General features: G+C 37.6%; 11 protein-coding genes and 1 long non-coding RNA gene across 32 annotated transcripts; 4 read left to right on the forward strand and 8 right to left on the reverse strand.

The window, feature by feature from the left end:
* Positions 1-40,652: 40,652 nt before the first annotated feature.
* On the reverse strand, positions 40,653-45,515 carry LOC103236200 (small integral membrane protein 43). 2 transcript variants are annotated; one of them, XM_007999692.3, is made up of 5 exons: positions 45,410-45,515; positions 44,360-44,468; positions 42,426-42,488; positions 42,134-42,291; positions 40,653-41,066 (listed from the first exon to the last, which is right to left on the reverse strand). In XM_007999692.3, exons 2-5 carry the CDS (start codon positions 44,420-44,422, stop codon positions 40,886-40,888), a joined length of 465 nt encoding a protein of 154 aa, XP_007997883.1. In that variant the 5' UTR covers positions 44,423-44,468; positions 45,410-45,515; the 3' UTR covers positions 40,653-40,885. The 2 variants fall into 2 exon arrangements, with proteins under 2 accessions (XP_007997883.1, XP_037847419.1); XM_037991491.2 differs by lacking the exon at positions 42,426-42,488.
* On the reverse strand, positions 45,322-46,007 carry SMIM43 (small integral membrane protein 43). The gene has a single exon (XM_073017604.1). The coding sequence runs from the start codon at positions 45,696-45,698 to the stop codon at positions 45,507-45,509; it is 192 nt and encodes a 63-aa protein (XP_072873705.1). The 5' UTR covers positions 45,699-46,007; the 3' UTR covers positions 45,322-45,506.
* Positions 46,008-83,936: 37,929 nt separating this feature from the next.
* Positions 83,937-99,577, forward strand: EXOSC9 (exosome component 9). The gene is made up of 12 exons (XM_007999697.3): positions 83,937-84,103; positions 84,436-84,530; positions 85,277-85,396; positions 85,518-85,620; positions 87,183-87,320; positions 90,119-90,201; positions 92,566-92,698; positions 94,176-94,264; positions 95,809-95,955; positions 96,450-96,631; positions 99,045-99,123; positions 99,436-99,577. The coding sequence occupies exons 1-12, from the start codon at positions 84,038-84,040 to the stop codon at positions 99,518-99,520; spliced, it is 1,320 nt and encodes a 439-aa protein (XP_007997888.1). The 5' UTR covers positions 83,937-84,037; the 3' UTR covers positions 99,521-99,577.
* Positions 99,120-106,895, reverse strand: CCNA2 (cyclin A2). Its single transcript, XM_007999696.3, has 8 exons — positions 105,995-106,895; positions 104,981-105,224; positions 103,561-103,673; positions 103,144-103,367; positions 101,985-102,192; positions 101,421-101,534; positions 100,662-100,795; positions 99,120-100,301 (listed from the first exon to the last, which is right to left on the reverse strand). Exons 1-8 carry the CDS (start codon positions 106,205-106,207, stop codon positions 100,253-100,255), a joined length of 1,299 nt encoding a protein of 432 aa, XP_007997887.1. The 5' UTR covers positions 106,208-106,895; the 3' UTR covers positions 99,120-100,252.
* A 103-nt stretch (positions 106,896-106,998) lies between these two features.
* On the reverse strand, positions 106,999-161,677 carry BBS7 (Bardet-Biedl syndrome 7). 2 transcript variants are annotated; one of them, XM_007999699.3, is made up of 20 exons: positions 161,419-161,677; positions 159,108-159,173; positions 153,890-153,952; positions 152,180-152,355; positions 149,667-149,853; positions 146,230-146,302; positions 145,443-145,559; positions 143,713-143,843; positions 139,507-139,591; positions 138,063-138,165; positions 136,152-136,344; positions 134,590-134,664; positions 128,289-128,354; positions 123,764-123,903; positions 115,695-115,859; positions 111,142-111,251; positions 110,921-111,024; positions 110,664-110,787; positions 108,357-108,502; positions 106,999-107,787 (listed from the first exon to the last, which is right to left on the reverse strand). In XM_007999699.3, the coding sequence occupies exons 1-19, from the start codon at positions 161,452-161,454 to the stop codon at positions 108,369-108,371; spliced, it is 2,148 nt and encodes a 715-aa protein (XP_007997890.2). In that variant the 5' UTR covers positions 161,455-161,677; the 3' UTR covers positions 106,999-107,787; positions 108,357-108,368. The 2 variants fall into 2 exon arrangements, with proteins under 2 accessions (XP_007997890.2, XP_007997889.2); XM_007999698.3 differs by having other exon boundaries at positions 106,999-108,502.
* Positions 161,678-167,821: 6,144 nt separating this feature from the next.
* Positions 167,822-242,282, reverse strand: TRPC3 (transient receptor potential cation channel subfamily C member 3). Of its 7 annotated transcripts, none has more exons than XM_037991522.2 (13): positions 241,694-242,282; positions 222,245-223,016; positions 215,025-215,213; positions 205,377-205,541; positions 202,475-202,691; positions 200,911-201,144; positions 198,379-198,643; positions 195,386-195,581; positions 193,916-194,125; positions 192,613-192,660; positions 190,673-190,756; positions 173,527-173,599; positions 167,822-171,044 (listed from the first exon to the last, which is right to left on the reverse strand). In XM_037991522.2, exons 1-13 carry the CDS (start codon positions 241,906-241,908, stop codon positions 170,902-170,904), a joined length of 2,811 nt encoding a protein of 936 aa, XP_037847450.1. In that variant the 5' UTR covers positions 241,909-242,282; the 3' UTR covers positions 167,822-170,901. The 7 variants fall into 7 exon arrangements, with proteins under 7 accessions (XP_037847450.1, XP_037847441.1, XP_072873713.1 ...); XM_037991513.2 differs by having other exon boundaries at positions 173,527-173,602; XM_073017612.1 differs by lacking the exon at positions 241,694-242,282 and adding an exon at positions 241,580-241,680 and having other exon boundaries at positions 173,527-173,602.
* BLTP1 (bridge-like lipid transfer protein family member 1) lies at positions 241,182-642,692 on the forward strand. 10 transcript variants are annotated; one of them, XM_073017605.1, is made up of 88 exons: positions 241,182-241,297; positions 434,513-434,599; positions 449,018-449,147; positions 451,738-451,854; positions 453,245-453,323; positions 454,498-454,562; positions 464,606-464,792; positions 465,996-466,077; positions 466,475-466,668; positions 468,550-468,629; positions 470,755-470,905; positions 474,812-474,968; positions 475,374-475,452; positions 477,542-477,633; positions 479,193-479,310; positions 487,588-487,743; positions 488,013-488,110; positions 489,672-489,850; positions 490,334-490,440; positions 491,397-491,605; positions 500,101-500,328; positions 501,093-501,230; positions 505,276-505,455; positions 507,474-507,602; positions 510,196-510,315; positions 511,010-511,290; positions 516,004-516,254; positions 518,836-519,094; positions 520,247-521,084; positions 524,050-524,120; positions 524,891-525,064; positions 526,036-526,156; positions 527,166-527,312; positions 527,697-527,824; positions 528,170-528,369; positions 530,808-531,005; positions 531,683-531,894; positions 535,498-535,649; positions 536,105-536,255; positions 536,426-536,578; positions 538,569-538,809; positions 540,020-540,162; positions 544,429-544,648; positions 545,058-545,216; positions 545,868-546,043; positions 548,078-548,253; positions 551,981-552,687; positions 553,123-553,368; positions 555,342-555,435; positions 556,973-557,023; positions 560,775-560,981; positions 562,518-562,756; positions 567,454-567,698; positions 569,941-570,046; positions 582,748-582,845; positions 586,220-586,405; positions 587,284-587,452; positions 589,349-589,560; positions 590,660-590,858; positions 594,995-595,054; positions 596,972-597,198; positions 597,854-598,054; positions 598,238-598,368; positions 599,654-599,777; positions 605,878-605,987; positions 606,682-606,772; positions 607,308-607,370; positions 609,519-609,772; positions 612,747-612,962; positions 614,109-614,289; positions 614,817-615,018; positions 616,557-616,718; positions 617,227-617,366; positions 619,604-619,805; positions 623,767-623,967; positions 624,728-624,907; positions 626,978-627,115; positions 627,868-628,125; positions 628,903-629,053; positions 629,483-629,640; positions 629,797-629,989; positions 630,204-630,421; positions 633,262-633,513; positions 634,151-634,354; positions 636,060-636,254; positions 636,885-637,019; positions 639,648-639,813; positions 641,969-642,692. In XM_073017605.1, exons 3-88 carry the CDS (start codon positions 449,051-449,053, stop codon positions 642,183-642,185), a joined length of 15,282 nt encoding a protein of 5,093 aa, XP_072873706.1. In that variant the 5' UTR covers positions 241,182-241,297; positions 434,513-434,599; positions 449,018-449,050; the 3' UTR covers positions 642,186-642,692. The 10 variants fall into 10 exon arrangements, with proteins under 10 accessions (XP_072873706.1, XP_037847461.1, XP_007997906.1 ...); XM_037991533.2 differs by lacking the exon at positions 241,182-241,297 and adding an exon at positions 432,810-433,073; XM_007999715.3 differs by lacking the exon at positions 241,182-241,297 and adding an exon at positions 432,810-433,073 and having other exon boundaries at positions 614,817-614,913.
* Positions 642,693-664,979: 22,287 nt separating this feature from the next.
* On the forward strand, positions 664,980-715,900 carry ADAD1 (adenosine deaminase domain containing 1). Of its 3 annotated transcripts, none has more exons than XM_007999726.3 (12): positions 664,980-665,146; positions 665,560-665,704; positions 666,445-666,633; positions 669,247-669,414; positions 679,695-679,763; positions 682,419-682,544; positions 694,060-694,183; positions 697,357-697,527; positions 698,709-698,938; positions 701,494-701,731; positions 707,035-707,164; positions 715,724-715,900. In XM_007999726.3, exons 2-12 carry the CDS (start codon positions 665,587-665,589, stop codon positions 715,835-715,837), a joined length of 1,677 nt encoding a protein of 558 aa, XP_007997917.1. In that variant the 5' UTR covers positions 664,980-665,146; positions 665,560-665,586; the 3' UTR covers positions 715,838-715,900. The 3 variants fall into 3 exon arrangements, with proteins under 3 accessions (XP_007997917.1, XP_037847508.1, XP_007997914.1); XM_037991580.2 differs by having other exon boundaries at positions 664,980-665,047; positions 665,525-665,704; positions 697,390-697,527; XM_007999723.3 differs by lacking the exon at positions 664,980-665,146 and having other exon boundaries at positions 665,473-665,704.
* A 21,381-nt stretch (positions 715,901-737,281) lies between these two features.
* IL2 (interleukin 2) lies at positions 737,282-742,538 on the reverse strand. The gene is made up of 4 exons (XM_007999727.2): positions 742,107-742,538; positions 741,957-742,016; positions 739,530-739,676; positions 737,282-737,676 (listed from the first exon to the last, which is right to left on the reverse strand). Exons 1-4 carry the CDS (start codon positions 742,251-742,253, stop codon positions 737,566-737,568), a joined length of 465 nt encoding a protein of 154 aa, XP_007997918.1. The 5' UTR covers positions 742,254-742,538; the 3' UTR covers positions 737,282-737,565.
* Positions 742,539-868,305: 125,767 nt separating this feature from the next.
* Positions 868,306-879,837, reverse strand: IL21 (interleukin 21). The gene is made up of 5 exons (XM_007999728.3): positions 879,233-879,837; positions 879,090-879,125; positions 873,898-874,053; positions 871,041-871,118; positions 868,306-870,950 (listed from the first exon to the last, which is right to left on the reverse strand). The coding sequence occupies exons 1-5, from the start codon at positions 879,398-879,400 to the stop codon at positions 870,900-870,902; spliced, it is 489 nt and encodes a 162-aa protein (XP_007997919.1). The 5' UTR covers positions 879,401-879,837; the 3' UTR covers positions 868,306-870,899.
* A 101,995-nt stretch (positions 879,838-981,832) lies between these two features.
* LOC140712020 (uncharacterized) lies at positions 981,833-987,782 on the reverse strand. Its single transcript, XR_012093418.1, has 2 exons — positions 987,403-987,782; positions 981,833-982,435 (listed from the first exon to the last, which is right to left on the reverse strand). It is a non-coding gene; the product is annotated as an uncharacterized lncRNA (long non-coding RNA).
* A 15,709-nt stretch (positions 987,783-1,003,491) lies between these two features.
* Positions 1,003,492-1,024,063, forward strand: BBS12 (Bardet-Biedl syndrome 12). Of its 2 annotated transcripts, XR_012093419.1 has the most exons (4): positions 1,003,492-1,003,772; positions 1,012,792-1,012,854; positions 1,016,561-1,020,918; positions 1,021,440-1,024,063. XR_012093419.1 is itself a non-coding variant. In XM_007999729.3 (3 exons), the coding sequence occupies exon 3, from the start codon at positions 1,016,571-1,016,573 to the stop codon at positions 1,018,701-1,018,703; it is 2,133 nt and encodes a 710-aa protein (XP_007997920.1). In that variant the 5' UTR covers positions 1,003,492-1,003,772; positions 1,012,792-1,012,854; positions 1,016,561-1,016,570; the 3' UTR covers positions 1,018,704-1,024,063. The 2 variants fall into 2 exon arrangements, 1 of the variants encoding a protein (XP_007997920.1); XM_007999729.3 differs by having other exon boundaries at positions 1,016,561-1,024,063.
* The last annotated feature ends 62,147 nt before the right edge of the window (positions 1,024,064-1,086,210 follow it).

Raw genomic sequence — 1,086,210 nt, forward strand, 5'->3', positions numbered from 1 at the left:
AAGGGGCAGTAAAGACAGCAGAATTTTTGGTTCCAGTTTTTGGGACTGGAAAAATCCAAATCTCATGAGGCTGGAAACCCAATGAGAAACGTTAATGGACAACTGAGTCTGACACTTGACCTGTTTTCCTATCAAAACATTTGCCAAATTCTGAGGCTGCATGGAGCAGGATATTAAGAAACTAAGCAAAAAGTGTCTAAATACAGCAGAGGTTTTGCAGTCTTGAAAGTCTCACCAGAAGGAAAAGGCCTCAGTGAACACCCCAGGTTCTCAGGCAGAACTCTAGGAGAGCTACTCTCTAGGAACAGGATGAATCTGGGATGGAAAAGAAACTCACAAAAACGATAATATACAATATGACATTCTGGAAAAGGCAAAACTATGGAGACAGTAAAAAAGATTAGTAGTTGCCAGGGGCTTGGGGTAGGGAGGGATGAGTAGGTGGAGCACAGATAATTTTTAGGGCAGCGAAAATACTCTTTATGATACTATGATGGTGGATACATATCTCTTTTCATTTGTCAAAACCCATAAAATGTACAGTACCAAGAGTGAACCCTACTGTGAACTATGAACTTTGGATGATAATGGTGTGTTGATGTAGATTGATCAATTGTAAAAAATACACTTCTCTGGGGTGGGATATTGATAGTAAGGGAGGTTGCAGGGAGTTGACAAGGAATATATGGGAACTCTATAAGTTCTGCCCAATTTTGAAGTGAACCTAAAACTTCTCTAAAAATAAAGTCTAATTTTAAAAAATCTATAATGCAGTCTGGAATTGATTCCATCTCTCATTGGATTCAGGTGATCAGCTCCCCAGCAGAGGAAGGGGTATGGCATCTCTGGAGGAATCTATTACCCCAAAGCTTTTATAATTTAAAGAATACAATGTCTGGCATTGGATCAAAATTTAGCAGGCATTCCAGGAGTTAGAAACAATTTCTAAAAACCAAGAGGAAATATCTAAAAACCAAGGGGACAATCTGATTCAGATATTTCAGTTATCAAAAAACCTTTCAAATAAGTATGATTAATATATTCAGAAAAAATTAGATAAAATGAATGTATATCATTACTTAAAAGTAAATATAGGCATGAATTGTGGAGCATAACATATATCAAAAGGTAATAACAATATTTCACATTTATTGAAGGCTAATTTTGTGCCAGACATTGCTCTAAGTGACTCTGATTTCTCACAACAGTCCTATAAAATAAACACTATTGTGGTGCCCACTTTACAAATGAGGAAACTGAGGTACAAGATGGTTAAATAAACATTTATAGTTAAATTACTAGTAGATGGCAGAGCTAGAATTTGAACTCGGACAGTCCAATCCCAGAGTTCTCACTTTTAATCATGATACTATATAGTGCATGTATCTTACACAACTATAAAAGCCATAGATCGGTAATGTTTTGATTAAAGAGATGTAAAAATTTTGACAGTTAAAATTGTTATTATTATTATTTTTGAGGCAGGGTTTCACTCTGTCACTCAGGCTGGAGTGCAGTGGCATGATCATGGCTCACAGCAGCCTCAACCTCCCCAGCTCAAGCAATCCTCCCGCCTGAGACCTCCCAAGTAGCTGGGAATACAGGTGCACACCACCATGCCTGGCTCATTTTTCTATTTTTTTATACAGACAGGGTCTCATTATATTGTCTCAGCTAGTAGAACTCCTGGGCTCAAGCGATCCTCCCACCTTGGCCTCCAAAATGTGGGATTACAGGTATGAACTGTGCCCAGCCTTAAAATTATTTTGGTCACTAAAATTTTTTCTGTTTTTCTCATGGCCCCAAACTACATGATTGTGAAATAGTTCCAATTTAGCCTAAATTGTGTAGAAATATATTTTTATGCAATGTAGGCCTTTAATTGCCCAATAATGTTTGCCCGTGTGTATGAAAGATTGAGAAGAAATGTATCTAATTTTAAGTAGACTAAAAATAGAAAATAAAAACATGTACGTAAAATTTTACCAAAAACAGTGTTCAATATTAACCACCACCTAAGTTACTTTTATAAACTTCTGCCTGGGCACTCTCTAATTATTATAATTGCCACATGTGGATTTTTAGCTGCAGAACTACACAGTTAATTCATTTATCCAACCTGTGGGCAGGGAACTTTGACAGAGAATTCCACCCCACTGTAGATCTCTACTCTTCTCAGCAGGACCCCCTCAATAAAGAAAGTCTTCCTTCTCTGATACACATGGTTCTTGTTGACAGACACACATACCTGGTTCACCATTTACCAGATAAACATTTAAGGAATGTATTTGAAATGACAGTGGACTCAAAGGCAGGAATCGCCTTCCTGCCCCAACTCCCTTCCCCAACATCTTTTTTGCTGCCAGAAGAATCTACCATTGGATTTGATTTCCCCAAGTCTGTTCTATACAGATAAATCAAACATTTGTCATCATACTTACCTTAGTATGAATTAATGAATTGACTCAATCTCATAGGCAGCTAGCTGTGGTCAGGGACATGAGGAAATTTGAGTTTGGGATGCAATAAGCACAGCCATGAATTTTTGAACATAAACTTAGTTGCAATGTTATGAAGATAAGAATGTAACCTCCCTCTTAGGACTGTTGTGAGGATTGCGTGAAAATAATGAGCATAAAAATGCTTAAGATAGTTTTAGGCACCCAGTAGGTGCTCAATAAAGTATAACTTCTTTTTGAGATAGGATTTGTCTCTGTCATCCAGACTGGAGTACAGTGGCGCAATCCTGGCTCACTGCATTCTCGACCTCCTGGGCTCAAGCAATCTTCCCATCTCAGTCTCCCGAGTAGCTGGGAGTGCAAGTGCACTCCACCACACCCAGCTAGTTTTTGTATGTTTTAGTAGAGACAGAGTTTTGTCACATTTTTCAGGCTGGTCTTAAACTCCTGGCCACAAGCGAACCACCCACCTTGGCCTCCCAAAGTGCTGGGATTACAGGGGTGAGCCACCTTGCAATGAGTTTGAAAATGATTTTAAAAATTTTAAGGAACCAAACATACTTTAAAAGAACTGGTGATTGTGGTAGTAGTTCTGAATAAAATTGAGTGAAAGAAAAAATTAATGCAACTCACAGAGTTAGTTTTTGTTTTTGAACATCACTTTCTGCTGCTTTGAATGATGTGCAAAAGACTTAGAAACATCTTGTGATCAAATTGTTTAGCATACATATCTTGTGGAATCAGAATGTCAAGTTTATAGTTAAGATTGTCTCGCTATCCATTTATTAAATGATCTGTAATCTCATATCTCTGTTTATTAATAAGCAAAGTAAGCTTATTGCTATGGTTTGAATGTTTGCGTTCACTCCAGAATTCATGTTGAAATGTAAGCCTCAGTGCAACAGTATTAAGAGGTGAGGCCTTTAGGAAGTGACTAAATCATGAGGGTGGAGCCTCATAAATGGGATTAGCAACCTTATAAAAGGGCTGTAGGGAGATAGCAAGGTCTTTTTTGCTCTTCTGCCATGTGAGGACATAGCATTCCTCCCCTCTGGAAGACAGAGCAATGAGGCCCCATCTTGGAAGCAGAGAGAAGGCCTCTACCAGACACTGAACCTGCCAGCACCCTGATCTTGGTCTTTCCAGCCTCCAGAACTGTGAGAAATAAATGTCTGTTGTCTATAAATTATCCAGTCTAAGGCATTTTGTTAGAGCAGCAGGAATTATCACCTAACATAATGCCCACTCACACAGGGTTAGGTACACTATTGCTTTTCTGATATGAAAATTATCTTGTTGACTCAGTATCAGCAGGATATGTCCATTGAGCTATTTTTCCAATAACAACGTGGTATGTGTATATAACTAGCATTTTCTCATTGAGTTCCCTTTGTGACCAGAAGCAAACCTTTGCCAGCTTGTTAAAAAGTTTTATAGCTGCAGTTTGGCTACCAATAAAAAGTAAGCTAATTGTCTCACGGGATGCAAGAACTTGGGAGTTTGCCTCATTAGCACTGTGTTTCAGCCAACCTAGCTCTCAAAATGATTCCCCTGGGCTAGTTTTCCAGTTAGCCTTATGTATGATATCAACTTGTACTGTTACCTGAGAAGTATGCTATCTATGGATTAGTGTGATTGGAGAGAGAGCTGAAAAGGCAGAAGCCTATTTGAAGCAGGATGCCACGTGGGGTGGAGGACTGGCTGGAGTCCTCCATAAGCTGCTGATTGCTGGTTAGTGGCCCTGTCACTTACCAGCTATGTGACCTTGAGCAAGTCATTCATTAGCATCTCAGCTTTTCGCACAGGATAAACAATATTTTGTGATATCAAGTGAGGGGTCTCAGGGCCGGGCGCGGTGGCTCAAGCCTGTAATCCCAGCACTTTGGGAGGCCGAGACGGGCGGATCACGAGGTCAGGAGATCGAGACCATCCTGGCTAACTCGGTGAAACCCCGTCTCTACCAAAAAATACAAAAAAAAACTAGCCGGGCGAGGTGGCGGGCGCCTGTAGTCCCAGCTACTCGGGAGGCTGAGGCAGGAGAATGGCGTAAACCCGGGAGGCGGAGCTTACAGTGAGCTGAGATCCGGCCACTGCACTCCAGCCTGGGCAACAAAGCAAGACTCCGTCTCAAAAAAAAAAAAAAAAAGTGAGGGGTCTCTAAATTCCCTTCTCACCCTAATATTGTTTTACTCTTACCTCTGAGAGAGGAAAATGAATTCGAAGATCTTTTGTTATTAAGAGGCACCATTTTCAAGGGTAAGATGATAACTACATATTTAGAGGAAAAAATTTTAATAAATTTAGATTACATAGACTTGTGGAAACAAAATTAAAATCAATCAACTAATTTCTCAAGAATCACACTGAAGTGTACCTTTAAGATGAAATGAACAGGCCAGGCATGGTGCCTCACGCCTGTAATCCCAGAACTGTGGGAGGCTGAGGTGGGTGGATCACTTGAGGTCAGGAGTTTGGGACCAGCCTGGCCAAAATGGTGAAACCCTGTCTCTGCTAAAAACACAAAAATTAGCCGGGTGTGGTGGCACACACCTGTAATCCCAGCTACTGGGGAGGCTGAGGCAGGAGAATCACTTGAATCCAGGAGGCAGAGGTTGTAGTCAGCCAAGATCACACCATTGCACTGCAGCCTGGGTACACAGCAAGTTTCTGTCTCAAAAAAACAAAACAAAACAAAAAAAGAAGTAAAATGAAATAATCCTACAAATGAATATAGCCAACTGATTTTTGACAAAAGCAAAAGTACAAGAGCAATTCAATGGAGAAAGGATACTCTTTTCAACAAATAGTGCTACAATAATTGTAATGTGCAGAAAGAAATGAAACTAGACATAAACTGTATTCATGTCACAAAAATTAATTGAAAATTGATCATAGGAAGTGAAACAGAACTTCCCACTCCTTAAGTGTGGGCTACACATAGTGACTTCTTTCCAAATAGTACAGTATGGAAAGGCAGGAAAAACGGGTCACCTTATGGTAGAAAAACCTGACAAGTAGAAAAACCTGACAAGTACTACCTCAGCCAGGTAATCAACATCATCACCAACAGTGATGTCATGTTGATATGATCTACACCTGATACAATATGATGCAGATTGTGCTTTACCTCTGTGGTCTTCCTCTATAGAACCCCAAAATCCAGTCTAATCAGGAGAAAAAAATCAAACAAGTCCCAACCGAGACACATTCTACAAAATACCTGACCAATATTTCTCAAAATTTTCAAGGTTATCAAAAACAAAGGAAGTCCAAGAAACTGTCGTAGCCAAAAGGAACCTAAGGAGACATGATGACAACATAAAATGTTATATCCTGAATAAAGTCCTGGAAAGAAAAAGGACCTTTGATAAAAACTAAGGAAATGTGAACAAAAAAGGACTTTGGTTAATAGTGTGCAATATTAGTTCATTAATTTTGTCATATATACCATAATAGTGTAAAATGTCAAGGATGGGGGAACTGGGTGTGGGGTACACAGAACTCTCTGTACTACCATTGCAATGTTTCTGTAATGCTAAAAATCTTCTAAAAATTAAAGTTTATTTTGTAAATATCAGAATTTTTATGTATTTCCAGGCAAAATGTTCACACCAACACCTTTGTTTTGAATTTTTTTCTGTCCTTTTTCATCGTCAATGACACAGCTGCTGCTACGTGATATAATCCCACCCTTTATGTGGTTCTCCAAGGATCCTTTGATTTTGGAAATAAGTCACCCATAAAATTACATATTTAAAGGTAAAATACCACCAACCAACACTAAGGAATAAAGCAGCTCACTTTTTGTGTGCGAGCATTTCATAAAAAAAACAGTAAGAGGTCATGCCCGGTGGCTCACGCCTGTAATCCCAGCACTTTGGGAGGCCGAGGCAGGCAGATCACTTGAGGTCAGGAGTTTGGGACCAGCCTGGCCAACGTGGTGAAACCCTGTCTCTACTGAAAATACACACACACACACAAATAGCCAGGTATAGGTGGCAGGCACCTGTAATCCCAGCTACTGGGGAGGCTGAGGCAGGAGAATCGCTTGAACCTGAGACGTAGAGGTTGCAGTGAGCTGAGATTGTGCAACTGCACTCCAGCCTGGGTGACAGAGTGAGACTCTGTCTCAAAAAACAAAAACAAACAAACAAAAAACCAAAAAACAACAAACCACCATCTTAATAATAAGAAACAGACATACTTAGAAGTCTCCCTGGTTTGGAGATTATCTTACTCTATAAAATTAAATTACATAGAGTGTATTGAAATAGACAAAAGTCCCTAGCAGGCTGGACTCTTTATTGTACTGCTCGTTTCTACTTACACTTGAACTTACCACCTATTGAAATTCTCTCCAGGAATGTGACGTGGTACATGTTCTGTTACACGCGGTTTTGGAAACTTGCATTCTGGTCCTAACTGACCCACCAACAAATAACAAATACGTAACATTGAGTCTCCACTTTTTATTTGTGAACAAATATGGAATTGGATTGAGCTGACCTCTAAGGCTTCTTCCTGTTTTGTGATTGCAGACATGAGGGTAACATTACTACTGGCTGATAGAGTATGAATTTGTTTTTCAGATTAGCTGGTCTCACCTGGCACAGAGTGGAATCCTGAGGTGAGAGGGTGTAGGATGGGTAGGAAGAGAAGGGCTGAAGTTTACTCAACGAAAGAGAAGTCTTAGAAGAGGCCTGACTCCAAATATTTGGAAGATGGTCATATGGGAAGAGTTAACAGACATGTTCTGGGACATTCCAGAAAACAAGCTTAGGGCCAACCCATAAGTAGGAATGACCCACATCTGAACCAGCATAACTCATTTTTCAGGGACAGAGAGGCCTCAGTCAAAGACACTCTACAGGAGAGTGGTTCACTGGATTGTGGTGACTCTTTGTAGCAGGGGAAGCAGATACCCACTCACCTGTTTTTAAAATGCATATGTTCTTCCTTCTTTCTTCTCTTTCCTTCGCTCTTCCCTTCTTCCAGTAACCCCCATTCACTCCAAGTTTCTGATACCCAGCCCTGCAGGTGTTTTTAGTACAAATATTTTGTCTCTCAGGTGTTTAGGGCAGAGGAAAAAAAGATAAGAAGCACTGATCTAGTTCACTTAAAAGCCCTGTGCAATGCTAAGAGTGATTACAACAGAAAGCGTCAGCTCTGTGTAACCCCATCCTTCACAGTCCTCATGTCCCCGACAGCCCCTCTCTTTGTGGTCTCGTCTTCACACTCCTGTGTGATACCTCCTTTCAGAGCACAAATTATGGAGCTGGGTGTGGTGGATCATGCCTGTAATCCCAGCTATGCAGGAGGATTGCTTGAGCCCAGGAGTTTGAAATGGGTCTGGGCAATATAGCAAGACCACATCTCAAAAACAACAACAACAGCAACAGCAAAAACCAAAAAAGACATTGCTTCATAACAAAGGTAGTTTCACTAGGCTTGGAATAAGCCCTTCTTGGTTTCTGAGACAACTCTTTTAAATGCTTAGGACTCTTCCTACACATTTTAACCTAGGTACCTAGGAGATCTATGTAAGAAGTCTCCCTTAAATCCACAACTTTTTTTTTGGTGGGGGAAGACGTGCTTTGCTACAGTGCAATATTGAAATCTAGAGGAGCTCGTTTCTTCCTTCAGTGGGAAAGTCACAGGCACTAAGTAGATACACCAATGTTCCGTCCCTTAAGTGATGTCTTGTTTGAAAGCCACAATACATTACAGATGGACATTCCGGGAACAATGGCTTTTTCTCTGAGACCATAGTTCTCTTCCAGACCATCAGAGGAAATGGAAAGAGCACAGACACATGCCTGGTGAGCAGGCTGCCTGAGAAGCCCTGCCATTTCCCATTTTCCCTAACAACTCAGAAAATAAGCAGTCAGCTGGGCCTGGTGGCTCACGCCTGTAATCCTAGCACTTTGGGAGGCCGAGGTGGGAGGATCACTTGAAGTCCAGAGTTTGTGACCAGCCTGGCCAACATGGTGAAACCCCATCTCTACTAAAAATACAGAAAAATTAGCTGGGTGTGGTGGTGGCACCTATAATCCCAGCTACTCAGGAGGCTGAGGGAGGAGAATCGCTCAAACCCGGGAGGTGGAGGTTGCAGTGAGCCGAGATCGTGCCACTGCACTCCAGCCTGAGCAACAGAACGAGACTCTATCTCAAAAAAAAAAAAAAAAAAAGCCAGCAGTCAACATAGAAAGTGGCTTCAAGAAGGAAGGATATATCTAAAACTTTTTTTTTCTTATTTCCCCCTGCTCAGAATAAATCTTGAGATCACCATCTTGAACTCTAACGCTGATGAAAACACAGTCTTACTGCAGAACATGAACGTCAAAACCACAGCACTTTTTTGTTTTTATAGGACAAGTTGAGTATCTGTTTCTTAGGTTATCAGTTTTATTGATAATGAAAACACATATAGCAACTGCCTGGCTTCTAAGTCACATCGAATTTTATTATCTTTCTTTTCTCAGACAAAGAAGATAACTCAAGTAGGAAAATATTGGGCTGAATGACTACCTAAATGATCTCTAAGTAGGTTTCTCACTAGATTGATCAGCAGTTACCTGCATCTGACCAGCCACAGCAGCTGCGGGGTGCTTGTTTCTGTAGCAGGGCCGTTCACCTGTTCACTGTTTAGTTCATTCAAGGGCTCCTTTATCTCTCCGGAGGAAATTAGCCATAGAATCAAGTCCTGCCACATTAGTGCTTCCACTGTACCTAATACTGACCTCTGCTGTTGTTCTAACCGCATTACATGGAAGCCATTTATTTACCTGTCTATCTTGACTACTAAGTTGTGAACTCTTTGAGAATTGAAAGTGTGTCTTATTCATCCACTGAGTTTCAATGACTGGTGTAAAATAACTGCTCAATATGCATTTAATGGATGAGTGAACACACCAGTAAGCAACCACCAGATGGTGAGGCCTAGTGGTTAAGAAGATGTGCTCTGGTGGCAAACATCTGTTTTCAAATTCTGGTTCCCCACTTTCAGACTGTGTGAGTGACACTGAACAATTACTTAATCCATTTGCACCTCAGTTAACCTGTTAAGAGGGGTTAGTATTAGACCTGTTTTCACAGTGTTGTTGAATTCGTATATATGAAGCATGTAGAAATATGCAAGCACACTAATGTTTAGTATATGTTCACTGTGGTTGCTATTGCTATGAATATGATCATTATTACTAGGCAAAAATAATACCCCTATTAAGAATACTGGAAGACTTTATACATGAGTTCACAGTTCTTTGCACCACAGCCTCTGATAGTGAAAAGGCAAGCCAGACAGATACCACATGGCGGAGAAACAGCAGAAAGATGTTTAAAATGTGCTTTGTCCTGGCTATGTAGTGGCTTACGACCGTAATCCCGACACTTTGGGAGGTTGAGGTGGGTGGATCATTTGAGGCCAGGCATTCAAGACCAGCCTGGCCAACATGACGAAACCCCATCTCTACTAAAAATACAGAAAAAGTAGCCGGTGGTGGGTGCCTGTAAACCCAGTTACTTGGGAGGCTGAACCACAAGAATTGCTTGAACCAGCTGAGATCGCACCACTGCACTCCAGCATGGGTGACAAAGTGAGACTCTGTCTCAAAAAGACAAACAAACAAACAAAAGTGCTTTGTCCTCCATGAATACAATTCAGCTAATACCAGGCAAGTACTCACTATGTGCCCCGAGTCTGTTAGATCTTTTATACATGTGACCTAATTTGAGTTTCAAAGCAAGTATGAGAGGGAGAGAACTTTTGTTCTTTTTTGAGGTTTGCTCTGCTGCCAAAGCTGGAGTGCAATGGCGCAATCCTGGCTCACTGACGCCTCTACCCCTCGGGTTCAAGCGATTCTCCTGCTTCAGCCTCCTGAGTAGCTGGGACTACAAGTGTGGGAATGGCCCAGGTAATTTTTGTATTTTTAGTAGAGAAGGAGTTTTGCCATGTTGGCCAGGCTGGTCTTGAACTCCTGACCTCAGGTTATTCAACTGCCTCTACCTCCCAAAGTGCTGGGATTACAGGCATGAGCCACCACGCCCAACCATTTTTCTCACTTTTTAAAAGATGAGGAAAATGAGGCTCAGAAATGTAAAACAATTTGCTGAACATGATACACAGGTAGGTGAATCATCTGGCCCCAGAGCCCATCATCTTTCTGTTCCAAGTTACCTCTAATGCAACAGAGAGCAGAAGAATCATGGGAATGTTGTTAAATGTTCCCTGTGGCATTGCCCAATGAATGGGGATGAAGCCAGGCATCCTCAGCCTTCGGACCCAAGAACAGTAATCCCCAAATAATGGTGGTTCTGAGGTCTCCCTCCACCCCTAAATAAAGTCCCCTGGATACATTTCTGGGAATTGAAGGATACAATTTCTTTAAAAAATATTTTAAGGCAAGTAGTTATTAAATATTACAGTCATAATTAAATAATTCATAATACCTCAAGTTTCCCCCTGGGAGACCTCTGTCAAAACTATGCTAATGATAAATTTCATATATTCTAACCCAGCTCATTTCCCAAAGAGGCACTAATATCTCTGGGAGGGTTAAATCATGGCACTGCTGTCCAGTTGTAAGTATTATCATCCTAATTTTATGGGTGAGGAAGCTGAATTGTTAAGGATTTAAAAGACTTGGCTAAGGTCGTGGAGCTAATGAGGAGCAGAGAAGGATTGGAATCCAGATTTTCAGCTTCTACACTGCCACTCTGGCAATCAAGCCCTGAGCCATTTACTGTGGAAAAGCTTTGTGACAAGCACTGCACTAAGGACCAGAAATGGAAAAGTGAGTAAGACATAGTTCCCAAACTTGTAGGGAGATACACTCATAACTAACACAATAAAATGTAAACATGGTGACAGACCATGTCTATACAATGCCACTGGGGCACATGGAATTCTTTAAAAAGCATGTGACAATTGAACTGGGTATTGGAGACTGAGTAAGAGTTTGCCCAGGAGGGAAAGTGCAGTGTAAGTAGAAGGTGATTCTTGTGCATGGAGTGTGCAGGAAACATGGGGGAGTGGCCCCTTGATTTTTGCTGCATTTTGAAAGGCGAGACCTTTTAAATTGTCTTATTTATGATACAACTGTAATAAACCAGTCAAAAATACCTTTTTGGTTTTAACTTTGAGTTCCTGGATACATGTACAGAACATACAGGTTTGTTACATAGGTATACATGTGCTGTGGTGGTTACTCGCACCTATCAACCTGTCATCTAGGTTTTAAGTCACACATGCATTAGGTATTTGTCCTACCGCTCTCCATCTCCTTGGCCTCCACTCCCTGACAGACTCTGGCATGTGTTGTTCCTCTCCCTGTGTCCATGTATTCTCATTGTTCAACTCCCACTTATGAGTGAGAACATGTGGTGTTTGGTTTTCAGTTCCTGTGTTAGTTTGCTGAGGATGATGGCTTCCAGCTCCATCCATGTTCCTGCAAAGGACATGATCTCATTCCTTTTTAAAGGCTGCATAGTATTCCATGGTGTATATGTGCCACATTTTCATTATCCAGTCTATCACTGATGGGCATTTGGGTTGGTTTCATGTCTTTGCTATTGTAAACAGTGCTGCAATAAACATACGTGTGCATATGTCTTTACAGTAGAATGATTTATATTCCTTTGGGTATATACCCAGTAACGGGATTGCTGAGTCAAAGGTATTTCTGGTTCTAGATCCTTGAGGAATTGTCACCCTGTCTTCCACAATGGTTGAACTAATTTACATTCCCACCAACAGTGTAAAAATGTTCCTATTTCTCCACAGCCTTGCCAGCATCTATTGTTTCTTGACTTTTTAATAATCCCCATTTTGACTGACATGAGACGGTATTTCATTGTGGTTTTGATTTGCATTTCTCTAGTGATTAGTGATATAGAGCTTTTTTTCATGTTTGTTGGCCGCATAAATGTCTTCTTTTGAGAAGTGCCTGTTCATATACTTTGCCCACATTTTGATGGCGTTGTTTGTTTTTTTCTTGTAAATTTGTTTAAGTTCCTTGCAGATTCTGGATATTAGACCTTTGTTAGATGGGTAGATTGCAAAAACTTTCTCCCATTCTGTAGGTTGCCTGTTCACTCTGATGATAGTTTCTTTTGCTGTGCAGAAGCCGTTTAGTTTAATTAGATCCCATTTGTCAATTTTAGCTTTTGTTGCAATTGCTTTTGGCGTTTTTGTCATGAAGTCGTTGCCCATGCCTACGTCTGGAATGGTATTGACTAGGTTTTCTTCTAGGGTTTTTATCATTTTGGGTTTTACACATAAGTCTTTAATCCATCTTAAGTTAATTTTTGTATAAGGTGTAAGGAAGGGGTCCAGTTCTAGTTTTCTACATATGGCTAGCCAGTTTTCTCAGAACCATTTATTAGATAGGGAATCCTTTCCCCATTGCTTGTTTTTGTCAGGTTTGTTGAAGATCAGATGGTTGTAGATGTGTGGTGTTATTTCTGAGGTCTCTGTTCTGTTCCATTGGTCTATATGGCAAAAGGACCTTTTAAACTTCATAAGTTTACATATATAATGTGTGTGTATGTCGACATACATGTGCATGGAGTGTGTAGGAAACACGGGGGAGTGGTCCCTTTATTCTTGTTATATGTGGATATATGTATACTCACAGCATATATCTGTATATATTAGTATATACACAGTATACATATGAATATATGTATACACACACACATAGTATATATATGGCATTTCATTGAAATGTCTTAAGACTGACACATTTTAGGACTATTATCTTGGTTTTTCTCTTTAATCTATCTCAGTGTTTCTTGATTAGGGCCCATTTTTAAATGTCTCTGAACATTTTTGGTTGTCGCAACTGGAGATGGGTGTTACTGGCCTCCTACAATGCACAGGACAGCTCCGGCAAGAAAAAATTATCCAGTCCAAATAGTCAATTACGCTGAGGCCGAGAAACCCTGCTTCTCTGCTTAGAAAGCCAGGTTCCTCCATCAAACTATCACCAAAGCCCAGAGAAAGGGTGCCAGAACCAAACCAAAGGCACAGGCATTTCAATTTCAGAGGAATTAGCACTGAGGCTGATGACCTCGTTCTTGCTTCACAACCTGACAAAAGCCTGCTCTGTGTTATCTGGGTAAAGAGACACCATAGAGACTACCTAAAAAGCGGGTGGCCCAGGGGCCTAAGAACGAATGGTATCCATTAAAAATCAATTCACTAATAGTTTACCTAATAAACAGAACCACCAGGCTAAGTGTTAAAGGCCCTGCCTGCTTCTGCAGAGTGAAACGAGGGCAAACAGTTAATATATTTTTCTGTGTGCTTCTGTCTTTATTCTGTTTACTTAATAGCAATAACAGCAACCATTGCCATTGCTGAGCACTCACTAGATATCAAGCAGCATGCTAACTGCTTTCAGTGAATTATATCATGGAACCTTCCCCATTATGATATTATTTCCAGGGCGTATATTTTCTCCTGCTGGATACTCATCCTTATTATGAGAGAAAACACTGAAGCGGTTCTACAAAAGAGGCAGTTACACCACTTATGAAACAACACGTGGTTATCAAAACCAGAGAAAATTTAGCCATCAAGCAAGCAGATTTCAATAAGCACTAAAGTACTCCATCTGTCAGGTTTGGTGCTATTTTCTAAGAAGGTCTTACCCTCAAGGATGATAATAATAATAATATTTTGTAATAATAAAACAAAAAATAAAACTTAGCTTCTATTTTTTACAAACATTTACATTTAGATACCCATATGTGGATAGCTTTAGATCCCCTATCTCCCTTACTGATTGTATATTCTATTCCAGACAAGAAAAGTATTATCCTTTAAACAAAGCTACTATGTTTCAGAACTTGGCTTAACCTGGGCTTAGTGCCAGGGCTCAGGCCAATTAACTAGAGGGACAGGTGGGAGTTTACTTGTGGGAGTTGCCTTGTTTAAGAACTTAGATTTGGATGGAAGGAGACCAGAGTGGGAAGAACCACTGAGGACTGCATGGTGCCTGTTCTCAAGCTCCACTTTGCAGTGATTTTCGGGTGCTTTCGTCCTTGACTCCAATAAGATTTGTTTTTCTTGCCCTCAGGAAAAGTTTCACAAAACACTATTTACACTTTCTCTGTGTGACGCACTGGTATTTTCTGGCATCCTACAATGCACAGGACAGCTCCGGCAAGAAAAAATTATCCAGTCCAAATAGTCAATTACGCTGAGGCCGAGAAACCCTGCTTCTCTGCTTAGAAAGCCAGGCTCCTCCATCAAACTATCACCAAAGCCCAGAGAAAGGGTGCCTTTATTCCATTACATTTTCTCTAATGCTAGTGTTAAATTAGTGGGTGACCGTACGTCCTGGTTTGCCCCGCAGGGTCCTAGTTGATGCTGTTATCTCCTATAATTATTAATGACTCTCCCTTTCAGCCATTAAATCGATTTCATAATGCATTGCTCAGGTTTGGAAAAATCCTGCCGTGGAAAAAGAAGCTTCAAGCAGCAGATGAAGGAACTGTTTTCACAAGGAGGGAAGAGGCCCAGGCCCCTGCAGAGCTGCCTCAGGGCCAAAGAAACAGCGCTGTGAGGGCTTCACATTTTCTAAATCACGGTCTGTGCCTTTGTCAGGGTACTCAGGCAGCTGTGAGATGTCACCCCCAAATGGTTTCTCAGTGGGTCATGGAGCAGGGTCCCTTGTCTCCCAGAGATCACAGACCTGAAAGAGAAGGATCTGTGTTTCAATCCATAGACTCACCGAGATGCATGAAGCTTGTTCAGGAATTTGGGATTCCTATACTGCAGTATGCAGGTTAGAGCAGTAATCTAGGAACATCAAATTATTTCTGACCATGTTTAAACTCACGGTTTAAAGAAATTAATTACAATTAATTTTCATAAACATCTGTGTGACCAGGCGGGATGAGATGGCTCACACCTGTAATCCCAGCACTTTGGTGAGCTGAAGTGGCCTGATCACTTGCGGTCAGGAGTTCGAGACCACCTGACCAACATGGTGAAACCTCGTCTCTACTAAAAATACAAAAATTAGCCGAGTGTGGTGGCACATGCCTATGGTTGCAGCTACTCAGGAGGCTGAGGCAGGAGGATCACTTGAACCCAGGAGCTGGAGGTTGCAGTGTGGATCACTTGAACCCAGGAGCTGGAGGTTGCAGTGTGCCAAGATTGTGCCACTATACTCCAGTCTGGGCCACAGAACGAGACTCTGTCTCAAGAAAATAAAATAAATCTGTGTAACCAAAATATGCTAGAAATAAATGATAGTTACTTAACAATGTTGTTTGTTCATAGTAAGATTTTCAAAAGTAAAAAAATGAAAATGTTTGTTTTCTTTAAAAAGAAATTTGTTCAGAGGTACAAAATTTTCAGTAGCTTTTCTGTGAATAACACTTAAATTTGAAATGAACAGATTAAACATTTTAAAAACATTTTTTCGTATGGAAAAGGAAAATTTTAATTACTTTAAACTGCTTTGGATATTCATTTACTTAAATCTTTCTCCATATTTTTCCTATCTTAAAATATGTTTGAGATGAGTAAAATCACATAGAATTTGTTAAAGATACTGCAATTCAGGAGGAAGTATTTGAAAAGAGGACTGACCCATATTCTCTTCAAATATTTTACTCTTACTTTTTTTTTTAAAGAAAGGTAGTTTTTTGCTACATTTAAAAAAATGATTGCTATGATTTGAGTGTTCCCTCCAAAACTCATGTTGAAACTTAATCCCCAAAGTGGCAGTATTGAAAGTTGAGGCCATTAAGAGGTGATTGAATCATAAGGGCTCTGCCCTCATGAATGAATTATTAATCCATTGATAGGTTAATGGATTATCAGGGATGGGGAACTAGTGGCTTTATAAGAAGAGGAAAGACCTGAGTTAGCATGTTAGCATACTCAGCCCCCTCACCATGTGATGCCCTGTGCTGCCTCAGGACTCTCTGCAGAGAGTCCCCACCAGCAAGAAGGCCCTCACCAGATGCAGCCCCTCAACCTTGGATTTCTCAGCCTCCAGAACTTCAAGAAATAAATGTCCTTCTTTATAAATTACCCAGCTTCAAGTATTCTAAGCAACAGAAAACAGACTAATGCAATGATTTTCACATTTCTACTTGAAGTGACTAATAGCAAAATATTTCAATCTTTTCGTCTTTCAGAAATAATTATGTTTTATAATTCCTAGTGACACTTCCCTCTCTTCAAGTCTCATTTAAGAAAACTGAAAAGTATTCAGGTTCTCAAAGTCAATTGATAATAAATGGAATTTGCAGGGTTTTTTTCTTTGCTGCTCCCTCTGAGCATGGCTTCAGCAGTGCCACATCATGAATCCAGCAATGTATAGCAATGTATATTCACACATTCTTCTCATGTACTGTGCTAGGCTGTGGAGCTTAAGGCAACAGACAGCTTCTCGCTTTTTTTAGCTTTCCAGGCAAGAGCCCAAAACAACTTGTTAAAATAGGTGTTTTAAGAAAGATAGAAATGAAAGAACTATAACCATATTAGAATGCTTTGAAATGTCTTCTATCCCAGTAGTCCCTCCTCTAGAATACCAGACTGTCCTTGCAAATGATAAGCTGGACCTTTATTGTCCGAATTCAGGGGGCTGCAAGGGTGGGTGTTCTCTAATACTCCACTGGCATCAGTTTAAATGTTGATGAATGTGGATAAGATTCAAACAGCCCAGGGAAGCAACTCTTGTAAAAATTTCTAAGACCATATGCCTGGCTACCTCATTCCTTCTGTATCTCTTCTTTAAGCACTTCTTTCACTTGGCTTCCAGGACAGCTCTCTGGCCTGCTTTTTTCCTACCTCTCTGACCTCCTGCCTCATCTCTTTTGCTGGATCCTCTCCATTTGCTCACACTGTGAACATTGCAGTGCATTAAGGTTAGTCCTTGACATCTTTTTTCCCCTTCTCATACTCACTTTTTAGGTTATCTCATTTATTCTCACCACCCTCACTTGCTAAGCAGTCTCATTCATTCTCATGGCTTCAAATGCCATCTATATGTTAATGACTCCCAAATGTAGAAGTCTGAACTCAGGCTTAATGCATCTACAACTGAGTTTCTATTATTGCTTCCACCCCTAAACTGCTCCTTTTATTGTCTTTTCCATCTCAATTGATGGCAACCTCAACTTCCCAGTTGCTCAGGCCAGAAACCTTGGAGTCATCTTTGATACCTCTCTTCCTTTCTCATTCCGTGTCAGCAAATGTGATTGTCTCTGCCTCAAAATGTAGCTGAGGGTAGGGTATGGTGGCTCACGCCTGTAATCCCAGCACTTTCGGAGGCCGAGGCGGGCAGATCACTTGAAGTTAGGAGTTTGAGACAAGGCTGGCCAACATGGTGAAACTCTATCTCTACTACAAACACAAAAATTAGTCAGGCATGGAGGTAGGCACTTGTGGTTTCAGCTACTTGTGAGGCTGAGGCAGGAGAGTCGCTTGAACCCAGAAGACAGAGGCTGTAGTGAGCTGAGATCATGCACTGCACTCCAGCCTGGGTGACAGAGCAAGACTCCATATTAAAAGGAAAAAAATGTAACCAGAATTTGACTTACCCAGTACTGCCACATTACACAATTCCAAGAGGCCCCTCTGACATTAAACATATAGTAAGTGATGCCTCTGGAAGCTCTGGATCTGTAAGTCTCACCACCTCCACTATCACCATCTTGGTTCAACCATCATCATCTCTTGCCTCATTGTGCAACAGCCTCATAACTTGTATGTCAACTTCCCCCTTCCCTATTCAGTGTATCCTCAACATAATGCCACCGAGATTCTGTTAAAGCACAAGTCCTATCATATCACTTCTCTCCTCAAAACTTTCCAATGGATTCTCAATTCAGAGTAAAAGCAAACATTTAACAGTGACCTCTAAGACCCTACTTGATATGGTTGCCTGTCACCAACCTGATCTCATCTTCTATGAGTACTCTGCCCTTCCCTCACTCCATCTTTGGCATACTGAACACTTAGCTATTCATCAAACATGCCAGGAACCACAGGGTGTTTGCTCTTTCTGTTCACCTTGCCTGGAATGATCTTACCCCAGATTTCTCTCTCTTTGTTGGCTCTCTATTCAATGTCACCTTCTGAATGAGGCCAGCCCTGGCCACCCTATCTAAAATTTTAATCATTCTTCCCTGTACTCCCTATGCCCTTTCCTGCTTTATATGTTCTCAGTAGTACATTTCACTACCTAAAGCAGTGGGGAGATACAGCATCATCCTCCAGAATGCAGTAAACACTCTCCACCTAATGACTTTGATATAGTGCTGTGTCCCCAGTAGGCAGAATACACAGGTCCTGGAATCAAGGGCTGGAAGCAGAAATGACCCTGTTTATGGTCACTCCTAGTGATCCACTTGTAGAATTTGTGGATATGCCCATGATACTGTGATGTCATTAAATAGCTAAGATGTGCTTTTACAAAAGAAGTTTAGATTTTATTTTGCGAAGCATTTTCACCCATTAAAACCACAAGTGACCTGTATGGAGGTGGATTTGTTCATAATCACATTGGATATTTTCTCTGGACAGTTCTTTTCAATCTCAATACTCCCACCTGGTGGCCATAAAAGCTGAGATGCTGAATAGAGTTCAGATAGAGCTGATAGTGTGTTCCCCAAATTCAGGCTGCAGAGTCCTCTGGTCACAAGCCCTTAGCCTTGGACTCAAGGGCCCAAGGCTAGGGCATAATTGGGAATACCATTGACTGTGGGTGCAAAGTGTGAAAAGAAAGGGAGTCGTAGGGAAAATGATGCCAGCATAATAGCACCTTCCACAAAGCTGTGGTCAGGATTCAATGAGCTAACCTCACATCAGCATAGGGCCTGCTATGTGGTAGACATCTAATATAATTACATCTAATATAATAACACTTTTATTATCATTAATCCAAGATGAAGATACGTGGTGGGCGTGCCAGTGGACATAATCAAGACTACCCAAGAACCTGTTTTTAAGGAGAATTGTGGTGTTTGAGCACAGATCTGAGACGTGAGATGAATTTCCAAAGGCAGATTCCCTTTTCTAGTACAGATGTTTCATGTAAGAAAATAAACAGGCCGGGTGCAATGGCGCACGCCTGTAATCCCAACACTTTGGGAGGCCAAGGCAGGCAGATCATGAGGTCAGGAAATCAAGACTCTGCTGGCTACCACGGTGAAACCCCATCTCTACTAAAAATACAAAAAATTAGCTGGATGTGGTGGCAGGCACCTGTAGTAGTCCCAGCTACTTGGGAGGCTGAGGCAGGAGAATCACTTGAACCCAGGAGGCGTAGGTTGCAGTGAGCTGAGATCACACCACTGCACTCCAACCTGGGCAATAGAGTGAGTCTCCATCTCAAAAAAAAAAAAGAGAGAAAGAAAGAAAAGAAAAGAAGCAGTGAGGCTATGAAGTTAATGCAATTTAATGAATGTGAAGAGAAGCTCAGATCTTGTTATATATCATAAAATTCCTACAAGAGAAAGAATCCAGTTTAGATTATAGCTACGAAAAAAATTTATCATAATTCAGAGAGTCTCTACACAGAAGAAAATGTGTAAGTATAATGAATGTGAAAAACACTTCAATTCTGTCTCACCCTTTACTGTCCATCACAGAACACAAGCTGGAGAAGGCAGATGTGCAGTGACCCCGGAAGCATCCTTGCCAGCGCTCTGCTTTGCCTCATGTCAGCAGCCTTGCTGGGCAGAAACCTCACATACATAATGAATGTGGAACCCTCCAGGCCCCATAAACATCAGAGGGCTGGCGCTGAAAATATTTAGATCCCAGCATTGCTTCTCTCTCCTCTTGACTACTCAGATGCTCATTATCTCTGTGTTCATAGATTTTTGGCTCTTGATTATGTTTTAACTAGGTCAAAAAGTTTGCTGACATTCATCAAATCCTATTACTACTACTAACTTTTAATGGTTCATCTGAGCTATTGAATATAGTCAGAACTCTCCAGAATGTCTCTGTGTGCATTCTGAAGTTCTGAGCAGGAGGCTGAAGGACCTCGGGGCACGGAGTGTGTTTTCATCTTTCATTCCAGGAGAAGTCTGTGACTTTGCAAGATTAAAGAGGATGTGAGAAGTAACCAGCCGGCTTTCTGTATGGATAGGGGTGAATTTGGATTTCTGGAACAGTGGACTCTTGTGGAGGCTGGACTATTTTTGCATAAGCTAGAAAGAATACATTCGGCAGAAAAGTGCTAACCTGACATTTGCAGGAAGGAAAAAATGCCCAGATACAACTGTACACATATGAAGAATACCAGGAATCACATGGAAAGAACAATAGCATAGGAGCAGACTAATAAGTCTTGGCAGAAAACAAGGAAGTGGATTGGGGACAATACCATGACTTCAGATATCTATATAAATTATCAAAGTATAGGGTAATTCATAATACATCTAGTGAATTTAAAATTTTAGTAAAAAGGAGAGGAACACTGTGTCAAACAAAAGATATTGTGAAATGGGACAAAAAAGTAAGAATGCAGTGATGGAAGACTATACTTTGCCTAGCAGAAACACTAGGTAACATTTATTGATCAGTAACTATGTATCACATATGGTCACATATGTTCAAGGTGTTTCTCAAGTATTATTATCTGTCTTTTCAGATGGGGCAACTGAGGCACAGAGAGGCAGTCAGGTGATCAATCTAGGATTTAAATGCAACAGCCTGGCTCCAGTGTCTAAGCACTGTCTCTCTAATAGAGTAGAGCTAGCCAACAGAGAGTGAGATAAATTCATATACTAGAGAATGGAATCAATCTTTGCGAGATCATTTCAATTGCAAATAAAATGAGAGAAAAAAAGTGAAATTCATGTAAGACAAGCATCCTGGGCAGGCATTAGATATAAGATATAATAATGCAGTTTAATTCAGAGAAATAGCTGGCACAGAGACAAAATGTAGTACTGATTGATTATTTCAGCTGTTAGAAAATCTGTTGTCCAAATGTCCTCCCTTCCTCTGTGTGGGTTCTGAGAAACCACAGCTCGTGAAGGCAGTTTTGCATCAAAGCTGCAAGGAATGTGGAGGAATCATGGAGAACAGGGTGAGAACCACAAGTTTAGGGGCTGGCAAATGGTCCTCTTTTCAAAAAGCAGACAGAGTGGGCTGGGGTGAGGAGAGGAGTCTGGAAATTATGAAAGAACAAGTTTAATGTCAATCCATATCAAAACTCTGTGTTTAAAAATACAGTCTGTGAGCATGTAGAAGTGCAGCCATCTGAAAACCACTAAAGTCGTACTTCGTATTTTGTAGGAGTGGAGATCAAATTCCAAATGTAGGCCAATAATTTCCAGTTCCTTCACAGTAGATAAGACTGTCTAAAATCTACTGTGCCTACTAGGTTAGAACACACACCAGTTATCTCAGCATGCCTGGTTGTGTTGGCAATAGGGAATCTGGAATCAGTGACTTGCTGTCACTGACCAGACATCCAGTGAGTCCAGAGTAAAATTATGATTTACAGCCTATTCCTATTCATCACCATGTTGGCCCAGACTATTTGACAAGGCTTCTAACTCACTTTTTTTGCCTAGAGTTTGTCCCAGAGGCTTATCCCTTGCTCTAGTCCACTAGGTTCAGCTTCCTTTAGTTTCAGCCTCTGACCCAACGTAAATGGACTGATTATCCAGATGTACAATGCTACCCACTGCCTGGATACCTACTCTCAGGCTTCACCACATAAGTCTGCCTAAAATGTACACTAATTCCACACCTGTCTTTGAACACTGCATATGGTGGAGGCAGTCCAACTCAGACTTCCAGGGCCCCATCTTCTTAAGAATCCAGCTTTCTCTCTCTCCCTGCAAGGCATCACTCATTGCCTTCCTGCAATATAAACTGATCCTCTTGGGCCATAATAAGAAATGCCATAAGCATAGTAAAATGTAGTTTTCCCCTGGTATCTGACAAAACCTCATGATTTTCTCTTAACAAGATGGGGATACGTAGTGTGGATGATAGAACAGTCAGGTGGATTGATATCTAGCTGAATGAAAACTAAACTCAAAGTGTCTTGAGAAATGAATCCATGTCAAATAGCCTAGAGGGAGGTATGGGCATATTCTAAGACTATATCTGACCCAAACTTAAACAATGATTTTGCCAAAAACCACATAAAGACATAAAAGGCAAAAATGTTAGCTAAGTTTTCTATGACATCAGCCTAAGAGAGTTAATATGTTGGATAACTGTATGAAGAAATTTTTATTGTTTCCTTATTTGTCAATTATATGTCAATAAAGCAAAAAAATAATAAGTAAGTTTAGAAATCTAAGATTTTAACATCTCTTTACAAGTTGGAAAGCTGAGGTTTAATTAAAATCAACCAACCAACAACAAAAATAAAAACACCCTAACTATAAAAAAAAAAAAAAAAAAAAGAAAGAAAGAAAAAAGGAAAATACAAGCTGGGCCCAGAGCGCCTTGTAAGAAAGTAAAGAGTGCTCAAGAAAAGAAAGGATGGAATACATAATAGAAATACAGGAGCCAATCCCAAAGAGCTCACTGCCCGCATACAACCATCATCTTTCACCTGGATTGTGGCTGGGGCCTCCAGACGACCATCGTCTTTCACCCGGACTGTGGCCGGGGCCTCCAGACGACCATCGTCTTTCACCCGGACTGTGGCCGGGGCCTCCAGACGACCATCGTCTTTCACCCGGACTGTGGCCGGGGCCTCCAGACGACCATCGTCTTTCACCCGGACTGTGGCCGGGGCCTCCAGACGACCATCGTCTTTCACCCGGACTGTGGCCGGGGCCTCCAGACGACCAACGTCTTTCACCTGGACTGTGGCCGGGGCCTCCAGACGACCATCGTCTTTCACCTGGACTGTGGCCGGGGCCTCCAGACGACCATCGTCTTTCACCTGGACTGTGGCCGGGGCCTCCAGACGACCATCGTCTTTCACCTGGACTGTGGCCGGGGCCTCCAGACGACCATCGTCTTTCACCTGGACTGTGGCCGGGGCCTCCAGACGACCATCGTCTTTCACTTGGACTGTGGCTGGGGCCTCCAAACAACCGTCGTCTTTCTCCTGGACTGTGGCCTCCTAAACCGGTTTCCCTGTCTCCATTCCTGCCCTTTCAAGTCACTTCTCAACATAGCAGAGTGACCTAACCCATTATTCCTCCACTTGAAAGCACTAACCCATCATTCCTCCACTTGAAACTGTCCAATGGCTCCCCATCACACCCAGAATAAAATCTAGCGTTTGTACCATGGTCCACAAGGCCCTCCACTTGCGGCTGCTTTCTCCCTCAGCACCCCTTCAAGTGCCAGCCCCTGGTGGCTCCCTCCACACTGGCCGGCCTGCTGCAGCTCCGTTACATTGGGCAAGCTCCTGCCTTAGTTCCTTCGCGTTCCCTATTCCCTCTGCCTGGAAGGGCTTCCGCCAGATGCCCACAGTGCCGGCTCCTGGGGCTCCTTCAATCCCTCACTCAACTTTCATCTCACGGCGGCCTACCTGGACCACCTATTTGACTACAGCTTTTCAAGGGCCCCTTACGCTGCTCGAATTTCTCCTTTTTCATAGCAGTGTCTCCTTCTAATGGCACAAGATAATTTGCTAATCAAGTTTTATGTTTCTTTTCTGTTTTCCTGCTCTAGACGATAAGTTCCTAAAGGTAGGAATCATCTATTTTTTTCAGCCATGTACCCGATAACCCCGAACAGTACCTGACACATTGTAGGTACTCATGTCTCTAGTGTGTATGTATGTTTCTCTATAAAGATAGGAAAAGGTGGAATTACTGCTTATGTGCAGTTTAAATGTCAATAGATACTGCCAAATTACCCTTCAATGTATCCATTCAGATTCACATTCCTACCATAGTGTATGAGGACTTGTTTACCCACACCCGAGCCAACAGCATCACTTTTTAAGTGGAATGTAATCTAACTGGAGGGCTTCCAGAGGGAGCAAACAGAACGGTAGAGTCTGGCACTCTCTAAAAGAAACTTCGTCTGTTTAACCTAGAGAAGAGAAAATTCTGAAGAGCTCTCATGAAAGAAGAATTCTAATTATTCTTTGACATCCTAGTGCTGTAAAATCCTGCCTTCCCAGACCTACCCACAGGGCAGCTTGACCCATACTTGCTTCTGAATTCCCTGTTCCTAACGATGCTAATGAATTCAATTATTTGTGTAATGACCAAGGGGCAAAATACCAAATAAATTCTCTATCTTTTTTGATATCATGTTTACTAAGGAGCTGACTTCATATCATAAAGTAGTTGTAACAGTGTAACAATGTTGTCTCATTTTTTTTGTTCGGACCCCAATATTAAGATGACATGTACTAGATAAAAATGTTCTAATTGCCAATTAGCTTGTTCAATCTCATCAATAACTTTAAACTACAAGAATAAAATGTTTTAATCTATCAGATTGGAAAATATAAAAAAAGATCACGTACTGTTATGTAGAGTATAAATGATTATAACAATTCTGGAAATCAATCTAGCAATGACAGAAATACAAAATGTGCACATGCTTTAAGTCAAAAATTCTATTTTTAGGAGTTATCCTAAGGAAAGAATTATGGACGTGCACAAGCACTTAGCTAATAAGGGCTTCCAAATTCATTCATTTATACTAATGAAGAAATGGAAGCTATTTAAATATCCATCTATGTAAGGTTTGTTATGCAAATTATGTTACTAAGTTTAATGGAATACATGCAGCCATTAAAATTTTGAAGTAGGTCTGTGTGCCGGGTGTTTCCCCACTGACCCTCTAGATCTATCTTTCACCCTTCTCCACCCTACCTTGTGTCCCAGGAGGGGCATCAATGGGCTCCCTCATCCTCTGGCTTTGTCTGGGTTTGGCCACTGGGAAGCCATGGTAGAAAATGAATGGTTGGAAGGAATGAGGGTTCTGAGTATTCCTTCCCTTTCTTCCCTCCCTGCTGAGTCACCAAGCACTGGCTGTGTTTTCCAAAGACCTTGGCTCCTGTCAAGAGGATATCTCCCACCACTACTCTCCTGAGTCCCAGCAACTGCTCTTCCTTTCACCTCTCTAGACCCAGGGCCGGTAACAGCTCCATCTCCCCACTGTGGCTGTCCCTGAGGTGCTCAGTCTCTGCTGGTTCCCTAAACCCTGTCCACAGTCCTGTAATGCAGCTTTAATTTCTGCCATCCAGTATTGAAAGTTCAACAAATGGAGAGGAGAGACATACAACATTTTTGGTTCTGCATTTTCATCCTATTTTGATGTACAAAATCATACATCAAAACATAGATTGTGTAAGGGACACAAAAAAATTAGTTTAAAACATTTAAAATGTGAAAAAAGTTGAAGTTTTCTGTATTAGCTATTATATCTTGCTTCGAGAATGTTATTTAAAAAGAAAGAAGATCAAGCTAAGAAGTAAAGAATAAAGAGTAATCCATTACAAAACACTATTATAACCAAATAGGAAAGTGTCCTGAAGTGTTAGGGTGATAGTAAAGACCCACAGACCACCATGGACTTTAAGCAGTAAAAATCCCATTGAGAGGAGAAATACCAGCTACCTAATCAATAACATGATTACTTTCTCTAATAGACTTAAAAAATAAAATATATAAGGTAATCAGCCCTAATTTTAAAACCTTGGGAAGACTTTTAAATAATAGGAATAGCATTTTTCTCAATATTAACACATTTATTTTATATATATATATATATATATATTTTTTTTTTTTTTTTTTTTTTTTTTTGAGACGGAGTCTTGCTCTGTCGTCCAGGCTGGAGTGCAGTGGCCGGATCTCAGCTCACTGCAAGCTCCGCCTCCCGGGTTCACGCCACTCTCCTGCCTCAGCCTCCTGAGTAGCTGGGACTACAGGTGCCTGCCACCTCGCCTGGCTAGTTTTTTGTATTTTTTAGTAGAGACGAGGTTTCACCGTGTTAGCCAGGATAGTCTCGATCTCCTGACCTCATGATCCACCCGACTCGGCCTCCCAAAGTGCTGGGATTACAGGCTTGAGCCACCGCGCCCAGCCTATTATATATTATCTTATGTTTCAATACAAATTTTCTAAATATGATAATGTATGGTATTATCAAGGTTAACTTTTAAACATTAATTATTTAGATTATAGATGGGATAGGAACAATCTCTAAGCAGCATTGGGTTTTATTTTCACAGGTAATAGGAGTTTCCTCCAGCTGCAAGGCAGAAGTTATCTTCCAAATCTGTTTTATAAAATGCAGATCAAGGCCCATGAGTGGGTCCTGAAATCAATTTACTGGATAGAATAAGAGGGGGCAAGTAGTATTTTTTAATGACATAAAATGACTAGAATAGAATTAGAACAAAACAGAAAGTATCAGAGTGCCTTTCACTTAAGTATACCATATAATGAAACTTGTATTTCATTTATTTTCATGTATATGTACATGCACTGGGTCACAAGGCAAAATGCATTTCTTACTGGGTCTTGGTCAAAACCTTTTGAAAGCCTCTGTTCTAGTCTGTGCTAACCTCTAACAATTTCACTGCTTTCAGCCAAGGTTACAGTACAACTAATAAAAGCAGCAGACAGAAGTAAAGGTGAAGATCAAAACAGAACAAATTTATAGCAAATGTATTAGGCTAGAGAACACTTTAATGTTATTATCCTAAAAGGAATCTTTAGACTGATAAAAGCTATGGTATTTAACTGTCATGGCTATAATGGCATTAGCTGTAACTTTTGAATCTCAGTGGGAATGGTAGGGGAATAACTGTATTGCACAACTAGTAACTTACCTTTTCTGATATTTCTCCAAGAGAGGCTATTCATTAAATTACTTTAAATAGATATCTGGTGTGATTACAAACAACATGGTTCAAATTAAAAAGTAATGTTGATAAAACTGTCACACATTATTGAGAAAAGCAATGAAAAAAAACAGCACTAGAATAGGTTCCAAATTATGACTCAAAAAATAATAAAAATATGTTATATACATGAAAAAATAGGAAAATCTATTAAGGGCATAGGATTATGGAATATCTTTAATAAGTGTCTGAATATTTATACTGACTACACATTACTTTTACATTCAGAAAAAGAAATAAGGATATATTTGCAATATTCTTCAAAAAAGAAAGCAAAAAGTGAAGGCTCTCCATCTCAAGAATTCCTGGGACCCAGGTTTTCCAGAGTCAAGCAAATCCTACCTTTGAGCGTTACAACTGGACCAGGGTGGCGAGGCCTCTTCCCCTGAAGGCATGTCAGATATCCAAATATTAGGTTCAAAAACAATTTCACAGGCCAGGCCCAGTGGCTCATGCCTGTAATTCTGGCACTTTGCAGGGCCAAGGCAGGAGGATCACTTGAGGTCAGGAGTTTGAGACCAGTCAGGCCAACATGGTGAAACCCTATCTCCACAAAAAGCATAGAAATTAGCCGGGTGTGGTGGCACGCGCATGTAGTCCCAGCTTCTTGGGAGGCTGAGGCAGGAGAATCGCTTAAACCCAGGAGGTGGAGGTTGCAGTGAGCTGAGATCCCACCACTGCACTCCATCCTGGATTACAGAGTGAGACTCCAGCATTAAAAAAAAAAAAGAAAAAAAATTCACAAGTAGTTTTCCTAAATTTTAATAAATTTACTTTTTCATTATAAAAGCAGTAAAGCAACATTTTTTTTTTTTTTTTTTTTTGGAGACGGAGTTTCTCTCTGTCACCCAGGCTGGAGTGCAGTGGCGTCATCTTGGCTCACTGCAAGCTCCGCCCCCAGGTTCACGCCATTCTCCTGCCTCCCAAGTAGCTGGGACTACAGGCGCCCGCCACCACGCCCAGCTAATTTTTGTGTTTTTAGTAGAGACGGGGTTTCACCGTGTTAGCCAGGATGGTCTCGATCTCCTGACCTTGTGATCCACCCACCTCGGCCTCCCAAAGTGCTGGGATTACAGGCGTGAGCCACTGTGCCTGGCTCTAAAGCAACATTTTTAAAGTCTGGAAAATAGATGCAGGAATTCCAAATCCCACTGTTTAACACAACTATTCTCATTTTATATATTCCCTTACAGCATTTTTTGTGTGTGTGACGGAGTCTTGCTCTGTCCCCCTGGCTGAAGTGCAGTGGCGCGATCTCGGCTCACTGCAAGCTGCGCCTCCCAGGATCATGCCATTCTCCTGCCTCAGCCTCCTGAATAGCTGGGACTACAGGCGACCGCCACCACGCCCGGCTAATTTTTTTGTATTTTTAGTAGAGACGGGGTTTCACTGTGTTAGCCAGGATGGTCTCGATCTCCTGACCTTGTGATCCGCCCACTCGGCCTCCCAAAGTGCTGGGATTACAGGCGTGAGCCACCGCGCCCGGCCCTTACAGCATTTTTTTATGTGTATTTTGCATGGTTACCACCATGGTAAATATAAAATTTTATGGTCAGGTTTATTTTTCATATAATATTACTACATTGTTCTTTTTGCTACATAGACTTCATATATTTTATTTTTAAATGGCTGTGTATTATTGCATTAAGTAAAATCATGATTTAATTCATCATTCGTCAATTACTGGAATGAATTTCTTAAATATTTATTGAATATTTCTACAATGCCCACAACCTAGATATAGATGATATCTCTATCAACACTTACATAGATAAGTACAGAGAGTACACAAAGACTTTATAAAGACCATCTCCTTTAATTTTTTTAAATGAAAATGTCTTTAAAACATATTTCCAGCACTGGACTAGATATTTTCGCATATTTTCTTTCATCTTATCCTTAAACTAACCCTGCAGCATCAGGCTAACAATCCCTATCATAAGAATAAAATAAAATACAATAAGGAAGACAGAGGAAGTGTATACTTCATATTTAAGTAGCTAAATCTCAACCCAAATCTGACACCAAAATCTTAGGACAAGATGTCTTTCTAAAATATACTTTTCAAATCTCTTTTTATTAGAAATAAAGGATAACTTAACCCTGTACTACTAAGACATTTTAGAATCTAAGCATAAAGACTTTGATGCTCTGTTTGGCCAGTATGGTATTTTATAAATTTGTGAACAAAAGCATTTAACAGTAAAGCACATACCATGCAGCTAGCCACAGTCCTTACCCCTCACCTCATGCACATGTGGGCATGTACACATGCACACACATACGAACACACACAAATACACACAAACACAACCACACACAACATACAACCACACATGCACATCGTACAAACACACATGTATAGACACTCAACCACATACATACAAATACACACAGTGTTATAGTACCTTTATGCTATGAACCTGGCCTTTGAAGGCATCTGAGTTCGTGTCCCCTTTGTTAGAATTTTAACCAAAGAGAGGGGACACCTGTTAAGAAACTGGGAAACTGGCCAGGCGCAGTGGCTCACGCCTGTAATCCCAGCACTTTAGGAGGCCGAGGTGGGCGGATCACGAGGTCAGGAGATCGAGACCATCCTGGCTAACAAGGTGAAACCCTATCTCTACTAAAAACACAAGAATTAGCTGGGCGTGGTGGCGGGTGCCTGTAGTCCCAGCTACTCGGGAGGCTGAGGCAGGAGAATCGCTTGAACCCAGGAGGCGCAGCTTGCAGTGAGCCGAGATCCCACCACTGCACTCCAGCTTGGGCGACAGAGAGAGACTGTGTCTCAAAAAACAAAAACAAAAACAACTGGGAAGCAGCTGAAGTAAATCTATAATCCTCAGAAAATTAATAAATTTGGGAGATAATGCCGTTCATAGCAGTAGACAGGTGATTACTGGGATTATTAAATTAAACCAATACATTTACACTGAGATACGCAAAATTCATATTTTTATTTGTTCTGCTTTGAAGATTATGCCTGTTATGATATTGCCCCAGACAAAAAACTGGCAGGATAACAACATGGTCATGAAATCAATAATTCATATTTGTGAAGACAATTTTAACTTTTTAAGTACTTTTACATCTGTAGTACAAGGCTCAGGAACAAAAATAAGAGCAATTAAAATGATGTATAAGAACAACTAAAACTGAAATGGCCACATAACCAAACCATATAGTTTTTAAGAGCTCATACTGAAACATCAAAGGAAAAACATTTTTTAAAGAAGATTTTATTATATTGCATTTCCGGAAACCTCGTCCAGTTATTGTCTAATCCTAAATAATTTCACTGATTGTTTAATTCTTTGTTTACCTAGATGATGTCAAAAGGGTTTCCTCCCTTGAGGGACTGATAACTTTCCCAAACACTTAAGGACCTGGAGACACCCCCAAGTTGCCTCATGTTCTAATTATGTTTACCTTGCAATATTTGGAACTCAGTAAATATTCTAAGAAAACCATTTTAGGACATTATAATCTGATTTTAGACAATTCTTATCCATTTTTTATGGTTTTGTAATTATTACAGATAATTATGGGTGAACCATTTTTTAAAACCTTATATTTCCTTTATGCCCTGTGTAAAAATTAGCACTGTGATCATCTAATATTAGCACAGATTCATATCTAATTGGCATCCATGTTGATTGGATTATAAATTCATCTGTTTCAAATCTTGATTTAGAAGCACTCAGAAACATCAATTCATAATAGCATGCAGGAGAAATAACTATATTGAGTAATGTGGGCATTTGTCACCTGAGAAATTAGAAGTAAACAAATTGCATCCACATTAAATTATACATACATAGGTGGACATGAGAAGTACTCGTCTTATATTAATCTTATATGTGCTCTGTATGCACATGCCTTCAGATGCCAGATAACAAAAATCCTGCTTTCTGCTTGTTCTAAAGCAATCTTCTGCATGCCAGAATAGCTCACCAAATTGAGTCTAGGAAGTGATTGGATTCTGTATTAGTTTGTTTGGGCTGACATAACAAAGTACTAAAGACCGGGTGGCTTAAAGAACAGAAATTTATTTCCTCACAGTTCTGGAAGCCAGAAGTCTGAGATCAAAGTGTCAGCAGGGTTAATTTCTTCTGAGGTCTCTCTCCTTGGCTTGCAGATGGCCATTGTGATGGTTATTATTATGTGTCAACTTGACTGGGTCACAGGATGCCCAGATAAACATTATTTCTGGGTGTGTCTGAGAGTGCTTTCAGAAAAGATTAGCACTTGAATTGGTGTACTGAGTAATGCAGATGGCCCTCCTGATGCAGTTGGGTACCATCTCATCCACTGAGGGTCTGAATAGAACAAAAGGTAAAGGAGGGAGGAATTCAACCCATTTGTTTCTGAACTGGGATATTTTATCTCATCTCCTGTTCTCAGACTAGGATTTGCACTATCTGTCACCTGGTTTTCAATCCTTGGGGCTTGAACTAAATTATACCCCTGGCTTCCGTGTGTCTCCAGCTTGTAGACAGGAGATCATGGGACTCAGCCTCCATAATCATGTAAACCAATTCCTCATAATAAACCTCCTTCATACATATTTATATATATAAAAAGGATGCGTGGATGTGTGAATATATGTTATGTATTGTAATGTACATATGTATATATTTATATATATATGCATACATACATACGGTATACACATACATCTATGTATATGTATATATACACACATCTATGTATATGTATATATACACATGCATAGTTTTCTTTGGAGAATGCTAGAACAGCCATCATCTTCCTCTATCTTTACACGGCATGTCTATGTTTTAATCGCCTCTTTTTTTGGATAAAAGTCATATTGAATTAGGATCCAGCCTCATGACTTTATTTAACCTTAATTACCTCTTTAAAGGACCTATCTCCAAATACATTTTTGAGATACTAGAAGACAGGACTTCAGGACTTCAGACTGGGCACAATGGTTCACACTTGTAAACCCAGCGCTTTGTGAGGCTGAGGTAGGAGGATCACTTGAGCTCAGGAGTTTGAGACCAGCCTGGGCAAATAAGGACCTTATCTGTCTTGTTCCTACTGCCTCCTCAGCATCTAAAACTGTCTGGAGCAAAGTATATGCTTAATAAATATGATTAGATGTTAAATATCTGAAACCCCATCTCTACAAAAAAATACAAAAATTAGCGAGGCGTGGTGGCACATGCCTGTAGTCCCAGCTACTCGGGAGGCTGAGGTGGGAGGATGGCTTGAGCCTGGGAGGCAGAGCTTGCTGTGAGCCAAGATAACGCCACTGCACTCCAGCCTGGGCAATAGAGCCAGACTTTGTCTTAAACAATGAGAAAAAGAATAAGTTAGGACTTCAACATATGAATTTTGGAGAAATACAGCTTAGCCCATACAATATTCTTATTTCTATATTTCATAACAGTGAAGCAAGTAACTATCACCTTCGCAGAGTTGGGTTGCCTCGTTTAAAGAAAAGAAAGAAAAAGAAAAATGAAATTAGAAGATATCCAGTTTTTTAAACCATATTCTTCACCAACTCAGCCAGACAAAGGCAGTTTGGTCCATAAAGAGATGATTTCCATCCTAAGTAGCAGTGAAAGGACTCCTTTGCCAGCCAGTTTGGTCCCCTCCTGCAAAGCTGTAAGCACATCCTGGTGCATAATGAGAACAAAGAAAAACAGAAACAAAAGCAGGGTGACTGAATGACTCTCATCTTCCATTCATGATCATGTCTGTTGTCACCACTAATCCTCAAAAGCCAAAATTAGACATTAGGATGGTGGTCCTCAAACAACTAGGACAAGTTCACGTCAAACTATCTAGGAAGCATTTTTTATATGTTCTCAACCTCAAACATATCAGAATATGCGAGTGAAGAAGTGAAGCAGGTAAGATTAAATTCAACTGTATACAACATAAAAGTGAAAATATGGGTGACTTTACACAGAAGAAGTTTGGAGAAAAGTGGTCTAGAGTAGGTATGGTTGCTCCATGGTCATCAGAGATCCAGCTCTTTCCTACTCTCTGGCTGCCATTCTCAGCACAGGCTTCCACTGTCACAACAGACTAATGTCCAAGGGGGCTTCTGGAGCTGGGGCCATCGAGACCCTGCAGGCAGCAGGGAAAAGGCAGGCAGAAATGGCAATAGGGGATGCCCTAGTACATCTGCCTCTTCAGGAGTCTTCTTGGAGATCCTGTCTGGTAGCTTCAGCTTTTAAGTCATCAGCAAGGGAGTCTAGGAAAAGTAATGTCTCAGACACACCATTCTGAATAAAATTAGTTTGGTTCCGTAAAGGCCTAGGGATATGTGTGTTGTAAGAGCTTACTGAGGGATCCTAATATTAATACATTCTTGAGAACCACTGTAAAAGAAACAATTTCTTGGATAAGTTTCTTGAGTAGGCCATATCAAAGAAATTAATTGAAGGACACATTTGTCATTTGACTCCCAGCATCCATTCTGCCTGTTCTCAACAACAACCCAGATTTTCATTTGAGCATCAAGCCCTTGCCTACTCTCAGTCTATATGGTCCAGGTGCAGGCCCATCTTTAGCCCTAGGGATCAGGCAAATGATCCCAGCCTAAACCTCATTTGCATGTATCCTGTTGGCCAAGTAATTGGTTCAAAGGTAGGCATATGACCTAAGCCTATTCAATCAGAATGTGTCTCAAGACTTTTACTAGAATGTAAGCTCAACAAAAATAAGGACCTTACCTGTCTCATTTCCACTGCTTCCTCAGCATCTAAAACTGTCTGGAATAAAGTACATGCTTAATAAATATGATTGGATATTAAATATCTGAAAATGGAGCTCAGAGATTAGAGAAAAACTAGATTTTGATAACATTGTTTGAATCTCTGTCTCTATGTACCTCAACTAAATCTACCCTTGGTTCTTTCAGTTACTAAATCCATCAATTTTCTTTATTTGCTTACAGCATCTGGAGTTTGAGTTTCTCTTACTTGCACCCAAAAGGTAACAGGGAAGTAGGCAGGACCAGTAGACTAAGTAATTTATAGATTCAATACTATTCTCATTAAACTACCATTGACATTCTTCACAGAATTAGAAAAAACTACTTTAAATTTCATACGGAACCAAAAAAGAGCCCATATAGCCAAGACAATCCTAAGCAAAAACAACAACCAAGCTGGAGGCATCACGCTACCTGACTTCAAACTATATTACAAGGCTACAGTGACCAAAACAGCATGGTACTAGTACCAAAACAGATATATAGACCAATGGAAGGGAACAGGCCTCAGAAATAATACCACATATCTACAACCATCTGATCTTCAACAAACCTGACAGAAACAAGCAATGGGGAAAGGATTCCCTATCTAATAAATGGTGCTGGCAAAACTAGCTAGCCATATGCAGAAAACTGAAACTGAATCCCTTCCTTACACCTTATACAAAACCCTAGAAGAAAACCTAGGCAATACCATTCAGGACGTAGGCATGGGCAATGACTTCATGACAAAAACGCCAAAAGCAATTGCAACAAAAGCCAAAATGGACAAATGGGATCTGATCTAAAGGGCTTCTGCACAGCAAAAGAAACTATCATCAGAGTGAACAGGCAACCTACAGAATGGGAGAAAGTTTTTGCAATATACCCATCTGACAAAGGTCTAATATCCATAATCTGTAAGGAACTTAAACAAATTCACTAGAAAAAAACAAACAACTCCATCAAAAAGCAGGCAAAGGATATGAAAAGACACTTCTCAAAAGAAGACATTTATGCAGCCAACAAACATGAAAAAAAGCTCAATATCACTGATCATTGGAGAAATGCAAATCAAAACCACAATGATATACCATCTGACCAGTCAGAATGGCAATTATTAAAAAGTCAAGAAACAACAGATCCTGGTGAGGTTGTGGAGAAATAGGAACGTTTTTACACTGTTGGTGGGAATGTAAATTAGTTCAACCATTGTGGAAGACAGTGTGGCAATTCCTCAAGGATCTAGAACCAGAATTACCATTTGACTGAGTAACCCCATTACTGGGTATATACACAAAGGAATATAAATCATTCTACTATAAGGACACATGCATACATATGTTTGTTGCAGTACTATTTACAATAGCAAAGACATGGAACCAACCCAAACGCCCATCAGTGATAGACTGGATAAACAAAATGTGGCACTTATACACCAAGGAATACCATGCAACCATAAAAAGTAATGATCTCATGTCCTTTGCAGGAATATGGGATGAAGCTGGAATCCATCATAATCAGCAAACTAACACAGCAACAAAAAACCAAACACCACACGTTCTCACTCATAAGTGGGAGTTGAACAACGAGAACACATGGACACGGGGAGGGCAACAACACACACTGGGTCCAGTCGGAGGTGGGGGATGAGGGGAGGGAGAGCATAAGGACAAATAGCTAATGCACACAGGGCTTCAAACCTCGGTGATGGGTTGATAGGTGCAGCAAACCACCATGGCACATGTATACCTATGTAACAAACCTACATGTTCTGAACTTGTATCTCCGAACTTAAAGTAAAATTTTAAAAAAGAAAAAAAAATCAGTGAGTCTTTTCAACAAATGGTACTGGAATAACTGGACATCTACATGCAAAAACACACAAAAATTAATTTAAAATGGGCCACAGCAAATGCAAATGTACAGTGCAAAACTATACAATTATACAACCCCTGGAAGATAACTTAGGGAAAAAATCTAGGTGACCTTGGGTTTGGTGATGACTTTTATATACAACATCAAAATCATGATTTATGAGAGAATAAATTGTTAAGTTGAACTTCCTTGAAATTAAAAACTTTTTCTCCACAAAAGCCACCGTTAAGAGAATAAAAAGACAAACCACAGACAGAAATAATATTTGCAAAATACCTATCTGATAAAGAACTGATACCCAAGATATACAAAGAACTCTTAAAACTCACAATAAGAAAAAAACAACCACCCAACTATACAATGGGCAAAAGGTCTAAAGAGACATCTCAACAAAAGAGATATATGGATGACAAATAAGCATATGAAAAGATGTTCAACATCATACATCATTAGAGAAATGCAAATTAAAACAAGAAGAAACCACTAGACACATATTAGAATGACTAAAATCCAAAACACTGATAACATCAGATGCTGATGAGGATGTAGAGCAACCAGAGCTCATCATTGCTAGTGGAAATGCAAAATGGTAAGCCACTTTAGAAGACAGTTTGGCAGTTTCTTACAAACTAAGCATAGTCCTACCATACAATCCAGCAATCATATTCCTTGGTATTTACTCAAATGAGTTGAAAACTTAACATCTACACAAAAACCTGCATGAGAAAGTTTATAGCAACTTTATTTGTAATTGCCAAAACTTGAAAGCAACCAAGATATCCTTTAATAGGTGAATGGATAAACAAATTTTGATACATCTGTGCAATGGACTATTACTTAGAGATAAAAAGAAATGAGCTATCAAGCCACAAAAACACATGGAGGAAACTTAAATGCGTATCGCTAATTGAGAGAAGCCAACCTGAATGGCTGCCTTACTGTATGATTCCAATTATATGACATTCTGAAAATGGCAAAACTGTGGACACAGGGAAAAAAAAAAATCAATGGTTGCCAGGAGTTTGGAGGCAGGGAGAGACAAACAGGTAGAGCACAGGTGATTTTTAGGGCAGTGAAACGATTTTGTGTGATACAGTAACGGTGGCTGCATGTCATGGTACATTTGCTAAAACCCATAGAACATACACCAAGAGTGAATGTTAATGTAAACTGTAAACTTTAGTTAATAGACAGTACTGAATATTAATGCAAACTCTGTAAACTTTAGTTAATAATGTATTAATATTGGTAATCAATTGTAACAAATGTAACATGCTAATAAAAGATTTCAATAAGAATAGGAGAAACAGAGTGTGGGGTTGGGGAGTGTGGGGTTGGTATGTGGGAACTCTCTACTTTCAACTCAATTATTCTATAACCTGAAAACTGTCCCTCAATTATGAAATCTATTAAAGAACAAATCAATAAAAATAAATAAAAATTTAAGATAATCAATGAGAATAAATTTTGAAGCAATATTCCCTCTATTTCTATATATGTTTCAAGTTTCTATAACAAATTTTTACAAACTGTACATACCTAGATAGTCCACAGCTAGGAGTTTATCCTATAGATATATGCACATATCAATCAAAGATTTACGTGAAAGGATTATGTACTATTGTCAGTAATAGCAAAAGTCAAGAGACAACTAAATGCCTATTAACAAATAATTAAATAAATTATGCTTTTTTTACACATGAAATACTGCAGAGCAGTTAAAAAGGGACAGCTGGCCAGGCGCAGTGGCTCATGCCTGTAATCCCAGCACTTTGGGGGGCCGAGGCGGGTGGATCACCTGGGGTTGGGAGTTCAAGACCAGCCTGACCAACATGGTGAAACCCCATCTCTACTAAAAATACAAAATTAGCGGGGCGTGGTGGTGCATGAATGTAATCTCAGCTACCTAGGAGGCTGAGGCAGGAGAATCACTTGAACTCAGGAAGTGGAGGTTGCGGTGAGCCAAGAGCACACCAATGCACTCCAGCCTGGGCAACACGAGTGAAACTCGGACTCAAAAACAAACAAACAAAAAAAACAGGACAACTATATGTGTAGAATGCAAGTAAGCTCCACGATAGGGAAGGTATTGTTGCTTTGTTATTGTTCACTAATACAGCCTAAATAGCCAGTGTGTCTGGCACCTGGTAGATCCTCAATAAGTATCTGTTGAATAAATGAATAGAGAATAATGGTTAAATTTGTTTAAAAGCAAAGTAAAAACAATGTGCATATAGTTTGCTTATCTTGATAGGCTGAAACATGAGGGCATCCCTCTTGACCAAGAGCTACCCCAGATGTAGACTGTGATTTTCCATGGAGCTGGGAGCAGAAATAAAGGAAGAACAGTGTTGGGTGGGGATTTTAAAAATGAATCTGAACCCTTTTCAACAAAATTACTCAATCCTCTTAGTGTGTAGACTCAGCCTTAGAGTGGGATGATTACAAAAGTTCAAACGCATAATATTTTATGGTGAATACCAAGACTTACAATAAAGCTTACAGTAATCAAGACACTGTGGGAATGACATAAGGATGGCCCTATAGAACAGAACAGAGAAACCAGAAAGAGATCCACACTTACATGGTTATTTTTAACAAAGATATCAAAGTAATCCAATGGGGAAAATATCTTCAACAAATAAAAAAGCAAAAACAGAAACATTGTTTATATATGGGGAGAAAAATAACCTCAATCTTCACCTCATACCATACACAAAAATTATTTATTTATTTTTGAGATGGAGTCTCACTTTGTTGCCCAGACTGGAGCACAGTGGCATGATCTCAACTCACTGCAACCTCGACTTCTTGGGTTCAAGTGATTCTCCCACCTCAGCCTCCCAAGTAGCTGGGATTACAGGCACCCACCACCATACCCGGCTAATTTTTGTATTTTTAGTAGAAACAGGGTTTCGCCATGTTGGCCAGGCTGGTCTTGAACTCCTGACCTCAGGTGATCCACCAGCTTCAGCCTCCCAGAATGCTGGGATTACAGGCGTGAGCCACAGCGCCTGGCCAAAAATTAATTTAATATGGAAAATAGACCTAGTAAAAGTTAAAACTATAGTTTCTAGCTTAGAAGAAAACACAGAATATTTTTGGTGACAGGGTATAGGTAAGTCTCTTAGGACAGAGAAAGCAATCAACATAAAAAAGTAGATAAATTAAACTTTAAAATTTAAAATACATCTTTTGAAGACACTGTTAAGAAAATGAATAGGCTAGCCACAAAGTGGGAGAACATATTTGCAAAGCATATATATTTGATAAAGGAGTAGTGTCCAGAAGATATTAAGAATTCCTATAACTCAATAACAAAAGACAAACAACCCAAAACAGGGCACTCGTAGAGAAATAAGGTCCAAGTGATGCTTAGTGTGATGAAACAACCAGATACATAAGAACTAATCCAGTAATATTATATAACCTTCATACTTTATCCAAACTCTGAATATAATGGAAGAATCATTTAATATTTCAAGAAGATAACACTAATTGGCATATAAATTTGCCCATTAAAAAGTAAATTTAACATAAAAATAAATATTTCTATCTATGAATCTCATTCTAATTGACCATTAACAAAGTTCGGTAATAATAACTCACCAATAAAAAGCCACATGAAAAACTGTGTTACATATAGTTTATTTTTATTTCATAGCCTTTTAAAAAATATAAGCCACCTAATATTTTGAAAAACATACACAGAATAATCATTTAGCTGCCACAATATTACAAAAATAAAATGACACAGAATAAACCGCACAAGAGAACAAAATAATCTCTGCTGAGTCACTCTGACTAGGAACACATGATAGTCACTAGGAAGGTGAAGTGGAGCCGTACTGCCATTTCTTCAAGATCAGTTATCACTCAAATCAATCACAGGTACTCCCAGGAGACCATTCCATTCACTCTACAGGAATATGTGCAATATATAGATGTCAAGTTAACGTCTTGAATTTAATTCCAAATACCATTCTTTCTTTTCCTCTGGGAGACAAGTTCAATGGCAAGCTAGAATAGTGAAGACCATGGGACATCAAGCCCATGACTGACCCACACCTCTCCCAGCTGGTTCTACAACACAAGAGAGAGAATAAAGTATACTGTGCTATCTAACACAAAAGCTAGTAGCCCCATTTGGCTATTTAAATTTAAATTAATTACAATTAAACAAAATTTAAATTTTCCTTCCTCAGTCACACTAGCCACATTTCAAGTGTTCACTAGCCCCATGTGTCTAAATAGTTAGCATATTGGACACTGCAGATATAGAACATTTCTGTCATCACAGAAAGTTCTTTTAGACAGCCCTGGATGTGGGAAGTGTTTCTTCTTTGCTTAGCTAGGATGTAGGCTGCTTATAGAAGCAGCTTTGAGAGGCAATTCTTCTCCCAGGATATTCCTAGACTGGTGGTGGAGTCACAGAAAGGAGTAAGGTAGCCTTTCTTTGCATAGATTACCCTCCTCCATGCATGAAAGCAATGGTCTTTTTATAGGAATCAAATACACAAACCCAGACTCCACCAAAATATAACTGACAGGAAAATTAGAGAGGAGAGAAATGATGCAGATGAGGGAGCAGCGTGGTAGAACATTCTTCATCCTACACCAACCCTCCACAAAGAGGTTATGGCCACCAAGGAAGTGTGCAGGTACCCAGGGCCCCCTAGAAAATCCTGATGTGGGACAAGGATATTGGCTAAGAGAGGTCAGTCCTGTCAAGAGTTTTGTGAGAACACCTGACATGCCTTCACTCTGCTCACTCTGTCAGAAGGGAGCAGTGCTGCTTGGAGCTTTGACAGTTGTGAAGGAACTAGAGTTTTGATCTTTTTGAACTTTATGCTCCTCTGCAACTGTATTTTGTAGCCAGGGCATAAAATGTTAGTTGTCCTCCCAAGATCCACCACCATCTTCTTCCTCATCAAGAGAAAATGGATTTTTGTCAAAGGCAGTTATATATCCAGCTACGAAAACTACATTTCTCAGACAATCTTGCCGATAGCAGTAGCCAATGACACAGTTCTGGCCAATGAGATGAAGGCAAAAGTTACTGGCCTGCTGAGGAAGCTCTTAAAAAGGAAGTGGATTCGCACTGGCATGCCCCGTTTTCTCTGTGGGCTTCCTCCTCCTTCTTGTGGGCAGCTGCAGGGACCATCTTGGAACCTGGAGGAAAAAGCCAAAGGAACCTCAGCAGCCACCTTAATTAAGCCTGACACCCGTGAGCTGCTGAACCAACACCAGCAGCTGCCTGCCTCTAACCTCCTTGTTCTGTGAGAAAAGAACAAACCCTCTAATTTGTTTAAGCTGCTCTTCAGTCCAAAACTTCCTATTCCATTATCAAGATAAAAATTCATCTTGATTCCCAATAGGAAAGTGTGATTTTCATCTGAAAGGAAAAGACATCTTGCTTGAAGAATCTGTACCTATTCAATAAATTCAAGTAACTTCAGAGTCATACTAACAAAACAAAAGTCACAGATAAAGGTTTTAGCTCAAACCCACCCATGTCTTCAGGATCTGTCTATACAGACCAAGAATGGCAGAAATGTTTCGGTTCATTATACAAAGTGGCTACTATTAAGGAAAATAAGGGTTTTTTTTAACCTTAATCCATCAGAAAGCTTTTCCTGCATGCTTATTAGGTTCTGATTACTGGGTCTAAATGCCCTTCTGATAATCCAACTTCCTGTATGGGAAGATGCTCATGACTCAGATACTTAATCAGATCATTATTAACCCATAACATTATTTATTTTGTGTAGACAAAATAAAAAGTGGAGGACTGAGAAACGTATTTCACTGATTCAAACAAACAAACAAACAAAAAACTACATCAAAGATTTACAACTCAATTCTTAACCTTCCCTTGTATGTGCCACAGACACCTGACAGTGACATTCTAATGATCCTACAGTTTTAATTGTGGATTTAGCTTAAATATGCACAAATATCTCAGAGTAGCTGTTAAAATTAAAAACAAAGTACAGCACTGTGTAGATACCTTATGTATTACATTAGTCTCTTTAGTATTCTACCAGTCTCTAGATTAGTAAGTGTGACTTAGAAAAAAACAAACATTTCCCACTATTCTAAATGGTTTAACCATTTACAAACTTTAAAATTTTGGTCATTTAAAATTTAACTCCATTGCACTGATTTTGAAACTATAGACAAAATTGGAAATATAGAATGTCAAACTAAAAATAGAGTATTTCATATTTTTTACTCACCTAGTTCCAAGTTTCCACCCCTGCAAGCGAACCAAAAACAAATCCTGGCACCTTGCCATTCCCAGAAAAGCCAGTGCATGGCACACTCTGGGTAAATTTTCTCTCTTATTCTGTAGAATCACACCAGATGGCATCAGTTCTGCATCTACAGCTGTGCCCTAAAATTGAAGTTCAGACATAGGAATCTACTTTATTAGACATTTTAGATTTTGCAGGTGTGAGTGTGATGTCATTCTCATTCAACTTAAAATGGTTATCTTGCCAAGTAGAACTGCAGATCCATTGCACTTACAAGTTTGGAAATTAGTGCAACAACCAAGATTGTCTTGATAAGATCTGAAGCCATTTTGAACACCTGAAATTTAGAAACAATGATGAAATAATAATATTTGAAATAAAATACAAATATTACATAATAGAATTATGGCTCATTTCCTTATAATGTAAGAAATTCAAGTCACCTTCTAACATTGCTGAAGAATCACTAAAAACCTTTTTATTGAAAATAAAACATAGGAATCTTTTATAATGAAGTTACATTTATATAATAAGCAATTATTTTAAATATTCTTGACTTTTCAAGTGCTTTAATGTCTATCTCATACTTACACAGTCTTTAAAAATAGACTTGGCCCATAGCGACTGTCAGAACAGTGGGTGGTCAGGGGATGGAGTAGCCAACATGTAGAAGCCTGAAACCTAGATCATTGTGGGTGTCAGAGTATTTGATCTAAGTCAAAAATGCATTAAGGTAGCCAAAAATGTGAGTTTGAAAGTAGTCCTAATTTGGGAGCTCGGTCTATGTCAGGCCTTGGAAAAATGATGATTGAATAATTAAATAAATAGCAAAAGACAGCTCATCTACAGGTGTCAAAGTTTCAAAAGCAGAGCCTCTAACAAAGCAAGGGCAGGGCAGGAGATCAACAGCAGCAAGATCTAAGAGCAAATGTGAGTTACCTTAATTCCCAGAGCTTAGAGTCAAGTTCCAAGCAGAGGTTGAGTAATAGGAGTAAATATTCATTGTGGCCTGGATAAATGGGAACTTGGTCATTAATGAATTTGATTACAAAGAGGTAATAAAATGACCCTGGACACAAGATAAAAAGGCACCCCTGCTTTCTTAGGAACATGAGTCAGTAGAACCAGCTGAGAGATTGGATTAATACTCAGATGGTAATAAACTAGTCACCCTGACTTTTCAATAGTCTCCTGTCTAGGAAGAATGATGGGCAGGTTAAACTCATGGATACCAGTGGTGCTGCTAGGAAGATTAAAGGATTGCAAACTCAAGAAGCCAAGCATGTGGTTAAAATAATTTCCATTCTGGTTATTCTAAAGTGTGAAATGATTGTTTTCAATCCTTACAAAAACTATCATTGCTAATTAATTACTCCCACACTCATCTTCAACGTCTGTATTAACCATACAACCCTTTAACTAAATGCCACTGTGGAGATATCAACCAATTAGAGAACTATTATTCAAAGCACAATACAGAATCATTGCAGTTGATTCAGGGAATTCAAACTGGGAATTTAAATCAAGTCTTACCATAACTCTGATAAAGAGGTAAGAATTTGCTCATACCATAATAATTAAAGTAAACCACTTATTTATTAAGAACAGGCCTATTTGGGGAGAGTGAAATAGAAAGTGGGAAATTATCTGATGTCTTGGGCCAAAATTATTCACCTGAGACTATTTTTCCTTTAAAGCATTAAAATAATTATCTTACACTTCACTTTTATATTATCAACTTAGGCAAACTTTAGTATTTCTTTTTTTTAGCCTCTCTATATGGTCTTTCTTTGTGTCTAAAATTAGTATTTTCGATACTATCGTTATGACTTAGCTTATCCCACACTGACATGACTAACCCAAATCCTCCCTTACTGAAGACACAGTATATCTGCATCACATATTTCACCCCATGAACCCCCGCACTGTTTTTCAAAAGAGCAGAATGATTATTAAAAGTGCAAACACTCCTGACATCTCAGTCAAATTTCCACAATCCTCTACTGAGACACTGATTCTCACAATGAGTTAGGAGTCAGTTTGGCTTTGTGGTTCTGGTAGAAGCTCATCAGATTTGAGTGGGAGAGAGCCCTTTCCTTCCTTGTACCCATTTCCCCCATCCTGAACCTACATGTTTTTAGGCCCTGGATCTTTAGAAGTTTAGTCATAACTAAGGCCAACGTGAAACCATGTGCCATCCCAACCTACCATTTGCAGAAAGCTTCCATCTCCCGTTGTTCCAGCCTTCTTTTTGCAGGCCCAAACTGTCATTGCAGCTGTGGTCCTCTATGCACCAGTCAAGGGCAGCAGCTCGGCTCTAGAAAGAGAGACGACATAAATCTAGGGAAAAGCTTCCGAAGGATGAAGATATTTCCCAAACTAACATTACCGAGAGGGTACTTAGGGCATACTGGTACTCGAGTTTGCTCCTGCCCGCCCATCTTCTGCAAAAGTTCTAGTAATTTAAACTGCAACCACAGACCCGCCTCTCCGTCCTTTTTCCTGTTTCCCTACACTATGCAAACAGTACCTCTTTTAGCTGGCCTTCCAGGCCATCACCCAAAAGGTCACGTACCGGCCAACCCTAAGGCATCTTTCAAATGACTCTCACTGTAACGTTCACCATCCGCTGTCCCAGATTCGAAACCTACCCTGCACTGCAATCCGCAGGCACTAACTGTGGTTGGTGGCTAGCATATGAGTAAGGATCACCGGGAGGAAGGGATTCCTCGCTCCAAATGGGCGACTGAATCTTCCCTCCCCCACGCCCCACCCCAGCACCACCAGACGAACTCCGTTTACCATCTCTCAAAGCGCAAAAATGTTTAAAGCAATATTTAAAATACTTCAAGTGCGCTGTTTCCTCCTCCCACCCGTCCCAAAGCCCACACACTCTTCTCAAAAATGTGGATATTCAGGTTAACCTTCGATTTTGTTCGAAAATAGCTAAACTGAACTACCCGAATAATTTACTTTTCCACTCCTTGGGTATAACTAAAATGCAGGTGAACCGAAGAGAGCTTGCTGTTGTCCAAAGTCACTCCGGCTCCAAGGGGCGAATTCTCTTTTCGCCATCTCTCCCAGCCCTGGAACAACTTGGGGTCCCTCCCGAAGAGCAAAGCGCCAGCCCAGACCCCATACACCCACCGTCCCTGGCACCCGAACGCGCTGCGAGCCCCGGGCCTCCCACAGGAGCGGAGACGCAGGTACCTGCGCCTCACGCCGGAACCGACCCGTCAGAGCCGCCGAGCCCCGCACCTGGAAACTGGGAGGCCACGAAGACGGAGAATTGAGGCGGAGACCCAGCCCAGGGCCCGCGCAGTTCGGTGCCCTCCCGCCAGTGTCCACACTCGGGTCACACCGCTTGCTCTCGGGAGAAGCCCCAAGGCTCGCGGTGCACCGAGAGGCGCCCGGGCTGGAGCGCCCCGGCTGTGTTGGCCACGGAGTTCTTCAGCTGCTTGATGACCACGAAGAGCAGGAGGAAAAGTAAGAAGAGCAGGAAGAAGAAGAGCGCCAGGTAGAGCAGCAAGTTGAGTTCCCACTCCATGCTGGAGGCGCCGGCGCTCGCTTGCCGTGAGCGCTCGGCACGGGCTGCAACTGGAGGGCGAGCGCGCCGCCCGCACACCCACCTCCCCGCACTCCCGCCCCTCGCGAGGCCGTGCTGCTTTGGGCGCCGACTCCGGGGTCCGTGCTCTGCCTCCCCCGGCTCCGAGGAAACGCGCCAAGGAGCTGAGGAAATCCGGCGCCGACTCTCCCAGCTGGCACCAGAGCCTTCCGCTTCGCCAAGATCCTTTCAGGTGCTCTCGAGGACGCTAGCGACTTCCCTAGGAGCGAACTTCCGCGGGCAGGGACGCCAGAAGAGGTAACAGCTCAGTCTCCCAGGGGAGGTCGGGACGGGTGTTTTGCAAATGATTTAAAAGTTCCACCCCCAACATCCAGTAGGGTCCCTAGCCCCCTGCCTTCCGAATTCATTTCTTTCGTTATATCCCTCCGTTCCTGCTTTCCGAAAAGACAGGGGTTGCCATGGCCCAGAGACCCAAAAGAATGAAAGGTGACAGTGAAGACGGGGTCTGAAAGGCTGTGAGATGATTTCGTGCTATGAGATGTCTGAGTGAATTCCTGTTCGAGCTGTCTTGCTCTTCAGAGTAGCAGATGCATTCAGTGTTGAATGTACTTTTCTATGGACAACAGGTCATTTGGAAACGCATTAAGAATACAATGTATTTCAGAAGTTATATAGCACAAAGTTTTCAAATATTGGCCTCAAATTCAGTTTCTTTGGTGAAAGGAGGAAAACAAGTTTACTCAAAGTGTTTCTTGAGTCCCTAAAGCCTTTCTGTATCTAGTTGACGTGACCTGAAGCCCATATTGCGCAGCTTTGAAAGCTGTTCAGTGTATCTATTACTGCGCAACAAATTAACCCCAAATGTAGTGGCTTCAAACAACATAAACATTGATCATCGCTCACAGTTTCTGTGGGTCCGAAATGTGGGAGCGCTGGCCGGGTGATTCTGGTGTGGGGTTACTCATAAGGCTCTGTTCAGATGTCAGCCAGGTCTGCCTTCAGCTGAATGCTTGTGTGGAGGTGGAGGATCCACTTCCAGGATGGTTCACTCGCTGGCTGCCAGGTAGGGCTGGTTGTTGGTGGGAGGCCTCAGTTCCCTGCCGTGGGTGCTTCCAACACAGCTGCGGGCTTCCCCCAGAACAAGTGATGAAAGAAAACAAAGCAGAAGCTGCAGTGCTCTTTACCACTAGCTTCAGAAGTCATGTGCGGTCACTATCCTACTGGTCACACAGCTCAGCCCTATTCAGTATAGGAGTCCAAGAACATGAATGCCAAGGAGTGAGGATCAGTGGGGCTGGTCTTGGAGTCAGCTATGACAGCTGCTAATGCAGCCAGTTATCATTGCCCATTTGTAAGCCTAACTTTATTTTATTCTTTGTTTATGAAGATGCGGAATTGCCTCCTGGACTGAATTCTGAGGATGAGGCCTGACAACATCCCTGACTGTAATAAGTGACTGCTCCAGAGATGACAGGGGTTCAAAGAGACAGGGTGGTATGAAAACAGTGTGTGAACTGCAAGTCTCATGGACCTGATTCTAGTGTCCGCTCTACCTGTCAGGGGTCACTTTTGCTTAATGACTCTCAGTCCCCTCGTCTGTAACATACCTTGCTTATCTTTCCCTTGGATTTGTTGTGAGGCTCAAAAATGAGCAAATGTTAAATAAAAATGTGTTTTGCTATATAAACTTCAGATACTGTTATTATTCTTTTACCAAGGGCCCCCGATGCTACAAGCTTCTGAACAAAATTTCCAGGCCCTAGGCCTCTCCGCCAAGCTTCTTAGTACATAAACGAAAAGAATCTTTTTTTTCATTTTCTCTTTGTCTCTCTCTCAATAACATTATATTGATCCACTTCAAGGCAGTGGTATGCTGGAGCTGGCTCGTAATGACTCACAGGAGCTGATTGTTAAATTTTGTAAACCAATTATTAAATTCCAGCTATTATTAAAAGTTAAATTATATAAAGCTACAATTATGTTAACAACAAAGGTAATTGATACTCAAAACTTATCACTTTCTAATTATTTTATTAGGTTGGTACAAAGGCATTCATGGTTTTTGCCATGAAAAGCAAAAACCACGTACTACATTTCACTGCTGTCTGTGCACTTGAGGTTAATTCCATGTGTTGTAGCTGTGTGGTGAAGATGCTGCATAGTGGTATGTTACTGCGCATCTCTTCCCAGCTGTGTTCAGTGCTGTCGTGTTGGTAGCTTGAAATTAGCTATGATGAGTGGGTTTGCCTTGAGAAAATGGACAAATGCTACAAATCAGGACCAGGCAGGCAGTTGTTACATTAACCAGCACAACACTGCTTGTGGGGCTATTGAGAGAAATTTGAAGTCTTATACAAGTTTAGCAAAGATTTGTGGTTTTTTTTTTTTTGACCGCCCAGAATCCACACACCTCCACTCTAAGCACCACATGTTCCTACGGATGGAATTCTCCATTTTATGTAATCTTGGCAAGAAGACAGATCCCAGTGCCTACTTTCCTTTGCCACCTCCTGTTACAGAAACCAAAGGGATCAGATATATCTTTTACCCACTCCTGATACAGTGTGGGGAGGAGGGCAAGAAGAGCTATGCCAGAAACTTAGTCAAATATCCTTGTCTCCAGGACTCTGAATCTTGGGAGTTGACAGAACAGGAGGAATGTTCAGAAGTCAGATGCATCCCCGTTGCTCGGGCAATCTGAGGGCCAGAACAGTCCCAAGAGTGACCTAGGCATGGCTACTGCTGCCTGCCTCGATGGCATCCTCAACTCCTGGCCCAGACCGGGCCCTCCTGCTTTCTTTCCATCCCATAACCTTTCACTGACTTTCCAGGAAATCTTGTTGCTGTGAGTCCAAGTGGTGAGTGCCAGTTTTCAAAGGAGAACGCTGACCAATTAAGAAGGCATTGCTTAAGTACTTGGCACATGTTAAGCACTCTTAATTAACAAGGTGTTTGGTAGGAAAGGCGTGTGATTTGGCACATTGCCATCCAGATATCCAAGCTATCGAAGGATGAAAATTGAAGCATGGAGAGGTTAAGTGACCTGCTGAAGATCACACAGCTGGCAAGTGGCAGGAGAGGGATGTAAACCCAGGAAGTCTGGCTCCAGAGCCTGCACTCCCAACCCTCGTGATTGTACTGCCTCGCAGGGAAAAGTGTACTTTTGTGTGCATGACCATCAAATTAATCAACATATTTTTTCTTTTGAGCGTCAGACTAAAAAGAAACACATTTCAAGAGACATATGTCTTCTGCATCTCAGCTCCTACTTTTCAAATCTTGAAGGTCAGAACTTCAAATGAGCCAGTGTTTGCCTGCAGAATGCTGTGGGAAAAGGCCAAGGGATGAAGGTTTTATGTTGCCAAGCTCAAACCCGTGTCAGCCTTTCTAACCGTAACTATTTAGATTATCCATTTATCTGAGCAGCTTAAATGGATTTATAGGTATTAACTAACAAATTCTTATATTCACTTTCCATAGAATTTGTATTTAAAATAATATTGCTGCCACGAAAAATAACATATTACATTTAGTAGATGCTCCCAATGCTTTTCAGTCTCTGGTTATATTTATGTACCTCATAAAAGGCTCTGAACTTCAGTTTATATTGTATAAATGACTCCATATGAATAAAGCAGAATCTTTCTCTTCCTAAAGATGCACATTAATGGAAATTCATAGAAAGAAAACCCAAGCATTTTAAAAAGCAGAAAGGATACTCACTATAGATAAGAGCAAAACTGCTTCCAGCAACTAAAAGATCCACAAATGGGTAGGTGGAGGGAGCTGTGTCACTACAATCACATACGACTGCCCACAGTGTGGACCCCACATACACTCCCACTAACAGCGTGCCTCGTCCCCCACTCAGAGTTAGACTTCATGCATCTTTCATCTTCTCAGTTTCCTCCCCATGGGTCTCAAAACAACTAGATGTTGTCCCGGAGCTGCCCAAGGTCTTAGCCTATGGACCTCTATGGCGTGTGGCAAGATGAGGGTTCCTCTTCCCTTTTCCCACCTTGTTCCTCCCAACTCTCATCTCTTATAGGAAGCAGGTATTTGATCATAACAAGCATCATAGATATTTATGAAAAATGATTAATACCAGGAACAGAAAGGTTTATGTGTCTCGTAAATGTGCTTCTCCAAAGAGTCTAAACACCTAAGAAGACACCCAGAAAGGGCTGTAAAAATCTACTGTCACAATCCTACCTGGACTTACCTGTTGTTGGCACCTGGAGGATGGAAGCAGCTTCCCTAGGAGAAGGGCAGAATAAGAGCAGAAGACAGCAGAAAAAGAGATTTCCAGGCACCTTTCTAAGGCTGACTCAACTTGGCCTGACATGAACCCCTCCAAAAAACAAAGAAATGTTTTGTAACATGCTCTAGTCTTGAAATGTGTTGTTAACCTGGGTAGTAAGACAAGTTCTTAAGTAACAGCACACCTTCCCAGGTGCTGCAGGCCATAAGAATTGAGTGACCCATAGATGATGTTTGCTTAGATGGGGTCACTTAAAGCACCCATGCATGTGCTGGGGATGAGGTCCATACTCCTTGGAAGCTTCCAGGCCCTAGGACCCTGTCCTGGCTAGTTAGGACCTGAATCAGCCCCAGTGATCTTGGTGACTCCAATGGCCCAGAAATATCCCAGCCATACTATTCATGCCTCTGTAGCACCTCACCTCCCTTGCTTCTGCTCCATACACACAAACACCACCATGTTCATTTCTGCAGAAGAGATACAAACTGGACCTCCTTGAAATTGCTGCTTGTTGATACTCTTTATCACCCCTACAACCCTCTAGATCAGAATTAGAAAGGCTAAGAGAATGCTCGCTGCTGTAGGAGAACAGAAAAGTCAATTGTTCTGCCTGAGGGAGTTGTATAAAGTTGATCAGCTATTACTGTAACACCCCATGATAGGATTTGCTCTTTACACCATCACCTCTTCCCAGATCCCATCCTCAAATCAACTGTATAAATATGCATTTTATACAGTGCATATAAAATGAGATGCTCTTCAGGAAATAAGTAAAATTTATGTGATAAGCTATTTAAATTTCATGTAACCGTTCAGGAATTCCAGTGAGAAGGAAGTAAGGAAGGGTGGGAGGAAGGGAGGGAGGGAGAAAAGGAGAAGGGGAGGGAGGGAGGGAGGCAGGGAGGGAGGCAGGGAGGGAAGGAAGACAAAGAAAAGAAGTCTAATGAAGAAATTTATTGGAGGGGTATGTGGGAGATAGTCCTATGTGGGTAGCCCTTGAAATCCAGAATTTGCCACTAAGAATAGTTCTGTGAAAAATACTCTGGATTCTGTCCTTGATTTAGAATGTCTTTAAACACAGCAGAAGATACACTAAGTCTGTTCAATATTGGAAAAGAAAAATATTAAGTGACAGATTGTAATTGCAGCCAAATGCTATATCTTCAGTTTGGATTCTGCAGTAAATTAGCAGGAACATTGAAAAAAGTCGATGTGAGTGTGGCCGACCCTGGACTTGATCAATACTATGTCATGTGGCAAAATAAAGAATCTGAGCATTATTAAGCAATGTATCTTTTGTTCAGCATAACTTTAATGGCAGTGGAGAAACTGTTGCTGCTGATGACAGGTCTGCAAGCTCCTGCATGAGTTGACGATGAAGAGCAATGAGCTTGCACACACACACAAGACAAAAATTGGGCAGTCCAGAGGGCGGAAAAGAATGGATAAAAGTAGATTTTGTCTGTAACTCCTACATCCTTAGTGAAACACTAGCTTGTGGGATCTAACCACCTCAACACCTAGGGCTTGCACTCCCAGACCCGGTGACCCAATCTGCCTTCCAGACATGTGCAGGTAGACACTGTGGCACAGACTGGCAGCAAACACACTTGGTTCCAGGCCCAACCCTAGATACTCAACCTTGTACTACACCATATACTGTAGTGCTGCAAATGGCAACAAGACTTTATTTAGGTATCTACCTCTTCTCCATGCATCCCATGTGACTTAGAGGAAACTGTTCCAGGGAATTGGGTCCATAATGGTCTAAAATTCATTCGGGGAATATGAAGATTTTTTTTTATCCAGGAGGGCACATCTGATGTAAATTGATCTAATCTAATTCAAGTATTACAGTGTCCAACAAAGAAAACAAAACCACTCTAAGTATCTAAAGTAGGGGAATTTAATATTGTTTAAACTCGTAAAATTAGTTACAAGGCTGTTGAATGGTAGAAGTAAAAAGGAGACAGTAAGATTACCACAAGATTGTAGTTCTCCTAGACTAGAGAAGCAAAGAGGAAAATGGGATTACACAGAGCCCATGATCACTGTATCAGGAAAGACCCCCAGGTGTCCATGGCTGCTGCCGCCGGTGGAGAAGTCGAATCTCCCAACTGGATCCAAGGACTGGGCTCACCAGCCACCTCCCAAGACACCACCAGAAGCCAGGAAACAAAGAGGTATTCTCCCTTCCTCTCATCTTCCATCCTCATGGTAATGCCTCCCATTATGACATTATCTAATGGGAAGCTGGGTGGCAGGGGAGTCTAGGCTCTCAGCAAGATGGTTGAGAGGAGAGAAGGGCAAGAATGAAGCTGAAATACAACAGGCACTACCCAGCACAGGAAGTACACATGATCCACGCACTGGGGAGAGGGTTCTCTCTCATGCATGTCAAATATAAGTAAATAAGAATGGCAGCCCAGTTTCTGGTGGCAGCCACCTTACGTCCATGGGGAGAACCAGCCACAGGATGCGGGTGATTTGATAAATGGCACGGTAGAGAGAACCTGCTTCCCTGATGGCACTACTGGGCCAGTAAATCCATCAATCTTGAAGGCTTGCCTACCTCTGGGCATTCTATTTTGCACAAAAATGCATTTCATTATTGTTTAAGCTGGTTTGAGTTTGATTATTATGAACTGCTGGAGGCACCCTAAGATACATTCAAAAGTCTCAGTTTTCTTATCTGTCAAATGGGGCTAATAGCATGATAATGACATTTACTTGAATAAGGGTGTTGTAACTGTTAAATGGAATAATACATGTGAAGCACCTGGCATTTAACAGGCACCTAACAAGTGTTGATTTGTGTTATTATTATTACTATCATTTTTAATGGAGGTAACAATATTTCTAACTGTGTTGCCAAGCAAATATAGCTTAATAATAAATGTGGTCAGCCACTCCAGGCCAGCCTTCCACCCCTGCCACATACAACTTTCCATGCTGAGGCCTACACACCACCATCCACCACACAGCCTCCACCTCCCTTTTTTCCTCCTCGTAAGAATACTGGAGCCACCACCAGGACCTGGAGAGTGGATCAATCTGGAGCTCTTCATCTGCCACGGCTGTACTTTCCATACCTCACTATGGAAGCACTAGAATGATGTGGAAAGGAACCATGCTGAGAAACTGGTAAAACAGCAGAACCAATAAGGTGACCTAATCTTCAAATCCTCAGGAAACCAGACCATGAGAACTAGGAGAGTAAACCGAGTACAAAGGAGTATGTTTACATTGTTTAAAGTATTGTGTCTTTACTGATATTATCTAAATAGGCCGCTGAAATTATCCAAATTACGAAACAACCCTGGGTTGTGTGACGTTCTGGAGACTCATTATGTGAATGAGCAGGAGTAAGCAGTTTGCACGAAGTGGTGGTCGTAGAATCTGGCATGTGGAGCATCTCTTTGACAAGCCCATCCTAGGCTTGAGCCTGGGAACTCATGGCCATGGGGTTGACTTTCCATGGTCACCAATATACTACACACATCTTTGGGTTATCTTCACTCTTCCCATAGACTGTACCAAACCATCTGCTTTTTTCCCTTCAGTATTTGTATCATTCATTTCAATAAAGTAAGTTGCTACCAGAAAAAAAAGGAAGGAATGAAACCCTAGCCCCAGACTCCTTGGGGGGATGGATTTGAGGTTTCTTCCTGGCTCCTCCTTGGACCAGCACAAGGATTAAACCTCTTTCAACCAAGAGTGTTAGCTCATGCCTATAATGCCAGCATATTGGGAGGCTGAAGCAGGTGGATCACTTGAGGTCAGGAGTTTGAGCTCAGCCTGACCAAAATGGTGAAACTCCATCTCAATTAAAAATACAAAACAGTAGCTGGGTGTGGTGGTGCATGTCTGTAATCCTAGCTACTCAGGAGGCTGAGGCACGAGAATCGATTAAGCCCAGGAGGCAGAGGCTGCAGTGAACTGAGATGGCACCACTGCACTCCAGCTTGGGTGACAGAGTGAGACTCTGTCTAAACAAACAAACAAACAAAACATGAAGGAAGGAAGGTAGTTAATTCCTAAATGATTCTGATGATTAGCCAGATGTGGGAATCACTATTCTACTTCAACGTCTTTATACTGCAGATGAAGACGTTGAAACCCAATGAGAATAAGTGACTTAACCCAAAGTCAGACACAAAAGAAGTACAAAAGTGAAAACTGCAATTCAGGTTTACTGTCTGGTAGTTATGTTCTTTCCACCAATTGAGAATTCCTTTCTTTTCTTTTTAAACTATGTAGCAGTTTTCCTATAGTTAGAATTGTTTTTGAAATGCTAATTTTGCCTCTGGATTAGAATTAATTAAAACCCACATTAAACTTTTAAAAAATTATTAATTCACAATATAATAGACTGCAATGTTTTATCTAAGAGAACTCAAAGAAATGAATTCTTCAAAAAATAAGACAATTATATTTTTCAATCAAAAATAATATTAATAATTTTTTTAAATTTAATGAAAATAATGTGTCTTTCTTACCACAGTACCTGGAAGTTCTGCAAATGAATCACTCACTTGAAAGGTTTTGAATAAAGCTAACCTTCTCCTGTCTGTGTTAGATCTTCTCCATGTGCCTTTCAGGTCTACCCTCCACCCTGCTGTGTGTCCCATTACCTCATATTGATTAGTCACTCCTTGCCCTACACTTTCTGCTAGGCTTTCTCCAAGGGAGGCATCATTGAAAGATGGAAGCAGGGAGGGGTTGTGGTATTTATTCCCTGGCCCCTCCCTGCCAGGCTGGAAGTTAATCATAGCCAACTCCCTCCTCTAGAGTCCTCAGTGTCCAGTAGCTGCTGATCTCACCAGGTTCCAGTACCCACCTTCTCCCTTTGCCTCTTTGAGATTATGGATGGTAACAGTTTCCTGCTGTTGCTGTCATCCCTTCATTACCATCTGCTATGAACTAATTGTTTGCTATAGTCTGAATATGTCCCCCCCAAAAATTCAGGTGTTGCCAATGTGAAAGCATAAGAGGTGAGGGTTTAAGAAGTGATTAGGTCATGAGGGCTCCTCCCCCATGAGTGGAATTGAAACTCTTATAAAAGAGGTTTCTTGCAGCATTCATTTGGCAAGCTTGCCCTTGAACCTTGTGCCCTGCTGGGGCACAGCGTTCCTCCCCTCAGGAGGGTGCAGCCCTCCCCAGACAACCAAACTGCAGCACCTTAATCTTGGAGTTTCCAGCATCCAGAACGGTGAGAAATACATTTATCTTCTTTATAAATTACCGAGTCTCAGATATGTTGTTCCAGCAGCACAAAACAAACTAAGATAATATTTGTGTCCCCTGGCCTCAATTCATATGTTAAATCCTAACCCTGGACGCATAGGAGGTGGACCTTTGATAGACAATTAGGTCATAAGGGCAGCACTCTCATGAATGTGATGAGTGCCCTTAAAAGAGACCACAGAGAGCTCCCTCACCCCTTCTAACGTGTGAGTACACAGTGAGATGACAGCCATCTATGAACCAGGAAGTGGGCCCTCACCAGACACATAATCTGAGGACACCTTAACCTTGTACTTCCCAGCCTCCAGGACTGTGAGAAGTAAGTTGTTTAAGTCACCTAGTCTATGGTATTTTGGGTACAGCAGCCCAAACAGAGTAAGATGCCATCTCTTTGATCATCCCTTTAGAGGATGCCTGGCTCTTGGCAGACCCCTGAGTGATACTCCACTCAGGCATTTCTCTTCTGCCTCTGCATCCCTTGAGGGATGGCATTCTAGATGGCTCCAATGTGGATTAGCTGTGTGTCTTTAGGAAAATTGTTTAACCTTTCTGACACTAAAGTTCATCAACAGTAAAAATAAAATGTTGCAGGATTGTTTTAAGAATCAAATGAGAAATTTATGTGAAAGCATTTTGTAATGATTACTGCATTAGAGGTAAAACCAATGATCGATGTTTGTTTTGAATTTTATTAATTTTTGTATATAGAAGCACATTGTTGAAACTTTCCCTATTTCAAAAAAATTCAGTATATCAGGGGACTGAAAGAGAAGCTATTTTATGTACAAATGATGATATGCCTGTGCAGTAAACTGAGGAACTAATAATGACCCCATCCCTAGTGTCTGGTAAAACAATTTCACAGCTTTTTCTGTGGAAATTATGAATCTGCTTGTGTGATGACCTTGATAGAGGGGGTGTTTACGTCATCCAGGTGGTCTCCTAAAATATTTGGAAACATTCTAATCCATTTGATTGGCATCTAGGTAAATGTGTCTCATAGACAGCATTTTTTCTTTTCTTTTTCTTTCTGAACATGGAAAAATACACAACATAAAATTTACCATCCTATTTACTTTTGTGTATATAGTCCAGGGGTATTACATATATTCTCATTCTCGTGCAACATTACCACCATCCATGTCCAGAATTTTTCCATCTTGCAAAACTGAAACTCTATGCCCAGTAAACAACTGCCATTTCCTCCTTCCTCCAGCCCCTGGCAACAGCCATTCTAATTTCTGTCTTTATGAATTTTACTGCTCTAGGTACCTCATATAAGTGGATTCAGTAACTTTCTTTTCTGTGACTGGCTTATTTCACTTAGCATAATGTACTCAAGGTTCATTCGTGTTGTAGCATATGTCTGAATCTCCTTCCTTTTTAAGGCTGAATAATATTCTGTGATGGTTAATTTTATGTGTCCATTGGACTGGGCCCTGCGGTGCCCAGACATTTAGTCAAACATTATTCCAGGTGTGCCTGTGAGGGTGTTTCTGGAGGACATTAACATTCTCCTATTGGTTCTGTTTCTCTGGAGAACCCTGACTAATACATATTCCGTTATATGCATATACCATCCTGTAGATATATTTTATTTTCATTAAAACTGCAGTTTCACCATATGATCTAAAACATTAAAGTAATCTATTTTAGTCGTAAGTTATAGGAAAGCATACACATATCCCTCCTGGACTATTTCCTGTAGAGTTTAAGTATGCTTAACATAGAAAGCCACAATGCTGTTTTGCACATATGAATAATATTTCTACTTAGTTTTCTATGTTTAGAGAGGCCAGTTCCACAGTGGCTAAGGTATAGGCTTGGTATGATTGCCTCCGCAATATGTCATATTAGAAGGCACATTGTCATGAATACCAATTTTAATTTACAACAGAAACCCTGGGTGAGAGATTCTAAGGCCTCTAGTTGGAAATATATCTGGAAATTCATTTTGCTATCCTCATCATAAACCAGCTATCAAATGACTGCCTACCCAAGCCTCCCTCTGGCTTTTGTATCAGCCATCTGGAAGCCACCATGAATCTATCGAAGGAATCTTCCAACCCTCCGCTCTGAAACCATTATTCCCGATGAGAAGCTGCTGGCTTGGAGAGACAGGCAAGGACTCTTTTTGTCACTTTATACTTAGTGCTTTGTTGTAGTTTAATGGCTCTGAACACCTAAACACCAAGATGATCAGCATCATAGAGATGGCCAACTTGAAAGCATTGTTTTTCAAGAATTCAAAAGCTATGGTTATAAATTCACCACAGGAAATTGTCTTACAGTTTTTTTTTTTTTTAATCACCTATGAATCATTGCAAGAAAGAAAATGTTCTGGGTGTTTGTGAAACTCGTGTTATTTGAACACTAATACTGTCTTGAGGTTTTCTTTTGCCCCATCGCAGATACTGTTGGTTGAACTAAGTGGTTCTGTTAAAGTCATTACTCAATAATGAAAAAGAGGACTTGTGACATCTGAAGAAAATGCGTATTCCTTGTCACTGGTATACATCTGGCTCTTGTGTGTGGCCCTTCATAATCATGACCTCTTCAAGTGCTGTATGGCTGAGCTGGTGGGCTATGATTTTCACTATACATCACCAAGAATTATGTTTCTCCACCCACCCCAGCTGTGGTTGAACTGTTTCTCACCTTCAAGAAGAAATGAACACACAACTCATTATACAAAGCTCAGCACCTGCTACTTACATATTTTTCACATTTAATGTTTTCATCTATCGTGTGCATCTTGTCAGATGAAAAAGTCTTTTGCAAGAGGAAAACAGCTATATATCAGTTTCATCGTTTTGCTGATGCCTTGGTTATATTTACTGGTAAGACTTTTCCTCCTTCTCCAAATTGCTTCATATTTTCTGGTGCTGTGGAAAGAGTATTGGTTGAAAACTTCAGAGCCTGGATTCTCACCGTCCCCTGCCAGCATAAGCCATACAACATCGCACATGTCTTTAACTTCACTGCGGTTCTATTCCTCAAATTGGGGGATTAAATATAATTATCTCCAAATCCCTTCTAGTTCCAAAATTCAAATAGCTTATCAGTTTTTACTGCCAAAACCAGGGATGGTGGAAGAGAGAGATTACCGGAATGAGTTGCTGCCAGCTGCCAAGATGACAGAGTAAGTGGGGAACCCAGAGTGCTTTCTTTCAGGGGAGTCATTGGCTCCAGGAAGGGCCTCTGACACATTTGCAGAAGAGGTTCCTTCACAGCTCACTGCTCATTCCAGCCACGACTTTATTCCTTTTATGAATACACTAAGTAAGTGGGGTTATTCATGTGTCACCTACATATCAGCCACCTTTTCACTGTGTGCAAACCACGAACAGGACTCAGCACAACATGTTGTTTCCCTCAAGGAGAGAAATCACTCCACAAAGCACGACTGAACAATTCAGAGAGCACCTGGAGGTGTCTCCTTTTCATAACCTTTCTTCCCCAGCAAAGTAGTCACTTCTCCCTCCTTTCCTTTCTTTGTTATGCAGGAAACCTAGGTGCCAACTTGAGCTAATTTCTACCTGTAGGTTTATCAAATTGCCTTTTAAATAAAATTGTCTCTGCTCCCAAGAAATTCTCCTACTGGCTGAGAAGAAGGTATTTTTTTCCCTGAGTATTAAACGTACCTCTTGAACTTCTCTGATCCAGCTCAAACCATTTCCAAGTAGAAAAGGATGTGAAAGAAAGAAAGCCATGTTGATAAGACCTTCCACCTATACTTCTGAGGACAGGGCTTCATGCACTGTGTGATGGCATGCAGTTTTCAGTCTCTTTCAGATTACTTATTCAAATAAATAAAAATTCATTTGTACAGGCTTAAGAATGAAACTTTCCCCATCTCTACCACCCTGAGAAAAAGGCTTCTCTTAGTCTTAATTTAATTTTGAACAAAAATTGGTCTTATCTTACAAATTCCTTTTTAAATACTGAAGAGCATTAAAAGCATTTTTTGTTATCAAGCAGTTGACAATACATTATTTTATATCTTCTTTAACATCACAATAATTATTTCACAACAATCTTATAAAGCTATTACATTTGGTATGCTATTTGGTATTTATACATTTCTAATGAGATTTACAGATTTACTCTGCCAAAGAAATAATGTGATATTTGCTCCCAGCTTCAACACAAGCAGAAAACTAATGTAAAGAATGACTATTTTGTCTACCATCCTGTGATAAACTATTGATAATCTTAATTGTAAAATAATTCATACATAATGGCAATGTGTTTCTACTCTATGAGTTGTGGTTTTTTTAATACTATGAAATTAAATTGTGACATAACCTTGCAGAGATGTCAAAATTATACTCTCCTAGTGAAATATATAAGGGATAAAATAGTACTGTGTCCTTTCACTGAACTGTTAAATAAAGACAGTCTTTTTCTAAAGGAAATATACAAATTGTTTAAACTTATCACTGCAGATTCAACTTTGTCAAAATTTAACAGTTATTAATCTGGTATGTCTAGTATTTTTAAAGGCATATTGTGAAAAACATTGTTTCATAGTAAAGTGTGGTGACCTAGTCCCTGGGGTCTGGAGCCAGCGGCCTAAATTAATAAATCTTGGCTTTACTCCTAACTAGCAGGTGACTTCAACTTTTGGTGACTCAATTGCCTCATCTATAAAATGGAGATAATAATATTATTCTCATCATTGGGTTGTTGTGAAGATTAAATGGTTTAATACATGTAAAATGCTTAGAACAGTGTCAAGAACATAATAAGCGCTCAATAATGGTTAACTGTTATTCTTATTGTTAACATCTCACAAGTCAGAATATTAACATACTGATGTCGGCGCCAATCTATGAGCACTCTTGTGATGACAGAAACCAGCTGTGTGCCTCATTGCCCACCTCACTAATCACACTTCCCATTCTCCCGCTATTGTTTCTGCTGGTATTCGGTATGCTTATGGGTTTTTTAACCTTTTTTTTTTCTTTTGGAGATGGAGTTTCACTCTTGTCGCCCAGGCTGGAGTGCAATGGCACAGTCTTGGTTCATTGCAACTCTGCCTCCTGGGTTAAGGCGATGCACCTGCTTCAACCTCCCGAGTAGCTGGGATGACAGGTGCCTGCCACCACGCCTGGCTAATTTTTGTATTTTTGGTAGAGGGTAGTATCAAAATCCTGACCTCAGGTGATCCGCCCACCTTGGCCTCTCAAAGTGCTAGAATTATAGGCATAAGCCACCACGCCCGGCCTAAACTTTTATATATACATCTATATATAGGGAAATATAGACATATATTTTTAGAAACAGGGTCTCATGACATTGCCCAGGCTGGCCTCTAACTCCTGAGTTCAAGCGATTTTCCTGTCTTGGCCTCCTGAATAACTGGGACTATAGGCATGCACCAGGGTCCCTGGTTATTTTTTATGTTTAAATTTTTGATACATCCAGAATTTAATTTTTGATAAGGTGTAAAGATCCATCCTTTTTTTTTTTCATTTGACTACCCAGTTCTCCAAGAATCATTCAGTCAGTGAATAATCCATCTTTTCTATTACATTTTCCTTGTTCATTCACTCTCCACAACCTTAGACCAAAAGTCTTCAAACTAGGTTTCAGATATACCTAAGGGTATATGAAGACTTTCTAAAGGGCACATGAAGGTCGGACACAATGGCTCATGCCTGTAATCCCAGCACTTTGGGAGGCTGAGGTGGAAGGATCTCTTGAGCCCAGGAATTCAAGAGTAGCCTGAGCAACACAGTGAGACCCCCTTCTCTACAAACAAATAAACATAAATGAATAAATAAAGGCACACAAACATGGTTAATTTTGTGACTATGTCCAAATACTCAATGTCTACGTACTTTTTCCTAAAATTATTTGTCTAAGAAGATGTCTATCATCAAGGGTACCCTTGCCTCTCTTTTTTTCCTCTCTCACCTTTATTTCTTAGAGCAGTTTTCACAACAAAACTGAGCAGAAAGTACAGAGTTTTCTCATATACCTCCCGTTCTCACACAGCCATCCTATCAACAGATCACTATCACTGCCCCCCACCAGAGCTGTACATTTGTCACCAACAATGAACCTGCATGGGTATGTTATTACCCAGAGTTCACAGTTCACATCAGGGTTCTCTCTTGGTGTTATATGCTCTATGAATTTGGACAAGTGTGTAATAACAGGTATCCACTATTACAGGATCACACAGAATAGTTTCACTGCTCTAAAAGTCCTCTGTGTTCCACCTATTCATTCCTGCCTCTCTCCTAATGTCCGACAATCAGTGATCGTTTCACTGTTTGAATAGTTTTGCCTTTTCCAGGGTCTCATATAATTGGAGTCATACAGTATGCAGTCTTTTTAGATTGGCTTCTTTCACTTAGCAATAGGTCAAGGGTCTGTTTTCTTTCTTTCTTTCTTTCTTTCTTTCTTTCTTTCTTTCTTTCTTTCTTTCTTTCTTTCTTTCTTTCTTTCTTTCTTTTCGTTTCTTTCTCTCTCTCTCTTTCTCTCTTTCTTTCTTTCTTTTCTTTCTTTGTCTTTTGAGACAGAGTCTCACTCTGTCCCCAGGCTGGGGTGCAGTGGCGTGATCTCGGCTCACAGCAACCTTTGCCTCCCCAGTTCAAGCTATTCTCCTGCCTCAGCCTCCCAAGTAGCTGGGACTACAGGTGTGTGCCACCACACCCAGTTAACTTTTGTATTTTTAGTAGAGATGGGGTTTCACCATGTTGACCAGGATGGTCTCAATCTTTTGACCTCATGATCTGCCCACCTCAGCCTCCCAAACTGCTGGGATTAAAGGCATGAGCCACCATGCCCAGCCAGGTCTATTGTCATAGTCTGCTTTCTAGATTTTTTTCCCCCACTTTAACAATATCTTACTGACTCCTAACTTATCCTAACTCCTATCACACATTGCCAAATCAATAAGAAATCCAGCAATTCCTTTGATCAAGGCACCATAATACATCCTCTCCTATCCCCTCATTAAGAGATAGGTTTCCAATAAATTGTACTTTTTAGGTGACAAGAAACAAGTTTTTTCTTGCTACACAGCTTCAGTGGTTCTTCCCTACTCCACCAGCTTCTAGCCAATGTCAGCCTCACTAAGCTCCAACTATTTCCTTTTCTAAGACAGTCAGCCCACCTCTAGGAAGCCCCACTGTCACATAGTCAAATAAGTGCTCCCTGTCTCCTCTTAGTGCCCCAGGTTTCCACAAGTAAGGTCCTGAACCTACACACTCCTCTCTGCGGGATGATGGTTTGAGAGATTCTGTGTGCTTTGTTGGTGTCTCTTTGATATAAGACTTCCAATAAACCTTACTGCCCCCTCTGTGTATCATCCAGGGGGATTGTGCCACCTAATAGTCATCTAAGAATGGTTTATCAAAATTTATAATGTGTGCTGTTTTAATCAAATGTATATCACCAGTATTTAGAATAACAAGTAAATCCAAAAGAAATTGTTTTACACATAGAGTCACAGGACATATATTTTATATGAAGAATGATTACCAATTGAATTACCAATTGAAGACATTAAATATAAATATATTACATTAGGATAAACATGTATTGGAGATGTAGAATAGAAATGGAAGTTGAAAGAGAAAAAGGATGATGTGAAGTTTCTGACTGTTGGAGAGGAGCTCGTTTATTAATGTTTTAAAGGGACGATGGTGATGGATTCCAAATTACTGTGGTATCTGTACTTCCACTGGAGAGTGATAGAAAAGCTTCATTTTAAAATATAAATATTTACAATGTGCCACAAACAATATCTTTTGCTACTGTGTAAATTTATGATGAAATATTTAAGATGTCAATTTTAAAATATTTGAGAGGGTACGTCGCTTTTCAGGATGCTTTTAGAGGGATTGATTTTTAAAGAATCCTAAAATATCTTCTAGGCTGCATTGTTTCTTTCTGTTTTTTGAGACGGAGTCTCGCTCTGTCGCCCAGGCTGGAGAGCAGTGGTGCAATCTCAGCTCACTGCAAGCTCCGCCTCCTGGGTTCACGCCATTCTCCTGCCTCAGCCTCCCCAGTAGCTGGGACTACAGGCACTCGCCACCGTGCCCGGCTAATTTTTTATATTTTCAGTAGAGACGGGGTTTCACCGTGTTAGCTAGGATGGTCTCAATCTCCTGACCTTGTGATCCACCTGCCTCGGCCTCCCAAAGTGCTGGAATTACAGGTGTGAGCCACCGCGCCTGGCCCATTGTTTCCTATATTCCCAGCTAATGCCTGTAATCCAAGCACTTTGGGAGGCCAAGGGAAAAGGATTGCTTGAGGTCAGGAGTTAGAGACCAACCTAGGCAACATAATGAGATCCCGTGTCTATTGGGAAAAAAAAAAAAAAAAAAAAAAAAAAAAAAAAAAAAAAAACTTAGCCGAGTGCGTAGGGTGCCTATAGTCTCAGCTACTCAGGAGGCTAAAGTGAGAGGATCACTTAAGCCCAGGGGTTTGAGACTGCATTGAGCTATGATTACACCACTGCACTCCAAGCTGGGCAACAAAATGAGATCCTGTTTCTAAAAATAAATAAATAATAATAATAACATATATTTGTAGACCAATTAACAGGGCACTTTTACATACATTATCTAATTTGATCCCAAGTGCAATCTTCAATTTAGAATGAAGAGCTTTCTGCAAAGTGCACAAATTCAATTCCAACTATGTGAAGAAACATGGGTAGAACTTCCTGAATTGTTTCCAAAGATGAGCATAGTCTAAACCCGAAGAGTTATTTGGCATTATTTTCCAATTTAATAATGTCAGTATTCTTCATTCAAATATAATTTGTTCTTATGTTACAGAAGGTTTTTTAAAATATAAGAGTGGTAGGGGGTGGTTTTATTGTTATATCATTAAAAATTTAGATCTGGAAAGCTTGTTAATAAAACTATGTCAAGAAAAATCAAATCACTTGTCCAAGGTAGTGGCAGAACACAAGTTGGAAACTGGAAACTCTGATCCTCTGTTCAAAAATCAATCATTTAAGAAGGAGTTTATCTTAGCTTGTACACATGGATGGACATTTTGTCTTGTTAAAAACACATTTATTGAAATATAATTTACATACACTCCTTGAATTATATAATTATATGTATCATATATTAATATATAATGTAAGTACACTCCTTTAAAGTATACAATTCAATGGTTTTTGATATATTACAGACTTTTGCAACCATAATCATAACCTAATTTTAGAACATTTCATTATCCCCCAAAGAAACCTTGGCCCCACTGTTAGTCACTCTCCATTCCCCTTTCTCCTTACCACCTCCTTCCTTCCTCAGTCCCACGATACCACTAATCTACTTTCTGTCTCTAAATTCTTCTTTTTTGGGTATTTTATATCAACGAGAACATACACTATGTGGTCTTTCTTGACTGGCTTCTTTCACTTAGCATACTGTTTCTGAGGTTCATCCCTATTGTGGCATGTAACATGTATCAATAAAAAATTCCTCTTTATTGCTAAATAACATTCAATTTAATGGCTATGGTACATTTTGTCTGTTAATTCTCTAGCTGATGGACATTTACATCATTTCTACTTTTTGGCTATTATGAATAATGCTTCTTTGAACATTTGTATACCAGTGTTTATGTGAGCATGTTTTCATTCCTCTTGGGTAGATATGAAGGAGTGGACTTGCTGGGTCATATATTTAACTCTCTGTTCACTTGTGTAACTCTATGTTTAACATTATGAGGAACCGCCAAACTGTTTTCCAAAGTGGTTGTACAGTTTTACCTTCCCGCCAGCAATATGCAGGGGTCCCAATTTCTCCACATCCTCACCAACGCTTGTTATGTCTGTCTTTTATATTATAGCCAACCTAGTGGGTGTGAAGAGTGGATTGAATTAATCAAGATTCACCAAATAGTTGTGCAACTCCCCACTTCATTTCACCAAATAGATTCAAAATCAAAAACACAAACTTTATCATGAACATACAGGGTTATCTAATAAATCAACAAAAGGTTTCTAATGTCTGATTGCAACTGTACTGTGTCAGGTACTAAAGAAATAAAAAGAAAAAAACACTTAACATTAACTCTATATTGTCCACAGTTCACCCTTTATGCATTAGATAGAATACCAATTAATAAAATACGAATCCTGTTATAAACTGAATATATGTTCCCCTAAAGCTCGTATGTTAAAACCCTAAACTCTAATGTGATGGTATTTGCAGGTGGGACCTTTGGGAAAGTAATTAGGTTTAGATAAGGTCATGAGAGTGGGGCCCCCATCATGAGATTCGTGTCCTTATAAGAAGAGTAAGAGTCCAGAGCTCTTTCTCTCTCTGTCATGTGAGGACACATCAAGAAGGCAGCCATCTGCAAGCCAGGAGGCGAGTCCTCACCAGAACTCAACCATGCTGGCACCCTGATCTCAGACTCCCAGCCTCCAGAACTGTGAGAAATAAACATCTGTCATTGAAGCCACCCAGTTGATGGTATTTTGTTATAGCTGCCCCAGCTAACTAATGCATAATGCACATCCTCATCTTTAAGGAATCCTCAAGGAATTTTTATTTTCTGATTAGGAAGAGACTAAATTTAATAAAACAGATAATGATTACAGAGCAGAATATGGAAAAGAGCTACAGAATTTGATATCATATGTATCAAAGTGATATAAACAAGCAGAAGGAGGTGGGATTCGTAGGAAGGACTGAGGTAACATTTATTGGGTACTTTTCTAGCTAGGAAACTGTTTGTTTCTTGGGGGGCCCATTGCTTCTTTTTAGGCTGCTAGAAAAGGACGATGAGTGGGTGGATGGGTAGAACAAAAAGGCTAAAGGAACAAACAATGCCCACATATATGGAGGCAATAGACTAAATATTAATATTTCCTGTCTCCAGGAAGTCCCTATTCATCTTTAGATTCTTATTTTCACAGGATCATGTCTGGTAAATTGGACTATTAATCTGCTTTGGCAAGCCTGGTACATTCCTGGGATGTCACAAACATACCTTCCTGATATTCAGGAAGCTCTTTTCTGGTCCAGAAGTCACAGGAGAGCCTTGTGGTTGTAGGAAGTTATTTCCCTGTTCCAAGACCGCTGTTGCAGAGATGCCAGCAGCCCTGCATCCCTCTCTGGCCCTGTGTGGAACCACAGCAAGCCCACAAGGCCCATCTTGGTGTTTTAAGAACTGTGTCTCATACACAGCTCCTCAAGCAAGCTGTCAACTTACCTTATCTGTAGGTAGCTCACTTAATACAGATGGTGTCACCCCCAGAACAGCCACTGATACATCACGTATCTGAGGGCATCTTCTTTGTTGCTTATTTCTCGCCCCTCCTTGGAAATGGGCTTGCGTTGTTCCCTTTGCCTTTTTGTTCTACCACCTACCCACAAGCATTCTCTCTTGGCAGCTTGAAAAGCCCTGGCACTCTGAATGTAACTACCAATGGGTGCTCTTCGCCAAGTGGGTTCTGACATCACGTTCTGTTGCCAACAGCCCTGCCTCACTCCAGCTGTTCTGCCTACTTCTTTCTGAGCAGTGTGACACCCACAGAGAAGAGTGGGGTAGAGCTCAGCCCAAGGGAGTGTCTCTATTTCTGCCCTGGGCTCTGCTGGAGGCTCTTAAATATTGGACATGCACAACCAAATATGTACACATGACTGTGCACTGAGCACAGGGTTTTTGCAGAGTGTGGGCTAATCAAATGATCAGTTTGTTTTGTGGCTTGGGACGGAATGAAATCTTCTTGACTGGTATCACAACAAGACAAAATAGACATCAAAGCCTAAGGGATATGGCCACAGGGTGAAGCTACCTACTCCAGTCCACAGGGCTGCTTTTGCAGAGTTCACCTGGACATGAGCCAGATGCTTGAGCCTCCCCACTTGTACATGGTGCTAGGCAAACCTTGTATTTCTTCCCAACTTCTATCTATGAAAAAACATACAGCATCTCCATAAAATTAAGGGGGAAAAATCCTACCACTCTAATATCTTCACTGGTTTAAATGTCATGCAATTACTTTGAGTTCTAACTGCTATGAATTTATTTTTACACAATGTTAATCAACCAGCATGTATTTCCTTCAGGGTAAAGCTCAAAGTGTTGCCATCTAAAGCCACTCCATCAACAAATATGCACTGATCACCTTCTCTGTGAAAAGCAGAGTTTTAAATTGGCTTCCCAAAGCCTGATTACCAAAACATTGACTAATCTCCTAAAGAAAAATTGAGTGCACTGAGAAGCTTGTGAAATATATTTTGGATGGCTAGATATGTTGTGAGGTTTTTTTGGATTCTGTAAAATTTTCCAATTCTGAACAAATGTCTTTATGCATCTTAAATCACTAGCCTGGCTCTATCGTACTTGGTTCTTTGCCTCACCTCAGCTGACTTTGGTGTCCTTCACATTATTGTAGATGACTGAAACACCATCTATCCTTCTCAAGGAGATTTTGAAACTATTTTAAAGAAAAGAAGGTAGTTTCATTGAAATGTTTCACATTTCATTTGTATAATGTCAACTAAAGGTTCTATAGAGTAATTAATCCTGTTTAACAGTTTTCTCTGGCCAGGTGCCATGGCTCACACCTGAGTAATCCCAGCACTTTGGGAGGCCAAGGCAGGAGAATTGCTTGAGCTCAGGAGACCAACCTGGACAATATAGGAACACTTTGTCTCTACACAAAATTTTAAAACTTAGTGGGGCATGGTGATGCAACCCTGTAGTCCAAGCTACTCAGGAGGCTGAAGTGGGAGGAAGGATCGCTGGAGCCCAGGAGGTCAAGGCTGCATGCAGTGAGTCACGATTGTGCCACTGCATTCCAGCCTGGGTAGAGTGAGGCCCTATCTGGAAAAAAAAATTGAAAACAATTTTCTCATAACAAAGATGTATGTTTATTTTAAATAAAATATTTTCTAAGTTAATGATTTAATGGATTTATTTGTTAGTTTCAGAGAACCTGAAGGCTCACCCTGGAAGTCTGTTATAATCATATTGGTCTTACCTATATGCAATATATGATTAGTTAGTCTATCTTGTTAGATGTCCTAAACATGCATAGCTTCCCCACTAAAGAAGAGAAGGCATCAAACTTATAAATGCCTGACTTTATCAAGTTACCTTATTTATCTAAGCATCAGAATCCTCATCTAGTCCAGGTTGTTGGGAAAATTAAATGTATGGGAGTTGCTTTGAACAGTGCCTGGAACATGGAAGGAATGCAAAGGTGGCCATGAAGATCACTCTTGCTAGGCAGTACCACTTAGGCTTGTGGCTCCAGGTAAACGTGTTCCCATCTTCATCCTTTTCCTGCTCTTCTCCCATTCATTCATTCATTCATTCATTCATTCATTCATTCACTCGTTCAATATTTACTAAGCTCCTTCCATATTCCAGGCTCAGGCAGTGTGGATTAAAAAGTGACTACAACAGAGCTTAACAGGAGACACAGTCAGGCAAGCAGACCACTTTAATCCATGCCATAAATGCAAAGATAGAGGAAGTATCAAATCCTCAGGAGCACAGAGTGGGGGTTTAAGCGGGTCTGTGGTTTTAGGAAAGGCTTTTTGCTTTCTCTGAGATGCAACCTGAAGAATGCTTAGGAGTTGGCCAAGTATAAAATGTGGAGGAAAGTCTTTCAGGCAGGTAACCCCAACGCAAATGGCTGAAGTTAAGAGAGAACTTGGTACTTCTGAGTAATTTTAAAAAATTCAAGAAAGTTTAAGATTAAATAAGAAAGTTTTAAAAGATGGGTCTGAGGAAATAGACAGGAACTAAATCAGAAAAGGCATTGTAAACCATGGCACAGGGTTTGGAATGTATCTTAAAAGCAATGGGAAGCCATAGGAGGGCTATATGTAAAGTAGCATCGTTAGATTTGTGTTTTGTTTTCTTTTTGGGGTGTGGAGTCTCACTCTGTTGCACAGGCTGGAGTGCAGTGGTGCAATCATAGCTCACTGCAGCCTCGGACTCCGGGCTTAAGTGGTTCTCCCACCTGTCTTCCCAGTGGGTGGACTGCAGACACAAGCCACCATGCCTTGTGTTTTAGAAGCATCATACAAAATGTGGAAAATGAACTGTTCGAGGGCAACGCTGGAGGCTAGAGTTAAGTTGGAGGCTGATAACAATAATTTAGGCAAAAGATGACAGTGGCCTGAATTATGGTAGTGACAATGAAATTGGAGAAAACATATGGGTTAAGTGTTTAGTAGGTGGCCTCAACTGGACTTGGTGATTTATGAGAAGGAGTGGGTATGGTGAGGGAGGAATCAAGAATGATACTCTGGTTTACTGGTTACTGGGGTATTGCCATTCACTCAAGGGAACACAAGGAAGAACAAGTTTAGAAGTAAGATAGAGTTCAGTTGTGGACACAGTGAATTTGAAATGTCCCTGGAACATCTGGAGACACTGAGAGCCCAGAGAAGAGGTCTGGGCTGATACAATAGATTTAGATGTCATCAGCATATTGCTGGTAATTGAAACCACAGAAGTGGAAAACTAAAGTGAGTGTATAAAAGGAGACATTTTCTTGGACAGAATCCCGTGAAACACTGGCACTTAAGAGGTGAACTGAAGAAGAGGACTCCCCAAAATGAACTGAAAAGGAGTATCCAAAGAGGTAGAAACAAACAGAAGTGTACCAAGTCACTAAAGTCAAGAGAAAAAGGTGCTTTGAGAAGCTCACTACAGTCAAGAAAAAACAACATTTCAAGAAGACAGATGATATTAAATGATACAGAAAATTAAGAGACTCAATATTTATTAGTTTTAACAAGGAGATGTAAGTCTATCTAGATTCCACAAACACACACAGAGACACTTACATGTACATACACATACTCACAGATTTTAAACCCTCAGATAAGAGGCTAATGTTCCCCTAAGAGACAACAAGGTCTGCTCTCTCTTGTTTTTTTATCCTACCGCCTCCATCTTTTGCAGTTTCTTTGTGACTCATCTGTAGCCCTCAGCATACCAAAAGCAAAAAGAGAAAAGAAACAAGGGGTAGGGTACAACTCGAAAGTTCTGTGACCAAAACTGAATCCATTTCAGTAGTACCCTGATTCTGGCTGGGTTTTTTTTGGTTTTGGTTTTGGGGGAGGGGGGGTTGTTTGTTTGTTTTTCTTGTTGTTGTTATTGTTTTTGGTGTAATCATGGCTTACTGGAGCCTCAAACTCCTTGGCTCAAGGGATCCCCCCAACTCAGCCTCCAAAATAGGTAGGACCACAGGTGCATGTCACCACACCTGGCCTTTCTTTCTTTCTTTCCTTCCTTCCTTCCTTTCTTCCTTACTTCCTTCCTTTCCTTCCTTTCCTTCCTTCCCTCTTTCCCTCTTTCTCTCTCTCTCCTCCTTCCCTCCCTCCCTCCCTCCCTCCCTTCCTTTCTTCCTTCCTTCCCCCCCCCCTCTCTCTCTCTCTCTCTCCCTCTCTCTCTTTTTTTGGTAGAGACAAGGTCTTGCTATGTTGTCCAGGGTGGTCTCCAATTCCTGGGCTCAGGCCATCCTCCCCTGTCAGCCTTCCACAGTGCTGAGATTACAGGCGTGAGCCACTGCATCTGGCCAATTCTAGCTGTTGAACTGAAACTTCCCAGTAGAAGCAAGTTATCATTATTTTAAAAGTAAACTGCAGAGATAAAATGCTAACTTGACTACTGAAGTCATGAAGTTTAATTCTCATCTTCTAAGAATTCAACTGACTCCTAGAAATTTTAAGAAGGGAGATAATGGACTATACACTTTAACATTTCAGAACTTTTACTACCAACTTTTGATTCAGGCGATACTATCCAGACAAAACAACAACAACAACAAAAGTACACATAACTCAATTTCTTTGCTATGTTTAAATGATCACAAATTATTTATTAAAGAAAAAGTGCAGTGGGAAAAGCTTGCCACAAAGAAAATGACTGACTTATTCTCAAAGTCCAAGTATAACTCTGAGAAATTCAAATATATGAAAGATATAATTGGTCAAGGGGTTAGATATATGAACATTTTTACATTTTAATTTTTTAAACTCCTTTAAAAACATATGGTTTAGTTAAATAGGATTTATTTACAGGGCAGAAGAATGTCACATTATATGACTCACATCCTACCTAAATTTTCCTGTTGGAGCTTTTCCTCTGACAGATGAGTAATCTCATTTTATGTTGGATCAGACCCACAATTTGATACAGAGTTATGGCCTGAAATAGGAGCCAGTTGCTAGCTGCATAATTCAAATGCTCTTCAAGCACAATATAGTCATCTCATTGCTTTAAGAAAAAATTAACATTATATGGGAAATTTTTGATGGTCTTCATCACTAATGAAGTATACCCAATTTTGATCCTGAGGAGAACCAGAAGTTCCCCTAAATTCCAAAACAGGCAAAGAAGGCAAATACTGTAGTACACTAAATAGAATGAAGAGAGAGCCTGAATTCAGCAAAATCTGATGCCAATCAGATTAAGACCCGCACAGAGGAACAGAATCAGCATGAGATTACAGCTTCTTCATCTACCTGCCCCATGTCTCCACCCTGAACTCTTCAACCAATCAATGATCTCTTCACTTCCGCCCACTCTCAAACCTTTAAAAATCCAAGCTCAAAGTCATTGAGGGGATGGATTTGAGGTTTCCTCCTGTCTCCTAGTTGGGCCAGCCCAATGATTAAACCGCTTTCTTTGCAAACAGAAACAAAAACAAAAAACAGTCAAATGAAGCTGAAGAAGGAAAGAAAAGGAAGAAAGAAAGAAAGAAAAGAAAGAAAGAAAGAAAGAAAGAAAGAAAGAAAGAAAGAAAGAAAGAAAGAAAGAAAGAAAGAAAGAAAGAAAGAAAGAAAGGAAGGAAGGAAGGAAGGAAGGAAGGAAGGAAGAAAGAGAGAAAGAAAGAAAGAAAGAAAGAAAGAAAGAAAGAAAGAAAGAGAAAATGAAGAGCTTTATACTGATTGCAGACAAAAATCTAAAACAGGTGATCAGATAGTCTGTAATCATTTAGAAATGTAAGAGGTGACGATTAGGCATCAGCATGGGCTCATCACAATCGAATTTTACAGATAATATAATGGTCCTATCAAAATAGGGTTATTTTTGGAAAATAGATTTGCCAAGCTGCTATTGTACACACCAGAGAACCTAAAAAGATGAAAATTTGAGTTATTTAGCCATAACAGAGTATACAAATATTCTATTGGCTATGTTATAGTTTACTATGACTTTGAAAAGTCACTCATTCAACAAATATTTATTGAGGGCTTGCTTCGTGTCTCACATTGTGCTGAGTGCTTATCTATGAGGTAGAAATTGTTACCAAGAGGTAGCAGTGTGTGACTTAAGCACACAGACTTGGAATGAGATAGCCTCCATTCAGATCTTGACCTTATCACTTAAATGGACATGTGACCTTGAGAAAGTAACTTAATCTCTGCCTCATTTTGCTCATCTGTAAAGTGGAGTGTAAGGGAATTGTGAAGATTAAATAAATTAATAAATGCAAACATCTTAGGACAGTGTCTGGCATGTAGTAATTGCTCTGTGAGCATCAGCTGTAATAATTCCATTTTAGAGAGGTGCTATTGACAATGTTTGTGTTTCTCTCAAAATAATCCCCTGATAATCTTCAGTGTGATGGTATTAGGAGGTGGTGCATTTAGGAAGTAATTAGGTCATAGGGGTACCCTTCTAAAAAGAGACACAAGAGCGAGGCTGTCTCTCCACCGTCTGAGAATATAGCAAGAAGGTGGCCCTCCGCCATCCAGTGTCTTGATCTTGGACTTTCCAGCTTCCACAACTATGAGAAATAAATTTATGTTGCGTAAGACACCCACTTTGTGGTATTTTATTATATAGCAGCATGAGCTGCTTAAGACAAGAGGTAAGATCATGTGTCAAGGACGTCACAGTTTCCCCAGTCAAGATCTAAACCCGAGACTGTCTGAGGCCAAAGCCCATGCCCTGAACCACATCAGAAATGACATTTAAAATGTGTGACGTTTTGGGCTTTCAAAAAAACCTTTGACATCCACTTCTTTATACTTTTACTTTAATCATGTATCCAGATATGCAAAAGACCTAATGTGTCTGGGAAGTTATTTCTGGGTCTATATGCCGAAACTTTCCTAGAGGCCAGGAAAGTTACTTAGAACATTGCACTTGCAACTTTGAAGGCTATACCTCTCCTATTTTAAAAGGTATGTCATGGCAAGGTGCGGTGGCTCTCGCCTGTAATCCCAGTACTTTGGGAGGCCAAGGCAGGCAAATCAACTGAGGTCGGGAGTTAGACACCAACCTGACCAACATGGAGAAGCCCTGTCTCTACTAAAAATACAAAGTTAGCCGGCCATGGTGGCACATACCTATAATCCCAGCTACTCGGGAGGCTGAGGCAGGAGAATCGCTTGAACCTCCCAAAGTTCTGCAATTACAGGCATGAGCCACTGTGCCTGGGCCATTTACTTAATTATTTTCTCCTCACATTTTCAGGTTTCCTCAAATGCCCCCTCATCAAAAAGGCCTCTCTCCTGATTACATTACTTGGTCACCCTCTCTCACCTGGCTTTTCTTTTCTTTGTATCACCTCTCATTATCAGGCACTATTGATTGTTTGATTATTACTTTATTGTCTACCTGTCTCTATAATACAGGCTCCAAGTGACCTGTTCTATTTTGTTTACATTATCCCAGTGCTTAAAACAGAACCTGGCACATAGTAGGTTCACAAAGAATACTTATACAAATGACTGAATTCTTATAAATTTTTACTTCTTACAAATCTAATTTTTATTAGTAATACTAGAAACAAAAATTAAAGGAAACTCCCATTATCAAACTTTTTTTTTTTTTGAGACAGGGTCTCACTCTGTCACCCAGGCTGGAGTGCAGTGGCCTGATCACAGCTCACTGCAGCTTCAACCTCCCCAGGCTCAGGTGATCCTCCCAAGTAGCTGGGACTATAGGTATGTGCCACCACACATGGCCAATTTTTGTATTTTTTTGTGGGGACAGGGTTTTGCCATGTTGTTCAAACTGGTCTTGAACTCCTGGGCTCAAGGAATCCTCTTGTCTCAGCCTCATGGGTAGCTGGGATTACAAGCGCACACCACCATACTTGGTGTTAGCAACACCTTGATAACCTCAAATGTTGGGGGAAAAAAGGCAAATAGGGATTTTATTTACACTATCATTGAGATGAGAATAGTCTAGCGAATTATGAGATTTATAAGTAATGCTCACCTGAGAAGAGTTTGTGCTCAAAGTTGCAGTAGTCATCTTTTGCTTCTTAGCAGCTTAAAGCAGCACACACTAATAAATCTCATGGTTTCTGTGAGTCAGGAATCCAGGCACAGATTAACAGGGCTTACTTAAGGGTCTCTCTTAAAGCTACAATCAAGATGTTAGTGAGGGCTAAAGTCTCATCTAAAAGCTCAACAAAGGAAGCTCAACAAGCTCACTTCTGTGACTGTTGTCAGGCTTCAATTCCCTTTGAGATGTAGATTTAGGTCCTAAGTATTGACCTGACAACTGGCTGCAGAACACCCTCAGTTCCTTGTCATGTGGGCCCCCCGACATGGAAACTTGCTTTATCAAATGCAGCAAGAGAGGGAGTCCGCTAGCGTGATCGAAGTTATATTTTCTTATAATCCAATAGCAGAAGTGCCATCCCCTTAATGTTGAGGTATTCTGTTGATTACAAGTAAGTCTTTCGAGGGGAGGGGATCACATAAGGCCCTAAATATCAGGAGGTATGAATCACTGGGGACCATCTTAGGGGCCTCTTACCACTGAAATACTATTTCAAAATAATATTATATTGCTTGTTAGAGAAATGTACGCTTGAGCCAGGCACAGTAGCTCACACCTGTACTCCCAGTAACTCAGGAGGCCGAACTGAGATGATCACTTGACTACAGGAGTTAGACTAACCTGGGCAACACAGTGAGACCCATGTCTAAAAAAAATAAAGAAAAGAAATGTGCCTACATGATACCACCTTCCAGCCTAGGCTATCCATGGTCACCTCATGGGACAGTCAGCATCATCTGTTGTTCTCCCACTTCTGCTGAAGCTGCTGCCTCTGAAACAGCCTAAGCCTTCCTTGTTAGACAAGAAGCAAGGGTGAGAGTGAATAGATACAAAACAGAAACTTTTCCTCTTAAGTCATTTATTTGATTTAGGAGTGGATCAACGGTATAGGTGCAGCATCCCTGGGAGCTGGGCTAATGGAGAATGGCCAATGTAGTACAAATAACATATTCTGTAAAAGCCTCTCCATCAAGAACCAGGGCCACTTTTGCACATCCAACTCCTATTGCTTGTGATAAAAGCTCAATATCAACCTCACTTTTGCCTATATGCTAGCTTTGGAATTGTAGTCAGACTTCTTATGTCTCTTTGCATTAATGAGCCCTACTTCATCATTATACTTCTAATGGTGTGTCAGATTAAAGCATGAGAAATTGAGTTTGGATAATCTAATAAGAGCAGCTTTACTCTCTACATGGATATCAGATGGCAAAGTAATCAAAAGAGGAAAGTTAAGATCCTCACAGACAGATAGGCAATAACCTGGTTTGGTGTTAAGAGTGAAGAGAATACACTCGCCATAGAAATGAATTCCCATTTACAAAAAGCAGCACAGAGTACAGTCTCTGGAGTCAGGCTGTCTGGGTATGAATCCCGGTCCTCTGGCTTACTAGCTGTGCAAACTTGCACAACTTACTCAATCTGTCTGTACCTTGTAACATAGGCATCTGTAAAAGACAGATAACGAATACTGTTTCACCGTAACAAATGTACCACACTGATGAGGGCTGTTGATGGTGGAGGAGGTTGTGTATGTGGGGGAAAGGTATATGGAGACGTTGTGTACTTTCCATTCAATTTTTTCTTTACTTGAAATTGTTCTTAAAATTGTCTATGAGTTTATAAAATCATGATGTTAAAATACGCCTCAAGATTAGATTGTCACTGAAAGCGCTCCTTCCACAAAATGAGTGAACACCAAGTTAGCAAACACTATAGGGAAGTATCTCGTGTTGAACTTTGCTGGCACCAATCACAATGTCTAGCACATAGCAGGAATTCCACCTAACTCAGGAAATCTGTAAGCATGCAGTTAGCACTGCCCTGTGGGAACAGGGGAGTGAGGACACTTCCTAGCACATTTTGCACAAAACAGGGAATCCTAGAGCTAGATAAGACTGGGTATATCTCTCTCTCGGAGAAATTTAGATCAAGGCTTCTCCAACTTTAATGTGTATAAGAATTACCTGGAGGGGGCTGGGAGTAGTGGCTCATGCCTGTAATCCCAACACTTTGGGAGGCCAAGGCAGGCGGATCATTTCAAGTCAGGAGTTGGAGAACAGTCTGGCCAACATGGCAAAACTCCATTTCTACCAAAAATACAATAAATTAGCTGGGCTTGGTGGCACACGCCTGTAGTCCCAGCTACTCGGGAGGCTGAGGCAGGAGAATCGCTTGAACCAAGAGGTGGAGGTTGCAGCGAGCCGAGATCCCGCCACTGCACTCCAGCCTGGGTGACAGAGTGAGACTCCATCTCAAAAAAAAAAAAAAAAAAGAAAAAGAAAAAGAATCACCTGGAGGTATTGCTGGAGTGGGTTGTAAAATAGTTTCTGATTCAAATCGTTTGGGACAGGACCTGGGAATTTGCATTTTTAAGTGGCTCTCTGGTGATGCTGATGCTGCAGGGCAGTGGATCACATTTAAAAGTTGCAAGAGTTTGGATAAAGCTGAATTCTGTTCAGTAGACCCTCTGGGAAGAGTTTGGAATCAGTAATCTGTCCGAAAGAGACTGAAGAACTCAGAAGGCTGCATTTGCTTGGTAATCACACTGTGTTTACTTAGAATGAGAGTTTATTTGGATGGATCGAGGGTGATAGAGGTTATGAGAGAGGAACTAAACAGGCTAGCAAGCTATGTTTTATTTTTCTCTCAAAGAGTTTTAACAATATTTGAATCATTTTGGCAGGGCGTGTGTTGAAGGCCAAAAAAATGAGGGCCGTGATGAACTCAGTATACCACTGGAGGCTATATGAGTAAACAGCAAACTGTTTCTCATGAAAGCAGAATGTTGGCAAACTGACAAACTGCGTCTGCCTCCCAAAAGGAACGCTGAGGGGAGGCATGGCCCAGGCACAGGTGTTTCTTGTGATTAGGCACATTTGAAGCCTGTCAGCAATAACGTGAACCTGTGATCAATCAAGCAGCTGAGCCACTTTTACCTCCTTCTCCCTGCTCTTTCTACCCAATAAATACAAAGGGCTGTAGAAGCTTTCTACCCAATAAATACAAAGGGCTGTTGCCTTTGCTCACTAGAAGCAGGGAACCCTCTTTTTCCCCTGGTTCCTTCCTTTAAAACAGTTTCTTTGAAGTTTTCATTGCTGCGTTGGTCATCCTTTGTTCAGTCTCGTAATTACTGTCTCAAACAGTCACAGTAGTAAGTCTTATAATTACAGTCTCAAGTAGTAACAGTAGTAACTGTCGTAGTGATGGTCTCAAGTAGTAACCATGACAGTCAGCCACAGGCATGTGTTACATGGGTCACCACAGTCTTCCCTACTTCCTATGGTCCTATATCTGACCAGCTTCACTCATTTATAATTGGCCTGGACCCTGAAATTATTTGGCTTTGCAAGCCCTCACTCTTCTCTTTCTCTCCTTCCTCCTGTACTAGAAAATATTTCAGAGCCCATACAGCTTTAAAATTAAGAGATGTTATCTAGAGACTTTCCCTTTTGCGTCAGAGAACAAGTTCCTACTAGCACAGAAAAGGGCCATAGTTACACAGTATTTTCAACGACATACCCTTATGCTGCAATGAGGATTTCTCAGGTGAAAATGTCTTTATAAATAATCCCCCAAACAACATAATTTATGTTGAACACAAGCACTCTTTTAAAAGAAAAATTCACAAATAAAACTGGAGATCAAAATTAATACATAAAGGAATAAACAGGGTGCATTATAATAGTTTATGGTTGCCAGATTTATTTTTTAAAAAATATGTCGTTACATTTGAATTTCAGATAAACAACAACTAACTTTTTACTATAAGTATGTCCTGGGCAATATTCGGAACAAATTAAGCACACTTATATTAAAAAAAGTATTCATTGTTTATCTGAAATTCAATTTTAGCTAGGCATCTTGTATTCTATCTGGCAATTTATATTAGTTTTCTATTTATCGACTGGATATTTGTGTCTCTGCAAAATTCGTATGTTGAAATCCTAACTCCCGATGTAATAGTATTGGGTGGGGCTTTTGGGAGGTGATGAGGTTGTGGGAGCAGAGCCCTCATGAATGGGAATCTGAGACTCCTTATTAACAAGACCTCAGAGAACTCTCTTTCCCTCCCACCATGTAAGGACACAGCAAGAAGATGGTCGTCTGTGAACCAGGAAGCTGGTTCTCACCAGATACTATATCTGCTTGTGCATTGGTCTTGCACTTTCCAGCTTCTAGGACTGTGAGAATAAATTTCTGTTGTCTATGAACCACTCAGTCTATGGTATTTTGTTACAGCAGACCAGACCAAGGCAAACTTACTGCAAACTTACTGGCTCTGAACAACATAAATTTATTATCTTATAGTTCTAGAGGTCAGAAGTCTAAAATGTGTCTATAAGGTGACTTTTTTTGGAGGCTATAGGAGAAAATGCATTTCCTTGCCTTTTCCAGCTTCTAGGGACCCCCTACATCCCTTGACTTGTAGCCTCCACCTTCAAAGCTAGCAGCATAGCATCTTCTCTTTTCTTTCTTTTTTCTTTTTCTTTTTTTTTAATTGAGATGGAGTCTTGATCTGTGGCCCAGGCTGGAGTACAGTGGCACGATCTTGACTCACTGCAATCTCTGTCTCCCAGTTCAAGTAATTCTCCTGCCTCAGCCTCCCAAGTAGCTGGTATTACAGGTGTTCACCACTATACCCAGCTAATTTTTGTATTTTTAGTAGAGATGGGTTTTCACCATGTTGGCCAGGCTGTTCTCGAACTCCTGATCTCAGGTGATCTACACATTTCAGCCTCCCACAGTGCTGGGATTACAGGTGTGAGCCACCACAACTGGCCATCATCTCTCTTCTGACCTCTCCTGTCATCCTCACTTCTCTCTCTTTCCTGCCTCCTTCTTGGGCTCACCCAGCTAATCCAGGATAACCCCCCTATATCAAAATCCATAATTTAATCATTGCTGCAAAAAAACTTCTGCCACATAAGGCAACATATTCACAGTTTCCAGAGATTGGAACATGGACATCTTTAAAAGAGGCCATTGTTTTGCCTACTATACAACCCTATAATAGTTATTTACATGACAATTAGTTTAATTCACTAAAGCAAAGTCTACTTATTTTATTTGTAGAAGACAAATTGACAAAGAACTTTTCTAGATTGTATTTATTGCTTAGACATTAAACAGTACAATTTCCTACAGATTTCTATCAATGAGCATGAATCTTCTTTTCATAGATGAGAACAGATCCAGGGGCATCAGTGATGTGTCCAAGATAGAGCCATATGCATAGTCTGAGTAAAGTGAAATGAAAATGTCCCTTCCTTGACTTATCCTCTAATTTGTTGTATTTTTGATAAGCCAAAAACGGATAATTTTTTATTCCTCTAAATACATTGGAAAAGCTTAATAATAATGAGAGATTACATATAGCTTCCTGGACATAACGAATGATACGATCAGAGTCAAATGAAGAGCTCTTTTCAATATCCAAGGAAGCCAGAGATGGACTGGATAGTCTAATGGACTTAAAAATCTATAATTCCAATAAACCATATGCGAGGGAAATTTGCACTACATTTGACATATTAGTGTTCAGCTGTCAATACATAAAATCTTTTCAACATATTAACTAAGTGGTTTCCAGTTTGAATCTTGAAAAACAACAAAACAAATGTCTTTGTTAAATGTAGTTGAAAGTCAAAATTCCCTTAAATTAAAAAAATAGCTAAATGTGGCAGAACAATAAAAAGAAAACATAACACTTTTTTACTTTTTTCTGACAATAAAAGCTATTCACATGCCTTAGAGAAGATTTGGAAAGTTCATAAAGAAAAAATATCAAAATGAAAAAAAAAAACTTTTCCCAGACTCCTACCACTCAGAGATAACCATTCTTAATATTTCATCTTACTCCCTTCCAGGATAATTTTTGGGTACACCAAATTCTACACAGACAAATTGTACAGCAGACATATGGTACATCAAATGAGAAACTTTCATTTGTTCACTCATCCACCCAGTTTTTTCCTTTTTTTTTTTTTGAGATGGAGTCTCACTCTGTCACCCAGGCTGCAGTGCAGTGGCACAATCTCGACTCACTGCAACCTCTGGCTCCCAGGTTCAAGTGATTCTCTAGCCTCAGCCTCCCGAGTAGCTGGGATTACAGGTGTGTGCCACCGTGCCTGGCTAATTTTTGTATTTTTAGTAGAGACAGGGTTTCGCCATGTTGGTCAGGCTGGTCTCAAACTCCTGAACTCAAATGATCTGCCCGCCTTGGCCTCCCAAAGTACTGAGATTATAGGCATGAGCCATGGTGCCCAGGCCTTTTTTTTTTTTTTTTTTGAGATGGATTCTTGCTCTATTGTTCAGGTTGGAGTGCAGTAGTGTAATCTCAGTTCACTGCAACCTCCACCTTTTGGGTTCAAGTGATTCTCCAGCCTCAGCCTCCTGAGTAGCTGGGATAGGTGTGTGCCACCATGCCCAGCTAATTTTTGTAATTTTAGTGGAGATGGGGGTTTCACCATGTTGGCCAGGCTGGTCTCAAATTCCTGACCTCAAGTGATCTGGCCGCTTTGGCCTCCCAACGTGCTGAGATTACAGGTGTGAGGCACTGCACCTGGCCTCCACCCATTAATTCTTTCACCAGATATGCTATAATAGGCCATTCATCCTTTTATTCACAAGGTACACTACCAGTCTCAGTGGGTGCTACAAAGGTTGAGAAGACATGGACTTTATATTCTAGTAGAAATGTATTAGAATTCCTTTGGACACACTTTTACAAAGACCAACTCAAATGTATTGGCTCACTAGAATCGCATGGGGTCAGGAAAGTGCATTTCTCCAAGAAATAAAAGGATGCTGGTCAGACAAAGCAACTGATGTTCGATAAAGAGAATGCACACTCAAATAGTTTGTTGAGAACTAGGTTATTTTTAGACAGATCATCCAGATTAACATGCTGATTCAAATTGATTCTTCTTTTAAGAACAGAAAGTAAGGCCAGGTGCGGTGGCTCACACCTGTAATCCCTGCACTTTGGGAGGCCAAGGTGGGCAAATCACCTGAAGTCAGGAGTTTGAAACCAGCCTGACCAACACGGTGAAACCTCGTCTCTACTAAAAATACAAAAATTAGCCAGGTGTGGTGGCGCATGCCTACAGTCCCAGCTACCCGGGAGGCTGAGGCAGAAGAATTTCTTTAACCTGGGAGGTGGAGGTTGCAGTGAGCCAAGATCATGCCGCTGCACTCCAGCCTGGGTGACAGAGTGGGACTCTGTCTAAAAAAAAAAAAATAGAATGTATCACATTATCTGAACTTCTTCTTAATCTTCCAAACCTATTTTTCCCTGAAACCATGAAACAAATTTTCCTTTGGCATTCAAAAATTTCTTATAAACACAAGGTTGTAAAGTAGATATATTTTATGATGGTATGTAGTAGTAAGTGGAGATGGGTCATACACGTTTGGATTAACTCAAAAATAAAAAGACAAAAGCAGGAGTGTTAAAATTAGAATATAAAAGTGAAAGTAGAAAAGAACAGTGGAAATTCAACAAAAGCAGAAGGAAAGCAAAGTAATCAAGCAGCAATCTCAGAAAAGCAATCTGTCATACTGAGTTTGGGCAGTTGCATGGGAAGCCTTTGCCAAGCCAACAAGGAAGGAGGAAACTAACATTTGAATAGCTATCATGTCCAAAATGTTTCATTAGATACTTTCATTCAGACCACTTAACACAGAGTAATTGTTACTTCCAATCTGAAGATACAGAACTCCCAAATAAGAAAGATTATTTAGCTCACTCCAAGTCCATTTGAGCTGAAGTTTATCTGAAGCCAAAGTCCATTCTCTTTCCATTACCAAGCTGCCTTGCAGGAAGTAACAGGCTATTTCAACAAAGGCCTATTTCATTGCTGAAGGGAAAAATTACCAAATGGCCACTGAAAGAACCCAAGGATTTAAAGAACTTATCTACCAGCAGTTCTGGTGTGAAACTGTACAATAAAAATGAACTTATGTTGTTAAAGAACTTAAGTGGTTAGTACCCTGTAAACCCCTTGCCGATTTTGAAAATTAATCATTTCTGTCCACTTTCCTCCTTCTTCACAATTTCTGTCTCCAGACCATGTGGAGCTCATCCCATTTCAGTTTTTGCATATGTTACTCTTTCTGCTTGAAACACTTTTCCTCTCCAGATGGCATCAAGGGTGTTCCTGCTCAACACCAAAGATTTACTTTACTTAAATGTCACCTCTACAAAGTCACCTGTTCCTGCAACTACCCCTATTAAGAAAGCATTCCTATTCTCAGAGAGCACTTACCATTGTGTGAAATTGTTCTATTTGTTTAGGGTTTTTTTGTCTTTCCAAAAAGAATGTAAATTTCTTGAGAGAAAGGATCTTGTCTACCCTGTTTCTCCAGCGCTTAAATTATTCTTGGACAGAGTAGGCCCTCTTCAAGTATTTATTGAGTACATGGATTGCAAGTGGTACAAAGTGAGACTAAAATGTATCACTGGTAGAAATAACGTGTGAGAAGCTACCAAGGAAGCCAAAGAGAGACTGCGTAGGAGTTACAGTGCCTACCACCTCTAAAGCAAAAGGAAACAAAATAATAATATGCAAACACTTAAATAGTGCTTACTCCATGCCAGGCACGGTTCTAAACATTTTATCTATTTACTCATTTTATTCCTCATAATAGGTTTCTTACTCCCCACCGCCCTTTTTTTTTTTTTTTTGTTGGCAGGTGAGTAATGTGAAGCACACAGGTTAATTTGCCCAGGGTTATAGCAGTTAACGACAGACTTAAAATTTGAACCCTGGCAGTGAACACTTTTTAAAAGTACTATTTGATACTGCCTCTCCAAAAAAGCTGATTGGTTGGCAGCATGGCCCAGTTAAGGTTTCTCTGTGACCATAAAAATAAGTCTATCGACTTAAAATAACTGGAGAGGGGATAAGAAATAAACGGTACATTTAGTTTCAGTCCACAGTAGTAGTAACATCATTGGTTATTACGTGCGAAAGTTCTCCATTCTCATCAACTTCTCAGATCCCACAAAATTTCACCTTTGGCCACAAAAACATCCCATTTCACCATCTTAACTTTCTTCCCCAACCCTTATGCCGCCTCATTCCAGTGTTTGTTCATTTAATGTGCTCCAAATCCTGCATCTGCGGCTTTCTAGGGGCCAATGTCAATTCATCTGTGAAATTGCAGTAGTATCTGTCTAGTCTCCACTCCGCAAGAGGACTGACCGAACGGTGAAGTGTGAGAGCGGTCTACTGATATTAATTTCTACCACTCTGATGGTTATTTTGAGTATCCTTTTCTCCTCCGCATTTTATGAGAAAAGAAACGCAACTTCACGTTCAGAAACGCCCTCCCTAAGCCACACTGGCTTCTTGCTGACCGCTGGCCCGCCCCAATCACGCTTTGAGTCTGCGCAGTAGCGACTGCCCAAGCCCTTGCCTATTTCCTGCCGCCGCGTTTTGATGACGAAATTTTCCTGCGCCTCGGGACGGGCAGCGGCGCGTAAGGAAAAGTCAGTTTCCGTTTTTCCCGCGGATTCCGGTGCCTGTGGGGCCGGTGACCCAACACCATGAAGGAAACGCCACTCTCAAACTGCGAACGCCGCTTCCTACTCCGTGCCATCGAAGAAAAGAAGGTATGGTTTGGTCCCCGCAGAATTGCGCGCTGCGTGGGCGCCCGGGTCTCAAGGTGTGGACTCATACCTGGCCCGCCTGGGCCCGGGGAGCCATTAGGGGAACGACCGGCACGTTCACTTCATCCCCAGGCTTTATTTTTTTTCGACAGGTTCTTTTCAAGTCTCTAGTCACCCCAGCAGTTGTCCATGCTGTAGTTTCCACTTTCCTGTATGGGCGGGGTGGTTAGGATTCCACTTTCCCCCAAGTGCTTAGCCCAGGGCCAGACAAAAAGTAGTTGCTTAAGACATACTTGTTGAAGGAATAAATGAATGAATGAATTTGTGCTTAACAGCGGCTGGATGGCAGACAAACCTATGATTATAGGAACATCAGGATCTCATTTGGAACAGATTACGGATGCTGCATTGTGGAACTTGGCAAAACAAGGTAACAGGATTTAAATGAGATACGCATTGAAAAGGGAGAAGTTTGAAAAAAGACCTTATTGACTTGGTTGTTTATAAAGCAGCTAAGAAGTCTGCACAGTATTCTTTGTTTAGCTGACAAAAACAAGTATTTTTTTATGCAAGATTTTTTGATTTTGTGGTCACACTTGAACTTTTTAATCATAAAGGTATTTTCTGTCACCTATCACATAGTTCTGACTTCTGTAAATCGTGTAGACAACCAGTAGTGCTCATATCGAATTTGTTTCTCATACTAATATAGAGATCTTGAGCATCTTGTCATTAAGTGTACATCCTAATTTCCTGTTTTTCGAGTGACATGAAAGTTAGGTTTTCAAATATTCATTTGAAAGTTGTAAGGCTATTTGGTCAGTTAATGGTGGTGAACTATGGCATGTGAAAACACTTAAATCTCAAGTTTTCATGCCATCTTGTATCAATAAATACTTGCTTTAGAGGTAAAGGTCATTGATTTTTTAGAACAATCTGTGGAATAGTAAACATTGTAATAAGAAGAGAGGTGTTTTTTCTGTCGTGTTTTTAGTTGCACCAATTTATGTTTTATTTCTGTGTATATTATACTTTACATATATTTTTTACTTCCTGTGATTTATCTGGCTGACTATGATATTACTCACATTAAGATTGAAACTTGTGATCTGTTTCAGATTTTTTTTTTTGGAAGGAGAGTCTATTTAGTTAATACTTTGTACTTTATCTTTGCAGAGTTCTTGGACAGGTTTCCTGTGAACTTGTGTCTCCAAAACTCAATAGGGCAACAGAAGGTATTCTTTTTTTTAACCTTGAACTCTCTCAGATGGCCGCTCCAGCTTTCGAACCTGGCAGGTATTTAAATCTTTTTCTTAAGCTGCTTTAGTCGTAAGAGAACCTAACAGCAATGAGCTTTTGTTTTAATACCTGGTGTTATATTTCATGACAGTAGCCCATTCCTATTTTCTTATTATAGGCAGTCAGATCTCTTGGTGAAGCTGAATCGACTCTTGGAAAGATGTCTAAGAAATTCGAAGTGTATAGACACTGAATCTCTCTGTGTTGTTGCTGGTGAAAAGGTGGGGAATATGCCCATAGTTCTTAATCTTAGGATGAATACTGTTGATTCATGGATCCCGGTGTCTGTGCTTTTATTCTCAGAACTTTAGTCAACTCAAGTTTTGTACTGATTCACTTCACTTCAGATGTTCTTGAGTGATACCCTTAGAACTTTGTGCCACCTCTCTCTCTCTGAAGGGATAAAAAGCATTATCCTAAAAGGGTGAAAATAGTAACTTAGATTTTTGTGTAAAAATATTTTATTCAAAGAATTTGTGGCTTTTTCATATAATCTCATTTTCTTATCTGCATGTGTTCATAGAAGCAGGTAGTTTTCCTTTTTCATGCAGAACTCAAGAACAGAAGAAATCCTTCATTTGGATAGGTTTATCGATTTACACAGGGCCACACCATGTCAGTGGCAGGGATAATTTTGAAAATCTTAGTCCCAATAAATTGTGCTGCATTAGGATATTAGAATTTTATTCTTTTTTTTTTTTTTTTTTTTTTTTTTTTTTTTTTTTTTTTTGAGACAGAATCTCGCTCTGTTGCCCAAGCTGGAGTGCAGTGGTATAATCTCAGCTCACTGCATCCTCTGCCTCCCCTGTTCAAGCAGTTCTCCCACTCAGCTTTCTGAGCAGCTGGAACTACAGGCGCCTGCCACCACGCCCGGCTAATTTTTGTATTTTTAGTAGAGACGGGGTTTCACCATCAGACTGGTCTTGAACTCCAGACCTCAAGTGATCCACCCACCTTGGCCTCCCAAAGTGCTGGGATTATAGGCGTGAGCTACTGTGCCTGGCCAGAATTTGATTCTTGATTAGGGTATTTTGACAAGCATTTTTATTCCAGAGAAGTCATTTAGCTTTCCATATTCCATACCTAAGTATAATACTTCCTATTTGCATTACTTGTAAGGTTATTAAAAATGTCACAAAACCTAAAAGGTTAACGTTTTTTAATTTTTGAAAATATTCATTATTTTCTGTTAGGGACGGTGACACTTTCGTCCAGGCAGGAGTGCAGTGGTGTTATTATAGCTCACTGTAACCTTAAACTCCTGGGCTCAAGGGATCCTCTCTCCTTAGCCTCCCGAATAGCTAGGACTACAGGCGCATTCCACTCCACTCAGCTAACTAAAAAACTTTTTTTTTTCGTAGAGATAGGGTCTTGCTGTGTTGCCCAGGCTGGTCTCGAACTCCTAGGCTCAAGCAATTCTCCCATCTTCGCCTCCCAAAGTGCTAGGACTACAGGTGAATGCCACTGTGCCTGACCTAGAGTTTGTGGTTTTTAACAGACATGATAAAAATGTAATTAGATTTGAGGTTAGGAAAATCTTAGTATTAAACATTAGAGTAGTTCTGTCTATTTAAAGTATGTGTTCTATGATTAAACGACTCACATAGTATTTCAGATGTTTGGCTTAAATTTTCTAAAATACATTTTTTGTTAACAAACTAGAAGGAGTAACTGCATGTTTTAACAGCAAGAAAAATTACTTTCTGCACAATGTTACTTTTCTTGATAAATAGCCACTGGTTATAATCAGTTAGGATTTATTGTATTTTAAATTCACTATCAGGTTTGGCAAATACGTGTAGACCTACATTTATTAAATCATGATGGAAATATTATTGATGCTGCCAGCATTGCTGCAATCGTGGCTTTATGTCACTTCCGAAGACCTGATGTCTCTGTCCAAGGAGATGAAGTAACACTGGTAAGCTCTTATGTGAACCAGGATCCTTGATACGAATGAATGAGGAGGGTCCTAAATGTGCAGGAAACTTGTTTTTAGTGAAGTTATGTTGTAGATGGCAATTGGGTAGGTTCTAAAATTTGTTCATAAGACTAAAACTGTATATGGTCAAAATTGCCCTTGAAATCTCTTAACAGTTCCTCTGTTGAAACATTTGTCAGTAAGAACACACCGTAGCGTGGTTTTCCAGAATAGAATTAGATGACTATTTTGGATTGAGCATTAGATGAAGTGGTTGACTTATGTTTAAGGGCCATATGTGTGAAAAATAAATGAATCTCAGCACAGTGAGGTACTTACCCTGCAAGAGGTATGCAATAGCTGAAAAGCACTGAGGAATCAGCAGATTCATATTTGTCTCCAGGACTTTTGTTCATTAGGCAAAGAGCTGATGAAAGTCCATCAGAAATACCTGGAGGGCTTGTTAAAACATATTACTAGACTCTACTCCCAAAGTGAGACAGGGCTACGGCTTAAGAATTTGTACTTCTAACTTTGAGTTCTTAGGTAATACTGATGTTGCTGGTCCAGGGAGCACATTTTGAAAACCATTGACCTACATTTTCTTTATCTTTTGTTCTGAGTATGGCAGTTTTAATTTATATAAATTACATGCTAGAATAATGAAAGTGCACCGTAGTTGTAGTTTGAATCCTGAAGTTGCAAAAGGACACATCAGATGCCCAGATTTTCTAAACAATGATTCATAATTTTGCTTTTGGGCAATAGACTGGAGCAGAACCATTAAAAAGTGAGAAGTAGGGACAAAGGTTTATTAACAGTAGAGGTAGTATTCTTTTAGAGGAGAGAGTTTATATAAGGAAGTGAAAAAAAAGTAGAAAGCGATTACTACACTTGAAAGATCAATTAAAGAATACTGTGGTGTTATTGCTAGTGGGAATGTAAAATGGTAAAGCCATGTTGGAAAAGTTTGGCAGCTTTCTTAAGTTTTAAGTGTAGACAACATTCTATATTCAGAAAAATAACATTAGAAGGAAATACTCTTTTTTTTTTTTTTTTGAGACAGGATCTTACTCTGTTGTCCAGGCTGGGGTGCAGTGGCGTGATCTCGGCTCACTGTACCCTCTGCCTCTTGAACTTAAGCAATCCTCCCACCTCAGTCTCTTGAGTAGCGGGGACTACAGGTGTGTGCCACCCGCTTGACTAATTTTTGTGTTTTTTGTAGAGATATGGTTTCACCAAATTGCCCAGGCTGGTCTTGAACTCCTGGGCTCAAGTGATTCTCCCACCTCGGCCTCCCAAAGTGTTGGGATTACAGGTGTGAGCCACCATGGCCAGCTGAAAATACTCCTCTCTTACATGTACATCTTTCAGCAGATTTGACCTTGTAATTTTTTTTTTTTTTTTTTTTTGAGACAAGAGTTTCACTCTTGTTGCCCAGGCTGGAGTACAATGATGTGATCTCAGCCCACTGCAACATCTGCCTCCCGGGTTCAAGCGATTTTCCTGCCTCAGCCTCCCAAGTAGCTGGAACTACAGGCATGCACAACCACACCTGGCTAATTTTGTATTTTTAGTAGAGACAGGGTTTCTCCGTGTTGGTCAGGCTGGTCTCGAACTCCCAACCTCGCCTGCATCGGCCTTCTGAAGTGCTGGGATTACAGATGTGAGCCACTGCCCCCGGCCGACTTTATAATATTAAGACAAATTGCAATGGCTTAAAATTGGGGGAAAAAAAAATTCTAGCAATTCCATGCCTGAGAATCTACAGGAGGAATAAGAGCTTATTGTGTTCAGAGACTTGAATGCAAATATTCATAGCATCATGTATTAGCCAGAAACTGGAAACAATTCGAATGTCCAGCTGGTGAGTAGATAAATAAAATGTCGTATATACAAATAATGAAATACTGTTCAGTAATGAAAAGAACTGAGCTACTGACAAATGCTGCAAGGTGCATGAAGCATGCTGAGTTGAAAGAAGCCAGGCGCAAAACATTACAATTTTTTTTTCCATTTATATAGAATGCTCAGAAAGTCAGATTTACAGAGACAGAAATAAGATAGATCAGTGGTTCCTTGGGGCTAGGGTGGGAGTACACTAGACTCTTATGGACTACAGACAGATTCAAAGGAATTTTGGGGAGTAATGGAAATGTTAAAAAACTAGATTGTGGTGATGAGTCCATAAATATATCCATAACTATACATTTACTAAAAATTGAATCATATACTTAAAATGAGTGGGTTTTGGCTGGGCGCGGTGGCTCACACCTGTAATGCCAGTACTTTGAGTGGCCGAGGCAGGTGGATCACCTGAGGTCGGGAGTTTAAGACCAGCCTGACCAATGTGGAGAAACCCCGTCTCTACTAAAAATACAAAATTAGCCTGGCATGGTGGCACATGCCTGTAATCCCAGCTACTCGGGAGGCTGAGACACGAGAATCGCTTGAACCCGGGAGGGGCAGGTTGCGGTGAGCTGAGATTGTATCACTGCACTCCAGCCTGGGCAACAAACTTCGTCTCAAAAAAAAAGTGGATTTTATGGGATGTAAATTATATGTATGTCAGTAAATTTTTGAAAAAGGTTTTTGAAAAAGGTTTTTGAAAAAGTTGTACAGTTTGAGGAACATGAGTGGCAAAATCAAACAGGTAATTATTAATATAAAAGAAGTTATTTGGGTAGTCAAAGGAATAAAGGAACTTCATTTTTATTTTAGTATTTGATGTGCAAGATGATTTTTTGTATGTTCATAACTTAGTGACTATAATTATTAAACATTTTCTTTTGAAACAGTATACACCTGAAGAGCGTGATCCTGTACCATTAAGTATCCACCACATGCCCATTTGTGTCAGTTTTGCCTTTTTCCAGCAAGGGTAAGCCTCGCCTTGTTATGGGCCAAAATTACAAATGCAGCTAGGAATTTTATTGTTCTACTCAAGTATGTCATGTTAATATTAAATACTTCCCTTAATATTAAAACACCTTATAGTTCCTTTCTTTCTTTGTAAGGGCATTAGTTGGCAAAGAGCTTTCTCAATAGAAGTAACAAAACTCTTATACTATGATGAAGATACTTCTCAACATTTTTCTTTTCATGGCATACTTATAAACTTAGGAGTTTACTATGGCATGGTAGTGTTTTATGTTTCCTAAGGATGTACAGGGGTTAAGAGAATTATATGCTAGGCTCTAATTTGGGAAAGTGGGATGACAATTACTGTGGGTTATTGGAAGACAGGGGACTTTGGAGCATATTAGATGGAGTAGTTCTAGGAGTCAGTTACAAGAGGGGATGGTTCACAAACTGGAGGAAAAAAATCTGATGTTCTTCAGTTTTCTAGTGTTTACTTAACTGCTAAATCCTTCTGTGGCTGAAAACTTGGAGTTTTTCAGGTCCATTTAATGGTACTTTCAAATGAAAACTTGAGCCTTAAATTTCTTTAGAAACAGGGGAAGATAAAAATATTTCACACAGTGTTGTGTACAAGGACTAGAGAAAAACTTTCAAGTTTTAGTGATTGTAAGTGTAGAGTTTCATCAGAGGAAAATGGGCCAGCATTGTCCAGTAGAAATAAAATGTGAACCATATATATAATTTTCTTATTTTCCTTTTTTTTTTTTTTTTTTTGAGATGAGGTCTGGCTTTGTTGCCCAAGCTGGAGTATAGCAGTGCGATTTTTGCTCGCTACAACCTCTGCTTTCTGGGCTCAAGCAATTCTTCAGCCTTAGCCTTCTGAGTAGTTGAGACTACAGGCGTGCACCACCATGCCTAGCTAATTTTTGTGTTTTTTGTGAAAAAGAGGTTTTGCCATATTGCCCAGACTGGTCTGGAACTCCTGAGCTCAAAAGTGATCTGACTACCTCAGCCTCCCAAAATGCTGGATTACAGGGATGAGCTACCACGCCTGGCTGTTTCTTTTTCTTTTTTTTTTCTTTTTTTTAAGACAAGGTCTCCCTCTGTCACCCAGGCTTGAGTGCAGTGGCGAGATCGTGGCTTATTGCAGCCTCAATCTCTCAGGCTCAAGTGATTCTCCTGCCTCAGACTCCTGAGTAGCTGGGACCACAGGTGCACACCATGCCCAGCTTATTTATTTTTTGTAGAGATGGGATTTCACTGTGTTGCCCAGGATGGTCTGAAGCTCCTGGGCTCAAGTGATCCGCCCATGTCCATCTCCCGAAGTGCTGGGATTATAGGCTTGAGCCACATGTGCAGTCTTTGTTACTTTTTAATTTTTTTTTTTTTTTTTGCGACAGGGTCTCACTGTCACCCAGGCTGGAGTGCAGTGGTGTGATCATAGCTCACTGCAGCCTCCCAACTTCTGAACTCAAGTGATCCTCCCACCTCAGCCTTCCAAGTAGCTGGGACTATAGGTGTGTGGCATAGCCAGCTAATTAAAAAATAATTTTTTTTTTTGTAGAGACAGGGTCTCACCTTGTTGCCCAGGCTGGTCCCAAACTCATGAGCTCAAGTGATCCTGCAGTCTTGACCTCCCAAAGTGCTGGGCTTACAAGCATGAGCCATCATGCCTGGCCTCATATGTGTAATTCAAAATTTTTAATGTGACTACTTATATTTTAAGTACTTATATTTTTAGTAGTCACATTTAAAAGGTAAAATTAATTTTTATATATTTTAATGAATATATTTTCATTTTAATGAAATAAAATGAAATAATCAGTATTTTAGTAATTAGTCATGAGATAGTCTACATTCTTTTATTTCCACTAAGTCTCTGAAATCCAATATTTTACGTACTCTGATTACATTTCAAGGACTCAGGAACCACAGGTGACTATTGATGAGTATACCGGACAGTGCAGAAATAGACAGTATTTTTTTTCATGAGCCATTAGCAGAACACAGTAGAACTTTGGAGTATAGGACATTAGGGCAACTTTAGGGTTAGCCAAATTAACATTATCTAAGTTTTTATTAATGAGCCAGAAGTCATTTAATCAAAGAGATAGCATTATGTTTAGATGATCATTTAAGTAAATCCAATCTGAATTTAATGTGATTTCATTGTAATAACTAGAGATATCCACTTAGCATTCATTTGTGTTCATAAACACAATAATTTTCTTGTCTCTTTCCCCATTTCAGTGACCCAAATCCATAGGCTCAGACCTTTATTCTCTGTTGACTTTATTGATGTCATCTTTTAAAAATTCATTACCCAAGAAATGGTAAGCATTCGGTCTCAGATTTGTTCAGGTCCATTTAACACTCGTTTCAGAACATATTTATTGGTGGATCCCAATGAACGAGAAGAACGTGTGATGGATGGCTTGCTGGTGATTGCCATGAACAAACATCGAGAGATTTGTACTATCCAGTCCAGTGGTGGGATAATGCTACTAAAAGATCAAGTTAGTGCTTTGATTAATGTCCCATTAAGAATAGATTGCTTCTCTTTAGATGCTCTTTTTATCTTTTAACAAAAATCCAATGGGGATACTTCCAGTGATTGATTCTAGGATGTGTTAGAATGTGGTTTCAGTATTGTCACTATTAAATACATTCTGTTGACTGGTGGCTATGAGGTATCCTCCTCCTTCCTACCTTGGTGCTCCCATGTCTGACCTGCTAGAGTCTGACCCTTCCATCTAGAAGCAGGGTCTAGTGAAGAAAAAGATTTATATCCCTATTAAAAAAAAAAGTGGCCGGGCATGGTGGCTCACGCCTGTAATCCCAGCACTTTGGGAGGCCGTGGCTGGTGGATCACTTGAGGTCAGGAGTTCAAGAACAGCCTGGCCAACATGGTGAAACCCATCTCTACTAAAAATACAAAATTAGCTGGGCGTGGTGGCTGGCACACGCCTGTAATCCCAGCTATTTGGGTGGCTGAGGCAGGAGAATCTCTTGAATATGGGAGGCAGAGGTTGCAGTGAGCTGAGATCGTGCCATTGCACTCCAGTCTGAGCAACAAGAGCCAAATTCCATCTGAAAATATAAATGAATAAATAAATAAATATTAGCCGAGCTTGGTGATGTATGCCTGTGGTCCCGGCCACTTGGGAGGCTGAGGTGGGAAGATTGCTTGAGCCCAAGAGGTGGAGGTTGAGTGAGCTGAGATCGTGCCACTGCATTCCAGCCTGGGCTACAGAATAAGACCCTGTCTCAAGAGCAAATAAAAGTTTTTAAACATCCAATAGTAGAGATTATATAAAAAGATAGTTTTATTTTTAGGATTTGGGTACAATTGGCAGTAGTTCTGAAACCCAGGTACATATCAGATTCACATGGGAGCTTTTAGAAAATAGATCTCCATATAGCATACAGTGTAGGTGATTAAAAGCTGCTTTAGTTTGAATTCTAGTTCTGCCCCCGTACTAGCTGATCTTGGGCAAATGATTTTATATCTTTGGGTCTCACTTTCTTTATCTGTAAAATAGGGAATGATGTTATTGCCAACACCTTGTTGTTATAAGGATATAAAGATAGATATATTGCACAGTGTCTAGCATATACTAAGTGTGCAATAAATGTTAGTTTCTGGTATCATCATCATCTTTACCAGCATCACAAGTACTACCCAGATTACTCACAAAGAAAGGAAGTTAGTGCATCCTGGAGCATATGTGTCTGTGGTTTCTTCTATGGTATTAGTATTTATACTGTTGTGTAAGAAAGTTTTTGTGTCTGTTCCCATAATGTGATAGTCCTTCACATATCTTAAAACAACTTTCACATCTTGCCTTAATCTGTGTTTACATTGTATTCATGTTTGGAAAAGCCAGGCTTAAATTTATAAAGGTAGAAAAATTAATTTCATGGTTTTAGTTTCGTTAGAGAAAACCATTTGGTTTACTGTCTTTAAACAACATAATTCACTTTTATAAATAGGTTTTGAGATGCAGTAAAATCGCTGGTGTGAAAGTAGCAGAAATTACAGAGCTAATATTGAAAGCTTTGGAGAATGACCAAAAAGTAAGGTAAGTAACTTTTCCAGAACTAAATGGTCTTTTATTTTCATTTTTAAAATATTTACTTTTTTTTTTTTAGTATAGGCAAACTTTATTATGCATGAACTTGATTTCACAAAGTTAGAATGGCAATTTCACTTAAAATTAACTCATTAAAAAGTGTAAATACCATGGTATAGATATGTTATCCAAAACTCCGAAAGGTAGTGAAACTGGTAACAGATATTGCTACTCATCTTTGGACAGACACAATAAAAGTATTAATGAAACTGGTTTCCAGACAAGTATGTGTCACTTGCTGCTGTGCCTTAGGGAGGAGAGGATGTTATAACACAGGCATTATTGATGCAGTGACTCGTGGATAGTTGCTCCTTATTAACACTGCTAAAATTAGGTTCACAGTTTTTACTTTGTGTGGGAGCTGGTGATTCTTGTTTTATGAGGATATCTTTCAGGGTGTTGGCATCAAACCTACTTATTGCAAAATGCATCACAGATGGGAATTTAACGCTGGGTCAAGTCCAGAATTCCAAAACAATGAAGAGGAAAGACCCATCTAAGAGCAAGAGGTCTTCATTGCTCCAGGCCCCGAGACACAACACAGGGAACAGGAAATGGCCCTAAATGGTCTTTTAATGTATTTTTTCTCTTAAGGATTTTCCTTGAACAAGGGCAACCATATAAACTTCACACTTGATCTTTCCTTATTTGTTAATCGCAATTGAGTGTACTACTTAGTGTGTTTTTAGAAAGTTGATTGGACTTACTATATTTTCTGCAATTTAAATATAACCTATATTGAAAAATCATGTAAGATTTTTGTTTGTTTTTTGAGATGGAGTCTCACTCTGTCACCTAGGCTATAGTGCATTTGTGCAATCTTGGCTCACTGCAGCATCTGCCTTATGGCTTCAAGTGATTCTCCTGCCTCAGCCTCCCGAATAGCTGAGATTACAGGTGCATACCACCATGCCCGGCTAATTTTTGTATTTTTAGTAGGGATGGGGTTTCGCCATGTTGGTCAGGCCAGTCTCAAACTCCTGACCTCAGGTGATCCACCCACCTGGGCCTCCCAAAATATTAGGATTACAGGTATGAATCACCACACCTGGAGACATAAGATTTTTCTTTAACAGTTAACATTTTCTTAGGATAAAAATAATCTAGTAACTCAAATTAATGTAAGGAAACAGGTTGATTCCCATCTCTACTTCTTACTGTGCTATCTTAAGCAAGATATATAACCCAGCATTTCAGTGTCCTCTTCTATAATATGGGATATTAACACCACCTGGTAGGGCTGATTTGAGGGTTAGAGAATAGTGTATTTTAAGCACCTAGCACATGGTCTGGCACATGGTTTAATAAATGATTATGCTATTGGCTCTTGTTAGGCATAATAAATTGGTGAGGTTAAGTTAGATAAACTAACTCTCTTTCAATATTTTTCATCCACCAAAGGATAAAATAATAGTTTTTTTCCCTTCCTGTCTTCTGTCTAATCTGTTACCTTCCTCCCGCTTCCTTCCCACCAAAAAAACCCCCACATACAGGAAAGAAGGTGGAAAGTTTGGTTTTGCAGAGTCTATAGCAAATCAAAGGATTACAGCATTTAAAATGGAAAAGGCCCCTATTGATACCTCGGATGTAGAAGAAAAAGCAGAAGAAATCATTGCTGAAGCAGAACCTCCTTCAGAAGTGTATCTTTATTTGGTGGTTTTTGCAGTAACAAGATTCATAACACTTGGCATTATAATATTAGGCTATATGAAGGATGTGTATACTGAAATTAGTTTTTGTAAACACTGTACTTTGTTAGAGAAAACACTTAAAATACAAGATAGTGATGTGAGTCATATTCTGTTGATGGTATAACATTCAGCTTCTCTTCAGTTATCCTGGAAAAACCAGATTGTGTTTTAAGGACCAATTTAATTTAGTACTGTAACTAAAATGTTGAAGCTGTCTCTTCACATTTCTTATTATTAATTGCATCCATAAAATCTTGCCTGAGTTATTTTTTCTTCCTCATTGTTCAGCCATCCATAGTGTAGCTATATTAAGTTGTTTTTTTCCCTAGGAACTTGAGGCACACTTGAATCAATCTTACAAGAAGAAAACTTTCATTTTCATCTTTTTCAACAGTCCATCAAATAGCAATATTTTTGTTACTCAGTTTTCTTAACTTGTTAAGTGTTTCTACACCTGTGCTGTGGAGTCCTGGAACTGCCCAAATTGGAGAGGGAGTAGAAAACTCCTGGGGTGATCTTGAAGACTCTGAGAAGGAAGATGATGAAGGCGGTGGTGATGAAGCTATCATTCTTGATAGTATAAAAATGGACACTGGAGTAGTAGTCTCTGATATTGGAAGCCAAGGTAGGTGACACTTTGTGGCACACTTATCACTATATATTACATATATATAGTATTACCATATAGTTATATATATAATAATGCATAAAATGTGTATATTAATTTATATTATCACTATATATAGTAATATATAGCATATCAGCTATATAGAGATGTATACTAGATAAATAACATATAGGATACTATATAGAGAGAATATAGATATATAGTTAAATATAGGGATATAAGTATTGCATTTTTAGAGGGGCTAAATATTGTGATTTAAATTTCAACTAAATTATTGTGGCTAACTGCAGTACTAACACTACTTTCTAAAAGAATATGCATATCTTTGTAGAGTAGTGGTACATACACTTTGGCATAAAATGATAGTGACATTTTTAATTAAAAAAAATTTTTTTTTGTAATGTATTTGGGTGGGTTTTAAGGGAATGAGTTTCTGGAAGATCTTATTCCTCCGTGCTGTCTTTTTTTGTGGTTTCTAGACTGAAACAAAAAGCCCATCCTTTATCAGAACATGTAATACTGTCTAAATAAAACTTTCTGGGATAGAAACATTACACTGGTATAGCAGCCACTAGCCCCACGTGGCTATTGAACACTTGAAATGTGGTTTGTTATTACTGAGAACTGAATTTTAAATTTTATTTAATACAAAATTAAGCAGCCACATGTGGCTAGTGGCTACCATACTAGACATTGCAGTATTAGAACATAAAAAAATTCTAGCAGTGACTAGAATACTGATAGTTCTAGACGTTACTTGCATTTTGAAAGCCATAGAACTGAAGAAGTTGTTTTTGTGTATGGTTATTTTCACTTAAAAAAAAAAGCAAATTCTTGCTGGTCTATATAATAGAATAATGACTTATTTTCTTATGTGGTAAGAACAGAAATCCTACAAGGAACTGGGAACTAGGCTGGCAGGGAAAACTGAAGGTGATATGTTTAGTAGGAATGTAAGACCAATACTTCTGTTTTCAAAGAGAGAAATTATGAACACTACTAGAGCCTGAGCTTTTTGTTTTTTTACTTAATAGGTAAGGAAAAAATTTCCCATTGATTGGGACCCTTACTCAAATTTCCCAGTGGTTACTTCTATTTGGTATAATTCTTCCAAATACTTGTCCCAGGTATTTACTCTCTGTGCAGTGATGTAAGCTAATGCTGCATAGACTTATGTAGCATTGAATATAACTAGTTGGTTTAACAATTCTCTTATTGTTGAAGATGTAAGTTGTTTCCATTTTTTCACTGTTAACAATATCCTTGCACTTGCATATACCTTATATGTTTGTTTAGTGCGTTCTTCTAACAGTGAATAAATAGTATTTTCAATTGAATATAATGAAGGTGGACCTAAGAATTGGAAAAATGGAGCAGGTACAGCCTTTCTAAAGCATGTGAAGAAAGGGAGAAACTAACTGAAAACTAAAAATACAAAGAATTGATATGGGTTAATTCACATTTTATGTATATCATTAACTAATGATCAGGAGAAAAATGGGCAAAAGACAGGGAGCAGTACTCAAAATGTACAAATGGCCAGTAATACTTTTCATGGTCAGCCCTGATAGTAATACAAATAAAATCCAAAGAAAAATGACATGGCATTTTTTGTTACTGTATTTAGGGCAGTATTAAAAATACCAGCAATGCCAAAGGTATATGGGAAATGGGTTCTTTTATTTATTGGAATGTAAACCGGAACTATTTCTGGAGGAATAGAGTAGCACAAACAATTCAATTGTCTCTACAAAAGATGCTATATAGATTTCCCCCTAACTTTTCTATTATGACATGTACCAAATTGTCACGCCATTCGAGCACCTGTAGGAAATAAGAGTTTAAAGAAACAAATGTTACAGACGAGTTCTAGAGTGCTCTAAGAAGCTGATTTAAGGAGAAGAGTAAGCCTCCACCTAAAGAGTGGCGTGGGCTATTATATGCAAATAGTCTTATTTTTATTTATTTTTTGGGATGGAGTCTTCCTCTGTCACCCAGACTGGAGGACAGTGGTACTGCAACCTCCACCTCCCTGGTTCAAGTGATTCTCATGCCTCAGCCTCATGAGTAGCTGGGCCTATAAGCACATGCCACCACAACTGGCTAATTTTTCTGTTTTTAATAGAGATGGTGTTTCACATGCCACCACAACTGGCTAATTTTTCTGTTTTTAATAGAGATGGTGTTTCACCACGTTGGCCAGGCTGGACTCGAGCTCCTGACCTCAGGTGACCAAAATGACCTCAGCCTACTAAAATACGGGGATTAAAAGTGTGAGCTACCACGCCCAGCCCAGCCCCAGCCCCAGCAATAAAAGTTTTAGAACGTCTGATAGAAATAAACTCGTGCAGAAATAAATATTGGAAGAGATTGCTTACCCTTTTTTTTTTTTTTTTTTTTAAAAAAAAAGATGCTCCCATAATACTCTCAGATAGTGAAGAAGAAGAAATGATCATTTTGGAACCAGACAAGAATCCAAAGAAAATAAGGTAACACATTTCTGGTTTATTTCAAATGTATATATATATATATTCAACACTTCTAGAGGTTTGCTCTCTGGTTTTACTCTCATCTTGCCACATGACTATAAACAAAAAGACGTCCCTTTTTCATTAGCGATCCATCTGTTCTGTGATTTCTTTACCTTGTGATTTATAAAAATTAGGACCAAAATCTATAGAACTCTTTCGATGCCAGTCTTACACATTTTATATCCTATTGGAAAACTAAGAAATGCCTCTTATTTCAATAATCCAAAACTTAACAAGCATACGCTTAGTAAATTCTTACTTTATTCACAGAACACAGACCACCAGTGCAAAACAAGAAAAAGCACCAAGTAAAAAGCCAGTGAAAAGAAGAAAAAAGAAGAGAGCTGCCAATTAAAGCTAACAGTTGTATATTTGTATATATAACTATTAAAAGGATATTTATTCATTCTAAGAACCCTGGGTATTTTTTATTCACAAATCCATTATAAAATCTAGCAGGGTTTTAAAAATAGTTTTTTGTTTTTAATGTTATGCTTTAAAATAATAAACCTTCTGGAGCATTTCTCGTCTGTTAATTTGCACGTAAGCTTCCCACCCTCTTCCGCTTCCAGCCTCTGTTTAGTTTGCAGAACCTAAACAGGTTTTACAAAGAGTGAAAAAGTCTGTATTCAGATATGCTTAGATTATGCCCATCAGCAAATTGATCCAGTTGCTTAGGAAAATGAATGTTAGAATTTGAGGGTCTGTTTTCCTAAACCTACTTTAATGTTAGAGGAAGGTTTTCACTTCCCATTATATAGTAAACCAAGTAAACTTAGATTCTAAGTGAAATCCTGAAGAAGTTAAATTTGACTTGCGAAGTTTTCCAAATCAATTTATTATCCTGACAGCTGGCATCATTAATACTTTAACAAAACCACTTAAAATTAGCCAAATATCTAAGACAGATACATATACAAAAGATATACAAGTTAAAACCATTTAAAAAGTAATAGATACCATAATTTGTACTTGGCCATAACTTCTGTATTCAGAAATGATTGTAAAATTAAAACCTAAGTTAAAAACTGTACACCATATACTTTGAGTGATTTACATCTTAGAAAACAAAGGCAGTCTTTCATTGTTACAGATTTAGTGTCTCTGGTGGGTTGAGGAGAGAAACACCATGATACCTGTAAGTAGGAAAAAAAAAACCAAAAACATGTTTAGTAAACAGTCACTGGGTAAAGGAGATCATGGAATAATGTTTGTACTCATGTATTGGGAACTAAAAAATGCTATTTCTCTCTGACCGAGTTGATGGTTTTAGAAACATTGGTCCCTGAAACACACATGCATGCCCCTCTTCCTTCTCTCTCCTCCCCCAGACCCAGGGCAGAAAGCATGAACTGCAACCTTCTTCAAACACATAACCAATTAAGAGAACAGCTTCTTAAGGAGGCTATGGCAGATTCATGAATGAAGTTAAAATGTCAAAGATCTCTGAACAATAATCTAGAAAAGTAAGCTTCAATATTCAAGTTAATTCTTACTTTGAATTTTTGTACTTTTCTCTTATTGACTGTTGTGCATGCTGTGGAGCTTTGAGGTAGGTCTGGTGAAGGTCCATGAGACAAGGCTTAAGACTTTCCAGGGTATATCCAGTCTTTCGTATTAATGATTCAGGCTACAGAGAAGGGAATAGGAAGCCCTGAGTTGTGCTTTTAGTAACAGACACCAGTTAATAGTTAGCATTAAGCTTATGTTAAATTTCAGTACTAATCTTTAACTTTTCCATCTACTAGCCTTCTCAGGCCATTATTCCATCTCTCGATCCATGTTTTACTACTTTCTCTGCCAGCAACAGGTCAGATGCTTTTTAAAAAGCTCACCTTTCAATCCAAGTTACAACTAAGCTTACTACCTAACAAAAAGCTACTGTTCAACAGGTAACATGCCTTAAACAGTATATAATCATCCCTCAGTATCCATGAGGGATTGGTTCCAGGACCCTCCCCAAGTATACCCAAATCTGTACATATTCAAGTCCTGCAGTCACCCTTCCATATATATGGGTTTTGAATTCCCTGAATACTGTAGTTTCAATCCACATGTAATTGGAAAAAAATCCATGTGTAAGTAAGTGGACTCACACAGTTCAAACCTGTATTTTTCAAAGGTCAACTGTATATATTTGAAGTTTTTCTAAGTAACAACATCTAGGCAACCCTCAGTTTTGTAGGACAATTATTATTTAATCTGGCATAGGCATTTCAGTCACAAGATAGGTGTGTGAAGACCATAATACATACCCAGCTTTGTCCTGTGACTGTGTAGAGTGCTAAATGAAAGGCGGCTCCAGCAATAACTGATGGCAAATACTTTAGGTATGGGTCAGCATCTATCAAACTTAATTCTCCCAAAAACTGGAATAAAAAATACTTTATGATCACAAGAGCGTTTAGAATTCAAATGCCAAACCTCTGCCTTCTAACCTAATTTTTTCCTGCCTTTGATAATGGCTCTGTAGCAACCCTAGAAAAAAATATTTCACAGCCTCATCTTTAAACATATCAATCATTTTAGTGTTTTGTTCCATCCTCATCCTGTATTTTCCCTCCTTTATTAACTTTTAAAAAACAATTCTTCTGACTACGCATCCCCAAGATGTCATCCTTAGACCTCTGCTTCTAGTGCTTTCCTGATATAGATTATCTTTTGCCAGCAGCAGGCTTTCTTCCATACTGCAGCATTAATCTCCCTCTGAATACTAAATCTCTTCACCATGCTGTACAAAGGAACTACGTTCCTGTACAAAGGAATTAGGGCTTACATTACCTAAGAATCGCCGTTCAACAAAATGAAAGTTAACTCACCATTGCTAAACTTTCAACTTTGCTGTTTGCAGGCTGCTGATGCAGAAAGTATTGGGTAAGAAACTGATTTACTGTTGGAGCAGCTAAGTCAAAAGTAAGGACTTTCAAAACTAGATGCTCCATTCTCAGAACTTGTTTCTTGGTGTAGGTATCATCTGTAATGTACACAAACTCTGCTACTTCTGGGGGGTATATTTCTTCAAACTTTCTACAATGAAAAAAGTTTTAAGTAATCAGTCCTAAAAGAGAAGCAAGCTTCCTTATCCCAATTCTGAAATCCCATTAGCAGAATATATGGAATGAATCCAAAATCCATACCAACTGCATTTCCAGACACTTGATCATCATTTCTAGTAAAGACTGGATAGCTAATTGCTAATTAAAAGGCCCAAATCAATAAAGGACTTTTGAGAGATTTTTCCCAGTTCAGTCAAAGGAAGTAAATGAAAGGCATTGTTCTCAAGATGGGAACAATGCCAGAGTTCACCAAGTAGCTGAAAATTTAGGAAATACAAATCTTAGGAAAACATGTTTCATGTTTTCATTTTTAAATTTAGTGTTTTTTTTTTTTTTTTTTTTGAGACAGTCTTCCTCTCTTGCCCAGGCCAGAGTGCAGTGGTCCAATCTTAACTTCCTGCAACCTCCCCGCTCCAGGTTCAAGCGATTCTCCTGCCTCAGCCTCCCCAGTAGCTGAGATTACAGGCATGTGTCACCATGCCCAGCTAATTTTTGTATTTTTAGTAAAGACAGGGTTTCACCATGATGACCAGGCTGGTCTCGAACTCCTGACCTCAAGTGATCCGCCCACCTTGGCCTCCCAAATTGCTGGGATTATAGGCACGAGCCACTGCACCCAGCCTTTACTTCTTAATAAAAGAGACACTGCTTATATGCCAGAAAGTAATATTGGAAGGAAAATGTTTTAAAATTTCTAACCTAGTGTACTATATCGTCTTCAAGGAATCCAGTTTGGGGAAAAACAGTGTTATAGATTAGAACAGTTTCATCCTCCTCCACTTCCCCAACCCCACCACATTGCCATCCCTAAAGTAGTCACTGACTCTCTGCCTGGTGTATGTTAAAAGGTCACCATTAAAAATCAATTTCTTCCCTAGACAAAAGATCGTGATCACTTTTAAACAAACCAAGGTAGACTTACGAGGCTAACAGCATAGCAGCAGTGCCCACAAGCTGAAGCTTTCCTCTCAGCACTGACATGGAAGAAAGGAACCTATCAATGTAGTTCACAGCCAAATGCAGGGTCTCATTCTGTAGTTTATATTCTTCTCCTACTTCAACTAACCAGTCCACGAGGATAGCTCTCATACTGTTAGTGATGTCTGGCTGTTTCTTCATGTAACCCACTTTAGGTTTACATTTAACCTATTGAAAAAAGTATTTAGTAGTGTTAAAATTGCAATTAGATTATTTTACAATTAAGAGAGGCTACATGCTATAAACTTAACTGTAGCATTAGAATAATTCATTAGTTTAAAAATTTAAACATTATCCTCTCAATTTCATTTAGCCACATTTAACAAATACATTACACAAACTGGATTCAGAGAACCTTTACCTCCATTTCCCTTAGGTATGTGTGAATATCCTCATGGTAGTCTGGTACTTCATTAACACTCACTGGCTTTTCATCTTCTAATACAATTGACATGTCCATAGTATGTGGTGACTCTGGGACAATTAAAAAGATATGATTAAATTAATTGTTTGTCTACTTAGTTTAATAGCTAAAAATGACTGCCCTTGTAAGGAATTTCATATTAACAAAGCACTTATTTCATCAAACTAAAAAGAGCTTCTCATGACCAAAAAGGTAGAATATTTTACCTTAGTCTCAGTATCTCTGTACATATAGCTTTGGAATGATTTTAGTTAATGAAGGGGGAAAGAAAACCATATTGGTAGGCCCCTAACAGGAAAATGAGAATCAGGTATTATCTTAAAGTATCCATCTTCCACAACAGAAAGGAGCAGATGGCATGGTGGTTCTGTTAGGACAGAACACTTAAAATCCAAGTTTTGAGATAATATCTAAGATTTGCCCTAAGAGAGACGTCAGATCCCAGAGTCTGACATACAAAGCCCAAGTAGGCGATAGCTAGAATCAGTTAAATGGCCTCCATTAACAAGTGTTATTAAGAAATTAGGTTTGTTATGGGCAAATGGATTAACACTATAAATAATTTATTTTTTGTAGTACAAATTATCTTTTGAAGCAAAGAGTATCATCCATTATTCTTTTCGCTTCAAAGATCACGTTGAGATTAAACATTTTCTGCAAAATTTTGATAAAAACACACAAATTATTATTTCCAAAGGACTTTTCCTGCTCACCCCTCCTTCCCCACGATCAATACAACTAAAACTAAAATGAGACTGGATTTAGTGAGTTGTCCAGTGACTCGATATCCCTAGGGCAAAGAAACAGTACAAACTGCAAAGAGCTGTTTGCAGCAGCTATTTTAATACATGGGTAAGAGTAAACAGCCATGGTACAATTGTTTACTTGTAGGAGGAAGAGTGTCACTTTCTGGTATCAGATGATAATCCAGACTGGTTTTATAGAAACAAAATTATAAAACTGGAAGAAATGTTATGTAATCACAATATTTAAGACTGCATCTTCAAATAGCACTCTCTAAGTGATATGTAAGTGAGTTAAATAAAACTGAAATCTATTCTCCCAACCAAGAACACATTTATGGGAGCAGATTAAAATAAGCATTTAAGATCTAATTATAATTAGACTGATGTGACTGGCAGTGAACCTGAAAGAGCACTAGATTAGGATCCTTTTGTACATCATCAGGTCGAGTGTTAGCTGTGAGATCTGAGATAAGTCACATCCTTTCTAAGCCTTGTTACATTAAACCTAACTCACTGTAATCAAAATGACTACATAAGACATCTTAAAATGCAAATCAATATCTAATAATTATAATTACCGTAAATTCATACAGATTTTCCTTAAAACTTACCAAAACTACCATCCATTGGATAATCAAGAGGGACCAATGGTTTTCTGGGTCCAGGTAAACTAACGGCTGAATTAAAAGCCAGGGCATCTTCACGCTCCGTTTTTTGAGATTCAGCTGGCTTCTTCTGAGTCTCTTTTTCTGCTTCATCCACATGAATGGTGAACGCAGGCTGTTTACTGTTTGCTTTCCAAGGAGGAACGGTGACATGCTCATCATTTACAGGAAGATCCTTAAGGGGTGCAACCTAAACAAAAATAAATAACTGGCTTTGAGCCTACTAAATAGTTTTGCATTCTTTCTCTTATGGGTGTTGGCCTTTGCTTTTTCTCCCAAATACTCTATCAGGAATTAAACTTTCTGGGACAATGGTTTGAGTATTCAAAAGAGAAGGGATGTTCCCATTTGTCACAGGCATTCCCACAAAGGCTATCAATAGATAACACTAGGTGGAATTATGCAAAACTAATCAGGGCCACAAGAAGGGTCGGGTGGCAAGTCAATACATGACAAGTTTAGGAAAGACATGGCAAAAAAGTGTTGGTTCACCACTGTCGCCCGAGGGTGGAGCAACAGAGCAAATCCGGCTAAAATGGCGGAATTTGCCAAAAGCAAAGTTATTTCGTACACCCTTTTCTAAAGTAGAGGTTACCTCTTAACCGTGAGGAGGAAGGGGGTCAGAGTCCTACAGTAGTGCCTGGGGTTTAAAAGTGGAGAGAAACGCGCGGAGCTGAGCGAAGACTACACGTTTTAGAGCTTGGTTTGACCCCATTATGTACAGGCAGATGCCACCTATAGAGAGCAGACAGGCAGCATACACAGTGTTGGCGGGGTCCTGATGCTAATGATGGGAGAATTCCTATTGTGGCATCCCACACACCCGCACCAGGTGGACTCCAGACCCTGGCCCCCTTCCAAAAGCCCAGGACATGCCTTCTCGCCACTTTTCTCTGCCTGCTAAGCCAGTGCCAAACCCTGCTCGACCCACCCTCCTGCAGATATCCCGCATCCCTTTACCCGTCGCGTCTTCGGCCTCTGCTGCTGCGCTAGACCCCGCGGGTTCCCGGCCTTCAGTACCGCCAGCGCGGCCCGGGTCCGCGGTTGCTGGACGGGCGCTGCCTTTTCCGGGTTGATATTCTCCTGGTCCTCTTGGAGCGCAGTCTGCTGCAATGCTAGCAGCGCTGAGCCCGCCTCGCGGGTCGCAGGCCCCGGCGCGGAGTTACCCAACATCACTACTCCCGGGAGTGGACGGCGGGATCAGCCTGCGGCGCCAAGCAGCGTGCACTCTGCCCAGCCCACCCGGCCAAAGAACAGTCGTAGCCGCCGGTCGCAGCCCAGGCCAGCCTACCCGCCCGCCCGCTCACCCAGCTCGAGACCACGCAGGGTCGAGGAGGTTGCGAAAGGCGCAGGAAGGCACGGCCGGGCGTGGCGGGCCAAAGACACCCCGAGATGTAGCGAGCAGCCCGCCGGAGCGGCGGCTGTTCTTGCAGTTCAAGTATCCCGCGACTATTGAAATGGACCAATGAAAGCGCTCGCGGCCTTGACGTCATTCGAGGCGACAGGGTCGCAAGCTAGTGAAGGAAGCACCAAAGGAAACTGAGCAGGGGCGGGGCAGGAGAGAGAAACGAACTGGGGCTGGGGCGGGAGAAAACGCCTGCGCGGGTCGGGGAGAGGTAGGGGTACTCAGGGCCCGAGCTTCCGATTACTTTGAGCCACCTAGAGAGCGAGGCGGTCCAAAGGCTGACTCTAAGCCTTTTAGGGAATTAAACGGAATTAAACTTTGGCGACTAACATTTGGGCTGCCCAGCCTTTAGCTCTGGGACCTCTAGTTAGCTCAAGTGACTTTTTCTCAAGGTCTAAAATCTGGACCACGTTTTTCAGTATCTCCGATTCTCCGTTTTCTTATTTGTTAATAGGGACTAATAACTACAGTCATACGGTTGTTAGGATTAAATAATGTGCATAAATTAACACGGAGCTCACACAGTAATACAGTACTCAAGTATCAGACTGTAGTAATATCATCTTAACATTTAGGCATTTATTCATAGTAACCAGAAATTGTGTTTTATGCTTTTTATTTTTCCTAATGAAGATGCAATTAAGTGCCACCTTAAACTACTGTTGATATATATATAATAAATAGCAATGCATTACAAAATATTCAAATAGAGTCATTAATTTTTATCTATTTTTCCCCAAGCTGTGGCAGCCAACAAAAAATACAATGACATTCTAGTGACCTAGATATAATTATGTCCCTTTCAGAAGTAGTTTCTTTAAATATAGTAAAAACAATATGATCTTATTAAAATAAAATTATCTTAACTATATGTGCCTGTAACAAATTTTTATATTTATATACAAAGCTTGCACGTACCTAGTAAGTATAATAGCATATCATTAAGAAGCATTGTTTTCTAAAAAATTAGTGAGTCTGCCCTTCTTGAAACAAAGCTTATTTTCCATTATCTTTATGCCATTTTAAGACGTTTCAATATTTCTTTGAAATTAATAAATATGAATTAATGTACAAAACTTCTGTAGCCTTAATGTCATAAGAGATCATACTGGTGTAGGAAAATCTAAGATGGCATCACTATTTCTGCACTCTTCACTTGTAGCATGCTTGAATAGCTCCACTGGTTACAGCATGTCTAGTTAAGATCCCCCGACTCTGTGTAAGCTCTTCTTATTTCCCTGACTACAATTTATAGCACTGAGCCAAGTCCAGCATTTCCACAAACTGCAGCAGAGTCATAAAACATCACCAAGCAAAAGGAAAATCAGTTGCAAATCAATCCTGTCTCCTAGAAAAAATAATTGGTAGGTTACTTCCACTAGCTGGCAACATACATAGTAACCAGGACACAAAGCAAGTACCAGTACTTGGGTTCTGGTCCCAGCTTTATAAAATACTAGCATGTCCTCTTAATCACAAAATTTCACTGAGAATCAGTTTTCTTATATGATTTGACAAACTTATACAACAGTTGTTAAGATCAAATAAGGTAATATATAAAAATACATTTTGAAACCTATAAAGCAGTTTATATATTTATGTGTTTATGTACCTTGTAATACATTTGAATATATTTTCATTTTCCACATATTACTTCTCAATTTAAAAATTAAAACAGCCACGTATCAAAAATTCATTAAAATCCTATTTAAATCATTCTATTTGTGTTTTAAAAATAAAAACTCTTTAAGAAAGTTCAACTTATCAAAAGAAACAGAAGCATTACTTTAAAAAGCCATTATATCTCAAATATTTTTAGATATAAAAAAGCAGTTGAAATTAAAGTATGTACACAGTTAACTTCTAATTCTGTTTTAACATTTTTCATTTAAACAGACCACTTCTTTGGGACTTTACCTTATTTGTATTTCATGCTGCATCAAAGAATGAAATCAATGCATTTTGGTCATAACTGTCCAGAATTTCCAATAGAAGGGGTACTTTAGTTTTTACATTGGTGCCTTTGAACTTAAATTTATCTATGAAAAGATCAGTGATCATGCCTATAAAGAAAAAACATAAATTTCCTGTCAGTGATTAGTTATATTTAATTATACAGTATTTCACTAAAGTAATTGCTTGATAATCTATTTTTAAGCACCTGTAATTCCATTATTTAACATACACAAACCTAAAAGCCATGATGTTTTTAAAAATATTCATTTTGGGGGGACTTTAAAACAAGTTTCAAGATATAAATAGTTTGCCTAATAACCCTCTTAACAATTGATTACAAGCTATTAATTCAGACAATCAACTACTGGTCATTTTTGAACTGGTATCAGTATATATAATATCACAACAAGTGGTATCTTTTTTCCACCAAGCAGACCATTTTGACATAGTGTAGGCAGATTCTATTTTTAACAGCTTATCTGAATTAAAATATTCCATCTACATGTTGACCATTCTTGGGATTTGACTTGAAGGCAAATAGTCCTAAGTTCAAAGATCTGGGCAAATCATTTCGCCTTGAGTTTTCTCATATGTAAAACAGGAATTATTCAAGCTGTAAATCCTTTATCCAAAAAGCTTGATGCAAGATGTATTTCAGAATTTTTCCTATTTTAGGAAGATAATGAAAGGAATATACTATAGTATTAACCCCAAGGGGACTGAGTGGCAGCATTCAATAGCAAAACATAGTACTATTTGTCACAAAATATATGGATGAATATTTGCACTAAGTGGAATAAAAAAGATATAACTTTGGGCTGGGCACCGTGGCTCACTCCTGTAATCCCAGCACTTTGGGAGGCTAAGGTGGGCAGATCACGAAGTCAGGAGTTTAAAAGCAGCCTGGCCAATCTGGTGAAACCCCGTCTCTACTAAAAGTACAAAAAAATTAGCTGGGCATGGTGGCACGCACCTGTAATTCCAGCTACTCAGGAGGCTGAGGCAGGAAAATTGCTTGAACCCAGAGGGCAGAGGTGGCAGTGAGCCGAGATTGCACCACTGACTCCAGCCTGGGGACCAAGCAAGACTCTGTCTCAAAAAAAAAAAAAAAAAAAAAGGAAAAAAAAAAAAAAAAAAAAAAACCTCCTGTCAGGTTAAGTCAAGTTTTGTTATTAAATTAATTCAGATTAAGTCAAGATTTTGCTGTCAAATTATTTATGAAAAAAACCGATTTACAAAGCTGTCTGGATTTTGCAATCAGTGATGTTATGTACAGCCAATCTCATAAGTTATTACAAGGATAAAAGAGATCATGTGCTTGCCATGTAATAAAGGTTAAGACATTAAATACAGCCACAGTTTGCAAGAAAGTCTCTGGATATATAATAAGAAATTCAGTAGGCAGACTTAAGGATCAGTGTGGACTAGTGATACCAATTGGCTCTATAGTGACTATGGAAGACTTGGCATAGTGTAAAAGGCATGCATTTTGGAGTGAGAAGATTCTAATGCAGGCATTATCACTAGCTTGCTGGGTGACAACAAATTCCTTAGACTCAGATTTCAGTTAAAGTGTATGAAAAATGAAGATAATACCACTTAACCTTGCAGAGCTATTGTAAGGATTAAATATCTCACCTGATTATGAAGACAGTGTAAATAGTGTGCTATATACAACAGGTCTTATGTAAAGATTGCTAATAAAATTGTTTGTCTTAAGCTGTTTCTTCCTTCCTCACTCCTTCTTTCCCTCCCCTCACTTCCTTTACTCTGTTTCAATACAATTTGTGAAACATTCAACTTCTCACCACCAAAGTAAGTTTGGAATTGTAAATTGACACAACACGAATACTGTATATCCTTTATTAAATTTTGCCTTAAAATTTTTAAATGCTGCATTTTTATATTTCACAATAGCAACAAAACATGACAAATATTTGTGTGAAATACAGTCTAAGCTCTAAAGGTTCATAGATTACATTCATTTTATACCAGGTTTGTTCATATATATAGATTAATTCATCACGGTATACTTATTTCTTAATATACTTGTATTTTATCAAGTAAAAGAATTAAATATTAAAAGTGGCTTGACAAAAGACAGAAATATCCTGTGCAATAAATTGGTTGTCAACTGATTCATGACTGGTTCATGAATCATGACTGATGTAATCTTTTTATCTTTCTGCCCAGCTTCTCTTACATGATCCTTGGGAAATAGCCAGTTGAAAAGAAATATGGCAAGGTATTCTAGAATGGTCCACTAACCATAGAGTCTTTCAAGATGTGCAGGTTGCTTTTTGTATTCTTCCTGTAGGTGGTCTGCCTCTTCTAGAATACAGCGATATTCTGGTATCAAAAAGTTCATATTTCCCTCATGAATCTGCAATTCCTTATTTAAAATTAAAAACAGAAGCACCTTAATATTCAAAATTCAATCCAATGTAATGTTAAAGTAATGATAATTTTAGAAATCCTGTGACTTAAAATAATAATCACCAGTCCACGACAACACATGTACTTACTTTTAAAGCATCAATTAACTGCACTTTCTTAGCCAAAAGCAACTGGTACTCCAGCTTTGGGTGGATTAGCTTTAAAGTGTGTTGGACTGATACTTCATTTATCTCTAGAAGGAGGTGACCAGATGCAGTTAGATAAATCACTTTGATTAGAAACATTAATAATGTAACAACAACACAAAATAAACATCAGAAAGAATTATTAATTGTGTTTGTTTCTTTACCGTATGATATGTTGAGGTTAATTTTCCTTTTTGTAGCTTCTTTAGAAAGCACATCTTTTAGGATGGAGATAGTAGAAATGTTGTCAGATTTAAAAACTCCCTCTCCTTTTCTATAAAATTAATATATTTTTTAAAAGAATAGCTGTAGAAGGAAATTGTCCAGTACACATATATTTTATGATTAGTACTTAGTGTACAGATTTCATTTGACTAGATTTCTTTTGTATACATATATCATTAAAGCAAATTTAAACATGTAATCCTTTACTATTATATTAATTCAGCTTCTGAATATCTCGTAAAACTAAAGATATATGCCTCCTAAAGATGTGACAATTTATATAAAAACTTCATTTAAAACAACTTTTACCTTCACTTTTCACTAATATTTCCAACAGCTAACCTCATATATATACATATATAAAATGCACTTAGAATTGCTTACTTACATAAGTGTGTTTTTCTTTCATGTAATCACACAAACTACAATGTGACTATATGCTTTATCCTTAAAAGAAATCTGATATCAAATATGTAAGAATGAAATCTGCTGTTTTTCATGCTCAGCATCCAATGCCACTGCTTATGGTCAGAGGACCGTTATTTTTCTTTTTTTTTTTTTGAGACAGAGTCTCATTCTGTTGCCAGGCTGGAATGCAGGGGCGCGATCTCGACTGACTGCAATCTCCACCTCCTGGGTTCAAGCGATTCTCCTGCCTCAGCCTCCCAAGTAGCTGGGATTACAGGCAGGCGCCACTACACCCAGCTAATTTTTTTGTATTTTTAGTAGCGATGGCATCTCACCATGTTGGCCAGGATGGTCTCGATCTCCAGAACTTGTGATCCGCCCGCCTTGGCCTCCCAAAGTGCTGGGATTACAGGCATGAGCCACCACGCCCGGCCAGGATCGTTATTTTTCTTAAGGGTACCACGACTCTTTCTCTTGCCCTCTTCAGTCCATATAGTTTCAGTGGCATTGGTCTCAATCTATTTATGGGACTTCAGGAGGAAGCATTGAGCAGTACATTCCATACCCCTGACCACAGTGGTTCATGGCTTGACAATGATACTCAATCCTGGGATTTTTACTGGAGCTAGTGGGCAAGAGAAGTTCTATAGCAGCTGAAAATATATACAACTGGATTCTAGGAACTGCTGGTGGCCATAACACTGCATGGTAAAGCCAAGAAAAGATAAAAGCAGAACTGAACATGGGATAAAATCTTGATGACATCAATTAAGCCACTGATCCAGTTGTGCATGAGGCAGATTACTGCTAGACTTTTGAGTTATGTGAGATGATAAATTTATTTTATTTGGTTAAGCTGCTTGCGTTTGGTTCCTTTTTACGATGACTAAGTTTCCTAATTAATATATATCATCTTTCATATAGTTAATGCCTTTTCATTTGGTTTTCACACACACACAAATGATGTATGCCAACTAGCTATATGCAAATGATAATTGCTTTGGCCTGGTGTAGTGGCTCACGCCTGTAATCCCAGCACTTTGGGAGGCCAAGGCAGGCAGATCACTTGAGGTCAGGAGTTCAAGACCTCATGTTGGCCATGGTGAGACCTGTCTCTACTGAAAATACAAAAATTAGCCAGGCGTGGTAGCACACTCCTAAAATTCCAGCTGCTCAGGAGGCTAAGTCATGAGAATCACTTGAGCCTGGGAGGAGGAGGTTGCAGTGAGCCGAGATTGCGACACTGCACTCCAGCCTGGGCTGATGAGTAAGACCCTGTCTCAAAACAAACAAACAAAAAGATAATTGTTTTTTTTCTAGAAATGAATAATACACTTACTACTTTGATCTCAATTGTGTTTTAGAAATCATGACATTTCTATTAGTCTTTAATCTTAACAGATGATCTTTAGTAAACACATAGTGCCAGGTACTATAGAATGACTCAAATGGTTATCTTCTTTTAATCATCATAACAATTCAATAAAGTAAGTGCTATTATTTTCATTCTTCAGAAAAGAAAACTGAAGCTCAGAGAGTTAAGCAACCAGCTAGGGTCACATAGCTGGTAAGTCACAGAGCCAGGATTCAAATCTAAGTACATCTGCCTGCAAAGCACATACGTCTACACTACCTCCATACACATATATTTTATTCAGGCATCTGAAAAACATCTGTTGAGCATCTATTATGTGCAAAACTATGTTTTAGGTCCTTGGAGGCTACATACAAAAATATTTAAAATTAGACTGTCCACAAAAATAAAGTTTAACGTAGAGAAATAAGTTTATATAAAAATTATTAGGGGCCAGGCGTGGTGGCTCATGCCTGTAATCCCAGACTTTGGGAGGCCAAGGCAGGCAGATCATGAGGTCAAGAGATCAAGACCATCCTGGTCAATATGGTGAAACCCTACCTCTACTAAAAATACAAAAATTAGCTAGGCATGGTGGCGCATGCCTGTAGTCCCAACTACTCGGCAGGCTGAGGCAGGAGAATCACTTGAACCCAGGAAGTGGAGGTTGCAGTGAGCCAAGATCGTGCCACGGCACTCCAGCCTGGTGACAGAGCGAGGCTCTGTCTCAAAAAAATATAATAATAAAAAAAATAATAATTATATACTTTAAGCAGATAACAATAAACATCACAGACAAGTAAGAAAAAAATGCTATGGAAACAGAGAAGAGAATCAAGGAAGGCTTCAAAAATGTAGCTACTGCTGGGTGCAGTAGCTTGCACCTATAATCCCAGCTACTGAGGAGGCTGAGGCAGGAGGATTACTTGAAGCCAGGAGTTTGAGACCAGCTTGGGCAACACAGTGTGACCCTGTTTCTTAAAAAAAAAAAAAAAAAAAAAAAAAAAAAAAAAAAAAAAAAAGGAGCTATTAAGCTGGACCTTAAAGGATAAACAGTTTTGAATCTTAAGAAAAAATATTCAAAGCCACAGAATGATAAAGAGCAAAGGTGTGCTATTATAAAAGTATATAATATGCTAGGGGCATGTTGAATTGTCTGCTATGATTAATGTGTGAGGTTCATTGTGGTACTTCAAAATGGGAGTAATTATTACAGGTTTAGACACAGATAAGCTTCCTTGGATGGTATAGTGAAAAACCTCCATAGAATGGATGTTAAAACCAATTAGATTTCTGAAGAGTTCTTGGTTCTAAAAGGCTGAATTCTGAGGTAAAATTATGTTTTTAGAACAATACTGTTATTATTTTAAAATAACAAGAGAAGCAAAAGGTATTCTACTTCTTGCTCCTGAGTTGAGAGAACTTAGGAGAATACCACAATTATCTGCTTAGGAAAAGAACCTTAAGAGGCCAGAGAAAGAATAATGAGCTCTCTCCCAGACAACACAAAGCAAAACAAAAACAAAAACAAAAACACACACACAGAAAACAAAAACAACCTACAGGCCAGGTGTGGTGGCTCACACCTATAATCCCAGCACTTTGGGAGGCCAAGGCAGGAGGATTGCTTGAGCTCAGGAGTTTGAGACCAGCTTGACCAACATGGTGAAACCCTGTCTCTACAGAAAATAAAAAAATTAGCTGGGCATGTTGGTGAATGACTGTGGTCCCAGCTACTCAGGAGGCTGAAGTGGGTGGATCACTTGAGCCTGGGAGGTCGAGGCTGCAGTAAGCCAAGATCATGCCACTGCACTCTAACCTGGGTGACAGAGTGAGAGCCTGTCTCAAAACAAACAAAAGGAACAAACAAAAAACAACCTACAGATCTGAGAAAGAATGAAAAAGGAAAGACTCTGAAGAAGCAGGAGGATCCAAGCTCAATGGGTAGATGTAGAGAAATTAGCCTTGCCCAAGAAGTAGGCCATTTCACATTCAGAGACAGGTTAAAAAAAAAAGGAAAAGTTTAGCTTCTACTATATGGAGAAGTTGAGAGGAATTATTGGAGCTTATAGAAGATGAGTTAGAGGTAATTGTGGAGGAGCGACGGGTGTAACTAGAAGCTTGAGAAGAGTGTAAAACAATATAATGACCTCCAAACCGTATTAGAATAGCTGCCAAAAGCCTGCATTTCCTAAGCCCTAAACTTCTAAGCCATGTTATATTTGTGCATAAAGAAATTCAACTGGAGTTTTTATTGGAATTAGGATAAATATTCAAATCAATTTGGGTAGGACTGTCATCTTTTACAATGTCTTCATATTGATGACTATAGAATATATTACTCCATTTAATCAAGTCATTTATGTCAATAAAATCTTACAGTTTTGGTCATGTAACTTCTACATATTTCTGATTAAGAATATTCCTACAGATTTTATCTGGCTATTTTGTTATTGTTATTGCTACTCTGAAAGGGTCTTTTAAAATAATTTATTTTCTCACTAGTTATTGTTATTGTTGGGAACTTAAGAAATGTATTGATCTTTGCATATACATCTTTACTCAATCGCTTTTCCAAACTTACTAATTTGATTTGTTTTTCAATAGATTATCTTGAACAGTATAGATTTTCAATCAGATTACTCACAAATAACTCCTAACTTAAAGGAAAACTTAGAAGCTACATTTATATAAAATGACACTTGTGAACCAGTAATAAGTTTGATTTACCTGTAGATACTTTCAAGTTGTGTATCTAGAAAGGTGTTCTGAAAGTAAAATGTCACACATTCTCCTGCTGGAGGTTTTTCTGGAACTTCAGGCAGACAAAAAACCACCCAGGAGTGAACTTCAGCAAAACTGAACTGGCCTGTTAGAGTCAGTGTATTCATGGGTCTGTAATACAATAGTAGAGGCACATATTTATGTGTGGGAATACATGAAGGTATTATCTGTACACATTAATAAGCAGAATTTTGTAATATTTGTTAAACAAATATAAATGAAAACATTCAATTTTCTCAGATTAATCTTATACGTAAAATAAATGAACATTTCAATTTCATGAAAAAAAACTGAACACTTACCTATACCTGCACCTGTGCTAAGTATCAGTTAACTGATATATGTAAACAGGTTTTATTCACTATAACATGTTTTCAAATAAAATTCCATTTATTTGGGAATATTTCATTTTTAAAAAGTTTATTTATTTTTTTTATTTTTATAGAGATGAGGTCTTACTATGTTGCCCAGGCTGGTCTCGAACTCTAGGGCTCAAGCAATCCACCTCCCTCGGCTTCCCAAAGTGCTCGGATTATAGGTGTGAGCCACCATGCCCAGCCCTCATTTTAAAAAAGCTTATCTAGTATTTCTACTACATAAACTACAAAACATACAAGAATTTCCTTAGGGAAATAATCAGTATAGTGTGAAGGCAAAGAATTGGGCTTTTGAGTAAGACAGGCATGGGTTGTTCCATTATTTACTAGCTCTGTGCCATTGGACAACTTACAGAATAATACCTTCTATCTTCCCGAAATATGGGATCATACTTTCTATCTTGCAAAAGCACACACTAAAGTAACATAAAAAAACTGTAAAATAAATCAAATTTAAAATAAATCAGATGGATAATTATAAAGAGTTAAGAAAATGCAATTTATGAAATGAAAAGTTCAGACCAATCCTCTCATTTGCAGATGAAAAAACTAAAACCTAGAGACTAAATTAAATTATACCCCCAAAGTCAGACAGGAACAGATTGTAATCCAAGTCTCTTGATTACCAATTTGCTGTTCTTTCTAGCATACCATGCCGCCTCCATTAATACAACCTTGACTTTTAATGTTTTCCAAAAATCTTCTTTAGGAATAGTCTGGCTTACATCTTATTTAAATTATATATTTTAAATTATAGGCAGCAATACAAAGAACATGAGTTTTGGCTTAAATTCATAGCTTTAGTCCCTTTATGAGCAAGTTACTTACTTTTCTAAGCCTCCATTTCTCATTTATAAAATGGAGACATTATTACCTGTCTTGCTATAAGATTTAAATACTACATAAGCTCCCAGCATAATACATGGCACAAAGAAAGTAATCAGTAACTGTTCCTCTCTTTCCCTTCTCTTTAAGCCCATGTTCTGAAAAACTACAAAAAGGTGGATGCCTAAGTTGGCATGGAAATAAAAGGCACTATCACAACCAATTGCTTTATCAGTATTCCCTAAGAAGAAATATAAAGGAAATATAATATTTGAGGCTAATACAATGAGGTCCTATTCACAGAGAACTATTATACTATCTAAAGGTTAAATGGGCGGGCGCGTGCCCAAGATGGCCAAATAGGAGCAGCTCCAGCCTCCAACTCCCAGCGTGAGCGACACAGAAGATGGGTGATTTCTGCATTTTCAACGGAGGTACCGGGTTCATCTCACTGGGGTGTGTCGGACAGTTGGTGCTGGTCCGCAGGTGCAGCCTGACCAGTGAGAGCCGAAGCAGGGAGAGGCATTGCCTCACCTGGGAAGTGCAAGGGGGAAGGGAATTCCTCTTCCTAGCCAAAGGAAATTGAGACACACAACACCTGGAAAATCGGGTAACTCCCACCCTAATACTGCGATTTACCAAGGGTCTTAGCAAACGACACACCAGGATATTATATCCCACACCTGGCCCAGAGGGTCCCACGCCCATGGAGCCTCCCTCATTGCTAGCACAGCAGTCTGAGATCTAACTGCAAGGCGGTAGCGAGGCTGGGGGAGGGGTGCCCGCCATTGCTGAGGCTTAAGTAGGTAAGCAAAGCTGCCGGGAAGCTCGAATTGGGTGGAGCCCACCACAGTTCAAGGATGCCAGCCTGTCTCTGTAGAATCCTCTTCTGGGGACAGGACATAGCTAAACAAAAAGCAGCAGAAACCTCAGCAGAGGTAAATGGCCCTCACTGACAACTTTGAAGAGAGCAGTGGATCTCTCAGCACGGAGGTTGAGATCTGAGAATGGACAGACTGCCTGCTCAAGTGGGTCCCTGACCCCTGAGTAGCCTAACTGGGAGACATCCCCCACTAGGGGCAGACCGACACCTCACACCTCACACGGCAGGGTACACCCCGAGATGAAGCTTCCAGAGCAAGAATCAGACAGCAACACTCGCTGCTCAGCAAGATTCTATCTTCTGCAGCCTCCACTGCTGATACCCAGGCAAACAGGGTCTGGAGTGACCCTCAAGCAAACTCCAACAGACCTACAGCTGAGGGTCCTGACTGTTAGAAGGAAAACTAACAAACAGAAAGGACACCCACACCAAAATCCCATCAGTACATCACCATCATCAAAGACCAAAGGCAGATAAAACCACAAAGATGGGGGAAAAAGCAGGGCAGAAAAGCTGGAAATTCAAAAAATCAGAGTGCATCTCCCCCTCCAAAGGAATGCAGCTCGTCGCCAGCAACGAAACAAAGCTGGACGAAGAATGACTTTGATGAGTCGAGAGAAGAAGGCTTCAGTCAATCAAACTTCTCAGAGCTAAAGGAGGAATTACCTAACCAGCGCAAAGAAACTAAAAACCTTGAAAAAAGAATGGATGAATGGATAACTAAAATAATCAATGCAAAGAAGACCTTAAAAGAACTGATAGAGATGAAAATCATAGCACAAGAACTACGTGACAAATGCACAAGCTTCAGTAACTGACTCGATCAACTGGAAGAAAGAGTATCAGCGATTGAAGATCAAATGAATGAAATGAAGCAAGAAGAGAAGTGTAGAGAAAAAAGAGTACAAAGAAATGAACAAAGCCTCCAAGACATATGGGATTATGTGAAAAGACCAAATCTACGTCTGACTGGTGTGCCTGAAAGTGATGGGGAAAATGGAACCAAGTTGGAAAACACTCTGCAGGATATCATCCAGGAGAATTTCCCCAATCTAGTAAGGCAGGCCAACATTCAAATTGAGGAAATACAGAGAACGCCACAAAGATACTCCTCAAGAAGAGCAACTCCAAAACACATAATTGTCAGATTCACTGAAGTTGAAATTAAGGAAAAAATGTTAAGAGCAGCCACAGAAAAAGGTCGGGTTACACACAAAGGGAAGCCCATTGGACTAACAGCAGATCTCTTGGCAGAAACTCTACAAGCCAGAAGACAGTGGGGGCCAATATTCAACATTCTTAAAGAAAAGAATTTTCAAACCAGAATTTCATATCCAGACAAACTAAGTTTCATAAGTGAAGGAGAAATAAAATTCTTTACAGATAAGCAAATGCTTAGAGATTTTGTCACCACCAGGCCTGCCCTACAAGAGATCCTGAAGGAAGCACTAAACATAGAAAGGAACAACCGGTACCAGCCATTGCAAAATCATGTCAAAATGTAAAGTCCATTGATGCTAGGAAGAAACTGCATCAACTAGCGAGCAAAATAACCAGCTAAAATCATAATGACAGGATCAAATTCACACATAACAATATTAATCTTCAATGTAAATGGACTAAATGGTCCAATTAAGAGACACAGACTGGCAAATTGGATGAAGAGTCAAGAACCATCAGTTTGCTGTATTCAGGAAACACATCTCACATGCAGAGACACAAATAGGCTCAAAATAAAGGAATGGAGGAAGATCTACCAAGCAAATGGAAAACAAAAAAAAGCAGGGTTGCAATCCTAGTCTCTGATAAAACAGACTTTAAACCATCAAAGATCAAAAGAGACAAAGAAGGCCATTACATAATGGTAAAGGGATCAATTCAACAGGAAGAGCTAACTATCCTAAATATATATGCACCCAATACAGGAGCACCCAGATTCATAAAGCAAGTCCTTAGAGACTTACAAAGAGACTTAGACTCCTATACAATAATAATGAGAGACTTCAACACCCCCACTGTCAACATTAGACAGATCAATGGGACAGTAAGTGAACAAGGATATCCAGGAATTGAACTCAACTCTGCACCAAGCGGACCTAATACACATCTACAGAACTCTCTACCCCAAATCAACAAAATATACATTTGTCTCAGCACCACATCACACTTATTCCAAAATTGACCCCATAATTGGAAGTAAACCACTCCTCAGCAAATGTAAAAGAACAGAAATTAAAACAAAATGTCTCTCAGACCACAGTGCAATCAAATTAGAACTCAGGACTAAGAAAATCAAACAAAACCGCTCAACTACATGGAAACTGAACAACCTGCTCCTGAATGACTACTGGGTACAGAACGAAATGAAGGCAGAAATAAAGATGTTCCTTGTAACCAATGAGAACAAAGATACAACACACCAGAATCTCTGGGACACACGTTAAGCAGTGTGTAGAGGGAAATTTATAGCACTAAATGCCCACAAGAGAAAGCAGAAAAGATCTAAAATTGACACTCTAACATCACAATTAAAAGAACTAGAGAAGCAAGAGCAAACATATTCAAAAGCTAGCAGAAGGCAAGAAATAACTAAGATCAGAGCAGAACGGAAGGAGATAGAGACACAAAAAAACCCTCCAAAAAAATCAATGAATCCAGGAGCTGGTTTTTTGAAAAGATCAACAAAATTGATAGACCGCTATCAAGACTAATAAAGAAAAGAGAGAAGAATCAAATAGACACAATAAAAAATGATAAAGGGGATATCACCGCCGACCCCACAGAAATACAAACTACCATCAGAGAATACTATAAACACCACTATGTGAATAAACTAGAAAACCTAGAAGAAATGGATAAATTCCTGGACACTTACACTCTCCCAAGACTAAACCAGGAAGAAGTTGAATCCCTGAATAGACCAATAGCAGGCTCTGAAATTGAGGCAATAATTAATAGCCTACCAACCAAAAAAAGTCCAGGACCAGATGGATTCACAGCCGAATTCTACCAGAGGTACAAGAAGGAGTTGGTACCATTCCTTCTGAACCTATTCCAATCAATAGAAAAAGAGGGAATCCTCCCTAACTCATTTTACAAGGCTAACATCATCCTGATACCAAAGCCTGACAGAGATACAACAAAAAAAGAGAATTTTAGACCAATATCCCTGATGAACATCGATGCAAAAATCCTCAATAAAATACTGGCAAAACGAAGCACATCAAAAAGCTTATCCACCATGATCAAGTGGGCTTCATCCCTGGGATGCAAGGCTGGTTCAACATACGCAAATCAATAAACGTAATCCAGCATATAAACAGAACCAAAGACAAAAACCACATGATTATCTCAACAGATGCAGAAAAAGCCTTTGACAAAATTCAACAGCCCTTTATGCTAAAAATTCTCAATAAATTCGGTATTGATGGAACGTATCTCAAAATAATAAGAGCTATTTATGACAAACCCACAGCCAACATCATACTGAATGGGCAAAAACTGGAAGCATTCCCTTTGAAAACTGGCACAAGACAGGGATGCCCTCTCTCACCACTCCTATTCAACATAGTGTTGGAAGTTCTGGCTGGGGCAATCAGGCAAGAGAAAGAAACCAAGGGGATTCAGTTAGGAAAAGAAGAAGTCAAATTGTCCCTGTTTGCAGATGACATGATTGTATATTTAGAAAACCCCATTGTCTCAGCCCAAAATCTCCTTAAGCTGACAAGCAACTTCAGCAAAGTCTCAGGATACAAAATCAATGTGCAAAAATCACAAGCATTCTTATACACCAGTAACAGACAAACAGAGAGCCAAATCATGAATGAACTCCCATTCACAATAGCTTCAAAGAGAATAAAATACCTAGGAATCCAACTTACAAGGGATGTAAAGGACCTCTTCAAGGAGAACTACAAACCACTGCTCAGTGAAATCAAAGAGGACACAAACAAATGGAAGAACATACCATGCTCATGGATAGGAAGAATCAATATTGTGAAAATGGCCATACTGCCCAAGGTAATTTATAGATTCAATGCCATCCCCATTAAGCTACCAATGACTTTCTTCACAGAATTGGAAAAAACTGCTTTACAGTTCATATGGAACCAAAAAAGAGCCCGCATTGCCAAGACAATCCTAAGCCAAAAGAACAAAGCTGGAGGCATCACGCTACCTGACTTCAAACTATACTACAAGGCTACAGTAACCAAAACAGCATGGTACTGGTACCAAAACAGAGATATAGACCAATGAAACAGAACAGAGCCCTCAGAAATAATACCACACATCTACAGCCATCTGATCTTTGATAAACCTGACAAAAACAAGAAATGGGGAAAGGATTCCCTATTTAATAAATGGTGCTGGGAAAATTGGCTAGCCATAAGTAGAAAGCTGAAACTGGATCCTTTCCTTACTCCTTATATGAAAATTAATTCAAGATGGATTAGAGACTTAAATGTTAGACCTAAAACCATAAAAACCCTAGAAGAAAACCTAGGGAATACCATTCAGGACATAGGCATGGTCAAGGACTTCATGTCTAAAACACCAAAAGCAATGGCAACAAAAGCCAAAACTGACAAATGGGATCTAATTAAACTAAAGAGCTTCTGCACAGCAAAAGAAACTACCATCAGAGTGAACAGGCAACCTACAGAATGGGAGAACATTTTTGCAATCTACTTGTCTGACAAAGGACTAATATCCAGAATCTATAAAGAACTCAATCAAATTTACAAGAAAAAAACAAACAACCCCATCAAAAAGTGGGCAAACGATATGAACAGACAGTTCTCAAAAGAAGACATTCATACAGCCAACAGACACATGAAAAAATGCTCATCATCACTCGCCATCAGAGAAATGCAAATCAAAACCACAATGAGATACCATCTCACACCAGTTAGAATGGCAATCATTAAAAAATCAGGAAACAACAGGTGCTGGAGAGGATGTGGAGAAATAGGAACACTTTTACACTGTTGGTGGGACTGTAAACTAGTTCAACCATTGTGGAAAACAGTGTGGCGATTCCTCAAGGATCTAGAACTAGAAATACCATTTGACCCAGCCATCCCATTACTGGGTATATACCCAAAGGATTATAGGTCATGCTGCTATAAAGACACATGCACACGTATGTTTTGCGGCACTATTCACAATAGCAAAGACTTGGAATCAACCCAAAGGTCCATCAGTGACAGACTGGATTAAGAAAATGTGGCACATATACACCATGGAATACTATGCAGCCATAAAAAAGGATGAGTTCATGTCCTTTGTAGGGACATGGATGCAGCTGGAAACCATCATTCTCAGCAAACTATCGCAAGAACAGAAAACCAAATACTGCATGTTCTCACTCATAGGTGGGAATTGAACAATGAGATCACTTGGACACAGGAAGGGGGTCATCACACACAGGATCCTATTGTGGGGAGGGGGGAGGGGGTAGAGGGGAGGGGGGAGGGGGGAGGGAGGAGGGGGGAGGGAGAGCATTAGGAGATATACCTAATGTAAATGACGAGTTAATGGGTGCAACACACCAACATGGCACATGTATACATATGTAACAAACCTGCACATTGTGCACATGTACCCTAGAACTTAAAGTATAATAATAATAAAAAAAAGGTTAAACAGTATTTGCTCTCACATTAAGTATCTGAGAAAGAGAACTGCTATTCCAATAATCCCAGAATAGTAATATATGAGAAAGATGGAAAAGTACAACTCAAACTAGCCTGTAAAATAAGACAAGTAATCTTATATTTATTAGAAATATTAAATCTATAATATTTAAACTGTTTATTTAATTTTTAAAAGTAGAAATTGCTAACAGAATTTACACTATAAAAATAAAAAACAGGTCTATTTGAATTGTGTAATATCCTAAAAAGAAACTGCTCTTTCCTTTGTCCTACCTGTCATGATCAATAAAGTGAGTTCTTTCATGGAGTGAAAGAGGTTTGATGTGGTATTGGCGGACCTGACAGGTTTTGGGTTGAATTCTTGGAGTCACATATGCTTGTAGTGTGCCATACTGGCCTTCAATTGAGCGAATCTGATTCAACAGAAAAAAGGAAACAAAATAAGAATATTTAGCAACAAAACATATCTTTAAAACGTTCAACACAAGTTATCAAGTACTTAAAATTTACTAAGATGTGAAGACTTAATTTAAGATGAGTTGGAAAGCTGTCCAGCTTCTTTCTCCTGTCCCACTCTGTTCCAATTCACGGGACAGATTGTAGTACCTCTTGTACTACACAAAGGTAACTTCTCTAATCTAATTAATACTTTAACTCATACTTTTCATGGGGAAAACATCAAAATTTGACCTAAGTGGGAAACATTAAAAAGTTTAAGTAAGATTTTTTGCAAATGTTGCACTGTGAATATTGCTGACAAGGAAGAGGATAAGAAAACATAATAAGTAAAACTACAGAAAGAAAACAAAAAATAGATCTGATAAACCTATATTTTGGTGTTAATTTTTAAAGAGTAATAAGCTCATATTGGCAGAGATTTTTTCCCACAAGAAAAAGAGCTTTAATATAGAATATAATAATTTTATATGAAAAATTATTTTGTAATAATCAGCATAACAATTAATATTCCTTATTTACAAATTCAAACAATAAAGAAAAATCTGGACAAACATGTAAGTCACCTGAAATCCTCCCACCCCAGATGATCATTATTACTAGTTTGGTAGTTATGCTTTCATATGTTTCTCCATGTACAGGTACAAAAAAAGAGTATTTAGCACACAGCTGTTATTATAAAAATATATTGACAGAAAAAATGTTTCAAATAACTTAATTATTGACATTCTGTGAAAATAGAGATGTATACATATAATCTAATTATGGCATATTTGAACTGGAAATTCTTTTGGGCTATTCTGAATATAACTGGCTGGATATCCTGAGAATTCAACATACTTAACAGGAAATAGTAATTCACTGAGCTGGGAAGATCTAATTTAAGAGAAGGACCTAATTTAATATATCATTTCACATGACTAAGTCTATTGGATATCCTACACATCTTTGCTTTCATTTCTAATGTTCACATTTTCCCCCTTATCTCTGCCTCTCCTATCACCACCACCTTGCTGCTCCTCCCATCCCACTTATGCCTTCCCATATTATATAACTGGCTATATCAGACAGGTGTGTTTCTTTTCATACATTTATTCATATTTATATTAATATAAATAAAAATATATTCAAATTATATAGAGAGATTTTATCCGCATTTTGTGTGTTTTATGAAATTCCCTCCGTGTTAATCTGTATAAATCAACTCATTCTTTATAGTAGCTGTGTAATATTCCAAGATATGGATAAATAGTTATTTATTCAACCATTCAATCATTAATGAGTATTCACTTTGGTTCTACTTTTCTGTTTCTACAAGCAATGCTGCAGTTAATTATATTCATGTCTGTATGTGTATTACTGTTATTTTATTGCTATTAATAGATTCCCCCAAAGGAGCTAATATGTATTTTCCAAAGTGGTTGTAACAACTTTTATTTCCACGAGCTATGACTGACAGTGTCATTTTCTTCATCCCCGTCCCCTAGTGATGTTGTTCTTTAACTATTAATTTTTTGCCATTCTGCTAGATAAAAGAAACTGCTTTTTGTTATTTTAATTTGAATTTCTCTGGCTAAAGATGAGGTAGAACGTTTTTGTTTGTTAGCTATTTTGATTCCCTCTTCTGTGTTTTGGGTTTTTTGCTTGTTTGTTTGTTTTTGAGACAGAGTCTCACACCATTGCCCAGGCTGGAGTACAGTGGCACAATCTCAGCTCACTGCAACCTCCATCTCCTGGGTTCAAGCGATTCTCATGCCTCGGCCTCCCAAGTAGCTGGGATTACAGGTGCGTAATCCCAGCTAACTTTTTTGTTTTTGTTTTTTTTGTAGTAGAGACAGGGTTTCACCATGTTGGCCAGGCTGTTCTTGAACGCCTGACCTCAAGTGATCTGCCCGCCTTGGCCTCCCAAAGTGCTGAGATTACAGGTGTGAGCCACTGTGCCTAATTTTCTCTTCTGTGACTTGCCTGTCCATATCCTTTGCCTATTTTCCTTGCTTGGTGGTTTTTATTGTAACAACAGGCTGTTTATACGTTATTGACAATTACTGTTAGACAATTAAGTCTTCTTTCTTTAAATAAGTAGGTACTTAATTCATCTGAATTTATTTTTTATATATGGCATAAGATAACAATTCATTTGATTTTCTTCTAGATGGATGTTAGTTGTGTCAACAGTAATTTTTAAACAGAAATAGTGATTTAATACAAGTGTTCCCTTCTATTAAAATAGAAATGTCACGCACTAAATTCCCATAAATGTGAAATATATTCTGGGTTCTATTTCTAGATTATTCTGTTGTATGGCCTATATATTTAGGCTTGGAAATATCCTCCATTATTTTTATTATGGTAGTTTTATGGTATGTTTTATCATATGGCAAAGCAAGTTACACCTTACTTTTCTTCTTTTTCATAATTTTCTTGGCTCTTTTCAGGCATTTTGTCTTTCTTCTACACTTTAAAATTATTACATCCAACTAAAAAAAGGGGAACATGGCCAGGTGTGGTGGCTCACACCTGTAATCCCAGCACTTTGGGAGGCCAAGGTGGGTGGATCAACTGAGGTCAGGAGTTCGAGACCAACCTGTCCAACATGGTGAAACCCTGTCTCTACTAAAATACAAAAATTAGCCAGGCATGGTGGTGCACGCCTATAATCCCTGCTACTAGGGATGCTGAGGCATGAAAATCGCTTGTACCAGGGAGGTAGAGGTTGCATCGAGCCAAGATTGCGCCACTGCACTCCAGCCTGGGTGACAGAGCAAGACTCCATCTCAAAAAAACAAAACAAAACAAAACAACAACAAAAAAAGTGAAACATTGCTTTTAATTTTTACTCAACTTTCAAATTTGTTAGCAGAAACTTGCTCAATGTAAAATGTTTAATTAGGTCACTTACTGATACTTTTTTTTTTTTTAAGAAATAAATTTATCCTAGTTTTCCATTTTTCTTTCAAAGTACATAAAAAGGAATGTATGCAGACCAAAATGAATTGTTCAGGGGAAACATCATATTTAACTGGAACTTCCTTAACCAGATGTGAAAAAAATATTGTGTAACAGCATCTCTCTTGAAAAATAAAAAAACCTTTGAGTTTCAAAACATCAGCAACACCAGGAAAAAAGTTACAGTCCTTAATTTTTAGATCATACGTCTATCAAAACTAATCCCACTATAAATAACTAAAACAGATTTGTGTGCTATGGTAAGTATTTAATTATAAAAATGATTATGTCATTAAATTGCTAGAGAAAACTTTAAAAGGTTTTCTCTAGACTGTATGATAATAAATGATATCACTGGAATGCAATCAGCAAAATTCAGGTGGCAGGAAAATATATGGCAAATGCTCAGATACTTTAATAACTAAGTTAATTTAGAAGATGACTGTCAGGACCAGCCTGGCCAACATGGTAAAACCCCGTCCCTACGAAACAAAAAAAAAAGTACAAAAATTAGCCAGGTGTGATGGAAGGCACCTGTAATCCCAGCTACTCAGGAGGCTGAGGCAAGAGAATTGTTTGAACCTGGGAATTGGAGGATGCAGTGAACCCATATTGTGGCACTGCATTCCAGCCTGGGCGACGAGAGCACAAGAGCGAGACTCCATCTCAAAAAAAAAAAAAAAAAAAGGATGACTGGATTAAACAAGCTGTAAAACAAAAATCAGTAAAATCTGAACATTAAATATTTTATAATATTAAAAAATTATTATTGATTTTTCTTAGGTGTGATAATAGTGTAGTTATGTTTAAAAAAAGAGAGAGTACCTATCTTTTAGACACACTAATGAAATTATGAGTATCTTGTATTTGTTTGAAAATATTTTAGGGTAGTAATGATAGCATAAACAAGGTGGCCATGAGTTGATCACTGCTGAAGCTGTGTGATTAATACATGGGGATTCATTACTTTTATAAATGTTTGAAACTTTCTATAATAAAAAATTTGAAAGAAAATTTTCAGTTAGAGGAAACTTTAAGACCAATAATTTTAGGCTGGGCATGGTGGCTCATCCCTGTAATCCCACACTTTGGGAGGCTGAGGCATGTGAACTGCTTGAGCTCAAGAGTTTGAGACCAACCTGGGCAACATGGCAAAACCCAATTTCTATTTAAAATATAAAAATCAATAATTTTAGAGAAGGTGATTAAGAAATAATAGCAGAGATTGTGGTCTAGGCTAAATTATATCTTAACTGGTCATTCAAAATTCATTACTCCAAAACAATTCATTTCAGGGAGAAATTAAATGCAAACAAATAATCATATGTTATAAGACATACCAGCAGGAAAAAGGAAATTTAAACATTCAAGTAAAGGTAATTTATAATATTTTTACCTTGAGTTCCAGCCTTGTAGTATTTGCCTGGCACCGATAAGTGGCGAGAAGGAAGTTGTCATTTGACTGGGAAGAATACAAAGTGGAGGAAAAGAATGAATCTATGTTTTTAGCAACAAAAAAAAGGCATCAATAATAATAATGGTTACCATTTACTTAAGTACCTGTCACTGGTGCTAAGTGCTTTTGAAACATGTTCTAACTTATACTTACAAAAACCCTATGCACTAAGTTTTACTAATTAAGCTTTAACAGATGAAGAAACTGAGGTTATGAGGAGTTAAATAACTTCCCCACAGCCATTAAGTGATGAAACTGGAATTCAAATTCCGATCTAAAGCTCATGCTCTTTCCATCTTGAGTTTTTACGATAACATTTTTAAACATTAAGAATTCTTCTAAAAATCTGTCAATGCAAACACCAAATGTGATATGGTTTGGCTGTGTCCCCACCCAAATCTCATTTTGAACTGTACTCCCGTAATTCCCATGTGTTATGGGAGGGACCCAGTGGGAGATAATTGAATCATGGGGCCAGTTTCTCCCATACTGCTCTCATGGTAATGAATAAGATCTGATGGTTTTATAAGGGGAAATCCCTTTCTCTTGGCTCTCATTCTCTTTTCTCTTGTCTGCCACCATGTGAGATATGCTTTTCACATTCCTCCATGATTGTGAGGCCTCCTCAGCCAGGTGGAACTGAGAGTCCAATAAACCTCTTTCTTTTGTAAATTGTCCAGTTCCTGGTATGTCTTTATCAGCAGTGTAAAAATTGACTAGCACAGTAAATTGGTACTGGTAGAGTGTGGTGCTGCTATAGAGATACCCAAAAATGTGGAAGTGACATTGGAACTGGGTAACAGGCAGGGGCTGGAACAGTTTGGAGCACTCAGAAAAAGACAGGAAAATGTGGGAAAGTGTGAAACTTCCTAGAGACTTATTGAATGGCTATGTCCAAAATGCTGATAGTGATGTGGACAATGAAATCCAGGCTGAGGTGATCTCAGATGGAGATGAGGAACTTGTTGGGAAATGGAGCAAAAGTGACTCTTACTATGTTTTAGCAAAGAGGCTGGCAGCATTATGCCCCTGCCCTATAGATGTGTGGAACTTTGAAGGGAGATAATTTAGGGTATCTGGCAGAAGAAATTTCTAAGCAGCAAAGCATTCAAGAAGTGACTTGGGTGCTGTTGAAAGCATTCAGTTTTATAAGGGAAGGAGATCATAAAAGTTCAGAAAATTTGTAGCTTAACAATGCAATAGAAAAGAAAATCCCATTTTCTGAGAAATTCAAGTTGGCTGTAGAAATTTGCATAAGTAATGACGAGCCAAACATTAATCATCAAAACAATGGGGAAAATGTATCCACAGCATGTCAGAGGTCTTCATGGCAGCCCCTCCCACCACAGGCCTGGAGGCCTAGGAGGAAAAAGTGGTTTTGTGGGCTAGGCCCAGGATCTCCATGCTGTGTGCAGCCTAGCAACTTGGTGCCCTGTGTCCCAGTCACTATAGCCGTGGCTGAAAGGGACCAACGCAGAGCCTGGCCTGTGGCTTCAGAAGCCTCGAGCCTTGGCAGCTTCCCTGTGTTGTTGAGCCTGTCAGTGCACAAAAGTCAAGCATTGGGGTTTGGGAACCTCCGCCTAGATATCAGCAGATGTATGGAAACACCTGAATGTTCAAGCGGAAATTTGCTGCAGGGGCGGGGCTCTCACGGAGGACCTGTCCAGGGCAGTGTGGAAGGAAAATGTGGGGTTGGAGCCCCAACATAGAGTTTCTACTGGGGCACTACCTAATGGAGCTGTGAGAAGAGGGCCATTGTCTTCTAGACCCCAGAATGGTAGATCCACCGATAGCTTGCACTGTGAGCCTGGAAAAGTCACAGACACTCAATGCCAGACTATGAAAGAACCCAGGAGTGGGGAGTACACCGTGCAAAGTCACAGGGGTGGAGCTGCCCAAGGCCATAGGAGCCCACCTCTTGCATCAATGTGACCCAGATGTGAGACATGAAATCAAAGGATCATTTTGGAGGTTTAAGATTTGACTGCCTTGCTAGATTTTGGACTTGCATGGGGCCTGTAGCCTTTATTTTGGCCAATTTCTCCCATTAGGAATGGCTGTATTTACCCAATGCCTGTACCCCCACTGTATCTAGGAAGTAACTAACTTGCTTTTGATTTTACAGGCTCATAGGCAGAAGGGACTTGCCTTGTCCCAGATGAGACTTTGGACTGTGGACTTCTGAGTTAATGCAAAAATGAGTTAAGACTTGGGGGACTTTTCGGAAGGCATGATTGGTTTTGAAATGTGACGACATGAAATTTGGGAGGTGCAGGGGTGCAATGATATGGTTTGGCTGTGACCCCACCCAAATCTCATCTTGAATTGTACTTCTGTAATTCCCATGTGCTGTGGGAGGGACCCAGTGGGGGAAAACTGAATCATGAGGGTGGTTTCTGCCATACTGTTTTTCATGGTAGTGAATAAGTCTCATGAGGTCTGATGTTTTTATAAATCCCATTCTCTTGGCTCTCATTCTCTCTTGTCTGCCACCATGTGAGATGTGCCTTTCACCTTCTGCCATGATTGTGAGGCTTCCCCAGCCAGGTGGAACTGTGAGTCCAATAAACCTCTTTCTTTTGTAAATTGTCCCATCTTGGATATGTCTTTATCAGCAGTGTGAAAATGGACTAATACAAAATGTGTATACTATAAAGGCACATACATCAGAGTTTGATATTGAATCTCTTGGATTTTTCACAAATACTTACAGAGGAAAGAAAATATCTCTTCTCTCTATTCCCAGCAAATGGCACAGTGCCTAGCACACTGTAAGCACTTAATACATGTTTGTTGAACTAACCTAGAGGAGTTCTTTCAAATATTATAACTTCTTGAAATTGAATATTAAACTACTAGAAATAGAGAAATGTAGCTAGGTTCATGGATTACAAAAACAGACATAGCAACATAAGATAATTTATATGTTATTTTCGAGACTATGTCTCTATTTTAATTAAATAATCAAAGAAATAAAAAGGATGGTAATATAAAATATAAAACTCAAACATTACAATTTCAAATCATTTAAACTCAACAGAGAGGACCGATCAATTTAAAAGTAAATATATTCTTTTTTTTTTTTTTCTTTTTGAGACAGAGTCTTGCTGTGTTGCCCAGGCTAGAGTGCAGTGGTGTGATCTCAGCTCAATGCAACCTCTGCCTCCTGAGTTCAATTGACTCTCATACCTCAGCCTCCCGAATAGCTGGGAGTACAGGCGCGTGCCCCCACATCCAGCTACTTGTTTTGTATTTTTAGTAAAGAGGGTGTTTTACCATGTTGGCCAGGCTGGTCTTGAACTCCTGGCCTCAGGTGATCCACCTGCCTTGGGCTCCCAAAGTGCTGGGATTACACATATGAACCACGGTGCCAAGCTGTAAATATATTCTTGTATGATTAAAAACAAACATTATATACTACAGTGTTTATTGATCAATGATACAGATAATATGTTTGGGATGAGGTTTGGGAGTGGGGAAGAGGGTGAAGAGCATGAGAAAATAAGACTGGGCTGGGCATGGTGGCTCACACCTGTAATCCCAGCACTTTGGGAGGCTGGGAGGTGGAAGGACAGCTTGAAGCTAGGAATTCATGACCAGCCTGGGCAACAAAGTGAGGCCCCATCTCTACAAAATGTAAAAAAATAAAAAAAAATTAGCCGGGGATCATGGCATATGCCTATGGTCCTATGTACTCAGGAGAATGAGACAAGAAGGTAAGTTTGAGCCTAGAAGTTTGAGGCTGCAATGAGCTATGATCACACCACTGCACTTCAGCCTAGGTGACACAGTAAGACCCCCATCTCTGAAAAAAAAAAAAAAAAAGACTAACCATATGTTGAAAATTAGTGATGGGTACATACAAGTTATTATACTAGTCTTTCTACTTTTGTGTATACTTGAAATCTCCATAAGTTTTTTTAAAGCCACTGCCCTAGAAAACATATTTTAAATTAGTATGAAATAGTCATTTCAAAAAATCCTTCAGTGATGTAATTAAAACAGATTAATCTTTCATAGTAACTTAAGAATCAAAGATCTTAAGTTTATGTTAACTTGATTTTCTAAATAATCATAAAAATGTAGGCCATATCTTTTGTGTTTTGTTCTCAAACAGGGATGACAAACCATATATTGATAATGTAATACAACTGTTATAAAATCTCTTATTAAAAATAAAATTTTTACTATGAAGTTATATTGAAAAATAGGCTGGGCATGGTGACTCACACCTGTAATCCCAGCACTTTGGGAGGCCAAGGTGGGTGGATCACCTGAGGTCAGGAGTTCAAGACCAGCCTGACCAACATGGCAAAACCCCATCTCTACTAAAAATACAAAAATTAGCCGGGTGTGGTGGTGTGTGTGTGTAGTCCTGGCTACTTGGGAGTCTTGAGACAGGAGAATTGCTTGAACCTGGGAGGTGGAGGTTGTAGTGAGCTGAGATTGTGCCGCTGCACTCCAGCCTGGGTGATGGAGTAAGACTCCGTCAAAAAAAAAAAAAAAAAAAAAAAAGAAAGAAACAAAAAGAAAGAAAGAAAGAACGAAAAAGAAAGAACGAAAAAGAATGAAAAAGAAAGAAAGAAAGAAAGAAAAGTATTCTTATATCTATCAATATTTTACTTTACTCTTTTATTCCTCCTTTTTAAAAAATATATAAGGCCAGACATGGTGGCTCATGCCTATAATCCCAGCACTTTGGCAGGCTGTGGTGGGAGCATCACTTAGGCCCAGGAGTTTGAGACCAGCCTGGGCAACATAGGAAGACGCTGTCTCTACAAAAAATTTCAAAATCAGCCAGGCATGGTGGCTTGTGCCTGTAGTCCCAGCTACTTGGAAGGCTGAGGTGGAAGGATCTGCTTGAGCCCAGGAGGTTGAGGCTGCAGTGAGCCATGATCACGCCACTGCACTCCAGCCTGCACAACAGAGTGAGACCACGTCTTAAAAAAAGTAAATAAGTAACAAAAACCAAATAAGTAAAATATATTCTGCAGCAGTGCCAATGCATAAAAATAAAAATAAAATACATATTAATACAACTACCCACCAACTCCAGTTACCATCTCCTCCTGCTCTGGCTTGCCTTCTCCAATGCAATTAATCCAAATCTTATCTACACCTTGAACTTCTCTTCAGGAGTCACACGTAGCTCTGAGACTGCTTATCGGCTAGTACTAAGCAGAAAGAAGAGATATAGAAAGCATGTCCAAAAGCACTGACATGATCTCATCTCAGGTACTGTGCACATGTTAAGTGCTCAATAAAAGTCTGTTGAATGAAGTTTATTATGCATTCAACAAGCCTAGAAAAAGTGGGGCAGGGCAGGAAGAGCAGGGGAAGCAACAGATCATGTTCCAATGCAGGGATGTGTGAAACTATATAGCATTTTCAGGAATTTTAAGAACTTCAGTTTGGCAGAAATAATGTGCATGGGAGGGGCGGTAGCAGCCAGTGAGAGAGAAGTTAGAGATGTAATCAAGAGCTGAATCATGGAAAGTTTTCTATGCCACAATAAGGAATCTATATTTATATCTAGCAGGAAATCAGGAATATTTAAAAGGTTTTGAGAAAAGAAAGATACAGTCATGTTTGTGTTTTAGGAAGGAAGACTTTCTGGTGGTAGTGTACATACAGCATATCCCAGAAGTCAGAGGCAAGACTAGAGGCAGAGAAATGTATAAAGTAGTTCAAGGAAGACATGATAAGGGCCTGGACTAAGTTAACAGGGGTAGGAATGAAGCCAAGTAGAAGTATGAAAGCCATGGAGGTAGAACTGACAGAAACTGACTAATTGGGTCTATAGGCTGAACATTCCCAAACTGAGTATCTAAAATGCTCCAAAACCCTAAACTTTTTGAGTGCCAAGATAATACTTTAAGGAAACGCTCACTGGAGCATTTCAGAATTTCAGATTTTCAAATTTGGGGTGCTGAACCAGTAAGTATAAAATAAATATTCCAAAACCTAAAAAAATCCAAAATCCAAAATACTTCTTGGTCCCAAGCATTTCACATAAGGGATATCAACCTGTAACAGATCACAGAAAGGAAGGAATCTAGGACAACACTAGGTTTCTCGACTGAGGACAGGGAAAGAGAACCGACACAGATTTTGAAGGAGAGGTTACATAAGAAATGACTGAAAAAGAAACATCAAAACCTAACAGCATTTATAGACTTTAATCAAAATGGCATAATAGAAATGAAAGTATGTGAAGAATTCTTTTATATTTTTTACTCACCTCAGAATCACAGCTGCTAAAGCTAACAACAGCAGAATTTTTATCCACATCAAGTAAATCTATTGGAACATCACTCTACAGTCAATATTAAAAAAAAAATAGAAGGTTTAGATGGAAAACCTAAAAATGTTCATAAATTATGTTTTCTCTAAGAGTTCTCCTTAGTTCTAGTTTATATTCATCTTTAAATTTGGGAGTATGAATTCTCTTAATTTATACTTGATAGTATATACTTCTAGAAAATAAATATAATAAAGAATAAATGTTATTTTACAATCACCTGTTTTGTTCTAACTTGGAATATAAAAATCACAGAATATAATCTCTTACCACCCCCTTAGAAGTCCAATTCTCCCACTTATTTTTGTAAAGTACTAAAAATGTTACTATGAGCTATAAATAATCACATGGCCATTCTGATTCATTTTTAGCAGTTTCAATTTCACCTGTAACACAGAAAGAAGATAATTTTTGGTCTCCTCTGGAGAGGCAGTTTCTAGGACAAAGCTGTTGCACTGTGTTCTACGTGAATGGCATTCCCAGAGTTGCTCAATGCAACAACCCATGAGCTAGCATTACTTAAGAGAGTTTTCTGCCTTTAGGTTTTTAAAAATAATCTGATATCTTCATTACGTCTTTTTAAACCTTCTCTTCCTCCAATTTATTATGTTCTCATTTTGTGATTGGTTTACTATCTTTTGCTTGTTTTCTATTCATCCTATTATTCTTTTCTACTTCCTGAATACCTTCTAATTTAAATAAGTCAGCAAATGTATACATTGATGAATGGAGTCATACATTATTACCCCTAAATTTCACCCTTTAGGATTTTCTACTTTGCCTGTTGACCTACCAGAAACTATTGGGTTAATGAGCAAGCTGTACTTTAACGTTTGGGGCTTAAAAAGAAAAAGTTCTAGCAAGGGCGTTAAATATGGTAGTTTTCTAAGTCACATCTTTGTTAAGATTCTCCCAGAGGGTAGCCAAAGAAGAAAAACCTTACTGTCTTTTCTATTTCTTCTTAAAATTTAAGCCCATCTTTGGTTTATTAAGTACACAAACAAAAAGTAAAAATACAATTCAAATAATCTATGAGCAAACAATCTAAAGGAAGATTAAAAGGCCATAAACATTTAAAATTACTGTCTATGGCTGGGTGGCGTGGTTCACGCTTGCAATCCCAGCACTTTGTGAGGCCGAGGCAGGTGGATCACCTGAGGTCAGGAGTCCAAGACCAGCCTGGCCAACATGGTGAAACCCTGTCTCTACTAAAAATACAAAATTAGCCAGGCGTGGTGGCACATACCTGCAGTCCCAGCTACTCGGGAGGCTGAGAGGCAGGAGAATCACTTGAACCTGGGAGGTGGAGGATACAGTGAGCTGAGATTGCACCACTGCACTACAGTCTAGGTGACAGAGTAAGACTCTGTCTCAAAAAAATAAAAATAAAAAAATAAAAAATTACTGTCTAAAACTAAAAATGTTCAATAATAATTAGTACATATGACTGGTTTGTAAAATAGATCCAGTCATAAAACTAAGAAATTAGACATTTTGCTCACCTGTATTAAGACATTATCTATTGCAGTCTGTACCTCTAAGATAAGGCTGTAACTGGCATCATCTTTATTTAGTGTAAATTTATCATTTATACCAAAGGAAGGTACTGCTGATTTTGCTTTGCTTGATTGAGAAGACTGCTGATAATTCTCTCTTTCCTGCAATACCTTATACTGCAGATGTTCCAACTCATTCCTGGAGAAAAACATACACAAATTTGTCAAATGTAAGTATAAACATTTGAGGTCCTTAGAATGTTTACAAAAATTTGAGACATTTGCTTTTACAAAATGTGTTTTTATTAGTTGAGCTAATAAAATAAAAATAAAGGGAACAAAATTTTTGCTTCTATGACTGACTAAATGATTCCACATTATTTATCCTTAACCCAAAAATTAAAACACCTACTCAGTCCCATACTAGCAATATTAATAGAGAGTTTTAAAAAATAGGCTACAAAATAATCTTAACACAGGAATCTTAGTACAGTTACATAAAATACTAATCAGAAGAGAAACTTACTATACTAAAGAGAAGAGAAATTAATATTGCAGAACATACTAGACTTAATGAAAAGAGACAAAATGTGTGAAGCTAGTAAACATGTAACTTTCAGTAAGACACTAGGGAAGACATAAAAAATAAAAAGGAAGCTGCAGAATATTAGCATTTTGGGGACCACAAGGATGATCATGAGCCAGTGGTACAGCTTAACTATCAAGTGTTGGAGAGGATTCTGCTGAGACTGAACTACACAGGCATTGCTTAGAGCTCCAGTTAAGGGGAAGGTCCACATGCAAATGGAGTGAACAGTCATTGGGATAGAACAACATGAGGCTTAACTAGCCACAATTTAGGAGGAAAAGTCTAGGGAGGAGCTTGGAAGGGATCTGTGTGATGAACAAAGGAAAAGATTCATTCATTAAAGAAATATTTACTGCTAAATATTACATATTTACTCCTATGTACCTAGCAGTGTTTGGGTATCAAATGAACAAATCAGACATGAGCTTCTCGTAAAGCTTACATTCCAGTGTGGAATCAAGAAATGGTAGACTTGGTTATAAATAAAAGGTACTATATTGAGGATGTGAGAGAGTAGTCACTAACTATACTTGTATCCTTGTTGCATGAAGTAGGATATCCTGAATGAATCTGGCATACTTGTTTGCATGAACATTACAGCTTGCACTCTGGTGGCTTTGGTGAAATGGCTTGTGCTACTAGTACTTGTGGCATTTGCTGCCTTAAAAGTTTCTGTAGCCTTCAACTACCACCAAAAAAAGATCATCCTTCACTCCACAAAAGGTCAGCATGGGTTGAAATGGGGAGAGCAGTCATTAAAAGTTTCAGCAACTCCCACTTCTTTATTGTATGAAGCATCTTTATTTGAGTTTGAGGTCCCCCTTTTCATAGTACACGTCAAATTGAGCATACCATAAAAGCAATTCTTGTGTCTAGGGGAGTCAACATTACTCAGTTCCAGTTAAGAAAATTTATAAGCCAACATTACAGATTCAGAAGGGTCCACAGGAAGAGTAAATGTTAGAGTTAATGAGAAATAATACAGCCATCTGTGTTGATTTATTTCTAATGTCTGTGAAAATCAAAAAATAAAACACTACAAGTGTCTATGATGCAAAAAAAAAAAAAAAAAGAAAAAAAGAAAAATACAACTCTTGACCTAAGAAAAAGTCAATTCAGAATAAGGCATACAAAAAAGTATATTTCTGTCTCCAAAATATTAATCAGCACTTACTGCTAATTTTCTCAAAACTGTAAACTTTCATTTTAAAAGGTGATTAATTATATAATTCTTTCCAATAAAATATACTCCATCTATAAGTAATAAAAAGCAACAACCACACACTTCATGAGATTTTTAAAAAAGCAAATAAAAAACTCAAAGTTACCGTAAGGAAGAAATTTTATTCTGCATCTCCTGATTAAATTTTAGTTCTTCTCCCGGTCCACTTTCCTTATGAATGGGCTCTGTTGTCAGACCTGTAACCCAGCCTGTAGAGATGAATTACAGTCACGCACCACTTAGTACTGCTAGTGTTCAAAAAGATAAATTATGCATTGTGTAGCAGAAACTCCAATGTACATGCCCCTTTGTCCACCAATATCAGCCTATCTTAACCCTAGGACTTCATTCAAAAACAAAACATAAAATCAAGCTGGAAAATATTCAGACTATAGAGAAATTACTTAAGCATTTCATGATATCATTTTTTTTTTTTTTTTGCCTGAAATACCATAATACTATAATGAAGGGAATCTCTTACTTCTTAACAGATTTAAAATATGGAGTAAGTCAACATAGTCTAGCAATTTCAAAAATAGCTGAAAAATAAGAATTGCCTTTAAAAAATTACTTTCATGGAAATTTAAACTCTCACATGACTACTATGAGGATGCAAAAATTACCAATTCAAAAGAAGTTTTGGCAAGTTTTTGAGACCCTGTCTCAAAATAAAAGTTTTTTATCAGACACACACATAGTCCAAAACATAAAATAAATCTCAATAAGTACTTCTCTTTAAATCAAATAAGATAATTTAATAAAGGTAAGAGTGACATGCTAAACACTCTTAAAAAGTATTATTCAAATATCAACTATTTTATAAATCAAGAAGCCTATACTTTCTCCTTATTTTTTAACCAAGAAAGTTTTTAATGCTATAAGTAAGAGTGATTGATTAACACAGCAGCCTCCCCTTATCCACGATTCCACTTTCTGCATTTAAGTAACCCATAGTCAATGGTAGGCTGAACATATTAAATGGAAAATTCCAGAAATAAGTCCTAAGTTTTAAATTGTACAACATTCTGAATAGGGTGATAAAATCTCATGCTATCCTGCTCCATTTTGCCCAGGATGTAAATCATCCTTTTGTCCAACATATCACCTGCTGTATATGATACCTGCTACCAGCCTATCTATTGTTCGCTTAGAAGCCAAACCAGTTATCAGATCAACTGTTGCAGTATCATAGTGCTTGGGTTCAAGTAACCTTACTTTATTTAATAAGGGCCCCAAAGCGCAAGAGTAGTGATGTTAAGCATATTGTTATAATTGCTCTATTTTATTATTCGTTATTGTTAATCTTGTACTATGCCTAATTTGTAAGTTAAACTTTATCACAGGCATGTAGGTATAGGAAAAAAATATACACATGGTTCAGCACTATCTGAGGTTTGAGGCTTCCACTAGGGGTCTTGGAATAGATTCCCTATGAATAAGGGGGGACTACTATAACTCTTTTTTAAAAAGAGACATCAAAAGCAGTTTATTAAGTTTAGATTTTTTTGTCGCTGACTCTTTCTTCAATTACCTATTATCATTTACTTTACCTGAATATGTGGACACCACGATTTCATCATAGCTGTCTTTTCCTACACAACCACCCTGGATAGATGTGACACTTTCAGACAATATCTATGGAAGTTTAAGACCAAGCACTTCATTAGTAACTAAAAAATTCAGACATATTAAAAAATAAGCTACACAACGTTTTCCCTGCCTCCAGACATTCAACATATATTTACTGAATGCTTATGTGCAGACACTCAGATTAGAAAGACAAAATATCTTGAACAAATGGCAGGAAACTTCAGTGTTTTTAAATTTGGGAAAGAAGATTCAAAACGATCCTAGTATATTTGTGGGTACCACTCAACTAACGATCTACTCATCTAATGAGCTAAAATAGTTTATTTATTTATTTAGAGACAACGTCTCCCTCTGTCACCCAGGCTGGAGTGCAGTGGTGCAATCACAGCTCACTGCAGCCTTGACTTCCTGGGCTCAAACGATCCTTCCGCCTTAGGCCCCAGAGTAGCTGGGACTAGAGGTGCGTGCCACAACCCTGGGCTAATTTTTCTATTTTTTGTAGAGATGGGGCTTCGCCGTGTTTCCCAGGCTGGTCTTCAAATCGTGGGCTCAAGCAATCTGCCACCTTGGCCTCCCAAACTGCTAGGATTATAGGCGTGAACCATAGCTCCCGGCCAGTTTATTTTCATAAAGAAAGGTTTTTTAAAAACTTACATAAGCAAGGCTGGGCGCGATGGCTGGACGCCTGTAATCCCAGCACTTTGGGAGTCCAAAGTGGGCGGATCACGAGGTCAAGAGATTGAGACCATCCTGTCCAACATGGTGAAACCCCATCTCTACTAAAAATACAAAAAAATTAGGTGGGCGTGGTGGTGCGTGCCTATAGTCCCAGCTACTTGGGACGTTGAGGCAGGAGAATCGCTTCAACCCCGAAGGCGGAGGTTGCAGCGAGCTGAGATCATGCCACTGCACTCCAGTCTTGCTACAGAGCGAGACTCTGTCTGGGGGGGGGGGGGGGGGGGGTGGAAATTACATAAGCAAAAAGCAAAATACCCTGTAAGTTTAGTCTATTATCTGAATTCCATGCACCATCTCTTATGTGTATTCTCAAAATAGTTTTTTAGATAAATAAAGAAGATGGTAACCTATATGGAATCTTTAGGAAAACTGCTATTGTGGAGAGAAATCAAGTTTTTTCAGATGACTCAGGGTTTATAATAACCATCTTTTAAGCAATACTTCCCAAACTTATTTGACAACCACTTAGGTAACTCAACTAGGAATCTGTATTTTTCTTTTATTTCTTTCTTTCTTTTAAAATAATGCAGGGAGCTGGTTTTTTGTTTTTGGTTTTGTTTGTTTTTTTAGACAGGACATTGATCTGTTGCCCAGGCTGGAATGCAGTGCATGATCATGGCTCACTGCAGCCTCAACCTCCCAGGTTCAAGTGACCCTCCCAATTTGGCCTTCCAAGTAGCTGGGACTACAGGTGTACACCACCATACCTAGCTGATTTTTAATTTTTTTTTTTGCAGAAATGGGATCTCCCTATGTTGCCCAGGCTAGTGTTGAACTTCTGGGCTCAAGCAAACCTCCCACCTTGGCCTCCTAAAGTGCTGGGATTACAGGTGTAAGCCACTGTGCCTGACCAGACACTCTGTTTTTAACAAACACTCTAGGTCGATGGCTTTCAAGCTATTTGGAAAGCAAGCAATAAATTTTATATTACAATCTGGTGTACATTCACACATAAACATATAAAGCAATGTATCTAACTTAAAAGATTTGTGTAATACTCTGATATGTTCTAATCTATTCTATTTTGTTTTTTAAAAACTGCACTGGCAACACACTAATTGGTTTTGACTAGCAGTTTGAAAAACTCTGGTATATAATTCTTAGCAGGCAAGACTGAGAACCTTTGTTTTAAAGGAGGGAGTGGAAGGAACGGACACTAGCATTAAACCGGACAATCAACAAAACACTAGTTCTCTTCACCTACCCTATAGGGGGCAAACCTCTGAGCTATCCTGCAAATTAGGCTGTGATAGTTGTTCCTGAGGCTAATTACCTGAGAAATTCAAGTAACAAAGGTTTGATTATAAATCACATAAAGTTAGATTTACAGGTGGGGTTAAATATCTGCATTTTTAACAAGTGTCCAGTTGATGTGTATAGTAAAAGTTTTCAAAAAATTGTTTTTTATTGATCTGACAACTTGATTAGATCTTCCTTTAATTCACCGAACACAAAACACTGGAAATCACCTGACTTGCAGAATAATGTTTTACTCAACCAATAGAAACACGCACATTCTCACTTTCTGAGTGGTTTATCAGGGAACTATTAATTACAACTTTAAAGAGTATATTTAATGCAATATACTTGGAAAATATTTTTAAAACTATTCATTTCCTTTTTTAACTGTTCATTTCTATATACTTTTTTTGCTAATAGAACATTTTAATGAAATTCATTTATCTTATGTACTTATATAAAAAAATTGGGGCTACTCTGCACACTGCCTATGGGGTAGCCTTGTTCTGCAAGGAGCAGGAAAAGAAAAACAAAGGAAAAAGGAAGGAAGGAGGGAAGGAAGGGAGGGAGGGAGGGAAGGAGGAAAGAAAGGGAAGAATGGGAGGAAGGCAGGGAGGGAGGGAGGGAGAGAGGGAGGGAGGGAGGGAGGAAGGAGGAAGGAAGGAAGAAGGAAGGAAGGAAGGAAGGAAGGAAGGAAGGAAGGAAGGAAGGAAGGAAGGAAGGATCCTATAACCATAAAATCAGAGATCCTGGGCAGTATACTATGGATAAGTTTTATGTAAGAAAACATGGAACTAAACTTACCAAAAAAAGACCTTGGTCCTTCCTCAAAATATTGGCAAATGAATATATAAGTTTAAGTTAAAATGCAATGTTCAAGGTATACATATTTTCTCTTTTTATGATTTACCCCTTAACTATCTTTTTTGATTAATCAACCATCTACCAGTCCAGACTGTGTCAGACAGTAGGACTCCTCCTGATTATAAAAGCAACATAGTAAGTGATGATGTGAATCCAAGATGACGCAGAGTACTCCCAACCTAAGCATAACCTGAAAGCAGGACCTCTGTCATAGGATAGACAGAAGAAATAAGAGGAAGATAGGATTTCTTAGTGCCAGACCTGGCAGAACAGGTAAATGCTATGACATTTCTGGGGTTTAGAATAAAAGTCAAAGAGGAGACTTGGGGTCCGAATAGGAAAGTTTCTCAAAGGGCTGATGAGAAAAAGCAGGAGATCATCAACAATGGATTATTATTTCTAAACCTAGACTATTACTTGCCTCATTAGCAGGATGACTTTTTACACCAAAACAAGATGAACAAATTTGAAACCAATCTAAAAAATAACCTCAACTGTGTAACATTTTTATCCCTATATTTTCTAAATGATATACTTTACCTGTGCTTCAAACCACTTGTATTTTCTGAACTGCAGTTAAAGTTAGGATTGGGAGGTACCACTAGTAGAGAAATTAGACCAAAAAAAAAAAAAAAAGAGTTGACACTTGAGTTGTGAACTCTTTTATTTTCTTTAAGTTTAATAGCCTCAGTATGTCCTATATGAGGCAGGATAGGGAATCCCTGGATTGGAGAACACTAGTTCATGAAAAGGAAAGATTCAATTTATGCCAGAATGCTTCTCTATGTAACTTTATAGCTTGGCATAAATCAGCTTAATTACATTTAAAATTTGTGAACTAAAATTACTTTTATCTAGTATTTCTTCTTCTACAGGCAGCCCTTGAATGGGTAGAGTGAAACTGCTACTTTTTTCCTTTTGCTTAAGGTTATTTCTGATACTGTCCTAACAATATGAAGTTTATTCCTAAAATTTTATTATTTTAAAACAACAGACTCACTTATATTAACCAAACATATAAATATTACTCCTATAAAGTGTCATTATACGTTATAAACTAAGGCAAAATATTTAATACTTTAGATACTTATAATAATATTTTAAAGTATAATGAAAAAGTAATTTATTATCCTGCTTAAAGGCAAGAGTCTATTATTCAAACATAAGAGAAGTCTGGAGAAGATTCTGATAACATCAAAATAGCAATATTTTAAACCAAACACAAGATTTTAATATATTTTCACTTAATAAAATTCAAATCATCTGTCATCTCTATAATAATTTGACAAATAATAAGCATATATAGTCTTTTTAAATGAACTTACCTGATCAAATCGTAGAACAGGTTCATTTGTGTTATCAAAACTATACACTTCCACCATTCCGTCATCTCTCCCAACAAGTAAATCTTTAACCCCATCACCCACAATGTCAAAGCTGTCAATACACAAAATACCTTTAAAAAGAGATATGTGATAAGTTATTAAGAAGACTAATAGTTATGGTCAAGTATATGCCAAGTAAGAATGAAAATAACACATATTCCGACTCAGAATGCTGAGTAAAAATCTTTGAGCAAAACGAAGTGCTCTTCTCTTGTCTATCCACATTCATCTATTTCCAGGTCTTTAAATATAATCTGTGTGAGAATGGCCCCTATATTTATATCTCCCTCCAGCTCTGGCCAAAGCTCCAGACTGATATATTCAATTTGGTATCTTCTCACAGACATCTGCATCTTAAACTTTTCATACCCCAAACAAAACTCTTTATTCCCCTTTTTACCATACCCCCTCAATACTACTCCTCCCTCTGTCTTCCCCCATCTCCACAAATTATTCTACCTAGCTGTTTAGACAAAAATTCTGGGCTACATCTCTGATTTCTTTTTTTCTCACCACCCCTCATATCAAAACCACTAGCAAATTCCATCTTCTCTACCTCCACAATATATACTGAAATTGTCTCCTTTAGGTTTCCAGCTACTGATAGCCTAGACTAAGCTAGCCTAGACTAGAATAAATTATAATAACTCTTCCAACTGGTCTCCATGCTTCCAATTTTGACCTGCTTCCTCCCGCCCCCTCCAATCCATTCTCCAAACAGTGTCCTTTGTTTTGTTTAGGCTTAGTAAATTAAATGTCACACTCCCACTGACAATTTTCTAATGACTTCCTACAGCACCTAGATTAAAATTCAAACTGTTTTCCAAGGCTTACACAGTTTGGCTCTACTCTACCTCTCTGACTCCATCTCCTGCCATGTTAACGCATTTAGCCAAACTGACCTTCCCACTGTTCCTCAAATGAATCAAATCTACCTCCACCTCAAATCTTTCGCACTTACTTTTTCCTCTTCCTGAAACATTTTTTCCCCTGCAAATCTGCATATTGCTAACTCTTTTTCTTATCAATTGGATCTCAGTTCATATTTCACCTCTTCTAAGAGGCTATCTTTGACTACCTGGTCTAAAAGTGACCCTCCTCCTTCTATCATCACTCTCCAATACACTGCCCTGTTTTATTTTCTTCAGGTGACTAGGTAAAGCTGTCTTATGTATTTATTTCTTTTTACTCTGTCTCTCCTAATAAGTATTTGTTGAAGGAATAAATGAATATATGAACATCCTGAACATCTACCAAATCAGTTATAAATTCTCCTTAGAAAGTTAGAAATTCCTTAGAAAACAGGACTATTCTCTGACCCACTGCACTTTTTCTTTGCTTCATAACAAAGACTCCTAGATTCCAATTAATTCTGTACATCAGACAACTAAATTACCTCAGACAACTAAAATCCAATTAAAACTAGATTTTAGCATAAAATGATATTAGCCTGTAAAAACGCATCAATACCAAATTACTATAAGCATTTCTTACTTTAAAAAAATTATGCCAATAGTATAACAGACCTGACAAATAAACAAATAGTAGATAAATCAAGGTGTGAATTGTTAAGTCTGCTATGTAGTATAAATAAAATAGAATAAATTATATAATTTAAGATACTTAATAATCATTGACACCTCAGAATCTGAACTACATGAAAAGCATACCTCCCCTCTTTTTCTCATTTCGAATTTCCCACTTGTGTATTGGTTTGGATGTAGTAATCTGAATAAGCCCAAGTTTTCCATCTGATGTCCCAAACAAAAGGTCTTCTCCAGAGTCACCTAGTTATAATTAAAGTCAACATATTATATTTCTCCTACAATTAGTAATCTCTTTAAAATTAAAATATTGTTATGTAAAAATCTCATTTAAAAAATATTATAAAAAGACATAAAACTTAATTTTTGAGAATGGTTATTATATATTCACTCAATTTTATAGTTATAAGAGATAAGACATTTCCCCATTATCTAATTTTAAGATGAAGAAACTAGGTTGGGTGCCATGGCTCATGCCTGTAATCCCAGAACTTTGGGAGGCTAAGGTGAGAGGATCATTTGAGCCCAGGAGTTCCAGACTAACCTGAGCAACATGGCAAAACCCTGTCTCTAAAAAATACCAAAAAGCTAGCCGGGCATGGTGATGTGTGCCTGTAGTACTAGGGAGGCTGAGGCGGGAGGATCCCTTGAGCCTGGGAGGTCGAGGTTGTGGTAAGCTGAGATTGTACCACTGTACTCCAGCCTGGGAGACAGAGTGAGAGCCTGCCCCCCAGGCCCCCCAAAACAAAAAAAAACCGGAGAATTAAAAGTTCAATAACTTGTGCTGTTAGTTACTGGCAAGATCCCAGAAAGACAACTGTCTCATTTCTAGTTTATGTCCTTTCCACAATTTCCCATTTTCACTTAATATTAAAACACATAGTTGATTTGTGAAAAATAAAATCCTGATTACCGCCATTTCCATTGTGTAGTGCTAAGACAGTAGGGGGGCCAGGAACTTCAATTTCATACATCACATCAGATCCCTGAAGGAAAAGAAGTATTTAAAAACTGAAACAGAATACAGACTGAAAATAATAGAGGCATTCATGAATAACATCAATATTCAAATATAGTACTCTTAGTAACACTTAGAATAAAATTGCTTTAAAAATTAGGTTATGAATACAACTTGCATTTGTTAGCAATTTTGCATATATCAACTGATTTGAACACATATATATACACACACGTATATATATACACACGTATATATATACACACATGTATATATATACACACGTATATACACACACACACACACACACATATATAGTGTAAAAGACCATGGAGAAAACATTTAAAATATTGTCTACCCTTAATATATTTTAAATACATTGTTTGCCTGAAAACTTGACACTGGTAGATTTTCCTATCAAGTCTCTAGGAACGAATTATTCCCTCTGTCCTCTCTAGGTTAACTGGAGGGCTTTAACTTGGAATACATCCAAATATTTTAATAGACACAAAGTTACTTCCTAAGAAAATGTTGGCCTTGCCTTTGGGTATTCCCAAAATCTGCTCCAGTTAGAGGCAGAATGACCTGCTACTTAGATTAAAAAAAACAAGTTAGGTCCTTTTATATTTCTCAGTTTTTCAATTTTGCTGCTTGTAATGCTTGTCATTTGGGGCACAGTATTTGTGATGCTGTTAAAGAATGATTTAGAAGAACTTATACTCACATGGAAAAAATATCCATGATCTGGAATTGAAAGAAAACACAATTTGCAAAATGGGCCGGGCGTGGTGGCTCACGCCTGTAATCCCAGCACTTTAGGAGGCTGAGGCAGGTGGATCATCAGGTCAGGAGTTCGAGACCAGCCTGACCAACATGGTGAAACCCTCTCTACTAAAAATACAAAAAAATTAGCCAGGCATGGCGGTGCGCGCCTGTAATCCCAGCTACTCAGGAGGCTGAGGGAGGAGAATCGCTTGAACCCAGGAGGCAGAGGTTGCAGTGAGCTGAGATTGCGCCACTACTCTAGCCTGGGTGACAGAGCAAGACTCTGTCTCAAAAAAAAAAAAAAAAAAAAAGAAAAGAAAACACAATTTGCAAAATTATAGTAAATATGGTATGACATTTTTGTTTTAACTTTTTTTTTTTTTTTTTGAGATGGAGTCTCACTCTGTTGCCCAGGCTGAAATGCAATGGTGTGATCTCAGCTCGCTGCAACCTCCACCTTCCGGGTTCAAGTGATTCTCCTGTCTCAGTTGCCCGAGTAGCTGGATTACAGGTGCAGGCCACCATGCCTGGCTAAGTTTTGTATTTTTAGTAGAGACAAAGTTTTGCCATGTTGGCCATGTTGGTCTTGAACTCCTGACCTCAGGTGATCCATCTGCCTCAGCCTCCCACAGTGCTGGGATTACAGGCGTGAGCCACCACACCGGGCCTAAAAAAGTTTAATGTTTATTTAGAAAACATAAGAAAGCCATATGCTTTATCTTTTTTTTTTTTTTTTTTGAGCCAGGATCTGGTTCTGTCATCCAGGCTGGAGTGCAGTGCAGTGGTGTGATCATAGCTCACGGCAGCCTTGACCTCCCAGGCTCAAGTGATGTTCCCACCTCCGCCTCCTGAGTAGCTAGGACTACTGGCATGCACCACCATGCCCAGTTAAACTTTTTTTTTTAAGAGATGGGGGTCTCACTATGTTGCCCAGGCTGGTCTTGAATTCCTGGACTCAAGTGATCTTCCAACCTCGGCCTCCCAAAGTGCTGGGGTAATAGGCCTGCGCCACTGTGCCCAGCCCGCTTTATCTTTTATTTAAAATATCATTTTAAAATTTACAGTTTTCTACACGTAACTATATAAACACAAAAGAATATACACAAAACTGTTAAAAAAAGGCAACCTCTGGAGTAATGGATTATTCATAGAGATAGATGGGGAGTGAGAAAAAAGTATGCAGTGCAGAGGGAAAGATTTCAACTTTATTTTCTACAGATCTTTAGTAATTTTTTGTAAAAAGTAATAAGCATATGGCTCTCTTGTCAAACAAAGCAGAATCCTAGAATTCAGTCAATTTCTAATTGAATGCTAAACAGCTCCTGTTAAAAGCCTTGTTCAAAATAATTCATATTTAAAAGCACAGGCTATGGGGGAAATTAATCATTCATAACTCTAAAATGAACCTTTCTTCTTTTCCTTTTTTTTATTTTTATTTTTTTGAGATGGAGTCTCCCTCTGTTGCCCAGGCTGGAATGCAGTGGCGCAATTTCAGCTCACTGCACGACCTCTGCCTCCTGGGTTCAAGTGCTCTCGTGCTTCAGCCTCCTTCCTTCTGAGTAACTGGAGTTACAGGGGTGTGCTACTGCAACCGGCTAATTTTGTATCTTTAGTAGAGACGGGGTTTCACCATGTTGGCCAGGCTGGTCTCAAACTCCTGGCCTCAAATGATCTTCCTGTCTCAGCCTCCCAAAGTGCTGGGATTACAGGTTTGAGCCACGATGCAAAGACTAAAATGAACCTTTAACATGACTTTGTCCCTGGGGGGTAAAAACCTCATAGACTCACTGGATCTTTCCTTCTACAAAAGCGCTGATGCCAAGAAATGGCCATCTGTCTATGGAATTCCAAAGAGTGAGATAGCCTGTGCTGGCATGGACTTAACAGCTAAACTTTTTCATCAACTGCACCAACTATTACCAGCCTGTTTGTGATCCAGTTGATCTACCTGTTATATGCTATTTACATTTAAATATTATTTTAAGCATCCTATAGTGTGTGTGTGTGTGTATGTGTGTGCATGCATTTTATTGAAAGCCACTCTCAAGAAGATATAGTGGTAACTATTATTACTCATAACAATGACCTGAAGCCGTTGTTTTAGTCAATCGTGGTTTTTATCAGAAATATAAGGACATCAAAACGATTTTTCCCTCTATCACTCATTTACTTATCCAACAAATATTTACTGAGTGCTTATTTCATATACTGCCATAAATGCTGGATAAATTCAAGTTATATAAAACCCTCCCCCCAGCCCAATTTCTTCCTTTAATTTGATTTTTTGGGGAAGAGAAAGATGATGGAAGAAGAAAACAAAACAAAGAGGCAGGCAAAGGTTATCTGTAGTCAAAGTACTCCATTCTGATAATAGCTCAGAAATTGTGGATGGTGAGGCAAAAAATATCCCTTTTCTCCCAAATATGCTTCTCTAAAAACTTACAAAAGAACACATTTGACTCAAGTCAAAAAAATTAATGTGTCAAATTATTTAAAAATTGTTTCCATATATTTATATAAGCACTTAAAACAGTAACCACTACAGTTATTTATCTCAAATACATAATGTTCATCAATATTCTCTCACATAAATTATAAAAAATTAGAAAAATACAAATAACAGCAACCTGTAAAACTCTGAGCACTCTGTCCTGGCAGGCCAATACAGGTGTGATACGAGATAATCTTTCCACTGGAAGGCAGATAACATCATTGATTTTATCCCCAGAAAGGTAATAATGTTGGTCTTTGCAGTCACAATAATGGTTATAGATGTAACTTGCACTGAGAAAGAGGTCTGAGCCAGATATGTGCCTGAGAACATTAAAATAGTAATTTTTAAAAATAAGCACAGGTACTGAATTTTTTTCAGAGATAAAAACAGAACAATTTATAGTTTACTAACATTTTATTATAGACTTAGAGAACACAGTTTTTAAAACTTTCTCCTACTTAATTTCTAGTCTTTTTGGTATAACACTGTTTTTGATTTTGAAAGCTGAAAATGAGGATGTTAAGGCCTCAGCCTTCCCAATAAAACTGAGCTCAGAAAAATAGAAAACAAAGACAAGATAATGATAATTTAACTGTCTATATCCAAAGGCAATTAATACATCAAAAAATGACTTCTTTGTGTACTATGTGCCAAGTACTATCTTAAGTGATTTTTATGTATTAGATCAATTAATCATCATAACTCTATAAAATAGGGACCATTATTATTCCTTTTTACAGGTGAATAATAAAATGTTAAATACTTGCCTAATGGCACCTAATTATTAAGTAGTAGATTAGACTGAACTCAGTTTTTTGCTCTAGAGTTAGCTTTCTTACCAGCACACTAATTTGCCTGAAAAAATCTATTTTAAGTGACTCTACCTCAAACTAAATGATAAACAGCAAAAAAAAAAAAAAAAAAAAGATTTCATTAGAACTTTATCTTGAAAAGAGAAATGAAAACAAGTTCATTTCAAATTACACTTAACAAAATTTAGTCAATAGTCATAACTATGTTCTAATTCTTAGACTGAATCAAGTTTTCACTTGGGTGAGCTAAAATGGCTTGACAAAAATTTATATGTAAGTGTGATATATTTTTCACTTCTAGATTGTTATTACCATATTTATCATAAAGAGGATAATTTTATTTGAATGTTTCATGTATTCCTCTACCTCCAAGTTCTATTTAAAATTTTTTACATTAAAATTATAATAAAGAGCTTATCCTATAATAATCCTCCCTGATTTTCTCTTCTTCAGTTATTAAGTGGCCTCACTTTGTGGCTCTGCATATCATTGAATAGTCCTCTTACTATTTTTATCAACTTCATGAAATTCTGTTTTTCAAAATTTTTAATTCCATTTTGAAACCAATCTGTATTATATTTGCATTATATTGGCCAAAGTACTATTTAGCAATTACTATTGCTGACGTGAGTGGGGATACATGGCAGCATTAAGCAGGAAACGATGTGTAGTGACTAATGTTAAGTGGTCAGTTTCCTTACTGAGTATCTTCAAGTTATAACTTTTGTTTTCCTATAAAACCTTACAAATGTGGGGATTCAGAAAATCAATTTTCAAAAATTGAGTAAAGAACTTTTCTATCCCATCTTTGCCACTCTAGTAAAAACATTTAAGAAACCATTTAAAGAGACTATTACTGAGAAACTCCGTATCTTTCTCACACTACCATCCATATACCTGTCCGAATGTAGTTATGCTATTAACACATTACTTTTAGTATTTCACAATTATCATTGGCCATGTCTATATACAAGTGTATTTCAAAAGTGTTACTATTCTTATTAAACCATTTGAAATTACATATTTCCACTTATCATTGTTTGTTATCTAATTTCACCAAGCCAACATTTTACATCTCAAACATCAGGAGATATGCTGTGCATTATACAAAACTCTGGGCTGAATCAGTTGTTTCTAGCCTAAGAGTCTGACTGATTATATAACTTGGCTGCACTAGATTCAAAGGAAGAACTTAAAAAATAAAAACAAAACCTACTCTGGGTTATTCTGATTCAGTAGGTATGAGGTGGGACAAGGAATTAAGTGTCCCAAGGGATTCTTCTAAGTAGCAAATTTAAGAAACAGTGAATTAGATGAATTTTAAAGCCCTTTTCAGCTCCCTGTGATTCAAAAACTAAAATCTGAATTGCAAAATTTCACATCAGGAAGCCATTTAGGGAGCTATTTTTCACTTAGAGTCTTACCTGACATACCTGAAATTATACCCTATTGGTAATCACTAACTTTGACGGTCAGCCTTTTAACACAGCGATGCTACCTGAAAACCAGAACTAGCAAAAAGAGCCAAGGAACATAAAGCTAAATATCTAGATATTTATTTTCAATTTTTTCCCATACCTTGATAATGAATCAAAACTGAACCAAGTAGTCAAAAATGACTGTATAAATACTATGAAGTTCTTTAAAACAAAATTTCAACAACCAATTTCATATTGATTGTAGGTCAAATTTAGTTTCTGACTAATAAAATACCTTTAGTTAATTTTATTTTCCAGAACGCCTATTAAGATATGATACTTAATCAGTTGCCTAACATCTATCCAAAATATTATAAATAAGTATGTAAAAATACAAAAAGGAACAATAGACATACATAGCTTTAATGCTTTCAGTGAGGTTTGTTTCAAAAGAGAGGAACTGTTTTCCTCTTTTTGTGAAGGCTCTAATCTCAGATGCTGCAGCAATAAAAATTTTCTCCTGAGGTGTGTTAAGAACCCCTCCTAGTTCCAGTCTTGCAATCTTTGGCCCCGGTAAAGTCTTGAACACTGCCTGAAAAAAATCATTCATGAAAAAAGTACATAAATTACTTTATTGTGAGCATTTTTTCCTTTACAATACAAAATGTTAAGATGTTAAATTTGCAAAATATTACAGTTCTACTATATAGAAATAATTTTAGATAATAATCTGTATACTTTAGTAGCTCTTCAGGTTTTTTGCTGTACTCAACTTTTAAATATATATTCCCACACATATTTGCATGTCATTGAAATCTAAATCCTTGCTATTCAAAGTACAGTTCACTAAGCAGCAATGTTAGCATCACTAAATCGATTTAAAATGCAGATCAAATGAATGAGAATCTGTATTTTAACAAGATTCCCCGGCAAGTTCCTATGCATATTGAAGTTTTAGAGGCACTGGCTTAAACAATACTCCTATGAACAGGGAAGTCCATTTGGCAAATTATTTAATGAGGTCCAATGAACATGTTTTTACACTTCAATCATCTTTTAAAACTAATCTTTCCTGGTTTCTTTACAATTTTTATAAATTTTAATAGTAAAGGACTATAGAATTTACTGAAAATGTGAATGTATGACTTAATACCTATAATCATATATCTATTTAACTGAAAACAATATTCATTTCATCAATTTTTTCATGGTTATTTTCCATTTTATTATTTGCACCAGCTTTTTCTCCTCCACTTCCTCCCCATGACTTTATATACAGAGAATAAGATATCTGGGAGAATATGAATAATGGACACACTGAGTTTCTGGTAGTTTTTATTCTCTTCATCTCTTGGAAATTCCATATAGTATATAATGAATACCAGAATTCACATCTCAGACTCATCATTCTAAATTTCTAATTATGACCTGTAAATACGATAATGTAATAGTAATAACTTCCTTGATTAGGTTAAATTAAGTGGCAAAGGTTGTAGGTTAGTTGCTTCCATGATTACATTATGCTACATAAGATTCTTTCTTAGCAGACTAGAGAAATTTCCTGCTGGCTGTGAAGAATTAGATTACCATGTTGTGAGAAGGACTGTGAGAGGACCACACAGCAAGAAATTGTAGAGACCTCAAAGAACTGAGAGCAAAAAAAAAGAAATTTATAGATATTAATAAAGTGGGGACCTCAGTCCTGTAATAGCAAGGAACTGAATTCTGCAAACAACCACATGAGCCTGGAATAAGACCCTACACTCTAGAAAGGAACACAGCTCAGCTGACACCTAAATTGCAGCTGTGTGAAACCTTGAGCACAAACTCCTGCGCTACAGAAACTGTTAGATAATAAATGTGTGTTGTGTTAAGGCCCTAAATTTGAGGTAATATATTACACAGCATAGAAAAGTAACCCACAACCACAGGATGCCAAAGGTGCCTTACAACTAGCTAGCAAATGACTTTTGTGCTGCCTGCAGACTCATACCTCACATTAACTACTTCCCTCAGAACCCATTTTCCATTATCTGTACTTTAGAAAATTTTTAACCTAGTATATTCAATAAATAGTGCATTCTGTTTTAGAGAACTATTTTTCCCCTTCACAAAGCTATACTTACTCCTGCTTCTCCTTTCTTCATGCCAAAGCACATAACTACCCCATCATGATCTCCAATAACCACCTGTAATAGATGGAAGAGAACCTAAAATTACTATTGTTAATATTATGACCTAATAATTACATACAGGGAAAGCAAGATTCTTAATTTATAAATATTGACTTAATAGAGAACAGAAAATCTAGGAAAGACACCCCCACAAAAAATAATCCTCAAAAGAACAAGAGCCAAAAGAGAAGGATATGGAGAGTCATTAGAAAAGTAATTGGCCATAGATTTTGTTCCTATAATGTTAATAGGACAACACAAATATGGTGGTTGTTTTTTTTTTTCAACTTTTTTTGTAGGTTCTAGGAGTCCACATGCAGGCTGTTATTTTATATCCTTTAATAAATGCCTCCCTATCCCTCCCTTCCCTCTACACTTTGCAGCCTCTAGTATTCTCTGTCCTACTTTTTACTTTAACGTGACCAAATTTTTTTAGCTTCCACATATTAAGGAGAACATGTGGTGTTCAACTTTCTGTTCCGGACAATGGATTATGGTCAGAAATGCCTACAAAGTAATTTTTTTTCATAACTGGAGCATAAGAACATTTTAAGATTAACTTTTAAAACAGATTATCAAATAAAGTTGTGAGTGACATATTTAATAATTTTAAACACCTTTTTTAAAAGTAAAATTTTAATGTATGAAAATGTACACAAAATATTATAATGAATTATCATGTGCCCATCACCTAGTTTCAACAATTACTAACATGTAGACAATGAATTATTTTGAAATAAATATAGAGGGACATTTTAACACTTCTTCCTCAAAAGGAGATATCAAACAACCTTGGACCAGTTCCAGTCCATGGCCTGTTGGGTACCAGGCCACACAGCAAGAGGTAAGCAGCGGGAAAGCAATCATTTACAGACTGAGCTCTACCTCCTGTCAAATTGGCAGCGTTATTAGAGTCTCATAGAAGCACAAACCCTATTGTGAACTGCACATGGTTGTATGCTCCTTAGGAGAATCTAACTAATTCCTGATGATCTGAGGTAGAACACAGTATCATCACAAAACAATCCCAGCCCCATTGGTGGAAAAACTGTCTTCCACGAAACTGGTTCCTGGTGCTAAAAAAGTTTGGGAGCTCTGGTTTAAGAAACTACTAATCAAGTTTACGCATAGTATCAAATAGAAAGAGTCACAATAATTTGAAAAAGTTATTTAAATACTCCTCCTTATTTCCAACTATGTATCTGTGTAAGCTGATTTTCTTCAAATATTTCAACCAAAACAACATAGCACGAGATTGAATGCAGTAAACAAATATGAAAATCTATGTGTGTATGCTTATGCCAGACATTAACCAAGTTGCAAAAAGTATAACATAATGATACTGTACTCACTAAATTCTTTTTTGTTTTGAAAAATAATTATTTTTCATAAAGACGTGTTATATAAACATGTAATGAGTTAATTTTTTAATAAAAGAGTTTAAGCATTTCTTAGTCTTCATTTTAATACAGTAAGTATTGATACATACAACTTACATTAAAAAATGTTCTTTGGGATCCTCAATCATTTAATTGTGTAAAGGGGTGCTGAGACCAAAAAGTTTGAGAAGTGCTAATCTAGTAAATGACAATCAGAAATCTGTTGGTTTATCTTTTTCATTTTATTCATTTAATTTTATTTTTAAATTGACAACAATTATACATATTTGTGGGGTACATAGCAATGTTTCAATACGTATAACATATACTGATCACATTGGGATAATTAGCATATCCATCATCTAAAATACTGATCACTTCTCTGTGTTGGGATCAGTCAATATCTTCTTTTTAGCTATTTGAAACTATATATTGTTAACTATAGTCATCCTATAGTGGTATAGACTACTTGAGCTTATTCTTCCTATCTAGCTATTTTATATCCTTTAATAAATGTCTCCCTATCCCTCCCTTCCCTCTACCCTTTGCAGCCTCTAGTATTCTCTGTCCTACTTTTTACTTTAACGTGACCAAATTTTTTTAGCTTCCACATATTAAGGAGAACATGTGGTGTTCAACTTTCTGTTCCTGGTTTATTTCACTTAACATAATGTCCTCCAGTTCCATCTATGTTATTGCAAATGACAGGATTTCATTCTTCTCGCTCTTTTCTTTTTTTTTTTTTTTTGAGACAGAGTTTTGCCCTTGTCGCCCAGGGTGGAGTGCAATGGCGCCATCTAGGCTCACTGCAACCTCTACCTCCAGGGTTCAAGCGATTCTCCCATGTCAGTCCCCCAAGTAGCTGGAATTACAGATGTCTGCCACCATGCCTGGCTAATTTTTGTATTTTTAATACAGATGGGGTTTCACCATGTTGGCCAGGCTGGTCTCCAACTGCTGACCTCAGGTGATCCGCCCGTCTCGGCCTCCCAAAGTGCTGGGATTACAGGCGTGAGTCATCATGCCCGGTCAGGATTCCATTATTTTTTATTGCTGAATAGTATTCCATTGTGTATGTATACCACATTTTTTTATACATTCATCTGTTGTTAAACACCCAGGCTGATTCCGTATCTTGGCTATTGTGAACAATGCTGCAATAAAACATGGGGGTGCAGTTGTCTCTTTGATATAATGATTTCCTTTGGGTAAATTCACAGTAGTGGGGTTGCGAGATCATATGGTAGCCCTATTTGTAGTTTTTGAAAAATCCTACGTACTATTTTCTACAGTGGATGTACTATCCCACCAACGGCACAGAAGAGTTTCCTTTCTCCACATTCTTGCTAGTATTTGTTTTTTTTTGTTTTTTTTTTTCTTGTCTTTTTGATATCAGACATTCTAACTGGGGTAAGATGATACTTCATTGTGGTTTGATTTGCATTTTCCTGATGATTAATGATAAGTATTTTTTCCTATTTTTTGGTCATTTGTATGTATTCTTTTGAGAAATGTCTGTTTAGATCATTTTGCCCACTTTTTAATCAGATTGCTTGTTTGTTTGCTATTGGTATGTTTGAGTTCCTTGTATATTCTGGGTATTAATTCCTTGTTGGATGAGTAGTTTGCAAATATTTTAAATCTCATTCTATAGGTTGTCTTTTCACTCTTGTTGTTTCCTTTCCTGTGTAGAAGCTTTTTGGTTTGATATGATCCCATTTGTTTATTTTTGCTTTTGTTGTTTGTGCTTTTTTGAGGTCTTATTCATTAAATATTTCCCCAGACCAATGTCCTAAAGCATTAACATTTAGGTCTTTTTTTGTTTTTTGTTTTGTTTTGTTTTGTTTTGAGATGGAGTCTTGCTCTCCCAAGTAGCTGGGATTACAGGTGCCTGCCACAACGACCAGCTAATTTTCTGTATTTCTAGTAGAGATGGGGCTTCATCATGTTGGCCAGGTTGGTCTCGAACTCCTGACCTCAAGTAATCCACAAGCCTCGGCCTCCCAAATTGCAGGAATTACAGGTGTGAGCCACCATACCTGGCCACATTTAGGTCTTTGATCCATTTTGTGTTCATTTTTATATGGGGTGAGAGGGTGAGAGGTGGAAGTCTTGGTTTCATCCTTCTGCATATGAATATACAGTTTTCCCAGCACTATTTATTGAAGAGGCTGTCCTTTCCCGAGGGTATTCTTGGCTGTTTTGTCAAAAATCAGTTGGTTGTAGATATGTGGATTAATTTATGAGTTCTCTATTCTGTTTTATGTTCTCTGTGTCTCTGTGTTTTTATGCCAGTATTATGCTGTTTTGGTTACTACAGCTTTGTAGTATATTTTGAGATCTGGTAGTATAATGCCCCAGCTTTGTTCTTTTTACTCAGGATTGCTTTGACCATTTGGGGTCTTTGTGGTTCCATACAAATTTTAAGATTTTTTTTCTCTTTCTGTGAAGAATGAAATTGGTATTTTGATAGAGATTGCATTGAATTGTAGATTGCTTTGGGTGGTATTGTCATTTTAACAATATTAATTCTTCCAATCCATGAACATGGGATGTTTTTCCATTTGTTTGTATCCTCTTTAATTTCTTTCATCAGTGTTTTATAGTTTTCCTTGTAGAGGTCTTTCATTTCCTTGGTTAATTTATTACTACCTATTTTATCTTTTATCTATTATAATTGGGACTGAGTTCTTGATTTCTTTTTCAGCTAGTTTGTGGTGTATAAAAACACTACTAATTTCTGTATATTAATTTTGTATCCTGCAACTTTACTGAATTCATTTGTCAGTTCTAAAAATTTTTTGGTACAGTCTTTAGGTTTTTCTTTCTTTTTTTTTGAGACAGAGTCTTGCTCTGTTGCCCAGGCTGGAGTGCAGTGGTGTGATCTCGGCTCCCTAAAAGCTCCACCTCCTGGGTTCACGCCATTCTCCTGCCTCAGCCTGCTGAGTAGCTGGGACTACAGGCGCCTGCCACCATGCCCGGCTTTTTTTTTTTTAATTTATTTTTATTTTTATTTTTTTTAGTAGAGACGGGGTTTCACCGTGTTGGCCAGGATGGTCTCGATCTCCTGACCTCACGATCTGCTCGCCTCGGCCTCCCAAAGTGCTGGGATTACAGGCGTGAGCCACCGTGCCCGACTGAGTCTTTAGGTTTTTCTATATATAGGATCATGTCATCTGCAAATAGAGATAATTTGATTCTCCTTTCCAATCTGGACACACTTTATTTCTTTTTCTTGTATAATTGCTCTGGCTAGGATTTCTAGTACTATGTGTAATTGTTGATTCATTTTGCTAAAATGTTTATATATCAGGATAAAGTATTTTTTGCAGTTTTAAAATACTTGGCTAGTCTACTAAGAAACTGTAATTGTTTTGTGGAAATCATAGGATCAATATTTCTTTAAACATAATCAGTGTTGTTAAGTACAAAGTTTAACATCAAAATATTTAATGACTTTAAAATATGAGAAAGTTTAAAGAGAACATTTTCTTAATATCTTATTCTGCTTTATATTTCTTTTTTCATACATCTGATACACAGAAAAATGGAGTATGGTTTTTAAGTTTGCCTACGCTATTTACTAATGGTATGTAATAATTTTAATGTCCAAGAAAATTATTGTCTATAAATGTCCATTGGTATTCCAATTTCTGTTCAAATTAAAAAAAAATCATTTCCATTTTAACATTAGCATTTTTAAGAGAATAACTTAATAATAAAGAAGGAAATAGGAGCCTCTCCTCTGTCTGTACTAGCGAATAGTGGAGAAATCAGAATCTATACAGCACCTTTTGTGTAGCTCTGTGTCTTGAGGCAGGAAGTAGCTTCATAGTCTTCTGAGATGTTACTCCCACCTAAAGAAAAACACCAGGTGCTTAGTGAATTTAATTTGAAGTTATTACAGAGATTAAAAGGATCAGCAGATTTAGGTTATAGTGAACCTTTTTGTTAAACTGAAATTAGTGATATAACTATTATCAGTAATTAACTTATTTTCTAATGAGATATGTCATATTAGTCAGAATACATATACAAAACAACCAAAATAGTAAAATTTATCCTAATGCCAAGCCAAAAATAGTTATGTAAGATGACTGTCAAGATGCTTTATTTAAAAATATCTCTAGAAGCCTTCTTTTCCAACTGCATACAGTTGTTGAGCAAAGTGATTCAAGAACTTTGAAAATAGATTATAGTTATTAGAAATGCAACGTAAGACCACATGCAGTGGCTCATGCCTGTAATCTCAGCACTTTGGGAGGCTGAGGTTGGAGGATCACTTGAGTCCAGGTGTTCAACACCATCCAGGCAACACAGGAGACTCTGTCTCTACAAAAAATAAAAAATTAGCTAGGCATGGTGGTGCATGCCTGTAGGCCCAACTACTTGGAAGGCTGAGGCAGGAGGATAACTTGAGTCCAGGAATTTGAGGCTTTGGTGAGTCATGATCATGCCACTGTACTCCAGACTGGCTGGGTGACAGAACAAGACCCTGTCTCAAAAACAACAACAACAACAACAACAACAACAACATAGATTTCTGCTAAAATAACAAACATGATGATGGCCATAATATCCAATCTAACGAGTGAAGATTATTTTACAAAAAAATACAGAGGATGAAAGCAGCAGGGAACTGTCACTGCTGGTGTATAGTTAGGAGAAGAGGATGGGACCAATGGGAGAGAAATTGGTGAAAACAACACATCATGATAAAACTTTCATATAGTATAAATGACTTTATTCTGAATTCCAGAAAATTGTATTAAAGTCATCTGTTTAGATTTGTATTTCTGAAACATCAATCTAGCAAGTGATGTGAAGGATGGCTTGGAGGGAGATGAAGCTGGTGTTCAGGAGCCCAATTTGGAGGTTATTTCAATTATTCAAGCAAGAGAAGATGAGAACTCAAATGAGGGTAATAGAGATGAAACACACGGGACAGATTCAAGAGATATTTGGGAGTTAAAAGCAGCAAGATGTAGTGACCAGTTGGATATGGAAGATATTAAGGTGGGAAGTACATAGCATAAACCCCTAGAAAATTGACTGGGCAAACATTTGTACCATTAGCTGAAATGAGATGGCCTAAAAATATGGTGAGGAATTAGGGTAGAGAGAATTTTAGGTCTGAAAGAAATTCTGAAAGGCAGTGTGGTGTAACAAAAAAAAAAACACCAGTTCTGGAGTCCGAGACTTTGATTCAAATAGCAAATCCCTAATTTTTAGCTACTAAGCAAATTACTTACCTTCTTTAACCCCTTAGATCCTCATTTATAATATTGTCTACTTTGCAAATTCTTATGAGGATTAAATATGTTGGTAGGTACGCTAAATTCCTAGAATAAGCTAGATGCACATTAAACTGTTTTCATGGCTTTTTTTCCCCCTTCTGTCTGTCGCCCCGGGTAGAGTGCAGTTCCATGATGTCGGCACACTGCAGCCTGCCTCCCGAGTTCAAGCGATTCTCCTGCCTTAACCTCCCGAGTACCTGGCATTACAGGCGCCCGCCACCACGCCGGGCTAATTTTTGTATTTTTTGTAGAGACGAGGTTTAACCGTGTTGGCCAGGCTGGTCTCGAACTGCTGACCTTAGGTGATCCGCCCGCCTCGGCCTCCCAAAGTGCTGGGATAACAGGCGTGAGTCACCGCCCCCGGCCCAGTTTTCATTGCTTTTACTATGATCTGCCTGGTGCGGTCCAGCTCACAGTAAGAAACAAGTGCCTGGTGCTTCGGAGAACCGTCCGGGTAGAGATGGAGATTGAGGATTAGAGGCCCTCAGGCAGCCACGGCTAGGGAGGAGGAGAAGGGCCCTGGGGGGAATCCGGGGTCAGACCGTGTCAGCATTTTCAGAGCATCCTCAGGACCCGGCAGGAGCCAGCACCGTGGGGGCTTGCGCCGCTTTTCCCCGGTCCCCTTGGACCGTCACAGACAGAGGGAGCTGCCCAAAGGCGGGGTGCTGAGAGGTCGGCACCCAGCCCGGCTCCTTCGCCTCCGCACCAGCTCCTGGAGACCCAGACTTTCGGCAGTGGAAGGAAGGAATCCTCTCTGGGAGCTGGGCTTGTCCAGCGCCGTGCCCGCCCCATCCCTTAGGTTTACCTGTAGATAATCCATTCGGTTTAAAATCGGATCCATGATGACAAAGCGGAGGGGCTAAGCAGCGCCGGACAAGAACAGGAGGGACAGAGACTGCCGGCCCGCAGGCCTCCGACCCAGTCTGAAAGCCGCCCGCGACCCCTCAGAATCCACCTCCAGCTACCGCGCCCACTTCCTGGGCTGCAAAGGCCGGGCGACAGGGCAGTGGCGTCCTGCGTGACGTCAGTACGCTGCTGCGAGGGGCTCCTGGACGAATATGAAGGCCCGTCCCTTTTCCAAAGCACCGCCCACTGATAGTGTGTTCCAATCAGAGGCGGAGAGGAACTACGGGCGCGAGGTCTGGGAGACCCAGACAGGGCGGTTTCCACGGAGACCCCAGACGCAGCCTTGGCTCCACCCTCACCGCGGCCCAGGTCTAATACTGGACATCTTTCCTCATCGCTGTGGAGAAAACTAGTTAAGCCTGCTAGATTCTGACCGATTTCACTCTGACATTGGAAAGGGTCCCGCGAAGAATTAGGTTCCACCGTTATAGGTGTTAGCTTACAGCAGCGGTTCTCAGACTTTTGGCCTTAGGACTTCTTTACAAAATTCTTAAAAAACCGTTGAGGACCACAAAGCCATTTGCTTTTTGTGGGTTTTCTCTCATTTTTATTTATTTATTTTTTATTTCAATAGTTTTGGGTGTACCGGTGGGTTTTGGTTACATAGATGAACTCTTGAGTGGCGAATTCCGAGATTTTAGTGTACCCGTCACCCACCAGTGTACACTGTACCCAATATGTAGTCTTTTATCCCTCACCCCGCTCCCAATCTCCTCCCCACCTGGAGTCCCCAGAATCCATTACATCACTCTGTATGTCTTTGCCTCCTCGTAACTTAATCCCACTTATACGTGAGAACATGCAGTATTTGGTTTTCTATTCCTAAGTTACTTCACTTAGAATAATGGCCTCCAGCTCCATCCAAGTTGCTGCCAAAAGATATTATTTCGTTCCTTTTTATGGCTGAGTAGTATTCAATGGTGTATATATATACTACATTTTTTTTTATCCACTTATTAGTCAATGGACACTTAGGTTGGTTCCATATCTTTGCAATTGCGAATTATGCTGCTACAAACATGCATGTATATGTGTCTTTTTCCTTTGGGTAGATACCCAGTAGTGGGATTGCTGGATTGAATGGTGGCTCCACCTTTATTTATTTATGGAAGCTTTATACTGTTTTCCATAGTGATGGTATTAATTTACATCCCCCAAGCAGTGCAAAAGTGTTCCCTTTTCACCATATCCACGCCAACATCTACTGTTTTCTAATTTTTTTTTTTTTTTTTTTTTTTAGACAGAGTCTTGCTCTTGTCCCCCAGGCTGGAGTGCAACAGCACTATCTAGGATCACTGCAACTTCCGGCTCCCGGGTTTCAGTGATTCTCCTGCCTCAGCCTCCGGAGTAGCTGGGATTACAGGCACCCGCCACCACGCCTGGCTAATTTTTGTATTTTTAGTAGAGACAGGGTTTTGCCATGTTGGCCTGGTTGGTCTCAAACTCCTGACCTCGTGATCTGCCCACCTCATGGCCATTCTTGCAAGAGTAAGGTGTTATCTCACTGTGGTTTTAATTTGCATTTCCCTGGTGATTTAGTGATGTTGAGCATTTTTTCATGTTTGTTGGCTATTTGTATATATTCTTTCGAAAAATGTCCTTTGCCCACTTTTTGATGGGATTGGTTTTTTCTAACTGATTTGAGTTCCTTATAGATTCTAGATACAAGTCCTTTATCAGATGCACAGTTTGAAAATATTTTATTTTACTCTATGGACTGTTTAGTGATTATTTCTTTTGCTGTGCAGAAGCTTTTTAGTTTAATTAGGTCCCATTTATTTATTTTTGTTTTTGTTGCATTTGGCTAATGTCCAAAAGAGTTTTTCCAATGTTATCTTCTAAAATTTTTGTGGTTTCAGGTCTTAGATTTAAGTCTTTGATTCATCTTGAGTTGATTTTTGTATAAGGTGAGAGATGGGAAGCCAGTTTCATTCTTCTACATGTGGCTAAACCAGTTTTCCCAGCACCATTTATTGAATAAGGTGCCCTTTTCCCAATTTACGTTTTTGTATGCTTTGTCGAAGATCAGTTGACTGTAAGTACTTGGCTTTATTTCTGGGTTCTGTATCTGTTCCATTGGCCTATGTGTCTACATTTTTTTTTTTTTTTTTTTTTTTTTTTTTTTTTTTTTTTACCAGTACCATGCTGTTTTGGTAACTAGCCTTGCAGTATAATTTGAAGTCTGATAACATGATGCCTCCAGATTTGTTCTTTTTGCTTATTATTACTTTGGCTATTCAGGCGCTTTTTTGGTTCCATATGAATTTTAGAACTTTTTTTTTTAGTTCTGTGAAAAATAGTAATGATATTTTGATGACAATTACACTGAATCTGTAGATTGCTTTGGAAAGTATGAAGACCATTTGTTTATATGAGTTTACCTATTGATTTTAACCATATTAGACATTAGAACTGAAAGCAATTAGTGTTTTTTAAAAACTTATGACAAATATCTTAATTAAAAATATTTTCCAAAATCAAAAAATAAAATGAAATAACTGGTACTGTGTGCAAATCTATTTTCTGTCCATTTTAATAGTAGACAGGAGGAGCTTCAAATCTGCTACTGCATTCAATCTATTGTTATATGTTGTTTTTGTTCATGTGTATGAAGAAAATTTTGTCCAAACTCAACAAGTGGTAGTTTTTTGAAAGGTTAGTTGCAATGTGAAATGTGACTTCGTTACATAACATCAAAAAATCCCATCTGTTAGTACCACCATGGATCTCATCAGTGAAGTCCCGAGTATGGGAGATCTGTCAAACTTAGAATGGCGAATACATATTTTCCAAAATTCAAATTTGTGCTTGAAAGTTTGAAATTTACACCTTGGCAACAAATGTGGATTGTTTTCCTTGAACTGATAGGTTCCCTTCTTGAATTCACAAGAAAGTAAATGCCAAATATCTAAGTCTGAATAATCATAATTTGTCAGTAATTCCTTCAAATAAAAATAGTGTCCCATGAAAAAAGCAGCAAGTTCAGCTAGCAGCTCAATCCCACAAGTGCTTTTCCTTGAGCCAGCTAATGTACTTCAGTATTCAGTAGAAGGATTTTATACATACTTCTTATGTCATCACATAGAACATTTAAAAAGACATACTCAAGAGTTTAGATGTAATAAATGAGGGCTGAATCAGAAGAAAGAAAAAAGGAAAAAAGATAATATTAACAATATTGCTGCTTCGTAAAGGACATTTTCATATGAAATGGTTTTTGTTTCCTATCAGTGCATGGCATGTAGAATATGGTGTCTACTAGTACGGTTTGGAGCCACTATTTTGATTTATGCTTAAGCACTAGCAGTATTAACCACCATTGTTTTGGTACCATCATCGCAAATGTCAGCAGAGTGAAATGGCAAATCACATCTTAGTATTATGAAAATAGTTTCAAAATTGCAGACAGCTGTGAAAAGGCCTCAGGAACCAACCCTGCCCCTCGGGGCCCCACACACTACTACTGACCCATAGTGACCCACGATTTAAGAGCTGACATTCTTTGACTCACTTTCATCAGTCCTTCCTTAATGCACATAGAGCTCTGCCTAGGGAAGTACAGATGAGTTCAGATACAGCTACTTTCCTGATTTTTGTGTTTTTTTTCTTTTTTTTTTGCAGAGATGGAGTTTTGCCATGTTGCCCAGGCTAGTATTGAACTCCTGGGCTCGAGTGATTGCCCACCTCAGCCTCCCAAAGTTCTGGGATTACAGACATGAGCCACTGTGGCTTTCCAGGAAAGAGTTCACAAATAATTGTGAAACAAAAAGAATTAAATCCCTGAGAAGAGGTGCTTCTTAAGAAGAGAAGTTATTTACTGCAGCAATATCTGAAAAAGTTTTCCCTACGTTCCAGACAATTATTTCTCTGAGGCTAAAATAATTCCACATTAAAATAGACAATATATGAAGATGGGTTAGCTCTTCAGCAATTTGGGGGAAATATACATCAATTTAGATTCAAGAAAAAAAATACAGATAAATCTTAGAAGTCAACTGAAAGATAAAGCCCACAGAAGAGATAGAAGAAAATAGAATTGTATAGCATTTTACAGAATTTTGGAGGTTGGAGGATATATTATTAGTTTGCTAGGGCTGACATAGCAAAGTACTACACACTGGGAGGCTTTTCAACAACAGAAATTTATTTTCTCACAGTCCTGGAGTCTAGAAGTCATAGATCAAGGTGCCAGCAGGGAACCAAACCGATCTTCAGAGGCCTCTCTTCTTGGCTTGTAGATCGCCGTCTTCTCCCTGTGTCTTCACATGGTCCTTCCTCTATGTCTATCTGTGTCTTATCTTGTCTTTTTAGAAGGACACCACTCATATTGAATTAGGGCCCACTGAGATTATCTCATTTTAAATTAATCACCTCTTTAAAGACCCTATCTCCAACTATAGTTATAGTCTGAGATACTGAAGGCGAGGACTTTAACATGTGTTTTGAGGGGACACAATTCAGCCCATAACAGAAGGAACCTGATCTCAAAAGGAATAGAAGAAACCACAAAGGAAAAAAGCCGATATGGTGGTACATGCCTGTAGTCTCAGCTATTTGAAGGCTGAGGCTCAAGAAGATTACTTGAGCGCAGCAATCTAGCCTGGGCAAAATAGCAAGGCCCCATCTCTAAAAAACAAACAAACAAACAAAAAACTAACTTTAAAAAAAATGAAAAGTAAAGATAAACATTTCAATATGTCACAACAATGTTTAAATGAAAATAAAAATATAGGACAAAAGTGTTAATATCTTAAAAAATAGTTCATACAAATAATTAAGAAATACTATGATTCTAATAAATAGGCAAAACAAAAACAAAAACAGACAATGCTAGCAGTGCTTATTTTCCATTTAACAAGTGATGTCCACTGTTTAATTAATTGTGTAGAAGGAAAGCAAGAGTTTGTTTTGAAGCTCAAATTTATTTTAAAACAGTGAAATGAGGCTATGATATAGCATCAAAACAATACAAAAAGTTTGCATAATACGATATTTGGAGTTCTTTGATTTTGCATTTAAAAATGCAATTTATTATTTTTAAAGTACATACTATGTTTTGTTTCTAAATGATTAGTAAGGATTTCAAACTACTAATTTTAAGCATTCCTCAACTAATTAATTAGCAGGGTGAGGAATTTTTATTCACAATAAAGAAAATGTCAAGTTAAATTACCACTGTGTGTCCTCTTTTTAAAGATGTTTTAAGGTATCAGAGACATCTTGGTGGTCTTCATAAAACTCAACAGAAGATGATTGCCTCTCAGATGTGACAAAGACCACTTTGGAGACAAATTTGCAGAATTACCATGCACCTCAGTAATTTATAATCTTATGTTATGGTGCTAAAGCAATCATTATAAGTTAAACAACTTATGGCTAAAAATAAAAGCAATTTAAACTGCATTAAAGTTAAAACCATCAACACGCTAGTGGTGGTCAGCAGAATGACTGAGTCATGAGTAAAAACATTAGTTTCCCCTAACACATGGTATAAATTTAGAAATTTTCAAACTCTTTTTTAAACTGAACAAAGTTACAGATACCCATTTTAGGGTTTTTTTTTGGGGGGGGGGCGGGGGGATTCACTTTGTCACCCAGGCTGGAGTGCAGTAGCGTGAACACAGCTCACTGCAGCCTCAACTTCCCGGGCTCAAGTTATCCTCTTACCCCAGCCTCCTGAGTAGCTGGAACCACAGACACACATCACCATGCCTGGCTAATTTTTTTGTATTTTTTGTAGAGACAGTTTCACCATGTTGCCCTTCTGGTCTCAAACTCCTGAACTGAAGTCATCAACCTGCTTCAACCTCCCAAAGTGCTGGGATTATAGGTGTGCACCACAGTGCCCAGCCTGATTTTGGGAGGCTGAGGCAGGAGGATCGCTTGAAGCCAAAAGTTCAAGACTAGCCTGGACAACATAGGGAGACCCATTTCTAAAAATATATTTTAAAAACTTTATTTAAAAAATTTAACAAGACACAGAAAGATAGATTACCACCTTGGATGATATTAACCTGCTGAAATACCTCTATGAGCTCCAGGGACTAGAAACCCCTGATGAAGCATAACCCTGTTTGCCTGAACTATTTATGAAGACCAGAGAAGTTAAATGGGTTGTCCTACACCACAGTCATTAGTGTGGCTTCAGTTCTCTTTAGATATTGTCCATAAGACAATTTATCATCCCATTTACAAAAGCTGCTTTCACTTGGCTTGCACATTTGAAATATAAATATATTGACATATTGGGTAAGATAGTTATCCTAAATTGTATCAAATTTGCTTTTAATAATCACAACATATCATTTTAAAGTTTTTATTGTGCATAAACTCTTTGAAGATATTGTGTACCATTTTTCAAAGTTTTCTCATTATTTCAAGTCTAAGAACCCAAACTTTTGAACAGATTGTGACTTCCATAAAGTCATGGGTACTCTGTAAATTCAATATAGCAGGAACTTACAAAGTACCAAACTTTTCAAACAGTACATCTAAGAAGCAGTTTGACTGTTGCTTTCTTTTCTTTATTTTATCTGTAACTGAGAAAAAAATAAAAATAGCAAAGAGGTAAAAACAGGAGAGATGTCCCAAGGAAAGAAGACTCCTGGGGTTTTGACAATCCTTTAATTAATGTTTTTTTTCTAGAAAGTTGGTTTTGGTTCTGTTTAAACGCTCCCTTCTCTGAATTGCCCCAACAACTTTCAGCTTTGTTTTCCCAAAGGTATCTGTTAAAAGTGAGCAGGGAAAGGACTTGCTGACCCAGAGCTATCTTTATCCTCAAGTGAAGGACTAATTCTGACAGCAATCCCCTCGACTAATCCTCATTTCAACCGTAGGCTACCACATTAATACCTTCTGTCTTAGTGTGAGTTCCCTAAAAGCAAAACCTAACAAGATTTGGATGTGATGACTCATTAAGGGGATGCTCTCTGGAGAAAGGGAGGGAAGGACACTTGAAAAAGCAGAGGAAGAAGCTAAACCAAGATTTCATCTCAACTTGAGTCTGGCATCAGCCTAATCCCTTCAGGAGCTCTGGAGCATGAACTGCACCAAATAGTTGGCCCCACCTCAAGACAAGGGGCCGGCCCTTTCTGCCCCCACCCATCAGTCACTGGCCATGGGAAGGTGGAGGCATCACGTCCAGGGTAAAACTGCTTCTTTTTAGCTGAGGGCAATTCTCCAGGGGAAGTGATTAGCTAGGAACTGGACAGGAGAATATGGGAGACAGGTGCACTGGCCCGGTAGAGGGCATCTGGGCAGGGCATCAAAAACATCAATCACACACACTACACTTTGTCATCACACCTTCTTCTGAAACACCACCTTGAAATGATAAGGAAAAAGATGAAATATTAAAACTATACCAGTTTATACATAGTACATAAAGAAAAAATGCCTGTTAAGAGCTCCACAGTTGTGAGGGGCATGGACCCCCCCCAAAAAAAAAAGTTTTTTTTTTTTATTCACATCATGTGGATACCATGAGGCTTATCTTCATACTTCTCTGATCTTCAGATTCCAAGGATCGTAGGCTGAATGTCCCCAGCTGAATCTGCCACTTTTTCATTCAGCATTTTTTCCAACCCCAAGGAAGAAAATTAAAAATATTCAGTTCCATAGCTATAAGCAAAAACTTTTCACACTTGGAATCTGGACCATACTATAAAACTATCAGAAATATCTATTATAGAAACTTTGTATCTTTACTATCTTAATATAACATATGGTAACATATAACAATGGAAAAATTCAATATTTTATTCAGTTCTGAGACACAACATAAAGTCTTAAAAATGTTTAAGACAAATACTCTTAGCATCGCACAAAAGTTAATGAAATGTTCTACAATGGTAGCAAAAAAAGTATACAGTTCCTTTCTTAATTTGTTTTAACTCTCAAAAAGTAGAAATTAAGAAGTAACTTTAAAGAGCTTTATGCAGTTCCATTTAACACTTATTTCTGTCTTCATGTCTAGAAAGCTTTTCTGTGTGACAGCAATGATTTTAAAGTAGCATGTATTTAGTTGGTTTTAAGGACCTCTGAAACTCTTTGAGCTATGATCACAATTCGTATTCCTATAAGACTTGACAGCAACTGACTGAAGGGACTCAGGATGCTAAACATAACTCTATGAGAGATTTAAACCTAGCTGGTTAAAAAATGCTTTGAATGTTTTATGGTCTCTGAAGCGACCTGGGAACTTACTGGTCTGTATGCCTTTTCCCAAGAGGCACTGCGGATATTACCAGCATTCAGCTCAATTATGTAATAAGGCATACATAGATACATCACAATCTATTTTATATAGAAAGTGGAATTGGAATCCTTTGATAAGAAAAAAAGATGTCAATCATTGTAAGCAATGATGGCAGGACATGCCTCAAAAGGAACTGAAACACACCTGGGGATGCTTGGCCATGTCTTTCCAGGTACGCCCATAGTCATTGCTCTTTCCTATTTCTTCCCATGAGCAGACCCTCCAAAACCCAGAAGGGAGCTCACGGATGAGATACAAAGTCAGCTGTTGATATCTCATTTAGCACGAAAGCAGCAGAGGCAGAAAATAGACCGTTATAACAAAATGACAACCCTGCATAACCTCCAACTTAAAAGAAAATCACATTATTGAAAAATGACAAATGTAAGTCTAGGATAGAAAGCAAGCAGTCTGTATTTTAGAAAAATCTTTAATGTGTTGTTTTAAATAATTATGTGAAACTTAAATATTTAATGTAATTATATTTTCCATTAACCAATTTTGTTGTTAAACTCTTCCCTCGGGGTTCAATGGTTCTAGGATTATCAGTGACACCTAAAATTCTAAGAATGTCTTACCAAGTCATAGCTGGTTGTAAAATTTCTTCAGTTTCTATTAAAAAAAAAAAAAGATCTCTTCAGAACTCAGAACTTGGACAAGGGAAGGTATGCTACATAGTGAGGATTTTTAATTTTTATTTTGTTGGCAGTTCAGTTCAGTTGGTTTCAACATTTATTGAGCACCTACTATGTACCAGGCACTGTACTAGATGCTGGAGACACCAAGATGAATAAGACATGGTCCCTGTCCCCAAGAAACTGATAGTCTCTTGGAGGCAAACAGGTAGTGCAAAGATGTGGAGTTTAAAATGAATAAAAATTTCAATAATATAGTAATATTGGGCTTTTCAACACAATGGTATGTCATTGTAATGTCAAGGCAGACAAATAAAATGCATTTTCATGTGATAAAACAATAAAACCATTACGAGCTAACTTTTAAAGATTCACATGATAAAGGTAGTTAATACTAAAAATGTACATCATAGTTTTTCAAGTATTTCATACTTAGAAATATTATTGCCCACATTTGTGCTATAGTCAAAGCCAAATCCAGGTTGCCGCATCATTCACATCTCAGCATGCTGGGATTCAGTTTCTCACTAAGTTTATGAATTAGGATGGCTAATTCCTCAGTTGCTTGGCTCTTGTCTTCCAAAAGTTCATAACGAAGGCTGGAGATATCTTGCTTGATTTCTTTTAATTCACCTATAGTATTGATATTAAAAAATAAGTTGCTCTTTGCATGTAGAAAAGAACAAAGAGTGAAATTCTTACAATATCAATGTATTTGCTTCATAAGGTCTCCAAAGTAGCTACTTCAAAGTTTTTTCTTTAAAATATTTAAGAAATATCTGTCTTTAAAGGCATACTGACCTGTGAAAAAAGCTATAAAAATAATCCAGCTATATTTTTTAAGAGTAACACTCAGCTTAAAGTATTGTCCTTTTGTTCACCCACCTTTTAACATAAGGTGATTCTCTGTTAACTAATCTATAGCCAGGATATCTCCTTTCTGACTACAAGGGAGTCCCTTTGTTTCTTTCAAGTGTAAAGATTGACACCTGCATCAAACATTTCCCATTGCTAGGATCAAAGGGAATCCTAGAAAAACTAAATTTTACTAAAAATGAATCAATCTGTCTGACAGGCAAATAATTTTAAGGCAAATATGAAGTAAGGGAAAGAAAGAAAAAAGAGTAGAGAGTGTTTATTAGGGAAGGTAATGGCAATGGACATGAAGACATTAGTTTGTCCAGCATAAAGGATTAATGCATAAGGAAGTAACAAGCAATAGCACAATTGAGGAGTTTAGATATGATACCACTGGCAATATATTCTTGAAGAGAATAGGAAAGTTTGGGCTATAAAAATAAATTGTTCTCATAGTTCAGTTTGGCAATATTTAGAGCATACATGTATTGCAATTAGAAACTGGATTCTCTTCAAGGAGAGGCAGTATTTGGTTAAAAAAGAAAAGAAACACTGGATTCTCTTGCAAGTGACTGTAATGTAGATAAATCACTGACTTTCAAAAGTAAATGTTGGAGCAAGAATTTACTTTGAATCTAAGAAATGATTCTTCAAACCATTGACTTAGCTTTTTATAGTAGAATGGCATTTGAAACACACCTTTGATGATATTTCCTGGTATCTTTAATATGCTTTAAAGTATAATTTCAATATTCTTCTATTATATAATAGAGCCTTTTTATTTGAAAAAAATTCTAACTCTCAGAAATACACACAAAACATTTGAAGAGCCCTTTTGTGGCAAAATAAATAAATAAATAAATAAATAAATAAATAAAGTGCTTCCTTTGGCATATGGTAATATAAAAGGAATAAACTGATCTTATTTGAAATCATGAGGCAGACTTCGGTGGAAGGAGTGGATTCTCACACCATTCAGTATCATAGAGGACCCCCTGCCCCATTTCACCTTCTACTATCCTTTCTTCCTTGTTCCTGACTCATGGGGAGACTACAACCTATGTGTTGTATTAAATATTTAGTCTGCCAATTCAGGAAACACAAGTTACTCAAACTCTTCAGATTTTAATTTCCTCATTAATTAAATGAGGAGGTTATATGACATACTTTCTTAGTAAGAACTTTGTTCAAAACTCCAAATTCCCATTGATTTTCCTCTTTTGTGCAAGGGCTTGGGAAATGCTTCTTGTTTTTTATGCTGTTTTGGCCATACAATTCTTCCCACTTTGTTCCTCCCTCCCCACCCCCCATGGAGGTTATGGTACAACCGATCAGACTTCTGCTTTGTAAACTACAACCTCATTCCAATCCTTTCTCCTGAGACAGTTTGATTAGGTCACCATGATTAGATTTTTGCTAGTTATCAATTATAAATTCACAGGTTTCTTTTCTACATACATATACTGTTAGATTGATTTCAATTTAAAAGGGATTCCTTGTATTAATCAAGTAACGGCTTCAAAGTCTATGAACAATATTATTAAGTTTAGCCCTTTCTTCTTTTATCAGTGTAGATAGATTTAGTGGCATCTCATTGATGTTGGAAGGTACAGTTTCCATTTTTAGGGCAACTTATTTCTCCCTGGTTGATTTCTTTCCAACTCTGGGCCTGTGTTTAGCTCTATCTCCTAGACTTTTGTAAAAAATTTTTATAGTCCACACTGATGCCCTGCCTCAAATATGCCTTTAAAAAATAAGCTTGCTTAAAGTAAGGAGGCAGGGGGAAAGTGAAATTCAAAAGAGAAGCACCAGACAAGAAAAACAGGTTAAAAATGTGTTTCTGAACAACAAAATAGAGGTCTTCCTGAGCACATGAATTCTGTTTGAGTCACTGTTCTTTTATCTGCTTAACTGGAAAAATGTTAACACTAATGTGAACTCACTGAAAATGAAACCAATACTACTAACTACTTTATGTCAGAGGGATTAAAAAATTGCTAGAAAGATGTCGGTCTTTACATTCTAAGAATCAGTTAGGGCACTATGAGTAGAGATAAATTGCCTCTGATTAATATTTTAAATAACTGTTTATTTTAAAAGATGAAGTTTTAAAAATGTAACATAAGATCCTTCTCCCATCTGTGAGGCATCCAAACTATAACCTGGGATTGGATTTTTAAAGTATGCCTCAATATGAAGTTTTCCAGGTTCATTAAGTTAGTTATAAAAGGATGTTTCTCAAGTTGGAGATGCTTACCTTCATTAACTTCATCATTTTCTTTGTCTACTTGTGCTTTCAAAACATACCGCTTTATAAGTCTTTTCATTATCTGCTGTTGGGCAAAAGTAAATGATTAGACCTCCACTGATATACATAAGTGTCCCGAATCCTATTTTCCAAAGAGGCTTACATACCTGTAAAGCAAACAACTTGGGAGAAAAATTTTTGTAACTATGTATAGAAAAATTATGCAGGTTTCAGAACTTAACTCTCTTAATGCCTTCTACTGAGACTTATTGTATAATCCACCAATACATTTTTTGCCTTAGAAATGGAAGAAGCTTTCAAAAAGAAGTTAAGCTTGAAGATTTGAATTCACGGCTTCTCTTTCAACTAATAGTTTCTTTTTGAGTTACATTGACGCTACATTATCACCCATAGACACTACCTTATTTCCCAGTATTTAGAAAAATATATTAATGTATGCTCTCGATACAGAATTTGTAAAATACAGAGAAGAGCAAAATAAATAATGAAATCATTAGCTCACCATCCAATGATAATCACTGTTGTCATTTTGGTGTATGTCCTTCCAATATCTTTTCTTTAAATTTTGTACATATACTAATTACTGTATTATATTTTACATTTTCTAAATGCCATATATTTTGTTACATTGCATGCTTTTCTCTAATATCTATATATAGTGACTATTTTCAGTCTAAATAAATGCTCTTATAGGATAACTGTTTATCCATATGGAAAAAATTAAATTGGAGCCCTATTTCATACCATGAATACAAAAATTAATTCCATGTGCATCTTAAATGTGAAAAATAAAGCTTCTGAATCCTTAAAAGAAAATATTATATAAGACAGTATATTTATAAATTTAGGGTAGACCTGGATTTTTAAAAAAACAAGATTAAAACTTCTGATTACAATAGAAAAGACTGATAAATTCAACTTCATTACAATTTAAAATTTCTGTTTATAGAGATACCATAAAGAAAGTGAAAAGGTAAGTCATAGACTGGGAGAAAATATTGGTAATACTTGTAAGTAAAAATAATTTGGATCCAAATATATAAAGAACTTTAATTCAATAAGAAAAACTCAAATAACCCAATTTTAAAATGGGCAAAAGACAAACGAATGTTTCACAGAAATGGAAATGTGAAGGGTCAACAACTTAAGAAACAATTTCAAACTCTGTTGCAGGGAAATACAAATTATGACTAAAAGGAGACACAATTTTACATCTAATAAAGAGAATGATTAATGAATCTGGTCATGCCAAGTGTTGGAAAGGATATGGATCAATGGGGACTTTTATATTTTACTGGCAAGACTGTAGACAACTTTGAAGACAATTTAGTATTATCTTTTTAGTTTTTAAATTGATTTATATTAAAAAAATTTTAGAGGTGGAGTCTCACTATACTGTACAGGCTTGCCTCAAACTCCTGGGCTCAACGCTGTCCTCCTGCCTCAGCCTCTCAAGCAGCTGGAGCTATAGGCATGAGCCACTGCAGACAGGTGGTATTATCTTTTAAAGTTGAACATTTGCATGCCCTTTCACCTAGAAAGTCCACTTCTCAGTATAAGGTCTAGAGAAGTGTTACAGGTATGAACCAAGAGACATACAACAATGTTTGTAGCAACTCTGTCTGAAATTGCAAAACACTGAAAACAATCTAAACAAATATTAACAAGAATAGACAAACTGTAGTATGTTACAATGTAATGTTATTGTGTTCATTAATGAAATTAATGCACCACAGCCACACACAATAGTGTGGATAAATCTTAGAAGCATAATGTTGAATGAAAAATTCCAGTTGCAGAAGACCACAAAGTATGAAGCTATTCTTATGAAGCTCAATAACAAGTAAACCTATAAAATATATTTTTAGGAATATTGACACATATAATAAATTATATTTGAAAAGAAAATCAAAGCAAGAAGAGGAGAAACCCAACTTCAAGATAGGGATTAACTGTTAGGTGAAGGCAGAGGAGTAGGTAGGGAGGTGCATATAAGTAGAGGCAATGGATGGATAATGTTATCATTGTCAGGTCGGTGGTGGTTTCATAGGTTTGAATGTAATTATGCTTCATAATTTATTTTGCATTATACATATTCTTATGCATGCAACAAATATTGTATATAAAATATAACAAAGGAAAGGGAAAAAGACCTTAACTAAGATGCAGGCATAGCGAGAGTATAAAATATATACTTCAATTTTAAGAAAGTAGAAATTACACCAAGGTCAAGTAAAAGAGAAGAATCCAGGAAGATTCAAAATGTTATGCAGAGAATAACAAGAAACTGAGAAGGCCCGTGCTACTGAAAAGGAAAAGCTCATTTTACCAGTCACTGTAAGATATAAAACCTGTTGAATTTTGTAGAATCTAGATCCCAAGACAGACTCACAGCTGGATGGATCTTAAACTGGATTGATTCATTCATTCGGCAAATATTTATTGAAAGCCAGTTCTGTGGCAGGTACTGAACTAGGTGCTAGGAATACAACAGTGAACACAGTCCCCAGTCCAGTGAAACTTCATATTGATATGGAACAATTCACTATAATGGGTGAACAAATCAGGGATCTGGTTAAATTTAGGGGACAGTGAAGACAGATTCCTATAAAATGAAAATACAAAGTTATGTGTATCAGTTAAAAGCAGCTTGAAAGGCAGTAATACAAATTGATGGAAAAGAAATGACTATTTAACAATTAGTGCTGAGACAAGTTGAGCCTCTGCACAAGGCAAGAAGTTACCTGAGGTTAGACAGAAATCAGTTTCCCCATATATGACACTATCTAGTAATAGTCCATCCCTTTGTTCATGTTGGAAAGATAATTTGTGAGAATTCTAAAATGATCTGCAGCTCAGAGAAGGAGACAAAGATTGGCCATCCCCATTCTATTAGGAAGCTTGTCTAGTAAACCCAAGACAGTATTGTGTAATAGGCAACAAAGACTCTTGAGGCCTCTCTCCCCCTATTGCAATAGCTCCTGAATAAAATCTGTTTTTACCACTTTAGCTACTGTCTAACTCTGGTTTTCTTTAACACAGTTGAGATTGTGAGCTGCAAGAACAAATCATGTAGATCTGGAACCTTGGTATCTTAATCTGCATAATGGAAATGCTAGACTGTGTCTTGGAAAAGAGACAGTACATGTAAATTACACAGTAGGTCCTTGAATAATATAACTATTATTCTCTCATTATAATCTAAGCTTCTGTAAAGCAAATCTCGATAAATCCATCTTAATGATGGTATCATAAGCAAGGACCATGAAACTCATATGTAACAAGTAAAAGTACCATTTTAAATACTACCTTTAACTAAATTTCCAACTGATTCTTTAATTAAAGCTAGTACTAAAAATTAAACTACCAATAACAGATTCATCTTTTTTCCCTCTTGCTCAAATTGCTAACTAACTAACACAATAGAAGTCGACAGATTAACTTCCACATTCCACAAACCTCCAGAAATTATACAGCTTTCTTGGTACATGCCTGTGAGTCACTCTTTAAGGAAGACATTCTAACTCTATAAAGACTATTGATGTTCTCTGTACAGGGTATGGAAATCCTAAACAGAGGTTCCAAAACAGAAATTCAGTGGTAACCAGGTAAAGATCCCAGGCGGTACTTACTTCAAACAGTCTTTCCTGCAAACAAACCCAATTTCATTTTTCAACCCTCCATTAAGACTGGGAGAAGAAATAAGATGTGGGTGGTTGGGTAGCTGTGAGGTGGTTAGATATCTTCCTTCCCAAAAGGAGTGAAAGCTTTTCTTCTCACTTGGTATTTTTCACTGATTCAAATTCAACTAATAATTGTTAAGCACTCTATCAGGTACTTTTACATTCATTCTCTCATTTAATTCTACAGAGAAGCCAAATTTGACTGTCATTAGTAGGTTTTGTACTATGAATTTTAACAATCTAAAAAGTGTGAATGAAGGGTAATAAGACTGATGTAGACAAAGAGAAAAAAACTCAGAAGTATAGAGTAAAATTTTAGACAGGAAAAGGACCTTAGGAATCATTGTTTTTCATGTTTTTATACCACTCATGAAACTTTGTGAAAGATTACCATTACACAGCTTCTGTATAAACTTCTGTGATTGAGGGCCTGCTATTTTTTCAGACAGCTGGTTTAATTTATTTTTGGACAATTATAGCTGTTAGAAAACAACTCCTTTGTATTGAAGCCAAAATAACTATCAGTCCAAGTTCTGTTCTTTGGGGCAACAGAGAATAAATTTGTTTTTCCTTCTACTTGATTGACTTTTACCTGCTACTTTTTTCTGCGTTTTTTTTTTTTTTTTTTTTGAAGAGGGACCTGCAAACCTATTGATTGACTTTAAAATATCCTCTCTTCTAGGTTTCCCAGTTCTGTTGACCTAAAGAAAAAATCTGAGGCAAACTAAATATATAAGTAGAGAGTTTATTTGGGCCAAGTTTAAGGACTGCAACCTGGGGAGCACAGATTCAAGTTGCCCTGGATATGTGCTCCAATTAGCAGCAAGTACTAGTGGGTTTTTAAATGTAAAGAAGAGGCAGTTCCTAAGTTGTTTATCAAGGATTTGAAATAACATAAGCTTTTGAATGGCTATACATTGTTCTTTGCATCACAAATTCCAGGAACATGAAGATAACAGGTGAGGCTGCAAGTCAGGAACAAATGAATTTAGACAACTGCCCTCAGGCATGGGTAGAGGTAGGGGACTGTGACTGAAAGTCCCATACTCATGTTCTCTGGGCCTGCATACCTCACATAGTTCAGACCGCTCTGAGCTATTTTTGTTTTCTCTATTCCCAAACCATTTTATTTATATTACATTTCATCTATATTTATTTCTATTTCATATATAGGCATAACTATACCACATAGCATGTAGTGTTATGTGAGTATTTGTCTACTTATTCTTTCCTTTCCTTCCTCCTAACCTCAACACTGCCATTCTACTTCAATGGAGAGATTCTTGAAGCCATGACCTATATCTTTGTATCTGTATAACCTAACATCGTATAACAGGGGGTTTCCTGAATGTGCCTGGAAGCTCACTGTGAGTGGAGTTCAGGAACATCTCATTTTGCCCCATTTAGAGAAAAACTGTCATGTGCTTCCAGTAAAAGCAAGTCATCAATGATATCCTTCATGGACTGGACCAGAGTCCACCACCTGGGCCAAAGACTGTCCAACACTGTATTTGTTTGGACCAAGGGTGTTACCAAAGCGAAGTCAGCTGTGAAAGCAGATCTGCCCACAAGAGACAATAGAGAGAATAAAACTCAAGAACCCACAGTCCAACTTCTGTGGAGTCTCACAATAAATTCCTATTTCTTAACATATCATAGCATATCTGCATGCTTTTAACTTGAAATAACCAAACACAAATATTGTTATAATAAATAACAAAATATCATTAAAATCAGCAGAATTTAATCATAGCCATCCTCCTAAGTATGTTCTTGAGAAAAAAAATCACACCCAGTTAAAAAAAGTTCTTTACACACATAAAAGAATTACTTCAACATGCTATTAATAATTAATTTTAATATAAATACCACTATTGATCAAAACATTTTTGGTATTTTTGTCTTTTTTTGAGAGAAAGGGTCTCGCTGTGTCACCAGGGCTGGAGTTCAGTGACATGATCATAGCTCATTGCAGCCTCAAACTTCTGGGCTTAAACTGCCATCCTATATCAGCCTCCTAAAGCACTGGGATTGTAGAAGTGAGCCACCATGTCTGGCCCTGATCAAAACATTTTTGAAACTCTTCCGCTGTGGCCCCTTGGGGCATATTTGAATCTCTGTCTTTAAATAAATTGTTTTGGAGAAAAAACCCCTCATTTGGATATAAAACACATAAGGTGATGACCCTATTGGTGATGGCTACATGTTTGTTGAAGTTGGATGTGATCATTTTTTTAAAAAATGCAAAGTCATGGCACTAAGTCTTATTAATAGGAATAACTAGCTAAGTTCAGTAACTAGAAAAAAATGAAACATTTTTTGTCTTATGGACTAATTATAAAAGTAATTATTTAAAGATGTTCTAAAAATATTCTGAGTTGTGATAGCCCCATTAGAATTAGTATATTCTAAGAGTTATCACTTTGAAAGAAAATCCCTATTTAGCGGACCAAGTTCTGATTTTTTTTTTTTTTTTCCTAGTAGAAACAGGGTTTCACCATGTTAACCAGGCTGGTCTCAAACTCTTGACTTCAGGTGATCCACCCACCTCGGCTTCCCAGCGTGCTGGGATTATAGGCATGAGCCACCACACCCACCCCCAAGTTCTGTAATAGTTTTAAAGGTAAGTCTTACCTATTATAATCATGCTGCATGAAAAAAAAATCTCTAACAACTAAACAATTGTTATTATCACTCACTTGTTCACTTGTTATGAACTGAATGTTTTGTCTACCCCAGACTCATGTGTTCAAATCCTAATCCCTGATGTGATGGTGGTGATTAGGTACCACCCTTATGAATGGGATTAGTGCTCTTATAAAAGAGATCCCACAGAACTTCCTTGTCCCTTTTCTGCCATATGAGACAGAGTGAGAAGACAGTTGTCTATGAACCAGGAAGCACTTACAGCTACCTGATTTTCAACAAATGCATCAAGAACATACATTGGGGAAAGGACAGTCTCTTCAACGAATGGTGCTGGGAAAACTGGACATCCACACGCACAAGGATAAAACTAGACCTCTATCTCTCACCACATACAAAAATCATTTCAAAATAAAGTCTCAGGTGTAAGACTCAAAATGATAAAATTACTAGAAGAAAACATAGGGGAAATACTTTAGGACCCTGGTCTGGGCATGGAGTTTTCGGATAAGACCTCAAAAACACAGGCAACGAAAGCAAAAATAGGCAAATGGGATTACATCAAGCATATTTTCAAACTATGCAACTGACAAAGGGTTAATATCCAGAATATATAAGAAACTTAAACAACTCAACAGCAAAAAACAAGTAATCCAATTTAAAAATGGGCAAAAGACCTAAGGAGACATTTGTCAAAAGAAGACATACAAATGGACAACAGGCATATGAAAAAATGTTCAACATCACTAATCATCAGGGAAATGCAAATCAAAACCACAATAAGATTTCACCTCACTCTAGTTAGGATGCCTATTATCAAACAAACAAAAAATAACAAATGCTGGTATGGATGTGGAGAAAGAGAACTCATACACCATTGATAGGAATGTAAATTAGTACAGCTGTTACAGAAAAAAGTATGGAAGTTCCTTAAAAATTAAAAATAGAACTACCATATGATTCAAAAAGCCCACCACTGGGTATATATCCAAAGGAAATGAAATCAGTATATTGAAGAGATACTTAAAAAATTAAAAAGAGAACTACCATATGATCTAGCAATCCCACTACTGGGTATATACCCAAAGGAAATGAAATCAGTATGGTGAAGAGATATCTGCACTCCCATGTTTACTGCAGCACTATTCACAATAGACAAAATATGGAATCAACCTAACTGTCCATCAACAGATGAACAGATAAAGAAAGTATGGTTGTATATATACACACAGTAGAATTCTATTCAGCCACAATGACATTCTGTCTTTGTGGCAACACAGATGGACCTGGAGGACATCATGTTAAATGAAATAAGCCAGGTACAGAAAGGCAAATATCATATGATCTCACTCATACGTGACATCTTAAACAGTTTATCTCATAGAAGTAGAGAGTAGAATAGTGGCTACCAGAAGTTGGAGAGGGCAGGGGGAATGGGAGGTGGGGAGAAGTTGGTCACCAGGTACAAAGTTATAGTTGGATAGAAGAAGTAAGTTAAGGTGTTACAGGGCACAGAAGGGGGACTATAGTTAACATTGTATTGTATGTTTTAAAATAGCTAGAAGAGAGGATTTTGAATGGTCTTATCTTACCACAAAGAAATGATAAATGAACAAGGCGATGAACATGCCAAATACACTGCTTTGATCTTTACACAATGTATACATGTATTGAAATATCACACTGTATGCCATAAGTATGCATATTATAATGTGTCAGTTAAAAATAAAATTAAAAAATAAAGTTTGAGAAAAAAGGAGCCAAAAATAGAAATGGATGAAAAATTCAAACTGAATAGGGAAAAAATGGTAGATATGGAAGACAGTCAAGAAGAATTCAGTAGGCTTTAAATTGATGTCTTTGAAGAAGAAATCCAAAATAATGGAGCAGAAAAAATATTTCAAGATATTTCAATAAAATTATTCAAAAATTAAAAGAAGACCAAACGTAAATATTGAAAGGCCATAGTGTGGCCGGGTGCGGTGGCTCATTCCTGTAATCCCAGCACTTTAGGAGGCTGAGGCAGACGGATCACAAGGTCAGGAGATCGAGACTATCCTGGCTAACACAATGAAACCCCATCTGTACTAAAAAAATACAAAAATTGACGGGGCATGGTGGTGGCACCTGTAGTCCCAGCTACTTGGGAGGCTGAGGCAGGACAATCACTTGAACCTGGGAAGTGGAGGTTGCAGTGAGCTGAGATCATGCCACTGCGCTCCAGCCTGGATGATAGAGCAAGACTCCATCTAAAAAAAAAAAAAAAATACAATGGCCATAGTGTGTGCCAGGAAAAATCGATACAGATCCACCTATAGAAAAATCAATACCAAGTTGTTGGATTTAAAAGATAAAGACATTTGGGGCATTCAAACTAAAACCTCAGATCAACTATATGAGGAAAACAATCACTCTGGCCTCAAACTCTTCCACATCAACATTCCATTCCAGGAGGCTCCGCAGCAACGTCTACACATACATTAAAAATAAATTATCACCTAAGTATATTACAGGTAGTCAATATAAATACATAGAAATGGAAACTAATTTAGAACATAAACTCATTCAGAGAACATAGTTCCCATAAACTCTTCTTGAAGGAATTACAAAAAGACAAACTTAAGCTAACAAAGAGATAAATAGAAAATTATGGAAAAAAAGACTGCTGGTAAATACCGACTACATTTAACTGTGGGACGAAAACTAAACCAAATGTAGGCTATAGTCCTGAAAAGGTAGTGAAGTGGATCAGAGTATGCCACCCCAAAATATGCCATTTTGGCATAAGGATTTTGAGCCGAAGGCAACTGAAAAGTAGGAAACACAGAAAGAGCTCTCTGCCCTAACCCATCTGCCTAAAAACAAGACATACATTTCCCTTTGTGAAGGTCTTTCTCCTCTCCCCCTCTCAGATTAGGAGAAAAACAATCATTACTACTGGGGACAGAAAGTCAGCACCACGGTGGTTCTGCACAAGCAAACCTTACTAAAATAACCTGTATTTTCTATCAGTTTCTCCCACCTTCCAACAATGTACTACCTTTAGCAACCCAAACACTTTTTCCTTTGTCATATCACTTATCCACAAACTTCTTGTCCTTTGTTAAGTTGGTATATAAGCCCCAAATACTAACTACCCCTTTGAGCCACTCATCACTGAGTTTTTTTACATGTATGTGCACTGCATGCACAAATAATCCTTTTTCCCCCTCCTGTTTATCAGTCATTTATCAGTTTAATTCATAGCCCCCAGGTACTGAACCTAAAGGGATTAAGAAAATTACTATTCTTCCCCCAACAAGCACAGTTCTAATAATTTAACAAGGAGGAGCTGGGAGAGGAAGAGGGAAAATGGTGTAAACACGCATATTGATTTTCTTCATAGTTTAGAGCTGAAGGATCAAAAGATAAAATTAGAAACATATCAATCAATTAACAGAGACCTAAGTATGTTTAAAAGTATTAAGATAAACACCAAGACATATAGTATAGTCCACTTCGGCAGACACTACCATTTCTCTTCCGCAGCTTTTTGACTTGGCGCGTGGCCACTTGAAATTAGGACTTTATTTCCCAGGCTCCATTGCAGATAGGTGGTTTGTGCAACTTTACAGAAGTTTCTTATAGGAAGGAATTTTCTTCTCTATCACTTTCTAACTATATTTTGGAATGTAGAAATAACAGGCAGAGCTCCAGGAGCTTTCTTGGAACATGAGATAATGTTAGACTGAAAGCCATTCATGATGCAGTAATATGATGGAAAAAGCCTGGGTCCCTGACATTGTTAGGTACCACATTAGGAACATGAGAGAGAAATAAATTTCTATTTTCTTTTAGCCATTTAAAGGTTGGTATGTGGTGGTTTTGTGAGAACTGCACCAAATTAATTATAATTAATATAAACAATAAGGGGACTACTTTAAAATGTCACCAAATACACAAAAGAAGACCTAATAAATCAAAAAGCATCATATCCTTAGAAAAGAAAAGACAACATTATGAAACTTCAATTTGCCTTAACGCGATCAAAATAAAGACACCAGCAGACAAGCCCACCTTAAAATTCAAATAGAAAAATAAGGAAGAGGTTGGGTGCTGGTGGCTCATACCTGTAATCCCAGCATTTTGGGAGGCCAAGGAAAGTGGATCACTTGAGGTCAGGAGTTCAAGACCAGCCTGGTCAACAGGGTGAAACCCCATCTCTACTAAAAATACAAAATTAGCTGGGCGTCGTGGCAGGCACCAGTAGTCCCAGCTACTCGGGAGGCTGAGGCAGCAGAATTGCTTGAATCCAGGAGTTGGAGGCTGCAGTGAGCCGAGATTGCACTACTGCACTCCAACCTGGGCAAGAGAGGGAGACTCTGTCTCAAGAAAAGAAAAGAAAAAAAAAAGAAAGGAAAAATAATAGGAAATTCTGTAAAAAAAAAAAAAAAAAAACCCTGAAGGATGTGTATGTGTGTGTGCACATGCATATGTACACATGTGCAAGCATGCACATGTAAGTGTGTTTTGTTTGTTTGATTTTTGTCTTAAACTATAACAACTATGTTAATGTGGATTCTACAGCATGAATAGACAGATCAGTGGAACAGAATGAAAAGCCTAGAAATAGATTTATACAGGAATTTAGTAAATTATTAAGGTGGTATTTCAAATCAATAGAAAAGATAGATTATTCAACACACCCAGCTGTATAATAATCTGGAAAGACAACATATTTGGATTCCCATCCTACAGGTTAAATGAAAATATATTCTATATGAACCAAGTATTTTCAGAGTCCAAAGAAGTGAAAGAACTAAAGAAATATGAGTTAAAAATATTAAATAATCTCCTATGGGGGAAAATCTTTCCAAGTAGGACACAAAACCTGACTCCATCAACAATTTGTAAAGTTGACTATACAAAAATAAAAAAAGTTGTGGATGGGAAAAAATACTTTAAATATTAAAAAGACAAACTGGTAAAAACATTCTTAAGTCATAACACAAAGGCTGATATTGTTAAAATATGAAGAATTCCTCTTCATTGATAACAAAAAGCCCATCAAGAAAAGCAAATATATATGGAGTAATAAGTATATATGACATTAAACATTTTAGGAAGGTAAAACTCATTCATGATAAAGAAATGCAAAGCAGCACATTTTAACCTATCTGGTGAAGATAAAAACCTTTGGTAACACAGTGTTTGTCAATTAAGGAGGAAATAGGTGCTCTCAACATATTTATTGTAAGAATGTAAGTTAGTACAAGCTCCATCAGTATGATAATAGCTAAAAAATTAAAATTCAAATATATTTTAACCAGACAATTCCATGTATTTGTTCATGATTGAGATGTTATATATACAAAATGATTTACTATAGTATTGCTTGTAATAGCTAAATATTAGCAATATCCTCTATTTCCATCAATAAAATAATGATTAAATAAGTATAACCATATGATGGAATACACTGTAACTATTAAAAGTAAAACTTTAAAAAGAGACAAAGAAAGGCATTATATAATAATAAGGGGATCGACTCAGCAAGAGAATATACCAGTTGTAAATATATATGCACCCAATACCAGAGCACTCAGATAAATAAAGCAAATATTATTAAGTCTAAAGGGAGAAATACATCCTAATATAATAATAGTTGGGGACTTCAACCTCACTCTCAGCATCAGACAGATCATTTAGACAGAAAATCAACAAAAAACCATCAGATTTAAACTACACCAAGACCAATGGACCAAAAATACATTTATGGAACATTTTACCCAACAGCTGGGAGTACACTTTTTTTTGTTTGTTTCTTTTTTGAGACAGTGTCTCACACTGTCCCCTAGGCTGGAGTGCAGTTGTGCAATCATGGCCCACTGCAGCCTCAACTTCATGGACTCAAGAGATCCTCCTACCTCAGCTTCCCAAGTGTCTAGGATTACAGGCATGTGCCACTATGCCTGGCTAATTTTTTTCACTTTTGTAGAGGTGGGGTCTCACCATGTTGCTCGGGCTGGTCTCAAACTCCTGAGCTTAAGCAATCCCTCTGCCTTGGCCTCCCAAAGTGTTAGGATTACAGGTGTGAGCTACAAGACCCAACCCCAAAACATATATTCTTTTAATCAGCACGTGGTACATTCTCTAGGATTGACCGTATGTTAGGACATAAAACAAGTCTCAGGAACTTAATAAAATCAAAATTATATCAAGCATTTTATCTGACTACAATGGAATAAAATTAGACACCATAACAAAAGGCACACTTGAAACTATGCAAATACATGAAAATTAAGCAACATATTCCTGAATGACCAATGGGTCAAGGAAAAAATTAAGAATGAAATTTTAATATTCCTTGAAATTAGTGAAAATAGAAATACAACCAACAACCATGCAACACAGCAAAAACAGGAGTAAGCGCCAAGTTTATAGCAATAAATGCCAACATCCATCAAAAAACTAGAAAGATTTCAAATAAGCAATCTAATGAAGCACATAAAGGGGAAAAAAAGCATAAAAAATGCTTGAAAAAAGCATGAAAGAAAAGCATGAACAAATCAAACCCCAAATTGGTAGAAGAAATAATAAAGATTAGAGCAGAAATAAACAAAATTGAGACTAAATACAAAAAATCAACAAAACAAAGGTTTTTTTTAAAAGACAAATAAAATTGACAAACCATTAGCTAGAGTAACTTAAAAACAGAGAGGTAAGGCTCAAATAAATAAAATCAGAAAATGAAAAAGGAGACATCACAATGGATAGCACAGAAATATGAAAGATCACTAGAGACTACTATGAATAACCATATGCCAATAAATTAGAAAACCTGGGAAAATAGATAAAATCATGGACACATTCAATCTACCAAGATTGAACGAAGAAGAAATAGAAAATCTAAACAGACCAAAAACAGGTAACAAGATTAAATAAGTGCATAAAACATCTTCTAAAAAAATAATAATAAAATAAAGTCCAGGACCAAATGGTTTCACTGCTGAATTCCACTGAACCTTTAAAGAAGAATTAATACCAATTATTCTCAAACGATTCGGAAAAATTAAAGCAGAAGGAATTCTTAACTCACTTTATGAGACCAGTATAACCCCAATACCAAAATAAGCACTCAATAAAACTACAGGCCAATATCCTTGATGAACATAGATGTAAAAATCCTCAATAAAATATGAATAAATCAAATCCAAAATCATATCAAAATCCCACTTGATAAGTCAAGTGGGATTTATCCCAGAAATGCAAGGATGTTTCGGCATACAAAAACCAATAAACATCACACATCACATTAACAGAATGAAGGATAAAAACCGTATGATTATCTCAACAGATGATAAAAGCTTTTCATAAAATTCAGTATTCCTTAATGATAAAAAAACTTAATAAATTAGGTATAGAAAGAAATAATCTCAATGTAATAAAGGCATATAACAAACCCACAGCTAACATCTTACTGAACTGGGAAAAGCTGGAAGCTTTTTTAGAACTGTAACAAGAAAAGGATGCGCACTATCACCACTCTTATTCAACATAGTACCGGACGTTCTGGCCAGAACAATTAGGCAAGAGAAAGAAAGAAAGGGTATCCAAATTAGAAAGAAGGAAATCAAATTGTCCCTGTCTGCAGCCAACATGATCTCATACATTGAAAAACCTACAGACTCTACCAAATAACTTTTAGAACTAATAAACAAATTCAGTAAAGTTGCAGAATACAAAATTAACATACAAAAATCAGTCGCATTTCTATACACGAACAACAAACTATTTGAAAAAGAAAATAAAAAAGGCAATGCCATTTACAACACCCAGGAATACATTAACCAAGGAGATGAAAGACCTCTTGAAGGAAAACTACAATACACTGATGAAAGAAACTGAAGAGGATACAAACAAAGGGAAATGTACCCCATGCTCATGGATCAGAAGAATTACTACTGTTAAAATGACAATAGTGCTCAAAGCAATCTACAGATTCAATGCAACTCCTATCAAAATACCAATGACATTATTCACAGAAATAGGAGAAATATCCTAAAATTTGTAGGGAATCACAAAAGACCCCAAACAGCCAAAGCAATCCTGAGCAAAAAGAAAAAAACTGGAAGTATCACACAATCAGACCTTAAAATATATTACTAGGCTGTAGAAACCAAAACCACATGGTACTGGCAAAAAAAACAGACACATAAACCTATGGAACAGAATTAAGAACTCAGAAATTAATCCATGTATCTAGAACCAACTGAGTTTTTACAAAGATGCCAAAAACACTCATTGGGAAAAGGACAGTCTCTTCAGTAATGGATGCTGGGAAAACTGGATATCCATATGCAGAAGAATGAGACTAGACTCCCACTTCTCACCTTGTATAAAAATCAGTGCAAAATGGATCAAAGACCTAAATGTAAGACCTGAAATGATAAAACTAGTAGAAAAAAACATAGAAGAAATGCTTCAGGACATTGGTCTGGGAAAATACTTTATGAACAAGACCTCAAAAGCACAAGTAACAAAAGCAAAAATAAACATATGGAATCATACCAAACCAAAGACTTCTGCACAACAAAGGAAACAACAACAGTGAAAAGACAACCTACGAAACGGGAGAAAATATTTGCAAATTGCTCATCCAATAGGGGATTAATATCCAGAATATACAAGGAACTCAACAATCTCAACAGCAAAAAAAAAAAAAAAAAAAAAAAAATCTAATTAAAAATGGGCAACTAATCTGAACAGACATTTCTCAAAAGAATACATACAAATGGTCAACAATAGATGAAAAATGCTCAACATCACTAACCAAACCACAATGAGGTATCATCTCACTCCAGTTAGAATGGCTACAATCAAAAAGACAAAAAAAAAAAAAAAAAAAAAAAAAATGCTGGCAAGAACGCAGAGAAAGAGAACTCTAATGTTATTGGTGGGAATGTAAACTAGTACAACCACTATGTAGAACAGTATGGAGGATTTTCCAAAAACTACAAATAGAGCTACCGTATGATCCAGCAACCCCACTCCTGGGAATTTATCTAAAGGAAAAGAAATCATCCTATCAAAGAGACAACTGCACCCACGTTTTATTGCAGCACTATTCACAATATTCAAAATATGAAATCAACCTAGGTATCTAACAGATGAATGTATAAAAAATGTGGTATATATACACAATGGACTCTATAAAAAAGATTGAAATCCTGTCATTTGCAGCAACATGGATAGAACTGGAGGACATTATGTTAAGTGAAATAGCCAGGAACATAAAGTTAAGCACTGCATGTTCTACCTCATATGCGGAAGCTAAAAAAAGTTGATCTCATAGAGGTAAAATGTAGGACAGAGGATACTAGAGACTGGGAAAGGTAGGGGTAGGGGGGGATATGGAGAGATTTGTTAAAGGAAACAAAATTACCACTAGATAGGAGGAATAAGTTCCAGTGTTCTACACCAGGAATCCCCAACCCCTAGGCGAAGGACTGGCACCTGTCCGTGGCCTGTCGGGAACCAGGTTGCACAGCAGGAGGTGAGAGGCTGGCAAGCGAGCATTACCGCCTGAGCTCCACCTCCTGTCAGATCAGCAGCGGCATTAGATTCTCCTATTATTGTGAACCCTATTATGAACTACACATGTGAGGGATCTAGGTTGCGCACTCCTTATGAGAATCTAATGCCTGATGATCTGAGGTGGAACACTTTCACCCTGAAACCATCACCCCACCCCATCCGTGAAAAAACTGTCTTCCACAAAACCGGTCCCTGGTGCCAAAAAGGTTGGGAACCACTGTTCTACACTATTATAGCATGACCATAGTTAACAATGATATTTTAAGATCATACAGTTTCATATAGCTAGAAGGAGTATATTGAATGTTACCAACACAAAGAAATGATAGATGTCTGAGATGACAGATATGCTAATTACCCTGATCTGATCCCTATATATGTATCAAAACATCACTATGTAGACAATGAATATGTACAATTATTTATCAATTAAAAATAAAGTTAGACAAAATCAATAACACAAAAATAAACAAATACGTAAAATTTACAAAAATTTTCCTAAACAAAAAACTCTGAAAATTAGTGTGCTGAGTCATTTTGTGGTTTCCTGCTTCTAAAAAAATTGGATAAGGAATAGAACAATATGCAGTAATTGATGTCACCAATATATTATAAATTCCTTGATCTTCACTTTTGTGAACTTATACACATCAGAAAGTCAAAGACTTGATGATCAAAATGATCAACTAGATGAAAAACAAAGGGCTATAACTTCCCCTGAGTTGGAGAATAGTGTTCAAATGTCACATCCAGTATCAAAATGCAGAAGATATTTTAAAGTAGTACTCATGAAACAGTATAGTCAAACAAACCATTTAAAAAATGGATCACCTGAAAGAAAAACATAGAGAAAAACCAAGTTTTCCTGCTGTGGGAGAATTATTCATTCTAACATACTCTGTCTTCTACTGCTTTCTCCAGTTTAAGTTATACATTATTTGGTAATTGTAGCAACACTTTGCTTTCAATATTGTGAGAGGAACTCTTAGTTAAAAACAATGAAGGACTTGGACTCTGATTTCTAAAGTCTCCTCCAACTAACATACTATTTTCTTTTATTTTTAATTTTTTAAAAAAATTTCACAGGTGTTGAATCATTTTCTTTGTTCTAAGCTATCCTCATGGCATATCTCAAGAATATAATTCAACTCATGACACACACACAAACACACACGCAGACATATATGGAATCACATACAGATCAAGAGATACGTCTAATGAATGCTTACCTGATAACGTGTTGGCTGATTGAGAATGCTGTTAAAACTGTGTGATTCAAAAACTCTTGAGTTAGACTGAGTGAAGAGGTTTAACTAGGAAAAAATACAATTAACCTAGTAAATTAGAATACATTCATTTGGAATAAAAAATATAATCCATTTATTCTCCTTGATAACATTTCTGGAGCCAACATTCCCAAGAAACATTTTGTGGAAGTTGAGCTTTGTAAGTGATGTAATATATTCCCAAAGGTTAAAATTACTGTGAGCAATATGCTCACATTTATCAAAATGTTGGCACAATGTACTACTGTAATAGAACTATTTAATTGAAATTATATGTTAAAAATTGGCTCGTAAGAAACATAATTTTTCCTCGGGACCTTGCATACTTTATCAAAATGTACTCAAGGCATCTAGAAGACCAAGTTCCATAGAAGTTCGATCTGTTCCTGAGTCTAAGTTCCTCTCCTAGACTTGAATAGAAACACATTGCAGGTTCAGATGGCACCATTTGGTATTTTGCAGCCCTAAAATATTAGCCAAAATAACCCATCTTCCAAAGTATCTTGGCCTTATACTGAGTCAGGTTCACAATTTTGGAGAGAATTGGGCTAAAGAATTTTGGTTTCCTTTTCTTTTCTCTCTTTTTAAGGTTTAGCTTTTGAGTGGGTAGGAACAGGAAACAAGAGGAACCCACAGGTACTACCTACTCTGCACATATATCAGCAGGTCTTCTTATCTGTGGACAAGCTCTGCCACTGTAAGGTGTGATTCCAAGATGTGGCCCTCTAGACGAAGAGATGATTCACCTCACCACCTAACTTCCCACCATTGTAACTCAGGAAGGTGTGGGATGCTAAGGGAGAAGGAAGTAGCGCTGATAGGAAAGGACCTTTCTTTGCTCTCTTACAATTGTGCCTGGCGAAAACCTTAGCTAACAAAGTTAATTCTCCAATCAGCCACTGGAGGCCAGTATCTGATTGCTGACTGAGGTAAGCTGTCTAGGTTAGCTGGAAAGATTTCTCGAGGCTCCTTCCTCTCTTCTAAAAAAGAGAAATAGAAAAATATAATTTCTCCAAATTTCTGCTACATTCAATACATGAAGATTATCTATGAATATGAGTAATATTAAAGAGATGTAAACGTCTGTATGCAAAATTTAAAAAATAAAATCAAAAATTTATTTGTTTATTTATTGTGGCAGTTTTTAACCAGATATGGGAAGAGTGGAAAGTCAAGGAGCAAGCCTCCTGAGAGATCAGTGTCCAACTTTCTATTTCCAGCATCTTCTCTGAGAAAGGCTATTCTTTCCTGTCAATGGTACCATACAGGCAGGAGAGGACAGCCTAAATGCAACGCTTCCTTCCCGTTCCTGTGAACAGGCTGTGTTTTCTTTACAGGGGTCTAGGTAGCCACAAGCCTACTGTGTGTGCTCCTCTCAACCTAACGTTTAGTATTTCCCCTTCTACATTATGATAATATCAGGAATGAAGTCAGTGAGACCTGTTGCCTAGAAAAAGAAAATTCAAGGTATGTTCTGTGAAGTGCAAGGGTTGTGACCTCCCACATTTGAGAGACTTCTTTTTTGCAATAAAGTCTCAGTTAATAAATCCCCAGAAAAACAAAGACCCCTCAAAGCAAAGTCAATTTCAGTAGCAGCAGGAGCTGCCCAGGGTGACAACTAGAGCCCGACTCCTTTAAGAGACCAGTTACCTCACAGCTGAAGGTACAGCTTGCTGAGAGGAAGTGGGCCGGTAACCAAGGGTGGACTCAGGTGCTGAGCATGAGGCATCCAGGTGCCGCAGAGAGAGCTAGGCATCTGATGCTAAAATACTTGAATTCTTCACCTACCCCACACTGGTCAGTTTATGTGACCTCGCATAAGCAAGTTATCTGAATAGCTTCAATTGTCTTATCTATAAAATGGGAATAATGATAATACCTACCTCACAGCGTTGCATGAGGTTCAAATGTACAGCAAAGCACTTTGTAAACTGTGAATGAGGAAGGGCACTGATATTTGTTGAGGCTGGAACTTTGTAGATCTCATATAATCCTCACAACAACTCTACAGAGTTAGACAATTGTCTACAATTGGTGGACAATTAAGGCTCAGAGTTGTGAAGTGATTTATCCATGTTCCTTGCTAATAAGCCACAAGTGCCACAATTCAAATCCAGGTCTAATGCCGAAGCTCTCTTCTTTGTGTTATACTGCTTCTCACTGCATACATGAGGTATTATTTTAAATTATGGGCTGTCACAACCAATTGCTGACTTGTAACCCAATAGCCTTAAAAGCCCATATCCAGGTCAAACAAAAAAAGATTTAAAAGGTCACTTTCTTAAAGAATGCAATTCTTGAAGATTCAAAACAATTTTAAAAAGCAATAAATCAAATTGCACTAATCTTAACTTTTTCTCCCAGTTTCAACTGAGAAAAAATATCTACCTTCACTCAGGAAGGCATATGCTTTATGGAGATAACATTGATATCTTGTGGGCTTTTAGGATGTTATAGCTACAGACCATTTTCACAATTTTAGAAAAAGTTATACTTCATAACTTTGTTCCTGTCTGCCTCATTCCCTATTATTTAGGTTCACTCACATCCTTCTATCTATACCAATTCTATCTCTGAAAGTTAGTTCATGATAACAAAGTACCATCATGAAAATTATCTTCTTTGTTAAAATTAAACTATGACTCAACTGGGATAACTCAAGGGTTTCTTGCTTATTTATAAAATGAGTACTTATGATTATTTGAGGATGCTCTTGGGCCTGTATCTATTTTATGGCACTAATGGAAAAAAGATTATTTAGCCAAATAAAAAGTTTCTACAAAAAAGGAGAATATGGTGGTGGTGAACTATACATACACCAAGAGGAAGGCTGGAAGTTTAAACTATGTAACTTCAGAATAACAGTTGAGAAGCACAGAACACACAAAAACAAAGTGTTTTCTAACAGTAACTTTTCTGGTTACTTTTAACAAGTTAAAGGCTTTTTTGTTTGTTTACAATCTGGTAGTTTATATGATGTTCTGATCAAAACAGGGCCTTGACTCAGTGACTTCTTGAAACATCATGAAAATATTTAGTATTAGTCTGTGAAAGACTGTGGACTAGACAGTTACTTTTGACATCTTCTAAGTTCACACATAAAAATTATTGAACAAACATCAAAAGACAAGAAGAAAAAGAGACAGAACATTTATTTTAAGGTCTTGGTAAGTTTTCGATACCTACCCTGGACTTTGAGTTACCCATTCCCATTTCTATATCCTTCTGAAGCCTTCTCCTTCTGCATTTGGGGAAGTTAACGATTCGCATGATGAAATAAACAAACGATTTTGGACTAGGAACTAGACTGAAGGGTGGAGGTAATGTTTTTCCATCATCAAAATAGGATAACCAAAGTTTTGAACGAGCAAACTTCCATTCTACATCACTGTCATCCTGTGTCACAAAATAGAAAAAAACCTAATTTTAAAAGCTAAATATTCTAGTAACTGATGCTAATAGGTTTTTTACAATGAATCTAAGTTATGTTTTTGACATGGGTAACTTATACACATTTATCTACATATATTCTATAGACCTACATAATAATCTCATTTTTCAAATAAAAGATTCTCATTCTCTTTCATATGCCTCTACCTGTACCCACTGAAATTTAACCAGAACTTCCTGTCTACCATCCAAAAACAAGGCAAAAAAGACAAGAAAAATAGAGTGCCAAGGAAGGATAAAAAGATTAATTCCTCCCTCTGTCCCCCACCCAGTCAATTCTGCATGTTTGACAATAGTTGCCTATTTCCCATCCTCCTTCCTCACCTATACCTATCCAAGCCAGGTTGTAGACACAGCATATTATATTTCAAGGGCAAGGGGAAAAAATGATTCTCAGATGAATTGCTTTTTGGCATTTCTGTGTTTACCATATGTCCCCAAATGTCACATAAGCCCCTGAGTAGCCTGATCTTGTCTTACATTTCCTTTCATTCTCTGTGCTGCCCGCGGTGATGGAGATAACCACCCTAACTGATAGGAGAAATGAAGGGAAGGGGGTTCGTACTAGGAGGAAGCTGCCTCTCTCAGTTCACACAGCCTAGAAGGCCATTAGAACCAAAACTTCTACTTTGAGGACACTATATATTATGAGTTTCTAAAACATACATAGAGATTTGGTGGAGTTAACAAACCACAAAGCACTAAAAAGACACTGAACACTAAAGTGAAGGACATAAGAAAACATATATACAACAGTGAAGAGAGGTACCAAACCCAGCCCAATCCAAAACCAAGAATCAAGAGATTTCTAGAATACTCAAAATTTTGACTCGATAAAGAACACCATTAGTGTTTGCCAAACATCTGGTCATTCTACCAGGTAGAATGGTGGGCTGGCTAATTGAAAAGAGAGTAATTTCCTTAGGGCCAATACTTCTTCTAGCCACTTATTTCAAAACTTCTGAAGTATACCCTGAGAGAAGGCAGAGCAGCAATAAATTCATGGGGAACCCTGCTGTGCACCTAGAAGACACCAGAATGTGGATAGCTATCTATCCAGGTAGAAAACACAGGGAAAGGCCCAGGCTCTGTGTGGATATAAGCCTCTTTGTTACATGAGCTGGAGCTCAGCCATAGGGTACAGAAGCAGATGTATACTATCAGAATAGGATGACAAGGATAGACACAGATAGAAAACAGATTTACCTCAATTTCTTGATATGAGCTATTAATCATAGCAATTAGCATGTTGAGTAAAACGACCACCATAGTTACGTTGTATATTCCATAAAGAACGTATCCAATATTTTCTATGAATTTGTGATCATATTTGAGCACAACAGAAGTCACTTCAGACAACCCAAATATTGACCAGAATAAAGTCTTGAAACTTTCTTCTACACTGTTGAAAAAATAAGGTAAAAAGTAAGTAAGTTAACAGTTTTCAATATCTAAGAGTGAAAAGTAAAAAACAAGTTAGGGTCTAATTACTGTACAGATGTAAAATGCCACCATAATATACTCCAAGAGTATAACCACTTTGTTATGACATTTCATAGAAAAATTATTCTCTCATGTTTTCAGGAACTGGTGATTAAATGGTGCCAGTGCCTAGCTTTTCTGAAGTTATCATCAAGTGAAAATTCTCTGAACTCCACAGGAGAAAGCTGAAGTCAAGTCACAATAACCATTCCTTTCTCCTACAAAAAGGGGAATTTGCTGTTTGATTTTGTACGTGATTTAGAAATTTAAATCAGGTTTTCTGTAGTAGAACAGGGTTGGGATTAAAATTATATAACCAATTTTTAAAAAGTATGTAAAAACATATTCCTTGCAGCATTATTTGCAGTAGGGAAGAACGAAAGTAATCTAAATATCCATCAATAGGGGACAGGCTAAATAATTCTGGTATAACCATATGATGGAATGCTATGCAGCCACGGTGGGAAAATGAGACAGATCAAGCTTTGCGTGTTTATATAAAATTATATCAAAGATATACTAAATGAAAAAATAAGATATAGCAAGTGTGAAATATTCTATCATTTAAATAAAAAAGAAGGGCACACAAATACTTATATTCTTTTTTATATAAAAAAAATCTCTGAAAATATTCAAAAGAAACCATTGCCTCTGGGAACTAAGGAGAAGTAAGAGACTGTGCCAAGGGTAGGGAGAAGGACAGGCATTTCCCTGTAGATGCCTCTCTATTTAAATTTTTTATCACAGGAATATATTACCTACCTAGAAATACTTAACTGGAAATGAAGAGGAGGCAACAGAATGAAAGACTCCTGTTCTTTTCCCTTAATTTATATAATGTACTTCCTGATTCTTCCACCACAACAATTAGCACTTAGACCCTCACCAGACTAATTACCTACTTTTGTCCCTTAATTAAATGATATTTGGCAACATGTATTTGGGTGGTTTTGTCACAGAACCAAATTGTAATCACTGGTGAACTAAATTAACAATAATTAAAGATTTATACACATAAAATTCCATTACACCTTCAAAAGTAAGTCTTTTTCTTTCTCAGAGAAAGATTTGTGAAAAAGTACGTTTTAAGTTTGTTATAACATATCCTAAATAACAATGAATTTTATAGATTTGTAGGTTTTAGTACTAGTTTATTCATTCACTCATAAAACAAATATTAACACAGCATGTATTATGTTCTAGAAATTCTGCTACACCTTGAGGATGGAGGGTTGAATAGAACTCTATTCCTGTACAGTTACTCTCTATTACGAAACATTTGGCTGTGTGATGTTATGGTATAGATGCTGACAGGAGAGTAAGAAAAACTATAACCTTTTTGTTCCTGCCATTTATTTGACTGTATCACAAAATTCTCCTGCACCTTCCTATTGCTCCTTTGCAAACCTTGCTGCCCCTAGCTTCTCTTCAAATCTATATGGAGTGCATGTGTGGGAAGAGGGGGATAGTAAAAAAAGAAAGGACACTGGCAGTTCTGAGCTCCTACTGTGGGCAAGAGGCTTTATATAACTCACCTTACATAATTGTCACAACGACCTTATTTAAACTTTATTGTGCTTATTTTAAAAATAAGGAAACTGACACTGAGAAATGTTCAGGAACTTAACCAAAAGCCACAGCTAGAAAACAGCAGAGATCGCATTCAAATCCAGGTCTGTATGATTTTCAGCCTATGTCCTTTCTATTACATTGTATGGTCACATCCCTAGACAAAACAGTGAAGAAAATAGAATGTATAAAATGAGTTACCATAGAGTTAAAAGGAAAATAGGGGCAGGGGTCACACTGTGTGCAAGATCTCTTTGTCATTTCCCTGCTGGGTTCAAAACAGGTTTTTTCTTCATTACAATAAAGCAAGTTTCAAATCTCTTTCACCTCCAAGACCTGTTCTATATTAACTATTAAAAAATTCATTTTAGAACAATTGAGATGTCTTCAAGGGCTTGATATTCTACTGTGATCTACAGAGTACTTACTGAGTGTATAGTTTGTTTCCAGTAGTGGCATTATTGGGAACAAAGGGAGAGCAGGGAGGGTTTATGACCTCCCCACCTGGAAGAACTGCAGTACACAGCAGGGACCCTATGTCCATGACAACCAAACACCACCGGGTGAGAACAGATCTCACAATCTGGGTGTCTCCATGCTGAAAGAACTTAAAGGGAAAATGACTAAGGAAACTTGATCAAAGAAGACTTCATGGAAGAGGTGAGTCTCCAGTGCAGAAACCAGTATGGCCAAAGGAAGAAACTGGTATTACCATGATAGTGGGCTATAAAATGTTTAGCTATAATTTCCTCTTACTCGACTCCCTGTACTGATCAATGAATACATTAAAATAAAAGCTGATGCTTCCTTTTTGAAAGAAGAGTACTGGCTATAAAATGATAAAACTAATTTTAATGTTATATATAATGCAAGAGACACCCGGTATTATAAATCTGTTATCCTGTTTTCTTAATATAGCCAGTTTTGTCTAGGGTTTTTCCAAATTCTGACCCATTCTGTGGTCAAACTTTCACTAAGCTCACAGATGAGCCTTCAGAGCAATGTAATCACGCACAAGCACTAACTGTTTTTGATGGATTATTTTCTGTGCTTAAAAACATCTTTATTACAATCAGAGAAATTTTTCCTTTGTTTTCTGTAGATTGGTTAGAATTTCTCTTTCCTTTATAAAAAGATGTTTTACTTACGTGGTAAAAGCAGCATTTACTTTAGCCCCAAGGTAGTAAGAATAAAGTATGAACATGCCAATCATAAAGGCAAAAAACACCATAATAAAGAGGACCATGAACTTGAATATGTCCTTTACAGTCCTTCCAAGAGAGATCTGCAGGGGGCCAAAGCTCTCATTTGCAGGGAGGATGTACGCAATCCGAGAGAAGCTGAGTACAACAGCTATGGCATAAAGGCCTTCAGATATAATCTGAGGGTCAGAAGGGAGCCATTTATCTCTAGCTAGAAAAAAAGAGAGAAAGAGATTAAAAATGGAGCTTTCTATTCATTGTCAACTATGCAAAGCAAATACCTTAAATAGGATCTATCTTGTAGGTAGGTGGTTACCATCTCAGTTGAAACTACTCTAGATTTAACTAACTGTCCAGGGATTATTTTCATCTTCAACCAGAAACATAAACTCTATATTACTTTCGATGGAGGGTACACTATTATAAAGATACTAAGCTGACTTCACATTGAGCAGAAATAGAATAAAACACAAAACATGAAGAGGTTAAAACACTTCGTTAGACACAGACTGTTTCCAGGATGACAAAACAACTGACTTGACTGATTTGTCCCTTCAGTCATTACATTTACTGACCAGTTATTTTGTCATCCTATAGGCACAGCTGGAGTGTAACTTCTTTTCCATATTTTGTGGGAAAATTAGTTCATCCAACAGTTTATGCAAATAAAATATTTCGAGGAGTGAGAATGTCACTGAATCACAATGGTGCTGACAATATGATATCTCAGCAATATAACTTGTCCCTGAAAAATGTAAAATGCCACTGAAGTGAAAGAATTTTGGATACAGATTCAGAATGAGGACCCCTAAAAACCCTTTCAAGGTCACTTATTAAGTCTGCAGCAGACCTGTCAGGTCAATGAAATATTATGTGCTTAATTTTGTGCAAACTGAGTCACCCCCAAAAGAATGGATGTATTGCAGACATCTGCAATAACAACAAAACTTAACATTTATTGATCAGTTCAGCCACTGTGGAAAGCACTTTGAAGATTTCTCAAAGAACTTAAAACAGAACTACCATTCAACCCAGCTGACATAAACAGAGCAGCAATGAAACTGGAAACTACTAGAGGGAGGAGGAAAGGGTTGAAAAACATCTATTACGTATATGCTCAGTACCAGGGTAATGAGGCCATTCCTAGCCCCAAACCTCAGAATCATGCAATATACTCAGGTAACAAACCTGCACAGGTACCCTTTGAATATAAAATAAAGGTTTAAAAAATTAACATTTCTTGACTATTTAATATGTGTCAAACACTGCTTTCAATGATCCTATGGATTTGATATTATTATCTTCTTTTAGAGATGCAGAAACCAGACTTAGAAAGGTTAAAAACTTGATCAAAACAATACATATAGAAGATAGGGAGGCCTGAATCCATCCCTTCCAGACAACAGCCACTAAATATACACGAATAAATTTAAAGAAATAGGTTATGAAATAAAATGCAATCTAAAATTAATTATTTAATTACAAATGGTGATCATTTGCTCATTTGAACAAGTCTCCTTAGTATATAAAAATCTTTGCTTTCTGAGAATAACAGAGGTGCTTATTTACATCTTACATTTTGGAGCAGAAGTCCAGCCTTCAATAACGTTTACATGCTACTTGTACTCATCACAATGTGCCCTAATTACACCCAAAAAAATTATTCTTCACAACCAGATCACAGTTAAACTCTGCGCCTGAGTTCCCCTACCTGTAAGATGAAGATTAGACAGCACTTTCTAAAGTCTTTTCCAGATTTCAGATTTTACAACTATATACAAATTCGCTAACTGTGGCTCCTCAATTTGGCCTCAAGAGAAGGGAAGCTAACATTACTTACCATTGGTTTGTACGGGGCAAGGAAGGCATCAATGTTCTTTCACACTGGGTGTCAGCTGAGGTCTCATTGCTCTTCATAATATAGAGATATTTGACATGAACCCCATTCCATGACATGTAAGCAGGACAACATCTTCCCCCAACATTTCTGCTGGTTCTCCAGAGCTTACATTCTCATGGTCACTTTAGGACCTACTTCCTGCCTCTGTTGAATTACTGTTCACTTTGCCTGCAGAGCAGTTTGGCAACTTTTATTATCTATCTCCTGCTCTCAGGGACTTATCTTTCACATCAAGCAGTTTATCAAACTATTCTTTCCCTAATTAAGACAGTCTCCCAATAGTAATTATCTTATAGGCTTAAAGGTAATTTTCTTCCACCTTGTAACGTTGTCTTTTTATAGCTATGAAAACTGAGGCACAGTGAAGCAAGTTAACTTGAACAAGTTTACACAGTAAAGGGGATCAGAGCCTTGAAATGAATCCAGTTTTGTAGGTTCCAAAGTTCATGCTTTCTCCACTGTCCATAAATACTCAATATACCTCTTATACTAAACATACTCTAATTGGCATTTCCTTCCAAAATGTGGTTCCAATACCTTTCCTGAAACATAAGGAGACACTGAAGCTAATAACTTACCGTAAGTGAAATACTGTATCTCTGGTGGGAGTGTCACTTCACTGAGGTCGCTCTCTTGGACATAACTGTCCACATACTGTTGTGCCTTTGTTGCCTGAAGGAAAGCTAGGAATCTGGCTGTGAAAGCAGCAATGAAGATGGAGAGCATCCCAAAGTCCAGCACATTCCACAACTGCAAAATGTATTCCCTAGGTCCTTCCAGCCAGAGCTCTTTACACTCAGACCACATCATTCCTGTCACAACAAATACAGAAGGTGCAGGTCAGATTTTACAGGCTAGACCAAGAAGCCATTACTGTGTCCACCATCAGGCCACAGGTATCTCTAAAATACCCTACACATCAAGCACAGTACTAGGCATCACAAAGCATTGACTGACTGACTGTATGGTCACTGAGGCCTGGTGCAGAGTTAAATGGAAGAAGCTCCTGCTAAGAAACTAATTCACCCCACAACACTAGAATTTGGAGAAGCAGTCTACCTGTGGCACCAGAAACGTCTCTATTCATGTAGAGGAGGTAGTGGAGGGGGGTGAGGAGAAGAAAGAAGGAAAGAAAATAAGCAAGGAATGTTCTTCAAGTTGTCCTATAAGATTTTGGGGAAGAAAATATGTTCTATATAATCACAATGGTTAGTTATCAAACTGTAGTGATTATTGGAGAAATAAGTCCCCAAGATTTTTAACAAGAAGAACGGTTTACCAATAATACTCATATCACATTCTTATCCCCTCTTCTCATTTCCATGTCATGCTAAAAAGTGAGCAACATTATTTGAAAAAGACGAAACCCTTAAGTGAGAAGCCCTAGGACATTCTGAAGAAACTGAAAGCAGAAAATGCCATTCTGGGACAAGAGGACAAAATAGTACAACTTAACAACTTAACAAATTGTCCTGACTACAATGAGAAGACATCAAGACTCACACTGGATAAAATAGATACAAAAATGACTTCGGATTAATCAGAAATAAACAACCTGGTTCCAATCTCCATTTCTTAGCAGAGAGCACAACAAATTCTTTTCCTCACATTACTTCAAATTCTTATTTTAACACAGCTATTCAAAATGGGTTATTGTAAGATGAAATAGGTTGGCACAAAAGTAATTGAAGTTTTTGTCATTTTAAAAATAGTAAAAACCACAGTTACTTTTGCACCCAACCTAATAACAAACATTCTGAAAATGAAAACTCTCCTAAAATCTCTGGAACTAAACAACAAAGAAAGTATTTGTCATCAGTTGATAGTCATTGGGTTATTTCACAAGTATTTCAATTAAATAATTGATCACAGTGAGTCACATTTTAAAACTTACATCTTGTTCAATAATTGAAATTAGATTTCTGAAACATGGTATATTTGTAATTAGGGTCGTGTTACACATAAAAAATTTTATTTAGTGTTAAGGGACACCTTTTAGCATTACCTAGCTAGAAAATTATTTGATTATTTTGCTATTTAGCTTATCTTGCAACAGTGATGTTGTCACCATATAACTTTTTTTCAATAGAAAATGGCAATTATTTCTATAATACTTTTTGGTAGAATAAATAAAAGGCTTACCAAGAACCCAGACCATAATTAGCATTTCAGTCCATGTAAACTGGGTGGTTTTCACCCTGAAGATCTGTTTGGGATAGTCAATAACCGTGATATTGGGCAGCGTGGTGATGCCTTCGAACCTGTCTGAGGCATTGAACACAAGCAGGCCCAGGAAGATGATGAAAGAAGCTGCATGTGCTACAAACTTCATAAAAGGGCTTCGCAGAATTTTCCCCAGCTATAACAAAACAAAGAGGAAAAGTTTGCTTCAGAAAATCTGGCTTTCACTTGTGGAGATTACAATATAGGGTTAAAAAAAAAATAGATGAAACGAGAACACTCAAAATTCTGCTTCTGTTTCCAAAAAGCTCTACATTTTGAAAAATATTCTTTTTAAGGGGGATGCTTCCTCCAAAAATAATTTAATAAGTCTTGAAAATTCACTGTTTCTAAATGTCCAATTTGTCTTACGGTAGACTGCATTCACAGATGCGCTTCTGGAAATCACAGGGCCTATACCAGTTCTTGCTTTTATTTTTACACAAAAGAATATGCAAAGTCCAGATTTTTAGGGTCTAGAAAAAGAAACTTCAACTTTGTACTGTGTAATTCTTTATTGCTTTGTAACTGAGATGTTATGAGGTTCTTACAGACTCATATAAGACATTAAAAACCCTTTGAAGACTAAAAAAATTACTACTACAGAAGTAAATTTTAGTTCTCATTTCTAAATATTCCAAAATCAAGTTATACCTGGTATACTATTTTTAAAAAAGCAGAAAATATTAAAACTAAGATGAATATTGCATCTGTTACTGCCTTAATAAGAAGAGGGAGATACACAATAATTAAAACCTCTAAGTAGGTTAACTTAATTGAAAGTAATCTCTGAGTTGGATAATCATGTAAATGGTACAAAAGGACTTCCAAAGTTCAGTTCATAATTATTTTAAGGTGACTCCTTTAAAATCCCCTATGATATAATGTCCTTAAAAGTCCCATGTTCCTGTGAAAATGAAAAACAATTCCTCCTGTCCCAAGGGCCTCCACAGTCTAAGAATTAGGTACATTTGGTAGACTTATCAAGTATGTTCTCTCTTCTACACTCTCAGACCCTGCTTTTTAACTCCGTCTGTGACCTTATAAAGTACTGAGGTTCACATTTAAAGGACTGTAACTCCGAACAAATGTTTTTGTAGGTCTAGAACCTTAATGTGATGTCAATAAATGATGAAAGAGATGTCAGGTATTTTTGGGATTGAACATGAATGCACACAAAAGTCATATTTTCCATGTTAGACACAGAAAAATAAACAACACATTTACACATCACCTTGTTACACAGCTGCAAAAAGGGCACGTTTGGGGGTAGCTTATCCATAGCACATAGGAATTTATTGGGAATTACCAAGCCTGTTTCTCCTAAAGGTCAATCTCTTAGAACTTTAAATAACATGAAAAGAAAGCAGAATGCAAATCTCAAAAATGGGATATACATGGAAAATTCTTGCTATGTTGCCTTTTTGTCATAAGATAGATGGTATACGGCAGCTCTAAACATGGGCTCTGGGAATGGCTCAACTTCCATGTTTCCCTTCTCTGCAGAGCACGCCACACTGTTAGTTGTACTTGTAAAAGTGCAGGGAGAAAAGAAGTGGACTCCAAGATGGTTACTTCAGACCTGATGGAATGTTTTAACTGATTAAGTTCCCCTAAGAGACAAACACTTCTAAACCCGAACTTTCCAACTCATTTCCTTCAGAAAGGAAAATTATTTGGGTAAGATACGATTTTTGTTTTATTGCATGCCCTCTCATATTATTTATAGTTTTTCATCTTTAGTGTTTATGTATTTGAAGAATCTTAAAGTAATTTTCCATGATATGTAACAAAAGAACTTGGCTGAGTCATCAAACACAATCAAAATGACAAACGTTCTGCCTTCACGTGCATGGGCAACTCAATGATGAAGTGAGATGGATGAATGTTCTCACACGTATATGGTGTTTGCAGAGCAGAACTCTGCTGGGGGAGATTGCTGAGCCAGAGAGATGACAGATTTCCAGGATCACTTGTAAGTGCCCTTGACTCATTTTGCCTTGAAACTACCTCTGATTTAAACAAAACCAAATTTCAGAATGTAAAAACAGGATTAAAGGATCTCAGCACAGCTCCTTCTCTCTGGCAGTGCCCATAACTGGCATGAATAGTATTCCTTTCCACATCTTGCTAGGGGATCTCTTGGGCACAACTAAATTGATTTTACATTGGAAAGTTGAGAGGAGAATAAAGGTACTAACCAAAATGATCCAAGCAAAAACAAATAAACAATCTAAAAAAACCTAAAATCCCTGAACCTAAATCCTACATTTTTAAGAACTGTCTGAATTAAGACAGGGCTAGGGGAACCTGACATGCATTTTCTTGAAGACTTTGGACACCACCACTGTTCTCAACTGTGCTTCACACACTCAACCTTGGATTTCTTCTGACAGGTCCAAATGGGTTGCCCTTCTAGTTCCCAGTGTAACTGCTTCTTGGTACTACTGCTATAGTGCTCTCCATTCCCCGATCTGTTCACAGGCCAACCCAGCTGACACTCTACTTATTAAGCAGTCAATAAAATCAGTACAAGTGCTACTTCATTCAAGCACCTTTTCCTTCTCTGTCTACCATGAGGATTTTATCTTAAAAGAGCCAAAGTACTTTATGCCTGCAAATGTGATCTATCCCACTGGTACCGAATCCTTTTTCATCCCTTATTTGAATTGATCCAGTAATTAAAAAGGAGAATTTGTGTTCTTGAGTCAATTAACATTCAGGGTAAAACTGATAAGAGTCTTAAGCATGAAGCTTTTTCTTTTTTTATCCCAAAGAGACATAGTACACCACCACAGAGGAAATAGATGTAGAAAGCGAGTACCCTGCTGCAAGGTGCAACCCAGTAGCCAATAGCCAGGAATGGAAGGCCCAGGGCCACGACCAGCACAACGAGACACTTGATCGCTATGGTCTGCTCCCTTAGGCCTGAGAGGTTCTCATACCAGATTGTCAAGAGCTGCTGCTGGCAGTTGGGATGAGCCACAAACTGTTGAGAGAGAGAGAGTTTGAGAAGGGGAAAGAAAGGTAAGTTACCATACCATTGTCAGTAGTTCAACTATTAAATACATGTGCATCCTAAAGACATTAAAGCATATTTTTCTAGCATATTGATACTGGAAGGTTCTGGTAATATTCTTCTTTGCTTTCCCTCCATTTTTCAAAATTATTTCAGAACTAATAGAAGAACTAGAATGGAAATGAGAGGATAAAATTGGTGTTGTCCTTAATCATAGTTCTTTTTGATAGAAACCCTCCATGATTCACAGATTTCTCTGTGGAATCTGGGTGACATCTGGCTTCTTTTGTAAAAATGTGTCCCATCTTGCGGTTGGCCAGCTTACTTGCATTCAGTTCAAAATGGAAAAGAAAAAAAGTTACTTGGTTTATTGTAGACTATAGCTAAAAGAGAAATGTGTGAAGTTTTGTGAGCAACCCCTAAAATGCTACATATAAAAAAAATATGCATGATGCGCCCTTTGTGTAATGATGTACTATTACTGCAAATCTGTAAAAGGTCTGAAAAATAATCAATGAACCTGCAAATATTATGCTGGGTCTACACATGCACTTCTTCCAGGAACTGACATCAAATTTCACTTCCCTCCTGTCCTCTTTTTTATTGCTTCCTTTATCAAAAGGTCAAAATATCACGACTATTTATCTTCAGGAGTTATTTAATAAATAAAATTCTAATCAGGAAAAATGAGCAAATTATACTTATTTCAGCCCAGTCATTTGATTTTTTCCCATTTGATTCTGTTAAGTTATCTGCCTGCATCATTTAGAGGGACTGGGATTTCTTTAAAGCCCTGTCATTATTCAAGAAGCAGAATGTATTTGTAGTCAGGCCCATGTAAAGGTCCTTATGCCAAAATCTGCTCATTTGTAGCCAGATATGCCTTTTTATGAATGGTCATATGTTCTTTGTCCAAGCTCAGGAATTCAAAAATCAACTATGAGTGACAACATATTTTTTAAAGGAGTTCTTAGTAACACAAAAATCAAGGTGTCACTGTCTTCTAAAAAATAGAATAAACAGTAATGATGAACCTGTTAAGAAACACCCATGAAATGTTTTTGGGAGCTGAGAAACAAAGAAAGTAGCTGCAGTTCCTACTTGTCAAAAGGTTCCTCTTTAATCAAGTTGTAGTTAATGATCCTGATGATTCTTAGTAACTCCGGGCAATTCCTAGAGTTATTAATATTTGGCTCTTTATCAAAGCCCACCTACAAGGAAACGCACAGGTTTCCACTGACTGGTGCATAGTTTCCCATGAATAATTTTAATTAAAAAAGAAAGTCTCATCTCTTAGGACAGGTGATGGAGGTGCAATTTCCCCCAAATCCCTGCTTTTGCCCCCAGAGTGCACCCAGTGGAGAAGTCCACTGATGGCTGCACTGGCAGCTGCCTCTGCACCACCATACACGGGAACTCAATGACCCACGGACAGAGGTGGTGAGAATAAATTTACAAACATTAGATTTGAGATAAATAACTGAGTTATAATGTTGAAATTCTAAGCCTCAGTGTGATGGGTATTAGAAAGCTAGGCTTTCAGGAGGTAATTAGATCATGAGGGAGGAGCTTTCATGAATGCGATTGGTGCCCTGATAGGAAGAGGTGGGAGAGCTTGCTCTCTTTCCACCATATGAGGATACTATGAGAAGTCAGCAGTCTGCAACCCAGAGGAGAGCCCTCACCAGATCTTCACCATGCTGGCATCCTGATTTTGGATTTCCAGCCTCCAGAACTGTAAGAAATTTTTTTTTTTTTTTTTTTTTTTTTTTTTTGAGATGGAGTTTCGCTCTTGTTGCCCAGGGCTGGAGTGCAATGGCACAATCTTGTCTCACTGCAACCTCCGCCTCCCAGGTTCAAGTGATTCTCCTACCTCAGCCTCCCGAGTAGCTGAGATGACAGGTAGGTGCAACCATGCCTGGCTAATTTTTTGTATTTTTAGTAGAGACGGGGTTTTTCCATGGCAGTCAGGCTGATCTCGAACTCTCAACCTCATGTGATCTGCCTGCCTTAGCCTCTCAAAGTGCTGGGATTACAGGTGTGAGCCACCGCGCCTGGCCGAGAAATAAATTTCTGTTGTTTATAAACCACCTAGCCTATGGTACTTAGTTACAGCAGCCTGAACTAAGAAGCATATTTTATCATGCGAGTTCCTTTCCATTCAGTTTTCAAAATCCCAGGTCCTGATTTTCAGTAGCTGCTAGTTGCTAAGGATATATTAGATCTTCTCTCCAAACCCAAGATTTTGTCACTTTTCCAAGGTTGTAATTTTGAAAACAGCATTTCACAGACCAATGCAATCATTATTTGAACTCATGAATATAATCAAAGTTGAAGGCTTCCTGAGTATATGTGACAACTTCCTAGGATTCTTATTGAGAACTTCTCCAAACTTCCACTTCTGCCCCTGTACTGTATTTAGATCATTTCCTTCCTGCTTCACCTCTCCCTCTATGGTCCCTAATGTCCTTTATTCATTCATTCATTTATTCACTCATCAAAATGTCTTAAGCCCCTCCTATGATCCAGGCAGGGGCAGTATGATCCAGATCCAGGCAGTATATTGGGCAAGTATATTGGTACAAGAAGATAAAAATGGAAGCATCAGAGTTGAATTAAGTGATAAGAGGTCATTGTTCTAGGGTACACAGTAAGCTTTGAATAGACACAAAATAAGCTATTATAACTGAGACTTCAACTCATATGCTTGTCAAGATGCCTAATCAGAATTTAAAATAGTCTTAATTTGAATGTTGGTATAATCATCTTGATATTTGAAGGATCTGCATTTGAGGGAAGTTAGACAGATATAAATAAAAGGCATCCCTGGTGACTACAGCCAGGCTAAGCTTGGGACAGGTAATGGTTCATTCAGGGTAAACTACAGGTGGAATATATAATGTCATCAAATCAGATTACCACTTAGGATATCAACAATGCAGTTTTTAGACCAAGGGTTTCTGTAGGAAACAAAATTCCCATGAAGTTAGGAGACAGGTAGACATGTGTCTATATGGAATTGATGGACAAATTTCCCTTTTGTGAGTATCTGGTTAGCTATCATTTGAATGTGTCTCCTCCAAAATTCAGGTGCTGTCAATATGGTAGAGTTAACAGGTGGAGCCTTCAAGAGGTGATTAGGCCATGAGGGCTGCTCCCTTGTCAATGGTATTAAGACACTTATAAAAAAGGTTTTATGCAGCATTCAACTAGCTTGCTCTTCTACTCTTCTGCCATGTGAGGACATAGTGTTCCTCCCCTCTAGAGGATGCAGCCCTCACCAGACTACCAAACCCACTGTTGCCTTGATCTTGGACTTCCCAGCCTCCAGAACTATGAGACAAGAAAGTTTTGTTCGTATAAGTCTCTCCATCTCAGGCATTCTATTAAAACAACACAAGTGGACTAAGGCACTGGTCGTTCTTAGGTTTTAAACTCTTGAGGACAGAAATATTAATGTTATAGTATATCTCCCTTTCCTACTCCTTGTCCTTGGACTAATTTTTAAATTTGAAGATGTGCTTTATGGCATTCATTACATATTTATAAAGATTGCACAGCTTCAAAGACTTGATGGACTCAATCCTTTCCATATGGCATATATGTGATGGTCAGTCTTTGACTTGATGTAACCTGTACAACAGTGCAAACCCTTACTCTACATTAAGTAGTAGCCAAAATTGTGGTCTTTGCATTTTGCCTGTTACACTTTAAAATTCAGCTTAACAGGTCTATCTACTATGCTACTAATTCTACTCTTTTTTTTTTTTTGAGATAATTATACACCACTTCATGGATTCTGTTGATTTCATTTAATCCACACAAACAGATTTTCCTCCAATGATTTAAAATCCTAATGCGAGTACACAGGAAGCATTTCAAAAAAGAAAGTAAAGTCAGTACAATAATAGCAAGCGAAGGCAAAAAAGCTAATCCCTTTAGGAGATGAGTTTTGGTCTTTTCAATGACTTCGAAATAGGGCAGTGACCTTTATACCTGAAAAGTGTTTTACCTCCTGAAAAATCTCCTTATGTCACTACACCAGTTACACCCAACTGGATAACATTTGTATGCTGTTTTCTAACTTCAGTGGACCAGCAAATTGAAGTTATCACAAAAATAATACCCTTATTTTGAGTTTTCTGATTTAAAGAGAGAATCCTTGACACAAGAAAATCTCAATCTTTCAATTGGACAATCAGCATTGAGAACAAATGAAATGTTTTTTTCTTGCCAAATGACTAATAGATTATAAACTGAACCACTGATCAGGGCAGGTTAGGGAAAACAATCAAAATTTAAATTTAAAAATTAATTAATGTTACACTGTTTTGCATCAAATCAGTCTTCACAAAAACTGTCTTCATGGGAATACTGTTGTGTAAAAACATGGTAGGAACTCTGGATTTGTTTTTAATGATACTGTTAGAGCCACAATTCATACAATTTAAAGGAAAATATTCTTGTAAATAAAAACTAGGCAATTCAACTTCTTTTTAAAACTCAATGAATTATAAAATATAAACCCAAAACTTATATTGCACAGGTTTTCTGGATTTTCAAACTTGCTGAGTGAAAAATGCTCTGTTATCTCTTGGTGCCTGGGGAAGACCAGGACAAGAGGCCACAGAGTACAGGACACAGGACTGTGCCAGCCAGCACACCCATTCCAAAGTCTCAGTGGCATATTTACAACTCTCTCTTAGCATTTCTTTAATTCTGGGCTTCCCCTGTATACTTTTTGCACAGAAAGTGGATACACAATGGATGCTTTTATCCTGTTTATACTGCTGCATGTTTCTTTTTAGGATGGCTTTTCTACATTTAAATCTAATCCTACTATGGAGGAAATATTAATAGGAGAACAGAAAGGAAGAACTCAGGAAATGTTCTCCTTCTCTTTCTGAGAGCCCAGTTTTCCAGATTCAGTGGTCTACCAAGCTCTAGTATCTTTTGTCAAAAACTTTCTCACAACAGACATAGCTCATGGTGAAGCAGGTGGAACTTTGGTTATTTCTATGGTGGGGAGTGGATTAATGTTCAGCTGCACATCACAGAGCAGGATAGAGGTAGAGTCAGAATTAGAACTCAAGACTTTTTGGAAGGGGCAAACAGTCCATTATTCTAATTAAACAAAATTAGTGTTTTTGCCTAAAAATTAATTTTCCTGTACCCATTTTCAGAAAATCAAATTTCATCTTCCAGTCTATTCCATTCTCTTTTCAAAGAATAATATAGGTATTTCTATAAATAGCAATAGTGTTTACTATCCTTCCAGCTTTATAATTTACCTTAGAGATCCCTTAAAAATGATTTTAGGCTGGACGCAGTGGCTCACACCTATAATCCTAGCACTCTGAGAGGCTGAGGTGAGCGGATCACTTGAGGTCAGGATTTTAAGACCAGCCTGGCCAACATGGTAAAACCCCATCTCTACTAAAATTTTACAAATTTTACAAAAATTAGCCAGGCATGGTGATGGGCACCTGTAATCCCAGCTACTCGGGAGGCTGAGGCAGGAAAATTACTCGAACCTGGGAGGCGGAGGTTGCAGTGAGCCGAGATCTCACCACAGCACTCAAGTGTGGGTGACAGTGAGACTCCATCTCAAAAAAAAAAAAAGATTTTCAGATGAATAATCTCCAAAATCAATTCCCTATTAGTAAAGATGCAGGCAGATGGTTGCTGTTTTACTATCAGCACTGAGAATTATAAATTTTTATTCTTTGTTAGTTTGAGACAAGGAAAATGGTATTTGTACATTAGTATACGTTTATCACTAGAAGGTCTGAAAATTTTAAATATGGATGTTAGTCATTTGAATTTTCTCTTCTGTGACATGCCTATTCAAATCTTGTGCTAATTTTTCTACAGGGCTCTGGATGTTTTCCTTACAAATTTGTTTGAGTTCTTGGGATATTAAGAAGATCAATCTTTTGTGAGTTATAATAAAAAAAAAATTTTCCCAGTTTGCCCTTCACTCTTTTGTTTATAATCTTTCTGATGTCATACAGAGGTTTTAAATTATATGTGACCAGATTATTTGTATTTTTGCTTTGAGATTTCTTTGCTTTTAAATTAGAAAGTCCTTTCTGACATAAACATTAAATTCATGATCAGATACTTCCTATTCTGGTGTTTTATATATTCATTTACTGGATTAAGTATCATTGAGTTCTGTAAGGCCTGGGTTGAACTCATGCTTTGATTTCTGGGAAAGACCAGAACTCTGGAAATCTTGAGCCTAGTTAGAAGACAACAGACTCAGAACCAAAGCTGGGAGTAGGTCTTGGGCAGTCGGTAGAAGAAAGACTTCCTGAGTCTCATATGTGGTCAATATGGCTTACCATTAGATAGGAATGGTTTCCTTGGTGGAATTATGGGTTGATTTGAATAAATATGAGTTTATTATGTTATCAGGGGGTAGGGGAGTCCATATAAAGTTACTTTGAAATCCCAATGACTTGCATATGGCCATAGACTACCTCTATGCCAGAGTGGGCAGGGTTTATGCATCATTATAACCCAAGATGTGGTTTTGCTTGGAGACTAGAAATGAGATGGTGGGAAAAGGAAGCAGCAGGAGTGGGTAGAGTGATATTTTTCCTCCTTGTGAGAGTGAAGACAGGTGAGTGTTGACTGAAAATGAAGGAAGCCTTTGAAAGGAAGAAAGAAAGGAGGAATTGGGGCTTTGCAAGTACTCTGGAATAGAATTCTTATACACATTTATTATTCTAGAACAGAATTCTTACGTACATTTATTATTCTAGAATATAATTTTTACATACATTTATTGAGTGAGGATTCCAAATCAAAGACTTTACTCTAATTAATACTCCTTTTATAGCATAAAACAAACAAAACCAGGAAGGTTTGCAAAGTCCTGAATCTCCTTACAGTTCTAAATATTTTTTTTGGTTGCCTGATGGTTGACTGGTATCAATTTATTATTAATGACACCTCATACACTGTAACCTACATGCCAATTTATTTAAAGTTAACATGCAGGAAGAAAGAAACTCTGCAAGGCAGTTTAGTTGACAGAAGCACAAGTGTAGATGAACTGTCTCTGCTCATATAACACTTTCAAAGCAATGATAAAAAACCAGTGACAACTGAAATCAATTCTCTCAGGTGCCAAAGAAAAGAGATACATATTGCAGGATGTGTAAATGTATGTCCACAGAGTTTTCTGAAAAACAGTTTACTATCAATCTTGCTCAAAATTATCCTTTTCCCTCAATATATTAACAACTAAACCTCAACTAGCAAGAACACTCTGAGAGGAGGGCAATTTAGCCAATTTAATTATCTTGTAACATACTTTCTTTGAAAAGTGGTTTTATTTCCATCTTTACTGAGAATCTTCACATTTGACTGTTCTATGAAATAGAAGAGAGATCTGCCATTAATGGTTGACCAAAATCTTGCAAATACTATGTGTATAAGTTTTCTACATTGTGGTAGCAGAAGTATGTGTGTCAGAAGAGAGAAAGACAGACAGGAGGGGAGAGAGAAAGAGGAGAAAGAGACAGAGACAGAGTGAGAGAGATTTCCCCATCCTCACTTGCTGCTAGGGTGCAAACATTGACTTGGGTCCACTGATCAGAGGCATTTTGACCAGTGGAAAGAGCCATATGAAAACAGGCAGGATTCAGAGCATCCTCTCTGTGCTGATATGGGAGCAGCAGAGACAGAATTGTTCCATTTGGGCCACAGAAACTCCCTTAGCAGGTCAGGGCTGTGCCTGGTTCTGGGTGAGGTTTTTGGAAGCACAGCTTAGATAAGCTTGTTCCTGTACCTCTTCTTAGGATTCTGTAAGCTTCCTCAATATCACTCACTAAATTCCTTCCTGCTTAAATAAATTCCTCTTACTAAGGACTTGATTCAGTATAAGGGGCATGAAATCTGTCTTTGATGACTAAGGATTAACTAGCTTAAGAGTCATCACTCTGGGTGTGAATTTTCATAATGTAGAAATGTTATTATTAATAGCTAATACTTATTGAGCAATCACCATGTACTACTGTGTGCTAATTACTTTACATGCATTATCTCATGCAATCCTTAAACAAATGAGTAAGTAGGTACAACTATTGTCTTCACTTTACTAGTGAGCAGATGGAGGCCTGGATGGTTAGATGACTTGCCCATGGTCACACAGGAGCACATGGTGGTGTCGGGACCTGAATCCTTACAGATTGGCTCTAGTGCCTGTCCTCTTAAGCACCATGTCACACTGCAGAAAAGACAGAACACTTGTCTCTTTGTAAATTGATCAACTTCATAAAACCAGAGCTGATAACAGATTATTTCTTTGTGATTTATCAGTTTCTCTTAAAGTACAAAAAAATCTGTTATATAACATGTATAAAGTATTGGATTCTGGATAACTGAGATGTTTATTATTGTGAAACATTATAACTACAATTTGTATGAATTATTTAAAAGCCCCACACAAGTTGGCAAATGGAAACACATAACCGTTTTTCTGCAGTAACCAGAGTAAAAAATCATAATTTTTATTTCTGGCACCTGCATGACCAACTCCATAGCTGTGTGACCTTAGACATGTCATTGAAGCTTGGCAATCCTCAGTTTCCTTGTAGAATAGAAACCCCATCATCTACTGACATATTTTGTAGATAAAATGAATAATAACAGACTTGCTGCAAGGATTCACATAAGAATGTAAAAGTGCCTTACAAAAACATATACGAGTAACAGCATTATTAATTGTATTGTAATTAACAGTTTACAGAGTGCTTTTGCATATCATAACCCATTTAAATTCCACCAAAACTCTGAGATAGATAAGAGATATTATCCTCCTGGTATATGAGGGAACTGAAATTTACAAATTTATGACTTATTCAAGGTCCCACCATGGGTAAAAAGTAGAAAGGATCAGAAGCTACATATTTAACTTGCAACTTTACCCCCTACAAAAAAATCTTTTATCAATAGCATCTATTTTTTATTTTATTTTTTGAGACAAGGACTTGCTTGCTCTGTTGCCCAGGCTGGAGTGCAGTGGTGCTATCGTTGCTCACTGCAGCTTCAAATCTCCTGGGCTCAAGTGATCCTCCCGCCTCAGCCTCCCAAGTAGCTGGAACTACAGGCACGTGCCACCATGCCTGGCTAATTTTTAAATTTTTAGTAGAGACAGGGTTTCGCTATGTTGCCCAGCTGGTCTTGAACACTTGGCTTCAAGTGATCCTCTTGCTTTGGCCTCCCAAAGTGCTGGGATTACAGGCCCCAAAGTGCTGGGATTACAGGCACATGCCATCATGCCCAGCTAATTTTGTTTATTTTTTGTAGACACGGTCTAACTATGTTGCCCAGCCTACTAGCATCTAGTCTTATTATTTTAATAATTTTCCTAGGATTATGGCATAGTTTGTATTACATGTTTATTCTAACATGGCACTAGATGAAAGTAGGCCCACTCACCTTTTTGACTTCATACTTAATGGCAAGTTTGACACGACTTAATGAAGCTTTGTGCCTGTGTACCTCCAGAGGTTCTGCTGATTCCAGATCTCCATTCAGAATGGCTTCTACCTCTTCTGAGTCTCGGCAGAGATCCAGCACACCCACTACAAAGTCTTTGCACTGCATGGAGAGCTTCCGATAGTCATTCTAAGAACAAGAGGGTTAGTGTTTTAACACAAATAATTTGCTTTTATTCAATGGAAAGTGTTTGGGTGAATTAGAAAAAGGTATCCCTTCTTTTGGGGGTAGAAAGCTGCAGCCTACCTGGATGCAAGGCTTGTTGAACTGAATACAGGCTGGATTGGTACCCACCCAACCCCTTAGCCAGGTTTCCTTCTCCTGCAAACAGCCCAACCATCCGAGATGGTTCTGAAAATGGCATGATAATAATCTCACTTATATGTGGAATCTAAAAAAGTCAAACTCAGAGAATAGAAAAGTGGCTACCAGAGGCAGGGGGTGGGAGTAAGAGGTAGGGTAAAGTAGAGATGAAATGAGGAGATATTGGTCAAAGTGAACAAAGTTTCATTTAGACAGGAGAAGTAAGTTTTTGAGATCTATCTGCACAGCACAGTGACTATAGCTTTAATACTATATTATATACTTCAAAATTGATGAGTAAAATTCAAATATCTCACTACCACAAAAAGTAATGTGAGGTGATAGATATGTTAATTAGCTTGATCTAATCATTTCACATTGTATACATCTATCGAAGCATCCCATGGTACCCCATAAATATATACAATAATTATTTATCAATTAAAAATTTTAAAAAGCATTTACTCAAAAAATTGTATGCTGAAAGACCAAAGGATCAAAGAGTTTTCTCTCTTTTGTACAAACAATAGTTCTTGTAAAGTCAAAACAAGACCATTTCTACATTGGAAATTTTTCTATAATGGCCATTTTTCTAAAGTGGCAATTTGATGTAGAAGATCAACTATATGTGATATGAAAGTTGTCAAAACTAAGTCAACTGTGTTAAAAACAACACAAAACAAAAAAACCCTGACTAATAGAGTCAGAGAAAGCCATGAAGGGAGGGTTCTCACACACAAAACTATCACAAGAGAGTGCAAAAACCATAACCTTGCATAAAGGCCATCGCAACCTTACACAAAAAATACCTCTGTGAGGACGTCTGCCCAGCAACTGCCTGTACAACTTTGGACTAGCTCTACCTTTGTTATTGTTCCTGGAGTGTAGCCCTCCTCACTTTTCTTTTAAAAAACTTGTCTTTCTTTACCTCCCTGAATACACAGAGTTTACCATGTCACTTGTATTTCCACTGCAATATTACATTCCCAGATAAATATGATTTTCTATTTTTTTTTTTTTTTTTTTTGAGATGGAGTCTTGCTCTGTCACCAGGCTGGAGCGCAGTGGCACAATCTTGGCTCACTGCAACCTCTGCCTCCCAGGTTCAAGCAATTCTCCTGCCTCAACCTCTCAAGTAGCTGGGATTACATTCAGGTGACACCACACTCGGCTATTTTTTTGTATTTTCAATAGAGATGGGGGTTTCACCATATTGGCCAGCTGGTCTTGAACTCCTGACCTCAAATGATCTGCCCAGCTGGGCCTCCCAAAGTGCTGGGATTACAGGCGTGAGTCACTGCACCCGGCCTCATTTTCTTTTAGAGAACCTCTCTCTCTGTTATTTAGGTTGACAGTGAAAAATAACTTGTCCGGTTCATTATCCCTTGCCTTACTGGAGACACTGCTTCTCGAAGTGTAGTCCTCAGAACCGTAGCATCGGCAGCACCTGGGTATGTGTTAGAAATGCAAATTCTCAGACCCCAGCCCACATGTCCTGATTTAGAAACTGAAGTAGGGCCCAGCAATCTGTGTGTGTTTTCACACACCCTCCAGATGATTCTGATACATGTTATGTTTGAGAATAATTGGTTTATAACGACTGTAGAGAGGTAGATGGATACCCACCTGTATACAGAGAGTTTTCTGTTTGTTTGTCTGAAGGGCATATTATTGTGCCCTGCAGAACTAGAAGAAGAGAAATATATCATTGTATGTAATTGAATTCTCAAGGGTTACAGAATTCAGTACCTGAGAGAAAAATTTCCAGGCCACTGGAACTAACACCTTGCTAAAAATAATCCATGAATCTTTAATTTCATTCGCATACTTATATACTGCCGTGGACTACTATAAGTAAGTCAGTTGGTAGCATTCCGTGTTGCCTTCTGAATGGAGCTTTGTTTCTAGTCCGTTTGTTCTAATGAAGGTGTCAACGACCATCTCCTGAGAAAGTGTCTCATTTTTGGAAACCCTAGTTCTACTTTTATGACTTTCACTAAAATTCTAGCCTATTAGGAAGGCTAACCAGATAATAATCTAATGTGGAACACTTGAGGAAAACAGAATTCCCCACTGTAACATGTCCTGAGACACTGTAAGTGTCTATATAACTAAGTAATATTTGGCACAGTAGAATTACTGGGCTTCCAAAAATCATACTTAAATACAAGACGTGAAGAATTCCAATTTTTTTCCTTTAAATAATTAATGTGATTTGATGGGCAAAACCACGTCATCAGCTAAAATAAACAAGAAGAAGAGAGACTGTTTAAAGGCTACACAGATTAGAATAGTTTCCATTTCAGATATCAGAAATTCAGATAAAGAACAGTTACAGTTAATCCTTTTCCCCTCATAAGGGAACAGATAAAATGAATAAAACTTCAATCTTTAGTTTCCATTCAAGTTGGTACCATGCAACTGATAAAATTAATAAAATGTTCAGTCTCTGGTTTCTGTGCAGAGTGTCAGTTAAATATCCATCTGCTTTCCATTCCTGAAAGACTAATGAAATATTTTATTATAGCATCCAGAAGAAGTATTAAATCCATGCCTGTTTCCATATAAAGCTTCCCTTTTAATACAATTTTTTTAGATGAAATTTCCTCAGGTTATTCTTCAGTTCAGACTGTTCTGTAAGATTTGGTACAACATAGGGTGGTCATTTCTCCATTGATCAGAAATAGAAAGAGGCTACTTTCCATGCTTTGAAGAAAACTTAGTACCCACATCTGCAGTAATACCTAAATAATAACTCATTACCTATAAAATTATAGTCTATAAACTGTTTAGTATCAAGGAAAGCTTTTTTCCACATCCACTGAAAGATCAGTAAATAATCCAAAAAACTGATAATCAAACATGTTGCAAGGACAGCGCTGTTTGTTTTTATAACAATTTAAACATTTGCCACTTAAAGAAGTCTGTTGCCAGAGTGCAGAAAATAATCAGAACTGGAGATAATGGTGATTTCTTTTGTTACAGTAATTGGATACCTTTTTTTAAACCTATGTAGAGCTCGCTGGGAAAGATGGAGAACTCCAGGTAAGAACAGCCTCTCTTCAGCTGCAAAAGCAATCATCTATGTAAAGTCCGCATTGACTCTTAATTCCACCATGAGGCCACATTGAATGGTAATTCCACCATGTTACTTCACAGATCAGACCATTTTCTGGTCTACATTTTCTAATAATTTTCTCTTAAGTTACTTTTGCATAATGGTCTTTAATATACCACTCATCCATTACTACAGCCCTCCACAGTTAGCAGGTGGACCTACTGCACACCCTATAGAGCAGAACTTAAAACCCTAAGGATCCGCTCAAGCCAGAGGAAGAACAATGAAGTTCAGTCTTCATTACAATATATCTACAGGTTCTGCACACTCCTTTTAATGTATATGGTTTAATTATCATTCTAATCCTTTTTTATCCTGAAGAGGAAAACTGAAATTCAACTCTTAACAGGCTTGGTTCTGTCAGGCCCTTTCCCTAATAACAAAAGAGGCAAGTTATCACAGTGATTAAAAGCATAGAGTCTGAAGCCAGACTTCCTGGGCTCAAATACTGCTTTACCACCTACTGGCTGTGTGATATTGTGGAATTCACTTTACGTCTCTGACATGAATAATCCTACCCAATATTGGTACTATAAGGATTAAATGCTTAGAATATGTTTGGTACAAATTAGGTGCTAAGAAGTGCTTTGATATTACCAGGTACATTATATTAGATATAATACCTACGACTGGGACTCAAGACACTCAAATCTAGGCTTAGCATATGAAATGTTGCCTATAGCCTTTGCTTTCTCTTTTGCAAAAAGAAAGATTATTCCTAGAGTATTTTCCTGCTATAAAATGTCATCTTGCTTTTTATATTCATTTTTTTTTCTTCCTTACAGCTGTAGTGTGATATAAGGTGAAATTGTTTTTTTACTTTAAGGAGAGGAAAACTGAGGCACAGGGAAGCAAACGCCTCTCCCCACTTCTTTATTTTTACAAAAAAGGTGCGTCATGACTCAGTCAGAACTAGAAAATTTCAATTTGCGTTCTCACAGCTTAATAAATGACTGGCTTCCTCGCCACTGACATTTTGGAGGATTAGACCAAGAGTCTATCCTTCCAATATTCTGTTTCTCAGAATAGCTTCAAACGGCATTTGCACATCCAAAATATTTCTTTAATAACCTGTCACCGAGCTATCCTCCACTAATTTATCTAAATCTGTATCCTAGAATGTTTGACCTCTTAGGGTATTGACCTTCACATGTTTTCAGCACCATGCCTACTGCATTTCTCAAAGAAATGTGAAAACTGCAGAGTGGCTGAGAATCTTCTCTGAAACACCTAAATGATGGCAATTTCAGGGGTGAGATACTAGATATTATGGGCCATTGATAAGATAAAATAAATATAGATGTCTTAAAAGGAAAAAAATCACCTCTTTTTCACTAGGGAACTATTTTTTTTATTTCAAGGCTAACACTTTGAGCTCAAAGTCCCCATGGGAAGAATATAGCGAACACCATGGAATAGGGCAAATTAGGTTACCTGCTTGCCTCAGAAATGAGCTTCATTTTCACTGCCTTTTCAGAGCTCAGAGTCTCTGGGTCAGTGCTATGGAAGCACTATTTTCTCTGTCTGTCTAAAGCCCTGACAGATGGACATGAACATGGGACAAGAGGGGAGAAAGGTGAAATAAAGACATATAAGAAAGGAATAACAAGGACAGGTAAAAATGAGAGAGAAAAGGCACATTGAGTTAGGGGAGAGAGACATGAAGTCCTTGGAGACTATAATTTCTAAAGAGCTGTCTTAATTTTGGCTCAGAGAGGGCTATCTTGCTACACAAGCACTTTCCATATAATCTAGAAAAAAGAACTGGGAGATTTAGATGATTTTTGCTTATCCTTATAGATATTTGGCAGCTTTATAGATGTTCTCTAGAACTCAACTGTGTTTTCTCTCTTTTTGCCTCTTCATTTGTGATATTTCCCCACCCGTGAAAGGTTATCAGAGGTGACTCTTTAAGTTACAATGAAAGAGATTCTAAGCATTACCAGTACGGATCTAGCCAGCTTCAGGGTAAAACTATGAATAACAAATTCTCTTACTATGGTTGCACTGAGCTGACGTCTCTCGGTGGAATTGCAAACATCACCATCTTTAGTAAATTATTAAAACATGATCTTAGAAAATATTCCCTTTTATAGAATCTCTTGCAGACTTTCAGTACATATCAAGAAAAATGTGTAAAAACAAGGTTTGTGTGGCATTTGACACAGTGGCAAATAAATACATTTAGAATTATGTTTTAATTACTGTTTCAAAATAACAAAGTGATATTTAAAAGTGCTCTACCTACGTGCTCTTCTACTGTCTCTAAACAGAATTTGGAGTTTCCAACTTGCTCTGAGTTCTATCTAAAAAAAAAATCATTTGGGGGCCAAGTAAATAAATCTTTTCAAATACCACATAATGAATCTCCTCAAAGGGATTAGATATAAGGTAACATTTACTTTCTTCTTTGTATTTTAGCTTTTTTGGAAATTTTTTACAATAAATGTGTGTAGCTTTTACATCAGAAAAAAATTTTAATAGATTAACAAAATTATAGTAAGTCCAGATCTCCACTGGGACAAAATGAGCATTGATGGATATCCAGGGAATTTTGTGTGTATGGAAAAGGGATGGGACCACTTTCCCACCATTTTCTTGCAACACCGGGGCAAAGTATATTTTCTGTAACCTGAACTATATTGCTAGTTGCATTTGTGTAAATCTCACTAACTATAAAAACTATATTCAGATGTGAAAGAATAATCACTTTTTCTGTGATCTGACACCATAACACTCAACTAAAAAGATTAACTTAGCATCTAGAAAATAATTTAAGGAATTGATGTCTACGATCATCTTTTTAGATGGGAAATGGGAGACAAGAACCTGCCAAAAACAGTCTAAATGATATTGATCAGAACTATGAAATACCCAGATTTAGTAGCCAGAACCAATCAAAATGCATAGGAGGAGGTAGCAACTGATCAAAAAATAAAAATGACCTGTTGTTAATGTATAATTTTTATAAAAATAAATAATACTGCTTGACTGAAAATAATGTCCAGGAAAAAAGTTCACTCATTAAAAAAATCCCTTAAAGCAAATCACTTTGCTGTCCTCATATTTCTAGATTGAACTGACATCTGCGGCTCACCATTCTGAATATACATATGCGGAATTCAGGGAGAGGCATTTTGTCATATCAGTGAAGTGACTTTAATAGTATTGTTTATTGGTCTTTTGACTTTTGATTCTAAAGGGATACACAAATGCTTGGGCCAATGAACAGTGCATTCAAAACTAACACTATCGTGGAGATGGAATGGGAGCTTGCTCTGTCCAGTCCAACACAGACCTAGCATTGCAGGAACTCCAGAAACGGTACACTCCCTCAGGGGAAATAAAACAAACTATTACTACTTATGTGTTACCATACAACTAACTACAAAACAGGAGGAAGGATTTGGAAGACAAAAAGTCACACCAAAACCCTCCTTTTAGCAAAAAGGGGAGAAATCTCGAGTTTTATTTAATGCTTACCCAGAACACAGAGCGGTACCATAATTATAGCTCTCTGATCCAGAATAATGGATCCCCAAAGCGAATTTGTCACAGCACCATCATTGAGAGGGAGAAAGAAAACATCAGACGAGGTCTGAAAGACGCTCTCAGTCCCTCGTGATTTCACATTCACTGGGCAAAACCGAATGTGGAGCGAACGGTGGCACAGCGGGCCAGGCAGCAGTGGGGAAGTGGGTGAGCACGCAGAGTAACCGGGGTAGAGCGCAAAGCTTACCTTGAACTCCTTCTCTATGTTGGCCAGCTTGGCCAGCTCGTTGCTGAGCTCTAGGGCCGTGAGCACCGGGTCTTCGCTGGACAATGAGAGGTACGCCGGGCTGGCCAGTCCCTTATAGGCGTTGATCCTCGAGCGCGAGTGGCTGAAGGAGTCGTGCCTCTGCTTCTCCATGCAGTCCCCGCACTTGCAGAAATAGTCGTGCGGCCGCTCGATCCTGGCGCCCTTCATCAGCAGCATGTGTACCACTTCGTATTTCTGGCAGTGCGCCGCCAGGATGATGGGGGTGATGTCCGGCGAGAAGCGCGTGCCGTCCTCGTCGTAAGCGTAGAAGTCGTCGTCCTGCAGCTCCTGCTCGCAGGGGCTGAGGGTGAGGCGCTTGCTGGCGGCGAAGCCAGGGTGGTTGAGGATGGCCTCTACGATGCGAACGTAGCCCTTGCTGATGGCGAGCAGCAGGGCGTCGCCAATGCGCGCCAGGTTCTCCTTCTTGAGCAGCAGCTCGGTCACCTCCAGGTGCTCGTTGCCCACAGCCAGCTGCAGCGCGTTCTGGCCCATGTAGTCCACGCAGTTGACGTTCAGCGTCTTGGACTCCTCCAGCATTTTGCGCACCACTGGGATGTTGCCATACTCAGCGGCGTCGAGGAAGCGCTCCTCCTCGGCGGTGAGGCTGGTGCCCCGGTCATTGAACATGAAGGCCGGGCCCCTGACAGCCTGGCGGCGGCCCTTCTCCCTCATCACCGTCATGCGTCTCAGGGATGGGCTTCCTTCCATGGACCTAATCAGTAGCAACGATAAAACAACTGTAGAATATTAGGGCATATTCCTTCCTTTCACATGTCAGGGCCCTTTCTGTAATACACAATACCCACTGCAAACCTCTGTCTGCAGGGGGCTGGCTCGGTTGCTAGCGATATCGTTGCTAACTACTTGCCTGAAAGTGACACCTGTGATCTAACCCTGGCTGCTAGATCCCAGAAGGGAGCCGGTAGCCCTTCAGAACAAATGCTCCTGTTCTCTAGAACATGATATTCAGATGGAATAATAAAAATTTCCATATACCCATGCCTTCCTTGTGACCCTAGTAAAGACGTAACTCATCGTACCTTCTGCTCTTAAAAGTCTTGGACATTGAGGCTTGCAGGTACTTGGCATTAAAGTACTAAGCTTGAAGGCTAAGGGAAGTTAATTTTTTCAAGAATGAGACCAAAACACTCCTGCCAAGTCATTGCATCCTTTTAACTAAATAAAATCATTGACCCTTAGCCCCCTAAAAAAGCACAGGGTTTAGGCCAAGTATCATCTTGCAGGATCTTAGTTTCATCTTTTTCTCTTTAAAATTTTTGTTTATTTAAATATTTTTTTAGGGACAGGGTCTCTGTGGCCCAAGCTAGAGTACAGTGGCAAGATCACAGCTGTAGCCCTGAACTCTTAGGCTCAAGCAATCCTCCGCCTCCGCCTCCCAAGTAGCTCGGACTACAGATACGTGCCACTCGCCCCCATACCCTCCACCTTATGCATTTCTCTTAAGGGGATTCACCCATCCCCAAGTTACAGGATTTATCTTTTCAAAGATACAGACAAGATTTAGCAATTTAAAAATCTGAGCATCAACCTAGATTGATTTTATTGAAAACAACTGTGCCTTTGTAATGAGAATTATTTAATTACTAGTATTACATATTTGCCTCTTGGAACTGAAAGGATAAGGTTTGACTATGGTTTAAAAATCACTAGAATTACTTTGTGAGTAAAGCAGCTGGGCACTAATTGTACATCCAGATCAATGTGCACTGAAATCCTAACACAACCCCATTAGTTGAGATTTATTCAGCTGCATTATAAAAGTTATGTCAATTGATGTGTACAGTGATTTGAGTTCACATCTTAATTTCCATGATGCTAGGTAAATAATTTCATTTCTTTGTGCATCATCCTATGCCAGGTATAAAATCGAATTTTATAAAGTTCTCCAGATTTTCCTCATGAATAAAAAACTTTTTCAGAAATTCAGAGTCTCTGAAAAACAATGCTAAATAAACACTTTTAACATTGTGACTATCTATAATCTTTCAATAGTCTGTGAAATATTTTGGTGGCTATTAAAATATTGCACAAATATTGTATAAATCTATATCTTACCTTACCCAGTTCCAACATTCAAGATAACTTCCTTTTAAAAATCTGTGATTTTTGGTGGGATGAACTGTACCAAAAAGTACCAGATAAAGCTTTTTCCACAATACTGACTTTTGAAGCAAATAAGTCAAAGTTAAAAGTGAATGGCTAGAAAAGAAAATGCTTTATTTCTAGAATATATATTCCAGAAATACCTCCTACCGTTGAAAAAACTGTATTCGTGGAGTCAGAAGTTGAAAATTAACTAGAGAGGATACCAGCCTCCCTGGGTGCCTGGGGTGGATGACTAAATTGGGAAGCTTCCCTGGCAAGAGGAATCAGAGGCAGCCCAGTGCCAACTCCGTTTTCAGCTCTGAGGGCCCCAAACAGAGAGAGGAGCACAGAAGCCACTGGCAGAAGGTCTCCTGGATAGGGACTAAGGCAAATGTGGCTGGGCAAGCCCGACTCTATAGAGGTATGGCAACTAAAGGGGTCCCCAGAGAGGCTTGTTGACTTATGCAAAGACACAGTGCTGTGACTGGCACCCAATTCTAATGGCTCGACTAGTGTCAACTGATCAACTTTTAAAAATTAAATAAACATATTTGTTTTATATACACATATGTATTTGTAGCAATTTCTAGAAATCAACACATGAAGCTTTTGAAGTCATATCTGGGCTGGGACTAAGAAGTCATAGAAGAAGGGGGACTTTCACTTTTCACTTATACCCTCTTGCATATTTTGAATAGTTTTAACCACAGTGTGAATCTCTTTATTAAACATAAAATTAATGTTTTACATTTTTATTTATTAAAATTTTTATTTTTTAATCCCTTAGTTGACAAAAATGTTAAAATATAAGTATTTATTAGAAATCATTACATTATAATCTTTCTGAAGTGAAATAAATGTCCTGTATTTGGCTGTTATGAGTAGGGTATGATGTGTAGGGGAGGGTGTGGAGTAGAGTGTATGATGTGTGGTATGTGTGGGAGACAAGGGCAGGGTGCAAGTCTGAGTTGGGGGACATGTGTGGGGTGTGTGTGTGTGTGTGTTGGTATAATAATGACTTTTAGGTGGACAAGAACTGCATAGAAGAGAACTTTGTCTCAAGACCAAACTCTATGACAAGGATTTTAAACAAATCTTGTAAATATGATAGCAATAAGTATGTTTTATGACTATTAGTGGTACTGACTTCACTGGGTCAATATTTTTATTATTAATCTATGAATTGATATTCTTCAAATGACCAGAAATTCCATGTTGTATAAAATATTATATATTGATGAGAGGAAATATATGCAGAGTATATATGTCAGAATTTCAATACTCAGAGGGGTTATCTTTGGGAAAATAAACCCTTATTAAAGTGTGACATCTTGGTGGAAAGGCTTTTAATTTAATGATTGCTACCTACAGGGAAAATCACTTATAAAAATCCTATTATTTCTCCCAAAAGACACTGGGTTGAGAATATTAGGACATCATTCTTTCATGAATTTTTCCTTTGTATTTCTTAGTATTTTAAGTTTTTTCTTAATACTATCTTATTCCTTCAGAAGCTATACCTCCATACTATATATTTGAACTGAAATGTCTGATTTTAGAACAAATCACATGTCATTTTTATTTTGTCTTTAAAAACTTCTGACACTGAGAAGTCAGATATCTCAATTAGAACAAATTATACTGTTTTATCAAAATAAAACGGCTGACAATGTCACTCATGGTAAATTCACAAATGGAAGTGTCTTTTTGTTAACTTTCTTTATAGTACTAAGATAAATTTCAGTAGTCTGAACTGATGGAACGAGTCAATATTCACATCATCCACAATACATAAACATAATCTCAGCTGGACTTGATAATATATCTCTTCTAGCATGAAAAATAGGGAAGGAATGTGGGTGAATGGGACAGAATGTTTAACTCTAGCAATGTTAACACTAAAATTATTTTGCCAGGAATTTCCTACCCTCTGATCTTCATCCAATGGGTCATTCAACACTGTGACAGTACATTCTGCAGGGACGTCTTTCTAGTAAAAGCATTGGAGTACCACTGACCCGCAGATCTATGAGGGCCATGTTTAAGCTCCTTTTGACTAATACAGATAGCTAGTAATATCCAACTGCCAAATTGTGTCCCCACAAAATTCATATGTTGAAGCCCTAACCCTTAATGTGATAGTATTTGGAGATAGAGCCTTTGGGAGATTATTATGAAATCATAGGATCATAAAGATGGGGCTCTGATGATGGGATTAGTACCTTTATAGGACAAAAGGGCTTGCTCCCCTCACCCTGCTACCTCCTATGTAAGGAAACATCGAGAAGGTGGCCACCTACAAGGTACCTCTCCAAAAACCGAACATGCTGGCACCCTGATCTCAGACTTCCAGTCTCCAGAACTAGAAGAAAATAAATTTCTGGGTTTTTTTGTTTGTTTGTTTTTTTAGTCACTCATTCTATGATGTTTTGTCATGGCAGCCTGAATGAGGACACTGACAATACATTTTAAGGGAAAACATTTTTTTTCATGCTTTTTGCGATCCTAGAATTTGTCCAAACAAAACACTTAAGCAGATGAAAAGCTCTTCTGAGAAATATTGTGGTGGAACCATAGGGAACCCTCTGCTCTACTCTATTCAGAAGCTAAAATACAAGCAACACTCCTCAGTTTTCATAACTTTGCTATCAACTCATCTGACCTCCAACAGGGTTTCTCTAAGTGTAACCTGAGTACCACCTGCCTCAAGGTCACTTGGAAGGCTTGTTGAAATCAGATTTCTGGGCCCCATTCCAGATGAACTAAGTCAGAATTTCTCATGGTTGGACCCTGAAATACGTACTTTAAATGAAAGTCCTTTACAATTCCTGGGAACCTCCAATATAAAAATAATGGAGCATCCTGGATCAATGACCCCTGACTATGAGGCCTTCAAGCAGTTGTCACTCTGGTCCTGCCAAAAATGAAATTGAAATAATATGTTTGAGCAGCACGGGCTGAGGGACAAGTAGCCTCACATTCATTTAGTTTCCCTAAACTTTATTAACTATTTAAAATTTGGTCTCCAGGAAGCTATTTACCTAAACCACAGTACAGCAAGTAGGCAGCCTACAGAAATGCCTTCAGCAGTGACCATTTAATGTCAAGACCTTGCTTTTATGAAGGAGTGATATTTTTAAAACGTTATTGTATGTTTTCAAAAACAATTAAAGAGTTAAAGAGATTGTTCACTATAGTATTCTTTGTACCTTTTATGAGGATTACAGTGCCAAAGTCAACTTAGAATTGCAAATCAACAAGCCTCTCTCTTCAGATGAGTTTTTGTCCTTTAATAATAAAAACTGTATAACTCTCACTCCCCTGACCCCTCTTACGGTATCCAGGAATATAGCTAGGAACTACAACTGCTCAATTATTATTACCATCCTATTCCAAATTTCTGGCACAGTCTTCCTCCTTTTTTAAATGATTTCTCACATAGATTTAAAACCAAATATCCTATATTCCATGTGTTTTAAACCTGTTTTAAGTTATTTGGGACAGAGTCTTACTCTGTCACCCAGGCTGGAGTGTAGTGGCAGGATCTTGGCTCGCTGCAACCTCTGCCTCCCTGCAACCTCAGGCTCCCGGACTCAAGTGTCTGAATTTATTTACAAAAAAAAAAAAAAAAAGGCCGGGCGCGGTGGCTCAAGCCTGTAATTCCAGCACTTTGGGAGGCCGAGACAGGCGGATCACGAGGTCAGGAGATCAAGACCATCCTGGCTAACACGGTGAAACCCCGTCTCTACTAAAAAATACAAAAAACTAGCCGGGCGAGGTGGCGGGCACCTGTAGTCCCAGCTACTAGAGAGGCTGAGGCAGGAGAATGGCGTAAATCCGGGAGGCAGAGCTTGCAGTGAGCTGAGATCGGGCCACTGCACTCCAGCCTGGGCAATACAGCGACACTCCATCTCAAAAAAAAAAACAAAAAACAAACCCAGAGTATTAATAAATACCCTCTCATATATGCCACCACTGTACACATTCATATACAGTACAGTCATGTTTTATTTATCATTATCCACAGAGTTCTACCCAGTGGCCCATAGGAAAGTAAATATTGACAAATATCTGTTTAGTTGAGTTTCCAAATCTCTTCCTAGATCCCATCCTCTCACCTGACCTCAGGTCCCACATGTACTGTGGTCTGTCCCATGGCCACTCTAAAATGTCCCAACTCACCTTCTTCCTTAAAGGAGCTCCCACTCCTAACATTTGTATCTCAGGCTGATTATTCAGGTTTAGAAATTTCAAGGTCATCTATGACTCACTGTTATGATCGTGTCAGTCACAAAGTTCTAAAGCTTCTGCTTTGGGATGTTTCTTGTACTGAATGCTTCCTTCCAATTCTCATTGCCAGCACCAGCCTCCAGATCTTTATCAAGCCATAGCTAGGTTGTTGTAACAGCTTCCCAGCAGAGATGGCATGAGGGAAGGCAACTAAACTTTTTTGAGTACCTCATATGTATGTAGTGTTTTCAATGCACTATCATATTTAATTCTCATAACAATACTACGAAGCAGTTATAATTTTCTCTGTTTCATAGATAACAAAACTGAGCTCAAATGAAATTGCCCAAGGGAACACAAATGCTAAAATAACGAAGAACTGGGATTCAACCTGGAATCTGTCTGACTCTTATTTTTCACTGTCTCCAGCTGTACCTGATTCTCCTCTTTATACATGACAACCATGCCCAGCATCTTCCTGTTTGTAAACTCTGCTTTCACCATTTCACACTTTTCTTTAAAAAAAAAAAAAACAAACCAGAAAACCATTAGTAACCCCCCTACTGCTCTTTTCATCAGTCGCAACTCCTCTGTATGACTTTCAGGGATTGTCACAGCCCAATGCACCCTGCCTAGCCAAACTTCCTTCCCTTGTTCCTCAGATTCATTCTTCACTGTCCTGTAAACATATTATTCTGCTATTCCTGTACTGTCAAGGGTACTCCCATACTATTAAGGATATGTGTTGAAAATATATTAAGGTGCTCTTCTTTTTTGCCTTTTCAAATACAAGATCTTTGCCCTGGTTGACTCAGGACGTCTCTGCCTGGAGGGTGGGTGGTACAGCATAGAGTTGGGTGAGTGTGTTCAAGAGGAGTTCAAGAAGATACATTTTAGAGGAGTGAAAAGAAAAGGATCATGGAGAAGTTCAGAGTCTTGCAAGCAAAAAATTATAGGATTTTTCTATTTTTCGACTGAATGATTTTGAGGATTTTGCAAGCAGAATTTGAGAAAAAAGAAATTGTCTAATGAAAAGATTTGCTCAATTCCTTTATTCCTCTAATTCATCCTGAAGGACCCTGATCATAAAGTGCTCTCACTGTGCAGACAAGATAGCTCTCCCACTTTTGACAGCAAAGCTGTGATGCTTACTGTTCTGGGAGGATAAATAAACAACAGCAAGGAAGTAAAAGCCAAGATGTGAATTCAATAAGTAAGGAAGTACCTTAAATACTGGTTAAGTAATGGAATGATGTGGGTAAAGCAAAGAGCTTTCTCAAGCCACCCTCATCTCCCCTGCGATGTGGACCCTGCTATGAGAGCCAGGTAGCCTGCACTAAGGCTTGGGACAGACTGCTGGTACTGTAAGGCGGATGGAGGATGTTACAGGTGCTGGGCTTTGTAGCGGTGGGAGCTCTGATGAAATCAAGTACTTGAGGGAGCACATCTGGATTTCTAACAAAAGAAAGTCAGCCTAGATCCAGTTACTTCTGCTGACAAGCAGCACCCAAGTAGACATAGAACAGTGCCCAGAGACCAGAAGAGTTAGAGGACACTAACTGTTTCCCCCTCCAGGGGGAAAGCTCCCCTCCCCCAAGGGCCAGATGTGACAGAGAGGAGCAGGGGAAAGGGTAGTTCCCGAGAGCCTGAGCAAGTTTATCCAAATAAACGTTTACTTTTAGTATCAAACTAAGATAAAAGAGGTCAGCCTCCCAGTATCTTTCTGCGGTGTGCTGAATGCTGGTAGACAGGCCACTGAGACTCTGAGCCCTTTTGGAGATTGCGGGACAAGAATCAGGAAGCAAAAACCCCTTCCACACCAGCTCAAGACATGGGGAGACACTGTCCTAACTGACCAAATCCCTGCAAAATGCAGAGCAAGCCTTCCCTCCTTGTCAATTCACATAACTGCTTAATTGCTTAATTGACTTAATTGCTTAATTTATTGATTGCACTATTCACTTGTTGAGTGTCTGTGTAGTAAGCAAAAACACACTAATGTGAACCACAGATTGGGCATTTAATTTTTTCTCTCCTACTCAGTAGGTGGGAGGCTGAGGAGACAGACTTTTGTTACAGGCAGATTACAGGAGCTAGACGTTGCTGCCCATCCAAGTTGTGAATGATTTCTTGACCCTTTTACACCTACCTCTGGGATGTTCCTTTTATGTTTCCCTCCCTGAATATACTGTTATTTCTGCTCTTCGCCAATTCAAATCCTTCCTACCATCAGTGGTCTAGTTTACATCACACTTCTGTATACAGAGGGTCATGTTTCACAGGGCAATGCCGATATGACCCACAAGATTCTGTTCAGTATGAAATGTTGAGGCTTTTGATCCTTTCTGAAGCCATTCCCAACCACGTCAGCCTGAGCTTTTGTAATATAGGTAGTCTACTCATAAATAATAGACACTTAATTTTATTTCATCTCCTTGATTATTGTCTCCTGTGACACTCATGTCCTCAAGTTCAATTGAGGATAAACGTTTTATGCTTCTTACCTTATGTTTTATTCTTGATACATTATCTCCACTGTACCTTATACAATGTACTATATGTTCGAAAATACTTGGCAATTGATACTAATTCTGCAGATTAAAAGACTTCATCAGAATGGTACCTCCCTTAAAGTCACTGAGGGGTACAGAATTAGAAGATTAGAGCTCAGAGGTCTTCTTCCTGGCTACTTTATCATGATGCTGCTAGGGAATAAGAAAATGAACAATGGGTTATAAATCCAAGTATCATTATTAAAATGTATGCTGAGCTTATGTGTTGGAACATTTTGGTTCTACAAAGAACAGCTTCTAACATGGCTCTTTGGGTTGAATCACAAGCTCCTTAGCATGCTGCAATACATGAACATTATTAAGGAAGTCACCTCAAATCCTTTATTGAATGACGTAAAGATTAACCAACTGTTCAACCCATGTAGCAAGCAAGCAAAGTAAGAACACCATCACTGTGAGTTGAGTTAATGAGAATGACATCCAAAATGTTTGGATGGAGAGTTCACCACATTGAAGAAAGTGACAGCGCTAACCAGCCAGGATCCTGTCCATCAGTTTGTGAAGGGCAAGAAGAGCAGACGGAGCCACAGAAGATAAGTAGTGAGAAAAGCACAGAGGTGGGGGAAAGTGTTAGAGAACAGCCACCATGTTAGTTACACTATGGAGATGGTGATAATTGGAAATGGTAATGAGGGTGGGAAGCAGCAGGTACTGACAAAGGACAAGAAAATCAGAGAAGTCAAAAAATAGAAAAATCCCATAATCTCTCTGGCAAGCAGGCACCTGTCAGTCAATGCGCCTACCTCTGGAGACATCTGACATCTACACAGTAGGCTTATGTGTATGTGGTTGGAAGGAGGAGAGAGAATCTGACAAACAGTCTTAATATCATCAAAAACGCACATTTTGAACATCTCTTAATATATATTTTTTGGAGGGAAAGAAGTGGAATGGGGATACTGAACCCCAGTAGCCGCTAAATGCACCAGCACGCAAGGGTAGAGAAAGCTAGCCCATCAGTTCAACTGTTTAGTTAGAGGGTACATGGCCACAGGTAGTCCACAAGTATCTCATACCTACTTCTCAGCCTACATCTACCTACACATCATAGAGCTCAATAATACATTGTCACAGTACCAACCAAACCAGCAAGATAAAGTGTTTCACTGAAGAAAGAGGAAAGCACAGATTTCATTTCTAAAGATTCTCATCCTTCCCACCGCCCCATGACACACACACATAAATATTTAAAATGTAAACATTCCAGCACTTATAAGCGCAGAGAGATATTTAGGTCTCCACAGTAATGAATTCCCTGATAGTTTCTGTTGGCCTGCATTATATTCAGAATTCTTCATGTATAATTTTAATAAATCTTGGCCAGGCATGGTGGCTCATGCCTGTAATCCCAGCACTTTAGGGGGTAGAGGCAGATGAATCACTTGAAGCCAGAAGTTCTAGACCAACTGGGGCAACACAGTGAAACCCCATCTCTACTAAAAATACAAAAATTAGCTGGGCGTGGTGGTGCATGCCTGTAGTCCCAGCTACTTGGGAGGCTGAGGCACGAGAATCGAGAATGGCTTGAATCCGGGAGTCGGAAGTTGCAGTGAGTCAAGATTGTGCCGCTGCACTCCAGCCTGGGTGACAGAATGAGACCTTGTCTCAAAAAAAAAAAAAAAAAAAACCTAAAAAACATCTATTAGACATATGATAATTTTGGCATTTGCCCTAATGACTGTCAGAAGCAAGAAGCTGTTGTGTATTTAAGGAGAGGAACCCTGGTCTATCTCCATTGCTTTATCTCTCTGTCTTTTCATGAAAGCATGAGTAGCTCTTTGCCAGATTCCTCAGCAGCTAAAACCAGAAAAGCAAACAGATACCTAACAGTCCATTGCTCCCTCTAAAAGTACACTGGAGCAGAAGTGAGGACCCTTAGCCATTGCCTGCATGACTTCTTGGTAATACTTCTTAAATGTATGTGCCCAAGAAAGTATTCAAGCAAATGCCTTCTAGAACTTAGATGTTTATGCTTCTAGGACTGTGTTTTGTGTATAACTCCCCATTAAACTAACTACTGTATTGCTTTGCAATTGTCTGTCTTCATGCCTATCTCCCCAGTGATGCTAAAATGTTCTTAAAGGCAAAGGCTGCCTCTTTTCATCTCCATATGCTTGGCTTTTAGTATACGGTGAGATCTATTGGAGGGATGGGTGCACAGATGCACACATACTTAAACCACATCACTGAAGACCTAAGGAACAGACAATTTTCCCCCTCTAGATTACAGAATACCCTTGGTCACATATGATTATATGTGGAAGAAGCAGTGGTGGAGGGGCATTGAAGTGATTTATCTATAAAAAAAGAATGTCACGAATAATATAAATTAATAATAATAAAGGTAATGTCAACAATCGTTCTTTCAAAGCAAATTTCTGCTTAATAACATTTAATTCTTGGTTACACCACAAAAGTATTTGATGTATTCTATATCTCTTGATTTTGATTTTACATAGTTATATTTTATCAGGATAATCTAGAGGCAAACAGAAGATAAATCTTAAAATTAATAACTTTTAATAATCAGTAATTAAAACTCAAACTCATCTTCACAATGCTTTTTAAAACTAATTATTATTATTTCAGGAAGATCAGTGACAATGAAATTAAAAGTTATATAAATTCAATCTATACTTGAACAAGAATTCAGACAAATGACCTCAGATAATAAAATTAAGGAACTTCTACTGACCCGAGAGAAGTTCATATTTAAATACATTAGTCACTATCAATTATATATATATAGTTATTAGAATAAAGGGATCTGGTTTTCTATCATTATCATCCATATCTAAAGTCAAAACAAGTCACACATTTTCCTTAACAAGTTCACGCATTTGTGGACATTTAATTCTCATTTTTTAAAAGGACCTAGGACCAAATCCATATTATCACCTATTATTTGAACAGTGCAAAGAAAATAGTATTTTTAATAGGGTTTTTTTTAAACTAGATAATTGAAGACAAATATACCTGACCTAAATGCTAAATTAAACACAAAATGCTATAACAATCCTAATTATTCTCACAAAGTCACTGCTGAGCCCCTCGTGCATAAGTGTGAAGTCAGCCATCCCAGTCCACATCTGCAGACCCTCTGTATCAGGCCAGACTCCTATGTGTTCACTCAGCACAGCCCATTAATATGGCGCCCCTTCTGGGTGGATGTTATGCAACTCCAAGGGCAGTACAGGGGAGAGGGTTGAGAAGCAAGACTTCTGGACAAGCAAAGAGCCTCCCTTCCTTAGAAGAATGCCTAGCAGCCATTCTTCATTCCTTAAGCATCGTCCCTGAAACAGGATATCTCAATCCTGAGCTAGGAAGGTCACAGCAACTCCGTAAAGTTTTCTTCCTCCCATTACATTTCCCATGGTGTTTGATTGCCTATTATAAATGGGGGGGGGGGCGCTGGGGGAGGGTGGGAGAGTAAAGGCTTATGGGATATTGTAGGCAAAGGAAAAGCTCAATGTTTAATAACAACTTTAAGAGAAAGAGAGAGAGACAGCAGAACAGACACATTTTATATCCCAGCACAATAATGAAAAATCCTTAAAATTCTAACTCAGTCCTCAGAAGACGGTCTAGTGCTGGACTGGGATCCTCTCACCTCTCTAATATTAATAAAAGGGATAATCATAAATAATATTTGGCAGGGGGTCAATTGTGCTTCGCAATAACCTTTTCTCCTCTTTCCCCTTATTCCTAGACCTCCTACTTAGCTTACCAACTTTCTCAAGTTGATCTGCCATCAGCAGCCAAATTTAAATGATGAATTAATTGGATTTCATAAATAAATTAATACTAATTAATAGTTTCCTGTATTGCTTCTCCCAGGAGTACATGCATTTTAAAATTTCTTTGAGGCAGACAGAAATGCTTAACCAAAGGAGGCCACAGTGCGAACAGCACAGTCCCGGAAAGCTGGGGATTTCAGATGGCCTGGGGCTGCTGTGAATCAGATGTCAACCAGCAGCTTCAGTTTCTTAATTTGTAAAATAAGAGACTGGACTAGATGAAATCCTTTCAAATTCAAACATTCTATTATTCTTCAAAATATTCTATATTGTTAAATTTCAGAAGTGTAGTACTAAGATGATTTTAGGTGGGGAATTCAGACGACCTTCTTACCACACAGTGTAAGTTACTATCTACTCCATGTGCCTAATAAGATCAGTTACGAGTAAGAATGTTCTTCCTTCTGCCATTCTTGGTTACGTTAAATAATATTGCCAATGATAGGGCTTAAATAAACACAACATACAATCATAGAGATGTTCAGTCTCCAGACGGTGGAATAAAGGCCTTTCTCACCACTTCTCGTTTTCAAAATTACCTCCCTAAACAAGGAGAGCAAGGAACTGCAACACAAATTTCATCTTCCATGAAACCTAGAGACATCTGTAACTCCAAACCACAATATGTAACGGTGGAAAAGAGATGAGTTGTTAGAATAGTAAATCATTTAGTGGACAGAAAGCAGTTTCAACTGGAGTGGCTGTTACAGAAAACAAGCTGATCCACCCAGCTCAATGCCAGAGAATGCCCAGAAATTGAAGGCAAAAAGAATTCCAGAAAGCAGAGATAAGGCTGGAACCTAAAATGAGGGGATTGGCTGTATAACAAGTACATAGAAACCCTCCCCCTACATTCCCACCTGCTAATTGATATGGTTAAGTGACAACCCTCCTGCACCCCTATAAGAGATAGGATATGGAATCTCTGGAGATACGGAAACAGAAATGCTCTAGACGTGGGGATACCAGGCCTACGGGAGGGCAGGAACTAGGAACAGGGGGACTCTTGCCCAGTTCGTCAATACCAACAGCCAGGTTTATTATTTCCCAATCTCTTCTCCCCTGAGAAACATTAGGGAAAAAACCCTGGATCTCTGAAATAAAGAATGCTACAAAAAAGAATACTCAGAAGACAAGAAAGAACTCTTAGAAATTAAAAATATAATCACTAAGATGGAAATACATTCAGTGAAAGAGTTGGGGGATAGAGACAAGGAAATAGAAAAAACACAAAAAGCAAGCACTGGAAAACAGAAGAGAAGAGATACAAAAACTAGGGGATCAGTCAGGAGGTCCAACATCAAGACAATAGAAATTCTAGAAAAAGCAAAGAATAAAAATGGTGGTTAGGAAAACTTCTCAGAACTAAAACTTCCCAGAACTAAAGGACATAATGTCCAGATGGAAAATGTTACCCCAGTGTCCAGCTCAGGTGGTGAAGAAAGCATCCATACCAAGGTACATCTTCAGAAGACAGCTAATGAAGAGACAATTCTAAGAGCTTCCTGAAGCGGGGCGGGGTCGGGGGGGGGTGGGGAAAGACCTCATACAAAGAACGTTAGAGGGCTCTAGAAGGCATAACTTCAGGAAAACATACACAGTTAGACACTGTAGAAGATTTAGCTAAGAAACAAGGACACGATGTGACAAATATTTACTCCAAGAAAAACAACCAATTATCAAATAAAATAAATGTAGTCATACTATACTACTTGACTTAGCAGTGAACAATGATCATACATGGCCATATTAATGAAGAACTTAAATAAGATATTAACCAGAAGTTGTGATAAACCATCTTGTGGAAGATAGGGGGAGAATAAGAGATACATGTGAACATAAATTCTCACCTGAGACTATTGATAACATCTAAAATATGAATAAAAAGATATCAGTATATGAAAAAGTTGAAAGTGGAGTACACAGAAAAGGAGAGGGGACCAGGAAATTGCTGGGGGCTTGCTGTTGTTTGTAGAAGTCTTTTAGCACTATCTAACTTTTAAAGCTATATTCGTGTATTACTTTGATACCACATAAAATAATTTAAAACAAACCAACAAAAATGACGACTCATTGTACATAGTGCAATTGCTACTCTAGGTTATACAACTGATAATATAAAGGAAAGTTTCAGAGTATCAAAGGTCTCAAGGCTGGGTGGCGTGGTGGTTCATGCCTATAATCACAGCAACTTGCGAGGTAAAGGCAGGAGGATTACTTGGGCTCAGGAGTTAGAGACCAGCCTGGGCAACATAGTGAGACCTCATCTGTACGAAAAATTTTACAAAATTTATGGTAGTGTGTGCCTGTAGTCCCAGCTACTTGGGAGGCTAAGATGTGAGGATCACTTGAGTCTAGGATTGGAGGCTGCAATGAGCTATGATCGCACAACTGCACTCCAGCCTAGGTGACAGAGTGAGACTCTGTCTCAAAATAAATAAATAAATAAAAATTAAAAAAATAAATTCCTTAAGTCTAATGCCAAAGTGTGCTGTTCTTAAAAATTAAACTGTAACTGTAAAGAAAGCTGCTTCTTTCTTAATAACACTAGTCAGTCTGGACTCAACGTTCAGACTCCTGTCCCTAAGATTCAGCAATCACTTGGAGAATCTGATTCCCTCCAAGGTTGGGAGGGAAGGAAGTGCTGCTTCCAGTCTAATGCCTGAGCCAATGCACACACTAAGCCAAGACTGGAACATTTATACAAGACCAGTGAGTGCCACAGAAACTAACATACAAAGTGTTTTAGGTAATCTGAGTTACAAGGCACTGTAGATTCATTTTTGGTTCCTTGATCATATAAAGGTGAGTATTAGAAGATCTATTATTGATTTGCCAGGGAAGCGTTAGAACATCACATCTCTGTGTACTAATTTCCTCATATGCTAAGTAACAATGTTTTTAAAAACTGCTTTAAAGAGGAGCGATTTAAGTGAATGAGTATAAACGACAGCATGAAGTAGTATATAAACACAAACTAACTGCTTTTATTGTGACTACTTTTTGGCAGCACTTCCTCTGAAGAAAAACTAAACAGAATTTTTTTCTAGAAATCTTTCTCTGTTGAAGATAACATTGCTGAAAAATCTAATGATTTTGTGCATGTATGCCAATACGTACAAGGACTGATTCTTCTAACAGTAGAGTCATAAGTTTTTCTCTTGATCTTTTCAGTTTTTGCCAAGTGTGCATCGATGTTTCTCTTTTCTTGCTGCTTTTTCTCCCTGCCTTTAAACAAAAATTTTTTTCCCTCAAAATCTAGCTCGGACTCCCTTTCTCTCTTCACACTCCTTTGAGTAATCTCATGTAGTCACAAAACTGTGTAACAATTCCCATCAGACAGCTTTAAACTTGTATTTCCTTTTCCCTGCTTAACACCTCTATCAGAAATATCTGATCATTCACTATTCCTTTAAAAAGAAAACAACAACAACAACAACAACAACAACAACAAAAGAATTATCTGAAAAATCAGATCCTCACCTTTGCTTTTTTCTTATCAACAATGGCATCAACCATCTTGGTTATCTGGGTCAAAAATCACTAAATTGTCTCTGATCCTGCTTTCTCTTTAAAGCCCTCATGGATAGTGAGTTGCAAAATTTCATAGATTCTAGCTGGGTTTTTTTTTCCCCCAATTTCTCCCCTTTCCATTCCACCAACACTACACTATTACAGAGCCTAATCTCAGCCTGGAGAGTTACAGTCATCTCCTAATTTGTCTCTTCACTTTCTATTAATTGCCACTTCAATTCAGAGTGGATTTGCTTAAATTACTGCTACTTTAAAGCAATCAGTGGCTCCCTAGTGCCTCGTTCTGGCATACAGGATCCTCCACACTAATGGCTCAAACCAACATGTCCAGCTAAATATCACTGCTCCCCTATACATATCTATGTTCCATCCAAATCCAACTTACATTCCTTAGACATGCCTGGCATTTTGGGGGAAGAGAGGACTTAAGTATTTACCTTGTCTCTGCTTCTTGTCCTATCTATCCTTCAAGGCCCATAAAAGTTTCTTTCCTTGATTTCCCCACAACCTAACGTTGTCCTTCTCTTCTTTGCACTTGACCCTTTGTAACTCTTTGTATGTTTTTTTTTTTTTCCAAACGTAACTGATTTTACTATAACTTACAGCATAATTGCTCATGCCCAGTCTCATTCCCACCTCTCCCTCATGAGATTTTAAAATTCTTGAGCACAGGAAAGTTGTCATGCTCATCTTTGTGGCTTGCTGTACCTAGCCCACACTTTGCAAATATGCATGCTTGAGAAACACTTGAATTGAGACTCATGAAAACTGCCTTCCAATACCTTTTTTGGAATTCATCAGATATACTGAATAACTGAAACATTATTAAAAAATGAGGCCATCACTACAATGACATATTACTTGGTCCTAGGTTTGCAACCAATTGGGATAAAGGAAGTCTTGGTTTGAATCAGTGGTTGAATCAAGAGTTCTATCAACAGGTAAAAATAATCTTGTTAGTGATACAGCAGGTGACAATTTTCCTACCAAGTCAGTCTATTTAAAATTTCCACATGGAATAGGGGAGCATGGAGCAGTGAAAGCAGCAACAGAATTACCCTGAGAAATTATCTTGGTAAAGGTGGGATTGTATCCTTAGCATCCTGCTGAATTTTAAATTCAGCTATGCTGTTCTGTCTACTGAAATGACCCTGGGTATCCTTCTCGGAATCCATCCTAAGGCTGTCGTGTTCACTTTTAAACAACAATAAACACTGTTTATTAAACAGTGGCCGTATTCTCCTCAAAGGTGGAATAAACAGCTAATCTCTGTTACAGAGACCAAGCTAGTCTCTGATGTTACCAAGTGACAAGCCTGAAAGAAACATGAAGAGCTTGCTGCCCCGCCTCTAGAGAAAAGTTTTTAATGTATATCTCCTTAAAAATGACTGGGTCTTCTTCTTGACCTCTACAAAATAAGTACACCACAACATTTACTTGTTGAATTATGTAAAGTTAGCAAACATATACAAAAGATGTTCTATTAGCAGTGAGACAGCAAGTCTACAATAGAATTTGCCCCAGGGCTTTGTGTAATTGACCTCAAATTTCAGAAGCAAAGTGAATAATCTCTGCTCCGCCCTACTTCCTCAGATAAGAGTTCAGGTGTCTAATGGAAGGATTTAAGGTTTTTATAAAAGAAGAATTTTATAAAGGAACCAAGAAACAGCTAGGTTATAAAAACTAATTTGGCAAAAGGAAAAATGGACAATGTTTTAAAACCTTAGGGAGACGGGGAAGTGAGCTGGTGGCGCTTTAATCCCAAAGGATGTACCTTCCCTCCATTTCCTGGGCCGTTTCCATTCCACGCTTATCTTCAGCAATAACTGAACCATATCCGGATGAGTCGCTCATTTAAAATCAGAACTCTTCCCTGCGGGATCTACTCCCAGCCATTGATTGTGTTCTGTGTTCTACGGGTAGGTGCAGCCAGACCAGGCGCAGACTCCGCGCTGGCGAAGCAGCGCGCGATCATGGGGTGCAGGGGTCAACCCGGAGGTCTCGGCCTCGGGCGGTGGGCCGCTCGCCGGCAGCAGGGGGCGCTGCAGAACCTCTGTCCTCACCCTGGAGAACCACTTCCCCGGCTCAGCAGGTCTGCGCCGCCCGCCACCATCCGACCCCAGGTTCTCTACCTAGTTCTGAGCGTTCTTCCTAAAAAAGACAGTAAGCCCTGCGGCACTCCCAGTGTACGTGACAGGAAAAATACAGAGCATCTCACCCTGTGAAACCGATCACCCTCTTTTTATCTTCTCTGCGTCTCGCACTGATTAAAAGCTGTCTCCAAGATTGGAAATTAAGAAAAGTTGCTCTTTCTCATGCATTAGCGCGCCGACCGCTCCTTCGTTTAGAAAGAGAGAGAGGGGGAGAAAGAAAGAGAAAAAGAGAGCCCCCATGCCGGGGCGCGAGCCACTCCGCCCGGGAACCGCGGCCAAAGTTACCACTAAAACGGTTCCCCGGCTGCCCGATGCCCACTCCCTCTCTCAGGGAACCCTATAGGGCTTCAGTTCCAGTTTCACCCCAACTGTGCCTGACACAGTCAGACGAGGCGCCTGGACAAACCTTCAACCCACACCCTGTATCGCACTGTCCCCTCCCTACTCCCCACTTCTCTGCCCCCGCCCCCGACGTCCCAGAGCGTCGGAGGGGACCCAAGTTCCCAGCGTGGCTACATGCTGGGACGCCCGGGAGAAGTTCGGGGTTCAAGTGCGCGCCTGGGTCTGTGCACATCTTTTAACCTTCCTCGGCCTCCCTAGGTAAGCTCGGTACCCCGGGGTCCGTCTTCCAAGGGGTGCCCAGCCCTGGCGGCAGTCTTGCGAGCTCCTCGGCTCTAGGGCAGGGCGTGGCTGTTCTCCAGGATGCCTGTCTGAAGTCAGAGTGCCCGCCTGCGGGCTGTTCCGTGCGCTTGAGCCGGGACAGAGCCCCCGCCACGCACTCGGCGGCCCCTGAGTCCCTCCACCGCGCGGGACCGAGGGGGCGAGCCTCCGGCCGAGGTCTGTCCCCTCCAAATCACCCCGAATCGAACTGCCCGGCCGTACCATGTGGGTCTTGGAGGTCCCGGGCACGTCGTGGAGCCGCCCGGCGCGCGCTTTCCCGCCCCCCGCCCGGCACCGCCCTCCGAGGCGCGGGCCGCGGCCGGGCCCGGTACTCACAGGTCCGGCCCGTGGGAGAAGGGCGGCGGGCAGTAGCCGTGCGACTCCCGCTGCGAGGGCGCCGAGCGCGGCTCGAGCCCCCCGTTGACGCCCCTCCAGCCCCGGCGGCGGCGCTGCGGCTCCGCGCCCTCGTCCTCGCCCTCGTCTTCCTCCTCCTCCGGCGCGGGGAAGGTCACCCTTGCTTGCTCCTTGCACTTCCTGACCTTGGTGGACATCGCGCCGGCTGCGGTCCGGGTCTGGGGGTACCGGCTGCCGGCCTCCTCCACCTTCGCGGCCGTGCGGTCTTCCCGGGGCGCCCCTTCCCCACTTCCCGCGGCTTCCGCGGCCCCAGGGCGGGAAGGCAGGAGCGGAGAGCGGTGCGGCCAGCGATCGAGCAGTTAGAGGCTGGCGCCGAAGCCGAGCTGCCGCCGCCCACCATCAAAACGTGGGAGCAACCGCCGCGGCCGTGGCTGCGACGAGGAAGCCCGGGGCCGAGCGGGGCGCTGGTGCTGGGAGAGGCTCTCCAGCCCCGCGGCGGCGGCGATGCCTCCTCGGCGCCTGTCTCCTGTCTCCGACAGCATCACTTGCTAGGACAGCATCGTTACTCAGGGAGAAGGAGAGGGAGGGCGGGAGGGGGAAGAGGAGGGGGAGAATCAATTCCTTATCAGACAGAGCTGGAGAGGAAATCAGACAGACCGCAGGTGGGGAGTAAAGAAAGCAGAGAAACTTCCCCTCCCCACTCGCCTCTTTCTCTTCCAGAGGATCTAGGACCCTTTTTGCATCTACAGAAACAAGTTTCTAAGGAAGGGGAAAGGAAATCCACTGGCTTGTTAATTTTCCTGCAGCCAACTCCCCAAATTTGTTTCAAAAAGCATCACTTGGTCGTTGTGCTACGCCCAGTGAGACTTGGTTGAACCTACGGAGGTTTAAGTACATTCCCCTCAGTGCCTTCGTACTCCATCCAGCCTGGTAATGTTTTAAACGTGCCTGATGCTTCGGTTCTTTTAATGAATCTCAAAAGCATCTAATAAGATTTATATACTTTCCAAGGAAGATTTTTCAGCGAAATGCAGTCTTCTTTTTAAAACACACGCAGAAAAATTGCATTTTGGAATTCAAGACCAGTCATTCTTTTGGGAGGAAAGAGTTACAGAATCTTAGCAGGAATCTTAGGAATCAAGGAGTCTATTGGTCCTTTTATGAATAAGAAACCCTTGGCCTAGAGAGACTGAAAAAAGTACTTATGATAGGTGGGTAGTGAGAAAACTTAGATTAGATCCGGAAGAGTGTGTTCTCCCAGACTTTCTCTTGCTTCAAATAGACGGCTTTCCAGCAAGTCCAACTTGGAAAAATCACAAAAATACTAGACACGCTCTGATGAGATAAAATTTATTTAACTATATCCAATTATACTGTACTTTTTAGAGGAACGGTTCTTCCCAAATTTAAGCAAAACACAAGAAAATGTGGCTTCTTTGAATTTAATTCTTAAAAAGTAAGTAAAATATTGTGTATTAAATTGGCAAGTCTATATGTTGAAAGAAGCAATCATATTTATACATCTAATACAGGAAAAACAAGTAAATATTGCATAGTGTGTTATGCTTGGAAGTGCTTTTCAGTTGGTAGTACATAAGCAATTGTTAACATTTTCACAATGTAGGTTAGCAGACCTATTCAATTTCACCTCTGGAATATCTCTAAAGCAGGACTGCCCTTCTCCACCTGGTACCTCCGCCTCAATTCAGGCTCCCCTGCTTCTCCTTGCTATCCAGCCTTTCTGCAGCCCACCTCTCCCCATACTGTTTCATTCTTTGTATTACTGGAAAGACCATGCTGAAAGCAAAATCTGATCACGACTTTTCTCTGTAAAAATCTCTGGTGGCTTCCCACTACTTTCAGGTTAAAATCCAAATTTTCAATCTCTCCTCCCACGTTCTTTCATACACATTCTAACTGCAGTTACCCCAAACTCTCAGTCATCAACTGACATGCTAGATACTTTCCCATTTCTCTGCGTTTGTCTATGGCATTCTTGTCATTGAAATGTCTCTCCTCACTCATTTGCCACACTTTGACTTTTCCTTAGAGAACTAGGTTAGCTGTGGCCTCCAGTGTGACAGCCCTCTTGGGTCCCAGTGGATTTCCCACAGGCTGTGGTCCTTACCCACACTATGTATACCACAGTCTTACCAGTGATCACACAATACTGAAATTCACTCTGTATGTGCCAGTTTCCTCTAAACTATGAATCCCTTGAGGGTGATGTGGGATCTTATGTATTTTGAGCTACTTAGGGGCTCATCTTTTTGTCCTTGCTATTTAGCTCAGTATCTGATATGCAGGACAAGCTAAATAAATGTTTGTTGGATGAATTATTAAGATTGTAGTTTCTTTATAATTACATTAATATGTTTATAAACTGCTGCCTTAGAGGACTATGGATAGAAGCTCTATACCAATGCTGGAGTCACCAAGGTTTACTCTTACACAATGCCTTAGTGTCCTGGGGCTGCCAAAACAAAGTACCAAAGACTGGGTGGCTTAAACAACAGATACTTAATTTCTCACAATTTCTGGAGACTAGAAGTCTGAGTTCAAAGTGTTCACAGGGTTGGTTTCTTTTGAGGCCTCCCTTTGTGGTTTGTAGATGGCCATCTCCCTCTCTTCACATGGTCTTCCTTCTGTGCCTGTGTCTTGATCGCCTCTTCTTATAAGGACAGCACTCATATAGAATTAGGGCCCAACCTGATCACCTCATTTTACTTAATTACCTCTTTAAAGACTCCCATCTCCAAATACTGGCACATTCTGAGGTACTGGGGATTAGGACTTCAACATGTGAATTCTGGCAGGACACAATTCAGCCCATAACAGAGGAGAACTTTCTGATCTCAAAAGGAATAGGAGAAACCATGAAGAAAAAAAACAGGCATGAAAAGCAAACACTTCAATGTATGAAAAAGATTTTAAAATATAAATATGGTTATCTGTAAGAATTCCTGCTCAACAGTGTCTTCTTATTAGACACAGTGTAGAAGTTAGACTTAGCAATTTTCTGAAGGTAACAAGAGCACAGAAACAGGTAAAGTGTTCCTAACAGTGTACATTTCTTCCCCCTCCTTGAGAGCAGAAGTTCTTGGCCAGGCGCAGTGGCTTACACCTGTAATCCCAGCACTTTGGGAGGCCGAGGTGGGTGGATCACCTGAGGTGAGGAGTTAAAACCAGCCTGGTCAACATGGCGAAACTCCATCTCTACTAAAAAAAAAAAGTGCAAAAATTAGCTGGGCGTGGTGGCAGGCGCCTGTAATCCCAGTGCAGAGGCTGAGGCAGAAGAATTGCTTGAAACCGGGAGGCGGAGGTTGTGGTGAGCCAAGATCGTGCCACTGCACTCCAGCCTGGGCGACAAGAGCACAAGAGCGAGACTCCAGTCTCAAAAAAAAAAAAAAAAAAAAAAAGTAGAAGTTCTCCTATAAATGCATTTGCTTGCTTTTTAAAGCAGCCTTAACTGATTAATTTTGTTACCCGTATAAATTAAGAAGATAAAAGCTGCATATCAGAACAATCAACCTTCCCCAAATTAGGATCCCCAAACTTATAATGTGGTAATTAACATTCTAGTGCCTTTTACACAGAACTTAAAATGTCCCATACACTGCTTTTCGCTAATGCTTGCTGTTCTCTTATAGTCCAAGGGGATCGCAGGCAGTTTCCTCACTTATAACATATGTTTTGAAAATTTCCTCTAGTCAGAAGTTTGGAACTTGTATTGGTCTGTTCTCATGCTGCTGATAAAGACATACCCAAGACTGGGTAATTTATAAAGGAAAGAGGTTTCATGGACTCACAGTTCCCTGTGGCTAGGGAGGCCTAACAATCAAGGCAGAAGGCAAAGGAGAAGCGAAGGCATGGCTTACATGGCGGCAGGCAAGAGAGCTTGTGCACTTCCATTTATAAATGGAACTTCCATTTATAAAACCATCAGATCACATGAGACTTATTCACGACCATGAGAACAGTATGGGGCATCTGCCCTCATGATTCAATTATCTCCACCTGGCCCCACCCTTGACACCTGAGGATCATTACAATTCAAGGTGAGATTTGGGTGGGGACACAGCCAAACCATATTAGGACTCAAAATTTACTTTAACATAGAAATAAATTATAAATTATGATTATATTTTCTGGAAAGTTAGCTTAAACTTGTATTATAGGGAGGTATTTAAGTACATAAGGCCAGAGGCCTGGAATCAGATCCCACCTTGGCTGCCTGCAGGTTCTGTGTGACCTTGAGAAAGCTACTTAACCTCTCCAAGCCTCAGTTTTTTCCTCAGTAAAATGAAGCTATAGTCGTTGTACCTACGTCATAGGGCTGTTATAAGGATGCTGTGTTAATGGCACTTAAAACTGTACCTGGCATATAGTAGGCACTAGTATTAGCTACTATTAGTTCACTATGTGAATTATAGAACTAACAGTAGAAATCAGAAGTCTGTTTCCTAAAGCAAGGATCTACCCTATCTGATTTAGACGCCATTCTATAATAATAGTATTTGCTAAGTTGTACAACTGGGCTGTCAGTTCTTCTAGCGGCAGGGACAGTGTCCTATTTGACATTGTCACACCAGTGTAATCATAAAGCTGGCAACATAGCAAGTGTTCAATAAATGGTAAGTAGTAACAACAGCAGTGGCAGTTGGAACAGCAGTGGCAGTTGAAACAGAAGCCATTCCAAAACTATTTGTGAAATGAAGAGATCCCATAGTGAGGAGGGGGAGGGAGAGACTTTTCTTCTGCTGCTTTGGGTATAGTGCCAACCCCAAGTAAAATTTGAGAATGGGCAAAACCTTTCTTTGGCATCTCTCCACTCTTTCTCTACATCTTTGTCTACCTTATAATGCCATGTTTCCTGGCACCTATGAGCTCAGTGACATCGTATTGTTTTAATTCTTCCAGGATCTTATCTCTGGTCTGCCATTACCCCAAAAGGGCTCCATGCTTCTCAATGACCTTTCTATTCCCTGCCAGTCAAAACTGCTATTCCTTCAGGGCAGTCAGTCTCAGTTAGCTGTTAAAGGGAAAGTATTTTACACAAGTTTGTACTAATGTGTGTGAGCCCCTAAAAGTCCTTAATGCTCCAAGGGATTTACATTTTTCAAAAACAACAATAACTGTCCATTTAGTGGAATTACCAGCTGTGTATTAAAGTGAAGTGAAAAGAAGATGCTTTTAGGGGAAGGGAAGATGCGAGGAGCTGCCTACAACTCCCCTGTAGGGTTTCTGACTTTTTTTTTTTTTTTTCTTTTGAGATGGAGTCTCGTTCTGTCACCCAGGCTGGACCACGGTGGCGCAATCTCGGCTCACTGCAACCTTCGCCTCCTGGGTTCAAGCAATTCTCCTGCCTCAGTTTCCTGAGTAGCTGAGACTACAGGTGCCCGCCACCACACCCGGCTAATATTTTTGTATTTTTAGTAAAGACGGGGTTTCACCATGTCAGCCAGGATCATCTCGATCTCCTGACTTCATGATCCACTCGGCCTCCCAAAGTGCTGGGATTACAGGCATGAGCCACCGCGCCTGGCCCACTTTCATCTTACCCATTACTAAAAGTTATAATTTTCTTCCATTTTGAATTTGCCCCGCCCCTACCCCATTAACATCTACCAATAGCATTGTCAAGATGGGCTCCCAATTTGAGGAGGGAGTGGAAAATGGGCTAAGGGGCAAAGCTAAGGGATTTATGTATAGTTTCAATCTTGAGCAAATAGAGACAGAAATTTATTATTTTGGGGAGACAATTCTCATGAGTGCCTCATGTTTCGAAAGCAGAGGCAATGGTTACCTTTGTTCTGGAATATCTTTTCAAGCATGTTTATATGGCAAACAGCAAAGAGCTAGTATGTGTACCGTTCTGTGTAATGAAGATAACGCTTTCCTTGGGGCAAAGGTCAAGCATGCTTACTGACTGTTATAAAAGATTCAGGTTACCTAAGCTCCAGGTTCTTCTCTTTTAATGCAACCCACTGCATGTGCGGGTATCATCTGCCCCTCTCCATGTCACTCTGTGGGAATTGAGACTCAGGGAACTGGCACAAATACTGGCACTCTGGATACTGCTATTGCTATGAGTAATAAACCGTCCTTTGCATCTGGCCGGGGAGTTTTGTGCCTTCTGCCAGCATTCATGAAACTGTGGCTAACTACCTTGTTAGCTTGCCAGTAGGGTAAAATTTCAGATCCTTCATAGTTCTTAATAATTATTACAGTTTATAAGCCAGGCACGGTGGCTCACGTTTGCAATCCCAGCACTTTGGGAGGCCAAAGTGGGTGGATCTCTTAAGTTCAAGAGTTCAAGACCAGACTGAGCAACATAGTGAGACCCTGTCTCTACAAAAAATAAAATAAAAAAAATTAGCCAGGCACAGTGACACGGCATGGCTCGTGCCTGTAATCTCAGCCCCTCAGGAAGCTGAGGTGGGAGGATCACCTGAGCCTGGGCTGTCAAGGCTGCAGTGAGCCAAGATTGTGCCACTGCACTCCAGCCTGGGTAACAGAGTGAGACCCTGTCTCAAAAAAAATAAAAATAAATAAATAAAAAATTACATTTTATAGATGGGAAATTCACAGCTCTCTCCAGCTCGATCTCCAAGAGTAAATTAGTATGTTAAAGGGGTTGTAATAACTTTCCTATGTGACTAAGTGTATTATTAATCAATTTTTCTATGATCAAGTACTCCTTTGCTAATACAATTTTTATTACCTGCTAATACAATTTTTGATATGAAATCAGTCCCAGAGGGAATCAATGTAAGATACAGACTTGATGAGTGCTTGTAGTTTTTTATTGACAATCTGAAGAATGACTTGACTCTAAATTGTAGCTCAAGGCTTAGAATGCTATTGTGTTTGGAGATTTGAGGAAAGTGGGCATGAAGACTTAGTGTTCATTTCCTCAATCTCTCTCTGTGTGAACATACAGAAGTCAAATCTGTCTAGCCTCTATTTTTGGCAAGGTTAAGAACAATTCCACTTCATCCTAATCCCAATGATTCCTGCCGACCCTCTTCCAAAAACTATTTAAAGACATGTTCTTCAAAGTTATATTTGTCTTTCCTTCAGGGAGAAAAAGAATACCAATCACTTATAATATGGAAACTGGCGGAAATGGGTCATATAAGTCACCTGTCAGAAAGAGAAATTGGGAAAATAGAGTAGGTCAGTCTTTCCAGATATGGTACTTTTACCTTCAGTTGAATGAGAGACAATAGTTTCTTATTTATATTAATCCTACCCAGGCTGAATTCTTAAGACATATTTAAAATGTTAATTAAAAATGTAAATTTAATTATCTTTACTTTCCCCTTTCTTTTATGTTAAATTTATTCTGTGCTACATGCACACCTCTTACAGATTCCAAATGCAACCCCATACTAAGTTCTGAATTACTAATAATGGACTTAGGATAAGGTTGTTAGTGTCCATATTACCAGATTAGTGGTTAACCACTTTAACTTTGTTTCGTTTAAAAGCAGAAATATCTACTCACCACCACTGATTGCAGAAAGACCTGACTTACTGATGCCCTTAGTCTAACCAGATACGAATTTCGAGAAGTGAGGGTGAAACTCACTTAAACACTCTGTATATATATGAAGGACACTGTTTTCCCATTGACATAAACCATGCCCTTTCTACCTCCCATTGGCCAGCTCTAATCTTCCAATGTAACTCCTTTATCCTGTAACTCTTAACTTTAGGCAATAGTGTTAAGATAAAGCAAAAGCAATGAGAAATAAAGAAGACCAAAAAATTAATAAGTTATCTTTTCTCCCGATATTCACTTAGCATGCCACTGGTGTACTGGTATCATGCAAGATTCCCCATATTCACCTGGAGTAAATTATCTTGAAAATGTATGAAATACCCACACAAGATGCTCAATGGCCTCATTTTAATGCAAATTTTGGTTAAATAATTAAAATTATAAGATATTCACATGGCGACATAGAAACATGTAATTCAACTGTTAATCCTTTTGATATGACATTATGATTATTATAATGTCTTTAAAGATTTTAGGGATAAAGGAAAGGGAGGAGATTGTACTGTCCAGAAAATCATGAACTGTGTGGGGTTGAAACATTTTAAAGGACGTCTAGTCTGATCACTTTATGTTTGAATCCCTTTGCACAATCCTGACTAAATGTTCATACATATACATTAATGTTTTCATAACTAAACAGTTTTTAAGAACATGATTCATTTACCTCTATAGATTATTTTTTACTGTAATAAATTCTATTTTTCTTTTTTATTTACTTTTCTTTTTCTTTTCTATAAGTCATTTTTTAAAAGAGATTTGGATGCCAGGAAAAAAATTTCATAGTGTGGCTTACATCTTAATCAATGAGTCAAGTCTGTGAGTAAATACCCTTAGGAAGAAGGTTGTTGTATATCTTAGTGATGAGATAAGCACTCAAAGGGGGACTTTAAGTGATGTCCTTGAGGGTTCCTGGAAGGCATTGATGTCCAACATCGTGTATGTCTGCGAGAAGTGGAAAAGTCCAACTGGACATGTGTATTAGGCTGTTCTTGCATTGTTATAAAGAAATACCTGAGACTGGGTAGTGTATAAAAAAAAAGAGAGGTTTAATTGGCTCACAGTTCTGCAGGTTTTACAGGAAGCATGGTGCTGGTTTCTGCTCAACTTTTAGGGAGGCCTCAGGAAGCTCACAATCATGGTGGAAATTGAAAGGGGAGCAGGCAGGTCACATGATGAAAGCAGGGGAAACAAAGAGGGAGAGAAGGAGAAGGGAGGGTTGGTGGGAGGTGCCACACACCTTTAAACCACCAGATCTTGTGTGAACTCAGAGCACGAGCTCACTTAACACCAAGGGGATGGCCCAAGCCATTCATGAGGGACCCATGATCCAAACACCTCCCACTGGGCCCTACTTCCAAGATTGGGATTACATTTCAACATGAGATTTGAGCAGGGGCATACATTCAAACTACATCAATGTGTAAAATATAAAAATTCAGTAAACAATACAGTCCCTATTGAAAATGTATGCCTTTTAAGTTCAAGTCTTGGATACAACCAGTCAGAACCTCTGTTATAATTATGAGTTGGGGATGGGGATAGTAGGCATAATAAAGATCTATATTGTTGTGAACCAAAAAGGAGACAGGTTATACCTCTTTGCGTTCAATAGATTTAGGCTTGACTACCAAACAGGAGAATGTTCTAAAATATAATGGAAAGCGAAAGCTTTGAATCTTGGCTTAAAGGTGATTTATTCTACAAAAGGAGCTCTGTCCAATGGAATTTTCTGGCACCCTCTGAAGGCTTACACTTTCTGTAGAGCCCGGGAAAAATAATAAAAGACTTAGTATCTACATCAAACAATTCCTGCACACTAAAGTATTTCTTCTAAAAGTTATACATTAATCTTGGCTACTGAGCAACTAAAAGAAATCATTGCTTTAGGATGTTTTGTTTGCTTTATGAGGACTTTTCCCTCACTCAGCTGTTTACCTAGCAGCTTAAAATTCTGAAATCCCAAAGGAAAGAGAGGCTTCTCACACATCAGAAAGAAGATGGCAGGCTACCAAACCATAAATGGCTCCAATTTTCATGTAAAGTCAGCTGAGTGAATCACAGGTGGATTTCTACCAAAAATGCGTTGAAGGGCCTATGCCACCAATAATACCTTATTTAAAAACAATCAGCTCATCCTTGGCTAGAAATATTATACATGCTGTAGCCAAATATATTAAAATATAAATAAAACAAAGACACCTCTGGAGATAGTTCAGCAAAAACCCAATATCCAGAAATTCAATTGATTTAGGAGGAATAGTAAAAGCTCAAAACAGGCAGCAAGGGTGCAGTAAGGATTTATGGGTTGGAAATGTTATGGGGAAAAAATAGAATTGCTTAGCTAGGATGACTTTCTGGGAACACATATAAGAAGATTTTATTCATGACTTTAGATCTTTCAGAATATACTTTTATATAAATGCAAAATATACAATTCAGTCAAAAGCAGGAAAAAAATTACCAGTACCTAAGAATATAAAAAAATCTCAAGATAGGGCTGGGCATGGTGGCTCACACCTGTAATCTCAGTACATTGAGAGGCAGAAGAGAGGATTGCTTGAGGTCAGAGCAAAACATTCCTCTCCAAAAAAAAAAAAAAAAAAAAAAAAATAGTAATGTGGCCATGAATGAAATAATCTTAAATACAGAAAATATAATATAGTAGATGATTTGTGACAGTCATAATTACAGTATACATGCTTTATTTCCCAAAATCTCAAATCATCATCATCTTCATTAGCAGCAGCACTGATTATACTCTTCTACTATCCCTTACCACTTAATGTGCAGTAAGCACCTGTAAGATAATGCCCTGGAAACCTAAAATAAACCCAAATATATATGATCTTCCCCCACTTATACCCTTCGAAGTCTCCTTATTGCTTCCAGATAATGTCCTTTACTTAACACGTAAGGCCTTTGGTGATCTGGCCCTTGCCTATCTCTCTAGCTTTGACTCCTGCTACCTTTCCTTTGAGACTTTGTATATGTGTTCCTTCTATCCAGAATCCATTCATTCAAAAAACTTGTTGAATACCAACTGTAGGTCAGGCACCATGGCTCAAGCCTGTGATCCCAGCCATTGGGAGGCTGAGACCGCCAGATCACCTTAGGTCAGGAGTTCAAGACCAGCCTGGCCAACATGGCAAAACCCCATATCTACTGAAAATACAAAAATGAGCTGGGTGTGGTGGCACACACTTCTAATCCCAGCTGCTGGGGAGGCCGAGGCAGGAGAATCTCTTGAACCTGGAAGCGGAGGTTGTAGTCAGCCAAGATCGCACCACTGCACTCCAGCCTGGGCAACAGAGCAAGACTCTGTCATCATCATCATAATAATAATAGTAATAATAATAATAACAATAATAATAATAAAGAACACCAACCATGTGCCCTTCCACGAATGTCTACCTGGAAAACTCTTCATCCTTCAAGACTCAAAATCTCCTCCTTGAAGTTTCCTTCCTCGAGGCAAGTTCGTCCCTACTCTTTTCACTTTTTAAATAATGCCGCCATTGTGCCTTGAACACAAACCTGGTACAGACTGGAACTACACTGAATTTTTTTTTAAGGGAGTAAAACCAAAACTATCCAAGTGAATATATTCTAATTATCAAAAGTTTAAATAAGCATGAAGTAGTGAAAGTAAAAACTAACAATATTCTTTACCTTTTATTTCCTTCAATCCTACTCTCCCCCTCAGAAATAATTGTAGTTAAGAGTTTGGGGCATATTTTTTTCAGGCTTTTTTCAATATGTGTCTGCAATAGCCAATTTTACATGTTTAAAAGCAGAGCTCCTGGAGCCAGGCTACCTAGAACAGAATTTGAGTCTGCCTTTTAACAGTTTTGGGGTTTGAGGTGAATTATTTATCCTTGCTGGGTCTGTTTCCTCATTTATACAACAGCAAGAATAATAGTACCTAGCTGATTAAGTGAATTCATACGTAAAGCAACTACAGCGCCTAACATGTAGTAAGTTTCTAAGAAGTGTTTGTTAGATATGCTATGCAAATATAGGATTTTATGTTGCTTTTAAAAATACATAAATGAAACTATACTATACTTACTGCTCTGCAACTTATTTTTATTTTCACTTAGCAATGTATCTACCTCATTTTATAATATGGATATACTATGGTGTATTTAGCCATTCATTATTTAATTTGTTTGTAAATTGATTGCCACATGGAAATATGTTCCAGAAAATCCCTAAAATTTTTGAGTCATAGTATATGCACACTTTGTTTATTTGTGCACTAACATTACTATATGAGGAGGATGTTTTTAAATTCCCATCAGCAGCCCTAACCAGCAGGAATCAAGAGTGAATCAAGTACACACCAGACAAGCACATCCCCCTGGTCACATAACCTCATGAACAAGTGTCAAGAAACCTTGGAGGGCCAGGCTCGGTGGTTCATGCCAGTAATCCTAGCACTTTGAGAGGTCGAGGCGGGTGGATTGCCTGTGCTCAAGAGTTCGAGACCAGCCTGGGTAACCTCGTCTCTACTGAAAATACAAAAAATTAGCTGGGCATGGCAGCGTGTGCCTGTAATCCCAGCTGCTCGGGAGGCTGAGGCAGGAGAATTGCTAGCACATGGGAGGCGGAGGTTGTAGTGAGCCGAGATTGCGTCACTGCACTGCAGCCTGGGTGACAGAGTGAGACTCCATCTCTTAAAAAAAAAAAAAAAAGGCAACCTTGGAGATACCTTTTGTCACAGCCTTCTTCTTGTTTCTAGCTGCTGAGGTCATGAAGGAACGTGAATATCCTTAATATCTCCTTTCCCTACACTCCACAGTTCCAGCCTTCCCATGACCCTATTGTCTGCTTTGAGTCCACCAGGACTGTCTTTGTTAGACCCTGTATTAGTCCATTTTCATGCTGCTGATAAAGACATACCTGAGACTGGGCAATTTATAAAGAAAAAGAGGTTTAATGGACTCACAGTTCCACGTGGCTAGGGAGGCCTCACAATCATGGAAGAAGGCAAAAGGCGTGTCTTTCATGGTGGCAGACGAGAGAGAATGAGAGCCAAGTGAAAGGGGTTTCTCCTTATAAAACCATCAGATCTCATGAGATTTATTCACTACGTTGAGAACAGTATGGAGGAACTGCCCTCACAATTTAATTATCTCCCACCTGCTCCCTCACACAACACCTGGGAATTATGGGAGCTACAATTCAAGATGAGATTGAGTGGGGGCACAGCCAAACCATATGAGGCCCTTTACCTACATGTTTACAAGACTCACTGTAAAAGCTCCCTACTCCAGGCCACCTCTCCTCTCCCATCAGATCTGCCCATTTCTACTTCTAATCCCATCTCCCACATATTCTTTTTTTTATTTTTTAGATGGAGTCTCACTTTGTCACCCAGGCTGGAGTGCAGTGGCACAATCTCGGCTCAATGCAACCTCCAACCTCTGCCTCCTGGGTTGAAGTGATTCTTCTGCCTCAGTCTCCTGAGTAGCTGGGACTACAGGCGCATGCCACCATGCCTAGCTAATTTTTGCATTTATGGTAGAGATGGAGTTTCACCATATTGGCCAGGCTGGTCTCAGACTCCTGACTCATGATCCACACACCTCGGCCTCCCAAAGTGCTAGGATTACAGGTGTGAGCCACCACACCTGGCCCACATATTCTTTATCAAACTCTTGAACCTCTTTCCTTTGTTTCTTCTAGAATTCAAGATCCTTCCTCAGCAAAATCTGCTACACGTTCAACCTCTTTTCTGAAGGAAAGTTTCCTTTACCTTCTTGCTCTGCAGAAAACCTGGTTGAGGATGCTTCTCCCCTTACAGTCTTCTCAAGTCACGGCTGCTTTTTCTGATACATCCTTCTATATTTATGGGCCTGGAATGACTATAGGTCTCTTTGATCTTTTTTCTTTTTTCTTTTTTTCTGCCTCAGACCATTCTGCCTCCTTTTTCCCCAACTTTGAATGTAATTTCATCAAATGATATTACCAGCTAACCTTGTTGTTGCAATTATCTCTCTGTCCCTGAGCCCCACCTAATTTCTCTGTGACTTTAGCTCCTGACTCATTATCACTCTCTTCTGCACATTTTCTATATTAATTTTTGAAGTTTCAGCATATACATAGATGATCTTTCTAACACCCTGGCGTCTCAGTTTCTTGAATCCTTTGTATCTTGTCCTACACCCTACCTCAACCATTACTCATGATCACACCGTAGAAGTTGTCACAACAACCAACTAAAACCTTCCATAATCTTAATTTCATCCACCTTACTCTCTGACCTTACCACCTCCTGTAGTTGCAGGTCACTCCCTGTATTAGCACAATTCTAGCAATCCTTCCATCTTTTCAGAACCTCTAATTCATTGATCTACTCTTTTTTGTTTATTCCGATGCCCACTTACCCAGCTTGAAAGCCATGACCATCATCGTAATGATTCCCTGCATAATGCACTCAACCGCCTTGCTCCCTCTCCCTTTCTTGTGTTCACTTTGCAAAACCAACTCTACTCAGCCATGCTTCTACTTGTGCAGCTGGATGAGCCTGAAGGAAAACATACAATGGCACTGTCTTGCCCCACATTAAATCAGGACCAAGAATGTCAAGTGGGTTCTTATGCTGGCTGGCCATCATAACACAGAAGGTATCAGGGGATGGGGGTGAATAGAAATATGTGAAGTTATACCTTGTTTCAAGAAAGGATAACAATATGGATTAACTCTATGAGGTGACAGAAAAATATACACTGAAATATATATTATTTACGAGCAACCACTATTGTTTTTATAAATTATTTTCCCTTCAGGATGTTACTCTTGGGGATAGGGACTACCACTCAATAGATTCTTGGAGAATTTAATTTTGACTAGAGTTTTTTTTTGTTATAGGTAACGATGTAAACTGATAAAGGTTGTAGTAGGGGTGGGAGTGATGCTGATGGCATGGACCTGGGTACTTCCTAAATGTATTTTATCTATATGCCATTCTCCTTAACCTTGATAGTCTTTTATGTTCTTGGTAAACAATAACTGAATGTGCTTACAGGGCTAGACTGAAGATTTTAGTTCTGAGAACATTATGACTTCTTCAGAGCAGAAGTCATATATTCTTTGTGAATCTCCATCGTATGGCCCAAATCCATTTTGTTTCTTTTCCCATTGCTATTTTTTTTTAATTACTGACATTTTTTTAGCCCATGTTTAAGGTATAAACCTCCTTTGGGAGCAAGGGATTAAATTGGATAAGAGGTAGATAATCTTAGTAATAATCCTTTCTTTAAAACCTTTTTAAAATGAATAATCTGGCCTGTAATCCTAGTACTTTGTGAGGCTGAGGTGGGCAGATCACCTGAGGTCAGGAGTTTGAGACCAGCCTGGTGAAGCCCCAGCTCTACTAAAAATATGAAAAAAAATCAGTTGGGCATGGTGGCAGGCGCCTGTATTCCCAGCTACTCAGGAGGCCAAGACAGGAGAATCACTTGAACCCTGGGGGTGGAGGTTGCAGTGAGCCAAGATGGTGCATTGCACTCCAGCCTGGGTGACGAGAGTGAAACTCTGTTTCAAAAAAAAAAAAAAAAAAATTAGTAATCTGATGTATTACCTCCTATAAAAGTTTTTGGATTTAAAAAAAAAAGGTCACTAGGATGCCTAACCAATGAAAAGAAATACAAATAAGTAGTCCTTGAACTGATTCCTTTAAATGGCATATTCTGAGATTTTTGTTTTTAGTTTTTGTTATCATTTGTCTTGGTAATAGAATTATTTTAAAAAAAAACTGATTCAGGTAAGGGACAGATTTTGGCAGTGTCATGTTTTATAATTAAGTAAATATGTTATAATTTAGAATTTTAGAGTTTTTTTAAAAAGCCACATAGCTTTTTGCATCTGACACAAGACTGAGACTGAGACTGATCAATGATCATTATCAGTGTATTAAGCATGTATTTATGTCATTTATCTAGCATGCACGGCCTTCAAACTTTACTGAATTAGCAAAACTTCTTCCCCGTATTTCTTTTTAGTAACTCACTAATATATGATAAATGATGAAGAAAATAAATGTTAAGCCTTTTATTTTTGCCATTGTTAAATGGTTTAAGGCCTTGATTTTCTATAATTATTTTATACTCTAAGAAAAAAGACAATAATTTTTTTCCTATAAAATCTCAGTATCTGATTTCTTAGCCACACTTTAAAACTGAAGAGATTAGTGATTTTTTCTATGTCAATATGTAAAATATGCAATACAAAATTGTACAAACCCATTTAATTCCATTCTCTGTCTTTGTCAAACATCGTCCCTAATAAGAGCTCAATCAATTATTTGATTAATTATAAATCGCTATTTTTTGATATGATATTCACAGTAGAATAATTTATAATAGACAAAATTACAAACAATAAGATCTTGGTGTTCACTAGGATTTATGGCGTTTTCATGCCATGGAATACCAAACTGACACAAAAGTCATGTAAGAAAAGAATATTTATTGATGTGGGGAAAAGTTCATGATACCCATTACACAAAAATTGTGAGCTATGGAACTTTTATGTATAGCTATATGCTGTATTTTTTCATCAAACCAGCATAGCAAAAATGCTACAAAAACTTACACTTATTCCTGGGGGCAGGAAGTGGGAGAAGGCATTTAGGATTTTTTTATGACTCTTAAATTTTTCTTTAGTTTTTTCTATGTTTTTCAGAGTTTCTGCACTGACCATCTGTTACCTCAGTAAGTAGAAAAAAACCTTTTTAACCTAATTGCTCAAATTTAAATGGTTTTATTTAATTTAATTATCCAAATCAGCCAATATTTATTGAATGTCAGACTAGTGTAAGACACTATAGGAAGACATTTTTAAAACAATTTTCCCTGCATTCAAAGAGCTTCCAGATTCCAGTTTTAGAAGAATTGGATGTAAAAAATATATAAAATGTTAAAAAAAATCAATAAAGTTCAAAGAAGTAAATCCAGGAATTGAAAGGTGATACGTGACATATGATTGATTATAGGGGCACTTACTGCTAGAGGGTCGCTTACTCTCTGTTTAACATTCTTGTGTTAAATCTGATAAAATACGAATCTAACCAATCCATGCTTTTTTCTTTCCTATTTGTGCAAAACCCTGGTGTTTTTCACTGGTGACCTCATCATTAGTGAATAATATTTTTCTTGAGTTTAATTTCAGTGGCATTTAGTAAAGGAAACCTCCTAGTTCCCTGAGTACAGGAGTATACACTTATCATTTCAAGTCCTACCCTTTGTCTGAGATTTTTATTTAGATATAGGCTCTAAAACTTTCTTCCTTCCCTAATTCCTGATGTGGATTAAAAGATGGGGGAGGGGAAAAAAAGACACGTCTTTTTACTGTGGAGCTCTTAATATGTTTTCTAAGCGATAGAAAGGAGAGTATAGTAAGCTAATCAGTCATTTAGTCAATGGCTATTTTTTTGAGAGATACATAGAAATAAATGTACTAGCACCAAAGCACGGTGCTGCATGCCAGTCAGTGAGGTGGCAAAGTAAAGAGGATAGAACCAAAGGTATTTAAATATATTTCAAATAAGGATCCTAGCTTTATTTTTCCCCCTCAGTACTTAACCATGTTTGTTAATTCCTCCCATGGGAAACACTCGGAATGAATTATTGTCATTCAGTGAGGCTAATTCTACTGGAAAGCAATATGCTACTTAGCACCAGTAAAACAAATAGTATTTTTAAGCCTATAATAACAGAAACTGATGGTTTAAGTTTCCCTGAATGTTATCTATGAGTAGATAACACAAATAATTGTTGAATCATATTCTTCTGTCACACCATATAGATTTTCCCACATTTCCTTCCACAGTGATTTTCAAAACCGTGTGTGAGAATATGTATTTTCCCACAGAGGGGACGTAAGCACAGGATAAATTTTAAAAGTGGTGCAATAAAAGTGATAACAGGGTCTTAATGACATTTCTTCATGCCTGATAAGTGAGAATGATGCGGGAATAATTATTTCTCCATAGCACTTGTGAATTATATTTATCTAATGAAAATTTTAATTTTTTTCTCCTTATTATTGATCCCTCCCTCCTTTCCTCTCTCCCTTCCTTCCCTCCTTCCTTTTCTTCCACTGTAAAAATTGTCTTTTTTCTCTCCCCTATCTTTTTCCCTCCCTCCCTCCCTTCCTTCCTTCCTTCCTTCCTTCCTTCCTTCCTTCCTTCCTTCCTTCCTTCCTTCCTTCCTTCCTTTTAATAATTTGCATAGATATGTTTGAAATTAGATTTCTACAGCTGCTGCTGGAGAGTGAGGGGCTCTTTTCTTATCAATTAACAAATAAAGAGGTTGATAAGCCATGTTCTCTGGGACAAAACAAATATGGCTGCTCAAAGAAAAACAACAATAGCCTCCTAATTGAAAGAGACCTCTTCAACAGCTCCTTTAAAAACTAAAAAATAATTTGTTTAAAATAAAATAAGTATATTCTAACAAATGAATACTTTATTCAAGTAATACATTTAGTGTAAAAAATTTACATCACTATTTTTCCATAATAATCAGAAAATTATTTCTCTGAAAAAAAACCTTTATTAAAGGATAACTTCATAACATCATACTCATTCTTGCATAGTTATAAGCCTGTTAAAACATACAAGTTTCTCATTTAAGTGAATTTACCACTTACATTAAATAATATTTATTGAGCACCTGTACGTTTTTCTACCTGAAGCTAGAAATTCTGCTAATCAAATTACTGACAGAATAAATGTAAGTATTCCCCTAAGTAATGCCCCCTACCTTTCCAGGAGTCACTGGTCACTGTTTATATTATTAATTAGTCAGTAAATTCTGAAGTAAATTTAGGATTTTTAAAAAAGATATGGCAATTGTTTTTTCTTGACTACATTTGGACAACTGAATATTTTCTCTTTTTCTTTTTCTTTTTCACATGCCCACTGTGTCAAATGAATATTCTTGATGTTACATTTTTACCTGAAAATTTTAAAGTTCTGAATAATTTCTCACGCTCTAAATTCCCAGAAGATAACAAGAAGAGGTAAAGGAAACTGTGATCTTTCTAAGGCTTCTCTCTTCCTCACAGTGATATGAGGAATAAACACAATAGTGTTCATTGAATGACTTGGGAGGAAAAGCATTCTGCTGTCTAGAGTCAGAATATTAGAGTTGGAATCCTAAGAGAGTACCTTGCCCAGCACCCTCATATTACATATGAGAAGAATAATGAGCTATGAAGAAGCTGACTTCCCCCATGTCACATGGTTGACTAATTCCCTCACAAACTTGCCCATCTATCTGCTTTTCTTCTTCAGTATCCTCCCAGTTGCTGAATGAGAAACCGCTCTCTTCCCCTTCAGTCTCTCCCCAGCTCCCATCAGTTGCACCTCTGAACCACCCCTTCTTTCTATTCCCACTGCCTCCTTCCCAGTTCAGGTATTCATGATCCCCAGCCCATGTTCTTGCAGCTGTTTTCCACTGTTCTCCTGGTGTTCAGTGTCCAGGTTTCTTCTTCTCCCCAACTTTCACTTCATTACATTTTCTGCTACCAGAGTCATCTTTTACATCCAGACCAGATGCTATCCTTCTTCTATAATCCCTGAATGACTTCCTGACCCCTGAATATAAAAAAGTTATTTTTCTTTTCTCTTTTATTTTTAATATTTCAATTCAAATAAAGATGTGATTCAGTATGTATCATAGATACATAATAATATAAACAGTCTCTTTTCTCAAGAGCTTAGAGCTTTATTAGGAAAAATATTCATATACTAAAAAAGAATAATAATCTTTATGATGCTTGAAATGATTTCACGTGTATCATCTAACTTGAGCTTTATATATGATTCTGTATATCCAATATTTGCAAAATTTAAGGGACTTTTTCTTTTATGTAATATTTGACATAAAAACTAGACATATATAAAGTATATGTAAATTATGAAGCATCATAAACAAAAAACCTTATATACCCACTTGTATTGGGGTTCTCCAGAGAAAGAGAGCCAGTAAAAGATATATGACTTCATAACATTATGCTCACTTTTACCTAATTATAAGCCTGTTTAAACATACAAAGTTATCATTTAAGTGAATTTACTCTTTACATTAAATAATATTTATTGAGCACCTGCACCTTTCTCTACCTAAGCTAGAAATTCTTCTTTATGTAAATGTATATACACACACGTACACATGCGCACGCGTGCACACACAACACACATACCCACATGTATAAAGGAGATTTATTATGAAGAGATAGATTTTTTACTTATTTATTTATTTTTGAGATGGAGTCTTGTTCTGTCACCCAGGCTGCAGTGCAGTAGCGCAATCTCAGCTCACTGCAACCTCCGTCTTCCAGGTTCAAGCAATTCTCCTGCCTCAGCCTCCTGAGTAGCTGGGATTACAGGTACCTGCCACCACGCCCGGCTAATTTTTTTGTATATTTAGTAGACACAGGGTTTCACCATATTGGCCAGGCTGGTCTTGAACTCCTGACCTCAGATGATCCACCCGCCTCAGCCTCCCCAAGTGCTAGGATTACAGGTGTGAGCCACCGCGCCCGGCCATGAAGAGATTTATTATGAGAAACTGGCTAACACGATTATGGGGGCTGAGAATCCTACCATTTGCTTTCTACAAACTGGAGACCTGGAAAACCCAGTGATATAATTCAATCTGACCTTTAATCAAGACAGGGTAAATCATCAGTGGGCTTCATGTCTTTTCCCGTCTTAAACTATTTCTTTTAAGATCAAAGCATTTAGCCCAACTTGAATGTCCAAAATTCATCAAAGTAAGGTGACAGGGAATGAGGACAAGTTCCTTTTAATAACCCTGGCTTCCTTATTCTCTGACAATCTTCAAAGAGTACTTTGCTCCTGAGGACAATCTTGTGAGAGCAAATCAAGTAAATATCCTTATGTTTATGTCTTCATGTTTTTCATCAGTGATGAAAAGTTATTAGCCATTTCTCTTGGAGAATAGTCTGTCCATTCTTTCGTTTCTCTTTATCTGGAATTTCAATTAGATATTTGTTTAATCTTCTCATTTTATTCTCTGTGCTCCTTAATACCTCTTTAATATTTTTCATCTCCTAATACTTCCTTGCTACATTCTGGACAGTTCCATTCATTTATTCAGCAAATATTTATTTAGCACTTACTAATGGTAAACACTGTTTTGGGCAGTTGAGTACCTCAGGGAACAAAATAAATGCATCCCTGCCCAGGAGGCGCTTACATTTGAAGAGATGAAATTAAGAAACAGACAATAAATGATAAATATAGTAAGCAAATTACGTGGAATGTAGAAGGTGATAAATGCCACAAAAAAAGCAAGTAAATGCCATGAAAAAGGAGAATAAGGTAATTCCCTCTCTGTTTTTATTGGTTATTTAACATTCAATTAAGTTTTTATTTTAAATAATTTTTTTTTTAAATATCTAAATGTTCTACTTGATTATTTTTCAAACCTGTCTGGTCACTTTTGAAAGTCTATGGGTTTTGCTCATTTAAAAAATTTTACCTTTTACTGCTAAGATTATCTGAGGAATAGTAATTTTATATAATTACTAATTACAATATTAAAAGTTTTGAAGATCTCTGTATTTATTGCTTATTTCTGTTTACTCACAAAGGTAGATTTTCCTTTGTGTATTTGATAGTTTATTTTAAAATTATTTTTATTGTGAGTTTGTTTCAGATTGAATGTAGTCTGTGAAAATTCTAAGGGCCTAAAGTGAAATTACTTCAGAGAAGATTTGGATTTTCTTCTGCTGGGAACAAGGAGGCTGTGCTGATCTGGAAAGACAGTAGCCCTTCTGAGAATCCAGTTGTAAATGTTGAAATCTCAGGGTAAATTCTTACCTAGGGATTGGGATTGGCATGAGATTTAGGTGTAGTGTTCTTGTCCCAGTGCTGGTACAGGTGTTGCTCCTCAGATTAGTGAAGGCTTCTTACCATTTCCATTTCAACTCAATGTTTTTGTTTTGGTTTGGAGGCAAGAGCTAGCCCTAAGCTATTTCTCTTCTTTTTGTGCTCAGCAATTCTTTAAAAAGCATGATTTTAAAAATAATTATTAAGGAACAGGGGTTTGTTTATTTATTTTTGAGATGGAGTCTTGTTCTGTCACCCAGGCTGCAGTGCAGTAGTGCAATCTCAGCTCACGGCAACCTGCATCTCCCAGGTTCAAGCAATTCTCCTGCCTCAGCCTCCTGAGTAGCTGGGATTATAGGCACCCGCCGCCACGCCCCCTATAGTGGATAACCATTTAGGGTATCTAGTCTACCATGCTGCTAGAATTGAACTCAACCCTAAGTTACCTTTCCTATTCCTATCTGGCAGCTTCTCACTAATTCAGCATCCTTTCCTCACTGCACTCCCAGTTCAATCTGGTACCTCATATTACCACACCTACTGTCTACATGCCTTTGTTTGTGCAATGGCCTTCACATCTATCTTCCCCTACTCCCAATAAATAAACTTCCACACTTTTTTTTTCTGCCCAGAGAAATTCTATCTGCCTTTTAAGCCTACTAGAAGATCAGCTGTTCTGAAAACTTCCCCTAACCATCATGCCTCACCTCTCCAAGGCAGAATTAATTACTTCCTCTTTTTACACTAATATCATTGCCCTTGATACCAGAGTAGAGCATTGAGATTACTTGGGTAGAGATCAGCCTGCCAATTTGGTATTAAAGAACCATATCTTAGTCATCTGTGTTTCCCTAATGCATAATGTGGCTGGCCATTCAATAAATCTTGTAAAAATTTAATCTAATTGTGGGATTCATGATTGCAGTTTTGGTTGCACAACTCCCAGTTTACTCCCCTTAGGCATTCACTGCTCTTGGACATTGCTATTATTACCCAGGAAGATTGTCTTGGCTTTAGATGTGGGATTTTTGTGGCTATCATTTGTCCTTCACACTCAGAGAATATTCTGATAGATTTTTTAGAATCATACTCCCTTCTCTCAACAGAGTTGAAATTCTTTCTTAAAAATAGGATTCTCAACATAAAACATTATTATTATTGCTAAAAATGGTGGTAAAACATATAGCTATGTTTACTTAATTACAATATTTCATTAGATATAGTCATTATTGGGCTGTACAAATTTTCAGAATGATTTACTTCTTAAGAATTTTGAAAGCTGGGAAAGTGGTATTCTTTACTTTTAAAAATTACGCTTGTAGTATATGAAGACATTTTAACTGTTAAAAAATTATTCTAATAAATCAAAGTATTTTGAGTAAAAGTGAAAGTCCCTTTTCCCACAGTACCACTTCTACCTCATGGGTATTACTACTAAAAATTTAGTGTATATCTTTCAAACATTGATATAGGTGTTGATATAGAATATAGCCATTAGTTTACAGTGCTATTTCCTTTACTAGAGAGCAAAAGGTCAAATTACATTGATTATTCTGCACTGAATATTCATTTGATGTCAGCAATAGAAAAGTAAACAAATATATATCAAGCTCAATACCAATCACATTGGATGCTAGGACACTAGCAATGACATTTTTATCTTGCATTGGACAGCTCATGATGGAATGAGTTTGTGAGGTTCATAGGAATTAGGGGAAAAAAGGGGTAATTAAAAGCAACTCTAATGACAAAATTGCAATACATCATGCTTAAGTAGTTATATAAAGCCATTATTCTGTCAAGTGGGGGTAATACTTTTCCATTTTTTCCTAACTTATGGAAATCAGTTATATATTGCTTTTTAACATATAGAGACCTGGCTTTAAAAAGTGTCTAGATCCCTAATTACTCTTAAAGTAACATTTTATTTCCTGTAAAATTTAGAAAGAAGCCTCTGAAAGCCTATGCTCCTTCTATTTACAAAAAATAATAAAAGGGGAACATAATTTATGACCAAGAATTTGCAAATGAAGTGTGTTAAGAACACACTTATTTAATCTCTGGATGAAGGGTTTGCATCCTAATTATAGCATAGAATCTTGGAAGGAACTGAAAAGACCTTGTAAGTAACCAAGGGCAAATTCTTCCCTTTGCAGACAAAGATGTAGGAATTTTGATCCTCCCCAGAATACTGCACGAAGAGCACCAAGATCCCAGAAGTCCTGGGTTTGAATCTCAGCTCTGTCATTCTAAGGCTGCGTTCTCTTCTTAAACTGTGGTGAGAATAGCTATGGCATGGGGATGTAGTCAATGCAATTAGTAAATTACCTGAAGTAGATGTGCCTGCCCTGTCCTTATGCCAAATTAGAGAAGAGTCCACAGCATTTTTTTCCCTTCCCCATTCCACCTTGTCTAAGAGTACAGATCAAAGTTGTAGGAAAAGGTGGGCAAAAGTCTAAATCATCTGACTTACAGGCCAGTTAGCTTCCCATGAATTTCTTTTAGCCAAGCCCTGATGCCTGTCACCCTCTTCATGGAGATTATTTTCAGTCCTTAGACACACAGATGCCCCTTCACTATGAATGCCAGCTGTGTTCTCGGCTGATGACGAATCATGGCAGTCCCCTTCTTCCCCTTCTATGACTTTCCCTTGCCTTCAGGATAGAGCCCACCTCCTTAACATAACCTAAAAGGCCCCTGTTGACCTCTCTACCCTCTATGTTTCCTCTTCTTCTTAGACACTCAGACCCAGCTATGCTGAACTATTCTCAGGTACTCTGTTACCTCCGTGCATTTGCACAATCCCCTCACTCCTCACTAAGCAAATTCATACCCACACATTTTGCTTGTTCCAACTTACATGTGATCCTTTCTGGGAAGTCTTACTTGGCCTTGGATCTCATGCTTCTCATCATAGAACATATCCTAACACTGTGTAGTAATGGATGATTGACTTATGTGACTCCTCTGCTCAGCTACAACATCCTTGAATCTTGAAGAGACTGTGTGTTATTAATCTTAATATCTGTCATAGCTTGCACAATACTTTGCACTATAATTCTATTACTTATTTTTAGCTTTTTAGTTGAAGTAGACCACATATTCCAAAAGTAAATAAATCATGTATGTACAGCTTAATGAATTTTAACAAATAAAACTTCTGCCATAACTAGCATCAATCAAGGAGCAGAACATTAGCCCAGAATCCCTCTCCATGCCGTTTTTCAGTCATTTCTCCTCTTATTTCTAGTACAATACAGTGTTTTTGAACTTTATATAATTGAAATCATACAGTACATATCTTCTTTTGTGTCTGTCTTCTTTTGCTCAATATTATGACTGTAGAATTCTAAAAGCTTATTTAAAAAATGGGTAATATTGCTGTATCTAAGATTTTAATCAATGTATATGAGAGGTTTTCTATTTCACCAGTTCAGAAAGAAGGCAGCTATTCTGAGGCACAGATGAAATCCCTCTCTAGTGGATGTGGTGATAGCCTGCTCAGCATTCTTTTTTGTCATTTCTATCAACCCAATTTTGTTCAGGTGTACACCCCTCCGTGGAAAGCCCAAGTGACTCCCAGTGGGCGGGCCTGGTTGGTAAGCTTTCTCCACCTTGCCAGGGATTGGCTCAGGAATGGGAGTCTCCATTTCAGCCACTGAGGAAATGTTGCTGGGGTTCGGGGTATCTTTTTGCCTCCTACTCCAGGAATGCATGCAGAAGCAACCTTCTCATTCTTCTGGATGTATCACGTGCGGGCAGTAGGCTCAGACACTAAGGCTACCCTGGTCCCCTTTGTCCTTGAGAATGAAGTCGATACAAAGAGGAAGACAGAGCCAAGAATCACAAAGAAATAGGGCTTGCTACTGCATTAAGTCATCTTCAAGCCTATGCTACTTCTAAGTTTCTAGTTATGTCATGTCATCCAGCAAATTTCATTATTGCTTAATCTAGTTTGAGTAGTTGTTTTTTTTGTTTTGTTTTGTTTTTTTAATACAACTAAAGGCACTTGAACTGGTATGTGTCCTAAGGACTCGGATGATTACTTGGAAGGCACATTTAATGGAATTGATGGTGATGTGAAGCTTTGATCTTGGGAAGGGGATTCGAGTCAGACAGTGAGGGATGGAGTGACATGGGATGGAGGGCTCCACCTACAACACAGGCTGAGAGGAAATTCCTCAAGAGTGAGCTATTTGCGCACTGCTCACAATGCCTTGGGTTGCCAAGACTCCGTGGGTATGCTGCAGACTTAAGGAACCTTTTAAGTGAAGAACGGCAGCATTGGAGTGGTGGGGATGAGGGCAGCTGCCTGTGCCAGCAAGCAGAGAGGGTTCTCCTTTCCGCCTCCCATGGAGGAAAGGACGGCCAGTGCAACAGCAGCGGTAACCCTACGTGGCCCAAGGGCGTTTCTTCAGAGCACAGGGAGTGCCCTGGATGGCAAGTTGCCAGATTTTGGTAGTACACGTGCAGGAAGACAAGGTTCTCAAGTGCTGGACAGGAGGCGAAGCGCAGGGATGTCAGGGATGTCGGATCCCCAGTGTTTTCCCAATACTCTAGCGTGAAAATGAGAGTGATAAAGGTGATAGGAAAGGGCCCCTGGGTGAATGGAGCTAGCTTCTCTCTCTCTCTTTCTCTCTCTCTCTCTCTCTCTCTCTCTCCCCCCCCACCTCAATATCTCTCTCTCTCCTCCTGGAGATAAGAGTAATTATATTGTCCACTAGGACTGAGAAATCATGCCTGAGGGCACTGGAGTTACCATGGAGAGAGGACTCTCCAGTGGGAAGGCCATTTTGCATTTATGTGAGGTACAGCTCAGAGTGATTCAAGCTGAATTTACAGAGAAAATAGTTCTTTCTGCCACCCAAGCTGAGGAAGTGGGATAGACTGGTTCTGTTCACACAGGATATCAGAGAGACTGTGGATGAAGGTGGCATCTGATTTGACTTGTGAGAGAAAGATAGAATTTATACTTGCAGTGGGGAGGATATTTTCATTAAAGGGAACTGAAAGTGCAAAGGCAGAGGGGCAGGAAGTGCAGAGTGGCTATTCAAGGTATGTGAGAATGGGAGGGGTGAGGACATTCGGAAAGAGATGTGTCTAGGTAGAAAAGAGTTGTGAATGCCTTGGAAGAGGTTCGAATCTTACACTGTAGGTAAAGGTGAACAATTAAAGGATTTTTACCATGTCAATAATACAATTTAAGTTGGTCTCAAGATGATTAAAATCAGGATGGACTAGAATAGGGAAAGATAGGGAGTGGGAAAACCAAGTTAGAGCCCAAAACAATAGAACCCAGGAAAGGAAGTGGGGGCCTGAATTAGGGTTGTGGCGATAGACTGTAGAGAAACTAGAGAATTTCTGGAGGTGAACTTGACAAGAACTGATAACTGATCGGATGTGAATACGGCATGATTAACAGAAACTGCATCATTGTCACAAAATCTAGTCCCAGAGGTTGATAATTTTTTCACATCATGTTACATTTTCCACTTAACCATCTTTCTGGTAAAATGATTCCCAACTTGCAGACTATTTTGGGAGTATATTGTAGCAAAATGAAACACACAAAAAACAAAGTGATGAGTGTTACACGTAAAAAGAATTTGCCTGGAACAGACTCCTTTTTCTCATGGGGTTAACAGTAGTACTGCTTTTGATGAAGTGCATTGTGCATCCCAGTGATGGTAATAGAAAGAGAGGCATTTTGGGGGCTACTTGCACATTCATGGCCCTCCCAACTCACTATCAGAACCTGCCAGAAGTGAGTGAGAGTCAAGAACTGAAGAAATATTTTTTACAGTTTTTCAGAATTTGTTTTTGTTGACCAGAGTGCATTCATTTTCTAAGCAAGAAAATTGTGCCTGGAACTTGATTCCAAAACATAATTCTCTTTATTAGTAAAGAGGTGGAATTGTGAATGTGCTCCTTAAGGAATGGATGCCAAAAGCTTTCTTGATGATAAAAAGGTAATAATACCCTTTAAAGTAGTGTCTTTAAATGAATAATTTCATTATCTTGTCTTCCAGAGGGAAGACCATAGAAGCTTTATCATAGGGCCTAGTGTCATGATCATATATTTACTCCATAAATATCTGTGAGGTAAATATCAGGAACAGATTCTAAGTAAAAGACGTTAGTTGGGAAAACTCGCAAGCAGTGATATAATACTAAAGCTGTTGTGGTAGGAAAACTGTCTTATTCTTGGTTAGTTGGAAAATAAACAGATCTTCAGAGAAAAAAGTAGAGGGCTACTCCTGAGGGCTATTTGGTTCACTCATTTAAGATCTGACTCAAGAGTTGGGCATAAAATTAGAGGTAAATCTCAGTTCCAGAGATTCTAAACAGATTTTACATTACTCATCCGCTTCCGGTTGTTGGCTTTGGGAACATCATTGAAGACTATGGAAGGATCCTCAAGGTCCACAACTTCTTTCTCAGGGAAAGGCTAGGAATGACTTCTTAATTTTGACCTTGGCTGTTTAACAGATCTTTTGTTGTTGTTTGTTTGTTTGTTTGTTTGAGACAGGGTTTCTCTCTGTCACCCAGGCTGGAGTGCAATGGTGCAATCTCAGTTCACTGTAACCTCCAACTCCCAGGTTCAAGCAATGCTCCCACCTCAGTCTCCCGAGTAGCTGGAACTACAAGCGGGTGCCACCATGCTTGGCTATTTTTTTGTACTTTTGGTGGAAACAGGGTTTTGCCATGTTGCCCAGGCTGGTCTCAAACTCCTGGGCTCAAATGATCCTCCCACCCCATCCTCCCAAAGTGCTGGGATCACAGGCATGAGCCACTGGGCCCAGTCAACAGATCATTTATTTTCCCAGATTTACATTGCTTTGTGTAATCCAACCTAGAGGTCCAGTTTTTATGGCACATAGTAATTAGAATGACTAGTTAATCCTCGAAGGATAATCTGGAATATCTGCATTATATTTTACTGTATAGCAAATCCTGCACAGCACCACAAAAGGAAAGGGGCATTTAATACAGAGCAAGTAGTAACACACAATAAAAATGAAAAGCATTTAGTAGCAATGAGATATTGTGCCCCCAAATCATCCTTCCAATACCATGATTTGATAGTATAGGGAATGCTGGAAAATTTCCAAAAGAAAATGGAAATACAAGGATTCTATTTTTATTGCATAACAAGGAAAGGAAGTGCTCAACTACTGCGAGAATATGTTGGAAGCATATGGATTTTGAACCAAAAGATGAAAGTGATATTATACCTCTGGAAATTCAGTGTCTTCATTGTGATTTAAAGTGTCCTAGCCCACAGTAAGCATCTTGGCACAAGCAAAATAAAAGAATGAATAAGAAGCTAAGTAATTATGAATCTATATTTCAAGATATGTGTAAGGAAAAAAGGCATAAACTAGCTAAAATTCTTATTCAGGCCAATTGTCTTTAAAATAAGGCATTCTTAAAACTAACTTCATTGTCAGAAAAGCAGCAAAGTATCCCTATCCTAAGTATGATCTAAAAATTAATAATAAAAGCTCTTATCTATATAGAATAATCATTTCATTACTTGCTTCCTTTTGTTACCATTCAGAAATTTAATAGCGAATTGGAAGTAACCTGAACCAGAAATTAGAACCAAGGAAATTGATTGAAGATATTCATGGACTTGCTGGCTGTATCAATTAAGTATTGTTGCATAACAAACAACCTCAAAACTTGATGGTTTAAAACAACGATTTATTTAGCTCGTGATACTGCAAGTCAGGTTGGCAATTTAGGCTGGGCTAAGCTGTGCTCATGTGTCTGCATGCAGCTATGTGATGTCTAGTTCACTGTGCTTCCAGGGTTCATCTGGTTGCCAGCTGGGATCCCTTGGCTCCCTTCATGTGATTTCTCATCCTTCAGCAGCTTGCCAGGGCTTGTGCTTATGGTGGAACAGGGGTCCGGGAGAGAAAGTAGAAGCATGCAAGGATTCTTGAGGCCTAGGCTTATAAACTGGCACAAGTTCACTTCTGCTGCATTCTATTAGCCAAAGCACCTAACAAGGCCAGCTCAGATTCAAGACATGGGAAATAGACTCTATATCTTGATGGGAGGAGTGGCATGGTCACATTTTAAAAGCATGGATACAGGGAGGTTGTTAATTAGAACCATCAAATGATCAATCTACCATACTAAAAACTCTTCTAACATTTTAAAACATTTATTAAAGAAATTTTTTTTTTTGCTTGATTTTTTAAGTTATTGTTGCTGTTTGTTTTTTTTGAGACAGGATCGTGCTGTCACCCAGGCTGGAGTACAGTGACATGAACATTGCTCAGTACAGCCTCAAACTTCTGTGCTCAAGGGATCTTCCTGCCTTAGCCTCCAGAGAAGCTAGGATGCTTACCTAGGTGTCATATCCATTTGTTATTCCACATAATAAATCTGAAATTAGCCAGGTGAGGTGACTCATGGCTGTTATGTTATCTCAGCACTTTGGGAGGCCAAGGTGGGAAGATCACTTAAGCTCAGAAGTTAGATACCAGCCTGGGCAACATAGGGAGACGCCATCCCCATCTCAACAAATAATGAAATAAAATTAGCTAAGCATAGTGGTGGGCACCTGTAGTCCCAGCTACTTGGGAGGCTGAGGTGGGAGGATTGCTTGAGCCTGGGAGGTCGAGACCACAGTGAGCCGTGATCACACTGCACTCCAGCCTGGGTGACAGAGCAAGACTCTATCTCAAGATAAATAAATAAATCTGAAATTATTTGAAGACAGTTGTTTATCCTCAATTTTCCACTTTTGTTTTCAGTGTAATGAAACCATAAATACTGTGAGAAAAGGAACCAGTCCTATATATTTTGAATCTCCTGTGCTTATGACAGTCTGGCATAAAGGAGATGTTCAGTACATGTTAATGAAATAATATTAAGTTACCAATGTTAAATATCCTCAGTTCTTCCAAAAATCCCTTCTGTAATATGGTTCTCTGCCCTTCATCATCATCCTTGTCCCGTTTGGGGACAAGATTTGGTCTAAGTAGTATAAAGCAATGTGTACTATTATGTAGAATGATTAATGAGTCCAAGATTGAAATCGCTGTTCACTTATCTTGTTAAAGAAAACCTTTCTTGTTTTCTTCTATGAGCTGTACTAAGTTCTGTCACTCCTATATCACATTTACTCTGTTTAATTTCAGCTTGTTTCATTTATTCCACCACACCAAGAAGCTGAAGTCTTCTTGGGTACTGACTTTGTCACGTAAAGTGGTCTCCCTTGTTCAAAACTGTACATGATCTACAGATTTGATAGGCTTATTTTTATAATTTTATCTACACCTTGAATAACAGTGTTAAGATATGGCCAAGATGAATCCATTTTTCTGGTTGATATCTATTTATATATTAATATTCTTTAAGTGTTTCTCTTGTACAGACTATGGCAACAGCCCTTATGTTGAATCTATCATTTCCTCCCTTAAATTCCTCCTTTACAAAATAGCCATAGTGACTTTTGTAAAACTTAAATCAGATTATGTCTTGCTCAAACCTTTTAATGGCTTTGGCTTTATTAGAATGCAAATTTCTTACCATGGTCTGTAGGCCCCAACACCATCAGACCTCTGCACACCTCTCAGCCCACTGAAGACAGTCATTTCACTGACTGCCATGAAGTCACCTAACAGGTTATTGTTCTTTCAAAGGCAATCTGTCTTTTCTTCTTGGGAAGCTTTCTAAGATTTCTCTTTGTTTTTGGTTTTCTGATGTTTCACTCTGATTTGTCTAAGGGTAGATCTCTTGATAGAGAAGTCCCCTGTATGGATAGTGGATAGTACAGAACCCTATATATACTATGGTTTTTCCTATACGTACATACATACTGACGATAAAGTTTAATTTATGAATGAGGCACAGTAAGAGATTAACAACAATAACTGAACTGATCTTAGTAACTTCAGCATATGATTTTCTTTCCTTATTAAGTAGAGAATGTTTACCTTTTCACTTAAAGGAAGCACTTTATGGTTTCTCTTTGGCACATACAAATCACCAGCATCACCACTCTTGCACGTTGGGACCATTATTAAGTAAAACTAGTGTTACTTGAACACAAGTACTGCAATACCATGATGGTCTATTTGATAACTGAAACGGCTGCTAAGTGACTAACAGGTGGGTAGTATATAGTATGGATACGTGGATGAAGGGATAATTCACATCCCAGGTGGGCGAGATGGAATGGAATGATGTAAGATTTCATCATGCTACTCAGAATAGCATGCAATTTAAAACTTATGAATTGCTTATTTCTGAAATTTCCCATTAATATTTTCGGACCACAGTTGATTGTGGTTAATTGAAACCATGCAAACTGAAACTGTGGATAACCAGGGAGTTCTGTATTAATATTTCTTGAGATTCATTGAGTTTCTTGACTCTGTAGGTTGGGGTCTGTCATTAGTTCTAGAAAATTCTTAGCTTTTATGTCTTCAAATATTGCCTCTGTGCCTCCTTTTAGAATAGCAGTTAAACCAGGGGTGTCCAATCTTTTGGCTTCCCTGGGCCACACTGGAAGAAGAAGAATGGTCTTGGGTCACCCAGAATACTAACACTAACAACAGTTGATGAGCAAAAAAAAAAAAAAAAAATCACAAAAAAATCTCATAATGTTTTAAGAAAGTTTACAAATTTGTGTTGGGCTGCATTCAAAGTCATCCTGGGCTGCATGTGGCCCATGGGCCACACATTGGACAAGCTTAAGTTAAATTTATGTTAGCCTAGAACTTTTCCTAATATCCTCTAATTCTCTTTCATTTTCCTCTGTATTTTCCAGCCCTATGTCTCACCATACAGTTCTCTGGATAATTCCTCCCAACCTGTATTTCAGTTCATTAATTCTCTCTTCAGCTTTTTAGGTTAATCTGGCATCAAACTAATTCATTGACATTTTTACAGTTTTAGTTGTCATATATTGTATTTCTAGAAGATCAGGTTTTTAAAAACTCCACTTTGCAACATTTTATAGTTTTCTGTTTCTTACAGATGTCTTCAAGCTTATCTTCATTTATATTACATGGTGAGCATAGTTCTTTCACTGTTTGCCTCTGAAGTCTTTGTTGGGGTGGGGGGGTCTGTGTTTTTATTATTTTTGATTCTTACTCAAGTCTAGTTTCTTTATGTTGCCGGTTTCCTTTGTGTGTAGAACATTGTATTTGAAAAATTATTTGTAAACCATTTGAGTCCCACGGGTGAAGGCCCACTAATCTTTTAGTTTGAAAGAATTTTTGTTTGCTTCTTCTAGGCTTCTGGGGGGCACTTTCACCTTAAACTAAGTGGAAGTCTTGAGACAGCAATTAAATCAGGGGTTTAAATTTTCTTCCTGGGCTGGCTCACTTCTGGTTCATGCCTGTCCTGAGTGTGCAGCTCTGTGGAGGGGAGCTTCCAGTTTATTTAGGAGAAGATCTTCTACGAATTCTCCACATCATGCCATTTCCCTTGCCCAGCAAGGCCTTCAAAACAAAGCTTCTAATTTATCCAGATTGACAAATGACTTCAGAGCAAAAGCAGTTTCTGTACCCATTTGTCCTCAACCCATTTACCTTCCAGAGTTCTCATTTTCCCTTGACCTTAGGCCTTCAAAAAAAAAAAAAAAACAACAACAACAAAAAAACAAAACTATCTTGTTATCATTTTGATAATTTTAAAATGTTTCTTTTAAGTATTTCAGTTGTTTTCATCAAGATTATTGATTTAATACACAGGAAACTTCACTTCAAATTCTCACTCTGTTATTTTGTAGCTGCGTGACTTTGGACAAGTTATTTAACCTCCATGTAACTCAGTTTTTTCATGCATAAAATGGGGCTAATAATACTACCTACATTACAAGATTACATGTAAAGAATAGTGCCAGCATATAAAAAGTATTTGATCAATGTTAACTGTTATTAGTATTGTCATACCACTTATTTATTTCCTTTAGGCCACTTATCACTTTCAAAAATTGTCATATTTATTTTGATTGTTGTTTTCTTTTCTAGTAGAACATAAGCTTCATATTTTCATATTTACCACTATAAAATTGAATACTATTATTTTAAATGAATTAATAAGTGTATTCAAGTTTTCACTATAAAAACATCAGCTTTGGGCCTGGCACGGTGGCTCACGCCTGTAATTCCAACACTTTGGGAGGCCAAGGTGGGCAGATCACAAGGTCAGGAGTTTGAGACCGACCTGGCCAATGTGGTGAAACCCTGTCTGTACTAAAAATAAAAAAATTAGCCAGGCGTGGTAGCGTGTAGTACTAGCTACTCGGAAGGCTGAGGCAGGAGAATCGCTTGAACCCAGGAGGCGGAACTTGCAGTGAGCCGAGATTGTGCCACTGCACTCCAGCCTGGGTGACAGAGCAAGACTCTGTCTCAAAAAAAAAAAAAAAAAAAAAAAAAAAATCAGCTTTGGCTCAATCCCAATAACTCACAAATTGAAAATAGGCTAGGCTGATTTATTGTGAAAAAGTGAACAATCTAAATTCTATTCTATAGCATATTCTTTTTTAAAAGAGTAATCTAAAAACCCACCTTAATCCAAGAAAAGTGAAATAACAATTAGACCATATTTTACAATTTAATTTTCCAAAATCACTTGGATATACAGCACATTATTTCTGTGTTCGAACAAACATGCCCCTTTTCAAATTTTAAACAAGATACCTTAGTTCGAGTATCTTTTAAAATTTGCATATGTACTTCTTTGCCAAATATCTTAGTCTTTCATCGTTTATCATAATTCTAGAGACTCTTTCTTCCATGGAGTCATTACTCCATTTACAGGGGTTCAGGGATGTTCAGCACGTAATTTCTCACATTATGACCTTTTGATGAAATTGCTGCATTATGCATTCTATTCAGTGCCAGTGAAAGGAATGAACTGTAAACATGTTTGATTGTTAATGCCTCATTGTGGATAGAGATACCATTTGGTTTATCATTTGGTAGCTAAAAACTTCCCTATTACTTCTGTCTTCTCTCAACTCAGAATCTCAGAAGAATATGGATCATATTAGACATGCTATTGAGTTTGTCTTAAGAAATGCTCTCGGCCGGGTGCGGTGGCTCACGTCTGTAATCCCAGCACTTTTGGAGGCCAAGGCGGGCAGATCATGAGGTCAGGAGATCGAGACCAGCCTGGCTAACACGGTGAAACCCCATCTCTACTAAAAATACAGAAAATTAGCCGGGCTTGGTGGCAGGCACCAGCTACTTGGGAGGCTGAGGCAGGAGAATGGCATGAACCCAGGAGGCAGAGCTTGCAGTGAGCCAAGATTGCGCCACTGCACTCCAGCCTGGGCGACAGAGTGAGACCTGTCTCAAAAAACAAAAAAAAAGCAAACAAACAAAAAAAAAGAAATGCTCTCACTCTCTGACTCAGACTTGACATCTCTCTTTGGTTCTCCATGAGGAGATTTGTGATTTCCTCTGCAAGGAGAGCCCAGGAAACTCCTTCTTCCAGTAAGGTTACCTGAAGCTCTCTTTAGGTGCTTTCCAATAGGCAAACATTTTATTGCCTTCAAAGGTTTTTTTAGTTAGTAGAGTGAGTCAATCTTAGTACAATTTTTTATATTCTTTCTGGTCACAGAACATATAGGCCGTTGCAAAGAGAAATCTAAATGTTAATACATATTTGTATAGTATGCCCAGCTTTATGTAATATATTTCACCCCAAAAGTTTTATGGCTATTAGATCTTTATAAATTAAATTATAATCAAGTATACTAAGGGGTCTTTGTATTTAAAAATAAACCTGAGATTATTTTTAGAAATCAGAGTGAAGAGGAGGAGCTGGAGGAGATAAAGTTCCATAGGTAGAGAGGACCAAATTGTGAAGATAGTTGTATGAAATAATAAGTTACATACTGAGTATTGTCTGACCAGCACTGTTTTAATTCAGGGCCCTGCTGGGGGTACTTTGTGAGTTATCTTTTCATCCCTCATGCCATCAATGTATGATAATGTATGCATTCATCCATAAAAGGTAAATGAAATTGTGTCATTGAGAAATGAAACACAAATCTCAATTTCCTTTAGGGCAATGTAGTCTTAAAGTCTTGAGTGAAAGAATGGAACTAGAAAAAAATGTTCTTTAAGACTAGCTGTGTCTAAGTAAGAAGGTTATGAAGAAGATATGGGGCCAGGCATGGTGGCTCACACCAGTAATCCCAGCAGTTTGGGAAGCCAATGAGGGAGGATTGCTTGAGGCCAGGAGTTTGAGACCAGCCTGGGCAATATAGCGAGATGCCTCATCTCTCTCTATATATATATATTTTTTTTTCTTTTTTTTTTTCTTTTTTTTGCTGAGCATAGTGGCACACACCTTTAGTCCTAGCTACTTGAGAGGCTAAGGTGGGAGGATTGCTTGAGTCCAACAGTTTGAGCCTGCAGTTAGTTATGATTGCACCACTTCACTCAACCTCTGGACAACAGAGTGAGACTCTGTCTCAAAATAAAAAAAGCATTAAAAAAAGAAGATAAAGGAGAGCAAAGTACAGATGATGCTGGACTTTACTATTGTCATGCTTTAAATGTCCCCTCCAAAACTCATGTTGAAACTTAATCCCCAGTGTGAAAGTATTGAGAAGTGGGGCCTTGAAGAGGTGGATCATGGGAGTCTGCCCTCATGAATGGATGAATGGATTCATGGGTTATCATAAGAGGGGAACTGGTAATTTCATAAAAGGAAAAAAGAAAGACCCAAGCTAGCACATAACGATGCTTGGTCCCCTCATTATGCAATGCCCTGTGCCACCTGGGGACTCTTCTTCAGCAAGAAGTCCCTCACCAGATGTGGCTCCTTGACCTTGGACTTCTTAGCCTCTAAAACTGTAACAAATAGATTCCTTTTCTTTATAATATAGTTACTTAGTTTCAGGCATTCATTATAAGCAACAGAATATGAACTAAGAGATGTATTAAAGCATGTTTTTCTCATTGGTTATAGAGTGTCATCAACTGGCTTGCAGTAAACGAGTGATGTGATAAGATTTTGTTTTATTACAATAACTCCAAGAGCCACTTGGGGGGTAAGTTAGAAGGAAAAGTGACTAGAGACACAAAGTCTTGATGTGGAGTCATTGCAGTAGTTCAGGCAAGGAAAACAAGAGCCTAATATAGTGGAGGAGATGCAGAGTCATTTGGGAGGCTGAGTTGACAGGACTTGCATTTTAGTGGCACTCACAGGTTTCTGAATTGCACTATTGAGGGACTGTTATGCCAGTTACTAAAATAGGGAATGTAGGATGAAGGGTAACTTGGTGGCAGATGAAGAGGAATGGATTTAATGAGTAAGGTATTGAGTTCATCTAGAGCATCTTGGAGGAGGAATCTGTGAGTATCCATGTGGAGTTGTTCAGTATACATATCAGATACACAAGTCTGGGACTCAGAAGAAAGAACAGGACAGAATTAAAGGTCTGACCTGCACCTACACTGGGCACGGAGGTATAGGTCAAAGCCATGCATGAGATGGATGAAATGACTTGGGAAGATCAGTGAAGTGAAAAGAGAAGAGGAGTAAATGTAGAACCAGGGGAACCTGAAAAGGAAGGAATGGTTAGAGGAAAAGAAAGATAAGCAGGAGAAGGTGTGTGTTTAGAGGCCTAAGGAGGAAAAATGCCAAAGGAGAAGACTATTTCAGGAAAGAGAAATGTCAATAATATCAGAAGGTCCAGGGAAGTCTAGCATAATTGGTTTCTGGAAGCTTTTCACAGGATTGAACAGATACAAGGTCATTGTTGACTCTGCCAGAGTACTAGAGAAGTGAATTGAAAGTGCGATTCAAATTTTCTCCCCCTTGCCAGCCCTTATCCTCACCTGCCTGGGCCTCCAGACACTCTGACTCACCCCACCCTGCCTTTTGCGTTGTCTGGGGTGGGTTCCTTAGCACTAAAGTTCAGGGCAGAATTTCCTCCTCAAAGCAGAAAAAGAGATGCATGTGTGGGAAACAGAGAAGGGAATCAGATTATAGTCACTTAAGTAAAGCAAGATTTCAAGCCGTAGGGAAGTCAAGTCTCAAGGGGTCTAAGCTGGAGCTGAAGATTAAGGGTACAAGGTGGGAACAGAAGGTTTCAAGGAAAGCAAGTTGCAACACAGAAAGAGAAGTTGGGGAATTTCAGAGAGCTCCAGTGGGGTTTTCCCAGTTTGCCTTCAAGGTGTTATAGGTGGGTCCAGCTGTCCAGAAGCAGGGCAGTAAAGTGAAGAAGAGGTGACTGTAAATGTAGAACAACTTTTGAGAAGTTTATCCATGAAAGAAAGAAAAAAGTGAGGGTTTGTATACATTGGACTTTTGTAAAATAAAGCATATACAACGATAATTTGCTTCCTAAATTTAGGAATTTGAAATGCTGGAATCTGGGATAGTGGTGACGTTAAGATAATGAATATAATTTAGAAATATATTTATTCTTCAAAAATATCTGTAGTTAATGGGGCTGATTGCCAGAAAATAGACTTTAGCCTAAATGATGATTAACAACAATAATTTTTTTTTGTCTGTCTTATTTTCATTTTTATTTCTACAGGGAAGAAAGCTAATGGAACTCGAGAGCAGGTGAAATGGAAGGCTATGTGCAAGTTCTAAGAGAATAAAATTTGTTTTCTAATGTTGCCTCTTTATCTAGATTGTTTTTTCATAACCTGATTAAAAATCTCTGTCCTTTTCACCTTCTCCCCTGCCTGAAGTCATTTCTGCCATGTATATGAGTTAACGATTTTTGGTGTAGTCACCTTTTCAATTGATCTGTGTTGTTTACCAAGTGTCACATCAGTTTCAACTGTGCTGCCTCCCGGAGTTCTGCTAACTTGTGAGGACAAACAATCCTCTCCACCTGGCAGGCAGCAGATGAGCAGACCCCGCTCAGTTCTGATTGATTGAATCCTCTGGGTCTGATTAGTCCAGATGAGTCAGAAGGCATGTCCCAAGCATGGGCTATGTTTATTGTTTGTTATTGTTCTAAGTCTTAAACAACTGGAAAGATAACAAAGTTTCCTTGAAAACACATCTTTTCCTAGAAAGTGGCTGAAAATACTTGCACAGGTTTGTTGTCTAGTGGTGGCAGTGATGTGTATCAGTAAGATCTCTTTAAATTAAAAGTTACCCGATTAAATAGATTTAAATAAAAAAGGGAATTAGTCGGTTCTCATAACTGAAAGTCTGGGTGAGAGTTCAGGCTCACATGAACTTGAGTGCTCAAATGCTGTCATTACAAATCTGTCTCTCCCCTGGGGACTACTAGATAGGGGAGCGAAGAAACAGGGGCAAGAGTTGAAAACCTACCTATTGAGTACTCTGCTCACTACCTGGGTGACAATCATTTGTATCCCAAACCTCAGCATCATACAATATACTCATGTAACAAATCTACACATGTACCCCCTGAATCTAAAACAAAAGCTGAATATATATTTTAAATCTTTCTCTGCCTCTCAGCTCTGCTGTCTTCTGTGCTGCCTTCATTCTTAGGCTCTAACCAAGTCATGAGAAAAGTGTCAGCCAGCAGCTCCAGGTTTATAACGTATCAGTTTCTGAACTCCAGAATGTAGTGAGCACCTCTTTACCAGTGGTTCTGGAAGATACATCGGAGCTAAATTTTACTTACAAGATGGTTGAGGAAGGTGTCCACACCTCAAATAATCACCAAGTCCAAGGACTGGACTGGACTGGTTGACCAGGTTTATCTCACATACCTGCTCCTGGAAATGGGGGTGACTCCGGGGGTCAACCATGGAAACAGCAATGAGAAGTATGCTGCATTCCTGTAGTAGGTCAGAGGATTTCATTAGGGTTCAGCTCAAGTTCCATGTTCTCACCAAGCCTTTCACATTCAGGGAAGGTAGGTCCCTTTTACCTAACAGTAGAACCTATTCTTAAAAAGAGGAGAGAAGCTATAACTGATGTGAGGAAAGCAGCCCTGGAACAGAAAAACTAAAGAGAGTAGGAAAAAAACAAGGAATACAATGAGAAAGGAAACAAAGAGTTAAAAAGAGACACAGAGAGAAAGACAGAAAGATTAAAAATAAACAGAAACTGTAAGCAAACATAAGGATCATTAAACAGCTATAAAGCTAATCACAGCATTTGCCTAGACAAAGATTACAATTCCAAGAGAAAGCAATCTTCTTTGGCGTAAGCCCCCTAGGAAGAAAATGTTGGCCTGTTCTGGCTCATCCCCAAGGTATGTGTCTCTCTTGTCTTTTCCACTCTCTGTCTTCCATCCCTTCTGTTCTCTTTTTAACTGCTCACATCTGCACTGACTGCTTCTTCTTTACATAAGTAGCTACTACCTTCCACCTTCTCTTGGCTTCTTTTGCTTCACTTCTGCACAGCAAAATTTTATTTCACAATTCTCCAAGGGAAGATGGAAACGAAAAAGATGAAGATGACACTCTACCAATCTCCTGGCATAGTTATTTGATGTGCCAGAACTAAGACAGACCACATAATTTTTAGGGTCCCTTATTGAGAACTTATTAAGAATATTATGATAGGCCGGGTGCAGTGGCTCACACCTGTAATCCCAGCACCTTGGGGGGCTGAGGCGGGCGAATCACTCGAACTCAGGAGTTTGAGACCAGCCTGGCCAACATGGTGAAACCCCATCTCTACTAAAAATGCAAAAAATTAGCCAGGCGTGGTGGTGCATGCCTGTAGTCCCAGCTACTCGGGAGCCTGAGACAGGAGACTCACTTGAACCAGGGAGGTGGAGGCTGCAATGAGCTGAGATTGTGGCGCCTCACTCCAGCCTGGGTGACAGAGCGAGACTCCATATAAAAGAAGGAGAAGGAGGAGGAGGAGGAGAAGGAGGAGGAGGAGGAGAAATGTCATGATAGCAGAGCATTAAACTAACAACAGAGATTTTCTGGGAGTTGGATCTGTGCAACTGCACAAGATGCACAGCCATGAAGCTAACACTGGACAGAGTTCTTGGTTACCTTCCCAACTGCTGTCCTCAGATATTCCCTCTCCTTCATATGGCCTCTTTTTAGAGGAGGCTAGTCCCATCCACAGTGCCAATAATATATTCCCATTCCCTTTGTCTGCAACTGGCTTATTCACAAACACATGATACAGCTCTGGTCAATGGTATTTCATTTCTTCTTTGATGAAAACAGACACATGGGAAAAAGCAGTTCCTTTTTCGCTAGACATTGTGCAATAAGGCCTAACACCGCTTCGGGCATCTTGCTAAATGACAGACACTTTCCCAAAGACAGCAAAGTAGAAAGAGAAGACATCCATCAATTAGTTGTTGAATTAACTAGCCATGAAGTCATTCCCACTTAGACGTCTTGGTATGTGAAATAGATTTTTTCTTATTGCTTCAGTCAATTGAGTTGGGGTTTTCTGCTTACAGCCAAGAGCAGTTTAATTAATGTATCTTAGTAATCAAAGAAATTATTATATAAAAGTAAATTCTTACATAAAAACAGGAACAGGAAGGAGAAGGACAGTAATGTAAATTGTGGGGCAATATAGGAGGACCAGGCTTAGTGAAATTATTTTTTCCTACTGAAGAGGTTCATCTCAGACAGTCCACTTTCCCTCTCCCTCTTGTGAGATGTTAAAGCAGATGCATGGAAAGTTTAGAAAAAGGAGACAAAGTAACAAAACATAAAATGAAATGCAAACCCAGATTTCAGAAACACGTCTGATAATAGAAACTTTGGCTTACAAATAAGATTTCCTGATGGTAATGTGTGAGTAAGCGTTACCAACCCCGAAGTAGAAACAACAAGCCCTTGAATGTGCTTTTTTGGGTCATCTTTGAAATTTCTGTAGTAAGTGACTTATATCTACTTTCAAGAACTTAGCAAAATAGAGATAAACTAAAGGGAAATCTTTCTTGAGATACTGCCAAACAAATATATTCTAAGGCTATTTGTTACAGTGAGAACTCTGTCTATTGTAAGTAATTGGAAAACTAACTGAAACTGACGTAAGCTTACATAATTAGGGACTCCAAGGTAGACTGGATTCTGGGCCAGCTGGATCCAGGCTCTAAGTAATTAAGGCTCTTTCTTTTTCTCGTCTCTTAACTCTGCCCATCCTTGAAAGATACAATACACTGATACAATACTCCTCACATGCCCTGTCCTGGCATCAGGAGTAGAGGCTCACCTACCCCAGCCACCTAGACTAAGATGGAAGAGAATGTGAGTTTTGTCTCAGGAAGGGGAAAAGGATCCTGGGCAGGTACAAACAACAATAATTATACATTACCTTACAAAAAAGGTACATTATCTTACAATTATTGTGCAATGAACTAGTGTTGAAATTGTAGCTTATTAATAGCAAGTGCTTCAGGGAAAGGCTAATGCTAGTCAAAAGTCGAAGAATACTAAATCCAACATGAATTTATTTCAAATTCACACGTGCCTAAACCTCAAATGTAAATTGAAAAGGGAATGGAATTGAAGCTAGAGACATCATGTATATTACCAAATCAAAATGACAGATTAGAGATAACAAAGCAAGATCCCTGAGTGAAACTATCTATTACATTCCATCAAAGTGGCAATTAAAAAGCCCAGATGTAAAGTCACATAACTTTGATTAGGTTCATACCAACATGTCTGATTGCTCTTCAGAAAAGACAATTTAATTAGGGAGTTGACGTCATATATTAGAAAGCAACGCCATGTTTCATTCTTTCTTCTAAATGGTTTGTATTAAAATCCTCTAGTCACCAGATACTGAACATTCTGACTTACTGGCAAAATTCCAAATAGGAGTTCTGGCAAAATGGAAAGCATACTTCCAATTTCTAACTGCACCTTGTTTTTTGAGATAGAGTCTCACTCTGTCACCCAGGCTGGAGTGCAGTGGCACGATCTCGGCTCACTGCAACCTCCGCCTCCTGGGTTCAAGCGATTCTCCTGCTTCAGCCTCCTGAGTAGCTGTGATTACAGGCGCGCGCAACGAGGCCCGGCTAATTTTTTAATGTATTTTTAGTAGAGATGGGGTTTCACCATGTTGGCCAGGCTGATCTCGAACTCCTGACTTAAGGTGATCCACCTGCCTTGGCCTTCCAAAATGTTGAGATTACAGGCATAAGCCACCATGCCTCGCCTGCTTTTTATTTAATATCGTTTTAGGGAGTCACCTTTTTAAGAACCAGATCTTCAATCTGTCTGAATTTGAGATCTCCTCATTTTCATTGGCACAAGGACAAAGACATTTGTTTCTTTTCCCAAAATAACAAGACATCCTTTATTTGAAATAGAGGTAACTAGAAAACATTGCAGTAATTTATAGATACCATGTAATTGTAAGACACCATGTTATTCCAAAGGCTGAAGAAAAATTAGCTATTTAAGAAGTAGTTTATCTGAATCAAAATTACGGCATTGGTTTGCAAGGAGTTTTCTTGCATCTTACACAAACCAAACTCCTTTTTAAGTTATCACCTGATGAATTGTGTGACGTTAGTCAGTGCTGATGGGAAGCCATGGGATGGGAGTGAAGGCCTTGACCAAATGAAGAGATATCTAAAAAAAAAAAAAAAAAACCCAGTTCACTCAATATCATCTTTTTATATCTTATTAAGCAAGCAGCACCCATCATCACAATATACAATAATAATATGTTACTAAGAGAAAAAAAGGTATCTGAAACTAAAATGGACTGTGGACAGTTTTTCCTTAGAAGGAAGAGGTGTCATAATTCATTTCAGTGGGGAAATAAATCTTTATACTGCTCCTTTCTTCTCACAGAGATTATAAAGGAAAGGAGAGAAGAGTGAGACCTGGAGCAGGGACCTGCCATTCACAGTCTTCCATCATTCAAGAGGGAGGTTGATACTGAGCTGGGAGACAGAAGTTAGAGCAGCAGTGTTCTCTCTAACCCCATCAACGGTAGGAAGAATCGTAGTTATTGTTGTTTTAGATGTTGTGGCAATAAACGAGGGAGGCAAAGCAAGAGCTAAGCAACTTGGTGGGAAGTGAGAGCTGGTGAAATAGCCAAGGGTCTCCAGAAGAAGAAAGTTAAGCATTATGTTTCAAGTTGTCTGCCCTAGAAATCTGTGATGCAACCTTTTTGCCATTACTCTGAATTATTAGTAAAAATTTGCTATACATTGTAATGCATTGTGTAATTTTTTTGAGGAGCAAGATATGGTTGGAATTCAAGGCAAGCAGCTTGAGTTCCACATAGAAGGTAGTCTGAATCAGAGAAATAGAGATAAGACATTGGTGAGCAAGAGTTCTGTAGAGCAGGAACAGAGTCACAAACATAGCCAAAATTGACACAGAAATTCTGGGAAGGAAATAGGATGGGGGCTTCAGTTGATATCTGGGTTACCAGCATATATTGAAAGGTTTACTGTGTAGCAGGCTCTGGACTAGGAGTTTACGTGTACTCTCTTGTTCCTTCCTCTCAACAATTCCATGTGGTTGTATTACTTTTCCTCCTTGACATGAAGAAATTGAGGCATAGAGATATTAAATAACTTGCCAATGATCATAAATGGTGGCGCTATTATAAATGGAGCACAGAGATCTGCATGACACAAAAGCCCATGTCTGTAAGTGTTAGTTTATACATACTCCCTTTCCAGGACCCTTATGGACTTTGCAGTACCGGTTGACACTCTTTGATCCATACTCCTTTTCCTTGGTATAAATAATTAAGTGCTGACTTTAAATGCTGCCCCAAATTTGCAGTTATGTTCAGTTTTAAAATAAATCTCTACTATTAATAATAGTTATTGATTATCTAGTTAGTATATATGAAAGAAAAAAGAGGTATAATACCCAATTCCTAACCTTATGAGATTTATAATTAAGTTGGGTAGATATGGTAAGTATTAACATAGAAATAAAAAGCCTTGTGGACATTCCAAGCCAAAAACCAAAAGGCTCAGCTAATGTTGGGTAATGTAAAGTTTGGAGTGAGAAAGATACAATGGGATTCCTAGGTCAGTTTCTCAGAAGCTGTGTGGGTTTCAGTAAGTGACTTGACCTCTCAGTCACAGCCGCCTCACTGGCAGTATGAGATGGGGAGACCCCCTGCCTTACCCATCAGAGCATTGCTGTGAGTCTTAAGTGAGGTGACAAATGGAAAAACGGCTTTGTAAACTGGAAAGACTTATATGAACTCCAGTTATTTATTCTAGAATTCTCCTATAAACATGACTGTCTTCCAGATATTTGTTAATGGCCCATCCTACATCAATGGGAAATGCCAGAAGGTAAGACTATAATGAGTACATCTGAACAAAGCATCTGTTGTTCTGAAGCACTACTTTCACCTATCGCTTATCTGCTCATGTTAAGAGAATGATTAGCAGGACAGCAGGCAGCGATTGTAGTGAGGTGTATTGGTGCTGACAAGGCAAAAAAAAAAAACCCAAAAAAAACCAAACAAACAAACAAAAAAACCACAGTCAACCAAAAACCCTATCCTCTTCCACGTACTATCCCCTCCTCTGTTGGTTATGGAAACAGTTTTATACCCTGTTTCTCAAGTACACCTTTTTCTTCTCCGTATCAGGACTGCCTGACTTCAGGCCCTGGTTTCCTCTTGACTGGGCATTGCAACAGCCTATCAACCCATTTCCCATGCCACCACCAAGGGTTTCTTTCTAAAATGCAAATGTAATCATGTTGCTCTCCAACTTAAAAATCCCCAGACTATCTTTACAATGCCTGAATAAAGTTTAAACTCACCAAAACCTTTCATAATCAACTTTTTATCTCTAAGGTGATTGTCCAGTGATACCTTACAGGCCAGCTTGACTCTGTCTTGCAGCAGTTAATAAGCTATGATCAACTACACTGCCACGCTTTTGGACTTGCCCTTCCCTTCCTTGTTCTACTGATGATTTTTCTTCCATCCCTCAAGACTTAGCCCTGAATCAACCTCCTCTTCACAGCCTTCTTCCCCATCTGCTCCCATCCCACACCTAGAAGTAGAGTTAGGGGTTCTCTTTGATTCATTAACACATGAGGAATGCTCCTCTTACAGTATCTTCCACAGGTAGTATCATTATTTATTTTTCTGTCTAGTCCACTAGACTATAAAATCTTGAGGATAGTGACTTCCTCGAATTTGAATCTCTGGCACCTAGTATATAATAGCTCCTTAATAAATGTTGAAAGAGTAGATGTATTAACACTGACTTAAAAGTTCCCCATATTAGTTTTCAAAATGACTACATTAGCAATATATTATAGAAGCACAGCTTGCTTGTAATTTTCTGTCTTATGTACTCAGCATGGAAATTTTTTCAATCAGAATAACTGAAGTTGTAATCATTTAAAAGAGGTATCACTAGCTAAATGGATTCTCGTGCTTAGAAAAATGTAAGAGAGTGCAGTGAAGAACAGAAAAATTCCGCCAAGATATTTCTTTATCCTCATTTCAGGTCAAATTCCCTTCTCTTGGAAGTGGCAGTCAAGTTGTGACTTTATTAATTATGGCATTACTGGCTGTGGCTATCAGCATATCGACACTGTCAAAAATAAATAACTGTGAAAACCAGTAGGAATAAATGGAGCATGAAAAATGGAATGTTTCAGTATGAGAAACTCTCTAAAGGAAGAATTCCAGTGTCCAGAGACCATTGTCTGGTCAAAATAGTTGCCTGACTATGGGTATAAGCCAAAAACATTTCATTTATAGTGGGTAGGGTAGAGAGGTCAGTGTGGGACATAGCTATTTTAGCTGCTTTTTTTTTCTGTGTAATGGCAAATATCACAGGGTTCTATAGAAAAAATAATTGAAGTGCATTAATCAGAGACTCACTCTCTGGGAAACCACAATTTACACTAGACTAAGTGATAACACAGAGGGGTCATTACATCAAAATTAGTCTGACTTTCTGTATCAGTGGGATTTTTTAAAAAAAGAAATTGGTAGCCTTTCCCCTTTTCTCCTTTTTTTTTTTTTTTTTTTTTTTTTTAGAGGCTTCCTTAAGTAGTATATCTCCTTAAAATCCATGAGTAAAATTTTGCTTTCTTGTAAAGGCTGGGATTATTGCTCCTTCTAAAAGGACAGAGGAGACCTGCAGATGAAAGGTCAGGACAGCATGATGTCTTTTCCTTTTCATTGACTCTTTGAGTTCCCTAGCTTGTGCCCTCACCATCCTATGACTGGATCATTGCAACTGTCTCAGGCACCTCCCATCAGCTCAGCCTGCCTTTTGCTCCAGTCTTTGCTGGGTCACCCAGCTCTGCACAGGTTAACCTTGCAGCACCTGGCACATGGTGCTCCAACTGTGAGCCTCACACTTGCAGCCTCAGAGTGTGTATGCAAGGGGGCAGGGTAACAAAATGCTCCCCTTTTTCATCCCTGAGGTGGATCTGAGGCTCTTTCTACATGACCTACAGATGGTGCCATCAGCATCAAGCCCCAGTTACCAACTGGATAGTACACCATTGTATTTCCTGTCCTCCCCTCTTGTTTCATGCTCTACCAAGTTCTCCACTCTTTTCATTGAGACAACTTCTTCAAATGAACCACCTGCATGCAAACCTTGTCCCAGAGCTCTGCCTTTGGGGACACCCAAGCTAAGCCAGCCTCCAAACTGGTCTGTAACAGATACACATTTTTCATTACTAAATGCAATGGGTAGAAGTATTTTTTTTATTTGTAATAATAAAGCTCAAAGTATCACTCCTATTTTGTAATGGGGGGTGGAAGGAAATAATTATTTAGTTCATTCAAGTAACTCAGATTATTTTGGCTAAGAGTCTCTTTAGATTATGATAGTCCATTCCTTCAGTATTTAAGCTTCACTATTCTGGATTCTCTCTCTCCCCTTCTCCTACACTTCTCTCCCAAGGCCATGTAAATTCTCAGATACGTAATATCATTCTGGCATCTTTCTCTCCCTTCAGTGTTATTTGCTTTCTTGTTCCCCAGGGCAATAATCCAGACTCTCCTCGTCTAGTAATAATAAGAGGTTGTAGGGGAAAAATATTAAAAAAGACAAATATGGTTAAAAATAATACAAAAACATTATTATTATTCCTCTTCAAGTCTCTCCCTTTTTTCCAATCAGTCTTCTACTGTTATTGACTAGTACCAGTGTTACCATGTCAGTTATCTACTAAGGAATTGACAATGGCTTCTAATAACCTATGACAGCTAGCCTACTCCAAACTCCTCCGCTTCCAGTTGTACTTAAAGGCAGTGTCAATATCCTTTGAAGTGAAGGAGGTACTTGGGGTACAAAATTTACAGTAATGTTAGGAGGGAAAAATGGGAACTGGGGAGGTGACCAGCAATTGCCATTAAAGTTTGCCTCTTCTTAGTGTCCCTCATATGATCCCCTACAACAAAAACAACACTTGGTTCAGCAATGTAAGTTTGCTGTCAGGCACACAGATAAAATATATTTCTCAGGTTCCTTGCTGTTAGGTTGGGGCTGGCTGACTACGTTCTGGACAGTGGACAGAAGAAGCAATTTACACCACTGTTGGGGCTGTCCCATAAGAACCTCCCATGCACAATTCTCCGTTCACTCATTTTCTTCTGTGGCAAACTTGGAAGTCATATGCAGAAGATGACCATGTTAAAGGATGAAATGAGCCTCCGGCCCTGAATAATTGGGTAGACCTGGGTAGAGATGAACCCCTTATTCTCTCCTGATGCTCACCCCCACCATATCGAACTGGGATGTGAAGAGCTCTATTAATTATGACATTATTGTCTGTTGCTATTAGCATATCAATAATGTCAAATATGTATAACTGAAAACCAGCAGGAGTAAAAAGAGCATGGGAAATGGAATGTTTCCATATGAGAAACTCTCTAAAGAAAGAATTCCAGTGCCTTTAAATTATTATTTAAAGTTGTAAAGATTTATTTTGTTAAGCTATTGAGATTTGGAGATTATTTGTTTTAGCAGCTAGTATTATTTACTCTTATATACCCCTCAGGATTGTGCATGGAAGTCCCTCTTGCCCCAAATGGATATTCTCGTCCCTTACTTTTTTTTTCTAATCAAAATCCTACCAACTTTCAAAGACCCAGCTAAAGTCCTATCTGACCCACAAACTTTTCAATGATCTCTACAGCTCACGGTGACCCCTCTCTTCTCCCAACTCCTATAGTACTTGCTGTATATCCTAATCAGACCTTAAGTGTGTACTGCTTTGGTTTGCTATTTCACATTTTAAAATGTATATGTGTCTACTTGTCCACTAGATTATAAATTCCCAACTGGAAAAGACTATTATTGATATTATTATTAAACCCCCAAAGCAATTATCACCCATCTGTGTAGATGGCACACCAGGAATGAGAAGTCAGAAGTCACAGAAGGCTTCTAAATGTCCTATAAATATCATAGTATGATTTTAGCATCAGCTAAATATAAGAATTCAAACAGTAATGCCAGCTCACAGGTACAACAATAAATTCTCTGAGGATAAAATTAGTGCCTATATATAAATAAGCAGTTCAGAAATACATTCAGTTTGCTTTTTTCCTCAAGGGCTAATTAATGTTAGCATTTACTCTTCCTCTCTTCTAAATGAATATTAAACAATATCCCAAATTGTGAAAGGCAGGATTAGAATGTGAGATCTTTTTGAAATTCCCCACACCACTGATTTTCTCTCACCTATATTTAACTCCTCATTTGGAATGGAAGTCAGCAGGTTTAGCACAATGTTTGCAGGACTTTATGAATCTACTTTTTGATAATAACAACAATAAAAATAATAATAATACATAATTCTTTACATTCCTGAATCTCCTCTTTCTGACCCTAAGTGTTACAAACTAATATCCACCTATTTATTTTCTTTCTCTAATCGTGATAAAAGGACAAGTTGCCAATGTTTATCATTTAGGGAATCTCTAGGTAACTATGATTTATTTGGCAATTAAGCAAAAGAGTTTGGGAAGAACTGTTTTAAATTAAAGATGAGAAAAGGTCTTGAAAAAAGTTTACATTCTAATATTTTTATATAAATTGGTGTTTGAAGATGCTGGAAATCATTTTAAATTGAAAAAAAAGTTGACTGTAAATTTTGATGCAGTTGCAATGTGCTGGCTTGAATAGTGCAGATATCATTGAACTCTTCTATTCATTCAGGAAGGCTTAGTGCTAGCAATTTGCTTTTCTGTCCAGTCAATGCACTTTCGTTTTGAGCTGGAGAAAATACCTCTGTAATTGTAGAGTTCATGTCCTCTAGTCTTTAGTTTCTTCTCCATTGAAGCTACTTGTATAGAGATCAGTCTCTGCTGGTTTTAACAGTGGTTCTAACAATCACAGAGCATTCAGTCTCATCCTTTTCAAGTTCCAAGAACAACATATTAATAATAAAGAGTAAATTTTCTAGTCTTTCAGGACTAACTTGAAATGATAAAGCAACATGGAACAAATATCTGAAAAGCAAAGAAACATTTTATGGACAGTCTATTATTCTTGCATTTTTATTTTACACAGCCATAATTTAACCTCTGGTTGATGGCAAGGAAGACCAAGAACTACGATTTAAATACACTGGTGCATATATTTTCTCCTACAAACTCTAATGTGAGAATTGCCTTTCGATATGTGCTTGAAGTGTATAAAAAATAGCCACCATTAAGGACTTTCAGCTGAGGTTTTCAAATTGTGTTTCTCAAAGTCTGAAATTCTACATGGTGGGACCTCAGGGCTGCCAAAAGTAGCCTGAATGTGGGGTCTTTTCTCCCCTTCCAACCCAGCAGTTTTGCTTTTTATCTGTTTACATTTGGATTTCTATATAAAATTTAGAATTACAAAATGGATTCTGTTAAAAAAATAATAAAAAATCCTTGTATGATGTAATCCATCTATGGAGATGTTTATTTTCCTCTAATCGATGCAACTCATTTTTCTGTATTAAAATAACAAAAATGTCATGCCGTGGGAACTGTGCAGAGGACATTTGCTGCTTTGTTGGCTGCCTGGGGTTTATTCCATTTCCTAGCAGTACCCTAATTTCCTTTTGGGGAACTACCTCTCTCTCACTGTGTGTGATGCTGGTGGATGGTAGATCTGGGGACCGCCCTTCAAAGGAGCTGAAGTGACTTGCTCTGTCCTCTCAAAGCCCCAGGCCAACAAAGGTGTGAGTTACTAACCTGTACTCTGTCAGTCAGATGCCCTCTCTTGGGTCTCGGAATCTGGAGTGAGTGACACAACAAAAGGAACACTGGGGTTTAGAGATTTTATCAGTGGTACCCTGCCCTGTCAGGAGACCATGCTAAAGTTCCTCCTTTCCTATCTTCCAGAGCTGCATTGGTGCCTGCCCATTTTCAAGTCTGAATCTCAAGCCTTTCAGCAATTAAGTGAATCCCTACTACTAATCCTTCCACCTGCACATGCTTTTTTGCACTGTGTATCTTCATTTTTCTTGCCTTGCTCTTCCTTTCTCCCTCGTGGACCAGACTGCAGACCACCTTATGGCAGCCTCCCACAAGAGTTTAGCTACTCGCTGCCCACTGTCCCTTGGGATGCATGCTTTTCTTCTTCTAAGAGTGTTGGTGACTCACTTACTCTCTATCCCTTTCTACTTCAGTATCTGCACTCACTTCTCCCTGTTTTGGTTCTGCTCTCCTGTGTCAGTGCTGATATCCAATGCATTCCTGCCTTCCTGCACAGCAAGTTACCCCAGTGACAGTATGAAACATGCAGGCTTCACTTGTCTGGAGTCAGGAACTCCTGCCAGAAAGATGCAGGCAGAGAAGGTTAGGAACAATAAGAATATCGGGAATGTAGTGTGTCAAGACACAGACTGAGAGACAAGCAAGTATTAGAGAATGGGCAGGAAGGGGCACAAAATTAGAAACACAGAAATTTAGGACAGGGTGCCACTATAATGAGAAAATTATTTGAGGCAAAGTCTGGTTTGTACAGGGGCTTTTTCACAGCAGCAGCTGCTCTGGTGAGGGTGCATCCAAATAAAACAATGTGGACTTTTACCCAAATTCTACGTGGTCTTCACGAGACATGCCACTATCTTATTAACACAACAGTGACAATAAGACTTACTTGATATATTTTGTAATAATAATAGTAGCTGTCATTTATGGAGTGCTTACTGCATGTCAGGCTCTTTGGCAAAGTGCTTTGAATATAAGGGGAACTGAGTTTGAGGGAGGTTAAACAACTCATTCAAGATCACTCACCAAGTAAATGGTAAAGTTGAGATTTGAACTTAGGTCTTCCAAGTCAGAGCACAAGTTCTTAATCATTCAGCATTTTGCCCCTAAATGATATTCAACTGGACTGTGCTCTGGAATATACAGACAACCATGTCTTCCCATCCCAACCTTCTTACCTAGTTCAATAAACTGGTGCTGAATAAACAAGTACAAAGGAGGCTGTTAACTCTCACCTGGTGTAAGAATGGGCATAGTGGTCATTGTCCACAACTGTACGGCCTTCTTTCGGGAAATGCTCCTTCCCCTAGTCTACCCATAAGCAAATAGAAGTTGCCCTTCACTTACAGAGCCCACTCACCGGCCTGCTCTGATTGGCCCAGGTGGTGATAGTAAACCATGTCCCACTTAGAGCTGATTGGAACAGGTTCCGGTCCAGCTGGGATAAACACAAGGGAGGCCAATCAGAGGGAGCCTCCCCTGTGATGGTTAAACAGTGATCAGAGGCTAGTCTCAGTCTCCCTCTGGTGGTGAAAATTGGAGGTATTCGGCATAATAGCGGCTGGTGGTCATATTTCCATGAGGAGATGCGTCTGAAAATATACAGCTGACCTATAGACAGAAACTGAGAGGTCGAGAGATGGAAACCAGAAGGAGAGATTAGGAGAAAGTGAGAGCAATACGTTTTGAGACCTGGTATGAATTTCTTCTCAAGTCCCAGCTCCACAGTTGCCTTCGCATCATCTTAACCAATCCAAGTTGGGTTTAGTCACTTCCAACCAAAATAGTTCTGACCAAGACCGTGAATTTTTAAAAACTCGCATTAACACATTAGGTCTATGCTTACCCTGAGAGAAAGGAGAAAATACTTTGTCTTCTATCTGTACACGGCATGTGTTTCACCTCTAAACTTAGACTGTGCAGCCCTAGAAGGGAGGGTAGTGGTGAGAATTGACAGAGCAGGGAAACCAATTTTAGGAATAATTTCTTGATAGCAGTCCTGTTTTCTTGTCTCCTTTGCCAACTTTCAATACTTATTTTGGAGGAGTCTTCCCGAACCATTAGGTAGCAAGAAATAAATTTGTTATGGTACCACATATTCCTTCAGAATAGTTGATAATAAAGTTTTTATCCTGAAGAACTCAGGAGCACATAGACAGAGGTTTTTTCGCCACCCTGGACATGAACTCAACTGAGTTTAACTTAATTCATTAAACTATTCTAGAATAATTCAATAATTACTATGATGTTAGATATTAATTTATAGAACAGATCAACTAGGAGATAATTCTTCACCTTACACCCCCACCCACCCCCTCAAAAAAGAAAACCATCATGGAATTGCTGCAAGTATTTGGTTTCAGAGTGTAAGATACTGTCCTGACAATTTATAAAACCTCCCCTTATGGAGAAGCCAAAGATCATAGTGAGTCCACATATATTTAATTAACACACAACTTCTTCAGACACAATGTTTATTATATGAAGCCAGGCTACTAAGGACAGGTGGGCAGTCTGCTCACTGTTCAATGACACCTTGATTGGGGCACAAATGGGAGCTGAAATCCAGCCCTCACTTCACATCCTAAGCCACACGCCCACGAGCCTGCCTCCACCCACACATGGACACCATCTAGGTCAGTGGTGGCCCTACCACAAGTAAAGCAGACCTGCCTGCTATCTAAAACTCTTTAGAAGGAAAAAGGCTTTCTTCTGAAACACAAAATAGAAAAACAACAGAAGTACCATTTTCCCTAGAAAAATGAAACACATAAGTGCCTAATAAGTACTTACTGAACTAAATGAATACACTATAGAATAAGTAGGGTAATGATTTTCTTGATAATCTGCCTGAAGGGAAGTGTTAGCAAATGCTCCTATTTCCATGCATGGCTTATTTCTTCCTGATCATTGCTTTTTGTCCAGTCCACCCAACAGCATTAGAATCGATGACATCTTTATTACATCTTTTCTCTTTTTAAATGAGGACACCAGAAGATCAAGAAACTTCTTTTAATTTTTAAAAAGTTTCTTATTTACTACCAGCTTCCCTCCCCCATCTCTATCCTCACAGTGCCCTGAACTGCCTCATAGCACCCAAGACTGGTGGGGAAACAGCTCCAGTGAGTCAAACAGAATTACATCCCCATCACTGGGGTTTCAGTTTACCAACATTGACAATGAATTCCTTTCCATGGTTCACCACAGTTTGCTTTTTTATACCACAGAAAGGTTCTGGACACGCATATGGTGCTTTCTATAAATATCAGCTACACATTCCAGCTTTCGAAGGAGCACATTCTGCTAAACATAGACTGTGGAGACAAGTAATCCCTGTTTTTCTTGCTGTATATCATGGCTGCTAATTCAGGCTAAGTTTTCCTTATTCCATCTCAGTTTGGCCTTGGTTATTTTGGGCCTTTGCATAAAGGTCACTGTATTGCTTCTAGTGTCTCGTAGTTAATACACCAACTAGCAGTATCTGCAGTCACAGGCTTCTAGAGCCACAGCTGCAATTCCCATTAACTAGAAGAACCACAGTGTTGCTAAATAGCCTCACAGAAATTCTAGTCCCAAAACAAGAGGTTTGGGAGTCTCTTGGTAATCGCAAGAGCCATAAGCCATTCGAAAGTTCAGATCTAGATATTACTGACCTACAACTTCCCCAGATGGTGCAGGAAGGCTGACAATTTGGCATGAATAGCTACAGCTAGGGCAAGAGCTCTGTGGAATATGTGATTAATACAAAAGGCTTAAAGTGTGATTGTTCAGTCCTCCCAGGCAATGCCAACCTATGGGATAATCTGGGTATTATGGGTTCATAATACCTATGGTCCAGATGTGACTTCATCACATCTTCTCTTGCTTTCTGCTTGTTCATTTTTGTTTTAACTTCTTTTTTTTTTTTTTTTTTTTTTACTTCAATACAAATTTGGTCTTATATGCAATTTTAATGTCAGAGTATGCCATTCACCACAAGAAATAGAAGTCTGTTAGAGCTACTTGTTACTGGCTCTTTCATTTTGAATAAATTATTTCTTTAAGACCTTTGTCTCTTCCTGTTTATAACCTGCCATTAAGCTCTAAAATGCCCACAGGCCCATCAGTGACACCAGATCTCCACTGGAGTATTTGTCATCTGTGCAGTGCTTTTCAGTTTACAAAATATAACATCACATCTTTTCCGTCATAGATTCCCAGAAAAACCTTGTGAGGTAGAACTTGTTATTTTCATTTTAGAACTGAGGAAAGTGAAGCCAAACCGATTCCGTGACAGGTCCACAGAGGAGATCCAGAACTCAAATTATAGGCTAGTGTTCTTTCCATTTTACCCAGAGTATCTTTTGCCTTTAGAACTGTTGCAACTAGATGTGGTGGAGGGGGCACTGGATCTGAGCTCCAGGATTTCCTGTAAGTCATTCCTCACCAGCCAAGGGAAGTAGCAATGGTTGCTTATTGGCTCTGAGCCTCAGTTTACTTTTCTGTAAAATAAAATCCTTTTAGCTCTCATGCTGTATGATCCAACAATAAGCAAACAGGGCCATCAGGAGTTTTTTCCTCCAAGTGTGATGTACACATTTAGCAGCAGAGGAAAACAGAAAAGCTGAATATTTTTTTCTTTTTCTCTCTCCTCCTTTATCTTCATTTTTTTCTTTCACCATTCCCTTAGTCTGCTGCCTTTCAATAATTATTTATACCATTCAAGTCCTTATTTTGTCAGCTGCTAAATGAAGAAAATAGTGCTGTTCTCACACAATTTTATGGAGGTTTACAACTTCTGTCTCCATCAAGTAAGTCTTAAAACAGCAGGTCCAGGTAGCACACCAAAATCTATGGAAACTTATATTGAATTGGTTTTTGGATTTGTTTTTGTTTTTAGCTTTGGTGTTATGTTCTTCTTACAGCATTTTGTTGACATCTTTGTATCAAGAATGGAGAGGCCAAGATTTTTTTTTTTTTTTAATTTTTAAACCTCAATTCTAACCTTGTCATGCATGTGAAACTGGTACTTGCTGAAAACACAAATAGAGAAAAAGACTTTCCTGGGGGATTCTACAACAGATGGGCAACAGATCTACTCATGCAGTTAGACCAGAGGCACCCGAAATGTTTTCTGTGGACCAATAGCATCAGCATCAACTGAAAATATGTTAGAGATGAAAATTCTCCAGCCCCTCTGAAGACCTGGTGAGTCAGAAACTCTCAAACTGGAGACCCTAAATCTGTGTTTGAATAAGCCCTCCAGATGCTTTCGCTACGCTCTAACGTTTAATAACTACTTAGTTAGATTATTGTCTTATTATGGTATTTTTTCAGTTTTAGCTACTCAGCATGGCTCTGGAAGGGAAACCACTGAGAATATCTGTTATTGGAATGGAAGAAACTTTACATAGGGCCAGTAAGGCACAGCTGTAACTACAGAATAATAATTAGCTCTGTTGTAACACTCCATTACCTTTTCAATTTTCTTATTGCTACCTTGGACATATATTATTAATGTCCTTCATATATTTTAAAGATACATTAAACCTGAATTATAAATTAGCATCAATATATAATATGAAATGAATAAACATAAATCATGACATACTTGTGATAAAAAACTTTTTTTTTTGTTTTTTGAGACAGAATCTTGCGCTCGCTCAGGCTGGAGTGCAGTGGAGTGGCATGATCTCGGCTCACTACAACCTCTGCCTTCCAGGTTCAAGCGATCCTCGCACCTCAGCCTCCCAAGTGGCTAGTATTACAGGCGTGTGCCAACATGTCTGGCTAATTTTTGTGTTTTTAGTAGAGACGGGGTTTCACCATGTTGGCCAGGCTGGTCTTGAATTTCTGAGCTCAAGTGATCTGCACACCTCGGCCTCCCTAAGTACTGGGATTACAGGTATGAGCCACCGCACTGGCCTATAGGCAATGTTTGAACCCTAGTTCAGTTCCACTGGGACTGGTCATTTTTCTGTAATGACCCCATTTGACTGTTCCTACACGGTAAATTCAATTTTGTCTCTTAGTTTTTGAGTAATCCTGGCCTTACAGGATCTATCCTGCTAAATATTTCTTTCACATTGCCAATTCCTTATTCGATAAAATTTTGTAAGAGGTTAAGCTCGTTCACCCTGAGGAAAAAGTACCCTCCCTGAGGCATTGGATCTGGTTTGTGAAATCAGTTAGTAGTACATTTCTGGAAAAGACACTTTCTGTTTTGATTAGCACTTTAATTTTCAAGGTTAATACTCATAAGCTTTCCAAATGTAGAGGACCAGCTTTTACTCATTACAAACATATATTCATCTTTGGATAGCAAGACTTTGGGTTATGCTACCTAATAGCTGTGTGATTTGGAGCAAATTACTTAACCTCCAAGAGCCTTGGTTTCCTCATATGCCACATAGGGGCATTGCTTGTGCCATGGACTCAGGGTCAGAATTCAGAATCTGGGGGGAAATTCCATCTGTTTTAAACGCAACTCAGCTTTTCCTTACACCCAGGTTTTTCAGCCTGTGAGAGGAGATGCAAAGGTTTTCCCCTCCCATTTGTAATGGGAAGACAATGGCACTTTGATGTCTATATTGTAGACTTTGGTGTGACTCCTAAACTTTAACATTTACTAGCCATATGACTTTGGGTAATTTACTTGACCTCTTCAAGGTTTGCCTCTTTTATCTACAAAATGGTGTAATAATATTACTTATGTTGTAGAGTTGAAGAGATAAATGTGCAAAATGCTTAGTCCGGCACACAATACTATTATTGCAATTATTTTACTTCTTCTCTCACTGGACCAGAATAATCATTTATTTATTTTTTTACCATGATGAGACAAATTATAAGTCACAATTTCCTTCACTCTTTTTTCTTTATTAAATTCAGTGCAAAGCTATATCTAGCTATTGCCTGTATTGTTTGAAGCACACTTTTTGGCCATGAAGATAGGTCTTCTCAATTGATTATTGGTTCTGAGCTCTGAATGTGGATGTTTCATTTATGGGCAAATGACCAAAGGCTTTTTCTTATGACTTGTAGCTTGTAGCCAAGCCTATGGAGACAATTTGGTAACTTTTCCCAGAACAGAAATTATGGGCCATGGTCCAGCCACCACAAAATTCTTTCACCTTACATTGCTGTACGTCGAAACATAAATTCCCCTCTCCTCTATTTTTTGTGGAAATAAAAGCAAACAAGAATGGTTTCTAAACAAAGCAGTTTTAAAGAGGGGCTCTGCTGAATGCAGAAATTCTCTCTCGTTGCAGTCTGTCTCTGGAAACAGCACACATATCTCACTTAAGAACAACAGGCAATACCTGTGATGTTTGAATCCCATCAATTACCACTAAAAGAAAAAAACCTTTACATGTCAGTGTCAGAGGGTCTTAGTTCCTTTGTAGGAGATTTTCCTGAGGGCCTCTCATTATAATTCTCACAAGCTTGTTCTGACATAATGTACATATACATACGAATGTAAAATTTAGGAAGTGCTAGTTTCTTTCTTTATATAATTAAGAGTACTCAAATAAGACAATTGAAGAGGGCTTGTGAAAGGACTATTTACAAAAGCATAAGCTGGATAAAGGGGGAGTTACAGGGAATGAAGAATTACCCTGGTGCTAGCAATAGCAGGACCCATCACCATCCCTGGGACTAACAGGCAGGAGGAGGGGGCAGTTAAAAGGCCTGGAGAGAGAGCTGGCCTTTGGTAGAAAAATGCAGCAGCTGCCTGCATAGTCGGGCTCTTTCATCCTCTCTGATCTATGGTACCTCCTACAGCTACTTCCTGGCCCACTGATTCCATCTATAAAGGTCAATGGATTCATTTCTTAGGCTGCTGTACCACAAACTGGGTAACTCAAAACAACAGAAATGTGTTGTCTCACAATTCTGGAGGATGGAAGTTCAAAATCAAGGTGTCATTAAGGCCACTGCCCCTCTTAAAACTGTAGCATAATCCTTCCCCACCTCTTCCTAGATTCTAATGGTTTGCTGGAAATCTTCGGCATTCTTTGCCTTGTAGAAGCATCACTTCAAGCTTTCATCTTGCCATGCTGTTTACTCTCCCCTGTCTCTGTCTTCACATGGCTGTCTTCTTATGAGGACACCAGTCATGCTGGATTCGGGGCCCACCCTACTCCAGTACACCCTCATCTTAACTAGTTACATCTGCAATGACTCTATTTCCAAATAAGGTCACATTCTGAGGTCCTGGAGATCAGGGACTTGAACATATCTTTTTTGAAGAGACACAATTGAGCCCATAGCAGTCATCCTTCCAGAGCACAGGCAGATGGAGAAGGGTGAAAAATAGTGGATGGAGAGGAACAGGCAGAGGAGAATTAGTGTACTCTCTTTTCATCATGTCCTCCTTGGTTCACACTCCACAGTGTCCCAAACTTTGACCTTTCTTCTTAAGCTTCATTTCATTTTTTATTGAAGTATAAGGTAGATACAGAAGTATACAAACAGTAAGTGCATAGCTTGAGGAATTTCTCGAAACTCAACATACCCATGTAAGCAGCATCTGGATCAAGACACAGTATTAACACTACAGAAGCCCCCTCCTACTCCCTTCCAGTCTTTATCCCTCCATCCCCAAAAGAACAACCATCACTGCGGCTTCTAACACCATAGATACATGCTGCCTGCTTTTCAACTTCACATAAGAGGAATTTTACATCTGCACTCCTTTGTGTCTGTCTTTTCACGCAACATTATGTTTCTATGAGTCATCTATGCTGTTGTGTGTAGCTGTAGGTCATTCATTCTCATTCCATTATGTGCATATACCACAATTTATTTACCTTTCTACTGTTACAGGTTCTTGGATAGATTCCAGTTGGGGGATCTGATGAATTATGTTGCTGTAAACATGCTTGTACATATCTTTTGGTGAAAAGTGTTTATGTTTATGGCTTTATGACAAACGTTCTCTAGGAAGTCCTGCTCATTCCCTAGTCAGAATTATGTGTCCTCCTTGTTGTTCTCAAAATGAGCGCTTACTGGAGCGTCAAGCATGAGTTATGGACATCTGTCTCCTCCCTACCCGCTAACACCTCTGTGAGTCTGTGAGCTTTCTGGGGGGAAAGATTCTGCTTTATATCTCTTCACATCTTAGCATGTGCCTGCTACATAGTAGGTCCCTAATCAGTTTGTTAAGTGAATGAATGGATGAATGAATGAATAAATGGGTAGCGTACAGACACCATGAATCAGGATTGGAGGATGGAATAGGGTCTGATGACAGTCGACTCACCTTCAAGAGTCTGGCGCACTGGCATCTTGTGATGTTGTTATCTCCTGGCTTCCACCTGCCTTCCTTCAGAATCCTCTCACTTTAGGATTAGGTGTCTCTGCAGATCACATTTTCTTTTCAGTGCATTATCACTAACATGAATTCTTCTCACCAGGGCCTTTGTGCATATTGAGAATTCTTCCCTATTCTCTAATATTTTACATATTTTTTCCTTTATTTCTCCCTTTGATATTTAGACATGACTCAAGTTTTCTTTACCATGAAATACTGTTTTATTTTCTGAATCTATGATTTACATCCTTTGCTCCCATTCTGTCTGCTTTCCAAATCTGCAGCTCTTTCAAAATTCTCTATTAATGCCAAGGCCTCCACATTCTCCTGGGACTCTAGGTTTCTAACCTTGGAGTTCATCTTAGTCACTGCTTCTGTGACCTGTTCTTATCTTTCCTTCTTACTTAATCTGCTGCCTCACCTCATTCATACTTCCCCTTCCCCTTTAACGTCTTTCTTACTAATTCCAGAGTTACTACATCAGTCAATGTCCTACTCACCTCACACTTATGTTCATAATAGCCTCTTAGCTGGTCTTCCTATCTCCTTTATTTCAATTTGTCCTTCACATACAGAATAATTTTCATCACTCACTCATGAAATGAGAGACTTTCAATTGCTAACCAGATCCACCTCAATTCTCTCCAATCTTATGACTCCTTACTTAGTGTCATAACTATACCTGCCTTTGTAGAACCAGTTCCCCACATTTTTCCAGCTGTCATTATCATGTCTTTGGTCATTGCTCATTTAACAAGAGCTCTGAACTCCTGGTATGAAACAGAAATTAATTCTAAACTGGCTTTCCAATGACAAGGTAGAGAAAATATCAAAACACAAGGCAGAAAGGGTGTTTCGTTAACATTTTCCCTTTTGAAAGCATTTGTTATTTTCATAGCATTATTATCCTTAATTTACAAAAATTCTAAAATTTGGAATTCAGCTGGTCAAGCTGATATTTTGCAGCCTTAACAAGTATGCCCTAACACTGCAGCCTGTGCTTCACACAAGCATATTCCTACAGTTAGATAACAAGCTAAGTTTTAATAACATCAATCATTTATAAATTATATGGGCTAAAGTGTGACTAATAGCTTCATTACTAAGTGAAGAAGTATATTGGAAATTAAGTCATTTAATAGTGCCCAAAGTAGGTAATCATTTGGTAGTAAACTCATGGCTAGTTTAACTGCTACGTATAATAAGACATTTATATTTTTGTAAAATGACTTCAATATTAAGAATCAAAGGTTAGAACTCAGTGGTCTTCTCTTTTGTCATGAACACATTTTAATTTTTACAGCAGAAACAAGAGACTATTTTTATTATACTATTTATGGTAGCCAATTATCTCTTTGTAAAAAGAGATTTCATATAACCTATTTTAGGGAAAAGAGTTAAGAATCTATTTTGGTTTTCAGTGTCCAGATATTTTGCTCCTTCATTTTATATCATAGTTATATATTATAATCAGAGTGGGGTTTTTGTGCATGGTTTGATTTGGAGGAAGTTAGTGTAATTCAGAGAGGATATTAATCTCTGCCAGTCACCAGTGTGAATATAGCTCAAGATTGCTCAATTCTTATACTGTTTCCAGGAATAGATGAGAATAGAGCCTAGTGGGGGCAGGGCTGGCTGAGCCATCCTGGGGGAAGTAGCTTTACTTCATGAATACTAGAAGAAAAATTTGGTATATGCACATTTGCGATTACTTGGTTTTGTAGCCAAACATTACTCTCTTTTTATGGTTTCTTCTCAATGAAGCCAAACATGCTCCAGTGTTTATTGGTAGTGTCAGTTTGATCCCTGACTTTATCAAAATGTCATTCCAATACTCTTCATTGTGGTTTTAGTCTCAGCTAGGTAAATTCTTCCTGAATTTGCTGTTGTCTGTCTTAAGAGAGGCCACATTTGAGTTGGAGCATAGTGATGATAGAGGCATAGGTACCTGCTGACCCAGCTTTGGGGAAAGGGAACTTGGCTTTCTGAGTATTACATTTATTTTTCACAGAATTTTGACTCAACTGAAATTTCTACGTGTGAATGTGTAACAAGTTGAAATTATAGGTGAAGAATTGAAGTATTCTTCTATACTACTGTATAAAATTATACCTCATTATAAAGAAAATCCACTGTAGTGTAACTAGTTCATTGCCTTTTTAAGAGAAGTAATGGTTCACAGTATTTTTATAAGTAATATATTACCATATAAACAATGATAATTATTATAACCCTTAACAAGTAGGAACCCTATGGCTGAAGCAGTAAGATGAAAGTTCTTTTTTTTTTTTTTTTTTTTTTTTTTTTTTGAGACAGGGTTTCACTCTGTCACCCAGGCTGGAGTGTAGTGGTATGATCTCAGCTCACTGTAGCCTCAACTTCCTGGGTTCAAGTGATCCTTCCACCTCAAGCCCCCAAGCAGCTGGGACTACAGGTATGTGCCACCATGCCTGGCTAATTTTTGTATTTTTTGTAGAGACAGGGTTTTGCCATGTTTCCCAGGCTGGTGTTGAACTCCTGAACTCAAGCAATCTGCCCACCTTGGCCTCTCGAAGTGCTGGGATTACAGGTGTGAGCCGCTGCCCCTGACCCCCCAAAGTTCTTATAGGGCATCATAGATAAGTAAGCACATGAAAGACCCAGCAGTGTACAACAATGTTCCTAGATGAAAGACACAACATAATATCTATAAACAGAATCCTGGGCCTTCTTGGTTATTTATAAACTCTGTATGGAATTCTTGTTGAAGACACTTCTCCTTTGCTTGAGTCTAAATTCCTCAAGGGCTTGTCCCTTTATTAGTGATTGACATCATAGATAATGTGTTCTAATGTGTGTTCTTTCTATTGAGGGCACTATTATAGCCAAAATGTTTCAAAAATGTCAATGTATATTTCTATTTTATAGAAGTTGTTCAGTGTAAGCATGGAAATATTCACAGCCTGCAGCCATCATAGATCAATGCACCAAAGATCATTTTGTCTTTTGAAAGTTAAAATTCAATTTACTGAATTGCCAATTTACCAAAGTTTAGTGATTTAGCAAAAATGGTTTTAATATTTGAACAGGAATTTTAGTTACTGATGATAAAACATACAAAATTAATGCTGATATGCCATTTGAAGAATTTGCCCAAAAAAAAACCCTGAAAATGTTTCAAGTTTGAATAAATAAAAAACATCACCCAAGAAGTAGTCAAAACAATCCTAGCACATATGGAATGCTAAAGGTTTGGTTTCAAACAAGGGGCAATGGTAATGTGTAGACTTGGTGGCAATTTGTTAAAAGACTTGCTATGAAAATCTTACTAAAGCATTAGGAGAGCCAAAAGGGAACTCAGAGAAGGCTCTGTAAATGGGCCATGTGATTAGTGTGAACAGAGAAATAAATCAGCTAGAACAGGATAGGAGAAACCACACCAACTCCAACATTGGCTACCAGTGGTTAAAAATGAGTTGAAGTTTGATGTGCTACCTGAGAAACTGGAAACATATCTTTAAAATGCTGTGTAATTGGGAAAATGCAAATGGCATTAAATAAAATTTCTAGTTACCTTGTTAATTTTCCCAATTTGAAGAGTTTTGCTCTGTGTCGTAAACTATACAGTTGTTTTTGTTTTGTTTTCCTGAATATTCCTGCAGAGTTAGTGTAACCCAATCACAAAGACATTTCATCCTTTGGCATCTATGTTGTGAGCTGCCATACTCAGTGAATAATGGAACTGGTGTTTGCATTCCAGTGTGGGTACTCCTCGCAGTGGTGGCTGTCCCAGAACCTCATTGTCCAATTCTGGCTTCTTGGTGCTGTCAATAAATTACCAAAGGCCCAGATGATTTGATGATATCAGCTACCAGAATTGCCAATGCCACTTTTCTTAGTTTTTATTAGTAACATTTATTATTGCTATATAATATTGTTAGTAGAAGTTTCTTATGTGTTAGGCCAACAATGGTGGAAACTCACTGGTAGCAATCTGGAAGCCCAATACACTTACCCTAGAAATAGTTCAGGGCAGATTGGGCTTCCCCTAGTATAATATGATTGTCCTAGAAAGCAGTGAAAGTTGACTCCAATCTAAGCAACTGGGACAAACTCCAAGACTAGAAGCATGGATGGCAGCCTGAGGACATAGGGCTACAAACATTTTCAGATGGAGGGTAGTAAGAAGTGGTGAGTGGTTTTAAGTTTTTATTTTCACACTGGTGTCCCAGAATCTAAGTTTCTTTGATACACTGAATTATGACTACGGAGTTATTTTCATTTTTTATACCCAGAATCTTATAAAGAAAAATTCCTCTCTTCTGCCAGTTTGTTTGTTTCATCAAGGATTATGACATTACAGCAATGAATGAGATTCACTATATGCGAGGTATTTATGTTGAATTCCTTATGTGGTTGCATATTTGTCATGCCAGAAAATTTTCAGTATCAAATATATGTGCTCCCAATGCCACATAGTGGAATGTCAAGCTATTTAGGAAAGGTTATCTAGATTTTTGATAAATTCCATTATATTTTTTCACTTATTATGAGTAGTATAGCGTGAGTGGTTTTTGCTTACGACTGCTCTTACAACTTTGCCTTCTGGAACCACATGTGTCTGTTGATGTCAAGTGGAGTGTATCTAAACTCTCCTGTACCTCTTTTCCATCCTATACTTGTTTCTAAGGATGGTCAAATTTTGAGTCAGGTAAAAGCTGAAGACTTGTGTGTCTCCCCTTTCCTTCACACCCACCAGTGTTTTCATTACAAGTTCTGGGTAGTCAGTATGGTCAGAGACTCTTTGGGGAATAGAAAGATAAGATCAAAGTGCCAGCATGATTATACACACCACATGAATGTGGAATTATATAGAACATTATCATTTCGTTAATGCATTCTGGAATTCAGTCACATCTATGCAAATATCTCACCAGAAGAAAAGCAGAGTAAAGGCAATCAACTTGCTTTCCCATTTTGTTTGTCAAATGCTTTCAAAATCCTCACTTTGAAAAGAAAAGGCTTTGCAGAGGTGAATTCTTTCTCACTGTTTCAATGACAGGTAAGGAAAATGTGCCCCACCAACCACCTCACCTAGTGTAGCCCCCAGGTGCTTCAGCAGCCTGTAGGCCACCCATTACTTTCTAACCCAGTCTTTGTGAAGCAGCGAGCAGCTCACTTCAGGCTTTCCTAAGATTATATTTCTGTACTGGTCTCCTGACTCTTCAAAAATCACAATCCTTAGCGCTGTCAGGAACCATGCCAAATGGATTGCCAAAAAGTTTTTTAAATAATAGCATCTCATATGAAAATTATTATGTTACACTGAAAATTTCTCTTTTGAAAATTTTTAAATGTTTTTAGGATTCTTATTCCAATATCCCAGGTAGTATTAGTTAATATGCAAAGAGTAACCCAAATTGAACATCAATAATTGCCAAAATTAATCATTTCTCTAAAGGTGCTAAGGCTATTAAAACCATGACTGTAAAACTGTCCTGTTTCCAAATGTGTCAGTATTCTTATTTTTCGTATCCACAGATGACAAAATATGTAGAATTAAGGTTGATACTTAGCGCAGGGTCTGACATACAGTAGGGCATCCAGTGAACATTTATTGAAATAAACGTTGCTTGGGTGCTGTTGACGGGTCAGGCTTATTTCACAAATCTCCTTTCTCCTTCACTGGGAGTTTTCTCTAGGGAGCCCTCGTCATTCTCAGAGCTATTATTTTGGTTTCCCTTGCCTTTCATCTGCCATATAAGTCTGAACACAAACTATAGAGAGCATTTGGTGTTTTCTTCCTGTTCAATGTTTTTTCTTCCGTCCCTGTGTGAATCAATGGTTCAAAAAGATGGATATTGCCTGCTTCTTCTGTGTCAGCCCAAGCAAGAAAACTCGCTACAGATGTACCAGTGGGATGGTGACAACATTCAGTTACTATTAATAATAACTGGTAAGGCAAGTTTAAGGCCTGCTAAGGATTTGATTGATGGAGAGTCAGGAGACCAGTAAAGAAACATGATCCTAGTAATGCCTGATGTGAGCTATTGGTTGTCTTCACAAAGGCTGGGACAGATAATGATGGGTGGCCTACAGGCTGGTGAAGCACCCCAGGGGCCACATAGGTGAGGTGATTGGAGGGACACATTTTCCTTATCTGTCATTAACACAATGAGAAAGAAGTCACTTCTGCAAAGCCTTTTCTTTTCAAAGTGAGGACTTTGAAACCCCTTGAAAATGGAAAAGTGAGTTAATTGCCTTTACTTCCTCCCCTAGGATTTAGAATTTATTAAAGTCCACTGGAAAGGAACAGAGAGCAGGAGATTGTACTTGATAGAATGTCTTCAGAGTTCTGAAAGTGGCCCAAATGGTCTGAATGTTGGGAATTCTGGCAAGACAGAGGAAGGAAGTTGAAGCTGTTTCACTTACTAACGTAGTGTAAACCAAAGTAAATAGTTATATCACAAAGCAGAAGGCACCCTCTACTCCCTACCTCCTCCAATATGGTTAATGGAAATTGAAGCCCATGAATAATTTTCTTTAAAAAAATCTCTGGATACAAGATATGATCATGATCTATTCTCTATTTTTATTTTGCTAGTATAAATGAGATAAAACCTTTTTTAAAATTTAAAAATGGACAAATTGATTGAACACTAGAATGGTTTACTGAAGAAAGAAGGCAAACAGGAGAAAAATTCACTTATGTTTGGTCTCCTAAAGGACTCCTAAGGCACAACAGCCTCTCTGCAGATATATTCCAGATCTGCGAGAATCTCTGTCCTTGCATAAGAATTGTAAGGAGTACTGATCGAGAGCATCAGTCTCTGCAATGAGCTTTACTGTCCAATTAGAGGAATGAGAAAATGATGACATAAAAAGACCGGAACTCTGGAGAAACTTGTACATGATAGTTATTGATAGCATCACGCTCCATTCCACTCTGATAGACCTTGTAGTCCCTGCTATGGAACCTTTGCTGACCCAGAAGTTCATGCCTCCCTCCTTTCTCAAGTAACTGAATAGCATCAAGCTAGGCCTCCAAATGGGACCTGCTGGATGATGCAGAGTGTGCAAAGACAGTGCAACTGAGAAATACACTGAGCAGGCGGCTTGTGTCATAGAGCTTGGCATTGCCAGGATATGCATAAGACCAGAGAGACTATCATTTACCAGGATGTATCTTTCTGGGCTGCAAGTACTTCATATTTTGATGCTTATGAAATTACTGAAAGCAATTATCTATCAGAGTAATTTCAAAAAACAGCATTTTAAAATTCAGGATAACAAAAACACAGGGTAAAATGGATTCCATTAATGAATCACTATGATAGGAAGAGAAATCAACACTCTTCTTTTAAAGTGCTTAGAAAGTATTAAAGAAATGCCTACTATATGCCCAACACTTTGGAAACTGAGGAAATCACATAAGACCTGGTTCTATCACTAATGGAGATTGTAGGATATTTACATTTAAGACTTATCTATAAAAGCATTTTAAGTATACATAACAGCTGTTTATGAATGAGTATGTTTATATGCAGTGGTATGCTGGTAAATCAGTTCTCCTACAAAAACAAAAACCAAACCAACCTTGATTTGTAGTGTTTGCCAATTTCTGTGGTGTAACTACTTCCACCATGACTGAATGCAGAGTTGAGAAAAGATATGCAGGGTTGATGCTCACAAGCCAGTACAAGGAAGCTTCAGTACAGAGGTTATAGCTGTCCTAGACGTCTGGGGAAGGGAGGCCAGCCAGTCACACTACTATTAGGAAAGCTTTAATGGGGGAAGGCAGGATTTAAGAAGGGGAACATCATTGTGTGGTGAACTCTGAAAAAATAAGGCTGCTTGGTTTATTCTCCACTCCCACCCCTCTACATCCTAATACAGCCTGTGAATATAGTAGATACTCAGTAAAGAAGTTTGTTGGAAACTAGGCATTGAAGAAACACACCTCAAAATAATAAGAGCCATGTATGACAAACCCACAGCCAATATCATACTGAATGGGGAAACATTGAAAGCATTTTCCCTAAGAACAGGAACAAGAGGAGGATGTCTACTCTCATCACTCCTATTCAACATGCTACTGGAAATACTGGCCAGAGCAATCAGGCAAGAGAAAGAAATAACGGGTATACAAATTGGAAAAGAGGAAGTTATATTATCTCTGTATGCAGATGACATGATTGTATACCTAGAAAACCCAACGACTCCTCCAGAAGACTCCTAGACTTGACAGGTGACTTAAGTAAAATTTCAGTATACAAAATCAATGTACAAAAATCAGTTGCATTTGTATATACCAATAACATTCAAGCTAAGAACAAAATCAAGAACTTCATTTCATTTACAATTGCCAAAAAAATTAAAATACCTAGGAATATATTTAATCAAGGAGGTGAAAGATCTCTACAAAGAGAACTGCAAAACATGGCTGAAAGAAATTGTAGACAATACAAACAAATGGAAAAACATCCCATACTCACGGACTGGAAGAATCAATGTCATTAAAATGACCATACTGCCCAAAATGATCTACAGATTCAATGCAATTTCTAATTCCTAGTTCAAATTACTAGTGTCATTCTTCATAGAATTAGAAAGAACTTTCCAAAAGTTCATATGTAACCAAAAAATGGACTGAATAGCCAAAACACTCCTAAGTAAAAGCAAATACTGAGGTGTCACAGTCACATTGTCTGACTTCAAATTATACTACAACACTATAGTAACTAAAACAACGTGTTACTAATACATAAATATACACATAGATCAATCGAACAGAATAGAGAATCAAGAAATAAAGCCACATAACTACAACCAACTGATTTTTTAAAAGGTCAACAGAAATAAACAATGAAGAAATGACACTCTATTCAATAAATGATGCTGGGAAAACTGACTAGACACATGCAACAGAATAAAACTAGAACCTATCTCTCACCATATACAAAAATTAATTCAAGATATAAGACCTGAAACTATAAAAATCCTAGAAGAAAACCTAGGAAAACCTCTTCTGGACATCAGCCTATGCAAAGAGTTTATAATGAAGATCCAAAAGCAATTGCAACAAAAGCAAAAATAGAAAAATGAGCCTTAATTAAACTAAAAAGCTTCCATACAGCAAAATAAATAATCAACAGAATAAACAACCTATAGAATGTGATAAAATAGTTGCAAATTATGCCTCTGACAAAGGACTAACATCCAGAATCTACAAGAAACTCAAATAACTCAAGAAGAAAAAAACAAACAACCTTATTAAAAACTGGGCAAAGGATATGAACAGAAATTTCTCAAAAGAAGGTATACAAGTGGCTAAAAAACACATGAAAAAATCCTCAACATCACTAATCATTACAGAAATGCAAATTAAAACCACACTGATATATCATTTTACACCAATTAGAATGGCTATTACTAAAAAGTCAGAAAACAACAGATGTCGGTATGCATGTGGAGAAAAGGGAATGCTTATACACTGTTGATAGGAGTGAAAATTAGTTCAACCTCCATGGAAAACAGTATGGCGATATAGCAAATAACTAAAAATAGAACTATCATTCAGTTCAGCAATCCTACTCCTGGGTATTTACCCAAAGGGAAAGAAATCATTGCATAAAAAAGATACCAGCACTTGGGGCAGGGCGCGGTGGCCCATGCCTGTAATCCTAGCACTTTGGGAGGCTGAGGCGGGCGGATCACAAAGTCAGGAGATTGAGACTCATCCTGGCTAACACGGTGAAACCCCGTCCCCACTAAAAATACAAAATAATTTGCCGGGCGTGGTGGCGGGCCCATGTAGTTCCAGCTACTCTGGAGGCTGAAGCAGGAGAATGGCGCGAACTCGGGAGGCGGAGCTTGCAGTGAGCCGAGATTGCGCCACTGCACTCCGGTCTGGGCGACAGAGGGAGACTCCATCTCAAAAAAAAAAAAAAAAAAAAAAAAGATACCAGTACTCATGTTTATCGCAGCACTATTCACAATAGCAAAGTAATGGAACCAACCTAAGTGTCCACCAATGGTTGATTGGATAAAGAAAATATCATATATATACACACACCATAGAATATTATGCAGCCATAAAAAAAGAATGAAATCATGTTGTTTGCAACAACATTCTTGGAGCTTTCAGAAAATCACATATTGCATGTTCTACTTATACATGGGAGCTAAACAATGGGTACACATGGACATAAACATGGAAACAACAGACACTAGGGACTCTAAAAGTGGGAAGGATGAAAGGAGGGTCAGGGTTGAAAAATTACCTATTGGGTACAGTGTTCAATATTTGGGTGATGGGTACCCTAGAATTCTAATCCCCACCATTATGCAATATACCCATGTAACAAACAAGCACATGCATCCTCTGAATCTAAAATTTTTAAAAAAGCCAACCAAACAAAAAAAAATCAAAAATCCAGCTTACAAAAAGAGATAAATCAAAGCATGGTTGTGACCACTGTGTCTATTAAAAGAAAGAACTGACCAGAACATTAGGATAAATTCAATTAACAAGTTCTCCTGATGCTTTTTATATCACTTGACTTATTAAAAGTGGATCTATCCACATACACAAAAGAATAACAAAAATAACGGTTAGGCTGAAAAGAATGGGAAAGTTTTTCTAAACAACACGTTTTTCTTTGAGTTAAGTCCCTTTTGTGCCTAGTTTGTTGAGTGTTTTTTTTTTAAATCATAAAGGGATGCTAGATTTTATAGAAGGCTTTTTCTGCATCTATGGAAATGATCATATGGTTTCTGTTTTTAATTCTGTTTATGTGATATATCACATTTATTGACTTGCATATGTTAAATCATCCCTGCATTTTTTGGATAAAACTTTAAAATAGGCCGGGCGCGGTCACTCATGCCTGTAATCCCAGCACTTTGGGAGGCCGAGGTGGGTGGATCGTGAGGTCGAGATCGAGACCGTCCTGGCTAACACGGTGAAACCCCGTCTCTACCAAACATACAAACAATTAGCCTGGTGTGGTGGCGGGCGCCTGTAGTCCCAGCTACCTGGGAGGCTGAGGCAGGAGAATGGCGTGAACCTGGGAGGCAGAGCTTGCAGTGAGCCGAGATAGCACCACTGCACTCCAGCCTGGGTGACAGAGCAAGACCCTGTCTCAAAAAACAAACAAACAAACAAACAAACGAACAAAAAACCTTCAAAATAATAAAAGGCATAAATGACAAACCCAGTCAACATCATACTGAATGGGGAACAGTTGAAAGCATTTCCCCTGAAAACTGGAACAAGACAAGGATGTCAACTTTCACCACTTCTATTCAACATAGTACTGGAAGTCCTGGCCAGAGCAGTCAGTCAAGAGAAAGAAATAAAGGGCATCCAAATTGGAAAAAAAGAAGTTAAACTATCGATGTTCACTGATGATATGATTGTATACTTGGAAAACCCTAAAGCCTCCTGCAGAAGACCCCTAGATTTGATAAGCAAATTCAGAAAAGTCTCAGGTTACAAAATCACTGTACACAAATCAGTAGCACTGCTATACACCAACACGAACCAAGCTGAGAATCAAATTAAATACTCAATCCCTTTCACAACAGCTACAAAAATAACAAAACACTTATGAATATACTTAACCAAGGAGGTGAAAGATCTCTACAAAGAGAACTACAAAACACTGCTGAAAGAAATCATAGATGACACAAACATGGAAACATATCCCATGCTCATGGATTGAAATAATCAATATAATCAAAATGACCATATTGCCTGAAGTAATCTACAGATTCAATGCAATTCCTATCAAACTACCAGCATAATTTTTCACAGAATTAGAAAAAAAAATCCTAAGATTAATAGGGAACTAAAAAAGAGCCCTAATAGTCAAAGCAATCCTAAGCAAAAAGAACAAATCTGGAGGCATTCCTTTACCAGACTTCAAATTATACTATAAGGCTATAGTTACTAAAACAGCATGGTACAGGTATAAAAGTAGATACATAGGCCAATGGAACAGAATAGAGCACCCAGAAATAAAGCCAAATACAACAAACTGATCTTTCACAAAGCATACTAAAACATAAATTGGGGAAAGGACAACCTATTTAATAAATGGAGCTAGGAAAACTGGCTAGCCACATGTAGAAGAATGAAACTAGATCCTTATCTCTCACCTTATACAAAAGTCAACTTGAGATACATCAAAGACTTAAATCTAAGACCTGAAACCATAAAGATTCTAGGAAAACCTATAATTAGATAGAATTTCCTAGATTTTAGATAATCTAGGAAAAACTTTTCTAGACATTGGTCTAGGCAAAGAATTCATGACTAGGAACCCAAAAGCAAATGCAACTAAAACAAATAAATGGGACTTAATTAAACCAAAAGGCTTTTGCACAGCAAAAGAAATAATCAAAGTAAAAGGAGAAAATATCTATACGAGAAAATATCTGTAAACTATGTATCTGACAAAGGATTTATGTCCAGCATCTACAAGGAACTCAAACAAATCAGCAAGAAAAAAACAAAGAATCCCATCAAAAAATAGGCAATGACATGAATAGATATTTCTCAAAAGAAGATAGATGTAGGCCGGGTGCAGTAGCATTTTGGGAGGCTGAGGTGGGTGGATCGCTGAGCCCAGGAGTTTGAAGCTAGCCTGAGCAAAAAAAACATGGCAAAACCACATTTCTACAAAAACTGTAAAAATTAGTCAGGTGTGGTGGTGCACACCTGTAGTCCCAGGTACTCAGGAGGCTAAGGTGAGAAAATTGCTTGAGCGCGGGAGATGGAGGTTGCAGTAAGTCATGATAGTGCCACTGCACTCCAGCCTGGGTGACAGAGTGAGACTCTCTCTCAATAAATAAATAAATAAATAAGATGCATACATACTAATAATCTCATCAAAAATGGGCAAATGACATGAACAAACATTTCTCAAAAGAAGATCGATGCATACATATGGTTATGGTTATGTATTTAAGTTTCTACTTTCTTCTGTACATTGGAAATGTCATAAAAATTATTTAAAATTTTGAAAAGCTGTGAGGGAAAGGGAATTATGCAAACAAAGGTGCAGAAGTAGAAATAAATGCAATCTGATGGGTTTGATCTGACTTGATCTCACCAAAGTGTGTCAGGGAACAGCAAATGGCCAAGAAACATATGAAAAAATGTGCAACATCACTAATCCTCAGGGAAATGCAAATTGAAACCACAATTAGATGCCACCTTAGTACTGCAAGAATGGCCATAATTAAAAAGTCAGAAAACAATAGATGTTGGCATGGATGTGGTAAAAATGGAATGCTTATACATTACTGGTAGGAATGTAAATTAGTACATCCTCTATGGAAGCAGTATGGAGATTCCTTAAAAAACTAAAAGCAGATCCATAGTTCAATCCAGCAATCTCACTACTGGGTATCCACCCAAAGGAAAAGAAGTCATTATTAGAGCACAATTCACAATTGCAAAGATATGGAACCAACCTAAGTGCCCATTGATCAATTAGTGAGTAAAGAAAATGTGGCACATATACATGATGGAAAACTACTTGGCTATAAAAAAGAATGAAATAATGTCTTTTGCAGCAACTTGGATGAAGCTGGAGGTCATTATGCTAAGTGAAGTAACTCAGGAATGGAAAATCAAATACTGCATGTTCTCACTTATAAGTGGGAGTTCAGTTATGGGAAAACAAATGCATACAAAGTGATATAATAGACTGTGGAGACTCAGAAGGTGGAGGTTAGGCAGGGAGGTGAGGGTTAAAAAAATACATGTCGTGTACAACATACACTACTTGGGTGATGGGTGCACTAAAATCTCAGACTTCACCACTATGCAAGTCATCCTTGTAACCAAAAGCTACTGAAATAAAAATATATATTTTAAGAAAAAAATATGCAAAATAAAATAAATGATTCTTATGAAAAAATTAAATAAAGACATTAATATTCTTCTGTTAAAAAATAACAAAACTTAAAAAAAAAAAAAAACAGGCCAGGTGCAGTGGGTCATGCCTGTAATCCCAGCCCTTTGGGAGGCCAAGGCAGGTGGATCACCTGAGGTCAGGAGTTTGACACCAGCCTGGTCAACATGGCGAAACCCTATCTCTACTAAAACTACAAAAATTAGCCGTGCATGGTGGCTCATGCCTGTAGTCCCAGCTACTTGGGAGGCTGAGCATTGCACCATTGCACTCCAGCCTGGGTGACAGAGTGAGACTCTGTCTCAGAAAAAACCAAAAAACAAATAACAAAGCAAAAACAAAGGTGGAGAGATCAAAGTATAGTCATTGGTCACTTAATAGGGACACATTCCGATAAATACGTTGTTAGGCAATTGCATCATTGTGCAAACATCTTAGAGTGGACTAATACAAACCGAGATGATACAGCCTACTACACACCCAGGCTATATGGGTAGCTTATTGCTCCTAGGGTACAAACCTATACAGCAACTGTAAGGAATTGCCCACTAAATACTGTAGGCAATTATAACACAATGGTATGTGCGTGTCTAAACATATCTAAACATTGAAAAAGTAACGGAAAGATATGATGTTATAGTCTTACAGGACTACCATCATATATGTGGTCTGTCATTGATCAAATCTTCATTATGTGACACATCACTGTGTGACCAAATGTTAATGTCTATTAAAGTTGGTGGTAGATGCATACATACAGTTATTATGTATTTTATTTTCTGCTTTCTTCTGTACATTGGAAATATGTCATGATAAAAATTATTTGAGTTTTTTAAGAGCTGAGAAGAAAAGGGAATTATGCGAACAAAGGTGCAGAAGTAGAAATGAATGCAATCTGGTAGCTTTGATCTGATTTGATTTCATCAAAGTGAGTGTGGCAGTGAACAGCAAAAAATGAGGTTGAGTGCAAGGATGTAGATGAATGGGAATCACATGTCAGTTAACTGCTGCCTTTCAAACTTCTTAAGTGGTGCCAAAGAACTTAATCAATTCTTCCTCCTTAGAATTTTGAATTTCTGTATTTGTGGAGAAAAATTGTTCACATCCATTAAGTTAGAATTAGGTGGGGGAGAGAAACATTTAATCTTATTTCATAGAGAAATAGACAGCCTAAATAAAAACATTTGCTATTGTGAAAAAAAACAATGGTATTAAGTAGTGTTTATTAATGCAGAATGCTTCTATATTCAATATACTCCAGTTATCCAGTCCCCATTCCCTCCCCTAAAGGTATGCATATTGTGAAGCAGCCTAAAATAGTGTCTAGTTGGACAAATGTATAGAATGGCAGAGGGTCCCCTGGATTTTATAGTTCAGTGTTCTATTCATTGAATTAAACAAAGAATAAATGAAATGTAAATTTACACTGTGTTGAAAGTCTATTGTTGATCAAAGGAAACAGGACAAAATGTTATTATCACAGCAAGCTGGCATTCAAGACACTGGAAAGGATATAGAGAAAGGCATTCTCCACTTTGCTATGTACATTTCTCATTACTGTATTAGCATCTTATAATCACAAATAACACCTTAGAAAATAACCCAGAGCACAAAAGCTCTCAAAAACATTCACTGTATCATCAATGCACTCTACATAATGCATTCAGCACCCCACAGGCATGCCATTAAATCACAGCAATAGGAAAACAACAACAAATTCTTGCCTGAAACACAGGATTTTTGCAACTGAGGACTGGGATTACTTTATTCTTTCAAGCCTTTTTTGTATAAAGCTTGGATAGATTAGCTGTATTAGAACCTATGTTAAAATAGAAGCTACAGTGATGGCTGTCTATTAAGCAAATGGGGTCACAAACTTACCCTCAAAAAGTTTTCAAAAGGGGGGATTTATTTAAAAAGTGTACCCAATGTCACACAATTGTTTTGCATCTGGTACACATTTTACTATGTTTAATAGTGATTTGGGAAACACTTTATCATTCCCCTGAATTTTTCTCATAGACACCTAAGTCAGAGGTGAACCTTGTAAACACTCTCTCTCACTATATCTTCATATACAGTCATTTCCCCAACCATTAAGTGTTCTGAGTTTACCTTTATGAAATTTTCAGAATATCTCAAGGAATAAAACTTCTGCCAGTTATCATGGAATTTCTCCATTCAGATAATCTTCCTCCTACCCAAAATTAAATAATAAAAATTTTAAAAGGAGAATCTTTTCTTATTCTATGCTACTTTGCTTACCAAGTTCTGATGTTTTCCAGCCACCATTTATTTTCCTTCTTCCTTGTATTTGTAACTGTCAGAGTTGCATGTGAATGAGTCCCTAATAAGTTTCTGCCAGCTAATGTGTTTAGTTCCTTTCTTTTCATTACACGATTTAAACCTGACATCCATTAAACTATTCCTGTGTTTTTTGCTAAACTTTTCCCTTTGTCTTCAACTTTCTGGCACTTGTTTTTAGCACTATGATAGAAAAATAATAGAATATGTTTTTAGAAACAACTTTGGGCTGCATGTTTAAATGTAGCTTTCAGATATATAGATTTAAGTGCAGTATTCCAGACGTGGTCTACTAAGTCATATTACATTACATGAGTGTTTTCCTGCTAAAATGGATGTTGTCCATTCAGGGGAGCAGGTTACTCAGATCTTCCTTAGTATATCTCCTTCAATCTCAGGCTCTCTTCAATCTGTTCTATGACTGTGTATCCTTATTTTAAATAAGTCCTTGACCATATAATCTACATATTCAATGCTTGACTTTTGCTTATGCTTTTTTAGTATTTATCCTTATTATCTTAATATTTATTAGGTTTCTTTTTTATTTTTTAATTTATTAGGTTTGTAAACCCTCCTGTGTAGAAAGAAAAAGTAAACTTTTTTTTTTCATGAACTTTTTTTTTTTTATTATACTTTAAGTTCCGGGATACATGTGCAGAACGTGCAGATTTGTTACACAGGTATAAACGGGCCATGGTGGTTTGCTGCACCCATCAACTCATTATCTACATTAGGTATTTCTCCTAATGCTATCCCTCCCCCAACCCCCAACCCCTGACAGGCCCTGGTGTGTGATGTTCCCCTCCCTATGTCCACGTGTTCTCATTGTTCAACTCCCACTTATGAGTGAGAACATGCAATGTTTGGTTTTCTGTTCCTGTGTTAGTTTGCTAAGTGATGGTTTCCAGCTTCATCCATGTCCCTGCAAAGGACATGAACTCATCCTTCTTTATGGCTGTAGAGTATTCCATGTTGTATATGTGCCACATTTTCTTTATCCAGTCTATCATTGATGGGCATTTGGGTTGGTTCCAAGTCTTTGCTATTGTGAATAGTGCTGCAATAAACATATATGTGCATGTGTCTTTATAATAGAATCATTTATAATCCTTTGGGTATATACCCAGTAATGGGATTGCTGGGTCAAATGGTGTTTCTAGTTCTAGGTCCTTGAGGAATCACCACACTGTCTTCCACAATGGTTGAACTAATTCACACTCCCACCAACAGTGTAAAAGTGTTCCTGTTTCTCCATATCCTCTCCAGCATCTGTTGTTTACTGACTTTTTAATGATCACCATTCTAACTGGTGTGAGATGGTATCTCATTGTGGATTTGATTTGCTTTACACTAATGACCAGTGATGATGAGCTTTTTTTCATGTTTGTTGGCCACATAAATATCTTCTTTCAAGAAGTGTCTGTTCATATCCTTTGCCCACTTTTTGATGGGGTTGTTTGCTTTTTTCCTGTAAATTTGTTTAAGTTCCTATAGATTCTGGATATTAGCCCTTTGTCAGATGGATAGATTGCAAAAATGTTCTCCCATTCTGTAGGTTGCCTGTTCACTCTGCTGATAGTTTCTTTTGCTGTACAGAAGCTCTTTAATTAGATCCTGTTTGTCAATTTTGGCATTTGTTGCCATCGTTTTTGGTGTCTGAAGCCTTTGCCCATGCCTATGTCCTGAATGGTATTGCCTAAGTTTTCTTCTAGGGTTTTTATGGTTTTAGGTCTTACATTTAAGTCTTTAATCCATCTTGAGTTAATTTTTATATAAGGTCTAAGGAAAAGGTCCAGTTTCAGTTTTCTGCATATGGCTAGTCTGTTTTCCCAATACCATTTATTAAATAGGGAATCCTTTCCCCATTGCTTGTTTTTGTCAGGTTTGTCAAAGATCAGATGGTTGTAGATGTGTAGTGTTATTTCTGAGGCATCTGTTCTGTTCCATTGGTCTATATATCTGTTTTAGTACCAGTACCATGTTCTTTTGGTTACTGCAGCCTTGTAGTATAATTTGAGGTCAGGTAGTGTGATGCCTCCAGCTTTGTTCTTTTTGCTTAGGATTGTCTTGGCTATGCAGGCCCTTTTTTGATTCCGTATGAAATTTAAACTAGTTTTTTCTAATTCTGTGAAGAAAGTCAGTGGTAGCTTGATCAGGATAGTATTGAATCTATAAATTACTTTGGGCAGTATGGCCATTTTCATGATATTGATTCTTGCTATCCATGAGCATGGAATGTTTTTCCATTTGTTTGTGTCCTCTCTTATTTCCTTGAGCAGTGTGGTTTGTAGTTCTCCTTGAAGAGGTCCTTCATATCCCTTTTAAGTTGTATTCCTAGGTATTTTATTATCTTGGTAGTAGTTGTGAATGGGAGTTCACTCCTGATTTGGTGCTCTGTTTATCTATTATTGGTGTAAAGGAATGCTTGTGATTTTTGCACATTGCTTTTGTATTCTGAGACTTTTCTGAAGTTGCTTATCAGCTTAAGGAGGTTTTGGGCTGAGATGATTGGGTTTTCTAAATATACAGTCATGTCATCTGCAAACAGAGACAATTTGACTTCCTCTCTTCCTATTTGAATACCCTTTATTTCTTTCTCTTGCCTGATTGCCTTGGCAAAAACTTCCAATACTATGTTGAATAGGAGTGGTGAGAGAGGGCATCTTTTTTTTGTGCTGATTTTCAAAGGCAATGCTTCCAGCTTTTGCCCATTCAGTATGATATTGGCTGTGGGTTTGTCATAAGTAGCTCTTATTATTTTGAGATACGTTCCATCAATACCTAGTTTATTGAGTGTTTAGCATGAAGGGCCGTTGAATTTTGTCTAAGGCCTTTTCTGCATCTATTGAGATAATCATGTGGTTTCTGTCATTGGTTCTATTTATGTGATGGATTACATTTATTGATTTGCATATTTTGAACCAGCCTTGCATTCCAGGGATGAAGGCAACTTGATCATGGTGGATAAGCTTTTTGATGTGCTGCTGGATTCAGCTTGCCAGTATTTTATTGAGGATTTTGCATCAATGTTCATCAGGGATATTGGCCTGAAATTTTCTTTTGTTGTGTCTTTGCCAAGTTTTGGTATCAGGATGATGCCGGCCTCATAAAATGAATTAGGGAGGACTCCCTCTTTTTCTGTTGTTTGGAATATTTTCAGAAGGAATGGTACCAGCTCCTCTTTGTACCTCTGGTAGAATTCGGCTGTGAATCTGTCTGGTCCTGGGGATTTTTTTTGGTTGGTAGGCTATTAATTACTGCCTCAATTTCAGAACTTGTTATTAGTCTATTCAGGGATTTGACTTCTTTCTGGTTTAGTCTTGGAAGGGTGCATATGTCCAGGAATTTATCCATTTCTTCTAGATTTTCTAGTTTATTTGCATAGAGGTGTTTACAGTATTCTGTGATGGTAGTTTGTATTTCTGTGGAGTTGGTGGTGAGCTCCCCTTTATCATTTTTTACTGTGTTTATTTGATTCTTCTCTTTTTTCTTCATTAGCCTGACTCGCAGTCTATCTATTTTGTTAATCTTTTCAAAAAAACAGCTCTTGGATTCACTGATTCTTTTAAAGGATTTTTTTGTGTCTCTATCTCCTTCAGTTCTGTTCTCATCTTGGTTATTCCTTGTCTTCTGCTAGCTTTTGAATTTGTTTGCTCTTGCTCCTCTAGTTCTTTTAATTGCGATGGTAGGGTGTCGATTTTAGATCTTTCACGTTTTCTTCTGTGGGGATTTAGTGCTACAAATTTCCGTCTAAACACTGCTTTAGCTGTGTCCCAGAGATTCTGGTACATTGTGTCTTTGTTCTCATTGGTTTCAAAGAACTTATTTATTTCTGCCTTCATTTTGTTATTTACCCAGTAGTCATTCAGGAGCAGGTTGTTCAGTTTCTATGTAGTTGTGTGGTTTTCAGTGAGTTTCTTAATCCTGAGTTCTAATTTGATTGCACTGTGGTCTGAGAAAATGTTTGTTATGATTTCTGTTCTTTTCCATTTGTGAGGAGTGTTTTACTTCCAGTTATGTGGCTAATTTTAGAATAAGTGCAATGTGGTGCTAAGAAGAATGTATATTCTGTTGATTTGGGGTGGAGAGTTCCATAGATGATGCCTATTAGGTCCGCTTGGTCCAGAACTGAGTTCAAGTCCTTAATATCCTTATTGATTTTCCATCTTGTTGATCTGTCTAATATTGACTGTGGGGTGTTAAAGTCTCCCACTATTATTGCATGGGAGTCTGTCTCTTTGTAGGTTTCTAAGAAGTTGCTTTATAAATCTGGGTGCTCCTATATTGGGTGCACATATATTTAGGATAGTTAGCTTTTCTAGTTGCACCCATTATACCATTATTTAATGCCCTTCTTTGTCTTTTTTGATCTTTGCTGGTTTAAAGTCTGTTTTATCAGAGACTAGGATTGCAACCCCTGCTTCTGTTTTGCTTTCCATTTGCTTAGTAAATATTCCTCCATCCCTTTGTTTTGAGCCTATGTGTGTCTTTGCACATGAGATGGGTCTTCTGAATACAGCACAGCAATGGGTCTTGACTCTTTATCCAATTTGCAGTGTATCTTTTAATTGGGGCATTTAGCTCATTTACATTTAAGGTTAATATTGTTATGTGTGAATTTGATTCTGTCATTATGATGCTAGTTGGTTATTTTGCCCATTAGTTGATACAGTTTCTTCATAGTGTCATTGGTCGTTATATTTTAGTGTGTTTTAGCAGTGGCTGATACCAGTTTTTCCTTTCCATATTTAGTGCTTCCTTCAGGAGCTCTTGTAAGGCAGGCCTAGTGCTGACAAAATCTGTCAGCATTTGCTTGTCTGTAAAGGATTTTATTTATCCTTCGCTTATGAAGCTTAGTTTGGCTGGATATGAAATTCGGGGTTGAAAATTCTTTTCTTTAAGAATGTTGAATATTGGCCTCCACTCTCTTCTGGCTGGTAGAGTTTCTGCAGAGAGACTGCTGTTAGTCTGGGCTTTCTTTGTGGGTAACTCGATCTTTCTCTCTGGCTGTCCTTATCATCTTTTCCTTCATTTCAACCTTGGTGAATCTGACGATTATGTGTCTTGGGGTTGCTCTTCTTGAGGAGTATCTTTGTGGTGTTCTCTGTATTTCCCGAATTTGAATGTTGACCTGTCTTGCTAGGTTGGGGAAGTTCTCCTGGATAATATCTTGAAGGGTGTTTTCCAGCTTGGTTCCATTCTCCCTATCACTTTTAGGTACACCAATCAAATGTAGGTTTGGTCTTTTCACACAGTCCCACATTTCTTGGCAGCTTTGTTTGTTCTTTTTCATTCTTTTTTTCTCTAATCTTGTCTGCCTGCTTTATTTCATGAAGTTGATCTTCAATCTCTGATATACTTTATTCTGCTTGATCAATATAGCTATTGATGCTTGTGTATGCTTCATTAAGTTCTTGTGCTGTGTTTTTCAGCTCTGTCGGGTCATTTATATTTTTCTCTAAACTGGTTATTCTAGTTAGCAATTTGTCTAACCTTTTTTCAAGGTTCTTAGCTTCCTTGCATCTAGATAGAACATGCTCCTTTAGGTCGGAGGAGTTTGTTATTACCCACCTTCTGAAGCTTACTTCTGTCAATTTGTCAAACTCATTTTCCGTCCAGTTTTTTCCCCTTGCTGGTGAGGAGTTGTGATCCTTTGGAGGGCAAGAAGCATTCTGATTTTTGGAATTTTCAGCCTTTTTGGGCTGGTTTTTCCTCATCTTTGTGGATTTATCTCCCTTTAGTCTTTGATGCTGGTGACCTTCAGATGGGGTTTTTGTGTGAATGTCCTTTTTGTTGATGTTGATGTTATTCATTTCTGTTTGCTAGTTTTCCTTCTAAAAGCCCCAACCTTTTCTTTACAGCTCTATATTTGTTAAGATTTAGTGAGATGTTTAATTAATCTTGACCTTTCCTTAGATTCAGATTTTGGTGCATTCTCTGAGATTTGTATAGGAGATAATCCAGAAATTACATGCATTTAAGTGAAAATAACATACCTAAATTAAGATGTAGATGTTGGGATTTCATCCTAGGACAATGTTTTCCATGTCTTTGTATCTTTGTTTCTCGATATATCCATCTTTCAGTAAAAGGCAAAAGATTTATGTGATTTGAAGAGAAACTAGAGTATGATATATCCATCTTTCAAACAAAGGTGTGCTACCTGAGTTTTGAGATTTCTAGATGCTTTCGATTTCAGGCTCCTTAGACATCTGACATATTTATCACTCAGTTTTTAAAGATATGTTTTCTCTAAATGGTGCTGAAATAAATATATTTTTGCATAAGGTAGGTGGTAATCATTCATTAATCCACCTAATTATTGAATTAATGAGCCACATTGGAAATTCTAGAAGAAGTTTGAGATGGTACATATTTGGAATCAAAAGTCATTTTAGGATATTAAGGAATCAAAAGTCACTTTAAAATTGCCATAGAAAGTGGTATTTTAATGATAAAATTCAATTTTTGTTCTTATATTAAAGTAGTATGACATACATTATGAAAATTACAGAGGAAATCACTTGGAAAAGCCAATTAAGAAACTTGCATTACAGTTAGTGTCATTACAAGAATCTTATTCAGATCCACTTTCTTAATAACCTTCGCAAGTATTTGCCTGTGTTCCTTGATTTGTATTTCTAACCCAGAACTGTCCTTTAGGCCCCAGGCTATATGTATATTTGATAGCATCATTTAGATGTCTCAAAGAAACCTCACATTCTACACGTTCAAAGCTGAACTCAAGGGAATCCTCCCAGAACTGGTCCTCTTCCAGTGTTCTCCATCTCAGTGGACAGCACCACCATGTAATCAGTTGTGCAGGCCAGAGCTAGGAGTTGTTTTGGCATTTTCTCACTTCTCCCCATAGCCATCTCACACATTACTCAATTCTGTTGATTTGTATTTCCTAAATAACTTCTGAATCTGTCTGCTTCTCTCCATCTCATTGTCATCCACTAAAGCCAAAACCACCATTATGTCTTCTCATTCATAGGGTGACTAACTCTCCAGGTTTCCCCAGAACTACAGGATTCCCAGAATGTGGGACTTTTCAGTATTAAATTGGGACAGTCCCTGCCAAACCAAGATGAGTTAGTCACCTTAAGTTGTGATCCCCCTGCTTCCAATTTTGCCTCCCTCCAATTCCTTTCCACACTGAAGCCAAAGTGATTTATTCAAAATGAAAATATGAAACATGAGATATCACTTCAAGCCTGTTAGAATGTCTAAAATTAAAAAGACTGGCCAGACCAAGTTGGAGTGAGGACTGGAGGAACTGAGACTGTCACACACTGATTACAGAAACACAGAATGCACTTTGGAATAAGAAAACCACTTTGAAGGCTTGTTTGGCAGTTTCTTTCAAAGGTAAACATACACTTACCATTCAGTTTATGTTTATGCAAGAAAACATATATCCACAAAAACAAATGTTCATAGTAGCTTTATTCAAACATAAAGCTTTATTCATGATACCCAAAAAGTGGGAACAATACAAATGTCCATCAATAGGTTATTGGATAAGCAAATTGAGATATATCCAAAAAATGGAATACTACCCAGCAAAATAAGCATGACTGATGCATGTGACAACATGTATGAATCTCGAAAACATGCTGAATGAAAGGAGCCAGATATGAGTACATACTGCAATACTCCATTTACGTGAAATTGTAGAATAAAGAAAAATAACATATGCAGTGATAGGAAGCAGTGGCTTCCTGAGGCTGGGGAGGTATCACTGGGACTGAAAAAAGGCATGAGAACACTTTCTGGGATAATAGAGATTAATAGAGATATTTATATCTTGATTTTCATGGTGGTTATGAGCACAAAGTTCATTAAACTGTATACTTAAAATAAATACATTTTATTGCATGTAAATACTTTTAGACTTTTAAAATGTAAAATAAATAATATTTTAAAACCCAAAGAACAAAACCCCACAAATTTGACCATATCACCCTCCTGTTTAAAATACTTAAAAGGCTTCCTATTACTTTTAGAGTAAACTCATGTTTATTCCATGTTAACATGTGGCTCTGCCTCTTTCTCTAAACCTCTTGCATACCACTTTCCCCACACTTTCTGTGATCCAAATCCAAACCCACAGGCTTTTTTTTTTTTTTTTCTCCTTCATTGCCTCTCCTGCCTTAGGGCCTGTATACTCTTCTCCTTCTGCCTGGAATGTTCCTCTCACCTGGTTCTTCACAGTAAGTTAATACCTCCTGATCCCTCAGATAGAATCAAAACTGCCACTTCCTCAGGAAAGCTTTCATTGACCTTCCAGTTAGCATCGGGTCTGCCTATGACATCTCCTATGCAGCAGAAGTGCCTTTATAGAACTTTATGCAATTTGTAACTATATATATTTGTGGGATATTTTGACTATCTACTTTCCCACTAGATGTTAAGCACCATGAGGTTAAGACTATGTCTGTTTTACTCACTGTTGTGACCTCAGCACTTCACACAATGCTGGGCTTAGAATAAGATTCAAATATTTGCCACTTGAATGAATACTCAGTAACAAGTAATAATCTTGCTCCTACATTACTATGGTATGGTATCCCAATCAATATATCTGTACCATCTTCTTATTTAAATTTAAATTGATTAGTGAGGAATTCCAATTTTCAAACACCTTACATCTATGCAAACCTGTCATTAACATTTTTTTCCACCAAAACCAAGCAAGTCATTTAGCTATATAATTTTTCTATAGGTCTCAAGAACATTAAAAATTTATAAAAGTCAGCTATAGAATTCACAAAATCGCATTATTGTTATATTATTAATCATTATAGAACTGGATTTGTTAAATAAAACCTCTATTTCTACTATAATAGACTAAGGTTTGTCTTTGCCAATATAATCTCATATGGGGCTTATTTGATAAGAATTTAAATACATTCTTAAAAATACATAGCACACTCTTTCAGTAAAAAGAAATATCAGAGTCATTATATGACTACCCCAACAGAATCATTATGCCCTGTTAGGAAATCATCTGATAAAAGATTTTAATATCACCAAACCTAGGTAACCTTTTGAACAGATTACAGTTAATAGTTTTAAAACATTTCCTAGTGGTTCTTTCTTTATGTTTCACTGTTAGTTATTCTCAGAAAAGCGAAACACTTTAAAGATTTTTAAACTACTAGAATAATGAAAAGTAAGATATTGCGAACTAATAATAAAAAGATGTCTTTTCAAATCTTTAGGATCTGTAAATGACCTAGCTACTTAGTCTATAAAACAGAATGAAAATCACTGCCTCTGTTATGTATAATGATGGCTGACAATAATATCTTGTCAAAATACTTGATACTGCACAAACCAATTCATCCTGTGTTGGTAAAGGTGAAACCAGTCTTTGTTGAATTAATGTTGGCCATTAAGTTACTCATGATTAGGAGCATTTCCTTTCAGGAAAAATGTTGCTACTGCAGATGAACAAAAATGTCTCCTTTTTCTCAGGAAAAGCAACAATAGTAAAAATAACAAGAAATAACCTATTTTCATTTTTCATCTTAGCTGCCAGAAAACTAGAGCAAAATTCAAGTCCCCAGTTTTCAGTTCTTTTCAGGTACCAAGGTGCATTTGTTCTTATGGGTCACTTTTATTTTCTTATACCCAGTGTTGAAAATCTATTTTTAATTCTTAGAGACAATGAATTTCTGTAAAAGATTTAATTCTCTATTGACTTAGCAAAAAAATAATAATAAACAGCAAAGTTAGTATACTTTTGATTATTTGCAAATCATCAGTGAACTGATCTCTTAAGATCATCTGGAGGGTAGGGGCTGCCTTCCTTGCTTTTGCACTTGTACGCAAGGTCAACCAAGTACATTGCTTGACTTCTGGAGGGGCTCGATCATTATTAACCAAAATGAGTGAACTTGCACAAAAAAAATTCTGAGGTGATTTTATAATCTCTCTCTCTTCCAGTTGGAGCCAAAAATAATCCACCATCTGTACTATGTTCATGCTTTCTGATTTACCTAGCAGGTTCTGATGGGAGATAAATTTTAAAAATGAGAAGGCAAATTACTTCAACAGGAGAAAAACAAAAATAATTTTTAGAACTTCAAATTGAATTTAAGATTAGCTACTATACCATAATTGAGTTTGAAATCAGGGCCCGAAAAAGACCTGTTGTAGTGAATGGAAATACGTTATGCACTTTGAAAACTAGACTACATTATCCCTTACTTGCTGAACTTCAAAATCAAGCAGCCACATTAGAGTGACAATATTTCTCTGATTTTTATTCAGTGAACTATTTGAAGTGCTTTTAATAAAACTTGTAGAAATCACACAAGTATCAGAATACAGCATGTTCATATGGTTGGTCTTGAAATTCGGCAACTTGGGCCCATATTAATGTAGATTCTATTTCCACTGATAGGACTTACAACTGTTTTTCCTTGCAATTGTCAATAATTGCCTACTTTTACTAATTTTTTGTCTTATAATTAATTGTTTAGTTTTAACGTGACTTTAAGGAATCATTGAAAAATATTCTTAACTCATCAACTAGCCATAGATTCCCACTAACTTCCAACCCCATTTTTCATTCTGACCTGAGAACCAAGCCTTTTGTCCGAATACACACAAAGTATAAAATCATTTCCATCAGATCTGGAAAATCTTTTAACCTTGATACTTACATACAATTCACTCCTAGGAATTAGCCATCACAGTCAGGGATGAGTTAACAGAGAGCAAGAACCTGTTCTCCCATTTTTCAAACATTTCTGGGGAGAGATGAATTTTCATATTCCAAATTTATATGACAGTGAATCAGGATGATCTCTCTCTCTCTCTCCCACCCCACCTTTCTCTGGGTGTTAATTATTCATTGAAAAGCTTTTAAAAGACACAGTTCGATATTTTTTTTACTGACTCACTGTTAATAAAATTGCAGGTAGTAATTACAGTCCTTGATTTCATATGATAGCACTACTTTATTTCTAAATCATTTCAAAGTGATATAATCAATTTTCTGAAAGTGTGAAAAATGCACTATTTCTTGTACATTAAGGTACTATCACTGTCAACCATCAGCAGGACTTGCTTAGTCATTAGTCCTGTACTTCTGCCAAATTGATGTTGAGCCATCTACTTTCTCACCTCAACATCTGCCTAAGTTTAATCAGGGATAGTACACAGAATTATAAAGAAAGCAGGAATATTTGGTCCAGAATCCGAAGCTATAATATGTCCTTTACTGTCCTGGCTTTCCCATGTGTTGAATTGTATATCTGAGAGAAACTGTATAGAAACAGCCGAGTTTGATCACAGGGGAGTCCTCACATATAGCAAGTCTAAAATTTCATTAAGTGTTGTTTGGGATGCTATTAATGTTATTACTGTAATACAAACATCAAAGGAAATCAGATCATACACTCGGGGAAATCATTCCCTGCTGGAAATCCTGTTAGCTGACTTCAATTACGCTGTGCTTTTCCTCATTCAGAAGGCTGTGTCAGCCTCATTATCTGATCTCTACATTGCCTGCTTAATGAAAGCACACACATTTGAAACTCATCAAATTAACTAAAACAAAATTTGAATCTTGTGCTTGTTTGGGTTCAGATCACAGTAATACCAAAATTATTCTGATTGCTACAGGGGTGTCTATGGACAGTAGTTAAGGAGATAAGTAGGATTGAATCAGAATTAGAATGAGAGCCTTTCTGAAGGGAAGGAAGACTTATGGGAAACCAAAGCAGATGTTTCTTTCAGGATTAGCATCAATTTTGCAAAGTACAATTAAAGATTTGTTAACTTCCCTCTATCCTATTCCCTGAAAGGAAAACACAAGCATACAATGTATGTATCCTTCTTTTGTCTTCACTTTTATTATGAAAAATGTTAAATGTATAGAAAAGAAGAGAGACTAGCATAATAAATACATACATATCACCTTTAAAAAATAATTGTTGGTCAAGTGTAGTGACTCACACCTATAATCCCAGCACTTTGGGAGGCCAAGGTGGGAGGATTGCTTGAGCCCAGGAGTTCAAGACCAGCCTGAGCACCATGGCAAGACTGTGTCTCTATGAAAGTTAAAAATTAGCTAGATGTGGTGGCATATACCTGAGCTACTTGTGAGGCTGAAGTGGGAGGATCACTTGAACCTGGGAAGTCGAGGCTGCAGCGAACCATATTCGCCCCACTGTACTGCAGTCTGGGCAACACAGTGAGACCCTGTCTCATAAAAAATTATTATTGTGGCATATTCATTTCATAAATCTAAAGTATTTTAAAACATTATGGAAACCATGATATTTCACCCCTAAATGTTTCAAAATGCATCCCTGAAAAACCAGGATATTTTACTAAAACCCACAATTTTATTATCATACCTTATGCAAGTAACGAGTATTCCTTATTAGCATTTAATTTTTAGACAATATTTAACATTCCTCTACTGTCCTAAAGAAGCCCTTTATAGTTGGTTTATTTGAACCAGGAAATGCATTTACTCTTAAATATCACAAGTCTGACTTTAAGTTAAATGTATTTTTGGGTGTATTAATCCGTTTTCACACTGCTGTAAAGAGCTACTTGAGACTGGGTAATTTATGAAGAAAAGATGTCTAACTCACAGTTCTGCAGGCTGTACAGGAAGCATGGCTGGGGGGCCTCAGGAAACTTACAATCATGGCAAATCATGAAGGGGAAGCAAGCATGTCTCACCATGGCAGAGCAGGAGAAAGGGAGAGAGTGAAGGGGGAAGTGCCACACACTTTTAAACTATCAGATCTCATGAGAACTCACTATCACGAGAATTACAAGGGGAAAATCTGCCCCCATGATCCAATCACCGCCCACCAGGTCCCTCCCCCAACATTAGGGATTACAATTCAATGTGAGATTTAGGTGGAGACACAGAGTCAAACCATATCAGTGGATATCTTGATAAATTTTAACGATGCATGTATGACTTTCAATCGTACATAAAATGTGGCCGAAGAAAGTAATTCACCTCCTATTTTTCAGGCATTGAGTGGACTGTATCCAACATTTCCTGGCATTTAGTTCAAACTGTTTTTGCTCTCTTTGTTTTAATTTCTACAAAACTATTATAAGAAGCCAAAGAGGGGTGGAAATGTTTTCCGCTGCTAAACAAGTAGAGAAACTTTCTCACTATCTCAAAAGTGATGACACATGTGTAGAAACAAATGTCAAGGGTAAAACACTTTGAATACTCTGTATCACTCTGATATATTTTAGTCCAAAACATCGATTATGAAAATAACTTGATTCACTCAATATATCTTGCGTAGGTCCTAGTACTTTCATTGGTAGCTATAGAAAGGAACTGTTGAGAACATTCAGCCTCTGTGAGAACTTGTTGAAGAGGCCCAGATGCTAGCTGGTGCCTCAGATCTGTGGGACACATGTGTCTCCACCTTGCCAGCCAGGATTGGTTGGGGAGAAACTGAATGTGTCACCCAACAGGCTCTTCCTAGTGGCCTCACAACATGAGAATGTGGATAGCTTATTTGGGAGAGGAATCTAGAACACATTTTGCCCTCCACTTCACTGCAGCATGCCAGTCACTGGTATGGAACACTGGATCAAGGCAAGGCTGGGAACATGCTGTGCAAGTGAAAGTTTGTCATCCCCAGTAACTAATTCTTCATCATTGACCCACCAATTGTGTCAATAGTTTTGGATCCTCCAACGACATATGTAACCAAAGTTTGCAAATCACACTAACATGACTATCCAAATTGTGGATTTAGCTAGTGAGATCTGTTATCTACTTGTGATAATGCACTAACAGTACTGGCTATAATTCAGAAAACAAATAATTTCCCGTTAATTTGTGCAAAATAAGTATTTCCTCAAGAAAAGTCATTTAAGTTTTAAAGTGCTCTTAAATAAGAAAAGCCTGCTGTGTTATTGTCCTGTGAGATGGCAGAGCAATGATTTCCAAGCATGAGTTCCTGATATTTTCTTAAGATGCCCCCCTCCAGCACCACCAAAATGAGAAAAATAAGAGCAATATTGTGAGTTGCTTTTCTGTTTTGTTTTGTATCGTTATGTTTTGTTTTGTTTTGTTTTGAGACAGCTCACTCTGTCGCCCAGGCTGGAGTGCAGTGGTATGATCTTGGCTCACTACAACCTCTGCCTCCCAGGTTTAAGCAATTCTCATGCCCCAGCCTCCCCAGTAGCTGGGACTATAGGTGCATGCCACCATGCCTGGCTAATATTTTGTATTTTAATAGAGATGAGGTTTCACCATGTTGCCCAGCCTGGTCTTGAACTCCTGAGCTCAGGCAATCTGCCCACCTTGGCCTCTCAAAGTGCTAGGATTACAGGAATGAGCTACCGTGCCCAGCTTGTGAGTTTAACTTAAATTTATTAAATTTAAATAACTAATCTCTGGTCTGAGATTATCTTTTGTGTGTGTGTGTGTCTTTTTTAATGTTAACATTTTTCTTCTTTGATGAGATGATAATAGTTGATAATAGCATGTTAGTGGCCTTGATGAAATTTAAAGTTCATAACCCTATATAATTTTCATATTTAAAAAGTATAAGTTTGTGTTTTTGTTATTTATTGTTGTATGACAAACAACCCCAAATATTAGAGTCCTTGAACAATAATCATTTATTTGTTCATGATTTTGCAATTTGGGGTAGGACCTGATGGTGTCTCTGTTCCATATGGCAGCTGAGTGGCTCACCTGGGGCTGAAACACCCACTCCTAAGACTCCAGTGATTAGTGCTGGCTGTCAACTGGGATCACAGTGGGCTGTGAGACTGCCATTCTTATAGACAGATTGGTTAATGTGAATGTGTGACAGATTTCAAGCCAAGGAGATAGAAGGGAAAACAGTGAAGTGAGGAAACATCTTTTAGGAAGTTTATTCACTCTAAAAGTGATACACAGGAAAACTATCTTTTTGTTGATATTATTCTGCTGGATGTTGCCACATCTGCAGAGGATGCCTGCAACTAGGACAGCCATCATAAAACCATGATGGAAATAGACCAAAACTAAAGCCAGCACACTGAGACTGGCAGCACATAAAGACAGAAGAAACCTGAGTCTCTTATGTTATGAGTTGAATTAACCATCCTCGGAGCCACCCTACTTATGAAGCAACTATGTGAAATAAATGTTCTTTACTCTTTCAATCTGTAGAGTCACGGTTATGTTTTCTTTCCTTTTACTTACAGCCAAAAACATCCCCTTAACTAGTTCATGTCTTGTTGCTTAACTAAACATTTGCATAAAGAACCAATTAAGAAACTAAAGGAAACAAACAAGTGTCTAGAATGAGGATAACTTTGCAATACTGAGTAACAGGAGCAAACTAACACATGAGAGGTTCATTCCAAAGAAGGTATTATTTTTTTAAAAAGATAGTCCCTGTCAACCACACCAAATAGTGTTGGATCATATTCCTTTTCAAGTTCTTTCAATCTTTCCGTATGGTCTAGAAAAAATTCTCGGTCTAATGCTAGACTGTCTTTAACCTCTAATATTTTCTGGCCTAAATTTTTAGCAAAAAGAGAACAACGCTCAAGCTCAAATCCCCAAGTAGAAATCGTATTTAACTAGAAATTAGTGATACCATTTTGCTTTAGTTGAACTTAATTACTTTTATAGTTAATCTATTAATGGCAAATTACATTGTTTTTCTGTTTATGGTAATAATATAAAGTAACTATTTTTAAAGTAAGAAGTATTTAATTTAAATATAAGTGTTGGCTGGGGGCATTGACTTATGCCTGTAATCCCAGAACTTTGGCAGGCTGAGGTGGGTATATCACCTGAGGTCAGGAGTTCAAGACCACTCTGACTAGGAGAGTGAAATCCCATCTCTAATAAAAATACAAAATTAATTAGCCAGGTGTGGTGTTCCATGCCTGTAATCCCAGCTACTTGGGAAGCTGAGGCAGGAGAATCGCTTGAATCCAGGAGGTGGAGGTTGCATTGAGCCAAGATCGCACCATTGCACTCCAACCTGGGCAATAAGAGCGAAATGCCATCTCAAAAAAATAAAAACAAAAATGAAAATAAATGTTCAGTAAATATTAGTGCAGCTTGGGCATAGATATGACAAAAATTATGAAGTGTCCCAGGGATGTCTGAAGTTTGGAGACTACCAGCCTAGGGTGTTTGATAAACTACTGGAGTAGAGAGGGTGCAAAAGTACTACATACAGCATGGCCATCTGGCTGGAACATTACTTTCCAATGAGACTATTTGCAAGGATCTCTTTTATATTTCATCTCAGATGGATTTTCCAAGATGAATTAGCTCTGAATATGGCATTCCCACCATCTACACTGCACTTTCACTGCTGCATCCTTATCTTGGCCTTAATGGATCAATATCTCAGGTTTTGATGCCTCCATGAAAGAATTAAAGTGTCTTGCTCTTATTGAATCTTCTTTTTGTTATTATTGCCACCTTCCCTTGCCTGTACTTCCATTCTCCACTCAGTTCAAACATGTATTAATTTCAGATCTTTATTAATTCTGATTTATTTGAAGGAAATGTTTCTCTCTACTCCAACTCTGCTTGTCAAAATCCTGTCCGTCTTTCAAGGACCAGCTCAGAAGCCACTCTGTGGAGCTTTCTCACATCTCACTGCAGTAGGAATGAGTCTCTTCTCCCATAGATGCCTTCCAAAGCTCTGATGAAAACATGTTTCACAACTTGCCTGTGAATTGAGTAGATAAGGAACTCCTAGAGAATGAGGAATTTATTTCAATTATCTTTATCTTATTACCAGAAGCCTAAAAGTTGTTAAATTGCATTGATCTAGAATTAAATCATAGTTTTAAGTTAGTTTGGAATGATTTGGTGATAATTTTTATTTTAAAATGTCCTTATGTCATTTTTGCAATAGTTTATATCCATTTTTCTTTATGCTTTGTTTTCTCAAAAAATGGCTCTCCAGTAATGAAAGCGATTTTGAGTCAGTATATCACAACAAAAGGATATTATTTTAACTATCCAAGAGCAATTTTATTTCATTTTGGAAGACATCCAGAAAATGTTGAGTTGTCTTCTTTAGATACCCATTTCAAATTTTTACATCTTGTATTTACAGGAAGTTTTTCCTCATATTGAACCTAGATCATTCAAAGCTTCAGTTTAACTTGTTTCTTATTATTCTAGTCTCATAGTCACCATAAGAAACATCTGGTCACTATCCACTTAATCTGTTCCTATCACAATAAAAATCCAGCATATCTAAATGTCCTATGAAAAGCACACACGATTTTACTTTTTAGACAAAAGTCAGTAGATACTTAGTATCAACAGGGTAAGTTATTGATTACGTTTTTGTTTTTAGTATGAGCATGTATCTCTTCTTTGAACAGAGAGATCCTAAGATTATCACCGAGAAGGCAGTTTTTATCAGAGAAGTTCAGAGAGACAATCTTGTATAATGTATTTGAGGATGTAAATGGATTAAAGTTAGTTTGTAGAAAAATAATGTCAAATTAATGAATTCAAAAGAAAGTTCACAGGTCACCAATATGATATGTGAAAAAAACAGATGATTAGAGAGAAACTGCACAAAGTTTACATTCTTGCAATCCTTGAAGTACCCAAGTGCCCAGTTGGAATTTGGCCAAAAGAAAAAAGGTTTCCACTAAAGCTTAACAGGGCATGCATCATTTCTGGGCACCCTGCCAGTAAGACTGACTCCCCACAGTGATGACATTATAATGAGACAAAGTACATGCAAATAAAGTAAATTCTATTTAGAAGTGGAGCCATACATAGTCTGCTATGGAGAAAGATTTGGGAAGATTGGGAAGGAGATAAAGAATGAAGTCAGTAGAGAAGGAATAGTGAGTTGTATACAAGACAGTTAAATTACGATGCACTCTCCAGAGAACTTGGGGAAAGTGTTTACCTGTGATTGCTCCCAATGACTGGTTGAAACCACTGTGGATAGATAATAAAGGATACAATTGCCTATTTGTATTCTCCTTTTTAGCCATTGACATGGCTGACTAGAATAAACTTCTAACAGAAAAGTGGGGAAGCTCAGCCTCCTGGTGACCACTATAATTTTATTTGGGTTTAATGTAATTGAAACAGCTTAAAGCTTAGATGACTTTACCTGTCCAAGAAAGTTGTAGCCTTCCAGAGAAAGGGCAGAAGGAGCAGAAATGAGAATCAAAATATATCAGAAATTTAAAAATGTACTGATAAAAAGAAATAAGAAAGTGATATATCATTTGTTGCTTATTAAAGTTATAGAGTTGAACAGACTTCGAAAAATCCTCTGAATTGATTTTTCTAACTTGCTTCAGATTTACCTAAACATTTTAGGTAAACAATTACATGCTTAGATTTGATATCCTAAAATATTTATTGACAGCCTCTTCTTAAAACAGTTACCAGATATAAAGCTCTTAGAGCAATGCCTGGCACATAAAAGGACCCAGATAAGATTAGACATTAGTCTTACTAGCTCTCACTAAATGTAAAGTGTTGAGCTAAATACTGTGTGATATAGCCAGAGGACAAAGACATAGGCCTAAGCTCTCAGAGATTTAAATCTAAGGGCTCCATGGAAGGCAATTCTGTAACTTCTCTGATCATACAGTCTCCTATAGGAGTCCCCAAAACGTCGAGCTTGACATCTATTCATTTTCTCCCTGTCATCCTCCACTCAGTTCAGAGGTTTCCCCAAGAGAGAGGAGATCATGGGGCACAACCATTCCCATCCTCCTCTTCAACAACATGTTCAACCCATCCTTCTTGCAACACACACACACACGCACACGCACACACACACACACGCACAAACACAGTCCTCCGCAAAATTGTTAATCATGAGACTTTGGAACGATAAAAATATTTTTGTCTTGTATAGTGTTTAGTTTTTTGTACAATATTGAATGATGTAAATATAACCGTTAGGGAGAAATATTTAAATTTGTTAGGCCATGCCTCAAAGACAGACTGATTTTCACATATATTTTTAATTCTCAAGGGATAGCATGGAATCGCATTCCTCATTAGATCATAATTTTTCCAGAATGGCTGAGTTAATAATCTGAGAAGCAATTTCCAGTCATCTGCCTTGATATAAAATGTTAAAAATCTTAAGTTCTCTTGGCTAAAGGATTTAAGAATACAGTTTGGAAGACTATTTAACACAAATACATCTTTTTTAATGTATAGCACACCCAGACAGAAATATATTTTGTTAACCACAATCTTGACTAATACAGGAGGCAGCCGTTCAGAGTACTGATTGATGGCAGTATCAGAAGGGGTTCTTTAACTCAGGCCTATGTGGGGATAACAAAATGGCTAATGAGAATGAATGAATTCAGACTCTGGGATGTGAACCAGATGCATTTTACCATATAGTTAATTTGGATTCAAATGTTTACGACTATGAATGCCGTACAGTGGGGTTCTGTAGGTTGGTTTCCTCTGAAAGCAGAGCCTGAGACAAGAACTCTGGCCAGGTGGTTTATTTGGGATATGATCAGGAGTAAGGAGCAAGAGAATGAGATGGGAAAAGGAAAAAAGCCCTATCTGTGGCATGTTATAGAGATCACTGCTATGAGCAGTAAGATACTTGATTCCACTGGGAAATCTGCATAATGTCTTCCAGAATGGAAAACAGGGGACTGGAACATTTATTCATGAGCTGTGTCATCTATTGTTTGAGGGTTACCTCCTTGGTCATTAATGCCCCCACTCTCTGCGGCTTATGCTTGCATGAACATAAAGGAAGCCACCTCCTACAGATAAGATCTGGTGTAAAGATCTTGTCTTTACAACATCTGCCCACTTGACAGTGAGTTGTCCACTGCTGCAGCTCAACATCAGAGGCAGGCCGAGGGCACCAAGAAGGTCAGCTGCAGGGGTTCTGCCAGCCATTGGTGCACCTCCTTACTAAGCAATGCATGATGGTGAGGGTGGAGCCTCGCTCCGCTGCATCTGGTGTGTGCTCCTTTTTTTTTTTTTTTGGACAGCCCACAGTACTTCAGGCCTCTGATCTCAACCTCTGCTTATGCCCTTGCACAAAATGAAGCCTTTGGGCCTCTTCTGAGTTCCTGTTAACTGATGTCCACAAAAGTCTTTAGTTTCTTTCAAAATGCTCTGTGAAATTTTAATTTTGTACATCAGTAATGGCTAAATAATGCACAGGACTCCATATCTAGCTCTCTCATCTGAGAATATCCTTTGACAGTGTGTCAGCTGCATTTCTTTTAATGCTACAAACAGCACAGTCCATGCCTTGGACTATGCAGGTGTATAGGGGTGTGCAGGTGTATAGAGGTGGAGTTTTTAATCCCTTTTGGTGAGAAAGTTCACTTTCTTGTGGGATCCAAGCTGAGATGGCTTTTCCTCTCTTGAAAGCACCAGAACAATGGTTATGTCCTAATAAGATGCAGTGCAAGGGTGTTGTTATTTAACTATTTCATGCCTATCATGGTGTGAGCTACAGTTGCATAAAAGCTAATGTGAACAATTTCCAGTAGCAAAGACTTCTGTGAATCTCATGTGATTTATATTAATACCATCATTAGCCTCTCAAGTTATCTTGGAATAAGGCCCAGAACTTTGCTTTTTAGATAATGTCAAGTCCAGTGGCTCTCAGCAGATAGCAGTTTTGTTCTCCTCTCTGAGGGGCATTTGACAATGTCTGCAGACATTTTTATTGTCATGACTTTGCAGGGAGGCTACTGGCATCTAGTGAACAGAGACCAGGGATGCTGCTAAACATTCTACCATGCACAGGACCATCTCTCTCACCCCTCAAAAAAGAATTATCAGATCTAAAATGTCAGTATTGCCCATGTTGAGAAACTCTGGTCTAGAAACATTGACGTTTTACTTCTATTGACTTTTTTGGAAGATTGACACAGACTTTCTTTGTGACTTTTTGAAATCATTGCACCTTTCCTGGCTTTTTTGTGTGTTTGTTTTTTCATTTTTTGGTGTTTGTTTGTTTTGAGACAGGGTCTTGCCCTGTCATCCAGTCTGGAGTGCAGTGGTGCAATCATGGCTCACTGCAGCCTCTACTTCCTGAGCTTAAGCAGTCCTCCCACCTCAGCCTCCCAAGTAAGTAGGACCACAGGTGTGTGCCACCATGCTTGGCAAATTTTTTATATTTTTTGTAGAGATGGGGTCTCACTATGTTGCCCAGGCTAGTCTCAAACTCCTGGGCTCAAGCAATCCTTTTTTCTCAGCCTCCCAAAGTGTTGGAATTATAGACATGAGCCACCACACCTGGCCTGTTTTTTTCTTTGTTGGGGAGAACATTGTACCAGAAAATCTCTAAGGTCTCTTCCAACTCCAACCTTTTGTGATTCTACGATTCTGCTCCTTCCATTACTACATTATTCTCCTTAAGTTTTTGGCATCATAAGGCTAATCTGTTATTGGAAAAGTTAAATGTAAATAAGAATTGATTCTTTAACATGTACCCTCAGAAGTAGAAAATTAATTATTGAGTTGCTGTTGAGAGAGCAGGATTACTGATTTAACTCTGCTGCATGATGAATTTTAATATATATAAAAGATTAAAGTCACGGCACATTTAATACGAGTAAGAGACAATTTTTTCTTTCCTGAATCTCATTACCCTTTGGCTATGAGTATCAGTGAGCTCTGTGGGTAGTACCAAGACCGATTCAGAAGGTGCCAGCATGGAGCAGAAACAGGGTTGGGAGAGCGTTGCTTTTGGAGTCTTGGGACCAGTGTCCTGATTGTCTATGTGCATGTATAGTGGTATAATTAGTGAAGGATCCTGGAAACATTGAACAGATTCTTTTCCTTCTACTTCAAGAAATGCATGTTTCTCAAGAAAAAGAAACCTGTCTCAGGAAGCGCCATTACATTGTTGTAACTATCTAGCAATATAAATACAGAGATTATTTCCTTATGTTAGGCAATCCTGAAGTTGAAAAGATTACCTAAGAAGGTGTCCTTGTAGTTCCTATTGCTAAGATCTAGAATATAGAAGACATAGAAACAAGCATCTTTAAGACTGTGAGTCCAAAATAAGGAATAATTAAGAAATACGGCAAATGGCAAGTTGCAATTGTATATTCTGGGATTGCTTCTTTTAACAGCCAAATGCTTCATCATTGCACTTACCAGGATGTTTGGAAACAAACAAACAAACAAAAACACTATGCTCTGAAGTGCCTTTCCATTCTCCAAGTCACCATTTTGCCAGCTCCTATTAAGGCTCTTGGAAATGATGAATGCTCTCACGTTATTCCTGGTTTCAATGTTGACTCTTCTCAAGAGTCCTAGCAATGCACCAGTACATAAGAAAATACCCCTCTGGGATTGACTCTGTCTCTGGAGGCGCTTTTTCACCAGTGCTGCACCCCTCCCCAATTCATTTTGGTTTCAAAAGGCCCATGGATAAATGTTAAATGCCCAACACTGCAGTGTCACAAAATTCTGTGAAATTCTAAGATTCAAAAAACTTTCGACAGAGCCTAATGCCAGCCAAAACTATGAAAATAGACTTTAACAAGGTTAAAGGTAACATCCTGCATTTGGGAGTAAAATGAAAAACCTGACTACACACAGAATAGAGATCAATTTTCATCGCAATTCACATGAAAAAGCCCTGAAGATGTTAGTGGACCTAAATCTTAGTGTGACCAAGAAATATAATATTGATTAAAATCTATGCATTAGGCCACATAAATAGAAAAACAGCACCCAGCTGAACGGATATCATTGTCCTCCTGGTCAAATTCACATCCTGTTCAAGAATTCTCATTTTAAGAGGGAGACTGAACAATGGCAAAAGGTCTTAATATAATGTAAAAAGAAGAACTATCAAGAAACTGAGGATGTTTATCCTATAAAGTAGGTGACCACAGAGAGATGTGACAACTATCCCCAAGAGTAGGCCCTTCCATGTTGACTTGTGGGAGGGGAGGAATCAATCCAGTTTTGCTCCGGGAACAGAACAAAAGTCATTTGAGGCTATACGGAGGTAGAAGACTTTTGTCTTAAATGTAGTTTTCTAACAATTAAAAATTTCCAGATATGTAATTAACTACTTCCTGTAGTGGAAATTCCCTGTCATTATAACAGAATAAGCAGGGAATGTTTAGGCACAAGTTAGGATAATAAACACAGGGCATCTATGGACTAGGTACTTCTAAAGTCCATTCCAACCCTAAGAAATGCAATTATTATTAATACTTACTTGTATTTATGACTGCCTGACTTAGAGAGTTAGTAAGAGGAGAGGTTAGCACAGACTCTGAGGACAGATTATGTAGACTTAACTTCCACAAGCCTTCCGCCATCTTGATAATTGGGTGACCTTGAGCAAAGTTACTTTACTTCTCTGCACTTCAGTTGCAGAAACTGAAGTGCAGAGAGGTAAAGTAACTTTGCTCAAGGTGGATACTCAATGTACGCATCTCAGGTGGTCTGAAGATTGATTTAGTTAATCAATATGGAGCCCAAAGAGCAATGCTGGGCACATAGTAATGCTAATGCTACATAAGACTAATTATTAGAACGTGTGACTGTAGTCTCAAAGACAAGGAGGTAATTTGTTCAACCACTTTTTTTTTTCTTTTTTTGTGAAGACAGAGTCTCACTCTATCCCCAGACTGTACTGCAATGGCATGATCTTGGCTCACTGCAACCTCTGCCTCCCAGGTTCAAGCAATTCTCCTGCCTCAGTCTCCAGAGTAGCTGGGATTACAGCCGCCCACCACCACGCCTGGGTAATTTTTGTACTTTTAGTAGAGACATGGTTTTGCCATGTTGGCCAGGCTGGTCTTGAACTCCTAACCTCAGATGATCTGCCCGCATTGGCCTCTCAAAGTGTTGGGATTACAGGCATGAGCCACCGTGCCTGGCTTGTTCAACTACTTCTTCTTTTTTTTTTTTTTTAATATGTTAAGTTCTAGGGTACGTGTGCACAATGTGCAGGTTTGTTACATATGTATACGTGTGCCATGTTGGTGTGCTGCACCCGTTAACTCGTCATTTACATCAGGTATATCTCCTGATGCTATCCCTCCCCTCTTCCCCCATCCCATGACAGGCCCTGGTGTGTGATGTTCCCCTTCCTGTGTCCAAGTGTTCTTATTGTTCAATTCCCACCTATGAGTGAGAACATGTGGTGTTTGGTTTTTTTGTCCCTGCAATAGTTTGCCGAAAATGATGGTTTCCAGCTTCATCCATGTCCCTACAAAGGATATGAACTCATCCTTTTTTATCGCTGCATAGTACTCCATGGTATATATGTGCCACATTTTCTTAATCCAGTTTATCATTGGTGGACATTTGGGTTGGTTCCAAGTCTTTGCTATTGTGAGTAGTGCTGCAATAAACATACGTATGCATGTGTCTTTACAGCAGCATGATTTAAAATCCTTTGGGTACATGCCCAGTAATGGGATGGCTGAGTCAAATGGTATTTCTAGCTCTAGATCCTTGAGGAATTGCCACACTGTCTTCCACAATGGTTTGTTCAACCACTTCTATGAGGAGTACTGCTCACCCATTTTCAGACTGACTTTAGAACCTCAACCTGCATCGTCATCTGTTTTTCAGGGGATGACAGATGGCATTCAGATGAAATTCAATTTTCTCTGAGTCAAATTATGAAACGTGCAGCAAACGTTTTCTTGTCCAACTAAGTTAAACACAAACTTACTGCCTTCTTGACAGTGAAATTCTTGAGGGATAAGAGAGTTACTTGAAGTCATGCATGCTTTTCTTTTTTAAAATTTTTATTTAAAAATCTTTTTAAGAGATGAGGGTCTCACTGTGCTGCCCAGGCTGGAGTGCAGTGGCTATTCACAGCTGTGATAATAACTCACTACAGTCTCAAACTCCTGGCCTCAAGATATCCTCCTGACTCAGCCTCCCAAGTAGCTGAGATTACAGGCCTGTGCCACCACACTTGGCTCATGCATTGAGACCTGGTCCTGATGACCATGTCTCAGGACCATTGAGCAGTGGCCACCAGTTCTGTCTGTTGTGAAGGCTAGCCCTGTTTAGAATACATGATCCTCGAATTTGTATGTTCTTTCAAAAATGGCTAAAATTTATAAAACCACACAGGCTAAGGATAAAGCCCTCGTTTTGCTGTCAGTTGATTAAAAGTGATTGATATTATAAAATAGTAATGGACTTAAAATGGCTAATGATAATGATCTGTTCAGCAAACTGTGAACCAATTCTTGTAAGAGCCAGTTAAGGCATATGTTCAACTTTTAGGGACCCTACCAACATTTCCTATTCACTTAAGTCTTCTTTCTCTTTCTTGGATCAGCTGTTCTCCTGGTACAGATTTTCTTATGAATTATTCTACTCCATTATTTAAACTAAATCAGTAATATTTAAAAACTGTGTATGTCCCACAATATCAGCTTCCTCTGTCCTGAGATATCAAAGCACAGAAACTTTTAGGCAACTCTCTGTCATCTTGCCAGATGAGGTGGCACTACTGACACTTTCTTTGAACCTTGTTAGGAAATGCCCCCGTGTACATGATGAATGAATAGGAGATGCTGAATCAAGAGGCTGCTAAAGACCAAGCTGCCAAAAGTGTCAGCACTTGCCAGCAGCTAGCACTAAATATAGTAAGGGTGGAGGAGGTGGAGGTGAATGGGATCCTGCAAAAGCTTTCTAAGTCATTTGTGAACAAACAAGTCAGTGTTATCTCCTTAATTTCTTTGAAATCTTTGTGAGTTAAAAGTATTCCTGAAACAAAAACAAACAAACAAACAAAAAGCCGGTATCTATAACCTGGCACCAATATTTTGTCACTGTTCATCCCTTGTAATTTCAGGATAATTTTGGTAAAAGAAGAATACATATTAAATCAGGACAAAAGTAAAGATAAGTCCAGTGGTGTGCTGGTAAATGTTTAACAATCAGCTCTCTGAAAAAAAAAAAAAAAAAGTTTCTTGAGAAGCCCCGATTTTTAGCACTTGCTGATTTCTGTGATAGGTACTCCCACCATGGCTGACTTCAGGCCACCGCTGTGACCTTACTGAACATGCCGTTGGAAAGAGAAGCGCACAGTCTGCTCGGGTGAGCAAGTCAAGTCACTCACCCTCTCATTGGTTAGCACCATTGGTTAACAGTACTTACTCTAATGACCATAACAGGCTTAGCACAATACATAAGGAAGTGATTGGTAGTAGTAGGAGAACCAATATGTGACTATATCATCTTATACTGCGAATCATTCTCAATGTGAGATTAGTTTACAAAATTCACCTTGAAAATGTTGACAATTCTAGGCTCTGCTGTCCCCTCATTCTTTTCTTCCTCTGTCCTAGAGTCCTTTCTTGGAAATATTCCCCCAAACAATCTACCCTACTCTAACTCTGAGCCTTTCTCTGACATAATGAAGTCAAAAACTTTCCAAAGTATAAATTTTAAAATTCCAAAAATGCATGTATCGGAAGTTTTTGTGCTACTTGTACTGTTGTAACGTTATATTTACACTGCAGTCATAATAGCAATAATGTATCTCTGTGACTGTTTTTCATGTATCTTCTCCCAGTTTATGGTATTGCCCTAAATTACTCATTGTTATATTTAAAAATGAAGCACTTTTACTTAGGCATGCACCTCTTCAGGAAAACTCAATGCAGAAAATCAAAATTAAACAAAGTTGGCAGTGATTATTTTCTTCACACAATGTATTCAACAAATAAAACTGGTTCTTAAATATCTAGCTTATTCATTAATTTAAAACTATTGAGTACTGTTATGTGTCAGACACTATTCTTGTGCAAGAAAAAGTGTAGAATGAGGAAAAAAGGTTTTTGCCTTTTTTTGTACATGGAACAAACTGTCTAACCTTTATGTATATTTAAAATAGAACTCATTTAAAGGAAATTTTTTTTCAAGAACATATTTATTGGGAAAACAAATCAAGGCATAAATAGTGGGTATAAACCACAGGCCACAAATTCAGTTGTGTGAGAATTTATATTTTGCTTCGATTTTTCAGCTTTACCTCTAATTCCACTTGGATAGCAGCACTTTATCCTTGTCAATTCATTGCTCCCCACCCCTCCCCAAACATCTCAGCATTGTGCCTCGGAGTGGGAGCTTTCAGAATGCCCGGGCATGGGAGAAATGCAATCTAGTCCATGTAGTCACTACTGAGATGCTTTCTTTGTATCTGAATGGCCCTTTCGGAACCACCAGAAGCCAGACCATGATAGATCAGGTTGAGGATGTAGAAATACTTCTACCACTGTCTTGTCACATGAGGCACAGGTATTTCTGTAAAGCTGCCTGTGGCCCTTCTACCTAAAAGCCCATGCACTCTTGGCCTTTCTACTTCTACCCTGGGACTCTGCCCAAAAGGAGAAGGAAAAATATTGTATATATATTTTTTCTTTTTGGCCAGGTTTCTCTTCTGTGGTACTTTTCTTCCTCCTCTTCATCTGCCAAACACACACACATTTATACACTTGGCAATGAAAATAGGATCTACCTGAAATGAAGAGAATATCTTGAAAGGGAAAAATTCAACTAATATTACAAAACTGTTTCATATATATTGTCTATACATGTATAAGGCCTATGATTAAATTTTTGTGAAGCAAAATGTTTCTATGACCTCAAAAAGTGAGTATATAGCCTGAAACATAAAAAGAAATGTGTAATAAATAAACATCTCTGTGACTCTTCTTCACTTCTCCTCTACTTTAAAATAATATTCAGAAAATTTTATCATGAAGAACTACAAACATTCCTGAATAACTAGGATAAAGAACATCTCAAAAAAAGCAAGAGATCAAAATGAAAAATACCCTCTTCCCAAATATGAATCTGAAAAAAAAAAATCAGAAAGCAAAGTTAAAAAATGTAAATAGTAAAAACAAAACACAAAAACAAAACAAACCAAAACAACAACCCAGAAGACAAAACTCTTTCAAAATGCCCCTCTCTGTGAGTGGGAGTTATTGGTGCCACCTCTTCCCATGGGCTGCCACCAGTGATTTTTTTTTTTCATGCAACTGCAGGGTCTATGTAAGGCCTTTATGTGATTCTAAATATATTCAAAACCCAGAAGTAAAGCCTTTCTAAAAATGGTTTCAATCCCAGAAAAAAAGGTACAGCAGATTCTTTTTAAGCTATCCAGTCGTATTGCTATAATAGACTGTGATCCTGACCAATGCTAGGCTGAGGACCGCAAGACTTCTCCCGGGTCACTGGTAGCTCTCAGAGGCCTCTCAAGTGCTGTGTGTAAAATCAGAATCTGATCTACTTTATCTTGCACTCTGAGGTCTCAGTCACTGCCTTTTATATTCCTCCAAGTTCACCCTGTCAGCATCAATCCACTCCAATCCAGCAAAATGCAACTAACTGCACATTCTGTCCAGAGCCACATTTAATAAGTGGAGAATGAACAAAGCAGTATTACTATAGCTGCACTAGGAGAATGTTATGAAATAGGAAGGCCAAAGGGGGAACAATCCCCCCATGAAATGGTAAGTGTTGTGGTGCACAGACCCAGGGGTTTCCTGAGACTAAGCGAACCCTGACCACCACAGATGCCAGGCATCCGACTGGACATTTTAGCTTTTTGTTCAGTGAAATGAAAAATTTGGGATGAGAGATAAATATACATTTGTAATCACTAAGAAATTCCTAATGATTTTAAAGCTCTGTTCCTTGCAATTTTGACCTCTTGGTAAATGGAAACTGGGACAAAATGGCTCCTTTAAAATGGACTGAAGCTTCCTCCTCCAGTTCCCCAGGATTAGAGCAGAATCTGTGTTTGATGTGTCTCCAGGACAGACCCCTTCGTTTTAGGAGGTAGCCCTTGGGTCTGGGATTGATCCTGCTGATGTGAGTCCAGTGATCCTCCAGCTTGACCTGGGGTCATCCTGACAGGACACTCCATGCACAATACCTCACAGCGGGCTCCAGGTATCTGTTTAATCACATGAAATGCTGTAGGGGGAGGTGAGGCATGTGTCCACAGAAAGGTTTTCGGTTGCTTTCCCTCTGTTGGCACCTATGTGACTAATCCCCTCACTGGTAGGTAAGTACTTCTGGAGGGACTTTGGCATCTCTAACCAAAACCTGAGGCACACACAGAATTAACATCAACATTTATATCATGTCTCACTAAAAATAATTTAACATACTTTTACTTCATTTTGCTCCCTCTCCCTTCCATCCATTATATTGATCTCATTTGAAGAGTCTGCCCTCCATATCTGCAGGTTCCACACTTGAAGATTCAATCAATCATCGATCCAAAATATTTGAAAAAATAAGAATAAAATAACACAACAATAGAAATAATACAAATAAAAATACAGTATAACAATGATTTACATACAATTTACATTGAATTAGGTATTATAAGTAAAATAGGGATGATTTAAAGTATACAGGAGGATGGTGTAGGTTATATGCTAATACAGTACTACACTATTTTATATCAGAGATTTGAGCATCTGTGGATTTTGGTATTTGTGGGGGTTTCTGGAACCAGTCCCACTGGGGGCACTGAGGGATGACTACATGTCATTCCAGATAATTAATTTTCCAAATCCCCACTTATTTGCACTTCACAATAGACATCTACTAATGTGTTTGCTCACATTGCTTCTTACATTCCAACATTCTGCCTTCTCTTCTTGTTTTTCTTTTTCCTGGAGAACATATACCAGTAATTCTCTCAGGAAGGTTCTGTGGATGATACATTTTCTGAGTCATTACATGTCTGAAAATGTCATTATTCCCACTTTGTTTGGGTATGGCATTCTGTGGTCAATGTCGTTTTCCTTCAGAACTACTTAAAAATATTTTTATTTACGTGCTATTTTGTATATATTTTTCTTTTGTACATATATGTGCATATATATACCTACAAAAGGCAGAATGTGTGATATTGAATTTGGAGTAAAATGAAAATAATGAAAACTATAAATAATAAATACTAAATTACTAATAAAGCAATACTCGTAAAGCAAGATCCAACTTAAAAAACTGAAATATAACCAATAATACTGAAACGGTTCATATGTTCCTGCCCAGGCCTCACCCCTGATCTGTTTCTCTTCCCACTGTCACTACTCCCAAAAAGAGTCTGGGAATTTGTGTTTACTGTTCCCTTGCATTTTCCCTACAGTGTTACCATAGATGTATACATCTCTAAACATCATATTTAATTTTATTTGTTTTTGGACTTTATAAAAATGGGGCCATGCCATAAATAGTTTTCTGTACTTACTGCTTTATTTTACCTTATGCCAATTTAAAATCCTATAGCAATGTATAAAATTTCCACTATTCCACATTTCCTCCAACCTTGGTATTATCAGACTACTTAATTTCTCTCAGTCTATGAGATTGAAAATACATCTTAGGGTATAAATTCTCATTTTGGTTTGATGGCATTTACTTACTATTTTTTTGGCATCTATGTTAATAAATGTAACTGGCCTATATTTTTTCCTTTTTCATGCTGTCCTTGTCTGGTTTTTGTATCAAGATCATACTAGTTTTATAAAATGTTTCCTTGTCATCTTCCATCTAATGTTCTGATGAGGAATCTATCCGTCTTCTAGTCTGTCTTTCAAATTTCCTCCCTGGAGGTTGTTGGGATTTTCTCTTATTTCTTGATGCTCTAAAGTTTTGTTATAGTGTATCTAGATATAAAGATTTTGTTCTTGGTTGTGATGTTTTGTGTCATTTTGGGCACTCAGTGGGTTCCTTTAACCAGGGAACAAAAGTCTTCTTTCATTCTAAAATTTTTCTTCTACTGTTTCTGTGACTATTGCCTCCCTCCTTCTGGAATTCCAACTATACCAAAGTTGGTACGTTTGGAGATTGACCAGAATATAGGAGGCACCCTTTCCCTGTACAAAAAATTATATTGGAAATTGTTCTTAACTTTTTTATTTTTCTTCAGATTTAACATCTTTTTATCCCTTTGCTGCACTCTGGGATGTTTTTTGGTCTTGATCTTAAGCTCATTCATTTGTCCTCCAGCTTTGTTTATTCTGCTATTCAAGCCACCTATTGTTATTTTGTATTTTAATAATCAGGCTTTTAAAAATATGTGATGTCTAATTAATTATTTTTATAAATGTGATCTAGTCTCAGGTCTTTCTGGCAATTTCAAACCCATGGAACAAAAAGTTGGATTAAAGAAGACTAAAATAATGCAATAAGAGGCAAGAAATTGGATGGGGGAGAAGGAGTAAAAGAACCAGCTAGAAACTGCGATAAGTAGAAAGCAAACAGGATAAAATTGGAGGAATGATCATCAATGTAATTGGTAAATGTACAATCTAAATGTAACCAGCTTATGAAAAGAAAGAGACTCTAAGACTGTATAAAATAAGTCCAGCCACAAGCTATTTACAGGAGATATATTTGTTAAAAATAGTTCAGAAAGTTTTAAAATCAAAGTACAAAATAGATACCACAAGCTGTGGAAATATAAAATTATAATTACCATTTATTGCTATTTTATCCTTGATTAAAATTAAGCTGACACCAGAGGCCACAAGTCTCAAATGGCAATTTAGTGAAGAACCTTGAAAATAAGGGAGACTATTAATATAGATGCTACGAAAATGAATGCAAAGTGATGAACTAGCCATTACCTCCTATAATATGAATAAATGCAAAACCCAAAAATATTTACAAAACATCTAACTTAAGGACACTAAGAAAATAAACATTAGTCAAGGTAAGTTGAAGATTCTTTCTTGTCAGGTTTATGCTCAATTGTATATCTTGCCAACATAAATTGAGCTTCTGAGTCTATTTAAAACAAAGGGAAATGAGCTTTCTGACAATGTTGAAGAGTATAATTATCCCAAAGATGGTTGACCTGTGACCTTGACCTTGAGACCACGAGGCCTAATATAGTTTGCTATAGGAACAGATTTTTTAGAATGTTGTCATAAAAAACCATGCTAACTCATCATGATACTGTAAATTTTGGTTTAGAAATAAATTTTAGTCACCAATCCTGTGATAAATAATCTACTAGTATCTCATTATTAGGACTAACCCAACCATTATGCCCATTATGATAAAGATTGTACTGATTTACTTAGGACTGAGAATATAGATTAAGGCAGTCCTTTTTTTTCTTGCTAGTAAATAAGTAACTGTGCTTTAAACAAGTAAAAGCATATGTTTATAAGTAAATAAGTGAAGCAAGTTAACTTTAAAAATATTTTAGTATTTAAAAAATTATTAATAAATAATACATACATAAGGTTCCACTTTTATTAGTTTTATATAATGATGCACCAAGGTTTGTCTTGGGCCTCAGAATTTAGCTAACATATGTGTTTTAGTTTTCACATGGCCTTTGGTATTCTGGAGACTGAGAAACCAAATACCTACTTCAATGTCATGTATTATTTTCCCCTAGAGAAGTTTCTGAAATTGTGCACAAAGCAAAAGCTGAAATAAAATAGAAATTCACAGGCAATTTATTGTCTTAAAAGCCAATTTTGTTGTTCTAATGCTACATTTTAAGTCCAATGTTTAACAATAAATGTTTTCTCAAGTGAGTGTTTTAAGAATATAAAATACAACTAAAGATAATAACCTGAAGTCTGTATATAGATTCCGTGGGATCATGTTATTTAAAGTGCACCAAATCTTCAAATCCAGGAGTTAAGTCTCTCTCTCTCTTTTTTTTTTTTTTTACTCTTAGAGAAGACAACAAAATTAATAGTACACTGGCAACAGCACTAACAGCAGGAACTTACACTGCCAGACCTGGTTAAAAAAAGCCTCTTGTTCCTATACTAACTTTGGTCGGAAGAATAAAACTATTTGGTATTTAACATGTCCAGTATATGTTCCCAGAACAGCTGACAGTGTTTAAAAAAAACAAAAGAGAGAGAGAGACTTATTATTGAATTATTGTCTCTGGATTATAATGTCATACATTTTAATAATAAAATTGTAATTATAACTAAACATTGATATGTATGTTTACATATGTTTTCTTGAATCCCAGAGGATTGCTTTATGATGTCGATTTTTTGCTTCAGCCTTCAGCTTAGCTATCTATTAATTTTTAACATTCAGCCGTCAGCATCGGGACAAAATATGTAGTTAAGTACAAACTTTGTTTTTGTGTACCTTCTAGTATTTTTTAATGTAAATACAAGCAAATTCTAGTGTATAGTCTTATTTTTTCTCTTTCTAACATAAAAGATAACATACGCACTCTTCTGTACTTTAATATACCAAGTTTAAAATACAATCTGGAATCTCAATTTTCCATGACAAACACAAATACTGACTAAAGTAGCTGCAGAATATTCCTATCACATATAGTAGAATTCAATGTAAACAAGCCTTAGAAGGCACAAAAATTTTCATACTGGTAAAATAAATAGTTAACCACAAAAATAAAATGGCCACAAACTTTTATGCCTCTCTAACAACATGGCTTCAAAATATGTTAAGTAAAAATTGACAAAGCTACAAGGAATAATAGACAAGTCCGCAATTCTACTAAGAGGCTTTAACATAAGTCTCTCAGAAAAGAACATATGATGTAAACAAAATATAAATAAGAATATAGAGAATTTGGATGACCTGCTTTCAAGCATGCTCTAGCAGTAAGCATGGAGAAAACACTGTACCCAACAAAGGACACACATTCTTTCCAAACATACTTGAAGCATTTTTCAAAATTGCCCATGTATTAACAAAGGAAATCTCAAGAAATCCCAAAGATTTATACTATATAGGCCACATTTACTGAGCACAATGCGATACATTTAGAAATTGGTGACAAAACTTAATCCAGAAAGTTAGAAAATCTACATCTGTAAATTCAAAAAATAAAAACACTTCTAAACAAGTATTAGCTGAAAAAAGTAATCTAAATAAAAAGTTCAAATGATTCAGGAGATAAGTAACCCCAAAGTTCTAAATACCAAAAAAAAAAATTTTAAATAAATGAAGTAGGTGCAGCAAACCACCATGGCACGCATATAGCTATGTAACAAACTTAGGCGCTATGCACTTGTATCCTGGAACTTAAAGTAAAATAAAAAATAAAAATAAAATAAAATAAATGAACTAACCTTTTGATTCCAGAAGATAATACAGTTGACCCTTGGACAATACAAATTTGAACTGCGTGAGTCCACTTACATAGATTTTTTTCTGCCTCTGCCAGTCCTGAGACAACAAAACCAACCCCTCTTCTTTCTCCTTCTCAGCCTAATCAATGTGAAGATGATGAGGATGAAGACCTTTATGATGATCCACTTCGACTTAATGAATAGTAAATATATTTAACTTCCTTATGTTTTTTTTGTTTGTTTGTTTTGTTTGTTTGCTTGTTTGTTTGTTTTGAGACGGAGTCTGGCTCTGTTGCCCAGGCTAGAGTGCAGTGGCGCGATCTCGGCTCACTGCAAGCTCCGGGTTCACGCCATTCTCCTGTCTCAGCCTCCCTAGCAGCTGGGACTACATGCACCCGCGACCACACCCAGCTAATTTTTTGTCATTTTAGTAGAGACGGGGTTTCACCGTGTTAGTCAGGATGGTCTCGATCTCCTGACCTCATGATCCACCCGCCTAGGCCTCCCAATGTGCTGGGATTACAGGCGTGAGCCACCGTGCCCGGCCTATGATTTTCTTAATAATATTTTATTTTCTCTATTTCTTTATCTTAAGAATAGAGTATATAATACATGTAGCATAAAAAATATGTGTTATTCAACTATTCATATTATAAATAAAGCTTCCTGTCAACAGTAGGCCATTAGTAACTAAGTTTTTGGGAAGTCAAAAGTTACACAAAGATTTTCGACTGAGCAGAGGATGGGTGCCCCAATCCTCCCATTGTTCAGGAGTCAACTGTATATGCCAAAAATAGAAGAAATTAATGAAAGAAAACTGAAAGTTAATCAGTAAACTAAAAGGGAAAAGTAACATTAAGAACAAAAAATGCAAAGTGACTAGAGAGACAGGGAAAATTTACATTGTAAGAGAAAAATAGATTCATCTTTATACCAATACATTTGAAAGCCTAAACAGAAAGTGACAATTTTGTAGGAAAATACGAATTTTTAAAATTAGCTCAAGAAGATATGGATAACCTGAGTAATAGAAATTGAAATTATAGCCTCCCCCCCCCCCCACCCTCCCAATGGCACCGTGCCCGGGCAATTTTGTAGGTCATTTCTACCAAACCTCCATGGAACAGATAGTTCTTTCTTTTACAAATGTTTTAGAGCATAGATAAATTTGGGAAGCCATATAACTTATTTTATGGGATATAATCCTGATAAAAACAACTATCAAAGAAATAATAAGCAATATCATATACGGATATACATGTAAAAATATTAATTGAATTCTGTAAAATATTAAAAATGGGATTAGTGCCTCTTAAAACAGGGCAAGTAAAATTTGTCCCAAGAATGCAAATCAGGCTTGGTGGTTGAGAAGATATGAACAATGGGACTCTGTTAGAAAAGATTAAAGGAGAATTCATGTAAACTTCTCAAGAGAAGCCCAAAAAAGTTTTTATTAAATTTGACACCCATTTATGAAATAAACTCTTACAAAACTAGGAAACACCTTTAACTTGATAAAGGCTAGCTGCCAAAACCAAAAATAAACACCATATTTAATTCTGAAACTAGGCTAAGATTAGAGTCAAGCAAGCAAGGCACTCGCCTCAGATGCAGAATTTAAGTGGGGGCACCACAAACCTAGGTAATCGAGATAAATAATATTGTAATACAATATTTTAAAAAATCAATGTTAATCACAAGATCCATGAAGACTTTAAAGTATCAAAATTTTAAACGAAAACTCATGCCATGTGGAGCCCTATGGGAGCCATATACATTATCTTGACTAGTTTTATTATTAATGGTTACCTTTTTCCAGAACATTAAAGTAGTTGAAAAAATATTGAAAATGAAACATAGGTATATTTAAAATCACATTAAATTTAAACTTTTATTTATATCCCAATCAGAATTTATTATGCTTTTACTTTCCTGGCTTTAAATGAACTCCGACTCATCAGTAATATTTTCAAACTCTTTCTTGGCTTCTCAATTGAGAACATAGCCATGTTTGACAATTTCTCCTGACCAAGTGACTGTATTAAATAACACTAATAGGGCAAAAAAAAAAAAAAATATGATACAGAATTTCTAAATTAATAGAAGGAAAAAAATGTCCAAGGAAAAATGGAATCATTATAATAAAGTCAGAAAAGGTAGAAAAAAAGGAAAATACCAAAAAAAAAAAAATCAAGTAAGATAACAAGAATCAGATCAAACATATTGATTACATAGTAAATGTAAAATGATAGATTTCTCAATTAACAAAGATTATCATATAGAGTGAAAAAGACATTCTGTATATACTGTTTGCAAGAGATATGCTTATAACTAAAAGACCCTGAAACATTGTCAATTAAATAATAAGGAATATTAGATAAATGTATACAAAAAAGGGAGCAGGATGGTAATATTAATATAAAAAAGTAGAATTCAAAGAAAAATGCATTAAATGGGACAAAAGTATAAAGTCTAAATGGAAACTATAGAGGCAGCGAAACAAAGTAATAGCAGTGAAACATAAGCAAAAACATTTTCGAAAGAACAAGATAAAATTTTACATAAATCATAAGTAAAATGGGAGACTTTCACACATTCTTCTACAGTTTGATCAAGTAAACCAAAAAATTTTTAAATGTATAATTATTAAATAATGCCATTAAGAAGCTTGATTTGATTAATGTATTTAAACTCTGCAGAGAATATTCTACTCAAATGTCCATCAGACATGTACAATAAACAGCCACAAAGAAAAGTTAAATAAATTCTCAGACCAACAGGCCACATTCTCCTATAGAGATATAACAAAATGAGAAATTTACAATAAAAAATGCACACAGGACTGGAAATTTACCAATATTGTACTCTCCGAAATGACTCCTAGATTAGAGAAAAGAAATCAAAATTAAAATCCTAAACTAGTATCCATACATGTGCATACTATGTGCCAAGCACTCTTTTGGCTGCTAGAAATACAATAGTGAATAAATTGAGTTGACGGGTTGGGGCGGGGTTCATATACTCACAAACAATAAACAAATAAACCAATAAGTGTTTGCACGTGAAGTCTCACAACAATCTTATGAGGTATTTTATTAGCTCAATATGACAGATAAGGAAATTGAAACAGGAAGAGGTTGAGTAATTAGCCCAAGATCACCTATCTAGTAAGTGAGAAGGCTGGGATTCAAATCCAGCAGCCTGGCTTGAGTCCACACTACAGTGTACAGCCTCTTACAAGAAGCCTATGCTAACAAATATAAAATGTAGATTTTTTTTCAAAAAACACGACTACTGAAACCAGTTAAAGAAAAGGTAGAAAATCCAAACAGACCAATAAACATGGAAGAAATTGAAAAGTTATTCAAAGACATAATGTCTGTAAAAGCTCCAGGGTTAAATGGCTAATTAGTAATTAGCCAAGTAATTCTTATGTTATTTTAAATATTTCCGATCCTCGATATTAATAGCTTCATATTAAAGCTCTTATTTTATGAAGCTAGCATGACCTTAACACCAAACTTGACAGAGGTAACACACACATACACATACACACACACGCGCGCGCGCGCGCGCGCACACACACACACACAAAATTTTGGCTCATTCTCATCTAAAAATAGAAATAACAGCTAAGCTGTACATAGTGCTTACTAAGTGCCAGGCTATTCTTACATAGTACCAGGCTGTTCTTACATAGTTCCAGGCTATTCTAACCAGCTTACATGCGTTAACTCATTTATTCTTCGTAATAATGCTGTTTTCACCTTATAAAAGAGAAACACATAGAAGGTTATGAGACTTGCCCAATATTACACTGCAAGTTAGTGGTAGGCAGTTAATGGCAAAGCTGGAATATCAACCCAGGCATAGAGACTTGGTTCAGAATTAGGAAATGTACAAATTCTATTCATTATGTAAACAAAATAAAGGAGAATAACTGTATTATCATATCCATAAAAGCTGAAAAGGTCCTTGATAAAGTTCAGTTTCCAATTAACAAACAAACTCATGGAGAATTAGAAACTTTCTTAATATATTAGAGCAGTGGTCCCCAATCTTTTTGGCACCAGGAACCCGTTTTGTGGAAGACAATTTTTCCATGGACCAGTTGAGTGGTTTCAGAATGATTGAAACGCATTATGTTTATTGTGCACTTTATTTCTATTATTATTACATTGTAATATAGAACAAACTAATTATACAACTCACAATAATGTAGAATTAGTGGGAACCCTGAGCTTGTTTTCCTGCAACTAGACGGTCCCATCTAGGGGTGATAGGGAACAGTGCCAGATCATCAGGCATTAGATTCTCATCAGGAGCACATAACCTAGGTCTTGCATGTGCAGTTCACCATAGGGTTCGTGCTCCTATGAGAATCTAATGCCCCCATTGACCTGACAGAAGGCGGGACTCAGGAGGTAATGTGTGCAGTGCGGAGCTGCTATAAATACAGATGAAGCTTTGCTTGCTTGCCTCCTACTGTGTGGCCTGGTTCCTAACAGGCCACACAGACCGTTGGGGACCCCTGTGCTAGAGAATACAACATAAAACAAAAGTAACAGTAAAACACCAGATGCCTTTTCACTAAAATAGTTACATTAATAATCAATATTTTAAAATATATGAAATGGCAAGCTATACATTTATTGAGGGATAAAAAGGACTTGACATATTTATAGACAAAGGAATACCTGTATTTGTAATCAATTACACATAGTCCCAATCTATGTTTTAAAAATAAATAGAATCCTGGGTTATTAATCTCTTTATTTAGTGGGACCATAGTTTGGATGGTAATATGTATAACTCCTACTTCTTTGTGGATGTTTCTGATATTTCTGAGGACTTTTGTCTATTCAGGTAAAGGAAGCAGCAATAGAAAAGCAATCTTCCAAATTAAAGTTTTTAGGATTTTGTGATTCATTCCTCATACTAATCAACCCACAACTTCCCCTACCCTCTCCCTCCATCTGAGCTCCTAATTCAGTCATCAGTGGTTGATGAGCTGATTAGGGTTTCCAGACTTAGCAAGTAAAAATAAAGAATGAATACTCAATTAAAAAATTTAAAACAATAATAGCTTTTATTAAGCATTTATTAAGACTTTATAATAACCAGGTACTTTGATGAGTACTCTGCAGACATTATTTCACATTGAATTCTAGCAACAGCTATGAGGTAGATATTACTGTTACTATCTCCATTTTACACAGGAGAGAAAAATGGAATCTCAGAGGTTGAATCATTTGCCAAAGACCACAGCTAATAATGGTGGGGCCCAACTTCAATCCCACAATCCTGTCTTAAATCTTCTGCTCCGGAGCCTACCAGCTGTGCAGATTCCGAGGGATGGGAAAGGTGTAGCACCTAGAGCAGCACCTGACACACTGCAGATGCTCAGTGGTGGGATATCCTCTTCTGTTGTGCAATCCAAAGGTGTGATCGGCTGCACCTGCCACCTTCACTGTCCCTCGATGAGCAGCACATCTGCCCTCAGGCACCCTGCTTGCCCCATCCCCACTTCAAACGCCAGGAACATCACATTTGCTAAAGAGACTGCTCCCTTAGAGCAGAAAGGCAGTATGCTAGAGGGTGGGCTGACAAACTGGGTCCCTGCCACACTGCCACACTAGCTTTTACATTTTTTTTTTTTTTAAATAGAGTCTCACTCTGTTGCCCAGGCTGGAGTGCAGTGGTGCAATCTAGGCTCCCAGGCTCCCAGGTTCAAGCTATTCTTGCAACATCCGCCTCCCAGGCTCCCAGGCTCAAGTGATTCTTGTGTCTCATTATCCCGAGTAGCTGGGATTACAAGCGCTCGCCACTATGCCCAGCTAATTTACTTTTATATTTAAAAAATTAAAATTGAAATTGTATATATTTAAGATGTATGGTGTGGTGTTTTGATACACATATACATAGCGAACTGCTCAGTGCAGTTAAACTAATACACTCAACTTTTTACTTAGTTACCTTGTTTTTTGTTTGGTAAGAACACTTAAGATCCACGTGTTAGCAAATTTTAAGTATACATGCAGTATTTTTAACTAGAGCCCTCATGCTGTACGTTAGATCTCTGGTACTAATCCATCCTGCATAACTGAAACTCTGTTCCCTGTGATCAACATCTCTCTCTGCTTCCCTAAATTTGTATTTCAGATATGCAGTGAATAATTTTTTTAGAACATGCAATATTTAGGACATACTTATACTAAAAATGTATTAATTAACAGGAATTCCAATTAAACTGGGCAACCTAAATTATTTTACCTGGTAGCCCTAAGGCTGATCCCAGGTTTTAAATTTTGCACTGTGTCTCTCTCAAGGCGTGGCTAGCCACTAGACTGAAGACTTTTCAGTACAAAGTTGTCCTGTCTTGTGTAAGTTTCAGCTGTAAGTTCCGTTTACACAGTGAATCTGAGATATCTGCTTTTTAGCAGTCTTATATATGGATATAAGTTCTTACATATGAATAGTGTATAATTAAACTTTATTTGATTCCTATCTACCAGCCAAAAAAAAATACAAATCTGTAAATGTTTAGCTAGAACAAGTAGACAAATGGGTGTTTTCTAGAGGCATTCCTTACTAAAAAAGAACTGCAGCGGAAGCATTTATGTATACCAAAAACAGGGCCCCAAAGAGCAAGACATGCTGTTTTTCATGATACCCATTGAAAATAAAATTAGAAAATGTACCCTCAGGTAGTACAAAGTGTTTATGTCCTAATCATCAAATTTTAAAGGTTTGAGTTTCCTAGGGCTCATATTTAGAAATTTTAATAACACTGATTTGAAAATAAGTGCTTTTTTAGTACATGAACTAGTTTTGCAAATATATACTGTGAGATTTGAGTAAAACATGAGTTTTCACTATACTGAAACCTAAATAACACTATTTACTAGCAGTATGATTTTTAAATATGTATCATACACATTTTTTTTTGAAATGTTTTAAACTCATAGAAAAGTTGAAAGAAAAAACTCATATACTCGTCCTCCAGGTTCACAAAGTATCATCATCTTGACACATGCACACATACATACACACACTGCCCTTTTGCCTAATCACTTTATTGTAGACCACAGACGTCAGATATTTCATCTCTAGGTACCACAGTATGCATCTCCCAAGAACAAGAACATTCTTATAACCAATCACAATACTATTATTGCACCTAAGAAAATTAACATGAATTCAATGATGTCATTCAACATATGAATCATACTTGAATTTCTCTAATTATCTAAAAAAATGTCCGTTATAGCCCCCTAATCCCAGCCCCACCCAATATCAACCAAGAATCATGCATTAAATTTGGCCCTTTTTTGAGGAGTGTCTCATTATGCTCCCTCAATCCAGAACCGTTCTCCACCTTCCTTTTTTCACAACATAGGATTGATTGAAGAGTCCAGGCCAATTGTCTTGGGAGATGGTACCACATTCTGGATTTTTCTGATTCTTTCTTTATGAAAATTTTCCATCATGAGCAGCACCACGGCAATGTCTTACATCTCCCACAATATCACATCAGGAGGCACAGAATGCTATGACGTCATGCTGTTCCACTACTGGCACTTCTCATTATAGAGACATACTTTCCCTTTGGTAATTACTAAGTAATTTGTGGAGTGATCATTTGAGGTCAGGTAAACATTCTGTGCCTCAATACATCCTCACCTCATGGCTTAACCATTCATTAATAATTTATGCCTGTATCTGTTACTACATTGCATGTTACAAAATGGGGATTTTCCAATCTTGTCATTTCTTTGTACATTTATTAGCTGTCCTTATACTATAAAGAAGAGTCTTCTTTCTCTGTCTTCCCTCTCTCTTCTGATATCACCGTAAGTTTGTGATTCATTTTTAAAAATTCAGTGTGTTATAATTCATTACCATCATTTTTCTTTTTGATGCTGAAATTGTCCCAAATTTGGTCAGCGGGGAGCACTTCATGCTGGCTCCTGGGACCTTTTGACACGCCTCATTAATCTTTCAGTACATCGTTGTTCATGGCACAAGATGTTCCAAGCTCACTTTGTACTTGTACTTTCCTTGCCTCAGACCTAGAATCTTCAATTTCTCCAAGGATTCCTGGTTCCTTTTAATGGGAAATAATTTTTGGATATTAAGATTTGGATTCCAGATACAATTCCTACACAGTGTAATGTCTTCTCTCTCTCTTTCTGTCTCTCTCTCTCTCCCTCATATATATGTATCTTAAAATCATGAGTTAATATGAATAGGCACAATTGAAATCCAACACTATAGGATTCTTTCTCATCATCTCCTTCTCTTCAGTGAAGTGAAATCAACTGAGAATTCCAATAACTTTAAAATATTTACTCACCAATTTTATCTTAATAAACAAAAAATAGTCCCAGAATTACAACGGCAATACTACCAGCAATGGCAAATCTAGTAAGTAAAACTGTAAAATTACCTGCAACATCCTTATATTTTATACCAAAGTATACAGTCTACAGAGTGTGCTTAAAAGCCACTTGAATTAATTCTTTTCTGTGTGGATAGGTTATTAATTTCACATACTGCTAAAATCATTTATTTCTATTTAAATTCCATTTTAGTGCTTGATTTGTCATACTTTTTATTTACTTTTATTTTTTGTATATTATATTTATATATAACGTTGAAATATTTCACAAGTCGAAACTATATAAAAGGGTATACTCGCCGGGCGCGGTGGCTCAAGCCTGTAATCCCAGCACTTTGGGAGGCCGAGACGGGTGGATCACGAGGTCAGGAGATCGAGACCATCCTGGCTAACACGGTGAAACCCCGTCTCTACTAAAAAAAACACAAAAAACTAGCCGGGCGAGGTGGCGGGCGCCTGTAGTCCCAGCTACTCGGGAGGCTGAGGCAGGAGAATGGCGTGAACCCGGGAGGCGGAGTTTGCAGTGAGCCGAGATCCGGTCACTGCACTCCAGCCCGGGCGACAGAGCAAGACTCCCTCTCAAAAAAAAAAAAAAAAAGGGTATACTCAGTGAAGTCTCATTCAAACCCCTCTACTTTTTTCCCACCATAGATAAGATTATGTGTCTATCTTATGTGTCATCTATCTTTGTCTATCAAAATATATCCTAGTTTACCTTCCTTCTTGCACAAAAGGTAGCATAATATATATATATTCTTTTGTTTCTTGTGTTTTTTCACTTAACAATATATTCTAGATATGACACCATATCAATTCACAGGGATCTGTAGATCTGTTGTTTATTCAACCAGTCAATCCTTTAGGTAAGGGCACTTAGGTTGTTACAATATTTTGCCATTACAAATAGTGCCATAATAAATAAACTTATGCATATATTGTTTTGAATTTGTGGAGCTGTATATTAAGGGTAAATTCTTAGGGTTGGAACGTCTGAATAATAAAGCAAACACCTATACAGTGTTGTTAGATATTGCCAAATTCTCCTTCACAGGGGCTATAACATTTTGCATTCCCACCAGCAGTGGATGAAAATTTATTTTTCCTTAGCACCTGACCAATGAAGCACGTGGTCAAGTTGCCAAGCTTATAGATAAGAAATGATAAATTTTAAAATATTTTAAATTTAGAAGTGTAATCATGGGCAAATTACTGAATCTGTCTGAGCCTTAGCTTTCCAATTAAGATAAAAATGCCCATCTTAATTGTTCAGATGACCAAATCTGAAACATATAGATTTATGGATATATAAAGATCTATGACTTGGCACATAATAAATATTCAATATGTGGTATTTTAGAATTAATATTATTATATATTTAATAGGTAATAAATTTCTATTGTATTTTAATAAATAAGCCTTGCTAACATGGAAAGCTATCATACCTATAATTGTAGAGAGTAACAATCAGAGACCTTAAAGACCATTAAAGGCAAAATGTTTTTATCTCATATTCCATTTCTAATTATTTGGTAATAACTTCCAGGGTGCTATGTTAATAATGATTTGAATGACAAATTTTTGATTAGCAGTTAGAGATTGACAAGTTATACCTACTACAGGCATGAATATGAATTTTATATACATGTTTCCTATCAGTGATTTGGTTCAATCCATTGTTTTTATAGTTAAGGAACTGAGGGCAAATAGATTGTAATATTCTCTAGATGATACAGCAAATTAATATCAAAGTCAAGGTTATAAATTAAAATTTCTAACAGTGTCATGCTTTTTCTATTATACCATAGCACATACACTCTTTCTTTAACACACTCTCTCATAGCACACTTTCTAACCTGGTCACTCGTTTACTTGCATACACACACACACACACACACACACACAGATGTACTCTCGCTTTTTCTCTTGGTTAATTGTAACACAATTTAGCCCTCTCTTTCTGGAGGAAAACACTACCCTAATAATGCATATGGATTTTACATCTGTAAAATTTATCCACAATATGAATTAAGGTAGGGATTTATTTATGGTATTTAAGTTGCAAAAAATGGCATTTGCACAGGGGAGATTCTTTTATGCAGAGCATGATCACTTGCCAATTAAGTTCCTTTTCATGGAAGAATGGTAAGCATCAAAGAAATGGAAAGGATCCTCAAATGATTTAATGTGAATGAAAAGCTGAAGGGTAAACAGCTTTTCAAGTGGATAAAAAAATTGATAATTACAGGCATCATATCATTGATTCGGCTGTTCATTTCTACTTTTCCAAAGTGTGAGATAGGCAGAAACAATAAGCCATCATTGATGGTGTGAGAGCCATATGGTGGGGAATTAAAGGGTTACTTGAAGAACAGTCTGGTTGCAGAGGCAGAAAGTGAAAAACAAAATGACAAGCATTCCTACAAAGCAATACATCAAGTACAAATTAATACACAGTTACACCTTATCAAGCCACCACTTATCTAACCATCTCAACTCTGGAACACAGCCTTAAATCCTGAATATGCAAAACAGCTTCTGAACAATAAAAATACAAGTTAAAAAATATATGCAATTTACCAGAAACATGCAATTTAATACCAATATTGAATATTCTAAGGACTTTGGCTTTTATTCTTTAGAAAGGAAAGAAGGCATTGCAGGGTTTTGAGCAGAGGAGTAGCATGAACTAACTCCTTTTGGCCGGGATCATTTTCTCCACCATGTTGTGAACAGACTGGTCAGGGAGCTGGGGGGCAACGGTAGAAGCAGGGAGACCAGTTGGGAAGTTATTGCAACAATCCAGGCAGGAGATGACAGAGGACTGTCCTGAATGCAAAGAGTATAGTCTGTAAAAACTGGTCAGATTCTAGGTATATGTTAGCGGTAGATCCAACAGGATTTACTCTTGGAATAGATTTGGGGATTGAGAGATACAGAGGAGAGAAGTATGACTCCACATATTTTGCTGGGCAATGATAAATATGGTATTGCTGATAAACGAAATGGGAAAGACTGTGGGAGGAGCAGTTCGGACAGTTTGAGCATCAAGAAAAAAATATATTCAATAGACTTGGCAAGTAGGTGACATATCATTACAGAAAATTTACCTTTAAAAATAGGTGACTAATGATTAACAATTAAGAAATAAACTTAAGCCTTTAAAATTTTCTCTCCTGTAGAATAGATTATTCCTTCAAAAAACCCTGAAAAATGAGGCATTATACTTCCATTACTAAGGATTTAGGGGACACAAAGTACAGGAAAAATGAGATTTAATTGGGCTAATTTGGAGAAAGTCTTCAGAAGTAAGGTTTAATTAGGTTAAGTTTAAGGTTTAATCCAGAAGAAAGATTTCCCAGAAGACAGACAGAAAGATTAGGCACCTGCAGGATCTTGTCAGGAATGTTAGAGATAGAGTGGCTCTCCTACTTGGAGAATTCAATAAGCCACCAGCTAGAATCCAAGTCTATTGATTTAGAGACATAGGAGAGAAAATTGATCTGTTTGAGAAGCTCTGAGAGAAAGAGGAGGTTGAGCCAAGGAGTCACAAAGCAAGAAAAAGAATAAATGGTTAGGCGCTGGAAGTTTTGAGGCCCTACTAACTTGATGGGCAAGTGTTCATTTCGTCTCCAGAGGGGTTGGCCAAATTGTGCCAACGGCACCTTTACACCCCAATTAAAATTCTCTGATTTTAAATGAGACTTCCTCTTTAAGCCTGGGAAGGGGTTATTATTCAGAAGGTATTAACCAACTGTTCATCACCTCCAATAAGTACCGGATGTGAGGAAAAAAGATAGGTTAATTCTAACAGAATTTATTACTTGTTATTAAATCCCAGAATGAGGTCCTGAGAACAATCTGCCACCAGATTAATCTTAAGTACCACTTTGATTGTGTCATTGGCCTTTGCCAAACCCCCATGGCTTTTTGTTGCTACCAACTCACATCTCACTTGCTCAGATTTCTGTGGTCTGGCCCCACTGTGTCTGGGCAGACTCATCGCCCACCCTCCCTGTCCCCATGCCTAAAGTCACGTGATAACCCATAAATCCATTAACCCCTTAATCCATGAATGGATTAACCCATTTATGCATGTAGAGCTCCCATGAACTAATCATCTCTTAAAGGTCGCACCTTTCGATACTGCCACATTGGGTATTAAGTTTCAGTATGAGTTTCAGAGGAGACAAACATTTAAACCATAGCACCTAGTAATGCCTAGATAACCCCAGGCAAAGTGGGGCCAGACCACAGAAATCTGAGTAAGCGAGACTTGAGTTGGTAGCAACAAAAAGCCATGGGGGTTTGGCAAAGGTCAATGTCACAATCAAAGGGGTACATAAGATTAATCTGGTGACAGATTGCCAAAGTGTCAATTTATTTTACTATTTATCTAGCACTTACATCCTGCCTTGTGGCTTCATTATGTGTGCACATTCATTGATCATCTCTGGTATGCTTAACATATCCCTCACAGTATCTTAGTACAGCTTAGTGAGCTATAAACAAGGGAATGGGTATTCCATTGATCCTTTTAGAAAACAAGACAAAATGGTTTCCTATCAGTCTTGGATAACATAAAGTTCTGATTAAGAAGCAGGCAAAAGATTAAGAATGCACAAATTTCCAGTTTGATATGCATATTCACTCTTCTTGTTGGGTATCCAACAAGACCGGTATTATGCTGTGATATGTGCTGGTTAATTCCAGATACTGACTGATGAAGTGTATTTTTGTTTATAGTACAGAAAATCAGCAACAATTTAAGAAAACTGGAAGCACAAAAGCATGTTATTTTAGGCTATACATTTTTAATATATCCAACAAGTGAGACTCATATGTATTTGTACATTAGCTAAAATTAGGAATTGAGAGTGAGGAGGACAAAAGGAGACAATTGGGAAGGGATGAAGAGAGAGGCAAAAGCAATATGAAGCTTCCTGAAAGATCGAAGAATAAATGATTTAGTGCCGATGATGAACTGAATTGGAAGTTTACTCCTTTAAAAACCATGATGTAAAGTATGAATATGTTCCTCAAAATTTTGATTAAATTTTGAGAAAGTACTCTTATTTCACTCCGGGAAGTAAAAACAAACAAAAACAAAAACAAACAAACAAAAAACATAAAAGAAAGATGGAGACCTTTGTAGTGAGGGCAAGGAAGCCGTATTTCATTAGTGAATAGTGGCAAAACATGGAGACAGAATTTCAATTCTGTCCTGTAGGTAAAGTGATTGGATTTATTGATTGTGCCAATATATGCCTAATTCTGCGTGGCAGTACGTATATTAAATTAAATTCCATTGGCCTGCAGCTGAGGATCCCTGCACCAAAACACGTCCAATCCCTGGAACATTTTGCATTTCCCCAGTGTTGGATGTTTTATAGATCTCTGTGTTCCTGTGGTCATTTACGTTTATGTTTCATTTACGATAATTCCCTCAGGATGGACGGTCACTCGGTAAAATCATCATGTTGGAAAAAACACTGATATTAATAACCTGATCTGATGTAGGGGAAAATAATGCCATCATAACATAAATCAGCATTCCTTTCATCTCAAGTTTTGAATTCCTAACTCTATGTACGGCTCAGACCTTAGATTTTAAAAGGAAAAAAAAAAAGAGGAGAAAGCACTCACATATGACAGTTGTTCTAAAAACTGTGAATTTCTAGCATTTCTCTCTTGAAACTAGTCCAAAATATTCTCATGACTTTTAGGAAGCTCTAAATCCCTAATTAAGTAAAAAGTTCCTTTTACCTTCTTTTTCTTTCCAGAAAGAAAAGTCTCAATTGCTCAGACTTCTGTGATCTGGCCCCACTGTGTCTGGGCAGACTCACCGCCCACTCTTCCTGTTCCCATCCCTAAAGGTCCAGTCAATCTGGCTGCCCACCAGTCTTCAGGTATTTCTTCCAGAAAAAGAAGAAGGCAAAGAATGTTTTTAGTTTAATAAACTTTATTCTTGTTGGTGGAAGAGGGAGGGGAAATAAAAGCCACCTACTCAACTCCTCTCAATAAATTAAAAAACACATAGCCAATCCCAGGCCCTAAGCAAACTTTGGGCACTTGAGCCAGTCCCACTGTTTCTTTATGGCCCAGTCTGCTTCCCCTTCACAGAAGGGAGTTTTTCCTACTGCTGCCAGGTTATGTCATGACCATGGGCCACATCCCCTCTGTGGAGAGGGTCGCAGGCCCTGAGAGCATGTTAGGGGCAGCCACAGTGGCCAGGGAAAGGAAGAAGGGGATGCTCTTTCTCAAAGATTGGGGCAGAGAGGACAGTCCTGGAGGAGCGCTGTGACTGATTGTTCGTCCCTCCTCAGCTTCCCCCAGCTGTGGGTGCAGGAAGAGCAGGAGAGAAATAGATCCTTCCTTCAGGGAGTATCAAGAGCCCAAAGGGACCCCTAGAGCTAACGAGGCCACTGAGAAAATTTCTTAAATTAACTAATTGACAAAATGCCATGTTTTGTGGAAAAACAGTAACATCAGTTATGGAATGAGGAAAGAACCTAAAATATTCTATTGCAAATAACCAAATCTACCTTCTTTAGGTTGTTTTCTGTTTTGTTTTGTTTTGCTTTTGTAGAGACGGGGTTTTGCCATGTTGCCCAGGCTGGTCTAGAACTCCTGACTCCAGTTATCCACTCCACCTGCCTCAGCCTCCCAAAGTGCTAGAATTTCTAGTGCGAGCTACCACACCCAGCCTAGGTTGTTATGAGGATTTCTTTTTTTGTCCTTGTGAGATATCATGTGTCTGTACGTGTGTGTGTTTAAATTGATTTTTTGAGTTTTTGTTGGTGGTGGTGTTTAATCTGCAGCCTGGATGCTTTTCCTTGTTATCTGATGGGATAATGATAGAAATGTTAGATGACTATGATATAGATACTGGACCATAAATGTTATGCTAATCTCATAAGAGTAGTTACATGTGAGTACCATGCACAACTAAGTACACACAGTGCTTGTATTAGATTTTACATGAATTAAAATGGGTTAGTGTCAGATCTCCCCATCAGAATTAACTTGTCCCTCAAGTAAATTCCTGTGACACTTGAGTGTCTGATATGGTTTGGCTCTATGTCCCCACCCAAATCTCATGTGCAACTGTAATCCCCACGTGTTGAAAGTGGGGCCTGGTGGGAGGTGACTGGATCATCGGGTGGTTTCTAATGGTTTGGCACCATTCCCCTAGTGCTGTCTTGTTGACAGAGTTCTCACAAGATCTGGTTGTTTAAAAGTGTGTGGCACTTCCTCCTTCACTGTGTCTCTCTCCTGCTCCACCATTGTGAAGATGTGCATGCTTCCCCTCCACCTTCCGCCATGATTGTAAGTTCCCTGAGGCCTCCCAGTCATGCTTCCTGTTAAACCTGAGAAAACGTGAGTAAATTAAACCTCTTTTCTTTATAAGTTACCCAGTCTCAGGTAGTTCTTTATAGCAGTGTGAGAATGGACTAATATAGTGCCCATCCAGTTTATATTACAGATTGCCTCGTTTTCCAGTAATTTGTAAAGGCAGGGGAAATGTGGGAAGCCCCACTGGTAAGTAAACCAACTCAACAGCTACTCAACCCAGAAACGCTAAGCTGGGTTGGGAGTTTGATGCAACCTAGGTTAATGTTTTCCTCATGAAAAAAGGAAGAAGAAGAAATGATAAATACAAATTTTCACTCAGCCACAGCAGCTGACAGGGGTCATGCCTACTAAGAGGTGCCAGTAAAATTACCTTTGTAAAGGGGAAAGAAGAAAGAGGAGGGAGGGCAATGCTTAGAGGAAAGTTCGGCAAAGATTTTAAGAGAAAAGGGATGGGGATCAACGAGAAGAGGGCCTAGAGAAAGGTGTTATTTTCATGCATGTTTAAGGGGCATGCATTAACTGGGTCAATGCAAGTCAAATTAGATATGTATTCATTAACATTAATTCTATAAATAAGATAAAAGTGATCAAAGAATGCAAGAAAAATTCTGGCCAATGATGACTACTTTGTAATTTAGATAATTTTACTTTTATATGATTCAAGACTACCCCTTAGACAAATAGTTATAGTTTCAGAAGAACCAAATTGGAATGTTCCGTGTTCCACCCATTTAAAAGCCTGATATTTGTGGTTCTGGCTCAGCTCAGCCCTTAATTCGTAAGCTTGAATATTTGGTTCCCTCAGTGGAGTGTGTCACTTTTACCTATTGATCCTGACTTTGCAGCTGGAATACCAGAGCCTGGGGATCTGCCTGGGATGGATCAGGGCTTTCAATCTTCTAAATTATTACGACTGGGCCCTATTGACTTAGTCTACTTAGGGAGATTCCTATAGGTGCCTTGTTACTGATATTTGCTCTCTCCACCTACATTTTAATGAATAGAATGAACACTTCCTGCTGAGTAAGAACAGTCCTTCTCACAGTAAAACCTAATTCTACTTCTCTTAATGAAAGTTTAATGTATATTCCATTACATCATGTGACCTAGCAGGGACAGAAAAATTAAGAGTAGCAGGACGAGATAGCATGTGAAACACTGCAAGATGGAAATCAAGGAGTCAAGCTGCAGCTAGGGACTCAGATCCAACTCCAAATGGCAGGAAATTCAGCCAAGTGATGGTGCACTGTATCCAGAGAGAACAGTTCTGGCAGGCAGTGGTTGTCATCAGAAAAAAAGAAGAAATAGGAAAAGGAGAGTAGGGCAATCATTTGTGTCATATCATTTCATTTCTTGCAAAAGAAAAAAAGATCTAGTGCAAATACAGCAAAATATGAAGATCTGTTAAAACTGGGTAGTGGGTGCATATATATATGTGATAAACTGGTGGTCCTCAAGATGTGGTCCCCAGATCAGCAGCATCAGCATCACCTGGAAACTTGTTAGAAATGCAAATCTCAGGCCTCACTCCAGACCTACTGAATCAGAAGTTCTGGGGATAAAACCCAACAACTTGTGTTTTAACAAGCCCTCCAGGTGATTATGATACACACTAAAATTCAAAAACCACTGTAATAGAGTATTCTTTGTACTTTTCTATATGTTTCCTTAGAAAAAAAATCACAGTAGTGATGGGAGAGTCCTGACAAGGGGAGTTGGTGGAGGCCAGCTATGGAGAGGGGTTCAATTGGTCTGGCCATCAGCCGAGTTTCAGAAATAGGACCTTGGTGCCCTGTAGAGTGAGAGATGGGGTGGGCAAGGGCTGGGTGGAAGGCATGACTTCCACAAATCAGTGGAAGGCATGACTGTTGTCTAAAAGGAATGGTGCTGGAAAGGATAACCACGACAAAGTCTCAAGTACAGGATATTAAGGCAAGGACCTTGTTAGCAAAGGACGTGCAGGTGTTACCAAGCAGGGTCTCGCTTCAGCACCGGACTAACAGCATAGCAAGGCTGACTTGGTGCTGAAATGCTTGGGCCGCAGAGCTCCCTTTCTTTTCTCACTCTTTCACTTCCTACTCATGGAACTCCCTTCCTTCTCTTTCTCCCTCCTTCCCTTCCCACCCAGGGTAAACCAAAGGCAAAACTGTAGGTGGGGGTAAAGGGGCTTTGCAGCAATTGGAGGCTCAGACTAGCCGAGAGTAAGACAAGCTAATGCCTTTAGACAACACTTCTTCCTATAACAAAGGTGTCCCTATACTTGTCTATTTCAGACCTGAGCAACAAGAAGACAGCTAATATTTAACATAATTTCAACTGTATAAAACATAGTATATAGTTTTAAATGCACAGAATCAGTTTTCCAACAATCATAACCATGAATTATGTTTCACAAAACCTCCAAGTCTTCAGATTTGGCCTGAATTAACCCAGATGTTTTTCTCATATTTGAGTTTCTCTTATGTTGCTATTCTCTTATGTACACTCTCTTTCATCCCCGAAAGTTCTTAAAGCTCCTGGAGGTTTAATGTGCTGACCTAGAGCTCCCTGCCAAGACATTAGTACTAATGGCCCAGGCTGAAGAGGTTGCTGTATTAAGACATCAGTGCCTGATGCTTGAGTCACATTTACCTTGCTCAAGGATCCCTTATTATTTTGCCTCAACAGTGGATGCTGAGAAGGAAAAAAACATGCAGAAATGCAGAAAGTCAGAACTCTAACTTTTTAACATTGCTTTTGAATTCGGTAAATGGCACATCATAAACAACACACTATTTCAACACACTGAAGTTTATAGAAACTAGTTGAATTAAGTGTTTTATGTCCTCAAAGAGTTACTTAGCACACCCTGGAAATGTTTACATTGCAATTCTGTCATTTACAAAAATGTAGGAAAAACACCAAATCACCTCACAGGGATGTCTAAATTCTCTAAGTTCTACTAAAAGGCAAACTACTATCATTATACTGTGCTTAAATGATAATCGAGGTAGTCATTTCAGTTTCTTTCCTCCAATGCAGCAGTAAAATTTCCCAGGAAGCATGCCATGTGGAATTAGAGGATCTAGGGAAAGTGAAAACATTCCAAAATGAAAATTCCAATTTTGTAATAATAAAAATTATTCTGGACACATACATAATGATGGTAGGTGTAGTAAGCAGAATTAATGCTCCTGGGAAGATGGCCACATCCAGATCCTCAGAACCTATGAATATGTTAGGTCACCGGAAGAGAGGCATGAAGGTTGTTAATAGGGAGACTTTAAAATGAAGAGAGTATCATAGATTATCCAGGTAGGCCCAATGTAATCACAAGGGTTCTTAAAGGGGAAGTTGTGGGAGGGCAGAAGAGTGAGGGCCAGTAAGATGGCAGCAGGAGACTTCAGCCTGAGGCTGCTGGCTTTGAAGGTGGGAAAGGGCCATGAGCCAAGGACATTGGGTAGCCTTTAAAAGCTTGAAAAGGTAAGGAAATGGATTTACCCCTAGAACCTGAGGAAGGAATGCAGTCTTGCCAACACCTTGGTTTTCAACCAAATGCGACCCATTTTAGACTTCCGACCTTCAGAACTGTAAGATAATAAATTTGTGTTGTCTTAAGTCACTAAGTTTGTGGTAATTCATTATAGGCAATAGAAAACTAATAGAGTTGGTTTCTGTGAGACAGAGTAGAAAAGTCAGAATCTCTGCTTTCTAAGACCTACTTTGGAAACTCATGTATTTTGAACACTGCTAAGAGGGAGGGGGCACAGGCAGGTTTCCTGAAGTCATGCAGGGCAGGTTCTTCTCTCAATTTCTCTGGTCGTGAATCTTCTCCTATAAGAGAGAAGTCTGGAGGAGAGTAGAGATGGGTTATGGGGGTGAAATCTGAACACTGACTTCTTAATTTATAAATAAGACATTTAGGTCACATCATTTCAAGAGAAAAACCAGTTCTATCTCTGAAGTGCCAGGTGGTATAATAAGAACTATATTAGGTCTTTGTCCCTGGTTCCTGGCGCAAAGCCCCTACAACCTTTAGAAGTTCCTGAGTGATAGGAGTGTCTTTTGTTATTCATAATGAGTTCCTTTGGATCTCATGTGAATTTATGCTAATGAGATGACTTAGGGTGAGGCCTCTAGTTAGCTTCAACATGAAAATGGTCACCAGAAAGACCAAACAATTAGTTGGAATTTTCAGCCCTATCCACCAACCTCCAAGAAGAGCACTGGAGATCAAGCTCTATAAAAACTCTTGAACAAGGGGGTTTGATGAGTTTCCACATTGGTGAACACATCAAGGTGCTGGGAGGATGGCCTGCCTGGGGAGGGCAGGGAAGCTCCATGTCCCTTCCCCATACCTTATACCATGTACCTGTTCATCTGGCTGTGTTCATTTGTATCCATTGTAATATCATTTATGACTGGTAAATATAAAGAAAGTGTCTCCCTGAGTTCTGTGAGCTGTTATATCAAGTTATTGAACAGGCAGGGTTGTGGGAACCCAAAATTCATAGCCAAGTCAGTCAGGAGTGTAGGTAACCTAGGGATGCACTACTTGTAATTGTCATCTGAAGTGGCAAGAAGTCTGTGGGAGGGAGCCCTGAATAACCTGTGGGGTCTGTACAAACTTGGGGTAGTCAGTGTCCAAATTAAGTTAAATTCTAGGACAGCCAGTTGGTGTCCAAAGAGAAATGGAGAATTTCTCAGTATGGAAAACCTACACATTTGGTGGGTGTCAGAAGTGTGAGTAGAAAAACAAAGTTTTCCTTTTATACCTTAATTCTATCAATGAGATATGGTTATCCACAACATGTGTAGACTCAATTACATTAATCACTTTAGGTTTTTAGAAGTCTCAAAAATGTAAATCTGTGTGTTGGTTAAAGAGTGAGGATTTTGGATATTCTACACCATTTCATTGTTTGAAAGGCCTATATTTTCCACATGAGAAAACACCTGAACTTGATTCATAATTCCTCAAACATGGGGCTAAATTACAACCAAGAGGAATTTAGGTGGTCAGTATATGGGTGTTTACTATAAAATCAGGAAATTTGTATAATAAAACATTGAAAAAAGTATAACCAAGGAAGTTACTGTAGTCTGCCTGGTTTTCTGAATATGAAGTGACTGGAAGAACAATAACTGCTAAGGTAGAAAAGGAGAAGCTACGATTGCATGTCAAGGTGAAGCTCAACAGGATGGGACAGTGTGATGTGTGCAAGAGTGGGATATCTTCCTACGGTGGAGCACTAGTCTCTAGCTGCCCTTCATGTGATTCTGCTTCTGAAGAATCTACTATGTTCCAGCTACTGTACTTATTGAAGAATGAATGAATAAATGAGTGAGTGGATTTATATGCCAGCTTTTGACTGCTTGTATTTATTTATTCCACTCTCTACACAACCCAGCAGGGAAGTGGGAAAATACAGTGGCTGCCAATGCCAGACACATACCTGATTTGCATTACTCCATCCATGTTTGTCCTATCATATAGAGAAGAGAAAGTTGTCTTTATGGAAAAACTGAAAATGTTGCTCTGACAAACATTCTCATACTAATGAGACGAAGTAGAAAGAATTCCTTCAGCATCTAACAACTAAAATCCATGAACATTCCTAAGGAATAATAAAGATTTTAAAAAGTCAACCTGATAAAAGTGAGTTTCTGACTTAGACTCAGTTGTAACAATGTGAAATATTGACTCAAATGACCTGCATGTGTCATCCTTGCATTTTTCTCTCTCTTCTCTCATTAACTCATTTTCCACTTAATTTTCTATTTGAGCAATTACCCAAGTTCTGATATCAACTCATGAGTCATGAGTTTCTCCCAGTGGTCTTATGTTTGAATGAATTGGGATTGGCTATCTAAAATACATCGACTAATTCTCTAAACCATGAATGACTTAGTTAATCTTGCAATGTATATTCCCCCACCATCTAAAACTAATATTACAGCAGAGATCGGCCTGATGGAGTATTAGAAATAACAATGAGAGAAGAATACAGAGAACTGGTTTCCAGATAATAACTACTAACATGTTTTTTCCCAAAGTACTAAGAAATTTTAAGTAATAGGTGAAATATTTCTTAAGTAGAATAAGTTATTCATGGAATGTGCCTAACAACATATAGTATTTAAAAGTACCTATTAGATTAGTGTAAGATCACTTAATTGTCTTGCCAAAATAAAAGCCTTGGTAAGAATTCATCCTTTCTTTTATTTTCCTGTCCTGAAAGTTTTGGCCAAGTTGAGTGAAATAATATATTTCCTACTTTCCATTTCCCATGATGCTGGAATATTACCCAGGAAATAAACATGATTGAGTCTGTTTGTTTCCTAAAGCCATGAGAAAAATGTGGACTGCTTGGAAAGTTTCACCCAAGGGAAAAGGCTCATGCTGAGATCATTGATGTTGCAAACGTGTTTGGTTACTTTTCTCAGGAGTCCACTTCTGATCATTGGATTAGGAAGCCTGCAGCCCATAGAGAAACAGCCTCTTGTCCAAGGTCAACAGAGTTGGGAAAAAGGACTAAGCTTAATGGATTTTCTCAGTGTCCAAGGATGTTGACAGTAGCAGAAATATTACACCCAGCCTTCTACCTGTGTCAGCTCCTTTGCGAGGCATAAATTTGATTTTGAAGTATAATTTACTCGATGCCTTCAACCTAATAAAAAATTCACATTAAATATCTTTCTCCTACTCCCCAAGCTGCCTTTGTTTACAGTTGTGGCCTCAGCTCTCATAGAGTTAATTCTTTGTTTAGCTTGCTTGCAGTCAGTCAAATTTATAAATAAAGTGGCAGGCCATAAAGGATTGTTTTGGACAACCGCCATCATGAGAATAGGGAGTAGTAGGCAGAGCCAGAAAATAATGGTGGAGAGAAACAGGAGGAGGAGAAAGGAAAGGGGAGACTCAGTGACAAAGGTGTCACAAGGAGCACAAGTGCATGAAAAACCCAAGATGGGTTAGGGGAATCAACAAGCGAAACAGTCAGGATATGGATCTTTTGCAAGGCGCAGCAGAAGAGACAGGGTATTGAGTTTGATTATTTTCTAAAAATAGCTCCCATGGCCAAAAGGTCAGGAAACTGGCTGAGAAGTTAACTGGCTGAGAAGGCAGAACCTATAGAGGATAGTGAAAAATTCAAATGAGATGTTTGCATTGTATCTTAGTATAGATGCTATAAACTTTGAATTAAAAAACTAGTGATGATAGAGTTAAAACGAATACTTACAATGCTTTCTTGAAAAAGAAAGCTCTAGAATCTTCTTCCTTCTTTTGAGAAAGCTGTGCTATCTCCTTCATTAGTTTCCTTGCTCCTCATGACACTGCTTTCTGAGTTTGGCTTTGCTTATTTGGAGCTTTTCACCTAGCTAGGACTGCATTTGCTCTCTGGGGTCTAGGATCTTTCTTTTTAAAAATTTTTGGGGAGCATGAGATCTTGCTGTGTTACCCAGGCCAAAGTGCAGTGGCTATTCACTGACAAGATCACACTGCTGATCAGCATGGGAGTTTTGACCCACTATTTCTGACCTGGGCCAGTTCACTCCTCCTTAGGCAAACTGGTAGTCCTGGGAGGTCACCATATTGATGCTGAACTTAGTATGGACATCCCATCAGCACAGTGTACTACAGCCCGGAATGCCTGGGTTCAGATGGTCCTCTCTCTCAGCCCCCTGAATAGCTGGAACTACAGGTGTGTGCCACCATACCCAGCAAGGCTCTTTATATTGGACATTTCACACTTCATGTCATATCTCCCTGTCTTCTTGATCAGGTACTCTGCCTGCTACACGCTTTTTCAGCATAAAACATTTCAAAGAACAAAGGCAAAATCATGGCAAGTCGTGTTCTCTTAGCAGCTCATAATGTTGCAATAGCCCTAGAACTCAATTTAAAGGTCATTATTATTCCTAAGAGCCATTTGTTTTCCCATAGGTGCCCTTTCTGCCCCTCCCCTTCAGCTATTAAAAAGCCCCTAAGTCTATAGGCCTCCTTGAGTTACACTTTTCTGTGAATTCCTGTATGTATTGAAATCAAATTTTGTCTCTTCTCTTGCTAACCTGTCAGTTTAACTCACATGCCCCCAGACACAAAACCCATGAGGGTAAAGTTTCTCCTCTTTAACACAAGGCATTCAGTATGAGCTTTTTGGATGTCCTACCACCACACAACCTCAGTATAGCTGTATGTCTGTTCATCCACTGCTCATCCTACACTGGTCCTGGCCCTCCTCCTTACCACTTCTCATGGGCCTCCCTGTCTGCTTGTTACCCTCTTTTTAGGAAATATTTAAGATTTAGTCCTGGATTCTCTTTATTTTTCCTTCATGGATTAGCAAATTCTAACAGTGGCAATAGTTAACATCTCACTGAACACTTAAACTTACCATGCCAGACAGTGTTCCTAGTACCTTCCATAGAGCTTAAATAACTTGCCAGAGTATGAAACCTCCAGAGGGTGAAGGGCAAGTTTTCCCTTTGTCCTATAGTAGAAATTAGTAAAGTCTGAAAATAAATGTGTGCAAAAAATCCAGAAAATACTACACAAGCAAAGCCCATTAGAAACTGAGGTCAAAGCGGCTCTGAGATCCAGCTGGTCTCTTCCATGCTTCTTTCTCCCCTGGCTTCTCTGCTTCTCTTCATGCATCAGTCGCCTCATCCCCCTGCCCTCCAACAGCTTGTTCTGTTTGCTTATTCATAGTTTGAGCCTATATCATGCCAGGACCACCTCTACATGACCTCCCAGGTTCAGGGGTCACCACCACCTGGAACAGTGTTTCAGTCCCACAATTTGAAAGTCCCTGAAAAGCAAGCTGACTCACCTGTTCATCATTTCTCAACCAGCTTTTAGGAGAAAACCTATATTTTTTCTTATGTTGCTTTGAAATAGTTTGCTATGTGTCCCTCTGAGGTGGAAAAGTACAGGAGTGAACATTTCCAGCTTTTTACTGTCCTTTAAATGTCCATTGTCGTGGGAGGTCTAATGTCTTATCTCATTGGTGAAATTATAAAGGACCTGGCTTCCTTGGGCTATCTGATTAATAAGAGGGTGCTATGCCCCACAAACTACCAGCACTCTGACTTTCATTCCCTTTCTTTCTCCTTCCCCCTCATACAACTGCCTTTTCTTCTCTTTTCTTTTCCCTCCCCCATCATTCTCTTTTTCCCTCCCCATGTTCCTCTCACTCTCTCCCCCTCTTTCTTCCTCCCTCTCTTCTCCTTCTTCCCCTAAGGAGCACTTAGGGAGGTAGACTCTCCTTGTATATCCAGTCTCATGGACTAGGCACACCAACACACCTAGCTAGAGCTCCACTTTCTGGTTCCACTTTTCTGCCTACACCTGAATCTATTAGGTCTACCCTTTCTTAGGAGCTGATAATCTGGAAGGCTTCATTTTGGTTTCAGACCCAAGTTCTCTAATCCAGCTTTCCCAGGGAGCCTGTACTTTGAGAATTGCTGAATCTATACAATAAAACTTGATCTCCATGGTATCTATTCTTAATTTGTTAGAATACAGAGCAGAGAAAGAGTATGATATTTCTCCCTTTGGAATCCAACACAGACCACAGACCAGCTTATGGTTGGGATGGCCAGGAGTCAGGTATAGCCAGGAGTCTGGGTCATGTTGTCTTATTGCTGGGGTAACTCCACTTCCTGGTTTGCCAGGGACAACCCCAGTTTATAGCTCAACACCCTACATCCTTATTATTATAGCCTTCTTTCTCTTAAAATAGTGTACTAGTAAGGTCAATAAGTCATGCAGTCACCCTATCTTTTGCTCCCCTTACAAGAGCTGTTCATCAGTCAAGTTCTTTCAGAAGGGAGCATATATGCAGCTATCACTGTAAAATATGTCATGTACAAGCTATAGATTTCTCAATTTGGCATTTAAGACCCTTCATAATCCTTTTCCTGATTGCAGTTTTCCATGCTTCTTACCCTTCAGCTAGACTAATGTGCCTGGTATTTTTTATGATTACAAAATATAAAAATTGTGGCATAGTCATACAATACTATATTATTCAGCAATATAAAAAACTACTAGTATATACAACATCACAGATTTATTTATATATTTAGATTGCACTTATATGAAGTTCCCGAACTGGTAAGTCTATTCTTTGGTGATCAAAATCAGAACAGCATTTGCGTGTGTGGGATATAGATTGACTGGATGGGGGCACAATAACACCTTTGGGGAAGAGGGCAATAGTTAGTATCCTGATTTGGTTGATTTTATTTGGGTATATATATTTCTCTACACCCACTGAATTGCACATTCAAGATATGTGCATTTCACTCTATGTAAATTTTATCTAAATTTTAAAATAGGGGAAAAGTTGGATAAAATATTTTCTTTTAAAACTTAAATCACCTGATTACTTTCAGTCAAAAATACATCAAGTCTTAAATGAATGTTTTCTCTTTCTGCCACACTGTCAAACTGAGAAAGTATGATTTTTAAAAAAAAAAAAAATTTGTTTCCATAGGTTATTGGGGAACAGGTGGTGTCTGGTTACATTAGTAAGTCCTTTAGCGGTGATTTGTGAGATTTTGGTGCACCCATCACCCAAGCAGTGTATACTGCACCCAATTTGTAGTCTTTTATCCCTCGCCCCCTTCCCGTCCTTCACCCTGAGTTCCCAAAGTCCATTGTGTCATTCTTATGCCTTTGCATTCTCATAACTTAGCTCCCACTTTTGAGTGAGAACATACAATGTTTGTTTTCCATTCCTGGGTTACTTGCTGCTTTCACACTATATCAGCATAGTTGAGTAGTTGCAACAGAGACTCTATGTCCTATAAAGCTGAAAGTATTTATCAACTGGCCCTTTACAGAAAAAGTTTACTGACCCCTGCTCTAAGAGACTAAATGACTTGTCCAAAATTATACAGCTTGTAGGACAAGGTTCTGCAACTTGAATCCAGATCCACTGATTATCTCAATGAACAGGCTTACTATATACACACACATACATGTGTGTATATATATATATACACACACACACACACACACATATATCAGCAATGTTTTAATGCTTTTGAATCATTTTGGGGACAGCCAAGATTCTTAACTTCAACTTCAGTCGTAAAAAGCTTTAATTATGGAGGCACGGTAAATGCAAAATCCACAGATGCAGCCTCTTGAGTGCAGCTGACATGAGCACCTCCTTCTCACAACGAATCAAACAGATCCACTCTTTTGTCTCAAGCTACACTCAAGCTAAAGTGTATCACCTGCAGGATACTTATCTTTCCCAACAGTGCCATGATGAGACGTATTCTCAGCCTGACCCCAGCCATAAAACTTGTGAAGAGTATTATACCCCTTGGTGCTCTTATGACTAAGGAAAATCAATATAATATATGATCAGATGAAGAAAAGAAGTATCACCTTCACATTACACCTTATTAGTGGCTTCTCAAAAAATTTTGTTAACATCTACTGACAATATCTGCTCTGCATACTGTATACACAAGGAATGCATTTGAAGCTCAAATATTTACCTCTTTTACTTCAAAACAGCTTTGTCAGATGGCAAGCTTACAATAACTTGGTAGATAGCCATCTGTTCTCAATAGGAAGTAAGTTGCTCAAAGGATTTGAATAGGAGCAAGATGGCCAATTTGGGCAGTTTCCCAATTATTATTGCGTTGGTTCATGGTACCTATAATTTTCTTTTTCTATATAAATTCTCAGAAAATTAACCACATCCATATCTAAAATTAAATATACACACATATTTCAAAATCCAGCTAATTTTTGAAACACTCTAAGTTTTGGAATAAGGCCATTCTCCCTTTCCTGGGTGAGGGCTGATAGCCTAGAATTGAACAAACGGTTTCTTAAATGTCAGAAAATATATGCATTTCACTCTATGTAATTTCTTTCCCAAATATTACATGGAATTCTAATACCAATGATCTATTAGGCCTTCGTGTGCTAATAGCGCATGTTGATTACAGTTATTAATGAACTTGCCGAGAAAGAAGGCAAAACACGTATATACTACAATAAGAAAATCTCTATGAGATACAGTTGTAAGGCAGTTTACTTCATCATTATCATCGTTGTTGTTGATAAAAGCCTATTGGTCTTCCACTGGTTGAGGATTGAAAAATAAAAAAATAAAAAATAAAAGCCAATAGGAATTATACTGGGCTTGACTCTCTACTGAGCTGTCAGGGAAACCTCTAGCAATATGGTAATCTAGAATAGAGAGAATGGGTATGGCATAAAATGCTTTACCTGCCTTAGTTAAAATGTGCATCAGGTCATGGAACCCTCCTAATGCTATACAAAACAGTTTGCAATGTATCCTTCCACTGCAGGTTTTGTTTCTTAAGTTTTATTTTGACATACAGAAAAGTTGCAAAAATTTTCATATACCCTTCACCCAGATTCCCAAAGTTAATATTTTATATTTGCTTTATCATTGTTGTATAATATAGAGATAGATGGATGGATAGACGTAATGACGATTTTGCATCACTTAAGAGTAAGTTAGACACACAATGCTCCTTTACCACTAAATACTTCAGTGTGCATTTCCTGAAACTGAGGACATTCTCTTATATAATCACAATACAGTTATCAAAATCAGGAAATTAGCTTTGATACAATTAAATCAGGAGACTAACTTTGATCTACAGATCTCTTTCAAATTTTGCTAATTGTCTCACGAATATCCTTTATAGAAAAAGCAAAACATTCTGTTCCAAGATTTCATCTAGGAGCACAAATTGCATTTAGTTTTCTTCTTTCTTTAGTCTCCTTTAATCTAGACTCTCCAGTCTGATGACCTTGATGCTTTTGAAGAATCCAGACCATTTATTTTAAAGAATATCCCTCAATGTGTGGGTTCTGATATTTCTTCATGGTTAGATTCACACTACATGTTTTGGGCAGGAATACAGAGAGATGTTTGGCTCTTTCTCAGTGCATCATATCAGAGGTACATGATACCTATCTGTCCAATTACAGGTGATATTAACCTTGTACCTTCGTTAAGGTAGTCTCTGCTGGGTTTCTTCATTGTAAGTTATCTATATTTCTCCTTTGTCATTAATAAATATCTTGTGTGAGGTTACATTGAGACTAGGTAATATCCTCTTTCTCATCAAACTTGCAGCCACTAATTGTATCATCCACTGGTGGTTCTTGCATGAAATAATTATTACTATGAAGTATTACTATGGAGGTTACCAAATGTGATTTTTAAAATGTAAATGTTTTTTCTACACTGATTACTATATGGAGGGGCTTTGTCCTTCTTGCCCATTTATTTGTGTTCATTTATGTCAGAATAGAGTCACTAATTCTTATTTGATTCAATACATTTTAAACTAGTACTATCCTGTTTATTTTGATGCACAAATGGTTCCAGTTTTGACTAGTGGAAGCCCTGCTGCAAATCTCTGAGGTGGGCAGTAAGGTAACCTGAACTGTGTCTTATGGTGATATTGCTGGCAGCACTGTAAAGGGTGCTTTAGAAACACAAGAGATAAGAGGTGGAGAAAACCACTGGCAACGAGGAGAGCACTAGGTACAGAAAGGACAAAATGGATTTTAGTGATCTGGGGAAGCAGAATCAATAGGATTTGGAATCTGCATGTAGACATAAAGGAGAAAGGGTTTTTGGCCTGAGTACGTGGGAGTTAGTGATGCCACAGGTAAAAGCAGAGGAAAAAGAAGCAGAGGCAAGGGTGCAAAGGAAGACAAAGAGTTTTGTTTTAGGCTTGTGAGTTAAAGTCTCCAAGTATACATCCATATGGAAATGCCCAGCACAAGTAGAGGCCTGGAACTCAGAAAAGAAATACAGTAGTTCCCCCTTTATCCACAGGGGAGATGTTCAACGATCCACTAGTGGATGCCTGAAATTCTGTATATACTATGTTCTTTTTATCTGATAACCAAGCTGACGATGAAGTGACTAGCAGGTAGGTAGTGTACTGAGTGTAGATATGCTGGACAAATGGATGATTCACATCTGGAAAAGAATGGAGCTAGATGGCGTGAGGTTTCATCATGCTACTCAAAAGAGTGCACAATTTATAACTTACGAATTGTTTATTTCTGGAATTTTTCATTCAATATTTTTGGACCATGGTTGACCATGGATGAGTGAAACTGTGCAAATTGAAACCCCGGATAAGGGGAGACTACTTTAATGGTAAAGAAGTAGGTTGATTTAGGAATTGTCAAAAACTGAGGCTTTGGAAGTAGATGAGCTCACTTAGCAGAAGTGTGAGGCCAAAATAGAAAAAAAGAGGACCTTCATTCTATTCCAATTTGACTCCAGTTACTACTCCTTCCTTTTCAAAATTGTCTTTTATCTGGATTTTGATAATATATCAAAAAGGTGTTTTTGATATTCTTACTTTCTCTAGTGTCTTCCCCTTACACCACCACTGGCATTTTAATTGTAGGCATTCCCTAAGACTAACCCTCTTTTCTCGTATTTTTCCTTCACGATCCTGATAAATGAGCTCATTTACTTCCAAAACCTTAGTCTTGGGCAATTCCCAAATTTGCTTCTCTACTATTACAGTAGTCCTCCCTTATCTGTGGTTTCACTTTGCAGTTTCAGTCACCCATGGTCAACAACAGTACAAAAATATTAAATAGAAAATTCCAGAAATCAAAGATCAGATGAGGCCATGAACTTGACAATTAGGAAGCCGGTGTTATCTTTGAGAGAACTATCTTCGTAGAACAGTGTGAACAGAAACCAATATATAGGTTAGTACAGTGAGGTGAGGAAGTGAAAACAGTGAATATGATCCACACTTTGGGAAAGTTTGGCAGTGTGAGGAAGATAGAGCGTGCCTTTGGATGAGGCAGGAGCAAGAGGATTTTTCTTTGGCGGATCTAACCATTGCTTTTTGCTAAGGGATGGCCAAACTGTATCAGCCTGTGAAAGATACAAGATAAAAAGGCAGGAGTAACAGGCAGGATGGTGATGTGGGTCTGACCCCTGTGAAGGAGAAAGGGAATTCTGGAAGCAGGATTAGGTAGGAAGAGTCTCAGTCTACAGTGCCACTCTAGAAAGTTTGACCAAGCCATAGGGGAATCTTTGAGCCAAAGTCATCTTTTAATGGAGGCTTCTGCCTTGCAAGAAAGGACCAGCTTTACTATTTCTGCCATGGGCCGTCACTGGCTGGAAGCAGCCTCTGGGAAGCACGGAGTGAGCCTGGGGCTTGATCCAAGGGGAAGCAGCACAATTTTGCTCTGCAGCAGAGGATTTGAGTGCCACATTTCCATGACTGTACAGTGGGCATGTAATAAATATATATTTTACAAGAAATAAATATGTCTTTCTGGAAGAAAGAAAATTATCTGAAAGAGTGTCCAATGGAAGCTCCAAAGATGGGTCAAGCTGAAAACCTCAGCCTGGGAGGACGTGTTAATGTCTAATCAGTTGTGACATAGGGCTAAAAATCGGACCATCCAAGTGCATAGATGAACTCAGGGGGTTGTGGAAGGTTTGAAACGCTGGATCAAAGTGGAGAAGTATAATCTAGACAACATCTGGTACATTGACTTGTAGAGGCTCTGAGGACCTTACTTAGCCGAATTTAAATAGGCAGGCAGGGAGTTGGAAAGGAAGCAAGCAAAAGTGCCTGAACAGTTGTACTCATTAAACAGGGGTAAGAGTGCTGTTACACTGCGATGAAGAAATTGGGTTTCTGTAAAGGTCTTTGCTGTTTCCCTGGAAAGTTTAACATTTAAAAAATCTGTCATTTGCAAAGGCATTTCTAGGGTTTCCAACTGCTGAAATTAGGGTTAGGTGAGTAAGGCAGGGTTGTCAGAATGAAGGGTTGGATCCTGTCTTTAAGGTTTTGATACTTTGTGCATCATAGATTCTGCAACACTTTTTTTTTTTAGTATTGCATAAAAATGTTTATCAAGATTACTGAGGTTTTGGCACCCCCTTAAATATTACACCTAAGGTGAATACCTCACCCATGTGCCAACCGTGTTTCAATTTTGTAATAATTTTTTTCTGTTTTTAATGCTGGACCATCTATCTCATGTGATGGCAAAGAGCATTAAAAAGAGATAACACCACGGGAGGTGCAAGCATCTGGGGGAAGAAACAAGGGTCTCTCTCTCTCTCTCTGTCTCTCTCTCTCTCTCTCTCTCTCTCAATAGACTTTGCTTTTTAGAGCAGTTTTAGGTTCGCAGCAAAATTGGGAGGAAGGTACAGAGATTTCCTGTATACCCACTGCTTTTATACATGCATGGACTCCCCCATTGTCAACATCCTCCTCCAGAGTAGTACCTTTGTTACAGGTGATGAACCTATTGTCAAAACATTATCCCCCAAACACCACGGTTTACATTAGGGTTCACTGTTGGTGTTGTACATTCTATGGGTTTGAACAGATATATAATGACATGTATTTGCCATTATGGCTTCGTGCAGAGTAGTTTCACTGCCCTAAAAATCCTCTGTGCTGTACATCATTTAAAAAATTCTTCCTCATTTTGTAATGTTTCCTGATCAAATTTTGGATCATTTTGTGCTCTACTTTAATAAGAGAAGTCATTTCCTGAGAGATGAATGAAAAGATTGACTAGAACATTCAGGGCCTAGCTGGGGTTGGATAAATTGTATTTTTAATAGTACCAGATAACATAATTATAGAAACATTGTCAGAAAGCTAAGGACTAGCAAAGGCTATGTAGAAGAAGCGGGGAGGAGGCAACCTAGGATGTTGGTCATAGCCTCCATCCATCACTCCTCCTTTCATTCTTCCAGAAAGCCCTTGCTAATCCTTAACTTACGGTTAACCTAAACTAAATTATTTTATTATTTACACGCTTCTGAACAATTATGGCCAAGATGCAAACTACTGTGTAGAACATTGTCTGGAATGTACTAGATACTCCGTAAGTATTTGTTGCATAAATGAAAATATGTTCACTGAGATTTCATGAGACATCAAGGTCATTTTGGAGGACAAACAAGAAAACAAAGGAATGAAAATCTTTTTTTTGTGTGTGTGAATATTCCAACTAAAGAAAGCATCAGGTCATTTTCATTAATGTATCACCTCTATTACATATCTTTGTTACCTCCACATGTCCTGTTACTGTTATTGCTGTTAGTATCTATTACATATAAAAGATGTCTCTACTTTGAAAGTTGCTAATTGAAAATATAAGAAAATAAAGTTCGATGAATAAAATAATTAAATAAGTGACACTTCCTTAAGCTATTCCTATGAAGATGATTTCCTCCTGGGTGGCTTCAGTGTAGACAGAAATAAAAATCAAACCTTGTTAATTTCCAGGTTTTCAGAATTACAAGGTTGCCTAAATGAGAACATTAATAAAGGTAAGACTGTTAAAAAGACACTACTCCCATTTTAATACAGTGTCCATAATGCATCTAAAAGACACAAAGAGTTCAGCGGCAGACTGCAGCCTCCTAGGTCAGAACAATCTCAGCTCTGGTGATGTATCATCATCTTCCAAGATATGAAGAAGGAGCAGAGCCAGAAGACTTCCAATTTTAACTAATGGGTTATGTCATTTTGGAATAGGGTCAGTTGTTTTTCTAACTCAGTGTTGGACTTCATGAAGCATTGCTCTGAACTCGGTTGTTCTGTTGTGCAATTTGTATGTACCCAACTTTTGAGCAGCAAACAAGCAGAAGCCATGGAACTGCTATCGGTATGGCCTTGACCACACTCTGTACAGGGTCATGTTCAAAGAAACGCTCTCCTACCAGTGCCTCCTCTGATCACTCCCCAGATGTTAAATTTTTGTTTTCAACAAGTGGGTACAAAACTCATTCAAAACTCATTTGTCAGCTTGAGTAAATATGATTTAAAACAAAAACCAGAAACTCTTCATTTGGAAAATATCTAATCTTCATTTAGAAAATTCTGTTTCCAAGTGTTTTAAGCAGACAGTTACAATATTTTTTAATGGGGGTAACAGTTACATCATTTTTGGTTGTAAAAATAGTATAACAGTGGCACATTTCTTTATGTCTGTTATCAAAATCCTTTGTCTTTCAAAAAGGAGATTTTTTTTCCTCATTCATTTTTTCAAACATCATCCTTGCTTTAATGGCATAGATGAATCTTTTAAAAGATTTTGAAAAATCAATGCTTGTCAGGTACAATCAGACATAATAGCTTTAATCTCTTCAAGTGACCCAAAAGCCTTGTAGTGCAAGTAAAAGATTTGTCTCTGCCATATCCGTTCATTTACCTGTGCTTGTTGTATGATTTCTGTCTCTGATCTGAGATATCTCAGCAGGAATATTTTTGAGGTCACTTGTTTATTTTCTGAAAACTAGTTTTCTTAAAGCTGGATGATACAATCTACAAAGTCATTCATTGGGACACATGTAAACTGAATTTTGCATGTGCTAAAATCAAGCAAGTATGTGAGACTGTCATGTTAACCACTCCCAATGAATCCTACCCTCTCTTCAGAATATATCCTGTACCAGAACTAATGTGACCATCTGACAGGCAGATAACATTAGAGTACCAGAGTCAATTTTCCTATTAAATAGTGGTATATCTTATTTTTTTTCACCCTCCCCCTGGGGATCTAGTTTCATCTTGGAGTCATTTGTGGATCCGTTCCCTGTGAGGCCAAGGAAATTCCAAATATGAGTCACTGCAGAAACATTTAGGTCCTTCTAATTCTTCAGCATGAAGAATTATCAGGACAAATAAGCCTTCCTCTTCCTAATACCAATATGCTCTCATAGTATAACTTTGTTTATGACTTTGCTAATGGAACTTCTGCGTCTTCATTCTGCCTTGCTCTAAGTACTCTGCCTGTGTAGGAATGGGTGGTAGGAAAAAATAAGGACTTATTTTTTTCTGTGATTCCGTTGGATGTCAGGTCCCACTTAGTCTGTGGCATGCATGGAACCAAACTCAGCCTGGAAGGTCCCCTGCAACACTGTCATTCCATGAATCTGGTCCTTGGTGAAAGCCTCGTATATTGACTGGCAGTGCCATTCCTGGGTGATGTGCACATTTTCCAAGTCCTCGCTTGCCCCCATGTGAACATGTCCCACTCTATCTTGGTGAAACACAACGATAGCTTCAAAAGATGCGACTGAAAAAGGATATTCATGAGAATTAGAAACAAATCACTGCAGGGAGCTAACAACATAGAAATGCTTCAAACTGTGAGGAATTGCAGCAACAGTTCCTGTTGTGATGTACACAATGGACACAGCATGTGGGAAGCTATAAAAAAACACTGGAAGAAAAAGTGTGTCTATGAAAAACAACTTAAAAGAAAAAAAAGCCTACAGAGAGCTCAAATTTCTCATGTGCAGAGTTTAACTACCACAGAAAAGTCTCTGGGGCCAAGAGGGTAAATCTCTAGGCTAAGTTTAGAGTTTGAATCCCAAAGTCTTTACCAGGCCTCATCTATCTCGTGGTGCCTACAACTGCCCTCTCAGTGCAACCAAAGGTCCTCCTGCTTCTATCAGCCCCCAGGAGCTACGTTTACAAGCAAGATGAACAAAGTTACCATGCCCATTCCAAAAATCACTTAATTACATAAAACTATATGAGGAAGAAGATTACTCCAGATTCAGTCCTCAATCTACAACAAAGTGTTATTTCTAAATGAGTGTTTTAACACAGCTCAAAGTAGCTTGTGACTTGTTATGCATATTTGTGATTAATAAATCAAATTAAATCATCACCATATTATTTTTAAATATAAACCTATCCTAGCATCTCATGGCAAAATTACTCTGAATTGAACAAAGAGTAAAACTAAAAGTGTAAGCCCCTAAAATCATCATGCAATATTATGTATGACAAAATAAACTATTTTAACATAAGAATGGTATTCTCTTGAAAAATAAAAATAAAAGAATTTTTAGAAAATCTTACTTAACAGATAGAGAGCTATATCTGATGGTGACCCAGAAATCCTCTTCGATATTGAAAGAATAGCTTTTCCTTATTGGGTAACTAATGGGAACTTTATTATACTCAACCTCTTTTTATAATCATTATCTCTAGATTATAAAGTCCAAAGGGCAATGACTGCACATTTTGTTCAGTGATTTAAAGACCTTTCCCAGCTGGTATAGTATTAAATAAGCAAGGAAATTTTGTATCACTTAGGATACTGTCAGCTGGAATTAACAGAAATACACATCTCAAGCATTTGAGATATGTATTATTTTACATGACAAGTAGTCTAGAGTTAGGGGAAGTTATCAAGTGGCTCAGTCACATTGTCAAAGACCCAAGTTCTTTCCATCTTTCCATTATCCTACCCTGAGAATGTCAACTTTCGCTTAGAGGCCAGCTCCCCTCATGATTGTGACATGGCCTTCAGTTCCCGGCATCACAGGTAGAAATGTCAAAGTTTGATGGATAAAGTGGCCATCTCTTCTCATGTATCTCTTTCAAAAAAAAAAAAAAAAGAAACATTTTCCAGGAGCTCCCTACATTCTTTTCTTTAGGAACTGGGTCACATGACTACTATTAAACCATCAATGGTAAGACAAATATAACTCAATGATTAACATAGAATAATAAAAATTTAATTCTGAGACTCATGAGGGAAAGATGGACAACGATATCAGGTAAGAATAAGTTTGGTTGTATGTAACCGAGATCCAAAATAATTAAGGCTTAAATAAGAAAGCATATTACCTACATGAAAATATAAGAGCCGGGCGTGGTGGCTCACGCCTGTAATCCCAGCACTTTGGGAGGCCGAGGCGGGCAAATCACGAGGTCAGAAGATCGAGACCATCCTGACTAACACGGTGAAACCCCGTCTCTACTAAAAATATAAAAAACTAGCCGGGTGTGGTGGCAGGCGCCTGTAGTCCCAGCTGCTCAGGGGGCTGAAGCAGGAGAATGGTGTGAACCCGGGAGGCAGAGCTTGCAGTGAGCCAAGATCGCGACACTGCACTACAGCCTGGGCGACAGAGCGAGACTCTGCCTCAAAAAAAAAAAAAAAGAAAGAAAAGAAAATATAAGTTATAGGCCGGGCATGGTGGCTCACACCTGTAATCCCAGCACTTCAGGAGGCTGAGGCAGGTGGATCACTTGAGGTCAGTAGTTCAAGACCAGTCTGGCCAATATGGTGAAACCCTGTCTCTACTACAAATACAAGAATCAGCTGGGTGTGGTGGCACGTGCCTGTAATCCCAGCTACTCAGGAGGCTGAGGCAGGAGAATCCCTTAAACCTGGGAGGCAGAGGTTGCAGTGAGCTCAGATCATGCCACTGCTCCAGCCTGGGTGACAGAGCAAGACTCTGTCTCTCTGTCTCAAAAAAAAAAAAAAAAAAAAAAGAAAAGAAAAGAAAGAAAATGTAAGTTATCTATCACCACCCAATGCCTTAACATAATAAAACTAAATTTAACTTATGAAACTGAGGGTCAACCAAGTGGTTCTTCTGACCTTGGCTGGATTTCCTCTGTGCATCGCGATCAGTGACTGAGACAGTCACAGGTTACACCTATCGGTGGTGGATGGGTTTCCTCATATGTCAACTGAGAGAAGTAGGCTGACTCCACTCTATTCCACTTTGTCTCTAAACCTGAAGTAGACTAGTTTATTCCTACGGCAGAGGCAAGTGTCCAGGAGAACAGCCAGAAATATCCAAAGCTTTCTATTATGACATAACAAATCTCCCCAAAACGTACGGTCTAAAACGACAACCGCTTACTTAGCATGTAAGTTTGCAAGTTGATAACTTATGTTGGTCTCTTCTGGGCTCCTCTATCTGTTTTTGTGTAGCTATGTTATGACAAGGTAGCTGTGCAATCAGGCCTGGCTGGCTGTCAGCTAGGACTCCTCTGCTCTCATTCACATGGTCTCCCGTTCACCAGCAAGCTAGCGAGAGCTTGTGCTAATGGTGGGAGCAGGGGTCCAAGAGAGAAAGTGGAAGCATGCAGGGGTGCTTGAGATCAAGGCGTGAAACTGGCACATGGCCACTTCTGCTGCATCCTCTTGGCCAGATGCAAGGTGTGAGGAAATAGACTTCACATCTCGATGAGCATAGCAGCAAAGTCAAGTTGCAGGGATCATGGATTCAGGGAGGGAAATAGCTGGGGTCATTTTTGCAAACCCATCTACCACAGCAGTAGCTCTGCTCCTCTCAGCTCACCACTCTGCTGTGTTGAGGTCCAGCATATCTTGAACCTTTTGATCCAAGATAGCAGCCACTGCATCCACAATCCAGGCTGCAGATTGAGAAAAGGAATAAAGAAAAGGGATGAATGGCATACCAGCTGCCTTTTAAAGAACATTCTTAGAGGCTACAAAGTCGCTCTTTAGTTTACATCCCATTGGCCAGAACTTAGCCACATGGCCACACATGGGAGTGTGAGAAAAACAGTCTTCATTCTGAGTGTCCAAGGTCGTTGAAAAGAAAATCTTATTCATACGAAGGAAGAGGATAAGCATTATTGTAGGAAATCTATCAATCTGCCACAACACCCAAAGTATGTCAAGCAAGGAAGGGGAAGGGGGTTAGATATAGGTAGTCCAATCAACAGTCTCTGATACACTTTCCCATAAATGTTTTCAATTTATAAAAACAAAACCCCTTGAATAAAATGTTTTTCTTATTAACAAACTACCACCATGATTAGAAAAGAAAATCCACATTAATTTTATGACTGCCATTTTTCTTCCTCTATAGAGGTGAAAACTGCTCTGAGCTAAACTAGGAACGATAAAGAATCCCTTTCCACTCTGCTACCAGCTCAGCTTGCATCTGGATGAATTATGAATCTCCCAAACACCACCTGTAGCCACCCTGGAGAAGCATGTTGTTACATTACTTCTAAGCCAGGATGATACAATTTGTCAAGAATCACTTTGAGAATTTGTTCCTGCACTCTCTTATTCACCTAGATTATTGACCCACATACGTCTTTGTGGGATAGAGAGAAGCTCTGAAATTAGAGGATGTACTTGTCACAATTTTCCATTGCATCAGCAATCAACTTCGGTTACACAGTAAAGGAATTTCCTGAAAGGGATAAGACATGTTCAGAGAATTGGTGAGAAGGCTGGAGAACAAGGACCCGGCAGGACTCAAAGGTGATAAGGCAAAGCTGAAATCAGCCTCAGTTATGTCTGCTTAGGAGTTGGCCTCTGGGCTAGTGCCTCTGGACACTCCACCAGAGCACTGGCTTCTAGACTTCACAGCAACCACCTGAAAACTCTGTGACTCACCCTGCTCCTCCAACTCAGTTGTTTAAGATCAAGAGTGCCAGGCAGAAGCATCTGATTGGCCACTTTGAGGTCAGATGCCATGCTTTGGTTGCCAGGGCAATGAAGAGAGAAATTTCTCTCCCTCCTTCAGTTTTCATAAAAAGAATTTAAGCTGGTTCTTCCCACCTGCTTTAAGATTTTCCACAAATGAGAATGATGTTTGGAAGCCAGTCAGCCCAAACAATACCCACTACAGAGGCCACAGGTTGGTGCTAGAGAGGGAAGGATAGCTTCACTCAGCTGTGCAGGACATTGGGATGATGGAGTGGAGACACAATGAGCTAACATGAGGAAAATGAAATTAATTTTATGTGTATTTGAATATATGCTGATTATCAGAATTCCATGGCGAGGGGGATATGTGAATCAGCTCAAATGATTTAAATACTTTGTCTTTCAATATTGGAAACAAACATTCAGTTAAATGAATAGTACAAATACAATAACATATTCTCATGGAATCTTTACATCTTTACATTTGGACATCATAGGAATGTTAAAGTGGGGTGGGAAAGAATTGAAATTGAGGGCCACTCACCAATAGAAAAGGTTAAGTAGTAGATTAAAATGAAAATTTTCAGACATGCAAGATCTCAAAATATGTTCATTTTTATACCATTTATAGGGAACTGCTAGGGCATGTATGACACTCAAACAAGGAAATAAACCAATAAATAGAAAGGCATGGGAACCAAGAATTAAAGTGCCCAGTGTAGAGAGCACTGAAGAACTCCTAGGATGAGGGAAAGAAGACCCCGGGTCACAGCTCTGCAACAGGCCTAGCCAGCTACCAGTTCCTAGTGAGGAGAAGGATAGAAGACTGCAGGACTGAGGGCTCCTAAGAGTGGCGGAAATAGATACACATGGATAAATGTATGCAGATATTTGAGGGATAGACTGGTAATAGATACATAAAATACAAAGCAAGTAGAAAGTGAGTTAATTATTAACTCCAGGGGAGATATAAAATTATATGAGAAAGGAAATATAATCATAATCTACTAGATAGCTCAGCTGTAAACAATTCACAGGGATGATAATACCAACATTGAGTATTTTTCTAATAAGAAAATATGATAAAAACCAGATGTCTTGGACTTGCTTTGAATTAGCATGAGATGGTGGGGAAAGTAGGTGAGGTGTGGATAGGGCAGGATTAGCCATAGGTTAATGGTTATCGGGGCTGGGTGATAAGTACATGAGGGTTCATTATATAATATCCTTCTGTGAGTATACTCAAAATTCCCCATAATAAAATGGGAAATTTAAAAATTTTCAATTTTATTTTACTTGATTTCTGCATCATGGCTGGGGTCCCTGCATTTTAAAATTTTAAATATAACCATATTGGAAGACATGGGAAGAAAAGGAGCAGGAGTATGAGTGAGATAGAGTTAATCTTCATTTTTCACAGTAGGAAATCCACAGATAGTGTCTGAAACTAAAAATTCAGGTAGTAGCTCAGTACACATGTGACTTAGATATATGAATATAAAACCAGATGGTTTTTATAAAATAAAACCAGAACGATGAAAGAGATAAAATCAGGCACTCTGGGGAGAAGGAACAAAAATGAGGAGAGTGAGCCTGCTGTTTTCCATTGTTGACCCCATAGAACAACTTGGCTTTTAAAGCAATGTGTCTGCACGTCCTTAAAAATAAAAATTAAATCATTAACATTCAAATAAAATAACTTCTTAAATGAAAGAAAAAGAAAAGTGTAGTGGCTGGGAGCAATGATTCACATCTGTAACCCCAGCACTTTGGGAAGCCGAGGTGGGTGGATCACTTGAGCCCAGGAGTTCAAGACCAGCTCAGGCAACATGGCAAAACCCATATTTTTTTCTATAAAAATTACAAAAATTAGCAGGGCATGGCGGCGCACACCTATAGTCCCAGATACTCGGGAGGCTGAGATGGGAGGATCATTTGAGCCTGGGAGGTCGAGGCTGCAGTGAGCTATACTTGCCCCATTGCATTCAGGCCTGGGAAAGAGACTGAGACCCTGTCTCAGGAAAAAAGAAGAAGAAGAAGAAGGAGAAGGAGAAGGAGGAGAAGGAGGAGAAGGAGGAGGAGAAGGAGGAGAAGGAGGAGGAGGAGGAGGAGGAGGAGGAGGAGGAGAAGAAGAAGAAGAAGAAGAAGAAGAAGAAGAAGAAGAAGAAGAAGAAGAAGAAGAAGAAGAAGAAGAAGAAGAAGGAGAAGAAGAAGAAATAAAGCAAACAAACTAGTCTAAAAAAAGATTCACCTTGCTGTGTACCAGCTCTCTAGGCTGAATAGCCAGAGCACCTGGAGGGAGCAGAGGGCAAGATTGAAATCAGGCCTGAGCTAGAACCAACCCACAGGGGAGTTTCCCAACTGCTACCCAAAGCATACATTAAAGTTAACAACAAGATGATTAGGTAGTCACAAATATGCTCCTGGAATGCCAATTACACAAAATCACAAACTGTCTAGCTACTCATAAGCTGAATTTCTAGCCATGAGATGAGCACCGCTAAACACTCCCGAGGGCCCTCTCAGTAATTTTCTCCTGCCTAAAAGAAGGAAGTTGACACTGAAGCTGCCATTCTTGTAACACATCTTTGGGCTCTAGTCTATCCTTTTCCTTGTGGCCCCTGCAGATATTTTAGCTTGAGGTGTTATCAAATATACTTAATAGCTGATATAGCATATGCCTTGATCAATTAGAAGGGACCCCAACCACGATGCAGAAATAGAGTCTCTAGGCTGCCTGCCAGACCAGGCATTAATCCTTTAGTTGCCAGACTGTAGGGAGATTCTGAGGGTCCCATGGGCCATGGCAATGTTAGGGGGTATACATAAGGCTTGGGACATTAGCTCCTTACCAACTCTTACCAACATATTTCAATATTTTTAGCAAACCTTATCTATAGTAGTACAAATCAGCTGAATACTAACCCTATTTCAGGATTCCCATCATTTGGCAGCTGGGCTGGGATGGGAATGATTATATGTTGTGCAGGTCTGAAGTTTGCATCTGCTTGAGAACAGCATCAAGGACTTTAGCACTGTTACTGGATGTAGCCTTGGGAGAAAGGGATAATGAACTCTGTTTATCAGCCTATCGTTGATGTTTACTAGGTAGCTGAGTGGCACAATATCTCTTTAGTTTTTACTAGTTTGACATTTTCCTCCATCCTACTATCTGCTTAATGCTTACTTTTCATCTAATGCCCATTATCCAGCTGTCTTAGTTTGTTCACTGCTATATCCCCATTGCTTAGAATGGTGCCAGGCACATAGAGGCACTCAATAGTGCCAGGCATTTAGACGCCATCAATGAATGAATTGATGGCTTCTAGAAAAGAGGAAAGGCACCATGCACATAGAAAAGATGTGAAAGAAGATCTGAAAGACATCACTGGAACTCTGATAATATCCTGAGAGAGGGCAATTCACGTATGGAAACTGTGCTAGAGGATAGCACCAGAGGGTCCCATTCTCTTCTCAAATGGCAAGACTGTGCAAGTCAAAGAGAATCTTAGACAGCCAAGTATGTTAAGAAAAGGGCAGTGGGTGTTTAATGCTCTTACATTCTTCTCAGTTCTATCTGCCAACAGGTCAGTTCACTTTAACAGGAAAAGGAAATTGCTTTGCTCTTAGGTAAGCATGACCGCCTTATCCTTACCCCTAACAGCTTCCTCAAAACCTGTCCAATTTGAATGAGAGTCTCTCCCTTACAACCTAAACATGCATTTATCTTACTCTGCCCTCTTCAAATGCGCTTGTCCTTGGATTTAAAACTTGTTGAGTCATGTATTGGTTTAATGCTTTTAGTCTGCTCTACATCCACATCCAAATATCTTGGATTCTAAATTCCAGGAAAGCAGGGAATGAGTCTATGTAACTGTCACATTAAATACACATGCAGTGAGACCAGTCCTTTGGTTTGCATGGGAGCTGGGTGAGGCCTGCGACTGCCGGCTTTCCCCCACTTCCCTGACCACCTGTGTGACTCAGCAGAGGCATTCATAATCCTCCTAGGTACAGAACTCCAATGAACTGGGAATCTCACCCCCCTCCCCAACAGCAGCCACATAAAGATCCTCCCAAGGAGGGTCTGAGCTCAGACATGCCTAATCCTACCCCCACTTGATGGTCTTCCCTTATCCACCCTGGTAGCAGAGGACAAAGGGCATTTAATCTTGGGAGTTCTAGGGCCGCACCCCACCCCACCACTGGTCCCTCTCCACACTACTACAGCTGATGCTTTCTGGAAAGCATAAAAATAGACCATTACCAAAGCTAAGAACCCTCATGGAGTCCATTGCCTTCTCTGCCACCTCCACTGGAACAGGTGCTGGGGTCCAGCTGAGAGACCCATAGACAGTTCATATCACAAGACTCTGCAGACAACCCCCAGTACCAGCCTGGAGCCAGGAAGACTCACTGGTTGGCTAGGCCTGGAAGAGAGACAACAATCACTGAAGTTCGGCTCACAGGAAGCCACAGCCACAGCAAAAGGGGGAGAGTACTACATCAAGGGAACACCCTGTGGGACAAAAAAATCTGAACAACAGCCTTCAGCCCTAGACTTCCCTCTGACAGAGACTACCCAAATGAAAAGGAACCAGAAAACCAACCCTGGTAATATGACAAAACAAGGCTCTTCAACACCCCCCAAAAAATCACACTAGTTTACAGCAATGGATCCAAACCCAAAGTGTCGGTCCCTGATTTACCTGAAAAAGAATTCAGGAGGTTAGTTATTAAGCTAATTAGGGAGGGACCAGAGAAAGGTGAAGCCCAATGCAAGGAAACCCAAAAAATGATACAAGAAGTGAATGGAGAGATATTCAAGGAAATAGATAACATAAGGAAAAAACAACAAAAAATTCAGGAAACTTTGGCCACACTTTTAGAAATGTGAAGTGCTCTGGAAAGTCTCAGAAATAACTGAACAAGTACGAGAAAGAAATTCAGAGCTCAAAGACAAGGTCTTCGAGTTAACCCAATCCAACAAAGACAAAGAAAGAAGAATAAGAAAATATGAACAAAGCCTCCAAGAAGTCTGGGATTATGTTAAATAACCAAACCTAAAAATAATTGCTGTTCCTGAGGAAGAAGACAATTCTAAAAGCTTGGAAAACATATTTGGGGGAAAAAATCAAAGAAAACTTCCTTCGCCTTGCTAGAGACCTAGGCATGCAAATACAAGAAACACAAAGAACACCTGGGAAATTCATTGCAAAAAGATCTTCACCTAGGCACATCGTCATCAGGTTATCCAAAATTAAGACGAGGGAAAGAATCTTAAGAGCCGTGAGATAGAAGCACCAGGTAACCTATAAAGGAAAACCTATCAGATTAACAGCAGATTTCTCAGCAGAAATCCTACAAGCTCTAAGGGATTGGGGCCCTATCTTCAGCCTCCTCAAACAAAACAGTTATCAGTCACCATAGGACCTCCGCAGAGGCCAGAACTGGCATGGGGTGTTGCCATTTTCCAGGGCACAAAAAAATGCCCAAGTAGGAGATTCACTGCTTCATTATTTGACCAATATTTTTAAAATACGGACCCGAATGATAAGAAGCCATTTATTCCAGGATTGGAGAGCAGAGGTTTTAGGCTGAAAAAACAGAAACGACTTTGGAGGGCGTGATGGTCAGTTTGACATGTCAACTTGGCTAGGCTGTATGACTCAGTTATTTAATCAAACACTAATATAGGTGTTGCTGTATTTTGATTTTTTTAATAAATGTATGTGATTAACATCTATAATCAGTTGACTTTCATTAAAGAGATTACTTTCTATAATGTGAATGAGCCTCATTCAGTTAGTTTAAAGTCCTTAAGAGCAAAACGGGTTTCCCAGAGAAGATATGCTGCCTCATGGCCGCAGCATATCTTGTTTCCAGCTTGCCAGCCTGCCCTATTGCTTTTGAATTTGTCAGCTCCACAATTGCATAAACTAATTCCTTAAAATAAATCTCTCTCTCTCTCTCCCATCTTTCTCTCTCTCTGTTGATCAATCAACAGAGAGAGATATACAGAAAGATACCTATATAGAAATATACCTGGATATCTAGATACATATCTAGAAATAGATATACAGAAATATAAAGATTCCTATATTTGTTTATTTATTTATTTATGATGTGCTAATATAAATACATAACTTTTATATTCATTTAAATATATAAATATAAAGGCCTTTATATAAATATAAAATTTATACAAATTTATGTTTATATAGAGACCTCTCTAGACAGAGAGCGAGAAAGAGCTCTTTCAGCACTATTTTGATATCTCATTTCCTTTTCTTTCTTTCTTTTAAAGACAAGGTCTTGCTCTATCACCCAGGCTGGGGTGTAGTGGTACAATCATAGCCCACTATAACTTCAAACTGCTGGGCTCAAGCAATCCTTCCATCTCAGTCCCTCTAGGAGCTGAAACTACAGGCGTGAACCACCGCACCCAGATCAGCATCTCATTTCAAATCTCATTGAGGCATCTGCCTGCAATAGTTGCTACAAAATACATATCATATGAATTCTGTTTCTCTGGAGAACTGTAACTGATGCCGAGTGCTTGAGGAAGAGAAAGAAGTCCAGAATTACTGGAGCACAATGGAAGTAGAGTGAGGAAGGGTAGACTGGTGGAAGAGTGATGTGCAATGAGGACAAAGAGGTAGGGAATGGCCAGGTTATCTTAGGCCTTGTAATTCCACAAAACAAGAATCTACAGATCAGATGATAAGTAACAGGTTAAGTGAATAAAAATATCAAATTTTTACAGATCTGAAAATTAGATTAGGTTTCTTACCTATCAGATTAACAAATATTCCAAAGATTGACACCCACTTTGTTGGTGAGGCTATATGAAAACAAGCACTCTTAAAAAAATCTCTGGTGGGAGGATAAAAGGGCATAATCCTTATGGAGGGGAATTTGGCAATATCTAACAAAACTACATATGCATTTACCAGTTGATCAAGCATTTCCAATTCAAGGAATTTACGTTGAAGATGTGGAAATATGAAAAACACAAAAGGTTATTCTTTGCAGCATTGTTTGTACTAGCACAATATTGGAAGTGACCTAAATGTCCATCCATAGGCAATTGGTTAATGAACTATGCATACTGCAGAGTTCCATGCAGCTGTTGGGGAAAAAAAAAAAAAATCCTTATATGGAATGTCATCTAGGATATTTGTTAAGTAAAAAGCAAGAGGCAAATGAATATAAAGAGGATGCTAACTTCAACATAAGAAGGAAAGATAGAGAGAGAGAGAGTGTGTGTGTGTTTATGTTTGCAAAAACAAAAATTCAGACAAAGAAAAAAAAAGGCAGGAACTAAGAAAATAGTTTCCTATGGAGTGGAAGGGAAGGGGATAGAAATGAGACTTCCTTGAGGATAACTTTTTACATGATTTTGACTTTAGACTACATAAATATTTCAAGTAATCTAAAAAATAAAACAATGTGGTAGGTACAGAAATGTATCCCCTGGATTCTCTTCAAGGAAGCACCAGCTGCCCAGATATGGGGAGTGCAGACAGCAGACAATCTCCAGCTGTCAGCAATTTCAGGGTGGCCTGGGCTGCAGAACTGTCTTGTGCAAAGTCACACCCTTCCTGGAGACAACCACATCCTATGACTAAGAGAAGCAGAGGCATAAGTCCCAATGCAGGACAACTCTGCTGGACAATATTCCAGAGTTCTCCACCAGGTCAGCCAAAGCTTTGTATTGCTTACATTGCAGTTGTCATCTCTCTTTTCCTAAATCCTGTATTCTCTGTCTTCTCTTCACAGGTGTTGATCTTTAATCTTGCACCCCAAGCTCTGTTTCAGCATCTGCTTCTGAATAATCTAGTCTGCAACATTTGCAGCCAAGAGCAGGATTTCCAACCACCTGGCTAGCAATGAGGACCTCTTCACTGATGGTTAGGGAGAAGATATGCAGTCCCTGACACAGATGGTGGTCCAATTGTTCAATGGTTATGAGTTTGTTGGAAAGGTTCACCAGTGAAAGGATATGTGCTAGAGAGTGCTTTATATCTCCTGTCTGAGAAGTATGGAGGAAATAGTAGCTCTAAGGATAACAATATTGGGTGGCTATTGTCAAGTGCCATTGATGTCTTAAAGAAAGATAGTGAATAGCTGAGGGCCTGTAACAGACAATTTAAAAGGTCTCTGGTAGTCTGAAGTGCTCTTTGTTTACATACAAATTAGCTTATCTCCTATAGCCAGAAGGACAGAGAAAGTCGAGGATAAAGTTCAAGGCTTAATAGTCTGAGCAATGAATTTTAAAGAAAGTTAATGTTCACTAATCACAGGTCTGTTATACCAAGGTTAGAGTACTGATGGGGAAAATCCAGGCAACTGACTCTGGGATGGAAACATCTGGACCTATATATTATGAGTGCAAAAGTAATTGTGGTTTACTTTTGCATCAACCTAATACATATATAGTGAGAGAGATACATAGAGAGGAAAGTCTCTGCAACACCATGGCAAGTAAACATGGTGATTTCTCCAGTCTTTCCCTAAAGAGACGTATGGCCATTTATTTGGGTAACTATGCACTAGGGAAAGGAAATATCCAGACATTTAAAGGACTAGTGAACCTAGTGTCTAGGCTGACATTGATATCTAGAGTGCTGAAGCATCATTATGGTTCCCTGTTAGAGTGGAAATATGTTAAGGCCAAGTAATAGAGTCCTGGTGAGCACCATGCTTACACTGGGATCTTTGAGTCCATATTCATGCCCATTTGCCATTTCCACAGTCTTGGAATTAGAATTGATATACTTGGTAGTTAGCATAAGCCTCACATTGGCTTCTTAGCCTGTGGAGTAAGACTGGAGAAGGCCAAAGAGAAGCCTCGACAACTACCACACCTTGCCAAGATAATAGATACAAATCACAGTGTTGCTTCCCAAGAGCAGCAGAAATTAGTGTTGCCCTTAAGAATCTGAAGGATACAGCAGTGGTGGTTCCATCTATTTAATTCACTAGTCTGACCCCCGCAGGAACTGGATAAATCCTTGAGAACAACTAAACTACCATAAGCTTAACCAGCTAGTACCCCTGATCACAGCCACCATGCCAGACATGGTATCTTTCCTAGAGAAGATAAATATGATGCCATATTGTATGGCATGTAACCACTGATTTAGTGAATATATATATTTTTTTTCTGTCCCAATCAAGATTACCTGGAACAGTTTTGCCCCAAGATCTCTGTTGGCTTTCCCATTCTCTGTCATTAAATACCCCCTGGTATTTAATGGACCATCTGGACATTCTATAGAACACCACTTAATCCACTACATTAATGGCATTATGTTGACATGCTACATAAGCAAGAATTGGCCGGCATGCTAGAGGTCTTAGTAAGACACGTGTGTTTGGGAGGGTGGAAGATAAACCCTGCAGAGTTTCAGGGACCTATCACATCTATAAAACATTTAAAGTTTCAGTAATCAGAGTTATGTTGGGATATTTCCTTAAAAGTAAAAGACAAGTTATTGTCTCTGGTACCTTCTTCCACAAAACAGGAAGTATATGATCTGGTAGGCTTTGGGTCCTAGAGGCAACACATTCCATATCTAGTGGTGCTTGTCTGGCTCATATACTGAGTGATGAATAGTTGCCAGCTTTGAACACACCCCAGAGTAAGAAAGGACTCTGCAACAGGTCCAAGTTGCTAGGTAAGCAGCTCTGCCACTGGGGTCACATGAACTGCAGACCCAGTGGGGTGGGGTTATCAGTGGTGAGAAAGGATGCTGTGTCGAGCTTGTAGAAACTCTCCAGAAGAAAATCACAAAGCATGACTCCCGAGGTTCTGGAGCAAGGCCATGCAATCTATGGCAGAAAATTATGTACCTGGCATGTCACTTGGGCCCTATAAAAATGGAAAGCTTGACCATGGGAAACCAAGTGATCACACATCTGAAATTGCCTCTCGTGAGTAGCAAACAGGCAAATGCACAAATTCATAAGATTGGGCATGCCAGCAGCAATCCCTCACAAGATGGAAGTGGAACATCAGGATTGGTCATGACCAGAACCAGAGGACACAAAGTGAGCTGCATGATAACCCAGACTCCCATGGCCCCCACCCTGGTCGCACCAGTGCCCCTCTCTCAGATGAAGGAGGTGGAAAAAGGCTGATCATGGTTTCCAGATGGGTCAGCTCCATGTGTGGAAGCTGAGATAAAGGGCAGCTGCACTACAGTCTCATTTAGAGATGGCTTCAGCAGGGAAGAGGGAAAATTAGCTTAATGGGCAGAGGCCTTAATGACAAGGAGGTCTGGGATAGAGGCATGTGGGTGGACATATGGAAGTACACAAAAGGTGTGAAGATTTTTGTATCACAACTTCGTGTCCACCAGAGAGCATCCACTATGGAAGACAACCAAGTAGACAAAATTACTTGGGCAGTAGATGTCCGCCAGCTTTTTTCATTGTCTATTTAAGTACTGGTACAATAGGCACAAGTATCAGTATGAAGTCATGATTCAAAAATATGCTTATTTCCTATCTCTAGTCCCTGAAGTGACCTAGAGCAATTATACTCTAGTAGCAAAGAGCACATCTAGTTACCAAATCTTGATTTTTAAAATACTAATCTCCATGAAAAGGAAGAAGGCTCTTTGGACAAATGGTTGATTCTAGGTCTGGAACAGAGAAAGTACAAGGCGAACCTGTGACATATTTTTATACCAAAAAAGCAAGAAAGTGCTCAAAAGGTCACAAGAGCCAGCTTGAAGGAGTTCCTGCCAACCAAACTTGGGACGATTTAAGCAACACAATAAGTAATGTTAATAAATAGTATCACATTCATTAAAAAGGTTATAAGTCCATAGCATTCTTTTGTTAAAAATAGGGGGAAGGAGAGAAAGGGAAAATGTTTATCTACAAAAGAATACCAGCTAATGGATGCAGTAGACATGATATATAGGAAAATTACCATTTTGTAACCACCAGTTGATATAGGTGAGAATCATTAATAGATGCTAAAACCAATGAGTAAAAAGTTATTGGGGAACATGCAACAGGATATTTGCACAGTTTCGAAATGTCATTCCACAAATTAATTATTCATTACAAACAAGAAAAAAGATGTGCTTTTACAATGGAGAGATCTGGTGGACAACATCATAGCTATGTGATCAAATTTTGCCTCATCAGCAATGGAGTAGACAACATTAGTTGTCTTTCGTTGTGATGCACTGAGAAGCACACAACCTTGCCTGGCCTATGCTCTTGCCAGAATGTTTAATTTGAATCTACCAGGTGAAAACAATAAGATAAATCCAGATTATGAGACAGCTTACAATAAAATAAACTTTCCAAAATTTCAAATGAAGGCAAAATAAAAAGTGAGGGAATTATAGATTAAAGAAGACTAAAGAGTTATGATAGCCAAATGTAATACATGATCCTTGATTGCATACTGGATCAAAAACAAAAGCAAAAAGCAAAGCAAAATAAATTATAGAAAGTACATTCGTGGACAATTGAAGAAAATTGAGTATTGGACAGTATATTTGATAAAACTATTGTTAGCATTAAATTTGGGTGATATAATAATGATATTGTGGTCATGGAGCAGAATCGACTTATCTTTAGGAGATCCTGAAGTATGAAGGAGATACTTACTGAAGGGATGAAGTGTCCTGAGAGATAAAAGGAATGTGGCAAAATAACAAAGGGTAAATGACACTGAAGGATAAATGAGTTTCAGTGTTTACTATTTGTTCAACTTTTCTGTGAACTTTATTTGAAGTTTTTCAAAATGAAGGGTTGAGGACACAAGGATTTTCAAAATAATGTGCTGTATTCAAACACATTGCAATATTAGGTTGGTGCAAAAGTAATTGCTGTTCTTGCCCCACTACTTTTAATGGCAAGAACTACAATTACTTTCACACTGACCTAATAAGATTTTGGGCTGTTAACATACAAAATAAAACATTTTAAATGGGGAACAGCCATATACAGTATAGACAAGGCTGGAAAAAAATGACTGACATGGAGGAAAAGCTTACAACAATCCCAGTAAATGCAGGGGAGAAAAACAAAGAAACAGCAAGAAGCTACATTTGTGGTTCAATATTTCTGCAGCTGGAAGGAAAGTGGTGTGCAGAAATTTTTATTTTATTTTATTTATTTTTTTTTTTGAGACAGGGTCTTCCTCTTTCACCCAAGCTGGAGTGCAGTGGTGCAATCACAGCTAACTGCAGCTTTGACCTCCCAGGCTCAAGCAATCCTGCCACTTCAGCCTCTCCCTTAGCTGGGACTACAAGTTTGCACCACCACACTGACTAAATTTTTGTATTCTTTATGGAGATGGGGTTTTGACATGTTGCCGAGACTGGACTTGAATTCCTGGCCTCAAGTCGTCCTCTAGCCTAAGACTCCCAAGTAGCTGGGACCACAGGCATGCACCACGGTGCCAGCAATTTTTAAAAATGTTTTGTAGATACGGGGTCTCACTATGTTGTTCAGACTTGTCTCAAACTCCTGAGCTCAAGCAATCCTCCCATCTGGGCCTTTCAAAGTGCTGGAATTATAGGCATGAGCCACCGTGCCTGGTCTGGAATGATTTTAACAGGATTTCCCCTAAAACCATTTTCCCAGGGAGAGTGGGAAGTTTATGGCAAGAGAGTGAGGATGATGGAAGGTAAAGGGGAGAAAAAGATAGAATAAGAAGGTTTTAGGTCATTATCTGTCAACATCCTCTGTTCTTCCTACTGGCTTGTGTGACTTCAGGATACACACACTCAAACATATTATAAACCCTTTGTACATGCCTCAAAAAAGGGGCAGATTCTGAGGTCATCTTGGGAACTCAGTTGTCTCTTGGCTTTTCTTTTTCTTTTTCTTTTCTTTCCTTTTCTTTTCTCTCTTTCTTTCTTTCTGTCTTTCAGTCTTTCTTTTTATTTATTTATTTATTTAAATTTATTTTATTTTTTTATTATACTTTAAGTTCTAGGGTACATGTGCACAACGTGCAGGTTTGTTACATATGTATACTTGTGCCATGTTGGTGTGCTTTCAAGTCTTTGCTATTGTGAATAGTGCTGCAATAAATGTACGTGTGCAATGTGTCTTTATAGCAGCATGATTTATACTCCTTTGGGTATATACCCAGTAATGGGATGCCTGGGTCATATGGTACGTCTAGTTCTAGATCCTTGAGGAATCGCCACACTGTTTTCCACAATGGTTGAAGTAGTTTACAGTCCCACCAACAGTGTAAAAGTGTTCCTATTTCTCTACATCCTCTCCAGCACCTGTTGTTTCCTGACTTTTTAATGATTGCCATTCTAACTGGTGTGAGATGGTATCTCATTGTGGTTTTGATTTGCATTTCTCTGATGGCCAGTGATGATGAACGGTTTTTCATGTATCTTTGGGCTGTATGCATGTCTTCTTTTGAGAAATGTCTGTTCATATCCTTTGCCCACTTTTTGATGGGGTTATCTGTTTTTTTCTCATAAATTTGTTTGAGTTCTTTGTAGGTTCTGGATATTAGCCTTTGTCAGATGAGTAGATTGCAAAAATTTTCTCCCATTCTGTAGGTTGCCTGTTCACTCTGATGGTAGTTTCTTTTGCTGTGCAGAAGCTCTTTAGTTTAATAAGATCCCATTTGTCAATTTTGGCTTTTGTTGCTGTTGCTTTTGGTGTTTTAGACATGAAGTCCTTGCCCATGCTTATGTCCTGAATGGTATTACCTAGGTTTTCTTCTAGGGTTTTTATGGTTTTAGGTCTAACATTTAAGTCTCTAATCCATCTTGAATTAATTTTCGTATATGGAGTAAGGAAAGGATCCAGTTTCAGCTTTCTGCTTATGGCTAGCCAATTTTCCCAGCACCATTTATTAAATAGGGAATCCTTTCCCCATTTCTTGTTTTTCTCAGGTTTGTCAAAGATCAGATGGCTGTAGATGTGTGATATTATTTCTGAGGGCTCTGTTCTGTTCCATTGGTCTATATCTCTGTTTTGGTACCAGTACCATGCTGCTTTGGTTACTGTAGCCTTGTAATATAGTTTGAAGTCAGGTAGTGTGATGCCTCCAGCTTTTTTCTTTTGGCTTAGGACGGTCTTGGCAATGTGGGCTCTTTTTTGGTTCCATATGAACTTTAAAGCAGTTTTTTTCCAATTCTGTGAAGAAAGTCATTGGTAGCTTGATGGGAATGACATTGAATCTATAATTTACCTTGGGCAGTATGGCCATTTTCACGATATTGATTCTTCCTATCCATGAGCATGGTATGTTCTTCCATTTGTTTGTGTCCTCTTTGATTTCACTGAGCAGTGGTTTGTAGTTCTCCTTGAAGAGGTCCTTTACATCCCTTGTAAGTTGGAGTCCTAGGTATTTTATTCTCTTTGAAGCAATTGTGAATGGAAGTTCATTCCTGATTTGGCTCTCTGTTTGTCTGTTACTGGTGTATAAGAATGCTTGTGATTTTTGCACATTAATTTTGTATCCTGAGACTTTGCTGAAGTTGCTTGTCAGCTTAAGGAGATTTTGGGCTGAGATGATGGGGTTTTCTAAATATACAAATATGTCATCTGCAAACAGGGACCGTTTGACTTCTTCTTTTCCTATCTGAATACCCTTGATTTCTTTCTCTTGCCTGATTGCCCTAGCCAGAACGTCCAACACTATGTTGAATAGCAGTGGTGAGAGAGGGCATCCCTGTCTTGTGCCAGTTTTCAAAGGGAATGCTTCCAGTTTTTGCCCATTCAGTATGATATTGGCTGTGGGTTTGTCATAAATAGCTCTTATTATCTTGAGATACGTTCCATCAATACTGAATTTATTGAGAGTTTTTAGCATGAAGGGCTGTTGAATTTTGTCAAAGACCTTTTCTGCATCTATTGAGGTAATCATGTGGTTTTTGTCTTTGGTTCTGTTTATATGCTGGATTACGTTTATTGATTTGCATATGTTGAACCAGCCTTGCATCCCAGGGATGAAGCCCACTTGATCATGGTGGATAAGCTTTCTGATGTGCTGCTGGATCCAGTTTGCCAGTATTTTATTGAGGATTTTTGCATCGATGTTCATCAGGGATATTAGTCTAAAATTCTCTTTTTTTGTTGTGTCTCTGCCAGGCTTTGGTATCAGGAAACCTGATATGTTGGCCTCATAAAATGAGTTAGGGAGGATTCCCTCTTTTTCTATTGATTGGAATAGTTTCAGAAGCAATGGTACCACTCCTCCTTGTACCTCCAGTAGAATTCAACTGTAAATCCATCTGGTCCTGGACTTTTTTTGGTTGGTAGGCTATTAATTATTGCCCCAATTTCAGAGCCTGCTATTGGTCTATTCAGAGATTCAACTTCTTCCTGATTTAGTCTTGGGAGAGTGTAAGTGTCCAGGAAATTATCCATTTCTTCTAGATTTTCTAGTTTATTTGCATAGAGGTGTTTATAGTATTCTCTGATGGTAGTTTGCATTTCTGTGGGGTCGGTGGTGATATCCCCTTTTTCATTTTTTATTGCATTTATTTGATTCTTCTCTCTTTTCTTCTTTATTAGTCTTGCTAGCGGTCTATCAATTTTGTTAATTTTTTCAAAAAACCAACTCCTGGATTCATTGATTTTTTGGAGGTTTTTTTGTGTTTCTATCTCTTTCAGTTCTGCTCTGATCTTAGTTATTTCTTCCTTCTGCTAGCTTTTGAATGTGTTTGCTCTTGCTCCTCTAGTTCTTTTAATTGTGATGTTAGAGTGTCAATTTTAGATCTTTCCTGCTTTCTCTTGTGGGCATTTAGTGCTATGAATTTTCCTCTACACACTGCTTTAAATGTGTCCCAGAGATTCTGGTATGTTGTATCTTTGTTCTCATTGGTTTCAAAGAACTTCTTTATTTCTGCCTTCATTTCGTTCTGTACCCAGTAGTCATTCAGGAGCAGGATGTTCAGTTCCATGTAGTTGAGTGGTTTTGATTGAGTTTCTTAGTCCTGAGTTCTAGTTTGATTGCACTATGGTCTGAGAGACAGTTTGTTATAATTTCTGTTCTTGTACATTTGCTGAGGAGTGCTTTACTTCCAATTATGTGGTCAATTTTGGAATAAGTGTGATGTGGTGCTGAGAAGAATGTGTATTTTGTTGATTTGGGGTGGAGAGTTCTGTAGATGTCTCTTAGGTCCACTTGGTGCATAGTTCAGTTCAATTCCTGGTTATCCTTGTTAACTTTCTGTCTCGTTGATCTGTCTAATGTTGACAGAGGGGTGTTGAAGTCTCCCATTATTATTGTATGGGAGTCTAAGTCTCTTTGTAAGTCTCTAAGGACTTGCTTTATGAATCTGGGTGCTCCTGTATTGGATGCATATATATTTAGGATAGTTAGCTCTTCCTGTTGAATTGATCCCTTCACCATTATGTAATGGCCTTCTTTGTCTCTTTTGATCTTTGATGGTTTAAAATCTGTTTTATCAGAGACTAGGATTGCAACCACTGCTTTTTTTTGTTCTCCATTTGCTTGATAGATCTTCCTCCATCCCTTTATTTTGAGCCTATTTGTGTCTCTGCATGTGAGATGGGTCTCCTGAATACAGCAAACTGATGGGTCTTGACTCTTCATCCAATTTGCCAGTCTGTCTCTTTTAATTGGACCATTTAGTACATTTACATTGAAGATTAATATTGTTATGTGTGAACTTGATCCTGTCATTGTGATATTAGCTGGTTATTTTGCTCATTAGTTGATGCAGTTTCTTCCTAGCATTGATGGTCTTTACATTTTGGCATGTTTTTGCAATGGCTGGTACCTGTTGTTCCTTTCCATGTTTAGTGCTTCTTTCAGGATCTCTTGTAGGGCAGGCCTGGTGGTGACAAAATCTCTAAGCATTTGCTTGTCTGTAAAGGATTTTATTTCTCCTTCACTTATGAAACTTAGTTTGGCTGGATATGAAATTCTGGGTCGAATATTCTTTTCTTTAAGAATGTTGAATATTGGCCCTCACTATCTTCTGCCTTGGAGAGTTTCTGCCGAGAGATCTGCTGTTAGTCTGATGGGCTTCCCTTTGTGTGTAACCCAACCTTTCTCTGTGGATGCCCTTAACATTTTTTCCTTCATTTCAACTTTGGTGAATCTGACAATTATGTGTCTTGGAGTTGCTCTTCTTGAGGAGTATCTTTGTGGCATTCTTTGTATTTCCTGAATGTGAATGTTGGCCTGCCTTACTAGGTTGGGGAAGTTCTCCTGGATGATATCCTGCAGAGTGTTTTCCAACTCGGTTCCATTTTCCCCATCACTTTCAGGGACACCAGTCAGACGTAGATTTGATCTTTTCACATAATCCCATATTTCTTGGAGGCTTTTTTCATTTCTTTTTCCTTTTTTTCTCTAGACTCTCTTCTCACTTCATTTCATTCATTTGATCTTCAATCATTGATATTCTTTCTTCCAGTTGATCGAGTCGGTTACTGAAGCTTGTGCATTTGTCATGTATTTCTTGCGTCATGGTTTTTATCTCTGTCAATTCGTTTATGGCCGTCTCTGCATTGATTATTCTAGTTATCCATTCTTCCGTTCTTTTTTCAAGATTTTTAGTTTCTTTGCGCTGGGTACGTAGTTCCTCCTTTAGCTCTGAGAAGTTTGATCAACTGAAGCCTTTTCCTCTCAACTGGTCATTCTCCATCCAGCTTTGATCTGTTGCTGGTGATGAGCTGCGTTCCTTTGGAGGGGGAGATGCCCTCTGATTTTTTGAATTTCCAGATTTTCTGCCCTGCTTTTTCCCCATCTTTTTGGTTTTATCTGCCTTTGGTCTTTGATGCTGGTGATGTACTGATGAGGTTTTGGTGTGGGTGTCCTTTCTGTTTGTTAGTTTTCCTTCTAACAGTCAGGACCCTCAGCTGTAGGTCTGTTGGAGATTGCTTGAGGTCCACTCCAGACCCTGTTTGCCTGGGTATCAGCAGCAGAGGCTGCAGAAGATAGAATATTGCTGAACAGCGAGTGTTGTTGTCTGATTCTTGCTCTGGAAGCTTCGTCTCAGGGGTGTACCCCGCCATGTGGGGTGTGAGGTGTTGGTCTGCCCCTAGTGGGGGATGTCTCCCAGTTAGGCTACCCAGGGGTCAGGGACCCACTTGAGCAGGCAGTCTGTTCATTCTCAGATCTCAACCTCCATGCTGGGAGATCCACTGCTCTCTTCAAAGCTGTCAGACAGCTGTCAGACTCCACCCAGAGGTGGAGTCTACAGAGACAGGCAGGCCTTCTTGAGCTGCGGTGGGCTCCACGCAGTTTGAACTTCCTGGAGGCTTTGTTTACCTACTTAAGCCTCAGCAATGGCGGGCACCCCTCCCCCATCCTTGCTGCTGCCTTGCAGTTAGATCTCAGACTGCTGTGCTAGCAATGAGAGAGGCTCCGTGGGCGTGGGACCCTCCAGGCCAGGTGTGGGATATAATCTCCTGGTGTGCTGTTTGCTAAGACCCTTGGTAAAGCACAATATTAGGGTGGGAGTTACCCGATTTTCCAGGTGTTGTGTGTCTCAGTTTCCCTTGGCTAGGAAAAGGGATTCCCTTCCCCCTTGTGTTTCCCAGGTGAGGTGATGCCTCGCCCTGCTTCAGCTCTTGCTGGTCAGGCTGCCCCTGCTGACCAGCACCAATTGTCCAGCACTCCCCAGTGAGACGAACCCGGTACCTCAGTTGAAGATGCAGAAATCACCCGTCTTCTGTGTCGCTCACGCTGGGTGCTGGAGGCTGGAGCTGTTCCTATTCGGCCATCTTGCTCCCCCCCCAAAAAAATACTTTCTTTCTTTCTTTTTTTGTACATAACTCATAGTTCCATCTGTAGAGCCACCAGAAGATCTAGGATCAACTTTTCTTAAAGTTGTATAGCAAGGTCCTTCTTTTATGAGCCCTGAAAAGAAACTGAAACGTGACGTGAATTGGACATTGGAAATAAATTATTGAAAACCTAGCATTTCCTAAGCAGTTATAGCTATGGGATTAAGTGCTGAAAACACCTAGAGCTTTCCCAGATGGGAAAGACAATATGATACGTTCACCATCTAATTCACTTTCCCCCTGTTTCTACATTTCTTCATTATCAATATTTCTCTCTGAACAAGTCAAGGTGGCATCAACAACACAAATGTCTGTCTTTGGCTGCTTTGGGAGCAGTCATGTACATCACTATTGGGGCATTCCATCTGAGGAGATTCACTCTTTTTTAGGAAAATGAAAAACTCTTTACAGTCCAGCAACTATCTCATTCGTTTTCTATTCTTTTCCTTGGGTGAAATATTGTTACATATTTTCACATTGACTCTGGTAATTCCAATTATATTCCTTTAATGTTGTTATCCATAATAGTTTTCTCCACCACTGCAGAGAAAAAAAGATTTATCATCAAGTCTTCAAGATATACAGGGCAAATACCAATAGCTCAGCGTTCCTTGTCCTTGATGAATTTCATCCCAAGTTTTAGCTGGACCTTGAGATGGTTTCCCTAACATTTCCATTTGTACCTGGGATGAGAATTGATGCTGTACTTCCCTTCACTGAAATGAGAGAATATATTGATAGGTCATTTATATTTTCATAGTTACTTTATTATTTTCATTTTTATTTTTAATTGATAATAATTGTACATATATACGGGGTACATGTGACATCTTGATACATAGATATAATATGTAAAGATCAAATAAGGGTATTTAGGATATCCATCACCTCAAACATTAATCATTTTTTTGTGTTGGGAACATTTCAAATATTTTCTTCTAGTTATTTTGAAATATACAATAAATTATTGTTCACTACACTTACTCTACTGTATGTATGTTTGTACCCATTAACCAACTTCTCTTCCTCCCCACCCCCCACCCTCTCCACCTCCCTCCACCCTCCCCAGTTTCTAGTAACCATCATTCGACTCTCTGTCTCCATGAGATCAATTTTTTCAAGACAGGTTTTTTTATGTGCCGTTTGCAGGTTTGTAACATCACATCCTCTTCCTGTTTTTCTCTTTCCATTTTAACATTCTTTGCACTTCCTCACCTTTAACTTCTCCATCACTTCGTTTTCAGTGAGAGACAAGAGAGCTTTGTGAGACATGTTTTTCCAAAGCGTTTACTATGGTAGGCTTTGCAATCATTCTAGATGTTTGAAATGCTAGTGAAGGTATCAGTATAAGAGTAATAAAACCCTATGTTGTCTTCAAGGATAAGCCACAATTGGGCAGTAATAGATTTTGAAAACAAGGTTTCCTCCAGTTGTTCTCAGGATCCAAAAAAATATCATGATTGTTGTCTCACATTTATGTATATTAATTAATGTTTTAGCAAAACACTTTGTTGCTGTCTAGAGATGTCTGACTTTTTAAAAATGTATTTTTATTCCATTCAGAAAAAACATACAAAATGCTACTCAGAATGGCACAAAATATAAAAGTTATGAATTGTTTATTTCTGGAATTTTCCATTTAATATTTTCAGACTGGTTGACCACAAGTAACTGAAATTGCAGAAGCTAAAACCGTGCATAAGAAAGGACTACTACTTTCTCTTACCATATCAATTATTATTTAAAAATGTTTTAGTGGTTACCCTAACGTTTCCATTAGAGGTCTTAAAAACATCATGAAAAATAAGTATTTTGAAAAAACCTTGCATGGATTTAAAAAATTGTTTGCATTGAGATAAGCTGGTTAAAACATTTCTAAACAGGATCTATCTTGAGGCACAAAGGTGGGTAAAACATCAGTTTGAAAAGAGCCCCTATCAAAACAATACAAATTTGTTAAAATTGAAGCAAAAAAACCCATCAAATTTAAGCTTGGGTGGAAAAATGGTGAAATCTTGATGCTTTACAAAAAGTTTATGGGGTTAATGCTCCAAAGCAATCAACAGTTTACAGATGGATAACTCATTTTAAGAAGAGATGAGACAATGTTGAAGAGAAGCCCATAGCAGCAGGGCAACCACATCAATTTGCAAGGGAAAAATTCATCTTGTTTGTGGCCTAATTGAAGAGGACTAATGATTAACACTACCCAATAACAGTGGTTCAGTTTACACAATTCTGACTAAAAAGTTAAAGTTGAGCAAACCATATACTCACCTGGTGCCAAAACCATTGATCCCAGATGAACTGCAGACAAAAGCAGAGCTTTGGATGGAAATTTTAAACAAGTGCTGTTGAAGCCCTGAAGCGTTTCTTCAAAGAATCATAACAGAAAATGAGACGTGGCTTACCAGTACAATTTTGAAGACAAAGCAGTGGCTATATGGAGGAGGAGTGGTCAAAGCAAAGCAAAAGTAGGCCAGTCAAGAGCAAAGATTATGGTAACAGTTTTTTGAGGATGCTCAAGGCATTTTGCCTGTTGACTTTCTGGAAGGCCAAAAAGTAATAATATATGCTTATTATAAGAAAGTTTTGAGAACATTAGTCAAAGCTTTAGCAGAAAAATGCCCAGGAAAACTTCACCAGAGAATTCTCTACCACAACAATGCTCCTTATTATTCCCATAGTCAAACAAGGGCAATTTTGTGAGTGTTTTGATGGGAAATCGTTAGGCATTCACTTTGCCATCTTAATTTGGCTCCTTCTGACTTCTTTTTGTTTCCTGATCTCAAGAAAACCTTTAAAGAGCACCCATTTTTCTTCATTATTAAAGTTTTTACATTATTAAATGTAAAAAGACTGCATTGACTTGGTTAAATTCCCAGGACCCTCAGTTCTTTAGGGATGGACTAAATGGCTGGTATATTGCTTACAAAAGTGTCAAACTTGATGGAGCTTACATTAAGAAATAAAGTTTTTATTTTTATTTTTATCTATTAATTTCATTTTTCCATGAACTTTGTCTCCTCATATAATTTAAACTATTCTAAATCTACCTTTAAATAATGCTATACCACTTCACACATAGTACAGATACCTTATTACAGTATTTTTAATTATTCTGTCTCATCCTTTATGACAATGTTAACCTAAAAGGAAAAAACTGAGGTAAAATTAATATAAGTAGGGAGTTTATTTGGACCAAATTTTAGGACTGCAACCTGGGAGCACAGATTCAAGTTGCCCTGAATATACGCTCCAGTTAGTGGTAATTACAAGTGGTTTCTAAAGAAAAAGAAGAGGCAATTCTGAGCTACTTACCAAGAATTTTACATTAAAATAACATAAGCGATTGATCGATTGATCGGCTATATGTTGCTCTTTTGTATTACAAATTCCAGAAATTTCCAGAAGCTAATGGGAAAAGCAGCTCATCAAGAACAAAATGACTATAAACAATTGCCTTCAGGCATAGATGTGTGAGGTTAGGTAACTGAAGTCCCATTAGTCTCTCTGGGCCTGATAAAGTTTGCACACCTAGCTTAACTAAGACTGCTCTGAGCTATTTTTCTTTTCTCAACATTACTGACATTCTTTTCGTTTATCTTATGCTGTAATCACCCAGTACTACTATTACCATTGTTGCTTTAAACAAAGTTATTCTTTAGATCAATTAAGAATAAGAAAAATACCATGACAAACACAAGCTTAATTCCCAAAAAAGAAAAATATAATTTATTTTACCTTATTTTTTCTCTAATGCTCTTTGTTTCTTTAGGTAAATCCAAGTTTCTGACTGATATAGTTTTGCTTTTTAAATAATTTCTTTTACTATTTTTTTAGGGTATGTCTGCTGGTAATGAATTATCACGTTTTGTTTGAGAAAATATATATATATTTACTTTTGAACTTTAATTTCTTTTGGATATAGAATTCTACATTTATGAGATTTTTCTTTTAAAGATTTAAGTATTTCATTCCACTCTTTTCTTGTTTGCATGATTTCTGATGGGAAGCCTATTGTTATTCTTATCCTGTTACCTCTAAAAGCAACGTGGGTTTTTTCCTCCGGCATTTTTCAAGATTTTCTCCTTGTCTTTGATTTTCTGTAACTTGAGTATCACAAACCTAAATGTAGTTTTTTCGGTATTTTTCCTGCTTGGTGTTCTCTGAACTTACTGGACCTGTGGTTTGGTGTCTGTTATTGATTTTGAAAGATTCTCAGCCATTCTAAATTCTGAGAGCTACCAGCCTCCTTTTAACTGTTCTTCACCAAGATAACATCCTTAAGCATGGATGTTAGTCCCTTCAGGCAGACCTGCAAAGTTCTTTGTCTTTATGGTCCGTGTTACCCGCTGGGCAGAACTCCTGCAGCGCTGCATTAAAGCTCTAGGCTTCCTCCCCTCTCTACTTCTAGTGACCACCCACTGCAGGGGAGACGGAACAGGTCTGGTGTTCTCAGCTTGTTCTTACTAGTGCAGAATCTTCTGCCTACTAGCCAGTCAGGGTGGAGGTAAATTGGAGCCCTAGTATCTTCAGCCTGCCATACCGGGGGTAGGGTTTTCGTCCTTGAGAGGAGGCTGTTTGGGAAGAGAGACCTTGTCTGCTATTCCTGCCTGAAATAGAGCTTCCATAACACAGGGCTTGGTGGGGGTAGGAGAAACATCAGCTACCTGCCCATCACTGGTCACCACAGCCCTAAACTAGGAGCAGGGGAAGTGTGAGGTAGATGGGGTAGTAGGAAAGGGGAGAGGAATCCCATTCTTTTTGGTACAGATACCTGAAGTAGAGGAGCTGATGTGGAGCTGATGGGGTCCATAATGGAGTAGTCTGTGCTTAAATGTCCCAGCCTTTCACTTTTCTTATCCAATATTTAGTAAATTCTCTTGAATAAAAGTTTTTTCTTTTGCTGTATGTCCTTACTACAATTCCAGAGATGGGAATTATTATTATTATCTTTTATCACTTTCATTAGTTAAATTGTTGTTTTGCTGGGGAGAGGTCCTACTGAGCTCCTTAATTCATCACTCTAAAAGTCCTTCCCCCAAACATTTTTAACAGGTGCAGGACTTTGGTATGGTGAATTGAAAAGTGGAAGAAACACAGTAAATAATTAGTCTTCACCATCTGCCAGGAGCCAGAGAAAAATGTTTTCCCATTTCTTCCCCAGATAGATGGTCTGGAGACACATTTCTTAAAATGTGCAGTCAAGGAACCAGTCATACATAGAGGCAGCCAACTTCTGCAAGTGCTCTGCTTCTTTCCTGGCTTTTCTTCTCCTTTATTTCCTGGTCAAGCACTTGCCCTTAAGCCTATGCCTTAGGTTCTGTTTTCTGGGGAACTCAGAATAAACCATATGCTGTGCCTTTAATTATACTCCTTGCTTTATAAATAACTTATAATTTTGACTATCATATTGGATTATAAGTAGTGAAAACGAGCATGAAATTTATTATTGGGTTTATAGCTTATTGTGAAAATGAAAAATATTATATTCGATTTTAATATTGATTGTCTTACTGTTAGTATGCTTTCTTACAGTTTATTTTTCAGTGATCTTATTCATCAGAATGCATATTAGCCCTTTCATTTGAATCGAAAATTAGCATTAAGCCTTTCTTTTAATAGAAAGTAAATCTGTTTTGGCTAACTGATAACTACAAAGCCTGACTTTGCTAATTAGTTTTAATGTGGACATTTTCCATAAATAAGCTTATTCTGCAGCTCTACAGTTTGTCAAAAACATTTAAAACTTTTCTTGTTGGGGGTGGGGACAGGGTCTCATTAATTAATGTCACCTAGACTGGAGTGCAGTCTGCTGCAACCTCTGTCTCCTGGGCTCAAGCAATCCTCCTGCCTTAGTCTCCCAAGTAGCTGGGACTACAGGTGCACAGCCACCATCCCCGGATAATATTTTGTAGTTTTTTGTAGAGACGGGGTTTCACCATGTTGACCAGGCTAACATTTTAATCAAACATATAATATGAAAAAAAAATGCTGAAATTAGCAATACAGTTGTTTTTTGAACAATACAGGTTTGTGGGCGTTTTCTGTTTGGGCTTTTTTTGTGCTATTAATTTTATTTATTTCTGCAATCATTGTACCCAGTCAACAATGCCAAGCAATTGCATTTTTTTAAAAACCTCAGAACGGTTTCAACATTCTTGTCTTTCTCATCAGTCTCAATATGCTTCCTATTTTGATACGTATGCAATGAGTGCACATTTCTTTTTAAACAAAATTCCAATGAGTCCAGCAAACAAATACATTACTATTTTAAAAATACATTGGTTGGTCTGGGCACAGTGGCTCACGCCAGTAATCCCAGCAGTTTGGGAGGCCAAGGCGGGTGGATCACGAGGTCAGGAGATGGAGACCATCCTGGCTAACATGGTGAAACCCCGTCTCTACTAAAAATACAAAAACAAACAAACAAACAAACAAAAAAACCCAAAAACCTAGCCAGGCGTGGTGGCGGGCGCCTGTAGTCCCAGCTACTCAGGAGGCTGAGGCAGGAGAATGGCGTGAACCCGGGAGGCGGAGCTTGCAGTGAGCCGAGATCGCACCACTGCACTCCAGCCTGGGCAACAAAGCGATACTCTGTCTCAAAAAAAAAAAAACTTCGGTTGGGAAAGTAATAATACAATGATCATGAGTTGCTGGCTTATGAAATGTTTACTTTCTCAGAAATATGGACCACTCACCTGTACTTCCCCCCCACACTTTAACTAGTTCTCAAAGACTGCTTATTATGAAATTTGATATGAAATAAGCTGAGAGCTTTTAATCCAGTTTTGCAAGTTTAGAAAATCTAGTATAAAGAAGATCTGGTAGCTTGAATGACACAAGTTTGAATGGTGTGGGTTCACTTATGTGAGAATTTTCTTCTGCCTCTTCCATTCCCTTGTCTTCAAGTTCAGTAGGCTGGGGAGGAGGAGAAAGAAGAGCAAGACAAACTCCTCTTCTTCCACCCCTTCCTCACCCTACTGGACTTGAAGACAATGAGGATAAAGACCTTTATAATGATCCACTTCCACTTAATGAATAGTAAATGTATTTTTTCTCCCTTATGATTTTCTTAATAACATTTTCTTTCCCCTAGATTACTTTATTGTAAAAGTATAGTATATAATACATATAACATAAAAATATATGTTAATTGACTGTTTATGTTATCAGTAAGGCTTCTAGTCAACAGTTAGGCTATTAGTAGGTAAGTTTTGGGGGAGTCAAAAGTTATACATGGATTTTCAACTGTATGCAGTCGGCACCCCAACCCCTGTGTTGTTAAAGGGCCAGCTGTATTTCAAGTTTCCCAACTCTTTTTAAGTATGATGGGTTAAACAAGGTACTTCTAAGTGAAAAGAATAATAAATATAATTACTAGGCTGGCGCGGTGGCTCATACCTGCAATCCTAACACTTTGGGAGGCTGAGGTGGGCAATTGCTTGATTTTAGGAGTTTGAGACCAGGCTGGGCAACATAGCAAAACCCCATTCTCTACAAAAAATACAAAAAATGACTGGTCATGGTCTCATGCACCTGTAGGTAGTCCTAGCTACTGAGGAAGCTGAGGCAGGAGAATCATCTGAGCCTGGGGTTTGAAGCTACAGTGAGCTGTGATCATGTCACTGCACTCCAGTCTGGGTGACAGAGTGAGACCCTGTCTCAAAAAAAGAAAAAACAAAAGACAAACAAAAACAAAAATACCCCACAAACAAACAAAACCCCCAAAAATCAAAAGCTTAATTATTATCATTTGTGAAGTTTTAGTAAATTCATTTTCAATTAAACGACTAATAACTAGGCAATAATCATTTGCAACCAAAAATTCTGATTGATTTCTTTTCTTTCTTTCTTTTTTTTTTTGAGACAGTCTCACTTTGTTGCCCAGGCTGGAATGCAGTGGCACAATCTTGGCTCACTTCAGCCTCTGTCTCCTGGGTTCAAGCGACTGTCCTGCCTCAGCCTCCTGAATAGCTGGGATTACAGGCATGTGCCACCAAACCTAACTTTTACATATATATATATATATTTTTTTTTAGTAGAGACAGAGTTTGACCATGTTGGCCGGACTGGTCTTGAACTCCTGACCTCAAGCGATCCATGCACCTTGGCCTCCCAAAGTGCTGGGATTACAGGCATGAGCCACTGCGCCTGGCCTGGTTGTGACTGGTTTCTAATTCTTAGTGTTATAGGGGCCTAATCAAAAAATGTTTGATAATGAGACATAATATTTTTGACATGTAACTCTGAAAGGGTTTAGAGAATTAAGTAATATAATATTAGGTCCTATGTCAGACCTTGAATCAGAATCTGTATTTTAAAAGGATCTCTATGTGATCTGTATGCACATCAAAGTGTAAGGAGCACTGGTGTACATGATCTCAAATAAATAATTTAGACAATGCAGTGATAGTCAAGGTTTTTCGTTTTGCTTAGAAAAAGTTGCCATTTGCTAGATTTGAGGCTTAAAATTAAAAAGTGATATGTAGCTAGTACAAAGCCTCAAAAACACCCAAGTTCTTTGCCTACCTTCTCCTCAACCTTATCCACCTGTCCCAATTCCTTCTGTGCTCTGGCCAAATAGATCTGTCAATTCCTTGTGCATGACAAGCTTTGTTTCCTCAGGGCTTCTACATATGCTGTTCCTGGAATGCTACTCCCCTCCCTCTTCACACAACCAAATTATTCTAATATTTCTCTCTCTTTTAAAAAAGATATATTTCAGCTTTTATTTTAGGTTTGGGGGTGCATATGCAGGTTTTTTACATGAGTATATTGCGTGATGCTGAGGTTTGGGGTATGAATGACCCTGTCACCCAGGTCGTAAGCATAATACCTAATAGTAGTTTTTCAGCCTTTGCCCCTTCTCTTTCCCTCTCCAGCCTCTAGTAATGCCCAGTGTCTATTGTAACCATCTTCGTTTCCATTGGTATTCAACGTTTAGCTCCTACCTACAAGTGAGAACATACAGTATTTAGTTTTCTGTTGCTGCATTAATTTGCTTAGGATAATGGCCTCCAGCTGTATCCATGTTGCTTTACAGGATATAATTTCATTCTTTATTGTGGCTGCATAGTATTCCATGGTGTATATGTACCACATTTTCTTTATGTAATCCACCATTGAAGAGCTCCTGGGTAGATTCCATGTCATTGCTATTGTGAATAGTGCTGTGCTGAATATATGTGTGTGTATCTTCTTGGTGGAATGCTTTCTTTTCCTCTGGGTATACATCCAGTAATGAGATTGTTGGGAAAATGATAATTCTGTTTTAAATTCTTAGAAATCTCCAACTGCTTTCCATAGTGGATGAACTAATTTACATTCCCACCAACAGTGTAGTAGGGTCTCCTTTTCTCCACATCCTTGCCAGTATTCATTATTGCCTGGATTTTTAATAAGAGGCATTTTAACTGGAGTGACAGGATATCTCATTGTAGTTTTGATTTGCATTTCTTTGATGATCAATGATGTTGAGCACCTTTTCATATACCTGCTTGCCATTTGATATGGTTTGGCTTTGTCCCCCCCCCAAATCTCATCTTCAGTTGTAGCTCCCCAAATTCCCACAGTTGTGGGAGGAAACTGGTGGGAAGTGATTGAATTATGGGGGCAGGTCTCTCCTGCATGGTTCTTGTGATAGTGAGTCTCACAAGATCTGATGGTTTTAAAAACGGAAGTTTCCCTGCACAGCTCTCTTTTGCCCACTGACATTCATGTAAGATGTGACTTGCTCCTCCTTGTCTTCAATCATGATTGTGAGGTCTTCTCAGCCAGGAGGAACTGTAAATTCATTAAGTCCTTTTTTCTGTATAAATTACCCAGTCTTGGGTATATCTTTATTAGCAGCATGAAAATGAACTAATACACCATTTGTACGTCTTCTTTTGAGAAATGTCTACTCAGATCTTTTCCCCAATTTTTAATTGGATTATTAGATTTTTTTTTTCCTATAGATTTGTTTGAGCTCCTTATATATTCTGGTTATTAATCCCTTGTCAGATGGGTAGTTTGCAAATATTTTCTTCCATTCTGTGGGTTGTTGCTTCACTTTGTTGATAGTTTCCTTTGCTGTGCAGGAGTTTTTTAATTTGATGTGGTTCCATTTGTCGATTTTTGCTTTGGTTGCCTAGGCTTGTGGGGTATTACTTAAGAAATCTTTGCCCAGACCAGTGTCCTGTAGCGTTTCCCCAATGTTTTCTTTTACTAGTTTCATAGTTTAAAGTTGTAGATTTAAGTCTTTAATCCATTTTGACTTGATTGTATATGGCGAGAGATAAGGGTCCAGTTTCATTGTTCTATATATGAATATGAATATGAATATTTCCCAGCACCATTTATTGAAAAGACTGTTCTTTCTCCAATGTATGTTCTTGGCACCTTTGTCAAAAATGAGCTCACTGTAGACTTATGGATTTGTTTCTAGGTTCTCAATCATGTTCCATTGGTCTATGTGTCTGTTTTTATGCCAGCACCATGCTGTTTTTGTTACTATAGCTCTGTAGTATGCTTAAAATCAGGTAGTGTGATTCTATCAGTTTTTTTTTTTTTTTTTTTTTCTTTCCAGAATGGCTTGGCTATTCTGGGTCTTTTCTGTTTCCATATAAATTTTAGGATTTTTTTTTTTTTATTTCTGTGAAGACTGTCATTGGTATTTTGATAGGGATTGCATTGAATCTGTAGATTGCATTGGGCAGTATAGACATTTTAACCATATTGATTCTTCTCATCCATGAACATGGAGTATCTTTTCATTTTTAAATGTCTTCAATTACATGCAACAATGTTTTACAGTTTTCATTGCAGAGATCCTTCACTTCTTTGATTAAAGTTTATTCCTAGGTATCTTATTTTATTTGTAGCTATTGTAAATGGGACCATTTTCTTGATTTCTTTTTTCAGATTGTTCACTTTTGGCATATAGAAATGCTACTGATTTTTGTATGTTAATTTTGTATCGTATGTCTTTACAGAATTTATGAGTTCTAAAAGTTGTTTTTGTGGAGTCTTCAGTTTTTTCCAAATAAAATATTATATCATTTGCAAATAAGGATAATTTTACTTCTTCCTTTCCAATTCGGATGTACGTTATTTCTTTCTTTTGTCTGACTGCTCTAGTTAGAACATCAAGTAATGTATGTTGTATAACAGTGGTGTAAGTGGGCATCCTTGTCTTGTTCCAGGTCTTAGATGAAAGGTTTTCAGTTTTTCACCATTCAGTATAATACTGGCTGTGGGTTTGTTGTATATGGCTTTTATTATGTTGAGGTATGTTCCTTCTATACCCAGTTTTTGAGGGTTTTTATCATGGAGGGATATTGAACTTTATCAAATGCTTTTTTAGCGTCACTTGAAATGATCACATCGTTTTTGTCTTTCACTGTGTTGGTATGATGTATCACATTGATTAGTTTGTGTATGTTGCAACATCCTTGCATTCCTGGGATAAAAGCCACACAGTCAATGTGTTGCTAAATTTGATTTGCTAGCATTTTCTTGAGGATCTTCTTATGAATATTCATCATGGCTATGGACCTTTAGTTTTCTTTATTTGACATATCTTTGTTTGGTTTTGTTATCGTGGTAGTAGTAGCCCAGTAGAATGAGTTTGGAAGTACTTTCTCCTCCTCCATTTTTCAGAATAGTTTGAGTAGGATTGGTATTAGTTTTGTTTTTGTTGTTGTTGTTGTTGTTGTTGTTGTTGAGATGGAATCTTGCTTTGTCCTCCAGGCTAAAGTGCAGTGTTTCGATCTTGGCTCACTGCAACCTCCGCCTCCTGGGTTCAAGGAATTCTCTGCCTCAGCCTCCCAAGTAGCTGGGATTATAGGTGCCTGCCACTACACCCTGCTAATTTATTTTGCATTTTTAGTAAAGATGGGGTTTTACTATCTTGGCCAGGCTGGTCTTGAACTCCTGACCTTGTGATTCACCTGTCTCGGCCTCCCAAAGTTTTGGGATTACAGGCTTGAGCCACCACATCCGGCTGGTATTAGTTCTTTTTTTTAGTGTTTGGTAAAACTCAGTAGGGAAGCCATTGGCTCTTGGGCCTTTCTTTACTGAGAGACTATTATGGTTTAAATCTCATTACTTGTTATTGATCTGTTCAGGTTTTGGATTTTGTCATGGTCCAATTTTGGTAGGTTGTATTTGTCTAGGAATTTATCCATTTCTCCTAGTTTTCCAATTTCCTGGCATGTAGTTGTTCATAGTAGTCTCTAATGATCATTTAAATTTCTGTGGTATCATTGTAATATCTCCTTTTTCATCTCTGATTTTATTTATTTAAGTTTTAGCTCTTTTTTTCTTAGTCTGGCTAAAAGTTTGTGAATTTTGTTTATCTTTTCAAAAAAACAGCTTTTAATTTCACTGATTTTTATTTTTATTTTTTTATTTTTCAGACGGTGTCTTACTCTGTCGCCCAGGCTGGAGTGCAGTGGCGGGATCTCAGCTCACTGCAACCTCCGTCTCCCAGGTTCAAGCTGTTCTTTGCCTCAACCTCCTGAGTAGCTGAGATTACAGGCACCTGCCACCATGCCCAGCTAAATTATTTTTTTGTATTTTTAGAAGAGATGGGGTTTCACCATCTTGGCCTGGCTGGTCTTGAACCTCGTGATCCACCCACCTCGGCCCCCCAAAATGCTGGGATTACAGGCGTGAGCCACTGCACCCGGCCTTCACTGATCTTTTTATTTTTTCTCATTTCAATTTTCTTTATCTCTGTTTGGATCTTTGTTATTTTTTTCCTTCTACTAATTTTGGGTTAGTTTGCTCTTGTTTGTCTAGTTCTTTAAGATGCACTCTCAGGTTGTTTATTTCAAGTTTTTCTGTTTTTTTTTTTTTTTTTAGGTAGGCATTTATTACTATAAACTTTCTTCTTAGTATTGCTTTCTTCATATCCCAAAGGTTGTGTTATGTTGTGTTTTCCCTTTCATTTGTTTCAAAACGTTTTGAATTTCCTTCTTTATTTCTTTATTGACCCCACTGGTCATTCAGGAGCATAGTGCTTAACTCCTATGTTTTTGTATAGTTTCCAATGTTTCTCCTGTTATTGATTTCTAGTTTTATTCCATTGTGGTCAAAGAAGATACTTGATATGATTTCAATTTTTAAAATGTTTTAAGACTTGTTTAGTGGCCTAACATGTGAGCTATCCTTGAGAAGGATCCATGTGCTGAGAAGAATATGTATTCTGTAGCCATCGGCTGAAATGTTCTATAAATACTTGTTAGAGTCATTTAGTTGATAGCGCACATTATGTCTGATGTTTCTTTGTTGATTTTCTGTCTGGAAGACCTGTCCAGTGCTGAAAATGGGCTGTTGAAGTCTCCAGCTATTATTGCACTGGGGTCTTTCTCTTTAGCTTTGAAAGTATTTGCTTTATATATCTAGGTGCTCCAGTGTTGGGTGCATATGTATTTAGTTGTTATGTTCTCTTGCTGAACTGACTCCTTTGTCATTTATAATGACCTTATCTCTGACACGAAATCTATTTTATCTGACATAAGTATAGATCATTTCAGTTGTTTTTTTGGTTTCCATTTGCATGAAATATCTCTTTGCATCCCTTTATTTTCAGTCTATGTGTGCCTTTATTAATGAAGTGTGTTTCTCACAGGAAATAGATCATTGGATGTTGTTTTTTAAAAATCCATCCAGCCACCCTATGTCTTTTGGCTGGAGAGTTTAGTTAATTTACATTCAGTATTATTATTGATAAGTCAGGACTCACTCCTGCCATTTTAAACAATTGGTTTCCTGGTGGTTTTGTCGTCTTCCTTCCTGTCTTATTTTTTGTGAAGGTGATTTTTTTTTGTATGTTTTAATTTCTTCCTTTTTATTTTTTACCTATCTGTTGTAGGTTTTTTGATTCGAGGTTACAATGAGGCTTGAAAATGACATCTTATAACCCATTATTTGAAACTGATGGCAAGTTAGCCCTGATTGCAAAAACAGACTAACAAAGAAGCAAAGAAAAAACTAATACTAATTCTAAAATTTTAGTTCATCCCTCCTGCTTTTTAACTTTTTGTTGTTACTATTTATATCTTATTATACTATCTATGTCTCCAAAAGTGTTTAAAGTTACTATTTTTACTAAGTTCTTTTAGTCTTTCTTTTAGTATACAAGTAGTTTACACATCACTATTACAGTGTAATAATATGTTTATCTGTGTACTTACTATTACCAGTGAGTTTTGTACCTTAAGATGATTTCTTATTGCTTGTTAATGTCCATTTCTTTCAGACTGAAGAACTCTGTTTAGCATTTCTTGTAGGACAGGTCTGGTGTTCATTAATCCCCTCAGTTTTCGCTTGTCTGGGAAAGTCTTTATTTCTCCTTCATGTTTGAAAAATTGAATTTTTGCTGGATATGCTATTCCAGGATAAAAGATTTTTTTTCCTTTAGTACTTTAAATACATCATGCCACTCTCTCCTTGCCTGTATGGTTCCACTGAGATGTCTGCTGCCAGACGTATTGGAGCTTCTTTTATGTAATTGTTTCCTTTTCTCCTTCTGCTTTTAGGGTTCTTTCTTCATCCTTGACCTTTAGAAGTTTGATTATTAAATGCCTCGAGATAGTCTTAGTTGGGTTAAGTCTGCTTAGTGTTTTATAACCTTCTTTAATTTGAATATTGGTATCTTTCTCTAGGTTTGGTAAGTTTTCTGTTATAATGCCTTTGAATAAACTTTCTACCTCCTCCTTGAGGCCAATAACTCTTGGATTTGCCCTTTTGAGGCAATTTTCTAATATCTTAAAGTCATGCTTCATTCTTTTTTTATTTTTATTTTTTGTCTTCTCTGACTGTGTTTTTACAAATAGCCTGTTTCATGCCCACTAATTCTTTCTTCTGCTTGATTAATTTGGCTATTAAGAGATGCTGAGGCATTCTTCACTATGTCAGTTGAATTTTTCAGTTCCAGAATTTCTGCTTGATTCTTTTTCATTATTTCAATCTTTTTGTTAAATTTATTTGATAGGAGTCTGAATTTCTTCTCTGTGTTATCTTGAATTTCTTTGAGTTTCCTCAAAATAGCCATTTTGAATTCTCTGTCTGAAAGGTCACATATCTCTTTTTCTCCTGGATTGGTGCCTTATTTAAATTGGTGAAGTCATGTTTTCCAGGATGGTCTTGAGGCTTGTGCATGTTAATTGCTGTCTGGGCATTGAAGACTTACTTATTTACTGTAGTTTTTGCAGTCTGGGCTTGTTTGTTTACATCCTTCTTGGGAAGCATTCCAGGTATTTTAAAGGACTTGGGTGTTGTCATCTAAGTTTTTGGTCACTACAGCTGTATGTGTATCAGGGGCCACACCAAGCCCACTATTGCTATGACTCTTGCAGACTCATAGAGGTACCACCTTAGATAAGATCTCAGAAAATTCTCTGGATTACCAGACAGAAACTCTTGTTCTCCTCTGTCACTTCTCCCACTTACCGCCCTGTGTGTGTTGAGATACTTGGGATTAGGAGAGAGGTGATACAGGTACTCCTGTGGCCACCATACTAGAACAGTGTAGGGTCAGACCTGAAGCCCGCATAGCACTGGGTGTTACTCAAGGCCAACGGCAAACACTGCCTGGCTACTGCCAATGTTCACTCAAGCTTCAAAAGCTCTTCAGACAGCAGTTAGCCAACGTAGCTATGCTTGTGTTCTTCCCTTCAGGGCAGCAAGCTCCCCTCTGGTCCAGGGAAAGTTCCGAAATGTCATCTTGAGCCAGTCTCTAGAGTCAGGAACCTTAGGAAGCTACTTGGTGCTCTATTCTACTGCAGGTGAGCTGGCACTCAAGACACAAGACAAAGCCCTTCCCACGTTTTTCTCCCTTTCCTTATCCAGAAGAAGACTCTTCTCATGGCTACCACTACCCCAGGCCCATGACAAGTACTACGTGGCTATCTCTGATATTGACTAAAGGCCCAAGAACTCTTCAGTCAGTTTATGGTGAATGCTGCCATGGGTCTCTCCCTTCAGGGCAGCAGGCTCCCTTCTGGTCCAGGGCAGGTCCAGAAATGCTGCTCAGGAGCCAAAGCCTAGGACTGCGGACCACAGGAGGCTGCCTGGTGCTCTACTCCACTGTGGCCAACGTGGTACCTGAACTACAAGACAAAGTCCCCTTTATTCTTCCCCCTCCTTTCCTCAAGGATGTATCTCTCCCGATGTCCACCACAGCTGGGAATGCACTGAGTCACACTAAAGCCAGCATGTCTCTGAGTCTCACCCAAGACCCTCAGTGAGTACTATCTTATTATTACTGATGTTTATTCAAGACCGAAGAACTCTTTAGCCAGCAGGTGATGAATCCTGCCAGGACTGGGTACTTCCTTCAAGACAGCAGGTTTCCTTCTGGCTCAGGGTGTATCTATTATGCCACCAGGGGGCTACAGCCTAGAATGGGGACTTCATGACTGCCTGTGCCATATTCTACTGTGGCTGAACTGGTATCCAAGTTGCAAGACAAAGTCTTCTTTACTTTCTCCTGTCCTCTCCTCAAGTGGAAGGAAAGAAAATCTCCTGGAGCTGCAAGCTGCACTGCTTGGGATTGGGGAAGGTTGACACAAGCACTCTCTTGGCCTCCTCAGCTGTTGTCTCAGTAGGATGCATGCACCCCAAGTCCACTGGCTCAGAGTACAGCACAGCACCAGGACTTGCCCAGTAATTGCTGTCCCTCTGACCTAGACTGCCTATTAAGTTTATTTAGGACTCCAGAGCACTTTAGCTAATGGTGGAGAGGCTTGCTGGAACTCAGATTCTGACCACTGGGATGGACAATTCAACTCTGGCTAGGGCTGGTCTAAATGCTCAGCTGGACATCAGCTGACTTCTCCCCTGTGTTGCTTTCCACTGTGATAGGGTAGCACTGAATTCCAAAGTGAAGTCCCACAGTCACTGTGCTCTCCTTCCCCAAGTATACAGATCCTCTTTCCAGGAGATGGGGGAGGGGTAGTTTCATCAATTCAAGACTGTCTTTTCTACCGTCTTCAGTGTTCTTTCCTTAATACGATGTTAAAATCAGATACTGTGATCACTCACCTGATTTTTGTTTTTTATGAAGGTGCTTTCTTGTGTGGACAGTTCTGGTGTTCCTGAGTGGGGAATGACCACTGGAGGATTTTATTCAGCCTTCTTACCACACTCCTCTTCCACTCAATGTGTACTAACAGTAGCAGTTGTTATAATGATTATTTCACTCAGCAAATATGAATATGCAGTATTAGTCAAAAATATAATGCCCTTTAAATATAACAGATGTTGAATTATTGCACCATATTTTAAGTTGAGAGGTATAGGCAGTAACTGTAAGCACTAGATGACGGTAACTTTACTTTTTTTTTTTTTTGAGACAGAGTCTCACTCTGTTTCCCAGGCTGGAGTGCAGTGGTGTGATCTCAGCTTACTACAAGCTCTGCCTCCCAGGTTCACGGCATTCTCCTGCCTCAGCCTCCCGAGTAGCTGGGACTACAGGTGCCCGCCACCATGCCCGGTTAGTTTTTTTTTTGTATTTTTTTTTGGTAGAGATGGGGTTTCACCATGTTGGCCAGGATGGTCTTGATCTCCTGACTTCGTGATCTGCCTGCCTTTTCCTCCCAAAGTGCTGGGATTACAGGTGTGAGCCACCATGCCCGACTGGTAACTTTACTTTTAAAGTATGGTTCATTTAATGGAAATTCAAATAAAGTGTGTAGTAGTTCACATTCAAATGCAAGGTGGGAACTTTGTTGGTTTTTAAACATTCTTTAATGAGTTTATTTTAATATAATGTTAAATTATCTGAAGCTAATTGTTTCTTCCTTCCTTTATTTAATAACCATTTATTGAATGTTTACCTTATGCAAGACTCACTGCTAGGCCTAAATACAAAGATCTGTAAGACATAATTCCTTCCTCAGATAATTTACAGTCTAGTATGAAAAAAAGGTATTTCAAAACAGAAAAACTGGAAATCATTGTGATACATACTTTATTGATAACATAATGGTAGTGCATAGTTGGCACTAGCTGTGATTCTGGAGGTAGAGTGCATGACTAAAGTCTACAGTGAGCAACCTTATCTCAGTTCTCACTACCACTGCAATTGGATTGAGAATAAGCATGAGACTCAAAAGCAGTCAATGAATCAGAAGTCAGTGTGACGAGATCAAAAAAAACCCAGGAAGAGTATAAGACTGGAGTTCTGCCAGCATCTTGCTGCCACCAAAGCATGAGATTGAAGCCAGCATAGCAACTGGGTTTGCTGACAGTCCTTCTTTCAAGAGGAGATTACGACACATAGTGAGATAGGAGGGATGTGACTGAACAGAGAAAGGACGATGTAAAGACACAGGAAGAAGATGGATATCTGAAAACCAAGGAGAGAGGCCTCAGGAGAAACTGAACCTCCTGACACCTTGTTCTTGGACTTTCAGCTCCCAGAACTATGAGAAAATAAATTTCTGTTGTTTAAGCCATCTGATCTGTGGTGTTTTGTTATGACAACCCTAGTAAACTAAAAGAAGTGTCAATTCATATTAGGTGTAGAGAGAGAAAGTATACATTGAAGGGAGAGCCAAAGAAAAAGATAGTTAATGTCATCAAACTATGTTATTGTACTTTAGAATCAGTAATATATGCACACATTACAAAATGTCATATATGTTTAATAAATGGTTACTGTTTTTATTTACTGCATGTTTGAAACACATTTGCTTTTACTCTAGTATAGAACATTTTCACAGTGAAAATATCAATGTAAATAGAAAGCAGCTAAATCTTGGCTAATTTGGTGGCTACTTTTGTATTTTGAAAGCAATCTATTTTATCTCTAAATAATCCTTTTATTGTATCTGAAATTATACAGTTAGAAGTTTATTACATTCGATCTCCTTAAACTTGAAGATTTTTGTCTTCATTGATTCATTTTTAGGGCTTTATATAAAAGTGAAATTTAGGCTGGGCATGGTGGCTCACGCCTGTAATCTCAGCACTTTGGGAGGCTGAGACAGGTGGATCACCTCAGGTCAGGAGTTCGAGACCAGCCTGGCCAACATGGTGAAATCCCATCTCTACTAAAAATACAAAAAACATTTAGCTGGGTGTGGTGGCAGGCACCTGCAATCCAAGCTACTAGGGGGGCTGAGGCAGGAGAATTGTTTGAACCCGGGAGGTGGAAGTTGCAGTGAGCCGAGATCGCGCCATTGCACTCCAGCCTGGGGGACAAGAGCGAGACTTCGTCTCACAAAAAAAAAAAAAAAAAAAAAAAAAAAAAGTGAAATTTATAGAGGCAGAAAGAGGTATGTATGGAGGATAACTTTAGGGAGGCCATGAGAGCCTTAATTAATTTGACTCAGAAGCTGACCTTTGTGTGTAAACCTCTGAATGGAAAATAAGAGGACCAAGGGAGAAAAGAGAGAGCTCAAATACATAAACTTCACCTTTTCACCTTGGGCCCATCTTAAAAATATAGTGTTCTATGGGGAAAGGATTCCCCATTCAATAAATGGTGCTGGGAGAACTGGCTAGCTATATGCAGAAGATTGAAACTGGTCCCTTTCCTTATACCATATACAAAAATTAACTCAAGATGGACTAAAGACTGAAAGGTAAAACCCAAAACTATACAAATCCTGGAAGACAACCAAAGCAATACCATTCAGGAAACAGGTACAGGCAAAGATTTCATGAAGAAGATGCCAAAAGCAATTGCAACGAAAGCAAAATTTGACAATTGGGAGCTAATTAAACTAATGAGCTTGTGCAGAGCAAATAAACTATCAACAGAGTAAATAGACAACCTACAGAATGGGAGAAAATTTTTGTAAACTATGCATCTGACAAATGTCTAATATCCAGCCTTTATAAAGAACTTAAATTTACAAGAAAAAAACAACCCCATTAGAAAGTGGGCAAAGGACATGTACAGACACTTCTCAAAAGAAGAAATACATGCAACCAACAATGATATGAGAAAGCTCAACATCATTGATCACTAGAGAAATGCAAATCAAAACGACAAATGCAAATCAAAATCATATCACTCAAAATGGCTATTACTAAAAAGTAAAAAAAAATAACAGGTGCTGGTGAGGTTGCAGAGAAAAAGGAACATTTATACACTGTTGGTGGGAGTGTAAATTAGCCCAACTATTGTGGAAGACAGTGTGGCAATTCCTCAAAGACCTAGAGACAGAAATACCATTTGACTGAGCAATCCCATTACTGGGTATATAACCAAAGGAATATAAATCATTCTATTATAAAGACACATGCATATCTATCTTCATTTACAGCATTATTCACAATAGCAAAGACAGTGTGGCAATTCCTTAAAGACCTAGAGACAGAAATACCATTTGACTGAGCAATCTCATTACTGGGTATATAACCAAAGGAATATAAATCATTCTATTATAAAGACACATGCATATCTATCTTCATTTACAGCATTATTCACAATAGCAAAGACATGGAATCTACCTAAACGCCTATTAATGATAAACTGGATAAAGAAAACGTGGTACATATATACCATGTAATACTATACAGCCATAAAAAGAATGAGATCATGTCCTTTGCAGGGACATGGATAGAGCTGAAGGCCATTATCCTTAGCAAACTAATGCAGGAACAGAAAATCAAACACCGCATGTTCTCACTTATAAGTGGGAACTAAATGAAGAGAACACATGGACAAACAGAAGGGAAAAACACACACTGGCGGCTATGGGAGGGTGAAGGTGGATGAGGGAGAGGATCAAGAAAACTAACTAATAGGTACTAGGCTTAATACCTGGGTGATAAAATGATCTATACAACAAACCCCCATGACACCACAAGTTTACCTACGTAACAAGCCTGCACATGCACCCTTGAACTTAAAATAGAAGTTTAAAAAATAGAGATTTTCAGTGGCCAAAATTTTCTATGTTGTTTTCCTTTTTAAAAAATCACTAGACCACAGAAACAAACCTGTACAAAATTGTTTATAGTAGATTTATTTGTAATAGCCTCAAACTGAAAACAACAAAATGTTCCCCAATGGGTGAATGATTAGACTGTGGAACATCCATATATTGGAATACTACTCAGCAATCAAAAGATCACACTTATTGATATAGATGACAATTTGGATAGAGTTCAAGGGCATTATGTAGAGTGAAAAAACCCTGTCCCTAAAGGTTACACACTGTACTCTTTCATTTATATAACATCCTCAAAATGATAAAATTACAAAGATGGAAGACAGATTAGTAGTTGCCAAGAGTTAGAGTTGTTATATGGGGAGGGAGGTGGGTGCATCTATAAAGGGGTAGTAAGAGGGAGATCTTTGTGGTGAGGTCTGTATTGTTTATAGTGATAGTTAACATGGAATTACACACAATAATATGAAATAAAGCTATATACAGACAATGTACCAATGTCAGATTCCTGGTTTTCTTACTGTACTGTAATTACACAAGATGTTACTATGGGGGAAATTGGGTGAAGGGTACATGAGACCACTCTGTATTATCTTTGCAACTTCCTGTGAATCTATAATTATTTCAAATAAAAAGTAAGATATAAAAAATCATTTGAGGGCTTTCATCATTAGAGAAATTCTTACTGGATTCAATGGACGCAGTTTCTTTGGGATCCTACTTTAATGACATGCTAGAGAAAAATGAAAAGTAGGTGGGAGACTGGAGAAGGCAGTAAGCCTTCCCATGCAAATTTAGTGAGCCATATGAAATGTCAGAGAACATATTGATTTTCACAAGACTAAAGGCCTTTAGAATAGAGGCTTCTAAAATAAATAATTCATTTATACAATGTCACCTAATGCATAGCTGTAGTTACAGGGTGACTCTTGATCATAGGGATGGAAAGGAAGTAGAGGCAGAAACTTCCAGATTCCCACAGTCCCCTCACATGGTTACAGAAAGGCCATAGTGAACTTCCTTCTCTCCTCTCCCCTCAGCTACAGTGCAACTTAGTTTCAGTTTAGTTTTTGATTTGGGGCACTTGAATCATCTCTAGGTAATTTCTAGTTCAGAGAACTTGTACTTGCACAATGTCCTTCTTGGGCAAAGTCCGAAGTTTGGCTGTAGCAAATTTGAATCCTTGTGGGGGTTCCCTTATTAGAGAACAAAGATTAAGAATGACTAGAAATCTTCCAGATGTTGAAAAAGACAATTGAAATTAATTTCTTTGTAGAGGGGCAGAAATAAACTCTAAAGAGTTAATTTATATAAGGCCAGTGTCCAGGTAGCAGGAGGAAGTAACTAACACAGTGCATGCTTTTCTTCTTTTGGTTTTCATCCAGTCCTTCCATAAACCACTTCTGTCTGGGCCTCTATTTCCTTATATGCAATAACAGCTAATTGTGGTATCTCCTGTGTTTTCTGGCATTATCTTAAATTTGGTTTCATATCTGTTCCTTTTGAGGTGAGAGTGGAACTGCCACGTGGAAATACTAAGGTTGTAGTAAGTACCTCAGCAACAGAAGGAAGTCAGAACTAGAGATTTAGACATTTAGAACTTGAGTGGCAGTATACAGTAATACTTTGGAGCCACATTTCTTGGGTCCAAACCCTGGTTCTCCAGCAAGTTATTTAACCTGTGTCTTAGTTTTTCAATTTGTGAAATGGAGATAAATGGGGATGAGAATAGTCTTACAGGATTTTGGGAGGATTAGTCAATAAGCCCTGCTAAACACTGTTTATTATTGCTAGTATACTAGTGTTTTCCACTTTTCTCTCCCTGATAGTTTGTACATAACAGGTGCGCAGATAAATATCTGCGACATGCCTAATTCCAAGAAATCGTTTGCCTTGGTTGACCCGCTAAATAATACTAAGAGCCTTTCTCTTTAAGAGAGCAGCAAATTACTTTTCATTAATATCATCAACATAATAATAGTCTTAGTTGAGAGATTCAGCGTGGCAGCATTTCACACACTCGAGCTTCCTTATTGATCATGTCATAAAAGCATTTCTATTTCGTAAGGACTCAGTTCACGTCATACACCCATCCGATGCTCCTTTTTCGTTAGCCTCCTTCTCCTAAGTGGGCTTATCTGTCTCCTGGTATCAGGAAGGCACTAACTTTTCCTTTGGATTGTTAGGGTAGCAAAGTGACTTTCAAATTCAGGGTTCTGGCTCCGTCTGCAGCCCGGGGAGTAGGAAATGGGGCGGGACGCCTTCGGCTTCCTGGGCAGGGCTTGAGTGGCGTACCTCGAGGCGCCGGCGACGCTGGCGTGTGACGTTACTGCCTGACGCAGGCGCAGTGCCGCCCGTCCTCAGTTGGGACCCCTCCCCTCCTCCTCCGCCCCCTTGGGTGTCGGTGGCAGCGGCCAGGGTCTGGACCGGGGCGGCGGGCCCGGGCGGCGGGGCTAGAGGGTGTGGGCACCGGCAGAGCTTCGTAGGCTGCATCCGGCTCGGTGCTGCTGCCGCCGCCGCCCCTGCCGCCGCCCAAGGCCCTCGGCGTTCCCCGCAGAGAGGCCAGAGGGATTTCGGGCTGCAGTGGCACACGCCCAGGTGAGGGGATGGGCCAGGCCAGGCGGGGTTGAGGTCGTCAGCCCGTTTTTCCAGTGTCTCTGGAACTCAGTCAACCTGGTTGGAGTCCGAGAGCTTTGGCTTCGTCGTGACTGCCTGCTGCGGCGGCCACTCTGTCATATTCCTTTGCCATCCTTACCTTCAGCGCTGGCACCTATAGACCGGGGGTTGGAGGTCAGTGGGAAAGTCTGGAAGGGCCATGACAGTCGGATGGCTGGGGACTTTGATGCAGGAGCGGTTCCTGCGGGTGATGGTAAGGTGCTCCACTTGCTGGTGTGTGGACTCGGCGGGAAGGACCAGGACCGTGCACCCGCAGGCTCAGACTTCAGCCTTGCCAGCTGCACTGGGTTGTGGTAGACCCCATGCTGCTTAATATAGGGTCGGTTGACCGAGGGTGGGGAAACCTTGGAACAACCTCCGCTTTCTTCTCCAGGATTGATGTGTTTTGTATTCTGAATTGGTGCTTGCTGCACTGCACTCTGGAAGAGTACGTTTCAGCAGAATTTCCTATTGGTCAAAGGAAGGTGAAGAGAAGTTGATTTTCCTTCCGGAGAGTATTTGTTGTTGTCGTTTTTTTACCTTCCTCTTGGCCTTAGTGTTGACGTTTGTTAAAGGTAAAAGTTCACGTAAATTTCCTCTTTAAGGAAATCATGGACTTTATAACAGTCTAAGCGCCTGTAGGTTTCAACCAGTTTAGTGGTTGCTGCTTTCACCCTGTGCATAGCAATGAAGTTGTTTTATTCCAAGTTAAATATACAAAGTATAAAAATAGATGAATACCCAGAATACTTTGTTTTGTAACTCTTGAGTGGTACATATAATTATGTGCATATATTATCACATTTAATCATAACAATCCTATAATGTAAAGTCTACTATTCCCATTTTCTAGATGAAAGAACAGAATAGACCTACAAAGTAGCATGTTCAAAGTCAGAGCTGTGACTGAAACCAGGTAATCTGACTGGTTTGCAGTCCCTTAGTCAGTATGCCATACCAACTCCCAACCCTGTGATTTTGCAGGATTTTCATTTGATAAAAAGTATGCCAGGAAGGACATTATGGCACTGTTTCTACCAGCAAGGACCCAACAGTTTGAGAGAAACTTTTTCAGTGTCACATTTTGAGTATGTTTTAAACATAGGATTTGATCTCTAGGACCTTGGATTACCAAACTCATGCTCTTAAGTACAGTGGTTTTGGGACCTTTGGAAGGCTTTAATTTGGAAGTTGTAGTCTTATTTTATACTTAGGCGTATTTCTTGTTTGGAAACTTTAAACAAGGAAACGTAATATTGGACTAAAAGAGTTTCCTCCTGTTTGTGCATGATTAAGTAACCAAATCATATAATCAGAAATGGTTATGCTGCCCGTAAAGCCAGAGTACCTTGTATAATTGGTTAAAATGCCATTCTTTTCAGGTTTAAGATGAAACACTGCAGAAAGGCCTTCTGAAGAAAAGGAGAAGGAAAAACAGAACGTTGCAAACTCTGGAAATAAAAACGTGGGTAAGTATTTTTGGCTAAGTTTTAAAAAGGTCAAATTTTCAGTTAAAGCCCAGAGAAAAATCTTCTGACTTTCTTTTTTTTTTTGAGACGGAGTCTCGCTCTCTCTGTCGCCCAGGCTGCAGTGCAGTGGCGCCATCTCGGCTCACTGCAAGCTCCGCCTCCCGGGTTCACGCCATTCTTCTGCCTCAGCCTCCCGAGTAGCTAAGTCTTCTGACTTTCTGCTTCAGTTGTGGTTTAATCTGCCTATATTGCTAGGGAATGGGGGTGGGGTGGTGGTGATATGTAATGTAACCTGTTAATCATTTTACTTGACTTTTGAGCTATTGATACCTGATTGACAATTAAGTCATGTGCTTAACCTGTGCATTGGCAGGAGAAAGCAAGGAAATCCTTTGCTTAACAGGTGTCAAAATTCTGTTCTCTCTTCTGCCTGCTCTTTAATCTGCCTATGTTTGTAAAGTGTTTTTAATAAATTGAGAAAATGAAGAAAAGTAGTTGACTTTTGGTTTGTTTTTCATAGAATATTGTGTATGGCTGAACTCAAGTATATTTTTTTTATGAGTTCTACAGAGAATAATAGAAGACATGATCAAAGATGATTAAGAAGCATTGTAATTCATTTTATAACTAGCTATTGAGTATCATATGTCAGACATCCAGGCTTCTGGTAATAGAGTAATGGTCTTCATGGCCCTGCAGAGCATTACAGTAGTGCATTTTCTCTTAGAAGGTAACATTTTTGTGAACTGATATATTTTCTTTATTTGATAAGCGAGTATGTTTTTGGTTTATGTAGAAGACTAGGAAGTGAGCATTACTCATATAGTAAGTGTATTTATAATAAAAAATTTACTATTATTTTAGTTGGTAAAGCAGGATTCTTTATGAGTGCTGCTTTAATGTACAGTGGGAAACTAGGGTTTTTTTTTTTTTTTTTTTTTTCTTTTTGAGACACAATTTCACTCTGCCTCCCAGGCTGGAGTGCAGTGGTGCAATCTCTTCTCACTGCAACCTGTGCCTCCTGGGTTCAAGTAATTCTCATGCCTCAAGCTCCTGAGTAGGTGGGATTACAGGCATATGCCACAACGCCTGGCCAATTTTTGTATTTTTAGTAGAGACAGGGTTTCACCATGTTGGCCAGGCTTGTCTCAAACTCCTGACCTCAAGTGATGCACCTGCCTTGGCTTTCCTAAGTGGTGGGATTACAGGTGTGAGCCACTGTGCCTGGTGAAACTAGGATTTTTGTAGACTTTATTTTAGCATACTGTATTTCATATTAAAGATAGTGACAGAATTTTAAATTTTTATGGGAGCTTAGCAAAATTAATATTTTAATTTGAGAAAAATTTGAGGAACTTATATAGAAGATATGTGGTCAGATAGGGAACTGTTTAAGTGATGAATTGGAGGGAGGTGAGCTTTGAAAACTGGTGACCAGTTAGAGGCTATTATAATTATCCAGGTGGGAAATGAGAACCAGAGTGCAAATTGGAATTAAGAAATGGAGATGGATTTAATAGATGTAAAGGAGGTAGATGGATAGGATTTAGTGGGCTTGAGGTAAAATGAAGTCAGGGTAATTTCTAGCCACCATCATCTTTATGCATATATTAATGTTTAATAAATACTTTTGGGATGCTTAGAATGAATTCTCTGGTTTGGGAAGCTGAGTAGATTCTGGGGCCCTTTACTGAGGTAGGACTTATAGGAAGAGCAGTAGATTGGGGAACATGATTGGAGACGAGTTCAGTTTGATCCATTAAATCTGAGGCATCTGTGACTTCTAAGAAATGTCATTAGGCAGTCGTATATATGGATCTGAGTTAAGCAGAATACCCAGCTTGAGATGTAAATTTTGGAGTCAAAATTTAAAGATAGTTAAAAGCAGTGGCAATGGATGAAATCACTCATGGGAAAATGTAGAGTGAAAATAGAAGAGAAATGAGGATGGAGAACAACAGCATTTAAGGGTGAGGCTGAAGAAAAATACACCTCAAAGGAGTGGGCAGGGAAGTAAGATTGGGCAAGAGAGTCACAAAAGTCAGTAGAAGAACCAAGTTTAGAGAAAAGGAATGAATATTAGATGTCTATAGACATCAAATAAAGTGAGGACAACTAAAGTATCCATTGGACATATCACTTAAGAAATTGTTGATGACCCGAGCAAGAGCAGTTGTACAAGTAAAGCTAATTCACACTGGGTAAGGGATATGGATGTTGAAATAGCTAATGTCATTTACTATTTCAGAAAGTTTAGTTGTAAGTGGAGTAGAGAAGGAGATGGCTAAAGCTATGAGTTTGAGAGAAGGTTTGTTTTTTAAGATATAAGGGATATAAGCACACGTTTATTTGCTGAAGATAAAGAGTCATCAGAAAGAAAATTGGAAGATAGAGGAATGAGGCAAAATAATTGGTGAAGCAAAGTCCCTGAACGAACTGGAAAGGATGTAATACAAGGGTTCAGGTCAAGGGTACTTTAGATAGACTTCTACTGAGACAGGAAGGAAGGGAAGGAAGGAGGTGATGATGATTATGTATACAGATAAATTTGTAGGAGGCAGGGTAAAGGGTTACTCTACAAAGTTTATGCAGGAGACTCTGACTTATGGTAGAAAGAGGAAAGAGTTCACTCTTGTTATTGGTAGCCTTCTTGGTGTGGCATTGCTGACTCCTGATCTTTTAGTAGGGAGGGGGAGAAGAGTGAGGTGGTTTAGCTTAAGATGACATATATGAATCATCAGATTAGAGATACCTTGAAGATCTCTTGCAAAATTACCCTTCTCATACTTTGTATTAGTATCTATGGCTAAATAACAAATTGTCCCAGAACTTAGGGGTTTAAACTGATAAACATTTATGATCTCAATTTCTGTGGATCAAAAATTTGGGAATTACTAAACTGGGTACTTCTGGCTCAGGGTCTTTGAGGAGGATGCAGCAAAGATGTAGGCTGGGACTTTAGTTATCTAGGGTAGTGGTCCTTAACCTTTTTGGCACTAGGGACCAGTTTCGTAGAAGACAACTTTTCCATGCACCCAATGGGTGGGGTTGATGGGGGGATGGTTTCAGGATGAAGCCGTTCCACCTCAGATCATCAGGCATTAGATTCTCTTAAGGCGTGCACAACCTAAATCCCTCGCAGGCACAGTTCACAGCTGGGTTTGCACCCCTATGAGAATAATGCCACCCGCTGATCTGACAGGAGGTAGAGCTCAGGTGGTAATCCTCGCTCACCTCCGGCTGTGTGGTCTAGTTGCTACCAGGCCATAGACCAGTAGCAGTCTGTGGCTTGAGGGTTGGGGACCCTGATCTAGGGGCTCAACTGGGGCTGGAGGGTTTAATTCCATGATGGCTCACTAGTTTAGCTTCTGGATGGAGACCAACAGCTTTTTTTGTCATAGTCACATAAAAGTTCAATTTCAATTATAGTAATTTTCTTGGTTCACAGGAATTGGCTATTATGTGGATCCATTTGGCTCTCTCCCTAGCAACACTCTAATTAAAAAAATATTTTCTTTGAACTTGATATGATGAGAGTGTTGGTAAACACATGTGACCATTTTCCCCGTCCCTGTCTCCCAAGTCCCTGTTTTTTTGGGTGGGTAGTTTGAGTATATATCAGGTGAGGGTTCCTGACCCAAGTGGCTTAAGACTGGAAGATATAAGAAAAGCCTAAATGCTACATAGGAAAAAAGAAATAGTTTTATTTCAAAAAATCCTTTAGAGTTTTTCTTTGTTGATGCTAGCATTTTAGTGTTATTTTGTGTTTTAGAATATTTTAAATAAACATGGAAGTGAGAAATTGAATTGTTGATTAAAAGAAACTTACAGAATATGTTTGTCAGCCAATATGGAAAAAGCATAAATGAAGCCCTATAACTAATTAATTTATGGTATGGGGACTAACCCTTTCATTCATGGTAATTTCTATTGATCTCTTTGTATCGCTCACCATATTAAGGAGTATGCTGGAGGTAGTAATTACCACTAAAGTATTACTATTAAAAGTAGATAATATTTAAAAGTCATGATTTCTTCTAGATTTGGAGAGATTATAGTTAGCTGTCTCTACCCTCTTAGTTGATACGTCTTCTACAGCTTTTTAAGTTTTTGAGGCCAGGCACAGTGGCTCACGCCTGTAATCCCAGCACTTTGGGAGGCTGAGGCGGGTGGATTACAGGGTCAAGAGATCGAGATCATCCTGGCTAACACGGTGAAACCCAGTCTCTACTAAAAATATGAAAACAAAATTAGCCGGGTGTGGTGGTGGGCACCTGTAGTCCCAGCTACTCGGGAGGCTGAGGCAGGAGAATGGCATGAACCCGGGAGGAGGGGCTTGCAGTGAGCCGAGATTGTGCCACTGTACTCCAGACTGGGTGACACAGCGAGACTGTTCCAAAAAAAAAAAAAAGTTTTTGAAAAAATTATTTTGATAAGTATTTAGGTGAACTGGCATAAATTTCTGACTATGGAGGTGAGGTTTGGTAAAATACAGCATTTTTAGTTGGATGTTATGACTTCTTAGATGTTCAGAGTTCTTCCATACATAAACATGAAGAATCATTTTTGTAGCATAGATTATGATATTAAAAATTATGTTTGTTTCGTTTGCTGATTTATAGTGTTTGGATCATCAGTCGCCATACCTGAATATTTCTTTTGCCTGATATTTGATTTTCTTCTAAGAATCATGCTAACTAGTACTTGTGGAACTATGTTTTTAATATTGGTACTTTCTTGTTATTTGTGGCAACTAATTTCTTTTGGTTATAAATATAAATTCTGTTGTTAAATGTTTTTCGGCTGGGCGCAGTGGCTCATGCCTGTAATCCCAGCACTTTGGGAGGCTGAGGCAGGTGGATTACCAGGTCAGGAGATCAAGACCATCCTGGCTAACACAGTGAAACCCTGTCTCTACTAAAAATACAAAAAATTAGCTGGACATGGTGGTGGGTGCCTGTGGTCCCAGCTACTCCGGAGGCTGAGGCAGGAGAATTGCTTGGGCCCGGGAGGCGGAGGTTGCAGTGAGCCAGATTGTGCCACTACACTCCAGCCTAGGCGACAGAGAGAGACTCTGTCTCAAAAAATAAAATAAAATAAAAAATTATTTTTTACTTACTGTAAGGAATAAAATGCATTTTAATCATTTACTGCCATGCACTTTATTGTTTTTTAGCTTTCACTTTTTTTGTTGAATTGATTTTTTTCTTTAAGAATATTAATAAAAGTAGCTTAGCTACTACTGCTATAATGTTTTTTGTCAAGTGCTGTGCAATGAATTTTATGTTTGCTTTATGTTTTTAATACCTTCAGCATCTCTTCAAGGAAGAGATGACCATCCTACTATTTGGAAACAGGCTCAAAGAGATTCAGTAGCTTGCTCACAGCTAACAAAAGTATAAAAGGGATGAAGCCAGCTTTCCATTTCAAACCTGGTTTTAAAGCCTACTCTATTTCTAAGATACCAGACAATTTCTATCATTTCTGATTGAATGTTATTTTACCACATAATTCTATTGGGCTTCAGAACTAGTTAACAGGTGAAATTGTGTTGTGTATAGAATCCTGGGACTGAAAAGGACCTGGAGTGACCCTTCCTAGGTAGTAAGGATTATACCTAATCTATTTTACCTAAGAGGATAATTGTTTATTTTGTCTGCATTTGAATAAACAGAATAGGACATTATATAATTTTGATTTATGTGCACAAAGATGCTGACCCTGGCCAGAATTGTTAAGGAGGCTAAGTTTGCATTTGTTGCCCATCTCGTTTTGAAGATTTTTCCCCATCTTTAGGAATCTTAGGCTTTTTGGGATATTCATACGTTCTGCTTCTGAATGAGAAAAGCACTCTAATGAATCAATTTACACTAATGCCACATGGTAATCATGAATGGTGGGTATTATTGAAATCCCATTAAGATATCTTTGCATTCGTAAAAGTATTGGTTAGCATTCTATTTAACTAAATGGATGGTGTAATTTTAGGCCTTGTTGTATCATGATGGGAGCAATTTTTAAGCAGAGAGGGCCCTACAAATCACTGTACATGTAATGGGTAATGCCAACCTTTTTATACATTCCAATACTATCTTAAATGTATAAAGTTTACATAATTTAAGTGAGATATTCAATTGCCGTAGACACATATTTTGTATACTTTATCTGTGTAGCATCATAGAGTTGGAAGGAACTTGACAAAGTCATTAGTTCCAGGCCATCTACCTGAGGCTTGGTTAGTGCTTTGATCATTCTTGTCACTTTAGAAATAGTTTACATGAATTAAACACTCCTTGAAACTTTATTTTGAATAAAAATGTTGTATGATCTGACTTGTATTTTACGTTTGTTTTGGGATCTCCTTACGCCATGGGAAAGATAAACAATCTATTCAGGCAGATCTTTTGTTTTGGTATTTACTGAGCTATTTGGATCAATGACTTGGTGTTTTAATTGTTAAGGAGGAGATAAATGTCTTTAAACTTGGTAACCCTACACAAATTATCTGAAGATGATTTGTTACATATGTGCAGAAACCAAACAGTTAAAAGTTTTCAAGTTAAGCGTTTGCTCTGCAACGTTTAATATTGATCAGTAAATGTAGAAAGCAGTATAGAAATGTGATTGTACAGAGTACAAAATTCACAGAATTTCTTGTATACAATAATGGTGCTATGTGCTAACAGGTACTTAATCTTGGTGATGAAGAGAGTGTATGTTGGTGGAGTTCAAAGGAGAGCTCTAAAGTTTGTTTATTTTCCAACCCTTAAAAAACTATGATTAAATCCAGAAGAGTTTAATATAATGGTCTGAAGATTTGTGAATAGCTTAGGTCCAAAGATTGTGATTTCATTGTTGCATGAGGGATTTGGGTATGATTAAATTTTTTTTTTCATTTTTGTTCTATTTGGAATTGGGTTGTTAAAATATTGAATATTCTGTTTCTTTACTTTTTTTTGGCAGGCCGGTTGTAGGGGGTGGGCAAGAAATACTGTATTGAGATCTCTTCTTAGCTCTAGCAAATGAGAACCAGTTTTTCTTTTTTCTTTTCTTTTTTTTTTGAGACAGGGTCTTGCTCTGTCACCCAGGCTGTCATGCAGTGGCGCAATCATAGCTCACTGTAGCCTTGACCTTCCAGGCTTAAGTGTCCTTCCCATCTCAGCCTCTCCAGTAGGTGGAACTACAGGTGCTTGCCACCACACCCAGCTAATTTTTATATTTTTTTGTAGAGGCGGGGTTTCGCCATGTTACCCAGGCTGGTCTCCTGGGCTCAAGTGATCCACCCACTTCAGCCTCCCAAAGTGCTGGGATTACACGCGTAAGCCACAACACCCAACCAGAGAACCAAATTTTCTTGAGGGTATAAAAGATCATTTAGGAGTGTCTTTGGCCCTGAATACATTGGAAATATTTGCCTGTCTTTGACAATAGCTCCGAATGATGTATTTTTTATAACGATGCATTTATTTCATTCATTTATGAAGCAAATATTTATTGAAAGACTGCTCAATGCCAGGAACTTTGTTGGGTATTGGATACCCAAATGAGTAGGGCAAGCTCATCCTTAAGGAGCAGCCATTAGTGGGGGAGATAAATTTCTAAACCGATAATTACAATACAGTGTGATAAGTACTAAGAGACAGGTAGTCATTCAGGCAGCATTTACTTAGAATTTTCTATATCGTTAGACATTCTACTAAAGATTATGAATTTCTAAATCTTATACTTAATACTCAGAATTTCTGAGTTGTGTGGTAGACTTTTTAAGCCCAATAAATATTTATTGAATGGATAAGCAAAAACATATAAAAAAAGGTTATATTACACTTCCTGTGTTGCTCCAAATAATTAAAATCAAATATACTTTGCCATGACAGTGCCAGGGTAAGCTGTGGCTCTTCACAGCTAGGTCTTCTCAAGTGGTAAGTAATGTTGTATGGACATATTCAAGCTTAAGCCTGATAAAGGAAACCTTATTTCACACAGTTCTGTTCAACTTATGGGATATTTGTTTTAGAGGAGCCATGAAGCCCTGGAAGGGGATTAACCAGTGCACTGAACTTTCTTGAGGATCTGTGGGCAGGTTCACAGATGGGAATTGGGAAAATTGTAATCAACCAGTTCTTTCCAACTCTCCTTCTTTGAGTTAATCAAATCTTGCTGAGATGGGGTGGAGTTGGGGGATTTGGGTCAAGCTGTGGTGATGAAAGTTCTCGCATCCTTAATTCCTTTCAGCTGTCACCCTAAGGTCATCCTTCTGCTAGCTGTTATTCCACAAATTAAATGTTAAGAAAAATAGAAGGGGAAAAGGGACAGTAGAAGGTAATGGGGTTATAACAACAACAACAACAACAACAAAAAACTGGGAGTAATAAGAAGAAAAAGGATGAAATAAAAATGTTTTTAAATAAATATGAACTCGACTCATACTTTAAAAATATGTGGAAGCAATCAGAGTCTGTCATTTTTTTCTCTACAGAATCTCCTTGCATTTGGGTTCATTCTTTCATCTGTTCTTCCTGTTCTGATAAAAGAAATGTTCCTCTTTCTGTCAAAAGCTAGTTCCTGCACATATGTATGCTCTGGATTGAGATTTTAAAAATCTTATATATTAACTATTGTGTGCTTTCAATCATTTGATTTCATGGTTTCTTCTAAAGCACACAGTCATGCTTCTTGTAAAGAAAATTGTCCTTAGATTTGATAGGCCTAGTTATAAATAATAAAACACAGTGCCTTGTTTTGGGTTTCCCCAGAAACAAACCTGGGATAGAGATTCAAGGGAATATAGTTTATTGGGAAATGATCATAGGAAATACTAGTGGGAGTGGGGAAGGAAGAAAAGAAAGGGATAGAAGTGAATAAAGGGCATTATTCTGGCAGTTACCACTGTGGGCACCTGGAGCTCACCCACACTGGGGACTCTCAGAAATCAAATAAACTACCCTTGGAGTTGTCCCAAACCAAGAGCAAGGAAAATTTGAGTGTTAAATCCACCAACTTCCTAGCCATAATTGACATTAACCCTCTGGCATTTCTAGTTTGTCCCTGGACTGCAAGCTGAGTGTGTCCTTGCAGTCAGAAAGCAGCCCTCAGCAGGGTGTCACAGGTGTTCATAATGAGCAGGTTTCCTGTGTAGAGGTTAGTGCCAACAGTATATGGGCAAGACACCAATGGCATTGGCCACCAATAGCAAACATTTGTACAATTCAGTATCTATGATGTACCAGAAGTTCTAAATGCTTTACATATATCAACTTACCAATTTTCACATTATAACTGTGAGATAGGTACTGTTGGTGTCCTCACTTTACACACGAGGAAACAGTACAAAGAGGTTAGGTATTTTGCCCACAATCACACAGCTATAATTTCAGAACTGACATTTGAACCCAGGTGAAGCATGGCATAGAGTCTATGCTTTTAATCCATATAGTGATCTGCTTCTGGAACAATATAGTCTGAAGTACCATCTTTTGATTCTACTGTTGTTCCATAATAACTGCCTTCTCTTTCTCACTTTCCCTCATCTCTTTTGTTTTAGTATTCTGTATCCACTTCCTTATTTGTAGCTGTCTCCTCCCCTCCCTGCAATTCTAGAACATTGTAGGCATTCCTCTTTCCATTTTACACTGAAGGCTATCATATCAAATAATTCTTGCTAAGGTATTAACTGATATTTCTGAGTTTATGTGAAGGCCTCTGAGTTTGATATTGCTTAGTGAGTATCTGCATTTTAATTACAGAATACAAATATTTAAGAACCATAAAAGATGTGATTATAGAGTTACAGATGACTAGGTTAGAATTTTGGGATTGGGAGATACCTATACCTTGGCCATGGTTATAAGGAGAGGCCAAGAAATGTGTGCTTAGGCAAAGAAAAGCTGTCTTCCCAACTACAGCATCCTGTCCTCCAACCATCACTTTGTCTTTGTCTTTTTAAATTATGGAAATATTACATGCCAGTTGTAAAACAAACAATATGTGAGTGCCCAAAATAAAGTGAAAGTCTGGTTTTGCTGCTGCTTCTCCTTCCCCCAGAATCTCTTTCCACTGATTAGATTAGATTCAAGCTATGTGCATCTTTGGCAGGAATATCACAGAAGTGAGACTGTGTTCTTCGATTAAGAGGCTCACAGTTTTGACTTATCCTATTGCTGCTGGTGTTTACATTGATCACTTAACTTGCCTTTCTCCAAGTTCCTCTTTTCCCCTTTGTCATTAATAAGTATTTTTTTGGGGGTGGGGGAAGAGTTATTTTGATGTGACTATATTGTTAGCCATCAACATTTGATTATATTGCTATGGAGTCAGATACCTGTTTTTTGTTTGTTTTTGAGACGAAGTCTCGCTTTGTCACCCAGGCTAGAGTGCAGTGGCACGATCTCGGCTCACTGCAAGCTCTGCTTCCCGGGTTCACGCCATTCTCCTGCCTCAGCCTCCAGAGTAGCTGGGACTACAGGCTCCTGCCACCACGCCCGGCTAATTTTTTGTATTTTTAGTAGAGACAGGGTTTCACCATGTTAGCCAGGATGGTCTGGATCTCCTGACCTCGTGGTCCGCCCACGTTGGCCTCCCAAAGTGCTGGGATTACAGGTGTGAGCCACCACGCCCGGCCTCAGATACTTGTTTTATTAAATGGGTAGTAATCCATTACTATCATTTATTTTTATGTTAGTCTGTCCCAGGTTTTTCCAGTGGGAGCCTCTTTAAACTGGCTTCTGTGTCCTTTTGACATGTTTGTATCATTCTTTGGGTACTTCTTTCCTTTCTGGAAAACAAGGCTTATCTTTACTTTCTGTCCCTTAATTGTGGAGTCAGCCACTTTTGCAAGGGACCCTGTTTCCTCTTAGTAGAAAATGGCTTTTAGAAACAAAGTTTTCTGCTCCTTTTTATTGAGGTGGTGTTGCTCTCAGGACCTGTTAGTGAACACATGCATGCACATATACAGTACATAAATACATTTACAGCTATATTTATTTCTGTATCCATTTATGTTGAAAACCATAGCTCCAGTTCTTATCTACCATTTTAGGTTTCATTCTAATTTTCTTCCTTTATATATCTCCAACAGTGAGACATTGTAATAATGGCTCCCATTATCCTTAATATATTTATTTACTTCATCTCCCAGGTGTGTCCTCCTTGTCCTACTTCTGGTCCAACATACTTTTCAGCTTGTTCTCCTGCATGGAAACCCTACTTAGCTCCTTTGGATCTGTGACCTTTCTCTTGGGCTCTGACACCCTATGCCCGGCAGCCTTCCTGAGTAGATGCTTTTTTCTCTCTGCTCAGGCTCTCACTCCTCTCAGCCTCTGAAACCTTAAGCTGGGTGCTTCTCCTGTGCCGCCTCCTGCCCCTACTGGCCATGGATGTTCTTCTCCTTCCACTCAGGCTCCAGCATCCTGTGCCTGACTTCTTCCCTACAAGTGTATGCTCCTCATATCACTCTGTTTTTGACACATTTAGGTGCTGCCACTACTCCACAAGCCTGTCCATCATGCCACTGGATACTTAATTTATTCATATCAGGCTCTGACATCCTGCTCTAGGCCGCTGAGACTCCTGTCTCTCTCTTCCCCATGTGCAGATGCATGCTTTACTCTGCTTCACCTTGCAACTTTTAGATTGAACTGTCACGAAGGGTAGAGGAAGAGGAAACAACCAATTTGTATTTTGTTCCACCATTTGCTCCATGAAGATTTTGCAATAGATTACCATATCCGTCTCCAGTCTCTCACTATTAAGGAATTGGCGATATACTACTTCATGTGGCTGAACACGTAACAACATTTTCGTTTGGATTCTGTGTCTAGTGTTGCCTTATTTTCTTTATACCAGAATATCTACTTCTTACTTTAGGGACTTTATTCAATCTTAGCCTTTATTTCTGTACTTGCTCAAAATATGTTCTTTTAAATATTTAGCCTTTATGTGTTGATTTATCTTAAAGGCTTTGCATTAATCTAATATTCGGGAAATATTGATTGAAACTTGTTTGATACTGTAGGGTTTCTGTCTTTACAGCCTAAACAACCTCTTTCCACATTCTTTTTGATTGTGGTTTGTTACAGTGGTGGGTTATGATTATTTTAGATGAAGTCTTTTTGGTGGATAGATCATTTCCCCTTGGATTTGATTAGAAACATTTCCTTTTTATATGGAGACCTGAATGCTGGGACATATCTCTCATGGAACTTTCCTTTAGAGTCTTTTCCTCCTTAGTGATGTGCTGGCTAGCAATCTGTAGAATGGTAAAAATAAGTATGAAATAGATACATATGTTGTTTTATGATATGTAAACCATTATCTAATATGTGAATATTTGGTTTTAGATTTTTTAAGATAGTTTTTTTTTTCAAAGTATTTGCTTCCTTTTAAAAGTTAAAAAAAACAAAAACAAAAAACAAAAATCTTAAGAGGGAAGAAAGAGAAAGCTCATGTTGTAAAGTTAGCCTCCAAATTTTAAGGTTCTGATTGACAGGGATTTTTCAAAGCTTTGAAAAATACAAGAACATTTTTTATGCAGTTTCTACATTATAGGAAAAAAAGGATTATTGTAAACTGAAAACATTTTCTTAATCTTCTCTAGCTCTTTTGCCTTTAGGTTTTCATATCGCTATTAATAATAAACCTTCTGTTATTGAGTTCTTTATTTCTTAAGAGATGTTTAATTTGCCTTTGTAAATTATATGATTTAATCAATGTAGAAATATGATTCATAATGTGTTGTAGATTGTGTCTGGCAATGTCGTCTCATCCAATTTTTATTTATTTATTTATTTCAGAAGGGTTCTCCCTCTGTCAGCTGGGCTGGAATGCAGTAGCATGATCATAATTCACTGTAACCTTGAACTCCTAGGCTCAAGCAACCTCCTGCCCCAGTGCCCTGAGTAGCTGGGACTACAGGTGCACACCACCATGCATGGCTAGTTTTTTTTTTTTTTAATTTTTTTGGCAGAGATGGGGTCTCACTCTGTTACCCAGGCTGGATTCCAACTTCTGGCCTCAAGAATTCTTCCCGCCTTTGCCTCCCAAAGCACTGGGATTATAGGTTCCTGGCCTCATCCAGTTTTTAAACTTGTGATGTCCAAAGATAAGAGTTGTGGTGAATAAACAGAAAACGGTTTAGAAAGTTAAGTCAGATGTATAAAATTTCAATTAGAAAGTTATCCTTCCATATTCTTTACTGCAGAAAAAATTTGCTATTTTTGTAGTTATCTGTAAAAATCTCCTCTGCTGTTTAGTCTTAAAGTAGTATTAACTGTGTAGGTCTCTTTGTGATTAAGTCTAGCTTTTTTGCTCTTTCTGATTTATTATGAGATAATTTTGTTATCAGTAGGTTGGGTTAGTCATATGTTACTACGGTATTATGAAGGAATATTTTCTTGTTTCTTGGATCATAAAATATGAACTTTTTCCTTTTTATTGTTGGTACATCTCAATATTCATATTCATTCTACTACTGTGTGTGCATATATCCATATACATCCATATTTATATACATATGTATATGCACACGCATGTTTATGCATACAAATATTTGTCAGAATTTGAGTCACAGTTCTACAGTGAATTTTTCTTTATCTTAAGCATCTGATAGCAGGAGGTCTTTTTACTGTTCTGACTACCTAGAGTGAATCTGAACTAGGAAGCTTGTTTCCCCATGGGATAATGGAGAATACATAGAGGTGATGGAGGGTAAGAGGGATTTATCTAACTTAATATACAAATATGACAATATTAAGTGGTGGCTTTGGGACAAGTCTGGATGAATTTGTTCAATGTAGATGGCTAGTACTTCTGATTGTTGAGATGCTTTTGATTAAAGAATAATCACGCCGGGTGCAGTGGCTCACACCTGTAATCCCAGCACTTTGGGAGGCTGAGGCGGGTGGATCACCTAAGGTCAGGAGTTCAAGACCAGCCTGACCAACATGGAGAAACCCCGTCTCTACTAAAAATACAAAATTAGCCGGGCATGGTGGCGCATGCCTGTAATCCCCCCAGCTACTCAGGAGGCTGAGGCAGGAGAATTGCTTGAACCTGGGAGGCAGAGGTTGCAGTGAGCCGAGATGGTGCCATTGCACTCCAGCCTGGGCAACAAGAGCAAAACTCCGTCTCAAAAAAAAAGAATAATCACATTCCTCTTATTTTGAGCCAGAGTATAGTAATTGAACCTTAGGCAGTGCTTACATTTAGAATGATGAAATCAGGACATTACAGATATGATACATTCTCTTACATTTTAGTAGAAATGTGGGCATTTTTGTTGTATTTTTGCATGCTCATCATTGAAAGAAACAGAAAGGTGATTTAATCAACTTTATTAAATTCACCCTTTTTTCCCCTTCATGATTTCTGTTGCAATTTTATAAACCTCTGATTGTAAATTTAACCTTTGACCTCTTTTAGGCCTTTAGATGTTGTTCTGGAAAAACTTTAGTAATGGATCAAAGGAAGAATGAGAGTATTGTCCCTAGTATCACTCAGTTAGAAGATTTTCTTACAGAACACAATTCCAATGTTGTTTGGCTCCTTGTTGGTAAGTGGAATATTTTTCTTCTACTTTATTGTGTTTTAAGTATGGATTAACAGCTGCCAGATTTTAAACAGTGGTTGACTGAAGTTGGAACACTAACACTACCATTTATTTATTTTTAGGAAGGAAGATTGTTATTTATATTTCTTGAACATTTGTTCTGGAAACTGGTCTGAAATGCTCTACTTTTTCTTAGGCTGCCTTCTCATCTGACTTAGGGGAAGTGGAAAGAGAAGAAAAACATTGCACTTAGCTTATCTTTCCGGTTTCAGGTCACCTTCCCTACTTCTTGACTCAACACGCACACAAACACTTTTGTTTTGTTACAGAAATAATAAATCCTCCAATATAATTTTACTGTAAAATAATTCTATTTTTATAGTAAAAGAGAATTATATGCTAATCTTTTAATCTCTTTCCTCACTCCTTATGCACTTTTCAGTGAAATCTGCTATTAATTTTTTTTGTATAATCTAGAAGTTTTCTAGGTATATACAAATAACTCAAACTAAATAGCAGAGAGAGAAAGGAAATATGAGTGAATGAATGAATGAATATGAATGAATGAGAGGGAGAAATACAAAAATAATACCAGGGAAGGGAGAAATTATTGTAGACTATTTCTGCTCTGGAAGTTTTCATGGGAGAATAGTATTTGACTTTAATTTTGGCATAAGAATTGGAAACAGAGGAAATTAGGAAGGGTAAGAGAGGAAAGGAAGGGTAATGATAATTTGTTGAATATCTTCTCTGTGCTGGAAACCAGGTTGTACATATGTTGTCTCACTTAATGCTCAGAGTAGCTTTATAAAGGTAGGTTTTTATTCTTTTCCTTTTACTTCCCTGTTGGGGAATTGAGGCCCTTAAAGATTACGTAATTTATAAGGGTTACACAGGTGGTTTTTTTTTTTTTTTCTGAAGGGCTGCTTATGCTTCTTTCATGACACCCAAGGGTGTGAGTAGGAATATGTATGAGTAGAGGTGAAGTGTCTGTTCCCTTTCCTGTCACCTAGAATTTTTCAGACTTTTTTCTGTTCTAAACACTTCCTTTCTTTAAGAAAAGAACAGCAACAGTAACAAGCAGAAAAACATTGAGCAATTGTTTAATCCCTCTGTTTTACTATGAGGGTAGGGGGGCATGATATAATGAAAAGACTGCAATTCATTGGAAACAACTGGTTGAAAAGAACCTCAGTGAATAGATCTGACTGGAAGAAAAAAGAAGTTTATATAATATCACTTTTTGCTTCTTACTGCCAGCGAGCAGGGAATAATCGACTTTGCATCAGGAGTTTGCAACAAAAAAAAAGTGTTGATCCAAGTGATGCTTGAAGTGGTAGAAAGATTAGGAAGACTATTTTTTAAATGCAGGCCATCTACTTTACCTCAATTCTGACTATTATTCTTATCGATTTTTTTCATTTAATAAACATTTATTGAAAAAAAAAAAGAAAAGACTACAATTCCTGGCTTGTTTAATACTAAAAGCATATTTTCTCAGCAAATGCCTGTTGCCATTCTGAAGGACTCATATAACAACCTACTGTTGACACAATGATTTATAGTAAAAGTTTATACAAAATGACTTTAAACTTCAGATATAATGGCATATCATCAAAATAACTTTTCAAAATATTTTTTCTAGAATTTTTTTTTAAAATGGCAAATCATAGTACTTGGTACGTCAAAGCTATTACCATCAGTTTAAGCTGCCCTGGGAATTGTATTTTATGTTGATTCTCAGTGATTGCTTTATCTATAATACATAATTGTTTAAAAGTTAGGGACTTAATATGATGTTACTAAAGGGTTATACAGGTTAAGTTGCTTTATATAACTTTCTCATAATTTAGAAGTAATACTTTTGAAAAGGATAAGTAAGAACAAATTTATTATCAAAACAGTGTTTTCCTGTGTTTTGCCTTCTGTGTATTCATGAACTAGATTTTTTGAGAATATGAATTTTATAAGTAACTATATACTTTCATTGAAAAAATAAATTTAGAATATCATTTACTGTAGCATACTCAATGACATTCATCATAACTTACTGTCTTACTCATTACAGCAAAATATCTAGTTACAGGTGGCCTATTTAATATGCCTTTATACTAAATTCCAACGTCTTTTACTTAAAGCACAGCTTTAAAAAGCAGAAGGTTTTTTTAAAGCAGAGATTTTAAAAATCATTACTTTTCTTCCTTTACAAGTGGCTATAGCTTGTTTCAGGAAATAACTTGGGAATGAACTTGTGTATGAGATGAGTTTTTGGCCCAATAAAGGTGAATTTGTTTCAGAATATTCAGAAATATGAATTTTCTTCTCCCAGAACATCTTTACATAATGTTTAATAACTAAAACAGTACAAAGCAGTGATAAAGTAAACAAAAAGGAAAGCAGGCATACTTGAAACATTGCTTTAATGGATCTGATTGGAATTTATGCTTTTCTGGATAATGAATGATGAAGAGGAAGAAAGCTGGATAAAGTATAATCAGCCTCTGGTTTTAAAATTCCAAGTATTAAATTGTAAGAGGACACATTACCATGTAGAAGTAAATCCTATTATTTCTGATTTTTTTCCTCCCAACAGCTACCATTTTGTCCTGTGGATGGATTATTTACCTCACGTATTATAATTCCCGGAATGTTGGTCTTATTTTAACACTAGTTCTTAACAGATTATACAAGCATGGCTATATCCATATTGGTAAGTTTGAGTTAACACTGACTTTTTTTCGTCCTTATAATCTTGAGGTGTTGTCTTACCATTTTCTGTTGCTATAACTGAATACCTGAGACTAGGTCATTTATAAAGAGAAGCAATTTATTTATTATAGTTCTGGAGGCTGGGAAGTCCAAAGTTGAGGGGCTGCCTCTGATGAGGACCTTCTTGCCAGTGGGGACTCTGAAGAGTCTTGAGGTGGCACAGAGTGTTACATGGTGAGGGGACTGAGCTTGCTTGCTCAGGTCTCTTTTTCCTCTTGTAAAGCCACTGATGCCCCAACATCATGGCCTCATTTAATCCTGAGTACTTCCCAAAGGTCTCATCTCAAATACTGTAGTCAGATTTCCCACCCGTCTAACACGTCAATGAGAATTAAGTTTCAGCATGAGTTTTAGAGTAAACAAACATTCAAACCATAGCAGATGTATATTATAAATTTATATTTCATGAACAGATAGTAGCATTACAAGTTTACCTTTGTTTCATGATTGTTAAAATAATCTAACTGGAATTTCTCTCACACAGCACTCCATGACTTCATGATAATATCCACTTGGTTATGTCCTTTACTCCATTATTTAAGTAACTTTTTGACTTTTTTTTTCAACTTATAAAAGATGCTCATTAAAAGAATTTGAAAAACTTGAATATGTATAAAATATGGAAATAGAAATTTCTTGAGAGTCCATCATTAAAAGAAAGCTTTTAATGTTCAATGTAGTTTTGGTTGTTTTTAAAGTAACCCATACTTTAAAAATATGTAAGTTAGAATCATCTTGTGTGTTTCATTTTATGGCCTGCTTTATTAATTCAATTTTTGACTACTTAAAAGTAGGAAATTTACAGGTAGATAGGAGGAGGGTGTATTAGGAAGCTATGTGCTTTGAAAGCCCGAAACCAATGGGAGAAAGGGGTGGGGGGAGATGACTGGAGAGAACCATGCTAACCTGCCTTACTCACCTCTTAGCCGACATAAAACTTTCAAACATAAATTGTCTTCCATTAATTTGAGGCAATGGCTGGTTCCTGCAGTCACTCAAGTTACTAAAGAAAAATGGTGAGTTAGTCACTACTTTGGGTTTATTTAATGGCTGTGCATAATTAAGGGAATTGTCCATATGAGGCAGTGACTTAAACTAATATCCTCTTCTGATTATTTAGTAGCTTATTTCATAGTGATGATATGTATAGCACTTTTTGTTTTATTGGGGAAAGAATGATGGAAAATCAGTAAGGCTGTAAGGGTATCAGGAAGGAAATGAGAAGAGATGCTTATTGAATAAATTGAGTGCTAATGTTATTTTAAACGTTAAGGCCCCAAATGTCTGTTAAAACAGTTGCATTAACTGCTGTTTTTTCTTTCCTGTAATAGGTTCCTTCTCTTTCTCTGTTCTTTCTGGAAAAGTCATGGTTCGTGAAATCTATTACATTACAGAAGACATGTCTATTAGGTAACAAAATTAAAACATTGAAAAGGACCCATGTTAAACATACTTAAAAAATATTGTTAAAATGTTTTATGATATTTTATTTAATGTGACTTGCTTCTTCAAATAAAACTAAATCAAATTTTTTTTCCAGTAAATCATACTTGGTAAATTGATGTTTTAAAATATTTTGTCAGTGGATTAATTTAGCAGAATATAAAAATAGCAGTTTATAGAAATGAATACTCTTTCATTTCTAGATGAAAAAGTGAACCTTCAAATCGCCTGATCATTTTATATCGTAGAGTTCATAGTAGTCATTTGTTATATACAGCAAGGTTTAGAGATATTGGTAGCTGTCATCCATTAGCTCCTTATTAGAGATAATAAGTTTGTAGAATTGTTTAGCATTTGTTAGAAACTAGTTTTATTTGAAGAAGGAAACACAAATATGAATATAAGGATATGATTGAAATGTTCCTTTTTAAGTCTTGAAATAAAAGCCTACTCTGTTTTTGTGATTTTCTTAAAATTTGTGACTTAGGTAGAGTTCAAAAGTTTTGAATTAATTGAGAGGTGCTAGAGTTTGGTGATGCTCACACCTCACTTAGAACTATAGGAGACTTCTTTGCTAGTCTACAATTATTTCCAAATCAAAAGTAAAAAATGAAAAGCTAAGAGACTGTAAGTCCATCCCTTTGGGGCATGATAGGTTATTTTTGAAAAATGAAGGAACATCCTTAAAAGTTTCCATTTTGTGTGCTAACATCCCTCTTTCAAGATTTGGCTTATTGTTATATAATTCTTTTCCCTCTCTCTTGAAGACCTAGGTATCTAATTTTTTATTTTAAAAAATATCAATTTAAAAGGAAAACATTTCTGTTAGCACTTCATTTTCCTGTGACCATTAGAAGAATATTATATTTTAAAACATGTTGTATATGATAAATATATACAATTTTTATTTGTCAAGAATCTTTAGCTATGCAAAGTCTTTTCCTTTTTTAACTAGAAGATCATGAAACATACTTTATAAGTCTTTGTTCACGAAAAGATGTGGGTTTACATATGCCAATGTTCTTTAGAGGATTTCCTGTATTTCCTTGTTCATTATCAATTGCCTTCCTTTTAGAATAACTAAGAAATGAATTAAGTAAATTGTTACTTAAATTCTAATTTTGTAATTTCCCTTTCTTAGAATTCAAGATGGATTTATCATTTTTCGGTGGTGGAAAATGTATAACCCAAAACAGAAGCAACATGGTGAGTTTTCCTTTTTTTGTGTGTTTAAAATGTTCAATTATATAATCAGGATTTTATGAAAACTAATTAAAATTAGATATGACCAGTTAGAAAAGTTTCATTTTTAGGCTGGGTGTGGTGGCTCATATCTGTAATCCCAGCACTTTGGGAGGCTGAGGCGGGTGGATCACCTGAGGTCAGGAGTTTGAGACTAGCCTGGCCAACATGATGAAACCCCATCTCTACTAAAAATATAAAAAATTAGCTGGGTGTGGTGGCGTGCACCTGTAATCCCAGCTATTCAGGAGGCTGAGACAGGAGAATTGCTTGAACTCAGGAGGCGGATGTTGCAGTGAGCCAAGATCATGCCACTGCACTCCAACCTGGGCAACAAGAGCGAAACTTGTCTCCAAAAAAAAAAGAAAAAAGTTTAATTTTTAAAAATGAGTAAATGAGTGAAGAGAATTATTATTAACTTTTAGTAGCATTAGCTGTGATTTAAATGAGAGGTATATACTCTTCAGTAAGGCGTCACATTTTACCAAAATTAATAATTTGAATTATTTGCAAAAATATATATAAAATACAAAATACTCCAAACAAAGGTAAAACAACAAATTAAAAGTACACTACCACTCATATTTTAAAAATAAACCAAGGAGAATGAATCAGCAACATTGACTTTCACTTCATAGTATCTTTCACATAGTAATACTTTTATGAGTAATTTACTTGTTAAACAATTTTTCAGGTAAATTCTTTTACTTCTACTCCAGTGTAGGATTTTTCTCTTATTACTTCTTAGGATAATTGAGAAAAAAATGATAAAGGCCCAATCTTTCAAAAAACAAATATTTAGAAGATGTAATTTTCCTAATATTTTACCATAGTTCTTTGGCCTGTGTTCCCTCCTATTTCCTCAGATTTATCACATGACTAACAGCTGAAATAATCCCTAAACTGTTATATCAAGCACTTCATCACCTTTACTTGCTGTAGTTTAAATCCTGAAATAAATGGACTAGGAAATACACTGGTATTTTAATGTGTATGAAGTATTCCGGCACTTGATAGTAACAAACCCAGTTTTAAACACATTAAACTCTGTCATTTGCTAGTGTGAAACCTTTCCTCAGTAATCATCCTTGATCTCTCCTCAGACCGCTAGGGTCAAATATCTAGCAGCTTACTCAGCATCTCTAATTTTATGTGTGACAGGTTTCTTACTCTTGAAATATCCAACCAAACACCTGATCTTCCCACCCAAACCTACCCCACAGTATTTTCCATCTTATCAACAGCAACTCTATCTTTTCTACTGCTCAGGCCAAAAATCTTGACTGCTGTCTTTTGTGTCCCAGAGGTCATCATCAAATCCTGTCAACTTTCCTTTCATCCTACATCCAGAATCCAACTACTTCTCCCCACACTGGCCCAAGTCACCATCATCTTCTACCTGTTTTATCATGTAATCTCCTAACTAGTCTTCCTGCTTCGGTGGACTTGTTCCTCAACCTGCTGTTAATACACTGGCCAGATCTTTTAAAAATGTAAGATCATTTTATTTCTCTCTCTTACCAAATTTTCCCGTGGCTTCCCATCTCACTCAGAACAACACCGAGGTCTTGTAAGTGACCTGTAGAATCCTACATACTTCCTCTACATAGCCTGTAAAATCCTGTGTTCCTATAAATATTCTATAAAATTCCTTCTACCTCCTGACCATCTTATCTTCCACCCCACTCCAACTAAACTGGCCTGTTGGTGTTGGTGATGAAACTGCAGCAGAGCTACCATGAAATGTTGGCCTCTGGATATTCACAGTATTCATTCCCTCATTTGCTTGGTGGTTCTGTTTATCTATCAATGAAGCTTTTCCTGAGTACTTTTGTAAAGCAGCGCCCTCCCCCACAAACTAGCACTCTCTGTTCCACTAACCTTGCTTTTATTTTCTTCAATGCTGTATTTTCCTCATGTACTCCTTGATGCTATATATATATATATATATATTTACTTGCTTATTAATGGAGTCTGCCTAACTTGAATGAAGCAAGCTCTGTAAGGGGTGGGACTTGTTTTATTCTCTGTTGTATACTTGGTGTCTAGAAAAATGCTTAGTACGTAGAAGAACTCATTTGTATAAAAGAGTAACCGAGAATTCTTTCTACCAGTCATACTTCTAAGTAAAACAAAACATTGAGAAGCGTATCTTATAGAATGCTTGAAAACCTAACATGTGGAGGCATAATAAATCTAAAATAGCATATGTTTCTAATCCCAGATAGACCCATACAAGTAGAAAGTAATTCTTATGAGATTCTTCAAGGTTATAAACAACCCAATCAGAATTTACCAGGAAACTCTTTTAAATTATTTGTTTTCAAATTTACATAAGCAATAGTTTACTAATATGCCTGAATACAAATGTCCTGATTAATAGGCATATGCTTTAAAGGCTAGTTGATGAGCTGCAGAAGCAGCAGTGGGGAAGATTAAGAGCCTGGACCTGCCCCTAATTGGATCAGCAGTGATGAATAAACAAATGGTGACTGTATGAAAATAAAAACAGGATTACTCTCAAATCCATCTCTAACTTGCTGGGCATGTACAACAGATTCTGTCCTTTCAATATAACAGCTATGATATGATATGGCTTCATTAATTGGAGACACCAAGGCATAAAGAGGAAGGTATTAATTTCTGAATGTATGTTGATAACACTGATAAACACTAAATACTGAATACTAAAATATTGTAAGATCCCCCTCAACATTCCTTATCCTATTTTTCAGCTTTTATTCCCCCATTATTATCTCATTTATTATTTTATTATTTATTTTCACCTCTGCAACCAGAATGCATCCTTCTGCATTAGTGAAGAATTTTTCCTATGTTCACTGCCCTATCTCTGGTGCCTAAAACAGTGACTAGTACATAGAAGATGTTGAATAAACAATTGTTAAATTATTAAATAAAAATAAATAGGTTTAAAAATTTTAAGTAAGATTGAACAAAATGCCTAAATCACTCTTTTTCCTTCCAAAAGTCACCTTAGAAAAGTATTGAACAAATAGCAAGTCTGTAATCATTTAAAAAGCACCTTCTGAGGCAAGGCATGTTGGCTCATGCCTGTAATCCCAGTGCTTTGGGAGGCTGAGGTGGGAGGATCGCTTGAGCCAGGAGTTTGGTACCAGCTTATACAATATAGCAAGACCATGTCTCTACAAAAATTTTAAAAAATGAGCTGGGTGTGGTGGTATATTCCAGTAGGCTTAGCTACCTGGCCTGAGATGGGAACATGCCTCAGGCTAAGTTACAGTAAGCTATGATCACACCACTGCACTCCAACCTGGGTGGCAGAGGAAGACCTTTTCTCTAAAAAATAAATAAATAAATAAATAAATAAATAAAGTGCCACTTAGTCTTATATTTTAAAAGAGAAACATTTAGCTCAGTTCACATCCCACCTTTTTTTGTTATCTTGTTTCTATTTAGTTCACCTGCATTAATAATATTCCAGCCAAAGACCTGTATGATTAAACAGCAAATCAGATCTCCAAGCTTGGGTTGATCTCCATGCTTACATGGTCTGTATTTTCTTCATGGCTTCTGTCCAGGATCTTTTTTGTTAATATTCCTAGCCTGCTATCATCCTTAGGAGTATTTTATGTGGCAACACTCCTTTCATCCTCTGTACCTGCACCGCAGTATTACACACTTAGATACAAAGAGACAGATTGCCTAAAAGCACACCCATAGAACAGAAACACAGGGAAAAAGACACATATAGAGGCATATATGTGTACACAGAAATGGGCATGCACATATAGGTACACTTATGTACAGATAAACATTTTCAAAGATGAGTACATACATGCATATACACTCACACAGCCATACATGCATGGACACAAGTGCTAGTACACTCACTGTATTCCCTTCACAGAGATAAATGCACACACAGAGGCTACATGCAAGGTATCCTCCCTGCCCCCCACATACAGACTGGGTACCATTCCAGATCGATGGAGGCATATCCCCAACAGGGAGCATGTCGCCTCACAAACAAGTATCCCTCCAAAAGACAGGCACTTCTTCCAGAAGCATCCATCTCTCATATACACGTGCACGTAGACACACACACACGCATACACACACACAGCCTCTTTAAAAAATAGTAATACATTGAGAATGGCTGCGTTGGATTCTTCAGGAACTGGACAAAGGAGGTAAATAAATAGTAGAAAGGATATAGGATGTGATCCCTGTAACATCATTTACTAATATTGTGACTTAAGGCAAGAATTTTAACTACTCTGAGCCTCATTTTTTTTCAACTATAAAATGAAGACACCTCTATTTACCTCTAGGATTGCTGTACAAAATACATAACTAGTTTTTTTCTCTTTGAAGGTCAAATTCTTCCTAGTCATGTAAATTATATATGTTTTCAAGTTATTCTTTTAAGATAATCTTTCATTTCAGAATGTGATATAATGTTCAGAATAATAATAAAGGCCCAGCTCAGCTCTATTGCACTCTTGCTGTGTTCCAGGTACTGTTCTAGGCACTCTATGCACATAATTTTATTTAATCCTCACAACAACCCTAGCGATTGGAGCCCAGGATTATACAACCAGCAAGAAGTAGATTGGAACCCAGATACTAAACTCTTCACAAAATAAAAGTAAAAGTAAATGCATGTTGTAGAACTGCTTAAGTCTTCTGAACAAACAGCTGATTGAGACCCCTTGTTTTCCAAAGAGAAATTAGAAAGAAGATACGTATTTAATTATGTAATTGGGACACATGCTATTTGTAGTAAAAAAGGCAAGGTGCAGAAGTGCTGCCAAGGCCTTATAATTCTTAGAATCAATACAAAGACAAAACAGTCTACTGACCTTTTAAAAACTGCTCAGGGTTTTCTATTTGTGTAATTTATTTAACAAACAAGGTTTGGATGTAACCAGTTTTAAATTACACTAATAGATTATAGTAGGCTAAAACCTCTAAGTAATAAAATAACAGAAAGGGACATGCTTTACCATCATTTTTTCACTTCTTGACATAAGAATTTCTTGTGGTTAAGAAGAAAGCATGACTATTTATTCAGATCCATACTCATTTAAACATTATATCATTGCCTGTTAAGAGGCAACTGATCTTACAGTTTATTTTCCAAAAGACAGTCTTTATCCTAAAAAAAAAAAAAGAGTTTTGATGGATATAATTGGTCTTTAGCTGACAATCATATATATAGCAGATCACTAATTTTATAACCTAGGGAATATTTGCAAACGTCCTGTGGTAAACAAATTAGATGTGTTCTTTTTGTTTTAAAGAGCTGTACTGGACAACTGATAGATCTAAATGTGCTCCTAGCATAGAATTTGGGCACTTGAACACTCCTCCTTTTTCCTAATAGAGAAATTCAAAAACAGTAATAATAATCTTGGTCCTACCTACAGACAGACTTTGGTCCATATCCTTGGAAGGCTGAATGCACATCTGTCTATTCAGGCATATGCCCCAGTTAGGCTTCTAATTTTTCCACCAAGAAACATCAACTTCCATCTTGGTTAACTGTCAAAGCATATGGATCTGCCCTTAATTGGCAAGAAATACTGACTATAATGTCTTGTTAGTGAACATAATCTGTTTTAATCTTATATATAATGATTGTGTAATCTACTAATATTGTTAGACTTTATCAAAAACTTAGTTTGCAGCCTATTCATTCCTGTATCTACTATAGTCTAAATTCTGTCGCTGAGTAATGTTAGACCAATAATGTACTTAAACCAAATTATTTATTCCTGCATTACTATTTGACATTATGTCTTTACTTTTGAAGGGTATGACAGTGAGCATGTTGTTAAGAATGTCATCCTTCATACTAGAGAATTTCCTTTAAAAAAGCACAGGGAAGAAAACTTAATTGACTCTTCACCAATGTTGTGCTCTGCTTGATGAGAATTAAATGCCATACTATAGGTAAACGTATGAGCAAATTATTAGTAATTGCAAAAATAATAATTGATAACATCTACCAACCTCTAACTTCACTGTAAAATAGAGGTGTGGAATCTTTTTTTCTATTGAAAATCATTGGCACACAAAAAATTTTAAAAAGAACACTCAAGCCAAAAACAATTTAAATATTCTTAAATGTTAAGAAGAATACAGAATATCAAAAATTTATAATATTTCTGTTCTAGATTATGGGCAGTTACAGAGAACATACAGAGAGATAGCAATATGCTAATATATAAAGAGTGACAAAAAGAATTCAAGACTTTGACAGAAATTATGGGGGAAAGTCAGTCAAGGGAAGGCCAGTATTTAAGCTATTTCTATTAACCTGAGGTGTATGAATCTGAAGTAGTGACTACATTTTGCTATGTCCTTTCAAAGAAGCTGAGTTTATGGCACTCCCCTGCCCTGTCCTGAATTTATTGACTGTGCCTGCCAGGTGTTCAGCGTCCTCCATACGCAGTTTCCAAATCATCCCCTATTACCCCGTTACCTTAAATTTACCACCAAATTGAATTTCTAAACACACCCATTTTCTAACCTCAGTGCCATTAGTCTAATCAGTTATTCCATCTGAGTTCGCGTCCCCTCCACATCTGTCTGACATAATCCTACTCACTCATCATCATGCATGCTCCTTGAGGAATAAGGCATTCACAAGAGCCCTCCATCTACCATTCTGCTTCCTGACAAACGGGCAGAACTCTGTTGTCTTACCATGACCCTGTTGGGCCCATACCAAATGGTCTATATCAAAGTTAGAAGTTCTCAGTATTTTTCCTCCATTCATATTCACTGCTCCCTTTCTCCTTTAATTGTAATTTTTCATATGCATCTGCTCCACCAAATCGATTCAAGTAGCACTCATTTCCCTCTTTCTTTTTTTAAATCCCCCTCCCATCTTAACACAATAATTAATAAAGTGAATGCCATATAAATACCTGTTAAAGATTTTCATCAAAAACACCTCTTTCATGAAAGACACTTGGGTCAGTTATTCTTGACGTCATACTTGTATTCTGGTGAGGAGCAAGTCATTTTAAGGAGATGTAATATTTCATGATCAAATGAAATAACTACTTTTCTCAAAAAGAAAAAAAGCTGGGTTGGGTACAGTAGCTCACACTGGTAATCCCAGCACTTTGGAAGGCCTAGGTGGGAGGATTGCTTGAGCCCAGAAGTTTGAGACTAACCTGGGTAGCATAGTGAAACCCTGTTTCTACAAAAAATACAAAAATTAGCCAGACATGGTGACACGTGCCTGTGGTCCCAGGTACTTGGGAGGCTGAGGTGGGAGGATCTCTTCAGCCATGGAGGTTGAGGCTGCAGTGAGCCATGATTGCATCACTGCACACCATGCTGGGGGACAGAGCGAGACCCTGTCTAGAATCGGAGAACTTCTAAAATCAGAAAATTCTAAAGTGGTCAGTGTCATTAGGCTTAGCTGTAAACTGTCAGTTGCCTCTGGATACTGCAGGTGTCTTCATCCTTTCCACAAGCTGCATTCAATATTTATGGTAAGAATTTCCAAGGACTTCTTTGGGCCCCAGTTGACAAGGCTGTTTTATAATACAAGGAGCACACTGGACTGGAAGTTAGCAGACCTAGGTTTTTGCTCTGACTCTACAAGTTACAATCACAGGAATTTCTCTTTCTTAATCAGCAAAATGAGAGGTTTTGAAAGTATTAGTTACTTCCAAGTCGATGAGGGGTTTTGAGATCAATTGTTTCCAAGTTTTGTTCTTTGGAACAAAATTCTAGGGTTAATAGCATGGGATATTAGTTCAAATAGACCGCTTTCTCTACTTTCCAACCTCACTGTCCCCCTGTAGCTTTATTTATTCACACAAATATTATAAACACTGAAAATAATTGAGAATAAAATATATAGTGCAAATATACAAAGAGATACATTTTTCTTTCAAAATCATAAACCAGCTATATAAACAAAAAAAATTTTGTTTCAGCTCCACTGTAATCTTGTTAGAAATATGGCTTATGTTAACTAAATATGTTTTTAAAAAAGAAAAGTTTAGATGAAAGAGCAAATCATCTAACAAATAGACTGCAAGATTAATAGAAGTGTGACATGCAGGGGAAAATATGTACCTAAAGTAAATCTCTCTAAGGAATAAACTAGACAGACTTTACAAATGAAATCAAAGGCAGAAATATTGGGCCTGCTCAAAGTTAAGTGAATGTGTCAAAGCCAAGACTGAAAAGAATGTGGCTCTTAGGAATAATTTTAGTCATCTCTGTAGTATAAGTAAGATATCTTCACTTAAATGCCGCCTAAAATTATTCTTTAGATAGTTGATAGCAGTTGCTAAGAAAAAAAGTTTGTAGGGCCAGGCGCGGTGGCTCACGCCTGTAATCCCAGCACTTTGGGAGGGTGAGGTGGGCAGATCACCTGATGTCAGGAGCTGGAGACCAGCCTGGACAACATGGTGAAACCCTGTCTCTACTGAAAATACAAAAATTAGCCAGGCATGATGGCAGGTGTCTGTAATCCCAGCTCCTTGGGAGGCTGAGGTGGGAGAATTGCTGGAACTTGGGAGGCGGAGGTTGCAGTGAGTGGAGATTGTGCTATTGTACTCCAGCCTGGGCAACAGAGGGAGACTGTGTCTCAAAAAAAAAAAAAAAAAAAAAAAAAAATTTCGTCGCAGTTGCTAAGATAAAAGGAAAAATGCTGGTTTAACAACTGGTACTATACAATCACAGTCTAGAGACTCATTAACATACTGCCTTTCTAAACCACACACGGGAAACTGCAAAATGCCCATTTCAAACTCTCTCAGAATACCTTATTGTATGACAAAACTTAGCCTTTGTTCAAACTTATCTAATGAACAACTGCTCTAGCTGTTGGAATACTTTTTCCAGACGCGAAATCTTCCCCTAATATTCTGATTTCGTTGTTTCTGCAGATGCCAAATACTAGCCCATTTATGCCAGTCTCATCAGGGAGGAGTACATCATATAGTATAGAAGCAGGGAAAGGCTATGTGGGGCAAGGGAATGATAGCAAAATGATAGAAGACTAAATACTAGTGAAGTAATAGTGAAATCTAAAGTAATTTTGGCTGGCTCAAACTTGTAAGTTTAAACCTATTTTCCTGTAGGAATAAAGTTATAAATGACAGTAGATTACTAGGTGAAAAGAAAGGATTTTTCAACTAAGTGATGATAAAATCAGAGTTTTGTAAACTTCATAGTTTTCAAAAACATCTGTTATAAAGTGGAAAACAATTAAATATCCATAAATGTTTGAATTTGTTTAATAGAGATAAAAATGGATAAAGGTTATAAAAAAGAGGTACCAGAAAAAAAAGGTAGTTCTTTCATTTGGTAACAAAAGAAAGCATTGATTGTGGTACCTTTCTTCTGTGGCACTCTTTGGTTGACATGTGATGCATTGTTTTAGATTATTTCCTGAGTAGAAACAAGTGCCTCATTCATCACTTTAAATGGATTCCTTAATTACTATTGCTATTTCTACTTAATGTAATTATGTCTTTTATTTAAGAGAAGATTGAAGTTCACAGTTCATAAAACCTATGTTTTAGTGTTATGTGTGTTTAAAGAAATAAGCATTTATGAAAAATTGTAGTTTCTGTGATGCAAAAGTTCAAATACCAGTATGATAGTTAAATAAAGCATCATACTTTAAATATTTTACTGCATGTATTTTGGTATAAAATTATGGCTATATTAGGATAAAAGTGTACTTTTACTCTTTAAATGATACTTTACTATTCTTAGCATAAAAATCTTTAATTTTTTTCAGTATGTAACTGGAATCTAGAAATTAAAGTTGTTTTTAGAATGCTAAATTAAAATATAACAGAAACATCAACTTTTTCTTTTTTTGTCCAGTATTTTGTATTTATTTTATTAGTATGCCTCTCTGTATCGTATAATTCTATTTTAAAATAAATTAAATTACTTTAGCTGTGTAAAAATGTTTACATAAAAACTTTGAAGTTCTTGAAAAGTTGACTAAAAATTTTTTTTGTAATTGGTGTCTTTAGATCCAAAGGCAGAAACCAGGTTATACATCACAGTCAATGACTTTGAATTTCATGTCTATAATCGTTCGGATCTTTATGGACACCTTCAAGAGTTGTTTGGTTTGGAGCCAACAATAATTCCACCCAAGAAAGAAGATGATAAAACACGGGAAAATGGAAGGACAAGAACCCAATCGAAAATTGAAAGGTTCAGTGTCATACTTGAATTTTATTAATCTCTAGCATTAAACATTTGTCTTTATTGGAATATCATTGAGGCTGTGCACCTAGACAGAGCCCAATGTTGTTTTGCAAATTAACTAAAACTTTTAGTAACATAAATAATTATATAATTATTTGAGAAATTGCGATAATATAGAATATGTAATCTAAAAAAGTCCTGTTCTATTCCCCTGTGCATGAATCCTACTTTTCTCTATATTAATAATTACCGTTATGAATTTAGTTTTTATCCTTTTGAATGTATGTACATAAATGTATACATACATATTTAAGGTGCATGTACAAATACATGATTTTGTTCTGTGTGTTTCTAAACATATATGTTTAGAATATGTGCCTCATATAGTGTGTATTGTTCTGTAATTTGCTTTTTATGCAGCAGTTTGTCTGTAAGCTTGTTCCATATCTGTATATGTAGGTCTGCTTTTAAAAATACATATCTGTGTATGTAGGTCTACCTACAAAATTATTCTAGAACAGGATCAGCAAACTTAGACCTATAGCACAAGTCTAGCCTACTGCCTGTTTTGTATATAGAGTTTTATTGGGACATAGCCACGCATATTTATTTATATATTATCTATCTATTTAGTGAATTGCTGTGAAATTTTCATTTCTTAAAATTTGTGTACTTCATATAGGGCCAGTTTTCTTACTCTTGGCTTATCATTTTCATTTCATTAAGGGAGAATTAATTTGGCACAAGGCATTTGGGCAAGGGAAGGAAGAGGAGTAACTGGATCGTTTTCAGAAGTGCTTAAAACAGTAGACAAACATCAAAGTAACTTGTACCTTAATCATTTATGTTTTAATGACAACTTTGGCTGTCTTAAAAAATGTCGTTTGGTAACATAATGGGCAAAATGGTAGATGTAATGATAGCATATCATCCCTTATTGTTTTGTCATTAAAGCTTGTTATTCTAAAAACATAGTTTTATTATTATAGCTTATCCATCTAAAAGCTGATATGATCGAGTGCTCCAGTAGACAGCTTTAGGAATATTAGTATTCCTTCAGATGATCATTGTTCTGTTTACTGAAGTAGTCATTAGATATATTTGGAAAAGTAAACTGATATTGTGAGGTATGGTATTGTGAGGAAGTGAACTATGTCTTCGGGTATTTAAGTTTTTCTTATTCATGTCAGTTGTATTTTTTCTTGTTAGAGTTAAAGTAAAAACAGAATCCCAAGACCCCACATCTTCATGGAGATCACTTATTCCAGTCATAAAGGTCAATGTGAGCACAGTAAGTAAATTCTGCTACAATTACTGTTTCATGGGGTAATAACGTACAACTTTTAATTTTTGCAAATATGATTTTAATGTAAGAAAATTAAATAATTTTGTGGAGTTTCTTTTAGTTCTCATTTCTGTAAAGTATAAGTGAAATAATTATTTTAACCTCGATACTGTTTTCTGACAAGTTTGTGTTTAAATTTCTTTAAGTACTTAAATATTCTTTTAAGTACTGGTTTAAATTGACCAGTGGAATAATTTAAATAGCACATAGTCCTAAAGTGGAATCATTAAGCTGTTGTTTGAAAATGTTTGTTATTAGTTTAGCTAAAGAAAGAAATATGGCCAGAATAGCATGATGTAATATCTCTTACCGTTTTTTTTTTTTTTTTTTTTTTTTTTTTAAGGGACGTTTGGCCTTTGGAAATCACTACCAGCCACAAACTCTGTGCATCAACTTTGATGATGCTTTCTTAACTTATACTACAAAACCACCTTCAAGTCATCTTGACCAATTCATGCATATTGTGAAAGGAAAGCTTGAAAATGTTCGAGTCATGCTTGTTCCTAGTCCAAGATATGTTGGTCTTCAAAATGATGAGTAAGAAAATCTTATAAAAACAATAAAAAACTTCTTATAGCTAATACAGATACAGCTAGAAACTTGAACTTCCTTTTAATTTTTTTGCTACAAGTTGTACAAAAATTAGATACATTTCTCTATTAAAGCAGTTAACAGCGTAGTCCTTCTTTATGGGATAAATGGATATACTATCCAGTGGTAAACTCTAACTTTTTCTGCATGATTATAGTTATACTTTTTTTATCCGTTTTTCCTTCTAATTGTATTTTGGAAACTTGTTTTGTGCAATTAGCTCCTGTTTGTATGTTAGGAGAGACACATTACAGGTAGGTTTTTGTTTCTAGAAGATATGACTAAAGAGTAAATTGAACAGATTCATTACAGTGGAATACCATTTTGAGTTAGTCAAAGTTGAAAATTGAATCGAAATTACTCTTGGAAAATTTGGTGAAGTTAAGATGGTATAGTTTTGCGACCCACTTGACATTTCTTTAAGTTCCAAACTGTCAGTTTTCCATCTAGCTTTCCAGATTTTTTTTTCCTTCAGTGAAGCAGTTGCTTGTATTTATAAGACTCATTGTAGGAATGATGTACACTGGACTCACTCAGTGTGGTGGAATGCTGAGTGGGAGAATGATGGGCTCTTGTGGTTTTTGTGTGTAAAGGATACTCTGTGGTTGAATTTATGTAATTTAAGTGTTCATATGGAGAGTTTTTAGTACAGTGTCTCAGCTTTTATCTTTGTGTATAGGCACTTTATGAGGTTATATGTGAAACATGATTATTCCTTTTTAGTTCTAACTCTTGACTGGCCTGGTATTCGATTTTCCAGGATTTGGCTAGAATGATAGAAAGAAGGTTTTTCCTTTTTGAGTGTCGTAGTGACTGGGTCTACCTGGCCTCCCTCTTCAAGATCATGGACTTGGTTAAGAATCTTCTGGAATGTGGACTGTGCACACAAATGTGTATGAGTGCACAGGATTTTTTTGAAAAATTGTAGAGAGTAAGATGAAAAAGTGTCTTGTTATTAATAATTTATATAAAAAATTTTTAAATTATATTTTTCACTTGTTTAAGTGTGGAGATTACATGATGATATTAAACATTAACCTTTGTGATTTAATACATATTTAGAAAAAAATTGCTGAGTTTTTGCATTTAATGTTATCTAATGATTGAGAAGTTAATTTTGATATGCAAGAAGATATGTGATGTATGTATGACAAAGAGAAAAGTTGTTTAATCAAAGCAAACAGAGATTAATGGTTTCTGGGAAATTATTGATGGTAGAAAAACATTCATTCCAGAGTTAGAGTTCACAGTGTTCGCTCTAGATTTATTTCAAGTTGATTAAATATTCATGGAAATAGGTAATATGAAGATAAAAATGACAACTTTTGTCTTATTTAATGTTCTTGAATGATTATAGTTTAATGTACAGCTAGATAAAATTGTACTTATTATTTAGCTATTAATATAAAATGGTCAAATTTTAATTTTGTTGTAAATGCAGAATATGATCATTTTATTCCAGTGATCATCATTCTATTGTATTTAAACTTTGTTTTAAATCGATTTCTCTCATTCAAAACTGAAAATGAAAAATATAAAACCAAAGTTTTTCTTTTTAAAACTAAATTTTTTTTTCTTCTTGAACTAATTTACGGATAAATTTTTAGTATCATTTTATTATTGAGTCTAATAAAGACTAGAACTATGGAACAGTTTCTTAGGATGATTGTTCATGGGAAAGATGTTTTTCTTTTCAGGATGCTACTTGTTATGTACTTTTTAGTTTTTTTCTTTTTCTTTTCACCTATTGCCAGCATTAACTAGGATACTGAACATTTTATATTCTGGAGATTTGTTTAGTTTACTTTCCCCTCCACCTTCTTGTAGACCACCGAGATTAATGGGAGAAGGTTTTGTGGTGATGCAGTCAAATGATGTTGACATCTACTACTACATGGATGAGCCAGGTATTGTTGTTGTTGTTGCTGTTTTTTTAAAGTGACCGAGTCTCACTCTGTCACACAGGCTGTAATGCAGTGGCGTAATCATAGTCCATTTTACCCTTGACCTTCCAGGCTCAAGCAATCCTCCTACCTCAGCCTCCTGAGTTGCTAAGATGACAGGAATAATGCCACTGTGCTTGACTAATTTTAAAAGTTTTTATAGAGATGGTATTTTGCTCTATTGCCCAGGCTGATCTCAAATTCCTGACCTCAAGTGATCCTCCTGCCTCATTCTCCGAAAGTGCTGGGATTGTAGGCACGAGCCCATGGTGCCTGGCCTGTTTTTTTTTTAAGTCTGTTTCATAGCTACAATTATGTTTGTTCTATGAAATGCTGATATCTAGTAATATTTTAAATCTTCTTGCTTAGGCAACAGGAAATGGTAAATGTAGATATGAGTGAAAATATCTGAAAAATATCTGTGTCATTTCTCAAAACTTGAACATTAGTTTAGTATTGTAGATTAAAAGAGAACATTATTTTTTTCAAATTCAGATTTCATAGATAAACCTCAAAAATTGAGAATGCAGATGATCATGAGTGAAAACCTTTAAAGAATGTAGTAATAGTTAAGGTAGTTCATCTTAGCTTAGAAGCTTAGTATATTAGATTCGAGACTTAAAGTTTGAGGATTGAAATCCATCTAGTTAAAATTCTTGAGAGGTGGCTTCCATTTTATAAAAGTATCTAAACATTGGGTTTTAAGCTCTTTTTTCATACTTCTGCTCTTTTTATACCTTTCAGAGTATAAAAGTATTTAAGGTCAAAGTATTTTGAAAGTAAAACTAAGATGTTATTTGCCCTTTCACCATGTTGACATTTGTGCTAATGGTGCAGAGCAATGGTGGGTAAAACTGTTGTTGCTTTAACACTAATCAAGGAAGTGGTTCCTAATTATACTAGTAGTCATTGTGTTTTTCAACTGCCACATATTTGTGGTAAAACAAAATTTCCTTGATAAAGCAGTAGAAATTATTTATTTTGTCAAATGTTGACCTTTGAGTAAAGTGTTTTTAATATTTGGTGTGAGAAAATGGGAAGTACACATAAAGTGCTTGTGCTGCATACCAAAATATTCTGGTGTCTTGTGGAAAAGCACTTGTATGATTAAGTTGCAAGCTGCACTAATTGCGTTTTTTTCATGGAGTGCCAGTTTTATTTGAAAGAGTAGTTAGAGACAAACTGTAATTTGAGCTTTCTTGTGAAAAACTTTGGAAAATTTGAGTCTGCTGTTATGAGCTTGACAGCATCCCAATAGTTAACAGCTTTTATGATGAGACCACCAATGATATAGCAAGGGTGATGTTTTTAAATGTTTAATAATGGAATTGGTCAACATTTGGAAAAAATCTACATTGCTCAGTGAACCTGTATTTCCCAGATGACCAGTGCATGATGTTATAAAAGTCATGCATAGATAAATGTATTCGAAGTGCAAGATAGACCAGTTGATTTTAACATAACAGGGTATGAAAAGTTTAGTGATATGGCTTCAGATTCCACATTGCAATTAACCTTTAAGAAATTTCCATTTGTTGAATTTTGGGGTATATCAAAGAAGAGTATTAAAAATTGCCTGAAAAAGCTATTAAAATACTCCTCCCTTTTGTATCTACATATCTTTATGAGGCCAGATCTTTTCCAAATCCTTCAGTAACAGATTGAATGCCGAAACAGCTATGAGAATCCACCTGTTTCTATTAAGCTAGACATTAGAGATTTGACAAAAAAGACCCCTCTAATACTTCTTACTAAATTATTTTGTTTTAGAAAATATAGTTATTCATTAAAAATGAGATTAAAATTTCATTTAATTTTTATATTTATATTACGTTATATTTAATTACATTAAATATGTCAACATGAGTTTATTTTTAAAATATTTTAAAAAATTGCTGACTTTTAATTTTGAACATAGTAATTCTTGATAGACATAATACAATATGAGAACAACCTCTTTTAGGTTCTCAATAAGTTTTAAGAGTGTAAAGGTTTCCTGAGACCAAAAATGTTGGAACTGCTGATGTAAGGAAACTTTTTAATGGCCATTTTAAATAACTGCTTTTATATTGTATGTTCTGGAATATAGGACTTGTTCCAGAAGAAACAGAAGAAAATCTTGAAGGAGAAATGAGCAGTGAAGATTGCAAACTACAAGACTTGCCTCCATGTTGGGGACTGGATATAGTTTGTGGTAAAGGAACAGATTTTAATTATGGACCGTGGGCCGATAGGCAGAGGTACTTGAATATATTATATTTCTAATAAGTCTTTTAGATATATTGAGATGCATATAATTTGAAATAAAATCTAGCTTAAAATTTTTATAAACTGTTTTATTACAGCAGCAGAAGATATCACTAAACATTTTGATCCAAATAATAACTTGCTTGTGGCTTTTCCACAAGCAAGTTCATTCCAAAAGTGGAGCTGATTGATTGGAAAGATGGTGAATGAAGAGTGTATTTGTTGGTTCATTTGTTTTTTCTTTTGGATTTAATCCACAATGATTTCTTTATTGATCCCCTACTATATGCCAGATATTGTTGGAGCTATGGGAATTCAGAAATAAAAGACATATGTCTTCCAGTTTTAGTGGGGAAGAAAGAAACAAAAGACTAATATTAGGTGCTATAATAAAGGTAAGTAAAGGGTCTTGATGAAGAACTTAGGAAAGTACTCTACTAGTTCGCTAGGGCTGCCTTAATAAAGCATCACAGATAACGTGGCTTAAGCAACAGAAATGTATTTTCTCACAATTCTAGAGTCTAAGAAGTCCTCCAACAAGATGGTGGCATGGTTGGTTCCTTCTGAGGGCTGTGAGGGAAGGATGTGTTCTAGGCCTGTCTCCTTGGCTTGTAGATTGCTCTTGTTTTCCAGTGTCTTCATGTGGTCTTTCCCTTGTGTACCTCTGTGTCCAGATCATACTGTCCAGTCATATTGGATTAGGACAGCATACCCTAATGACCTCATTTTAACTTAATTACCGTTATGAAGACCCCATCTCCAAATATAGTCACATTCTGAGGTACTGGGGGTTAGGACTTCAGCATATGAATTTTAGGGGTTAGGACTTCAACAAATGAATTGTTAGGTTACTTGGTATTCCTAGTATATAGTATATAATTTATATTAAAGATTAGGGGAGAGAAGAATTGGGGAAGGCTTTTGGTTGAGGTAACATGTAAATTAAGTTTTGAAAGATAATTGAGAATTAGCCAGGGAAAGAAGAGGAGGGTGAATCATTGAGGCAAGGGAAGCGTTTTATAAATGCATGAGGATAGTGGAGAATTGTCCTGTAGTTAAGGTCTATGGTGGTTAAGAAGTATGGATTTTATAATGTCATTTTATTTTAAAGTAGTTTTAATTTTTAATATATTGTGAACATTTTTGTACTTCTTGAAGAATTTTAAACAAAGAAGGGAATGTTTACCATTAAGTATGAGGGAGCATCTAAGTTTTTATTTACAAAATTAGACATTGCTTAAAATTAGTTTAGTTTTTCTATTCATGAACTAGCGTTTTTGAATAGAGAAATACAAGCCAAGTCATTCACTTGAGCAGATATTAGAGGACCATTGATAGATTAGTGAACGAGTACTGATACTAACTTGATGTATTGACTTTTTAAATGCTTTTTAAAAAAGTGCTATCTAGCTAGCATTATTAGAATTATTATATGTTTTGTCAAGTAGTATATTCTATTAATCTTGGTATCTGTAGTATGTAGGAATATCTGCCTCATTAAGTAGCTAACAATTATATGGTAAATAAGCTCGTTATTTGAAAATTCTTGCATTATGCTAAAACAATACTTCATTAAGTTCTGCATTAGGTCATTTGTTAAACTTGAAAGTAAACAGAGCATAAAATTTCAGGTTAGAAAGAAAATACTTTTCACATTATTGAATTTAAATTTTCCTCTAATGGTAAAATTTTTCCTGTAAGTTATATATTTGTTATATTTGACATGCAGGAGTTGAAAATGAGAGATTTTACGTTTCATTAAGTAATAGAGCTACATCTGTTTATATTCAGAAATCTCAAGAAAAGTTTATTTTGTTTGGTTGGCAGAACAGTTATATATTGTTTGAGAAGAAAAAATGAAAATAATGCTTTAACATAGGGCCATGAAGTATTTTTGCATTTTTTAGCACTTAAATAAAGTGTGATTCTTCTTAAACTGTGTTTAATTTCATTATGTATTTTTCATAAGTTTTAGGGTATATTTACACCAAAACCCAAACTAAAGTGCAATCGAGAAATGACACTGAAGATAGAAATTTGCTTTAACCACTCCTTTCAGTAGGTTTTTCCACTACCAGGAGAGAAGAGCAATGCATTTCTAATCTGGACTTTAAAAAACCACTCAGGTTTATTTAAAAAGAAAAAAAAATGTATTTTTCACATGTATTTAATTCACTAATATGAGCAATATTTGTCTCCTCAATTACATGTTCAAAAGGTATTATGCAACCGTTTCCTCTTCTCCTTCTCTGTATTGAGTTTTTGCACAAATATGAACTGTAATCAGCAATGAATAGTAAGGTCAGTTTTCTTAGTAGCCATCTATTAACATAAGACATACAGGAAGAAATCTCAGCTGTTTTGCTATTGGATAATTCTCTCAGCATTGTAAGGAGTTATTGACTTTTAAAATAGCATGGTTTTAGCCTAGAGATTTTATAATCATAAGATGATTTTAGTTTCTAGATTTCGATGTCAGTTCTACTATCTTTACATGATTGTCTGAATATTTAAGATATTACTCAGTTTTTACTTCATGTTTTCTTTTTATGAATTTTCATGACAGTTGAAATACAAACTCTTTTAAAATGAAACTTAATCTTCAGATGATGATTATAATAATACAAACCTTCCTAACATTGTCTGGCATTTTTTTTTTTTTTATTGCTTTCACTTAAAGTGCTTTCATTAAGCACTTTATTTTTTTTGCTTTCAATTTTTATTGCTTTCACTTAAAGTATTTTCTGACTTGATCCTTATAACCCAGTGAGATTCATAGGACAGATGTAATGAACTCATTTTACTTGTGCGAAAATGGAGATGCAGAGAAGTTCAGTGATTTGGGTAAGATAGTGAAGCTAAAGCATGAAGTGCTGAGGTTCAAACCAGCCCTTCAGGTCTACTGCCTTTCTCATTATGTCCTGCTATCTACCCACTTGGTAGTCAATGATCGTCTGATGGATTCTCTATCCTTAATATTCTTAATTTTCTATATTTATGTATCTTACTCAAAACATTTGCAAAACTTTATTTTCCTTTCATATATTTTAACGATAGCAAGTTATAGTCTGTGAGACTTATTGTACAGATTTTGTCTGGTTCATCTAATATTTCCCAGTCTTATTTATTCTAGGTAGCATTTTCTGTCACTGCTGACTCATCCCTTCCTGTTTTAAAGCCATAGACTGGCACCTTCTTTGAATATATGAGTAACATTACACAATACTAATGTTAGCTCATGTAGAAGACTCTGAATTGAAAATTTCTTGAGCTCTTTCGTCTTTGTCAAATGATAAGGGGAGGCAAAAACATTAGCACTTTAGCCTCCAAATACCTATTTACCTTTTAGAAATCTATTGCTCTTTAGCCTTTTAATTATATAATATTGATTTAAAGTGATTATGAAATTAATAGAAATAGCCACGTCTTCCATGTGCCATGCACTGCTAAGTCTTTTCCATGTATCTTACCATTTAAACCTCCGAACCTTTCTATGAGACAAGATATATTACCTCCTATGTTACAGAAGAGGAAGCAGCTCAAATTTTCTGGGGAAGATTGAGTAACTTTTCCAGGTTGGAATAATGATTTTAATTAAGCTATCCTCTGTCAGTTCTTTGTTTGCCATTTGGGCAATTTATATACTTGTAGAGAGTCTTTAATTTGTTACAGTACACTTGAATAGTGCAAATTTTCTCTTATGTCTCATTTGATAATCGTGTATCTATTGAGTAATCAAAGCTCATTGATCTCTGGAAGTGTTAAATATTGCAGAAGACAGTCTAATTGTTAAATGTGATAGCAATGATAATAAAAAATTAGAATATTGATTTTGGTCCTTTATCAGAGGTAATTTTGTTTGAATAACATGTCATTATTCTTTCTACCTCCTTATGTAGAGATTGTTTATGGAAGTTTTTCTTTCCACCTGATTATCAAGTCCTGAAAGTTTCTGAAATTGCACAGCCTGGGAGACCAAGACAGATCCTTGCTTTTGAATTACGAATGAATATTATTGCAGATGCTACAATTGATTTGCTGTTTACCAAAAATAGGGTAATTATTATAATACTATAGTAGAAAATAGTATTTAAAATTTTAACATTATTTTTCAGAGTTTTTTCGTGGTGACTAGTCCCATACTTGGATTAGCTTATATGAGCTGTTTTCCTTTCAAATAATTGTATGTATTTTACTTTCATCATAATTTTATTAAATGTCAAATAATGGGAAGAAATTAATAGTAATAGACTTTCATGCTATATTCTGGCTCATTTACTCCTTTATATCTGGCAAAATTGTTTTAGTGTATTTTTGGTAAAAATTTGAACTTTTGTTCTTAGGAACTTTTAATACTTATTTAACATATCAATAATTTCTTCTGTGGTAATAACTGAAAAGTAAAGATGGGAGAATAATTCTAATTAATGTTTTATATGAATTAATTTTTTCTTTTGGTAGGAAACAAATGCTGTACATGTAAATGTAGGAGCTGGCTCATATTTAGAAATTAATATTCCAATGACAGTTGAAGAAAATGGTAAGCTGCAACTGTTACTTTTCTTTTTTAAATAATTAGAGAAATAATTATAAATAAGAAAGTTTGTTAATCATTTTAGACTAACATTAATAAGGTTTTCTCGGTTTTTTATTACATTTTGATGTGCCTATAGTCATTCAAGGGAAATATTATGTAATTGAGCATTTAGAGAGAAGGGAAACATTTTCTAATCAAGTTCAGTCTTATAACTATATGCTTTTATTATAACCTATACATTTCTTTTGTAGGACTGAGCATAATTTACTTAATGCATAGTTTTCCAGTTAGACTGTTGCACTATGAGAGCAGGTGCTGTTTTTTTCCTTTAGAGTATTCTCAGTGCTAAACCCTGTACCTGACATTTGGGCAATAATTGATTGGATGACTATAAGGCTTGGTTTTAGGTTATATTATTAGTAGATTTGTCAGGGAGTAAGCTGGGTACTTCGAGTGGCATAACTTTAATAAATCAGAACATTTCACGTTAAAAATATTAAAAGAGTGCCCTCACAGCTTTAGTTTCATCTGAGTTTAGATGATCTAAGTTCATCATGCACTTGAAATATGGGCACTGACACAGTTAATAACATGAATAAGTACTTTTTGTTAAATTTGTCAAATTGTTATAACTTCATTTTGCCTTCTTATTTCCATTTTCTTATTACATTTGTAATTGAGAGCAGTTAAGATGAAATTCTGCTTTATTTTCTTTCTTGAGAGTAAAGAGTAGCAACTTACCCACATTTAAAATCAATCATCATTAGTGTTTCTAAGTATAATTCATTTTTGTGTAATTCTTGGCTCTTGTTTCTTGGTTCTGTCACTTATTTTTGTGCTGTAAGAGGAAAGCAGGCAGAGGGTTGACTACGTTCATTAGTTTATGTAAAGTGGTAGCCTTCAGGCCTGCCTGCTTAGATAATCAATTGAAAAAGTGACTGTGAATGGCATAGTGTATATTTTTCCCATAACTTTGAGATTATTTTAGTGAATAACTAACCCTTATCTAGTATTAAAAAAACAATCTTACTAAGGTTTGAAGGAGATGCTTGAGATTCTCTAGGAGTGCTAATTCAGAGTGTGCAGTTGGAAAGAAGCATCTTTTAGAAAAGCCTTACTTACAGGTGTATGATGGGGTGTAAAGGCAGTTGAGAGTTGTACACAATTGATAATGTGCTTCTACCTTTTCACAACTGATGACACACATAGGAAATTGTAGTTTTACTGTTTTACGCAGTATTATACAAAATACTTGTACACTGGAGTAAAGGAATCACCTGAGGAATGAGGAGTCAATATCTTGAGCATATCTATTATAAATCTGTGGCAAGTACCACAGCATACTTGTTGTGGAACTCTTGAGTTAAGGGTCTAAGGAAAGCCCAGTCAGGTTTTGGATATAGAGGTTAGGTGGCTTTTAAGACGACTGGCAAAGGGAAAATGGACTTAGGTGTCAGGCCAGAACTATATATAACAAATAAATTTAAAACTTTTTAGAGATTCAGGTATTAAAAAAAGAAAGAAAAAAAAGCCCAGAGCAGAATGAAGGATGCATGTGGAACTAGGTGTATAATAGTGACCACATAAGTTGTGTTCATAGGAAGAAATTTCTTTAAGAAAGGAAATACAATACTCTAAACTATTCAGCTTTTGTTGAGAATGGGCTATATTGCTGAGAAACTGTCATTATATGAGGGGAATAGCTGTTATTTAGTAACTGTCATTATATAAGGAGTAGTTGAAAATGATGAAAATATGTACCCTCGAGTCAGTGGAAGAAGAAAAGGAGTTGTGTTCTATAACTGAAAACTACTGATTAAAGAATAGACTTGTAGTTTTGCAAACTACCAAGGAAAGCAAAATCAGAATAGTTATATGAAGTTGGAACTTTGTTCCTTGAGAGCAGCCCATATGAGAAGGATCACCTACTAAGTTAGCAAGCTCTCTGTCACTGAGGTGTGTTTAAATAGTGACTAACTGCCATTTTTCAAGGATTCCTTCTTTGGGTGGTGGTAGGAGTTGGTTCCAGTCCAAAGATGTTTCATTTTGTAATTGTTTTCCTGGTTCTTAATTTTTATGTTTTTATTGTTAGGTTACACTCCTGCTATTAAAGGACAACTCTTACATGTGGATGCCACTACCAGCATGCAATATCGGACCCTTTTAGAAGCAGAAATGTTAGCAGTGAGTCTGTAGTACATGATGATATGCATACTTATATGAAAAACAATTGATTTTAATTTTCTCGTATAAAGTTTAATTAACCAGGAAATCATCAAATGGTCCATCTTCTAGTTCAAGAATAGCTAGATGCTCTTGACTCTGTCCTAGGGAAGAGGAGTGGATTCCCAGTGCTATGGACTCCTATTGACATCTCTCTGTTGCTCTGCTTCGAGTATGAGGGAGTTGAATAAAAGGCAATGATACATACATTTTTGGCCTAAAAAATATGCGAAGTTGTTAGAATATTGTTTTTAAAGTACATTATGTGGCTAGACTAAATCTATTCTAAGTTCTAAGTAAGATAATTCTTTAATATATGTTTTCTAGCCCCACTGGATTTCTTTCCTAGGGCTTAAATAATGTAATTTATTGTGCCTTTTACTTGATAAAAGGTAAAAGGAAGAAAATCTTGTTGATACCCTGGATTGTTTCATATTAGAAAGAGAAACAGTATGTAAATGCCTGTGATTAAAATTGCTGATTGGGGACTCATTAATCAAGCAGATTTTTATTATTATTACTATCAGGGACAACAACACTAACAAAAGCCACTATGTAAAATGGTTAATATTCAGAGATTCTTTCATATAAGATGGTGCATAAGGTTCTTAATTACTTGTCTTAAACATTTTACATATGACATATGTAAATTAAGAGAAAAATTCTGCAATTAACAGGAATATGTAAAATACCATAAATGTATCTTAAACTGGCATATTCAGTATTTTAATGAATTCTTCATCTATTGCTGATAAATAGTGCTGTGCGATAATGCTTTCCTAGGTAGGTAGCTTTTGCCTTTGCAGAAATGCCAAATTGGGCAGGGTGCAGTGACTTATACCTGTAATCCCAGCACTTTGAGAGGCTGAGGCAGGTGGATCACTTGAGTTCAGGAGTTGGAGACCAGCCTGGCCAATATGCGAAACCCTGCCTCTACTAAAAATACAAAAATTAGCCAGGTGTAATGGCATGCATGCCTGTAATTCCAGCTACTTGGGAGGCTGAGGCACAAGAATTGCTTGAACCCAGGAGGTGGAGGTTGTAGTGAGGCGAGATTGTGCCACTGCACTCCAGCTTGGGCAATAGAGTGAGACTCTGTCTCCAAAAAAAAAAAAAAGAAATGCCAAGCTGCAGAAATACTGATATTACTTTCTGTGACAGTAAGCATCGCACTCTATCTTCCTTCACACTGAACCTTCACTTAACAGATGAGGCTTAAGAAGACATTAGGAATGTCGGTTGTTACCCTATTGGTTTATCTGGAGTGCAGTATCAACACAGTGGCCTGATTTGCTGTTTTGAAAGTTTTTTGACCACATCTTGGCTTAATATTTCAAGGAGCTAGATGTAGCCATGGATATTGGCCACAGCAATATTAGAGTCTCAAAGGGACCTTCTGTTCAGCTCAGTAGGAAAATAAGTTTTAATTACTCACTAGTGTGTGTGACTTCATTTCTAATGCTGTTTACACAGTGTCACATTTTAAGCTCTAATACTTTTACCTAACATTTGTTTTGCAGTTCCACATCAATGCCAGCTACCCCCGAATATGGAACATGCCTCAGACATGGCAGTGTGAATTAGAGGTTTATAAAGCCACCTACCACTTCATCTTTGCACAGAAAAACTTCTTTACTGGTAATTTTCTAATAGATATAAATACAGTGAGATTTATCACAGTGAACTTGTTTACATTTGATAAGTTTTACTTTTAAATTACATAGGGAATGATGACATGATTCATATTTTCTTACTTTAACATTTCCTTTTGGGCTGAAAATATCAAAGAGAGAATTTAAATACAGACATTTTGCATTCTTTTCTAACCTAAACAAGGAAAATATAAACCCCAAACTGAGCTTGGTAGGAAATGAAAGAACTCAATTTAGGCTGGGGCTTTGTATCAGTCTAGTTAGGGGGTAGCATGGGGATGATGAATCAATTTCTCTGTCTTCCCAAATTAGGCATCAGCATGGCTTCATTATTTTGTTTTAATAATTATAATACACAACAGTATATGCAAATAGCTAAATGTTATTTTTATACTTGGAGCCCTTATTTAATCTTTTCTGTTGGCATGGATAATTGAGTTGGTGCTATCACTAGTTGGAAGAAACATTCCTTCATTTCTTGCAGAATATTTTGATAGCTGTGCATATTTTGTGACTATAAGAACACATATTGTTGGTCTATGAATAGCATAAATATTACTACATTAAAATAAGGGGCATTTATTGAGTCTTCTTCTAAAAAGTTTAGCCCCATAGAGTTGGTCTGAAATGCCAGGGTCAGTGGCTATTCCACAGAAACCTAATCTTTGCTTGACTGCTTGCTACATTTATCCATCCATCCATCCATCCATCCATCCATCCATCCATCCATTTGTGCAACAGTCGTTTTATGCAAGCATCTAGTCGATGCTGAGTACTATTAGATATTTGGAGGTGTAGTGGTGTTTAAGGTATACATAGATAGTCCTCTCCTGACAATACTACTGTATAATGTTGTGTAAATGACTTCACTGTTTAAGCTTCAGATTCCTTGTTTGTGAAATAGGGATAATAATTTCTACCCTAATTTTGCTATTACTAAAGTTTTGACCTTTTAAAATGCCTCTTACTGCAATATGTTCAATCATAAGTCTTTTATATTTCTTTTCTGGTTTGACTGGGAGCCTTTGGGACTAGATAGACTGCTTCTGCTTTCCTGGAGTTACATACTTCTCCAAGGCTTGAACCAGTGTCCCATTAGTAGAAATTTTGACAGAGTCCCTGGCAATTTAAGCTTTTGCTAGTGAAGCAGAGCATTGGATGAGCACTTCTCAGTTCAAATTTATGAAAAAAATTGCAGCTAAAACCTATGGTGTGTATTATGTGTCTGACTTTGTCCTAAGCAGTTTGCACATATTAAATTATTGAATCCTCACAATAACTCTCAGGGATCAATATTGTTGTTATTTTCCTTACCTTATAGATGAGGAAAATGAGTTATAGAGAGGTAAAACATTATGTCCAGGGTCACACTTGGTTGAGCTCAAATTCTAACTCAAGTAGTCTGGCTCAAGAATCTGTTATATTACTTATCTCTTTGACTAGCTTTTTCCTTCTCACTTAAGATTTGTATTTTTTAACTTTTCTAATCTTTTAAAATAGATACCTATCATCAAGTATTTACTCCTTCACATTACTTTTCTTCCAGACATTTCCCATCTTTAGACTCTTGCAGTGCCAAGAATAGCTGCAGTAGAAGTATAAATTCTTCATGATTAAAAAATATTATTTTGTAGTAGCACTTTCATTTACACTATTGTATTAGTTACACTGAAACAGCTAAGTACACATTTCCTAAATTGCAACTGATTTTCCTTAAATTGTTTTCTTTCTCTAACTCTAATTTTTATGCTTTCTCTATTGAAATTCACTCTTTTCGTTATTTATTTTTTTATAAAATTTGTTTGGAGAAATTTTTAAAAACATAGATACAAAAGTAAACATAATCACCATTTTACAGATTTAACAACTGTAACAGTTGGTCATATTACTTCTATTGTTTTTAAAAGATATAGCATAACAAATAACTGTAGAGTCCTTTTTAGACTTATTCTCTAAAAAGGATGACTACCAGAGAATAATATTAGTTTAGTATTGTAGTGAACCTACTTGGTCATAGTGTTTGGATTGTTTTCCCTATTGTTGGAATTCTATAGAAAAGAAATTATCTCTCTGATGTGAGGGAATGCCTAATATTCCTCAACAGTCACTTATTAGCACCACTTATTCTCATACCACTTATTAGTAAGATAAAATTCTTCTTAAGAGATTTCAATGTGGGACAAAGATAGCTTTATGATAAATGTAATATAGAGCCTCAGAAATGAAAGCTATAAAACAAAAGCAGAAACTGAAGCTTCTTCTGGGAATAATGAAAATAACTTAGATTTACTCTGATAAGGAGGGGAAGAAGATAATATACTGGCATTGCAAAGCTCTAATACCAGTTGATTGATGTTTTATAGGGTGTTTGCCTAACAACTTAATGATAAAGTGAGTTGTTGGTGGGTTTTTTCAGAGTAACATTTAGCTTGCCATAACTTGTTAATTCATTGCACAAATGAGTAAGGCAGTCATCAAGAAAGTGCTTCCTTTTTCTAATCAGATTATTTGATAAGACCATCTGGTAATGAGAAACAGATTTTGATTTAATAACAATGCATATTATAGTTTTTGAGGCTCCTAATAAAAATACTTTGTCGCCATAATTTTTAATATTTATCAGTAAAGATGTTATAGAAACTGGTAGGTAAACTATATTAAAAAATGATATGCTGAAATTTTAAATTAGTTATTAAAGAAAAAAACTAACAAGATTTGTTAGAAATAGACTAATAGCCGTAACGTTTCACATGAGTTATTAAAGAAGAAAATAATAAGATTTGTTAAAATAGAATTTGGCTAATAACTTTATAAAATTACACTAGTTTGTTGAAATAAGTAGTAATCTGAATTTCTGTTTAGTTCAATTTTTGTTTATTTCACTAGCAATCGTATCTCAATCTTTTGACTAATAGAAGTATAAAGTAGATAAAATGCAACCAATATACATTGTAAGTCTCATACATGAATAATGATTCAAAACAAACATTAAATATCGTTTCTGCCCTCACTTATGGGCATTTCTTGTTTTGTATTATTTGTCTCAAGTACATTGGTATGTGTACTAGACATAGACAAATGAAACAATACCAGACATTATGTATATTGAGTGCAAGTGTGAAATGCAAGTGTGAAATGTGAAGCTGACAAATGCATGTAAGACCTGAATACAGAGGAAACCACTGTCATCTGAAGGTAATCAGAGAAAGTAAGGAAAGACATTAAGGTCTGAAATGGTGTTTTTAAATGAATTCAGTAGTATTAACTAAGATCTGATAGTATTTTGCCATTTACAAAGCATGTTCACTTGTATTATCTTCACATAACTCTAAAATAGGATAGCTGTTATCCCTGAGTTAACAGTGAGAAACTTGAGGCATAGAAACATTGAATGACTTGGGCAAACTTACGAAGCTAGGAAGTGGAAGACATTTAAAAACAATTTTCAGACTGCAGACCCTTTGCCTTCTCTGTAGTATTATGCTGGCAATAAAGATGGTTAGTTTTTCCTTAGCAGAGAAGATATGAAAGATGGTATTTAGTTTGACCAAAAATGCTGAACTGTGAATGTTATGAGTGAGAAAGGTGAGAAAATCAGCTTGATGAATGATGAATATGTATTGTAGAGTTGGTTATATCCAGAGATGATTTTTGGGCAGTTCCCAAGTGTTAGATGCTGTGCTAAAGACTAAAGTTAGAAAGTAGGGATAGAGTCAGCCTAGTTTGGTAGGGTGGCACTTAGAAGTAAAATATTTGAGGTAAGCATAAAGTATGTAAACTGTGATGAATCACTGTGATTGTTGAATAAAAATATATTTAAAGTAAATTTGATAAGTTGAATTTTCTGTTCTCTATTAATAGAACAGGTTAATAGCCATATGCCTTTTATTGTTGATATAGTAAAACTCTGTATCTCATTAATATTAATTTGTAATTGTCATTTGACATTAAGTGTATTATTCTACCATTTTAGTAAGACAAGAGTTTCTAATACATTTGTGCTACCTTCTGTATGTGGCAGCTAAAATTTAAATGGGTTCATATGATATTATATAAGATAAATTTACTCTGAATTCATTATTGAATCTTTTTTCTGTTTAAATATCACCTTTAAAATACAAAGAAAACTACTTTAAATGTTTCACAGTTTTACCTATAATTTTCCTTAGGATATCTTTAATAATAAATGCTACCATTTGTGGAGTGCTTACCCTATGCCAGTTACTTTGTTAAAACTTCACATAAATCATCTGAATTCTCATCATAAGTCTGTGAGGTTGTTCTGATTTTATACAGGAGAAAACTGATAATATTTAAGTCACTTTTTTCAAGATTATGTAGCTGGTAAAATGATAAAGCCAGAATTTAAACCCAGGACTATCTAGTGTCAAAGTCTGTGCTATAATAATACTGTTTCCAATTGTTTCCCTCTCTCTCTCTCTATCTCTCTCTCTCTCTGTGTCTCACACACACACACACACACACATGTTCTAATTTTATATACATGGCACTGTGTTGTGTATTGTGAGTATACAAAGATGAGTTTGACACCTCTAGGAGGAGCCTTTTATTGAAAGACATTGCTGGGAGTGTACAATGCATGTAAAACATTCTGGAGGCCAGAAGATAAAGTTGTGCAAACTGCTATGGTAGATGGTAGATAAGTGCTAATGTCTTTAAAGAGCCTTTATTTATTGGGATTAAAAAAAATTAAAGTACCAAAGGGTAAACAGACTAAATATATGAACACAATTTTAAAGAGGCCAGCATCATCCTGATACCAAAGCCTGGCAAAGACACAACAAAAAAAGAGAATTTTAGACCAATATCCCTGATGAACATCAATGCAAAAATCCTCAATAAAATACTGGCAAACCGAATCCATAGCACATCAAAAAGCATATCCACCACGATCAAGTTGGCTTCATCCCTGGGATGCAAGACTGGTTCAACATATGCAAATCAATAAATGTAATCCAGCATATAAACAAAACCAAAGACAAAAACCACATGATTATCTCAATAGATGCAGAAAAGGCCTTTGACAAAATTCAACAGCGCTTCATGCTAAAAACTGTCAATAAATTAGGTATTGATGGGACGCATCTCAAAATAGTAAGAGCTATTTATGACAAACCCACAGCCAATATCATAATGAATGGGCAAAAACTGGAAGCATTCCCTTTGAAAACTGGCACAAGACAGGGATGCCCTCTCTCACCACTCCTGTTCAACATAGTGTTGGAAGTTCTGGCCAGGGCAATCAGGCAGGAGAAAGAAATAAAGGGTATTTAGTTAGGAAAAGAGGAAGTCAAACTGTCCCTGTTGGCAGATGACATGATTGTATATTTAGAAAACCGCATCATCTCAACCCAAAGTCTCCTTAAGCTGATAAGCAACTTCCGCAGTCTCAGGACACAAAAATCAATGTGCAAAAATCGCAAGCATTCCTATACACCAGTAACAGGCAAACAGAGAGCCAAATCATGAGTGAACTCCCATTCACAATTGCTTCAAAGAGAATAAAATACCTAGGAACCCAATTTACAAGGGATGTGAAGGACCTCTTCAACTACAAACCACTACTTAACGAAATAAAAGAGGACATAAACAAATGGAAGAACATTCCATGCTCGTGGATAGGAAGAATCAATATCGTGAAAATGGCCATACTGCCCAAGGTAATTTATAGATTCAATGCCATCCCCATCAAGCTACCAATGACTTTCTTCACAGAATTGGAAGAAGACTACTTGAAAGTTCATATGGAACCAAAAAAGAGCCTGCATTGCCTAGGCAGGCCTAAGCCAAAAGAACAAAGCTGGAGGCATCACACTACCTGACTTCAAACTGTACTACAAGGCTACAGTAACCAAAACAGCATGGTACTGGTACCAAAACAGAGATATAGACCAGTGGAACAGAACAGAGCCCTCAAAAATAATACCACACATCTACAACCATCTGATCTTTGACAAACCTGAGAAAAACAAGAAATGGGGAAAGGCTTCCCTATTTAATAAATGGTGCTGGGAAAACTGGCTAGCCATATGTAAAAAGCTGAAACTGGATCCCTTCCTTACACCTTTTACAAAAACTAATTCAAGATGGATTAAAGACTTAAATATTAGACCTAAAACTATAAAAACCCTAGAAGAAAACCTAGGCAATACCGTTCAGGACATAGGCATTGGCAAGGACTTCATGTCTAAAACACCAAAAGCAATGGCAACAAAAGCCAAAATTGACAAATGGGATCTAATTAAACTAAAGAGCTGCTGCACATCAAAAGAAACTACCATCAGAGTGAACAGGCAACCTGCAGAATGGGAGAAAAATTTTGTAATCTACCCATCTGACAAAGGGCTGATATCCAGAATCTACAAAGAACTTAAACACATTTACAAGAAAAAACCAACCCCATCAAAAAGTGGGCTAAGGATATGAACAGACACTTCTCTAAAGAAGACATTTATGCACCCAACAGACACAAGAAAAAATGCTCATCATCCCTGACCATCAGAGAAATGCAAATCAAAACCACAATGAGATACCATCTCACACCAGTTAGAACGGCAATCATTAAAAAGTCAGGAAACAACAGGTGCTGGAGAGGATGTGGAGAAATAGGAACACTTTTACACTGTTGGTGGGATTGTAAACTAGTTCAGCCATTGTGGAAGACAGTGTGGTGATTCCTCAAGGATCTAGAACTAGACGTACCATATGACCCAGGCATCCCATTACTGGGTATATACCCAAAGGATTATAAGTCATGCTGCGATAAAGACACATGCACACGTGTGTTTACTGCGGCAGTTTTCATGATAGCAAAGACTTGGAACCAACCCAAATGCCCATCAATGATAGACTGGATAAAGAAAATGTGACACATATACACCATAGAACACTACGCAGCCATAAAAAAGGATGAGTTCATGTCCTTTGTAGGGACATGGATGAAGCTGGAAACCATCATTCTCAGCAAACTATCACAAGGACAGAAAACCAAACCCTGCATTTTTTCGCTCATAGGTGGGAATCGAACAATGAGAACACTTGGACACAGGAAGGGGAATATCACACACTGGGGCTTGTGGTGGGGTGGGGGGAAGGGGGAGGGATAGCATTAGGAGATGTACCTAATGTAAATGACGAGTTAATGGGTGCAGCACACCAACGTGGCACATGTATATATATGTAACAAACCTCCATGTTGTGCACATGTACCCTAGAACTTAAAGTATAATAATAATAATAAAAGCAGTTTAAACATACAGTGAAATGGCAATGAACAAATATGATTATAATTCTAAGAAAGTCAAGTCTATGTTTCCTTCACCCATTGTAGTCCTAGAGTCTAGAACAGAGTCTGACACACAGTAGACACTCAGTAGATATTTGTTTAATGAATAAAACAACATGAAAAAATGTTTAGCCATGCTTGTAGTTAAGAAGCTCAGTGAAAGCAAGATACCATTTTTCAGTTATTAAATGTCAAGTGAAACAAAATAAAAAACAGATAGATGATAGAAAGAGAGAGAATGCAGGAGAAAGTTCAGTGAAATAGGTAGTCAAGCATACATTTCCGGTAGGAGTGTAAATGGACTCACTTCTCTTCTAATGAAATTTATAGTAGTCTCGAAAAATATTCCTAAATTTTGACCCAGCAATTCCACTTCTAGAATCTTTACTGACAAGCAATCCTGAATATGTAAAATAATTTTTACAAAAATGTATAGTACATGGTAATATATATAACACAAAAATTTGGAAAGAGTATAAATATCCAACTATAAAAAACGGTTAAGTAGGTCCTGATAAATCTTATTAATGAGCTATTATGCAAAATTTATGTAAACGTGAAATAACACAGAATAATATTTGAGTTCAGTGAAAGAAGCAACACATAAAAAATGTTCATATAGGATAGTATCAGTCTGTGTAGAAAAATAACTGGAAGAAAATGTATCCGCAATGTTGGCTATTTGGGTAGTGGAATATCAGGTAATTTTTTTTTTGTTAATTTTCTAAAATTCCTTAAAAATAGATATATTAATATATAAAATTTCTCTTATTTGGAACTATGACTGGTAAGTAAACATCTGTTCACTGTCAAATTATTTAAATACATCCTAATCACCTTTTAAATATTTCAATCAAAAGAAAAATTCATTTTTGACTGGTGTTAGAAAATCTGTGTTTTTCTTTTCTGAGTTTCAACTAACTTTACAATTTCTATTCACTACCCCAATAATTTTAGATTTAATTCAAGACTGGTCTAGTGATAGTCCTCCAGACATTTTTTCATTTGTTCCATATACGTGGAATTTTAAAATCATGTTTCATCAGTTTGAAATGATTTGGGCTGCTAATCAACATAACTGGATCGACTGTTCCACTAAACAACAGGAAAATGGTAAGACATTTAAAAATTAGGTTAAGTATTTCTCTCATTAAGGCAAATACCAACTAAGAAAATTAGTATTGATTTGATAGTTTTAACAGATACTAGAAGTTGTTTCTCCCCATTATCTTTGTGAGACTCTAAGAGGATTGTTTCAGAGTTTGTATTGGACTAAAACTTAATTTTGTTTAGTTGCACATTTTAGACAGTTTTATAATTGAAATTTTATGGACATTAAAAGTAAACTTACTTTTTCTTCTTCTTTTTTTTTTTTTTAATAGTGTATCTGGCAGCCTGTGGAGAAACACTAAACATTGATTTTTCTTTGCCTTTTACGGACTTTGTTCCAGCTACGTGTAATACCAAGTTCTCTTTAAGAGTATGTATAGTTGAATGCATTATTATTCCACAAGGTGTATTAGTTAGTTTGATTTCCCAAAGCTTATCTTTATTCCCCCTACCCAGTCCATTGCCACTTCAAGGTATTTTAGCTTTCCTCCGATGTCTACTACCTTTAGTGTCAGAGTTCCTGCTGTTTACTTTTTGTAGTTAACTGCACCTAAGAAATTGGGCAATTAAAAATATCTCAAGTTGACTAGTTTCTTAGAGTTCATTTCTGATATCTGTGGCTAATCTTTGTGTTAGCCCTTCTAGCTCTAAGGTTTACTAATTCATATGAACTAATTTTATACTTCCCTTTATTTGATTCTTAATTGTAAACATGAATTCAAGGAGTAACCACAGTACCTTTCTTCCTTTTATCTGAATGCCTGTACTTCTAAGCTCAAAATTTTATGGAACATATAATTTTTTGGTATGGGCAACCAGTAGTACTTGTAGTATTAATAGTGGTTATACTGGTAAAATTAGCAACATAATAGAAACAGCTAACATCTGTTAAACATTTTCTGTGTACTACATAGACATTATTCCATGTGCTTTATGTAGTAACTCATTTAATTCTCAGAACAACCCTCTTGAGATTATTATTACCTGCATTTATACATTAGGAAAGTGAAGAACAGAGCTTTTGTAACTCGTCATATAGCTAGTGAGGTATTGGGCAATATAGCTTAGGGCTCCATTCTTTTAACCACTCTACCTAGTGAGGTATTGGGCAATATAGCTTAGGGCTCCATTCTTTTAACCAAGGTAGAGTGGTTAAAAGTGGTTTCTGCCTGTTAAGAAACTAGTCATCAAGATGAACAAAGAATAGAAGACCTATAAGGAAAAAAGTAAAGCCAAGTGAAGATCCATTGATTTGCCAGTTCTGAATTATTGAAAGCCAGCTGAGGAAACAAGACTTACTAGAATCAAATGAGATAATACTATTTTAAAAATTAATAAAAATATAGAACATAGTATACCTGAGCTTATAAAAGTTTTTTTTAAAAGCTGAACTTCATAATAAAAAAATCTGTGATTACCCATGGAAGACATTCTTTTCACTGTTTGGAAACTATACTGTTTCTTTCCCTGATTATTTTGTTGTTTTTCAATACAAACTTAGTTTTAGTCAGTGTAAAATCTTATTCCTTATTTACCTGACTGTTGAATGTAAAATCTGCCATTTCAAATTTGTTTATCTCACTTGTGTAATCCCAGCACTTTGGGAGCCTGAGGCAGGAGTTTGAGACTACCCTTGGCAAGACCCTGTCTCTACAAAAAAAAAAATAATAATAAAAAAATAGCACATTCCTCTCGTCCCAGCTACTTGGGAGGATCACTTGAGTGCAGGAGTTCAAGGCTTCACTCCAGCCTCAGTGACAGAGTGAGACCATTAAAACAAAAAATAATAATACAACAAAATAAAAATAAATAAAATTTGTTTATTTGCTTTCAAACTTATTTCGAAAATTGTTGTAGACAGTTTTGCCTGTATTAACCAACATATTTATGCACTAATGTTATTACTTTGGCTTATTACAATTATTTTTTAGGGAGAAGATGTTGATCTTCATTTGTTTCTACCAGATTGCCACCCTAGTAAATATTCTTTATTTATGCTGGTAAGAAATTGCCACCCAAATAAGATGATTCATGATACTGGTATTCCTGCTGAGTGTCAAAGTGGTCAGAAAACAGTTAAACCAAAATGGCGCAACGTTACTCAGGAAAAGTGAGTACATAAAATTAGTGACACAGGCCAGGTACAGTGGCTCACGCCTGTAATCCCAGCACTTTGGGAGGCCAAGGTGGGTGGATCACCTGAGATCAGGAGTTCGAGACCAACCTGGCCAACATGGTGAAACCTTGTCTCTACTAAATATACAAAAATTAGCTGGGCATCATGGTGTGTGCCTGTAGTTCTAGCTACCTGGGAGGCTGAGGTAGGGGAATCGCTTGAACCCGGGAGGCGGAGGTTGCAGTGAGCTAAGATTGTACCACTGCCCTCCAGCTTGGGCAACAGAAAGAGACCTCATCTCAAAAAATAAATTAATTAGTAAAACAAAATAAAATTAGTGACAAGTATTTTGTGCTTATATGTGGAGAAATTCTTCTTCTTTCAAAAAATAATAATAAAATTTGATAATCTGCAACTGATATCTGTACAATTAAAGGAATAAGTATCTGACTAGAAACTGTGTTTTACTCTTCAAAGGGCTGGTTGGGTTGAATGCTGGACTGTCCCAAGTGTCATGCTTACAATTGATTATACATGGCACCCAATTTATCCACAAAAAGCAGATGAACAGCTAAAACAATCATGTAAGTGTTTTTATATAATTTGTGCTTTTATACAGCTGCTATTATGATTGATAGTCATGAAAAATAAAAAGCAAATAAATTGAAACATCTATTCTTGTGACATAGTATAAATATAATCTTTTAAATATTTTAGATTAATTATATCTACCTTTTGAGCATTTACTATGTATCAAATAGTGGGCCAAGCAATTTTCTGGCTTCTATTATCTCATTTAATCCTTGTAACAACTCTGTGGGACAGATATTACCATTATTTTTATCTTAAAGTTGAGGAAATATGCTCAGAGAAGGTAAGTAATATTCTCAAAGTCTGCCAAGCTAGAAGCAGTAGAGCCTGAATGTGAAACAAGGTTTGTGTGAATCTGCATATTTAAGTGCATGATTTTGTGAAACGTTAGTTTCTTTAATGCATTTTGACAGTTCTTATATAGTTTATAGTTTCCTGAAGGTAATTTGCCTTATTACCTGGGTCCAAAAAAGAATTAGAGCCAAATGATGATGTTTCTTTGTATTTTTCCAGTGAGTTAAGTTTCAAAGGATAGTTTTCATAGTTGTTTCATAGTGGCTTGAAAATATCACACTGTATTTAAATAGCTATTTATATGAAAGAATTTTGTAGTTTAGTGCCCAAGAATAGTTAAGGTCTCCATGTGACCCAAATTTATATTGCAGGGACTCAATAAGAATGTTGTTTATGTTAACAGAAAGTTTTCATTGATTTTCTGCAGGCTGATTTATGTATTTCTCTCATATTTCAATATTTATTCTTTATTTGCCTTCTTAATTATTGCTCTTTTAGGTCTGTTTTCCTTATAGATACACATAATATAAGGATTAGTTGATGTCATGTTTGCAAAGTAAAATTTTTTAGTGAATATTTCCTTGAAGATCTTCCAAGAGGTCTTTTGTCCCCCACCCCCTAAACATTAATCTTTTTTTTCCTTAATTTACTACAGTATCAGAAATGGAAGAGACAATGCTATCCGTATTAAGGCCATCCCAGAAGGCATCAGACAGAGTTGTTTCTTCTCCCTCTACTTCTTCACGTCCACCTATTGATCCCTCAGAACTTCCACCTGATAAACTTCATGTAGAAATGGAACTTTCTCCAGATTCTCAGATAACTCTCTATGGACCTCTACTAAATGCCTTTTTGTGTATAAAGGTACGATTCTTAAAAACAACTTACATACTTTTAAATATAGAAAAAGCAGTTAAAATTTAATTGAAAATTGAGGCCATTTGAAATAGCCAATTGGATTATTTAAAGTGTTGAGGATATACCAGATATATTGACTGGACTTAGGGTGCTAGATTCAATTACAAAATTATTTATTAAAAATAGTACTCCTCAGTTCAGCATTCTTTTGTGCATTTTGTATGTTCTAGGAATGGTGCTAGTTGCTATAGATAAAGATGATATAGCATCTGTTCTCAGGGGTGTAAGCTAGAGGGATAGCTAGGATAGACAGATATATGGACAAATTTTCACACATTGTAAGTAATGTAGCAATAGAAGTACTACATATATCTGAGAATAATTGGTAATGGAAAACACTACTTCAAGTGAGTCCATTGAAAATAAGTGACAATGTTTTATGATAAATAATGAATAAATATTTGTTTGGTGCTTTATTTGAAAAACTGAAGCAAATATATGAAAATGCTTGTTTCAGAGTATATCAAACTTAGGTTCTAAATAAATGTGCACTAATTTTTAGAACAAAGAACAAATTGTGTTGACTCATTTTGGTATATTTTTTTCCACTGAAATTGTGTGATCGCACAGTATGACAGCACTTTAAAGTTGATCTCTGTAGAATGATTATGAAGAGAGACTATTTTTGGATAAATATTTGAGGAGTTCATCAGTTTTCTGGAGAGCACTCTTATTTTGATGTTCAAATCATATGTTTTAAATGCCCCCAACAAATTATCAACAATTCTTGTTGATTTAATCTTTATGGTAACTACTATAATCCTTCCTGATCCTCACTTATCACCTTTGCCTGTGATTAGAGGAGTTATCCACATCACTTTCAACAACTTAAATTTTGCATTTTTAAAGGATCTGGCAGATTCACTTTGGATACTGAATACCTAGCTGACAAGGAATCCTGTAATGTACAGCGATAAGAGTAATTAATTCTGGAGAGAGGGACTAGGATGTTCAGGGTTGGTCAGGGAAGCACGATCAAGGTTTGTTAGTAAAGGCTCTCTGCAGGAAGTGCTGGCTGACCTGGGTTTTGAAGGCATATAGCATCTCAATATTTGAGTTATTATATTGTATTTACTAAAAACTACCATAAATCATCAGATGATGTAACTTAATATAAAAGATGCAAGGGAAAATGTGGTTAATATTTGTAGATACCTAGAGTTTCTGTTGATTACATACACACCTTTCTTCCTTCTTGTGACCATCATTTGACCTAAAATGTATGTCAAATATTTCTCCCAATATCTTACTTTCTTAGGATTGCATGTGAATAACTATAAAGGATTTAAAAGATAATTTTCAAGCTATAGTCTTCCTGAAGAGGCTGCATTATATTTTACTTAAATATAAGTAATGATTTAATTAGTAGGTGAAGGTAGTCATAGTGATACAATATCAGTTTTTGAATACTACTGGAGTGGTATTAACTTTCGTTTTTACATTACTATGTACACATGGAACCTCAGTTTGTTTTTATTAAAAAAACTGATAGTAATAAAAAAATAAGAGGACTCTAACAAAACAGAATACAGTGAAATAAATATATGCTTTCATTTTAGACTTGTTTATAGGTTCTACTCCACAGATGTAGCCATTGCTGACAGATTATTGTTTTCATACAGACTTTTGTGCATTAAAGGCTTTATAACAACTTTTTAGTAGTTTCAAAAGTTTGTCTTGCCCTAAATATTGTATTAGTATTTACATTTATCTAATTAGCTTAGAACTTGTATAAAATGTCTATTAAAGCAAATTGTAAAATTTGAAATTTTGACGTGTTTACTAAATATGTATCAAAGATATGACAGGCAAAAAATTTGTTTAGCCCAATTAACTCTGTGCTTCCTTTTATAAGGAATTTGTGCAATTATTTAAGTTTCTGGTTTTGTTTTTGTTTTTTAAGAGACAGGGTCTTGCTTTGTCACTCAGGCTGGAGTGCAGTGGCACAATCATAGCTCTTTGTAATCTGGAACCCCAGGGCTCAAGTGATCCTCCCGCCTCAGCCTCTTGTAGCTAGGTCTACAGGCAAGCACCACCACACCCATCTAACTTTTAAAAAACTATTTTTTGGAGAGACTGGGTCCTGCCATGTTGCCCAGGCTTGTTTCAAACTCCTTCCTGGCCTCAAGCGATCCTCCAGCCTTGGCCTCCCAAAGTGCTGGGATTATAGGTGTGAACCACCATGCCTGGTCTGTTTGTTTAACTATATAACGTGTATTTTACTTGGTATCGGTATTAGTACTTTAAAACTTTTTGGAAGTTGAAAAATATATATATTATTTTTATAACATATTCAAATTGATATATGAAATTTTCTTGTTCATGTATTTTCATGTATACATGAAAAAGAAAATGGCAGTTTAAGGGAATGTAAAAATTCATGTAACCGAGATTGTCCTTTTTTAGTTATCAAAATTAAACATCAAGAAATTATAAAGAATAAACTAGGGAAAAAAAATCACTATACTTGTTTGACTGTATATGAAAGACTGCTTTCCAAAATCCACAGAAGAAACTAGGCCTGGCATTATCATCATAAATAATTCTAAGAAGAATATGTCTACTGAATATTCATTAAAATTTATGAGGACATGTATGGAAATGGGAGGTCTTCTGCAGATGTGGACAATATAGTAACTGTGAGTGTCAGCCCAAAATCATTTCAGTCATATTAAAACTTTGTCATTTCTTCTGTTGTGGATATAAAGTTGGATAACCATACTACTTACATTACTTTCCTGATTTGACTTCTCTTAGTCTTATTTCATTTTTTTGTTAATGAAGGAAAATAAATATTTTTATAATGATAACATGTCAGTGGTAGCAAATAACTGCATGAAAGGGTATATATGGCATATATGTTTTTCTTATTAAAAATAATTTTAGGCTGGGCGTGGTGGCTCACGCCTGTAATCCCAGCACTTTGGGAGGCTGAGGCGGGCAGATCACGAGGTCAGGAGATCGAGACCATCCTGGCTAACGAGGTGAAACCCTGTCTCTACTAAAAATACAAAAAATTAGCTGGGCGTGGTGGCGGACGCCTGTAGTCCCAGCTACTCGGGAGGCTGAGGCAGGAGAATGGTGTGAACCCGGGAGGTGGAGCTTACAGTGAGCCGAGATTGTGCCACTGCACTCCAGCCTGGGGACAGAGCAAGACTCTGTCTCAAAAAAAAAAAAAAAAAAATTTTTTTAATAATCTTGAACAGAAACCTGGCTATTAATTTTTCTTTTTTAAAAAAAGGGTAAGTTTGGAAACAGTACTTGTGGACTTTTCCTACTGTTTCTCTGATTTTATTAGCTGCCATCTTTTCACCTATTGTTGTTATTTTTTTCTGTTTTGAGAAATGAGCATCACTGGATTAGTACACATTTTTAACTAGGAAAAACATTGCAGTCTCTTACTTGAAGTAGGTGATAAGATACTCCTATATCAAAATACCATTATGAAAAGAAAATTTTGGAGAATTCTTAAGTAAATTGAAATGTAGTTTATCATTCTTAATTTCAAACATGATGCAAATTTGACAAAAGAACACATTTTCTTGGTTCTATAAGCCAGTGGATTTTTTCTAGGGTTGTTTGGAATTTATTTTAAAGATAGTTTAATTTTGCATGCCATCTATTATAAAATGAAATTGAAAGTTTTATTTGTGTTTGTAAATATTTGTGTACATTTATTAATTTTAAAGTACCATAAAAGTTTGCCATAATGTATTACCACCTACCTTACACTTTGATCAATCTTTTTGGTAACTTTTTTTTCAGTAAATTCTTTTTTTTTTTGAGACAGGGTCTGACTTTGTCACCCAGGTAGTGGCATGGTCACAGTTCACTGCAGCCTCGACTTCCTGGGCTCAAGTGATTCTCTCAGCCTTCCAAGTAGCTGGGACCACATGCATGCGCCACCATACCTGGATAATTTTTGTATTTTTTGTGGAGACAGGGTTTCACCATGTTGCCCAGGCTGGTCTCGAACTCCTGGGCTCAAGTGATCTGCCCACCTGCGCCTCCTAAAGTGCTAGGATTACAGGTGTGAGCCACTGCGCCTGGCCTTTCAGTTAATTCTTAAGAAATTAACTAATAGATTTGGAATTCATAAATTAAGAGAAACCCTTAAGTCACACACCCAGCATTAGACATTTAACATTAGACAAAGTTCTTAAAGGAGTTATAATTTTAAAAGTACATTTTGTTGATGATATTCAGTAACTACAAATGTATTAACTCATGAAAGAATCCTAGTGTTTTATAACTCCTTTAGAGCAAAGTCACTGACACATTTAACAAAAGTTAGCAAATGTTCTCTGCTATGTTGGGCATTCAGTGTTCCCTAAAGAATTTGATATGAATTATTTCCATTTCAAAAGCAATAGAGGTTGCTTTAGTAGCAAATTGAACATTAGACCCAAGGGAATCCTTTTTCTTTTTACTGTAATAATCTACAGGAATCTAAATTTTTTTCAAGATTTACAATTATAAGAGACTACAAGGGAATTTTTTAAAAATAAGAGATCTGTTGGCTAGGATCATTAAAAATGAGTTAAAATGAGTGGTGGTAACTGTTTTGTTTTGTTGGTACATGTTAGTATGCTGAAACCTAATAGTAGTTGAGTCCTTAGATCAGCTGTTTAGGGAGAAGGTGGGGCAGAGGTGTTTTTCTGGGGGCCATTTACACGTGGAAATATCAAAGGAGTTTTTCCACTTTACACTTGACTCTGGACTCTGCCTACTGCAAACTTTCTGAACAGTCATCAGGACTGAGGTGGAATGTGTGTTTTATAAAGGCTTCTGGAGGGGAGAACTACTGCTCTGAACATCTTTAAGTTTTGTTTGTTTGTTTACTTTATTTCAATTGTTTTGGGGAACAGGTAGTTTTTGGTTACATGGATAAATTCTTCAGTGGTGATTTCTGAGATTTTGGTGCACCCATCACCTGAGCAGTGTACACTATACTCAATGTGTAGTCTTTTATCCCTCACCCCACCACCCGCCACATCCTTCCTCTCGAGTCTCCAAAATCTGTTATATCATTCTTATGCCTTTGCGTCCTCACAGCTTAGCCCCCACTTATGAGTGCAAACATATGATATTTGGTTTTCTATTCATGAGTTACTTCATTTAGAATAATGGTCTCCAATTCCATCCAGGTTGCTGTGAATGCCATTATTTCATTCCTTTTTATGACTGAGGAGTATTCCATGGTATATATGTGTGTATGTATGTGTGTGTATATATATACACATACCACATTTTCTTTATCCACTCGTTGGTTGCTGGGCATTAAGGTTGGTTCCATGTTTTTGAATTGTGAATTGTGCTTCTATGAACATGAGTGTGCAAGTGTCTTTTTCATATAATGACTTCTTTTCTTTTTGGTAAATAGCCAGTAGTGGGATTGCTGGATCGAATGGTAGTTCTACATTTAGTGCGAATCTCCATACTGTTTTCCATAGTGGTTGTACTATGTCACATTCCCACCAGCAGTGTAAAAGTGTTCCCTTTTCACCACATCCACACCAACATCTATTATTTTTGATTTTTAAATTATGGCCAGTCCTGCAGGATACGGTGGTATCACGTTGTGGTTTTGATTGCATTTCCCTGATCATTAGTGATGTTGAACATTTTTCATGTGTTTGTTGGCCATCTGTGTATCTTCTTTTGAGAAATGTCTGTTCATGTCCTTTGCCCACTTTTAGATGGGATTATTTTTTTCCTTGCTGATTTGTTTGAGTTCCCTGTAGATTCTGTATATTAGTCCTTGGTCAGATGCATAGTTTGTGAAGATTTTCTCCCACTCTGTGGGTTGTCTGTTTATTCTGCTGATTATTTCTTTTGCTGTGCAGAACCTTTTTAGTTTAATTAGGTCCCATTTGTTTATTTTTGTTTTCATTGCATTTGCTTTTGGGCTCTTGGTGAAGAATTCTTTGCCTAAGCCAATGTCTAGAAGAGTCTTTCTGATGTTATCGTAGAATTTTTATGGTTTAAGGTCTTAGATTTAAGTCTTTGATCTATCTTGAGTTGATATTTCTATAAGGTGAGAGATGAGGATACAGTTTCATTCTTCTATGTGTGGCTTGCCAATTATCCCAGCACAATTTGTTGAATAGGTTTTTGTTTCTTATTTCGTTTATGTGATGTATCACATTTACTGACTTATGTATAAACCATCCCTGCATCCTTGCTATGAAACCCACTTTTCTCACTTTATGTTTTTGTATGCTTTGTTGATGATCAGTTGGCTGCAAGTATTTGGCTCTATTTTGGCTTTATTTTGGCTTCTCTATTCTGTTCCATTGGTCTGCGTGCCTGTTTTTATAACAGTACCTTGCTGTTTTGGTAACTATAGCCTTCTAGTATATAGTTTAAAGTCAGGTAATGTGATGCCTCCAGATTTGTTCTTTTTGCTTAGTCTTGCTTTGGCTATGCAGGCTCTTTTTTGATTCCATATGAATTTTAGGATTGTTTTTTCTAGTGGTGTGAAGAATTACAGTAGTATTTTAATGGAAATTGCCATGAATTCATAGATTGCTTTTGGCGGTGTGGTCATTTTCACAATATTGATTCTACACAATTTGTTGAATAGGTTTTTGTTGCTAATTTTGTTTATGTGATATATCACATTTGTTGACTCATGCCTACATCCGTGGTGTGAAACCCACTTGATCATGGTGAATTATCTTTTTGATATGCTCTTAGATTCAGTTAGCTAGTATTTTGTTGAGGATTTTTGCATCTTTGTTCATCAGGGATATTGATCTTTAGTTTCCTTTTTTTAATGTCTTTTTCTGGTTTTGGTATCAGGGTGATACTGTCTTCATAGAACGATTTAGGGAGGATTCCCTCTTTATCTTTTGGAATAGTTTTGGTAGGATTGGTACCAATTCTTTTTTAAATGTCTGATAGAATACAGCTGTGAGTCCATCTGGTGGTTCTGGCCTTTTTTTTTGTTATTGGCAATTTTAAAAAATCCCTTTTTCTCTCTCACTGTTTGTTATTGGTCTGTTCAGAGTTTCTGTTTCTTCCTGGTTTAATCTAGGAGGGTTTTATATTTCCAGGAATTCATCCATCTCCTCTAGATTTTCCAGTTTGTTCACGTAAAGGTATTCTTAGTAGCCTTGAATGATCTTTCGTGCTTCTGTGGTATCAGTTGTAATATCTCCATTTTTGTTTCTAATTGAGCTTATTTGGATCTTCTCTCTTCTTTTCTTGGTTAATCTCACGAATAGTCTATCAATTTTTTTAATCTTGTCAAAGAATCAGCTTTTTGTTTTATCTCTTCAAGTTTTTAATGTTGATCGAACTTAATTAGACTATGTTATTTTTAAAAATTTAATGTTGGAATTTAAAGTATAACCCAGTGTTTTCTGTTATATTTGTGCATAAATTTGTCCGTGCTTCAGAATTGTATTAGAAAGACAATTATTAAGATTTCAGGCAGATTTCAAGTGGCATCTGTATTTAGGAGGTGGACGGCAATAGGGAATAGAGGAAAAAGCACTGGTTTTGTGAGCTGGTAGATTTGGGATTTCGATATTAATCCCCCTACCAATTAACTGTATGACTTTAAGCCGGTCGACATTATTTCCTATGAAATGATATTATGTGCTGATGTCCATAACTGTAGTCAGAAAATAACTTTGTCAATAATCAAAGTGCAGAATTTACCAAATTCCTTTCTTGGTTCTAATATTTAACAGATATGCTAACAATGTTGACAGGAATATTTAACAACTTTTGTTTACTGCTGACAGATCAAAAGGCCAAAATTTAAATTTAGAATCAATGGGAAAAAATAATTTAAATTCCAGCTAAATTTATATTTTCATGCAAAAGAAAACAATAGTTGAAACACTTCTGCATAAAAAACCAGGATGAACTATGTGAAAGGAATTTTTGATAATTGTTGGTAACACATGCCTTTATCTCATCAATAACCAAGATTGGATATTTTTATTAAAGCTGTTGAAACATGCCCGATAAATAATTCCAACAGGAATATGTGAATTGTACTAGTTACCTAATTGAATTTAGCCAGACTGATTTTTAGTGAATTGCTTCCCCCCAAGGATGTCCTCGGGTATTGCCTGAGAACTCTGAGGAGCAGTGATTGAAAACTCTTTAACCATGCAAACCTTCAAAGGTCTCTGAGGACCTAAATTACAAGGTTTTGCTGTAATTGGGGCAATGTCATGAAGCTTTACTATAAAATAGGCTTCTGTAACTTTTTGTATTTTTTACTACTGAATATTTATTTGCCAAGTGGCTATGGGTAAGCCTTAACATATGTTTTCTTTTGTATTTTAAGACGATAGGGCTGATGCCTTTTTATTAAATATAATAGGTTAAGGAAATACATAATTTACAAATTTAGGCTCATAGGTGAAAATATATTTACATACCTCTTCTGACAGCAATTTGCGTTTTCTTAATATTTATAGGAAAACTACTTTGGGGAAGATGACATGTATATGGATTTTGAAGAGGTTATCTCAAGTCCTGTTTTGTCACTGTCAACATCATCCAGCTCTGGGTGGACTGCTGTTGGGATGGAAAATGACAAAAAGGAAAATGAAGGTTCAGCCAAGTCAATTCATCCACTTGCCTTGCGTCCTTGGGATATTACTGTACTTGTTAATTTGTACAAAGTTCATGGGCGTCTTCCTGTTGTAAGTGTTTACACATCAAAGTACTCTGGAATATATTATGACATCCACCTGTGTATAGATGTAAAGCATGCAACACACACTTAGAAAAAGAAAACCAGATTCAGAAACTTCTAAATTTATTATTTTACTGTTATAAAACTCATTTATTTTCTTCATAATATGATTACTTGATCATTGGTAATTTTATTTTCTATTTTTCTTCTAATTTAACTTCAGCTGCTGCTTTGCTGTTCTGTGTAACGTCAGGACATTGTGTCATACGTTGAGTTGTTGGGTTTATAATTAACCTGATGGGTATTCAAGGACTTTACATTTTCTTAGCTTTTATCTCTAGACCCCAGACCAGTTTGGGGCCTTATGGTGGATCTGTTACAAAATGAAGTTTCTGGCTTGACCCTGGGGTTGAATTATGTTAGTTTGGATCTAGCACAGTATCCTGGGTCACTCTAAGGACAACCCGTGGACCTGTTCTTACTGACATGGAATGATATTAAATTGCCCCAAGAACCCAGGGACTTTGGAGCAGGGCCAGCTGAGGTGTGTGTCTGTGTCACAGTAGGATTGGGGGGCGGGTGGCCCTCTGTTGCTTAGTGCAGCTAATGATTCTACTGAGGTACAGAATACTTATTTTTGTCAGTAATCATAGTTTCTCTGTTTTGAAAAACAAATTCTCTTAATCATGAGAGATGTAATTTTTATTTTTCTGTACTTCCTTACTTTTTGCCTTTTCTGCATTTCGACTATGCCATTTCATTTGACTGTAGCATGGAACTACTGATGGTCCTGAATGCCCTACAGCTTTCTTGGAAAGACTATGTTTTGAAATGAAAAAAGGATTTAGGGAGACCATGCTGCAACTTATTCTGTCACCCCTGAATGTGTTTGTCAGTGATAACTATCAGGTAAGGTGAAAATGAAATATGGTGGAAACACAGAGATTTACTATTAATATTTATTGGGTTAAAACAATGTATTAGCTTCTGTGCATGGACTTTGTAGCTCTTTAAGTTAGAGACTTTTAAGTTAACTGTATTAAGAAGTTTTGTAAGTATGTTTTTGTGTATGAGAGTTGTTTCAAGAACCTCAATTTTCTTTTGCTTGTCCCTATTTCTGTGATCCCAATTTTATTTTATACCTTTTGCTATTATAATAGAAATGGAAATAAATACTTTCTCAAATATTTATGGAAGGGAAAAATTAACTATATAAAATGTTGGTAGGTTCTGTTGAGTATCACAGCATAAATGTTAATATTTATTTTATATTTTAAATAATATTTTAAGTATTTAAATAATTTAAAACGTGTGTATCTACACGGTCAATGACTTATTCTTATTCATCTAACATAAGATACTTTGTTAATTCCTTCAAGATACCTCTGGGCTCTTTTAAAAGAGAACCAATGATATTCATCAAGTGAGAATTTGAGAATTTATTACATTTCTGGGTAGATTATAATTTTATTATTATTTTTTAAAAAGCCAAATGGCTTTCCGTGGCACCTATCACTGCATTATATGCCCCGTCTTACTTTTAATCAAGTTGTGTGATTTAGAAATATAAATGGAACGTAATACAAGAGAAAGTAAAATTATAAATGTGAAGATGAATCTGATACCCAGAAATCATCAGTGAATGATCATTTATTATGATTATATGTAGTAACTGATCATTTTATTTAAAATAGCATATCCCCTTTTCATTCTTTTGCCATCACTGACTATATTTTTCTTCATGGAATTTTAATTTAATTTTTCATACATATATTTGACATATATGAGATCATATTAGCTAAAACTTAATATGTGCTAGGCATTGTTTTTGTTTTGCCACAGAATGAGTGTTTCCGGTTTTAAACTTTTATTTTGAAATAATTATAGATTCACAGGAAGTTGCAAAGATCAGAGAGATCCTGTGTGTACTCTTTACCCAGTTGTTTTCCATGGTAAAATTATTTTACATAATCATAGTATCAAAACAAGGAAACTGACGTTGATACAATGTGTGTGCATAGTTCTAGGTCATCTTATCATGTGTAGATTCATGTAACCACCACCAAAATGAAGATACAGAACTATTCCATCATCACAAAGATCTCACATAACACTATTTTAACTTGCCATATTAACCTTAAAAAAAAACTCTTGTCCTCCTCTCTGTAATTAGTGGGTCACTAGAATCGGTTGTTTTTTATTGTGGGAGGCAGGTGTGTGGAGAGGAAGCCCATCTCCCTTTTTCAGTCTATTAAGGAAATTAATAAAGGGAAAAGGGAAAGTCTTCTATGGATAAGTTCTGGGAATCGTAGATGACTATCCCTGGTTTTTTATGACTACCTGGTAACACTTCAACTTTTAATCACTGTACTTTTAAAAGACTTTTCCAGACATAGAAAACATTTTATTGAGCTGATTATGAATGTTCACATTCATTCTTATTATAGAGGTATGGCAAACTTGTAGAGAGACTGAATTATAAAGTATGACTTATTTGGGGATTAGAGAAGGAGTTCATGGAGTAGAGATATCAAGGTGGAAGTAGAAGCACTAGTGATAATTCATTTCCTAGATGGTTGACAACTTACCCCAAAGACAAAGATACCATATATATCCTCTTGGAATTTGCTTGTCTACTTACCTTATGTTCTATAGTGTTGACACAACTATTCCTAAGAATTTTTTTCTTCATCTGTCATTATACTATCTAATGTTCTTTCACAGTGAGAGGGTTCACACTTTGTCTACTTCCAAGGCTCAAATCTGGGTTGCCCACTTGTAGTTTATCCTGGGTAGCAACAGTCTTAAGGCTTCAAGACGAAGGATCTAAGGTGACTGATGGACTACTGTGTCCCATTATGAAACTATGCATAATGTGGTCATCTTATGTATTAGTTTCATAGGGCTGCCATAACAAAGTATCCTACACTAGGTGACATAAAAGAACAGAAATGTATTCTCTCACAGTTCTGGAGGTTCAAAGTCCTATTGGCAGGGTCACATTCTGTCTGAGCTGTAGGGGAAGATCCTTCCTTGCCTCCTCTTAGGCTCTGGTGGTTGCCAGTAATCCCTAGTATTCCTCGGCTTGTAGATGAATCACTCAAATTTCTGCCTTCATCTCGACTGCCTGCCACTCTCTCTCTGTGCCTGTGTGTCCCACTTTTTCTCCTCTTACAGGGATACCAGTCATATTGGATTAGGGTCCACCCTCAGTGTAAACTTACCATAACCTAATTATATCTGCAAAAATCCTGTTTTCAAGAAAGATCATATTCATAGGTTCCAGGACTTCAGACTTGTACATATATTTTTGAGGGACGCCATTCAACCCACACATGATGCAAACTGCAATAAAATTTAGAATATAATGTTTATTGGTGTATCATGTAGGCTCTACCTTAGGAAATCCCAAGATCCACATGTAATTTTGAGATTAAAAAATTTCGTAAAAGTTTTATACTGAGAATTATTGAGTCTCAGTGTCAGAAGATAACTTTCTTGACCACCTTCCCCAGTTCTCTCAGTAAAAAAGGTAAGGAAATTAATGCCTGGAGAAGTCAGGTGATTTTATATAAAGTCACATAGCTTGGATGAAAATTAAATGAAAAATTGGATCAGAAGAGCTTCTAGAGTGATTATTGTAGTCACAATTTGAATTTTTTTTAAAAAAGTTTCTTACAAATTAGAGTTAGCCCTTTTCCTTCAAAAAATTTTTTTAAGACTGTTTCCCAACATATGTTGAAAGCAAGTAACACTAACCCTGTGAGGTAGCCTAGACATACATGAAGAGGAATACCGTAATAAAACTAGGTTGGGAAATAATCTGTGAACTGCCTCAGTGTATCTTGGTATATTGAAGACTCTGTGAACACTTGCTGTGAAGAAATCTGTCTAGTCAGCAGCATCTACTTTTTGTGGTCACTGTTAGGTGCAGTGATACTTGGTGCATAAGACAGAAATGGTCATTAATGAACCTGGGGGAGAATGTAACTATTGTGAACATTAAAATTAAGATAAATAATTTCAAGTGTAAAACGTGCCACAAGTTGAGGTAGGCAGTGCTCTGGTAGCATTTAATGGTCTGGAGGCAAGAACAGGATCAGATTCATATGTTTAGAAGATCTCTGTGACTGCTGATAGAGTATGGAGCAGAGAGATGTAAAAAGTTAATACCTTGGAAACATCCTGGCAAGAGGTGATACTGTTTGGACCAGGATGAGAGCACTGAAGATGAAAAAAAGTCAATGCATTTGTGAGAGACTGGGAGGTAGATTTAACAGAAATTGGTGGCTGATCAGTAGGGCATTTCCAGACTTATTTGATTCTTTATTCTTAATGTGTGGAACTAGTGTTCCATGAAATAATCTGTTTTATGACATATCCTTTATTTCTCTGAATATGTTAGAAATTTTCCCTTTGAAATACATGCGGCTTTTTAGTAGTGAGTATGAAATTATTCTCTGTAAGATAAAACTATCCTTGTATTTACATAGTCCTCAAAATCTGTATGGAAGTTTACTTTTCACCACCATTCTTCATTTTTTGGTCTTAACAGTCCATGTTCTTCAATGTTATCTTCCTTTTAAAAAATATTTTAATCTCACGATTCTTGGATTTCCTACAAAAGATTGGTCTCTTGTATTCCCTGTCAGAGTACTACTGTAGTTTCTTGTTATTCATAAAGGCAGTTGCCAATCAGAGATCTGTCTACTTTTTAGGACTCAGCTATCTTGCTTTTTATAATAGTTGGGCTGTCATAGATATTGTTCATTAAAGATGCTTAACTCAGACTACCTCTATGGGTACAAGGTTGTGTTAGGAGCTTGTGGATTCTGAAGCCTTATAGATGGCATGATTTTATTGTTCATCTCTGCAGGGGGTGTCGGGGGAAACAACTAGAATTTATAATATGATTTTCTTACACGTTTTATGGTCTCATCATTATTGTTTTCAGCAGCGACCCCCTGTGGATGAAGTACTCAGGGAAGGTCACATCAATTTGTCAGGTCTCCAGCTGAGAGCACATGCTATGTTCTCAGCAGAAGGTCTTCCTTTGGGAAGTGATTCCTTAGAATACGCATGGTTAATTGATGTGCAGGCTGGAAGTCTTACAGCTAAGGTCACAGCACCACAGGTATGGTTTTCAGAGTACTATCTCCTGACTTATTTTCTTTTTCCTTTCTTTATCCACCTTCTCAAGAATAACTTGTATGCCTGTTTGAATGTTCATTGCATTTCCACTGATGGCATTCTGATGGGAGTCATTCTTGCCATTCAGAATTTTAGTTATAGGTGAGTCAGAGACAAGTTTCACTTTTCTGAGCCACATATAATTTGTTGGGTGTAATGTATGTAGTTCTATGTAATATTTCCAAGAATTTGAGACTTTGGGAAAAACTCAGGATGAGTACTGTTCTAGAAGTCAATTTAATATATTATTAAAATTATGTTACTTGGCCCTCCATTGTTGGAAAAAATCTTATTTTTCTACTATATGGAGTAATTTTTTAAGAACTTTGTTTTCTTACATATTTCTTAAGTAGGATTTGAAAGTAGCTCTTATGATGCTAAGGATTAGGTAATAAGGTTCTTTGCTTGTCATGTCCCAAAGCAAGGTTACATCATTTGTACCTGCTGTTAGTGATGTTTATAATAGTTTCAAAAAATAAGAGTGAATTTACTGGTAAGTAAATCTGGTCTAGAATTCTAGGTGTGATCCTTTTGGATAAATTCTCTCCCACCACCCCTTTCATTTAATCCTTAGAAGGCACAAAAGCCTTAATATATTATTTGTTTCTAATTGGCCACTGAAGTTTAGTTGAATTGCCATATTATTTTAACATTTCACCTGAGTCATATATTTATTATAATATGAATGTTCATCTTGATATTTCAAAAGACGAACTTGATAGGAATGCTACATACTCAATTTTGATAAAAAGTTATAGAATGGGTATAAAACATATAATTTAGAGGTATGTAGTAGCAACAAGAAAGTGATGAAGAACCTAGATGCCTTGTTTACCTGGAAGAAATCGTCAGAGGGTAGCAAAAATTAATATTCTAGAAATGGTGGGAAAATGAATGGAATTGAAAAGGGATATTTTGGAGTTGAACGTCATCTCAATATAATATTAGAATGTATAATGATATTTATAAAAATATGTGAAAAGAAATGCATAATGGAATGTATAAAAGCGGATGAAAAGCAATAGTCATTGCTCACTGGCCTTGTAACTGTCCTCTCCTTATTATCTCCCATTTCCCATCCCTAAGTATACAAGTGAAAACTGAAGCATATTCCAAAGCAGCTTGTTCCCTAAGAAGGGAATAAAGCTGTGCTGGTACAATTCCTTTGTTCTAAGGAGTGCTAGAATCTTACATGTTTATAAATTGCGTTTATAAGGTGAAACATTTCTCTTTCTTTTGCATAAAATCTCGGCATCACTGTTTGCTGTACAGTTCATGAATCTGTAGGCACTTTTATGTTTATTCCATTCTCTGTATGTTTTAAAAGTAAAATTTATATTTTCCAAGTGTTTAAATTATGTACTTATTTGGGGGGATAATGCCATGTATATCTATCTCTCAATGTTTTTAACAGCTCTAATCAATTATAAAATTAAGGTTTTTTTTTTTTTTAAAACTGAAGATTTGAAGAATTATAATATATGCTTACTTAAGGTTCTATTTACATAAACAAAAGTGCTTTAATCTTCAAAATACCTGGTTTTTAAAAATTGTAGCTCAATGTGATATTTAGATACTTTCTCACATAAAAGTTTGGTTTATGATTAGAGAATTTTAGGTGCTTTTCTATGTGGGCATTTCAGTTAGCTATGTAACAGGAAAGATATATAACCTTGAATAAAAGGATTTGCTTTAAAAGTTGCTGAAGTGAAATTTTTCAGTTGAAATGAGTTTTCATTTTGGCAATGCATTTTGTCATTCATAAAGGAAAAGTAACATAAGCATATAAATGATATTAAAGGTAGCAAAAATCATTGGCTAACAATTTGCTTATTTAGCAGAAGTTTTAAGATAGTGTTTGGGTTCTTCCAAGCCATGTTAACATTCTTCAGAAGCTTTTAAACTCTGAACACTTATTTAGAATGCTAACAGTGTTGTCAACTTGTCACTGATTATCTGTAGCTGGCATGCCTCTTGGAGTGGGGACAGACATTTGTTTTTCATGTGGTATGTCGGGAGTATGAACTGGAAAGACCAAAATCAGTAATAATATGTCAGCATGGAATTGATCGTCGGTTCTGTGAGTCCAAGGTATGTTAACAAATATGTTAGCAATATTATAAACATTTATGAATTTTTAAAAATGGAATATTGAGATATCAGCTTCAAGTCAAATACATGTAACCTTGAAGCAAACTGCAGTTTTTTCAGTTAATAAAATTATTTTTAAAATTCTTGGCCATTTTAAAATATCTAAATATGAGATGATTATTAAAACATACAAATTAAAAAATAAACAGAATTATAAAAATTATATTTTGCTTACATTTTTGCTGTTAACATTCATGTCATATTGCATTGTTGGGATGTGGCTATATATTTATGTAGAAGATTTAGAAATTGAAACAAGGAGAAGGTTGAATTCTTCACATGACATGGTTTGCAGACCACTCTGGACATGCCACTTCTCCCATAATGTAATAGCAAGGTTGGTCATTTGCTAGGTTTCCTGACACCACATGTTATGCTCTTTTCACAACATTGTGCCGCCTTCATTAAGGGTCATTACAATATCTTCACAAGGATTGCAGAAAGTAGATGGTAATCCCCAAAACCGCGTGCAGTGGCAGTGAAATGCATAGTATTATTGTGCAATAAATACTCTCTCTTATGAATTTGGGGAGGGAGGCATTTTCTCCCCCTGATTTTGGAAGTGTGGTTATTTCAGAAAATCTGGAAAGCATGGCTGTTTCAAAAAAGAAAAATAACTTACCCTGGTTCTACAACACAGTGGTTAACAGCTTAGTTTTTCTTTCTAGTTCTTTCCCATATGTGTCTTTCTTTTTTTGTTCTTCTGCTATACAAATTATATTTGTTTGGTGTTATATTACTGTGAATTGAAAGTAGTTCATCCTACTTTTCCATCCAAAAAAATCTGTAATGCATGCCTATATATTGACATTGAAGGAAACAGCTATATTTGGTGATTAAAATTATTTTTTTTCTTATTATAAACACATTGCCAGGCTTCACAGAATTGGTTCCTTAGTCATAGGTCAGGCAGGCAGTTTTTTATGGATAATATAAATATACCTTTAGGAGCCTCCCCCTCCTTTTTCTTTCTTTCTTTTTTTTTTTTTTTTAACTTAAAGTGTTTACGTTCCATTAAAAATTTTTTTTTTTTTGAGACGGAGTCTTGCTCTGTGGCCCAGGCTGGAGTGCAGTGGTGCGATCTCGGCTCACTGCAAGCTCCGCCTCCTGGGTTCAGGCCATTCTCCTGCCTCAGCCTCCCAAGTCGCCGGTACTACAGGCACCTACCACCACACCTGGCTAATTTTGTATATTTTTAGTAGAGATGGGGTTTCACCCTGTTAGCCAGGATGGTCTCCATCTCCTGACCTCGTGATCTGCCCGTCTTGACCTCCCACAGTGCTGGGATTACAGGCGTGAGCCACCGTGCCCGGCCCTAAAATTTTTAAAAATAAGTTTGAGGCATAATTTACATACATTAAATTCATCCTTTTAAAGTTGTACAGTTTGTCCCAGCACTTTGGGAGGCCGAGACAGGCGGATCACGAGGTCAGGAGATCGAGACCATCCTGGCTAACACGGCGAAACCCCGTCTCTACTAAAAAATACAAAAAAACTAGCCGGGCGACGTGGCGGGTGCCTGTAGTCCCAGCTGCTCGGGAGGCTGAGGCAGGAGAATGGCGTGAACCTGGGAGGCGGAGCTTGCAGTGAGCTGAGATCCGGCCACTGCACTCCAGCCTGGGCGGCAGAGCAAGACTCCGTCTCAAAAAAATAAAATAAAAATAAAAAATAAAAATAAATAAAGTTGTACAGTTTGAGCTTTGACAAATGCTGTATATACTTGTGTAACTATTATCACCAGTGAAGATATGGAACATTTCTATCACCTTAGAAAATTCCTTTGTGTGTCTTTGCAGTCAGCCCCTCAGGCAACTACTGATCTCCATTCTGCCACTTTAGTTTGTTTAGGTCTATTTTTGTCCAGAGGAAATATATCCTTATAGAGTATTGACTACACTGTAAGACACCTGTTTCTAGTTCTGGCTTTGCCACTAATGAGCATTTTCATGCTGTTGGGCCAATAATTTACTCAGGGCTGCCATCTCCTCAAGAAATTTATTGATATAAGTGATATATACATTTTCTTCTAACCTAAACATCATAAAAATCTGTGTTTTAGATGTAAAATAAAATTAATATGGATTATCTTAGATATCATAATATTTACAGTGAATATATTTGTGTATGTGTGTGTGTGAAAATACATCTGTGTGTATGGAGTACCTGTAAGAAAACCTTACAACTCTAAACTCATACAATTCTTGTAAACCTGTGACATTGTTTACTTATCACTTTACTCTGCTTATCCTCTCTGAGTTTCAGTAAGAAGTTGTATATGTATTGTCCGTTAGACTTGCTACTTGCCTCTTCTGAATGAAAATGGTGCATGCTTACTTATTGTTTTCTAATGTATAGTTTTCTAATTTATAATACTTTAACTGCTGATTTCATTTATTATAAAAGAATGAAATTAGATTTTTTAAAAATACATCAATAACTAGATTTTTTTGTGTTTATTTAAAGAAGACGACTTAACTGTCAAAATAATAAGTTGACGGTGATGATTTAGATGTACAATCCTTTTTTATTTTAGTTGAGTTGTATTCCTGGGCCTTGTCCAACTTCAGATGATTTGAAATATACTATGACTCGTTTAGCAGTAGATGGAGCCGATATTTATATTGTTGAGCATGGTTGTGCTACAAATATAAAGGTAAGTGTTTTGCTCGGCCAGTGTAGTGCTTTTTCCTTTTTACTAAACCAAACCTCTATTTCTTGAACTAAAATACACACTTATAGTTTGTCATCTCACTGACTGCCACATAATTTTAGGAGAAAGCGTTCTAATTTTTACTCCTCCATGTTCTCTTCCAGTATTTTTTTTTTTTTTAAGGCATACTTTCACCAGTTATTTACTCTGAGTTATTATAACATTGTTTTATGGCAGGGATATAAAATAGTAGGTTGCTTTTATATCGCGATGTAAACTGGTAGTGCTTTTAAATGATGTGATTTTTGAATGTCTTTAGGATTCATACATTTATATTTTCTGCCTGGCTCCTGAAAACATTTGTTTCCCACTCTTTTATGGATTGTAGTTTAAAATCAAGCCTCGTTAAGTTTCTATGATTTCATTATTTACTTCTTTTGTTCGCCTGTGGACTTCTGCTTTTTTCCTTTTATCCTCTTTTTAAAAAAATGTCTATTTTTGTTTTTATTTTCTTTAACTTTTCTGTTCCCTTCTTGTCCCTTCCCATTTTTTTCCTTTTTTATTTCTTTTTCCTGTATTTTCTCCTTCCATTTATGTTTTACTCTATTTGAAATGATCACCTATTCAGTAGTTTTGGCTAAGCTACTTAAAAATACAGAAATTACACTTTTGTTTCGTTTTCTTCATTCAATTTTAGATGGGTGCAATTCGAGTTGCAAACTGTAATCTCCACAATCAATCAGTTGGGGAAGGAATCAGTGCTGCAATTCAGGATTTTCAAGTGAGACAGTACATTGAGCAATTAAATAATTGTAGAATTGGACTTCAGCCTGCAGTGCTACGGAGGGCCTATTGGCTTGAAGCTGGGTCAGCCAATTTAGGACTTATTACTGTTGATATTGCTTTAGCTGCTGACCATCATTCTAAACATGAGGCACAAAGACATTTCTTAGAAACTCATGATGCCAGAACTAAGAGGTAAGTGAAAATTTTAAGAATGGCAGTAGTCTCCTGTTCAGATGAAAATAACTAGATAATTATAGAGGAAATTCTACTGAGAGAATGGACTAAGAATATTTTAAATAAAGACCTAATATAATTGTGCTGCTGCACCTCAATGAATATATAAGGACCTAATATCTAAGTAAATATATATCTTGTCTCTGGTGATGGTATAGTTGTTGGAAGTAACATTATTTTCTGATGTGTTTCTAAGTCTATACCATGTATGCCAACAGTGAAACAAGTTTAAGTTATGGTCCCCAAATAACATTTTGTAAAGCACTACATTTTCTCTCTTACCACAGCTCTCCACTTTCAAGTCATCATTAATTCCTAGAAATCACAGTACTACTACCGTCTACTGTATAAAACTCCTTTTATGGGCCTTCAGAACTGCAAGGAAGATTAAGAGTACTCAGGCCTATTTCCTTGGTCCTTAGGAAATTATTATATATGATTTTAAAAGTTGCCAGCGCCTCTTACTGAATCACTTCCATTTAAAATGATAGTATGACTTTTTCCATCCCCATCTTCCCCATTGTATATTTAATATATGCTAATTCTAAAAATATAGGAAATTATTAAGAAACAAAAGAAAATAATGATCATAACCCCACCACATGAAATTTTATCTCCAGGATTTTGCTGTATTTTTTTAATGCTTGAAATCATCCTGTATATACAGTTTAAAATTCTGCATGTTTGTATTAAACTTATATCCCAAGCATCTGGCCACATGATTAAACATTTTATAAAGATCCTTTTAAAAAAATGATAATACATTACCAAAAAGACACAACATGTTTTATTTAGCCATTGCCCTTATATTAAATATTTAGATTGTTTCTAAATTTTCCATTATAAATGATAGAGGAACATTTTTGCACATAAAATATTTTCCCATGCTTTCTGGCTGTTTCCTTTAGATAATTTCCTGGAAGGGAGGATGAATGAGTTGAAAATTAAGACTTTTCATATGCATTCCCAAATTACTTGCCAGAAATTATTTCAGTTTATATCCCCAATGGCTTTTTAGCTAGTCCCTGTCACCCTGCACCATTACTACCTTTTGAGCATTTTCTGATAAGTGAAAGATGGCGTCTCTTTATTTTGCATTTATACATTTCTGAAATTAATACTTTAAAAACCACATTTGTTAGCTGTTTTGATTTCTTCACTTGTGAATTGAATGTTTATATTCTGTGTACATTTATTTACTGGGGTCTTGGTGGTTTTCAATTTTTGAGAGCTCTTTATAGATGATCACCCTTTTTGTGATCTCTGTTGCTAGCATTTTACAGTTTATCTTTTAATTTTGTTTTTATTTTCATATATGACTTTAATTTTATACATTCAGATATATCAGTTACTAATTTGAGAAAGCCATTCTTTTGCTAGTAATCAATAGCATCTGTTATTATTTTTTTCTTTTCCTTTTTCTGGTTAACATATAAAACTCGAATCCCTCTGGATTTTATATGGGGTACATGTGTATATTATTTTAGGTAAGGAGATAAATCGCTTTTTCTGCAAATACCTATTCAAATACAGAGGGAAAAATTTACACCTAATACATATCCATTTCTCTGTTTCACAAAATGTTTTTTGTTATCTGTTAACTTTCCCAGAAGAACTTGAGAACCATTTTTCTGGTTAAAAAAAATCTGTTGAGATTTTTATTGATATTACGTTAATCTTTTAATTGAGGAAGATTTGACATATATCTGAGTATGAAAGCTCATATATGAAGAATATTGTGTAAAATAAATTGGATTTCTTTGTTATTTATTGCTCAGGAAGCCACTTAGTGTGAAACAAATGTCTGTTTTTGATTAGGTTAGGTGGTAGAGCAAGGTGGTAATGGAACTGAGGAGGTTGCTTCAGGTGACTCAAGTTGCTCCAAGTAGCTCATTTAGGTTGGTTACAGTGCTGTAGTTTGTCAAAAATTGTGAAGAGTCTGGGGTTTTTATCTTTCTTACAAGGTAACAAGTTAGCTGTTACAATTTCATGGATGCTGGCAAAATACACAAAACTTCTGATCAGAGACTATATTACAGCAAAAGTGGTAGCCAGTCACGTGTTGGCAGGTTGGTTCCCTGTACCCACCAAATAGAGTTGTCAGATAAAATACAGGATGCCCAGTTAAATTTCACTTTAAGATAAACAACAAAACACATTTTAGTGTAAGTTTGCCCCACATGTTGCATAGAACAAACTTATTTTTGTTTGTATTTTATTCGCTAAATCTATCAACTCTGTCCCTGAGTCCTAGAGGGGATAACGTAGTCCCAGCTACTCGGGAGGCTGAGGTGGGAGAATCTCTGGAACCCAGGAGACAGAGGTTGCAGTGAGCCAAGATTGCACCACTGCGCTCCAGCTTGGGAGACAGAGCAAGACTCAGTCTCGGGAGGAAAAAAAAAAAAAAAAAAGGCCCATCATGATGAATATGTGCATAAAGTAGATTATGTTGAAGAAGAGGAACAGTGAACTTGGGGAGTCTTACTATTTTTATAGTAAGTGGAAGCAAGCCTACTCTTTCCAGAGAGAAGGATTACCTCAACCCTCAAGGCTGCTTGCTCCAAACACAACCCTGTGAAATACGCTGGACAGAGTTTGCATTCATGGCATCCCCAGCAGGAACATACAGGGATTCCTAGGATTCATGACAATTTGCTCTCCCCACATGGTAACTCATTGACTTTCAGCTTTGGCTGCCTTTGTGCATGTTGGATTCCCAGGAGTTTTAGAGAAAAGTATATTCATTTCTGATATTACTGGAAAAGCTACTGGATACATAGGCAATTAGTTCCGTTAGATTAATGTTTTTTAAAAATATGGCTCCCAAACCACTAGCATCAACATCTCCTTGGAACGTATTACAAATATACATAATCAGGCCTTCCCAGACCTCAATCAGAAACTCTGGAGGTGAAGCCCAGTCACTCTATAGTTCAACAAGCCATTCAGTTGATTCTAATACAAGCTAACGTTTGACAACTAGTGCATTGGATTATGCAAAGATAGGAAAGGAGAGCTAATGTTTGTTGTGTAACTTCTGTAGTCCAGATTTTGCATCAGGTGCTTTACATGTGTTATGCTATTTTATTCTCACAATGATCTTATTAGATGTATCATACCATCATTTTGCAGATGAGGAAACAGGCTTAGAGATGTTGACTTGTCTGAAGTTCTAGGGTTAGTAAGTGGCACAGCTAGAATTTGAAGTCAGGTTTAGAGGACTCAAAGTCATGCATTCTACCAAGCTTTTGCTGTGGAAATGAAGTAAAAAAATGTCTATTATGTGTATAAGTTCTTTTATTTTGATGGTGTTTTAAGATATCTTTGCTGCTTGACTTAATACTTTAAAATACAGAAGTGATTTGAAATGAGTAACATCTGACCAAAGTAACCTTAAGCTGTCCCTCATCTTAAGGCCTACTCATACATTTTTCCTTCTGTCTTCTCTAGATAGATGTTCCACTTCTAAGTTGTTTCATCTCATCTTTAATGTCTCAAATGTTACTTTTTAAAAGATTCTCCCTATTTTCTTTGTTACAACACCCTGTTTACCTCATAGCACTTGATACAATTTATTATTTGCTGTTATTTTCTTGTTTATTGTTTATCTTTGCCTCTGTATTGTAAACTTCATATGGATAAGACCATCTCAGTTTTGCTTAGCATGACACTAGGCACTTAATAGATATGTTCAAGAAATATAAATTAATGAATGTAAAATGAAGGTGATGATACCTATTCTGTCTCCCTGTGAGGGTCTTGAGAATCCAGGGAGACAATACATGTAAAAATGCTTAGAAAAATAGACTGTAAACGTGAGAGGATTTTATTAAAGTTAAAAAAAAAAGGAATAAAGATATTTCTCACAAATTTCTATTACATAATTTTTTTTTTTTTTTTTTTTTGAGACGAGTCTTGCTCTGTCGCCCAGGCTGGAGTGCAGTGGCGTGATCTCGGCTCACTGCAAGCTCCACTTCCTGGGTTCTTGCCATTCTCCTGCCTCAGCCCTATTTTTTAAGAAAGGAGGGGAGTTAATAAATACTGACAGATCTGTGAGTCACTTATACAGAACCCGAAGTTTACATACATTTTTAATACTTTATTTGGAGTCCTTATTAGAAAGGAGTAGACCTGGATATTATTTTTCTCTAAAATATGGAGTAGTTCATTATTTTAATTTTATTAAGAAATAATGTCAGTTGCTTCATATTTATAATTTTTTAGTGTTTTAAATTTGCATTGTGAAATAGGCTCTGAGATGCTAAAGGTAATGAGCTATCAAGCATAATCTATACTAATGGTTTTTTTTGGATTAATGTCTTAAAATTTTAGTTTTTTTGAGAATGTTTACTACATTGTAAAACTGGACTTAAATGTCTGATTTTTATATTTGCTGTTTTTTAATGCTTTGGGCTTTTTAATGTATGCCATATCTCTATTATTATTGATTCTGGTAATTTCCACCTCACTTGCTCTGGTAAGACTATATGTTTTTAGAAAGGCAAATGATTAAAAAAACACACACACACACAGTAGTAATAAACCTTTGTGTTTACTTTGTCATTTAAAAATATTTACAATTAACTTTAATTATCTATCAAAAAGTTTTTCATTTCTTAATGATTTGTTTTTTATGTTGTTGTTTTTTGTTTTCTTTTGGGTTCTGTTTAGGTTGTGGTTTTTGTGGCCAGATGATATCCTGAAGAATAAGAGGTGTAGAAACAAATGTGGTTGTCTTGGTGGCTGCAGATTCTTTGGTGGCACAGTAACTGGCCTAGATTTCTTCAAACTTGAAGAGTTGACACCTTCCAGTAGCTCTGCATTTTCAAGCACAAGTGCAGAGTCTGATATGTATTATGGACAGTCTCTGCTACAGCCTGGAGAATGGATAATTACTAAAGAAATTCCCAAAATTATAGATGGTAATAAAATGTTTCGTTACTTGTGCTAGTTGTTTATTTTCTTCATCACTATGCCATTCTGAGAGAAATTCAGTGTTAACTCTGTTCAACTCAATTTATTTTGTGTAATGTTATGAGTAGGGTTTAGTATAATCCACCTTTGTTTTGCACATGACTTAACTAAAGCCAGATAAAAGTAGTGATTGTTTCAGAGTTACACAGGGCAGAAGTAGGTCTGCTAATTCAGATCTTCTGTTGTTGACGTGGGTGACTTTCCTCATGGAGTTTATTCTAAATATTTCCTTACATACTGTTATTTTCCTGTAACACAGTATCCAGATAAATACTTAGGAATAGCTGTGCTTCAAGGTAACAGTTGTTTCACCAGCTTGCTTTTATACGAAAACTTTTGAATAGTAGTATTTATACTATTGGCCCCCATGTTACCAATTATTTTTGCAAAATAGTTCCCTTATCAGTAAAATTAAACATGTCAAGAAAAGAACTCTGGTCTTAGAATCTTTAGCATAACTCTGCAAATACATCAGTTTGGTATGAGCAGTGAAGAGTGACTTTAAGTGTATTATATTTAGATTTACCTAGAGTCTTTTCTTCAGAGACTTCAGAAACAGATTTTCCTCTGGATTTCTTTAGTTGTGTATTCCTGTGATTCAGTGCAATATTTACTGCTTAAGTTGCCATGCTGTGAAGATGTTAAAAGCAGAAAAGTCTTGATACTTCATGAATATTTAGCCATTTCCCCTTAATTAATTTAAAAATATTAATTTACCTCTGCCTTTTATCAGTAGACAAAAAAAGATAGGAAAGGGGTAATTTTACCTTTAAGAGTTTATCAGATTGCTTTCCCATGTATAGAAGCTCTTAGAGGAAACAAACAGGTGGACTACATATGCAAAATTCCTGTTTAAATGATTTTTTACTGAGTAGTGTAAGTGTGAACAAGTTATTTTAAGGTACTTTGGTAGGTTTGCTAGCATGAGAGCAGATTATCTTATAAAATCAGCAAACACCAAAACTTCCTGGCATTTAAGTGATAAGATAGATTGTAATAATTTAGCTGTCTTATATAACTTTTTTATGTTTGAATAATGTTCATTTTTAAAAGTTTACACTGGCATTTTCTCATTTAATCCCTAAGCTACCACGTAAAGTGGATATTATCCTTGTTTCGTAGTAAGGAAACTGAGGCCTATCACTGAGACTGAGTTGCGTGAAGTGATACAGCCAGGTATGGCTGAGAGGAAACTAGAATCAGGGCCTTTGGAGCCACCTTGTTGTTCTCTCTACTATGCTATAACTGGCGCTAATTATAAAGATTGCTTGATTTTCAAAGATTAACCATCACAAACTCAAGAAAGAATATTTGCAGGGAATTTATACATGATGTGAAAGGAGGAAAATAGTAAACTGTCTTCCTAACATTGAAAAAAGTAAAATTCTTATAATGTCTAATAGGAAGCGTCTGTATCTCTTGGTGATTCTCAGTGAACACTGTGTTCCTGTATCACTTAGAAGTGAATCAAGACCATTTTTTCTTTTGACTTTCATTGTTCTGTTTTACATTTGTGGTACTAGAAGTAAATATTATATTTTAGGTTTACGACTCTTACCCCTTGAATGCCACTAGAACTGCATTCTATTCACAGAGATGTTTTCTCCATTAGTGGGTTTATTTTTTTTGGCTAAAACTGGGTTGGTAGGAGGAGAGGGGAAGTTGAGCAAGATTTATTTTTTTGGATCTAGGCAGCTATAGAATTCTCTTTTTATTTCCCCCAGCCCCTCAATTTATGTAACACATCACAGAGCTCTTTATGAAACTCTGAAACAGTGGTGCTTCACTCTGATCCTAAAGTCGTTATTTATTCACAAAATCATGTATTGAGTGCCTTCTGTGTATGAGGCATTGTTCTAGGCACTGGAGGTACATCAGTGAATGAAAAATGATACAGTCCCTGTCAACATTGAACTTTTAGAGCAAAAGGGGGAAAATGCTTAAAATAAGTAAATCCAAGTAGAAGATATGTGGTGTTCTTTGTACTATTCTTGAAAGTTTTGTGTAAGTTTGAAATTTTTCCAATAAAAGATTTAAAAAGAAGAAAAAAATTCACTGTTTATGGGCCTGGGATCTATACTTATGTAGATATATTTCTAAAATGTTTAACAAATTGCTATATGAAATTAGTCACTCGTTATTTTTACATGCCTGTAATCCCAGCACTTTGGGAGCCTGAGGAGGGTAGATCATGAGGTCAAGAGATCAAGACCATCCTGGCCAACATGTTGAAACCCTTTCTCTACTAAAAATTCAAAAATTAGCTGGGTGTGGTGGTACACACCTGTAGTCCCAGCTACTCAGGAGGTTGAGGCAGGAGAATCTCTTGAACTCGGGAGGCAGAGGTTGCAGTGAGCCAAGATCGTGCCACTGCACTCCATCCTGGTGACAGAGTGAGACTCCATCTCAAAAAAAAAAAAAAAAAAAAAAAAAAAAGATTGTACTTAAAAATGGAATAGATTGCCATGGTTTTTTATAAACTGCTTTTGAGTTTTGTGTATTCACTTAACCCACCTTTTGTTTGTTTAGGTAATGTGAATGCCATGAAGAGGAAAGAATGGGAAAATAAATCAGTGGGAATAGAAGTAGAGAGAAAAACTCAGCACCTTAGTCTTCAAGTACCATTACGATCTCATAGTTCATCCTCTTCCTCAGAAGAGAACAGTAGTTCTAGTGCTGCACAGCCTTTGTTGGCTGGTGAAAAGGAAAGTCCCTCATCTGTTGCTGATGACCATTTGGTTCAAAAAGAGTTCATGCATGGGACAAAAAGGGATGATGGCCAAGCAAGGTCAGTATTCACTTAGATTTAGAAGCCTGATCATAAATAGGATTATAATTGTTTAAAATTCTGGCAAGAAAAACTTCTTCCCTCTCCTTTCCCCCACTTTAGAAAATTGTTTCCTGTATATCTGAACATATTTTGAAATGTCAATTTGCTGTTGTCTGATTATAAAAGTCATTCATTCCAGATATGAGGAAAGTACAAGAAAGTATAATGAAAGTGGAAGTTTCTTGTCATCCCACCACTCAGAGTGAATCACTGTTAACATTCAGATATTATCCTTCTAGTCTAATGGATACTTTTTGTTCCTCCTCTTGGCACCTTAATAGTTGGCCACTCCCTTCTTGAATCACAGTTTCTTCTTGGTTTGATAGCACATTTCAGAATTTCCTCCCACTTCCTTGGCTATTCCTTCTCAGTCTCCATTGTCCTGTCCTCCATTTCTTCCTCCTTTATTTTTTCTCTTCCTTTTATAGCCTGCCCTTTGTTGAACATTCTCTCCTTTTTCTCCACTTATTCTATATTATTTCCCTAGGGAGTCTCAATAACTGTTTGGTTTCAATTATGTTCTCTAACATCTTTTAAATGTAAAACTCCAGCCAAAACCTTTGTTCCTAAGGCCTAGCTACCTTCTTGATATATCTACTTGGATATGTCATGGAGACTTCAAACTCAACATATTAAAAATGGCCTTATTCCTATCATTCTTAACTTGTTCTGCTTTAGAAAATGGCACTACTACATCAGTTACTAAAGTCAGAAATACTGGGGTTATGTATAACTTCTTCCTCCAGTCTCCTTTAATCAAAGGCCCCTGGTATATTTTGTTGGACAAGTTTTTAAAGGATGTGAAAGAAAAAAAAAACTTTATAAATGCATTAGTGTCCATGGATTATGGTTAGATTACATTCTGGGGTTTCTTTCAGTTTTTATTGTGTTTTAAGCTACCTCAAAAATTTTTGGAACTAATGAGGGGTATGAACACATACTGTACTGTTTTACTACTTTGGGTATTTTATTATAAAATTGTAGATTTTCTTTTATTTGTAAAGTACATGATTAAAATTACCAAAAGGATTTTTATTGATATTTCTTTTTATGCTTAGAGTAAATTTTATGATGTATAGAAAATGGTAATAGCTTTTCTTTCTGTTTTAGTATCCCTACAGAAATTTCAGGAAACAGCCCTGTGTCTCCTAATACTCAGGATAAGTCAGTAGGTCAGTCTCCTCTTAGATCTCCCTTGAAACGACAAGCCTCTGTCTGTTCCACCCGTCTTGGAAGTACTAAGAGTCTTACTGCTGCTTTCTATGGGGACAAGCAGCCTGTAACAGTTGGAGTCCAGTTTAGTAGTGATGTCTCTCGAAGTGATGAGAATGTACTAGACTCACCAAAGCAGAGGAGAAGTTTTGGTTCATTCCCATATACACCATCTGCAGACTCTAATTCATTTCATCAGTATCGATCAATGGATTCCAGCATGTCAATGGCTGATAGTGAAGCCTACTTTTCTGCTGCTGAGGAATTTGAGCCCATTAGCAGTGATGAAGGCCCTGGAACTTACCCAGGTAGAAAAAAGAAGAAAAAGCAAACCCAGCAGATTGACTACAGTAGGGGTTCCATATATCACAGTGTAGAAGGACCACTGACTGGACACGGAGAAAGCATTCAGGATTCCCGAACTCTACCATTCAAAACTCATCCTTCTCAGGCTTCATTTGTTTCTGCGTTAGGTGGAGAAGATGATGTTATAGAGCATCTATATATTGTAGAAGGTGAGAAAACAGTGGAGAGTGAACAGATTACTCCACAACAACCTGTGATGAATTGTTATCAGACTTACCTTACTCAGTTCCAGGTAATTAATTGGTCAGTTAAGCACCCATCCAACAAAAGAACCTCTAAATCCTCATTGCATCGTCCCCTTGATCTGGATACACCAACCAGTGAAGAAAGTTCATCATCATTTGAACAGCTTTCTGTTCCAACTTTTAAGGTATAAACCAAATCATTAGTTTCCATCGATATATTTATTTAGAAAAATAGATTTTTAAGAAATTATTTTATAATTACTCTCATTCTTTTTAGCTACCTTTCTGAGAGATAGACTTTCTGAAGCCATGGCTTTATGTATGATAGGTCACAGAGTTATTGATGAATATTAGAAATTTAAGTAAATTAAATTGAGAAATGGTTTATAGTTGATTGTCACTGCATTAATCTCATCAACACATATTCTGTGTCTGCACTGTACTCTAAGATTAGGATAGGCCGGATGTCGTGGCTCACGCCTGTAATCCCAGTACTTTGGGAGGCTGAGGCAGGCGGATCACGAGGTCAGGAGATCGAGACCATCCTGGCTAACATGGTGAAACCCCGTCTCTACTGAAAATGCAAAATATTAGCTGGGCATGGTGGCGGGCGCCTGTAGTTCCAGCTACTCGGGAGGCTGAGGCAGAGCTTGAACCTGGGAGGCGGAGCTTGCAGTGAGCCGAGATCGTACCACTGCATTCCAGCCTGGGTGGCAGAGCGACACGCAATCTCGGGGAAAAAAAAAAAAAAAAAAAAAAAAAAAAAAAAAAAAGATTTGGGTCAACTCTTTCTGAATTCATATTTTCTGTGTCTTAAAAATAAAATTTTGAAGTTTTTAATGATGTTCTTTTTATTAATTCATCAACTCCTTCCATGCAAAGCCTTCAATGTCCACTTACTTGACATTTGAGTTCTTATAATTCTTATAATTCAGTATGAATATGGTTGTTGGGCATTTTTGTAATGTATTCTGAAAATGCATTACAGAATTTTTTAGGTAAGCTAAAAATACCTCAAAATAAATTTAGTGGTTATAGCCAATATGAATACTATACTTAATTGAAGTGTCTAAATGCTTATTTAATTATTCATAATTCAGATATTTATTATACAGTATTCTGAACAAGGCATTTGATGTAGAGTGGTGAGAGAAATGGATATGGAGCTTATGGTTTAGAGGTGGAAGACTGACAATTAATAGATAGATAGATCAGTATATAATTACAAATTGAGAAGAGTCTATGATGATAACCAAAGGATACCGGGATAGAGAATAACAAGGGGTGGGGACACCTAGATTGTATTGAGATGAAAGGTCCATCTGAGGAGATAATATTTAGACTGAAATTTGAAGGATGATGAGGAATTGAAGATAGGAGGACCTAGGGGCACTGCATTCCAGGCAGAGGCAACCACCTTCCTAAAGCCCTGAAGAGGGAAAAGAGGTCAGCATGCCCGAGAGATAGTGAGTGGGGAGACTTGCTCATAATGAGGCTAGAGACCTAAACAAAGGTCAGATCATTGAGAGCTTATAGACCATGGCATCAGGAGTTTGAATTTTATTTTAGTTTCATTTATTAACTCTTCAGAGTTTTAAGGAAATATGATATGATCTCATGTACTTTGAACACTAAGTAGAATTGAATTGTCATTAAGCAAGAGAGGAATTGGGGTGATCACTTAGGAGATGTCACAGTAGTCTGTGCAAGAAATGACCAGGGCTTGGATGTAAACTGTATTAGTAAAGATGGGACACGAAACATGGAGTTGAATATTCTCATAGATTATGTAGGCATTTGAATAATACTTATTGAAGGAAGAAGAAACATTAGTGACAGTTGCAAAATTTTGTTTTTAAGGTTGTACTATTTTCTTATCTTGCCCAAAACCAGTTGCCCATGCTAAGATTTCAAAATGTCCTTTTTAGTCCATGTGGAAATATGTTGATATATGAATTTTCCAGTGTAAAACTGAATGGCCTTTGTGCAGAATAGTACTTGGGAGGATAGAATTATTTCAGTATTTTAAATAAATCTTTCTAGTTTGATTAGGCAGTCAAATCTCTAGAGAAGACAGGTCAAGGAATTAATATTTTTAGAAAGCTTCAAAAAAAGAACATCAGCCGTTATCAGAAAGACAAAAAAATGACATGTATTGGCGAGGATGCAGAGAAAGGGGAACAATTGTGTACTGTTGGTGGAAATGTAAATTAGTGCAGTCATTATGAAAAACAGTATGGAGATTCCTCAAACAGTTACAAATAGAATTCTATATGATCCAGCAATCCCATAATTGCCTATGGATAATATCCATAGGCAATTAATTCAGTTTATTAAAGAGATGTCTGTACTCCCATGTTAATTATAGGACTATTCATAATAGCTAATATATGGAATCAACCTAAATGTTCATCAATGAATGGACAGATAAAGAAAATGTAGTATATACACACAATGAAATACTATTCTGCCATGAAGAAGGAATAGGATGAATCTGGAGGGCATTATGTTAAGTGAAATAAGGAAGGCACTAAAAGACAAATACCTCATGATTTCACTCATGTGGAATCTAAGCAAGCTCTTACAGATGTAGAGAGTAGAATGGTGGTTACCAGAGGCTTGGGTAGTTAGGGGGGAAAAAAAGTGACCTGGGAGGTAAGAAAGTTATTTTTTGCCATTAAGTCTAAATAACTGACTAGCATTTATAAAGATTCAATTTGGTTAGTCAGGTTCATTTATTTATTTTCCATGTTATCATTTATGGATATAAAATATAAGAATAGTTTTTCCTATAGTTTAATGTTTCTGTGACTCTCTTTCCCACTTAAAAGTTGGTTGTGCTAGGAGAAGACTAAAATTAACTTGAGAAAAAACTCAATTTGAAAAGAAACTCTGGAGGAAAGACATTTGAAACACTTGCTTTTAAGTTTCAGTTATAGTCTTTTACCCTCACAACCCTGTTCTGCTATTTATTTGAATCAACAAAGTGAAACTGCCAATTGAATATATTCTTTGATTTGCTCAGTTTGTCAAACGTTTATATCAAATATCTCAAAATCATATTAGGTAATTCAGATATTTACATATATCAGTTGATATAAATTAGAGAAATATATAAAAAAATCTAGACTATAGTATTTTATATTCTAGGTTATCAAGCAGGGGCTCACAGCTAATTCTTTGCTAGACAGAGGCATGCAACTTTCAGGATCAACTTCAAAGTAAGTAAAAATAACATGCTTTTAAAGTGTATTCCTTGATTATGAGATGGATAGAGTTTATTCTGAATAATAATCATTCTTTATTTGAGTATGAACTTTATATTAAGAATAAATTACCAAAATAATTCAGCTCTTTTGCCTGCTATGGCTTTGGCTACATTTATAAGTAGTCAGTAGCATTTCTATTAAACATGCTATAACTTGGCATATCAAAATTGGTGACTAATAAGAATTCAGTATCATATTTTTCATAATTTGCAAAAGGTACATCAGGTAAATATATTAAAATTTTTTTCTCATTCGATGTATTAGCCATCTTTGATCAATTAGCATTTTAGTACTTCTTTTGGCCTTTGAAAAGTCTTTGGGACATAAAATGTCAAGTCCAGGCCAGGCATAGTGGCTCACACCTGTAATCCCAGCACTTTGACAGGCCATAGCTGGCAGATCACTTGAGGCCAGGAATTCGAGACCAGCCTAGCCAACATGGTGAAACCCTATCTAGTAAAAATACAAAAAAAATTAGGCATGGTGGCTCATGCCTGTGATCCCAGCTACTTGGGAGGAGGAGGTTGCAGTGAGCCGAGATCACACCAGTGCACTCCAGCCTAGGTGACAGAGTAAGACTCTATCTCAAAAACAAAAACAAAAAAAAGTCCAGTTCCATAAAATTTATGGTTGTAATGAATGCATGTGTTCACTCATTAAGGAAGCTCTAACTTCTAATGCATGATCTTTTTAATGTATGATTTGCTTGTTAAATTGTGTAGTACGCCATATACTCCTTTGGGAAAAAAACTCGCTGATAACACAGATGATGAAACATTAACAGAAGAGTGGACCCTGGATCAACCAGTGTCCCAGACCAGGACAACAGCCATAGTTGAAGTAAAAGGAACTGTTGATATTGTTTTGACTCCCCTGGTGGCTGAAGCTTTAGACAGGTATTGATTTTGTCTAGAAATACAACTATTGCTTTATACAATGATTACTCTGTGATATAAGTATATGTGATATGATATGTTCATATAGAAGATTTTTGATAGTTACAAGTATATGTATGTTCATATAGAAGATTATTGATAGCTATTTTGATTGAATAAAAATGAAAATATGCTTAAAGAGGTCTGTGTTTCAGTTATCATTTGCTACTTTCTCAGCCTAAATAATTACAGTTGTCCCTCCGTATCTGTCGGGTATTGGTTCCAGAACTGCTGTGGATACCAGAATCCACAGATGCTCAATTCTTGCCATTTGGTCTTGTGGAAACTGCGGATTAAAAAAGCCAACCTTCTGTATTGGTGGGTTCTGCATCCCATGAATACTGTATTTTGAATACTGTATTTTCAGTCTGAGCTTGGTTAAATGTGTGGATTTGGAACCCACAGATGTGGAGAGCTGACTGTATATTCAAATTTATTATTATATTGCCATAATATAATAATATTACATATTATATAAAACTGACATGAATAAAAATGAGAATAGAACATAATGGAAGTGGTGTAGAAGCAGTTGGAAAGAGAAAAGGGGTTCAGTGGAGATGAGCTTTCATGAAAATCTTCCTTTTCCTGCAAAAGCCCATAATTTTCTTTGATAACTTATACTATTAAGATTCTTATGATATATCATATAAATGAAGAACACAGGAAATATTCTTCAGAAGTTTGTTAAAGAAAAGATCATTGCCCAATGTGGAACACTTCTTCTTGGGGTGAGGGTGGTGATGGTGGGGATAACCTCAGAAATGTTTCCCTTGTATAATTTCTAAATATGTGGCTTAGACATTCTCATTTCAATGTTGAGCAATTGTTGTACATATTCAGATGGTGCTATGTTTCATGATACGTTTACATAAACTAAGTTGTAGGATTAGTGACATTTAAATATTTCATTTACTGTTTTTCTCCCTCAGATATATTGAAGCAATGGTTCATTGTGCTAGTACCCGACATCCAGCTGCAATTGTAGATGATCTTCATGCTAAAGTCCTCAGGGAAGCTGTCCAAAATAGCAAGACTACCTTCTCAGAAAATGTAAGAACTTGTAAATTCAGTGGGCATAGCAAACTGAATATTTATTATGGTTACAGAATATTCAAACTTGAAAAATTTTCTTCACAAGTTAAATCAGAATATTTGGACATGTTCTAAAAGCATTTATATGTCATTGGCTCCATAAAAGATAGGACATATAACTGTACTGTAGATTGACTAGTAGTAAAAATATTTATTTAAAAAATATATTAAATAGCTTTATTTGTTTTATTTCAGAGGCAGCTTAGTTCCAAGCCTTTTCTAAAGAGCTTTGGCCCTAAGTGAATGAATATTCTTTAGGACTGACACCTTGCTTTTCTAAGACAGCTAGTTATGTTTTGATTTTCCTCTATGATTAGATGACTTGTATCTTAGTATTACTTTTGAGATTTTCCTCATTCACTTCAGTGAATCAAGTCACTACTCTCATTGTGTGATATTCTTCTTACATTGTGGTTCTAGCCACGAAACCAGTTGCTTAGCAGTCATATCCCAGTGCTCTTCCAGAGCTTCTCCATTTGATTTTCAAATTTATCTGGATTATACTTGGAGTAGGGACCAGAAGAGAGATGAAAGTGAGACTGATTATTTTAGTTAACTGTTTATTTAATATATATTGGCATTTCATGTGATAGAGTAGATGAGTGAAAAAAAGAAATTTGAAAATATTCCTAGCCAAAAAGGGGTCAATTATCAGAAACCAAGTTTGTTTTCAAGCCAGTAGAGTTTAGTGATCTTAAAAAATGCCTATAATTACTGTATCATTTTTTTCTGTCTGCTTCTCTATAGGCTGACTTCAATTTAATATGTATTACTTTTCTCAACCCTGATGCTACCAGTCTATTTCCTAGCTTATCGAAGGTTTGGATTTTAAGGTGGGATGTAAAACTAGAATGCAGCTGGCACATAGATGGGCATAGAGGGGCAGTGTGAATAAGTGAGTTGCTGTTGTGGATGATGTGGAAGTTATGAAAAGCTTGTGAAATAATTTCACTTATGATCTTTTTAGTTATCTTCCAAACAAGACGTTAGAGGAACAAAAACTGAGCACCCTACAATAGGAACGACTAACCAAGGACAAGCACAGACAAATGTTATAACGAAGCAAGATAATGTAACAATTAAAGGGCTTCAGACTAATGTTAGCATACCAAAGGTAACAATTTAATATTTAAAAATTTTTTCCTGAAAGAGGAGAGCATTTTGATGGATTTGTTCTTTTCAGTTACCAACGTGAATCATGGTAGAACAGTGTGTAATATTAAAAGATATATGTTTTATTCCTGTGATCTAATGTAAATTTAATGTAATATAAATAGTTTACTTAAGCAGAATATTAGGTAATAGTAGAATGTTCCACATTCATGCAGTGAAAATTTAATTATGATTATTTTATGAGAATCTGTATTCATAAGCTTCGTCTTCACTGTCAGATACATAGATATGCCATTCTTAACGGTAGTTTTTCATTTTTGTGCATATTTTATGTTTCAGTGATAACTTTTCACTTGTCAGCTCTGAAATTTTGTGTGTGTGTTAGGTAAACTTATGTTTGTTACAAGCCTCAGTGGAAGAATCTCCAACTACAGTTCCTAGTAGGAGTGTGACTCATGTTTCCCTAGTGGCATTGTGTTTTGACAGAATTGCTACACAAGTTCGTATGAATAGGTAAGAAGGACTTTATTAATCTGAGCCATGATTATCTTGCTGGATTTAAAAGCAAGCCTTGATCGTCTTTTATTTTTAATACATTTCTAAGAAGGTAATGTTAAAACTCAAAACTGGTTTTGGAATTTCAAATCTTAATTTATAAATTAGTAACATATTTCTTTAAAAGTTTTTTACTGTTTCTATTCATAGTATCTTTCAGTAAACATTGAAGAATTTTTTACTACTATTGGTGTATAATAGTAGAGTATTTTTTTTTTTTTAAAGTAAACCTTTTAGGTAAAATGTTTTCTCTGAACTGTGTTATTTAAATGTTGAACATTTTACTCTCTTTTTTTCATAAAGAGGTGTGGTTGAAGAGACTTCAAACAATGCAGAACCTGGTAGAACATCAAATTTTGATAGGTATGTTCATGCCACAAAGATGCAGCCTCAGTCATCTGGATCTCTCAGATCAAATGCTGGAGCAGAAAAAGGCAAAGAAATTGCAGCCAAGTTAAACATTCATCGAGTTCATGGGCAACTTAGGGGTCTTGATACAACAGGTAGGATTCTACAACCAATATGTTTTTTCTTGGCATATATAAATCTAAGATGATTTTTGCAAAGGGGAACATGGTTTTTTCCTTTGACTATTGATACAATTTGAATATTCTATAAGAAAGAGAAAGGTATTTCTCCCTGTACTGAACATGTGGTATTTAGCTACTTGTCACTCACATTCTGTACAGAATAGAAAGTAAACTTTGGTAAGAAAGTTAAGTGTTATGGTCCCAAATTAGGAACTGCTTCTATTTCCCATGTGTTTTTTCCATGCTATTTACTTGCTCATTATAGAACAGAAAGGACAGGCCGGGCGCGGTGCTCACGGCTGTAATCCCAGCACTTTGGGAGGCCGAGATGGGCGGATCACGAGGTCAGGAGATCGAGACCATCCTGGATAACACGGTGAAGCCCCGTCTCTGCTACAAATACAAAAAAATTTAGCCGGGTGCAGTGGCGGGCGCCTGTAGTCCCAGCTACACGGGAAGCTGAGGCAGGAGAATGGCGTGAACCTGGGAGGCGGAGCTTGCAATGAGCCGAGATTCACCACTGCACTCCAGCCTGGGCGACAGAGCAAGACTCCGTCTCAAAAAAAAAAAAAAAAGGAACAGAAAGGACGTGATCTTTATAGTCTTTCTTATTTTTTAAATCATTCTGTCTGTAAAACAGTGTTAAAAAATTAATTATAATATTAATCAAAACCAGAGAGCCTGTAAAATGTAGCAGCAATAAGGTGACACACATTTCTCTTAAAGTCCTTAGTGAGGTAAAAAGAAAGTAGAGCTGTTATATGTCATTTTAATATTTTTGATTATTATTTAGCACATTTTCTTATTTAGAAACTTAAATGATTTCAGAATGTCAGATTCAATTCAGAAAAAGTTAGATTTGTTAATCATATTTGAGATGATTGCTCTGCTGAAATCTTTATGTGGGACTGGTGACCAATCCTGAATAATGAATAAACAAATGAATTCCTTGAATTTGCTTACTGTATTTTATAGGTTCTGAAGTTTCCACGATCCTGTCTGCATTCTGGGTCTGTGTACATGTTTTGATTTTCTCAAGGCTTATTTTTTTCATCCCAGGTATGAGGCTCAAAGCCTTTGACCTGAGGTTTTCAAGGGACTTTTCATGACTGCCTAAGATCTGTAGTCATAAAACTGGTGAAAAATGTGGTGGCTTGAGTGAAGACACTTTTATCAGCTCTGTAGTTTGCACGGGTATCCAGTTTGCACCGGGTATTACACAGACCATAAGCAGAACCTTATATAATTTTGAAAGGCATTATCATGCAGAAAAAACTCTCATTGAAGACAAAACTCCCAACGAAATTCCAAGTTGGACATTTCTGTAAAAATGTGGCAAAAATGTAGATGTCTTTGCTTATATGTACATTAGTTATTTGCCAAAGGATACTTAATAACCTCATGATATTTGTTACCTTTATAGGGAGGGGAACTAGGTGTCTGGTTGTGGTGTTAGAGGCTTTTCATTGTGTACTTTTTCATAATTTTTTGAACTTTGATACATCTGGATATGAGATTAAAGACAAATACAAAAAAATTAAATAATGAGAAAACTGTAAGAAAATGTAGGTGAATATTCTCTGAATAACACCTTTTAATTATAAATGCAAAGAATGTCATTTCCATATGATGGAATATTATATAGCTATTAAAATTATATATTTGAAAAAATTTTAATGACCTGAGGAAATTATTTACTGTTGCATGAAAAATGGGAACCAAAGCTGGGTTTGCAAAGTGATCTCTAAAGGGCTAGAAGGCAGTGTACTTCAAATATAAACAAGTTATCCTTGAATGGTAAATTTACGTGTGTTTTAAATATTTTTTTTTAATTCATTAGCGATAATCAGAGAGAGAAATGAAAAAAGTAAGATAAAGTAAAACTTCTCCCAGGCACTTGGGATGTTAATTTCCACGGTGTATCTGTAAGCCATGGAACCATGACAAGGTCTATGATAAATTGTAGTTATATAAAAATATGTTAGTATAAAACAGTCTTTTAGTAAAAGCTATAATTTGCCTAGAAAATAATGTTTTTCCTAAGACTTGGTAATTAATTGAAATTTTTTTTATTTTGTGAGATGGTGAAAGTATTTAAAACTACTGTGAATATGAATTATTTAGGATATTTTTAACTTTATATTTTTTAGAGTATCCTGTAATCATTCAGAAACAAATTCATACTATCTTTGAGCAACTTGTTAATCATAAATTCTTCTTTTCTTCCTCTTAGGCAGCATTATTCTAAAAGTTAGCTCATTTGTTTATTTTTTCTATCTTTTCAGCAGAGCACTGAGACATCTTTTAAAGACAACCTGTGTGCCAGATGTCCAGTTTTTTGTTTTTTTTTTTTTTTTTTAGTGTAAGCTTACATCTTTAAAAATGGTCATTTTGCTCTCTTTTGATAATAGACATTGGGACCTGTGCAATCACTGCTATTCCTTTTGAGAAGTCCAAAGTTTTATTTACTCTTGAAGAGTTGGATGAATTTACTTTTGTGGATGAAACTGATCAGCAAGCTGTTCCAGATATAACTCGAATAGGTCCCAGCCAAGAAAAATGGGGATGGATAATGTTTGAATGTGGACTTGAAAATTTAACCATAAAAGGCAAGTATTTTTTGTTGAATTCTGCTTAAGTTGGGGACAAATTTGCCCTATATTGCAGAAATGTTTTGAACAATCATGGCTTTCAGTAACCTGAATCAACATAATAAAGCAGAAAGTGTGGTATCTGGGATTATTTACCAGGGGTGAGTGCCTCATACCAATTGCTGAAGTGGAGCTTTTCCTCCATTATGTGATTTTAAAACTAGGTAGAGCTTGAAAAAAACAATATGTTTTTCAGAACAAATTCCCAAATAAAATATAAAGCCACTCAATTTTTTGAAGCTTTGCATCTTAGAAAACTGGATCTTTGATCAGTAGAATTATGCCATATAGGATATAAAAACTGTAAATTCTTTATTCAGTGAAAAATATCTACTTAGAATTATATATGCTTTCTTATATATTATTGAGTAATATCTCAAAAAGGAAGGTTGATATGTGTATAACACTTTTTTTAGGTTTAGTAATATATAAAATAGTAACTACTGTAAATAATAGTAGTTGTATATGCTACAATTATTTACCTGATAATTCAATGATACATTACTTTTATAGATAAGGGCAAAGACTTGGTGAGAAAAAAATAGTCTTTATGAAATTGTATATAGATATTGTAGAGTACAGCATTAAGATACTTTTCCACCATTTATAATAAATACTTTTTTTTATTTTTATAGGAGGAAGACAGTCTGGTGCTGTTTTGTATAACAGTTTTGGAATTATGGGTAAAGCTAGTGACACAGAAAGGGGTGGAGTGCTGACATCCAATAATTCTTCTGATTCTCCAACCGGAAGTGGTTATAATACTGATGTCTCTGATGATAATCTTCCATGTGACCGGACAAGCCCTTCCTCAGACTTAAATGGAAATTCTGTTTCAGATGAACAGGTCAGTGACTTTCTAATAACAATAATAATAGTGCTTTAGAAAAATAACAAAGAAAACTACATACGCAATTCAAAATTAGTTTCTGGAGTGTATTTGCCTGTCTTTCCCTATTTTGGATTTATGATATCTACTTAAATGTTAGTCAAAGTATGTTGCTGAATATACTACTAGAATATAATTTCTGAAGTATATCATAGATATATTTATATCATCATAGTCCTAGCATTATGCTTTGCTCATATTAGATACTTAATAAATATTTGTTGAATTAATAGATTAATAAAATTTAAGAGAAGCCCACCTATATGTTTTAGAGGATTTTAACAGAAGTCATTTTGTTATTGGTAGTATTTTATGTCAGTTCTAAATATTTTTGTCAGTGTCTGCTTATTTCAGTTAAGAGTTCTGATTAGTACTTTATACTCAACTCACTTTTTATTTTTATTATGGTAGAATTGCATGGGTGGTGATGAGTACAGTAACAGCAACAACAAAAATATTCCAAATTTTGTGTTGAAGAAATATTGTGCCACTAACTGGTGACCTGGGGCAAGTTCCTTACCTTTTCCTAAGTTTCTTTACCTGTAATAGGAGTATGGTCATGATACTGACCTTGCAGTGTTGTGAAGATTGAAGCAGACAATACATATGAAGGGCTTAGCTCAGTATCTAGTACATAATAACGTAGTAACTGTTATTCTAAAATATATGTACATATATTTCTGGTCACTTTGAAAATTAGGCCAATTGGAGAGGAAAAAGTTCCAAAGAAACCACCTTTTAATTAAGTCTAGTATGGGTATCTAGTAATCATGGGTATACTCACATTTACCCCCCAGATTCCTAGGGATTTATTTTTAAAACATTTGTTTTTATTTAATGTGTAGTTTAATGAGTTTAATCACTGTTTTACTTTGGGGTCTTTGGAAATGTTTGAGGGATGTATTATCACTTTAATTAAGGAAATTTAAAAATACAATAGCTACTCACTGGACAGAAGAGCTGCGACGAGCCTAGCTGTTCTTTCCTTCTCCTTCACCTACTAAAATACTTGACAGAAATTCAAGCATCTTTCTTGATCTCTCAGATCCTACTCTCCTTGCTGAAAGTCCTTGAATTTGCTAACATTATTTTCTTTGGGTTCTCTGACTTTATTGGTCCATTTCCTTATGGAATTTTTTCTTCTTAAATGTAGTGGTCTCCTCAGGTTCTGTTATTGGCTCTTCCTTTCTTCTTGCTATTTGTCTGCTCCCTGACGAATTTCATTTTCTAGGTTAGTTCCGTAATTTAATGACACTTCTCTTTCCCACTGGCCACACCTTTAGCACCAGCTCTTTACTTGGGCTCCAGAATTGTGTTAAGTGGCCTTTTAGATGTCATCATTTAGTGTTTAGCAGAGTCATGACGCCTCCATTCCAGACCCTAGTTCCTGGACAACATTTTTAGACACACTCTAGGCCAGAAGGGAACCCACTGCATTGAAGGAAAGGACCCAGTCCTGGCAGGATCAATCACCTGCTGACTGAAGAGCCTTTGAGCCCTGAATAACCAGCAGTAGTACCCAGGTAGTACATCATGGGCCTTGGGTGACACTCTGCGATGTGCTGGTTTAGGTGTGACCTACCACATTCCTAGCTGTGGTGGCTATAGTGAGAGGTTCTTTCTGCTTGAGAAAAGTAGAGGGAAAAGTAAAGGGGACTTTGTCTTGCACCTTTGATACCAGCATGGCCGCAATATGCAGAGTACTAAGCAGGCTCTTGGGGTCCCTGATTTCAGGACGTGGCTCCTGGATGGCATTTCTGGACCTGTCCTGGGTCAGCAGGGAGCCCAGTGTCCTGAAGGGTGAGTTTCAGGCCTGACAGCATTCACCACATGCTGACTGAACAGCCCTTGGGCCTTAAGTGAACATCAGTGGTAGTTTGACAGTACTACCCCTGGGCCTGTGATGGTGGTGGCCATGGGGTGAGGATTCTCTGCCTGTGGAAAGGAGAGAGAAGAGTGGGAAGGTCTGTATCTCATGATATAAGTGCCAGCTCAGGCATGGTAGAATAGAACACCAAGTAGATTTATAAGGTTTTTGTCTCCAGTTGTTGGCTCTAGAGATACTGGATAGTATCTCTAGACCTGCCCAGAGCCTGGGGAACTCACCACCCTGAAGGGAAATATACAAGCCTGGTTGGCTTCACCACCTACTGATTGTAGAGCTCTAGGTCTGTGAGCAAATATAGGCAGAAGTCAGGTAGTGGTTACAGCAGGCCCTGGGTGAGACAAAGTGCTATGCTGGCTTCAGGTCTAACCCCACACAGTTCCAGTGGTGGTAGCCACAGGGGTGCTTGTGTCACTGCTTTCCCAGCCCCAGGAAACTCAGCACACAGAGAGAGAGACTCTCTTTGGGAGAAAGTAAGGGAAGATAATAAGAGCCTCTGTCTGGTAATCCAGAGAATCTTCTGGATCTTATCCAACACCACCAAGGTGGTACCTCTATAAGTTGCAAGAACAGTGATACAGGGCTTGGGGTGCCCCCTAATGCAGATATGACTGTGCTGGCCAAAAACTTATAACACCCAAGTCGCTTTGAATACCTGAAAAGCCTTCCCAAGAAGGAAGGATGGGTACGAACAAGCCCAGACTGTGAAGACTACAATAAACACCTAACTCTTCAATGCCCAGACATTGATGAGTATCCACAAGCATCAAAAACAGCCAGCAAACTACGACCTTACCAAATGAATTAAATAAGGCACTAGGGACTAATCCCGGAGAAATTTCAAGACAGAGAATTCAAAATAACTGTATTGAGGAAACTCAGAGAAATTCAAGGTAACACAGAGAAGGGATTCGGAATCTTATTAGATAAATTTGACAAATAATTAAAAATAATCCAGCAGAAATTCTGGAGCTGAAAAATCCAAGTGACATAGTGAAGAATGCATCAGAGTTTCTTACTAGCAAAATTGTTCAAGCAGAAGAAAGAATTAATGAGCTTGAAGACAGACTGTTTGAAAACACACAGAGGAGACAAAAGAAAAAAGAAATGAAAAAGAACAAAGCATGCCTACAAGATCTAGAAAATAGTCTTAAAAGAGCAAATCTAAGAGTTACTGGCCTTAAAGAGAAGGTAGAGAAAAGAGACATAGAAAGTTTATTTAAAGGGATAACAACAGAGAACTTCCCAAACCTTGAGAAAGATATCAATATTCAAGTACAAGAAGGTAGAGAATACCAAGCAGATTTAAACCAATTAAGACTACCTCAGGATATTTAATCATTAAGCTCCCAAAGGTCAAGCATAAAGAAAGGATCCTAAAAGCAGCAAGAGAAAAGAAACAAGTAACAATGGAGCTCTGATATAACTGGAAGCAGATTTTTCAGTGGAATCTTTACAGGCCAGGAGAGAGTGGCAAGACATATTTAAGTGCTGAAGGAAAAACACTTTTCAAAGGATAGTATATCTGGCAAAAATATCCTTCAAACATGAAGGAGAAGTAAAGACTTTCCCAGACTTGATTTGATGAAAAGGTTTTGCACTGAAAACATTAGCCTCTGTGTTAGTGGTTTTAAGGGCTGTATGTTAATAAGTTTTTGGCATTCTATTTTATATAGGATGAAGGAGTCGAATCTGATGATTTGAAAAAAGATCTACCTCTGATGCCTCCTCCTCCAGATTCATGTAGCATGAAGTTGACCATTAAAGAAATTTGGTTTAGTTTTGCAGCTCCCACCAATGTGAGATCTCACACACATGCATTTTCTAGGTAAAGAGTTTTTAAAATATAGTATTATCCCTTGATGTTTCTTTATTTTAAATAGTATACAATTCTGTTTCATATTTTTTAAAATTAATTTTCTGGTATATATAGTATGAAGGTTGCAACTTTTTCATCATTCTTACTTCATATGTTTTGTAGACATTAGTCTCACCTTGTTTGACCCAATTTCTTTCATAGTACTTTAGTTTTATTTTTATATGTTCCTCTCCCTTAGACTTTTGTTTACTGTTTTTATCTCTGACAGGCTTTTTTTTTCTTTCTTTTCTATTGTCCAATTTTTTTACATTTCTTAGTTTTGCTTTCATAATTTATCAGTGCTCAAAAAGAAAATGAAGTAATTTTGCCTGAGTAAAACAACCACTAAGTACAGTAGGTATGGGGGATTGTTTGAAATACATATTTTGACACTTGTTTTTATAATTTTTTATTTATGTTAAAAGGCAGCTGAACCTTTTAAGCACTGCAACGCCAGCTGTTGGTGCATGGCTTGTTCCCATTGACCAACTCAAGTCATCCTTAAACAAATTGGAAACTGAGGGAACCTTGAGAATTTGTGCTGTTATGGGATGCATAATGACAGAAGCATTAGAGGTATGTCTTTAAATAAGGTATTATACAAACTTTAGTATTGAAAATGACCCCTTATTGTTAATCATTGTTGGAAAATATCAGACTTACAAGTTCTTAATTACTGAATATCTTTTATTTGTAGGCTCTTTCATACCTATCACTCTAAATCTATTGTTGTTTCTTGATTTTAGAATAAAAGTGTACATTTTCCCCTAAGAAGTAAATACAACAGACTTACGAAAGTTGCTCGCTTTCTCCAAGAAAATCCTTCATGTTTACTATGTAATATACTACACCACTACCTGCACCAGGCAAATTACTCCATCATTGATGATGCTACAATGGTAAGTTACTGAAACTACATTAGTTTTAAGGAATTCTCTATTCTGTTGGTGGACCACTGATACACAGGGTTTGAGATGCATGTGAGAATGGTTAGAAATACAGGTCTATTGGCCAGGCACGGTGGCTCACACCTATAATCCCAGCACTTTGGGAGGCTGAGGCAGGTGGATCATCTGAGGCCAAGAGTTCGAGACCAAGCTAGCCAACATGGCAAAACTCTGTCTCTACTAAAAATACAAAAAATTAGCTGTATGTAGTGGCTGGCACCTGTAATCCCAGCTGCTCGGGGGACTGAGGCAGGAGAACTGGTTGAACCTGGGAGGCAGAGGCTGCAGCGAACCGAGATCACTCCATTTCACTCCAGTGTGGGCAGCAAGAGCAAAACTCTGTCTCAAAAAAAGAAAAAAAAAGAAATACGGTTCTATAGACAAAGAGTGTGCTCAGATTAATGATTTGGGAGTTGCTAGCATAAAGATGTTAGTAGAAGCTGTAGACATGGATGAGATTTCCAGGAATGCTATGTTGAGTAAGAAACTGCTCAAGGATGGAATTCTGAAGAATGCCAAAATTAAAGGGGTTGTAGGTCATTGGATAGGGATACATGGAGTGATGGAAAGGGAAAGAAAGAGGTAGGAGAACCAGGAAAGATTGATGTCTTGGAAGCTAAAGGTATAAAGAGTTTTTAAGCAAGAGAATAATCACCAGAGCCAAATTTCACATACAGTTTGATGAAACAGGGATTAATTGATGATTGAGGGGAGAACATGTAATTGCATAAAATAAATACAATCCATCTCTGCCTTTAGAAAAGCAAATAACACATGATGATTAGAGTTTTAGAACTTCTAGGATCTCTCTTCTTCAAGCTGCTGGCCAGTTGCGGACACACAAGAATCTTTAGTCAAATTAGGGACCGATATATCAGTATTGTTAATGGCCATTCAAGCCATTCATCAGGCACGTCAAGAATCTCTAGTAAGTGTTGGATTTGAAAAAGACACTTAGACCTAAGGCTGGTGTAGTGCTTTTTACTCCCTCCCTGTGAATTGAAGACTGGGAAATCTACAGTGTAAGCCTAACTTGCCTGTGTAGTTATAGGTAGAGAAGCTTGAACAGGGCAGGCGTTTCCCATGGATGGATGCTCTGCCAGATATGTTTTCCATGTAAGAGGAAGAGACACAACATGGTCCTCATGTGAGGCTAGGAATGAAAGGACAGGCTAGTGGACTTGGTGTTCCTCAGAAAGTAAATGGGTGATTCCTGCCCTCTAGTAAATGGTGCTCTTCAATCAAATTAACTATTTCTCCTGAAATGAGGAATGGTAGGAAGCAGGATGAAGAGGAGTTAGATATTTTTCTCTTTAGGCTAAGGCAAGGTAATTAGACTAAGGTAACAGGAAAAGAGCCAAAAGTTTCTTTCTTATAATCGTCACCATGTGGAATAAAATGTATTTTAAAGTATATAATTATTACTGATAATACAGTTAACTTTCAAGGCAGTTACAAATTCATCTATGTCTAGCATACTACATAAGTTATAGTAATTTATTTTTTTAAATGTTAAAACAATGGTAGTTACCTAATCTTTGAAGGAAATAATTTTACTTCCTCTTTGCTTACTGAATGTTCCAAGTAGCTCAAAGTACATTTTGATTCTTCACTTGGGCAAAATAAGTAAAGTAGATTGAATGCTTCTTGAAGAAAATTCCAATTTTGCATCCCACATCTAGTATCATATTGACCTGTGCTGTTGTGTTGTTTTATGACACAAAGATGAAATGTTGTGTCTAGAGATTAGATTCTGTAGTCTACATATATTTGAAATCCTGACTCTCTTGGGTAACTTTGAACAAATTACAAAACATCTAAGTTTTAGTTTCTTTATCTGTAAATGGGGATTATGATATTTGAATAAATACATGCAAAACACTTAAATGGTAACTGATATTATTACATTAGATTACTTCTAACCACATCATTATTGTTACAGAGTGATGGACTTCCTGCTTTGGTAACTTTGAAGAAAGGCTTAGTTGCACTGGCAAGGCAGTGGATGAAGTTTATTGTGGTGACACCAGCCTTTAAAGGAGTTAGCTTACATAGACCAGCTCAGCCTCTGAAACCTCAAGTAGCTATGGACCATGAACATGAAGATGGACTTGGATTGGACAATGGGGGTGGTCTTCAAAGTGATACCAGTGCTGATGGAGCAGAATTTGAGTTTGATGCAGGTAGTTTTGTAAGCCTCTATTGAGTACTTTCTTACACTTCACAATTAGGGTGTTTTCTTACTCAACACAATTGCTGTATGTTTTTTGCTTAGATATTATGCATCTTTTATTAATAAGTTAATATACCTCTTTAAAAATGTCAAGACTCTTTGTTTTTCCTCACAGTTATTAATAAATTACTAATATAAGCAATTTTAGATATTACATACTTGTTAACAGGGTACTTGTGATAATTTTAATAATTTATGTCCCAAATTGGAAAATGGTCGTGGCTTAGGTATACAAGTATGATTTTTATTAGCCAAATAAGTGATAATGATTAGGAATTTTCATACTGACCTGATTTTATAAGCTCAGTTTTGTGAAATACAGTAGACTTCTCCTGATCTATCCAGGACAAAGATATCTTAATGTAAGTAGAACGTTTTGAATGAAACACATAAACCTCTATTTAAAATTTGTATTTGTCGATCATCTTCCCTGTGCCACAGTATTTTAAAGGGGCCTTTGTCTTTTTAGCTGATGCCTGCTTGATCCTGAATTTATGTAACCTTGGGGGCCTGCACTCAACCCACAATTTTGTCAACAAAATGGCTGTGTCAGAACAATAGTGGATATGCATTTATGAAATGTACTTGCATACCTTAATACTTTGTGAAAGGTTAATTTTTATTATCATGACCTATCATATTTAGTGGAAATGCATGTTGTGATGTTTTGGAAAAAATATTGAAAGAGTAGTCTTAAAATTAGAGATTTTAGAACATTGATATATAAAACTTTACCAAGCTTAGTTTTAAAAATAACTTGATATTTAACAAATAAATGAGTTATGAGGAATAGGGTAAATTTTGTTTATTACTTATTTAAAAAAATTTCAAATCTACACAAAAGTTTGAAAACCAGTACACTGAATATCCCAATTATCTGCAAATCCCTCTTTTAATCTATGAGCAGTCTGTGCTTTCTTGAGCTTAGTTGAATTGGCTTTTGGTCTGAGTATTGTTTGCATGGAATATGTGAAAGTCTGAATGAAAGCCATTTGTTCCTTTCTTGAAACTGAGTGAGAGGATTGGGGTAGGGGAGAAAATAAATAGTTGTCAAGGAATATGAAAGTTGAGTGTCATTATATAACTAGAAATATTGGGGCTGATGTTTCAAGAAAATGTGTGATAATCTATTGCTCACTTATTCATTTGAACTGTTTCAGCCACAGTCAGTGAACACACAATGCTATTAGAAGGAACAGCTAACCGACCTCCACCTGGTAGCTCCGGACCCGTAACTGGAGCTGAGATAATGAGGAAACTTTCTAAAACTCATACCCATAGTGACTCTGCATTAAAAATAAAGGTATATTATTGCTCTTTTTGGTTAGAGTTATTTAGACTTACAGAGAAAACCTAAAATTTTATCTCAAATTTAAATGTTAGGTGTCCAACCTAACATTCAGATAGCATTTTTGTGTTGAAATTAACTTGATTTGTTATTTCAGTTTAAATATGTCTTTGAAAATTATATCATCAGTAACTGCTGTTGATTAAGGATCACTATAACTATCAAGCCTTAGAGCTGTCTTCAGTTTACTGAATACTGTATTCAATAAAATCCCAAATAGAAAATGTTGATAATCTTATAATTACCTGTTTTAATGAGAAGCCTTTTTGGCAGTGTGTGATCAATAGGTGATTTGGGTTAGACTATTTTATGATTTTTTTTTTTGGTTTTATGAACATTTAATGGATGCTTGATAAGAGACATATATAGCAAAGTGGTTAGAGTACCACCTTGGAAGCCAGACTGCCTTGGTTTGAAACCTGCCCCTGCCACTTAGTTGCTCTGTGACTGAACGGGTTTTAACTGTATGTTTTAACTGTATTGCAGTTTCCTTGGTGTAAGATGGAGATTATAATAGTAACCTTCTGAAGAGGGTTGTTCTGAGAAATAACTGAGTTAATTCATGAAAAATGCCTAGAGCAATATCTGACCCTTAATAAATTATTTGTTGTTAGTGGTTCTTTATTTTTTGCTAGTTATTTGTTGTTGATGGTTCTTTATTTTTTTGCTAGTTCACTGTTGTGAGCACTGAAAAAGTTAAAATTTTAACTTTCTGGCCAGGTGCGGTGGTTCACGCCTGTAATTCCAGCACTTTGGGGGGCCAAGGCAGGTGGATCACAAGGTCAGGAGTTCAAGACCAGTCTGGCCAAGATGGTGAAACCCCATTTCTACTAAAAATACAAAAATTAGCCGGGTGTGGTGGCAGGCGCCTGTAATCCCATCTACTTGGGAGGCTGAGGCAGAGAATTGCTTTAACCCAGGAGTCGGAGGTTGCAGTGAGCGGACATCCTACCAGTGTACTCCAGCCTGGGCAACAGAACGAGACTCCATCTCAAAAAAAAAAAAATTTTTTTTAAACTTTCTTTGAAAGTCTGTGTATAGACTCACATTGATGCCCAGAATCCGTAAAAATGATAATTTTGACAATATTAAATAAAAATTTCTACACAGAAAAAAGTAATATACTGTCATGCATCACTTAATGACAGGGATGCATTCTGAGAAATGGGTCATTAGGCAATTTGTTGTTGTGCAAATATCATAGACTATAATTATACAAACCTAGATGATGGTACAGCCTACTACACACCTAGACTATATGGGATAGCCTTTGCTCCTAGGCTACAAACCTGTACAGCATATTACTATCCTGAAGCCAGTGGGCAATTGTAATACAATGGTGTTTGTTTATTTCAGCATAGAAAAGATACAGTGAAAATATGATATAATCTTATGGGTTCACTGTTGTATACGTTGCCTATAGTTCACTTAACTGTAATTATGTGGCACATGACTGTATTGTAAACAGAACAGTAAAGCACATGACAAAAGGCTAATTTTCTAAAATATAAAGATCTCATTCTTATCACTAAGAAAAAAGCCAATACCAAATAGAAAAAATGGTTAAATGATATAAACAGGTTGTTCACAGAAAAATACATACACACGTACAAAAATGTTTTCTTATAATTAAAGAAATGTAAATTAAAATGAGATTTCCATTCTCACTAGATTGAAAGACCAAAACTTTTGAATAGTGTACATTGTTGGTGAAGATGTGAGAAAACAGATACTCTAATATGGCATTGATGGGAGTCAAATTGGTGCAACCTCTTTGAGTAACAATGTGGCAATATGTGTCAAAATTTAGAAGGTGATGCTCTTTTATCTAGTAGTTCCATATTTAGGAATTCATTCTAGAGAAAGTCATAGATGCTCAAAGACATGATGAGTCTGAGAACATTCTTTGCAGCACTATTTATAAAAAGAAAATCGTGGAAACAACACAAATTACTGATCATTAGAGGACTAATAAACTAGTGTACAATGATATAGATGCATACTAGGAAATATTTTAGATGAAGTATATCTGTAAGGGATATGGAATGATCACCGAAGTACACTGATAAAGTATAGGATGATATCTATTTGTGTGTTTAAAAAAGGATAAATATGTATGTACTTATATAGGCCTAAATGATTTACGTAAAGATAGATAAGAAACAATTAAGAGAGCCTCTGGGAAAGGGATCCAGTATACTGGAACACAGGACTTACTTTGTATTGAATAGTCTCTTGGGCTTTCAAAGTTTTTATTCTGTGTAAGTATGGCTCTTTTAGTTAAAACATTCAATGATAGTTTGATATACTTTAAAAAGAAGACTTAACTATTGAGCTTATTGTTTCCACAGTATAGTTAGAAGCTTGGGACACTTTAATCTGTCTTAGCTTTTTTTCCTGATGGACACTTTAATCTGTCTTAGCTTTTTTCCTGAATCATATTTAGGTGTTTTCCTGTTAAAGGTGTTCATTTTCAGAATTTTTTTGAACATTCTTTTGCTATGGATTATTAAAGTCCTCTAAAAATGTGAAATTCCAAATGCTTAGTTTCAGATCTTTGCTTTTCAAGATCTTTTTGCCTTTGTAGTCTTTTTTGTACTGTATTTTAAATTGATCTGCCATTCTAATCATAGATGTGATAGAAGATAGAAATTGAAAAATTCTGTAATTTTTAATTTTTTTCATTAATTGTGGAAAGTCTTTTTGGCATTTAGAGCTCTCCAGAGAATTAAATCTTAACAAACATTGGTTATTAGAGTACTCCGAAGGATAATTTAGTGTTAAGAATTTGAAGGTAGAAGTTAGGTAGATGGGTTAAAAATCTGGCTTTTTCCTTAGTAAGTATGTAAGTGACTTTTCTTCATCCTTTAGGACAGAAATAATATCTTACCTTAGAGAACTTAAGGATTAAATAAGATAATACATGAAACATGCTTATCAAGTGTTTCATATGTTTTAAGTGTTCTTTTATTTCCTGTGTCAACACCCTTTCTCCACCTTTCCTCATCTAAGTGAGGATGACTGGGAAGGCACAGAAAAGGGAATAAACTTTTCTGCTTTCCAGAGGAGGTTAAGACTTTTAAGGGCTTCACAGCACTGGTGTCCATTGCGTCAACATTTCTTGCTGTTAGCAAAAAGCCTCTAGTTTCCTTCCAGGTAGATGTCTATCCTGACTCCTGTAAAAAACTGCAGGGTGCCAGGCGTGGTGGCTCAAGCCTGTAATTCCAGCACTTTGGGAGGCCGAGACGGGCGGATCACGAGGTCAGGAGATCGAGACCATCCTGGCTAACACGGTGAAACGCCCTCTCTACTAAAAAAATACAAAAAAAACTAGCCGGGCGAGGTGGCGGGCGCCTGTTGTCCCAGCTACTCGGGAGGCTGAGGCAGGAGAATGGCATAAACCCGGGAGGCAGAGCTTGCAGTGAGCTGAGATCCGGCCACTGCACTCCAGCCCGGCGACAGAGCGAGACTCCGTCTCAAAAAAAAAAAAAAAAAACAAAAAAAACTGCAGGGAAGGTTGTTGAAGGTAGACAACTTTTTTGTCTTTAGTTTCTTTGAGTACCTAGACTTTACTTTTGATGGTATCAGTCACATAAAGATCCTGTTACAGATCCTTTGTGTGTGTGTGTGTGTGTATATGTGTGTGTGTAGTAGGTTTTTCTAGGGAATATTTTGTGTAAGGGATATCGTGTCTAGGTATCAGTTTGCTGGTTCAGTAAATAAGCAGTGATATAAATATTTCAGGCTACTGTTTTTCTTTGCTACCCATGTGAATGTTCCTTGGCACTTCCTCAAACACCCTATGTATAACTTTCTGAAGTTTCAATATACTGTTTACTGCTCCTTAGGTATGAATAGTGCTTCATTTCCACCATCTGTTTGATATACTGTGCTATGTGGTTTTATGTCTTGTCACCAGACTCCCTCATCAGATTAAGAAGGGAATTAATGATCCATGGTTAAAATAAGTGGACGTGCTTCGTTATAATATTGATAATAAAAGTAGCCCTTTGTCTTGTACTATATAGTTACAAAACATTTTTACCTACATTTAAGGACGTATGTAAAAAGCATTCACCACAATCCTAATAGACATGACCAGTTTTGGTATTAATGTGCAAAATAGCTAGCAGTTATAGCAACAGTAATAGTAATAGTGGTTGTAGTTATCAGCAGTCATTTTTATATACGTAAGAAGTAACCCTGTTACACTTTCTGTAGGGCATTCACCCATATCATTCTCTGAGCTATACCAGTGGAGACACTGCCACTGATTCTCCAGTGCATGTTGGACGTGCTGGGATGCCAGTAAAGGAGAGTCCAAGGAAGGAGAGCCTACTCAGCTACCTGACTGGAAGCTTCCCAAGCCTGCACAACCTCCTGGAAGGCACTCCTCAGAGAAGCAGTGCTGCTGTGAAAAGCAGCTCCCTAACAAGAACAGGTACATACTCTAGATTTGATAATTACATTTTTATATTTATGGGGGAATTGAAATGAAACAGGACTTCAGTTAGATGTATACTTTGGTAGTACAACTAATCTCTCATATCTTATCTTTGAGAAAAAATTTTAGGAATCCATTGTTCTGTAACTTTTCGGAGTCTTCATGCCCTTAGTTTGCATTTTTAAATTGCAGCACTGACTAATGTCAATGTAGGCGTTTGGTGTGGGGTGCTGTCTCGACCAGCAACACAGAATTTCCCCCATTATGATAAAAATAAGCTATTTATTAATGCATTAATATCCAAATACCAACATTATGCAGTGAGAATTTAAAACCATCTGCAAACATACATTTTAACTTGGTTCTTCAAACATAGTTACATAAATTACAATTTTTTTTTTTTCAGGAAATACAGTGGCCACTGATATGTTATCTGAACATCCCTTGCTATCTGAGCCATCATCTGTGAGTTTCTATAATTGGATGTCAAATGCTGTGGGTAATCGAGGAAGTGTGGTACAAGAATCTCCCGTTACAAAATCAGGACACAATAGTCTTCCCACAGGTATTGCATTATCACATTATTTTGCTTAACTGTCTAAGGGGAATGTATTCCAAAATCTTATTTTTCAGAAGATGGGTTAAAAATCTCAAACAAGTACTGTTTGGTTGAAATTGGTCCATTTATATTTATAAATATCTTTGATAACATTGTAATTGAGAGAGTAGTAAGCAGTTACTCAGTGTTCTTGTTGAAAGGCAAATATGTCAAATATGAGATTGTATATAAAGAGTTTAAAGCTTCCTTTTAATGTGACTGGTTTAAGTGGTAAATGAGAAAATGCAAAGTGTAATTACAACATTACATACTTGACATTACAGAAGATAGCTTTAGTTTATCTAGATCCCTTTGAGACATTATAACTATCATTCTAAACTTTTAGTTACTTATTTGTTATATTTAATTAAATCTAAAAGAGTATGCATATGTAAGGATAGATAAGGATGATGTGTTCTGAAGAGTTAATTTCATTTTTCACTAATAAATCATGTCTGTAAAATAACCTAAAGATATGCATTTTTTTTTTCTTTTCAATTTAAACAGTCTTGAAATGGTACTGCTCTACAGGCTTCAAAAGTTTACTCTGCTGTATACTTTTATGTGTTTCTATTTTCCAATTATTTACATTTTATTCTTAAAAATTTATTCAATTAGGTGTTGCACCCAATCTTCCTACAATACCCTCGGCCTCAGATTTCAACACTGTCTTGTCTAGTGACCAAAATACTTTGGATGGGACACATTCTCAGCATAGCACCAGTCAGGATGATGTGGCAGGTGTAGAAGAAGCAAACCAAGGGTTTCCTGCTGTTCAGCTTGCTGATGCACAGGTGAGCCAGCCTGTTTTTTCCTAATTATAATAAAACCTCCTTAGGCATTGCTTAGCAACTGGAACCATCCAGTAGTATGCACCTTGGAATTCTAGTGAGGATATTCTGTGCCTATCTTCCTACAGTCTTCATGCAAAATGGGAGGAGCCTTTAAAAAGTACATGGCTTAATTATAAATGCAAATTAAGTATCTATATGTAATCATTAAATAGAAGAGTCTCATATAGTAACCTTTTTGTTATTTGTAACAAATTGGCTAAGCAACATGAATAGATAATCATACCCTTTGGTTTTTAGTGCTATCTTAAGACTATATTGAGCGAGCAGTGGGGAAGCATTGATGATTTTAGAGCAGAGGAATAAAGTAACTAAAACTATAGATATAGAAATATTATGTGAGTAGCAAATGTATTAAATTGATTGAAATAGAGAAACTAGTGTTGAAAAGATGAATTATTGAAATAGTTCACCCAGTGGTAATGAGACTCTAGGCTTAGATGTTTATGGCTTTGAAAAGGTAAATGAGGATATGGTGAAGGTCTTATTTAACTGATTAAATATGGAGAATAAAGAGTGAAATCCTTTAAAACATACTGTTTGGTTTGAGCGGCCAGCAGGCAAGTGTGAGAGTGGGACGTGGGTCAGAGGAGGCATCATTTTTTCAGGATAAAGGTGTCTTGAGCATATTTACATACAGCTGTCCCTCAGTATCCAAGGGATTGGTTTCTAGACCAACCCCCTACCCACCCTCTGATCCGCCACCCAGGATACCAAAATCTGTGGTATGTCCAAGTCCCTTATACAGAATGGCAGATATTTGCATACAACATACATACATCCTTCCATATACTTTAAATCTTCTCTAGATTACTTATAATACCTAATGCAATGTAAATACTACGTCAATAATTGTTATACTGTATTGGGTTTTTATTTGTATTCTTTAATGTTACATTGTTATATTTTATTGGTTTTTACTTCCTAATATTTTCAATCTGTGGTTGGTTGAATTCTTGGATGGAGAACCCTTGGATATGGAGGGCCAACTGTACTTGAGAAATTAGGAAGCTCATGATAAAAAACAAAGGAAAGAAGGGTTAGCAGATGGAGCAAAATTAGTAGAAAAATGAGAAGTATTGGAATTTAGAGTCAATTAAAGAGAGAGCTATCTTCCCAAGCACACACAACAAAATGAGGTGACCTAGGACAATCGGAAATATAGGCTTGGCTCTCATTGTGTAAATGGCACTTGTCCATTTAGATAGGGTTTTTTTTAAGCTTTAGGAAAAGATCACTAAGGTAGAATGTGTAGTGAAAGAGGAGGCTGAGAAAAGCACTGGATAGCACCTATATTTTAGGATGTAGGAGGGGGAAAAGGAACCATGTGGCAGAGGATGAGTAGTCAGAGTGATTTTAGTGCTGTAGCATTGAACACATGTAGTTCTTTCCGTTCAGGTTAGTGCTTAGTGTCTGAAATCCAGTTAACTAGAGATTTAACCAGAATAATGTATTTCCATAAGCATATGTGATACTTAAAATGTAAAGGAAGTTCTCTGAAGATAAATGTTAAATGACTATTACAACCAGGTGCTTCCTTTTAAAAATAGGTCAGATATTCATAACATTTATAATGTTTTTATATTAACACAGGAAGTTGAAAACTTTGTGACCTTTTTTTTTTTTTGTAAATGGAAACACAATAGAAATTCATACCTGTTTTGAAAGCAAGAGGTAGAATGATTTAACTAATTCATAATTTTATTTTCCTTGTACTTTCAGACACTCAGGTAGGATCAAGGAATCTGTGTCCTTATTTATTATTAATTTGAAGATGAGTGGCCTATAATAGGTACTAAAAATATTAAATTTTAAGTAAAGTTAGAGTCAATTATATGAGACCATTTTTTGCTTCACATTATGATACTAATATGTACTGAGGTAGGGTAAGAAAAAAAGCTGCATTTTTCTATATGTAATTTCTATAGTAAATGATAAGCTATAATTTGAGCTAATATGAATGTTAATGTCTTTTAGGTTGTTTTCAAGCCTCTTCTGAGTCATACAGGGATCCAGTCACAGGATACAATGCCACTCTGCTACCGAATGTACTTTGGAGAACACCTTTCATTTTCAGGGACTTTGGATTGCCTCAGAGCAGATATTGTGGATTCTGACACAGCCAAAGAGAGAAAAGGCAAAAGAGCAAGAAGGTGTCTTTTGCATTTTTGTGTATAATTTTGTGCAAGAATTATAATACGTTTGTCTTTTAACATTACTTTCTTGTAATCCAAATGAGAAAGTAATTTTAATATGTTTATAAGAAGATAATTACCTTTTAGAAAAAGTAGTGGCCACATTTTCTTATTAATAACTAGTTGTATTTCTCAACAGATTATGAGGCCTATTTTTAGGCATATTTTTGAACCATGTTAGCACATAGATGAGGGTCATATATATTGATATATGCACTTACCCTTTATTTACTTGGCTCTTGTAATAGTGGAATTTTTATGATCTTGAGGGTCTGAGTTGACTCATGTCAGGTAGTATTTTTGTATTAGAAACAGGGCGGAAGTCACATTGAGAGTCTAGTCATCAGAAACAAATAGAAATGTAGCATAGTGAAAGTTAAGAACTGTCTTTTGCTGTTATTTTATATTATCATGGATGGTTCTTCAGTTTCTTTAGTGTTTACATAGGAAATAGTATAACACTCACAGGATTTGAGTAATATTTTGGGTACTTGGAATTTTACTTTGAGGTGGGCCTTAAACGAATAGAAATAGTAGAATATGGAGATAAATGGCATTCATGACAAGAGGTTTCTGTAGTATTGTTTCTTTCATCCTTTTTGTGTTTTTGCAAGGTGGTAAAGTACTTATGTCTGATATATAGCTAAGTAAAATATATTTTTCATTTGAAATATTTCTATTTAAATTTTAAATAATTTAACAAAAGTTCTTGCTTTTCACAATAGTCTTGTACCATAACAATGACTGTACAAGCTGAAACTGCAAAGCAATTTTAATAATCAGTGGAAAAAATTACTTTTGTGACCTTGACAGTATTTGTCGGAACATTAAAAATGTTCTTACTATTTATTATAAATGTATAGGAAAATGAAAAATAAAAGTAAAACTAATATTTAGTACGTTGGAATTTAAAATGTTAGAAACACTGACAATTAAACTATTTTATTTATTTGTAAAAACTTATCAAAGGGTAGTTTGAACGGTCCTGTCCTTCTTATGATATAACATATAATACGGAAAAAGCAGCTTTTGTGTGCCTTGGCAAAATGTCGAACTCCTTTGTATGTATGGATCAGTTTTCAACATTTTATGCTTTACACTTTCAATGTCATGAAATAATCTTTGATTCTCTTTACTATGAAGTTTTTTGTCAGCATCACTTCTTCTGGGATATCTTCATCCTTTCTGTCATGGCCACTTTCCTCTTTATGTCAATAATTTTGCCTCCACTGAGTTTTTCTGGGTATCAATACTTCCATGGTCAGCTGTTTCTTCCATAACACCATTCAATTGATTTTCCCTACCAGTATCTTCATTTTTAGTTTCTTTGCTGCATCTTCATTTTTGTTGTCCAGTTCCCTCATTTGATTATTCATTTTTGTAAAATGTTATGGGGATTTATTACAGAGAGACAGACAAGGAGGCAGCACAAGTAACTACATGCTATGCTTTGTGTGCATGAACTGAACAACAGGTATGCTTCAACTAATCACTATCACTGACACATTTTGAAGTGATGTGATTAGTCAGTGATCACAATGCACATCTGTTGTTTTGTACTGACTTGTGGACTGCAGAACTAGCCATAAGTTTGTACTTTATGCAGTTTTCACAGTAAGTCTTAGTTACAAATTTGTATCACATTATTGGGAGACTTGTTATTTAAGTAAAGCACAGTAACTGAAATTTTAAAATATTGGAATCATCAAATCCAGACCCCAAACATTAATACCTACACATACTATCTATTTAGGGTTAAAATATCTGAGCTAAACTTGTATTTCTATTTGCAAGAGCCAGGTTTCATACAAATATATCCATTTATATATAAATATGTTTATATATATACACATACAGTATATACGTTTCATATATATAACTAGGTTATATATAATTCGATTATATATAGTTTATATGTAACAGGTTATATATAGAGATATAGATTATATAAATAAAATTATAGCTATAGCCTATGTATTGGCCTAGTAAATCCCATATAATACTGCCACAGACTAGATGTTCATTTGAGCACACAAGTCTTTTGAGTGAGAGCTTCTTTGAGTGATTCTGTGAACTTCATTGCCTTTGGTCTAGCTGAACTTGACATTCCTTTAAATTTTTCTGCTACCATGCCAGCTCCAAATGCTCCACATTCTTACAATTAACTTATGATTAATTTTTATTTCTCAGATCTCCTGTAATTCCATCTTAAGCTCTTATTTATTTGGAGACCTTCACCACAATATACTTTTCCCAGCCATTAATTTCAGTATTGTCTGGGTTTTTTGTTTGTTTTCATAGCAGATTGTTCATTCTGCTAACTGTTGCATATTAGTTTGGGGTTGCAGTTTCTTGTATGAATATGTATAACCCTTCTACTACTTTGTAAAGCCAGGGCAGTTATTAAATATTTAGCATAGAATCTGGCATGTAGTAAGACCTCGGAAGTAGTAGTTTCTTTGTCTCTTTGCTGTCTCTAGTAAAAGTTGCTGCACATATCGGGGACTTATGTTTTACAGTTTTAATTGTAACTTTGGCTCTGCAGTGCCCATGTCAGGCTTTTACTTGTCAGGCAAATTATTATTATGGTATAGCCATTTTCTTTTTCTCTTTTATTTGAATCTCCCCTCTTTAAGATTTTCTTACTACTCTTACATGTTTTAGATTCTTGTTTTTGCAATTGTGGATTATTTTCATCTCTTTTTGGTCTCCTCTCTTCTATCTGTTCTAATTCTGAAAATCAAGTGTTTCCTTCTCTGACCATATGCTTAGTTGGCATTGATTGTACACTTCCTGTAAGTTTGTGCATTTATATGAATTATACTACAATGAGGCATTTTTCTTATTAATTAATACTAGTATTCATTAAGGAATTACTGCTCTGTAGTTATAATCTTTAAGTTAAATGCAGAATATCAAAGCAGCATCTGATTTTTTTCTTTTTGTTACGGAAAAAACTCCCATGTCTGCACATTCATAGTATGCATGGAAGAAGAGGGAAAAAATACCTTTTTACAGTTTTGTTTCCAGATTTATTGTTATTATTGGTAGTTGGTTTATAGAAATTTGAGACATTTTTGACTTTCTACATTAAAATTTACTATAATAGTCTTACATGAAAATCTTTAGATGAGCAGGAGGATTTGCCAATATAATTTTTATATCAGATTTTAAGATTTTGTGTGTATGTGTATTTCTAACTTTTGTTTCAATTGCTTTTCCTCTCTGCTTTCAACTTAGCATGAGGGTTTCCTATCTAATATCAAATAAAATTATGTTACATATGAATAAATTAGATATCTGATTATAGAAGGTGAGGGGATGGTTAAGTGAGGTATCCTAACTGATCTATAATTAATTCTAAATTCCAATACTCTATGGCATACCATCAAATGACAACAAAAGTTGTTTTATCGCTTCAGGAAATCATTTCTTGACATAAGAAGACTGATTTTGACTTGTTAGTTTTAGAATAAGATTAAGTAGTAGAAAGACTTAAGGCCCACCTTCGAACTCATAAAAAGCCTGGTCTAGTGAAAAAGCATATTTTACTGCTTTGCTTGCTTAAAATTATTTAAGACTCATATTTTACCTTGGAGATGATTTTGCTTATAAATTAATAAAGATGTATGTTTCTGGAAAAATGGAAGAAACACCTTGTCCTTTTTTTATTTCACATTTTTAGGCAAGGCCATGTGAATCTTCCTCCACTTGAGTTCAAACCGGCATTAATGTTGGGAACCTTTAGCATCAGTGCTGTTGTAATGGAAAAGTCTGTGTGCACCCCTCAGAACTCTACCAGTGCCCTTTCTTTTCATGATCTCAGCAAGCGGTATTATAACACCTTTCACTGCAACTTTACTATTTCCTGTCAGTCAATAAGCCAGCATGTAGATATGGCTTTGGTTCGTCTTATTCATCAGTTTAGCACAATGATAGATGACATCAAAGCAACACAGACTGATATTAAACTTAGCAGATATACAGCTGGATCTGCTTCCCCAACACCTACCTTCAAAACCAGAAAACATCGGGACTTTCGTTCATCTGACTTTAGCCGCAGTTCTAGAGGAAGTCTTAATGGTGGCAATAGAGTAAATAATGCAAAGAACAAACGGACCAACAATGAGAATAACAAAAAGGAATCTCGAAACAAGAATTCATTAGGAAGATCTGAAAGAAGAACATCAAAAGTGTCTAGGAAAGGTTCAAAAGATGTGGTGGATCACATGACTATTCATATGGATGACTCTGATTCAATTACAGTGTCAGAACAAAGTGAGCCTTCAGCTGAGTGCTGGCAGAATATGTATAAATTGCTGAACTTCTATTCACTTATCTCTGATCCAACAGGAATATTGGAAAAGTCTTCAGAAACATTTGGACCAGCAGGTAACAGACATTTTTATGTTTTAAAAATTTCTGTTTAGAATAACAATAATACCAAAGAAGCAGAAGACTTTTCATCATGTTTTCTTCATGTTGTAAGTGGATAATTGAAATGGAGAGAAATTGTCTGTCAACAGGCAATAAAATAGTAATGGAATTCAGATATCCTGCCACCATATTTCCCATCCTTTTAAACTCTTACATGCTATGTTCTTAAAGGGATTTAGACAGACCTGATTTAAAATATCTGGCTCTATTATTCACTTTCAGTAGGAACTTGGAAAAATGTTGAAGAAATTTTTAATTATTTTGTTGGGGAATAAGAGAAAGAGGACTGGTTGTGAGTGTGAAGGAAAGAAAGGAAAGACAATGTTTGGAATGTTCTTCCATTTTTCAGTCTTCCTATCTAAAATTGTATATTTTAATTTACTTATAAAGGAGTTCGGAGCCCTACAGAGCCAACATGTAAAGTTGTGTTTGAGAATGAACAAGACAACAGCAGTTTGACTAAGACACAGAGGAAACGTAGCCTGGTAACTTCTGAACCTCAGCATGTTACTCTAATAGTGTTTGGGATTGGCATGGTGAACCGCACACACCTAGAGGCAGATATTGGTGGACTAACAATGGAATCAGAACTGAAGAGGATCCATGGCAGTTTTACTCTTAAAGAAAAAATGAAAGGTATGAATGATTTTTCTAATAAAGTGCTATGTACACATAATAATTAGTGCTACTTTTCTGAAGGAAACCACTGCCATGTCTCCAAAATTCCTACTTGGCAAATTTTTTTTTTTTTCCAGAAAAATTGGACTTCCCAAATTCTGAGATACCAAGAACTTTGTTGTAATTGAGTATCAGTGAATTGAGGCAGCTTGATGTCTAAATATTTTAGCACATAAATATTGAGCCAATATACCTATCCTCAGTGACATTTATTCTTTATCTTTTAATATCAACTACTAAGATGTCTCTAAAGGCAGAAAATTTTACCAAAATAATGAAATTTATGAAAAATTTGCTTTTGTTACTACCATTGAAATCTTATAATCTAATACTAAGTATCTCTATAAAAAGAAATCCCTTTAGTTGATACAACATTTCCTAGATTAGTGAAAACATACCATTTATCTTGAGAATGATTACACAAGGTGTGATATTTTATCAAATCCAGGAGCCCATCAGTTTTAAGATGCACTATTATTTTATGTATCACAAAGAAAATACCATTGCCAGATATGGTCAGATACCATTGATTATAAACTGCATCCCACTTTCAGAGATGCTAAAATAAAAAAGCAAATGTTTCTTAGACTTGGTGGATACAACAATACAGTTACAGGGATTCTTTTGGCAGCAATGGTTATATAAAACCAGTGTGTTTTTTTTTTTTCTGGTTGTGAAAATAACCTGACAGATTATATTACATGAGAAAAGGAAGTTATCGATCACATGTGTTTTTATTGTTAACTTTATGATTGAGAAATTTGTAAGGTCTAATCAAAACTTACTTTGAACTTACTTTTTGTTACATATCCTTTTTTACCTATTTTGTTTTTTACCCTGAACATTTATTATTTACTCAAAAACTAATTTTAAATTTGAGGATTATGTACTTGGGGTTGACATGGTGAACCATACACACGGTTCTCTAAAAAAATTAGATGGACTGACTGTAAAGAAAATTATCTGCAGAAATTAGATGGACTGACTGCAAATTGCTGAGATAAATACAAACACACCAGCCTTCCTTGGAAACATCACAAAGGATATAAACAATACAGAAACATTCAGATGTCTAAGTTGATTTAAAAAAAAAAAAAATTGTCAGTTTTTTCATCTGTTTAGCCAAAGTTAAGAATGGCCATACTCATTTTTGGAGCGAATTAGAGAAATGGACATTTTTATTCACTTTTAAATTGATATAAATAGGTTTAACCTTCCTGAAGGTTAATTTAATAGCTTTTATCAGTAGCCAGTTTATCTTTTGACTCAGCAATTAGAGGTCTGCAAACCTAGGTAGAAGAAATGATCACAATTGTGTGAAAAGTAATCTGTACAAAGAAGCAGCCAAGTGTCTGGCATTAAAGAATTGGTTATTTTTATAAACAAATATATGCCAGTTTACAATTTACCCATTAAAATTATACTGCAGAATTTATTAATACAAACAATAATGCTAAGTGAAAAAAGTAGGCAAAATTGTTTATGTGATTTCATTTTTTAAGTAATTAAAATATTTAAACCCTCCATTAAAATCATAGGAATTATATGGACCAAGAGTGCTGGTTTATGTGGTTTCTTTTTCCTACTTTTTAAAATTTTCCAACTTTTCTGCAGTAAGTATTATTTCTGAGATTTAAAATGCCATTAGGCTATGTCATGCCAGTAGACTAATGCAGGAATAGCATATCGAAGTGTATACTGTGCATTATTGCAATTTTGACATTTAATATGTATGTATGTATTAAATGCAGAGAAATAAAAAACTAAGGAAATTTTTTAAAAAGTAGCTCTGAAATGGTTGAACCAAATTTACCATAACTTTAAAATTATCTTTTGCTACTGAATATATTATGAATAAAATGTAATTTTAATATGAAATTCAGGTATCTTATATCTAGAATTCAAATAAATATTTTTTTCTTATATTTAAGATGTTCTACATCAAAAGATGACTGAGACTTGTGCTACTGCTCATATTGGTGGGGTTAATATTGTGCTGCTTGAAGGGATTACACCAAATATACAGTAAGTATGTCAGTTTTTATTTTCTTACACTTATAGTTTTAGACAAAACTTGAAATTCTTTGGATAAACATGCTGAACTTTGAGGTTTGTATATACAGTCTCAGTTCCCAGATACTAAGAATTCTGACTGTCATTGAGAATATCACCAAATAAAATATTTTAGAAAAATACTTTTTGTCTTCCTAAAATTCGTAGTATATACCTTCATTCCTAACTTCCATTCAGCAGAGCAGTTTCATGTTAACTATAAAACAGCCTTTGATAATTTAGGTCAGATTTTCAGAATTTGCTGTTTCTTAATATTATGGGTAGCTAATGTTGTGCTACTGTTATCCTGTAACACATCCAATATGACTAATAGAGGATTTGGTTTGGCGTTATAAAAATTAAGTATTAGTTCTAGATTGACTAAGAAGTATGATATGTTACAGCTCTAATAATACTTTAAAAATCTGAATAATGTGCTAGCTACTTTGGGGAATATTTCCTGAAATGGATGTTTATTAATAGACCATAGCTTTCTCCAGTGAGTTTTGGCCAAAATCAGCAACCTCAGACAGGGCCCATTCTCAAGACTTCCTGGAGACTGTCTCAGGTTTGGTTTGGATCTATAAGTGTAGAACCAAAGACTATATATTTCATAATAGCTGCCTACTATCCAGATCACATTTCCTGAGAAGTCTTTTCAAGAAAGGCAGGAAATTCTGGTGGTTGTGAGAGATGAGATCTTTTTTTGTTCATTCAATATAGGAGAAGGGCTTATGATTATGTATTAATTACAATATTATTAAGTGCCTACTGTGGGCCAGGAGCCTCACCTGTATTATTTTATTTAAGCCTCACTGCAATTTTGGGAACAGGTGGTTTTATCCACCTTTACAGAACAATAGATTGAAGTTCAGAAAGATCAACATAGTGCCTAAAATACTTAATATAGTCAGTAAGAAGAGATGCCTGAATCTATACTCTTTCCACCTTATGATCCTTCTACTGAAAGTCATAGACCATGGATTCCATGATTCTTTCATTTACTCTAAATTTGAATTACCATGGGTATGTTACCTTCAGAAAGTAAACTAAATTTCTTTAGGTGTCCCATGAGTTTTATTTACTCTATCCTCCTGGATCTCTTCTCTTCATTATTTATTATCTCTAAAGAGAAGGACTTCCAATAGTCTTTAACCTTGTAAAACATAATGTTTATAAAACAGATTTTTGATAAAATATTATATTGCTGATATTTCTTGCTCTTTTTTTCCCCAAGTGAAGATCCCTTAACTGTTTTATTTGAAAAATAAAAGTTATTTATTAGTTACTGCCAAGCTTGTAGTGTATTCTTTGGTATTTCATTTTCAGTTGCAATGAAAAGGACATGGAATAGAAAAAAATAGTTCAAATGGTACTTTAATGGAACATTTTTAGAGTGGGAAATTAGAAAAGCTTTCCAGATGATTGGTCATACTGTAACTAATTTGTGCATGAATGTTTATTTGCCTCCTTTTTGTTTTCCTGCTTTCTCTTGACTCTTCATCTGTAGACTGGAGGATTTTCCTACATCTCCTACAAGTACAGCCAAACAAGAGTTTCTGTATGTCATATTATTCTTTTTCATGGCTTTGTGATTACTGTAGTATTAAATAGTTTTTAAAATATTTAAATTATTTTCATGGCTGTGAATTATTTAGTTATTGTTTTGTAGCTGTAATATAGACCCTTTTATATAATAGATTAAAGCTTACTGGTAATCAAAGAAAACACAGGTAAGGGCTGCTTTTTTGGTAATTCATACCTTGTCTGTTGTTGACAAGTTGTAACACTGTAGTTGTGTGTTGCTTGTGCCTTTTCAGATATGTTACTGTTAAAATTTCTATGATCAAAGTACTTAATTTTTGATATGATAATGGAAGCTTAAAAAATTCACTTTGCAAGAAAGAGTTTTCACTTATTGTAGAAATAATTATTAAAACACTAATAATAAAACATCTGTACATCTTAACCTTATAATTCTGTGTTTAAGATGGGGAGAGTTGACTGCTCTGTTAATAGATTTTAATGGCCTTTACTATATGTAAATGTGTGTTTAACTTCATTCAATAGATGAATGCTATTCACATCTAGAGAGCCATTTGCATGTCAGCACCATCTGGTTGTGTTCTGGCTTATGTTGAAACTGAACTTAAAATACTGGTGTTAAACAATGGTTTTAATTATTACACTGTTAGAAATGATTCAAAATTCAGTAAGTAGTCAGCATTCCAGAGCCTACATTCATGCTGACTAGGCCAATTTCATAAACTACCGCCTCCACCCTCTGGTGATCGTCTCCGAGAAATAGTGTGTTGTGGAAGAAAAAAGTATACTTCTCTAGTAATTGGTTTTGAATTTTATATAATACCTAGATTTTACTGTTTATAAATACTCAAGACCTCTGATAAAGCTACTGTTAGGCTTTTCAAGGTTTATCCGAATAAAAGTTAAATGTGATGAACTGGTTCTTCATATCCTTGAGACTATAAATAATTGGCAAATTTTCTGCAGCCCAGCAGAGATTAATGTATGTAAACTGGCCTGTAATTAATATGAAATAATGTATTTTGTGTATTTTGCCAAATTTACTGATTGTCAAGAATCATTTGCCCATTTGAAGGATCACATTTATATTAGAAGTTATTGCAGCCTAGCTGGGAGGATTGCTTGAGGCCAGGAGTTTGAGACCAGCCTGAGCAATATAATGAGACCCTGTCTCTACAAAAAATTTAAGAACAAATTAGCTGGGCATGGTGGCACGTCTCTGTAGTCCCAGCCACTTGGGGAGACTGAGGCGGGAGGATCACTCGAGCCCAAGAGGTCCAGGCTGTGGTGAGCTATGATGGTGTCACTGCACTCCAGCCTGGGCAACAATGAGACCCCATCTTTAAAAAACAAATATGTATGTGAGGGTGTGTGTATGTGTCAAAGACGACTTCATTATGGCTTCTACATAAATGTCCTATCATATCCTATCTGTGGAATTCCATCGTTGTAGTGGTAGAAGTCATTCTTTTGCTTTACTTCTTTCTGCTCTTTCATTTCACAAATATTTGGCAAGTGTCTGTTATCTTCTAGGAACTGTTCTAGGCATTGGAAAGAACAAAAGAAATCAAGAAAGATAATATCTTAGCTTTATGTCTGTACTAGTAATTAAAAGATACCAATTCTTAACGAAAAGTAATAGCCTTGCTCATTATGAATCAAACTTTTATTGTTTACCACTCATTGAAAATGAAAAGCAGAAAATACAAGTTACACTTCCTCCTTCCTATCAATTTCTTGTAACATAGTGGATGACTGTTATTCTAATTTCTTTGACTCCCTAATTAGATTTTAAGAAGTATAGTGAATATTGTTTTTCTTTTCATATTCAGTGTCTGTATAATGGTTGTACAGATCTCTAAAATAAGGTGGAGAACAAAAGAGTTCTGAATGGGGGTAAAATAAAAAGTGGAATGTTGTGTGTCTGTGTATGTAATATATCTTGTTCATGTTTTTACTTACATGTGAGCATATACTTATTTTCTATAGATTCTTCCTATTAAAGAAATTAAACACTATTCAGTGCAAATAGTATAAAATATATTAATATTTTTAGATAACATTGTTTCTTCAATGTATAATTTAAATACATGAAAATTTTTAAGTCGTTTTAGTTCATTCAATTATGAGGGGGCTTCACAAACTGTGGAAAATGGAATTAAAACATATAAACTTTATTTCCCAACATAAGCTCCATTAAGTTCAGGACACTTTTCTAATCAATGATACCAGCCATTTATTCCATCGCTAATGAACAGAGGGTCCCATGACAGTGCAGTCTTTTTTACGTTAACTGAAGAGAAATGGGTACCCTTTAAATTTTTTTTTTTTTGAAATTAGGAAACAAAAAAAAAAAGTCAGAAGGAGCCAAATTAAGATGTAAAATGGATGCTTACTGACTTCCCATCAAAACTCTTAACAGAATTGCTCTTGTTTGACAAGAGGAATGAGCGAGAGCATTGTTGTGGTGGAGGACTGGTAAAGCTTTCCCGAGCATTTTTCTAGTAAAGCTATGGCTACCTTTCTCAAAACACTCTTATAATAAGCAGATGTTATCATTCTTTGGCCCTCCAGAAAGTCAACAAGCAAAATGCTTTGAGCATCCCAAAAAACTGTTGCCATGACCTTTGCTTTTGACTGGTCCACTTTTATCTGCCACCCATGCTGGAGTGCAGTGGTGCAATCTCAGCTCACTGCAATCTCGGTCTCCTGGGTTCAAGCAGTCCTCCCACCTCAGCCTCCCAAGTAGCAGGGACTAAAGGTACGTGCAACTACACCCAGCTAATTTTTGTATTTTTCTAGAGACGGGGTTCTGGCATGTTGCCCAGGCTGATCTCAAACTCCTGAGCTCAAGGGATCTGCTCACCTCACTTTCTCAAAGTGTTGGGATTACAGGTGTGAGCCACCATGCCCAGCCATGACTGGTCCACTTTTGATTTGACTGGACCATTTCCACTTCTTTGTAGCCATTGCTTTGATTGTACTTTATTTTTGGTATTGTACTGGTAAAGCCATGTTTAATCTCCCATTACAGTTCTTTGAAGAAATGCTTCAGGATCTGGATCTCACTTGTTTAAAATTTCCATTGAAAGCTCTGCCTTTGTTGGGAGTTGATTTGGGAGCAATGGTTTTGGCACCCATCGAGGGGAAAAGTTTGCCCAACTTTGAGTTGTTAGTCAGAATTGTGTAAGCTGAATCAGTTGAAGTTGTCTATGGTGTTGGCTGTTGTTTGTGCTGTTAATTGTTGGTCCTCTTCAATTAGGCACAAAGAAGATAAAATTTTTCCTAGCAAATTGATACTTGGTTTGCCACTGTGGGCTTCATCAACATTGTCTTGTCCCTTTTTGAGTTATCCATTCGTAAACTGCTAATTGCTTTGGGAGATTATCCCCAAAGGCTTTTTGTAAAGCATCAATGATTTTGCTATAATTCCGCCCAAACTTCACCATAAACTTGATGCTTGTTCTTGCTTCAATTTTAGCAGAATTCATACTGTTTTGATAGGGGCTCTGTCAAACTGATGTCTTATCCTTCTTGGTACATTAAAGAAGATCCTGTTCACATGTTTTAACAAGTGAATATGAGTTTATTTTGGTGCAAAATGATTCTGAAATCTACATGTAGTTTATTTATAATACACATTTTCCATGAACTTTTTGAAGACCTCTCAAATTTATAGGTATTTTTCTTGCTCTCAATATTTTTTCAGAATTTCTCTTTACTTGGCTGTTGGCTGTATTTTAATGGTCCTCTTTCTCTATTGATAGAACTGTAGTGAAATGTAGTATTGCCAAGTCCCAAGCCCTCTACAGTGCCCAGAGAGGGCTGAAGACAAACAATGCTGCTGTGTTCAAAGTAGGAGCTATCAGCATCAACATTCCTCAGCACCCTGCCACCTTACATAGCATGATGGTTCGAAGTTCTCACCAACTATCTAAACAAATCTCGGACCTAATCAGACAACCTTCTACAGCGTAAGTTATTTTATTTGTTCACATTCTGTGATTCCATATACTACCTCAGGATATTCTTTGCTGCATTAACAAAAGTTTGAAGGGAGATGATGAGTTACTTCTAAGTGTCAACCATCATGGACAGTGGAGCAAGAGGAGAGTAGCCAATCGTGATCATGTGAAAACGACATTTGATAGCATTAAAGTACAGTGCCATCACTGCAATTGTCAGTGTTCCATATTGCATAAACAAAGCTTAAGAGATCCTAGAGATTTGTGAGTATTATAAGAGGTACTAATAAAAAGCAACTTGATGAATTCCAGGACCATATCAATCCTTGTTTATTTTGAATTCATTGGAAATTTATGACTGCACAGGTTTAAGAACGTATAGTAGTGATCATTTATGTCCCAAGGCAGCATCTGACCATGCCACATAAATATTTTAAAGGGCAGTAAATTTGAGCATTAACCTTTATTCCCTATGTCTATATCCTTTGTTCAGGCATCTTCACTGCTGAGCTTTATTCATGGTCTCCATAAACTGTAACTAATAAAAATACGTGGTGGCAGGCATCTGTAATCCCAACTACTTGGGAGGCTGAGGCAGAATAATCGCTTGAACCCGGGAGGCAGAGGTTGCAGTGAGCCAAGATTGCACCATTGCATTCCAACCTGGGCAACGAGCGAAATTCCATCTTTAAAAAAAAAAAAATACATGTAAAAGTTACAGAGTTGTCTTACGTTTTATTTCCCACATCCTATAAAGTGGGAAAACATTAGTGTGTCTTTTGAAGGTGTCTCAAAGCTGATTTTTCCAGTTGTTCTATCTAAATCTTTAATTCTGCTATAATGTTTAATCATGGCTGAAGTTGACTAAGTAGTAAAAATTTAAATGTTTTTCCTCTGAACAGAAATATGGAATCCAGAATGTATAAATTTTAGTTTTAAAATGCTCCAAGAAACTTTTCCTTATTATATTATCCATAGAGTATAGTAGTTGAAAAATCAGACCCTGGAGTCAGACTGATTGGGTTTAAATCCTAGTTTCAGCACTCTAGCTATGCTTCCTCATTTGCAACGTGGAGACAGTGGTAATTACTTAAAGTGAGATAAATGAGACAAAGCACACAGTGCACTAAGAAGAGTACCTGGCACTCAAATTGTTATTATTATTGTTATTGTTGGAGTTCGTGTTGTCATTCTTAACAGTGGTAGTAGTAGTGGCAATAATATCAATAGTGGTGTGTAATGGTTAAGTCATAGAATTTGGAATCAGACAAATCTGAGTTTAAATCCCAGTTTTGCAATACTGTTAAGAATCACCTTGGCAGTATAACATTCTAGGAGTTTTACATTGTTATTACTTCTTGTCTACTTTTCCATATCATCATTGTTCAACATCTGTTTTAGAAAGTCTGAATATGATCTGATATTGGAAAGAAAACATCTATTCACAGTATATATTTGCTATTTTTCACTGAGAAATCCCATGATTTTCCGCAATAAAATGGTAGCTCCTGTGTTTATTTTTTAATTATTTTTTTTGCTTTCTAGCCCACAGCCTGTAAAAGAAGATATTGCAACCCCACTACCTTCTGAAAAAACCCCAACAAGCGTTAATCAAACTCCTGTTGAAACAAATGAATTTCCTCAGCTACCAGAAGGCTTAGAAAAGAAGCCTATTGTTCTTAAATTCAGTGCCATGTTAGATGGTATTGCCATTGGAGCAGCACTTTTACCGTCTCTGAAAGCAGAATACAAGATGGGAAGAATGAGAAGTCATGGAATGACAGGTAATATTGAATTCTGAATTCACGCTCTTAAAATTTATGATTTCTTTGAGAAATTAGTAATATTTTGATAAAAAGGTAAATTTGGTTTTATAGATATTATAAGTAATTTTGATTATAACATTTAAAGTTCATTAATGATGTTCTTTAGTCAAGTAAAAATATCAATCCCCCACCCCAATACCTTGAATGGCCACAGTGAACTCTTTTGAACTCCATAAAATTATTCAACAATGGAGGCCATTTCTCCAATTTAAACTTAAGTTGAATAAATCAACCCATTTCTACATCTATTAAGTTTTCAATAGACTGAATAACTTGTGGGTTCGTTTAGCTCAAATCAGAAGTCATTTATTTCTTCAAAACAGCTAATTCTATATGGTTTTGTGACCCTTATATTAATATATCCTATCTCAAAATTCCTTGCTTTTAACATTTATGAAATTTATCATATAAACAAAAGCATGTAAATTATACATATACACATTTTAAAGAATAAGTACTGTGAACTCAGCAACCCACAATACAACCTAGGAATTGGCACATTTCCAATACTTTGAAGCCTTCTTTGGCTGGGTGTGGTGGCTCACACCTGTAATCACAGCACTTTGGGAGGCTGACGCGGGTGGATCACCTGAGGTCAAGACTTCAAGACCAGCTTGGAAAACATAGCAAAACCCCATCTCTTGTTAAAAATACAAAAATTAGCTGGGCATGGTGGCAGGAACCTGTAATCCCAGCTACTCAGGAAGCTGTGGCAGGAGAATCGCTTGAATCTGCGAGGCGGAGGTTGCAGTGAGCTGACGGTGTGCCACTACACTCCAGCCTCAGCGACAGAGTGAGACTTCATCTCAAAAAAAAAAAAGGCAGTCTTCATTTTTCATGGAATTACTACTAGCATGAATTTTGTCTTACCCATTCTTTTGCTTGCCCGTATAGTTTTACCATGTATGTATATACTCATAAATGATTTAAAGTTTGCTTTTAGCTGTTTTGAACTTTGTTTATATGGAATCTCACATTTTTTAACTAGGAATTTTTTTATTTGACTAAGAGCTCCTTACATGTTTATATGTATAAAATGCCAGTTGATGGTTCTTTTTTTTTGCTTACTTTACCATTGAGTCATTTGTATTTTTCTTGATTCACAATAATTCTTCATAAATTCTATATATTAACTCTTTGATATTATATGTTTATATGTTGTTACCTAGTTGGAGGCTTATCATTTAACTTTTACTTTTAATCAGCAGACATTCTTCATTTTAATGTAACTGAATTTACCATTATTTTTCCTGTATGTTGTGTATTTTTATGTCCTGAAGAAATGCTTCTCTTCCTAGGATAATAAAGATATTCTGATATATTTTTTCTTGAATGTTCTGAGTTTTGCTATTCATATTTAAGTTTTTAATCTATCTTAATCAATTATTATTGTTCTTACATTTGGCATGGGGTAGTATATAACCAGTATCATTGTATGTAACCAGTGATCTCAGCATCACTTATTAATTTATTCTTTTTTTTAGTGATATATAATCCAAAAATTAGTCACATATTAAGTGTTATTTTTAACGTGGGAGTCTGAGTTTTCTATTCTGCTTCATTGATCTCTTTGCACTAGTATCATATTGCTGCCTGACTTTTTCAGGAATTGTCCTGGCTATTTTTGGTCCTTTGCTCTTTCATATACGTTTTTTATTTTTATTTTTATTTTTTTGAGACAGGGTCTCACTTTGTTGCCCAGGCTGGAGGGCAGTGGCATGATCACAGCTCTCTGCAGCCTTGACCTCCTCAAGTGATCCTCCAGTCTCAGCCCTGTGAGTAGCCAGGACTATAGGCATGCACCACCACATCTGACTAATTTTAAAACTTTTTGTGGAGATGGTGGGATTTCACTGTGTTGCCTAGGCTGGTGTCAAACTCCTGGCCTCAAGCGATCTGCCTGCCTTGGTCTTCCAAAGTGCTAGTATTACAGGCATCAGTCACCATGCCTGGCCTCATAAACATTTTAGAATCAGTTTGTTAAGTTCCCTGAAAAAGCCTGTTTAGATTTCTGTAAGAACTTAATTGAATCTATAGATTTATTTGGGGAGAAATGACAACTAAACAATATTTAACCTCCCTTTTCCTAAGTCTTACTTCTCTGTTGTTTAAGTCTTCTTTACTGTTTTTGTGTAAAGTTTAAATTTTTTCTACTTAAAGAGTTTTGTGCGTCTTTTACAAGATGTATTTATTTATTTAGATATCTAGGTATCTTGTGGTGTTGTAGCTATTACAAATGTTATCTTTTGTAAAATGACATTTTTCTAAACTGTTGGTAGTCTGTACAAGTGTGCTTGATGCTTTTATGTTAATCTGATACTCAGTAACCACATTAAACCATTATTATCAATAAGTTGTAGATTCTTAGGAGTTTTATCTATAGACAGTCATACTGTTTAAACAGCAAATAATGATACTTTTGTTTCTTTCCAACTTTTAGTTCTTTTTCTTGCCTTATTGTGCTTGCCTTGTTCCATTTTCTTAAAGGAATCAACATTACATGAATAAGTCTGATGTCTGCTGTAGGTTTCTGCTATCAGGTTAAGAAAATGTACTTATTTTCCCACTGTGCTAAGAATTTCTATGAAGAATTATTGGTAAATGTAATCAGATACTTTGTTCTGTTATCTAATGAAATGAAAATGTATTTTCTCCTTTATTCTGTTAACATAATTTAAAAGTATATACATATATATGAATATACGCAGATATGTACATATTTATATAAGTATGTGTATACAGTAGTCCCTGCTTATTCATGTGTTTTGTCTCTTCACGTTTCAGTTATCTATGGTCAACTGTAGTCCGAAAATATTACATACAATAAGCTATTTTGAGAGACCCCCATATTTACAAAGATATTTACAGAACTGTTGTTACAGTACAGTTGTTCTATTTTGTTGTTGTTAATCTCTTGTGTCTGATTTATAAATTAAACTTTATCATAGGAATGTATGTATAGGAAAAGACATATATATAGGGTTTGATACTATCTATGGTTTCAGGCATCCACTGGGGATCTTAGAACACATCTATCCCAAATAAAGGGAGATTACTGTATATGTACGCCTATCTCTAGCATTTTGGCTTTCTTTATTAAGAGTAATTTTGCTGAACATTTAGACCTTTCTGTTACCAGCAAGAGAAGCATCTTAAAGTAAATTTCCATATTTGGCAGAGTCAGAAGTCTTAGGCCTTCAGATATTAGAGTCCAGGGCTGACAATAAGTTACACACATTTGGTCATTTATTCAGGGCACCCATGAAATACAAGGGTCCACAGAAGCAGCAAGTCAAAAGTCAGATAGGCAGTTTAGGGTCCTAGAGTAAACACATTGTTAAATATCCAGAGAGGTAAGAACCCAAAATTCTTATTGAAATTAAAGGAAAGAGATAAAAACAGTAAAAGAATGACTATACTAGTAATAAGGGATGACTCAGTAACTGAGGCCTAGGATTATTTCAATCTTGGTGTTTTTATTTGGTGGTGTGCTAGCAATGGTAGTGGTGGTAGCAACAGTGGTAGACAGTCCCCACCCCTTGCAGCTTGTAAATGATAGTCAAGGAGTCTCCTGGTTGGAGTAGTAAGAGGAGATCAGGGCAATCATGGCTCATCTGGTCATTCACAGATGCCTCAGTTGGTGAGTGAGCATTTTTCTGTTTTTGGCTAACTCATTCCAGGTGCAAGCACTATAGTTAATGAATGTAGTGAATGTGACATATAGGAGATGACCCTTGATTAGTATTTTGAAAAAAAGAGAATTATTTCTGGCTCAGTTGAGGAGCAGTAGGGATATATAATAAATTATATACGTAGGCTAAATAGGCAATTTGATGATGTTTGAGTGGAGAGAATTGGTAATGTACAGAAGAATATCAGTAGATTCTGTTGGTTTGAAAGGAGCATGTGTATGTACATTACATGTGTAAAGGGCAACAACAGATCTTGATTTTAATAAGGCTTCTCCTCATGCCCTCATAAACAGCTGGAGAAATATGGACTGAATAATAGTAAAGCTGGTATATTTATATTTGTTTGAAAAATTATGTGCCAGATTATTGATTTAAGTGTTTAAGGTCAACAGTAAACTAAAATTCATAATATACCCTTATTTGATATATGGTCCCATGAATAATTATTAAGGTCAAAGAGACATATGTTTGTATAACTTTATACTTTATGAATGTTTCAGTGAGTACAGTTTAATTGATTTGGCAATTTTAGCTATTTCCACACTGAATCAGGATCAGTAAACACATTGTTAACTACCTACTATTCTCTGTGAATAAAGCACTGTGTGAGCTGGGGAATTTTTTTTAACTTGATTAATTTTCTTGTTACAATTTTTTAATAATAAGGGCATTTTATTTCTGTTCTACCTTCTATGAAATAAAGAACGTGGGTGTTTTCCTAGTGCCTAACACACTGCCAGTCTTAATAAATAATACTTACTGGCTTAATAATACTTGCTGATTGACTTGCATATTTAAAGATAGGGAATATTTTATAAGCAACTTTAAAATATGCTTTCATATATTTCAAGATAGGTTTGGGAATATCCATGCATTTTTCTTAGATACCCTTTTTGGAAAAAATGAGGAATGAATGAGTGAATGAACACTAACACGAACAATAACTTTTCTCATTTCTTACAGGTGCACAGACAAGATTTACATTTGAGCTGCCAAATCACAGATTGCGTTTTACTTCAAAAGTTTCTGCCACAGATATGTCAACCATTCCTCCTTCTGCCAGTCTTAACCTTCCTCCTGTTACCATGTCAGGGAAATATATAATGGAAGAACATGATAGTTATTCGGATCAGGTGTGGAGTATAGATGAACTGCCTTCTAAACAAGGTTACTATTTACAGGGAAATTATCTACGTTGTGTGGCAGAAGTAAGTTTACTTTAAAATTTTCTTACTCTTTGTAATTTAGGAGGCTTCATGATTTATATGTACCAAAATATGTAGTAATCCAAACTTTTAAGGTAAAGTCTTAAAATCATTTGTTTTCACAGAAGAATTCTATACTGAATCAAGTGTGTGTGTGGGTGTATGTGTGTTTTGTGTCTGTTAGTCTGACTACCCTGTAGTTTTATTTAAACATGCTTTTAAAAATATGTATTCGTTATATATTCCATCTCTGCAATATTTTCGTAGTTCAAATGATTATTAAAAGCAAATCGCAGCTAACTTTCATTATGTGCTTTACACGCATTGACTCCTGCAGTGCTTAAGTAAATCCTATGAGGTAGAAATATTTGTTCTCATTTTGTAGGTGAGCAAACTAAGCCTTAGCAAGTTAACATAATTCATACAGGTATACATAATTATTAAGATAATCTAAAGGTCATATTGAAAGATAAATTAGACTTACAGATTAATTTCTTTACTAAGGTTAAGTTGAAAGTAGCATATCTAATTCTATCATAATTTTTTCACTTTATATTTGTATAGCTGTCAAAAGTTTAAAAAGCATTTGGACACATTTTTCATTTGATTTGTGGTAAGCAGGTCATCTGTTATTTTCCTAATTTGATATAAACTTGAAGCGGAGAAGTAAACACCTTTCCTTAAGTCTCCTAGCTATCAATTGAGAGAGGCAGGAGCCACGCCTCAGTGGTCTGCCTCCAGGCACCCTGTGATGTGTCTCAGCTCACCTCGTCAGTTTGTCAAAAACAGTTGCAACTTTATGAAAAAGCAATGTGCTATTTGTTTTATAAATTTTGTTGTCCAGAACCTGCAGCATCTATAAGAATGCTCTTTGGGTTCTCTGATAGAAATATTATAACTACGGGGGACATATTTAAGTCTGATTTACCTTCTTAGGCCCTGCTTGCCCTGGAACCTCTGTAAGAGTTGGGATTTCTGTATGTGAAAAACAAGTGTACAAAAAAATAGTGTTTGGATTCTAACAGAGATTTACTTAAAATATTTTAAGGTGTATCCCACTTGTGCTTTCTACTCTGAAAACTAAAAGCCCCAAGCTCCAGTTTAGACATACTGCTATCAATGTTCCATTTAAAAGAAAATACATGAATACAGTGTGCTGTATAATTCCTTGCTAATACTAGATATTAGAAAGGTATAAGTTTGTAACGAGGCAGAACACAATCCTGAATTTAGTAAACAATGTATTTAATTTCAACCATTTCAAAGAATCTAAAATTGCATCCCTCTTAGAGTTGCCTATTTTACTATGGCCTGAAATAAACACACCTGAAAATAGTTTCTGGCAAATTGGTTTATTAACTAATTAGTTTATTAACTAATTTGCCAGAAATTTAATACTTTGTACTAATTATAGGACACAATTATATTAAACCTTAATTGGGTATCTCTGATGATTTGCTAATTCACTCAGATGTAAGCCTGAGACCCAGAATTTTGTTGGTTTTTATTCATAGCCGTATCCTTAGCACCTAACATGGTACATAGAGTAGACGGTCATTAAATATATATTTGATTAAATAAATTGTTTTTGGCTGGATGTAGTGGCTCACACCTGTAATCTTAGCACTTTGGGATAAAGTGGGCGGATAGCTTAAGGCCAGGAGTTTGAGACCAACCTGGCCAACATGGTGAAATCCTGTCATGGTGGTGGGTGCCCGTAGTCCCAGCTACTCAGGAGGCTGAGGCAAGAGAACCGCTTGAACCCGGGAGGTAGAGGTTACAGTGAGCCGAGATTGTGCCACTGCGCTCCAGCCTGGGTGACAGAGCAAGACTTTGTCTCTAAATAAATAAATAAATCTATTTTTACTTAACTCGTCTGTGATTCTAAGACACAAAAGTGGCCATTAGAATGATCATTAAAAGTAAATTTTACTTTTACTCTAGGAGAAAATTTAATTTCAAAATTAGCAAGTTAAATATATAACTTTGATTTGCTCCCCAGACTTCTCATACTTTATTAACTACTATTATTAAAAAACAAAAAACAAAAACCATTTTGGGAATGGACTATAATAGTGTTTGGCCAGTAACATATTAGGAACTCTGAATATTTTTAACTTTTCTTCAATATATTGATTTCAAATCATAGATAATTATCTCTTTTTCCTCAGTTTAGGGTGATTTATGTAAGAAAAAAGTAAAGCTAATGTAATCAGCATTAATCTAATATGTTTTTTTCTGACAGGTTGGTTCCTTTGAACATAATCTTACAACTGATCTTCTAAACCACTTGGTATTTGTACAGAAAGTGTTCATGAAGGAAGTTAATGAAGTAATACAAAAAGTTTCTGGTAAGATGATCTAGTACCTTACAGTATAGGTGAAGGTTTTTATTCTTTTTGACTGTGTGATGTCCCATATGTCTGTGGTATAAGTATTGATCCAGCATTTGGATATAATTGTCAAATAGCTCCTAAGAACTGTCCATTCCTTTTATGGCTTTTCCACCTACAATGTTTGCTTATCATTTTTGTCATGTATAATATACACATTTAGGATTCATAAACTTCAGAAAGCTCATTTATGTTTCACCCTCAAGAAAGAAAAGCTTATAGTATGTCTATTAACCAAATTAATCATACTCATTTGGAAACAACATTTAGATAACTGCTAAGATTTCAACCTTTTATCTATACCAGATGATGGCTATATGCTGGCAGCATGGTAAATTGTCTGTAGAAACCCTCATTACATTTTTGCTGTTCCTCAAGAATAGTTTACAGTTCAGCTTAGTCAGTGCTCTACATTTTTCACAAGCTAAAGTATTAGGGAATTAGGGTGAAAAGTTGACTCTGTATAACAATTCTTAATGCTGAGTATTTTCAGTGTGAATGTTATCATGTTAAAAGAATATTTAAGCCACATCCATAAATTGGCATCAAAAGGAGTTTCCTTTATGCTTATGGATTAATTCATTCATTTAACAAATTTATGAAGTATCCAGGTATTCAATTACAGTTTTGATGAGTTCTGTGAATGACAAGAACAGGGTGCTATGAGTCTGTGTCATAGGAGAAACTAATCTAGTCTAAAGGATCAGAAAAGGCTTCTCAGAAGAATTCATATCCCAAAACTTAAGAATGAAGCCTAGTTTGGCAAGAAAGGAGAGGTAGAGAGGATGCAGGCAGAGCATACGTACCAGTATTTGATAAGGGTCTGAAGGAGGACAGTGCTCCTTGGATGAAGGAACTAAATTATGTAGCAGCTGTGTGAACAACCGGTTTCCTTGGTTCTCCTGGGTTGGTTCTAGTTGCATCTGAGGTCAGGAAGCTATTTAATGATCATATTGTAGAAACCCTGCAGAGCTGTGGAATTTTACAAGTTAGGTCTTAAAAGATCAGATCATTGGTACCATGGAGTTTTTCTGATAATGGTTGACTAGAAATCATTAAGGAAGAAATAAGTATATAGTAAAATTCCTTTCTGCCACTGAAGAAGCCTTAACTTGGGAAACATACACAAGTTTTGTTTGGTGTGTCCCATTTACCTGGTTAAAATCACATTATGACATTTTTTATGATAGGAAAGTTGTTAAGAATATATCAAGCTGGCAAACTTATGAGTTCTAAAGAATATTTTCAAGATGATTTTATTACTGAAAAAATATAGGCCAGGCACAGTGGCTCATGCCTGTAATCCCAGCACTTTGAGAGGCCGAGGTGGGTGGATCATTAGGTCAGGAGATCAAGACCATCCTGGCTAACACGGTGAAACCCTGTCTCTATTAAAAATACAAAAAAATTAGCCAGGCGTGGTGGTAGACACCTGTAGTCCCAGCTGCTCAGGAGGCTGAGGCAGGAGAATGGCATGAACCTGGGAGGCAGAGCTTGCGGTGAGCTGAGATGGTGCCACTGCGCTCCAGCCTGGGCAACAGAGCAAGACTCTGTCTCACAAAAAAAAAACAACAAATATATATATATATATATATATATATATATATAGAGAGAGAGAGAGAGAGAGAGAGAGAGAGAGAGACAGTAGAGACAGTATCAGACTGTCAGGGTAACCCTCTCTTAAGGTAGTTTTGATTAAAGAGAAAGGCTTTTCTTAACCTTTAGATTATAGTCAGGAGATTAAAGTATATCCCAATGTCTATGAAGAATAAGATGGACAAAGAGGACTGGAAATTAATATTTCTAACCATGAAGACTTGCTGTTTACTATGAGAGAATCAGATGATAGTGCCAAGATCAGATGATAATGCCAAAAGAGTGACTAGATCTGCTCTGCTCCTTGAACCATTTCTTTCTGACTTTAGCGACAGCCATGAACCTTGAGAAAATAGCTAAAGTGTAAATTATGTATGATTTAGCTGGCCACAGGGCCTGATGGAGCGTAGGCATTCAGTTATTCTGTCAAGGCCAAAGAACATAACAGGAGAGTGAGAGCGAATACTTTGAACCTTTGTAGCTCGAATTTCTCAGTACTCTGATCTCTGTATTGCTGCTTCCCTCTCCCATAATCTTCAGTTATTTTCCTTTTTTTTTTCTTATATTCTTCTTCATGATTTTCCATCATGTTACATTTAGTGTTAGGACATTTTCTATTATGTAGGAAGACTAATGTTTGTAACAATCATCAAGTTTGTTAGGGAAATACTTTTTTAAAAAATTGATTACCTTATTTGTCCACGAAGGACTTTCAGGAATGCTTGGGTTTCAGAAAGATGTAAATAAACATTGATCAGGTAAACAGAAGAGACTATTTTTGAGTATGTATGGCCGTCTTAGAAGCATATAAGGAGGTCACCATCTTAGAATTGGGCCAGGTATATATTTATTGATAAAGACATAAAGTACTATGGAATTAATGCAAATAATATAATAGCATCTCTTATGGTTCCATACACTAAAATTATTGTGCAGTATGTTTTGTGAATGGTGGAGCTTTTGCTTTTAAATTTTAAAGTTTTCTTTCTGAAACTAGATAAAAGGTATTCAAGGTAGTGATAGACAAACACAAAACAAATAGGCCTTTAAGATGTGCTCATGCATCAAACAGTTTTTTTTTTTTTGAAATGGAGTCTCGCTTTGTCGCCAGGCTGGAGTGCAATGGTGCGATCTCAGCTCCCTGCAACCTCTGCCTCCTGGGTTCAAGCGATTTTCCTGCCTCAGCCTCCCAAGTAGCTGGGACTATAGGCACACACCACCACACCCAGCTAATTTTTGTATTTTTAGTAGAGACGAGGTTTCACCATGTTGGCCAGGATGGTCTCGATCTCTTGACCTTGTGATCTGCCTGCCTTGGCCTTCCAAAGTGCTGGGATTACAGGTGTGAGCCACTGAGCCCAGCCTATCAAACAGTTTTATCTTCAGAGATGGATTATCAAATGAACAGACACTAAGCTGTTTTTTGTTTGTTTGTTTGTTTTTGGTAAAACAACTTGACTATAAGAAAAATTAGACAGATGTGAATCTTTACAAAACTCTAGACATTTAGAGTATTAGTATTACAATATTCAAAGTGAAAGTGTGCTAAGCAATGTAAAAATCTAAGATTATTTCAGATATGTTAAAGCATGTATTTGTTTAGCAAAATGATTTAAGAGAATATGAAAAAGTGAAAAGCTTACATTTAGACTGTCAGAAAAAAATAGTGTGTTAAGGAAGTATACTGTTAGGTATAACAGTAGAAGATTAACATGAAGATTTCACTCTACTTAGGTAAGTGAAAATTGAAAAAGAGTCTGCTTTTAACCAAGTGAAAAGGATAATTAAAAACCATGAATATTAAGAAAATGGAAATTGATGAGATATTTGTCTGTTTATGAGAATAAATAGAGAAACAATAAGCCTATCCAACCAACTTGTATATAAATCTACAGGTCCAAATGAGACACACTGTAGTTATGTAAAAGAACTAATGGAGGACCTCTTGGTACCTCTGAGAAGGTACTTCAGTAAATCATGGGTATCAGGAGAGGTGCCCAAACACAGGAAAATTGTGGTACTTAACTTGAAGAAGGGTAGGAAAGAAGCCTCAAGGAACCAATACCCCAAAGGCTAATCCAAAAAAAACCAAACAACAAAAAAAAAACCTGATTTTTTTTACTTAGTATAGTCTCCCTTAGGAAATAAACTCCTTAATAACACTTCTTAAACATAGTTTTTGTTAAGTCATGCTAATACTTTTCAGAAAAATATGAGGCTAGCTATAATTTCAAAATAGCTTAAGCAAGTTAATAGCTTACTCAAGTATACTGGATATGATGCACTTAAACTTATATATTTATGCCATACTATGAAATAAAACTTGATTGACACAAAAGTAGGAGTATGGGCCAAGATGGCCGATTAGAAGCAGCTGTGGTCCAGGACTCTCACACAGAGGAATGAAAATGGTGAGTGAATTCAGCACTTTTAACTGACATATTCAGTTTCTTGCATTGGGAGGGACTAGGCAGACAGCTCCACCATGGAGGGTGAGGTAAAGCAGGGTGAGGTGATGGCTCACCCAGGAGCAGCAAAAAGCCAGGGAGCCCCCACCCCCAGGCAAAGGAGGCTGTATGTGATTGTGTGACCTCGCCCCAGGAAACCAGGCTTCTCCCACAGATCTTTGCAACCTGTGGATTAGGAGATTCCCGTCGTGAGTCCTGCCACCAGGGCCTTGGGTCTGAAGCACAGAGCTATGTGGAGTCTCTCGGTGAAGCAGCACTAGGGCACACAGACACAGGAGTTTTGCATACTCCCAGCAAGGCAGGAAATCCATCCATGCATTCCCCTAAGAAGGAGGCTGAATCCAGGGAGCCAAGCAGTGCCATTTTACAGACCCCACTCCCAAGGCAACTCACAAGTTAAGAACTACTGGCTTGGAATTCCACCCGGCCAGCAGCAGAAGGCTGGCGACTGCCTGAGACAGACTGAGTTCCCAGGCGGAGGGAGAGCCGCCATCTCTGCAGTTCAAGTCAGCAGTTCTAGCCTGCCTGCTCCAGGGAGTCTGGGCAGTCTAGACTGGGAGGAGTTCCCCACAAGACAGCACAGCTGCTATGCCAGATTGTGGCCAGACTGCTTCTTAGAGTGGGACTCCACTATGCCAGATTGTAGGGTCAGACTGTTTCTTTAAGTGGGACTCCAGTCCATCCCTCCTCACTGGGCAGGGCCTCCCTGCAGGAATTTCAGCAACTCCAACCAAGGTTATACATACAGAACTCACAGAACTCTGATCTCTCCCTGGGGGGCAGGGCAGCTGCTGTCTCTGCAGTTCAGCTGACTTAGCCTTTTCAGCTTGCTGGCTCTGGAGAGTCCTGGTGGTCTGGATGAGGGGGGTTTCCCCTACGGCAGCACACCTGCTCTGCCAAGGGGCAGCTCGACTGCTTCTTTAAGCGTGTCCTTGATCCCGTTCTGCCCAACTAGATGAGACCTCCCAACAGGGGTCTCCAGACACTTCCTGTAGGACTCTTCAGTCCAGCATTAGGTCAGTACCTGGGGCAGAGGCCCCAGAGGAAGGAGCAGGCTGTCATCTTTGCTGTTTCACAGGCTTCGCTGATACCTGGTGCAGGAGGAACCTGGTGCAGGAGGAACTCAGAACACTAGAGTCTGGAGGGGACCCCCAGCAAACTGTAGCAGCCCTACAGAAGAGTGGCCCCACTGTTAAAAGAAAAATAAACAGAAAACAACAACATAAACCAAAAAGCCCCACAACAACCCCATTCAGAGGTCAGCAACCTCAAAGATTGAAGGTAGATATGCCCACAAAGATGAGAAAAAAATCAATCCAAAAATGCTGAAAACTCAAAAAGACAAAGTGCCTGTTTTCTCCCAGATGACTGCAACACCTCTCCAGCAAGGGCACAGGACTGCGCTAAGGCTGAGATGGCTGAATTGACAGCAGTAGGCTTCAGAAAGTGGGTAATAATAAACTTAGCTGAGCTAAAGGAACATGTTCTAACCCGGTGGAAAGAAGCTAAGAATCGTGACAAAACATACAGGAGCTGATAACCAAAATAGTCAGTTTAAAGAGGAAGATAACTGACCTCTTGGAGCTGAAAAACACAACAGGAGAACTTCACAATGCAGTCACAAGTATCAACAGCACAATAGACCAAGTGGAGGGAAGAATCTCAGAGCTTGAAGACTGTCTTTCTGAAATAAGACAGGCAGACAAGAATAGAGAAAAAAGAAAAGGAACAAACAAAACTTCTGAAACTATGGGATTATATAAGAAGACCAAACCTATGACTGATTGGGGTACCTGAAAGAGATGGGGAGAATGGAACCAAGTTGGAAAACATACTGCAGGATATCACCCAGGGGGACTTCCCCAAATGAGCAAGACAGGCCAACATTCGAATTCAGGAAATGCAGAGAACCCCAGTAAGACACTCCACAAGAAGATCAACCCAAGACACATAATCATCAGATTATTGAAGGCTGAAATGAAAGAAAAAAACTTAAGGGCAGTCAGCGAGAAAGGCCAGGTCACTTACGATGGAAAACCCATCAGCCTAATAGCAGACCTCTCAGCGGAAACCCTACAAGTCAGAAAACATTTGGGGCCAATATTCAACATCCTTAAAGAAAAACATTTCCAACCTAGAATTTCATGTCCAGCCAGAGGTACAAAGAAGAGTTTGTACCATTTCTATTGAAACTGTTCCAAAAAAATGAAAAGGAGGGACTCCTCCCTAACTCATTTTATAAGGCCACTATCGTCCTCATACCTAAAACTGACATAGATACAACAAAAAAAGAAAACTTCAGGCCAATATCCCTGTTGAACATTGATGCAAAAATCGTCAACAAAATACTGGCAAACCAAATCCAGAAGCATACAAAAAGCTTATCCACCACAGTCTAGTGGGCTTCATCGCCAGGATGCAAGGTTGGTTCAAATCAATAAATGTGATTCATCACAGAAACGGAACTAAAGACAAAAACCACATGATTATCTCAATAGATGCAGAAAAGGCCTTTGATAAAACTCAATATCCCTTCATGTTAAAAACTCAATAAACTAGGTATTGAAGATACATACCTCAAAATAATAAGATATATATGACAAACGCACAGCTAATATCATACTGAATGGGCAAAAGCTGGAAGCATTCCCCTTGAAAACCAGCACAAGACAAGGATGCCCTCTCTCTTACCACTCCTATTCAACATAATATTGGAAGTTCTGGCCAGGGCAGTCTGGCAAGATAAAGTATATACAAATAGGAAGAGAAGAAGTCAAATTATCTTTGTTTGCAGATGATATGATCCTATATTTGGAAAACTCCATCATCTCAGCCCAAAAGCTTCTTAAGCTTATAAGCAACTTCAGCAAAGTTGTGCAATGTGCAAAAATTGCTAGCATTCCTATACACCAACAACAGGCAAGAAGAGAGCCAAATCATGAATGAACTCCCATTCACAGTCACTTCAAAGAGAATAAAATACCTAGGAATACAGCTAACAGTGGAAGTGATGGACCTCTTTAAGGAGAACTAAAAAGCACTGCTCAAGGAAATCAGAGAGGACACAAACAAATGGAAAAACATTTCATGCATATGGATAGGAAGAGTCAATATTTTGAAAATGGTCATACTGCCCAAAGTAATTTATAGATTCAATGTTATTCCCATAAAACTACCACTGACATTCTTTACAACATTAGAAAAATCGATTTTCAAATTCACGTGGAACCAAAAAGAGCCCAAATAGCCAAGACAGTCCTAAGCAAAAAGAAAAAAGCTGGAGGCATTACACTGCCTGACTTCAAACTATACTACAAGGCTACAGTAACTAACACAGCATTGTACTGTTATAGAAACAGACACATAGACCAATGAAACAGAATAGAGAACTCAGAAATAAGACCACACACCTACAACCATCTGATCTTTGACAAACCTGACAAAAAACAATGGGGAAAGGATTCCCTATTTAATAAATGGTGCTGAGAAAATTGGTTCGCCATATGCAGAAAATTTAAACTGGACCCCTTCTTTACACCTTATACAAAAATTAACTCAAGATGGATTAAAGACTTAAATGTAAAACCCAAAACTATAAAAACCCTAGAAGAAAATCTAGACAATACCATTCAGGACATAGGCACCAGCAAAGATTTCATGATGAAAACTCCAAAAGCAATTGCAACAAAAGCAAAAATGGATAAATATGATCTAATTAAACTAAAGAGCTTCTTCTGCACAGCAAAAGAAACTACCATCAGAGTAAACAGACAGAATGGGGAAAAGTTTTTGAAATCTATCCATCTGGCAGAGATGTAATATCCAGAGTCTATAAGGAATTTAAATTTACAAGAAAAAAAACTCATTAAAAAGTGGGCAAAGGACATGAACAGACACTTCTCAAAAGAAGACATTTATGTGACCAACAAACATATGAAAAAAGCTCAGCGTCACTGATCATCAGAGAAATGCAAATCAAAACCACAATTAGATACTATCTCACAATAGTCAGGATGGCTATTATTAAAAAGTCAAGAAACGAGAGATACTGGCGAAGTTGCAGAGAAAAAGGAATGCTTTCATATTGTTGTTAGGAGCATAAATGAGTTCACCCATTGTAGAAGACAGTGTTGTGGCAATTCCTCAAAAATCTAGAAGCAAAAATACCGTTTGACCCAGCAATCCCATTACTGGGTATATACCCAAAGGAACATAAATCATTCTATTGTAAAGATACATGCGTATGTTCATTGCATCACTATTCACAATAGCAAAGACATGGAATCAACCAAGTGTCCACCAATGATAGACTGGATAAAGAAAGTGTGATACATATACACCATGGAATGCTGTGCTGCCACAAAAAGGAATGAGATCATGTCCTTCGCAGGGACATGGATGGAGCTGGAAGCTGTTATCCCCAGCATACTAATGCAGGAACAAAAAAGCAAACACTGCATTTTCTCACTTATCAGTGGGAGCTGAACAATGAGAACACATGAGCACAGGGAGGGAAACAACACACACTGGGACCTGTCGGCGGGGACAGCAGGAGGGAGGGCATAAGGAAGAATAGCTAATGGATGCTGGGCTTAATACCTAGGTGATGGGTTGACATGTGCAGCAAACCACCATGGCAGACATTTACCTATGTAACAAACATGCACATCCTACAGAACTTAATATAAAAGGTTGAAGAAAAAAGACAAGAGTAACCAGTATTAGATACATAGATAGATCATAATAGTAGATTGATATTTTCTTCAGATTTGTTTTGATTCTTATTACTTAGAGAAAATATTTTTTATTATTTAATTGAACAAATAGATAAGACAGCTAACTTTCAAAATTAGAATCACGTAGTTTTTATTTGCTCACCTATTGTGTTGTGTTTGTTGTATCTCATGAGGATTCCTAAGTAACCTGAACCATGGTCTTGCCTATAGAGCCAAGAGAAACTAAGAACTCTCCTAGCTTAATCTCACCCATCCTGTTAGAAAGTGTCAAGATATACATAGAGTCATAAACAATTTTTAGTGGCAGTATTCTAACAAATCCTCAAAATGTAGACATTATTTCATGTAATATTTTCCTCTGTATAACATAACTCATTCTGTATTTCAGAGTAGAAATTGCAACTGTATCTTGGAAAACATAAAAGATCCTATAATCCATTCCATAGTTACTTATTCAGAACTTTAAAAACATATGACCCCAAACTAGGTGATGAGCAAATTACAAGGATATGTGGGTAAAAATTATCAGACTTATTGAATTTATACTTCTGTTTAGAACATTAGGTATTTGAATATATAATAATAAAAACATTTCAATGAACTTTTGATGAATGAAGAAGTTAAGTAGTACAAATAGAGGATGTATTGAGGCATAGAAATGATTTGACCTGATGCTTGATTAAGTTCTACTTTTTGATGATTGAGTGCCTTTCAAAAGAGAGGGACAGCTTGATGAAAGAAAATAGCAAGAAACTGGGACTGAAAGGCACATTTATTTACTGAGAATGAGACAAGAATTGTGGGAATATGAGGAAAATTATAAAGACTCACAGTAATTGGAGAAATGACAGAAGATGAAGAGTTGGATCACCAAGCAACGTAGGTGCTTAATCATTGCATTCAGGAAAACACTGAGGGTTAGCTAAGGTACTGCTTGCTAGGATCCGCATATATATGGCCCTTCGCCTTAAGAATTCTTTAATTAGGGAAATTGCTGTCTAGATAAATTAATATAACAGAAACGTGTATTTTTTGGCAAACATCATGGAGGAAGGAAGGACCAAATGCTGATAAGGGTGTATCAGAAAGAGTTTGAATAAACAAAATGTGATAAAGAACTTAGAATAGCACTTGGCACTTAGTAAGCACTCAAATATTAGGTATTAGAATTGATACATATACGCACTCAGTAAGCAAATATTAGGTATTAGAATTTACACATATCTACCTAGGAGTAAAAAATGAATAAGAACAGAATGTAAGTGAGGGGATAAAGTCATTTAAGGAAAGTGAGCTCAAGGAACAGGGATGTGTAAGAGGGCTGTGGTTTAGAATTCAAATGATAAAAGCAGAGAGAGTAGTAGTTTAATGTTTTGGAAATAGCATTGAAAAGTAAGCTAAACACCATCTACTACTGGATCAAAGGAATGAATGAATTTGAGATTTCAAAATAATAATGGCAACAAAAAGCCATATGCAAATGAAGTTAGAATCAGGGAAATGAAAAGCATAATGTAAGACAGCAGAAGCTTTCCTGGTAGTAGATGGAAGATAGAGACAACAGAGATGGGAAGAGGCACTTGATAGCTGGGTTGGGAGGTGGGTAATATTATATACACACAATACATGCATACATATATGTAGGGTCATCAGTGATGAGGCTTAGGTAAGGGATGATTGTAGATTTGAGTTAGGCAGAGAGAAGTACTTAAGTATAAGTTGGAGAAAAGAAAATGTAATCTGTGTGCTATATATTTTAGAGAAGGATAGCTCAGGGAGGAAAGATACAAGCCTACAGGTAGGCACTAAGTGTACAAAGACACATACAGTTTACAAAGACACATATAGTTTATTCTTCCAAAATACAAATACATGGTTTTTTGTTTTGTTTTGTTTTTGAGCCAGTCTCTGTCGTTCAGGCTGGAATGTAGTGGCGCCATCTCGGCTCACTGCAACCTCCGCCTCCTGGGTTCAAGTGATTCTCCTGCCACAGCCTCTTGAGTAGCTGGGATTACAGGTGCCCACCACCACACCCAGCTGATTTTTTGTATTTTTAGTAGAGATGGGGTTTCTCCATGTTGGCCAGGTTAGTCCTGAACTCCTGACCTCAGGTCATTCACCCACCTTAGCCTCCCAAAGTGCTGGGATTAAGGCATAAGCCACTGTGCCTGGCCCAAATATATGTTAATTAATATGTTCTGGTATAACTGATCCACAAATCCTTAATACTTTACTTCCCATCTCTTCATTCATATCATTCTTTCATTCTCTTTCTGGTGTATTTATTCATCTTTATGTACAAAGGTCTTTTTTGAGGGGCCAAATTATGTCCTTGTCTACCTTTTCTCGGTCTTGTCTTGGATGTACCTTATGTTGACTGCTGCCTCTATTTTCTTCCTATTTTCTGTTCTAGTAGAAAACTAAAAAATATTTTTATCATAGTATTAATTGAATAGATTTTGACCTCTAAATTTCAAAAGCCCAAAAAAGATTAATTTCCCTTTCAAAACAAACAAAATCTGCTTTTTATCTATTTGGTTCTTAGTTATTTTGATAATATTTGTGGTCCCTAATAGGAGAAAAAAAAATTCCATCCCACCTATACAGACTCCCTGGGATGATGATAAACTCAACATGTGTACAAAAAGATTAATCATTTTAAGACAGAATATTTGAAAGATAGGCAGGCAGAATGTTTTCAAATCAGTGGAAAGAGAAGTGGAAACAGAAGTAAGATATTAAGATATTAGAACATTATTTTGTGTATGCCACATTGCCCAGGCAAAAAAAATAAAAATAAAATAAAAATGCTCTCTTAGAAATAGGAACACTTTTACACTGTTGGTGGGATTGTAAACTAGTTCAACCATTATGGAAAACAGTATGGCGATTCCTCAAGGATCTAGAACTAGATGTACCATATGACCCAGCCATCCCATTACTAGGTATATACCCAAAGGATTATAAATTATGCTGCTATAAAGACACATGCACACGTATGTTTATTGCAGCACTATTCACAATAGCAAAGACTTGGAATCAACCCAAATGTCCATCAGTGACAGATTGGATTAAGAAAATGTGGCACATATACACCATGGAATACTATGCAGCCATAAAAAAGGATGAGTTTGTGTCCTTTGTAGGGACATGGATGCAGCTGGAAACCATCATTCTTAGCAAACTATCACAAGAACAGAAAACCAAACACCGCATGTTCTCACTCATAGGTGGGAACTGAACAATGAGATCACTTGGACTCGGGAAGGGGAACATCACACACCGGGGCCTATCATGGGGAGGGGGGAGGGGGGAGGGATTGCATTGGGAGTTATACCTTATGTAAATGACGGGTTGATGAGTGCAGCACACCAACATGGCACAAGTATACATATGTAGCAAACCTGCACATTGTGCACATGTACCCTACAACTTGAAGTTTAATAATAATAAATAAATTAAAAAAAAAAAAAGAAAGAAAAAAAAAAATGCTCTCTTAATAGTAACTTTATCACCAGGGCCCCTGCAACAGAATTCACATTATTAGTTGAAGAAATTAGTCCCGTTTACTTTTTTCCCTCAAATGTGTTTTCTGAGATGTATAAACATATGTTTTGGTTCAATAATACATACAATGTTTTCATTGAATATAAAATGTTATTAATAAATGTCTACATATGCAGAATTATCCCTATCTTTCATATATCTGCCTCAGTTAAATGTAACTTAGGTAAAGATTTCTCTATCAGTGGTCGGGAAAAAGAAAATATTTTGTGACGATTTTTTTTTAAATGCACAAAATAGTTACTTTTTTCCTTAAAAAAAAAAAAAAATTGTCCCAAACCCTTCTTTCCTTTAGGTGGGGAGCAGCCTATTCCTCTCTGGAATGAACATGATGGAACAGCAGATGGAGATAAGCCTAAAATCCTCCTCTATTCCCTAAACTTGCAGTTCAAGGTAACATAAATAATAATGATACTTTTATAAAAACTTTTCTAATCCATTAATATATGCTTGTTATAGAAAATTTCTATCTTACATAAATTACCAAACAGAAAATAAAAATGATCTATAACTCCATCCACTCAGAGAAAAAGCTTTAACAGTATTATTTTAATATTCTTTAGGCCTTTTTTCCTGTTAGTATTTTTATATATGCATATATTTATACATTGGATACCTTTCCATATTAGTATAATTAGGTTAGTTTTATCTTCTTGAACATCTGTATTATATATTGTACAGTTGTAACAATTTATTCAACCACTCCCTTCTGATGAACATTTTGTTTTTCTTCAAGTACTGCTGTTATAATTTACTCTGCAAGAAATATTTTATTCACTTTTCCAGTTAACTATATTACTTTCAGAAGGCTGAGGCAGGAGGATTGCTTGAGCCCAGGAGTTCGAGACCAGCCCTGGCAACACAGAGACTTTGTCTCTACAAAAAATTTGAAAAAACATAAAAATTAGCCAGGTGGGTGGCATACACCTGTAGTCTCAGTTACTTTGGAGGCTAAGGCAGGAGGATTGCTTCAGTCTGGAAGTTCAAGGCTACAGTGAGCTCTGGTTGTGCCACTGCACTCCAGCCTGGGCAACACAGTGAGACCTGTCTTAAAAAACAAAACAAAACAAAACAAAGACTATATTATTTTAATAGAAAACTTAATATTTCCAATGTTTAAGATACTGGTGTTCATAAAAGTTATTTAATTGCATTTAATGTATTCAATCCATTGTACACTAAATTTTAAATACAAAATATCAAAATGAAACATAATGGGTTAAAAATTGCGACTAACATGAGAAATTAATGTTGCCAGTTTTATCAGTTCATTAGACATATCCTGTACAGGCATACCTGGTTTTATTGCACTTCACTTTATTGTATTTCACAGGTTGAGGTTTTTTTTTACGAATTGAAGGTGCCATTTTTCCAATAGCATATATTCGCTTTCTGTGTGTCATATTTTTCTAATTCTCGCAATATTTCAAACTTTTTCATTAGTATTATATGTCTGTTATAATGATCTGTGATCAGAAATCTGTGATGTTGCTGTGGTAATTGTTTAGGGGGCGCCAGGAACTGCACCAATGTAGGATAGCATACTGAATCGTTAAATGTCGTTGCACATCTCTCACTTTCAATCAAAAGCTAGAAATGATTAAGCTTGGTGAGGAAGGTATGTCAAAAGCCAAGACAGGTTGAAAGCTAGGTCTCTTGCAACAGTTAGCCAAGTTGTGAATGCAAAGGTGAAGTTTTTAAACAAAATTAAAAGTGCTACTCCAATGAACACAAGAATGATAAGAAAGCCAAACAGCCTCATTGCAGATATGGAGAAAGTTTGAATGGTGTGGATAGACCAGCCACAATGTTCCCCTAAGTTAAAACCTAATCCAGAGCAACACCCTAATTTTCTTCAATTCTGTGAAGGCTGGGAGAGGTGAGGAAGCTGCAAAGGAAAACTTGGAAGCTAGCAGAGATTGGTTCATAACGTTTAAGGAAAGAAGCTGTCTTCGTAACATAAAAGTGCAAACTGAGGATCAAGCTACAATAATTGATGAAGGTGGTTACACAAAACGACGGATTTTTCCATGTAGCCTTCTATGGGAAACAGATGCTAGCTAGGAATTTCATAGCTAGAGAGAAATCAATGCCTGGCTTCAAAGGATAGGCTGACTCTTGTTAGGGTCAAGTGCAGCTGGTGACTTCAAGTGGAAGCCAGTGCTCATTTACCATTCTGATAATCCTAGGGCCCTTAAGAATTATGCTAAATCTCTGCCTATGCTCTATCAGTGGGACAACAAAGTCTTAATGACAGCACATCTTTTTACAACATGGTTCACTGAATATTTTAAGTCCACTATGGGTCTACTGCTCAGAACAAAGAGTCCTTTTAAAATATTACTGCCCACTGACAATGCACCTGGTCACCTAAGAGCTCTGGTGAAAATTTACAAGGAAATTAACATTTTTATGCCTAACACATTTCTTCTGCAGCTCATGAATTGAGTAATTTCAACTTTCAAGTGTATGATTTAAGAAATACATTTTGTAAGGCTACAGCTGTCATAGATAGTGATTCCTCAGATGGATCTGGGCAAAGTAAATAGAAAACCTTCTGGAAGGGAGAACATATTGATTCATGAGAGGAGGTCAAAATATCAACATTACTAGGACTTTGGAACAAGTTGATTCCAACTCTCTGGATGACTTTGAGGGACTCAAGACTTCAGTGGAGGAAGTAAATGCAGCTAGTGTGGAAATAGCAAGAAAACTAGAATTAAACATGGAGCCTGAAGATGGGACTGAATTGCTGCAATCTCATGATAAAACTTGAGTGGGTTAAGAGTTACTTCTTATGGATGAGCAAAGAAATTATATCTTCAGATAGAATCTACTGGTGAAGATGCTGTAAACACTGTTGAAATGACAGAGGATTTAGAATGTTCCATAAACTTAGTTGATGAAGCAGGGGCAGGGTTTGGAAAGGACTGACTGTAACTTTGGAAGAGGTTCTGCTGTGGGGAAAATGCTATCAAACAGCATCACATGCTACAGAGAAGTCTTTCATGAAAGGAAGAGTCAATCAATGACAAAAACCTCTGTTATTTTATTTTAAGAAACTGCCACAGTCACCCCAGCCTTCAACAACCACTACCATAATCAGTCAGCCATCAACATCAAGGCAAGACCCTCCACTAGCAAAAAGATTACAACCCACTAAAAGCTCAGATGATTGTTGGCATTTTTTAGCAATAAAGTTTTGTTTTGTTTTTGAGACAGAGTCTCGCTCTGTCTCCAGGCTGGAGTGCAGTTGCGTGATCTCGGCTCACTGCAACCTCCTATTCCCTGGTTCAAGCTATTCCCCTGCCTCTGCCAACTGAGTAGCTGGGATTACAGGCATGCACCACCATGCCCAGCTAATTTTGTATTTTTAGTAGAGACAGGGTTTCACCACGTTGGCCAAGCTGGTCTCAAACTCCTGACCTCAAGTGATCCACCTGCCTCAGCCTCCCAAAGTGGTGGGATTACAGGCGTAAGCCACCATGCCCCGTCAAAGTATTTTTAAAATTAAGGTATATACAATGTTTTTTATACATAATGGTATTACACATTTAATGGACTATAGTATAACTTTTTATATGCACTGGGAAACAAAAAAATTTGTGTGACCCACTTCATTGCAATGGTCTAGAACCAAAACCACATTATCTCCATGGTTTAAAACATGACTATTTTATTTATCATATACTGAAAGACTACTTTTGAGTAGGTATATGTTGTTGATTTAAGATTCATTTTTTCCCTCCTAACATATAATCTGCTAGGGTATTCAAGTAACGGCCACTACTCCATCAATGAGAGCTGTAAGATTTGAAACTGGATTGATTGAACTGGAACTTTCTAACCGACTTCAAACCAAAGCTTCACCAGGAAGTAGCAGCTATCTGAAACTATTTGGCAAATGCCAGGTGGATTTAAATCTGGCATTAGGACAAATTGTCAAACATCAGGTGAGTACAGAATATGTTGATGTTAGAACTATGGCTTTTAAATTTTGCACATCAATTTTAACTACTTTAACTGATGTATTATTATATTTACAAAAATGTTTAGTTTAAGTTCCTAAAGTTTCTGATTATAAATTCAATGAAACTCATTTACCTTGGCCTTTTGTCAAATATTGTAAGTGCATGTTGCGATGATTTAGTGCAGATGCGCTCACATAAAAATCCAGTATCTTCATAAGCATTTGCTTGTATCTTTTTTTATTTTAGTCAGTTCTTAAAATGTTAAGCATACACCTTTCCTGTAGAATATTAGCAAGTTCTGCATATAGTAATGTTAAATAAAGTTAAAAAATGCAGTTAGATTCTCTGTTGTATAAAAATGAATGTTCACAGCTTATTGGAGATTTGTTTTTATTTTGCCAAAAATTATTATGTAGATTTTAGTCTTTTTTCCTCTTTGAAGAACCAAATAGAAAAATGCCAGTCACAGTTTCAAAACTGAATTGCTGCATTAAAGATGTGAGGGAAAAATGAACAAAAACTTCTTGTCATCTCTACTAAAAGTAATTTTTTCAAATGGAAACATTTTTAGAGGTTCTAATTATTTTAAAATTTTTAATACATTGCCATTTAGAATATGGACCTCATCCTAACTTTTATATAAAGTTTATCTATGACTTCATATTTACCTCTTGCATGGCTATTTTGTATATTAATTTCAAGTGTTTATGGTACTGAGTATAAGGAATATACATTAACAGCTGAAATTGAAAAAAAATGTAATACAGTTTTTTTGGTGAATAATTCCATTAACAGTGTTTAGTTTTATATTAAAACTTTTCCCATTATTTTATTTTATTGAGCTTTAAATTTTATTTTAGGTTTATGAGGAAGCTGGTTCTGATTTTCATCAGGTTGCCTATTTTAAAACCAGAATTGGATTAAGAAATGCCCTCCGAGAAGAAATCAGTGGTTCTTCAGATAGGGAAGCTGTGCTTATTACTTTGAATAGACCAATTGTTTATGCACAGCCTGTGGCCTTTGATAGAGGTAAGATAAAGTCAATGACTACTATCCTCCGGGATCTAGGAATGTTTTGTTAATGCTAGATAAAAATCTTGTAGTTTACTGGTGTAAATGCTTGACAAGAAATGGTTCCTAAACCTGAAATGTGCGTATCCAAAACAAAACAAAACAAAATTCTTGCTTTTTCCCTTCAGTTTTAAAAGTTATTTTACATTTTAAAGTTATTTTGCCCTCTGCATGGATACATAGGAGTGTCTGATTCAGATTATATAATTGTAATGCTGAATTTTTTTGTTTTGATAATTAATGTACCCATTTGTGTTTTGGCACTGTGTTTATTTTTATATTCTATAAACATTTATCATATACAGTCTAGAAGTGGATTACAAAAATAGCAGTATCCCTGCCCTCAAGGACCTGTCAGTCCAGTGGAAAAGAAAACAAAGTAGACTACACAGTGGAGTTAGAGATGTGTTCTTGGTTCTGAGGAATTCTCTATCTTTGCCTACACTTCTTAGAGGAGAAACTAATTCTTGATTTGACTTTTAATTAGGCGTTCACCAGGGAGATAAGGAAATGAAATTTACTTTTATATCCCAGGGCCTAGAATAGTCCCTGGCATACAATCAGAACCAAATAAACATTGAATGAGAGAGAATATGAATGAATGTGTTTAAACACATAAGTCTAACAAAATATAGCAGGTTCATAGAAGAAAATAATGGGAAAGAAGGCTGAACAGGTAGAAAAGGTCTAATTAATGTGGATTGGGCAAATATATTTGAACTGTATTTTAGAAGTAATGAGGAGCCGTTTAAGAAGCCATTTAAGATCTCCATCAGTGATGGACGTAGGCTAGTAACAGAATCTCGTTAGAAAATTGCCGTTTTGGAGATTAGAGATAACATTTTATTTTACTGAATCCCATATATATGTTTTTCAGTTCTCATTTTACTGACCTCTCATCAGCTTTTATCAGCTCCTTAAAGTATTTTGTACTTTCGGTGTCCTTGACACAAAACAGGTTGAGTACTGGTTCTCCAAAATAATTGGGACAGGAAGTGTTTCAGATTTTGGATTTTTTTCAGATTTGGTATATTTATGTATACATAATGAGATATCTTGGGGCTGGGACCCAAGTTTAAACATGAAATCCATTTACGTTTCATATACACCTTAAACACATAGCCTGAAGATAATTTTATAAAGTATTTTAAATAATTTTGTGCATGAAACAAAGTTTTGACGGCATTTTGGCTGCAGTCTCACATGAGTTCAGATGTGGAATTTTCCACTTGTGGCATCATATCAACATTCAGAAAGTTTTGGGATTTTGGACTTCAGATTAGGGATGCTGAACCTGCATTTGCTTTTCCTCCTATTTCTCTGGCTTCTCCATCTTTATGTCCTTTTTAGAGGCTCCTCCATCTATACACTGCCATGAAATGAAGGTTTGCCTTAAGGTTTGTTTCTGTTTAACAAACTCAAACATCTTTGACTTTTCTCTGTAAATCAGATCCTTTTAATGGTATGTTCCTAGCATTATGTACCTTAAAGAATTTTAAAAGAAGTAACAGCTCTACAGATGAAGTTAAGTACCATATCTGTTTTCATTTGTTATTCCATCCCAGTACCTAACATATAATAGGCATTTCACAAATAAGTTAGAGTGAATGAACAGACCTGGATTTTCTTCTTCCTTGTGCCATTATGTGGTTGCCTGCTGTTTTATTTTTTCATTTGTTATTTAAAAAATGATGACTATATGTCCTCTTAGATCTTTCCTAATTCTAATGCTACAGTTTTCTGGGTGTAATTTTTATTAAGCAACAGGATTTTGCAGCTTTTGAACTTTACTTAACATATAGATTTACAGTGTTGATTTTAATTTTCTTTTTGCCGTGCCTTAATTATCAAAAGCTGTGCTGTTTTGGCTGAATTATAAGGCTGCCTACGACAACTGGAATGAACAACGAATGGCTTTACATAAGGATATTCATATGGCTACAAAGGAAGTAGTAGATATGCTACCTGGTATCCAGCAAACATCAGCCCAGGCCTTTGGGACTCTTTTCCTCCAGCTCACTGTCAATGATCTGGGAATTTGCCTACCTATCACAAATACTGCACAGGTACAAAAAGTCAAGTCATATTCCAGGATTAAGAGCCAGGCATTTCTACATAACCATTTCTAACTATTTAGAGTATAACAATACATTTTTCAGTATAACGGTTTATAACTGTTTAGTAGGTAGCAAGTAAGATTGAATTCCTTCAACCATTATTCATCTCAATGTATTAAATCTGAATCTCATGGGACTTTTCTCTGCAGCACTCTTATATGCTTCAGAATAGTGATAAGATTGATACTCACCAGATAACTCTTAATTTTTACCTTCATAAATAGAAGCTTAGTTTCAGAGTCATTTTATTGTTTTCTTTTTTAGCAAGGAAGTCATTGGTATGGACTGGTTTATAAGATGGAAATTAAAGGACATTTAAGAATACTGTTTAATAAACTTACCTGCAATAGAGTAGGGAATTCCAAAATGCTTTTATACTATAATATTTAATGGTAATGAAACTTCAAAGCAGTGTATACGTAAAGCAGGAATTTTCTCTTTGCAACTTAGGACCAATTCTCAGGAATATGTAACTGCATGCACATGTGTGTATGAGAGAGAGAGAGGGCTATGAACATCTGTCAGGCCAAGAAGTAACAGTTATTAGCAGTAGAATACAGAGATCCACATTTTACTGTTATAATTTACCTTAATAACTTGTAACCAGTTGTTGAATTAATTTATCTTTTAGGATTTTGTTTGGTAAGAGTTTTAAGAAAAACTTTGGGCTGCGGATGGGCGGCATTGGTATGTTTGTGTTTCAGGAACTGAAATGTAGTTTTTTAATAGCATGATGGGCTGGGCCTAGGAAGGCCATAAACACCACAGGTGGGTGGCATAGTGAGAGCGTCTCCCCACAACTAAAAGAGAGGCTTGAGATAGAAATACAGATAGCCCTTTGTATGTTAAGTAACAAAAAAAAATGCACATGGCAAGTACATTTCACTTGAGCAATTTAATTTTTAAAAGGCATCTTTCTAAGCTGCTCTTTAATGAACATATCTAGTCTTGACGCTTTCTAGATTTCTATTCCTATGAATCCTGTGAGGATTTATAAGTTTAAAAAATTGTCACCTTTTTCTTATTTCTTCTTTAATGTATTTTGCAGTCTAATCATACTGGAGACCTTGACACTGGTTCTGCTTTGGTATTAACCATTGAAAGTACTCTCATCACTGCGTGCTCTTCAGAGTCTCTGGTTAGCAAAGGGCATTTCAAAAACTTTTGTATCCGTTTTGCTGATGGATTTGAGACATCATGGGATGACTGGAAACCAGAAATTCGTGGGGATTTAGTGATGAATGCCTGTGAGTGTCTTTTATTTCTACATACAGTTTAGAACTTAAAAAATAAACCATTAAGTCTCCATTTGTAAAATTAAAAGATGTTTAGATATAGCAATGTTTTTAGACTTCGAGAAGGAAAGCTATTTCTAGTTATAGGTAACAAACCGTATTCGTGAAAAACTACATCATTGAGTAGTTTTGGGAAGTAAACCAACCAGGCATTCTTTTTGGTAGTATAACATTTGAATGTTTACACAATCCCTGACTTTTCCTATAATTGATCCATGTTTGACCAGATAAAGCATTTTTGTCCTATCAGAATCTTGAAAGAAAATGATAAATGTATCATATTCAACTCAACATAAAACACAGAACAGGTTGTAAATAGCCAGGACCAGGAACTCCAGCCTTAATTAATATTGACATGAATAAATCCACATGTTCAAATTTGTAGGCATGCAGAGTGTAATGTGAATTCCTGCAATTCCATAATATTCAAGGTTGTGTATAACTAACACTGTGTTTATAGGCCATATTGAAGATATGGTATTTATTTGTATGTATTTTTATATTTATTACAGTAGAGCTGGTAAAGCATCATTAATATTAATAATAAAGAAAAATTATAAATAAGGAGTTAAAACGTTGTGAACTAAAATTCCTCAATCTTGTAAACTAAATTACTTTCCTTTTAGAAAGCGGTAGCCCATTGTTTATGTAATTTTTTCCTCTCTCCACTAGAGGGAAATCTTTCTAGTTCCCATTTTCTTTGAGGAATGGGAAAACCTTCTATTATTTTTACAAAAATTGAAGTTTTAGCATTCAAAATGAATGAAAAATTCTTGGTTTTGATGTGTAGGGAAGGAAAAATATCTTTTCCTATTACCCTTTTAGGCTTTTTGCTGGGGCTTGTGTAGTAAAAGACCAATTAATGAGAGAAAAGCATAGAGGTTTATTTAGTATGAGGTTTTTTTGTGACATGGAGCCTTCATAAGGAAACGAAGATCCAAATAAATGGTTAAACCTGAGTATTTTTATGCTACGTTTGATGAAGAGTAGAGAGTTGTAGAGCAATGTGAGAAAATAAAAAGGGGTACGAGTTAAGGATAGTAAACTGGGGGAAACTAACCAAGGCCTATTTGTTCAGATTGCTCTCAGTGTCCCTCCACTTTGGAGATGAGGATGCTCCTTTCCTCTGGGTATAGGAAGGGTATCTCTCACATGTAGGTCATATGACCTGCTTCAGAGGAAAGTCAAAGTCCTTCCTGCATCTGCTGCTTCTCAAATTGCTTCAGTTTAAAATACCTTCCATAGGAAAAGGTACCAATTTGGAAGGCAGTGTGTACTGAACCCCATCAAATGCTTTGCGTTTAGATAATTATAGGTAAAATACCAGGACTTATTTGAAATACTTCAGGTTACTGAGAAACTTGATATGGAAATACTCATGCCTATTATCCAAAAGACCAATATTAGCCTACAACAGAAATCTTTATAGATTTATTATTTTACACAATAGTTATACATTTTTTTAATCACTAAAACATATCTTTTGTTTTTTTAATAAAAGACAAAAATAAATTTAAACAGTGATTTTTATTACAGTGACAGCTTTACCATCATTGTATTTATTAAAATATGTAGAATATATTTGGGAAAAAAGGAAGTAAACCATTTCCTTAACAGTTTATCTTAAAGGGCAAATGTGTAAGAAATATAAAATGAAAAATATGCTCAGACTCAGAATCAGAAATATACATTAAAAAATGAACAAATAATTTAGCACCTCAGTATATATTGTTAATACAGAACACTAACATGCTGGTAATCATGATAATCAGAATTATTTTTGGGTTTTAGAGGGGACTAAATGACATGCTTCTGTAACATGCTTATTGTTTGGGTTTCTTGGGAAGGGGTTAGAAGGAGGTAAGCAGAGTAGTTATGTAATTGACATATTGATAAAAATTCCAAATGATAAAATGGACAAATGAGTTTACTAGTTTATAGTTTTTATTGGTAATTAGTATACCTCAATATTTTTGGACAAAGGTGATGTGTATAGGGCAGAGAAATAAGGAATGGTAGGATTATGCCTTTGAATTTTTTTAACAGATCATTTTTAAAACATACTCTAGAAAAAAAGGTGACCCAGTAAAATTTCTTCTCTAGGTGATAATGTTTGTTGAAAAATGCATTAAAAATTATCAAGGACAATCTATAGGAAGAGTTCAAAGAATGATTTAAGTAGATAGTAAATATTAGGTGAATATCATCAATGTGTATTTAGACAAAATAAACCATCAGAAGTTTAGATGTCTGCAAGCTGTCTGTTAAAACCTGGGTAGCATTTGGTCATCAGGGCAGAAAAATTACCATCCTGTATTCATCCTAATGGTTGCTCCAAATCATCATTCTGTCTGTGATACAGAAACCACAGGTATTATGGGGAAGAGACTAGTTGATTTCTTAGTCCTCATTTTCAGGATTCAGATCTACTTCTAAAAGTCGTAATATTCCTTATTCATTCATCATGGCTCTATATTCTATGAGTTTATATATTCATTTTTTAAGCTTAATTTTTTTGTTGCTTTTTAGAGACAGAATCTTGCTGTGTTACCTAGGCTGGAGTGCAGTGGTGCCATCATAGCTCACTGCAGCCTTGAACTACTGAGCTCAGGCAATCCTCCTGTCTCAGCCCCCCAAGTAGCTGGGACCACAGGCACATGCCACCATACCTGGCCAATTTTTAAATTTCCTGTATAGATGGAGTTTCACTATGTTGCCCAGGCTGGTCTTGAACTCCTAGCCTCAAGTGATCTTGTGGTCTTGACCTCCCAAAGCACTGGGATTACAGGCGTGAGCCACCACACCTAGCCCTTAAGCTTAATTTTTAAAAATTCTCTACTACTTCCTGGGATAGGAAATCCTAAAAGTTTTCTTCTCCCTTTTTATTTACTAATTCTTCCTTTCACTTGGCCTCAGTTATATTGTTCAGATTTCAAAGGGTTTTCTTTTCATTCTAGCATTCTTGGATTTGAAAGGGTAATGTAGGTCTTACTTGTTCAGATTTGTAACCATGACTACAAAGGTGAATTGGGTGATACTCCAAAACCAAATCTAGTTATTTCTTAATTAGAATTTGTATGTGAGACACAGGTACTATACAGTTCAAAGGTATAATTTAGATGTTAAAGTTATTGGCAGTCTTTAAAAAAACATAACTTAATAACAAGTAGATCCTCTCTCACAAACTAAGTTGTAATATTTCTAAGTTGGAAGGATTTTTCCCTTTTGAATTTTTTCAAAGACAGAAATGTAATGCCAAATTACCTAGAAAATGAATAGTAAGCTCAAATTTAAGTAACATTTGAATACCAATTTAGGATTCAGAGTGAGTTTCAAAAGGACATTAAAGATATATGTACTCAAGTTTAAATTGATATTTAGTTTCTTCTAAGGATAACTGAGGAAGGTCTTATTCTATATTTATAGTTTACTTTGTTTAAAAGTTGTTTCCACTTTTACTGTGTAAAATTGTTGAATTTAATTAACATCTTTTTTGAAGCTGAGGTTACCAGATTAAAGCTAGGTGGTAGTAAATGTTTCAGAGTTAAAGTAGATATATTCTGGAGACAGGTGCATGATCTTGAGATTGACATCATGACCTTCAGCCATTTTTTTCCTTATAAAATGTTCCATGTCAAAAGAGAAGGTAAGACTGATGAATCATGTGTCTGACTTAATATGGTAGCTCTTAGTTACCAAAATTCTATTTTAAGTCATTTGCATTCTCAAAGTGCCATTCATTTATGACAACAAATTGTCATAGCATCCTGGATATTACTGGATAAGCCATCTAGAGTGTCAGAGTTGGCCAGGTGTTGTCACTCAAATAAGGAAATCACATGCAGAAAGTAAAGCTAAAACTGCAGTTAAATTATTTAAATCACAGAATAAAATATTGTGAAATATGGAATCAATCTTCAGAGTCATTAAGATAGCCCTTTCATTCCAAAGATTAAGAACTAAAATCTAGGAAGGATAGTAATCCTCTTTGTATTTAGATAATAATCTTGTGTGAAAAATTAAGAGTACAATATATAATCACAAATGTATTTTCATTGAAAACTATTTTTGGGGTGATTTTTGTACAGGTGTAGTTCCAGATGGCACCTATGAAGTATGTTCAAGAACTACAGGACAAGCAGCAGCTGGTAGGTTCACATTCAGCATTATTTTGTGTTAGACAGAATTCTGCCTTTATTTTAATGGCAAGAGAATTATGTGTTAGATAGAATTCTGCCTTTATTTTAATGGCAAGAAAATCTTTTGGCCAAGCTAATTCTGGTGTTCACTAATTTAAAAAAAAAAAAACTGTCTTGTATTAGAACATTTGTATTTAACAATTATTAATCAGACACTGTGTTTTTATATATATAAAATATATATTATATATGATTTTTAATATATTTTATATATTGTATATTTATTTTTATACAAATATACAATATATAATACATAACATATATATTTATATATTTTATACATATATACAGTAGACATATATATATTACAAGATGTTTTGGAAAAGATTAAAATGAATAAGATATACTTTCTATCCTCCATACTTTTAAATTCTTACAATATAGTTAAAGCACATGCAGCAAAATTACATTGAAATATGTGATATGTACAATAAAACATAAAATTCCCATTGCTATTGAAATGTATAAAAGGAAGAGAATATTTTCAAATATGGGAGAGTACTGGGATCAGAGAAAACTTGATGGAGAGACAAACATTTAAACAAGCACTCAAAGGACGGGATAAATCTTTCTTAAACAAAAACTGGGAGATGTGGGCCAGAGAAAATTCAGGCAGAGAGAATAATATAACATGAATCATGATGTTAAAGCACAGTATTCAGATTTGCCCAATTTAGCTAGAATAGAGTTATATAAAAAAAAAAAAGATGGAAAAATGTTAAATGCCAAGGAGTTTGATTTAGTGGGCTAGCCATTGAATGTTTCTGAACAAGAAGGCAAATGGCGACACTATCAAAGGAACACTTTCAAAGATTAGAGGGCAAAAAAACCTAGGAAACCAGTTAGGAGGTAACTATGAAAGTGGTAATGTGTCTTGACTAAGATGATAGCACAATGTAAATTTTTATTATTTTGCTTGTTATAAAATTGGACAGGGTGAGCTACAGAGATACTTATTTAAGGGCTCTTAAAATGTTGAGAGAGGTAGAAATTGATTAAGGTTAGTAGATTGCCAGTCTCTTCTTACTGTTCTCTGTTTTCCTTCCCAAGCCTAGCCTTAGTGCTCATCTTAAGTTACCTTAGAAAGCACCAAGGCCTAGAGTCTGACAGAGAACTGGAAAAGTTAGAGAATTTTCAACTGAGGTCACAAATAAATACTTGTCAGGACTTTTGTTGTAAGTGACAACAACCCACTTAGACTAGATTAACCAAAAGGGGATACTTATTAAAAGGTTATTTTCAGACTACAGTTCAACTTAGGCATGGTTATTTTAGGGAAGAGAAGGAACCAGTTCAATTCAGGAGCCCTTAGGAACTACTAGAACCAAGATCCAAACTGTCACCAAGACTCTTTCTAGCTCTTGTCTTTGCTTCTTTGTTCCCCTCTTGGCTACTTTTTTTTTTTCTTCTTCTAACTTATAACCTCTTTCTTATACATGGCAAGAAACATCGTGGAGTCTTGTTTCTCCAACCTCAGTCATTAGAGAAGGACCAACCTTTCCTCAAGTCCAGGCAAAATATCTTATTTTTCCAACTTTGACCTTCACCTGGACAATTACATAATTAATTCTATCTAATGAGCTAAGGTCATGGCAGTTCCTACTATAGCTATAGGATGGTGGATCAGCTTGGGGTCAGGGAGTGAACCTGTAGTTCATAGGGGAAAAAAAGTAGGTGCTATATAGAGAAAACAGTAGATGCACCCTGTACACATAGAGAAATCAATCCTGTAGTCTGATGTTTCTGACAAGTTTAGCAGTAAAAGACATTAGTTATTGTATGTGGCCATCATCCATTTGCTTTGTAAAGTTACTTCAATTTCTATACTCAGGACTTACCAAAAATGCAACTTCTTTATTTAAACAGAAAGCAGTAGTGCTGGAACCTGGACACTCAATGTATTGTGGAAAATGTGTGGGATCGATGTTCACATGGATCCTAACATTGGCAAAAGGCTTAATGCTCTGGGCAATACTCTTACAACACTGACAGGAGAGGAAGACATAGATGACATTGCTGACTTAAATTCAGTGAACATAGCTGACCTGTCAGATGAGGACGAAGTTGATACTATGTCTCCCACTATCCATACTGTAAGTAAACTCACTGTTAGAATTTTTCAGGATTGGCTTTTACCCTGAGACAGGGATGTTTTTTGTTGAGTGTTATTTAGTATATTATAGTTGCTATTTGTGGAGGAAGAGAAGGGAGTGGTGGTTCACTGTGTCTACATTTCATAATATTGTCTTTTAATTGAGTTCTGTACTACATGTTGACTGTCATCCAACTTGTACTTTAATCTATAGGTAACATAATATTAAAAGTGAAGTGAGTAGGGAGTGGGGCAGGGTGGGGAATGCGAATAAACTGCTAACAGGTATGAGGTTTCTGACTGATGAAAATATTCCCAACTAAGATTTTAATGATGGTTGTACAACTTTGTGAATATACTAAATGGGTGAATTTTATGGTACGTGAGTTATATCTCAGTAAAGATGTTCAAGATGAATTTCAAAGCAAAGTGCATACACAAATTGAAATGATACATTTTAAAAATAGTATTTTCATCTATACTATACATTCTGTTGTTTCAAGTTATTTCGTGGCAAAAAGCAACTTATTCTTTGATTTCATTCTGGTATTGATTTTTCAAAATTATTTTCAATATCTTTTAACTTTTGTACCATGAAAGAGTTTTGTTCTTGGGAAGAAATTTTTTTAAATTTAATATTACTGTTTATTACTTAGAGTTCAGATGGAAGTTCAGTAAATGGAGATGGCCACAAACTCACCTTTGGGCAGCGACTTGTAAATCACCTACTAGGCCTGACACCCCCAAATCAGCGCCATTCTGTTCCTGCAGAGTATCTGTGTGACCCAGAGATGTGGGGCTCCCCTCAGTCTAGCCAGTCCCATTTGAAAGCATGCAGAGCACACTCATGGGGAAACGTAGGTGGCAACTAAATAGATTCCTTATGAAATTGAAGGGATTTAAATCAATGGAGAATTCCAATCTTAATATAGATGGCTTTGATTCTTGCATGCTTTGATTTAAGGTGTTAATTTTGTGATAGTATAGATTTGCTTTGTAACTTGAGGGTGGTATTGACAGATACACTTTTGACTTTTCAGGAAGCCATAGATTATCGAAGACAGGCAGCATCTGCTAGCCAGCCAGGAGAACTTAGAGGAAGAAAAATTATGAAGCGTATAGTGGATATCAGAGAACTGAATGAACAGGCCAAAGTAATAGATGATCTGAAGTATGTATAATGATTTTTAATTTGACATAATGTTCCCTAATTTTAGAATCATAAGATGTTAAAAGTGGAAGAAATTGTATTTGGTCTAATACAAACTCTTTAGTTTATCTGTGATATCACCAGGGTCCAGAGTTGTTTAATAATTTGGCCAAGATCATACACTCATTAGTAATAAAGTTAGGCATGAGGCTGGGTGTGGTGGCTGATACCTGTAATCCCAGCACTTTGGGAGGCCGAGGCAGGTGGGTCACCTGAGGTGAGGAGTTCAAGACCAGCCTGGGTGACATGGTGAAACCTGTCTCTACTGAAAATACAAAAATTAGCTGGCTGTGGTGGTGCATGCCTGTAATCCCAGCTACTTGGGAGGCTGAGGCAGGAGAATCACTTGAGCCCGGGAGGAAGAGGTTGCAGTGAGCCGAGATTGCACCATTGCACTCCAGCCTAGGTAACAGAGCGAGACTCCATCTCCAAAAAAAAAAAAAGGGCATGAAATCCTAGTGTCCTAGTGTTTTTCACAACTTATTTCTGAGTGCTTTATGACTGACTTTATATCACATATATGTATCTTTACATGTGTATTTACTCTTATATGTATCTTCACAGGCATATATAAATAAATGCATTAATCTTTATCTGTTGCCTGCTGGATATTACTATGTAACACTTCTCTATTGCAGTAAATATTCTTCTTGCTAAACTTTGCAGTTTTATTTTCCCAAAAGGTAATGGTCATGCCTCATCTTTTCTAATCTGCATACACTTGTACTGGTGCTTTTTTTTTTTTAAACAATCAAGGACCTTACACAAATATATGCATTTTGTACAGCAAAAGGTATTGTCCGAAACTTGTCTGTAAGTTATCATGCAGTGATTCACATTTTCCTGTTGACTTACATTACAACGTGAGTTTTGTTCTCAGGGGAAAAAATGACTTGAAGCAAAATATACCCTTCCTCCAAAATCTTACCCGAGGCTTATATTATATGTAGAATTTTACATTCAGACATTGTTTTGCAGAGCGAGTCTATGGTTTTCATGAGATTGCCAGAGAGACTCTTGATGCAGCAATGGATAAGACACATTTCCTAGAACATTGGAGAAAGGTGTTTTTTGTTTTCTTAACAGTTCGCCAAATATGAGTGTTAAACTTATTGAGGGTTTTGGCTTGTCTGTACATAATCATCTTTGGTATTCTGACAAGTGAAAGAATTAAAAAGGAGCAAGTAAAAATCAATCTTACTTTGTTATTTCTTTACAATAATTGCCATATTTGTTTTGCATCCAGAAAATTAGGTGCAAGTGAAGGAACCATAAACCAGGAAATTCAACGTTACCAACAGTTAGAATCTGTGGCTGTGAATGACATTAGAAGAGATGTTCGTAAAAAATTACGGAGGTCCAGTATGCGGGTGAGTTCTCTTTTTTCTTTCAATGCTGATGACAAAACCACTTGATTTTTTTCCTATCATATCTACTGTGTACCAGGTACCATGTAAAGCACTTTACATTTAATAACCCATTAAATCCTAACAACAACCTTAGGAAGTAGCTTGTGTTACTTTCCTGTTTTAAAGATGAAGAAACTGAGACACAGGTCAAGTAATTTGACCAAAGTTACACAGCCAGTAATCCTGGGGAAGACAAGAGTCAAACCTAGGTTGTAGGACTCTATAGTCTGTGCCCTTAGACACTGTGTTTTGTCTGTCTTTCATGAAATCACTCTTCTTTTTAGTCTCTAATGTGAACTCTGCAAAAAATGTGAAAACTTTTACGATGTCTGTTCTTCACCTATCCCATTCTTCCAGGTCAGAGTTTACCTGTCAGCTATTGGCATTGTAATGCACTTTATAATCTTTATTTTTTGCAGGTTTACTTGGTCCCATTAGAGTTGAATCTAGTAGTAGAAAGCTTTTTTAAAAAAAACCATTTTGCCCTTTTGTTGCTTCATTTTTAAAATTAAAGATAACTTGTTAAGAGTTATCAATTCACAAGTGTACCCACCTGGGCCTGGTGCTTTTTGTTGTGTAAAGTTATTAATCCAGTCCTTTAATAAATGCAGGCCTATTTGGATTGTCTCTTTCCTCTCTCCATTTTAGAAAATTGTATGTTTCAAGGAATCGGTCTATTTCATCTAGGTGATCAAATCTGTGGGCATAGATTTGTTCTCTGTATTCCTGTATTCTTTAAATAACTGTAGGGTCTGTGTTGTATACCCTCCTTTATTGCTGATGTTAGTAATTTGTGTCTTTCTTTTTTTCTTAATTGTCCTGGCTAGAGGCTTATCAATTTCATTGATCTTTTCAAAGAACCAGCTTTGGTTTTGTTGATTTTTCTCTATTGATTTCCTGTTTGTTTTATTTCTGCTCTAATTTTTATTATCACTTTTCTTCTGCTTAATTCAGATTTAATTTGCCCTTTTTTTCTAGTTTTCTAAGGTAGAAGCTTAGATAATTAATTTTTGATCTTTTCTGATATATGCATTCTGTTCTATAAATTGTCCTCTAAGCACTCCTTTTGCTGCATCCCACTAATTTTGATGTGTGTTTTCATTTTCTTTTATGTTTTAAAATTTCTCTTCAGATTTTTTCTTCAACTCATATTCAGGTATCTTTCTGTCGTTGATTTCTGGTTAAATTCCACTGTGGTCTAAGAGCAGACATTTTATGATTTATAATTTTGTTTTGTTTTTTTGAGACAGAGTCTCACTCTGTTGCCCAGACTGGAGTGCAGTGGTGCAATATCAGTGTACTGCAACCTCCGCCTCCTGGGTTCAAGCAGTTCTTTCCCTCAGCCTCCCAAGTAGCTGGGATTACAGGCCCCTGCCACCATGCCTGGTTAATTTTTGTATTTTTAGTAGAGACGAGGTTTCATCATCTTGGCCAGACTGGTCTTGAACGCCTTACCTCGTGATCCACCCGCCTTGGCCTTCCAAAATGCTGGGATTACAGGCATGAGCCACTGTGCCCGGCCATGATTTATAATTTTAAAAAATGTGTAAAGGTATGCTTTTTGGTCCAGAATGTGGTCTCTCTCAGTGAAAGTCCCATATGAGCTTGAGAAGAATGTGTATTCTGATGTTGTTAGATGAAGTTGTCTGTAGGTATTGATTATATCTAATTGACTGATGATGTTGTTGAGTTCAACTATGTCCTTATTAATTTTTTTGTGTGCTAGATATGTCCATTTCTGATAAAGGGTTATTGAAGTCTCAAACTGTAATAGTGGATTCATCTGTTTCTCCTTGCATTTCTCTTAGTTTGGGCCTCACATAGTTTGGCACTCAGTTGTTTTGTTTTTAAGAAATAGGGTTTCACTCTATTGCACAGGCTGGAGTGCAGTGGTGCAATCATAGCTTACTACAACCTCAAATTCCTGCGCTCAAGCAATCCTCCTGCCTCAGCCTCTCAAGTAGCTGGGACCACAGCACATGACACCATGCCTGGCAGGATTTTAAAACATTTTTTGTAGAGACAGGGTCTTGCTATGTTGCCCAGGCTGGTCTCAAACTCCTGGCCTCAGGCAATCCTCCTGCTTTCGACTCTCAAAGTGCTAGGATTACAGGTGTGAGCCACCACGCTCAGCCCACTCTGTTGTTAGGCATGTACACATTAGGAATTGTTATTTGTTCTTGAAGACTAAACCCCTTTATCATTTCATAATGCTTTTTTCTTTATACCTGATAATTTTTTTGCTTTGAAATCTGCTCTGTCTGAAATTAATATAGCTATCCCTGCTTTCTTTTAATTAGTGATAGCATGGTATATTTTTCTCAGTCCATATACTTTTAATCTATGTGTCTTTAAATACATATGCTTAAATATGTATATACAAGTGGGTTTCTTGTAGCAACACATTGTCAGATCTTATTTTTTAACCCACTCTGACAGTCTCTGTCTTTTAAGATCATTTTACGCCACTGACATTTAAAGTGATTAATGATAGCTTTGAATTAATATCTACTGTATTTGTTACTATTTTCTGCTTTTTGCCTTTTCTCTTTGTTCCTGTCTTTGTCTTCTGGTTGTTCTGCCTTTTGTGATTTTAATTGAGGCATTTATATAATCCCATTTTCTCTTTTTTCTTAGCATATCAGTTACACTTCTTTTTTTTTTTTTTTAAGTGGTTGCCCTAGAGACTGCAGTCTACAGATGCTTCTTAGCTTATAATTAGGTTACATCCCATCATAAGTTGAAAAGTCAAAATGATTTATGGTATCTTCAACTTACGACAGGTTTATCCAGCTTTAACCCCATCATAAGTTGAGGACTGTACTGAATGTTACCTCTTTTGTGCCATCATAAAGTCAAAAAATCGTAAGTCAAACCATTATGAGTTAAGGACCATCTGTACACGTATAATTAATCCAAGTCTACTTTCAATTAACACTATAGCACTTTATGGGCAGTGTGAGTACCTTAAAACAAAATAATCATAATCCCTCCATCCTGTCTCTTGTATCATTACTGTCATTCATTTCTCTTACATTTAATATATATAAGCATATACATAAATGTGTGTACACATATATACACACACATATATACACATGCACACACATTTGTATACACACGTGCACATATACATGCGATATAGTCAAATATACTGTTGGTATTAAATGTGTGCACGTGTATATGTGTGTGTGTATATACACACACGTGTGATATATATAGTCAAATACATTATTGGTATTATTTTGAACAAACTCATCTGTTAGGTTGATTATGAATAAGATACAGGTTTTACCTTCATTTCTTCTTTAATGCTTTTACTTTTATTAAGAGATCTGTATCATTTTCCTTCTCTTTATAAAACTTCTTTTAACGTTTGCAAGGCAGGTCTGCTGGCAACAAATTCCCTCAATTTTTTGTGTCTGAGAAAGTCTTCACTTTTGAAGAATAATTTTGCAAGGTATATGATTCTAGGTTGTTGGGTTTTTTTTTTTTTTTTTCCTCTCAAGACTTTAAATATTTTACTCCGCGGCCTTCTACGTGGCATAGTTTCTGAGGAAAAACTCAGGCTTTTTTCATTACCTTTTTTTTTTGTAGTTTGATAATGATATAACTACATGTAATTTTTTTTTTTTTTTTTTCCGGCATTTATCCTGCTTGGTGTTCTTTGAGTTTCCTATATCTGTGGTTTGGCATCTGACAGTAATTTGAGAAAACTCTCAGTCATTATTGGTTCAGATATTTCTTCTGTTCCTTTCTCTTTTTCTTTTTCTGGTATTCCATTACACATACTTTATACATTTTGTAGTTGTCCCACAGTCCTTGGATATACTGTTTTTTTTTTTTTTTTCAGTCTCTGTTCTGCTTTTCACTTTTTGCAGTTCCTATTGATATATCAAGTTCAAATATTCTTTCCTCAGCCGTGTCCAGTCTACTAATAAGTTCATCAAAATAAGTCATTTCTATCACAGTGTTTTTGATTGCTAGCATTTCTTTCTGGTTCTTAGAATTATCATCTTTCAACTTACAGTGAAAAATGGTCTTGCATGCTGTTCACTTTATCTGTTAGAGCCCTTAGCATAGTAATCATAGTTGGTTTAAATTGCTACTCTGATAATTCCAACATCCCTTCTATGAGGTTCTGATGCTTGTTCTATCTCTTTAGATTGTGTTTTTTGCTGTTTGATATCCCTTGTAATTTTTTCTTGATAGCCAGACATGATTTACCAAGGAAAAAGAGCTGCTATAAAGAATCTTTAGTGAGGTAATGTTAAGGTGTCAGGGTAAGAGAAGCATTTTATCATCTTTTAATGAGCCTATGCCTCTGGATTATGAACTTCACGTTTGTCAGTTTTTTCCTCCCAACTTAGGTGGACCAGTATGGATAGAACTGACTGTATTGGTATTGTATTTCCCTTCCCCAGGTCAGTTATGCTCTGATGATATTCCCACTGATTAGGCTCTGGTTAGCTAATTTCTCCTAAGGGCATTTTTTCTTATTCAGAAAAAGGAAGTACTCTTGGTGTTTTTTCAAAATGGTTCCTTTTCCTTTCCCCCTGTTGGATGCCTAAGGGACTTTTCTCCTGAGGGGATTTTCTTCCCCTGACATTTACTGTGGGAACCTGGTGGAACTACTGAAAGGTGATCTCACAATATTCGGGGGCACCGGTGACTGGGTCTCCCTAGCGTTTTTAACTCTCAGACTTGTCTGCACTGAACCTTCCAGCAATTCTTTAATTACAGTTCAGGTTTTCCTACCCCGGTGTTTGTTCCTGCAGCAGTTTTTACTTGTGCATCTCTGTACTAGTAAGCTGTTAACTCACTGTATTTACTGGTCTCTTTCTCCATTGTGAGGGGCAGAAGTTGTTCTTCCTCGTCCCCTTTCTCACAGCTCCAGGAACAGCTGTTGATTCTTAAGTTTGTTCAGCTTTTTACTTGTTCTTAGGATGGAATGGTGACTTCCAAACTCCTTACATGTGAAACTGAAAACAAAGTCTAAAAACCACTTAAAAAGAAAAAAAGATTAATGGGTTTTAAAAATTTTAAAACTAACAGAGAACTCTTTGTTTTTTTTTTTTTTTTTTTTTACCAGGATGAGATTTTTGGGTGGTACCCCAACACATGAAAAACATATTAAATCAGAGCTGCTGTTGTCAGAGGAAAGGGGAAAGTTTGTTGCAGAGTTCCAGGAGCTATTGGCTTGACCTGCCATTCCTTGATCACTTCTAAACTCCCAGAGAATATAGTTTGAATACTGCTCTCCAATTTATTTGTCACTAGTCTCTGATAGTAATAATGGATAGTGAGATCTGTAACATATAATTTTGTATTTAAAATTTTTGCTGTCTACACAACAGTCATACAATATAATTAAAATATTGCTTGTGTCCTGTTACAGGTCATATTTGGTAATTGACTGTTAAAAATAAAACTAGATAGAATTATGGAAGTTGTTAAAACATCTGCATTCTTAACACATCTCATTCCACATATTCCCCTCAATTCCCATTACCCATCGTAGACTCCAAACTTCCACTGTATTAGAATCTTTTAACTATCTAGCATCATCACTAGTTTCTAGAAGAGGGACTTAGAGACAGGGAAAGTGTTAAGTCATTAACACTCTTACTTTCCTTTGTTGTAATGAAGAGTCCTACAAAAGGGATGCCCTTGGAGAAAAGTGATCTTTTTTCCCCACTGCCCTGAACCTAGCTTTCTCCCCAAACGTTTCTCAGTTTCTTTCTCCATTCTTACTTTTAAAATCATTTCCTTTCTTCTCACCATGTTTCTGTACCCTCATCCCTGCCCCCAAACTTTGTCTTTTCTTCTTTTCTCTCAGGTCAGCTGGTGGCTCATGTTTTCATTGCGCCTCCTAACTGGTGTTAGAACCAAAGAATAGCTGATTCCTCCTCTATTTTGACTTACATTAAGTGACATTAAAGTCCCCTGGGGAAAACAAGCTAACTTATTTAATAGTAGAATATTTTCTTTTATTTGAAGTCAGATATTACAACAATAAATAATCACCTATAGTCACCTTTTTTCTCTCCCATTTTGTTAGGCTGCTTCCCTAAAGGATAAGTGGGGTTTGAGTTACAAACCAAGTTATAGCCGATCAAAAACCATTTCTGCTTCTGGAAGACCACCTCTTAAGCGAATGGAAAGGGCAAGGTAATATATATTTCAGCCATTGAAACAAGCAATAAAATTGTTGACTCTTTTACCAAGGTCAGCTACTTTTTTATGTTCTAATTATAAAATTAAGATAATAAAAATTAATTTTATTAGTAAAATGCAATAATAGTGGATACTATCAAACTCAGAATTTTATTTAAGGAATTTCTCATCACATTTATAACCACAATGTGGGGTGTGCTTTTTAGTAATGAAATACGCTATTTAGACAAGTTTCTTTTTTATTTACATAAAACTGTGGTTTAGAAGGATAGACAAGTTTTCTGTGTAAACTGATAGATTATCCAAAGAAATTAAAAGGTGCATACTAGTAGCTACTGCTCTAAATTTGTCAGTTTAGAAAAAGTATAGTCACACAGACATTTAGCATATGAAAAAATGGAAATTTTACATTTTATTGAAGTGAAATACAGTTTTAATAGTAAATCAGCACTATAAAAAGTAAGAAGTATAAATTCTTTTTATATGATTTAGTTTTAGAAAAATCTTGAATTAACCAAAACATTGAGTCTTTTTTATGGGATGCTAAAGGTTAAGAGAAAGTCCAATCCTTTGATTAGGTAAATACTTACAAATAAAATGTTATTGCCATTAATCAGACCTTTATAAAGTCCAGGAATATTTTTTAAATGAGAATATTAGTGTTTTATAACTTTGTATTTACTTGCAGTTCTCGAGTAGGAGAAACTGAAGAGCTCCCAGAAATCCGTGTGGATGCAGCATCTCCTGGACCTAGAGTAACTTTTAATATCCAGGATACAGTAAGAGATATATAATTTGTTAGAAATGCACATTGCTAAGTAGTTTTTACAAATTATAAAATTATGGTATTATACTATTTCAAAATACTGATTTCTGACTACAATCAAAGTATGGATTGTGATGATTGAACTGTCTGCGTATTACCAAGTAGTGGGCACTGCCCTCATAACATTATCTGAGAGCCATGAAGCAGGTGTTAGTAGTTTACGTTTTACAATAAAGGCTCCACAACTGCTTTCTCTTAAGTAGAAAGGTTTTTGTTGAATAAATTTTCTTTCCAGTGAGAATCCATATTAAACTACATCTTACACAAATGTAAATGTGGAATATTGATACTCATTTATGTATTTTATTTATAGATAGATAGCAGAAATTAGAGGGAAGATCAGCTTCAAAGTTGTATTCTAATTTCATAGCATATTAAACATATTAAAATGTTTATTTTGTTTTTTGTATATTTACTTTTAAGTCATTATTTTTCATGAGTTTTTTTGTTTTTGTTTTTGTTTTACTTTTCTTATTATTTTAATTAAGTCGAAAAATACAGTATGGGGAAGTACACCACAATCCAGCTGTCCTGGGGAAGGGTATTTTCAGGTACTTACTAAGAACAATATAAATTTTGCTTTAAAACTAATCCACCACACTGAAAATCTGCTTTCAAAATATCTTCCTCTCATTTCAAACTAAACTTAGACCTCAGAAATATTTTACATAATGGTTTAAGACTGTTTGAATTTTTTTTCATCATGTACATCTCATAACCTCTTGCATGCATTTGTCTTAGTTTTTACTTCTGTGTAATTTAATACTATTAAAAACTAAAAGACTAAATCAGCTAATCAAATCAACCGAATCATAAATAAAAAACTACAATCTGTTATTTCCTAATCCCTAAGTGAAGCAGTTTTTCCTTATATTCAACTACAAAATGAATTTTTTCATAAACAAAGATCAGTTAATTAGTTCAACATGAATTAAATTTAATTCATAACAAACATTAATAATTGAGCATTCTTTTGAGTCACTGGTGTAAAATAACATTTATAAAACTATCCATTTTTTAAATTATTCTTTTGTTCAAAACAACGTAGAAGAATGAATATCTAGATCTTTTTTGTCAAGGTACATTTAAAAATTAGCACTTACCCAAATATATTTTGTTTCCCTTTTGTCACTCTCTTCAAGCTTGAGTCTCAACATGTATCTCATAGTTATACTGAATTTAGTCAAACTGGATTTTTTTAAGAACTGTTTAATTGTAATAGAGTGAGCTTGACAAATATGTTCTTTTTTTATGAAGAAAACTTGGAAAGAAATAATTTACATGAATAGAATGGATTCTGCTAACCAGGTCATTCTCAAAGGGATTAATATTTGAAATGATTCAATTCAAGTCCCATTTTTAATTAGCCATGTACTGCTTGTAAAAAAAGGTATATAAAAAATCATAATAGCTATGAGATTAAATATTAGATTTTTCTAATCATAAAGTAGAAAATAGATAATTAAGGAATGGTTAACTATAAAATAAATATGAAACAAAGAAATATTTATTTACTGTCTCTTACCAAAGTTTTAAAAATTGGTTGTTCTAACAATCTGATTTGTTAACTCAATAAAATGTATAACTATATAAAATGAAGAACACGTGGATTTGAAATTGTCACTGTAGGACTTAACTGTGTATCGAATAGCAGCATCCAGTAGTTTTAATAATAAATTGCACATAAATTAGTTTGCACATTAAACTTTATAAAGGCTTATTATTGCTCAAGAAACTCTATGACTCTGTGAAGTTGGGCATCAAAATTAGGTCACGGGGGTGTTTTGTTTTTGTTTTGTTTTGTTTGACCTATTTAAATGGTCTCCTGGTGAAATCCTGAGTTAGTGACATGGTGTTTATACAAACTATAGTCATCTCTCAATATCTGTGGGGGATTGGTTCTAGGACCCCCATGCATACCAATATCCACAAATACTCGAGTCCCTTTTATAAAATGGTGCAGTATTTGCACATAACCTACGTACATCCTCCCATAAACATTAAATCATCTCTAGATTACTTATAATGTGTAGTACACATTAAATGCTATTATAAATAGTTGTTAAATATTTTGTGTATTATTTTTTATTGTACTATTATTTTTATTTTTCCTCCAATATTTTCCATCTACACTGGATTGAATCTGTAGGTGTTTACAGAGAGCCAACTGTATTTACCTTAAAATACAGCATTCTTCAGTTTGATTGATACATGTTTTATTACTCGGCTATTTGCACATTTTTCTTTAACTCATGTGGGACTCATTTTTAAAAGATGTATCCACAAAAAGCATCTACTAGCATGATGAGAAAATAATAAACTTTGTGCTGACATTGCATGCTCTTCTATCACTAATTGCTCTTGCCATTCTGATTTACAGTTAATCATGTTTCTTTTGCTTCCACGTTTAACTTCTGCTGTAAAGAATTACAATGTTTACTTATTGATACAGTAATATGTTTATATAAAGTAAAATCTCATTCTGATTTTTAGTATGTTAGTAGTGTAACTTTCTGTGGTTGGCCCTTTTGCTTCCTTCCTTGGTGTACCATTTCATATGTTCATGAATCTGACCTTTCTTTCATTTCAGAGTGAAGAATTTCAACTCTGAGATGATTTTTAAATGTTTAAATTTATATATTTTTTCTTTTTTTAATTGAAGTATGAATCTGATTCATGTTTTTTGTTTTTACAATCAGTTTCCAGAGGAGACAGAACTGGATCTTTTGTCAGTAACCATTGAAGGTCCATCCCATTATTCATCAAATAGTGAAGGATCATGTTCCGTGTTCAGTTCTCCCAAAACTCCAGGAGGCTTTTCACCAGGCATTCCTTTCCAAACTGAAGAGGGCCGACGGGATGACAGTTTATCTTCTACCAGTGAAGATTCCGAGAAGGATGAAAAAGATGAAGACCATGAGAGGGAAAGGTTTTATATTTACAGGAAACCCTCGTGAGTAACCTTGTTTTCAGATCCTAATGTAGTATTTCAGAATCTAGAAATGACCACAAAATGTTACATATAACTCAACTTTTACAAAAAATAATTTTAATGTGCCACACTTGAGTGATAATGAGAGACTTATTAAAAAAATTTATTTTAATAAAATTTATCACATGGTTTATTGTGATGTAGCTCCATATAGCATTATTTTTAAAATTTAAGTGTTTTTCAAGTCATCTGAGTTTAATCATCTAAAATAAAATGGAAATAAAGATGTGGTTATGAGTAAATTAAAGGAGAGGGCTGTATTCCTGTGGCATTAAAGTAACAGATTGCAGCAAGGAGATACGTAATAGTGAAGGCTAGTTAAGAAAAGTAGTAAAGGGAAGTGGTTAGCAATAGATGAAAGACTTAAGCAAATTCTTAGAAGAAAGAAATAAGATGAAATGGTGTTAATGAAATAAATGACATATGTGAAACTTTGTTCTGAATATGCCCTCAAGAGGAGCTGCAAGGATCTTTGGAACTGATCTATTTAAACCACCCTCAAGTGAGGTTGTGACAGTAATAGTAAGAGTTTCTAATAATGGTAATAAATAATGAGAAATTGCCTTAGCACAAGAGTATAACCGAAAGTTGATCTGTAAGAAACTGTCTCTATCTTTATTTAGTCTTCTGCATTTTGAGCTTTAGAGATTCTTTCCTCCCTTTCCTAGACTGAAGCCACTGACTCTTAAATCCCATACATCAGCATATTTGGTTTTATTCCTTCATTTTTCTGGAGTACATTCTCAAATAACTTTCTATGAAAAGTTATTATTGCAGATCTACTTTATTTTCTTCATGTCTAAAATAGCTTTACTGCTTTTGTGTTTATCATTGGTTTGGGAAAAGAATTCTAGTCTAATATTTATTTCTTCTCCTAAGAAAGAAAAACTGCTCTTATCTTCCAGCATCCATATTCAGCATATGCTGGTTATCTTTTTCAATTCTGTCAATGTGACCTAAGATTTTTTTGATATTTTAGATCTGTTTTCTTCCAGGAAATTTTTAGAATCATGTCATTATATTTAATTTCATGGTGGTCCAGGTTTGAGTCTTTTCTAACAATTTTTCTAGGTATTTTGATATTTCTTAAAACATAATATAAATTTTGTCATAGGAAATATTACTTTATAGTTGTGTGGATAAATTCTTCCCTTTTGTTTGTTTTGTCTTAACAGTAATCGGACATTTGCCTTCCTGAACAGATGATCTATATCTCCTTACTTTTTATGTTTTACATTGCCTTTTTGAAAACTATTTTGTCAGTTTTATTGAGATATAATTTACATTAGTGTAACCATATTTTCCAGATATACAATTGGATAAGTTCTTTAAATATTTTATTTTATTTTATTTTGGTAAGATCACTTAGCATGAGATCTACCCCCTTAACACCTTTTTAAGTGTGCAATACAATATCGTTATCTTTAGGCACAATCTCTAGAACTTATTAATCTTGCATAACTGAAATTTTATACATGATTGATTAGCAACTGCCAACCTCCCCACAACCCCCAACCCCTGACAACCACCATTCTATTCTCTACTTCTATGAGTTGGGCAATTTTAGATACCTCATATAAGTGGACTCCTGCAGTATTTGTCCTTCTGTATCTGGCTTATTTCACGTAGCATAATGTCCTCAAGTTCATACATGTTGTCACATAGTGCAGCATTTCCTTTTTTTTAAGGCTGATAATATTCCATTGTATGTATACATCACATTTTTAAATTCATTTGTCTGTCAATGGACATTTTAGATTGTTTCTACATCTTGGCTATTGTGAAAAATGCTGCAGTGAACATGGGAGTGCTAGTATCTCTTTGAGATCCCGATTTCAATTCTTTTGGATAAATACCCAGAAGTGGGATCTCTGGATCATGTTGTAGTTCTACTGTAATCTGTTGAGGAATCTCCATACTATTTTCCCTAGCAGCTGCACTATTTTGCATTCCTACCAAAATGTCCAAGGATTGTTTTCTCCATGTCCTTGCCAACATTTATTTTTTGTTTTTATTTAAATAATAGTCATCTTAACAGGTATGAAGTCATAATCTCATTGTGGTTTTGATTTGCATTTCCTTGATGACAGTAATATTAAGCATCTTTTCATATACCCATTGGCTGATTCTTTGCAGAAATGTCTACTTAACTTCTTAGCCAGCTTTTAAAATTGGATTTTTTTGCTTTCTGAATGCTAGGATTTTCTTACATACTTTGGGAATTACCCCCTTGTCAGATATATGGTTACAAATATTTTCCCCCATTCCATGGGTTGCCTTTTCACCCTACTGATTGTTTCCATTGCTTTGCAGAAGCTCTTTTAGTTTGATGTTGTCCCATTTGTCTGTTTTTACTTTTGTTGTTTGTGCTTTTGGTGTCAGGAAATCATTGCCAAGACCAGTGTTATGAAGCCTTTTCCCTATATTTTCTTCTAAGAGTTTAACAGTTTCAGGTGTTATGTTAAGTCTTTAATCCATTTTGAGTTGATATTTTTGTATGGTATAACGTAAGGGTTCAATTTCATTTTTTTGATGTAGATATCCAGTTTTTCCAGCACCATTTGTTAAAGAGCATATGGCATTATTTTTCTTTCCTTGTTCTGTCTTTAATAAAATCTGGAAAGTAACATTTAAATGTTATAATTTGAGAAAATTAAATATTTTCCAACATACGCAGTATAGTTTATATACTGATATTCAGACTCCTTAAAAGTGGTGATTATGTCTGTGTCCTCATCACCTAGCACATAGCCTGGCATATAATAGTTATTCAGTACATAACAGCTGAGTAAAATGGCTCCATTAAACTCACTCAAGTTAATTTATAAAATAGCAAAATTTATTTACAGACTGTTGCTCACATAACATGTTTAATAGTTTGTTAAAAAGAACTCTCATTTTACTACAATGTAATGATCAGTTGTTCTTTCTGTAGACACACATCTCGTAAAAAAGCAACAGGCTTTGCTGCTGTTCATCAGCTATTTACAGAACGCTGGCCAACAACACCAGTCAACAGAAGTCTTAGTGGCACAGCTACAGAGAGAAATATTGACTTTGAACTTGATATACGGGTTGAAATTGATAGTGGGAAATGTGTACTCCACCCAACCACCCTTCTACAAGAACATGATGATATAAGTTTGAGAAGGTAAGAAATTGATTAAAAAAGATACATGTAACTTTATTAGAAATACTATTCATATATCACTGAATTATAACAAACTTCTCCATCCCAAAATGCAGATTTGAAGTGTAAATGTAATTATAGTTATAATGGTCAAGTGGTTATTTCTTATACAATTTCTTATAAACAAGTGCATAATATTTTCTGGCAACTAGAAATGGATGTCTGATTTAGAGTCTGGCCGATTTTTTAATTAAAATAGTTATATCTTTGGAATTCTTTTAACATACATGAATTTCTCAGTGTCTGTCCCTGTATTATACATATTTCAGTTTTAAAGAACAACACAGTGCTCAGAAGTATCTTGGTTATTGAGAGTTTTGATGAGTTCATAAAGAAATAAGAAAGACTGGGAGACAGTTACACAGACCTCAGTAGACTGAAATTGTGTTCAGGATATAACTGCAGCTTTATTATTTGTTTACATCACTAACTAAATGATGATATAAACAGGATTAACATATTTTTTCTTTAAATTTTTTCTTTTCTAATCTAAAAATGAACTGTAAAAAAAAAAAATAGTTATAATTGAGTGGATGGGTGGACATGTAGATAAAAAGAATGCTGACCATTATTGAAACTGGGTAGTGGGAACATGGAGGATCATTAATGATACTATTCTGATTACTTTTTATATGTTCAAAAATTTCCATAATAAAATATTTAATTGAGGCTTTTATAAAATAAGAGAAAATAAAAAGGTACTATAAACAGTTAAAATCTCTTACAAATGTAGTAGTGATGATAAAAAGAATGACTATTAGTTTGTTTTTGATTGAACCATAACCCATAATAAATTGCTAATATTTAGCTGTATTTTTACCTTTATAAAGGGCAGTTTCATTTGGTTCAACCTAGTATGTTCAAATGAAAGCCACGACCTTAGGAAAGAATAAAGGTAACTGCCCTGTATAGTTATGGAATATACAACATTTACATCATTCATGCAAGGCATTAACCAGTCTCACTAGAGATACTGATGAACTTTAGTTTTTTTCAACTTCCTAAATGAAGGATTATATTCCATTTACTGTAAAAATAAAAGTTAGCTTTTAAACAAAAAAAGAGATAAATGTGTCATTTTTTAGAATAACATTTTTCTGTTCACAGGAGTTATGATCGAAGTTCCAGGAGCTTAGATCAAGATTCACCTTCAAAAAAGAAGAAGTTTCAAACTAATTATGCTTCTACCACCCATTTAATGACCGGCAAGAAAGTGCCATCATCTCTACAGACAAAGCCTAGTGACTTAGAAACAACAGTATTTTACATTCCTGGAGTTGATGTAAAGGTAAAAACCTAATTGCCTAGGGTAAGGGATTAGACTATTGGTAGCAATGCTTATTTTCTATCATATATGTTCATCTTTTTCTTATTATATTAAAATGAGACTTAGTAACTTTTTTGTCTAATATGGCCATATTCTGGACAGAAGAACATCAAAACTGCAGGTTCCCACTAATTTATATAGCATTTTCCATGGACGTTTGATGGAAAGAAGTTCAGTTTTTTAATAAATTGATATTCATAACAAACTTGCTAAACCTCACCTAGTACAACTTCATTAAACAATTTTTTATATTCTAGAATTATAGAATCATAGACTATTCAATTTGAAAGGACATTAAAGATTATCTGAAATGACCTTTTTATTTTAAAAAATGAATAAAAGCAAAGAAACTTGCCAGGATCACAAAGCTAACTTTTAAAAGTTAAAAGTCTTCTGACTTGCAGTGTTCTTTTCTACATTTTTCTATATTTCTTTATTTTCCTCATCTTCATAATTTTAATTTTAAAAGTTTATTTATTTCAATACAGTTGCATTACAATTCCAAGACGCTAAAGACTGAATCACCTAATGCCTCCAGGGGATCTTCCTTGCCAAGAACACTCTCCAAAGAGTCCAAGCTGTATGGTATGAAAGATAGTGCAACATCTCCTCCTTCTCCTCCTTTACCTTGCACTGTCCAGAGCAAGACTAACACCTTACTTCCTCCCCAGCCCCCACCTATTCCCGCAGGTATTTAAGGAGTATATAGTCTATTTTTTGTCATTTTTAAAATTTTTAGTTATTATCTACTTGCTCTTTTGAGACTTTCCAATGCACATGTTTAAGAAAAAAGGACATACACTTGTCAATAATGACTATACAGACTTCATATATGGAAGTGTGGGCCAACCATTTTCACCTGTTTTTTGAAATTGACATTACTTTAGAATATCTGTTATAAAATAAACAATATACCAAATAGTTTACTTACTTAAATTTTTAGGTCTGTACATATAGAGTAGTTTTATATAGCTCAAATTTGGGAGCTTATGATCAGATGGAAATATCAAACGCGACAGTACATTGGACTTAAATATTTATTACTTCTCTGTTGTATAACACATTACCCAGAATTTATGACTTATAACCTCAACCACAGGTTCTGTTGATCAGAAATATAGGCACAGTTTGGCTCAGTGGATCTAACTCATGGTCTTTTACAAGATTGTAGTCATGACATTGGCTAGGGCTAGAGTCATCTGAATACCTGATTGGGGCTGAAAAATCTGCCTCCATCATGTCTCAATCATGTGACTGGCTAACTGGTACTTCAGTTCCTCTCATGTGGGCTTCTCTAATGGGCTTCTTGAGTGTTCTCCAAAAGAGACCTGTGTGATGAGTAAAACCTTGTGATAGAAGATCAGTATGGAAGTAAACTACACAAGGGTATGAATACCAGGAGGCAAGGATCATTGAACGTCATCTTGGAATCTGGCTACCATAGCACATGAATGATACCGTACATACATGGCAGGATTTCCAAAAAATATCAGACTAGACAAGAATTATTTGAAAAAGTTTCATTTGGGAGACAAAACCTGATATATAAACCTTTTAAAATGGTAATTATGCTGAGAATGCCTAATACCACTTTTCAGTTAACAAGGCACATCTGTGTCCATTAAGTGCATGGCAGATATTAACGCCTTTTATAAATGAGGAAAGTTAAGGCTCAAAAAAGTTGGATGTCTTTCCTAGATTTGAACAACTAATAAATGTTAAGAGTTGGAAACCTTAGCCAAAGCTAGCTAAGTCTCAGATGTTTTACTCATTCTCCTGAAGCAGATATATTTAGTTAGGTAAAAGGAAAGAGAAATGGCATCCCATATAGGGAAGCATTATAAATATGTACAAGCTAAGCCTAGGAAAGCCTGAGAACAGTGACATTTTTCTTCACTTGCCACTAAATATTGTTAAAGTTCTCTATATCTTCTTAAATGGACAAAATGACTAAAACTAATGAGAGACTAAGCAAAATATAAAGCTGAAAAACTGGACCAAAACTTGTGACGTAGAGCAAGTAGGGATAACCACCTTATTATATGTCATTAATTGCCTCTGTATTCTAACATTAACATATCATTCCTATCAACCTGCTACTTTTATTATTTTCTTGTAAGGCCTTAAATGTGAGGTACTTCACCTGATTAAACTTTAATATAATTCAAATTTCTGTTTAATTGGAACTTTTTATAAAATCCATTAAATGGAATTTCTAAATGTTCTAGCCAAAGGAAAAGGAAGTGGAGGAGTAAAAACAGCCAAGTTATATGCCTGGGTGGCACTTCAGTCATTGCCAGAAGAAATGGTTATCAGTCCCTGCCTATTAGACTTTCTGGAAAAAGCTCTGGAAACTATCCCAATTACACCAATTGAAAGGAATTATACAGGTAAGCATCCTTCTTATATACCTCCCCATCACATATATTTTGGGATCTTATTATATAGAAGGTTTTCTTAATGCTATTATACATTATTACATAATATATGCAATTATAAATATTAAATAATTATAAACTGTAAAAGAACTTGAGAGATCATCTAATTGTCATTTACAAATGAAGAAACTAAGTCCTGGTAAGGTTACAGAACTTTCCCATGGCCCCAGCTAGTTAGGTTCTACATCCTTAGTGTGTCCCTTGGACTGGAATCTCTTTGAGGGCAAGGATATAATCACTAGTTTCTTTGTACAGTGTTTGGTATAGCAGCAGGAAAATTTGAGTTTGGGGGAATGAGCAAGAGGTGTGAAAAGGGAAAAATGTATAGAATGAAGGGCTACAGAAGCAAATGTTTCTGGGTGTTCATACCTCTCATCTCACTTGTATAAACAATAAGGATCTTTTAATAAATAGTTTGCCTTTGATCTAATAATAAAACTTAACCAGATATTTTAAACAGCTGTCAGCTCACAAGATGAAGATATGGGACATTTTGAAATACCAGATCCTATGGAAGAATCAACAACATCACTAGTGTCATCTTCAACATCTGCTTACTCTTCCTTCCCTGTAGATGTTGTGGTTTATGTACGCGTTCAGGTGACATACTTCATTTCTTTCTTTTTGTTTTAAAGAGGAATGTTTTTCGTAAGTTTATTTGAACACTTCAACATTGTTACTGTTTAAAAGTTTTCTTAACCTCAGGTTCATGAACGTTTAGTATGTTTATGATGGCTTGGAGGTTGCTTGAGTATCTGTGAAGTATGTGTGAAATGTTATGTATATACGGATGCTCAAGTTATGATGCTGTTAAGTTCTGATTAACCCCTCACAAACTGAATAGCATAAGTCAGTAATACATTTAATACACTTAACTTACTGAACATCATAGCTTAAACTAGCTTACCTTAAATGTGCTCAGAACACATTACTGTTCAGGTGGGTAAAGTCGTCTAACACAAAGCCTTTTTTATAATACAGTCTTGAATATCTCATGTAATTTATTGAATGTTTACTGAAAGTGAAATGCAGAATGGTTGTGTGGGTCCTCAAAATACAGGTTCTACTGAATGTGTATCACTTTTGCCCATCATAAAGTAGAAAAATCCTAAATTGGAGATCATCTATATTCACGTTTCTACCAAGAAGTTTCATAGATCTTTGGGTTTTCAAAAATTAAAACTCATACTTCTGTGGCAAAAATAAAAATATTTAAGTTAAAACCCTTTTTTAAGCATTTTATGCCTTTATTTTGGCACCTTAATTTCTTGCCATTATAGTTCTTTTTGGGCAGATACAAAGTGTAATTGAGATGTAAAGTCACAATAGTACTTTTGTTAAAAATTTTGCTAAGCGTTACCTAGTTTTTATTTAGTATTTTATTCTAAAATGCTGGCCTACCAATAGGCCTTTGAGAGTATATATTAGCATATATACTATACCAAATATATAATATTAGTATATATTATATATATTAGCATATATACTATACCAAATATAGTATATATTTAATTAAATCTGTTTATCAAGGAGGATTTAAAACTACTTGTATCAAAACTTCAGGGTTTAGTTGATCCTCAATTAAAATCTAATAATCAATCTTAAGAGTAAAGGAAACACTAATGGTCATCTGTTCCAACTATCTTCTATAACGTTAATGTGTCCAAAGAGCTTCAGTCTTACATTGTAGAATTTTTAGCTAGCTTTTTTAAAGGCCTGATGAAAACAATGAATGAGGGCTTGAGGGTTATAAAACCTTTGGGCTGGGTGCAGTGGCTCACACCTGTAATCACAGCACTTTGGGAGGCTGAAGTGGGTAGATCACTTGAGCCCAGGAGTTGGAGACCAGCCTGGGCAACATATGGAGACCCTATCTCTACCAGGAAAAAAAAAAAAAAAAATTAGCCAGGTGTGATGGTGTGCATCTGTGGTCCTAGCTACTTGGGAGGCTGAGATGGGAAAATTGCTTGAGACTGGTAGGTTCAAAGGCTGCAATGAGCCATAATTGTACCACTGCAGTCCAGCCTGTGCAACAGAGTGAGACCCTGTCTCTAAAAAAACAAAAACCAACCTTTGTTATTATGAACAAGTTTAATATGAGCATAAATATTTTTAAGGTTCTGAACTATAACCAACCTTTGTTATTATGAACAAGTTTAATATGAGCATAAATATTTTAAGGTTCTGAACTATCTAAATATCTAAATACAGTCCCTCCATATACTTAGGAGATTGGCTCTAGCACTACCCCTGCCCCCCACTATGTATACCAAAATCCACACATACTCAAGTCCCGCAGTCAGCCCTGAGGAATTACTAAAAAAGAAAAGAGACAGCCCTCTGTATATGCGGATTTTTCATCCCAAATACTGTATTTTCAGTCCATGTTTGGCTGAAAAAAAATCCATATGTTAATTGGACCAGTACAGTTCAAACCTGTGGTGTTCAAGGGTCAACCGTCTTATTGTTCTGAGATGGCTCCTCAAATATTTAGGTGTTTTAAAATGATAACATTTTGTTTATACATTTTGATTTTTATATCATGCTTCTGTTTAAAAAAGCTAGGACAATAAACACAAAATCTTAAGTATCAAATGAGTAAACATGATCAATATATGTAGACAGAAATGGAAATTAAATGTAACTTTTGAAATCCAAGGTGAAATTTCTTAACTTCCCTGTAGATGTTGTGGTTTATGTATGAGTTCAGGTGATATACTTCATTTCTTTCTGTTAAAAAAAAAGTTTCTTAAGTATTGAACATTGCAATATTATTTCCATTTAAAACTTTTCTTTTATCGAGTTCCTAAAAAGCTTTTTCTTTCTGTTATTTTTAGCCCTCACAGATAAAATTTAGCTGTTTACCAGTATCAAGAGTAGAATGCATGTTAAAGCTGCCATCCCTGGATTTGGTGTTTTCTTCAAACCGAGGAGAACTGGAGACTTTAGGGACTACATATCCTGCAGAGACTTTATCCCCTGGAGGTAATGCTACTCAGAGTGGAACAAAGACTTCTGTTAGCAAAACTGGAATACCAGGTATAGATAATGTTCTTTTATTCCTCTAGTATAAAACCAAATACTATTTTTAAATGAATATTTTAATAGTAATTAATACATATTTTTAAATATACTTGGAAAACGGGAAATCTGAGGATTATTTATAGAAAGAAATCTATAGTAGACCAATGTTTTGAGTATATTTCATGTGTTACTTGAACTTGAGTACCCTTTGGTTTCTATTTTTAGCTGAATGGCAATTAGACAGTACTTTGAATTTGGTTTGAATGTACATACTACAAGTGCTATGACATAACTACTATATAATAATTCACACGTTCAAGTACTTTTGAATATCTTTTATCTTAAGCTATACTTGACATTCAGGAGTAATCAGTATTATAAATGGAAAATAAGAAACATAGTGTTACCTTACAGGGATTTTTTTTATCACACCGAGTGAAAACTGTATCAAGTAGCAGTAGCATATGTATTTTTAAAGGGCAAATTTGGTTATCTAACTCAAATATGTGTTTCATAAAGGTTTTGTTTTTAAAATATAATTGATTTCCTGAGATGATAGGCATTCCTCACTATGTTAAACTGGGTGCCATTTCTGCCCTAAAAATGAAACAGATCACACATGCAAATGGTAAAGATTTTATTGAATACCTCTGAAAAAAAGAGACTAGACTGAATGAAAACTGATAAGACTGGAATATAGTTAAAATAGTGGTTCTTAACCAGGAGCTATCTTGTTGGCAATATTAGGAGACAATTTTGATAGTCATAACTGAGGGTTTACAGCTGGCAGCTAGAAGGGAAGCCAGAGATGTTACTAAACATTCTATAGTATATATAACAACCCCCTCCACTCCCAAAGAATTATCTGGTTGAAAATGTCAATAATGGCAAGGCTGAGAAGGCTTGCATTAAGAGTGAAAAAAATAAAATCCCAAATTCCATTTTTGAGAGGCATGAAGACTGTGGAGGGCGAATTACCTTTCTGATTTGTAAGGAAATACAGCTTAGGTTTTAGGTCCTACTTGAGAGTCATCTTAGATTCAAATCTTTATTCTAATAATCTCATCAAGCATCAGTTGGAAAAATTATTACAAACTGGCTTGTGAGAAAGCATCCCAAAATTCATCTTTGAAAAATTGAAATTATATCTTGAACACAGTATTTACTTGTACTAGTGGGGAAATTGTTATAGGAAATCATTTCTTTTGCTGTGTGAATCTTTGAAAGTTTTCACAACAAAATTGGAAAACAAAAAGGTTGATATCTTAGAAATAAAGATTTTGCTAATGTGGTCACCCATTATCTAGTACTTAGCTCCAAAATATTGCTGTTGGAGTTGTGTTGTCAACAAAATATTGTAAGTGGTAGTGTTGGTCTTTGAAAAACATTTTCTGATTATAAAATTTACACTCACTATTCATTATAGAAAATGAAAAGTACTAAAGGTGAAATGAAAATGAGAATATCCCTTTATCCTAGATAACCAGTGTTATCTCTGATAACACTACAACATTTCTATAGTGATACAATCTTTTTCCAAGGCAACAATTGAAATATGGCCTCTTCTATGTAACTTTTTAAATTTTAAAATATCATAGGTATTTTCCTAAACTATTAAATATTCATCTCTAAAAGTAATGGCTATAAGATATTCCATCAGTTTGATCATATACTTGAGATTCCATGGACTATTTTGCTTTCAAAATAATACTAAAGTCAACATCTTTATATGTAAATATTTTTAAACAAAGATATATTCTTAGAAGAAATTCTTAAAAGTGGAATTTCTAGGTTAGGAAGTATGAACATTTTGAAAGTGTTTGATACATTTGCTTTCTGGTAAGACTGTAACATTTCTACACTCTCACCACAGTGTGTATGGACACCAGTTCATTGTATTCTTTCCAACACTGCTTTAAATTTAATTTTAATCATTGTCAATGTGATGGATTAAAATTGGATTTTATTAATCTGTACTCTATTACTTCATTAGCTGTTTCTTGGGAGTGGTAAATATATGCCTATGCCCATTTCTCTTTTGGAATGTCAATCTTTTTCTTAATGACAAACTGTCCTAATGTCATAAATTATTAGCACTTAAATTATTATAGCAGTATATATGCACCATGCTAGGAATAGGTAGTGAAAGGAATATGAAATGAGAAACTTTTTATGCCCAAATTTTATGATTCCTTAGAAAACAACAGAAATGAATACCACCCCTCATTTTATCATTATAAAATATTCAAGGAATGATGATGAGAATATATAGGTTACAACAATATCCATTCTTTCAAAGGATCTTTGTGGTCTGGGTCAGTGCTAGGGCATAGTAATAGTGAACTTAGCTAATAGACGTGGTTCATACTTACTAATGTGGAACCTAAACTGAATTTGGAGAAACAAATAATAGCCCAGCAGACAAGCTTATTTTAAATGGAAACGTGAGGTGAGTATGAGTTAGCCAAGCAGAGAATTGGGGGAACGGACACTCCTGGGAGAGAATACAAAATCCACAAAGAAGAAACAGTTTGGCAACTCTGAATAACAAAAAGGAAAAAAAAAGCCATTGTTAAGTGTGGAGACTGGCATAAGAAGGGTTTAGAGAGATAGGAAAGAGTCAACTCATGTGGGAAAGCCACTGAAAGGTTAAGCAAGGGAGTGGATATGATTCACATGCATACTTTTAGAATACCAGCCCAGCTGCAGTGCGGCAGTTGATTGGAGTAGGACGAGGCAAGGAGAACTGTTTCTGTAGTCCAGGCAGAGTTAATAATTGCTTAAGCTACAATGGCAGCAGTGAGATGGAAGGAAATGGACAGACTTTATATGCCTGATATATAGAAATGATGATAAACTGCATGACAGTCAGGAGTAGGAAAGATGACAGATAACTCCCAGGTTTTGGTTGAGCTATTTTCTTTTTATTTATTTATTTATTTATTTTTGAGATGGAGTCTCGCTCTGTTGCCCAGGCTGGAGTGTAGTGGTGCAATCTCGACTCACTGAAGCCTCCACCTCCTGGGTTCAAAGAATTCTCCTGCCTCAGCCTCCTGAGTAGCTGGGATTACAGGCACATGCCACCACGCCCGGCTAGTTTTTGTACTTTTAGTAGAGATGGAGTTTCACTATATTGGTCAGGCTGGTCTCAAGCTCCTGATCTCATAATCTGCCTGCTTCAGCCTCCCAAAATGCTGGGATTACAGGCATTAGCCACTGCGCCCAGCCTGGTTGAGCTATTTTCATGAGGTATTCATTTACTGGAGATGGGGCCCACTGGAAGAAAAGCAAATTCAAGGAAAAAGATCAAGAGTACAGTTCGGTTTAAATGCCTGTGAGCCATTCTAATAGGTGGTCAAGTAGGCAGTTGTAATATATAAATCCAAAGGAGGTCTGGTCTGGACATACATTTTGGAATCACCAGCAAAATCATTTAATAATCTATTCAAATGGTCTTTTTTTAATGTTTTTGGAATTTACCTGTCCATCCCTAGTAAATGTTACCAACAAGGACACTTGGCTCTCCACACGAGATCTTTTTACTTTCTGCATTTGCATACCTTGCCCTGTTTCCACTGCATCTACTGAAATGTGGACTCCAAGTATATGATATAGATTTTTTTACAGTATGTTCTCCTCCCCTTTTGCTTAAGCCCCAGCTGTTTTGGGCCTCTTCCACTGCCTGCTTCTAGGAGTCAAGGAGAAAATAGGAAACCATGCAGTAGGCCAAACATATATATAAAAATAATTGTTTTAAGGATGAACAGAGTATTCAACCCTGGTGTAAATTAATTGGAAAATACATCTAAGTCTTTATTTCAGTTTTAAGGATTTAAATCTATTGATCTGTTAAATCTATTGATATGTTTGAGTGTCTCCATTTTACTCTGAAGTCATGTTTGGTTCTTAAGAACATATTATTGACTGGCATTTTTTTCTTGTGGCTTATATTTTCAATTTCCTGTGCTCACTGTAGGTTCATCAGGACTAGGCAGCCCTCTTGGCCGAAGTCGACATAGTAGTAGTCAGTCAGACCTGACCAGTTCCAGCAGTAGTTCATCTGGCTTGAGCTTCACTGCATGCATGTCTGACTTTTCCCTTTATGTATTTCATCCATATGGAGCAGGGAAACAAAAAACTGCTGTTTCTGGCCTTACACCTGGATCAGGAGGATTAGGTATACTTTGCATGTTCATGTCTTTTTCAGATTTACAGCATGTTTTCAAACTTCTAAGCTTTATTTTCATAAATCATAAGGGACATACCCAAGATCATTTTTATATTTTTCCTCTTTGATAATACCTATCTCATATTTACATAATAAGTATACATATACAATAAGTAATTCAGGTGAATTAATTATACAAGAATTTTAAAATTCAGAATATTTTCTAAGTGATATACACAGCACAGTAATCTCTGGATATCAGAGATTACTTATGTCACTGAAATGTTTAAATGTCTTGGCAAATCACTGTCCATTTACATAACAAATTGTATAGAAAGTAAAATTTTAAAGTGCATGGGTCACATTTGTTAATTTAAAAAGAGACTATAATTTAAGTCAGCCATTTAGTGAAATCAAATTTCATTGTCACTTTGAAGTGCAGATGAACCACTGCAAATGCATAAAAGCTTATTAGTAACTAACTCTTGACTTGTATTTAAATAAATGATGAAAACATACATTCCATGTGAATTCTAGTTGCTATTATTGGAGAAGGGCTGTAAAAATCACCAATTATGTTTATGGGTTTGAACCTCTTAAATTGTTGTTAGGAAAGCTAATGCTCATTAGATCACTCTGCTTAAATTTTTACTTCAAGTGATTTTAATTCATGGCATATTACAGTGTATTAGATAATTTTCACTTAACTAGACAACTGTGTGTACATATGTATACATAGATGTGGGGGTTGTGTTTGTTTGTTTTAAAGGGAATGTGGATGAGGAGCCCACTTCAGTCACTGGTCGAAAAGATTCACTCAGTATAAACCTTGAGTTTGTAAAAGTGAGTTTGTCACGGATCAGGCGTTCAGGAGGTGCCTCATTTTTTGAAAGTCAGTCTGTAAACAAGTCTACAAGCAAAATGGACACTACATTAATAAATATATCTGGTACTCAATTTTATAGTTTTTAAATTAAAATATTGTTTTCCAAAATTAAATAATGGCCTCTGTTTTAGTAGTGTTTAAGTATTAAGTCACTTAATGTTAAGCTTTCAGTGATAAGTTGATATAAAGGAGAGGAATGCCCAGCCTATGGTACTGTCTCAATCCAAGTAATCAATGTTAGGAATATAATTTCTAGATAAATAGACATATCATCCAAGGGCCAAATATGCCCAATAGGTACATCAGTAAAAGTTGCTTCTTTTCTTCACTTTTTATCCACCATGAATTGTACAGTTTCTTTTTGTTTTTCTAATTATAAATGCTTAAAACACTAAAATGGGATGAGTGATGTTTAAAAATGTTTACTTGACGTCAGAAGACCTTGAATTGTGTGCATATATATTGCTGGTTTTATAAACAGCTATATAACTATGGGCAAATCATTCATTTCCTTTACATTGTGATTTGAGTATTTAAAAATTAAATGCAAACAGACATTCTGAAGAATCCAGAATACTGAGTAAAAGCTCTCATAATTATGAATAAAATAAATACAGTATGTTCACTTAACCCAATATTCTGCAAATATATATTAAGCCTGTATTTTAGGGTAAACTTTCACCTGAGATTGCTAGGTGATTGAGGGGAACAGACATGAATAAAACAAGGTCTTATGTGTAGACAAATGAATGAGTCCAGGATAATGAATGCTATAATGGAGCTTTATATAAAGAGGAGGAAACAATAAATTCTGTCTTGTATGAGAAATCAGAAAAGGCTTCACATAGGAAATGTTATTTGGCTCACATTTTGAAAAATGAGTAGAAATATTCTTGGAGGTAGCAACATGGTATTCAATGGCACAGAAGCATCAAAATGTATGCTGCTGGATCATATACTTTGATTTGCTGTGGCTAAAGCATAGGGTATTAGTGAACATTTAATTGGTTGTACAAAGTAGATGGAGCCAGAAAGAGAGAGGCTAGAGGCAAAGCTGATAAAATAGGACCTGATTGTGTAAGGACTCATATCATATGCCAAGCTAAAGAATTGGGTTCTGATTATTTCGGCATAAGCAGAATTGTTGTGTTAAAAGCCATTAGAGAAGCCATTACAGGTTAAGAAATGGGGTGATGCTTCAGAATGGTGTTTTAGAGAGTTGATGGTAGCCTTAAAGATAGGAAAGAAAAGATGCTTGAGGAGGCTGCTGAAATAGACCATGCAATAGCAGATGAGAGCATGAACTGTGGCACTAAAAAAAAGGAGAAAAGGGAATGAGGAGTGGGTTGAAGAGAGAGAGAAGAGAATCCATAAGCTTGAGTACAAATTGTATTAGGGGCAATAAAGGAGACAAGAATGCCTCAAACTTTTAGCTTAGATGACTGAAGGAGCAGTGAAGCCATTAATTTAGAAAATAAAGAAGGAAATGTCTATAGGACATTTAGGTGGAAGGTTCTGGTAGACAACTGACTTAGGGGCTATGGCTATGTAGGTATGGGCTCAGACAAAAACAGAAGTTTTAGCTGTGGGAGTCATTGGCGTGTAAACCCTATAGAAACTATGGTAGAAGAATATTAGAGCACATACAACAGGAGTAGAAGAATGCTCCAGAGCAGAACTCTGGAAGAAGGCCATCAAAATGTTTTTTGTCTAAAGTCACTGCTATTAGTCTGATAAGAAAATAGTAGTCCCTGCCACACAGCTATTTGGTTTACAATTCCTTTTGAGAAAATTTGTATATCAGCTTATCCTGATTATTCATTTTCCATAATAGAAAAGACTGTTGTATTAAAATTGAAAGCTGGCTATCAGACTGATCTTTAGAACTTCTCTGAGGAGTTCATGATAAAGTGATAATAGAATTCCAATTTGCCATCACCTCAAAAAAGGGAAATGGTACTAACAATGTTAGAATGTGCTGTTTTTGTAAGTTGTGCAAGAACACGTCACTTACTAATCATAATATGTAACTTAAGTATAATTCAGGTTTATAATAACCCTGTCTTATACCTAGCATGTGAAAACATTAAAGGTTTTAGAAATCTGTACTAACAAATGTTATTTATGTATCAGCTGTTTGTGATATAGGGTCTGCCTCGTTTAAATATGATATGCGCCGACTCAGTGAAATTCTGGCATTTCCAAGAGCATGGTATAGAAGAAGTATTGCAAGACGTCTATTCCTTGGAGACCAAACTATAAATTTGCCAAGTAAGCTTGTTATGTAATTTTAATTTTGGTTACAGTAGCAGCAAGACCTACAATTGATAACACAAACGTGATCTTACTTGGTAGGGTGTATCATGTGACGCATTCAATCATTCAAGAAATGTCCATTGGGCCCCTCTAGTATGCCAACCACAAGGGATATATTAGCACTGAGGATATATCAGAGGACCAAACAGACAAAAAGTCTTGTCTTCTTTGAGATTACATTCTAGCTGACTTTTTATTCTATAACTCTCCTAACAAATAAGTAAATTTGTAAATTAGTAAATTTGTTAGTACATTTATTCTATAATGATTACTTTGTAATCCTTTTAAATATCCAAGTTAATCATGGTTAATTAAGCATGGGAAACAGAAGATGCTGGGAACATGTTACTATCTTGCCTGCATTTGTCTGCTGGATTTAGATATTGTTGTAGGTAATGAAATCAAGAGATTCTTGGAAATGAAAAGTAGAGTCAGTTACATACTGAGGTAAATATGAGAAACCCTAAGTCTGAGTGTATTCCCTCACCTGTAAACTGGGACCAGAGCTCCTGTTTTGCTCTTTTCATGGAGTTTAAACAAAATACTGGAATGTTCTTTGCAACCTGTAAATTGCTGCACAGCTGCTAAATACAGAACTAGAAGAAATATGTAATGTGATTAGAAATGATGGATGGGGGAAATTATTTTATAACATAGGGATTTTACCCTGTTACTTTGGATTTTTTGTTTTGTTTGTTTTCTACTAGCGTCTGGCCCAGGGACACCAGATTCCATTGAAGGTGTAAGCCAGCACCTTTCCCCTGAATCATCAAGAAAAGCTTACTGCAAGACCTGGGAGCAGCCAAGTCAGTCAGCCTCCTTCACCCACATGCCTCAGTCACCTAATGTGTTCAATGAGCATATGACAAACAGTACCATGTCACCAGGGACAGTAGGACAGAGCCTAAAATCCCCAGCTTCCATAAGATCAAGGAGTGTATCTGATTCTTCAGTTCCTCGAAGAGGTAACACTGCTCTTTTTGTTATCAGTAGCCCTACAGTGTTCTCAGGATAAATTCTTAGTTACTCTCAGATTTCAGCCCTAACTATAGGAAAATATACTCTTGAGGTTTTTATGACACGTCAAAAAAAAAAATCCCCAAACACAGTAAAAACAACAAAACAAACATTTCAAAGTATTGCCATCAAGACAGCTAGATGGCCAGTAGGTTTGCAAATGGATAAGGGAATAGTAATTAGCATATTGTTTGTGTGCTCCATATGGGTTTGGCTTTGGGCTTGTACTTGTGCCTGACTGTATAAAAATGAATGATGTAATTCTTGTCAAAAGATTAAAATACAATGAGCAAATGCAGGATTCAAGATACATACTAAGTCCATAAGAACACAAAACAGGCACCCCAACCGGCGTCTGCATTTCAGAATGGTTTCTGCCTTTGAGTCCTGTATTTGGCACCTTATGATTTTCTTCTTTGTTAAACAAAATCCTAGGGTGATGCATGATCTGTGCTGCTATATCCCATGCACACCAAAATTTCCTCATATAAAATGGGGGCCATACATAATTTTATGAGCTTTCAAGAGGTAAAGCCGCCAGCACTTATAAACATTTAGTAAATGGTAACTATTATTTTAGAGGCAATATAACTATTAAACATTAGATTCTAATACAAGAATATTATATTTTTACTCTATGGATTATAGCGATAAAAATAGTTTTTGCTTTGTGACTAGCTTGGCATTTATGTGAATGAACATGTATTTGATTTTTCTATTTTTAGATTCACTTTCAAAAACATCAACTCCTTTTAACAAATCAAACAAAGCAGCAAGCCAACAAGGGACCCCATGGGAAACACTTGTCGTGTTTGCTATCAACTTGAAGCAATTAAACGTTCAAATGAATATGAGTAATGTAATGGGAAATACAACGTAAGCTATTCAGATACAAAGGAAATTGTATTTAATCATTTTTGTAATTTTTCTTCTATTGTAGTAAAGATATTCAGAACCTTTTTTGAATGCTAAATATTTGAAAAAGATAGTAAATGATATAAAATGTTTTATCCTGAAAATGGCTTAATTCTAAGGATACTGCAATATAAAACAGCATGAAATATATGTTCTATAAAAAGGGAATCAATTATAAAGAGAACAGGGTAATTATCTAGCAAGCAGTAAAGCTTCATTATCAATGTTAATATTAAGATATTTACCACATAGTTTTTATAAAAAGTATGTTGTTTCATTGTCAAACTTGACCTTTTAAATAAACTGATTTAACTGCTTTTTAATTTAAATCCTGCTTTAATTCATGACACTGGAAACTATATATCTAATAACCTTTTTTTCATTTTTTAGTTGGACAACTAGTGGTTTGAAGAGCCAGGGCCGTCTGTCAGTAGGAAGTAATCGTGATCGAGAGATTAGCATGTCTGTTGGTCTGGGAAGATCACAATTAGATTCTAAAGGAGGAGTAGTTGGAGGGACCATAGATGTCAATGCTTTGGAGATGGTTGGTATGTTGAAATTTTACAACTGATCTAACATAGCCTTAAGTTAGATAGATAGATAGATAGATAGATAGATAGATAGATATCAAAACGCTTTTGGAAATTGACTGTCATGAGTTTTTCCTGTGGACATGTCTGTGAAAATTATTGTTTCTATTTTAGCTCATATTTCTGAACATCCAAATCAGCAACCCAGTCACAAAATTCAGATTACTATGGGTTCTACTGAAGCTCGTGTTGATTACATGGGCTCAAGTATCCTCATGGGCATCTTCAGTAATGCTGATCTTAAGCTTCAGGATGAATGGAAAGTAAACTTGTATAATACATTGGATTCAAGCATAACTGATAAAAGGTATTTATTAAGGATTGCTTTTTGGACAATTTACATGACTGTTCTCAACATATTGTCTATCATCTGGTGAGAAAATAGCAATTTTTCTTATAAAACTCTTATTTATTATGCAATTAATACAAATTAAAAAGCTGGGTGGGGCAAGAAAATGTTTCGTGTACTTTTTGAGTATCTCCTGTAAGACATATGACAAAGATTCTGTTTCATGCTCTAGTGAGATTTTTGTCCATGGAGATTTGAAGTGGGATATTTTCCAAGTAATGATATCAAGATCAACCACACCAGATCTGATAAAAATAGGAATGAAACTCCAGGAATTTTTCACACAACAATTTGATACCAGCAAACGAGCTCTGTCTACCTGGGGACCAGTTCCTTATCTTCCGCCAAAGACAATGACTAGCAACCTAGAAAAGAGTTCACAAGAACAATGTAAGAATTAGAATTAAGCTTTTATATATGCTTTATCTTTCACTATGTTACATTCTTAATTTAAAATAATAATCTGTATGCCCTACTTTGAAAATAGCCCACAGGCTCTTTATCCCACTCAGTTAGCAAAGGGCCAGATTTTCTACCTGCCAATGGAATTAGAGGCCATTATTTAGGAAGACATCATTTGTTATCTCTTCCCTCTGCTGCAGTGCATCTGCATCCACACTCACTCCACACTCTTGAATACTGTTTATGACAATATCATGTTTTAGTTTAGAATGTCTATGGAGTCAGAATATCTCAATTTGGATTTACTAGGTGAGTGGTATTAAGCAGATCATTATTTTCACTTAGTAATTCAATTGGCAAATATTTATTAAGCTACAACCATGTGCTTAGGCACTATTCTAGGCACAGGAGATCTACTGTGATGGACAGAATCACTACCCTCATGAAGCATAGATTCTAATGGGAGAGAAAGACCCTAATAAATTTACTAACTAAATATGTAAGATAATTTCAGTTAGAGAGAAGTGCTAGTAAGGAAAAGAACAAAACAGGGGAAGAATATAGAGAATGATTAAATGTGAGGACAGCTATTTTAGAAAGTGTGATCATTTAGGCCTTTTCTGAAGTGACATTTTAGTGGAAATGTGAATGAAAGAACAAGGCTAAGATGTGGGGGAAGAGAGTTTCAGGCATAGGGGGATACTGAGTCCAAAGTTCCCCTAGTAGGAACAAACTTGGCTTAAGGATCATTAAGGTTGCCACTGTGGCTGGGACAGAAATGAGCAAGTACGAAAATGCTGGACATGAATTCACAGAGGTATACCCCAGATAAGATTTTTAATATGATGGTTAGCTATCAGAGAGTTTTAAACAGATCTGATATCTGATTTACCTTTTTAAAAAATACTGCCTTTTAAAGCTCACTCTGGGTACTGTGTGAAGAACAGACTATAGGCAGTTAAGAATGGAAGGAAACCACTGCAATAGTTACCATTACCATTGTTACATACATATTTACATCATTATTGTAAGGAAGCCATTGCAAGAGTCCAGGCAAGAAATGATGGCTTTCACTAGGATGACAGAGGTGTAAGTGGTGAGAAGCAGTCAGAATGAGGATAGCTTTTTAATAACTTTATTATCACAGAAGTAATATGTGTACATTGAAAAGAAACTAGAATACACAAGAGAAGCAAAAAATAAAACTATCATGTTCCACTCTGACATCACTGTGAACACCTTAGAGCATATACCTCCAGATATTTTTCTATGTATCTGTATATATGTGTACATTTTAAGAAAATATCAGAATTCATACCATTTTGTATGTCAACAATCTCCAACTTTCCATTTTGCTAATTATCTCCTTTAGCTTTCAAAACACACTGATTTCCATGATTGATCTAAAAATGTCCTCTATAATGGTTTTGTCCAAACCAGTTTATCCAATCCAAGATCACAGGTTAAATGTGGTTATGTTCCTTTGCCTTCTTTAATTTAGCACAGTTCATTTTTTATATGAATTGACTTGTTGAGGAGATGTAGCCAACTGTCCTAAAGAATGCCCTACCTTCTAAATCTTTTTCAGTTACTTCCTGTGTTGTCATTTATGTTTTTCCTCTAGTCCATGTATTTCCTTTACATTAGAATTTATATTAGGCATATAAAAATTGAGGGATGTTCTGCAAAATGCCTGGATTCTTCAAAAAAACTCCTCGTCACAAAAAACAAACATAAAGGCTTAGGAATTGTTCAAAGGAAAACATAATAGCTGAATGCAATTCATGATCTTTGGTTGGATTATGGGTGAGAAGTATGGAAAACAGCCAAAAGGAACGTTATTGGAAAAAATGGAAAATATACCTTGTATGTTTGATTAGTGCTTCTCAAACTTTAACATGCATCTGAAACCCCTGGAGATGTTACTGAAATATAGATTTTAATATAGTAGGCACAGGTGGACTTAAGAGTTGCCAGTTCTCACAAACTCCCAGGTGATGCTGATTCTGCTGGCCCTCTGACCTTGCTTTGTGTAGCAAAGGAATATAAGAGTTTAAAAGCAGTACTTAAAATAAGGGGGTATGCATTTGATTTCTAGGTCTTCCAGTTACTGGTTCACTTCTTTGTTCTTCTGCTTCTTCACTTGAAATCAGTCAAGATGAAATATCTAGTTTACAGAGTTATAATAAGAAATTACATAAAATTTCATGCAAGTACTTTGTGACACATTAATCATTACAGACATATTAGGTTTTGTTTTTTTTTCTTTCCTGTTTTTTTTTTTTTTTTTTTTTTTTTTTTGAGACAGGTTCTCACTCTGTCACCCAGGCTGGAGTGCAGTGGCATGATCTCAGCTCACTGCAACCTCGATCTCCTGGGTTCAAGCAATTCTCCTGCCTCAGCCTCCCAAGTAGCTGGGACTACAGGCGTGCACCACCGCACCCAGCTAATTTTGGTATTTTTAGTAGAGACAGGGTTTCACCATGTTGGCCAGGCTGGTCTCGAACTCCTGAGCTCAAGTGAACCACCTGCTACGGTTTCCAAAAGTGCTGGGATTACAGACGTGAGCCACTGCACCCAGCCTCAGATATATTAGTTTAAATTATTTTTAGCAAGTTACTGCTTTCCTTAGCTATATCCATCCTCATGCAGCGTCTTTTCCTAGAATGTCTCTTTATTAGCTATTTGCTTAATGTTAAACAGGCACTGTACACTGTTTTCATCCCTTACCTGAGACTGTAGAAAGTAGCCACTTGCTGCCTCTCTCTACCCTATTCAAGGGTACTCATTAGGCACTTCAGGTTATGTGTTTTGTGGTTTTCTTGCAGTGCTTGATGCAGCACATCATCGACACTGGCCTGGAGTATTGAAGGTGGTATCAGGATGCCACATATCCTTATTTCAGATTCCATTACCAGAAGATGGAATGCAATTTGGAGGATCAATGAGCTTACATGGAAATCATATGACACTGGCATGTTTTCATGGTCCAAATTTCCGTTCAAAATCGTGGGCCCTTTTTCATTTAGAAGAACCAAATATTGCTTTTTGGACTGAAGCTCAGAAAATCTGGGAAGATGGTAAACTGACGCATTTCTAGCTTTTACTTTCTCCTATCTTGTTATGACTATAAATGATAATTATATTTCTGAAATCCATCTCTGATTGTTCTCATGTATCTGACATGTTAAGGAGTTCACTGCCAGTGAGTCAATATTTATAATGTCTGGAACATGTTAATTTCTGAACTTGCCATCTTACTCCATGTTTCTTAGGCAATTAAAGTTTCTGCTGCTGTGGCTAAACACAGTCATGGTAATAGTTACTGTAATCTTATAAAAACATGAAGTGAAGGCAACATACTGGTAGTGTGGAAATTATTTGCCAGTCAAGACTGTCTTATAAAATATATAGGCAAGGCTGTGCTTTTATCTATACAGTGAAAAACCCATTTCCTTTGAGCTTTACTTTTCCACTTGGTGGTTTCTACATTATGAGGGAAAAAAATGTTTGATGCTCTTCATCTAACTAGGGACAAATCCAGTTACCACTAATAGAAGAATTATTTGTGAATTATTTGGTTTTAATCCTCATTTATTCTTCATTTTTATAGCCTTCCTATATATGACAACTGAATTTATAGCTCTGAGGCCACAGTTATCATCTTGAATCTAAATATGGTTTATTACTTTAAAAAGTATTTTTATTTTGTTCTAGGCTCCAGTGATCATTCTACATATATTGTACAAACACTAGATTTTCATCTGGGTCATAATACTATGGTTACCAAACCATGTGGTGCTTTGGAAAGTCCTATGGCAACAATAACCAAGATAACAAGGCGTCGCCATGAAAATCCACCCCATGGAGTAGCAAGTGTGAAAGAATGGTTCAATTATGTTACAGCCACAAGGAATGAAGGTTAAAATTTTGAGTCTTTAGAGAGATTTATTTTGTTTTTTCCATTTTGGATTCTGTTCACTGTGTTTAGAATTTAAATGGAGACGGTGTTTTCATTTCCTTAAACAATTTTCATTTCAATCTTGCTGGCTGACACAAGTAATAATTATTTAATACCACCCTGGTAATGCGGCATCTCATGGACTCAAATTATTTTAGATGTAATTGAAAACATTCTAAATAAAATTGGCTTTGAAATTAAGTTTATTACATTGAGAAATATTTTAGAAAATATTTAGGAAATGATTCTGGAAAAATATTTTCCTAGTAATGCTAAAAAATGGAGGTTTGGGGAGGCTGTTAAACAACTAAATAGTGGAATACCACAAACTTAAAGTTCAGATAGCTAGAACAGAATGAAACCAAATATTATGATTCTATCAAGTTGTAAGTTTAAAAGAAAGTGCTTTTGATAGTTGTTGTTCGTTTTTGTTTTTTTTTTTCATTTGATTAGATACAACAGTCTTGTGATAGTGTGGTCATGATAACTTATTTTGTGGTGCTTTTGGGATTTGGGTTTATAGTATTGCTTTTACCAATTATCTCTGTGTATTGGAAAGCTGACTAGAGTGAGAGGCGATGAGACTTTCCAGTATTTTACATAAAAATGACCTTTTCTCTTTTTATTTGAGATGGAGTCTTGCTCTGTTGCCCAGGCTGGATCTTGGCTCACTGCAACCTCCATCTCCCAGGTTCAAGCGATTCTCCTGCCTCAGCCTCCTGAGTAGCTGGGATTACAGGTGTGTGCCACCCCACCTGGCTAATTTTTGTAGTTTTAGTAGAGACAGGGTTTCACTATGTTGGTCAGGCTGGTCTCAAACTCCTGACCTCGTGATACACCCGCCTCAGCCTCCCAAAGTGCTGGTATTACAGGCATGAGCCACCATGCCCAGCTAAAAATGACCTTTTTTCAAAATGGAAAAGATGATGATTAGGCCCCATGAGAACAGTTACCATGGAATAGGCCATCTCACAGATTGAATAAAGCCTGTTAAAAATGTTCCTAGAACAAAGGAGAATAAGAAAGTGAATCAGAAGATTATGCCTGTATTGACTATTTTACCTTCCAAACAGGGATTTGGGGGAAGGGGGATCTTTATGGCTGGAGTGTTCTAAAGCATCTATTAGCATAATGAACTGCTGTCTGAAGAAAAATAATTATAATTCTAAGATCTATAAAAGATCTTTATAAAACTAAGATCTATAGTTTAATCATAGCACATATGTTGGGGGAAATCAGTACTTCTACCTGATTTCAAGACCAGGATCCTATTTAATCTCAAATTCTGTAAGAGTGAAGTGTTCAATCTATGGAGCCTTTTGGGATTAGTGAAATTCCAACTTCAGACATGAATTCAGTTAAGAATAATATTCATTTTAAAATCCCAGAAACCAAAGCTAGAATGTATTCGGTTTATACAAATCCCATTATAAAGCTTTGGTCTTGACAACTGTGAGATACTGATATTGATATACTACATATATCTATATACATATATATGTGTGTATATATACATATATATCTATGTATATATCTGTATACATATATATGTAGTGTATCTATATCTCTATATATAATGTGATTCTTTCCAACTTTTGAAATAATAGTTCTGTATATTATAGTGGCCTATGATTTTAATTTGACTCTCTATCATTATGCATGTAGAGCTAAATCTACTTCGTAATGTTGATGCTAACAACACTGAGAATAGCACTACTGTGAAGAATTCTAGTTTGTTGAGTGGATTCAGAGGAGGTTCTAGCTACAACCATGAAACAGAGACTATCTTTGCATTACCAAGGATGCAGCTTGACTTTAAATCCATTCATGTTCAAGAACCACAGGAGCCTTCATTACAGGGTATGTAGAAAAACAACTGAAAGTTAATAAGAAAATTCTAAAGGTACTTCAAACTACTGCTTTCTTCCCATGGATTTTTTAAAATATTAATATCTAATGAAATTGATTTTCTAGGCAAAGCTGATTTATTTTCTTATCAGCTATATGACCTCTGGAAAATTATTTAACGAACTTATACCTCTCTCTCAGTAAAATGAAGAATAATTGGACTTCATTTATAGGACTATTATGAGGAATAAATGGCATATATAGGTTGAGCACGCCAACCCAAAAATCTGAAATGCCCTAAAATCCAAAATATTTTGAACACTGACATGACACTCACAGGAAATGCTCATTGGAGGATTTCAGATTTTTGGATTGGAATTCTAAAACCAGTAAGTATAATGCAAATATTCCAGAATCCAAAATTTCAAAGACATCTGATCCCAAGCAGAATTGGATAAGGGATACTCAATCTGTACTAGGAAAGTACTTAACAAACTATCATCATCCTATGAATCCATACAGATATTACTCATTTCTTTACAGTTGCATTTCATGTGGATGCATTTACGCAGACCTATGTAAATCCTTATTAATGGGAAGATGATGACTCATTTTATTAAATCTTTTACCATATTATTGCAGATGCCAACCTGAAGCCAAAAGTAGAATGTAGTGTGGTGACAGAGTTCACTGACCACATTTGTGTGACTATGGATGCTGAGCTCATCATGTTTCTTCATGATTTAGTGTCAGCTTATCTTAAAGAAAAAGAAAAAGGTGGGTGGAATACGCTTTCTTTCAGGCTGCAGGAATGGCAGCTGTCAGTGCCATTTACATGAATTGTTATGGTCTAATGAGAAAATGAGTGGAATATATCTCCTTCTGTGAGTTGAAGATATCAGTAAATAGCGTTAGTAACACTATCACAGACTTTCTGAGTACTTGCTATATATACAGCACCAATGGTGTTTTATACTTTACAAAGTGTTTCTGTATACATTATCTTATGTACATTTTCAGTTAGACCTTATAGGAGGTTCTTGAAAAATAGGAAAATGTGAGGAAATACTGGCAAATCAAAGTGAAATGACTAAAGAAATAACTACATAATAAAGAAGTATGAGTTATTTACCTAATTGTGAAAACTGAATTAAGCTGATAAATGTTTGGAATGCAGAAAACCTTTTCTTTTTAATACATAAATTATTTAAATCTCAGTGGTGGTATTTGGGTTCATGAGCTTTCTAATACTGGTTTACACACTGGTAACTTAATGTTTACCCATAAAGAAATGTATGGTGACTGGGGGCAGTGGCTCATGTCTGTAATACCAGCACTTTCAGATGCCGAGGAGTCCAGGGCTTTGAGACCAGCCTAGGCAACAAAGTGAGACCCCATTTCTACCAAAAACACAAAAATCAGCCAGGTGTGGTGGCATATACCTGTAGTCCCCAGCTACTTGGGAGGCTGTGAGGTGGGAGGACCAGTTGATCCTGGGAGTTCAAGGCTACAGTGAGCTGTGAGCCATAATCGTACCACCACACTCCAGCCTGAGTGACAGAGTAAGATCCTGTCTCAAAAAAAAAAAAAAAGTATGGCAACCGTAATATATGGAATTAGCTAATATATGATAGTACTCTGTAACTGTTGAAAACAATGAGGTAGTTTGAAATGTAATGATTTGGAATGCTTACAAAATATATAGTCATTTATTCATTCAATAAATATTTATTGCACCATTATAAATATACAATGGTAAAATCACAGATGTGCTTCCTAATAAATAGCTTGGAATAAATGTAATTTGTTCAAGTCACACTATAATACTGTTTCATTTTCTTCATGAGGAAAAAATATAGAATTTGTCCTGAAGATATTTTAAAAATAAAAATTATCAAACGACCATGTTGAAAGAGTACAAAGGTAGCATAGCATACATTGAAATGCTGTTTTATTAATATTCAATCGAGATGTGCCCAAAATTCAGTGAGAGAGTAAAATCAATAATGATGGCTGGTAGAAATCCATATGACCTCAGTAGAAACTTCAAGTAAAATGACAGAAACTGTATAATAGGCAATCTTATATATTATATATAAGTAGATAAAATCTTCACATACAGCCCCAACAGATACCAGTCACTGGTAATCCTTTTGTTTTTGTGCCTTAATATTTAAACTTAATGTAGAAAAAAATAGATTCAAGATAAACCTGTGAAGTTCAGAATTATTTTCTAGTCTACCTATATTTGAAAACCTGACAGATCTGTTTCTCTTGGGTATGATGTGAAACATTTGTCATTTTATGGAATAGTGTGTTGATCTTGGTCTGCCACAAATGATGTGTATTTCTAAAAAACAACAACAAAAAGACTGTTTTAATATAAACTGTTATAAAACATTTCAATGGGAAAAGGGGGTGGATTTTACAATAACAAAATATATCTGTGAGGATTTCAATTATAAATAAAGTTATTACAAACAACAAGCAATTCGTTTTGGCCAAATACTCAAACATACCTGAGAAAATTCTTAACAGCATGTCAGACTATACCAGAATCAACATATTTAGAGAACATCAAAATAAATTGCAGCACTGTAACCAGCACCAGTAATAAAGACCCAGCAACTGAGCAGGCCTCAATGAACAGGGCATCTGTGTTCTTATGTAGTGGGTTACTACAGCTTCATTTTGAGGCTTATTCCCAATCAAGTTATAACCAGAGCTACATAACACGTATTACCTAATTAATCAATTATTTTACATCCAGTTTGTGTACTGAAACTAATGCCCTAAGAGGAAAGCTGTATTCATTAAATAAGATCATATGAAAGTATTAATGGCAAAAACTGCAATTACTTTTGCACCACCCTAATACCTATGTCTCAGATTCCACTTTATATTTAATTATTATAGCCAATTAAAAGACTTGTCTTAAGGTGAAAAGCTTGCTTACATAAAAACCTCTTTAGTACCACTGTTCAAATATATATACATCTAGCCATTAACATGCAAAAACCATTGAATTACACAGCTTAAATTAATGCATGGTATGGTGTATGAATTATATCTCAAAGCTGTTAAAAAAAAAAAAAAAAAAAAAAACTGCCTACAGCCATTCTTTAGGAAACCTGTAGCTATCAATTTCAGTGCCATAGGCTTGCTATCAAGTCAATGATCTCAGCATTTTTTATCATTAATGTTGACACTGTTTATCTCCAAGAAATATCAATAATTGGTACTTATGGCTTATTTTAAACTTTTTTTTTTTTTTTTTAAGAAATGCAATTAAATGAGGCTTTGGCCAGGTCACAGATAAAATGAGAAATGAAACCAATTCTGATGTTCTAATTCTTATGGTGATTTATGATAAATGTATAATACTAATCTAAATTTTCCTTACAGCCATCTTTCCACCTCGGATTTTATCTACTCGACCAGGACAGAAAAGTCCAATTATTATACATGATGACAATTCCTCTGATAAAGATAGAGAAGATAGCATCACTTATACTACTGTGGACTGGAGAGATTTTATGTGCAATACATGGCATCTAGAACCTACTCTTAGGTAAGTAATGAGTATATACATTTTACCCATATGCTAAGGGATTACTATGAGAAAAGTTATGAATAATGTAAGTTACATATGATTATCAAAAAATGTATTCAGAAGTTAGTCTCCTGTAATGTCTATAGCTTCTGTGTGCTGTCTTTGCTGCTGCTTTCTGCTTTTGTGTTTCTAGGTAAGGTGAATGAAGTACAAATGTTGAGAATAGCTCAGCACTGATGAGTTGTCCAGTGGGTGACATTCTGTCAGTCACTAAAATATAAGAATAATTATCCTTCCACTGTTGCCATTAGTTTTTCACCTTCTCACCAAGATGTTATTTTCAGGGTATGAGGTAGCTACTGTAAACTGTTTTGTTACTTAGTAGGACAAGATGCAGTAGAAGTCATATTTAATTGTTAAGGAACTATTTTAATTTCTCGCTGGATATATATTATAACACTGTAATAAAACCTGTAGGGTCCCAGTGCCCCTCTGTGTGCATACTAAGCATTATAAAACCATGCCTAAAATCTCAAATTTAACACTATCAGATTAAGGTTCCCTTATTGAGTCATGGTCACCTTCCTGTTTTTTTTCCTTTCATCTCATCTGCTTTGCTGTAACTGTCTGAATCCTGAAATAACAGTATTAAAAAAAATCCATTACATCCCAGCACAACATTCCACAAAATGATATAGATTTTATTTAGATAAGGTTTTTATTCAGACATATTTATGTCACAAAATAATTCCAAAATAAAATCTCCATTATGCAGTGAGGACTCTTGTATAGGCAGAAAGTAGTGACTGTGTGTGTTAATAAATAATTGGTATACAGTAAAATTGGTTGTAACTAAATAAGCAAAACACTTTGGTACTAATAGTGCATATATGCATGAGAAATATTAACTGTTAAAATACTGCAGAGGTCCTAATGCAGAAAACTGTTTGTAAAATCTGTTTTGTATTTGCAAATCTAAATAATAATGTATTTAAATTGAATACAAAATGAATTGTTTCAAGTGAGCATAAAAATAGTTACTATATTCCTTTTTTTAGCAAACTATCAAGAGTAACTAGTTAAGTAATGTGGTGTAGTGGTAGCATGGTTTAAGAGCTCTGGCTGTAAGCCCAGCTCTTTTGCATAGTAGCTGACTGAGCTAGGCCAAAAGACCTGACCCCTCTGTTCTCTCTGCCTCAGTTGACTCACGAAAAATTTGGAAAATGGTATTACCTGGTTAAATGAGTTAATTAACGCAAAATGCTTATAACTATTTGAGTTTGAGGAGATAAATGCCTAACCACCCCCAGCCCCCACCCTGAGTTCAGAACCAGTTGAAATAGTGGGAGAGATTAATATGGATAAAGCTGATAACAAAAAATGTGGTTTAGATATATGGCAACAATAGCTTTCTACAAAGTTCGGGTTTGGTCCTACCTGCAGGGCATCAATGCAGAACTTCAGGGAAGGGCGGGATAGGGAGTTGCAGGAGTTGTACAATCAGCAGCTCCATGTATGTACTCAGCCACAGACAACACAGAATATACTCTAGGGCTAATCTGTTTAGCGGCTTGCTCCTGAAAAATCTGTGGCATGAAGGAACAGATTAAAATGAAGGGCTCCCAACAGGGAGGAGGGTACTGAACTGTTACTTCCTCTGTTAACTTTGCCTATTGGATAAATCATCCATACAGGGGCAGAAGGTGGCCAGGAGTGTTTCAGTAATAGCTGTTTCTCCACATATAAGGAAATAGCAAGAATAGGGAAAAAATGGTTCTCCCTTCAAATATGTTTAGCACATAGCATTCAGTAAATTTTAGCCTTTTTTTCCCATTGTGCCACATGCTTATGAAATCTACTAAAATTAACCAGATGTCTTTTTATATGTTTAAGATAACTGTATAACAGGCCTAAAGTAAATTATTCAGGATGAAATATAGTAAACACTACTGCTGTGTTTAGGTTGTCAAAGATAATCATACATATATTATTTTTTGAATACTATTATTATGGTGAATCCAGGAATTATGGGCTCAATTATACAAATGTACCTACTGAAAATATTTTGTCTTGAGTATATTACAAAGGCTTAGTGATGTTCTTTTCCTACCATTAGAACCGTGCTCTAGGGCATTATTACACTCCTTAATAATAACTGTAATATTTATTTTAGGTTAATTTCTTGGACTGGAAGAAAGATTGATCCAGTAGGTGTTGATTATATTCTTCAAAAATTGGGCTTTCATCATGCTAGGACTACTATTCCTAAATGGCTTCAAAGAGGAGTCATGGATCCACTGGACAAGGTTCTGTCAGTTCTTATCAAAAAGCTCGGTACTGCACTACAGGATGAAAAGGAAAAGAAAGGCAAAGACAAAGAAGAACACTAAAAAGTAATTTGATCTTTGAACAAATTATGATTGTGTCTGTTAAGTTTTATTACACTGGAGTGTTGTTTTAGTATAATAATTTTAAATATAACTTTAAAATAATTCTAAATTTGTGGCTATTATAATTAAAAGTTTGTAAGTTAACCAGTTTATTCTAGTCTCATCATTCTGTGTACAGTAAAGTATTGCATGATAATGTAAATTTTGTGAAAAACTAGATTAAAATATATAAATCTTCTTATGGTTTATAATTATATAATGTGCAATACAATTCCTGCATCTTTAAAATGTTTGCAGAATAACTGTGAATTTTTTTGTAACTGGCCATAACTTTTAGAAAAAAATCTTGTTGCTAATGTGATTTTGGGGAGGTCATTAATTGCTTTTTCTTTTTTTAATGTAGACTTGTATAAATACCTGTCTGTATATAGCTTGAGTAATTGTGATATGATTGTATACCACTAAAATATTGTTAACTATTGTAATAAAGTCACAATAATGGTTTAAGTCTGTAGTCGTTTTTGAATCTTTTTTCTCCTTTTTATAATTAATAGATGCCCATCCTGTGTCACAGCTGATCAGATGCTTTCATAGAAGATAATTTATACCTATATTAGAATCGGGCCATAGGTTCTACCTCTGTGGATTCAATCAACTGTAGATCGAAAATATTCAGGAAAAAAAAAATTCCACCCAAATTCCAAAAAGCAAAACTTGTATTTACGAAGTACTACATTAAGTCCACATGAATGAAGTGTAGGCATTGTATTAGGTATTGCAAATAATCTACAGATGATTTAAAGTGTATCCAGGAGAATGTACGTAGGTTATATTCAAATACTACACAATTTTATATGAGGAACTTGAGCATCTACAGATGTTCTGGAACCAATCCCCCATGAACACAGAAAGATGACTATGTTTATAAAAAATTAGCTCAGGAAGGATGTAATTAGGGACAGGCACACAAGAGGTATATTAGTAATACCTAAGAGAAATATTAGGTATTGTTCTTCCTTAAGCTAATGGTAAATTCACAGCAAGTAATTTTTGTTATACTATATTCCTTACACGTTTGTATTTTTTGTGTGTATGAAGTTATATATAATGTATGTTATATATTGTATATGTATTATGTACACACGTTAAGTATAAAAAAATTAAAATAGCAAGATCTAAAATAATATTCAAAGGTAGCTATAATTACCTCAGGCTTGAAATCTAGCGAAGTCAGTATGGCCAGTTTAAAGATTGGGTAAACAGTAGAATTGAACAGCTAGAGTTACAAAACACCAAAGCAAGAGCTTTCATTTAGGTAGGTAACACAGTTTTACCTCTAACAGATTAAACAACCAAAAGCTCCAGAAGAGCTGAGGTACTTAGCCAAGGGTACAGATCTAGTAAATGTTAGTAGGGGAATTAAGACTTGCTGTCTAATGTCACACAGCAACTTAGTCACACAACCAAAACCCTAGTGTTAACAGTCCTAATTTTGTATTCTTTCTGCTAGGCCATTGTAGCTGTCATCTGTCTGATCTCTGAATCCCACCCCCATATCTCTTAATTGGTGCCTATAAAATAACAAGTATAAACTTACCCTATTTGTGGCACTAACTGTGATAATGTTATAAAAAGCAAAAGAACAAATTAAATCTGTAACTACTTAAAATCTCTATGACTCTGTTGGACAAAGCTATGAGAGAACTAGCACATCTGTGCACTACTGATGAGAAACTAAATTGGTACAACTCCCATGAAGGACAATTAAGTAACAGCTATCAAAATAACAGGCATATAATTTTTACTGGACATACATACAGTACTTCTGTGTGTGAAATAATTATACAAGCATGTATATTTGCAGTATTCTGCAATAGTGCAGTATTGTGGGAGTATGTTGCAGTAATGTTGTAGTATTCTTTGTAATAAATGGTTGGAAACAATTCAAATGTTCATCAGTGTAAGACAGGTTAATTAAAAGTGACATCCATTCAGTAGCATAGTATGCAACCATGAAAAAGGGAAAAAAGATGATCTTTAAGATTTATTCCTAAATAAAAAAGCGTGGTCAGCCACTTAGATTACAATGTTTCCAAGTGATCTATTATACTTATTTTTTGAGTATCACGTACCTTGTTCTATTCCAGTACATCACATGGTGCATCCAGATAACTTGCAAAATTTCAATAACATGTAAAAACAATGTGTATAAAGGATTTTGCTTTCCTATCTGTAAACATTGTACTTTTAGGCTTACCAGAGATCTGTTATTTGCAAACTGTCTATAGTGAAGAACCCTTTTTTAAAAAAAGTTGAACATGATATAAATCAATAATCTTGTAAAATATAGTGACATAGTGACAATTACTCAAAATGAAAAAAATTAAAATACACAAAATAAAGCTCAAATTTTTAATTATTAGGTTTGATTTATTAGATTCCAATATTCCATCAATTGCTATAAGAATTTCTAGGGGATTTCTGGCAACATGGCCCAATAGAAACAGCTCCAGTCTATGGCTCCCAGCGAGACTGATGCAGAAGAGGGTGATTTCTGCATTTCCAACTGAGGTACCTGGTTCATCTCATTGGGACTGGTTGGACAGTGGGTGCAGCCCACAGAAGGCAAGCTGAAGCAGGGCGGGGCGTTGCCTCATCCAGGAAGCACAAGGGGTGAGGGAATTTCCCATTCCTAGCCGAGGGAAGCCGTGAGTGACCATACTTGGAGGTAAGCTACACTCCTGCCCAAATACTGTACTTTGCCCACAGTCTTTGCAACTGGCAGACCAGGAAATTCCCTCTGGTGCCTGGCTCAGTGAGTCCCATGCCCACTGAGGCCAACAAGCTAAGATCCGTTGGCTTGAAATTCTCGCTGCTAGCATAGTAGTCTGAGATCGACCTGAGATGCTAGAGCTTGGTTGGGGGAGGGGCGTCCACTATTGCTGAGGCTTGAGTAGGCAGTTTTATGCTCACAGTGTAAACAAAGCCTCCAGGAAGTTTGAACTGGGTGGAGCTAACCGCAGCTCAGCAAGGCCAGCTGCCTCTCTAGATTCCACCTCTGTGGGCAGGGCATCTCTGAACAAAAGGCAGCAGCCCCAGTCAGAGACTTATAGATAAATCCCCCATCTTCCTGGGACAGAGCACTCAGGGGAAGTGTACGTTATATTCAGTTGTGGGCACAGCTTCAACAGATTTAAACGACCCTGCCTGACAGCTCTGAAGAGAGTAGTGGTTCTCCCACCACAGTGTTTGAGCTCTGATAATGGACAGACTGCCTCCTCGAGTGGGTCCCTGACCCCCATGTAGCCTGACTGGGAGACACCTCCCAGTCGGGGCTGACAGACACCTCATACAGGAGAGTTCCGGCTGGCATGTGGCGAGTGCCCCTCTGGGACAAATGTTCCAGAGGAAGGAACAGGCAGCAATATTTGCTGTTCTGCAGCCTCTGCTGGTGATATACAAGCAAACAGGATCTGGGTGGACCTCCAACAGACCTGCAGCTGAGAGGCCTGTTAGAAGGAAAACAAACAAAAATGACATCCACACCAAAACCCCATCCACAGGTCAACAACATCGAAGACAAAAGGTAGATAATATCACAAAGATGGGGAGAAACCAGCACAGAAAGGCTGAAAATTCCAAAAACCAGAATGCCTCTTCTCCTCCAAAGGATCACAACTCCTTGCCAGCAACGGAACAAAACCGGAGAGGGAATGAGTTTGACAAGCTGACAGAAGTAGGCTTCAGAAGGTGGGTTAATAACAAACTCCTCCGAGCTAAAGGAGTGTGTTCTAACCCAATGCAAGGAAGCTAAGAACCTTGAAAAAAGTTAAATGAATTGCTAACTAGAATAACCAGTGTGCAGAAAACATAAATGACCTGATGGAGCTGAAAAACACAGCATGAGAACTTCGTGAAGCACAAAGAAGCTTCAATAGCTGAATGGGTCAAGCGGAAGAAAGAATATCAATGACTGAAGATCAAATTAATGAAATAAACAGAGAAGACAAGATTAGAGAAAAAAGAGTGAAAAGAAATGAACAAAGCCTGCAAGAAATATGGGATTATGTGAAAAGACCAAATCTACGTTTGATTGGTATACCTGAAAATGATGGGGAGAATGGAACCAAGTTGGAAAACACTCTGCAGGATATTATCCAGGAGAACTTCCCCAACCTAACAGGGCAGGCCAACATTCAGTTTCAGGAAATACAGAGAACACCACAAAGATACTCCTCAAGAAGAGCAACCCCAAGACACATAATCATCAGATTCATCAAGGTTGAAATGAAGGAAAAAATGTTAAGGGCAGCCAGAGAGAAAGATCGGGTTACCCACAAAGAGAAGCCCATCAGACTAACAGTGGATTTCTCAGCAGAAACCCTACAAGCCAGAAGAGAGTGGGGGTCAATATTCAACAAAGAAAAGAATTATCAACCCAGAATTTCATATCCAGTCAAACTAAGCTTTATAAATGAGGGAGAAATAAAATCCTTTACAGACAAGCAAATGCTGAGAAATTTTGTCACCAACAGGCTTGCCTTACAACCGTTCCTGAAGGAAGCACTAAACATGGAAAGGAACAACCAGTACCAGCCACTGCAAAAACATACCAAATTGTAAAGGCCATCAACACTATAAAGAAACTGCATCAACTAACGGGCAAACTAACCAGCTAGCATCATAATGACAGGATCAAATTCACACATAACAATATTAACTTTAAATGTAAATGGGCTAAATGTACCAATTAAAAGACACAGACTGGCAAATTGGATAAAGAGTCAAGACCCACTGATGTGCTGTATTCAGGAGACCCATCTCATGTGCAAAGACACACATAGGCTCAAAATAAAGGGATGGAGAAACATCTACCAAGCAAATGGAAAACAAAAAAAGCAGGGGTTGCAATCCTAGTCTCTGATAAAACAGACTTTAAACCAACAAAGATCAAAAAAGACAAAGAAAGGCACTACATAATGGTAAAGGGATCAATGCAACAAGAAGAGCTAACTATCCAAAATATATATGCACCCAATACAGGAGCACCCAGATTCATAAAGCAAGTTCTTAAAGACCTCCAAAGAGACTTAGATTCCCACACAATAATGGTGGGAGACTTTAACACACCACTGTCAATATTAGACAGATCAATGAGACAGAAGATTAACAAGGATATCCAGAACTTGAATTCAGCTCTGGACCAAGCCAACCTAATAGACATCTACAGAACTCTCCACCCCAAATCAACAGAATATACATTCTTCTCAGCACCACATCATTACTTATTCTAAAACTGACCACATAATTGGAAGTAAAACATTCCTCAGCAGATGTAAAAAAGCAGAAATCACAATAAACTGTCTCTCAGACCACAGTGCAATCAAATTAGAACTCAGGATTAAGAAGCCCACTCAAAACCGCACAACTACATGGAAACTGAACAACCTGGTCCTGAATGCCTTCTGGGTAAATAACGAAATGAAGGCAGAAATAAAGATGTTCTTTGAAACCAATGAGAACTAAGACACAACATACAAGTATCTCTGGGACACATTTAAAGCAGTGTGTAGAGGGTAATTTATAGCACTAAATGCCCACAAGAGAAAGCAGGCAAGATAAAAAATCGACACCCTAACATCACAATTAAAAGAACTAGAGAAGCAAGAGCAAACAAATTCAAAAGCTCCAGAAGACAAGAAATAACTAAGATCAGAGCAGAAATGAAGGAGATAGAGACATAAAAAGCCCTTCAAAAAATCATTGAATCCAGGAGCTGGTTTTTTGAAAAGATCAACAAAATAGATAGATCACTAGCCAGACTAATAAAGAAGAAAAGAGAGAAGAATCAAATAGATGCAATAAAAAAAAATGATAAAGGGGATATCACCACTGATCCCACAGAAATACAAACTACCATTAGAAAATACTATAAACACCTCTATGCAAATAAACTAGAAAATCTAGAAGAAACGGATAAATTCCTGGACATACACCCTCCCAAGATTAAACCAGGAAGAATTTGAATCTCTGAATAGACCAATAGCAGGTTCTGAAATTGAGGCAATAATTAATAGCCTATCAACAAGTCTAGGACCAGAAGGATTCACAGCCGACTTCTACCAGAAGTAAAAACAGGAGTTGTTACCATTCTTTCTGAAACTATTCCAATGAATAGCAAAAAGAAGGAATCCTCCCTAACTCATTTTTTGAGGCCAGCATCATCCTGATAGCAAAACCAGGAAGAGACAAAACAAAAAAGGAAAATTTTAGGCCAATATCCCTGATGAACATCGCTGTGAAAATCCTCAATAAAATACTGGCAAACCAAATACAGCAGCACATCAAAAAGCTTATGCACCATGATCAAGTCAACTTCATCCTGGGATGCAATGCTGGTTCAACATATGCAAATCAATAAATGTAATCCGTCGCATACACAGAACCAATGACAAAAATCACATGATTATCTCAATATATGCAGAAAAGGCCTTTGACAAAATTCAACAGCTCTTCATGCTAAAAAAAAAAAAAAAAACTCTCAATAAACTAGGTATTGATGGAACATATCTCAAAATAATAAGAGCTATTTATGACAAACCCACAGTCAATATCATACTGAATGGGCAAAAACTGGAAGCATTCCCTTTAAAAACCGGCACAAGACAAGGATGCCCTCTCTCACCACTCCTGTTCAACACAGTATTGGAAGTTCTGGCCAGGGCAATCAGGCAAGTGAAAGAAATATTAGGAAAAAAGGAAGTCAAATTGTCTCTATTTGCAGATGACATGATTGTATATTTAGAAAATTCCATCATCTCAGCCCAAAATCTCCCTAAGCTGATAAGCAACTTCAGCAAAGTCTCAGGATACAAAATCAATGCGCAAAAATCACAAGCATTCCTATACACCAATAACAGACAAGCAGAGAGCCAAATCATAAGTGAACTCCCATTCACAATTGCTATAAAGTAAACAAAATACCTAGGAATCCAACTTACAAAGAATGTGAAGGACATCTTCAAGCAGAACCACAAACCACTGCTCAAGGAAATAAAATGAGGACACAAACAAATGGAAGAACATTCCATACTCTTGGATAGGAAGAATCAATATTGTGAAAATGGCCATACCGCCCAAAGTAATTTAGAGGTTCAATGTTATCCCCATCAAGCTACCACTGACTTTCTTCACAGAATTGGAAAATACTACTTCAAATTTCATACAGAACCAAAAAAGAGCCCGCATAGCCAAGACAATCCTAAGCAAAAGGAACAAAGCTGTAGGCATCACGTTACCTGACTTCAAACTATACTACAAGGTTATAGTAACCAAAACAGCATGGTACTGGTACCAAAACTGATATATAGAACAAAGGAACAGAACAGAGGCCTCAGAAATAACACCATACATCTACAGCCATCTGATCTTTGACAAACCTGACAAAAACAAGAAATGGGGAAAGGATTCCCTACCTAAAAAATGGTGCTGGGAAAACTGGCTAGCCATATGCAGACAGCTGAAGCTGGACCCTTTCCTTACACCTTATACAAAATTAACTCAAGATGGATTAAAGACTTAAATGTAAAACCCAAAACCATAAAAACCCTAGATGAAAACCTAGGCAATACCATTCAGGACATAAGCACGAACAAAGACTTCATGACTAAAACACCAAAAGCAGTGGCAACAAAAGCCAAAATGGACAAATTGGATCTAATTAAACTAAAGAGCTTCTGTACAGCAAAAGAAACTATCAGCAGAGTGAACAGTCAACCTACAGAATGGGAGAAAATTCTTGCAATCTATCCATCTGACAAAGGGCTAACATCCAGAATCTACAAAGAACTTAAACAAATTTACAAGAAATAAAACCCATCAAAAAGTGGGCAAAGGATATGAATAGGCACTTCTCAAAAGAAGACATTTATGCCGCCAACAAACTTATGAAAAAATGCTCAATATCACTGGTCATTAGAGAAATGTAAATCAAAACCACAATAAGATACCATCTTATGCCAGTTAGAATGGTGATAATTAAAAAGACAGGAAACAACAGATGCTGGAAAGCATGTGGCGAAATAGGACTGTTTTTACATTGTCGGTGGGAGTGAAATTAGTTCAACCATTGTGGAAGACAGTGTGGTGACTCCTCAAGGAACTAGAACTAGAAATACCATTTGACCCAGCAATCCCATTACTTGGTATATACCCAAAGGATTATAAATCATTCTACTATAAAGATACATGCACATGTATATTTATTGTGGCACTGTTCACAATAGCAAAGTCTTGGAACCAACCTAAATGCCCATCAATGACAGACTGGATAAAGAAAATGTGGCACATATACATCATGGAATACTATGCAGCCATAAAAAAAGGATGAGTTCATGTCCTTTGCAGGGATATGGATGAAACTAGAAACCACAATTTTCAGCAAAGTAACACAAGAAGAGACAACCAAACACTAAGTGTTCTAATTCATAAGTAGAAATTGAAGAATGAGAACACATGGACACAGGGAGGGGAACATCACACAACAGGGCCTGGTGGGAGTAGGGGTTTTGGGGGAGGGACAGCATTAGGAGAAATACCTAAAGTAAAATAAAAATAAAGAATTTCTAAACACGTACTCTCAATTTCTGTACTTGTCACAGAACAGTAACAATTTATGGGGTATCCTCAGTCCATGCACTATACTTTAAGTAGAATTGCTTTAGCACGTTCTCCATTTTGACTACAGAGTGATATCTTTTAAATTTTAATAGGAAACCTGATTATCTGTGTAGACTGGTAAATTTTTATGCCAATTAATAGTGCCATACCCAAAATGCTTGTGTATTCTGCACACAGAGCTAGATACCCACACATCTTTCTGTGTCACTAGCACATATTCTAAAATCAGTCAAGGCAGACCTCTATTTTTTTCTCATTTGGGACTTCAGGCATAGAGTATATTCAGCCAAAATTGTCTGATAGATGGCTACATGAGCACTAAGCTATACTCAGTATGTTCTGGTTTTGTGAGTTTTGTCTGCTTCACATGTTTAGGTCAAAGAGTCATGCAACTCAAAGTCAGAAAAGGTTTGCACTCAAATTCAAACAACTTGTTCAGTCAATAATACGTAATAAACCCTTAGGAAAACGCTCATAGAACTATCAGATGTTGGGAAGCATTTCTGGAGTAAAGTACTGTTAAAGAACCTAAAAGAGAAAATGCTTCCAGTTGTAACAGCAAATAGACCTGCGTTGTTAGGTGTATACCTAGTGGTCTACATGAGGAGAGTGGTGTTAAGTGGTAATAACAACAAAGTTGGGCTCTCAGAATGAATACAGCTTGACTGGTCAGATTACCAAGTCATGCACCAAGTGAAATGGTACAGGATAGACAAAAGTTGCTAAATCAATCCTCCCTGATAAGCACCTTCACCCCCCTTCCCCCCCACCCCCCCCCCCGCCACCACCCATCTCATGTTTCCATTTAGAGGTACTTCCACCAAAATAACATTGTAATTTTTCTCCTAATCCCTTACTCACTTTCCCCAAAAGTGACTTAATCTAGTTATCTGGGACAAGAAAATGAGCTCCACCTCTTCCACTTCTTACTTTTGAAACAAGCCTCCTTGAGAGGAGGATGCCTGCAAGGAGGATACAACTCTGATTTCCTTTCTTGTAATGGTGTAAGGAGCAACAGGATTTCTCTAGCTTGCAATGAAAATTATCTATTTAGAAAGCATCAGCAATCCCATTTGGCTACACATCTGAGCCATATCTTCCAATTTAGATTCTTTAAGCAATAAAGCTGTTTTTGTTTGTTTGATTGTTTTGCATCCATTATCTCTGATAACCTTAGTCTCTCAGTTAGTTTCAACCTATGGAGAAGAAGCAGGTGCTATTTATTGACCCCTTAAGCATCAAATGTGACTTTTCTTTACTAATACTGGTTCCTGTTAATAGTTTTATTCTTTAACAGAATGAAAACTTACCTACCTTACAGTGAAAGAAAGCTGATGCCCATGGGTTTTACTAGTTTTATCATTATCCAGATGCAGCTGTACTTACAGAATGAGTAACAGCCTACTGAAGATTCAGCGGTTCCTCAAACTGGGAAACATATAGCTCAGATCTTGCTCTATAGGATGTAGATGTTCTAAACTAGTGATCAATATCTCATATCGTTTTAGCCATAAACAGAAAAGATGGGTCCAGTAACTGTGGGTCGAAAAAAAATACCACCTCTCACTATTATACCTAATTAACTCCTTCAAAATGTAAGCTTTCTGTCCAATTATGGAACACAACAAACATTACATTAAATCAGAATCCAAGGTTGCCACCTAGTAATTCGAGTTTACAGGTGTCAACTAATTAAACTGTTAAAAAGGTGGCTACAGGGACAGGTTTTAATCATCGGAGGAGATGATTTAATCATCGGAGGAGGGTTAGTGCTGTAAGATATAGGCATGCAGGTCTGTGGATGCCTCAAAGGTGATCCCTGAAGAAATCTCTTTGTGTTCCTAAATTAGTGGCTGAGTATGTATGGCAATCATATGCATGTCCAGTAATGTTCACAGCTCTCAAAAACAGAGTATGCTGGAAGATAATCTCCATGGGTTCATCACATTTCTGTCTTGCAAGTGACACACCATCTGCTCTTTGTTCAGAAATTTTTTTGAGGCTATTTGTATAGTGAACAATCTTAGAAAACAGAGATAGTATCTCCTCCCAGAGCAAAGGAAGATTTCCCTGCATCCTTGGAAGATACAGTGCCTCTCTCTGTATTGTAAAAGATTAGGGTTCCCTAAGTACACAGTTCTCCTGTAATGCAATCCACTGTGTGTGTGGCATTCATCTGGAATCACACGTTTTCTCCATGTAATTTGGTAACAAGGGGAACCATACAAACATGTGGATGGGTTTCACTAGTTGTATCATTACCCAGATACAGCTGGACTTACAGAAAGGTGTAATAGCCTACTGAAGATTCAGTGGTTCCCCAAACTGGGAAATATATAGCTCAGATCCTGCCCTGCTACATGCTGTATATAGCTCAGATCCTGTAGTAGGATGTAGTAGGGCAGGATCTGAGCTATATCTTGGACTATAGATTCTTTGTCTCTGACACAGGAGTCTCATGTCTTCTGCCAGCAATCATGAAACTAAGGCAAACTTTAAAGCTTTTAAATAGAGTAAAATCTCAAACCTTCACAATTATTGATAGATTCTTTCACTAGATAAGATGCTTTAATCATCTGAGACACTGAGGGCAAACTAGTATGAAATGGGTAGTGCAGGAAGTAAATCATAAATTCTAACCTCAGAAATGAGTGTTCTACCATCTATTCAAATTTTCTTCAACTTCAGTCATAGAAGTTTTGTTTGTTAAATTCTGTGACAAACATTTAGCAATTACCTTTAAAAGTTAAGCAGTACTTATTCATATGTGAAATAAAATACTAAGCATTTACTGAGTAACAGGTACTGCTACGCTGTTTATAACTATCAGTATATTCCTCCCAGTGATGTTCTGAAGTGGATAGTATTGTGCTCATTCTGCAGATGAAGAAATTGAGGCTAAGAGAGCCAGGCAATTTGAGCAACTTTAATTTTTTTCAATCCTTTGGCAGTAGCCTTCTCAGTCAGGCATTCCTTAAGTATCCTATCTAAAATGTAAGCCCTCTTCCCTAAATATTATATATACCCCTGCTCTGCTTTATCATTTCTTTTTTAGCACTTTTCACTAACATACTGCATAATTTTACTTATTTTTTACATTGTCTGTATCTCACTAGGGTTGTAAGTTCCATGAAGGAAAGGATTTTTTTTCCATTTTGTCCACTGTTGTATCCCTAGTGTCTAGAACATTGGCACATGGTAAATAATACATTTGTGGATAGATTAGTGAATGAATAAATGAATAAATAGCTAAGCCTGAATTAAAACACTACACTAATTCTAAAAACCCAATTACTTAACTACTATCTAACATTGCCTCTCAAATATATTTCTATCTGTGCCCACTTCTTTCTCAGATATAATTATTTTTAATAAATGTGATATAGCATATAAACAGAATTAAGGACAAAAAACATATGGTCATCTCAATAGATGCAGAAAAAGCATTTGATAAAATTCAGCATCCTTCATGCTAAACAAACTAGGCATAGAAGGAAAATACCTTGAAATAATATAGGATATAATATGAAAAATCCATAGTCAACATCATGCTGAATGGAGAAAAGTTGACAGCATTCCCCCTAAGAACTGGAGTAAGACAAAGACGCCCATTCTCCCCACTCCTATTTAACATAGTACTTGAAGTCCTAGCCAGAGCAATCAGGCAAGAGAAAGAAAGAAAGGGCATCCATACTGGAAAACTGGAAGTCAAATAATCCCTGTTCACTGATGATATGATTTTATATCTAGAAAATACTAAACATTCCACCAAAAATTCTCTTAGATTTGATGAATTAATTCAGTAAAGATCCAGGATACAAAATCAATGTACAAATATCAGTAGCATTTTTATACACCAATAATTATCACATTATACCAATAATTATCAGGGACCAAATCAAGAAAGCATTCCTATTTACAATAGCTAAGAAAACAATAAAATGCTCAAGAATATATTTAACCAAGGAGGTGAAAGGCCTCTACAAGGAAAACCACAAAACACTGTTGAAAGAAATCGTAGACGACCCAAACAAATGGAGAAACATCTCATGCTCACGGATCAGAAGAATTAATATTACAATGACCAATTGCCCAAAGCAATCTACAGATTCAACACAATCCCTAACAAAATACCAAAGTCATTCTTAACAGAATCAGAAAAAAACAAAAATCCTAAATTCATACGGAACCAAAAAGGCCCAAAGAGCCAAAACCATCTTAAGCAAAAAGAACAAAGTTGGAGATATAGCATTGCCTGACTTCAAATTATACTACAAGGCTATAATAACCAAAACAGCATGATGCTGGCATAAAAACATATACACAGATCAATGGAATGGAATACAGAACCTAGAAATAAAGCCACGTATGTATGAACAACTGATCTCTGACAAAGTTGAAAAGAATATATACTGTGAAAAGATATACTGTTTTCAGTAAATGGTTCTGGGAAAACTGGATTGTCATATGCATAGGAATGAAATTGGAGCCCTATCTCTCACCATACACAAACTCATAAAGACTTAAAATGTAAGACCTCAAACTAAAAATAATGCTAGAAGAAAAGCTAGGGGAAACTCTTCTGAACATTGGTCTAGGTGAAGAATTCATAACTAAGACCACAAAAGCCAAGACAATAAGAATAAAAATGGGACATAACTAGGCTGAGCATGGTGGCTCATGCCCGTAATTCCAATACTTTGGGAGGCCAAAGTGGAAGGATCGCTTGGGCTCAGGAGTTTGAGACCAGCCTGGGCAATGTGGTGAAACCCCATCTCTACAAAAACATACAAAAATTAGCCAGGTATGATCGTGTGTGCCTATCGGCCCAGCTACTCAAGTGGCTGAGGTGGGAGGATTGCTTAAACCCAGGAGGTAGAGGTTGCAGTGAGCCAAGATTGCATCACTGTACTCCAGCCTGGGTGACAGAGTGAGACCCTGTCTCAAAAAAAAAAAAAAAAAAAAAAAAGACGTAAAAAATCTTCTGTACAGCCAAAAGAAATAACCAACAGAGTGAACAACCTGCAGAACGGAAGAAAATATCTGCAAACTATCCATCTGACAGGAGAATAACAGCCATAATTTACAAGGAACTCAATTCAACAACAAAAAAAAGCCTACAAATAACCCCGTTAAAAAAACAGGCAAAAGACATGAATAGACATTAAAAAAAAAAAAAAAAAAAACCTATAAAATGGCCAATGAGCATATGAAAAAAATGCTCAATATCACTAATCATCAGAGAAATGCAAATTAAAACTACAATGAGGCTGGGTACCATGGCTCATCCAGCCAAGGCGGGCAGATTACCTGAGGTCAGGAATCTGAGACCATCCTTGCCAACATGGTGAAACCTCATCTCTACTAAGAATACAAAAAATAAGCTGGGTGTGATGGCACACACCTATAATCCCAGCTACTCAGCAAGCTGAGGCATAAGAATCACTTGAACTGGGAGGTGGATGTTGTGGTGAGCCAAGATCATGCCACTGGACTCCAGAGTAAGACTCTGTCTCAAAAAAAAAAAAACAAACAAACAAACAAACAACAACAAAAACACCACACAGTGAGATATCATCTTTACACCAGTTACAATGGCTCTTTATTACAAAGACAGTAACAAATGTTGGCAAGGATTCAGAGAAGAGAACACCGTTTCACTGCTAGTGGGAATGTAAATTAGTACAAGCTCTATGGAAAACAGTGTGGAAATTTCTCAAAGAACTAAAAATAGAACTATCATTCGATCCAGGAATTCTACTATTGGGTAGTAGAAGATTTCTTTTCCTCTTTCCAAAGGAAAAGAAATTATTATGCCAAAAAGGTATCACATCACTATTCACAATAGCAAAGATAGGGAATCAACCTAAGCACCCAACAATGGATGATTGGATAAAGAAAATGTGGTATATATACACAATGGAACACTACTCAGCCATAAAAATGAATGGAATCCTATTCTGCAGCAGTATGGATGGAATTGGAGGCCATTATTTTAAGTGAAACAACTCAGAAACACAAAGACAAATACTGCATCTTCTCACTTATAAGCAGGAGCTAAATAATGTATACATGTGGACATAGACTGTGGAATGGATAGACAATGGAGACTCAAGGATAGGGGACTGGGGAGAATGATATTTCCCAATTGCTTAAAGGATACAATGTAGGTTATTTGGGTGATGGATACACTGAAAGCCCTAACTACATCACTGTGCAATATATCCATGTAACAATATTACACTTGTCTTCTAAGAGTAAAATGGGGAACATTTACTGGATGGTTAAGAGGGGCAAGAGTGGGAAGCAGGAAGACCTGTTTGTAAGCTGTCACAGAAATCCCAGGAAAAGGTAACAGCTGTTTTGACTACGGTGGCAGCAGTAGAAGTAGTAAGAAGTGTTTTCATTCTGGCAATGTTGTGGAGACAGCCAACAGAACTAACATGTAACTGGAGTTGGGGGAAAGAAAAGAGTCAAGGATAATTCTTGGGCATGGTCAGATAACTTATATTAATTAGATTAGAAATTAGGAAGCCCATCCATTCCTCAAGCCAAAGCAGCCCCAAACCGAGGTATATGTATTGCTTAGCAGAGTAAAGCTGCCACTTCATCCCCACTCACTCCCTTGGCTTGGTGTTCTTGTTCACAACCTTATACTCTGGCCTTGCTTCTGAGGTTCTGACTTTAGCAACTGAGTTAATGAGCAACTGAGTATCAAGTACTGAGATGAACAATTCACTATTATGCCCAACTGCCCACTTCCTTGCCAAATCTTAAGAGTCACATCATAAAAAGATGAGAGTAATATAGTTCAGCAGTTGCCAAAACATCCTGCAACTCATTGGGCCATTTGATGCCAAGTTAAATTTACAACAGTATTCAGAAATATGTGAAAGGAAGTATCTAAAATCTGGTATGTTTTCATGTATCCAACAGACAATCATTTGTTAATAGATAATATATGGTATCAAATCTGAGACAGTTTACTAAAACCAATGCAGAAACAACATTCAGTGTGGTCTTGAAATATGAAACATATTTAAATTACACTGAAACATCTTAAACACTAAACTACTAAACATGTCATTTTACAACATAACTCATTGGGAATTGTTATGCAAATTATGTGGATTATCTGCCCCATAGCCAACATTGGGTAAACCTCAACCAAAATTATCAGGCTATGACTGTATGAAAATTTTAATATTTAAAAAATAAGAACCAAAACATCATACATATCTCTCCAGTCTTCACATGCTAAACTTAACACGTTGTGGCTGAAACAAAATGGAATAGGCCACTACGTATTTAATAAACCTGACAGGGCTCAGCCAGAATGTATGAGCTGATAACATTTTCGCCCAATCAAAGGGCTGGCCATTTTCTAAGCATGTTATTTATTCTTTATTTTACTGTAAGCTCCAAGATCAGGGCTGTGTTTTAACCTGCCTTGTGATGTGGTTTGACTCTGAGTCCCCACCCAAATCTCATGTTGAATTATAATTCCCAATGTCAGGGGAGAGTCCTGGTGGGAGGTCACCGGATCATGGGGGCAGATTTCTCCCTTGTTGTTCTTGTAATAATGAGTGAGTTTTCACGAGATGTGGGTTTTTTTAAAAGTGTGTAGCACTTCCCCCTTCTCTGTCTCTCCTGACACCACGTAAAGACAGATGTGCTTGCTTCCCCTTCAACATTCCCCCATGAGTGTAAGTTGCTTTGGCTAGAGTAAGGAAAAGAGAGTTTAGAGGAGAGAGCAGAGGGATGGGAGCAAATAGTGAAACAGGAAACCAGTTAGGAGGCTCCTGAGTAATAAACTCAAGAGAAGATAGTTGTTTACATTAGAGTTGTAACACTTAGGGTAGTAAGGTCAGATTTTAATATTATAAAGTATAATATCAAAGATTATGAAAGATTTTTCTAAAGGAGTTTCTCTCTAACACCAAAGATTCATTCTTATTCCTATGCCAAACAACATTTTATAATGCACTTAATTTTATTATCATATATTGACTTTTCTGTTGTATTCCTTTTTTTTTTTTTATTTTCAAGACAGCATCTTGCTCTGTTGCCCAGGCTGGAGTACAGCGGCATGATCTTGGCTCACTACTACCTCCACCTCCTGGGTTCAAGCAATTCTTCTGCCTCAGCCTCCTGAGTGGCGGGGATTACAGAAGCATGATACCATGCCCGGCTAATTTTTGTATTTTTAGTAGAGATGGGGTTTCACCATACTGGCCAGGCTGGTCTTGAACTCCTGACCTCAAGTGATCCACCTGCCTCGGCCTCCCAAAGTACTAGGATTACAAGTGTGAGCCACTGCACCCGGCCTTCTGTCATATTCTTGATGTGATTTGCATTATTAGTGTCATCAAGGTTATGGGTTACTTAATTACAGCTACCATATGTGTATATCTCTAGCACCTAGCAAAGCAGCATGGGCAATAATCCCTACTTAAAATGTTTGGTGATGTTGAACATATTTTATCTTCTACAAATCTTTTAGGAGTTCCCTTGCACCATAAGGGCTTATCTCCAAAGGCTCACCACCATTCTACACATTTGCTTTGATGAAAGAGTTTGGTTTTGATGGTAGACCTGAATTTGAATACCTGCTCCAGTATATGCTGAGCAAGACTTTGAAAAGAAATAGTTAAAATATACTTCACAAAGCAGATGTATAGTTTCCATAAAGTAATAGCTAAAAAAAAAAAAAAAAAATTGGTAGTTCCCTTTTCTCATCCTATCTTGCAGCAGTGCCAGAATTAGGGTGAAGAGATTAGGGTGTAATATCATTCTTTGTAAATGTGTTCATTGAGAATATTGTAGGGATTTGAGATCCAACATCATTCATTTAAAAACCTATGGACAAAAGACTTAAAGTTTCAGCTTGGAATTAGGACAAGTGCAGGGTTAAATGATATCTTCATTTGCAATTTTGACTTATTGTTAATCAAACTTTTGGCAATAATTTTGACTTTTTAAAATACTGCAATAAAGTATTTGTCTAAATTACTAAGTTTTTTGATGCACCATTCAAGTTTGAGCATGAGGTGAATGTCTCAGTCCTCCACCTCAGTAAGTGACTCTGACTTAAAGGGTGATGCCAGCAGGAATGCATTCCTATAGAACAAACAGCCCAGTCGATGAAATAGGGTCAGAAAAAGTGAGTAATGTCCTACCTTTCTCCCAATCTAATTAAGCACTGGTCTTCAAACATGTCCCTCATTTTCTAATTTTGAAAAACTATTCATAACATTTTACATATTTTAAAGTTAACATATTTTTTCCAGCATAAGTTTAATTAGTTGCAAAGGATGTAATTTCTGGCATACTGGAAGTATTGACACTTAAGTACATCTTGTTTTATCTTCATTTTAATGTATCCAGTTGAATCTAAGTATCCTAGAGATGTGAAGCCCACCATCACTCATTTAAAGACACATGAACAACTTGAAAAGGTAGAGACGGTAAAAGCACTGTACTCACCCTTAGAACAATTTTAAAAGCTGGACAAACTAACATTTTTTCTTGAACCCATCAGTAAACAAGGGTCATAGTACAAAAAACTAACTTGAAATCTGGAGAAAGATAGGCAGAGGAACACCTGGGCCAGATGTTCAGCTGCTGCCCTTCCGTCTGCAGATTAAGGTTTTTATTCCTTGGAAGACATAAAGGACATGGGTGCTCACAGGGTAGATAAAGATGAATCCAGAGAAAACTTTCTCCCATGGCACTGGCTGAACAGGGAAGAACACCTAGCAATGAAATTCTGCCCAGACCCTTGTGAGAAAGCAAAAATGATACAATCACTTTGGAAAAGTTTGGAAGTTTATAAAGTTAAACATACACTTATCATATGACCCAGAAATCCCATTTCTAGGTATTTGCCCAAATGAATTGAAAATTTATGTACACAAATGTTTATAGCAGTTGTATTCATAATTGCCTCAAAACTGGAAACAACCAAGATATCTTTCAACGGATGAACATATAAACAGTGGTACAATGGAATATTATTCTGCAATAAAAAGGAAGAAGCTATTGATTCATCCAACAATGTGGATGAATCTTAAATGTGTTTTTCTAAGTGAAAGAAGACAGATTCAAAATGTTACATATTTTATGATGCAATTTATATGGCATTATGGAAAAGGAAAAACTACAGAAACATAAAACAGATCAATGGTTACCAGGAGTTAGGAGAGAGAAGAAGGGTCAACTACAAAGTGAACACACAAGGGAAATTTGGGGGTGATGAAACTGTTCTGTACACAGTACTGTAGTGGTGGATACATGACCATATATTTGTCAAAACCCATAGAACTGTAAACAAATAACCAACCTGAGTAACTCTGGGAAACTGTTTTGACTAGATAATGTAAGATTAAAGAAAAAAATGAAAGAAATAGCCTGGTCAATAAAGTTAAAGAAATAAAAATGAAATAAATAAATGCTAAACTCTTCTTAGTGGCAAATTTGTTTCTCACAAATGCAAAAGTTAACCAATATGCATCTACTATACACTGAAAAATAAAATACATTTTAGATATTGCCAGATTTCTCATTATCAGAGAAAGAAATCACAAATAAAGGGAAGCAGGAATGACTGCTCGGGTGTCAGATTACAGTCAAAGGTATAAGTATAAATTTGTTTTTATATATAAATATAGATATGTCTGTATACAGGAGTTAGTACATATAAATATATTTCCTAGCTTTGTCTGTCCTCTGTGCAGGCATAGAAGCAATGACACCTCAGCAGCAATAAGCACTCCTAATGCTCAGAGCTTAGTTTCTAAATACCATTCTCCTGTAAAAGTAACCACAGCTTTTTGTTAGATATAGGGCACGAAAAACACCTTAAAAAAAAAAAAAAAGGTGAGGACATGTCAAGAGGACACAAGAGCCAACCTGAAAGAGTTCCCAATGACCAAAGCTGGAATAATTTGAACAACAAAATCAATAATGGTAGTGCCAATCCCAGTGGCTCATGCCTCTAATCCCAGCACTTTGGGGGGCCCAGACGTGTGGACTGCTTGAGTCCAGGAGTTTGTGACCAGCCTGGGTGATATTGAGAAGGCCTGTCTCTAAAAAAAAAAAAAAAATTAGCTGGGTGTGGTTACACATGCCTGTAGTCCCAGCTACTCAGGAGGCTGAGGTGAAAGGATCACCTGAGCCCAAGAGATAGAGGCTGCAGTAAGCCATGATCACACTACTGCACTCCAGCCTGGGTGACAAAGCAAGACCTTGTCTCAAAAAAAAAAAAAAAAAATTAAAACGAAATTTAAAAAAATACGTAGTATTGGATTATATTCAAATGACAGAATAAATACCTATGCCTCTATACTGATATAATCAAATAAATGAATAAATATAAAGGAAAGGGGCAAGGCTTTCTTACATAATTCCAAATAATAAATGTAGAAAGAATGAGGGATATTGAAAAGAATCATTAGAACACCGTAGTAACAACTGCTTTGGGTAAGACTACAAAGATGAATGCTAAAATTAGTGGGTGAAACAGTGCATATACATAACCTTAAAATATTACCACCTCCAAATATTTATTAATATGTGGTTTGAATATATGTCCACAAATTCTGTGATACTCCTCTCTCTAAGAGGTGAACCTTCTAACAAACAGAGACTAGAAAAGGAAAAAGAGAAATTGTGCAGTGGAGAAAACTGGCAGACACAACCTTAACCAAGTAAGCAAAGTTAACATCACCAGTTATACTCATTATGTTACTCCCTAATATTCCCTGAGAAGTGAACTTCATCTATGTAGTATTCTTCCCAAATACCATAACTCTGTAGTCATGAGAAAACACCTGACAGACCCAAATTGAGGGCGATTCTAGAAAACACCTGACCAGCACTCTTCAAAACTATCTAGGTCATGAAAAATAAAGAAGGGCTGAAAATCTATCACAGACCATGGGATACTTAGGAGATATGACCAATAAATGCAATATGGCAACCTGAATCCTGGAACAGAAAATGGACATTGGTTGAAAAACTGGTGAAATCCAAATAAAGTGTTGTATAGTCAGTAGTGTTGTACTAATGTTAATCTATTAGTTTCCATCAATGTGCCACAGTTACATGAGACAAAGTAGCAAACATCTGCCTCTGGCCAGCCAGATTCCACACTTGCTGTGAGGAAGCCATGTTTGCTCACTCTGCTTGTGAACATAACTTCACAACCCCCTGACTCAGAGACTGAGTGCAGCCAGAAGGAATGCCCTGGAGATCATAAGCAGGATAGTGAACAGGTTCCCATGTCTCTTGCCTGAATCACTGCATTTCTAGAAAAGAAGTTCAAAGATCCTAGCCTTTGTCTTTTCCTGTACATGAGATAATGTCTGACAGGAATAATTATGACTCTGTAATCTCTAACGAATGTACTCTTCTCCCACCCAAACTTTGATGAGATGTTGCTCTACTGTAACTTCTGAGCACATGCTGAACATCCACATCCCCTGAAATACAAGCTATGGGCTGAAACACTGCTTTGGTGCAGTGAAACAGAAACCCTCTGAAAGACTCTCCTGGGTTGCAATCCTAAGACTCTGAATGAAACTAACTTTAATTCTTTAAAAGCCTGATTTCTTTGTTTTTAGTTGACAGTTATATAAGACAATATTAGGGGAAAGTGGATGGAAGGAATGGAAAGATTGTACTATCTTTGCAATTCCTTTGTAAATCTAAAATTACTTCAAAATAAAACACAATTTATATATTTTCATATGCAGTAGGGAAATTCTGTACCTCATTCCTTTCACTCCTTGAGCTTTTATTTCCATTCCATGCCTCCTCTCATATTTGATCCTAATGTACTTAGAAGTTGTATTATCGTCCTTTTACTTCTTGACATTTGAATTTTTTAATTTCCTGTAACCAGAAGTCTCTAAATGTTAATTTTAAAATTCCAGATTATCATTGGGATCATTAATGGGCACTTGATCAAGGCAACATAATCAACACACATTTTAATAACCACTAAAGAAAAATACTTTTACTGAAAATGCACTGCTTAACGAGGGGGATGGGACTATTTTTTCCAATAAGCCCATCTACTTCCGGATGCATATTACGTCTATTCTTTTTTCCTTTTTTTTTTTTCTTTTTTAAAGAGATGGCAGTCTCACTAATGTTGCCCAGGCTGGACTTGTACTCCTGGGCTCAATTGGTCCTTCTGCCTCAGCCTCTCCAGTATCTGAGACCACCGGTGCCCACCACCATGCCTGGCTTCCTTCTTTTTTAAAAAAAGAGATTTACATTTGACTTAATTACTGAGAAAACTTATCCCTATAAAAAGGCAGACGGGCACTGAAATTTTGTTACAACAAAGTTACTCAATTCTTTGGATTACTTTTTGTTTACATGCCGAAATCTGTTGGGTGACTTAGTATTCTTATTTTCCACGAACTACCACCTAACACCTCAAGTAGGGCCTCCTTCAACCTTTAGGAGAGCAAAGAACTGAAAACATCCACACTGCATTTGTCATCCGGATAGCAGAGCCATTTGCTCTCGAAGACCCCATCTGTTTTCATGATTGTTCGCTCACTGGCCAAGCTTCAGGACGTGTGAGGTAGTTTTTCTGTAAACAGGAAGGCCACGGTGGAGGTCAAGCTTCCCCATGGGCACCTTCTCAGATTGCAATTGGGGATGAAATGAGGGGTTTTCTTGAAACCCTCACGCAGGTACCCCTTGAGCAGCCTTCAACTGCTCTGGGGAAGGAGGCCCCAGGCACAGACAACTGCAGTATAAACAATCATCCCTACAGTGCTCTATCAGGGCTACTGCGGGGCACGGGATGGTAGGGAGGAGGCCGAACTGCGCGATTTTACCTGGCTTCTCCAGAAGAGGAAGGCGGCCAGTTGGACCTGGTCCTTGTGTTCGGAGAACAGAGTCGACGTCACGCAAGGCTCGAACGCGTGTGAAGGTCGGCGTCTCTTCCCTGGGTGACGCAGGACGCGGAGGGCGGCGGCAAGGCACTGGCGCAAGCGCGGCCCAGGAGCGCCGGCCTCCGAGACGGTTAGTGATTGGACGAAGCAGGGCGCGGGGGCGCCGGCCCGGGTCCTGCAGGGGCACCGCGAGGGCTCTTTTGAAAGATGCGGCCCTGACCCTGTGGACCTCGCGCAGAGCGGCCTGAAGCGCGAAGTTGAGGCTGGGAGGTGGGAGCAACGGCGGCGGCAGCCGCCTGCGAGCCCCCGGCCTGAGGCGCAGCAGCAGCTTCCCGTCTGCCCACACAGAGGGCAGGAAGGACAACTTTGGTGGGTAGAGGTTGGTCTAGGACTAAGGAGGCCACCGACGAGCTGATTTTTTTTTTCTTCTCTCTTTTTTTCCTGACCTTGCTGATATCTTCCCTAACTCCCGAGTAGTTTTAAGGTATTTTACACGGACCTCTCTGTGTTCCTTCTTTCCTCATTTGTAGCAGAAGTTTAGGGAAGGGATTCAGGAGAGAAGAGGTTCGTGTCTATGAAAACTCAAAAAGCAGTCATGAGATCAGTTCAAGAGGGATTTGACTCCAGTCATCCGAATATGTGCCAAGGCCATTGATGGAAATAACGGGGGGGTATGGTTTGAAGAAAACATTTTCAGTTTATATAGTGTTTTGTCTTGTTTTCTGCCAATTTTATCGTGACCTCTAGGTGAGAAAATGGCTAGCAACAATCATTGGTTTCAGAGTTCGCAGGTCCCCAGCTTTGCCCAGATGCTGAAAAAGAACCTGCCAGTTCAACCAGCGACACAGACGATAACTACACCCACAGGATGTTCCTCAGAAAGTTACAGCCTGTCCAAGATGGCATCCAAGGTTACGCAAGTAACGGGTACGACTTTTTTCATTTGTAACAATGAATCAGTTCTTTAAGATTCTGGGATGGCCAGTAAGTTCTGTCGAGCCTCTAGTTTAAAGGTTTCCCGGTTGTATAGACATTTACCCATGGCCGTGTCCCACCTGGAGCTGGCATCTGACTCAACACTTGGAGGAGGCCTGTAGAGCTCTTTACCTGTGCCGCTCGTTTAACCATCTGTTACCACCTTGACTGTTCACCCCCCTTCAAAGTGTGGCTTGCCTTTCTGAGGTGAGGCGTAAGGGAAGACACTGGACTTACACTGTTCTGTGTTCCACATAGCACTTATTGTAGTATTAGGTATAAAGCAGGGGCAAACATACTTTAAAATTCGATTGAATCCAGTGAGAAAAATAGTGGATGGGAGCCAGAAGCCACGTTTTAGTCCCAGATCTGTGTCTTTCTGTATTCTAGGCCTTAGTGACATTATCTGTAAAAATGGCTTGGTTTCTGAAGGACCCTGACATCAGTAAAATTCCATGACCCTTGATATCACTTAACAATGACATATCGATGTTACTTTTTTGCAGAATAGTCTTAGTACTCGATAGATGCAATAACATGTGCTTGTCATGTGTGCCAAAATTGTTTAATAGAAACTTAAGAAAAACGTATGACGAAGTGTATCTGGGATAACCTTCCATTTCAGGGAGGATTTAGTGCTTTTGGCTCATTTTTTTAAAAATCAAATTGACAAGTATAACATTTGTTTTTAGGTAATTTTCCAGAACCATTGCTTTCCAAAAATCTTTCATCTATTTCAAATCCTGTGCTTCCTCCAAAAAAAATACCTAAGGAATTTATAATGAAATACAAACGTGGAGAGATAAATCCTGTGTCAGCCTTGCACCAGTTTGCACAAATGCAGCGAGTTCAGCTTGACCTTAAGGAAACTGTGACAACAGGCAAGTGTAAAATTGTATTTGTCTTAAAAACCAAAACCAAAAGTATAGCACAATAATGGTGCTAAATTTAGTTCTTTCATCTAATATTGGGGTTAGGTAACTGATTGTATGTTTTCACAAGAATACTTAAATGTTTGTGTTCACACGTCTTTAGCCATTGCTGCTTCTACAAATAACTCACATATACCAAAGTTTTATAATCATTGAATTGTAATTTTTTTATGTGTGGCTAGCTGAATGGAAATTAGTCTCATGGACTATTTTGGGGTGTAATTACTTCTTGTATCATAAACATGCTTTTGTAAAGATGTTAAATATTTGGACTATGATTATTTAATGAGAAGGATTCTGTGAGGATGATGCCTAAAAAAAGTTAAGGTCAAATTTGCCTTCTGAAACTCAAGCATTCGATTACATGATTAGTACTTTGTCTGCAGACTGGTCTGTTACAGTTTTCTCAATTCTCCATTAAACTCCCCAATCAGAATAATCTGTAACCATGCTGTGTTTGTGAAAGGCTACAGGAGTACAGATAAGGAAAATGTAGAAAGTAGTTTCTGATCTCTTCACATTATAGCCAATGATTAGGAAGATTTTAGGAAAGTGGAGGAATAAGTGCTCTTAAGAGGCCTTGACAGCTTAAAATTTTAAATTTTAAAAACTCTGTGTATACGTATGTGTATGTGTTTGCACACACACACGAGTAGTTAGAATTTTTCTTTAATTTTCCTGGTGCTAACTTGCCAGTATGGATGTCAAAGCTAACATCTTTGCTAAATAATTTTAACATGTCAAGATTTTAGTAAAGATACTCACAGCGACATCAAGTTTCAGTCTGTTGTTTTGGATGAAATACGCATAAACTAACAGGTGACAGAAATAATATCTTAACATAGATGGTGGTGGTAATGTAGGAGGTGGAATTTCCATGTAACTAGTTAGCTTTCCTCCAGTAATCTCAGACTGCTCTTGGAAAATGTAAGCTATTGGTCATTGTAAGAAAAAATAAATGATCAGGACAAATCTTCACTGCTCTGAGCAAAAACTACTAAAAAACATGACCTATTGGTTAATGGTGTACATTTTATGCTCAAACTATAGTTCAATAATCCAGTGTGTTTGGTAGTGAAACCACAGTGTCAGAATTTTTAAATAGCTCTACATGTGATTTAAATTTACACTAAAGTTTGAGAACCCGAGTTATAAACAGGCTAAAGCTTAAAGGCCCCGCATTCTGACACAGGAGACTTACTAATAAATTTTAGGTGAAATATCTTTTTTTCTTTAGATAGAGGCTCTCACTCTGTTGTCCAGGCTGGAGTGCAATGGTGATCCTCCCACCCCAGCCTCCCAAATAGCTAAGACTGCTGCAGGTATCCACCACCAGGCCTGGCTAATTTTCAAAATGTTCTGTAGAGAAGGTGTCTCACTATATTGCCTAGGCTGACCTCGAACTCCTGGCATCAAGAGATCTTCCAACCTCAGCCTCCCAAAGTGATGGGATTACGGGTGTGAGCCAGTGCACCCAGCCAAGATGTGTGATATACATAAGAATCATCTGGGCCACTTGTTAATTATACAAAATGCTCTCTGATTTAGTAAACCTGGATTGGAACCCAGGTGATCATGAAGGAAGGAACTTGGGAAACTGAAGTCTGAGATGTTATAGGGAAAGCAGTTTACCCAGAAGCAGTCAGGAGTTGCTTGTAAAACGTTGATGTACATATTAAAGAGTTAATGTAACATACTTGTGAGTATGTGAGGAAATAAGATAGTGGGGTTTATGTGTGGCAGCATTGTATGTAGCCATCCGTAACCAAAGAATGGACAGTCAGATTCCTAAAGGCCTGCTAAAGTCTAAATACTAACAAGCAAAACCTCAAACAGAAGAACCTTTGACCTGTAAATACAGAAGACAAGACAATACCATTTCATTTTTCATCCAAATATAAAAGCTAGGTAAAAAAATTGTGATGACTAGACATTCTGTTTAATTCTTTAGTTTATCATTATGTTTTGGTTTTCTCTTCCTCTCTCTCCCTCTCCCCGCCTCCCCTCCCACTCCCCAACCTCTACAGCTGTAATGGGTTGAGTTGCTTCTCATAATGCCCTGATAGGTACACAGGGTTTCTTCAAAGTGATCTCATATTCTGGAGCTTGAAAGTGTATTAGGGCAATCCAAGGGGTAGGAGAATTTCAGCTTTCTTTGTATTAAAGTTTTAAAGACATTTGTATTTAAGTTTTAAAGACGTGAGATGTAACCTGAAATCGCCACATTTTATCTCTCATTGGCCGTTTGACAGGTAGTGGAGTGTTTACCATTGCCAGGAATTATACTAGACACTCCACATGTGATCAGTACTCTATTACTGGCCCTATTACTCATACTGAATCTGGAGCCAGCCTAGCTGCTTGAATCCTCAGAGTTAGTTCAGACCTACTCATTCAGCTTTAGCTTTAACCCCTATTGGTCCTACAAAAAGACTTGTAAAGTTGGTGTTTAGAAGGTAGTTTTTGAGAATTTTTGTACTGGAATGTTTTCCCATGTACAGGTATTGTTTGCAAGAATACAGTAAAAATTATTGTAGCATTCATTCTGAGTTCTTTTTCAAGGTAATGTTATGGGACCATATTTTGCCTTTTGTGCTGTGGTGGATGGTATTCAGTACAAGACTGGACTGGGACAGAATAAGAAGGAGTCTAGATCCAATGCAGCAAAATTAGCTCTTGATGAGCTTCTACAACTGGATGAACCTGAACCACGAATTTTGGAAACATCAGGTAAATACTCTTGATTATAAAGTATTCATAAAAAGTATAATTTTTCAAAAGGAATCACCTGAAAGATTTATGTTAATGAGAGTTACTTGGCAACTACAAGACAGACGTTGCAGGATTTGAATAATTTATTTCTGTTGCTGTCCACTGATGTATTTAATAGTAGTTAAAATGCTCTTGCATATTTCAGCACTGACAGGTATAATCATGTTGCTAAACTGTCTGGTAACTTGTCAGATTGTTAATGGGTTTGAGTCCTCTTTGTAATTTGTTAGATTCTTATTATGAATGTAATATTGTACATTTAATACTTAGAGGTTTTAAATGCAGCGTTTGTGAAGTTTGTGTTAAATTCAGTAAATGGTAGAATTACTTGAGAAAATGACCTAAGGTAGCATAGCAAATAGATTAAGTGTATAAACTCCAGAATTAGATTGCTTAGGTTGGAATATTGACCTTATGCTGGCAAGTTGTTTGCCCTCTAAATCTGTTTCATTTGGAGAGGGGGGACAGTGATAGTTGCTACCTTCTATGGTTGTCACTAGGATTAAACAATGCATGCAAAGTCCTTAACCAGTGCATACTGAAGAATACACAATAAAATTACAAAATATTTAAAATACTTTGTTGAACTCAAGTTAAAACATACCTATAGAATTTCCTAAGCATCCAATTGAATTATCAGAAAATATATTGATGATTAGTTTTTCATACCTTTTCCTTAATAGCTTTCAAAATGTTTATGTACGACTAGCCAATGTTTGGCCCAGTGGTCTGCAAACTTTAGTTTCTAAACATTTTTTTTTTTCCTCCGTAAAAATTAAGGTAGCATTTAACCATGTCTACTGCCACTACTTTGAAAATTAAGGCAGCTTTTACCCATCTCTGCTGTCGGCACTTCTGTATTCATTATTGTTTTCTCCAAAAAGTGCCAATAGTGCCTTAATGACAACGAAAAGTTCTTTAACAATATATTCTATCTTGGGCTAGAGCCTGAAAAAATAATAAGGTCATCTTTTTCCCTATAGTGAGCTACAGTTTCTGTTACAGGAAGTCAGGGACCCCGAACGGAGGGACTGGCTGAAGCCATGGTGGAAGAACATAAATTGTGAAGATTTCATGGACATTTATTAGTTCCCCAAATTAATACTCTCGTGATTTCCTATGCCTGTCTTTAGTCTCTTAATCCCATCATGTTTGTAAGCTGAGGATGAATGTTGCCTCAGGACCCTGTGATAATTCCGTTATCTGCACAAATTGTTTGTGTAGCATGTGTATTTGAACAGTATGAAATCTGGGCACCTTAAGAACAGGATAACAGCAATTTTCAGGGAACGAGGGAGATAACCTTAAAGTCTGGCTGCCTGTGGGCTAGGTGGAACAGAGCCATATTTCTCTTCTTTCAAAAGCAAATAGGAGAAATATTGCTGAATTCTTTTTCTCAGCAAGGAACATCCCTGAGAAAGAGAATGCATTCCCAAGGGAAAGTCTCTAAAATGCCTGCTTTAGGAACGTCTGTGTTTTACGATTGTAGATAAGGGATGAAATAAGCCCCAGTCTCACGTAGTGCTCCCAGGCTTATCAAGATGAGGAAATTCCTGCCTAATACATTTTGCTCAGACCGGTTGTCTGCTCTCAAGCCCTGTCTCCTAATAAGATGTTATCAATGATAATGTGTGCCCAAAGCTTTATTAGCGATTTTAATGTTGCCCTAGTCCTGTGATCTTGCCCTGCCTCCATTTGCCTTGTGATATTTTATTACCTTGTGAAACATGTGATCTCTGTGACCACACCCTATTCGTACACTCCCTCCCCTTTTGAAAATCACTAATAAAACCTTGCTGGTTTTGTGCCTTGGGGGACATCATAGAACCTGCCGACATGTGATGTCTTCCCCTGGGGCACCCAGCTTTAAAATTTCTTCTTTTGTACTCTTTCCCTTTATTTCTGAGACCAGCCAACACTTAGGGAAATAGAAAAGAACTTATGTGAAATAACGTTGAATTATCGGGGGCTGGTTTTCCCCCCGATAAGTTTCTTTAATTTGTCTACTCTAGACAACTGAGTTTAAAACATCTATTTGTCTTATGAAAGGATGCAGAAGATAAGAGTTCAGTATTCATTTCTTTGCTTTTCTCTATTGACAGTTTTTCTGGTCTTCTCCTTATTCACAACATAAAACTTTTAAAACTTTAGTTTTTTCCAAAATTTTGAGCTCATCACTGTTTTAAAATTATTTTTCATGTTTGTCTTCATTAATATTTTGCACATGGTTTTTTTTATGTAGTGTTTTTTGTTTTGTTTTGTTTGAGACAGAGTCTCACTCTGTCACCCAGGCTGGAGTGCAGTGGTGCCATCTCTGCTCACTGCAACCTCCACCTCCCAGATTCAAGTGATTCTCATGCCTCAACCTCCCTAGTAGCTGGGATTATAGGTGCCTGCCACCACACCCAGCTAATTTTTGTATTTTTAGTAGAGACAGGTTTCACCATGTTGGCCAGGCTGGTTTGAACTCCTGACCTCAAATGATCTTCCCACCTCAGCCTCCCAAAGTGCTAGGATTATAGGCATGAGCCACTGTGCCTGAACTGATGTAGTTTTTTTTTTTTTTTTTTTTAGAATTAAAAAAGGATACATGGGCAGAACATACCAGTTTGTTGTACATAGATATACATGTGCCGTGGTGGTTTGCTTTACCTATTAACCCATCCTCTGATCCCTCCCCTAACTCTCACCCCCTAAAAGGCTCTGGTGTGTGTTGTTCCCCTCTCTCTATCCATGTGTTCTCAATGTTTAACTCCCACTTATGAGTGAGAACTACAGTATTTGGTTTTCTGTTCCTGTGTTAGTTTGCTGAGGATGATGGCTTCTGGCTTCATCCATGTCCCTGCAGAGGACATGATCTCATTCCTTTTTATGGCCACATAGTATTCTATGTACCACATTTTCTTTATCCAGTGTATCGTTGATGGCCATTTGGGTTGGTTCCATGTCTTTGCTATTGTAAATAGTGCTGCACTAAACATACGTGTGCATGTGTCTTTATAGTAGAATGATTTATATTCCTTTGGGTATATACCCAGTAATGGTATTGCTGGGTCAAATGGTATTTCTGGTTCTGATCCTTGAAGAATCACCATACTGTCCTCCACAGTGGTTAAACTAATTTACATTCCCACCAACAATATAAAAGCATTCCTATTTCTTCACAGCCTCACCAGCATCTATTGTTTCCTGACTTTTTAGTAGTAGCCATTCTGACTGGCATGAGTTGGTATCTCATTGTGGTTTTGATTTGCATTTTTCTGATGATCAGTGATGTTGATCTTGCTTTTCTTCATATGTTTTTTGGCCACTTAAATTCTTCTTTTGAGAAGTGTCTGTTCATACCTGTTGCCCACCTTTTGATGGGATTGTTTTTTCTTGTAAATATGTTTAAGTTCCTTGTAAATTCTGGATATTAGACCTTTGTCAGATGTATAGATTGCAAAAATTTTCTCCCGATTTGTACGTTGCCTGTTTACTCTGATCATAGTTTCTTTTGCTGTGCAGATGCTCTTCCATTTGATTAGATCACATTTGTCAATTTTGGCTTTTGTTGCAATTGATTTTGGCATTTTTGTCATGAAGTCTTTGCCCATGCCTGTGTCCTGAATGGTATTGCCTAGATTTTCTTCTAGGATTTTTATGGTTTTGGGCTTTACATTTAAGTCTTTAATCCATCTTGAGTTAATTTTTGTGTAAGGTGTAAGGAAGGGGTAGAGTTTCAGTTTTCTGCATATGACCAGCCAGTTTTCCCAGCACCATTTACTGAATAGGAGATCCTTTCCCCTTTGCTTGTTTTTGTCCAGTTTGTCGTAGATCAGATGGTTGTAGATGTGTGGAGTTATTTCTGAGGTATCTGTTCTGCTCCAATGGTCTATATATCCATTTTGGTACCAGTACCATGCTGTTTTGGTTACTGTAGCCTTGTAGTATAGTTTGAAGTCAGGTAGCATGGTGCCTCGAGCTTTGTTCTTTTTGCTTAGGATTGTCTTGGCTATATGGGGTCTTCTTTGATTTCATATGAAATTTGAAATAGTTTTCTAATTCTGTGAAGAATGTCAGTGGTAGTTTAGGAAAGTAGCATTGAATCTATAAATTACTTTGGGCAGTATGACCATTTTCACAATATTGATTCTTCTACCCATGAGGATGGAATGTTTTTCCATTTGTTTGTGTCCCTTCTTATTTCCCTGAGGAGTGGTTTGTAGTTCTTCTTGAAGAGGTCCTTCACATCCCTTGTTAGCTGTATTCCTAGGTATTTTATTCTCTTTGTAGTGATTGTGAATGGGAGTTTATTCATGCTTTGGCTTTCTGCTTGCTTACTGTTGGTGTAAAGGAATGCTTGTGATTTTTGCACATTGATTTTGTATCCTGAGACTTTGCTGAAGTTACTTCTCAGTTCAGGAAGTTTTGGAGGTGAAAAGATGGGGTTTTCTAAATACAAAATCATGTCTACAAACAGAGACAACTTGACTTCCTCTCTTCCTATTTGAATACCTTTTATTTCTTTCTCTTCCCTGATTGCCCTGACCAGAACTTCCAAAACTATGTTGAATAGGAGTAGTGAGAGAAGGCATCCTTGTCTTGTGCCAGTTTTCAAAGGGAATGTTTCCAGCTTTTGCCCATTCAGTATATTGGCTTTGGTTTGTAATAAATAGCTCTTATTATTTTGAGCCATGTTCCATCAATACCTTGTATATTGAGAGTTTTTAACATGAACGGATGTTGAATTTTATCAAAGACCTTTTCTGCATTTATTAAGATAGTCATGTGGTTTTTGTCTTTGGTTCTGTTTATATGATGGATTACATTTATTGATTTGTGTATGTTGAACCAGCCTTGCATTCCAGGGATGAAGCCGACTTGATTGTGGTGAATAAGCTTTTTGATGTGCTGCTGGATTTCATTTGCCAGTATTTTATTGCAGATTTTTCCATTGATGTTCATTAGGTGTATTGGCCTGAAGTTTTCCTTTTTTGTTGTGTCTCTTCCTGGTTTTAGTATCAGGATGATGCTGGCTTCATAAAATGAGTTAGGGAGGAGTCCTTCCTTTTCCATTGTTTGGAATAGTTTCAGAAGGAATGGTACCAGCTTCTCTTTGTATTTCTGGTAGAATTCAGCTGTGAATCCATCTGGTCCTCAACTTTTTTTTGGTTGGTAGGCTATTAATTACTGCCTCAATTTCAGAACTTGTTAGTGGTCTATTCAGGGATTTGACTTCTTCCTCGTTTAGTCTTAGGAGGGTGTATGCATCCAGGAATTTATCCATTTCTTCCAGATTTTCTAGTTTATTTTTGTGGAGGTGTTTGTAACATTCTCTGATGATAGTTTGTATTTCTGTGGGGTCAGTGGTGATATCCCCTTTATCATTTTTTATTGTATCTGTTTGATTCTTCTCCCTTCTTCTTTATTAGTCTAGCTAGCAGTCTATTTTTGTTAATTTTGTTAATTTGTTAAAAAAAAATAGTTCCTGTATTCGATTTTTTTGGATGGCTTCTCATGTCTCTGTCTCCTTCAGTTCTGCTCTGATCTTAGTTATTTCTTTAGTTTTTGGATTAGTTTACTCTTGCCTCTCAAGCTCTTTTAATTGATGTTTGGGTATCAATATCAGATCTTTCTAGCTTTCTGATGTGGGCATTTAGTGCTATAAATTTCCCTCTTAACACTACTTTAGCTGTGTCCCAGAGATTCTGGTACATTGTCTCTTTGTTCTCATTGGTTTCAAAGAACTTCTTGATTTCTGCCTTAATTTCATTATTTACCCAGGAATCATTCAGAAACAGGTTGTTCAATTTCCAATAAATCGTGTGGTCTTGAGTGAGTTTCTTAACCCTGAGTTCTAATTTTATTGCACTGTGGTCTGACAGTCTGTTTGTTAGGATTTCAGTTCTTTTGCATTTGCTGAGGAGTGTTTTACTTCCAATTACGTGGTTGATTTTAGAATTAAGTGCCATGTGACACTGAGAAGAATGTATATTCTGTTGATTTGTGGTGGAGAATTCTGTAGATATCTGCCAGGTCCACTTGATCCAGAGCTGAGTTCAAATCCTCGATATGCTTGTTAATTTTCTGTCTCATTGATCTGTCTAATACTGACAGTATGGTGTTCAAGTCTCCCACTGTTATTGCATGGGACTCTAAGTCTCTTTGTAGGTTTCTAAGAATCTGTTTTATGAATCTAGGTGCTCCTATATTGGGTGCATATATATTTAGAATAGCTCTTCTTGTTGAATTGTTCCCTTTACCATTAGGTAATGCCCTCCTTTGTCTTTTTTGATCTTTGTTGGTTTAAAGTCTATTTTGTCAGGGACTAGGATTGCAACCTCTGCTTTTTTTGCTTTCCATTTGCTTGGTAGATTTTTCCTCCATCCCTTTATTTTGAGCCTGTTTGTGTCTTTGCACATAAGATGGATCTCCTGAATACAGCACACCAATGGGTCTTGACTCCTTACCCAGTTTGCCAGTCTGTGTGCTTTAATTGGGGCATTTAGCCCATTTACATTTAAGGTTAGTGTTGTTACATGTGAATTTGATCCTGTCATCATGATGCTATTTGGCTATTTTGCACACTACTTGATGCACTAGTTTATTCATAGTGTCATTGGTCTTTATATTTTGGTGTGTTTTTGCAGTGGCTGGTTCCAGTTTTTCATTTCTGTATTTAGTGCTTCTTTCAGGAGTTCTTGCAGGGCACATCTGGTGGTAATGAAATCCCTCAGCATTTGCTTCTCTGGAAAGGATTTTATTTCTTCTTCACTGATGAAGCTTAGTTTGGCTGGATATGAAATTCTGGGTTGATAGTTCTTTTCTTTAAGAATGTTGAACATTAGCCCCCAATCTCTTCTGGCTTGTAGAGTTTCTGCTGAGAGGTCCACTGTTAGTCTGATGAGTTTCCCTTTGTACGTGACCTGGCCTTTCTCTCTGGCTGCCCTTAACAGGTTTTCCTTCATTTCAGCCTTGGAGAATCTGATGATTATGTGTCTTGGGGTTGATCTTCTTGTGGAGTATCTTAATGGTGTTCTCTGTATTTCCTGAATTTGCATGTTGTCCTGTCTTGCTAGGTTGTGGAAGTTCTCCTGGATACCATCCTGAAGTGTGTTTTCCCGCTTGTTTCCATTCTCCCTGTCTCCTTCTGGTACTCCAATCAATCACAGGTTTGGTCTTTTTATGAAGTCCCATATTTATTAGAGTCTTTGTTCATTCCTTTTCTTTTTTTTTTTTTTTTTTTTGGTCTATTCTTGTTTGCATGTCTTATTTCAGTGAGGTGGTCTTCAAATTCTGATACCCTTTTTTCTGCTTGGTCTATTCAGCTGTTGATACTTGTATATGCTTCACAAAGTTCTCAGGCTGTGTTTTTCAGCTCCATCAGGTAGTTTATCTGAACTGGTTATTCTAGTTAGCAATTCCTCTATCCTTTTATAAAGGTTCTTAGCTTGCTTCTTTGCATTGGGTTAGAACATGCTCCTTTTAGCTCAGCGTAGTTTTTTATTACCCATCTTCTGAATCATACTTCTGTCAGTTTGTCCATCTGATCCTCCATTCAGTTATGTGCCCTTGATGGAGAGACATTGTGATCGTTTGTAGGAAAAGAGGCACTCTGGCCTTTTGGATTTTCAGTGTTTTTTCATTGATTCTTTATCATCTTCGTGAGATTGTCTAGTTTCAGTCTTTGAGCCTGCTGACCCTTGGATAGGGTTTTTGGGGAGCTTTTTTGTTCTTGTTGAAGCTATTGTTGCTTTCTGCTTGTTAGTTTTTCTTTCAATAGTCAGGTTCCTCTTCTGTAAGGCTGCTGCAGTTTGCTGGGGGTTCACTTCAGGCCCTATTCATCTGATTCTGTCCCGTGCCTGGAGATGTCACTCAGGGAGGCTGGAGAACAGCAAAGATGGGTGCCTGCTCCTCCCTCTGGGGCCTCTGACTTTGAGTGGCACCAACCTGATGCCGGTAGGATCACTCCTGTATAATGTGCGTGACAACCCATGTTTGAATGTCTCACCCAGTTGGGTGGCACGGGGAGCAGGACTCGCTTAACAGAGCACTTTGTCCTTTGTTGGAGAGGGTGTGCTTCGCTGGGGAGAAACCCACTCCTCTGTGCTGCCCGGATTCCTCAGAACTACCAGGAGGAGAGGCTAAGTCTGCTGGTCCACAGAGATTGCTGCCACCCTTCCCACTTAGGGGCTCAGGTCCAGGGAGATCCAAATTCTGTCTGTGAGCCTCTAGCTGCAGTTATTGGAGATCCTGAAGGGAAACCCCCCACCCAATGAGGAAGGATGGGTCAGGTTTAGGCCTGAAGACGTCCTCCGGCCACAGACTGCCACAGCCAGTATGTTGGGCTGTGGGGCAAGTCTTGGTACTTGTTTCTTTTGTTTGTTTGTTTTTTGTTTTGAGACAGTCTCTCTGTCACCCATACTGGAGGGCAATGGCACAGTCTCAGCTCACTGCAACCTCCGTCTTCTAGGTTCAAGTGATTCTCGTACTTCAGCTTCCTGAGTAGCTGGGTGCGCGCCACCATGCCCAGCTAATCTTTGTATTTTGAGTAAAGATGGGGTTTCGCCATGTTGCCCAGGCTGGTCTCAAACTCTTGGCCTTAAGTGATCTGCCCAACTAAGCCTCCCAAAGTGCTGGGATTACAAGCGTGAGCCAACATGCCTGGCCTTGTACTTGGTGTTTTAAAACACAAAACATCTTGTGCAGTCTTTCTTTGTTTGTTGAAATTATTTATGCCTAATAAACAGGATTTAGTATCTTTAATTTTCATTCCATGGAATGAAATCTATCTTTCTCTGAGTTTTAAAGTTCTGCTTATCTAAAATCCAGAATGTCAACAACTCTATTACTGGGTTTATAACCAAAAGAAAATAAATTATTCTATCAAAAAGACACGTGCACTCTTATGTTCATCTCTACACTATTCACAACAACAAAGACATTGAATCAACCCAGGTGCCCATCAGTGGTAGATTGGATAAAGAAAGTGTGGTATATATACAACTGTGGACTACTATGCAGCCATTAAAAAAAATAAAGTCACGTCCTTTGCAGCAACATGGATGGAGCTGGAGGCCATAATCCTAAGCAAATGAACGCAGGAACAGAAAACTAAATACCTCAAGTTCTCACTTGTTGTTAATGTTAGGAGCTATGCATTAAGCATATATAGCCATAAAGATTGGAACAGTAGACTCTGTGGACTACTAAAGGGTGGAGGGAGGTGGGGGTAAAAGAAAAACTACCTTTGGATACTATGCTTACAATCAGGGTGATGGAATCCATATTCCAAACCTCAGAATCATGCAGTATTCCCAGTTAATAAACCTACACATGTACCTCTTGTATCTAAAAAGTTGAAAGTTTTTGAAAAAAAAAAAATTTATGCTTGTAAATAATGTTACTCTATGGTATGGGGGATGTAGTGCTCTAAATAAATAAAACTTGAATTTCTTATCAGACTAAAAAAAAAAGTCCAGAGTGTATGTATCTAAACCATACTTAGTATTTTTTTCTTTTACTGGTATGAGCTCTAAGGTGACATTGTCATCTTTGTTCATTTCTGTCTTCCTCAAAATTAATTCCAGAGAAGCAGTTCTGTTTGCTTTCTTTGTCTTTATGAATGATTCTTAAGAGAAACTGACTATTTTAATTGATACCTTGGCTTCTGGAGCTTCTTCCTTAAGTTTTCCTGATTATTATTATTATTATTATTTTGTCCGCAGGTTTAGTGGTTTTTAAACTTTTTTCTGTACTCCCTAACTTTGGAGACTAAATTGAAAAGCAGTTGTAAAGAGTAGGACTAAAAGCATTGAAAACTGTGAATGTAGCATTCCCTTAGAAAAATGTCCTGGTAAAATAGTGTTGTTTATAAAATGATATACTTTACTCATTAATTTTTAATAGAACATTAATTTAAAATGTTTTTCACAGTATTGTAAATAGAAAGTTGTTTACATGTATCTAAACTAGGGCTTCATTTTAGCAGCTTTTCAGGATGTTTCATTTATTACAAAGCAAGCAATATTGTAGTATGAGATTAGGAAACTCAGAAATTTGTTTGCATAAACAGTTTCAAAATAGGAAAGACATTTATCAGGGCTGAGCTAATGAGTATTTGATGGCCCAGAGTTGGCAAAAATACAGAAAAAAATAATTTTTGGATTGCTGTTTTGTTACAGAACAAAAAAGAAATACCAGCTCTTTGGAATGTTGAAGTTTCATGTTTCCTTATGTTTTTGTTTTGTTTACAGGTCCTCCTCCTTTCCCTGCAGAACCTGTTGTTTTACCTGAACCAGCATATGTTTCAAAAGTACATTATGGTAGGAAAGTTTTTTGTGATGTTCTTCTTTAGAAGAGTAGCCCAATTAAAAATAGTAACAACATAATTAAAATAAGCATAGGTGTGAAAATGTACATTAACACTTTATCATCCAAACCTTTCACACTTCTACAAAAAGGAGAATCTTTTTCTATACTATGCTAAAAATGAAAGAAATAAGGAATGGAGAGGAAAGGCTGAAGAAAAGGTTGTTTTTTTTTTTTTCCTATAAGGAGATGTTTTATCAATTTCATACATCTTTTTTAGAATTCTTTGTTTTGGTGGGCTTGTCATAAATGAAAACCAATAGCTTTCTGGTACTTGGAGGTCATTTGAAACATTCATTTCAAATAATTTGTTTATTTAGTTTTAATGGCCATTATTTGTCACTCAAGCCTGAGAAAGCTGCAGCTTCAATTGAAGTTACTAGTTGTGTGACCTAGTGTGGCCTAGTTATGTGACCTGTTACTTCTCTGTGTACCTTTTTTACTCATCTGTAAAATAGTTATTACAGTAATTATCTCATAGGGTTATTATGAGGATTAAATGAATTCATAAATGTAAAATTCTTACTTTAGTGCCTAGCACACCATAGATGCTCACTAAATAGTAACTAATATTATTTTATTATAACAATCACATTTCACATTATATGGTAGTTATTATATACTTTGCCTGTTAGATTATGAATATCCTGAAAGCTAAACAATTATTCTTAATTTTTACATTTACTACCTAGTGAGCACACTTCAGACTTTAATGAGTATTTGTAAAAGGAAAAAGAAAAGGAACCTTTATTTTCCATTTTCCTCACCTGCAGGCTAGGATTTGAAAAGTTCTATGCCTATTCAGCATTCGCTGTCTTTCTAAGACAGAGTAAAAGGCCTTGCACATTTGTGTGCTTGCTTGAAAGAAAAGGACCAGACCAAGGAAAATAGGCCCTTTCAAAAGACAAAATCCACCAATAGTTAGATGTAGTGTCTGGCCTAACAGTTGTAAGAATTGATGAAGTGAGGGCAATGAGGGATCAGTCCTACAGCAGTGATCTCCTAATATGGGAAGAGGCTCTTGTCTTTCCTTTCAATTTCTGTGGACATTTTTAGTGAATAAGAGGATAGAATCCTAAGTCAAGGATGGCAAATAATATAGATTGCTATTACTTCAGGAAAACAGTGATAGTCTGTGAGAAAGAATATGTAGTTTTTAAAAATACCAGGTTTGGTAGGCTCACGTCAGGAGACATATATTTGTCAGAAAAGGGAAAGCAAATTCTTTAAATTTATGGGTAAAAACAAGTTTTGAATGTTATAACTTTTGAAGAAGAACGATTTGAGACTCACAAACTATTGGGCCAGTTACAGAGGTAGTCACTATTTCCCAGCCTGTCTGGTTTGCTATATGTATATACATATGTGTGTGTGTGTGTGTGTGTGTGTGTGTGTGTGTATTTATTTGTTTATTTGAGATGGAGTTTTGCTCTTGTCACCCAGGCTGGAGTGCGGTGGCACAATCTCAGCTCACTGCAACCTCTGCCTCCCAGTTTCAAGCAATTCTCCTGCCTCAGGCTCCGAAGTAGCTGGAATTACAGACACCCACCACCAAACCCTGTCTCTACCTCTATTTTTAGTAGAGACAGGGTTTCACCATGTGGACGAGACTGGTCCCGACCTGTCCCCTGACCTCAAGAGATCTGCCTACCTCAGCCTCCCAAAGTACTGGGATTACAGGCGTAAGCCACCACGTCCAGCCTACTTTGCTAACTGGACCATATCTTCATTAAAAATAATGAGGCCAGGCACAGTGGCTCATGCCTATAATCCCAGCACTTTGTGAGGCCAAGGTGAGTGGATCATGAGGTTGGGAGTTCAAGACCAGCCTGGCCAATAATGGTGAAACCCTGTCTTTACTAAAAATACAAAAATTAGCCGGGCGTGGTGGTGCATGCCTGTAGACCCAACTACTCGGGAGGCTGAGGCGGAAGAATCGCTTGAACCCGGGAGTCGGAGGTTGCAGTGAGCCAAAATTACGCTATTGCACTCCAGTCTGGGTGACAGAGCGAGACTCCATCTTAAAAAAAGAAAAATCCATAGATAACTTTTGATGTATATTCTTGGTTATAAACTTTTCTATGGTAATCCTAGGTTACTTAGAACTATCTTCCTCCTCTTTCAAAATTTCTAGCTTTTTTAGTGAGAACTTGGAACTGTATCAAGAATCTAAATGCTTAGTGGTTTGTAGTGGTTCTCAATGGGACAAATAATAAGAGAATGTATTTTGGTTGTCACAATGATTAGGGCATTCAGTGGGGTGCTGGTCATCTTGCAAAGTGTGTGGCACATACCTGTACAACAAAGAATTGTCTTGTGTCCAGTATGACTTTTGAATATATCATCAGACAAACTCTACAGATATAAATCAGTAGTCTGCTAGTGTGTAATACTGATATATCTTTTTATAAGTTATCCAAAAAGCTCAATAACTCATATTCTTTTAGAATTGAAAACTTTGAAATCTCAGTCATGACCTAAATTATAAATTTGCTTACAGATATCTATACATTATTAAATAATTTGATTGTAAGGTTATGATAAGAATAATAAGACAGCTCTGGGAGGAGGACAATGTTCTTGAAATTTATGTTTTGATTTTTTTCTAGAAGGGAGACATATTCAGTATGCAAAGATTTCACAGATCATTAAAGAAACATTTAATCAACTAATTTCTAATCATTCAGAATACCTGAAGTATAGCAGTTCATTGGCTGCTTTTATAATTGAAAGAGGTAAGTCCAAATATTTGAGAAAAAGTAATATTGTAATAATCTAATAGTAATATTTTAGTTAACTATCTTTGCCCCTGTACACAATGATGTTGCATTGATCTGAAGTGACTTTTTCTGGTAAGTGTGGGTCATTAAACACAAAGCTTCTCCAGAGTAGAAATAAAGCACACTGACCAGGACCCAACAGAGAACTGCAAAATGGTAAAAGTCCTAACATTTTAAACCTTAGCCCTGCTGGCACCACTACCCTCCTGAAATCTAGTCCTCAGTAACATTAAGAGTAGCATCTTTTCTTCTTTTTCAAGTAAGAAAAGATTGATATATGGAATCTTATTCTTGTAGACATGTAAAGTTGTGATTCTAACTATGTTTTTATCTTTTGTTAACCCTTTAATGTTCTGAGTTCATCATTAATTGAAACCATTTGAGTCTTACATTCATCTCTGAATTAGATATTATAAATTACATAGAAACAATTTGAGATTTGATTCCTATTCTTAAGGAGTTGTTATGATCTAAGTGGGCACGGTAGATAAATATACTAGTTGAAAGTCTAAGATGATAAAAGTTAAAACTTGTTTTCCATAATGCAAAAAGTGTGTGAGAATTCATAGATAGAAAAGAAATGATAGAGTTTAAAATCTTTTGGAATAGGCATGACTTAAGCTGTAACTTTAAGGGTTGATAAAATTTGGATAAATAGAAGAAAGGAAGACATTTTTGCATAGTGAAAGGAATGAGGGAAGCAGCAGTGAGAAAACTGCAGGACAATAAGGTGAATTTATTGCTAATACAGATTAGTCTATGTACAGGAGTAATACAAAATGCAATTAGATTGATAAAATAGTGCCAGATTATGGAGTGGTTTAAAAACAGGTCAAAAGTTAAATTTAACAAGATCAATTAAAGCTGTAATTTCAAACAGTGATAGACTGTGGGCTGTAATTGTTGGGAGCATTAATCAGACTCAGTTCCGCTATTTAAATTACTTTGGGCAAATTATATACTTAACATCACTATGCTTTAATTTTTTCTTATTTCTTAAAAGTAGAGATAATAGAAACAATAACAATCCAACTTCATGGAGTTGTTAGGATTAGATATAATAATGTCACTAAAGTATTTAGCATAGTACTTGGCATTTAGTAAAAGTCTAATTTCATTTGTAATGGTTAAGATAAATGAGTATTTAAACAATAATTGACAAATAATTTTTTAAAAGATTTCTGGGGTTAAACCTGAATTATAGAATCACAATTTATGTGGTTGTGATAGAGTGCCTACATTAGAGTTGAGATGGACATAAATGGGAAGGGAAAAATACAGTTTTAATTGATAAGGTAAAAGTGGGCAATAAATGATAGATGAACTGACATGAATAAAAAGTAATACCAACATTTAAAGTTGACATAGGATAATCATATTTCCTCATCCATAGGGAATCTAGAAGCTAGTGTGAAGCTGATTGGAGAAGAGCATGGATAAGAATAATAAATGTAGTTTTAGATAATATGCGTATGAATATAAGCAGGGAAAGCCTGAGTGAAATCAGATGAACATTCCTGGAGTCACTCACACAATCAGTACATATTTAAGATGTATTATTAGAAACTGCCTCATCAGTTTTAAAAAATTTCAGTAGTTTTGGGGGAATGGGTGGCATTTGGTTACAGAGATAAGTTCTTTAGTGGTGACTTCTGAGGTTTTGATGCACCCATGACCCAAGCAGTCTATGCTGTACCCAATGTTATCCCTCATCCCCTCTACTACCCTTTCCCCGGGGCCCCAGAGTCCATTATATCATTCTTATGCCTTCATGTCTTCCTGGCTTAACTCCCACTTGTAAGTGAGAACATACAATGTTTGATTTTTCCATTCCTCATTACTTCCCTTAGAATAATGGTCTCCAACTCTGTCCAGGCCGAGTACTATTCCAGGGTGTGTGTGTGTGTGTGTGGGTGTGTGTGTGTGTGTGTGTGTATGCCACAATTTCTTTATTCACTCATTATTGATGGGCATTTGGGCTGTTTCCATATTTTTGCAATTGCAAATTGTGCTGCTATAAACATGTGTATGCAGGTGTCTTTTTCATGTAATGACTTTTTTTCTTCTGGGTAGATACCCAGTAGTGGGATTGCTGGATTAAATGATAATTCTACCTTTAGTTCTTTAAGGAATCTCTTTACTGTTTTCGATAGAAATTGTACTAGTTTACATTCCTACCAACATTGTAAAAGTATTCCTTTTATACCACATGCACGTCAACATCCATTATTATTTTAATTTTTAAATTATAGCCAGTCTTGCAGGAATAAGGTGGCATTGCATTGTGGTTTTGATTTGCATTTCCTGAATAATTAGTGATGTTGAGCACTTTTTCATATAATTTTTGGCCATTTTATATCTTCTTTTGATAATTGTCTATTCGTGTCCTTAGCCCATTTTTTTGATGGGATTATTTGTTTTTTTCTTGCTGATTTGAGTTCCTTGTAGACTCTGGATATTAGTCCTTTGTCAGATGCATAGTTTGCAAAGATTTTCTCCCACTCTGTGTGTTGTCTGATTACTCTGCTGATTATTTCTTTTGCTGTGCAGACGTGTTTTAGTTTAAGCCTCATCTATTTATCTTTGTTTTTGTTGCATTTACTTTTGGGTTCTTGGTCATGAACTCTTTGCCTAAGCCAAAATGTAGAAGAGTTTTTCCAATGTTATCTTCTAGAATTTTTATGGCTTAATGTCTTAGATTTAAGTCTTTGATCCATCTTGAGTGATTTTTGTATGAGGTGAGAGATGAGGGACCCAGTTTTATTGTTCTACATATGGCTTGCCAATTATCCCAGAGTCATTTGTTGAATAGGGTGTCCTCTCCCCACCTTATGTATTTGTTTGCTGTATCAAAGTTCAATTGACTATAAGTATTTTGTTGTATTTCTGGGTTCTCTATTCTGTTCCATTATTCTGAGTGCCTAGTTGTATACCAATACCAATACCATGTTGTTTTGGTAACTGTAGCTTTGTAGTATATAGTTTGAAGTTTGGTAATGTGATGCCTCCAGATTTGTTATTTTTGATTAGTCTTACTTAGGCTATGCAGGTTGTTTTTTGGTTCTATGTGAATTTTAGGATTTTTTCTAGTTCTGTGAAGAACAATCATGGTATTTCGATGGGAATTGCTTTGAATCTGTAGATTGCTTCTGGCAGTATGGTGATTTTTCACAATATTGATTCTACCCATCCTTCAGCATGGGATGTGTTTCCATTTGTTTCTGTCATCTGATTTCTTTCAGCAGTGTATTGTGGTTTCCCTTGTAGAGATCTTTCACCTCCTTGGTTAGGTATATTCCTTTTTTTTTTTTTTTTTTTTTTTTTTTTTTTTTTTTTTTTTTTAGCTGTTGTAAAGGGGTTTTAGTTCTTGATTTGATTCTCAACTTGGTCACTGTTGGTGCGTAGCAGAGATACTGATTTTTGTACATTGATTTTGTGTCCTGAAACTTCATTGAATTCATTTATCAGCTCTGGGAGGTTTTTAGATGAGTCTTTAGGGTTTTCTAGGTATATGATCATATCATCAGTGAACAGTGACAGTTTGACTCCCTCTTTACTGATTTGGATGTTCTTTATTTCTGTCTCTTGTCAGGTTGCTCTGGCTAGGACTTCCAGTACTATGTTGAATAGAAATGATGAGAGCAGGCATCCTTGTCTTGTTCCAGTTCTTTCTCGGGGGAATACTTTGAACATTTCCCTGTTCAGTAATGCTGACTGTGTGTTAGTCATAGATGGCTTTTATTACCTTAAGTTATGTCCCTCCTATGCCAATTTTACTGAGGGTTTTAATCTTAAAGGGATGCTGGATTTTGTCAAATGCTTTTTCTGTATCTATTGAGATGATCACATAATTTTTGCTTTTAATTCTGTTTATGTGGTGTATCACATTTATTGACTTGCGTATGTTAAACCATCCCTACATACCTGGTATGAAACCCACTTGATTATGGTGTATAGTCTTTTTATGCTCTTGGATTCAGTTAGCTAGTATTTTTGTTGAGGATTTTTGCATCTATGTTCATCAGGGATATTGGTCTTTAGTTTTTCTTTTATTTAATGTCTTTTGCTGGTTTTGGTATTAGGGTGATACTGGCTTCATAGAATGTTTTAGGGAGCATTCCCTCTTTCTCCATTTTTGGAATAGTTTCAGTAAGATTGGTAGCAATTCTTCTTTGAATGTCTGATAGAATTCAGCTGTGAATCTGTCCAGTTGTGAACTTTTTTGTTGGCATTTTTAAAATTATGGTTTCACTCTTACTGCTTTTTATTGGTTTGTTCAGAGTTTCTATTTCTTCCTGGCTTAATCTAGGAGGGTGTCTGTTTTCAGGAATTTATCCATCTCTTCCAGGTTTTCTAGTTTGTGCATGTGAAGGTGTTCCTAGTAACATTGAATGATCTTTTGTATTTCGGTGTCATCACCTATAATATCTCCTGTCTCGTTTTTGATTGAGCTTATTTGGATCTTCTCTCTTCTTTTCTTGGTTAATCTCACTACTGGTCTATCAATTTTGTGTGTCTTTTCAAAGAACCAGCTTTTCGTTTCATTTATCTTTTGTTTTTGATGTTTTTTGTTTCAGTTTTATCTGTTTCTGCCCTGATCTTTATTATATCTTTTCTTCTGCTGGGTTTGGGTTTGTTCTTGTTTTTCTAGTTCCTTGAGGTGTCACTTTAGATTAGTCTGTTTGTGCTCTTCCAGACTTTTTTATAGGCATTTAATGCTGTGAACTTCCCTCTTAGCACCACTTTTGCTGTATCACAGAGGTTTTGATTGATTGTGTCACAATTATTGTTTAGTTCAAATAATTTTTTAATTTCCATGTTGATTTCATTGTTGATACAAAGATCATTCAAGAGCAGATTATTTAATTTCCATATATTTGTATAGTTTTGAGGGTTTATTTTGGAGTTAATTTCCAAATTTATTCCACTGTAGTCTGAGAGAGTACTTGATATAATTTCAGTTTTCTTAAATTTACTGAGACTTGTTTTGTGACCTCTCATATGGTCTATCTGGTAGAATATTCCATGTGCTAATGAATAGAATGTATATTCTGCAGTTGTTGGGTAGAATGTTCTGTAAATATCTGCTAAGTTCATTTGTTGTAGGGTATAGTTTAAGTTCATTGTTTCTTTGTTGACTTTCTGTCTTGATGACCAGTGTAGTGCTGTTAGTGGGGTATTAAAGTTCCCCACTATTACTGTGTTGCCATCTATCTTTTTTCTTAAGTAGTAGTAATTATTTTATAAATTTGTGAGCTCCAATATTAAGTGTATATATATTTAGGATTATGATGTTTTCCTGTTGGACTAATCCTTTTATCATCATATGATGTCCCTCTATGTCTTTTTTAACTGCTACTGCTTTAAAGTTTGTTTTGTCTGATATAAGAATAGCTACTCCTGCTTGCTTTTGGTTTCCATTTCGTGGAGTGTCTTTTTCCACCCCTTCACCTTATGTGAGTCCTTATGTGTTAGGTGAGCCTCTTGAAGACAGCAGAAACTTGGTTGGTGAGTTCTTATCCATTCTGCAATTCTGTATCTTTTAAGTAGAGCATTTAGGCCATTTACATACAATATTAGTCTTAAGATATGGGGTACTGTTCTATTAATCATGCTAGTTGTTGCCTGAATACTTTGGGTGTTTTTTTTTTTTTTTTATTGTGTTATGGTTTTATAGTCCCTGTGAAATTTATGCTTTTAGTAGGTTCTATTTTGGTGTATTTTGGTAATTTTGTTTCAAGATTCATCATTCCTTTTAGCATTTATTTAATACTGGCTCTGTAGTGGTGAATTCTCTTAGCATTTGTTTGTCTGAAAAAGACTTTATCTTTCCTTCATTCATGAAGCTCAGTTTTGCTGGATACAATATTCTTGGCTGATAATTATTGTTTAAAGAGTCTAAAGATAAGACCCCAATCCCTTCTGACTTGTAGGGTTTCTGCTGAGAAATCTGTTAATCTGATAGATTTTCCTTTATTGGTTACCTGATGCTTTTTTCTCACAGCTCTTAAGATTCTTTGCTTCATCTTGACTTTAGATAGCCTGATGACTTTGTGCCTGGGTGATGATGTTTTTGTGATGAATTTCCCAAGTGTTCTTTGAGCTGCTTATATTTGGATGTCTACATCTCTAGCAAGGCCAGTGAAGTTTTCCTCAATTTTTCCCTCAAATACGTTTTCCAAACTTTTAGATTTCTCTTCTTCCTCAAGAACACCATAGTTATTATGTTTGGTCATTTAACATAATCCCAAATTTCTTGGAGGCTTTGTTCATTTTTTTAAGTTCTGTTTTCTTTGTCTTTGTCAGATTGGGCTAATTCAAAAGCCTTGTCTTTGAGCTCTGAAGTTATTTCTTCTACTTATTCTAGTCTTGCTAAAACTTTCCAGTGCATTTTGTGTTTCTCTAAGTGTGTCTTTTCCAGAAGTTGTGATTTTATTTTCGTTATAATAGCTTTTTGTCTGGAGACTTTTTCATCCATACCCTATATATATATTTAATTTCTTTAAGTTGGTTTTCACATTTTTCTGGCACCTCTTTGAGGAGCTTAATAATCAAGCTTCTGAATTCTTTATCTGGCAGTTCAGTGATTTATTCTTGGTTTGGATGCATTGCTGGAGAGCTAATGTGATCTTTTGGGGATGTTATAGAATCTTGTTTTATCATATTACCAGATTTACTTTTCTGATTCCTTCTCATTTGGGGAGACTGTTTCAGTGGAAATATCTGGAACTCAAGGCCTGCTCTTCACATTCTTTTTTTCCATTGGGTGAGCCCTTAATGTAGTGCTCTTCCGTTCCCCTAAGGATGAGTCTTCCTGAGAACCAGACTGCAGTGATTGTTATTACCCTTCTGGGTGTAGCCATCCAGCCGGGTTATCAGGCTCCGGACTGGTACTGGAGAATGTCTGCAAAGAGTCCTGTGATGTGATCCATCTTCAGATCTCCCAGCCATGAATACCAGAACCTGCTCTAATGGAGGTGGCAGGGTAGTGAAGTGGACTCTGTGGGAATCCTTGGTTATAGTTTTGTTTAGTGTGCTGGTTTTCTCAAATGCTGGCTATGCTAGCAGTGAAGTTGTCACATGGACAGACTCAGGACCTCTGATTAGCCAGCACATTGCAGGAGGTGAAATTAGCTGTTGTTTTCTCCTTCTTTGGAGCAGGATGGTTCTGTTATGAGTTGCTGTAATGACTTGAGTTGGTTGGCCTCCAGCCAGGAGGTGGCACTTTCAAGGGAGCACCAGCTGTCATCAGAGAACGGGGGGATATAAGCTTGTCCTACCTTAGCCAGGATAAGTATTCAGGTTTCTCTGGCAATTGATGGGGCTGTAGAGCTCCCAAGAATGCCTTTTGTCTTTGGCTACCAGGGCAGGTAGAGAAAAACCATCAGGTAGGAGCAGGGTTAGGCAGGTCTGAGCTCAGACTCTCCTTGTGCTGTGGCCACTGTGGGAGATGGCAGGATGGTTCTCAGGCCAATGGAGTTATGTTTTAGGGGGATTATGGCTGCCTCTACTGTGTCATACATGTCACCAGGGTAGTTGGGGAAAGCCAACAGTGACAGGCCTCACCCAGCCCCCACACAGCCAACAAGGCCAGTCTCACTCCTGCAGTGTCCCACCAACAGAGCTCAGTTTATATTCAGGCAGCAGCAGGCAGGGCTGAGATCTAGCCCGAGGCTATAATCCTCCCCACTGAGAAAGCAAGCAGGGCTTTCAGGCCTGCAGCCTGTCATAGGGTGTGGCTTCTGCACTCTTATCTGCACTTCCCATTCGCCCACATGGATTTTGCTCAGGAAAATTTGCACTCAGTCAAAATTATTACAAACTTCAGCTAGAAGCTTCCTTTAACCTGTGGCCCCTTCCGAGTCCCACTGGCTGCCTTATCCAAGGACCCCTATGAGATAAAGCCAGGGATGGCTTCAATGGGCTGGGGACTGGGATCTCCTACAGGGCTCTTCGTGCTGTTTGTCTTCTATTTTGCTTGGCTCCCTAAATTTATTTCATCTCTAGGTAAAGTTAAATCCTTCACCTGTGATCTGGATTTTTATGTTCCCCAATGTGTGTTCAGAGGTAGACTTTTCCCCACCTCACACTTTGGGAACTCACAGTTTTTCAGCTGTCTCACAGAGTTTGCAATGGCAAGCTACTTCTTTCAAAGGGTCTGTGAATTCCTTTGGTTTTCCTGATATGTTCCTGCAGTGGTTCTTGGAGCAAAAGTTCATGATGTGAGTCTCCACACACTATTCCGTTCGTCCAAGTGGAAGCTGCATGTTAGTCCTGTGTCCTATCTGCCATTTTCCCCCATCAAAAATCACCTTATTATTTTTAATTGGGTCTATAAGAAGGTATCAAATCTAAATGTCCTTCCCTCCCCTGCCACCAAATCTATATACTTTCCTGCACTTGTATGCATCTTCTCTACTGTGACAGTAGAGGAAGCATCACCACTCCTATAGGCTAATTCTTCTACTTGAATTCTGATTCCATTCCTTCTCACATCTTGATAAATTCCTTCTTTTGGTTAACTCTTCTTTTACTGGCAATAACAAACTTGAGTATCGCCCTGAAGCATTGCAAGTTGAGTTACAGAGCTGAGAAAGAAGCTGAGTTATTTGCTACATTTTTACCCTTTACAACTCAGAGCTTATATCACCATTCTTACTTATACTGACATTATATAATTCTATTTAAGGGAAGGTTTACAGACCTGGTTATTGAGTCAGATTCAGCATTCATAGCGTGACATCCCTATCCTAGGAATGAAAGTAGAGTCTGTGCCCAGGTGTCCCTGAATAATATATCTTTGCTTTCATCTCTTCAGTATTCTGGAAAGCCTGGCTTCCCAAATTTCCATCCTAAAAATAAAACAAACCCTCCTTTAAACCCATGACACCTTTCTACTTAATCCAGTCATTATTTATTTGACTTTGTAGCCAGACTTCATCAAGAAGCTCCTGACAGCCACTGTGTCTACTTTTTGCCTCAACTTAGTTTTTTCTTTTTCTCCACTACTTCTTGGAAATTAGCCTTGCCAAGGTACCCACTGCCTACATGTTGCACAATCCAGTGGATTTTGTTACCTATTCACTTGACTTTCCAGAAACATGTAACACCATTTACCACTCTTTGTTTTTTCTACCACAATACCCTCCTGGTCTACCTGCTCTCCACCCTGCCACCCACAATATTGACAATAAATTTCAAATATACAATGCATTACTATTAACTGTAGTCTCCATGCTCTACATTAGATATCCAGAAGTTATTAGTTTTACAACTCCACGTTTGTACCCTTTGATCAGTGTCTCTCCATTTCCCCTTCTTTCTAACCACTAGTAACCACTGTTCTCCTCTGTTTTTATGAGTTCAACCTTTTTAGATTCCACATATGAATGAGATTATGCAGTGTTTTGTCTTTCTGTGTCTGGCTTACTTCACTAAACATAATGTCTTCCAGATTCATTCATATTGTTGAAAATGGCAGAATTTTCTTCTTTTTGGGGGGGCTGAAAAACATTCTATTATATATATGTCATAGTTTCTTTATCTGTTCCTTTATTGAGACATTTAGGTTATTTCTGTATCTTGGCTGTGTGAATAATGCTACAGTGAACATGGGTGTGTAGATACCTCTTCAGATCTTAATTTCACTTCCTTTGGATATATACACAGAAGTGGGGTTGCTGGATTATATGGCAAGTTTTATTTTTATTTTGTTGAGGAATCTCCATAGTTTTCCACAATGCCTATAAAAATTTACATTTCTGCCAACAACGTATAAGGGTTTTTATCTACATCCTCATGAAAACTTACATTTTGACTTTTTTATAATAGACCTCCTAACGGGTGAGAATATCTCATTGTGATTTTGACTTGTACTTCTCTGGTGATTAGTAATGTTGAGCACCTTTTCATATACCTCTTTGTATGTCTTCTGTCAAAGAAAATGTCTGTTCAGGTTCTGTTCCCATTTTTAAATCAAGTGACTTTGCTTTTTAGTATTGAGTTGTAGGAGTTATATATATACTTTGGCTATTAACCCCTTATTGGAGATATGCTTTGCAAATATTTTCTTCTGATCCATAAGTTGTCTTTTTATTTTGTCAATTATTTTGTTTGCTTTGCAGGAAGGAAATGTAATCCAGGTTGGTTTTTACTTCAGTAGCTTCCCCATAGCTCTTTGGTAAAAATCCATAAACTTCTCAGCATAGTGTACTATATAACACCTCTTTCTCCAACCTCATCTTACACCATTCCCTTCACCCTACTTATTAGATTAGCTATAGTTCTCTCTTTGCCCAGGAGAGAAATAGTCTTCTGTCTTTGCCCAGGGTGGTGTGCATGTGTTATTTCTTTTAACTAGAATACCCTTTGTCTCGCTGGTGCTGAAGCTTAAATTTCAGCTCGTTAGGGAAGAATTCTGCAACTAGTTTGCATAAGATAAGCTTTTCTCTCGTTATCTTCACATAAGCCTCATAATTGTTTCCCTCAAAGCACTTACCACACTTTGGGGTTTGTTTAGTGTTTTTTCTGTCTCTTCTGCTGTAAGCCTAATGAAGGTATGTCTTGCTCAACATTTTATTCCTAACATCTACTTTAGTGCCCGGTACTTGGTAACACCTCAGCAATTGTTGCTGAATTATTAGGTTGGTGCCAAAAAAAAAAAGAACTGCAATTACTTTTGCACCAGCCTAATAGTAAAAATCCATTAGGTAGTTGTGAATGTAGAATTGAACTTTGTTTGAAAAACGAAAACTCAAGATTTTCTGAAGTAAGAGAAAGAATGAGGAGGATATTCAAAGGGGAATATGGGGGAAAAAGGAGTGATCTAGTCACTGGGCAATGGAAAGGCCTAATTAGAATGTGAGAGGAAAAAAGACTGCCAATTTGAATTGTGTATTTTTGGAGCATAGAATTTCCAGAAGATTTCAAGCAGGGCACAGCAAAATGTGAATGGAACAAAGCTACTGGAAAAAAGCATAGGGTTTTTTTTTGTTTGTTTGTTTTTAAGAAAGCAGCTTCAGTAGAACAAAGAAACTAATTTGTTTTATAGGGTTTGAGTGGATTAAGAAAAATTAGAGGCATTAAATATAGATAAATTAGAGGCATTAAATACAGATAATTTAAGACAGAAGCAGAATGGCAAATGAAGTGTCTTAGAAGATCAAATACATCTAGATATAGAAGGGATAGAAAGCCATATTTGAAAGCCAAGGACATTTGGTAATTCTGTTGATTGTGGTAAAAGTTTAGATGAAGTATTATAAAACATCTACCTTTTTCACTGAGATACTACTTTTAAATTTTGCTTCTTAGAAGACTCTAAGACTCTTATTTTAAATTGTGGAATTATTTTTTCATCTTTTCAGTTAATATAGTCTACTAAATTAAAAATGGTGAGATAGAGGTAAGAGTTGAACGTAGAGAAGAGAGAGGTTAAATTAACCTTCTACTGTCTACCTTTTTCTTTCAGCTGGACAGCATGAGGTTGTAGCTATAGGCACAGGTGAATATAATTACAGCCAGGACATTAAGCCAAATGGAAGAGTATTGCATGACACTCATGCTGTTGTTACAGCAAGAAGGTCTCTTCTTAGGTAAGATAATACATGTATTAATGTTATTAAATATGAATGCCCTCAGCCCAAAGTAACTTAATATAAATGCCTTCATTTACAAATGGAATTTTATTGATCATAGAGCCAAGGATGTCATATATTCTTATCTAAGTCATCAGAATAATTCCATGTCATCTTTGGAACATTTATCATAGTAACTCCAATGTCTACCCTGTGGATTTTAGTGGCTTCTATTATTAAGACCTGAACTCAGTTTTTGTTGTTTTGTTTTGTTTTGAAATGGAGTTTTGCTTTTGTTGCCCAGGCTGAAGTGCAGTGGCACAGTCTCTGCTTACTGCAATCTCTGGCTCCCAGGTCCAAGCTATTCTACTGTCTCAACTTCCCAAGTAGCTGGGATCACAGGCATGCACCAACATGCCTGGCTAGTTTTTTGTATTTTAATAGAGACAGAGTTTCACCAGGTTGGTCAGGCTGGTCTCAAACTCATGATCTCAGGTGACCACCTGCCTTGGCCTCCCGAAGTACTGGGATTACAGGCGTGAGCCACCGCACCTGGCCAAACTCAGTTTTAAGAATCCTACAGTCAGCTAGGCACAGTAGCTCTCACCTGTAATGCCAACACTTTGGGAAGCTAAGGTGGGAGGATTGCTGGAGTACAGGAGTTCGAGACCAGCCTGGGTAACATTGTGGGACCTAGTCTCTACAAAAGTAAAATTAGCCAGGTATGGTGGCACGCAACTGTAGTCCCAGCTACTTTGGAGGATGAGGTGGGAGGATTGCTTAAGCCTAGAAGATCGAGGTTGCAGTGAGTCAAGACTGCTCCACTGCACTCCAGCATGGGCAATAGACTACCACCTTGTCTCAAAAAAAAAAAAAAAAAAAAAAATCCTACAATTTATTTTTTTGAAAGATAAAAATAACACTTTTTTATGACTAAAGTTACTGAAAAGTATAGCTTTTGATCCACACTCAGTAGGTTTGGTCTTATTTCACCCCTGAATAGCCATACTTATCCAAGGACAGCACCAGAAACCAACAGGTTTTCATTCATGAGGATTATGCAAAGTTTACCATAAAGCAGAGTATAGATAAGAGATTCTTGAGGCTGGCATATCTTGAAGAGAGAGAGAGAAAAGGGCTTAGGTGAGCATGCCTACTTTCTTTTTCCAGACTCAGTCACTCTGTTCTTTACAAGAGGAATGAATAGCAAGTGGGAAAGAAAGGAATTTGCAAGTCACTTCATATGAAAACATATAAAATGGGAAATGAGTGCTATTTCTCATAATATCCACCAGCTTTTGGTTATTTTTTGTTTTTAATTCCTGTTTATTCCTACTAAATTAGGAATTCTTTTTTAAACTTTATAATTTCTTATTTTTAATTTTTGTGGGTATATAGTGTCTATGTTTATAGTGTGTGTAAGCTATTTTGATACAGTGCACAATAATCACTTTAGGGTAAATGGAGTATGTATCAACTCAAGCATTTGTCTTGTGTTACAAAGATTTCAATTATACTCGTTTAGTTATTTTAAAATGTACAATTATTGACTATTGTCATCCTGTTGTGCCATGAAATACTAGATCTTCTTCATTTTAGTTCTTTAAACCATTAAAATGACTTTTTATTTAACTTATGGATGTTTTGGGCATTTTTTGTGGTGTTTGTTTGTTTCTTTGTTTTTGAGACGGAGTCTCGCACTGTTGCCCAGGCTGGAGTGCAGTGGCGCTATCTCCACTTACAGCAACCTCTGCCTCCCAGGTTCAAGCAATTCTCCTGCCTCAGCCTCCCGAGTAGCTGGAATTACAGGCACCTGCCACCACGCCCGGCTATTTTTTGTATTTTTAGTAGAGACGGGGTTTCACTGTGTTGACCAGGCTGGTCTTGATCCACCCCCCTCGGCCTCCCAAAATGCTGGGATTACAGGGGTGAGCCACTGCACCCAGCCTCTTATGGATGTGTTCAAAGACACTCAAGTGAGAACAGGATAGCAAATTCTCATTCACCTTCAACAGTTATTAGCACTCTGCTGTCCTTGTTAAATCTCTGCATTCTCACTTTTTGTGTTGGTGTTTTCTTCAGTAGAGTATTTTAAAATAAATTTAGATACGTGTACCTGAAAAAATATAAATTTGTATCTCTAGTAATGAGGAATCCTATAATCCTAAAAGTTATTCAGCAAGACTATGAGGGTAATGCATCTCATTGCCCTCCACCCCCTGTCAGTGCTTATGGAATTATTTGACCGCTTTAAAAGCTACCTCTTTTGTGTTACTTATTCCTGTGCTTGGCATTTTTACATACTGTTGCTTAATTTTTACTGTATATTTTTGATGATGGGATTCAAGGGAGTATATCTTAAAGTCATGGTTTATTAAATAAGCAAAATAGTATTTGTCCTTGATTTGATTAGTTGTAGTCTTTCAGGAGATCTGCTTCCCTGTTTAAAAAAAAAATTTTGAATTTTAAAATTTTTGATTATTGTGAATATATAATAGTTGTGCATATTTATAAGGTAAATGTGATATTTTGATACAACCGTTAAATGTGTAATGATCAAGTCAGGGTAATTGGGATATCCCTCTCCTCAATCATTTTTCATTTCTTTGTGTTTGGAGCATTCCAGTTCCACTCATTTAGTTATTTTGAAACATACAATAAATTATCGGTAACTATATCTGCTTCATTTCTTACTACAACTTATGGTGTTCATTGTATTGTTCCTATGCTCTTGTATTTTTTCTTTAAAACTATTAAGGAGCAGGGACCACAGTTTTTGTCATTTTTGTAGTAATTTGTTTGGGTAGGGAAGGGGAAATAGAAGTAAGGCAAAAAGTTGGCACTTCATCTGGGAGACTGGGAGCAGAACTGAGGAAGAAGGGAGGAATCAGTAGAGAAATGAGTCTTTTGCAGAAGATGATAGTTGGAAGACTCTAATGTGAAACAGAAGTGGAGTAGTCAAGAAAGAATGGTGTTTTAGGTTAGGTTACAGGGCAGACTGGGCTCCAGTTAAGAACTTTCAAGAACCTTAATTTTTCATTAAATAAAGCTAAGATTAATTTAGGAGTTCTTACCTGTGTCAAAACTTTTGACACGCAGGACATTGCTTGTGACACATATGGACACGATGCTCATTGAGATACATCTTTTATAAAATTTATTACTTGACAAAATTATAACATTTATTTTAGGTACTTTTATAGACAACTTCTGCTCTTCTACAGCAAAAATCCTGCTATGATGGAAAAATCAATATTTTGTACAGAACCAACTTCTAATCTACTCACTCTTAAGCAGAATATCAACATTTGCCTTTACATGAACCAGTTGCCTAAAGGATCAGCCCAGATTAAGTCACAGTTGTAAGTATTATAGAAGTTGTTTTTAAAAGCAAGTAGGATGGCCATGCCACACATTCTGACTTTCTACAGCAAATAGAACATGTAAATTCTAATTACCCATATTTTCTCTTCAGCTTTGAGTTGTTATTTGTGGCCTGCAGGAGACCCCAAATCCTTTTCCCCTCAATCTAATCTATTACTTCTACAGGTTGAGCTTCCCGAATCCAAAAGTCTGAGATTCAAAATGCTCCAAAATCGGAAACTTTTTGAGCACTGACATAACGCTCAAAGGAAATTCTCATTGGAGCATTTCATATTTCAGATTTTTGGATTTCTGTTCAACTGGTATGTATAAAGCAAATATTCCAGTGTGAAGAAACCAAAATCTGAAACACTTCTAGTTCCAAGCATTTTAGATAAGCAACACTCAACCTGTACCTAAAAGTTGCATGTACTTCACCACTTTTTTTGCTATGCTAGTAAAAAAAAATCTTCTGCTCCTTTCTACTTTGAAGACCTCATAAACTTTAGGAAGTGTGGATTTATGCACTACTCACATACAAATACGAGAGTTAAGAAAAACTTTATCCTATGGCCAAAATATTATTGCTTTGATGAATGAATATCAGGTAGCATAACATTTAAACAGTACAAACAAGAACAAAGAAGACGGTAAAAGTCACCTTAAGTCTGACCATCTAATGGTAAGTAACCCTGGGTAATATTTTTTAAAATATCCCTCTAGTAACACCTTTAAAAATGAGGTCAGGGTTCTCTAGAAAGAAACTTAAAGAAAAATAATTTTGCATTTTTAATGAAGATGACAAAGAAAAATAGTTTTCCTTTTTTTCATTCTTTCATTTTGTAGTTTTAAAAAAATTTCGTACAGAGGAAGGAACGAATTCACAAACTATGATAGGGATAAAAATTAGTGTTTCTTTGAATTTTAAGGGACATAAAATGGTAATAATATGAAAAATATCTCTATTGGAGGCTCTAAATGTGGTTCATTTCTGTTTTATATTACTATTGTGGAATGAAGGCACTCCATTCCTGCCTTGCTTTCTTGCATCTGTTTCTGTTACTGGAATTAAATGTACCCTGGGAAGTTAAACATGTTAGAGAACAGTTCTTAGGTACAGGTAGATTTTGTTCTGTCACCTTTGTTTTTTAAAGGAAGAAACTTTCTTTTCTTTCTCTAGACGTCTTACTCCACATTCTATATCTGCATTTGAAGCCAATGAAGAACTCTGTCTCCACGTGGCTGTTGAAGGCAAAATTTATCTGACTGTTTACTGTCCTAAAGACGGTGTTAATAGAATAAGCAGTATGTCCTCAAGTGACAAATTGACCAGATGGGAAGTGCTTGGTGTACAGGGAGCATTGCTGAGTCATTTTATACAGCCAGTTTACATCAGCAGTATACTAGTTGGTGAGTGAGATTTCATAACCTCCTGGGCCTCTTGCTCACTAAGCAAATCCTCTGTACTTATCAGTATAAAATTAGTTTTTGCATATATGAAACTTTAAGGTCAAAACACATATCTGCTGTTTTGTAGAGCTGTTGGTTTCATGATAAATTATCAGGGAGAATGAATGAATCCCAAAGGTAGGAGGCAGAGATTGTGGGATAAAGATACCGTTTAAGTTGTAGTGACCATCCAGCTGGATAAGGAAATTCCAGAGAGAGCTCCTTCTGGTGCTTTGGGAAAGATCAGTGACACAGGGAGATGAGGGAAAGATCAGAGAAAAACCTTGGCTGTGAAGCTTATTTCTGAGGCCTTTCAATTTTCGAAGCACTCAGCATGCTGAAGTTTCATATTTTGAGGAGTTTTCTGTACCCCAACATTATTTTAAAGCGTTATTTTACTTTTCAAAAAGTTTGCAGAAACAAATTTTATGCTGTGGATATTCTGTAGATACTCATTTTGTCATTTTATGGTGGTGGAATTTTTAAATTTAAAACATGGGATCTAGGCTTGCATTAAAAGGGCATTTACTATATTTAAATAGAAAATTATCCAGAGTAATCTGGAAAAAATTCTTTCTTGACTATTAAAAAATAGCTAGATTTGTATTCATTCTCAAGCTTTTTACAATGTATCTTGCAAATTTGGTAACCCCTATTACAATAAATTTTTCTGCCTAAGTACTTCAAAAATGTTTGTCCAGAAGTTATTTCCATCCAGAGGTCCTTTCCATGTACTAATTTGATTTGTATAATTGAAGTGTAGAGAATCCTTCCTAGTGAAGAAATCCATTTTAAATACAGTTTGTGGACTTTTAAGAAGCAGCTGATAACCTTAGGGAATTTCTTATTCAGTCCTTTCCTTTTTTCTTTTCTTTTTCCGATCACATTCACAATGTTAATAAAATACTTGCCTAAAGTCTGTCAGTTTGCTTAGTGGTAGAGCCTGAATTCCACCCCAGTTTTCATAACTTTTCATGCTGCTGCTTTTGATAGATTTTGTGTATATATATATATATATATATGAATTATTGTCAGGTCAGGTCTTCTATAGTGTTTGATTAGATTTAACCTTTGACTTTAACCTTGGAGTTTCATGTTATTTCAGATCCTTTTGAATGAATCAAATCAAAATTTTTCAATTATATTGCATACTTTTAGAGATTTATTTTCTAGGAACAAGATTGAGCCTCAAGATATATTAAAATCATACCTCAGATATAGTAAATTATTAGTGCACACATATATGAAGGGAAAAGTAAAATTTATAGTAAAATATTTGTAAACTTTTTTTCTATTATATTAGGTTTTATACTTCCCATTAAAGCATCTAGGTAAACAATTTGATGTTTAAAGCATTTCATGAGGAGTTTGACTTACAGGGTTTTTTTTTTTCTTCCTTTTTCCAAATGTCTTTTTTTTTTTTTTTTTTTTTTTTTGGTACGTCACTGTCATTATTTCATTGCAGAGTGTGATAAATACATTAGGCTTTTAAAAAATCCTTATTATCCTGTTCATTGTAGATATATTAAATATTCCTCACACCTTATATTTTCCAACTTTTATTCTGTGCCCAAGTATATTTTCTATTTGATTAGTTTTCTTTTGTCACTCTTCATTTGATCATTTGTCACTCTTGATAAACACTTAAGGAAGTGTTTAGAAAAAGGATGCCAAAAGCAGTACGTGTCCTTTTTACATCATTTTCTAGTGCCCAGATAGTCATAATGCAGCCCTAGTAACCACCTCAACAATTTTAATGATAAGGACACAAAACTTCATTTGTGAAATGTGTCCAGTGGTTTACAACGATTCTGTTGCAAGAACTTCTGACCTTCTGAGAAAGAGATATGCTTTAGAATAACTGTTTTTTAAATAAGAATGACTGCTTCCTAACTTCCGTTTTAAGTTTGATGCAGCTCACTTTTTTAGTGGTAACATTGCATCTTTTTGAGATTTCTCCTTCAATAATTATTATGACTGAGAATTCAAAGCTTTTGGTATTGGCACAATTTTAACCAGAAATGGTCATTCTTTAAAGTATTTTGTGTTGTGAAATTGAAGCATTGTGGTATTGGAGAAGTTAAAATTTGTGGCCCTTAGATGTTTGAAAATGACTCCCTTTCACCAATTGTTTCTCATCCAGATTTGTCAACTGCACTTGCAAGAAATCAGGATATAATGCAGTCGACAAATCTGGACGTACCAGATTTCTTTCTGAGTCAGTACAAAAGTACCAGTTTCTGAGCAGCTGTGGCTCTTTGCTAATGCTCCGTAGAAGGACTTTTCATTATTTTCTGTATCAGAGTCTTTTTTAAAATGGAAAATCTGTTATTACCTTGTTCTGGTTCTAGTTAAGAATATGGAGTAGATGCTAGGAGAATAGAACTAGGAAAGGGAAGGTTGAAAGATAAAGGATAGAGAAATGGGCTTTGGATGATTTCCAATCATTTCATTTATTTTTATTTTTGGAATGGTCTTTTAATATTGAACTTGAGTGTTTTCTTTTTGCTTTCTAGGTGATGGGAATTGCAGTGATACCAGAGGCTTAGAAATCGCTATAAAGCAACGTGTTGATGACACACTCACTTCAAAACTTCCAATGTTTTACTTAGTCAACAGACCTCATATTAGTTTAGTACCCTCTGCATATCCACTTCAGATGAACTTGGAATACAAATTTCTGAGTCTGAATTGGGCACAAGGAGATGTTTCTTTGGAGATTGTGGATGGCCTGAGTGGGAAGATCACTGAAAGGTTAAAATTACTAATTTCTTTAAACCATGTATTACTTAAGCAAAAGAAGACATTTATTGCAGTTTTTATTCTAACTCTTTTGGATACCATTTATCGAAGTCTGAACAATAATTATTATCATTAGTCGAGTGTGACTATGTTGCAGGTGTTGTACTAATTTTAAAAATTTTAATATTTTAATATTTTTTTTCTGATAAGAAGATAGACGTGGAGAAGTTATATAGCTTACTGAAATACATACTAAATGGCAGAGTCACCATTCAAACCCAAGGAATCTGGCTCCATAACCTATGTTTCTCCAACTGTAATTTAATACCTTTAGTATTAGAATCATGTAAATTTTTTAGAAATTCAGTTTCTTCTACTGAATCTGACTTTGAATATGGGGCTCAGGAATTATATTTTTTATATACTCTTCCAAATATTACTTAGGGACTCTTACATGTAAGAACTATGGTGCTGTGTTATACTGTCTTCTTATAATAACCCTGTAGGTTGAGTGATTTTATTTATTTATTTTTTACAGTTTCTGAGACACAAGCTAGGTTAAATATCTTGCCTAAGGTTACCCAAGTAGTTAATGACACAGCTTGGATTCTGACCCAGACATTTTATTTTCAAAGCCCTTGTTCTTAACTATGATGCTCTGTGCCTTCTAGACATTTCTTCATAATGTCTCTGTCATTGATTATTCAGTAAAACTCTTCTTTTAGTGTGAACATACATTTGTAATGAGGCAGTGAATAATGTTAAAAATTTAAATGCTTAAAATTGCTTTCTTTGTGAAGGACAAATTTAAATGAAGACCACATACAAATGTTTCTTAGCAGTCAAGAAGGCTCATACTTGTAATCCTAGCAATTTGGGAGGCTGAGGCAGGAGCATGGCTTGAAACCAAGAGTTCAAGACCAATCTGGGAAACATAGTGAGACACCCAGTCTTTTATATAAAAAATAAAAAGTATTAACCAGGAGTGGGAGTGCATACCTGGAGTTCCAGCTACTTAGGAGGCTGAGACAGGAGGATCACTTGAACCTAGGAGTTTGAGGCTGCAGTGAGCTATGACTACATCACTGCACTCCAGCCTGGGCAACAGAGCGAGACCCTATCCCAAAAAGGAAAAAGAAAAAAAGAAAAAAAAAAAACAGACGAACCCATAAACATTTCTTAGTAGGAACTCAGTTAAGCATAATACTGATGTTTTAACTAGGATGAATTACACTTTTATCAAATGACTTAGGCCAGCATAAACAAGTGCTTTACTATTAATAACAGACTCAACTAAACATACAGACAAACAGGTCTTCTATGAAAGACATTAAAAAATTACTTACTGAAAACATAAAATAATGGCATAACAAAGATGAAACTGTGTAAAATGAGTTTAACATTTTTTACGGCCAAATACTTGCCAAGTAATTACAAATGAAAAGAAAGCAGAGGCCGGGTGGAGTGGCTCACGCCTATAACCCCAAGACTTTGGGAGGCCAAGGCGGGCAGATCACCTGAGGTCAGGAGTTTGAGACCAGCCTGACCAATGTGGCAAAACTCCATCTCTACTAAAAATACAAAAGATTAGCTGGGCATGGTGGCAGGTGCCTGTAATCCCAGCTATTTGGGAGGCTGAGACAGGGAGAATCACTTGAAACCAGGAGGCAGAGGTTTCAGTGAGCTGAGATAGCACCATTGCACTCCAGCCTGAGCAACAAAGCGAGACTCCATCTTAAAAAAAAAAAAAAAGCCAGAATGTGTAGTCTAAATATTAGACAAGGTATAATTCAGTCTGAAAGCATTGCAGTAAGACCAAAAAAAAAAAAAAAAAAAAAAACCTTAGCAATATAAACAGTATAATTCATACGGAGGACAGAAGAATGTTTAGCAGAAAGTGACATAGCCACATTCACAAAGCAGAAATTATAGAAGACGAGGAAAGGAAACATAGAAACACACTACTAGTAGAGACAACAATTCACCTCTTTCAGTTCATGGTAGATCAGGTGGACAAAACAGTAAACAAGGATATAGCCATTTTAAATAACAGTAAGGTAGATTTCATTACTTTAAACTCTGCATCTTAAAAATATAAAATGTACCTAGTCCTCAAGAAACTATAGAGCACTAACAAAAAGCTGTGTGTTAAACCACAAAGAAAATAATAAATTCCAAAAAGTAGAAGCAATGTAGACATATTCTCTGATTATGATGAGATAAAACTGTGAGTAACAAACTCGGAATACTAGGAACTGCTTTTACTGGAAAAATTCTGACTCCTAGCTCAAAGGGGAAGTATAAACTGAGATTGCAGAATATTTAGAAAATAGGGATATTGAAAATATTACACATCAGAATTTGTAGGTTATACAGTTTAAACAAAGCTGAATAGAAAAGTCAGAGCCTTAAATGCATATAACAATAAATGATAGAAATAATTTAGAAATATAAAGAAAAGAGCTTTAAAAAAACAGAAAAAGGCAAAATTACTTATAAAAAGCTGATAAGAAAAATCATCAATCTCATATAAAAACAAGAGGATCATAAGCTATTTTAGGTAACCACACAAATATATTTTAAAACCTGAATGAAATGGGTAAATTTCTAGGAAAACATTACTTGCAAAACTTATATATAGAAGGAGGAAAAATATAAATGTTATTTTCATGAGAAAGTTACCAAGAAGGCACCTTAACTGTTCCTCAAAGTACCATTCTGAGGTAGTTCAGAGGGTTTTTTTCTAAACCTTTAAAAAGCAGATAATTCCAGTGCTATCCAAAAAGATGGAAAGCATCCAAATACTTTTATGAAACAAGTATATGATTGATACTTAAATCTGATTTTTTAAAATTGCTTATCAAAGCCACAATGAGATACTGTCTCACACCAATCAGAATGGCTATTATCAAAAAGTCAAAAAACAGATGCTGGTGAGGTTGTGGAGACAAAGGAACACATATACACTGTTGGTGGAAGTGTAAATTAGTTCAACTGTTGTGGAAAACAGTGTGGCAATTCCTCAGAGATCTAAGGATGGAAATACCATTTGACCTAGCAATCCCATTACTGGGTATATACCCAAAGGAATATAAATCATTCTGTTATAAAGACACATGCATGCGTATGCTCATTGCAGCACTATTCACAGTAGCAAAGACATGGAATAATTCCAAATGTCCATCAATGATAGACTGGATAAAGAAAATGTGGTACATATACATCATGGAATACTATGCAAACATAAAAAAAGAATGAGATAATGTCCTCTGCGGGGCCATGGATGGAGCTGGAGGCCACTATCCTTAGCAAACGAACACAGGAACAGAATACCAAATCCCACGTGTTCTATTATAAGTAGGAGCTAGATGAGAACACATGGACACATAGAGGGGAACAACACACACTGAGGCCTTTCAGATGGTGGAGAGTGGGAGGAGGGAGATGGTCAGGAAAAATAACTAATGCGTACTAGGCTTAATATCTGGGTGATGAAATAGACTGTACAACAAACCCCTATGACACACATGTATCTATATAAAAAAACCTGCACATGTACCCCTGAACTTAAAAGTTTACAAAAAAAAATTGCTGCTCCTCCTCTCCACCACACAAAATTACAGACCAAACTCATTTATATCCAAGGAAAACTGCTATATAAAAGATCAGGGAGCAGAATTTAGCAGCACATTGCAATAATATATTTTATACAGTAACACCAATTGGCATTTTTTCTAGGAATTCAAAGATAGTAACATAATAGAAATAACACTAGACTAGAAACTCTTATTAATATGTTATATTAATTAATCTAGGGAAAATACCAGATGTTTATCTCTGTAAATTCTAAGAAAGTATATAAATAATTTAGCTCTTCAACTATTCTAGATGAAGATATTTCAATAAAAAGGAATAGCTAGGTAGTGTCTTTTTACAGGATAAAGTATATCTTTATTAGTCCAAAAATATTATCATGATTGATAAAATGTCAGAAGCATTCCCACTAACATTCAGAGTAAGGCATTATTTACTGTTACTGCTGTTACTCAACATTTTGCTGGAGGCATTAATACATTTGGACAAGGGAAATGAGAGAGAGAAAATATTGGAAAGAAGGAGTTATGTAACAATTATCACTCTTTGAAGATGGTATTTATATCCAAAAATCAAGAAATTATCAAAACCACTGCAACAAAAGTATCATGGTGGGAAATTAATATGTAGAAATCAAATAGATTTTGTACACATGAGTGTATGTTAGCTGTTGCTATGTATAAACCACCTCAAAACTTAGTTGTTTAAAACAACTATTTATTATTACTACTTGGAAGTTCTTGAGTCAGCTGAATGGGTTTTCTGGATTTTCTTGGGCTCTCCCACACATCTGGGGTCAACTGTTGGTCAACTAAAGGTCAGGTGAGCTGATCTTACCCTGTGTTCACTTACCCTCTAATAGGCTAGTCCTAGCAGAGTCACATGGGAGAGGCAGCAGTGCCAAGAAAATAAGAACCAAGGCATCTCCAGGCCTAGCTTCAGAATTATCACACTATCTATTCTGTTTGCTAAAACAAATCACAAGACTAGTAAAATTCAAGGGAAGCGAAAATCAGCCATGGCTATTGATGTGAAGATCTGAAAAGTCACATTGCAAATAACTGGAAACTAGGAGGAATGAAGGATTTTGACTGTTTTTGTTATCTATCCTAAGAACAACTAATGAGAAGATACAATGAAGGGGAAAAGTTACAGTAGCAAAAAGATTCATGATCTGTGGACTCACTTTCATTAGAAACCCAAATTACACATCTACATGCACATAATATACACACACACGAAGGATTGTGAAATAGGTTATGTGTATATGTTACGCTTTTATTGAGCCAAAACTTCTTGCAGTGAAATACAAAATAGATTGTACGAGTTCATTAATTTTGGTATATTCATATACCTATGTACCCATCATTTTAGTCAAAATGCAGAAAGTATTTCGATGCCCACTTCCAGTCAATCCCTTATAGAACCACTGTTTAATCTGTATCATCATAGATTAATTTTGCTTCATACAATAGAAATGTTCCAAGGTCTATCTTCTGCATTAATTTTTGATGCAATACTAAATCATTTAAAACGTAATGTAAGAAATTTACTTCAGAAAGTAAATATTAAGAATGCCTCTTATGTAAAAAACAGTTCACTATGTATATTGCAAATAATCAAGAAATATTTTGTAGATACATGTTGATTTTAATCCGTACAATTGCCAACATAAATTACTGAAAAAGAAATTTAAAAAAATTTTATTTCTCTCTGCTTAGTTCCCCATTTAAAAGTGGTATGTCAATGGCAAGTCGGCTTTGTAAGGCTGCAATGTTAAGTCGGTTTAACCTGCTTGCCAAAGAAGCTAAAAAAGAATTACTTGAAGCTGGTACATATCATGCAGCCAAGGTAAGTCCTTAAAGGAATAAAGTTATCATAGGAATAAAATTTAAGACATTAATGTGGTCATTTTAAAATGAATCTCCTTAACAAAAGTTTATTGAATACTTCCTGAATATAAGATATTACCATGTAACGGTAAAACTGGTTTTTAAATGAACATGTCAGAAATTAGATATGTAAATAAGTATTGCCATTTAAAGTAGCCATTTTAGTATGGTATATACTTATTCTGACAGTGTAAGTTACATAGCACCCAAAACCTGCTATATCATACCAGAGAAACAAAATGTTAATAAAATTTATTCTGCATTTGGTATTAATTGTATTAACTATAGAATGTTAAGTATTCTAAAATAATACATTTTTAAGATATATGAATTTTTCTATTTTAAAGTTGTGAAAAAACTTTAATTTCAGCATCTGATTTGAACCTGATTTAGTAGGCAATGTACATAGCCTTTTTGTCTCTTCCAAAATATTTTTTACATAATGTAAGTTTAAGTCAAAAATTTGAAAAAGTTTTAAAAATACAGAAAAAAATATTATTGATACTTGTAATCCCACTTACTATTCGAAGTTAATACTCAGTCTTTTAATGTGAGCATGTTATTTCAGTTCCTTCTCATATATACGTATTTGTATATGTGTCTGTTTAAAAATAAGACCATATTGGATATGGTATGTTTTAATCTACTTTTTCTTTCTATGTGATAATGACATGAACATCTCTCTCTTTTTTTTTTTTTTTTTTTTTGATATGGAGTCTCACTCTGTTGTCCAGGCTAGAGTACAATGGCACGATCTTGGCTCACTGCAACCTCTGCCTCCCAGGTTCAAGCAATTCTCCCACCTCAGCCTCCTGAGTAGCTGAGATTACAGGTGCACACCACCATGCCGGGCTAATTTTTGTACTTTGAGTAGAGACGGGGTTTTGCCATGTTGGCCAGGCTGGTCTCGAACTCTTCACCTCAGGTGATCTGCCTGCCTCGGCCTCCCAAAGTTCTGGGATTACAGGCTTGAGCCGCCATGCCTGGCCAACATGAACATAATTCCAGGTTACCATTATTAAATATTAAATGTAAATTGCTTTGCTATCCTAATGCCAATAATGAGATGGCATTATATGAAAGTCATTTAATTTTACCAATTTTACCAACCTAATGCTCAACCTGTATAGTCACAGGCTGTAAGGCAGTTACATTAATTACAGGTGTGTGTATATATAATCACACATTTTTAAGTATAAAAGCTTATCTAGACTGTTTCTGGTTTTGTGGCATAAAAAAGTTGTAAATTGCTATAAAAACAAGTAGAAAACCAGACAAAATTATGAAACACAACCTTTCACAACTCTGGACATTGACAGAAGACAGAAAAAACATTCAAAGGTGTGTATTCCTCACAAACTGTTATTATTAGCCGACATGGTGACCCACAGCTTTAGTCCTAGCTACTTGGAAGGCTGACGTGGGAGGATCACTTGAGCCCAAGAGTTCAAGGCTGCTGTGAGCTATAATCACACCACTGCACTTCAGCCTGGGGGACAAAGCAAGACCCTATCTGTCTTAAAAAAAAAAAAAAAAAGAAAAAGAAAAAAGAAAGAAAAACTGCTTTTTTTTTTTTTTTTTTTTTTTTTTTTTTTTTTTTTTTAGCAAGAATTACAGGAGTATGTGGCCTTCTTGCCCAGGGCTCTTGTCATTCATTTTCTCATTCTCATTTTCTTCCTTTCTGCTGGTTTGAATGGCAAGAACTGTAATTTTTTTGACTCAGTGAGGCTGCCACCAAAAGCAGCAGCTTTGCTTTCAGAGGAGGTATACTTGATTTGGGACAGGGGAATGAAAGTTTGCAGTTTTGTTGGCTTAAATGCCAAACTTGGTAGGAAATGAGTGGGGAAAACTGGTAACTTTGCTGGCCTAAGGTTGCCATCCTGGTTGGAGGCAAGTGGTAGGCCAACTAGCAAGTTAACAAGGAGATCTGGAAAATGAGAGAGCCCTGAAAGGGCTGAGGTAGATTCTTCATATTTCCCTGGCTGACTGAAAAACTATGCTCATGTGCAGGGAATACCCAAGAGAGCCCATCAAAGAGTACAAGCCAAGGGATACTTGATAGCTGACTGTAACATTCAGTACATTCCCTTCCACATACAAGTTAATCAGAAGATGGCAGAAGTTTTACAAAGGCTTAATGCGTTGATTTCTTATTAGCAACAGTGGAGGCCAACCCAAAATAGCCAAAAAAAAAAAAAAAAAAAAAAATTGAAAAAGAAAAAGTTGAAAGATACATAGATAGTTCTTAATTTCTTTTTCTTTTTTTTTGAGACGGAGTCTCGCTCTGTCGCCCAGGCTGGAGTACAGTGGCCGGATCTCAGCTCACTGCAAGCTCAGCCTCCCGGGTTTATGCCATTCTCCTGCCTCAGCCTCCTGAGTAGCTGGGACTACAGGTGCCCGCCACCTCGCCCGGCTAGTTTTTTGTATTTTTTGGTAGAGACGGGGTTTCACCGTGTTAGCCAGGGTGGTCTTGATCTCCTGACCTCGTGATCCGCCCATCTCGGCCTCCCAAAGTGCTGGGATTACAGGCTTGAGCCACCGCACCTGGCCCATAGTTCTTAATTTCAAAACTTTCTGTGAAACTACAGTAATCAAGACAGTGTGGTACTGGCATATAGACAATGAAATATAATTGAGAGCCCAGATACAATAAGATATTATGTCAAGTGAAAGAATGCGTAGGCCCCATAGCTTGTGGTTTGATTTATATTAAATGTCTATTATATACAAATTCATAGAGACAGAAATTAGTGGTTTTCAGGCGCTAGAGGAAGAAGAATCAGGAGTGACTGCTAATAGATACAAAGTTCTTTCTGGGTTGATGGAGAAGTTCTAAAATTAATGGTGATGGCTGCACAAATTAGTGAATACATTGAAAGCTGAATTGTACACTTTAAAAGGGTAAATTTTGTGACTTGTGAATTATATCTTAACAAAGCTGTTATAAAAGAAACAGTGGAGGCCCAAAGGGCAGTATAATGGCAGGTTCAGGGTGCTGAAGGAAGACTCCTGATAACCAAGAATTCTGTATCCAGGAAAATAATCCTTCAGAAATAAAAGCAAAATAAGAACATTCACAGGTTAAACTAATGTTAAGAAAATGTGTTGTTAGCAGTACTTCCCTAAATGGAATTCCAAAGAAAGTCCTTGAGGCTTGGAAAAAATTGTACCAGATGATAGCAAATCCACAGGAAGGAATAGTAAATACTGAAAATGATAATTGTGTGGATAAACATGAGACCTATGAGTATGTATATGTGCATGTCTATATATTTGCTCTTATTTTCTTTTTAAAAAGTTGTTTAAAACAACACTGTGTTGTTGAGTTTATAACATAGATGCAATATATATGACAATATAACAAAGAATTTGGTAAGAAATGGCTCTATATTGAAATAAAGTTGCTGTTTTACCATAAGCCAGTATGAATCTGAAATCAAATATATAAGGTAAAGAGGTATATTGTAATTCCTAATGTAACCATGAAGAAAATAAATGAAAAACTATTGACAAAATACCAACAGAAGGATTAAAATAGTTCAGTAAAACATTTTTCTTAAACTATAGGACAGTAAGGTAAAAGCAGAGAAATTGTAAAAAGACATAAGATGTGAGAAATAGATAGTAAAATGGCAGATATAAATTCACCATATCAATAATTACAATAAAGTAGACTAATTGCTCCAGTCAAATGACAGATTGTCAGACTGGGTTTAAAAAAAGCCTGATTCAAATATATGCTGTCTGCAACAGACAGATTTTAAATTCAGTCTCAAATAAATTGCAAGTTATAAGGATGAAAGAAGACCTATCATATAAATAATAAGACAGCTGGTATATTTATATTAATATTAAATATACATGAAGAGGAGAAATATTGCTGGAGACAAAGAGCAACATCTTACAGTGGTAAAAAGGTCAATACAATACAAAGATATGTGTATGTTGGTGTAACAACAAAGCCCTAAAATATACAAGCAAAATCTGACAGAGTTGTGAAGTAAAATAGACAATTCAGCAACTGTAGTTGGTTTTAATTCTCCTTTGTCAGTAATTGGTAGAACAACTCCACAGAAAATCGGTAAAAATATAGGATAAACAGTACCAACTAATCAAAACTCACTGACCTGTAGAAAACACTCTATACAATAGTAGAATATATATTCTTTCCAAGCCCACATAGAGCATTCTTCAGCATAGGGTCATAAAGCAAATCTCAGTAATCTTAAAAGGATTAAAATCATGCCAAGTATGTTCTAACCACTATGGAATTAAATTAGAAATCAAGAACAGAATGAAATATGAGAAACTGGTATATATTTGGAAGTTAACTTGTCTCCGTATAACTCATGGTTCAAGGAAAAAATTGTTAGGAAAACTAAGAAATATCTTGAACTAAGTGAAAGTGAAATGTTATATATTAAAATTTATGGAATACAGGTGGCCATTTGTAGCCATAAGTTATGCATCCTCAGATTCAGCCAACTATGGATCGAAAATATTTGGGGTAGGGAGGAAGGAAAAGTTTAAAAAAAAATACAAAAATAAAAAAATACAAATAAAATACAGTATAACAACTATTTACATTGAATTTATATTGTATTAGATATTATAAATAATCTAGGGATGATTGAACGAATATGAGAGAATGTCCCTAGGTTATATGCAAATTCCATGCCATTTTATATAAGGGACTTGAGCATCTGCAGATTTTGATATTTCTAGAGGGTCCTGGAACCAATTCCCCATGGATACCAAGGAATGACTATATAAATAAGTACTTAGACATGTATAGCTTTAAATGCTTATATTAGAAAAGAATCTTAAAATCAGTTATTTGAGCTTCCAGCTCAAGAAGCCAGAAGAAGAAGAGCAAATCAGAACCAAAGTAAGTAGAAGGAAGGAAATAATAAAATGTGATGAATCAGAATAGAAATCAGTTAAATTGAAAATAGGAAAAAAATAGGAAAAAATCTAAACCTGGTTCATTAAAAAATTAAACTTGGTAATCCTTTAGCTAGATTAACCAAGAAAAAATAACAGGTAACAGAAATTATCAAAATTTGGAATTTAAAAAAAATGGTCATCACTACAGACCTTAAGAAGCTTAAAATTTTAAGGGATTATGAACAACTGTTTGTCAACAAACAAGTTAGATGAAATGGACATATTCCTAGAAAGACACAAATCATAAAAACTGACCCAAAAATAGAATATCCAAATAAAACTTAAGAGATCGAATTACCAATTAAATTATTTTCCTAAAGAAAATCTCAGACACGTGTATGACTTCACTGGTGAATTCTGTCAAACATATAAGCAAACTATAATACAAATCCTACAAAAGCTCTTTCAGAAAATGGAGGAGAAAATGTTTCTCTACTCATTTTACAAGTCCAGTGTTACCCTGATACCAAAAGTGGGCCAGAAAACATTACAAGAAATGAAAACTACAAACCAGTCTCTTTCATGAAAATAAATGTGAAAATCCTTAGCAAGATATTGACAAACCAAATCCAGCAACATACAAAAAGGATTATACTCCACAACCAAGAAGGTTTATACCAGTAATGCAAGGTTGATTTGAGATCAGAAAATTACTTTATGTAACACACCATATGAATAAATTCAAGTTTAAAATTTGTATAATCTCAAAAGACATACAAAATGCATTTGACAAATTCCAGCACCCATTCACAATAAAAACACTGAACAAACAAGGAATAGAAGTGAACTTCCTCACCTTCATAAAGGGCATCAATGAAGAGCCTACCATTGATATTCTGCTTAATAGTTAAAAGACTGAATAACTCCTTTCCCTACTCAAGATTGGGGAAGAAGGCGAGAATGTGTGCTCTCAGCACGTGTTCAGCACTGTTCTCTAGGTCCTAGCCAGTGCAGCAAGGCAAGAAAAAGGTAAAAAGGTACCTATACTGTAAAGGATGAAGAAAATTTTTTTTTCCTAAATTGTATCTTGTAGGTAAAATATTGTTTGGCAACTACCAAAAACAAACAACTGGATCATATGTGACTTTAGCAAGGTCACAAGATATAAGAGCAATGTAGAAAAATAAATTGTTTCTATACAAGGAATGAATGCTCAAAAAATTGAGAAAGCAGCTTCATCCACAGTAGCACCAAATGTGTACTTTTGTGTGTGTGTGTGTTCGTGTGTAAACACAGAGGAATAAATTTAAAAGAAATGCAAGACCTGTACACTGAAAATGATGAAACATAGATGAGAGAAATTGAAGGAGACCTAAGTAAATGGAGAGATGTACCATCATAATGCACTGGAAAACAGGATGGTTAGGATGTCACTTCTCTCCAAATTAATTTATAGCTTCAAAGCAAAATTAAAGTTCCAGCAGGCTTTTGTGTAGAAATTGACAAGCTGATTGTGAAACTGATATGGAAATCCAAAGGCCTTTTTTTAATTTTTTTGAGGCAGAGTCTTGCTCTGTCACCCAGGCTGGAGTGTGACGGCATGATCTTGGCTCACTGCAACCTCCGCCTTCTGGGTTCAAGTGATTCTCCTGCCTCCTGAGTAGCTGGCTTTACAGGTGCCCGCCACCACTCCAAGCTAATTTTTTGTATTTTTAGTAGAGATGGGGTTTCACCATGTTGGCCAGGATGGTCTCGAACTTCTGACCCCAAGTACTCTACCCACCAAAGTGCTGGGATTACAGGCATGAGCCACCGTGCCCAGCTCAATCCAAAGGACATTTAAGAGCCAAAAGAATTTTGAAAAAGAACCAAGTTAGAAAACTTACAATAAGGCTATGGTAATTAAGACAATGTATTGATATAATAATAGACATATAGATCAGTGGAACAGAAATAAACCTATACACATATGATCAATTGTTTTTGTACAAAAGTGCCAATTCTATGGGAGAATCATTTTTCAACAAATAATGCTAAAATGGTGGGATATATGTGGGTAAAACAAAAAATTAACTTAGATCTTTATGTCAATCATACACAAAAATTAACTCAAAGTGGACTTTAGATCTAACTCTTAAGAGCTAAAACTATAAAACTTTCAAATAAAATATGAGAAAATATTTACATTATTAAATATAAATTAGAAAATATTTACATTATTAGGGAAAGATTTCTTAGATATGATACCAAAAGTATAACCTATAAAAGAAGAAAATTGATCATTTCACTCCAAAATAGAATACTTGCTTTTCAAAATTCATCGTTAAGAAAATGAAAATACAAACTACAGACTATGAGAAAATGCCACTTTGGAAAACGGTTTGGCATTTTCTTAAGATGGTAAATGTGTGATCAGCAATTCCACTGGTATTTACGTGCATGTTTATAACAGCATTATTCAGAAAAGCCAAAAACTGGAAGCAATTCAAATGTTAATCAGCTGGTGCATACATAAACAAAATGTGTTATATCCCTGCAATGAAATATTATACCCCTACAATGGAATATTGGTCAGCAATAAAAAAGAACAAGCTACTGATACATGAAACAAACTAAATGAACTGGAAAACTTTATGCTAACTGAAAGAAGCCTGACACAACAGGATCCTTATTGTGTTAATTTATATGAATTTTTTAGAAAAAGTAAAACTCTAGAGACAGCAAGTAGATTCATGTTTGTCTGGGTTTAAGGCTGGTCCTGGCACCAGAACTGCAGGTGAGTACAGTGGAACTTTTTAGAGGTGAGAGATTTGTTTCACAACTGGACTCTGCTGATATTTACATACCTCTATGAATTCATTAAAAAACACCAAACAATATACTTAACAATGAATGAATTTCATGGTATGTAAATTATATCTCAATAAAACCAGCTTGTTAAAAATTCATTTATGTTTTCATTTATAAAAAATGAAAATTCGCCAAAATATTAATGGTGGCTATCTACCACCATTAGTTTTATCTACCACCATGGAGTTTTGTGATTACTGATAATTTTTGTTTGTTTCTTTATATTTTGTCTGTTTTTCAAATTTTCTTCAATGAGATTGATTAATCTTTTAATTTAAAATGTTTAAAAAAAAAAAGAAGAAGAAAAATTGGCCAGATGTGGTGGCTCATGCCTATACTACCAGAGGTTTGGGAGGCCAAGGTGGAGGACCACTTGAGACCCGGAGTTCAAGACCAGCCTGGGCAACATGCAAGACCCTGTCTCTACAAAAGATAAAAAAAAAATAGTGGGGCATGGTGGTGCATGCCTGTAGTCCTAGCTACTCAAGAGGCTGAGGCTGGAAGATGGCTTGAGCCCAGGAATTCAGTGATCATGCCACCATACTCCAGCCTGTATGACAGAGTCAGACCTTGGCTCTGAGGAAAAAAAAAAAAAAAGAATAATTGCTTTTTAGGAGTGTTGGGAAGGAAATTTTTTAGCTTCAAAAATATTAAAATATAGGAATTAAAAAAGACTTTCATTAACTTTTTAAAATTTCAAGCTAAAGAAGCAGTATTGGGGCTGCTTTTCACAAGTTAAATGCTGCCTGTTTTCTATAATTCATTTTTTTTTCTTCTCTAGTGTATGTCTGCCTCCTATCAAGAAGCTAAATGTAAGTTGAAATCCTACTTACAACAACATGGCTATGGATCCTGGATTGTGAAATCTCCCTGCATAGAGCAATTTAACATGTGAAATAGGCAATCCATTGTCACATTAAAAATCTTGTATTGTTTGGTATGTTTTGACTAGTAAAAATGTTTTTAAAATATTGGTGGTTTTCAACTTTCAGAATCAGAGTCTTAACAATAGCAATGTGCAGTGATTGCTGAAAATTTCTAAATATTCCTGCCAAATTACATTGAAACATTAGAGTTTTTTACTTTTTCATTTTCTTGGAAAAGGACTTACCTGTTTGAATATGTAGCCATTTTGTATTTATTTTGACAGATATTGTAAAGCCATTTTCCTTTTTGTAGTTTAATAGAGATTTCCTTTTCTTTTAAGTTTTTGCTTTAAAGCTGTCCATATGGCTACCATATTCAATGTTGTATCCTGGCATCTCACTCAGTTTTTTAAAAATTAAATATTAGAAGTCGAGAATAAAAATAATGATTCATACTCATTGATGAATTCAACAGACATTTGACTGCCTAATATTTGCCAGTCACCATGCTAGGTGTTAGTAAAGAAACAATACCTAAAACATCAGCTCTCATGTTAAAGGAGTTCATGAATGCAAACTGCACATATAAATGTAGAAAAATATTAACCATGTTAAGGAATAGTTTGATAAAGTAGTTATTCTATTAATAGAGGATTGTCATATGTACATTAAATATGATTGCCCATTTTCAGCTGTTCTACAAGATCTATCTGTGCCAAATGTGATTTAATTATTTATAATTTAGATTAACAGGGATTTCTAATTTATAAGTCAGTAAAAGACTGTTTAGCATTTTACCTGTATGTCTTTATACAGTGATTAGAAAGAAAAAAAGGGAAAGTTTACTTACTTTTGAGTTAAGAGAAGTATCTTTAGTGAAATTGTTTGTCCCATACTTTAGCTTCTACATCTTATTCCTTTATTTGCAATCACAGATATATTAAACATGATTGGTTCTCAGAGTTTGTCCCCCTTTCCTTAGATCTTTACTAAACTTATCAATCTCACACCTACCCCACATGAACTGTTATAATCACAAATGAGGTGTATATAAATTGTTTTGGGTTTTTTGTTTGTTCTAAAAGTATGGTAGAATTTAGTTGATGAACAGTGAAGTCATGCTGGAAAGACATCTTTCAGTAATCTAAACTCTACTGATACTAGGTTGAATCATGTGAAGTTGCCTTTTTGGTGGATTAAAAGGGATCAAAATATGGGCAGTTTCATGTGGATTAAAATAAACACAATATTAACAAATTCCATTTCAGTTAGTTACATAGTATTTATTGCTTATTTCTGCAACTTCTATTTCCCTGTTCAATATTTTTATTTTCTTTGCAGGGCTGTTTCTTTTCATAGCAAATGTTCAGCCTTCTATTATTTCACTTCTCCTTGATAGTAAACTTGCCTTTGAAAATACAAGATCTTTCACCTTCTCTTGGCTCTTCCATTCATAACTATTTTGCTTTTAGCTGGCACTTACAAAATGTGGGAAAGCACCAAGTACTTTTATTTGTGTCTGAAAGTTCTGCCTCATTATTAAAAGGCCCAGAATTAGGCACTGCCATGAGAATCAGTAAAAAACAATTTATTTCCTCACGAAATTTGCAGTTTTAAGGGGAAGATAAAAATGCCCAACTGTTTTACAGACAAAATCTACTAAGTACCACTCATTTATTCAACATGTAGTTGCCGCCTCTGTACACTATGTACATTCAATTATATGTGGTGTTTTGGTTTCAAGAAAGGAAATATTTTGTCTAGATAAGGGATATCAAGAGAGACTTCATAAAGGATAAAGGAGATGGCATGGAGTAGAAGGCAGTCATTTAGTAGAAAGGTCAGGAAATGGACGTGAAGCCCAACATTTGCTTTTATGGCTGAAACTACTGTGCATTTAATCTCTCTTCAGTTCTTTATCTCTGCAAGGATGAAGTTTAGACTAATGATTTTCATTCTTTGTTCAGGGATAAAGGTGTTGTGGGAAGGGCTCTAGGCTGCCCTTCATCAAAAACAGCTGTGCTTTTCATCTCTCACATGTTATGTATTGAAGTTCTGCAAGATAGTTTGCTTGAAGAAAACCAAACTCCTAAATTCAGACTTCTAAACTTCCACTTTTAAAATTGTTCAAAAACCACTAAATTGCTTGTATCTAAGTTTAAGCCCCCTTTTAGCTCTAAGGTGATCTGAGGCAAGCATTGAAGGATGAGTAAAATTTGGTAAGCTGAAATGGGAGAGAAAATGCATTATATCTGGAAATAATAAAGATTAGAGAGGAATTGTATTCGAGATTAGAGAAGACTGGAAATTTAGGAGGCCATGATAACAGCCTACGTAAGAGATAATGATGACCCAAACCAGGATTGTTACCATTTATAAAGAAGATAAATTCAAGTAATGATGGGATGCTAGGCAATGAAAACAGAATATATGAAATAAAGGAGATGGACAAGACAAAGGTGACTCCATGACTTTGAGCTGGGTGACTGGTGGTACCATTACTACTACAAGTAGAGAAGTCAAGAATGGAATATGATTTGGCTGAAAAGATTTGAAGTTTTGACATTTTAAAGATGGTAATAAGATGGCTAATTGGAGATATATAACGATAAGAAATATGGTAACGGAGACCTTAAGAAAGTTTTGGACCTTTGGTAAAAGATTGGGAATCAGTCGTTTGCAAAGATTATGCAGCTAGTTAATGGTGATTACTGAAGTTGTGAGAAGAGATGTTTGCCTCTTCAGGGAGAATACAAAGAGGATTAGGGCTAGAACCTCAAGGAACACTTCATATATTGGATTCAGAAAAATAAGGAAACATGGAGTTCTTTGACAGGTAAGTGGAGAGTAAGGATAGCACAATGAGAAATTTCAAGAATAAAATCAGCATTCTTAAGTGCTGCAGAGGGGTCAAGGAGAATGAGAACTACAAAAAAAACTTTGGATTTGGCAACCATGAGTTCACTGGTGTCTAAAACAGCAGTTCCCAAACCTGGCTGCTCGGGAGAAGCAACCAGATAGTCTGAGCAAATCTAGGGAAAGGTCACAAATCTGCATTTTGACAAGTTATTACAGGGGGTTTGTTACAGGTGATACTTAGTCCACACTTTGAAAAATACCACCCTACAGAATAATAATAATAAGTCGTATTAGAATTGAGATTGGCCATCATTGAGGAATGGAAGATGAGAAGTTGTAGGCAGTGTCTGCATTCTATTTTTTCTAGCAGTTTGGTGACAAGAATAATATGGTTAGGATGTTTTAAATGTTTAAAGATTATGGAGATTTCGGCCAGGCACGGTGGCTCACGCCTGTAATCCCAGCACTTTGGGAGGCCGAGGTGGGCAGATCACCTGAGGTCAGGAGTTCAAGACGAGCCTGGCTAACATGGTGAAACCCCGTTTCTACTAAAAATGCCAAAAATTAGCCAGGCTGGTGGCACGCGCATGTAATCCCAGCTACTCAGGAGGCTGAGGCAGGAGAATTGCTTGAACCTGGGAGGCGGAGGTTGCAGTGAGCCGAGATTACATCATTGCACTACAGCTTGGGCAACAAGAGCGAAACTCAGTCTAAAAAAAAAAAGAAAAAAGATTACGGAGATTTCGTGTACATGCATGATTTTATAGTGGAGCCACCTAATGTGATTTTTACAACTTGTTTTGGGTCATAGTAGATGTTAGCCAGGTCGGAGAATTGACCCAGCTATAATTGGGTCAGTGGGGTTATAGAGAATATAGTGTAATACGAATATATTACTGAAATGGCTGAAGCTAAAATGAGGGAAATAAGAGTAAAGAGAAGAATTGAGTGGAAGTAAAGCAGTTTCACTGAGTAATGGGTAGATTATGTTCAGGGTATTTTCAGTGAGAGTTCATAGAAATTTAACCCTGGCCTACATTTTGTCATACTCTCCTCCACCTTATCCCCCGTTGAACTCAAATTATTAGCAGAAATAGTACAATAGTTAAAATAGGCATGAATGATGGCTTATGAATGGAGATTGATAGTGGGTTTTTTAGCCTTTGATAGGTGTGTATGGGCCCTGAGACAGCTAGAACCCTGGACAGTTAACTCTGGCCTCAGGCAGCCTGTTATTTACTCTACACTGTGCAATACCATTTTCTTATCTGCGCTATGGCATACGTAAGTATGGTTAGAAAGTATTGCTCTAAACTTTTAAATGAAAAATATGATGGTCTTAATCATGTAATGAGGTAGTGCCTATAAAAGATAGAACAGGCATTTAGTTATATCTGTTTTACAATGTTTTAAGCAGAAGGTATTTTTAGATATATACATGCAGTCATCCCCCAGTATACCAGCGGTATTGTTTGATTCCAGCACACACTCCCACTTCTACATATAGCAGAATTCACACAGTCTCAAATCCTGCAGTCAGCCCTGTGGAACCCACGTAAGTTGGCTCTCTCTATAGGTAGGTTTTGTATCTCCAAAATACTGTGTTTTTCATTCGTATTTGGTTGGAAAAATGTGTTAAGTGGACCAGCTCAGTTCAAACCCATGTTGTTCAAGGGTCGACTGTATTTTATTTTGCACATGAGGTGAAGTGATATGACAGAATTATTCCAAGGGGCATGAGATGGAACTTGTAAAAAATAACGAGTATAATATGCACATGAGATAGGTATAAATACTTTGAAAATATTGATGATCCCCATCAATCAACCTTAATGTGACCATCTTCAAGCTTTAAAACAATGGTGAAAGAACACTGTGACTTCCAAATGCAACTTTGTCTTTGACAATGAGCTGAAATTGATGGTTCCTAGATAAAGGTAATTGTTCTTTGATGTGAGAAAGAAGAAAGAATATTGTTAAGTAAAACAGGAAGCATGCAAATTTCCTTTTCAGAACCTTTTGATCCTCATAGCATCCTATAAATTAAGTTAAAGTAAAACTATTCTGTTACTTTTTGTATTACAATAGATGTCAGAAATATTTAGTTTTATTTAGCTTAACAGTTACACTGTTCAGGAGCATCCTGGTTACCAAAACATTATTAGTTCCTGTAAATAATATACATGTTTCTAGTGTTAAAATTTCTGCTGAGCCTGAGTTGCCTTTCTCTATGGTATTCTAAGTCTGGATTACTTTCTGTTTTCATGGAAACTGTAATTTTCATTTGTTATATGATGGTAGAAGTAAAAAGGTGTACTACTCATAGGTTGGTGTTGGCATTTAAAATTTTAAAATGAATGATTTCCTGAGAATGAAGTTTTAATTTTTCTACATGAGTTAATATACTTGTCAGAGTCTTGCTTTGCACGTTGACTGTAATGTAAAGGGAATTCATTATTGTAGAAACATTCTAATATGTAGCTTGTTTGGACAGATGACTTTATAAATTTTTAAGCTGTATCTTTGGGTACTTGTTCAAAACGTTAATGCTTTGTAACTTTTTTTCATCAACTGTTTGTCGAATTGTTTCATTAGTAGAAAGATATTTTAGAGTATAGTTTGATAGTACTTCAAGTCAGACTTTGAATATTTTAGCCCTGAAGCTGTCAAAGTTTACTAGAATTTGAGAACTGAAAAAATTTCATGGCATCTGCAGTGTTCTGCACAATAGGAAATTCCATTATTATTATTTATTTTTGGGACTCTACACAAGCAGTCTATTTACTACTTCCTACTTCTTTAACAATACTATATTCTTCAACCAATTTAGATAATTCTGTGTTTCTTGAATATATCATGGATTTCTTCTGTATTCTCTTTACTTATGTTCTCCCCTTAGCTTAGCAAGACCAAACATTTCCACTTCATCTTTATCCAGTTTCTCTCCTTTCTAGGGCAGCTGAAATAGAATTTCTCCATGAAATTGTCTTTGAAATCTCCTGCTCTTAAATCTCTCTTTTGCCTCTGAACTCTCATATAGTATGTCATGCTATGCTATATTCTCTTATCACATTCATTTTTACATGTCTTAGCACTGTTAACAAAATTGTAAATTTGTTTACTTATTTATTGCCTCCCAGGCAATGACTTTCCTATAAAAATTAGTTAACATTTACGTATTGAAAACTTTATAAATTTTTATTTTCCTCAAGAGTGAAAGTACAAGCCAGGTGTGGTGGCTCATGCCTGTAATCCTAGCGTTTTGACAGGTCAAGATGGAAGAATCCCTTGAGCTCAAGAGTTCGAGACTAACTGAGGCAACATGGTGCGACCACATCTCTACCAAAAAATATTTTTTAATTACCTGCACGTGGTGGTGCATGCTCATAGTCTCAGCTACTCAGTTGGCTGAGGAGAGAGGATCACTTGAGCCCAGGAGGTCAAGGCTGCAGTGGACCACGATCTGGCCACTGTACTCCAACCTGGGTGACAAAGTGAGACCCTGTCTCAAAACAAAAACAAAACCAGCTATTTTTCATGTCTAGAAACATCTAAATTTAGTGCTACAGAAATGCAGAGCATTTCTGGGTTCTTTAGATATATTCTCTTACAAACGAGTTGTCTTCTTTGATCATTTACTGCTAAATTTTTAATGAGTGCTCATCCTGTATAACTGTGCACTAAGATGACTTGTGTATTTCTTCCTTTTTTTAAATTTTTTAATTTTTTATTTTTTGAGATAGAGTCTCACTCTGTCACCCACACTGGAGTGTAATGGCACGATCTTGGCTCATTGCAACCTCTGCCTCCTGGGTTCAAGTAATTCTCCCTGCCTCAGCCTCCCGAGTAGCTGGGATTATAGGTGCCCGTCATCACGCCTAATTTTTGTATTTTTAGTAGAGATGGGGTTTCGCCATGTTGGCTAGACTGATCTTGAACTCATGACCTCAGGGGATCCACCCACCTCGGCCTCCCAAAGTGCTGGGATTACAGGCATGAGCCACTGCACCCAGCCGACTTGTATTTTGCAAAATCAAAAACTTCCTGGAATATTAAGAATGTATATGATACCAATTTTAATGTGTGCTTTTTTAAGTAAAGGAATTATTTTTATCTCAGAATTTAAAAAAATGTTTTATTCTGAAATAGAGGCTCATAAGAAGTTGCAGAGAGGTCCTATGTACCCACCACTCAGCTTCCTTCAAAGGTGCTACGTAATTATATTATCAAAACCAATAAATTGACATAACACAGTATTACTCACGAGACCACAGACCCTACTCAGGTTTCACCAGTTTTTGCATTCATTCGTTTTTTATGTGTATAGTTTTATGAAATATTTTCCTATATGTAGATTTTCTTCTAGGGTTTTTATGGTTTTAGGTCTTAAGTCTCTAATCCATCTTAAGTTCATTTTTTTATAAGGTGTAAGGAAGGGGTCCAGTTTCAGCTTTCTGCATATGGCTAGCCAGTTTTCCCAACACCATTTATTAAATAGGGAATGTTTTCCCCATTGCTTTTGTCAGGTTTGTCAAAGATCAGATGGCTGTAGATGTGTGGTGTTATTTCTGAAGCCTCTGTTCTGTTACATTGATCTATATATCTGTTTTGGTACCAGTACCATGCTGTTTTGGTTACTGTAGCCTTGTAGTATAGTTTAAAGTCAGGTAGTGTGATGCCTCCAGCTTTGTTCTTTTTGCTTAGGATTGTCTTGGCTATGTGGCCTCTTTTTTTGTTCCATATGAAATTTAAAGTAGTTTTTTCTAATTATGTGAAGAAAGTCAATGGTAGCTTGATGGGGATAGCATTGAATCTCTAAATTACTTTGAGCAGTATGACCATTTTCATGATACTGATTCTTCCTATCCATGAGCATGGAATGTTTGTGGATTTTTAAATTCTTTTTATTGTACTTTAGGTTCTGGGATACATGTGCAGAATGTGCAGGTTTGTTTCATAGGTATACATGTGCCAACACAGTTTGCTGCACCCATCAACCCATCATCTACATTAGATATTTCTCCTAATGCTATCCCTCCCCTAGCCCCCCATCCCCCAACAGACCCTGGTGTGTGGTGTTCCCCTCCCTGAGTCCATGTGTTCTCATTGTTCAACTTGCACTTATGAGTGAGAACAGAGCATGAAATATTTGTTTTTCCATTTGTTTGTGTCCTCTCTTGTTTCCTTGAGCAGTGGTTTGTAGTTCTCCTTGAAGAGGTCCTTCACATCCCTTGTAAGTTGGATTCCTAGGTATTTTATTCTCTTTGTAGCAATTGTGAATGTGAGTTCACTCATGATTTGGCTGTTTGTCTATTATTGGTGTATAGGAATGCTTGTGATTTTTGCATATTGATTTTTGTAACCTGAGACTTTGCTGAAGTTGCTTGTCAGGTTAAGAAGATTTTGGGCTGAGAAAATGGGGTTTTCTAAATATACAATCATGTCATCTGCAAACAGAGACAATTTGACTTCCTCTCTTCCTATTTGAATAACCTTTATTTCTTTCTCTTGTCTGATTATCCTGGCCAGAACCTCCAGTACTATGTTGAATTAGAGTGATGAGGGAGGGCATCCTTGTCTTCTGCTGGTTTTTAGAGGGAATTTTTGCTTGTTTCGTATGATATTGGCTGTGGGTTTGTCATAAATAGCATATTTTGAGACATGGTCCATCAATACCTAGTTTATTGAGAGGTTTTAGCATGAAGGGGTGTTGAATTTTGTCAAAGGCCTTTTCTGCATCTTTTGAGATAATCATGTGGTTTTTGTTATTGGTTCTGTTTATGTGATGGATTATGTTTATTGATTTGCTTATGTTGAACCAGTCTTGCATCCTAGGGATGAAGCTGACTTGATCATGGTGGATAAGCTTTTTGATGTGTTGCTGGATTCGGTTTGCCAGTATTTTATTGAGGTTTTTCGCATCAATGTTCATCAGGGCTATTGACCTGAAATTTTCTCTTTTTGTTGTGTCTCTGCCAGGTTTTGGTATTGGGATGATACTGGCTTTATAAAATGAGTGAGGGAGGATTTTCTCTTTTTCTGTTGTTTGGAATAGTTTCAGAAGGAATGGTTCCAGCTCCTCTTTGTACCTCTGGTAGAGTTTGGCTGTGAATCCATCTGGTCCTAGACTTTATTTTGTTGGTAGGATATTAATTACTGCCTAAATTTCAGAACTTGTTATTGGTCTATTCAGGGATTCAACTTCTTCCTGATTTAGACTTGGGAGGGTGTATGTGTCCAGGAATTTATCCGTGTCCTCTCGATTTTCTAGTTTATTTGCATAGAGGTGTTTATAGTATTCTCTGATGGCAGTTTGTATTTCTGTGGCATCAATGGTGATACTCCGTTTATCATTTTTTATTGTGTCTATTTAATTCTTCTCTCTTTTCTTCTTTATTAGTCTGGCTAGTGGTCTATCTATTTTGTTGATCTTTTCAAAAAACAAGCTCCTGGATTCATTGATTTTTTTGAAGGGCTTTTTGTGTCTCCATCTCCTTCATTTCTGCTCTGATCTTAGTTATTTCTTGTCTTCTGCTAGCTTTTGAATGTGTTTGCTCATGCTTCTATAGCTCTTTTCATTGTAATGTTAGGGTGTCGATTTTAGATGTCTCCTGCCTTCTGTTACGGGTATTTAGTGCTATAAATTTTCCTCTATACACTGCTTTAAATGTGTCCCAGAGATTCTGGTATGTTGTATCTTTTTTCTCATTGGTTTCAAAGAAGATACTTATTTCTGCTTTAATTTTGTTATTTACCCAGTAGTCCTTCAGGAGCAGGTTGTTCAGTTTCCATGTAGTTGTGAGGTTTTGAGTGAGTTTCTTAATCCTGAGTTCTAATTTTATTGCACTGTGGTCTGAGAGACTGTTTGTTATGCTTTCCATTCTTTCGCATTTGCTCAGGAGTGTTTTTCTTCCAATTACGTGGTCAATTTTAGAATAACTGCGATGTGGTCCTGAGAAGAATGTATATTCTGTTGATTTGTGGTGGAGAGTTCTATAGATGTCTATTAGGTCCACTTGGTCCACAGCTGAGTTCAAGCCCGGAATATCCTTGTTAATTTTCTGTCTTGTTGATCTAATATTGACAGTGGGGTGTTAAAATCTCCCACTATTTTTGTATGGGAGTCTAGATCTCTTTGTAGGTCTCTGAGAACTTGCTTTATGAATCTGGATGCTCTTGTATTGGACGCATATATATTTAGAACAGTTAGCTCTTCTTGTTGCATTGATCCCTTTACCATTATGTAATGTCATTCATTGTCTCTTTTGATCCTTGTTGGTTTAAAGTCTGTTTTATCAGAGACTAGGATTGCAACCCCTGGTTTTTTCTCTTTTTTTTTTTTTTTTTTTTTGCTTTCCATTTGCTTGGTAAATATTCCTCCATCCCTTTATTTTAAGCCTATGTGTGTCTTTGCACGTGAGATTGGTCTCTTGAACACAGCACACCAGTGGGTCTTGACTCTTTATCCAGTTTGCCAGTCTGTCTTTTAACTGGTGCATTTAGCCCATTTACATTTAAGGTTAATATTGTTACATATGAATTTGATTCTGTCATTTTGATGCTAGCTGGTTATTTTACCTGTTACTTGATGCAGTTTCTTCATAGTGTCGATGATGGTCTTTACAATTTGATATGTTTTTGCAGTGGCTGGTACCTGTTATTCCTTTCTATGTTTAGTGCTTCCTTCAGGAGCTTTTTTAAGGCAGGCCTGGTGGGGACAAAATCTCTCAGCATTTGCTTGTCTGTAAAGGATTTTATTTGTCTTTCACTTCTGAAGCTTAGTTTGGCTTGATACGAAATTCTGGGTTGAAAATTCTTTTCTTTAAGAATGTCGAATCTTGGCCCGCACTCTCTTCTGGCTTGTAGGGTTTCTGCCAAGAGATCTGGTATTAGTCTGATGGGCTTCCCTTTGTAAGTAACCCAACCTTTTTTTTTTTTTTTTTTAAGTTCTAGAGTACATGTGCACAATGTGCAGGTTTGTTACATATGTATACATGTGCCATGTTGGTGTGCTGCACCCATTAACTCGTCATTTACATTAGATATATCTCCTAATGCTATCCCTCCCCCATGTCCCCTCCCCACAATAGGACCCAGTGTGTGATGTTCCCCTTTCTGTGTCCAAGTGATCTCATTGCTCAATTCCCACCTATGAGTGAGAACATGCGGTATTTGGTTTTCTGTTCTTGTGATAGTTTGCTGAGAATAATGGTTTCCAGCTGTATCCATATCCCTACAAAGGACACGAACTCATCCTTTTTTATGGCTGCATGGTATTCTATGGTGTATATGTGCCACATTTTCTTCAGTCTGTCACTGATGGACATTTGGGTTGATTCCACGTCTTTGCTATTGCAAATAGTGCCACAATAAACATACATGTGCGTGTGTCTTTATAGCAGCATGACTTATAATCCTTTGGGTATATCCCTAGTAATGGGATGGCTGGGTCGAATGGTATTTCTAGTTCTAGATCCTTGAGGAATCGCCACACTGTTTTCCACAATGGTTGAAGTAGTTTACAATCCCACCAACAGTGTAAAAGTGTTCCTATTTCTCTACATCCTCTCCAGCACCTGTTGTTTCCTGATTTTTTAATGATTGCCATTCCAACTGGTGTGAGATGGTATCTCATTGTGGTTTTGATTTGCATTTCTCTGATGGCCAGTGATGATGAGCATTTTTTCATGTGTCTGTTGGCTGTATGAATGTCTTCTTTTGAGAAGTGTCTGTTCATAGCCTTTGCCCACTTTTTGATAGGGTTGTTTGTTTTTTCTTATAGATTTGATTGAGTTCTTTATAGGTTCTGGATATTAGCCCTTTGTCAGATGAGTAGATTGCAAAAATTTTCTCTCATTCTGTACATTGCCTGTTCACTCTGATGGTAGTTTCTTTTGCATAGCAAAAGATTAGCTCTTTAGTTTAATTAGATCCCATTTGTCAATTTTGGCTTTTGTTGCCATTGCTTTTGGTGTTTTAGACATGAAGTCCTTGCCCATGCCTATGTCCTGAATGGTATTATCTAGGTTTTCTTCTAGGGTTTTTATGGTTTTAGGTCTAACATTTAAGTCTCTAATCCATCTTGAATTAATTTTCATATAAGGAGTAAGGAAAGGATCCAGTTTCAGCTTTCTACTTATGACTAGCCAATTTTCCCAGCACCATTTATTAAATAGGGAATCCTTTCCCCATTTCTTGTTTTTGTCAGGTTTGTCAAAGATCAGATGGCTGTAGATGTGTGGTATTATTTCTGAGGGCTCTGTTCTGTTCCATTGGTCTATATCTCTGTTTTGGTACCGGTACCATGCTGTTTTGGTTACTGTAGCCTTGTAGTATAGTTTGAAGTCAGGTAGCATGATGCCTCCAGCTTTGTTCTTTTGGCTTAAGATTGTCTTGGCAATGTGGGGTCTTTCTGGTTCCATATGAACTTTAAAGCAGTTTTTTCCAATTCTGTGAAGAAAGTCATTGGTAGCTTAATGGGGATGGCATTGAATCTATAAATTACCTTGGGCAGTATGGCCATTTTCACAATATTGATTCTTCCTATCCATGAGCATGATATGTTCTTCCATTTGTTTGTGTCGTCTTTTATTTCACTGAGCAGTGGTTTGTAGTTCTCCTTGAAGAGGTCCTTTACATCCCTTGTAAGTTAGATTCCTAGGTATTTTATTCTCTTTGAAGCTATTGTGAATGGGAGTTCTTTCATGATTTGGCTCTCTGTCTGTTACTGGTGTGTATAATAATGCTTGTGATTTTTGCACATTGATTTTGTATCCTGAGACTTTGCTGAAGTTTCTTATCAGCTTAAGGAGATTTTGGGCTGAGACAATGGGGTTTTCTAAATATACAATCATGTCTTCTGCAAACAGGGACAATTTGACTTCTTCTTTTCCTAACTGAATACCCTTGATTTCTTTCTCTTACCTGATTGTCCTACCAGAACTTCCAACACTATGTTGAATAGGAGTGGTGAGAGAGGGCATCCCTGTCTTGTGCCAGTTTTCAAAGGGAATGCTTCCAGTTTTTGCCCATTCAGTATGATATTGGCTGTGGATTTGTCATAAATAGCTCTTATTATTTTGAGATACGTTCCATCAATACTGAATTTATAGAGAGTTTTTAGCATGAAGGGCTGTTGAATTTTGTCAAAGGCCTTTTCTGCATCTTTTGAGATAATCATGTGGTTTTTGTCTTTGATTCTGTTTATATGCTGGATTACGATTATTGATTTGTGTATTGAACCAGCCTTGCATCCCAGGGATGAAGCCCACTTGATGATGGTGGATAAGCTTTTTGATGTGCTGCTGGATTCGGTTTGCCAGTATTTTATTAAGGATTTTTGCATCGATGTTCATCAGGGATATTGGTCTAAAATTCTCTTTTTTTTGTTGTATCTCTGTCAGGCTTTGGTATCAGGATGATGTTGGCCTCGTAAAGTGAATTAGGGAGGATTCCCTCTTTTTCTATTGATTGAAATATTTTCAGAAGGAATGGTACCAACTCCTCCCTGTACCTCTGGTAGAATTCGGCTGTGAATCTGTCTGGTCCTGGACTTTTTTTGGTTGGTAGGCTATTAATTATTGCCTCAATTTCAGAGCCTGCTATTGGTCTATTCAGGGATTCAACTTATTCATGGTTTAGTCTTGGGAGAGTGTAAGTGTCCAGGAAATTATCCATTTCTTCTAGGTTTTCTAGTTTATTTGCATAGAGGTGTTTATAGTATTCTCTGATGGTAGTTTGTATTTCTGTGGGGTCGGTGGTGATATCCCCTTTATCATTTTTTATTGCGTCTATTTGATTCTTCTCTCTTTTCTTCTTTTTTAGTCTTGCTAGTGGTCTATTTTGTTGATCTTTTCAAAAAACCAGCTCCTGGATTCATTGATTTTTTGGAGGGTGTTTTGTGTCTCTATCTCCGTCAGTTCTGCTCTTAGTTATTTCTTGCCTTCTGCTAGCTTTTGAATGTGTTTGCTCTTGCTTCTCTAGTTCTTTTAATTGTGTTGTTAGGGTGTCAATTTTAGATCTTTCCAGCTTTCTCTTGTGGGCATTTCGTGCTATAAATTTCCCTCTACACACTGCTTTAAATGTGTCCCAGAGATTCTGGTATGTTGTATCTTTGTTCTCATTGGTTTCAAAGAACATCTTTATTTCTGCCTTCATTTTGTTATGTACCCAGTAGTCATTCAGGAGCAGGTTGTTCAGTTTCCATGTAGTTGAGCGGTTTCGATTGAGTTTCTTAGTCCTGAGTTCTAATTTGATTGCACTGTGGTCTGAGAGACAGTTTGTTATAATTTCTGTTCTTTTACATTTGCTGAGGAGTACTTTACTTCCAACAATGTGGTCAATTTTCGAATAGGCGCGATATGGTGCTGAGAAGAATGTATATTCTGTTGATTTGGGGTGGAGAGTTCTGTAGATGTCTATTAGGTCCACTTGGTGCAGAGTTGAGTTCAATTCCTGGATATCCTTGTTAACCTTCTGTCTCGTTGATCTGTCTAATGTTGACAGTGGGGTGTTAAAGTCTCCCATTGTTATTGTATGGGAGTCTAAGTCTCTTTGTAAGTCTCTAAGGACTTGCTTTATGAATCTGGGTGCTCCTATATTGGGTGCATATATATTTAGGATAGTTAGCTCTTCCTGATGAATTGATCCCTTTACCATTATGTACTGGCCTTCTTTGTCTCTTTTGATCTTTGATGTTTTATCAGAGACTAGGATTGCAACCCCTGCTTTTTTTTGTTTTCCATTTGCTTGGCAGATCTTCCTCCATCCCTTTATTTTGAGCCTATGTGTGTCTCTGCATGTGACATGGGTCTCCTGAATACAGCAAACTGATGGGTCTGGACTCTTTATCCAATCTGCCAGTCTGTGTCTTTTAATTGGACCATTTAGTCCATTTACATTTAAGGTTAATATTGTTATGTGTAAACTTGATCCTGTCATTATGATATTAGCTGGTTATTTTGCTTGCTAGTTGATGCAGTTTCTTCCTAGCATCGATGGACTTTACATTTTGACATGTTTTTGCAATGGCTGGTACTGGTTGTTCCTTTCCATGTTTAGTGCTTCCTTCAGGATCTCTTGTAGGGCAGGGCTGGTGGTGACAACATCTCTAAGCATTTACTTGTCTATAAAGGATTTTATTTCTCCTTCACTTATGAAACTTAGTTTGACTGGATATGAAATTCTGGGTTGAAAATTCTTTTTTTAAGAATGTTGAATATTGGCCCCCACTCTCTTCTGGCTTGTAGAGTTTCTGCTGAGAGATCTGCTGTTAGTCTGATGGGCTTCCCTTTGTGTGTAACCTGACCTTTCTCTCTGGCTGCCCTTAACATTTTTTCCTTCATTTCAGCTTTGGTGAATCTGACAATTATGTGTCTTGGAGGTACTCTTCTTGAGAAGTATCTTTGTGGCATTCTCTGTATTTCCTGAATGTGAATGTTGGCCTGCCTTACTAGGTTGGGGAAGTTCTCCTGGATGATATTGTGCAGAGTGTTTTCCAACTTGATTTCATTTTCCCCCTCACTTTCAGGCACACCAATCAGACATAGATTTGGTCTTTTCACACAATCCCAAATTTCTTGGAGGCTTTGTTCATTTCTTTTTCCTCTTTTTTCTCTACACTTCTCGTCTCGCTTCATTTCATTCATTTGCTCTTCAATTGCTGATACTCTTCTATCTTTCTCTCTGGCTGCCCTTAACATTTTTTCCTTCATTTCAACCTTGATGAATCTGATGATTATGTGTCTTGGGGTTGCTCTTCTCGAGGAGTATCTTTGTGGTGGTCGCTGTATTTCCTGAATTTGAATGTTGGCCTGCCTTGCTAGGTTGGGGAAGTTCTCCTAGATAATATCCTGAAGAGTGTTTTCCAACTTGGTTCCATTTTCCCCGTTGCTTTCAGGTACACCAATAAAACATAGGTTTGATCTTTTCATGTATTCCCATATTTCTTGGAGGCTTTGTTTATCCCTTTTTTTTTCTCTAATCTGTCTTCACACCTTATTTAATTAAGTTGATCTTAATCTCTGATATCCTTTCTTCCACTCAGTTGATTCAGCTATTAATACTTGTGTATGCTTCACAAAGATCTCATGCTGTGTTTTCCCGCTCCATCAGGTCATATGTTCTTCTCTAAACTGGTTATTCTAGTTAGAAATTCCTCTAACCATTTTTCAAAGTTCTTAGCTTCCTTGCATTGGGTTGGAATATGCTCCTTTAGCTTGGAGGAGTTTATTACCCACCTTCTGAAGCCTACTTCTGTCAATTCGTCAAACTCATTCTCTATCCAGTTTTGTTCCCTTGCTGGCAAGGAATTGTGATTTTCTGGAGAAGAGACGTTCTGGTTTTTGGAACTGTCAGCCTTGCTGCGCTGGTTTCTCCCTATCTTCATGGATTTATCTACCTTTGGTCTTTGATGTTGGTGACCTTCAGATGGGGTTTCTGAGTGGACATCCTTTTTGTTCATGTTGATGCTATCCTTTTCTGTTTGTTAGTTCTCCTTCTAACAGGCCCCTCTGCTGCAGGTCCGCTGGAGTTTGCTGGAGGTCCACTCCAGACCCTGTTTGCCTGGGTATCACCAGCGGAGACTGCAGAACAGCAAAGATTCCTGCCTTTTCCTTCCTCTGTAAGCTTTGTCCCATAGGGGCACCCACCAGATTATATTCCCTTTTCCTTTTTGTTTTAGTCCTTTGTCCTTTTATTTAAAATATATTTTTTGTAAACAGTGTGTAATTGGGTTTGATTTTTATTTATCTTATAATCTTTTTTTAATTGGAGTTTATAGTTCATTTGTATTTAATGACAATGACATAGAGTTTGGTTTAAGTCTGCCTTCTTGCTGTTTGTTTTCTGTTTGTCTCATTGTGGATATTTTTCTTTTTTTACCTTTATTTCTCTCTTCATTCTTTCTTGCCTTATTTTTAGGATTATTAGTATTATAATACATTTTCTTCTTTATTGCTTTTCATTTATACAGGGTGAACATCCTTAATCCAAAAATTCAAAATCCAAAATGCTCCAAAATCCAAAACATTTTGAGCCCTGACATGATGCTCAAAGATCATGCCCAAAGGAAATACTCATCTGAGCATTTTGGATTTCAGTTTAGGAATGCTTAATTAGTAAATATAATGCAAATATTCACAAATCCAAAATAATCCAAAATTTAAAACACCTCTGGTCCCAAGATTTCAGATAAGGGATACTCAACATGTGTTATTTTAGGAGTTACCTTAGATTATAACATGAAGCTTTGACTTATTGCCGTCTTTCTTAAATTCATTAGTTTAACACTTCCCCAGTAATGCAAGGATCCTGCAACATTTTAATGCCATTTATCATCTTTTGCCCTTATTTATTTTGTCAGATATTTTACTTGTGCATATGTTAAAATGCCCCAAGACCTATTGTCTCCCTAACTAGTAACTTTCTGTCTACACTGTATGGTACTCTTTGTTTCATTTTTACACTCCTGTGCTTCATTTGGATTTTTTTCTTCAGCCTAAAATTATTTAATTATTTCTTTAGTACTTCTTATGGTTCCAGTCTGCTTTTGCTCAGTTTTCTCAGCTTTTGTTGCCTGAAGTGTCTGTTTTACCTTGTCTAAGGAATTATAGTGCAGAATTCTAGTTTGCCAAGTTTTTTTCCTTTTAATTAAGTATGTCATTCCATTGTTTTCCCAACTTTCATAGATTTTGCTGAAATATTTGCTGACAAATATATTGTTGCTTTGTGAAGGCAGTGCCTTTTTTCAGTTAGCTGCCTTTTTTCTTTTCAGCAGTTTAATTGTGATTTGCCTATGTATGGATTTGAGGGTTGTCTGTGAATGTGCTTTGCTATTGCTGTTTTGTATTTATTCTGCTTGGGTTTTACTGACCTTTAATATGTAGGTAGATGTCTTTTCATTTGGTTACAAAAATTACCAGCCGTTACATCTTTCACCATTCCTTCTTTCCTCTCCTCTTGTGTTTTCTTTTTTTAATGACTCTGATTACCTATGTGTTACTGTGTTCTTTTTTTATATACCTTTTTTTCCTTTTGGATATTTTTTATTGTCTTATCTATAGATCACTAATACAGTCTTTTGCCACATCCAGTATGCCATTAAGCACACCTAGTGATTTCTTGATTTCACAGGTGGTATTTTTTAGTTCTGGAATGTTCCTTTGATTTTTTAAAATATAATTCAATTTTCTGCAAAAGTTTATCTTTTCATCTGTTATCTAGATACGATGCTTGTTTTCTTGTACATATTATATCAGTTAAAGTCTGTATCTTATAAATACACTTGAATCCTATGTTGGAGATGTTTATTGTTTCCCCCTGCCGCCCAACTTAATTTTGAGAGAGAGCGAGCGAGAGAGAGAGAGAGTGTGTGTGTGTGTGTGCGCGTGCATGTTAGCAGGTCTCATAATTTTTTTTTTTTTTTTGAGACAGAGTCTTGCTCTGTCACCCAGGCTGGAGTGCAGTGGCACAATCTCGGCTCACTGCAAACTCCGCCTACCAGGTTCACACCCTTCTCCTGCCTCAGCCTTCTGAAAAGCTGGGACTGCAGGCTCCCGCCACCACGTCCAACTAATTTTTTTTTTTTTGTATTTTTAGTAGTGGCAGGGTTTCACTGTGTTAGCCAGCAGGTTTCATAATTTTTAAACTGATGCTACATGTGTCTGAAATAGTGTGGAGGCTCTGGATGATGTTATTTTTATCTAAATTAGAATAAACTGTCTTCAGAAGACAAATAGAATCTAGAATATTCATTTGATCTTATCGAAGCTTGTTTTTAGGCTTTGTTAGGGCATATTTCAGATTTGTCCTTATTCGAAGACATGTTCACCTAGAGCCTTGGCTTTTTTTTTTTTTTTTCTTTTTTTCTTTTTCTTAAATCCTGACATGTTTACTAGACCCTTTCTCCATGGCAGGGCTTTGGCTCCAACCTGTGTCTTCTCACCACCATACAGCTTATTTGCCTCCTACCTGCTGTTTTCTGCCATTTCTTTTAGTAGTTGGGAAGTGTCTTATATTCCATAAGCAACTGATGGATCAGCCAGTGAACTGAGGGAAATTTGTATGTAGATACGTGGGTTCCTTCCCTGCAGGTCACTCCTTTATGGGGTTTTGTCTCTTAAATTCCATCTACTTTGACAACCCTGAACTACTCCTGCCTCTTAACTCCTCATAGGACTGCCACTGCATTCCTTCATTCTTGGGTTCCATTTTCTTGTGTCACAATTTGGAAAATTCCCTCAGGAAAAAAGCAAGGATGTCTGTTGTCCACATTCTTTCTCTTGAGGACTGAAACCTGCAAGACCTGCCTGTATTGGTTGCTTTCATCACACAGGGAAACAGCTACTGCATCTAGGCCTGAAGAGAAGTATAGAGGAGTAAGTACTAGAATCTTGAAAGGTCATAAAAGGCAACTTTGAGAGGAGTTTCATCTTTGGTCAAGTGATACAGCTATCCCAAGGTGATCTTACATTCACCTCTTACCAGGAATCCCCTGCGGTCAAACTCAGCTAGAAACCAGAAGGCAAGAAAATACATTAATGTATTCCACACAATTTGACTTAGCAGGATGAAGATCAGGATGGAAAAGGATATAGAGTTGTTTTTGAGGGAAAAGTGGAAGATACACAGGTCACACCTTCATTCCTCAGCATGTGCTGTCTTCCTTTGGGAAGAAGGTTTATACTCCTAGCAAAGGAGACACATGAAATCTCATCAGTTATTGTATCATTATAGGGTAGTGTCCATTCAGCAATATTTTTCCTGTAATCTAAAATGTTAAGTATCACCAGTGTTCTTCACATAAAGAATAAGAGATGATATCAAGCCCAACTTGTACTTTTAGTAAAGTACAAAAATGGAGAAAAGCAAAACTGCTCAAGTCTCTTTTCTGCCTCAGTAGCTAGTCATGAAAGTTGGTTAGCACAGCTGCATTCTTCCACTACCCTTTGCATGTTCCCTTTTACCCTCTGCTATTACTTTGGTTGGGTGGCATTATTTACCTGGTGGTATACTCCATATCTCACTTCTGTGAAATCTAGGTCTTTGATATTCTTGAATTTTGAAGATTGTTACAGTTTTCCATTGACCAATACTACTAAGGATAGAAAGCTAAGAGATGCCCCACTGAATTTCCTGAGTTCCAAATATAGTGTTACCTATTGTGTAGTCATTGACTGGTTCTATAGAAGGCACTGAATTTCCCCCTTTTCATCAAAATCAGTCACCCTGCTCGATACGGTCCTTTACGTGCTTGTTGGTTCAGCTATATGAAGAACCCCTAAATGACCAAAAGGTAATCTCAGCCATTTCATCAGTTTTCTGGTAGAAGTCAAGGCACCTGGTAGAAGAATGCCTCATTGAGCACTAAGGCCTTAAAACTGCCCAAGATAAGATTTAATGGATGAGATGTGAAAAAAAAAAGTCTTCCAAGTGAGGTATTTAATGAGAAGGGTCCCTTTTACTTCTACTCCTTGGCAGTTTTGAAGAGAGGAACGACTCCTTCAAAGCTGCTGAAGAGGCATTCTGGTTGCCCATGTATGTTTTTAATTGTATGTTGATAACTTTTTTCCCCTCTGTTCTCTGTCTGGGGTCATCATCATCAAAAGAATCTAGGTAATCATAATTTTTATAACTATCGTTTCTGTGGCAACTAAGTGCCACAGCCATTTGACCTCACAACATCTTGCCCTCCATCTGCATTTCATCCCATGCTACTATTGATGATAAGTTGAGTAATCATGATGCTACTACATCCCATAGATTTCCCATTTCCTATTATCCTTGTGTTCCTTGAATATATGGACAACCAGTCCCAGAATCCTATTTTGAGGGTCTCTTTTCTGGGACTATTTCTGATACAATTACTGTATCTGAGTCCCAGCAGGAAACAGATGGCATAATCCTCAATTAAAAGGAGGATTTAATAAAAGGACTATTTAAAAAGCTATGGTCAGAGTACAGGGAAACTGCAAGGGGTGGTAAAAGTACCCTGGAGTTGCTAACAGCACACATACCACCCTCCGTAGGCTTAAAGAGAGAAGTGGAAGGGAAGATTACCAGAATCACTCAGAAGGAAAAAGTATACAGAGTGCCACCTTGAGGTAATCTGGGTTCTTTGGTTGAGAGGCACAGCCATCCTGGGTCTACTCCACAAGGAGGGAGTCAGAGGAATCTCTTATGTTCCTCAGAGTTCCTACCAGCGCTCCCCAGTGGCAGGACCCAATGGAAAGCCAAAGGGCAGGGAAGACCTTTGATATAGGCCATACAGGTGAGCCTCCTCATGGCACTGGGCAAGTTGTAAGATAATGGAGAATTCGTAGCCACACCAAATCTTTGAAGAGTTTCAAGAATGTTTGTGTTTGGCATTTTGTTTAAGAAGAAGGAAAATATAATCTGCTAAGAGATATTCTCAGACCAGAACTAAGGTCTGATCAGCCCTTGAAAGGACAAAGCAAGGGCCTTTGAGAAGTCTACATCTCTGTTCTACATATTTCTTCAGAGGAAGAGTGACTTTTGTAAGCATCTTAGCCATATTACAGTTCACACAAGTGACTAAGAAATATTTAAATGCTTACTCTGTGCTGTTTCCAAAATAACAAATATCCAGGCTTGTATATATTTATCAAATTTACTAAATAGTTTTATTAACCAATCTACATATATATTATATTCAACATTCAACATAATATAAATATTTTGGGATAAATAATTTAAGTGAAACCATTTTAGAGCCCTTAGGGCTTACAAAAAGAATCTTAAAAGATCCATGTTTATAATCTTAAGATTAAGAATAATAGTTACAATAGGTAGCAAACCATACATTCAACAATAAATATAAAATTTAAATATTTAAATAAATAGAAGGCCTGGTATGTTTTAAGTGGGAAGCACTTAATTATCAGGTCAGTGTTGAGATGATGCTTTGACAAAAGGTAATCCATCTGTTCAGAAATTCTACAATGGTTGCTGTCTCATCAGCATATTCACACATCAGTGTTGTTTCAGATCCCTATAAAAGAAACATGTTAATTTTTTAAAGTACAGAGTAGTTTACCTTATATATAGTTATTCCCAATTGAAGTCTTATAGGCCTGTTGCCTTTATTTTCAAGCTTACCAAACATATTAATTATTCACATTTTCTTGAAATGATCAAAATGAATGCCAAAATTACATATTTTGTTATGATACCAAATGATAGTAACATGGAAGCTGAGATTTTCCTCATTTGTTAATTCAGTCAATGAACACAAAAATTTTTTCCCTGAATTGGGTGCAAATAAACATTTAAATAAAAACAGATCTAGACAAATATTAAATGCTGGATGTGAAATAAACTTGATCGCTTTTCCTCTGAATATGTACCTATATTTGTTTAAGTTGAATGTATGAATTGATATGCACATTATACTTCTTTTCTAAATCTTGATTAGAGTCTCCTATTTTTCTACTTAAGTGAATCTCCTTATATTTTCCCCAAAGCAGAATAGAACTAGCCTAGAGTAAGCGAGGACATGCTTCTGTTTGGGAGAAATTTGTGTGAAGAACATCTTCATAAATACTTATACCTACCCCTACCCTATCATAGTATCAATACAGGTGAATTTAACAACTTTTGAAAGATTAAACATTGGAAATTTTGTTCTGTGGACTGGCTTTTTAGAAACTAGGCTCCTCTGCTGAAAGGAGCGATTTAAACGCTTCCTCTAGTTGATAAGCTAAGGAGGAAATATTTTGATATAAAGTGATACTTAAAAGACAGCTTTTCAAATTTGAAGTTATTCCTACCCTGGGAACAAAAAGCAAGTGAGATAGAGTGTTCCCTTTAAATAAGTATTCTCTTTAAATAAACTGTTATAGTGTTCTGTACCCTCTTAAGCATAATTATTTAAATATTGTAATATCTTGGGTTTTTTTAATTTTAAAAAGTGTTTGGCTTTTGAAACAGAGTTTTCAGATTTTTGCATGGTTTTGTCTTAAATTTGTATCAAGAGTTAAGAATGAGTTTTCTGATGTTAACTATTTTAGAGTAAAACTCTTGCCATAGATAAGGAACTGAATCTGTCAGTGTCTAGATAACATTGATCTCAATGTATTTTTTTAATTCAACTGAAACAGTCCACTAATAAGTGATTCATTTGGACACAACTGGAGTTACTTTTAGAAATGTCTTTCTATTATTATACTTATGCTGCTTATTTAGGATACCTATTAACTCATGAATTTTATACCTTATCAGATGGGATATAAAAAGAGAGAAGGGAGTGTCTTTTACATCACCTGAGTCCCTTGCATATTTTATGCTTCCTGTGCATTTAAAAATACTTGATTCTGAAAGCGGGGTTGCCTCTAAAAAGGTTGTTGTTTGTTTAGTCCACTGGCCATTGTAATGGCTCCAGGTTTTTTTTTTTTTTTTAAGACAAATCTCTTATGGGTAGTCCTTCTATCAAATGATAAGGAAACACCATTTGAAAAGCATTTCAGGTAATCAGTATTGACTATTCCAGTAAATGATCTGAAGGAATTGAAAAATATATAATAAAATCTGCCTGCTTTCTGTGAAACTCAATTCAGTACCTTCTCTTACTCCCAGTTTTGTGTTAATGTGAAAGCTGATGGAGTTTGGGATGAGGCTTGTCCATTAGTAGATGGTAGGTGCAAACTCTGTAGCTTATACTTCCCAGTTAGTTTATCATCTAACATTAGAAACGATTCATGTCCACAGTGTACTTAAAATGTAGGCTAATTACATGCATGGGTACTTTACAAATACCAAAAATGTTATGTCACTTTAAAATGTGGTACTTTTCCCCTTCCATTTTTTTTTTTTATTTCCAGGAGAGCAAATAAAGTAATACCTTACCTTTAGTTCCAGAACTATTACGTTGATATTGCTGATTAAGTCCTTGGTATCTCTTAAGTGAAAGTTTTTGCTTTGAGCTAAATTTAGCACTTCCTCCAGAGGTTTGAGTTCTTCTTCTAGACACTGAAGATGTTTCAATTCTGTGGCCTAGAATAATAATTATCATCAGCTCGGTTTCCACAGAGGTCAGAATCAGAAATTAATTTCTAATTTATTTTATTTGGAGTGGCAGTATGTAGTTTTTACCATTCTCTCTGTTCTCAGTATCACTGTAAAGATGGACCAGTAGAGTTTACATTATAAAACTGGGCTCAAGTACCTATGACTAGCGTTAAGTGATAGTTGACTCACTGGTTTTAGCTTAATTTGGCTTTGCAAAATGTTAGCATTTCTGCATCTAAATGCAAGTTACAGATGTAGGCTGATTACTTTTCCAGTCTGCATAGAAAATAATTAGAACCAGATCAGTTAGAATGTGGAAATATAAAAATCACATTCTATGATTATAATATTTGATAATCTAAGAGTTAAGAATCACAGAATGTTAAGAGACAGAAGGAACTCTTGGATGCCATCTATCACAATCCCGACATTTTACACTAGGTAACAATAATCATGTAGTAGTGGCTCTCGATATAGCCTGGAGCAAGACACATTTAAGTGTGTCTAAATTTTTACTTTTCTACAATCACTACATTAAGATGCATTTCAAAAATATTTGTCCCAATAAAATAAAAGATTATAGTACTTTGGAAGGACTTTTGAACAGGCCTCCTGGTTCTATATTATATATAATATTTCGTATTTCTATGGTATATTATAATTTAAAAGAATTTTCTCCAAAATAGGCCCATTTACGTCTCACGTCATCTTTTGAAGTAGGCAGTGAAGGATCATCTCCATTTTTAAAATAAGGATGCCAAATCTCAGAATTTGACCACGTAAGTAGGTAGAACCAGAATTAGATTTCAGTTCTTTCTCATTATAGCATTAACATAGCATCCTTGGAATCAAATATTTTTATTAGTTTCTAAAATTTTTTGTAAATGTGCAATGAAGGTTAAACAAATGAATAGAGTTTATCATTACTTTTGGTTTCAAACTGTTAGATTTCAGTGAATTCTACCACCTCCTAAATTATGCACATAATATCGTCTTTCTAACAATCTTTAGTGGGAAAGGTAGGACAAGACAATACCGATCCCCTGATATGTCCATCTATTGTGCTTTCAATTCGCCACTACAAATCTACAAATTCGGGGTTAAGTTTTTGGCATGAACAATGAGGAGAAATTTTCTTCAGGAAACAGCATCTAGTGTCTTTATGTTGCTGGAGTTGCATTACATGGCTCTGTTTAAACTAGAGTAACATCTGTAAGCTGTCTCCTTTACATCTTTCAGAAGAGTAGTTTGAAGCAGATTTCCCTTGAATTAATAGAATTTGAGTCAATGGGATTGCATCTGTGTCCCCTTAAATCCTATTATTTTCTGGGCTTGGATTCACCCTGGCACAAGCCCTTTCTGGCACCAAATTTTGTTCATTCTCTCTTAACTGGCACAGCTACTAGGTAGCTTTGCACACCTAATGTAACCTAGGAACTTGGATGATTATGCTTATGCTGTATCTGAATCCAAAAACCACCTAATGAAGCTTTTAATCTTGGGAAATAAGTCATATAACATTATAAGTCTCAAGTTCTATTGGTAAAAAGATAAAAATCCAAAATTTCACTTTGTATTTCTCAGTAAGAATTTTATCTTTAATACTACTAATAATAGTTAATGCTTATATGGTATTTACCTTATGCCAGACACGGTTCTGAGTGCTTTACATTTACTTACTAATTCTCACAAAAGTGTATTAAGTATATACAATTATTCATTTAAGTAGACATGAAACTGAATCACAAAGAGAGCAGGTAATTTGCCAAAGGTCATGAAAGCTAGGACATGGCAGAGCTGAGATTTCACTTCAGATATCTGGCCCCAGAGTCTGTGCTATTAGTTAGTGTTATGCTGCCCCTCACTTAGGAACCTTTCCTAAAACAAGAAAAGATTTTTTAAGTTGGGCTTCTTGGAAATAGATTTTGGTATTTTACATACTAAAATGGCATAATCAAATATTTTAGAGTTTTACATTTTTAAATGAAATCATAAGTCAACATTTTTGTTTAAAATTGTCTTATCAATCAAGTGAGAATATTCTTTTTGTTTTCTTCCCACCCCCACCAATACACAAATATATGTAAAAAATATAGGTAAAACTATTTTAATAGAGGCTTCATTATCAAACTTAGGTTTTCAAAAAAACAGAAATTAAAGTTACTCTTTACCTTAGATAAGCTGCTATTAATCCCATCTGTGCAATTTTTCATATTACTTTGAATTTTATTAAAACAGAAATTGAACATAAAAAATTGTACTTACCTTCTTGGGCATGTAAAACTTAAATGTGAGCATCCTGGTGAGTTTGGGATTCTTGTAATTCTAAGAAAGTATAATACATTGTTAATTAAGAAATGATCTCCAGCTAGATTACTAAATGTAATAATTTTAGTAAGAAAGAAATATACTTACATTAATTCCATTCAAAATCATCTGTAAATCCAGCAGTAAATGCTCCAGTTGTAGCTGTGTTTTCTTTGTAGAACTTGAAGTAGGTGCACTGTTTGTGACAAGTGCAAGACTTAGTGCAATGCAAGACAGGAGTTGCATCCTGTACATTGTGGCAGGAGTTGAGGTTACTGTGAGTAGTGATTAAAGAGAGTGATAGGGAACTCTTGAACAAGAGATGCAATTTATACTGTTAATTCTGGAAAAATATTATGGGGGTGTCAAAATGTTTTACATATTACACATATTTTCAAAGACTTTACCTGTCTGAAAAAACATTACCTTCATTTTTCCTCTTCTGATGACTCTTTGGAATTTCTTTAAACCCCCAAAGACTGACTGAATGGATGTAGGTGAAATCCCTCATGGTTACATTAGCCCACACTTAGGTGATAGCTCTAATTCATGCAATTAACGCCTTCTGTATGAAACAGTTTTTCCTCCTTTCTTTAAGGGGGTGGGGATACAAAAGTAACTCATGAAAATTTTCTCTTTGTCATAAAACTACACTGAACATGTGAGTAGCATATTGTGGTGGACAAGAGCAAGAATAAATAGATGAAAAGAATAAATGTTTAGATTTGTTGATTAAACAGGAAGTATATTGGTTTCCTGTTTCAGAATGGTTTTACCTTTTTATCCACACAATGAGCTAATTGTATACAATAAGATAGATTGCTTCTTACATGTCAACTAGAGAAATACTAAGATTAGAATACATAAAATGCTTATTGAGCTTGAGGTACTATTTTACGGTGTTTTAATTTTAAAATGTTTATATATCTGTTTAAGTGTCTCAATGTCTATTGTATGTTTTTTTAAAGAATGCAATTGTTAAATACTCAGAAAAAGGTTTGCATTCAAGGATACTGATGCTAGTTTTATAATAGACTTTGTATGTGTTATGTGTAAACCAGTCCATGTTTCTCATTTTTATGTCTTTACCTCTTTAATGGATTTTTATTTATTCTCTAAATCACCTGGGACACTATGAATGTAACCATAATAGTTATGATCTTTTTTTTAGTCAGATTGGGATATTTAGGGTGGGAGTTCATTCATCCTCAGTAGCATGCACAAACTGTCTGAACAATTGTATGGGTATATACTTGTAATTTAACCTGGGGACACTTGAGGAGATCCTCTCTCAGAGAGAGTCCTTGTAAAGCTTCCATTCTACTGCCTTATTTATTTCTTACCTGACCTTTTTTTTTTTTTTTTAAAGATGGTATTGTCTGTGTTTTTTGTTTGTTTGTTTAAGACAATATTGTCTGGTCTTTAAACAGACATTTATCTAGCACCTATAATACCTTCAGGTATATAGAAAGAGAGAAAAGAGAACAGTGTACAGGCAGGCATTTAGTCTAATTTAAGTCTTACAAACTTGTGAAGTGATGGCTCCTATTTTGCAGATTAGATAACTGAGGCTCAGAGAAGTTAAATAATTTGCTCTAGGTCACTCAGCCCTTATTGCCAGTAAGGGGCAGAACAAGGATTTGAAAAGAGAATGCTCTGACTCCAAAAATCCACTCTCTTACCATTTGTATTTTCTCAAAGAACCTGATTTGTAATAGGGAAGATATATGCATACACAAGTGTAGTCCTGGGTGATAGGTGATTGCTGCCCCAAGGGAGGTGGATATAAGGAATTTCGAGTAAGGAACAATTAATTTAAACTGGATTTTGAGGAGGGTGCATAGGCAGGAATGATTAAAGCAGTCTAAGGAACAGTCAATTGTAATCTTTTACAAAGAACAGAGAAAAATGGTTCAATAAGTTTTCTATGCATTAGGTAATGTTCAGAGAATATAAAACAAAAATAAAGATTGTAGTCCCTCAAGTAGAAAAAAAAATGAAGAAAAGGTCAGATTAGGGCCAAATCTCATAAACTCTTTATTACGAAAAAATGCAAAATGTCTCTGTACATTTCAGGTCAAAATCACATTAACACTGTTACAAGGGGAAGGCTATTTGGTAGTTGTGTGTCATTTATTTAATATGATAAAGTACAGCTTTATTATACTTGTTTTGCTTCTCTAAAGAGTTTCAGTGTCTAATCCCAGCATCATCACTCAGGCCTTTACCCTTCCAGAATGGAAGAATTCAGGCCCACACATTTTCCTATGTGGGGGCTTTTCCAATGAGGTCTTTGATGTTCTCCAGTCTTGATATTTATATTTCTCTGGCTATTTCCATTAGAGAATGGGACAATATATGGCTATATTTCTGGGACCCTGTAGAAAACTGAGTTCTTAGACCCCTAGTATATCTCTACTAATGCACAGTAGGCACCATTATAGAAGTTGGCTTTTTCATTTCTTTCTTGAAATGCTTGGGGGAAAAACTACATTCACTGTGACATACTTTCGCTTTCTCACATCTGACATATCAGCTGGCTTTCCTGGTTATAGTGGCAATAGTCAGTAGTAGACTGCTAACTACCACGTGTGTCATACCTCCTGCTTCTCCTTTTACTATGCAGAATTTTACTATTAAACAAGAAGCTATTTTTAGTTGCTTAGTATTGTTTGTGACAGCCTCTTAGACTCAAGAGTGGCCCAAGTCCTTTCAAAAGGGCAGCCCCTGTCCCTGAAGCTGCCTACCTAAGAGGTTGCTCAATGTGTTGCACATATTGTCAGTCCATCAAAGCTGACTTTCAAGGAGTCTGCTTCCCATAAATTTCTTCTTTCTGACCCTCTTTCACAGTTTTGTAAAACTTTAATTTGGTCTGTAGCTTGATGCCTATGTTAATTCATCTCTTGTCTGTTTCTATAAAGGCCTCTTGGCGTTTCAAGATTCAGTTCTGTTCCTTTCAAATTAGGAATATATTGTTGGACAATTTCCATACCATCCAGAGATAATTCAGCTAGAAGCTCTGTGTTTCCTGTGAAAATCTGAATGACCTCGGACATAGGTTGGTGATGCATTTGTCTTTATCAGCCCTATGGCCCTCCATAATGAAATACCACTTTTGTAAATCTGTTTATGATCACAGTTATGTCTCTGTGGTGTGTGCTCTTCCATGTGGCAAATTTTAGTAATGTTCACAACCTTTTGGGATTGAAGAATTATTTCCCTGGTACTTTTAATTTTGCAAAGTATTTTCAAATTTATTGTCTCATATAGTCACATTTTACTGATAAGAAATTTGACATTGACAGAGGTTAAAGTGGCTTACCCAAGATCACATTCTTAATTAGTGTGAAGTTAGAGCAAAAACTCAAAGCCTCCCTGACCCCTCATAATCTCATCTTTTTTCAGTGTAAAATAGTGATGCTAAATTCTGGACCCATTAGGCTACATAGAGTAGGATGAATGAGATTGTGCCCACTATTCCATCTCACTTCACTCTATCAGTGGCAGCTGATGATTCAGGGAAGGCATCATCCATCTTCACCTAAACAACCCTTTGAGTAACCTTAGGACTTCTAAGAACTTGGAGCAGCTGAATTCACACAGAGCTACAAATGCTGAGCTTTGCTCATGTTTTTGAATCTCTTTCTGTGGTCTTTTAAAAACACCAGAACATTTGATGTTTTCTAACATTTCTCAATATCTGAAATTAGACAATGATTGTATCCACTGTGGATTTAAGCTGTACTGTGCTTTTCAGAGTGCAGTGTTATAAGGCTAACATGGAAATACCACACTAAGCAGTTGTCTGCATTGGCAGCCAAGAGATACCTTACTACTTAAATGTGATGAGAAGGGAAGAATCTTCAAAACCTTTGGAAATTTACTTTTTGTGTAAATATAAGACCCCTATGACAAGTCACACAGCAGTTACTAGAGGTAGAATATGATAGTCTTCTGACAGTAACAGTATTGGATTTGCAAAGCACTTCAAGTTTATAAAGCACTTTCACAACTATTTATCTCATTTCACATCTTTTAATTTACCACAAAATAGTTAAGGAGAGAAACGTGTGTTTCATATGGCTAGTATGTTTTTTCTTCGTACATTAAGAATTAAGCCTTACAACTGATAAATACTAGCTTTCTCCTCTGCCAAGATAAATGGTTTTATTAAAATTTTGTGAAAATAAAGTTATTTATATCTGCATCTAATTGTTTTTCCTATCTTATTTCTAAGTTCTCTGTTAACAGTTTGTTCTTTTCTTCTATAGTGGCTTTGGGTGTACCATTGACAGAGAGTCTATTGTTCATTATTCCTAAATAGTATACATATTTTAAAGATTCTGATCTGATTTTTTTAAATTTTAAAATTTATAACATTGTCTAGTTAGGAAATAATACATATTGATTATAGAAAATGTGGGTGATACACAGAATCTAAAAAAAAAAAATCGAAAAACAAAAATCAACTGTAATTTAATCTGCCAGAGATAACCATTGTTAACATATTTCATTTCACACTTCTACAGATCAAGGGTGAACGATTTACTATAAAAAAACAATAATGCTAGAGAATAGGAGGAAGTCAAGCAAATCAACACATCTATAGGACCCATTCATGTAACCCATGGATATAAGGGGAGGGGCCAGCCTCTGCAAATGAGATGCATCTATAGTTCTCGTTACTGGGAAGAGAGGGAAAGCTTTCCATCACCTCATGGTAACTGTGCATTTTTTACTGGTAGAGCTTCTAGAAGTTGTTACATAGGTGGCTAATTTTAGAGTCGTTTGCCTCATATATAATATTTTTAAATGTGTGAATATGCACCTCATTCTTAATTCTCTTCTCTATCCTTGACCTGTATCAGGCTAGTCCCACAGTATTGGACAAACAGCTCTGGACTTCTCACTGGATGATATTAGGATTCCTGTAGAGTTCATTTCACCTCTTAGCCCAAGTTTGTTGGCAGACTAACCTGCACAGACCTTCTGTCCCTTATAGGGTTGGATCTTCTGTTTCCTATAGTTTAGACTAATAGGGTAGACTATACTTGGATTATTTGACATCATTTCTCAATGAGGATAACTTGGGAGTATAGCTTACAACTTGTAAGAGCTGAGGTAATATAATGCTTTCCTGCCAGCAGTCCCTGCACTCTAGAATAGAGAACAACCAATTAATCAGAAAAAAAAAGAAAGAACAAGCTCCACATTCATCCCAGGCTTATCTAAGTCCATTGGTACAGGGGCAGCTATGAATTACTTTGGAACTTCCTAAATACCTAACTCTCTTTAGTCCCAAAGATATTTTTTTAAAAGTTACTCCCTTATTCCTGCTGTAGAGAATGCTGATTTCCTCTTAATATCTATCCCTCCTTTCTACTTATAATAAGAATCCTGATTTTTAGCTGGACATATTGCTGCTCCCCAGTAAAGACCATATTCTCTAGTTTCACTTGGCAGTGAGGTGTGGCCTTGCAGATTTAATGGCTAGAGCTCTAGTGGCTTTTCAGTATCTTGAGGACAGGGGACTGCTCTGGGGATGGTAGGGCTGAGAGCTGGGATACAGATAAATTCGGTGAGCTGCCAAATCAACTCTGATTGCCTAGTTTTGAATTATTTTATGTGAGAGAAACAAGCATACCTTATTTAAGCCACTGTTATTTTGGGTTTCTCATATGCAACTAACAGCACTCTGAGTATATTGTGCCAAAATAATTTTTAGAAAGTTCTATTTGTATTGTAAACGCAAAATAAGGAGCCTTATTAAATATGATTATGGGCTATGGGAGATACAAAATGTGTAGCTATAGTTTACAGAATTTTATATTTGAGTAAGAAAAACAGACATACATGCAATGCTCCAATGTAAGACAGTGACTATAAGGGATTGGATGAGGAGTTAATTCCCAAGTGTAAGATACATTTATGACCAATTGGTTTTTAACAAGGGTGCCAAGACGATTGAATGGGAGAAGAAAAGTCTTTTCAACAGATGATGCTTGGGATAACTGGATATCTACATGCAAAAGTATGAGGTTGGACCCTTACTTTATACCGTATACAAACATTAACTCAAAATGAATCACAGACCTAAGTGTAAGAGCTAAAATTATATAAAATTATATTAGGTTGGAAAAAACTGCAATACTTTTGTACCAACCTAATAAAACTTTTACAATAAAACATATAAGTAAATATTCTTGACCTTGAATGAGGCGATGACTACTTAGATATGTCACCAAAAGCAAAACTAACAAAAGAAAAATAAATTGGAGCTCATCAAAGTTAGAAACTTTTATACCTCAAAGGACACTATGAAGAAAGACAATCCCAGAGTGGGAGAAAATATTTGCAAATCATGTATTTTATATGAGATTTGTATTCAGAACATACAAATAATTCTTGCAACTTAACAGTAAAAATACAAATAGCCCAATTTAAAAATGACCAAACAATTTGAACAGACATTTCTCCAAAAAAGATGTGCATATGACCAAAAAGCACATGAAAAGATGCTCAACATTGTTAATAGTTAGGGGAAACCGAACCAAAACCACAATGAGATGCCTCTTCACACCCATTAGAATAACTAAAATAATAATACATTTTTAAAAGGACAATAACAAATGTTGATAAAAATATGAAAAAAATTAGAACCATCATGCATTGCTGGTGGAAATGTAAAATAGTATAGCTGCTTTGGAAACATTGGCAATTCCTCAAAATATTAAACATAGAATTACCATGTGACCCAGCAATTCCACTCCTGGTTATATACCCAAGAGAATTGAGAACATATCTCCACACAAAGACTTGTACACAAATATTCATAGCAGCATTATTCATAAAAATCAAAAAGTGGAAGCAACCCAAGTGTCCAACAACTGATATTGGATAAATTAAATGTGGTATATCCATACAATGGAATCTTATTTAACAATAAAAATTGAAATACTGTTACATTCTACAACATAGGTGAACATTGAAAATATTATGCTAAGTGAAAGAAGCAATCACAACAGGTCAAATATTGTATGATTCTATTTACATGAAATGTCCTGAATAAATATATGTATAGCGACAGAAAGCAGATTCATGGTTTCCAGGGGCTGCAGGGAAGGGAGAATGGAGAGTGACTGCTAATGAGTATGAGGTTTCTTTTTTGGACGATGAAAATGTTCTGAAATTAGATAGTGGTGATGGTTGTAAAACTCTTGTGAATATATACAAACCACTGAACTGTACACTATGGTATGTAAATTATATCTCAAAGCTGCTAAAAAATAATTCCTAGCTTCACAATTGTGGTTGAAACAGATGCAGTATGATTTTGGTTTGTGGCCATACTGAAATAAATAATGTCCCATAATGAAACTAAATTTATCTCTAAGAATTGGGTATATAACCAGTGTATGTAAAACAAGTATAAAGAAAATGAAATGAACAAGTTAAAAATTTAAATTGTCTCTATTGTTAAATCGTAAAATATACTATATGGCATTCAATCACTATTCTCATTGCTGATTATTGTCACCTAATTAAGTCCCAAACATCAAAGAAGTGGTAATACATTTTCTTTGATTATTAAATGACATATTTTAATACATCAGTATATGTAAATGTTTGAAAAATAAGTATATTAATAAATACTGCAGAAATATGGGAATAATTCAAGAAAACCTGGAAGCTAAAATATGGTATATGATGCTTATAAACAACCAGACCTAACTTTAGGTAACAAGTACACCTGTTCTTGTAGCCAAATGTTTGACTACTCCAACCCTTAACTGGTGTACTAAGCAGCAGAACACTTTATGAAAAGCAGAAACCCGTAGGTCGGAAGATGCAGATTGTGACTTAAATGTATTTAGCCCTCATAGTGTTTGTTTCATATTTTAAGCCAACATTTAAAAATTGATAGAGGATGCAGATTGTGACTTAAATGTACTTAGCCCTCATGGTGTTTGTTTGTTTTGTATTTTAATTAATACAACATTTAAAAATTTTATCGTTTAACTTAAAAGTCTGGATTGGAGCTTGTGTTTAGAGTTTAAACTCTCAAGATAAGCAAAAAAAAAAAAAAACCAAAAACCTCTGAAGACATGGCAGCACTGGTAGTCATTTGCTGAAGCTGGAAGCTACTCCCTCCTTTAGTACCCTCATGCAGTGGTTACCAGTGCTCTTCCAACTGGCCACTTTGCTCATTATATCATGTGATGTAGTTTGGCTGTGTCCCCACCCAAATATCATCTTAAATTGTAGCTCCCATAATCCCCATAGGTCATAGGAGGGACCCAGTGGGAAGTAATTGAATCATGGGGGCGGGTTTTTCCTGTGCTGTTCTGGTGATAGTGTATAAGTCTCACCGTATCTGATGATTTTATAAAGGGCAGTTCCCCTGCACACATTGTCTTGCCTACTGCCGTGTAAGATGTTCCTTTGCCCCTTGCCTTCTGCCATAATTGTGAGGTCTCCCCAGGCATGTGGAACTGTGAGTCCATTAAACCTCTTTTTCTTTATAAATTACCCAGTCTCGGGCATGTCTTTATTAGCAGTGTGAGAACAGACTAATACACCATGGCTCTAGCTTTGTAGACATTGGAGTTTGCAGTCCTAAACCTAGGGAGAAGTCTAACCTGCTTTGTGACCTTGGGCATGATGCTTCCTATTTATAAGTCTTATTTAGCTTCTATTAAATGGGTCAAAGAATACCTGTCCTTCCTCTGTTCCTCATAGTACTGTTATAAAGATTTAACAAAATGATGTATTGAATGTACTTTTACAACTAAGAAGTCTTAACTTTTGGTCTTCTCTGTGAAATGTATGATGTCAGTCTGACCATTGAACCAAAGAGATTGTTTTTCCCTCAGCTTTATGGAAGTACAATAAAAAATAAATAAAAACTGTATTTAAGGTATACAACTTGATGTTTTGATATATGTGTACATTGTGAAATAATTGCCAAAATCAAACTACAGGCATACCTCATTTTATGGAGCTGTGACTTACTGCACTACACAGACATTGCTTTTTTGTTGTTGTTCTCTCTTTTAACAAATGAAAGGTTTGTGGTAATTCTGTATGGAGCAAATCTAGCAGCACCATTTTGCTAACGGCATGGGCACATTTTGTGCCTCTGTCACATTTTGTTCTCACACAATTTTTCAAACTTTTTCATTATTATTATTCTGTTATGGTGCTCTGTGATTAGTGATCTTTGATGTTATTGTTGTAATTATTTTTGAGTCCCAGAAACTATCATGATATAAGACCACAAATGTATCGATATATGTTGTATATATTCTGACTATTCCACTGACTGGCCATTCCCCTATCTCTCTCCCTTTCCCCAGGCCTTCCTATTCCCAAAACACAACAATATTGAAATTGGACCAACTAGTGATTGGACCAACCTACAATGGGCTCTAAGTGTTCAAGTGAAAGGAGGAGTCACATGGCTCTCACTTTAATAAAAAACTAGGAATGATTAAACTTAGTGAGGAAGTCATGTTGAAAACCAAGGTAGGCTAGAAGCTAGGCCTCTTGTGCCAAACAGCCAAGTTGTAAATGCAAAGGAAAAGTTCTTAAAGGAAATTTAAAATGCTAATCCAATGAACACACGAATAATAAGAGAGCAAAACAGCTTTATTATTGATATGGAGAATGTCTGAGTGGTCTGGATAGAAGATCAAACCAGCCACAACATTTCCTTAAGTCAGTGCCTAAGTCAGAGCAAGAACTTAACTCTGTTCAGTGCTGTTAAGGCTGAGAGGTGAGGATGTTGCAGAAGAAAAGTTAGAAGCTAGGAGATGTTGGCTCATGAGGTTTAAGGAAAGAAGCTGTCTCCATGACATAAAAGTGCAAGTTGAAGCAGCAAATGCTGATGTAGAAGCTGCAGCAAGTTATCCAGAGATCTAGCTAAGTTAGTTGACGAAAAGTAGTTAACACTAAACAACAGATTTTCAACATAGACAAAACAGCCTTCTATGGAAGTAGATGCCATCTAGGACTTTCGTAGCTAGAGAAGAGAAGTCGATGTCTAGCTTCAAAGCTTCAAAGGACAGGCTGACCCTCTTGTTAGGACCTAATGCAGCTGGTGACTTTAAGTGGAAGCCAATGCTCATTTACGATTCTGAAAATACTAGGACCCTTAAATCTACTGTGCTCTATCAATGGAACAACACAGCTTGGACGACAGCACATTTTTTTCTAGCATGGCTGAATATTTTAAGCTGACTGTTGAGACCTACTAGTCAGGAGAAAAGACTTCTTTCAAAATACTACTGCTCATTGACAGTGCATCTAGTCATTCAAGAGCCCTGATGGAAGGATTAACTTTTTTTTAAATGCCTACTAACACAACATTTGTTCTGCAGCTCATGGATCAAGGAGTAATTTTGACTCTCAAGTCTTATAATTTAAGAAAGACATTTTGTAAGACTATAGCTGCCATAGACAGTGATTCCTCCAATGGATCTTGGCAAAGTAAGTTGAAAACCTTCTGGAAAAGATTCATCATTCTAGATGTCATTAATTAAGAACATTTTGATTTATGAGAGGAAGTCAAAATATCAACATTACTAGGATTTTGGAAGAAGTTGGTTCCAATTCCCATGGATGACCTTGAGGGATTCAAGTCTACAATAGAGGAAGTAACTGCTTTCTCCACTGTAGTCTTGAATAGAGAGTTGAGATGGAAATAGCAAGAGAACTAGAATAAAAGTGGTGGATGCCTGTTATCCCAGTTACTTGGAGGCTGAAGCAGGAGAATCGCTTGAACCCAGGTAGAGGAGGTTGCAGTGAGCTGAGATGGTGTCACTGCACTCCAGCCTGGGTGATAGAGCGAGACTCCATCTCAAATAAATAAATAAAAATAAATAAGTAAATAAAAGTGGAGCCTGAAGATGGGACTGAATTGTTGCAATCTCATGATAAAATTTGAATGGACAAGGAGTTACTTTCTGTGGCGGAGCAAACGAAGTGGTTTCTTGAGATGGAATTTATTCTGGGTGAAGAAACAACGTAAACATTGTTGAAATGACAAGGATTTAAAATAATAAACTTAATGCAACTGGGGTTTGAGGAGACTGTCTCCAATTTTGGAAGACATTCTACTGTGGATAAAATACTATCAAACAGTGTCACATGCTACAGAGAACGATTTCATGAAAGGAAGAGTCAATTCATGTGGCAAACATCAATATTTTCTTATTTAAGGAAATTGCCACAGCCACACCAACTGTCAGTTGTCAGTTATAGTATAAACATAACTTTTATGCACTGGAAACCAAAAAGAATTCATGTGACTCACTTTTATTGAAATAGTTACTTTGTTGTGCTCATCTAGAGCCTAATTCTAATATCTCTCAGGTATACCTATGATTAGCATATCCATCATCTCACGTAATTGTGATTTTGTGTCTGTGTGTTGGTCATGAGAATATTTAACATCTACCCTCTTAGCAAATTTCAAGTATAGAGTATAGTTAACTATAGTCATCATGCTGTACACTAGATCTCCAGAACTTACGCATCTTGCATAACTGAAACTTTATATCTTTTGACCAACATCTCCCCATTTCACCTTCTCCCCAGTCCCTGGCAACCACCATTCTATATGATGTTTCTATGAGTTTATTTTAGATTCCATACTTAAGTGAGATAATACAGTATTCCTATATCTGTGTCTGACTAATTTCGCACAGCATAATGTCCTCCAGGTTCACGCATGTCACAAATAGCAGGATTTTCTTCTTTTTAAAGGCTGAATAGTGTCCATTGTGCATGTGTGTGTGTGCACCAATGACATTTTCTTTAACCATTCATTCAAAGATGGATATTTATCTTGACTATTGTGAATAATACTAAAATGAACATGAAGTGCAGATATCTCTTTCAGATCTTGATTTCATTTCCTTTCTATATATACCCAGAAGTAGGATCAGTAGGTTATGTGGTAGTTCTAGTTTTAATTTTTTGAAGAACATCCATACTGTCTTCCAAAATGGCTGTACCAATTTACATTCCCACCAACAGTGTATAAATGTTCTACTATCTCCACAACCTCACCAACATTTGTTATCTTTTGTCTTTTTGATAATAGCCATTCTAACAGGTGTGAGGTGATATCTCCTTGTGATTTTGATTTGCATTTCTCTCATGGTTAGTGATGCTGAACACCTTTTCATATACCTGTTGGCCATTTGTATGTCTTCTTTGGAGAAATGTCTATTCAGATCCTTTGCCCATTTTTTAATTGGGCTATTTGTTTTTTGCTATTGAGTTGTATGAATTTCTTATAAATTTTAGAAACTTACTTCTTTTTGGATATATGGTTCGCAAGTATTTCTCCCATTCCATGGATTGCCTTTTAACTCTGTTGTTTCCTTTGCTGTGCAGAAACTTTTTAGCTTGATGGAACACCACTTAACTGATTTTTACTTTTGTTGCCTATGCTTTTGGTGTCACAGCCAAGAAAATTATTGCCAAGACCAATTTCAAAAAACTTTTTACCCTGTTTTTTTCTAGTAGCTTTACAGGTTCAGATCTTATATTTAAGTCTTTAATCCATTTTAAGTTTATTTTTATATATGGTGTCAGATAAAGACCGAATTTCATTTTTCTGTGGATATCCAGTTTTCTCTATACCATTTGTTTGTTTATTTTTAACTTCTATTTTCAGTTCAACAGTTCATGTGCAGGTTTGTTATATAGATAAATCGCATGTCATGGGGATTTTGGTGTACAGATTATCACCCAGGTAATAAACATAGTGTCCAATAGGTAGTTTTTCAGTCCTCTCTCTCCTCCCACCCTCCACTCTCAAGTAGGCCCCAGTGTCTCTTATTCTCTTCTTTGTGTCTATTCATTCTGAATGTTTAGCTCTCACTTATAAGTGAAAACATGGTATTTGGTTTTCTGTTTCTGTATTAGTTCACTTAGGATAATGGTCTCCAGCTCTATCTATGTCACTGTAAAGAGCATGATCTCATTCTTTTTTATGGCTACATAGTATTCTATGGTTCAACACCATTTATTAAAAAGGCTATCATTTCTCCATCGTGTGTTCTTGGTACTCTTGGTGACAATCAGTTGACCATAAGTGAATGGATTCATGTCTGGTCCCTCTATTCAGTTTCATTGGTCTATATATCTATTATTTATTATTTCAGTATTATACTGTTTTGACTACTGTAACTTTGTAATATATTTTGAAATCTGGATGTGTGATGCCTCCATCTTTCTTTTTCTTGTTCAAGGTTGCTTTGGCAATTCAGGGTTCTTTTTGTGGTTCCATATGAATTTTATACTTTTTTTCTATTTCTGTAAATAATATTGAAATTTTGATAGGGATTTCATTAAATCTGCAAACTGCTTTGGGTAGTGTAGACATTTTAACAATATTAATTCTTCCAGTCCATGAACACAGGATGTCTTTCTATTCATTTCTTCTTCATTGTCTCATCAATGTTGTATAGTTTTCAGTGTACACATCTCTCACTTCCTTGGCTAAATTTACTCCTATTTTATATATCTATGTATTTATTTCTGGTGCTATTATAAATAAGATTATTTCCTTAATTTCCTTTTTCCATCATTTGTTGGTGGTATAGGAACACAACTGAGTTTTGTATGTTGATTTGTATATTGCAGCATAGTTCCAACAGCATTTTTTGAGTAGTATTTAGCGTTTTCTACATCTACTAGAAATACTACTTCTAGAAATAGATTATGTCATCTATAAACAGAGATACTTTTACTTCTTCTTTCCAAATTTAATGCCTTTTATTTCTTTGTATTGCTTTATTGCTCTGACTAGGACTTCTAGTACCAGATTGAAGAGGTGAGAGTAGTCATCCTTGCCTTGTTACACATTATTGATTATGATATTAGCTGTGGGCTTTTCATGTATGGCTTTATTGTGTTGAGGTAAGTTCCTTCTGTACCTAATTTATTGAGAGTTTTTATCATGAAGGGGTGTTAATTTTTGCCAAATGCTTTTTCTGCTTTTATTGAGATGATCATGGGATTTTTATTCTTTAGTCTGTTAGTGTGGTATATCACATTGATTGATTTGCAAATGCTGAACCATCCTTTCATTCCCGGGATAAATTTTGCTTGGTCATTGTACGTAAACTGAGTAATGTACTGTTCAATTCAATTTGCTAATATTTTGTTGAGGATTTTTGTATCCATTTTCATCAAGGATATAGACCTGTAGTTTTCTTGAGGTGTCTTTGTCTGGTTTTGGTATTAGGGTGACGTTGACATCGTGAATGTGAAAGTCTTCCCTCTTCTTTTTTGGAAGCGTTAAGAAGGACTGGTATTCTTTTCTAAATATTTAGTATAATTCACCCACGAAGCCGTCTGCTCCTGGGCTTTTCTTTGATGAGAAGTTTTAGATGATTCAATCCTTTTATATGTATTCATCTATTCAGGCTTGCTTTCTATTTCTTGACTCAATCTTAATAATTTGTATGTTTCTAGGAACTTATCTGTGCCTTCTGTGTTGTTTGATATTTTGTCATATAATCATTCAGAATAGTCCCTTATGAACATTTTTATTTCTGTGTCACCAAGTGTAATGTCTCTTCTTTTATTTCTGACTTTGTTTGAGTTTTCTCTTTTTCTTTTCTTGGTTGGTCGAGCTAAGTATTTGTTGATTCTGTTTAGTTTTCAAAAAACCAACTGTTAGTTTTCTCCATTTTTGTGATATTTTTCTCTTCTCTGTTTCATTTTATTATTTCCTTATATCTACTAACTTTGGGCACACTTTGTTCTTTTTTTTTTTTTGTAGTTCTTTGAAGTATAACATTAGGTTGGTTGTTTGAGATCTTTCTTCTTCTTCTTTTTTTTTTTTTTTTTTTTTTTTTTAAACAGAGTCTCACTTTGTCACTCAGGCTGGAGTACAGTGGCCTGATCTCGGCTAACTGCAGCCTCCCACTCCCAGATTCAAATGATTCTCCTGCCCCACCCTCCTGCATAGCTTGGATTACAAGCCCCCACCAGCCACCATGTCTGGCTAATTTTTGTATTTTTAGTAGAGACACGGTTTCGTCATGTTGGCCAGGCTGGTCACCAACTCCTGACCTCAAGTGATCCACCCACCTGGGCCTCCCAAAGTGCTGGGATTATAGGCATGAGCCACTGTGCCTGGCCTTTTCTTCAGTTTTTGATGTAGGCATTTATCTCCCAAAGTGCTGGGATTACAGGTGTGAGCCACTGTGCCTGGCCTTTTCTTCATTTTTTGATGTAGGCATTTATTTCTATAAACTTCTCTCTTATTACTGTTTTTGTTCTATCCTATAAGTTTTGATATGCATGTTTTTGTCTTCATTTTCTCAAGATTTTTATAATTTCCCTTTGATTTCTTCATTGACCCACAATGTTTATTCAAAAGTGTATTGTTTAATTAGTATGTATTTGTGAGTTTTACCATTTTCCCTTTGTTATAGATTTCTACTTTCATTCCATTGTGGTCAGAAAAGAAACTTGGGATGATTTCAATCTTCCTAATTTGTTAAGACTTGTTTTGTGATCTAACGAGTGATCTTTCCTGGAGAATGTTTCATGTGCGTTTGAGAAGACTGCATGCTGCTGCAGTGGTTCTGTATATGTCTGTTAGGTTGATTTGGGCTATAGTACTGTTCCAGTCTAATGTTTCCTATTTATTTTTTTATCTGGATGACCTATTGATTATTGAAAGTGGGTACTGAAGTCTCTTACTATTATTTTATTGCTGTCTGTTTCTCCCGTCCTGTCAATTTTTAAATATATATTTAGGTGCTCTGATGATGTTAGGTGCATATATATATTTACAATTATTATAAGCTCTTGATGAATTGACACACTTATTGTTATGTAATGACCTTTTCCTGTCTCTTATAACCTCTTTTTACTTAAAAAGTCTATTTTGGGCTGGACATGGTGGCTCACACCTGTAATCCCAGCATTTTGGGAGGCCGAGGTGGTGGATCACCTGGAGTCAGTAGTTCAAGACCAGACTGACCAACATAGTGAAACCCTGTCTCTACTAAAAATACAAAAATTAGCTGAGCATGGTGGTGGGCACCTGTAATCTCAGCTACTCAGGAGGCTGAGGCAGGAGAATCACTTGAACCCAGGAGGCAGAGATTGCAGTGAGTTGAGATTGTGCCATAGCACTCCAGCCTAGGCGGCAGAGTGAGACTCCATCTCAAAAAATAAAAAATAAACAAATTTTTAAAAATTAAGTCTATTTTGTCTGATGTAAGTACAGCTACCTTTGTTTGCTTTTGGTTACCATTTGCATGGAATATCTTTTTTCATCTCTTTACTCTCAGCCTATATGTCTATAAATCTAAAATGAGTCTCTTACAGGCAGGATATAGTTGGATTTTTTTTTTTTAATTTATGTAGCCACTATGTGTCTTTTGATTGGTGAATTTAATCCATTTGCATTTAAAGTAATTATATATTGGTAAGGACTTTCTACTGCCATTTATTAGTAGTTTTCTGGCTGTTTTATAGTTCCTTTGTTCCATTCTTTTACTCTTCCTGTTATCCTTTGTGATTTTGTGATTTTTTTTTTATAGTGGTATGCTTTGATTCCTTTCACTTTATATTTTGTGTATTTACTACAGTTTTTTTTTTTTTTGGGGGGGATTACTGTGAGGTTTATGATTATATAAAACACTTTATAACAGTCTATTTTAAGCCAATAACCACTTAACTTTGACCACAAACAAAAACTACACTTTAACTTCTCCTCTCCCAACATCTTATGTACATTTTTAAATTTTATGTATCTTATTTACATCTTTTAATATTATGTATCCCTTACCAAATTATTGTAGCTATATTTTAACATTTATAATAGAGTTAAAAAGTATTTACACACCATCATTACAGCATTAGAATATTCTAAATTTGGCTGTATTCTAACCTTCACAGTGAGTTTTATACTTCTATATGTTTTCACGTTGTTAGTTAACATCTTTTCATTTAAGATTGAAGAATTCCCATTAGTACTTCTGGTAAAGCAGATCTAAAAGTATCAAATCACATTATGAAAGAATTCCTTTGGGTGCCCTTAGCATGAGTGTCCTTATAAGACCTTACAGATCAGCTGAGTTATCTATATTTATGGAAGAAGAAATATGCATATGTGCAATTGAGCTTCATGCCACTTCGTGAGTGGCATGCCCCTTCATGATGGCACTAGCCTGATTCACAGGTGGAGTTTTCAGTCCTTTGACATCAAAAGGTGAAGCAAAGGACATGAAAGCCCTCCCTGGGCATCCTCTATAGACAGGCCAGAACCACTCTGTGGTCAGTAGTCTCTTATCAGGAAGGAATGCTGGTTTTCTGCTGTGTCAAAACCATAAAAGGAAGGGGGCAGTGTCAGGCAGTTGGTTGATATCAACAGTGGAGTCTTTTCAAAGGACTGGTTTCTGTTTAACCACAGGGAAGAGAGGCTAATGGTGGTGAGCAAGGAAGGAGGTATAATGAGATGTGTCTGACCTCCCATTCTGTCATGGTTAGAAATTTAGTTTTTAAGGTTTCTCTGGGGTCCCCTTGGTGAAGAGGTGGGGCATTCAGTCAGCTGGGGGGCTTGGAATTTTATTTGTATTTCTCAGGTGTCTAAATCTCTCTGGTGTGCCATGGGTTTGTGGCTTTATCTTTTTTTTTTTTTTTTTTTTTCCTAATTAGATCTCATACTGATTTAAAATTGGGAAGAATGTTTCTTTTTCTTAGAAAGTGAATCTCTCTGAGGAGGAACCCTTAGGTAAGGGGAATTGAGTTTGCTCCCAAGCTCACTAATGCCAATTCCCCACCAACCCCCAGCCTTCCTGTTGTCTATCTGGAAAAATAGAAGAAATATTAAGTTGAATAATTTGGATTGAATAGTAAAGTAAAATTTGGGACAGTGGGAGAATAACCATTTTCAACTTACTTTAATAAATTTAAGGCTTTTCCTACTGTTTCTAGTTACTGACTTATTTATGACATGGATACTAATTTTAAGCCCAATTTATATGGTCAAGCAACACTAAAATCCAGGGGAATGGTTAGGGGATGAATATTTGGAGAAATGTAAAAGATTTTTAATACAGTGATTTTCTTGCTAAAATGCTACAAGACACTCAGATAAAAGTGGATAATAGAAGATTTCTTTACCTATTTTGAAGAAATGGAGATAGCATTTCAACCTGGAAATAGACTATTCCACAGAAATGGGAAAGTCATAAATAAAATTTATCTCTGTAGCTGTCATTCTTGTGTGTAACTGCAGGCTTACATAACTTGAGTAATCAATTTAAAAATAGGTGTTTCTCAGTAATGTCAGTTCAGCCTTAAATTAACCATTACTTCCCTAATCCATGAATCCAGTCTTATAGTCCCAATCTGGAATTTGTTTTTTAGGAAATCAAAAATAATTTCCATAATATTTAAAGTATAAACTCCCTGAATCATAAGAACAGAAAGTGAAATGTATATTTATACTGGGACAGATAAGGTTTGAATTTCACAATTACAGTTACCATTTAATGTGACATAGAGTCCATTCCGTAACTTTATACTTTATATTAATCTATATTGCTAGTTTTCTGGCTAAGAAGAACTGAAAGAGCTCTTTTTAAAATTAAATAACTAAGTGAATGACTATGGTTTCTGTCCTGCTGAGCAAATAATAGTCAAAGGAAAACCTCTTATATAATCATCTCATTTGTGAGCTTTCTCCTTGGGCTTACTTTTATACCTGTATAAGGTAAGTATAATTATAGAGAACCTTAGTTCTAAGAGGACAGTCTTTGATTAGTGGCCATAAGGGACTCTAGTGGCTTACATGTTTAAGCACAATGGGAACATCAAAAATTTTTAAATGACATATACTAGTGTTATGAGTAGCCTGAAAAATTATCTTGACTAAATTACAGAGCAAAAATCTGACTTAAAATAGTTAAGATTTCTCATACATTCATAACTGCCTGTTTTGGATTCCATGCAGGATTAACAATGAAGGTTGCTCCATTTTGTATTCTAATAGTTAAAATTCCTGATCAGCAAATTGCTGGGCAAGATGTCAAGAGTCCTGGCATTGGAAAGTGGTTGACTCATGGGTTGGTAAGAAGAATTTACAGACAACAAACTGTATAGGTTTAAAAAGGAAAGTTTTATTAGAAAGAAAGAATGCTGCAGAAGAGTGCAGGAGGAAGCCTCAGCAAGAAAGGACTGACTACACCGGATGGATTTTCCTTAGGTGCATTTGTGGACATTAAAGTGGGAGCTTAAGGGAAACTTGGACCATACTAGCCACGTAGGTGATAATAAATTATTACATTTGTAGATGTTTTGGTGCCTTAATGTCAGCAAGGGTTGCACAATGAGTTCTGGCTTGCATGCATTCTGGAGATTTATAGAAATTCTAGTTACTTATAAATGTTTTGAAAAGAGGCCTGGAACCAGATGCTGGCTTTGGATAATAGGGGAGTCTAATTACTTCTAAATTCCTCAGATGAGTTTTGTCTCCAGATGGCTTTTTGATGATCACCAAGTAATCTTTGCTCACCGCAGGAATCAGTCCCTTTCAGTTTGATATTTGTATGACTTTGCAACTTATTGATCCTCTTTCCATCCATGGACAGCTTTTGATTTCTTGTCTCCTGTCTGTGGCAGCACACAGGGATTTGGGGCCTTTGTGTGTAGACAGTCAGCTGGGAAACAAAGTCTAGAGAATATGGCTGGACAGAAATGTAAAGTTGTACTACATTTGTTGCTAGTGAAACCTTATTTGAGCTATCTTTGGGGTGGTTGTAGATCTTGTGAGGACCACTTTGAACTTCTTTAGAGTTGCCTTGTGTATTCTTGCTTAAGTCATAATCTTGGTTAAGGCTTATTGTTTTCACTTGGGAGAATACCTTTGGTAAATAAGTTCAAAAGCCAGAAATAAGAGCTCTTTGAACTAGCTAAAATATGATGATAAGAAACCTTAAAGGGTATTTATATAAATATATACAAATTATGTGTGTCTGTGTCTGTGTATAAATATATATATAAAAGGCTTTTATGCTTTTTCTCTTTTTGGATTTTGTTTGGGGAATTTTTTTCAGTTGACTGAAACCATTTTTTTTTAATTATGTGCTTGGTCCCTCCATTCGCTTCTACTCATCCCTACTCCTCTTTTAACCACACAGTGAGTTCACCTTGCCCACTGCCTAGACAAAGCTGATTTAACAAGACAGGGGAATTGCAATACAGAAAGAGTAATTCTCACAGAGCTGGCTGTGCGAGAGACCAGAGTTGTATTATTGCTCAAATCAGTCTCTCCAAGCATTCAGGGATTAGAGTTTTGAAAGATAATTTGGTGTGTTGGGTAGTGGGGGCAGTGGATCAGGAATGCTAATTGGTTTGGTTGAAGATGAAATTATAGGAAGTCAAAGTCGTCCTCTTGCCCCCACCATCCTGGGTGGGAGCCACAGGATCAGATAAACCAGTTTATCAATCTAGGTGGTGCCAGCTAGTCCATCAAGTGCAGAGTCTGCAAAATATCTCAAGCACTGATCTTAGTGTCCCAGGAGCAACTTGGGGAGGGTCAGAATCTTGTTGCTTTGAGCTGCATGACTCCTAAACCATAATTTCTAATCTTATGGCTAATTTGTTAGTCCTACAAATGCAGTCTAGTCCCCAGGAAAGACAGGGATTTGTTTTGGGAAAGGGCTGTTATCATTTTTGTTTCAAACTATAAACTAAACTCAGTTTCTCCCAAAGTTAATTCTGACTACACGCAGGAGTGAACAAGGACAACTTGGAGGTTAGAACAAGATGGAGTTAGTTAGGTCAGGTCTCTTTTGCTGCCTTAGTTACAATTTTGCAATAGTGGTTTCAGTCCCTCCCTTTGAGTTTTATAACACCTTACGATGTGGTCTATGAAGATGGGAAAAGGCTGACCACTGCTCTGGCTTTTTCTTCCTGGCAGGGGCCACAGTGGGAATAGGAGATGACCCCAAGGTGAGAAGAGTGGAACTGCTTTCCCAGATGTCTGAGTGTACTCAGTGTCGGCTGGGCTGAGTTTCCAAGGCTTGCATGATAAAGGCATTAGTATTCTCATCTTTAGTTTTAGTACAGCATTTAAGCAAGCAGCGTACTATAGGGTAAATAATGAGTCCTCGGATAAGGAGTGCAATTCCCAGTTTTAAAAATAAAGATTTGAAAGCATTAGTTTGGGGACTTGTAGTCCACAAAGAATTTAAGATTTAGTTCAAATTGTAGAAAATAATAAACACTCAAGAATAGGTAACAACAGTTGTACTATAGTTTTTGAAACAATTTTCTCTCTTCAGTGCCCATTTTTATTAAAGATACATCATTATAGGACAAATTTACTTGTAAAATAAGTTATATTTTTATTATGATTGAGCTGATTATTTGCATAAAGTGCAGTAGGAATAGTTTTTTTTTTTTTTTTTACCATATAGGCTCTTTTTTTAAATTGACTTTGCTGAAACTTTCTTCTGTAAGGAATCTCAAATTGTACTTTTTAGAGCCTTGAAACTGAGCCACGGATTTTCTTTGCCTGCAAATACCAGTATGAGTTGGGTGAATTTTCTTCCTCTTAAGGTCCCCAAGATAACTTGGGGTTCCTGGGCCTGTCAGAAAGTGACATTCTTTACTTACCACCAGTCAGGAACCCTGAACAGGGAATGTGTAAACAAAGTATGAGGCCAACTTTCCCAAGGGACTTTTATTGGCTCTCTAAGTCAACCTTGATCTTTAAAGAAAGTATGCCATTCCAGTCAAAAACTTGGTAAAATAACTAGTTTCTCCAATTGTGCTTTGTTACTAAAGACAACAGATTCTTATTGTACTCTTGCAAATAACTATACTGCCATAAGTTGAGAATACTCACAAATAGTTTTTATATTAGGGAGAAATCACGTAGAGAGAAAGCAATATGCTCCACATTTTCCTCCCCAGAGTATACTTTACTCAGTTGCTAAAAGTTTTAAATAGCTAAAAAGAGAAAAGTTTTCTTGACTCTGAGAAACAAAAGAATTAGCAATATTTAACACATCAGTTCTCCTTGAGAGTCCTAGAAATTTGTTTTTTTCCTCTATTCCAATAGCACAATTTCTAAGGTTATCAGAGACCTGCATTCAAGAGTACCCATCAGAGTCCTATATCTGATTATAAATTGCATTCTGAAAAGGATCAAAACAAGACAACAATTGTCCATGGATGACAGAAGTCTCAAGACAGCCATAGTTAAAGATGCAATCAACAAGAAAATCTGTCATCTCTGTGACACACAACAAATTAACGTAAGAATTATAGTTTTTGCCGATAACATATATTGAGACATATCAAGATTATAGGAATCTTATATAATTTCATAACACATACCAATACATATTTATGTAACTATAACCCAAAGAAAGTTAAATAACATTTTATATTTGACAGTGCTCCCTTCATTATTTTAGTACATCAAATAAGCCAAATGTGTCCTTTTTGGACTTAAGAGGACCTAATTTTTTTCTTTTTTTAACTTAACTTAGAATTTGATCTTAGAAGGTTTTACAAATATTAAAGGTTTAAAACACTGGATATCACAAAATAGAATCACAGGTTATTCATTTAGCTGAAATGTTCAATTTATGGAAAAACTAAATAATACCTCTTTAGCTTTAGCCAATATGTTTACACACAGAATTTCTTTTATAAAATCAACCTTTCACAAACCTTTCACAACCTGCTCAAACCTTTAGCTATATTCTATCTAACTTAAAACAATCCAATCCTTTAATCCTCAAAACTAGGCAAAACCCAAATTCCCATGCCTTTTTATAATCTTTTACCAAAAACACATTCTATTTTCCTTACACTAACTTGACATGTAAAACTGTTTCCCCGGTAGTCTTAATTACATGTTGCAATGTTACTTTTAGCAACTTATATTTTTGGTACAAATCTGGCAAGGAAATTTTATTTATGTACCAGGTGTGGAACCTAGAACACCAGAGAGAAGTGCAGATAAAGTTTGACTCTTTCCAGCATAGTTTGGGAGCATGGCTAACTCCACATGTCCCCGGGCCTTACCTCAAAGTCAAAGACGCGGTTTATGACATTAAAGCATTTAGCAAATCTAATCTCTGACTTACTTTAAATGTCTAAATTTGTCAAATGCCTAAATATTTTCAAACGTTTACATTTTATAGACATTTTTATTTTACCAATAGTCTTAAAACCATCCTTATTTCCCAGAGATTGCTAAAGTCACATAAACTAAAAGGCATTAAAGTTTCTGTTTTTCTGACAAAACGTTTGATTTAAGCACTTATTATTTCTTAAGCCAATTAAACAGAGCGCTTTTCTAAACATCACACACAACACATAAAAATACAGACAGAAGAAGATCCAGTAGTTGTGAGATTTTTTTCATTTGCCAATTTCTTAACTGGATTCCTGGCTTCAGGGTGGAGCCCTTCAAGAAACAGGGCCAGGACTAGGGCCCAATAAGCAGACATAGCTGAAAGGCAAAAACAAATCCCCAACATTTAGGGTTCCATTTTTATATAGGATCTTGGATCCTCCCTATAATGAGATTGCTGGGTTGAATGGTATTTCTGTCTTTAGCTATTTGAGGAATCACCACACTGCTTTCCACAGTGGTTGAACTAATTTACCCTCCCACCAACAGTGTATAAGTGTCTCCTTTTTGCTGCAACCTCACCAGCATCTGTTATTTTTTGACTTTTTAGTAATATCCATTCTGACTGGTGTGAGATGGTATCTCAGGGTGGGTTTGATTTGCGTTTCTCTAATCAGTAATATTGAGCTTTGTTCATAGGTTTGTTTTCCACATGTATGTTTTCTTTTGAAAAGTGTCTGTTCATGTCATTTGCCCACTTTTTAATGGGTTTTTTTTTCCTTATAAATTTGTTTAAGTTCTTTATAAATGCTGGATATTAGACCTTTGTCAGATGCATTGTTTGCAAAAATTTTTCTCCCATTCTGTAGGTTGTCTGTTTACTCTGTTGATAGTTTCCTTGTGCTGTGCAGAAGCTCTTAAATTTAATTAGATCTCTTTTGTCAATTTTTGCTTTTGTTGCAATTGCTGTTAGTGTCTTTGTCATGAAATCTTTGCCATTTCTATGTCCAGAATGGTATTGCCTAGGTTATCTTCCAGGGTTTTCATAGTTTGGGGTTTTACATTTAAGTCTTCAATCCATCTTGAGTTGACTTTTGTATATAGTGTAAGGAAGGCTCATTTTCAATCTTCTGCATATGGCTAACCAGTTATCCCAGTATCGTTTATTGAATACAGAGTCGTTTCCCCATAGCTTACTTTTGCCAGCTTTGTTGAAGATCACATGGTTGTAGGTGTGTGGCCTTATTTCTGCACTCTCTATTCTGTTTCAGTGGTCTATGTCTCTGTTTTTATACCAGTATCATGCTGTTTTGGTTAGCATAGCCCTGTAACATAGTTTGAAGTTGGGTAGGACAATGCCTCCTGCTTTGTTCTTTTTGCTTAGGATTTCCTTGTCTCTTCAGGTTGTTTTTTGGTTTCATGCAAACTTTAAAGTAGTTTTTCTAGTTCTGTGAAGAATGTCATTTGTAGTTTGATAGGAATATCATGGAATCTGTAAATTACTTTAGTCAGTATGGCCGTTTTAATGATTAATTCTTTCTATCCATGAGCATAGAATGTTTTCCCGTTTGTTTATGTCCTCTCTGATTTCTTTGAGCAGTATTTTGTAATTCTCATTGTAGAGATCTTTCACCTTCCTGGTTAGCTGTATTCCTAGGTATTTATTCTTTTTGTGGCAATTGTGAATGGGATTGTGTTTCCAATTTGGCTCTTGGCTTGACTGTTGATTTTTGTGATTTTTGTATGTTGCTAGTGATTTTTGTATGTTGATTTTGTATCCTGAAATTTTGCTGATGTTCTTTATCAGCTTAAGGAGTTTTTGGGCCAAGAATATGATTTTCTAGATATAGATTCCCGTGTCTGCAAATAGGGATAGTTTGACTTCCTCTCTTCCTATTTGGATGCCTTTATTTCTTTTGCCTGATTGTTCTGGCCAGGACTTCCAATACTATATTGAATAAGAGTGGTGAGAGAGGGCATCCTTGTCTTGTGACAGTTTTCAAGGGGAATTCTTCTGGCTTTTTCCCATTTAGTATGATATTTGCTGTGGGTTTGTTATAAAAGCTTTATTATTTTGAAGTATGTTTCTTCAATACCCAGTTTATTGAGAGTTTTTAACATGAAGGGATGTTGAGTGTTATCAAAAGCCTTTTCTGCATCTATTGAGATAAACGTGGTTTTGGCTTTAGTTCTGCTTATGTGATGAATTACATTTATTGATTTGTGTATACTGAACCAACCTTGGGTCTGTTTTTTGTTGTTATCCATTCAGCCATTATATACTTTTTAATTGAGGAATTTAGTTCATTTACATTTAAGTTTACTATGGATAAGTGAAGACTTACTCCTGCCATTTTGTTAATAGCTTTCTGGTTATTTTGGTTATTTTGTATAGCTTTTGTTTCTTCTTCCCTTATTGTATATCTTTGTGGTTTGAAGGTTTTCTATAGTAGTAAGGTTTGATTAATTCCTTTTTCTCACTTGTGTATCTGCTGGGTTTTTTTTTTTTTTTTTTTTTTCCTGGTTACTGTGGGGCTTACATTAAAAATCTTATATTTAGGCTGAGCACAGTGGCTCACACCTGTAATCCTAGCACCATTGGAGGCTGAGGCAGGAGAATTGCTGGACCCAGGAGTTTGAGACCAGCCTGGGCAACATGGCAAGACCCCAACTTTACAAAAAGTAAAAACAAATTTTGTTGAACATCGTAGTGTGTATTTGTGGTCCCAACTACTTGGGAGGCTGAGACAGGAGGATTGATAGAGCCCAGGAGTTTGAGACTGCAGTAAATCATGTTCATGCCACTGAACTCCAACCTGGGTGAAAGAGTAAGACCCTGTCTCAACAACAACAACAAAAAAACTTGTGTTTATTACAGAATATTTTAAGCTGATAACAACTTAACTTTGGTCATATACAAATACTTTTTATTTTACCCTCCCCACACAATCTGCAATTTTGTGGCCATAATTTTTTTTTTTTTTTTCGAGATGGAGTCTGGCTCTGTGGCCCAGGCTGGAGTGCAGTGGTGCGATCTTGGCTCACTGCAAGCTCCGCCTCCCGGGTTCATGCCATTCTCCTGCCTCAGCCTCCTGAGTAGCTGGGACTGCAGGCACCCGCCACCACGCCCGGCTAAGTTTTTGTATTTTCTAGTAGAGACGGGGTTTCACTGTGTTAGCCAGGATGTTCTCAATCTCCTGACCTTGTGATCCGCCCGCCTCGGCCTCCCAAAGTGCTGGGATTACAAGCATGAGCCACCACGCCCAGCCTGTGGCCATAATTTTAATGTGTTCTACTTGTAGCTGTAATTGTCATTGACCATTTTGACTTTTAACCTTTATATGAGAGATTTAAAAGATATGCCACCATTAATTATTGGGGTATTCTGAGTTTGATAGTGAATTTACTCTACTAGTACTGAATTTGATTTTGAGTTTATGTGTATGAGTGACTTTTATACTTTCGTGTGTTTTCATCCTTTCACATCCAGTTGTAGCACTCCCATGAACATTTCTTGTAAGGCTGCTCTAGTGGTGATTAATTCCTCCAGCTTATGCTTGTCTGGGAGACTATTTCTCTTTCTTTTCTGAAGGTTAGCTTTGTTGGGCATAGTATTCTTGGATGACATGAGTTTTCTTTTCTTTTGGCACTTTGAATATATCATCTTACTCTCTCCTTGCCTTCAAGGCTTCTGCTGAGAAATCTGCTGATAGTCTAATGACCATTCCCTTATATATAACCTGACCTTATATGTGACTTAATGCTTTTCTCTTGCTATCTTTAGAATTATCTGTCTTTGACTTTTGACAGTTTGACCATAATATGCCTTAGACAGGACTTTTTGGGTTGACTGTATTTGTGGACTTTGAGCTTCCTGGATTTGGATGTTCATGTCTTTTTCAAGACTCGGGAAGTTTTCATTTATTGTTTCATTAAATAGGTTTTTCTATCCATTTTCCCATGTCTTTCCCTTCTTTAAAAAACCCCATAATTTGAATATTTGTTTACTTAATGATGTCTCATAAGTTCTGTAGGCTTTCTTTATTCTTTTTCTTTTTTTTTCCCCAAAAGAAAGTGTTATTTCAAAGGCCTGTCTTGCTTAATCTAGTCTGTTGTTGAAGCTCTTGATTGTATTTTTATTTTATTCTTGTATTCTTCAGCTTTCTGTTCCATTTTCTTAATTATTATTTTGTCTATCTCTTTGCTTAATTATTCCTTCAGATTGTGAATTATTTTCCAGATTTTGTTGAATCATCTTCCTGTATTCTCTTATATCTTGCTGAGTTTCCTGGAGATCATAGTTTTGAATTTCTTTTCAGGCATTTCACAGATTTTCTTCTCTTTGGGGGTCTCTTACTTGAGAATTATTTTGTTCCTTTTGAGGTTTCATATTTCCTTGCCTCTTCATGTTTCTTGTGTCCCTGTATATATATTTTTATATATATATCTGCACAGCTGGAAGAACATTCTCCTCTTCCAGCTTTATCAAGTAGCTTTCACAGGGAAAGATATTCCTGTGGATGGGTCCTAGATGCCAATTGGGTAGGGTGTTTGATATTGGTTTGGATAGATGCAGTAGTGTAGTCTTCATGTAGTTTCTTTAGCTACGATCAATGTTAGCAGTTTCAGCATATGCCTCCATGGTCTAGGATTTGAGTGTTTATGGAGGTGGTAGCATGGCTTTGCAGGGCCTGGTGCCATTAGGGGCGGTAGTCTTCAGCCCTGGAAGGATGTGCATAAGGCAGAGAGTGACTCCACCCATCATGGGGCAGAGTTGCTGGGTACAGTGCCACCAAGTGCCAGACCCTGGGGGGTCACAAAGTGCAGTGGCTTTGTTCACAGGGATGATCACAGAGGAGAACTCCCTGCTGTACAAGACCACCTGTTCCTTGGGGTGCAGGATGCTGCATAAAGTTTGTCACCCCAGATCACAACTATCCCCCTGGATCTAGGTTCTCAGTAGTTAGGGTAGTTAGGGTCCAGGCATTGCTGCCACACTTGTTTGAGCATGGTTGAATAACAATAAGGCCTCAGGGATGAGGAGATACACTGGCTTTTCGTCCCTGGAGCAGGGCATACTTTAGTAGTGGCTCTGGCCTCAAGATGGTGTCATGGGTCACAAGAGCAACTTGGGTCGCAGGAAGTAGTGGGGGCACAATATGTGCTTATTCTCTGGAACAATTCAGCCATATGGTCTCTGAGAATCACCCTAAACTGGGCTTAGAGCTTGTGTGAAGTTCTAAACTGGGCCCAGGGAGCCACAACACTCACCTGTAGCAAGGACTGCAGATGTTTGCAACAGTACACTATTAGAGCTGCTAGAGATCTGCCTACCTTTTCCCCACAGTGAGAAGTCTCTCCTAGTTGTGAGCCATTCCCAGAGGTCACAGAGGTAGGGTGTTTAACTTCCCTCTCTATTCTGCCACCATGAGAGTCTGTGCTTCACAGGGTTTCCATAACTTTCTTGCTATATTCTCATTTAAACACTCTAGTCAAATTGTGGTTCTTTGCTGCATTGGTCCTTTATTTGTGGAGGTCAGTGGGGAAACAAGAGTTAGGCATATCTAGTCAGCTATCTTGCTGATATCACTAGAGTGTTCTCGGTTTTAAAATACATCTCTAGTTCCCTGAATAAACTATCAGCTGCTCAGGAATGATTCTTTGGGAGCTACCAGGGAAAAAGGGAAGGAAACTTTGCAAGTTATTTAGCTTATTTCACTGTTTCCAGAAAGAGCCTGACCCAGATTCCTTCACACAAATGGACCTCTGAATTCTATGTATCCAGCAATAAAGAGTATAGAGCTTTTGTTTTTAAGGTCATATGTTTTTCTTTTTTTCTCCCAATTAGAGCATACTCATGTTCATTGTAGAGATTTTGGAAAATAGAAAAAAATTGGAAAAAAGAAAAAAATCATCTACAGTCTCATATGCCCAGCAGCAATTACTCCTAACAATTTGATGCATTTCTTTCTATTTCTTCTCTCTCTATATTTACACGCTTTACTTAATTGGGATGATAACCATACACATGATTTTGTATTCTGCTTTTTTCATCCTACATTATATCATAGCTATTTTCTCAGGCAAATTAATATTTTTTGAAACACTCCTAACAATGCTTTGGGAATATTTTATTGAATGAATGTATCATACATAGTTTATTTAAGCATTCTCTTGATAATAACCTGTTTTTTCTAAACAAGTTTTATTTTATTTTATGTTTCAGGATACATATGCAGGTTTGTTACATAGGTAAACGTGTGTTGTGGTGGTTTGCTGCACCTCTCAATCCATCACCTAGGTATTAAGCACCACATGCATTAGCTATTTATCCTGATGCTCTCCCTCCCATTATCCCCCAACAGGACCCAATGAGTGTTGTTCCCCTTTCTGTGTCCATGTGTTCTCATTCTGAACAAGTTTTTTTTAAAAAATTACCTTGCCTAAAACGTCACTGAACAAGTTTTAACATTATTTATAATGCCTTCCTATAGAAGCTAGATTAAAATTAAGACTTTTAATAACACCCATGAAATATGCAATGCCCTATGCTACATGCTGTAAATCATAGGAAAAACTTTAAGTCCAGTTCTCTATTCTAAAGAGATTTTAGGTGGGGCGTGGTGGCTCACGCCTGTAATCCTAGCATTTTGGGAGGCCAAGGTGGGTGGATCCCATGAGGCCAGGGGTTCGAGACTAGCCTGGACAACATGGTGAAACCCCGTCTCTACTTAAAATACAAAAATTAGCCAGGCATGGTGGCAGACGCCTGTAATCCCAACTACTCAGGAGGCTGAGGCAGGAGAATCACTTGAACCTAGGAGGCAGAGGTTACAGTGAGCCAAGAAAGCACCACTGCGCTCCAGCCTGGATGACAGAGTGAGACTTCGTTTCAAAAAAAAAAAAAGAAGAAACAAAAAAGAAGAGATTTTAGGTTCATTATGGTATGTTTTATTAAAAATAAAGAGTTGTATATAGCTTAATACTTAAAACATATAGCTTACAATTTAGTACTTTATTTTTAAATTATATTTATTTTATATTATTTTTAATTTCTAAAACCATATGAGGCAACTTACAATAAAATAAACTGCTAAAATAAGAGTGAAGACCATTATGAGAAAAGGAAAAAGAACAGAGTCTAGCCATAAAGGGTAAAAGAAGGAAGGAAGAAGAGACCAATGAAACCAGAAAACCTAACTTAAGAACAACTACTGCAGTGAGCTGAGAGATATGCAGCTTTTTATTATCTAAAGGTCATTTATTCAATTATCTATTTATTCTTCCAGTTCACGAATATTTATTGAGCACTTCCTATGTGCCAGGCACTAGGTTAGGGGCTGGGAAACAATGATGACCAACATAGACATGTTCTTTTGGAACCTATATTTCACAAAGAGAGATAAACTTTTTCCTATCTCTGAAGGATAGTGTCGTCAATGGAACAGAGATGGTCTACAACTCTTCATTTGTCTTACAAATCCTAGAAGAAGCAATACATAGTATGTTAAGTGAAAGAATTCAGTGTAAGGTTTAAAAATAAAGTCCACTAATGTCAAAGTTTCAATAGAGATAATGAAGTTTGGATAATAAATATGAATTTATTATTCAATAGAAATATGAATGATTAATACGTTCTTTGTGAATTCTATATGTACGTTAACTGTATTAGCTAGTGTTTTGATAATAGTAATGCATTTGGCCATTTTAAAATATTTCTTTTTTAAAATTAAGAAATATGAGCACATTTCTAACATTTTGAAAATGAGAGAAGAAAACTTCCCTTTAAGACCTTGACCTGACCTAATGATTATTAACATTTACATCTCATTCTAGTTTTTTAAATTGGTGTACTTTACATACTGTAATCATACCTTACATAAAATTATTAAATTGTTTTTACAAAGCATTACATCATAAACATTTTTCATGATATATGGTTTTCATAAGCATAATTTATTTAGCTATCTCATTAAACATTTTGTTATTTCCAGTTTTTTCTTCTTACAAATAACACCAGGATGGACATGATCATCATATAACTATTTCTCTATTTTTAAACTCTTTGTTTGGAATAGCTCCCCAAGAAGGGTTTCTTTTAGTTTGAGGGCTGAGATGTATAAGTTTCCTAGGGCTGCTGTAACAAAATACTACACACTGAGTGGCTTAAAATAACAGAAATTTATTCTCTCATGGTTCTGGAGGCTAGAAGTCTGAAATCAAGGATTTAGTAGAGTTGGTTCCTTCTGGGTACTCTTCTGAGGAGGAGTTTGATCTGTGCCTCTCTCCTAGCTTCTGGTGGTTACCAAAAATCCTTGGGGTTCCTTGGCTTATAGATGCATCACTCCAGTCTTTGTGTCTTCACATAATGTTCCCTTTTATGCATCTTTACGTAAGGACATCAGTCACAGGAATTAGGGATCACTCTAATCCTGTATGACCTTATCTGAACCAATTATATCTGCAAAATCCTATTTCCAAATAACATCACTTTCACAGATATCAGGGATTAAGATTCCAACATACCATTTAAGGGGACACAATTCAACCAATAGTAGGCATCTGGTTATTGCTGACATATATTGTCAAAATTGCTCTCTAAAAGACCTGTACTTATTTGAAATATGCCAGAAGAGTATGAGAGTGGTTTTATTTTGTGTATTTTATATGCTTAAAATAGTTATGTTTTACTGGTGAAATGATCCTTTTATCATCTTGTAGTGACTCCCTTCCTCTCAAGTAATGTTTTGCATCTGGGACTAACTGCTAACAGTATTCTCATAGTGAGATAATGTACAGGTTTTCACAGGCTATTCAGAGTGTAGGGGAAACTGGCAGAAAGGCACTGCATTATTTGAGTTCTTACAAGTTACAAAGAACATGTGTCAGTTACCTAAGGAGAAAAGGAATCCTTATAAGAACGTGTGGCACATCTGGAGCACTCAGACACAGCAGTCTCTTGCAGACTGGTTCAAGAGAACCAGTGTTTCATTCTGGAAACAACTGCCATTACTCAGTCAGACTTCCAGAAGAACAGGCACAGCAAGCTCATTCAGGATATAGTGCTGCTGCAGTGGCTGCTAATTTTATTTTATTTTTTCTCTCTAAGTAGCAGGTGTTGGCTGCTCCCTACTAGACTGTTCCACCATTGTGGGGACTCAGCTGCATCTTGTTGGTGCTTTCATTACTTTTACTGCTAACAATAATTGACCCTAATTTCCTTACAGCTTTTGTTTACTCATGGCTTCAACTCTACTATGGCTTCTGTTATCTGCCTCCTGTTTGTGTCTCTTGGCTTCTGTCCACATTGTTGGCTGCTGATACTGATGCTGAGTGTTCTCCCTTCAAACTCCCCAAGAGAGTTGGCTCAGCCTAGATTGGGCCATACTTACCCCTGCTGAACACACTGGTATATTAAGTAGAGCTGCTCATATGATAGGCCTCATGGGTAAGGGATAGTCTGTTGTCGGCTGTATTTGAATCTGGTGGCTCTCCCTGATGCAATCAACTATAACCATAGTGGTGGTCCTGTGTTAATACATATGGCAACTCAGGCTAATAGTCCTCTCTGAATATGGTGGCAAAAACTCTGAGGCTTTCCCAAGTAGGTCAAGTGCATCTGGCAGGCATCTGGCGTGGTCTTCCCATTGCCAACACTTGGCTCGACCCTGAGAAGACTACCAGGAGGAGATGCTAATAGTGTCTTGAAGGGCAGTAAGAGTTGGTTAAGGAGGGAGGAGAATACCAAGCAGAGGTTACAGCTTGAATGAAGGCACAGATACGTGAAACATGATGGCATGTGTGCGAAACAATAGTTCAGTGTTACTAGAGTATAAATGTTGAGGCAAAACAGTGTAGGATATGTAGGAACCAGTTTATGAAAGTTTGGGCTCTTGGTAAATGGAAGTCGCTGAAACGTTTTTGTTTTAAGTTGAGAAAGAGAATAACCTCTAATTCAAGTACAAAACATAGGCTTAAGGGGAGCAGAACTACAGCATATTAACTGGTTGGGAAGCTATTAAAATAGCCATAAAAGAGATAGTGAGGAAAGTAGCAAGAGAGATGGAGAACAGGGGACATATTTGAGAAATATTTGGAAGATAAACTGGCAAAACTTGATAAAAGAACTGCTATAGACAGTGATTATCCAGTGAGTTCAGAATGATTCCCAGGATTCTGGAATGGGCAATGGATGAGTGGTGCCCCTTCAACTGAAGTTTAAGAACACAGGACAAAAGACAGCCTTGGAGGAAAGGGTACGAATTCTGTTTGGGACATGTTGAGTTTCACATACCCCAAGTGCACACATTTGGATATATGCATTTAAGTTCAGGTGTCATTACACCTGTCATTACACATCTAACATATGTAGAGCTGACAGTTCTGGAAAATAAAGTGCTGCGTTGTGCAAGGTCACACAATAAATGAGCTCCGGGTTGCCAGATTTAGCTATTTAAAATATAGCATGGTTAGTTAAAATTGAGTTTTAATTAAATAACGAATGCTTCTTTAGTATAAGTATGTCCAAAATACTGTATAGAATATAGTTATATGGCCCTAAATAAGTGATATTTGATTCACAATCATGTTACCACCAAAGTCCAACTGTTTCTATGTTGCCACTAAGATGGAATGACACTCCTATCCTGAAAGTCTTTGGGGGAATAATACCAGCTCTAATCCTCTTCATTACTACAAGTTTTTGTTTTATTTAGTTTCATGTTGTGTTGTTTTTAAATTCCTGCTTTGATGAAAAATAGGTCTGTTTATCCTGACTTATAAGCAGATATTTCTAAAGGTTGACATTTTCACATGGTAGAAAACTTTGGGGCAGAGAGGTCTGGTAAAACCTTGAGCCAGCAACCTATTCCAAAAGTGGTGTTGGAGTTTTTCAAGGATGCCTACGTCCAAATGTAGAGGTAAACTAAAACTACTTAGACTTTCTCCAGTATCAGAGGCAGGAAAATGAGTTAAAGGACTCTCCCTGGGTAGAAAGGCTCCCCACCCACTTCTGTGGTATTTTGAGCCACTCAGGAACTGTGGCCCCTATCAGATGACTATGTACGTCAAAGACAATGCTTTATAGTTTGTGAGTTTCCTCACGGATGTTCTGAATTGTTCTGGAAACAAGATAACAATGTGGTTCTAGCAATTTTCATGAGCAATCTTTAGGGCTGTCCTGTGTGGTTAATCTGATCTGTGGAGCTGCTGCGTTATGGGTAATTTTGAAACACAGGTTTGCTTATCTGTCTTATCTGCCCAAGGTGACAACATTTAGGCACTGGTTCAAGTACCAGGCTTTGCTTGAGGGACTTAGAAAGGTTATTTCTCTCTCTCTTTCTCCATATGTATGTATTTATATGGAGACACAAGTAAGCTGTTTCCTAAAACATTAATAGTGATTTTCTAAATGGTGTGATTTGGAAATAATTTTTACTTTTCCTTTATATCTTTTTATATTTTCCTGAATTTTTGACATAAATTGTATTGCTACTTCTGTAATAACAACAATAATGACTGTTTTCTTTTTGAGAGATAAAAAGTTTCTGCCTTCCCTTCGGGGACCGTGGTTGTCTTTATATCTGATACTCTTCTATTTCTTCTTCCTATTCTTCACTTATAACAGAAAGATAAAAGAGAAATAAGATAAGAATAGAATCTTCTAAAACTTTATTTTCAATAAAGAGGCAAAAATAAAAATGAAAATGAAAAACAGCCCTTTAAAAAGTAAAATATAATACTGGTCAAAATCATCACAAAAAGAAATGTCCTTTGGCTTAAATTATAACCAGTGAAAACATGTAAGCTCAGTATTTGATGTACAGACTCTTTGCAGAGAAATTTGCAAGCAAATGTTCTCAAAGGTTGACATTTCCACATGGAAGAAAATTTTGGGAATACAGAGCACCTGCTAGAACCTTGAGGCTCAGGCATTAATACTCATTACCGTAGATGAGACAAAGCAATTATCATCATTCAGTTCCTAATGTTTGATTCTTACCCAACAATATATGCCCACTTTCCAGATTAATTTCTCCTCCCTGCAGCACCCAAGCAGCTGCTATCATTTCTAAGAATTCCTGTCAAATAGTCTTTGAAACATTTATTTATAGAAAACAAATAGAATACAGAAGGCCTGGTGGGGTTCCAGAGAACAAACATTTCAACTTCAACTGTATTTTAGGCTTTGTGTCCCCAGCCCAGACTGGGGTACACAAGTAGAGTCCCAGTAACAGTAACAGAAAACAGTATTTCTCTTGTGCTTCTACCTGCTTTGCAGAAATTCCTCGCAGTTAATTCTGACAGGCCGGGTAAGAGGTCATGTGTGCTTGCTAACTCACTCTCTGCTTCTTCTTAGTACTTTCCATTTCTGTTCTCTTTGGCTCACTGTGGTGATGCCCTGAAGCTGTGGATATTGTCAAGGCCCTGTTGCTTCCACCAAAGCATTCAATGTCAGACAAAACTCTCCTCTCCTGCTTTTTCTCTGGAAAACATTGCCTTAGGTTTCTTAAGGTCTACCAAGTTGGGTAAAACAACTCTCTTAGCTTTTATTCACACTTTATTGTAGCCCATCCTGCCTGCTGCCCTGGAATTAAATCCATGGAGGTTGGACTGAAGGGCATTCTGAGTGGCAGACCCTTTAGTCTACTCCCTCCTTTGACCTTCCACCTTTATCCTTTGTTCTGTTTTTGTTTTTTGTTTGTTTGTTTTTTTAAGACAGAGTCTCATTACATTGCCTCAGCTGATCTCCAACTCTGGGCTTCAAACAATCCTCCCTCTTGCCTCAGTGTTGGGATTATGGACATGAGCCCCCACACATAGTCTGATCTTTTGTTCCTGAACCAAACTTGAGGATATGGAATTGTGTATGTTTGGATGAGGTCTTTCTTCCCAGAAGGCTTTTCAGTCCTTTAGGCAAATAAGCCCATTTCAGGCCACCTGTTGGCCTTCAAGATAGGATTAGACATACCTGAATTCCAAGATGAATGTATTATAAGGCCAAATCCACTTGGCTTTACATGAATTTAGATTTGGTGTTCTAGGTATAACAAAATGCTTAATGAGATAGAGATGTAGGAACTTCAGGCAGCACTTGAAGCAGCCAACACTTCTCTGGCATAGGTGGGCACAAGGGATTGTTTTTTCTTCAAAATAGCCATTCGCATGAACTCCACATAGTTGCGCAAACAAAAGGTACATAGGCACCCATTACCCCAGCAGACGGGTGAAACAAAATCTTAATGTGACATGACCATGAGACTCTCCCAGCAACTCCTGATGTACATAGCTGGTTGCTTGAGCAGAAGTAGGTAAGTTTGCATAAATGCCTCCTGGGAGAGCAACCTCCTGGGAGAGGTTTTTTTAAATTTGGTGTCATTAGACCCGTTCTGGTGCATTGGGATGATTCTGGCTGAGATTTTCTTGCAATTTGAAGGAATAACAACGGAGAAAGGAGCACATTATAAGAGATGAGGAGCCTACTCTGATAGGTTCATGGGGCAAGGAGGAGATCTGTACCATGTGGCTAAGGCTGAACAGCCTTCCCAGTGAGCCCCTCTGACCTTGAGCTTACCCTTTGGAATGTCTGTGAACATGTGAACCGGCCACGTCTCTCCTTGTCTTAGTCTATTTTCTGCTGCTATAGCAGAATGTCTGAGACTGGGTAATTTTAAAAGAACATAAATGTATTTCTCACAGGACTGGAGGCTGACAATCCAAGATCAGAGAACCAGCAGGTTCAGGGTCTGGAGAATGCCCAGTCTCTGCTTCCAAGGTGGCTCTTTGAATGCTGCATCCTCCAGAGGGAAGGAACGCTGTGTCCTCACATGGCCGAAGGCAGAAGGACAAAAAGGAACAAATTCTCTGTCAAGCCCTTTTATAATGGCATTAATCTATTCCTGAGGGTAGAGCCCTCATGACCTAAATACCTCCTAAAAGTCTCCACCTCCCAACACTGTTGCAGTGGAGATTAAGTATCCAACACATGAATTATGGGGAATGCATTCAGATTGTAGTACTCCTTAAAGCCCCATGTGGCAATACTGTGGCCTGGGCAGGGTCTAGAAAGCAAGAGCATCCGCCCAGCAGGAAACAGTGCCTGTTGGCCTGTGAGGGACCGATGGCAACAACCAAAACAAGAATCTCTGCTACGTGGTGCTTGGAATCAAGACAGACTTTTCTTGAACTGACTAGTCACCTAACTTCCTTGGCAATTCACATGAGCTAGGGACTTGGGAAGTGGAAGAGGCTCAAGGTTGAGTCATTGGACTTGCTGAAAACTTGAAGGTAAAAGGCTAAAACAACTAACAGCTAAAATAGGGGCACTATGACTGCTTTTGAGCCCCTAAACTGATAAAGCCAATCATATGGGTTATATGGGAACAAAGAAAGGGCTCAGTCACCTTTTGGAGTTTTAAGATTATTGCCCACTATAATTTAAGGCTCAAAGGAGGTTGTAGATTCCTATTTTTATCTTTAATTTCTAAAATGTCACATAATTCTGGGTTTCAGGAGTTAATATAGTTGTGTGCCCTCCCGTGGTCTCTTTAATAAACCAAACCCATCCACTCAGATCTTTGGAATTAGCCCAGATCATCTCCTCTTTGTCTGGGGTGTCACTCACCAGTTCTTGCCCTGTGATTCTTGTTTGTTTGATCTGAGTCCATCTTCAGACCTCTCCCTATTTTCCCAGCCCATCTGTTCTGGGCTGGATTTTCTAGCCACACAGAGATACTCTTTTTCCAGCCAGGCCTTTGGTAAATGCCCAGCTTTTTCCTGCCTTCAGCACCCTCCTTGTTAGTGTGTGGGCATCAGCCAGAACACTGGGAATCAGAAGCCAAAGTATTCACTCCGGCAATATGAATGCCTGTATGCAGGCTAGTCTTCTTGAGCTATTTCAAACTCTGTTTTTTCACCTATGAAATGTGAATAGTGAACTGTATGGTTCCACTATATGTTATGAATTAAGAAACAAACATTATTTTGGTGCTGCATAATATTTGTAATAATATTGAGATACACAAACAAAAAAGTTTCCTTCAAATCAAATGTGAATTTTTGCCCTGGAGCATTTCTAGAGCATTCAAAGTTCTCAGTTTTTGACAGGTCCATAATGATGTGGAATTTTCAAAAAGTTGAAACCCCTGAAAAAAATGGAAAACTTTAACCAGTTACGCAGCATTGTCGCAAACATCAGTACGTATTTTCCCTTCCAAACAGGGAAAGATGAAGGGTGATTATAGAGTTGAGATAATGGAAAGACATGCTACAATCCTGGCATGAATATTACCTTAAAAGACTGGAGTTTTTATTCACATCAAGTTGAAAATATAAGCAAAAGCAATGGAGAAATTTGCCCAAGACTTGGTCTTCCCACCTTTATTCAAATTATCCTCTTTCTTACTTTCCATATCTTAACAAGGGAAAAACTGAAAGTAAGGGAGGTGTGCGCATCAGTGATTGCAGTCATACCTTCCATCACCGAAAATGAGAATGAGCAAGCAATTTGTTTTTCCATATTCAGAAATTGTATTTTTTTAAAAAGCTCAATTTTTAATGGCATTAAGATTGAAAGCAATCAACAAAGGCAACGAAATTTACTGTGAAGGAAATGAAATTCCTTCTTAAATGACAAACCCAAGAAAACATAGTGTAATAATTTGATCATATCAGGAATCCCCTGCCCATACTCAAAAACAATCTTTTTTCCTGGTAACACGTCTTTTTAGTCAGGCAAAGAATCATCTCATACACACAATCATGAAGAGATTTTTTAAAAATCAAATTCTTAAGAGGTTTATTAAGTTGGGGTTGTTTGTATCTTTCTCAGAGGCTCTTGTGACAAGAATTATCAAACTGCAAAAACTTTCTAAGATTTCAAACCTGAAAAGATTAAAGGAAAAAAAATTTTTTTGGTTAGTCAGTAAATACAGGTCTACTTTTTATCTGTAGTGAAATCTCGATGAGTAAACTGAAAGGAAGATTGGGTTGGGGATTATGCAAACATGGTTTCTTCCTCTCTGCTCCTCTACCCTGCCCTGTCTGCAGAGAGATGAACTTTTGCGTATCTGTATTTCAGTCCTTCATTTCCAGAGCATTGCTAATTCAGTCCTGGGCAATTCTAGCATTTAATTGTATAAAGTCTTCAATTGAGCGAACATGATTAAGGTTTCTTAGAGTCAACATGTAAAAGCAGAGTCTCCAAACTGAAAAATATTATAATACTCACTGGTCATTCTAACAGGAATCATTGGGGGGTGTGTGGCCCTAACTACCAAGAAATATTTTTCAGGCGCCCATTTACATATAAAACTGAACTCAATAAAATAGTGAATAGCATAGGCACAGAGCATATGTGCCTATGCATAGTGAATAGCATAGGCACAGTCTTAACCCTAGGAGGCACAGTTAATAGCAATAGTGATGATAATAGCAACTAACACTTAGCAGGTACTTACCATATGCCAGGCATTTGTATTCTCATTTAATCCTTGTAGCCACCCTCATAATTAGATGTTACTATGGCCATTTTATAAACAAACAAACAGAAAAACCATTAAGCAATTTGCCCAAGAAGACTAAGTGAAGGTTGAGTATGTAAGACTAGAGACACCTTCCCCACCTGTCTGCTTGATTTTAACTATGTAAGTGAATGGGGTGCTTGGATGGAGGGCAAAATGGAGAAAGTAATAGAATCTGTGCTCTAGATGGTCCAGAATACAGTCTCCTGGAATAGCTCCCTAGAAGTGATAAGGAGGAAGCAGATACTAAAGGAATCATTAAATATCTATATGGTTGGGTCGTTTTATTTGTAGGACAGATAGAAATATATCCTAGTTAAAAATTCAAGCAAGGCAATGTATGTATGTAAGCAAGGCTTATATATGTATAAGCATATAAAAAAGAGTCCAATCAGAGAAGATTGCTGTTAATGGTTTATGTGTATTCTAGATTTTTCCCACATATTAATACATTATCATTTTAAAATGGGATTATAAAATACACACATACATTTCATCTAATAATATGCTACTTTTTTCCATGACTCCTTAGTATCTCATATGGCTTTACCATAATTTATTAAATATTTCTATTGTCTTGAACATTTAAATTTGTTTTTAAGTTTTCATTATTACAAATAATCTACAATAAATACTTTTATGCACACATTTTTGCAGTGTGTAAAACAAATCCCTGGAAGTGGAATCATCACATTTTTTAAAAAGGCATATTAAAAATTATAAGTGGCTGTTGTCAAATGCCCTACAAAAAGGTTGTACCATTTTATATTTCCACCATCATGTACAAGATCATCTGTTCTCCTACACCTTTCCTAACACTGGATATTATTGATATTTTTAACAATTGCTGATATGGTGGGCAAAAATTGTATCTTGTTATTTTGGTTTGAATTTTTTTCTTTTTTGTATGTGTGTGTTTGTTTTGTTTTGTTTTTTTCTTTTTTTGAGACAGGGTCTCACTCTGCTGCCTAAGTTAGAATCCAGTGGTGTGATCACGGCTTGCTACAGCCTCAAACTCCTGGGTTCAAGCCATCCTGCTGCCTCAGCCTTGTGAGTAGCTGAGACTATAGGGGAACTCCACCATGCCCAGCTAAATTTTAGATTTTTTTGTAGAGACAGGGTCTCGCTTTGATGCCTGTGAATTTTTTTCACTGTTAGGGAGTTAAAATGTCATTTTATATGTTTATTTGGAACTTGTGTTTTTTGTCTACCAATTCTTAAGTCTACTTTTTCTATTGTGAATTTAATCATTTTCTTGTGAATTATTTTACTGAGTTTTCTTCTTTATTAGAGATAGTTGAACATTTGTCTACTACATGTACTGTACATTTTTTTTCCTAATTTGTCTTTAGGCTTCCTCCTCTTCTTTTTCCTCCTCCCTTTCCTTCTTCTCTCTCTCTTTGTCTGTGTCTTTTGCTATTTATATTTTTAAATTTTTATGTAAAAAGTTTTTTGTGGATTTTGGACTTCATATATTAGAAAGATTTTATCTCCCAAGAGTATGCAAATAGCAACTCATGACTTTCTTCTGGTACTTTAATGGTTTTTTTTTTTCATATTTACATATTTGGTCTAACTTGCATTCATTTCAAAAAAAAAGCTAGAAATCCAGGTTTTCATATGAAATCTTCTGTTTGGAAATGTCTGCTTTTTAAATATAATTTTAAAGAATAAGCCAAATAAAATAAATGTGATGGCCGGATTTAGCCATGGACTGCTGGTTTGTGACTTCTAGTTATAAAGATTCCACATAAGAGATTAAACAAGACTATACTGTTTCTATTAAAAAGTTAAACAGACCATATTGTTTCTATTATATTACTGATGCATAAAAGGAGTACATACAGTGTGTAATTAAATGCAGGAAAAATTGTACAGCTACCTGCTTGAAGATAATAACATTTTAGCTTTATCTCTTGAGGAAAATTACTTAACCTCTCTCTGTTTTCCCATCTGCAAATTGGAGGTAATACCTTTGGGGGAACATTAATTGTGTTTTGGGCTTGTGTGGGGGTCTAGCCAATGAAATAAATCATTAAGTGTAGCTATTATGAGGAGTTTTAGGGAATTATAAATGTGATATCTACCACTTGCAGCCACACTCGCAGCCATCTCTCTCACCCAGGCTGGAGTGCAGTGGCATGATCTCGGCTTACTGCAACCTTTGCCTCCTGTATTCAAGCGATTGTCCTGCCTCAGCTTCCTGAGTAGCTGGGATTACAGACACCTGCCCACCACCATGCCTGGCTAATTTTTGTATTTTTATAGAGACAGAGTTTCACCATGTTGGCCAGGCTGGTCTTGAGCTCCTGACCTCAGGTGATCTGCCCTCCTCAGCCTCCCAAAGTGCTGGGATTACAGGTGTGAGCCACCGTGCCCATCACAGCTGTATTTGTGGCATGTTCTAGGGTTGTTTCAGAAAGAACTGACTCAAGTGGAGATTCTATTCAGGTCAAATTCCCAGTTTGTCTGTGATTTACTAATGGATTCAATGGGAGCTAGAAGAATCCCAGAACCAATAAACATAGTTTTTACACTTAGGAAGTCTCCAGTTTTGTTGAAAAAATTAAATTTTCATAAAATACAAATAAAGATGCTATAATTAAGTACCTATTTGACATAGACAAGATGTGTTTTAGCTCAAGAAGATAAAGTTATAAAGGTGCTTTTCTTTAGGAATTGAAGGCCGTGATGAATGGGTAGGATTTGGTTAGTGCCAAGTAAATGGCATTTCAGGCTTGGAAAACAGGATGACAAAAGGCATAACATGTCACTGTGTGCTACTGCAGATGATGGGGAGATTGAGAGAGGGAGTGTGAATGGTGCTGCGAGGAGGGAACAGAGAGAAAGGGACATGATCAGGGCAGAATTGTGGGAGGTATGCTGGGCAGCCACACTGAACTCAATAAAGAGAGGGTTACAACTCTGAGCAGATTTTAGAGGGAGAGGCACAGGGCCCGCGACAGTGCAACGATTGGTGACAAAGGCGGATCAGTAATTAGGTGCTATTGTTATTTTCATTTTATAATGAGAACATTGAGATGCAGAGACTTGCTCAAGAAGAGAAATATGTCCCCCATTACACTAACAGGGCTGCTACTTTGGGATCTTCTTTAGGTTAGAAGTAAAGCAATTTTTAGAAAAATCAATCCAGTGGCCACATGTCAAAGGATAAATGCCAAGCCGTCATCCTCTTTTGAAGGTACCTTGGGATGCAGATCAATAGGCAAGATGAGGACGGGGTCATAGTGTATTTACCCTCACCATGTGATATGTCCAACAAAATTTCATAGGAGTCAAAATTGGAGAGACAATAAAGCTTGCAGAGCAGAGAAAGTCCATTCAGGTGAAAAATGGTTCATTTTTGACTCATTGATTTTCTGAACTATTGAGTCATGATTGCTTCATGGTTGTCAGGTGCTTCAGTAATTCCCTTCTTCCTTTTTTGACTATTAGGTACTTTCTCTCACTTTTCCTTTTCAGTTTTGGGGATTTTTCAGATTTTAATTTGCTACGAAGCAACTGAGGGAGAGAGAATAATTGATTTTTATAACTATTTAACATTTAGGTAAATTAAGTCATAGAATAATCAAGAATCTTGTCCAGGACAACAAAGTTAATCTCTGTCAGCAATAGGACTAAAATGTCTTAACATTCCTCTTTGGATTTTTATTATTCAAGCACATTTTAAAGCATCAGCTTCTAGGATACTGTGCTACTTTCCTTCCTGAGAACTGATAAATGCAGCTTTTATTTCACAAGTCCCTAAAAGCTAGTCAACTAATTATCTTGATACTTGTATGTTAGCTAAATGTGTCAGGTAAAAAGTGGAGAAGACAGGAATTCTGACAGATAATTTGTCCTGATGTTAAGTTTACCTCATCAAAAGGAAATTATGGGCAGGTTCTTTCATATGACGAAAGGAAATCCATTTTCCTGGTATACCAACTCACAAATCTAATGTTGCCTTCAGTGCTACTATCTAGGGCTAAACTAAATCTAGTGTTTAATAATGTGAACCCAGAATGAGCCTGGGACCCATTGTTCTACACCAAGGAACAACAGAGCACACTCTGTGATTGTGAGTTCACTCTTCTTTTCATTCATGTTTTTAGAACAGACGATGCCAGATGTTCCAAATCTGCAATATGAATGGCCACTATCCACCAACACAAACAGAAATTCTACTACATATTAATTCCCATGTGTCCAAAGGGGAACTGTTTTGAATTTTTTTTATTCATTTTTGTGTAATAAAGGAATAGTTTGATTGTTTGATCTATTCTAAAGGAATAGATAGATTGTTGTCAACAAGCTTGACTTCGGCTTGGTGATATAAAAAACTAAAACATGCCTGTATATCATTTGAGACACTGGTCTCTAGGTTAAAATGTTAAAATGCTCTGATTAATTGACATGTACTTTCACTGGTAATATTTCAGTGATCTGTATTTGGTTACAAAGGGACTGTCACAAACTCAAGTGTGTTCAGAAGAAACAAGATGAAGGAATGTCTAGAAATTATGGCGTTTCCATAGGGATCCACAGAGGAGGAACAGAGGATGAGGATTTTAATGTCAGCTGCAGATAGAATTATGAAAAAATGAAATAAGATGGACATCAAAGTGCTGTTATATAGAAGAGATTTAAATGTATTCAGAATTGTTCCAGAAGGAGAACTAAGGTCAGAACAACTTATTCAGATCATCATAAAGGAGGACTTTCATAGTTGTCCAAAAATAAAACAAGCCTCCTTGTGAGGAACTAAGCTTTTGTCATGACGAATGTTCAGACAAGGTTAATTATGTTTTCAAAAATATTAGTGTGGGCTGGGCACAGGGGCTCATACCTGTAATCCCTGCACTTTCGGAGGCTGAGGTAGGCAGATTGCTTGAGCCTGGGAGTTTGAGCCCAGCCTGGGCAACATGGCAAATCTTGTCTCTACAAAAAATACAAAAATTAGCTGGGTGTGGTGGTGTACAGCTGTAGTCCCAGTTACTCAGGAGGCTGAGGTGGGAGGATGGATGGAGACCAGGAGGTTGAGGCTACAGTGAGCGGTGATTGTAACACTGCGCTCCAGCCTGGGTGACAGAGCAAGACCTTGTCTCAAAAATATATGTATATATTTTTATAGTGTGTGTATATATATATATTTTTTATAGTATATATATATTTTATAGTATATAGTTTATAGTATATATATTTATAGTATAAATATACTATAAAATGCATAGTATATGACATACTATGATTTATAACTCTATAAGATTATTCACAAATATATATATATTAGTTGTATTGTATATACAAATATGTATTAGTGAATAATCTTATACATAGTGACTTATAAATCATAGATACTCAATTTATGTTTGGTAAATCAATGGGTGTATTACTATACAAGGTTGGATCAAATGACCCGAGAAGTCTGGAAGATGGCTAATACTCTTTGATTTGTCTAGTATCTACCCCGCCCCATGTGGGAGATACAGAAGGAAAACAGGCCTTGTTCCTTACTTTAAAAGTAGCTGAAAAGGTAAAGGAAATTCTTGAAACAATGAGAAATTGTAATGAATTGTTCTAACAGGGGATTTTAGAGAAAGTAAAAACCCTGAGTTGATGTAAAACTTTTCTTAACAGAAGAGTTGTACGAGTTGGTCTTCAAAATATTAAGAAAAACACAATAAAGAAGATGTGGCATTTTAGAGAATTAGTACAAAGTTCTGGAGATAAAATAGAGCATGGTATGAGAGACAGTGAGCAGACAGATTAGTTGGAGTGGTATGTTTCCCCTGGGGCAGGAAGAAATGAGGCAGCAAGCACATAAAAACTCAATTGGGGAGTTTGAGCTTGATGCAGGGGATGCATGGAAGTTTTGTAGATTATTAAGCAAAGGAAAGGCATAATTAACACATGTGTAAGAAACAGTCACCTAACAGATACACACTGCTCGAAATGGAGCTGTGCTTCTCAAACTGAGATGTACACTCCCCCTCATATTCACACACCAATATGTTCACAGAGCATAAATTGTACTTGAAGATTATGGGAAATGCTAACTTTCTTATAAGTAATTGAAGATATTATTTTATATCAAACACATACGATAAAACTTTATACTTCAGAGAAATGACATTCTTGTGCTGAATGGCTGTAGGCTGTGCTCCGGAGGCCTGTCAGCTCTCTTGGGCTCTCTGCGGCCCTGAGGTCCACAGACAGGGAAGTGTGAGAAACCTGTGAGAGAAGGCCAAAGAGCAGGAGTGTCTTATTACTACACACTGAAAGCATGCTGTGCTAGGTGCTGTGCTTAGAACTGGAGGTAGAAAGATGAAGACAGTGGCACCCTGGAGAAGTTATTCGTCCGTTGGGGAGATAGATTTATAAACAGATAACTTCAATAAATTTTCGAAACCGATAAAAATCATTTATGCACATAGTGGGGTCCAGCATAAATTAGAGGACACAACTAGAGAATACAGTGGGAAATGGAATGCTAAAGGAGAAGAAAGAAAGGCCAGACTAGGATTTCTATTCTGGGAGGCCTGAAGAATGAAGCTGCTACTAAGAAAAAAGGTAGATATGTGATTATGTGCATAAAATGGGTGTTGTTACTAAACATCTTCTACACAACTGAGAACCCATGCTAGGGAGGAAAACAAGTACATGAAAAAGGCAGACACCCACTTAGAGAACTTGTTTACACCCACATTGTCTTACCTCATTCTGGAGCTCTCCCACCTATCACCACCTAAACTCATCCCTATCAGTAGTTCTGAGACACAAGTTCTGATATTTTCCAATTTTTACTTACCCTGCCTATTGAGAGTAAAACCAGTCAAAAACTTTAGATTAACCTTAAAATAAGAACTCAGAATCCTACAGCTCTTGATAAAAATTAAAATAAAGATCTAACTGGTGAAAATGGAATAGACCTTGATGAAGATGATACTTGAACTATACACATGACTTGGATTTTCAGCTTTTGCAAAGAAAATAGAATTGCAGCAAATTCAAAATACATAGTTTCTACCTTTCTTTTAGAGTAGTGGGTTTTCTTCGTAGTGTTGAATTGAATTGAATACCAGTGGAATACAGATAAATGAAGTCATTAGTTATTAACAATAGTTTTTAAATAATAGTCGTAAGTAATTAGCGATTGCTACTAGCTATGATGTTTTTGAATGTTTAGTACACACTTAGACACTGTTTTATCTCAGTGATTTTAACTGATGGTACAAAAGATAAATTCATTTAATTTTCACACAACCAAATTTGGTGTATATTGTTATCATCTATATTTTATAAAATGAAGCAGGAGAGGTGAAGATATTTGTCCTAACTTAAAATTAGGAAGTGAAATAAACTGGATTCTTTAAGAACTCCAGAGCCCAAGTACTTAAATACAGTACTTTGCTCAAACAACACTAATAATCACTACAAATGATCTATGGTTATCTCTGTATGCTTCTCTCAGTAGATGTTCCCTTGATCAGAAGGGCGAGGGAAAGAAAGAGCAGGCTGCAATGAGAACACCAGGAGTTGTACCCACCTTAGGAAAACCCATGAGAGTATATGATGAACAGGTATATCATCTGGCATGTGTATCTCAGTGAAAAAAAAAAAATTCTCAGAATTCTGCCATAGAGAATGGGGTGATGTTCAGATAAATGTGAGAAAACTCAGTGAGCAACCTTTTGTATATTACCAATAAAAAGGAACATAGCATATATTTTCTCAAAAACATATCACATTTGGCCTTATAAAATGAGTTTGGAAGTATTCCCTCTTCCTCAGTTTTCTGAAAGATATTTTATTGACTGTTTAATAGAATTCTCCAATGAAGAAATTGAGCCTGGAATTTTCTTTATGAAAAGGCTGATAATTATGAATTGAATTTCTTTACTAGATATGGAATTATTTAGTTCCCTGTTTTTTCTTGCAAACCTTTTAGTAATTTGTGTCTTTTAAAGAATTTGTCCATTTTATCTGATTATCAAATTTTTTGGCATAAAGTTGTTTGTAATATTTCCTGATTACCGTTTTAATATCTGTAAGATCTGTGTTGGTATCTCCTTTTTCATTCCTGACTTGGTAAATTAGATTTTCTTTATTTTTTGTCTTGATAATTTTAAGCTAAAGGTTTATTAATTTTATTGATTTTTCAAAGAATCAACTTTTGATTTCATTTATCTATAGTTTATATTTTTTATATTTTGTTGATTTCTGCTCTTATCTTTATTATTTTCATTCTTCCTTCTACTTACTAGCCATTGAGGAAACAGTTTTCAAGAGGAAGACTAGTGGATTTATTTGCATCTCTGAGGACAGTCCACTAAGCTGGACCTCATACTACTTGGGTTTTAATGATTAAAAAAAAAAATAGTACAGTTCTTTCAAAATAAACTAAGAAATTACTTACTGATGATTTGAGGAACTAGTGTTCTGATAACTTTAAGGGCCATATGAATGTCGTTTTCTGATGACTAAGTGATTTAAAGGTTGACATTAGAGGAAATGAGAAAAAATATCGTGGGAAGGAGGGAGATTTGGGCAATGAACTTTTAATGAAAATTAGGACTCTAACTTTTATTTCTTAAGTCCTCAAAAAAATGAAAGATTTAAGTTTGGAGAGAGGTATAAATTATATTCCAGCTAGAAGTCCTGTGTAAGAGGAAAGATCCTAGGTCACTTACACTTGTATTGTTATTTTTAGAATAATTTGACTTGACTAAAACCATTTTTCCCCAATTTTCTCCACATGGTTTTATTGAATGAATCCATTCCTTTTTCATTGATTTAAGATATGGGAGCTTTTGTTTTATTTTTGTGAGTACACTGCAGTTGTATATATTTACAGTGTACATGAGATGTTTTGATACAGGCATGCAATGTGAAATTAGCCTATCATGGAAAATGGGGTATTCATCCATTCAAGCATTTATCCTTCGTGTTACAAACGATCCAATTAGATTCTTTAAGTTATTTTAAAATATGCAATTCAGTTATTATTGACTATGGTCACCCTATTTTGTGCTATCAAATAATAGGTCTTATTCTTTTTTTTTTTTTTTAATCCATTAACCATCCCCACCTCCCCCTCAACTCCCCACTATCCTTCCAAGCCTCTGGTAACCGTATTTCTACTCTCTATGTCCATGACTTCAATTGATTTGATTTTTAGATCCCACAAGTAAGTGAGAACATGTGATGTCTATCTTTCTGTGCCTGGCTTATTTCATTTAACATAATAATTTTCAGTTCCATTGATGTTGTCACAAATAACTGGATCTCATTCTCTTTTATGCCTGAATAGTACACCATTGTATATATGTACCACATTTTCCTTTCATACATATGTAGAAAATCTATTCATCTGTTGATGGACACTTAGATTGCTTCCAAATCTTAGCTATTGTAAACTATTGAGAAATGTCTATTCAAACCTTTTGCCCATCTTTTCATTGGATTACTGAATCCAATAATAACTCTTTCCTGTAGAGTTCAGTTCCTTATGTATTCTAGTTATTAATCTCTTATCACAGGGGTAGTTTGCAAATATTTTCTCGCATTCTGTGGATTGTCTCTTCATTTTGTTGGTTGTTTTATATACAGTGCAGAAGCTTTGTAACTTAATATTATTACATTTATCCATGTTTGCTTTGGTTGCCTATGCTTGTAGGTTATTGCTCAATAAGTCTTTGCCTAGTCCAATGTCCTGGAGAGTTGCCCCAGTGTTTTCTTTTAGTACTTTCATAGTTTAAGGTCTTAGATTTAAATCTTTAATACATTTTTATTTGATTTTTGTGTATGACAAGAGATTTTATATGGTTTGGCTGTGTCCCCACCGAAATCTCATCTTTAATTCCCACATGTTGTAGGAGAAACCCGGTGGGAGGTAATTGAATCATGGTGGCAGGTCTTTCCTGTGCTGTTCTCGTGATAGTGAATACATCTCATAAGATCCAATGGCTTCATAAGGTTGAGTTTCCCTGCACAAGATCTCTCTCTTTGCCTGTCATCATCTATGTAAGATGTAACTTGCTCCTCTCTGCCTTCCATTATGATTGCAAGGCCTCCCCAGCCATGAGGAACTGTAAGTTCTTTAAACCTCTTTATTTTGTAAATTGCCCAGTCTCAGGTATGTCCTTATTAGCAGTATGAAAATGGACTAAGACAGAGGTCTAGGTACATTCTTTTACATATGGATATCCAGTCTTCCAAGCATCATTTATTGAAGAGACTATCTTTTCCCCTATGTATGTTCTTGGAACCTTTGTCAAAAATGAATTCACTGTAGGTGTGTGGATTTATTTCTGGGGTCTCTACTCTGTTCCATTGGTCTGTGTGTCTGTTTTTATGCCAGTACCATGTTGTTTTGTTTACTACAGCTCTGCAGTGTAATTTGAAGTCAGGTAATGTGATTTCTCCAGTTTTATTCTTTTTACTTAGGATAGCTTTGGCTATTCTGGGTCTTTTGCAGTTCCATGTAAATTTTAAAATTGTTTTTCTATTTCTGTGAAGAATGTCATTGGTATTTTGGTGGGGATTGCATTCAATCTGTAGATTGCTTTGGGTAGTATGCACATTTTAACACTATTGATTTTTTCAGTACATAAACATGGAATATTTTTCCACTTTTTTTGTCATCTTCAGTTTCGTTCATCAATGTTTTATAGTTTTAATTATAGACATCTTTTAACTCTGGTTAATTCCTAAGTATTTAATTTTATGTGTTGCTACTGTATATGGTATTACTATTCTATTTCTTTTCCACATTGTTCACAGTTGACATATAGAAATATTACTGATTTTTGTTTGCTGATTTGTATCCTGCAATTTTACTGAATCTGTTTATCAGTTCTAACAGTTTTCTTGTGGAGTCTTTAGGTTTTTCCAAATATAAGATCATATCATGAGTAAATCAGGATAATTTGACTTCTTCCTTTCCAATTTGGATGCCCTTTATACCTTTCTCTTGTCTTATTACTGTAGCTAGAATTCTAGTACTACTAATATGTTGAATAACAGTGGTGACCACTGGGCACCCTTGTTGTGTTCCAGATCTTAATGGAAAGACTTTCAACTTTTCCCCATTCAGTATGATACTAGCTGTGGGTCTGTCATATATGGCTTATATTATGTTGAGGTATCTTCATTCTATACCCAGTTTTTTGAGGGTTTTATCATGAAGGGGTGTTAAATTTTATCAAATGCTTTTCAGCATCAATTAAAATGATCATGTGGTTTTTATCCTTTGTTCTGTTGATATGATGTATCACATTGATTGATTGGTGTATGTTGAGCCATTCTTGTATCCCAGGGATAAATCTCACTTTGTCATGATGAATAATCTTTCTAATGTATTGCTGAATTTTGTTTGTAGTATTTTGTTGAGGATTTTTGCATCAGTATTCACCAGTGATATTGGCCTGTAGTTTTCCTTTTTTGATGTGTCTTTGTCTGGTTTTGGCTTAAGGGTAATACCGGCATCATAGAATGAGTTTGAAAGTATTCCTTTCTCCCCTACTTTTCAGAATTGTTTGAGTAGAATTGGTATTAGTTCTTCTTTAAATGTTTGGTAGAATTCAGCAGTGAACCCATCAGGCCCAGGTCCTGGGCTTTTCTTTACTGGAAAACATTTTATTAGGGGCTTCAATCTCATTACTCCTTTTTTTTTTTTTTCCTTTTTTTTTTTTAGACAGGGTCTCACTTTTTCACCCAAGTTGGAGTGCAGCAGTGCAATCTTGGCTCACTGCAGCCTTGACCTCCCAGGTTCAAGCTATCCTGCTGCCTCAGCCCCCGACATAGCTGAGACTACAGGCATATGCCACCATGCCCAGCTAATTATTTTGTAACTTTTTGTAGAGACAAGGTTTCACCATGTTACCCAGGCTGGTCTCGGACTCCTGAGGTCAAGCAATCTGCTCTCCTTGGCCTCCCAAAGTGCTAGGATTACAGGCATGAACCACCCACCACCCCCTGCCTCATTAATTCTTATTAGTCTCTTTAGGTCTTAGATTTCTTCCTGGTTCAATCTTGGTAAGTTTTATGTAACTAGGAATTTGTCCATTTCGTCTAGATTTTCTAATTTATTGGCATATAGTTGCTCAGTAGCCACTAACAATCCTTTTAAATTCTGCAGCATCGGTTGTAATGTCTCCTTTTTCATTTCTGATTTTATTTATTTGGATCTTCTCTCTTCTTTTATTAGTGAGGCTGGTTAAAGGTTTGTCAATTTGTTTAACTTTTCAAAAAAACAACATTTTGTTTCACTGATCTTTTTTCATTTCAGTATTATTTATTTCTGCTCTGATCTTTGTTATCGTTTTTCTTCTAATAATTTTAGGCTTGGTTTGCTCTAGCTTTTCCAGTTCTTTAAGAAGCATCAGGCTGGGTGCGGTGGCTCATGCCTCTAATCCCAGCACTTTGGGAGGCTGAGGTGGGTGGATCACGAGGTCAAGAGATCGAGACCGTCCTGGCTAACACAATGAAACCCGTTCTTTACTAAAAACACAAAAAATTAGCCAGACGTGGTGACGGGCACCTGTAGTCCCAGCTACTCTGGAGTCTGAGGCAGGAGAATGGTGTGAACCCAGGAGGTGGAGCTTGCAGCGAGCCGAGATTGTGCCACTGCACTCCAGCCTGGGTGACACAGTGAGACTGTCTCAAAAAAAAAGCATCATTATATTGTTTATTGAAGTTTTTCATATTTTTTGATGTCATCACCAATAGCTATAAACTTCCTTCTTACTACTGCTTTTGCTGTATCCCATAGGTTTTGGTATATTGTGTTTCCATTTATCATTTATTTCAAGAAATTTTCTAATTTCCTTCTTAATTTTTTCATTGATCCACTGGTCATTCAGGAGTATATTGTTTAATTTCTATGTATTTGTATAGTTTCCAAAATTTCTCTCATTATTAATTTCTAGTTTTATTCCATTGTGGTCAGAGAAGATGTTTGATATTATTTCAGATTTTTAAAAATGTTTTAAGACTTGTTTTGAGACCCAATATATGGTCTATTCTTGAGAATGATCCATGTGTTAAGAAAAAGAATGTTTATTCTGCAGCTCTTAGATGAAATGTTCTGCAAATATCTATTAAATTCATTTAGTCTAAATTATAGATTAAGTCTGATGTTTCTTTGTTGATTTTCTGTCTGGAAGATCTGTCCAATGCTAAAAGTGGGGTGTTGAAGTCTCCAGCTGTTATTGTATTGACATCCGTCTCTCTCTTCAGCTCTCATCATATTTCCTTTATATATCTGGTTGCTCCCATGTTGGGTGCATATATATTTAAAATTGTCATATTCTCTTGCTGAAATTGATGCCTTTATCAGTATACTGGCCTTATTTTTCTTTTATAGTTTTTGTCTTGAAACTTATTTTGTCTGATACAAGTATAGCAACTCATGCTCTTTTTTGGTTTCCATTGGCATGGAATATCTTTTTCCATCCTTTTATTTTCAGCCTATGTGGGTCTCTATAGGTAAAATACAGTTCTTGTGCAACAGACCAATGGGTCTTGTTTTTTCATCCATTCAGGAGTCTGTGTGTTTTGATTGGAGAGTTTAGTCCATTTACATTCAGTGTTATTATTAGTAAGTAATTACTTACTCCTGACATTTTATTATTTATTTTCTGGTTGTTTTGTTGTCTTCTTTCTTTCATTCCTGTCTTCCTCTAGTGAAGATGATTTTCTCTGGTGATATGATTTAGTTTCCTACTTTTTTTGTATATTCATTGTATGTTTTTTGAAATGAGGTCACCATGAGGCTTGTAAATATTACCTTATAACTCATTATTTTAACCTGATAGCAACCTAACACTATTTGCATAAGTAAACAAAAAGAAAACAAATACAAATTTGCCTTAACTTCATTCCCCCACTTTTTAACTTTTTGTTGTTTCTATTTATCTCTTATTGTACTATATCTTGACAAGTTGTTGTAGTTATTATTTTTAATTGGTTCATCATTTAGTCTTTCTACTTAGGATAAGAGTAGTTTACACACCAGTTACAGTGTTATAATGTTTTGTGTTTTTCTGTGTACTCAGTATTACTAATAAGTTTTCTACGTTCAGGTGACAATTTATTATTCATTAATGTCCTTTTTTGTCTGACTGAAGTACTCCCTTTAACATTTCTTGTTGGAGAGGTCTAGTATTGATGAAATCCCTCAGCTTTTGTTTCTCTGGGAAAGTCTTTATTTCCCCTTCATGTTTGAAGGATATTTTCGCCAGGTATACTATTCTAGGCTAGAAGTTTTTTTCTTCAGCACTTTAAATATGTCATGCCACTCTCTCCTGGCCTATAAGGTATCCATTGAAAAGTCTGCTGGAAGACATATTGGAACTCCATTGTACATTATTTGTTTCTTTTCTCTTGCCACTTTAGGATACTTTTTTTATCCTTGACCTTTGTGAGTTTTATTATTAAATGCCTTGAGTAGTCTTCTTTGGGTTAAATCTGCTTGGTGTTCTATAACCTTCTTGTACTTGGATATTAATATATTTCTTTAGGTTTGGAAAGTTCTCTGTTATTATCTACTTGAATAACTTTTCTACCACTTTCTCTACTTCCTCTTTATGGGCAATAACTTGCTCCTTTGGGGTTATTTTTTAAACCCTGCAGGTATGCTTCATTTTTTTTTTTTCTTTTTTCCTTTGTCTCCTCTGACTGTATTTTCAAATAGCCTATTTTCATGCTCACTAATTCCTTCTTCTACTTGATCTATTCTGCTGTTAAAGGACTCTGATGCATTCTTCAGTATCCCAATTGCATTTCTCAGCTCCAGAACTTCTGCTTGATTATTTTTAATTATTTCGATCTTTCTGTTAAATTTATCTGATAGAATTCTGAATTCCTTTTCTGTGTTATCTTGAATTTCTTTGAACCCCCTCAACACAGCTATTTTGAATTCTCTGTCTGAAAGGTAGAACATGAGAAGAATGAGAATGAGAAGACTAGTGAAATTGAATGCCTACTAAATTGTTACTTAATCTATATAAGTACAATGGAAAACTTCTAGGTCAAGTGAACAAAAGCCTAACCGGAATTATAAAAATGGAGAGTTGTGGTCCCTCAATCGTTTCCCAGACCTGAGCCTCTTTTTTGTTGTTGTTGAGACAGTCTTGCTGTGTCACCCAGGCTGCAGTGCAGTGGTGCAGTATCTGCTCACTGCAACTTCTGCCTCCTAGATCAAGCGATTCTCATGCCTCAGTCCCCTGAGTAGCTGGGATTACAAGTATGCACCACCATGCCCAGCTATATGCACTAGTTGCACTGCTCAAAGTTCTGCTCACTTGGAGGATTTCCTTTTATCACTGTACTTCAGGGTGTCTCAGAAATGGGCTGTAGTGCTGCACCTGTCTACTTTTGGGTGTTGCCTGCACATGGTACAGAACCCTCTGTAAACCAAGCACTAGTCTTCTCATTCTCTGTCAACTGATCATAGGGTACTCCCCGTGAGGCCATAGGTACAGGTTGGATGATAGAAGGCAGTGTAGCAGGAACAGGGACCATGGGCATTTGGGCCACTTCTTCATGTAACTTGCTGTGCCTTCAGGACCTGCTTGGACCCACTCATGTATGTGCCACTTAAATTTGATAATAGAATGCTGCTATGCATCCCCAACTTTATGGCTTGGTGAGTCAAATAGTACCGAGTTCATGATGGGAAGTTCAGCTCACATGGTAAATAGAACTTGATAGCGTATGGTTAAGTGTTCAGTCTCTACTAAGGCCCAGTAGTAAGCCAAAAACCATTTCTCAAAAAAAGGGAGTAGTTCTCTGAAGATGATAGCAGGACTTTACTACAAAATCCTAAAGGCCTGTGCTACACTTCACCATAGGAACCTGCCAAAGGCTCCAAACAGCATCCCTATCTGCTGCTGCCACTTGAAACACCATGGAATATGGTGGCCCAAGTGGCAGAGAAGTTTGCATAGCAGCCTGGACCTGTTGCAGAGCCTTCTCTTGTTCCAACCCCTACACAAAACTAATCAGCTTTCTTGTTCACTTAGTAAATGGACCAGAATAACACACCCAAATGAGGGAAATGTTATCTCCAAAATCCAAAGAGGCCCACCAGGTGGTGTGTCTCTTTTTTGCTTGTAGGAGGGGCCAGATGCATCAAGTTACCTTTCACCTTAGAAATAATATCTTGGCATGCCCCACACCACTAGATCCCTCAAAATTTAACTGAGGTAGAAGGCCCCTGAATTTTTGTTGGGTTTATTTTCCACCCTCTGACATGAAAATGTCTCACCAATAAATCTAGAGTAGAACTTTTTGCTCACTAGGCGCAGTTCACATAATGTCATCAGTGTAATAGATCAGTGTGGTATCTTGTCAAAGGGAAAGGTGATCAAGATCTTATAAGCTAAATCATGATACAGTGCTTGATAGTTGATATATCCCTGAGCTCATGTTGTGAAGGTTGGTCTTGTCAGCTGAAAGACAATGGTTTTTTGTGGGCCTTACTGACAAGCTAGAGAAAATGGCATTTGCCAGATTGTCAGCTACCTACTGTGTATCAGGGAATGTATTAAGCAATAAAACCACATCCTGTATAGCAACTGAAATTGGAGTTACCACATGGTTAAGCTTACAATAATCCACTTTCATTCTTTAAGATTCATCTGTCTTCTGCACAGACCAAATAGGCAAGTTGAATGGGGATGTGGGAATCACCACCCCTGTGTCTTTCAAGTCTTTCATAGTGGCAAAAACTAATCTCTGTGATTCCCTCCAGAAATGCAGTATTGCTTTTGGGATATAAATAAATATATACATATATTAGGTAGGGGTAGTTCTGTGGCTTCCACATGGCCTTTCCCATCATAATAGCCCTCGTTCCACAGGTCAGGGAACCAGTGGGGGGCTCTGCAAGCTTCTGAGTATATCTATTTCAATTATGCATTCCAGAACTGGGGAAATAACCACAGGACGGGTTTGGAGACCCACTGAGTCCACCGTGAGACAGATCTGAATTAAAACTCCACTGATGGCTGGACACAGTGGCTAATGTCTATATTCCCAGCACTTTGGGATTCAGGGTGGGTGGATCACTTGAGGCCGCGAGTTAAGACCAGTCTGGCCAACATAGTGAAACCCTGTCTTTACTTAAAAATACAAAAATTAGCTCGGTGGTGGTACGTACTTGTAATCCCAACTACTCAGGAGAGTGAGACTTGAGAATCGCTTGAATCCAGGAGGCAGAAGTTGCAGTGAGCAGAGATTGTACCACTGCACTGCAGCCTGGGTGACACAGTGAGACTGTCTCAACAACAGCCAAAAAGAGGCTCAGGTCTGGGAAACGATTAAGGAACTATGACTCTCCATTTTTATAATTCAGGTTAGACATTTGTTCACTTGACCTAGAAGTTTTCTATTGTACTTATATAGATCAAATAACAATTTAGTAGGCATTCGATTTCACTTCTAAGAACACCATGACCAACTAGCCAATGTCATAGGTCTACATAAGTCAGACTATTCTGACTGCTGCTTTGGCTCTGCTGTCCATTATGGAAATCATTCCCACGTTAATGGTTGAGTGCTCCCACTTGGCACCTAACACCCCAGGATCTGATTAGTCCCATTGCATTTAGGTTTTCCAGTTCAGTGACTGCAGTTCCCACTGTGAGGTCTGGCCCACAGAGAAGAGCAATCACAGATCTCTTAAGGATGCCAAACCTACCCTCAGAAATTTACTTCTAATAGTTGTGGTAAAAGGTATGATACTCTCCCAGTGGAAGTGAATAGGTCTTAAATGACAAATCCACTCCAGCAATTCAGTCTCCCTAAGCCTTTGAATCCCTTCCTCTACAATAAACCAAGTCAGGTCCAGAATTTCCAACTTGCTTAACTGTGGACCACCTACAAGTCTGTGTTTGAGCCAACCAACCAAATTATTAGAGCCCTTTCTAACTTCCTGAGCTGCAACTTCCTGCTCTGCCAACAAAGTTCATGCAAAATCTCATCTTATTGAACCTGTATCAATAAATTCAGCTCAAACACACTTTATGTTCCTTCCACCATTATCTCATACTCTTAATATCCATTCCCACACATGTTCTTAGATTTGTATCTGTTTAAGTTAGAAAACCAACTAGTTCTTTTGAAGTGTAATGTACTTCCTTATGGGTCATACTTTGTGCATCTTTGGGGGCCTGCTGGAACTCGAGTCTAGTTGTAGGTCTAGAAGCAAAGAGGAATCGTAAGGTGGATCCTGAGGAGACTCAGCATTGTCTTAGCAACTGTTTCAGTGGGGGGCCATCGTAGTTTCCTCAGATAATGCAGGGCTAATCCCCTCAGATAGGAATATAGAGGCTGCTCCTGCTGGGAGTGGAGAGGCTGTGCTATTGCAAGTGGGAAGGACTCTTCCACTGGCAAAAATATTTACCAGAATTTAGGAGCTCAAAATACCCAGCTTCATAAAGGTCTTCCCACACATACCCATTTCAACTTTCAGGATCCAGTTTTTTCCCAGTCAATGCACTTACTTTAACAATAGTCACGCTGTGAGGCTGGAAGTTCAACTTGCATTGCAGTTCTGCCAGTCACAGGATGAGATTCCACATTTGATTTTCAGCAATCTCAGCACTATAGTTATAGGAGATAAGGGTCTGCTTGAAGGCATAGAAGCTTTCAGGTTATTTATGCAGTGCTTGATTTGGAATTCAAATCCCTGAGCTCATACTTTTCTTTCTACACTTTGTCCTGAAATAACAAGAGTGATCAGACAATTTCATTATATTCATTAATTTGCCAAAAATATTTGAAAATATCATATACACACTCAGATTCTTGCTTCTTATAAGTGATTAATTGGGAGTACCCAATGGTGATATTTTGCATATTTCCACTGCCAGATCACACCGTGGACTATCAATGCTCTCTTTACTACTAGAAATAGGGTAATTAGCATCTTTAGATCTAAGCACACAACAGAACAAATTCTTGAATCCCCAGAACCAATTCAGAATACTCATTCTTAAAATTCTCTTCCTCTAGAACCACCGTCAGTACCAAAACCTGTATTTGTCAGGGTTCTCTAAAGAAATAGAACCAATGGGATCTGCATGTGTGTAAACGTATGAGAGAGAGAGAGAGAGAGAAGAGAGAAAGAAAGAAAGAAAGAGAAAGAAAAAGAAAGAAAGAGAGAAAGAGAGAAAGAAAGAAAGAAAGAAAGAAAGAAAGAGAAAGAAAGAAAGAAAGAAAGAAAAGAAAAGAAAAGAAAAGAAAAGAAAAGAAAAGAAAAGAAAGAAAAGAGAGAAAAGAGAGAAAGAGAAAGAAAGATTTATTAAAAGGAATTGGGTCCCATGAAGGATGACAAGTCCCAAGATCTGCAGTTGGTAATCTGGAGATGCAGAAAAGCTGATGTGTGAGTTCCAGTTCAAGACACCAAAAGCAGCACTATTTCAGCCCAAGTTCAAAAGCTGAAAAAGACCAATGTCCAGCTCAAATAATCAGATAGGAGGAGCCCCCTCTTATTCAGATTTTTGTTCTACTCAGGTCTTCAGTTGATTGAATGAAGCCCACCTGTACTAGGGAGCCAATCTACTTTACTCTGTCTACCAATTCAGATGTTAATCTCATTCAGAAACACTCTCACAGACACACCTAGAATAATATTTGACCAAATGTCTGGGCACCCTGAGGCACAGTAAAGTTGACACATAAAATTAACCATCATGGCCATTTCATTATTTTCACAAATATTTTCTATGTTTGTAGAATAGATTTGATTCAGGTTCTCATCATTTCTCACCTAAATTAATGGAATAGACTTACAAGTAATCTCATGATCTCCAGCTTCTCCTTTCTTGCATTCATCTCCTAAGCTACCACTAATAGTACAGATTAATAGTGTTTTTCACCCTTACCCTTTCTCCTGAACACTGTAGAAATCTCCAATGATTCTCCTAGGCCTTGGGATCCAACCTAATCTCAGTAGCATAGCCACAAGGATGCCTTCTTAACATCTTCCTCTCCACCTCTCTGCATCAGGACTGCCTGCTTATCATTCTGATGCTAGACCATTGCAACACAGTATAGTAACTATTAAGTTGAACTATATGAAACTGCCATTTTTGTAAGTTAAAAAAAAAAAGGCAAATTGGTGGAACATGATTCCTTTTAACCCAATAATATAAAACAAGAAATACACTTGCAACTTGTCAAGAGCAGAGCCCTTGTTTCATTCATCTCAGTTTACCTAGTAGCTAACATGATTTTTTGCACACTATAGGCCTTAAGGAAATGTTTACTGAATCAATAAATCATTTATATATTAAAGAATACTCAAAAAGTAAAAGCATTAGAATATATCATAAATTTTTATTATCTTCAGTTTTGCTTTGACTTTATACAAATGACTTTATCTTTTATTTTTTAGAATTATTTCAAAGATTCAAGTTAAATATCAATTATTCTTTGAGTTAAGAAGTATTTTTAGTTTATCTAGACATTCAAAAATGTTTTTAATCTGAATGGAGAAGAAATAAACAATACATTTAACTTAAGCCAGATTTTACTTCACTTGAAAAGTATTCCACTTTTTTTTTGTGGCCAAAAACTATCTTCTGAAAACTAGCAGTTTGGGGTTGTTGGGATTTTTGGGTGACTCCTTTTCTGGCTTCAGAAAAATGCTAAAAATATCACCTATTGAACTCATGGGAAAAGTGAGCCACCATGATCAGATAGAGCCTGTTCGATCCATGAATGCACTGGAAACATTTTTGATTTTGACAGGAAATAGAAAGTTTTGCAGTGGAGGATCTGTCAGGGCTAATTATAATCTTACATAATTGAAGGGCTAGCAGGGAGTTTAAGAGATCAATTTATCTACTCTGTGTTTTCCAGGAGTATAATGTTTAAACCACACTCAACAAGTAAGAATCCCTATTATGTTATTTTGTATTTATTTATTTTTAAAGATCTTAACTGACTTTATTTGCAGTTCTAGAAGCAGGCAACACCTCATTCTATAAAATAAAATGAGTGTTCCCTATCCTATTTTAAAGAAATCTGTAAAACAGTGGCAATTTTAAATCATAAAGCCTCTTGTGGATGTAAATAAACAGGATGTCTCCCATAGGGATTGTCAGTATTGCAATTATCTAACACATGAAGAAGTGAAAATCAGACTCATTTTAAAGATTTGTGTATGTACAGAACTACTCTTAATTCCTCCTTACCACTGTTTTGGGATGAATTCAGCATACCACAATGCGACACAGGTAGAACTTGGCACACTTCTGTCATGCAGACTATGATGGCATAACTGTGGGTCTCTCATGAGCAAAGTTTCTCAACAGAGTACATACTGGCATTTTGAGTGAGACAATTCACTGTGCAGTATTCCTGGCTCCATCCCACTAAATGCTAGCAGTGCCCCCTAGTTACTGTGACAACCAAAATAGGCCATCACCCATCTCCAAATATTACTGAGCAGAGTGGTATTACCCCAGCTTGAGAATCAATGGGCTAGTCTATGGACTTGTTATGAATGGCCAATACTATTTGTAGGCATAAGTTTATTTATTTACACATGCAAATGTATAAACAGTTTATTCAATGTAGAATACAAATGAGGTAACAGCTTTTATTTTTCAGAGATTTACTCAGTCAAATGGGGATCTGTTCATCCCACTGGGTTTCTATTCAAGCATAGTGTGACCCAGTTTGAAGGAATGTGCTTGTCCACTGTTCAGAGATGCTCATGCTGGTCCAGGGCCAGCGCTGTCACACTATCTCCTCTTGCTGAGCCACAATTTACAATGGACAAAGAAAGTAAAGGATCTGGCCTGTGACCCATTCATTTCCTTTACCAAGGGCCAACTTCTGAAAGAAAGAAAAGAGGGCAAGTGACCCAATCTGATTTTCTTATCAATTGGACCTCTAAGTAAATAGATTAATGATGTTTGTTAGCAGGAAGAGATTTCATCTGTTGAATACCATTGACTTAGTGTCAATAAATCTATGATATATGGCAACATAAGGCACAGCTCCCTGGAAAATGTAATTCTTTGAGATATAAAATGGAGATATTTTATGACTCAAATGCTCATCCTTCTGCATGAGAAAAAAAAAATCTTTAAATGTCACTAGAAGATCCTCATTTATTATTCTGGGCCGGGGAGTAAATGTTTGACATGAAAAGATAGAACCCAAGGAACCACCCTCAATGTCTCAGATCCCTCTTTGCTTCATTTGAGTCTCTTGATTGCCTGTATCTTGAAATTTTTGTAAAAGCTCTGTATTAGGTAAAGGTTTGGATTTAGGTGAGTCTGATTTGACCAGCTAATTTTTTCTGTTATCTCATTTCCTAAACCCTCTTTTGTCTCTGGTGTAAGAGCCCAAAGGTACTCTAGTACTAGTCCCAAGACTATGCTTACAGCAACCCTCACTCATGACCATCCTCATGAGCCTTTCCTTGACCCCAGATAGCCATCCTAGACTTTATCTTTCTCAAAATAATTTCATTTCAAAGGCCTTAATTCCTTTCCGTATCTCCTGGTCTGGATTTTTTCCCACAGGCTTTGAGCTCTTTAAAAACTTTATCCGTTACCAAAAAAAAAAAAAAAAAAAAAAAATGACAGTAGACTGGGTTCATTACTAGTCAGAGTGGGGTCTTGCAGAGATGTTTCAGTGAGCTGAAATACATGAAAAATTACTTAAGATAATTGCTAATTATAAAAAGCTATGCAGGTATTTGGCAATACTCTCATTCTGAAATGAGATAAGCTGAGAATATTTTAAATATATTATAGATAAGTTAACTTCTTTTTAAGCCAGGAAAGTAAAATTATAATAAATTCTGATTTTGATATAAATAAAATGTGGAAAATTCAAACAAACAAATATAATCTACCTCCTCTCCAGTGACAGGCATCTTAGGAAATGATAGCACTGATGGAGTAAGTCATCATCATCAAAAAATAATAATGCCTTGTTGTATTCTAATCCATGATAACTGGTGTCTATGCTTGGGAAACAATAGAATATAGTGAGTGACAGCAAAGGCTTTAAAGTCAGACTCCTTAGGTTTAACTCCCAGCTTACCTACTTGCTGCCCAAGATATTGGGCAGGATATTTGGCCCTTTAAGTCTTAATTTTTTCATCTACAAATTGGGAAGAATGATAATATCTACTTCATAGGATTTGTTTAAGAAATGAATTAACACAGGTAAATAGCATAAAATGGTATTTGTGGTACCTGGGAGTACTTGGGAGATTATAAGTCATCAATAGTTATTGACTGTAATTATTATTTGCATAATGAAGATGGTCAGAAAAAAATAAGCATATTTCCTGAAACTAAGAGAAACTAGTTTCTCTTAATTAAAAAAAAAAAATAGTGTTTCTACCTATCTATGTAATTATTGTGTAACTGGATGATACACATGGTATACTGGAAAACATGTGATCAATAGAGACTTCAGAAGATGTTGGTTTAAATTCTATCTCTCCTAAATGTCTTCTTAAAATGGGTACATCTATACAAACCTACCTTGCAGGAGAACTGTTGTGCAGATTAAATACCTTGTTTGTAAAATGTTTTGTACAGTGTTTGTCCATTGCGAGTCCTTCACAAATAGTTCCTATTACTAGTACTAGGATTCAGCATAGCATTCAACACATGCTTGCACAAAGAGTAAATAATGAATGTGTAGTACTATGCAGTCAATTTGTGAAGTGATAAGCATGATTCTACAGGGAAGGTCACATTTCTTACACAGTTCCTACAAAAGCTGGATATTCACAAATCAAGAATATGAAAGTAGATATTCCTTCATTTGAAGAGAGAGAGAACTGTATAATGGATAACAGACTGAGCTAATGCTCTGAATCACCTAGGGAGCCTTCTAAAAATAGTTTCTGGAGCTCCAAGTCAGACCTAGAAAATCAGTATCTCCGGGGGTGGGGAGAAGAGAGAAGGAATCTTATATTTTTAAAAAGCAACAAAAAACAACCTGAGGTGATTCCCATGGTAAGTCAGAGAGATGACCTCTCTATTCCCTTCAAGATTTAAATTCTGTGATTCTAATCACACCTTCTAAGTGAGTCAGAGCCCAGAATTATCAGGCAAAATGAGGTAATTTGTGGTTTCCTGTGTTTCTGATTATGGTAGAGGGACGTATCACATAATGGGCATTGTCTAAGTTGCTGTAACAGAAAAGTGAAAAATTGCCTGATTTATAAACCCTTCCGTTTTAAATCCCTAATATTCTGACTAATAAAATTAGCAAAGCAGACTACATTTTAACACTGTAGATATATTCTGCACCAATAAATAAATAAATAACCCTGACAAAAAGAAAAAACACCCAGGGAATACCCAAACAAGCTGCAGACGTGGGAGTGATGGTGAATTAAGCTGAAGGTAATAACAGACAGGGAGACACCTCATTTTACCTTACATTTGAACAACTGCAGTCTTGAGGCTGAATCAATAAAGAAAAAGAATAAGTCCTCAGGGGACTGGAGTGATATTCTGTATAGAATTATAGGGCAAGATTGCTGTCTGAAACCCATATGGTCAAGAGAAATGTTGATAAATAAGAGTTCACAAACATAGTTGATTCAATCAAAGAAAGAAATCTCATACCAATTTTGCAAGATGTCACAGACTGATGCAGCAGATTGTGACCCCCATGATAAATCACTCTTCTCTGGAGTAAGAGCAAACTTTTAGATTTCCAGCACAGGATCTGGCTTCCAGAAAGAAAGGTTTTTTTATGGCTGTCAGTTTCTAGCAAGCAGATGGATTCTCAGTGAAAGTCTAACTCTGGAAAGGAAGCAGCAAGGGTTGCCTTTCACTCCTGAGTTGCTACAGGCAGAACTAAGTCATGAACAATTGATGATGCCACTCTCAGAAACATTTGCCTACTGCACGTACGTACATGGAGTCAGTGCCCTTGCACATGGGGTGGACTGGTCACACTGCACTAATCTTGGAAATAAACAGGTACCTTGAAGGCCTCAACTCTTAGCAAAACAGTGGAACCATACTATGCTTCCAACTAGGTGTGTAATTTTTTAAAAATTTCTCATTGATGTATACGATCTTAGGTTCCCATCAACAATGGTGTTAGCACACTTTGCAGAGAGCAAGTACCCATGTAGCTTTCTCTAGGACCCTGATCAGAAAAAGCCAGTCAGTCACAAGATGGAGAGGGATGTGGTTCTTGAGTGTCTTACTGTGGCTAGAGCTCTTATTAAGGGTTTTCTGGCTTTACAACCGATAGGGACAGGAGGCAGGAAAATTCTGGGCAGAAGAGGGTGGGTCCCTGGCAAGGGCCCCACCCTCAAGCCTGGAGCCACTGTCTAAACTTAGAACTTCACATCCCTGTTTTCCCGCTCAAATGTTGTCTTTTCCAAAACTACCCATAGCCCACCCTGTCCCTAATCCTCTGCCCATAAAATCCCCAGCAGAGGGAGGAGAGGAAGAGAATAGGAGAAGCCACTAGCAGAGGGAGGTGAGAAAGAAAAGGGGAGGAGGAGCTGGACGTCAGGGACTATGGTTTGATGTTGGAAAGAAGCAGCTTGACTTCAGAGGGACAGCTTGATGGCATGGCTTTGGAGAGGAATCCTGCCATCCCTGGGGAAGATCACCTTCCCGCTCTATCCTCTGTTCAGCTCCCCTTCCCACTGAGAGCCACTTTCATCAGCAATAAATTCCTCCACATTCACCACCCTTCAATTCGTTCATGCCACCTGATTTTTCCTGGACATCGAACGTGAGCTTGGGTATCATGGGTGCAGATGCAAAAGGCTATCACACTGACCCTCCACTGAACTATTAACACTTAAGCCATCCATGGATGGCAAAGCTAAAAGAGCACTGACTGTAACACTTCTGGGACTTCAGGGGTCGTGAGTACTCCCCGAGAGATGCTGCTGTGGGGCTCACATGGAGTTTTGCTCCTGCCAGCACCCAAAAGCACTCACCCCATCTCCTGCACCTGCTCACCTGCATTCTCCCTTCCACAGGGGGCTGAGGGCAATGGGGTCGAGTGACTGGAGTTTGCCCCTGCCAGCACCGAAGCAGCTGGCTAGCTCCAGCACCTGCACTCCACTTCCCGCCCCATGAAGGGGTCAGGGAACATTTCCTGCTTCACAACCACACACCATCTCGTAACTAGAAAACCCTGTCCTGTCACTTGCTAATCTGCATCATGATGAACCTTTTCAGGGTTGATAAAGTTGAGGTCCGAGGCTAACATTGACTTCTCTACAGGAAAGAGTTTTCAAGAGCTCTACAGTCTGTCCTGTTTTTAACTCTCTGAAATGTACTAACCTATTCACCCCTTGCATAGATGACACAGAAAAGGAAATGATCAAGTTTTACAACTATTTATAACTTTCTGATTCATTCTTAGCCTCAGAGATATGTGGGTGTTTACTATAGCTTAGCAACTTTCTTTCATAAAGAAATGCCCAGTAAACCTCTTTTTGGACCACAGCCAGGTAAAAATGGTCTCATAGTCCTGTTTTGTGTAAGTGCTCTTGATTGCCTTCAAAGAAGGTGAGGACCCAGCAAAGAGAAATTCCTCTTGGGAGCTAACTAACCATCTTGGGAGCTTATCAAGAAAAGGATTCTTGATTACTAACACATATTTTCAATCACAACTCCTAGATTCAGGGTTGTATTTCAAGAGGCGTGCTTAACGGAAGAATTTAAGTCTAGTTGTAGAGTCATTTGGGGGAAAACATACAAGGCTGTTTGCCTTCCCTGAATGTTAACTCTGGCAACAAGGGAAGAGAGTAAACCTGGCTTCCTCAGAGACGTGTCTTTGAAACAAGGCATTCAGTTTTAAAGTATTCCCAAAGTGCTTGAATCAGCACTTCTAGCAGTATTTCCTCTCTATGAATTTAAGACAGATTGTCTTGTAGGCTTTTCTCACTTTCTCTTTCTCTCTCACGCTTACACTGTACCCCCTTGTTTCCCTGCATTTCCATTATTTGCTTTTTACCCTCATTCCCTCTTTCTCATCCTTTAAAAACTTCTCAGACAGGGTGTGGGTGGGGATGGTGGAAAAAACTTGCTTATCTGACTTAAAGAACTATATAGGAAACAGCCAAATAAAGTCAAGGATTTCTGTTTGTTTTGTACATTCAAAACTTCTAAAAACCTCTAAACATGTTAGAGGTCATGGTTATGAGATCCTAGTTAGATCAGCTGCACTACCCAGAAGTTGTCCTGACCAACTTTTTTTTTTTTTTTTCCCCCCCCAAGAGAGAGAGTTTCTCTCTGTTGCCCAGGCTGGAGTGTAGTGGCATGATCATAGCTCACTGCAGCCTCTAACTCCTGGCCTTCCAAAGTAGCTGCAACTACAGGCACATGCCACCATGCCTGACTAAGTTTTTAATTTTTTGTAGTGATGGAGTCTCACTATGTTGCCCAGGAGGGTCTTAAATTCCTGGCATCAAGCAATCCTCCTGCGTTAGCCTCCCAAAGTACTAGAATTTCAGGTATGAGCCACTATGCCAGGCCTTCTAATAAACTCTTTGATATTGTCTTCCAAAGTCTGCTTTTGGTTTGAGATCACTTTGGGGAAGTGCTTGGAGGCTGGCTGACGTTATCTAAATGCCTAAATGTCTAAACAGGGGGCCTGGCAGATTGAATGGTAAAGATCTTGGCAGGCAAGAGAGTCCCCAAGGTGGTGTTGCATGAACCTGTGAAAATCCAATCTTTTTCATACAAATAAAAGAAGAATTGGTTGGAAACAATCTATTAGATTTCCCCCAGCACACATGAGAATTTCAGTGAAAGTTGAGTTTTGACTGTTGGCAAATGGTACAGAATTCTCAGTTTCAAAACAAGAATCCTAAAATGGCTTGTGACATGACTTACTGCCTGAGGAATAAATTTATTGTGTCTTTCAGTGTTTGAATTATAACATCACATTGAACGGATTGACCCAGGTCTTGGGCCCTGCTAACCTGGGTAACACTCTCTGCTTTTGTCTCACACCCTCCCCACCCTCAGCAGTAGTTTTTGCATCCACTTAAAAGCAAGAGAATTTTTAAGACAGGAGAGAAGAGTGTTCTAGGGTCTGGGTCACAGCAAAAGAAAGAAATTGTGACAAATGGAGTGGGAAGAATATCTGTTCCCTGTCTGGTTCCTTGAACTGGTTTCAAACCTAGGTAATGAAGTAGAGATGGCACTTGTCCTCTGTTACCCTTTGGACTGAGAGAGATGAGAAGCCTGGGGTCAAAAGGAGCTGTTTTTTGGATAGGCTGAGTGACAAAATGTGTACCAAGTTATAAAGAAGCCTGGTCCCTTCTCAAGCCCAGTATGACTGTGGTGCCCTTAGGATCATCAGCTTTGGGAGCACCAGAGAAGCACCCTTGGCACAGACCTTTGTGCTTTTATGAGAGACTGTAGTGATGCTCCTTCTAGTGGCCCTCTAGACTGTGGAAGAGTGTGATAGAGCCAAGACAGACACATGTGAAGTACACCCTTTGCACTGATACAATTAACTGTGAAAGATTTTTAGGGCAAGTTGAAACCCTGCAATAAACAATAAGGACATAGTAATTTGGAAATTTCTGATGTAGCCTGATACATGCCTATTAGGTAGTAACTGAGAAAGTAACTATCTGAGAGGGTGTCCCATGTATTGAGTCCAGGGAATCCTTCAGACATTCCAAACCCTAAATGAGTCTTCACTGAGGCAAGTTCAGAGCACTCCTGTGGATTTCATTTCAGAGCCCAGGAATAAGCCCAAGAATAACAAGATTTAAAACATTCTTTCATTCATTCAGTATACCTTCACTGAGCACATACTGTGTATGTAAGTCTCAATGGTGACTTTCGGGGAAATAGAATGATGTTTAAATTTTATTTCCTGCTCTTAAGGAGTCTTTTATAAGGACATAAGACATATATACACTTTAATATAGGTAAAAATAGTGTTATTACAGATGTCCTTTTTTTAAGACTGGAAGGTGCTACAGAATATTATTGATTTGAAGAGAATGTCAGTGTAAAAAGAATGATGAAAGAGTCAAGACAAAAAGAATTTTTTTGAGAAAATGATTTTCCTGAAGTGAAATCTGGTAGGATCAATTTTGCAGAGGGCTTAGGAAAGAGACATTAAAAGAAAGATGAGTTCGGGTGGTGAGAAATACTGAGAAAATATAACTTGAAAAAAGAAAATATAAAAGATTTATATTGAGTGGTCTTGGTTTATTTTAAATTGTATGGGAAACTATTCAGTGAATATTCAGCAGTGATTTGGGGGCTTGATTGAGGAAACATTTAGAATAAGTGTCCTTAGACCTGTAATGGGGCACAACCATTAAAGAGAAAGCAAATGTAAAAATTAGCTGGGTGTGGTGGTGCATGTCTACAGTCCCAGCTGCTAGGGAGGCTGAGACCGGAGGATGGCTTGAGCCTAGGAGTTTAAGGCTGCAGTGAGCTATTGTTATACCACTGCACTCCAGCCTGGGCAACAGAGCAAGACTGATCTCAAATTAAAAAAAAAAAAAAAAAAAAAAGATTTAATTTAATTTAAAAAATAAAAATAAAGAAAGCACATTATCAAGCAGGGAGGGCCAAACTAGGTAATGTAACTTGGTTTTGTTTCCGCCCAGGTTTGTAACTTTATTCTGGGCTTAAACACAGACACAGAAAGAATGCATTGAAGAATACAGCTAACTGGAGTTTGCCAAGAAGGCATAGGTAAAGAAGAGAGGGTAAGGAACTGATGCCTTCCCTGACCCTATCATATAATTTCTACCTGGTAATCTCCACTCTTTGCCTTGCCTATGAATCTCCTCAAATCTAAGGATCTTCAGTGGGAGAAGAGGTGACTGTGTGTGGTGACAGGGCCCCAGAGGACAGAATATTAATAATGCAGTTGGTAACCTTCAACACAATTAGGGTTGCTGTGGGTATAATTCATGGAAATAAAAATGCTTGCATACTTTCCCATTACATTTTTTAAAATGTAAATAAACAATGAAGAGCAAAACTATACATCTATATAAGTCATATTGTTAAAAATACAGAAAGATGATAATAAAAACAGGAACAACTAGGTACTTTGCAAATTCTTAGCGGTCATTAAGCATTATTTAATCTTGCCCTGTGTTCATTGGGTTTACATAGATTTCTTTGTTTCTTTTTGCCTTGAATCTTTATACTTAATTGAAAACCATTCCAGAATTGAAAAAGCTACCCCAGGAATCAATATATCTTTGGCCTTTATTTTGCTATAGACTTTAGTTTCCCTGAAATGGGGATTTTTCTTTTTTCTCTGTTGTTTCTTTGTGTTCTAAAAAGAAGAAACCACTCTTCTCCATTGAAAGGGAATGTGTTAAATGACTTCTGAAAGGGGATGTGTTAAGTGACTAAGTAAAACCCTGTCTTCTCCTCAGTCAAGATTTTCTAGCTACTTTTTTCTTCTTGGGAAGGACTCACTTCTGTTCCTGTCCCCCAGCCAACATCCTTTAGTGATTATCCCCTTTAGGACAGCTATATCTCCACGTTGCTGGGTGAATTCTAACAGAGTTTTGGTTATAAAGTTAGAGCCCCTAGAACATGACTTTTAAGGTGAGAATTCACCAGGCTTTTAAGGCAGAGCTTAAATCTCAGGTAGACCTGTCCTGATGGTGGAATCATTTTCACAGCCTTGGGCCATTGGGGAATTAAAGTCTATGAGACCACCTAGGACAAAACTTACAAGGTATTGTCCTTGGTCCTAACTACTTTTGGCTTATTTTATAATAATGTCTGCCCATCGCCCAGGTTCTACTTTAGCGGTTTTGCCATGCCAGCCCTCACTGAGATCTCTGTTGCACACTTATTGCTCAGGTTCATCGATTATGTGGGTGACATTTAAAGGAAAAGAGTCTCTTTGAAAAAAGTCAATAAAAGGGATCACAACTGAATCAATGACTTTTCCCTGGAAACACTAGACAGCCCCAAGTTTGAAACCCAGTTTCCTCACTCACTCTATGAACCTATGCTGAGTACCAGGCTCATGGGAAGTCCCAGCTCTGCAGTAGCACATTATCTTTTCTTCTCAGGTCTACCTTTGGAGGAAAAACTGAGTGAAGCACTGTGAATTCCAGCTTTGTAAAGTGAAATCAATTTGGAAGGAGGGCGGCAAGGAAGAAATTTTTGCCCCTCTCCCTTGTTCTTATCTTTTGTTCTCAGAGTAGCAGTCACCCACTGTGGGGTCCCCTCCCTGGTGGATGGGATTAATATTGTTGTAAAGCCTCCTCCAAAAGGTGGCTGGCCTTCCCCAAGGTGCTGACCTTGAACCTGTTGAATTTGGGTTGAGGAGGGAGCACTAGAGGAGTAGAGTTGTGTTTCAGGTTCGACTTCAGGATAGGAAAGGTATGAAATAGCAATGGTGGAAGCCTGCAGTGTGTCCAGAGCAATATCTCAAACTATCTGCTCTTTAGAATAAAAGGGGCTTTTGAAAAAATGCCAATGGCTGTGGTCATTTCAGATTAATTGAATTAGTATCTCTGAGAGTGGAGTCCAGGCATGGTATTTTTTGAAAAGTTCTCCAGGTGTTTCTAATACATAGGCATGTTTGAGAGTCACTGGTTGAGAGCTTGTTTTCCAGTCCCTCTTTCTTATCTTTGAGTCCTTCAGCTTACTGACCTTTCTCTCCCAAGATGCCTCAGAGGAAGTTAATCCATGTTTGCAGTGTAGCCACTGATGCCACAGATGTTCTTGAGATGATTTATCTTTGTTTCATTGTGAGCCTCAGTCCATCAGCTATCTATGGGTCATCTGGTGAATTGTTTAGTTTTCACAAAATAGTATATTGTTTATTTAGAGGAAGAATGTGTCATAGTTAAGGGCACAGGCTCTGAAATCAACCTGCCTAGTTCTAATTCCAACTTTGCCACTTACTAGCTTTGTGATCTTGAGTAATTTTTAATCTCTAGCACTTAAGTAACTGTTATATTGGGTAATAATAGCATCTTCCGTGTGTGCGTGTGTGTGTGTGTGAGAAGGAATATTTCAAGTGCTTAGAGTAGCGTTTGACAGTAATTGTTCAACAAATGGTAGTAGTGTGTTTTTAAATTTATGGATCTCTTTCCTACCAAGACTCACTGATTAGCAGCAAGAGCCCACATTTACTGACAGCATTATCTTGACAACATTATCTTACCCAGGGAAGCATTACAACTAAACACCTCTGTGTCTTACATCTGCTAGAGTAATTCGTCTTACAAATGCTGGAGTTTTCATCAATTATGCACACCAAACAATGTATCTTAAGCCCATCCATTGTTACAACCTAAATCCACATACATCCTGTATGATTTTAATATCCTAGAGTGGTTTTTTCAAGGCAAACAAAATAGGGCAAGATAACTTGGCACAAGGAAGTGGCCAGGCTGATGTGGCTCAGTGTAGATAAGCACAGGACATGTAATCTCAAGTAGTATGGATTGCATGCGACGTGTCTGAGCCCCAGTACTTCAGAATGTCTCCTTATTTCGAAATAGCATTGTTGCCAATGTGACTAGTTAAGGTGAGATCATACTGGAGTAAGTTTTGTCCCTAATCCAATATGACTAGTGTCTTTATGAGAAGATAGCCCTGTGAAGACAGAGATACATGGGAAGAACACACATGATGGTGAAGGCAAAGACTGGAGTTACGTAGCTGCAAAACAAGGAATGCCAAAGAATGACAGCAAACTACCAAAACCAAGGAAGAGGCAATGTGGTATTCCTCTGCAGGTTTCAGAGTGAGCATGGCCCTGCCAACATCTGGATTCTGGACTTCTCGCCTTTAGAAATGTGAGATAATAAATTTTTATTGCTTTAAGCCACCTTCCAGTTTGTAGTGCTTTGTTACAGAAGCCCTAGGATCTGATACACCAAGGAATACAGAAGTGAAACAGAAGGCAATACAAACTTAGCATGAAAAAAAGAGGAGGAGGGTCTGCACAGCACCTGGGCAGGCACTACCCAGCCACTTGCAGCAAGTGTTTTATTGGTGAGGACTTAACACCAGAACAACACTGCATTGGTACCTACATATTATCCTTGTTCTGGATATATGTATAGCTATGTACATATGATTAGAACTGGAAACAATTTTCATTCAAAATATAATTTTGTGGATTCTCAATGCAGCCTTTGGTGTAGGTACTATTATTATCTCCATTTTACAAGTGAGCAAACTGAAGCGCTGTGAGGTTAAGTAAATTTGCATGGCTAATAAGTGCCAGAGCTGAGAGTCAAGTTCCAGAGTTCATGATCCTAATCACAGCTCTTTTAACATCAGCTAAAAGGGCAACTTTGAAAGGAAAGAAGAAATCACCCAAATTGCTTGTTCGTAGTTGGGCAGGGACGGTCTATCTCGTACTTCCTAGGTGTGGGAGGCAAAGATACCACACTCAAGGAAGACATTGCCCTGTACAAGTTTCCAGTGACACGATCCCCATCAATTCTCCACTGGCTGTGAGAGATTCAGATTCAAAAGGAAAGTAATAGAGGCAAAAGCAGTTCCCAATGACAACCACTTTTGGGTTTTGAAAATTTTGCTCTATTGAGAAAATAAAAACATAACTCAGATTTTTTTAGCATAGTTGATAGAACTTTATTTTTTATTATTAATACTCAAATGTATAACATGAAACTTGCTGTATTTACACAGGGATGCTTACTGATTATACTACATTATAAGTTGAGTTCCACAAATACAGGAATTCTGGTGAACTCTATTTGTGTAGTCCTCACAAAAGTCTATGTGCATTTATAATTGTACGTGTTGCATTATTGTGACAAGCAAAACTTCTATTTTATGACTTAGTGTAAGTCAACATATAAAAAAAGTTCATCACTAACCATCAGAGAAATACAAATTAAAACCACAATGAAATACTATCTCACACCAGTCAGAATGGTGATTATGAAAAAGTCAAAAACTAACAGAGGTTGGCAAGGATGTGGTAAAAAGGGAATGCTTATACACTGTTGGTGGGAATGTAAATTAGTTCAACCCCTATGGAAACACTATGGAGATTTCTCAAAGAACTAAAAATAGAACTACCGTTCGACCCAGCAATCCCACTACTGGGTATCTACAAAAAGGAAAAGAAATCATTTTATCAAAAAGACCCCTGCACCTACATGTTTATCTCAGCACTATTAACAATAGCAAAGATATGGAATCAACCTAAGTGTCCCTCAGTGGTGGATTGGATAAGGGAAATGTGGTAAATATACAACATGGAATACTGTACAACCATAAAAAGAGTGAAATCATGTCCTTTGCTGCAACATAGATGCATTATCCCAAGTGAAGTAACTCAGAAACAGAAAATCAAATTTCACATGTTCTCACAAGTGGGCACTAAACAATGGGTATATATGGACATAAAGATGGAAATAATAGATGCCGAGGACTGCAAAAGGGTAGGGGAAAGTTAAAGGTGACTTACTGGATACAATGTTCACTATTTGGGTGATGGGTTCACTATAAGCCCAAGCCCCAGAATTATGCAGTCTACCCATGTAAGAAACCTGCCCATGTACCCCTTGAGTCTACAGTTTTAAGAAAAACTGAATCCGTTATTTATACATTTACATGCCTGATAGTGAGAAGAATTTTTCACAGAGTAGCTTCTAACTTTTTACATTTCAAGCCTCTTTTCACCTCTCTGCTACCTATATCTTCTGGGGCTGGGCATGGCAGGAAATATTCATATAACCTCTAGCTCTGTCATGTCATGTCATAATATAGATAAGTTTTCACAGAGGGCAATAGGAGCATTTCTGGAGGCCATTCCTACAATAGGTTAAATATAAATGAAAAGGAATGCAAACCACATATGTATATGCCACCAAACCTAAACTAAATATATTAGTATTTCCAAATTAATTTCCCCCTTGGCCCAGTGTTTCTAAACTTATTTTTCATCATCACCCCTCTCTGAGGAACGTTCTTAGACTTCTTTTTTCCTAACAGTTCCCCCATGAAATTTTAATAGCACAGATGTATTGTGTATTTGTTTATGTATTGTATATATCTGTGCTTTATAAATAAATAAGAAGAGTAGGATGTTTTGCCCCTGTTGGGTGTGTTATCACCCCATTGAGAAAGTATACCTCAGCAAAATCTCCCCAGATGTTCATGCCACTCCAGTGCCACTCAGCCCAAGGGAAATGTGATGGAGAGTAAGTGGGAAGGGAGAGAAACATAGGACCATGTAAATACATTGATAGGTGACTTCCCGGTGCCTTGGAAGGAAAGAGTTTATGTGAGGAGCCCCGAGGTTTAACCTCCTTTTTCTTCATGGTAAATCCACCTCTGCTAACATGGTGTGACTTTTGTGGCATGACAGGTAAGAAAAGCACTGGAAAAATTAGAACGTATTCTCCCTTCAGAAAACCAGGCAAATGTCCTAACGTCATTCTTAGACCTCAGAAACAAGATATTTGCTTACTTCAGGACTGAAAGAGCAAAGAAATAGAGAAATAAAAGTCCCCAGAAAAGATTGTGAGAAACCCACAGATAAATGAGTATCTCAAAAGTGTGTGATTTCTCAGAGTGAATATATTTTTTATTATAATTGTGCATTTTTTAAAGATTAAGTTTTGTTGTAAAGTGTTCATTGCATTTACAATGATGATTGAAACCATTTAAAATAATGGAAATACTTTTATATTTGTCAATATATTATCCTAATCATTAGTTTTTTAAAACAACCCTAAATTTATTTTAATAATGTATTAAGCCTTGACAAGTAATAAGAAAGCATCCAAATTATAACCAGTGTGTGTAAATATTGGTATAGTACTACCAGCAGTATTTACTGATTTTCACAAACCTTCATGCTTTGAAGGACGACTAAATCTGTAGGATGTATATATTTGATATCACTATGATTACAGAATGTGGTGTTTTGAGGATCAATAGGGTCTTACATAACTAGTTATTTAATCCCCACAATAGGGTCTAATATAACTAGTTATTTAATCTCCCCTGGGTAGTGAAATGTGGGTTGATGCAGCTGTTGTTTGCCAATTGTGGGGCCTGAGAATATTGACTGCAATGTAAAGGATCATTGAACATGTTTTTACAGACTTAAAATAGAAAGACAGGTTTTACTTTTTTTCCCATGTAGGAGAGAGTGGAACATTTAAAATTGAGAAACTTAAAAAGAATTCCAAGATAAAAGAAAGTGAGACTTGAAATTTCTAAGTAGTTCTGGGTGTCTTTTAGTCACAGTGCCCAAGCTATTTCTCATAAAGTGCTTTTATCTTTGGTAAATTGCGCACCTGCACATATAAGAAGAAATCTTATTTACAATGTTTATGAATACAAAAGAGTTTAACTTAGAAAACTGATAGTAATTATTAAATAGCATTCAGTACAGATGTGCTCATAATGAACACAGCACTACGTGCTATTTGTTGTCATTAAGATGTGAAAGCAGTCCATCAGAGTAACTTAGCTTCCCTAAGCCATGGTTTCCTCATCTGTGAAGGGTTATAATAAGATATTTTTCAAAAAGCTTGTTATATAGATTAAATGAGATGATACATGTTTCAAAAGTTTAGAACTTGTCATATGCTCTGCAAGTATGAAGAATTGTGCCATTATTCTTGTTACGAGTTGGAGTATCAGGAAAAACACAGTTCTTCTTGCCAAAGCTCTTCTGATTACTGTGTGGTAGTCTACTTGTAATCTCATCACCCTCATTTTTTAAATATAAGGATTCACGATTTGCTTTGACTATCCTGTATATAATTGTCTATCAAGTGTATTATAATTGTACTCTATTGAAATTTCTTATTTACTTGTCTGTATCTACTAGAGGATAGGCTAGAAAGGCAGCCTGTCTATTTCATTCATTTATATTCTATCCCAGTATCTAGCATATGGGGCTTAGCACCCAGTCCAGTAGGTGCTCGGTTATGTGTTGAATGAATACAAGAACCGATGGATAATGATGTCATGATAGGTGGTTATACACTTTGATTTCCTCAGGTAAGATGTTTTTCCCATGTGGTTTTAAAACCTGCTTTAATTGTGACCTGAAGGCCTCCATGACTCATTCAGCCTCCCCATCCAAAAACACCAGGATTGCTAATTACTGTAAAAGGCAATGTCTTCAGAAAAAAAAGTTGTCTACCTACAGTAACTAAACACCCACCTACCATCTAATTTCATGTTGGCCCATCAAAGAGGGCAGGAATTTTCCATCCCCATCTAAGAAGACTGCCATTTAACAAGTGGTGTAAATCACTTTGGATGGTGTTTGGATGAGAGCAAAGAAAATGATCGTGCCATGCACTCATTAAGGCCTTCTGGAGCTCCTACTATGTGAACCACATTATACTAGGTTGCTTGTGGGTTACAAAAAAAATAGAAGCCCCTTGCCCTTGCCCTGCAAGAACTTGTTACTGCTTCAAGGAGATAAGTGCATACTAGAGAAGGGATGATTGATTTAGAAGTGGCTCAAGGGATGACAGGCAAGCAAGTCATTGGTGTTGGGCTTGTGACTTCTGGTGTTTTTACTAAGGGAAAACAAAAACTGTATTGGTTTTTTAAAAAGTTTAGTCTCAGAATTTAATTATTAATTTCATTTGTACGGATGGTATATAAAAAGGTTGGGGTGATATCAGAAGAAAGAGCCTAGCAAAATTCTCCTATTCTGCTTTCTACAAATTTTTGCTTCTTCCGCATAGCACTGTAGTTGAAAAGAAACTTTGTTCCAGAGTCCTTCCTGTTCCTCTGAGGATGGAACAGTTCATAAATGTAATGCTGGCTCTGGGAAGCTGATAAAAAACTTCATTCTGGTCAGAACCAGAGATGTGGGGAAATGGAACTGGGTACTCTCATGCTCTCCAGTCCTTTCTGTTCCCATTATGTTACTTCTGCTCTGTCTGAGTAGGACATGGTAAGGCAGATGAGAGCAGCTGAGAACAGCATGGGGCAGGCTAGAACAGGCTAACAAGGCAAGGGGGGCCGAGTGTTACTGAGTGAGGACACCACTGAAGGTTAAAAGCCTGAAAGAAGGTAAAAACTGGAACAGTGAGACAGTGATAGAGACAGTATTCATAGGTGGAGATAGAATGATGAATAGTTCAAATTCAAGGCAGGTAAAAATAAGATGTCGCTGATTGATAGGATTGTACTATGGTAATTGGATTGGAGCTAGACTTGAGCATTTTTCCTTGTTCAGGTCACATTTTCATAAAGGAAATGTTTAGGTAAAGCAGTAGCCAGAGGCCTCCTGCACAGACTGGACTGGCCAAGGCTTAAAAGGACCCAGCCCTACTGGGATTTGCATTGCCTCTGTATCAGTTTGGACTTTCTTCCTTGTTTGTCACTTCATGTTTATAAGATGGACACTACAGCTCTGAACATCACATCCATGTTCATCTAAGACTGTAGAAGACGAGCAGGGAGAAAGAGGTTAGTGTCAACAGATTTTCTCTAATGATTTTGTTTTTGAGGCAGAGTCTCGCTCTGTCGTCCAGGCTGGAGTGCAGTGGTGCTATCTTGGCTCACTGCAACTTGTGCCTCCCGGGTTCAAGCGATTCTCGTGCCTCAGCTGCCCAAGTAGCTGGGATTACAGGCATGCACCACCATGCCCAGCTAATTTTTGTGTTTTTAGTAGAGATGAAGTTTTATCATGTTGGCCAGGCTGGTCTCGAATGCCTGACCTCGTCTCCCAAAGTGCCTCAGCCTCCCAAAGTGCTGGGATTACAGGCATGAGTCACCGCACCTGGCCATTCTCTAGTGCTTTGTTGCCAGAACGATATCACTTGGTAATTCTAGGTATTCTGACAAAGAGGTCTGGGAAATAAACTATTTAGCTTTTGCATCCTCTCAAATAGAGATAGTCAGTAGGGAATTGAACTTGGGTGTGAGGGAGCCAGCATACAATGTCTTTCACTGGCTCTGACACATTCCTAACCACTTGCTCCCTTCTCACCCCACTCCATTACTAGACACATGCACACGTATGTTTATTGTGGCACTATTCACAATAGCAAAGACTTGGAATCAACCCAAATGTCCATCAGTGACAGACTGGATTAAGAAAATGTGGCACATATACACCATGGAATACTATGCAGCCATAAAAAAGGATGAGTTTGTGTCCTTTATAGAGACATGGATGCAGCTGGAAACCATCATTCTTAGCAAACTATCACAAGAACAGAAAACCAAGCACTGCATGTTCTCACTCATAGGTGGGAACTGAACAATGAGATCACTTGGACTCGGGAAGGGGAACATCACACACTGGGGCCTATCATGGGGAGGGGGAAGGGGAGAGGGATTGCATTGGGAGTTATACCTGATGTAAATGACGAGTTGATGGGTGCAGCACAGCAACATGGCACAAGTATACATATGTAACAAACCTGCACGTTATGCACATGTACCCTAGAACTTAAAGTATAATAATAATTTTAAAAATAATATAAAAAAATAAAAAAAAATAAAAAAATAAAATAAAAAATAAAAAATAAAAATAAAAAAAAAAAGCAAGCGAACACCCAAGGATGCTTCTAGTGGAAATAGTCATTAAACTCATTCAAGTCCTCATCTTGCACCCACCCCCATCTGTTCAGATACCCAGAAAGCCCGTTTCTCTAGTTTTATCACATTTCATTCTTAGAACAGATGTGTTTTTCTCTCAACTTACCTCTGATTTCAACTGCAGCCATGGTGAACAGTGCTGTGCATGCCATTAATCATTACATCAGGCAGCCATTGTAAGCCTTTCCTCTTTCCTGTCCTGTGTTTTTATCAAAATCAGCAGAATTCATTAACCCACACATATGAGCAGCCTGGGAGTGCAGAGGTTTATTTTCCTGGAGATAATCTTCCTCCAGGGGTAGAAAGGAGTCAGTAGATAAATGTCTCTTCTCCACTTGAACAATCTGCTGGGGCATTCTGCATTACTTCCTTGAAAGGTCTCCTTGGGACTGGGTCCCAGTTGTTCATGGTAGAAACCAGCCCAGTAAACCAGTAAACCCTTCTTTCCTGTTTTTTTTTTTTTTTTTTTTTCCTCTAACTCTCCCTTATTCCTCACTCTTGCTTCCTGGGAGCACCACCCAAATAGAGAGAGACCTTCTCCCATGTTCTTGTCTCAGGCTCTGCTTTGGAGGGGACCCAAACTAAAGCAAATCGCTCTTCATTGAAACTCCTTGACAATTTTTACCTTTTGGCATTTTAATAGGATCCTTTCCTTTATGTACTTCCTTTTGAAGGGAAAGTGGGCTTGATTTCACTATAGAAATTAAAAATCTTGATTTCTCTGTAGAAATTATAGTAAGAACTATAATCCACTAGAAAAATGTTAATGTATCATATGTTTTTCTATTAGGAGAAACAAATATATCAAAGAATGTTCTTCACCCAGAATCCCTTATTGCAGCAGTCCCCAACCTTTTTTGGCACCAGGAACCAGTTTTGTTGAAGACAATTATTCCACAGACAGGGGGTTGGGGGATGGTTTTGGGATGATTCAAGTATATTACATTTATCATGCACTTTATTTCTATTATTACATTGTAATATATAATGAAATAATTATACAATTCATCAAAATGTAGAATCAGTGGGAGCCATGAGCTTATTTTCCTTCACCTAGATAGTCCCAACTGGGGGTGATGTGAGACTGTGACAGATCATCAGTCATTAGATTCTCATAAGGAGTATGCAACCTAGATCCCTTGCATGTGCAGTTCACAATGGGGTTCACACTCCTATAAGAATCTAATGCTGCCGCTGATCTGACAGGAGGTGGAGCTCAGGTCATAATGCTCCTTGGATGGCCGCTTACCTCCTGCTGTGCAGCAGGGTTCCTATTGGGCCACAGACTAATACCAGTCGCTGGCCTGAGGGTTGGGGATCTCTGCCTTATTGGACCCAAGCATGGAGCAGTGCTTGTAAATTATATGTGTCCAGGAGAATCAGCAACAATACAGAAACATTTGCTAAGCCACTAGTATACCAAGTACCAGGCTCAGTGGTATGAACTAAGGATTCATAATTGAATAGACAGTTTCTACTTTCGAATTGCTTATGTAGTAGAGGTGGGGCATGGGAAAGGTAAAGTCAACAAGGATCTATGTGGTATGTGCTGTAAGAATCCAGCTATCTTGGTGATTGATGACATGTGAGGTGGGAACAAAAAAGATACAATAATCTAGGGTGACTCCAAGCTTTCCAGCCTGGGCAAGTGGGTGGATAGGATGTCATTAACTAAAATAGACAATGAAAAGACAATAGCAGATTTGAAAAGAAAATGTTGAGTTTAGAATGCCTGGAAGTTATTAAGGTAGATATAGCTGGTAGACAGAAATATAGGTCTGGAGATAAGGAAAGAAATCAGAACTGGAATGTAGATTTGGGAGTCATTTATACATAAAGTTAAAGCTAAAAAAAAAAAAAAAATTAGATCAGCAGGGAGAAAAAGGAGAAGAAAAGCAAATGAAGGAAAAATTCAATGAAACAGCAGGACTAATAAATGGATTAAGAAACAGGAACCAGCAATGAGTCTGAGGAGGACTGACCAAAGAGGTAGAAGAATCATATAGAAGTGTTCCTCAATTCCTTTTTTAAAAAAATACAGGAGTCTTACTGTGTGGCCCAGGCTGAACTAGAAGAACTCCTGGGCTCAAGCATTCCTCCTGTCTCAACCTCCCGAGTAGCTGGAACTACAGTCCTGTGCCCCCACACCTGGCTTCAATTCTTAAAAACCAAGAGAGGAGGCTTATAGAGACTATGCAAGGTATAGTGCCTGATGCTATGGAGAGGCCAGGTGGGAAGGATGAAGACAAGGACCTTCAGCATTAGTGACTTCAGTGGTGTCAATTTTGGTAGAGAGGTGGATAAAGGACCTGTAGTTTATTATTTTACTCACCTCAACCCGTGTCTCCTTAACAGCCATCAAAGTTGGGCGTCAACATTACCTTGTAGAGATTGTATCATATGAGCCTTTCTGACCACCAAAAGCAGGTTTCTTCACTTTGCCTCTTTGTTTCTCCCTTCACCTCCTCAAATACATTGAGGTTTCTTTTCCTCCTATATGATGTATTTATTGTTCTCTCCATTTCTGTTTGCCATATAGAAGATGCTATTTCTTGGCTTATTTGCACAGCAAGTTCTCGTAAAAAGAACTGTTTGCTCCTATCTGAACATAAGTTCTCTGAGCCAGTGGATGGTTTCTAATACATATTAATGAACTTTGCAAATAGCACTCCCATTAGACCCTTGCTCTACCCACAAGACCGTGTGGCACATACCAGATGATCTAATTAATACGGTTTTGATTGAGAAGACAAATTGGTGGAAACCCAGAACTAGCTGCAAAATCACATTCCCAGTCTTTTGTTTTGCATCCTTTCAAGCAGTAATGCTTATTTTACTTTCATAATGGTGAGGCATATAATGAAGCTAGTCCTGCATGTTGGGGAGGCTTTGCCAAATGCAGAAAAATTACCAAAAATATTTGGAAAAAAATATTTTTTTACAAAAAATTATTATGGGAATTACATAATCACATAAAATCAGAAGCAGATTGTGATGTGAAGCATGATATAGGTCATAGTAATCTGTGTTGTCTGAAGGCAGTAAACACAGAGGGATCGGAAAGCTGCTTCATATGGTATTAGTTGGTTGTGTGCCTATAGGTTTTAAGCTTCAGAGAACTATGTGAAAATTGGTTTGGGGGTTTAGAAAGATGATCATAAATTTACTTTAGATTGTTGAATTTGAGAATCTAATCTATCTAGAGAAAAATCCGGATGGAAAACTCTACCAGGAATTTGTAAATTGGAAAGGGAAGGTTGAAGGAAAATGGAAAGGGAAGGCTGAAGGAAAAAGAGATTTGAGAGGCTATCCATGGAATGATGGGATTAGTTCAGATTATCAATGTATAATAAATATACTGTCAGATAAAAGGCTTGCAGAGACTGCTATGTACCTACCCAATAGCCATTTCCCCCATCTTCCTTAGTAACAAAATGCTTTGTTTTTTTTGAGGCAGAGCCTCGCTCTATCTCGCAGGCTAGAGTGCAATGCCGCGATGTTGGCTCACAGCAACCTCCACCTCCTGGGTTCAAGCGATTCTCCTGCCTCAGCTTCCTGTAGCTAGGATTACAGACTCCTGCCACCACCCACAGTGGCTAATTTTTTTTGTTTTGTTTTGTTTTTGGTTTTATTTATTTATTTATTTTTTTGAGACGGAGTCTCGCTCTGTCGCCCAGGCTGGAGTGCAGTGGCCGGATCTCAGCTCACTGCAAGCTCCGCCTCCCGGGTTTACGCCATTCTCCTGCCTCAGCCTCCCGAGTAGCTGGGACTACAGGCACCCGCCACCTCGCCCGGCTAGTTTTTTGTATTTTTTTTAGTAGAGACGGGGTTTCACCGTGTTTGCCAGGATGGTCTTGATCTCCTGACCTCGTGATCCGCCCGCCTCGGCCTCCCAACGTGCTGGAATTACAGGCTTGAGTCACCGCACCGGCGAATTTTTGTATTTTTGGTAGAGACGGGGTTTCCCCATGTTGGCCAGGCCAGTCTCGAACTCCTGACCTCAAATGATCTGCCTGCCTTGGCCTCCCAAAGGGCTGGGATAACAGGCTTGAGCCACTGAGCCCAGCCTACAAAATGCTTTTAGCTGAGTCTATCACCTCCTGAACTAGAAGACCACATTTCTCAGCCTTCCATGCAGTTGTTGGCCACATGACTAAGTTCTAGCCAATTATTTGTAGGCAGAAGTGTTGTATGGAAAGAGTAAGCCCTATTTCTCCATTTCTCCTTTGTGTTGCTTGGAATGCAGAGGTGATGACTGACTCTAGCATCACATTGGCCTTGGGGTGGACTTAAGGAAACCATATTTGGTAGATGGACCAAAGTAGAAGGACTTGGATTCTGTTGACTTTGTGGGGCTGTTGTATAGCAACTCTGGGCATTCTGTTACCAGATTTCTTTTACTGCAGAGAGTAAACCATGGTGTGTATAAACCATTGTGGTTAGGTCTTGGTTACTTTTAGTTGAACGTAATCTAATTAATATAAACACAAGGTGAAAAAAAAGATCCTAAAGAAAAAGACAAAGAAGACATAATCAGAAAGGTAAAACAGCGTATATCAGGGAACAAATGGGGAAGAAAAATGGGAGTGGATCAACAGTATTAAATATTGAAGACAGAATATTTTTTTCCTTTTTTCAAATTATACTTTAAGTTCTAGGGTACATGTGTACAACATGCAGATTTGATACGTAGGTATACATGTGCCATGTTGGTTTGCTGCACCCATCAACTCATCATTTACATTAGGTATTTCTCCTAGGTATTTACATTAGGTATTTCCCCCAGCTCCCCAGCCCCTGACAGGCCCTGGTGTATGATGTTCCCTGCCCTGTGTCCAAGTGATCTCATTGTTCAATTCCCACCTATGAGTGAGAACATGCAGTGTTTGGTTTTCTGTCCTTGTGATAGTTTGCTGAGAATGATGGTTTCCAGCTTCATCCATGTCACTGCAAAAGACATGAACTCATCTTCTTTATGACTGCATAGTATTCCATGGTGTATATGTGCCACATTTTCTTAATCCAGTCTATCATTGATGGACATTTGGGTTGGTTCCAAGTCTTTGCTATTGTGAATAGTGCCTCAATAAACATACGTGTGCATGTGTCTTTATAGTAGCATGATTTATAATCCTTTGGGTATATACCCAGTAATGGGATTGCTGGGTCAAATGGTAATTCTAGTTCTAGATCCGTGAGGAATCACCACAGTCTTCCACAATGGTTGAACAAATTTACACTCCCACCAACAGTGTAAAGGCTTTCCTATTTCTTCATATCCTCTCCAGCATCTGTTGTTTCCTGACTTTTTAATGATCGCCATTCTAACTGGTGTGAGATGGTATCTCACTGTGGTTTTGATTTGCATTTTTCTGATGACCAGTGATGATGAGCATTTTTTCATGTGTCTGTTGGCTGCATAGGTGTGTTCTTTTGAGAAGTGTCTGTTCATATCCTTTGCCCACTTTTTGATGGGGTTGTTTGTTTTTTTCTTGTAAATGTGTTTAAGTTCTTTGTAGATTCTGGATATTAGCCCTTTGTCAGATGGGTAGATTGCAACAATTTTCTCCCATTCTGTAGGTTGCCTGCTCACTCTGATGGTAGTTTCTTTTGCCATGCAGAAGCAAAGAGAGAATAATTATATTTCTTTCTATGCACATTATACTTGTGATAGAAAAATAAATCTGTTAATCATAATAAATTAGGCATCATTTATTTGATGTTTAAAAAGACTCAGAGCTTGGAATTTTTATTGTTTTAGAAGATTTTATAAAATATCTCTTAATTTTCTTTCAACTGAGCCACAAAACTTCATAAATTGTGTTTCATGTTTAAGTTTGACAATGACTATGTCATAGAATTGATAGTAGCAAAGAGCTACAAAAATATTCCAAGTGTGAAAAATAGAATTTACACATATCTAAATAAGTTAATTGTAGAGCTTTCTAATGGATTCTAAACTATATGATCATACTGGATTTTTTTGTTTAGTTTTCAGTGTCTTTGTTCTAAGACAGAAAATTTATATCCATCTTATTGACAGTGTTCATCTTCTAAAATGAAGATATTGACTAGAACAGAATTTTATTAAGGGAGACTTTGCAATCAGTTAAAATCCAAAATTGGATAACAATCTCATACATAACAAAGAAATGAAGTGTAGGAGATTTTATCAATCAGCAAATTCCATTTCACAATCTGCTACACTTATGTCTGAAAATATGCAATAACTTTCATGGATTATATATAAAATTGATTATATACAAAATTATTTCATCTTTCCAAGGTCTCCTTCATTACTAAAATATGCTAAGACTTATCCTAATTCCTTTATTTGGTAGTCTTGCTTATTGAGAAATCCAAGAATCAGGAAGGAAACCCCAAAAGACCTTGGAGCAGGTAAAAATAGTACTTAAGCACACATGCCTGCACGGGCACCTGTGTACTTTACTTAATAGGAGATTTCCTTGGATCTCTCCTCAGGTTCTAATTATTCTGGCTTTTTAATATAGTGCTCATAGCAGATTTTTTAAAAATGTATCATCCACGTAAGTAACATATCATACATGGCTAAAGGCAAAGCCTGGCCAACGACCCAGTTTGTGTGTGTGTGTGTGTGTGTGTGTGTGTGTGTGTGTGTGTGTGTGTGTTTCTGCAGGGTTCTGGCTATATCTCAAATCTGTCTTCCCACATAGTTGTAAGGTGTCTGTCAGCAGTAAGCAGTACAAATACCTCCTCATTGATGCCCACCAGATGTCTTTTTTGCTAACTCTCAAGCATGAAAAGGGAAGCTGTTTTCTCATAAGCTCCCAGGAAATTCTCTTAATAGCTCAATCAGCCCAAAATTAAGTCATGTGTACACTGCTGCACCAATCGCCATGGTCAGGAGAATGTTGTACCTTACACTAACTGTTTCAGCCTAGACCTACTGTAGAACTGAGATTTGGAGACAATTATACTAAAAATAAGCGACTGGAAATTTAGAGAGCTATTAGGAAGGAGGAAATGAACTTAAGGAAGAAAAGAAAAATTTATTATCAGGCTATGGAGATACCTTATGGTCCCAAGGATAAGAATGTTCTGGGTCCCAGAAGGAGTGGAACTGGGAATGAGTCCATTGGCAATCCTTGTCACTTTTTCACTGCCTCTTATTTCTCCTTCTTGTTAAGCCTATCTTTTCTTTTTTTATTAGAAAGAAAGTGTCCAGGCCATGTGATGGGCAGAAGACAGCTTCTCATAGTTCCCAAGTTCACATGTTAACAATTACAGACACACAGAAAATTTATCACTCACTCTGGCTCCAGATTCCACATTACCCGGGAAGGAACGTGAATTAGCCTAAGAACAGTCAGCTGCCCACCCTTTATGCAATTAACCGTTCCCAGGAATGGGGTCGTTATAAACAAACTTGGCTTCTAGAATCCTACTCCTGTGTATCAGGGAGTAAAGGGATCACAGGGAGCTAGGCAGCCTTCACACAGTGTGTCTATCATAGGCAATAACTGCTGGAGACCATTACATTGCCACAACCTGTCAGCAACAAGAGAAAAATAATTTATAAATCAGATACAGAAATAATAAGTGTATGGCACAGTATCAGGACAGACCATTTCACGAGCTCCAATTGTCCATATTCGTGACAATAATTCTGGATCATTTAATACTACACTGGCTTCACACTATTGTAGTTAAACTGAAATTTCACACAGTTAAATGTATGGCCATTATTATACTACTTTCTATAACGTACAGCTATCTTAATTTTGTCTTCTTAACATCTATACATTGTTGTTATTCATTGTTAATAAAAATCATGTTCTAAATGATCGCAGTGATTCAGAATTGTTATCAAAAATAACTGTGAATCATTATGATCATTTCTGACATGAATTATTTCAACAAACATTTCAATTTCACTAAATAGCATGCTTGCCTTCTTTCATAATGTATGCAGTTTTACTTACATAGTTTTGACTGAACTAATGAAGGTGAGGTTTATTCATCTTAGTTCCCAGGGGTGTACTTGCCATAAACTGTTTATATATTTCCTGATTCCCAAGTTTTGGTGGCAAAACTCAATACACCTACTGAATGGTTTCTCTACACTGAAGTCAGATTCACTTGAGAAGTAATGTGGCTGGGATGAAGAAACCCTGGGCACCCTAAGCACACAGTCCTGGAATTAAAAATATATATATATATATATAGACTTAGATATTTATTCCCAAAGGGACTCAAATGAATCATACTTATCTGTCAGTGTGACAGGAATGCCGTGAAGCTAGACCCAGGACTGCCTCTATTAAGCCTCTGTTCTGCTTTTCCTTAACTGTTCTAGATTCACAGACACTTCAGGAGAGGACAGCATTATGGTTAAGAATGCAGCCCCTAGAGTCAGGAGTCCATGGGAGCAGTTTGAAAGCATGGGCTGAATTAGAATCCTACCTCTTCCACTGAGGATCTTTGGGAAAATTACTTACCTTCCCTAGCTCAGTTTCCTTCTTCATGCAAGAATAACGATACCTACCCCAAGTTAAGAGCTTACTAAAATGCCCATATTCAGTACACTCCCTCTATAAATTCTCCTTAGCTTCTTATTCTATCCTAACCTGTTTGCTTTGCTCTGGTCTACGTTACCTAACAGTTTGGTCCTTGCTTTCTGTTCTTAATGAATCTTTGTATACCAAGAAAAGATACCTGAAAAATCTTGCCATATTGAATACTAAATTATTCTTATTTTCTTTTTCAAATATTTTCCAAACAAAACTTTTCTGGAAACCCCATGCCTTGGTGAAATCCTGTCTTTTGCTCAATTCAGATCCCTTTCTAAGGAAAAAAAGGCCAAATTTCTTTGTAGTGACTGGTGTTCTCTTCTGATCTAAAGATTTTATTTCTGTTTTCTAGAAAGTGCCTAGTAAATCTCTGGTGCTCATTTTTAAAAATTATTTTTAATTTTATGGATACAAAGTCAGGGTATATATATTATATATGGGGTACATGAGATATTTTGATACAGGCATACATTGTGTAATAATCACATCAGGGTAAATGGGGTATCCATCACCTCAAGCATTTATCATTTCTTTGGGTTACAAACATTCTAATTACACTCTTAGTTATTTTGAAACACACAATAAATCTTTGTTTACTATAGTCACCCTGTTGTGCTATCAAATGCTAGATCTTATTCACTCTATCTAACTATATTTTTGTGCCCACTAACTATTTCCTCTTTCTCCCTCCCCTGACTACCCTTCCCAGCCTCTGGTAACCATCAATCTACTCTCTATTTCCATGAGTTCAGTTGTTTTAATTTTTAGCTCCCACAAATAAATGAGAAGATGTGAAGTTTGTCTTTCTGTGCCTGGCTTATTTCACTTAACCTAATGTCCTCCAGTTCCATTCATGTTGTTGCAAATGACAGTATCTCATTCTCTTCTATGGTTGTATAATACTCCATTGTATATATGTACCACATTTTCTTTAGCCATCTGTTGATGGAATTTTGGTTGCTTCCAAATCTTGACTATTGTAAATAGTGCTGCAATAAATATGGGAGTACAGATATCTCTTACAGATATTGATTTCTTTGCTTTTGGGTATACGCCTAGTGGTGGGATGGCTGGATCACACAGTAGCTCCATTTTTAGTTTTTTGAGAAACATCTATACTGGTCTCCATTAGTGGGTATACTAATTTGCATTCCCACCAACAGTGTACAAGAGTTTCCTTTTCTCCACATCCTTGCCAACATTCCTTATTGCCTGTCTTTTGGATATGAGCCATTTAAGCGGAGTGAGATGATATCTGATTGTAGTTTTTATTTTAATTTCTCTAATGATCAATGATGTTGAGCACATTTTCATATACCTGTTTGCCATTTGTATGTCTTCTTTTGAGAAATGTGTATTCAGATCATTTGCCAAATTTTTTAAAAAATTATTGGTTTTTTGTTTTTTGTTTTTTCCTACAGAGTTGTTTGAGCTCCTTAGACATTCTGGTTATTAATCCCTTGTCAGGCGGGTAGCTTGCAAATATTTTCTCCCATTCTATGGGTTGTCTCTTCAGTTTGTTGGTTGTTTCATATACTGTGCAGAAGCTTTTTAACTTGATGTGATCCCATTTGTTCATTTTTTGCTTTGGTTGCCTGGGATTTTGGGGTATTACTCAAGAAATTTTTGCACAAAACAATGTTCTAGAGACTAGTTATCTCAATATTTTCTTTTAGCAGTTTCATAGTTTGAGGTTTTATATTTAAGTCTTTAATTCATTTTTATTTTCTTTTATTTTTGCAGATGGCAGGAGATAGGGGTCTAGTTTCATTCTTCTGCATATGAGTACCCAGTTTTCCCAGCATCATTTATTGAAGAGACTGTCCTTTCCGCCAGTGTATGTTCTTGGCACCTTTGTCAAAAATGAGGTCACTGTAGATGTATAGATTTATTTTTGAGTTTGCTCTTCTGTTCCATTGGTCTATGTGTCTGTTTTTATAGCAATACCATGCTGTTTTGGTTACTACAGCTCTGTAGTATAATTTGAAGTCGGGAGATGTGATTCCTCCAGTTTTGTTCTTTTTGCTCAAGATGGCTGATATGATTTGGCTGTGTCCCCACCCAAATCTCATCTTGAATTGTAGTACCCATAATCCCCATGTGTTGTGAGAGGGACCTGGTGGGAGGTAACTGAATCATGAGGTCAGATTTTTTCTGTGCTGTTCTCATGATAGTGAATAAGTCTCATGAGATGTGATGGTTTTATAAAGGTCAGTTCCCCTGAACATGCCCTCTTGTCTGCCGCCATATAAGACATGGCTTTGCTTCTCCTTTGCCTTCCACCATGATTGTGGGCCTCCCAGTCATGTGTGACTGTGAGTTCATTAAACCTCTTTTTCTTTGTAAATTACCCAGTCTTGTGTATTTCTTCATAGCAGTATGAAAATGGACTACTACAATGGCTTTGGCTATTCTGGGTCTTTTGTGGTTCTATATAAATTTTAGGATTTTTTCTATTTCTGTGAAGAATGTTATTGATATTTTGATAAGGATTGCATTGAATTTATAGATTGCTGTGGGTAATATGGACATTTTAACAATATTAATTCTTCCAATCCATACACATGGAATACTTTTCTGTTTTTTTGTGTCCTCTTCAATTTCTTGCATCAATGTTTTGTAGTTTTCATTAGATATACTTTACTGCTTTGGTTAATTCCTAGGTGTTTTGTTTTATTTGTAGCTATTGAAAATGGGATTACAGTCTTGATTTCTTTTTCAGATTGTTCACTGATTAGATATAGAAATGCTACTGATTTTTATATGTTGATTTTGTATGCTGTAACATTACTGAATTTATCAGTTCTAATAGTTTTTTGGTGGAGTATTTAGGTTTTTCTAAATATAAGATTATGTTATCTGCAAACAAGGATAATTTGACTTCTTCCTTTTGAATTTTGATGTGGTCCATTTCTTTCTCTTGTCTGATTGCTCTAGCTAAGACTTCCAGTATTATGTTGAATAACAGTCGTGAAAGTGGGCATCCTTCTCTTGTTCCATATCTTAGAAGAAAAGCTTTCAGATTTTCCCCATTCACTATGATACTAGCTGTGGGTCTGTCATATATGGCTTTTATTTTGTTGAGGTTCGTTCCTTCTATTTTTAATTTGTTCAGAGTTTTATCATGAAGGGATGTTGAATTTTATCAAATGCTTTTTCAGCATCAATTAAAACGATCATATGGCTTTTGTCCTTCATTCAGTTGATAGAGTGTATCACATTGATTGATTTGCATTTGCTGAACCATTCTTGCATCCCTGAAATAAATCCTACTTGGTCATGATGAATGATCTTTTTAATGCGTTGTCGAATTTGGTTTGCTAGTATTCTTTTTTTAGAATGTTTGCATTAATGTTCATCAGCAATATCGGCCTGTAGTTTTCTTTTTTTAGATATGTCTTTGGTTTCGGTATCAGGGTAATACTGGTCTAATAGAATGAGTTTGGAAAAATTCTCCTCTCTTCTATTTTTTGAAATAGTTTGAGTAGGATTGGTATTAGTTCCTCTCTAACCACTTGGTAAAATTCAGCAGTGAAGCAATTGGGTTTTGGTCTTTTCTTTGCTAGGAGACTTTTTTATTATGGTTTCAGTCTCATTACTTGTTATTGGTCTATTCAGGTTTTAGATTTCTTCATGGTTCAATGTTCATAGGTTTTATATTTCTAGAAATTTATCCATTTCTTCTAGATTTTACAGTTTATTGGTATATAGTTGTTCAGTGTACTCTTAGGATCCTTTGACTTTCTGCAGTATCAGTTGTAATGTCTCCTTTTTTATGTCTGATTTTATTTATTTGGATCTTTTCTTTTTTTCTTAGTCTGGCTAAAGTTTTATTGATTTTGCTTATCTTTTCAAAAAAACTAACTTTTCATTTCATTGATCTTTTGTATTGTCTTTTATCTCAATATTATTTATTTCTGATCTGGTCTTTATTGCTTCTTTTCTTCTAATTTTGGGTTTGGTTTGCTCTTGCTTTTCTAGTTCATTAAGAAGCATTGTTAGATTGTTTATTTGAAGTTTCTCTACTTTTTTGATGTAGGCACTTATTGCTTTAAACTTTCCTCTTAGTACTGCTTTTGCTGTATCCCATAGGTTTTGGTATGGTGTGTTTCTATTTTCATTTGTAAAAGAATTTTTTCAATTTCCTTGTTAATTTCTTCATTGACTCACTGGTTCATGAGGAGCATATTGATTAATTTCCATATGTTTGTATAATTTCCAAAGTTCCTCTTGATTTCTAGTTTTATTCCATTGTAGTTAGAGGAGATATTTAATGTGATTTCAATTTTTTCTGAATTTTTAAGACTTGTTTTGTGCCCTAACATATGGTCTATCTTTGAGAATGATTCATGTGCTGAGAAGAAGAATGTGTATTCTGCAGCCATTGGATGAAATGTTCTGTAAATATCTATTAAATCCATTTGGTCTATGGTGCAGATTAAGTCTGATGCTTCTTTGTTGATTTTCTGACTGGATGATCTGTCCAATGCTGCAAGTGGAATGTTGAAGTCTCCAGTGATTATTTTATTGGGATCTATCTCTCTCTTTAGCTCTAATAATATTTGCTTTATGTATATAATAATATTAACTCTAATAATATTTGCTTTATGTATATCCAGTGTTCAGTGCATATATACTTTAAATTGTTAATGTCTTGCTGAATTAATCACTTTATCATCATGTAATAACCTTTTTTGTCTCTTTTTATAGATTTTATCTTGAAATCTATTTTTATCTGATATAAATATAGCTACTCCTGCTTTTTTTGGGTTGCCATTTGCATGAAATGTCTTTTTCCATCCTTTTTTCACTCTTTGTGTGTTTTAATAGGTGAAGGATGTTTCTTATAGGCAGCAGATAGTTGGGTCTTATTTTTTTCCATTCAACCACTCTATGTCTTTTGACTGGAGAGTTTAGTCTATTTACATTTAATATTATTATTGATAAGTAAGGACTTATCTCTGCCATTTTATTTGTTTTCTGGTTGTTTTATGGTCTTCTTTTCCTTCCTTCCTTCCTCCCTTTCTTCCTGTCTTCCTTTTTGTGAAAGTAATTTTCTCTGGTGGTTATGTTTTAATTTCTTGCTTTTTATTTTTTGTGTATTTGTTGTAGTTTTTTTATTTGAGGTTACCATGAGCCTTGCAAATAACAACTTATAACTCATTATTTAATTTAATTTATTTATCTATTTATTTATTTGAGGCAGGGTCTTGCCCCATTGCCCAGGCTGGAGTGCAGTGGGGTGATCTTGGCTTACCACAACCTCTGCTTCCTAGGCTCAAGTGATCCTCCCACCTCAGCCTGCAACTATAGGCATATGCCATCATTCCTGGCTAATTTTTGTATTTTTGGTAGAGATGGGGCTTCTCCATGTCACCCAGGCTGGTCTTGAACTCTTGGTCTCAAATAATCTGCCCACCTCAGCCTTCTAAATTGCTGGGATTACAGGCATGAGCCACCGAGCCCAACCATAACCCATGATTTTAAAACTGATGACAGCTTAAGTCTGATTGCAAAAACAAACAAAGAAGCAAAGATAAAAACTAATAAAAACTCTACACTTTTACTTAATCCCCCCTTTTAACTTTTGGTTGTTTCATTTTATATTATATTATACTATGTCTTAAAAGCTGTTGTAGTTATTTTTGATAGGTTCATCTTTTAGTGTTCCTACTCAAGATATGAGTGATTTATACACTACAATTGCAGTGTTACAATATTCCGTGTTTGTTTATGTACCCACTATTACCAATAAGTTTTATACCTTCAGATAATTTCTTATTGCTCATTAACGTCCTTTTCTTTCTTAAAATGAAAGTAAAACAAATACTATGTCCACATTATGAGTAGACACCTAGTGATAATGGAGAAAAGCAACTAGCCCTTAGGCAGGGCCTGGTAAGGTCACCATGTTTCACTCAGCACCTGGAGTCTGGCATAGCAAGCTCAGGTGTGCCAGTTTAGAGGGTCTGACTCACATTAACCAAATTCACAATATGCTGATCAATTCCCAAGGGTCTTTTTATAAAGAGGGAAATTCCTCAACAGACTGGATATTTGTAAATATGTAATTTTTACCAATAGAAGAGTAGCTTCCTTTGAAGTTCAGAGAACCCTTTATTCTGTAGTCCTCTCACAACACTGTTTGAAAGGCTAATTCTAAAAAATACCTCATCATCCAGACTTTGTGGCTGGTACCCAAAAGAGGCCCTAATTCAATGTAATGACCTCTGGGCTTCTATTTTGATGTACATGTCACAGCACTATGTCCTAAGAGCATGTTGTAAAGAAGTCTGAGAGAATTGAAGACAACCTATTCATAGAAACATTGATATGAATATAGATGTATAAATGTGCACATCACCATAATGTGAGTTTAAAAGTAGAGAGAAAAATATCATGGAGAAAAACAAGTTTTTAAAGCACAATATACAGAATAATTTTACAACTAAAACTTTGTGGCCTAGAGCATCAAACCTGTTATTTCATCTCTTCTTTATCTGCATTGCCCCCTAGTGGTAAAATTGCATTAGTCCTTTGGAGAAATGAGGTAGATTGAGAGTACAGGAGACAGGCTGAAACAAGAAAGAGGCAACAGGTCAGATAAGAAACAAAATAGAAAAGAAGGAAAGTTTTTGTTTCCTGGAGCAGTAATTAGGAGAGCTTGGCATGAGAATGTTGGGGAGAGCCCCTAGCACCTGCAGGAGCAGCTTTTGCTGCCCATGGACATTGGTTAGGTCTCTTATGTTTCTTAGAATTGACGAGGTTTTGCTTTGCTTTGTTTTGCAGCCCTGTATAGGGTGGGTGTTGTGATACTGAATCACATTGCTCAGCCACCACTGTACCTCCCCTGCACTCCCTGTCATCTCAGAGAAATGTGGCCTAGGAAATTGGATGATACAGTCCATAGTGTGCATTTAGCAGAGGAGATGTTGGCAGAATAGCTCAGTGGCCCAGAAATGCAGGGCCTTCTACCCTTTTTAGCTACCCTGGGCACTCACAGACAGAAGAGGGCCTTTTAAAGAGGGTGTTTGTTTGTAATTTATGTCCATCTATTTTCAATGAGACAAGGAGACCTACAATGAATATTACAGTGAAAGGGACATTAGAAAAATAAAGAAGGCAAACTAGAAACAATCTTGAGGAAGGAGCAAAAACAGTACAGGGACTTTGGCACAAGGTGATTACCACAACTAAGCATTGCATTTAGTTCTAAATTTTCTTGTGGCTAACGCAAACTGGAAATGCAGGGAATTATGTAGTTTCCATTGCCTGGAGCAAGAAAACATAACTGATCTTCAGAGATACACAGTTCTGGGTATTATATGACAAGAGGAATTCCATAAATCCTAGATCCATAAATAAATATTGCATTGAAAGGTATCCAAATGTATAGCTGATTCTCTTCCATGAGAGCTTGCAGACCGATTACTATGCCTAAATACAGTTAGTTCCCCTAACCTCTGGTGAGACCTCTAGTGGGCCATGGAGTTACTGCAAAGTGTCCATGAATCTCAATTCTAGAGGGATAGTTTCAGTAGTGAAAAAAAGTTTTGTGCAAATAAAAGTACCAATATTTTTCAAAAATATTTAATATGAGAATTATTATAACTAGTAAAATACAAATTTATGTAAAAGAACTACTGAATTCACATTAGCTTTTAGCTATTACAGATTTTCTTAATTAGAGTCTACTAATAATACCATTATTTTAAAATTGTATATTACAAGTAGGTCCCTGTGCTTGAAAAAGTTGTAAACCATCACTGGTGCAGACTATCTAGATGGTGTTATTAATCTAAGCAGAGAGGGCAGACACTGCCCACCCCTCCTTAATCATGCTCTCAATAACTTTTTCATGTTCTATGATGAGCTCCAAGGAAGGCACTTTGTGCTCAGATGCTCTGGGGCTTTGCTCAGTAGTTAGCTTTGTGGTTTTAGGAGGCCCGAGAGAACTTTAGGGCTTTCAACTCTGAGCACTTTGTTCAGGAAGCTTAAGAGACTTGTTGTGGTTTCGGAAATGACATGCTTGAAGCTGGAGTTGGCACAAACTACTGCTCCTGCTTAAACAGATGGTAGGAAGAAAGACAGCCATAGGGGCTGGTGGCGTGAAAACCAAAGCTGTGGTTGTCTCCACAGACAACTGTTCTTCAACAAGCTTGCAATTAATTGCTCCACAGAGACATACACACTTCTTTCATGTGGGCAAAGAAAGAACTTTATCAGACAAGAAGCCTCATTTCTCTTAAAACGGGATGAAGGGAAGGAAGTTAGGCAGTCAATCGGGGCAGATTTTACAACAGTGAAAATCATGTTTTTGTTGAGTTCTGCCTTAACATATTGGCAACTCCATGCTGCTAAAGATGCTTCATAGATGTTTGTGTTACTGTCAACCGCGGGCTGATGCTCTAACTGCCATAAAGCCCCCAGAGAAGGGGAGGCAGAGCTCCCTCAAGCAAGCCTAAAGTCTTAACCTACTGTGGTCTGACAACCAGCTTAACTTGGCTGTTTGGGGACAGAGGCTGATGGCAACAAGATTTCAAAAGTAAAATGGGCATGTGCAAAGCCTTGTAAGAAGCAAAGAATTTCAGCCTCACCTGATGCAGTGGTGCCATTAAATAAGCTACCGAATCACCATCGCGGAAACAGACTGGCATATTTGTTAAATATAGTACCAAGGTAACAAATAGTTTTTAGTTATAACTTTAAATGTATATAGAGACACATGTAAATTTGAATGTTTAGACAAAAATGTCTCTCCCACAGTCTATCATGGCTCCTAAGTTATACCATTGGAAATTCATTGATTTGAGCCAAAAGTCTTTTCTATCTCAGAATGTGAACATTCTGGTGGATGTGTCTGGTAGAAATAGGGAAAATAACAGACATCTGAAGATGGGACAAGGTGCCAGTAAGGAAAATAGAATGATAAAGGAAAATAAAAGGTAAGACAGATAGTTCTTACAGCTTGGAATATTTGGAATCTATGGTCAGAAACAAGATGGCCAAATGCAAAATCACAAACTGGGCAAGGTTCTGCCGGCTTGTGGCCCAACCTCTCAGCTCCCCTCCCCTTCCCTGCCAGGCCCTCCTCCCCTTTGGCTGACTTGATCTCAAGCTTTAAACTCTTTTTTACCCTCTTTGCTTTAGCAAATCTATCATACAAAGAGCACTGAACCAAGGAAACACACATTCACATCTTGATTCTTTGTTTAAGACATTCCATCTCTTTCCATGTCTCTTGTAAAATGTGGTTATTACTATCATAGTTTCTTGATGCTAAAAATATATTTTTTCTTGCATCTTAACATTACTAAAGTCTGGAAACATTTGTAAATGTGTACCTTTTTTTTTTTCACTTTCTCACAGGTTGCTGTGAGGGCTGAATGTGAAAAACTTTTTCTAAAATGTTGGCAATGTATAGCCATAGACAAATAAAATGTCATGAGATCATTCCCTTCAGCATCTGCTGTTTATGGGATGATGGTTCAAATGATTGCCAGTGACGTCTCACAGGTTCCTACACAGCATACACATGTTTTCTTTCCTAAGGTACAACATTATAGTGCTGGATTCCATTTGCTGTTGAAAAACCATTTTGTATCATAAAAATACCATGATCATTAAAATAAACACAAAGAGAGAAAATGTAAATACTTTTTAACACATTAAATTGTGTGTATGTTTATTGTATATAAATTATATATAGTTGACCCTCCATATCCATGTGTTCCACAGCAAGAATTCAACCCAATTACAGATCAAAAATATTAAAAAACACATATATACAGTAATAAAAAGTAGCAATACAATACTACAAATAATACAAGTAAAAATACAGTATAATAACTATTTAAATAGCATTTACATTGTATTTGCTGTTATAAGTAACCTAGAGATTAAAGTATGTGGATGTGCATAGATTATATACAAATTCTACACCGTTTTATTAAAAGGGCTTGAGCATACTAGGATTTTGGTATTTGCTGGGGTCGTGGAACAAATTCCCCACAGATACTAAGGGATGACTATATATTTAAAGGGAGCATTATAAAAATCTTAAGGGATTTTTCTGCGTGGTCTAGATTGACACAAGCTTCTTAAAATGTAAATTCAATGAGATTTTGATAGAAAATATCTTTTGCTTTTCCTAAATATCACATAGAATACATAGTATTTTTTGATTGTTCCAAGACTTATAAAGTATAAAGGCTGCTAGGAGATGAATGTTGATCTTCTGGCAGATGAAGAAAGAGGAAGGTTTGTGGACAGGCCAGCCATGTGGTACTTTTCAGTCCTACCAGGCGGATGATCCTCACTCTTCTTCCTGGACTATTCTTCAGCAATTTTTATAGCATAGCGTCTATTGTCTTTAAAGCATTATGGTCAGGGAATGCATGACATCAGGCCTACTGGGTGTCTGGCTGTGGTCAGCATTCTTAAATTCCAAGAGGATGAATTTCTCAAAGTCAGGCAGTAAGTTATTGGCAGAGTCAGGATTCAAACTTAGAAACCCCTGTGTCCTGTGCCGATAAATATACCTTTGGGGCCAGTGAGTGGAGAGTCAACAAATATTTATTGAATGGCTGCTATATGCTAGATTCTACACCAGCCATCAGACATGCAAAAATGAATACATCCTACTACAAACTGATAATAGATAGGAGAATGTGCTAAGAGCTTGAAGTAGAAATTCACAAAAGAAACTTTCAAATGACCAATAAATGTTTAAATGCATGTAATTTACTAGCAATTAAATAAATTTAAGGCCAGGAGTGGTGGCTTATGCCTGTAATCCCAGCACTTTGGAGGCTAAGGCAGGAGGAATGCTTGAGCCCAGGAATTCAAGACCAGCCTGGGGAATATAGCAAGACCCCTTCTCTTAAAAAAAATAAATAAATAAGAATTAGCAGATGGTGGTGCATGCCAATACCATAGGGACAGAGTGTTATGCTGGCGGCACTGGCGAGGGTAGGGTCAAAGGGGGCTTTCCAGGGAAGGTGCTGTCTAACCTGAAGTGAACCCAGCAAACATGGGAAAAGGAGGGACCAAGGCCTGGAAGCAAGGGTGTGTGGCCAGCTTGAGGCACAAAGTGGTAGAGAATTACTGAGATGCTGAATGCCAGAGGGGTACTAGAGAGATGGAACTGGAGAGGGGATGTCAGCTCTTGTTCTTTGGCAACATTTTTTTTTTTTTTTTTTAGAGACAGAGTCTCACTCTGTTGCCTAGGCTGGAGTGCAGTGGTATAATCTCTGCCCACTGCAACCTCTACCTCCCGGGTTCCAACGATTCTCCTGCCTCAGCCTCCCGGGTAGCTGGGATTACAGGCACATGCCATCACACTCAGCTAATTTTTGTATTTTTAGTAGAGACAGGTTTCACCATGTTTGTGAGGCTGGTCTTGAACTCCTGACCTCAGGTGATCCGCCCGAGTTGGCCTCCCAAAGTGCTAGGATTACAGGTGTAAGCCACAGCGCATGGCCCTTTGGCAACTTTTATAAAGTACCCTGAATCTAATGCAGTTGACCATATTCCTCTCCTTTTCTTACTTTTAAACCTTTCTCCCTGTTACAGCCCTTAATTATATCAGACCTAAAAGATAATAAGGTCAGGGTCATAGGCAAAACTTCTCCTTTCGTTATGCATTCAGTTTCTGTGGTTGAATAACTGAATGTTCCAGCTACACCTGTGTCTGGAAACTTCAGTATATTTAGAGTCTCAGACCGTGAAAGTGGGATCCAAAGTGTCCCAGGCTTTGGGGAAAACTGACTTCCCAGCCATCTGGGTATGGCAGGCTTTTCTGGACAAGCTGCCTGCCAGTACACAGAGCAACATCATATGCTGGGGGCCATACCCCTGCCTTCAGCAGAAATCACAGTGTGCCTGTGGGGCAGGCTGACCAGCTTAGGCAGACAGAGTTTATTACAGTTCTTACATCGTTCTTCTCAAAAATAATTATGTTCCAAGGACGGATTGCGAATGATACAACTCTACTGACTGAGTTTTACAAGTCTGTCTTAATCTCAAAGATTGCTCTCCCTCTATTTCTTCATTCCCCTTTAAAGTGTAAAGTAGTACATGTTTTCAGATTGTTCAGCTTTAATTTATGCCCCATTCATCACAAAAATTGTGTATTTTAAATTTTGGTCTTCAATCATTGCATTCCACAGGTTCTCTCTGTGTAAAATATAGTTAGACCAAAAGATTCTCATTCTATTTTGAGATTCCGTTTGAAAGTGAATCAAGGGTGCTCACAAAACTGGTTACCATTTTCCAGAAACGGTTCAAACCCTGCTACCTATATTTATCTTCAAAAGGACTTTTGTAGTTTTATCATAATACCATTTGTGTTTCTCTTTTGGCTTCAGTTGCTTTCTGTTTTTTGGTGTAACATCCTCCATCGTGTATTTTTGGCAACAGAGCTAGTCTGATTCAGTCTTCCTTTCATTTCTGAGGCAAACCGGTGATTCATCTTTAGCATGGGAACCACTTTTATAAACACGGCTGTTACTGTTTTCTATCACTGGGGTTTGAGTTAGGAAGATAGATCAAGGAAAGTTGTCTCAAGAGACATTCAAGTTTGCAATTCGTTCTTCATGGTTGCTCCTGTCTACAACACCCGAAAGAATGTGAGTGCAGGTCAGGTCCCTTTGGCCTGACTTTGACACCACCCCTGCTTGAGGGGGAAGTTGAGCTGTGTGGAGGAAGATGGGCTAAAAGTTGCATGGAAAAGTAATAAAATCATGTGCCTCCTCATGTGCTACACTGAGACGGGCCTACCATCACCTATATTGTACTCCTGCCAAAAAAGTTTAATCGAAACCTAGTGGTGAGGAAACAATTGGGCACATTCAAATTGAGAGGTATTTTGCAAAACAGCTGTCTTAGGCTCTTCAGAAACATCAATGCAATGAAAAACAATGTCAACAATAGAAACTTGGGGAATTGTTCTAGATTAGTTCTCAAAATGTAGGCCCTGGACTAGCAGCATGGGTATCACCTAGGAGCTTATTGGAAAAGCATAATCTCAAACCCCACCACAGAACTATAAAGTTAGAATCCCAGGTGATTTGTATGCACACTCAAATCTGAGAAGCTCTGCTCTAATAAACAATTAATATTCAAATTGTCCCAATAGTCTCAACAATATCACTCTTTACTGTTCCCTGTCCTACACCCTCCCCAAGTCTTAGTCTAGTCAAGTATCTCATATTACATTTAATTGTCAAGTCTTTTTTACTTTAGAACTGTGGCTCTAAAACTTGAGCATGCATCAGATTCACTTGGAGAGTTTGTGGAAACACAGATTGCCACCCCCGCCACAACCTTATTTCTTAGTGGTGGTGGTGGTTGCTGCTGACTGTGGGACCACACTTTGAATATCAAGATGTAAAATAATAGTACATATTATTTCAGTGTTAAATTTCTAAGTGTAATAATCCTGGTTATATAGGGAAAGGCCTTTGTCCCTAAGAGATTCTTGCTAAAATGTTTAGAGATTAAGTATCATGATATCTACAACTAACTCACAGATGGTTCTGTAAAACAAAGAAACAACTAGATGGATGGATGGATCATGAATGCATGGAGTGGATGGATGGATGTGATATGGACAGGTGATAGGGAAATACTGGGCAGGAGAGGATGCCTCCCTGCAAAGGTTCCACTCTCAAGCCTGAAGACCCATGGCCCTAAGTGGGAATAGGTATTTCTGTTTTCATGCCCGAAAAGTTGCCTTTCAGCCCACCACACCCCCATCCTTACCCCATACCTATATAAACCCCAAGTTCCAGAAGCGGACGAGCTGATGAAGAGATAAGGAGACAAGCACATGGCAGAATGACATGGCAGAGAAAGAGAAGAGAATGTCTGAACACCAAGAGGAGTTTGACTGCGGGCGGTTGGAGAGAAAGTTCGGCCACTGGACAGCCAAACACCAGGGGAAGATTATCTTCCCACTCCATCTTCCCTTCCAGCTTCCCATCCATTGTTCTGAGAGCCACCTCCACCACTCAATAAAACCCCACATTCATCCTTCAAGCCCATGTATGACCCGATTCTTCCAGGATGCTGGGCAAGAGCTCAGAACCCAAAAAGCTGCCACACTGCCCCTCTGCCCTTGAGAAAAAGCAGAGGTCCATTGAGCTGGTTAACACTTAAGCCATCTGTGGACAGCAAGGCTAAAGGAGCATTGTAACACTGGGGCCACAGACACCCACCCCTAGACACTACTGTGGGGCCAGAGCCCAAAGCACTCACCCCAGCTCCTGCACCTGCCTGTCTGCATGCTCCCATATCCTGTCAGGGGTTTAAGCAGTGAACAGGTGAGCTACACCCCTGTCACACGTCCTATGAGGGGAATCAGGAAACTCTCCCATTTCAGGTGGATGATGAATAGATGGATAAACAAATGTGACAAAATATTAACAATCAGTGAACATGAACATAGATGAACAGTGAACACAGTGAACAAAATAGTTGAGGGAACACATAAACAAACAAACTGTAGAGGAGGAAAAAACCTTTTCCTCTACCCTCTTAGGCTCACTGCCCGGGACTCTGCAAATTAGACTGCTAAAAGACAGTTCAACAAGTGAAAAGGCACACATATTTTATTTTATGTTAATTTTTACATAACAAGGGAGCCTTTTTTAGAAAAGAAGTGAAGACCCAAAAAAGCAGGTCTGGGAACTTATATGCCATTTTAAACGAAGAGCAATACATTGCAAGATATGTGACAAGAAAAGAAAAGGGTTTGGGGCTTCCAAGCATTGCATCCTGTGGGTAGGTAAATATGTGGGGGAAACTAATGGAAGATAAAGCTATCTTAGCAAGATTTGTTTGTGCAGGTCCATCTCAGTGCTGACGTTCTGTTTTCTTCAAGGTCGTGGTACTTTTCTGGGAAAAGAGATTTATGGCAGTCCTTATTTCTCAGGAGTTTCTGCTTTTACTCAGGTAAGGGAAGCTCTGGGAAGCCTTTCTTCATCTGTTGAATCCCAAATGTCTTCAGCACAAGATAATTTTTTATGCAAAAGTGGCATATTTTAGGGCAGCATATTCTGATCCTCTTCAAAACAGTGTTGACCTAGAGGTTGTAGATTTTATGTGGAGTCTGGAAAGAGCAGTGCTTGGGTGGATCTGATTTGCAACTCCTCACTGCTTAGTGGGCAGAGTACAGTACGTGACCCAATAACCAGCCCTTATGATTTTAACCTGAAGAGCTGAATCAAAGCTGGTCTTGTAGGTGGTGTTTTGTCCCATGATGACCAATGGGAGGGGTAACCATACTGAACTGATTTCACTAATATTAAGTCTTCAACCAACATTTTCTTACCATTTGTTTATGGTGTCCGGAATATTTGACCCTTGCCATCTGTGTCCAGTCAGCAACCATCCATGGTTGTTTAGAGTAGGCAGTGGGAGGGGTGTTCCATTAATCACTGAGATGGGTAGGTCAAAGCACCCTGGTCTAGTTGAGGAAGGAATGCAGATTCTGGTTCCGGCAATGCCAAGTAAGAGGTAATGTTTTCAAGGCAGGTCACTTAGGCCCTTTGGCTTGGTGTTTCCATGTCTGTAGCCTGACCATTGGACTAGTGCAGGGATTTTCAAATTGTGTTTTGTGGAACCTTCAGCGATTCCCTAAAGATACCTCAGGGACTGCTGAAAGGAGTGGGGGGTACCTGTTAGGAAGGTTTAGGGGGAAGGTACCTCCCCTACTGCAACCACACATAGTGAACCATTCACCCCTGTGTGGTGATGGCAGGTGGGACATTGATGGGAGGAATAAGGTGGTGGAGTGGGGAGAGAATACAAAGAAAGGCAGGGTGCTCCTTGGCCACCTATGAACCACCTCATTCTTGTGAAAGTTTATTGAGTGACTCCTAGTTCAGGCCAGACATCCTCATGAAGACTGAAGAGGTGGCCAAGGCAGCACAGGGTCCAAGGACACAAGGAGGTACTTTTCAGTCAGATCCCCAAAAGCAGCTCCAAAACCCATGACTGATTCGAAGGCTGGTGTATGCCCTATCTTGCTCTCCATAGCAAAAAGAGAGGACTCTTGCCACTGTAAATGCCTTGTGTGAGCTACATGCTTCAGTAAGAAATGCCCAGTATCCCTTGGCACCAGCCAAAATTTGCCTTAAATTGTGAACTGAAATAATTCATTTTTTGTTGGATTATTTCACTGATGCTTACACTTAGCTATAATTCTAAACAAACAACTTTGCCAGCGAGCTGTAACGTTTACACTGACCATAACCCAGTTTCTAGATGTCCAGATACTTTCTTAATAGCACCTCCTGCCACAGCATACTGTCCCACCAGTCAGGCAAGGTCTGCAGGCCAGGTCCCCTGCAGGAAGGCTTGGCAATGCTAGGTAACATGTCTTGGGTTAGGCATCTGCTTCTCCTATGCATGCACACGCACACACATGCGCGCACACACACGCACACACACATGCACTGTTACTAGATACTTATTAGTCACCAAGGCGTAAGTTTTAAACTCTGAAAAATATAAACTGACACCATATCTCCTATTGTTACAAGTTAGTCCAGCAGTTAGTTCCACTTTTGCTTCTATAGGAACTAGGACATAAACCCGAATCACATTGGTGACCCACAGTCTCAGATGCTATGGTAGGAAAGAGTTTGATACTACTTTTCTTTAAAATCACATATATACACAAGCATACACACATACAAACAAGCCTCATATTAAAGATTTATTCTTAGATTTGCATTCACTTCCTCTATATCCACTGTTGCACTTGCTTCTGGTCACACTGATCTGCCACAGTCTTGCATAAGTCACTTAGCCTTTCTCAGCCTTATCATCTCTATTTATAACATGAGAGAGTTTGCAGGTTCCTGAGGGGCCATGCTGTCTTTGGACTAATTCTGTGCCATGTTCTCTGCCTAGAAGCCTGTACCACTCTCCAAGTTTGCCCCTCAGGAGACATTTGGCAATATCTAGAGACATTTTTGGTTGTCACAACTTTGATGAAAGGGGATGCGACTGACATCTAAGTAGAGGCCAGAGATACTATTAATCCTATATGCAAAAGTAAGCCCTTACAACAAATACTTATCTGGTCCAAATGTCAATAGTGCCAAGGTTGAGAAACCCTTTTCTAGACCTAGTAACTCCTAAAAGTTCTTTACCTTGAAATTTAAATGTCGCTTCCCCCAAAGACCCCAGTCTAATGCCCTAAACTGAAGAAAAAAACTAGCAGAGCACTTGTCCCCCTATGCTGTAATTGTTCTTTACCCTTTTTTTTCTTTTTAGGAGATGAAGGAATATTTCTTGTTTAGTGCTTTATGTATCTCTCGAGCTTAGCACATAATGTAGCAGAATAAGGGAATGGATAGATGGATGGATGGTGTCTTAGTCCATTTAGTGTTGCTATGCAGAATAACTGAAACTGGGTAATTTATTTAAAAAAAGAGAGAGGTTGATTTAGCTCATGATTATACAGGCTGGAAAGTTCAAGAGCATGGCCCTGGCTTCTGGTGAGGTCTTTCATGCTGGGACATAACATGGCAGAGAAGGTCAATGGAGAAATATACATGTGCAAAGAAGACACAAAACCCAAGGGGAATCCTTGGCTTTATAACAAACCACTATTATGGGAACTAGTTCAGTCTTGCCAGAGTAAGAACTCACTACCATGAGAACAGCACCAAGATAGATTTACCTCCATGACCCAAACACCTCCCATTAGGCCCCACCTCCCAACACAGACACATTGTCATCTGAGACTCCAGGCAAGCTCCTTTCGGCTATAAGCCTGTAAAATAAAAAAATAAGTTACAGTTAATCATTATTGTACAACATTGGTTGGAACTTCCTGGGTCCACTTATACGTGAATTTTCTTCTGCTTCTGCCACCCCTAAGACAGCAAGGCCAAACGCTTCTCTTCTTCCTCTTCCTCAGCCTACTCAAAATGAAGGATATTGACCTTTATACAAATGAAGGATAAAGACCTTTATGAGGATGAAAACCTTTATGATGACCCACTTCCACTTGATAAAGAGTAAATGTATTTTCTTTATTATTTTTTGAATAACATTTGCTTTTCTCTAGCCTACTTTATTATGAGAATATGGTATATAATACATATATAAAATATGTGTTCATTCACTGTTTATGTTATTGGCAAGGCTTCTGGTCAATAGTGGGCTATTAGTAGTTAAGTTTGGGGGAGACAAAAGTTATATGTAGATTTTTGACTTTGCAAGGGGTCAGCACCTGAACTCACACTTTGTTCAGGGGGTCAACTGTATTTACTTCCAAGATAAAACGGTTGTACAGGCATTGGGTAAACATTCTCATTCCAAAAGGGAGAAATTAGTCAAAAGAAATAAATGACAAGCCCCACACAAGTCCAAAACCCAGAAAGGAAGTCATTAAATCTTAAAACTCCAGAATAAACTCTTAGATTCCATGTTTCTCATTGTGGACTCAGTGGTGCAAGGGGTGGATTCCCATGGCTTTGCTGGTGGTAGCCCACATGGCTGCTCTAACAGGCTGGAGTTAAACGTATGTGGCTTTTCCAGGCTATGGCTGAACACAGCCAGTGGCTCTACCATTGTGGGGTCCTGGCTGTAGCCCCACCTGTGTGGCTTCACTAGGCATTGCTGTGGTGGGAACTCTCTGCAGCAACTGTGACCTCACATTTCTGCTCAGCATTTACCTAGTAGTTGCACTCTGTGGTGGCTCCACTCTTTCAACAAATCTCTCCCTGGGCCCACAGGCTTTTCCATGCAGTCTGTCTAGGTGGAGAAAGCCACACTTCCATAGCTGTTGCATTCTGTGAGTCTGCAGAACCATATGGAAGCCACAAAGGTTTACTGCTTCAGCCCTCCAGAGCTACAGCCTGAGCCATATGTAGGGCCATTTGAGACATGGCTACTCTAGCTCAAGCAGCCAAGGTGTGGGGAGCAGTGTCCTGAGATAGTGTAGGAGTATAGTGCCCTGGGGACTGTCCCCCCAAAACCGTTCTTCCCTCTCAGGCCTTTGGACTCATGATGGGAAGGGTGTCTTTAAAGATCTTTGAAATGCCTTTGAGACCTTTTTCCCATTGTTTTGATTATTAGCACCTGCTCCCTTTTGTCAATGTACATCTCTATAGCAAGCAGTAGTTGGGTCACACCCTTCGATTCCTCTCCTGAAAATTCCTTTTTCATTCTCTGTCACATAGCCAGGTTACAAATTCTCCAAGTTTTTAATACTCTGCTTCTCTTTTAATTTTAAGTTCTGTCTTTAGGTCATTTCTTTGCTGTCATAACTGAGCATAAGCTGTTAAAAGTAACCACACAGGTTCTTGAGAGCTTTGCTGCCTAGAAAGCTCTTCCACCAGATATCCTAGTTCACTGACTTAAGTTCAGCCTTCCACAAGGCCCTAGGGCATAGATACAATGCAGCCAAGTTATTTTCCCTGGTGTACCATTGGTGACCTTTGCTCCAGTTCCACATAAGTTTCTCCTCAAGAAAGGTCTCCGTCTGAGACCTTGTCAGAATGTCCTTTACTGTCCATGTTTCTATCATTATTTTGGTCATGACCACTCAGCCAGTCTTTAAGAAGTTCCAAACTTTCTCATGTCTTTGTATCTTCTGAGCCTCCACCAGAATCACCCTCAATGCTCTGTTCATAGCAATACAGACTTTCTAGCCTGCTCTTCCAGACTCTTTCAACCTCTGCCCATTACCCAGTTCCAAAGCCACTTATCTTTATAGCCACACCCATTCCTCGGTGCCAATTTTCTATCTTAGTCTGTTTTGTGTTGCTATAACAGAATACCTGAGACTATGTAATTTATAAAGAGGCTCATTTATGCCATAGTTCTGCAGGCTGAGTAGTTCAAGGGCATGACCCTGGGTTCTGGAAAGGGCTTTCATGCTGTATCATTAAATGGTGGAGAAGATCAAAGGGGAAGTGGACATGTGCAAAGAAGAGAGGTGTCCTGGCTTTATAACCCACTCTGAAAGGAACTAATTTAGTCTTGCCAGAGTGAGAATTCACTACCACAAGAATGGCACTACGTCATTCATGAAGGACCCACCTCCATGACACAAACACCTCCCACTAGGCCCCACCTCCCATTACTGTTACAATGGGAATCAAATTTCAATAAGAGTTTTGGTGGGGACAAACAATATCCAAACTATGGCAGATGGATGAAGTCTTGTTAGTTTGCTAGAGCTGCTATAAAATGCCACAGGGTGGGTGGCTTAACTAAAATAAGTTTATTTTCTCACAGTTTCGGAGGATGGAAATCCAAAATCGAGGTGTCAGCAGGTGTTACTGCTTGAATGTAACCTCCAAAACTCATGTTGAAACTTAGTCCGTGGTGTGGCAGTATTACAAGATTAAGAGGTGGGGCCTTTAAGAGGTGATTGGGTCATGAGGACTTTGATCTCATGAATGGATTAATTCATTCTTGGATTAATGAATTAATAAATTATCATGGAATGGGATTTGTGGCTTTATAAGAAAAGGAGGAGAGACCTGATCTAGCACACTCAGCCCCTTTGCCATGTGATGCCCTGTGCTGCCTCAGGACTCTGGAGAGAGTCCCCACTGGGAAGAAGCCTTTTACCAGGTGCAGTCCTTTGTTCTTGGACTTCTCATCCTCCATAGCTGTAAGAAATACATTTCTTTATAATTTGCCTAGTTTCAGGTTTTCTGTTATGCACAACAGAAAACAGACTAAGACAGCAGGTTTAGTTTCTTCTGAAGCTTTTTTCCTTGAATTCCAGATTGCTGTCTTCTCACTGTGTCCTCACAGTGAGCATTTGGTACCACTTTAGAGCCTGACTTTTCTACGTGCATTCAAATTTTTCCTTCTTATAAGGACACCAATCAGATTGGATTAAAGTCCACCCTAATTTTTAACTTATCACCTGTTTTATCTTAATCACCTCTTTACAGGCCCTATCTCCAAATAAAGGCACAGTCTGAGGTACTAAGGGTTAGGTCTTTAACATGTAAATTTGGGGGTGGGGAATGTCAGGCCTCTGAGCCCAAGCTAAGCCATCGCATCCCTTGTGACCTGCACGTATGCATCCAGATGGCCTGAAGCAACTGAAGATCCACAAAAGAAGTGAAAATAGCCTTAACTGATGACATTCCACCTTTGTGATTTGTTTCTGCCCCACCCTAACTGATCAATGTACTTTGTAATCTCCCCACCCTTCAAAAGGTTCTTTGTAATCTCCCCCACCCTTGAGAAGGTTCTTTGTAATTCTCCCCACCCTTGGGAATGTACTTTGTGAGACCCACCCCTGCCCACAAAACATTGCTCCTAACTCCACTGCCTATCCCAAAACCTATAAGAACTAACGATAATCCCACCACACTTCGCTGACTTTCTTTTCGGACTCAGTCCACCTGCACCCAGGTGAAATAAACAGCCTTGTTGCTCACACAAAGCCTGTTGGTGGCCTCTCTTTACACAGACGGACGTGTGAGACAGGGAACACAATTCAGCCTGTAACAGATGGATTTTCATTATCTCTGACATTCTGAGGTTCAACTCCTTAGGAATATGTCTTAATTCAAGACAATTCTCCTGGTCTCTTCCCAGTACTAGCAGCTTTTCTTCAACAATCTCTCCACCTTTTATTTCAAATAACTGAGGACTGTGAGATCGGCAAAATAAAATCGGCAAAATAAAAATTATCTGTTGTAACCTTAGAGCTCGCATCCTTAAACAGATTATCAAAGGCAGCCTCAATCCATCGTTGGATTCTTCCTCCCCTACTTACAAACTGTGTGATCTTGGGCAATTTCAGTTTCTGCTCTGAAAAATGGTATGATAATTATATGAACCTCCAAAAGATAGTGCTAGGATTCAGTAAGATAAGACATAAAATATGCCTAACATAGTGCCTGGCACATAGTAAGTATTCAATGAATGTTGTGGGGTGGGGGGGGCATGTGTTTCAGCTATTGAGTTTTTGTGTGTGTGTGAATTACACTTTTTTTCATTATCACTGTAAAGTTTTTCTTTCACGTTAGTAAAAACTTTGATATTTTCAAGGCAAAACATATTTTGCTTTCTAAGGCTTTCCTTTTAGTTGAAGTTACAGATAACGTAAGAAACCAAATTGTCAAGTTTTTACTCACAACTCCTACCCTGATACCCTGTGTAACCCCAACTCTCAGAAGCTAATGATGGGCTAATGGAAAAATGAGAGGAAAGAGTTTTTTAGGACCTAGATCCCCTCGGTCAACTTCATCATCTCCCTCTCATCCATCCCAGCATTCACTCCTGCATTAAACTTACAGATTCTTGTTCCTTACTATCTCTTAAATATTTCTGCTTCCTGATAGGCTCATCTCTCCACCTTGGCTGAGACCCTCACCACTTGTTCAGTACCACTTTAGAGCCTGACTTCCCTGATCCTGGACCATGTACCTTCACACCCATACCCTGACTCTGCCCTCAATTTGATTTTGCCGAAATATAATGCCTCAATGGCTTCCTCTAGCTTTCAGGATAAACTTCAAACTACTTAATCTGTGAGCCCTTTCCAATTTGACCCCTACTTTCTTCTCTAGCTTCTTCCTCTCCCTGCCCCTCCCTCTGAAGGCACTGTGCTGTTTCACACATCTGTCCCTCTTCACATGTCACACTCTCTACTTCAAATCCCCTTCCTCTGTCCTTCATCTAGTCAACTCCTGCTTGTTCTTCAAACATCCACCTCCTCTAGGAAGCCTTCTTTACTCTTTAGGCTCCAATAGTAGCTTTTATTTATTGAGGAAAATTTGCATACAATGAAATGCACACATCTTAAGTATTAATTCAAGGAGTTTTAATAAATGTATACACACCCGTGTAACCACTACCTCAATAAAAATATAGAAAAATGTTTGTGCTCCTTCCCAGTTGATCCTCACCCCCACCATTCATAAACACCTATCCCACCCTCCTAATTTCTACCACCACTGATTAGTTTTGCCTATTCTTGAACTTCATATAAATGGAATCATGGAATCACACTCTTTTGTGTCTGTTTTCTTTTGCTTAATATAGTGTTATTGCAATTCATACATGTAGTATGTTACAGTAGTTCATTCTGTTTTTTAAAATTGCTGAGTAGAATTCCATTGCATGAACATATTACAGTTTGGTTAAACATTAACTGCCCTATTGATGGGCATTTGAACTGCTTTGTTTTTTGGCTATTACGAATAAAGCTGTTATGAACACTGCTAACATTTTTTACACATCCATGCTTTGCTCTTGATTTTAAGAGTTTAATATCTCACCATTCAGTTTAATGTTAGCAGTAGGCTTTTAAAAATTGTCCTTTATCAGAATGAGGAAATTTTCTCCTTAGTTTGCAGAACTTTTTTTTTGTTTTTAAATGATGAAGAGATGCTAAATATTTTCAAAAGTTCTTTTGCATTTTTAAAAATAATAATTTGTTTTATTATTTGATTTTGGATGTTAAACAATCTTTGCATTCTTTGCATGAATCATGGTCATAATTAATACAATTTTACATATTGCTGGATAAAACTTGTCCATTTAAAAGTATTTTTTGCTTCTATGTTTATGAAGTATATTGGTCTCAGATTTTCTTTTCTCAAAAGATTTACGTAGGTTTTGGTATTGGTATTCTGCTGACCTCATAAAATAAATTTGGAAGTATTCCCCCATCCTTTGTTTTCTAGAAGAATTTTTGTAACCTTGATATCATTTCTTTAATAAATGATCAATATAATTCACTTCCCTAGTGAATTAGGGAAGCCCTGGGCTGAGAGTGTTCCTGTGAGACTGTTTTTATTATTATTATGAACTCCATTTCTTTAATAGATATAGAGCTCTTCATGTGTTCTATTTCTTCTTGTGTCAGTTTTAGTAAATTTATCTTTCAAATAATTTGTCCATTTTATCTACTTCTTAAAATGTAAACAAGTTTTTAAAATTATTTTTAAAATTATAAAATTAATTTTATAATTGGTTATCTAAACCTTGTTTTTTGTCAGTCTTGCTTAGGATTTGTCCTTTTATTTTATTTTATTTTATTTTTTGAGACAGAGTCTTCTCTGTCACCCAGGCTGGAGTTCAGTGGCACAATCTTGGTTCACTGCAACCTCCCTCCCAGGTTCAAGAGATTCCTATGCCTCAACCTCCTGAGTAGCTGAGATTACAGGCACATGCCACCACATCCAGCTAAGTTTTTGAATTTTTAGTAGAGGCAGGGTTTCGCTATGTCAGTCCTGACCTCAATTGATCTGCTCTCTTTGACCTCCCAAAGTGCTGGAATTACAGGCATGAGCCACTGTGCCAGTCTGGATTTGTTGATTTTATTAATCTTTATTAATCTTTTCAAATAAATAATTTTTGACTTTTCTTAATTTTTTTCTGTTTGTTTTCTATTGCATAGATTTCTGCTCTTTTCATTATTTTCTTCATTCTACTTACTTCAAGTTTATTTTGCTCTTCTTTTGTTAGCTTCTTAAGATGGAATCCTAGCTAAGTGATTTCAGACCTGTTTTTGTATTACAAGTATTTAATGCTGAAAAGTCCCTATACAAGATGGGCGCAGTGGCTCATGCCTGTAATCCCAGCACTTTGGGAGGCCGAGGCAGGCAGATCACGAGGTCAGGAGTCCGAGACCAGCCTGGCCAATATGGTGAAACCCTGTCTCTACTAAGAAAAAAAAAAAAAGAAAAGCCAGGCGTGGTGGCTCACGTGCCTGTAGTCCCATCTACTCGGGAGGATGATACAGAAGAATCACTTGAACCTGAGAGGCAGAGGTTGCAGTGAGCCAAGATCACGCCATTGCACTCCAGCCTGGGCAACAGAGCAAGACTCTGTCTCAAAAAAAAAAAGTCCCTGTACACACTGATTAATTAGCTGCATCCCACAATTTTGATATGTTGTGTTTGTATTCTTACTAATTCAAAATGTTTTCTATTATCTTTTGCGATTTATTCTTTGATTTGTGGGTTATTTAGAAATCTATTTAATTTCCAAATACTTAGGACTTATCTAGCTATCTTATTATTAATGATTTCTAATTTAATTTCATTGTGGTAATAAAACACATACTTTGAGATTTTGAAATTTATTGAGTTTTATTTTAAGGCTGAGACTATGACCTGTCTTGCTGGTCATATTCTTGAATGTTCTATGTGCAATTATAAAGAATGTGTACATTGAAGTTGTTGTTAGTGTTCTGTAAATAGTAGTTAGAGTGAGTTGTTTGATAGTTGTATTAGTCCATTCCTGTGTCACTATAAAGAAATACCTGAGGCTAGGTCATTTATAAAGAAAAGAGGTTTAATTGACTTACAATTCTACAGGCTGTACAGTGCGGGCATTTGCTTCTGGTGAGGGCCTCAGGAAGCTTACAAGCATGGCAGAAGGCGAAGTGGGAGTAGGCATGTCACATGGTGAGAGAGGAAGCAAGAGAGCAAGGTGAGAGGTGCAACATATTTTTAAACAACCAGATATCATGTGAACTAACTGAGCAGGAACTCATTTGTCACCAAGGGGATGGTGCTAAACCATTCATGAAGGATCTGCTTCCATGAGCCAGTCATCTCCACCAGGCCCCACCTCCAACATTGGGAACCATATTTCAACATGAGATTTGGAGGGGACAAACATCTGAACCATATCAACAGTGATATTCAAATATTCCGTGTACTCGGTGATTTTTTTTGTCTAGTTGGTCTATAGATTACTGAGGGAGGTATGTTAAAAAGTGTCAATTTTAACTGTGGATTTGGTTATTTGTTCCTTTAGTTTTTTTCAGTATTTGCTTCGTGTATTTTGAAGCTCTGTGTTAGATGCATACAAACTTATAATTGTAACGTATTCCTGACGAAATGATTCATTTATCATTATGAAATATTCAATGTTCATCTCTTTCACTGGTAGTACGTCTTGCTTTGAAGTCTGTTTTATCTGATATTAATATTAGAACACACCTTCTAATAATGTTTTCATCACATATCTTTTTCTGTTCCTTTAAACCAACCTATGATTTTATAAAGTGTGTCTCTTGTAGAAAGCATACACCTGTGTTTTGTATTTTTACAAAGTCTGTTTCTGCTTTTTAATAGTGTTTAGTCCATTTTCATTTAATATAATTAGTTATATGGTTGAATTGAAGTCTATCGTTTTCCTGTGTGTTTTCTCTTTATCCCATCTGCTTTTTATTCTCGTGTTTCTTCTTTCCTGCCTTCTTTGGGTTAATTAAATATCTTTATTGTTATATTTTAATTTTCCTCATATTTAAGTATTCCCTCCGTTTGTCTGTTTGTTTGTTTGTTTGTTTGTTTGTTGAGACGGAGCCTTGCTCTGTCACCCAGGCTGGAGTGCAGTGGCACGATCCCATCTCACTGCAACCTCCGCCTTCTGGGTTCAAGAGATTCTCTTGCCTCAGCCTCCTGAGTAGCTGGGATTACAGGCACCCGCCACCATGCCCAGCTAATTTTTGTACTTTTAGTAGAGACGGGGTTTCACTATGTTGGCCAGGCTGTTCTTGAACTCCTGACCTCAAGCGATCCACCTGCCTCGGCCTCCCATAGTGCTGGGATTATAGGTGTGAGCCACCATGCCCATCCTGGTATTCCTTTTTTAATCCTTTTGAGCTACTACTAGGATTATGATATACATTTTTAATTCATCATAGTCTGTGTAGAGTTAATTTGTACCACTTCATGTTAAATTTAAGAATCCTAAACAATGTAATTTAATTTACCACTACTCCATATTATGTGTTGTTGTTATAGATCTTTTATAATCTCCACAAGAAGATATTATAATTTTAATTTTTGGCATTAAACAGTTACTTATCTTTGAAGGAAATTAAGAGAAGAAAAATGATGGTGTTTAATATTTACCCATATATCTACTTTTTCTAGTAGTCTTTATTTTTTCCTGTATTTCTGAATTTCTTCTGAGATCAGATACCACTGGGCATGTTCAGGGTGATATGGCCATAGACAAATTTCTATCTGCTATTATTTCCTTTAGTTTGAAGAACTTCCTTTAATAGTTTTTGTAGGAAATCTATTTGCTTTTAAAACTTTTTTTGAAAATACATGTATTTTGCCAAATTTTTGAAGGATATTTTTACTGAGTATAGAATTTGGGGTTTAGTTTCTTTAAGGCATGCTAAGGATGTTTTTTCATTGTCTTGTTTTTAAATTTTTTATTACTATCTCCTCAAATTTGTTTTATCAATTTTTTCATTTTCTTCTGTCTTTGTTTCTGATGAGAAGTAAGATATCATTCTTGTCATCTTTTTCCTATAAATAATGCATCTTTTTTTCTCTTCTGGATGCTTTAAATTTTTTTCCCTTTCCCATTGGTTTTACCAGTTTAACTATGGTAGGCATCATCTTCTTTGCAATTACACTGCTTGAGATCCTCTAAGGTGCTTAGTTCTACACTTTAATGTTTTTTACCCAGTTTGGAAAATTTTGGGCCACCATTTTTATAGATTTTTTTCTGCTTTATTATCTCCCTTGTTTCCCTCTGGGACTCTAATTTCACATTTTAGACCAATTGATATTATTCTTTGTCCCTAAGGTTCTAACCACTCTTCAACTTTCATTCTCTATGTTCTTCAAATGGGAATATTCAAATATTTGTGTACAAGTCCACTGACCCTTTATTCTGCTATATTCAACCAATTAAGTCCATCCAGTGGGTTTTTTTACTTCTGATATTATACTCCTTGGTTTTTATTACCACTGCTTTTATATTTTCTGTGTTTCCTAAGACTCTCATCTATTCACTCACTATAACCATTTTTCCTTTAAGCCCTTGAGCACATTTATAATAGTTGCTTTAAAGTTACTATCTTCCAATGCCAATCTTTGGATTATTCTGGGGTATGTTTCTCTTAAGAGATTTCTATACTCATATTTTCCTATTTCTTTGTGTGCCTATTATTTTTTGTATATTGATATTATGCATGATACATTATAGAGACTACAATCTGTTATCTTTCTCTAGAGATGATGCTATTTGTTGTAGTAGGCATTTAAATTACTGGCTCATCACTTGAATTTGTGGAGGAATGATTTCACATTTTTGTTAGGATATGTTTGTTTTTGTTTTGCTTTTAGTCTTAGGATTAATTCCTACATCTTGACTGCTAAGGACTAGCCTCTGTGGGATTTCAATGGAAAGCCCAAGGTGTTTACCAAGTCTCTCTAACTTAATGGGAACTATATGCCAACTCTATCTACACTGAAGTGAACCCCAGCTGAAATCTCTGCTGAGCCTTTCAGATAGTGCTGTCTTTTGGGCTCCGAAGTCTCTCCTGTCCATGCACAGTTCAGGAATTGTTCAAGGATTTGAAGCAGTTTATGGGCAGGTTTGGAGGCTCCCTACTCCAACTTTCTCCCTCAATTCCCAGCTACTCTGCCACCCCAAACTGTGTTCTCTGATCCCACATATCAATACACTGAAGGCTTCTGCTTGAGTTCTGGTTTCCCTACATCTCATGGATTGGAGAGTGCCCCTAAGGCAAAAGTCATGTAAATGTAGCTCTCACTCATTATGATTTTCTTCTTTCAATAGTCAAACTCTCTTCACTTTTTCCCTACTTTTCACTGTTCTTGGTGAAATAGTGGCTTTTCATATTCTATTTGAGGCTTATCGTTGTTGTCTGTGGGATAGTTGGTCTAAACTACATGACCATTATCAGAATCAGAGCTTTCCCATAGTATTTCTTTTAGAGATAGTTCTCACTATGTTGCCCAGGCTGAATTTGAACTCCTGGGCTCAAGCAATCCTCCAGTCTTAGCCTCCTGAGTACCTGGGACTACAGGCATCCACCACCGCACCTATGTACCCATAGTAGTGAACATTCACCTATCACAGAATGTGCCACACTTTGCTATAATTATGAATTTTAATTGTATGTCTCCCCCACTAGAATCTAAACCCTTTCCAGCAAGATCTATTTTCTGCAGTAGATTCCAGACCAGAAAAAATAGAGGACATTACACCAAATTCTGCATGTTTTAATATGGTACCAATCTGTGCTTGACAAAGTGATGTTTTCTGATTATCAAAGGAACATAAACAGTACAAACAACTGTGGTATCTCAGAATGTTTTACTCAGTGTGACTCTTCTACATGATTAGGGACTTTTCTGCCATTTTCATGGTGATGTAGCCTCACTACAAAGCATGTTTTCAGGGAGTAGACTCAATATCTGGCTCTGTAACCTGCAAGAGGCCAGCCTACTGCTGCTAAGACCTAATGCTCTAAGTTGACTGGTAGGCTTCATAAACTGACCGGGCTCATTTTACAGTGAGTGGGAAGGGGATTCCACATTCTTGTTTTCTACAGTTGGTTAGCCAGAGAGGATACTCCTAGAAGGGGTTTACACCTTAATTTCATTTAACTAGGGGTTTGATGAGGATCTGAATAGCATCATTCTTTTATAAAAGTTGTATGGAAGATAATTTAAAGTGTGGAATTGAGGAGTCTGTGAATTCAGCACTCTTCAATTATAAGTGACAGAAATACAATTGAAACTGGCTTAAATATAAAAGGGGATTTTGGGGGGCTCACATAATTAGGTTAGTGGTGAACCTTCAGGCACAATCTATCTCCCTTTCTCTTACTCGGCTTTTGTCTGGACTCAGAAAGCATTCCCCAAAGAATGATAAAGATGGCCACTGGTACTCTAGCCCAAATCTCATCAGCTTAGCAACCCCAGTAAGAAAAGAATATGTCTTTCTCTAAATAATTACAAGAAATGGCACAGAAAGTCTTCCCATTCGTCTACCTTGCGTTATGTACTCACACCTGGAGCTGGGGATGAACTGAGACCAACCCCAGTTGACCACATAGACTGATAGTTGAGCTATGAGGGATTTGCAAAGAAAAGGAGGGGTTTTGATAATGGAAGAAGGAGAATAGACGTTAGGCAGACAAAAGCAAGGGTTTTAGTTTTTTGTTGCTTTTCAACAGAGAAAAAGAAGTTACAACATTAAATGTAGAAGCAACAGAGGCTAGACTAGAAGTGAGCAGAAGCAAGAGATAAAAGACACTAAATAACGCAGAAATAGTTAAAACACTGAGACTATATTGAGGAAACCTATATTACGCAGAAAATAATGATAAACTTTTGGAAGAAGGAAGTATGATCAAAGGCAGCTGTAAAAAAAGATTTAATTTATGTGTTTAATTAAAATGCTGCAACCTCAAATCTTTCTTCTGTGGCAAACACTAGGAACATTTTTTAAAATGACTTCTTCATTTATTAAGAAATTATGTATTAAAATACAATTCAATAAGGCCAAGGTTGTGGAAAGGAGGTTCTCACATGGGCTATTTGTTATGAAAGAAATTCCCTAAGTGGGATGAGGTGAGAATTCAGCACGAACTATTGTCACTACAGGCAAAATAAGTCTGAAAACCAGCTTCTACATTGTTGAATGTGTAAACACTTTATAAGACATTTTCCCATGCCTTATTCCATTTTATCTTAGAGAGGCTGAACTATTACAGCTATTTCACAGATGAGGAAATCTGCAGCATGTTTCTGGCTTCTTCACAAATGAAGGATAAAGCATAACAATTTCCTGGTTAAAGTACTAAAGAGAACCCCAACTAGATTAAGGTCACTTTACCAAGAGCCAGTGACCAGGCATTCTGCCAGTTTCAGGATCCTGCGAGCTCCCTTCTCCGCTGTTTCTGTGTGAGCAGGTCCACCCCGAGAGGTATATCACAGCGTGTTTCAAACAGTCCTGTTCTTCTTCACACTAAGTTCTGTGGGTCCAAGAAGAATGATTTTCCTGGCCCTGAGGCTCCTTTTAGAACTGATTTAGGTAGTGGAAATCTTTGTAAACTCCAGGACAGAAAAAGTTGAGAATTTTTTTTAGAATTTATATTGTTTGCTTTTCGCCAGGTACAGGGTGACAAGGTCCTGATGTTTTTAGAACTGGGTGTCTGTACGTATTTGCGTTGTTTCAATAGGTGGCAGCATGTCCTCTTCTTTAAAAGGTATCTTTTTAAAAGGACTAGTGACAGCTTCTGTTGTTGGGAAATGAAAAAGTGACAATAAGAGAGGCAAATAGGAAATGTTCCCTGTGACACACCATACATATATTGCTCATGGTCACAACTTAAGTCATTTAACAGATTTTGATCCATCAGTAATAACTTTAGAACAAAAGTTGTAACATGACACTTCTACTTCAAACTATATTGCCACTTAGGTCTCTCCTCACTGGGGACTCAGTATATTGGAAAAGTTTTGGGAAAGCAATGTGAAGCACTTTCCCACATGCCATTTTGTCAATGATTCTGTTTCCATCTTGGCCGCACCCTTTCCTTGTCTACCTTCTTCAGTGTAAGCAGCTCCAAACTCTCCTCTCCCTTCAGGATGGATTTTGTTAATCAGGAGGTGCAAATATTTTAATTCTATTTGCAATGGAGTTTCTCCCAAAGGGACCCTCCAAGAAATGTTTGGTTCTCACTGGGGTCAAACAAGAAAGGGAGAGGCTTACTAGAAGTTTAGAAACTGTCAACTACCCTATGTTCCAATAATATCGAAAGGGGTTAGCCAGCCTGCTTTAGGCAGACAGTAAGGGAAGGGTCCCCTAGAATCTCTGACCCGTCCTACAAGTGTTTATACCAGATGTTTTGTGCAGATAAGGGAGCTTGCCTAAACATGCCTGCAGTGGAAAAGTCCATTCATTAACACAAGTGCAGTAAGGGAAACAAATCAATGTGGAGAGGCTCAATTTAAGGGCCCAAATGCACACTGAAAGGACGGGCTAGAGCCTCCAGGAATTCATGCCTTAAGCTGGGGTATTTAACTGTGAAGGAGGCAACCAGCTCTCAGGACCCCTCTCTTTGCTGAGAGTTTTCCTTTTGCTTAGTAAATCCTACTCTGCTCACTCTCTTGATTCGGTGTACCTAATTTTTCCTGGTTGTGAGAAAAGAAACGAGACCTAGCTGAGCTAAGGAGCAAAAATCCTGCATTAATATAAATATCCCTATCTGGGAGAATTTATTCAGTTTGTGGCATGGAAGTGATGGCTGCCCTGGGGTAGAAGTTGGTTGGTCAGGAGGAAGTAGCAGGTCCTCTTGGTATGTAGGATTTAGGGTGCACATCAGTAGGGTCATATTCTCTCACTTGAGCACTCACACTTCATGCTGCAAGTATATTCATCTCCATAAACTGGACTCCTTTAGGTTAAATGGGCTTAAAGACAAATTGTGACCAAAAAAAGAAATAATCTATATAAAATATATAATGAATATATGTAATTACACATAATTTTACGTGAACAAATATATCCTAACTTTCCTGAAACTCCCTCTATTATGACAACATAATTAATCTTTACCTTAAACCCTCTTATTTTAAAAATAAACTTTTTAAAGAAAAAAAGCACTCCGCCTGCCCAGATCTTCTTGGATTCTTTTTATCAGCTCTGTATGCCCATCCCCCAATCTTCTGCATGCTTTGATACCAGCTTGTGTTTGGGACACTCAGAGGACTGCCTTCACTTTAGTATGCAATTGGTGTGCACTGGAGCAGCCTCATCAGAATTCTGAAGCTTGGTGAGTGGCTAGTGTGGGAGGACAAAAAGCCCAGCCCCTTTGCCTCCAAGCACAGCTGACAACTCAAGAGGGTAATTTATGCTCTGAGGATCCCACAGGATCAGGCTGAATCTGGGGAGTCACCTAAAAAATCACGCCCTGGATTGGCTTTCCCCTTCCCTATCCTGCTTTTCTCACTCAGTTACTGATTTATCTGGTAGTGTCTCCTTCATAAATCACAGGCACCTGAATCCTTGACTCACCATCTACTTACCTATGATGTGTGAGGAACTTGACCTAGGACACTTATTGTTCTCTCTCTCTCTTTCAGGTTATTATTTTTCTTTTGTAAATTATTTTAGGGGAAATTACTTGAATTAAGATTATAAGGAGCCAGACGTGGTAGCTTACGCCTGTAATCCCAGCACTTTGGGAGGCTAAGGTGGGCGGATCAGTTGAGCCCAGCAGTTCAAGACCATACTGGGCAACATGGTGAAACCCCATCTCCACTGAAAATACAAAAATTAGCTCCACATGGTGGCACTCGCCTGTAGTCCCAGCTTCTTGGGAGACCGAGGCAGGAGAATCACGTGAACTCAGGAGGTGTAGGTTGCAGTGAGCTGAGATCATATCATTGTACCCAGCCTAGGTGATGGAGCAAGACCATGTCTCAAGAAAAAAAAAAAAAGATTATGGGGAAAAACACGTATACATATACACACACACACACACACACACACAAAAAAAAAAAAAAACAAACAAAAAACAAAACCCTTTCCTCCCCAAATTGACCACTTCTCAGCCATCTCTCACCAGGAAGATGGTGACATGATCAGAGCTAGTTTTAAAAGAATCTTAAAGTTGTTCTTGTTGACTGAAGTACCACAACCTAGAATCCTGTGGCAACTACTGGGTTTTTACCTCACTCTCTTCCCAGTTATCACCTAGCCAATTGTTTTCCCTCTCCATAGCCTTCTCCAACTTCTTCTAGGTGTCATTTATCAGATAGAACTTTAAAAAAAAACACTTTTCCATCATTTATTTTCAATTTTTTATTGAATTATACATAGAGAAAAAATGGTATTAATCATAAGTATACAACTCAACAAATGCCATATTCTAGATCAAGAAATACATTACTAGTACCCCAGAAGCACCCATTTATACTCTCTCTCAACTTATTGCTGTGTTCAATTCCATTGTATGATTGTTCCACAATATTTCATTTTGAGAGAAAGTAGAAATTAACTCCTTTAGAGACTCATAAATGAACATATAGATGCTTCCAATTTTCTATTTTTGTAAAGGGGGAGGAGATATAATATGGAAGAGTGTTAGTTGTATGATTGGAAAACATCAAGGTATTTTATTTGTCAGAAGAATTCTAGACAATATAAACCCAGAAGTTTTCTTTAGAAAAATATTTTTGCTAGAATTTTAATGATAAGTGAAAGAATGTTTCCATTTTTATCTTTCAAGCTTCATATGGCTGAAGGCCAGGTTCAAAAATAAAGAAGAGTTGTGGTTACATCTGATAAGAGAATAGGGGAATATTTTCAGAAGATACAAGATAGAGAATAGGAAGAAGTTATAAGGGAAAAAATCAATAGCACACAAATTGCATAATAAATAGAAGGCAAACTGTGTGTTAGGAATGAAAACCCCGTGAGAGACCTTCATTGCAGAACCCACCAATTCTTTCTACAAATATTTAATGAGTTTTTTCAATGTTCAGGACATTGTTCTAATAGCCAGATATACAGCAGTGAATAAAAAAGACAAAAATTCCTGTCCACATGGAACTTATATTCTAGTGGGGGACAGAGACTATAAACACATAAATGCTTAAAATATATGTGTCCAGGGTGGTAAGTGCTATGAAGAAAAATAAAGCAGAGGTGTTTGGGCAATTTAAAGTAGGGTGGTAGTGAGGCAAGACTTAGTAGAGAAGATGACATTTGAGTAAAGTCATAAAGGAGGTGAGGGAATGGGACACGTGGACATTTGGCAGGAGAGCATCCAAAACAGAGGGAATAAAAAGTGCAAATGCCTCAGGAGAGAATGTTCCTGGAATGCTGGAGAACAGAAAGAATGCCAATGTGGCTAGAGTCGAGTAAAAAGAGTGAAAACAAGGTTAGAGAGGCTGGAGGTGGAAGAAATGCGAGCAAGTAGTCCTTGTAGGACTCGGGTTTTACTCTGAATTATACGGGAAGTGTTGGAAGATTTTGAGCTGAGAAGTGGCATACTCTGATTGGTTTTTAAAGGGACCATTCAAATTGTTTTGTTGCAGATACATTTTGGTGAGGGGCAAGGACAAAAGCAGGAAAACTATTTGGGAAGGTGACCTGGTTTGTATCTGTGTCCCTGCCAAATCTCATGTTGCATTATAATCCCCATTTGGGAGTGGGGCCTGGTGGGAGGTGACTGGATCATGGGGGCAGAGTTCTAATGAATGATTTAGCATCATCCACCCTTGGTACTGTGATAGAGTTCTCACAAGATATGGTTGTTTGAAAGTGCGTAGCACGTCCCTCTGCCCTCTCCTCCTGCTCCAGCCATGTGAAGATGCCTGCTTTGGCTTTGCTTTCCATGAGTAAAAGCTCCCTGAAGCCTCCCCAGAAGCAAATGCAGCCATGCTTGTACAGCCTGTGGAGCCGTGAGCCAATTAAACCTCTTTTCTTGTAAATTACCCAGTCTCGGGCATTTCTTTAAAGCAATGTGAGAACAGACTAATACAGAAGATATTACAATCATCTGAGTGAGAGATTATGGTGGCACCAACAAAGTAGAAACTGGAGGTGGTGAGAGTGGATTCTAGAGATATTTTGAAAAGAGAATTGACTGGCTTTGGTAAGAATTAGATTCAGCATGTAAGAGGGAGTTGTCAAGAAAGACATCAATGAATAAATCATGTGTTTTGTGTTTAGTTCAATTTAATTTTGCAAACATTTGTTTTCTACTGTATGTTATTTACTGTGTGTATGAGGCACTGTGCTTGCCTCATATACAATAATTTCTCTTTCCGTTTCTCTGGAAAGAGACACTGACATAAAAATCAATAAATCTGCCTTTACTATATTAAGTCTAATAATCAAAGTATGCTCAAGTTTTGAAAGTGGGAAGGGGTCAACACTGTCACAGAAATACAGTAACATGGTGATGGAAATCCTTTGAGAAGAAAGATGACTAAGTTGAATATTGATGGACACCTGAGTGTTTTCGTTTTCAGGCTATATATATATTTTTTCTTTCTTTTTTAAAATTTTACTTTAAGTTCCAGGATACATGTGCAGAACGTGCAGTTTTGTTACATAGGTATATGTGTGCCATGGTAGTTTGCTGCACCTATTGACCCATCTTCTTAAGTTCCCTCTCCTTAGCCCCCACCCACCAACAGACGCTGGTGTATGTTGTTCCCCTCCCTGTGTCTGTGTGTTTTCAATGTTCAACTCCCACTTATGGGTGAGAACATGCGGTGTTTGGTTTTCTGTTTCTGTGTTAGTTTGCTGAGGGTGATGGCTTCCAGCTTCATCTATGTCCCTACAAAGGACATAATCTCATTTCTTTTTATAGCTGCATGGTATTCCATGGTGTATATGCACCACATTTTCTCTATCCAGTCTATCATTGATGGGCATTTGGGTTGTCCATGACTTTGCTATTGTAAATAGCACTGCAATAAACATATGCGTGCATGTGTTTTTGTAGTAGAATAATTTGTATTCCTTTGGGTATATACCCGGTAATGGGATTGCTGGGTCAAACCTGAGTGTTTTCTAAGCATTAAAAGGGGATGGAGGAATAATATTCTTTGGAGAGGTCACTGCCAGTGCAAAGTTACAGAGGAATGAAACAACGTAGTGTGTCTAGGGAACTAGAAGTGATTGGATTGGCTGGAATGTGAAGTCCAAGGTGAAGAGAAGCTGGGAGCTGAGTGCAGCATAAGAAAAAAGGTCTTACATGCCCCGCTTCAGGCCTGGGCTTTGTTCTAGAGGAGAGCTAGTGAAGATTTTAAATAAGGGAAAGTTGTAATCATGCTTACATTTTACCAAATATCACTCCAGCAGCCATGTGAGGTGGATTGGAGAGAGTAGATGAAATGCTAGAAATCCAGTTGAAAGGTATTTTAACTATTGCAACAAGAGCTGAGAAAAGAAATGATGAATTTAAAAGATAGAAATAACAAGGCCCAGTTAGTGATCATGGTTATAGTGAGTAAAGGAGAAGGCAGAGTCTGGGAGGCTAGGAGGATATAGTCCCTTCAATTAAGTTTAGGGAACTCTTGAAAAGGAGAAGGTCATGGAAGTGGGGAAAAGTGAAGAGATCAATTTTAGCATGTTGAGATGAAGAGCCTGGGAGATAAAGAGAACATCTCCAGGGAGCAGTTGGATATATGACCCTGGGAATTAGTAGAGAGGTCTAGCCTTTAGCTATAGATTTAGGGGTCAACAGCATAGAGGGGGTATTTAAAAGAACAGGAGCACATTTGACTATCAAGGAGGAAGGCTTAAAGTGAAAAGATGACCAGAAACAGAATCCTCAGGAACATCAACTTCTAAGGAGAAGACACAGGAAGGCAAATCAACAACTGACACTGAGTATGTATGGTCAGAGAGTAAGACCTCAGCCAGACAAAAAGGGGCCTTCAAAGTCATAAGGAAAAGGGAGGGGGCGAAGGGGTGGTTGAGAATAGCAAAAACCATGATAAGATCAACTAAGCTAAGGGCTTAGATACATTGTGAATTGGTTATTAGGAGGTCATTGCTGACCAGAGACAGGGCAATTCCAATGATACAGTGACAAGGTGTGAGATGGGTACAAATCAGATTATAGTGGTCTGATTAGTAGATAGGAGGTGAGAGAGTGTCAAGACACTTGTACAGACTATTCTTTCAATGAGCTTGACTGTGAATATGAAAATTCCTTTCCTGCACACAGGTGAGGCTATGCCAGGCTGACTGGGGACTGGAGTAGATGGAGGGATCTCTTATCCAAAGCTGTGGCAGATGTTGAAAGCAGGTGAATATTCAGAGCTGAATGTGAAGTGGGAAACTGACTCCAGAATGCCAGGAAGTGAAGTTTGAAAGGATCTCCAAAAGTGAGGGGCTGGAGCCAATGTCTGAAGCTGGATTAGGGCACCAAGGATAAGATAGCCAGCTAGAATGTTTGCAGGCAGCTACTCAAGAAGAGTGAGGAGGGCAGGGGATAGTGTGTGCTGCTTGGCCTGTAGTTCAAGGGACCGATCAGGGACGTTGGTTCTGTGAGGAAGAGAGGAAAACTAATAAATTGGGAGAATGGCTAGGAGTTAAGGCCTAGTTTCAGAGTCTCAGGACAGACACAGTAGAAGTAGGGCAGTTTGAGAGCTAAAAAACTAGCAGCTGATGGTCTTATATTTACATCTATAAATCTTTACATAGATTTCTGAGAGAAATGGGTCCCAGGTGATAAAGTGTGGGACATAGTCATGGCAGTAGACCACAGGATGGAGTTAAAAGAGGCAGGTGCTCAGAACTGAGGAGGTTAAGGTTCTGAGATGCTGCAGTGCTGGTGGAATTTTCCCCGTGGGCACTGAAGTCACCCAGATGATGGCAGACGTTGGATTTGAAAGAAAGAACATCCTCAGTCCCCAATGAACATGGAGGAGTGGCCAAAAAATGACAATCATTAGTAAGAAGAGGACAGAAAAAGCTAGATAGGATAAACTTGAATGCAGGAGAGATTGTGCAAGAGTGTAGGTACAGTGGTGGCAGTGGGCATTGGGAAGTATCTCTAACTCCTCCTGAATGTGCCATACATTAGGGAGGGCTGCAAAGGAGGTGATATCCTTGAGGCAGAGACAGGATCCATTTCGGTGAGAACAGGTGAGAAGAGAAGATCATCTTTACCATGTACATGTAAAAACTATATGCTCCCAGAGACTAAGGATAATCTTTTCTTTTCAGTCAGGACTATTGAATTAAGGGTTTCCAGGGAATCACAAAAGACGGTTGTACTGAGTGGGTAGTATTTAATATGATCAGGTCTTAAATAAGAAGCCATAAACATGAACATTTAAAATCAAATATATAATAAATAATTATTAAGTTATAAACTACATAGTTCATATTAGCTAAATTCTCAGATGCATATGTAAATACAACAGAGCAATAATATAGAATAATAATGCTACAATTTTATATAAGTGTCCCAAGAAGACACTTTGAACTAAAATAATAAAGATCATGGTTAATTTTCCCTGAACTCTCATGACCTATAGTAATGTTTCCTTCTCTCCCTTCCTTCCTTCCTTTTTTATCTTGGAACATGTCCCTTGCTCCTGCAGTGAATGTTGCTACAAATGTTATTGAAATAATATTGAGCAATTGAACATCAGACTCAGTAGAAAATTTTTCTCAGAAGTATGATCAGATGTTCCTGTAAGAATACCCAGAACTTTAGAGATTCATAGACATTTAAAGCTTTAAAAAAAAAGAAAAAATAGATGTTACAGATGGAGTCCAGCACTCTTATTCTACAGATAAGGAAATGGAAACCTAAACGGTTTAAACAGTGACCACAATTTCATAGTCAACAAAATTTCAGGTCTCCTGTATTACTGTCCATAGGTGAACAGTTATATTTATGGGTTATCTTTATATTCCTTTTAAGAACTGGCAGTCTTGAACATAGAATAGTGAAGATGGAGCTGTTCAAGTCTCACTGCTTCATCTTGTTTATTCCAATGCATTGCCTTTCCTGGAGTGCTGGTGGGTTTAACTCTGGTTAAACACCAGAGTTTATCTGGGTGTTTAAACTCTGCTTAATGAAGGCTGTTAGCCAAACCCTCACTAAATTATTTTTACTTTTAAGATAGAGACCCTGATCGAAATAATTGGAACAGAAAATTTTAACAATAAACATGCCAAAAGAAATACATTATTTTAAATATAAAATACAATATCAAAGGAGTTGATAGCTATAAATTCAGAAACAAGAAATACAGATTCCATCTTTCTCACTATCTTTGTGTCTGTCTCCACCTTTTATCACAACAACCCAGGCTGGCGTATTTGAAACTGAGGCACATTTTAGATATATATTATCATCATCAGGCACATAATTCCTTTGTAATACATATTCTAAAATGTTAAAATGGAGTACCTTGTTTCTGATAAAATGTTTTTTTTTCTTTTTTCTGAGTCTACTTGATGATGATAAAACATTTCATTGAGATTTGATTAAATAATTCTCAATGTATCTTTTAGAACTGTAGGTTAAGTCTGTATTTGTTTTAAGCACATAATTTTTCTTCTCAGAGCATAAAGCATTTCTCTTCCCACATCCTCTTGCACACTCACAACTATTTTAACAATAAGAGATTCTCAAATAGCTTATACCATTCTAGCGAACATTTTATTTTTCTAGAGTTTTTAACTTCATGTTTAAACAGGCTGTGCTGGAGTTGATATGAAATGGCAGCTAGAGTAGGTTGCTTACTTTTACCACCCACGTTTGAAAGATTGGAATGCTTATGCGAAAGTCTGTTTTCAATTTGGAGAGGAGTCCTGGCCTCTTGGTTTGTCTCCTGATTTTTAAATCATATAGGTTATTGAATTTGTCTTATCCAAAGTATAGTAACTATAAGTGTCCAAAATGTTAAACATGTTTTGAAATTTTGTCAAAGCAGACGATTCATTTTAAAAAGAAGGAAGAAAAGAAGGAAGAAAGAAGGAGACAAATATTTGGCGTTATTAGCTCGCTCATAATATGATCATTATAACTGTTTGAGAAGAGAGCTACAATACTTTTAAAACTATGTTTGTTCCAGAAGACAACCTGGTATATGTCCCTCTATAGGTTTAAATTGCCATTTCCACAAGCTTAAAATGTTAGCTTATAAGGGGACTGGGGACTGGAGGAAGGTAATATTAAATCCACTTCTTAATACTCTATTGCCACTGACTAAGAGTCTATTCCATAAATACATTCATATCTATAGTATTTAAATATTTTTATAAACCCCAATAAAGAAGTAAGACTTTTATAGCCATCTGGTATCCCCCAGTGCATAAATAAAGTACATATTTATATGTTAGACATTCTGAGATTTAAAAAAATATTCAGATATAAGTTTTTAAACATTCAGTTTTCATTTTCTTAAAAGAATAAAAATGTCAGCTTTTCATTTTGCTTTTATATGTTTTGCTTCTATGCTTCTATATTTTCAGCTGGAATGAAGGTATATATGTTTTAAGTTATGATCATAATAGACCTCATTCTGGTGGTAATCAAGCTCAAGGTTAATCTAAAATCAATAAATGTCAAAACTATATTTTTGGTTAAAAATTTTAACCTTCTCCTTCAACCAAGAAATGTCAAAGTTGAGCAGTGAAATAAAGTAACAACTTCAGAAGTCATAGAAATCAATAACATAGGAAACCAGACTATTGTATAGTGATTATGGGGAAATAATCCTGACTTTGCACACTTACGAGTTTTTTTTCCCATCCCTAATATATTGTACTCCTCCACTTGGAATACAAAGAAATGAGTTTCACTACTATATTAGAGTATGTAACATAGTGTCCAGCTGCAAGTTAGATCCTCAGGAATCTTCACTTCCATGTGTTCTAGAGGACAGATGCTGATGAATCATCTGTGGAAATAGTATACCATGAGTTACTAAGAAGCAAATCTGGATAGGTAAAGATAAAGCCGAAAATCAAATGAAACTTAAGGTAGATACCTTTTGGAGAAGTGATTTGAATCTTTCTAGGAATTCTTTGGGTGGTTTTTTCTCATAAGAATCACATGAAGGGCATGTCTAGAAATCAATGAAAAAGTAACAGTCTTCTTTAAATTTTTTTTCTTAATAAAATATTCCTTAAAAATTGTTTTAATTAAAAACATAAATTATGTTCACTGAAAAAATTTGAGAATTACATAAAACTGGAAAGTAACAATGGAAAAAGTCCTTGTAATCCCATTCCCAGAGATAGGAATCCCACTGCAATGTTTCAATATATATTCTCTCTGTGTTTTGGGTATTTTTAATTATTATTATGCATTTACACTATTTATACCAGTTGGTGATTTGCTTTTTTTTTTTACACTTAACATATCACAGGCATTTCCTAAGTGTTAAATAGTCTTCAGAAATATGACATGTAGTGGTTATTCTGTATTCCAACATAGGATGGAACTATTACTATTTTTGGACCCATAGGTTGCATCTAAATTTTTTTTTTTTTTGGACAGTCTCGCTCTGTTGCCCAGGCTGGAGTGCAGTGGCGTGATCTCCACTCACTGCAACCTCCACCTCCTGGGTTCAAGCAATTATCCTGCCTCAGCCTCCCAAGTAGCTGGGATTACAGGTGCGCACGACCATGCCTGGCTAATAGTAGAGACAGGGTTTCACCATGTTGGCCAGGCTGGCCTCAACTCCTGATCTCAGGTGATCCACCTGCCTCAGCCTCCCAAAGTGCTGGGAATACAGGCGTAAGCCACCACACCCAGCCGTATCTAACTTTTTACTTTTGTCTACATTACTCCAAAGAACATCTCTGTAAATAATTTTTCATATATATCTTTGCTTATTTGATATATTCCTAGAAGTAGAATTACTAAATAAAAGGGATAAAAATTTTAAGGCTTTGATATAGAGTTTTACCTCTCTTCACTTGGAGCATTATTATTATAGGGTATTGTTTAAAATGTTTGATTGGAAAAAAAAACAGGATTTTCTTGTTTTAACTCACATGTGTGTGATTACTAGGGAGATTGAACAGTTTTTCATATATGTATTGCTCACTTGCATTTTTAAAAAAACTTTCTTAGTTTATGCTGTTTGTCTTTATTCCTATTTAGATACCAAACACCAAGCCGTTGCGTGGTAGTTAGCATCTCAATGCCAGTGTGATGTTGTAGTGAGAGCATTTCACTAAAAGGTAGTAGATATACAGTCTAATTCTTATCATTCTGACACTATGTATGGAACTTGGAGCTAGTGACTTAACTCCTTGGTAGATCTCACTTTCCTCATCTATAAGATGAGCATGCTTAACTGGAGAGTTCTAAGTTTAGCTCCAAAGCTACCACTTCATGAGTTTCAAAAATATGTTCAGCTCCTTTCTTTCTGAGGAAAGATTTAGAGGGACATTTTTCACATGGTCACCAGGCCAAGCAATCAAAGGAAATCAGAATCACTTTGATAATGTAATTAAGATTTCATTTGAATCACATGTGACATTTTTTGGAGGAGAAAGAACTAATTTAAAAAATTTGAGGCCGGGCGCGATGGCTCACACCTGTAATCCCAGCACTTTGGGAGGCTGAGGTGGGCAGATGACTTGAGGTCAGGAGTTTGAGACCAGCCTGACCAACATGGTGAAACTTTAGTTTAGAAATTTTTAGAAATTTAGAAATTTAGAGACTAAAAATTTAGAAATTTTTAGTCTCTACTAAAAATACAAAAATTAGCCAGGCGTGGTGTGCGCCTGTGGTCCCAGCTACTTGGGAGGCTGAGGCAGGAGAATCGCTTGAACTGGGAGGCAGAAGCTGCAGTGAGCCAAGACCTTGCCACTGCATTCCAGCCTGGGCGAAAGACTGGGACTCTGTCTCAAAAAAAAAAAAAAAAAAAAAAATTTGAGAGTAATTTATTTTATGTGTTTTCCCACTGGCTTTGATTAATCTTTGAATTACTCATGTTCTTGAGTATCTGCATTGCTCATGAATTGGCATATACAAGAGGATCTCAGAGCTCCAAAAAGCTAGGGACTATTAAAATTCCCCAGCCAAGTAATGAGGCCTGCCTATTTCAATTCAATACTGACTCTGCTGATGTACAGGATAGTAATATGATTTAAGAGAGGAGGCAAAGTTTAAGATTTGCCCTAGTCTCTTGTAGGCTCTGTTCTTGTTAGAAAGCTAGGATCTAGCTCCTGTTAATAAGAATCTGTGACCATATGAGAGGAAATATTCCTTAACTCCAAAATCACAATTGGATTCTCTGCCTAATGACTTCCTCGCCTTGAGAAGCTATATTAACATATTCCAGCTACCAAGGACTACTAGGAAATTATAATTGGGTTTCGGAATACTTTGAAGTCTGTGGACTTAGAAGAGTGACCCTACTTCTTAAAATGCTCCATGTATAGGCCGGGCGCAGTGCCTCATGCCTGTAATCCTAGCACTTTGGGAGGCCGAGGTGGGCAGATCACGAGGTCAGGAGATCGAGACCATCCTGGCTAACACGGTGAAACCCCGTCTCTACTAAAAATACAAAACCAAAATTAGCTGGGCGTTGTGGTGGGCACCTGTAGTCCCAGCTACTCCGGAGGCTGAGGTGGGAGGAGAATGGCGTGAAACCAGGAGGTGGAGCTTGCAGTGAGCAGAGATCACACCACTGCACTCCAGCCTGGGCGACAGAGCAAGACTCTGTCTCAAAAAAAAAAAAAAAAAAAAAAAAAAATGCACCATGTATAATAAGGCATAGGTAAGGAAGACACCAGCAGCTCTGGCTACAGGTGTGCATGTGTGTTTATGCAATGCAAGACATATAGTTTATAAGTACAAATAAGATAGATGACAAATGACAGTCTTACTAGTCTGTGTTTCTGTCTTCTCTCTGCACCTGTGGAAGGTGATTTCCTCTTCAGCTTTTTAATTGATAAATTGATTATCCTTTCATTGTTTCCTGTATTTGCTGACTTTAGTTGGGCCTTCTGAAAACAGGAAAAAGCTGACCACTCACAGTTTGTCTGAAAGATAAACAGTTTGTATATATGTTAACAAACATTATTCAGAAAGTAAAAGATAGCTTTCCCAATCCTCTATTTCTGTCTCTTCTGCAATGTCGTGCATTACATCATTTCAACAGATGAGTGAAGTGTGATTTCACCTCCTTCTTAATCTTTGGGATGGGAAAAAGGGATAATCCCCTGCCTCACAGATAAGAGAGAAAGGAGCCTCACTTCTTCACAATGCTTTATTCCTGATGCGAGACAGAGGACCGTTTTGACATCTGGGTGGTGGACAAGACCTTTGTGTTTTGTAAGGGAGAGTTAGTTCTGTTTAGGAACACATTTGCTGAATTATGAGGCTCTAAAACTTACACTGTGACTAGTGGCAGCTTTGGGTGAATTATGTTATAGTCTGATGAAGAATATTTTTCATTTGTTTGCGGTTTCTATAATGTATCTATCTGACATGTCTTGAGCAGCATTTTATTCTGTATGGCGCCAGGCATAGTGTCTTGCCAGTTAATGTCAACATACATTTATGAAGTTAACAGATGAAGAAAATGAATTAAAGCCCCTCCTTTGGGGAAAAGAAATGGGTACCTACCTCTGATAGCATATTTCACATCTAAGACTCAATATGCTTGCATAGATCACACATGACTTTTCTAAAACCCTTTTCATACTCCCAGCCCAGTTAGGGTAGGATTCTGCCTGAATCAAGCAGTTGAGGGACAGTTTGAGGCTTGCCCAACCAATGAGAAGGAAGGTAATTTCTTAGAAGGTAAGAATAGGGTCTCAGAGAATGGAGGAGTGTATAAAATAAGCATCAAACACTTATCTCTTGACTTGGAAAAATAACTAATGACTAACAAGCCAAAAGCTTAGCAATCAAACTGGAAAGGAAATGGAATTTACTGGAAGAACCAAATACATACTGACTTGTTGAAAAATGTTAATGCTGATCCAAAAGCTTATATCCAGGTTACTTGTATCCAACTTACTTTTTTCTTTCAGCAAACGTGTGTATGTGATGCTATTTTCCCCCTGAAGTTGCTATATTTTCATTTCACTAATGCATATGGAAGCTACTACCTTATAACCAGAAACCTCAATCCCTTCCAGTCCCTACAAAGGCAGGCCTATAAGTAACAATATTACCTGAATCTTCTTATGGACAATCAGCTGAACACAGCATCTGGGCTGCTTTGCATTTTCCAACCCATATGCTTACCCAATATGAATGTTGATTAATAACATGCATCTCTAAGACACAAACCTATCAGGTTTGCTTTGCATATATAGCCACAAGCTGAGAAGCAGCTTATCTGGTTTCCTTATATCAAGGCAGATTGCCTCTCACAAGGGCAAGGTGGTGTCCTTTCCATATGTTTGCCAAAATGCTTATTTAATAGAAACTATTTATAAATGTTCAATATAGCACTTTTTTTTCCTTGAAAACCACACGTTCATGTTTGTTGAAGTTTTTTCTTTTCTCTTCTTTTTGACCACAACCGGCTTAACTTACTGGAAAAAATAATATTCATATTTAAAGAGGTAAATTTTCCAGCTGAAACTGAAAATACTGACTGCTTCATCCGTGATGATCTGAAAAACCAGCATTTCTCACAGAGGCTCATTTTGCTGAGTTAACATTTACATGTGTATGCTGAAAGAAAATTAGGTTCCAAAGAAGTAGAGGGGCCCTGCCAGCCAGATGAACTCCCTTGAGATAATATTGCCAGGAATGGTCAGTACCAGTACTCAAAGAACTGAAATTGTAAAATTACAATTTCAGTTGTAAAAACAACTGAAAGTCTTTTCTGAAAGCCTTTGAATGGCACCTGGACACTGACGCCCGTATTGATGGGGCTGTGCTTCCTCTCCCACCCTTCCTTGTTTACCTGTGTTAACAGACAATGGTGTTTTGTTTTCTTTTGCTCTGCAAGCAGCAGAGCTGTGTCTGGCAATATGTGGTCCAGGATAAATAACTGCTGGAATTGGCTTTATATGCACATCAAAGGCCGCCTCAAAAGAGGAAAAGAAGTGGAGAGCTGTCTCCACTAAACTGCCTTAAGGATGTATTGAGGAGAGTGAAAAGATTAACCTTGATTTAGGCAGCCTCAGGTGCCCTATCACCCAGGAGTCTACAGGATGCCCAAGTCCATATTTAGCACCATCTGGAAGCACAAACATTACTTTCCTTTGCTATGCCTTGGTGACAACAGACTCCAAAGGTAAGGCTTTGTTTCCTCATGCTTTAACATGTGAGAACATGAGACGTTTTCTGCTCCTACGTTAGTTTTGCAGACTAGAAGGAGTGGTAGTGAAGTCAAAAGCAAGAATTCACAAACCATTCCTCTTCAGCTGAAGAACAAGTCAAGTACTCCTTTTGCCAGGAGTAACACTTGTCTTTGTTGTTTTGCAACTGAATTTTTGAAATTTTTTGCCTCCTTAGGGCTTTTTTTTTGTTTCTTTTATAGAAACAGGATGTCTCACTATTTTGCCCAGGTTGTTCTCAAACTCTTGACCTCAAGCAATCCTCCAACCCTGGCTTCCCAAAGGGATTACAGGCATTGGGATTATAGGCAGGAGCCACATCACCCAGCTGAGGCCTATTTTTACATTTTTTTTCTTCTGCAAAGAAAGCCCTGGCCATTCCCCCTAAGGAGTCTTGCTAATTGGGCAAGGCTACCTTTGTCCTGGCACGGTGGCTCACGCCTGTCATCCCAGCACTTTGGGAGGCCAAGGCAGGTGGATCACAAGGTCAAGAAATTGAAACCATCCTGGCCAACATGGTGAAACCCTGTCTCTATTAAAAAATACAAAAATTAGCTGGGCATGGTGGCGTGCGACTACAGTCCCAGCTACTCAGGAGGCTGAGGCAGGAGAATCGCTTCAACCTGGGAGGCGGAGGTTGCAGTGAGCTGATACAGCGCCACTGCACTCCAGCCTGGCAACGGAGCGAGACTCCGTCTAAAAAAAAAAAAAATGATTACCTTTGTCCTACACACAAACTAGGTTTATATCAGGGTTTCTCAACGGTGATACCCCTGACATTTGGGGCTAGATAATTCTTTGTTGTCAGGGCTGTTTTGTGCATTCTAGAATGTTTAGTACCTGCCTTCTAGATGCCAGTAGCACCCCCATTTCTACCTCCATGTGTGACAACCAGAAATTTTTCCAGCCAATACCAAATGTTTTCTGGGGTACAGAAATCACCACCAGTTGAGAGCCACTGGTTATATGATTAGACAGAAAGAAAAAGAGAAAAAGAAAGATGCCTGGCCAGGCCAATTAGAGATGTTAGAAAATTATTATATGCATACAACATTAGATGGTTTTATTTTCATTATTCTTTTTATTTTAATTTTTTTATTTTTTGAGACCGAATCTCGCTCTGTCGCCCAGGCTGGAGTGCAGTGGTGCGATCTCAGCTCACTGCAAGCTCCGCCTCCCACGTTCATGCCATTCTCCTGCCTCAGCCTCCCGAGTAGCTGGGACTACAGGCGCCCACCACCACGCCTGGCTAGTTTTTTGTATTTTTAGTAGAGATGGGGTTTCACCGTGTTAAAATCTCTTACAGACCCTGCTTTGAAGTTAGCTTAATATAATGCTGATGTGACCTTGAACGATTTCTTTCTTCCTGAGTTTGCCTACTAGTATAGCTTAAAGATCCAAGTTACACTATTACTCACTTGTATCATAGCCAGCATTGCTTGATCAGATTGTCAGATAGATATAGTATCACTGAGACAAAATCCTCTCATTATGATGTAAGATGAAAAAAAATCTTTCATTAAAAACACATCTAAAGGAAGTACCCATTGGATGAACTCAGGTTAGAAGGTGGAATCTCTTTCCTATTTCTTATTTTGCATGTTACAGACTACAGCCAGGAAACTCTGGAAAGGACTCTAACCATAACAGTTAAACAAGGTGCATGAGATGCTAGAAATGCATGTTTTGATAATTAGGCACATTGATTAAGAAGTATTTTCAGTTATTGGAAAAGTCTTTCCAATAAGCTGAATGTGCTACTTTCATTTTAGATGCTGCTTATTAGAAAAGGACCTAGTAAATGAGAGTGGTTGGGTTCAGAGCTAGAGAGTGAATTTTAGAGAAAAGCAATAGTTGTGACTCATTCACTTTCTAAACTTTTACACATAGTCATTTACGATAATTGTTTTCTTTGCAATGTATCTTCTTCAGTCTCCCCCTTTGTAGTGTCCTAATTACTGGTAGCACTTTTAGTTATTCTAATTTATGCAATTAAAGGTCTGTGACAATGAAAACATTTCCCCAATTGCATTTATACTCTCAGGGTACCAGAGCAGAAGATCAGATCATAGAAGTTGCTAGAGAAAAAGATCAGCGGACAGCATTCTTGAACTACATGCCAAGCCTCTCCTTCCTGGAACTCTAATGGATTTAAATGGCTTAAGAAATGGGATGAATTGTTGAAAATGGTTCTTTCAAAAGACCTCATGGAAGGCCAAAGACAAGACTCAATGAAGCCAAGGTATATGTGAATTATATTCTAAAGGACAGCTTTGATTTCCATACCACCATTTCTCCATGCTGTCCCTGTAATCTAATTCTTTCTTTCTTTCATTTTTAAGTTTGTTATTAAAAGGTTAATTCTGCTTCCTATTGTATGTATCTATGTTTCTTAAGTAGGATAACAAAGAGGGCTCAAAAGCTTTCATGCCCAAGGACTCTTAAAGAGTAACTAGCTGTGCATTGTTCAGAAACTGATCAGAGTATAGATTTCATTTCTAGTTTTGTTATTCTGTCTCAGCAATACTACTTAGGAGTACTCTTAGAGATTCTTGAAGATAAACATAGTTTATGAGGAATATAATATAGCATTTTTTAGTTGGTTTTTGGTAAATCAATGAATTTAACCAAAATATAAATAAATATTTCATCAATTATTAGACCACTAAGTTCATTAAAATTCAGTATACTCCTATATAATCATGCTAATACCTTTCTTATTAGATTTTAAAAGTTATGTCAAATGTATTTTCAGAAATAAATTCAATTGGTCTTACCTTTACATCTTCTGGAGCTGGCAGAAATTCAGGGTCCTAGAGCAAAAGAAAATTTGTTCTGAGTTATTTTTGTAAGCCAAACCCTCCTTTTATATTAATTGAAAAGTATGATTTAGATTTTGTTGTGACAAGTATAGTCTTACCAAGTCATTCACATAATTTTTCAGCTGATCAACAATATCTATAAGTTGACGCATTCTAATCATGTGGCGATCTTGACCTTGGGAGCTTGATTTGTGGACCAGTGTCCCCAAGAAGATGACCATGAGACAGATGACTATCCTCTCCATGTTGCCAGGACTGGATCTCATAAGTACCAACAGTAGAGCTAGACGTTGGTCTCGTTTTCACTTCAGCTTGACTGAGAACAGGTTGTCAGTTAAGCTACCTATTTATTCATCCTTCAGGGAGAGGTAAAGCCCTCCCATTGCAGCCTGGAAATCTTTGTAAAATGGATGAATGTGAGTAACTCTTTTTTCTTTTCCACTGGCTAGGTATACGTGTGCATGTGCTAATGTGTGGGGGCAGGGATTGATGGAGTCAACGAAATGTGCCCCATCTGCATCTTTGACAGGAAAAAGAGAGAATGGGTGAATTCCAATTTCAGCATGAATCAAGAAGTATGTATAATAAACAGTAGGTACTACAAGACTTCAAAAAAGTAAACAAAAACACTTTGATCTCTTTTTCTCGGCCTCCCCTGGCATCTTACCTGTTCTCTCTGACAGTCATAAGAGCACTTCGATAATGAGTAAAATGGCAACATGTGCTTTCATGCAGGACTTTTTCTTATGGTAATAACTATGTCTTTTGACTAAAATCATCCAGTATTCCATCATAAAAGTAGGAGGAGAGGTTACCTTTTAGGAAATTTTAAATAAAGAGGTATTTTCCAAATTAGCAAGAATATTTTAGGTTCTTACCAAGTTTCAAGGGTTTAAAATAGAATTTGCTTCCAACTGTTCACCAAAGCATCTTTAACCATTTATTTTGGCTTCTGACAAGTTATTTAACAATCTGATTTATTAATATCACAAATGATTCTAAGGGACTCGATGGAAAATCTGTCCTTCCCAATCAAGATCTCATTCTACCATCATTTAAAAAATTATCTAATGTCCATCTCTTCTGTATAATGCATCAATTAAATGAGTGAAACTTGCTAATGCTCATTCTTGTGTGAACCAAAAAATATTTCCAAACAGCAAAATAAAATATACCCATAAATGATTCGTTTTCTCTTAGGGTTGTATTACTTGTTTCTATTAGATACTATTTCCTCTGGGTGTAAGCAACACATTTCTAACTGCATCTGTGACCGGGTAGAAATTAATTAAAGACCCAAAGTCCAGAAATGGTTTTATCATCCTCCTTTATTCTGCTTCTCTTGTCCCTGAGACTCTTAACCCATTTGAGAAAGTTGAATATAATATTCTAGCTAGAAAATCATGTACCATATAAGACCATAGGTCTTATAAATAAAACTCTTGACTATAGATTTTATTCATTCATTCATTTCATTACATACTTTAGAATACCATACTTTATTCTAGACTGTTATGTAGCCAACATAAATTGGAGTTTTGACTTGATTTGCTCTGAAGTTGACTGCAGTCTTTTTATTATGGAATATCTATTCAAGAGTATACAGGTTTGGCCTTACACAGTAGACAAGGGTTCATACAACATGATCAAGAATTCCTCCCTGTAATAGTTAAATTCTATATGACAGGATTCTGTGCAAACTTATGAATGCATGTGGACTGAGGGTTGCCCCTTGGTGCCTCCACATTGCCTGTATGGTCTTTGTACATGCGCTCCTTATCCACCTAAACAGATATGCGTCTCCTTGAAGACACTAACCACAGTGGTTACGAGGTCAATTTCTAAAGCTTGAGTTCAAATCCAGGTCCTAACAATTAATAGCACATATGATCCTATGTGTGTAATTGCAAAAGGAAGCTAAGTACAGAATCTAATCATAGGGTTGTGATAAGGCTTAAATGAGACATTTCAAGTAAAAGGGCTAAGTACAGCACATGATAACATCCCAGGAGGTTTGCATGCTGATCGTGGATGAGGGTGAAGGGGAGAACTTAAAAAAGCCTAGGGAGGCTAAACTGATGAGAGAAGGAAGAGAATGGACAGGTCAGTGTTCAGCCAAAATACACGTGTGTGGCTGTACTGGTGGTTTAAGAAAAAAAAAAAAGTCAAATATCTTTCATACTGCCTAGAGAGAACCATTGCTCCTGGCCCTGGAGTGCCTCACCACTGTGTTAGACACCCCAGTCCCTCCTTGAGACATCCTAGCCCTCTCCATAATTCATCCACCAGTACATCAGAGGTCTCAGAGTCTTGCTCCAGCACTATGACCAGAGGCCTTTCTGAAAGTCAGAATTTCTGCCGTAAGTGACACATCAGTTGTTAAGCATTTTTGGATATCATCTCTGGTGTGATAGACTTACCAATGCCCGAAAGACATCCATGCCGTAATCCCTGGAACCTGTGAAAATGTTACCTCACATGACAAAGGGGACTTTGCAGATGTGAATAAATTAAAGATTTTTTACATGGTAAGATTATCCTGGATTATCCTGTGGGCCCAATGCAATCACAGGAGCCTTTATCAGAGGAAGGCAGGAGAGTCAGAGTAAAAGAAGGAACTGTTGTTTCAGAAGTAGAGGCTGGACTGATGCGGGGCCAGAAGCCAAGGAATGCAGATGGCTTCTAGAGTCTGGGAAAAGTAAAAAACAAATTCTTCCCTGGAGCCTTCAGAAAGAATGTAGCCCGGCCAAAAATACCTTGAATTTAGTCCCATAAAGCTCATTTTAGTTATTACTTCTGACCTTCAGAAATGTAAGATAATAAATTAATGCTGTTTTGTTCCTACCTGAATAGATGTGCATCTCCTTGAAGTGTTTGCGGTAATTTGTCACAGCAGCAGTGGGAGTGTAACATTCATAGATATGGAATTTTTAATTTCAGGGAAAAAGGCAGGAAAAGAGGGAAAGAGATGAAAGGGTGCTAAGAAAAGATCCAGCAAAGGTTGAAATTTTGTTGGGCTTTTGGAAGGTGCAGGTAGAGGGTATCAGAAGTGTAGACAAGAGAGGGAAGTAAGATTAGTATAGCTGCCACATGGTATGGGACATCAGGGATAAAAATGTATAATGAGGATGTTCCAGGAAGTCTGGTGTGTATTGTAACAACTCCTTCCTAGCCCTGAGAAAACATCACTCAGAATTCACCACATGGTTTAAAGTTATGGATCCAAATTTGCATTTCATTTGAATTTATCACTTTGTGGAGATGAACCTTAGGGTGGGAGCAAGGAGGCCCAAAAGTATTTGAGTCACTAGGCGAAGTAAATTATTCATTGCTCAGAAATATTAACGTTATTGCTACCCTTACAGTATCATTTCATTGGGGTTTTAATGGCTGCTTACTCTTTAAATTATAATTATTTTTATAATCTAGATACAATCAGTGCTGCTATAAGGCTTATGTTGAAAATAATGATTTATTCCAATGGGGTTAATATATCAAGGAACAATTTGAGTATAACAAGAACTTTGTGATTCCCTATGTTTAATTTCATCGGCAAGAAATGCTAGGTGAATGCAGAAAACTGCATCCAGCTGAACGGAGCCATGTAGGAATACGTAAGATGTCCTCACACCTCTGACAGCCACCAGCATCCTCAGTTCACCACATGTATAATGAGCCACACCCATCTACATCTGGTGTCACAATTTTCCATCCCAGAGAACTCTCCTTCGCCATGTCTCAATAACTCACAAACTGTAACCCTTGCAACACCTACCTCCATGAACAAACTTCAAGTCTTTTTCTAGGTAAAACAATGTGTTTATTCTATTATTTATGTATACCTTAACCATTTAACATGCCTAAAACAGCTATCTTTTAAAATTAGGTTGCTATCTTCTTTTTTAGTGTCACTGATGAAGTTTTTGAATGCTGTGCTCCTAATCTCATTTTCCTGTAAGTGTGTGGTTTTTGATTCTATGATTTTGTATAGTGCAGTGATATTTAGAAACAGATGGGTCACATTATAGCAGAACTCACTGTATTTTGTCTCAATGTGTCACACTTAAGCCCCAACAGCGACTACTTATATCCAGGCAGAAAACAAGACTAAAATATAGAATTTATTCTTAAGGCGGGGAATAAAAAGGGAAGGGAAGAGAAAGGGGAAAGGGAGAGAGAGACAATGAAAAACAATTTGCCATTTCTACACATGGCCCATCTGAGGTATTTAAAATCCCTGGGGTCCATTTCTTCCTTGGTCCTTTCCTGTTAGCACCTGGGGGCTTAGCTTGGCATCTGTGGATTTCCCAGGTTCCATATATTTGTTTCAGATATCCCCTAACCTCCTGAAATTACTTGCAAAATTTTGTATTTATATTTTGAGCAAAAGAAAACCTTGAATTTCATCAACTTCTCAATGGAAATGTCATGCAACTGCTGTTTGTTTTCCAGCCTCCAGAGACTTTGGTGAAGGGTGATGCAAACTGTGTTTCTCCAGCATGTGAGCCCCATCAGGCGTGAGTATGGCAGCTCCAGAATGTCTGTACCGGAGTGGCTGAGAGTCAGCAGCTTGGCTGGAAGCCACACTTGAATAGCAAACAAACCACTTTTACTTAGCTGCCATGTCTATTTGGTACCTTGGAGTGGAGTGATGAGTTTTACTAGATGTGGACTTCCCAGGAATATAACCAAGGTCGTCACCGTGAAAGTATGAAACTTTAGTCATTTATGCAAGGGGATTCATGGACATATTTTAAGAATTTTCTTTAAAGGACTGTGTTTATAGAACACCTGGTCAAGGCAGTAATGAGGCCAGGGAACTAAAGGGGTGGAAGTCTGAAAAGGAATGGTTTTGCATGGGAAAGCTGTGCCAGGTCTAAAACTGGGCTAAACACTATTTGTCCCCAACTCCCTGGCCTGGTCCTCGTAGTTCCTTCTGTGATCCCTGCATGGTGAATACTCCTTTTCTGCTTTCACTGGCTTTGGCCTCTCATGGGTAGGATTAGACGTTCTGCATGGCAAACTGGGAAGAGAGGCCTCCAATGTTTAGAGTGATATTATCGTGTGTACCACTACTATTATACATACCAAAGGTATTCAGACAGGTGGCTTGTCTCTGGGCTTTATATCAGTCTCTGCCAAACTAGAAGAAAAATGTCACTAAAATAATTCCAGACAATTTTTGCACTTTCCAACAATGTTCAGGTAACGGCTGAAAATATTCTCACTTATTTGACTTGAGGAAGAAACTTCGAACGAGGAAAATCCTCAAGGATTTGCTAAAGTCCCCTCTGTGAAATCTTCCTGAAGGAAGTTTAAACACTCCTATTCTCTCTTCTCTCATTCTTTTGAACTCACTGCATGTATTGATATCACTGACTTGATTTCTTTTCTAGAATATATGTGAAAGTAAGTGTGTATATATAACCCATTATGTACCTAACAAGAACAGTTCCTTCTAATATTCAAATTTCATGACTCCAGATCACTACTGTGCATTCTAAGAAGGTCAGGGACTCTGGAGACCAAAGGGTCAATTCTGGTCATTGTTGTCTTACGAGACAAAAACAAAAGACTTCTCAGGCCCCATGTTCTCTAGCTCGTGATGTGGCCTCTTTGGTATCACTGGCAGCCCACGGTCTGGTGGTCAGTGTGTCGCAGCAGAGGGTCACTCACTGATGCTACTTATCCACAGCACCTTTTCTGTGGGGAATGGGGACCTCTATTCTGCTAGTAGACTCAGGTGTGTCACTCTGTGATACTCTAAGACTAGGTTCATTGGGGACAGGTCTCTTTGCTAACATTCACACAAAGTCAGTGTTTGGAAGCACAGTCCTGCTTCTGAAATGCTGGGTCTGGAGGAGTTCCAGCAGCAGCCACATGGGCCCTCTCCTCAGATCTTGGCTTCAACATGGGATACTCAGTAGTGAGGCTAGAGATCAGATATCCTTCATTCCATGACCACTAGGCCTAGAGGATGGAGAGAAACAACTGCAGCATCTGCACTCTTCAACCTGAGTCCACTCCAACTCCATGCCACAAGGTGAGACAAGTTCCACCAGCCTCTCCAGCCTCCTGTCTAACATGATCAGAGAAATCCTCTTCTCTCTGGACTCAAGGCCCATCCTTGTTTCCTTCCCTAGGGTGACAGGTGGCTATAGCACCCTCTGTCTTGGCCTGCAGCCACCAACACACAGCCATAAAAATAAAGTAGTCCAATTATTAACCTTCACTGTGTCCTGTGTCCTCTTCCCAAGATATTTGCTGAACCCTCATTTATCACCTGAATAGGAGCCTCCTCCCCATGCTTTCCCAGGGGGCAGCCATAGGACCTCACAGAGAGGTTACTGTGTATCACTCTAGACTCTTTTCCTATGTACATAGAACAATAAAGGAATAGATAGGGACACATAGACACTTAAGGAAATAGAATTATATATGGAGATAGAAACATAGAAATAAATAGCACAGACATATAGATATAGAAAACTGTGGTATTTTTACATAAAAACTTAATCTCACTGTATGCAGTCTATAACTTTTTTTTTTCACTCAACCTATGTCAGGACAGCAGTCCATACTCTATACAAGATTCACACACAGGGATATCTCATTAGATTAATATTCCATTTGGCAGTACCATATTTTATCCATTCATGCCCCTACTGATAAACATTTAGATTGTTTCCAGTCTTTATCCACTGCAAACAATGCTGCAATGAACATCCTTAGACATCTAGATCTCTAAGCATATGTGAAATATATTCTTTTAATGTTGTATTTTAAAATACCTATCTTGAATTTCACTTCCTGCGTGGAAACATACTTTGAAAAATTTTATAGAAACTGCCAAATTTCCTTCTGACATGCCATACCAGTTTACACTCTCAACAACATAGAGTTTCTTTTCCTTCCCTACTCTCATTAATACTTTATGTTATGAATATTTTAAATATCTACCAACATATTGGGGCAAAAATAGTATCCTCTCATTGGTTTGTTTTTCTTTGATCAATAGTTAGATCTGGTATATTTTCATCAGTGTGTTTATTTTTCCACCAATAGTCTGATTCATATTATTTGCCTATTTATTCATTTGTTTCTTATTTACTTATAAAGGCTCTTTTTCTATTAAAGATATGTTAAACATGTAGAAATTATTTTCTCTATGGTATCTTTTGCCCTACTGAGGTTTTGAGCTTTCATTTTATTGTGTCTGAGAATCTTATGTTTTATGGCATGGACCCTAGTTTAATAGAAAGGGTGTCTCACCTAACAAAACAATAAATGGCAGTAATTAATTTAGTGTTCCTTGTTGTTGAAGAATTCTAATGCCAAGGAGTCATGGTTAATTCAGGAGTGCTCTTAAATAATTTGCATTTAACTTGTCACAAGATTAGCTACATACTTCTTTGAAATATAATAATACATTTATGGTTGGAAGTGATTTAGTCAGTGTATAGGCAACATCCTTCCCATGCAGCAATGAATTCATGAGTGCTGTGAACATCATTATTTTAGAAAAAAGATTGGATATAATATATATTTCTTATATAGACAGAGATCCAATCTTATACCACATTCGGGAGTGGGGAGGACAAGGGACCACAGACTCCTGAAACAGCATCTGAGCCATCAAAAGTCAATGTGCTCTCTACAGTTTCAGTGCTGAATGTTTTGTTTTACTTCAACTCTTTAAATATGGTTTCTCCATATGCAGGGTGCACCGTAGTTCTAAAAACATGAATGACTAATTAACAAAGTGCAGACCAGGAAAACACAGACTCTGTGAGATTTACCCAATGGGCTCCAAGACTACCCTGAAGTCACCCTTTAAACTGAGAAATAGTTATATCTGATAGACTCTTTTGCTGCTAATAAAGGGAAATGGGATGGCTCTTTCTGAAAAAAGACTTTGGGCCAATCAGAAAGATAATATCGATAATTATTCTAGTAAACAATTTTGTACCTAAGTGCTTTATAGACATAATCTCATTTAAAGCAACAACCATGAGAAATAGGTATTATGATTGTGCCTCTTTACTACCGAAGCACAAAGAAGATAAGTAAGACATTGGAGTGATTGGAGGAACTACCTTCAGTGCCTGACTACTTCTCTCTACAGGAGGGAACTGCCTCCATTGCTGATGTTGGATTAAACAGAACAGCCTGTGCAGTTAGTTCATGAGATTCCATAAAGGGACTGGACCTTAATGAAGATGTTTCTGATGTGGGTTTGGGGTATATTGTTGATAATATCTAGAATTTAAATGTATATCTTTTCTGGGTTAATTAAATAAAATAATCAGCTTCCCATCTGGGCCCGAATATCCAATTGCTTCTCTTTCATTGACTTTAACTAGTGACAACTTGGTCCAGTGTAAGATCGAATAATAATTTTCCAGTGTTTTATGTACATAAAGAAGAGAGAAAGAAATGAATAAACTTCTGCAGTCATTTGGGTCTTGACTAGCATAGACAAAATCAATCAGGAAATCAGTTATCTTGACAACAAGAAAGGGCAACAATATGACTTACTTACTTACATTTACTTAATTATTGTTCATTTGCCATGTTTTTCAAGCCTTTTCATTGTTATGAGAACATCAGAACACTCATCTTTTGCTCCGTTTAGCTCTCAGAACTTTAAAATACACACCAAGAGGGAAATCAGTGCAAAAGAAGAAAGAAAACCAGGAATACAAAAGAAACATGCTTGTAACAAGAATCAACTAAAAGTAAATTTTCATGAAATTAAGAGATAGATGGTTCAATGATTTTGGATATCGGCAGTTAAGTCATCACAGGTCAGATTAACGTATTTAGTCAAAGCTGTTCTGTCATCAGTATCTGCATCAACCAGAAGCTTTAATGACATGACAGGGATGAGGGACTCTCTGGCCCTTGACTTGACTTATCCAGCTCTCAGAACCTGGTCATTGCTACTGTGTTCAGAGAATTGTTTTTAATGGCACTGGTGTTCAGGTCAACATTTGGAAATGTTTACATTTAGGCATTAGGAATGTCAGAATTACAGAGGCTGAGGAAGGTCAACAGAAATCGTTAAGAATGATGACTACTAGTAGCCACCACCCAAGGGCGCTGCAGACCTGGCAAAGCTCTGCTTGTCTGCCTCCCTCTCCCCTCGTCTCCCTCCTGCTTCCTCTCTGGGTCTCTCTATTCCTCCTTCCTCTTTTGTTGCTCATTCCTCCCAGAGATTTCTTCTCCTCTTGTCTTTCCTTCCCTTTTTTTCTTCCACTTTGTTTCTTATTCAAATCTGCATACCATGAAGCTAAAACATATTTTAATTGTAATTGTTTTATTAAATAAAGCTTTCTAGCCTCTAAATAGTTGTTTAAAATAAAACGAATTGAATGCTATAATCTCTCTAAGGACTAGAAAGAGGCTATTTTAAATGACTTTTGGTATTTGATCTCTGGGTTTTTTTCTCCCTTGAATCAATGATCCTTTGGAGAAAAACAAATAACACTATTTGACTTCTTCTAATTTATGGAAACATAAGTCAGGAAAAACTATAAAGAGACAATATCTGCTTAGTATCTAGGAGAAAGATGATTTGGGAATATCCTGCTTACTTTCTGAATCCCTAAAGAGCAATTTTATTTTAGAAAACATTCTCTTACCTGTTGTCAATTGTTCTTTGTGTCAAAGCTCTCTGAGTTGCCACAACCATGGGCTTCTGTGGAAACTGCCTTCAGTTAGCTCCTATTGTACATTGCACATAACTCATACTAAGCCTGAGTTATTCACATACACACAAATCCAGCAGGCACCATCAGAGAAGAAGCACTTTATACAATTTGTGTGGGATACTGAATAGAGTATTCTATTTTCATTTATCTGCTAAGCTATATGTGAACAATCCAGGAAAAGAACGTTATGTTTCCCATAAGCTCATAATTGATACACAAAAATAGTTAAATTGGGCCAGGCCGCGGTGGCTCATGCCTGTAATCCCAGCACGTTGGGAAGCTGAGGTGGGCGGATCACCTGAGGTCAGGAGTTCGAGACCAGCCTGACCAACATGGTGAAACCCCGTGTCTACTAAAAATAAAAAAAATTAGCCAAGTGTGGTGGTGCATGCCTGTAATCCCAGCTACTCGGGAGGCTGAGGCAGGAGAATCGCTTGAACCCAGAAGGCAGAGGTTGTGGTGAGCCAAGATTGCACCATTGCACTCCAGGCTGGGCAATAAGAGCAAAACTCTGTCTCAAAAAAAAAAAAAAAGTTAAATTGAATCTGTTATTGGGTGGAGGCTTCCTGAGATGGAGCTCAAGGAGGGTTTCAAGAAGAAGACATTAGAATAAAAAGTCCTTGAGAGCAGAAAGCTTTATATGGAATAAAAGTTCAACACCCTTCATGTTGTGTCTTCTGTGAGCATTACACTAAATCTGGGAAGGGTCATGAGGTGACCTGACTGAGATGAAAATATGGTCTCAGCTATGTTAGATGGATTGGAAGGAGTTTGGAGACCAAAGTGGAGGAAAGCAAGAAAAGTATAATAGAAAATGTGTCTGTGCAGTGCACTTATTAAATACTAAATGATTCAGCCAAATAAGGTGAAATATGACAAAGTTTGGAGTAATTAACAAACACCTGTAGGTGTGTTAAGAGACTCATGATCTTACTATGACAACAAGGTGAGATGACTGCCCTGAAAGGACTCTTGGTGGGGTTTCCCTGCAGGTAAAGGGGAGGAAAGATGATAGGCAGAGCTTTGTGCTCCTCCAGCCCTGCTTTAACTGGAACACATCCTTTGTCTTTTTTACACTTTGGGTCCTATGTAAGATTTCGTTTGGAAAAATATGTTTACCTGCTAGGAAAAAAAAATTAAAGGCGACTAATCTAGCCCCCTATTTACAGAGGCCCAGAACAGTGGCATGACCTGCCCAGGCAAACTCAACAAGGATGTACTCCAGGTGTTCTTCCTCAGATGAAGAATCCATATCGTGGCCCACAGGAGGCTTGACAAGCCCACTTTTACCCTGTTGCCCATGGGTTGCTAATAATCTCAGTTGACACCTATTGGACACATCCTATTGTGCCAGGCACTATTCTGAATTTCGTACTTAGATATTTTTCAGCTATTACTGTATGTCATCTATTTGTGGACATCATATTCATAAATTAATATATCTGAAACAAGCTGCCTCTTACAATCAATGGCAATGTAGATTCAATGAAGTACCATAAACCTAAGCCTCACATTTGTGAGGTAGCTACTATTGTCATCCACTTTAAAGATGAGAAACTGGAGACACAGAGAGATAAGGAAACCTGCCCAAGGTCATACTTATAAGTGGTGATGGGATTGCTACTGCTAAGACACCAAGATTGCTACTGGCAAGGTGATACAGTGACCTAGGATGATTTCTGTTAGTGTTAGGAATGGACGTGATTAATACAGGAACTGTGGTGAGGGTGGCAGAAAATCACTGGCATTGTATAAAATGAAGAGCACCTTGTTGGGAATGGGAAGCCTAAGACTCCCATATTTGTATGTTTTCTATAAACTCTGTTCTCTCTGACTAACTCCTTTATTCCCAGTAAAAATTATCAGTCTTTAAAGAAAAAGCAAGAAACTTTGACTTTAAATGTTATATGTAAGTCCATTAAAATTTTCTTGCAAATAGCAGGGATGAACTCATTAAATGTTAGTTCCCTGCCTTTTTTCAGAAATTGAGAAAAAGATTTCTTGTGGATCATACTTTTAAAAAGAATGTGATAGTAGTGGCTGCTGTCACTGATGTTAAATGTACATGCAAAATAGAAAGTAAGCTTTGGGAAATATAGTGGTTAGAACTTTGACAATGCCAGCTGATTTCTAAATAGATTTATAACATGTGAAAGAATTTTTCTAGCTACACAAAAGATAAGAAAAGCATTTTTGGCAAAAGAAGAGTATCTAGAATTGTTTAAGCTCACTGGAATATCATGGTGGAGGGAAGCGGTGAAGATAATTTAAATTAATTGCTAAGGTCAGGTGCAGAATGTCTTAATTGCAAGAAAGGTGAATAAGAACAAGACCAAAGGGGAGCTTAGTGTACTTCCGCTATGTGTGTGTATGAGGTGGGGAAAATACATGGTTTCCCTGTCACTTAGTGAGAGCAAATAGGCAAATGACGTGTGTATAGAATACATCACCTAAGAGGTCTGCGGCTTAGGAACATGCTGAGTCAATTTGTTACTTGAGAATTTACATAACCTTGGTAATGGACTTCCCCAAAAATGGAATTCTAAGCAACCTCATATCCCTACCTGGGGAGGGCTGAGATTTCCTTTTTCCTCTATCTTGGACAGTCCAAATTATGAGGTGGATACAAATCAGACCTCATTCTCTCCACCCACATTTTCCTTTACCTAACAACAAAAAAGGTTTTTCCTACAAGCTTAGTCACTGGCAGATTAAATAGCATTCTGAAAATTAGGAGGTAAGGTGACAAAATTGCTTTCAAGGAATTTTTTAAACTCTAAGTTGAGGATTCTTAAATTCATTATTCAGCATTTACCATAAAAATGTGCCAATCTGAAACATAAAATGACTTGCCATTAAAACAATAAATAGGAAGCATTACATCATCAGAAAACATTTATTGAGCGTGTGTGTGTTTGGTATTTCTCTAGATGCTATCAGGTCACTACTCTGTGAAGACATGAGCCAAGCCATAATTACACACATGCTTGAGAAAACGAAAGCATGCTGGCCTTTATGTGTGAAGATGACAGAAATCATGATGAGACCAATATGCATTTGAGATGATTTTTCAGTTACATGGAGTTTTCCTTCCATAATTTCCGTCAGCCATTTACTGCTGGTGATCCATGTGAATGTCATGATTTTTATACGATGAGCAAGAGGTAGAAGGGTAGCCTTTGCTCATAAAATGATTTTTGTCTTTGAGATCTCCATAGCAATTAAAACCATGAGGAAGCACTTAGCATCATACTATGACTGAAACTTCAGTAAAAATAACCTAGACTTACGTGTATTTGGAGAAAGGCTTGTAAAACACATATTAGTGTAAAACACTAGTAAGATATGGAAGTCATGACATTAGTTACTTTTTTGTTATTTTATTTGATTTTTATTACACTTTAAGTTCTGGGGTACATGTGCAGAACGTGCAGGTTTCTTACATAGGTATACATGTGCCATGGTGGTTTGCTGCACCCATCAAACCGTCATCTACATTAGGTATTTCTTCGAATGCTATACCTCCCTACCCCACCCCTCACCCCCTGACAGGCCCTGGTGTGTGATGTTCCCCTCCCTGTGTCCATGTGTTCTCATTGTTCAGTTCCCACTTATGAATGAGAACATGTGGTGTTTGGTTTTCTGTTCTTGTGTTAGTTTGCTGAGAATGATGGTTTCCAGCTTCATCCATGTCCCTGCAAAGGACACGAACTCATTCTTTTTTATGGCTGCATAGTATTCCACGGTGTATATGTGCCACATTTTCTTTATCCAGTCTATCATTGATGGACATTTGGGTTGGTTCCAAGTCTTTGCTATTGTGAACAGTGCCACAATAAACATATGTATGCATGTGTCTTTATAGTAGAATGATTTATAGTCATTTGGGTATATACTCAGTAATGAGATTGCTGGGTCAAATGATATTTTTGCTTCTAGATCCTTGAGGAAGTGCCCTACTGTCTTCCTCAATGGTTGAACTAATTTACACCCCCACCAACAGTGTAAAAGCTTTGCTATTTCTACACATCCTCTCCAGCATCTGTGGTTTCATAACTTTTTAATGATCGCCATTCTAACTGGCATGAGATTGTATCTTGACATTAGTTATTTTTGAATTCATCTATTGGAGAAAATTAATTGGAGACTTTATTATGGAACAAGAGCTCAGCTACATAACATGCTGTTGGCACTCCTTCATTAGGCTTCGCACTGGAATTCGTCTTGATCATATTGGGTTACGTTATTTGGCCATTTTTTTCACTTTATTTTAGGGAGGAGAACTTCAGATAACTGCCTTCTGTCACAGTGTAATGCAAGGATCTCATCTGAGTCTTGATCACTGCTGTCTTTCCATGGCCTGGCACAATGCCTGGCATGGGAAGGTCCTTACTAAATATTTGGTGCATAAACAATTGATTGGGTTGATTAATTAATTAATTGATTATTGGCATATACAAGAAATACAGTTAGATATAGCAGGAAACCAATCACCAGCTCGATCCTGATTCCTGCAGATAGAATAAGATTTAGTGAGCATCAGAATGGGAGACCACCCAGAGCCTATTAACCCAGGCGTCATGAAAATAGGTGACCCTGGTTCTAGAAAATGATGACGATGACTCCCTTATAGTTACATCCACCCAAAAAAGCCTGCAAGTGTACTTTAGATAAGTTGAACCGTTTTCATTCGTGAAGCAGATGCACTTGTTAATTAACAAAGAAGCGGTCACTTAAGCAGGGCTAGGCAACTGCCTTGCTTTGAGCAGTTAAAAAATTTCCTGCAGAAAAGCATTTCTTTTGATGATAACTTTAAAAAATAATTTGTGTAGTTTCTTTTTCAGTGGCTGGGCTTGATCTGTACTGTGCAGTATTATTAGCATTTGTTAACAACAGAAGTGGTAAAGAAATTACTCACCACAATTGTTATACCGGGTTATTAGAGGCAGAGAGAGAAGAGTGGCCTTTGTGAGTACTCAGTTCAGATCACTGCAGTCAGCAGAGGTGTGGGCCACAGTGGGGAAGGATGTGAGAATGGAGGGAGCAATTGGCTTGCCTAGGTTTTGTGAAGCATTAAAATAGGTAATTGCAAGCCACCAAGCTTAGCAAGGGCAATCGATTTTATTTGTTCTAGAAGAGAAAAAGTGTCACTGGGAAGTAAGTTCGGATGGGGAATAATGCAGCTTTAAAGTTTCTTGTAGTTTGAATTTCATGAAATAGAAAATAGAAGAAATATAATATGTATGTTAATACAGAAATTATAGAAATGAGGTGATATCTTAGGGAAACAGTGTACATACTATTTTTTTATTTTTTTAAGTGTGCACAAATTAGATAAGTGTGCACAGGAAATCAGTTATTTCCCATGGATGATTTGGTGTCATGGATTTGGGTTCTGGCTATGAATTTGTGTGTCCCATGTGCTTTGCTCCCTATGTGTCTGTATAATTAGGGCATCTTTGCTCATTTAAAATTCACTCATTCAACAAGTATTTACTGAGCACCAACTAGTGACACTTCTCATATTTTTTTGTGTATGAAAAATTGGGACACTTTTTAGCTGTGTTTTATTGGGCACAATTTGCAGTGTTTTGGCAGGGACTTCCTAGCACATGTTGTGCTTTTGTGGAAATGCGAAAAACAAAACAGCTCCTTCTCTGTGCAAAAAAAAAAAAAAAAAAAAAAATCTTCAAAAGTACCTCTTCCTCTGAGAGGAGGACAACCTATGCCAAGACACAGGGCTTGGTGGGGGGGGGTGCACTGTAGATTTCAGACCCTACCCAACCCTCACCTGGGCACCATTTTGCAGTACACAAAAGGCAGACCTGTATGTACAAACTGATCTTAGATGAAGCCTCACAAAAATCAGTGTGAGTTTTGTTCAGCTTTTGGTGGTTTGGACCAAGAGTGGGGAGAATTCCTTTAATCCTTGTTAGTCAAAGAATCTCTACACCAAACACTTTTGGCTCTCAGTTGTCCATCTGCCAAATGAGGGAGTTATACTAAATTCCTTTTTCTCTTTTTCTGAAAAAGTATTTGGTTACAGTAGTAGAAAGGTCGAGAGCATAACTCCAAAGAGTCAGATTGCCTGAATTTGATCCTGGCTCTATGACTTAAGCACAGTTTGACTTTGAAGAAGCTGTCTGAGCCTCAGTTTCATTATTTGTAAAATGGAGCTAATGATATTACCTAACACCCAGTTCATAGAGTTATTATGAGAAATGAGAGAATGCATATAAAGCATGTAGTATGACTGGAACTGAGTGCTCAATAATCGTTAGCTATCATCACCATCATTATTATGCAGTCAGTGTGATTCTGTATCTCCAGAAAACCAGGGGCAGCCAATCCCCATCTTCTACCTAAGAATTCTAGCATCACTCATATCACCACCCCACAGTCTGTCCACATTCGCTACTCACCCTATTACAACACCCTCCAATCACTTGTCTGTAGTAAATAAGAGCATTCATTTTGTAAGCCTTGACAAAGCTACTTCCTGTTTCTCCTAACACTACTGTAATACGCTGCAGATGTTTGCTGCCTTTCTAGGAGAAAGTCCAGTGGCAGACAGTTTTGCCTGAATCAAATGATTGTTATTTATACTAAGACTACAACATGCTCCCCGAAATGGCCTCTAGAGATTCTTAAAAAATATTCCCTCAAGCAGATAAAATCCTAATGCACCTAAGAAGACAGTGTATCAGCTAGCTACAGTTGTGTAACCAACAACACCAAAACTTTAGTGGTTAAAAAGAACCACCATTTATTATTTCTTATGAGTCTGTGGGATGGCTTCATAGCTCGGCTCATCTGGGGTAGACTTAACTGATCTTGGCTGAGCTTGCTCATTTATCTGGGGTCAAAGGCAGGTTGGCCTTGGCCGAGACAACTCAGTTCTTCTCAACATGGCTCTCACATCCCTCCAGCAGGCTAGCCTGGTCATACTCTGATGGGGGTCCAAAACAGAAAGTAGAAACAAGCAAATCCCTTTCCAAGCCTTTGCTGTTGTCTCATTAGCCAAAGCAAACCATGTGGCCAAACCCAGAGTCAGCATGGAGAGCTAGCACCAAAGGGTAAGGATAGAAGGAGGCACGAATATTGGGGCCATTATTGCAGTCTAGCACACATGATGATTATTGTGTCATTTTTAAAATAATTTCAACTTTTAGTTTAGATTCAGGGGATACACGTGCAGGTTTGTTACAGATGCATATTGCATGACACTGTGGTTTGGGGTAAGAATGATCACTCCCTAGGTAGTGAGCATAATGCTCAATAGGTAGGTTTTCAGCCCTTGCTCTCTTCCCTCTCTAGTAGTCTCCAGTGCTTCCCATGATGATGTCCATATGTACCCATTGTTTAGCTCCCACTTGTAATCATAAGAGAAATGCAAATCAAAACCACAGTGAGATACTATCTCACACCAGTCACATGGCTAATAATAAAAAGTCCAAAAATAATAGATGTTGGAGAGGCTATTGATAAAAGGGCATGTAAATTAGTTCAACTACTGTAGGAAACAGTTTGGATATTTCTAAGAGAACTAAAAATAGAACTGTCATTTGACCCGGCAATCCCATACTTGTTATATACCCAAAGGAATATAGATTGTTCTACCATAAGACACATGTACATGTATGTTCATTGCAGCACTATTCACAATAGCAAAGACATGGAATCAACCTAGGTGCCCATATTCAGTGGATTGGATAAAGAAAATGTGGTACATATACACCATGTAATACTACACAGTAAATATTATTTTAAATATTTCTAGCTTATAATTTCATCTAGTAGTCAGTTTCATTGTTTCAAAATTTAGACACTATTATAGTTTGTAAATATAGGTATATACTCGAATGTCTTGTTTTAGTCATAGAAGATGTAACTGAGAAGCAGTACAAAACCCAGTAATAGGTGTTAGTTTCTAATTAAATGATAAAATCATGTCTGAAGAGTTCTGTTTTATTTTTGACTTTTCTGCACAGCTCAGTTGAGGTGATCTCACAAAGGTGTAACTGCCAACTCCCAGAGCAGCTAAACAACCTCTCTGTGCCCCATACAGTGCTTTTCGGAAGTTTCAGTCTGGAAGAGCCACAGGTTGCCCCAAAAGAGCCTATGGGCTCTGTGAATGCTTTAGACGCAGAACAGAAAGCAAGTAAACAAGCAGGCATTTAAGGAGTGTTAAAGATGAAGTGAAATCTTGATCAAATTCTCTTCATGGTCTTTTAATTTGTACTTTTGGAAATCAGCTAGCAAAGTTCTTCTAAGGCTGATAAAACGTGAATTTCTCTCTACTGGTATAAGAATGAATCAAGCAATGAATTGTGCAGTTAAATCACCTGCTAGAAAATGCCACTTAAGACAGTGTGGAAGATGAGCTCCTCTATACACAATTGGCTGCAACATCCAACTAAGAAGGGGCAGGGGTAGAGGGCACCAATCAAAGAGCTGGCTCCAGCTGGTTTGCAAACCCATGGTTATTATGGCCCACGAGTCTTCCAAGGTGGTTGTCTATTAGAATTCTCATTTGGACTTTAGCTCTAGGAGCTACAAAAATATTCTCAAGATTAGTAAACATACCTTCTAATTAACTTTATGTCTCCTCCCTCTGCCACAGTGACACAATTGCTCACACCCTTAAATAAAGCTCCACTTGTTTATTTGAAGACACCATGTGGTCTGTTCTCTAAATAGTTCACCAAATGGGCTTAACATTCTTTTGTAGGACCTAGTTTCCAATAATACTATCGTTTTTCCCTAGTTTTTCTCTAGACATCGCACTTTGCCACATCTGCTCTTAAATGTGGTGACAGTGCTGTCCCAGGTGTGGTAAGTTGGGATAGTTCCCAGGCCCCACATTTTGTTTGCCCCCTCCCCCCACCGCCACTTCCCCCTCTCCCCACAATATAATGACAGGTGGCTAGGAAATGACTCAAGAGGTGGAGTGTGGAGGAACAAGAGGAGGCTTCCAGCACAAGTGTGGAAAAAAACTTGAGGGTTTCATAAATGTGTATTCAGTTAATAAACTCCTCCTTCCTCACCAAAGGCAAAGATAGTAGCAGAGTCCCTTCCTCATTCCACAAGCTTTCAGAATGGACATGTCTAATTAAGATTCTTGTCTCCTTCCAAGTTTATCCTTAATAATCACTGTAACAAGAGATTGCTTATAAACTGAAAGCACCAAATGATGTGATTTGTCCCCACCTGTCTCATTGCACAAACTATAATGACCCCAGGTGATAACCAATATCTGTTACGACTCTCTTAATTGCAAAACAAAAAAAAACACACAAAAAAACTTCAGCTTTTCTAAGTCACTTTTCTTTTTTTTTTTTTTTTTTTTTTGAGACGGAGTCTCGCTCTGTCGCCCAGGTTGGAGTGCTGTGGCCGGATCTCAGCTCACTGCAAGCTCCGCCTCCCGGTTCACGCCATTCTCCTGCCTCAGCCTCCCGAGTAGCTGGGACTACAGGCGCCCGCCACGGCGCCCGGCTAGTTTTTTGTATTTTTTTAGTAGAGACGGGGTTTCACCATGATAGCCAGGATGGTCTCGATCTCCTGACCTTGACAGTGCAGCCTGACAGGTGTTTCTCTTTTGATCAGTGCTCCAGTGCCCGGTATATTCAGGTTTGGTCTACTCCAACTCCCAGGTCCTTTTTTCCTTGTTTCTTTTTTCCTTATTTCTTTCCTTCACTACTGAAATCTGAGTATTTTCTCACAAAAGTAGCTGAAGTGGGTTGGTTGTGTGCATGTTGAGGAAGGATATCCCTACAGGTCCAGCCTTACATACTTGCCTAGAATGTTGCTTCATTCTATTCTAATTTGGAGTTTCTGCAAGTGTTTTTCAAGTAAACGGTAAGGAGTTATGAATAAAAGTTCTTTACAATTGAATGTGTATGGGAAAAGAATGAAAGCAGGCTCCTATATTGCAGGGCTTTTCTTAACCTCTAATACGCTATTTCAGCTATGACTATCCAAGAGTGTGAATGTGACCATGGAGGCTCCTCCTCGTGGAGCATCACTGGGACAAATCCTCCGGGATCCATTCTGGGAACTCTGGTTCTACTTGCCACAGGCACATCCCCAACAGAGATGAGGAGTAGCCCTCCCAAGGGACGCTGCTAAACAGAACAAGCTCCCTCTGGCCAGGCTTTTATCCAGTCACTGGGCCTCAGTAGCCAATTTTCAGCTGCCACCCCTCAGGCAAATGGAGAGATTCTATTAGCATGCAAGAAAGGACACTATTTTCTCCCATTTATTTTCAGAGTCTAGAGTTTTACATCATTCACTCATTCAAACAGTATTCATTGAATACACACCTTGTGCCAGGCAAAAGGATGAAGAATCCCAGCCCTTATGGAGCTTATAGTTTTGTGAGTAGAGACAGATAATGAACAGATAATAACATAAAAAAAAAGAAATATATCAGACACAGATGATTTCCTAGGAGGAAAAAAAGCAGAGGAGGATGGGGAATATGGATGCCAAGAAAGCAGTTAGATGCACAAGATGTACAAGCAGTTAGATGTACAAGTTTGGGAGAGAGTTCGGGATGGGAGCAATCAGCATGCTCAAAGTGCATGTTCAAAGCAGAGAAGCTGGCTGAGATCACCGAGGAAGCTAGTGTGGACTATGAAAACAGAAGGTATGAAAACTAAGCCTCAAAGTTTTAACACTTCAAAGTTTAAAGTTTGGGGTGATGAGGAGCAATCAGCAAAGGTAACTGAAAAGAAACATACACTGACAGAGGAGGAAAACCGAGAGTGAAAGCCAAGTAAATATAGAGTGACCCCATGAAATACTGAGAAACGAAGTAAGATGTAGTCTGCTAATTGGCTGGGATATAGCAATATGGAAGTCATTAGTGAACTTGAAAATAGCTATTTCAATGAATTAGTGAGGACAAAAATTCAGTTAAAATTAGGTTTAAGAGAGAATGGAAGGAAAGAAGAGACAGCAGGAAGAAATAATTATTTCAAAAACTTTTGCCGTAAATAGGAGCAGAGAAATTAAATAAGGAGTAAAAACTATTTTTCAAATGGGAAAAGCAATAGCCTGTTTTTATGCTAATGGAAATGACCATTAGAAATGGGAAAACTGAAGATAACAGAGGAATGGGTGGAGAATTTCTGCAGTGATGACTTTGAGTGATGAAGTGAAGATGGGGCCTAGTTGTGCAGCTGGAAGGCTTGCCCTCAGGAGCACAGTGTTCTCCAGTGTGACAGGAGGTAAGGCTGAATATATGAACACAGATACAGCTAGGTGAGAAGATATGACGATGGGGGCATAACAAGTTCTCTTCTGGTTGCTTCTCTTTTCTCAGAGAAAATGGAAGCTAGGTCATTAGCTAAAAGTGGGGATGGGGAAGAAGTACTGGAGAAGAGGATAAGATACAAAATAATATGGGAGTTGGAGAAAGTAAATGGACAAGAGAATTTAGTGAGATTAACAGGCAGCCCTAGGGCCCATTTGAGGCTGATGGTCATGTATGGATGCATATTTTTCTCCAGCCAAGTGCATTTGTGTGCATAGGAGCACAGAGTAGGTGTAGATATGGATTTAAACATGGCTGCACTTTTGTCAAGCAAAGACAATGTCATGAGAAAGGAAATGATAATGATAGATAAGGAGAGAAGTGATGACATGAGGATGGAGTAAGGGACAATCCATAGCTAGTAGGATCAATAAGTTGTAAGTGGTGAAGAGGAGGATTTTTGGAGGTGGGGCACTAGAGAAAGTAAGCTGGAACAATAAGATGTGGTGGTGAGCAGGTTGGATGCTTGGAATTGACATTATAAAGGGATTTAAATAATTTATAATGACAAGATCTGGTGGAATATGACTGTGAAAGTGGGTGGCAGAGAATGGTGTAGACAAGATCTTTGAATGGATGAAGTCAAGACACTGACAGGCCAGAATACCAGAAGGATTATGTGAACATTTAAATCACCAAGGATTGTCAGGAGTAACGGTGAAGGGAATGACAGTGAGGAGCTAAAATTTTAAGGACTGAGGGAAAAGGATTCTGATGGTGGAGGAGTGTAGAAGACTGAAACAAGGAGACGTGGCTGGGCATGTGGGGCTTATGGCACACAACTTCAAGCAGGTGTTGTATTTTTAAGGTGAAGGGAGCAACAATAGCCTGGAATTAGCAATGAAGGGCAAGCCATTTGCCAAGTTGTCGTCTTTCCTCTTTATTTCTAGTGACTTCTATAGTATATCCTTCCAATGAGTTATTTTAGGGGTATATTCCTTCTGGGTTTTCTTTTCTTCTAAACTTTTTTCTTTTCTTTTTTTTGAGACAGAGTCTCACTCTGTTGCTCATGCTGGAGTGCAGTGGTGCGATCTTGGCTCACCGCAACCTCCATCTCCCAGGTTCAAGCAACCCTTGTGCCTCAGCCTCCTGAATAGCTGGGATCACAGGCAGGCACCACCACACTCGGCTCATTTTTGTATTTTTAGTAGAGACAGGGTTTGCTGTGTTGCCCAGGCTGGTCTCAAACTCCTGGCCTCAAGTGACCCACCCTCCTCAGTCTCCTGAAGTTTACAGGCATGAGCCACCGTTCCCAGCCTTTTTTTCTTATTGTGTTCAATTACAGGCACTTATTCTCAGCCTTAACTATACATTAACATCACCTGAAGAGGTTTTTAAAAATTGTGCTGTGCCCAAGCCCTACTATGAGCTATACTGATTTAGTTGTTCCGGAATGGAGTCCAGGTGTGTGCAATTTTTAAAGTTCTCCAGGTGATTCTAATGAGCGGACAAGTTGAAAACCAAAGTCCTAGGGAAAAGTTTGGAAAGGTTTGTCATTGTGATAGAGTGTGGTCCATACTTTTCATCACATCCTTGAAAATATTCCTGACCCAAGAAGATGAAGACAAAGCCTCTTATTTTTTAAAGAGAAAATGTAACTTTAATTGGTTTTTTAAAATCTTTCTTAATTGGGGGATGGCAGTGGGACTTGGGAACAGGATGTTTGTTAAAATCTGGGACATACCAAATTCAATAAAATGTGATGGTATCTTTTCCATAACATTCGGGTTTTGAAACCTCCATGCAGTGGAATCCATGGGGCTAAACCACTGTTCTGTGCATCTCAGATCCTTTCTGTCCTCCCTTCCCACCCTCTAAAAATGCAAACTATGCTGGTGTAACTGACTCTGGGGTTCTCTGTCACTGCTGGTTTCTGCGTAGGAGTGTTGCACACACCAGGCTCAGTTAGCACCTGTGTTTTTATGATGTGAAAACTGCATATCCACCATATGAACATTACCCCAAATTGTGTAATTTTTTTCTCACAAAGTGGAAAAAAGAAGTTTCAGAATATGCATTCAACCTCTTCTGGCTTCCTATAGGGACAAGGTGGGTTAAGAATGGGGTTACTGAGTTGAGGAGCCCTGAAGGCAGAGCTCCTTCTGAGGTGGTGATGTGGTGCCATTCAGCTTGCTACTGTGTCCACTTTCTTGTTCCTTCACTTCTGTGGCAAGGCTAGACCACCAGTGAATGCAGTTTCGTAAATTTACTTGCTTACTTAGTAAAACGCTGGTCCTGGTTCCTTCACCATAGAACTTGATCCTAATTACAGCCTTTATGTTTATTTAGCCACCCTTTTCTTATTCAGTCAGGTTTCTGAGATGCCCAAACCAATCCGGGGACATTTCTAAGCAGTTAGCACAAAGACAATAGGGGACAATTTGTACCTTGTTAGGAAAGAAAGATTCTGGAGAAAACAGTGACCAGAAAATAAATCCTGAACTTATTTCCCTTAGTAATACAATTGCCCATTTCTGGCCTAATGAGCATTGATACCTAATTGCCCCTGCATATATTGAGGGAAAATAAACATTAGCAGATAGAACATGTCTGCGAATGCACTCAGTGAAAGTGGCTTCTCCTTTCTCTCTCCTTTCTCTCCCCTTTTTTTTAAAAAAAAAAAAATATTACTATTGGCTGTCATTCTCCTCCCTTTTCTCTTTCTACTCATCTACACACTGATCTCATATGCACACTCGACTCACACTTCCACATGTCATCCACTGACACGTGTTCTCACCATCAGTTGTTCCTGGGCAGTTCTAACAGGTCCATTTCTGTACAGATGCTTTGGTTTTAAGCTCTTACCTGATTCTCATCAGCAGTGGCCTGCAGATCTGCAGGCTTCTTAGCATCCAAAGCAGCCCAACCAACCACAGAACTGGGTTGACCTGTGACCCTCTCCATCCCAGTAGTATTTGGACCAACTTTTGGAGGAGCCTGCAATGATATGCAGAAAGCCATGGAAGTCATTCTCTCCGGAGTGGAATTTTTCAAATGAGCAGCTTTGAGTGCCTCTAGTCAGTGTTCTGGTTAGCCCATAAAACAGCTTAAAATACTGTTAGGACCAATTATCTTTAACAAAGGTACTGAGTCAATATTTAAAGTCAAGAGATATCACAACTTCTTTTATGTAATGCTGGGTCCTCATTCCAGGCAGAAAATCATTGGCCAGAGTTGATTAAGTCCTGTGCCTCTTAGACAAAGCACATCTCCTCAGTTTGCCACAGTCCCCACCACTTCTCATCCATCCCAACTCCCTGTCTTTTCACTCATTTATGGTATCTGCCTGGCTCAAGGAGGCATTTGTGTTAGGCACCAACTCCAGAACTACTGCAAATGGATCACCAGCCCAGCCTGACAAGAGCCCAAACCTAGAGAGATAAACTATCCAGCTGTTGGTTGTGAAAACCCAAAAGGAAGGGCAGCCTAGGGTTCTATGCTGTTCCAGGCTCTTTTAGTTCATCTGTTTGATAGTTTAACTTTGGATGATTCACTTAGCTGCTGTAACATGGAGATATTAACTGAGACATTCTTGCAAGAGTAAGAGATACAGCACAATAAGTATTAGCTATTATCCTTATCTGCTTCCCCCTCTCCTTTCTGGCCCATATACCTTCTCAAGTACTAATGAGGACATAGGCACAGTACCAATAAATGTATGTTAGCAGGGGATGAGACTGATGCCAGCAATATTGGCCAATAGTGATAAAGTCAAACAACCTGAACCATGTCCCAGAGATTTCTGGGTGCCCAAAAGAGCAAGATGGGCAATACCTTGGCATAGAAGATGACTTTCTGAAGTGTCTACAACCAGGACTTGAAACTCGTGAAATGTCTTATATCTCTGCTATGCTGATAGACCAGGAAAAAGAGGCCAAGAATCTGAATTGGAGCAGTGATAACAGAGAAAGAAAGGAAGGGGTGGCTATAGTTAGAAATTTGTACAAATTAAAATTGATTGATATGTAAAGAGTATGTTGGTTTTTTACTCTGTCAACTTAGTTAAACTGGAATTACATTTCCCAGGATTTCCTTCTCTGTATGGCTCTGGGTTAGGGGTGGCCACACATACTGGTGTAATCAGGAAGGTGGAAATGAAACAGCAGCTATTATTTTATCACTGATCTGCTGGCTCACCTGGGCTGGGCTGGCTCACAGCTGGTCTAGCCCCCACCCACCTCCTCCTTCAGCTTCTCCATGTGGACAGCTCTCAGACTAGTGATAATAGTTTTTTCTGCTCATTGTCAGGTGAGATGCAGTGAGAGACAAACATGAGTTCCAGTTTTTCCTTGTAGGTTCCAGTTTACATTCATGATTTTAGTTTTTCCTCACTTTTTCCCAAATACATCCAGCTTTCCTTCCTGACTTCCAGCCCTGCTGGCCAAGAGTGACCCCAGGCCCACCACAAGATGATTCACTGGGATTCACAGACACAGTTACCACAAAGACCCAAAAACCTTTCATAGACTTCAACACCAGTCATCTTCATAGTTCCACCACAGCAGCTGATTAGTGGCTTTTCTTTGATCATTTTCAGGCCTTCATTTCCCTAGTTCCTCCCCAGTGTATAAGATCTAATTCCTATAATAAAATCCTCAGTTCATTATGCCCATAGTGACTCTGCTTCCCTGATGGTACTCTGACCAATACAGGGAGTGAGAGAAGGAGATGATGGAAGACTTCTAGGCTCTGACTTGGAAGATGAACTGAGAAGATGTATATGAAGAGTGCCCTAAAGATAGCTAGAGACCTAAAGCTCTTGGAAGGACTCCCCTTATGGCTCTCAAAAGAATGAAAGAGACAGTTGAATTAGCCTAAAGTACTCAGAGATCTAGGGAAGCTCTCATTCCCAACCCGGGGCTCGCTACAATTAAGGCTTCTTTGCTAGGTCACAGACTCATCTGCCTTACTATGCTAGCTGAGTAGAAAGAGAGTCATCCCTAAAAGAATTTGACTTTGAATATATTGGACCACCACTGTCCTTGTAGGAATAATGGCCAAAAATATTTACCCTAGATCTATATTAATATAACTTTCTTTATAATCCATTTGTATATTTGTTTGATATTTTTACTTTTATTTCTATATGTCTATCATATGCAACCCCAACAAACCTAATAGATAAAAAAGATTTACAGGATGTATTGCAGGGTGACTGTGTGACCTTAAGGAGACTAAACTTTATTCATTTGGGGGAAGGGGCTGCAGTGGAAGGTAGTTCCCACCCATTGTCCTTATACTCTTCTTTTGAAAGTTAGAATCTCTAAGAAGAAATGGTTAACCCAGTTTGAAATATACAGTTTATTTTCAAGATCCATTTTCAAGGCATATCATGATGGCTTCCTTTACTTTTCTGTTACTGCTCATCAATTATACTGTCTACCACAGTTACCTACTTCTGTAGTGGAGAGGAAAGGGGCATCTGAGAGATGTGCTCAAAGAGCAACATTGCATTTGGTCTAGTCCTTTATTTTAACATGAAGATTTGAGGTATACATAACTCACAATCATTGCATGTGTTTGAAGGTAATTTTTTTGTAATTGGATGGGAATGGCCCTATAGTGCATGAACATTTTCTAAATATGCAAGATAATATAACCTTTTTCCTAGAGTACCAGAAAGTTGTTTGATCAGCTGATTGTTATCTGCGAATCAACTCAGAAAAGGAAAATAGCTTAGAATAGTCTGAGCTATGTAAGGTATGCAAAATTTATCAGGCCCAGAAAGACATTAGTGTGGAATTTCGGTCACCCCCTTACTCTACTTTTTCTTTTTTCCATTGCAATTATCACCATCTAACATCCTGTATAATATATTATATACTACATTTATTATTTATTTTCTGTATCCTCCCACTAGAATGTAAGCACCTGGGGACAGGTATCTTTGACTTTTTGTATACTGATGCAACCAAAATACCTAGAACTGTGTTTGGCACATAATAAGGGCTCAATAAATAGTGTTGGGGTTGAATTGAATATTTACACTAGATAGTGAGGTTAATCAACTATAGCATAATGGCCTTTATTATGATGCATTCAGAACCAGAAACAAAAGTGCAAAAAGATTTTTAAAAGACAGTCATAGAAGTTACCTCTCATACGTATGTCATGATATAAATCAAATTTTAAGTGTTTACTGCTTTTGTGTCCAGAGGTGATGGATGTTATTCACATCCATCTTGGATGTGATGACAGCCACTGTGTTGCCTGAACAATAATATAAGCAGCTTTCTATCTATCAAGATATCAAACGAACCAAACAAAGGACGTTTCAGAAGGGATGCTCAAATACTGTCATCTGAAATCAGTCACCCCTCGTGGATAATATTTAGGGACCCTGAATTTCCAATAATTTAAATGCTATTAGATTTTAGTAGCTGCTGAATGAATACAATGTGGTAGGGTTTGTGTAAGGTGCTTTACGTGCTTCAATTCATTTAATGTTCCCACAAGCCAGCAAGAAGATATTATAATTTTGCAAATGAAGAAACTGAGATACAGAAATGACATCCAGCATCCTCAGTGTCACACTGAGAGTAAATGGACTGGCCTGAACGAGGCTGCCTCCTGGAACTGGTTTCTTTGGTGAGCATATAGATGAAAACTAAACTGCAGGGAATTTTTGTTTGCTTCTTTGCAGTTGTAACACATACACTCATTTTCTCTTCCCCTGCCTTTCTCCCCACCCAAAACAAAAAGCAACCATTCCCTTACTCAAGGAGCGTTGACTGGCAATGCTTCAAAGCATGGATGGTTTCTGGGACAGAATATATTATATTATAATATAATATAAATACATTTGTCCCTCAGTGGTTCAAGGGAAATTGGTTTCAGGACCTCCTTGGATACTAAACTCCACAGGTGCTTGAGTCTCATATAAAATTGGATAGTATTGCATATAACCTACACACATCCTCCTGTATACTTGAAATCATCTCTAGATTACTTATACCTAATATATGTATGTATGTATATTAGGTATATGTAATGTAAATGTTATGTAAATAGTTGTTATACTGTATTGTTCAGAGAATAATGGCAAGAAAAAAGTCTGTACATGTTCAGTAAAGATGTAACCATCCATTATTTTCCCCAAATATTTTCAAATTGAAGTTGGTTGAATCCATGGATGGAGAACTCATGGATACAAGGGTTGACTATAATGAGAAGATATGAAAGCTGAAAAGACAAAGATTACTGCATATTTACATATGTTCAAAGAAGAAGGTAACAAAACTCACCTGACTTGAGTTTATGATATAGTTTTTTGAAAGATCTTGGAGATTGAGTTGGGCACTAATTTGGTATCAAGGCTATATCGAGGATAAGATGGCAAAGAAGATTTGAAAGACATTTATCTAAGAATTTTGAAGGTAGTTCCCTCCATGTCACTTTTAGGAAATATTGTTGTAAAAGCTTAGATAGGCCGGTCACGGTGGCTCATGCCTATAATCCCAGCACTTCGGGAGGCCGAGGCGGGCAGATCACGAGGTCAGGAGATCGAGACCATCCTGGCTAACACGGTGAACTAAACACGGTCTGTACTAAAAATACAAAAAAAGTAGCCGGGTGTGGTGGCGGATGCCTTTAGTCCTAGCTACTCAGGAGACTGAGGCAGGAGAATGGCGTGAACCCGGGAGGCAGAGCTTGCAGTGAGCAGAGATCATGCCACTGCACTCCAGCCTGGGTGACAGAGGGAGACTCCATCTCAAAAAAAAAAAAAAAAGCTTAAATAGTGTTCATCTGCTTTTCACTTCCCAGATAGTTGTTCCTTGAATGGAAGTTCATATAAAATTGAATCACAGAGTGGCTTGTTGTTATGGATTATGTTTTGAAAAGAAAAAAAAATAGATAATCAGCTCCATCACCACCCAAGCTTGAGATCACAAAGTAATCTAATGCCTCTCCTATTATCTATGCATTACTGCATAGTAAATTACCCCCAAACTTAGTAACTAAAAATAATAATAAGCATTTATTAAGCTCACAGTTTCATCTCCACGTGGACCTCCCTATAGAGCTTCTTGAATGGCCTCACAACATGGCAACTGGCTTCTCACAGAGTGAGAAATCCAAGAGTAGGTGGAAGCTGTGATGTCTTTCATGACCTAGCCTTAAGAGTCATACCTCATCACTTCCACCATATCCTACTGGTTACACAGGTCATCTCGAATGTAGGAAGGACTTACCAAAGTGTAAATACCAAGAGGTGAGGATCACTGGAGTGGGTCACCACTGGGGAGAGAGGGGTCATCTTAGAGATAGATAGCCACACCTCTTTATTTCTGCCAAATCCAAATAATCCCTGAGTGATAACTGTTCTTTCTTTACAACTTTTTCCATTTCTACCATCTCTGCTATTCAACTCCTACACCTTACCTTGATTATGAGCTAATTAATATAATGACCTCTTAATTGGTTTTCTTGCTTCCAATCTACTCCGTATTTTTTTGCCATGTTTACCATTCTTCTTTAACAGAGCTTGTTTTGTAACTATATTTAGTTATATGTATTTATTTTGCTTCTCTATATTTTAAAGCTCTTCCTTCAATGAGCACATATAATTGTAAAATTAAAACAATATTGAGAAAAAGAAATCACACACATGGACACTCAAAAACCAAGCAAGCAATGTGAAGGTCATGTTATAAAGAATGACACAGTAGAGCAGAAAGGTTGATGAATGGGCTTTGGGTCATGACAGTCCTGGGTTCAAAGCCCAGCTCTCCTGCTTACTTACAGTGTGGCCTTAGGTAAGTTTCATACCCTTGCTAAGACTCAGTTTTGCCATCCATTAAAAAGGAAGGGGGTAATGCATCAAAACCACCGGGCTTTGTGAGGAAACCCAACATGAGCCTGAGGGTCTGGGATGGGATGCTGGGGATGGTGAGCGTAATGTACACGGGATTACATGTAAATGGTTATATGTATTTCTACCCATTTATTTCCTACACTAGATTGAGAAGCTTTGAAGGTAGGGACTGATTCATACATCTGCAAATCTCCACAACTCCTAAACTGTGCCTTTTAAGGGGAAAGGCAGTAGTGGGACATGGTTAGTACAGAGACGGTTGAGCTGTATAAATGCTGAGTTTGCATCACAGCTCTGTCATTTGCAGGCTGTGAGATCTCAGGCAAGTGATTTAACCTCTCTGAGCCTATGTTTTCTCATTTCTAAAAAGCAAGTTAATGTTATTAACTTAGTAATTATAATATTTGTTACAATTATTATTTATCAATAGTAATAACTATTATAATAGTTAATAATGCCTGCCTTTCAGAGTGTGAGAATTGGATAATGTATGCAATGTTTTTAGCACTATGCCTTGCGCATACTAAATGCTTAATAAGTGGTAGCCATTAATATGGTACATAGTTTACATTTAATAGTTTTTTAGGCTGGGTGTGTAGCTCACGCCTGTAATCCCAGCACTTTGTGAGGCTGAGGCGGATGGATCACTTGAGGCCAGGAGTTCAAGACAAGCCTGGCCAACATGGCGAAACCCTGTCTCTACTAAAAATACAAAAATTAGCTGGGCATAGTAGCAGGAACCTGTCATCTCAGCTGTTCAGGAGGCTGAGGCAGGAGAATGGCTTGAACCCAGGAGGCTGAGGCTGCAATGAGCCAAGATTGCACCACTGCACTCCAGCCTGGGTGACAGATCGAGACTCCATCTGGGAAAAAAAAAAAAAAGTTTTTCAAATAAGTTGAAATTGAGGGAGAAAGAAGGCCCCGCCCCTGGAAATTGTTTTTCTCCAGTTTTCAGGAGCTTTCTGTGGAGTTCTGTGGCCAATCACCACCTGTGGCTATTGAGTACTTGAAATGTGGTTGGTATGAGGAACTGGTTTTTTAAATTTTATTTACTTTTAATGCATTTAAATTTAAATAGTCACTACATTTAAAATTAAATAGTCACTACATTTAAATTTAAATAGTCACTACATTTAAATTTAAATAGTCACATGTAGTGAGTAGCTACATATTGTTCAAGACAGTCCTATAGTAATCAGCGAGGTGGGCATCCCAGTAGACCTTCTTTTCCTCTTCTTTACATCCATCTGTGATGCTACAAAACTGCTCTGTAACAATCTGAAGCTGAATGATTGCAGGTAAAGCCAGGGAGTATTATAATCCCCCTACTCAAGCAAGAAGCATTGACTGACATGCACTCTTCTCGTGCCCACGAACCAAGCATGCTGGAGAATAAAAAGAAGGTATAACTTCTATTTTGAGGAACATATGATGACCTGGGGAATTCAAATTGCATACACACCAAAACAACTACTTTGGTTAATATGTTAAGTGAGAGAAAGTAATTAGTATATAATTGCTCTTTATGATTTTATTGTCAATGGAAACCATTTAAATGTAATCCCGTGTACATTATCCTCACCGTCTTCAGCATCCCATCCCAGATCCTCAGGCTCATGTTGGGTTTCCTCACAAAGCCCGGTGGTTTTGATGCATTACCCCCTTCCTTTTTAATAGATGGCAGAACTGAGTCTTAGCAAGGGTGTGAAACTTACCTAAGGCCACACTGTAAGTAAGCAGGAGAGTCGGGCTTTGAACCCAGAACTGTCATGACCCAAAGCCCATTCATCAACCTTTCTGCTCTACTGTGTCATTCTTTATAACATGACCTTCACATTGCTTGCTTGGTTTTTGAGTGTCCATGTATGTGATTTCTTTTTCTCAATATTGTTTTAATTTTACAATTACATGTGTTCATTGAAGGAAAAGTTTTATAATATAGAGAAGCAAAATAAATAAATACAGACAGCTTAACTTTGGCATTAGTGTAGCCTGGTTTACCTGTTGTCAAGAGTAATCACAGAACATAACTTCAGGAGTCCTGTCCTACCTAACCTGGCTCCCCTGGCGAGACAGAGGCAGCCCAGTGTGAACTGTAAACTTACCAGTTCTTTGTGGGTCCAGTTTTTTATATTTTCTCACATGTGCACAATGAAATGTCAGAGTCTGAAGGGAATATATTGGTTATTAAATGATTCTAAACTAATTTCCTCATTTTTTCAAATGGTCTCATCCTAGACCATTTCTTCATGATTCTAGACTATACAAGCCCCGGGCATTTAAATAACTTGGCAATGATAATTCTCAAAAAGGTAAAATTATTCCTCACCAGAGAAAAGGCAGCAAAACATTTGGAAACTATCTATGCACACACAGGTTATGTTTTATTTCATAATATTCTTAAATCCATTTGTTCATAAAGTCAAAGTGCTGATTTACAGGCAGCCACTGCTGCCATCTGTTGGTGGTGGGCAGAGTTGATGCATTTCTACATAGATGCATAAAATGGTTCTTATCTGTGAAAGTCCTTGAGTTGAAGTTCACCACAGGAACTTCTGTGTTCAAGATAGAAAGAAAGAGATAGAAAGGGAGGGGGAGGCATGTGGAGTCAGATAGGCCTGCATTCAAACCTTGGCTATGCCTCATGCAAGAATTGTAGCCACTTTCATTCTCGGTTTTCCATTTGTAAAATGGGGATAATATCTATTTCATAGGGATGCTGTAAGAATTAAGTTTAAAAATGAGTATTCAGGTAAATGCTAGCCAAAATCTCAGTGGCCTCACAGGAGTAGTTTATTTCTTACTCACATCACAGTTCAAAGTGGGTCCTACTGATCACCAGACAGCTCTCCAACAAGTGGTGATTTGGGACCAAGCTCATTTTATCTTAATGACTCCACCATCTTCAACTTGGGCTTCCAAGGTCACCCTGAAGCCCAACATCCATCCAACAGAGCAGGAGGAGAGGGCATGAAGGAGGCGTTTATGAGCCAAGCCTGGAGCTGCATACACCAGTTCTACACCCATTCCATTAGCCAGAACGCAGTGTCCTGGTTGCATCTCACTGCTGGGAATGCTGAGGAACATGGTCCAGCAGTCTCAGACACAGCATGCCAATTAACAAATACACGTAAAGTAATAGCTCAGCTCCTCCTTCTCAGTAAGTGATCACAAATGGTAGTAGCCACAATTTTTAGTAATGGAAACATAAGCAGCACTCTAATGCACTTGGGCACTTTTATTTATATACTATGTAATACTATTTCTAGTCTTCCACGTTTTTAGCATGACATGTAAAACTAAAAGGCAATATGATGAGGTGAAAATAGCCTGGTCTTGGAGATGTGGTTTCTAATCCTGTGATCTTGGACAAATCACTCAGTCTGAACCCCAGTTTCCTCATCTGGAGAATGGCAGGGTATCTGTGTAGTCTCCTTCTAACCCCAACTCCCCAGCTCTAAAACTTTTTGCGTAGAAGTAATGCAAAATCAAGAAAATAAACACTCAGTGACTCTCAGAATAGACAAGTCACAGAACACAAATCTTGGATGGGCTTAGATGGGAAACATTTCTAAAGGAGAAAGAACTTTAAGCCAGTTCTTGGAGGAGGTGGTGGTCCTGAATAGTGAGAATGAGGTATGGAATGTTATGCAAGAAAGTTAGGAGAGGCCTGTACATAAGAAAAATGTCGGGGGTGGCCGGGCATAGTGGCTCATGCCTGTAATCCCAGCACTTTGGGAGGCTGAGGTGGGCAGATTACTTGAGGCTAGGAGTTCGTGACCAGCCTGGCCAACATGGTGAAACCCTGTGTCTACTAAAAATACAAAAAAAGTTAGTCGGGCATGGTGGCAGGTGCCTGTAATCCCAGCTACTTGGGAGGCTGAGAGAGGAGAATCACTTGAACCTGGGAAGCGGACGTTGCAGTGAGCCCAGATCGTGACACTGCACTCTAGCCTGGATGACAGAGCGAGACTCCGTCCCCCGACCGAAAAAAAAAAGAAAAAGAAAAAGAAAAATGTAGGGGAGGGAGCATAGTAAGGAGAAAAGCCTGGCTGAAAAAGGGAATGTGTTGGGGTAGGGATGAAGAGTGAATTGAAGATGTTTGATAGGTAGAAGGAAAGAAAAAGTTAACAATAGATTGCCAGGCTGAAGAGGTCATGTTTAATCCAAAAAAGTCCCATTTGGAAACCAATTATGGGTTTTAGATGGGCAACTGACATCGTGAAAATCTACTAGTCATTATGAAAAGAAATCTGATTAGATCATAGCACTTGATATGGCAGTGGCTTTCCTTAAATTGCTGAACTTCTAAAGTCTAAATGCTCCATTAAAAAATCTTCCAAATATGTCAGTTATGTGAATTCTCTATTCATTCCAAGGAAAAAGAAAGAGGTTTACATGGTAATGAAGAAAAAATGAAGGTATGCGAAGAATCAAATAATTTGTTAAAAGAGTGCGAAATTTCTTATCTTTTATTTGATTCTTTTTAATTAAGAATAAATATGTAGGTAAGACATGAGTCAGACCAAACTCAGAAAGTACCTAGAAGCTTTCAGTATTTGAGGCATGCTAGCTAGTTTCATGTGGGTGAAGTTTGGTTTTCAGGAAGAAAAATTGAAAATAGAACTTGTTTGTTTAGATTTTGCCATTCTCTAGGTGACTTACAAGGATGTTCAATGAATTATAAGAGGAAAGAATTTCTTCTTGGCAAGGCTATAAAGAGCCTTGTTTGGAGAGAATATGGTCCTAGAGCAGACCTCGAGCACATGACAGTTGTTCTTGGGACCAGGTCTGGAGAGACGATGTCTTAGCTGAAATAAACACAAGCAGAAGTTCAGTCCAGTCCTCAAACCAGGTTTTCAATCAATGTCTGTGTCACCCCCTTGAGAAACACGAGAGCTGTGAAACACTCCACAGAAAAGTTAGATGATGTCCTTGACTCTCCTTCAACTCCAAGAAGCTCTTGGGAGGTGCCTTTTTTTTTTTTTTTTTTTTCAGAAAAAGATTGCGTTTTAGAAGAATATCTGTTATTTACTACATTATTAATTTACACAAATGAAATAGTCTACTATTAAATAACCACGTGACCATACAAGGCACAAGTCTTTTCTGGGTTTCAGGTGTCAGTTTTCTTCTCTGTAAAATATGAGGATTAGATTTCAGGGCTTCTTCCTCATCTAAAATGATAAAATCCAACTCGAAGACCTTCTTCTTTCTGGTGAAGTAACATTAAGCTTGAAGTCACTTTATCACATTGTTCTACATCTCTATTACTTTTTTTTTCTTTTTTTTTTTTGAGACAGAGTCTCGCTCTGTCACCCAGGCTGGAGTACAGTGGTGCGATCTCGGCTCACTGCAAGCTCTGCCTTCTGGGTTCATGCCATTGTCCTGCCTCAACCTCCCAAGTAGCTGGGACTACAGGTGCCCACCACCACGCCCAGCTAATTTTTGTGTTTTTAATAGAGACAGGGTTTCACTGCATTAGCCAGGATGGTCTCGATCTCCTGACCTCGTGATCTGCCCGCCTCGGCCTCCCAAAGTGCTGGGATTAACTCAAGACACAGTAGTTGGCACTGACTCTCTGATGAAGTTCCAGGTGGGAGGGTTAGTACACTTGTGTATATAGAAAGAGCAGAAGTTACAGGGATATGGATTTTGACTCCATCTGAGGAAGAACTCTCAAATACAAAGCTTTGGTGTGCCCGGCCTCTATTACTCTTAATGTATAGGAAAACACTAGCAGACTATTGAGTAGGTACTGAGGGAAGAATCCTCCATTCAGCACAATAACACATTGGTGGGAGCCTCGAGCCTAAAGCTACTTACCTCCCACCCCAAAGACAGCAAAGGACAGGAGCTGGTCTTCATATCTTTATGCTTCTTAGAAACCCCTGTATTTTAATTGTGGCTCTACAATACAGTTTTCGGACATGGGCATTTTCCAGTTTGGCAATAGTTTATTTGCTATCTATCCTTATTCCTTACTCCAATTCAATGTTTTTACGTGGGTTCTACTTTTCTCTCACGGTATTTTTTTTCTAAAGCAGGACCGTATCCTAAGTAGAGCAATTTTATACACAGTGTCCAGGACACAGTATTTGATTATAACATGAAAATGATAAGAGCTTAAAAAATTCAAACTATAGAGCTGGTAGAGATTCTAGAGCAGCACTAATATGGTAGCCTCTAGCCACGTGTAACTATTTAAATTAATTACAATTAAATTAAAAAATCAGTTCTTCAGTCATACAAGTGCTCAATAAGCACAGGTAGTTAGTGTAGTTAGTGACTACCATTTTGGACCTCACAGATATGGAACATTTCCATCACTGCAGAAAGTTATTTGGTACAATGCTGCCTTAGCGATCAACGAGACACAGAATCATGTTTGTAAAAGATGTCAGGGAACTTGGAAGCCACTTAATACATTCTTATATCCAGGACATTTCAAATACTTTCAGTATCAAATAATTTATCACCTTACAAAGTGGCCATTCCACGTTAGGAAAGCTTTGTATTTGAGAGTTCTTCCTTCAATAGAGCCAAAATCCATATCCCTGTAACTTCTGCTCTCTCTATATACACGCTCTCTATGTATACTAACTCTCCCACCTGGAACTTTGTCAGAGAGTCAATGCCAACTACTGTGTCCTGAGTTAATTCCTCTTTCCCAGTGAACCTGTGCCACAGGTGAGGAGGCTGAGGCTGGAGTTAGCAGTCTTCCCTGGAGACTCCATGATAGAACTCAGATTGTTGATGTATTCCGGTCTAGCTGAACTGCTTTCAAGTCTAGCAACTAATTCATTAAAGAATGTGTGTGCAAAAATTTATAGATTTTAAGTTCTTAGTCTTTTATCTTTCTTTTCATTTTGTTGTTGCTGTTGTTGTTTTGCCATTGCTTTATTCCCTTTTTGCGCTGCATACTTCCTAAGAGACTCTAGGCTATTCCTTCCCCAGAAGAGCAAAGATTACTCAGGCTCTGCATAAGTGTTTCAGAATATAAAGCAACTGTCCTCATCCACACCCCAAATAACCCCAGATGCCAAGCGTAGAAATCACCAAATGGCTTGCTTCACTTTGACAGTTCAAAAGCAGTTTGAGAGTAAAAGAAGAAACCAGAAGCATTAAAGATCGATATGTACTTCCACACGGTGTCTAGAAGAGAGGATGCCTTTGATAACATATCATAAACAAAGAGCATCTACCTCTCCAAAGTGGAGACTTTGCAGGTGAGATACTGTGTGAAGTGCCAGTTACAGCTTTGAATCTGTTCAACAAATGCACATTGAAGTGTGGAGTCTGTGCTGGGGCAACAAAGATGATTGGAACATTGTGTTTACCCTCTAGTCACTGGCAGGGAGGCCAAGTGGAGACAACAAACAGTCAGTTACCACCATAGATGACTTCACTGGTCACTCCAATGGGTTTGTTTTCAAAGGAACCAGCAGATCAGTCTTGGAAGTCAAACAGTTACAGGTGGTTGCTGTAACAGCAAAGCAACTCCTGCGTGTCACTAGATAAGGGGAACCACAGATGAAGCTTCCTAGGGAAGAAGTTTCTCTGACCAAATCAGCCTGGGCCCAGCAAGTAAGCTGGCACTGTGTGAACAGCTAGCTATATGCTTTACCAACAAAAAAACTGGTACCCGATCCAGTTCATTAACTTTGGCATATAATCAGAAATAATGCTGCCATCTGTGCAGAACTATCTTTTCCTTTTACACAATCACCAGCCTCCACCAGCAACCATTCTCCTCAATATCCAGTAGCATGCTAGGTTCATGGTTGCACATACACACACACCACATAAATAAGATTTTATATAGAATTATTCTATATATATATATATCTACACACATATAGGTATGATTTTGTTATGTTTTTATATGTTAATGATCATAATTTATACATAAATATATATTTACATAAGGCACATACATTTACATTTATAAATACTTGTAATATTTTTATGTAACCCATATGTATGTATATATATGCACACATATACACTGAAAACATTTCTAGAAGGATATAGAAAAGGTTTTCATGGTGGTTACCTTGGCAGGGTAAGAATGGGGTTCTCGAGATTAGAATAGGGACGATTACATTTGTATATTATTTTGTAGCCTTTTGCATAGTTTAATTTTTTTACATTGTCTATTATTTTTAAAACAACAAAATATTTTATTAATATTTGGTTATAACAAGGACACCATCATCTATCTTCACACTCCAAAGTGAGTTTCAACGTGCAAATAGAGTTTAACTCTATTTGCTCTAGGCTAGGTTTATCAGGGTGCCTTGCCTTAGACTATTTAAGTTAAGATTTCTTCTACATCTGATGACCTGAGATAAGTTAGCCTGAAATAAGATGAAATGAGGTGATATATGTGACTATGTGACAGTGCTTTGCAAACTATAAACTCCTACATGTAGGTTCATAGCCTAGCTTGTTGGAGAGTGCCCAGAACTCAACTTGATGAAATCATCTAGGTCCTGGTACTCTTCCCTAGACTATTTTTGGAAAGAAGTGAGAGGACACTAGTACAGGCTAAGGTAGGAGAGGGAAGGGTAGGAAGCCTCCAGAAGTGCTACTGTAACCTGAATATCCTTGTGGAGGAATGCTCCTCTCCTGCATGATGCCTGAGCTGCCAGACCTTCCCCCTATTCTTAGCTGAGGAGTGAAGACCTCTGCTGGAGCAACGAAGTATCATGCTAGGGAATTTCATAAAAATATAGTGAATTCATTGTCTCTTTGTCTAAAGGCTGAGCCACCTGTCACTCTACTTCGTCACTCTCCTTTATTGACTCTCTGGAATCCTCTTGTTTAATTTATTAATTGAACCAACACCTACCAAGTCTCTCCTCTACACTGGCACTGTGTCCTGTCCTGGGGAGATGAGATGAATATGACATAGTCCTAGTCACTGAGATATTCACTGTTAATAGTGGTTGAGGACATGGAAATTTTTTGTAATGCAATCCAGCCCATTGACTATTATAGCAAAAACATGCACAGAGTACTGTGACAGTGACTATGCAAAGGAAAGAAGAAGAGACATTGAAGAATGGTAGGAGTTTTCCAGGCAGGGATTTTGAACAGACAGAGCAGCACAGGCAAATGCAGAGAGGCATGAAAATGCTTGAGAGATTCAGGAGAAAGGGAATATAGTTGAGTTTGGCTGAAATACAGAAGGAAGACAAAGTGACAGAGACAAATCTAAAAAGGCTGGACAGGGTCAGGTTGTAAATGGCATTGTATATTGTGCTAAGGAGTTTGGACTCTGCCCAGTTGTCACTAAGATGGAAGGGAGTTCACTTGATTTTGCATCTTTTGTGAAGAAAAACTTACAAGCTACACAGTTATTTACTTTGAACTGGTTAATAATTTATTCATAAGAACTTTTTTACTTACTTATTTCATTAAAAAGTAGAATTTGCCATTTATATACTATTTCTCTCCATTTATTGTATGTGTATGTGTGTGTCACACACATATGTGCGTGTGTGTGTGTTTGATATACACATGTACATATCTTAATATCGTCTATTTCCTTTTCTTGTTACATTTCCTGTGTGCTGAGCTGGGGTATTTGTTCTTCTGAATGATGCAATGGGTTAACAAGATAATATATCAGGAAGGAAATCTTTTAAGATACAGGGACATTGACACTACCTTTTGTTTCAGTTTGATTAAACAGATGGAATTCCACGCAAGTGGAAAGTTGTGAAGGCGGACCCTATAGTATATACAACATCAGTGAACAAAAGCAGTGGGAAGTCACTGAAAGGAAAGGCACCAGAACGGTTTCTAGCATCTCACTCTTTACCAATGACACTCTGCTGCTTTAGGACTTATTGTTCAAAATCCAGGTTTTATATCGATAATAAAAAGTGATGTTTTTACTTGTGAAATGCTAAAACTCCTAACCATCAGAGAAAGGAGTGGGTGATTGCCTGGAAAACGACTCATACATTCCTCGAACATTTTTCTCAAAAAGTAATTATTTTGTGAACATGTAGAGGGCACTGGGAACTACAGTAAATGTGGGAGTGTTTTCTGAATAAAAACTGAAATTTTTGATAAGGATTATTCTTCATTTTGTATATAGATGCTTTGGAGACGTCAAAAGTCAACCAAAATTTTGAGCATAGTGTTTTAGAAATTTGGCATGACCTAATTTTAGTTAACTGGAAGTATTTCTAATTAAAGATGAATATATTTAAAGTGACATAATGCCTTTAAGGACTTTAATGTTACAAGAATTAGTTCTAATTCTTTGTGTAATTAATGGTTACTAAAGAATTAGTTTTAATTCTTGTAACATTGAAATGAGAATTAATGAAAAATAGTAATATGAAGATCCAAATTTAACTAGCTTCTTCATTTTTAAAAAGAATATAAATCTTACTAATTTAACTATAACCTAATTTTTTCTCCTTAGTTGCATTTTTAGAGTACACTGAGTGGAGAAATTATCAGTACTATAGTAAATATTTTATTGTTATATTAAGTTTAGATATGTTGTTTAAAAGCAGAAAAAACTTAGTCCAATATAGTGAACAGGAAATATGCTTAATGTTAAGTGGTGTATGAATTATGATCCATCTGTAAATAAAACAGTGAAGGAAGAAGCGCATGTTTTATAAAAGTATCCATCATCCAGTAAAACACGAAATTTTGAATTTTGGCATTTGACACCTGTACCGTATTGTACACTTGATTTCCCTTTGTTTCTCCTATTTGGTGGCACAGATGGTTTGCAGCCATGAAACATGCCAATTGCTTAGCTATGCACCATCACCAAATTCACCAGCACCCTGAGAAATAGCAGGCTACTCAGCAACAGTTAACAAACACCACAAGGAAAACATTTCAAAAAACATAGGTCAGTGCCCACAAGAGGACACTTCTACTGCAGAGTACCATGTCAAATAGTAATTACCTGCATAGAGGAATGCTTAGGAAATAATGTTGTCAAGAAAGAGAAGGCACAGAAAGGAGCTTACACGATCAAAGTACCGTGTGGAGGAAAATACAGGGATTTGGAGGACTGATTGTCCTGGGTTTCCATCCCAGTTTCAGACCCAGCTAGGAAAAGTCGCTAAGCTCTCTAGACCTCTGTCTTCTCATATAGAAAATGGGAGGAAGGATACATCTAAGACTGTTACAAGTATAAAATAAGCTCAGTGCCTGGACTGCGGAGAGACTTATTAGTTCCTCTTCCTAGTATTTCTGCTTAACACAAATTAATGAATACATGTATGCTGATTTGATGCTTTAACATAATCACCTACTCATTTACATGAGCACCTATGACTTACTCAGGCCTCCCACATCCGGTGGACATGGGCCTGTCGGGTAGCATTAGCCCCCTCCAGGCAGCTCTAGAAGCCTCACATCTCTAGGCTTCCCTGGTCCACCCCTGACATGATAATTCAGATGAATTATCTGAGCTACATCAGTTTATGATTATGTTCTGCTCATTCAGAGAACACCAAGTATTTTTAAGTACTTTCTAGAGTAACTCAGAAATAATTCACAGAGTCTTCCTTTTCTATGGGCTTTCATTTCCCTTCTCCCATTTGAAAATTATAGTAGTAACAGTAAACACAATGAGAGTTGTCATTTAGTGAAGGCCTGCTACATACCAAGCACTGTACTAAGTCCTTTAGGTACATTATCCTTCAGACAATTCAGAGAGGTATGTATTTTTTATCCACACATGCACTCCTTGATAGCAGAAACCATCCCTTTCAAGGCAATCTTCCTGAAAGAGCTGGAACTTCCTTAGAAGCACGTTTCTGGTTCTGCAGGCCAGAGGTGCCCCCACCTGCAGGGATCTCTTATGCCTTTTGCCATTAGAAAGAACACTTGACACCCAGGCCATGTGGTGAGTTCTCATCCTGCTCAGCCATGCTCTATGGCTATACTTTCTAGGCCCCTCCTTCAAACCTAGGTTGGAGGAAAAACTCTGTTAACCCAATTCTAGACCTTCCTGTCAACCCAGGGGGGTCACCTGGTTCTTTTTAGCCCAGAGCTCCTGGACAATGTCCTCTTGACTCTCTCACCTCCTCCCACTATGCATTTTTGCTACATGTTACACTATTGATTCTACTAAATCATACCAAGGCAGATGAGTCCCTCTCTGCAGCAAGCACTCTAAGCACTCCCTCTCATGCCCACAATAAAATTCTGATATTACAGATAAGATGATGACTGAGGTTCAAAGATATCGAATAGCTTTGCCTAAGATGACCCAGGTAATTAGAGCCAGCACTAGCATTTAGACTTCAAATTTGGGGCTTTTTACCATACTATTCTCTTTCCTGATCTCGTCAACTCAATATATTTCTAGGAATTTCAGAAATCAGACAGTATCCTTTCTTATCTCATTTAAATACTTAATTCTCTGGAAAATGTTTATCTTATAAAAATATTTACAAGCATTCATAAATAGTAACAGCAAATTTATTGAATGTTAAATGCTCAGGAACATTAAGTACTTTAAACATTTTAAAAGAGTGATTCACTAGCATTCCTAAGAAACTGCAATGGGGATGATTCACTACAGAAAGTTTAAATGAGACTTTGAAATAGACTGTGTACGAATCATAAATTATAAAAAAAGAGAGAGAGTAAAGATTAAAAAAAAAAAAAAAAAACCTTTGTGGTTGGTTTTCTTACAGCTGAATATCATTTTACTAGAAAAGGGTTTGGCCAACCTATTGATTCATCCTGGACGGATGCCACTTTTTGTTTTACATATCTTTTAAAGAACTATTGTTTATTTCACCTTCTTCTACTGCTGCTTCTCTTCCCCTTCTTTCTTCTCTACCTCCTCTGCCCTTTTCTTTTCTTTTGCATGGGGGGAGGGTAATTAAAATTAGTTCATACAAAAAAATCACATATTGTGCTACACAATATCTATCAAAATGAACTTTATATTGGCTTCATTTGCCCTTTCTCCTTGTCCACAGATAATGCTTATAATTTTTTTCCAAGGGAGGTAAAGATATTAGAATGAATGAACTTTATATTGGCTTCATTTGCCCTTTCTCCTTGTCCACAGATAATGCTTACATTTTTTTTCCAAGTGAGGTAAAGATATTAGAATGATCTGCTTCTGAAGGTAGAATGGAAGTAAGGTCAGTGTTGAGACGTTATGAATTCACTCTTCAGGGAAGTTTCCAAGTTTATGTAGAATAATAAATTAGTTAGGGTTCTCCAGAGAAAGAGAACCAACAGGATGTAGATAGATGACAGATAAACAGATGATTGATAGCTAGCTAGCTAGCTAGATAGATAGATAGATAAATTGATCTTCATCTATCTATATCTCTATTGAGAAAGAGAGAGAGGTTTTAAGGAATTGACCCACACATAATTGCAGGACTGGCAAGTTCAAAATCTGCAAGGAGGCTATCAGGCTGGAGACCCAGAGAACAGTCCGTGCTGCACTTTAAGTCAGAAGGCCGACTGCCCACAGAATTCAGAAACCAAGCTTCTTAAAGCCTTTCATTGATTAAATGAGGCACACCCACATTATTGAGGGCAATCTACTTCACTCAAAATATACCAATTTAAATGTAAATATCTCTAGAAAACACTTTTTTATAATACAGAAACATCTAGAATAATGTATTAAATATCTGGGTAATGCAACCTGGCCAACTTGACACATAAAATTAACCAATACCCTATGTCCCATTTTCGACCTGGTCAGAATAATTTTCAGTTTTCGAAATGTCCCATTTTCAACCTGGTCGCATAATAAACTCTACTGGACACACTCTTTTTCTCTCCTGGCTTAGTCAGAAATTTTTATGGTTTTCACAAACTAAAATCTGGTTTCTACATTTATGAGAATTTAGAAGGGAAATTATTGCCTCAACTCTAACTGTAGTGTTACAAATCAATAGCAATTTTCTTTGCTAGCAAAATTATTTTCTTTAAGCTCCAAGGATTTGACGATTCCTTCCCTGCTAGTCGCTATGAACAATGGCATAAATTTATGGGATTATGGGAGTCACTTTCCCAGCATTTTAAAATAATTCCAGTTCTCTAATTCCTTTCTTTAAACTTCTAATATTGACTCATCCCTTACTCGGTTCCCTACTCTGTCTTATTCTTACGGATGTAAGAAGAGCCCAAAGCAATTGAGTCAGAGCTGGGGAAAGATGAGAAGTCTATGGGTCCCAACTCCCCTGATCCTAAATAATCTCCTTCTCACCAGGGATTCCACCCATGAAAGTTACCGCTCTGAGTGTGTGCGTGCGTATTTGTGTGTGTGTGCCTGTGTGTCTGTATATGTCTGTGTTTTGAAGGGAGGAGAGCAGAAATTAAGGGAAAGATGCAGAGGACATAGAAGAAAAAGGAGATTGATATTTTCTTCTTTTTCTTGGCTGTTTGTCCCTAAATGCTTGAAAAATTAGGATTTAAAAGACGTAAGATTTTGAAAACATATGTTTGCTGTCATTTAAATTTTTCACCATCAAGATTGACATTGTGCTGGTGCCATGAAGAATGGGATGTAAAGGATGGAGTCAAAAGAGGAAAAGGCATCCCAGACACAGGAGGGGTGAAGATTTGTGGGAAAGCGGCCTGGCCAGAGTGGAGAACAGCAAGCAATGAGGCTGAACAGGCAGCCTAAAGCCATGTTTTGAAGGGTCTCCAGAGCCCCACAGAGATGAAACTTGTCACAGCAGTGTTGCCATGAGACAGGAGACATGATGGGGAGAGGGGTGGAATGAGAAGGAATGAACAGAAGTCCAAGGATAGAACTTCGGGAAACCTGCTCCTAGAGTGTGAGAGGAGGAGAGTGGAGTTGTGTGTATCTTGTCCCAGGTCTGATTTTCTCTCTGAAGTTAGAAGACAGGTCGAATGCTACAGGCAAGGGGAGAATGTAGGATTGAAAGAAGATCATTCAGTTCAATTCCACAAGGGTTTTGAAGCTCCTGCTCTGGACTGGCTGCAATGATAGGTGTTAGGAATACAAAGATGGGTAAACTGTGGCCTGTCTTTTCAAGAAGCTTTCGATCTTCAAGCAATCAAAAAAACAATTGTGTAAAAAAAAAAAAGTTAGTGGCACAAGGCTTGGTCTCCTCCTTGACTCTGAAGGAAACCAGATTATGCCACCTCAAAATATGCGTCTTTGACATAAATATTTTTTTACACTAAAGCAATTAAGAAGCAGATGCAGGAGAGCTCTGTCTTCCCTCTGTTTGCCTAAAAACAGGACAGATAATTATAAAGACAAAATATCTGTCTATTCTACCCCCTCCCACCTAAAGACAGGACATAAATTCTCCTTCACAACCTGAGCAGATTCTATTAGTTTATCCTTACATTTACTTTCCCATGGTTTTCTTGCTTTTAGAAGCCTGAGACTACTTTCTTCTATCTTGTCATTTCTCTAAAATGTACTATTCTTTCTTGAAGGTAATGTATATGCCAGACTCTAAGCCACTGCCTTGAGTTACTTTTTTTTTTCACATGATGTGCAACACATGCATGAATAAGCTTGCTTTTCTCTTGATAATGTCTTTTGTTGCAGGATTCGTCTCAACTATAAACTAATGAGGGTTGAGGAAAAATTGTCTTTTCTCCCCTTCAACTGGAATCATTGAACCTTGGCAGTCTAATGTGAGGGTGAGGGCAGCTTACCATGGAGGCCAGGCTCTTGTGGACATATCACATGGTCAAGACTGAGCAAATGTACTTGAGAGGCCAAGGCAGGAGGATTGCTTGAGCCCGGGAGTTTGAGGCTGCAGTGAGCAATGGTGGTGCCACTGCACTCCAGCCTGGGTGAGAAGAGTGAGACCTTGTCTCCAAATAAATAAATAAATAAACACTTAAAAATAAAAAGTAGAGTGAGCTAACAACTGAAGCTGGATGATTAGAGTTTCTGGTGGAATAGCAAGTTCTGTGCATGCAGAGGGTTGGGAGAGGCATGTGTATAAGAAGGTTATAGCTTGAGATTCATTGTAAATTCTGAGATTTCATAATGAGGCCCAGGGAGTTCATATGCCGATGTGCTGCTGCTGTGTAATGAGAATGGAGGTCAAGAAAAAGAGCAGGTGAAGAGCCTTGAGATCCAAGAGACAAATGGGTTGTTAATGGACAATAATACTTTCATGTACTTGTGGCAAGGTGAGATTGCTCCACTATGCTCAGAATGTATTCTATATGTCTCTATAAATCATCTCAATTTCTTCATTACTTACTCCATTCTCTAGATCGTGGGAGGGCAACCCTAAATATTTAGGTTAGTTTCTAAGTAAACTCAGCACGCTGTAATAAAAAAAAAGTGGCTACATAACTTGCAGGGCTCAGTGAAAAATGAAAATGCATGGCCCCTTGCTCAAAAATTAAGAGTTTCAAGATGGTGACAGTAGAGTGTGTAAACAAGGGTGGGGCACTTCTGATCACACACCCACAAAGCTGGTCCTGGTAATGAGGTCAACAATCCCTTTTGTTGATGGCTCCATCTCTTTAAAGTGCTCAGGGTCTCAGAGTTTCTCTTCCTGTGGCTGCTGCTCCACAGATGGGACAGAGATTTGGGGGAAAAGAATATGTGACGGAGCTGCTTTTTGTGTTTCCTGCACTGGTGACCACTAAGGTGCAGCCAGCTCATCTAATTTTGAGTGTAAAGTGCTGGCCAACATGCTGAAGCCTGTGAGTCCAACCACTTTAGTGGCACAGTCTTGGCCAGGGCAGGACAAACCAGTCCACCAGTGCTTTTGGCGCCTCCATGTGTTCTCACTGGGGCACATGAGAAACATTCAATCCCCCAAATTCCACAGTGACCTGTGGGCACTGCCTGCACCACTGAACCCTGTCTCCACTATTCCCACACTCCACACTGAGTCCCCATCAATCCGTGATTGGTCCAACTCCTCTCTGGGTCACCTGAGAAAGTGGGTCATGTGTACTGATGCTTCAAAAGCAGCTACCACGTTAGGCTTTTTTTTTTTTTTTTTGAGACGGAGTCTCGCTCTGTTGCCCATGCTGGAGTGCGGTGGCGGATCTTGGCTCACTGCAACCTCTGCCTCCTGGGTTCAAGTGATTCTTCTGCCTCAGCCTCCCGAGTACCTGGGACTACACGCGAGCACCACCACACCGGCTATTTTTTGTATTTTTAGTAGAGATGGGGTTTCACCATATTGGCCAGGCTGTTCTCGAACTGCTGACCTCGTGATCTGCCCACCTCAGCCTCCCAAAGTGCTGGGATTACAGGTGTGAGCCACTGTGCCCGGCCCAGTTTAGGCTTTTAAGTCGGGATGCAAGAACCTGGCTATCTGCCCTGTGCCCATCTCTACTGACAGCTTCTGGATCTTCTCCTTCCCACCATTTCTCCAGCTAAAGAGATATTTTGAGCTTTTTGACATTCTGTATGATATATATCACTTTCTTACCCGGTTCTCAGTCACACAGAATTGGATTAATCAGAATTTTTCATTCATAATGTATTGCTTTCATTGGTTTCATGTATGTCCCTCTTTTATTTTCAGTGGTTCATTTATTAATTAAATAATATAATGAGCATCATGAAATCACCACCCAGTCCAGAAACTAAAACATTACCAATAACTTATACCTATCTCTGTGCTTGCTGTCGTCCTGCTCCTCCACCTCTTCTCTAGAAGTAATTATTATCCGGAATTTTACATTATTTCTCTCTCTCTTTCTCTCTCTCTGTCTGTCTCTCTCACACACACACATACACACACACACACACACACACAGAGTTCTATCACTTATATAGGCATCTGTGTACTATAACCAGCTCATACTAGTTCAAGAGAACCAAATGTGTACATCCCTTCTGAACTCCATTTGGTGAGATCATGTTGGTAACTTGAAACCAGCCATGGTGGGAATATTTACAACATAAAATTAGCAAGTACTACACAGCAAAGCCCTTTTCTCCATAGGGCCAGTTTTAAACCTTTACCAACACACCACTGCATGCATGTTCCTACACAAAGAATGTTTGCCTCTTTTATTCACTTGCTGTATTCCTAACACTTAGAACAATGCCCAGCACATAATAGACAGGAAGTTGTTTAATGTGTGAGTAAGTATCTTTCTCTATCTCTGTTCCTGGACCAAACTGAGGGTGGGGCTGCTATTTCTCGTGGCCCAGTAACGAGATGTCGATGAACTGGAGAGAAAGAGAGTTTTTATTTCTGTAACTGGCTGCAGGGAGAAGGCCTGGAAATTATCGCCAGAGCAACTCAAAATTACAAATTTTTCCAGAGCTTACATACCTTCTAAGCTATATGTCTATGTGTTAGTGTGCATTCATCTAAAGACATACATGATTAACTTCTTTTAGTCTATAACTAAGGTCTGAGTCCTGAAGACCTTGCTCTGGAGCCTCAGTACATTTACTTCATCTAAATGGGTCCAGGTGCTGGGGTGATTACCCTTATCTTTTCTCCGGCTAAATCATGGAGGTTTGGAGAGTTCCTACAGACCCCCAGTAAACTTGTTTCTGGAGGCCTGAGGAGTTTCTTCAGACCCACAATAAAACTTGTTTAATCCTAAATTGGTCCTGTTAATAATTCCTTCATTATTTCATCGTGCTTTAAGGCCTGGGAAGGGCCTAGGCAAAACTCTTGGTGGGCTTTTGTTACATTCCAGCCTTTGCATAAGGGCACCGGCTTTTTTTAGCTTTTAGCATTTAACTTAAACACTCAGTCAGTACTGAACCAGTTATTATGGAGGCCCGCATGAGTGAGACCTGGCCTGCCACATCCCTAGGGCAGTAAGTCTCATGACCTATAAGACACAAGTGGAAGGTATTTTCTCTGCCCCCAGAAGAATTTCCATCTGGGAGCTAAGTGAAGTTAGAAAATTCGATCTCCTTCAACAAAGCCTGGCTTTGGCAACTATTGTCTTCCACATAAATCCCTATTAGATATGATAAACTGAATATTAGTATTATATGACTTTCTCCTCAGTTCAGCTAAAAACTGGTTTCTTGTCACATGACCAGGAAACTAGAAAAAAAGAAAAGACTCTCAGCAAAGCAACAGGGTTTCCTGTTAATAGGCCCGCATCTCACAGACGGAATCCCAGATTCCCACACAGGAACAGGAGAGACCAGGCTCTCCCCGCTGCAAACAGAATGAACTTCCCAAGGCCCCACCCATCCTCCAAGTACACAGGCTGGTTGGAGATTCTCCGAGAAGCCCTTTTTACTTGACTGTCTCATTAGTGCTTCTGTTTTCTTTGCATTCCTGCTGGAACAGTACTAACTCTCTGTTAGGCAATAGATGCCTCTAGAAAAATGAGGTGGGTGGGCAGTCTGTACAACAGAATGCAAAGAAAAAATATTTCAAAAAATATTATGCCAGATACATATTACTTTTCCCAAGGACTGAAACCGAAAAGAAGGACACCATGGCAGGCAATTGCAGACACGGAAGAGGGTAGGATATAGTGAAAGAAGCCAAGGAGAAGAGAGTATGTTTCCAGCAGGGATGTGTCTTGGAATCAGGCAAATGATTTCGCAAAGGTTGGGGGTCTATTACTGTTAGCAGGGCCAACTATGCTTCGCTATGTGTGTGAGGCCACAGTCTTTGCAAGAAGTGCAGAATTAATGAATTGCTGTTTGAATTTTAAATAGTTTATCTAAAACCGCAAAACACAAATGTCATAGGTCTTACCACTATGACTTTTTTCTGCCTCCTCTACCCTCTCTCTCCCTGTATGTCCCCATCTCTTCTTATTCCCTGCTCTTTTTCATTCTCCCCTTTTTCCTCTGTACTTCTCTCTTTGGCTTCTCCATTTTTTAGACAGTCCGCAATAAGGCAGGTTGCTGCGTGTGGATGAAAGGAAAAATAAGGAAATGGATCAGAATTTCATTGTGGAGAGTTTTACATCCCTGGTGTTATCAAACTGAACCTGGGACTGCTCGCACAGCACACAGCAAAACCAAATACTGACACAGGGATTTGTAGCCAGAGAAGGCAAGGTGTTTATTGTAGTGCTCCAAACAAGGAGAACGGGTGGCCAGTGCTTAAGACCTGAGCTCCCCGGTGACTTACAAGTAAGTGTTTATAAAGCAGGTATGAAGGGGTTTCCAAAGTGAGTTAGGGGCTAAGGAATTTCTGGAATTCTTTTTCCATTTTCTGGTCTCAGTTTCTCTGAGGTCTGTATTACAGTGGTTGGTAGTTTCCATTTTCCATCTTTTGGTGGTCCTGGTTTCTGAAAAGCAACTCAAGGACATATGTTAAGATGTTATCTTTAGTTTTTACAGGAAACCAAATATCTTGTGGCTCTAACTTGCTGTTAGATGACTATTGTTTATGCTGTGATTACCTTCTTGCTTACCAAGTTACTTATTCATTTTTCTAATTGCTGGTTGCAGAACTAGCCAGGTGCCTGGAATTTATTTTGAAGGGATTCAAAGTTTTTATTTGTTTTAATTTCCATGCTTAGGAAGGAGGGCCAGCAGGCCCCAGAAAGGGGTCCGTGTTCCATCTCACTAGGAATTGAACCACTGGATATGTTGAGTGAACACGGATGTGCTTGTGATTCTTTCTGAGTCTACTGTACATTTCTGGGGTGGGGAGCCATATATTGGATGTTTGTGGAAATAAAAGATTAATCCTGATATTTTGATGTCTTTAAATGACTCTACAACTTTACTTTTTTCTATACTACCCCACCCCACCCTCATCATGTAACTGAAACAATCCTATGTGTTTATCAAATCTTATTTCATTTTCCTCTCCTCTTCCTAGGCACATAGAAAGACAGTATTTTCCACCTCTCTTGGAACTAGGTTGAAGCCATGTGCATGTCCCTCTTTTGCATCCCTTGTTTAAGATGGCAGTGTACAGGGTGCTGGATCACTGAGTCACCATTTAGAGGAGAGCCCCAAAGGGGATCCTCTAACCCATCAGACTGTGACATGAGCAAAAAACATATGTGGTTAAGCCATTGAGCTTTCATATTTGTTACTGCAGACTAGTTGATCCTAGTCTGACACTTCTCAGGAACATCCTCACAAGTGCTAGATTAATTTGAATTGAACAAATACGGATCATATGTCCATTTTTGGAAAGAAAATTATTGTGGCCAGAAAAATATGATGCACTGATTGGCCAAGCTTGGGTCACATGCTCTATTCCTGGAGTTGAACATGAACTTTGACAAACAAATGGATTGATATTGAGGTAAGAGTTGATATTGCCAGAAAGAAATCATGGAATTGTTTTTGGTTTTGTTTATTAAGGAGTAGGAGAGGGCAAGGAGTGGACACTAATGTCTAAAAATATCATGAGCTTTCAGGAATTATGAGCAGGCTATTTTACTTTAATAAATATTAATGTTAAGAATTAGTTTTAGGCAAGTCTGAAAGGTCAAATTAAATCCAGTTTTAAAACTCTAACCCTGGAATGCCAAACTAAGGTAGGTTTTCTCTTCTTAGGAAATCACATATGATTTTGTGTTGAGCAGTAATTTGATGAGTTTGATGAGAGAGTTTATTTAAGAATAATAACTTGGTGGTAGTTTGAGAACAGTTTGAGATGGGAGAAAACTGGAGTTTAGAAAATTATAATAATTCGAGAATGAGAGAATGAGTGACAGTAGTAGAGATTGTAGAGGAAATTGACGCACATTGAGTTATATAAGAAAGGAAGAATTGACAGGTCTTTGTGGGGAGATAAGCAGGAAACAAAATTCAAAGGTTTGAAACTTGCCCAGGGAGATTTTATTTGGGAAAAATTATATGCTTCGGGATGTTGAGTCTAAGATGCCTTTTAGATACTCAAATGTACCTTGTCTGCAAAACTACCAATAAGTGGGAGTTGAATAATGAGAACAAATGGACACAGGGAGGGGAACAACACACACTTGGGCCTGTCAGGGGGTGGAGTGGGGGGAGTGAGAGCATTAGGGAAAATACTAACACATGCTGGGCTTAATACCTAGGTAATGGATTGATAGGTACAGCAAATCACCATGGCACATGTTTACCTATATAGCAAACCTGCACATCTTGCACATGTACCCCAGAACTAAAAATAAAAATTAGAAAGAAAAAAAAAGGTTAACTCCTTGGCCAATAACCACCATTGTGACCCAGCAGAGGTAGGAGAAATTGACTGAAAAAGAGAGAAGTAAAGATAAGTAGGAAGACAATAAAATAGTGTGGAATCAAGGAATGGGAAAATCTCAAGATCTCTTAAAATTGCCAAATGCTGCAGAGTTAACACTAAGGAAGTCACTGGAATCTTGAAGCTTCAATCGAATGAAAATGAAGTTTCAGGAAAGCCAAATTTTGAAGTGTTAATGAGATAGCAAGTGGTAAGGAAATAGCATTAAAAGGCAGGTCGGAAATAAATTAGTAGATTGAAGGTATACTACACTCAAACAAAGGTTTCTGCAGAACTAAGGAGATCTGTGCCTTTTTAAATGAGAGGAAAAGAAGCCACAGAGGAGAGCTTTAGCTGTTGATGTTCTAGGGTTTTTTGATTTTTTTGACTGTTTCTTTGTTTTTGTTTGGTTTTGTTTCCCAGAAAACTAATGATAATGTTACCATTTATTGCCACCTAATATGTGTCAAGCACTGCAATAGATACTTTTCACTTATATTTTACCAATTATTGTACCTATTTTATAGATGCGGAAATGAAAAGTTAGGGTAATATTCTGACAAAATCAGTCATCTATTAAGTGGTGGAGCAGATAATCTACTACTTGGTATGCATTCACTTTCCATTATGCCTCCCAGTCTCTGAAATGCCAATAGTGCTGGCATGAGATCATCTATCAGAAAGTCCTCAGGAAATGATAGATGAAATGAGATAGCCTGGATATAATCCAAAAAGATTTCCAGAGATTTCTAATAAGGGCCCTAAGAATTTATCTCAGCAAAATGAAGTCCCCTGAGGCTTCTATTCTGTGCCCATTTACTATAGGTGATAACATGTAGTTATGGCTTGAAATTTGTATCAGGAATGAATTAGTTTGAAGGTAAGCAAGCTTACTTTCTTTTATCAGATAAAAGAATACATATTCTTTTTGCCTTTTAAATTAGGAAAAAACAGAAACCAAATTAATTACTCTGCTGAGATAAGAGATGGACTCCAATACTCAAACATACATATTCCCCAGCAACTTTGTCTTTCTTTCATTTTTTCCTGTTTTACACTTATTTTTAATTTTTTAAGTTATTTGAGGACCCTTTGGGAAAGTGAGTGGTATATATGTGGGTTTGTGTTTTATATACTATCTCATTGTTTCATTGTTCTCTCTGGAGAGGGCTGAAGAATTGATAGGTTTTTAACAGGAACATATGCTAGTGAGGATATTCCAGGTGGAAAGATAGTATAGACAAATGAGCAGAAGCAAGCTAACCCTGAGAGTTTCAGAGCACAAGCAGTTTGATGATGTTATAGAAACACAGAGTAGAATTTTCAAATTAATATTTTGTGGCTTACCATGCAGAAAGAAGACAGTCTAAAAATCCCCTCGATAGATAGAGTGGACAGCTGTATACTCTCAGCTCACCTTAAAGTTACAAATGACATTGTGTGTATTCTTATGCAAATCAATATACAGAACTAGACTAACAGTGCAAACAAGCCATCCAGAATCTTTATCCAAGAATTCTTTGTCTCTTCCCAAGAAACTCTTTGGTGTCTTCAGGGGTTATTGTAACATAGTGAAGTTTTGGGCAGGGATACCTTGAACCCAGAAGGAAGGGTTTTGAACGAGGTATCTTGTGATACAGGGAAGTATGGAACTTCTGGAAGGGAAGGAGTTCATAAGGACGTCATCAATGGTTCATGAGACACATGTAGGGGAATAGTAGGAGATGGGGGCTAGAAAGGAAAGTTTAGGTCATAACTGAGGACTGTGAATGCCAGATAGAGGAATCTGTACAGCAGAAGCTCTTTTAATGCATGCCCAGTCAGTTCACTCCTTAGATAATCAATGCTTCTCATTCTGTCTGTAGAACTTGTTCACTGATGCCTTCTGTGCCTGAGCTTGGGAGAGTAGTCAGCCCTTCTCCACAGCTCCTGGCATTTCCGATCCCATTATCTGAATTAAAGGCTTCCAATAATCCACTGCCTTTGCTCCTAAGCCTGTTGTGCCTTCTGTATTTGTAACTGGAATTACATAATGTAATTTAATGCTATGTAAATTGATAAAATATGAATGTAGAGGAAATGATCAAAGAATAGTTTCTGTGATAGTTAAGTACAATGCTTTGGAGATAATTGATGAAAGTGATTACCTAAAATAATTGATGTCAAATTAACTGTGAATGAGAAAGTTATTTTTTTAATTGGAGAAAATAACTAAAACCCCAGAAGGAGGCCTGGTGCAGTGGTTCATGCCTGTAATCCTAGCACTTGGGAAGCCAAGGTAGGAGAATTGCTTGAGCCAAATCGCTTGAGCCCAGGAATTCAACACCAGCCTGGACAACATAGCAAGACCCATCTCCAATATATTTTAAAATAATAATAAAAAATAAAAATAAAACTCCAGAAGCATTCTGGGCTTAGATTGCTTTACAGGTATCTTTAAAGGTTTATTCCACTTTAAAGCAGTTGAAACCACAGATCATAAGATGATGAAGTCTGAGTGTGGTTAGATAAGGAGGCACCTTTGAACTCCACCAGAGGACTTATGCTCAAGACTGAGCCCTGGCTCCTAGCACATGTGGCTACCCATGTTTCACATCAAATATAAAATATTAGGGTGTTTACACAGCATTTCTATGATTCCTTATTTTTACTGATTTGTTTTATTAATCACTTGAGAAGCCACTAAAGATTTTCAAGCAAGGAAGTGACGTATTTAAGACAATTAAGGTATAATTTGTTTCTATTTATTTAACATTTTAGGCCATGTGCAGTGGTTTATATCTGTAATCCCAGCACTTTGGGAGGTCTAGGCAAGATTGTTTGAGGCCAGGTGTTGGAGATCAGCCTGGACAACAGCATGAGACCTCGTCTCTTAAAAAAAAAATTAATCTGCCTTTCAACATGAAAATTTCAATACAGTAGAACTAAAATTATGTTCACTTGAAGGATGACTTAAATAGAATTCCTTCCATAATTTGATTTGAAATCAAGGTACAAAGACAGCAAGACATTGTGGGTAAGAAATCAGGTGCTCAAGGCTGACTAATAGCTTTAAATCCTGGCATTACCACTGATATGGTTTGGCTCTGTATCTCCACCCAAATCTCATGTTGAATTGTAATTCCCAGTGTTGGAGAAGGAGCCTGGTGGGAGGTGATTGAATCATGGGGAAGGACATCCCCCTTGCTGTTCTTGTGATAGAGTTCTCATGAGATCTGGTTGTCTGAAAGTGTATAGCACCTTCCCCTTCTCTCTCAATCTGTCTTCTGCTGGCCATGTGAAGATGTGCTTACTTCCCCTTCACCTTCCTCCATGATTGTAAGTTTCCTGAGGCCTTCCCAGAAGCAGAAGCCTGTACAGCCCACAGAACCATAGCCAATTAAAACTTTTTTCTTTATACTCAGTGTCAGGTATGTCTTTATAGCAGTGTGAGAATGGATTAATAAAGCAAATTTGTACTAGACAAGTAGAGCATTGCTATAAAGATACCTGAAAATGTGGAAGCAACATTGGAACTGTGTAATGGGCAGAGGTTGGAACAGTTTGGAGGGTTCAGAAGAAAACAAGAAAATGAAGGAAAGTTTGGAACTTCCTACAGACTTGTTGAATGATTGTAACCAAAATACTGATAGTGAGATGGACAATGAAGTCCAGGCTGAAGAAGTCTCAGATGGAGATGAGGAACTTATTGGGAACTGGAGTAAAGGTCACCGTTGCTATGCTTTAGCAAAGGGACTGACTGCATTGTACCCCTGCTCTAGGGATCTGTGGAACTTTGAACTTGAGAGAGATGATTTAGGGTAATCTGACAGAAGAAATTTCTAAGCAGCAAAGCATTCAAGATGTGACCTGGCTTCTGCTAACAGCATAGGCTCATATGCATGCACAAAGAGATTATCTGAGGTTGGAACTTATATTTAAAAGGGAAGTAGAGTGCAAAAGTTTGCAAGATTTGCAACCTGACCATGTGGTAGAAAAGAATGTTTTTTCTATGAAGGAATTCAAGCCAGCTGCAGAAATTTGCAAAAGTAAAGAGGAGCCAAATGTTAATACTCAAGACAATGGGGAAAATGCCTCAAAGTCATTTCAGAAACCTTCTCAGCATCCCCTCCCATCACAGGCCCAGAGGCCTAGGAGGGAAAAATGGTTTTGTGTGCCAGGTCCAGGGCCCCACTGTTCTGCACAGCTTCAGGACATGGCACCCTGTGTCCCAGACACTCCACCTGTGGCTGAAAGGGGCCAACATACAGCTCATGCTGCTGTTCCAGAGGGTGCAAGCCACCAAGCTGAAAGCCACCAAGGCTTCCACATGGTGTTAAGCTTGCAGGTGCACAGAGGGCAAGAGCTGATGTTTGGAAGTCTCTGCCTAGATTTCATAGGATGTATGGAAACACCTGGATGTTCAGGCAGAAGTCTACTGCAAGAGCAGAGCTCTTATGCAGAATCTCTACTAGGGCAGTGAGGAGGGGAAATATGTGGTTGCAGCCCCCACACAGAGTCCTCACTGGGGCACTGCCTACTGGAGCTGTGAGAAGAGGGCCACCATTCTCCACACCCCAGAATGGAAAAGCCACAGGCACTGAACACTAGCCTGTGAAAGTAGCCGTGGGAGTTGTACCCCTGCAGAGCCACAGGGACAGAGTTTCCCAACATCTTGGGAGCCCACCTCTTGCATCAGTATTGCCTGGATATGAGACATGGAATCAAAGGAGATAATTTTGGAGCTTTAATATTTAATGACTGCCCTGCTGGGTTTCAGACTTGTATGGGGCCTGTAGCCTCTTTGTTTTGGCCAATTTCTGCCCTTTGAAATGGGAACATTTACCCAATGCCTGTACACCCATTGTATGTTGGAAGTAACTAACTTGTTTTTGATTTTCCAGGTTCATAGACAGAAGGGACTTGGCTTGTCTCAGATGAGACTCTGGGCTTGGATTTTTGGGTTAATACTGAAATGACTTAAGATTTTGGGGGACTGTTGGTAAGGCATGATTTTGTTTTGAAATGTGAAAAGGAAATGAAATTTGGAAGGGGCTGGTGTTACCAAAAAGGGGTCCAAATCGAGACCCCAAGAGAGGGTTCTTGAATCTTGCACAAGAAAGAATTCAGGGTGAATCCATGGAGTAAAGTGAAAGCAAGTTTATTAAGAAAGTGAAGGAATAAAAAAATGACTACTCCATAGGGCAACCCCAAGGACTACTGGTTGCCCATTTTTATAGTTATTTCTTGATGATATGCTAAACTAGGGATGGATCATTCATGCTTTCCCTTTTTAGACCATATAGAGTAACTTCTTGACATTGCCATGGCATTTGTAAACTCTCATGGCACTGGTGGGAGTATAGCAGTGAGGATGATCAGATGTCACTCTTGTTGCCATCTTGGTTTTGGTGGGTTTCAGCAGGCTACTGCAACCTGTTTTATCAGCAAGGTCTCTATGAACTGTATCTTGTGCTGACCTCCTATTTCATCTTATGACTTAGAATGCCTTAACCACCTGGGAATGTAGCCCAGTATGTCTTAGCCTCATTTTACCCAGGCTCTATTCAAGATGGAGTTGCTCTGGTATACACACCTCTGACACTGGGGCAGAATTATATGGTTCGGCTCTATGTCCCCACCCAAATCGAATGCTGAATTGTAATTCCAAATGTTGAGTGAGGGACCTAGTGAGAGGTGATTGGATCATGGGGGCAAATTTCCCCCTTGCTGTTCTCATGATAGTCAATGAGTTCTTTTGAGATCTGATGGTTTAAAAGTGTGTAGCACTTCCTCCTTAGCTTGTTCTCTCTTCTCTTATGCTGTCTGAAGCTTGTGCCTGCCTCCCCTTTACCTTCTACCATGATTGTAAGTTTCCTGAGGCCTCCCCAGCCATGCCTTCTGTACAGCCTGTGGAACTGTGAGTGAACTGAATCTCTACTCTCCATAAGTTACCCAATCTCACGTATGTCTTTATAGCAGTGTGAGCATAGACTAATACAATTGACAATAGGTTCTTGCTGTCACCACTAGAATCTCAGAAAGGGAATGGGGCCAAGAGTGTGCTCCCTCCCTGAAACAGTTCATTTTCACAGTCTTCCAGGTGCTCTCTATATTCGATTAAGGGGTTGAGAGGGTCATTATGCTCTCCCATGGCCTAAATTGTACATTTCTCCAGTGGGAAAGTGAACCAAAGAAACATACTCACTCACTCTCCCTTGTACTGGGGACTCACCTTCCAGTTCCTAGCCAGCCCCAGCCACACCGGCTTACTGGTTTCATTTTCCTTTCCAGATTTTGGAGTTATTTTCCACTTTTCTGGGAGGTGATTGAATCATGGGAGCAGACTTCCCCCTTGCTGTTCTTGTGAGAGAGTTCTCACAAGATCTGGTTGTTGAAAGTGTGTAGCACCTCCCTATTCTCTATCTCTGTCTCTCCTGCAAGCCATGTGAAGATGTGCCTGCTTCCCCTTGACCTTTTGCCATGATTGTAAGTTTCCTGAGGCCTCCCCAGAAGCAGAAGCTTGTACAACCCACAGAACCATGAGCTGATTAAACTCCTTTTCTTTATAAATTACCCAGTCTCAGGTATGTCTTTATAGCAGTGTGAGAATGGACTAATACAACCCCCTACCAGTGCTTGGCTTTGGGCAAGTTAGTTGGCCTCTCTTTGCCTCGGGTTTCTCATGCATTAAAGGAGGATAAGAATAGAACCTACTTGAAAGGAATGAAGCATGCACTTTTACTATTACTGTTATTATTAAAGAAAAGTTAGGATAGATGTGTCTGTTGACCACAGAGTGGGGCAAAGATTAAAGATACTCACGCCAGACTCAAGAGTATATAATACTGTGCCTAACATAAGAAGGTAAGGATTTTGGTGAATTTGCACTGTACCTTTCTATAATAAAATATTACTAGAAAATAACCCCAGTGAACACACAAACCCCCAGAAAACACTACTTTATCACCCTGATGCTTTACTTTTTATCGGACTGACCAATTTTCAGCTCCTCTGAGCATCTGTTCTTGTACAAGGATGATCTAGTCAAGTGGGAGTCTCCTCCATGGCCAATGACGTTTTGACCTTCCCCTAGCTTCTTACATTGAGGCCATGTTTTTCTCTGGTATTATTTTAGATACAGATGTGCTACATAAACTTTAGCACAGAAGAGAATTATTTAGTAAGTTAAAAGCAATTACTAAAATCTGTCGTTGGCTGAAGGTCACATTGTAAGTAAAAAACAAAGTTTTCCATTATGCTGCAGCTACTTAAAAAGCAGAAAAAAATACCAGATTGTTTTCAGTAAAGAAATTTTATAGGACCACCAGTTTCCATTGCCCATTACGTAACAAACCAATACACCAAAATAAGGAGAGCTGCAGCAGAGAGTTTAATGATCATATGGCAGCCAAATGAGGAGGTGGGCGGTAACCTCAAATCTGCTTCCCTGAGAAGTTTTGGGCTGGGGTTTTTTAGGGAATTTTGATGAGTAAGGGGCTGATGAGCTGGGAGTAACTGATTGGTTAGGGTGTAGGGAATGAAATCGTAAGGATATAGAAGCTACATTCTTGCACTGGGTCAGTTCCTCAGAGAGAGTCTTCAGATTGGTTGGTGTCAGTGAACCCATTGGAATGCAGAATCTGGAATATCTTAAAATGGAAATCTGAGGTTCCTTAATGTTAAAGATGTTATCTATAGAACTTAAGACCTCGTAACAGGGGCCAGGTGATTTCTAAGCAGTAAACAGCTATAAGGAAGCAGGCTACAGGGCAAGCTGCTATGCTTCTACTCAAATCTTATGCTTTTGTTAAAAACCTACTAATTTAGTTTTATTAATTTTATGAGGATGGTTTCAGAAATAAAATGTAACATATCAAAATATTGATTTTTCTCAAGACAATTGAACTCACAGAGATAGAGAACAGAAGGAGGGTTACCAGAGAAAGGGCAGTGGGTGGGTGGGGAAAGGTGGTGATGGCTAATGTATACAAAAAAAATAGAAAGAATAAGTAAGGCTGGACGTGGTGGCTCATGGCTGTAATCCCAGCAATTTGGGAGGCTGAGGTAGTTGGATCACTTGAGGTCAGGAGTTCGAGACTGGCCTGGCCAACATGGTGAAACCCCGTCTGTATTAAAAGTACAAAATAATTAGCTAGGCATGGTGGTGTGTGCCTGTAGTCCCAGCTACTTTACAGGAGGCTGAGGCAGGAGAATCGCTTGAACCTGGGAGGCAGAAGCTGCGGTGAGCTGAGATCATGCCATTGCACTCCAGCCTGGGCAACAGAGCGAGACTCCATCTCAAAAAAATAAATTAAATAACTGAGACATAGTATTTGATAGCACAACACAGGAACTATAGTCAATCATAATTCAATTGTACATTTTAAAATAAAAGAGCATAATTGGATTGTTTGTAACACAAAGGATTAATATTTGATTAATACCCAATTTTCCATGATGTGATTATTATAAATTACATGCCTGTACCAAAATATCTCATGTACCCAAAAAATATAAATACCAACCAGGCACAGTGGCTCACGCCAGTAATCCCAGTGAGAGGTGACAACGTGCTAGCAGCCCTCGCTCTCTCTCAACGCCTCCCCGGCCTTGGAGTCCTCTCTGGCCACGCTTGAGGAGCCCTTCAGCCTGCTGCTGTGCTATGAGGGCCCCTCTCAGGGGCTGGCTGAGGCCGGAGCTGGCTCCCTCTGCTCACGGGGAAGTGTGAAGGGAGAGGCACAGGCAGGAGCCGGGGCTGCACCCGGTGCGCTCCTGGGCTGGCATGGGTTCCGGGTGGGCATGGGCTCAGCGGGCTGGCACTCGGCGCAGCCAACAGCTGCCTGGTGGGCTTGATCAGGGGAGGAGCTCCCTCTGGGCTGCCAGAATTCCCCCGGCTAGGTGTTGCAAAGTCCGGTGGTGAGTGCCAGTGAGAGGTGAAGCCAGCAGGGCTTCTGGGACGGGTGGGGACTTGGAGAACTCTTCTATCTAGCTAAAGGATTGTAAACGCACCAATCAGCACTCCGTATCTAGCTAAAGGTTTGTAAACATGCCAATCAGCACTCTGTGTCTAGCTAAAGGTTTGCAAACGCACCAATCAGCACTCTGTGTCTAGGTAATCTGGTGGGGACTTGGAGAACTTTTCTGTCTGGCTAAAGGATTGCAAACACACCAATCAGCACTCTGTATCTAGCTAAAGGTTTGTAAATGCACCAATCAGCACTCTGTGTCTAGCTAAAAGATTGTAAATGCACCAACCAGCACTTTGTCAAAACAGACCAATCAGCTCTCTGAAAAATGGACCACTCAGCAGGATGTGGGTGGGGCAAGATAAGGGAATAAAAGCAGGCCACCTCAGCCATTAGTGGCAACCTGTCCCGGTGCACTTCCAGGTGGGGAAGCTTTGTGCTTTCGCTCTTCGCAATAAATCTTGCTGCTGCTCACTCTTTGGGTTCATGCTGTCTTTATGAGCTGTAACACTCACTGTGAAGGTCTGCAGCTTCACTCCTGAGGCCAGTGAGACCACGACTGGAAGGAACAAACAACTCCAGATGCGCTGCCTTTAAGAGCTGTAACACTCTCTGCGAAGGTCTGCAGCTTCACTCCTGAGGCCAGTGAGACCAGGAACCTACCGGAAGGAACGAACAACTACAGATGTGCCGCCTTTAAGAGCTGTAACACTCTCTGTGAAGGTCTGCACTTCACTGCTAACATCAGTGAGACCACAAACCAACCAGGAGAAAGAAACTCAGGGCACATCCGAACACCTGAAGGAACAGACTCTGGACACACAATCTTTAAGAACTGTGACACTCACCGTGAGGGTTCGTGACTTCATTCTTGAAGTCAGTGAGATCAAGAACCCACCAATTCCGGACACACCAGCACTTTGGGAGGCCGAGGCGGGCAAATCACCTGAGGTCAAGAGTTTGAGACCATCCTGACCAACATGGAGAAACTGCGTCTCCACTAAAAATACAAAATTAGCCGGGCGTGGTGGCATGTGCCTATAATCCCAGCTACTCAGGAAGATGAGGCAGGAGAATCTCTTGAACCCGGGAGGCAGAGGTTGCAGTGAGCCGAGATCATGCCATTGCACTCCAGCCTAGGCAACAAGTGCGAAACTCTGTCTCAAAATAAATACCTATGTACAATTGAAAATAAAAATAAAATACTGAATTTTCTGAGGACCCAGTCTTGCTATGATTCTCCAAGGCTCAGAAATATTTTTGAACGTTCATATGTCTGTGTGTGTGTGTGCGCACATGGACTTAAATATGCATATTAGCATAAACAGAATAAAAGACACAAAATTCAGAACTCCTCACATCCTTAAGATAGTCTGAGTCACATGTCCTACATCTTTCATGGTTAAAATGGCTTTTATGAATGTTCCTGTAGCATAACAAGAAATACGTATTTGGTCTCTGCCTCTGGTTCCTGGCACAGAGCTTGTAAACTCTCATAACTTCCTTAGTGATGGAGTGATGGGAGTATCTTTTGTTATTTTTGGTCTTAGTCTCAGGTTTCTGATGCCAGAACTTCTAAAACCCTTAGAATCTCTAGAGTGGTAAGAGTGTCTTTTTGTTTATATTAATGATATGACTGGTGACTGAAAGCACCTAGATATCTTCAGGATGAGAGCTGACTGCCAGAGCAACCAACAATGTAATTAGAAGATTAGAAATTTCTGCCCTTATACCTGCTACCCCATCTCTGAGGGCAGGGAGAAGGAATGGAGATTGAAATCAACCACCAATGGTCTATGGTTTATCATGCTTACATATTGGAACCTCCACAAAACCCTAATCAATGGAGTTTGGAGGACTCCTGGCTTGGTGAATACAAGAGGTGCTGGGAGGGTGGCATGCCCAGAGAGAGCCTGGAAGCTCCCTGCCCCTCTCCCATACTTTGCCCTATACATCTCTTTGGCTGTTCATTTGTGTCCTTTAGAATATCCTTTGTAATAAATCCGTAATATTAAATAAAGCACTCTATCTGAATTCCGTGAGCTGTTCTTACAAATTATCAGACCTAAGGAGGGAGTCATGAGAAACCCTAATTTATAGCCAATTGGTCAGAAACACAGTTCACAACCTGGGACTTTCAACTCATTTCTGAAATAGGAGGCAGTCTTGTGGGACTAAGCCCTTAACCTTTGGGGCCTGCCCTAGCTCTGGGTGGGTAGCATCATAATTGAATTGAAGGATACTCAATTGGTGTCTCAAGAGTTGGAAAATTGCTTAATTTAAAAGAAAGACGCACACATTTGGTGTCAAATGTGAAGTGGTGAATAGCAGAGAAGAAGAGTTTTATTTTTAGTCCCTGAGCTTTGTGGATATCTGCCACATTGTAAGTCAAATAAAATATGTAGAGATGAATATCTAAATTGAATTTTTCAAAATTCAAGCATTGCAGTTCAGGACATACACACAGACCCCACAGACCAAGTGGTCTTTGGTATGTTTGAAGAACAAAGAAGAGGTTGGAAGTTTTATGAAAAGGTGAAGTGGTGTGTTATTGGTTTTCTAGAAAATTCATTGGCACTAGTAAGATTCTGGGGAACTGGCTTGCTCTGAGTGGTGAATGATGAAAGTGGTGGGTAAAACTATTCTTAGAATCACAGCACATTGTTTCAGTAGCCATTAGATCAAACTGGTTTCAGATTACAGCAGGCAGTTTCAGCAGCCAGGGTTACAGAGAATGACATTCTTGGAGCAATTTTATGTGCCCCGAGTGCTTTTCCCCACTGGCTTCTGGACTCTGGGTTAGTTAGGTGTCAGAAGAATAACCCAGTTCATCTGGTCAGTTTTCACAACATTCAGTCATGGACACGGTTCTGTATCTTACTAAGTTTCACAATAAACAATGATGAGAAATCTAAAAAAAAAAAAAAGAGAGGGAAGGAGGGAGGGAAGGACAGAAGGGAGAAACGGAGGGAGGGAAGAAGAAAGGGAGGAAGGGAGGGAAATTCATTGCCCATTATTACCATAAGTGAAAAGTAACAGAAACTGTAGGTGGGGATAGTCTTTTTGGGACATTCCAGCATATAAACAACCCCCAAATAGCAGAAGCTCTTTTTGGGGCATCTCGCCTTCTCCCTAGCTCCATCCTGGTTAAGCTGGAGCTCACAGCAGGGAGAACCCACAGAGAGAGGGCGAGAATGGTGTGTCAGTCTGGCTTTTCCATTTCCTCTCTTTGTTTCTATGTTTCCACTTTGCAGTTTCCTTGATTCAGAGCAAGAAGATAAAAACACATGCAAAAAGGCAGCACCAGGTCCTTTCCCAGTTGTGACCAGATTGCACGATACCCAAGCCATGGCTCCAAAGAGTGTGTGTACTGAAGCCTGGCAATTCATGACAGACTCATTTCCACACCTGGGTCCAGTTTTGCTCTGTGAGTGTTGGGCTTTCTCCAAGGGAATGGCTGGAGCTGTTGCGAGCGAACTTCCTGACTGCCACGGAGTTGTTTGGATTCTTTGGAACGCTCACAGGCTGCTGCTCGTTAAAGCTGGCTCCTTCACTGGCCATGATTCTCCTGTCTCATTAGCCGTTGCGTATGACCCTGTGTCGTTTTCTCCTTTGACTCATCAACACCCAAATCCACAGGGTTGTTATGGGTTAGCAACCTTTCTTATTAGTGAGAAGCTCTGTGGCCCCAGAGACAAAATGAATCGTGGTTAGAAATCTCCATCTCTTCCCTCTCTTAGTTTGATGTCATCATTTAAACATCTGAAAATAGAGACGACTCCGTTCCATTTGTAAAGCCCTAAGGAGAAAAACTGAGTTTGAAACTTTCCTTAATTATGCTGATATTTAACAATAAACTTTGTAATATGAAAATCTCATCTCACTGTCCAGTGTATTCTTTCACTTTCGTTTTAAATCAAGAGAAAAATGTGTTTGAACTTTCTTGAGCTATGGCAAGTTTAAAATATGTATGTGTGTGCATATATATCTATATAGGTTGCAAATATATGTGTGTGAATATATATATAGATATATATGTGTACACACAATCTAAAAATCTACTGAATAGATTTTGAATTAAAAAATCACTACTCAATATATTCATTATTTGTTTAAAGGTTTGAAGATATAAGAAGAGAGTGTTATTAATGTCACTTTCTGCCAATGTCTATAATTGGTAATTGCGGGTAAGGTTGCTTTGTTTTGTTTTTCCTTCTGGTCTTGGAGTGTCATGGAAGGAGTGGGGTTTTATTTGTTTAGTAAGAATCCTCTATCAGTATTATCAGTTTCTTGGGTGAGTGGGAAAAATAGACACCTCTCCCTTACTCCTGTGTCCTTCCATGTGGAGAGAGCACCCTTCCCCTCGCACGCTACCCCTTTACTCAGCTGTCCATTAGAGGAAGATGGACTTGTGGAAGATTTTTTGCAAAGGTGGTCACAATAATTCTTCCCTCCCCAGGACCTTTACAATGGGGATTTGGCACTCCTCCCATCAAGAGGTGAAATTAATTTCTCCACCCTTTCCATCTGGCTGGCGCTGTGACTTGCTTTCACCCATAGCATGTGTGCAAGTAATGGGCTGTAGCTTCAGAACCTCTCGACCTCCAGTGGCCTTGCAGCTTCTGCTCTCAACCTTGTGTGCTGCTTCTGTGTAAGGAAGCCCAGACTAGACTTCTTTATGATGAGAGGCTGCATGAGAAAGGGCCCAGCCAACAGCCAAAACCAATAGCCAGATGTGGGTTTCTACCCGTTTTCTACCCTCCAGCCCCAGTGGAGCTGCAGATGACTGCAGCTACATGTGTGCCCCAGACAAGACCAGCAGAATGGCCTCCCAAATGGGCCCAGAGAAAACTGCTGACATTGTGAACAGAAAGAATGGTGGTTGTTTGAAACCACTAAGTTTTCAGGTGGTTTTTAAACAGCAGTAGATAATGGATACAGACTTAATCTGATTGGTGATCAGAAAGAGAATGAGGGTGTGCAGCCCAACCCCTTTCTCTCACTCTCTGTTTGACAGGAGGCAGCCCACTGAAAATCCAAGTTCTCTTCCTCCCCTAGACCATAATCTTACAGTGCATCACTACTGATGCACTGCTATATATATTTTTCCAAGTGCTAAAGGGCTGGAAATTAAAGTCAATATTTGGCTGAAGCCAAGGCCAAAACCGAATATTGCCATTAAAAACTTCTAGGAATTAAGAATCAGTCTGAAAAATAATATAATCTGTAAACTTATTGTAATAATTTTAATTATGTAGTCATAGTTTTGAAATTCTATTAGTAAAATTAAGTTATGTTTTAAATACTTCATTTGCTTCTAACAATATATTCCACTTTGCATGACAGAATTGAAAGTAAGTTATCAAGATTTTGAATGTTTCTCTCCTCATGAAATTTTAAGGTGTCTATAATGAGAATTTAATGCATCCTTATAAGATGTAAAAAATTCCCAAATAGGACTTTTTATTGAAAACACATAGTATTCTTATATGGGATTTGGCCATGACACTTTCAGTTACTCATGTGAATTTCATCTTCCTGATTCTTAGGAGATTTTGTCTAAACAACTCCGATTATTTCTGTATAGTGCTAAAACTAACATAAGATAAAGTGATTTCTTTTTCTGAATTTTTCTTACTCTATTTGCCTGCCTCACTTTCATCTAGACCTTCTTTTTTCTTCTTCTCTTGTTCTTTCCTGGTCCATTTTGATTCAGCTCCCACTGTTTTGATTCAGTGTGGACCCGGTCAGGAAGGTGGGAAGCCGGTGCAGCTGGGCTCCCCACAGGTCCCTTGTCTCTCCTGCAAATCGAGGGCAAACCCAACCCTGTTCCTGCTATTGCTCTCACATGGGCCCCCACCTCCCCATACCTGCTGACCATGTTGGGGTCTTCCATTGTGAGGCTGTCATTTGTTCCTGTGGCTGCCTCCTGCTTTCCCCTGCACAGATGCTTACAATGTACAGGTTTTATGTCTCTTAATGGTTTATATTTTGGGGCTCAGTGGGTACCTTGTGACTTGGGTTGTGTTGCAAATGTTGTCCATTGTTTTTTTTAATTTTACTGTCTTTTTTAATGTGAGGATTCAAGAAGATCTAAAAGCTATGCCACTTCTACCACCATCTTTTCTACCATCATCTTTTCAGATTTGTTAAGAAGTTTTAACACAAGTTCAATGTAGACTACTTGCCCATAATTTGAAACTGAATATTCAGATATTTATTCAAATCAGAGTAAATCCAAATGGCACCTCCTGTTCACATCTGTTAGTTGTGTTACTGTTACTGTTACACTGATTAGCTCCGATGGTTACCTCGTGATGGTATCACATGATCTCTGATTACCAGTAAGTTCCAGGATGTAAGAAATAACCTGAAAGTGGGATCTGTCAGTGAGCCCCTTGATAAAACGTGAAAGCCAGGATAGAACTTCGGGGCATCCTTATTAATCAGTGATGTATGTGTGGTGTGGTTGCCTGCCAATGAGTGGGTAAATTGAATTCTGGGCTTCAGTATCAGGAAGCCCCCCTGCACATAAATAGAAACCACGTCTTCCAGCCAAGATTTTATCAGTTTAAAAAGAAAGCTTCGTTTTATGTTCAGATGCCAACAAACACCTTTATATCTGTTTTTATGACTTCGGAACTTGTATAGGGAGATTTTTATTATTATTATTATTTGAAAACTAAACTACTAGTAGAATACTGGAGTTTATCTTAACACCTGGAGATAAAAACATCTGGCAGGGCCGGGGAGAGTAACTTTAAGTTTCTGTAGGTCTTACTGAGTGTTAGGGGTTGTGAATTGTGCCTCCCACACCCTGGCAAAGAAACACTGTGTTGATATCCTAATCCCCAGTACCTCAGAATGTGACCTTATTTGAAGACAGGGTTGTTGCAGATAAAATTCGTTAAGATGAAGTCATGCATCAAGTAGAACCCTAATCCAATGTGACTGATGTCCTTATGAGAAGATGGCCATGAAGACAGAGACAGAGGGAACAATTAAAGCAGAAATCAAAGTTGTGTTGTTGCAAGTTAAGGAATGCCAAAGATTGCCAGCAAACAAACCATCGGAAGTTAGGAAAGAAGCATGGAGAGATTTTTTTACAGATTTTGGAAGGAGCACCATCTTCCTGATGCCTTGATTTTAGCCTTCTACCTCCACAACTGTGAGACAATAGGTTTTTATTGTTTTAAGCCACCCAGTTTGTGGTACTTTGTTAAGGCCACCCTAAGAAATTAATACATTAAGTCAAGTCTATGGGGGTGTCGTAGTCAGCTTTGGCTGCTATAACGAAATATCATAGACTAGGTGACTTAAAGAACAGACATTTATTTCTCACCGTTCTGGAGGCTGAGAAGTCCATCATTAAGGAGCTGGTAGATTTTATTGCTGGTAAGGGCCCTCTTTCTAGCTTGCACATGGCTACCTTCTCAATGTGTCCTCACATGGCAAACAGGCAGAGACAGAGATGTGTAGGGAGCTCTCAGGTGTCTCTTCTTTGTACAAGGACACTCATCCCACCATGGGGATCCCACCCTTATGACCTCATCTAACCTAATTACTTCCCAAAGGTTCCACCTCCAGATCACATCACACTGGGAGTTAGGGCTTCAATATGTGAATTTTGGGGGGCACAAACATTCAGAGGAACAGTGAACTTCTTAACTTTGTGGTCTTCAGCCTGTGTTTGGCAATACAGCTGGGTTTTGCAGTCACAGAGAGGGCTTTTAACTACTACAGCCTAGACAAGAGACTGTAAACCTTGGGCCACATGGAGGTTTTCACCTTGGCTGGTCACTGCAACTTCTGGCATCTTTATCCACAAGTAAGTAATTGTTTTCCTACAAAAGAGTGGTTCTTTTTAAAATAGGCTGCTAGAGTGTGAGCAAAGCTTTGGGTCTCAGATTTCCACAAAAGATATGATACAAAGAATCTCATTTGCTTTTATGTTGAACTCAAAACTCAATATCCAAGAATTTGAAAGCAGCTAATATTTACTAACGTCTTTATGCAGAAAAATCTCACTTTTTCCTTTCTTTGACTGTTTACTTTAGTCACAGCAGCTAAGATAAAGCTTTACTCAGACAGTTCTGTGTCAAATTGCAGCAGTTTGAGCCTAGAGACATCCTTAAAGCATATATCTTTTTGTAATAATCCTATTAAGTAACTCTGAATTATTACACAAGAATTCTCACCCACTCTCTGTGGAGAAGAAATACTTTTGCAAATTTTGCCAAGTGTCTGCCTAATAACTGTCACCTGGGCTTTGCTCAAGTATCATCTCTTCAATTTCAGAATCAATTTCATAGCTTACCAACAACATTTTCATGGAGATGATTCCCTGAAATTTTGGTTGGAATATGACTACGCTAACACTGTAATTACCTAAAACATGAAAGCATGTTAATTTTTTTCTTTTATTTAGAAAATATTTATTAAATGTCTCATATTCTAAACACTGCTAGGTACTATCTTTATGAAATAGACACTCATTAGTTGAATAAGGAATAATTGAATTTGCACAAAGAAATATATAACTGTGTTTATGGTAAGTACATAAAGCAAAAGTAAATGGTGAATTATGAGCATATACTAGAGGGCTTTGACCTTATATGAAAAGTCTGGGAAGGCTTCCATAAGGAAATGGCAACTGAGCTGAGATCAGAAAGATAGGAGGTAAATATGTAAACATACAAGGAAAAATATTACCTGAGGAGGGGACAGCATGGGCAAAGAGTCTTGTGGCAGAAATCAACAAAGATAGCAACCAATGTGACTGGAGCCATAAAAATACCTTTTGGGGCAAAAAATTTACACTGGAATTTTAAGTGACTCCGATTCATCATCTACATCACTTATGTGATTCATCTAGTATTTATGCAACTTGTTATTCATGTCTATCAATCTGTTGAAGCAGGTCATGAAGTTTTTCTAGAGCATTTTAATGGAGCCAGTGCAGCATAATCTGGGATCTTTAGTGTCCAATTACTCAAGGCATCAGCATTTCTAGGCTTATATATGACCCTATAGTCATATGCATCAAGCAAAAGTTTCTAGAACTGCAAAAGTGGTAACCTAAGAGCAAAGGCATATTCTTGCCAGAGGAATAGCAACGAAAGTTACCAAGAGGGTTTCTTCATCAAACTTTATGTGTTTAGTATAGTGCCACTGTTATTATTCTTAAGAAAAAGGTTGTTGATACTTCAATGAGACCTGGCATTTTGTGGCAAGACCTTCCCTACAGAAGGAAAAAAAAATGATTAGAGGAACCAGAAGGAAAAAAATTGTTAGAGGCCATTGTAATTTACAAAGGCAGTTGATAAAGTCAAATAACAGCTGTTAGTCGTGGAAAGTATCTTCATTATGGTGAGTCCAATTTCACAGAATTTATTTTCCAGTGGGCAAAAAGTAGTTCCATGATATTTACAATTGAGGGGAAAAGGAACAGAGAAAATAGTCATGAAAGAAAGAGTCTTGTTTCTGGGTATGTGTACGATGAATTACGCGTATCTTGTTTTACATGGTAGGGGCAGGTTGGGAGGAAAAGATATGGTAACTACAAACAGCACTAGTGCAATAATCAAATATACTTATGGAAGGTAGCATTTCTCATTTCTCTCTTGTTTATTTAGATGTCAAAATGTTGTATCAAAATGTTGCAGATGTTTCTAAAGTCTTTCTACTAGCTAATCTTGTATTGATTTTATTAACTGACATTGCTGTACCTAAAATCTAAGAAGTGATGATCTCTCTGATACATTGAAAAAATTCCAGAGAGAACAAATTTCTGGTGTTTTATATCATAATGCCCTTCTGTGAGTAAAGGTCATATGATTGTTTGCAGTAGTGTCATCAATAATTAGCTATTAGTAAGTCTGAGCAAAGTGATGCTTTGGAAGACAATTTCCCAGCAAAAACCTCAAGAAATGTCTGGTCAAGTGTACTGCTTAAATGTCTTTTTTTTTTTACAAATCACTTGATGTCTTAATAAAATGTTGCCTTTTAATTCAGATTCAGTAATGTGCCCCTTTAATATAAATTACTGGTGCAATATGTAACAGACTTTTTTGACTGCCTACTGTAGTCCTTGCTGACGAAACTTTGATTTGGATAGGGGTGGGAGGCTGTTTTCTCCTCTCCATCATGACTAAAGTAGACACTGATTAATTAAAGCCTGTCACAGTACTTTCATTTCCCTTGTCGATGATTGGTTTTTGTGATGCAGTTCTGGCCAGTTAAACAAAATGGGAGTCTGCTGGAGAAATTCTGGAAAAGGTTACTGTTATGGTTTGGCTCTGCGTCCCCACCCAAATCTCATCTTGAACTGTAATATCCACATGTTGGAGGAGGGGCCTGGTGGGAGGTGATTGAATTATGGATGGACATCCCCCTTGCTGTTCTCGTGATAGTAAGTGAGTTATTGCAAGATCTGGATGTTTGAAAATGTGTGGCACTTCCACCTTTGCTCTCTTTCTCTCTCTCCTGCCATCATGTGAGACATGTCTTGCTTCCCTTTTGACTTCCACCATGAATGTAAGTTTCCTGAGGCCTCCCCAGCCATGTGGAACTGTGAGTCAATTAAACCTCTTTTCCTTATAAATTACCCAGTTTTAGGTAGTTCTTTATAGCAGTGTAAAAATGGACTAATACAGTTACCTTTCTGATTAAAAGGGCAGCAAGATTTTTTCTTACTGACATTGTTAAATTTAGACGTTACCTAACTATCTTATGACAATAAGGAATACTATCTCAAGAACAAACCAACATGTTAATGATGATAGAAAGATGAACTTGGGTCCCTGATAATGTTGTTGAAGTATTAAATTAACCAGCCTTGAAGATACCCTATCTCTGAATTCTTTCTGTTTAAGAGCATATATTTCCCTTGTTGTGTAAGCTAGTTAAGTGGGGACTTTTGTTTCTTGTAACAGAGAACACGCCAAATAACACAATGTAAATGAGTTTGAGGACAAAGTTGGAGAAATATAAATTAAAAACAAAATCATCTGGCAACCAAGACAAATTCTCCATAAAAACAGAAAAGAAAGAAAACAGTTTTACTATTGAATAATCATTAAACCAAAATATGATGCATATCACAGGCAATCCACTAAGAGATTGCAAAAACAGAAACAAATCTCACCCTTTTATATAGCCAGGCAGAAACATCCCTTTATGTACATGTTTTCAAGATAAATGATAATTAGTCTTCAAGTAAGAAGACTAAACAACACCTATTATTTGTGACACATAATTCATCTGAAATTCACCTGGTATTTGGGGTGACCATCTATGTGAGCTAAATTGGCTTTATACAAAGGAGAAACAAACTTCTTAAAACTTTAAGACAGGAGATAGTTTTGCAGTTTGGAGCAAGGGATCTTGTGGAGTTTGGCTCTGATTTTCCCACAGAACAGGGGATGTGGGAGCTCTATCTTTCTTTTTTTTTTTTTAAATCTTTTTATTATTATTATTATTTTTTTATTATACTTTAAGTTCTGGGGTACATGTGCATAACGTGCAGGTTTGTTACATATGTATACTTGTGCCATGTTGGTGTGCTGCACCCGTCAACTCGTCAGCACCCATCAACTCGTCATTTACATCAGGTATAACTGCCAATGCAATCCCTCCCCACTCCTCCCTCCCCGTGATAGGCCCTGGTGTGTGATGTTCCCCTTCCCGAGTCCAGGTGATCTCATTGTTCAGTTCCCACCAATGAGTGAGAACATGCGGTGTTTGGTTTTCTGTTCTTGTGATAGTTTGCTGAGAATGATGGTTTCCAGCTGCATCCATGTCCCTACAAAGGACACAAACTCATCCTTTTTTATGGCTGCATAGTATTCCATGGTGTATATGTGCCACATTTTCTTAATCCAGTCTGTCACTGATGGACATTTGGGTTGATTCCAAGTCTTTGCTATTGTGAATAGTGCTGCAATAAACATAACTGTGCATGTGTCTTTATAGCAGCATGATTTATAATCCTTTGGGTATATACCCAGTAATGGGATGGCTGGGTCATATGGTACATCTAGTTCTAGATCCTTAAGGAATCACCATACTGTTTTCCATAATGGTTGAACTAGTTTACAATCCCACCAACAGTGTAAAAGTGTTCCTATTTCTCCATATCCTCTCCAGCACCTGTTGTTTCCTAACTTTTTAATGATCGCCATTCTAACTGGTGTGAGATGGTATCTCATTGTGGTTTTGATTTGCATTTCTCTGATGGCCAGTAATGATGAACATTTTTTCATGTGTCTGTTGGCTGTATGAATGTCCTCTTTTGAGAAATGTCTGTTCATATCCTTTGCCCACTTTTTGATGGGGTTGTTTGTTTTTTTCTTGTAAATTTGTTTGAGTTCTTTGTAGGTTCTGGATATTAGCCCTTTGTCAGATGAGTAGATTGCAAAAATTTTCTCCCATTCTGTAGGTTGCCTGTTCACTCTGATGGTAGTTTCTTTTGCTGTGCAGAAGCTCTTTAGTTTAATGAGATCCCATTTGTCAATTTTGGCTTTTGTTGCCGTTGCTTTTGGTGTTTTAGACATGAAGTCCTTGCCCATGCCTATGTCCTGAATGGCATTACCTAGGTTTTCTTCTAGGGTTTTTATGGTATTAGGTCTAACATTTAAGTCTCTAATCCATCTTGAATTAATTTTCATATAAGGAGTAAGGAAAGGATCCAGTTTCAGCTTTCTACTTATGGCTAGCCAATTTTCCCAGTACTGTTTATTAAATAGGGAATCCTTTCCCCAGTTCTTGTTTTTCTCAGGTTTATCAAAGATCAGATGGCTGTAGATGTGTGGTATTATTTCTGAGGACTCTGTTCTGTTCCATTGGTCTATATCTCTGTTTTGGTACCAGTACCGTGCTGTTTTGGTTACTGTAGCCTTGGAGCTCTATCTTTCTATCATTCTGGATAATTACATTTCAAAGAGATGGCTTCCAGGTGCTTGAGGAAACATTCCTGGGTTGTAAAATTGGCAAGAGTCTTATTTAGCTTTTAAAAAGATTTACATACATCTCAATGGGGGCAAAGAAAGAATTCACAATTACAAGTGTTCTTAAGTAATAGAGAGCAGAAGGATGATTACCAGAGGCTGGGAAGGCTAGTAGGGGGAGGGGAGGTTGGTTAATGAGTATAAAAAAAATAATGAATAAGACTTAGTATTTGATAACACAACAGGGTGATTGTAATCAATAATAATTTAATTCTACATTTAAAAATAACTAAAAGAGTGTAATTGGATTGTTTGTAACACAACAGATAAACACTTGAGGAGATGGAGACTGCTTTCTACATGATGTGATTATTACACATTGCATGCCTGTATCAAAACCTCTCATGTACCCCATAAATATATACACCTACTGTGTACCCACAAAAAATAAAAGTAAAAAGAAACAAAAAACAAGATTTTTAAGTAAATGCTCTAGGAAAAGAGATTGGAAGGGGCACTTCTTTCCCTTTCTTGCACTGGGGAGAATTAAATCTCTTTCTTGTGATTTTATTCACTCTTACAACAAACTTACAGTTATCTCATGAAGTCCTTGAGCATTTGCACACTCACAGTCCTCACTTGTGCCCTCCAGCCCCCTCAGCCAGGATATCTGTTATTTAATTCTCAGGCAGCTCAGGTTGAGGGTATAGTAATGTGATTTTCGGTGGGCAGCTGGAGGAGTTGGGCAGAAAGGAGGGAAGGGAAGGACTGGTCTTTAATTCCAGTGGAGTTTGTGTCTTACTAAGGAATCATCTTCACATCTTGGTGGCCTCAGGGCCTCTGAGCACAGCTGTGTAGTTACTGCTCTACATCGAGGCCAGCCAAGGGAGTGAGAGAGGCTAGAAGCCCAAATCCAGCCCATTCTTCCCTCACTAAGCCTTGTCCCCAGAGGAAGGTGCACCTGCTTCTTCACACAAAAGTGTTGTGTGGTTGCCAAGTCTTTAAGCCAAGGGGGTATGTCCCTATCCACCACCCTGGCCCTCTACCCTATAATCTTAGTGATTAAAGCACATTCAGGAAGTATTAGTTTACTGGGGTTGCTACAATGAAGTGTCATGGACCGGGAGACTTGAACAACAGAATTTTATTTTCTCACAATTCGGGAGGCTGGAAGTTGGAGATAAGGTGTCAGCAAGGTTGTTTCTTTTTAAGGCGTCTTTCCTTGGATTGCAGATGGCTGCCTTCTTACTGTGTCTTCAAATGGTCTTCTCTTTGTATGTGACTGTTTCTTAATTTTTTCCTCTTATAAAGACACCCATCGTGTTGGATTAGGGTCCACTCTTACTACTTCATTTTAACTGAATTACTGTTTTTTGTTTTTTTGTTTTTTTCTGAGACAGACTCTCTCTCTGTTGCCCAGGCTGGAGTGCAGTAATGCGATCTCAGCTCACTGCAACCTCCGTCTCCCAGGTTCAAGCAATTCTCCTGCCTCAGCCTCCTGAGTAGCTAGAATTACAGGCATGCGCTACCACACCTGGCTAATTTTTGTATTTTTAGTAGAGACAGGGGTTTCACCATGTTGGCCAGGCTGGTCTCGAACTCCTAACTTCCTGATCTGCCTGCTTCGGCCTCCCAAATTGCTGGGATTACAGGTGTGTGGAAGGACTCAACTGAGTTTGTAACAAAGGGCAATCTCTTTACTGTATTCTGGAGGTAAACAGATATTTAAAAATCCATTTTATAGGTAGACAAAATGAGGCCCAAAGCAAAGCAGGAATTTCCTGTGGCCTTATAGTTAGAAGTAGCCGCTTTGGAGTCTGACCAATTTAGGTTCAAATTCTGGCTCTATCACTTCCAGCTGTGGACAAAGCACTTATTTCACCCAAGCCTCAATCTCCTAATCTATAAAATTAAGACTAATAATATATACTTCATGGTGTGATTATGAGACTAAAATAAGAAAATATATGTAAAGCGCTTAGAAATAGTAAATGTCTAATACCTGGCTTTATCATTGATAAAAATAATTGATAGATTTCATTTAGTATTCCAATCAGATGTTGCAGGTAGATGTTAAAGGATTTTTTAAAAAAGTAAAGTCATGACTCTCATACAAATATAAAATAAGCACATATCTCATGCCTGTAATCCCAGCACTTTGAGAAGCTGAGGCGGGCAGATCACAAGATCAGGAGTTCAAGACCAGCCTGACTAACACGATGAAACCCCGTCTCTACTAAAAATACAAAAATTAGCTGGACGTGGTGGCACACACCTGTAATCCCAGCTGCTCAGGAGGCTGAGGCAAGAGAATCGCTTGAACCGGGAGGTGGAGGCTGCAGTGAACCGAGTGGCAGGCTGCACTCCAGCCTGGCAGCAGAACGAGATTCTGTCTCGAAAGAAAAAAAAAAAAGAAGAAAAAAAAAGCACATATCAAATATTTTATTTAATTAATCAACAAAGAAACCAGTAAGAAGATATAACCAGTTCCAAAGTATGCATTAATCAGCTACTGGGAATGCTGAAATGAATTTGCAAACAGATAGAAAACTGTCAATATCCACAGAGCCATAGCCAGTTTTATTCCACATGAAAATATTCCTTTGCTTTTCTTTGGGGAAAAATCATTTTCATTACTGAGTTATAAAATTGTTCAAAGACTGAAGTCTCAGACCCCCTGTAGAACCAGATGATGTGGAAGGGTGTGCTAGAAAGGATGTCCAGTGATCTTTATTTTTTTTCCATTCTTTCACAATTTTTCCTGATACAAAGGATTAAATTTCCTTATTAGTAAAATGAGAGATTTGGAGTAGTGATTTTTGAGACCCTTTCAGTTCCAACATGCTATGACTCCAATTCCTTGCCCATTATCTTTGTGTGTGCATAAAGGCTCTTGGAATCTTTCGTTGTTTTGTTAGAACTATTGTAATCACTTGTACTAATTGAAATCAGTCATAACTATGAGTGCATCCTTAGGCTTTCTTTGTGTAAAAATAAAATCAAACCAAGATCCTATTTAATTTCCAGTTACTTTTAGGGTCTGTGTGTGTGTGCCCACACAAGCGTCAGTGGAAGCAGAGCCTGAGAGCAGGCATTCCAGATGTATTTGTTTACCTACGGCTACCTAAGGAAGACACTTGGTAACTTCGTTAATATGACAAACCAGGAAAATATTATGTAGACTTTGCAGATGATAAAATTTAGGATGCAGTTAATCAAGTTTTCTCGAATTCTTATAGGCTTTGATCTGCAGGGCAAATATAGCAGATCTTCCTGAGACTGCTTTGGGATAATGGAGGTGGTCATAGTAGTGTTGGTGCAGGACAGTTCTCCAGGCAGCCTTGGACTGGCCCAGTTCTCTCCCTTTTTCACTTGCAGTTCTCAATAATAACTGGAGAATGTGCTGGGAACGCACCATCCTGAGATAAGGGAGGAGCTGGCCGGAACAGCCTGGGCTCTGTTCCAGGCCTTCCCACGGCCAGAACAGGATGTCCTCCACACTTCAGCCCAGTGTATCATGTGACCCTGAAGTATATCACCTGGGACTGGCTGCCTTTCAGGGTCCCTTTCCTGCATTGCAAGTAGGGCAGCACAGTCCGTGCCCCGTCCATCCTGGGCAGCTTTCTTGGGCCTTGAGGGAACAGCTCACAGTGAATCAGGATTCTGTTGTCCTTTGCTGCCTATTGGTGAGTAATAAACCCTCTTCACATAACTCGTTGTGTGTATGGGTGCTCTGCCTCACTGGGCTCAGACAAGTTGGTAACTGGTGCGCAGTAAAACTGCTTCCCAGTTGAGGGTGTCAAAATTGGTGTTGGAGCTGGTGGAACCCATGTTAGGTAATGAAGGAGGATGGAAGGAGATGGGAGTGTGATTTTGTTGTTGTTTGTTTCTTCTCTATTAGACTCTAAGCTCTAAACTTTAAAGCAGTGGAGAAGAGAGTCAGAAGCTTGTAAGTGATGTAATTTGATGCTTAATAAATGTTTGTTGAATGATTGTACTTCTTCCTTTCTCTAAACATAGAGCCCATGTAACCTAAAAAGCTCTCGATCTACTAAGCTTTTAGAAAACCTACCATATTTAACGGTATAAAAACATGAGTAGTGATGCTGTGTGACTGATATATTTTGAGGATAAATATTCTGCTTTGTAGATTTTGTCAGGTAAAACCCTACTCAGTTTAGAAATCAACATCAAAACTTCTTTTTTATTTAAATTTGTTTATTCTTAGTTAAATAATCTCATTTTAACTAAAAGGATATTCTTGATGGTAAAACATGAAAACAATCACATTTCTTAGTTTTAATCTTCCTTTTCTTTCATCCTAGTCATTTCTATAGAAACAGAGGCTGAAATGACTGGGTAGCATTATGGAGGATTTCTGGTAATAACAACACCTACACAGTGTGCTGCAGGAAATAGCGAGTCCATACCCGATAATTATGACTTGATGAATCATAGAAGAATTTAGGAGCATTGCGACTGAATGTTGAAGATTTACATTCCAAATATATTTTTATTGCACCAATAACATAACTTACACATCAAGGGGAAAAAATATCAAAGATCTAGGTTTTATACATGCACATGTACACATTTATGTCTATCTACATAGATCTAGACATGTGCAAATGTGGGGCAAGCAAGGAGCAGGGGGTGGACATGGAGGATGAGGTGGTGAGAGAAGATAGTGATTTTTCGTTAATAGTGATGAATACCTCTAAAATGGAAGTCAAGTGATGTTTATTCATTTATTCTGAAATTGAAATAACCCTGAGAAGTAGGCACTAGCGACACCACTTTATAGATGAAGAAAATGAGACTTAATAGTAAGTAGCAGAGCCCAGTTTTGAACCAAGATAAGCCTGGTTACAAAGCTGACAGGACACATCATAAGACCTTTCCTGTTGTTCCTGAACTGCAACTGGGGCCCCAAACTAAAGTAAAAAACCAGTGAGTACCTCCACATTTTAAAATCAGAGATCTGCCAGAAGCTGTAGCCTATCACATTCTCCTGGGGCTTCAAGCAGCACGATTGCTCCTGCTACTAATCCTAAGCTTCTCCCATCTCTGCTTCCTGTCCACAGAAAGGACTGAGAGGAAAAGAGGTATAGCTTTCCTCTCCCCAAAGCTCATGGAAAGGGAGAGAAAAAAGCAACCAGAATTTCTTCTAAAGATCAATTTCTTCCTAGAAGAAGAGGAAACCAACATTCTTTTGTTAAGAGAGGGTCTTGCTCTGTCACCCAGGGCTAGAGTGCAGTTGCATAATAACAGCTCACTGCAGCCTCGAACTCCTGGGCTCAAGTGACCCTCCTGCCTCAGCACCCACAGTAGCTGGAACTACAGGCACATGCCACTAGCTAATTTTTTCGAATTTTTTAGTAGAGATGCAGTCTTGCTCTGTTACTCAGGCTGGAGACCAGCATTTTTATCATCATAATGGGGATTTGCTTCAAGAGTGGACATGTTGCTTAACCCCTATGTAACTGGAATAGGAGCAAAGAGATCTGGAGAGAGAGAGCATGGTGAGGTCCAAGGACCACTCTGTTCTTAATTTGTCAGTCTCTGATAGAAGATGAATCCTATGTGTGCCTGCTGACCTAACACTTTGCTGAAAAATGAGAATTAGGGCTAGTCTTGAACAATATCTGCAGTGTAGGCTATGTGTGTATTGGAAAAGAGGATGCTGGCTAAGAGGCACATGCATTGCAGTCCATCAACTGGGCCTGCCTGGAATAGATGGCCAAGCCTGGCAAAGGAGAGCCAGTGCCTAAGGAATCTTCACCCAAATAACCCCTTCATTTGCAAAGGATGTTAGCACCTCCTCATCAGGATGTTGACTGCATTGAATAGAAATGCATCATGGGCCGGGCGCGGTGGCTCAAGCCTGTAATCCCAGCACTTTGGGAGGCCGAGATGGGCGGATCACGAGGTCAGGAGATCGAGACCATCCTGGCTAACACAGTGAAACCCCGTCTCTACTAAAAAATACAAAACACCAGCCGGGAGAGGTGGCGGGCGCCTGTAGTTCCAGCTACTCGGGAGGCTGAGGCAGGAGAATGGCGTAAACCTGGGAGGCGGAGCTTGCAGTGAGCTGAGATCCGGCCACTGCACTCCAGCCTGGGCGACAGAGCAAGACTCCGTCTCAAAAAAAAAAAAAAAGAAATGCATCATGGCCAGCCAAGAAGAGGTCTGTAAGTCTGCCCTTCCTCCCTCATCCCCAGTTGCAATTAGGAAAAGAGGAGGGAAAAAATGGATACAGAACAGATCTTTTCAGGCAGAACTACCCTGAGTTAGAGGAAGGAGAAGACACCTTTCAATGAGTTTGAGAACAGGACTGAATATTATATAGGAGAATTAGAATGCTTTAATAATCAAAATGCGCTAAAAATTTGTAAAATTTTTGTTCCATAATTGTTATAGTAAAGTATAAAACTTTTATATTTATACCATCCCAATAAAAGCAAGCATAGTCACCAAACCAGTTACTCTACCATTCTCTCCTCTTGTAATCCTGATTAGGATTACATTAATATCCAGAGGCATATCGCCAGCTCCCTCTCTCTTCCTTGTTTGCTCATTTCAGAGGAAGAGAAAGGGCTGGTTGGTTAAAGTTTATTGGGTCTCCTTTCCTAAGTAGGCAGAATTACTGTATTGAAAGGCTATGAGGACCTGCCACTATCTTTCAGGTCTGTGTCCTCCCACACAACATTTGTCTTCATGGACTTGGAGTCTGCCCTGCAATCAATCTCTCTCTCTCTCTCTCTCATAATCCTGATTAGGTAGGGAGCCAGAGGCATATCGCCAGCACTTCATGGCCCTTCTTAAGACTTCTCCAGCCAAGGGTAGTGATGAATAGCTGTAGTCCCAGCTATTCAGGAGGCTGGGGCAGGAGGATCACTTGATCCCAGAAGTTTGACATTAGAGTGAGCTATGGTGCCACTGCACTGCAGCCTGGGCAACAGACTGAGATCCCGTCTCTAAAAAAAAACCAAAAATTAAAAATAGACTTCCCCAATTAATTGGAATTTTTCAAAGCTGGTGAGAAGGTGCAAATGCTTCCCATAGTACCTCCCTCAGTGCTTCTGCCTCCGTTGGGCATCCACTACCCATTAACCTGACTTAATGGGAAAGTTCCTAGCTGGCTCTATTTGCCACAGTTCTGAGATGAAGAAAGAGGGATGCAGCAACCACTGCAGGACTAGTGGATCAAACTTTTAAAATTCAAATTCAGGAAAATCTTGAGTCTTTTATTTTCTAATTAATTTATTTACTTATGCATGTATTAATTAATTTATTCATTTATTTATTGATACAGAGTCATACTCTGTTGCCCAGGTTGGAGGGCAGGGTGTGATAATAGCTCATTGCAACCTCAAACTCTTCTTGGGCTGAAGCCCTTTTCCTGCCTCAGCCTCTCAAACAGCTGGGACCACAGGTTTGCATCACCACACCCAGATAATTCTTAATTGTTTTTGTAGAGACGGTGTCTCACTATGTAGCCCAGGCTGGTTATTAACTTTTGGGCTCAAGTGATGCTCCCACCTCAGCATACCAAAGTGCCAGGATTACAGCTGTGAGTCACCATGCCTGGCCAGGTCTTGAATCTTCAAATGGCAGGGTTAGGCACTGTGCCTTTGCAAGGCATGCCACTCAAAAGGTAACAGTAAAACAGCAAAAGGACTAACACAACTAACTCCATTTTTGTTTAAAGGGCTTCCCCATTCTTACATGTAAACTAGGATAATTTTAGAGCACCGAGATAAAATGCAAAAACAATAATCATGCAGTTTTAAAAACTAACTCTGGGATTAAAGGCAAAGTATATAAACAATTGGCTATGTTTTGTTAAAGATTTACAGGAGCATTGTGACCTGACCAAGGACAAAGAAGATCCCAACTTCATCGGACCCTAGCTGGCATCCAGATGCCTGCAATCATCATTACCTCTTGATCTAAACCACCTTTTCCTCCTCATATTCACCTACCATAAAAACCTTCTTGCCAGCCAGGAAAATTTAAGACGGTACTTTAGAAGTTAAGTTCTAAGCTAGTTCACCATTTTCTCTGTTTTGCTGGCTTTATGAATAAGCCTGCTTTTTTGCCACCAATTCTTCTCTCTCATGTTTGGCTTTTGAGCAGCCAAAACTGGGTTCAGTTACAAAGAGCTTGCCCTGTTTCTTTTGCCCTTATCCCCAAACATGGACACCTGACTCTCCAAGTAGAACTAATTTAAGTCCATTGGGTCCATAATCATTGTGGTAGATTGCAGCATTGACTTCAATTCTAAGTCAGCCAGGAACTCTCCCATCAAGTCAGCCCCTTCCTGTGTCTACAACCATTTCAATGAACCTTGCAGTTCTTCCCACTAATGAAGCAGAATACATTTCTCCACACCTTAACTTTGGGTTCAGCCATATGACTTGGTTTGAGCAACTAAAGAAAGTGGAAATGACAAAGTACCATGATGAGCTTAGGGCTTAAGATGCCTTGAATTTGCTTCATGCTCTCTTGCACATCTGCTGTCACCATAAGAAGAACTTCCTCGAACATTCTCTCCCCTCTGCCTAGGCACAAGAATGAGCATGTTGGAGGCCAACCTGAACCCAAATCATTGTGAGCAGCCAAGACTAGCTGGATACATAACTTGAAAGGGCACTGCCCAGATAGCTCAGCCTCAATCAGTCAGTCCTCAGACACATGAGTCATATAAATAGTTTTTATTTTAAGCCACTGAATTTTGGGGTGGAGCTTATAAGATACCAAAAGCTAACTGAGGCCAGGTGCGGTGGCTTATGCGTGTAGTCCTAGCACTTTGGGAGGCCAAGGTGGGAGGATTGTTTGAGCCCAGGAGTTTGAGACTAGCTTTGGTAACACAGCAAAACCCTACCTCTACCAAAAACAAAACAAAAAATTTTTAAAGCTAACTGATAAAATCATTTATCTAATTCAGTGAGTAAGTGTGGTAGAAGTTAAACCAGAAAAAAATGCTATATTATTTCTTGAATAATTTCCCCTTGGACTGCATTTGTTAAATTAACAAGTGATTAAATTAATCCTAGTTTGTATTATTTGCTGAAATGTGTGTGTTTCCTAGCATAGCCTAAGAAGAAAATGTATCTTCACTCTCATTTTGTAGAACTCTGACAGGACCGTACAGTCATTGCTGACAAAGCCCAGTCCTACATATCATCATAGTGCATGAGGTGCGTGTACAGTTAATGTGAAAAATAAGCTCAATTGTCTTGATATGTTGCAGTCCAAAACGTCATTTATGAGTCATTTATTTAGAACTCAGAACACTCTTTCCCATAGAAACAATATTATACTGTTTCCAGGCAAACAACAAAAACCTATTTAACCCCAAAATATAACTGACTGATATCAGTAGTCTGTTGGGAGATGACTTCTTCCTCATTGCTTGGATTTCCTTCTCCCTTTATGCTTCCTCTCTTTTCCTTGTTTGCTCTTTCCAGAGGAAGAGGAGGGGCTGGTTGGTCAAATTTTATTGGGCCTCCTTTCCTAAGTGGGTAGAATCGCCGTATTGAAAGGCTATGAGGACTTGCCACTATCTTTCAGGTCTGTGTCCTCCCACACAACGTTTGCCTTCATGAACTTGGAGTCTGCTCTGCAATCTCTCTCTCTCCCTCTCTCTCTCTCTCTGTCACTCTTCCTCCCTCCCTCCCTCTCCTTCCTTCCCAGATATACCTGAGCCTATGTTTTCCATGATATCTCTCTCTCTCTTCCTCCCTCCCTCTCTCTCCTTCCTTCCCAGACACACCTGAGCCTATGGTTCCCATGATTCATATTTACAAAGGAAATTCCACTGTAGTCTCAGGCCTAAGATGAATTCTCCATCCCAAAATACTGAAAATCCTTTATTCAGGCAGTTGTGCAGATTTTTAATAAATCAATGCTTAATGTCTCTCATTTGGCTGGTGATCCTTTGCTAGATACAACATCAGTCCGAATGCTGGAGGGATCGGGGTAACCAGCATTTAGAATTCCTAAGACTCTTCTTGGGAGGCTGAGGCAGGAGGACTCCTTGAGCCCGGGAGTGCAGGAGCAGCCTGAGTAACATGGCAAGACCCCATCTCAGAAAAGAAAAAAAATTCCTAAGACTCATTCCTCTTCTGTTCATCATTCCTTTGGGAAAATTTTTTCCTATGTTCCAACTGTGGAAGACTGGATACACCTTGAATGCAACCTCCTTTCATATCTTCAAGGTAAGACTCTCATTTTGCAATGACTCATCTTTTGGAAGAATCTCTAGTTCTTTCATGGAAGGGTAATGGTTATGTTTTGTTAGAAGAAAAGTTGATTTTGAAGAAACTAAGAGAGGCAGTAGAAACCATGTGTGTGTTCCATTTCTTTGAAAATTCCATAAACATGCATTAACTTACTCAGTTCAGAGCTCGGAGATTAAATTTTTCTCTAACCTTAGGGTATAAATTTATTCTGATAAAAACTCGCAACATTACCTTTCTAATTCTGAGACTGTTCAGCAACATCACTATTTTAACTAACTTTTTTCCTCTGTTAAAACTGTATAACTTTATTCATTTTGTCTCTTCCCCTCCTTTTTTTTTTTTTTTTTTTTTTTTTTAGAGAGAGATGGGGCCTTGCTATGTTGTCCAAGCTGTCCTCCAACTCATGGGCTTAAGCAATCCTCACGTGGCTTGTCTCATAGTTTTAAAAACCAAACTATTCAATATAGATATGTAGTTTCCCTGTTTATCACTAGAATTTTCTTTTTCAATTCATTCCGAAAGCAATTCCCCTCCACAGTCTATGTCTCACATCCTAAAAGAGATCATGTAAATTATCACTTAACTAGTTTCCCCACAAATTTTATAGCCAGCAAAATATATTATTGATAACTATATATTTTAACTATAAAAATTTAATAAAATTGTTAAAACTTTGAGATTTTCCAGCCTTCCTTTTTTATAACTGGTACTTAAAAATGAATATAGATCTATATATCACATCTTACATACAGTTCAAATACTTCTTAAGGCTTTACCTTCAGATAATAGTGGCTTGAACCATGGGCTTACAAATTGAGACCACCACGTGAATCAATTCTGCATATCTACTACCAAAACCACTTTTAATATTCCCTCAGGAATGCATGCTCTTACAGATTGTTGAGTAGCTCAGGGCTAATCGCCACTCTCTCTGGGCCAGTGGAAGCCCCCACCCACAGCCAGGCCAGTTGCACAGGTGCTAGCTCTTCTTTGAGGTAGGTAGAGATGGGAGGCTCTGGTGCGGTAGAAGGCCAAATTCTCCTGGTTGGAAGAAGCTCCCCTGCTCTGCTGTGGGAGAGCATAAATGTTCTGAGAGAAGCAGGGACAAGAGAGGAAAGGGGAAAACACTGGCAGAATTTGATCCTAGCTCCACGTACCCAAAGGCCGGATTCATCCCTGCCCCTGCCACAGTTACATTCTCTTTAAAACACATTAAGACACTCCTTTCCCTTTCTCTCTCTCTCTTTCTTTCTCTTTCTTTCTTTCTTTCTTTCTTTCTTTCTTTCTTTCTTTCTTTCTTTCTTTCTTTCTTTCTTTCTTTCTTTCTTTCTTTCTTTCTTTTTTCTTTCTTTCTTTTCTTACTTTCTCTTTCTCTCTCTCTCTTTTTTTTTTTTTTTTTTTTTTTTTTTAACAAAGTCCTGCTCTTTTGCCCAGGCTGGAGTACAGCAGGGTAATCAAGGCTTACTGAAACCTTGACCTCTCTGGCTCAAGTGATCCTCCCACACCAGCTTCCCAAGTAGCTGGAATCACAGGCATGGGCCACCACATCTGGCTAACTTTTCTATTTTTAGTAGAGACAGCATTTCACCATGTTGCCCAAGCTGGTCCTGGGCTCAAGTGATCCACCTGCCTCAGCAAGACACCCTTTTCTTTGAATTACAGAAATGGGCATATGTCTGAGCCTGATCACTACTTTTGGCCACTTCATGAGCTCCCCTATCCAAGAGCCACCAACTGTTAGGAGGCCAGGAAGGAGGGTCCCAGGTACAGGTCAAAATCCCCTAGAGTTCCTGGATACCAGCATACTCTCTTTTGAGATGCCCACCCTCTTAAGCTTTGGAGGAGATGGGGATGACACTCTGGCCCTAACACTGCTCAACTTTCACCTGACATATGTGGTATATTTCCTTAAGAAATCATAGCAAAAGTCATAGCAGTAGTAGTAATTTAAAAATCATAGTAAAATTTTTTTAATGTCTTATAGAATTTGGGATGTAGTATTATAAATATAAAAAAAGTAACTAACAGAATAAATTTAAAATGTCTCATCATAAAAAATGATAGTTAATCAAGGTGATGGATATGTTAATTAGCTTGATTTAATCATTGCCACATTCTATACAAACTGTATAATAAAACATCACATTGTGCCCCATACATGCATAAAATTAAAATTTGTCCATTAAAAATATTAATAAGTTTTAAAAATCATACAGCAACTTAAAAAGCTGTCAATTAATAAATATTTTAATATTGAACTAAGGCTCATTGTTATAACTATCAACGGTATTAACAAACAATGATAAAACATGTAAAATACTTTGTCCTTTAAGGTTATAAGGATGAAAAAAAGCATGTGCCTAAGAAAGCAAAACAACACCAAGAAACTGAAGATACAAATGATTTGTTTATGAGTGTCTGTGTAGATACATGTATGTGTATATATATCTATATATATGTACTAATATTTGTATAATAATCAACAAAAATGTAACATAGGAATGATACCTGCAAACATACAATTCCTTTTTAGTGTTTGAGCACTAAAGAAAGGTAGATCTTTATGTTAACATCTTGATTGACATAACTTTAAGGAAAAATTTTGCCTAACTACTTACAGGGTTTTGTGCTTTTGGTCCATTTATGTCGGAAATTCCCTTCAGGACTTACAATGGCAGAGTTTACTCAGTGTTTCTAAAAAATTATTAGAAGTTGTGAGAAATAAAGAAACTTGATAAATGAACACTAAGAAATAATAAATGGGAGCTAAAAACATAGACTACAGGACAACTATGTTGCAATAATACAAATTAGGGGTTTCACTCTTGCTGGATAACTACCTTAATTCTCTGTCTCACTCTGAGCCCCTGATAAAGAAGTTGATGATGACATGGATTTGAGTAGGTTACTCAGTGACTTTGAAAGAAATGTCTTAATGATGATCATAATAAAAATAGTGTCTCAATTTAATTGCTAGCTATAAAAATGACAGACTTTTGCAATTATATGTGTGTGTGTGTGTGTGTGTGTGTATACTTTTTTTTTTTTTTTTTTTTTTTGAGACAGAGTCTCACTCTGTTGCCTAGGCTGGGTTACAGTGGCGTGACCTTGGCTCACTGCAACCTCCACTTCCTGGGTTCAAGCTATTCTCCTGCCTCAGTCTCCCGAGTAGCCAGGATTACAGGCATGTGCCACCACGCCTGGCTAATTTTTTGTATTTTTAGTAGAGATGGAATTTCACCATAATGGCCAGGCTGGTCTCGAACTCCTAACCTCAATTGATCCACCCCTCTCGGCCTCCCAAACTGCTGGGATTGCAGGCATGAGCTACTGCGCCTGGCAATACATTCTTTTCAAAACCCTCAGATCCATTTTACATAACACAGTTGCTGGGAAATAAAAAGTAAGATGTGGCTGAAAAAACCCAAACAGCTTGATATATAGAAGTGCTCAAGTTTTTATCAGTTTTCCTCCGAAGGCTGCAACAACCTTAAGCTGAAGTCTTTTCATGGGGATTATGTATATTGCCTAACTGTGGCGTAGACACATCATCCCTCTACCCCCACAGTAGGGGACATTTTAGTGACTTCTTGATTTTTCATGCCAAAGGTGATGGTAGATTATCCAAACAAATCTTATTTGACTTTCCAATGTGTTTTACAATTGTATTTGACTATGAAAGAAATGCTCTAAAAATTCAGTCTTTGAAATTAAATAAAAATAATAAAAATCGAAGGCAGGAGAAACTGGAAAGCCATTCAACTTCCCGTGTTGACTCCTGCTCAGGAAACTTTCTTTTCCCAAGATAATGCAGGGAATCTGCATAGCACAACTTGGGCAGTATTTACTGGTCCGTTGCTCAGAGAGCCCCATAAATGTATGGAATTATTCATATCCATTTGTACATTTTAGCTGTTAAGTATTTTTCCAGTTCTGCTGGGTTAGAGAGGCATCGTGTTACAGTGGAAAGAAAAAGGCATGGATAGACTGACAGTTATGGAAAGAAGACGGAGCAGGGGACAGTGAAGAGGAAATGGATTCGTTATGACACACAAATGTAAAATTCCCTAGTTCAGAACAGTACAGCATTTGTGCGTTTTTTTTTTTTTTTAATACGTAAAGGTATTGTTCAGTACTTTTCCATTAATTTTTCAAAGGTCTTGACCTCCTAATGAAAAATTTCTGACTAAAAGGGGTTTTCCTCACCACTCAGTTCCTTCTTCTGCTGGGTCCTACAGTGAATCAATATCTCGTATTTGGTCCTTCAGACAGTTGCCACGGAAATGAGAACTGCAAACACTTTCAGCTTTCTGGCTTCACTGTGGGATCCAGCATAGAACATGATTGAGCTGTCAGAGAACCTCCTGAAGGAAAGTTGTACCTGATAAGTAAGAGTTTCCAGAAAAATGGTGACACATACAGGAAGAAAAATAGATTGTTTAACTCAGTCTGAAAAATCCCTTTTGATTCATAGACTGTCTACATGATTGAAACATATGAAACCATCTCTTTCTCTAAGCAGGTTCTTCTCAATTCACATACAAGCACCCCCGGGGGCAAATAAAACTTCTCTGTGTAGGCATGAGGAGGAATCACATTAGCAGAAGAAAAATAAGGTGCTGTAGAAATGAGAAAGTGCTGTAGAAATGAGAACGCAAAATGCTAACCTGGAGGAGAGAGGGTGGCAGAGTGAGTGAAAGAGAGGGCATCTGATGCCATTTAAACCATTTTTAAGGAAACCTAAATATCCTGATTAAAAAAGGAAAAAAAGGGAAGTCACTGTGGATGTCAACGAACACACTGGCTTTCCACAACTGGAATCAGAGACAATTTGGAGCTTGATGGACTCCACTGCAATAGACTTGAAACTTTATTTGTGTCATTTGGTCGCAACAAATGGGACCTGGCTTTTCTGGGAAAGAATTCCAGCTGCCAATTTGAATCCACTGAGTAGTTCTATCCAGTACCAATTATAATCTTGAAAGATGCAGTCCCAAATACCCTAATTCTGAATGTTGAAATCCCAAAAGATCAAAATCCCTAACATTCAAAATCCCCAAAATCACAACCATGAAAGATTAAAATCCTGAATGCTGAATTCTGGGGGAAAGGATTAGTGTGTTTTCAGTTGCACGCTGGATAGTTACATCATGTTAGTTGCATCAAGTTAGTCAGAACTATTATCTTGCTGTCTTTATTTGGAAATTAAATGTGGTTTAAGGCGATGCATATGGGTGACAAAGAGTGGACTTGTGTATAGCCTACAAGCCTGGTAAAGCATTATTTTGGATGTGTCTGTAAGGGTTTTCTCAGAGGAGATTACTGTGTGAGTCTGAGTGGGTTAACTAGGTGTGGGGGATCTGCTGTCAATGTTGAAGGACACCATCCAATCAGCTGGAGGCCAGGAGAGAGAAGAAACACATAAGGCAAATTGGTCTCTCTCTGAGAGCTGGGGTAGACTTTCTGCTGCCTTGGACACTAGAACTCCAGGTTCACCAGTCTTCGGACTCAGGACTTTCACAAGCCATCTCCTAGGTGCTGAGGCTTCCAGCCACAAACTGGATTACAACATCAGCTTTCCTAGTTCTGTGAACTTCACACTTGGACTGAACCAAGTCTCTAGCTTGCAGATGGCCTGTTGTGGAACTTCTCAGCCTCCATAGCTGTGTGAGCCCATCTTACTGATAAAGCTCCTGTCCTCTATCTATACACATCCTATTTGTTCTGTCTCTCTGGAGAACCTTGACTAAAATAGATTTGGTATTAAGGAAGCCAAATGTCATTCCTCCTTACTGTATTACTTGCAACATAACGGGAGAGATCTGTGAAATTTTTCTCTCACAAAAGGCTATGATGATCTAAGTGTATGAGGCCTCTTAATAGTGAAAGATAAAACTTTAAAAGCTAATTACTATTGGCATTGTGAAAGCAGAAAATCACTTAATTACAATGACTGAGCAATAACCAGACTTTCAAATGGACTGCGCATACTTACAAAATTTGTAGACCACAGTCACTCTTCAAGTACAAGTGCAGTGAGTGTTTCAAAAATCATAGAAGAAGTAAAAATGCAAATGAAAAATACAGAAATCTCCCTTGCCAAATTATTCAATCATATACGACTTATACTCTTTCACATATAGTGCCAATTTCCTATGCTATGTTTGCTTCATTTCCAGTACTGGAGATATAAGTTGTGTAAAGACTTCTGTAGAGTTCTAATTTGTTTTATGCATTTTTTGCAAATTTGACTCTATGAAAGTGCAATATCGGAACGTTGACTTTGTGTGTAAGCATTGTGCGTGTATATGAAAATGTCAAAACTTCCTTAATAATGAAGAGATGTCCTTTCTGTACATCTGAATTTGTGAAAGATAAAATATATCAAGATGTCAGCTACTTGGGCAACTGCATATGTGGTGGTGACTCAATGTGGTTTTTGATGGGTCTCATTGAAACATGCAGGTTGTCCATCATAGTATTTCAGATGACTGCATTTATAAAGCTGGGTGCACACAGTTACCAACCATAGTGACATGTGTTTATACATTTCATTTTTTGACTTATTTATTAATGAATATGGTTTGTCTGCTCATAACTGTTACATGCATGTGGCTATCATTAGAATACTTGAGTGCTTATGCTTGCAGAAATGTGTATGTTATTATTGCCTATTTTATGGTGTAAAGTGGCCTATGATGTGTTCTGTCATGTTTTTATATGTTTCTCAATAAATTCCCTTTAAAATATAAATAAATGTATTTTTAAAATTTTTTTAAATTATTTTTTCTATCTGGGTTTGGTGGCACATACCTGTAGTCCCACCCAGCTACTTGGGAGGCTGAAGCAGGAGGACTACTTGAGCCCAGGAGTTTGAGGCTGCAATATGCTATGCTCATGCCTGTGAATAGCCATTGCACTCCAACCTGAGCAACAAGCAGGACCCTATCGCTAAATAAATAAGTTTTTCTCCGGAATTATATATTTGGTATTTTGATCTTTCGGGATTTCAACATTTGGAATTAAGGCAATAGGAATTGTATCTTTTGGGATTATGCCCCAACTCAACTCTATCCTATGTTATTGACCTCTAGAGATATTCTACTGGATTGAGTAAGGTCAGTGTTTTTCATACTGGGATTAGAGAACAGATCACTCTTTGTGGTGTCATGGCTGTAAAAGATGAGATTTGATTGGCAGAAGCCAATTAGACAGCTGCTTGGAAGACTTGTCAGATGTCAGTGCAATGGGAAGGAGAAATTGCAATTTGAAAAGATTATACCCTTTTTCATTTGGGATTTTTAAGTTCTTCCAGGTAAAAATATCTCATGTATACAGTTGCTGGCGGGTATGTAAATTTTACAACCACTTTGGGGAATAATTTGGAAGTACCTAGAAAAGTTGAAGATGCACTTCCCATACAACCCAGCAATTTCACTTCCAAGTGGCTGCTATGGACTGAATTGTGTCCTCTCAAATTCACATATTAAAGCCTTAACCTTCAATGTATCTAGTCACAGGGTCTTTAGGAGATATTTAAGGTTAAATGTGGTAATAAGGATGAGGCCCTGATTCAAGAGCACTGTGTCTTTCTAAGAAGAGGAAGAGAAAGAGATCTCATTCTCTCTCTCTTTCTGCCACATGAAGACACAGTGGGTGGCCACCTACAAGGCAGCAAAAGGGGCCTCACCCAGTTCTCCTTGGTACCTTGATCTCAGACTTCTGTCCTCCAGAACTGTGATAAAATAAGTTTTGCTTGTTTAATCTACTCAGTCTATGGTGTTTTGTATTTGCATTCGCATGGTATTTTGCAGCTGAGCAGGCCAAGACAGTGGCTATCCTAGAAAAGCTTTTATGTGTGTCCAGGAAGACGAAATACAAAGTACATATTCATCATACCATTGTTCCTAACAATAAAATTACAGAAACTGGCCAGGCATGGTGACTCATGCCAATAATACCAGCACTTTGGGAGGCCGAGGTGGACGGATCACTTGAGGTCAGGAGTTCAAGACCAGCCTGGCCAACATGGTGAAACCCCGTCTCTACAAAAAAATATATATATATATACACACACACACACACACACACATACACACACATATATATATATGTATAAACAAGCTAACTTCCTGTAAAGAAACTATTTATTTATATAACAGAATTCCATACAACAGTTGAAATGAATGAACTCCAATAACAGGTATTCATATAAATAAATCTCAAAAATATAGTGTCAAGAAATGTCAAGCTGTAAAAGAATGCTTATACATGCTATCATGTAAAATTTAAAACATAAAACAATAGTTTTGGAAACATACTTGTATAAACAAAAGTAAGCATTATTTAATGCATGCTTATCATGACAATACATGGTTATCATGTTTTACATAGTTGAGGAAACAGAATTTTGGCTGTTTTAATTCATTAGGGCCACCTACCACCAGATACTCGACGAGATTCTTTAACCTGTAGTTCATGAAAAATAAATAAAGACTTGAAGGAGAATTACCAATTATTCTGAGGAATAATGGCTAAATACACAACTTATGTGTGCATAATTTCATACTACACAGTTGGAGGCATGATACTAGGTAATATTAACACACACACACACAAAAACTACATGCTTAGCCAGCATAGATAAGAAAATGGTCTTTACACTTGCTCGAATTAGACTGCTGTCTTTTTTCATTTTCCAGGCTTTGTGAATTCTCTAGTATGTCCTAAACTATTCTCATCCACCACTTTCACCATCAGAGTCTTTATCTCTATTTGAAAAAAAAAAAAAAAAAAGGCTCAGCCTCCTGCTTATCTGATTGTCCAAAATTCACTTAAAATCCTGCTTTGACAAGTAGTATTTCTAAGGATGTTCTCCACTTTCAACATGCTTTGTGGTTCTCTGACCAGGTGCCTGTTTGATATTCCCCTACCGGGTAGATTAAAGGGGTGTTTTAACTCTGATCTTTGGCAGGAAGAATGCCTTTTCATTTGGGCTAGCAGTGAAAACATCAATGTGTGTGATTTCTTGTCTTCCACCACGAAACACTCCTCAGGGCACAGCAGTTCAAGGGTGCTTTGTAAGTGATATTCTGGAATCACTACTTGCATTTATAGATTTTTACATCATTTTATATGGTTTCATGTTTTATTTATCCATTATATACTTCCAAGAGAAGTAAAAGAAACCTACATATTTCCAATAAAAACACAGAAAGAAAAAAATACAATACAGTGCACCTATTTTTTCCATCAGCTTAAAATTAATATAAAGAATCTTATCCCAGGACATAATTTACTTTGACTTGGGTGAAATTTTTTACATACAGTTTGTTCTTTTATGTTGGTTTTTCCCAAACTGAGTTTTATACAACTGTTATTAAGTCTTTTGTTAAGTGTGAAGAAAAAAAGTGTTTCATTGTCAAATAAACTGGTATAATTGGGGTTAGACCAAATTCAGTAAGTTTCACTTTTGAAGACGTTCTCAGAGGCTATATGTGGCTATACATTAGAAACCCCAAGAGTTGCTAAAGTATACAGTGTAACAATGCCCTCACTTCCTTTTCAATGCTGTATTATAGAATGCTTATTGATGTCACAGATTCTGTATTATTTCATATTTAGGCAGATTATAGTTCAAATCCCTTGGATTTATTGTTCAAATCCATTTTTATAATTAGCTTCCTAACCTCATTTTTATTTACAATTGAATTTTATACTTCTTTTAATTTAAATTATGAAATTTACGTTCATAAAAATTCAAATCACACAGAGGTACAGTGAATAAAAATCAAACATTTTCACCCTCTCCAGAATCACATTCTTTTCCCTCAGAAGTAACCATTGACTAGAGTTTGGTGAGTCTCTTTTTAAGTCACTTTTTACAAAACAATCAAGTTACTATTTCAAATCGTCTGAGGAAAACAACAGATATCTTCAAAATTGGATTAGAAAAAAATAGTTTTACAAGTATCTTCAAATTTTATTTATTTATTTGTTTCCCTGATAATTCAATGGCTACACTTCAAATAGTGTCACATTTGGTTTTAGGTGAAACTCTTGACTTTTCATTAACATAAGTGGTTACCAAGAAAATAAGTTGAAGAATATATAATTTCTTTACATTTTCCCATAAATTATGCTAGATAAATTAAATCTTTAACTTGAGTCTTTCTTTAAACCCTTCACTAATTTATGTCAAACTATCAAAATAAGCATAAATCAAACCATACCCTCACTCCCCGAACAGACAAGACCTCAACGCCCTCTAGTGGAGTGGCCTCCATGCTCCATTGTAGGGCACCGACCCCTATCCCAGTGGGTAAGCCAAAGTGAATGAGCTCTTAATGACGATGAAATCATAACTCGTCAAGGTTAGAATGGTACTCCCTCTTTCATTCATTTAACAAATAGTTAGACTTGCTTTAAAAGAAATTAAGTTAAAATGAGCCATCACCAAGAAAACAAGAAAAAATGATGAGGGGAAATATCCACATATAAGATATCAAAGAATAACTTTATCATTATAGAAAATCAGTCTCTGATCTTCCAAGTACCTGTTTGTCTTGACTTCTTACTCTTGGTCACATCACAACTCACTACTGAATTTACAGAGATTTAAATCTATTCTTTCATTTTTTTAAGTGCTTAGCTTACGTTTGTCTTTAATTTCACTTCTCTGGATTTATCACTTTTCCTTAAGAATTACTTCACTCACTTTCCCAAACAACAACAACAAAAAAACCATTTAATTCACTTTTCTGCTTTTCTTTCTTTTTTCTTGGAGACAAAGTCTCACTTTGTTGCCCAGGCTGGAGTGCAATGAGCTCACTGTAACCTCGACCACCTGGGCTCAGACGATCCTCCCATCTCAGCCTCCTAAGTAGCTGGGACCACAGCTGTGCACCATCGTCCCCAGCTAGTTTTTTAATTTTTGCAGAAATGGGGGTCTCACTATGTTGCTCTGGCTGGTCTTGAACTCCTGGCTTCAAGCAATCCTCCCGCCTTGGCCTCCCAAAGTGCTGGGGTTACAGGCATGAGCCATCACACCAAGCCACTTTTCTGCTTTTATCCACCTGAGAATGTGAGCTATCAGCCTCTCCCATTTAAAAGATAACTCCTATTTCAGGGAATAACGAGAGGTAGTAGAGGATCGTGGTTAAAAGCGTAGAGTGTGGAGCCAGCAGGCCTGCTTTCAAAGCCCAGAAGAGCCATTTGCTGTCCATGTGATGTTGAGCTAGTCGTTTAAATCCTATGCATCTCAGTTTTCTCATCTGTAAAATCAGAATGATGGATGATAATAGCATCCAATAGGCATTTGGCTTAAGAAAGAAAATCCATGTAAAGGAGGTAGAACAGTGCATAAAACATAGTAATCACTCAATAACTGTTACTTGATATTACTACTTCATCAGAGTAAATAAAAATAAGACACCATGAATGAAAGATTTTCATCCAACCTTTCTTTGCAAAACCAAAGGCAAACTGTTCATTAGCCAAACCCCACCATTCCTTGTTTAAATGATTGCATTCACCTCCTAACTAGCCTTGTAGCCAGCAGTCTCTCCCAATTCATCTACTGTCATCAGTCAGATTTCTTTTCCTAAAAATAATATTGACATTTCTAGTTCAGGATATGATGAACTAACTTCCTGCTGAAAACAAGTATAAAAACTAATATATAAAACAACTGTGTGAAGAAACTGGAAATCACCCAAATCCTGCAGGATTGGAAAGGACAGGCTACAACACTTGAGAGGAAAAGCACAGGTGGTGAACTCTACTCTCAACAGGACTTTTTCCCTGACGGCATTTCCAAATTCATAAAATAGGGGACTAGATCCAAGTTGAAATTTTAATGGATTGAAGAGAAACAGATTGGAATCTAGGGCTGCCAAACTGGGCTAAGACTTGAGAGGAAAAAATTATAGAGAACAGGGATTCGATGTGAAATGAAATGAAATGAAATGAAATGAAATGAAGAAATGAAAAAGGTCATTCAAACCCCACCCCACTGCTCTTTTTGGTTCCTGACTCTCTCTTTAGTTTCATATGCCCAAGGTGAGACTGAGAGGTGAAGCCCACTGGGCTTCTGAGTCGGGTGGGGACTTGGAGAACTTTTCTGTCTAGCTAAAGGATTGTAAACGCACCAATCAGCACTCTGTGTCTAGCTAAGGATTGTAAATGCACCAATCAGCACTCTGTAAAATGGACCGATCAGCACTCTGTAAAATGGATCAATCAGCACTCTGTAAAATGTACCAGTCCGCAGGACGTGGGCGGGGCCAAATAAGGGAATGAAAGCTGGCCACTGGAGCCAGCAGCGGCAACCCGCTCCAGTCTCCTTCCACAGTGTGGAAGCTTTTTTCTTTTGCTCTTCACAATAAATATTGCTGCTGCTCACTCTTTGGGTCCACACTACCTTTATGAGCTGTAACACTCACCACGAGGGTCTGCAGCTTCATTCTTGAAGTCAGCGAAGCTATGAACCCACCAGGAGCAACAAAAAACTCCGCACGCGACACCTTTAAGAGCTGTAACACTAACTGCGAAGGTCTGCAGCATCACTCCTGAAGTCAGTGAGACCACAAACCCACCCAAAGGAAGAAACTCTGGACACATCTGAACATCTGAAGGAACAAACTCCAGACCCACCATCTTTAAGGAACAAACTCCAGACCCACCATCTTTAACCGCAAGGGTCCGTGACTTCATTCTTGAAGCCAGTGAGACCAAGAACCCACCGGAAGAAACCAATTCCGGACATATTTTGGCGACCGTGGCCCTACTATCACCAAGCAGTGAGTACCATTGGACCCCTTTTGCTTGCTATTCTGTCCTATTTTTCCTTAGAATTCAGGAGCTAAATACAGGGCACCTGTCAGTCCTAGTGCAGCCACCGGACTAAAGACACAGGTGTCAGGCTTTCTGGGAAAGGGCTCTATAACAACCCCCGACTCTTCAGAGTTGAGAATATTAGTTTGCCTGGAACCAGCTTCCGCTTTTCCTGTACTTCTGGGCAGAGCCGAGGGTCGACAGAGAGGAAAGCCATTCAGCTCTGGGGTCCCGACAACAAGTTGGTTGACCCTGCAGCCATGAGCGGAGCTCTCAGGGTCAGGTTGCTCAAGCGAGATTTGCCTATCCATCCTATCTAACCTGACCCTTGCCTCCTGGGTCCTAATGCCTGCCAGACAAACTTCCTCTCACCTCTCTTCTCCGAGGCTAGTCCCTCTTCTAAAAACCACTTCCTGTCTCTGGTGCTTTTCTAGTTTCTCCTATAAGAATGATTTCTAGTATAAACTTCGGGACTCTGTTACCTTCTTTTGGCACCCGGGCTCACCAATCAGAAAGACATAATTTTTGCACAAAGCCCCACCAGTGGAGGGGAACTATCTGGAATTTTAGGATCCCTCCTCAGACTAGCAGGCCTAACAAAAGCTATTCCTGAAGCTACGATATGGGGAGCCTCAGAAACAATATCCTTCTTATTCATATGATGAGAAGTGAGAACAAAAGGGGTCACTCTTCCAACCCTGGAGATCCCTTCCCTCCCTCAGGGTATGGCCCTCTACTTCATATTGGGGGCATAACACCTTTATAGGACAGGGGTAAAGTCCCAATACTAACAGGAGAATGCTTAGGACTCTAACAGGTTTTTGAGAATGTGTCGGTAAGGGCCACTAAATCCAATTTTTCTCAGACCTCTTTGTGGTCTAGGAGGACAGGCAAGGGTGCAGGTTTTCGAGAATGCGTCGGTAAGGGCCACTAAATCCGACCTTCCTCAGGCCTCCTTATGGTCTAGGAGGAAAACTAGTGTTTCTGCTGCTGTGTCGGTGAGCACAACTATTCTGATCAGCAGGGTCCAGGGACTGTTGTGGGTTCTTGGGCAAGGAGTGTTTCTGCTGCTGTGTCGGTGAGTGTAACTATTCCGATCAGCAGGATCCATGTTACAGGTTCTTAGGCAGGGGCAGAAACAAACAAACCAAAACCATGGGTTGTTTTGTCTTTTTGATGGGAAACACTCAGGCATTAACAGGCTCACCCTTGAAATGCAATCTAAGCCATCGGGACCAATCTGACCCGCAAGCCCTGAAAAAGAGGCAGCTCATTTTTTTCTGCACTATGGCCTGGCCCCAACATTCTCTCTCTGATGGGGAAAAATGACCACCTGAGGGAAGTATAAATTATAATGCTATCCTGCAGCTTGACCTTTTCTGTAAGAGGGAAGGCAAATGGAGTGAAATACCTTATGTTCAAGATTTCTTTTCATTGAAGGAGAATACACAACTATGCAAAGCTTGCAATTTATATCCCACAGGAGGACCTCTCAGCTTCACCCCCATATCCTAGCCTCCCTATAGCTCTCCTTCCTATTAATGATGAATCTCCTCTAATCTCCCCTGCCCAGAAGGAAACAAACAAAGAAACCTCCAAAGGACCACAAAAAACCCCGGGTTACTGGTTATGTCCCCTTCGAGCTGTAGGGGGAGGGGAATTTGGTCCAACCCGGGTGAATGTTCCCTTCTCCCTCTCTGATTTGAAGCAGATCAAGGCAGACCTGGGGAAGTTTTCAGATGATCCTGATAGGTACATAGATATCCTACAGGGTCTAGGGCAAACCTTCGATCTCACTTGGAGAGATGTCATGCTATGGTTAGATCAAACCTTGGCCTTTAATGAAAAGAATGCAGCTTTAGCTGCAGCCCGAGAGTTTGAAGATACCTCGTATCTTAGTCAAGTAAATGATAGAATGACAGTCAAAGACAGGAACAAATTCCCTACTGGTCAACAAGTCATCCCCAGTATGGATCCCCACTGGGATCTAGACTCAGGTCATGGGGACTGGAGTCATAAACATCTGCTGACCTGTGTTTTAGAAGGACTAATAAGAATTAGGAAAAAGCCCATGAATTATTCAATGATGTCCCCCATAACTCAGGGAAAGGAAGAAAATCCTGCCTTCCTCAAGCGGCTACAAGAGGCCTTAAGAAAATATATTCCCCTGTCACCCGACTCACTCGAGGGTCAACTGACCCTAAAAGATAAGTTTGTTACCCAATCAGCTGCAAGTATCAGGGGAAAGCTCCAAAAGCGAGCCCTGGGCCCTGAACAAAACCTGGAGGCATTATTAAACCTGGAAACCTTGGTGTTCTATAATAGGGACCAAGAGGAACAGGCCCAAAAGGAAAAGTGAGATCAGAGAAAGGCCATAGATTTAGTCGTGGCCCTCAGACAAACAAACCTTGGCGGTTCAGAGAGGACAGAAAATGGAGCAGGCCAATCACCCGGTAGGGTTTGTCATCAGTGTGGTTTACAAGGACACTTTAAAAAAGATTGTCCAACGAGAAACAAGCTGCCCCCTTGTCCATGTCCGCTATGCCAAGGCAATCACTGGAAGGCACACTGCCCCAGAGGACTAAGGTTCTCTGGGCCAGAAGCCCCCAACCAGATGATCCAATAACAGGATTGAGGGTGCCCGGGGCAAGGATCAGCTCATGTCATCACCCTCACTGGGCCCCGGGTACATTTAACCATTGAGGGCCAGGAAATTGACTTCCTCCTGGACATTGGCATGGCCTTCTCAGTGTTAATCTCCTGTCTGGGACGACTGTCCTCAAGGTCTGTTACCATCTGAGGAATCCTGGGACAGCCTGTAACCAGGTGTTTCTCCCACCTCCTCAGTTGTAATTGGGAGACTTTGCTCTTTTCACATGCCTTTCTTGTTATGCTGAAAGTCCCACACCCTTATTAGGTAGGGATATATTAGCCAAAGCTGGAGCTATTATCTACATGAATATGGGGAACAAATTACCCATTTGTTTCCCTTACTTGAGGAGGGAATGAACGCTTAAGTCTGGGCATTGGAAGGACAATTTGGAAGGGTAAAAAATGCCCACCCAGTCCAAATCAGGTTAAAAGATCCCACCACTTTTCCTTATCAAAGGCAACATCCCTTAAGGCCTGAAGTTCATAAAGGATTACAGGATATTATTAAATATTTAAAAGCTCAAGTCTTAGTAAGGAAATGCAGCAGTCCCTGCAACACCCCAATTCTAGGAGTACAAAACCCAAACAGTCAGTGGAGACTAGTGCAAGATCTTAGACTCATCAATGAGACAGTAATTCCTCCATATAATGTAGTACCCAACTCCTATACCCTGCTCTCTCAAATGCCAGAGGAAGCAGAATGGTTCACTGTTCTGGACCTCAAGGATGCCTTCTTCTGTATTCCCCTGCACTCTGAATCCCAGTTTCTCTTTGCCTTTGAGGATCCCACAGACCACATGTCCCAACTTACGTGGACGGTCTTGCCCCAAGGGTTTAGGGATAGCCCTCATCTGTTTGGTCAGGCACTGGTCCAAGATCTAGGCCACTTCTCAAGTCCAGGCACTCTAGTCCTTCAGTATGTGGATGATTTACTTTTGGCTACCAGTTCAGAAGCCTCATGCCAGCAGGCTACTCTAGATCTCTTGAACTTTCTAGCTAATCAAGGGTAAAAGGTGTCTAGGTCGAAGGCCCAGCTTTGCCTCCAGCAGGTCATATATCTAGACCTAATCTTAGCCAGAGGGACCAGGGCCCTGAACAAGGAATGAATACAGCCTATACTGGCTTATGCTTGCCCTAAGACATTAAAACAGTTGTGAGGATTCCTTGGAATCACCAGCTTTTGCCGACTGTGGATCCCCAGATACAGTGAGCTAGCCAGACCCCTCTATAGTCTAATCAAGGAGACCCAGAGGGCAAATGTTCATCTAATAGAATGGGAATCAGGGGCAGAAACAGCCTTCAAAACCTTAAAGCAGGCCCTAGTACAAGCTCCAGCTTTAAGCCTTCCCACAGGACAAAACTTCTCTTTATACGTCACAGAGAGAGCAGGGATAGCTCTTGGAGTCCTTACTCAGACTTGTGGGACAACCCCACCATCAATGGCATACCTAGGTAAGGAAACCCATGTAGTAGCAAAAGACTGGCCTCACTGTTTAAGGGTAGTTGCAGCAGTGGCCATCTTAGTGTCAGAGGCTATAATAATAATACAAGGAAAGGATCTCACTATCTGGACTACTCATGATGTAAATGGCATACTAGGTGCCAAAGGAAGTTTATGACCATCAGACAACTGCCTACTTAGATACCAGGTGTTGGGGGCCGCACCGGGGGTGGTGGAGAATGAAAGAACACACACAAAGACAAAGACACACAGAGAACATGGCGGCCGCACTCAGAGCCTCCGCCTCACTTTATTTATACTCCATAAACCTCAGGTCAGCAGAAAGAATGCAATGCAAAACAAACTTTCTTTTCCCACATGTAACCTTCTACTCAGTACCTTGTTTCTATATTCTTTCTTATCTACCCGCCTTCTTGGCGCCTACGGGAGTTCATTAAAAGTTCAGTTGGAGATACTGTCCTTGAGCCCTATCTATTCTCAGCATACTGTTTTCAAAGGCCCCTGCATTTCCCCCCTTTTAATTTTGTTTTGCCTCAATCCTAAAAAGGTAGCCCATATTTGTTCCTGTGTTTTCTTTTGTTTTTGGTGGCGACGGAGGGAGCATCGAATCACCAAAAGAAGTAGACACAAACCAAGTGCCCAAAGCAATATACTTCCAGAGATTGTAGAAATACATGTTTTTATCTGAGTCCATGGGTTAAAGGCAGCAAGGCGCTGCCCCAGCTCCTGCAAGGTTACAGTTCCAGACAGCACATGTAATTGTTGTCGAAATGCTTCGGAAATGTTCTGAGTGAGCTCTTGAATGTCCAAACTAATATTTTTATGGCCAATTAATAATTTTCGGATTACAGTCCAATTTTGAGAGATGTTAAAAGGCACAGGCATTACACAAAATTGAGTGGAATTCCAATCACATTGTAATGTTACCCGAGTACTGAGTACAGTGAGCTGATCTCCAAGCCATGTCAACGCTTGCTCCATGTTGTCCAATCTTTCAGCAAGTTGAGAATCAATGTTTCATTGTTGAAGCCATAACCGGTGAGATTGTTCATGCCATTGCTGCACAAATTCAGCATTTTGTATGCTTTGATGAAGAGCGAGCCCTGCTACAGCCGCAGTGGAGGCAATGGCAACAAGACTCATCACCGAGGCAATTATAAGTCCAAGGGCACGGAGGGTTCGCTGAAGAGAAGTCCAAATATAAGTTTCAAGAGGTGATGCCCCCCATGGTTGCGTAAGATTAACAGGTAGCCAAATTTCCTTACGAGCCCTGAGGATATAAATATCCCCAGCAAAGTTGTGCCACCAAGAATGATTGAGGCAAGACAAAAATGTACACGTATTTGTATAATTAACAATTCCCGTATTATTATCCCATATTAAATTCCCTGCTAATAATAGGTAGGGCTTACGGACACAAGCAATAATATATCGAGAGGTATTCCGATATAACTGAATATGAAAGGAATTAGTTGGGTTAGAAAGATTAAGAGACATATTCCCCACAAAAGTGCTAATGGCATCGCCTGCAGCTAACAACTTCCAAAGATGACTCTGTACTTAGGCCTCCTTCACACCATACCAAGGTTTCATTATTGTTAGCAGCAATACTTTTATTTACCCGGTGCCATTTCAAAGGTATGACTAAATTTTATTTGAAAATCACCGTGCACACTTCAATCAGTTATTTGCATCCCATTGTATTCTAATAAAATCCGGGTTTTATTTCCCCGACATAGTTGCTACTCCAGCACCTCAATATTAGGAGAAACCTCTGGAATAGGACAAAAAGGTAAAGAACTAGGAATAGTTTCATTACTATATACAGTATGATTATAATAACAGTATTAGCAGCCATATAACTATGATTATAGCGAACAACCCAGGCTTCATACGATTTTCCGAGACAATGAGAATTATTTCCCATGCATATTGGAAGTTCTTCCACTCCAAATTGGTATGTGTTGTTTATAATTTCCGTTTCCCGTTCTATATTGTCCTTGTCTATATAGGGGGACGGCATTCAAGTAGTGTCATTGGTGAAAACCTTAATTTCCGCCTCTTCCCAGGCGACTCCCTGATACAAGGGTGGAAAGGGAATATAAGTGCAATATTCATACAAAGCCTCACTAAGGGAAATAAGTCCCCCGCTGAGGCACATCCAACAAAGGAAGAAATGCATGCTGAATCCAGTTTTCTTTTCAACAGGGTTTCAATCATCTTGTAGGAAACCACTCAGGTCCGCTCCCTGTAAGGACAAGAGCATAGCCCCATTCCTGTTTTAGAACTTGCCCTTGAACATACTTACCTTCTTCATTAGGATACCAAATCTTTAAATTGTCAGCGGGGACTATCACCGAGAGAGGTGAGGAAAGATGAGTTACGACAGCAGAGTCTTGCAATTGTCTCCATTGATTCAAAAAATAATTAAAGTAAAAAGAACCTTCAAAATCAAAAAAATTAAGGTAGAAAGGTTAACCTTCAAAAAAATGTGGTTTTTTGGGGGGGCTCATTTCCCCCTTTTTGTTTTAATAGTTGAGTTTTTAAAGTTAAATTTGCGCGCTCGATGATGGCTTGACCTTGACTGTTGCCCGGGATCCCGGTGATATGTCGAATATTGTATTGCTGTAAGAAAACTTGTAATTTATGAAAGACATAGGCAGGGGCATTATCAGTTTTAAGTATAAAAGGAATGCCCATAATGGCAAAACAAGCTAAGAGATGTGTAATAACAGAATCAGCTTTCTCAGATGGCAACGGAGTGGCCCATTGAAAATGAGAAAAAGTATTAATGGTATGATGAACATACTTTAATCGTCCAAAAGAAGGACTATGTATAACATCTATTTGTCAAATTTGATTAACTTGAGTACCTCTCAGGTTAACTCCAGGATGGAATGCTCAAAGGAGCACAGAAAGGACAAGCTCGAATAAGAGAACAAGCTTATTTATGAGTTAAATGAAACCGTCGTTGAAGGCCAGAACTATTAGTGTGATGTAGAGCATGTTCTTGTTCTGCAGCCTGCAGGTGGCCAATTAGAAGTGAATCAATCTGAGTATTTCCATGAACTAATGGTCCAGGCAGTTGAGAATGAGAACAAAGATGAGTGATGAATAAAGGAGCTCGACGTTGGCTCAAAGTAGAAAATAACAAGGAAAAGAGTTTTTGAAGAGAAGAAGTAGCACAAAGCGGTAAAGTGGCCTGAGAAATATAAGAAGTAACATAAACGGCATATTGAGAATCACTAACAATATTTCAACCAGTAGTAGGGAAATTAAGTAAGACCATGAGAATAGTAAACAATTCTCCCTATTGCACCGAGGGATAAGGATAAACTGTAACTCAAGATTGATGAAGCTTCTTGCCAAGAATCAGAAGTTGCAAGAAGATAAATGATCTGACTATGAGTGAATTGAGAGATAATTAAGGAAGGATCTCCTCCCCAAAGTTGTTGACAGTGATGCCGTCCTTTGATGATCAGTTCAGCTAAACGATCGATATAAGTAGCCAAGTGTTTAGATGTTTTATTGGACAAAAAGATCCATTTTAGCGGCTGATTGGTCTGATGAATCATTCCTGTAGGAGAATGTAAAGTATGAAATAAACAAAGGGAAAGGGGAACATCGGGAAGGATATAATGTAAATGAGCCTTTTGAAGTTGCTCTTCCACAAGCTGGAGTTCCTGTAAAGCCAAAGGAGTTAAATGACGTGAGCTGTCCAAGTGACTGTCTCCTTCTAGAATAGAAAAAAGATGTTGTAACTGAATAAAGAAAAAACAATTTTTGAGATCTATGACCATTAATTTTTAACTTTGTGGGATAAGGGCAGGATTAGGAAGACCAGGCTGTAAACTTTCCCTAGGTTTAATGTAAACATTTATAGTTTTAAGACAAGACAAAGACGGGAATTCCATGCAGAAATACGTGGCTTTATATTCCTCTCGGCCATTTGTTTTTTGACTTACTCTTTTAGAATCCTAAGTATTTCTTTAAATAATGGTCACTGTTTCACATAAATAGGAGTGGTGGCTATGAGTTTAAAGGATTGTAGCCCATTTTGAACATCGTATTTTTGGCAGCTGAGGAAATATGAGGAATGTTTTAAAAGCAGCAAATTGTTGTGAAAGATCTTGTTCCCAAAAATTAATATTGATAGGAACAATATAAAAATAAAAAAAAACACTTGACCTTGTTAACCTTTAGGACCGACACAGGTTAAAGGTTCTACGTCTTGATAAACCACAGAAGCAGCACCCAAGCCAGTGAGTATAACTGCAACTTGTCTTTTTTCCTATTGTATAGGCCTCTAATTTAAACAAATAATAGACATATTTACCACCGTATCAATTAACCCTAAACTATTTCATTAATGTGCAAAGAACATAAGGGCTTTTGATTAGAAACTAAGGTTTCCCAAAAAACAGTTTTTTCTGTGCTACCAAACCCTCCCTATTGAGAATACATTCCCCTGCCTCTAGGCAAATAAATTGTGAGACTTAAACCATAATAAGACTTTTATTAGTAACATTATGTCCTTTTGGCAAAGGGCCACACTCTCTAATAGCTAATTTATATACTCCTCTATTAGGAGACAAAGTATAAGGCTGAGTAATAACTAAGTCAGCAGCGGCGCTCTGCTTAGTTGCCACATAAAGCTGAGAAACTGGGGTAAGGTGTGGGATCCTTAAGGAGGACTTGAATTTATTCCTTGATGTTGTAGGCCATTGCTCACTGGGTATTGTATGCAGATTTAGTCAATAACAAATATTTGTAAACAAATAAGGTGATTACAGGTACAGAAATTCAGTTTGTAGTTTACTATTCAATAGAGTATCTGCTTTGTAAAAGATGGTGGACCACAAAATACTCAACGGATTTTGGTTTTCAAAACACAATGATGCTATCCAAGGCTAAATGGATACTTGAAATTGGGATTGGATCTGGTGCTGAGATACAACTTTTACTTAGTTATTGATTTTTCTTTCCTCCGATTATTCCAAGGAGGGTGACTACCATTTTTGTACTTTATAGAGCAGTCTAGAGGAAAGGGTTAAGCATGTAAGCTCTGGGGACAGAAAGTCATATTTTCAAAATATAATAGCTATATGACCTTGGATACATTTATAAAACTGTCTTAACTCTGTTACTGAAAGCAAACACCTTGTTTGTTATTTCCTTTTAAGGCTTTAGACAAAGCTCCAGCAAATAATTGAGCATTATAAATAGCCCCTCCAACACTAACACAAGTTTTAATATATTTATCTAAATTGGCCCCATTGGCCTTTAATGATTTTAACAATTTTTGACAGTCAGCATATGCATTTTTAAAAGACAACGTTTGTAACAAAATTTTTGAAGCAAGGTCAGCACCCACAATTTTCAAGACAGCATCCTGAAGACGGGCTACGAAATTTGAATATTGTTCATTTGTGCCCTGTAAAATCTTCACAGAGGAAAGGGAAGATTTTCCTGTTATCTCTACCTTATTTTAGGCCCTTAAAAACAGTCTTGATTTAAGTAAGGGCAACATCTTCTAGACCAGCCTTAGCACTAAAAGTAGCATATTGGCCCGTGCCTGTGAGTTGTTCCTCAGTGGCTCCTGGGGGATCACACATAACATTTTTTCTAGCCTGTACATGCGCCTTGTTCATTTACCAGCTGTGCAATTGTAACCACTGAGAACGATCAAGAAAAGCCTTCCCCAAAGTCTTCCAGTATATAGAAATTATCAAATTTTCTGATGAAAAAATATCAAGAAGACCAAGGATAGGGGTTCATAGTTAGAAATGGCAGCTTTCATTTCTTTTTAAAAATTTAATTTGTAAGGCATTAAATTGGACATTATTGCCACCATTTGAAAACTAAGCATTAGGAGCAAAAGAAGCACAAATAATTGGAAACAGATCCAGCTCCTTAAAATTTTTTTTTTTTTTTTTTTTTTTTTTCCACAGACATTTTTTTAATTCACAAAATGATACATGTTAACTCTAAGCTGGAAAACACGGATCACTAAGTGATTTTGTGCGAAGCAAACAACAAAATCATTAACACAGAAGTTATACCAAAAATGCAAAGGAGCCTTCCCACCTCTGCACAAAACAACAAAAGCCCAAAAGTTGTTAGGCTGAGACATTTCAAAGTAAATTATTTTATGACCTCAAGAAAAAGATCATATCAAAGCTATTTTATCAGTTCCAGGAAAGTTTCCAAAATGTTTAATCAAGTCAGCATAAAAAGGATACCAAAATCTAGGAGAAAGCGCGTAATAAAATAAAATGCTGCAAAACACAGTTCATCCTCAGTTATATCAGTGAAATATCCTAAATTAAAGACTTGCCGATAGAATGCAGCAAAAACAGAGACAGAGCAAGAAAGGACTCCGAGCAGGAGCCCAAGGTTCACGGTAAGAAAACAAGTGGCTGAGCAGCTGGAGAGAAAGCAGCCCGGGGGATTCGGCCACGTGACGTGCGGTCGACCCTGCGGCAGGGACCCGCCAGGCTGCCCGCCCCTCAGCGCCTCAGCCCCTCAGTCGTCTCAGCCTGTTGGGGGCACTGAGAAAACTTTGCCAAACAAAGGTAAAGATAAGGAAGCCCGGGGGTTGGAGGCACTGGAAAATTCTCTTTTAACAGGGCAGAAGGAAAAGAAACAGGGAAAGCTCACAAAGGTGAATTAGAAGAATGTATCTGTAATATTTGTTGAAGCATTTCCATAATACACTGCATGTCAGAATTTCCCTTAGAAGAAGAAAGAGCTGGCTTTTTCTCTTCTCCCCCTTTTGCTACCCTGGCACAAATGGGCTCCATTTCAGATTTATTTTATTTTATTTTATTTTTCCAAATCCTCAGATACCTTTCCTCCTGTGGCTACATTACCACACTCCGAATCAGTCTCAAGTAACTCTAATGTCTGAGTGATAGAGTTACACAAGGTCCACAATTTTAGAGGCATAATATCCCCTAACTGGAGAGCTCTAAGCAAAGCTTTTACTACCTGTAACCATTTTTTCCGATTCAGCTGCACTTTAGTCTGATACTGAAACCAGTAACAATGTTATTCAACATGGGCAAACAATCGCTTCAAAGTCTTTTTCTTTCACTTCTACTCCCATAGACAGCAACAGTCCTTGAAACAGCCATAAATATTCTGAGGCCAGAGAGATGGAATTCCCATAATGAAAGCTTAAGAAGGTTCCCCTTAACAATATCTGAGCCTTACCTGCTCCTAGGGGGTTCCCCTTCTTGTTCTCCCCTACTCACCCGTGCTGACCCTGCTCGCTGCGCCACTTGTTGGGGGCCGCACCGGGGGTGGTGGAGAATGAAAGAACACACACAAAGACAAAGACACACAGAGAACATGGCGGCCGCACTCAGAGCCTCCGCCTCACTTTATTTATACTCCATAAACCTCAGGTCAGCAGAAAGAATGCAATGCAAAACAAACTTTCTTTTCCCACATGTAACCTTCTACTCAGTACCTTGTTTCTATATTCTTTCTTATCTACCCGCCTTCTTGGCGCCTACGGGAGTTCATTAAAAGTTCAGTTGGAGATACTGTCCTTGAGCCCTATCTATTCTCAGCATACTGTTTTCAAAGGCCCCTGCAACCAGGCACTACTCCTTGAGGGACTGGTGCTTCAAATACATATGTGTGCGACCCTCAACCCTGCCACTTTTCTTCCAGAGGATGGGGAACCAATCGAGCATGACTGCCAACAAATTATAGTCCAGATTTATGCTGCCCAAGATGATCTCTCAGAAGTCTCCTTAGCTAATCCTGACCTTAACCTATACATGAATTGACGTTCATTTGTGGGGAATGGGATACGAAAGGCAGGTTATGCCATAGTTAGTGACGTAACCGTGCTTGAAAGTAAGCCTCTTCCCCCAGGGACCAGTGCCCAGTTAGCAGAACTAGTGGCACTTACCTGAGCCTTAGAACTGGGAAAAGGAAAAATAATAAATGTGTATACAGATAGCAAGTATGCTTATCTAATCCTACATGCCCATGCTGCAATATGGAAAGAAAGGGAGTTCCTAACCTCTGGGGAAATCCCCATTAAATACCACAAGGAAAGTATTGAGTTGTTGCACACAGTGCAAAAACCCAAGGAGGTGGCAGTCTTACACTATCGAAGCCATCAAAAAGGGGAGGGGAGAACAGCAGCATTAGCAGCTAACAGAGGCAGGAAAAGACCAGCAGAAAGGAAAGAGAGAAAGAGACAGAAAGTCAGAGAGAGAGAGAGGAAGAGACAAAGAGGGAGTCAGAAAGAGAGAGACAAAGAAGTCAAAAAGAAAGAAAGATGGAAGTGGTTTAAAAAAAAAAAAAAAACCAGTATACTCTATTCCTTTAAAAGCCAGGGTAAATTTAAAATCTATAATTGGTCATTGAAGGTCTTCTCCATGACCCTATAACACTCCAATAACACCTTGTTGTCAGTGCAAACAAGGGCATAGCCCGAAAGCACTGAGGCCACTGACAACCCATAGTCTTCCTATCAAAAATCCTTAACCCAGCAGGTTTCCTGATAGGGAATTTAAATCTTAATTAATTACCATACAAAGGTCTGACCAGATCTAGGAGGAACTCCCTTCAGGATGGGACCATATATGGTTCCTCCCAGGCAACTAAGGAAAAGAAAAAAAGACACAATGGGTATTCAGTAAGTGATAAGGGAACTCTTGTAGAAGCAGTTAGGAAAGTTGCCTAATAATTGGTCTGCTCAAACGTGTGAGTTGTTTGCACTCAGTCAAATCTTAAAGTACTTACAGAGTCAGGAAGGAGACATCTATACCAATTCTAAGTTAATATGGACTGAACAAGGTTTTATTAGTAGCAAAGAAAAATTAAAATCCCAAACTCAAGGTTTTCAACTAAAGTTTCCTAAAAATTAGCAGTGTAACATGCATTATCCTACTACCACACACTCTCAAAGGATTTCTCAGTTTGCAAGAAATAAAAAAAAAAAAATCTATCCAGTAAGGATAGTAACTACAATCTGAAATAGACTCTTTGGCAGCAGTGACTCTCCAAAACTGCCGAGGGCTAGACCTCCTCACTGCTGAGAAAGGAGGACTATGCACCTTCTTAGGGAAAGAGTGTTGCTTTTATACTAACCAGTCAGGGATAGTATGAGATGCTGCCCGGCATTTACAGGAAAAGGCTTCTGAAATCAGCAATGCCTTTCAAACTCTTATACTGACCTCTGGAGTTGGGCAACATGGCTTCTCCCCTTTCTAGGTCCCATGACAGCCATCTTGCTATTACTCACCTTCAGGCCCTGTATTTTTAACCTCCTTCTCAAATTTGTTTCCTCTAGAATCAAGGCCATCAAGCTACAGATGGTCTTACAAATGGAACCCCAAATGAGTTCAACGAACAACTTCTACTGAGGACCCCTGGACCAACCTCCTGGCCCTTTCACTGGCCTAAAGAGTTCTCCTCTGGAGGACACTACAACTGCAGGGCCCCTTCTTCACCCCATCCAGCAGGAAGTAGCTACAGCAGTCATCACCCAGTTCCCAACAGCAGCTGGGGTATCCTGTTTAGAGGGGGGATTGGGCTGGGCTTCTGGGTCAGGTGGGGACTTGGAGAACTTTTTTGTTTGGCTAAAGGACTGTAAATGCACCAATCAGCACTCTGTGTCTAGCTAAAGGTTTGTAAACACACCAATCAGCACTCTGTAAAAACGCACCAATCAGCACTCTGTGTCTAGTTAAAGGTTTGTAAACGCACTAATCAACACTCTGTAAAAACACACCAATAGCACTTTGTGACTGGCTAAAAGATCGTAAATGTACCAATCAGCACTCTGTAAAATCACACCAATCAGCACTCTGCATCTAGCTAAAGGATTGTAAACACACCAATCAGCACTCTGTAAAATGGACAAATCAGCACTCTGTAAAATGGACCAATCAGCAGGACGTGGGCAGGGCCAAATAAGGAAACAAAAACTGGCCACCCAAGCCAGCAGCAGCAACCCACTTGGGTCCCCTTCCACGCTGTGGAAGCTTTTTTCTTTCACTCTTTGCGATAAATCTTGCTGCTGGTCACTCTTTGGGTTCAAACTACCTTTGTAAGCTGTAACACTCACTGCGACGGTCTGCGGCTTCATTCCTGAAGTCAGCGAGACCACAAACTCACTGGGAAGAACAAACAACTCCGGACGTGCCACCTATAAGAGTTGTAACACTCACTGCGAAGGTCTGCAGCATCACTCCTGAGGTCAGCGAGACCACAAACCCACCAGAAGGAAAAAACTCTGGACACATCTGAACACCTGAAGGAACAAACTCTGGACACACCATCTTTAAGAGCTGTAACACTCACTGCGAAGGTCTGCAGCTTCACTCATGAAGTCAGTGAGACCACAAACCCACTGGAAGGAAGAAACTCTGGACACATCTGAACATCTGAAGGAACAAACTCCAGATGCACCATCTATAAGAGCTGTAACACTCACTGTGAGGGTCCATGGCTTCATTCTTGAAGTTAGCAAGACCAAGAACCCACCAGAAGGAACCAATTCTGGACACAAGACTACAAGAAAACCTAGCAGAAAACAGGATCTGAGAGAACAAAGACCTGAGCAAAAGTTCAATTAGACAGCTGTACAATGCTGCAAAGATAGAAATTTGAGTTCAAGCCCAGGTAAGATAAAGGGGTCTTGGGGAAGGGTATGTCTGTAAAGATATCCTGGACTTTCAATTGAGATGCAGAAGTATTATACCCTATGAGTAAGGACAAATCTGAAAGAGAAAAGCCTTAATAATGACTAAAACTATCCTCATTCCTCCAAAGAATCAAAATGATCTTCTTATATCTTATCCACCTGCTGGAAGAAAACTTAATCTTCTTTGGAGGAAAGTAACAGTATGTATAGGCGCTACAATATTTCACTCATATCTGGCTAAAAAACAGGACCAAATAACTAAAAGCTACACTTTTAAAAGTACAATAATAATAGACCTAAAGATAATGAAAACATTGACGTAATCAGATAGGGAGTTGAAAATAAAGACCATTAATGTGTTCAATAAAACAGAGGATGCCTGAAATCCCAGCACTTTGGGAGGCTGAGGCAGGCAGATCACTTGAGGCCAGGAGTTCGAGACAAGCCTGGCCAACATGGCAAAACCCCATCTCTACTAAAAATACAAAAATTAGCCACGCATGCTGGTGCACATCAGTAATCCCAGCTGCTCAGGATGCTGAGGCACAAGAATGACTTGAACTCAGGAGGTGGAGGTTGCAGTGAGCCAAGATCACACCACTGCACTCCAGCCTGGGTGACAGAGTGAGACTCTGTCTCAAAAGAAAAGAAAACAAACAAACAAAAAGAAAAACAGAGGAAATATTGATAATTTCAACAAAGACCTGGAATCTATTAGATGTAGCAGAACAGAGAACTTCCAGTAAACTGGAAAACAAGTCAATAAACTTACTTAGTTTGAAGCACAGAAAGGCAAAGGGATGGAAAATACAGAAAAGAGTATGAGAGATACATGAAAAACAATGATAAAGTCGAACACTTATAATTGGAATCTTAGAAATAGAGAGGATATGATTATTCGGAAACAACATTTGAAGAAATACTGGCTCTAAAAATGTTCCAAAGTTGCTAAAAGACATGAAACCACAGAATCAAGACACTATGAACCTTGTGTAGAATAAAATTATAAAGAAAACCACACCTGGGTACATCATATTTAAGTTGCTAATAACAAAGACAAATAGACAAGTCTTAGAATCACTCAGAATTGAGTGATTCTAATAAAAAGAAAAGCCACATGTTATTTTCAAAAAAGCAACGATAAAGTTATTAGGTTGGTTCAAAAATAATTGCAGTTTTTGCCATAAAAGTAATGGCAAAAATTACTTTTGTACCAGCTTAATATTAGCTTACTTTTCAACAGACATTATGGAAATTGGAATATAATGAAATGGAATTAAAATGCTAAAAGAAAAAATAACTTCTTGCCTTGCCACTTAGAAGTCTATACACAGTAAAAATATTATTCAAAAATGGAGGCAAAAAGTAAGGCCTTTGCAGACAAAAGCTGAGAGAATTTATCACCAGCAGATCTTCACCACGATACCAAAGAGTTATTTAGGCTGATGAAAATTATCCCAGATGGAACCACAAGCCAGCATAAAAGAATGAAGAGCACCAGTTTATAAAAGACAAAAAATAATAATTATACCTTGTAAGGATTCGAATATATTTAGAAGTAAAACACATGACAGTAGCACAGTAGATGAGGGAGATAAACAGAGCTAATCTGTTGAGAAATTATTCCATTTTTAGGGAATTGTTAAAAGTAGTAATTAAAGGTAAACTATAATAACTCTAAGATGCATGTAATATTCTATTGTTTAAGTAACCACCCCAAAACTCACTGGTCTACAACAATCACAGTATTTATTTTGTTCATGAATCTACAATTTGGGCAGGGCTTAGTGGGGCAGATTGTCTACTATGTCCTACTCAGCATTAGCTAGGATGGCCCAAAGGTTTGCTAACTTATCTGTTTGGTAGTTGATGCTAGCTCTTGGCTGGAACCTCTATGGTACTATGTCCAGAACACCAAAATATGGTCTTTCTATATAACTCCCAGACTTGGGATGGTGGCTAGGTTTCAAGGTTGGGTGCCAGGATAGACAGTCAGGCAGAAGCTATATCTCCTTTTCTAACCTATCCTCAGAAGTCATGTAGTGTCACCTTTACCAGATTCTATTGGTTAAAAGCAGGTCACTGAAGACATCCATATTCAAGGGGAGGGAAATTAAGACTCTACCTGTTGATGAGAGGAATGTCAAATCACTTGTGGACAAGCTTTAAAAACAACAGAGTTCCAACAAATTTCGAAGAATTGTTTTCAGATCAAATTCTCTGACAACAATGCCATTCTATTACAAATCATTATAAAAAATGATATTTTCTACATTTTCTCCTAGAAGCTTTAAATTTTTGCCTTTCATATCTAAATCCACAATCATCTAGAATTGATTTGTATGTATGGTGTGCGACTGGGGGTCAAAATTTCTTTTATACCTTATGAATATACTATTGACTTGAAACCATTATAATGAAAATGTCCCTCTTCTCTATAAAGCCACCTTTGTCTTAAGTCATATAAGTATGGGTATGTTTCAGGACTTTCTATTCTATTCCACTGGTCCACTAGTCTATCCTAGTCCATACCACACTATTTTGATAACTATGGATCTATATTTAGTCTTGTTATTCAGGCAAGCTAGTCCTCTTACATGTCCTTTGGTTGTGCATTGTCCCCTTGGATTTCCACGTAAAATTTAGAATCAACTTGTCAAGTTCTACACAAAAACACAATCTAGAATTTTGATTGCATGATATCTGTAGATCAATAAGCAGACAACTAATGTATTTATAATATTGAGACTTCCAACCCATGAACATAATAATATCTCTCCATTTATTTATGTCTTCTTTAGTTTCTCTCAATACTTTTTAATAGTTTTTTTATGTAGAAGACCTGCATATCTCCATTAGATTTAGTCCTGAAATTTTATATTTTTAAAAATGTTATGGTCTCTTTATTATTTGTACCTGATACATAAAAATACAATTGTGTCTGTGTTTGTATTTTCATCACAACCTCACTTTCAGCAATCTATATAAATTCTTCTGGATTTTCTATTGTATATATCATCACGTCACCTGCAAATAAAATTTTAAATCTTCCTTTCCAGCCTTTATGTATATTTTTCCTTTTCTTACCTTATTGTACTGGCTAGTACTTCAATACAATGTTGAATAAAGGACATTCTGTTCTTATTCCTCATCTTAGAAAGTTTTCCATGTTTTACAGTTTAATTGATGTTTATAGGTTTTCAAGATACCCTTATGCTGTTCACAGAAATTCTCTCCTGTTTTTTGTTGGCCCTGAGTTTTAATCATAAATGGAGGTTAAATTTTATCAAGTGTGGGTTTTCTCTTCTATTAAAATTATTACATGATTTTTTATTTCTGAAAATATGATATATTCCATTAATCAAATTTCAAATGCTAAACAATTTGGTTTTCCTGGAACAAAGCAAATTAGGTTTGAACTACCCTTGTAGGTTCTATCCTTGTAGAAATAATCAACTATCCTTGTAGGTTCTGGTAACAAGTTGTTGCCTACCTCACAAACCAAGTTTGGAAGCGTTACCTCTTTTTCTATTCTCTGAAAGAATTAAAAATGCTTTTCCTTAAATGGTAATAATCACCAATGAAATTATTTGGGCCTAGAGTTTTCTTTATGGAAAAGTGTTTATTTTCAGATTCAATTTCTTAAATAATTAAAGAATCATTTAGCTTTTCCTCTATTTCCTTATATACCCGGTTTTCTGCTTATTCTCAGACTTGATTGTGATCCATCCAATATGAAGTTTCATCCATTCTGGAATGAAAGCAAGAACTGAAATTGGGTGCTGTGGCCTCTTTGATGTGTTCATTATCAGTCTTTCTTTTGCAGTTGCAAAAGTTCTGTCAGCCCAAACCATAAATTTACCCCACTTCTGATGCTACCTGAAACCTAGCAGGTGGTTAATTTCATTGCCAACAATCTGCTTGTTACGACTAAAATATAAATCAGAACTCCAGGACATCTGTACCAAACAACAGCTCAGAGGAAGAAACTACTTGAGCGGTAGCTTCAGGGTTGCATAAACCGCAAAATGGAACTTTTAAAAAAGTTCTTAATAGTCCTCTCATTGGTGAACTAAAGTCCCCATGATATCTAAGCTACAGAAAGAGGCAGCAAACTCACTGAGTTTCAGATGAGTGTGTGACAAGCAAACAGTTATAAAAGAGGAGCACCCTAATAAATGATATTGGTATTTTAAATATGCCATCATGTAATAAGTCTACTTAATCTCATTTTTATTTAATATTTGATAGAACTCTTAGTTGGTTCCTTGTATATCTAGCCATTCAGTAGGGGAGAAGTTAACACACAAGTCTCAAGATGGAGGACTGTATCAGTAATCTGTTGCTGTGTAACTGTCCCATAACTCAGTACCTTAAAATAATTGTTATTGCACAGTTTCTGTAAATCAGAAATCCAGGGGTGGCTTCACTTGTTCCTCTGCTTCAGGGTCTCTCACTTGTTGTAATCAAAGTGTCAACTAGAGTTGTACTATCTCAAAGGTCAACTGGAAAAAGATCAGTTTCAAAGCTTGTTCACATGGTTGCTGGAGAATTAGATTCCTCAGGAATTGTTGGAGTAAAACCCTCTTAAATTGTCCATATATTGATGAATTTGATCTTGCTCTGAAAAGAGGAGGAGAAACATAGAGAACTAGATATGCTTGAATTTGTTTTGGAATTAAAGCAAGTAAATTCTGTGGTCTTTAGCTAAAATTATCCAACCCTTCTTATCTGACATATAAGTTAGTCTCAGACTTTTACCTTATCTACCTTTACCTGACTGTGAAACCATAAAATAGTTATAATTTTCCCTTTTTTAAAAAATGAAATTTATAAATTTAAACTATTTTGAGTAGGAAAGCATTTTGAGATGTAAGCACTCTATCAAATTTCAACTTATCTACCATAAAGGGGTCAGTTTCTGCAAGGCAATCACAGAGGCCTGAATATGTTCCAGAATAGCTCAAGAGTTCTGTCCTGGTCTTTGATTTTTGTGTTCTAGTAATATTCCCAGGGCCATTCTTAGGGTTTGAGGCATTTTAATTGGGTATACAAGAAATTATCCCTAAAACACAGAGGGATAGATTTAAATAAATAGATCTAAAACTTACAAAACTTTCCCTTACTCCAGTATGGGCTTAAATCTAGATCATCTCAACTAAAAAGTGAAGATGATTCTGTTTCAAATGGAAAATTCAATGGCATGATTTTTTTTTTTTTTTTTTTTTAAAAAGCTCCTTTCTTTTTTTACTCTTAGAATTAGGCCATAGTCTGGTAAGAGTCATATGGTCATTATGAGACTAAATACTGTTAAAAGACAAAGCATTGCCATTTTACTATTACACAGTACAAACATCTGTAGAAATCATCTCATGAAGTAAACTTAAAATGTAGAGGCTTGGGTAGAATCAATATTGTGAAAATGATCATATTTCCAAAAGTAATCTACACATTCAATGTAATTGCCATCAAAATACCACCATCATTCTTCACACAACTAGAAAAAACAATCCTAAGATACATATGGAACCAAAAAAGAGCCCGCATAGCCAAAGCAAGGTTAAGTAAAAAAAAAAAAAAAAAACAAATCTGGAGGCATCACATTACTGGATTTCAAACTATACTATAAGCCCATAGTCACCACAACAGCATGATACTGGCATAAAAATAGGCACATAGACCAATGGAATAGAATAGAGAACCCAGAAATAAACCCAAATACTTACAGCCAACTGATCTTCATTAAAGCAAACAAAAACATAAAGTGGGGAAAGGACACCCTAATCTACAAATGGTGCTGGGATAATTGGCAAGCCACATGTAAGAGAATGAAACTGAATCCTCATCTCTCACTTTATATAAAAATCAACTCAAGGACGTGTGCAGTGGCTCACGCCTGTAATCCCAGCACTTTGGGAGGCCGAGGTGGGCAGATCACGAGGTCAAGAGATTGAGACAATCCTGGCCAACATGGTGAAACCCTGTCTCCATTAAAAATACAAAAATTTAGCTGGGTGTGGTGGCACACACCTATTGTCCCAGCTACTCAGGAGGCTAAGGCAGGAGAATCACTTAAGCCCGGGAAGCGGATGTTGCAGTGAGCCAGGATCACACCACTGCACTCCAGTCTTGGCGACAGAGCACGACTCCATCTCAAAAAAAAAAAAAAAAAAAAAAAAATCAACTCAAGATGGATCAAAGACTTAAATCTAAAACCTGCAACTATAAAAATTCTAAAAGATGACATCAGAAATACCCTTCTAGACAATGGCTTAGGCAAAGACTTCATGACCAAGAACCCAAAAGCAAATGCAACAAAAACAAAAGGTAAATAGGTGGGACTTAATCAAACTAAAGAGCTTCCGCACAGCAAAAGCAATAGTCAGCACAGTAAACAGACAACTGACAGAGTGGGAGAAAATCTTCACAATCTATACACAAAGGACAAATATCCAGAACCTACAAGGAATTCAAACAAATTAGCAAGAAAAAAAACAACGCCATCAGAAGTGGTCTAAGGACACGAATGGACAATTCTCAAAAGAAGATATACAAATGGCCAACAAACATATGAAAAAATGCTCAATATCACTAATGATCAGGGAAATGCAAATAAAAAACCACAATGCGACATCACTTTACTCCTGCAAGAATGACCATAATCAAAAAATCAAAAAATAATAGATGTTGGTGTGGATGCATTGAACAGGGACCACTTCTACACTGCTGGTGGGAAGGTAAACTAAAACAGCCACTATGGAAAAAACTGTGGAGATTCCTTAAAGAACCGAAAGTAGACATATCATTTGATCAAGTGGCTTCACTTGTTCCTCTGCTTCAGGGTCTCTCATTTGTTGTAATCAAAGTGTCAACTAGAGTTGTACTATCTCAAAGGTCAACTGGGAAAAGATCAGTTTCAAAGCTGGTTCACATGGTTGTTGGCAGAATTTGGTTCTTCCACTACTTTTCCCAGGGGAAAAGAAGTCATCATACAACAAAGATACTTGCACATCCATGTTTATAGCAGCACAATTCGCCAGTGCAAAAACATGGAACCAGCCCAAATACCCATCAATCAACAAGTGGATAAGGAAATTGTCATATATATATACAATATGGAATACTACATAGCCATAAAAAGGAATGAGTTAATGGCATTTGCAGCAACCTGGATGGAACTGGAGACTATTATTCTAAGTGAAGTAACTCAGGAATAGAAAACCAAATGTCATATGTTCTCACTCATAAGTGGGAGCTAAGCTATGAGGATGCAAAGGAATAAGAATGATACAATGGACTTTGGGAACTCAGGGAAAAGTGTGAGGGGTGTGAGAAATAAAAAACTACAAATTGGGTTCAGTGATACTGCTCAGGTGATGGGTGCACCAAAATCTCACTAAAGAGCTTACTCATGTAACCAAATACTACCTGTTCCCCCAAAACCTATGGAAATAAATTTTTTTTAAAAAAAGAAAAAAATGTAAAGGCTGAAACAATGCAAATCAAAAGGCAAATAACAAATGGTACAATGCATGCAACATATATGACAGATAAAGATTAATCTCTTTTGTATATAAAATACTCTTACAAACCAGTATTTTTTTTTTTTTTGAGACGGAGTCTTGTTCTGTTGCCCAGGCTGGAGTACAATGGTGCAATCTCTGCTCACTGCCACCTCCGTCTCCCGGGTTCAAAGATTCTCCTGCTTCAGCCTCCCAAGTAGCTGGAATTACAGGTGCCTGCCACCATGCCCAGCTTTTTCTTTGTATTTTTGGTAGAGACGGGGTTTCACCATGTTGGCCAGGCTGGTCTCAAACTCCTGACCTTGTGATCTGCCTGCCTCAGCCTCCCAAAATGCTGCAATTACAGGTGTGAGCCACTGTGCCCAGCCACAAACCAATAAATGTTAAAATCCAGTGGAAAAATAGGCAAAGAACATTGTTAGACAATACACAAAAAGGAAAAGACAAATAGAGTCTAAACTTGTGGGAAAAAACACTCAATGCCTCTCATAAGAGAAATGAGCATGAAAAATGTATGATTTGCAACTTGCCAGATTAACAGAAATCAAAAAAGTTTGATATTACTTTGGGCATTTTCATATAGTATTTTTGGAAATGTAATTTGGCAAAAATCTTTTTAGAAGGCAATATCTATCAAAAATAAAAACATTTAAGTTAAAATGCATATTGATTTTAACTCAATCACTTCATGTATAAGAATTAATTCTACAGGTATTCCCACATTAAACATATGTATAAGGTATTAATTTAAGCAAAAGGTTGGAAACTGTCTACCTTTAGAAGACTGTCAAATATAATAATCGATATAATGAATTATATGGCCATTCCATTAGAATGAAATGTTATACAGATATTTTATTTGTATTGTTATGTAACTATTTGTCAAGTATATTGTGCAAAAATGAATATACCCAGTGTGTATAATATGCTATCATTTGTGAAAAAACTATTCTGTATACATGTGCATATGAATATGCATTCTCTGTAATGATTCATTAAAAAGTGGCAAAAATCCTTGTCTTTAGGAAGATCTGGGGCTTCGATAGGAAGGAGTCTTTTATTTAGAACTTTTTGAACTTGTTCATGGATACTTTTAACCTTTTAAAGGTTAACATTTTCACATATAAAACACATTTAATAGGCAAGTTCTTCTTTGGTCTAGAAGAAATGTTACATAATTAGAAATCAAAGACACTGTGAAAACACTTATGCTCATGAGCACACACAATTCTAGTTTCAATCAAATAAAGTCTCTTGTGTTGACAAGACAAAATTAAAACCTTCAGCTTTCATTTCAGTTGTGCTAAAAATGAGCCAGGTAGTATCACTACAGTTACATTTGCTATGAGCCTTTCTTGCTCCAAAGACAATTTGGTTATCAGAAGGTGTTTGTGTGCAGCAAGTGGCATCTGTTGCCTATTTGTCAGGAGCAGAAGTCTGAAAACTTCGGTCCACTGCATCTTGTTTCAAAGTCGCCAAGGAAAACAATGCAGTCAAACACCGGGTGGAACACACATTGCTCACATACAGAAGAGACGGAGCAAGATCAACTTCCCTAGTGGACTTCAGGCTCCCCTGACCAGAGGCTCCCTCTTGGCAGCTGACACAGGGTAGGTGGCCTGCACACACTCCTCTTGTGCTGAAGGACCCCCATCCCCTCCCCAACAGGAGACAGAGCAGTGGGGTTGGTCAGATGCCATATGATGCACACGCTTAAGCAGAGCAAAGGACTATACATTGACTCTGAAACCGAGGAAGATATTACTATACGAGATGGTAAGTTCAGCACAGACCCTGTGGACTCTCAGTCTCTTCAAAGGAAGTGTTCCAGGCCCAAGGCCCACTCTCAAACAACTGAGTAGGAGTTAAAAGACTATATGTATGGGATTCCATTTCCCAACAGTTTGGCCCTTTCACAAGGAAGAAATTAGAAGAGTCACAGAATTGAAAATGAGTTAGAAAATATACAGTTATCTTGAAAGTTTTATCCATAGGGAAGCAGTATAATGAAGAATAAGAACTTAAGATTTGGAATCCATGTTTTATTTATTATCAATGGGCAATTGGGGAATGTTTAAAACTTCTCTGAACTTTAGTTTTCTGGTATGTAAAATGGGGCTAATACAATCAGCTTCCAACTTGTAATATGTTAACTGAGATAACACATAAAATCTCGGCCAGGCGCGGTGGCTCACGCCTATAATTCCAGCAGTTTGAGAGGCCAAGGTAGATGGACCACGAGGTCAGGAGATTGAGACCATCCTGGTTAACACGGTGAAACCCTGTCTCTACTAAAAATGCAAAACATTAGCTGGGCATGGTGGCGGGTGCCTGTAGTCCCAGCTACTAGGGAGGCTGAGGCAGGAGAATTGCTTGAGCCCAGGAGGCAGAGGTTGCATTGAGCCAAGATCGCACCACTGTACTTCAGCCTGGGTGACAGAGGGAGACTCTGTCTCAAAAAATATATAAATAAAATAAAATAAAATAAAATAAAAAACTCCCTACACCACCTGTCCTAACACAGAGGTATTAAGTGCTCACTATAGGGTCAAACTTACAGGGAAATATGGGTGATGTAAATGCTGTTTTGAATTTTCTTTACAACTAAAAGAAGAAAATTAGCAAATAATGTTTCCAGACAGTTCTATTTAATACTTTACGTATTTCAGTAACTGACTAAAAAGCAAATGTTCATCAGGTTTTTTTGAGTTGCACAAAAGGAAAATACAGGGTTTGTTTGCCAAATTCATTTGGATATGAAGCCAACTTCATCAAACTTAAAAATTCTAACTCCTTGTGACCTAGGGTTCTCAAAAGAGCAGGTAGAATTAATACTGTTCTTGCATTAATGGTTCAAAGAAGTCATTATGTTTTGTTTCTTGATGCTGTAGATTTAACAACATACTGGTAGAGATGTGTAACTTCTTACATGGATTAGACATCAAGAAGCCAATGTGTACATATAAACTAAAAACTTAAAATGAATACATTCAGATATTAAAGTACAAAACTATATAACAAATACAAATTTGTTAATTTTCCACAAGGACCAAAACAACACTATTAATAAAGAGTAGTCTTTTTCATCACTCTCGAAAATTCTTCCTCATTTATTTTTCCATCTCCATCACAATCAGCTTCATCAAGCATTTCCTGTAAAACAAAATGTAAATACATGAAATACATTTAAAATGATATAAATGAAGTCAAACACATATTCAAAACCAAATTTTATTTTAAATGTATAAGTACAACTAGAATTAGAATTATAATCCTAAATTATCACATAAGTTATAATTACATATAAATTATAATTATAAAAATAAGCAAAATTTACCCAAAGTTCATCATGTTAAATTTTCCCCTAGTTTGAGTAACCCTCTTGATACTGGTTAGTGTTATACTTCCAGTATCATCATCATCAAATAATTTGAAAGCCTTCAATATTTCTTCTTTTTCATCTTTTTTACTCTTTTAAAAAAGAAGCAACTATATAGTCTTTCATTTATTTTTTTTATCAAGCTGGACTTACTAGATCCTTGGGGTCTAAAGCAGCAATGTGCCAAGTAGCTGAGTTCTGATTTTATTTATTGGTCTTTTAACAATTATGTACTCACATCTGCCCTCAAGGTGCTTAAATGTAGAGCTTGCTGAAGTGGAGGAGGTACAGGGTGGTAGAGAATGCATCTCTTATTAAACCTAGTAATTCAGATCCTTTACCAAAAATGTAAGCTTCAAAACAGGAAGGTTGTCTCTTTCAATGCTCCTTAGAATAGTGCCTGGCAAAAACAGGCACTCAATACATGTTTGCTGAATTCAAGGCTTCCAAATTCTGGCCCCATTCTCTCTATCCTGCAATATAGCCTCATTATTTCCTGACAGAAAACTCTTCTCCACATCATAGTTTTCTCATTACTACCCTGAAATCATATTTAATCTTGCTCTTCCTATCTCCCATCCTTAAAAACCTAGTTCCAATTCTTTCTCTATGAAACCTCTGATTGCTGCAGCCCTAAAATGTAGCAGGTTATTGCTAGTATTTCTTCGAAAAATAAAATCACAACTACATCATTTTTATACTCATAATGGCAAAAAAATCTTCAAAACTAATGGCGCCAATTCCTTCTTTATCAATTTCAACTATCATTTTTAAAATTTCTTCTTCCTTTGGTTCAAATCCTAAGGCCCACATTACAATCTGAAATAGGAAGAAAATAAATTATAACATGCCATGATTTTATTTTAAGCTTTTTAACGCCCTATTAAGAGCTTCACTCTTTTCTATTACGGACTGAGCATAAACATAGAAAACTAGGTCAGCAGGCCTGTGTTCCAATCCTACTGTGCCATCAGGTACATCACTGTTACACCCTGGCTTTTGCCTACTCATTTATAAAGCACAATTAAAATGCTTAACAAGATACTGTTTTGTTAACGCAGGGCAACCATATGCACTGAAGAGACTCTATATCAAGCTTTCAGAAGACTACTGTTAAAGAAAGCCTTAAAGATTGCCACAAATAATACGGTTTTAAAAATGATTTAGAATTAGAAATAATTTCAGAACCTTCTTTTACATCGATGGTTCCAGACCTATCGACATCAAATAAATTTAAGGCATCTTTAATTTCTTGCTTTTGGGATTCATTCCGTTCAATTTTTGCTGCTCTTTTCTACCATTGATCTGAACTTGTATGGTAGTTAGATGTCTGTAATACACACACATATGGGTGAAAGAAAAATTACATAACTGGAATAGTTAGCAGAACCAGAATAATTGATGACAAACTATTAAAGTACCTATTTCCTACTATATAATGAATCTCAACAGGAGTAAGGAAGGAATGCAGTTGCTGCCAGGGGCAGTCTTCCTTGCTCTGGGGGGAAAACTTCAGCTCCGGCCCTAGCACAAGGTTACAGCTTCACACTCACCATGTCCCCAGCCAGCACTCTCAGCCGGGACCTCCCTGCGTCACCTCCCACAGCCCCACCCAACCCAAGTCTTCACAGCTCACAAGCGGTTGCTAAGGCCGCTCTCACCGACCTCTCTCAGCCCCGCCCGCCCAGCCTGAATGATTGATATCCAGCCCATCCAATGGACAGAAAAGAAGGCCTTTAAACCCGCCCTTTCTCTCTACTCTCTACCAATAGAGTGACGTTCCCGCCTTTCGCCGTCTGGCGTTAAGCGGAACTTTTCTATCCAACTGTGTTTCTTAGCAACTAACCCCCGGCTCCACCAGAAGCCCCTCTTTGCACATGCGCAAACTGCGGACGGGGAAGGGGGCGCCCTAACCCTGGCGTTTTTGGTGTTGCTGTCCCAGCCAGAATCGCGTCTGGCCGATGGGAAGCCGGGAACTCCAGCCTTCCGCAGGAGAGGAGAAAGGAGCGAGGTTAGTAGTGAGGTGCTTCCGCTGACTGCTGAGCTAAGTCTTTCCTGAAGACGTGGGAGCCGTTGTGTTTGATTTTTCTGTCCTCTTCGGGCCAGGGAAAGAATGAGAATCTAGGGCCTGGAGGGCCTGGGGTGAATTGGTCCAGCATGTGGCTAGGAGTACTTGAGGAAGAGGAGACTGCCTTTTCTTTTTGCCGCTAGACTTTCCTCATTTTCCACAGTGCCTGGAGCTTGGCCTTCAGCCATTTACCTCCTCCCTGTTTTGGGCAGGGATTCTGGCATGGTAGACACCAAAATTTCTGTATAGCAGTGGCATAGAGCAACAGTGTCGTTGGAGGAACGTGGGTATGGGCATAAGCATGGGTCTTGGGATGTGTTTAAAGCTTCACTACATACATAGATAAACGTTTTTACATATGTTTCGTGTAGCATTTGTTTACAAGGTAGGACTTTGGCCCCACCCATAATTACTATTGGACCCCGCCCCCCAACCCCAACACACACACACACACACACACACACACACACACACAGACACACACACACCCCCAGCCATTTGCTTGGCCCAGACCTAAGATCTGGCCAGTTGTCAACAATGTCAGCTTGATCTGCACTTCAGAGTCAGACACGGGTAGTCTGATTATCCAGTTGATTCAGTAACGGCCTAGACTTAGACACTCGTGAAACTTTTGTAAACCAACTCAATCTCTTGTCCAGAGGGCCGGATTTACTGCTTCTGTCCATTCTGAATTTGGCCAGGAATCAGCTTAAAGGACATGGGAGAAAGAGTGAGGTAGGGTGGACCACTGACTTCCTGGTGGGAATGAAGAAATGAGAGAATCTTAAAACTTCTAACCTTTAATTGCTCACATATGCGGGCCCCTTTTATGCCTCCTACAATGCCTTCTCTAGAGTAAATATTTTCTAAAAATTATACTGGATTCTTCAAAAATTGATTCAGGAAGAATTCTAACGTTAGTTTTTTGTTTTTGTTTTTGTTTTTGTCTCACTTATCTTCCTGAAGGTAGGAGAGGAAAACAAGTGTAAAGTGCATTCTTGAAGCACTCTGTCAAATCACTTTTCATGCTTTAGTAAGTAGAAACATGGTACATTTTCCAAAACCATCAGCCTGTCTTGCTCATATTATATTCCAGACAGACACGCAAGTATTGTAATCATTGATAAAAATCTCATTAGGTTTCTGGAAAATAGGTAAGGTTATCCTCATATTGCAGGTGATTTTTTCCATATGAAATTACCCAGTGAAAATTAAAATGGCGTAAATTCAAGATAATTTTTGAGTTAAGTAAAATGTCACTTTCATATATGATTTTTCACATCATTTATCTCACTTGGAAAGTTGCTCTTGATCAGTTTCAAGGTCATATACTTTTTTTTTTTTTTTGAGACAGAGTCTCCCTCTGTCGCCCAGGCTGGAGTTCTGTGGTGAGATCCCGGCTCACTGCAAGCTCCACCTCCCGGGTTCTTGCCATTCTCCTGCCTCATCCTCCCGAAAAGCTGGGACTACAGGCACCCGTCACGACGCCCGGCTAATTTTTTGTATTTTTAGTAGAGACGGAGTTTCACCGTGTTAGCCAGGATGGTCTCGATCTCCTGACCTCATGATCCGCTCGCCTCGGCCTCCCAAAGTGCTGGGATTATAGGCGTGAACCATTGCTCCCGGCCATATATTTCATTTTTAATACTACTATTAATGGGATTTCTTAGACCCAGAAATGAATAGTGACCAAGTATGTACTCAACCCAATCATAATTTCTAGGATCTCTTGGATCATGTTTGATCTAATGACAATTAAAAGGCTGGGTAGTATATTAACCTATTTTTATATCACGCTATGATTTAGGCTTTTATATTTGGAATATTTACTGCTAGTTAAAATGTTTTTTTTAATTGTAGGCTCAGATTCCAATTCCCAGATCTTGAGTAGGATGTAATTAGTTTCGAAAAATAGCTATTAACTAATCTAACTGCACTTTAGAACATTATCGTTATCCAGGAAAACATTAAACACATAGACAATCTTAAATCTCCCGAATGTATTTAATGCTTTCTATATGTCATGCACTATGCCAACTACTGGGTGAGTTCAAAAGAAATAAAAGTAGAATATAAAAGATGAATAACTAAGGAATCTACAGATTAGTGGGGGAGCTAGACACAAACATAATACAATGTTTTTAATACAAGGTATTTTTAATCTGCTTTAGTAGATGGGTATAGAAAGTACCTTGGGAGCACAGAGAGGAGGGACAACTCTACCCCAGGGAATTAAGAGAAGGCTGATAGGAAATGAGGCATTTGCCTTGGGTCATGAAAGATCTATAGCATTCATGGAGATGAAGAAAATATAGAATATTCAACTCAGTATCGCTTAGTGAAAATAAATGATATGTTCTAGTGTGACAAGATCATCAGGTTTATAAGGAAAGGTGGGAGAGGAGTCATAAGTTAGGTTGAGGTTAGATTATAAGGCACATATATCAAGCCAAGGAGTAAAGACTTTCTTTTTTAAGGTAAATAGATGTTTTTTGGCAGTGAAGTAATTTGTTTAGGTTTGTGCTTTTTCAGTGCTAATTCTGACCACCATATGAAGGAGGAACTCTCATTGGAAGCAATTAAAGGGCCTCAACTAAGGCGGTGCCAAATAGGAATCAGGTCAACTCCAAGGATGGTTAAAACTTATATTCATGTTGGAGAAATACTAAAAGTGCCATCTGTTTTCTCTTGCTTCAGTTTTGTTCTTAAATTTGGGGTAACAAATATGGTGAGAAAAATTCATTCACTTACCAAATATTTATAGAGTACTTCCTGTGTGTCAGGCAATATTGTAGGCACTCAGGATATACGTCATTGACTAAAATTGCCTTCCTGGAAATTATATTCGAAGAGAGAGATATAGTCTGTAAAAAAAAAAATAAGTAAATGATATCCTATTTTATAAGGGAATAAGTGTTATGGAAAAAAGAAAGTAGAACAGATGGAAGAAATCCAGAGTACAGAGGGAAAAGAGGATTTGTGGTATTCTGTAGGGTGCTCAGGGTAGGCCTCATTGAAAAGCAGAAAATTTGAGAAAATATTTGAATGTGATGTGACAATAGATTTCTTAGGGAAGAGCATTCCAGAAAGAGGGAACAACTAAAACAGAAGCATTGAGATAGGGAACATGCAAAGCATTACAAAAAGGAGGCCAGAACAAAGTGGCCAAGGGATAAAATAGTAAGTGATAAAGTCGGAAGGGTAAAGAAAGGACTGCAGAAAATTAGGGCATTGTAAGGACTTTGACTTTGACTCCAAGTGAAATGGGTAGGCCTTGCAAGATTTTGAGCCTAGGAGTGAAAGGATATGAGTTCATTTCTAAAAGGAACTCCTGTGTCAAAGGCATAAAGCTTTATTTTCTGAGTTAGAGGTTTTTAAACAGTAGAGTGACATGGTTAGACTTCTGTATTGGGAATAGACTGGAGATGAGCAAACAGTTGATTTAGATGAAGAAAAGGCTAGTCATGCCCATCAAGAAAATATTGTTATTTTTCAAAATGCAGCTCCTGAAAGCATTGCATGTCTTATTACTCTAAACTGAGTACCTTAGACAAACTGGACATAATCTTTGGAAAAGAAAACTTCTGATGTCAAAATTCCAGTTAAGTTGTCTGACTCTGCTCTTCCATTACACGACTCTGCTCTTCCATTACACACTTAGAAAGTCAAAGAAACATTAAGCTGGCAAGTAGTGAAAACAGAGAACTGTTTATGGAAAACATTGGTGCGTAACAGGACATGCAATAGCAGGACAAGAATCAGATTATGTCTGTGCAATGCCAAGAAGAGTTGCCAGGAGTACTTATCATCTTTGAAATTATCCGCTTTGTTATCCCCTTTGCTGTTTTTGCCTTTTTATACCCAATCTCTTAGAGGATGGGGCATTTGTGTTTTGAGTTTTTATTTTATGTTAATTATAGCCAACTGTAACCTATTCAAAATAATAATTTAGGAGCTCTTCTAAAGTTGAGAATACTAAGGCTTTTTAAAAAAATTACTAAAACTTGGAATAGCTTTTTCAAATGCCAAGGCAGATTTATCTTGAACATTGATTTTGATATCAGGTTTATGTGATTTTTTGCTTATACATTAGTTTTGTTTAAATAATTTCATGCCTTTTGTATCTAGGAAACTTTTTCACATAAATTAAATACAGATTAAATTTGAAATAGCCCATGACTTTTTCCATTTGCTCTAAGTTCTCTCTGACTTTTCTACTCATAGTAATAGCTTGTGATTTAAGCATAGTATAGAAAGGAAATCATAAGCAGAGACTCTGATACATGTACAAGTTAAGAGTATGAATAAGGCTTGCAAGAAGGCAGAAAGGTTTGGAAGAGGGAAACTCAGTAAAAGATTCTAAAGAACAGAGGGTGAATTACTATCATGCTGGGTGAGGGGCAGCTAAAAGGCAGAATTATATAGTAGTTAATAGCATAGGCTTTGCCATTAGGCAAACCTGGGTTTTAGTCCATAGCCTTTTACAAATTAGCTGTGAAATTTTGTATATGTTATGTAACTATTCTGCTTCATTTTCCACATCACTAAAATAGATTATAGTACCTCCCTCATGTTGTGAATACTACATTACATAATACTTGTAAAATGCCTCATACTTAATAAGCTTTCATAACATGTTCGAAATGAAAAACAAAACCCAAAAGTCAAACTTTTCAAGCTCGTCCTTTCAGCAAATTATTATGGAGCAACTGAATATCCATGAGGAAAGAAGAACCCCTACCTCACACCATTTACAAAGTTAGTTTAAGATTACTTATTAACATAAATATAAAAGCTGAAACAAAGGGAATAACATATTTGGCATCTCATGCTTCCTGATTTCAAAACTTACTACAAAGCTATAGTAATTAAAACGTGTGGTACTGGCACAAGGATGAATGTATTGAACAGTGGAATTGAATTGAGAGTTCAGAAATCCATAGACATCTATGGCCAATTGATTTTTGACAAAGATGCTAAGTCCACTCCATGGGGAAAAGAATTGTCTCTTCAGCAAATGGTCCTGGCACAATTGGATATCCACATGCAAAAGAATAAAGTTGGACTCCTACCTTATACTTTATATGTAAATTAACTCAAAATGGGTCAAAAAACTAAATATAAGAGATGAAACTATAAAATTCATTGAAGAAAACGTTGGGATAAATCTTCATAACCTTGGATTTGGCAATGGATTTTTAGATATGCCACAAAGAATATGAGCAAACAAAAAAATAGGTAAATTAGATTTCATCAAACAACAACAAAAATAGGTAAATTAGATTTCTAATTTCTTTTTCTTTCTTTCTTTTTTTTTTTTTTTGGGACAGAGTCTCCCTCTGTCACCCAGGCTGGAGTGTGTGATCTCGGCTCACTGCAAGCTCCACCTCCCAGGTTCATACCATTCTCCTGCCTCAGCCTTTTGAGTAGCTGGGACTACAGGCGCCTGCCACCACACCCGGCTAATTTTTTTTGTATTTTTAGTGGAGACAGGGTTTCACCGTGTTAGCCAGGATGGTCTCGATCTCCTGATCTTGTGATCTGCCACCTCGGCCTCCTGAAGTGCTGGGATTACAGGCGTGAGCCACCGCACCTGGCCTAGATTACTAATTTCTAACTAAAAACTTTTGGTCATCAAAATACGTAATCCAAAAAGTGGAAACTAACTTACAGAATGAGAGAAAATATTTGCAAATCATAGTTTGATAAGGATCTAGTGTCCAGAATGTGTAAGTAACTCTTACAACTTACCAACAAAAGACTAACTGCTCTGTTTTTAAATGGTCAAAAGACTTGAATAGACATTTCTCCAAAAAAGATACACAAATGACTAATTCACATGAAAAGATGCTCAATATGAGGGAAATGCAAGTCAAAAACACAATGAGATACCACTTCACATTCACTAGGATATCTATAATATTACAAAATATTACAAAAGCAAAAATGACAAGTGTTATTGAGTGTACTGGACTGATTATTTCCCCCTCACGCTACCCCCAATTCATGTCCTTCTAGCATCTCAGAATGTGATCTTATTTGGAAATAGGTTCTTTTTAGATGTGATTAGGTAAAGTGAGGTCATACTAGATTAAGGTGGGCCCTAAATGCAATGACTGGTATCACTGGGTTATAAGAAGTCCGTATGAAACAGAGGCAGAGGTTAGAGTTATGCAGTCAGGAGCCGAGGACCACCAGGAGCAACTAGAACCTGGAGGAAGCAAGGAAGGATTCTTCCCTTGATCCTTCAGGAGTATGGCCCTGCCAACATTTTAATTTTGGGCTTGTAGACTCCAGAACTGTGAAAGAATAAATATGTATTGTTTTAAGCTACCCAGTTGTTTGTGGTAATTTGGTATGGCAGCCCTAGGAAGCTGATGCAGTGAGGATGTGGAGAAATCAAAACCCTCATACATTGCTGGTGGGAATGTTCAGCTATTATGGAAAACCGACAGTTCATTCAAAAGTTAAAGATATTTGCTCCTCCTTTTCATGCCTGTGGCTAGATGTCCCACAACACTATAGGAAATATGAGTCAGGCCTTTTGCATTAAGCAACCAAGAATGAGAGACTCCGTCTTTTCACCCAAATCATGAATGACAAGTGAAAGCAAGTTATTTCAGAGGAAGAAGCAGCCCTTGAAACGTTAAGGCTTAGGCTTGAAAGTTGAAGAGCAGGAATCGCTCTTTCAAAGACCCTAGAGCATAAACCTTTGTGTGGCCAAGTGGGATCAGCCCTCAAGGGCACATGCCAAGGACAGAGCAGCCCATGTAGACAGCTTTGGAGGGCATGGGGATGTGGGGAGTTAGGGGTAGCTCCTCATTATTTGTTGGGTGAGTATAGGGGCGATGCTCAGTGGCAGTCAGGCACATCTTCAGTGACAAGCTGTCTCCCCTATGTGTTTAGCATATATTATTAGAACACGCCCCATGTCCCCGCTCCTGACCTGCCCCTGCCATTTGGGCCTTATAAGGTCAAGTAGAGAAATCTGGCAATAAAAGGCAAATGTGAGCATGCTTTCTTTAAGATGCATCATAAATGGTTTTCTTTAAGTGAATGAAGACTTTGACAGAGAAATACCTTTGTAAGTAAACATTAAGAATGCTGGCTGGGTGTGGTGGCTCACACTTGTAATCCCGGCACTTTGGGAGGCCTAGGCAGGAGGATCACTTGAGCCTCGGACTTCGAGACCAGACTGAGCAGCATGGCAAAATCCCATCTCTACAAAAAAAAGAAAATACAAAAATTAGCTGGGTGCGGTGGCATGCGCTTGTGGTCCCAGTTACTTGGGAGGCTGAGGTGGGAGAATCACCCAAGCCCAGGAGGTCGAGGCTGCAGTGAGCCATGCCACTGCACTCCAGTCTAGGTGACAGAGCAAGACCCTGTCTAAGAAATAAAAATAAAAAGAATGCTAATCATTTCTAGGTTCGCTGTGACTCATTGTAATACTGGGGATCTCCCTTGTAACACTGGAACTAGAAGACAGTGACAAAAGCTATGTCAAGCATTCATTATTCTGAAGAGGAGGAAAAATGCCACATACTTTTCCCATTGAACCTGTGGTGGAATAATCCATGGTTGTGTCTTGCTTTGAACAGACTTTTGTTCTCAGCACTCCTTACGATGAATTTTTATGCTTCATTTCCATATCTCTCTGCACAATTAGATTGGGAACTCCTTGAGGGCAGAGTGTATATAATCTTTGTCTTTGTAATCCCAGCAGTTAACACAGTGCCTTCTGGTACTCTGTAGGTGCTTAAGAAGTACTCACTGAATGCATGAATGAATGAATGAAATGAAGGCATGACTAGGAATGTTTGTAGTGCTATAATATATAATGGGATATACTCTGGTTTACCATTTAGTCTCATAATAAACAAATAGTCTTTATCACCTGGTAATGTTTTCCTTTGTGTACTATGACCATTTCAGTTGTTTGGGCATCACCATTCTGTGACAAGTGTCTTCAACCTGGAAAGTTACCACAGAAATTGTTACATGACCAAATGGTACACCTGTCTTGGCAAACTGAGAAGGCCAAAAATGATTCCAGACAATCATACTCAGCTGATGCCGTGCAACCTCTAAAGCTGGTCTTATTCACATTTGGTATTATTTCTAAATTTCATGAGCTTGCATTTCCTTGGAATACTCATGGCTGAAAGAGTAAAATAAAATGAAATATTTCTTAAAAAAAAAAAAGTTAAAGAATTACCACATGACCCAGCAATTCCACTCCTAGGTATATAACCAAGAGAATTGGAAATGAGCACTCAAGCACATACTTATATACACATGTTCATAGAAGCACTCTTCACAATAGCTGAAAAGTGGAAACAATTCAAATGTCCATCAATGGGTGAACAGATAAGCAAAATGTGATACATAACTACAGCCATAAAAATGAAGTACTAATACTACAACGTGGATGAACCTCAAAAACATGCTGAATGAAAGACACAAAGGTCACATATTATATGATTCCATTTCTATAAATATCCAGAACAGGTAAATCATAGAGACAGAAGATTGGTGGTTGTCAGTATCTGGGGGAGAAAGAAACAGGGAGTGACTGCTTAATGGCTAATAGAGTTTTCTTTTTGGGAGAGCAAAATGTTTTGGAGGTAAATAGAGGTGGTAGTTGTGTAACATTGTGAGTGTACTAGATGCCACTGAATTGTACAGTTTAAAATGGTTACCTTCATGTTAAATGAGTTTCACTTCACTTAAAGACTACAACCATAAAGCTTTTAGAAGAAATATAGAAGAATAAATATTCTGCTTAGGAGTAGGTAAAACTTTCTTAAATAGATCACAGAAAGCAATCTTATAAAAAAAATTTAAAGATACATGGACTAGGGAAATAGGTTGCTAGGCAGTATTAAGGGGCACTTGAGGTTTGAGGTCCATGAACTTAAAATGCCACTAATGAGCATGGTTGTGTTTTTCTGTTTATTTTCAGCTGCACCAGGGCAAGCATGGAGTAGACAAGGTTGAATTTCATCAAGATTAGTAGCTTTGCAAGGTGAGTAAGATGAAAAGAAAGAGGAGCAAGGAATTTGAGGGCATGTTATATGTGCAATGGAGTGATTGCAATAATTAACAAATGGAATTTAAACCAGGTAAATAGGGAATTGATAATATGGGGGTTAGAGGTGAAAGAAGGGCAACCAAACATTATAAGATGTTAGCTGGAAGACATAATGGGTCTCAGGACTGTTGAAGTTAGAGTCCTAAAGTATATTTTGATGCTGCATTTTGTTTTTTGTTTTGTTTTGTTTTTCTTATTATTATTATTATTATTATTTATTATTATTATACGTTAAGTTCTAGGGTACATGTGCATAACGTGCAGGTTTGTTACATATGTATACTTGTGCCGTGTTGCTGTGCTGCACCCATCAACTCGTCAGCATGTTTTGTTTTGTTTTGGAGATGGAGTCTTGCTCTGTCACCCAGACTGGAGTGTAGCGGGCAACCTCACTCAGCTCACTGCAACCTTCGCCTCTCAGGTTCAAGTGATTCTCATGTCTCAGCCTCCTGAGTAGCTGGGATTACAGGCATGCACCACCACACTCAGCTAATTTTTGTATTTTTAGTAGAGATGGGGTTTCGCCATGTTGGCAAGGCTGATCTTGAACTCCTGACCTCAAGTGATCTGCCTGCCTTGGCCTCCCAAAGTGCTGGGATTACAGGTGTGAGCCACTGTGCCTGGCCTGATGCTCCATTTTGATGCTGTGTAGAGATATGCCTGAGTATATTATGAATTTTTATTCTACAGAATTGAAAATTTCACAAAAGAGGATTTGAAACTTAATTCACACAATTCATTATTCGTTGTCCTAGGCAGTACTAGTTTTCTTCCTTAGTCCTTAAAAGCCTATTGGAAGCTACTCTTGAGGAATACAGGTTGCATATCCCTTATCTGAAATGTGTGGGACCAAAAGTGTTTCAGAGTTTTTATTTTTTCAGATTTTGGAATATTTGCATTATTTATTTACCAGTTGTATTAGGGTTCTCTAGAGGGATAGAACTAATAGGATATATGTGTATATGAAAGTGAGTTTATTAAGGAGAATTAACTCACATAATCACAAGGTGAAGTCCTGTGATATGCCGTCTGCAACCTGAGGAGCAAGAAAGCCAGTAGTGGCTCAATCTGAGTCCCAAAGCCTGAAAAGTAGGGCAGCTGACAGTGCAGCCTTCAAAGTGTGCCTGAAGGCCTTCTGGCAAACCACTGGTGTAAGTCCAAGAGTAACCTGGTGTAACCTGGAATCTGATGTTCAAGGGCAGGAAGCATCCAGCACGGGAGAAAGATGAAGACTGGAAGACTCAGTAAGCCAGCGTATTCCACCTTCTTCCACCTGCATTTTCTAGCCATGCTGGTAGCAGATTGGATGGTGCCCACCCATACTGAGTGTGGGTCTTCCTCTCCCAGTCCACTGACTCAGTGTTAATCTCTTCTGGCAACACCCTCACAAACACACCCAGAAACAATACTTTGCATCCTTCAGTCTGCAGTTGATACTTAATGTTAACCATCACACCAGTTGAATATTCCAAATTCAAAAATCTGAAATCTGAAATGCCCCGATGAACATTTCCTTTGGGTGTCATGTCAGTGCTCAAAAAGTTTCAGATTTTGGAGCATTTTGGATTTGGGATTTTCAGATTTGTGATGCTCACCCTGTATCGTGTTATGGCCTGCTGTTGACCTTAAGATAGATCTTGAACTATGCTACTCTTCAGCTTCCAGGATTAATTTAGGTATTATAGAAACAAATTACCAGTGATGTGGCCAGTACTAGAGGAAAAGCAAAAGTCTAAGAGTTGTTTGCTGTTTAATATTTGACATTTAAAAGATACATATTACCCCAAGAATCATCAAGTTTTAGAGTTAGAAAAGAAAATTTTACTATAGATTATCATCTATAATCATAGCTCCTTAGCTCCGGCACTTTTAAGTAACAGGGAGCTCACACCTCACAAGGCAAGTTATTTTATTAATAGACAGCTTTTCAATTAAGGAGTACCTTGTTGAGAATTCTTTTTATTGGGCTAAAGTCTTTCTTGTAACTTTCTGTTCACTTTGTATGTGAATTCTGAAATATGCAGAGGAAGTACAATTGCTCTTGAACCTCCCTTTAAGTAGTATTTTTTTTTTCTTTATAATCTATTCAGTAACCAAATCCATCCCCTTCCCTCCATCCCTCTTCCGCATTTCTCGCCTAGATAACTATGGAAGATTCTTAATTGGCCTCTTTACCTCCAGTCTGGTACTTGTCTAGTCAGTCCTCTACAGTGTTATCAGTGGTAATATATCCAAAACATTACAATTATTATTGTTATTAAAACAAGAACTCATAAAACACGGTGCCAGATATTGTTTAAGTACTATATTCACTCCTTATAATGACTCTATGAAATAGCTTCTATTATTATCCCTATTTTTTAGATATGGAAACTAAGGGATAAAGTACATAACATGCTGAAGGCTATATAGCTAGTAAGCAGTAAGATTAAGTTTACACCCAGACTTCTAGGTTTAGAGTACATGTTTTCAAACACTACATCAAGTTGTTTCGTGATCTTTTTTATTAAAAACATTTAGGCCGGGCGCGGTGGCTCAAGCCTGTAATCCCACCACTTTGGGAGGCCGAGACGGGCGGATCACGAGGTCAGGAGATCGAGACCATCCTGGCTAACACGGTGAAACCCCGTCTCTACTAAAAAATACAAAAAACTAGCCGGGCGAGGTGGCGGGTGCCTGTAGTCCCAGCTACTCGGGAGGATGAGGCAGGAGAATGGCATGAACCAGAGAGGAGGAGCTTGCAGTGAGCTGAGATCCGGCCACTGCACTCTAGCCTGGCTGACAGAGCAAGACTCTGTCTCAAAAAAAAAAAAAAAACCATTTTAATGGTTCCCATTACAGGATCAAGTTTAAGCTCCTTGCTCTGGCACATAATGCCCTTCCGTCTTCTAGAGCTTCATCTCCTACTGTTCTCCACTACGTGTTTTTTTTGTTTTGTTTTGTTTTGTTTTGTTCCTTTTCTGAGACCGAGTCTCACTCTGCTGCCCAGGCTGGAGTGCAATCGCACCATCTCGGCTCACTGCAACCTCCACCTCCTGGGTTCAAGTGATTCTTCTGCCTCAGCCCCACAAGTAGCTGGGACAACAAGCCCGTGCCACCACGCCCGGCTAATTTTTGTATTTTTAGTAGAGGCAAGGTTTCACCATATTGGCCAGGCTAGTCTGGAACCTCTGACCTCGTAATCCACCCGCCTCGGCCTCCCAAAGTGCTGGGATTACAGGCATGAGCCACCGCGCCCAGCCGCTCCACTACATTTTTTATATTCTCATAAAACCAGGCTACTTCTATTTCCCCTAATACACTATGTCTTTTCACATATATGTGCATTTACTACTGCCTCCTTCAACTTGTAACTCTTTCCAGTTATTTTTCAAGACTCATTCCAAGAATTGCTTTCTTCTGGAAACATTGCCTATGGCCCTCATGCTTCATTTCCTCTGTTGGATGGAGTGCTTCTCTTCCATTCCCCCATACCTTTATCATTAATAGAATAATAATACTATATCATTGCACTGACCCTTTTTTAATGGAAATTATATGTACCTCAAAAGCAGGAAGCATATTTTATTTTTATTTCTATATAGCATTTATAACTATGAATTATACTGAATGAAGTTCCAAGTTTTTATTTTCTTTGCAGATCATGATACATGGTGATGGCTTGCAGAGTCATAAACGAAAGAAGACACATGGGACTTCAACAACTTTCATCATTCGCGGAAACAGGAAGAACTTTCCTAGGCCCACTAAAATCATCCAAATTTATTATAGATGAAGAATGTCATGAAAGTGTATTAATCAGTTCAACAGTAAGGCTTCTTGAAAGTTTGGATTTAAGCAGTGCAGTGGGACAGCTTCTCAATGAAGCAGTTCAAGCACAAAATAACACATATAGAACTGGAACCAGTACTCTTTTGTTTCTTGTTGGTGCTTGGAGCAGTGCAGTTGAAGAATGTCTTCATCTTGGCGTCCCCATTTCTGTAATAGTGTCAGTAATGTCAGAAGGCTTAAAGTTTTGTAGTGAAGAAGTAGTTTCTCTTCAAGTACCTGTTCACAATATATTTGACTGTATGGACAGCACAAAAACATTTCCTCAACTTGAAACATTTAGTGTAAGTTTGTGTCCTTTTCTACAGGTCCCTTCAGATACTGATTTGTTAGAGGAAGAGCATGGTCTCAGAGATGTTGCCTCTCAAACACTGACCATTTCCAATCTTTCTGGCAGACTTTTTAAATCATCTGAATTCTTTAAACCTCAGGCTAAGGTTGAAGCAGATAAGAACACATCACGAGCTCTGAAAAACAGCCTGCTTGCCGATACCTGCTGCAGAAAGTCAATACTAATCCACAGTAGGCATTTTAATGGGACAGATAATACTGAATGGGTAAGCAAACCAGATGGATTTCAAGAACGTGTTACAGCTACTCTCAAAACTTACAGATGTAACGATTTGGTAGAGTTGGCAGTAGGCTTGAGTCACGGAGATCACAGCAGCATGAAATTAGTAGAAGAAGCAGTACAGTTGCAATATCAGAATGCTTGTGTGCAACAAGGCAACTGTATAAAACCATTTATGTTTGACATTTCGAGAATTTGTACTTGCTGTCTACCAGGCTTACCTGAAACAACTTCTTGTGTTTGTCCGGGATATGTCACTGTTGTGTCAGTATCTAATACTCCTGTGATCAAGGAATTGCAGAATCAGCCTCTCCGAGTAGTTCTCATTGAGGGTGACCTCACAGAGAATTATCGCCACCTGGGATTTAATAAGTCTGTAAATATTAAAACAGCATTAACTAGCATGGAGCTTCAAGAAGACAGCTCAGAAGAACTGTGGGCAAATCACGTATTACAGGTGTTAATCCAGTTCAATGTGAACCTTGTCCTGGTACAAGGAAATGTGTCTGAACGCTTAATTGAAAAATTTTTAAACAGTAAGCAGTTGGTAATTGGCTCAGTGAATGGCAGTGTGATGCAGGCTTTTGCAGAAGCTGCAGGAGCAGTACAGGTGGCCTACATTACACAAGTGAATGAAGATTGTGTGGGCAAGGGGGTCTGTGTGACCTTCTGGAGAAGCAGTCCCTTGGATGTTGTAGATGGGAACAACAGAATCGCAATCTTATTAAAAACAGAAGGAATTAATTTGGTTACAGCCGTGCTCACTAACCCAGTTACTGCACAGATGCAAACCAAAGAAGATAGGTTCTGGACATGTGCCTATCGTTTGTATTATGCTCTAAAAGAGGAAAAGGTCTTCCTTGGAGGTGGTGCAGTTGAATTTTTGTGTCTTAGCTGTCTTCAAATTCTTGCGGAGCAATCTCTGAAAAAAGAGAATCATGCTTGCTCAGGGTGGCTCCATAATACTTCCTCTTGGCTGGCTTCATCTCTGGCAATATACAGACCAACTGTGCTTAAATTCCTGGCAAATGGATGGCAGAAATACCTTTCAACTCTCCTATATAATTCTGCCCATTACTCGTCAGAATTTGAAGCCAGCACATACATTCAGCATCATCTGCAAAATGCCACAGACTCTGGCTCTCCTTCATCTTACATCTTGAATGAATATAGTAAACTAAATAGTAGAATTTTAAATTCAGACATTTCAAATAAATTGGAGCAGATTCCAAGAGTTTATGACGTTGTTACACCAAAGATTGAGGCGTGGCGCCGAGCACTGGATTTAGTATTGTTAGTACTTCAGACAGACAGTGAAATAATTACTGGACATGGACACACACAGATAAATTCACAGGAATTAACGGGCTTTTTGTTTTTATAGTGTTATTGGCTAAGTCTTTGGAAAATAATTTTGCATAATATGTCATGCTAATAGTAAATGTATTGCTAGCCAAGTCATGGTGCCTAAAATGCCAGCTATTGCCAAGAAGAAAATAGTTGATGTCTGTCAATAACTGTGCATGGTTTGAGATTTTGCCCTATTTATAAGCTAACAAGTTAGTCTGTTACTGTTTCATGGGATACTACAGAAAGCACAAGACACCTGGGTCAGAAACAAAGGACTATTATTCACAGCAAAAGCTGTAGCCAGAGCTTCATGTTGGTTTTATTCAGTTCCTTATTTTTCTGGTTCCCACAGGAGGAACACAAAGGGCCCATGATGAAAGCCTGCACACAGTGGGTTATATTGTAAGACAGAAAGACTGAGCTTGGGATATTAACTGCTTTTGTAGTAAGCAAAAAACATCCTGGTCTTTGTCCAAAGGGAGTTATTACCCCATACTTCGAGATTGCTTAGTGTAAACACAAGCCTGGGACATGGACTAGGTAAAGATAAAGTCCTTGCATTCTTGGCATACCCAGTAAGTATGCAGGGACACTCAGAGCCCATAGTGGATAGTCTCTTCCAACAATCTGCTCCTCAGCCCAACATGTTCTTGGCCAAACTTGAATTTTCACATCAGTATGCCACTCCATCAGCTACTCTGATTAACCTGACAGGTTGTTTATTCATTACCAGATTTGTTCATTTGGTCTCATATAGCAATTAATGAAGGCTGTTATCAGACACAACAGCAGGATGAAGCCAACCTGCAGTATTAACCTCAGTCCTGTCCCCCAAGGTCTTGACTCAGTCAACTGTAAGTTCCAAGGGAGGATCAATAGATCTTTTTATTAGGCAGCCTGAAGGTAGTGAAGGACCAATTTATTATACATTATGACCCAATAAAGGGAGCTTTGACTGACCTGCTGATATGTGGTGTTATTGCCAATAATTATGGGTGCAATAGCTGGGCCAAAAAACAGACCCTGTTCCCTATAGAGAGCCCTTCTATGGCTTATTTTCCCCGCATACAAGTACATAACCCCAAAGGGTCCAGGTTACTCTAGTTCAGAATTATTGTCAAACCTGATTTAAATCATCATATATGGATTTCAGTCACATAAGTAGTGTTACCGAGTAGTTGCAGCCTCAGTTGCTATACATGGTATAATCCAAGGCCACTCAGACAAATTTAGAGAAGCGTAAGATCAGTCAGAATGAAACAAGATTGTGCTGGTCCCTGTGTTTCTACATGTTCACATCTGGGAGCTGCCATTGATGGCATCATATATTGTCTCCTATACTGATAGAGTCTTAGTAAAAAGTGTTGAGCCTCCTTTTTGCTGGTAAGGCCAAAGAGACAGCATTTATTTGTTTTATTGCCAAAGGGATTGAGTGCTATAAATCTCTCCAGTCTGAAAAATGACTGGTCAAACAGGGCCCTAAATTTTGTCTGGGTTTACCAGCCATTCCTACTGGTAGAGGTACGAAAACACCACAGTCAAAGCTGTTGGAAGTGGCTTCTGATTTCAACCACTAGAACATCATCTGCGGTTGACCTTTGAACAATGCAGGGGACAGGGATGACAACCCCCTGCACAATCAAAAATCTGCATATAACATTTTTGTTTTTTGGAGACAGAGCCTCCTGTCACCCAGGCTGGAGTGCAGTGGCATAATCTTGGCTCACTGTAACCTTGCCTTCTGGGTTCAAGCAGTTCTCCTACCTCAGCCTCCCAAGTAGCTAGGACTACAGGCACCTGCTGCCACACCCGGCTAATTTTTTGTATTTTAGTAGAGACGGGGTTTCACCATGTTGCCCAGGGTAGTCTCAAACTGAGCTCAGGCAATCCGCCGGCCTTGGCTTCCCAAAGTGCTGGGATTACAGGTGTGTGCCACCACGCCCAGCCTGCATATAACTTTTGACTCTCCCAAAACTTTACTAATAGCTTAACTGTTGACCATAAGCCTTACCAATAACACATATTTTGTGTATGTATTACATACTTTATTCTTACAATAAAGTAAGTTAGAAAAAAAGAAAATGTCATCAACATCACAAGGAAGAGAAAATAACACTATTCATTAAATGGAAGTGGATCATCATAAAGGTCATCCTCATCATCATCTTCATGTTGAGTAGGCTGAAGAGGAGAAAGAAGAGGGGCTGTTCTTGCTGTCTCAGGTGGTAGAAGCAGAAAAAAATTAATGTGTAAGTGAACCCATGCAGCTGAAACCTATGTTGTATGATGACATTTTGGTCAACTGTGGACCACATATATTTATGGTGGTCCCATAAGATTGTAATACCATATTTTTACTGTACCTTTTCTGTGTTTAGGTATGTTTAGACACACAAATACTTAACATTGTGTTACAGTTGCCTCTGTTATTCTGTACAGTAACATGCTGTGCAGTTTTGTAGCCTAGGATCAATAGGCTATACCATATAGCCTAGGTATGTAGTAGGCTGTACCATCTTGGTTTGTGTAAGTACACTCTCTGATGTTTACACAACAGTGAAATCACCTCATGATGCATTTCTCAGAATGTATCCCCTTGGTTAAGCAACACAGGCCTGTACTTTCAGTTTTGATTGATTGCCCAACTCAGCCTCAACAAACTTGTATTTTTAATCTAGTCAAAGTTTTATTTTCTTATTGCTGATACCATTTGTTTCAGCTTTGTGGACTCCTTGACTTATCAGCCACAGCCAAATTTCCTGTTTTCTAGGGCCCTGGAGAATGCTGCTTCATTGTCATGTCGATGTCTTCTGCCTCCCACCCTGAAGTGTGTGAGCAACAACCAAGACACCATTTGGGTGGCTTGTTTTAATCCTACCTCTCACTGTTTAGCCTCTAAACGTTCATTAACTGGTAAGAGGGAAGCCTACTCCCCTCTTCTTTTCCCACTCTTGGATGAAAGCATTCACTACTGAATCCCAGAGAGTGTTCTCATATCTCCTAATCTAGTCATCGAGGCCTTCCTGTTTTCCAGTATTAAAACTTAGATGCACTAACTTTTAGAGTTTATTTGAACAGGTAGTGATTTGTGAATGGAACAACTCCAGACTGCAGGCAGTTTGGGCTCCAATGAAGGGATGCAAGGGGAAAACTTTTATAATGTGTTCATGGAAGCAAGACAAAATATTTGACAGGTTAAGGTGGAGCAGTAGCTTTAAATTCCCTAGTTAGAGGTTTACTGGCAATTTCTAAAGTCCCTAGTTAGAGCTTAGTTGTCAATTTCTGATAGATTATGCTGAAGTTTCATTTTCCTAGGCTAGGGCCTTTCACCCTGATTTGGGGTTCAGTTTGTTTATGTAGGAACTCAGGATATTAGAGTTATTTTAACATCAGAAAGCCATGGCTCTGTTAGCCAAAATTGTCAAGAACTGTGCAATGTCTGAGATTTTACCCTACTTACAAGATGTTTTGGTCTGAATGTGTTCCCCCAAAATTTGTGTGTGGGGAATTTTTTAATTCCCAATGCAACAGGATTGAGAGGTGGGGCTTAATGGGAGGTGTTTAGGTCATGAAGGCTCCACCCTTATGAATAGATTAATGCTGCTATAAAAAGAGCTTCCAGAAGTGGGTTCACCCTCTTCTGCCATGGGGGGATTCAGTGTTTGTCCGTTTTTGTCTTTCTGCCTTCTGCCGTGTGAAGACACAGTGTTCTCCTTCTCCAGAGAATGAAGCATCCAAGGCACCATCTTGGAAGCAAAGACTAGACCCTCATCAAAACCCTTGATCTTGGACTTCCCAGGCTCCAGAACAGTGGGAGATAAATTTCTGTTTCCTATAAAATACCCAGTCTGTAGTATTCTATTATAGCAGTGCAAAATGAACTAGACACATGCTAACAAATTAGCCTCTTAAAATTTCATGGAATGCTGGCAGAAGACATGAGACTCATGGGTCAGAAACAAAGGACTTTATAGTATCCAGAGCTTCATGTTTATTTGTGTCAGTCCCATGTGCTTCCCAAATCTCACTCTATGACACAAAGAACCCATAATGAATGTCTACACACATAGTGGGTTGTGGTACAGGAGAGGACCACCAAGCTTGGATGAGTCACCACTGTTATAGTAAGCACAAGCAAGCCTATTTTTTGTCAGGAGGAAGATATTACATCATTCCGTAAGATTTCTCCCTGCAAACACAACTCTTAGAAATGGCCTAGAAAAAGAAAGGGCAATACCTGGCAAGACTGTGCAGGGATGCTCAGAGCCCATAGTGGACTGCCTGTCCAAACAAATTCTTTGTCTTTTGCTAGTTAGCCATAAATTGAATATTTAAAGATTAAATTACATGTGTGATTTTTGGAATTGAATATTAGAGGAGCCCTGGGAAAATAGTTAAAATAGTAGTAAGAGTTACTGATTACCTGCCATTTTCCAGAAACTGTTTTAAATCCTTTACATGCTGTATTAATTAGATAGGGCTGCTTTAATGAAGTACCACAAACTGAGTACAGAAATTTATTTTTTCAAAGTTATGACGAATAGAAGACTGAGATTAAGGTGTGGACAGGATTTGTTTCTTCTGAGGCCTCACTCCTTGCTTTGTAGATGGCCACTTTCTTGTGTCCTCAGTCTTCCCTCTGTGTGTGCACATCCCTGGTGTCTATTTTTGTGTCCAAATTTCCTCTTATAAGGACCCCAGTCAGACTGGATTAGGGCCCACCCCAATGGCCTCATTTTAATTACCTCTTTAAGGGCCCTATCTCCAAATACAGTCACATTCTGAGATACTGGGAGTTAGGGCTTTAATATATTAATTTAGGGGGACACAAACCCATATTACATATATTCTCTCAGTCTTTGCGACATCCATTTTCTCCGTTTTATAGATGAGGAAATAGCCTTAGTATGGTTAAGAAACTGGCCCAATATCTCACAGCTAGTAGGAGGCAGCACTGGGATTTGGAGCAAAATTTTATTGGCTCTGAAGTCTGTGTCCCTAAGCATTAATTATGATATGAAACTTTTTTTTCTGTAAGGTAACAACAAAACAAGAAGAAAAGAGAATGCCTGGTTTATTTATAGGGCTAATTTAAATGTGTTAGAAATGTACCTTGATTATCTTCATGCTTGGGAATGGCAAAATAATATCATTTTGTATTGTGCTAAATAATGAATTTTTTTGCTTTAGTGGTTGTTTAAATGTGACCACATGAAAACCTTGCACAGGCAATCATCTCAGTTATATATATAGCCTTTGTTCTACGTTGGAATAATAACAATGTTGAATGTTAAACTGTTTTTAAAAATAAAATGTATGATTTTACCTAGGTAGATACTGGTACTTTTATTTTCCCTCTGTATAACATTAAAACTTATTTTTGTTAAAATATTATACATATTATGAGTGTTACTAATATTAATTGACATAGATGTTCAATTCAGTTTATATAATGGAATTTTTATGAAGTTGGTACTTGCATATATTAATAGTGCTAAATATTTATTAAATTCATGCATTAATATTTTCCTTTGAAATTAGAAGTCTTACCCTAATAGAGATTTTATTAATTTGTTTTGTTTCTACATCCTAAAAAACTTTATACTATCATGGAGTTTATCTGCCATTTTAAAAATTCTTATAATAACAAGAAATACCTTCAAGTTTTAATTATTCCAGAAACCATTCTTTCCTTGCAAACTGAGGGCAGTCCCTGGAATAAATTTGGTTCATGTAAGTGGGTTTTCGAGGAAGCCTCATCTATAAACAGTTACACATTTCCCACAAGACCAGAGCAGGGTTGACCTCTTTGTGAGACTGAACTGCCTTTTTAATATGACTACAAAAGCGCTTGCTGATATTCTACATCTAAATTTTTTCACCCAAGAGAAGCCTGTCTTCTCAAAGATAAATAACTCCTCTTGGACCAGGTATTAACTAGCTCTTCAAAAATAATCTTTAAGAAATTTAAAAAGTAGAATTCCTACCATTTCCAGAATATGGGCAGATGTGCCTCTCTACCCAGTAGCAGGAGAGATACAGAATCAGCAGAAAGGAGTGTGGGAAGCAGCAAGAGTGAAGGGGTTACCAACATGCTATTATGAGCTACAGTTTCAAAATTACTAATAAGTGCTTCCAAAAAGAGAAGACTACCTGAATGGAAATATGGGTAAGCAGTTTTGAGAACTAACTTATGGGCCACACATTCTGGATGAATGCAAAACAACCACCACCAAAAACAAACCAAAAGCCCATCTACATGTGCATGTGTGGATGCAGGAGAATTGAATGTCCTGTGGTGATTTAAACTCTGAAGAATACCAGAAATATTCAGCACATGTGTCCTTCCAGGAGGACTGATCCACATGCTTGAGGGGAAAAGTGCTGGAAAGTAGTAAAATAGAGCGGAGCAGGATCATTTATAATAGGGAGAAGGATGATTTAGATTGGGAATGGTAAAACATCATTTTGTATTAGACTGGAGTTGGTGGTAGACCCAGTGAAATAATCCAGGGGAATAAAGTCACTGAAAATAAATGTAATCTTGAAGACAAGGTTCATTGACCTCTAGAAAACACAGAACTAGAGATAGAAGATCTTACTAACCAGACTTGACTTTGACAAGCAGAGCTAGGCTACATAGAAAGGCTGCATTTTCAGTCCTTTATTTATAATATGAGAGAGCCCTGGAGCCATGAAGCTGAAAAATTGACCCTGGTCCATCTCCACTTCCTTCACAGGAGTCTTCTTTGCGATGGAATATACAAAAATCCTTGTAATTTGAACATGGGGAAAAAAAGAAAAACCATTTAATGTCAAATGAACTTGGTACAAGAAAAAAGATTGACACAAGGATGCCCACTTTTACCATTGGTATTCAACATACTGGAACATACTGGAAGTCTGATTGCTAGAGCAATCAGAAAAGAGAAAGATATGAAGGGCATCCAAATTGGAATGAAAGAAGTCAAATTATCCTTGTTTGCAGATGATATGATCTTATATTTGGAAAAATCTAAAGACTCCACCAAAAAACTGTTAGAACTGATAAATAAATTCAGTAAAGTTGCAGGATACAAAATCAGCATACAAAAACCAGTAGCATGTCTATATGCTAACAGTGGGCATTCCGAAAAAGAAATTGAAAAGTAATCTCATTTATAAAGCCACAAATAAAATTAAATATCTAGGAATCAACTAAAGTGAAAGATCTCCATAATGAAAACTGTAAAACCGATTAATGAAATTGAAGAGGACGCCAAAAAAATGGAAAAACATTCCATGTTCATGGATTGAAAGAATCAATATTGTTAAAATATTCATACACCATACTACCCAAAGCAATCTACAGATTCAATGCAATCCCTATTAAAATACGAATGAAATTCCTCACAGAAATGGAAAAAAACAATCCTAACATTTATATGGCACCACAAAAGACCCAAAATAGGCAAAGCTGTCCTAAGCAAAAAAAAAAAAGCAAAACAAAATTGGAGGAATCACATTTACCTGACTTCAAATTATCCTACAGAGCTATAATAACCAAAACAGAATGTTACTGGCATAAAAACAGACACATAGACCAATGGAACAGAATAGGGAACCCAGAAACAAATCCACACACTTACAGTGAACTCATTTTCAACAAAGTTGAACATACTCTTCAGAAAAGACAGTCTCTTTAATAAATGGTGCTAGGAAAACTGGATATCCATATGCAGAAGAATGAAAGACCCCATCTCTTGCGGTATACAAAAATCAAATCAAAATGGATTAAAGACTTAAATCTAAGACCTCAAACTGAAACTACTAAAAGAAAACATTGGGGGAACTCTCCAGGACGTTGGACTCAGCAAAGATTTCTGGAGTAGTACTCCACAAGCACAAGCAACCAAAGTAAAAATGGACAAATGAGATCACATCAAGTTAAAAAGCTTTTGCACAGCAAAGAAAACAATCAGCAAAGTAAAGAAACAACCCACAGAATGGGAGAAAATATTTGCAAACTACCCATCTGACAAGGAATTAATAACCAGAATATATAAAGATCTCAAAAAACTGTATAGGAAAAAAAAATCTAATAATCTGATCAAAAGATGGGCAAAAGATTTGAATAAACGTTTTTCAAAAGAAGACATACAAAAGGAAAACAGGCAAATGAAAATGTGCTCGACATCACTGATCATCAGAGAAATGCATATCAAAGCATTGGTTATTTCCTGTCTTTGGCTTATATTCAAAAGACAGTAAGGAATGCTGGTGAGGATGTGGAGAAAAGGGAACACTGTGGTTGTAATAATTTACATTCTCACCAACAATGTACACACAGTGAGAATGTGAATTATTACAACCACTATGGAAAACAGTTTGGAGGTTCCTCAAAAAAAATTAAAATAGAGCTATCATATGATCCAGCAATCCCACTGCTGGGTATATACCCAAAAGAAAACACATCAGTATGTCAAAGGGATAGCTACGCCCCCATGTTTGTTGCAGCCCTGTTCACAATAGCTAAGATTTGGAACCTAAATGTCCATCAGCAGATGAATGGATAAAGAAAAAATGCTGGCCTGGTGTGGTGGCTCACGCCTGTAATCCCACCACTTTGGGAGGCCACAGTGGGCGGATCACAAGGTAGGAGATTGAGACCATCCTGGCTAACACGGTGAAACCCCGTCTCAGCTAAAAATACAAAACATTAGCCAGGTGTGGTGGCTGGCGTCTGTAGTTCCAGCTACTCGGGAGGCTGAGGCAGGAGAATGGCATGAATCCGGGAGGCGGAGCTTGCAGTGAGCCAAGATCACGCCACTGCACTCCAGCCTGGGCAACAGAGCGAGACTCCATCTCAAAAAAAAAAAAAAAAAAAAAAAGAAAGAAAGAAAAAATGGTACACATACACAATGGAGTACTATTTGGTCATAAAAAAGAATGAGACCCTGTCATCCGCAACAATATGGATGCAACCGAAGATCATTATATTCACTGAAATAAGCCAGGCACAGAAGGATAAACATCACATGTTGTCACTTATTTGTGAGATCTAAAAATTTTAAAAATTGAACTCATGAACTGAGACAGTAGAAGAATTGTTACCAGAGGCTAGGAGGTAGCAGGGAGGTGGCGCTGGTTAATGGGTACAAAAAAATAGAATGAATAAGACATACTATTTGGTTACACAACAAGGTGACCATTCAATAAAAATTATACATATTAAAATAACTAAAAGTGTAATTGGATTGTTTGTAACACAAAGGATACATATTTGAGGAAATGGATACCCCATTCTCCATGATGTGATTATTTCACATTACATGCCTATATCAAAACATTTCATGTACCCCACAAATATATATACCCACTATGTACCCACAGAAGTTAAAAAGAAAAAGAAAAAAGATTAAAACAGACTATGTTGGTCCTTTTGTGCTGCAGTAACAGAATACCACAGACTGGTTAATTATAAAGAACAGAAATTTATTATCTCACATTTCCATCAGCTGGGAAGTCCAAGATCAAAGTGTCAGCGTCTTGTACAGGCCTTCTTATTGCATCTTCACATGGTGGAAGAGCAAGAGATAACAAACCCACTCCAGCAAGCCTGTTTTATGACAGCATTAATTAACAACTCCCAACACTGTTGCATTGGGGATTAAAATTTCAACACATGAATTTTGGGAGAGGACAAAAACATTCAAACCATAGCGCACAGACCAAATAATATTCTAACAGACAATGAAAACTCAACAGAAACTCACCGGAAAAAAATGCAACCAGACAGCTGATGACAATTAATATTTGTAAATGAGTTAAATCATCTAGATTGAAGTTTTTGAAAGAATAGCACATTAGAAATATCAGATATTAGAAGATATCAGAAGATATTAGACGATATCAGAAATCAGATGGCAAACAACTGGTTATGAAATGGGAACTCACACAACTCAGAAAAGAATTGTGGGGGAATGTTGCCAAGAAACACTTTGGACTAAATTACAAGTAATATAGGATTAAATAGACTCCACATAAAATACAGTAATGGAGGTAAGTTTCAATCCCAGGAACACAGTAGAGGAATTTCCTGTCACAAACTCTCCTAAAATTCCATAACAGAGATCTGCATCATACCATTTCTTGTTTAAAATGATTACTTAAATGTCCAACCTTTCAAAGAAGTACTTTCCTATGTAAAAGATGAACCAATCAAACATTAGAGTCACCCTCTGGATTTCAACGCCATGAAGTTTAGGTGCAATTCTTGGCTCATGAGTTCATGCCATTGTTCTACTCTAAAAGGCTCAATTTAGTGAGGGAAAGGGAATGGTGGGTCAAAGGAATCGAGGGTCCCACAGGGTGACTGTGCTTAGACAGTGGTGTCTCCTGGCAAGTTTCCTGTGATCATAGCTTTATCTGAATAACAGAAGATAATCATCATCAGAACTAACTCATGTTAATCAAACTCACAGAGAAGATGCTAATTTCATATTTGTATCTGTAACATGACTACCCAAAAGATCAGAATACTCATATGAACTGAGCCAAGAATGTTCTTCTCCCATGTAAGAAAGTCTCTCTGGGAAGCTAGGAAGATTATTTGTTGAGGCTGAAATTGAAGCCAAGGGATTCCTCTGATATAGCTACTGGTCTGACATGCTCTTCAGGAACACCATTAACAGGAAGGCAAGATCTTTGCTCACTACGTCTGTTGTATATTCTTTATTCAGAAATTAAGATAATTAAATACACACTGCTTTTTTACTCACTCATGTTTCAGACTTGCCCTATGGAGGCTGCAAACTGTGAACCCTGAAGATCTGAGACAGGGCTCAGTAAATTTAGAAAGTTTATTTTGCCAAGGTTGAGGAAGCGCACCTGTGACACAACTTCAGCGGGTCCTGATGACATGTGCCCAAGGTGGTAGGGACACAGCTTGGTTTTGTACATTTTAGGGAGACATGAGACATCAATCAATATGTGTAAGCTGTATATTAATTGTTTCAGTTCAGAAAGATAAGATAACTCAAGGCAAAGGCGGGACAACTCAAAGTGAGGAGGGAGCTTCCAGGTCATAGGTAGATAAGAGAAAAATGATTGCATTCTTTTGAGTTTCTGATTACATATAATTTATGTATCCTATTAGTTTAGTAAAACAGATGCATTTAATTTGTAAATATAAATGCATATTTTGGGGCACATGATCAAAAAACCTGAAGGCTTCTCCATGAGCAAATTCTGCATGTGGCAGAATATGAACTCTGCTTTGATAAAGTAATCTAGGAGAGTATATTCAATGAAAAGTGAAAAAATTGATTTTAATTAGCTCTACCATCTATGAGTAAAAAAAGCCTGAAATTTAAAAAATGTAATGCATTTTAAAGAAATACTTTAAAAGTGTTGAAATGCTTTTCAAATGATTCTTTCTTTAAAAATCTAGTTTCTTTATTGTTTCTAAATGAGTTTTCACCCGTGGCCACTTAGTCATATATTATTGTGGAGCTTTTTAAACAATTCAGATCTTTATTCAGACTAGAAAATATATTCACTGTTTTAGATTGACTCTTGGGGTAACAAAATCCACATTTTGTAAGCAGCAGTCATGCCAAATTGCCCATGCTATTTGTGGTTTACGTCCAGGCTCCTAGATCATGTTGTACAAGCTTTTACTTTGCATTTGACTTTATCCTCGACCAATTTTATTGCATGTGCTGGCCCCTCCGTTCTTCCTAAGTACTTTCACTTACTGAGTCATAGTCAGGTCTCTTTTTTTTTTTTTCTTTTTTGTCTTTAACTATGGATTGCCTTTTTCTCTTCACCTATTCACATTGCCATTCTAGGATTTTGGAACACATTCATCCTTTAATTCTTTCCATTATTCTTCAAGAACATTTTTAGAGGAACTTCTTGTTCTTTTATTTTCCCCACACATCAAGGTTACCATTATTAATATTTGGGGGTATGGTTTTCCAAGGCTGCTGCTTTCTGTGTGGATGTAGATGAATTTTTACAATCCAGTGTGGGGTCATACTAAACACGTGACCATATAATCTACTTCTGTCAATTAATATACCAAGAAATTCCCCTAATATTATTAGAGTTTAGTAAAATAATTTCAGTGGTTTCATATTATTCCAGCACAATAACCTACTATAATTTATTCAACCGACGGAAACAATCAGTGTACATCTTACACATATTGATTGATGTCTCATGTCTCCCTAAAATGTATAAAACCAAGCTGTGTCCCTACCACTTTGGGCACATGTCATCAGGACCTCCTGAAGCTGTGTCACAGGTGCACTTCCTCAACCTTGGCAAAATAAACTTTCTAACTTATCAGACATTTCGGTCAATTCAAGCTTGGGAGCTATTATGGACAAGGATATCATAAATAGATTCTAATGGACTCTTTCCTATTATTTGTGATTATTTCTTGTGGATAAATTCTTAGAAATGGATAATGGGTCAATAGGTAGCTAGACATTTTTAAGCTTTTCTGATACATATGTATTTTTTGAGAGGTGTGAATTATTATTTTATTTTGATTTTGATTATTGTAGAGATACAGTCTCACTGTGTTGCACCAGGCTAGAGTGCAGTGGCACAGTCACCTCACTGCAGACTTGAACTTTCGGCCTCAAGCAATCTTCCCACATGAATTAATGTAATAGTGTGTCCATTAAGGACATGATGAAAATTCCAGTTTCTCACAGGTTTGAATTTCAAAAACCACAAATTACCTTGTTTATGAAAGAATTATTTGATAATGTGTTTTGAATTTTCAATGTTCACCCATGGGGAGAAAAACATTTTCCTGAGATTCATGTATAATTCATTATTCTTATTTCCAAGTTAGATGCTCCCTGAGACCCCTGGGAACAAAACTGGGCAAACAGTAGATTTGTATAAGGAGTTCCAAAACATGAAGGTAAAAGTCTAGGCTAGAAGCCAGCACCACCATTTACAGTTAGGTGGATAGTGCCCTTTCTGATATCTTTTTGCCAAATTGTTCTCCAGAAGGCTCTGCAAATGAAAGTGGCTTTTCCCTTGTCAACACTGAATATTATCATTAAGATCTTTCTGGACCAATTTGAGTAAAAATGCTATCTAATTTAGTTAAACTTTTTAAATTAGTAGTAGTAGTAGTAAGGGAGACAAAACAGTGATTTTTCTTTATTTAAAAAAAAAATATTTGGGCTGGGCACGGTGGCTCACACCTGTAAATCCCAGCACTTTGGGAGGCCAAGGTGGGCAGATCACGAGGTCAAGAGATGGAGACCATCCTGGCCAACATGGTGAAACCCCATCTCTACTAAAAATACAAAAACTAGCTGGGTGTGGTGGCACGCACCTGTAGTCCCAGCTACTCAGGAGGCTGGGGCAGAAGAATTGCTTGAACCCAGGGAGCTGGAGGTTGCAGTGAGCTGAGATCATGCCACTGCACTCCAGCCTGGTGAAAGAGTGAGACTCTGTCTCAAAACAAAACAAAACAAAAAAAGATTTGTAAAATGTCTATTTTCTTCCTTTGGTGTTATGTTTAGAAAGGTCTTCCAATTCCAAGATTTTGTTACAATCTTCTATATAGACTTTGAGTACTTTTTTTGTCTTACCTTTCACATTGAAATATTTCATCTAACTGGAATGTATTTTAGTAGGCAGAGGTTATGAGTTAGGACTCTAAATGAACTTTTTCTAAATGGTTATACACTTGTCCCAGCATCATTACAGAGTTTTCATTGCCCATCCAGATTTTTCTTAGCAGGGAGGAGGAAATGCCAGCAGAAAAAGAGAAATTAGTTCTCAGTTGCTGAGAAACATTTTCATTTCTTTCTAATTATGGATCATGCTGTTCCACATTCTTATCATTTTTTTTCTGCCACCATAGTGCCATATACTACTGAAAAAAATAATATAATAGAAACTTGTTGCACTAAAAGTGCTGAGAATTACACCACTATCTCTTTTTACAAAAGTCTTCTTGTATTATGTTGACAGCTACTCTCAAAAGTGTTTTAAAACACACTTTCACCTCACTTACTTAAAACTTTGCTCTGAAGCTCTGAAAATCTAAAGATGTCTTCTTTGTTTTGACCCGTAGGTGGCAAACTTCTACTCCTGTGTCCTTTGAAAATTTTGACCTGCCGCTTTAAAATCCACAAAATAAAAGATTATTGTAGTGTGGAGTAGCATAAATCTGTAAGTAAGGGATTAAAAGTAAAGGAACTCTTTGGGCAGTTTCGTTTCATTTTTATTACTGTATGTTTGGAGCTAGTCAGCATAGGCCAGGGTCAGAATCCCGGCTCTGCTGTTAACTAAAGGTGACTTGGGAAAGTGATTCATTTTCTCCTGGCCTGTTATCTCACGTGTAAATGACAAAGTTGAACAGTGTCACTGCTGTTATACTTTTTTACTCTAAATTCTATTATTCCTATTGCTAAATTATATCCCTGACAGATTTTGAGTGATAGTGAAACCCATTTGAAAGGGACAAATACGATAAATAATTGCTCCTTAAAAGATTATAATGTTAAGGCCAGGCTTTACAATTTTATTATGGACACAACAGTGTGGATGTATGTAATGCTACTGAACTACACACTTAAAAGTGTTTACGATCATAAATGTTATAATAAATTTATGTAACATAAAATTTACATAATTATGTGGTAAAATATACATAACAAAATTTATATAATTTTAAGTAAATAAAATTTATTGCCAAAAATTTATTATACCATGTTTATAACATGGGGCGGGGCACAGTGGCTTATGCCTGTAATCCCAGCTCTTTGGGAGGCCAAGGCGGGAAGATCACTTGAGCCCAAGAGTTTGAGACCAGCCTGGACATTGTAGCCAGACCCCATCTCTAGAAAAAATTTAAAAATTAGCCAGGTGTAATAATGCACATCTGTAGTCCCAGCTACTCAGGAGACTGAGGCAAGGGGGTCGCTTAAGCCCAGGAAGGCGAGGCTGCAGTGAGCTGTGTTTGTGCCACTGCATTCCAGTCTGGGCAACAGAAGGAGACTATCTCAAAAAGAAAAAAAAAAATGGGGGTTTCAAAAATTGGTCAGTTATTGCTTCAAGCCATTATAATGACTTATTTCATTACAAACTAGAAGTAGTACAGTAGAGAATGAAATAACTTTTTCAATTATATGGAAACACATTAACTTAGATCTATTGTCACTAGAGCCATATCAGTAAATTACAATGGGTTCAAAAGTAGAATATAAAATATGAATCTACCAGAAACCAGACTATACAATGTAATACTCAAAGAAACCAGAATAACATATGTATCCCTTTTGTGGATGGGGAGATAAATTAGTGGCTATTTAAAAAATAGGTTATTAAATGCAAAATACATATTTCCATATTACAAGAATAAAAGCACCTTCAAATGATGGGAAGAACTAAATGTGACACTCCATAAAAAGTTTACTATTTTATATATATAAATATGTCTCAGCTGGGATCTCCCTGATCCCAGGTTACACCTGACCCAAACCTTATATCCAGTAACTCCCCCTCCTCAAAATTTTATTGTGCCTCATTCTCTCTCTCTCTCTCCCCCCACCCTTCTCTCTCTCACACACACACACACACACACACCACCTTTTTGCTTCTCTTTGTCGTCAGTGTTTTATTGGCACTTTCTTTGCCTTCATCACCCTTTATTTCCCTAATCTTAGTGACTATAACCAATCCACATTTTGTTATCAAGCACTCCTTGGGTTTTTTACTTTATTAAAAATGTTAGTAAGTTATAGAGGTGACAACTTTCAAAATGTGGAGTGGTGACCTTTTACTGTTTCCTCATTACACCCTCCTTTTTTGTTTTTTATACCTTCTTCTCTTCTCTTCTCCTTCCCTTTTCCTTAATTAAAATAATCCCTCATCTCAGCAGGAGCTGTTCTTACACTCACCCTCCACCACAAACTCCCATTTTCCAAAAAAGCGCAGCCCTTCCTACTTAAGAGGCATACTAGGCATCTAATTTTATCTATAAGGTTGGCATTTGAATTCCATTTAATAATAAATAAATAAATAAAAACAATTTACACAAGGAATTGTGGAAAAATGCACAACTTTGCTCTCTAGGAACAGTATAGAGCAAAGCACTTTACAGCAGCATTACATCCTAGTTACAGTAGAAAATACACACAAGATAAAACTCAGTGTTAGTGGGCGTGTGGAAAAGCATGCATTTATATACATTGCTGGAAAAAATAAAAAGTAGTTCAATTTTAAATTGTTCTTATTTAAAAATGTTTATAATTCTTATACAAAAATGTGTATAGGGGTATTATTAAAAAATGAAAACAACCCAAATAATCCACAATGGGGGACATTTAGACAAATAAGATATATTAATATGATGAAATGAGTACTATATAGTATTTTTAATGTCAAATATGTATTTTACTTCAACACATAAAAATGTTTATAAACAGTGATAAATTAAAACAGAACCCAAGATAATATTAACTTTATTACTATTTAAAAACAACAAAGATCAGAACTCATAAGAATATAAATAATTTCAATTTCTGTTCAATTTGGAAAGTTATTTCAAGTTTTTGAAATGACAATTCCAGCTACTAGTCATAATTATTCTATCTAGTATTGTATTTCTATAAAAACTAAAACCAATTGTTCAGTCTATTTGACTTGATTTTAATAATTTAAACCATTTCCAAAAGATTTTTTCCTTCTAGAATTACCTTAACCAAAGTTTCCTACATACTAGAATTTATTTATTTATTTATTTAGTTAGTTAGTTAGTTATTTTGAGATGAAGTCTTGCTCTTGTCCCCCAGGCTGGAGTGGAATGGCGCAATCTCAGTTCACTGCAACCTCCGCCTCCCGGGTTCAAGCGATTCTCCTGCCTCAGCCTCCCAAGTAGCTGGGATTACAGGTGCCTGCCACCATGCCCAGCTAATTTTTGTATTTTCAGTAGAGATGGGGTTTCACCATGTTGGCCAGGCTGCTCCCGAACTCCTGACCTTAATTGATCCACCAGCCTCAGCCTCCCAAAGTGCTGGGATTACAGGCATGAGACACCGCGCCCAGCCCATACTAGATTTATTTTAAGTCAAATTTTTCCTGTGCACTAACTGAATATAGGAATATATTAGATATCTTTAAAAGTTTATTCATGTATGGCATTCTTAAAAATACCTGGACAATACTGCTTAAAACTGTCAAAAACAGGGAAATTCTGAGAAATGGCCACAGCCAAGAGACGCCCAAGGAGATAGAAGGACTAAAGGTAATATGGTGCCTGGATGGGATTGTGGAACAGAAAAGGAACATTAATAACTAAGAAAATCAGAATAAAGTATGGACTTCAGTTAATAATTATGTGTCAATACTGGTTCATTAATTGTGACAAGTATATATACTAATGTAAGATGTTAGTAAGGGAAAATAGATATGGGATGCTATGGTCTAAATGTGCCCCCTAAAATTCATGTACTGGAATTGTATTCTCCAATGCAGTGAGGTTGGGAGGTAGGCCCTAATGGGAGGTGTTTGGGTCGTGAGGGTAAAGCCCTCGTGAATGGATTAATACTGCTATAAAAAGCGCTTTCAGGAGTGGGTTTTCTCTTCTCTTCTGCCATATGAGGACCCAGAGTTAGTCCCTTTTTTGGCCCTTCTGCCTTCCTTCATGTGAGGACACAGCAAGAAAGCCCTCATCAGATGCCAACACCTTGATCTTGGACTTCTCAGCCTCCATAGCTGTGAAAGAATAAATTTCTATTCTTTATAAATTACTTAGTCTTTGGTATTCTGTTAAAGCAGCACAAAGCAGCCAAGTACATGGGTATATTGGAATTCTCTGGACTATTTTCACAATTTTTCTGTAAGTCTAAAGCTATTCTAATAAAATTATAAATTTATTTTAAAAATACATTAGTGTGTTCAGACTGTAACAGTACCTAAAGTATTGAAATTAATGTGCTAAATAATTGAAGCTAGTTTTCTGTGAGTAGTAAGTTAGTAAGGCAAAAAATTAATGGGTCATATCTATAATCATGTAATGGTTCAAAAGAACACATCAATAACAGAAGATACCCTTCAGTAAAGCGAAAGATCCATTATTAAGAGCTGAGAATATAGAACGTACTCTATACAGGAAAGAACCATCCTTACCCCAGGCATATATATTTCCAATAGGAACAAATTATGGGAATACATCCCAAGAGCAGACTGCCAATTCTAGGCTCCAACAAAACCTTCTTATCTATCATTATGTCAAGTTGTTACTTTTATATTATAATATTTCGTGAAGTCCATTTCAGACTATTTTGAGGTTTCTTCTCCTTTTCTGAATTTTTTTTCCTTTTCCATTTATTTTGCCATTTTTCTTGGCAGTTGTATTTTTAAAATTTCCCAATGTGTTTACCTGGCGAAGTGAAGAAGAGTCATTGTACACTGTCTACTATGAATGAAAGCACATTGGGAAGTTCCCAGCCTGTTGACAATGTTCAGCCCTGGTTTGATGTCTAAAAAAAGTAGACCTGTTTCCTGTGTTAACCTCAGTGCAGGAGGTGGAAAAGGCCACTTCCCGATAGGTTTCCACTTTGGGCTCAACATGAAATTAAAAGAAGTGAAACAGATGTAATACATTTGTCCCTCACCACTTAATTAAATCATATATTAAAATAGTTTCTTGTTAATGGATTCAAAATGTTTTAAACTAACATTAGTGTTTTCTTGTTTGAAAGCAATAGAAGCATCTGTTGAAGTCATTTATTTTCCTACAAATAATCATTGGCTTCCTGTAGTATTTCTAAAACTGCCTTATAAGAATTACACGGACCACTTGTCAAAATGCAGATTTCCAGACTTAAAGCTGTCTTTTTAATTAGACCCTTCTCATCAGTTAAGTTTTTTTGTAGTAATCCTTAACCCCAGCTACACAATAGAATCACCTGGAGAGCTACTAATGTCCCAGCCTACCCCTTTTAAACCCCAGATTTTCATTTCTTTTACTGGATGGGGCCTACACACCAGTATGTTTTAACTCTCTCTGGTTGGTACTAGGGTGTCGCCAGGGCAAAAAAACCACTAGTCTTGTGTTTGGAACCAAAATTAATCAGAAAAACCTGTACTTTGCTCCTCAGGCTTTATTTAAAACACATTGGCTACTGAACACACCATATGTATCTCACGAGCATAAGGTTGAGCAAAAGAAGCGAGACACAAAAGATAACATACTAACTGCTAATAGATTCAGGATTTCATTTGGGGATCATAGAAACCCTATAAATATTTGGAATTAGATAGTGGTGATGTTTGCACAACATAGTGAATTTACTAAAAACCACTGACATGTACTTTTGTTTGTTTGTTTGTTTTGTTTTGTTTTTGTGACGGAGTCTCACCCTGTTGCCCAGGCTGGAGTACAGTGGTGTGTTCTCGGCCACTGATCACCCAGATAAAGAAAACAAACAGCAGTTTTAAGGCTTGTACTCTGCCTCCCAGGTTCAAGCGATTCTCCTGCCTCAGCCTCCCAAGTAGCTGGGATTACAGGTGTGCGCCATCATGCCCAGCTAACTTTTGTATTTTTAGTAGAGACAGGGTTTCACCATGTTGGCCAGGCTGGTCTCGAACTCCTGACCTCAAGTGATTTGTCCACCTCGGCCTCCCAAAGTGCTGGGATTACAGGTGTGAGCCACTGTACCTGACTGACATGTACATTTTAGAGTAGTGAATTTTATGTTATATGAAGTATATATAATCTTAATTTTAAAATGTTATTAAATATAGCAAGCATGCTGTATGACCATGTTTGCAAATTTCAAAAACAAGCATGTCTTAACCAAAGCGTTAGAATTCAGTTTAGCGGTTATCTTTGGGGAAGAGGGAAGAAGTGAATGGCCAGGAGAACCAAGGAAGGCTCTAGGATGCTGACGGTGTTCTTATTCCTTATCCTGGGTGTTAGTTACAGGGGCAAACTCGCTTTGTGAGCATTCATTTTTGAGCTGTATACTTATGATTTGTGCTTTGGGAAGACTCTGAGTCATCGAGAGAAGGTTAAAAAATATTCAGCCTCCTCAATTTGAGAATGCAGGAAAGACTGATGAAGATTTCTATCTTAACCTATAATCAAAGCAAGTCTCCTAAGACATGAAGATAATTTTTGACAGTAGAGGTCATTTAATATTGGAACAGTTTACCAAAGAAGGCTATGGAATCTCTGTCTTCAGAGTTCTCTGAAAAATAGCCTTGCTATAAAATCAGTTCTGTTTTGGGACAGTATCTTGTGGTAATTGGTCAGATACTATTTGAGATCTAATCCAGTCTACATTTAATTTATATCTGCTTTTTATTCTGGAAATAAAAAACAAGACAAAACAAAAACTCAGAGATCCTCGTTTCCTCCTACCAGGAAGATACTTGCCAAGAAGACTTAGGTAATGCATATATATTTTAGTTAGAGCAAACTATTGTAATCTAGTATGCCATTCATCAAGCTGAATTTCCCTAAACTCAATTTTTTTCTGTCTTTCTCTTATTGCCAACATGTTTTTCTTAATTGCTGTCAATATGCTGACAGTCCTAGACTCTTCTTTCCTTCTTTCTTTACTTACTGCTTTTCCAGGCTCTATGAATTTAGTTCTTTCTCACTTTCTTTGTATGCTCTGGGGTTTTATCACTTCATTGCCTCTTTTTATATTTCTCTAGTTTCACTTATATTTCTAAGACTTTTCATTTCCAGAAATAACTACAATATTGTGAGACTCTAGAAAATGTCCACTTCATTTGTGGTATGTTTGTAAGCTAAGACAGTGTGGTTCAACATTGTTCAACATTGACTCCTCTGGTTCCAGGATTACATCTTTAGAATTGAGTCATTTAGCATTGCCACTGATTTCATAATCTCTCTTTTGCATGCAATCCATTTCCTTTGAAATCTTTTTGTGAACTTCCAGAGCTCCTTCTTATTCCATTACTTATCCCATTCCAAGACTATGCCTTTGTATTCTTACATCTAAGGTTTTATTTCTTTTATAAAGAAACCAAACAGAAGTTTTAAATTTGCTTTGTTCTTAATTGTTCTAATTTCTCCAAGGCTATCATCATATTATAAGTACTCATAAAATTAGCCCAATTCAGAGAAAATGACTAATTTTTTTTCTTGTTCTCAATTTTTCCAATTGTTTCTTCATTGATTGACAAATCTTATGTCAGCTTTTTATTAATGATGCTATGTGTTTTCACTTAAGGAAAGTAGAATTGCAGAAAAAGTGCATCTTATTTATCAGCTACTGAGTATATATGTATCCCCTTATTGAGGATCAAATCCCTGTAAAAAAATTATCTGTCCACTTCATTTGTGGTACATTTGTAAGCTAAGACAGCATGGTTCAACATTTTTCTAGCTAGAATGAATTTTATAGATTTTCTCCTTGAATCACCTCATTTTACAGATGAGGAAACTGAGACCCAGAGAAATTCACATAGTCAACTACTAATAAAGTGGTTTTTCTTTCACAATTCTTTGTCACTTTATTATGCTTAATTTACATCTTTTTTCTAAGGGGTGTGTGTATATATGTATATATCTGTGTGTATGTGTCTATGTGTGTATGCATGCATATATACATACATACATATATTTCTTTTCTTTTCTTTTCTTTTCTTTTCTTTTCTGAAAACACAAGCTCTTTCTTGCTCTGTCGCCCAGGCTGGAGTGCAGTGGCATGATCTCTGCTCACTGCAACCTCTGCCTTCTGAGTTCAAGCCATTTTTGTGCCTCAGCCTCTGGAGTAGTTGAGATTATAAGCATGCACCACCATGACCACGCCTGGCTGATATTTGTACTTTTAGCAAAGACAAGGTTTGACCCATGTTGGTCAGGCCAGTCTAGAACCCCTGGCCTCAAGTGACCCACCTGCCTTGGCTTCCCAAAGTGCTGGGATTACAGTCATGAGCCACCGGTGCCTGGCCTCTAAGCAATATTTTTTAAAATGTTAACAATACTTTTAACATGGGCACACTGAGCCAGTTTAGCTTTCCTTATGTTTATTTTCTTTAAAACTGTTTGGTAAATCATTATCTCCTTTTTAGTACTAACTGTTCAAGTTAACTATTTCAGCACCGTTTAATACATTATTATATTAGCACAAATTTAAGAACTTTCTCAAGGTGGTGCACCTTTCTTTGTTGGGGGTGGTGTTTAATATATTAATTTCTTTTACCCACTCTTCACTGAATTTTCCAAATCTAACTACTCCAAGAAAAGATCAGTTTCTCCACATTATCAAGCTTGATTTCTTTTTAAAGATACACATTAGATGATGACAACAGCTGACCTATATTAAGCATTATGTTTATTGTTCCCATTTTACTGATGAGATAACTGAGGCACAGAAGTTCTCTTCATGACACGGTGGGAGGAAGCCTAGGCTTTCTTGTTCTGGATCTAATACTCTTTCTACTTTTTTTTTTTTTTTTTTGAGACGGAGTCTCGCACTTTCACCCAGGCTGGAGTGCAGTGGCACGATCTCAGCTCACTGCAAGCTCCGCCTCCCAGGTTCATGTCATTCTCCTGCCTCAGCCTCCCCAGTAGCTGGGACTACAGGCACCCGCCTCCAGACCTGGCTAATTTTTGTATTTTTGGTAGAGACGGGATTTCACCGTGTTAGCCAGGATGGTCTCAATCTCCTGACTTCATGATCTGCCCACCTTGGCCTCCCAAAGTGCTGGGATTACAGGCGTGAGCCACCACGCCCAGCCCCTTTCTACTTTTTTTGCAGCAATTTGGTTAATATGATTCAATATTGCTGATAAACTTTATTTTTCAATAAACACCACTGTAAATCATAAAAAGTTTATTTTTGTAAAATCACCAAGGCTATAAATGTGGAAAGGATATTAAATTCATCTTCTCTAGCTTGAGGCTCAAACATAGTAATGACTAGTAGCGTCTGAAGTGGTGTGCACCCACTCCACAGAGGGCACAAAATGATGCATGGGAGCACAAGGAGAAATATCAAAACTGCACTTTCATCCCATTAATGAATTCAACTTTATGCGTTGCTTAATGTGCATTCTATATTTGTATATAGTACTTATGTATAATTTATAAATTTATAAAAGCAAATAATTAATCTCATCCAAAGAGAGGCCTGGTCTTTGCCCTCAGCTCCCAGGAGGTGATCTCTGAGCCCTTGGAGTGTCCTGCCTGATAAGAGTATCTTTGTTTACCTGGGGACATTGGGCCACACTGGATAGTCTAACAATGTGATGTATGGTATGGTGGGGGCTTGGGGCCATGCAATATCAGCATGACATTTGGTGGGACTAGAGAATAAAGGCATGACCAAGCCCCAGTAGACATGACCAAGCCCCACTAGAACTGTGGACATCAAGGCTTGAGTAAGCTTCCCTGTTTAGCCATACTCATGTGTATTGTCATACATCATTCCCAGCAGAAGTTAATGCTGTCCATGACCCCACAGGGAGAGGAAAATTGGAAACCCTGCCCATGGAACCCTCCTAGACCCTGGCCTATGCACTTTTTCCTTTGGCTGATTTTAATCTGTATGCTTTCATTGTAATAAACCATAACAGTGTGTATAACAACAGCTTTGAATGAGTTCTGTGAGTCCTAGTGAATTATTGAACTTGAAAGTGGCCTTGGGGACCACCTGAACTTGCAGTTGGCGTCAGAAGTGTTTATGGACCTGGGTTCTTTCACACTCCATTTTGGTAGCTATGAACAGAAATGTTTGGCCCATTAGTCTAGGCCATATTAGCAAGTGATTACCTATTTTCTTCTTAAAGTTTTAGGATGATGTAAATTTCTTTAATGATCTATGTCTTAGTCCATTTGTGTTGCAAATGGAGTAAATGTTTTTGCTTTTTTTGTTTTTTTTTTGTTTTTTTTGAGACAGAGCCTTACTCTATCGCCTAGGCTGGAGTGCCATGGCAAGATCTTAGCTCACTGCAACCTCTTAGCTCACTGCAACCTCTATCGCCCGGGTTCAAGTGATTCTCCTGCTTCAGCCTCCTGAGTAGCTGGAATTACAGGCATGCTGTTCCCCTACAATTCATTGACCACCTACCTGACCTGCACAGTCCCTCACATCTTCCTATCTACAATAAGACTTTCTTCACTTTTCCCCTTTCCTGTTTGTGAAGTAAAGCCGTGTGATCCATCTACATAGAACTCCCTGCCTGCTCTCTCTTAGTTAACCACATTTTCCCAAATTACATAATGCCTTTTACTATGCTACGAGAAATAAAAAGTATGAGTTATATACTGTTGTGTAATCAATCACCCCAAAACTCAGCGGCTTAAAACAACAACCGTTTCCTATTTCCCATGATTCTGTGAGTTGTCTGGGTGCTCCTCTGCTGTTTTTGCTTTGGCATACTGCTGGGAGGTCCAAGATGGCCTCCAGCACACATTTGACAGTTGGTGATGGCTATCAGTTGGGGCATGTTAGTTCTCCTCCACGTAGCCTCTCACCTTCAGAAAGGTAAACTGGCTGCCTTACAATGTCAGTCTCAGGGCAGCATTCCCAGAGAACAAAGGCAGAAACCCTAAGACCTTTTAAGGTCTAGTTTGGAAGTTACACAACTTTACTTCTACCACATTTTCTTTTACTTAATGCATATGACAAGGACAGCCCAGAATAAAAGTATGAGAAATAAACTCCCCCTCTTGATAGAATGATTTACAGAAGAGTGTTTCCATGTTTTTCAATAATGCAAAAAGAGGAAAAATTGACTACTTGAAATGAATAGGTTCACTGAAACCCAAATAAAATATGACTTTGCCTTTCATTCAGGTAAGTAAGAATGCCAATAGACTGAACATCTTCAGTTCTAGTCTAAATCACGGTTCAGTTCCAAATCACTGTGATACTAAGAGGTCACAAGAATTAAAAAATAAAGAAAACTACAAAAAGTTGTCATAAGCCCAGAAAGTTTTTGCAAGAAGAACTGGAGGCACTAAGTCTTATTTCCCTAGACAACGTGACCTGACAAGTGTGCTTTCCAAACCTCAGAGAGTTATGCCAAGTTCATTCCAAGCCTCTTTAGTTAATAACAGAATGGAGAAGACCAGGTAAAGATTTCGTACTGAAAAGGGAATTTGCAAATTAACTCTCTCAGCTGGCCAGCATTCACTGACAGGAGTTTACATTTTTATTACCACCTACCTTGCATAACTGATGAGAGTTAAATGAGAACATTAATGTAATATGCCTGCTGTAATACCTGGCTTACCTTTGCCAATAGTTGCTACTACTGTTTTATTCAAGCCTTCACAAAGAATTTACCTTGTTCAACAATAGACATTCTATTATGTACTTAATGTATTTTTATGATCAAAATGGGTGCTTGATAAACTTGTTTTTAAAAATTTACAACCTAAGATTATCATTGCCATAGTCTATAGGGTAAAATTTTGGAATGTCCATTTTCAGTTTATCCATATGATGAAAACTGATCTAGCACAATTACAACAGTCAGCTATTGCTATGTAACAAATAGTCACCAAAAGCTCAGTGTTAATTAACAAAAGCATTTATTTTGCTCAAGAGTAGGTCAGTTCAGCCTCCATCTGTGTCACCTGGTTGGCTCTGCTTCATGTTGCAGGTCTATAAATAAGTTGGAACAGCTCTATTCAATATGTATTTATTCTGAGGCTCAGATAAAAGGGGCAGCAAGTGCCCTCAATAAGCTCTTCTCGTGGTGAGAAGATGCAGAAGTATGCAGCTTCTCTTAAGATCAAGGTTCAGAACCAGCACACTGTCACTTCCACTCAAGCCAATAGAATGGCCAACTTCACCTTTAGTGAGAGGAACTACCTAGCAAGTCACAGGGCAAGCTCCAAGTTATAAAAGGAAATGAAGAATTTCAGCCAATAATGCAGTCTACCACCAGAGAGTGTTTAAAGAATATTGGCCAAAACTGTCTGCAGACACTCCCTAGACCTGCTTGCACAAAGAGGCGTATACCCTGGTTTAGGCTTCTTACACTTTCCTAATATAACGCAAATCCCTTGGCTGACTGTTAAAACTTATGGTTCTATCCTCAAACAAAAATACGGGGTGTCTGCCTATTTGTTACTTAATAGAATATACCTTTGAATTCTGTGCATATTCATAGGAGTCAGCAAATATCTGAATCAAGAGATTAGAGGAAAAAAGATAGTTAAACTGCATGTAGATAATTACAATTAGATACTAAAATGTAGATAATTTAATTACACATTAAATTATCGATAAATGTAGATTTTTTTTAAAAGAGAAAAATAATATTATGACATTTTTATGGGAAACAATTTGGCAATATCTGTAAAAATGATAAGTGCCAGTAGGAAGATTTTGTCTTATAGGTCATTTGTGTGTGAAATGATATATGTATGTGATTATTCATTGTAACATTGTTTGTGATAAAGATGGAAAGTAACATAGATGTCCATTAACTAGAAACCATTGCAATAAATTAGGACAATTTCATATACTGTCATATGAGGCCACAAACCAGAATGTGGTAGATCTTTGTGTAATAATAATACAATCTGTCCTAAGAGGTATGGAGGACACATAACATAGATTCAACCTACAATTAATTGGTATCACCAAAATACGTATACTATGATTCCATTTTTGTGAAGATAAAGGTACCCACACAGACAAATATATATTTACACTGTGGTAACTCTTCTACCATGTCAGCATCAAAGCTCTGGCCTAGACAATGTGGTCCTCTCTGCTAGGGTTACTGTGTAGGGAGAAAAGATATCTTTTCTCTCTCATCTCAGGTTCATGCCTGAGACCCCTGTAACAAAAGAAAGATTAACAAGAAATAAGCATACTAATTTATTTACTACGTTTCACATGACACGGGAGCCTTTGTAAGGAAATGAAGACCCAAAGAAATCAGGAAGCTGTGTATTTTTTGTGTTTAGGTTTGATGAAAACTACAGAGTTGTGCAGGATGATTGGATAAAAGGGAATATGATCTAATGGTAATAAACTGGGGGAAACAGCAAGGCCTGTTTGCCTGCATCTTCAGAGATAAGGACATTTCTTTCCTCCAATTATAAAGTTTGTACCTTTCACAGGAATGTCTTATGACCTACTATAGGGGAAGGTCAACCTGGTGTTATGGCCTGCTTATGGGAGCAGGAGTGTGGCAAAGACTAGAGTAAGCCTCCTGCCTCTGCTGTTCTCTCAAATGCCAAGGTGCCGTATTTTGGGGTAGTGTGTCCTGAACCCCATCGATTGTTTTATATCATTCTCATTTCAGTTAAACAATATGAGCAACACAGCAAATTTATGGAGGTGGGCCTTGTGATAGCAATAACACTTCAATACCCTCAAATGTCAGAGATGTTCTAGAAATGAAAGCAGTTTTAAATAACGTTTTTCTACTCATAATTCCTATATTATGATACAATTCTTACAATATTATCTTGCAATTCATATACTAGTATGTATACTATTATATAAAAATACATATAATAGAATGTACTATTACACACACATACACACATACACACACACAGTTGTCTTTTTCCTCTAATTTCATCTTGAGATTTCTCTCTGGAGAGTGGTTATAACCTTGGGCCTTTCCTGTTTCCTGATGGGGCCTCAGGGAAGGTGGTTGTGGGTGTTTACAGTGTGCCTTTCACAGAATATGTCTACCTGGTGGACAGACTAATGTCTAAGTGTCCGACCATGACCAGGTGTCCCTCTCACATTGATAGATGACCCGGTGGCTCTTGTCTGACCTGTGTCGTTTACTCTTACCAAGATAGCCACTCTCTGGAAGCGGCCTGACCACGGGGTGAGCCAGGTTCAGGCTGTATTGGTCAGATGAGACACAGGGGAAGCAGCGCCAAAAAGATACATGACATGACAAAAGCAGTGTATCACTTACAGATCCCAGAGAGAAGAGGGCCCGTGGGAAGGAGGTGGGGCATCTGGGACAAGCTTGCTCAACCAGCAGGTGGGAAGCCAGAGAGGAAGGGAAGGAGAGAGAGAAGGAGAGAGAGAGAGAGCACGAGAGCAAGGGACTTGTCGGGGAAATCTAACTGGTGGGTTTAAAGCAAGTAGATACAAGTTCATGGAGTCACACTGTGACTGAGAGATGGAAGAGGTGATTGCTGCAGCATATCTGTGCGGGCCATGCAGAGTGTGGGAGTCCGTGGTGGCAGCCGAGTAGACTATACTGTATCCACCTCCCACAGGGAGGTGGTCACCAGGAGGCAGTTGTATAAAGCAGATGCCTGGATCAGCCACCACTCTGAGGAACTGGGAGGAGGTGGGGAACTGGAAATTGTGTCAAGGGGGACTGAGCCCTGCTTCTGATATGAGAAAATTCAATGTCTATTCAAAATGGATTCTGAGGCAATGTGAAATTGTAAGAATTCACTACACATACACACATTACATATTTACCATGATAGTGATGAGAGACACCGATAAATGAGGTCTGTTTTAAATTTAAGCTTTTCACCAGGGCATTGTTTGAGTGGCTGTGTTTCTTTTATCTCAGGACTTATAATGCCACTGGCCTTTACTCTTTTATGACAATGGAGTATCATTTAGTAAGACAGTAAAGCTTAAATACAACATTTAACAGTATTACAAACAGGCACATTTAAAAATCTTCAGGGTATCTTTCCCTCTCAAGAAACTGAATCTCTGTGAAAAGCCTACATCACATTAAAAATTAAGATGATAGTAGAATCAACAAACTCCTCCTGTTACTAGTTCTAGTCACATTTATTTAGATATAATAACTTCTACCTGTGTGCATACAGTCAGAACATGACAAGATGTAATAAATGTTGGTATGATTGCAGCTTCTATGTATGTGTGTGTAGACGAGATTCCAGCTTGAACTTAAAGTTCTATAGTTTTATTGACAATTCCACCCTCCCCTGCCATTGGATTATCAGGAGCTTGGCTTGGCACAAATTCAGTCTCCCAAACATGCCCAGACATGTTGAAACAATGTAATATTCTACAGTTTGTTATTTAGAATAGTTAATGGAGTGAGTCTTCTACATAACATAGGTATAAAAGTGAAAGGTTTTTCTTCTACTTTCTCCAGTAGATCCTTTATTTGCATGTTGGTCTCTTTGTGTTACCAGAAGTTTAGAAATTCATATAGGCCCTGGGACAGAAAAATTAGTCCCTGGTTGGCCTAGTTTCCTTAGTATTTTAGTTTAATGACTGAATCCTGGATTCCATCATTTTATTTTATTTTATTTTATTTTATTTTATTTTATTTATTTATTTTTTTTCTGAGACGGAGTCTCGCTCTGTTACTCAGGCTGGAGTGCAGTGGTGCGATCTTGGCTCGCTGCAATCTCTGCCTCCCAAGTTCAAGTAATTCTTCTGCCTCAGCTTCCCATGTAGCTGGGATTAGACGTGTGCACCACCACACCGGGCTAATTTTTGAATTTTTAGTAGAGATGGGGTTTCGCCATGTTGACCAGGCTAGTCTCTAACTCCTGTCCTCAAATGATCTGCCCAGCTTGGCCTCCCAAAGTGCTAGGATTATAGGCTTTTAATATATTCTTTTAATTCCGGAACTTGGTTCTGATTTAGCCATCTAACTACTAGGATGTACTTTTGAAGTATAATATTGCAAGGAGACAAAGACCAGAGAAGGGCATCACACACAGGATTCTCTGTTTGTAGATTTGCAAAATATAATAGACCCCTGATTAAATTATTAATGGGACAGAATATAATATACCTAAACAATGCACTCATTAAAAGTTTCTGCACAAATGAGTTGGATAGCTTGCTCCAATGTCTTACTTAAAGGAAAATATTCTAATGCATTCACAGGACATACACGCACACAAAAGGAATCCAAACTGATGACAGATGGATGCAATTGTTGGTATCTATTGGGAAAGAAGTTGCAGTTTTAATAGTTCATTAAGATGATTTTATTCAAAATATAGTACTAGGATGCTGAAATTTTTAAATGACATATTGCACCATCAAGTTTCCCAAAAACACAACAGGCATGCCTTGGAGATATTGCTGATTCAGTCCCAGATCTCTGCAATAAAATGAATATTGCAATGAAGTGAATCACATGAACTTTTTGGTTTCCTAGTTCATAAAAATGTTATGTTTACACTATACTGTAGCCTATTAAATGTGCAATAGCATTATGTCTAAAGAAACGTACACACTTTAAAAATACTGCTAAAAATGCTCATTTGAGACTTCAGCACATCATAATTGTTTTGCTAGTAGAGAGTCTTGCCTTGATGTTGATGGCTATTGACTGATCAGAGTGATGATTGCTGAAGGCTGGGGTGGCTGTGGCAATTTCTTAAAATAAGACAATCATGAACTTTGCAGCATCAGTTGACTCTTCTTTTCACAAAAAAAATTCTCTGTTTCACAGCATTTTACCTACAGAAGAACTTCTTTCAAAATTGAAGGCAATCTTCTCAAACCATCCTGCTGCTTTACTAGCTAAGTTTATGTAATATGTTTTAAATCCTTTGTGGTCATTTCATCAATGTTCACAGCATCTTCACCAGCAGATTCCATCTCAAAAAGATACTTTCTTTGCTCATTCATAAGAAGCAACTCCTCACGTGTTCAAGTTTTATCATGGGATTGCAGCAATTCAGTCACATCTTCAGATCCCACTTCTAATTCTACTTCTCTTATTATTTGCATCACATCTGCAGTTGCTTCCTCCTCTGAAGTCTTGAACCCCTCAAAGTCATCATGAGGGATGGAATCAACTTCTTCCAAACTCTTAGTAATGTTGGTATTTTGTCTTCCTCCCATGAATAACAGATTTTTTTTTTTTTTTTTTTTTTTTTTTTTTGAGAGGGAGTCTGGCTCTGTTGCCCAGGATGGAGTGCAGTAGAGCAATCTCGGCTCACTGCAACCTCCACCTCCCGGGTTCAAGCAATTCTCCTGCCTCAGTCTCCCAAGTAGCTGGAACTACAGGCACCCACCACCACGCCTGGCTAATTTTTGTATTTTTAGTAGAGACAGGGTTTCACCATGTTGGTCAGGCTGGCCTCGATCTCCTGACCTCGTGATCTGCCCGCCTTGGCCTCCCAAAGTGCTGGGATTACAGGCCTGAGCCACTGCGCCCAGCAAAATAACAGGTATTCTTGATGGTATCTAAAATCATGAATTATTTCCAGAAAGTTTCAAATTTACTTTGCCCACCTCCATCTGAGGAATCACTATCTATAGCAGCTATAGCCTTAGAAAACGTACTTTCATAAGAATTGAAAGTTGAAATTACTTATTGATCCATGGGCCTGCAGAATGGATGTTGTGTTAACAGACATGAATGCATAAATCTTGCATATATTCATCAGAGCTTTTGGGTAATCAGGTGCATTGTTAAGTTAAGCAGTAACTTTTTAAAGGAATCTTATTTTCTGAGCAGTAGTCTCAAAAGTGGACTTAAAATATTCAGTAAACTATGCTGCAAACAGATGCACTTCATCCAAGCTTTGTTGCTCCAATGATAGAGCACAAGCAGAGTAAATTTAGCTTAATTCTTAGGGCCCTAGGATTTACAGAATAGTAAATGAGCTTTGACTTTCACTTAAAGTCATCAACTGCATTAATCCCTAACAAGAGAGTCAGCCTGTCCTTTGAAGTTTCAGAGTTAGGTATTGACTTCTCCTCTTTAGCTATGAAAATCCTGGATGGCATCTTCTTCCAAGAGAAGCTGTTTTATCTACGTTAAAAATCTTTTCTTTAATGTAGCCACCTTCATCAATTATCTTAGCTAGATCTGGATAACTTGCTGCAGCTTCTATATCAGCACTTCCTGCCTCACCTTGCACATTTATTGTATACAGGCGGCTTGTTTTGTTAAACCTCTTGAGCCAAGCTCTGCTAGCTTCCAATTATTCTTCTGCAGCTTCCTCACCTCATTCAGCCTTCATAGCACTGAAGAGAGTTAGGGTGTTACTCTCGGTTAGGCTTGGCCTAAGGGAATGTTGTGGCTTGTTTGATCTCTCCAGTCTACTCGAACTTTCTCCATATCAGCAACAAGGCTGTTTTGCTTTCTTATCATTCTTGTGTTCACTGGAGTAGCACTTTTCATTTCCTTCAAGAATTCTTTTTTTGCATTCACAACTTTACTAACTGCTTATCACAAGAGGCCTAGCTTTTGGGCTATCTTGGCTTTTGATATGCCATTCTCTTTAAGCTGAATTGTATCTAGCTTTTTATTTAAAATGAGAGACATGAAACTCTTCCTTTCACTTAAGCACTGAGAAGCCATTGGAAGGTTACTAATTGATGTAACTTCAATATTGTTGTGTCTCAAGGAATAGGGAGGCTCAAGGAAAGGAAAGATATGGGGGAATGGTTGGTTGGTAGAGCCATCAGAACACACACATCTATCAATTAAGTTCACCATCTTATATGGACATGGTTCATGGTGTCCCCAAAACAGTTACAATAATAACATCAAAGATCACCGATCACAGATCACCATAACAGAAATAATAATAATGAAAAACTTTGAAATATTATGAGAATTACCAAACTGTGACACAGAGACATGAAGTGAGCTCATGCTGTTGGGAAAATGGTGCCAGTAGACTTTCTCACTGCAGGGTTGCCACAGATCTTCAACTTGTAAAAAACACAATACCTATAAATTACAAAATTGCAATAATGCAGAGCACAATAAAACTAGGTATGCCTGTATTCAGCTTCTCTTTCCTTATAACTTCAATTCTCTGTTCTGTTTTTCTGGGATTTTTTGAAAATAAACATGTAAGAAAATCACAGAGAATAAACAGTCATCATTTTCCGTCTTTCTAATTTCAAGCAGGTGCTGACTGCTCCCTCTTCACAGTGTTTCTGATGTGCAGAGACAGAGGGGTTTTCTGATTCAAAATCCTGAAACTTCTGTATTTCAGTCTTTTTTTCTCAAAACCGCAAATTAATATTTTGTACCTTCCCTAATAATTGCTATGTAATAGTATTTTGTTATAATTAAGACAATAATGTCTACACAGAGAGAATGAAAAGAAAACTGGTATTCAGATCCATTATCAGGATCAGATCCATTATCAGGAAAAAAAAATAGGAGAAAAATGCATTTTTCCTTCTCATCCATAGCAAATATTGCAAGAAGTTTCTTAAGTTTCTTAACACACTTAGAAGAAAAAGAAAAGTGAAGTTTAAAAAGAGAAAAAGAAGGACACTGTCCAAGCTCAGAAGATTCTTGACTTCGATGAAGTTGTGATATAAACAGTTTAGGGGAACATGGGATTTAAAAGCAATTTTAAGTGTTGGAAAGCAAACAGCATTTCCACGAGACTATCATTGGACTATTTACCAATGCCAGTTCCCTCTTTTAGAGCAAATCACAAGCCTTCCATTACGAGTTCCTAGTCAACCTGATCTAGTCCAGCTTAAGGTTTGTAGTATATCCTTTCCCAAGCCAACAATACAAAGCGGAACAACAACAAATACCATCACTAAATGAACATTTCATTAGATATCCCTTTCCCAGCTAGTTTTTTTCTTGCCCTGTTACAAAATTAAACAAGTTATTTCTTCTGGGTTCCATGTGTGAAATTCTCCAGTAGATAGGATTGTTGTAAAGATCAAAAAAACACTGTATATGAAAGCACTTTTAAACATACAAAGAATCATGCAAATATATGACAAATAGTATTACCAAAGCCACATTGTAATATGCATATTTTTTTGTTTTGTTTTCATTTTTCTCTTTTATTCCATTACTATTTTCTTAATAATCAAAACTGCTATGTCGGAATTATAAACTGCTATGTTGAAGTTCGGTTAGGTTGAAAATGAACATTTTTGGTTTTGGCTTTGGCTTTCAGTAAAACTAACAAAAGCACTCAACATTGCAAATTTTTACCTTTCATCAAGGCTGGTGTGCTTAAAAAGATCAGAAAACAGAATCTAAAGATGCCATTTTCTAAAAAGTAGTTTTTCTCCTCAGTTTTAATGATTACGAGTTTCCTTTGTTGTTCTTGTCATTAAAACTGCCATGGAAGTAAAATTCCATAAAATGGCATGCATTCTATAGAAATCTCAATTTATACTTCAGGGTAATTTGACTTGTTATGAATACCATCTTACTGGAAAGAAATCAGTGGCCATGATAAATCATTTATTTTCTTAGTGTTTGCAAACCAAAACCTCTTTTGAGAAACAGCGTATGTGTAAGAGAAGGTAAAGAAACAAGAACAAATTGTCAGATGGCTACAGACACAGGGAGTATGGTCTGTGGTTTCTGTCTCATTCCTGGGGGGTTCTACTTAGAAGAGGTACTACAACAAGTACACAGTCTATGTATTAAACATGCAAAAATGAAAAGTCAAAGTCTGGGCATGGCGTGGTAGCTCACACCTGTAATCCTAGCACTTTGGGAGGCCGAGATAGGCAGATCACCTGAGGTTGGGAGTTTGAGACCAGCCTGACCAACATGGAGAAACTTTGTCTCTACTAAATATACAAAATTAACTGGATGTGGAGGCGCATGCCTCTAATCCCAGCTACTCAGGAGGCTGAGGCAGGAGAATTGCTTGAACCTGGGAGATGGAGGTTGCAGTGGGCCGAGATCGTGCCATTGCACTCCAGCCTGGGCAATGAGAGTGAAACTTCGTCTCAAAAAAAAAAAAAAAACAAAAACAAAATGAAAAGCCAAAGTCTGTAATGTAGTCTACTTCCAGTAATCTGCATGCTTATGAATTCGTTCTTAGTTTATAACAAAATGTCTCACATCAGTCTGGAGATTTGACTTACTTCTGTGCTGCTTTCCCTGACCCTTGCATTACTATCATAACCTAATTTTTTATGATTAGCCTAAGTAAAATAAGAAGAAAACCTGTTTGTATACCATAATGCATTACAAAGATAAAAAGGATTTGGGAGTTAGCTATAGTTAATGTCTCTAAGATGAACTATGTGAATTACAAGGGACTTTAGGGTTAGAGAATTTAAACAAAGCAGACATACGTACAAAACAGATCTCTTTCACTGTTAGTTATTGTTCCTTAGTTTATCTTCACTCAGTTTTTGCTTATATGGAGAAGACCAGAATGGAAGAGTCAATGTCAGTAAAAGAAAGTTCTACATTCTTCACAATATTCCTTCCTCTAAAGGTCCTTTTTTCCTAAAGGTTGGTCATTTTGTTCCCTTCACCTTTAAAGATCCTTCAAGAAAAAGGAGGGAGGGAGGGAGGGAGGGAGGAAGGAAGGAAGAAAGGAAGGAAGGAAGGAGAGAGAGAGACAGAGAGGAAGGAAGGAAGGAAGGAAGGAAGGAAGGAAGGAAGAAAGAAAGAAAGAAAGAAAGAAAGAAAGAAAGAAAGAAAGAAAGAAAGAAAGAAAGAAAGAAAGAAAGAAAGAAAGAGAAAGAAAGAAAGAAGTCATGAAAACATGGTTTGAAACTTTTTCTTTTTTTTGAAAAACAAGCACAATTTTTAACTAAAACACAATTTGCCTCTGTTATACTTACATTGTTAAGGGCCATATGTAATAAGCCAGAAAAGTATGCTTTAGAATTGAATTATAAAGCTATAACATTTAATAAAAATAAAACACATAGAAACTTGGAAAAAAGGTAAATGGAATATGGACTAATGTAAAAAAAAGTATTAAATCAGTTTTGTCCTTGTGACAAAAATATCAATTCAGGGCTAAATTGGCATCACTGGTCAGATTGTACACATCTTGAATTCATTTGTTGTGTGGAAATTAATTCAGTTTTTCAAATATGTGGGAAATGTGTTCGTGAGAGTGTAAAAACAGTCGTGTCGCTTGACAGGGATACGATCTGAGAAATGTATCATTCATTAGGCGATTTCAGAAACATCATAGTATATTTACACACACTGAGATAAACATCATAGAGTGTACTTTATTCACACAAACCTAGATGGTAAAGCCTACTACACACCTAAGCTGTATGGTACAGCCTATTGCTCCTAGGCTACAAACATGTGCAGCATGTTGTACTCAATACTGTAGGCAACTGTAACACAATGGTAAGTATTTATGCATCTAAACACAGCTAAACATAGAAAAGGTACAGTAAAACTACAATGTTAAAAAATAAAAAATGGTACATTTTTTTAGGGTACTTATTGTGAATGGAGCTCGCAGGACTGGAGTTGCTCTGGGTGAGTGAGTGGTGAGTGAATGTGAAGGCCGAGGACATCACTGTACACTACCGTGGACTTTACAAAACACTGTGCACTGAGGCTATACTAAATTTACTTTAAGTTTCTTTCTTTAATAATTAAGTAATCTGATCTTTCTGTAACTTTTTAAGTTTATAAACTTTTTAAAATTTTTTGACTAATAATAACTTAGCTTAAAATACAAATATTGTACAGCAGCACAAAAATATTTTATTTTTTATATCCTTATTCTATAACCTTTTTTCTACTTTTCTATTTTTTATTTTTTAAAAACTTTTTTGTTAAAAACCAAGACACAAACACATTAGCCTAGGCCTACACAAGGTCAGGATCATCAATATCACTGTCTTCCACTTCCACATCTTGTCCCACTGGAAGGTCTTCAGGGGCAGTAACAGACATGGAACTTGTCATCTCCAGTGATAAGTCTGCCTTCTTCAGGAATGCCATCTAAAGGACTCACTGAGGCTGTTTTGCACTTAACTTTTTGTTTTAAATATAAAAAGTCTACCCAGCATTAAAAAGTGTAGTATCATAAATATATAAACCAGTAACATAGACATTTATTATTATTATCAAGTAGTATGTGTTATATATAATCATACATGCTATACTTTTATACAGTGGGCAGTGCAGTAGGTTTGTTTATACCAGCATCACCACGAACACGTGAGTAATGTGTTGCACAATGACGGCGTCTCTAGGTGGCAGGAATTTTTCAGCTCCATTATGATCTTATGGGGTCACTGTTGTATATGCTGTCTGTCGTTGACCAAAATGGCACATGACTATATGTCTCTCTCTCTCTCTCTCTCTCACTCACACACACACACACACACACACACACACACACACACACACACAGCTTCTTTGTGCTCAATCTACCAGAGGACATTACTTTCTGATTCAATTATCGTCAACAAGTGTGTCTTGAATGCCCTCTATGTAGCAGCTAACCAGTTCAGGGGGTATTGCTAAGTAAGACATGGTCCTGCAGGAACTTACAGCCTAGTGGAAGAAATAAATGATGCACACAAGTAGCTGTTAACAGAAAATCGAGTAGAATAAAGCATCAAAAATAAGGCATTTGATGGTAAAGGAGTCCAAGGTATGTCATTCTGTTTGGAAAAACCAGAAAAGTCCAATTGAGAAAGTGTCATTTAGTGTGGGCTTTGTAGGATGTTGAGGTTTGGACAGAAATGGCAGAAAAATTGAGAGGATTGATGTGAAATCAGCAGCATGGGCAATGACATGGAGGCAGCCACACGTAGAGGAATTATGAGCAAGTCATTCTATTTAGCAGCAGTGTTAAAAGTGTCAAGTAGCTGGTGGGGCGGGGAGAGTGGGGAGAAGACTGAGAGGTAAGTGGAACCAATGGTAGGAAATTTGTCTATTTTCAGAAGACAGTGCAGATCCCTTGCAGGTTCTGGAAGAAAAGTCTGGCATGCTCAAGTGGCAGTTCAGAAAAAATAATTTAAATGAAACTACAGCTTAGATTATAGGTGCAGAGATTAATTAGCAGGTATTTACATTGCTCAGAAAAACAAAGGAGATACTGCAAATGGAAAAGGGGACACAAAGCCAGAGATATTTCAGAAGCAGGATCTTTAGAACTTGGTAATCAGCTGAACTTGGGAGCAAAAGGTCAGGAAGTAGAGTTACAGGTGTAGATGAGTTTTGAAGGGAACCAGTGAGTGGTGAAGGAAAAGATAAGTAAGGGGAAGAAGGCATTAGAATCGGAGAAACCACATACGCAGAGTTCTGGAAAGAAAGGCCAAGCAGCACCTTGCCTACCTAGAAGTTGACTATCTAGCAACCATACCTTTCAAGAATACAGCCAGGCCTGTAGTCTCAGCTATTCAGGAAGCTGATGAGGCAGGATTACTTGAGTCTAGGAGTCCAGCCTGGACAACATAGCAAGACCTCACCTCTGAAAAAAATGCAGCCAAGAACCTAGAAGCAAAAATGACCCCAGCAGCCAAAATAAATCTAATCATACTTATTCAATAATGTTCATGGGTTTTACATAAAAGAAAACAGATTTCTTTGCAGAATTGAATCAATCTTATTCTTTTCTAAGTCTGAGATAAATGTTTCTCCTTGGGTTCTAGAATGATAGAAGGAACTACCTCCCCTCCCCATACACACATACCCACTTACACATATATACATGATAAAAGGTTAAATTAAGTTCCAGTTTAATTAGCTAAGGATACAAAATCTCATAGGATACTAAGAGGCTGTATTAGTCTCCAGAGTTCAGAACCAAAAGGAGAGAAACAAAAAGAAAAGGGTGAGTGGAGGCATTGATTTATTCTGAGAAATTGGCTCATGTGATTATGAGTCTAAGAAGTCCCATGATTTGCATGGATTTCCTTGACCCCAGAGTACCTAGGGGCAGGCATGGAATTAGGACAAGCAGGTAAAACTGGTATTGTCCATACAAGGTAGAGCTTCTCTATCTGTAAATATAATTCTTGCTACAGTCCTGTGCTTTTATACTAAGTGTTCAGTCACCGCTTTAAAACTTATACTAACACCATACGTCATTCCACTTCAGGGAAGACTTACAGATACCAGGCTTTCCTGGTTCTTGAACATCAATGCAAAATCAGTGCCCAGTTCTCCCCAGGTAATTCCTCTACTTCCAGTTCTCCAATACCCTACAAAGCCTATTTTCCCTCTGTGTGAGATATTCTCTGTGGCCTCCTATGTCCCATCCATCCTTCTTCTCCTGCTGTGTGCCCTGGAGGCTGATCTGTATGGACTGCACGAAAGGAATGCCTTCTGGATTCCACTTGGGTTTAGTCAATAGGAAGTAGTTGAAGGACACTGGAGTGTAAGAGGAGAAAATGGTCAGAGATTTATCTCTTGCCTCTCTCTCTGCAGGGTTTTGGTAAGTCAGTGACAGGTCCTGTCAGTAGTTAGATCTAGGTTCTGGCAATTGCTCTGTCTCCTTGCCCCTTCAGGGTAATGACTCCCACTGTTAGTAACTCCAGGGTAGAACGCATGCAGCTTCCTTAAAACCTACCCACACTTCTGTAAATAGAATCTTTATTAAACACTCTTCAAATGGCACCAATTTGAGGCACCATTTATTTCCTGCAGGACCTGACTGCCAACACCATCCCCTGGCAGACAGGTTTCAGCTCCCATGCCAACTCTAATCAATTGACTACTTGGAACATTTTTCTGTGATAGGTTCTGGACCACATCTAGGGTTTTAGTGAGTGATGGGTAGTGATTAATTGGGTGCAAGTCAGGGAATAGTAACTTTCATGACAGGTGTCAGCAATCCTTGTTCTGGATTTTAACAATGATGATCATCTCATGCCCAGATCCTCAGAAGCCAGAGAAAGATTAGTCACAAGCACACCAAACATACTCAAAGCGATAGCTGACACAGTAGCAGAAGGAGAATAAAAGGAAAGCTTACAAAGTACATAAACAAACACATAAGCAACAACAACAACAAAAAAAACACACATGCAAATAATTGCAGAGTTCAGGCCAATCCAGTGTAGGGTAGATACTTCAATCTACCCAAGTAATGGTGTTCTTGAGCAATCAAAGGGGTAGATATGTTACACATACTTTCATTGAAAAAGGTGGCTGGGTGCAGTGGCTCATGTCTGTAGTCCCAGCACTTTAGGAGGCCCAGGCGGGTGGATCACGAAGTCAGAAGTTCGAGACCAGCCTGGCCAACATGGTGAAACCCTGTCTACTAAAAATACAAAATTAGGGCAGGGTGTGGTGGCTCACTCCTGTAATCCCAGCACTTTGGGAGGCCGAGGCGGGCGGATCACCTGAGGTCGAGAGCTCGAGTCCAGCCTGGCCAACATGGAGAAACCCTGTCTCTACTAAAAACACAAAAATGAGCCAGGTGTGGTGGCACATGCCTGTAATCCCAGCTACTTGGGAGGCTGAGGCAGGAGAAGCACTTGAACCTGGGAGAGGGAGGTTATGGTGAGCAGAGATCGTGCCATTGCACTCTAGCCTAGCCAACAAGAGAGAAACTCTATCTCAAAATACATACATGCATACATACATACGTATAAAAATACAAAAATTAGCCAGGCGTGGTGGCAGGCACCTGTAATCCCAGCTACTTGGGAGGTTGAGGCAAGAGAATAGTTTGAACCCTGGGAAGCAGAGGTTGCAGTGAGCCAAGATCACGCCATTGCACTCCAGCCTGGGTGACAGGGTGAGACTCCATTTCAAAAACAAAAAAAAAAAGGAAAGAAAAGTAAAGCAAAGAAAAAGACAGAAAATATGTAACACACCTTAGAAAAATTTCTAATTCAAAGGACTAAAATGTTTCTCAAGTATCTGAAGAGCTGTCCTAGAGCTTGCTGGCCGGTTTATACTCTGTATTGGTCAGTTCTTCAGTACAGAGATTTCATAAAAAGTCAAATGCACACTCCCCACTGTGGCCATTGCCAAAATTCCTAAAATTCCTGTCCATAATAATAGGAGCTATTGTCATCCTAATGATGCTAGCTCCACCAGGGATCCAGAGCCAAGCATGCCAAACTAGTGACACAGAGGCAGCTAGTGCTGCCCATGCTTTCCCCTCAGTACCCAGGGCCCTCGCCCTGCTGTGTGCCTGCCAGGTCTTGCTGCTGTCATCTCCTTTTCACCCCATTGAAACTTCCCCCTCAGGCCAGCCTCTGTGGTTTAGGCAGTGTAAAATTCTGATAATTTCTTTGGAGTTAATAAGCTAATGAGAAAAGTAAAGTGAGCCTTCCACTATCCCAGCAAAGAGGCCCAACTTCACAGCAACCTTCTGGAGCTATGTGACAGTGCTGTTAATTGAATCTGTCTCATGCAAAACAGAAACAGCAATTATGCAGTTCACTGTGAATAGACCCCTGTGCTAAGCTTTGTTGGGGGCATTTAAAATTGTGTGAGACATTGGAGCTGATTTTCATAAGCTTCAGTCTGGAGAAGAAGACAAACATGAGCACTACTACCTACAATTAAATTAAACACGTTACCAAACCAATCTGACCACCGTGCAAGCCTGAGCATGCTAAAAAGCCCTGTGCACTTCATCCTGGACCTCTCTGAGAACCATGAGAGCTGTGAGAACTCTGTGAATGGGACCTCCCTTCAGCAACTGAAGCCAGTGTGATGATCAGCTAAAAAGAAGAGTTTAAAATCTCCTTTTTGAGCCAACAAGAGATATGAACTCAGAATCTGGCTTCATTTGGTGAATTTCCTCCTTCTTTCTCTACACCTAGTCCTTTAAATTCCTGCTCCTAGAGACCAGCTGAAGTAATTTCTTAAGTGCTACTTTAAATTAAGTTTAGCCTAAAGGTGCCTCCTTCCATATTTTAAATTCACCCTAAAGGTTTCTCTGCAAGTAATGAACTGTAACCTAACTGGATGTGTAAAGAGACTGCAACCTATTCTTGTACCATTACCAAGTTTCAGCAAATCAAAGGCAGCCAACTGTTCAAACCGATTTCAAATAAGGCAAATGCCAAGCTGTAACCAATCCAGTTGTTTTTCTGTAGGTCACATTTTTTCTGTCTGTAAATCCTCTCCAATCACATGGCAACACTGGAGTCTCTCTGAACATATTCTGCTGTGGGGGGCTGCCAAATTCACAAATTGTTCTTTGTTTCATTAAACTCTATTAAATTTAATTTGTCTAAAATTTTTTTTCTTCTTGTTTAAAGTTTTTTCTTTTAACAGATGGCATCAAAAGTGGGACCCCTCCTAGAACTGATAAATGAATTTATTAAAGTTTCAGGATACAAAATCAAGGTATACAAATCAGTAGCATTGCTATACATCAATAGCATCAAAAGTGGGACCCCTCCTAGAACGGATAAATGAATTTATTAAAGTTTCAGGATACAAAATCAATATACACAAATCAGTAGCATTGCTATACACCAATAGCAGTCAAGCTGAGAAATCAAGAACTCAACCTCAGCCAGGTGCAGTGGCTCATGCCTGTAATCCCAGCACTTTGAGAGGCCAAGGTGGGTGGATCACCTGATGTCAGAAGTTTGAGACCAGCCTGGCCAACATGGTGAAACCCTATCTCTACTAAAAATACAAAAAATTAACTGGGCATTGTCATGGGCACCTGTAATCCCAGGTACTCGGGAGGCTGAGTCAGGAGAATCACTTGAACCCAGGAGGCGGAGGTTGCAGTGAGCCGAGATTGCGCCATTGCATTAGCCTAGGCAACAAGAGTGAGATTCATCTAAAAAAAACAAAAACAAAAAAAAAAAACAAACTAAAACTAAAAAAAAAAAAAAACTCAACCTTTTACAATAGCTGGAAGAAAAAAAAAAAAAAAAAAAAAAAAAAAACACTTAGGAATATAGCTAACCAAGGAGGTGAAAGACCTATACAAGGAAAACTACAAAACACTACTGAAAGAAATCATAGACCACACAAACAAATGGAAGCACATGCCATGCTCATGGGTGAGTAGAATCAATATTGTGACAATGACCATACTGCCAAAAGCAATCTACAAATTCAATGCAGTCTCCATCAAAATACCACCATCATTCTTTACAGAGCAAGAAAAAGCAATCTTAAAATATACATGGAACCAAAGAAGTGTACGCATAGCCACAGCAAGACTAAGCAAGAAGAACAAATCTGGTGGCATCACATTGCCCAATTTCAAGCTATACTATAAGGCTACAGTCACCAAAACAGCATGGTACTGGTATAAATATAGGCATGTAGACAAATGGAACAGAATAGAGAACCCAGAAATAAAGCCAAATATTTAAGCCAACTGATCTTCAGCAAAGCAAACAGAAACATAAAGTGGGGAAAGGACACCCTATTCAACAAATGGTGTTGGAATAATTGGCAAGCCACAGGTAGAAGAATGAAACTGGATCCTCAACTCTCACCTTATACAAAAATCAACTCAAGATGGATCAGACTTAAGTTTAAGACCTGAAACCATAAAAATTCTAGAAGATAACATTGGAAAAACCCTTCTAGACATTGGTTTAGGCAAAGACTTCATGACCAAGAACCCAAAAGCAAATGCAACAACAAAAAAGATAAACAGGGCTTAATTAAACTAAAAAGCTTCAGCACAGCAAAAGAAATAATGAGCAGAGTAAACAGACAACCCACAGAGTGAGAGAAAAATCTTCACAAACTGTGCATCAACAAAGGACTAATATCCAGAACCTACAAGAAACAAACAAATCAGCAAGAAAAAAAAATAATCCCATCAAAATGTGGGCTAAGGACACGAATAGACAATTCTCAAAAGAAGATATGCAAATGGCCAACAAACATATAAAAATATGCTCAATATCACTAATGATCAGGGAAATGCAAATCAAAACCACAATGTAATATCACCTTACTCCTGCAAGAAACACCATAGTAAAAGTGAAATTTAAAAAAAATGGAGGTTGGCGTATTAGATATGAGTTCTAAATTTCTTTTCAAAGAATCAATATGTCAGTATGTTCAATTCTTTGCCTTCTACTTTTAAACTTAACTTCCTCATATAGCAACTTTTTTCATTACCTGCTCCACCCTGACTCATTTCAATCACCTGTTCCACCCTGACTAATTCCAGTTACCTGCTCCACCCTGACTCATTCCGATTATCTGCTACCTGCTCCTCCCTGACATATTCTCCACCCTGCATAACCATTTTTCCCCGTCAAACCACTCACCCCATCACTCTTTTTAAATTAGCCAGTCAGAATTAGTTTGACCTGTGTGGTCTAACCCTAGCCAATAGGGGAACAACACAGCATCAGGGGCCATGTGTGTCAGGGATAAGAACCCCTTTCCCTCCCTTGTCCAAGTGTACGCTCACCATTGCTCCATCTGTAAGGGTGCACCCTTCTATAGAAGTAAGTTGCCTTGCTGAGAATTAAAAAGAAAATTTTATATTCGAGTGCTATTTCTTTTGTGGCATCAAAACTTTATTTATAACAATTTGGGGGCTCATCCAGGATTGCATTCCCCTCTGGGGGTGGTCTCTGTTTCTCTCTTGTGAGGAGGTGTGCCTTGCCCCCTTCTGGCGGCCTCAGGGGTGAGAAATCAAGACCCACCCAGTGCAAGAAAAAAACCTGAGCTCTCAGCAATGCAGAAAAAAAAACAAAACAAAACTGGCCAGCAACCTGGCTTAAAGGATCCTCACATACTGCAGTGATGACTCTGTGCACAGACCAAGGAAGGGGAAGCTGTGGGAACCAGTAAAGTACTTCCTCGGTGGTCAGATTCTCTGGAGGGCTAAATGTGCATGTGCATGAATGATCACAAACAACCCTACTTGCAGTGTTGTTCCTGTGGATAGCGACAAGTCCTACTGCGGGACAGAGTGAGTGGGTCCTCTCTGCGGTTCTGTAGCTACCTCATATGGCTTAGGGCGGGTACTGCCAAGGGATTTATACCAGCATGCCAACACTAAGAGGGGCATAATTCTCCCTTCGGGGAGCAGCCAGAGAGGACAACATGAGTGGGAAGTGTGCAAGGGACCTTCAGAGGGGGAAGGGAGGAAACAGGTCAACCTTCTGGGACAGGCAAGGTGAGACTTCCCTGGTTTAAGGGGTTAAGTCTTCTGCTAATTTCAAGGGTTGAACCTCATACAAACTCCCCCTTTCCTTTCTTCTAGGGGGAAGAAAGAGTAGCTCCACTTCTGCTGGTCCCTCCCCAGAGGAAGGGGAAGGAGAGAGGAGAACAGCAGCATAAGCAGCTGGCAGAGGCAGGGAAAGACCAACAGAGAGAAGAGAGACAGAAAGACAGACAGACAGACAGAGAGGAAAGAGAGAGGAGAAAGAGAGGGGAAAGAGAGAGGGGGGAATAGAGAGAGAGGGGAAAGAGAGAGAGGGGAAAGAGGGAGAGGGGAAAGAGAGAGAGGAAAGAGAGGGGGGAAGAGAAAGAGAAAGGCAGAGAGAGAGAGAGGAAAGAGAGAGAGAGAAAGGCAGAGAGAGAGAGGAAGAAACAGAGAGACAAAGAGGGAGTCAAAGAGAGACAGAGAGAGAGAAAGGATACAGAGAGGAAGAGACAGACAAAGAGGGAGTCAGAGAGAGAGAGACAGAGACAGAAAGTCAGAGAGAAAGACAGAGATAGAAGTAGCAAAGAAAAAAACAGTGTATCCTATTCCTTTAAAAGCCAGGATAAATTTAAAACCTATAATTGATAATTGAAGGTCTTCTCTGTCACCCTACAACACTCCAATACCACCTTGTTGTCAGTGTAAACAAGGGCATAGCCCGAAAGCACTGAGGCCACTGACAACCAGTAGCCTTCCTATCAAAAATCCTTAACCCAGTAACCCACAGATGGCCCAAATACATTCAATGTGTAGCGACAACTGCTTTGCTAACAGAAGAAACTATGAGGCTATTCTGTTAAAAAAAATAAAAAATAAAAAGATGATTCAACATTAACCGCTAAAAATTCCCTTAACCCAGCAGGTTTCCTAACAGGGGATCTAAATCTTAATTAATTACTATACAAAGGTCCACCCAGCCCTTGGAGGAACTCTTTTCAGGATAGGATGATAGATGGTTCCTCCCTGGCGATTGAGGAAAAAAGACACAATGGGTATTCAGTAATTGATAGGGAAACTCTGTATAAGCAGAGTTAGGAAAATTGCCTAATAATTGGTCTACTCAAACGTGTGAGTTGTTTGCATTCAGCCAAGCCTTAAAGTACTTACAGCACCAGGAAGGAACCATCTATCCTAATTCTAAGTTAATTTGGACTAAACAAGGTCTTATTAATAGCAAAGGATAATTGAAATCCCAAACTTACAAGGTTTTCAACAAAAGTAAAGTTTTCTAAAAGTTAACAGTGTAACATGTATTATTCTAACTTCTAATCTTGTGGCCTTAGGCAATCTAGTCCACAGACATGAAGGAAGTTCACTTTGGGGAAGAATGGAAAAAAAAAAAAAAAAAAGGAGGGGAAGAATTTATATAAAAAAATGTTATATGGTAAATTATTGTCCTAAAATAAATTTAACTGGTTGTTCAAAAAAGGGATATTTGCAACAAATCAGAAGGTTAAGGCATGTCGAAGATCGTGAAAGCCATGAAAAAAATTATAAAAGGGAATTTATGCAAGAAATGTTGTATAATTTAAAAGTAATTAGACCTCCTGAATGTAAAACTAATGAAGAAACAGTTTATGGGCAAGGTGTGTAAGGAAAGTAAAATATACTTTTGGTAAAAGGATTATAAGGAGGCATAAGAATGTGGATTTTTACCTACATTAAAAGGTTAAAAAATATTTTGTTTTAAAGGTTTAAGCAAGTTGTAAAATGTTAATTGTAAAGGAAATTCTGTGTGTAAATATATTGGCTGATGTTAAAGGGGTATCATCCAGTCTTTCTGTGAACTGGACATTAAAATAAAAGCACAACAGGTTTTTCTTAAAGCACTAATCTGCTCTTTAACAAAAATTATAAAAGGTTAAAAAGAGTCTATAAAAATCTTACCTTATGGTCTAATGTTAAAATTGGATAAGTATGTTTATAAGGTTTTATTAAAATTGAGTTTAGCATTAATAACACAGTAATAAAAAGATGAAATTACTTTATCTGGTATAAAAATCATACAGGAAGCATTGTCAAATATAAAATGGTGTTTGACTTTCTTTGGTCTAAAAACTAATAAAAATAGGTGCTAAAGGAAATTTCTCAGTAAGAAGGCACTAAGGACTATACAGTCCACTGCTGAAATATCCCCATATTTAAAACAAAAGATCAATTTCTTAGAAATTATACACTTGGTTTATTTTCTACTTTCCTTTCCCTCAAAACCAAGTCTTTTAGTTCAGGTACCACCCCTAGAATTTCCGGTAAACCAGCACCAGCCTGAGGATCATGTTCTCATCAAACAGTAGAAAGAAGGAAAACTCGAGTCAGCCTGGAAAGGACCCTAACTTGTGCCGCTAACCACCAACGCTGCTGTTCGTATAGTGGAAAGGGGATGGACTCATCACACCCAAGTCAAGAAAGTGCCACCCTCTCCAGAGTCATGGGCCATAGTCCCAGGGGAAAACCCTACCAAACTAAAGCTAAAAAAAATTTAACTCTCTTTCATCTATTCTCTTACTCTTTCTTCTTTCCTCACACTATGGCTGACCATCTAGTTATTAACCAAGTCAATTTCACCTGAAACTATTGCATTTAAAGCTTGCCTTGTTACACCCTGTGGGGACTTGCCAAGTCAAAGACAGCCCTCTACTTCACAAAAGTACCTCTGTCCCTCCTGACTCTCCTCAGACTGGGCATTAGTGAATTAGGACCATTTAATCCAGGGAGATTTTGATAAAGACTGCAGTGTCAACCAGGAGTCTTGCCCCGCCGACGTAGAGCTTTTATGCCATAGTTGGTCCAACATTCTGTGGACCACTAAAGAGCAAGAATGGACTGCTCCAACTGGTTTTTGTAATTTCCTAAAAACACACATTCATTTTTCTAGAGGGACAACCCCCAGCCTAGCTGTCAGCTAAATCAGTGTCATCCTATATAGGTTATTATCTCAAACCCTCAAAGTTTTCCCCCTTTTCTAAGTCGGTTCCTTTCTTTAAGCTGGTTTTATGGGATGGGGGCTGAGGTTTCAGAGACAGACCCTATTAGATTCTTTGAAATACACTTCTTTAATCCCCTGACGCCTGCACCTTCCTCTAAGCCTTCTTCCAAAACCTCTCACAACAGAACAATTACTCCTCCTCCATTTAACGACATGACCAAAATAGCTAACTTAGAAGTTAAAAACTTAAACTTTGGCAATTAAGACAGAATACTAAGATGCAAATGCCTGCTTAAAATAGATCAAATATTCCGTTCATACGTTAAACAAAAGCAATTGTTATGCTTGTGCTCATGGCAGGCCAGAGGCCCAGATTGTCCCCCTTCCACTAGGGTTGTCCTCCAGTCGACCAGACATGGGCTGCATGGTCGCTCTTTTCCAGGATTCTACAGCCCATGGTAACAAGTCATGTCAAGTTCTCTCTGCTGTATCCCAAAGTCCGGCACCCTGCGGGTCAACCCCCGAGGGCCATCCAGCTTCCATCTCCAACACTAAGTTCACTTCATGTCTCTCAAGACAGGGAGGAAACTTAGTGTTCCTTGGAGACCTAAACGGATGCAGTGAGCTTAAAAATTTTCAAGACCTTACCAATCAGTCAGCCCTTGTTCATCCCAGAGCAGATGAGTGGTGATATTGTGGTGAGCCTTTACTGGGCACTCTGCCAAGTAACTAGAGTGGCACTTGTGCTTTAGTCCAATTGGCTATCCCTTTCACCCTGGCATTTCATCAACCGGAGGAAGGAAAAATAAGACATTGTAAAGCAAGAGAAGCCCTTTATGGGTCTTTTGACTCTCACATCTATTTAGACGCAATTGCAGTCCCACAGGGAATACCAGATCAATTTAAAGCCTGAAATCAAATAGCTGCAGGATTTGAGTCAATATTTTAATGGGTGACAATAAAAATGTAGATTGGATAAACTACATCTGCTACCATCAACAGCGATTTATTAACTACACTAGAGACGTTGTTAAAGGAATAGCTGAGCAATTAGGGGTTACTAGCCAGATCGCTCGGGAAAATAGGATAGCCTTAGCCATGATATTAGTAAAAAGAGGAGGAGTTTGTGTCATGATTAAAACTCAATGTTGTACCTTCATCCCAAACAACACCGCTCCTGATGGAAGTATAATGAAGGCATTGCAGGGTCTGACTGATCTGTCCAATGAGTTAGCCAACAACTCAAGGGTAAATGACCCCTTTACAGAATGGCTAGAAAAGTGGTTCAGTAAATGGAAAAGAATAATAGCCTCAATTCTTACTTCCTTCACAGCCGTAAGGGAATAAGCTGTAAGAATAAGCCGTACTTACTCTTTTCAGGTTCTGTGTCACACCATGCATCTGCGGGTTGGTGCAGAGGCTCATAAAAATGGCACTTACTAAAACCTGCCTTAACTATCCTCCACCTTATCCAGAGAAACTGTTTCTTCTGGAAAATCAAGCAGAACAACTGAGCCAAGACATGTTAAAAAATTTGAGAAGAAAGAGCTGTAAGGAAATGAAAGAAGAGGCGTTGTTAGATATGAGCTCTAGATTTCTTTTCAAAGAATCAATGTCAGTGTGTCCAATTCTTTGCTTTCTACTTTTAAACTTAACTTCCTCATAAGCAAACTTTTTCAATTACCTGCTCCACCCTTGCTCGTTTCAATCACCTGCTCCACCTTCATTCCGATCACCCACTCCACCCTGACTCATTCTGATTACCTGCTACCTGCTCCACCCTGATATATTCTTCACCCTGCATAACCATTTTTTCCCACCAAACCACTCACCCCATCACTCTCTTTAAATTAGCCAATTAGAATTAGTTTAGCCTGAGTGGTCTAACCCTAGTCAATAGGGGAACAACACAGCATCAGGGGCCACATGCGTCAGGGATAAGAACCCCTTTCCCTCCCTTGTCCAAATGTGCACTCACCATTGCTCCACCTGTAAGGGCACACCCCTCTATAGAAGTAAGTTGCCTTGCTGAGAATTAAAAAGAAAATTTTATATTCGAGTGCTATTTATTTTGCGGCACCGAAACTTTGTTTATAACAGCGTGCATATAGTGAAAAGGGAACACTTTGACACTGCTGGTGGGAATGTAAACTAGTACAACCACTATGGAAAACAATGTGAAGATTCCTTAAAGAACTAAAAGTGGAACTACCATTTGATCCAGCAATCTCACTCCTGGGTATCTACCCAGTGGAAAAGAAGTCATTATATGAAAAAGATACTTGCACACACGTTTATAGCAGCACAATTCACAATTGCAAAACTATGGAACTAATCAAAATGCCCATCAATCAATGAGTGGATAAAGAAAATGGTGTGTGTGTGTATATATATATATGTGTGTGTGTGTGTGTGTAGCATGGAATACTCCTCAACCATAAAAAGGAACTAAATAATGGCATTTGCAGTGACCTGGATAGAGTTGGAGACCGTTATTCCAAGTGAAGTAACTCAGGAACGGAAAACCAAACATCTTATTTTCTCACTTATAGTGTGAACTAAGCTTTGAGAATGCAAAGGCATAAGAATAATACAATGGTCTTTGGGGACTCTGGGTGTCACCTGTGGAGGATGTCTCAGGTTCTTGGTGTCTTGAACAAAGTATTGGACAAAACGCACAAGCAAAGCAAGGAAGGAATGAAGGATTTATTGAAAATGAAAGTACACTCCACAGTGTGGGAGCAGGCTCAAGCATAGCGGCTCAAAGGCCCCATTACAGAAATTTGGGGAGTTTAAATACCCTCTACAGGGTTTCACTTGTTACATGGGGTATGCCCTATGTAAATAAAGAGGATGAAGTAACGTTACAAAATTATTTACTTGGCCTACGCCTATGGAGAAGATATTTCCTGTCTTAGCTGAAGTGCAAATTCGTCTTATATTCCCTACCTCCAGACCCTGTTTTCCTGCCTCAGGGAATAAGGATGGGAGTGGGGTGAGGGATAAAAGATTACACATTGCATGGAGTGTACACCGCTTGGGTGACGGGTGCACCAAAATCTCAGAAATAATCACTAAAGAAGTTCGCCATGCAACCAAACTTTACCTGTTCCAGAAAAACCTATTGAAATAAAAATAATAAATAGATTCATAGAACCACTCTAAAAAAACAGTGGTGCATGAAGTAGAGCCTCCAGCAGCCCCTCAGGAGCGCTGAGTGACCAAGCAAAGTACCCAGGCTTATCGTGTCCATTGCTCTCACAATAACTAGGGATCGTGGGTTAAGTTCTCACTCCGATTCTGAAGTTTCATGGATCTGTGTTTTCAGCTATTTGTGTGTGTTTGAGCAAAATTTTTTTTATCTGAACTGGGTTTGGAAGTTGCAACAGAAACTGTGGACTGGGTCCAGGATTGGATCTAACCTGATAATTGACTGGACTGGATCCAGTTAGAAGCCTTGAATATACAGCTGGGTCAGACAGAAACTGGCAGTAAGTGGCAATACTGCAGGAGCGCAAACTTTGACTTTTGGAAATCTGCAGGGATTTTCATATTCTTTGTTTCTTTTTCTTTTGCACTTAGGTAAAGAAAAATAATTGGCTTAGTTGATCAATGGAATCTAAGAGCCACAGCCAAGATTCAAGGTAAAATTAGGATCCTTAATTTCTGAATAATTGACTACTCCACAATCTGGCTACATTTATCTGTACATGTATAAATGTTAGGCCCTGGCAGCAGTAAACATTTATAGCAATGGCAAAAATCTTACTAAAGGTAATTTAAAATTATAGTGGAACATTCCAAATGACAACACTGAACTTTAAGAAGTGCAGTTAAGGCTGGGCATGGTGACGCACGCCTGTAATCCCAGCAATTTGGGAGACCAAGGCAGGTGGATCATGAGGTCAGGAGATTAAGATCATCCTAGGCAATGTGGTGAAACCTCGTCTCTACTAAAATACAAAAAATTACCTGGGCAAGTTGGTGCGTGCCTGTAGTCCCAGCTACTCAGGAGGCTGAGGCAGGGGAATCGCTTGAACTGGGGAGTGGAGGATGCAGTGAGCCGAGATCATGACATTGTACTCCAGTCTGGAGACAGAGTGAGACTCCATCTATTAAAAAAAAAAAAAAAAAAAAAGGCTCCGAATTAGTTTCAACCAGTGATGCATATTGATGTGTAAAAGCCTCTAAAAAAGTCTCAATATTTTGTTGGTTTTTTAGAAGACTTTATAAGACACATGTAAAAAGCTTAAGTGACTAGTTGATTAAATCTGCTAACCTTTTGGCTTAGTTACTATCCTGCCCTAAAGGCTAAAAGAAAGCTATCCTGGGTAGAGTTTATCAAGGTAAGCCCTCAGGTAAAGTAGGCTTCCTTTTCAGAGCTATTCATCTATAAAGGAAATTTACATTTGTAAGGTTGTCTGCTTCTGTACACTCACAAAAGAGAAAGAACTGTGTCACTATAAACTCTTACCAATGATGTAAATTTCCATAACAAGTCTTACTTTTGTTTAAGGTGCTTTTCCTGGTCATCTTGTCTTAACTGGGCCTTTACATCTTTCTTTCTTGTTTTGGCAAATGATGGTACAATATTTAGGCCTGAAGTCTTAGCTCTGTGCTTTGGAGACATAAATTTCTACTTTGCTTCATCAAAGAGTCATCCTTTTGAAAGAGCAAATTTAGGGTTGCCTAGCTAACAATGGCTTAGGGCAATGATACAGGTTATTGGAAGGTTGATAGTGTAAATTTGGGGAAAATAATTTAAAAGCCAGCAAATGAAAATTCTTCATGAAAGCTATCAGATCTGCTTCTGGCTGGGTGTGGTGGCTCATGTCTGTAATCCTAGCACTTTGAGAGGCTGAGGAGGTGGATCACCTGAGGTCAGGAGTTCTGTCTCAAAAAAAAAAAAAGATCTGCTTCTGTGTGTCTATATCTGTTATGCATATATGCATATGGAATAATATTTGGTAAATAAAGCTGGTTTTTAAATTGTTAGTAAAATAAAATAGGAATGGCTTCAAAAATGTTTGCTGATCGGACAGGTTTATGCTATCCGTAATGTATTTTTTTGTTGTTGTTTTTTGTTTTTGAGACGGAGTTTCACTCTTGTTGCCAAAGCTGGAGTGCAATGATGCAATCTCAGCTCACTGCAATCTCCGCCTCCCGAGTTCAAGCAATTCTCCTGCCTCAGCCTCCCAAGTAGCTGGGATTACAGGCATGGGCCACCACATTGGGCTAATTTTTTGTATTTTTAGTAGAGATGGGTTTTCTCCATGTTGGTCAGGCTGGTCTCAAATTCCTGATCTCAGGTGATCCTCCTGCCTCAGCCTCCCAAAGTGCTGAGATAACAGGTGTGTGCCACTGCACCCAGCTTCTAATGCATGTTTTAAGGTCATAAAACTGCTGCTGCTTTAACATTTTTGATACTTGCTTGATTTTACTGTGAACTCATATTTTTGTCATGAGGCTCTGAATTCTAGAGTCTGGATAGATGGCTATGGTAAGGCCTGGGAACACGTCTTCAGCACCTACACCACCAGCTGCAAGGCACAGTCAAACCTAATATGGCCCCTTCCTCCCTGGGTCAGCTTTTCCTCCTATCCATTCTTGGAGGAGTTGGATCCTCAGGCATCATCTTTATAGCACTGTCCTTTGTCCTGAGCGCTATACCTGGTATGTAAATTCAGGACCCAGACAGGGCCTGCCCCTCATAGCCATCCTGGGTGCCACATGGCTACTTGAGATCTAGGATGACTAGGGAATACAACTGTATCCTAGTTTCAAAATTATTTTCAGTAATTTAAAATCTTAAAGTCACATTATATTAAATTTAGTAATATATAATTATAAAATGCCTCAGTCACTTATGAGTAAGTTAAAATGCTGAAACATTGATTATTAAAAATAAGTTTAATTTACATACTTTGGCATATTATTTTAGTATGATATAGAAAAGCTAAATGTGTTTAGATCTATTAATAAACAAAAAAGAAAGCGTATTTCTAAAAAATTATAAAATGTTTTTCATCTACAAATACTGACATGAAACAGTTCAAAATTAGGATTTTCACTAGCAATCAGGGTTAGTAAGAGGTGAAATTATAGTTAATATATGTAATTAAAACTACTGGACAGCAAGGTACAGTGGCTCACACCTGTAATCCCTGCACTTTGGGAGGCCGAGGTGGGTGGATCACCTGAGGTCAGGAGTTTGAGATCAGCCTGGCCAATATGGTGAAACCCCATCTCTATTAAAAATACAAAAATTACCTGGGCATGGTGGCATGCACCTGTAATCCCAGCTACTCAGGAGGCTGAGGCAGGAGAATCACTTGAACCTGAGAGGCAGAGGTTGCAATGAGCCAAGATTGTGCCATTGCACTCCAGCCTGGGTAACAAGAGTGAAACTCTGTCTAAAAAAAAAAAAAAAAAACTACTGGACATAAGAGAAATAATTCTGTATCCAGGGTGTATAAAGGAAAGCAAGGTATGTCTTTGATGAAGAAAGTCGTAAAGGGTTGAAAATGTGCATTTGTTGAAAAAAAAGTAATTTTGCCTAATTTAGAAGTTACTTAAAAGTTGTTTCAAATTGAGTGAGTAAAAAAAAGATACAGATAAAACTAGTAAATATAGAAAGTTGGGAAGATAAATACAATAGAAAAAATTGTTTAAGATATAAAAGGCTTATGGCAATCTTGTGTGGTCAAAAGCTGACTGAGATTGGATATACTTATTTATAACATTTTATTAAAATTAGCTTTAGCATCGATAATATACCAATACAAAAGTAAAATTTGGTTTTCTCATTTGAACAAGAATTTTGTATACCATTAATAAGAGGCAGTAAAATACTTTTGTTTAATTTTTGAGTAAACTACAAAAAAAGAGGAAAGAGGAGAGACAGATTTTATCTCATGCTGACTTTATTAGGTATTTTGATTATTTGGAAAACTGTCTCCTCTCTATCAAAAAATAAAGGTTTTTGCATTTCAAAACCTTTTAATTACCACTTCGGCTAGATGAATGACTATTATTTTACACTGACTTGTGAACCTATTTTGATTAAGTATTGTAAACCTTTGACATATTTGGCAGTCTTCCCAAAATCAAATCACAAATTCAAAATTGAATCTGGCCTCAGACTAACTCTGGGATATTAGAAGTCCTCTGCAACATTTAGAAAAAAGATAATAAATTGGCTTATTTGATATGCTAAATTGCATGGAAAGCATTGTAAAATAAGTAATGGTGTTTAACCTTCTTTGAGTTATATTTTTATGTATATGTTCTTAATATATATTCCAAAATTATATGAGATTCCTAAAACTCTGATATGTCCTGGTATGTTATCATTCATAGTTATGATTATGTTGTTATTGTAGGCCATGGAAATAACCACACTTCCTTTTCAATTGTGCCTTTATAACCATTTAAAGTCATTTCTGCAGTTAATTGCTTAATTCTGATGCAATTTCTGAAAGTTCTTAACAAGCAAATAAATTCCTACAGTGTTGTATCTTCAAGGAGGTTCATGGAAAGGATGGAAAAGACACTGACAAGCATCCTTGAATGTAGGCTTCTGATAATTTTTAGATAATATAATATGGATGGTACAAGAATTCCCAGAACTCTAATGAAGAGCTGGACTAATTTATAAAACTGCTAACCCGAGCGAGACAAGAATTAATTGAATACAAAGGAAATACTCTGCCAGATTTTCACACTAAATCAACCAGTACTAAAATTCTTTAGACACGCAATTTGAATGAACTCCATTGTCCAAGTCAAACTACCTGTAATACCCTATCTAATAAACAGTGCTACACACAGGATTTGGAAAAACCAAATTGATATTTAAGAGGATATAAATCCAGTGTTAAGCATGGACTCAAGAAAAGCCTGGAGAGCCACCTAGTCTTTCCCCAGTCCTCAAGGCTTCTCTTATTAAATGCTCTACACCCCATGACTCATCATGGCAGAGAAAAAATTATCAAATTATATAAAAACACATATTGGTGTGGTGACTGCTCTAAATTGCTAAAATGGTTTATGACCAATGTTTGGTTTGTTGAACCTATAATCCTGGGAAGACAATCAAAACTTCAGGTACATTTCTGCTGCCTGATCGACCATTTGAACATTTATAGATGTATTTCATTCAATTGTTATTTTCAGTGCATGTTTTCTGGTTGTACAGAAGTTTTCCCATACAAGAAGGCTGATGCTTATAACATCGTTAGGAAATGTGTTTCCCCTGTGGGGCAATCCTGGAGAAATCTCCAGTGACAAAGGTACTTGTTTCACTAGACAAGTTGCAAAAACAGCTAAATAAGGTATTACAGATATAATAATATTAGGAAAAGCTAAACTAAATCAACTTGATTGCCTCGGTCAAAGGTATTGCAGATTGATGATGATCAGATCCACTTCCAGTGAAAAAACATAAGTTGGTCCTTTATGAAATAGTGACTGGAGGGCCTATGCTCCTAATAATAGAATCTTGTGCATGTATCTTCTGCCCCTAAACTCTGATATGACTAAATGCCACAGGAATTTAACACATTATGACAAAGTGTATTTCCTCTAGGTAAAGGAAGCTTTCCATGATCCACTGACTGAGGACAATCAAACCTTTCACAATCTATAACCCATAGATTGGATCTTCTGGAAAAAACAGCAGAGAAAGACTGCCCTTGCCACTCACACTGCAGCAAAACTTTGAGACCTCAAACCTTGGATCCTTAATCTCACAACTCAGAAAGGCACCTCCAGACCCATGGAACTATACCCCCATTAGAAACCTTAAGGAAAAGTAAACCAGGGAAATTTCTCCCCAGAAGCATCCTAGATGTGGACCGCTTTCCCAGGATCTCAAATCAGACTTCTCTGCTGTCATGAGACATTTACCTCTCCTAATTTTTTTTTCCACTCATGCCTCTGTAAATAATGGAGCTGGAAAAGGGGACTTGTGTGCACTCACAGGGTATATTTTATTTGTAGAGGATTTTGCAACCAGCCTTGTACATGCACACCCTTATGCTTTGATGGATGGAAGATGAAGGGCCAATGTGAGTGACAATTTTTAATAGTACCTTTGTTGTTCTAAAATCAGTCAGAACATTGGTCCACTCCTCTTAGCCTACATCATAAGTTAAAGGGAACATTCCTGGAGGCCTGTCTCTTCTGGATGGGCATCAGTTGTTAGGTCTCTTTTTTCCATAGTTCAGAGTAAATGAAGCAATAATTAGAAATTTAGCCCTTGTAATAGGCTCTATAGCAGATTCTACTGCAAAAGCTATTGTTGCACAACAGGCTTTAAATTCTCTTGAAAATGTTGTGGTAGATAATAAAATTGCTCTAGATTACTGATGGACTAAGCAGGGAGGGAAGAATATGTGCAATTGCTGACACTACTTGTAAATGTTTGAGTACATTGGGTATTATGGACATTCAGTTGTAGGGGATTAATAAACAGGCTGCTTGGTTGAAACAAGTAGACTCTTTATCTGGCTCTTTCTTTGATATATTTGATTTTACTTGGTTTGGTTCATGAGGACACTGGCTAAGGAGCATACTCCAAACTCTTGGTGTTATCCTCCTGATAATCGTAATAGTAAGTTTATCTGGTGCATTGTATTCTCTCAAAAGTTTCAAATATTGTCGTGCAGCCATCTGTAGAATGTCAAATGCTATCTCTTCAACTGGAATAACAAAACCCCAAAGAAATGCATGATCATGAGGACACCATAACCTATTTAGTGGTTGACCAAAATAAGGGAATTATTAAATTAAATTTAGCCTAAAGCTGCCTCCTGAACATATTTCAAATTCTGTCTAACAGTTTTCTCGACACATAGTGAATGATAATCTAACTGGATGTGTAAACAGACTGCAACCTAGTCTTGTACCAATCACCAAGTGTGGCTAATCAAAGGTGGCCAACTGTTTAAGCCATGTTCAAAGCATGTTCATAAGGTAAATGCTGAGCTGTAGCAAATACAGCTGTTTCTGTATCTCACTTCCGTTTTGTGTACATCACTTTTCTTTTCCCATTCATAAATTCTTTCTGACCATACAGCAATGTTAGTGTCTTTCTGAACCCATTATGGTTTCTGGGGACTGCCTGGTTTGAGAATTGTTTTGTGCTCAGTTAAACTCGGTTCAATTTAATTTTTCTAAAGCTTTTCTTTTGACACATGGTTCTTCCTCTTTTGGTCAGGAATATACTGTTTCGTCTTGTGGGTTTTTTTGGTCAGCTCTCCTGGTCCTTGTGTTTTGATTTGACCCTAGAAACAATGCCAACAAAATGAATGCTGTGAAGAAGTTGCAGTTGATCTGGAGAAAAAGGGCTTTCTATGTATAGTGGATCCAATACTTCATAGGCCATAATCTCTGATGAAGAAATGCAGCATTTTAATTTTTTTTTTTTTTTTTTCTAGAAATGGAGTCTTACTCTGTGTTCCCCAGGCTTGAAGGCAGTGGTGTGATCAGAACTCACTTCAGCCTCAAACCCCTGGCTGGACTCAAGCAATCCTCCTACTTTGCCTCAACCTCCTCAGCCTCCCAAGTAGCTGGATTTACAGGCAAGATCCACTGTGTCTGCTAAACTTAGTCTTTATCTTTCACCTGATGTCTCAAAACATAACCAAGTTGGTTCTATATAAATACAATCATTTCAGTGTGTTTCTTAGTTATTTTAGATTTAAATGTGGCCAGTCATTCAAGAACTTTCCCTAACTCCTCATTCTCCCAAAATAGTAGCTGGTGTTGGAGGAAATGTCTTAGGTGAGATTCTCCGGAACCGGAGCCTGAGGCAGAGATTCTTATGCAAGTGACTGATTGAGGGAGTGCTCTCAGAACAAAGCTGTGAAGAAATGGAGGCAGTGGGATTCCTCAAGGGAAGAAGTTAAGCACATAAGATTTCAACTGAAATCTAGCCTCCGCTTGCAAAGGAAGCCAGGAATGTGAATGGAACCACAAAGTTGAGCCCCCCTGAGTTAGGGGGCCAGGTTTTTGTGCCCCACATCAGTCCTAGTCATTGACTCCCAGAGAGGGTTGGAGTGAGGTAACCTCCCAGCTAGTTTTGGGCAGCTCCCAGCTGAAGGCAATTTTCTGGAGACAAGTAGCTCTGTCAGCTATTATCAGCCAACATTTACAACAGCTGGGGATGGGTGTGCTGGTCAAATAAAGGAAATGGGTGAGACCAATAGTGTCTACTAGAAAGAGCTTTCAAGATGTCCAGGCATTGGGCCAGTGTTCTGAGTATTTGGTCTTCCATCACTGTGTCACTACTATGTCATTCAATAGTATCCATTTATCAGCAGATAAAGGGATAAATTCTGCACAGATGTGCTGACCCATTTGGTCCTCAGCTGGCCGTCATCAACTGACACGTACTTGACAATTCATGTGATCCACAAATGTAGCCAACACTGTAGCACCTCCACATCCCAGCCTTGAGATCCCAATAGGTGTTTTGTTTCATTTAATTTAATGTAACTTAATTTAGGAGAGCTAAGTAATTAAACATGAGGCCAAAGTACATAAGAAAGTGGCAGTCTTTTATTGCAAATAAGCATACACTCTCGGACGAGGTTCTCTGGTCCTCAGGTGTGGGGGGCCAGGGAAATCACGCCGGCGCTCTCGGGTGATGTTCTCCGGTCCACAAATGCGGGGGCGAAGAAGTCACCCCGGCTTCTGCCGGCAGCGGACTTTTATGCATTGGTACTGGAAGGGGGAGGGCAGTGGGCGGGATAAGGGTGTGATAGGGGCGTCTCCATAGGCGTGGCCGGGTAAGTTTGGATCTCTTCGGATTGACATCACCTGGTGCATGCTGAGTTGATCTGCATCTTCCCGGGGTGGGCTGCATTTTCCCGCGCACGGGAAAGTTGGTGAGGAAGAACCCGGAAGCAACATGGATTATGCCTTCTTGTTCACCTTCCTCCATCTTGTCCCTTCTCCCTCACCCAAACAATAGGTTCTCTCTGTCTCTCTCTCTGTCAGTCCCTCTCTCTCCTCTCTTGGAGCCTGGAAAGCACTGACTACTCTCCTATCGCTTGCTGGGTGAATAGGGTGTATGAGGTTACATTAGGCTGTGTGTGGGTCTTCTTTTGAGACTTACAATCATTCCTGAACTACATCTTGGTACATGAGGCTCCCCCAGTTTTGGAATTCTGAAAACTTATTGGGCGATTCTCTTCTGGTACCTTCCAGAGTTTCAACCCCATAAAGAAATGAATGTGCCCCCTCTCAGATTCCCATGCCAGCCACTTCTCCTAAGCTGCTTTCCTCCCTCTGCTGGGGCAATGCTTCTTCATCTACCTTCTTTACAGTGTATTGTTCAGGTTAAACTTCGTGCCTGGTGATTTTCCTATTTGAAACTAAAAAAACCTTTTCTTTCTCAACAGCCTTGATTTTTGTTTTTCCTTCACAAACTGTTGTCTCAGCTGTAGGTTTTAAAAGTCTATTCTTAAATCACAAAAGCTGAACAATAATTATTTCTTTCTTTTTGCATTCCTGATTTAATAATTCTAATCCTCCCTGAGGCAACGGATGCCTCTGACTGGAGCTTCTGAAACAAGGAGGTTTTTAGAAGAGAATACACACTCCTGCCACAGTCAAGAGGGTGTGGCAAAGTGTAGGCCCTATCTTGGGGACATTTGGAGGATGAGAAGTTCAGTAAAAAGAAGGAAGGGTGCCAGAAAGGCAAATGGAAAATAAATGTGGACAGAAATCAAGATGAGTTTTTAGAAGTTTCAGTTTCAGTCTTGTTAGGGGAATCCCTACATCGCTTCCCCACCCATGGCCTCCCTGCACAGGGCATGTCAGGACTTGTAGGATGTGGCTCCCGGAGAAGAGAATAGGATGGAAAGAAACCATTTAAAATTTATTCAAGATATTCAAAATATGCAGCAATGAAAATGTTGGCCTAGGTTCAGATACGCCAACAAATATCCTAAATGCCTACTGCTAGAGAAGAATTTTAAAAACATAAGAATTTATTTCAAAATATATCTGACAACTAAATAAAAGGAGTGATAGGGAACTGGTAAAAGGAAAATATTATTTTTCTTCATTCTAGGAAACACAGATGAAGAGGGAATATTATTCTGGTTAAAACAAAACAAAATAGAATTAGTGGCATGACTGAAAAGGGCTTAGTAATTTAAATAAGATTACAACTATCCAGTGTGTTCCGGAAACTCATCAGAGTGAACTGAGGCTTGGCCACATGATCTCTCTGGATTCCAGATTTTTGGGTCAAAGAAACTTTTCCAAAAAAAAATTTTTTTTGTAAGCATTTTTAGCTGTTGATAAATAAACGTTTAGAGTTTGCTTTTTCAAAAAACTTTTTGGCCTTTTAACTGATAGTTCATTATCAGTCAATAAGCTCTGAATCGGTTTATAGTTGTAATCATATTGTTATGAACATTTGCTGAGTGCTTACTATATGTACATTACATATAGTAACTCATTTAATTCTCACAAGAACCCCTGAGATAGATATTATGGGTATTCCCATTTTACAACTGAGGAAACTGAAGAAAATTTAACTAAACACTTACTATGTACCAGGAACTAAGTGCTTTGTATGTGGTATTTCATTTAATGCTTTTAAAAAATAGCTATGGGCCAGGCGCGGTGGCTCAAGCCTGTAATCCCAGCACTTTGGGAGGCCGAGACGGGTGGATCAGGAGGTCAGGAGATCGAGACCATCCTGGCTAACACGGTGAAACCCCATTTCTACTAAAAAATACAAAAAACTAGCCCGGCGAGGTGGCGGGCACCTGTAGTCCCAGCTACTCGGGAGGCTGAGGCAGGAGAATGGCGCAAACCCGGGAGGCAGAGCTTGCAGTGAGCCGAGATCCGGCCACTGCACTCCAGCTTGGGCGACAGAGCGAGACTCCGTCTCAAAAAAAAAAAAAAAAAAAAAAAGCTATGAGGCTCTATCATTTTCTCCATTTTATAGATGAGGAAACTGAGACTTGGAGAGTTGAATTTATTTTATAATGATATAATTAGTAAGTGATGAAGGAAGAATTTTAAACCAAATCTACCTGATACCCAAATCCCTTGCTCATGTAATGTTGAAAAGCTAGAAATTATATATCCAATAAGAAGTAATTTAGTTAAATTAATTAAAGATACATTCGTATGATGATGCTGAAGATATCCCGTATTGATATATGGAACAAAACTTTCAGCTGAACAAAGCAGGTAACAAAATATGCACAGTATGATTTCATTTTAAAATACATAAACAGGACAGGCACAGTGGCTCACACCTGTAATCACAACACTTTGAGAGGCCAAGGCAGAAGAATCCCTGGAGCCCAGGAGTTCAAGACCAACCTCAGCAACATAACGAGACCCCGTCCATCTCTACAAAAAATTAAAAAATTAGCTGGGCACGGTGGCACACAACTGTAATTCTAGCTACTCAAGAGGTTGAGGTGAGTGGATCACTTGAGCCCAAGAATTCGAGGTTGCAGTGAGCCATCATCCCACCACTGCACTCAAGGCTGGGTGACAGAGCAAGACTGTGTCTCTATAAAAATAAAATAAGATAAAATCATAAACATGTATACTTTCCTAGAAAGGAACATAGAAGCAAATTGAAAATGCAGGGATCCTTGTTCAAAACTTATGAAGAATTTCAGGATGACAACAGAGCATAAACCTTCTAAGCACAGGTCCTTGTGCAGCTGTACAAGTCACACACCTGTGAAGCTGGCCCTGATTAGTACTACTCTTTATGTTCTTCTTTTTGCTTGTCAGTGTTGCATTGCTTGTCTGTCTTACTTTGGTAATAAGAAAAATGATAAACTAAGTAATTAAAGAAAGGGCATCAAATGTGATGGAAGTTTTCGAATATATACGTATAAATATAGATATACATAAACATATACATATAGATATAAAGAGATAGATAATTTTTTTTCCTCATTGCCTACCCTCTTTATTTCTTGCCTAAATAATTTGGTTCTGGGGAGTAGGTTAGTGGCCCAGCACCAGATGCTGGAGCCCAGGAGGAATGAGAGCAGCATCTGCATTGAGTAGGGAATGCAGTGCTGTCATGGCATGCGCACCCACGCAAGATAAGGAAAGCATCCAAGCAGGGGGCAGCCACCTATGATGGGATGCTGGAAGCCAAATGAGGTGAGCAGTGGTGATGAGAGGAGATTGATCACATTGGGGATTGATCCAATAAACAAATAGTTTTAAGTAATGGGAACAAATCTTCTCAGTTTTAGAAAAAGGAGTTACAAATATGGAAAAGGAGAAAAGTAGAATAAACTTGGTGTTGTGTAAGACTAAAATAAGAATATTTTAATCAGTGTTTTTGTCTTTTCCACAATATGTGTGTATACGTACATACATGTAGACATATATTATGTATTTTCTAGCTCTTTCCATTGGGCAGGCCTGAGAGCAATGCCATTGCTTTAACATTGAGCATACCTAGTCTCCATATCTCAGGGATTTTTTTTTTTTTTTTTTTTTGAGACAGAGTCTGGCTCTGTTGCCCAGGCTGGAGTGCAGTGGCGCAATCTCGGCTCACTGCAACCTCTGCTTCCCAGGTTCAAGCAATTCTCCTGCCTCAGCCTCCCAAGTAGCTGGGATTATAGGTGCTTGCCACCACGCCGAGAGTATTTTTGTATTTTAGTAGAGACAGGGTTTCACCATGTTAGCCAGGCTGGTCTCGAACTCATGACCTCATGATCTGCCCTTCTTGGCCTCCCAAAGTGCTGGGATTACAGGTGTGAGCCACCGCACCTGGCCCAGATCTCAATTTTTAAACACCATTCTCTGCAATTTAAAAAAAAAAAAAAAAAAAGGTGGCTGTGTGTGGTGGCTCATGCCTGTAATCCTAGAACTTTGGGAGGCCAAGGTAAGCGAATCACAAGGTCAAGAGATCGAGACTATCCTGGCCAATGTGGTGAAACCCTGTCTCGACTAAAATACAAAAGTAAGCTGGGCGTGGTGGTGGGCACCTATAATCCCAGCTACTTGGGAGGCTGAGGCAGGAGAATTGCTTAAACCTGTGTGGCGGAGGTTGCAGTGAGCCGAGATTGTGCTACTGCACTCCAGCCTGGCGACAGAGCGAGACTCCCTCTAAAAAAAAAAAGAAAAGAAAAGAAAAGAAAAGAAACAAACAAAACACCAGAGCTCTTTGAAGAAATACCTGATTAAGAAAAGTACAAGAGAAGTGTAGAACATCTATGTGTGTATTAGAAAGTAAAGGAGTATTCAAAGAATGATGGGAATATGTCAAAAGAACATAAAAACCATCCTGAAGGAGTCTCCACTAGCCAAATCTGGGACAATTTGACCATCAATACAGAATGACAGAAACACCCACCTACTTGGGAGTCTGAGACACAAGAATTGCTTGGACCCGCCAAGCAGAGGTTGCAGTGAGCCGAAATCACGCCACAGCACTTCAGCCTGGGCGACAGAGTAAGACTGTCTCAAAATAATTTTTAAAATTTAAAAATTCTAAAAAAGAAAAAGAAACAAAAAAAATTTTTTTAAGTTAAAAAAAGAATATCAGAAACAGATATTGCCTGTTGAATAAAATAATCATCTATTAATCCATGAATCCATACTATGAATTTATACTATTAATAACTAAAGGAAAAAGAAAGCTTTTCCTTACAATATAATATGCCAACTAATAAACAGGGAAGGAATGATGGAACTGAAAAATAGCAATTGGCATCATAGTGGAAAATCATATATGCTTCCACGCAAAGAACAGACAACTTTCAATGGTAATTTTCAATGGAAAAACAACTGGACTAGTAACAGACTTCTTATCTACAACCTTGGTTGAACCAGATAATTGCATTTATATTTACAGTACATGGTATATTGGCAATATCTCTACATCATGAAATTTATCATCACATGTGAGATCAAACTAAAAAAGTTTTTGCATATTACAAGGGCTCTAAAAACATTCTACCCATATATCTCTGAGAAAATTCTCTAACCAAAGAAAATTAAATTTTATGATAGGAAAGACAAGAAATTCAAGAAACATTGATGAATAATGACTCATAATATTTACAATTAAATCTAAATGTGCCAGGCATGGTGGCTCATGCCTATAATTCCAGCACTTTGGGAGGCCGAGGTGGGCGGATCATTTGAGGTTAGAAGTTCAAGACCAGCCTGGCCAACATAGTGAAATGGTGAAACCCATCTCTACTAAAAATACAAAAATTAGCAGGGCATGGTGCTGCATGCCTATAATCCTAGCTACTTGGGAGGCTGAGGTGGGAGAATCACTTGAACCAGGAGGCAAAGGTTGCAGTGAGCCAAGATTGCACCACTGTGCTTCAGGCTGGGTGACAGGGCAAGACTCTGTCTCCAAAATAAATAAATAAATAAATGGATGATAGTTAACTGGGAATTATACTATGTTAAGAATTTTGAAACAGCAGAGACATTCTGTGAGGGAAAACTTGCTAGTAGTCAGGGATTGAAATCCTATAATTATCTTACCCAAACTTGAGATTTGGGCAATAGGGAGACATGGGTAGCTAAATGTTCTAAAGGTTTTTTCAATGGAAGGAGTAGAGAAACACAGAACTAGTAATCTAGCATGGTAAGAAGTCAAAGTTGTTATTTAATTTGTGATGTATCAATAGAAATACATGAGTTTAATCTTGACAATTAGAAGCTAAAAGACAACCATTATTAGAATTGAAAAGTATATGTCAGGGAGTGAGCAAGTTGGAGGTCATAATTTTTAATTTTCATGTATAAATATAAATGTAACTGTTAAAGTAGGGAAAGCAATGAGTAATAAAATAGAGGTGAATAGTAACAATTCCAATTTATAAGGACAGGAGAAATGAAATAAAAAGAAAATTTAAAAAGTAGGCAAAGGAGCTAAAAAGAAAATAATGTATAAAAATGTACAAGAAATAAAATTGTATAAATTTTTACTGTCTAAGTAAAATTCTATCAAAAAGCAAAACCTCTTAGACTGAATTTGAAAATCCGGTTTAATTATATACTGTAAATTTAATTATACACTGACAGGGTCTCAACAAGATTACATAATCAAAAGTAGGATAATTCCAAGAAGATTTACTTAGGAAGGTACGAGAGGGCACTAGAACAACAAAGCATAGTGTTATACTGGGGCTAATCCCAGCAGAATTGTTCTCTCCTAGGCCCCAAAGCACAAGGGGAGGATGTGGTTACTAGAACCTGGAAGGAAAGACTCTTATAGAGGAGGCCATCCAGAGAGGAGCCATGACCTTTAGTTGATGTCACAGCTGTCCCTAGGGGACGTCAAAGGGAAGGAGCTGAGAATTGACCTTGCTCTTCTTCTGCATTTCGTCAAGCTAGAGTGCAAGGGTAGAAGTTGGTGTAGTCCCTCCAGGTCAGCCTCTTCAGGCAGACAGCAGGCAGCAGAAGGGTGGATAGTGGATCCAGAGGAGCAAGTGAACAGACGACCCCTGCCACATCAACTATTTACAGGAACCGCTCCTAAATTAGAGTGACAAAGCTTTGATTGTAGGAATGGGAAAAGGTAACTGTCTTGGTCCTTTTCTGTTGCTATATATGTAACAGAATAGATATAATAACATATTATATAAAACATATTGTGTGTGTATGTGTGTGTGTATATATCCTTATGTATATAAAGGAATTTCTTTCTTACAGTTTAGAGGCTGAAAAGTTCAAGATCAAGGGGCTGCATCTGGTGAGGGCCTTCTTGCTGATGGGGTCTCTCTGCAGAGACCGGAGGTAATGCAAGGCAGGCATCACATGGTTAGGGGGCTGAGTGTGCTAGCTCAGTTCTCTCTTCCTCTTCGTAAAAAGCTACCAGCCCCTCTCCTATCCTAACCCATTAATCCATTAATGGATTGATCCATTTACGAGAAGCCCCACCTCTCAATACTGCCACATCAAGGATTAAATTTCAACATGAGTTTTGAAGGGGACCAATATTCAAACTGCAGCAGTCTCTAACTGTAATTTATCTTATTAGTCAGAAGTTGTGGAATTTACGCTAGGCCCAAACTTAGGGTTCGGGGGACAGATATTAAATGTTATCTCATAAGATAGACACCAGAAAGCCAAGTTGTCAGAATATCCCTGCAGGACTTACAATGGGCATACCAACCAACATTCCCCTTCCTCCTAGGCTACAGAAAGAGAGAGCTGGGGAAGTGGAAAGGTGATTTTTAGGCCCTGAGGAGTACAGTATTCCTGGTGAGAAGGCCTTGAAAAGATGTACAGAGATTAAAGGTGCTTGCAAGATAGAGTGACTTGCATCTAGTTCCTTGGCTGAATGCTTGCCGAGTTGCAGAATACACAGGTCCAGTTAGGTGATGCTACAAAAGTAATGCATGGTCAGACAGTTCTTGGGAGAGTGTTGTGGTCTCATCAAGTGTGGGGCATGCAAGAACATGGACACTGAGTCGGTTTCTGGACTAGAAAACCTTAATGTTAGAGGTCACCACTGAATGACCGATGCTAGCAGGGCTTGAAGGAACGGTGGTGAGGTGTAATTAGGAAGGAAACAAGGTAAACAAGGTAACTATCCTCCCCATCCTGGCTCCAATGGGATGTGATACTATATAGGTCCTTTTTTTTTTTTTTTTTTTGAGATGGAGTCTCGTTCTGTTGCCCAGGCTGGAGTGCAGTGGCGTGACCTTGGCTCACTACAACCTCTGCCTCCGGGGTTCAAGCAATTCTCCTGCCTCAGCCTCCCCAGTAGCTGGGATTACAGGCGCATGCCACCGCGCCCAGCTAATTTTTTGTGTTTTTAGTAGAGACAGGATTTCACCGCGTTAGCTAGGACGGTCTCAATCTCGACATTGTGATCCGCCCGCCTTGGCCTCCCAA

Source organism: Chlorocebus sabaeus, chromosome 7 (assembly GCF_047675955.1).
Source record: "Chlorocebus sabaeus isolate Y175 chromosome 7, mChlSab1.0.hap1, whole genome shotgun sequence".
NCBI lineage: Eukaryota > Metazoa > Chordata > Mammalia > Primates > Cercopithecidae > Chlorocebus > Chlorocebus sabaeus.

Coding starts and splice junctions, on each gene's coding strand:
- LOC103236200 (XM_007999692.3), bottom strand. CDS start 44,422: ATGACAGTTTGGGCCTGCAAAAAGAAGGCTGGAACAACGGGAGATGGA. Junction 42,489..44,359: donor ATGGAAGCTTTCTGCAAATG/GTAGGTTGGGAT, acceptor TCTAAATTTCAG/GTGTTCAAAATGGCTTCAGA. Junction 42,292..42,425: donor TTGCACTAATTTCCAAACTT/GTAAGTGCAATG, acceptor CTTCAATTTTAG/GGCACAGCTGTAGATGCAGA.
- SMIM43 (XM_073017604.1), bottom strand. CDS start 45,698: ATGGAGTGGGAACTCAACTTGCTGCTCTACCTGGCGCTCTTCTTCTTC.
- IL21 (XM_007999728.3), bottom strand. CDS start 879,400: ATGAGATCCAGTCCTGGCAACATGGAGAGGATAGTCATCTGTCTCATG. Junction 874,054..879,089: donor CAGCTCCAGAAGATGTAAAG/GTAAGACCAATT, acceptor TTTATCTTTCAG/ACAAACTGTGAGTGGTCAGC. Junction 870,951..871,040: donor TCAAATCACTTCTCCAAAAG/GTATCTACCTTA, acceptor CTATTTCCACAG/ATGATTCATCAGCATCTGTC.
- BBS7 (XM_007999699.3), bottom strand. CDS start 161,454: ATGGATCCGATTTTAAACCGAATGGATTATCTACAG. Junction 152,356..153,889: donor TGAAGAAAGGAGAAGCAGGA/GTAAGTATAGCT, acceptor GATTTTTTTCAG/GCAGTGTTCAAGACTTTACC. Junction 134,665..136,151: donor TAGATAATGTCTTAATACAG/GTGAGCAAAATG, acceptor TATTGACTGTAG/AGTGATGTTCCAATAGATTT.
- TRPC3 (XM_037991513.2), bottom strand. CDS start 241,908: ATGTCCACCAAGGTCAGGAAGTGCAAGGAGCAAGCAAGGGTGACCTTC. Junction 205,542..215,024: donor TTAAGTATGAAGTCAAAAAG/GTGAGTGGGCCT, acceptor CTCTCTCAACAG/TTTGTGGCTCATCCCAACTG. Junction 202,692..205,376: donor GGGTTGCACCTTGCAGCAGG/GTACTCGCTTTC, acceptor GTTTTGTTATAG/CTGGGGAAAATTCTGCGAAG.
- BLTP1 (XM_073017605.1), top strand. CDS start 449,051: ATGGATCAAAGGAAGAATGAGAGTATTGTCCCTAGTATCACTCAGTTA. Junction 619,806..623,766: donor TAGCAAAACTGGAATACCAG/GTATAGATAATG, acceptor TGCTCACTGTAG/GTTCATCAGGACTAGGCAGC. Junction 629,641..629,796: donor CAATGCTTTGGAGATGGTTG/GTATGTTGAAAT, acceptor TTTCTATTTTAG/CTCATATTTCTGAACATCCA.
- IL2 (XM_007999727.2), bottom strand. CDS start 742,253: ATGTACAGGATGCAACTCCTGTCTTGCATTGCACTAAGTCTTGCACTT. Junction 742,017..742,106: donor TGATTTTGAATGGAATTAAT/GTAAGTATATTT, acceptor ATACTTTCTTAG/AATTACAAGAATCCCAAACT. Junction 739,677..741,956: donor AGTTTTACATGCCCAAGAAG/GTAAGTACAATT, acceptor TTATTATTCTAG/GCCACAGAATTGAAACATCT.
- CCNA2 (XM_007999696.3), bottom strand. CDS start 106,207: ATGTTGGGTAACTCCGCGCCGGGGCCTGCGACCCGCGAGGCGGGCTCA. Junction 103,368..103,560: donor CATACCTAAGGGAAATGGAG/GTAAAGGTTCTC, acceptor TTTTTTCAATAG/GTTAAATGTAAACCTAAAGT. Junction 100,796..101,420: donor CAGTCACAGGACAAAGCTGG/GTATGTATTATG, acceptor CCTTCTCTGTAG/CCTGAATCATTAATACGAAA.
- ADAD1 (XM_007999723.3), top strand. CDS start 665,533: ATGGCTAGCAACAATCATTGGTTTCAGAGTTCGCAGGTCCCCAGCTTT. Junction 679,764..682,418: donor TGTTTCAAAAGTACATTATG/GTAGGAAAGTTT, acceptor ATTTTTTTCTAG/AAGGGAGACATATTCAGTAT. Junction 707,165..715,723: donor GTACATATCATGCAGCCAAG/GTAAGTCCTTAA, acceptor TTTCTTCTCTAG/TGTATGTCTGCCTCCTATCA.
- BBS12 (XM_007999729.3), top strand. CDS start 1,016,571: ATGGTGATGGCTTGCAGAGTCATAAACGAAAGAAGACACATGGGACTT.
- EXOSC9 (XM_007999697.3), top strand. CDS start 84,038: ATGAAGGAAACGCCACTCTCAAACTGCGAACGCCGCTTCCTACTCCGT. Junction 87,321..90,118: donor AAGGAGATGAAGTAACACTG/GTAAGCTCTTAT, acceptor CTTTTGAAACAG/TATACACCTGAAGAGCGTGA. Junction 95,956..96,449: donor GCAGAACCTCCTTCAGAAGT/GTATCTTTATTT, acceptor TAACTTGTTAAG/TGTTTCTACACCTGTGCTGT.